Here is a 1,153,433-nt window from a genome sequence, read left to right as displayed (position 1 = left end):
GCTCTAGTCGAATCTATCTGTCCCCATATTATCATTCGAAGTTTATAAACTCGAGATTTTACCTGTTCGGAATTTTAGTCATTCCTACATTTGATCCCCACCCGCGATCGAGATATTGATTGTTGAAATCGGCTTTAATGGAAGCGTTAAAAAATTGGAAACTTCAAGAATAAATCTCAATTTCGAGGCGGCCAATCATCGGCATATTCCCCCAGAAGTTTAATACCGTCTTAAACCTTCCATTTAAAAAAATGTTATTGTGCAAAGTTGAAAAATAATATTTCCATAAGACACGCTCGAGCCTCCTTAAAATTGGGAAATCATCGACCAATATCCTGAGCGTGCAGCTTGCCCAGTCTCTTTCAATCGCTCCTCCTGCACCTCGGAACTGCAAGCGTCCCTGCACACGTCACTCCGTTCCTAATCTCTTACATTACGAAAACATAAAAGTAATCATGAATAAACATGGCATTAGCTCGATCGAATTTCGTATACAAATGGAGGTGATATCGAGAGTTATCGATCACCCGTAACGTTGTTGTTGTACGTCATATTCTATTATAGAAACACGTGCCGGAGAGATGAGCTTGAAAGACACAAGATATAAAAGTGTTTAAAATCAGATTCGTGTGATTCATCGTCGATTAACCGCTGCCGCTGAGGCTGAGCGAGCGCTGCGTCTCCTTCCTGGTGATTTTCATCCTCGTGGTCATTTGACTCGAGAATCAGTTTATTGATTCATTAATTCGTACATAATTCGTACAAATGGCATTAAAATGAGATTAAAATGTAGGCGAGGAGAGAATTGAATGTCGCGTGTGTCACGAGGATGCTGTGAGAGCAGGCATCGGATCAAAAGACATGGGTCAATGGGGCAAAAACTTCTCGTAGGTGCGCGAGGCGATGATGTCCGAGTGGGAATTGAAGGTGTGCATGATTCAACGAAACGAATCGCGAGGGACTGGACGTCGAGCGAGATCAAGATTCCTCGCGTTCTCCGAGTACGAGCGCGTATCGCGTCCTGGAGACGGCGAGTCCGGAGAGTCGCGCGCGATACACAAACACGTATATACGTAAAGACACACGCGAGTGTTAAACGAGTTAGAAATAAAAGTGGGGAAATACAGAACTCGTGCGGCGTGGAACTAGCAAATATGCTACGTCGAATTAAAGAGAAAGAGAGAGAGAGAGAGAGAGAGAGCGAGAAAGACCGAGGCACTGATCCAGACGGCCTCGAAAACAACTCTGTGCCGTTATTATTCCCGTCGCCCGTTACTCGATCGTAAAAATGAGAGAAAGAAAATATATAACGAGTCACATCGCTGTCGATCTGTCGCTTCTGCGGGTCCACTGAAAAGCGCACTGCGCGTTGCAGGAAACATAATTCCCATTGAATTTTCTTCCTGCAGGAGCAAATTTATTCGTGGATTATTTTCAGTAGAGTTTCTACTTTCGAATGAAATATTTTCGCATTGCTCGTTCGGTTATCGTGCTCAGTGACAATGTTCGGGAGCCCGAACACCCAGTGCGCGTTCCCACGGTCCATTAAACTCTCAAATTAAACGTGCGCAAGCGTATTATTAAAATGAAATATTTTACGATTAATAATTGCGCGGACTCTCCGCGCCAGCAGAATGAAATCTTCGCGGGGGTGCATTCTTTCGACAAGTTTAACGGATCGGAACGCGGCTGTAGGTACTTTTGCTAATTAGCCAACGACGATCTGAGCGATGGAGAGATTGCAGCAGGAACGAAACTTCGCGCCAGCAAAAATCAAGAAAGAAAAACAGCTTTTTGGATGCGTCTCTCGGACTGCTATAAAATTCCAAGGATCCGAACCCGGTTCTCTGGCGCTTTTCTTATAACGTGATCGTTCGAATAAATAATGCTCGGATCGTTGAAGGCTCTTGAGGAAATAAAAATGACGGGAGGAGTCGTGTCCGTTGGGTGGCAAAAATCAAAAATTTCAGCGAAATTGTGACCGCCTTTTTGAGAGAAAGGAAAAAAAGAGAGGAGCAGCTATTGAAACAAAAAAAAACTGCTTCAGAGTTCGTGGAAATTTAAGAACTCCACAAGTTTTACAAAAATTCATTAAAACTCGAGCAACATTTTATCGCGTTGAAAAAAACGAACTTTCAATCGGAGAAACTCGCGAAGGAATAAAAAGTGCGGCCTGAAATTTACGACGGTAGGTGAAGCGACTGACGAGACGTCACGTACGATCGGATAAACTTTTCAAGACGAGCTTCTTTTCAGCCCGTACACAAGTCATATAGGCGGCGAACGGTGAAGCGCGAGGGCTTCGGATCGCGTGCCGAAATAATTTCCAAACTCGTGTCACTGCGCGCCTTCGTGTATACACGAGGAAAGGAAAGAGAGAGAGAGAAAGAGGAAAAGCTTTATCGCAATCCCACCGCAATGGAGAATATCGCGAAAGGAAGACGAAAGGGATGATCGCAGCTTTTCAGCAAAAAGTTTTCAGAGCTCGCCCCCTTTACCGGCTTTCAATAATTTTTTCGAAACTTTTTACCAGGAACGTGCGAAAGTACGCGAAGAAGATTGCGCAAGGGGGGCTGACGGATCGAGGAAAAAAAACTATTGGAAAGGGTGAGAAAAAAGGGCACGGAACGCGATGGATGACGACGCGGTGTGGTGGGAGGATCGGGATCAGGGAAATTTGTGAAGAACGAAGAGTGTTCGGGATGAAAGGAGGGACGAGAGGGTCACAAGAAATGGCAAATGGGTTGGGCGGGAAAAAATTGAAGGGGAAATATCGAAGCTGCTGTCGCGACGAACGAGTGAAAAGCCATCCCGAGAAAATAAACAGAAAAATATTCTTCCCGCGATCGACGAGCACCACGTCTCGAAGTTTTGTAAAATAAATTGAAACTATTTTTCGCGATCAGCGACGCAGAAACACTATTAATGGAAAACAAAATAAAAAGCTGTCCGCGCAGGGAGCGTCTGCTGCGAAAATACGGCTATGGAAATATGCGATGGTCGATGAGAAATAAAAAAAAGTCTGCAGGAGGATCGAAAGGAGGTTTAAATCGCCGACGTATGTCGTCACTGTTGTCATTGGGCGCAAACGTGATATTCCTGTTAGAAAGCGAACTTTTTTTCTTGCCACTTATTACCGAGAGCGTGCGTTGAGCACCGCGCGCGGTGGGAGGAGAAATTGCTTTCGAAAAGCAAATTGGAGAGGAAATGAAATTTACAAAGTGCGATAGCGCGAATCTGCGGAGCCATTTGTCTGGATGAAGAGGCCGTCTTGCTTTTCCATTTTTGACAGGGCCGCTTATCGCTTATCCCAACACTTGGCTCCGTGATCGAAGACCTGTTTAGCGAAGAATTGAGTGTCGAGGAAATGCCTTGGAGTATAAAAGTTATGATAAAAACGGACGGAGGATAAGGATCGTGCGAGGCGAGCATGCACCTGGACGGATAAATCAAAGGGTGTAAATTGCGTGCATATTATATGCGAAGGGTGTACGCGCGATGGGATATTCTCGCGCTTCGCTGGATATAAATGAGACGTGAAAATAAATTCTCCGGAGTAAAAAAGCAGACGCGGTGAGAAAGAGAGAAACAAATAACAACGCACGAGTCAAGCCCGCGCATTGCTCGAACGCGCGAGAGGTAAAAAAATACGCGAAGACGATTGCGTGCACAACGCATCCACTGACCGCGAGACATAATTGAGCCGTCCGGGAAAACGAATTTATGAAATACGCGGACTGTCTGCTTCATCCTCGTCCACATTATCTCCGAGGCTCGTGCGCCCGCTTACCCTATTCAGGGCTCTCGCGCCCAGGCCATCTTCCAGACAAAAGTGCGTGAGGATCGCCTCAGCCTTTTAATTTGTGACCAGTCATCTCACTATTCCCCATTTATTTATTTATGTTATTCACAAGTGCCACTCTCTCCCAGGATGTTTTCGTCTCTCATCCTTCCCCAATACCGTCCTCAAGCAATTTCTGTGTCTGACAAAATCGACGGTTTTATCCTCGTGCAACGCGATCGCAACACACTATTTTTACAGTACCCATTTTTTCAGCACAGTTCCTCGTCAATATTTTCGTTCAGTCCGGATGAACTTCATAGAAAATAAATTGAATTTGCTGTAAATTTCTATCAAAACGTGTTTCGATTCTATACTTGATAATCGCCAACGTGTCACTATTTTCGTACCTCCTTCATTTTTTTGACAGTCCAAACGAAAGATATTGGCTCAGAATGAAAACTTGGCTCCAATTCGAAATATATTGTTTGGAAGGACGATAAAATATGTTTTTCGATCAAACAATCTTTTAAAGTAGATCATTCCCGAAGGATCGTATTTGATGGGTGTCCAAATTCGACCGATTTTCACTAGCCAATTTAATTTATTATCACTTTAAATTAATGTCAGAGTTATTAACTCGAAATTGTAAATAAATTTTTTCAACTTATCTTTTGGCGAATGAAATTACAAGCCATTAATTAATCGACGATCCATCACTAACTGAACCCGAACTTTCATTCGTCCCTGGCCAAAATACTATAGTTTTTATGTCAAAAATCACAGTAGAGAGCGCAAAGGGACAGAAGGCTGTGACAGGAATGGGCCAAGCCAAGAAGAAACAAAATGCCGAAATAAGCAGCAAATGCGTGAGGTTGAGTGCTCATTACCAAACCTTCATTATTACTTCATTGTTATCATGTACTTTTTCATAAACTTCGTAAAAAGCGTTCATTCGTTATATAAAAAAATAAACGATTTTTTACGCATCGTCCTTAAACTCTGTGTGTTTTTCTTAATATTTAAGCACGTTTGTCTCGATAACCCTTCGAAGACGAACCCTTGAAAATTTGCTATGCGTGTGCGAGTCGACTACCCGTTCAAACTTTGTGTAAATTTCAAGACTTTTTTGATTCAACATTTTGGCACGCTTTTGACATATCGAACGTGCTCTCGATAAATAATCGTCGGTTTCTGTTATAAAAAACAGGGACGTTCCTTCCAACGAAAACTCTCTAGCCGTTCTCTATTCGCGTTTCCTATTATACCAGCCGATTCCGAATATTCAAAGCTTTCTACCTTGCCGACGCCGAAGGGAAAGCGAAGCGACGTGTGTATTCGGTCTGAAAGACACGAAGGAGAAGCAGCGCTCGGGAAATAAGTATTCGCTGCGGCTTTTGAAACTTTTACCAGTTCTACTCACCACCTTACCAATCGACAATCCGACTTATCATCTTCTTGTGCCAAGATGGATTAATGGAAAACATGCGAGGTCAGGAGTGAAGTGTCTCAGTGGGTTAAACTCCGGAGGAATCCCCGAGCAAGATTGATTGAGAATCTCGTAAAATTCAGGCTCCCCATTGCTCTGCATCGAATCAACGGACTTCCGAGACTCCGAGCGCCACGCCGACTCTCCAAAACTCGAGCTCGAAAATCCAAATACTTTCTTCCCGTAAATCACGATTCAAATTGCCATTGAACCTCTCCCCGAAATCGACTCTGAGCTCCTTCCAATATATCGGTCCCATATTTTGCTCGATTGTGCACATGCGAGATTTCTCGTTATCGCTCGGAGTCAGGCAGCCTGCTCCGTAATATGCTTCGTAAATCGATCGCAACGGCGTGCTGCTGCCAACGTATACGTACGTAATCATTGTAAGGGAGGTTAACGAGCACGGGAAAAAGCTCATGCATTTCAATAGCAAGGAGTTCGGGCCGCAGACGCTGATTTTTGTTTCATGACGACGAAGCGAACGCAGCAGCAGCCGGGCCCTTTTGCTCTTTTCCCGCGTTCGGCTCTCGCTGCGCTCCCCTCTCGACGGAGAGCGGGCAAATGGCCCGCCGAAATAAATATCTCGGTTGGCCGGATTATATTGTTTCGCACAGACCAACGAACCCGATGCACGGCTGATTGATTTTTTTTTCACAGGTCCTCGTTCGATCGCGATACACAGATAAGCGAGCACGGACGGCGGCGGGCACATCGTCAACTGATGCAACAACCGTACAGCTGGAAATTCGGATTTGCACAGCCGTTATTTTCGAATGGGAAATCCGATTGTTACCGAGATTTCCTGCTGGAGGGGTGGCTCATCCCCGGTCAAAAATCACGAAAAATTCGCTTCATTTGATGGCGCATTGTTCCGAAACTCAAAGTCCGCTCGCCGTGCAAATTATGAGTCAAAGAAATCGAAAATTTTTATGCTCGAGTCGCAAAAATCTAAAGTTATTGATCAATCATCACCGATTCGGATCAATTGGCCAGGGATTGACGACGACGCAAAGTCCTCCCTTCAAGTGCCTCACGTTCAAGTCACAATAATCTTTTCATCATCAGAGTTCCAGCGAGGCGTAAATTGTGCCGATAACGTTGCCGGTAAATACGTCAACGGGTAGTTCAACCCCCTTAAATAAGCTTCCTCGTTGAGCTGAGAGAATAAGCTTTTGCTTTCTCAATGCGGCTGTTATATACCGAAAGCATACATTTCTCGATAGGATCCTCCCTTGGCAAGCTTTCTGCTTTGCTTCTTCCTTCGCGCGCCTCATAGCTACGACGACTATCCTTTTCAAACCCTCAGCTAATGTTTGCTGTCAGTCACCGCCGGCGCCGACGTTCAATCTCGCCTTCACGCCCTTCGAGCTTTCCGCTATCTTGTATATACGCGTTTACCAGGTTCGAGGAATACGAAGGTTGCTTGCAGCCAAAGACCAAATGTTTACCAAAATGTAACTCGCGACTTGAAACAATAGCGAGAGCGAGATTTCATCAGACCAGGTACGAAAGCAACAAAAACGGAAAGAAAGCTTCTTACTGTGAAGAATCGCAGCTGTAATTAACGTTCGATTGCGCTGAAACGTCAATTGGGATATTTTTTTTAAGGAAACTCAAATTTTTCTTTGAATCATTCACTCAAGGCGTGTCTCATTGAGCAGTAATTTTTCCACCATTAAGATGGATGGATCAGTCGGTAATCACACCTCGAATTTTTTAAATTGAAACTCTTTGACATCGTTCGTCCGATTAAAATAATAAAAATGTCATCGTACGCAGCACGATCGCAAAAATCCGATGACATTTTTATTTTTTCGATCAGACGAACGATGTGGAAAAATTTCCTTCTCAAAATTTGCAGCCATCTCTCTCGCACTCACGGTTGTGATTACCGACTGATCCATCATCTTAAGCCCTGGGAGAGCGGAGAAATGCCGAGACGAGTGGGTCGAGCGAAGCAGAAGAAACGAGAGTGAAAATGTTCAATTTTATCGAATTTTTATTTTCATGACGTCAGCCAATATTATAAACTCTGTGACAGCGGAGCCATCATTGTGTGGAATGGACACTGTGATCCTAGCTGTGATCTCTGGTCGAGGACGTCCTTCTGAGATGATCTCGTCGGTTTTCCCTCGAGAAAATCTCGGGCTAAGAACGACACAAGATTTACGAGGAGCAGAGTCGAGTTTACGGTGGAAGAAAAATATATGCGCGAGAATAATAAAAATGCATGGGTTCAGTCTCGTGGACACAAGAAGCTTTTAGACCCCTTCCGTGTACCGCAGAACTTGAGAAATGTTTCTTCGATAAATTTGAAGGAGACATACAAAGGAAATATTCCAAGAGGTCAGACACGGGTTAGCGGGGGATAAAACAAAGAAAAAGGAGGGCCAAAGGTGCGGGAGGCAAAGAGGGCAGAACGAGGAAGGAAATTCTCGAGGGTAGACCCTCGGACGAGATTTCAAAGTTTGATAAAATAAAGCTCTCTTACGTAACAGTAAATATGAGGAAAGAAAGAATGAAATAGGAGAAAGAGCCTTTCTCGCAAGGAACAAAATATTTTTTAGATTCTGGATCGACTGGCTGATAAAAATAACGTGAGAAAACATCACTGTTTGGCTCACGCGTTGGAGTGAACCGAAGTTCGTTATATCGATGAGCTTTTCGATTTACAAAATATTTTCAAAGGAAAAAGTGTTTCGAAACTCAATAAAATTTAACGAATGTTGAATTTCATGTTGCTTTTTTTGTTGCTTATTATGTGAACTTTGGTCAAAAAACAACATCCGTTGGGAGTATATTGAACGAGAAATATTTAAGCGCGAAACGTGCACTTTCAAGTTTGATAAAATATTTGGCGCGGTCAGCCTTTTCAACGAAGAAGCATGCAGACGGGCGGGCGGATTTGGTTTTCAAATTTCAAGAGAAACGGAAGTCCCTCCACAGAGACCTGTAAATATTCGTTTAAAATCATGGCTCTGTGTACTCTCCAGTTTCTCGTGCGCACGGACTCGCCGCGTTTTCCCAGACGAAATTCGCGTTAATTGAACACACCTTCTCGTCGAGAGAGCAAATTTATTAACAAGCAGCCCTGTAATACACTCAGCTAAAAATTCAAGAAGCGGACAATTTTTTTCATTTATTTTGTGATTTTTGAAAGACTTTGTGAGAAAAGTCATCGGATGGAGAAGCTAAAAAAATGATTCTGAAGCCTGAAGTTCCGAGTTTCAAGTTCTTTCAACACACCTTTTTCGAGCAAATTACATTCCACAATTGAAGGAAAAAAATTACGAAAAAAAAAAATAATCAAAATTTGTCGTTTCTCGAGCTGCCTGAGGACTGAGATTTTTTCCCAGCCTGCATCATTCACCTCTATTTTAACTCAACTTTATTATTAATATTATTTTAACTTAAAACTTAAAACCATGAAGAACCTCTCGGAGGAAAAAAATACGGGCAAATACATTGATGCATGCCCGTTTCCGTACTACAAAAAATGTGAGGAAAAAATTATCGAACCTTACCAAAAATTATTTCAAGCCATGAAAAAAAATCAAATACACCACTCCAAAACACTGCAATCCAAAATTCAAAGACCTCGCTTAGAACATTTTAAGGGCGGGGTATCGTGTATTCGGTGGAAAAATAAAGGCCCAATTTTAAGAATTTTTCTAGACGCTGCAGATAACAACAAATCAATTTATTGATTGTAACATCATATTACAATATATGAACAATATTTTCGGAATTTTTAAAACCCGAACATCAATAATTAACTCGTTGGTATAGCAAATCGTCAGAGTCACTTCAGAAGAAAGTTGTCCAACGGTGAACAGTATTTATAAATCGAAATCTACTCGACCGATCCTTTTGAAATTTGGCACGGTACTTCCTTACACAATTGATCAGGTATCTGTGAGAGGGTTTTTTTTTTTTATTCATTTTTCGTGACACTTGGAAGTGAAAACACTGATTTTCGCCTAAAAAATGAGCCTATTTGTTATTGTAAAAATAATAATTATGAAAAATTGGGAAATGCTCTCGTAGACACTTGATCAATTGTGTAAGGAAGTAACACGCCTATAATTTCAAAAGGATCGGGCACAATCAATAAAATAGACACGTTTTATCTGTCGAGTTTAAAAAAATTCTTAAAATTTTTTTCACCGAATTGCCGTTACCCCGCCCTTAAAAAGGATGCCCCCTTAATTTTATTTTGACAGGGAAACGAATGAATAAATTGAAAAAGTTTCCATCTAATGCTAAGTTACGTGCGCAGCGGCACTGAAATTCATTATATCAATTCAAGGCCAAGTGTTTATTGGTAAATCGGAATATCAATTCCTTAGACTTGAAACTTAATTTTTTCTGGACTCTTCTATACAGTTTGTTGCTCATAAATCTGCCACTGAATAAAATGTCACTCTGTCGTTTTCGACCATCGATATTTCACGAGCTACAGATCACGTAGCAGCTAAAAAAGGGCTTTGAAAACTTGGATCGATCCTCATCGATCGTCGTTAGTTGTTTAAAAAATGAATTCGCCTTCTTGAAACGACAAATCTCGTGATATTTCTTCGCCGACGAGGCTGTTGGGAAAGTGGATCACTGGAAGTAAGGTTTCTGGTTAAAAGCCTTGGAAACGTTAAATCCGAAAAAAGCGTGTTGGGCAAAAGGAGCACGAGCAAAAGGGTTGTTGAAAGGATTGGAAAAAGGGGTGGAAGAGACACGAAGCATCCGTTTCCAGCGTCGCGGCGTGCACACATCCGCGCACAGGGTTCTCCGTTCCCCGCCGCTTTCCCGGCACCTTCTCTTCCCGTGGCATTCTCTTTTTTCACGTAATAGACCTTTGCCGGATATGACGAAATGGATCGAAAAGAGACGAGCGCCGGAGCGACGGGAGAGAGAAAAGTCTCTTGTGTGGAACGAGCGGGCGGGGATTCGCGCGAATATGTGCGGGAATCGAAAAAGAGCCGAAAGCGAGGGAGGCTGAAGCAGAGGGATCCACGTGAAAATCTCGTGTTTCCAGTCCGAATGAAATCGTATGAGTTTTTGCTGCGGGCGGTACAGCCCGTTTCATAATTTACCAAAGCCCTTAAAACCTAAATATTTAAGGAGAAGCTCCGCAACACTTTTTCACTCGCAATCGATTCTCTGAATATTGTCCAGAGCGTCGCAGAGACAAACTTCTTCCCATGCAAGACTCAAATCGCTCAGATCATTTTCGAGCAAACTTCGAGTTAAGCTGATGCTGTGAGTAGACAAGCAACGACCTCTCGTCGTTACGGTCTCGTCGTCGATGGCTACGAAGAAAGAGTGATAAGGCTCGGTGGGGCATGAAAACTCGACACCCCTCATTGAGCTGCAACCCTTCGACGATAGGCGGAGAGAGCAAACGAGCCTCTCCGTGTATCGCTGAGTATAAAGCCCTCGACAGAAGCGTCCGCAGTGTCCCCAACGAGTTTGTCTCCAATCAGTACAGGAGCTGCTGCGTCCCGTGAAAAGTCGTTCATAAAATTCTCAACGTGGAAGTCCAGAGCTTCGGAATAACTCGGAATTCAGAATGAATCCAATGCTTCTGAATTTCGAGCAACAGCTCGAAAAAAACAGAACGATTAAACGGTGTCGAGAATGTGGAAAATGCATAGGAACTTGCGGAGCTGAAAACTCGTGCACGAATTCCTCAGTACGAGACAATAATTCAAAGCGCAACAATGGGGAAACAATTTGAACAAAGTGAACAAAGTGAAAATGAATGAGGACAGAGAGAGATAGAGAGAGAGAGAGCTCGGTTTACGAGCCGGGCGAGCGCGAGGGCTGCTTTTCTCTCCGTTGCGCGCTGGGGAAGCTCTCGTGAAACAGTGAGAAAGAGTAAAGTTTTGTCCGGCGTGAAACGCATTCCGCCGAGTTCCAAGTGTCTTTGCATAGATGTGCGAGTACGCGCGCGGCGACATGATGCATTGCCAATGGCTATCTCGGAGCGCCCCGAAGTTATTTATCCCCTTAACCTTACCGGCATCGGCGACGTGCCCTGCCACGGGATGGAGTTGAACTCTGCGCGCAGGAGGCAAGCAGAATGAGGAAGCACAAACGACGAACCGACACCCCTCGGGCTTGCTCCGAGAGGAGGAACGAGGGAGAGCAGCGAAGGTAAAAAGAAAAATTATAAATAAAAGCAGCCCTCTGTGTTGGGCCTGCATGAAATTGTACGGCGCTCGAGGGCAGACAGAAAAAAGCTGGAATCAAGCAAGAGGGTGAAATTCCTCGACGTCGAATATAGCTGGACCTTTGGAAGCTTCGCCATCCAACGCGGGAGCACACCGCGTGTATACATGTATCCATAAATTGGCCATAGACAAGGGTGAAAGCTTGTTGCTCGCCTCTCATTTGTCATGTTTTCCCTCGACGATTCCCAGCTCCATGACCCTATGGATGGAAAAAAACACGTTCACCGATACCCGAGCAGAATCTACTGCGTTACTTTCCAATTAAACGAACGTTGCGGGTACATCCGATTGGCGTATCTTTCGTTTTCGTTGAATTTAACAAAACGCTTTGGAATAAATTAATCATCGGTTGTGCGGAACGTTGCTCCGGGCACAATCGATAATAAACAGCGATATATTCAAAAATGCAATTGTTCCATTAACGCTTCCATTAATTACCGCAGTTTGAAATTATTCCTCCGCATCAAAGACTCGAATTATACTTTCGTCTCTGTTCGAAACATAATAGAAGTTGAAATACGACATTAACTTCTGAAAAGCCAAGTTGATTGTACATGAATTACGTATTGTTTTAACGCCCTTGAAATCCCGGTGATAAAGTAAAGCCCCTTCCACCACTCCCCAAGAGGATTTATGGTTAGAGACAGAGGAGATTTTTTTAGTTTGTGGTTTTTGCAAACGTGAAGAGCGGATAAAGAGGGCGCGTACGTATACGCATGTTCAATCAACGACGATGATCCCTCCCCGAGAATGTTTGCAGGATAAAGTAATACCAACGGTAAAGGGAGAGGGGTGGAAAAAATGGCGATGAAACAACCCTGACGGCGCGCGTACATCAAATACAATGTGCGGGTGTACGAGTTCGCTGTGTACGGAAAAAAAATTCCCGGAGGGATATTCTCTTGCTATAAAATGAAGATTTATTCGGATCCGATGTACGACTACTGCAGGCTCGAATCCTCCGTATGTGTGTGAGATTCGGGGGGGGGAGTCCGTGCGTATATACTCGATGTAATATTTACGTTCGATGCAGCTGACGATAAATCGAATGATCGAGCATTTAATATCAATAATCCCGAGATTTCTGCTGGAGGCAAACTGTACGTGTGTGTGTGTGTGTGTGGTACCAAAATTTGCCAGCGATGAAATAGCGACGCGCGAGGCAATGATATTTCAGAGGGAGTACAACCGCTGGGAAAATCAAATAAAATTCGGAATAAGGCAGGAACGGGGAACACCGGGAAGTTGACAACCGCGTTGGTTGGAAACGCGAAGGTCACAAATTGAGATGGTTTTAATGACGCTGCGGTATAAAACTGATACTTCGCGTGGCGAATGCTCGCGGGGGCTCAATAAAAATAGAAGGATTCGAAGTGAAGTTGATTCTGGGTCGGACGCGAAGACCAGGAGGGCGATTATTTTATCGCGACTTTCAAAATTCGCCTCATTCCAGAACACGGAAATTTTCTCTTTCGCGCAGGTTCGCGAAGGCACGTGAATGCTGTAATTACGTTTTCCTTCACAAGGCCCCTGTCATAATTTCCACCTTTACGATCCCCATTCGTACTTACGTGTATAGAGCGTCGTAAAAAATTATCAGGTTGGCCTGATGGATCAAACGAGGGAATTGGAGTATCACGCCTACCGGAGGAAAAAAAAGCTCTCTTGGGATCCTCTGCTCCGGTGTGCTTTTCTACACACGCGAGTCCAACGTGCCTTTAACGATCGTACGGAATTAAATTTACGTTCGTCAGAGCTCTCCTCCCTGCTCGTACGCTTCAAACTTCCAGAGAAGAGCAGAGCAAAAAACGTAGGAAAAAACTTGAACGATGAAAGGGCAAGCGCGAGATGAAAAGTTTCTCATCAGCGGTAAAACCTTTTCTGTCACTTACGTCCCTGAGCTCTCCTCCCACCCAACCTACAAATTTTATTCCTCCTTCGAAACCAACGCGAAGACAGTTTTCTTGGGAATCACATGAAAGCCTTCACGAGTCAAATTACAACGATTTTCACGGGCGTATATTCTTTCATTTTTTGTCATATATGAGCCGAATCATGGAACGAATCAACTGACCGATAGCCAAGTTGCCAATATTGTTGGTAAAAATAAATCGAGAAAGAGACAATTGTGAAGTAAAATTTATTTAGTAAAAAGTAAATTTTATAAATTAAAAATAATAATTAATAATATTATGTTGAACATCATTGTTTCATCATGCATTAAGAATAATTCGCAATAGTTATCAGTAATAATTATAATTTTATGAATTAAAAAAATCATTTATTGTAAAGTAAATTTGATAAATTTACTTTTTTCCTTCGTAAATGTCATAGAAACGAGTAGACAAGGGAGCCCAATCAATTTGAGTTGAATGAAAATGTAATAATCACGCTACGAAAGATAAATGATTGCATTTGCTGCCGTCGGTATTCTTCGAGGTTGCAAACAAGTTTGTGAGTCGTGTTGGTCGGCAGAAAAAAAATGATTAGGGAGCGAGTAAGAATTTGCGAGAAAAATAATTACGCGGGGAAAACAGGTGTGACGTTTTCGCCGAGGTTCAACGAACTCTATTGCCGATGCATATGAATGAGTCTTCATTTTTTTATGCCCGGTGAGTTCAAGCTTCGCTTATATGTACGATAAACATGAGGGGAAACGATCGACCGGGTCATAAACAGGGTTGCATAAATGTTGCGGTTACGTAATAAAATCACCGCGTCCGATAAGTCGAAGCCATTATTATCTCTCCAACGTTGAGGGTGGAGAGTTTTTCTCCGGCTTTTTGTCGTTTTTCTTTTCAGCGTCGTATCGGTCCGGAGCGGAGGAAGACAAAAAGGATGCGGCCAGTTTTCGATAGATATTCGAGCGAGGGAATAACGCGGCCGTCGGAAATTTGCACGGATGTGCGAAAACATTTTTCACGAATAATCTGCTAGCGAAGTCTTGAGATTCCCGATCGTGGCTGTAAATCGGTGGACCATCAATTTCCTCGTGCAAATTTCGCGTCGCGTTTTACCTCACAAAACAAGAGAATCGGTAAAGTCTCCCAGAACGAGTACATCGACAGCGCAGTCCGATATTTTCGTTTTCAATTGAAAAACCTTTCGCGGTTCGTTAACTTTTGCAACAATACAGTCAAATCTGCGAGTGGGCTATAAGCGGAATCGAGAAACAAAAGCAAGCAGAAAACAAAACAATACGGAAGAAGGCACATTGTGGTTCAATGTCGAAGCTCAACTTCTATCTTAGTAGAATCGTTTAGAATTGCAGAAAATTGTAAGGGCCACGAGTCAAGTTGAGCGAACGCGAATACAAATTTTCGTCAAGCAATTGCGGGCTCATCAACTTTTCAAGTTCCAACCCAATCAAGCGCGTCTTCATTTTCTCCGCACAATTTGGCTGACTAAAACCGAAAAAGAAAAACTAAAACCGTTTTGAAATAAATTATTTCAATCAGGTGTTAAAAAATCTTCAGTTCTTCCAATTCCTCATTCGACTGTATTCCCATGCACCCGGAATGAAAACTTAGCAAAACAAGCCTACCGAGCATCAGGCAAAGGCGTTTTATCGATTTTCTTACGTTTCGTCATTAATTGAATGAAGGTCATCCGAAGAGTATCTGTCAATGCGGAAGGAGTTAGTTCTCAGAAGTTGTTCATTCAAACGGACCCATCAAAACGTATTTGCACCCAGGTTGCATGGATCTGTAGCTGCCCACAGGTGGGATTCCGATTGCTCAATTCCAATTGCGACGTGACGATATCGGGTTTGCTGCGAAAGGCACCAATCGAATGAGTTTTTTTCAGAGCAGGATTAACGTTCGCACGGTACAGCGTTCGATACGGTGCGCTAGCTCCGACTTTATATTTCTATATATCGCGATGCGAACGTATATAATATTGTGCAGTATCGAATGTCGAAATCGTATCGAAATCCGATCGAACGTGACGCGTATGCGCGGGGGGTTTCGAATTCTTGCAATATTCTCCCTTCCATTTTTTTCTATTCCGCCTACAAACTAATTGTATACGATATTCGTGAATTTTCTAGGAAACTATTGAAAAATAAAGTATCGAAGCTGCTTTTCTCGTGAATTTTACTCACTCTTTTCCGTACTCTCGATAAGCATTATTTAATCCGTATTTATCTTGGATTTTCACATCCGCGAACACAAGATTAAAAGTGAAGAGAAAAATAGCAACGAAAACGATCGCGCACGGATTGATAAACGAAAACTTTCATCACCGTTGCAATTGAATCTCCAACAAAGTTTTCCCTTTTCCCCAGCACTATATCCGAAAGAAATAGTTTTTTAATAGTAAAATTATACTGAAAAAAGCACGATGTTATAAAAGATCCTAAAAGAGTGATGAGCGAGCGATGGATAACAAAAGGAATTGTAACGCGCGGCCTCGTTCGCGATTGTAAATGGCTGCGCTCAATGGCTGTGTATTACATGCATCCATTGCGATGCAGGACAACGGATGCAGTCTGTTAGTCAAACTGCGCACAACACGCGGGCAATATCATTAGAGGATTTTCCGAGAAGGAGAAATACGCGCTGGTAAACTGGAAATGGAACTTCTGTAATGCTGCAATCCCCTGCAACAGAGAGTTGGCTGGCCGGGGGAGTCAAAAGTATTTGTTAAATTTGTGCCAGACAATGAGCAGTGCGCGAGATAATTCATTCGGAGTTGAGGCGAATTAACGACAATGTGAGCGTATAGGTACGCGTACGCGGGTATTAAAATTATGAGAGTGTACGATGTGCGTGGCGCGAAGATCAGATTGCGACGAGGAGCATTACCGCAATAGAGTGGAGAAGCAGCAGCATCGGGCGAATAACGAGAAACCTAAGGATTATTAAATTAATTAATCGGGCCAATTATGATGCTCGCGGAGGATAGTCACGCTTAGGGGAGAACTTCTCCACCGTATAATGCTTCGACCACGTACACGAACTTTGCTGCATACGCCGATCTCTGAGCATACGATCCCGCACACGCGCATGAATTCATACAAATGAACGAGAAATTGCACTCAAGATGCTGAGGATGCACCGTTACGTGCGCGATTCTTGAACAACGTATGGGACTCATCAACAGTTATTGTTTTCCAAGCGGAAGGAAGAATCGCGGGACTCCGTTATGGGACCGAGAAATATCGTTGAAAGAGAAAATAAATAAAAAACATCGTTGAGCGACGCGATGATCGATCAAAGATTTCTCGCGGTAAACGGAGAAAACGAATTCGTTTTGTATAGCGGGAATATATTATTTTTCAAGAATTTTCACATTTTTCGTCCCCACGATTCTAAACAGTTTTATGTGCATAGCAAAAAATAATGCACGTGAGAACTACATTTCGTTTTGTTTTCGAGTTTTATTCATCGTGTCAGACTAACACTTATTGAAAAGACATTTTACCATGCACACAGTTTTTTCAGAGCTGCTCGAGAATACTTTACAATACAAAAACGTTTGAAGTGACTGAAAATATTTTTTACTATGATTATAGAGAAAAAGACTTTTGAATAAAAGGTATGGGTATCAGTCTTTTTTACTATGGTGGATATAATAATTCTTATTACTGCTCTTCGAATAAATGCTGCAATCCAGTACGTGCATACTGAGTACTTTCCTCTAGAATTTTCGGCCTCGTTTTCTCCGTTGCTACCGGAAGCGAGTGACCGCGGTTTTTCGCCGTGACTTGAAAATGCATTCGTTTCGCAATGACGCCGTTCGACAGGCCGGAAGTCAATGCTGGTCTCGCAGGAGTTAAAATGGAGAAAAACGACTGGAAATACGAGCGATCGGTGCGTTTTGCTTTGTTGACGCGGTGAACGGCGTTAACGATCTTTTTTTCGCTTAGCAGAACAAGATAGCTCCGAGTAGGTAATGGATACCGTGGGAAAAGTCTCGGCTCGAGCAGTAATAATAATGTACGTATGTTGATTGAGTGGGTACCTCTCCTCTTTGGTCTCAGCCTTCTCGCGCGGTGGCGCTCGCACACAAGCTTTTTCCGCTCTCTATACAGATGAGAAGTTGTTGCTTGGGTATACGTGACACTGTTTGCATTTCTGGTGGAGCAATACATTGGCACTTTATTCACAGCTCTGATGCAAAAACGTGCTCGATTACGATTGTGCTTAAGAATAGATGTAACACGGACGTAAAATAATATTCGTTGAAAGATTCAAGTACTCGGGTACAAAAGCCGACGAATAATGGTGCAGAAAAGAAAATCGTCGAGCCAAGGGACATTCTTACCGATGTGGAAAATGGGAAAAATAGAGAGGGCGCGAATGCACGCCTGCGGGGAGGAAGCGAGAAACGAAAATTGTGGAAATGTGGAGGGACCAAGAAAATTGCAGGAGACGGTTTACGAGGTAGAAAGTGAAATTCTTTTTAATTCTTCCCGTTGTTCGGGATTCGATTGCGGGGGGTCGAGTCATCAAGAAATCGCAATTAAAAGTGAAAATCTCTCGCATCTCGCCGTCGCGAGATGCGAGAGAAAAGAATGCGCGAGGGAGACGAGCGAAGGTTGAGGAAATAGTGAGAGATTCGGATTCAAAGTTGGCCCCGACGAGACTCCGTCGAAAACGTACAATTAATTTTTCAATTCGTCGTCGTCTCATTCCTTTTGGTGTTTTCGCGTCTCACACACTCGCACGTTCGCTGGTTAACGTTCGATGAAATTTCATTTCATTACGTCCGTGTTTCCACTTGGCCTCGCAATTTTCAGTTTCTTCTTTCGTCGTCTCTTTTCCATGAATGAGACCACGGCCAGGTGATCGAAAACTTACTTTTTCGCCGCTGTGCTTCTCTCGCGAGCGGAGAAAAATGAGCAGCAAAAAAAGGAAAAGTGAATGGTCGCCGTCGTTCTTTTGTTCAACAACAATGAAAAGTATTCGATTCGGTAAGTCGACGTATTTTCACAATTATTATAAGAGACTTCTCGAGGAAGACGAACTTTGACGCCATTCATCACGAAGAATAAGTAGAATAAAAAGAAATCGACGACCCCCTTGCCATATCTGGAGATATTATTACGGGCTCTGAGATAAAAAAAAAATCGAGGAAAGAAGCACCGAGAGAAGAGAAAAGTTTTTTCAGACTTTTCTTACTACCCCGATGAGATACAGTAGAATTAATACTTTAATTAAGTCGAAAATTTTACTCTCATCAAAGTTATCATTGTTCCTTAAAGTATTCGCCAAGACTCGTATAAGTTTTTTCGAATAATACTATAAATTACACCAAGCTCATAAAAAATATGAAGTGTAAACAACTTTTTACACGCAGTCCCCGAAGGACGCAACGAAACGATTGAAAAAAATACGAACCTGCATTCAATTTATAATTCAAATGTTGCCAAGTACTTGGTGTGGCTGCGTTTGAAATGATAATGCGAAGGAAAATACGAGAAACGTGTGCTCATATGACGAGAGAGCATTCCAGCACCCACACAAGTGCCATTTTTCACGAGTACGAGCAGAGTGTAATAAACCTTTGTGACCCTCGACCAACTGGACACGTGAGAGAGCATTACTCTCGAGTTATGACATCAAGATTCTCCAACAGTACAAACGTAACAGGTAACCAGCACCGTTTTTATGAGAATAAGTGGGTCGATCGTAAGATTGAGCTTAAAAAATAATGCTTCGTTCTGAATCTTTCACTGTCTAAAAGCTCGACATTGCAATATTAATTCGACCAATAACGAGTTTCTTTTCAATTCCTCATGCTCCAAAGTCCTTTCGGTCAAATTGTTCGTAGTCTTTATCTTTTACCAAATTTATTATCGTCAAACCGATAAAAAATAAAAAAGCGAACTGAAGAAAACCACTTTGGGGAATGAAGGAAGCACGTGTCCGGAGCAGCAAAACTGGAAAGCAGTTTCAATTGGAAGCACGGCGCAACGATCCCTCGGGGCAAGTTATATGTCCGTGGTGGACAGTGGACAACTCGAAGTATAGGTGGCCCGATCGTCCGCGATTAGGAATCGCGTACATTTCCCACAACTTCGAAATAACCCGAAACAAACAATTCGTCGTAATTTGAAGCATCGTTTATGTTATTTAATTAATTTAACTCACTGACATTGAGATCCTGATTAATCCAAAATGACTTTTGACTCGTTTGCTTACCTGAAACAGAAAAAAAATCACACGATCATCAGCCAACGTGGTTGCAGACTAATAAGGAAATAAAAGAAAACTGCCAACCTCATTGAAAAATCGAGAAAAATGTTTAATCCACGATAGTGAATTAAAATACACATGCAATCGCCAACGAACATGTAAATAACCTAAAGAAATAAAAGCAGCAGATGATAAACGAGGGTTTGGCTCGGACGGCTCCAGACGTCAAAATCGTTTGTACCGCGTTTACAAAGAAAACTGCAGGCATCGTATAATAAGGGCGATGGAGGCGAAAGGGGTAAAGGAGAGAGCGGCTGATAATTAGTTCTTAATTGCTGCCGTTGACTAGCCCGATGAACTAATCGGTTCGATCAGCAGGCTCGTCTTTCTCGTGTATGGAAGTACTCCGTGCTCGAATATGTACCAATACTTTCTGCAGCCTTCTCGTCGGATTCGGGGAAAATAGGTCAATAAATTCCGTGAATAAAAGAACCAACCGATAATTCGTACGAGTGCTTCGGATCCAGAATTCATGTGTTTTCAGGAGCACCAGCTACGAAAAAAGTCATAAAAACGAGCATCGATTTCGCTCTCCAGATAATTGGTCTGGTTTTCAAACAAGAAAGACTGTCTGACTTCGAAAACTGGGACTTCATCAATCTGCTATTCACATTCACGATTCATTTTTATTAAAACCAAGATGAATCAGCACGCGAGTCGTTGATTTGGAGAATCGAATTTTTTTCTGCTGCTCGTTGAATAAAAGCATCCGAAGTCGAGAACAACGTTTTACTCTTATTCAGGGCTGATAACCGAAAAGTTACGTAATAAAAATTCTATCGGGGATTATAAGATTTTTAGAGAAAGAGATCCATTGAAGGGTTCAGCGGTTCTCGGGCTCCAAGCGCACAAATCTACAAGCGCAGAGACGCAGGTGCTTTTTTTTCATTTACAGATTGATGTTATGCAGAGACGAAGAGATGCGGAGCGTACGAAAGAGCATGAACGTTAGAGAAAAACAAACGTTGAGGTTCGCAAGCGAATATAATTCGCTTGCCAGCAAGTGGGAAGAAACAAGGAAGCGCGGAATAAGAAAAGCTCGAAGTTGGTACAGAGCTGGTGCTGCTATTTATGACAAAAAGGACGAGCGCCTCGCGCGAGCGTGTGGAAAAGAGGTTGAAGGTTGAAAAATAGAAATGCTTGAGAGAGCTCCGCGCGAGGGAAAGAGAGAACATAACTCTCTCGGATCGGGTGACCGGGATTTATCGTCCTTTCTTTCCGACCCAGACATGCTCTTCCTCCTCCACGAATTCTCTCTCCTCTCTCGATCCATCTTCTTCTTCCGGTCGACTGGTAGCACACAAAAAGCCCTACCGACAATAACTTTACGTGTTAAAATCTCCTATTTTACGCCCTTCCGTTCATCCTGCTCGCGGTTACATAAATTGAGCTCCCGATTAAGTTTTCGTCCTTTCTTCTGCTCCTCTTATCTCTTACCATCTGCTCGAACGACTGCGCCACCCGGCGGGCTATTCAGCAGGACCATAGCTCTTGAAATTTCTACAATTCCATGAAAAATACCGTCGTTTTTTAAAAGTCGATCGAATTCGCGGTACGATATTGTGCCAAGTTGAAAAGCCTCGTAAAACACGAGTCGCTGATCGACCAAAGCTGCCTTAAAATCGATCACGAAATTAACTGAAGAGAAACTATATATTGAATGAGGCACCGAAAGAGGAGCCGAAGTTTGCAACGTTGGAGCCCAACGAAATAAACCAAAATAAGATACTCGCCAATTATTTATTTCACGAATCATTGGTGTAGACCGAAAAACCACGAATTGCAAATTAGCCGGTTAATGAGAACATGGCCACTATTTAAAAATCTGCAGAAAAATCTGATTTTTTTACACAGCATAGAAAAATGTTCGAAAATGACGGTAAAAAAAATTGAGGGGAGGTTACCGAACATTTAAGGAGTTTCGGTACAGGCGATACAATGTTGCCATGCTAAACCATGCTAAAAACATAAAAAATTTCAAAAAGTTCAGAATTTTATAAAATTTAGTGAACGTATTCTTTAGTGCCAAATTTGACAATACAAATTTTTCAAAATTTTTCTTCTACACAGTTATCGAGTAATTGATCACTAAAGTTCACGTGTATAAGCATAGCATTTCCGTATATATAGGTATACATCCCGGGCATAAGAAATCTGCTTTAATGCGTAATTACTCAATAACTAAGTAGAAGAAAATTTTGAAAAAAATTGTGTTTTCGCACTTGATGTTGAAGAACATTATCACCAAATTTGATCAATTTCTTAATATTTAGACTTCTGTACCGAAACTCCTTAAGCAAGAAAATAAGTATTAAAAATTGGACATCGTAGTGGCAGTAAATGGATCGTGATTTTTCAATCAAATTTAAGGGATCGTAAATGCTGGGAAAAAAAAAAATTAAATCATATGCGTATTCGTTGAACATTTATCTTGTTAATAGCGTTATAAAAATGTCAGGTCACCGAAACTTTAAGAATGGAATCATAAATTAACTACGATTATCGCTCAAGATGAGTCGTTGAAAACTAGGTTCGGTACGACATCGGCAACACCGCTCTATCAGCCGTTTATATATATGTATATCGACGTATATCGTGCTTAGTTGTGACGTGCTTACATTAGAGTATCGGTACTGTACAGGCGTGTATACTTTCTCGGTATAATTAATAGAAAAATGTTTTTTGTTCATATTTATACAAATATTGTGATAACAAAAATATTTGTAATCACAAATAATGACGTAACCTCAAATTCAAATAAATTATTGGTTATGTGTATCAAGTCATATGTGAGTGACAAGCCATCAGTTTACCGTTGGCAAGGTAGATATATCTCTCCACCATACTCTAAATCCAAGTGTGTTATTGCTAACACACATTAAGTGTGTTCTGTACTTAGCGCCATAAGGAAACTATAGATTTTTAACACACCATAAAACGTGTAAAAAGTGACCACAAGAAATCTACAATTTGCTTACGGCATTAAGTACAGAACACACTTTACGTGAGTTGGCAATAACACACTTGGATTTACAGTGCAATAACAAAGTTGCCAAATCAAAAAATTAACTAGTCAAATTTTTACTAATAATGATATTTTTTTTATATAATTGATAATTACAACGGACTAATTGATTAGTTATGTTAATTTTTAAATCTATAAATTTTGAGAGAATATACTAGCACCAATCCCTTATCATGACAAAAAATTCAGTTGTTCAACGCTCGTGTGGTGGGCATGATCTCATTAACAGAGTTGGAAAATTATTGGAATCATTGGAGAGTTTAAAAAATCATTTCGTTGGACTCCAACACGTTGCAAACTTCAGCGTCATGCGGGGAAGGATAATCCAAGGATAATTTACGAGCGTAAACGTATACGTGCGGATTCGAACCGATGTTCGATGAATTCCATAATTTTCTTTAATTACGGCGTTTCAGTATCGAAATTGAGAGAAAGTAGCAGGTGGAGGCAGCGAATTCTGTGCAGTAGCATCCGAAACGATAGAAAACGTCGATCGTTGCTCTGCCCACATGCAGTCTCGTTAATTAAGGAGTTTCGGTACAGGCGATACAATGTTGCCATGCTAATCCATGCTAAAAAAATTCAAAAATTCAAAAAGTTCAGAATTTTATAAAATTTGGTTAACATATTCTTTAGTGCCAAATTTGACGACACAAATTTTTTAAGATTTTTCTTCTACACAGTTATCGAGTAATTGATCACTAAAGTTTACGTGTATAAGCATAGCGTTTCCATATATATAGGTATACATTCCGGGCATGAGAAATCTGCTTTAATGCGTAATTACTCGATAACTAAGTAGAAGAAAATTTTGAAAAAATTTGAGTTTTCGCACTTGATGTTGAAGAATATTATCACCAAATTTCATCAATTTCTTAATATTTTAACTTCTGTACCGAAACTCCTTAATTATAGATAATTCGTATGAAATCAACCGGCCGGTCAATTCCTCGTGTTTTCAGCATGCTGCTTCCCCCCGCTCCTCGTCCTATCAACCGCTCCGGACGACGCGGCCGTATGTGTAAAGACATCGATACAAACGCGGCTGATTTAATTCTCTCTTTTGATAAGTAAAACACGTTCGAGCATTTTCCGATATCGGATGCTGGATTAATAGAGAAGTTAGAGCTTTTGGCCGCAGCGACATACATACCAATGCGGACTTTATCGGCGGCTGCTCGAAATTCCTGCAAGGCTATATACACGTTCGATTAAATAATCACCGATAACACTTTCGAATTGAGCTCGCTCCCATAACGCACGTCGCGAACGCTACAAAAAGGGAGGGAGGCGCGGGGAGCATAATCAACTCTGCTTTCGTGAATTATTACGTCGTCCGCATTAAGCTCCATTGTTAGCGGTTACGAACACAGGCATACATCGCATTGAGCATAACATTACAGAGCTCGTGCGGACCGCGTACCGCGTACTCGCAGTAGTAAAGATCACGGTGCGTCAGCCACGCACTAACCGGACTCCTGAACGAAAACAAAGGCCGGCTTATTCTGCATATTAGCGCTGCGTTGCAACGAAGCTCCCGTTATTTCGTAAAGTATATACGAGACATTCGTACAGCGAGGTCGCTTCGTTATGATAAGAGCGAGACGGGGAGGGGAGAGATTAAAGGGATTAGCTTCCACGATCAACTATTCCATTGAATGAAACAGCGCCGCACACTCCAACGACTTAATGAAGTTGAATTCTTCATTAAACCTCGCTTGATGAAACTTCAGCTCGCGTGACTTTGTGGATATTTTTGAGAAAAGAAAAAAAATAATTGCGAGGAAGTTTTTATCGAACTTGGATAAAAGAACGCGATGCAAGTCGACGGCGGAAAGCAATTCGATGAAAACCTGTTTTCGTAGGGTTTCATTCAAATCATAACTTTTCGTGTACGATGTAGTAATTCGATGCACGGGGGAAAATAACGAGGTCGAAATGCGTACTGGACTGCAGCATTTATTCGAAGAGCAGTAATGAGAATTGTTCTGTCCACCATAATAAATAGAGCATACCTTTTATTTAAAAACTCAGGAGTCTTTTTCTTTTTCTCTACAAGCATAGTAAAAAATCTTTTCATTTTTCCAACTTTTATCGTTGATATTTTTTTTAAACATTCGATAACCCTTTATTTTTATCGTTGCTATGGATTATCCTTGCATTTTTTTCTATCCGTGAGATAGTTCTTATCAGGAATTTAGAAATATTCAGTGTATAAATTATATTGAATAGAAACGTGGTGATGATGGATTCTCCATAAGCTCCCGTAGAAATTTTACGATTTTTAACATTTTAATTCTTCATTAAATGATCAATAATCTGACCTGAAATTTCGTCAATTTATTTGGATGCAGTTGTACTTTACTGTAAATTAAAATCAATTTATTGTAGAGATTTCGGGTTCGTGAAAGGAATACCTTAAATTTTTCTATTGTGAAGTATTCTCAGGCAACTCTGAAAAAAATTGTGTGTGTGGTAAAATGTCACACGTATTCGGTGTATATTTGCGTATTTGCCATAGAATTTACTGTGCTGAAAACTTGTGATTTACAATACATTTCCACTTTTCAGTAAGCGTTAGTCTGACACGATGAATAACACTCGAAAACAAAACGAAATGTAGTTCTCACGTGCATCACTTTTTGCTATGCACATAAAGCTGTTTAGAACTGAAGGGACGAAAAATTGGAAAATTCGAAATTTTAATCTCTAACCCTCTTTGTAATCGGTGGTTGAATACTTTGAAAATTCTTTTAAAAAACATATATTCCTTACTATACAAAACGATTTCGTTTGCTCCGCGTCTATGTTATTGAACCCGAACGCGAGCGGAGTAATTGCTCAAATTCCTTCGATTTACTTCCCATCTCCGAGCTACATTGCTCGAGATTGTCCCCAGCTGCCAAAACTATACCCTCAGGGTGAAGCACTGTGGATTATGGTGTAGAGTCACAACGTTCGAGAAGGGAATTCGCGGCTCGGGAAATAACATCGGCGACATGACTGTGTATGCCTGTATACATCTGTATCGCCATTCCGGAACAATACCCGTAGACTCTGAGAAATCCCCTTGCTAAAAGTATATTCACTCGAGAGGATCGGGCTCTCCGGGTGAGGAACATCGCCGAGGGTTCTTTCTCAACTTGATCCTACTTCATTGAAGAAGCTTCTTCTCCTCGACGATAGATACGAAGATCAGGTGCTAAGAAATCCATTGTTTTTTCTTCCACTCCGGGCAAAAAACGTAAAAGAAAATGCGATAGATAATGTCCTAATGGGACTCTCGAAAAAATAGCTTCGATCTATTTTTCTAGCCAAGCGAAAATTCTAAACATAAAATCTCTTGTAATTGGAATCGACTCAACGCGACAATTCCCTTTTGAATAATTAATTTTTGTAATTCAAACAGTTTGTCGAATTTTTCAGCCGAAAACCTCTAAACTGATTGGGAAGATTTTTTCGTGGGATCGAAAATTATGATCCGAAGCGTGTCGGTGCATGGTTTTACTAAGTATCGAAATTTTCATTTTTCCAGCAGAAAGGCGATGAAAGAGTTTCACGATTTCGGTAAATCATTGAATTTGAAAACTCACCGGTGTGAAATACGATATCGATGAATGACTTGAATCTTTCCAGCCAGAGCCGTCTACCAACCGCGAACGTCGGTACGCTTTTTTCCCTCCACATTTTTAATACTTCGCTCATGAAAATCGTTCGGTAATTTTTTGTTTTTTTTTTTTCGCTAAAAAAAACACGATCGTAGACCGCAGGAAATATATTTTCATTCGCCACGGTCACGGCATCGCGATAATAATGCCACGAGCAGAAGTGGTGTACGAGCGATTGGACAATTTACTGAGAAATTGGAAAGAGCTAAATTATTGGCGCGAAGTGCGCAGCACCAGAGGTTTCTTCTTGCTCTCTGGTCGACCAGCCGAATAATAGCTCGAGTGAACCTCGCCAGGAGACCTTGTACACTGCTACGTTTTATTTCGTTAAAGAATTTTTATTTCATAGCACTTTTTTCAGTTCCCCCATAGGGGCTCGCGTTCCTTCGAGACATTTCTGTGATCACTTCTCGTAGTTTCGACAGAACTGACGAAAAAATGTCAGGCTCGAACCGTTTTTTTCTTCATTTTTCTAGGTAAACTATTCGGCGTTGAATTAAACTTTTCATGTCATTCTCAAACTTGCGGTTTCACGTCGATTAGCACGTGGATTGTAATGAACAACAATAAAAATTTGTCAGCTGAAATAAGCGTGACTGCAGAAGCGCTTCTTGAATGTGGAGATCGTAATTATTGTCTGCAACAAAAATACCAACTTTTTTCCCATTATCGTATATTTTTCTTCCGTATGAATCTACGAAAACCTGAAAAAATTGCGAAATTTTATATTTACAGAATTGGAAGCGTTTTTTTTTTTTCAAACCCGCTAAAAACATAGAATTTCGCAATTTTTTCGGATTTTTATAGGCTCACGTGGAAGGAAAATATACGAAAATGGAAAAAAACGTTGGAATTTTTGTTGCAGGCATTAATTACGATCTCCACATAGTACGCGGCTGAGAAACTTCGACAATCAGGTTCGGCGCACGAACCATGTACAAATTAGTATTTCTCAAATAAAAAAAATGTTTTTGTACATTCAAACATCCCTGAAACTACACCGAAAAGTTCCCGAAAACAATCGATTATTTGAATTTCAAAGCAGGATCCCCCTTAAAATAATTGACAGAAATATGAAGAATAAAAAGAAATTGAAAAAATCACACGTGACTGCGGGAGAGCTCAGATGAAATAAAACTTATCGAGTCGGTGTATTTTATCTTTATCGACTACACACCGCGGTAGAGCTGTCCCCATAGAAAAGTGTCGCGAAGGCGTGGGAACCAAAACTCACAACCTCGAACGTTTCTTTTTCGCTCAGCCGCGCGACTTTCCTCTGTATATGGTGCGCGCGGTTTAGCAGTTGCGGGAGCGAGAGACACACAAAGGTTAATTTTATTTAGTATCACCGTCTCACTCGTCTTCTCTTTCTCGCTCTTTTATCTAAACGGAAACGTTCCTGGATAAGCTCTGTAGCGAGTGGTACATGTTGCGCAATCGTTACCAGTCGTCGAGCAGGTTGACCTCACTCGACGCGGGGCGAGAGGAACTGAATCGCCTCTCCAGAGGTTTTTTCTCGCGGAGCTTTGCGACGAGTTTCTAAAAGGATTTCTCTCGCGACAATATTTTCAAGGGACTCCCACTAAATTGATTTCACCAATAGATTCCGTTGGTTCGAACATTTTATGAGTTGAATTTCGTAACGCGTGCAACGCTACAATTTTCTCAACACGTTTCCTCACTTCGATTATATAAATTTTCAGGCTTTATTTGCGACATTGAGACATCCCGAGCAGGACGTAATTTCCGTAAATATCAATAAATATTTAAGGAGTTTCGGTACAGCAGGCGATACAATGTTGCCGTGCTAAATCATGCTAAAAACATAAAAAATTTCAAAAAGTTCAGAATTTTATAAAACTTGGTGAACATATTCTTTAGTGCCAAATTTGACAATACAAATTTTTTAAGATTTTTATTCTTCTACACAGTTATCGAGTAATTGATCACTAAAGTTCACGTGTATAAGCATATAGCGTTTGTATACATTCCGGGCATAAGAAATCTGCTTTAATGCGTAATTACTCTCGATAACTAAGTAGAAGAAAATTTTGAAAAAATTTGTGTTTTCGCACTTGATGTTGAAGAACATTATCACAAAATTTGATGAATTTCTTAATATTTAGACTTTTGTACCGAAACTCCTTAACGAGCTGATAAGTCGGCGAGTCAATTTGTGACGCATCGCTATAATCCGACTCCGGATTTACACACGATTTGTCCTTTTTCTCTCTCTCATCCTCAGCACGAATATCATTTCTATTTAAATTCGTTACGCGTTTAGCATTTGAACGTGCGTATTCCTTCCACAGAAATAGTGGAATGTCTTCCTCGAATAACTTCTGACCCGGCAGAGTCCCCGCGTACGGTCATTGAATTTTATGATTTTATTGTTGACTTTGATAATTGTTCGAATGAATATTCATCAGAGCACATTTTTACGACACTACGAAATTTCAACAACGTTCAAAGCGTTAAGAAAAGAAACCTTTGAGATTGAAACTCGAATGTTTTGAAGAAGCGAGTGTTTGAACATAGCTTCGAAGAATTAATGACCAAACGACAGGAACCCGTGAAAAACGGCACCATTGGCCCAAGCTTGGTGCAGTACCGCGCCAACTATACGCGATGGTTGGACGACCGTTGGCAATATAACTCGGCCAACCGTAGCACCACGGTTGGAGTGATAGCTACGGTCCTACGGTAGGCTAGCGCTTGGGACCAGTATCGGCCCAGCGTTAGTTTGGACAACGGCCCAACACTGGGCCGGTGTCTGCCCAATGCTAGCCCCACATTCACCCAGCGTCATTCCCCAGCGAATGCCTGTTATCGATTATTTAATTAAATAATATTTATTTTCAATCATGCTTATTTTATCACCCTATACAATTATCCGTCATTGTGGAAATTTTAATTAGTTAAAAAAAAACAGTTCCTTATATTTTCTTTAGAGTTGAAATTTTTCAGAGGGGATTTGAACTGCCTACCTACAACTTTCCTACCTAATGCCTACCTAGTTTGTCCGAGACGCTAACCACTACACTATCGACTACTTCCTATTTTTGTATCAACATTCTCAAAATAAAATATTGGGCCCATTCTGGTATTGTATCATATGTGTACATATTGAAATCACTTATTTAATTCTCAACCGATTTAGACCAAATTTGGTACACAACCGTAAAATACCCGGAAACAAATTTTCATGTAATTCGATAACTTATTAGCTCGTACGAGTTTTGATAAGAAAATTGAAAAAAGTTTATCCTTCAGCCGATTAATTAATAAAGTCGAAAAAATTAAATGACTAATCTGTATATTATTAAAAGATACACGGCCCGTCTTGAATCTTTCTGCCTACACTTTACCTCAATACTTGGCGTCAAGACGCTGCCGCGTCTCTAGATTATTATTATTATTGATATTATTGTCGTTATTATTATTGTTATACAAGAAATCTTAATTTATTTGCAATATCAAAAAAATGAAGATAACACAACATGTGTCCACTAAATATTATATATACTGAAAAAAAAAATTGCTTCAAAGAGTCGATTATTATTTGGTGAGTGCGAGCAACAAAATATTCTTGGATTAATAACAACAAATTGGTTGATGAACAACTAATGGATGACCAGAAGTTGATCATCAATTGCTGCCGTTGCAAGACAGTGCTGGCTGAGCCTAGGCTGATGAGCGGATACCGATTGTATATCTAACAATATAGCAGGTACAGATTTAAAAAAAAAAAGGCGAGCAGTATAAACCCGAGGTATGGGACAATGATGGCCTCCAACGGTTGGCTGCCAGTCATGAACCGACACCGGCCCAAGCGTGGGCGATTGTCGGGTCCCAATGCTCAAATTCTTCATTGGCTATAAGCGTGGGCAAATATGCTGGCCCATGCTCGGGCCCAACGTCGAGTCCCAACGGTTGGCTGCCAGTTATAAACCGACACCGGCCGAGGGTTGGCTGGTTGTCGGGTCCCAATGCCCAAGTTTAGCATTGACTAAACGTGGGCAAACATGCTGGCCCGTACTCGGGCCCAACGCTGAGTTCCAACGGTCGTTTACCCAGTATCGAGCCAAGCATCGGCCATATGGTAAGCATCGGCAATTTTTTCACGGGAAAAGCATTGTGGTGTGCTCATTTCTCTTCGCGCAATCAAACAACGAAGCGTCCAGAATCATCAAATTCCTATTTATTCTTAGACATTAAACTCTCATTGGTGGAAGTGGAAGAGCACATGCAGCGACGATTTCGTAGTCTCTTTATAGGCGCTGCATCGAGGCTCTTTCGAGTAAATCCTTTTACGAGTCTGGCCTCCGGTGTGAGAAAAACACCTGCGGCTTTTACTTTCACGCGTTTGTCGAACGGTAAATTAAAGGAGTTCGCGGAGGGAGAGAGGCGGAGCACGGTAGAATTTTTCGTGTCCTGTGTGTGTTCCACGCTTCGAGTCGTGACTCATTTGACGTGTCAGCGGGGCCATCTCTTCTGCAGGCTATTGAGGGGGGACGGTGAATCATCGATTGCGAGTGGATTTCGCGAAGGCGTCTAGCCTCGTGCGAGAAAATCGTAGCAAAATTTTATGCGGCAGCTCCGGAGGCGAGCATCATCTTCGGGCGCTTGAAAAATAGCGAAGAATCGTGATCCCTTCGGACGACACTTTTTCTATGAAGCAGCGAATTCATTCGCAGCAACGCGTTGCGCTCAGCGATGTTTCAAAATCGTTTTCGTAACAATAATAAAGCCTACGGCCAACTAGTTTAATTCCGTCGTATAACGAGGGTAAGATAAATGGAACGAACGATCGTCGAAGCTTGACCGCCACCAACGCGTGGTTTTTGTACCCGAGGCATGATCCGCATTGTGTAGAAACTACCGCAGCAAAGTTTGAATGAAAGTGCGGTAAGCGAGGAGTGTCGAATGACGAGAATTGCACATGCAAACGGCCCAGACGCGATGAAGCCATAGGAATTTCGCTCTGCCATTAACCACCATATTCATTTCCTTCGTTACTGTGAATTCACATAGTAATTTCCTCTTCGAATATGCGCTCGGGAACCGACCGCGGATAGTGCTCGTGACTCGGACGATTGACCTCGTTTGATTGAATCGAAACTGTGTGCACAGTTTGTAACTAGTCGATGGGATCACGTTTTCCATTTGAGAAGTTATTTCAAACAGGTAGTAATGAAATGACCTGAACGGCGGGGGGGGGGGGGGAGACATTGCGAGTCGCTTTTGTTGCACTTAATTTGCATGAAACGTGTTTGTAACGAGACGTTATGACGATCATATTTGTCAATTCGTGCAACATTTCAATACTCGCATGTATCGCACTTTTACGAAATATGGAATGCGACATCAAGGATTTGTAGAAAGTTTGCCGAGAAGCTCAGAGCATCACGATTATTCGAATGGAAAAAAAATTTCGATAAAATCGAATAATTTTACGACACGAACTGTCAAACGCGTACCTCGATCTCCACTTTCGTAATCGAATATCCCGTTATTTCGATCTACCGGCAATGATGACCGCGTGTACTCACTGAGAACGCGGCACGCGATTGATATTTTTCGAAAACGCGACATTCGGAGTGTTGCCAAAAACCGAAGGTATGCACGACGTTTCTTATTTCCGCGACGAAATCTTCAATTGAGGATCAAAAACGATGATCCGTTAATACACAATTAGCCTTGACAAAGTCGGACGGAGGAATTCAGGCACGAGTGCATTTTCCAAAAATGTATAAAGGAGATCAAGCAAATCGAAATGGGTGTACAAATTGGGTCGATTTTTACATCCTAATTAGAGAATATTATCACTCCAACTTAATGTCAGAGTTATTAATTCAAAACTGTAAATAAATTTTTCTGACTTATTTTTTGACCAATGAAATTACAAGCCATTTATTAAACGAGAATCCATCACTGACCGAAACCGAAATTTCATCCGTCCCTGGCTAAAATACTATAGTTTTTTATGTCAACAATCGCTTTAGAGAGAGCAAAGAGAAAACACAAAGGGAAATGGATCAAGAAAAAAACGTTAATAAAAAGACAGGAATGGGCCAAGCTAAGAAGAAACAAAATGCTGAAATAAGCAAATGTAAGGTTATACGAGTGCTCATTACCAATTTCGTTCAATCTTCAACGCATAATATATCTTCATTACCAATAAGACAATCGTCTCGAATTTTTTTTCAAACCTTCATTATATAGGGGAACATGGGGCAAAGTGGCCACATGGGGCAAAGTGGCCACCCACTTTTTTGGGGCATTTTTGAATTCTGGGGCAAAGTGGCCACTCACGCAATTCCGATTTCTGGCGGGGCACAGAATCAGTGAGAATTCTATGTTTTTTGAGAAATTGATAGCTATTTGAGGCAGAGGATGAGAATCATTTTGCGAATTACTGATAAATGTCTATTTTATTTTAATTGACAAAAATCGTACTTATAATGGACTTCATCTTCATCAACACCTGCACACAAGGTGTGCGCCCATTTTAGGCATGTTTCGCAGCGAATTCAATCTTTGGAGGAATGCGAATGAAGTTGATCGCAGAAAATCCACGCAACGTCCGCCGCAGACAAGAATTTTTCTTTTTTCATGATCTCTTTTTTCTTACTCACTAGATTTGCGCGATACAACAGACTCGTGATAATGGCGGTTTTCCCACGATTTGCCCCCGATAAGAACGGGCTTTTGCCACTGGTAATGGCAAAATTTATCCAAGTATTCCGACTAATTCTTTTTTCATCCCATCGAAGGAGGGTACCTACTATGCCTCGTTTCTTTTCGGTTTATCGCGGCCTTCAATGTTTACAACGTCTATTTAACCAGAAGTGACAATTATCGATTTTCACCGCATTTGAGAGGGTGGCCATTTTGCCCCAAAAAATTTTCTCGACCAAATGAGGAAAAAGAGGATGAACAAAGAGTTTTAAGACTCAACAATAGTCGAAAGATCATTTATTATCTGATAAAGTGGGCTGGATATTCATTTTCGGCATGAAAAAAAATTTGGCAAAATTTATCGAAGTATTCTGACTAATTTTTTTTTCTTCCTGTCGAAGGAGGGTTCGTACTATGCCTCGTTTCTTTTCGTTTTATCGCATCCTTCAATGTTCCATGCGAGAACAGTCAATTCCAACGTCTATTTAACCAGAAGTGACAATTATCGATTTTCATCGCATTTGAGGGGGTGGCCACTTTGCCCCAAAATTTTTTTTTTTCAAAATTCGAGTAATAATGAGGTGGAATCAGTTTGGGGACATAAAAATAAGTAAATGACCATGTGCTACCCGACAAAACTCGTTAAATTCCTTAAGTGGGCCACTTTGCCCCATACTCCCCTACTTCATTGTTATTGTGTAAGTTTTTCATAAACTTCGTAAGGAAGCGTTCATTCGTTATATGGAAAGATGAATAATTTTTTATGCACAGTTTGTCTAAATAACCAATAAGACAAACCCTTCAAAATTTGATACGCGTGTCAGTCGACTATCCATTGAAACTCTAAAAATTTCAAGACATTCTTAAGAAGATTCGTTTCATGTACGTTAACAAAAATGCGAGCCTGAACGTAACTTCAAACTAAGACAAGAGGAAACGTAATTAAAAAAAAAATTATGAGGATAAAAAATAAAAGAACGATCTGGATTGAACAATGCTATTGTTATTGCTGTATAAGAGATCAAGGGCTGATAAAATGCTTGTGATATTGTAACACAAAGCACTAAAATAATAACCGTCACTATTGATGACTCGGTTCAAAGCGAAGGCGGACGCTCGCACAGCGGGATTGAATTAACGTCGATAGTCTCTGGGGGGGGGGGGGGCGAGAGCGCGGCAGAGTTCGCCATAGTCTTTCGATCTTTAAATATACCATGACCATACGCATACGAATGTACAAACATATATAGAATCACACAAACAATGAAGCCTTTTGAAATATTTTTCTCAAGTGCACTCTCGAAACGCCCTCACTATTCACCTCGACTCCAACTTCGTCATCGCCTTTCCTTTTTCTTTTCTCGACCGCGGACGATGAAAGAAATCGCATTTGCGACCTTCGTTGGGGTTTTACGAAATCAAAAACTGAGATGAGCGTGCTAAATTGTCCTTAAAAAGCCTCTCGTCGTTGCATAATTCAGGCATTTTTATTATTCGTCCAATCACGGCTGACGACATTTCTTTAGTCAAAACTACTGAAAAACGCAACCTTAATCCACGTTTATTGTAAAAATTGAATCTGCAAATGAATCGAGCTACGACGAGAATCACTGTACAAAAACTTACGAAACAATCTTTTGAATTAAATTGTACGACGAGCCATGAAATCATACGATCGAAGCCAGCACAGCGAGCTCCGAAAGGTCATTCCGCATTTGTTCAATACACTATATGGACCAACCAACAACACGTGCGAGTATGCAAACAGCAAAAGATGAAATCACCTCGCGACCAATGATACGTGAAATTAACAAAGCTCACACCAAAGCCAGAGGCCTCGTGATGCCGAAAAGCACAAAACACCAAAAACCTTCAAAATGAGCAAGAGAAAGAGAATGACTGATTGATTTATTGAATATATTTATACCTTAGACTATGTCTCTGAGGTAATAACAATAGGGAATAAAAGTAGATGAAAAAAAAAAAAAAAAAAAACATAAAAATAAGTCATAAAAGAAAATGTTCAGTAATGAAAACAAACGAAAATGCCACTATTGCATAGAAAAATAAGAAGAAACAATACAAAAATAAAACTACTTTGAAGTAACAACAGAAACAAAAGTAAACATAAATTAAGAATATTCATAACAAAAATAGTGAATGGCCTTAGTAACAATAAGCAGAAAAAAGTAACATTAAGATGAAACTACAACAGAGTTAAAATAGTAACAAAATAGATCGATTAACGCTGTTAACAAATTTCATAGTGACAAAAGTACCTAAACAAAACAATAATAATAGCAGAAACTAAGAAATAATAACAAAAAATAATCGGTTCGCCTTGAAAAAATAAATCGATTCGCGCTGTTAAGAAAATTTCGTAGTGTGATAAAAGAACTAGAGAAAAGAATTTTAGTAGCAACTAAGAAATAATAACAAAATAATCAGTTTGCCTTAAACGTATCGAGTGATTGACACTGCATACTTTTAGAGAACGCTCGAAAGTTCAGAACTCATAGAAAATAAAAATAAAATTGAACAAAAATTGAAATGAAAAAAATAGTAAAGAATCGATCAATTTAAGAGGGCGAGAGAAAAAAAACGAGGCTGCACGACTCCCGAGTATAATTCTCGTTGCGTCAGCGAAGCCATCATGATTGCTGAGAGTGAATGAGGAAAACAAGGCAGAGCCGGAGAATAAAGCCGGCTCTGCTTCATGAGAGAAGAATAATTGTGATGATATGAACGGAGAGGAATGAAAAAAAGTGGGCATTGATAAACGCGATACTACGTACCGGGAGGAGAGAGAAAACGCATCCGTGCGAATGCTCTTGGTAACAGTCCCTGCGTATCCATACATATGCGTGTGAATTAGGCGTCGATAATTCGTAAGTATGAGTGACTTCGTAATGTCGAGACGAGGATGAAGAGAAAGAGAGAAAGGGAGCAGGGAGAGACGCGATAGGGAAAGGGGGAGGGGGGGGGGGGGGAGATACTTTGTACTGTTTCATATGCAAAGCATGCAGTTACATCGCATGCACGCATATATTTGAACACAAATATACCAGCGTCGAGTATAAAGACACAACTGTCGTCATAGGAGGCATCGAATTGTCTGGTTTACGCCCTTTCGCGTTAATGGACGCGCGCGATCGAGTGATGAACTCATTTGTGTGCGCTCGTCGTAATCGCGAATAGGGGCGACTTCGGAACTCGACGGCAGCTCGTGACTTTATCAGCTCTCTGCTGCGCGGATAATACACGACGTGACACGTTCGTAAATCCTCTGTAACTCGAACAGTATTAATATTTACAATCTCACATGAGGTTCGACCGGTTGAAAAGTATGATCATTAAATGGAGATAAATTTTCTGAATGAATTTGTGCTGTTAAGGAAACTAACGAAATTTCGTTCGTTAATATTTCGCTCGACAATGAATAATTCACTCAACTCCGTAATAACGTACGTTTTTACGAGATTATTCATGGCCAGGAGAAGGGGAGCCCCGGAGGCGAGCGCTCCAGCACTCTCGTGAGTCGACGAGAAACTGGTAAAAATTAGAAGCCTGCGAGAGGAAGAGGGAAGGGCGTACGGAACGATTGAGAAAAGTTAAGAAGGAGCGTGCGTGTGTGTGTTGAGAAAAGTTTCAGTAAGAGAAAGGACTTTGGGTCGGAAAAGTTTAAAAGAATTCTTTTGCAACGAGGTTTGTGTGCTCACTGTATCTTTAGGCGTTACGACGCGACGAGGAAGCAGAGAGAAAGTGTAATTCCCTTGCTCGTTTTTCCCTCTATCCTAGTTTTACGAGTTTCCTGGAAGGAATTTAGAAGGAGATGAGAATATCTAAGAAGTCGGGGCGGGGGCGCGAGGGGGACGAGGAAAAGATAAAAAAACTGGAGTAAGACGTAGAAAGAAAAAAACCATAAAACGAAACTGTGGGAAAGAGTGACGCTCTTCGCTCGCGTTTTCCATGCCAATGGAAAACCGTGCAGCCCTTTTTCCCGACCGAAAGGTTGCTCCCAAGTTCGCGTCCGCGAGAGAAGCGTGCTCGCGAGACATTCGCGATCATAACTCGCTCCTTTCGGCTACGTTTCTTCTCCGCATGTCTCAGGAATATTCGCTTACAATCCTTTTTTTTATTCGCGACCAAGTCCAGGCTTTTTCAGAGATCGAATTAGTCTCGGGACCACCCGCCATGGGGAAATCGAACGATCGTGAAGGAATCCTCGCTTCTGTATAGCTTCACTCGAATATATAGAAAACGAGAGGAAATTATGAAGAATGGAATTGTGAAACGACGGAACGACGGAGGATCGAGGCATGTCGATGATCATTTTACGGTGCCACTTCCTCAACACTTACAAACCCCATTGTTGAAATATTAAGGTGTAATATCGTACCGTCGTTGCATGATCTGTACCAGGTCGAAGATCCAAACGCACAATAATCATTACGAAAGAATTTCAAGACGGACGTCCCCTTGAAAACCTCATTTTTCAATTTTTTTTGCGTATATAAAAAGCGAGGGATTTTGATGCGTTCGAGTTTCTGCTCGCGAAATTTCGACGGATCCGAGCATAGCGTTTCTGGGAAAACTGAATCAGTCTTTTACATTTGACCACATGGAAAAGCGTAAAAAAAACGGAAAAAAACTTAAAAAAGCGACTTTCATATGAAACGAGTACATGAACCACCTGTCAAGATAATTCTCGCAGTGATTTCGCCGTACCGTTTATCCGCAATGTGCAAAAGAAAATTAGTAAACGAAGTTTGTCTCTCTATATTCTTGCGGACATAGCTTCAAACGCGGCAACGTCGCATCGATCAACGCATTCTCAAGCTTGAGCAGGGCAGCCAATAGTTAAAACCTGAAACCACAACGCTGCATTGCTGCTGTCAAAGCTACCATTGCAAAGTTTTATATTTTCAAATATAAAACAAGGAGCGTTTTTTCGCCAAAATTCGGAACATTATGGTTGAATTAATTATTTTTTTTTATCTAAAAGTACACAATTATCATTTTGCATGTAAATTTAAAATGAGAAACTGAATTGACGTGGAGTTGGTAAGACGAGAGGCTTCCCATGTCGAAGCATAGGACTGCCCCTCTCGCCGCCTGCCCCGTAAAAGAGTTCTACCTTAAAATTTGGCATTTTCATGTCTCCACAGCGAGTTTACAAGTAAGAAGGCCATTATTTTTACAGCCGTTTCAAAGAGTGTGCGACGAATGATTTCTGCTTTGACAAGAACCGACGAGAAAGTGCCGGAAAGAGCCGAGCGGACCTCCACCTTCGCGGCTACTTAGAACGTGATATCTTCAAGCGTCGTTATCCGTCTCGCTCCCGCCCGGCTCTCTCGGCTTCTCTTCCTCGCTCGCACACTCTGTCGGCCGAAGAACCCCAACCGATTTATGGCAGACCACACCGAGGGGCTCTCGAGATATAATCCGCCAGGTTGAAGCATCCAAAGTCGAGAGGAATATCCTCAAATGCGCCGCGCGCGCATATAGTCAGCAGCGTGCACCTTAATCTTGGCCTTAGCCGCGCTCGCGCGCCTCGTTCCAGGAAGTCATGCATCCATAATAACACAAATAACAAGAAAATATTTACAAACTTGTAATCTTTCGAATCTCGGAACTTTTCTCCCTCCAAATCCTCGTACAATATAAAAATAACGAAAGTAAGTTCGTCCTTTTTGCTTCGGTGCCATAAATTATCCGCTACTTTCCAAAAGTCTTTTTTCAAAAATCAAATCTCATCGGAAACCGCGACTCACTTGCGTCAAATTAGAAAAAAAACTATAAAAAATTCCCTTCAATCCTTCGAACACGAACATTTTCCATACGAAACGCACCCAAGTACAAAGCTCAAAATCTGTCGCTTCAACGAAAACTTCTTCCGCGATAAGAAACTCCAATTTATCCTACAAATTTCTCGTAGCTGGCTCTCATCTTTCAAGAAAAGCTCTTCAACACTGAATAATCACCATGTAAACAAGATGCGTCCAGAGAAGAATTTCGCCTGGATTTTGGATGCCGTTGCGAGACGCGATTTATAGCAAAATCGTACGAGCGTGAACAGAGCACCGGGCTCCTAATTCCCAAGCGCGGAGCGTCAACGTACGCAAAGGTGAGATACGTGCGTATGTGTAGGTGTGAAATGAGGGCGCGTTACGCAAAAGCTTGGCTCCACGCCTTGTTCCCTCGCGATCGAATATCTCGCGGTGTTTTGCAAAGCCCTGCTGCTGCCTCGCGATCGTGCGGAGTATTACTATCTAATAATCGAAAACACAGAGCCTCAGTTATACACGAGCGATAATAACGCTCGGATGTGTCGATTTGTAAGTGTACAAATATACGTGCAGAGGCATGGACGACAAACAAATGCACGAGCGAGAAGGGGCTTTACGTACTTTGCAAATAATCCCCAGGGCGAATCTTGATATCTCGAAAGCCTCAGCGGTATACAATATTTCCATGAGTGCGCGCACACGCGCGCGCGAGATTTATTCAACAGCGGCTTTGTCGATAGAGTTCGCTTTTCAAAGCGTCTTCAAAGGGGCTTTATATATATTTGCCGTAGAGACGTCTCGTCGTCGATTCGCCAATAAACCTTGACGTCTCTTCGTGCGCGGTTAACTTTTCCACTCGTCTGTTGACTCGATACGTAGCCACACTTTGGTGCGAGCGCGCGAAAGTCTTCTGCTAAAATTATAAGGAAAAAGATCGAGTCCCTGTGAGATTGAGCCAGACACACAGACGGACAGAGAATAAAAATAAAAGACAGACCAGCACACTTCCGTGATAACTTTGCCCGATAAAGCTCCAACTATAAAACCAGCCCGGAGCCGTTCGAGGCGAAGGAAAATTCTTGGGAAATAGCGACCGAGACTCCTACTGATATTTTGCCACTTTTTAACTCGATATAGTCTCGCTCTTCTCGGTCAACTCAGTTTTAAGGCCTTGCAGCGGCCGAAAAAACTTGGTTTTCTTGTTTTTTTTTCTTTTTTTTTTTCTTTTCGACTAGAAAATAAATGTTTATTGGAAAACTGTGAACGACGTTCACAGTGTTCATGTGCTTGTACAATTTTTTTGATAAAAAAATTTCTCAAAATGACGCAACTCCAGCTGTATTCCAGTAGCACCTTTTTTTCAGTATCGCAGTTTCGATGGATGTGCTGCTGGTCACTAAAAAACTATTGATCCGATCGATACTAAATTTATATCATTTATTATGATAATAACTTGGACCTGGACGAAGGATTGGTAAAAATTTTGATTTAAAAAAAAATGACGACAGTTTTAACAAAATATTCAGTCTTTGAGGCGCTAAATTTTCAGTTTTTTCGTTACAATATTGTTTTTTCCAACAAAATACGAAATCCTTCGACCAGGCCCCAGTTACTATTATGATAAATAAGTGGTATAAATTTGGTACGGCTCGGATTAACAATTTTTTAGTAATCGTGTCCACTGCAAAGTTATTTTTAAAAAAAGACGATTCTGAGATTCAAGATTCAAGTTCAAAGATTCAAGTATTAGACGCGATCGCGCACATCGTGCATATTCTTCAGACATTGTACTTGAAGAACATGTAATAAAAAAATTTTCGATTTTTCCGTCCATCACAAAGTGCATATATAAGGCCTTAAGTGGCATCGCGCACGGTTTAACGATCAGTTGTTCCATGAACCCCTTAAACTATGAAATTTCGAAGAGAACCTTCGACTTTTCACGACTTTCGGAGTGTTGGGATCAGAAAAATCGAGCGTGTTTACTGCCGTGATGTTCCCAATGTTCTAATTCGCCCTTCCAAAGGAAAACGCGCTTCGTAAAATCTTGAAATTATCCTTTAACGATATTCACAGCTGCGTATTTACATTGGAAATCGCAACTTCGTCAGCGCCTCAACGTTCGACGAATCTCACGAGCTAATTGAGCCAACGGTAGCACAATTAATTATCCTCGGACTCCTCGCGTCTACGATCGTCGATTTAATAAATGTAAATGAAATTCAGCGATGACCAAATGGAGTGTTGAATAACAGCTTATGTAGGAACAGGGTCAGTAAACTTGGACGTTCCAATTATTATGAAAATGCTGCGATCTTTGCTCCCCGTGGCGATAAGTGTAAAGAATATCTGTATACAATCTCATTACTTGGCAGTCGGGTACGTGAATGATGCTTAAAAGGTTTAAGTATATATAGTTGTGTGCACGCACGAGTGTCGTACACTCACGGAGTCGAGAAACGGGCCGACGCGAGTGGCAAAACTGCGCGCGCGATCTCTTTGGAGTTTAAAATCACCTCGAACCTCCAAATACAAGAAAACGGCAAAGTAAATATTCTTAATTACATCGTCTCGCCTTGTAAAGGTTCTTGGAACGGGGCTGAGAAAAACGTAATCGAGAAATGTTACACGATCTTTTGGTCCAGCGGCATGAGCGAGATGAAATTTTCATAAGAATTTGACTGGAGCTGGGTCCTCGTTTGTCTTTATTCTTTTCAGAATAAACAGTCAACTCTACCGCGTCTCTTGATAATTAAAAATGCATAAAGCAGTGCATAACTACGGTCCGAAGCTCCTGTAGTAAGTAGTGTACTTTCGTATTGTCCATTATTCATTACCGTCGTGGACGATGTTACGGTGACGAAATAATTTTTTTAACGCCTGCCTCGCATTCTTTTTTCCTGTGTCTCCCGTCATTATCTCCGGGTTCGCCTCGGTCTACCTTCGTCGTCTCTTTGTTCTTTCGATTCGTCAAAGTGTTCCCTTTTTTCTCGAGTGATTACGGTCGTGGCTGCGAGCGAGATAAAAATAACAAAAATGGGGAAAAACACAGAAAAAAAGTGAAACGCCGAGAGAGAGAGAGAGAGAGAGAGAGAGAGAGAGAGAGAGAGAGAGAGAGAGAGAGAGAGAGAGTTGAAAGAGCGAATGAGGAAAGGACGCGCCGCGGGGGAACGCGGAAAAGTCGTTTTTCCTCGCGGTCACTGACAATAAAATTATTATTTCTTGCGACCCTTTTAACGGCTCGAGGCAAAGCAGCATGAGAAACCTCCAGGAACAGCGTCGTTTTCTCTCTCTTTCTCACTTTATCGTGCGTGAGAATAACTCTCGGTGAAGCTCGGTGAGGACAGCGGGAAAGGAGAGCGGAAAAAATCTCCTCTTTTTTATTTCGTTCTCAAAGCAATGAAAGAGCGAGATGGAAGAACGGCTCAGAATCTCTTTCCTCCGGGGAGACAGTAGCAGAGTTTTTCGAGCAGGAGCGCGAAAGCAATTTCACGGCTCGCTCGTGCAAACCGACGGAGCACTTGCTCCGCCACACGCAAACATTCACACCCGATGTACAAATGCTTTACGAACGGGCACTTATTTATATGAGATTATTTCGTTGTTAACTTATACAATCGATTTGCTATGGAGCCACGAACTTGCACGACTCTCGGCTCCACTGTTCATCGATCTATTGAAATTCAGGTGTATACCGATCTTCAATCGCATTTTTCTATCAAATGATAATTCTTCCGAAAATCTCGAAGAGCAGTTTCATCAGGAAGTGATGCAATTGTTTCAAAAATGCGAAGGTACGAGGATCGAGAAAAAACAATTTTATTTCTTTCTCGTCGATCTTTTCGAAAAATGAAAAAAATCCATATTTTATCTGAAGAATGGTGAAAATAATGCTTAAAAATACGATGAAAAAAGTGTTTTCGTTCGCCAAGTTTCCTTACGCGAGTTCAACCGTTGAGGCAAAATGAGTCACTACCTCGGTGCTTTTCTACGTGAATTTCTATGTGTGCTGCAAAGGATCGAGTCTGAGAAACGAGTTTACGGAATAAAAGGGACAATTAATGTGCGGCATACGACACACAGTAGCCGATTCGTTTTGCTCATTGAAATCTCGCGCTGTAATCGATGCAACGTATGAATTCAAGTTCATTAACGAGGCGCGGTGTTTACAAATCCGGCGCATACGTGGGCTCGAGGAAACTCCATATTTTATAACGTAATAAAACAAGGTGAAGCAAGAATATAGAAAAGGAAAAAACGTGAGATAAAAAAGCAGCAGGGAGGACCGAGAGGAACGCGTGTACCGTGCCTACGCAACGACCTCTTTCGAGTGGGTGTTGTCTACACTCCTGAAATTATTACGAGGACACGATAAAATGCAATTCAGGATATAAAATTCCGCGCGGACAGCATTAACATATTCGCGAGGACGAGTAGCGACATTTCCGGAAGAAAGGAAAAGGGAAGAAGGAGAGAGTAAAGAGGACAAGGAGACAGAATGAAATGAGACAAAACGTCAGGCCGGATAAGCGAGTAAGTCGTGACGAATGAATCTTTCAGTAAGGATAATGCCCGAGAAAAGGGCTAAAGGACGAAATGTGCTGAGCCTTAAAATTCTTTTGTCAGAAGAGTTAAATTTATATACTCCACAAATTGGAGTGTTTTTTTTTTCGTTCTTCTTTTATTACGGAGTCTCAAGAAAAGAGGAAACAAAGGGCAGCGTGATATTAAAGGACTGAAGGAGACGCGACGGAGGGAGAAGAAGTGAGAAAATGAAAATGAGAGCAAGGAGAAGAGAAGAACCCTCCTGCCCGCCGGGTGAAAGAGAAAATGAGAAAAGCGTGGAGGAGCGCTACACCAGCCGATGTATAACTCACTCCCGTAATAACTTTCTCGCGTTTGGCCGCGATAACAATAAAGGCGATTGCGCAAAGTGAGCTCTTAGCGAAGCGGCCCGGCCCAGGTGCATGCGCTCGTACTTATATGCATACATTAAGCGTGCATTGACCGCCTTCAAGTGCCGGATCACGCGTACCCAGCACATATACACTTCCTACTTTATCGCAACAACATTTCGGCAAGGAAAGTAAAACGGCGCACGATTCGCTCGTAAAAACCCGTGGGATCATCTTCTCAACGAGATTTCAGTTTCAACGAATGCTATTCGACAATCGAGTCGCCGCTACGCAGTTCTTTATTCCCCGAGATGAAAATTACAAAATTTTGAATTTTTCCCTCGTAAATAAAGCCGAACAAAAGTGTAAAGAAAACTTGAGTGAAGCAAAAAAAAATTCTTCCGCAACGAACAATCATTGTATGGAATTTATTATAAAAATTGAAGCTATTTTGGGTCGATGACCGGAAAAGTGTAAAAAAATCGAGATTCCTGCTAAAGCAGAACAAAACACTCGAACGGAAGTGTAACAAAAAAGTGAAAAACCGGCCAAAAAAAAGTTGTTTCAACGAACAACCATTGCATGTACGAAATTTATTACAAAAATTGAATTCTATATATTTTGCCTCGATGCGATGAGAAAAGTGTAAAAAAATCGAAATTGTTGCAAAAGCAATAAATAAAAACTCGAACAGCAGGATCCTTAAACACAGCGATTTAATGACGATTAATTAAATGGCAGTTCGAAATGCCCAGACGTTTGCTCCGCCGGCGTTGGTCGCTACTCTCATCTAATTATACACGGGGATATGGCCCTCTCGGTTCATTCGTGACGTACGACCATTAGGGATTGGCGATATCGCGTTATATCGTTCGTCCTGTTGCATCTCTCGAGCATGCTCAATCGATGAGGTAAAACAAGCACGATGCAGGAGGGTTATGCGATTACGGATACGTGCGTTCGTCGGAGAAACAGACAACTTAATGGATACGAGAGGGGGCTCGAGCAGGCCGTGAGGAGAGGGAAGATGAAAATGGAAAGCGGAAATCTTCGCAATGGCGTTTTTTCACGCTCGGATTCCACGGGATATTCGTGATCCCGTTATCTGGCTCTCAATTATTTTGCTTGTTTTTCCGGTCCATTTCAACGTGCGGCTTCGCGAACGTGAAAACATCGTGAATCAGGATTTCGAAACTGCTCGGTTCCGATTAAAATCGCGAATTTTCAATGTAACCGAAAGTTTTGTATTCCAACGATTGAGACATAAACAAGTGCGAAGAACATTGATAAAGAAAATTCGCATTGTTTCATGTCGAATCTTTCAAAAAATAACGATAAAGGAACAAAAATCCTCGATCGATGGACCAATTTTGCTCATCGTCGCGTCACGTTGTCTCGCGCACTTTCGTCTCATGACATTTAGTTCATGTTAAAAAATGAGTCTGCAGATGTTTCCTCAATTTTGTGCTGAAAGTGTGCCCAAAATGGATAACGCGATAGGCGTTTCTCTCCGCAAACTTGGGAGAATGCATAGCAACGTTGTGCTCGTAGGAGAAAGATTTTTCTTTCTTTTTCGTGCTCGTGGGAAATTACATCTGGTAGTGCTCTTTGAAAATACTTTTTTGCCTGCTCTCAGGGCTTGAAAAAGCCTTCTCACCTCGTTACGAGGGAGCACGAGGAGCGTGTGTGCATGTGTGCAGCCTCGTGGAGCGCGCAGTTACGATATGAGATAGTGTAGGTCTTCCTGATAATGTAGACTCATCTCGAGAACTTTGTACATACATCAGGAAGAAAATGGAGGGAGAGCAGAGAGCGAGAGCTGTAAGCGTCGATTGCGTATACACGAGGAGAATTTCCACTGGTTTCGTAGTAAGGAGAAACGTGTATGGTAGCGAAGAAGAAGGGTGAGAGTGGGGAGAATGTTCCAGAGTGCCAGAAATCGATGTTTGCCCCCACATCTCATGGGTGCTTTGGCTTGTGAAATCGAGAGAGGAGCGAGAGAGAGAAAAAGAGGGAGAAAGAGGAGGAGAAAAAAGTGAGTGAAAGGGAGACAGAATCCTCCCCTATGCCCTCGAGAATTTTTCGTACAGCATCCTTCTCCCTTTTCGTGTGTATCCGTTCTCCATCCCCACAGCGACCTCAATGATTTTTTCTTCTGCTCCCAACACTGCAGAGTCTCTCGTTGATTTTTTTCTTCGTACCCAGCGAATCTTAAAAAAAAAAGAAAAAGAAAAAGGCGTTGTTTCAACGGGACTGGTTGGAAGCTATGCAGCATCGACGGAAAGATTTTAATCCCTGGTGAGAGTAGCTACGAAAAAAGCAAAAGTGTGCTTTGCCACTGAAGTTTGGAGCGTTCGTTTTTAGCTGAAAGTAGCAGAAAATATGGCCGTGAATAGAATATTTAATGCAAACAATGCGATCCACTATTTTTCAAAGGAATTCAGTTCATGATTTTTGGCCTGAAAGACATTTCACGAGCTGCGAGAGCTCGGATTCCTTCAAATGAACAAATGAACTTCTAGCAGTGGGTTTCGTTACAAAGTTTTGTTTCCACACGATTCTTACGTCCCTTTCATTCACCATGGCAAGAGGGTAAGCTCGGATAATTTGATCTCTCCGACCGAAAATCCACCCTCGCAGCAATATTATGCTTCTCTTCAGATCTCGCGTCTTGTCGTACACATCAAAATACAAAGAACAGAAATAGAAGGAAAAAGATTCTTCTGAGTCACTGCTGTGTGCACCGACTCCCCGAGTATATAATCGCTCATTCGTCTCTTCAAAGTTTCTCCCTTTTACCTCTCGATATAAGAGAAGAAAAAAAGCTTGCGCTCGAAAGGAAACAGAAAAACGTGCGATTCGCCATGAGGGAGGGGAAAAAAGCGAGGCCAGCGATACTCGAGCCCCCGTGTATCTCGCAGCAAATAAATGTCTCGTGAAAACGTGACGTGCGGTTTCTTCGCGTCGAATCGCTCGCAAAGATTCTTTGTGATATATCGACGGGACAAAATCCCGCGGATGCGGGTCACGTTATTAGTGAAGAAGACCAGAAATTACATAATTCAACAACAATTCGAAAAAATCTCGAATAAAAAATGGTTGAAAAATCATTTCACTGAAAAAAAATGTCTTCGGATAGTGAATTAATGTAGAAATCCTTAAAAAGTCACTAAAAATGAAGAAGCATACAAAGCCTTTGCTTCTGCGTGTTTCGAAATGAGCGCAATTTCCATGCAGATCGGGCAGATCACGCTTCAACCCAAAAATCAATGACCCCACCACAAAGTCCTCGAGTTCTCGTGTTCCCGATAATCCCTCCATCCATAGCCGGCACGACGATGATGCTAGGGATTCCCAAAAACCCTGAATCCCATTTCCCCCCCGAAAGTAGTGAACCCCCGAGCATTCTACGGTTGTTAAGGTCCAATTTCGAAAGGGCGATACTCGCAGGGAGTTATTCGAAAAGGCACGAAAAGTCCTGTCGCCCTGGCAGTATTGATCGATATAAATCTATGAAATACGAGGGCTCGAAAGTGCATAGGAAAAGCGACGTTTGTATATTATCATATATATTTAAGGTAACTCCTGTACTGCATGCTAGTCAAATGAGTGCTAAATTTTCAAAACGCTTTTAGACCAAGTTCAACGTACCGATTAAACTTATTGTTAGTAGATACGTATTCAAGCATATATTATTAACGTGAAAAAATATTTAAAATGATAGTTTTGCAAAACTATCAACTGACGGATGCAAATTTTCATGATGACACATTATCACAGGTATTTTTTAACCGATTTTATTGCACCAAGTCTCATTTTGTTCTCAAATTATTCCTGATTATTCCTCATTTTGTTCCAAACTCATTCCTTCACAAATTATGAACGAAAAAGTTTTTTCACTCAATGAACAATTAGCTGCAACAGTGAAACGATCGAGTTGAAAAAAAAACTACACGGTGGATTCGTAGAGGACCAGTTGACGAACAAAATATGAGACTTGTTGCAATAAAATCGATGAAAAAACGCAGATAAATCTTTGAAAAATAGCAGTTAAAATGTGTCAATGTGGAAATTTGCATTTATCATTTGATGGTTTTGCAAAACTATCGTTTTTAATATTTTTACATCTTTAATACAAATCCACTAACAATAAATTTAATCGGTACGCTAAACTTGGTCTAAAAGCGTTTTGAAAATTTAGCACTCATTCGACTAGCATGCAGTACAGGAGTTACCCTAATGGGCCGCTGTCTACAATGAACAAGTTCACGGGTACGATTCGACGTCGGCGAGAGTTCGTACGAGCGCGTACCCGCGGAGCAGGGAGCGTTGGAGGATCCCCTCTTGCCAAGCTGTCTGGCTTTGACAATGTTCTGCCCATTACGAGCGATGTAGAAGAGCCTGGTCACACACAGAAAGAACGAAAGCGAGAAAGCTCGGTGGGTTAAACGGGGACGGAGAGCGAGGGTGCTCGCAATGAGCAGAGGATCCCCTCGGGCAGCGAGGTTAGCGGGGGCGCTCGTAAGCGTGGGGTGTCCTTGGCCATGCGGCGAGAGCTGGGCATCGAGAGCAGTGCGCACAGTGCGTGCATATAAAGTACGCGTATATACATGGTACAATAATGGAAAAGCGTCGGAGAGACAATATCGGGAGACGCGTACACATACGAACGAAAGCTACACCAAAACAGGGGTAGCCTGGGTGGAAAAAACGCTGACGAACTCGTGGGTGCGAGCCGGAGAATGAAAAAACTGATGCCCCAAAACTAAGGAAATGAATGGGAGCGATGGGAGTTATCGAAAGATCACGCGGAGCTCGTACTACTCCCGATCTTCGATCGATACAAAAAAGGGCTTATCAGAAGCACAACTTCCCCGAGGGGGAGAAAAGCCTCGATAAAAGGAGCAACGAAGAGTTCGGCACGAGATACTAAATAAACGGCGTCGGTAAATTCTGACGAAAATGACAAAATAATCGCATGATGAAGCTAACGAGTGAACCCTAAAAGAGTAATATATGCCGAGGCCGTACGAAGATGAAAGAGGTTTCGAAATGGGAAGAGAACTCGAAGAATTGGGGGTTATCGAGACGAGAGACGCGCAGAGAGCCCGTGCTGGGAGTTGCGGCCGTAATGTTGGCTAGACAAGGACAACGGCTTGAGGGAAAAGGGCGAGAAAGGGACACGGGAGGAGCATGAAACCACGGAGAAGGGTTGAGGAGAGAGAGAGAGGGATTGTTCCTGAGGGAAACTGAGCGAGGAACAAGGGTGAGAGAGGTAATTAGCAGACGGGCCAAGAGAGAGAGAGAGAGAGAGACGAAGAGAGAAGGAGATTACAGCCATTTTGAGAGAAGCACTGTAAAGGGGTGTGAGTGAAAACGGGGCGGTGTACGGTTTCCTCCTTCTAACGCACTACACACACACGCGTTTCCTGCTCGCGGTTTCCCCTCGAGCGTCAAATCTCTCTGGCCCGCCTGTCACCACAAACCTCCCAGAGACGTATACGCGCGTGTCCAAGGGTTAATTATGGTCCACCATGGTAACATATCTTTGTCCCGTCGAAATACTCCCTCCCAGAATTTCGGCTTTCAGCCACGCGAGAGTCCTGTTTCTTCTGGGAGTTTAACGCCAGGGGGCTCTGAATTTTTGAAAAGCTTGACGATGCGAGGCAGAAAAAACAGAATCGGTGGAAATCGGAGGAAGTTGCAGGGAAAAAGGGAGTAAAATTGGCAAAGTTGGATTTCGAGGACTCTCGATTTTGAGGATGAACCTTTGTTCGAATTTTAGTAATGTTAAATCTTATTTCAGTCCTTTCGCTCTCAAGTACGACGGAATTTTGAAGTAACTTTCGAAATAGACAAACGATGGTGCCAAAAATGTAATTGAGACGAAATCGAGTTTTTCATGCTTTTTTTCACATTTCTACGTAAATTTTCCATCTCGCAGTGCACCAATTCCAAAATTTATCTCAGTCGTGCCATTTTAATAAGTGCCAACTCGCCGTTTTCGAGTAACGAGACTAATATCATTATAAAACGTTTATTACGCGATAATGAAACCATTAAGGGTGCACGGACCCGATTCCTACGAGTGCTGAAATCGTGCCTGAAAATCTGCCGTCGCAATGCCCTTGAAAATCCATTCGAGAAAACGTACCTAAATTGGCAAACAGTGCAGCTGAAATTTCATAGAATAATGTTTATCTCCGTTTCATCGGATTGCCGAAAAGTAACATGAATATTCAAGCAGTCGAAGGAAAACAGCGAAAATTAAAATGCAAAAATGTTTTTTTTTTTTTCCTTAAAAATAAACAACGGACTAAAGTTATAAAATCAGTGCCAATAATTTACAATTTTACGTAGATAAACATTCGACAATCGCAAATTCACTTTTCAACGTTAATTCATCGCTGTGATTTCTCAAAAAAGCGGCAACACGGACGTGAAAAATTTTGTCAAAAACGTTAAAATAATAATTCGAGATGAAACATGCGTTCAGCGTTCAACAAATTCTCACTTCTCGACCACGATGTTGATCACGAGTTTTAGTACGCGTCGGTCCGACAGGTGGCTCCGCGTCGCGTCGATTCGCGTATGCGATGTCGAGCCCGAGCGATTACTTAAGAAATAGTGCGCGCCACGAGAATTCGTGCCTTAAACTAATGAGTAAGGAAAATATAGAGCTTTGGTAACGCTTAGCTATGCTCTTTTAAAGCGAACATATTTTTGAAGGGGCACAGGTCGTCCCAGAAGCTGCTTGAACTACTTTTTCGAGCGGCTCGGTGAAGCGATCTACCTCGCTATTTTAGAGAAAATAAATCATTAGTAAGAGATCGAGAACAATATTTCAACATGAAGAAAATCAATATAATTAATAAATGTGTCACCATTTATTTTTGGTACTCGATAAAAGGTTTTTGCTTTTGATCAAACGGCTATTAATAAAATTTACGAATTGGAAGAGTAAAGAAATAATTTTTATTTCAACTGCGATTATTATTGGAATCTCTAACACGGGGGGGAAAGGCGTGATCTAAATTTAATAAAGCAGGAGTGCGTAAATGTAGCATTAGTTATAAGATAAATAGTAGTAGTTCGCGGTTCAACTGCTAGTCATCGAATATCTTTCTTTTTAAATTTTTGTTTCCTTTTTTTTGACTTTTCGTGAGGTGAAAACACACCTGCTTCTTCCATTTTTTTGTTTAATTTCGTGCAAAAATACTAATGTTAATTAATATTGTTATGATGAGCGCGATGCACCTCGGTTATAGTTTGAAAATTCAACACCAAATGTCTCACAAATTTAGTCAGAACGCAACATGGATTTTGCTTCAAACGCATTTCAACCGACTCGGAATATTCATTGAAAAAATAAAAAAACATTTGTTAAAATATTGAAATCAATTCATATGCGCAATGAATTGTGAACTGACTTGCAAATCTAACAGAATAAATTGTGTGAATCGAATTCAGCATCAAATTAGTCCAAATAAAATGGTGCATGGCTTTGGAAAAAAAAATGGTTAAATAATACTCCGAATGAATTCGGAGTCACGTATGAAGATGAGCGAGCACATATAGCATAAAACAGAATTATCATGAATGTTTTGTGCGTGGCTTTGTGCATCCAGAATTCCGAATATTATCTGTTCATGAAAACCTGTACGTTGAATTTAATCTCCCATAGACTCTCGTACATGGTCCACAGAGGGAAAACGGTTCGAAGGCTCTATGAATGCTGCTCATCCCGACTGTTTAATCTCCGACACGCGTCACGTTTCGTAGCATATTTCGAGACCGAATGATATCCCATACAGAGGCTTCGAGAGAGATTTTTAAAAAATGGCTGCACGACGATCTTTGTGGGAAGAGAAAACCGTTATCGAGTCGAGTCCACCGAGAGGCACAGGTTCCGTTCGATTCCTCGTGTCATTTCCTTCTTAAATATCATGCAGCATGAGATTTCGAAAAATATAAAATCAAATGAAAATTCACGATCCACGAGTCACGATAAAAAGAGATAAACAATTGTCACCACTTTTCTATTTCTATCTTAAAAAAAACTCCAAAAATTTTAACTCCGAGGACAACTTTTTACATTTTTTCCCAGTGAATTTCGTATTTTCCAAAATAGATCGTTTTTTCCGCAAACTGGAAGAAAAGCAACGAAAGAGTATTCTTGTTTTAATTCCCCACCGTCTCGATTCGAATAAAACAAAACAAAAAATGATTGCGGCAAGAACGGGAACCTCAACTCAACGATATAAAATGGCCAGTGGCGAAAGAGCATCTCGTTGAAATGGTCAAGGGTTACGGATCGTCGACGTACCGATGAGGATAGTGTGAGAGGAGCATTTATAGGCGCGGAGAACGATCGTTTCTATCGCACTTTGGGAGCCTGCGGGCTTGTTCGACAACACGTGCATGTATAGGAAAGCGTCGGAGCAAATCGAAGAGCAACGGGGGAGTTGGCAGGACTCGCTCGAAGCCTATACACCAAACGCGCCTCTGCACGCACACACACACACACACACGGAGAAATAGCGAAAGCTATGGTGGGTGGGAGAGCCGGTTGTAGCCTCGCGCGTCTAATGCACGCGGGATTCGCTCTCTCGTGGTGCGACTCTCGCGACACACCGAAATAATCTCATTCAGTCACCCTCCGCATGCGATTTGCGAGTGTGCACTACTCTCGAAACCCCTCGATTCTATAACAGGCGGTATAATCGCATACAGCCGATACCACCTTCCACCCTCCTGCGTTTCCCCGTGGCACGACCCTTTACGTGGTTATCCACACCCCGTATCGTATTTCCTACGAATTTCACCATCGACAGACGCCAAGTTGGAGAATAAAATCGCGCGACTGTCGGCTCAACCTTTCGACTCCTTTCAAACTAAATTTTTCAGTCTTTCAATCTTTTTGACGAGTGAATTTGCTGCAAGAACATTCCATGGAAATTTAAGGTATTCCTTTCACGAACCCGAAATCCCTAAAAAAAATTGATTTTAATTTACAGTAAAGTACAACTGCGTCCAAATAGATTGACGAAATTTCAGGTCAGGTTATCGATCATTTAATGAAGAATTAAAATGTTAAAAATCGTAAAATTTCTACGGGAGCTTATGGAGAATCCGTCATCAGCACATTTCTATTCAATAATTCGTGCACCGAATGACTCTATAAATTCCTGATACAAACTGTCTCGCGGATGGAAAAAAATGTAAGGAATCCATAGCAACGACAAAAATCGAATGTTTAAAAAAGATATCAACGATAAAAGTTGGAAAAATGGAAGGAACAGAAGCTTTTCCCATATAACAGCGACTTCTCAGAGGTTAGGAATCGGTCCAAATTTCGAGTGGCCTAGTTTGCGACACCAAAAAATACGGCCCTGCGAAAGGAATACCTTAACGTCGATGCGAACACCACTTCTTACTTAAACTCGTCGTTCTAATTGTTCTAGTTGCGAGTTACGAGTTATGGAGATAATAATTATCGAGGCATTTCCCACGCGAGGAAAACGAAGCTGAAAATTCTAGTGCGTACTGAGAATTTTTGCACTTGCATAGGATTGTAATGTATTTGATTTTTTTTCTACGGTTTGAAACTATCTTCATTGCGAGGTTTGAGAATTTTTTTTTTACATTTTTTGTCGTGTATCAATGTGCTTGTCCGAATTGTTTTCCCCTCGTATTCGGTGTGAATTTATACAGTTATCGCATAATTCACTGTACTGACGATCAAAATTTGCGATTTTTAGTATATTTTCACTTTTTACTAAATTTTGGTCCATGAAAATTTAGAGCTGAAACGAAATAACTTTTTCACATGCATTAATTTTTCCTATTCGCATCGAGTTGTTCAAAGTTCAAGTAAAGAAATTGTAAATAAAAAAAAAAAATTTTATGCTTCTCGCTATTAGTTGCTAAATTATTTTGCCACTTTATGGAAAAAGGCTATTTTTTACTGATAAAAACGAATCTGCTTTGATTCCTTGATAGCAGCGCTTTTGTCTGTGATTAGAAGCAGAATTTTTTCCTCTCGTTTCATTCGAACGTGACTCTCGAAATTCCCAAGTGAATCAGTCAAAAAAACGACTGATTGCGTTTACGATATCGCCCGAAAACTGAGTTACTTTTTTCTCCCGTATTTCCACTATTTCGTGTATGAAAAGTGACGGAACATTTTTGTCCGGCATAAAGGTGGCTGCGAGCCGGTTGGTACGTGACATGGAATTCAAATTCGTACACGAGAGAGGCGCGCACAGGTTAGGGATTGGAGAAGGAGGGAGAGTTAACGCACGCGGCTCGTTGAATTTTCAACCGAAATTCGTTGCTAAACGACGAGAACATTCACGTGTGTCGGAATGTGTTTGACAACTTGCTGCGCTGTCGGCGCCCTCGCGTTGGTATCGAGATTTTTTTTTCAATTCGCGTCTCGCGCATACCGCGCATGACCCTAAGTAAATTCCTTTTCTAAAATATTCTTTGTGAACGCCCACGAGGAGCGAGCGAAACAAGTAAAAAAAAAAAAAAAAAAAATTGACAACTCTGCCGAATATTAAAAAATTCTCTCGCTCTCGGTTCTACTATTTTTATTAAACTTCTCTCCAAAAGTGCCATTTTATCGAACATTATTTTTTCTCCACAAACAAAAACACAAAAAACAAGAGCTACAATTTGATGGTAGAAATTCAAAGTGGTAACGATGCCCGATCGAGATATCAGTTGAGGGAATTTCGAAAAACCGATGATATCACAGGGATCAGGCCCAAAATTTCAAAGGCGAATTGTATGACGTTGCACGCTCGCGTATAATTGGTAGCCAGCACGCGAGCCAGTATATCAGAATCATGAGAAGCGAAGCTAGCTCGGTTCCCCGTGATCCACTATTTCACCGAAGAGTGTCCAGATACACGAACACCAGGAGGCTTGGCACGTATATAGACGTGAATTCCTACGAAAAAAGTTGTCCTTTTTCCTTTCGTTTTTTTCTTTATTTTTTTCAAAATCACTGGGAGAATGTTAGCGGCACGCGAGAGCGAGGGGAATTCGGTCGAAGTATCGTGAAACGGTCCATGCTAAATGAGCGACTGCGGCAAGGTAACGTTAACCTTAAAAAACGTTGAATTCTCTGGAAGGATTGAGCCAGGAAAGAAGTAAAGAAGCCAACATCGGTTGGCGAGGAGCGTGAGCGTGCAATTTCAACGGAAGAGACAGAGAGTTCAACTCGGAAAATAAAGTATAAACGAAGTTACAGAGAAGCTTACGAAAAACAAACAAACCGTCTGAGGTTCTTGGAGAAAAAGAGAGCGAAGTGTAAACTTGCCTCCGAAAACTTTGGCCCCCCGCGGTCCATCTCAAATCGCTGGCATTGCTAACGAGCGCAGATCAACGCTGATGAAAGCTTTCACACACGGTAGCAGCAAAGATTTTGTGCACAAAGGTCAAGTTTCACTTCGTGTGTGGAAGTTGATGATACCGTTGGACGCTCAGCCATTAAATCATCGTCTTATTGTCGTTGACGCCCTTATAACTAGCGTTGTACGAGCTTCCGAGTGAGGTGTATGTCTCTTGTAATTTACAACATGATACCGTTCGTGCTCACCACCGTATGGGCACCTCGGATGAATGGGTGTGAGCGAGCTAAATAACGGGTCATTGTAAATGAGTGAAAGTCTCCGGAACTCCGCAGACAATATCGATAACGAGCTTTGTACAAATTTCAACAAAACTTTGATATTTTAAAGCCGGAGTCAGGAGGATCCTTGAGCCAACGGAGAAAACAAATTCGTTTTATATAGTGAAGAATGTATCATTTTTCAAGAATTTTCAAACTATTTACCCACCGATTACAAAGAGCATAGTATATTTTTCGAATTTTCCAATTTTCCGTCCCTAAAATTCTAAAGAGCTTTAAAAAGTGATGCACGTGAGAACTACATTTCGTTTCGATTTCGAGTGTCACTCATCGTGTCAGACCAGCCCTTACTGATAAGTGGAAATTTATTGTAAATCACAAATTTTTAGGACAGTAAATTTTATGATAAATACACGAATATTTTTCCATACACATAATTTTTTTTCAGGGTTGCTCGAGCATACTTTACAATACAAACATTTGAAGTGACTGAAAAGATTTTTCGTCATGCTTATAGAGAAAAAAACTCGTGAGTCTTTGAATAAAAGGTATGATCTTTTTACTATGGTGGATAAAACAATTCTTATTACTGTTCTCTAGCTTCGAATTAATGCTGCAGTGCAGTACGTACGCGGAGAGACTTTTATACGAATATTTCGGATGAATACATAGAAAAATTTGCTATATTTTGTAGCAGCACTGTTGAATGTCACCATTCTATTACATTTCACCAAAGTGCATGGTAATTTTGATGCCGAAAGCAGTTCTCTCAAATTTTATTATGTACGATAGGCAAAATTTAGGTCTGCGATATTCTTACATCGAACGATGTATCGATATCCGAATGTCACTCGTGTCTTTGGTGAAACGTTGAAAATTGGTGAATTGGACTGGGCAAATTGGTGAAACGTGGAAAATGTTTTTATCGTTGAGTCGCACCGTCCGAAAAGAAGTAAATTTTCCTTTCGACAAAGATTTACTTGACAAAGTCCGCTTACCAACGGAGCGATTGCTTGAAATTTTACTATGTGCCACTAGTTAATTTTCACGTTTATTGAATTTCGCTAAAGCAAAATTCAGTATGGTAAAAAGGAAAATACGAAACTGCAATTTTTCGTATAGCACAGAGAAACGATTGCTATGTTATCTCCTAAATTTTCATCAAACCATTTCATTATTTACTATGTTTTTAATCAAAATTCGCTCGGTGTTGATTTTTCATATAGTACAGCGCGTTATTTACTATGGACTGTGCTAACGGTTCCCCAAACTTTTGCATTGTTTGAAACACTCTGCTGTAGCGATTATTATCATAATATCGATATGGTCCGACGTTACTATAAAAACATAGTAATTTTTGCTATAAAAGTCTCTCCGTGTATACACTGTCCCCAAGATACTATATTCCTAGTCCTTTCCTCTAGAATTTTCGGCCTAACGTGCACCGAGCCTGGAATGGCTCGTAGGTAAACTGTCTGCAAGAGTCGGACAGCGCAGCGATATATCTGATAAGGAAAAGGTAGGATCAAACGTCGCGTTGCTGGTCTCGAAAGTCTGATCCGTGAGATAAATCATGACGCTTTTAAACTTTCTCGTGAGATCCCTTTGACAAAGGGATGGATTTCAAAGGTCCGAGGGCGCAGCGAGGAAAGCAGGAGTACAGAGAGGAAGAGAAGGAGTCTGAGAATAAATGCCCATGAGGCGGCGAAGCGTAGCCCTCGGGCTTATCTGTTAGGAGCATTGCTTTATCGTTTCTCCAGACCCTCGTTTGGTAATGCAAATAATTTTCCGGAGTCTGGACCTCTACAGGAGTAACGTGTTGTTATAATCGTTTACAAAGCTCCGAGTTTCTTAAAGAAAATCTGTTAAATTGCGAACGTGCAGTGTACATCCCAGGGTGTGCTGAAAGCAGAACTTTGTCGAAATGCGAGATGAAAGTGCAGAGTTGAGAAGAGAAGCCGGAAGGCTGCGAGCGACCTGCTCAAACACGGGCCGGTACATCCCTCGTTTATTGTTATCCAGAAACAATAATAATCGTTGAATTATTCGACGAAATGTAGAGCCACTGCGACCAAAGTAATGCAACGAGTATGAAAAAAGGGGCGTGTTCCCAGGTGGCGCGGAAGCGCGCGTCCGGAAGTCCAACACTCGTCCATAGTCCCGTTGTAATTTTGCTCTCTTCCTCTCACTCCGCGTCGTCCCCGTTGCGGGGCTCTCTTTGACATTTTCATCTTGACATTTGGCGGCTCGCGCGCGACTTTGGTTCCGCCTGCACAACAGTGCGCGTCTGTGCATACGCTCGATTTGGATTATTAACCCGTTAATACTCGCCCCCGCAGTCGGTAACGAGCGATATGCACGGATGCGAGCTCCCCTGCGCCTTTCTCCGCGGCAGCGTAGTTTGTGTAGTGTCTCCGGATGCCTGCACACGTCACAGTATCGGGGCGCGCGCGCGAGCGCGCGAGTTTGTGGATTCGCATTTGCGTAATTGGCGAGATAGGCGAATGCGAACGAGCATATATTTAATATTATTCGTGTGCGAGTATAATATTCCGTTATATATACGCTCGCGCGAACGCGACGTTGCTGTTTTCGAACGGACATCGCGCCGTGCACGTAAGTTCGAAATAACAAGACTGGGAAAAATAACTGCGCTGGCATTGGCTGCGCGCGAAAACACGCGCCGACGGTCTTCCTTTTGTCATTAACTCGACAAAGTACGATCCCGAAGAACACGCGGCGTTAAACATAAAAAAAACGTGAGAGCTCTACATAGATTTGCGATTAGAACCTTGACAAACCAGTTACAAAAGTAATGAATGTCTTTTTGAACACCGGAGGGAGAGAAGACTCCAAGGATTTGTTGGCATTTCTCACAGAATCATCGCCGTTCTTGTTTTTAGTTTCTTTTCTCTCTTCAATTGTGTAACAATGTTATTTCATGTAGACACCGCTCGATCGTAATCTCGTTTCGTGTGGCTCGCGGTACCGTAGCGCAATACACGCATGACGCTAACTTTCGAGTCTCTCTTTCTCTTTCTTCCTTTCATAAACAGTGTTTTAGTGGAGCCGTGCGATACTATGAGAAATGCACATCCGTTGATTCACGGTACTTCACCCTTTTTCATTCCCACAGAGCCGATTGTGCGAGACGCCTATCGGCAGAATCGAGAGGTCGTTTTGCTGGGTGCGCGTCGTTATCTTCCGGGATCAACCGCAAGTGAGATTCTCGTATTCTCGTGCGAGTATTTTTCAATTAATTTACTAGTTTTTATAACGTTTCTTCTGCAACTGTGTATTTTTAAATGGAGATACGAGACGACTCGGCAAATACGGGGGAGAGACCCAGCCCATTTCATAATTCCATTTGCTTAATCGCTCGAACAATGGGAAAGACAATACGACAATTAGTTTACTCGACGTGCCTTCGGATAACACGCGGGAGATAAGACACCGGAATTCTCTGGAAAAACGTAAATTCGTGCAAACAACGAATCATATTCAAACCTGACAATACTCTTGATGCAGTGAGAACGAAATATTGTTGAAACATTGAAATATTTCGTTGCACGTATTCGATAAAAGAATTTTCCGGAGCCAACGAAATTTCTAATGTTACAACGGATCTTGCACGGAGCACAAACTTTGTTGTAACGTAAAAAATTTTGTTGCAAGGGCGAAATAATTTGTATTAAAAAAAACTATTGGAAAATTTCAACAAAATTTTCTTCCCAGTTTCCACTCCGCCTGGCCCGACTTAGAAACCAAAACTGAAACTGCGGAATTTCAAAGATTCTACGAACGTAGCTCTCGCCGCCGAGAAGAAAATCCTCCGATTCTCTCATTCCTTATTGGCGCATTCTGGAAACGTCCTTCGAAAAGATTGGAAGCAGCGACAACGGATATTTCTTCAGAGATTTAGATTTCGTGAGAAGTGAATGAAAACTCAGGGGGAGCGACGTTGTTTGTGACGTACCGGCGTCAAGTGCGAGCGTAACGGGAACCTCGTAACCGCAATGTGTGTCGCGATAGACGTAACGTAACTGTGGCCGTTCCCGTCGCGACTAGAGAGTCCCACAAGACAAAAAGAGTTTGTCCTCCAAGTACTGCTTTTTTAGTGGAACGAGCAATTGCAACCGTAAGAATTTGCCGAAGAGTGTAAAAGCGTGTGACAGTTGTCTCTCCTTCAAGGAGAATAAATGTACGAAAGAAAGGCTACGAGGAGGTCCGAGCGTGAAACGGATGACAGGACTCGCCAGGAGAGAAGAAAACCAAGAGAAAGAAAGGCGCGGGGAAGAAGAAAGAAAAAGAAGAAATAGACGGAGCCGCACGAGAACCGGAAGTCTGGTGCGTGCCGCGTCGAGACTCTGTGTCTTGCAAGAGGATCAATGTACTGTCCTATGTATGGCAGTGTGGTTTGTATAAAGTCACGTTATATCGGCGTTGCGACTTGTCTTTGTACCTGTTCTTACTACTGCGTTCCTTTGTACCTTCCTATTCAATATTTGCTCTCTCATGCTCGCGCTTCATTTCCTTTTCTCCGATTACGCGGAGGTCAAGGATTTTCGAGTCCCCATTTTTATTTTTTTTTGAAATTTTGGAAAGTTTTTGGAAATTTGAGGTTTTCTTGTTTTGAGGTGGCTCCGAACAGCTCGTTCTCAGGGACGAATCGGTCCATCTCGACTGGGCGAGAGGAACGGCACTCGAAGAATTGCGAAACAGGATCGATCATGGCTTTAGATTTTTTCTCAAACTTGTCTTCGGAAGGCAGAGGACTTCAATGGACTCTTGCGGGCCTCTCAGCGTCTTGACGTACCGTTAGAGGCGTTTCTCGCGGCGGAAAAGCCTCCTGCGACAACGAATATAACGCGGAAAAAGTATGCGGATGCGACAATCGTCGGACTCTCCGCGCGGAATTTGTCACCCGGAGATTTGCCTCGAGTAACTGGCGACGAGAGTTGAACGTTCAAAAGTGCTCTTCATCTACTCACGATCGTTGGAGAAAAACTTCGTAGCAAAGTCCTCCGACTTACCTGTAACAGAGGAGAAACATTGTAAGTGAATTGTATTTGTTGCAGGATTGCAGGAAAATATGTAAAAACACGATCGATCTTTAGTTTCCTGTGCTCCGGTCCGCATCTATTCTAATTGCGCTCAACGTTCACTCGTATTGTGAAAACGTTGAGGGAGTCAATATCTGTTGCGCCACACGTGATTGAAAAATTAGAAAAACTAATGAAGCGAGCCATAAAACGGCTTCTCGAGTTTATAATTGCTTCTCATCTCCAACGTTTACAATCACCGAGTTTTATCGAGGCCATAAACGGAGGAAATATTATTTGGGTTACCGCGCGCGTGCGAGGAGAAGATCGTTACTACCGAAATGTCGATAAAGTTGAAGAGTTTGAAAATGTAGTGAGACTTTTCCGCTGGTATCCGCTAGGCTGCTTGGCACCTTGCTCCGGAAATATATTTTCAAGTAAAACGTTGGATAACTCGGACATTTTGATCAACAAATTTGACTCGAGCATTGAGATTCGTTGGTGCTTTCAGTTTCCCAGGAGTGAGTTAGCTTCGAACGCTTGCGTTTTCAATATAATTCGAAAAAAAAATGGTTCATTCTCTCGCACCGAAACAAAAGCTGGATATCTCGCGTAATAATAGTGAAAAGAATTGAACGCGATACGCGGTAACATCGCGGGAGTATGTATACAACCGATGAAGAATAATCGAAAAAATTTAAGCCCCCCACCAATATTGTGCTTCGATCGAGACGGCTTTGCGAAGCTGCACACCAACGTTCCGACATCACACACTCTCACTCGCGCGTTCGCGTACCACGTAAACCGTCAAACGTTGATAAAATGGGATGGAGAATAAACAAATAAAAAAAAGTTGGAGCCAGTCTCGAGATATTTGCTCTGATCCCTCGAATACCCATCCATAGGGCCCGTTTTTCGGCGCGCAAAGCGGACAATAACCTCCCGAAATCACGAAGCTAGTATTCTTTTTATTCCTCGCACCCTTCACAGATTCCATTGTCGAATGTAAAACCAATGTTTAACGTCGCGAACCGGATGAAAATATACGAAAAGATACTCCTGAAATATCGAATATCGCTTTCATTGGTTTTACTGGAAAAAATAGCAACGTTCTTCATCTGCAAATATTTGAAAGCAAATTGCGAAAAGTGCAGAGACAGTGGTCCTAGGAATAGAATCGCCGGCGAATTCAAAATCATAGATTTTTAATATAAAAAAGTCAAGAGACGCGTGAGAAACGAATGCTGAAATTTCCAGAGGAATTTACCAGGCATGTGATACCCTGAGGACCGTAAACGTAGGGGAAAGTGGAGTTATTTCGGACGCAGGGTAAAAAAAGACACCGCAATATCTTTATATTCCAAAAGCCCCACTTTCCCGCACTTGAACTCACGCGACAGCCCTGTCGATGTTTAGTGCACTCACGTTGTTCGAGGCGTGGAGTGATTTGTTTTCTTCGAGGTAAAACCGATCACAAAATTTCGTGCATTTTGATCTGATTTTTGCCTATACTCGAATTGATGAAACTACGGGATAAACGGTTTCAATGTTATTGAAAAAAATAATTTGTTATCCTTACTCCATGAAAGAATCATTAACGCAGTTCAAACTTGGGCTTACCCTACTGTTTTTTAATTATTAATTCATTGTGAAATTTCGCAGTTTGGGGTGATTCCGAACGTTCTGCTCTCACCCCATAACGATTGATTGTTTTAAAATTTCAGTAACTTCGCAAATACAAATGAAAGAAAACACCAGCGCATGGGGCCGGGTTGAAATTCCGAACGGTGAGAAATCAGAAGGCTCAAAAGTCCGAAAATCTCGCTAGTGCGGTATATCTATATATTTCGAGTCCCAGCTAGATTTTCGGACTTTTGAGCCTTCTGATTTCTCACCGTTCGGAACTTCAACCCGGCCCCCAGCGCATGGTATATCGTGAAAACAAAAAAGCTATTTTTATTTTGAAAAATATGAAGATCCACCACCCGAAGACCGGATTATGAGAATCGAGTGTGAAATGCGGGCACTCAAAGTTGCACGAGCGAAAGTTCGAGTCGACAATTTGTTTGCGATACGGTGTAGCAATATCTAAGGCAATCCAGATTTGCCCCGAGGTCGTCCGGAATTAGCCCGGAGCTTCGGGATAAATCCGAATTTACGGAGTGTTGTTTTTGCTAAATATCTATAAATTTTTTGGATCCATCAGTTTAAATTGACATATAGGAAATCGTAAACAAGACATCAAAAAGAGTAAAATGCATCGAAAATTTATTTTTTCATAATTTCATCGTGTGGTTCTTTATCCCAATTTCCCCTACTTCGCGCAATTAACGCCTAAATAATTAGCAATTATTCGGAAAGATGTGATTTCCTCCGTGCAGAAGTGAAGATCCGAGAGCGCCATTGGACCGGGTCACCGACCGGGGACACTCTCTCGTTTTTCAGTGCAAAGCGATCGCGAGATTTCGTTTTGTACAATCTTCATTGTTAAACAGAATAATGCATCGGTCAGAGTAGGTGCGAATGGCTGGCTGGTGTGGCGAACGGCCATGTATAGATCGGTTCGTTGGCCGCAATGAAACAAGTTTGCGGATCAGTGAGCTTCGGAGGTGAGATGAGCGCGAAAAATGCAACACACCGTAGGGGACGCTGCGCATATTACCTCCCCGTAAAAGTACACGAGTGTATAAAATAGGTGGAATCTTTTTATGTGCATAAATACATATGTAATGCAGGTCCGCGCGCGAGCGCGCGGCGCCATTCGACGTGGAACGGAGTGAGTGTGGAAACGAGAGTTCTGCTGGAATGAATGAAGGATCGCTCTCAACCTCGCTCGCCGTGTAATATCCGTTTGATGGATTGTTCATCGCGACTCATTGCGTTTTCCCTTTGTAGCTTCCACGCCCGAGATTTTATGTATGTAGGCTCGCGCCTTTTTGTGTTCCAACCGTAAATGCATGCACCGAACTCGTCTCAATGGGAAGTGAGCGCTGTCGGAAGCCAACACACGGGAGTGATGATTTTTCATAATTTTTCCATCCCTGGCACGGCCGTTGAGATATTTCGTTCGGTATTTCCGTTTGCATCTGGACCGTCCGTAAACGTCTGCAGGAAAAACGAGCTTCGGGAGATTCAAATAAAATCCAGGACGATTATCATCGTCGCGTGAAATATGCGAAATCGAATGACGTTACATAAACGCGTGCACGCAAAGGTCCTTGCTCCAGAATAAACCGAAGAACAATGAATGCAAAACTGCTCTCCCGGTTAATCAAACTCCGAATGTATATGTACGAGAAGACAAACGCGGACTCTCTTGCGCGATGGGGGTGGAAATGAGATGCGTGTACAGTCAGAGTGCGCTCCGCCCGCGGAAACTTGCTGATTACATGCCCAGAGCCAAGGCGACTTGCGTCTTCTCTCGTAGTTGTATAGAAGACAAAGATCGAGAGGGAGAACAGCGGAGAAGAAAGGAGATCTAACCTCGAATTCAACGGTGAATTCAGTAATTCGCGTTGGTTACACCGGATGACAGAGTTTCTGCGGTTATCTAACGCCCACCCGGGCGCATATACATATGCATGGATGCCAACGTACAGAGCTGTATCAGTCTCTCGGTTTCCCTCCGTGAGCTTTCGAGACATCGGCGAATTATCTAGCTTCGAAATAATCGCTCTAACAAGGGACGAATCCAACTACGTCAGAGAGCCTCTCGCCGAGACGAGTATGTCGTGCGATAGCGAGAATTTGTAGCTGAAAACGCACGGCCGTCTCTCGACCCTGCGATTGCGAGGGCCCCGGGGAAACTCTCCGGTTCAAAGGATAATTTAATCTTGGCCTTCCGTTCGAACGAGACGAAAAACTTGGGACTTCGTTTCTCATTGTTTTTCCGATAAAATATGAAGAGATACGTTGCGTTCCGAACGCGGTCTGACGAAATGAAGAGAAAAATATTTGTAACTCGCCAATTTTCTATTTCACGAAATATCGGGGCAGGTTGGAATTATTGGAGGATGCTTTCAGATGATTTCGTTGGACTCCAACGTTGCAAACTTCAACGTCATTCTTCTCGAATTGTTCCCCTAAGCCAGGTCTAAGAGGGAAACAGAAAAAGCACCAAATTCGAGCGCTTTGAGGGAAACAATTGACTAAAATCTTGCAGACTTGAAAAGGCGAAATCTGTGGAGACCGAACGACGACAAAACGGCGACGTTCATCAAAATTCTAGACGACGCGAGTGCAAGGAATTACAGAATCTCCAGATTCATTAGCCACTGGAAATTAATCTTGCCTGCTCGAGAACGTACGCTGTACCCTCGCGCGATTATTTCACTGTGCGACGATACGACGAATGAGATTACTAGCTGGCACTATTACAAGTAGCATTAGTAACGACGGACGAGAGAAAAACTCGGGTGTCCCATTGTGACTCTCGTTTGCAACATCTCAGCTTTCGATGAGCCAAAAAGTTTTAGCTACACTGTTAAAAAAAAATTCTTTTTCCAAGTAATTCAAATTATTTGAGGGAAATTCATTGGCTACTAAAATATTTTCATTTGGGTTGGATAAAAAAATATTTTACGTCCAATAAATCATTTTTTTGGCAGTTATTGATTAGTCGTTATAATAAAGGTTCTTGAAACTAAATACCGTTATTTAAATTAAATACAGAATTGCTGCCAATAGCAAATAATATATTTTCGTGGTAAATAAATAATATTTTTGGTGGCAATATTTTATTTTGATGACATACATGGAAATTACTCATGAGAAATATGCAATATTTTCCATTGGAAACACGCAACGTACTTGAAACAAGTAATTGACTTTTATTCCAGCAATCACATTACTCTTCGGTATAAAAATAAAAAACTTTAATCGAAAAAATTTGTATTCCAGGAAGAAGAAAGAAATTACTTTCTAAATTAAGATTGTACATTTTTTTTCATTTCGAACAAAACATACTTTGGCTGCAAAAATTCGAAAGCTCTGTCGAAATTTTTATTTAGTCAGCCGAATTAAATTGACGCATTGTTTGTAGTGAACGTGCAATCTCGTCTATTAACGGTCCATTATTTTTAAGAAATTTATATTTGTTTTCATAAAAATATTAAATTTATGTCAAAAACATATTTACATGGAAACAATAATGAATTACTAGATAATATACAAGTAATTCATTTATTTGCATTAAAAAAAAGTTACTTGTTTGAAAAAAAATTTTTTAACAGTGTACGTGACGGCGCGCGGTGTTAGCAAAACAGATTCACTAAAATTGCTCCTGTAATAAAAGTAACTCCAACGGTCGACCTCGTTACGTTCAATTATTGTAGCCATCCTTACTTTATTCTCAAAAATAAAAAATCAAATTGTTTTGTTTCGTCGTTGGTGAATTTTATTGACACGTGGAATTTAGCCAATTCTATTTGTCGACGAAAATCTGAGAAACGGTGGAACAAAGTTAGAGAAAAATAAGAAACGAGAATTCCGAGCTTCCACCTGACGAAACGGAAGTCGTCGTTGCTGGGTGGATCATCTCTGGAATTCGGTAATTCAAAGAAGGCGAGAAATCAAGCCAGAGAAGATTCTTTTCTTTCCCTCAAAGTCTCCTCTCTCTCTCTCTCTCTCTCTCTCTCGCTTTTCTATTTCCCAATGACGCCGGCTCTTATTGATCTCAGACGCAGCAATATAAAGATGGGATTGGAACGGGAGTTGTAGAGATAGATCGGGAGTTAACAATGTGGACAAACGAACCGTTCATATTTTCCCATTTTTTCTGCCTGATCGAGCATCGAGTTGAACCTTTTTCGATGGTTCAACCTCGTAAAATTTTGCTTCCGCAGTTATTTATTTCTATTTTTATATCCATTTCGCCCCAGATCATATTCCCTTGTCGATGAAGCATGTTATTAAATTTATGGTCATTGCCCATCGCGACGATTGTACGTTGGGAGAAATCGAAATTCTAGAAATTAGTAAAATCTAATATAAAACAAAATGTGGATGAGAGATCTCGGCTTCTCGTAATACTAATTCAATACGAAACGAAGTTAGGAACGTTCCTTATCTCAAAATGCCATCGTCTCTCCGGTAATTTTCTCATAACTTGAGCAATTCGTATCTGGAGTAAATTCTGTCGCACTCCTTTCCCTAAACCTCAGCGTCGAGGGCTTATCTTTCGAGCGAACGCACTTTTCGAGAGTCGCAGAACCGGGGTGAGGATTGAGTTTGCTGTAGATGAAGGGCCGCTCGGCTGTTGTCATACCTCCGCAGCTTTTCGAATGAGAAAATTTTCCTACTCCGGGAGTTTCGTGCCCCTTATTCGAGTCGGAAGTATAACGACGACCGTGTCGGAGACGGAAGATTTCTCTCAAATCTACCGCACGAAAAGTAGCCAATACTATTTCTAGACGAATAAACGAGGGCGCGTCTTCTCGAAACTCTCTTGCGTTTCCCTCTCTCAAGGCTTGGATTGTTATGCATTGTCTTTCAAAAGTAACGGGTCTCATCTGTTCCCTTAGTTCCACGATTTATAAACTCCCATTGTATTGTTGCAAGTGGCAAAGGGGGTTGACGTCTTGTCGGAGACTCTTTTTAAGGAGCTTCATTAGCGAACGAAAAACGTTCGTTTTCGTGAAAGAAAAAAAAATCTTTTCCCATGCGGGAGAACTCGAATTTTCTGTTCCATTATCTCCGAAGACGAGAAGAAAATCAGCCAAAATTTTGTCGCGTTCCACGTGGGGTTGTTCATCGCCACGAAACGAAGCATCGTTCGTGCCCGTACCGTATTTTTCTATTCCTTTTTTTTTCTACAGTCAAAGTTACATTATGCTTGAAAGGGTTTGTCTAATTCTCAAGAAGCCCTTCCGGCAGAGTTCTCAAGCGAGTATATAGACAACTCACAAACATCAACGTCGTCAACGTCGTCGTCGTCGTCGTTGCATCCGCCACAGCCGGCTAAATTAAGAGTTCGAGAGTTCGGGCGTTCTTTCTCATTCGAAGGAAGTGACTCAGTCAGACTCGCTAATGTTTCGGTTGAAAAAAGATTTCCAGACACTTTTATGAATCCACAAATGTTCCTCGTCGGAAACAAACTCGAATGCTCATTCGCACCAAGAAGTTTCATTCGACGTGAGTTTCATTGTTACACGAAGAATCGATTTTTTCGAAATTACATAAATCAAGTTGATTAAGGTAGTTCATGCACGAAACGATTTTCTTAAGAAAATCACGAAATTTACAGAGTTTAAGTGGGTAGTCGACTCGCACACGCATATCAAATTTTCAAGGGTTCGTCTTCGAAGGTTTATTGAAACAAACGTGCTTAAATACGAAGAAAAATACACAGAGTTTCAAGGACTATGCGTAAAAAATCGTTTATTTTTTCATGTTACGAATGAACGCTTTCTACGAAGTTTATGAAAAAGTACACGATACCAATATAATGAAGGTTTGGGAAAAAAATCGCGACGATTATCTTACTAGAAATGAAGATATATTACGTTTAAGATTGAACGAAATTGGTAACGAGCACTCGTATAACCTCGAATTTGCTTATTTCGGCATTTTGTTTCTTCTTGACTTTGGTCCATTCGTGCCTTCTGTCTTTTTATTAACACATTTTTCTTGATCCATTTCCCTCATTTGCGCTCTCTAAAGCGATTTTTGACATTAAAACTACAGTATTTTCGCCAGGGACGAATGAAATTTCGGGTTCAGTCAGTGATGGATCCCCGTTTAATTAATGGCTCGTAAGGCATTCGCCAAAAGATGAGTTGAACAAATTTATTTACAATTTCGAATGAATAAATCTGACATTAATTTGAGGTGATTATATCTTTAATTGGGAAGTGAAAGTCGACCGAATTTAGACACCCGTAAAATACAATCCTTCGAGCATGATCTACCTTAAAGTAATTTTTTTCTCTTCAACTATCGATGCATCGATGGAAAATTTACTTGCAATGAAACGGACGCCAAATCTGTCCGATGAATAAATGTTTTTTATTTATTTAATTTTTTATGAATGAAGTTTTTCAATGTAGATATCATTTAAAGAAAAAAAAAAAAAAAAAAAAAACAGCCAATAAAAACGAAAGTTGGATCATTTGTTCGCTCTTTGTCCGCGTAACTTGGCGATCCTAAAAAAAACTTGAGAAACGAGGAAATGCTTCATTTTACATATATTCTTCACGAATCATTGTACAGCCGGGAAGGTAATAAAAAAAATGTAACGAAACGTGAGGCTTCTTTTCTCTCTTTCTGTTGCAATGGTATAAATAACATAGTGAAAGTCCGGCACACTTTTTCATATCGATTTCTTGAGTCTCGTGCTGGTGGTAACGTCGCTGTTGCGCTTCGTTTTCCTTTGTACTATAAACTACGGCATAAAGTGTGTGCGCATTTATAACTTTATCGCGGTTTCTGTAGCGCGTGAAATTGCTGTGTGAGAATCGTGTTTTCGCTGCACACATACGCAGGGGCTGTGGCAATTTTCATGTTTCTTTATTTCTTAAAACTCGTTTCGCATTTACTCGGAACCCAACAAACTGGAGCTCAATAGTTTTTCGTTTGGTCAAGTAAACGGTCGAATAATTGCGTATTGTACAATTATTTCCTGGTCTATGGAAGACACGAAAAAAACGATCGCGGTGTGTGTGTATTGATCGGAAAAAGAAATACTGACACAAACGTCGTAGACGATTATTTCGATGCCTCGACGGAATGTTTGCAAAAGTAAGAGGAAGAGTCGTGCAGGAAAGACAAATATTGGCAGTCACAAGATTTCATTTCCTTCCTATATATACAGATATATTGACGCAGTAATATCTCTCGGCACATTTTCTCTCAGCCAAGATCCGAATAAGAGAGTGTGTACAATGAAAAAGGACAGAAAATTCAAGGAGGAAACTCTGCAGACGTGTTTTCAAAAAGTTAAGGAGTTTCGGTACAGGCGATACAATGTTGCCATGCTAAACCATGCTAAAAGCATAAAAAATTTCAAAAAGTTCAGAATTTTATAAAATTTGGTGAACATATTCTTTAGTGCCAAATTTGACAATACAAATTTTTTAAGATTTTTCTTCTACACAGTTATCGAGTAATTGATCACTAAAGTTCACGCGTACAAGCATAGCGTTTCCAAGGTATACATTTCCGGGCATGAGAAATCTACTTTAATGCGTAATTACTCGATAACTAAGTAGAAGAAAATTTTGAAAAAATTTGTGTTTTCGCACTTGATGTTGAAGAACATTATCACCAAATTTGATCAATTTCTTAATATTTAGACTTTTGTACCGAAACTCCTTAAAGCGCAATGGAATAACTGATCGGCCGATCTGCTTGGGGATTTTTACTTCTCGAATGGGCAAGTGTATCGAGTCTTTCGATTTTGAGGTCGTCAAGTTATGAGCAACGGGGGGGGGGGGGGGGGGGGGATAGGCAATCTCATACGATTCAGACTCTGTTATTGCTTGGACGATTAATCATACAATTAAGAGAGAAATCTCGTTAGCGAAACGGTTTATCATTGTTCGGTTGAGTCGAGGAGCGAGGAGGGTGGAAGAGGAAGGGGGATAAAAATTCTCGAGCTCGTTGGCAATTCCTGTGGGAATTCTCATCGTCTAGCACGAGTTGTTAACTTTTTATCATCACGATTTTCCACGTACGTAACGCTAGTTGCAAGACGAGCATTCGACACAGTTCAACGGACGTTTTGCAGTGATCGTTTCTCGGGAAAATTCAACGAACATTTTCATCCTGATGATGATGATGATGATTATTTTCCATCGCAGGGAAATTCGAACTTTCAAACTTCGTTTCTCGATCTATGGCGTGCCGGAAAATAGAAAGACGAACATTTCGTCGTCATTTTCTCAGTGCAGGTCAATAAAATTCGTGCTGTATTAATTACGGGGCAACGTTTTTACGCGAAATATTGAAAAGACAATTTTTAGTCAGCCGGAGCAAGACGAGCGGAGTATTTGCACTCGAGATTGGCAATTTCCGCGCCCACATTTCAGCTTTTATTTCTTTTCCAAGTGATTCCTGGAACCCTGAGCTCTGGGGAAAAAGCATTGATGAGCGGAGCCGATTTCGAGCCTGAATGAATGTGGAAAAAGATGCTCATAGATTTTCTAAATTCTCGAGATTCTCACAGAGTTTTTCGTCCAGTCATTTACCATGAAATTGATTTTATCGTTATCATTCCACAAAAGTTATTAAAAAAGGAAAACGGCAGATTCTTATGCTGATTGAACTCTAAAAAACTGATTTTACGACACAGTTAAATCAAAATGACCCCGATGACGATCTGAAGACTAAAAAATGGGACACGAGCTCTAGAGACAAGTCGAAGTAGCAGTTACCAACTCTTTTGAAATTAAATTATACAAGAATTACCGTTAAAATCCGGAGCACGCAAACACGTATGCGAGGACAGATGGCACACCTCTCCGATCCGAGATACGAAAATAGAACGTCTGGCTGTTTTTTTTCCCTAATCGAGGGAGACAAGACTAATTGGTTTGAGGAGACAAAAAAAAGAGTTGAGAAAGACATAGAAAAGGCCTTTAACCATGTGCACTCTACTTTGAGGGGTGACCCTAGAAAGTGAGACCATTTTTTTACCCTCGAAAAAAGAGATGCATACGCACAGCCACTTCCACTCTAGAATTAGCGTCGTGATGATGACTACGAAATACGTACACGGAGAAAACGAGGCCGAAAATTCTACAGAAAAGTACTAGGAATATAGTAGCTCGGGGACAGTATATACGCACTGGATTGCAGCCTTAATTCGAAGAGCAGTAGTAACAATTGTTCTATCCACCATATTAAAAAGACCATACCTTTTATTCAAAAACTCAGTAGTCTTTTTCTCTGTAAGCATAGTGAAAAATCTTTTCAGTCACTTCAAATGTTCATATTGTAAAGTATGCTCTGGCAGCTCTGAAAAAAAATTACGTGTTCGATAAAATGTCACACGTATTCGGTGTATATTCGTGTATTTATCATAAAATTTACTGCCCTAAAAATTTGTGATTTACAATACATTTCCACTTATCGGTAAGTATTAGTCTGACACGATGAGTGACACTCGAAAATAGTTCTTAACGAAATATAGTTCTTAAGTGCATCACTTTTTGCTATGCACATAAAGCTGTTTAGAATTTTAGGGACGAAAAATTGGAAAATTAAAAAAATACTGTGCAGTTTGTAATCGGTGGGTAAATAGTTTGAAAATTCTTGAAAAATAATATATTCCTCACTATACAAAACGAAGCAGTTTCCTCCGTGTATGACGAAGCTTTCGCTGCTTCGATGAAAAACTGCGTTAAACTATTTTCTTGATTCTTATAGTAACGTCCATCGCTTTTAATAATTAAACAGCTCCGTTCTTTTCGCGTGTGACGATGATACAGCATGAGACAATAATGACAGGGATAATTATGATAAAAAAAGATTCTTACGAAGGCCCAAGGTGACATGCGTCGAGTAGATCGAGGTTTCGTTCCGTGTCAGGATGATATTGGGTTACGAGGTCGTGTCGGAAAAGAGGCGACGACGACGAGAGCCCTTGTCGCTTTATAAAAATGAGCTTCGAGTTTGAGGGCTCATTCGGTATGCGAGGATAAGCGAAATGTAAATTAAAGAAGTTTTTCTTTTCCTGCGACCGGCTCATTGTCGAGAGCATCGGATTTGTCTCTCGCGCGCGGTCGAAGTGAACAAAAAACTTGGAATTAACGTTGCGTCCCAAGCTCGAGCGAATTACGGAAATTTCGTCTCCGATATTCACGACACGAATGACCGCAAATGAGAAAAAACCTCGGGGAAAAGAAGGCAATCCGGTATAAAACGGAATAACAGCGGAAAAAGAAAAGCTTGAGAAAAATCGAGGGAAAGGAGGAGAGAAGAAGCTTCGGGTTGCGTCAGCAACCGAAATAAACACGATCATTCGCATTGCGAGCTCGACTAGTCCGTACGATCCGAATCATCCTCCCAATGCCGGAAAACACACGTCTGCTGCGGGAGTGATGCTCACTCAACCGTTATTTCCTACCTTCGCCCAGTGAGTAATTTTGCAACACTTTTTTTTCACAGCTCACCGAGTAAATGCAAATTAATTATAAATTGAACATCAAAAGTCTAAAGAGTCTAATAGCTACTGAATAATCGAGTGAAAACTGAATCCCTTCCAAAATGGCTGCTGCCAACATCGACGAGCAATCATAAAGTTAATCAAAATTTTAATCGTCGTCCATTCACTATTTCATTTCACCATTCGACGTGACGCAACACTGTAAAAGAGACCAAGTGAAAAAAAAGGCTTCCGAAAATTGGTAGATCTGAGATAATGCACCGAGTACGAAATTTCATTAAAAACGTGCGATTTAGTAATTCCATTACGCAAGTATTTTAACGTAACAGAGAAAATGAATGGGCATTATACGAATCCCGCCCACGAAGATACATCAACAAAGAGTTTACTTTCTATACCAGACGCGATTGTTGCATGCATGCTCGCTCACGTCGATAGGTATATGTTTAATACGTGTCTTGAACCAGCGAGGATAGGAGTGAAGGTGGAAAAAGATGGTCGAGTCGATTATATTGATCGAGAGCTGGTGTACCAAGATTATTAAATTAACCTGCCACCAGTAATTTTTTTTTTATATAATCAAGTTTTTTACGTAACCTCGAGAGCTCTTTGTTTTTCATGTGTCTATGGTTATCGATACGCGATCGTCGTCATTGCGGCATCAGACCTTCTAGCCGAACAATGGCAGATGAATGAAAAATGAAAAAACAGAAGGAAAAAACTGAAAGAACGAAATCGTTGGCGCGGTAGCCGCGGGGGCTCTCTCGTAACAAATAAGAGATAAGGGAACAATGAGCAACTCCTAATAACGCAATAGTCAATTATACAGACTTATAAGTTACGTTTATAATTTATTACTAAAAATTGACGTACGACGTTCAATTATCGATGTACTGAGGTTACGTGTTCGTTGACGAAAGGGCTGAGGATAAATCACGTCGAAATATCACTATTCGTTAGGAGTCTTTCACAATCAATTACGCACGTGATTTATGAGAATTATTTACGAGTAGTTCGACGAGAGGTAAGACCACTGTAACGACCTCGGAAAATGCATTTTTTCAAGTATTTTTTTCGGATAGAAAAAAAAGTAATGGAATAATAATATTGGTGAGGAAAAGCATATAACTGTCTATACAACGAAAGATTGTAATCGTAAAATATTGAAAAATATACGACGCTGAAGTTTCCAACGTTGGAGTCCAACGAAATGAATGAAAACAAAATGATACATTCATCAGTTTTTTATTTCACAAATCATAATTGTGTAGATTGAAAAACTACGAAGTATAAATTCGGCAGGAAATAAATTGGAGGATTGCTGGAATTATTGAACAATTTTTTAGATCATTTCGTTGGACTCCAACGTTGGAAACTTCAGCATCATAAAAATATGGTGACATCAGGCCCTGCGCAACTTGTTTAGTTCGAAGTGCTGAGTCAGGCAGTGTAACTAGTGCAATTGTTGGTACGAAATAAAAAAAAAACTTGATTTACACACTCATGGTTAGTGAAGTTCGCAGAGGATTTTGAAAATATTCACCTTTGTATTTTTGACGAGTCTTCGAATTGAGAGGTTCAATTTTGACAGAAAAAAGGCTTAATTACTTGATAAAAAGTTTTTGAACGAACATATATCGAAAATTCCGGACGCGTACTTCGCACTTCGAAATGTTATTTTTAAAGCATTGTGGAAATTTTGAACTAAATTAATGAGAATTGTCGGAGTTATGCGGTGTACAGTTTTATTTTAATGAGAATTTTTTTTTTCCAGGCTTACATTGTATAAAGTTCAAAGTATATTTAAAGACAATTAAAAAAATGATTTTTTCGTTTTCCCCCTTAAATGCACAGCGAAGACGAAAAGTATGGGAAACTATTGAAATTATTGAATATTAAATATTAAAATTCATAAAAAGAAAAAAACTAAAGAAAGTTTTATCTTTCGTTGACGATGATCGGTACCCAAATAATTGAGGAAAACATCGAGGTTTGTAGTGTGAGAAAACCTTGACCCGCATGCTGGCCACAATGCTCTGGCGCCAGTGGCCCGACGAGTTTTATAACCTCATGACGGTCTGTATGAACTGTGCAAGGCAGGAAAAAACAAAAGTTTTTGCATCCTGATGCGTGCGAAGGGTCGATATGATGAATTCATCGTTTGCTCCCTAATTAAGCAGTGTAATTATTATACATATATTCAAGAAGAACTCTCGCCTCGAATTCCTACAGTATTCCGAAGCTTTTTGTGCAGTACATTATAGCAAACGTGCCAGGAAAGGTTTCCCTCTTCCTGCTTTTCCTATACTGCTGGGATTACTTCAAGACAAAGATTTTGCATTTCCTTGACGCTATCGTTAAGATTCCATTCAAGGTTTCCTGTCAACGAACAATTACTCATAATCATTTTCTCAGGTTATTCAACACAGTCAGCCGACTAACAAAACGCATGTAAACTAATTCATGCAAATTGAATCTCCTCGTTCTTTCGTTAGTCTAACTTTCTTCTTTACTGCAGTCGGAGAATTTAATCGATTGAAGGAACAAAAACACAATGTCCTCAATAAAAGACGCAAATCCTCTCATTTTATGACGCTGAAGTTTGCAAGGTTGAAGCCCCCAACGAAATGAACGAAAAAAACAATTCGTAATTTTTCAACCTACACAAGTGATTGGTGAAACAAAAAATTGGTGAATTACAAATCGGTTTTTACGTGATTCGCTGGACTTCAACGTTGCAGAAGAAAATTAATGTGTGACACCGAGGTACATATTTAAAATACGCAATTTAAAAGTCTTTATTCGGAATTTACTTGGAAATTATAATGTTGGTAAAAACCCTAACACTGTAGTGTTACAGTAATTTTTACAGTTTTTTCTCTCCGTATAAATATTCAAGTGCGAATAAAATTCTGCTATGTACCATAGTAAATTTCTCAATCGACAAATATTCAAAAATTTCGGCAGATCAGCGATACTTGCGTATTCGAGCTCTTGGAATTATAGACTACGCTCAACTGTGAAATAAGCAATTGAGAAATTTGAATTTGGAAACGACACGAAAATTGCAACGTTTTTGGTAAAGACCTCCAAAATGGGCGACACAGAATCCTAACACACTATGGCAGCACGGTAATTCTTACTATTTTTTTCTCTCCGTGCACTTGTCAATATTTCCGAGCAATTCTTTTTTTCGGTCGAAATAAACACTCGAACAACTTTGTATAATGCGATTGAATATCCATAATTAAAAAATGTTTTCCTCCTCCGTATAAACTTGGAAAATAATCTGACCATGAGTGAAATCATTGAAGTTTTGTTGGATGCCAAAGTCCCGAGCTCCGTCATGACAAACGATTAGCCAATTTACTGCTTACCGATTCGGTCTAATCGATACTATTTGTGTATCGATTGCTATTAGTTTCGTGGCATGTGAGAATACATACGAAGTACATTGACAAGAAATTAGTGCGGTAACTCGAATGGACATGTCAATTGCTTCCAATCGCGAGCATTCACTTGCAAATGGATATGGGGATCGCGTTAAGGGTGAATGATACAAAAGTCGAAATAATTAGAAATTGATCAAATTTGGTGATAATGTTCTTCAACATCAAGTGCGAAAACACAATTTTTTTCAAAATTTTCTTCTGTTTAGTTATCAAGTAATTACGCATTAAAGCAGATTTCTTATGCCCGGAATGTATACCTATATATATGGAAACGCTATGCTTATATACTTGAACTTTAGTGATCAATTACTCGATAACTGTACAGAAGAAAAATCTTAAAAAATTTGTATTGTCAAATTTGGCACTAAAGAATATGTTCACCAAATTTTATAAAATTCTGATCATTTTGAATTTTCTTATGTTTTTAGCATGGTTTAGCATGGCAACATTGTATCGCCTGTGCAATATATCCTTAAGATACTTCACACCCGCAAGTACACGTTGTTCAGCTCGAGTATCGATACAAGTTCTAGCATCGAAGGAAGCTTGAATTTCGAGGGCTCGTTATAGAGCAGAGTCGTTACACAGGACGACCTACAAAAAACAGGGACTTTGACGACAAGATTAGCAAGCAAATGTGTATTGCGACGCCTCTGGCGCTTATCTTCGCATTTCTCACGTTCTTTGCATCCATTGACGTCACGAGGAGAAAACGCTCCATACTAATCGATGATGCGGTGGTTGCCGAAAAAATGGAAGTTTCTCTCCTGCTGGCTCGCCGAGAACAAAGTTTTCATCGCTGGTATTCGCAATCAATAAGAACTAACAATGATGCTTCGAAAGTTTGGGAAATGAAAAATGAAAAAATGATTTTTTATTAGAATTCGACGAGCGCCAACGGTCGTTGCACTTTAGTGAGTAAATTTCTCTTAATTTTGTCCAGGCTTGAATGTTTATTCAAATGTCTCGGGCACAATATCGATGGTATGATTGAGACGAGAGGCGGATAGGCGAACAGAACAGAGATTGGAGCTGGATGTTTGGAGGCAAATAGAGACGATAGCGTGACAGAGTATGAAGCTGGAATGAAAGAGGGATGGAGAGTGTAATATCCGCGCGAGGGTTAAACTCTGGCTTGTGATGCTCAGCGAGAGATCTCTTGCTCACGTGTATACATAATTGTCTGCGGTGGAGTGCGGCGTGTACGAACCGTGAAACGAGCACGCGGTTTTGTTCCCCCGGATCCGACTCTCTCTGTCTCTGGCTGTCTTCTTGTCTTAACCGTGTCAACGGCGAATCTCTTTCAAGTTAGCAAACAAAGCTGTAACCCTCGGCTTGCAACATCTTCAAATCTCGTGAAACAAATTTTCTGATTTCTCAAGTTCATTTCTTACGAAATTTATCAATAAATCAATCTAAAAATAGTGAATCTTCGTACTCTTTGGTCAATTTTTTCAGAGAAAGAAAGCAAGAGCTACTCAAGCCACGTGTGTTTATTCGAATAGTAAATTACATCCGATAGTGACGAAAATTTTGTTTGATTACACCATATAAAGATACAAAAATTTACGATCATCTCAGAATCTCGTTTTAAGGACGCCCCACCGGTACCTGACAATAAGAAGCAACAAAGCACAAGCTCCCACAACAAACATCAAGCACGAGGCAATTTTCTTCCACTCCTGATGCTCCCAACTCGCTAAAACTTAATAAGAACGAAGTTTTTACTGGGTTTTCCCACAGTTTATATTGGCCTTTGTGCCAATGTGGCCCAGCAGGGCATCAGTAATGACTGGCTCCGGGTGACACTCTCGGGGCGAGGGTTCTCGAAGGAACAGGAAGAGGTACAGCGAGAAGCAATAGGCAAAGGCTCGCTTGTGCAAGCCTTTGTTTTAACGATCAATGGAGCCGTATCGACTCCTTTGTAACTAATCGATTGTTCCGGAGTACTTGAGCAGCAGCATAGTTTAGACGCGGAAGGCAAAAAAGGTAGAGCAATGAGTGACCTTTTAACTGGGCTCGTGCACCTGGTGCGTGCATCTACAAATTGCTTCTACAAAACATAAAGGAGGAAGCAGCGAAAGTGTCGCAGCACACCCGGCAGGTCTCTGCGTGTGCCACACGCGTTTCCGAGGCCCCTTCGCCGGGCAGGGCGTGTGCACAACCTGGCACGCTTATTCAGTTACACGGTGCAACATAAAACGTGCTTGTACGTATTAAATATTGAGTGTTGATAATTAATCGCATATAGGATAGTGCTCGGCCTTCGAGCTTTGTGGAACACGAGACGTCGCAGCGGAAATGAGTAACGAAATATCCTCCCACGAGAGTAAGCGTGTATGACTCTGGAGTTCCCAACGTCCAACGTTGCGTACATTAAAAAACAACGAATTGCAATTTAGAAAGGGAGCAAAATTACAGAATAACAAATTTCTTTTTTCGTTCATTTTGTTGGGGTCCAACCAGATAAAAGTAAAAAAAAAATGACGCCAAAAAATTTGTAACAAACAATTTGAAAAATGCTGCACGCGACGAATGCACGGAGACACGAACATTGGAAGAATCATGACGCTGAAGTTTCCAACGTTGGAGTCCGACGAAATGGTCTAAAAAAAACTCTCAAATAATTTCAGTAAATCTCCAATTTTGTTCCCTGCCAAATTTCCAATTCGTCATATTTCAAGCCACATCAATAATTCGTGAAATAAAAAAATAATGAATTATAAATCTTTTTTTCGTTCATTTCGTTGAACTCCAACGTTGCAAACTTCAGCGTCGTTGAAGAATTCCGAAACGATGATTTTCCACATACTTCTTCAACATTATTTCGATTCACAAATGATCCACAGAGTCTCGTAGTAATAAATGCCTCGGGTATGACGCATCAGTAATTTCTCGTTCCGTAAAAACTGCCGTGGCATTTGCCTGAGCTCTTTACTTCGCGGATCTTATCTCAGCGTTTATTCGGCTCGATTACACAGGTGATTCACATCGTCGCAAACTCTCGAGAGCATAATATATATATAAATGTATACGAATATAGATGGGCGGTATACAATGTATGTTAATATATTACGAGGTGGGTCTCCATTGTTACGAGTTGTGAATACAACTTGAATGGCAACCATGGCATTTTTCAGCCTTCTCCATATGACTCATCGATATACAGAGAGACCGAGACAATAATGAGGTTGCTCGAATAAGTTATGCGCACGGGAGAATAAAATAAATGTGCCAAACATCTTTGTGGATCGCGTCGATTTGATAATAGTTTAAATGAAAAACATAAGCCAAAAATCTGATTCGCAGTGTGCCAAACATCACAGTTGCTGGTCCTTTTCAATAAAATCATCAGAACTTTGAACAGTAATTGAGTCATAAATGAAGTCGCAACTGTTCGAAGGAACTCTACAATCTGCGAAGTAACAAACTCTTTCAGTATCTTACCAGGAAGTAAAAAATGTTTGATCATTGATAAAAACACATTCGGTTAGACGAAAATCTAGACGAAGAAAACTGCTTCGTTTTGTATAGTTAGGAATATATATTATTTTTCGAGAATTTTCAAACTATTTGCCCACCGATTACAAACTGCATAGTATTTTTTGAATTTTCCAATTTTTCGTCACTTAAATTCTAAACAGCTTTATGTGCATAACAAAAAGTGATGCACGTAAGAACTATTTTTCGTTTTGTTTTCGAGTGTCACTCATCGTGTCAGACTAACACTTACCGATAAGTGGAAATGTATTGTAAATCATAAATTTTTGGCACAGTAAATTTTATGATAAATACACGAATATACACCGAATACTATATTCCTAGTATTATCCTCTAAAATTTTCGGCCTCGTTTTCTCCGCGTGTAGTGAATTCATTTGCAAGTGGTCTACATTTTTTTGAAATGGCGAATATTTAAGTGCATTCGACAAGAAAAAGAATCGTATTTTTGTCCAACGAAATGAATTTGAGAACGTTTTTTTCTCAGTGCTCAAAGCGTTACGTAGAAACGTGGATAAGGAGCACCACGCTGCACTCCCTGAGTTGTGCACCTCTCAAAATTTCGCAGCCTTTCCTCGTTCCATTTTTTGTGACAAAAGTTTTTTTTCGTGAGGTCATGGAGGCCTGAATATAATCGCGACGTGAGTGTCCGCTTCAGTAATTTAAGTGTATTTCTTGCAAATTGCAATGTGAAATGGCCGTACGAATTTCACGTGCACATGCGTTCATCTCTCCCGATGTACATGGCGCCCAGGGCCACGTGCGCAAAACCCTTTTCCTACTAGGAGGAGTATAACTACTAACGAAGTGCACACTCCGTTATGCTAATTATTCTCGAGTTATTTACGGTTCGGTGACCCCCTGCGCTTTATTCTTCGCGGATGACACTGACAAAGGTTTTTTAATAACTGAAATAAGGAAGTTTTCTCGATGCGAGCAAATAACTGGGTGATCAAATGAAATCTTCAACGATTTCGATTCTCCGCGAAAATGATTTTGTCCCATAAACTGAAGGCAAATTTCACAAAAGAATGACCCAATTTTGCTCCTTTTAGCAAAAATATAAAAATCACAATCTGAAAAAACGACGTTTCCGTTGGAGCAGTCCAACACTGCAAACTTCAGCCTCACTGTTCGTATATTTTCGCTAGAATTTTTCTACTTTCTCTTCAAAATATGTTTCCGTCCGGCCAGGAGGAGTTTATTTTCACAAGAACTTTGAGCACCGATAATGAAATTGTTTATTTTACGATCATTAAAGAAGAAGATGTACCTGGAAATAATCTTGGCCGATTAGCCTGAGGAAGTGGACTGGAGAAAGAAGAATGGCGAGAGGAAGAGACCCGAGGAGGCGAATTTATCTTTCACTCTTCATGAATAACGCCGCAGTGAATAAAGTAGTGGGTAGGCAGAACAGCATCTCACTGTGTGATATTTCTGACATCAAGAAAACACGATGTACCGAGAGAGAGAGAGAGAGAGAGAGAGAGAGAGAGAGAGAGAGAGAGAGAGAGAGAGAGAGAGAGAGAGAGAGAGAGTGAGATTGTCAGTGAATCGTGGATAGATGAACCGCGAGAAGGCCTCAGGATAACGCGTACCTCGAGAGTTGCATAGACGCCTTAAAAAACATGGAAGCGCGGGAGAGAGCCTGAGGCGAGCAGGAGTTCTGAGGTTTGTGAAATAAAGAAATAAAGTAAATCCATTATTTCGGAACTCTCAGCCGGAAAAGCATCAAGATTTAAAACGATTTACCTGAAGGAAATTCTTAACTGAACGTTCATTACTGTCGGAAATAATGTCGTTTGTCGAGGGATCATTTTTGCGACGTCCGAATCCTCCGAATTCATTTAAAACTGACATTTAGATAAATCGTCTTTCCTCATTTCGCGTATACGAAAATAAGTTCTCACAGCGATATATTTTCAACGTTTTTTCGTGTACACAAGAAAGGGAAATGCCTGGAGAAAGGCTCGGGGACTTCGGTATGCGGGCAACGGCAGACGGAAAGATTGAATCGTTGACCGATAAATTAAAATTCGCCTTGTTCTTCCTTATACGGTTATTTGAAATATTTAAACGCAATTTTTAGCGCACACGTTTTCACTTATTTATAAAATCAATTAAATAATACTTCGCGTTGCTTTTCGGTGGCTATAAAAAAGCAGCAGCCTCGCGGTTAAAGGCGATATTAAATTGTGGTTATTACGATGACGCGCAATATTTCGAAAATTCGAATAAATCAGGGTTAAATGGGAATCGAATGGGGCTTTTATTGCTGAGAAGAGTCACGAGAGTGAGCGTACTTAACAAGCATCTGCCTGAGACGAATTTAAACGAATTTTCAACGAGATTGACATTCGAATTTTTGCGTAACTCTTCGGACATCTCCCACGCGTTGATCGAATCATTTTCCGAGTTAGTCGACAGGATGACGAGGTAATTGAAAAAAAAATGCGATTGCAAATCGTCAGCGAGCGTCGAAACGTTCCACTATTCGAGGTCGCCAAAGAGACATTGCACGGTGTAAAAGCGTGTTGAAAAAGCGAGTTAAAAGTTCGAAAAAGCAAAGTTCCACGTCGCTAATTGGCAAAAATCGTGAGTTTAAGAAAAAGTTGTAAAATTTGAATACACGCTGCTCCGGCTCAAATTCAATGTAAACGCAGAAGTGTTTGCGCTCATTAAATATTCAGAGAAGGCGCAAAGGACACGTAGAAATTTATAGTGTCCATAAGCCGAACGAGCAACGCGAGACAGACTGCGGCGGGGGGGAACGGGACGAGCTCACGTGAAAATACGGTTTGGGGAGCAGAAGAAGCACATCCTAGCAATGTCCGCACGAGCGTACACAGCGAGTACGTTAAAAGGCTTGTACACGAAAAACGAGGTTCGAGTTTGCACGCAAGCGCATACACCCAAAGCCCCCCGTTATCCTCGACCCATTTGGCGTAAATGCCAAGAAAATATATCCCAGTTGGTAATTCGAGTCGCGAGCACGAGATCTCTTTTGGCTGTGCCTCTGACATTACCGCGTCTCGCTCCGTCGCTGTATATCTCCTCGTTAATATTTTAGCAAAGCCACCACCAAATATAGAGAAATTTCGGAGACGAGAGGGAAGACGAACGTCGACAGTAGCTGGGTTCGCGTGAGCCTTTTTCATCTCTTCAAATTCACTTGTTTATGCGGCGATACTGATAAATAATCTTCGCGTTTCGTAATGCTATTTCCTGATGATGGCGCCAGCACGCAGAATCAATGGGATTTAAATGCGCGCTTGCAGACCGGCTATTAAAATCGTACTTTCGTCTACTTTCGTTGCCTCCTCTCGAGGGCGAACGGAAAGATTGGAATTGGGTGCATTTCACGAGCGAGACTTCCAATATCATTTGGCAAAGACTCCAAGAGTCATGCCGATGAGAGATGAGCCAGTTTTAGTTCGATATTCGTTCAAGTGGATATTATACGCCAGTGAAATTCCTCGCGAAATCATGAGGGTCCCTCGAAAATGCCTCATCAATATAATATCCTGCCGCGGTTGGTACGTATGACCCCCCTTAAGACGAGGGTGCCAGCATGGCCCGAAAGGCGAGCATATTAATTTCACTATTTGCACTCGGAGATACGCCTTTCACGGGGGCATATACGAACGTATATATAAATATAGGCGGAAAGGATAAATTTCTGGGGAGCAATGTGTGCCAATTCAATTTCGAATCAGTCGTGGCGCGCTCCCCGGTGTTTGCATTCGATTTCCTGCAAACTCAGCGCTACGCGTCCGAACTCTGAGGCTTGGACGATCGTCCATGTAAGGTGATTGTGCTTTATGACGAATCAATGTTACGGAGGGATTATTGAAAAACGATGGGGATTTCAAGGGCGTCGGTGTGTCTGGAACGACTCGTACGTGAATAAGGATGACGTACGTAACGCGCAGAGACGAGAAGAAATGGAAAGTTTAGCGCTAGAAAAAATAGTTTATAAAAATGCGCGAAGCTGGCATTTCAAAACGGGGCTTAAGGTGGTTCACGCACGAAACGATTTTCTTAAGAAAGTCTTGAAATTTACACAGAGTGCATGGCAATCGACTGACACGCAATCAAATTTTAAGGGGCTCGTCCTACTGGTTGTTGAGACAAACGTGCTTAATATGAAGAAAAATACACATGGTTATAGGGACTGTACGTTAAAAATCGTTTATCTTTTCACATAACGAATGAACGCTTCTTATACGAAATTTATGAAAAAATAGACAATAACAATGAAGTAGAAAAAAATTCGAGACGATTGTCTTACTAGAAATGAAGATATATTACATTAAGTAGGATCACGAATTCAAAATAATCTGAATTTGATAAAATTTCGTGATAACATTCTTTGGCATCAAGTATACAAATACAATTTTTTTCAAATTTTTTTACCACATGGCTGTCGAATAATTGAGCGTTAAATTGAAGTTCTCATGCACGAGATGTATAACTGCGTATGTATGTAAACTCTATGCCTGTACGCGTGAACTTTAGTGTTCAATTACTCGAGAGCTATGTGGTAGAAAAATCTAAAAAAATGTATATTGTTTTATATATTTTTAAAGAGTACATTTACCAAATTTTATGAAATTCTTATAATTTTGAAATTCTTAATATTTTAAACATGGTTTAGCGCATGGCAACATTGTATCGTCTCCTCAAACATTGAACGAAATTGGTAATGAGCACTCGTATAACCTCACATTTGCTTGTTTCGGCATTTCGTTTTTCTTCTTGACTTGGGCCATTCGTGTCATAGCCTTCTGTCTTTTTATTAACACTTTTTTCTTGATCCATTTCCCTTTGCGCTCTCTAAAGCAATTTTTGACATGAAAGACTATAGTATTTTAGCCAGGGACGAATGAAATTTCAGATTCAATCGGTGATGGATCCCCGTTTAATTAAGGGCTTGTAATGTCATTCGCCAAAAGATGAGTTGAAAAAATTGATTTACAATTTCGAATGAATAAATCTGAAATTAATTTAAAATGGTTACATCTTTAATTAGGGAGTAAAAATCGACCCAATTTAGACACCCATAAAATACGATCCTTCGGGCATGATCTACCTTAAAAAGTTGACAAACATATGTTTGGGGAATCGTCGAAAAACTTGGCGTTTCGCAGCCTCGAATACGTAGAAGCGAGCCCTCGTGGACGGACGAGGAAAAAATGTAGAAAAATCCGTGTTATTTACTCCTGGAAAAATATTTAGTATGAGACAACACAGCGGTGGAGAATTGTGGTCGATCAAATAGCGCATAAAACGCTGCTACTTTTATCCCGGAGACTTCGTTTTACTCTATAAAAAACGAGGAAAAGCGAACGGTGCTGGGCGAGCCTTCGTCAATATTTATTATTTGACTACCACCCTCGAGAAAATAAATGAAAAAAAAAGGGAGAGAGAGAGAGAAGAGGGAAAATAATGCGAAAAAATAAATGAGGGTAAAAAAGCGGGTTGGAGAAGGCTGCGAGGTGTCGCGGAGACTTTACGACTATCGTGAGATCCCTCTTTATACCCTCATTCGCCTCGGGGTCTCGTTCACTCTCGTACAAGTCCTTTCCTCCTCCACACATACACGTATACATATACCCCTCGTCATTTTATAGTATGTACGGGAAAAGTGTCTCTTCCGTGGCTCTTTCCCAACCCTCCTTCTACCCTGTGACAGGTGAGTCTTTTATTTACGATACAAAATAGACAAGACCGAAGGAATCAATGGGAGGAAATCGTAACACGAGTACGCTACTTTGACCAGGAATATTCCAGGAAGTTGACACCGTTTCGTTCCAAATGGGGACACAAACGTCGAGAAAAACTTCAACTTTCGAAAAACAACTACGAAAGTCTGCTCGAAACAACAATTTCAATAGGGAAAATAAGTTTTTCTTCAAATTGAGGGGGTCAGCTCGTGCGCCGACCGGATTTTTTGGGGTTTTTTCAAGACTTTTTGCGGCGAGGAAAAAAAACCATAGACTTTTGAAATTTTAAGAATTTTTCAACTCTGATATCTCGGTTAGATTCGATGTAAAACTGCTCCACAGGAACCCACACGTTTTCCATGGTCTCCACGATTCCGGAGGATTGGTTGATCTCTGAGATGAAAAACCAAAGAGCGTTTTCATTTGCAAAACCGTGGCTATCACCTGAACTAAAATCATACATAAATATTCAAAATTGTAGGATTTTTGGGCTGTGAAACATTTATGAAAATTGAAATCTCGTGTTTCAAAGTGCGATAATAAATTTTTCACAGGGTGACGACCCCCCCTTTAAGGGAGCTGAGTTGATGAAAATTCTTCGAAGTGAGAAATTCGTCGTATTCCATTCCCCTAGCCCTGTTAAAGGGCCTTGGAAACATGCACGGGATTTTGAACTGATTTCACAAAATTTTCCGATTTTTAAGCCTCCCGCCGGTTCGACCACTTGGAAAAAGTCTGTATCCGCCGAATTCTCCGGAAAATTCGAGTGAAAAGTTTCGCAAGGATGACTTTGCAGTGGCGCTCGTGTTCCGAGGTGCGTTTCAAATCAGCCTGGAGATAAATATCGACGCGTTTATCGGTGATGACTGTTTTCGCGAGTGTAACGAGCCTCGCTCGATTGAACCGGTGAATTTGAACGATTTTGCCCTCGGTGGTATTCGAGTATCCGGCGCATGTGAACGTGTTTACGAGCTGCGAGAAAACTTGCGCTGATGGATCGATTCAGCGTGAAAGTACTTTCTAGCGCTGACTATGCGCTTCGGGCAACTCGTTTACTCGGTCAGTTACACGTGTGCGTGCGTATCCGACCTACTGATCGGCTCCTTCGCGCTGCCACATTCACTGATACTATCCGCGACGACGTCGCGTACGAAGCTCATTGATTGTGCGCCAACCAATGCCCACGGGTCATCCGATAAACACAAAAATTCGGTTGTGAGCCAAAATTCCTTTTGGAGTGCCAATTTCCAAGGATCCCCAACGTCCGGAATTCACGCGGGGATAAAACGAGGCCGAAAATTCTAGAGGAAAGTACTAAGAATATAGTATCTCGGGGACAGTATAGAATTGAATTGCAGCATTAATTCGAAGAGCAGTTATAGCAATTTTTCTATCCATCATAACAAAATTGGAAGAGTAACAAATCAGTGGTGCATTTTTTTTTTGCATTCGTGTCGTTAATTCCAGAAATAATTTAGGAAAAAAAACTAATAAAAATCATGCATAATTGTTGTCAAAATTGCACTTCAATAGCGCCATATTTCCGTGGGACACGAGCGCCGCCATCGGTAGTGCGGATCGCCAATAGCTGAGAGCTGAATGAAAGGCGATCCAGAACAGCGTGAAGTAGTCGATATAGTCGAATATGATGCGATATATTTAAACTGAGTATAGCGTAAATATCAATTAAGGTGGTTCCTCCACGAGACAGTTAAATTAGGAAATTATTTAAATTTGGCATACGTATTGTTTAACATATGAACAACACCTCTATAAAATTTCAACAAGTTTCACCATCCCGAATCCGAGATATATGTAATTGATGTTGACTCAATTAACACGTAACATATGGACCATGCATAGGCAAACAGCACATTATTAATTCTACCGCTAGTACTAAAATTAGGAAGTTTATAAAAAACGAGGAGGAGCTAGAGCAGGATATCACAGATATTGTGAAAAAAAATCAAGGTTATTGACCATCTAGTTTGACAGATACAGTCTCGAGAAGTACGAAGGTTTAGGCTGCATACGATATAATTATTGAAGAAACAAATTTTGAAAATTTTCGAAAACAATTGGAAACGCTATCGCTCCGGTAAAGAGTCTCTGGCAGCAACTCGTCATATCTTATAAATGTACTTGTCTCAGAGTCGCTGCCGCGACTCTAGATTTTGCAAGCGAACAAGCGAATGTCGTCTGTATAGACAACCATTTCTGTGTGTTGAAGCGTAGCCCGGATAGTTCCGTCAAAAAATTTACTCGCGATGTCAGATCAAAAATACTTTTAGAATAAATTTTACGAAAGCAAATGATATTTGTACTATATCTGCTGGCACCGAGTACGTATATAGGGTCTTTACAAAGTTATCGATTACGATCCGAACAAATTATCAACCCTTTTAATATGCAGACGGTACATAACTTTTAGTTGGGGCTGTCGTAGGGGATCGACCTTAAAAAGGAAAATATTCAATAGATTTTGATTAAATTTGCTTTAGAACACTCTCTGCCACTCACAGAAGGACAAGCACAAAATTGGTTAAGACAACTATCACCGTTTTCGAGAAAACTGGCGACAAAGGAATATCCCCCCACCCACTGATCGCAGTGAAACGCATAACTCCCGTCTTTTGGCCCTGCGGGCAGTCGGGAGTTAATTAAAAAAAGACCAATACTCATCCCTTTTATTCAAAAGACTTAAGAGCGTTTTTCTCTATAATCATAGTAAAAAATCTTTTCAGTCATTTCAAATGTTTATATTTTTTGTAAAGTATGCTCGGGCAACCCTGAAAAAAAAAACGATATGTATGGTAAAATGTCACACGTATTCGGTGTATATTCGTGTATTTATCATAAAATTTACTGTGCTAAAAATTTGTGATTCACAATACATTTCCACTTATCAGTAAGTGCTAGTCTGACATGATAAATAACACTCGAAAACAAAAGGAAATATAGTTCTAACACGTGCATCACTTTTTGCTATGCACATAAAGCTGTTTGGAATTGAAGGGATGAAAAATTGGAAAATTCATAAAATATTATGCTGTTTGTAATCGGTGCCTAAATACTTTTAAAATTCTTGAAAAATAATATATTCCTCACTATAGAAAACAAATCCGTTTTTTCCGTATTGGCAACGATTAACTTTCCAGGGAAGTATCAATTTCGAATTTTCGATGCGAACGTTCGATACTTGGGGCCAGAGACATAGAATATTGCTCATAGCAAGATCGGCAATAATTTCCCAATTCTTTCGCATATGCACTAAAAAACCAGGAAAGTTTTTTGGACAAATAAAATTTCTGTACTCCAGTCCTGAGATTAGCCGAAGGCAGATGCTTCGAGGACTGATTTCCGATCGTCACGAATCTTGCAATATACGCGGAGAGAATTAGACGGTAATATTCATCGTGAAATTCAATATTTTGCGGAATTTTCAGTTTTGTGATGGTAAATTTCGCAAATTATGAAATTTCAATCGATCACTCGCTTCCGAATTCCGTAGCACACTAAATCGGTGATTTACACACTTAAACGAAGGGCCGAGCACATGAAAACAACGAAAAAAAAGGCTGATATAGCGACACCATGTCCCTGTATTATCGCCGTCTACTGGCATGAGCATTCATACGAAAATTTGAACAGTCCAGCGCAGTTATAAATTCAGGGTGGCGCTCGTGTAACATTTCGAAATAAATATTGAAATAATCTTCAAAACTACGGCACCTTTGACCGGACATTTCTTTGAGACACCCTTTTAGACATGACTCTGAAGTTTGCAACGTTGGAGTCCAACGAAATGACAAAAAAAACTCTCCAATAATTCTAGTAATTCTCCAATTTCGTTCCCTGTCGAATTTGCAATTTGTAGTTTTTCAAGCTGCACCGATACTTGGCGAAATAAACAAATTGGTCAATTACAAATGTTTTTTTTCCTTCATTTCGTTGGACTCCAACGTTGCAAACTTCAGCGTCGTCTTTTAGACATAATCCGGCAAAGTTTCTACTTTTGACACTGCATATTATTTAATGTATAGAAAAATTCAGTTTTTCCTCATCATAATATCACGAATTGCAGTGCATCACCTCGTAACTGGACGGTAATTTTTCATATTGCATTTGCCTCCGTGTACGGAAAAAACAGTCCGAGTAAACGACACTGAAGTTTGCAACGTTGGAGTCCAACGAAATGAAGGAAAAAAAACTTTTGTAATTCACCAATTTGTTTATTTCACAAAGTATCGGTGCAGGTTGAAAAACTACAAATTGCAAATACGACAGGAAACGAAATTGGAGAATAACCAGAATTATTGGAGAGTTTTTTTTGTCATTTCGTTGGACTCCGCGAAGCTGAAGTTCGTAACGTTGGAGTCCAACGAAACGAAGGGAAAAACATTTTTAATTGACCAATTTGTTTATTTCGCGAAGTATCGGTGCAGGTTGAAAAACTATACGAATTGCGAATTCAGCAGGCAACGAAATTGGAGAATTACTGGAATTATTGGAGGCTTTTTAAAAATCATTTCGTTGGGCTCCAACGTTGCAAACTTCAGCGTCATCCGAGTAACTATTTTGTCTTCCCCAGACAATATCGATGGACTGCAACATGAAAATTCACTTTAAGGAGTTTCGGTACAAAAGTCAAAATATTAAGAAATTGATCAAATTTGGTGATAATGTTCTTCAACATCAAGTGCGAAAACTCAAATTTTTTCAAAATTTTCTTCTACTTAGTTATCGAGTAATTGCAGATTTCTCATGCCCGGAATGTATGCCTATATATATGGAAACGCTATGCTTATACACGTAAACTTTAGTGATCGATTACTCGATAACTGTGTAGAAGAAAAATCTTAAAAAATTTGTGTCGTCAAATTTGGCACTAAAGAATATGTTCACCAAATTTTATAAAATTCTGAACTTTTTGAATTTTTTAATTTTTTTAGCATGGATTAGCATGGCAACATTGTATCGCCTGTACCGAAACTCCTTAACACGAGACCAACGAAAGCTGCAGTAACGTCGAGTGTCTTTCAGTCCAATGCCAAAGTACACGCGATATATTTGAGTGCGAAAAAATCATTGGTCGAAATAGACCTCGGCGAGAGTTCTCATCTCGTTCTCCGGGTATCTTCTTCCCTCATCGTATAAAAGTTGAACGAAAAATGTTGATCTCACGCATAAATCAGAGAGCGAGAGAGAGAGAGAGTGCGAGGGGAGGGGGTTATCTGACGCGACGGCGGTCGGTCGAACGAGCGGGCGGACACGTATATTAGAGACGCGGATGCATGATGTGCGGAGGGAAAAGTTGGAGTGTGGAGAGGGCGGAGGAGAGATTGTAACGAGATCGGATTCTCGCACGAGCATCGAAGAATAGCCGGGAAATATGGAAAAGGAAAGAAAAGGAGAAAAGTAGTGTGTTGGTTGGAGCTCGACGTTCCTCGAGTCCGCCATTATCTCGTCGCACGAGCAATGTAATAAAATACAAATGAAAGGCGAGAAGAACAATACGAGCGTGTGTTTTCCGCGAGCGTGTGGCGCGTGTGGCTTTCGAAACTCGGATTTCTGTAGCACAATATTGAGCCCCGGAGTCGCGAGAGGACTCGCGATCGCACTTTTATTCCTGACTTCGGTTATTGCGCACGCACGACCTTTCGACACCTTTTTTACGAGGCCTGACCCCAGGTCGCACTCTTGCTCGCTCGTCCATCTGGAATACGAACTTTCTGGGGACGATATCGAAGCAATGAACGACGAGGAGAGACCGAGGGGCCAGGAGGAGAAATCACGAAAGGGAAAATCGAGACGAGAAACAGTTCATATACGAGAAACAACGCATAAAAGCACAGAAATCATGCGCCAGTGGCAAAGTGTCACGACATCATTGTTTATCGTACGATAAACTCGACGAAAGACACAAATCCTTATTTTTCCAGTTCGAACATATTTTCGTAGTCCCAGACCAAAAAATTTCACGTTATCTTCAGATTTTTCAGTTCCCTATAAATAACGTCCCAAAATTAATACTTTTCTCATCGTTTTTTTTTCAATTTTTTCAATTATTGTTTCTGTTCACGAATAAATTACGCAGGTCCGCGCGATGGTTTTTCCGCTTAAAAATCTGATTAGCAATCTTGGCAGATATTAGTTACTGAGCCACGAAAAAAATAATTAAAAAATCTCATCACGTACATTTTTTGAGAAAATTATATTTTTTTTCTCGTTTTTTTTTAGTATCATTTTCCATTTTCTTCGAAAATAGTGCATGCCGGTTGGACCGGTGATGTTTGAATATTCATCTACCCTCATTAGTCATTGTTTGTTCTGTTTAAAATCATTTTACGATTTACCTTTATCGATTGTGGTACGATATTTTGGTGATTTCGTGTGCGGTAATGAATAAGACAAATGGCTTCTCGCAAATGTGTTAATGCGCCTTGATAACTTCCGTTGTATCATACAAACGATTGTTATCAACTGTTACTGTTGGTTTTTTTGAGTAAAAATTTCATTTTATATCCACGAACTTCAATTATTTGTGAAAATCGTTAAAATATTCTAAAATACGCATGTCATCAAAAAAAAAAAAAAAAAAAAAAAAAAAATCTCGATGTGCTAAAACAAAATGAAGCTATATTTTCATTTGACATACCCAAATATTTGAAAAACTAATATGATTATTGAAAGGGGAAAATAAAAGTTAAGTGTCGGAAGCCTGTATTATTTACTATATAAATCTTTTTTTATTAATATTGTAATAAAAAAACAATTAAATTTTATAATTTCATTTTGCGTGACCTTCGATTGCCCCCTTCGATGCAACGAGCGTGCGACGCAACTCGAAATGAAATAAATGAATCGTTCGTAAATTTATCGATCGTTGATCTGACATGAATTATTTTCATTGACACAACCGCAGCGTTATTATTATTCTGAATATTACGAGTCTTATTATTGCAACGATTGAACGGTCAACAGCAATTAGAATCGCCTACGAGCGTAGAAAGTGTCTTTACCGGAGGATCGAAAGTATACACGCTCGACGGGGCGCGAGCAACAACCTGCCTGACGTGTCACATTGAACGTGCGACCAACGGGTCACCCCAGGGCTCCAAGATATTTTCACTGCACGGAGACACTCTCCCCACCCTCGCGCACACTCGCCCAAACACACGTAGCGACGTATTCCAGGTTGAAACGTACCGATAGACGAGTGAAGAGGTTTTCTCGTTTACCGGGCACTCGATAGACCGTGACTATGGCTCATATTTACGTGAACTATGTACACGTGGATTTCCAAACATTTGAAATGTCGTCGAGTTACCGAGCCACTGAACATACGCAGCTTTTTCTGCGCGCTGGTGTCGCAATCGCAATTTTTTTCAAAAGTTTCTTTCCACTGTTGAATTTGTTGAATTCATTGGAGTTTGACTTCAATTTACTCGGATTCAATAATTCCAATGACGCGAAATTTGCGACGTTGGAGTCCAAGGAAATGATCGAAGGAAAAGAATATCCAATAAATCCAGCGATTCTCCAATAAAAAATTGCCGAATTACACATGTTTTTTTCCGTTCGTTTCGTTGGACTCCAACGGCGGAAACTTCAGCGTCGTATAATTCTGTTACAACTTTCAGGGAATTGAGAACGAAACATTTTGAAGGATCCATTTTTTTGTAATCATTATTTGACGAAACTGTGCTTGGGCATGATTGAAGAAAAAGTGAAGGCGAAGAGAAAAGGTATTTTCGGTTCGCTGTTATTTACCATTTTCAATCTATTCCGGTAGAGAGAGAGAGAGAGAGAGAGACGGAAAAAAAATGTAAACACGTTTTGTTTCGATCGTTAAAACACGAAAATAATTACGTGGTCGCGTATAAAGCCGAGGACAGGAGCAAACCTGCGAGTGTAATGCGATATGACTGTATATTACAGTTCGATTGTAACGGATACGCCGGTTGATCGTAGTACAAGGAATGTCCATTTGAAAAGCAGGCTACGCGACAGGATATACAGTAGAAAAAGAAGAACGACGCGAGAGATGTGCTTACCTCTCTCGAGCGAAACGCTTTGCAATGGAAATTAAGAGCAAATAGGAATGTTTTCATTTCGATGCAAATGCCTCTTGAAAGCCTCTCGCTCAAAAGCGAGAAAACATTTTTTTTACCCCCTCCAACTACGAGAACGTGCCTGTATTATTTCGGTGTTTGGATGATCGAGTCCACTGTACTCGATTTAACAAATTTTTACACTCTGCTTCTCCACTAATTGGTGAAAAATTCAAAAGAATCTGTGGAAATGAAATAACTCGAGGACCATGCAGGGTGATTAAACGATAATCGATAGAAAAACGGACTTGGAATTTCGTCAGAAATTTTGTAATCACGCGACTATTGGTACAATCAAACATTCAATGAAGCTCAATGATTCGTCTCGATTATTATTGAATAACAGAATGAACAAGGAAAAGTGATCAACGTAAAAAAAAATTTTCAAAAGGTTAAAAAACGTAAAAAGAAACGTACACTGAACAAAAAGGATAAAAAGGCGCGCGTGTTCTCCTGTGACAAAAGGGTTAGAAATATTTTTATAAAACATTAAATTCAATAATGATAGAAAAAATTAAGAGAGCGAGACACTCGAATAAGAGTTAAATTGAAACTTTAAATAAAATAATATTATTGCTCTGCTAAAAGTTTTTCAATTTTATTTCGCGACCTATTTCCCCCCATAATTTAAAAATCTCGAAGGAGATTGAGCGTCGAATCGATGGGTGAACGCTTTATCTAATCAAGACGTAAATATCGTAATAAAATTGGAACATTTAAAATCATTATCGAATGGTTATGATTGGACGTGAAAATGCGAGTTTTCAAGCAGAAAAACAGAGCGAACGACTGAAATATTGATTATCTCATGAGTGGGATCGAACAAAAGAATGAAGAGTAACAAGTTCCGTGTAATACGTGACCGAGGAGCGGGAGCGCGGTGAGAGGTAAGGTCAAATTTCGATAATCAATTTTCCGCGGAGCGAGCCGAAAGTAATTAAAAGTGAGCTCGTGGAAGTTTCGAATTGAAATGGAATCTACTCTGGCCAGGCAGTTACAACGAAACGTTTCGTCAGTAACAATTATCCGTGCCTGGTTCCACAATGCTCGAGGGAAAACGAATTCATAACAAAAAGTTTGTATTATTTTTTTTTCTCGATCGCTCAATTGAATTAGAGCGTGCTCTTCGAAAGGTCATAAAACTGTGGAGTGAGACACGATTTTAAAACAAGTGACCGAGAAAACTAGAGGGAGGGAGAGAGAAGAGAATAAAACAGACGCGCCGTTGTATCGTTTGTTGTCGATTATAGCAGGCACGAAGGTCGTTCACACGAAAACGAGAGGCTCTTCCAAGTCAATTTTATCATTACCACTCTTGGGTGCAGTACACAACATTCCTCGCTGCACGTAACACACAACGAGGAATGTGCACGTAACGAAAATTCTCTGGTGATGTTTATAAGATACACGTGCATGAGGAAAAAAAAATTATATTTTCTCGTGATCTTCTTCGTACACTTGTTTGGGTCAGCGAGGATTTCACCGAACGAATCCGAGAAACCGAGAATGAGAGAGAGAGAGGCGGGAAAAAACACAGTTGGGCTTTTTTACACGCGAAAACAGCGCGCCACTGGCGAACGAGAAAGGCGGAGAGAAAAAAAAACAAACGAAACGCGGGGAGCAGCGGTACAGAACACTCACTAAATTTTTTCTCTTTATTACGTATTACGCTCATGTAATGTACGAAAATTTCGTTTTTTTCACTCTCTTTTTATTTTCACTCCATTCATTTCGCATTCCAAGTATTCGGTCGGGTGTTTAATTCATTAGGCGATAGATGTGTTAACGACGCTGAATTTTTTGCTATTCATTAGTCTCGATTTTGTAAAATCGACTGATAAATTGAGGGCCATTGCTATTTTCAATTTAATCCAATTGTCTTAGGAATTTATTTCCTACGATTTGAAGATTTTTTCTGTTGTTTTATACGTACGTGTCTTCCATTTTGTTTTTTTTTTACTATTTTACTATTTTTCCGAAATGATATTTCAATATTTTCGAATCTCCCGCTTCCGTAACAGATCTCAATTTAAATTCTACTTCAACGAATATTTTCCATGTCATTCGAATATAGCAGAAAAAAATTCCTAGAAATTCATATAACATCAAATAACTTACCGCATACGTTGAGCCATCCCTCGACTCTGCACGGATATTCGAGCTTCATGACTCCGCAGGTGTGGTTAATGTCACAAGTGAAGTTGGTCAGTGATCTGCTTCAGAGTACGCGAAGTAGCTACAAAATCCGAAATCCAATCCACCGGTGAACACTATTGCACTTGTCACACGAAGGAATACTAATATTCATGAAAAAGTTCACGATGTTCGCCGATCGAGTACAATAAAAATAAAAAAATCATTCCCGTACACCGAAGTTTCACGATTTTGATAATTCTACTCGAAAACACGTCGACACTCTCAAAGATTCACTGTACATTATTATTCTTGTTATTATTATTATTATTATTATTTATACGTATATTACTAATTTAATTCATTCCATAAAAAAGATATGCGACGGGAGAAAAAAGTACGTGAACGATATGAAAGTGTTAAAGATCAAAATTGTGATATATATAGCAAATTTCTGAACAGAAATCGAAAGTTTTCCACTTCTGGTTAAATGAAACCCCGTAGGCAGTAGCGAATGTTGTGATTTTATCAGTCCGTCACTCGATCGCCTTTTGTTATTGTTTATTTTCTATTCTGCGGTGTTGAACGCACAGACAGAACACGCGCTCGCGCATTAATCCAAACTCTCGTTACGAACGCACGATCCGTACTTACCGACGTACAGACGGTGACTGCCGCTCGAGCTCCAGCTCGTTCGAGCGCTACCGGCGCTGACCCTCATGACCCAACCGGCGGCGCGAGCGCCACCCGCGTGTTTCACGCCATCGTTGTTCACAGCTGGTTTTCCGGAGCAAGCGCATGACGTTTTTTTTAATTTTCTTCAGGCATGTCCATGCCGTATGGGGGCAAACTCGACGACTAAACTTGAAGCAAATTCACTTGGGGATTTAACAGGTTACGATCGTTAGGATTTTCATACATGAACGGGAAAAAAATGAAATAGAGGCCATTCAATGTTTTTTTTCTAATTTCTTTCGCCTTGTACTTTTAAAAACATAAGTTTTGTACCGAATAAATACTCAAAGCTGCACTTTCTTTTTGTTTCATCGACTATTTTCCGCTGACTCTTGATTTTATTTGATTCTTCGTTCGAAAAAATTGACTGAAATTCGGCTTCATTTTTTTGTCTCCAAAATAAATTAGCCCCGTTTTGGCGGAAACTTTCGAATATTTTGTTCCTCTAAACTCTAAAATATTTGAATAATATGGTTCTTTTTGTGAAATTTATCAATAAAGTCGGCTCTTTTAGTATATTTCATTCCATTTGAATATTCAATCAAAATATTTCTATACATTTATTCACACAGTGGCGATGAACTTTATCGTGATATCTTTTGGAATGCTATTATTTCGCGATCATTGAGCCCTATATGACTATTAAATAACTAATTTATACGGTTCGAAGCGTTGCAATAATGAAATATTGAACATTTTTTGAACAATTAACCGTTATGGTTTGTTGGTTACGAGTGTGAGCTACCGGTTACTTAGCAACGAAGTTGGATGGTATGACGCATGCGCGAGTTCCATGAGATAAAAGTCGACGAATTATCTTAACCTATTATCTCAACGTACCAGGTGCCATCTACCGCACGTTCTCTCACTCAACAGTCTCAACACTTCAGTACTGTCAAAATGGCGCTCAAGGCACAAGTCGGTCAAAGTAAGTACGAGAAGAATATCATTATTTCTTATATAAATTGTCGTTAATTTACGACGATTTTCGGTCAAAAGTAATAAATATGAAATTATGTTTCTCGTGATGCATAAATTTCACTCGATCAGACAACCAAAAGACGAGGAAATATTGCAGTTTTTCGATGGGTGTCACCGTGATGATGACACATCGCGCGCTGCGTATCAAACGTCAAATCTCAACTGGCTTGTTATTATTCCCGATTTTCTTGCGTCTTTTTCGTTCGTGCTTCTACGTTGTTTAACTCCTTGTATCTTTCATCAATAAGTGGCTCCGATATAAAGTTTTTTTTTTCAACAATCGATTTTCCAGCTTCTATACCAATTCTTTTTATCTCCTATCCTTGAATTTTCATATACTTATGCTTCTTTATTTAAGCCTCTGTTTTTGTCTCCACCTTACCAAATTACTGACGTTTCTCGGAAGAACGAATAGAACTTTTGGCATGATGCAATAATTTAATAGGATTGACTTTGGAAATTTAATAATAAAAGGATTTGAAAATGCTGTCCGACATACCGGCGAGAAAAACCATTTCAGTAATAATATTAAACTCATTGACACTGTTCTAATGATAGTTTCACCAGGTTTCTGCATACTCAGTTCTTTTCCTGAAGTCTCAATTTTCTCAATATATACAATGAGTAATGTTCATCCAAATTGTTCAACAGCATCAAAATTCATTGTTCATGAATTTGAAAATATTATTCTGCCACAAATTTCACCCTTCGTTGAGGCAAGAGAAAATAGAAACTGCAAACACACTCAATCCCTGACTTTGGTTTTATTTTATTTGATTTTACAAAATTGATCTTTCGGAAATTGTTTTAAGAACAAAACTATCATCATTTTTGAATCGACATAAAAAAATTTCCATTCTGAAAATAGCGTAACACCAAGAAGATTTGATTCTCTACAAAATAAGATAAATGAAATAAAATTGTTCTCAATAAAACTATTAATTTATATTTCAATCGGTTCTTTGATAAAAATGATTAATTATTCAATTTTATGGTATGACATTTTGTGAAGTGAAAAACTGAATAAAAGATTTTCCGATTCTTCGATTCTGACACAAGACATAAACGGAACAATCCAAATGCGGCAGTTACAAAATAATTTGTTGAAAAACAAAGTTTATTGAAATAACCAAAAAAAATTCAATACTTAAACTGCAAGTGCATGTTCGATGAATTAACTTTGTGAATTGATTTCAAATGGTCAACATGAAAAATTCTTAAACACGACTTCTCAAAGTCTTAAACTTCCTTCTCTAAAGTTTTTTCGAAAATATTTCCTATTTAACAAATAATTACCTAATTTACAACATTTGAAAATAGTAACGTTAAAAATCGTGAACATGAGTAACTTTCAAAACTGGGAGCCACAGAATATATTTGTCCAGTTTTAAAAGCTAAAATTTAAACAAAATAATCTAAAACTGTGGTGCTTCAATTGAATATGACAAAAAATAGTATGCACAAATAATTCAAATCGTTAATTGACCATATATTTAAAAACAGAAGATTTTTTCCCGTAGTATTTCTAAGTAAATTGAAAATTTTTTAGTAAACCAAATGAATTTAAAAGTCTATCGACTGAAAACCGTTTGGGGAGTCAACTCCAGACCGTAGGTGAGCGTTAGTCGATTACGCAGGTTCGGGGCCCTCGGCAAACTATGTTACGCGGTTGTACGAAGCGATGACGTCATTGGCTAGTAAGGGCGATCAATACGCGGGGAAAACGTCGAGAAAGATTTCTCTCTAGTGCTTCGTCTATCCATTCACCCACCCACGAACGACCAGCTATTTAACCCGTTTTACCACAGGGGACAAAATTACGTTTTCCGAACAGACTCGAGCGGAGTTAATTTCAAACTTGCAGTAATTTTCTTCTGCATTTTTGATTTATGGAAAAACGACACATTTTTTCTACCTATCATGACGAGACCCTTTTCCCGTTGAATCAAGCATTTTTTATTACATAAACAACAAAGCATCAAAAAACAAATACTGGAATAGGACAATTCATTTTTCTTATGAAAGTCAAATAGGATTTCGTACGGAATTCAATTGATAGGCTTTTTGGTCCATTGCCAAGAAGTCAAGGAATCTATCAGCCACAAAGCGATCGACAGTTTTCAGTCTCAAAGCCAAATTAATAATTGCAAACTGAAGAAAAAAAAGTATTGAAAATTTTTAAAAAACGGTTTCTAGTTCGCTTCAATCAAGGAAGATGCAGAAAAAAAAATTTGCAATGCCTACAAGAACAATATTTGCATTACATGCAAAAACGATGTTTTATATACAATTTTACATTTATAATGAAAGTTCGTTCTTCGTCAAAAAAAAAAATAGTTCTTCAACGATTTAAAAAAAAAAAAATTTCTCTGCAATCTGTAATAATATTGTTTGCTCGTTGTTTTTCAGAGATTATGAACGAAGTGATCAAGCAGAAGAAGAAAACTCCTGGAGTCGAATGGCGAATTCTCGTGGTCGATCAATTAGCGATGAGAATGGTATCGGCATGTTGCAAAATGCACGATATCAGTGCCCAGGGCATTACACTCGTAGAGGATATAAACAAGAAACGGGAGCCGCTTGGAACGATGGAGGCGATCTATTTGATAACACCTTGCAATCCATCGGTACAAAAGCTCATCGAGGATTTCAGCAACCCAACGAGAACTACTTACAAAGCTGCCCATGTTTATTTCACTGAAGGTACTTTCGATCCGCCGATGGGAAAGAACGATTCTTCGAGAAGCAAAAAACCTCGCTTATAAGAAATAAAAAGGGCGGGAAATCCTGGCATTTTTGGAACTATCAAAAAAGACGATTCAATAACACGAAAATTGTCAAATTCGCACGTTTGATGTTGGAAACGAACCGTTGGCCAACTTGAGCATAATTATTTTTACCATTTATTGAGTTATTGGAAAAAAAATAACGAGACGCTTCAGTCGTGACACGATTCCAGTTTTTTGGGGTTTGTTTTGAGTATCTCACGAGCACGGATAAAAGCGCAATTTTTGGGTTTTTCTTTTCTTTAAGTTTAATTTTTTATTTTTCGTTCAGTTTTCGTGTATATTCTTTGCAGCGTGCCCCGACGACTTGTTCAAAGAATTGTGTCACTCGAGCGTAGCCAAGTACATTAAGACACTGAAAGAAATCAACATCGCATTCATACCGTACGAAGAGCAGGTAAAAGCACATTGGAGTCAGGAGAAAAAATAAGTCGTGATGTTTCCACACGAGTTCAAGGAAGGAAGGAAAATCGTAGCTTTGCCGTCGCAACGATAAGAATTTTCCTGTTTTTTGTTAGACGCTGCGACAAGGCTCCGATTTTCGTTGTTTACGTGTGTCGGTCGATGGTGGCGGGCACGCACGCCGATTCGTTTTTCCGCGACTCTTTCCAGCACCTCTGTTCGCCCGTTTTATTATCTTTTTATTCATTTTCTTTTTACTCTCCAAACGTGTAAGTTGTGATATTTGGAGGAAATTTGGAAAAATTTTAAAATGATAAAAAGCAAATGGAAATTACCTGACACAAATTCTTGCTTTTCTACTTTCTCTAAAAAAATCTGTTTCTTTTCTTATTACTCGTTACTCGTAATTTCACGCTCGTCCGCAATTGTTTACAGCAAGTTTTCAACACTGTGATTAGAAGTCTCGTACATTCACAAACACGACGTACACAGAAGCACGAAATGAAACATAGCCAATTTGTCAAAAACCAATAACACCTTTTCAGTCTAACATTCCAATCGTTTTTCAAATTTGCCAAATTTCTCTTCTATCGTTTCTAATAATCAACCCGACGAGTTGAAGATTAATCTCTCTACTTGACGAAATAATTCATCTTTATTCTTCACTAACCATTGGAACGAATTAATTGCTTGCACTCGTTCAGTGTGCCCGGAGGAGCTGTTCAATGAACTCTGCAAGTCCCTCGCTGCTAAAAAGATCAAAACCCTGAAAGAGATCAACATCGCGTTCCTGCCTTACGAGTCGCAGGTGACGAACGATTTATCGCTCGTATTTAATCTCGTAGTTTTTCCTATCCACTTACTTTTCGTAGAATATCGCGTTTCGGTTGATTTCTTAGCTTTTCTGGTTCGAGTGGTTATCCAAAAAATCATTCGCATGCTATTTTTTCAGTGCCTTTCAATTTCTCTGAATTCTTCAACAACTTAACACGAAAAGGATTCAGTTTATAAGTCTACAACAAATGCACACTTGTTTCTTTATTTCTGCATCATATTTTTCGACCGTAGTCCTTAAAAAATCATCATTTCAAATTTGATTACATAAATTAAATATTTGATACTCAACAAAATTATTTCAAAATCTTAATGATGTATCGATTGAAATGATCATTTTCAAGATTTAATATTTTTTATCGAATCACGTTTATATTTCCACTGCTTTTTTAATCGTTTCAACATCTCCGACGTTTCACTTGTGCTAAAAGGCTTCATTACGTTACATCCTTGTTTTTATTACCCGATAATACCGCTCGGATTTACTGTAATCCTTAATCGTTTATTTTTGCATAGGTGTTCTCGCTCGATTCTCGCGAAACATTCGCCTGTATGTACAATCCTTCGTTCATTAATCTGAGAAACGCGAATATGGAACGTATTGCTGAACAAATCGCTACACTTTGCGCAACCCTTGGCGAATATCCGTCAGTCAGATATCGAAGGTAAGAAAACATCGATTTACAGTTCCACGTACAACTCCATCAATTAACAGAAATAGTCACGATCATGAATTCAGATAGTTCTCAATGTAGAAACTTTTAAGATCGTTATATCATGAAAATTATTTTAATTAAAATTTTTTTAAATCATTTGACTTTAGAATAACAACAATTCCCTTTTATGTTTCAGTGACTTTGACCGTAACGTGGAATTAGCGCAAATGGTTCAGCAGAAATTGGACGCTTACAAAGCCGATGAGCCAACAATGGGTGAAGGGCCTGAAAAATCACGCTCCCAACTTCTCATTCTCGATCGTGGCTTCGATTGTGTTTCTCCAATTTTACATGAATTGACACTACAAGCAATGGCTTATGATCTTTTGGAAATCGAGAATGACGTTTACAGGTAATTTGGAGGGAATCCCATTCTCTTATGCCTTTTTGTCACCATTCGTTGTTGGAGTATCATTCATTTTCGTTTGATTGCCAATTCAGGTATGAAGCTACAGCTGGTCAAGCGGAGAAGGAGGTTTTGCTTGATGAAAATGACGAATTGTGGGTCGACCTGCGACACCAACATATTGCTGTTGTTTCGCAGTGAGTACATAAGATTTTACTTCTCATTATGACGAAGCAGACAACTTTTTCAAAGGGTAACGAAAAATTACATAATTGTAATACAATAAGGATAAAAAGTCTTCATTTGTCGCGTCAGCATTGCGTACTCGTCATTTTCACTATTTACTTGATTCAGTTATCTTCGAAGTGAATTTAAAAAAAAATAATAATGATAAAAAACAATGAAAAACACCAAATTCGCATGTCATGATTCACAAAACTCATAAAGCACGCTCATTTTGTTTTCATTTCATTTTTTATTTCTCTGTTGCTTAGAAACGTAACGAAAAATCTAAAGAAATTCACCGAGTCGAAGAGAATGCCGCAGGGTGACAAGCAAAGCATGAGGGATTTGTCTCAAATGATTAAAAAGATGCCGCAGTATCAGAAAGAGCTTAGCAAGTACGCGACGCATTTGCATCTCGCCGAGGACTGCATGAAACGTTACCAGGGCAACGTCGACAAATTGTGCAAAGTTGAACAGGTTGATAAAAAAAAAAAGAAACAAGAAAAATATTGAAATTCCTTTTCATATAAAAATGAGTCACAGTGTTTATCAATTTATTTATAGCACGTCAAAAAAAAGAACTGCAAATTCAATCGAAAAAAGGAAACAATACTGAGAATCATTTTTATCATTTTTCAATAATTTTTTGTCGAAATCAACAATTTTTTTATAACACCCAACCAAACTCATTTTTTTTTACTTACTTCAAAAAAAATCTCAACATTTTTGCACATCAGGATTTGGCAATGGGCACCGATGCCGAGGGCGAAAGAATCAAAGATCAAATGCGCAACATTACTCCAATTCTTCTGGATCAAACAGTCAACAATCTAGACAAACTACGCATTATTGCTCTCTACGTTCTCAGCAAGAATGGCATTCAAGATGCTGATTTAAACAGGCTCGTTCATCATGCTCAGATCTCAGCCGATGACAAACAGACGATCGTTAACATAGCTCAACTTGGTGTCAACGTTGTCGTTGAGGCAAGTTAGCTCACAGATTCGATAAACTCAAGTGTCTGAGAACTTTTACATCCCATTTTCTCTACGATAGTACAAAATCTTCTGTTCCATGTTATTTTTCACGTTTCTATCTAATTCTCAACAATTTCGTGCCGAAAAAACTCAATTTACAACAGGGACCTCGTAAGAAAGGATACACGGTGCCACGCAAGGAAAGAATCACCGAGCAAACTTATCAAATGAGCCGATGGACTCCTGTCGTGAAAGACATAATGGAGGACTCGATCGAGGATAAATTAGATACGAAACATTTCCCATTCCTGGCCGGTCGTACAGCTAGTACCGGATATCACGCTCCTACGAGGTAAATATTTAAACTCGAGTATTTTAAATCAATTGCTTCTGTTGAGTCAGAATTCGTACTTTGCAAATTCTACAAATTTAAAACCGTCCCTATTATTTTTCAACAATGTTGGATGCTATTGAACGGTGCAGATTCGATTTTTTTTCTGTTTCAAAAAGAGCATCGAACATTGACATTTTTGATCGTGCGAGAAAAAAATTGTTTTAATTCTTACAGCGTTCGATATGGACAGTGGCACAAGGACAAAGGTCAACAAACTTTGAAAAACGTACCTCGTCTGATCGTGTTCATCGTCGGTGGCGTTTGTTTCTCTGAAATTCGTTGCGCTTACGAAGTAACGAACGCGATGAAAAATTGGGAGGTCATAATTGGTGAGTCGCTATCACACTTTCAACTGGATAGCGGGAATAATCTTCGATTACGGAAAGTGGAAATGATGCTGTTTTTTTTTCTGCGTTACAGGATCTTCACACATAATAACACCAAAATCTTTCTTATCGGATTTGAGCAAACTTCACGTTTAAATGTGCAGGACTTAAAAAATCTCGACTGGAAGAATATCCCCGGAACGAGATTTGCTGGGAATATATCTCTGAAAAATTCACCGCTCGATCTTGTTAACCACAAGATAATAGGGACATCGAGCTTAAACAGTAAAGAAGAAAATTAACAACGGCTCGTTAAGGGAAACGCGGAAAGAAGCCTGTCGGTACCTTTCTTCCCCAATCAGTGGATAATGTTAACTTAGAAAATACTCGGAAGTCAATTCGGTAGATGAATTTTCATCGTTAGCCGTGACAGATTCGTCTGATGTGAGCGTAGCTATTGTTTTTTTAGACTACGAACGAATTGACCGAATCAAACAATGATGAAATGAAAATCGATGGATAAATTTTAATTTGCAAAAATGTGAACGAGTCTCTGAAAGCAAATTCAGATCCAGATTACGATAAACTAAAATTCTAGTAGACTTTTCAGTCCAAAATAGAATTTGTTTAATTTTTTTGCAAAAAATATTTCTTGTTCAGGGGTCTTTCTTGGGGTACGGCCGAATTTATTCAAGTGCCTGTTCGACAACGTGTTTTCGTGACTGTAACAGATTTTGTGGTAGTAAAGACGAAATTCGTTCCAACTTGAGGTGGGAAAGCAATAGATGAAGATAAAAGGAGAGGAAAAACGTCAACGTTCCCTGTTTATGTGTGCACGAAGAATTTTTCTTAATGTCAGCCAATTTGGAATACAATTTTTTTAATCTTTGAGGGAGTTTACTTAAAGTTGATCAAAATATTGAAAAATTAGAATAGTAGACAAATTTTGCTGGGATTAAGGAAAATCACGTGACAACCAAGTTATCATTTGGGCTAGCGTGTTTGGGCGTGCGAAAAAAAGGTGAATAGTCTAGGATATTTCTTCCGTCGTCGTTTCAGAAGATATCCGAGGAACCCGTTGTACATTATTTGTTATTTATATATTCTCTTAACGTTGCTCTTGTAAATGCCACAAACTTTCTAATGCGTAGATTTGACCTTACGAAGCTTAAAAGTGGGGAAATTTGTCGAAATTATAATCGACATAAAAAAGGAGCGATTTCCGTGAACTTTATGAAATATCAGTATTGAATATTCATTCTACAGAGAAATTTTAATGCGAACATCTGTATAGAATGAACAATACACGAATACGCATTTTTCTTTGACTTACAAAAATAACAAAGCTTGAAAACAATTCCGAAGATAAAAACTTTCGCAATTAGATCGCTAAGAACAATTCCTTGATAAGAAAACAAACAAAAAAAACTCAATTTAAGATTTCTCTTGATCTATTTCACGACTAATAATTCTTCGATCAGTGCACGAGGCGTCATATCTGTGAATGATAAAAAAAAACCAAAATGAATAAATCTACAAGAAAATTATTTGCGTCAAGAAAGAAATGGGAAATTTATTTTCACTATTTCCAAACGACCCCATTAATTAATATTTTCAAAACCCACGTTAATCACAATTGCTTCGTTTTCAAATGAATTTATTTTGTGCCGGCATATAAAATGCTTTTCATTCTGCCAACGGATCAAAACTTTTTCCAATCGGAATTGGAATACGCAAAAGCGTGAGAATATTTAAAAGTTCAACGAAACAAATATAGTCGCCAATAATCTGTAGCACTTGCTAATCAATCGAATTAATGACATAAACTCTGTCAATGTAATCTCGAAGAAAACGTAAAAACTGTGGACGAAATAGACAGCAGTGAATAATACCGAAACTCAATACCGTAGGGGATCACTTTTTTGGTCAAATGGAAGTTTGCCTGTTACCTTGCTCGTTCGTAACTTAAATGAAGTATGTTAAATGATTATCAAAGTTGCATGTCGCATACAGCGACTGAATTATTATTATAGAGTTTACGAATATTTATAAAAAAACAACAAATCTACATGAATATATGTACGTAGTTGTAAACCAAACGAAGTGTTCTGCTTATAAAGGCCTACGCATCTGAGTGTAAAATTCAATGTTCACGAATTCTACCCAAATTTTGATTCTCCTTGAATCGTCGACACTTTCGTCGGTTCATAGATTTCTGTTAATGCGGAATCTGCAAAAATTCTCGTCAAAATCCCATCCTGTGGTAGCGCGTGTTTCTCGATAAGACTATCAACAACGTCGTCAGTTTTATCGACCTCTGAACTGCGATTGAATTTTTTTCTTTATTCATATTATTTCGTTGCGTCCTATTCGAAACGTTTAATCAGAGTCAAAACGAAACTGCAGAGAAGAGTTTCTTCGGCATGGCGGATCAAAGGAAAAAAGTTTTGCTCGCTTACAGCGGTGGTTTGGACACTTCTTGCATTTTATGGTGGTTGAAGGAAAATGGTTATCGAGTCATTGCTTATGTGGTAAAATTATTCTATCAGTTTTGATAGTAAATTTTCTAAATTACTCCGATTTACTCCGGTTTTTAATTGAATTTATTTTTCGAATTTCGATTATATAATTTACGTTTTCTCGTAACAAGTTTTTTAATTTTCCTTTGTTTCTTGTTTTTTTTTCTTCTTTTCTAAGGCGGATGTTGGCCAGGAGGAAGATTTCGATGCTGTGAGGGAAAAAGCATTAAGGATTGGCGCGAGCAAGGTACTCGAACGAAAAGTTCGCCAACAAAATTGCAGCGAAATCTGCGATCGGCAGATTTCAACGATCCTCGAAAATCAATTTCTTTTTCAATTCAGGTAATCGTCGATGATTTGAAAGAAGTTTTCGTCACTGATTTTGTCTGGCAAGCAGTACGCTCGAGTTTGATTTACGAGGGTCGATATCTCCTCGGAACTGCGCTAGCACGACCCTGTATCAGCTTGGGACTCGTCAAAGCAGCCAAAAACGAAAATGCTACGATCATAGCTCATGGCGCAACGGGCAAAGGAAACGATCAAGTGCGATTCGAACTTAGCTGCTATGCCCTTTGTCCTGAAATTGAGGTGACTTGTTTTCAATTATTTTTATTTTAAGTTGTTTTTTTTTTCATGAAAATTCTATTGTTTTTCGAATTGAATCCGTATTTTTATTTGAATTTTCCTAAGATAATGGCACCTTGGCGAGATCCAATATTTTTTGAAAGATTCTCAGGCCGACCTGACCTCTTGGCTTATGCAAATTCGAACAAAATCCCGGTATCCGCGACGCCCAAAGAACCGTGGAGTACGGACGCAAATTTGATGCACACGAGGTTCAACTGATTTTTTCAAAGATTCGTTAAACCAAAATAATGAATTTTTTAATATATTTTAACTCCATTCTCGATGCAGCTACGAATCGGGAATTTTAGAGAATCCATCAACAGCAGCACCGAAAAACTTGTATCAAGTCACGAAAGATCCGATGGATTCTTCCCCCGTACCAACCGAGATTGAAGTCCATTTTAGCCAAGGAATTCCAACGTTGGTGAAAGATTCCAAAACTCAGAAAACTTACCGCAATCCCATGGGCATCATTAATTATCTCAACAAAATTGGTAGCGAACACGGAATCGGAAGGATCGACATCGTAGAGAACAGATACATCGGCCTAAAAGTAATCTCACTACTGCTTTTTGTGTCTAAAAAATCATCGATTGCTATAATCATCATTTTCTTTTATCTCTTCCGGCCGTGCAATATATTTCGTTTATATCTTTTTCCATTTTCAAGGCTGCGATAATTTTCTTAACTTTTGCAATCTTCCGAATTTTCATTATTTTTCTCTGAAACTGCAACGCATTGTTTGTCGCATTCATCCTTCTTCAAGTCCCGAGGAATATACGAATCCCCAGGAGCTAAAATCCTTCACGAAGCCCATTTAGATCTGGAAATATATTTGTTGGATCGTGAAGTGTTGAGAGTGAAATCCGGCTTGTCTGAAAAAATGGCTGATTACGTTTACAACGGCAAGTATCAGTTACCAATTGCCGTACGTTTACTGCGACATGATCAGAAAGGACAGCGACCTTGAAGTATCTTCCATTTCCTCTGTCACAGGATATTGGTTTTCCCCAGAATGTGAATTTGTACGAGAAAGTATCAACTTATCCCAGAAGCATGTAACAGGAGCAGTGTTTTTGAAACTCTACAAAGGCAACGGTTAGAAGAAAATTTTCTTTGCTCGTTTACGTCAGAAGATGACAGAGTTCTCAAAACCTTTTTTTCTGCATCCTCAAATCACCCAGTTTTTATAACCGGAAGAAAAAGCCAATTTTCCTTGTACAACGAAGAGCTCGTTTCGATGGATCTCCAAGGTGGTTTCAGGCCCGAAGACGTCGGTGGATTTATTCGAACTCAAGCGTTGAGACTGAAGGAATATTACCGTTTCAAGAATCAACAAAACTGATATTTTTTTGTAGTTTGACGATCGTCAATGGAGTGCAGGAGGAACGTTCATGGGTTGAAGGAAGAAGCAAATAAAATAAACTCGATTACTTGTGAATATTATAATTATATATATATGTATGTGTGTGTGTGTGTGTGTGTGTGTGTGTGTGTGTGTGTGTGTGTGTGTGTGTGTGTGTGTGTGTGTGTGTGTGTGTGTGTGTGTGTGTGTGTGTGTGTGTGTTTGTGTGTGTGTGCGTGCGCGCGCGCGTGTGTGTGTGTGTGCGCGCGTGCGTGCGTGTATGTGTGTGTGTGCGCGTGCGCGCGCGTGTGTGTGTGTGTGAATAAATATACACATATGTGTAAACATATATGTATACATACGTACACATTTATTTATTCATTCATTTTATCGTGTACGCATTATCTTAACAATAGTATTTAGTATAATATATACAATGATTTATTTACCGCAATATAATAATTATTATTTTTCAGCTAACTTAATAGCGATAAGACAAACGAAAAGTTGAGTAACTGTCGAACGATATTTGCGATTAATTCAATACCTGCTCGTGTCGAACTATTTCGAAATAATTGGATGACACGATTTCGTATTGTTTATATTATAATTATATATTCGTTTTTGTTTTCAATCATTTCAACGTTTTAAAAAATGTTGACGTACACCTTTCAGCCTGTCTAACGTTCTATATATGTTTATATATACATGTATGAGACATGCAAAAAGATTGCAAACTAGGAAATATAATTGTTTACGCATGGATAGTCATATGTGTATTTACGTTATTGATTTTTGTGTTTTTTTTTTCTTTTTTTTTCTCTTCTTTTTTCATATCTTTCATCGACACACAAACACACGGACACTTTTCCTCGTTTTAATCGGTGTACATATCGTGAATAGTTTTTTCTTTTGTTTTTATATAAATTGAATGTTACGAATCTTGGCCCATATAGTATCGCTACATTACTATATAGATTAAATCGTAATCGATTAAAATTTACTCTGTACGTTACGTACGCTTTATTCTGTTTTTATATTGTTTTTTTTTTTCCACGATTCGACTGTACTGCGAATAATGACAGACGAAACTTTATTCACAATCGCTGTTTCATTGTTTTTACTTTGAACGATTTTTCGTAAATTTTGGAACCACACACGTGTTCTCGTGAACGACGAGATCGAATCTCGTAGAAATGTATGCAGGAAAATTCGGGGGGGACATTTGTGTGATACAAATCGCGCAGTCGACGATCGTTTCATTCTCTCGCTGTTCGTACCAAACGTCGAGCCATTTATTTCCTTTTCGCTCATCAACTCGTTTATGCTTGTTTGTTTGTTTTTTTTTTGCAATTATTATTTATTTACAACCATTTGTTTTTTTTTCTCCAGTATCCTATAGTTAGTAGTAAGTTTGCTGAAAATTGTAGTTTTTCTTCAGTTTATCAATTATGTGCCATTTCGGAGATGATGTGCGCCCGTTGGGAACTCATATAAAAAATTATTTTTTGCTCTTCATACAGGGGTGTAATTTTGGTGTTATTTACGAATATTACGCTTAATTCGTCTTCATTCTTCTTCATCATCTATTTTTCTTTTTCTCTCTACTACTTTGAATTATTCTTTCTTCTTTACCATTGATGAATTATTATACTCGATTTCGGTTTATAATTCAAACATTTCTATAAACTTACGCTGAGATCTATCAGGTTTACACACAATCTTCTTCTATTTCGGCCCTCTCTCAAATATTACAAACCATTATCTCACATGTGTCGTGTTTATCGCAATGAGTTTGTGTTTGTGTGTGTGTGTATGGTATTTATTTCGCTCGCCTTACTCAATCACTCTCCTGTTTTTGTCGCCATTTGTTTTTTTTTCTTTTTTTGCCTTCTCGTTTATACATTTAGATCCGGATCCGGATGAATCGCTGCCAATTATTCGTTCACTCATATTTACAATTACAAACGTTGTATATTACAATCACATATAATACCTATTACACGTAAATTCATTTTTTTTGCTTAATACTAATCTAATCGTAGTATTATTTTTTTCTCGTTTTTTTACTTCTTTTTAATTTTTTTTTTTAATTTCATTTGAGATACCAAAAGCTTGGAGTCGTGAAGATTTTTTGGAATTTCTTAGTTTCTCGATCATTGAATACTTCCTTTGTATTTGCCAATTTCGTTTGAATTTTTAAGCATCTTTTAAATTTTATTTAAGGAGAAGAACGAGTGTGCAACGATGAAATATTGGTCGCTCATTTCGTCATTCAAACTTTGTCAATTCATACCACAAATTTTGACGGTTATATTCAACGCTTTTTCCAATCGATCAAACATTTATTGTGAGAGACCAAAGTGAGAAATTCGCTTTGAAAACCGTGAAAAAGTATTGGCTCGAGGAGTGGACGAAAAATCACACACCGACACGATGATTTGAATATGGAAGCTTGAAACACAGTGGCGAACGAGGATCTTCGAGATTTCCAAACATCGTCGAGTTACTATTCATTTTTTTCCGATTGTCAAACTGTCCGAATGAATTACATTATACCTACTAGGATCTAAATAATATCTCAATCAATAGAGAAAAGACGTGATGCCCATCCAAAGGATTTTCATAAATAATTTATCTCATTAAAAGTCACATCTACTTTCGACTTTGATCACTAGGAAAAAAATGCTAATTTTGCGACGAATTGAACTAAATTGAATAATCTTCCAAGTTGGAGGTTAAAATAAAACTGAATTTAGTCCTTTCTTTATTTTTCTTCATATTTCATCGATATTCAACGATTTTTCAATCAGATATTCCATTTCGAAGAATCCCAAATAAAAAACGAGCTCCTAACGATGGAAATTTGAAAATGGCATAGGGGCTTGAACAACATCTGCTGGCAGGTATCGCGTATTTAGTGCTTCAAAAACAGAAAAACTTATAAAAATATAAACGAATTTTTCAGAGAACGTGAAAAAATGAACAAACGACTTCGTTACACGAAAAAAGCAATGTTATGGAAAATAAGTAATAAGTGAGAACGAGACTGAGGCGGGTCTAATATTGGTGCCAAAAAAGGGGCACTTTTCATCTGAACTTGTTCAACTCTTTTCTCCAACGGAAAATATCTTTTCGCGTTCTAATATTCAATACTATTTTCCCTCAGTTTTTAGCTCACTGAGTCTTTACAAATTTAGTACGAGAACGAATGCACGTACAACCTTAAACGCGGGTACGTGACTGCTCAAACGACGTTGTCCATTATCATGAAGAAAAAAAATAGAGCGATACAATAATGATGCGCACGAGAAAAGAAAAGTGAACGACTCTGAGACCTGCACGCTCTGTCACTTTCAACTTTAATCCTAACTTATGAGGATGTTTAACTTATTTAGTTTTTTTTCTCGAGTACCTCGCTAAAACATTAATTTCATTTCTCCCTTCAATAGTTTCATTTTATCCTGCTTTTTTTCTAAATATTCGAAATGTCCTTTTTGCTTGTTTTTTCGTTTTTTTTGTCTTCTTATCATTCAATATAATTATAAAAGAAAATTACATGCAAGACGCTACGTTAACACACGAAAGAATGGAAGCCTCAACTCAGCAAATCGTCACATAAAAACAAGCTTTTCATCAGGGTTCAAATTTCATTGATGAATTCTCACTACAATTCGTGAAAAATTACCAACAGAATTTATCTAGTTTCGAGTTACTAGCACGTGCATATTCTGGCTTTAAAGTATATGTTTATATTCATCGATTTATTTATATATTTTTATATGTATACCACCTCATTTTTTGGTGTTCCATTTCTCGTCCAGTCATTAGCGACAATTTGATATATCGGAAGGTGTTGAAATCATCAAAATAAATCCGCAGCTTGCTTTTTTTTCTCTTTTTTTTCGCGTGATGTGCTCGAGGAAATGATGAAAAAATAATAAAAGACAGCAGCATGAACTTTGACCAGAAAGAAATCTAGAGGAATCGTTAGTCACTACAGCTAAGTTTTTTTTTCTTCTCTTATTCGTTCGTTAAATACAACGTTAATGCTCCGGTTATTTTATGTTGCTTTTTTTTAATAATTTTTTTCTTTCTCTCCCTCTCTTTCACACTCTCTTTTTTCCCGCTTCCTCTCTGCGCTTTTTTCATAACATATTAGAAAACATTTATTCTCGCTATAATCTAAATCGCCTTCGTAACAATTCTTATGGACAATATTTCGGTTTAACGGATGTACTGAATAAAAAAAAAATAGTCATTTTATTCTCGCCGCTGTACATGTGCTTGCGAAATAACTTTAATTTTTTCATATCTCACCGAGCACCGATATAATTCAATGTATCGGTGTACATTCCTCATTACTTCGAAATAAATCCATGCTTCCTTTATCCACTCGATGATTTGTTTATCATTCGTTAGAACGTTAATAATTTGCGTCATTTGCACTGCTCATGTTGACTCGAAAACGTGAACGAATTTTCGTCTTACTCAATCAGTAATCAACATTATCTCGGGGTAACAAGTAAACATAAGCAATGCCGAATACGTAGATACAAAGATTGTATAACAAACAAATAATTCCAAGGATAATAAATAATCGATTCTATAGTAAAAAGGGGTGGCTCCGTTTGAAGGCGTAATAAAAAACACAAACATCAGACGAGTAGATTTGAGCTTGTAATTCGATCATGCGTGTCTTCTTTTCCTCCCTTACTCTCGTTATTTAATAATACACTATACAATCATTCTATACTCATAAAGAAAAAGAAATAAACGAAAAATAGAAAAGTACGAGCCAAAGCCGACAGCTCGATCATGCCGAAAAGTCCCAGAGACAAATTTGCCGGGACGCGCCAACAACATTGCACATACACAACAAATATTCATCGAGTTTCGAACGAAAAAGGAAAAGATCCGCCAGCAGCAGAAGCAGCAATATACACGATAAGCTCTTGAAAAAATAAAATTGTATCATTTTTTTTCTTTTTTTCGTTTGTATGATTTTCTCATTTTTTTTCTTTTTCAATTTAAATAATTTAATATTATTATAAATTCACATTGATAACTCTCATTTATCAGTATGATTGTGGTAGATACGAGCTAGAGCAACTAACAAACTATTAACCTTCTAAACGATTTTTGTTTACTATTATTGTTTTTTTTTCTTTGTTGCTTTATTTATTTAATTTATTCTCGTTCGAACGCACCGCCGAAATGCGAGTTCAGCGATAATCGACGGTGCATTCGCCGTTACGACACGCACTGAACTCGACGGAACGTAATATTATTTTTTTAAATTTATTTCAATTTTAATTTTTTTTTCATTATTCATATAAACTTTTGTACTTTTTTTTCTTATTTTTGCCAATTAAAATGGGTTGTCCTAAGATTTCTAAACCGCACCAAGGTTATTTGCGAATTTAGAGGATATACCGATCGTCAATCGAGTTTATTGCTCGCAAGTTAGAGATAATTCGACAGTTCGGAAAAACAAATTATACTCTCCGTTGCCAACGATCACGTGGTTTGGAAAATAATACGATCCACGTAATCCCTAACACGTAGATGGGGAATTTTAAGGTACGCCGCATCTCAAGCTAATATTTGTTATATATACGAACATACATGATTTTAGAAATCCCGATCGAATTGGTAGAAGACGGAGAATTAAGATGATTCTCGCGATAAATTCGACACTTCTCGATACGTTGAAAAAAAGCATTCTTTGTTATAGTTTTTTCAAATTTATTTATAAACAATTATATTACAAGAGTGAGCTCCAGTACATGTAACTACACACATTTGCTGTTTACACCAAAACGTATATAATTTCTTTTTCTCTTCAAATGAATTGAAAAAAAAGAATGAGATATATATATATATATATATCTCGAGAAAAAAACATTAGGGTCGTTACTTTCGCCGTTAATCATTAAATTAAGTTTTCTTATAAGATTTTATTCACACAGCAAACCTCGGGGATTCGAATGTCACACTTTGAAGTACAGAAATAACATATGCACTTACAAAATACCGGCGGTCAATTTTACAAAAATAATTAAATATTAAAGGAAATAATGTTTATGAAAAAAAACAAACAAGGAATGCTGTATTTTTCAAAGTAGCCAGAATTGTCAGTTCCTCTGTTGAATTATTTATTTTTTTTTCAATATTCTTTCGCTCCGTTCGAATATCTCGACTTATGCTTTCTGTTTTTATTCTTTTTAATAATTGTTCTTTTCTTCGAAAAAATGTTATGCACACCCCATCTTTATTCTCATAATAATTGACGACTTTTTTCTTTTTTGAGTGGATCATGTCGAACCACCCCACGACTTATCGGAGTTTCGCACGTTTATATATATATTTTTTTCTCTTATCTTCTTCGGGTTGCACCGATAGAAACCTCGTGATACGCACACGTCATGTTGTCAAAAGAGAGAGAGAAAAAAAAACAATGATCTCGTAAAATCGCCGTGACCTCCATGGTCGTTTTTCATGATTATGGTTCACTCGAAATTGTTGTATATCCTCGCATTAGGTAAAATCTTGTATTTGTTATTGACTAAACAAGCCTACCTATAAGGATTATCAACAGTTTCATTTTTAGGTGTTTCTTTTTCTTTTCTTCAAATTTTTGCTCGTTTCATTTTTCTTTTTTTTTCATTTTCTCAAATACTTTGATGCTTACTCCATCGCAATAGTGAAAATTACTTTGAGTTTATTTTTCATTCAAATCGTTAGTGAATAGGTAAATTTATAGGATATAAATATATATATTTTCACATACACACGTACATCCACATATATTTATATATGCATAAATGTGTTTGTAAGTATATATATCAGAATATATATAATATATATATATATATAGTGGCATAATGGACCTACGTATTTTCTACCAACGATTAATGACTGAATGTGGAAAAATATAAAACTTAACTAAATGTACATCAACGGTTTGCTCAAACCCCCGTTTATCTCTTTTCTTTATTTCCCTCATTTTTCAATGTTCACTCACACGCGCTTTAATACACGTCACATTCATTTCGCATTCGTACAGCATTTTCACACGTAGCTAACATCACTTCAGGCAAATGTCATTCATAATCATTTTCTCTCGTATTGTTTGCTAAATGTTTTATTTTTTTTTGCTAGTTTGTTTATCCGTTACTTATTTTTTTCTTTTTCTTCGTTTTCGTCGCTTTGTTTCCAATTTTACATAAAGTACAAACTTATGAAAATCCGGAAAATCGTAACACAATGTTATTCTCAGTGTGTGGCATCATCGAAATCATTTCTGTAAGTTAATTAATATTTACCTAATTACATGGTTACACTCAGGTGTCCGTCGATTACACAATCGCCGCTTCTCTCGATCATTAAAAAATTTTAACTCGTATTCCGATATCGATTGCTTCGTCTTTCACGCATTTTCGTTATGTTTTTACACACGTTATCGAACGAAAGTTTTTCGTCTCCCCCTTTTTTTGCGATCCGTTGAAAAACTTTTTACTTTATACTAATCGTCCGTCGGAATGTTCCAACTGCGCACCACCGTTATCACGACGTCGAAGTACGCGCCAACGAGTGAATACCATCGTCACTGCTATTTGGTTACGTACTTTCGGTTTTGCCTTCGATAATTTGCATTATTCGTTATTATGATTCATAAATGTTCATTTGTAAAACACAAATAACGAGTTGTATTTCAGCGTCGATATTAAGGTATTCTCATAACACAAGGGCCTGCAGTTATAATCGTCCAGCGCGTCCAAATATTCGTCCAAGTCCTGCCCGGTTTCAGTCGATTTATTAACAGCCAGCAATTTGAAACATTATAATGTTTCCTCAAACGCAGCCATCAAATCACTTTGCATGTTCATGTCAATCTTGTTTGCCATCTGAAAATACAAATTATTCCTATTCTTTGACGAATCCCATCGGTCCCGCCGACACAAACTCAATCCTCCTTATCTTTCACTATCTATTCATTTATTTACATCCTTCGGTCTATCTCCTTCGAGTAAACCTCATAGACCTCAAGGCTATTAAAAAAAAAAAACATCATTTTCGTACGAATATTGAGCCCATAATGGAAAAAACAAAATCAAAAATCTTTTTCTTTTCATTCGTCGCAATTTCGACCCATTTTTTGGTTCAACGGGCCCCTAAAAGCTGGAGCCCCTAAAGTCGTATCGAAAGTGCCTGTTATTACATCAAAATGACAGAGAAGTTATTGAGAATTAAGCCTGATAATGTTTCTCAATTTGAACTTTTGTTTTTATGAAATATTTGGGCAATTGTGAGCAACAAAATAGTTCAATAATTATTTTTTTTTAATTTCAATAGACAAATGATACCCTCAATTAGTCAATGAATCGATAAATGTTGAATTAAAGTATTTTAAAAACTTACCGCTTCGCGGCGTCGTCTTTCTTGCTCCCGTAGCCTCTGACGTTCCCTCTCAGCCGCAGCTTTGTCCTGACCCGACGATTGACTCGGACTACTGCTGTCAGTGTCGGTTGATGCTTTGACTTCTTCGGCTCTCGGTGTTTGCTGAATTCCTTGGGGTGCTTGCTGATCTGTAACAGTTTTCATCACTTTCTCCAACGCGGCGTCTTCTTCCTCTCGTTCCCTCCGTCGCTCGTTCTCCTGTCGCAATCTTTCCTGTTCCTTCTGTTGTCTGCGCATTTCTTGCTGTTCCATCAATGCCCGTTGCTATTGAAAACCAAAAATCATGTTTTCATCAAAACATCAAAGAAAACAATTCAATTTCGAGCAATTATTTTTTCATTCACCTTTTTTTTAGGGATATAGAGTAAAGATTTCTTTAGAAATGTTGCTCACAATTGTAATATTTTTAATGACGACTACAAAATAAATAATAGGCTTTGACCATCCACTCACCCTGTCCTGCTTTTCTTTGGCTTGTTTCTTGAATGCCTGGAAAGAATCGCGTGCTGAACTCTTCATGCTGCTTCCCGCTGCAGACTGCGGACTCGAAGCCTGCGCCAATGACGACCACGAGGATGCGTTTTTAACATTTTGCTCGACAGTCTACATACAAAAATAAGAATTGAAATATACGTAGGTTCTTCGCATTTGAGGAGTTCAAGTACTCCTCAAAACCGTTTGTCACGAACTCGAAATGATCATACTTGAAGGGAATTGAAAGATATTGGTTTAACTAAAGAAGAGAAACCTGGTGATCGTTTTTTTCTGAAAAATCATGCCGATCATTTTGAATCACAAACTTAACGTACCTTGTTCTTAAAAGCGGAGGCAAAATTAGCAGCCGGATTCTTCGAGTCTGGGGGTGTCATTTTTTTCTCGGGCATTATTTGTGTACCGGAGTGATTGCTCATCGGCGGAATTCCGAGTGCGCTCATCTCTGCAAAAAGAGCTCCGGCTAGAGCAACGACGATTTTGGAGGGAAAAAAAACAACGATTAGTAAAGCGGTTAGTTGTGTTTGCGTGACGAAGGTTTTCAAGCGCGATATTGAAAATATCGTGTCGTTTGTACGGTGCAAGAAAAAACGCTTCGAAAAAAGCGTGACGTGGGAAGCAAAAGAAACTTGCAACAAAGCTTCAATAAAGATTGCTGCAAAAAGCAAGCACCCAAAAAACTACGATTCAATGTCAATAATAAAAAAAAGAATGGAGGAAAAAATATTTTTCGACTTACCATCCATGGCTTTGTGCGTCATTTGTGTCTGCGTCATGGACATGGGTTTCTCCTCTTTTTTAACAGGTAATTGTGACATCTGCATATTCACACCGACGGTCATAGGCAAAGGATCGAAAATCGAACCCATTCCGCTCATGTTCATAGTGGCGATATTCAAGCCGGGTATGCCATTATTGTTGAGCATATTAGAAGGAGAATTGTCGCGTTTTACGCTCGTAAAACCATTAGAATGTTGTTGTTGCTGAGACATGGTAATATTGTGGGAATTTTGTAAATTCGGAATTTGAGAGCTCGTGTTCATAATGCTCTCTAATTGATTATGTATCGCAGACATATATGGACTGGTCATGTTCATATTGCCGAGATTCAAACTCGGCCCTATACTCGTGGACATCATGTTAACGGGATTCTTCATTTCAGCCAATAGATTCATGCTCGAATTATTGATAGTTTGATGACCGCTTTGATGCTGCTGCAGTTGTTGAGGATGATGTTGCGGCGGTTGTTGTTGTGGTGGCTGCTGTTGTTGGGGTTGTTGCGGTTGTTGTTGTTGTTGTTGCTGTTGTTGTTGCTGCTGCTGTTGTGGTTGTTGTTGTTGTTGTTGCTGCTGCTGCGGCTGCGGCATCATTGAAATGTGGGGCTCTTTCTTCAAATTAGTTAAGGTTTGCTCCAGTCCTGTATGAGCTGTCGTTACGGACGCTGTGTCGAATTACGTAATCGTTTGTTAAACAAGATGCCTTTCTCATTCTCCTAAATCGATAATAACAATTGATTTTGCTGGCATAGTACCGGACTTTTCGTTTCATCACTTTCGTTAGACGAAGTGCTTTTTTTATTATTATTATTTTATCGTTATTTTTTCTCTTGTACTATCGCTCATTCAACTTTCTTTACTTTTTTGTTATATGCAACTTATTGGGACTGAAGAATCGGATAACATGCTAGCTTGTGAATATTTTTTTGTTCCTGTCATTGGATCATTTTTGTTTTGGTTTGTTTTTTTCGGATATAGTACCTAATGCATTGTAGGGCTGCATAAGATCCCCCGGTTGTTGCGGTTGTTGTTGCTGTTGTTGACTCATTGCCGTGCCATCATTCGCCCCGGGAAGCGCATTCACGCTTGGAAATGAACTAACCGAAATCTGGGGCTGTGGTGCCTGTGGCACTAAAGGCGAATTCACCAAACTCGCATTCACGGTTGTCGGTGTTACGCTCGGGGGTGGTGTCGGCACTGTGATCGAAGGGGTCGGTGGATTCGACGTCACCGGCGGGGTCGGTGCTGTTTTTTTGATCGGTGCTGCCGTTGCCATCGCGCTCGGACGTTGCGGCTGTGCCGGCATCGAAGCGTGACTCGCTACTGGCAAACTCTGACCTGCTGTCACAGCCGCAACTGCTATCGCTTGTGTTGTCTGGTTATTGCCTCCTGATGGTATTACTGCCGTTCGAAAAAACGTTACGATTTTTACCCTCCATTACAGATCCATTTTTCATCAAGTTAAATTATCAAATTAAGAATCATCATTTGATGGATTATTTCTTACTACGAAACTCTACTCTCCGGAGCGGGGCGGGAGGGAGGGGGGGGGGGGGGGGGGGAGCCAAAGCGAATTTTGTCCTTTATATTTTATTCAAAATTCTCGAATGTTTAAGAGAAACAGGTTACGTTTCATTTCTACTGCGCAATGTTCAGTGATACGTGGAAATTGGAAAAAGTGACAACTTTCTGCAATTTTCTAGTCACCCTTTATGGATCATCAAATAAACGTTTCAATGCATTCAAGTTTGTTATACGAAATGAGGATTTCAATTGATATTTGTTGAATGTTCGATTCTCTTGACGATTTTTAATAATTATTCGTCATTCCGTCGGTCCTCCATCTTCCAAATTTATTTTCAGAATATCCTCGCTCGAGTGCGAAAATTCCAATGTTAATGTGCGTGACGTAACCTCAAAGGTTAAAAATCAAGTTTGAACTTTCGACTGATCGAGGTATACCTTGCTCCATAGGAATAGCGTTAGGCTGTGTTACAACCGGCTTTGCAACTGGTCCCGTAGAATTCGAGGTCGGCTGTTTATTCATCAAGAGAGCTCCAGTATGATTTTGAGCCGTTGGTGCCTATAATAAAATCATTAAGAAACATTTAAACACAGTGGAAAGAAAAAGTATTAAAAAACATTTAAAAAGAGGTCACAAATAAGTCATCTAAAATAACAACAAATAATCATTCGTTACATTCAAATGATTTATTCTCGACTTACTAACGTTTCATTCGTTTCTTTTTTCATGATATTAATGTATTCACTTGTAGCTCATCTGTCTTACCGGTGTTACGGTGGCATTAGCTGATTGCGAAGTGGGTGCACTAGGTGCGCTCTTCTTAGTTTTTTTCCTGGGTGGTCGATTCGTCGTATTTCCTGTAATTCAACGCAACCATGCATCTAACAGTGAGTACGTGCAATCAAAAATATCTCAATAAATTCGACACACACGCACACACACACACGCGCGCGCGCGCACGCGCGTACACGTAAGAACTAATTTTTCATTGGAGGATAAGAAAAATTGAGTAACGTGGGGTAGGTGTGTGTGTGTATGTGCGTTGGAGAAAAATCGAGGTAAACTCGGTCGTGACGATGAGCTAGTGAAATGCCATAAACGACGTGGTGCAGAGAGGATACCAGCCATGTGACAAACAATGCTTTCTTTTCTTTATCATTTCTTATTACCTTTTCTACAAACGAAAGATAATAAGAAAAATGCGCGTGTACAACAACCATATTATTGCGACGTGGATATTTCAACGTATAATAATCGATTTACGACATATAAAACAGAAAATTAGACAACATCGAGCATGTACTTTTCTAATAGATTTTTATTCATATACTTATATTATAATTGTATCACTGTGTACAACAATGTTAATTTAAATATCTCAATTGTATGCTTCTTACTTCGTTTACTTGTTTATGTTTTTTTGTGGACTTTCATCTCAAGGTTTTTTTTATATTAAAAAATCTTAATACGCAAAACAATTTGTTTCTTTTTCTTCATCTCCATCTCGATCTCCTTCTTCTTCTTCCTTTTCATTTTCTTCTTTCTCTTTCGCACATTCTACACAATGTCAATTATATTTTCATTCATGCGGCAAATATGTGTGATCGGGCTTATGAATGCAACTGTGTATCGCTACGTTACACATTTACAAACATTCGCACGTCGAAACAGCGAATTCACGCACACCCATAACACGCATACACACCGATCGCAGACGTTTTAACACACATACATATATAAATATACATATAAATGCCTACCGATATTTATATATGTATGCGGGGATCTCGCGCGTCTTCTTATTATCTTTTTTCTTTTTCTTACTAACCACACAATATCAATGATTATTTGTAGTTGTGTGGGTTTTGTTTTTCTTTGAATTTTGCCATTTGCGGTTTGTTTCTTCATGCTGGATTTTTTTTCAAATCTTTTTTCTAATTTCGACGAGGATCACCCAGTAGCGTTGCGTGTCCTTTTCCCTTAATATGTCCTGTATAAACACATACATCAGTTCATATTTATGCGTATATTATGATCGAACAACGGCACAGTCGGTCAGACCTCGGACTGTCAGGCCGGAAGTTCAGGGATTGTATTCATCCCTGCCGATATAAACGAGCTTTCTCGAAAGGCTTTTACCGCGATCTCAGTGGTTGGAAATCGCCCATCTTAATTACGATAGGTCCTCCTACATACACCGGGCCCGAGTTTAAATGTGATTGCGAAACGACAGTGGTGAAATATTGTCGGCCCAATGTATAATGGAAGACACAACAGCCGAATGGGCAAGGCAAGTTTACTTCCAACTTTGTATTATATACGTATACATACATATATTTTCATATACTCAGAAGCATGAGTCAATATGTATATATATATTAATATCAATGTTTGTTCATCGTGTCGAAATGGGTGATGGTATTGGAAGGTCGATTCGCGAACAAAAATCAGAAGCGTCAAAACGACAATGTTGTTTTTTCTTTCCCTCGCACAGTATATAACGTAATCGTTATTAGAATTAATAAATGTTAAATGAAAATGAGAAAGAAATTAAAAAAAAAAAAAATTAAATAAAATAAATTAAAAAAAAAAACAAATAAACGCACGTAAGTCGTACAATAATAGGCTCGAATTGAATTTGTTGATGTTTTATCGTATTTTTTTTTCCTTTCTTCATCCGAGAGTACAAGATTGATGACATCATGCCTGTCCGTGTATTTAGTAAGAAGTATAAACTCATCATAATAATCGCAGTCTAGCGCATCATTGAGATCGGTGACGAGGAACTCCTGCTCGGTGCAACGAATTAGGTATTTTTCTTTAATTTTTTAGTTTTTGTTCTTCATTCTCTAATCGAACGTTAATACGCATCGGTAGTTTTGTTACTTATTTCAATCGCAAACACAGATACGGTCGAGACTAACGTGTATATCCAACGTGTACGCAACCTTCCATTGCGTTTGGTCGAATTGAGAAAAAAATATCATAAGAAATTGTAGAGAAAATTCAAAGATTTTGAAGTTTCTCTAACGTCCAATTTACGACGGGTTCGACCGTATGAAAAGCTTGCGAAAAAAAATGTCCGAGACAACGAGAAGGAGTTGCAGCTTAGATCAATCGTTTTTTTACATAATTTTACGAGCTGGACCATCGTATGAGCCTATCGAGACTCTTCTAACGCGCGATCGAGATCCAACTGAGAGATTTGACTCTTTTTTATCGGTGTTTTTGCTTCTTTTCACATATGTATTGTGTGTATATATGTACGCAGAGACATACACACACATACATATGTATCATATATGCGTAGAAATAGAACGTGCAAAAAAAATGGCTTTTCTAAATTGTACCCTCACACAGACATACACATACTCGCGCTCTAGTATACGAGGTTTGGAAAAGCCATTGTTTTTGAATTGCTTACTAGTTCCTCAACATTTTTTCACTTCATTTCCTGTCTTTCTCTTTCTCTGTCTCTCTTCCTACTATTCTCCCTCTTTCTTGCATTTTTATCTATCATTATTCATCTTCATTCGTCGAATGCGTGACTTACTTCCTATGATTTAATATTTAATGATATATTAGTTTTTACTATGTACAAAACGCGTATGTTTATTACTTCATTCATATTATTTTGTTTAAAAACGTCTGCTTCATTTTGTTTCATGTATTTCATCATTTTCTTTTACTGCCGCGCGCGATACCCATTATTCCACGATACATACAAACAGGGGGAGGGGCGATGTGAAACACGTACGAAACTGCCGGCTAAATCATTCATTAGTTTTCTTTATATATAAATCAAAAGAAACTTTAATGTTGTGTAATGTATGTGTGTATGTTTGTGTGTAAGGAAATTCCTTTCGTTCGGATGATTTTTTTTTCTCTCTCTCTCTCTCTCTTTCTTTTTATATAATAAAATATTCAGGTAAATTGAATTATATTTTTTTGTTTTTTGTTTTTTTTTTGATCGACTGGAGCGGCGACGATCTTCGCGGGAAGAACGGAGTTTCGTTCTGAGAAGAAGAGATGCTTGGAGAATATTCGTTTTCCATTTGTTTAAATCTTATTTTCTTTTTCTTTTACTCTCGGCTTTTACCTACATTCTTTCTTATATATTGTTTTTTTTTTTTTCATTTCATTATTTTTTCGTTCTTAGCTGATAGAATAAAAAATCACGCTACACAAATCGTTCTCGGAAGGCAATATATGAAAAACTGTAAATATGAAATGCCCTATACCTCGTTTTACAAGCTAATGGTGATTGTGTCTTAATAGATGCATAAATTCCTATCTAATTTACCGAACGTCGTTCGATTGATTTTCATTTTTCTTATTATTTTTTTCTGTTCCTTCAACATTATTTATTATTCTGTCTCTCTTTTCTTTTTTATACTCTTTCCTCCGCTCACTCTACTTTTTTCCGCTTTTCACGAGATGAGAAATCGAATACACTGATATTCCCGTTCTCAATAACTCCTGCAAAAAAAAAACATCAGTATGATCGGTTGAGAATCATCGATTTTTCCATTACTTGCCTATCTATGCCTAATTTTTCTTTACACTCAAACGTTTGCGCATTTCATTGAGAAAAAAAAAACAAAAATTAGTTTCTAATGAAACCGACGAACACTGTTTTATTATTTTTTTTCATCTTATTTATTACCGAACATTGAAAAACTCGGTTGAATCTTCTTTTTTTCTCCTTTCTTTTATTTCACTATTTGATAAAATTTGCCTATACATTGTTTTTTTTTTCGCGAACGACACAATTATGAATCATTAAGTACGCAGCTGTGAATGCACCCGAATAAACGATACTAGATTTCAGTACGCAGCTGTAAATGCATCCAATAAACGATACTAGATTTTCCTTTACTCTTTCTTTCTCTCTTTTCATAGTTGTACTCGAGTGAAACCTCATTGAAGGTAAATTTTTGCCTTCCGTTTCTTCCAGGTTAGTTTTCAACTGACGAATTGTGAAAACAAAAAACATTTGGATAAACGTGTTACGATAACACACCATTTTTACGTGCACAGTCAATTCTTATGCTTCAATTATTTTACGCTTTACGTTTCTTCTTTACATTTCTTCTTTTGTTCAATCTCTCTTTTTTATATATTTATATATGTATATATGTATATAAATTTATAAGAAAACTAATTTACATGATATTCTCAACAAAAACTCTATCATGGAGCAGACATTTACACATGGAAATATAAAAACGAAATAGCCCTAAAATTACTCGTCGTTTGAATCCATATAAAATAATTTACAAAATAATACCTCGATAGAACGGAAATAATGCCTCGATAGAACGGATAGGGAGAACCAGAATTTTTTTTTCATCTTAACTTTCTTCCAATGAGTTTTGAAAAATAGAAAAGTTATTAAAAAAACAAATAGAACTGATTGATCTTGGAGGAGGGCATTACTACGGAATTATTGTTCGTTTTACGGTCGTATGTATTCATTTAATTGTTCATATTGATGTAAAAACTTTGTATATCAAATTATCCGTATATCGGCATAAACATGTGAGTTTAAGTGTACATGTGTGTTGGGGTGTGTTTTATATTGTATATTTTTCCAATCGTCATGATCGTTTTACAAAAAAAAAAAAAAAAAAAAAATTATGACCCGGAAGTAATTATCATTTGCAAAATTGAATGCGAATCGTTACGACGGGGCATGTAAAACCATACCATACATTCGTATATTTATTGTTATAATAACAATATTTCAAATAATACGAAAAATGAAAGGAATAATAATATTATGATAGAAATACGAATATTAATAATATTAGCAGTAATAGAAATAGTAGTTGTAGAATTATAGCAATAATAATAATAATCATAATAATATTAATAATAATCATAATAATAATATAAAAAATATTAATAATAATGAAGATGGTTGACAGGATTCGATTTTGTTTAAGTGTAATTCATTTTTTTTCCTTCCTGTCGCTTTACGTACACAACTCTTTCTCTCTCTCTCTCTCTTTCTCTCTCTTTCTCTCTCTCTTTCTCTCCCATACTGACGAAATAAATGGACAATCATTATTTTGACCGACGGTAGGAGCAACTAGTGGTAAAATAGCATGATTAAACGACGGTTAGCCGGAGCAAAGCTTAGCGGAGTGCAAACAATGTGTTTGGAGGCCAGTGCGCCTTTTTATTTTCTTTACTTCTTTTTATTACCTCAAATGGACAATTACTTCGTTTCCCTTCGAATTTGCATGTCTCTGTGTCTTTTTTCTTGTCGACTACTTTGTATTTTGTTCCTTCGTGACTCCAACATATTTTCTTGCGATCTTTGTACTCGAGAAAATCTGCAACTTTTCCACATGTTCATTTTTTTTTCTTGCATTCTTGCCTCTTATCTATCGGTGCAGCAGTTTGCAGATACACTCGTTTGGAATCCTGTATAACGTCAAAATCATCAACTATTTTCTCCTAAACGAATAATTCAAAGGTCAAAAATAATCGTTCAAAGCTACGACTATTGTTTGCTTTTTTTTTGTTTTCTTAGTGATTCCTATGTTCTGTTACGTTTTTCATAAAAGAGGGCTCCATTATTGACGGTTTGGAAGATAATTGAAGTTTCACTATTCGTATCACGATAGCACAACAATCGTATCGTCAATCCCAAACGCAAAATTGGTAAAAATTTACGGCACGCCATGCAAAGAGAGTAATACTAAATATGCCCATGACCAAAAAGTGTGTTCATTAACCACGAATATTTTATTCTGCATAATTCAGAAGATGCTTGTAATAATTATTTGTCACATTTGATCGCTTGGGATTTCCGGCACGATATTTATTCGAGAAAATTGAAAAAAGTCTTAAGAAAAGGAAGAGGAAAGCCTTCCATCAAACTTGAACAGTTGTCCAGAGGCCTCGTTGCGTTTGGATGTGAAAATTGAGCGTTTTTATTTTTATGTTTATCATTAGCACTATTGCTGTCGAAAAGCTAGTTGTACACCGACATGATAAAATTATTAATATTATTCTATAATCCAGCCACCAACACACATTGTCTGCATTTCTTTCCCGTTTTATAGTTGTTTATTTTATTATTATTATTATTATTTTTTTTTACTTTTGTTTATGAGTATATCTATTATTGTGTTTTCTTTTGTTAATGAAGCAACTATCGATTATAATTGCCGGATCCGAGTCTAAATACGCCCCCGCAAAGTTGTCCTGACCCGTGATATACTTTTGTGTTTAGCCAACTATTGTTTGAATCGTTCCGTTCGAGCGTTTGCAAAACAAGCGTGTCGAGAGCCTACCGATTGCGCATATGCAACATAGTCCCTGATCGCGCCAAAATAATATTGAAGAGAAAAAAAAAACAAGTGAATTACCATATATCGCACATTACATGGGTGTCGAGGGGGAAGGGTGCACTTGGTAATAATGGTACACGTCTCGATAAGTGGATGAGCGTTCTACCCTGAGATCTGATAAATGATACGATATACAAATATAGAAGATTTATATTTATATAAATATATATGCATGTATATATTAATAATACGGATGAGAACCGAATAAATATGTGTGGGTATTATAGATTTATGGCATTCCGAAAGAACACAGTGACACAAGTTTGGAGAAAAAAAAAAGTATCCCTTCTACAACCTTATTTATATTAATAGAGTAAATACGTAAATAAACCAGGTTTCTTTTCGGTTATTTTCTTCTGTTCCTCTTATTTTCCCTTCATCGCATTCGGACGTTCAAAAAGCTTTGCTCGATGTTGTGGATTTCTGTTTCTTTTTCTTTTGTTTCTTTTTTGTTTGTTTGTTTGACGGGGAATTTGTAAAGACACATTCGGAATTGTCGTGAAAGTCTAGAATTTTCAAGGTGCGGGTTGAAAACTCAACACCGCAGTCTCGTCTCTTATACGAGAGTGCAGAGAGTTCTTTGTGAGAGTAACGAGTAAGAAGAATATTTGTTTCTCCTAGTAAGCTGTACTCGTACCTGTCTTTCTCTCGCTTCTTCCACTCATCTATGATTTTTTTTTAGCGAAGATCGACAAGAGGTAGAGTTGAAAAATGAGACTGCGGTGAAAAGTACATAGCGACCTTGAAACGAATGTGCGTGAAAAAAAGAAATATATGTATATGTGGGTTTTTATTTATCGACTTTCACGTTGAACAATGTGTGGAGATTCGTCGAGCATCCAACGGAGGGAGGGGACATAAGAACGAATGCATTGGTTGTCGTCAATCAATAACAATCATTTGTGAAAATAACGCTGGCATGGCATTTATGGTATCCTCGAAACACAGTCTGCACTCCACTAGCTCACCTTTGGTCTTACCATTTACACTTCGTTTTTCTGTTTTCTTGTATCGTTTTTTCTTCAATTAAATAAAGAGGAGAATTTTCTTAAACTATGATTTCAAGTTTCAAATGTAGTGTCCAGTATCGCCAAAGAAATTTTATTAAAATGTAGTTTCTTTTAACAATCGTACCAAAAATAAAAAAAAAACAAAGAATTTTTTTTATGGGGGGGGTTTTTTTTTTAAAGAAACTTGACACTCGATTTGCACTTGAATCGATGAGGTATGGGTCTTTAATAAGCCACACCATCAACGCCGTACTAATAAATATACTATGCAATAAGAGATATTTGTTTCTTTCAATCCAGAAGGTATTTGCGATACGTTCAATTTGTATATTGATAATTCATTTATTTTCTTTGAAAATCGTATTGTGCAATTTTTCGCAAGTGATCGAAATATCGTCAGACTTCAAGTTCATCTCGAGTCTTCTTCGATCTCTTTGAATTTCGTATTTGTTTTATCTGCTCCAAAAGGAAGCAGACCAGAGCAAAACTCTCTTTTCTTTTTATTGTGTTTTATGGTATAAGATGGGTAAGGAAAGTTTCTTTTGAAATTGGTAAATTTGCAGGCCAAAGGAATTATTCGTTTGTCATGCGGGACCTTCGGTCTTAACGATCATTGAAAAAGGTACAAAATTCATTGGAATTAAAGAATTTTGAGAACATAAGACGTTCATGTCTTGGTTGAATATGTCGTTGCTACCCCGTCTCGATGAAACGAAAACAAAGAAAAAATGAAAAAATACAGCTCAATACATCGGAAGAAACGCGTTAGCTTCGACACTGAATTCTATCGATTCGAAAACTGGACGTGTATAATGTTTAACGTGTGACTATGTCTGTTTGTGATTGTATGGAAATTGCGAATATTCAACTACGAGATCGTGAGCTCATACGACGTAATAAACAAAAAAAATACTAATCCAAATACGGAACTGTACACTTTGATTTCCTGTGACAAAACCGATATTCATTTTACTTTATGTTTATTTTCTTTTCTCCTTTATTATTTCTATTATTTTTACAGTTATTCGTCAAACGTGAACAAACGGTTATATATTGTGTATTGTCATTGGAAATGTGGGAAAAATTGATATTTCACACCTTGTGCGACATCACGAGAGAAAAAAATAGATAAAAAAAAAAGGATTTGTTTCACTCCAATTCGATAAATTCAAGACTCTATTTACATATATAAAGACATTATAAGACATCTCTGAGTTCGTCATGGAAGAAACGAAATTGACGAGGATCTAGAAGGCTCGGAGGATGGAAGGATAAAAATAAAGACAAAGAGAGTTGGAGTATGAATGAACAAGGTTCCACCGGTTGACAACAAATCGCAAATAACCTTTTGCTATAATGAATCTCGCGAGCGAACAAAAAGAAGAAAAAAAAACCGGTTCGTCATGTATATCGTTTAATTTTATTTAGGTCAGCTACTTTATTTTAAGTAGCCCTTTGTTCCCGAGTCAAGGGGTGTGTATGTTGTGGTATTCTTTTTTTCTTTTTCGATTTAATCGTTAATTCGTTTGTCCTTCTTTTTTGTCTTGTGATTAAATGGCAACAGTTACGTGAGGTTTCATATCTAACCTGCTTCACTGTCGCTCGAATCGCTGGAGCTCGAAGATAGTGAACTCGAGCTTGAGTCACTGTCACTGCTACTACTGCTCGATGCTGACAATCGTGAAGGTCCACTAGCTCCACCCGTACCCACTACATCTACCGATTTACTACTGTCTTCTGTAATAACAACGAAACAAACGTTAGACGAAACACGACACGATACATTTTTCTCACACAACATTAAATTTTCTTATCACAGTTATTTCTTTCTATGTATTCCCAAATAAATTATGTTTAGAATGCTCGAACGAATATAAATTTATTATTTTTCTCCCTTTTGTTTCCCCCCGTTTGTCGATCGTAACCTGGATTTGTCGGTAGTTTAATTTTCATTCATACATTTTACGAAACGTTTTGTGAACTCAAGAATCTGACTCATTTCGATGTATAATGCTCAAATTGTACCAAAGACTAAAAAACATGAAATAGTTTTCGTTTTCGTCATAATTGAAGAGTTTTTAAAAAAAGTGTCAAATCGAAAAAGAGCTCACCTTTCTTAGCGGCTTTTTTAACGTTTCCTAGTTGCCCTGTGACGTCCTGTAACCTCTTCTCAAGTTCCTGTTTCTTTTCCGCTATCTGCTCATCCTTGGACTTACCGCTAACTTTTTTGTCTGTTGAACAATCGGATTTTCATAAAAATTTCAAAATATGTGACAAATGAGAAAGCAAGTGGTTAATAAGATTATTCTGCAAGTTAAAAAACATAAAACACTGTGATTCGACTTCACGGTGGACACAGTTCTTTTTGTTAAAACGTTATCACTTTTATTAAGTGAGTTTTCGATGAAAGTGAGAAACTCGAACATAGAAATAATTGATGTGGGTTACTTTCCTCAGATTTCAAGCTAAAAGCAAATTTTTCAACTGCCATGCTTCAAAGTATGATAAAAAGTGATATTAGTTCCACTCACAAGCGTCAGATCGGGATCCATATACTCTAGAAATACGAACTCGCATAAAAAATCGTACAAAACAATTAATTGCTAAGGATTAATGAACGGCTGACGGCGACTGGGATACAACGATAATTCTAACAACTTTCATTTCCGTTCATTTTGAAGTTAGGTGTTATTACGAATGTCGTATCGTGTGTGCAACGAAATGGGTAACACACCAGCAACAGGTGAAACATGGAAAAAAATCACGCCTATTTTCTAATTATCTCGAGATGTTCCCGTTGTGACGCCGGATTGTGGAACTTACAATAAGGCTTACGTGGTTTTTTTCTGAGACACGATGCTACGTAGCTCTCGAGCTCTCGCAGCGTCGATGGCTTCAACGTTTCAAAATCAATTTCGATCTCGTCGGGATTCGAATCCCTCAAGGAAGGCTCTCGAGATTGAATTATGTGCACTACCCGGCCGAGTTTGTCACCTGTAACAGAAAATAGATCACACAAACGATATAGCTAATCGAACAATTATCATCTCATAAACTTTGCTCAAACTCGATGTCACTGTCAACATCTGAGGTAGAATTCCTCAGCGTTCCAAGTCCTTTGCACTCTTTATAATTAAAAAAAAAAAAGATAAAGTCGAAGAGGATTCTTTTGTTTTAAGTTAAAAACGGTACGAGGGAACTCACCAGGTAAAGTGTTAATGTCCAAGCTGAGTTGTCTCTTCTCGTCATAAGACATGGGTTTGGCGCTATCCTCGTCTTCGGAGTCGAAGGTCATAGGTGGAGGTTGATTCGTAGCATTTTTCTTTTTGTTTCCGGTCGATCTGCTGTTCGCTTTCGGTCGTTTATTGGCCGCATTGGTTGCTGCAGCTTTTCCAGGGCCGCGGCTGCCTTTACCCTTAGGTTTGGCGTTCGTAGCCGGAGTCGGAGCAACAGCGTGAGTTTTATTGGGTCCAACTGGCATTGCCGGATGATGTTCACCCGGCATACCCATCGGCACACCACCAACACCCAAATTTGGCATTTTTAAATCGCCCCCGCCCATCGCTACACTTGCTATACTCGCGACAACACTGTCCGATGCGTTGGGTATACCACCGCTTGGTTTCATCAGTTCTTTCATGGCACCGCTGTGACTACCAACCATACCGCCGGCCCCGCTCTTGTTGCTCATTGGCTTGCCACCCTTTGATTTGTCCGTCTTCTTCTTCTTCGTTTTCTTCTTGTTACGCTCCTCAACCAATCTCATCATCGCGTCCTGCATTGCCTTCAACTCCTGCTGCATCGCCACCAGTTTTTGCGTACTTTCCTCGTCGGAATCGTCACTCTCTGACGAACTCTCCGTACCCGAACTACTGCCACTACTGCTACTTCCACCCCCGCCGCCTTCACGCTTCATGGGAACCATACCGCTGAGAGGCTCGTCCGGTATTTTCGCATACCTAACGTCATTTTTATTTTCTTTATTGTCCACATTAAATCATTGGGGACTAAATCACCATTTTTCCCCCCATTGATTTTTCAGTCAAACATTTTATTACCACTCATTCATTCGATAATATCTTCGAAAATTTACGACTGATAAAATAAGAAAAAGTCAAAACTAAATGTTTTTATCGTGAATTTTTTTTTTTTTTGTCAAATCGCAGCGTATCAAACGTAGTTAAAAGCAGAAAAGAATCTTATCCCGTTATTTCTCGTAACAATTAACCCTTTTCTGCACTAACGTTTTTTAAAAACTACAAGTTTACTGTATTTCGGGCCGTAAAAGAAATTTTTTAGAGAGCGCAATGAAATTATTTTTCTTTGGGATATTTCGAATAGTATTAATTGAACATCGAAGAAAATGAAATTTTGATGATTTATTCACCTCATTTCGAAGACATCCTGCAATTTTCTAGCCATAGCAACAACGTCGTGATCGGGGGGATTGTACTTGTAACAATTTGTAAATATGAGCCGTACGTCACACGCAAACTCCTGCGCCGTTTTATACTGCCGCTTATCCATTTTTTCCTGTTGCGAGAAAAAAAAGTTCGTCACTGAAGCTATGAGATAAGAGACCAGCTTTTCTCGGTGAATATTCAGTTCGTCGACCAACGCACCTTTACTGTACCAAGATCCATTGGATTTTTGATGATGTCATGATAATCGGTAAGTCCTAAAAGGTCCGCGTCGACCGGTTTATAAAATGGCCATGCGTATCCCTATGTACAATTCACCAAAAAACCAATTATTGCATCTCGAGATTTAGATTTTTTTTTCATAAATACGCTTGAGAATGAAATAATAAATGAAAATTACCGAATGTTTCTTGGAGAATAGTTCCTTGAGGATCTCGTTACAAGACTTCAGGGTCTCCGAAAGTTTTTCCTTCATTTTACCACCAGTATGTTGAGGCTGTAAAATTACCATTTACGGTGAGTTTTTAAAAACGCAATTTGTAATATATGTATATATTTTTTCAACACCGTAAATTGGTTTGCACCGCCGTCCTTTCGGCCTAAATGAAAAAAAAAAAGCTAAATTTATAAGTAACAAAAGATCGCGAACACCCTTGTCGAAACACACTTTTTAGACTCATTTGACAAATACATTAAAACGCAGAACTATATGGAACAGTGAGATGTCAAAGAACGATTATTTTTGGGATACTACGCAAAGATGTAAACGTGAAGCAACGATCGACAGACACAGATGGAACATGGCGGTTTATTAATTTTTTTTTCCAATGAATGATAAACATGTGTGGTGTACCTGTTGGGCCATTGCCCCGATCAGGGGCATATTGGCCTGGTGGAATGGCACCAGGCCGTCTTCCGCTTGTCTCGTTGGCTGAAACAGCCCCATCATCAAAAACCCTGTTGTTAGTATATTTTTTTCGATGTTTATGCGAATGAAATGATAAACGTGTTTCCAAGTATCGAAGGACACTCTCGAACACGTTGTTAATCTGATTATTTGCGATTTATTTTTTTCTCAGGCCAAATATATGCAATTGAGAGAATGAATATTTGTCAAAAACTATTATGGAATCGATGATAAAATCGGTTGATTTTGAATCATAATGTTTCGCATTATTTCCGATTTTTGTTTAGTCACATATACTAAGTGTAACATTGATCACAAACAAGATATGGCGGAAAGTTTTCATTCGTCACAAATTTGATGAATGTGGTGAAACAGTTATTGTAAAACCGTTACGACGCTTCAACGCACAGCACATTAATGATTCCATTATAAATTAATGAACTCCAACATCTCAATTGGGCTGGCACTTCGCAGTGTCGACAATAACGAACATACACAGAGACACCCAATTCCAATTTTCTCATTTTTTTCTGATCGTAGTCACCCCAAAGCCTTGAGCATCTTTGAGAATCAATAAAAAAAACTCAATAACTTTAAGACTGAGGAAGGCAACGCTATTTTCAATCTCAATATCAAGTTCATAATGAGCTCTGCCAGTTGGGTTGACAGCTTAAAAAGTGTATTCGCATGCTTATGAAAAAAAATCTTTGATATTTAGTGAAACAAATAAAATAACAAATTATCCTCGGACGAAAAAAGAATACCAGGTGACTTTTATATTTTTCAAAACTCAATTCCTTCTGTAAAACATCATGTGCAGCAGGATATTCAAGGACTTAGCGACCGGAAGATCCCCTTGAAGAGGTACTTAGTTTCTAAAAAACATATTTTACGATTTCGACGTCCACCTTATTTTTCGTTACCCTTTATCGTTTGAAATATTGCCCCGAATTCTCAAAATATATGCGTTCGACAACAAATGAACTTTCAACCGAAATTTCAGTTTCTCTTGAAGTTGTTTGTACCATAGCTTTTTTTCCAAGTGATCAAAGTTTGTAGTTTCACAGAACATTAAAGAAAGCGCACATTTATCGACAAATGGGCACTGTCTTTATGTTTTTATTTCTGGTCTCTATCTACCGTACTTACCTTCTTGATCTGACGTCCCGATTCTCTTCTCGTAGGTATTTTCGCCGTTTTGGAGTCCAAAGGAGCGTAAAGAGGTTCGAATGAGTTAGCGGTTGGTGTGGTTGTATCAGCCTTTCTTTTCACACCTTTTTTGAGCTTGGCGGGCTGCGAAGGTGGCATGACAGTTGGTACTTGGGGTACTTGAGGAGCCGGTGGTACGGCAGTCGTTGGAGGTTGAGTCTCCATTGCTGGCTGAGCGTGATAGCCGCTCGTAGGTGGTACGACTTGTTGAGGCAGAGAATTGTGTGTCGCCATTGGCGCGACGGGTATACTCGTTGGTGGTGCTATCGTTGTCGTATTCGTGCTACCCGGAACTGTCGCCGGCGCTTGGGTACCAAGCGGTGGCATCGGTATAACACCCGTTGTACCAGCCGATGTCGCCGAAGGTGTTAAGCTGTTTGGTACACTTGAGCTAACTGCCGCAGCACCTGACGAGGGTCGACCTCTTCCAGGTCCGGTACCCGTCGCTCCTGGAGTTCCAGGTGCCCCGATCATACCGGGCCCACCGACCCGAGGGATTCCGGGCTTTTTGCCCTTCGGCCCTTTCGGTACCGGAGGATCGAGTTCTACCTCGTCCCTTGGCATTTGTGCAACCTGCGATCAATCATTTCGCCAAATCAATATCGAGATGAGCACAAAACACACAGATTTGTCTTTTAACTATTCCTGACATAAACTTTTTCATCCGTCGACAAAGATGTATGCAACGTGAGACTGACAATGCATGTAATTTATTGTCAATAAAATTGAAAGTGTTTAGTTAAACAGTAAATTAATTCAACTGACCTTCGTAAGGAACAATTTCTCGAGAGCTTGTGCCATGACCACTACATCCTCGCCCGGTTTGTTGTAAGTGTAACAGTTCGTGAACATCGTATTGAAATCTTGGATACATTCTCGTGCTGTCCAGTAATACGTGTTTTCCAAACGTTTTTTGATTGTACCGAGGTCCATTGGTTGCTTGATGATTTTGTGGTAATCCTGATGAGAAGCGAGGACAAACATTAGACATGCCAAGGAAAAAATCGATGCGTCGAGGGGCAAAGGGATTAGAAAAATAAAAAAATGACAAACGTACTGGCAAGTTGAGCTTCTTCGCATCTACCGGCTGCTGAAACGGCCACGCAAATTGATGCTTCCATACTGGCTTTAGGACACCCTTTTGTACAAACTGGAGCTGATTTGTGATGCGTCCTGGCCTCGTAGGTGGTGGAACGACAGGAGGCTGTACTACGCCGTTCACCGGTTCTACGAAGGGTTCGTCACGTGGCGGTGGCGTTTTAGCTGACACGAATGACGGTCCTGTCGTCTTGCCAGGTGCACTCGTCTGCGTTTATTCATTGTTTTTTTTTTTAATTTTCCCATTCCATTGGATCAGGTTAGTTATATATCGCAAATAACGAAACCATGAACCATAGATGCGAAATAAAATGTAGAATCAACGTTGATAATCCCGAAAGATTTGTTGAATCGGTTGCATATATTGACAGATCAACATTTTTCATGCTTTGAAGCGAGAAAATAGGTGCCAAAGCCAGTGTAAATTATAGCATTAGAGAAAATCAATCGATGCAATATTTGATCAAACGTTCATCGTCGTATTAACACAAAATTACGACGTGTATGAAATTGGTGTGGAGCGTAAACATGCATGAACAAGTAAAATTATATGTAGCAAATGATTATGTGCAAAAAATACGAAGTAGGCTACTCAACCTTCAAATGATCCTTAAACCAAAATAAAAGCTATATTGTAAGAGAAATATTGCAATACCACATCATATATTTTGCTAACAAAAAAAATGTTTGCCTCAAACTAATGATATGGGACGAATAATTAAATCAGCATTTTAATAGAATAATTTTTATACTCAAGTGCTTCACATTGATAAATTAAGTTAGGACATAGAAAGTTCTTGGTTGTTTTTTATAATATGAAGAAACACCACAGCCAATCGATACACGTGTTTAAACAAACTTCCTACTATAATGTGTTTACGAGACAACAATAATTCTCACCTTGGGTATATTACACAGCCTTTCTCGCTCCTCCACATCTAACTGTAATTCATACATACCATTCAGTCAAAAGCTACTAATTTTTCATTTTTTATCGTGTTTCATTTTTTCTTTATTTCTCATTTGAATATAATATATTTTGAATATTTATTCAGGTTCGAGGACTGATGAGCAGTAACGAATTGCTCAAGGAAACGAAACAAAAATTTTTAAGCTTGATTTGAAATTTGGCAGCAATCCGATGACCCCATTCAAGCATTTGAAAAATGTATTAGTGAGAGCGACACACTCGTGATAATCCACTTTTTACAAATAAGTAGGACGACCCAATTTTCGAGAACTTGACTTGACAACCAACCGAATCTTGCTTGTGAGAAAAATGAATCAATTCTCAAATTATTTACATGTTGTGAAATTTATCGAGGTACATTTTAATTACTATGAATTGTTACCAAAATGGGAATGTTCCGAGGCACAAAAAGGGGAACAAACATAATACGGGTAAAGCAACTCTTATGCATACCAATGGAACTAAAGCTTCGTTTACAGTGGAACAATTTTTTTTCTTTCAGGACAATGTGTATTGTGACTGAATGTGCAATGTTTACCAGTACTTAAACTGTAGGTACACAAACTGGACTAAGAATCTTACTCCTTAATAGAATTTTCCAACTAAATCATGATTTCCAAGTCTCCATTTATTGTATGCAAATCATTTTAATATTATCACTCCGAGCTGCTGATCTAGATTCAGACGACGATTACTTGTCAAAAAAAAGTTGGTGATAACGGATATGCTGAAAAATGGAAACCTCGATATCACGCCATTTTTTTGTGAGTACTTATTAGCTTAACTTATTATCGACCAGTTTCAAAACTTTGTACAATGGGATAAACAAAATATCGATTAAACAAATAGATATTTTGCATTTTTTCCCAATTTCTCGAGAATTAATACTTACGGAGTTATTTTGCGAGTTGGTATCCACCTGCTGCATGTTGGCTTCGCTTCTGAAACAGAAAATAAATGATATGAATAAACAGAACGAGTGAAAGGTCTCTTTGGAAACAACTATAAAGGGTGTCAGGAGTATTTTGTGAATTTTTATACAGTGTACAGTAAAACCAATTACGGACACGATAATTTTCAAGTGCCGATGTAGGAAGCTTGATTATTTCCCTCCCAATCTAACTTTGACAGATGAAACATAAGTATTCTATTGACTTTGAAAGTAGGTAAAAAAAGTTACTGACAAAACGCTGGACTTCCGAATTTCGAATCACCATTGAATTTAACCTATTTGTCGTCAAGTCGTGTTGGTCTTCAAGTTTTCATTTTACTGTCAGTTGTTTGCTTTCTAGTTTCAGAAAATTGTATAATAACGCAGAGAATAATCTCAATCGCGTATAACTCGACCTTTCTTACCTTTAGGACAAAAATTGAACATAAATGCTACGCAGCAGGTAACTGCCTTATGTTGGGGCACGACGCTACGATGCTTCATCAACAATCATGCTGACAACGACTTTATACTCTGTAATGAGTATTGTTACTCGCTAATATCTCGATGAGACGTTTGAGCTGGTACCAAGTAGTTTGTTGCCGTCGAGGCATAACACTACCTTCAAGCCTACCCGCAATAGGTAGAGGCTCGAATGTCAGCCCTGTATTCTGCTTCGATTCGTCGCACCTCCGGCCAAGACTTGCGATACTAGCAACATCTGCATAACATAATAGGAGACCCCACATTGTAACAGCCACCGAACCATATTGTCAACTTTATTTATTCTACTTTTCATTCATTCACGCATCCAAAATGTTGAGATCAAATTATAATTATGCATATTTTGAATTACGTACTTGGGAAGTATTTTTTGCCCATTTTTTCATATTCGAAAGTGCAATTATATTGATCATGCATATATCCGTTCTTCTATACTACAAGAATGTTGATCATATTTTTGAAATCGCAATGAATTTTGAATGGAAAATCCTGATTATTTTGCTTGAGACTTGATAAATTTAGATGCTCTCTATTTAAGAGACAAAAACATGTGGTTTTTATAAAAACTAAAAAGTTTTATGCATCAAATAGTCAATTAATTGAAATCCTTTTTAATTCTTGCTCGATGGGGTCAAAAAAAAATCAATCTTTGTGGATCATATAGATTCCTGAGAAGCAGAGTCTAAATAGCCCAGTTGTTGGAGACAACTCCTATGCGAGCACAGCAAAGTTGAGAAACAAAGCTTTCAAATCCTGGTGCAACAGACTAAGAAACAATTTTTTTTTCATTGCCTTCCTGAAAACAAGTTTCCAATGAAGCTGGTTGGCGTCAACAGTTTCCCTGCGATTTCATTGTCACGAATAGACTTTAATCAGGTTCTGCGGGTGGAAAGAATATGAGTTTTAATTGTGACCTACAAAAATACATATGGATACTTATTTTGATAGAAAAACAGTGCATGATACCAGCACGAAGAATGGTACTCGAAACACCAAAATGCCTGAATCCCTGAGGAGTAGATCATTTGTCATTTTCAAGAACAAACATACCCAATGTATCGTATATACAAAAAATTAGGTCAGCGGAATGTGGCAAGAATAGAACCAGAAAATATAACCTGGATTTTCTATGCAGCAGTAATGAATCAAGAATCATAAGGAATTAAAAAATCAATCCGATTGAAAGGTTTAATTGTTGGAAAAAAATCTACAATTTGAGTAGGAAAACCTGGCGGCTGGAAATTATGAATCAGCCAAAAATTGTACATCACAGTGATGATAAAGACGAAAAAAACTCAAGAATAATTGGGAAAAACAATGAAAAATGTAAAATGTAAAAAAAAAGGAGGGAAAACCAGAAGAGCGCGTAAAAAAAGAAGAAACGGAAAGAGCGAGTAGTCGTAAGGTGAGTGGAAGTAGGAGGAGCGGAGAAAGGGTAGGAGACACGCGCCCAGCCGCGATGCACCCGACGCACAACAAACACGAGTCTGAGTGAGACGGAACGAGAGAGAGTACAAGCGAGAAAAAGAGACGGAGCGAGAAGGAAGAGGGGGTGGGGCGACAGAGAGTGAGGAACCGTGTCGCGAGTCGCGAGAGACTCTCCACGGCGACTCGTACCAAACTTTCGATCCCGCCGATTTTCCACACTCGTATTTTTTTTCCTCTCTTTCGCTCACTTTTTCACTCACTCTTACGTTCTTTCATACGAAACTCAGGATTCTCTGTGTACGAGAGATAACGGGCCGTTCACGGGGCCGCTCGATTTCGCTCAAGGTATTCCCCCATTCAACATGGCGGTCCGAGGGGGCAGCGCTCAGGAAAGAAAGCTCTCGTCGAGAAAGGGGGCCCCGGGAGATTCTCTTGTCGTTCACTCTCTTTCACTACGCACCACCAAATAAATAATCAAATAAAAAATCCCATACATCCATGGGGAAATCTGTGCCCAAGTAATTTGAACGAAAACACGTTAAACTAGCGCACTCCGAATGATCAAAGAAGAATAAGTAAACCTCCAAACGTACCTGGACGAACTGTGAAATTTCACACTGCCTGTCTTTTGCTTCGCACAATTTTTCTGTTCGTTCTTTCACGTTCAATAAACGATCGCAAAAGGGAAGAGAAAAACAGAAGAATTTCACTTAACCACACACGCCTCGGGTACCCACGTCTCTCGTACACGAGCTATAACGCGCTTTTACCTCCTCTCTTTCTCTCACTCACTCCGTGCGTGTAGATCGGGAGGTTTTTGCGCTTAGTTTGGTTGGTGTCCGTCGTGTGTGTTATGGCTGCCGCGCGGCCCGAGTTTGTCTCTTTCTCGCGCTCCCTCGCCCCTCCACACACTACGTGCGTGTGTCACTTGCGCGCTCTCTATCTTTCTCTCTCGCTCTCCGTCTCTCTACACTCTATTTCACTAAAGCACTCAATTTCACTCGGGCAACGCGCAGAGACGACGGATATATACTTTTTTCGACTCCACCACCTCTCTCTTCTCTCACTATTTCTATATTCTCGCCGAGACAAAACCGAAAGCACACATACACACACTCAGACTCACAGGCAGTTTTCGGCGTTTGTAGAGCACACGCCGTGGAGTGAAGAGAATAAAAATTCTATCCCCCCGAGGGACGCGCGCTCGTGCCGCACTAAGCCAACCCCGTACCAATGTTGCGCTTTTTCCTCAATCCTCTCTTTCCGAACCTCAATTCTCTTCACCACCGCCGCGGTGTCTTTCAGTTCGTTTTTTTCCTCGCACTGTGTACTCTCCCTTCTCTCCTCTCCTCTCTCTCTCGCTCTTTCATTCGGTCTTTACGTTGAAACTTATCAACCCACACGCGCGCGGGACTCTCCGAGTTACTCTACTATATACCACCTACGGAAAACTTAGTGCCGGGACCGAATATATACGTATATCAACTTTCGGTTTATTGACTCGAGCTTTGACAACATTTTTTTCGCTTTTATTTTTCGCTCACTTTGGGTTTGCTTTATCCGTGGCCCATGACGATCTCCGGATCTAGAAACTAACGATCGCACCACCACCAACAATGGCTACGCATTCTTCCGCGACGTACCCGAATGGTCCTGTTCCACTGTTCCCAATCGTTCGTCTCTATACCCGTGTATACACCTTTTCATCACCCTCTAGCCCCCCACACTCCCCTTCCCTCGTTTTGCCCTTTGCAACTCGAACTGCCGCCACCGCCGCCGCCGTCGCGAGAAACGTCTTTTTCTACCTCTCTCGCTCTCTCTCTCTCTCTCTCTTCAGCTATCTTCACTACTTCGTCATTTTCGTTGCAGTCGCGCGTTTTCCACCGCGAGCACACCAGACACAACCGTCAGACGCACGAGCTTTTCAAATTCACGAGATTCTTATCTGTTTTCCTATTCAAATTTTCAAGCTATTAGATTATTAAGTACTCGTTAACGATTGATTTTTTTGCGCCCCAATGTCAGTCTCTCTTCAATCTTTCGACATGGGATTCACGTAACCGATGTTTGCAAGATTATGTGTACGCCTCGCTCTCTCCCTCTGTCGCCAGCGACGACCAATTGAAATAAAACGGTAGATCGCGCGTTGGGGAAAACCTTGAAATGTTTTACGAAAAAAAATTTATATATATATATACTATACACGGTAACGGGGTTTTCGACGCGTCACCACGAGGAACAGAAGGTCGAGTCCGCACCGGGAAGGAAGGGGGGGGGGGGGGGTAACGAGAATGGAGGATTTCTTAGCGGAGACGAAATGAGAGAAAAAAATGAATGCACGAATGCTAACCGAGAAATAGATTTCTCTCCAATCACTATCGATTATCAGAATTTTCGTTTTCTCTTGTACATGAATTTTCAATAAGAAAAAACCAGGATATGCACAAAAATAACAATAAACAATACTATTTACAGTCGTGAGCACGCTTTTTTTTTATTAACCAATCCAAAAAATTTTTAGGTCAAATTTCACCGTTCCATGTCCACCCATAATGCATTTTTTCCTTCCAACTGGCTAATGATAAATGTGTGTTGTCTTTTTATTTTATATAATAATCGAATTGAAGTATATTCGAACAGGAAAAAAACATAGAATAAAACTTAATTATAACAAGCCTGCATTTTTTTAATAATTAAAACTTTTACAGTTGTTAAATCTTACAATCTTTATCAATCGCCGCGCAAACGTAGAGTCGGTTCAAGTTCCGTCGTTCCGCAACTCTTTTCATCCCCACCCTGGTCGCACCGATGATGTTGGCGCAATATCCATAATGGTTACTCCATATATATGTATCTTGTATTAATACAACGGTTTAATCGATTATCACGAGATTATCGATAAAAATAATTTCACAATTTATCGTTACGAACACGTGTAAATAATCCTCTTTAATATGACGATTAATTAACGCACGTAACGTCAGAAAACGTGGGATACGTCATCGCGTTTCAATCGCGCAAGTTCCGTTTCAGAGACTCAAAATGGCGATAATTATGCGAGTGACGTGTTTTGCTTTATGGAACGACCACTAATCTTTCGACAACTTATTTAATTATAATCACAATATACATAAATATCCTCACTTGTCACGTACTTTGAGATAAGCCACGAACTAAACGTTCTTATTACAATATAATCCGTAACGATAATTTTTCTCTTTGACGCACAATTCTCGCTAACTCGTCGTACACCACAAACGGAAGTCAAGAGGGCAACTTAATTTTTTCATTTAATTTCAACTGTAGACTGACAGCTAAGACTTATAGGAATCCAAAGATATGCATCGTTTGCAACAAAAAATTGTAGAATTTATAGAGAATTTGATTTATTTAAAATTATTTTGAGATCAGGAGAACACATTTTTCACCATCACGTATACACTGTGAAAACAATATGGCGTCCATGAAATATATCTACTTGCACTATCCAACATATCCTCTGGATACACTTGCGAATATTTATTTGACATCGTTGTTTTCGTCTTCGACGGATTCACAACGGTTTTTTTAACACTTTTCAGCGACTCATGTGGTTTATCATGATTCAACTGGTCATTAAACCTAATGTTATCTTGGCCAAACATACTCGCTACGGACAGCCATTTTATGACTGGATGATGCAATCCCAATACGCTAGTCAAATCGTGGTCGATGTTTTTCTTCTTTTCTCGTCTCGCCTTTATGAACACTATCATCATCGACGCACCTCGAATTGTACTTCCGGTCGTTATTTTGAGCATTCTGAGAAGAGCCTCTTGATTGGTCAGATGCTTCGTAGCGTCTATGACGGGGACCAATCAGATTCTTACTTACATTCTGAAAATGTTGAGTCATCACGTCCCAAGATTTTTACTTACGAATTTTGCCTGTAGGTGGAATGTGCGCGGGAACTTTCAAACTCTCAAATTGACTTCTTCCAATGGGAAAAGTTTTTCAACAAGTTGAAAAAACGGCGTTCAAGAAATCAAAGTTGAAAAATTTCATCATTAATTTCAATAATTATGTGATACTCGAAAAAAAAAATGATATTTTTCATGTATGGTGATTTATTTATGTACAAAAATGAAATAATATTGTCGAATCAGTTAAACTACGCCCCAAACTTCCTCGAAAGCCGAACACAATTTGGTGCAGGTCAAAGCACCAGAAAGTGGATAATTACTGATCGATAATGTGTCCTCGATATAATCTGCTTTGATCTGAAATGTAAATTATAATTGTATTCTATAGATCAAGAAAAGTTAGATTTGAAAAAGAGTCTTTTGTGACTCACCTGTCCGTGTGCCATTGCACCAACAACAATAGCAATGGGTTCATCAGCAGGCACGAGTTCTTTGGGATTTTTAACACCCTTAGCGCTGAAGGACATGCCAATTTTGCGACAACCGACAGGAAGGTGATCCGTCACTGGATTCTTTATCACTTTGAGAAGTTTCATTGGCCCGTCGGAAGCTCGAACACTGTACTTGTGCAATAATTGCACTGCAGAAAAATTTGGAAATTCAATCATTCATATCAGGGAAATTGTTAAAGTTTTTGTTTGCAATGTAAAAAACATTCACTTTGATAAAATCTTGATATTACTGTTATTTCCCAAAAAGGATTCTACTTTGACCGAGTAACAATTGGCTCATTTATCAACAAAGAAAAATTATTTGTCCTGTTGATTTCAAAATATTTTTTCCACATTGGAAAACAACATGAAAATCTACAAACCAGCTTCTTAAAATCGAATCATTGCTTCATTATTCTGGAACTCTGTTAAGTTTCCGTAGCCCTTACCCATGAGTCCAGCGAATCGTTTAAAAGTTCGTGGTATTCTTGTCTGTGGATTGACTTCTATGAGAACATTTTTGTCAGTGTGAATATAAACTTGTAGAAGTCCAGCCCTGTTCAGTGGACTGTCCATAAGCATAAGGAGACACTGATGTGCAATATCTGGTCTACAAGTTCCTGGTTCACGATTATTTCTCTTCAATATTCCAGCATGATCGTCGCAATTCAACAAGTCAAAGCTATTGCCCACCTTTTTGTAAAAATATAGAAATTAGAGTAAATTAAATTTTTTGTAATTTAGAATAAATAAACGATAGAATCTAACAAATTGATGACTTTTCAAAACTAACCTTCACTGATTCCAATTGAGCATTTTCTAATATAACTATGAGACGTTTTTCTTGATTTTTTATGTGTGCTACTTGCAAATGTTTCGGTGCAGGATCGTATTCATTGTCATCCTCTTTGTCTTCATTTTTCCTCTTTTTACCCATTTTCTGAGTTATTATTCGTAAGCTAACCTTAAATAGTGTTGTGTACTACACAGACGGCACGTGTGTGACGTTATTTTAGGGAGAAGGGGGGAAGAGCACAGCAAGAAACAACTCCTCCAAAAATATACCGGTTCTAGGTATTTTTTCGGTTCAAGGCTGGCATCTTGTCGCAGTGAGCACACACAAAGGCACACTGAATATTTGAATGAGCGAAGTGTCAAAACATCTCAAGTTTGACATTTCAAATGTCAAATAAACTAAATAGAAAAGACGCTTCAAAAATTGTAGTAAAGTAAACTAAGTGCAAATAAAGTTTCTGAACAAGGGAATCACCCTATTTTATACAAATCACCATTACAAATATTAATACATTACATCGACACTAAAATTTATACAATGGATCGTATTTGAATAAATTTATGTATTATTTAAATGCTATTTCTAACATTTTTTTCACATCTACAATCTTTTCACGTGGTTTGTCCAACTTTTTGCCCATTTCACGTTCAACCTCATCGATTTTTTTCCACTGATCATAAGACACGGTTTGCACATTTTTATCCCGGAGAATTTTCAAAAGTCCTTGTGTTCCTTCTTTAGGTTCGTTTGTCAAAAGTTCTTTACAGATGAGTCCAGCAACTTGAAAAGCATTTGTCATTGTGGACAAAATAACTCCGACAGGACCTGTAGCGACCCAGCCTGCTGCGTACAAATTTTTATCTATTTTACCAAAATTATTGACGATTCGACCGTTCCGTTGATCAAAAGGTACTGCATCATCGATTGCTACTGATTTGTAACCTATGCTGCGCAGAGCTAATCCACAGGGAATTTCTTCGTACGAATCGGTCGGTTTGGCACTTTGGCTCTTATAATCTTCACCATTGAGTTCGTTAACGTGGAGCCTAATTTTTTCCACACTCTCAAGGCCCAAAAGTTCGCTAGGACTTCGCAGAAATATCGGGAAGAATTTTTTTTCGTGAGGAGATTCTTCTGGCGGAGATTCTTCCAAAGATTTGAGCATTAGTTCGGTTATGCGTTTTCTAGGTCTTGGTAAATTTGCCACGAGGTCACGAACGCCTGTGAAATCTTCTGCTCGCCATCGCGTTTCGCATTTCTCCAGTTTTACCATTTCTCGCAATTCAGCAATGGTAAATGCCGCTTGAAGAGGTCCTCTGCGTCCTATTAGAGAAACTTTACGAATTCTGCTACGCGATAACTGTTCCAGTGCGTAAGACGTTATGTCCGTTTTCTAAAAAATGATAGAACTTTCGTATTTCCATTTTGTCCTTTATCTGGTTTGAAATTTACTAACGTTTGTGCTCACTCTCAAACGATCGATCGGCGATAAGAGTATCCTCGCAATGTCTATGGCGACGTTACCTTGGCCAACAATTATCGCCTCTTCGACATCTAAATTTATTCCTAGATCTCTGTCGTTCGGTGATCCGTTGTACCAACCAACAAATTTTCGTCCTGATATAACATTTTTCAAATCCTCACCAGGAATACCGAGTTCTCTGTCCTCTTCTGCGCCGTATGTCTAAAAAAATATATTCAAGATATTAGTAAAGGCCTGAGTAAATAAAATTTTTGAACAGACTGAATAAGAAAATGTCAACCACACAAAAGATTGTTGGACAAAATGTTGAGTGATTAAATACCAATAAAACTGCATGATAATTTTCCATCAACTGTTCCACCCTGACGTCTTTCCCAACGTTTACGTTGCCCAGAAATCGAACGCGTGGATTGATCGCGGTTTTGTGAAAGGTATTGATCACATTTTTCACTTCCGGATGATCGGGTGCTACGCCAAAACGTACGAGGCCAAAAGGGACTGGCAATCGCTCCAAAATATCGACTTTCACATCGTTAGACGTCTGTAAATGAAATCATTGATAGATTATTGAAAACTTAAAAAACAGAGATATAAAATGATGGATCTGTAAGCAAATGTGAAGCTTTTTAAATATACAATCTAAAAATTCCATCGAGGAACATCTCATTCCTGTCTTTGTGAGCTCTGGTCCCTTCCTTCGATTTTTTTTATCCTACACAAAATATTTGAATCGTGCCGATTTTTTTTTCAAAAAGGAACGGTAATATTAATATCTGAATACAATTTATTTGGAAAAAAAGGAGGAAAAAACTTTCCTCTGCAAACTTTAGTATGAAAGTAAATTTTCTCTACCTTAATCAATTGTTGTGCAGCATAAAATCCAGCCGGACCAGCACCGACGATACAAACATTCGGAGTCACGCTTTTTCCAGAAATATTTCGAGCACACCGGACGACATTATTTAATTTCATGACGTATTTCCTATCTGCAAAAAAATATATATCAATAATTATTGATGGTGGAGGAAAACAATTTTCTATTGTCTTGAAAAAATTTTACTACAGAGCTTACAATGGCGAGTTTTGTTGTGAGCCACCTCACCAGAATCTTATTCGATACTGATACATATCTGTGAGATCGCATCAGCGCGTGGGACTTGGGAGAGTCGACGTGCGAGGGGTACGAGGATATAAGGGTCAATGATTAATGCATCAAATGCCCGACGACTATCTCAAATTTTCAATCGGGTCATTACCAAAACTTATTTCTCGCATTAATGCTGAAAATGATCCTTCAAAATGTTCATTCTAACGAAATATGTTTGATCCTCAATTTGGAAGATTCATTGTTTCCTCCTTGTCTTTGTTTATTGAATTATTTATATTTATTTTTAAGAAGTATTCAAGTGGAATATTATTATTTATGAATAACACGATGCAACTAAGGAGTTTTTGTGAAAATTTAAGAAAACATGACTCTTAATAGAAATATTTATTGAAAAAATGTAGCGATATTTATACACGAGTCATTGTACAAGTTATATCCTAGTTTTTGTTGCATTTGCATATTTCCCATAGTTTTTCAAACAGCTGGCAACAATTTGACGAACGCAATGCCTCATAATCCGATGGTTCATCTTTGCAATATCTTCGTACTGGAGAGAGTCTAAAAATTGAAGTATTATTGAGATTAAACAAATTTGAAATGACTGTGGCATTGTAGATAGTAAATTTGGTTTGAAAGCTTACCACAGAGTTTTGTGATTGGGAGAACCGACAGTACAGCGTGTCCGATTTGTTCAGCTGCTCTGGAGGCTACAATTATTTGCTCGAAGATTTTTTTCACTGCCTCAACTTCTTTAAAGTCTTTCAATGTAATGATACAACCGCATTTATCGCTCGGTTCGATCTCGACCGAATCGAATGTACGTGCCAAAAAATACAAGAGTCCGACGTTCAGTCTCGACAACATGGAATATCCGAGTAAAACGAGACTCTGATTTTTCTCAACGTTTGAAAGAGCATTGTAAATTTGATTTATCAACTTGTGATTATTCGGTTGGCTCGTGTATTCGAAGTTGAGCACTTTTTTTATTGATTTGTTTTCTTCCTCGAATTCTTTGATTACTTCCGGTGATGGTATAGTGCCGGAAAAGCCCAATTCATTTCCCAGCCTTAATACTTCATTGTAGATTTGAAGTATTCGAACAGCTGAGAATTTTGAGCTCTCAATCTTCTCGTACGGTTTTCCAGTTGATATAAGCAACTCATCCGATGTCCCGTCCAACTAAAATTCATACATGAATATTATTTTCAAAAAAATACAAACATCCGATAGTGAATTGCAATGGGAAACAACGAGTAAGCAAAAAATTGAGGCCCTTCGAGAGTTTATTCACAAAATGTTGATATTTTTCCATTAAGCTTTTCCAAACCTTCTTTATCAATAAACTCGAGTTCCACCATAAAGTTTGCTAAAAAAAGCCTGGGCTTTATGACATTAATTGATTTTTACTGCTATAGGAAAATTGACGTACCTTTATAACTGTACTAGAGTCAAAAATTTCACTTTTATTGATCGAACATTTTCCACAACTTCAATATTTATTGAAAAAAATAAAAAAGTAATTGTATGCAATTGAAACAGCAATGGCATTCTCAATCCATAAGTTTTTTCTCGTACTCGAGGATGAATAACGCACATTTCTTAGAAAACTCATTCGGCCAGAATTTCAAAACTCTGCAATAGTTCGTATAACTGAATAAAATAATCTTCAAAATATTACAAAGTTGGTGTTAAGACAGTCATGAAGCATTGAACGAAGAATGTTCAATATTTACTTTATAAAATAGAAAAAAATCGTTTTTTGCTGAAGAAACTTCTCAAAAATATGCTGATATTTAACTGATTACAGAATTAGTTAACGTCAATTTTTGTAACGCTTTGAAGATGACTGAATTTTTTCAAATTTTTTACAAACTGCTTGATTTTTCAATTTCTAGAGTATTGAATAATCGGCATAAATAACATCCAGATAACCGAAGAATATGCGAAATCATCAGTTCTCGCTTACTTTGAATTTATTTTCATTGCTCGGTAGATTGGGAGATTCAAAAATCAGTGCGTAGTCTGTCAAGCGTTCTTTCGGATCTCGTTCTCGTTGTTTTTGTCGTGAATTATAAGAGCTCGGTGGGGTAGAAAAATCAAAGATTTCCGATGACTTGTCGTTGATCGATTGCTTGCCAAGTATTTTCATGTCTTCCGAAGCCAATTTTTTGAGCTCGTAGGTTTTAATAAAACGTTCGGAAACAAGGTGCTTGATTCTCTGAATATCCGGGTCGACGTTTACGTTGCCGCTTCTTTCAAAAGTTCTCAAATTTGAAAGAATGGCCTCGCACTGATGAGCTTTAAAGAATTCCCCACAATCAATTATTTGTTGTACAAAACTCTCAGGAATATCTTCTTTACGAAACATCGATTTATTCGAGAGATCCTCATAATTACTGCGCAGTTTCTCAAGGTGAGGTTTCAAGGAACCGAGGCCGTTGAATCCCAAGCAAATAACGTAGACTTCGGAATTGCCTTCTCTGCTGTTGACAGGCTTGTTGATAATGATTCTTTTAAAACAGCAAGTCAACAAATAAATCAAACATAGAGTTCGATTCTCAAAGATAGTAAAAATTTTCAGCAAAAAATTTCCACCTTCCTCTAGCAGATGAAGAGCAGCGACAGTTTCGCAATAATGCAGTTGAGAAACGACTAATTCTTGTTCTGCAGGAGTATCCTTGCAATCAATGCTCCCATCAGCAGTCACTAAATTTATTACTCTATCTCTGGTGCTTGCAACAAGAGCATCAAGATTTTCCAAGCTCATAAGGTTGCCAGTATTGTCAGCGCCATAAAACCAATTTTTTTCAGTTCTGTTGATCAGACTATCTACTTTCACCATGTTTGTTAGAGAATGACCTTCGTAGTGAGGATTTAGAGTTGTTCCCAACCATTCCCAATTAATATCAGGAGCTCTACTCCTCAGCCAATGATTTAGCGCTGCTACAAATGCTCCAGGTGCTTCGCACAAATGTACTGAACCAAATGCTCTTGTCTCAAAAACTTTCTCAGGAACCAGTGGGAATAAACAGACATTTTCATAAAATTTACACCATGCTTGAGTCAAATATTCAACTCTCAGTTCATCTTTTAATCGCCAAAGCACTTTACTAGCTTTGTTTCTACTTTTTGTATGACGATTCCATTCGACGAGATCATAGTCGTTTAATTTACTCTTGACCATGTTGAGATCTCTTTTCATAGCCTGCAGATCTTCCACGGTCCAAGAATCCTGTGTAAACATTGATTCAGCCTCAGGTAATGAGTATTCATGCTTCATCTCGAATCGCTTGTTGAAAAGACTTTCAGTTGCTGCTTCTGCCATTGAATTACCCTGCTTCTTATGTCTTTTCAACATCCTCTGGTTCTTCGAAACTTCGAAAGACATTGGTAGATCGGATCTGATCATTTTGGCTTTTTTTGGAAGTACTGCATCATCCTCGCCATTAGCTCTGTTCTTCATTCTGAGATTCATGAATTTTTCTCAATGGATTTGTCAAGTACACGTAGAAACAGAGATTTAGCCGATAAAAAACTTCTCCATTTTTTCATTGATCACTTTTTTATGCAATCATAAATTTATAGTCAATTTACAAAAATCCTGGTTTTCATTACCAAACAGGGTAAAAACAAATCAAGATTATATTCTTTCGATTTCATTCGAAAATTTTCAACAGTCGTAATATTTTTATGGAAAGCAAATATATAATTATTTTCGAAGTGATCACTATAACAATAATGCGGATAACGGTTTTTCGTAAGTACTCGAGTGAGACATGTAAGAATATAAAAAGAATTTTACTAACCTTTTAACGTTGTAACGAAGTCCTACAGATAGAAAAATATAGAAGAAAATTGTATCAACGTGACCCGAAGTTTTATTTTATCTTTCTATATAAGATTAAAAAATATTCCTTCCCTTGCTTTCGATATTGTTGATATTTTGAGCACGTATATGGAATCAACGTGAAAATAGACGTGGGTTAAAAATTTTCAGAATGACCAACGTGAGAAAGAAAATTATATATGATCCCGGTATAGTAATTTTTCAAATTCGAAGTTCAAATAATACTTGATGCAATTCTATGCAAAAAATAAAAATATTCGTTTTCAATGAATGAAAAGATGAAAGATCCGTTCGAGCTAAGTAATATTTTGCGTCAGAAATATACGTTACTTTTAACGGTTTCAGTGACGATTGAGTGAAAAACACGTAGCTATATTTTTAGTTTAAGAAAATCAGATATTTAGTTTGATCATTAATTTCTTTCAACTATTTTACATAATTAACAATACAAAAATCTTTTATTTTGTTGAATTTGCTTAAAAAAAATCCTTAACTAAGTACATAGAATATTTTTGATCGGACTGTTGAAGGAAAATTCTCATCACAATGATTATAAGAGAAGTACAATCTTTGTTCAGTCAGTTGAAATGGAAATAAATGCATTTGCTCCGCTAAAGCTTTTCTAGATTTGTTCCTATTTTGATTGAATGGTTTTGGGCAATCGAATGTTAAGATACCTCTTTTTTTAGCAAATTCAAAATTTGTTTTGGATCCAGTCCTTTTGAATGGAAAATTGTACATAATCGAATCCGAATCAACTCTCTTCATCGGAGTCAAGAGCCAAAATTGAATCATGACCAACTAACATTCTTGTGTCAAACGTCGCATCGTAACACTTTCTGAAAATTTTTTTCACTTTTACAATAGGCAGAGGTGGAGAAGCAGGTATTGCATCAACTTCCATCATTTCATCCAAATTCTCTTCCTCTCTGTTATCGTTCTGTTTTTTCCAACTTGGTGAAAATATCGATGGCTCAGTTATTCTGCTGCCCGCTGTTCCAAGACTCGATACGACTGGGCTACAATTTTTCGAAGTACTGGCTCGACATTGGAGTGAAATTTCTAGACTTTTGCAGATGTTTTCCTGTGTTTGATGAGTCGACGTGGCATTAGTGGACAGTTCTCGATTGTTTATATCATTCGATCTTGTATTGTTCACATGAGAAGTTGGAACGTCAATGTTTTGAAACGATGTTTGACGCGAAATATTTTGTGAATTTGTTCGATTCAAGAGCGGGGTTTCTTTGGTTTTGCTAATTGCTGATTCGTTCAAAACATTCGACTTATTCGAAGATCGCTTCGACGTTTTTGCCGGTTGTCTCGACGTCTTTTTCCCAGTTGTTTTTTTTCGCATCGATTGTTTAAACTCGTGTGTCGATGCCGTGGAAACATCGTTACTCTCTGGATTCAGTGTCGAAAGAACGAGATTCGCTTTGAACGATGCCTGCTTTAGGTCAAAGTACACCGGTCTGCAATAAGATTCAATCAAAATATTTTTCTCAAATGAATTCGGCTTGAAATTATTGTGATCTACTAAAATAGTCCTTACTTTCCCATTGTTTCGAAATAAACATTAAGAGGCAATGTTAGTGCTTCTGCAAAACTCAATATTGCTCTGAATTCCTTCAAACAAAAGGTTATTTGAGCTTCTTGGCCAATTTTGTACTCGTCAAATTCACCAATCGTTACTGCCAGTTGTGTTCTTGTGGAGTTGGCCATAGCTCGAATGAAAGTGAAGCAATAGAGTAAATAAAAACTGATTAGGTTGTTATTGTTAAATTATTACTGTAATAATATTTGTAGTTAAATTTGAAACTTACTGGAAGTTTCGTCCACGTAATTTCTCATTAGTAACTTTTGGTGCATTACTTCCAATGTTATTTCGGGAAGATTTTGTTGAAAGTTCTGTAAAACGTCTGTGAGTACACGAGCTTGCGCAGAAAGTTTATTTGGTAAATTATCCTGGATCAATGGTCCCTGCAATTCAAAAATATATCCATATACAACTTCAACCTAAATTTTTAACATTCAACATCAGTAATCAGGTGCAATATACTTACAGTCAATTGTTCACAGTCTATGATAGGAAGAAAAAATGTCTTAACTACGCTATTTTTAAATTCGAATATGAAAATTAGCTGATCGGAATTGGGTTCCAGTCTAATGTGGCAAGTTTTGACAAGTTTTTCAATGACCGGCAGCGATTTGAAGACAGTAAGCGCACTCTGGAAAACAAAATAGTCTATACACGTCTGAATAATCAAAAAGGAGATACAAGTATAAGAATCTTTTACTTTCATAGAGATTTTGCACTTGAGAGCATCCTCTTCCTCTAAATTTCCGAACGAGTAAAACGTAAAATAACTATCTTGGAAAGTGAAGTCACAGTACGCAGAATTTGTTGGACTGACAGATCGAAATGAGAGTGATTCTTCTCTGGGTTCAACATACATTTCTTCGCTTATTTTGGCAAGAGCGTGTATAGCCCTTCCCAAAACTGAAAAAAAAATAAGCAAAAAGAATGCATTTGAAAAATATATTTTTTAGAAAATAAAGGAATAGCATAACCTATGAATAATAGATCACTACTCACTTTTGCAATTGGCACCTGGAATGGCACATTTCATCGTGAACAAGATTGATTATAGAAAAATGTCATTTGCAGAACATCGAGAAAATCTGATACAAAAACGTGATATCGAAAGGAGAAAAACAACAATATCGAGACGTGAATTCATAACAATTCCCGCGTTACGTCAAAAAAGTTCGAAATGAAAAATAAGCGATGAATTCCCCTAGATCCAAATTCAGCAGAATTTAATTGGTTCAACGAACCGGAAGTGAACATGGTGTTTTCTAGTAAAAATTTGGTGCAAGCAAGACTGTCATTCTTGATTCCGGTTGATTTTTGACACTTTGAGAATTCCGATATTTCTTTCAAGATACGCCCAATATTTTAACGCTATAGAGCGTCAAAGGGCCCAGTTTATGCAAGTTATTTTTCGAATTTAAAAAGTGCAATAATCATGGTGAGTTTTGAAATTTAGGAGTGAATCTTTCACATTGTTCCTTTTTTACAGTATCTAACCTCAAAATGTCAACAATCATAATCCCAAAAGTTCACAGAGAAGCCTCGCACATTGTTGTCGTTATAACTGTTCAAAATTCTTGCGTTCTTAACGAAACGTAATAGAACCTGAAGTATTTATCCAACTCGAATGAAAACGTGACGTTCTATGAAAACCAGCAAATCATAATTCATTTTCCTGCAGTTGGTTTTAGTTTTGGGCGACTTACACATTCCTCACAGATGCAGTTCTTTGCCTAGCAAATTTAAGAAACTCCTAGTGCCAGGAAGGATACAGCATATCCTTTGCACTGGTAACCTCTGTACCAAAGAGTCCTATGATTACTTGAAAACATTGGCAAGCGACGTGCATGTTGTTAGAGGTGATTTTGATGAGGTAAGAATATTTTTTCAGAATTTCAAACCAAGGAAATCTTCGCGTGATTTTTTTCTATACTATTGTGAAAAAATTTTATTCGTTAAACAAAAATCAATTCAGGAGAATAGATCATTTCAAAACCAAAAAGTATAGTGGGACAAGAATTTGTAATCATTCTATTTACTGATTACTATCTTCATAGTATTCTTTTAATTTCTAAACATATTGCACGTTTTAATTTGTTCTGATAAATTAAGAGAGAAATCAAAATTTGCAAAAAGTGTAGTTGCAATGATTCATTTATGTTTCATATTTGAACATTTATCAATTTTTTTTAATTTCAAAAGTTTTTTTTCAGTTATTATTGCCAACACAGTATGTTTTCGCTAAAACGTCTTCTCATGTTACAGAATCTCAACTATCCTGAGCAAAAAGTTGTGACAGTTGGCCAGTTCAGGATTGGTCTATCACACGGTCACCAAGTCGTTCCTTGGGGGGATCCAGAGTCATTAGCTCTAATCCAGCGACAGCTGGATGTTGATATTTTAATATCTGGTCACACTCATAAATTTGAGGCTTATGAACATGAAAACAAGTTCTATATTAATCCAGGATCTGCAACCGGGGCATACAATCCTCTTGACACGTTAGTTATATAATTTCTCATTTAAATTTGTAGTCTCTGTCCGAATTGCTGAAGGCAGATAGTAAATAATATTTCTTGCTCCGAGACTTGCCAATAATATTTATAAAAACTCATTCATTTCTGTTAAATATTTATTTTTTGAATTCTAGATCTGTCATCCCATCTTTTGTATTGATGGATATCCAGAGCTCGACAGTTGTGACCTACGTCTATCAGTTGGTCGGGGATGAGGTCAAAGTTGAAAGGATTGAGTACAAAAAGAGTTAGGGTTTGTGTTTAAATATGCATACGATAAAAATTTGATTATTGATTAACCCTTGTATGCGATCAACCGAACGAGAAAAGGCTGTTGGCATACTACAAGTATATATAAAGTTACGGAAAAAATATGCATGATTTCTTCATAATTATGCAATTTGTTTACATTATACAGTGTACCACAACTTTTCATACTCGAACAACAGGTGTATGAAGCTTCATTGTAAATAAAGGGATGAATACAAAAATAAGGTCATTTGTCACAAAATTAAAGAGGTTTTTCACTTTATTTTTCCAATGTATACTTTTTGCAGTGTCTATTATAATTATTTTTTTTTTAACTATTCAAATCTCAATGTGGTGAGACGAGGTTAGATGAAAAACAATTCTTTTCTTTTGTCATTCTTACACTAAAGTTGACAACAAAATTTTTCCCAAAATAGATGTCTTTAAAATGATCTTCAAATTTAGGTGGGAAAAATTAGTTTGTAGAGGAAATTATGTAGAGGCCACGAATTTGACATGAAAATCGGGAACGAATCAGAATTCGAGAAGGACAAATTAGTCCGACTTAATGCTTGCAATAGGAGAAACTAGTTTGTTCGAACCGGTCAAATGATCCGTAACTGTTGACATTTTTTCATAACCAATCGTAGGAACAATTTCGCGGCACATTTGTTGTTAATTATTTTCAAGATTTTGTAAAAAACAGTACACACACAACAGTGACAACTGGCCGTAGAGGAGTTCTGACCAAAAAAGCAAACCAGTCAATCCCCCCGATTTTGATAGTTCAGGGTACAGCATGAAATTCATGGGGTTTGATTAGCATTTGATAAAAAAAAATAGTGACGAATACCAGAAATGTTGTCAAGTCCTTGCAATAACGTTAAACTTTTAGTTATTCTGCACATTCAGAAAACAATACGCGCATTTGAAAGAACCTTCAGTTTTTTAAATGCCGGGAATCAGGGACAACAACAATGCGCAAGTTACGTGAAAAAAAAAAAAATAAAGTGAAAACAAACATGTACAAAGGCCGACTGGTTCCGCAAAAGGTTTACATGCATTCAATGCAATTTTTGCGTCGATGTTCCCATTTAGAAAAGTGCAAACGTAATACACGCCCTCGACTTGTTGTTTACAACGTGCGCGATGTTTACTCGTTACGGTTGGGTCGCCGTTCGCCGTGCGTGTGTAGCGGGGCCCATGCCTGGCCTGCCGGCAGTCACGTAGTACCGACGGACGAAACTCGGGGGTACGGGAGAAAACGCGATGTGCGTCGTACACACCCGACCTGAATCTCTAGCGCGAAATGTTTTGTTTCAAATATATCGGCGCCTCTATTGACGTCAATAATTTTCTTTCTACGATAAAACAAATCTCATATCGCGTATATTGTGAATGTTTTATCGCAATGCAATTATATTCATTTTCTTGGGTGAACAGTATGAGCCCTGAATTACACCTTTGACAAGAAATGAGCGTGCTTTGACAGGTTGGTGGGAGATGAAAAAAAACAAACGATGGACATTTTTTACAATGGTATGTTGATATCAATTTTTTTTCTATTGCGAATATTAATTTTGAAAAAAATTTATGGTAGCATAATTTTTACGATAAAAAAAAACGTGAAATAATAGCACAGTGTATGAAATGGTTAATTAGAACGCCGTGATAATCATTAAATAAACATGTTTAATTTTTGTTTAAAATGACGATTTCGATTCAAAGCACAAATTTTGGATTGTTGAATAAGAATAAATTTCTATTTTCAAATGTATTTGAATCATATTTTTATCTGCGTAAGGATTAAGTATTTTTACGCCAATGTCGTACCGTATCATGCGAAAAGAGACACCGGGAGCTCAAGATTCTTGTGTACAGAAAAAGAAGAAAACGAAGAGAGTGCGAAAATAAGAATACAACCGGGGGTGAAAGAGATGCTTCTGCGCAAGCGCAGCGCCATTCACCAGCGGTGGGGATTGGGATCGGCGTCCTTACAAAAAGGGCCTGACTCGCTTGTTTATGTTTAGTAACGAATGAATTTTCCATTGAGCGTGACAAATTGGATTTTTTTAAGTGCACCTAAGATATTTTCCATATACAAAATTTCGTGACAAAAACAAAACATGGCGACGTTATTTCTTCGCGCCGGACTACGTTCGGCAATGTCTAAAGGAGTTTTCGAAAAGAGACTTGTAGCTGCACTTGGCACAGCAACCAATTCAGCAACGGAGAAGTTTGTAAAACCGGCTCTAAACTATCGGGTAAGACCGGTTTTTGCTCCTGATCAAATTTTTTCGTAGTCATTTTTTAAAAATAAAATCATTCTTTGCGGAGCGTTTTATTTTTCTGTTCCTCCAAGGATCTCGTTGTGTTTACGCGAATGTTTACATACACATATTCCGGGTACCGAAGTTCTTTGCGTCCCCCCTTGTTACTACGCAGTGGAGAGCCCTGTGCCTGTGCGGCCCTCAGCGTTTTATCGTCGCAAAAGCTTGTTTAATTTTATCAGAAAAGTTCGATGTAAATTGGAATTTAAAAAATCCGATAAAAATGCATTCGAAGAAAATGTTCGGCACAGGAATTACAGAAAAATAACTCTCGTCAAGCTTTATCTCGTGGTTAATAAAATTGACTCACTCGAACAGTATACACGAGCGAAATATGTTCGGAGCATACTGCATACATTTGAGCCAGAAAATATGTTTTCGATACAAACATTAAAAAAAGCAAAAGTTGCGTGACACGTGTAGCATTCCCGATATTTACCCTGAAAAAAAAAATATTTTCTTTGACAAACTTCTGTATTTAAAAACTTGGTTAAATGAGAATTGGGAAGATTTGCAAACGATTCAGTAACATTTGAACCCTCCAAACCTCGCTCCAAACGGATATAATTCGAATACAAATGTATGCTCATTTGCATATAAGAACCGGACGAACATAAATGGCGAGGATTTCGACGACGGAGCCGAATTTTCGTGTGATTCATAATCAAAAAGGGTCAGTCGACCTTGTTTCTTTGTTTTCGTCAGCGTTGTGATACTTCGTGCATAAAAAGTGCTTCATTGTTTGTCTCAACTCAATCAGATCGAGTACTTTTTCCAGCTTTTTTTCCTGACTTGCCTCGTGTCCCATCGAAAAAGTTTGCCCAATAATAAAGCCTAAAATCTGCATGAAAATTTGTGAGGTTAAAAAAGAAATATAGACTTGAATCGAGTGCTGTGAATTTGACGGTCATAAAATTTACGATCGTGAGGTGATTCGCTCTTCGAATTATCAAACCCGGGAGTCTAAACCACGAAAGGCCCATCCCGAGCATGCACTCTCACTCGTGTTTGTAAACAAAAACACGTGCATGACCTCTCGCGTTTGTACGATAAAATCGTCATAAATAACGTGTTATTTTACGCTCTTTGTAAATAGATAAAATTACAATTGTGAGTGTCTACCCGTAGTCGATTCGTACGTTCACCGCGGCTGATTCATCTTCGGTGTTCGACACTTTTTTTCTCACAAAGACTGCTTCGACACATTAATGTTACGTAAATAAAACGGTCAAACAAAGAATACGAAAATTCTTCGCAATGACCTCAATACAAATGTTATCGAGTTGGCTATAAAAACATTTTTATCTTCGAAACATATTAACATGTATTAAATATGAATACACACAGACAATTTAATGACACGTGTGAAGCGAAAGAAAAACTTATCATCAGCGAATCGATTTTTATCTCGGAATAACCGTCCAATTGGTTGCGACACGAAAAGTCCGTTGGCAAGAAGATCGCGTTTTCAGGAGTTTCCTCGATTGACAGTATTCTTGACTTTCATCCAACGATTTCAACGACTTGTTCGATTTAAATGCGTGCATTACGATAAGATGGACGATTAAAGAATAACGCAAGACCCCCATCGCGTGGCCGAGCGTCGTGCACACAGGAGCCCCAATCGGACAGAGCCTCGGCGCTCGAGTGTAACTTTTATGAAACGAGCACGTCGGGTTAACGAACTTGTCTGAACCTTGCCTCGCTACTTTCCATCGTACTCTAAGCTTCGCTCTAATCGCACCGTGTAAACTGCTGCACTTGCTGTGCAAATTAACAAAAATGCAACGAAGATGTGTTACGTGTAGAGACGAAATTATGCGGGCGCGAAAAAACTTTCGTGTCAAATGGGGCTCGCTCGATGTACACGCGGCGGGTCTCCTGCGTCGACCCGTTTCGTTCCGTCGCTGGAAAAAAGTTTTGGTTACGTAATCTCGATGCGATTCTTCTTCCATTTACATTGGCACTTTCGTTTTTATTCGAATGGTTTATTATTGAAAAATAATTTTCCGATCTCCCGTTATTTCTTTATATTGACATTTTAAATACTTTTTCACGTTCTTCTTTGAACCGTACACCGATCGAAAAACAGTTTCATGTAATTTTGCAATGAACGGACGAAAACACTGACGGTGTAGAGTCCAAAATGTCGCTGAACAAGTTTTCGAGTTTTTTTCCACGCCGTGTCCTCGCGTGTGCTTCGAGAAGATTTTTCTCCCCTACCGCGGCTCCTCCGGTGGTTTCGGTCGCACGCGCGCCAATATCGAGATAAACAACAACCGTACGCGGCGATTAGTTCGACGAAGCGCAATCGTATTTTTGTTTGCTTTACTTTTTTCCATAGCGAGGCTCTTTCTCATTATTTTTTATTCATTTCGCTTTCAGTTTACACAAATGACGAGAGGAATGTCGAGCAAGAGAAACGTTCATCACACGATGGCCTCGGCATCTGTCGAAGAAGATAGCGACAGCGACAGCGATAGCGACTCTGACGGGGAACAGGCCAGAGTAAGTGTCCCGCCCGGATCTGAATATTTATATTCAAGTCGTTGCAAACTCTCCGCACGTTTCTTCGAACTCGTTTCGGATCTTAAATCGTAGCAGTTATAAAGGTTTATGGAAAATTACTAAAGCGCAAAAACTAAACATTTTTCTAGTTTTTAATTTTTATTTATTTCTTTTTTCAGTCAAATTTATGAGCTCTCTGAGAAAATTATATTGACCTTTACAACAAACGTTTTTTATAATTTTACTTGAAATTATTCTGTCTTCGAAATGAGAGAATTTCAAGTTGGACGGTCATCATTTTTACGTGCACAATTATTAACACGAAAATTGTTTTTTGTACCTGATTCAACGACGATCCTAAAATTTGACTTTTCGACTCATCATTTTTCGATCAGTTCGATCAAAAACGATCGATTTTTTACAAAACTTTCCGTTTGGTATTTTAACGTTCGTCGGTGTAAGAAATCTCAATCGGTATGTTGATTAGAGTCCGTCGAGCCAGCCATTGTTCTTCCACGAGAAGATTCGAGCTGGTTAGACGCGCAGGTATTGAAATTCTTGACGAGAGGCTTCGTCAATTCGAGCTCGAAGTGTGCTCGGTCGAGCATACGAAATGTGTGCCGTCGGCTTTGTCCCTGTTACAATAACAAAAATCGCAGACTCTTTGTTATGGAAAAAGTGAGAGAAGCTCGGATTGGCTGCTTCCGAAATGACACGATGCCATGAATTTATTTTATTAGCAGCACACGATGAAACGTTGATGGAAAAACTTTGGAAAGATCGTTAATCTTTCGGGTTCGAGTTTTGAATTGTTTCACAGAGCTTCAAGGTCGTCGATTCAAAGGCTCCATCGATTCCTCGTTTCGGAACGTGTCCAATCATTATTTTATTTTGCCAAAGCCAATTTTTCAGTCAATTCGTACAGATAAGTTCAGGGGCATTTACGCTCTCATAAAAAAAAACCTAATGAGCTGTCAAACAAACAGGATTTTCTGGAAGTTTGATGCTTTCGTTTCCTAAGATCGCGAATCTCGATCGTACAGTTTCGTATCGTTCGAAATTTATTGCGATATTCTTCTTGATGCCCCAAAAAGGAAACCTGTCTCGAGTCCGTTTTACTCGCTCGAGCCTTCAACGAATGGCCCTTCGAATTGGGCGCTCGCCTCGCCAAGTATCCGAATCCCAAAATAAGCATTCGATTACGTAATCCTCAGGCAATCTCGCATTTAAAGCTTCTTTTAATTTCTTTATAAATCCTCTCGTTTGCCTTCGGTACAGCTTTCAACTTCATCTCGCCTTTCCTTGCACGCGTTTCATGTTGAGCGCTCAACCCTCGGCTCAACCGACGTGTAACTCAGTGTAACACATGGCCAAGAGATGCTGAACAAAAAGAGAAAGGGATTTTTTTCCGTTGTTGCTAGACCTCCTTGTGGCATGCGCGTCGAACGTATTTGAATGGCCCTTGGAAAAGCTTCTAACAACGAGATTAGTTAACACTTTAATTAAAATGTTCCTCGCTCCCATGCACTTCATCGTTATGACGAAAGACTGACGAAGAAATGGTCATCCATTTTTTTTAAATATCGAAATAACTGGACGAGAAATTCTTTGAATCGCTTATTTTCAAAAAATTATCAGAATTGTCGAGTTATAAATTCAACTTTGTAGTATTGAAAAGAATATTAAAATTGTAAAAAATGATTGAAAATCATAGATTCTCCGTATACATTTGAAAAAAAATCTCTGATGAAACACTCGACCGAGCTGTTTCTCGTTCGAGGAACCAAAGTCCCCATTTTCCTGTTGACTTAATTCTGAAATTTTTTTTCCAAAGATATTCCACACTAAAAGTTGATGTTGGTCTTTAATCGATGGAACAAATGTAGGGATTAGAAGGAACGTAAGTTTATCAACGTTTACGATGCTTGCTTTGTTTCTACCGGAATGAGAATTTCTTCATCGTTTTATCTGGCAGCACGAGTCGAAAATTCGTATATGTGGGTATGTATATTTATGAGATAAGCGGTTCCGCGTTCGACGTCGAGACGAGCCTTCGATTCTGACCCTTCAGCTCACCAATTAAATCAGCCAACATTCATTTTATGCGATTCCAAATTCCCATCATGATCACACGAGTTTTTTTATTCACATGCTTTCCGTACAAATATTTCGTGGAAAAATATTTGTGTTGATTTCCTCAGGCCAAAATAAGGCGTGAAATTGGCGTGTCCAATGAAAAGCGAAAGGATTTAGTCGGAACTGGTTCGATGGCATTAGCGACCAAGTAATGAGAGGCTGCTGTCCTTCGTCCCGAGCAATAACGTCAGATTATGAGAAATATTATACGACAATGATGATAATACAATAATTTATCCTTGAGCAAGAAACTGTGATTGAAAAACAGTGTATTTTCGACAGGATCCACGATATTTCGGTACAAATTCCTGTTCGACATTTTTTCATTGTATTTCGTGAATGAAGAATCAAATAAATGTTGTTCATACGTCCACTGACGAGAGAGGCGTCTGTGCACTATATAAATATGTATTATCATCGGCAAAGGTTATCGCGGAACGTGAAGCGCGTTTATCAGCCTTCACCTAAATTGGATTTCAGTATTACCGTCTGCTTTCAAACGCATATGTTAATTCGTGTCGCCATAATAGAGTGCGGAAAAAAATAACAGTTTTAGCGAGTGTGCGACGCTCGTCTAGCGTCGTAAACACATGCTGGTTTAACGGCTGAAAAAGAAAACGTTTTACGAGCTACTCGAAATAGCACGAAAACGTTTTCCCATTTTTTTTCGCCCACCATTGTTTCCAACTCTCATTCCAATGTTCATCGTTTCCAGGGACAATCCGCTTTCTGGAGAAGAAAAATGCGCACGCTTCACAGTCATTTGGATGTTAACAAGGATGGAGTCATAAGTTATGACGATTTTATGCTGCTCGCTGAAAGATTCACCGAACTTGGTCATCTCTGCCCGGAATCTAAAGAAGAATTTGTCAAAGTTCTCAGCGTAAGCGGAAGAGAATTTTTGTTTGAGCCTCGTCAAAGTTCCCGGATGATGGAACCGAGACTCTCACCTTGTATAGAAAAAATAGAGTTGATTTTTACGTGAATAATTTATTTTTAAATCGGTATTCGTGTTTTTGAAAATGTGGTAAATATTTTCAATACTTTTGCTAAAAATGGTCTTAAAATTTTTTTTACCATTGTTATCAATAAAAAATGATACGGGGGTTCACATTTTAGGAAGGGTACAAAAACTAATCATTCGTTCTTTCAGTTCGAAACCCATACAACCCCTTCAACACGTAGAAGTGGTTTCTTACTTCGTATTTTGTTTTTACTATCGTCCCCTTCGTGATTTTTTTCACAGGTTTAAAAAGAAAATTTTTAATAAAATTTTTACCTCCCTCCTTCCAAGGATTAACTGCGGTATCATTTTTTATCAATGATAATGCTTAAAGAATAATTTGGCATGGTTTTAGCAGAAGTATTGTAACCGAAAATATATAATACCGTGGCGAATGTTTCATGAAATATGTTTTCCTGTAGATAGTTGAGGAATATAAATGCGCGTGGACGACACCGGAAAATACGGTTTTGTGGTATTCAATTTTTGAAACATTCGATGTTTGATAAACTTTAAATATTTTCTTTTCTTTTACTCCCAAAGCCTTTAACCGAGGCTCATTATTTCGGACATAAAAAGACATTCGTTGCGTTTCTAATAGTTTTTTTTTTTTTTTTTTTCCATTGTTGACAGGACATGTGGGTTGAGCAGTGGGGAGAAATCAGTCCCTACAATCTTGTAGGCGTTGAACAGTATCTCGAAGAAATGCATCATGTTTTAAATGATTGTTCTCTCAAAAAGAAATGCCACCATTTCTTACCATTCCTATTCAAGGTACACGATTGATTTATAATAAAAAGAAAGAAAAAAACAAAAAAAAACTTTTCAATTTTCTTTTTGTCAATGGGCATAAATAATGGAGATGAATCATTGATTTGCGCAGGCGGTGGATAAAGACCGCAGCGGAGAAATATCGGTTGAGGAATTCAAGCTTTTCTTCCAGTGCCTCGGTCTCTCCAATGACGTAAGTATGCAAGAAATCCTAAACGAAAAACGTTGTGGAATCAAACGTCCAAATCACCCCAATGCATAAAAATTGCCATAAGTTTAACAATTCAATCTTTCACTGATTATGATATTTTCGAAAAAATTAGTAGTTGACGATAATTTAAAAAATTCGAGTACCACTCGGCACAAGTTTTGGATTCAAACTCGGACTGTCATTCAAATCACTGATATTCGTGGTTCGATTAATGAATTGCAATTACAGTTTGAAAACACGAGCCGAAAGGGTCCGAATTGAAAAAAAAAAAAAAAATGTTCGATCGAACATGACTTACTTACTTTTCGCCATTTTTCATAAACAGCATGCAGTCATCACGTTCACATTTATCGACACGAACGAAGACGGTAAAATCAGTCAACACGAATTCATCAAACTGGGACGGGACTTTTTCCTGACGGAAGATGAAACCAAGCCGAGCAAGCACTTCTGGGGACCGCTCGTCGATTAGCGATTGATTCGTCTAATCAGTACCCACACATAATGCAACTATTGTGATAATTTCTTATTGCGTGATTTTTATCTTCTGTTTTACGCACTTCGACTTTTTACGGTATTCAAAATACCTGTAAATTCTAAGTCTGAACACTATTTTGATATGTAAGGTTTTTTATATCCGTACTTGTAAAACAAAAAAAAAACAAAAAATATCGTGTATAATAGATATATTCGTAATTTTTTGTAAATTGTGCAAGAATTAATTTTTTTTTCATTCATTCAACACTCTCCGGGAGAAAGAACTCTGAGATGGAGTATTTCTTTACAATTCTCGAACACCCTTTTCCCAGTTACACTGATAAAAAAAAATTCGCATAATAACTTAGCTAATAATGAACAACTCGTCGTTCCATTAAGTAATTTCATTTAATATCACGAATTCGTAGTTCATTTCATTCCCGTAATTTAATTGAAAAGTTTTAAATATAGAGCTTATTTTCGAGATTTTCGTAGGGAGAAACCTTCGCCTGTGAACGCCTTGAATTCATCGACGTCTTTCACCTGAAATGGGTTACAAAAAAATGTAATTATTGGTTATTTTTTCATTTTATCTGATATTAGCAAATGAATTTTTGAACGAACCTCTTTGTTGTTAACGGGTTTGACATTTCTTAAAAATCTAAGAGTTCCGATTTTGTAATCGTAATCAGGAATTCCTCGGACGTAAACTGGTTTTGCAATTTGATTTTCCGATTGAGCCGAATCTTTTCGTTTCTTGCCGTCCAAACGATTGCCTTGTCCTTTGAAAGCGACGAAACCTGTTGGGTCGGGCATCATATCGACCGGATCTATCGTATTTTCATCTCTCTTTGTTTCTCTCTCGGGCTCCTTGTAACCGACCGGCGCATCAAATTCGACATTCATATCGCATTCGATAATACTAACTGCTGGTCCTGGCCGTGTTTCGAGAACACACATTTCGTATATTCGTTGATTATATCTAATGGCAATAATATCTCCAGTTGTCAAACACGCGAAACTTCTTAAACCATTCTCCAGCACCGCTTTTGGATTCGTTATATCCAAAAAATCCTCAGACTGGGGTTGGAAGCGGGAAAATGTCGCAACCGGCAGTGATACGCTTTCAATGTTTAGAATTTCACCCTCGCCCAATAGGAGATTGTGCATCATCTGGAATTTATATTTTAGCGATGTTGAGTCTGCCAAAAATGTTTGTATGCGGATACATTGATATTTTATTTTGGTTTTGTATACCACGCTGTTCGATATTGAACAAAAAAAAAATAGTTTGAATTAAAACAGAAAACCAATTTTTTGTCAATCAATTCTTGTTACCAGGGCTTGTGTTTTGACACTAAAATGTAGTTTATATTTAAAAATTTTTTTCAGTTCCAACAGTTTTAAAAATTTACTGTTTCAACGACAACAAAATGAAGTGGCTTTTTCTTTAGCGATAAGACAAAAATGGCGAATTCTTGACATTCTTACAAAGTATCTTGACCTTGGAAAAATTTCTTTTTTGTCATTAATGAACATTTATTGGTTGCAAGAAAAAAAAATTCCTTTGGCATATCTTCCTTGCTCAAGGTATAGAAAAAAAATATGAAAACTCAGTATGAGTTTTTTCCTGTTTAAAAAAGTAAGGTAGGTTACTAAGCGATACGTTTCTTTGAAATAAATGAAAAATAATAATGTACCCAATATGGAAGGTAGACTTTCCCTTCATCTGCAACAAACTCTAAAACACCGCAATGAGTTATGCGATTGGTTTTTTTGTTGGTGAGCTTAAATAGCATAGGATAAACGATGTTCAGTCTCGTCAGTTGTTCCAAAGCGGAAGGAGGCATAATAACTGAAAAAGAGATAATTATGTTGAAAGTAATGACTTTCATACACTATAAAATCAAAACACAAAAACATGACACTTCCAGCGGTTGGACAAAGAATTGAACTTACTTTTTCCACCTCTTTCAACATCTTGTCTATCATTTCCGGGTAACATAGACACGGAAAAACATTTGTACTGTGTATTAAAGGGCCTTGGTATATCCGGGAACATATTAAATGAGAACTGAAATTGAAATGTCATTGCAATTGTAAACCTAACCTCATTTGACATTATCATAATATTTGTAATTTTTAAGAATAATCCATAACATTTTTTATTATCTATGGTTCTCTCACCATTTGTTTGTTGTTTGTTGTTTGTCTTGGCTATAATGATAAAATAGCAGGATTTTTATACGAACGTGAAAAATTTTCTATCGTCAATTTAGAAAGTGCTTGGATTTTATGAATCCAGAGATCCAGACATGCGCATTGTGTCCGAGGTATCTGAAATTCCTGTACATATAAATTTATACGCATACACCGTACCAACACCGTATACACATACTATATATAGATTTACTGTAATATTAGAAATTTGCTATATCGATCGAGCAGATGGAATGAGTCGCCGAAAGTTCATAATTTCGCCGCTGTTCGAAAGAATATATATATATATGATATCGTTTTGTAATTTGAGCCGTATAATTGGTATAGGTATAGAAAAAGAACAGTGAGGACGTGAGGAGAGATTGGGAGAGATCCTCCCCACTACGTTGCAGTTCGCATTCGCACGTGGTCACGACCGTCACGACGGTCACGACGTTATGTTGTGTAATAAAAAAATGGTGGACGTTCAGTGAATATCGAGAAAGTGCGGTGTAGATTTTATTAAATAATTTTAACGCTTCTGGTACGCAATAAAAAATAATAGTAAGATGAAGCATGCGGTAGGATTAGCAATGAAAATAACGGCATTCACAAGTGTTGGCCTCGGTGGGTGGTATGCTGGTAAAAAGTATGAACGTTCCCAACATTCGAAGATCGGAGAAAGCATAGAGGAGTGTTTAGCACCTAACCTAAGTTTTCCGAGATTGCCTGCTCTGCCAATATTTGGCACAGTTTCGGCTGCTTCACCAATAGTCCCTGCTGATAACCCGGTGGACATGGGCTCCAAATTGTCGACAACAACGTCTCGAGTGTCGGAGGTCAGTGATGACATTTAATTTTTATTGAATATCGATTTCAACGGTAGGGTGTAGGATCGGTGTAGAATGAATATCGTTTTGGAGACTGATTGTCAAATCTTATGTCGTATTGAGCAACCCAAGTTAATCACGTGTACACATGTTGGTCACACAGAAAGGTTCTGTATTTGTAAAAAAATTGGATTTCTCCAGATCATGCGATTTGGATTTCCTGGTTTCGATAATATAAAATCATTCGACGACTATGTTCTGTCTTACGACAGACGGAACAGAGTGGCACATTGGGTTTTCGAACATCTTACTAAAGAAAGACTACAGTATCAAGAAAACGTCGATAGATCAAACTGTGAATTCAAACCTGATGAAAGTATACATCCCTTCTTTCGGTGAGTTAGTAACCAGCTTATTTATTAGTGTATTCATTTTTATAGCCATGTTAATATGAAAAATTTTAAGAATTCTCAGAAAATAATTTTCACAGTCCCTGACAGATCTGATAATTCTGACTACAAAGGGAGTGGATACGATCGTGGTCATCTGGCTGCTGCAGGCAATCACAAGTTGTCCCAGAAGCATATTGAACAAACTTTTTTCCTGTCCAATATGGCACCTCAGGTCGGAGTCGGTTTCAACCGTCATTCATGGAACAGATTGGAAAACTATGTCAGAAAATTGACAAAGGTTTATAGGAACGTCTATGTTTGCACAGGCCCGCTTTATTTACCAAAGTAATTATTTTTTAAGTTTTTGTATGATCATAAAAGTCAGGGAATTTGAACCTCCTTATGATTCCATTCGTTTTGGGAATTGATTACGTTTCACAGATTTTAATGGGAATATTCTCATTTTTGACAAGTCATTGGTCATTCACTGGAACTTCTGTTGTTTCTGTATATATTTTTTTTAATTTTCAAAAGACTGTTTTGCGATAATTTTCTCCCCACCAGTCTTTTAATATTCATTCACTTTATTTAGGAAAGAATCCAATGGTAAAAAATATGTGACCTATGAAGTTATTGGAGCAAATCACGTGGCTGTACCCACTCACTTCTACAAAGTGGTGGTTGGTGAGACTGAGGACTCAAAATTAGAAATGGAGGCCTTTGTTATGCCAAATAAGAAAATCGATGACGATACCCCACTCACCAGTTTTCAGGTATGAAGCATATTATCCTTGAGAAATGTGAAATAATTTTATTCCCATTTAGAAGAATTCGTACCATTTTCTTTTTGAGTTTTTTGAAAACCCACAAATCTTAGAAAAAAAACTTTTGTTCAACATAAAATTGAAAATTAACAAAAGATGAAAGTAAATTTGTGTTGTACTCGAGTGATAGATGAAGTGATACCACTTCCAACCGCTGTGTATTAATAAATATTTTTTTTGTGTAACAGGTACCACCAGAAAGTATTGAGCGTGCTGCAGGACTGTTGTTTTTTGACAAAATATCTCGTGAAAAACTGTCGAAAATAAACGGCAAAAAACTCGGATGGTAAACGATGTGTGGGGTGACTTTTAGAAACAATTTTAAAACTTTTAGATACAATGAGTATCCTTGATACGGAAATAAAATTTTAAAAGATTCATAATAATATATTAATTTCACGTAAGTGTTGGGATGTTTATTTTTTCTGTACATTCATGCATTCGACGATCATCATCAGAAGCTAACAATCACACCTGCAAATTTGTCTTAGTTTAGAAATTTCAGAAGTATACAATGAAATCTCGAGTATCGATGCGCAGCGCAGTTTGTCATGCAAACTCTTTCTCCCAAATATCTGACAGCACGGCACTGCCACTTCTCTAATTCCATAGACAGACGATCGATCTACGATGATCTCGTTTTTGATAGTTTTTTTTTGCTCAAACCAACGAGATATCTGTACCTCAGTCTTGCACAATGTAATACATTTTTAAAATGAACGCGAGGTCATTCGGTCATGATATTATTTTTCGATCGATCACGTGCCTCGAACTATTTTTACAATTTTATCCTAATATAAGTTTTTTAATCTTTTCATTATTATAAATTACAATTTTCCGTACTTTCGTTAATTAATATTATCGGAATTCGTTTCATTCTTAGTTACTTTGGTCACAAAAGTACATATTTATTTATATACCAAAAATATTCTTAATTTTAACTGAATTCAATATAAAATCTTATATTTAAAACCATTGGAATTAATCTTCGTAAACTTACGTACTCTAAAATATGTACAAAATTAACAGAGCACCAACGAGAAACAAGAAATTTTCGGTACTCTCGTTCGTGCGATTATATGGAATTGAAATCCGCTCTGACAGAGAAATGTCCATTTTTTTCAAAGTGGACAACACTCTAAAGATAGCTCCAAAGATAAGTAAGCGTAAAACCGTTACAAAACTGGAGATTGATCATAAATCAATTATGAACAAAAGGAAAATAGTTTTAATTAGGGAAACGAAAAGCGCCCATTTCTCTTTTCAATGAATTGTTCATATAGCTTCTACGCAGCACATTAAAATTACAATTACCTCCATTCCACATCGAGTATCTTACAATATTCTCGTTATTGCCCTGGAGAATGTATCGATGTTGCAATTAAGCCTCGTATATATTCGTAATTACGAGTTTTCGTTTTTCTTATAAATCTTGGAATGTTGATTCAAGTAGATATAGTGTATAATTAAAGTTATAGTAAGTATGTGATACAACTAGGCACTTGTAAATGGACGGGCCTTTCCAGCTCATGGAGCCTTTTTCGTTTTCGTTTTAATATAAACATTTAAAATTCGAAGTAAGGACACTTGATTAAGTTGGTCTATAAGTACACTTGCAAAAGTTTCACTCGATCTACGTATATGAATTTGGAATGAGTCTAATGAATAGCATTTACTTTTTAAGTAATGAGTGACCGACTTTCAGTGGCGAATATTTGAAGCTTTCACCGTGATTTTTGGGATGATCGCGATGAACACGACCTTCGTCAAAATACGCTTAATTTCGAATGTAAAATAAGGAGTATCCTCATGTGTAAATGTACAGTGTGTGGGTACGTTGTTGTATGTCACAGCACGATATTGAATCGTGTCGAATTTGGATTCGGACTCGACAATACACGGTGCGGACTAGAATATTTTTTGTTTTCGTAAATCTTTTTCTTTTCCGGCACTCTGGACATCAATTAAAATTATCGATCATCCATAAATAAATGGGAGGTCTCTAGTTTTGGGTCAAGATGTAACAAAGTCGAAAGACTTGCACGGCGGACTAGGATAAATGATTCTCAGCAGCAAAACAAACGTTTCGTGCAAAACCCCTGCTCTATCTTCATATTAATCTTTCCTCTGGCGGCGGCTTCATAACGTTGTCCATTTCGACTCTCGGATTGCTGAATTCCTGAGCGCTCGGGCTGTACGTACCGCGCGTCGCTCTCTTCTTTCTTGCCATCATGAACAGAGCCGTCAACGAACCAGCCACGATTAATGATAATATTGCAAGAATTGGTCCCACTATTACCGCGATGTCGCGTGCTTGACTTCCCAAAAAGTGTTCGGTCTGTATGAAAATACGATGAAATTGATGATCAATAAAAATAAATATTTTTTTCAATAAAAATTCATTCATTTCTCATTCATGAAACTCACTTCTGTACAATTCGTGCCTCTATATTCCGGAGTACAGTGACAAACGTAACCGGATTCAACGCATTCGCAGCTGCCACCATTTTGACAAAAGTCCTAAGTAACGTTTTAAAAAAATTAATCTCGGCTAAATGCAAACTTGGAAAAAAGTAATTATCAGGAAATATTCTACCTCTTGATGGCAAGGATTTGCCCTTTCGCAGCTGTGACCGCAGTAGCCATGATCGCAAACACAGCTGTATGTACCAGGCACATTGTGGCAAACGCCTCGTCCACAGTTTGTAGTTTCCAGCAAACACTCGTCCACATCGATCGAACAATCGAGCCCTGTGTGACCGGTACCGGAACAATTGCACGTAAAACTGTTGATGCCATCAATACATTTTCCATCGTTCTTACACGGAACATCACCGTCAGCATTCGGAGCACAATCGTCTATGTTCGTCTCACAATAATCATCGGTGAAACCAGGAGGACAAGTGCATCGAGGTGCCTGAAGAATAGCAGTTGATTGAGTATAAAAAAAAATTGTTTCGAATTCTTGAATATTTAAAATTACTTCGAAATTTGGTAAAATTGCAAATAGATAAAAAGAAAAAATAATAAACTAGGAACCTCGTATAAGAAGTCGCATCTTCCACCGTTTTCGCATCTTTTAGCTATGCAGAAAGGAGTATCGCACAGTGCTCCCTCGTATCCGGGCATACACGTACACGTAAAATTATTTCCAGTCCTTTCGTTAACGACGTCAGTACAGGTTGAGCCGTTTCTGCACGGATTATTTTCGCACCTGATCAGTCTAAAGTTTTCACACAGATCTCCGGTGAATTGGTCAGGACATTGACATCGGAAAGAGCCTGGCAAATTAACGCAAACTCCGTCATGTTGGCAGGGAGTCGCACCCACGCACTCGTTTATGTCTTTATCGCATCTAGAATAAATAAAAGTACGAATTTAACCGTAGTTCGAATAATTGATCCTCTTCATTTGAAATACACAATTATAATTAACAATGAATAATGATTTACTAATTAGTATTAATTCATGGTCACATGCGTTGAGAGGTGAAAAAATAGAACTTCGGGTGTAAGATAATGAAAATAAATTGAATGAAGAATTTCGAATGCACTTACAACAAGCCGGTCCAGCCTTTGTTACAGACGCACGTATAGTTAGCAATACCATCGATGCAGGTAGCACCATTTTTGCATTTATTGAAAGCACATTCGTCGATGTCGACCGAACAATCGTCTTTGTCATAACCAGCTGGACAATCGCAGACGTAACTGGTGAGTGCGTCGTGACAATGACCTGAATTTTTGCAATCATCTTCGAAGCACAAACGGCAGCCTATGCTTTCAGAATCCGTTTCGTTGTTTCGTTGCAATGAAAGATATTCCACCGGTGTGAAATTTGCGTTCCTATAAACTTCGTCGTAAGTGAAGTAATGGAGAAGCATTGTGCCAATGCGAACCTCGCCGAGACAACCTTTGAACGGTTCACCTGTAGAATACAACGAGTGATTAAGCAACAATTTTTACGAAAGAAAGAAATCAGTTTTTCAATAAATTTGCGTTTTTCTGACAGTTTTTTTTTGAATGACTGAATTCGTTGATTATTTACCGGACATCATTTCATGATAAGGCATGGCAGTGGTCAATTTATGATCTTCGAGATTAACCGAATTTTCATCGATGCCTTCACGATTATCGATTCTCTGTCGTTCAGTTTCGACGGTAACGTAGCTATTTTTTTCCCACGCGTCATCTGCCAGTCCTCCCAAAGTAACAGTCCCATTTTCGAGAAGTTCGTACCACATGGAGAAATTAAATTTATTGCTCATATCAGGAATAGCTTCCTCGCTAGGATTTTTGTATCCGCAGCTCAACGAGCTCTCGGTCAGTTTCAAAACGATAGTTGTCCAATTGCCATCGGGTATGTCTTTGCCGAAGTTTATTGTATCGCGATTATGAGCGTCCAGTTTCCAAGCGACGGTCACTACGTCTTTGTAAACAGAGATGGTGAAATGCTGGTCACCCTCGAATTTTGACATGTGCATCAGAGTTCCACCGGTGTTCGAACGATAGGTTATGCTGATCGTGTCTATGGTAGAATCGGTGAAATTTTTAGCTTCCAATTGATCATAAACGTAGGTGAAATAATTATTGAGACCGTCGAAAGTCGCGTTTGCCATGCATTCGTAGCCGTCGTCGAGATTCTGACACGTGGAGCCACTCGGACAATCTTGCAACTGGCAGAACTCCATCTCTTGACAAGTTTTTCCTGTGTATCCCCGCGGGCACTGGCACCGAAAATCGTTCCAAGTGTTGTGACAGGTACCATTGTGAAAACAAGGATTGCTCCCGCAAACATTATCCGAATGAACACCTTCCTTAACGGTACTAGGATTCAATGTAACAGTGCCGAATTTAGTGAATTCCGGAATTTCTTTCGCATTGAGGGGATAGAACTCAACGACCATTGTTTCAACTCCATTGGATATCTGCACGTCTTGAATAATACCTTTGAAATTAATCTGTGGCAATTGATGTTCCATTTGACGATTTTCAACTTGACGGATGTATCTCGATGCCTGTGGTAAACCACCCAGATACAAAACCGTCACATTCAACGGGCCTGAAGCGCTTATCGTTTTCCTGAAGTATTCCGTGCCGTTTATTTTTACTTGTACCAGTGTCGTGTTTCGTATTACTTGAATTAAATGATAATTGCCGTCGTTCAATTTCACAGCGCCTACGGTATAAGCCTCGGTTCCATTGAATTGTATTCTCAAACGTAAATCACCACCTTCGAGTTGTGCCGCAATGTACGTTTTTTCCTGAGATTTTGATTCCAGCTGAGGATTTGGCTCGGAGCCGAGATAAAATATGTCACCGCGCGGTTCTCTCGTACGTATAAACATCGATATGTCGACGATTGAACGCACTGCTTTTCTCGCCATGTCCGACACTTTTACAGTCACATAACCGTTTGTTATATTCTCGTAGCCGAATGTCGCCGCCGTCATGTTGAATTGGCACGTTCGACCAAGATAGGGACGCTCGCATTTGCATGAAAAATCACGCCAACGATCCGTACAGTGTCCACCGTTTCTACAAGGATTTGGGGAACATTGGGCGTCGCGCGGACAACCTGGTTCTACGTGCTCCATTAACACATTCTTCGAATCCATTCCCGAATAAATCTGTTGACATACATTTCGAACATTAGAAAATAAATCATGTCACAAGATATCTGGGTTTTTTTTTTATCACAGAACGATTCCGTTCGCACGGTTGGGATGTGGCGGAATTCTTTTTCACTTTATTATTTTCGAATGAATTTTTTTGCTCTTATCGTACCCATTCTCCGTTGATAACGACATCCTCGACACATCCAACAAAAAATGGTGGACCATGAGTCAATTTGCTGAGATAACTGATGGTCCCACCGACGTAAGTAGTTGGGAAAGAAGTGGGAGTTACGTTGGCGCCCTCGTTGAGATTGATCGGATAAATGGTTTGTTCCTCGTTTGCCGATAAAACGAGATGCGTCGCGTTTATGGCGACGAATACCCTCTGCCAGGTAGAATCGTTCAAGCCGCTGCCGATGAACACGCCCTCCCATTTGTTGAGAATACTCGAATGGAGATTGAGCTTGCCGTTGACGAGTTCGAGGATGTAAAACGTGGTACCCTTGCCCATTGCGAGAAGACCTTTTGGAAGGGTCGTTCTAAAGCGGAATTGAATATCGTAACCTTCGTCTCTCGTTGTGTTGACCATTACGAAAGAGCTGCCACTCAGAGACATCGTGGTTACCTTAAAGAGTGAAAAGAAAAATGAAATTCACTGGAATGCTCAAATTGATGAATTGATTCATTTATCAGGTGTCACCCACCTCTTCTCCTGTCAGATTCTTATAACGTAAACATGGAAATAATCAAAAGTTTAAAAAGACATTAAATTTCCTCTTTAATTATCAATGTCCCGGTTCTCGACGAACGAAACTATTTTACCATTACCTTTTAAATAATTGATTATTGAAATAATACGAAGGTAAAAAATTTGTTTTTTTGCAATATTGATCAATAAATCGGGCTTCGAGTCTAGCAGCAATTGCAGCAATAAATTAATGAATGAACTCACGTTGCGACAAGTTTCTCCGTGGAAGCCAGTAGGACACGTGCAGTTAAACATGTGTTGGGTTTCGTTGACAAGATACGGCCAACAAGTGCCACCGTTTTGGCAGGCATTGCTTTGGCAGCCGATTAGTTCGACCGAACAATTTTTTCCACCGTATTGAGGCTCGCAGGAACAAAAGTAATCAGCTCTACCGTCTGTGCATGTACCATGTTGGCAGGGCGTGTATCGCTTGCATTCGTCGATATCGTGCTCGCAATGATCGCCCTCGAAACCCTCGTCGCATTCACACGTGTAACCGCCTATTCTGTCGACGCAGGAACCCGCCATGCAAGGACTGCTCTCGCACTCGTTTATGTTTATTTCACAATTTTTTCCTGTCAGGCCTTGTACACACAGGCATTCGTATCTGGAAATTTAAGCATAAATATTTTTTTTTTCATTCGACACTGAATTGTCACATTTGTTAAAACGATTGTTTTTGAAGGAATCTCTTATTTAACTTTTGATTCTATCCTGCTAGATATTTATTTTCGTTGCTTAACTTGATTACATACTAAATTCACATCAAAAGCTGGCAAATACACGTGAACCTCTTCAATTTTCATTTTTCTATTTCTATTGAAAGATTCGGCATGAATCATGCGACGACTTGGAGCTTTATTCTGAATTCAAAAAAACTGATTCGACTTTGAATCCATAAAAAAAATGCTCAAATTGATAAGAGTCGGAAAAGAGCGAGCGAAAATAATCCATAACTTCGGAAGTATCGTCCGAGTCTGCTTACCCGCTTGCATTAGCGTAACTGAAATTCTGCGTGAAGATGGCTGGCAGCGTGCGAGCTTCGCTCTTGTACAATTCCTGATTGGATCTTTCGAGGCACGTGCCATTGTATTGACAGGGTGAACTGTCGCATTCGTCGATATCGATCTCACAATTTTGTCCTGTGTAACCGGGATAACATTGGCACTTGTAAGTTTTGACTTCGTCGATACAGACAGCTTCGTTGACGCAAGGATTCGACAGACAATCGTCGATATTGTTCTCACAGTGAAAGCCTTGAAATCCGGTGTCGGTGCAGTCGCAAGTGTAATTGTGTATCCCGTCGATGCACAGACCGTGGTTCATACAAGGTTGGGGGTTGCAGTCGTCGATGTTTGTTTCACAGTTCTGTCCGGTAAAACCTTCAGCACACACGCAAGCGTAAGCCGCTATTTGGTCGATGCAGGCCGCGTTATTTAGGCACGGATTACTAGCGCACTCGTCGATATCGACGTTACAGGTTTTGTTAGTGTAACCCTCGAGACAAATACACTCGAACGCGTTAACTTTATCGACGCAGGTTGCGTTATTCTCACAAGGCCCACAAAGACACTCGTTTATGTCGATGTCACAGTGATCTCCGGAGTAACCAGGACGACAAAAACAGTTGTAACTTCCCACGGTGTTTATGCAAATTCCATAGTTGCACGATGCGTTACCCAGAACCGCGCACTCGTCAATGTCAGTGTCGCAAAGTTGACCTGCAAAAATACATTTCTTGTTTAACCTGACTTCTCGTTATTAGAGGAACGCTGGAGTTATTCAAAATAATTGAAAATACGATTTAGCAGATTGTTTCAATATTGAACGTTGGCAATTATCGAATCTTCGTTTAGCCCACGATTGGAAAATTGGCGTTTTGACATAAAAATGAGCTCGTTGGGGTTTTCTTCTGACTATTTATAAATTATTCTTCGTGTGTATTTTGTGGGAAGTTTCGACTCATGAATTCGAAGAGGTTCTCAGATTAATTTCCGTTGACGAGGACTTCAATTTCGGTCAAGTACTGAAATGGAAATCCTGGATGGTAAAATTTACCTTCGAACCCTTCGTAGCAGTTGCACTTGAAACCGTGATCACCAAGACTACGGCAAGTTCCATTGACGCAAGGATTCGTGAGACAAGGATCATGAGAGAGCGATCGAACGGCAGTGCAGTTGGGTTCCTTGTAGCCGTCTTTGCATTTGCATTCCCAACCGGCGACGCCATCGACGCAAACTTTGTCGTTGGGACAAATGACGTCTTTGCAATCGTCGACATCGATGTCGCAGGTTTTTCCTTCGTAGCCCGGTGGACATTGACAGATGAATTCGCGTCTAGAGCGGGATGTAAGTGGCGTACAAGTGCCATTGTTTTGACAAGGACTTTTGGCGCAAGCGTCGTACTCGAGCTCGCAATTGTTGCCCATGAAATCCTGAGTGCAGTTGCACGTGTAGCCATTCGCACCGTCGATGCAGGTTCCACCGTTTTGACAGGGCTCCGAAAGACACTCGTCGACGTTAATTTGACAATTTTTTCCTGCTCGAACAAATGCTCATGAAATAAACTTTCTGTGGATAGAAATCCGTGGAGAAAATTGTATGGCACATTATTAATGTTTTTTTAGTGAATTTTTTCAATGGAAAAGTTGTTAAAATGATCGTGATCACAATATTGAGCCTGGCGAATGAGAAATGTCAATGAAAGACAACATCCAAAGCGCAAACACAAGCAAAACCGCAACTTTTCATCTTATTTCTTTTCTCGATGAAGGTTTTAATTACCCGTGTAGCCAGGAAGGCATTGGCAGTAGTAACTGTTGATATGATCGATGCATATTCCTCCGTTGCGGCAGGGATCGCTCGTGCACTCGTCGATGTCGATCGAGCACTCCGGTCCTGTCCATCCGGGCTCGCAGTTGCAGTAATAACCACGCGGCTAAATTTGGAAGCGCAGGATGGAAGCCACAATGAAAAAAATAGCGTCGAAACATTTGCAAAAATCAGTCAGTAGGGTTCATTTTATTTGACAAAAACTGAATTTTTCGCATTGTCAAAAATAAAAATAAAATGTCAAAAGTTGGTGATAAACTTTCCCACGTTTTCTTTTGAACCCTTTGAAAAAAAAATTGTAACCAGTGGAAAAGCGAGCAGAGATGACAAAAGCACAGGAAACACCGACTCACATAATCGTGACAAGCTGTTGCTTGCTTGCAAGGAAGATCACGACACGTTACGGGATCTTTGCACTGCGGTCCGGTCCAGAATCTCGGACATTGGCACATTATTCCATAAATCGTTTCGACGCATGAACCACCGTTGTAACAAGCGGAACACCAATCGGAGGCGGGAACGTGACAATTTTGTCCTGCATTTTCGTCAAACGAAGGAAGGCAAAACAAACACGCACGAAACACTTAACATGGATTGTGAGATGATAATGATGCTTCAACATTCCCATTAACGAAAACAACATGCACAGTACTTTGCATAATAATTCACATTTATCGATGGGACGGTTAGTCGAATTTGCAGCTGAACGTGATGATAAAATGGACGAGAAATATTCGAATCCAACGAAATCATTGGAAACCCTGCGAGGCATTGATGGAAGACCATTATCATGGGGTAATCAACGTTCTACGAAATGATGAAAAATTCAAAACTCTCTGATCCAATTTCACGCCAATCAGTAACGATCTCTTGTGAATAATTCTATTTTTTTTTCTACAGACGGTTCAAAACTAATATCTTTGAGTAGCAAAATTCTCCTTGAAGCTATTTTGTTCTCCATCAGAGCAGCCAATGATTTCGTCGAACAGAATTTTTTTGGCTCGAATTGTCGCGATGATTGATGTTTTTTTTAAATGAAAATTGGAGAACGTGGAGTACCTTTCCAGCCAGGCGGGCACGTGCAATTGTATCCGTTGGTGTCGCTGGTGCACGTGCCACCGTTCGAGCAAGGATTCCCGGCGCAGAAATTGATGGTGCAATTCGGTGGGTTTCCCATAAATCCAGGTTTACAGACGCATTGCAAGCCCGAAGAAACTTCGAGACAAATACTGTTCGATGGACAAGCAGCATTTTCGCACTGGCCTCGAATACTGTTTTCACAATTTTTTCCCGTGTATCCGTGTGGACATTTGCAATGGTAGGAGCCAACCTCATCCACGCAAATTCCACCCTTTAAACACGGTGCTGAGAGACACTCGTTCAGGTTGAACTCACAATTTTGACCCTCGAATCCTTCTGGACAGGTGCAAACGTAGCCTCCATAATTATCGAAGCAAGTTCCATTGTTCAAGCAAGGATTGTCCACGCACTCGTCGATATTTATTTCGCAATGCGTCCCCTCGTATCTAAAGAAAACAACAAAATTACAAGAGTCAAATCCAAGGAATTTCTCAGTCCGGGGTTTCAAACTTTCTTTTCAATTCAGGATAACGATTCTTTTGAGATTTTATTTCTTCATTTTTACGTTACTTAATTACAGATTTCTTGTCATTTATCGAATTTGCAGCACTTTTTTTTTCCAGAGCCATTATAAAAAGACGTTACAGTGATAAAATAGAATGAACAAGTATTAAAATGGCTATTTTTCTCGGTATATGAAAAAAAAAAACAGTTCCCATGGTTGCGCTGTATCAACATTCAATTGCATTTTTTGTGTATGGAAACATAGATTTGAAAGTCGTTATCAGGACCCATATAACGAAAGCACGATATTCACGAACCAAGAAAACAAACTTTTGAAGAAAAAATTGTAATTTCCTCTTCCAAAAGCGAGTAATAATTGATTTGATTAAAGTCTGGGAAGTAATGAATGTTTTAGTTTTTCAACAGCCTCATTTTACATATTTTTTTTGCAAGAATGAATCAGCGTTGACGAATGCTCAAAAATCGTGTTTGCCAGTGCCATTCCATGTAGGAAAACATAAACTTTTTCTTTGTGCATCATTTTTCAACAATGATGTGAATCGAAGCAGATATTTTTGATTCAACGATACAAATTCAATGGCGCGTGGCAATAAAATATTTTGCATTTTATAGAAAAATAGTGAATGGTCTTTATACCCTGTTCTCTCGCATCTACAAGTGTAATTGTTTATTCCATCGGAGCAAATTCCTCCATTTTGACAAGGATTCGATCCGCACTCGTTGATATTAATTTCACATTGTTTTCCACTCCATCCTGGCGCACAATGACAGCGATAATCACTGTCGGTTAGGGCGACGCACGAACCCTTGTTTTTGCAGGGATTATTCTCGCAAAGGCGAACACCGAGTTGAGATTCGCAAAGGGCGCCTGTATAACCGTGCGGGCACGTACAAGTGAAATCTCCTTTTGAATCTTCCACGCAAGTCCCGCTATTTTTGCAAGGGTTGCTCGAGCACGGTGGACCTGAATAAACATTTTTTAAAATTATTAGTCAAATCTGTTTGTTCTCCTCATTTCTTCCGGATATAGTACCAAGTTAATCAAGTTTTACATGAAGCTTTGCATGTTTAGATATTGCTCAGCTACAAACGATCAACTCCAAGGCAAACACCAGCACCAAAAAAAACGTAAAAATGTTGTTAATGTGTGGTTGGGAAAGATCGTAACTGGGGCACAGATTTTTAGTCTGATTAATAAAAAAATTCAAATATTCCACTGCCAGGGAATTTTCGTTCACGAATAATGAGTTTTTGATGAAACAACAATCAAGAGAATCATGGAAATGTGTGTTCAAGTCAAACTCCATGCAATGAAAATTCTTCGACGTTTTCCTGATTACGGACCAAGCTTTTGGTGATCAATTTGGAGGGTCGTTAACCAAAGTTCAAAACAAATGATGACAATGATGCGTTGCTTGGTATGAAAAAAAGTGAACGATTTTACAGTAAAGTCAAACTCCAAAGTTTTTCAGCCGATTACAAGAAAATAATAAAACATTATTCGTATCGTGAGTTGATGAAATTGGAATTACGATATTTGAGTAAATTGACTGTGGAAGAACCAACACCGAAGTTGGCTGTCCCCGACTCGAGATTCAGTACGTTTTCGACTCTGTGGAAACGACGAGCCAAGCAAAACAGCATTTTTTCACAAATTACAAAGCAGACAGGAAAGAAGAAAAAAGCGGCGATTTTGAGGATAAACGCATGCAGACGAGAAAAGCCTGAAATTCGAGCTAAAGGAGAGTGAAAATGAAAGAATAAACTGGGATTATATTTCTTAGCAACTTCTGAACAACGAATCTACAGACTTTTAAAACACCACTGCCAGTAAACGTGCTCGTACAGAGAGCGTAACTAATTTGATAATCGAAAGTAGGATAAATCGTGCGTAGAAAGTGTTGTAACGTCGTTCAACATTGTAAAATATTTTCAAAAGTGTTCCCCCTCGCCAGAATATTTACAAACGTCAATACTTGAAGAAAATACATTATTCCCACTATTAATATCGTCTGCTCGTCGTATTAAAAATTCTACCATTGTCGAGCTGGCAGTTGTTCCCGGAATATCGAGCGTAACAGTGGCACTCGTAACGATCCTGTCGGGAAACGCATTTACCGTGCATCATGCATGGCTCGTGATGACAGTAATCCGTTGTCGTGTCGGATGACCCGCTACGTCCGCCGACGCTGTTCGGATCACCTGAAAGAGTCAGACAGAAGCATGCAAAACTACTCGAGGGACGACTGGCTTCGTCATATGGCAGAAGAAAAAGTAGCTTTAAGGCATCCGACGCGACGCTGCGGGAGAGATTTAGCCTGAGGTCAAACGTTACTTTCGCTTAGCGCAATATTTCGGTTTGTCCGAATAAAATACGTTACTTTATTCCTAATTCTACGAACACACTCTAATTCACCGTCAAAATAAAAAATGCAAATAAAAAAATCAAAGGTGTGTAAAAAAAAACAAAAAAAAAAAATACGAAAAATGGTGCTTTCTACGTAACTCTCATTTGTTAATTAATAAATATCGATCAATCGTGTTGCATAATCTCAAAACAAATGGAATTTTCAGCATCGAAAATGGGGCGAGGTTTGAAAACGATTATAAAGAAACCACCGAAATTGCGCTCGGTTTTTCGAAAAATTTGTTAAAAAGAGGGTAAAAAATATTTGGGGAATTTAATGAGACTCTCGCGATACGATGGATTGTTGAGTGACTTAATGAGGCGAACTTCAAGCTGTTTCTGTTCGAACTATGGACAGTCCACGTGCTTTGGCAGACGAGCATATACGTTAATGACAATAAGCGACGAGATTAGAGAACGATGAGAAATCAATTATTTCAGTTTCCCAATTTTCTGATTGGGCTGACAATTCTAAAGAATACTGGAGCAATCGAAATAACCTTTCCGCTAGTCTCTCAGCTTGGAAAATATCGATGTAAAGTTGAAAATCCCTATTCGTCGACATAAAAGCGTGTTCATTTTTTTCACGGAGAGCTAAAATAATGGATGTAAGCGTGTCTGAAGAATCGAATTTTTCAAATATGTGACGAATTCACGTAAAGTCTATTTTCTGTCACAGTTGGACAATGGCTTTCGTCGTTAAGAGGTGAGCTTGGATGACTCATCGCGATAATCGAAGAATGCAAAAAACTTCTGGTACGAGTAATTTTTATTTTCTGGCCTTGTCTATTTGAGGCTGAAGTAAAACTGGTGACGCGTTCGCTGATGAAACTTTATTATTTTTTTCTTCTTGACTCGACGACTTTGCCGGTGAGATTTGTTTCGAGTAGCGAATAAAAACGAAGCGACTATTTTGACCCGAGTCATTCGATTCTTCTAACCTATTTTATTTTCACTGTTTCATTCCTCGAAAGAGTTCGAATCTATTCGAAATCGTTTTCGTCGAATCGTTTACTCACATCCTCTGGTGTTCAATGGACAAGCTCCGAACACAGCACCCGAGTTCACTGTGTCGTTGAACAATATTCCTGGACCTTGAAGTATACAACCCTTGAAACCCTCGCCGACGATCAACGAACTGTTGCTGTCTCGATCGGGAAGCATCAGAATCGCTGAGTTGTAGGTTGCATTGGCGACCACCTGATCCGTTCGAAAGAATCGATTTATTCAAACTCCATAGTTTGCTTACCTTCGTACACATTTTCACTCGCCAAAATGAGATTTTTCAAATGAATATTTGTCAAAAAAATATTCAAAAAAATGTGGTAAAAAAATGGTGAGCTCGACGAAAATTCGGTTGCTTCGAACACTCGTTGGCTCGAATTGTTTTCATTTTACCTCAAAAATATGGTTGAGCAAAAGTAGGATCAAAAAGTAGTTTTAGTGACGCTGGAGTTTGGAACGTCGGAGTCCGACAAAATGATGTAAGAAAACTCTCGAATTATTCCAATTCGTAAAATAATAAATTGGCGAATTACAAATATAATGTTTTTTCCATTCATTTCCTTGGACTCCAACGTTACAGACTTCAGTGTCGCGCAAGTTTTATTTCGTTCGCCTCGATTTGTTGAGCCAACAAGAAATTTTGCGATATCAACGAATTTTCAAACAAATTTCGTTTCTCTAAACCGAAGTATTTAGCTTGACTCGGGCAGCAAAATATTCCTGATAAAAAAAAATGATTGGTAAATGCTGAAACGAGTTAAAAAATGGTCGACGGTGCAGCTAAGCATGCTAATTGCTTAGCTGCATCAACGAGAGAAGTGCGTCGAACCAAATTCTTTCGCAACAAGATGGACTCGGTTCGACAAACAATTTTTTTTTTTTTTTTTTTTTTTTTTAATCCACGAAAAAATGTTTGTAAAAATAGTTGAATACCTGCGTGTGTCCAGCCGCGTTCAAAGTGAGGTTTCCAAGCCTGAACAGTAAATTTACAGTGTGCCAAGCGTTGTTCAACAATTTAGCGTTCAACTTGGCGTCGTATCGCTGGTTGTCGACATGTGCGACGAACAACAAACCCTCGGGGTTTACCTCGAGGCTTATTCGGTCGCCGTTGAACTTTTGCGTGAATAATCTACCTCCGTCGCACGTGCGAAAGCTCAAGCCACTGTGTCTGTGGACCGAGACTGTCGAGGCAAGCTTGAGGATCGCCGAACCGTTGAAATAAGCCTCTCGATGTTGCTCCGCGACGCTCGAGTGACTGGCACTGTCGACGGCATCGTGAATGGCAATCACGAAAGTGGCCAGAACTGCAATTAAATCAATAAAAAAATGAACGTTTAGAAACAAAATTCACGAGTTTTTCATTGAAGAATCGAATTCAGATTAATGTGGAGCTGGAATCAGCTAAAAAGTTCAAATCTCGAGATATTCTTTTATGGAACATTGACCTGCGTGCAGACTGCCCAAGTCATTTTTCTTACTAAAAATTGCTTTTACTACAGAAATTGTGAGTTTTAAAGTCAAGCGATTGAGGCATCGAACGCAGTCGCAGCAGAACACAAGCGTTTGGTTTAGAGCCGAAAGATAATGATGCGTCAAAAAAACCAGCAAACAAATGTCGTTCCAAAAGCATTTTCCTCGTCGTCGTTATCCCCCCCCCCCCCCCCCCAAAGGAAATCGTGAAATCTCAAAACTTCATCACGAGAACATTTTCGATCAATCGAAATTCCCATATCATCGGATCACGATCGGGGCATTACGGTCTGTGACGATAGCACGAAGATACATATTTCCGGTTTCTAAAGACCATTGAGAGATAAGATTAATGGCGGGATCAATGGGAACGAGCGAGACTGCGTAAAAATCTACTTCTGTGCTCGCTCTCCCTCCTGACCTTGTTTTCTTTGCTACTGCAGTTCTCATTATTACTGAGCGGAGTGCATTGCGACGTGCCATGTTTGGAAGATAAGAGAGGAAAGGAAGAAAAATTTCTGTCGATTCGAGAAACGAACGCGCGGTGAGCCGAGTTTGTTTAGACTCTGCACAAATCTTAAGGCTTTATGTACGCACTTGTGGCGGGCGAGAAAACGTCATTTTCTTGATTTTTTTTTATCGACAAGAAGTTAGTACATATGTTCATGTACTCGTACAATTTTTTTCATAAAAAAATTTCTGAAAATGGCGCAACCCCAGCTGTGTTACGGTAGCACCTTTTTTTGAGCACCAGTTCCGGTGGTCATGATAACTTAAAAACTATGAATCCGGTCCGTATCAAATTTATACCACTTTTTTATTATAATAATAGCTTGAGTCTGGACGGAGGATTTGTAAAAATGTTGATTTAAAAAAAATTCATTTTTTGGGGTGCCAAATTTTCGGTTTTTGTGTTACAATTTTTTTTCCAACAAAATACGAAATCCTTCGTCCAAGCCCTAGCTATAATTGTAATAAATAAGTGGTATAAATTTGGTATGGATCGGATTAATAGTTTTTAGTAATCGTGTCCATCGAAAAGGTATTTTTCAAAAACACGATTCTGAGATAATCGCGTTTAAAGGTTCAAGCATTAGACGACCGCGCTTATATCACATATAAGGCCCTATAACGATGGAGTTTCGCAATCGGTTAAAAAATAGTCACGCGCATCGAGTCCAATTTCGTGAAAAAAGTGTCTTATTCGTTTCGATGCGCCCAAAATACTTTGTTTTTGAAATATATTAGAAAAAATAATCGACGTCGTTGCTGCTGCTGGTTTTTCTGATATTCCGGTTAATCTCGGACTTTTTATGCAAAAGAGAATGAAAAATCCATGCATTTTTTGTATGTATACGAAATGTGGACGCGGTGACACGAAACTATAAATTTGAACACAATAACCGACGTTTCGATATCACCTAAGCGACCGGTCTTTTGTGCGTCGTCAAACTTTTGACGCGCGTTTGCTTCACTGGCCTAGTTTTAAATGCCTTATTCGATGATTAGGTCGGTGCGTAACAAGGAACATGGATATACTGCATGTGACAAGCGAGTGTGTTGCGATAGGATCTGTCTCGAAAGGACAAACAAGATGTCGAGCGCGCACGTATCGTATGAAGTGAGGCATTATTTTTATTGTAATTTCATCTGAGAATGTGAAAACGATACTCGGCTCTCTTGAGATCTCGGAGGTTCGATGTATTTATTACGTGTATCCGCGTGTACCGCGGTGCGTCAAGAAACGAGGAGAGTTTCGAGGCTCAATATAACGCGTGTAAAAAGTTGATAAAACCTCTGAAATTTATGAGTCCTTCATTAGGTTTCGTTTTATTATATTATTTCCTACCTCTCCGAGGCTCCACTATCTTCTCGAATACTAATCGCAGTCAGTATTCCATAAACTCTTGATAATTAAAAGAAGATTAAAGAATTTGCGATAAAAATAATAAGGGGGGGTAACGATTGTAATTAGCCCCCGTTTCCGTCATGAATATTTCAGCTTGTTTATATCGGATCTCCGAGAATTTGCAAACGATCTCTCGCCCGCAGAGGTTGTTTAACTGCGGGGAGCGAGCGCGAGACGAGGCTACATAGGAAGTTTTGAAGATTATCGATGCATGTGTATACTACGCTCGGGCAGCTAGTCAGCAGCCACGGATTGTCTTTTATGCGATAATAAATAATGCATGAGATGCATCTGCACAGCAGCCAGCGCAGCAAACGAGAGAAAATGCCTGGATACACGGGTATGGAAGGATGTGGGCTGGGAAATCCATGCGGAGGATTCCCATACTCGGGGCACGGATCCTCTCTCTTGCATGGGAAAAATAAAGAACGAAGGGAAAAAAATGAGAAAACTTGTACAAAAGAGTGAAACGCTTCTCGTGGGGAGTTTGGTAAAAGAATAAATTCTTAAACGTGCTCGTAAAAACTATTACTCGCGGCTAAGGGGAACACTTTTTGTGACAAATTTCATTGAAGTTAAAAAGAGCGCATGGGAAATTTGCATATGGAAAACGAGAACTCGTACAGTGTTTTTTATATTTTTTCACGAAACATTTATACTTGGAGCGTAACATTAATGCATTATTGTGGGAGAATCCACTTCTCATTTGCATTTCCGCGTTACGAATTATCGTCCGCTGCGGCACACGTTGCATACAGCGAGACGCGTGATTTACGACACACGCGCGTGTAGAATCGAGGAATTTCGTGGGCACGGACGAACATATTTAGAACTCAAAGTCCACGGGAAATTATTATTTTACGTTGAATTGTAACGCTTTCGTTACGACGGAGGTCGTCAGATGACGCTGAAGTTTCCAACGTTGGAGTCCAACGAAATGATCGAAAAAAACTCTCCAATAATTCCAGTAATTCTCCTATTTTGTTCCCTGCCAAATTTCCGATTCGTAGTTTTTCAAGCTGCACCAACGATTCGTGAAATAAAAAATTGGTGAATTAGAAACGTTTTTTTCGTTCATTTCGCTGGACTCCAACGTTGGAAACTTCAGTGTCGTGGTCGTCAGTCAAATTCTGTTGAAGCATCTCAGTTTCGCGGACGCTTCGCGGGGACTGCGTATCCATCCGAAATCATCCAACATTGCTGTCGATTGAAATTACAGTAAAAACCATCGATCACAAACGTTTTTCGCAAGCCAACGCTCCATCGATCATTCTCCACGTAAAACTTGACGTCCGTTACGACGAATAGCGATTCTAGAGGCGGTTAAAATATTTTGCAATAAATAATATACACCGTGAAATAATGCAGGAAAAGTGGACGCGACCGCGACTTCGTAGATCGACGTTTTCGGAGGCGGCTACGCTCGTTAAAATTCATATTGAGAGTGAATGAAGCCTGCACCGTGAAGCATAGATTTTCCGTCATTATGACACGTGAGCGGACACACCGTCGCTCTATACACGCGGGATGGACGGGAGACGGTGGTGGTGGCTCGTCTACGTGCTTCGAGTACGAAAATTTAAACACTATTTCTTCCACGCGTGCATGTACAATCCTCCACACCCGTCAATCTTAACTTTGAGTCGCCACCACGCAGAGACGCGCGCGTGTGTATGAGAATGGAGGAGGCTTTGTAGCGTGGGTCAGGAATGGAGATCCGCTGGTTTTTTGTTCCTCTAAATCATCGCACGCGGTTGATTGATCTCGCGCGATAACTGCTCCGTGTACGATAAAGATTTATCGTCTCCGCAATAATTTCATTTCGAATGTCAGCGAAAGTGAGGGGGGACACGAAGGTTGCGATCGAGAGATCAACGCTGCGGCTGCATTGAGCGATCATCAGTCGCAGCGATTGCGTTCGGTGAAAAAATCAAACGAGGAATATCGTTGCGGAGACATCGAGAGACGAGCACAATCTGTGCTAGCGGGTTTCAAGGCATGTGTGGAAATAAATGGCGAAGCGCAGGAGCCGGGAGATTTGAGAGGGACGCGAATATCACGAGACCGGAAGTGACGGCCTTCCCCCGGTTTATTATTCATGCGCCAGGCGAAGCCGTACGAAATGACGTGTGTCTCTCTATGGGAATAAGGATTCGTGAGTATAAATTCTCAGGAGGATGAGAACGAGCGTTAAAACCACGACGAGTCGACGCACTTATGAAGATTGTAGAAAAAAACAAAAACTCCATGCTCGTCTCATCGCTGAGTCGTGCTTGTTCGGCCATTCGAAGCGTCGAAGTCTCCGCACGTGGGAGCAGATCCATGCGAAATTTCGTTTCGATCCTTCGCAGCCGCGCAGAGAAAATGAGACTGAAAATTCTTTAACGCCCAGAAAACACGTTTCGCATATACGTACCCTATTCTAGGGGATTACTCACTATTGAAAAAATTCGTGAGCTACCTTGTCGAATATTTTCAAGGTCGCTCTTTTTAATGGTGCCATTTAAATTTGGCTGAAACTCTTTTTTTCATTAGGTTTTTCCAAAATAAAAAGCAAAAAGGCAGCAATTTTTGAGGTCCATTTTTTTTTTAAATCCACGATTCGAAAAGCATTCTATTTTCCAATGATAAAGCGCATAAATCGTCTCCTCGATGTTTGTACTTTCGAAGTATGTGCTTGGTTTTTTCTTCCCTAGGCTTACCATTGCAAACGAACGGTAAAATTGCTCAAATAAAATGTTTTATTCGAAGAGCAGTAATAAGGATTGTTCTATTCACCATAGTAATACCCATATACCTTTTATTCAAAAGACTCAAGAGTCTTTTTCTTTATAAGCATAGTAAAAAATCTTTCCAGTCACTTGAAATGTTTATATCGTAAAGTATAGTATAGAATTAACTATGCTGACAGTGAAAATTTGTGATTTACAATATATTTTCACTTTTCAGTAAGTGCTAGTCTGACACGATTAAGAACACTCGAAAACAAAACGAAATATAGTTCTCGCACGTGCATCACTTTTTGCTATCCACATAGAGCTGTTTAGAATTCAAGCAAGGAAAAATTGGAAAATTCAAAAAATACTATGCTCTTTGTAATCGGTGGCTAAATACTTAAAAAAATCTTGAAAAATAATATATTCCTCGCTACACGAAACGAATTCGTTTTCTCCGTGCAAGATTTTCTCTCCCGAAATAATATTCTTCTCTCTCTCTCTCTCTCTCTCAATTGCTTGGTGTTATTATTGGGTTACTATTTATTATTTTACTATTTTATTTAATTGTTATTTTATTTTAATTTTGTCTTACTCTGTTTTTTTTTGTTTTTTTTTCTCTTTCATACTTCTTGTCACTGATAATTTTAAGATTTTTGTAATGATTGCCCCATGGATTTTTTCCAGGGCAAAATAAAATCTCAATCAATCTCTCTCTCTCTCTCGTGCAATTACCATACGCGGGAGCGATAGATTTTTATCGGGATCCATTCGAAGGTGAAAAGATTTTGAATTTTTTTCACTCCCAGCAGAACTCCTCCCTGGTAGCGCCGTCCCATGCGATTACGATTACGATGATTTATCTTCGCACAAATCGCGTTGAGTTCGCACAGGAAGTTCACCGCGTGGGCGTCGATTGTTGCGCCCGGAAAAGCGATGAATATTCATCGGGGAGTTGAATAATATCGTGAAAGAATAAAAATAAATGAAATGAAAATGTCTGGTTGTCCGCGCCCCCCCCCCCCCCCCCAAGTTTTCCACGATTGAAGCTAGTTCGAAGCTGATGCACGTGCGCCTTCCTCCTGGAAGAAGCGAACCGCAAGTGCGAACGAGTATTCATCCTGCGTCGGAATAAAAAGGACACGAAAGAAGATGCGAGAGTGGACACGTGGGACACGCAAGTTCCATGATCCCTGGAGCGGCTCGTTCGTAGATCTTCTCGTTTTTAAACCCCCTGTACGTACGTTCGCGTCTGCCACTGCGTATGTGTGTCGCCTTTGTGTGTGTGTGCCCGAACCAGTTTTCCCGGCTGACTTCTCAGTCTTTTGCTGTGCGTATACACATCGATATGGACGATGCATTGGTAAAGAGCTGCGTCGTTATATTGAATTTCTCCGATCTTTTTCTCCGGATGATCACAGGAGCACAGGAAGAACGATCGCGTCGCCTCGCTCACTCTCTTCAGCTCCGTCTCATTGTGGTACGTAACTGCGAGCGCAGGCGCTTGGGACACCCACACAAACTGCGGGTTATAGCGAAGTGTAAACGGTCCTAGAAATTTCGATGTAAATACTCAGCTGTTCGATTGCACGGAATATCGTTTGGCGAGGGCGGCAGAACTCGGCGATTCTGGAGAACGATTTTTGCTCGAGTTATCTGTGATAGCTTTCGTTCGATAATTTCGCAGTTACTTTATTCGCCATTCGATTGTTCATACAACAGAGTTTGACGGGGCTCTGCGCGCCTGCTTAAAGATTGAAAACATGTCAAATATAACCAAGAACGATCGATATTTCAAATTTTTTTAAAATTTAATATCAGATTATTGGAGGAAAATAAGTAATTTACTCGAAAATCTATATTTCGATAGTTTTCATTTCGAATGCAATTTTAATATTTTAATACACGAATGTCAAAAGTTCAGATTTTCAAATTCAAAATGGAGAGTAGGTGTTTTATAGATAGCCGGCCTATAAAACTTGCGGATATGCAGAATAGCGATGGCTCGAAAAGGCGAAAGTCAAAATGGCGATGTTTGAAATTGGAGATCACCGGTCTGAGTAAGAAGCGACGATGCTGAAGTTTCCAACGTTGGAGTCCAACGAAATGATCTAAAAAACTGTCCAATAATTCCAGTAATTCTCCAATTTATCTCCAGTCGAATTTGTACTTTGTATTTTTTCAATCTACACAATTATGATTCGTGAAATAAAAAACTGATGGATAAATCATTTTATTTTCATTCATTTCGTTGGACTCCAACGTTGGAAACTTCAGCGTCGTTAAGAAGCGTGTATTTTGAGCTCCGCTGCGTTTCTTTATTTTGATCGCTCGACTTTCTAATGTTTTGCCATTTTGACCGTTCGACTTTTCGGCCTTTCAGAGTATTTCAGCCTCGATAATATTTGCTCTTTCGTTATTATATTCTCGAAATTGTGAATATTCACAGTATTGCTGATCGTAGTAATTTACGAATGGGAAGAGTGATGGTCGAATTTTCGGAAAAACGATATTTCAGTCGTCGTTCTATGGCCGATTGTTAAATTCTATTTTCGATGTAAACGCGATTCGAATTTTGGAGTTTCTTCTTTATTTTCGACATTTAAACTCGAGATTTGAGCTGTTCGAAGTTTGAGTAACTCTAACATTTTATCCCCACCCGAAAATATTTGCTCTCCGATGGCAAAAAAGGAGCTTGCATTAATGAGGTTCCCTCGCGAGGAGTCTCGTGCCAAGGAACTCGAGGCCAACGGATGGAAACACTCCTAAGGCTAACACAGCTCACAAGAATATACGCACAGAACAGTGGTGCGAGTGTGGTGCATCGGTGAACGCAGGAGGATGCTTACAAAGTACAGGTGAAGTAAAAAAAAAACCGACCATTATATCGGCGCGAGAGTTCTCGTAACTCCGGCAGCTAGCCGCACAAACTTGTATTCAAAGACTCCAGCAATGTGAAATTCGAGCGAAGCAACCAGAACGCATTTCCCTCGAACAACTTGGAACGTCGACGCAACTCGATCGAAATTTTGCCTTCGGGCAAAGAGCAGTGCGACTTGAAACCGCAAAGCACGTTCGTTGAGCTCAAACTGCGCCAGTGGACTCAACATATTTCGGAGAGCAGGAAGAAATTATCTTCGATCGTTTCAATCCTTCATTGTACGCGGTGAGGAACGTTTTTGAATTCTTCGCTGCTAGAAGCAGCGTAAATTTGCTTCAGGAAATATTTTATGGCTCGAAATAGAAGAAAATAACTCCAAGTTCAAGTTTTATGGTGCTCTCTATTAATTTTTCATCGATCGTCGCACCGACGAGATCTCACGTTCCACGTTTATGCGAATATCGTACAACTTTGATGGCCCTTTTATGGATAGAACTCGAAGAAATCTGGGTTATATTCAGCGCTCATTTTCCAACTGAATCTTTCGCTTGCGACCGAAAAATCGCCACTCGAAATAAACAATTTATCGAGATTAAACTCAAATAAACAGAGAGAGAGAGAGAGAGAGAGATTGATTGATTGATTGATTGATTGTATTTTATTTATGCCCTAGCTATGCTTTGGGGCACATGGTGCAATCAGTATGACAAATAAAATAATACAAAATAACAAAATAATACAAAATAATGCAAATATAATAGAAGAAAACGCAGTAATAGAATGCTGCAAGTCGTAAGCAGCGTAATATGAAGTAGAATAAAATAAAATGAAATTAAATTGAATTGAATTACAATACCAAGAATGTGGTGGTGGTAAGCTGCTGCAGAAGATTAGAAGATATAAAGAAAATATAAAGAAAATAAACTATAATGCACGCAGCATAGATTTACCAAGATAGCATAATGTAGAATAATAATGATGTAGCAACTCGTAGCTCAGAGGCTTTATATAAAGTAACGCAAATTAAACTATCGATGACTAAGTAGTAACTTAAAATGAAACAATTTTGGCTCAAATAAACTGCTAAAGAGAGAGAGAGAGAGAGCAAGATGCACGAGTCGCGCTCCGGAACGTGACTCAGCCTCGTGGATGAAGCAAAAGTTATTCCACCGCTAAGCCGCCACGCCTTGTCAGGCATCGAAGTCTCTTTGTTGTAGCAGGAAGCGACCATGAGATCCGGGCCGAAGATTTTGTGCTCCGAGAGGTGTATGCACTCTGCGTATACAATAAAACGCATATACAAAGGAGAGTACCAATGAAACCGAGATGCGGAGATGCACGCGGCTATCCCTCGGACTGGAAGCAGGTTCCGGCCCGTTAGGATTTTCAGTTTTACTTTTTCCTCGGTATTTTCGATTCACGTTTACGTGGAACCCATTGCGAGGGTCGCGATCATCCGTGTTCGTATTTTTCAAAATTTCCTTCGAATTTACTTCGTCGTCGATTTCCTCGGAGCTTCGCACGGACAATTGAAATATTTCTAATAATTCGAGGCGTTGCGTACGCACAAAGTAAGTATCTCTTCAATTTAACCATCGTCGCGACGACGAAGCTGGTGAATTACACGAAGGATGGGAAACTCGAAGGGTGACGAAGTCGCTGTGAATCTCACGCGATATATTCGCATCTCGCGAGTGGCGAATTACCTCGCGATCTTCGTTTATCGGTGACTATGCACGATAGAAAGCTGCATCCTTGGTAAACACGCTGCAGAGTTTATGCGCGTATATGTACGATTTATAAACACACCGTGCAAACTCTTACCAACGTGCAGTTGCGTCATTTCATCAATGGCACGCAATCGGCAATTTTCAACTTTGAAGGCGCAGAAAAACGCGACGACGCGATGAAAGGAGATCCACGAGTCTCGCGATCGACTTTTCGTTTTGATTTATTTCCCAAAATCTTACCATTTCCGGGTGTCAAAAATGTTCGCAATGATCCGGAGCCTTGGAAAACCTAATTTTTCGTTGAAAACGATCATTTTTCCCGAATATCCTACAAACACATTTGATTGACAAAACGAGAAGCTATAAGCTGCCTTGGCAAGCAGAAAGAAACGGGCGCGGAGAGCACCAAATTCAAATTAATCGCGGTAGCTCAAGCCAAAAACTTATTGCAGCAGCAGCGTTGTTTAATTTAATTCATAAAGTGGCGCATGTACGATGCGGAATTTGCGACAGGAACGAGCGACGGTTTCGCGAGTGAGAGTGCGCGTGTCTGCATGATTTATTAGTCGGGTATGCGGCTCGATTATATATACAGGACCTGAAATGAGCCTGATCCAACGAGACTGTGCGTTGAATCGGTGCTCGCATTTCGACGTTCGATATTTGCCTGTCAGTTTTTCGCGAGGTTCACAAAAGTGTCGAATCCCTGATAAATTTATGGCCAAAAAGCAAGTGAACCGGAGGAGCCCAGGAAAGAGATCGAAAGAGCTTAATTAAAAGATAAAAAAAGGCTTTGGGAGTGAGGCTTATTCTCCGATGAGTTGAACTGTGCCCCGGAGAATGGATTTGCTTTATTAAAAGGCTGGAGGTAGCTGCTGGCGTGCAAACTGCACGTTTGAACTTAGGTCAGGTAAAATATAGAAGAGCACATTCTGCACCGTAGGATGGGACGAACAAGTGTGTGTATGCGGGAGGCTAGAAGCGCCTGAAAATGTAGCATATAATCTGGCTCGTTTTGTGGCGAAGGTGAAACACGGTGAGTTCCCACGCCTCCGGGGTTGCCTGAGACTCGAGCGTTCTTTCTGCTTGTGAAAAATACTTAACACACGCGTGCACATATCGCGCAGCAAAGCTAAAGCCGCCGCCTCTATTTTCTCGCTTCGCATTGGAACGGTTTTTAAGCCGCGAGGGTTGTCGAACCGAACGAAGATCTTTGCAGGTTAATTAAAGTTCTGTAAAAGCTCGGGGTAAGCCGAAATTTCTATAAGGAAATCTGGAAACGACCGTCGATTTTCTGCGCAACAGTAGAAAAGTCGTCGAAACAAATCCCTCCGCGATGGCAGCTCAAAAAAAATAAAATATACAATAGTAAAATCGGTTTGTTTTGCTGCGGAAAGAGACGATAGTTCCCACGCGATTTCAGCCTCCCTGAGGCAACAATGAAGAGAGAAAAGGGAAAAGGATGGGGAGAGAGAGAGAGGAAAAGGAGTGACGGTCCGTCGGTCTCGTGCGACCTTCTTGAATATTATTATGACTGGTGTGCTGAAAATACGACGTTTAGGAATGTTCAGTGTCTTTCGACAGGCATATTACCATTTTTACGTACATTAGGTTCGTACTAATAACAATAATTACGAAACAAAAGATGCGGGGACGTTGCTGACGTGGAAAAAGTCGAGGTGTTGAAGAAGACACGCCGAAGCACACAAAATTTTGGATTTCGACTGTCATCGAAATGCCGACTCGATCCGATGACAGAAATTTTCACGATAAATTGTGTAAAAATTATGAAAAAATATAAAGCGACGAGTATGTCTCTGGGAAAGCTTTAAATTCAATACTTCAGACATTCCGTACAGACGTCTGAGGACCAAAGGTCACAAAGCCTCGATACTTCCCAGCAGAGATCTTTCTCTCGAGGCTGCGCATGGAACGAGCAGCGTCTAACGACTATAGAATCAAATTGCAGGAATAGGTGAATGGATCTCGCTTCATTCTGAGATAATATCGTTCCACTGGTTATTCTCATTGAATAATTCCTCGTTCGCAATGCATCTAAACGACAAAATTTACGAGATTTTTCACACGACTTTCCACCCAGGTGCAAGCAAACTTTTCACAAATGTTCAACCTTCTGAAAAAGCTTCTTAACAATCAACAGAAATATCGTCTTTTTAATGATGCTGAAGTTTCCAACGTTGGAGTCCAACGAAATGATCTAAAAAATTGTTCAATAATTCCAGCAATTCTCCAATTTATTTCCTGCCGAATTTATATTTCGTAGTTTTTCAATCTACACAATTACGATTCGTGAAATAAAAAACTGATGGATGTATCATTTTGTTTTCATTCATTCCGTTGGACTCCAACGTTGGAAACTTCAGCGTCGTTCTTTTTAAACAACCACGAAATTATTTTTAATTGAAAGTTTCTCGTGTCGTAAATTCACGAGTTTCGAGGTACGAAGGAAAATTTGTGACGGGATTTCCAAGCTCGATCAGCTGGTGACGACGCGGTCAATAACATCGTTCCGGTAGCGCCGTTATATTTCAGTTTCATAAGAACGCGTTCTTTTTCGATCAGAAGGCCTCATTACTCCTAATCGTCTTGCCTCTCTCTCTCTCTCTCTCTCTCTCTCTCTCTCTCTCTCTCTCTCTCTTTCCTCGTCTCGGTGTACTTAAATCGGTAAAATGATTGAGTACCGCAAAGCAATTTCGCGATAACGACTGAAGCTCTCTCGGCGGCGTGTACCGAGAGCGCAAAATTCTCGGTGGCTCGCGCGCCGCCTAACTGCATATTCTTCAGCAAGCGTGTATGCATCAACAAAATGAAAACGGAGGCACGAAATAAGATGTTGGAGAGTTTGTTTCCTGGTGATGCACCCGCGCACCATTTCTCCCGTTACGAGAACAATAATGCCGGAGCAAAAGTAAAGAAATAATGAATGAGGATAATCCAATAAATCGGCGGCGCAGCTTTGGAGAAGCGAAGAAAAATGGTTTGGCGAGCTCGTTCACAGAGCATGGTCACCGGTCGAGTCCTGTGACTGGGAATTGCATAAAAGGAGAAAAAACACGCGACTCGGTTATGCAAGAGACGCGTTGAGCATCTTTACAGCGATTATAATGTCCAACGATCTCGAACGGTTGCTTCTTCACTGAAATTGCAATCACAGCGGGATTTTAAAAAACGCTAGTCCCGATTAACCGGAAACCGTTAATATGCGCGATTCGGTTCGGTGGCATTTGGGACGTAAAAAAACCATCGAAAAAGTTCCATTGCCCATTGAACCTTGGACCCAAGTATCGCTGTGCGCTGCGCAACGATTTTTCGCAATCTACGATTCGCCACTCACGATCTATTCGATATAAAATAATCGTTTTACTCCAGACTCGTGAATATTCCGTTTTCAGGCTGCCTCCTCGTCGTTACGTCGATGGACAAACGATCTCTCATTCCCGGTCGCTATAACGGAGCTTCCTGACCCGATCGTCATCGTCAACGATCTCCGAACAACGAAGGAGTGAACAAGCAGGGGCGTTGCTAAATTGCAATCGATATATCGATGGCTCCAAAGTAAGGGACAATTTAGGACCGTTCGACAGCACGGTGAGTTGTTTTTTTTATCGTTTTCAAATGCAGGATTAATCCGTGGTTGCCAGCCCGGGTTGTCCTGACGACACAATCGAACATTCATGAATTAAAAGTTTCTAGATTCGTTGCTTTTTTTTTTATATTTTCGGGCAGCTCATTGTACATTTGAAATTCTTTATAAGCCCGAAAACTTGTGACCATTTTTCGTTTTCGATCTCTTCACATTTCTTTGTCTCGTACTATCGAGATCAACAAACTTTCTCGTATAAAGTTTATGAATTTTAAATGATAAAATAACAAAATCGTTTAGTGCTAAATTTGCAAAACGCTTTTAGACCAAGTTTAACGTACCGATTAAATGTATTGTTAGTGGATTTGTATTACAGCATATTTTATTAAGATGTAAAAATATTAAAAACGCTAGTTTTGCAAATGCATCAACTGATAAATGCAAATTTCCACGCTGACACATTTTCACTGTTTTTTTTCAAAGAATTCTGAATTTCTGCGTTTTTTCATCGATTTTATGGCAACAAGTCTCATTTTGTTCGTCAACCGGTCTTCTATGAATCCACCATTTAGTTGTTTTTTTAACTTTATCGTTTCACTGTTGCAGCTAATTGTTAATTAAGTGAAAAAAACTTTTTCATTCGTAATTTCTGAAGGAATGAGTTTAAAAAAAAATCTACGTGGTGAATTCACAGAGGATGCAGTTGAGGAACAAAATAAGACTTGGTGCAATAAAATCGGTTAAAAAATACAGATGATTCTTTGAAAAATACCTGTGAAAATGTTTCATCATGGAAATTTGCATCTATCAGTCGATACTTTTGCAAAACTATCATGTTTAATATTTTTTCACGTTATAATAAAATATGCTTGAATACATATCTACTAACAATAAGTTTAATCGGTACGTTGAACTTGGTCTAATAAAAGCGTTTTGAAAATTTAGCACTCATTTGACTAGGATGCATTACAGGAGTTACCTTAAGGAAGATCATGCCTTATACTTGTGATTCAAAAAAGCAACTGAACTTTTTTGCTCTTCCCACGATCAAAGAAACGATTAAAATTTATTCTCGCAATAATTAAAATAATGCGTGCAACTTATTTGTTGAGGTTGTTAATTTTTTAATACGATGATAACGGTTAAAATACTTTCGTAGTTAAATCGTCAAGCAAAATGTGATAGCAGCCATTTTCTATTTATATGGGTATGCGCGTATCTATATTTTAAACCAGCTGGCTCATAGCGTTGTCAAACCTTCCACCGTTTACGTCGTGTTATAACTCGCTAACCTCAAATGAGTGTTTTTCTTTGTCCATTTATCCAGACATCATTGACATCTAAAAACATTATATTTTCTTATTCTCGTTTTTGGCTCTTCAAAGTTGGGAGGATCCTATTTAATTACATCCAAATCTCCAAATTTCAACTCTCAAAGATGGAATTTTCGATTTCCATTAGATTCGCGTCAACTTCTTTAACATCGATGGGTAATAAAATAGCTAGGACTTGGTACTATGAGAAAACACGTCGCGTTTACGACGAAACAAAAAACAAAAGAAACGAGGGAAAATGTCGAAGCTTCGAAACATCTATGCCGTTAGTGGTACGACGAACAACACGAATCTACGCGCGTGCATTATGCGACAAGCTTTCATAGAGGTAGAGATCTCACCACGTAGATATAGAGCCTGCCTCGGATGGCTAGTTGATGAGAGTGAGACGGAGAGGTAGAGAAAAGGAGGGAGAAAGAGGGAAAGATACTTTGTACGTGAGTCATCGGCAGCTGAAGCCGGTTGTGGAGCTTATGGGGAAGGTAAAAACCGAATGTTTGCATATTACAAGGTGATTCAAAGGGAGGGCGCTGGCGATGCGTTTATCGATAATTTCAAAGGTAAATCTCCCCGTCAATATTATTTTTATAAAACTTTTGTTTTACCAAAGATAAAAAGGCGCGTAGAAATTCGTCGACGTCAAATCGGAAGAGGGGGGAGAAAAAATTGAGCACAAAAACGCATCCGACTCTCGCCATTGTTCTAAGCCGCTCGCACCGCACTTTCTCCGAGTTAAAACTCGCGCGCGCTCTGGATTTTGTGAAATTTCGTTTTTTATTTTAGCTTCATACAATTTATGGATCCCGCGCGCGCGCGCGCGCGCGCCTTCACGGTGACCGATTTCTGAAGCGTCGTGTGTGGAGTCTGTTCTATTTTATTACGCCGAGGGAATATAGCGTCGAGCTAGTAGTAAAATATGCTTCAACTCTGGCATTGCTCCTCGACCTCACTGTCGGTGGTCGGTTTTACGTCGTCCCGGCTATTTTATGCACACAGCACTCGCATCTGTACACGAGTATATATTTATTCGTACGTACGTACGTACGAATCGCCACTCACTACCCTGCAGGCAAAATTGTTCATCGACCGAAATTCCATCCAGTCGGACGAGAGAATTCGAACATTTTTCTATCCGAATAAACTTAATCTTGTGCGCGTGTGTGCTTGAAACCAGCACACTTTTCCGCGTCTAATTCTTCGCGTTTGTGCTAAACGGAGTCCGCAGTTCACTGCGTCAATCGCCTCCCGCGACGAGCGCTTTTCCTCACTTTATTCAATTTTCTCATCCTTTTTCATTCGTCGCAATGATTTTAATATCAAACTACAATCGTCCGTGGGTCCCCTCGACAAAATTCGTTCGAATGCATCAATATTTATAGCCCTGCACATCGAATTTTCAACGAATTTCATTATCAAAGGGAAATGAAAATATGCGAACGTATCACGAGGGTCCTTTAGTTGATGGGGAATGCCTCGAACACACGGCTTGTTTATTACATATTTATTATGTAAAATAATCAGACAGCTAGTGCACGAATTCCGCACGTAATCTGGCGTGTGCGTTATCTGATAAGTTTGCGCATAGTAAATCGAGCGTACGATGAAAGCTGATCAAATATTCGGTGAACAACGTCTATTGTAAAGAGCACATACGAGACGACGCTGAAGTTTCCAACGTTGGAGTCCAACGAAATGAATGAAAATAAAATGATTTATCCATCAGTTTTTTATTTCACGAATCATAATTGTGTAGATTGAAAAAATACAAAGTACAAATTCGACTGGAAATAAATTGGAGAATTACTGGAATTATTGGACAGTTTTTTAGATCATTTCGTTGGACTCCAACGTTGGAAACTTCAGCATCGTCATACGAGGTTTATGCAAGCGGGGGCGGCGGTGGTACGCGGTGCGAGCGAGATTAAAGGAGATTAAAAAATTATTCGGAAATAGGGAAAAGGAAAATATAAAAACGAAAGCGCAAACTCGGCGCACCGGAAGTTACGCAACGACTGTGGAAACCGCACTGCCGATGGATAAGGGGATCAGGAATTTGAGGAAGGTTTCTACGCCTCGTGATAAGAGTCGATTGAAGACGAATATGCGAGCCTGTCTCGCAGCACTCTCGTATGAAATTGGGAAACTTTTTTTTCCGCTGGTCGATTCACCAACTCGCTTTCATTTTCCATTGTATGTTTTTTCATACATCCTCGAAAAGCTGCAATCGATTGAAATTGCAGGAATATATCAGATTTCATTGAGCAATTCTCGTGTAACGATGGTACAAAATTGCGATGGATTGTCGCGCGTTTGTCATCCCAGTTGATACTCAATCCAATTATCGTTTGATCACGCGGGCTAAATTATTTGCGAAATTTCACATTATTCTGTCACTCGCGTGAACTTTTGACCCACTTCTCAGCCCGAAGATTGATTTTTCGTTATTTTCTCTCAGTTTTTTCTCCATTTATCTAGTAACGAGTATGCTTGAAAACGCAGAGAAACATGATGCTGAAGTTTCCAACGTTGGAGTCCAACGAAATGATCTAAAAAATTGGTTCAATAATACCAGCAATTCTCCAATTTATTTCCTGCCGAATTTATATTTCGTAGTTTTTCAATCTACACAATTATGATTCGTGAAATAAAAAACTGATGGATGCATCATTTTGTTTTCATTCATTTCGTTGGACTCCAACGTTGGAAACTTCAGCGTACGTCGTAGAGAAACGCGGTGAAGCTCTTACTCTCCGGATCGTCATCTGCATATCAGAAGCAAGAGAAAATCTGCTCGGTACGTTCGTTTCTCAGCTTTGTCTTATCGCGCGGTGCTCGCAGGAAAGTCGAGACCGTGTACGAGAGTATGCGGCCTTAAACGAATTCGCGCACAATAGTCAACGCGCGTTGAGAAATAAGGAATGACGCTGAAGTTTCCAACGTTGGAGTCCAACGAAATGGTCTAAAAAACTCTCAAATAATTTCAGTAAATCTCCAATTTTGTTCCCTGCCGAATTTCCAATTCGTCATATTTCAAGCCACATCAATAATTCGTGAAATAAAAAAATAATGAATTATAAATCTTTTTTTCGTTCATTTCGTTGAACTCCAACGTTGCAAACTTCAGCGTCGTAATAAGAAAACTAGGTTTGCCAAGCACTGCGTATTAATCCGAAAAATTTCGACGGAAATTCGAAATTTTTCATCCCACGTCCATTGCTTTGCAGCGTGTACCGAAGATCCTCGGAAAGATCGAAGCTGCGTCGCGTTGCACTTGCAACGTAAAACGCTCGCCCCACATTTCATTATATCTCTTTAACGTCAATTGGGTGAAAAAAATTTTAAGAATTTTTCTAGCCGTTACGGCTAATACAAATCTATTTATTTTATTGATCGTGACATCATAATACGATATATGATCAAGATTTCCTGAATTTTTAAAGCTCGAATATCAATAATTAACTCGACCGTATAGCAGAGGCACTTTGGAAAGTATTTGATGACGCTGAAGTTTCCAACGTTGGAGTCCAACGAAATGATCTAAAAAACTGTCCAATAATTCCAGAAATTCTCCAATTTATTTCCAGTCGAATTTGTACTTTGTATTTTTTCAATCTACACAATTATGATTCGTGAAATAAAAAACTGATAGATAAATCATTTTATTTTCATTCATTTCGTTGGACTCCAACGTTGGAAACTTCAGCGTCGTAGTATTTGACCACCGGTGAGCAGTGTAAATCGAGATCTGCTCGACCGATCCTTTTGAAATTTGGGACGTTACTTCCTCGCACAATTTACCAGGCATCTGCGAGAGCTTTTTTCCAATTTTTCATAATTATTCATTTTACAGTTGTACATTTTATAGCTGTACAAATAGGCTCATTTCCTAGGCGAAAATCAGTGTTTTCACTTCCAGGTGTCACAAAAAATGAGAAAAATAAAAAAAAATCTCTCGAAGACGCCTGATCAATTGTGTAAGGAAGTGCCATGCCAAATTTCAAAAGGATCGGTCGAGTAGATTTCTATTTATACTGTTCACCGATGGACAACTTTTTATCCGAATTGACTCTGAAGATACCATCGAGTTAATTATTGACGAAATACTGTTCATATATTGAAAGATGACGTTTACGTAGACGTTACGACCCCACCCTTAATAGCCGATAACAAATGAAACGCGGAGAGTCAAAGCGGACCAACCGAGTTCTAAGCTCGACAACGACTCGGTGCAACAACTGAGCTGGAAAATAAAATAAGCAATTGAAAAACGGCGTCTGTTTGGTGAAACGTGACTTCGCGCGATGTTTCGTCGTGTATACATACACTGGTGGATTTACTGTTTCGATTTCAATGTCGCACGGTGTTTCGTTCCATTTTGAGTCGAGACATCATAACGGTATCAAATATATATAGGTGTACATATAGTTGCGAGCAGAGAACGATAGCTGAACGCGGTTGTTCGGGATGTCTCGCAACGTGGCGTCTTACAGGATTCATGATCGTGGGCACAATAAGGAAGACAGAGCAGAAAGGAAGGAAGGAAGGAAGGAGCGCGAGGAGCCCGAGGTTGGAGCAGTGACCGAGCCGGCGTAACTGCGGGAGAATCAAATCCCTCGTGACCCTCGTGTAAAAATGATAGACCGCGGACAACTCGAGCGTTCAGCTGTACTCGAGACTGCTTAAGGAGTTTCGGTACGGGCGATACAATGTTGCCATGCTAAATCATGCTAAAAACATAAAAAATTTCAAAAAGTTTAGAATTTTATAAAATTAGGTGAACATATTCTTTAGTGCCAAATTTGACAATACAAATTTTTTAAGATTTTTCTTCTACACAGTTATCGAGTAATTGATCACTACAGTTTACGTGTATAAGCATAGCGTTTCCATATATATAGGTATACATTCCGGGCATAAGAAATCTGCTTTAATGCGTAATTACTCGATAACTAAGTAGAAGAAAATTTTGAAAAAATTTGTGTCTTCGCACTTGATGTTGAAGAACATTATCACAAAATTTGATCAATTTCTTAATATTTTGACTTTTGTACCGAAACTCCTTAATGCACTGACGGAATAAACGAGCGTATATAGACGAAAAAAAGAGAGTCGAAGGTGAATGAGATAATGAGCACGTGGCGTGGCACACGCTCCAAATGAGCGAAAACGTTCGTTGTTTTCTCCCCTTTCGGCGGCAAACCGGTTACCATCTTCGGCTCATGATACACAACTCAATTGTAAATCCAATTATCGAAGATGCTTCATAATACCCTGGCCTCTCACTCGCCGTATCTTTCTCCCTCTCCCTTTTGTTCGCTCTGCATTGAATCGCGCGCGGTGTTGGTTGAATAAATTACGGTCCGCGCCCAGCAGCAGGAGCAACCTACGGGATTGAATGACGAAAAGGAAATACACGAATTTGAATAATTTATGGGGGGAATCTTACGCCCAGGCGTGCACACACCCTGCTCGTCATTGTCGTCTCGCGAGTCCACGTATTCAGATTCAGCTCTCTCTCTCTCTCCCATAGTCTCATTACGTCACCAATTTCTTCGATCGCACGACGCTGAAGTTTCCAACGTTGGAGTCCAACGAAATTAATGAAAACAAAATGATACATCCATCAGTTTTTTATTTCACGAATCGTAATTGTGTAGATTGAAAAACTACGAAATATAATTTCGGCAGGAAATAAATTGGAGAATTGCTGGAATTATTGAACAATTTTTTAGATCATTTCGTTGGACTCCAACGTTGGAAACTTCAGCATCATTCGATCGCAGTGACGAACAATTTCGGTTCCATTGCGCTGACGCCGGACCCGATTTCGTAGCGAGTTTCCAAGTGTTCCCGCGAGGCCTCGCGCGTAGCTAAAGAGACTTTTTCGTTTGATCATACGAAAAAACGTGTAAATTTGATTGCGAGTCGAGCGAAGCGCCGCTTTCCTGCGGAACGTAGCGCGAGAGATTGCGCGAGATCGCGTCCCCCTCTTTTTTAATCCTCATCAAAGCGCTCGAGCTTTTTGATGTATTAATGTTCGAATGTGTGTGTATATATAGTTTGTTCATCACTCGCATTTGCATGAAAGAAGCCCAAGAGGTTCTTCTCCCAGGACAAAGATTTCCGCGTTGGAAGTGCAACTGTAGCTTAATATCGGCTATTCGTTGACGTACCCACACACCGAGAAGACTCGCCCCGGCTCGTGGCTGTATATGTAAATGCACGTATAAATTGTAGCCCCGAGGACAAAGCCCGACGGTTATACGCGAAACACGCTTGAAAAGTTGCCATCTAGGGCTTCGCGGGCGCACGTACTTCTATACACACTCCTCGTCGTCGACGTACTCGCACAGAGTCAGTCGATATTTCCATGCGAGAAAGAGCCCCGGTTCTACGACCTGCGACAGACTCGCGACGCAATAATAAATGAGAAGTACGAAGCAGGATACTGAATTTATTTTCAGGTCCGAACGACCTTAAATATTGCATCGTTTCTGAGGGCTGAAGGAGCGCGCTCGAAGCCTCGTCGCGCCAATATAGCAATTCGTTTACTCGTTGCACTCCCGAGGAGCAACGTTCCGTCACATTTTTCGTTGCGTTTCTATAATAGGGGCGAAAAACGAAACTCGTTCGTCAAAAAATCGGGGCCAAGGATCGATCCTTTGACTTTACGGATATTTTTATCCTCTCAAAACGAGCTGAAACCCTCTCATTTACATAGGCGCGAGCAATTGTCAATTCTCTACGAAAGTCTCATGCTCGTGCCTCCCGATAAACGGGGACGAGGATTTTTTCGATAAATTCTTGTTACTTTGCTCGTTGCGCGCTTCGCAAGTCGATAAATAACGAGAGCAAGAAAGAATAGTAATCGCTAGCTCGAGAGAGTTCTCGCGGTAGAAAAAGATCGATCGTTCAACTCCATCCAGCGCCAGAGTCTGTCTATAAAACAGGGAATAAGAATCGACTAGAAAATATACGCGGCTTATTTTAGCTAGATTCGGACTCTTACTATTTCCTCCGGCGTCCGCGCGATCGCTCGTTTTATCACGCTTTATAGCGACTATTTCGATTTCATTCGGAGCGAAAAATAGTGAGGGCGACAAAGAGAACGCGGAGTTTAAACGAATTGTATCGCGGTCAATAGTTTCGCGTCGCCTCCGGCGATTGAATATCGCTTTATGAACGTATTTCCAACGGGAATGCGGCCCCCGCTCACGTGACAAAGGACAAGGATAATAACGCGAGAATAAAATGTAAGGACGGAACGACGAAGCCATATTTTCCTGAAAATCGATGAGTCCTCGAGCACGTAATTCCGTCGACGTAATTCGACCTATTTATAACAAGGGGAACATTGACCGCCAGTGTGTCTATATCTCGTTACGTCACGGTACTGCGTTTCAGTTGAACGATACGCCACAATTTTTACGAGCATTGTACGCAGATTTTTCCAATATTTATTAACGCAAAATCCAATAAAAATTTAACACATTTCTGTCGTTTTATGGAAATTACATTTTCTCGGCTGTTACGTAAAAGCTTTTGACGATAAATTCCTCCACGAGCTACCGCAGCAAGCTCACTTTTAACTGAAAACTTTTTCCAAATGCCGTCATTCGTGGTCAAGAAATTATGAAGTACCAAAAAAACCGGTTGGATCCACTCGACCACTCCGACCCTGTTCCAATTGGAAAACATAATCGTGAAAAAAAGTTTGCGAATCTCTTGAACTTCCGCGCACGCGGCGACGAGATTTTTCGTTAGGGAGTTTGTTAATCCATAATCTCTCGAGGTTCTACGGATTCACACGTTCCAACGAATTTCTCTTTCGAGGCCAAACTCGTGGTGAAGTTCCCTCGACAAATCCCCTGAACTTGAAATGCCTTCGTCATATTATTCGTGAGAGAATTTGAAGAGAATAAAAAACGGCTCGCCGGGCCATGAGTCACCGCGTGCGCACTTTTTCAAAATGCTCCGACGATTCCCTGTTTTTCTTCAGAAAAAAACCAAACGACACGGAGGTTTATCACTTTTATTACGGTTGCTCGAGAAAAAGGTAACATCGTGAGGTCGCGTAAGCCTTTCCGCTTATCTGGAGTGGTTGCATATACTTGGGGCTTTTTGTATTTACATGCTTAAAAAACTGCTTTAACCTCCGTCGTGTCTCTCGAGCTTTCATAGCCAGGGTGTCCCCTTAAGCCGTTTCGGGATTTCGATGGGAAAAGGATAAGCCTGCTGGAACGAGTATGAAAACTTCAACGGACTCTTCAACTTCTGTAAAGCCCATGTATACGAAATGGCTCGACGAAAAGAGGTTTTTCTCCAATAAGTAAGCGAATAAAGCTAAATAATTGAACCTTTTACTGCCAACGAGCTGAACAGCAGTGTTTTCTGTATGGAGATAATAATTCTAGCAGAACATGAACGAGAAGCCCCGCGCGGTATTTGAATACGCGGAGGAAGACCAGCAGGGCCGATCGAGCACGAAATGTTGATTAAGGGGGTCACCCCGTGTAGGAGTCGATTTTTTTGGGGTTTTTTCGCAATTTTTTTGCGGCGAATGAAAGATGGAATTTTTCAACTTTGATATCTCGGGTAGATTCGGTGTGAAGCTACTCCTCAGAAACCCAGCACGTGTTTCTCCATGGTCTCCACGATTCCGCGGGGGATTGGTTGATCTGAGACGAAAAAACGGCGAAGAGCGTTTTGATTTTTAAAGCAGTGGCTATCGCCTGAACCGGAGTCACAAAGAAATATGGAAAATTGGGTGATTTTCGCTCTTTGAAACCCAAAATTTCAATTTTCAAAAATGCTCTGCAAACCGCGAAAATCCTTCAATTTTTAATATTTCTGTATGATTTTCAGGCGACAGCCACTGCTGTTTTACAAATAAAATCGCTTTTTCTTGCCGCAGAAAAATCGGACTGCCACACACGGGGTGACGCCCTTAACGAATTAACGAAGACCGAAAAACCGAGCCAGCAACGGAAAGGGATGAAAGAATTTTCGGAATGTCCGGATGAAAGCCTGTGCGCAGTATTTCCCTAAACGAACGATCCGGCAGCAGCTCTCACTGCTTTTGACCATCACGATTCTGTGTCGGACGGTTGACGGATATTTTGATGAAATTTTCCACGAGCGTTATGACCTCTCCGAATATATTGTTTTCTCTATTTTCCGGGGATCTGTCGCAGCTGCGAAAACTCAATCAACGCCGATTCCATTGTTCGTCGAGGGTCGGTCTATTTTTTTTTCACACGAGTAGCGAGTTGACCGGATAATTGAAATCCTCCAGATTCTTTTTCCTCTGCACATACGTTTTTTCATCTTTTATTGACTCCACACAGCGAGGCTTGCGCGTGTCAATTATAACGCGGAGTTAACGAAGGCGCGAATATGAGTTGGATATACATTCGATGTTGGCTCTGCGCCGCTAGACTGTCACTGCCTCTTGCCCTTCTTCCGCCTCTCCGCATCGCAGTGTTGTACGTACAGGCCTTTCCAGCGAGATTCCCGAGTCACGCGATCTCCATCGTTATCGTAGAATTTCGTTTTTATCCACTGTTGCACCGGCCTAAAAAATTGGGAAGAAAAGTTCGAAAAAGTCGAACAACCAGCTCGATTCGGCGGAACAAAATATTTCGAAAAATTGCTCCATCGAGCCTCCTTCGTTGGAGCTGGAGTTGCCCATGACCACGTAGCTCGACGTATAGCTTATGTCGTTAGTATTACGTACATTTGTAACGACCGATGAACCGCGACGCTCGATACGTTGCCAATTATTTCAAATCTGCATATACGATAAAGTAATTATCACGAAACGCCAGATATTAATATGCAGATTAATACACTTTTTATCGCAGTGTGTTCAGCCTTTTCGAAATTATTTTCATCCGCTAGTTATTCGACTCATTGAATTCCCATCGACGAAAATACTCGCGGAGAGATGTCAGAAGTTATTGAAATTTTCAATCGACCGGATTCAGCCGCACAATTCCATTTTTTTTTATGATCACGTACACACTTGTGCCAGAGGTTAAAATTAACGCGAAAAGAAAAAAGAGCGTTAATGCTAGTTTCATAAAATTAACACACGAATCGATGTCTTGTTTGATTTTTATTTGATAATGAGCAATTCGAATGAAAAGTGACGTGGGCCGGAGCAGTACTTTTAACACATATTTAAACATAATTTGTACCGTTCCAATCGACGTGTCGAATGTTGCCGATTTTTTTGGATTAGATCAATTTATAATAGTAAAATTGTGAATTGCTAATAAAATACTTGTTCTCTGTACTCTGTTCTTGTCATAAATTTAAGTGCCGCACGTAACTCAAATGCCAACTCGATGGTTCCCATAGGAATGAATATTCCGAATAACTATTAAACGCTTGGCCTCGAATTGATATAATAAATTTTAATGCTGCATCGGTGATTTGCAGCGGTTTCTTATTTCTCACGTTTTATTTGAATTTTTTTTTCACTTTCCAAAATTGCTGATTCGTACGTTTTTTTGAATAGACGTATTTTTACACTTTTCGTGATCCGATCAGGAAAGAAGGGACCATCAACGTGTACTTGTTCCTTCGATTACTCGAGTGCGTGCTCGCGTCGAATCGGAATTACGCTCACTTCTCGATCGGGCTCGATTTTTCGTAAAGTTGTTCAAAAACTTCGGAGAGCTTCCTGTGCCAGCTGAGAATCGTCGCAACGACGAAAGCAAACCGATCGATCCGGGGTCGAGGGCGGTGGAGATCGCAAGCGGCGATCGTAGCCACGAGTAAATTCAGCGAGTTATTTTTGCTTGACTTATTCCGAAACGGGTAAAAGGTTAATTCGTGTAATTTGGATTAGATCTGAATGTTTGGCGAATGGTGTTAAGGAGAGGGCGCTGGATTAGCGAGTTACGGAGTCGGAAGCCTCGCCCGCGTGGATATAAACTCGCAGGCGAAGAGACAAGCCGAGCAGAGGCGACGCGAATGCACACAAGTGGGTGTAATATTTCGCGTTGGGTATGAATCGCGATCGAGTGCACTCGCCAAGTCGCTTCCACACGCGGAGCAAATACGGAGGGTAAGCTCTTCAGGCCCGTGTCACGCGTGAAACGCTTCAGTCCTCGCGTTATTAACGCGTCGTCGAATTCCATAACTCGTCGTGCCTGTGTGTGTGTGTTTGTGTGTGGAGTGTCATCGAGATTACGAAAACGAAGTGACACGGGAGAGCGCGCAGTGACATGAGAAAAATAAAGTTTCCAATTCCAATTCCGCGGGAGAAACGCGCGTCAACGACAAACCATAACTTCGAGGGAGACTCACTCGCATCGAAAGTTTGATCGAACAAACATTTTTTCATCGATCGAATCAAATGCGATTATCTGTAATTGGACAGCACTTGGATTCGAAAGTTTTTTTATAGAGAGTTTTTACTATTAGATTTTCTGGGGCACGAGCGATGACAGGGTGCCTAGCAGACTCTGAACAATAAATTCTCTGACTTTTACCGGTTTTCGAGGTCAGAATACTCATTTTTCCATGACCGATCCTAGCCAGATCTATCCGTTCAATGGAGAGATAAAATTCTATGGAATTGTTCATTCATTTTTAAGCAGTTTTGGGTAAAGGTATTGGAATATACGAGCACAAAAATAATCCATCAGCATAGTAATAAAACTTGATATTAAACAATAAACATGAGAGTGTGCTCGCAGTCCTATAAGTTTTTTTATAAGAAAGAGGTCGACACGCGGAGCCCTTTGTCGTTAGAGTCAGAGTCACTTTTTCGACCACTGCAATGCACGACACTGAAGTTTCCAACGTTGGAGTCCAACGAAATGAACGAAAAAAACGTTTCTAATTCACCAATTTTTTATTTCACGAATCGTTGGTGCAGCTTGAAAAACTACGAATCGGAAATTTGGCAGGGAACAAAATAGGAGAATTACTGGAATTATTGGAGAGTTTTTTTCGATCATTTCGTTGGACTCCAACGTTGGAAACTTCAGCGTCATTGCAATGCTCAGTTATTCGATAGATTTCTTAGAGTAAAGTTCATTCAATAAAATAATACATAATTGCTCTGCTTAAAGTTTGTGCCATTTATTTCGAAACCTGCTTCCATAATCCAATGGAAGGAATAACAATAAATATTATAAAAATACGTTATAAGTAAGAGAGCTGAAAAAATTGAAAAAGGATTCGAAAACTGATTATCTCGAGCAGTTATTTTATTTGTTCACAAAATTTTTAATCATTTTTTCTTACATTTAAATAACAGCGTTTGAAGGACTAGCGACAAATAATCGCCCTTTTATTTCAATTATACTCGTGAATATGAGAACAAAGGAAATCAAGAACTCGTAAGCACGTCGAAAGATTATGTCCAAGTCAGAGGTTAGTTGAAAAATAAATTATTCGGAATAAAATTTACGAAATTTTCGAAAACTCCGAAAAATCACAAATTTCTCGGACTTTTCCCGAAAGTTAAAATTCCCTGATCGCTAGAGACCCTGGATGAAGAATCGAATACGAAATGATAAAAATAATGCTGATAATTTATTGAAAAGTCATGCGAATACGGAAAGAATTCGTGCCAAGATTTTATAAACTGAAATACTCGGGTGAGACGCTGGCGCCGAGGATGCTCGCACGCAGGCAGCGTTGGTCTCTCGCTGCGTTGCTCATCTCTCCACAAAATCCATTGAAACCTCCACATTGCCCTCGACAAGTGGCTCTGTCCTATTTCTCTTTAGTCCAGCACGCAGTCTTTGAAATAGACAATCGGCAGAAGGCTCTTAGGGTGAAAACGAGAGCGAAAGAATCGTTTGTTATTTCTATCGTATATCGCGAGGGCCATTTTTTGTGAAGCCGGGTGTTTTGAGGAGCATTTTTTAGCTGGGAGGAGCGTGGAACGATATTTCGTGGAGAGGAAAAAACCTTGCTGCGGGGCCTGGAGTGTTTCGAACGGACTTTTTTGTACTTTGCAACATCGCGCGTTTGATACTCTCCAGACGCTCTTTTTGCGAGCATCGAAAAGAAGATTTTTCCCCCATTTTAGTCTCTCCCTCCCTCCGCACCCGAAGACAGGAAAGGGAAACGAATGGAAAGACCAATTTCGAGATCTCGTTACAAATTCAGCAGGAATTTCGTCCTCGAAGACAAAAGGAAAAATATCAAGCAGCGAAAAGCTGACCATGCATATTCATTTCGGCTGAAGATTTATTGCAGAAAAGAGTGTCATGGCAGCGAATAAATTGAATAAAATTTCTCTCTATTCGCCCTCTCGATCCGACTTTTCCGGTTGCTTTTTTTTACACTCTCTCTCTCTCTCTCTCCCCCTCGTAATAAATCTGTAGTACGAGGCTGCAGTGTTTGTCAAACGCATATTTGGCCGCGCGGTGCTCGCTTCCGCGGCCGCGTGTACGAATACGGATTTGCTTACATTGGCATAATCACAGCCCCATAGAATTTCCATTTTATTGCAAAGTTGTATCTCCTTTGTTGCCTCCTTTCCACGAGGATACTTTTTTCACTCGATCAAATATTCGTCAATAGATTTTGGCAGATTTATTTGCACACGAAGAGGGATCTCGATACGAACGACGAAGCTTCCTGTTCGTCGACGAATGTTGATCAGGCGAGTCAGGTTCTTTGGTAAAATGACACCACTCATAGGTGCATTTTTACCACGAAAATTCTCCAAGTCCCTCGTAACTGTAACCGCAAAGTACAAAAGCGTTTTCTCCTCAGGCAAATCTTTGCTCATCGTGACAAATTGATGCTGAGATAAGTGATAAGAAAGCGCACTTGTTCACACGTCAGTATGGAAACGATTCCTATTCCGCTGACACTAAACACACTCGAGCGAGAACCGCGTTGCACCGCCGTGTCCACAAAACCGCGCGTTTGGCTGACGCGCGTAGAAATATGATAAACGAAGAGAGAAACAGTTGATGGCAAACTCTGTGGAATTTCCATTTCCCGTTTTAATCGACTCATTAAGCAACGTGACTGAGGATCACATTAAAGTCAAATAATCACAATAAAGTGTGTGTGTGCGCTCGATCAGAACAAACGAATTGGAGCACTGCCCTAGAACCGGACGCTTTATTACGATGTCAAATTCCCAGGACGATGACAAGTATCGCAACGCTTTGTTATAGTTTCGGGAATCATTTCCCAATTATATTCGAAAATGAAATAATGATTTCGGGGCAGGTGGAATCGCTTGGAGTGCAACGAAAGAAAAGTCTTATTTCTGGCAGTATTACGCAGCGATGCAAACCGTCGACGCTGTGAGGGCGCTGCATGGAGCCGAACGCTCGAAAAAATGTGGCCAAATAATGATTTTTATCCCGGAAAATGTTCATGAAAGAAAACAAACCGAAAACTTGCAATAAAAGAGATGAAAAGATTGAAAAACTCAACGAGAATGTCGCCTCTTTTTGACACACTTTTTTGTATCTCGCGGCTTGTTTCTCGAAATTGACAGAAGACACGATAAAAACCATTAAACGATCGTTCGCGCTCTTAATATTTCGAAATCGAGTCCCATTATCCGATATTCGTGTCTCAATGCAACAAAACTTTTTCCCCACATTTTGTATTCATGAAGAAATGATTTTGAGAATCCATGTCGATGTTGCCCGTCTCAACTCTCTGGAGATTTCTCGTTCTCGGAGGGCTCTCAATCCAAACGCCTTCGGGGCCAAAGAAATGCGGATCGCTGAACAAACTTTCCTCACCAAAAATATCGGAATTTACGACGCCGAAGTTTGCAACGTTCGAGTCCAACGAAATTCACATCGGTTCAAGTGTAAAAACCTAAAAACTGCGAATTCGGCAGCCAACGAAATTGGACAATCCCTGAAATTATTGGAGCCTTTTTTACATCATTTCGTTACACTCCAACGTTGCAAACCCCGTCATAAAAATATCGGAATTTGCTTACTCGAGCCTCCGAAGCGTCCGAATTCGATGGTGCAACGAAAAAGTGAGTAAAACTTTTCTTCTCTTGATGTAAAATACGAAAATTTAGCCTCGAATGAGTAATTCACATTTACCGAAGGAAAGGCTTCCACGCGAGGATTCGGTCGATGGGCATGGGGAACGCGCGGAAGTCCACCGCCGCATGTGTTTCTCGCCACAAGTCGCGATATTGTGAGTTTTCACAGGTGTGCAAGCGTACTGGAGTACTATTTCGTGTGGTTTCGAGGTGCTCGTTGTGCGGGGAGTTTATTTGTGTGCGTGTCCCCCGGGCGTCGGAGGCGTCGTCGTATTTGCAGCGTTTAGTTGAATCACCTGAGCATGAAGGAGAAAGAAGGATGCATGGGAAGAGAAGAGATCGCGAGGGCTGTCATAGTCGGTGCGCTTCGTCACGTGGGTGGGTGCGTGCGTATTTTCTGTATGTGTATCGAGCGGGAGACTTTTCCACCTGTTCGGTGGAGAGCAGCGGCTTGTGACGGTGGCGAAATATTCCAAATTTTGTTTCTGCGGGCTCGTCGAACCGTTGCGCGGAGCTTTCCGGGTGTTTGAGCCGGTGGAATGCGGGAAATCACGAAACTCGGGCATTATCTTTCGTGCAAATATTTGTTTTTCCACGGCATGATGAGCGCTGCTTGATGAAGGTAATTTAGAACGCTCCGCGCGCGGTTACGTGCTGGGCCCGGGCAAAGGGGGGCTGCAAATTCTCATTCATTTTTTCCCTCGCGATTCCCTGCTCGCGGGTTTCGCTCGTTTATTCTCGTATGCGCAAAATTGCGGGCCGATTTCCCGACACTTTCGGCGTCTCGCGTGCTTCGAATTGTGTGTTGTTGTTGTTCTTCGTTTTCGCACATTTGAAAAGAGGATTAAGAAAAGTACGTACAACGCGGAGCTTTTTACGGAGTTGGCCAACACGCGCGCGCCTGCGAGCGATTTCTTTATCTCAATTCCTCGCGATCGATCGCTGTCTCGTCATCGAAATTCACTCTTCTTTTTCTTCCCCTCTCGCTCTCTGCTATATCTAATCTTTCGCGAGGTTCGAGAGTCCGTATTAGAACGTCGAGTAGCGAATTAATAATATCTCAGGCTGCTTGAAATCGACGCTGAATGGAACGGTCGATTGGGGAATTAAATCTGCGATGGAACGACGAAGATTCAACGACCTCTTTCTACTTTCGCTCGCAAAACGTCCATTTTTTAAAATCCATCGATAAAGAACGCGCGCGTATCTAATCAATCGATTTTCGACCGAAAATATATTCAGTTTCGTCTCGTTCATTTTCGTTGATGGAATCATTTAACGGAAAGAAACGAACGACGCTGAAGTTTCCAACGTTGGAGTCCAACGAAATGAATGAAAACAAAATGATACATCCATCAGTTTTTTATTTCACGAATCGTAATTGTGTAGATTGAAAAACTACGAAGTATAAATTCGGCAGGAAATAAATTAGAGAATTGCTGGAATTATTGAACAATTTTTTAGATAATTTCGTTGGACTCCAACGTTGGAAACTTCAGCATCATAAGAAACGAAACAAAGTTGCTTAAATTCAAAGGAGAATGAATTATTTTTAAAAATTTTAATTGAAAAATTAAAATAAAGAGAACACAAGATTTTTAAAACATTGAAAAAATTTGAAAAAAAACCACATGTTGCTTCCGCAGCATTGAACAGTGCATTGAAAATGCCCTGTTTTCATATTGTTAGCTTAAAATTGAAAAAAAAAAAAAAATTGAAAAAAAGAGAAAATTTGAAAAAAAGTGCATTGAAAATGCATTATTTTTACATTCTTAGCTTAAAGAAGTTGAGGCATTGGAAAGAAAATGATGTCATCGCTTTGAAACCGATTGCACCTTATATAAAGTGAAGTGTAAAAAAAAAAATCAGTTAAATTTTCAGACAGTTTAGGAGCGTCGTTATGCTGAGAAAAATCAATAAAAATTTGGGCCTTTTAAAAATGATGCTAAAAATATGAATTTTTTTGGGCAACATGAGCGAGGCTTGCTGATTAATGTCAATTTTTTTTTTCAGATTTATTAGGAGATTTGCTGAGATTATATGAATAATAATCCGTTTCCCGTGCAGTTTTTCGAAGCTAGGATCGTCACCGCCCGTGTTTTCGACTGAGCTTTCACCAGTTTTTCGTCTTTCTTTCCCCGACTCTTCTTTAAAGTGTACGCAACATTGCCAAACAGTAAGCTGGCCTAACTTTTGAAAGGTACAGTTCATAATTTTTGTGTTAAAAAAATGACTGTACGGCCTCAACTTCCTTGAAATTAAAAAAAAAAAAAAAAAAAAAAAAGAGAAAAAAATGTTTGAAAAAAAGCAACATGTTGCTTGCACAGCATCAACCGTTTGCATTCTTAGCCACGACGTGGCGGCGGTACGTCCCTGAACGACTCGGATCGACCGACAAGGATTTTCCTTCGGTGGTGCGCATTCAACGGGACTTTTTCCGAAAGGAAAAGAGAGTGCGAAAAGCACTTTATCACTTAGCGCTATTGAGTTTGTCTCGCTTGAGTGAAAAGGAGGCTGAACAAGGCGAAATAAATCGCTTACAGCTCTCCGTGAATGGATTCAGCGCCCTCGCGACGACGAATTCTTTGCAAATTCCAATAATTGAATAATTTTAAATAAAAACTCTTGAAATCCGAATCTACTTTGCTTTTAGCGCTCGTCATTATTTTCCCTTCATTTATACTACCCGCTCGTTTTGACGACTCGAGTAAAAATTTATTGGCCGCGAAACGCGACTTCCATTCGTTTATTCACTCATTCTCGCGTGCGCCCCCCCCCACCCGTCCAGCAATTTTTCGCAACGTTATTTTATTCGATACTCGTTTATTCGCTCAACCGAAGCTCCACGAATAAAACACATAATTTTCGTTGCCGGTTCCACAATCAATTTGAACATTATTTTCTTTCTCATTATCGGATGTTGGAAGCGTTGAAATTTACGACGCTGAAGTTTCCAACGTTGGAGTCCAACGAAATGAATGAAAATAAAATGATTTATCCATCAGTTTTTTATTTCACGAATCATAATTGTGTAGATTGAAAAAATACAAAGTACAAATTCGACTGGAAATAAATTGGAGAATTACTGGAATTATTGGACAGTTTTTTAGATCATTTCGTTGGACTCCAACGTTGGAAACTTCAGCGTCATTGAAATTTCGAGGATAATAATTCTGAGGCCTTTCTAAAACGTAAACAAAGGTTTTTCACTCGAATATGAAGAGCGCGGATAACGAGCGTCAGAGGAATGTCGCAGTAAATGAGCGTTAGACCAATTTATCTCGCCTGACGAAGTTTTCCTGGATTAAAATAAAAATGAGCGCGCCGCGCGAAGCGAAAGAGTTTTCATTCGTTTGTTTCCAATTGCGCTCGCGTACGGTTACTTCGGAGATTTTTTTTTAATTTTACATCGCTCGGAGCTCAATTTTCGAGGCCAGTGTCCCCGGACACGAGGAAGAAAGACATTAAAACGAGAGCGAAACGAGCACGGAAAATAATGGAAAAAAATAAGGAAAAATGAGGGACAGGATTGAAAAAAGGAGAACTGAAAGTTTCCCTTTTCCGTGGCAAAGAGAATCGCTGGATTTCGTGAAACGTCGAGGAAAGACTTTTTTCGATCAACGTTGATGAAAAAAAACATCCTTAAATTGTGCACTTTGACTTAATTTCAAAAACACCGTTCACTTCACAAATTTCAATGAATAATCCCGCAATTGCGATAGAAAAGAAAATTATTTCGAGGAACAAATGACAAAAGTCGTTCTTCAACGGATTTCGACTAATGACACCGGGTCAAAGCACTGCTCAACTTTCGACACGATGTGCTGAATAAGCAAAGAATTTCGTTGAGAGAACACTCATATAGATGCGGAGATAAAAAAAAAAAAATGTGAAAAAAGTCCCGCACAGAATAGAAAGCAATAAAATTTTTTTCATTTTTATTCATCTGGTACTTGTAAAAATTGAAAAAAAAATTTCATCACCTTGGATTCCTCGGCTTAAAGCCAAATTTCAGAAATAATATTACCGATTCGTTCAAATCCGTGGACAAAAATGAAAAGAAAACATAATATTCGAACGATGCAAATGTCAGTGTCAAAATTGACGTCGTTGGAAAACAACGTTCAGCTCCAAAAATTTTGACACTTGAGAGAATTTTAAAAAATGTCAAGGAAAATCCATGCTCAGAGTGTAATTTATATTGTACAGTAAAAATGGAAACGTAAGCACGGCTCAATGTGCACGCGCCCCGTCCTCGGCTAATGAGGCTTCTGTAAAGATTTGCCCAAATGCCTTGAGAAAATTATTCGAAACGTAAAATTGCACTGGAAAGAATTTCACAGGAGAGTAAATAACGAGCCAAGGCCCGAAGGGTCAGACGTTTGTCTGCCCGTCCCGAAATGCCCCATACACAGGTATACGCAGAGCAGTGGAGGCAACACACCATCAGGTGTGTGTATTTGTCGTGCAACGTGGTTCGGTTTCTTCACCTGTCACGCACTGCCACAGATGAGGGAGACTCAGAGAGAGTTTTCCCTCGACCCCTAATTTCCGAGCCCTAAACCACCTGCGTTTTATCGTATTTTCTCTTATTTTTTGTTCGAGCACGTCTTAAGCAGGGAATTTATGTGCTTGGATTCGTTAAAAAAAGACAATATTAAATGTCATTGATGAAAAGAGAGATTTGACGTCCAGTCTGTCACTTGCACAAAAATCATTATTTCGCAGCATCTTTTCGAGTTTTTATTAATCGAAACAATCACGATGGAAGAATTTACCGAATAAATAAATTGATGAAAGGGTTGGGTACGAAAAAATTGAGATTTTTATTGTCACCCGAAATTGCCAGTGTAAAAAGTAATAACGCAATATTTTATTCCTCATTTTTATGAAAGACCATCGTCTTTTTTTCGGTTACGATGAAAAACTCGTTGGTCCGAGATTCCACGAAGGAGAGACTCGAGAGAATCGGGAGTACAGGTACCCACACGAGAGAGGACACGGAGTAAGAGAGGCGGAGGAACGAGTCATCCGGTGTGTGTATACGGTGAACGCGAGAGCGTCGAATAAACGAAGAGAAAAAAAACGTATACGTATAACGTGTTTTTAGAGTGATATAATACGATGGAAAGTCCATTGGTATTTAATAACTATTATTTATTATAATAAAAGTGATAAATAATGAGGATTTATCGTGAGTCATAATTTCCACGATTGTAAACAAAAGTGTTTTCGTTTTATTCATTCCGAAAGTTAATATTCCACCTTCTGTCTAAACTCGCACGAACTATACCAAATAACTTGATAAGTAAGAGAAAAAACTCACCTGCGAGAACGTCGGGAACCCGCATATTTAATTCCTCGCGGATACTCCGCCTATCGTACAAAAAAAGAACGGAATGGAAAAAAGTACACAAAAAACTTCCTCGTTGCAGACAATCCAAAATGCCGCGTTTTCCCCTCTATCGTTTCACCCGTTAATTCCACACAGTGTGAACGAACTCGTCATGAAAAAAATTCGCGCACGCACACGCGTTAAAACGAAAACAAATAAAAAATAAAACCAGCTGAAGAAGTTGATTCTTACGATTTATAACGAGCGATACATCGTGGTACGAAGATGCGAACAAATCGCCGGCGTCCCAACGCGGTAAAACAGATTTTTATTCTTCGTATTTTTTTATTCCACTAGCGTGTCATGTGATCCGATCGTTCGTCTGAATTTTTTGGAGTGATTTATAACTACTCCAATCGCTATTGTGCCGTGGAAGCAGTACTCCCGTGTTTTTTTTTGTTATTTGTTACTCGTTTTTTTTTCGTTTCTCGCGATTTTCCCCGAACCGAAATCCATATCAGTCTCGCTGGAGGGGACGCACGGAACTGAAGTCGACGCGAAACGCGCTGGACTATGTAGCCTGCTCGCTCAGCGAGCGCCGTGTTTACCCCCACTACGAGACTACGTTTTAGAAGCCCCCGCGCGCTATGTTGTGTGATGCACGGTCTGCACGGTTTTGTATTATACGCAATCTTTCTCTTTCTGTCTTTCTTTCCCTCTGATCTTTTTCTTCCACTTTTTTCTTCGAGCTCTGTCTGTTTCCTCTTGCCCGTTTTTAATCCGCTCTCTCCGTTCTCTCACTCTATATACCTGCCTTTATCACGCCCCCCCTTCATGAAAAGAGTGCATAATTCTCTCCTTCCCTCTTTCTCGCGGGCTCACTTCTCACTCCTCTTTCGTCCTTATATTGTTTTGCAGCACGATCACCTTCGCGACGCGCGAACACGGACTATACACAAAACGCATCGCGCGCTGAACCGGAGGCTTTCATTCGACCCCGCCAGGTGCGTTGCGATCGGGGCCCCCTCGCTCCGTCTTTCTCTTATTCTCGCTCTGCTGACAACGGCGCTGAGCGGCGCATTTACCCTGGAGAATTTGCCAACGGAACGATTCGAAAAGTTTTGCAATTTCAAACTTTTTCAGTGTGAAACTTTGTCCTATTTATTTGAACAGCCTTTGATTTGGTGAACGCTTCATTTGGGGAATTCGCTCAAGGCTCAATTTGGGAATTGCACGTTTTTTTATTACAACTTCTTGCGAGGATTATTTATTCTCACTGTCGTCTTTGTCGGCTCACTCGAATTGGAATAAGACGAATACGTTTTTCCTCGCGTTTTTCAATAATACATAACACAGTGCTTTCATTATGAACTACGCCGCTGGTCCAAATCTCCGTGTAAAACATTATTAAATACACATATATCGTGAGTGGGCGTCTCTTACGGCTGTTCAACAGAGATTGGTTCTCCTGCGTTGTTGTATTAGCAGTCTGTTTATGTACTCGATATCATCAAATATTTTTTCTCATATTAAAACGTGCTCAAATTTGTATGATAAATAAATATTGTAAAATGCTGATTGCTATTTCTTGTTCGTAACAAAGAAGAAAAAGAAAAAAAAAACCTCCGCCGTGACAATGTCATCGATGAGACATTGCCGTGACCAGGATTCGAACCTGGGTTACTACGGCCACAACGTAGGGTCCTAACCACTAGACGATCACGGCTATCAGAGGAATTAAGAATCATAAATTATTTTTCTTACAGTAGCTCATTTTATAATTATCAATTTTCCTCCATAAATTCATTACTCATTATATTTATGTTCAACGTTTTTAATTCTATAACAACAAAAAAATTGTTTTCCGCAAATGTAAAGAAAATCGAGAAGTGCTCATTTAAATTGCATATCAATCGGGTTCAAATAAGTGCTAAATTATCTACTGCGTGCATGGAAACAAAGAAAAATGCAACTTCGTGGCATGTGAATTCAACAATGACAGTCACTTCGACGGTTTGTTTTGATTTATTATTTAAATTAACGGTTTTTATCGTTTCAATGACAATAACGCAAAGGTGGCGCCGCCAGACGACGAGTAAAAAAAGTTTTTCTGGTTTGTAGCTCAAAGTTCGGTCGGTAAATCATTTTTTGTCGAATCGAAATTTTGAAAAAAAAATTATATATTCACAGTTTCATCATTCGGAATGACATTTTAGAGAATTGAGGACATCCGTTATGTGCAATAAGTTTTTTACTTTTAAATTTTTGTCTTATTATAAAACTTGGTGCCTCAAAAAAATACAGAACGTTGAAACTATTATTTCATTCACAGAAAGAATATAATAAAAGCAGCATATAGGGAATCGTAATCAATATTTTCCCAGTGCATACTCATTTGGCATTCCGAGTGTTGTCAGAGTTAAATTTTTTAAGTACCGTAAAAATTACAACGTTTGAATACCCATCTAATCGTGAATACCATTCGCATCCTGTTCGGCTTCAAACATTCGTGGTTTGAAACAATTTGAAACATCTCTAAAATTATGACCAGATTTTTTTGTATACCCATATAAAGTTTTACGAGCTAAGAACTTTCTATATCGCTTGTCGCATTGTTGTGCTCTGTCTATATATGGAAATTGAAGTACAAATATTAGTAAAAGTTCGTATCATGACAGGAGCAAAGGTAGAGAAGTGTGGTAGATGAATTGGACTCGGTCAGTCGAGTTGGTGAAAGAGCGTCGGGAGTAGGAGTGTAGAAACGGATGGGAGGGAGGGGCGACCGCGACGAACAGCATCTTTTGCCGGACGTATGATATTCACCGCGTATCTCCGTGTTAGTCATTCGCATACGTGACACACATGCACAGCTCGATCATTACGTTTTCAAACCTATAACGTTCGCGTAAAAGCCCCGGTGATCCAGAGAGAGAGAAAGAGCTTTAGAAGTTGCATGTATCGCAGAGACATTCGTCTCCGGGTTTTCGCCCGTTAAAAATGTCAGCATACTGGTGATTCACTCGTCTCGCGATCTCTATCACGAATTCCAAAACAAACGCGAACGTGCCACACTATAGTTATTTTCCGAAAATTTATTGTTTTTGTTGTTGTTTTTTTTTTCTCATCAAGCAAGTGCACAGTGGTGAGTAAATTGTATTTCGTATTATCGTTGTCGAAAAGTAGTGAAAAATGTTTTAGTTTTCTTTCGTTTCGCTAGATAATCTATATCAGGAGAAAGCGCTTTTCACCAATCTCGCGTGTTTTATCGCGTTGTGCATATTTTTTTTTTTTTAGTATCATTTCTTTGGTGCTCATCATTGACATATATGGAGGTTAACCAGGGAAGGTTAGAACCAATTTTCCCTTCGTTATCACCCGGTCTTCCATGATAATTTTTCGTTATAGCAACTTGTCTCTCTTATCAAAATTTTAATTTTCGATTTCGGGTATTCTCCAATTGCCGTGATCAATGCCACTGCCTACATTTGTTTTTATCGCTCTTCCTCTATCGCAATGTTGACTTTTTGACTTTTTCATTTCATACCGAAAACTTGGGTTTTCAAAAATTTCGTGTGCCATTTTTTGACATATTTTCGTAGAATATGAACCCTTTGTAACTGAGATTACCGATTGAACTTTCGAAAATTTTTCGTTCGTTGCATCCAAGTTTCGTGCTGCCCATTCAACATTTCGAATTTTCATGATTATTTTGAAGTCTCGTGATTATCTTTTATTCAGTCATCATTAACCATCAAATGTGTTCGGAAAATATTTATCTATCGTTTTTTTCTCAAAATGACAGTTTTTTTACACCCAATATCTTTCACAGAATAAAATGTATGGGATTTCAAGTATAATCAATTGTGTTGGTGTGTGAAAAAACTAAAAATTAGGAACAATGGAAGAACCGTCGAGTGGAGGAGCATCACCATCACGGGACAGCATAAATTCTATAGATCCAGAAACTGGAAATTTAAGTCTCGGAAGTTCGTTGGATCGAGGATTGGCGGATGGGACATCAAAGATATCATTGGGGCTACCAAGAACTCCGCTGACGAATAAAGCCAAGAGGGTGCGTTTCTTCAGGAACGGAGACAAATTTTATACGGGTGTTGTGATGGCTGTCACTCCTGAGAGATATCGCAATTTTGATAGTCTAGCATCAGATCTAACACGAGCGCTTGTCTCAAGCGTTACTTTGCCTAACGGAGTGAGGTCAATTTACACAATGGATGGAAGAAAAGTTCAGACGGTGGGAGATCTGGAGGATGGAAAATGTTATGTAGTTTCTGGGCAGGGAGAAGCTTTCAAAAAAGTTGAGTATTCTGCGTCCAAAGTTGGAAGAGGAAGCTCTCTGTCGGGTTTGCCCCAATCACCAGCTGGCACAGGGAGACAAATAAGCGCGATTCCTGCTTGTGTTAAAGCGAGAATTGTTACAATTGTGCGAAATGGTTCCAAGCCTAGAAAAGTAGTGCGCCTCTTATTGAACAAAAGAAATTCGCCGAGTATCGATCACGTTTTCGAGGCGATAACGGATGTGGCCAAATTGGACTCTGGTGCGGTCAGACGGGTCTGCACGATTTCTGGAAGACCCGTTATCACTCTGGAACAATTTTTTGAAAGCGACGATATTTTTGTTGCTTATGGTTTGGAAAAAGCAAATCCAGAGGATTTCGAGCTTGACAGTGAAGAATCGAAATTCGTCCAGAGCTTCAGGCGTGGACCGTGGATCTCCAAACGACAGAGTGGACCCATGCCCGTCATGCCCAGAAAAGCTGGTAAACGGAATCCCAATGCTCCTCAAGTCCGAACTCCTAGTCCATCTTCTCTTATACTACCTCAACCTCTGAGGTTTCAATACGCCGTTGGACATGTTATTGGAGATGGCAACTTCTCCGTCGTTCGACATTGTATTCACAAGTAAGTAGAAAAGATTTCTATTCGCAAACAGACAATTGAACATCGATGATAGTTTTTCGTAATATTTGCAAGATTAGAATTCTAATCTTTGAACGTTATTTCTAGTTTATTTATTTATTTATTTAACATCATGATGGGCACGTAGTACATTTTTCTTATGAAATTTTTATTTCTATAATTTGCTTCAAAGTGAGCAGAGTCTGAAAACAAGAAGTGTATAAAAAGAATAAAAACACTTTCTGCTCGAAAAAGATTAGAAAATACTGTACACCAAAATGGAATTGTTATCAGATAAATTTTTGAGATTTTTCCAAACGAGTTTTGATTCGTTTAGGCTTGAGGATAAATTACTCGCCCTAAAAGCCCGTTAACTGTATAAATTGGATATATTGCAACATCGTGTATCGATTTCAGAGCGACGGGTGCTGAGTACGCGATGAAAATCGTTGATAAATACAAATGTAAGGGTAAGGAGACGATGTTGGCGAGCGAAGTTGCGATTTTGCGACAAGTATGTCATCCGAACATAATCAGCTTGATCGGTGAGCAGGAGACGGTCGACCAGCTGTTCTTGGTTATCGAACTCGTCAAGGTAAACTCGAATTTTCTTCAATATATAAGCTCTCCAGTTTTTTTTTTATTACGGTTTTTCCGAGAGCAGGAATTTCATATCTATTTGCGACAAAACAAATTTTAACGGAAGATATAAAAACATTAAAGTGATTAGAAATTTGACGAAAATAAGGAAGGCTTTTGGACTTTCATTCGATATTAACTGAAAATTACTGTTGAATTTAATGATTAATGAATAATTATCGATTCACAGGGCGGCGATTTGTTCGACGCGATATCAGCGGCAACGAAATTTCCAGAGGCTGAGGCAAGCGTAATGATAAGTCATTTGACCTCAGCACTGGCTTATCTGCACTCTCATCAGATAGTTCATCGTGACGTAAAGCCTGAAAATCTGTTAGTCGAGCTAGAGGGTAGTCGAGTGCGATGTCTGAAGCTCGGTGACTTTGGATTAGCTCAGGTCGTTCATGAAACTCTTTATACCGTTTGCGGCACACCCACGTATGTCGCGCCAGAAATTCTCGCTGAAAGTGGCTATGGCCTCAAGGTAAATTGCATTAAAAGAAAAAAAGCATTAAAATAAGACAGAAAGAGAAAGAAACGGAAAAAGGGAACGAACTCAATTAATTCGCGTAATAAGATTGAATGTTTCGTAACTGCATGAAGTCGTGAGTCAAAGGTTCCTCGAAGGAGAAAAAAACTTTTCACGGCAAAAACGGTCTCGCTAATGTTCGATAAATCACGCGATCGAGAAACTCGCTTGACGTACACGTTCGATATATGGACAGACCGCTTCCTACTTGAGCGGACTTAATCTTTAAATTTTGTATTCCAGCATCAGTGAACTTCGGGGTACACCTTTGACGAGCTCATTTTATTTTTTTTTGTCATTTCTTTTTACAACGACTTCGGGATCGGAATATAAAAGAACTGAGAATATTCAGGCTCATTTTGGAGCTTCAGCGATTCAATTTTTGTTTTTATATCAAAGATTGCCTCATCCCAATGCAACAGACTTTAGTTTTTAAAATTTCTTCCCATTTTCCCGCAGATTCCGATTGTTGGAATAGGTTGACATTTTAGGTTTCTTACAGCGTGAGAATTAAAATGACAAAAACATTTTTTTTATTTCATTACAATTCCATACAAACTCCCATGTACATAATTTCACGTAATAATTTTGTCTGTATTTTAATAATTTCTTCGTGAAGAATTAGCTACGATTATTTTGGTGCTGCGTACTTTGAAGAATTGGTTCTGTATTTTTTTTCCAGATTGACGTGTGGGCGGCCGGTGTAATTTTGTATATATTGTTGTGCGGTTTCCCGCCTTTCATTTCGCTTGAGAACGATCAAGAGGAATTGTTCGAGCGTATTTTAAGTGGTCAATACGAATTCACTGCCCCATATTGGGATCACGTTTCGGATTCAGCGAAGCAGTTGATATCGAACATGCTGCAGGCGCAGCCTGAGCTCAGATTTAGTGCTGAGGATGTCCTCGACCACCCGTGGCTTGTGGTAAAGATCATTCCATTATTTCACGTTTTCCTCTCTAGTGTGGCAAAAACGAGGGATCCATTTATAGTAAAAAACTGTTCCTTAATTGTAAAGGTTTTGTAAATGTAATTATTTACAGTTTTTGTTACCGACCGTGATATTTCACCTCGGCGTATTGTTGCCTCAATTATCTTGGTATTAGCACAATAAGTTAAATTTAATGCACGGCTTTAAATCTTACATCGTTTACCACTAGTCGTTCATTTTCTCCTTCATTTTTCACAAATGCTTAGTAAACTTTTTTTTTCTATGAAACAGCACATTTCCTTCGTGGATGTTTATTGATGTATCATTGAATCACGCACAATCTCGCTATCATCGAACTGTAGACACTCGTTACTTCTTCCGCAATACACGCGCTTTTTGTGGGCTTTTCGTACTTTTGTATCAGAGCACGAGTTATCTGAGGATCAATTTTCTCTAATATAGTTCATCTTTGATCTCTTTTTTATTTTTATTTTGAAAAAAATCAATTTTCGATCAAATGTCAAAGGAACTGAACTTTGTTCCAAACTGTAACTAAAATTTCTTTTTCATCCAATTGACTTGAGACTCGTGAATAGTCAAATAATGAAAAGTATTTTTTTTAGCATTCCCTTGAAACGTCGACATTTAAAAAAGCCGTATTGTATTTTGCATCTTTGGTTGAGGAAGACGGGGCTTTTTTGTTATTAAAAATAGCACAGAAAAGAATTTATGAAGATTATTAATATTGAAAACGCCAATGAATGTTCAAGATATTTGATATTTTCTTTGAATCGAGCTTGCAGTAAATCACATTCTTGTCCGTGAATATGTAGAAATTAAACGAATCGAAGATCGGGAGATAAAAATGAAGTAATGATCAATTGTTGATCATTCATTTTTGAAATATCGAAATTTTTACCTATTCCACACATGTAAAATTCAATAGAAAAAAACAAGACGGCTATTTTTTTTTTGTATGAAAGCACGTAAAATCATGCAAGCAAAGCTTAAACGCAATGTAGTGGTTTGTCCGTATCTGTAGCGGTGCTTTTCTTTTCTTTTTTCCCGTCTACGCCTCTGTGACATCAGCAGAGATTTCTAGGAGGCGACCAAACCGTATCAGGAGGAGGAGCAGCCATCGAATCGTCGAAGCAACACAGGAATAAGCAGTGTCAGCCGTTAAGACTGGCGACGTTCGAGTTCGATTACAAAAAGAGACGATTCGATGCTGGCGATCGATGCGACAACGAGAACGTATACAACTCGAACGATTTCGTTAAAAAGATCGAAGTGGAGACCGGGTGGGTCGATGTAAAAGAAAAAGTGTCGAAGAACAAGAAGACTGTTGAGAATAGTAACGTCGAGGATTATCGTAATCTCGACGAGATTGATAACGGTAATCGTGATAACGGAGAAGAGCCACTTTCCTTGAGTGCTGACGGTCTTCGTGACATTCGTGATCTGACGAGTTCGTTACACGACCTCGTTATTAATATAGACGAGAATCACGGCAATGGGACTTCGAGTGAGGAAACGAATAGAACGGGAAGAGAGGATAATTCGACGGCGCATCTCGAAAGTCCCTTGTCGTCCTCTAACAAACATTCCGTGAATCGTAGAAACGGAAATTCACTAACAAATCTTCATTCCAAACCGTCGACGGAAACAAAGGACTCGGACGAGTTGAAAATCGGCAACGAACTACATTGCAATACACCGAAAACGGGCAAACGCACGAATGATCGTACCCCCCGTGTAAAACGTACGATTTTTTGTAAAATTGGTAATTTCGTTAGGAACGGTTCGAACGGAAGCAGCTCGAATGAGCGGGAGCATAAAACCACTGGCGGTGATATATCGGTCGATCGTTCCGAACCCGAGAATTCCGAGACTAGGAGATCCATTGGCACGATCAATAATCGTCAAATAAAACCACCGAACGAATATCATTTTTCTAAAACATTAAGGCCGTCGTTAATCCCTGTACAGAGTAATGGGCAAACGAGAAATTCCGTTAGAGGTGTTGAATTGTCAAGAATACCGATAATCGATGGTGTTAAACTTCGGGAGAAGAAAAACGTCGCTGGCACGACACCGACGAGTCATTTGAAAAAATCAATTAGAGCGGCGCGTAGATCGGCCTTGGAAAATGTTCGGAGATGTAGTTCGACCGATGAATTGAGGGACGAACAGCAAGAACTGAACACAGCGAAAACGAAACGTTTCAGTCTTTATTACACGCCTCAACCGGCGAGAAAAAATTACGAAACGGACAATAAAATCTCGAGAACAATTAGTAAAACATCGAATAGTACGGGCAGCAGACCAACTAGTTGGAAAACACCCGAACCTAGTAAAAAAATGGCTGATGATATTTCTCGAATCAACGGACAAAAAGACTCTTATAGAAATCGAAAATCCGTCGTTGAATCCTCCACCGTCGCTAGTAGGAACAAATCCAGTCGCCAAACTGTTCACACCCGAAATTCATATTTACCAACCGGAAGGACGAAGTAAATCGTTACGTGACTAAATCTTAATTGCTCGTTTGTTACTCGTGAACGATTATTCACAATCGAAGCTCGAAAAAAATATGTAATTGTCGGGGATATGAAATTCCGTTCGAGCTCAAAAATTTTAGCGAACCAGTTCGAAATCAGATGCAGCGGTGAAATTTCTTCCTAGTTTAATTTTTCGAAAATTTTGGACCTCCGATTTTTAGTGTGTATCATAATTTTACGATTGTATTCGAATTGATCCAGTGGATTCTAATCGTTATTTGTTAAGTTCGTTGCAACGACATAATATTTTTTCAGTTTTTTTGGCTTTAGTTTTTGTCGAGATTACAATGTTATAATTTGATTCAATAAATCTATTTCTTAAATTTAGGAAAATTTTCGTCATTCAATTAGGCTGAATATGAAAATTTTGAAAATTCGACAAATTGTTCAAATAAATTGGTGTTAACAGCGATTGTCCTCCCTTGTTCGTGTAACTAAAAACGTATTTTTAAAATGTAAAAGTGAAAAATTTCGAAACTTTTTGGAAACAAAAATCACCAATTGTATTCTTGATATCAGACTGATTCGTTATAAAAGTATTCTTGATTAATTCTCGATCTTAAGGTTACAATTTTTTTAATGTAATTAATTTAAGCTCATAATCATAGTTCGTTCGTGTGCCTCGACGCTTATGGATCCGTGTAAAGAAAAACACATTTATTATTTGTCCCGAGGACAAGCCCCGATTCGTCGAATTTATGGCCGAGCCGCCGTTAAGTATAAAATAATGAAATTGTCCGACCGGTTGAAAATCATTCAAAATGTTTTGTCAGGTACGAAAAAAGTAGGCATCACTGTTGAAACATTTTGAATGGTTTCTACTCAAACGGGCAGTGTTCAGTGCAATTTCGTGACTCCAAAATAAATAAGAATAAGAAAATGAATAAAAAAATTTTAAGGGGTGATTGATCGCCGTTAAATTAAGAAAATTTTAAGATGACAAAAGGTCGAACGTGTGAGACCGAAATCGCGATATACAGAAGATTTTTAATTATTGAAACGATACACAAAAAAATTGAACAGCGACCTGAACGGGAAGTCATTTTAAAATGATAAATTTCTACGTTATTATTATCCAAATTGACAATTCAATTGTTTTTGAAATTTTATTATCAATTTGTTGGAAAAACTTCCGAAATTCTGGGAATCGAGAACAAATTTGTAAAAACTTGTTCAGTTTTTTTTATACGTGAAAAAGTAAGCAAATTTTTTTTTCTCATGAACGTGGATATGGCAAAAAAACTTTCGGTCAACTTCGTAGAAGCTCAAATGTTTTTTTTGCAAATGAAATCATAGATATACTAACGTCGGTGTAAGAGAAAATCAGTGACGAGGATTGTGAAACATTTCGAAAACAGCGGTGCAGAGGAGAGTCAGTCAAAACGAGGAAAAATCATGAAAAGCTTGAGAAAAAAAAAACGAACACAAAAAATAAAATGAAAAATCGTCATGCGATCCGTGAGAGGAGGTAGAATAAATATTTTTATAAATAGTCATGAAAAAAACGAAAAAGCGTAATTTTCAAATGATCAAATGGTGATCAACTCAAATATGAATCTTAAAAATCTTGTTTCGTTTCTTCTCGTACGAGGATCTAACAAATGTGAAGACAAGGACGCTGAAGTTTCCAACGTTGGAGTCCAACGAAATGAATGAAAATAAAATGATTTATCCATCAGTTTTTTATTTCACGAATCATAATTGTGTAGATTGAAAAAATACAAAGTACAAATTCGACTGGAAGTAAATTGGAGAATTACTGGAATTATTGGACAGTTTTTTAGATCATTTCGTTGGACTCCAACGTTGGAAACTTCAGCATCGTGTGAAGACATAGAAAAACGTGAGCAGCGAAAAAACGTGAAATTGTACTCTGAAACAAAAAATAGTGTCGTAAAATTGTACGAGAAGCGACGAACCGATTTTCTGTGCTCTTCGAGTAGAAAAAAAACTATAAATAACGTCTCCCTGCCAAAGTTCGATGACTCGTTGAATAAATGGGAAAGGAGCTTAACGAGCTTGAGAGACGAAGGAAGGGCCGGGGAGGGGGGGGGGGGGGGAAGACGAAGAGAAAAATCTAGAGACGAAACGAGAAACACATAGAAAAATATATAAATAACGTAGAATATTTTTTACATTTATTTTTGTAGTAACAATGGACCGATAATTCCGTCTCAACGAAAGTTGCCGCTCCTCGTCACTGCCTTTACGAAGAATAAAACGTTACTACCTGCCGTTAGCGCGTATTCAATTTTTCTAACGTCGATGGAAAAATGAAGAAATAATTGAACAAACTCCCGGTTTGTTCATTTATTTCCACGAATCGGAAAATCAAATGAAATATAAATTCGAAATTTTGCTCTTAGAATAGCAATTATCGGTGTGAAATATCACTAAATGTGTAGCATTTTACGTTGCACAATATTTATAAAAATATATACATATATACAATGCATTTGTGTATATGCGAATATACAAATGTATCCATATATATGTGTGTATATATATTTGAGATGTAATTTTTGTAATTCTAAGCGGTGCAAATAATCGACAATTAAATTAGGTTAAACATGTGCCCATATGGGCTGAAACCAGGCAGCAATTTTCAAAAAATTTTAATATGCTATAGCCTTCGCTCAAATATCGCAAAATTAGCAATTCTGGTGATAATTCCCTATGAAGTTATTGGAAGTAAAAGACTTGAGAAAATTACCAACTGTTTAAAAGTTCGTTATCTAACGATTTATAATAAAAAATTGATGCCTTCCCGAATTAAAAGGCTTTGTGATATTTGATAACTCGGAGCTGCTTTTTTGGGGAGACAGAGCAGAGGCAAATTTTTGAAAATTGCTACGTGGCAATGTAGTTCATAGATATTGAAGACGAAAACGTGATTCACGCCAAATATTGAATGAAATGATGATGAAAGAAGAAAACTGTCATCTCAAATGTATTTATATCATAGTATTATTATCATTATTATTATTATTATTATTATTATACGCCAAGAACTCACCGAAACGAATAAAATCCGACGTTTTACACTATTTTTTATCAACTCAACAATTGTTAATTTTCGTGGAAACGAATGCTCCGTGGTTTTGCCCAATATTTACAAACTGTTTGTCAGCCTGACCGTGTGATATTTTGTAAAAGCAAATTTTCCATTTTGCCGTTGAATTCGGCGATATTCTAAAATTGAAATCAACGTCGTTAGAGGCAGCACTGCACAACGTTGGAATTATACGCGATATGTGAAATGTCCGATAGTTTGTTAGTGAATTCACCTTCGTACATGTGGATAACAATGTTTTGAAAAAATTCTATGTCTAAAAAGTGTTTCGAAATTTGGTAGGAAGTAGCAACGTTTTGTAGAACATGTTTTAGGTACGAATGATCTTTGTATCATTGCTTTGTGTACAACACCAAATTTTTTCATCCGAAGACCATCGCGCGTTGTTTCCGCTGGCTCCCACCAACCGTCAACTCGAAAAATACGAGCCCCGATAAACGTGCCATCAAACACGACGACTGTGGAGCAAACAATTGTAAAAAATTTCCGTTTTGTATACACAATTTATTGACCGCAGGCAGATCGCAATTAAAAGACAAGTAAGAGGAATATCAATGTTTTTCAATTATTGTCTCTGGTACCCGCTATACTGGTGATCCTGTTTTTATTAATTCCTCAAAAATAAGCCCGAGAAGTTTATTTCGAAATTGTGTATTGCGAGGCAGTTGCCGATTTGTTCGACCGTAGACTAATCGGGACGATCCGCGGTGCATTTTTTTCATCGAAACTTCACTTTCAACTTGCAGCCAGCTACTAAGCTAGATTCAATTAATCCAACCGATGTGAGCGTTGTGTTGAATCAACGCGGAAAATCATAATGTATGGGGCAGTCGTAAAAGCTCGTCCGGTACTGCTGACTGCTGCAGAGCGTGCAGGTGCAGTCCGTGACAACGCGATCTTTCTGCGCTATAATATTGTATTACAGAACGTCACTCCCTTGCAGTCCGACCGTCGGCAATGTAGCGCTCCATGCTCCATTACAGCGAACATTCTCCAACACCGTGCCGTACTTTGCCGCCAGAGGCGCGTCACTGCACTCTAAATATGTGTTCCTTCGCAACTTGTCCCTACAGTATCCCACCGATTCGATGCTGCGTTTCTAAATACGAGTGGAATGTTGGAATAATTTAGCCATCAAATAGACCGCATTACCGTGCTATTAATTCGTTGTTGAAGCATTCTGTCGACTATAAATTCTGTTAATTGTATAACAGGCTTTTCTTCGCATTAAACGGATACAGCACGTCAAACCCTATTATTTGTACCAACGTGTCGTCACTCTCGCATCGTCTTGGTGCTACAGTGTTCAGTTCAGTACCGCCGAATATTCAACAATTTTTTGTTCCACCGTCCTTCAGCATAGCACATGGCTGCTATAATTTTGTGAAAATTGAAAACTTTTTTACCATTTGCGCCATCGAAGTCTGATTATTTCGCAGATATAATGCGAATAGAGCACGAATGACAAAACCTTTGACATTTCGTACTTATTTGAGATTTTGACGTACTTATTTATTTAATGCGACTTTACACATGATCGGAATGAGGAAAGAGGGCCGAGTCGCTTGAATACATATGCTTGAATACGTATCTATACTAACAATTTAATAAGTTTAATCGGTACGTTGAACTTGGTCTAAAAGCGTTTTCAAAATTTAGCATTCGTTTGACTAACATGCAGTACAGGAGTTACCTTAATTTCGATAAAAGCCGATAAATCAGTGAAGCAAAATAAATAAGTAAACATATGAGCTGTGAAAATTTTTCGAGGAAGTGATGCAAAAGGCAGCGTACGAGTAAGCTTACCGAAAATGAAATCACGCGAGGAAACTCTTGAGGGAATAGATCAGTCACGCAGCCCCGTCGATATCCGGAACTGAATACTTTCGACGTTATTTGACTAATCGGAATAAAAGGAGTCGTCGACCACGCAATCGTGCGGGCTAAGGTTTTTTTATTCCGACTAAAGGAACTCCAAAAAACGTTGATTTTTGAAGTTTCCTGATTTTTTCTCCCACTCAAGGTGACCAAGGAATCGCGATATAATTGTTTCATTAACTTTCTACAGAGTTTGTAGTTTTGGTCAACGTTCGTTTGTGCGAAAGTGACTTCGAGCGAGTGGCAGAATTCCTGCAGGAACGCTTGGGATAAAGAGGACAGGAAAACGACTCGCCAACGAATCGTAATTACTTATCACGAACCTCAGTGCCATGGTAGTCGACGACAACGCTTTCGTTCCGTCGAGCTTCAGGACACTGGGTCTTCTTCGCAGTTTCTTTCTCGTTGACCGAATTGTCTCGAGACTCGACGTGTCTTCTATGAATTCGCAAAAATAAAAGTTTATTGTGACATTGTGTGGGTTTGAAGGACGATAAATATTGAAAAACCCTTGAAAAATTCATTCTTCAAGGGTTTGCTTCAGAACCGATAAAATTCATGGTTTTTATATGGTATAGATTTACAGCTGGATTTCGATTTTTTCGAAATATTTCCCGCGACATATTGGCGAGGAAAATGACTTTTCAAATTGCAAATGAAAAAAATTTCGGAAAATATTTTCGAGGATTTTGCCAACGAATTCGGTGGGCGATTCCTCGAGTTTCGACCAAAAATGGTGAAGAATGCTGGCGAAAAGGATTTTATTGAAATTCGAAGAATTGACAAAAGCAATAACGAAATAGTGAGAAAGCGAAATTTTGAAGGAATCATAAATAATGCTTGAGTAACTATGGAAGACTGGGACGAAACGGGGGGCATAAGAGAGTGTTGGATTCTTAAAATATTGAAAAGTTTTGTCCATTTCGCGCACTCCCCAAGCGCCAAGCAATGTGCTGTAATTATTTGGAATTTAGAAAAAAAAAAAATTTGGGGAAACGACCTTAAAAATTTGCGATTTTTTTTGGCTTGTTCAATGCCTTTATGATGAAAAGTGACGATTCGGGGGCGACGGGGGAGCCATCAGCTGGTACGTGTGTCGGTAGAAACTGTGGGCAAATGACACTGGACGGTGGGCACGAATGGCAGTTGCTACACTCGGAGAGATTTGAGCGATTGAGACACTGCTGGGCACTTGGCTGGTGCCGAACGGCGACCCTGCCTCCGTTTCTCGATCGATTTTCTATCAGAGCGAGTCACCGAGCTCCTCCAGTCTCGCCACAGGCACGTTCGAAGTTCTTAATTATTAACTTGTTGATAATTGTTTGATTTGATAACGAATTGAATTGATAATAATCCTCAGGCACCAACATGCACCTCGAAATAAAAGAAAGAACTAACGTGTGGCATCCCCATCGATCGATCGTTGGACTATAGAAAAGTTAAATAGAAAAGAAAGAAACAAAAAATTCTTATCCGTAAAAATAGCGTGTGGGAGTGTGTGCTTAAATTTCGATGTGTGCGTATGGACGACCGATTACAATAATCATGCGCTTGGACCTCGCCATCCCAGGAAAAGGAACAATATTAATCGGCTCGTCGAAAATAAAAATGATGCTGCGAGTTTCAGGAGTCGTTATATATATAAAGCATGTTGCGAAGGAATAAAAAGTTTCTGCAATTAGTCTTCTGCATTTGCGTAAACATTCTAACCTTCCCCATTCTCATCGCTCCGATGATCGCTTTTTTCCTAGTAACGAAAATTTACGCTTTTTTCTTAGTGAAAAAACTTGTGGCGCATGCGTCGTTCCCTCAAACAGTAATTTCGGGCGAAAAAAATGAAGTCAAGATTCACGCGAAAAGTCTGAATAAATAAAACTTTCAAATGCTTGGTCGTCATATACATTCAAACCCGTTATCGAAAAAATCTTTCAATTAATTGTCATTGAAGTTATTTATTTTGTACAATAAGAATGAGAATGAAAAAAGCTTACGAAAACAGAAAGAAAATTTCGTACAGAAAAGATGCGATTGGGAAAAAAATTCGGACGAAATATTTCGTAAGCTTCTGCCCAATTTTGGTGATGTATTTACAACTCAAGGTTACGTTCGTTACGTTCTCGTCAAGTACACACACTACTCACGCGCGCTCTCGAATTTGCCACTTGTTAAACACACACACACATACACACAAAATCACACTTTTTCCGGTCCCACTATGCGGTGGAGAAATTTCATTTGTCTCGAAATTTCGTCCCAATAATTTACTCGAAGTCATCAGAAATCAGCAAGATTCCACAGCAGGTTCCTTTGTTTTTATTAATTCACACAAATGTTACATCGATGGTCAACAATATTATAACGAGCCGGCTGAACGTGCGCGAAGTGTTGCGCATCGCCGCAGCATGTCGGGTGGCGCGTCAGAGTGTTTAGGTTCGGAGTGTCGCGAGCAGTCAGTCCGTTGCGCGCCCGGCCCGAGGGTGGTAAGCCGGTCGGTGTGACGATTAGCAACGTTCGCAAAAATTTCTCCCTCTGTACGTGACATATGTTCGCCACGTGCTTCTTTTTATGTGATTTTACAATCGATTAATTGGTGCAACGTGCGTCGCGATCAACGTTCACCTTTCTATTTATTTTAGTCTTTCTTTGAATCAAACAATCGAAACATATCAAAAAGTGTTTGTGAATTGTGCGTGCTTCTATAAACATATCAGCGATGATTGTGTACCTCGTCGTCGCATCGTAGATTTCGAATCAACTTTTGTTTTTCTTGACGCATCGTCGACGTAATGCGAGCCTGCTGACATTCGCCGGGGCTCGATCAGGTTAGTGTTTACTTTTTCATTATTTCATAACCTTATTCTTCATCCTCGTGTCAATCCCGCTTGAGTTTTTCTTGTGTTCTGGTTCACCTGCTTCCCGGTAGCTTTCTTTGCATGGATACTTTTTTTTTTTTCAATTGTTATGTTGGGAATAATTGTTCGCGTCACGAATTGATACACTTTTTCGAAATATCGAGTGACAGATCGAGCAGTAGAGCAACGAGTTTCGGGCTGTCGCGGCTCATTCTTCGTTCTACTAAATAATTAAACTTGCATCGCGCCTTTTTTCTCGCGGTAAAAATCTGTTTCTCTGAAAATTGTTGAAAAATATTCACACATGCGGAGATGTTCTTGGCTTCCAGGAAAATTTGTTTTGAAAAATTAACGTGAATATTTCGCAAAGTAGGTTGATCAGTGCCGAATGGGTGAATCTTGTTTCGTTTTCATTTTTTTTAATTCTTCGATATTCCTCGAACCAAAGTGACCGTCATCCCGCGATTTTTTTTCCATTTCCATAATACAAGTGCACTCCTAAGACTTTGTGCTGTTTTCGGATGATTAATTCGAAAAAACTGTCTGCATAATTGGAATAATTTTTGACGAGCAGCACGCTGGGGTGCTTCTCACGTCCACGGCGTTATTCGAAGATGAATGTTCGGTGAAGAAAAAACAGCTCGCAACGCCTCTCGGCTATACGATAATATATTTGTATTGTTAAAAGTTTGAACCGGGCGAGAAATAACGAATAGAATTAAATGGGGGGAATGGAGAAAAAAAGGAGTCAACACCTTGAGAAAATTGTCAATTAAATTCATACGAAGTATAGAGTCAAGTGCTTCGGACGCCTTTCTGCGCGTCTTCTCCGCCTCTTTTTCTTTTTCGCTCTCTTTTCCTCTCTCGCTACATCCTCGTCTCAGGCTGGACGTGAATTAAATTCGCGAGCGAAAACTCTCGTGCCAATTATGTGAGCAATAACTGGTCCTCTTCCCTCCGCGCGGTTAAGATATCTTTTCGAGATGAAGCATCGCGCGTCCTTGCGCATTTTATTATCAGTTGTGTTCGTGCAATGACATTGACGATAACTACAAACCGCAAGTGCGAATTCTGTCAATCGAAACTATCAATTAGAAAAGCTCTTATCCAATTTTTTATTCGAAAAATCAGTTTTGTTTAAATATCTTTTTCAATGTAATGTAAAATCATCGAATCGTTAAAAATTCTTCTCAAACGGTGGTACTCGCCAGAATACGCGAAATGTCAGAAAAATTATTTCGTATTTTCCTTCACATAGAAACGTTTTTCAAGGTGAAACTCGAAACAAGGCTCCATCGTGCGACTCCTTCTTATCCCCACGAGCCATTGAATTCGCTTTATTCTTCGATCACGTAAAGTGAGGCGTACTCGTTACGTCCTTGCGGTTTGCATGCACCGGGACAAAAAATATATGCGCATAAATTTTTTTATGTCCCCGATTACATCGTTGGACGAAAAGCTTTAGTGGCATCTTTATCATCTTTAGACTCCGCGTCACGATTGCGAGACGAGAATATTTGTAAACGTACACAAACGTACATTCGTGTTTACACGTGGAGCATGCATGCCGCAGGAGAGCGTTGCAGATTCATACCAAATTTGGCAACTCCGAAGACCGCTACGGAGACTCCGATGTACCTGATTTCGTAATAGAAGTACCGCGCTCGCCGGTGATGCATACGCTCGGCACTTTAGCTCGTCACACCATTCCGTGGCTTTTTATTTATTTATAATCATAATAACACCATTTTTGTATCGCTTTAATTAAATCTCGTACGTATAATATTTAAAACGAACGTACACGAGACGAAAGAAAGTTGCGCACGAGCAGTATTTTTTCCATGTTTTTACCGCCCACAGCAATCTTTTTTTTTTTTTTTTTTTTTTTTTTTTAATTTCTTTTTATATTTGCAAATTTTGATTTTTCATTCTTTATTACGAAAACAAATCTTCTTACGACGAGTTGGGGAGAAATTTGTGGCTGATCGACTGCCATTGAGTAAACAAAGCTTCGCATAAGAAAAATTCTACGAATTATTAAAAAACGTGGATTATTGATAATTTTTCTTCTCGCTGTTCGTTTATTCGAGTTTATCGAGCTGGGAAATCCGTTAACGAAGCTCGTCGAGGGTCGAATGTCCGAAATTTGAGTTACCGGAGTATACTAAAAATATTTCTAATACCATAAAGTACCTCATCGTTATTCCTGGCCTCGAGGGAACGTTTTTTAACATTTCGCTTCGAATAAATCGCTCCGAAGCGTTTGGTCAGGAGCGTTCGGTTGTTTGTACACGGCAATATTTATTTCTAATTTATTCAGCGAGAATAATTATCTATTTATTGACGCGACGTTTATTGCGTTCGAATGCTAATTTTAAACGAGAACTTCTCGAAAGCCTCGTAAGGTACGCGAAGAGGCAAGGGGAAGGGGAAATAGGGATTGTCGAAAAAGCAATCTTCGAATCTCTCAAAAACGATCATCCATATATACGTGCACGCTCGAGACGTTTGTTTTCCGACGATCCTAAACGTAAACACCCACACTCTCGTGATATCTCGAGACCGCATCCTTTACGTGTTTCTGCAGCAACGCGAACGGTTCGAGAAAAGAGATGAGAAAAAAGAACGAATGTGAAGGAGAGAAAAAAGGAATCGAAGCAGAAACAGATGTTGAATATTCTCAAACGAGCCGGATAATATCAATCGATTCTTTTTCATTATCCTTCTTCTCTTTTGCATCGTTTTTATTTCAACCGAATTAATTTGCGACAAATCGCATATTAGCGGCGCTGGAAAGCGCTCGAATACATCGTTTTGTTATGTTTTTCAATCGCGCTTCCGGGTCACTCTCAATTTTTTCATCTATGAGCTTGTGCATCTATTGAAATTCACGAAAATACTGTCTGGAAATATATTCCAATTGCCAAAATTCACAAAGACGTTTGCTACCTTTAAGGAGTTTCGGTACAGGCGATACAATGTTGCCATGCTAATCCATGCTTAAAAAATTAAAAAATTCAAAAAGTTCAGAATTTTATAAAATTTGGTGAACATATTCTTTAGTGCCAAATTTGACGACACAAATTTTTTAAGATTTTTCTTCTACACAGTTATCGAGTAATTGATCACTAAAGTTTACGTGTATAAGCATAGCGTTTCCATATATATAGGTATACATTCCGGGCATGAGAAATCTGCTTTAATGCGTAATTACTCGATAACTAAGTAGAAGAAAATTTTGAAAAAATTTGAGTTTTCGCACTTGATGTTGAAGAACATTATCACCAAATTTCATCAATTTCTTAATATTTTGACTTCTGTACCGAAACTCCTTAAGGTAGATGGGTAAATACTCGCTATCCAAGACTACGCGATGATTATTTTTGTAGGCAAAAACTAATGGGTACCGGATTGATTTGCTACATTTGGACGCTAGTCACCATGGGGAGCTTGCGGCAGCAAATTAATTTATCGAATATCCACTCTCCTCCGACGTACACACGACACGGAAAGTTATTGAATTTTTTCATTACTTATATTCAAGATTTCGCAAAAAAACAGTCGATCGTATTTCGGGGTCCGAACGGAATGAAGGAAAGCAACATTTTTAATCCACCAATTTTTTATTTCACCAAGTATCGGTTCAGGTTGATAAAAACCAAAAATCGCAAATTCGGCAGGGAACGAAATTGGAGAATTACTGGAATTATTCGAGGCTTTTTTAACATCATTTCGTTGGACCCCAACGTTGCAAACTTCAGCGTCATTGCGTACTTTAGTTTTTGAAACTTACCGTTGAAAATCGACTGAAATATTCAGAAATCATTCGGATTGCACGACAAATGAATCGGTAACGTTTGGCAAGGCTGCATTCAATATATACGTTCGCACGTGACGTCAGCTCGACCCGTTGGTCGTACTATTTTGTCGTTCGTTTGCATCGCCACGTTTTATTTGTCAGTTTTTCCAAAACGACGATTTTTATCCCGGTAAACTTTTCGATCGTTAATTTTTTCATTTTCCTCTACTGCAATACTGCTTTGGACAGTAACCTCACTTCATACAAGCCATAAAATTTGTGAACAAAACTGCAGCAGCAGCGGTAGTTGTTGCGCCGCGCTGCTCAACGCGAACTCTTCGAACGTTTTTTTAATAATAAAATTGCATAAAAATGTTGGTTCTCTAGCGATTATATTTCTAAAATAATAAAATTATTACTTTAAAGTTAATTTCGTCTTTTGAGATTTTCGAAAAGTCTAGTTGGCCCAAAGATCGCGTAGCCGTCTACCTTGAACGACGAAATTTTTCAATAACTCGTTTTCCTCTAAATTTCGGCATTTTTCATGGCCTCTTGTGCGTAGTCGCGACCTTCCACGACCCCGCAATTAGTCGATTATTAATTATAACAACGCGTACTCAACCGCGGTTCCGCGAGCTCCGTATTTTATTTGTGTACACCAACGGCCCGTCAATTTTTTCGTTAGCGAGGAGAAAAAAGGCAGAGAAAAAGAATATTGGAAATGATAAATGAGGCGGATATATATTAAGGATCGGGAGAGTGCAAAAGTGAGGCGATAATAGGCAGAATCCGCGGAGCGAACCCTCGACGAATCTATTCATCATCAGCACCAGTCCTGAGATGTTGCTTGAGCATTATAGGGGAGACCGAGGCAAAACGGGATACCTAAGGAAATATATATTGAACTTTTCAGAAGTTTGGAAAGCTCTGTCTATTTTTTACTCCCAAAAACTAAGAAATCTACTGGAATTCTTTTCAATTTTCAAAAAAAACAAAAATCCGCCGCAGAAAGGGGTACCTCTCAAAAACTCATGAAATTTTTTTTACTATGATTTTAATTCAATGCACCTTGGGTGCATTTTGCACCCGTAACCGAGTGCTTTCGACTTACCGCCGTAAGCGTTGAAAGCGATCTCAGCGCTTTCAACGTTCTAACGTACGTCGAACGCACCCTCTGTAATTCAATTCAAAATTAATTGTATGAATAATAACGAAGATTGCCAATGTTTATTTTGCAAAAAATCGTATTCTTCATCCACTGAATCATGGATTCAGTGACAAAATAGTGCGGAGCGGGCACATGATTCGTGTGCAGGTGTAACCACACATATGATGGTTCGTAGACAGTAATCTGCGAAGCAGTAATTGCACATGTACAAATACTTTTTGTATATCTGTGCAAAAACGTGTTCACTTTGGAAGTGATGTAAAAAAAGAGAATTTGAAAAAAAACGAATTAAAAAAAAATCGAAATGAAAAAAAAAAAACAAGATTGAAAAAAAAAGACAAAAAAATTTCTCTCATTTTTCGGGTATCCCGTTTTGCCCCGGACTCCCCTATACATACACGTTTGTGGTTGCAGAGACAAAAAAGATCGAAGGAGCAGCACGAGAATATTTCTACGCGTTCGTTTCCTGCGGACGTAAAACTCTGCGGATTTTACCAGTTTTTTCCCTCCTGCCCCACTCGCTGCGATCGTTACGAGTATTTTTGTATTATTTTTTCGAGGTTGACTTTCAGTCATAAAGGAAAATGTATTAGGGGGCAAGATCCGGATTTATATTCCGTTGGAAAAGTCCCCGGGAACTCGCGCTTTTACTCGGATTCCATGGGAACCTTTTCTCGATTTATCGCTCTCTGTTTTCAAGGGCTCCTGGGCCACTCGATTTTGGAAGAATCCGTTCGAATATTACGTGAAAAAATGAAAGGCAGTCTCTTCTCGACCTCCCTCGCTCTTTCCTCAATTACGTAATACGTTTAATTACCGCGTAGTTAATTAGCTTGACTCACTCAATTGGTTAAGATACTACGCTCGTAAAAGCGCAGAAATATTAAATCACTGGCACGCAAAGCCGGAGCAGAATTGGAGTCGCCGCCCCTGAAATAACAGAAAGTGAGAGAATCTCCGCGGAGAAAACACCTCCTCGAAATAATCCTCATATTCTATGTTTTTCAAGGCTCTCAAGAATATTGCGGCATTTTTTTTCTCGCAAGGAAAGAATTTTTCTCTCGCGCTCGTTGTTCCCCCGTTTTTTTATCATTCTTGTTTTATCCTAACAGAGGACACTGCACGGGACAGTATCGCGATAAAGCAAAATTGTTCTCTCGTCCTTTCCTTTCTTTCCTTCATATCGCGAGGTCGTAAATGACCTTTTGGTCAAGGGTTGCTCAAAATTCATAGGCTCTCGGCAAATCTCAATATACTTTCGAGGGATAAGAAAAGCTCGGAATTTTTCGTACGACGAGCGTAACGAGTGAGTCACCGCATAGACGGGATTGTACTTTGTACGTATGTCAAGCAAATACGAAAAAATCACAAAAAAAATTGTTCGTGAGCTCGCACCGTTTGATAGAGCTGTTCGGCCTTCCTTTCTTTTTTTTTTTTTTACGAAATTGCTTTAATGCTATAGCTAAGACATTTTTTTAGTATCGAATCGTGAGTCGGAGGATCGACGTTCGAAAGGCAATACGATCTCATGCTCCGTCGTCCCAAAAATTCATTTTTCATATTCGTCGATTATTACTTTCGTTTCTGCACAAAAACATTTTAGGTAGAGAGTTCAATATGTCAAATCACCGAATTGTGGAACGGTTGATATTTCGAAATTTCAAATGTTGGAATATCAAATTGGAGTTTAGTTCATATTTTCGAATTCAAAATGGAGAGTACACTCTAAATCCAAGTGTGTTATTGCTAACACACATTAAGTGTGTTCTGTACTTAGCGCCATAAGGAAACTATAGATTTTTAACACACCATAAAACGTGTAAAAAGTGACCACAAGAAATCTACAATTTGCTTACGGCATTAAGTACAGAACACACTTTACGTGTGTTGGCAATAACACACTTGGATTTACAGTGTAGTTGTTTTATAGATAGACCAAAATGTTAAGTATAGCGAAAAATCAAAAGTGAATTTTTCGAGCCTATAAAATTTAGATATGCAGAATAGCGATGGCTCGAAAAGGCGAAAGTCAAAATGGCGATGTTTGAAATTGGAGATCACCGGGTCTGAGTGAGTCGCGTGTATTTTGAGCTCACCGCTGCGTTTCTTTATTTTGATCGCTCGATTTTCTAACGTCTTGCCATTCTGATCGTTCGACTTTTTGACGTTTCGTATTTCAACCTCACTGGTATTTAGTCTTTCGTTATTATATTATCAAAATTGTGAATATTCACAGTATCGCTGATCGTAGTAATTTACGAATGGAAAGAGCGAAAGTCGAATTTTTGGAAAAACTTTCGGAAATTTTCAGTCGTCGTTCAATGGGCGATAGTTAAATTCTATTTTCGATGTAAACGTCCTTCGAATCTTGAAGTTTATACTTTATTTTCGACGTTCAAACCTCTAGTCGAATTAATCTGTCTCCGTATTATCATTGAAAGTTTACAAACTCGAGATTCGAGCCGTTCGAAATTTGAGTAATTCTTAAATTTTATCCCACCAAGCACTTTCAATCATCAACACTAAACGTTCAAAGGAAAAAATAATAAATTTTCTTCCCGAAATTTTGTCTACCGCAAAATTCGGTGGGAAAATAAACGTGAAGTTTCGGCCACCAGGTATACAGAGAAATGTAATAAGCTCGATATTCGACTTCCTCGTCTCAGAGGTCGGAGTTTTGTGTGGCCACAACGATCCGAAGGACTTGAGAGGAAGCGCGATCTTCCGGTTGACCTCTCCGCGTGTACATTTAACGCATCAACGTTAATTTGTTAGCTCGACTGTTTAGCGTGGTTCGTTGCAACAACGAGAATGAGTCGAGAGCGTAGGAACGCACGAGAGTGCGAGCGCGTGTGTGTACGTTCGGTGCGAGCGCGTCTCTGTGTGTCTTAATAGACGGGCACAGCGTAGCGTGCTTCGAGAGCATATTTAACGGGCACACATTAAACACACTCGAAGTGATGAATGTCCTAGCATTCGTTTGCTGCATAATTACCAGGGCATACCGCGTGCCTTCGCTAACCCCTTTTTTTCGTCTGTCTTTTTGCTCGTTCACCATTTCCAGTTTTCCCCTTTTCTCTCCTCTTTCGCAATGTTTTTCATTCCCCTTTTTTTCCGCGCTCTATTTTTTCCTCGATTAGTACAGGAATTGGGAAAAAAGACGTTACGGGGTGGGAAAGAGGAGGGGATTCAACAAGATTTAACGAGAGTTTGTTAGAAAATATTTAATTGAACCAATCCACCGCTCTCTTTTCGTAACGATTCGGTGCGACCAATTCCCTCGCGGTTTTTCATCCTGCAACTTCTAAGCTCTTTCCACACCCTTCCAATATTCGAGTAACAGAGAAAGTTTTACGCACCTTTCCATATAAATACTTCTCCGCGTCTATACTCTCCTGCTCAAACGGTCCACGCAGTCTCCTCATCTTTACGAGGTCCGTACGCTCCAAGTGCGCCATCGGCATCGGACGACATCGTTCTGTATACCTAATGAGATGCATAAACAATGCAGAAATCTCTCCCTCCCTCTCTCTCTCTCTCTCTTTCTTGCTGCTGATGTCGGTGCAACTGTGCTGAAGGGACCTCACCAGTTGTGGCTGCTCACACCACTGAACGAGAAAGAGAAAGCAAGCGAGAGTAAGAGTAAGAGAGAGGACAGAGAGAAAGGAACGGTTAGTTGTGTGGCTAACTGTGTTGTAGTAGCCTCGGGGCACTTTATGGGTCTCATAAAGCGATAAAGACATCCGTACAAATGTACGCGCCTCGCAGGGGTCGACTTCGAAGCTGGCCATGTCCTCCGCAGCACACAGATATGTTCGCGGGTAGATACCACTTCCATTATCTCACCTGAAACGTCTGGACCTTATTCTCATCGGTACACGATGACTAAACTTTCTTCGCATGCACGCCTCTCTTTATAACTACGGAGTGGTCAGCCTCGTCGGCTGAGTAAAGTTGTTATATTTCTTAGGATGGGACTGTTCGGTGGTGGACCCACGTGACCGGTGGAAGTGCGTTGTAATCGATACAGAAAAAGAATAATTCATTCTTCTCTCCTAACGAGTCTGCTTTTCGATATACGACGCTGAGGTTTGGAGCGTCCAAGTCCACAGAAATGGATAAATAAGAATTTTTCTTCTCTTTTGATTCGTAAAATGAAGGATTGGAGAATTACAAATGTTTTTTTTTTTTTTTTTTTTTCGTTTATTTTGTTAATTTGGGCCATTCGAATTTTAGAGAACGAACCAAAACTTCATCTCGAATGTTGGAAACAAATTTTAAACGGCCGAGACATTAGGCTCAGCGTATCTCTCGAGATTGCGGACAACTTGCTCTCATTTTTGAACTCCAAGTCGTCGCCGTTGAGAGACCATTCGACTTAGGAGTATATATTTTCTACAATACAATTTTCAACGCACCTCGGTATTTTCCATTATCCGATTTTGACTATTACAACTTTCTGCGTCGATGTATTTTTAGTGATCGTGTTGAAAAATGAATATTCGAGAGAATTTTTCTATATTTTCATTTCCAAAATTTTTATGCATTTTTTCCATCTTTGTAATCTCCAATTTCCTCGAAAAAATTCAGCATTTGACAAGATACTTGGAATAAATGGGGTTCCAGAATCTCAAAACTTTGAATGTCAAAATCCCCCAGGCTCTTTGAAACTCGATCCGGAAACTTTTTACAGCAAGCACAACGTTTTTAACGATTTTCGATAAACTTCAAAAACTGCGTCTCTAAAATATTCAGTTTGTTAGAGGGCTCGAAGCCACACATTTTTTGAAGTTTTCGACATCGCTGTCTAGTGAGACTCGCTGTAACTAGAACCATTCTGCTGGTCTGTGAGACCATGTCCGATGACGTGACAGCGGAATGACGTTTCTTCATGATAATCTCAGTCGCAGCTGTATCTTAAAAAAGGTTGTAAAGATTACGGATGTAAAATTCTGTTGTGATAGTGACACTCGTGAGGCGTGAAATTCCCCTGTTTCTCAGCTTCGAAAAAAAGGAAATAAATGAAAATTGAGTATTCGAATGGAAACGAGATGCACTTCGTGCATTCATTCCACCAGTTGCTTATTGTGCAAAGATTTTTGTTTCATTTTGAAGGTGGAATTTCAGTGAGATTATTTTTTAACAGTTTGTTTCAAACATTCTATATAAATAAATAAAATGAATAAAACAAACGTACAACGGAATTTCAATACTTTTGGACACCAATCAAATCCTTTTCGTTTTAAATTTTCTTCTTCATCAGGATTTCTCATTTTTTATTCTGATTCCATTTGTTTGAAATGTATAAAAATTATGCGAGCCTCATTATTTATTTGATGCTTTTTCTTGAAGTCTAGAATTCATTTATGATCACTCGGAACTGCTCTTCGAAGGGACTAAATGTACTTGTCTCCACTATACTTTTAACATAACTCGTGCTTTATATAAACGAGTAAGGAATTCCATATTTTAGGAAATTCGAAGAAATGGCCTTGTCACGAATCATGGGCATGTGAAAGAAGGAATCTTTGCTTTTAAACGTTTTCTGAAAGTTCTCCTTTCCTCTTCTTCTGATCGTTCCATTCGTGATACGTTCGAACAATTAAAAAGATAAGCCAACAGCAATGAGCACAGTTTAAGTTGCGGCTATAAGCTCTCACGATGACTAAACGACGAGGAGCAGCTTCCGAGTAAAGGACCACACCTGGGAGCACCTAAGTTTTCGAGATAATATCTCGAACTGGCACGTCGCGAGGCTCGTGTCTTTTCTATAACACTAAAACGTGTGTATTTACAGAAAAACGGATAAGCAATGAATCTCGTTTTGACTGTATTTTATAACCTTCGTAATGAGCAGTTTCACGATATTCCTGGCGCCGCTGATGTGTGACACTCGAAAGCCTCCTAAGATTCCCGGTGAATTCCGCACGCGGGTCCGGGAATTTCAGGAATTGCTTTTCCATACGACACAAGTTTCGGAATTTACATTATAATTATCTCGGAATTTTTCGATAAATCAACGCTGCTGTCCTCATTGATGATTCTTCACACGTTCATTCCTCGCTTCACTCTCTCCACACGCGGATAATTGTCAAACTTCGAAACTCTATAGAATAGAGAAAAAATGAACGCACGAACCACGACGTCCGATCGAACGAGAGAAATATCTTTGAGACTGTTTGAGAGCTCGCGATAAACACGCGGATATAAACGCTATTCTTCTCCACGTGATTCTCCATTGGGGGGGGCGCGCGCGCTCACGTGACGTAGCAATACAATCGTAATCATAAATCGGAATCTACGCCAGGCCAAAAAGCGTACTCCCACAGGAAGAGAGAGAGAGTGAGAGAGTCAGAAAAGAGGGAAGAGAGAGCCCCCTGCGAAGACGATTTATTACAGTTTGCGAAGTGTTCGGTTTCATTGTACACACTGCGAGGTTGAACTTTTGCGATTGGTCATCGGGCCGATTTTTTGGGCAACGAATAGCCTCGTGTCCTGATTTTGTGGCGTGCGAAGGATCTACAGATCATCCATTCGGAAGGCTTCAAAGAAAAATGCACTATTCGAAGCTGCTTCGTGAGGTCGAACTCTTGATTCGAGGAATGATCAATCACTTTGGTAATTGGATAATAAATTATGGGACTGCGAGCGGGGTAGGATACATTCGTAATCAAACGTCTTATTGAACGCTTTATTCCCCCATCTCGTTAAGGGGTCTACCCCGATTAGAGTTTTCAAAAAATCCATTTTTTTTATTGCGTTTTTCGAAAGTATACAAAGTATCATGCTAAAATTTTATATAAAGATCTGAGCAGTCCAAGTGTACTTTTGAGCGACGTTTGCTTGGCTGCCTGAGCACGCTGATACGCCCACTGCGGTATCGCGCCTTTGTTTAAACGCATTTTTTTCAAAATTACGTTTTTCGAGGGCTCGTTGATTAAATTTCCGAAGCTATTCGACCGATCCTTACTCAAATTTTAACACGTGTTCTTTGTGACTGTAGCTGTACCGCGTATCATGCGAATTTTGAAATTTTGAGCGGAACTATTTTTTATTTTTTTTTTTTTGCAAAAAACGATGAAAAAACGTGCTTTTTTGTAGTTTTTGAAAAAAGTCCGCCTTTTTGTCATTTCTGAGAAAATAAAAAATCGTATGAGATGCGCTATAGCCATTTACCTATTGAATCTAAAACAATTTTCATTTTTTTTCCTCGATTATCCATTCCAGAGATTTTATCAACAGCGCGCAGCCGTCTTTTTTTGGACCTGTCTTCTCCATTTTTCTGTACAAGAACTGAGTAAAATCGATAAAAAAATAATTTATATCCACATTTATAATTTATCCCGGGCATAAGAATTTGTGAAAATAGTATTTTTTTGCTCGTCTAATCAAGCTGGAGCTCTTAAGCCTCGATCGAAAATGATTTTTAGCCTCGATTCTTAAAAAATTAACAAATACGTTCGCCTCGTGGAAGCTCGATGTTTCGGACGTGATATCGCGCGCGCAGCTCGTACTAAAACTACACATCCCGTTATCTGTGGCATATATATAATGAAAATAGCCGTAGGCCGTCCGTAGGGACGTTGAGAAGTGCGCTCGGAGCGCATAAAGGGCGAGGGAAAGTGAGGAACGCGTATCACGCGAGAGGGACAGAGAAAAAGAGAGAGAGAGAGAGAGAGAGGGAGATATCAGTGAACTCGAAATACTGAGATCCACGATTCGGGAGATCGCGTGCCAGAACTCCTGAAATTGTTCAAAGTCCAGACTACAAAGGACTTTACTGCTCAGATCATGGAATCGCCTTAATTTACTTACTTGACTTACTCACAGAGAGAGGGAGTAATCGATCGTTCTCTTCTGTGCACCATGAAATCAACTCGATAAATTATGAGCTGGAAATCGTTGGGGAAAAGAGACGTTCTGAGAGTATGTTAATTCATTAGTAGAGGCGTTGTTAGGATTTTTCGAATTGCCTAAGAAAAATAGTGATTTTAGTGAAACGAGTTTTGATCGTTGAGCAATTCTCTTGCCGAATTCGGAGTTTTTCTGTTGAATCGCAAGGCGAAATTTTCTGGCCTGCGTCCGAAGTGAATTTAATCAATAATAAAATTGAGTCGATTCTCGCAGTGTTGGAAGAGGATTTTCGAACGACGTGTAAGCTCTGAGAGTAGGAAGGAAAGCTTCGGAATTCGTTGGGCTGTCGGAAAGTGGCGGGATGCGGAAAATGATGTTCTCGGCTCACCGGTGTCAAATTGAATTCCTTCTTGTTGCCCTTTTCCTCTCTCATCCCTGTGAGAATCATCTCCGGTCCGGCAATCGGAAACTATTTTTCCTCTACCCTATGATTGTTCTTTTTATTTTCCTTCACTCTTCGAAAAGACATTTATAATAGAGCTGAATAAACTTGGTTAACTTCGTTCAGGTCCAGAGAAGCCCTTCTTCCGTGCACACACGTTGTCTTGAAATTTACACAGAGTTTAAATGATGAGTAGTCGACTGACACGCATATCAAAAGGCTTCGTCTTATATTGGGCATTGCAATAAACGCGTTTAAATACGAAGAAAGATGCACAAGGTTATAGGGACTGAGCGTAATAAATCGTTTAAAAATGTACACAGCAACAACGAAGTATATAATGAAGGTTTGGGAAAAAATTCGAGACGATTATCTTACGAGTAATAAAGAAATTAAAGATTGAACGAAATTGGTAACGAGCACTCGTGTAACCTCACATTTGCTTATCCAGGCATTTTGTTTCTTCTTGGCTTGAGCCATTTCTGTCAGAGCCTTCTGTCTTTTTATTAAAACTTTTTCCTTGCTCCATTTCCCTTTGTGTTTGCCCATTTCTAGTGCGATTTTTTACATGAAAAACTGTAGTATTTTCGGCAGGGACGAATGAAATTTCGGGTTCGGCCAGTGACGGATTCCCGATCAATAAATGGCTTGTAATTTCATTCGTTAAAAAATACGCTGAAAAAATGTATTTATACAATTTCGAATTAATAACTCTGACATTTTAATTATAGAAAATAAAAATCGATTGAATTTAGACACCATAAAATACGATCCTTCGGGCATGATCGACTTTGATTGTTTTTTTCATCATAAAATCATTGAGTTCGAAGGAACTAGGCTCAGGAATCATCGTTTTCCTTCATCAAGTTCCCCCCCCACTCCAATCAAGCAGATAAAAACCTTTTTTAACCCCTTAAAGCTGCCTTCGATACGATGCAACTCGGAAGCAGGGAATGTTTTAAAATGTTCCTTTCATACAACTAATTTGGTAGACTGTGAAATTATTCGCTCCTTCCGATTCTCAGCTTCAGACTCCGCTCACCCTTAAACCCAGCCCGTCGCTGGTTCCTCTTGTCTCTCGATCCAAAGATCACAAGCCCGAGTTGCCGGAAGTTAGGAGCGCCGTGTCTGTCGAGATTGTCGTTGAAACGGGCTCGCAGATCTTCCCCCTTATTCGGTTCTCGGTCATGTCGTCGTTTACGCGAAAGCTTCTTGTTCAACAACAGAGAGAAAGAGAGAGAGAGAGAGAGAACGGCCCCTCGAGGGCTGATTGGTGATGTAAAGGTGAAGGATGATGGAATTCGTTAAAGCTTTCCATTTTCCGTCCTCCTCCTCCTCCTCCTTCTCGCCATCCTTTCATATTTCCTCTCTTCTTTCTTCTGCTCTTTTCCTCTGGATGTCAAATCGAATTCTTCTACGCTCCAATGAATCGATGAATATGGAGACGTTGTTATACGCAGGCTCTTCGGAATGCAGGATCTTCGGATATTTTCGCTGTGTTTTTCAACCCTGCAGAAAAAACATCGCGAGAACTAGCCCAGCGCTCTCAAGATTATGCCTCTTTTCGCTCTTGCGATTTTTAGTTGCGAGTATAGCGTTCGCGAATAAATTTCTCCTCCGCCAGTATATCGCGGTGGGAAAAAAATGGGAGTTTATGGATTGGATCGTAATCGTCAGACCCGTTCGATTCGTATTTGATTTTGATTTCGTTCGGAGCCATTGAAGCTTTTCGTTTTTTCCTTTCAGCCCGATCGATATGAGACTTTGAGGAATGTCTGCGTCGCACAAGCAGGGGAAAAACAATTTTCTTTCCTCCTTGTTTTTCCAGTTCAGGCTTGCTTCGTTCGAACCAAAAAATTGAACCCGCGAAATATAAAGCTTGTGTACTGTCAAGCTACAAAGCACTTTTGGACTTGATCCGAGTTGCCACGCTTCGTGTCAAGAGTTAAATAAACTCTCTCGCGCTCGAAGAAGATCCGAGACGAGAGAAATCCGGGGTCGAGTCCGCGCTCATACGTGTATTGAGTCGAGGAGAGAGAAGCCAACTTTTGTAGGAACAGAGGGAGCCAGCTAGCTGCGAAAGGCCGAGCCCCGAAAGTGTGTCCAACAACGTAGGTAGATAAATTGCCAGCTCTCCTCAACTTCTCTGATAGAGATATTAATCTTTCTTCAAGACTTTCCTTCTCTCCTTCTTTGCTCCCTCTCACTTTCGCTCTTTTTCTCGAGTTCGGCAGCTTTCTGCCCTATCGCTCGCCCCTCGTCTTATCCTCTAACGTGACCACTCGAGGCACACACCGTATAAGGATCACGAGTGCAAGGGGCACTCCCTCTACTGACATTTTTCGCACCCTCTTTTGTACTCTTCACCGATGCTTGCTGGTCATCGTTCGACGAATGGAGAAAAAACTCTTTTTTATCAGGACGTTCCAGGGCGAAGGCAGCGCGAAATGAGATGAAATTGGTTCGATCTCTGAAATTTGAAAATTTGATGGATAATTTCAGAATTTGTTGAGTTCTTCGCTTTTCTAACGTGTTCCATCTTCGGTGCGTCCGACCCTCGTAACCATCGTCTCGGCTTGTTTATAACGAGAGGACTGTAAATTTATCTCTTTTAATACAGTTTTTGTGCCTTACGTACAGCATAGAATTTGCTCGTGATGTTGATCCACCAGGACAATAAATCTCCATTCGTTCGTCTTTATATTCCTCTCGGTTTTCTCCTTTTTTCATCTCCCTTTCGGTCCACTCCTCTTTCTCCTTCCCCGGGAGTTGCTCTCTCGTCTTATGAAAAGTAGAGCACCATATGTCCACGTCAGAAAGGGGAAAAGCCCGGGAAAAGGCGGGCGGGAGAGACTGATTGACTCGGCGCTCGGTCCAACAGTTGACTGAGATTCTTCCTCTTTCTCTGTTTCTTCCTTCTTGGGAGCCTGACATTTTATTTCGTTATTATATATCATTAGTCTTAGCTCCCTCCGAGCTGCTTTCCCTCGGCCATTTTCCCATTCTGTTTTCCTTCACGAGTGCAAAACGCGAGCTCAAGTTTTTCTCGTCTCGCGTCGCGTACATTTTCACTCCGAAAAGCCTCAGTCCCCGGCTCGTTTCACGAAACTTTGACCAACAAAAAACTTGGCATTTTTTATTTCAACGTCGAATTTCAGGCGGCTGCTACGCATTTCGAGAGGCGAAAATTCAAAATGTTTTTTCTCTCCTCCGATCCACGGCCACCAACATTTCTCCCCGCAAATTCTCTTTCCTCGTCCGCCTTTTCCCTGATGCGTGGTCAAACGTGCTTACACGATCGTGCCACTGGGCTCGAGAATACTTCGGAGAGGTGTACTCTCCTCCCTCTCCTTGCTCCCTCGCCTTTTTTCTCCTCGTCAATGTGCGATGCGCGTGGCAGTGAAGAAATACGTGACGCAATAGGAGCCCCCAAGCTGTGATGGGGGAGGGCAGGTGTGGGCTTTCATGGGATCTCGTAATACACGTATACACAATCGTGTTGAGTATTGAACAAGGGAATATGTGTGAGCGAGGCGCATATGAAAATGCAGCCGTGCGGTAACCCATTCGCCGCCTCCCCCTGCTCCCCCTGTTCATTCGAGTACGTGCACGTCCTTCATATTTAGTCGCTCCCGTACGAACACACTTGGTATACGGAAACCTTTGGAGCGGGCTCTCAATATCATTACAAAAAAATATATTCTAAACAGATATAACGCGAGTTGCGTCGACCTGAAACGAAGGAGCTCTCCGATTCGTAAGATCGAAGTACATTCGCGTCCAATCTGCTGGCCGGAGTATGCTTCGAGCTACCGCGAAAGTGCATTAAGGAGGGTGGATCGCGACGATACAATGTTGCCATGCTAAAGCATGTTAAAAGTATTAAGAATTTCATAAAATTTGGTAAATGTGTACTTTAAGGAGTTTCGGTACAAAAGTCTAAATATTGAGAAATTGATCAAACTTGGTGATAATGTTGTTCGACATCAAGTGCAAAAACACAATTTTTTTCAAAATTTTCTTCTACTTAGTTATCGAGTAATTACGCATTAAAGCAGATTTCTTATGCCCGGAATGTATACCTATATATATGAAAACGCTATGCTTATACACGTGAACTTTAGTGATCAATTACTCGATAACTGTGTAGAAGAAAAATCTTAAAAAATTTGTATTGCCAAATTTGGCACTAAAAAATATGTTCACCAAATTTTATAAAATTCTAAACTTTTTGAAATTTTTTATGTTTTTAGCATGGTTTAGCATGGCAACATTGTATTGCCTGTACCGAAACTCCTTAAAAATATATAACTCAATATACGTTTTTTTAGATTTTTCTACGACACAGCTCTCGAGTAATTGAACACTAAAGTTAACGCGTACAAGACTTGGATTTAACGCTCAATTATTCGATAACCATGTGGTAAAAAAATTTGATAAAAATTATATCTGTATAAAATTCGGATTATTTTTATTTCGCGATTCACCCTCCTTAAAGAAAAAAACGTGTGAAGATGATTCAAAATATTGGAAGTGCGGGAATAAATTTATTTCGTATTCCATTGAATTGGAAATACAACACACTGCGCGAAATATTTATAGGGCAGAGCACGTGAGTAGGAAAAAAGCTATATATTTGTACTACTTTACGAAAGTGTGCGGAGTGCGCACAGTGGCTCGTGTAAAAGCGTTGTGTAAAGTTGTGGCGAAAGTGACGTTACACATAGAGGACGAAGGTGGAGATTCCACGGGGGTTTCTCGTTCTGCTCTTCTTCTCTCGCTCTTTCTCTTTCACCGTCGGATGGTTAGAAGCACGCCGCGGTGCGTGTACGTGCCAAGGAAAGCCGCACACTCATTGGCCAAGTTTTAGCAGCGCGAGGAGCCTCTGAGCTGCGTCTTTGACAGAAAGAGCGAGACGCGAATGTGAAAATAGCTGCTTTTAGACGTGTACTTGAGTGGCCAATAACTGGATGCTTCAATTTACTCGTATACAGAGAGCTTAGGTGGTAGCGGGCCGCGTGCGAGCGTCAACTTCTCGAGGTGGGGACAGATCGATAGCATAAGGGGACCCCCGACCTTATGGTGCCTCCCCCACCTCCGTTTCCGACTTTCTCATATTCCTCTCTCTCTCTCTCCCTCGCGCCCTTTTTCCTTTCATGATCCTCCCCGTTGGTCCTGCTTTTCTCCCTTGCACTTGCACTTCGCGGTGTCAAATGCTTTGCTTTCTCACTTTTTTCCTCTCCTTCTCTCTCACCTTTGCAGCTCCTCCGACAAAGTCCCTTACAACGGCGCAACCAGCTCCCGATACTTTTTTCATTCGGCTTCTCCTTTTTCCTTTCACTCTCGCCCCCCTGCTTCCATCGCTTCCCCCTGCTTCTTGTGTGTTGTTCATTGTAGCTTGAATTAACGCATGTTTTGCATTCGGGACGCTCTCTCTCTCTCTCTCTCTCTCTGCACAACCGCGAAAGCGATTAAGCCTCTCATTGTTTAACTCGCCACCCTTGCTTAGCGCGTAATTGTGTTAAAGACCCCAACGTTGACTGATGAGTGGAAAAACGAAGAATGCGTGCGCGTATATCCTGGATAACGATATCATCGATTTAACCCCTTAACGAAAATCCACAACCGCAGCACTCTGTTCTCTGCTTCCGCGACTTATTGTGGTTAGATAAACGAAAAGAAAAAAATCGTGTTAGCTCGACCAAGTCACCGTTTTGCGATCGATTCACTATTCGATTGAAAAATGAGGGAAACGAAAAATAAGGATTTATCGAATTTACTGGATAAAAAAGTTGCGCGACAATTCATTTATTGGATTCTTTGGAAACATTCAAACTTACGTAGTCGCGACGAAGGTTGTTCAGGTGTCAAACGAGCTTTCGGACTCGCGAGAAAAACGACGGACGAGTGAAAGCGTTTCCCCTTGCTTTTTCCGCAAGGATTCGTTTGGAGGATTCTTGATTGTTTCCCTCCAGCAGCAGTAACTTTATTAACGGAGGACAAACGGCGCAAACGTTGGCCAAACGAGCAAGTTTCCAAAGCAATTTTTAGCGAACGAAGAAACACACTGGGAGAGGCAAGTGGGTCACGCGAACCCTCTGTCACAGTGGCATGTCGTATATAATACCGCAAGCTTCGCCATGCTCGCTCACGGGTACTTTTTTCTTCGCCACCCCCATAGGGACACCTCATAGATTCCTCGGATCGATTCACTCTGGCACCCTTTTTAAAAGAAAAGATTCCTCCGCTTTTTCCAACCTCTGGCATGCGAGTCTTTGATCCACAAGTTTAAGGTGGTTCCTCCACGAGACAGTTAAATTAGGAAATTATTTAAATTTGGCATACGTATTGTTTAACATATGAACATCACCTCTATAAAATTTTAACAAGTTTCACCATCCCGAACCCGAGATATATGTAATTGAAGTTGACTCAATTAACACGTAACATATGGACCATGCATAGGCAAACAGCACATTATTAATTCTACCGCTAGTACTAAAATTAGGAAGTTTATAAAAAACGAGGAGGAGCTAGAGCAGGATATCACAGATATTGTGAAAAAAAATCAAGGTGATTGACCATCTAGTTTGACAGATATAGTCTCGAGAAGTACGAAGGTTTAGGCTGCGTACGATATATTTTGCAAGCGAACAAGCGAATGTCGTCTGTATAGGCAATCTTTTCTGTGTGTTGAAGCGCAACCCGGATAGTTCCGTCAAAAAATTTACTCACGATCTCAGATCAAAAATACTTTTAGAATAAATTTTACGAAAGCAAATGATATTTGTACTATATCTATTGGCACCGAGTACATTTATAGGGTCTTTACAAAGTTATTGATTACGATCCGAACGAATTATCAACCCGTTTAATATGTAGACGGTACATAACTTTTGGTTGGGGCTGTCGCAGAGGATCAACCTTAATTAAATGAGAAATAATAAGGGAAACTCTTATGGCGGATGCGATTCCCTAGGGAAATGAGTTTTTTTTAGAGCTTATGCGAAAACTAATCGTCAAATGGCTTCGAATTGATTTTTTTTTGTCTGCATCCCCTGACTTTTGATGCAACTTCTTTGAATTATTCATTTCAATAGTTCTCTCGATTTTTCCTGAAGTAATGGATCGCAGGGCTGTGTTATTAGAACACGAAAAGTATATAAAGAGCCCTCGAAAACTTGGTACGCTCTCAATGACACAATTCGGTGCTAATTCGTTGGTACTCGTTTACTCGTTACTGCGAGAAAATTCGACGATCACAATCCCTGAAATAGAATCCGTTTCGTGTTGCGCGTTTGTTACGCGAGACTGGCTCGACGCGTCTCACGTGACGTTTGCGAGGAAATAGAAAGAACCCTTTCCGGATATTCGCCACCCTAAGGTCCCGTTCGAGCGCCGGGTGGAGCGACGATCGCTGGCACGGATGTGGTGATTAAAACGATACTTCCGGTTGCCGTTATCGACACAATGGGAAGAGAAAGAGCGGGGGAAGGAGAGAGCGCGTTCGATGGTATCAAGAGCCCTCGATCACTGTCAGTCTTCGAATGAAACTACACGAGAGAGACTCTCTGTGCTCCGGGCGACCTGGACAAGCGTACGTCTCGTGTCGTCCGAGGGGGGAGCAGTCAACACTGTCTCGTGTATTATGCGTAAGTTTCTTTCGTATTCTCCTTGTTCCGGGACTCGTACCCCATTGTACGGAATCCTGGACACGAGTACCTGCTCGGGAGAAACAAAAATCGTCGATATCTCCTTCGAACGCATGATCGCCAGAACGCTGTTGTTTCATCGTCCTCCGATTGCGAAAACCGACGAATTCGATGACCGTCAAAGCACGGAAAATGGCTTGAGTACGGAGAGACTTTTATAGCAAAAATTACTATGTTTTTATAGTAACGTCGGATCACATCGATATTATAATAACAACCGCTACAGGGTGTGTGTCAAATAATGCAAAAGTTTGGGGATCCATTACCACAGTTCATAGTAAATAACGCACTGTATTATATAAAAAATGAACACTGAGCGAATTTTGATAAAAAACATAGTAAATAATGAAATGATTTGATGAAAATTTAGGAAATAACATAGCAGTCGTTTCTATGTGCTATACGAGAAATTGCATAGTTTCGTATTTTCCCTTTTACTGCACTGAATTTTGCTCAATAAAGGCGTTGCGAATATAAACATGAAAATTAACCAGCGGCACGTAGTAAAGTTTCAAGCAACTTGTCCAGTCCGATTCACCAATTTTTAACATTTCGCCAAAGACACGAGTGACATTCGGATATCGATACATCGTTCGATATGTAAGAATGTCGCAGACCTAACTTTTGCCTGTCGTACATAGTAAAATTTGAGAGAACTGCTTTCGGCATCAAAATTACTATGCACTTTGGTGAAATTTAATAGAATGGCGATATAGAACAGCGCTGCTATAAAACGGCAAATTTTTCTAGCAAATTCATCCGAAATATTCGTATAAAAGTCACTTCGTGAGGAGGGTAAATTTGGTGATAACATTCTTTGGCATCAAATACACAAATACAATTTTTTTCAAATTTTTTTATCACATGGTTATCGCATAATTGAGCGTTAAATCGAAGTTCTCATGCACGAGACGTATAACTGTATGTATGTAAACTCTATGCTTGTACACTTGAACTTTAGTGTTCAATTACTCGAGAGCTGTGTGGTAGAAAAATCTAAAAAAATGTATATTGTCTTATATATTTTTAAAGAATACATTTACAAAATTTTACTAAATTCTTATCATTTTGAAATTCTTGATATTTTTAGCATGTTTAGCATGGCAACATTGTATCGTCGCGATCCACCCTCCTTAACTCCCTCAAAAATATGAAATTATCACCAAAAAAAAGCGATTCCAAAGTTCTCGAAAGTTTCCATCTAGATGAGCGTTTTCGTAATTCCCCATTAAAAATGTGGGATCGATGCTGAGCCCTCGCAGTAATTACGTTCGCCGAGTCCCTCGTTTCCCGAGCCAGCGACTGATGATGTTGCGGCGCGCACGTTGTAACGAGCCAGGGAATTTGATCGTTCGCGTCGAGTCAATCCCGCGTAGACAAATAATAGTATGACTCGATCTAGCCACGTGTACGTGCAGCATGGGCGCGCACGTGAGCACACATACGTGAACGTAATGCAGCGCCCTGTTGACCTTTGGAGAGCGTAAAAGCCGGAGCCCGGCCGCGGCTAATCGTCACCACGCCATTAATCTATTTACGAGGTTATAATACACGCGAGACGATCGTCCCGTTTTCCACTTTCAGTCGGTCCGCTGTCCCGCTCCCACAGACGCGACTCCGTCGCCTCTCTGCTGTTGGGAGAGTGCATTAAACGGGCGTGCGCCATTCCGCGAACCGTATACGTTACAATAACTTTCTACATGTTCATTTTCGAAGCCGCGCTCGAAGTCTCTATACCTATAGCTACACGCGTCGACGATTGTGTTCTGCGTGCTTGCTCCCGTATTATAGGACTCGTTCACGCGTTATACGCTCGGATAGAATGCGCCAGGGGTTGTTTCACCGAGCAGAGCATTCTGCGGGGCGAACCGGCGCGACGATACAGTACACCCGAAGTACGCATTTCGACCACTAGGCGGCCTGCTGGCGAGGGTGGCGCAAGGACTGCCGCGGTCGACGGGTGTCGAGCCTCATTAGACAGCGTGGGGAGCCATGCCCGCGTCTACTCTGTTTCCCATGAGAAACTCGGACGGAAAAACAATGCGCGTGCGAGAGAGGAAAAGAGAGAGAGAGAGAGAGAGAGAGAGAGCAGACAAATTAAGGAGGGCTCTGAGGTCACTTGGGACTGAGGACAAACGCGGTTCGATCACTATTGGGGTGTCCATTCGTATTTCCTTGTATGAGGCAGACTGTGGTATTACAGGATGACGTGGGAGAGCGTGGCGGCTTGGCATTTCAGTGCGGATCCAATCGGGAGCGGTCGCTGCAGGGCTCGATTCTTGAGTTCATTCTCGTGAAGTCCCAGGCTCCATGGCGCACGTGGCGAGGTTTCATTGAATCGGGAGATTTGGAGGCTCGAAAGACTGTTGAAAGTCTCTGAGATTCGCTACTTGTTTCTCTGCGCTTTGTTAAAGCAACGACGCTGAAGTTTGCAACGTTGGAGTTCAACGAAATGAACGAAAAAAATATTTATAATTCATTATTTTTTTATTTCGCGAATTATTGATGTGGCTTGAAATATGACGAATTGGAAATTCGGCAGGGAACAAAATTGGAGATTTACTGAAATTATTTGAGAGTTTTTTTAGACCATTTCGTTGGACTCCAACGTTGGAAACTTCAGCGTCATAAAGCATTGTTCGCGGGGCTTGCTCATTTGAAGCATTTGCTAGACTCAGAGGCAAAGGAGAAACGCATGGGAAGAGTCCATTTGTATATGGAGATGTTTTAAGGAATTTCGGTACAGCTTATCTTCGGGGGGGATCAGGGTGGCAAATCCATTGTATTCTAGCAGGGCGCCAACTTCTACACTCTCACTTTTCATTATTAAGTGTAGGCTTTATTACGAATAATGTGTGTAATTATGTATCCATCCATATTTTCTGTAATATGATGAATGTTATAGTTTACTTTACATATTGTGGATATTTTTTATGTTATTTCTAAAAATTATCGAAAAATGTGACGCGATTGTGACAACCGCGGCATTGCTCCGTCGTGTTTCGTTTCGCGTATAGTGGCCGGCCTGCTCTGTCGACAGGTCCTCTCGAACAGCTGTGCGGTGGACGATTTAACCTCGGTCTCGAAGTTTCAACCTCGCTATCATTTTGTCAGTAGTGTTGAATTGTTTTTTTGTTATTATCTTAATGGTGCCAAGAAAACGGTGGAAAGGCAAATGGGTGACCAAAGCTGCATGTTCATTGTAAAAGAGTGAAACAGACAGAGGTTGGACAAAATATTGTAGAAGGGATTTTTGATAGAGGGAAATGATCTGTTGACACAACGTAGATTAATAAGCCCAGATTTATTGTTACATAGATATTAATTTTTGCGTATAGAAAAACGTCTCGTATAGCTCTTTCTTGTGCGAAGCGTAAACGGCCACTACTCTGTCCTTTTGCCGCTTGGACGCTTGTACCTCACGTTTCGACAAAAGTCCCCCCTCTTTCCCCACCGTTTGTTTATATTTCGCTCGCTCGACTAAGATACGATCTCGTAAACAGAAACGCCCCGTACACCGTAGAACACTTTCGTGGAAACTATAGCCTCGGTAAAATTCTACACTACAATATGAATATTGCTCGGTTTCATACGATACACATAACCTCGGCCATCCACTCCACTTGACCGTTTGAAATTTCGCGCCGATATCCTGACATAATGCAACGTTGCCGTTACTTTCTTCGACCGTGGCGAGTCGATGGAAAATGAGCAGTTCAGTAAAATTTGTTTTTACGTAAATCTAACAAACTATGCAGAGAAGCTTGTTGAAAATTTGACACAATTGTCAGTTTTGACAAAATGACAAAAAAATGTGGTTTTTGCCATCTAATCCCGTGTTAAAATGCTTCATAAAAAAAATTTATTTCTCAAAAACTGTGCTGTGAATCAATCTCAATTTTTGCAGGTGAGCCTTGACATTATCGCGACGAAGATATGGAAAAAAATTAAGAATAACCGAAACTCCTTGCTCTCGCAGGGACGCGGGGACACGATACTACCGGGGATCGTTTTAATCACGAGAATAAATTCGTTGTGATTAATTATGCTTTTGGCTCGATTAGCTTTCTCGTAATATTGTTCTGTGTACGAAACAAACTATGCGTGGGTGCGAGAGACGGGGGGGAATGGGACGGGATTTGAATCTCACTTTTCATACCCCTTTCTAGATGTCTATCCTGCACACTCCGGGTCCTATCCAATTTACTCTTGTTCCCGTATCGCTCCCATCGCGTTTAGGTTGTAACTCAATGTTGAAATATTCTCGTGCGCGTGTGTTTATTCGTACGCGGATGTGTGTTTAGACGCGAAATAATTGAGATCTCGTTGTCATTTTGTCTCACTTTATGCTCTTCTTGTCTGTCCCATCGACGGGCGTTTCCGATGATTAAACCGCAAGTTCCAATTGGGAGGCTTGCGAAACTCGTATCATTGCGGTATATACAATGACACGAAATACTTTATGGCTGATTATTCCCCAACGACGATTCTCGTTCTGCGAAACGGCTTTCCATTCGTCGCAGCTTCTCGGGCACTCGAATCGAACCCTTTTCGACGGAGGTGCACCCTGCGGAAATCGTAATGGCATCGAAGGCATCAAGATCTTTTTCGGGTACTCGACCAAAATACGTTGTCATGAAATTTTTCGAAACCCGAGTGCAGTCTTCGCGAGGATTCGATGACGCGTGCTCGAAAGACTTTTGCACGAAAACGCAGCGTAAGGGATGAGGATCTTTCGCTGCGGAGAAAAGCTCGCATCGAATTCTTCCCTTAAAATATTCTCCGCCCCCTCTGCGAGAACGCACGAAATATAGTTATCGCAGCATTGGCATATCCCTTGATCTCTGTCCATTTTCGTTCGTTTAGTACTAAAAGCGCCAACGATTGGGAAACGGTCAATGACTGTGCCGGCACGCGAAATCCAGCCCTCCCTTCGGCCGCGCTCCCGTTGCTCCTTCTCGTTTTCCCTCCTCTCACGAGCCCCTGTCACTTTGTACCTGAGTCACGTACCTCTTCGTATTGACAAGCGAGCCAGCCTCGGCTATCCTCCATCTCCCCCCTTTTTCTCTGCCCCAAAAGCAGCTCCTCTCTCTTGTAATTTTGCCTCCCTTCTGAGTTCCTCCTCCTCGTCGTCGCTCGCCCTTCCTCGTCCCCCTGTGCGGTTCGTCATGCCAGGCTGACTTCTTCGGGCAAAAGCTCTCGTTTCCGCTGTCGCATCAGCCTCTCTATATTTGTATCGCATTCGACTTTATACGCGGTGCACCGCAAATCCCGGCTTTATCTGCGGCTCTGGAGTACATTATTATGAGATGGATGATGAGCCGTTATCCGAACTACGATTCTCCTCTTTTAGCGTACTTTTTTCCGCCTCCTCTCCCGATCGGTTTGAGAGGAAGAGTAATTTTTAAATGAGTATATTTCCGGCTTTTATAGCCGCAACGAATCATAGTCCGGGCTCGACGGATTTAACGATCTTACAGCTCTTCGGAAGATAAAAACGTGTAAACGGTGACAGAATTGTGTTTTGACGGTGTTACGCGTTTTTTAAACAACATTTTTTAAACTTGCTTTCTTACATTCTGTCTTTGCTTTGTTCTCCAGGATTCTAGAAGCCGGCGCGCAGTTATGTTACAACGATGAGCCTGCAGGCTCAGCGACAGACGAGGTACTCGCCTCAGGAGACCGTCAAAGTGAGTAACTACGCGCTACACGAATAGCTGCACAGAGTTTACGAAAATTTTACGACGCGAATGTTACGTTGTTAATATTAATATTTGTGGGTATAAAATAGCTTTTTCGTTGTAGAAATATAACAAAAAAATTCATTTCTGTTTTATGTTTGATAGTTGACCATTTTTCACAAGTTTTATTCCGCCTACTTGTGTTTCTGTTTGCACATAACAAAAAAAAATAAACACATAATTTCATAAACTCATAAAAATGATGCAATGACGGAAAATTGGAAGAAAAAAAATCTTACTTTTAGAAATTTTGTTGGGTTTTTATTTTTTTTTTTTATATAAGAAATAATAAATCAATATTTAAAAAAAAAATCACGCATCAGGATACATATGATTTTTTTCTAAAATACATTGAAAAAAATGTAAATCGTCATTGCTCAACTGAAAAGATGCAACGCACTTTTCAAATGATACTCTATGATGCGCATTTTTTGTTTCGAAAATATTGTACATAAAAACTTTACATATGGCTCTCGAGCGAATCACAACGCATTGTGGGATTTTTCTCGAAACACACACGCACAGTCGAAGGAACAAAGAATAAACTGCTAAGTTCGCTGAGCCAAAGTGATATGTTGCTGTAGCAAATACTTTGCTACTTCATCGAATCTGCTTTCGCAGATTCACATTTTTCGTTTCCGTGGCAAATATCCTTATGCTGCGACAAGGAAAATTTTGTTTTACAGAAGAATTTGATTTGATCGGTTGAAAACAGCTTCGGACCCAATATTTGGGAAATCGGGGTACATTAAAATATGAAACTTTATTAATTAAACTTTATTTTGAAAATTCTGTTGAAACGGTTTCATTCGTTCTATCAAACATTTACCGGTTAAATCAATAGCAAAGCGCAGCAGTGGCTCGACGCCAAATATTTAAAAAATGCGAGCACAATCCCTGTCGCACTCTTACACCTTGGATTTGATGACTTCTCGATGTCACCATTTTTTCGAATCAATATCACGGAGGAACGAATCGAAAAACATCGACATTAGGAATTTTTAATATTTTTTCTCAAGTATTTTCACACAATAATACTCCGCATGCGTACACTTTTCCAGTGGCGCGTTTAACCTCGAGTCTGGGACAAAACCATACACGGCACAATCCACTTAAAGCTTTCTCCGCGGCTCCTCCCACACACATGCTTCGACGATATCAACATAGGTAACGCGTATAAACCGCCGGAGACGCATCGTACTTAATCTCCGGAAGCCAAGCATAAATTTTCTTCCAACGTAGTGTCTTGGTCGAACCGCGGCCCTCCCCACCTCGACGATTCGTGAAGATACGTTGCGGAGAAGAGAAAAATTAGTGACTCAACGTCAAAGAGAGTTATTTCATATTTTACAAGTTTTTAATAATCGTTGTAGAAAAAAGAGTGTCCAAAGGACCCTCGAAACTCGAGAAACGTTTGTTTTTAATGAGGTTACTTCATCAAAGAGATATCAATTTATTGTGATGAATAATTAATATGAGCCTCGAATATTCCAAATCCTTTATTTCACAAATGCGATTCACTAATTCTTTTCTGCCCTTGCACTGCCGGATTCAAATGGCGAGGTTGAAATTGCATTTCAACGAAAATATAATGCAATTACTTCAACCCCCTTTTCTCTCTGTGTGTCCACGTTCGGTAGAAATTACGTGCGTGGCCACAGCTCAGCCTCGGACAGCCACGTGTATTAGAGAATTAAACGCAACCACTCGCAGATCCGAGTACAGTTCCCACTCGTACGTGAGACAGAGTGTTTCATCGCGCACCGCGAGTCAGGAACTGAGGGGATGTAATCCACCAAGGGATGCCTCGTACGTGTCTGACTCTACGCGACCTTGTATCACTGCCCGGCTCTAAATATATAACTATACACGTCCTTGCGGCTGCTCTCATTTATTTCTCCATCTTTTTCTTCTATTTGTCAACTATCGTTTGTATCATTTTGTTTTTCGTTATTCTTGTCCTCGTCGATCTTATCACGGTATCTTGATTATGACTCTCGACTTGTGATGACACTGAAATTTGCAACGTTCGAGTCCAACGAAATAAACGAAAAAATAAAGGGCTTTTTATTATTTATTTTACGAATCGTTGGTGTACATTGAAAAACTACGAATCGCGATTCGGGGAGGGACAAAATTGGGGAATTACGAATGTGTTTTGTTTTCGTTTGTTTCGTCGGACTCCGCAACGTTGCGGATTTCAGTGACGTTCGGCTTCCTTAATTGTTATAAAATTATGGAAAATCATCGGTCACATTTGTTGATGGGATTTTCGTTGAAGTATTTGGATTGGGAAAAAGTGGTTGCGGGGAGAGGGAGGGGGAAAGAGGAATCGAGGCGAAGGGAATGAGGAGGAGAACGCAAAAGAGCAAAGACGGTGAGAAAAAGAGTGTCCCAGGGAACAATTTTCCGCATGGATGGTTCTCCATTCGACGGCAGACCACACAGTCATCGTGGCGCCCTTTTTCCTCACGGCTGTCTTAATTAATTTCGCGTGCACGTGTCCCTCGGACTTGGCGTGTGCAAAGCTCCTCCGCACCCGTCATCTCTCCACCCCTCTCCGTGCACTCGTCGCCTATTCTCCATATACCAACCTCGTTGCACGTTATGAAATTCACTCGAACTTTTTTTCAACACGCTGGAACAGTCTTGAATAGCTTTTTTTCTCATCAAAGAGAAATCTGGGCATTCAGATTTTTTTTTCGTGTAATTATAAACGTATGATTGGAATGTACCAATTGTACGTTCGAATGGACCAATTTTTCGTTTCACTCCATTTTCCAAAGCTATGCAGTTCGTTAATTTACCATTTTTATAAAAAGTTTCAGTCACTTGAAAGCAGCTCGAAAACACTTTTAGAAAACGTGAGTCAAGCACCGCCAAGTTTTAAAAAGTTGCAACTTTACTCATAAAATTACCATTCCTCATAATTATTATAACTTTGAAAAAAATCTGGTTTTCTCCGCACAAAGATAGCATAACGTTTCAACGAGGCCAAGTGCGCGGGTAATTTTTTTTTTATTTTCTCAAGAAAAATTTGCAAAAATCGTTTCAAGTTTTTGAGGAAAAACTTGTGCATGGTTTCTATCCATTCGTTCGTTTGATATTTTTGCGAGTTTTTTTTTATTGATGCGAGTCGTTCGTATCATTGGATTTCGTAAATATTTGATTAACTTTCACGTTTCAATTGACATTCCTTCACTATTAATTGAGCTCTGACGATATATCGTCAGGTATAAATCACATGTGCGCTTCAATTGTCTCGATAATGATGGAGCCCAGAAAGCAGAGAGAGAGAGAGCGCGACCGTCAGCTGAATCAGCAGTAATCACGTACGAGAGCGTGTGACTCCGCGCTACATGTTCAGTCACCGGGACCCCTTTTCCTCCAATCTTTATTTCCTTTTAGTGCCATTCACCGAGAAAATGATCATTGATGCAGTTTTTTGTAGAATCTTTGGAATGCAGATTTAGTGCGTGAGATATTTTCGGGCAAAATCAGTGTGGCAAAAACTCGTCGAGTTTTTCCAATTTTTGGACATTCCTCTAGCTCAATAATTAACGAGCAAACCTTCGGAGCGTTATTTTAAGTCTGTCAAAAGGATAAACGGAAAGATGAAATATCGAACGTAAATGTTGAAATTTTTTAAGCGAGAAATTGCTTCGTCTCCTTTTCTTCATTGATCAGCCTGAGAAGTATCGTTTTTACATTCCCCATAGAATATTATAACATACTCCGTGACACCGGTAATTCCTTATTTGCTCACCCTTTCTTTAGCCTCGAGTAACCATTGAGATATACGAATATGGCGAATAAATTATCCTCCGACGGCACACGGCGAGCCAGCTCGACTTCTCTTTCTCCCTCTTTCTGTACGTTTTCTTGCTCTATCGTCGTTATTCCGATTCACTCGTGACGCTCGTTCGTATGTAGCATTGCTCGTGCCGTATACAAATCCTGGCAAGCTCGCGTGACCCGCTATCACTTTCCACCCTTCGTGTTCTCAATCACTCTTCCTTTCTCTTTCTTTCTCCCTTCATCTTTTTCTCTTCCTGCTGATTCTCGACCGGTGTTTCTTGCTCGTGCATATACAGTTATACGAGATACCGTGACACGTCAAACTCGTCCCAAACGGATTACTTACCGCTCGAACGATTAAGTAATTCTCGCTCAACTCCTTCTCACAAGAACCCACACACCCACGATCCTCCCTCGAGCTCCTCCTGACTTTACTTCAGTCGCTATTCGAAGGCTCCTTGGAAACATAATTTTTCGATCACTGCGCTATTGGAATGAAGATAATTTCTATACCTCGTTATTGAATCTTTTCCCATCGTTTTTATCAATTCGTTTGTCTTCTCAGCTCTTAATGAGATTGTAAAAAAACCTCTTTCGCGTCGCTTCATTTTCACGAGGTGAGAGAGGTACGCGTGCGGTTAATTATTTTTGAGGGATCAGTTCAGCTCATAAATCATTTATTCATACCGCTGGATCCACCTCTGCTTCGGCCCTCTAAATGAACGGAAATTTTTCGAGCTTCGGTGACTACGAATTCACTCTTTGGCCTGCTGTGGTTACTGCCACTCGCAAAGGCCAAGGGTCGTGGAGCCCGCGGCTCACTCTCTCGTTCTCCAAAGAGACGAAGGAGCAGCGCGAGGGAGATGAAGATAGTGAGAGGGGAAGTGAGAAATCGTGAAGGGGATGAAACGCGCGAGATTTGGGACGAGAGGGTTTTGAGCCACGCCCTAGCCATAAGGAGACGAGATGATACTGTTTTGTGCCGCCATCGCCTTTCGCACGCTTCTCGAGAGGCTTTTCCAGCTCCTCTGTGAGCAATCAGCCCAAGTTACACGCCGGAGGGCGTTTTTTCCTATCTGCAAATTGATAAAAGAAGCAACTCCCAATTCCCGTAAAACTTTGAATTTGAAGGTCCATTATTTCAATTCCCTCGTGAAAGCCTCATTACGAGGGTCCTTTTTTATCTCGAGTGAGTTTTATCCTCGTTACGAATCTTGCAGTCTTCATGTCTAATTCTTTTAAACGAACAATCGTATATATACGTTGAAAAACATGAAAATGCTTTTGAGATTCTGACGACATGATTTTTTGCCAAAAGTTATAAAATTCGGCGCTGATTTGCTGATTTTAAGAAAATTTTCACATTTTTTTACTGCAACACAAACTTCAAGGTGGAATAACCTCTTTCACCGCTGACGCAGCACTTCTCGAGCGTATTAACGAATAAATATACTCCCGTCGATCACACCCAGAGGAACGGGAAGGGCTCTCGCATTGCCATGCCGTGCGTCCTTCGGACCCGACCGTTAGGGCGGGAGATAATTAAAGATACAACGCCTCCGTGAGTTTCTGGCTTCGTGGAAAACATAGCTCGGTGCTAAGGGTGAAATGGCGGATAAAACGGGTCGACGACAACGCCGGTGGACGTGCTCGATGCTCCGGAGCATCAAGCATCCTTTCACAACCCGGTGGCTTTCTACATGGGAAGCATCTTCTCATTCACGCTTTCTCTTTTCCTCTTTACCTCGTACTCTTCTGCGGTTCCTTCCTCCTCTTGCACCGCCAGGCTATGAGCCCTAAATTGGCTTACGCCTGCGGAATCTCGCGTCCCTTTTGTAACCGACTCGGAGCAACATTCGCACGAAAGATTATACATATTTATTCAACCGAAAGCTTTCTGGATACTGGATTAATTAAAATTGGAATGGAGAAAAAAAACGAGAATAATCAAAGCGATTAAAAGGTACTGTGATGCTGTTTTGATACTAGAATTAAGGTGGCTGCTTAACATTTTTGAGGTAAATAGATGTATATAAAAATGTCCCTGTTTCTTTATCAATATTTGCTGAATGTACTGTTTCAAGGAAAACTGAGCTTACCGAACTAATTTTGCAGAAATTGCCATGCTAAACCATGTTAAAAATATTAAGAATTTCAAAATGATAAGAATTTCATTAATTTTGACGAATGTATTCTTTAAAAATACACAAGACAATATAATTTTTTTTTAGATTTTTCTACCACATAGCTCTCGAGTAATTGTGATAAAAAAATTTGAAAAAAATTGTATTTGTATACTTGACGCCAAAGAACGTTATCATCAAATTTCATCAAATTCTGATTATTTTGATTTCTTGATCCACCCTCCTTAAGTGATTTAAATAAATGTATTTCTTATAATAACAATTAATATTGTCATTCACACACTTGAAAATTTTCGCATTGTTCATCTGAATGAATAATAATCATTGAGTATCTGTAAGGTGGCATTACCGACGTCACTCGATCTATTATCGTAGGAGCTTCGTCTCTTACCCCCACCTCTAAAAAGATTTAGCCTTAAGATTCGTTCAGTTCCATAGCTCACGGTGCAGAATCTTTCAGTACTGTTTCGTAGGAAGCGTTGCAAAAATAATACGATCAAACATATATGATAGTATATATAAAAAGAAAAGGGAGAAAAAAAAAATAGAAACTCTTGTTTTAGTAACAAGAAAAAAAATATAAGAATTCAGTTCGCTTCGAGATATCATTCATTGCACACGCATCGTTCTCAAGTTAAGAAAAAGTTGAAAAGTTCTTATTCATACCCGCCGTTTTGAATATAATCAACTCTACACACATTTATTCAACTTTTATTATAAATAAAACAACAATTTCAACAGAAATTGTATTCAAACACGCCAGCGATCGGTCTGGCTGGCCGGTCCGAAGTCCGAAGTCCGACTCTCGGTAAAAGTGACTTGAAAAGTCCAAAGTAGTCGAGATTCATCTCCTCCTCATAATCAATACAGGAGTCGATAAGAATTTCCTCCTAATTTACATCAACTACGAATCACATAATTATTCACACCTATTTTTTTCAATTTGTTCATTTTTGTTGTATTTAACTGGTTTAAATAAATTGGGTTTTTATGCCTTCTTAAGGCTTTTTTCCAAATAATGACTTTATTATTTCATTAAATTAATTTACAAATTTTTACTTTAGGAAACAAGCAAATGCGGTGCCTCCTGTGAGGCATGAACAAACACAAATGCAAACGAGTACTGTGCAGCATGTAAAAGAATTTGATGCTTAAAAGATTCAAGTTTCAATTATAATTTGAAAAGATTTGCTTTTTCCGTATCTCTTTCATTGACGTCCAACTTTTATCTATTGATTTTGTTGTTTTCCTTCGACTCATCCTTCCCCCTACGATTTTTCGTCATGAAGAAAAAAACTCGTATTAAAGTCGTCCAAGTATTTTCGTTCGTCTCTGGTTTCTCTCTTATTGCGGAACGCCACATGCTTCGCGAAAAAAACTCGAAATTAGCTCGTGTGCTGTGTGCAGCCGCCCTGTGTTCTGAGATTTCGGGTGGAATGTTACCGAATGGCTCGCTCGAGCGGAAGTACCATGGGCTGTGCTTTTGCTGTCCCAATGATTGTGACCGACTCGTTATTGCAACTATTTCCTTTTATCTGACCTCATCGATGTCTCCGTGGTTTTTTTGTAAGTTTCAAAATCGAATCATGGAAAACGAGAAATTGAAGACACGAAATTGTCGAATATCTTCCAAAATAACATTTTTAGTACTGGAATTTTGAGTTTTCTGCTTTGTCATTATTTTTTTTTCAAAATAACATTTTTCGGGTTTGGATAAATTTCCAAATATTCGGCTCTTGTTATTCTGCAAGAGGAAATTTTTTTCGAATATTTCGTTGCAGTGATATTTGGTTGGAAACGAGGGAAGATTTTTTCCAAAGTAATCTATTTTCAATTCGAGAAGGATCATTCCTACATCTCGCTCTATTAAGGAAGTTGAGGCTGTACAGTCATTTTTTTTACCCAAAAGTGATGACCTGTACCTTTCAAAAGTTAGGCCAGTTTACAGTTTGGCAATGTTGCATACACTTTAAAGAAAAGTTGGGGAAAAAAAGACGAAAAACTGGTGAAAGCTCAGTCGAAAACACGAACAGTGACGATCCTAGCCTCAAAAAACTGCAGGGAAAACAGATTATTATTAATATAATCTCAGCAACTCTCCTAATAAATCTGAAAAAATTTGACATTATTCGACAAGCCTTGCTCATGTTGACCAAAAAATTTCATATTTTTAGCATCATTTTTAACGGAGATATCACTGAATGTGTCTTGACTTCCATAAGATTACATGTTATTTGGCCCAAATTGTTATTGATTTTTCTCAGCAACGACGCTCCTAAACTGTCTGAAAATTTAACTGATTTTTTTTACACTTCACTTTATAAGATGCAATCGGTTTAAAAGCGGTGACATCATTTTCATTCTAATGCCTCAACTTCCTTAATAAACCCCGAAACCATAAAAAGATTGAATAAACATGTTAATTCGCGCGCACCGGTATCCACAAGGGTTAAAAAGAAATAGAGCCGAGTTCCTTCGTTTCTTATTTCCGGAGGACGAAACTCTCGAGAGACTTGCCCCTTGAGCTTCCTCGCGTTCGGTCGTTGAGAAATTCGGCGTGACGCGCTCGAAGATTGGAAAAGCAGCAGCGCGAGAGGTCTTGAGATAACTTCGCGGAGACGTACTTCTTGCGCGGTCGGGCGAGCCATCGATTACTGATTTCAGGATCGATCTGTCTTCTCAGTGTCCTCGCAGATTTATCTTCAGATTGATGCTGCGTATCACGCCATTGCGCGGGATATGAAAAGCAATAGCTTTTCTAAAAATTCATTTACGACGCTAAAATTAACAGAGTCTCATTAAGAAGATCGATTTCGAGTTTAAATTTTCCTAAACGTGCTATTGTTTTTCCTATTTTCGTTACCGAAGTTTACTCAAATCCGCCGAAGCAACCCCCCGCGCATTTTATAGCGTTCCGTCGAATTCCCTGGGTAGCAAAAAAATATTTCAACGAATCATCTTCCCGGATGGTTATAGCCGCATTAACCTACATTTCATGCGAAGACATCTGTTTGGAAAATAGATCCTGCTCTCGTTCATGTCCTGGCTCCCGCAGCGACCCTAGCGCTGCGGCTTTTATCTCGAATCTCGAACAGCCGGTCATATTCGTCTTCGAGTCGTCGTGGTAAAATGCGAGTGCTCAGTCTCTCCCCGTATATTTTTCCTGCACTGAAACTATCGTTGCGAATCTCGTGTGCTTTGTTATCATTTGTGATAAGTTGAGCTTCGTTTTATAAGCTCTCTGGCGATGATTACTCCGGGCACGTTGTCGCACGAGCGAGTCAAAAAATCGAAGTAGAGATTCGAGAGCGCGATAGTGTTTGCACCGTGGGCGAAGAAACCGTGCGGAGGAGAAAGGGGGAGGAAGAAAAAGAGAAGCCAATCACGAGTCCCCTGGAATTCGTCGTCTTGGGAGATAAGAAAAAGTCCTTTTTCGCACGATGTCTTTAAATTTGCGGAGTTTCTTCAAGATGTTTCTCCCTCCGTTCCGTCGCTATTCTCCCTTCCGCAGCCTCGTTCTCGCCTATTCATTCACTAGCGTTGTAACTCGGCTCGTCTCTTAAGCCGCGAGACACGAGACTCTCTCTTCTCTCTCCATCTCGCACGATAAGCCTCCTTAATCGAAGATTAATATTACCGGGACTACTTCATAGAGGGCCTATGTATATAATGCTGTGCTTGGTATCACCAGACACCGTCACGCATCGAGATTAAGGGTCGGATGTCTCTTATGAACGAGCTCTCACTACCCCTCGCCAACCCCCTTTATATCTATAGCTATGATTGTGCGCTATCCATACAACAGGCACTCTCTTACACAGTTATTTCTCTTTCGGCGCTCTCTCCCATCGTAACATATATGAATTGGCTTGTATATTACGAAATTGTATCCTGAAACAGCGAATTAATAAGAGGAGACGCGACTCGCGTCAGTTTCAATCAAAGCTGCTTGTTCGGCACTGCCGGTGCTCCTGGATACTTTGGGAAATATGATACGATTAAGGACGAATGTGGAAACGGCGAGTAATGCGACTTTTTCGACGTTCGAATCTCGTGAAAATGCCTTTTTCACGTGACACGTTATTTCTATATGTTTTTTTGTGAAAAGTTTCGAGCATTTTTTTAAACATATTTCTTCGAGCGTGAGCCGGGATAAGAAGAACGATTGGAAAGTTTTGCTCGACTGATAACGCGGCGTGTGAACTCGGTTGTCAAACTTCGATCGGATCGCGGCTAATAAAAGTTTTCGTTTCCATATATGTTTAAAGTTTCGACACTCTCTGTTTCGCTGGTTCGTTTGAGATCGCCCGAGGAGCCAGCATTTTGAATGGATAGCATTTTATCCGCGAGCAGGAAGAGCGAAGAGTCTCAGAAACGCGGAATCCTGCTGCGCGATTTACTCGACTTCCGGGAGCGGGTTTTACAACTTTTTTCTTCCATAGGTGGATATACAATCGAATGTAGAATAGAATCTAATACTTTTTTCTTTTTCCACTCCATCCTACTTTTTCCGCCTATTCTCTTTCTTCCTCTTCAGCCTCTTCTGCTTTCATTGTTATTTCACTTTCCCCCCCCCCCGCTTCGTTGACTCGCAATTTTTTCGGCTTCGTACATCCACGTGTTCCGGGGCCTCCTCTGCCCCGTAAGAATTGAGAATCGATACGACGACGCGCCTAAAGAGGAAGAGGGAATTTCTGCAACTTCACTCGATGTTCCTCCTTCTCTCTCTCGTTTACACGTACACACGCGCACAGTAAATACACACATTTGGTAGGAAGGCCGTTCGAAGGAAGGAAAGAGAGCGGGGGTCCTGCGGAGCTTCCAGAATTCAGGGGTTTCCGGATATTTATGTGACAGCAGCTGTAACGTTGGAAGCGAGAGCACTACCAGCCCGCACCCCTCTTCTATATAACACCCCCCGTGCGCGCGCCCAAACGCCCTCCATTCCCTTATACCCCAAAAAGCTCAACTCTCCGGGTCCTCTCTGTAGCAGCTCCCAAACCTCCAATTCTGACGGGAATCCTCCCCCTTCCCTACCTCCGTCCCAAGTTGCCCGTACACCCTTCTCGCATTTCTGGCAAAGGAAAAAAAATAACGGAAAGCACGGATGCAATTCGTTTTGTTTTCCCGAAAAACAGCCTCCTCGGGCTACTCGAGCCCGGGTCGAAATTGAAACTAGCGAACGAACGTAATTCCGATTAAATCAGTTTCTGCTCCTCTCCATTATGATAAATAATTATACAAATAAATAAACTTGGTCAATGTGGAAAGGAACTCGCGTCATTGGGATGCAACCAAACTGCCTTAACAGCCTCAAGTTTCTTGAAAGAGTTTCCATTTCAAAAGTCCATATATACCCACATTTTTTCTCGCCTCGTTACTCGGCAAGAAAGTGGTTAAAAAAATATGCACAAGTTGAATAATAATTGAGTCAAGTAAAGGACGTTGGGAGGTACGTGGTAATTGGCAAAGTAACGAACGATTCGTATACGACAGGAAGACGCAAACGATCGAGGATAAAAGCAGGGCGCGACATTGATCTATGATTGTGCAAATTGTCGATAATTAGCCGAACATTATTACCGATGAGACTTTTATTTAAGAGTCTTCGTAGTTATCGCGTTAAATCCTTTAGCATGAGCTATACTAAGACCCTTACAGGGTTAATCCTCTCGAAGCGACGGAAGTTGTTCGAAAAGGGCCTGGGAATTGTTGAGGGGTCGGCGAGCAGAGCGAAGAGGCGCAAGGGGGCAGGGACGGGGGGAAATGTGGGCATAGCGTAGGTATTAGGCGTCCCACAACTTTCTTAATTGGGCGGCTGTAATGAGACGAACGCGCGTGAGATTCGGGGCTTGAGAGAGCCCCGGCTGAGACTTCGACATCAGTTCGGTAGCGTGTACACACTTGGCTTGTCTCGGGGCTCGCAAGCGGGTTGGAAAATATTTATCTCGTGCGCGTCACCCACGTCTCGTTTAATCATGCCGGTTGCCTCGTAACGAAATTTTGGCCAATTTCATTGAGTTTCGGATTCCGTGTGCTGGCCACCGCAATTCTCTATGAAGTTCCCTCTCGCCCGTGGCTCGAGCATCGTAAAGTTTTCCAGCAGGTATTTCTATGCGCCAGATTTCTTGGCGCTCGTCTCCTCTCGCTTGGCGAAATAAACTTTTTTGTTTTCACTATTGCGATGGATTGGAAAAATGGCCTGATCCCCATAGAACTTCTGGATCCTCGGCGATAAGGCTGACCCGTATTATCTCAAGTTTTCCACTCGCAAAAGGCTTTCCGAAGCTATGAGATATATTCGAGGTTCCCCTGGAGTTGCTGCTCGGAGGGCTCACGACCACCCTCCCTTCGAATGGTAATTTTGCCTCGTGGAAGCCAAAGAGAGGAACGAAGACGTTGAGAGATAGGAGGCAAAGAGCCAGGCACGCATTTCGTGCGTGCACAGGCTGCTGTATTCCGAGGGTCGATGTGTAAACTTCCACCTTTACCTCCCTCCTGCTCGCTCCTCTTTCCTCCCCGCCGCTTCCCTCTGCCCCTCGGAGCCTTGCTTATTTTCATTTTTCCTTCTTCTCTATCACATCCTCAACATTTTACTACTCGCCTGGCTCCTTTCTTTTTCACTCCGCAGAGCTATACTTTCTTGCTTACTGAGCAGCTACTCGCCAAAGTCCCTGCGTTCAAACTTTCGCTAACAATTTGCAGAGGCAGGGATTACGCCTCTTCCAGACTTATTCAATTTCATTTCATTTTCAATCAAATACACTAATGTTACGACACGACATATGGGAAACGTTAAATAAAATCTTCGACGATCGATCAGCCCGCTTTTTCTCCTCAAAAATCAAAATCGATTTTAACCATGAACATTTTTTAGCTGCCGATGGTAGAAAATGGAACTGTTTTCTTTTCGAAACTTTCGGAACTTGTTTATTTTCGAAGAAGAACAGTTTTTTCGACAATTATTCACTCTTCTTTTGGCTTTTTTTCAACGAAGAACCGAATCTCCATACGATCGTCACGTTCTGTGCGAACGAATGGGGAAGGGAAAACGTGAAATAAAAATTGACGCTGTTTGATAAACCGTCAGGTGTGCAGCGCGTTCGTATTTTATACAGAATGCAAACGGCACTCAATTCATACACCGCGCCTTGTGCTCTCTCTCATTTTTTCTCGTTGACATTGAAAATGAAGATATACGAATCGGTCCGTGGTGTTTTTTTTTTTCGATTTTATCGAATTTCGCGACTCCGCATAATGGATCGGTCCGTTCAATCATCAGTGCCACCGCTCTACCGATAGAAAACGTAAAACCAACGAATAAAATTGCGATTCAATGAACGAGGTTCATTCCGCATCGCTTCTCTACGTGACATGAAAGGAATCGAACTTCTTGTTTAAATTTCGACGCTGAACTCAACTCGTACAATTATTTATAGTACAAATTCAGAAACACCAACTCGAGAAAAATTTAACCGCTTTGCACTTTTGAAAATTCTTCCCCCAACCAAACTCTGTTCCCGTCGTAAAAACAGAGGTCGCTTGTCAAGGGAGTAAGAAAAACGAGGCTGATATCGACTCGGCCTTGAATATTCGATGCATCAACGCGTAATATGTCACACGTCACGAGTGTCGCGCGGAGCTCACGTTTCATGAGTTATCGGAACTTATTCTCGAACGAAACCGTCGTATTATTCATAACCAAAACTTTGACGTATCGTTCTCCGTGAAATTGAGCTTTTCGTTTCGGGCTCACGTGTTCGGACAATTTTTCGTCGCGCCACTATGCGAAGAGTGTTTAAATAAGTGTCAACGTAGAAAGAAGGTCAATTAGAGACTCACGTTCAAGTTTTTTCGTACGTTCATTCTACTATTAAGGAGTAAAACCAAAGTTTACTCGAATTTCGCAATTTTTGTGGCAACCTGCTGCTCTCTTATTCATCGAAATAGTAGCAAAAAGTTGCCTCGTTTTCGCAGTTTCCGAGCTCCTTCTCTCTCCGCGAGCATTGTCTCGTTACGTGATAAGAATTAAATTTTATGCTAGGCACGTCGCCGGTGCACACCGTGAAAGAAGGGAAACGTAAAAACTTTTGAATTAATCCGCAGAAAATCTCGGAATATTCTCGGTGAAAAGCATTTTGTTTTTCTCCCGACAAATGAGTTATATTATTTTTGCTCTCATTTCTTTCTTTTGTTTTCGCACGCATATTTCCTAAGGACCATGGAGTTAAATGTTATATCGGAATTGATGAGAGTGCTGGAACACGTGTTAGAAAATATTTGTATATCCGCGTATATTTGCAGAGCAGGCTTTTGTACACAAAGAAGGTTTATCTACTGACAATAAGTATAAAAAACAAGATTTTTTCGTTGGCGAATCGTGCGACAATAAGCTGAGGGGGATTTCGCCGACTGGCACGATATGCGAGTGGAAATGGTCGGCGTTAGTCAGACGCACATACAGAGTTGCATCTCTCGCATTCCGCCGCGTTCTTGTACGGTTTAGGCTTTGAAATATCGTTCCGCTATCCTTCCCCCTTTGCGCGAGCATTATCATCATTCCTCCACTCTCTTCGCCTCGCTTCTTCTCTTCCCTCGCGAACAATAAATTCGCCTAAAAACTTTATCACCCACCGAATACACAGTTTTGCTTATTGCTTGTGCTAGATATGAATTTCGTCACTAAACGCCACCGTGGAAAGTTGAAAGCTGTTAAGTTTCGCTCCTCGACACTTTTCATGTGCCAGGCTAAAAATTCGCGTGCGTTTAATCGCTGGATTCAACTTCAACGCGATCCTTTCGAGATCCCTACTTCGGTTTCGTCTTTCCTCGTGTGATCTTCGTTCTTTTGCTGCTGTCACACAATAGCGATGTGGGTGGAAAGCTTGAAGAAACGAATTTTCAAAATTTCTTAAAATCTTGTTCACTCGTGAGTGATGAAACTTTCAAATCATTTTCTGCCGACCCTTTCGATGGGAACTTCATTGTTCAGACCCAAAATCAGTTCGTTCGATACTCGAAATTGGAGAAAATAGCCGCGAAGAATAGGATTTTAATGAAAATCGTTTAAAAATTCATCGAGTCACGCCCCACAATAAAAGTTTCAATTTTCAAGTTTCAATAAGATTCAAAAATCCTCGAGTTTTTTATTCCACGCCCGATTAAAACGACAGAAATAAACGAAAATGATGGCAAACTTTTTTCTTTCCTGCCTTCTTTTTCCAACAGGTTTTCCTCCATTCGTTTTGTGCTATATTTCAAGCACTTTGTTTCGTTGATCGTAAATATATTATCGAACTGATGGGTGGGTGGTTGGAGGGGTTGTCACGGTGGGTAGGTAACCCGTGGCGGTTCTTCGTGCAAAAAATGGTCTGCATGCGAGGCTCTCGACGAGGACCCCTTGTGGTGGTACGACGATGAATTCAACCGGCGAGGGAGTTTGATCGGAAAGAGAGAGAGAGAGAGAAAGGAAAGGGATGAAAAATAGGGGGTTGGGTCGCGACGTGCGTGATGTTATGTGACGTTGAGGCTGAGAGGACGCGGCGAAGAAAATGGAAATGGAGACGATTCCACGGCACACTCGCTGGATCTGCTCAAACGCTCCGTGTATTTCAACGACTTTCCAACGCTTCTTCTCTACTTTCTTTTCCTTTTGGGGGTTATTTCTTTTGCCGATTTCGCGAGCGAACTTGAGCGCGATAACATTCTGTCAGGGCACGCTAACGAGATTTCACTCGCATCAACACGCCATTCGACGTTTTCTTTCTCCGTTTCCGTATTTCTTTTATTTTTTCGGCCATGTGAAATATGATTCGTGCGCGACAGGCTTTTTAGTACATCTCACGTTGCTCCCTACGACGTGCCTCGAGTGTAAGCATTTCATTGTCGTTAACGCACCTTCATTTGCATGAGAAAAATTTTCGTGTTGAAATCTAAAGAGATAAATTCTGGCATTGAAAAGCTGGGAATGGAGGGTGATCTCGGTGCAGCGTCACGCGAGTTTTGATAACCTTGTGAATAAAATTACCGTTCGATTCTCTGTTGCAAACAATATAAAACGGAGTTTCGATTTCTTGACTCGGATTTTCGTCTCGGCTCAAATATACCTTCGCAGAAAATGATTTCAGAGGCAATAATCCCTTCGAGTGCGAGAGTCAGAGTTCCAAGGGTCCTTAGACGGCGTGAAAAATATCGCTAATTCGGCGATGGGCCTTTTTTCAGGTGGTTGCTCGAGGAAGCGTGCACAAAGTTAGTCGCCCAACTCGGCTAAACTTTTGTTAATACAATTTTCTTCGCTCTAGGAGGCGCGAAGAACCCTGGCGGGTGAGAGAAAAGCGAGTGGGCGAGGCGCGAGTTTTCGTAAAAAGAAAATTCGATGTGCCCCGCGCCCGAGAAAATGACGCGCGGAGGTCCGCTCGCCAAGTCGATGAGCAAACGACCGAGAGCGGCCCCAGAAAAAAGACACTTTTCAAAGGATGTCGACGTACATGTATAGAGCAGGGGAAAGGATGAACGAAAGGGAAAGGCGCGGTGAAAGTGAGAACGTTGAGTTTCATCCCCTTCAAAGTTTAAAGTCAACTTTCGCTTTTCCGAGCCCTCTCCGTCCCTCTTCGTCTTTCCCATTGACTTTTTCGCCTTTCTCGCTCTGCCATTCCGTTCCCTCTTTCCAGCAGCCTCTCGTTTTATGCCACCAGCTTGCTCGACCACCCCTCCTACTGTGCGCCCTCCCCCGCCCATCATCCCCTACCACCTGGAGTCAAGGTAATGCCTCGGTGCAATAAACGCTCGGCCAGGAGCTTTGCTTGCTACGCACGCTTTTCCCTCGACAAAACTTTGCCCGCTTCGCGCTCCTCTCTCGGGCGGCCAAGCGCGCATGATCTAACGGCCACGTGGGAAAATCCACCGGAGCCATTCCAAAGGGGGCATTAGAGGGCTGCACGCCTTTATACAACCCCCTTAAGGCTTGAGACGCAGCTCCGAGACGCGGTTCCTCTCGTTCGATACTTTTTCTACTTCCTTTTTTTACCTCTGATGTGTTCTTACTTCTTGCCTCTGTAACGTCTTCTCCACCCAGAACGCCTCGACTCTAATTCACTTTTCTTCCCTTGGCCTCTTCGTATTTAGTGCTTTTTATGAGATCGCCACATTTTTCTGTGCCGAAAGCTTGTTTGCTTTGAAAATTGGATTCGGTCTTTGCTCCTCTGTCGCGGTCCAGCCCCGCAAGATCTTCGAGGCGATTCGATGATGTATGAATTTTAATTTTCCATTGGCAAACATGAAGAAACGAATCGTTCGGTCATCCGAAGCGCACAGAAAAATCACGTGAAAAATCTCAAACGTTGATACAATTTCGATAAAGAAAAGCTTCTCGTCCCTTCATTCGATTTGTTTTCCTGTAAAAGCCCGAGTCCCTGCCTCTTTTACATTTATACGAATAGCCGTGGAAAAAAACACACACACACACACACTCGCCCATTCAGTGAGCTTTTCCATTTCCCGTCACAGGTACATGGTCGCGCGTTTCGAGAAGCGCGCGCGTCTCGACAATACTTTTACCGGGGGGGGGTTTCGAATTAATGGCAAATCCATAGTGGGGCTTGAGGCACCACGTCGAGAACGCGTAGCTACGTATACACGCGTGTTTATATACATCGGCAGAGCCCGCCAACGCACAACCCTCTCAAGTTCAAGCTCATTTGGTGCGTTCGCGGGGACCCCACCGCACACGCGAGCGCCCGGTATCGCGAAGCGGCTGATTTTGGAACCTCGTCTCGTGCCGGTGTACCGAAACTCTGTAGGGAAGTTGCCAGCCCCGAGTCCCTTTATCACCCTTCGAGATTCTTGAAACCCGCGAACGATCGTTTTATCTACCGAAATTCTCATCCTCCTACTCGGTCGGTAAATATTTCGGGATTTTTTTATTCATTCTCGTAAGGAGAGCTCAATAGACAGCTGGAAAAACATTCGCGCCGTTCCATCGGTAATAAATCCTTCGCCAATCGCCTCGAAATAGCAGCAAATAATCGTTAAATTTTTATTGAGATGGACAGTAGCACTTTATCGGCTTGTTAGATCCGCTAATCTATAACCGCTTAAATGATGTGATGAGCGGAGAATAATAAACGGTGAAGGGCGATTCGTCGTTTGATTTATGATCTTGTGATCAATCGAATTTTACATCGCAGTTGACAATTTCCTCGTAATATTAACACCGATTTGTAGAATAGAATATTATTTTGTTTCAAGACACTCAACGCAGGGTTCGAACGACTGGAATCGCCACGAAAGTGTTTGATTCGAATCCTCATCGAATTTCGCGCGTCCTTCTACTCCACCGACGATTCACATACGATATGCACATACATCGGAATAAATAAGCCCGATCAATTTCTCTGGATCGGACACCCTTGAGCCTCGTCTCAAGCAAGGAGATACTATTAACGGGAGTTTGTGGGAGTTGCATATGTTGCGAGCGAGAGGAAAATGTGTACGGACGAAATGAGCCGTACGCAGCAGCAGGCGGCTGCGACGAAGGAGAGAGACAAAGTTAAGCCTCCGAGACGAGTCTCCCGTTAAGCAGCGACAGGGGCGCAGGGGGTTGTTGTGTCGCGGGGTTGGAAAATGCGTTCAGACCAGGAAACGTTGGTGCGATACTTAATACAATATTTCGTGTAAACGGAACGTCCTACGGGGGTGGGGTTTGTTGATCGCCGTTCGCTAGTCCGGGGTGGGGGCGCGCTGTAATAACCCTGGTTCAGCCAGGGGTGGACTCGAGTCGCTCGCTATGCGCGTAACGGGGCACAGCCCCTTTACCAAACTTAATCTTTCTACGGTACGTCGAGCGGGTAACCTATAACGGGATACACCGGATTATAAGTTGTAATCTCTTTGCTTTCGTCCTCTCTCCCTTCCTCGCTTGTGTGTTTCGATTCGTTAGTACGCTCACGCGGACCTGGATAGGTACACACTTAACTGTACATGGGCGAACATGTGTTGGTTAATATCCGCAACGTTGTGGTCGTCGGTGCGAGCGAAAAGTGGATTGGAAATTTTCGCGCCTGGTTTATTCGCCAGGTCTTCGTATGTTGCTCCACTGGCCACAGAATCAATGAAAAATTACAAACATTCCCCCTTCCCGCGGTGCGTCCTTTCGTTCGAAATCCTCTCGTATTTCCACTCGAATTAATACGCCACGTCAATTTCAACCTGCCGCCCGTAATATCTCTCTGGCAATTTCGACCAATATTTTTAGTTGCAGTTCTAACTAACGGTGCGGGCTTTTAAACGCGTTCGTGTCTCAGCCTCGTTTCAGCCTTCGAATTAAAAATAAAATGCTGCCGTGTTATTTCATGGCTACTGGAAATATAATTGTTCGGATGCACTTGAATTTCGGTTGGGCGTTACGTCTCTCATATCTGCGGAGTAAAACGGGCGTCCCGCTACTTTTACGTACTGTTTTACGTCCGACATCGCGAGGGGGTCGCGCAAAATTGCGGGGTGGAGAAGCGCCGGTCGTCCCCGGAGTGCCACTAATATTTTCGTCACTCCTGTCTTCTGTTTTTGTTTACGGGCCCGGACAATCGAGGCTCGAAATGCGGCGGGGATTTTTGTTGAGAAATAGTGTCCTGCTTGTCGAAGAAATGTTACGTCGGCTCACCTCACCGTTTAACTCAATCTAAACGAAGGACGTGCCAGTCGATCTTCTGCCATTTTCATTACATCCCTTTTTATTTACTTTCATAATTAGAGAAGAGGCAAGGGCAGATTCATGATTTTGATACCGACCGCCAAATTGGTGTCAAAATATGACCAAACAAAAACGACACACGTGCGCGCGTACCGATCAAAGGCCTCGGTTACGGGGCCGCCCCTGGCAAATACGAAGAGTGGCCAATGTGACGGTTGCGTGTGTACACTAAAAAATTGATCCTGGCGCCCAACCGCTCGGTACGGAGAGCGTTATGGAACGTACACAATCGAGCTGCTGCTGGTTTAACCGGCACCCTCAAACTCTCGCTTTTCTCACTGTACGCCGAGGAGAATTCGGCTCCATTGCTGGGGTTGGAAATGTCCTATGGTGTGGTTGATGAAGGGTACACCCTTCCATTGCGGAGCGCGTCTAACCGATGAGATTTTATCCCAAATGGTATTCATGAGCCAGGCCTACTCTTCTCTCCTTTCTCACTCTCTCTCTCCTCATACTCACACATTGAAAAACACGAGCAAAGAAATAAACATGAACGCTTTCATGTACGTGCGATGGAAATGCTCGCGCAGAAAGCGCGGCGACGCAGAGGGGGGGGGGGGGGGGAGAGAGAGATGAACGACGCGAGATAAAGCATTGCCCGAGACGTTTCTATTATTACCGAAAATCGTGCACGTCGACGACCTTCTCCTATCTCAATCCACGAGCTCCCGGCGATTGCTTTTTCGCTGATCTTCTCAGCTTCAAACCATTTCGCATTACGGGGGCAAGATTCTCGATCGAGCTTGATCGATAAAGACCATTTTTTCACGGCTACTATAACAGACTGGGGAAAAAGGAAAACGATTTTATCGTTATCTTTTTACAATCGAAGTACGAATGAAAAAAAGAATTGAAAGCCTGGAGATTCGTGAACGTCAGCACTCAAAAATGTTGACAGGACTATGAAAGACGAGATTGAACGAACTGCCCATTATATTTACGATCTTGTTCTCGTGCCAATTAAAGTAGTTCGATAAAGTACAGTTCCGGGGCCTCTTGCGAGGCAAAATTTTGAATCGTTTCATTCACAATTTTGAGTTTTTAACATGCGGCTGTTATGGAAGAACTTGTAACAATATTAATTGTGAAAAAATCGCTTTTAAGAAAGAAGACATGAAAAAATTCTAGTTTTTGACGCCTCCGAAGCGGATGTCGGTCATTGCGTTGGACTGCTGGTAACGGCTGATTGAACTTCGGGCAATTTGCGACCGATTACACCGACATAAACTTTCTTTTGCACAGTAAAAATGTGTCCGTTACCGACTCAATCATTAACTAGTCAATAAGTTGAAGTATACATTTTATCTTTTAAGACATTCTTAAAGCATCTATTGTTACATTCTTGTGATAAAAATATTCTCAAGTGTTTATCAATTTTATTGATAATTTATACCTGAATTTAACCAACATTGAGTAGTTGTGAACTTGACTAGTCATGGAACGCCAAAAAAAAAAAAAAACACGCCGTATCGGCACGTTCGCGATCGAGTAAATAAAAATAAATCCTCATACCGAGATTTCACACGAGCGAAAGAAATCAAAGATTTCTACTCATCAACACCGGCTCTCTGTTTGTTCAGCAAACAATGTGTGTAGCTCCGAATATCGTCTCCGAGTATATACCGAAGGGGAGATTCGCGTGGGTGTGCGATGCTCGGTAGAAATTCATACGACCACATTGGCGAAGCCGGCCGCACAATGTCGTCCGTCTCGTTCCGTTGCCCTGTTATTCCTGGTTTGTTGCTCGTTGCAATATGGTGCGCGAGGAAGCGAGGCAGCAAAAAACAGCTATACGAGGCAATATATTTGTTACGTATGATATTGACGCGCGCGCGTGTGCGTGCGTGTCTGCATACGAAGTATTCGGTACACCAACCCCGTAGCCGAATGTAATTAGTTTTTAGCCCCATGGCTATGATAGGGGATGTGAAAATGTGGGCGCAGGCCTAGTCCCGGCGCCTGCTACACCGCCTCCGGTCCCATCATCGCTCCGCACAGAGAGAGCTTCCAAACACTTAGGCGCACTTACACGCACACACCCACTCAGCGACTTTATTTTCTCATGCTTGTCGACGATTCTACCGAATCTCGATGCACAGGCACCCTTGCGAACGGGCAAACACACGCGCACACAAAGATCTTGTTTCTGAACGCGTCGTCAATTCTTGCAGAGGGTGCCGATCCACACTCATACGAACTACAACGACATTCTCGTGCTCGTTCGTCTCGACGTCGATTTCGAAGGGTGGGTTTGATGTGCCCAGGGGCGGTTTCAGTTTGCCCGAGGCACTCTTGGCAAGTGCACCTATTGTCTGAGTGCAAGAACCCGAAAATACGCTTATCGACGACTCGCCCTTTTTTGTGTCCTCTCCGTCTTCGCTTCCTTCCTTCGACGCTGCCTCGCGCAGTCTTCAATCGGTTATCCGCTTCGTACGATCGCCTTTACGTGTTTACGTGATTTTTTTCTTTCTTTTTTCAATATATTTTACAGGGCTTCCCTCGAGTGATGATTTTCATTTGGATCTTTCCAAAACAGGTGTTTGTGCTGGGCCTCAAGATCTTTGGAATTTGTGCGCAGTGTTTTAAAAGCTTTTTGTGATTCTTACACACTTTCGATCTTCCGAATCGGTCTTTGAAAATCGATTTTTTTTTTTTTTTTTTTTTTCGTACTCAAGTGTGCGATGGACGGAGTTTTGGTGAAAAGAAATGCACAGCTGCTCGGATTTCTTTTCGGTTTTATCTATTCTGAGGGAATGTGCTTGTCGACCCTTCGCCGGGCCTCGTAAACTTGATAAGGCGCTGGAAAAATATGGCGAGGTGTCAACAAAACTTCCGTTACGACACGGACGTGAAATAGTTTACTCAAATATACTCAAATTAGCTCATTCAAACATAGCAATAGCATCCTCAAACATAATCGACGCAGTGATCCAAAGTTGATGAATGAGGAATTAGTGATATTTCGAAATGTCTTCCAAACGCCGGACTTTTCACGTCGATTGGGACTCACCCAGTACCGAGACGGGGACTGTCAAACGCCGTCCCATTTCTCTTACCGGCACGTTCTCGTCGGTGGGCATTTGCTTCGAGAACGTCGAGTATTACGAGGTTAGAAATTCTGTTGGTGGCTTCGATCTTCGTCCCCTGGACTCGTTCGAAGAGCCAGCGACCCCCGATCGATCTGGGGGAGGAAGGAGCTTTTCGGATCTTCCAAAAAGTGAACAAACTACGAGACCGCAGCAAGGGAACTCGAGAAGAACTCTGAAGAATCTTGGGTCCGAGATGAATCCTTCTGCCACGAGTCGATCGTCAATGCGAAACAGTGTTAGTCTCTTCGGTTCTTTGGGGGGAGGTACGAATCCTAAAAGAGAAGAGCCCAAAATTTTGGAACAAGGAGGATCGAAACGAAGGTCGTTGAATTTGGACGGTTTGAGAGCGAAGCCTCGAAACGTTTGCGACCTCACGCCACCGGACTCGGTGCAATTGCGACGACGCAAGGAAGTCTCGAAACTCGCGATAAGGAAGGACTTTGGTTTGAAACTTAGCAAGGACCCGCTCGCGTGGAAATCAACAAAGTGCAATAAGAACGCCTCTGCATGGAAACACTTGCCTTCGGAGTGCGGTTCGACAAAAGCTGTGTCGCCTGGAGCCTCGCAGCGTAAAAGTGCAATACCGAAACCCAAATTAACGAGATCCCTGTCCTCGAAAAGTCGCGGCCTGGTGAACTCGAGTTCCGAAAGTTCCGGCTTCGGTTCACCCCTGTCGCCGTTATCACCGCTCCACAAAGACAACGCTGGCTCCGTCGAGCATGGAAAGATCCACGGCAACTCGGAGTCAACGATTACCAACAGTGCTAGCAAGAGTTCCGGCCTCGGGTCACCGGACAGCCCGGATTCTCCGCTCTCTCCGGACAGCCAACAATACGCTGCTTTGTACTTGATACAACAGCAGCTCGAAAAACTTCACAATTGTCCTTGCGAGAGGAGACAGGCTCAGGTACATTATCGAGCGTGATTTGCCTTTTTATTCGTTCAATCAAAACTTCTGCATGTTGAGCAAGGCGAATTGGAATATTTGAGAGTTTGCCCCATTTCGTCACTCGTTCAATGCTTCACCGAGTTCTAGCACGAATTCGCGGTTAAAACTGAGAGCAAATCTCAATCCCTCGTTGTGGTTCGTTCTAAAAGCTGAAATAAATGAATAAAAACGATTCCAAGTTGTCGCTCTAGAAACTTGCTATCCTCGTCCGACATATCACGCATGTTTTCCAAATAAAAAAGCCACCGTTCGAGCGTCTCAACGGAGCACCCTCGCAGAATAAAATTGAACCGCGTCCTGTGCGTCCCGCGCGCGCGTTTTTTCATTCCGACAATACCACGAGCAGCCGCGGTAGAATATGAATGTATCGAGGTTTACGGAGCGTATGTAGCTTCGGGATGTCCCAATACTGGGCTCGCACCGCCGCGCGGAAGATATTGGACCGTCTAGCTGCGATTCTAGGATCATAAATCTTGTGAGTCACATTCTCTAGGGGTCGCTAGCAATGCCCCATGGGTGAATGCACGAGTTGGGGTCCACGTGGTGCGAAGGAATTACGATCGTGGCCTCACTCCCCCCACGAATGATGCAAGCTTCAACTGTTCCTACTCTCATGTAACAGGGCGCATTTCTCCGGTGTGTAAGCACGCGCAGACTCGCTCCGTGAGGCGCCTCCGCACGAGCTTTGCTCCGTGTCTGGTGGCGGACGTTCATTCACGCGGCAAAAAGATCCGAATAGCGTGGGAGGAGAGCTGCCCCCGAGCAGCACTGCTGCTCCGCGATTCGATTTCCCGGCAACGTTTTCGCTCCGGACTTGCGCCGACGCTGTGCTTTCTCTCGGTCTAGCTCGACGTGAAGCTTTCTCACTTTCCCGCCACTGGAGATAAAGTGCGCTCCCTGTTTCGATACGTGATCGAGGGAGCTTCGGCGCTCCGAGGATTCGTCGCTTGATGGCGACACTCGTTTTTTCTTTTTTCTCCTTTTCTTTCTCTCTTCTCGCTCACCCCTGCTTGGATGCCTCGAATTCCTTGCACTATTATATAACATCTTCAGAGTTTTTGTCATTTATAAACGAAAAAGCAGAGTTAAAGCCCTCGCTAAGAAACGCCACCGATTTTCATCGGGGATGGAAAGTTTGTTGTTAGATGGACGATACACTTTCAAGAAATAATGGGAGAAAACTTGCTGGGTGTTATTGAAAAAATGTTATGCTTTTGTTTTTTTCGTTGAGTGTTATTTCAATAAGGAAGGGAAGGAGGCTTCCGCATGGGTGGACTCAAACCGTATGTAACATGCGGTAATTTGATGAATCCTTGCCGTACATCAAACGACGAATATCCCTAACAGAAATTTTCTCCCCACATGGACGAAATGCCAAAAAGAATATCCCTCGTGATGTTGGATCGTCTTTGTTGCGGCTCAACGTTTGTGCGGGTTCTATATGAAAAGCTCTCTCAAAATATGAAAATTTTGATCCAGTTCTCGATTCTTAGGTCCAATTTCCGTCATCAAGAGAACAAACTCAATTTGTGTTTCATCCTTTGACCCATCGAGGATTAATTTTTTTAGGCTGACCGTTTTTTCGTACCGCTGCGGCTTGGTCCGGTGAGAGCAAAAACTTCTGGTGGAGGCTCAACCACCCTGCATGATTGGCTTATAAAAAGAGCGATAAGATCTTGGCGTAAAAACGGTTTGGTGAAGCTTCACTGTGAAAAAATAGCACTAGGACGGAAGCCAAAGTGACTAGGTTTGGGGTGACGAGCAGCATGAAAGCAAAACGTTTCAGCCCTCGCCAGAACACTCATGGGGGATGAGGTTATCGTATCGCGTTAATGACCGACGGCCCCGAAAAATGAGCCATAACTCAGCGTCAATTTTTTATACGAAGCATGAAATCGTTCTGTCCCGTCGTTGTTGAAGCGGCGTCGACAGTCGCATGACGATTCGATGAAATGGAAAAATTTTCTTAATAATTTTACTGACGTATGGAAAATTAGTTACGGGGCTTGTACATTTTGTCAACTGTGGAGAAAAAACTCTGCGTCAACGTTATTGTAGCCCGAAGCTGCAGGCTTTGAAGCATCGGGGCTACGAAGAACGCTCTCCGTACGAGGTTTTGAGCTTTATCAAGCTCCCTGCGAGAGGATACTGGAACAGGATGTATCTATATCCAGTACGCGTTTTCCCTCGTCTTCGCCCTAAAGCGAGTCTTGCAGGAGGAGGAATAGACGGAGATGGAAATTGGGAGGAGGATAAAGGCTTCACTTTCATGTGGAAAAAATGATTCGCAATAATCCCGAAGCCAGTGACATGGCAATAACGCCTTCCATAAGCCTCCCTTCGGAGCTTTCCGCTACCACATCTCCGGACTGTGCACAAAGTCGATATAACTGAGACGTATCCCCCTGGCACGAGTCCCTTCATTTCTCCCTCTGATATTTTCCACCGGCCAGTTGTATCAAACTCGTCGCGAGATTCGAAGAATTTTAATGACACTGAAGTTTGCAACGTCGCACGGAACGCTCGCAGACAAAACTCTCCATGCAACGATTCCAGTAATTCTCCAATTCTGTTACCTGCCTAATTTGCAATTCTTAGCTTTTGCTGTTTCCGTTCATTTCGTTGGACTCGAACGTTGCAAACTTCAGGGTCATTAATTTTAGAGATCATTCAAATGTTATTGCGGTGGTAGCGCTTTTTGTTCGTGCAAACGACAGCATCGCGAAGACGTTTGAAGCTATTAACGAGGTACCGATCGCCAACGAAATTTGTAATTAAATGATCACGAAACAATATTCTAATCCGCTGCCATTCCCATTTTCGTATAACATCAAGTTCGGTGTCACGAAGCTCCAAATATTTAGTCCCTTTTGTGGCTTTGATGCGAAGGGGATCCTGGAGAGCCGTATAAGAACAGGCTTCCATTATTATATTGAATTCGCAGAAAGGACTTTAATGCGGTACAAGGTGGAAGATCAGTCTTGAGGTTTTGGCTCAGGAGTTTGAAGGGCGGATTGAAAGGGCGCGAGGGTTGGGAGATGACAAAACGATATTAAGGAAGATTGACAAAATATGCTCGAAGGACAGGGCGGACGAGAGGTCTGAGGTCCGCACTCTCGAATAAAGATTTGCTAATTGCTGTAGAACGAGCTTCGATTCGATTCGCTGGTTCAAGTCTCTCTCTCTCTCTCTCTCCCGCTCTTTCGATCGATTGTTCCCGCAGCTTTACACTCTTCTTATTATTCTCATCGTGGAGTATTACGCATTTGACGTATTTTCTATTTATACAACCGCGATGCCGAATGGTCCAGAGGCTTTGAGAAAACGTTTTCTCCCCTCTTTCTACTTTTCTCACTTCTAAACGTAATACGTATTCACCCTTCGTTGCATAAACCCGACGTTCCTAAGGTGGAGAACGAGGGACAGAGAGAGGCACTCGAGGACTCGATTCAAGGAGCTCGTCACTTGCTCAAGTGTCGAATTCATTGGCCTATCGAGTAGCTGTGGACTCTCGAGAGGGGTTGTTACCCTCGCAGCTTCTTCAGCCAGCAACTCAGAAACGTACACTCCGAAAAATCATTTCACCTTCCACGGTGAATCAAGCTCTCGCGTCCTCCGGGATTTTAAATTTTTGTGTCGCGAGGGAATAACGAACGTCGTCGTTCACCAAACTTTAGTACCTTCCCCTGGAACAATGATAGGAAATAGTGGTCATTGTTTTCTTTAAATTTGGCTGTTTATGCGCTCCGGCGTATGGGTAATACGCGTGGAAAACAAGTTTTTTATCTGATTCATTCGTTTTATGTACTCCTGAAAGGATGAGTTATCAGGAGCCTCGCTCGCGAGCGCGGCCTCGAGTGCAATATACCTCGGGATTCCCTACTCCACGTTCGTTCCTGCCCACGATCGACTCGCATTACTGTGTGCCAAGGGAGATGTGACTCACTGTTCAGTCCAGGCACTTTTGTCGCGCCGGGTCATGGAACTTTCTGCCGTTTGTTTTCCCTCCCGAAGCCACAATTCCGACGTAATTACTAGATCCGTCTGTACTATTTTTCGTTCGCCCGACAATCAGAGCTAATTAACTGTAATAGTGATCGAGACGTTCGAGCTCGGAAGAATGATAAAAATGAGTCAAGGATCGAGTTGGAAAAAGAGTACGAAAAATAAGAGAGAGAAAGGGTTACGTAACGTGGCCATGGACAAGTGTGACGTGGCTACACGATCGCTGAGGAGCATCAGGCTATGTGACTCGAGAAGAAAAGCGAGGATAATTACAATGATTCGTCGAGAAGAGAATAGAGGACCTCGTAGGCCGATCGTGCGAGTGATTTAACTCGTGAATGCGTGTACGTGAACATTGATCGAGGAAGCGTCGACGTAAATTCACAATGGCGAGAATAATTGAATCGAATTCAAAGTAACTTGTTGTCTTATTGCTGGCCATTTTTGAACGAATGCCCGTCGGCTGGTCTTCGGCCAGTCGGTAATTGGGTCGATGTACTATTCGAATTCCCTGGCGAGTATATTAGCTCAATAGCGAACTAACAACCCCTGGGAGCAACGGGGTGAGCTGGAACGAGACTCGAATCGTTGCCGGCTCGATAACTTGCAACACTTTTAAACTCTCTCTCTCTCTCTCGCGTGCGGCTTTATTCTAAACGCAAAAGCAATTCGCTATAAATACGCTACATCTATAGATTTTGTCGTCTCGCTGGTGGAATAAATTGCCGAGTGGAAGAGAGGCCGACAGAGTGAAACGGTGCGCGGGGAATGTCGAGCTCGTCACCCGAATAATTGTGCCCCTGACATTGAAGCCCAGAGCCAAAAGAACGCCAGCTTGTTTAGCATGCATCCAAAATCTTCCGGGGCGACGAACATTCCCCATAAATATGCAGATTTTGCCCGAGGTGATGCTTCTGGTAGTCTTTTCTGTCATGATCTCCACGCACCCGCGCTCTCCGTGCACCACCATCCAACATGACACTTCATGTGCGCCTTTGCCTCTTTTCGATATGGGCCTGGACGCGTGTACTATGAATCTTTTGATTTCGCCAATTCTTTTGAGCTCTCCGCCGCTTCTGCCCTTAATTGCTTCGATATTTATTCACAAACGATGTCGCTGCCTCATTTTCTTATCCGACGAGCGAATAACCCACGGAATAATTGAACACCGGCTTGTTTTCATGCACAATAACGGAAGCTGCTTTTGCTACTGCTTCACAAAACCGAGATAAATTAACCTTAAATACCGACGTAAAGCCAAATAATCGATAACTAATCGCAGCTTTACGTCTCCCCGTTATGCCGAGGGCGACTTGCCGGCGAATAATAATTTTATCATACATAGCACACATAATGTAGCACGATAATGATCCCTGGGCCGAAAACAAGGCCAACAAAAGGCGCTCGAACAGACCAGAGGAACGGAAGAATCGTATACATGCTTCTCGTTATGGAAACCCGCGCACCCACTTTCTCTGTAATGTTCCTCTGAATTCTGTATTATCAGCGACACAGGGAAATGCGTCGCTCTCTCTCTCTTTCTCCTCTCGTTGTACAGACGCGTGTACATCCGTGTGTTCGTAGCTGGTCAACAAAAGGTTGCGAGCCAAACAATCGAGCCTATAAAGTCAAGTCGGATACGCCCTTTTCGTCGGCCGAAACGTCGATATGTACCGAGTGAGAGGACCGCGTGGAATACTACAGTATGTTGAATATGCGTACCGCCCGCGCGCACAAATGCGTTTATAATATTCACCCCGAGTACACAGAGAGGGTGGCGAAAGGACGGAATATGCTTGAGGAGAAATTGGAGTGGGCAGAAGAGCACGGGAGTCGAGGGCGAAGCCATTTCCTCTTTTTCTTTTATTGTCTATTGCACTCTGTCTTTCATCAGACTCTCTCTCTCTCTTACTTGGAGGATCGAACGGGAGCGCGAGAGGGTGTGGAAGCTGCGCAGCTTTTGAGCTTCGATAAAAAATTTCACGATTGAGCACACGGCGGAAATACTCATACCGTGATTGGAATCTTGCGTGACAGAGAAGAAATGAATGATTCTTTAAAAATGCTCCTGCACCGACGCCCGAGCGCTTCGGTTGAATGGGCAGTGGGCTCTCTTCTTTCTTTTTATTCGTCGCTTGCGTACAACTCTTCGTCTATCATTGCTTAAGCTATTGGAATTTAAAAGAGCAAAAGTTTCCTGCGGCGAGGATCGAATGTGGGCTTACGAACGACCGTGCATCGCTATTTCCTACGCCTGTTTATGGCTGGAGGAAGGAAAAATGTTGCGTACAATAATGGGCTCGGAGAAATATGCTGAGGAGTCTCCATCAATTGCGGTACGCGCTTTCACGATGTTTGATTTAATGACGAACGTGACGCTTGTTTTCCGAAATTCCTCCATCTTTTTTAACGGAAACCAAAAAACAAAATAAAATTTCGAAGAAACATTTTTATAAGAATTCACTTTAATTGTACATTTCTCGCAAAATCTCATTTCAAAGAATACGTTCAAAGAATATCATTTTCATTTTTATTTCCACGATTGTGATCAGAGGAAACCGAACGGTAATATTTAGCGTGAAATTCACTGTAAAATTTACCGGATGTGTTTGACCGCGTAGACGACTTAACGAAAAAAAATTCATTCCTCTAACGCACTGTAAAATTTTCAATATTTTGCGCAATTTTTTGCGGCACGTGTACTAAAATTTACAAAACGTTGGCAAATTCTACTGTGCATCGCGGTAAAATGCCTTTGACCCAATGATCACTCGCTTCCGAATTCCGTAGCACACTAAATCGGTGATTTACACACTTCGACATAAAAACAATGATGAGGAAATAGGCCGAGATAGGGACAACATAGCCCTATCATCGCCGCATCCTGGCATAAACATTCGTAAGGAAATTCTTACGTGCAGCGGAGTAAAATTCACGGTGACGCTCATGTACTATTTCGAAATATATAAATATTGAAATAATCTTCGAAAGTACGGCATCTTTAACCGGACATTTCTTTTAGACATAATCCGGTACTACATTTAACAATAAATATTATTTATGTATAGGAAAATTAAATTTTTTCAGCATCATAATATCGTGCGAATTGCAGCTCGTCACCGTACTATCGTTACTGGACGGTAATTTTTCAAATTCTCTCCGTGTGTGTTCGCTTTTTTTCTCGATGTAAAATGAATTCATTTTTCAGTTGATTTACTCGAATTTCATTCCAAGCTCCGACGAATTGTTTGATTTTAAAAAAATTCGAAGATCCGAAATACGAAAAATGCGTTTAAAAGTTTTGATATAATCGATTGGGACCTTTTCTGGAATAGATTCAATGCACAAGCGTATAAAATGATATGGCACGATAAATTGTACTATTTCACGAGCGATAGAGCTTGTCCGGGTTGAAAGGAAAAGCGATTGAAATGCGCGCGCGCGTCAATTTTAGGACGAACTGATCGCACGAGCTCTCGCCTCCACCGGTTAGTTCCGTGGAGTACGGCGCTCATCGTGCTTCTTCGGAAACGCGCATTCAGTCACGTCGAGGGCTCTTCGAAGAGGGTTGCATTTTCACCCGGGCTCCTCCGCCCGGTCTTCGCTTTTCTCTTCTTGTCCGGGTGTATTGTACAAACGAGAAGTAACCACGTGAAACTCTGCTTACTGCGAATGTTACAATCAAACTCTAATTTTCTAAGGCCTCATTACAATCTTTGATAATTTTAATATTAATTGTAAAAATAATCGTACTTTAAAAGTAACGAAAAATCATTGTGGTCACTCAATTTCTATTGAAATCATATTGGGTGGTCAATTGAAGGAAAATTACGGAGTTTAAAACAGTTTTTAAGGGGAACAAACATTTTTCTATCGAGCGTAATTACTTTCGAATAATTAAGGAGGCAATAAAAGTTGACAATATTTCTCAGTGCATTTATAAACCGGCTGAAAGTGTGTACGGAATATCCACCTCGATCGTGATAATAAATCAGGAGGAAAAGGAAAATTCGAAAAAAATGAACCCACGATGTCCGGAGCATCGTCGTCGGGGCTCAAACAACCGAGTTCGTTCTCGGCAATCAGAGGTACAGGGGCTAAGCCAAAGTCGAAGCTCTGTAAATTAAGTTCAATAAGATCGTCGCCGAAGAAGCAGCAGATGACGTTTACCGCAGGAGTGATAAACGAGCAAGTATCGTCTCCGGGTGGCATCGCTTTTCCTCAAACGACTTCGACGACCCCGCGAATATTTTCGTCTAAAAGTTCCGAATCCTCGTCACCAGCAAAATCTTCGAATTCGTCGCCTCGTCGACGCGCGCAAGTGGACGAATTTTCGAGAATTAGAAATCGTCGTTCGAGTCCTTCGCCCAAAGGCTCGCCGAGGAAGTATCCGGACGTTCGTGCATCCTGTGTTCAAACTTGCGAGGAAAATATTCGTTTGGACGAGATGGGATTTGGCTACGGAAATAACTCGTCGTCGAGCGGCATGAACGACGAAACGGCCATGTCGTTTCTCGAATTCGAGTCTCTGTACACACTCGAAAAAGAAATGGAGCAATCGCGACGCGAAACTATCGCCGAACTCGACGAAAAGTGCATCTTCGGCGGCTGGTTCGGCACTCGCCGTGGCGTGTACACCGAACTACCCGATCCTGCGTGTAGAAATACCGAGTTCCTCGACAAAAGTCGCATCAATTATCATCCCGGTGCTTCCAGCAGCCTCATGGAATTAAATTCAACGCCGAGCATCTCTCTCGGATCATCATTGATACCCTCCGAGGGTTTCAGTTTTGCTCCCGGCTGGGCACTTAATGCCGAACACTATTATCAGTGGCAGCAACGTGGAAAATCGACCCAGCAGGTACTTGGATGATTATAACGACGAGGCTAAGTGCTTTTGCCAAAATAATATGGAATTTCGAGTCCGAGATGAAATATTCATTAAACCCTTGAAACGTACGTAACAACTCGCGGTCCAACAACATTTTACGTTATTATCGCCATCCGAAGGGACGAGAGCGTTTCATGTGCGCGAACGAAATTTTCGTTTTCCTACTGAAATTTCAGCCCCGGAATTATCGTTTCGAAAAAGCATGATTATAATTTCAGTAAAAACAAATTTTGGCATTGAAATTAGATCAAACGTCACTTTTATTCGAATCATTCGTGGCATACTTTTCCATTAGACCGTAAGAAAGAAAATGCGAGTTTCCGCGGCATTTCGTTCGTCGAACTCATTCCAAGGCACTTTTATAAACGTATAAAAATGGTTAAATATTTCTCAAAGCCACTAATCAAGCCGACCCTTTTAATGATTTTATTTTTTCTAGGTATGTGTAATGAACTGTCAAGCGCAGGCTATCAGGATAATTAATATTGTTCATTCATTTTTGCGTATCCCCCATTTTTGATCTCTTCGGTATTCCGTCCCCGTTGAAAGCCTAACAGCGGAACACGGAGATTACCATTTTTGCGACAGGTTTGTGGTGTGGCCTGAAAATTCGGTGCTTCGGGGGCTGTGGGGGAAAATTAATCGAGAAACCGGAAGTCGATTTGGCCGGTAAACCTCGGAGAAGCGTACCGATGCTGCACGCAATGCAGTAGAAAATTGCAGTGCATTCGCCCACGATCCACGCACACAATCCCTTTATACTCGCGGTGTCTGTCATTTGGGCACCCTCTCGTATTGTCCTCCCAATTGTTTTCTTTTTCCCTTTCTGCATAGATGCGAGCTCGAACGCGGATCTCGCGTCGTTGAAGCTTTTTTTTTCGGCAACGCTCATTGTCCCTGTTTTTAGGACCCTTTTCTGCATGCAGCGTTTTTCATAGTTCTCGAAAATGGAGCTTTGAACGTTGTCACTTTGAAAATACATGAAAACTTTTTTATTTTTCTCTTATAGCCATCGCGCTCTTTGCGTGACGGTGCTCTTATGGGAATAAACATTCTCGTGTCCATTGTCCAATACCCTCGTGGGACGTCGCCTAATTATTTTCTCCATTTGTTGTTTTTACTCGCAGTCTTTTTAAACCTCTCAGACCGAGGCCTATTTCACGTTGAAGGTAAATTATTTCCTTCGTAATTTGATCTCAAAATACTTTCTAGTCTACGAATCCATTGTGACATTTTTGTTTTTTTTTGGGAAATACGAATTTTTGTAAAATCAGGAAAATTTACGAATTAATGTAGCACTTTAAATACATCATATTAGCTTCCCTTTTAGTAACGTTTGGAGTACGAAAACCAAATGTGTAACTCACTTTTATTTTGCGATAACTAAAGCGTGTTTTCTGCACACAGCGCCAACTCAACACGAAACGCCGGCTTCATATTGATATTTCGATGGGTTTAAGCAGTTTTAAAGATTAAATTTCTATTATTTTATAATATGGGCATTCGATGAGTTGTGACGATTCGTTGAAATGGAATTCATCAAAATTCTCAATTAATTCCACCAAGCGAATTTACTCGCAGAATAAACATATTCGGAATAATCGCGAAGCGAGCGTAACACCGACGTCCTCGCTTTTTGCTCAATCCGCCTCGCAACTCGGTTGACGATGATCTGCGATAGGATATTTGGTAAGATGTGCGTTTCCACAACGTCAAACTCGGGCGAGCTCCGCGCGATGGTGCTTTCTCGGGGGCTTTACGCTCAAGAAACACAGGGATCCGCGCGAGAATCCTCGGTACGAAGTTTCGAAGAGTGAGAGGTTGAAAGGCTCGGGAGCGTTCTTTGCGGGCGAGGAAGCAGAAGAGAGAGAGAGAGAGAGAGAGAGACGGAGAGTCTATCAAATATGCTGCCCGAGGGTGTGAAGATACTTTGATCAAGACCGGCGGGCGCCCTCAGAATTCTCTCAGCACACTTCTCTCGTGGTCCACACGATGTTTACACTAAGGGACTGAAAGTGTACGTACAGGGTTCGCTCTCGCACCGTTATACACCCAACGGAGAGAGAGCAAATGCGAAAGCATTCGTATAGACATTGCCCCTACCAGTAGAAAGTACGCCGTGTGTCTTTGCCAAAGATCGCTTTTACCAACGACTTTTATTCCCGCATCTTTCCTTCGGCTCCTTTCCCTTCATTTCGTTTTTTTTCACAATCTTTCAATTATACATATTCCTCCTCGTTTCTCATTTACATATTATTTCTACCGAAGAGCACCGATCACTGAAGAAGTCTCCGGATTTCGGCATTTTTCATGGTCGATCAATCTTGTCACCAGGCATCTCATATATCCGCTTAGGACTTGCGGTGTAACGAGACGCGTAATGAGAAATACGCTCCCTTAATTCCATTAGCTATTGGACGACGTACCGGAAGTGGCTTGCGTCGCTTTGAAATTTGCTTTACGACTGTGAGATCGTTGTACCAGCTATAAATTAGCTCTTTGCGTCTCCTCGATGTTAAGGGAAGCGTGTAGCGCGAAAATGAGTTCCGGGACAAGGGTATAGAGAGGAAAAGCCGCGTGGAGACGTCGGGAGATTTGGCCAGCGAGAATCGTCGGAACGTTCTCCCCTTTCCACCTCCGAGTTGAAGGAAAAGACTCAAGAGGGTAGGGCCACGGGGCTCCGGGCTACGGAGGCATCTACGAGCTCGCAACAATTTTCGCGGCCCTCCAAATTGCCAATTGAACGAGTAACTGGTTTAAGTGCGGAGGTAGGCGGCTGCACATGAACGTAAACTCATCTTCGTTCTCGGCAGCAAGACCGCCTCTACCAAAACCATATTTCTATATACGTTTCTGTATTTACGTTTTTGCTGGTTATATTACGCGTGCTCGCGTCAGCCTGTACATCCGATGCTCCGCACTATTCGTACGTTCATTTGGGGGATGAACCTACCCCAAGGCGAAACGAATATCTCGAGCTCCATCGCCCGCTGCACCGCGCCCACGCAACTTATTGCTATCTTACACCGCGGAAAATGTATATCTCGAATGAAAAGTTTTATCGATTCAGGAAGCTAGAATTTATAGTCGTTGACAACGGGGGGGTCGAGAGGGCGTCCGGAACTGAAATTTCCGTGCGATAAAACGACCTTGAAATTCGAAAACGGGACCAAATTTCGCCTAATTTTATTATTGGAGTGACGAATAATCATTACGATCTTGACAAACACAATTGGCAATCGGAATCTGCCGAAATGAGGTGGGAAAAGATTTATTATTTATTTTAGCAACTGCGTCCTCGAGAATCATCGTTTCCTTTAGTCCGCACGCGTCTAATGGGAGTCTTCTTTCTACAGTGTACTTTCGATCTCCGTCATCCCCACGTCCAATTTTATATTGAATTACGCGATAGTCCATCTAGCTTTATCTTCCCTCGTTTCCCTATCCATAGCTCTCCGCTCCGCTTCTTTTATCCTGTGTTTGCCGGATGAGTCATCCCGTCGCTGTGCACTTTCATATATCGCTGTGCGTGCGTGTACAATGCGTCGTATCACACCCCCCGATGCGTTGATAGGTGAGGACGTTACGGAATGGAGAAAATGATGGAAAGATCGTGAAATCTGTCCGAGACTTGAGAGCTATTTTTCCGAATGAAGAAATGTCATCCTGGTGCAATTGCGGAACTGCGTCCCGACGTTTATAGGCGAGCTTACAAATAACCGATCAACAGATGGAACTTGTCGCATAGTTCTTGAAAAAACAGGACGAAGGAGTACGCTCGCGCCAGATTCTCCGAAAAAATATGTACTCTTGGGGTTAAATAATCACGATGGAACGAAACGAACGCGAAGGACCCTCCGTCGGGCTCTCAAAACAAAATCATGCGTGTTTCCTTCGTATCGGTCGTACTGTGCAATCCATGGACGCATGTGAGTATGCGTCATCGCATGTTCTTTATCCCACACGTTCGTTGCCCACAGTCGCTGGATTGTTTTCCATTGCCATCGATTATGCGAATGGATAATGGCATCGTTATACACGTATGCAGTTGCATAGCGGAGAAAAAACTGTTGATCGCTCATCGAAGATAACGATCGAAAGGGCCAATTAATCCGATGAAACTTCGTGGTGTAACGAAGCGTTGTGTTTTATAGAAAGCGGCGGTGATGCATTGACGCGTAATTACAATTGACTTCTGACTCGGCCGCGATCTCGTGAGTGTTTTTTAAAATAATTTGAAATGATGCGCGCTCCCATTTGTCGATCGAAGCGAATCTTCGAGTCGTTTATCATCAATTTTTAGTTTTCAAGCCTACCTCGAATGCCTGACATTCGTTTTTGAACTGTTTTTTTTTTTTTTTTTTTCTTCTTCAAATTCTGCTACATCCAAGCCTCTGGTAACGAAGGAAACAAGCAATTTGATTAAGTTTGATGGTTTTTCATTTTTTCCATTCCTTCGCTCAGGCGTGATCGAAAAAACGTCTCTTCTTGCAATTTGATTCTGGAAGGAATGGCGTGTGACGATCGAATTGTCTGGGCGGCAACTGACGACGAGGGCATCTCTCGTCCTTGCTGTCCCCTCCTCTGTCTCTTTCTCTCTTCGATCTACGCCGGAAAAATTCCGGTAGCGAGCAAAATACTGTGTTCGAATTCTGCGCGAATCGAAGGGGAAGGATGTGCGGATGGCAGGGTAAATTCTCCTCACACCCTCGCACTTGTGCGTAAGGGTACTTCTTCCTTTTACCGTTTAATTGGTGTACTGTGCTCCGTCCTGTGGAGTAGAACACACGAGGGGCGAGCCAGGAGAGAGCGAGAGGCAAGGCGAGCTCTCCGACTCGCCCTTTGCCTCGGTAGGGCGTCGAGGGTCCCGCCTTGAATTCGGCAAAGGTCATCTCGCGGGAAATTGATGTGAAACAACTCGTGTATCGCAGCGAGAAGTGCGCGATCGATGAGTTAAGGGAAAAATGTCGAAGGAAAGCATCTTGATTGAAACCTTTGAGACCAGCCATCCTTTGATACCTTTCTGCCTGCTTTTTTTCTCGTTTCCTGAACGAGAAAGTGCTCGGGGCTTCATCCGGAGAGAGGAGTTTCCTTAAAATTTGTTCAGTACATATTGCTGTAGCGAGAAGAGAAATAAGCGATTATACAAGCTGAAAGTTTGCTTCGCATCGTCATCGTCGGAAGAATGTCTGGAGGAAAATCATTTTTGTGAGGCCAAACAAACGTTTTTCTTCGTACTTTCGTTTGCACAAACGAACGAATATTTGAATCCAAATGACAGTGAAGAAGCGAGGCTTTTTTCTACATTTCTGCGTGTGTTTTTATATTGATTGGGTAATAACCTGCATCCCGAGGATAGCGAAGGCTTCAAATTTATAACCTGATCGAAATAAGGCTTAGAAGCATAGAAACGTGGAAGATCCTCGTCGTCGGGTCCGAGCCGAACGAGGGAAACGAGCATCCCAAAAAGACACACATCACGTATGTACGAAAGAAATACGCGAAGGGCTCGAGGGTCGACTAGGGACGAGTGCGGAGCAGTGTACAATGGAAAAGGACGAAACGATGGCCACCACGCGGAGGTAACGGAGCAAGGAGAAAGCGCCACCCTTGCAACGAATGTCAGAGCTCGTTAGAGCACACGAAGTAAGTTAGCCCAGCGAAGCAAGAGTTTTGCCTCTGGCTCTCGGTATTCCGAAACGCGAGGGACAGAGAAACCGATAAGACGAGAGGCACTCGCTCTGTTATATACGTGAGTCGAAAGAATTATAGCAATTTCGTAGGCCTCGGAATTTCGAATGAGTCGCAAAACGCGTGCTACACTCTCCCTCCGTCTTCCTCGATCTCGCTCTTTTCTCTCTCTCTCTCTCTTTCTCTTTCCTTCCAGTTTCTCACACTCTCAAAACGTCATGTTCTACTCCACTTCTGCATTTTGTACAGTGATGTATACGTCTTGTAACTTACTGATAAACGACTAAAAAAATCACGGACCGGGACTCGTACACGCCTGGGCGAAAAGATTTATCGATTACCAACTCGTTCGCGGCGTGGTGTGTCAGCTATACGCGCACACACACAAAAGTTACAGCAACTTTTGATTCCTTCTTTTTATCGTTTCTTAAACTTCAGACTTCCGATCCTTTTCCATGATGCGTGCGCAGAAATATTATCTTTCCGTGAGCTTCGCGAACATTATTTTCAAGCCGCGCGGTTCAGCATTCGCTGCGGTTCAGTCTTTAAAATCGCAGACCAACAAGATATTCTAGAACTCGAGCTTCAATCCGCGAACGATTGTAATCGAGAAAGTACGAATCGCTCTTCGATTTTTCCGAACTCATGATTTATTTAGGGGCTAGTCCTGAAACAATTTTATTGCTCGATACGAAAATCTTTATAGCTGACAAAATAAATAATGTTGATCCGCAGCCATTATCACGCGGCAGGTATTGAGAAACGGTGAAGACATTTATTGATTTATAGATTTAGCTTTTCTGTATTGTGTGTCCATGTAGCCTGGCACGAGTTACGACATTCGCATGTGAACACGATACTCCTGCCATTTCTTAGATAATTTACGAGCAAGAATTTACAGTCTTTCATGCCCCAATGAAATACTGATAAATATGAACTCCCGATTATTTATAGGGATTGTAAATATCCATAATTAACAAAATGTCAATAAAATTCATCACGATAAACGTCGAGGGAAAGCATTTTGAAAAAATCTCACAAAGCGATTTTGTCCCTCAACAATGAATAAAACTGGCCGTTCGTCGCTGAGAATCGTTGCAGTTTAACTCGAGCGTTTCCATTGATTCTCCGAACGATCATTCACAGTCCCAAGAGCATTATTTTTGCGAGCACTTGTTCGCCGCTGGATCCTCGCTCAGTCGTCACTCAAATCAGCCGTATGTGCGTGCGTTTATACAAAACCCATGCAAAACACAGTATATCCGTATATACGACGATTGTTTTTCATTCACGCGCCCGTTCATTGTCTTCTTGTAACGCTCACGCGAAGTGCGTACGTAAGAATGCTCGGAGAGTGTCGCGAATAAATATCCACGCCCGTTCGCCGACCACCAGTGCAGCGATCACGCACGCATGTATCTCCGGCAATATCCTCAGCATTTCCATACATCTACACCCTTTTTTATTCGCTTGTGCGCATCGGACGTAGAAAAGAAAAGAAAATGTGAATTTTTCGAGAGAGAATCCTCGAGGGCGGCGGACGGTTCGCGTGCCCTTCTCGCGCGGCATCCACACACGTACGTCCGACGTACAACGACGACGAGCTAAACCCGACGTCACGCAACTTATACACACTCGTACACATTTTTAAGCAAATCTGCATATACTTCATTATGAAAATATATACATAGAAATAGCAGTGTCTCAGCAACAAAATACGAGAAGGCAGACTATGTCGTTCGATGCACACAATATTGCGACACACGAGAATGGCGAGCCGTACAATGCACGCAGGCTTGGGCCGCTTTTTCTTCATTTTCCCAATTACTATTTCGTGTGGCGAATTCTCATCTGGAGGTGTCCAAAGGTGACGGGTAACGAGCTGTAATTGCTTTTAGAACCAACTTCCTCGTCGTCGGGTTCGCATCCAACGCTTTCACTTGGGAAAATAGTAGTAAACTTTGAAGAGTCTGACATGAAATAGATTTCGGGATTCTTGTCGGGAGATATGTTTCTGATCAAATCATTGAATAAGAAGCAAAGACAACTCCCGAAATCTAAAATTTCAGACTTTTTAAGGTACACTACTATTTTCTTAAGCGAAAGAGTTTTTCAATCGGGCGTTTTTTCGTTTTCTCCAAACATTTTTTTTTATTTCACGTACGCAAAAGTAGCAGCGTACAGCCGTGTGAAGTTGTCGATATAATCGAGCACTAATCTTACCAATTCGATACGACAAAATAAGTTTGAACAGCAACAACACTTTCCGTCACACGTAGAACGTACAAGCAAAAATTGGTCGAACCAAGTGTGACCGTTTCAAAGGAAAGTTGCTGCTTCGAAGTTGCCTCCGCAGTGAAACGTACAACTCCCGTTTTTTTGGCCTGCGTCGGGAGTCGGAAATTTGTTTTGTTAAAAGTACGTTTTGACTGGCGAATTTTAATCCGGAAATTGAGCGAGTGCACTCGCTCCGAGGAGGAATAAAATTTTTGATAATTCACTGCTCTCTCGCGACGGACTTGTATAAACATAAACGACTCTGTGTATGATAATGTTTGTTCGTACTTGGGCAAAATATGGTAGATGAGATGACGAGCGAAGTAGTATATTTGGAGTGTGTTGCACGTGCACGCATATACGCTCGCTCTCGTCTCGTATAATGACGCGTAGGTGCGCGCAACTCATTCATAAAACATGTAACCCACGTGTGTGCGATCGCTGGCGCCGTTTCTTCTGGTTTACACGCACACGAGTGCGCGCGTAAGCATTTTGCTGCCTCGAGCGACGTGTATCCTCTAGAAAGGAAGAAACCGGGCATCCACATAAGCGCATCCTGCTATACCATCGCAGGCTTCTGCGTTGCCTATTCACGTGGAGATAAAATAGCCGTGTGTACTGGTTCGCTGAGGAATGCAGGAAAAATGAGGTCACGCGGGGTTCTCGCGTCGATTCGGAATTGCACCGGTTATAACGAGGGGGTTATGTCAGAATATGGCAATCGTCGATGGGAATAACTTGACAAAAGCGTTCATTATTTGTACCGCTCTGTCGCAGCTAGTTCTCGTTATAACCCCCTGAATAATTCATTGTTATATACGATAACTGTGCTAAACCATGTGGAAATGTATCATCTTTTCAATGTTTTTGTGGAAAACAAGTATGAAACCTATGGGAACCAAGCACGAAACATGTGTTTACAATAATTTGATGAAAATCATAAAAATAAGTAATTTTATTCAATTATAAAATTCGAATAATAATGACGATTTTATAAAAGAGCAAGTAATTTTCTACGATAAAGTTCCGAGATGTTTGTTTGCGAAACGAAAAATTTGATTTCGACAGTTTTATGAAATTTTTTTTTCTACCGATCCAACTTCGAAGGGTGATAGCTCGAGAATGCTTGCTCCAAGCTGAATGTTCATAAGGACTTTTTTTCTGGGGGAATCGATTTTCTATAAAAAACATATCATTGTCGTTTTTGTGCGATTTTGTCCTGAAGAGTTATGATGCAATGGTCGGAGGTCTCAATCATTTCCTGGGAAGAATCTTCAAACGCAAAGCGCCATTAGACAAAATTTTTTCGTGAGCTCTCCTTCTGGAATTCTTTTTTTTTCACCTCGAATCACCGTTTTCGACTGGATGCAAAAGTAAAAAAAAATATTGTTTTTTTTTCCGCACACCCTATAAAACACTGTAAGATTTTGTTTATAGTGACGTATTTTTATTTTACAGTCAGTTCAATGAAATTTGCGAAAATGCAAGGTAACAGATAAAATTTATAATCACGTATTTTTTTTTACATTCACACACGCTTACCTTACAAAGAGCTCTTTTTGGTTTGTTTCGATCAAAGCGATTGATTCGATATTACGATGCTACTTTACAAAATAATCAAATAAAAATAAGACTCCATGAGCGCGGATTTGATCCCTCGTCGGCACTCGCCCTGAGAATGGAGTAGCTTTCGAAGAATGTTAATTGTTGTTGTTGATTATCGACATTAGAGGTGGCCAGTCGACAATTTATTTGGAGAATCCGGAGCGTCCTTTTTGCAGTTGACTAATCTCGTTGGCGTCCCAGACCAGAGAAAGCGAGCTCTCGTCGATTGAGCCGAATTTCGGGAAGAGGCTCTAATTCCCCACTCGAACTTGTAAGCGCGGGAGGTCTGCGAGAAACATCGACGTGACCGATATCGGTCACGCAGATAAGGCGCGAATTTTTCCATGTTTAAATCTCACAACACGATTTCGTGGCATTAAATTCGTGATTGGTAGAGAAACACATATTTAAGGATCGAACGTGATGCTCTTTCGTGACCAATGAAAAAGCCTCTCGCCGGTGCGTTCGCGAGGAGAAAATCAATCGATCTCGATGTCTTCGGAAACATGGTCACGTACGAAGGGCGCGCAGGGAACGAAATAATTATCGCGGGTTTGCGCCAACAGCCGAAATTCCTCTGCTATCGCGTCTCTCCCTCTCCCCGCCCGATCTTCCGCTGTTTTCTCTTTCTCAAGATCGCACTACGAAACAGACTTGGATTGCGTATGCCGTCGATAACATCCAACTTGAGATTCGAAGGGTGCGAACTTACAGTACGAGCGTGTACTAGCGGTGCGAATTCCATCGAATAGAATGCTGATTCCATCGAACGTTAGTCTCCGTAGGGGGAGATTAAACTTGCAAATCGTAAACAAAGCACTTTCCAAAGCGTTTTGTGACTAATGCGCAATATTGCATGCCAGCCGAAAGTGTCGTTCTTCATCGACAAACGCGACACACAGAGATACTCGTAGTGGTGAGATGCGTTGAAATAACTCTCGAAGCTCCGCATCTCCGCACATTGAGGCACACACCATGTAACCATGGCGACCGGAGGTATGGGAACAAAACGCATTTTCCCGAACGCTCCAATCACCGCTTGATACAAGTTTTCAGGATGTTTTATAGCGAAACACTTTTTTTGCTATCGTCTCGTACGCGGACGTGTCGAGTCGTTGCTTCTTTTTCGGAAAATGCTCGATGTTGGTTTTTCGGATATGCGCATATCGTAAAGCAGAATAAAGAAAATTTGTGAAGCGCAGGCGACGTCGAAATTCACGAAGAGCGAATGGTCCTCGTGCCACTGTATCATTCTTGCCGCGAACACGTACGAATCGGACGTCCTGAGGGAAGATGAGGGTGCATTCTCGGAGGCTCCGGAGTCTTCTTTTCGCGTAGGGGACCATAATTCACTTACAGTGGTTCCCAACCGTTACCAGACGAATTTTCGACTTCTCCTCGAGGCTTTTGTGTCGTCCAAGTTTCACCGTAACTCGAAGCGAATCGAAGCCGAATTCGCGAGAGGGTTGTCTCGATCAAAACTACCGGGAGATCGCTTCATCGAAATCGGGGACGGCCTCCTGTCTCCTCTTCTTCTGTACACTCGACTAGTTTCAAACTAATTATGAAGAAAGTATACCCAAGTTGTCTGACTTTCCGATCAGAGTTTGCGACTCCGCTTTTCGCTATATTTCACAATTCCTCGGCACTTTACACTCAACGCGGTTCCTGTCGATAAGGAAACACGCTGAAAGTTCCTTTCTCAATCAACCCTTCAAATGTCAAGAGAAAAATAAACCTTCGGCCCCCAACAAAAAAACTATCACGAACCGGCAACACTTAATTTTTATCAGAGCATCAACTGGATCGATCAGTACGAACCAAAGTCCTCGAGCACACATCGAGTGCTCGCTCTACATTTTTAATATAAATCCCAAACAAAGCGTTTCCTGCTTTCATATAAATAATGAGCTGCGCCCACTCCACGGTGTATCCTTCCCACGCAATAAAGTCTTAATATCACCACATCCCTGATGCTACTTCTCTTGATTCACTTATCAAGCATAATAATGAAGATAGCACCCCCAACGAGCATTAACACACCCTCTTCCCGTTTCTCTATGCTCCAATACCCTTCTGCTTCCGCACTTGGAATTTCCATCCCCTCACGCACCGAGTCTCTCTCCCTCTCTCTCTTGTTTTCTCTCGGAGCGTGTGAAAATTGCATAATTGCATATCCAGTCGTGTAACCGTTGGCCAAGTGTGAGTGAAACTTCTTAACGTCTCTGCGGATCTCTGTGTGACGCAACGTACACAAGAGCCACATCAAATGACTGTAGATATACGCGGACAATGAGCTTCTCGCTCATACGGATGGTGACCGAGTCAGAGAGAGAGAGAGAGACGGGAGAGTTAATCGGTGCGGTCCCTGATGCTTCCTCTCTCTCTCTCGCTCGCTCGGATAAGGCCTTCGATGAAATTGAACGTACATATAGAGGCTTCACTCCAAACCGGCGTAATATTGCCTCGCAGTGTGTGAGTTTCCGTCGAAGCGACAACTTTGTGGATACCCCGGTGCGGTGCTCACCAGCAGGATTCTGCGTCGGCCACGACACGACAGACCGCCAAAGGGGTTCCTCGTACCAGAGGAGGGTCGGAGGCGCGCACCGGGGAGTAAAGCGAGAGGTTTGAGAGCCGGTGAGTGGCACAGACGTCGAAAATAATAGACACGTCGGTGTACGTTGACGTATGTTTCGTCCAAGTGCACCCGTACATGTGCGCGCGTTTCCGCGTATGCGTGGGCGGATCCGTACGAGGATAGGTACGAGAAGATACGAAAGGGAGAGTAAAAAGAGGAGATTCGCTTGTGCCTTTGTCGTGTGATTACGAAGGGGCTACTCCGATGCTCGGGGGCGTGTGCCCATCCGCCAGGGACCGAAATTAGGTTCGCCGTGATATCGAGATAGCACCGCGAGGGAGGAAAAACCGGGAGGGGGCTAAAAAAGAGATGCCGAATGGAGGGTCCGAGGCGAAGGGGCAGGAGGCTCGCGAGGCCCGAGCGAGAGCTCTCGCGAAGCATCAAAACTTTTTCCTCTCGTTCGATCTTTCGTGTGTACGTTTCACTAGCTTTCTCCGGTTGCACGCGGAAATTCTTCTCCGAAGGTTCAATATCGCTCGTGCCGATATTAAAAAGACGAAAAAAAAACGGATTCAGTCATCGAGATTCGAACGTAGAAAGAGTACAAACAGAATTCAATTAATCCAGTTTATCAAATTTTCCGACTACCGGTCCTGGCACGAAACAACTTTTCCATCGCCGCCCATTTGAAATTCATCACTCTAATCAAAGCTCAACGCTCTCGGCAGGAATCGCATAGCCGGAATTCCGCGCGTTGATGCGCCCTTCAATGGGATTAATTACCCAAAGTTCATTCAAACGCGATGAAAAAATAAACAATCGCGCGAGGGTAAAAACTGTCGAACGGAGTACAAGTTGACTGTCGCACTGTGGGCGTGTATACTTTCGCGTGCTCTGCTGGGTCTCTGTTGGTTTGGGTGCCCATAACCTCGCACGTAAGACCCTACAGGAGCCTTTTTTATCTCTTCAATTTTTGACTACCGAACTGCCTACAGGCCGAACGGTGTTTCGCTGTCGCGCTCGCTCTTTTCTCTCGTTTCCCCCTCTCTTATCTATACTCTCCGCTCTTTTGACGGTGACAGGAATAACACACGGAAGAAAAAAAGGGCGATGTCCTCGATTCGCTCGTGTGCGCGCGAGGCTCCAGAAAATCAGCTTCATTCAAGGTGATTTTAAATGAATTACAACGAAACCGAATTACGCAATCGCACTGCCGCGACTCCGGAATTTAGTGACGGACATTGAAATAATAAATTGCGACGAAAATTCGCACGTCCGCGAAACGAATCTTAATGAAATAATTCATTCTCGTCTTGCGTGCGCGCTCACACAGAACCCGGAAATGTTGGGCTGCGAACACAGTAACGACAGGTATATAGCTGCGCGGAGGTGAGGATCAGGAAAAGTTGTCGCGCATAGGTGCGAGCTCCGCGCTCGGGAGGAAGTCGCACGTGGACAAAATGACGCTCGTTATCCTATTTAAGATGCTAAATTTAAGTGACACTCTCGAGTCCGCTGCGTCCACGCACAAGCGTGTACGCGCATGCACCAATACGTTTTATCCTCGTAAGCATAGTTCGAGTCAGCGAGATATCCGCGTGTACCTACGTTCTGTTGTAATGAGTCAGAGCGGTGAAATTTAGTCGCGATCGTATATATTAAAGCGCGTGTTTCCCGCACCAGAGTAGTATATTAAAGCTGCGTCGACGGGATAAGCTTAGTCACAAATTACCTCGTCGCTCTGTCACACTAATGCGTGAAATCCCGATGGATCAGGCCGCGCGAATTACGTCAGAGCGTGTAAAATTGTTCCGTACGAGCTAAAATAATCTCAAAATTTGTCTCCCAACAATGCTGATGCTCCGTGTGACAATAGGAGGAAACGCCGTTTCAGAGGCGCGCGGGGCGACCAGTCAAATTTTCATGGGATTCTCAACACCCGAAAACTTCGGGTTCTCGTTACAAACTGCCGCCGGGGCGGTGAAAAAATTTCAGCGATTTCGTCTGCTTCAATTTTTGAGGTTTCCTCAGGAGGAATCCACACCAATCGCGTCCTTCGGATTCGCCGTGTCGGCGGAGCGTATATGCGAATGTTAATTCGGGAAGAACGGAGCCGAGGCTACTTCGCTCTCTTCTATTCGAATCCACTCGAAATCTGCGAAAAAGTAAATGCGACGAATCGATGATTGATCGCTCGCGCTAATTCCTTTTCCTCCATTCCGCACGCTCCACCGGACGCAGAAGACTCGAGTGTTGTCTCGATGATTGATTGCAGGGATAATAATATTTTTTTTCGACCTATTGATGAGCAGTTTTTACTACCACACACGCTTTTTGCACGCTTATTATATTATTTCGCGTTGTACGTTCAATCCCGCGGAGGAGAACTGACGTGTCAAATCTCGAAATCACGTGATCTCCACAAGTGTCTGCCATTATTTATTTCATAATTGCGTACCTTTAATAGCCCAGACACGTAAATAGATGTGCTGCCAAAGTTAGCTCCAGGCCTGGTGATCGATATTCCAGTTATTCGGAGCTCATTATCGCCGCGGTAGTGTCGAACCATTTGAATTTCGTGATTGCTGAAAGCTCCGCGGAGTGTCTGGACGGACGGAGTTTTTCACTCGAAATCAAACGATTTTCTGTCAAGCGCGATCACACCAGTTTTTCATTCGTGTGCTTTCATCACTTTATTCGTAATAATTTCACATTTTATTTCGATTGGATGATAAAGTTGCGAAAGAGGAAATTCAAATCACGAATTAAAATAGCGTTGCTCTTCGAAAGAATGAGTTTCGATGTTCATACATCGAAACTTCGACGTTCGTGCATGACCCGGAATTGATATTCAGGCATCGAGAGTGACGCAAGATGCAAGAGATATTTGTTTGAACAGAGAAAAGAAAACAGAAGTTCGATCGTGAAAAAACTGCCCGCCGATCGTTCAATTTTGTGCGAAAAACCTCGTATATGTATATCATTTGAAGCAAGTACGTTAAACGGTCGGGAGAGGGGCGCATGATGGGCGGCATTACAATTAATGATGGGTGGACGCGTATATATACGTCCGAGCGAACGGAATAGCAATCGATAGTTGGCCGGCACCTGCTCTGAATGTTCATGTGTGTTTTCCCCTTCCCAACTAATGTGGCCTTTGACGGAGGACGGAACACTCGATATGCGTTTTTTTTGCACTTTGACCACCCTCCGTGAACTTTTACAATATTAAGTAGCTTTACATTGAGATTGTTCTCTCTCTCTCTCTCCCTCCCTCTCGCTTTCAACGATTTTTCGATTTCTAGGGACTTTCGTTAGTATTTTTTTCCCTAACGTGCCTACGTTCCGTCACGTACATCGGGAGCATGTCTAGGAATCGTCCAAGGACGTTTCTTCCGAATAAAAAGTCTGACCTCTGGTATCTCGATTGTTGCGATGTAAGTTTGCAATCATTTTTCCAATAGCAGTCCTGCTGTGAAAATATGGGAATAATACCTTCATAAATTAGTGGTTTGATGAATTATTTAATTAAAAAGTGACAATAATGTAAGAATTCTATTTTGTGTTGAAGAAAATGACGATTTGATTTTAAAGATCGAATGAAATTTATTCATTTAATTAGTTAAATCATTCACAACGTAATAAAAAATTAAAAAAAAAAATTAAAAAAAAACAGTAAACTTATCTTTTTATTTTCGTGGCTTTCAAGTTCTGCTCTTATCATCGGACCTATTCGTTCGATCGCGTTCCATCTCCACTAAAATAAATTCAACGGTCTATCTCGACACTCGCGAAAACTTGGAGAGGGGGAATCGAGTCGCGGAGAAATATTTTGCTCGAATTATAGTATACGTTAAAATTTGGAGACAGAATTCGAGTTCTAATTCCTCGTTACAATAACAAATGTTCAATCCTCGATCGAAGGCGACGTCGAGATCGTCGATAATTTTTTGTTAATTCATCGCGCGACGTATCGTAGAGACGGTGAATTGGCACTTCCATCAGTTCACTTGACATCGTACAAAACTGCACCGAATTTTTTTAAAACCCTTCACAAAATCGTTAATTTCACGACCGCGATTTAAAAAGTAATCAAACCTGCGTTGAGTACGTTCACTCGTATAGTTTGCTACTCATTTTCTCGATTCTGGAAAACAAAACGAACAATTTGCCAAATTTTCTGACATTTAGCACGATTTCGAAACACACGCAGTTTTTGACCGAGTCAAACAGTTAATAAATTTGCATTGAAACAAAGTTTATTGATACAAGCTTGAAGCTCAAAATTCCAATAACTTCGCTCGCTTTTTATCCCCTTTCTAAAGTGCTCGCGCCAACATGCGAATATCAGTTCGGCAACAGATAAAAAAAAACAACGAGGTTAACAAATACAGAAATGAGCTGTATTTTTTTTCTAGTGAAGGATACCCGCTGACGTAGTCGCTGCTTAAAAAAACACTCTGACCAACGCTCCGCTGTTCTTTCCCAGTACAAAAGAATCGCCGAGCATTTTTGAGGTCTAAATTCGTCCTGAAGTGCTCTTCGGAGGCTCAGAATCATTATCATCGCGACGACGATTGTCCGCGATGGTATTCAAGATGTGCCGTACCGCGGTGTACACCGCACGCGAACGTCGGGAAAATCCTAAACTAGCACGTACACATTCGTCCGCTCGAGTCTCACAGTCAGCTTGACGACGCTGTCATGAATCTTTGCGATGATGTATCCCGAGCCTGTGCCGAAGCACGTCACTATTAGCACGCGTGTACAGTCATACATTCAAAATACACTAACGCGTCTCAGACTCGCGCTTATAAACACATTATTGTGTTCGGGTGCGTCCATGACAGTAAACTTGCTGACGCGAAGTCGCTTGCTTCGGATGAGAAGAGACTTTTCCGTTAAAAAATGAATGATCAAGTGCTGAGCTACGAAAAAAATAATCAAAAAATCCATCACGAAAATTACTTTTTTTTTTATATTTTTGTGCTGATGGTGCTTAAATATTTATCACGACGCACTAGTCGTGGTTTTTGTCGTGATTAAAATCATTTTATGGTTTACGTGGATCGATTGTGGTACGATATTATTTGGGTGATTTTTTGTGTGGTAACAAATCAGACAAATGGCTTCTCCCAAATGTGTTAATTCTCTCGATAACTTCTGTCATATATAACTATAAATATTATAAAAGAAGAAATGGGTGTTGCACAAAAAATCATACAAACGATTGTTTTCAACCGATGCTGTTGGTTATTCAAGTAAAAACTTAAATTTGAATCCACGAATTTTTGTTTTTCTTGAAAATTGTTAAAAAATTCTAAAACACGTATGTCGTATCAATAAAAATAAGTCTCGACGTGTGCTAGGAAGAAAAACAAAGCTGTATTTTAATTTGACGTGCCTAGATACTCAAAAGAATAATACAATTTTTGGAGGGGGGAAAAAAAGTTGAATTCCGTAAACCTCCGTAATCGAAACGGTTTCAAACATCCATTGACCTTTTTTTTCTGCGCCTCAAACCTCAAACCCCAAAAAATCCAACTTGAAGCCTCGTCTTGAGTTTGATGGGACTTTCCTCCGTCTGTTGGGGTTAATATTCTAAAAGAATAATACACGAATGTAAAACTGTGGGCGAAATTAGCCCGAACTTAGCTTTCACGTACGTTGCACGTCGGGGCTCATGCGTGCACGTATTTGGCTCACCTATACGCGCCGATCTTCTTGTACATTCGTGTACACACGTATGTTTATAGATACGCACGTGTGTGCACGTAAGAGTCGAGGCAGCGTAGTCGCTGGAACGAAGACGGCGAAGACGTCTATGCCCGAACGAGCGAGAGCGTATAGCGGGGTATTCAGTTACGTCCGGTGCGTCGAGGCGTCGGGACGCCTTTCCCATTCGTTCCGTGTTCCTTGAGATCCCACCACGCGTGTGTTTATCTATAGAAAACGCCGGCAAAACGTGTCTTAGCACGCGTGTCTTTTTACCTACGTCGTAAACGTCGCCTCCCTCGGTCCCCGCTCCACGAGCAATCTCGTCGTAGGGTTTTTCTCCCCTCGCGTTTCACCGGGCGCCCAGAATCCGAAGATGCTTATCACTGATGAACGGCATCGTCGAGCGGGCGCCACGCGCGTGCCCTGTGCCGCGACACCCCGTGTCCATCGTTAATTAATCGCGGAATTTGTTAATCGATCGTTAAGATTTCCGCCTCCAGTCCTCCGTCATTATCGTCTCTCTCGAGGCGCTTGATTCTCATCAATTTCTTATTCGGGACTCATTTTGGCTTTTCAATCGCTTTTTCTCGAAGCAAATCTTTTCCTCGGGAGGCAATCATCGCGGTTCATTCTTTTCATTTTGCAGTGTTTTTTTCCGATGATTTTTCTATAATCGGGAAGTGAATATCATTCGGTTTGGAGAGTGCTTACTTTATTTCATTCTTCACATCCTCGTGAGATCGGTGCAGTGCTTTTCGCTCGTTTCTTCATTGTCAACGTCCGATGGAAGAGGTTCTGCCGCTCGTCAAGTGTGCCTGATGAACGACGGAGTGTCAAACTCGATATCTTGTCCCTAAACGAATATCATTTAAATTGAATAATCGGATAATTTGGCGATCTTCACCGTGTGTCACAAACACCCTCGACGTCTCTATTATGTATATCGTGTTTCGTGTTACGGCTTATTCTACTCGATTCAATCTCGCTCGTTTGCGCTCGAGAGTGAGCTCCGAGCAGTCAGTGCGACGTTTTTTCTTCGCCCTGGCAGTGCGTTTCGCGTTGACGATCTTTAGCAGCACCCAAGTGTTGCTTGTCGGAGGGTATTTTTTGAAACAGTGAAATTCATTACGAGTGCTCTCGGTTGTTTATCGAGGACTGCGACCAATTATTCATCCGAATAGTTCCGAATAGCCATTAGACTGACGAGCAGACAAACACGGAGCTATAAATAACAAGAGCTCTGGAGAAGAAAATCACTTGCGAAATTCTTGCACCGATCCTCGGTCTAGATATCGATCTAAACTCGTTGCGATCGCTGTTTCTAATTGTCCTAATCGCAATTCCGCAACGGACGACTTTTTCCGGATACGGAATCTCGGGAACGATCGTCATATCGCTTCTTCGTGAACGTTCGCGTGAAGTTTTCATCGAATCGTGATCGTTTGGGGCTCAATGTGCTCATCGATATTGGTGGATTCGGGCATTGCAGCATGACAATATCACATGCCACCGTTAAATATTGCCTCGAATGTCTCTCGTCGTTTGAAAACGGTTTATTGATCAACGCGACTCGTCGCAACCGAAGGGATTGCTCGAAGCTGTCGTCATGGCGTGCATCAGAGCGCCGAGATCGGTTCGGAGCTCGAGCGACGACATCAAAGCCGATTCTACAAGAAACACGGTCCAGGTACAACAATAACGGACGCAATTTTGTGCTTTTTATTCTAGAAAAATGTTTGCGTTGAGGAGAGCGATCAGAAAAATGTGTTTAAACGCACTTTTTTTGTTATTCGAAGCTCCTGCAGTTGGAAGCCGCGCCACGAGCGGGGCGGGGGCGGGGAGGGGGGCGATGGGAGCACGTGGGGAAAGAAGTAAAAAGCAGACGTTTCATTTCCCCGGCGCGCGGTTATCCAACGTCAGCGGCTCGCGTCGCGACGTTATTCCGAAATGCTCGTGAGATTCGGCGTCATTCTGAGAAAGGGAGATAAAAAAATCTGGAAAAGCCAACAGGTCCGTAGAAGATCCGAGTGAAAACAGTCTCGTTGTGACATTTCTTTTGCAACGAGAATATAAAAAATTGAGACGAAAAGAAATAACGAAAGTGGGAGCAGGAGATGAAGGGGGAAAAAATGAACATCGAAAGACTGAGAGCTGACGAAGCGCCAGTTCTAGTCGTCGTTAGTGCCAGTGGAGGAGTCGCCTCTCTCTCGTTGCCCGCGAGGCGCGGTGACCCGAAATTATGAAGGAAATAATCTCATTTCTCTCTTTGGAACGAACAAAAATAGTCGCGTCGTCTCGCTCCTCGCTTCTATCTGTCTTTTCCTCGTCTCCCTTTTTCTCCTCACTTTCGGCCTGCGCGCGCTCTCGTTCACGTTGCGGCACACGCGGCCCGCGAGACTCGCGCGCTCTCTCAACAGCCTTACAACAGCAGCGAAATGTCTCTCCCTTTCTTCCTCTCTTTCCCTCCCTCACTCTTTCTCTGCTGCTGCTGCTGCTGCTGCTGCTGCAACAGCCACGGGATTGCACTGCCGCAAATACGCGACCGAAACGCAAGTGTCTCCTCGGTGCGCGTAGTACGAGGAAAATATATAGGTAGGGCATAAATGCAACCGAGAAAGCTGAGTCTCGACCCAAGAATAAGCGCACATGTACAGGGCGCCGCAAAACTCGTTCCCGTGGACCCCGAACTCGGGATTTTCATCCCTCAAGCCTTTCGAAACGAAACTGACGCCGATGAACTTTACGTTTGACAGCGGAAAACGTTCAGCCGTCAAAAGCCTTATTCGGCTCCGTCAGTCCTCAGGATAAAGCGACGCGGGGAAAAAGTTCAGCATGAAAAGTTGGCGCCTCGAGACCCAGCATGCTCGTTAAGGAGGGTGGATCACGAAATCAAAATAATCAGAATTTGATCAAATTTGGTGATAAGATTCTTTGACATCAAGTTATCGAATAATTGAGCGTTAAATCCAAGTTCTTATGCCCGAGATGTATAACTGTATTTATGTAAACTCTATGCTTATACACGTAAACTTTAGCGTTCAGTTACTCGAGAGCTATGTGGTAGAAAAATCTAAAAAAATTTATATTTTCTTATATTTTTTTTACAGAATACATTTATCAAATTTTATGAAATTCTTATAATTTTGAAATTTTTAATGTATTTAACATGGTTTAGCATGGCAACATTTTGTATCGTCTCGATCCACCCTCGCCTTAAGAGCATGGATCAGTCGACTAACCTCACCTCGAATTTTCGAAATGAAAATTCTCCGCTGTCGTTTGACTAATCAAAAAAGGCTCTGTCAGCGGACGCGGAAAGATGGCAAAAATACGCTGACAGGGGCTTTTTTTTATTGATCGAACCGTGTCGAACATATTCAATTTCGAAAATTGCAGCTATCTCTCTCGCACTCACGGTGGCGAGATAGCGATTGCTCCATCACCTTAACGTGATTCCGGGATCCCCGATTCTTCCAAAATTCAGCTGTCATCTACGCTGCGTCCGAAGAGAAAAAGCTTAGCACGAATATCCTCGAGCTAAATTCCGCGATTCTTCAGCCCTGCAGTTCTGCTCTCCATTCGATTTTTGGAGTGCTCTGTATACATACGCACAAGGTGTTTGCTTCAATGTCTATGCACCACTGGGTGCATACATCATGGATGTAAGCACGTATGGAACCCTGACAAAAAGCTCGACCTCGTGTTTTTGTACTCTCTGACTAATCTTTACTCTCCGTGTACCTTTTCTCGGTGTCCAGCATTGTCTCATGCTCTTGTTTGACTTTTCTGTTTACCATTCGTCGCATTCTCCTGCCGACGTCTCTTATTTCGTCTAACTTTATATCGACAAAGAGCATGTAGACTCGAGCAGTGCGGCTTCGTTCCTCGATAGCGGATTTTCGAATGCTCGTAACCCGAGAAGCTTCGTCGAGTCACGAGGGTGACCAGCATCTTCGAACGAGATTTTTACGATCGTCCTAGCGATGGATTTGCTATTGAAAAGTCATGGATATTTCTCGCGGAGTAACGTTTCAGGGAACTAGAATATTTATCTTCGAAGGGAATGATTCAGAGGCGTCCGCGCCACTTCACAGCGCCTACAGTGTTGAACCAGGAGAAATCTTCGAGTCTGTTCGTCCATGCTGGTTCTATCGGACTCGTATCAGAACACTCGTGACATCAGTCGATTTAATTGCACACACTTTTTAACTGCCAAATCTACTTCTCGAGTTTTATGATCTTCCATTATTGTCTCCAGCTGTTCTGGCTGATGGCTCGCGACCTTTCGTCATTCCGGATAAAAAGTGAAGCCCAAGGCAGCAGGGCTTTCCAATACGAAATCACTCCCTGGAACTGTCAGCGTAAAACTACTCGAAGATCAAGCTTTGTGACTCACTCATCCTCTTTTCTGTATTAGATGACGAAAGTACTCCACATAAACACGTGCACACGCGCACCGAACGTACGGTAAGTAACTAAGTTCTGGAGGCGCACAGAGCTGTTATTGTTTACGGGAAGCTCTGTCCACGCTCCATGGTCGTGACGTATTCACCATTAGTCGTGGTTTCGCAGTGTCGTGACACACTCTCCGCTTATTCACCATCAGTCTTCTGCCTTCGGTCTCTACCTCGCCTGCGTTTCCGCAGTCGCTGTTAGCAGGCAGCGTGTCCTCTTTGTACGCTGCTACAAGAACAACGATAATTTCTGTATGGCGTTTAATAACTGCGAAATAATGTTCATTGTTTTGCTCAGCCACTTTTTTATTCAGACTTTCAAGGGTGTGAGAAAATCGATTTTGATATTGAAATATGGTGGCATAGGAGTAGGGCTCTATGCCGTAATATTTATTAATTTTTACGAACATGTAATTTTTTGTGAAGCGAGAACTCGATGAAAATTAATACGCGATGCCGAAACGTACAAGCGCGAATGAAATTCTGCTACACGCGACAGTAAATTTTCAAACATTTCGGCGCATCGGCGATACTTGTATTCGAGCTCTTGGAAGTCGACTACGCTCAAATGTGAAATGAACAATTGAGAAATTATCATTTGGAAACGACACGAAAGTTACAACGTTTTTGGTAAAAACCTCCAAAATGGGCGACGTAAAATCCTAACACTGGCGAGGATTTCACGGACTTGATCCGACGAGCTGAAACAGTTGAAATCTAATGACGAATTCATCGCTGATCAGTGAGCTTCCGGACCCTCCAATTACACTACCCCTGAACAACCAGTCCACCCCACATAAGCTCCAGGATTAATTATCGCCCTGACTTTGAATTATAATTTAATGGAGAATCCGATTTGTCCAGCAGCATTGTTAGCACCAATAATGTTTTATGATTTTGCCTGATCTCCCCGGTTTCTCGGATCTTTGGAATTCACAGCAACATTATCAATTCGACCGCTCCTTCGTGCACTGAACTTTCTTCATCGATCTCTCTCACCACGCGAACGTCTATGTACGCCCATTCGTTTTACTTCGTCTCAGCACCAGCTCAGCTTTACACTGTTAACTTTATGGGCCTGTGCAGCGTCCGAACGAGGAGATGATGCTTACTTCTCGCTTGCCCGCTCGGAGTCAGCAAACTCTGCTGCTCGCCAATTTTCATTAAGCCTCGAATACGATGGCGATAACGTATCTGTTCCCGCGCGGTGTATGGGGAATTCCGTTTGCGCTTGATCGATTATTCGCGATTTTGAGTTCCACGTGCGGTCCCAGGGACATTTTCAAATTCAGGATTTTTACAAATGGAAAATCGCAATCATTTCTTTCGCACGGAAATCCCACGATTTTTGCTTAAGCAGCGACCAAAAACTTGTTCACCTTACAACGGAAAAATTCTACGTCGATTTCGATCGAGTTCTCTCTTTGTGACCGAGCGGTAAACGGCTCTGCATATTATTTCTGTAACAAAGATAAGCGTCAGCGATTCGCGAACGTCACGAAAGGCAAATGCGAGAAATTATCGCCGCGAGGCTGCACCAGCTCAGCGCTCATGACAAGGAAATAATAATCGCGGAACTCGCCTCCCCGTCCATTTGCCCGTATACTTTGGATAATGTAAGACGAATGCGAGCACATATCGTATCTTTAAATACGTATTACCGATACTCACAAGATCGTCGTATGTACACAGCGTGATGGGTTTTCGAATCTATCGCTTTCCCAGATGCCTCCGAGCGTCGAGATCTCTCGGGTAAATAATCGAGCGCGGTCTTTCCATCGCTTGGTGCAATTCCATCGATTGTACAACATTTTTAATGTGACATTTGAGTACGAAGGATGATCAGAGCGATTATTTCCCGATTCGAAGGGGGAATGGAGAAAGGCGATTAAACTATTATTTAGTATCGCGATTCGCAATCGAACGACGCGCCAAATACTTTCTTACATTTTACCTCCCTGAAAAGACTTTCGATCTATTTTTTAATGTTTATCAATCCTTATTATGACTCCAGATTTACACGGACTGGGCGAATCATTACCTCGAACGCGGTGGTTGTAAAAGGAGGGTTACCGACCTCCAGGCGGACCTTTGCGACGGTGTCCTGCTTGCGGACCTCGTCGAAGCCGTCAGTGAGTATATTACACGCATTACGTGTACATCATTTTTACATTTCGTTGTACTCGCGCTACACACGATATTAATACACGCAAGCGTCGATATGATTTACGGCATTCCTCGCATTCACGAATGCCAATAAAACGTTACACCGTGAGAAACTCGTTACCGCGCGCGCGCGCGCTGCTTATAGGTACGGCGCCGAAAGCTTTTGTTTGCTCTTGAGCCAATTAGCAAGATTCCTCAAACGGTAATTTTGGTCAACACACTCGTCGGGTGGAAATTGATTCGATGCACTTTCCACGAGTTTTTGACACTTCGATTGACGAGTTAAATTCGATCATTTGCATTTTTCAATTGAGATACATCGAGATGGTACAAATTATTTCGGGAATCAAAGCTCAAACTTCGGTTCTACGAACTCAATGTTTCAATCGAAAAAAAGCATCGTAACGAGCACGTTCGATATTGACACAACATAAAAATCAAAGGAATCAAAACTCAAGCGTTTATAGTTGTGATATAAATGAAGAATAAAAATTGACGATCCAACGGTTTCTAACAGTATATAAGAAACTGCGTGCGGTTGTGGTGGCCACGTGATTGTGCGGTAAAACACCATCGGCAATACTATTATGGCTTTGGACAGTTAACCAACTAATGGCGCAGTGTCTCACACGGTTGTAGAAGGATATCCGCACGCATTCGGTGTCCCGAAAGTCTCACTAAATTGAGAGAGTCAACCGGATCGTTCACTCATCTCACGCAAAACGTTTGTTCAAACTTTCAAATTCATTTATTCTGAGAGAAAAAAACAACGAATTGCCAATCAGAAACGTCAATGACGAAAAAAATTATCTGCAAGAAAAAATCTCTCTGTTCACCTAGAAACCAACTGTTTTGGTTTTTTTTTGCTTCTTCTAGAAACCGAAGATCAAAATGTCCCGGAAAATTGATATTTTTAAACGTTGAAAACTGAAATCCGCGATTTTAATAGCTCGTGAAAAACGGATCGAAGATTTTTCTCGAGTTCGTTGGTTCAATGATCGTTGACGACGATGACTTCCGTGACACCGTTTACATTTATCCGTCTTATATGCCATGTAGACCGTATAAGACGTACCATAATGAAAGAGAGGAGGCGCTCGACCGTAAGCCTCACAATATACTTGGACGTTCACGTGCGTCGGGTTGACACGGGTCACGTGCCACTGCTTCGGCACGTGTTTGCTATCTCACTCGCTCACCATATGCTACCGTGGACTGCAGGCTTCGTTTACTTTACGACTTGACGACGTTGGAAAAAGATTAATTTAATTCTGAGTAGTATTTGGACAGCAGACGTTGGATTGTACGGACTTGTGTTTGGTGAATCGAATGGTTGGTAATAAAAACCGCAATTAAATGCGGTTTTGATTATCTCGAGGCCACTTTTGTGCAGCCTTTGCAGAGCAGCTTTTCTTTCGATCGACGGTGCGATTATTAAAAATTTTTTTTTTTCAATTCGACCAATAAAGTGAGCTTGAATGAACGATTATTTTCTCGTTTTTACAGCCAATCAGAAGGTGATCGACGTCAACCGAAAGCCCAAAAGTGCTCAACAAATGGTAAGCTTTTATCCCACGATTAATGCGGCATACACCCTCGGTAAATTTGATGAGCAAAGTTCTGTGAAGATTTTCGAGCCCGACGCGGTAAGCGAAACCGGAAATCAAATGTTCTACGGGGACAGTTTTAAAAATAGACGAGCGAGACTTTAACGCCTCCCACCACAGTGATATATAGACTGCCGGAACTATTATAACACACATTTTCCAATGGATTTCGAACATCCGCGTTTCGAGAGTCCCGAGTGCACGCAACCAATGACGCTAAACTTTGCTGCTGGTATATAGCACAGCTGCATCGTTATACTCAGCGTACCATAGATCACGCGAGTCTTCTTTACAGGCGACGAATTAAAATTGGGGGAAGCCTCACTTTAACCAAAAATAACTTGACGATATGAAAAATATCGATGAAGTTGGATTCTTTTGTCGACGATGAGCATGTCTGCTTTTCACGAGATTCGTCATTCGTTCCGATTCGTGATCGTCTTTTGAACTTTCTGGGTAACGTGAACTGAGAAAATTATTGATTCGATAGAAATTTATGTTATTGGAAGAGTTTCCTTCATTCAACTGCAATGTTTTCGGAGAGAATTAATCTGTAGTTTGAGCTTAAACAGTTTTGGTCACTCAAACATTCTTAAGGCCTTATATGCACTTGTGATGGGCGGAAAAATCGAAATTTTTTTATTAGATATTCAAGTACAATGTCTGAAGAATATTCTCACCAAATTTCATGAAGAACGGAGCATCAGATTCGTAGCTGTGGGTATCTCAACTGACTGTCCGGTGCACGCGGTCGTTTGATATCTTATTATTATTATTTATTATTCATTATATGCTTATTTATTGTAAAAATAGCTAGGGCCTGGACAAAATATTTCGCATTTTGTTGGAAAAAAATTGTAACAAAAAACCGAAAATGTGGCACCTCAAAAAATGAATTTTTCGTTAAAACTGTCGCCATTTTTTTTAATCATTCTTTTTACAAATCCTTCGTCCAGGCCCAAACTATTATTATAATAAATAACTGCGGTATAAATTTTGTATGGATCGGATTAATAGTTTTTTAGTTATTATCACGTCCGCCGGAACTGATGCTCAAAAAAAGTTGCAAATACAGCTGGAGTTGCGCCACTTTGTGGAATTTTTCAATGAAAAAAATTGTTCAAGTGCATTGGCATACGTACTGATGAATGTCGTTCACAGATTTTCAATAAACATTAATTTTTTTGTCCAAAAAAAAAAATCAAGAAAATGACGTTTTTTCGCCTGCTGCAAGTGTATGCAAGGTCTGCTTAACCTCGTGATGTCGTGCTCTTGTTTATTCCTCTTCTTTTCTCCTGATTTTCTCCTGATTTAAAGCAAAGGTGTGGCCAATTTTTCCTGCGAATTCCCGCTATAAATCGCATTCGTATAATCCTTCGCGAACGGTCCTTCCGAGGAGAGAATATTCCAGTTGAGTTGAAGGATTACGCGCGAAAACCGGCGCGTGCACAACAGTTGGAAACGGCGGCGCGGAAAGCAGCGACGCGAAGACTTCTATCCCTCGAAAAGCCTGCGATCGGATAATGATCTTTGAGAGGTGGAACCAGATGAAATACAGCGAGACAGTGAGATTAAAACGGATGTATAGAAACGTTAGCAGACGCGCTTTATAGATTCGAAATGCATCTCCGGGAAACGAGCCACGTCACATCCGTTCAATCGTGTGTTTAGTCTTTGTAGCTTGGAATATGGAGAGTGAAAAAAGTACACACGCCTTTTAGACTCGTGCGGTGACGAATTTGCATAAGCTTTGCATGTGTGCGCGTGTGTCTGTGGGACGTCAGAAACTCCAGGAACTCTCAGTGTTCCACGCATTTTTATGTTTTCCATTATTCTCCCACTGTGCAGCCAGTCCATTGTCATTATATAACAGTGGAATGATCATTTTTTCCCCCATTCACTATCCAGCTTGTGTATTTAAAACGTTGCATTACTAATTCACCGATTCCCATTGTTATGCACATTCGATTGTCGCGTTTAACACTGTTTTATGAAATTTACACGACACGATAGATCTTCGAGCTGATTTTAAGGCCCATAACTAAGCCCACGCGAGTCGCGTATATACGCGTGGAAGAAAATACTTTAGACGAGATGCAGACTCGCTCGAGTTAGTCTCGCTCCGCGCAACTGCCTCATTTTGAATTAGGGAACGTTTCCAGGCCAACTAAATCCTCGAGTTGTCGCGTCTCCTCCCATTAGCCAAGTCTCGTTTCTCCCGGCTAATCCTCAATATACTCTCCTTACGATGACTCAACGACGCGATCGCCAAAGTTTACTGGCGATCCGTGCACCATGCACACCGGTGTCCAAATAAAACGAGACGCGAACTTTATCTCGAGGCAAACTTGTCACGCTGAACTTTCGTCGGAGCCAAGGGCTTACGAACCTCTTCGACCTGCTTGTTTAAAACTTCGTGACTTCTGCATCACGAGTGACGATTAATTTACAAGCTTTTTGACGCTTCCTTTGACCCTCCTCGAGACTCTAATCGACTGGAAAAACTTTCCAGGCTCTTTTCCTTCCATACTCGAATTTATGCACCACTCGGAATGTTGCTTCAACTCGCGAAAGTCTCCACCGCAGTCCGAGAGATACGACGAGCTATTTCTATTCCTCGTGCGAGTGTCCACTCTTATCCTCCGATGACTCATTTTCCCCATTTCACTGTCCGCACATCATACCCGCTTCACATCTTCAACCTCACGATCTCTGGGCCACCTCTGTATTCCTCCGACCAAACCGCAACGATTTATTTATAAACAAACAGACCCCTCGTGCTACCTCGAAACAAATAAATCAGACATATTTCCGGCGGCGTGACCGAGGATCGTGCGCAATTTAAGGAACCACTAAAAACGTGAAATTTCTGAGTGCCACTCTTACGACAATATATTTGAACGTCCCTTCGCAAGTATCGCTCGCGATCGAGCTCGCGTGACCAACTCAAAATCGATGACGGCGCCTCCCCCAGTAAAATGTATATTTATATTATAGTAAACACGGCAGAATAACAACCGTCCTCTTTACAGCTCCTACTCAAAAACAACGCTGCTCCTAAAAGCTCTACTCTCATATTTGAAAATCAATATATTATGTCTCCTCTTTTGTCATTAATCTTGTGTGTTATCCACCTAGAAATGTTAAACAGTAGAGACGTGATTCATACATAAAATAAAAATCTTTGGGGTGGAAATATGTTATCGAGTAGATTTGTAAGAGTCGAGTTGTGTTGCAGCGAGTCAACAATTCTACTCTCAGTAATGTATTCGATAACAATTCTCCTCTAAATATACATGCTCTCTTTAACATATCTACTCATCCGGTGTGATATTTAAGGAGTTTCGGTACGGAAGTCTAAGTATTAAGAAATTGATCAAATTTGGTGATAATGTTCTTCAACATCAAGTGCGAAAAGACAATTTTTTTCAAAATTTTCATCTACTTAGTTATCGAGTAATTACGCATTAAAGCAGATTTCTTATGCCCGGGATGTATACCTATATATTATATGGAAACGGTATGCTTATACACGTGAACTTTAGTGATCAATTACTCGATAACTGTGTGGAAGAAAAATCTTAAAAAATTTGTATTGTCAAATTTGGCGCACTAAAGAATATGTTCACTAAATTTTATAAAATTGTATCGCCTGTACCGAAACTCCTTAATCCCCGATATCTCTACTCATGATGATTTCAGAACGTATCTCATAATGAGTAGAGATATTAAAGATCATGGATTATACATGAGTAGACGTAGAGGTGTTATGAATTTCGGAGTAAAGATTTTAAGAGCAGAGTTCTTTTTGAATAGAGCCATAAAGAGGACGGTTGTTGTTATTCTGCCCTTTTTCATGAATTTTTATTGAAATCGCGACAAATGTAATGAGCAGTGAATTGGTGTGAATCCGGCTCTGGTATCTTCGGTTGTGACAAACGCGTGCGTGCAGCAATTTGTGATAAAATAATCTTTCATTGCGTTGGTAAGAAAAATCTGGTCTCCGAAAACGAGCCACAGCCGGAATTGGCTAATCGAATAATTTTTTATATTTTTTATATCCTCGTAATCGTTACATTCGCGACGAAATCCGGTAGAAACGGATTTTAGTTTGATATTCGGACACTCGGCGCTGCGTATATGAAATGAGAATAAAGCCACGAAATCGGAGTTTGGAAAAAGTGGTGTCTGCGCGTTTTATGGATACGCACGCGTTTCGTTATCGAAAAGGAGAAAACGTGGTCGAGCTGCGCCTCGCGTGTTATTCGTTCGCGTTGCATCGCCTCCTTATTATCCAGGATGCAAAGTCCTATTCCGAGGTCAAGAGCTCCGGGAGAGTTAGGCTCGACCTCAAGCTTCTTTTATTCCTCGGCGAGCCACTACCGAGCTACCACAGGTGGTCCCGTCTTCGTTTTTCCTCTTCTCCTCTCTCTCTCTCTCTCTTTCTTCGTTTTCTCGCGATCCTAGTCCGGGAAGCGAGTGAGCAGGCAGAATATTTACCGTCCAGGGTGAGGTAGGCCACTCCGAGGGATGAAAGGAGATACGAGGGCGTGACCCTCCACCGCACGAGCTAACACACATGCGAGATGATCCCCTTCGTCTTACACTCGCATCCTAAATCCTTCGTAGGGATATTTTCCACCTTTTATTATCCCCATTTTATCTCTTCGATCTTCGTCACAAGATGTGCAATAAAATGGTCAAATATCTCGTAGGCTTTATTGGGAAATTGTAAAATGAAGAGGGCGGCTTCCACTATGGATTTGCTCGCCTCGCTCCTCGACGCGATAGCAATAAAGAAGAATTTCAACTTTTACTCATTCCAGCAGCATCACTTCTGTGATAATTATTGCACCAAATAACGAATGTACATTTTCATTTTAACGGCGTTATAAATAAGCTCCCCGAGTCTTCCGGATTCGGGAACATTTTATTCCACGTAAAATTGTAAAAATATTTGATTAAAAATACGGATCGTTAAAATCCTCCAACTCACGTGACGGGTAGAATATGGACCGAGTTATCGCAGCGTACAACTTGTGTACATATCTCAATCGATAGGAAGAGTAATCGTTATTGCGATGCATAGAATTAGCGAGATCGATCAATCAGTTCGTATTGAACGCAGATCGTGTGTGTGTGTGTGTGTGTGTGTGTGTGTGTGTGTGTGTGTGTGTGTGTGTGTGTGTGTGTGTGTGTGCGCGCGCGCGTGCGTGCGTGTGTGTGTACAATTGGTTGGTCAGATCCGTTATGACGAGTGCACGTGGCAATTTGCGCGGAGGGAGTCTCATAATGAAAATTAAAGGAGGGGAAAAAAGAATCATCCACGGAATAGGAATTTGCTCAGGGGCGTACTTTTCCACGATCTTTCTCCTGACCTCAGGCCTAGATCTTGCGGACCATGCGCCAAACTCGTCATTTTCTCTTCCTACTCGTTCGCTTCTATTTTTTTCTCTCCTTCTTCTTTTCTCGCTGCATTGATTCTTCGTCATGTTCAGCCTCTTATCGCTCCCCTTCCCTTGCTAGTCGACGACGATTGATCGATCGAACTCTGTATTTATTAGTCGGCTTAATCTACTAGTTAATTACTGTAGTTAAGCCCCCATCTTGCTCTCGCTCCTTATTTTTTTTTCTCTTTGGAGAAACGCAAGGTTACTTGTGCACTGCTCGCCATCGAGGCTCGTGTGTCTTCCGCCGTACCGATCCATTCTTCATCTTACGTATATCGATCGTGACTTGCGATATTTTTATTGAAAAAACAAAATTCTTTTGCGAGACTGGAAAAATTTGACGAAGAGCCGAATATTCGTTGTTTGGGGGAGCACAAAACCAGGAATTAGTTCCAAATAAATAGTGAAATTTCCTCATCATTCATGTTCGCTCGATTCTCCGTTGTAATTTTTCTCGAAAATCTCACAGACTGTCCCCGCACAATAAAACTCGGTGAAAATATAAAACCGATTGGAGCAATAGCCGATCGCGCGCCCCGTCGAGCATTCCTCCGTATAATATAATAACACGGATGCAATCCGAACTACAAAAGCCCGAGTAAAGCGGAACGCAATTCCCTCCTGCGTGTAGCGAGCTCCGAATTTACGAAATTTCACAAAAGCTCGAGGACCATCGTGCGAAAGGAACTCGCCGGAAATTCCAAATTCCTTCACCTTTCACACCATTGCGTTCGAGAGGACGACACCTCGAGCCACGCAAAATCGGGCATGCAAACAAAACGCGGACTTCTCTCTTTAGCTGTGGTCGTTTTCTTCTCGAACAAGAGATTCGTCCAATTGAACGTGTACAAAGATTGAAATCGTTTGGTATGCTTTACGGTATAAAATCGTTTGAAAATACTCCAACGATTTATTTTCAGCACTTTATTAAAACGTGCAGCGAAAAAGTGATGTTTTCAGTGTTTCTTTTTATTTTTATTTTTATTTTTTTTTTATTATTGAACCTGACACCACCAAAAGAGGCTACTTGAAAAAAAAAAAAAGAAAAAAAATTGTTATGCAGCTCGAATGAGGCATGATACTTTCGACGTGACCATATTTGTAAGGGATTTTTACTTGCAAGAGTGATCGAGCCCACCTAAGAGTCGGCCGGGAGCAGCTCGCTAATTTGGCGCCGACTCAGCGGGAGAAATCACGTGGAGCTTGTACACAAGTAGCATTTTATAGTGCATACAAATGTGCCCTTACAGTTGCATCATTTTTTGCACCTCTCTTTATCGTCCTCTCTCGGTTGGACGATAATTGTACTGTAACACAAATCGTCGAGAATGTATCCATAATTTTCGAGTTTCTCGATCGAAAAATTTTGGTTTTTTGCACGGTGAAGGCATTTCGTCATTTCATAGATTGCAGGCGGCGCGCAACCACATTTTTGTCTCAGGAAAAGAAACTTCCCTCGGGGATGAGGGAAATGATGAAATCGTTACTCGTAAATGTCATAATTTGTTTAAAACTCGACTCGGTTTCGCTGCGGTCGAACCAAGAAAAAAATAGTGTCGCGCACTTCTGCATGCGCCGTGATATCTGCCACGCTTTCAATATATCCTTCCCATTCGTTCCCTTCTTCGTTGCGGATCTCTTTCTCGCGCTCGGCCCCTTCCACTGAACGAGAAAGGAGGAAAAAAATGACACGCGTGTCCCTGCGTACTCGTACGTACGAGAGTCGTATGAGCTGGAACTCACGGCGTGCTTCTCCTTCTTCCTCGTCCGGCCAATTGCCGAGTTCTCAGTTACCTCTCCGCGCGCTCCTATACCTATGCACCTCTCGCGCGCGTGTTCCAGCTTTCGTTCTACCATTCTCATGCCGCGGTTAGTTTCTCGTGAGTGGTCCGGTTGCGCGGATGCTGAGCGCGCGACACCTCGTCGCCAATTAAATCGATACTTTTATCTCAAATTACTTATTGACAAAAATCTTAATTAATAGCGAACGAAGTGGAAGAAGAACAAATCTGTGTCGACGAGTGTGTGTGCGTGTGTGTGTGAATGATTTTTTTAACGAGGCAACAAAATCCTGAAAAAAAGGTGAAAATTCTTCATTAATTTGTCCAATTTGACGATCCTTCGTGCAAGTTCGGTGACCCGTTCTTATTCGTCCAATTTGAATTGAAAATATGAGATAATCCGAAGCACGTTTCCTGAACGAGTAAACAACGGTGATCTCCGTCATTAAACGTTTCCTCGTAGTCCGTCGTTGTTCATCAGCCTCCAAAGTCATTGCTGCGCGAGTGACGGTGCGTCGTCGGAAGTTAATTATCGTGTCTTCGGCTGTTTTATGTCCGCAAACTCCGTCATAACTCGAAGCATGACACTTACGAGTATATACACACAGAGGCCGGCTCGGGCGGCTCGGATTTTCCAACACTAAATCGCGTGTAGTACGAACGCGTTAACAGGTGCTTGAGCGCACGCGCGCCCGGTAATCGGAGTCCCTCGGAAGATTAATTCAATTTACTCGCGAGCCGGGATCCGTATTATAAGCAGCACTGACCGGCGCGGCTAGCGAGAGCTTATAATATAATCTCGAAGGCATCGAATCAAGCGAATTTATCGAATCGAAGCTAATCGAAGAAAAAAAATGCAATCGCGTTATTTGGCTTTTAAAACGCTAGACCAGCAAGTTATGGGCACGCGTCAGAATCAAAGAGGCTTGGAAATGGCATAAAAAGAATATTGGAGCCGTGAAAAATTCGTCGCTTCAGCGGGTCGTCGGGCGCTTGCCAAGGGTCAGCTGTTTTTGCTTACACATTTACTTCATATATATTTATACTGCACGAGGAAAGAACGCAGTGAAAGATACTCAACGCTGTAAACGATACACGAGCCTATTAATCGTCGTCCCAGTTGAGTCCGCCGTACTTCGTATACGTTCATATAAACGCGCGCACACAGAAGAGGCAATAAAAAGAAGGAATATTGTCTCGAGAGGATACTGTTTCTCGCTGTCGTGCTTTTCGACCTCTCCTCAGGGCCAACTCTCTGGCCTGCTCCCTCATATTTATTTCTTTCCCCTCGTGTGGGGTCCTCCTCTATTTACTCATTGCTCTCTTGCCTACCTGTTTCCTCGTTCCCACACTCACTTCTTTGCTCGATCGTCACGTCGTCAGAGCTACCGCGCAGCAGCCTTCGTCTCGGAGGCTTAACTCAACCGAAACCTGGAAATTTTCAATGCCGAGGCTTCGCAATTAGGAAAATTGGAGAAAACGTGGAACACGAATTCCGGGACGCAGGGAAAACGGGCTCGGAATGTTGCTGGGATCGATTTTTGTGTTTTCTGTCTCAATTCGTCTTGCGATCGGACAATTTTTATGATGCTGCTGCGTTCAATGATTTTCGATTCTCGCGAGCGAAACCAATTTTCATTCAAGTTTTTACATTAAACCCAATTTTTTTTGCATCTTTTATCAATTGATTGATTTTAGTTTTTTTGTGATATCGGAAACGCACGAGCAATTTCTCGTTCCACATGCTCGCGTAAATACACGCGAGAATTCGCGGTTCGCGAAGTTCGTTCGCCGTAACGCCTCCGCCATCTGCACTCTCGTGACTACGTCCGACTTTTATACACGCGAGGATAGCGGCTGCTTAGCCTCCGATCCGGGGAACGATGCGCTCCTCTCGGTCGCGACCCGCTGACTCCTCCCGGTGGTGACGAGATGCAGAAAAAAGAGAGCAAAGAAAACGAGGAGGAGGCCTTCCGACGAATTTGCAACGACGTCACGTCGTTCCGCGCTGCTTTATCTTTCCTCTACTTTGCTCCCGAGATTTATATATTCTTTATTTCTTTCATTCTTTTTCTATGTTTAAGAGCTCACGTAAAAATTCTCTCGTTTAGATGAAACTGTTAGGAAAGCCGAGTGGCGTCGGTATATTTGAGCCAGCGCTGTGCGAGAGCCGCGAATGAAACTTTTAAATAAACAGACGTGCCCCGAATTGGAGCAGACGAGGAAAGGTTGCAAGCGCAACGGAGAGAGCGAGAAAGAAAGAAAGAAAGTGTAGAAAGAGGGGCTGAAAGGAAGTTAAGATAAAAAGAGGGCAAAGGCGAACAGGAAACGAAATTAACTGCTTGTTATGAAATTTCCCCAAAGTATTTTCCACCTTTTATCTACTTCTGATTTACCTTAAATTTCGTAAAACTCCGACGATGCAATAAAAGATTTTGTGGGACAGCGAGCCACCGGTGGACAGAGAATTTTACATTTTTGCGAATTCAAACGAAATTCAAAGTTTTGCCGTCTTCGAGGAACGTACAGTGATTAAAAGACAATCGACGTAAGCTCGCGTGGCCTCGAATAAAAAAAAAAAAAACCGATTCGATCGTGTCCATGGACCGTTCACGAATTTTGGCTACAATTAAATCAAAGAAGACGATTGAACTAAGAGACAGAATTAGGTCAACGGAAAATCTATTCCAGCGGAACGAAGAGCATCGTTCCCTTTAATCATGCAGATGAAGCGTTGCCTCGATCGTTGCAGCATCTTCCCCTGCACATCTCGTATATTCTCGATCATTCAAACGATAACGAGGTAAGAATTCCCATGGCTGTGTTGCGTTGCGTAGAAAAAAAAGCATAATTGAGATCGTCACGATCGAATCTGAAATTTAAATTCACTATTTACATTCTTGTATCCCTTCTTTGGCGACTCTTGAGATCGCGAATTTGAGGATCCCATCATTTCCGGTAAACAAACGACCGGCGCCACAGCACTGGAGAACCATCGTTTTTTTTTCAGTTTTTTTTATTTGATTTTTGCATCCCATATGTTTTATTTTTATTTTCTTTTATCTTCTCACGAACACACGTTTATTCGTAAGTGATGATCGAAAAGCCGACGAAACAAAGCATCTTCGGGCTCGCTAATTCGCAGACGCCTTTCGTCGTATTAAAAATAGCCACTCTCGCCACTCTCTTTTCGTGCTCGTCCAAATTTCAATTCTCTGCATATCGATGCTTCTTCGAAATTCTCAGTTATCCTTCCTAGTACTTCGATGCCATTGAAATTATTGGAATAAAACTTTCCCAGAAAAAAATGACACGTTTGAACCATTGAAATAACAAATAACCGGAAATTCGAAAAACAGCTTTTCAATAAAAGATCATTTTATCATTCGTCAAGTTTCTATTATCTCGAGTTTTTTTAACGTTTGTTCTCAAAACGTTCGCACCTTGCCGAACGAATGTGTGTCCTTATCTCCGCCAACCGATTCTTATGCACTTTCAGTTACGGTCGAGACGCACTACACCTTAGTAAATATTTCTATAGCCGTGTTTTTCGGTCTCTAAGATATTCGTCAGCCTGTCAGTTGAGTTGGCAAGGAACAATCAACGATTCGTCACTCCACGCATGGCATTTTTTCGCTTTATTTTTCGACGAATCTTTCAGAGCAGGATGCTTGTGAAGGTGTTGCTCGTTTAAGGTGCTTCATGCACGAAACGATTTTCTTAACAAAGTCTTTAAATTTACACGCAGAGTTTAAATGACCAGTCGACTGACGCGCATATCAAATTTTAAGGAGGATCGGTCGCGACGATACAATATTCCCAACCATGTTAAAAATATGAAGAATTTCATAAAATTTGGTAAATGTGGATTCCTTAAAAATATATAAGACAATATACATTTTTTTAGATTTTTCTACCACATAACTCTCGAGTAATTGAACACTAAAGTTCACGTGTATAAGCATAGAGTTTACAAATATACAATTATACATCTCGTGCATATAAGACCTTGGATTTGACGCTCAATAATTCGATAAGCACGTGGTAAAAAAATTTGAAAAAAATTGTATTTGTGTACTTGATGCCAAAGAATGTTATCGCCAAATTTTATCAAATTTTGATTATTTTTATTTCGTGATCCGCCCTTTTTAAAGGGTTCGTCTTATTGGTTATCGAGATAAACGTACTTAAATATGAAGAAAAATACACAGGGTTGTAGGAATTGTGCGAAAAAGTCGTTTATCTTTCCACATAACGAATGAACGCTTTGTACGAAGTTTATGAAAAACGTACACAATAACAAGGAAGTATAGTATAATGAAGGTCTGGAAAAAAATTCGAGACGATTGTCTTACCAGTGATGAAGATATATTACGTTAAAGATTGAACGAAATTGGTAATAAGCACTCGTATAACCTCACATTTGCTTATTTCGGCATTTTGTTTCTTCTTGGCTTGGTCCATTCCTGTCATTGACCTTCTCTCTTTTTATTAACACTTTTTTCTTGATCCATTTCCCTTTGCGCTCTCAAATGCGATTTTTTACACAAAAAACGATAGCATTTTCGCCAGGGACAAAAGAAATTTCGGGCTCAATAATTGATGGATCCCCGTTCAATCAATGACTTGTAATTATTTTCGCCAAAATACAAATTGAACAAATGTATTAACTACTTTGAATTAATACTTCTGACCTTAATTTAAAGTGATTATATATTTAATTAGGAAGTAAAAATCGATCCAATTTAGACACCCATGAAATACGATCCTACGGGCATGATCTACCTTAACGTAGTTTTTTTATTAAAACATCTAGAAAAAAATATTGAGGAGATTTAGGAGTTTTAATTTCCTGAAAAAGGTCATATCAAGATTGTGTTTAATGAAACAAGTTTCCGGAAGTTAGTAGGCATGATTTGTGGAGCACCATTAATCATTTATTTTCTTCTTTCAATGTTGCCCATTGTAACGAATACAGCGGCGTTAGTCGGGACAAAAAAACGATCGTTCAAGACCATAAGCAGCAAAAAGATCTCTGCAGGCGACTCTATCCGCTGTCAATTGCGTTTGGTTTCTATTACGAGGTCAAAGTCAACTATATAGAGATCGACTCGCGTCTCTCGCCACTATTTGCCCCTCACTCGCGCGCGCGCGCGCCTTAATCTCTTTTCACTCTCGTGGGGTCGCCTCATATTCGTACGCGCAGCTTTTGACGCTCGCGTCATTATACGGGCCGGTGTGCAGGTAACTCTATACGCAGGGATTAGTGGAATTCCCGTGTTTCCGACACCTCGGGCCTCTCGTTGCGGCACTTCTTATCCCTATCTATGAATTTATAACCGACGCACCCACACAGACTTCGATATATATCGGTGGCTCCATCGAACCCCGCGCCTTTCAACTTGCCGCTGCCTCCGATAATAACAATTTCTTACTTCTAGCAACCGATTGTACGCCGACCAAAGTTAAGACGTTTTTTTATCCGCTCTTTCTCTCTCTCTCTGGCTCTCCACTTTTGTATCCTGCGGAGTTTTATCTGGCTTACGACCGCAGGATTTCCGTCGGTCCGGCCAAAGAAATGCCTGTGGTCGTTGCGCGTTCGCAGCGAGTTTATCAAAATCGTGGAGGCCTCACACCTCGCGATTTTTTACTGCGATGAAGAAAAAGAAAAGCAAACTCGTCCGCCTCTGCGATCTTTTTCATCTCGGAACATTTTAATCTGCCGACAAAAGTTTAGTTGTACACGCGTTAAAATAAAACGATGAACAAGACGTTTGAGCGGACACCAATTTGTACGCAATTTCACGAGCCATTCGTCGCTTTTCTTACTTATCGTTTGTCTATAAAACGCTGCGATAATAAACGTTCTTGCAAATCATTATTCCCTTCGAGGCTCTTCCTGCTTCTTTTGCCCCGCCTTCAGCTAGCAGCTCGAATTTATAGCTCTACATTTTTTACCCGACTTAGCACACACGCTTCGACAGAATTCACCTCAATTATCCCACTTTTCTCGCCGCGGTTTACTCTTTTTTCACTTGCAACCCGAGGAATTAATAGAACCTTAACGGAGATTGCTTCAACGACAATAACGTCAGTTAGAAATTTGGAGTATGCTTCGCGTACCGGGACCTCGTAATCATAATTCATAATTATGCTCGTCTATTCGAACTCGCTGCGCTAAACGTTGTCGAGTTGAAAAAACACACATTCTCGTATGTAACATGTACTCGGCTGGTTCGTATGCGTGTGTCATGTAATAATTTTCGTTAGCCAATGTATAAACGTCGTGTGCCGTCTGTCCTCTCGGAGAAACCATAATTCGACGTGGAGAAGCTTCGCCACACGGTTTCGTGTCTATACGTACACGCGAAACGTCGTCTGCGGTATAATTCGTTGCACTTAACGCGAGACGACATCCCGTCCATCGCAAACGAATTCCGTCGCTGTCTACGCCGCACCGTTGAGACAGCAGCAGCGGCAGCAGCAGGAGTCCGTTTGCGAGCAGAGCGCGTACAGTAGCAGCGCGCTCGCATTTCCATCCTCGTTTTTCTCGCATACAGATACAATCGTGTGTGTACGGAGGTCTGTGAGAAAGCACGGGAGATCTCAGGAACGCGAGAAACGTTGGTAAAGTCCACGGAGGTTTCCCGCCGCCGGGATCGCCTTCTCTCTCCCTCGCTCTCCTGCTCTTGGTGTTTGAAAAACAGTCACGTCCGACAGAATCGACGATTCGTTGCGTGCCTCGAGAATCGAAAACCCCGATCAGCCGCATATTTTTCGTTTCGCTAACAAAAGGAAAAGCCCGGATGGAATAAGGTCGCTCTATTTTCTAATGACTCCGGGCCTCTGTCCTCGCCTTCGTTCCCACATCTTAAAAAGACGGAAATTGAGCAATTTGTCAGTCACTATATGGAGGACCAATGCGTCAGGAGAGGTGCTGCTGGCTCCTTGCCAGTTCTTTCCTTTTTCCTTTTTAACGAAGGATGTTTGAACTCCCGCATTACGCGAGCGATGCAAAACTTGCTTTAAGGAAAAGCGAGTAGAAAAGCCTATGAAAAATCCCAAATTATCATCCATCACGAGCTCTTAATCACTCGATAGTTTCTTCGGTTTTTTCTATCTTACCGCTCGAAGAATCGCGGCGAATTTTCGGTGCTTCGCCGCGGCAGGACGAGCAGAGGGCAAAGCACTCGCACTTATCGCCAATGTGAACACGCACAAAGCGGCGTTGCTAAACGCGAGTCAAGGGGAGAGTCGGACTCGTGGCCCAGGCGTAATTAGTCATCCAGTGATTCGCTCGATGATGCCTCACCATTGCCGTACGTGATGCAGCCCTTTCGGTACATTTTTCCACACGAAATTGCACTCGTGTGTTGGTGGCATTTGCGTTGGCGTGTCGCGACGTTAATTATTATTTTTATTTACCCCGAACGAGAGAATGAAACGCACGTGTACGCATCGCACACGTGATTCTCACTCCAAGACTTTTCGAGCTCTACACGTCGTCGTTTACCCGCATCGAGTACTCGGTTCTTTCCTTTTTTTGTTTCCTTTACAGACTAATTTTGTTGGAGATGGATCGAGGAAAATTTCGAGTCTCTAGAACTTCAAAATTCCCTCTTTCAATTTGGCCATTTTTCTCTAATAAAACTTTATTTTTCAATTTTCTTAATTTCATTGCAATCGATTAATAAGGAATCGTTATCCCTAAAAAGTCTCGTTGTAAGATTAACTCCATGGATTCGTGGATAAAATAAAAAGTTTTGAAAAGTCCAAGTGGACGCTTGCACCAGAGTGGCGAGTGCGTGTGGCCTCAAAGCGAGTGCGGTGTCTACCGGTTTGGAGTCAAATATTTTTGAATTCCTTGCGAATTGGTCCGCCCCTCTGGAAATGAAATTGATTCGTGCCCACAATTTTTCATTGTTTCTGTGCTAATTCAGCTGCTTTTGTACTTCGAGTGCAGAGCAGATTCCTTCGCTCTTCATCGTCGACTCTATAATTAGTAACAAAGACGTAGAAAACATCTGGAAAATTGCTATAAAGTCGAGACTTTACGGCCGCTCGGTCACATTCCCTTCTCCCACGAATGAAACAGACAATGCGCCAACTTTGACCGTAATAAAAGCGTTTCATTGTAAAATATGCAAGCGAGCAATAAAATTCTCGTCTCGTGCTCTTGGCTGTATTTACTATATATTTTGCTATTCATTCCTCTATTGCCGGGGTTAACGTAGCGAAAGCCGGAGAGAGATTGAGAGAGAGAGAGAGAGAGGAGGTGGAAAAACTGCGAGCCACGCGTGGAACGTGTACGACGAAACGGCCGGCTGCCTCTGTTTGGCCCAGAGATCAGCACGCGCTCGACAGCACAATTATTGCGCAACGCGAATATCACCGACGGTCCTTGGCACTATTCGCACGCGAGAGTTTCCCCGGCACACAGCCGTATACGACGCGTTTTTCTTCTCTCTATTTTTCATTCTTTCTCCTTCATCGCAATCCTGCATGCTCTACCTTCCGCTTATCTCCTCTCGCACCTTTTTCCCTTCTGTCTTCATTCTATATAATCTCTCTTGTATAACTGCTCTCGTAATAATAGCATTGCACAGCTACTTTTCCTAGAAGAATATACCTCGCTGCGCGTCAAGGCTCAATCGTTATACTTTCCAGTCGGGTTCCATTGGAGAATCAAAATACAGTTGAAAAGTACGACTACGCGTCCTCGCAGAAATATGTTTTCGTGAGAAATTCGTTTCCCTCGACAAGAGTATGTGCTTAATATCGAATGAGAAATTACAGCAATTGGATTTTCCGGCTACGAAGCTCCGGTGAAAGGAATTTTTCAGGAGCTAAGTGTGTGTGTGTGCTTTATTGAGTTAGAGAAACTAGCCATTTATCCCTTTCTCTCCCTCTCTTTCTCTCTTCTTTATTCGTGCCAATGGCACTCTCTTGAAGCACGAGCGAAAAGAGTTTTCTTACTTTGGTGTTGACGCGGCATTTAAACCGCCTCGTTGAAACGTCATCAGGAACGTCAGAATAGCAACTTTGTTCCAATTTGTGTCGTATTCGACGCTCAAATATAGCTTATACTTAACGACTTGTATATACCACGCGCGGAGAGCGAGAATGAAAGGCCGCAGTGCTCTCGCCCTTAATTCGTTCAACGATTCTGCGAGAATAACTTATGATAACTGTTATCTTATGTTTCGCTCGACGAGCGAGCGAGCTAAACACGCGAGGACGTCGATTATTAGCTCTCCCTCTGTTTGCGGTGTAATATCAGTAATGGGACAGCATGCCGGGAACCCGATTGGATTGAATTAGTAATCCCATTATGCTTGAACCTGCTTATTTCTACATCTTAATTCCTCTCCCTCGCATTGGCTCAATTATTATTAACTCTCTGTAACGAGAATATTTTCGCCTTTTGCGAAAAAATAAGTCTTAGCGAAATTAATTTCCGTTTCTCGATGTCGTGACTCAAAAACGTTAATCTGTGAAAGGAAATTGTGACGCGTCCGTTGAAATAAGGCGCCCTGGCCCGGACTCGGAATAACGAATCTTGTGTGGATCTGAATGTGCGTGAATGTTTATAATTGTACGATTTTGTGACTTCAAGTTATCACGAGAATACATCTATACGACCGAAAAAAAAAAAAACTAAATGTTTTTATCCTGAATAAAATCAATTGTCACGAGAACATTTCGAATTTGAATAATTTCGGTGATTCTAAAACGAACAAAATTTACGGAATGAAAGTTGTTCGACGAAAACTTTCGGCTGCAGCATTGCGACCAATCGAAGAAACCTCGAGTGCATAAGCAATGTGAAAAAATCGTTGCTACATAGTCGAATTATCGCGGGGGAGGGAGACGTGGAAATGAGAAAAAATGAAAGGAAAAATGAACGGAAAAAATGACGATAGCCGGAGGCTAATTCCAGGTGTAAAAGTGACTCGGTTTGAATTCGTTCCCCCCGCAAGACCCTAGAGACGGAGCGAGAGGTAAAAAAGCATGAATCAAATCTACCTCGAGATAAGGAAGGCCACTTTGGTGGAAAAATCGTTCGTTCGACACTGGAATAAAAGGGAGATGCAGCGGCGCCTTTGCCAGGAAATAATCTAAATGGATATATTCCCCGAACGAAGAGAGCACGCGTGCTCCCGTACTCACGAAACAACTGGAAATACGATTAGAAAAGGGAGAATCTGAGAGAACATAATAAAAATAAGCACTCGCGAGTCGTCGTTCCGCGCAGGCTTCATCACAAAGCTTGGACCAGCATTAGGAACGTGCTCTCTGACTGAGTCATGTTCGATGGAGAAGAGCCTCGGACTCACATTCCTATCGACGTCTCTGCACCGAGAGTACCCCCGGCACAGGTCCAATCGTTACAAAACATTTTGAAAAAAAGTAGTGAAAAAAGTGAATGAGGGTAAGACGCAAGCGTGCACAATCTCGTAACCGTACAACCGTCCGGGGGCCCGGTATCGAGAGAAAAAGACACGCGCATGCATGGGAGGGCATTCTCTGTTTCTCGGAGAGCGTTGGACCTGTTTCGGGACGTGAGAGCCCCGCGGGCCTACCGGGTTCCCGCGTGTGAGCAGTAATTACGACAGTCATCGTTCTCCCTCTTATTTCTTTGTTTTATTTTTCTTTTCATGTCCTCGACGATATACTCTTCCCTTTTTGCCCCACTCTTGAACTCCTCCGCTCCAGGTATTTTTCGTTTCGTTCGGCAAGGAGATCGCACACGCGTGTACTTTTGCTCGGGAATGTAACTCGATCGATGTTGCTGCTGGCCAACGTGATGCAGTCTTCGCGACGACCGTTACGTTTCCCGAAACCGTTGCACCTTCCTGCATTTCCCATCCCGATTTTTTCTCGGCATTTACATATTTTTACAATTTTTCTCCCTCCGATTAATTTTATATCAGACTCCAGGATGATTATGGGCGAAACGAGAAGCAGTGCTTCGGTCCACTCGACCTTGCGGACGAACCTTCGATCTTTCGGCTTTGACTTTTCTCCCTGAAACTTATAAGCAGCTCCCCGGAGCTTCAAAACACACGCAATGTGAACGGCCAATAATAGTGAAAAATTGCACGAGGAATGAGCGCCCATCGATTATCTCTGTATTCCTTCACTGGAAGCATCCAATTCTACAAACTTTTTATACGCCTCTTTAATTTTGTTTTCGCTGCCCGTGAAGTGTGTAAAGCTCAAGCTCGAAAGCTGTTTCTCATATTCCATTGCTTCGCGCGCGCTTACGCTCTTTCTGCGTCCGGCAGTCTGCGATGTTTCTGCGCGCGCTATCGCCCTAACCACAAAAGCCTCGTATGCGATCGTCGGAGTCGGGTTTTCGTTATACGAGTCAACTCGCCCGGCAGTCTGTTCAGCCTCTTAACGATGTTTCTTCGCTTTCTCGTACGCGTTTTCGGGCATATATATTTAGACAGGGATAACCCACTAGCACCTCGTATACGTACCCAATACACACGCGTCGAGTTTTATAATACAGTGAAACTTTGAAAGACACACAGACTTACGAATGTACTCGAGTGAGTCTGCAGTATCCACGTCACGAATGCACATGGCCTCTGACAACTGTGCGTGCGGTGTGGATGCGATCGCGAAATCAGGAGAAAAAAGTTCTTCGCTCATTTCTTTGGCTGTGAATCTTCTTGAGCTTCTGACAAATGATCTTCAATCCGAGCTCAAAGTCGCTCTTTTTTGCTCACACCCTTTTGGGCGCGATGGGCCTTCAAGAGTTGAATGCAGTACAATAATTCGTGGATTTAAACCACGCGTAATCCGAGCCGCGGATGGACGAGGGTTGAGATTAGTTATCGGGTCATTTTTCTTCAATGTAATTATACGCGTTTTATCGAAAAACTTTGAATCGTACGGATACGAAGTAAAATGCAGAGGCGTTTACGAATTTTGGAAACGCGCTCAAACGATGAACTAATAAAATGAGAGGAAAGCGTGTCGTTGACACTTGTTTAGATAGTTTTTATTCACGTTCTACAATTCCTGATCGTCCGGTGCTCAAAAACCGCGAGTATATAAAATCGCATAATCCTCAATCCCCTTTATAATATTTTGTGGGATCTTTTGACGCTCGCTATATTGTAATCCCGACGGCAGTTTTGTGTTGAACAGCGCCCTCGAAAATCCGGAAGCTGTTCGATATACCGCCGGGCCTTGTATCAGGTCCCTTCGTCTCGTCAGAATTCTAAAAATAACTTTCCTTCTACCTCATTCTGGCTCATTAACTTCCCTTTCTGTGTTTACACGCGTACGCAATCGTCGAAGATTTTTTAGGCCACCGATAGTGAAAAAACTTAACGACAGTTCTTTCGTCTTATCGAAGAAGCATTTTTGAAAAATTAAATAGTCCGAATTGAAATTTTTAAATCATGAAATCATCCGAAAAATAACGTTTTTGCTAATTTCTTCAACATTTATACTCCATTCTCGGATCTTCCTGGAGCTATTTTTATCTTCAAGTTTTATTGTCTGTAACAGTCACAGCTTCGTATTACTTAAACGTTAAATATTACAAATGCACCGAGTTCAAACGTCCAATCAAAGCTGTAGTCGCAGATCTTGACCTCAGGGACGATCATCTTCGTCTCTCTTTCTCCGAGTATCTTCCTCGATAATAAATCGAATGATTGTTCATTGCCCGGCGAAACGAGTCAAGAGCACGCGACTTGGCGAACCGACGAATCATCTAAAAATAGACATTAACCGACGAATGTGTGTTCCCTTCGATTCCCATGCTATCGCGTGCTACGAGAAAAAAAAATTTCGATCTTTCGACGTAGAAAAAATAGAGAGAAGGGTCAAAGAACGCGCGAGCGTTTTATTCCATGTCCGCAGATCAAATCTCAAACCGCCCGAGTCATTTGTGCAATTTTCACTGCTCGCTTGTTTCACTAAAAAGTGAGGATCGTCAATAAAGAAATTTATTAATTAAAATGCGATCCATAGTGAAACGTTGACACACGCGCCAAGAGTAACGTGACTGAAAAAACTAAGTGAAGCGACACTTAATCTATGGATAAATTCGTCATAAATTGAGATAAAAAAAAAACATCCAGAAGTTTAATTGATAGAAGCTTTAACGAAGTGAAACAATGTACGCAGTTAAAAATCAATAGGCAACGGGAATATAATGCGAGACGTGAAAAAGGAAAAACGTTGTACTCTTGCCAGGAAAAATTCGTATAAATGTGTGTCCCTACGTGTATGTCTATACGAGAGTCCTTTTTGTGATATCCATATATGAATATCTTGCAGGAATAAGACATTAATTAATCGGGAGCAATTTCGCTATGTGTTCCTGTTGGGTACACACCCGGGCGGCTCCTCGAGGCTTAATTCTGTAACACACTGCGCGGCTCTGGAAACGGCTGCTCCCGCGCGTTAAAGGGCGATGCGCGCCATCACCCTTTTGCTCTGTGAAATCTTTTTTTTTTTTTTTTTTTCTTTTTTTTTCTCCTCTTTCGGTATCATCGTCGACGTTGGGGGTGATGCACACGGGGGTGGGGCTCTGAGCCCGGAAACGTGGAAAGAGTAGCGCTTATCACGCGGCTCCGTCGACAGAAAAAAAGATGATATGGAACTGTCGTTCTCGCCCGCTCTGTATATTCGTCCTATTCAGAGTCCGCTGTAAATACTCGCACACTCTAGTGCCCACTCGACTCTCCGGAACTTGCCGGCTTTCCCTCTCTTTCCTCGCGCGCTACGTGTACTACGAGGGAGCACATAAAAACTCTCGTGTATAAAGATGCAATGCGGTTAGATAAAGTGTTGGTGTATTCGCGTTTATGTAGTGCAGTCGCACAAGTGTTCGAAGACTCGTACACGATTTTATGCTCGGAAATTGTACAGGTACTCGAGAGAGCAGCTCATACCATTATATTTCCTGAGCTCCGATCGCGATGAGAATACACACGTAGAGGAATATTCTACTACAGTGAATATTCTCTCTTAGGAAAATACAGCTTAAACGGTGTTGGTTCAACGATAAAATTCTCGATATACAAGAACGCTGCTCCGTGGCCACGCATGATGTTACCGATTTTATCGTTATTTCCATTCACACCAATGTCCTTAACATCCATCGAAGATTCAAAGAATTCTCTTTCAATTCCGGCCTATTAGATACAAAAGTTTCTTCAAAGTCGTATTTTTCATATAATTGTCAGGATATGATTTTCTAAATGGCAGTACTGGTATACCCATTCGCAAGGATGTGCTAAGGGAATTGTAGAATAAGCGTAGGGCGAGACCCTATTACTGGAGCCTGGGAGTCGAGTCCGAGGTGCTCGCTCGCTTCCACCACACGTGAGAGCTTCTCAGAGCAATTCTGCGAAAGTACGAGAAAGGAAGCTGGATTCCATAATGAATAGTATTAATAGGGCGTCGTTGAACAGTCCAGCGTGTAGTATTTCATTTGACGAAACTTCAAAATAATAGTTTAGCCTTACAGAAGACATTTTTATTTCATACTGCGACATCAATCTTCGCAATGATCTCGAACGCGATAAAATCATTGAAAGCTCATCAGTGTAATCTCATCGTGGGGGAGATGATGGAAAAAAGTATTAATTCGTTGGCAATCAACGATATAAAAATACATTCAATCGATCGCCATCCTCATAGAAATCTCGTTAGTCACACGTTTAGTTTCATTACCCCTACAGTGTGAGACTCTCCCAAGAGAAACTTACTCCAATGCACGAACAGGGATGTTGGATAGCACAAAGAAAGATACCGAGCACAAGTAGCGCTTGGCTGGGAACGATTATTCCCGTCAGCCCTTTGCACGAGCGCCGGTCGCGTGGACAGCATGGCAAGGCGAATACCGTCGGCTACAGCCAGTGCCATTGGTCGCTTAGCTGTCGGACAGTTTACTGTGGAAAAAGAGGCACTCTTGAACGGCAAGAGGGAACGAGGGAGATGCGAGTATCCGTCCTCAAGCAACCGCAAGAAGACGGGACACAATAAAGTGCAAGGAAAAAGCACAAGGGAAATAAAAGCATTGAGAATCTCTTCGTATCGGATCGTACGAATCTCTCCACAGAGAGACATTAAATTTTTTGAAAATTTTATGAATATTTAATCAAGAGGAAGAACAGCGTCTTGCCATTCGTGTAACGTAGGACTACAGAAGAATTGAGGTGATTTCTGGTCGCGCATCATTTATTTACGTCAGTGAATACATCAGTGTTGTTCTTTCCGCAATGTGTCCTCGAACACAGTAGCTCGTTACGTTGTGTGGTCGCGGAGCACGGAGACACCATTAAGTAGGAGCGAAACGAGCAAGATAGTGTAGCCACATCGTCTCTTAAGTTAATAAGAAGAACGTGCGGAGCGATCGGAGACTGAGATTAAATAATGGTGAGATGGGAGCCTTGGACGGAAGGGAGGAAAGTCACGGAAAATAGATTTTTCCTCTTTGTGTATTCTAATAATGTAAAATTTTCATTCGGATAAAGAATCGAGTTGACGCTGTGGAATATTACAAAGAGTGTCCATATATTTAATATCGTTCATGACAATAGCTTCGAGTTACGGTGACTTACATTCAGAGCCACCAAAGAGACAACACGTGTTTTAGATTGAAATCAGCATCGCACGACTCTATATACGAACTATAAAATATATGACATCCAACGAGCCCATGATAAAGCGTAGATAAACTGATCGCTAACGGTCAATGCTGTCTTGATCACGAAACCGGAACTGTAGCTCGAGTCCTAGAAAGGGTTTAAGTTGGCCCGGGGCGAGCTATCGCGCGCGCGCGCGCGATGTTGGGTAATAAGATTAAGCAGATATGGAATGCAGTCATTCGTGTTTGCGTCAATGTGCTCGCGTACGAGACCATTCGATAGCATTGTTCAACAAGCTTCGTACAGAAGTTGCGTCCGTTAATAAAAAAACTCTTCTTCGACGGGAAATGATGTGGTCACGGGTAAAATCTCAGACATTACAAGTCCGTAGAAGATAGAAGGAGGCCGATGCTCAGCTGGGAGACCTTGTTAAGAATGTGAGAACATTCTCGCAGTAGGCGCGCATATCGACTTGCGGATAACCTGCCAGACCTATAACTCCATCAATCAATATCCGGCCCGAAAGCCTCCGCGTTTCCTGTCCGCATTACATCGCTTCCTTTTAGCGCCTGGCAGCTCTCGAGTCTATTATTTCGCGGATGGAAGCTTCGGAATCTCTCTTTCTCTTCGTGCCTGTTTTCTCAATCGATCTTTACGTCGTCACATACGTACAAATTCGCTTTTCATTCGCTCCTATCGGTGCAGCATTTCCCATGAGTACTTGCCCATCGCGCAAGTGGGTTACGTGTCATAGGGTCTCAAACTAACTTGCGGATTTTATAAAATGTCTGGGTCATCGCACGTACGAACGCCTCACCTGCCTCGTCCAGCCCATCCTTTTTTCCCCGTCTTCGTACTTGAACTTACTCCATCCAGTTCGATACCCTATCGTACAAACTTGTGCAGTGCACACGTTGCCCCATCCGCGTTACGAGCCAGTGATACGGCGGTTGGATCCCAACCGCCGTGGCTTATTCCCGACTCCTTTTATTCTTACTTCTGCAGTCTTCTTCAGTATTTCTTTTTTATTGTTTCTTTTTGCGTAATTCCCCACGCTCACTGTGTACCGCATTCAACGGAATCGACCAGGCGACCGTGCCCGGCGACGAAGACACTACCATAAGAGGACATGTCTCGGTATACTCGATGTGCTCCCGCCCTTGGGTGCTCCCGATCCCGACCGGCGTTCTTTAAAACAATCCTCTTCAGCGCTTGCTTCGTAAACGCGATTTACACATACTCGTCGGCCTCAATAAGAGTGAGATAACGAGGTCCTTGCGTCATCGGTTATCCCGCGGAACCTTGTATGCAGTTCTGTAGCGTTTAGTTTCGTTTTCGTTCCGCACCGTTCTCCACACGCGTAGTGCGTCATTCATATTCAAAAGAGTTTTGGTATTGTCGTTTCAATTGCCTCGATGGGGCATTGGTTGTCAAATGTAATGTCGATTGACCTTATCATCTTTACGGGAATGTAAAATGATGCTGGGACGTACGACGTAATCATGTTCCTGCATTCGAACCTTTTGGTCGTACCGCGGATCCCGTACGGGTGTTTGGGAAGCTCGCGATCTTAGATGACGCCTTTGTTTGTTAAATCGAGCCTGGCTAAACGCTCGTTGTCTTGGAGATACGAGTTTTATTTTTTCTTGTTGATTGCTCGAAAGAGCGGAAGACGAGAGAGGAGAAAAAGAGGATGAATACAAGGTATACGCTTGCTACCCTTACTGCCGCCTCATCCCTGTATCAACTGCTGTATCAACCTGCGAGGGCTTTCCCTCTGCCGACGGTATAGCTGCAGATAGACGGAAGGATTCCCCGGGGAGTGTGCATGGCACTCTTATCTCTCTTTGGCGAAGCTCGAACGGGGAACGACTCTCGGAAACAAACAGGAGACAGAAGAGAAGGAAAAGATGGGGAGGTTGTCGGATGCGGTGGGGTTAGGGAAGCGAGCAAATAGCATCGAGAGAAGGAAGAAACGCAGGAGTGGGATTGTGTGTTTTATCCTCGGACTGTGAGGTTGGATACGGAGCTCCAGAGGCGTAAGAGTATACGCGGACGAGTGGAAGAAATGAAAAAAACTAGGCTCGTTTGTAGCTGTCTTTCCATAAGGATTATTCGAGAATGCAAGTATCGAAGCGGGGCTGAGTTGTTCGGGCAACAGTTCCTTTTTCTCGTCCAGCTTCGCGGTATTGGACGACGGATAGAGGAAGAAGCTTGCCAGCATGGGACGCTTCATGGTCATGGTCCGGGAGAATAAAGCATAAAAAGAAAGTAAAAGGTCCGATATAACCACTTCCAAAATGGGCTACCAAGGAAAGACCACTCTTGTTTTCTTCTCAACCCAGCACTGCTATATCCAGCGAAGATCTTGAGAAGTCTTTCAATTGCCTTTCCGCTTAGGGAATCTTAAATATTGCATTCCAATCGCGAGCCCGCGCGCGCGCGCGCGCGAATTGAAGTCTACAAGGGCTCTTCAGGATAAAAATTCATTTGCATAACGATCGTCAAGTTTAAGGGCGTCAATTAAACTCCCAATCGCTTTTTTTAATATGTTTCATCGACCAATGATCCCGCAGGATGCTTCCGACGCTATAAGCATGAAATATCAGTGCAGCCGAAACCCCCTGCGCTTTGACGAGAGCCGGGGAGAGGGAAGCGAGCCGCTTTTGCGCTCTTTCATCTTCAACCCACCTTATGCCTGCGTACAATCATCATCCATGAATGACAACACCACTGTCTATACAGTCAGCGGATCCGAGTACAGTGCACATCAGAAAAGCACTATCGCTGGCTCATGCTTCACCTACGTACGAGTTCTACGTACGCCTATTGTCGGCTGAGTCACCGCCGGTGTAACGCGGCCCTCTCTTCTTCAACACTCGAGTGTACATCAGTGCCAGCACACGTGTGCCGTTTTTTCTGACTGCGCTTGAGAAGTGAGACCAAAAGAGTTAAAAATGTGCTGTACAGTTGAAAGAGAGATAGGGAAGAAGCGAGGAAGGGGGACACGCAGCGAAAGAACTGTAGAAACAGAGAGAAAACTGCGGCAGTCTTAAGAACAATGGAAACGAAAGGTGTATCGGAGTACCGCGCGCCGGGTGCTTGTGTTAGCGGAGGTAACACGCCGAGAGCATGGTCACGGAGGTCACGTTTCGCGGAACCAACCACTTCGTGTAGCCGTCTTTGTGCAGTGGGTCCTTTGAAAGAGAGTTTAATTTTTCGGTCTACATCGCTGATTCTTACAGAGCCACTAAGTGTCTGTTCGAGCTAAATGATAGACGAAAAAAGAGTTCTCTATAGAGTCACCGGGAAACTACGTTGTCAACGAGAAATCGCAAGGAAAACAATGGCAAAACAGTGGATTGGAATATGCCTGGAAGGCAACTTGTCTGAAAATTGATGGCACACAACATTATGTGTTTCCGAAGGTTCGAAAAGTTGAAGCTACCTACACCGTCTCTATCCCCTAGGGCTGTGACGCACTCCTCTCGTCTCGTCATCTTCGGCGAGACTACGCGAATGAGAGCGACGAAGAGATGACGATACGGAGGAGCGAAAAGCTATCGACTCTGTCGTAGCTTGGCACGGTCCATAATTAGCGCGACGCTGCTGTCCTGAAACATGCTGTGGGGCGTTAAATCACTTTTCTTCATCGTGCCACTCGTCAGTCATGGGATGAGCTACTCATCATGATGGACAGTGAACTTTGGCGCTCGAAAAGCCTTGAATTCCCGAATAGTTCAATTATTCATGAGTCCTGATCGATTAACTTGTGTCGCTTAGGCTTTCATTTTTCAAAATCTTTTACACCTTGTCATGCTCGGGCGTATCCCAGCTTCGTTGTAACATGCTAATACTAAATAAATAGACACAACGCGACAAGATGAGATGGGAGAGATGATCCAGAACATTTAACAGGAACGAACGATCCACGATAGTTGCTGTCCATACATTACAGTTACCCCACAACTCTTTGGCTTTTATTAACGGCTTGTGCCCTGCGTATGCGGTAAATCACCTTTTTTTTTTTATTATCTATCCCAAGCACTCTGGACGTTTCATTTTTTCTCATGCTCCACGCAAATGTTCCGCTGTTGAGTGTACCATTTTTTTTCGTCTGCTCTCGCAGTCACTCGGTCTTCCCTCGCGCGGTATGAACTACAACGAGAGGCAATATATCCAAGCGTGACCAGGAACGACCATGTGTATACGTGGTTGGTCCGGTTTAATTTGCGAAAAAGCTCACACAGAGAAAAATAAAAGGTAGAGAATGTATACGGAGATATGTCCGTTACTCGTGCGGGAAATTAACGCCCGCGGCTAGGTCAGCTGCGGAAAATTGATCATCCGTTAGCCCGGCTCTGCGCGCATTGCGCATCCTCGTTTGCATTCTTTATCATGAACTTTGTTTAGTATGCAGCTTTAGTGCGTTACAAAGTCCCAATTATTCAGGACTAATGTTGTTATTTTTTTGGATTTTTTCGCGTCCAGGTCGAAAACGTGAGTCTCTGTGTCGGAGCCCTGCGGGCACTCGGTGCTGACGTCGGGGCTGTTAATCCCGGTGAGTTGTCAACAGGATCTACCCTTCGACCTGTACTTGCGCTGCTCTTCGCCCTCTCACGGCACAAGCAACGAGCTAAACAGCTTCAAGACATGCCGAGGTGAGTTTCTCTCCTTATCATTCGTCGCCGCTCATTTGATCTAAATCTCACATGATAACTTACCGACTGCCAGTGTGAAACGAAACTCGTGAATTACCCGACCGGGGGACTCAAAACTACAGAGGCGCCACTCTAAAAGCTTCTGCCGAGCTCGGCTTTCTTAGAGGGCTTACAGCGCTCGTAGCAAGGTTCGAATTGTCGCTGGAGTTCCATTTTTTGTATTACGAGCCACGATGTAATCCACTTTATCGCTGGATGGTAAAGCGATCGTTTATCGTCAGTAGATATTGCCCGCTCTCTGACCAAATTACCGTTCCTCTCGCACTACACGAATGATTTTTCCTATTTTTTTTACAAATCGCTTGGTCATTTTTCAGTTTAATAACAATCAGTAACTTTTCGTAGTGATGCAGGTAAAAACAGCAGATTATTTTATCGAATTAAAGTTCTCCGGAGTTATTTCGAGATTGAAATTGTGATTTCGTTCATAAAAGTCGATCATAGAAATTACTTTTATTACCGATCCGATATCTAGAAACGTCGTCGCGGCAGCGTCTTTGCGCCAATAAGTAAAAAAAGAACAATTTTGACTAGACAAGTCAAGATGGATAGCGTATCTGTGTACTCGAGATTGGCTGATTTCCCCTGACTTGTGAAGTTGAAGTGATCGCCATTTGTAGTGAATTGGCCTGGTGAAAAAATGAAAGTTCCACAAGACGATGGGATTAATGTGCGTCCGATGATGAAAATTTTCTTTATTTTTATTCATAAAATCATAATTCATTCGCAGAATTTTCGTTTAACATCCTTGTTATTGTTTTTATTATTTTTCATTATTTCCCTTTGAATTATGCAGAAAATTCTGACGTTGACGAACCCAAAGGATTTGAACATTTTACGATAAAATAATAACGAAATATTTGATACAACACTCGAATAGGGAGTCATTTCGGGATTTCATTTCGTGATCTTTCACTATTTTAAATGATTCGTGTTGTCCCCAAAACATCAAGTCAACGATATCCAAAAAAGTTTTAATGCTTTTTCCAGAAATTCTGTACATTCTTTCAGAAAGATTTTGTTCGTTTACATACTTGAGAGTGTGTCGGCAAGACCCGAGAAAATTCAAGTTTTGTTCAACACTTTTGATTATTTTTCGTTCTTCTTCTTCTGTGCTGCAAGTTCAATGCTTTCACAATGAACGTCATGGAATCAGCAGCCTCTTCGATCTGAAATTCAGATCAATTCATCATTTTCACTTGCTCAAATAGTTGCAGCTTTTAATATTTTCTCATGTTTCGTGATGTTTAAACGCAAAATACGAATGTATCAATCGCGAGATACTAATTCGAGGCTTTTTTATCTACTAAATTACCCAAAGTTTTTTTCTTGCATGTTACTTGCGCGATAAAAAATTGGATGTCTAGCAATCCCATCAGTTGAGACTATTCGATTTTACTGTATAAGATTTTTCATCCTCATTGTAAATTTATTCGTCTTATGTTGAATACTTTTCAGTGAGATTGAAAAACACTTCGAATAGCCTAGAGAATTGAAACTGACAGAAGAATATGTCAATTTTTCAACGTTGAACGCAAAACGAAAAAATTGTTCGTTCTTGCACTTAGCCGAGTTGAAAATGTCACGAAAATGTAGTTTTCAAATAAAGTGTGTGCCAAAAATCGTTGGTAAAAAATGTTGAATGCTTCTATCCAAGTCTAAGGTCGATAACAGAAATAAATAAAAAATAAATTTCGAAAATTTTGGAGCTATAAAATGAAAATAATGGTTTTTCATTTTTAGTTCAAGTTTGAACAGACCAACCTGTTTCGTTAATGATTTGCCGCTACCGTGACCGGCTTGTTTTTCGATTCGGGCTAAAATCGGATTACGTTGAAAGGGTGATCTTCCAATATGATATTGCAGCGTCGCGATATGTTTCAAACTGTGAAGAGGTACGACGCGATCGTCGTGATCGGCAGTGAGTAAAAGAGTAGCTGGAAATTGAACGCCTTTCGGTGGTCTTTTTACGTTGTGAAGCGGAGAATATTTTAATAAATTGATGAACTCTTTACGATTATCAGAACTGCCGTATTCCGGGACCCACGCATATCCAATCGTAAAATTGTGATATTTCAACATGTCCATTACTCTGTAAAACAAAAACAAGATGCACCATGAAATTTTAGCAACTTCTTTTCGAATTTATGCTTGCTGTAAACTAAGATGACTCTCTTCCTCCGATTATGTTGGAAAAAATAGGGTGGGGATCAAATGTTGGAATGACTAAAATTTCGAACAGCTAAAATCTCGAATTTATAAACTTCGAATGATAATATGGAGACGGATAGATTCGACTAGAGCTTTGAATGCCGAAAATAAATAAAGCAGAAACTGCAAGGTCCGAAGAACGTTTACATCGAAAATAGAATGTAACAATCGCCCATAGGACGATGATTAAAATATCGATTTTTCGAAAATTCGACTATCACTCTTTTGATTCATAAATTACTACGGTCAGCGATACTGTGAAAATTCACAATTTTGAAAATATAATAACGAAATACGAAATATTACTGAGGTTGAAATACTGAAACACCAAAAAGTCGAACAGTCAAAATAGCGAAACGTTAGAAAGTCGATCGATCAAAATAAATAAATGCAGCAGAGCTCCAAATACACGCGTCTCACTCACTTACTTACTAAGACCGGTGATCTCCCGTTTTAAACATCGCCATTTTGACTTTCGCCTTTTCGAGCCATCGCTATTCTGCATATCCAAGTTTTATAGGCTCGAAAAATTCACTTTCGATTTTTTGCTACTCTATATTCTGGTCTGTCTGTAAAACAATTACTGTCCATTTTGAATTCGAAAATATGAACTTTTGACATTCGGATGGTCTGTTAAAACTGCATTCGAAATGAAAACTATCGAAATATATATTTTCGGGTAAATATGAATTCAAAGAAGGAATTTTTGATTAAACGCGCAATCTGCTGAATAGTTGATCGGGAATAAGAATTTCGAATAACTTATTTTTCTCCAAACTGATATCACAACTTTTAAAATTTCGAAATATCGACCGTTCTACAATTCAGTTATTCGACATATTGAACCCCACCCAAAAAATATAAAATATTCTCACCCAACATTTGCAATTGCTGCACCAAATAATTCAGGTCTCTGATTGATACACGCAGCAACTAACAATCCTCCGTTACTTTCACCTTCAATAGTCAACATTGACGGAGATGTAAATCCATTCTGGACTAAATACTCTGCTGCACTTTGGAAATCATCAAAAGTGTTTTGCTTTTTAAAGAGCTTTCCAGCCTCGTGCCATTCTTCCCCATATTCGCTGAAAATATAAGCATCGATTCGTTGTGAATTTACAGTCGCCAGGAAAATATGAAATTATAGATAATTCGAATTAAAATAACTTACCCTCCTCCTCGAATATTGGCAACAGCGAATACACCATTAAAGTGTTTAACAAATAGCAGGGTCTTTGCACTGAAAAACGGCTGTACGCTGACGCCGAAACCGCCATATCCGTGCAGGATTGCAGGCATAGTTCCATCCTTCACACTGTCCTAAAATTTATCTTGCTTCAGATCACTGCATCTTATCATTGTATTTCAACTAATCTACTCATATTAACCGCTTTGGCGACGATGAACATGGGAATTCGCGTTCCATCTTTGCTTTTGTAAAAAACTTGCTTGGTTTCGTACTCACGCAGGTCCAGGTTATCGTTTCCCATAGTTTTAAAAATCTGTTGAAAATAAATGAAAAACGAATTAGTGAACACGCACCAGACATTTTGGTAAATATTCTTGAAGAATCACGATTGAAAAAATGATAAGGTTCATCGTATGAAAATTGCATTCATTATATCCTGTATTACGCATTATTTCCATTGGCTTTCCAGATATCCAGGCCAGATTAGGTAATTATGCAGTTTCGTTGCTTCACTAAAAATCGATGCAAGATTGTTTTTGAGAAGCATCAAGTGCTTCGATTAGTCACCATTAATGAAAATGAATGTCCATCTTGTCCTGATGTAAGCTTCTAAATATTCGAATATTCTCTATTTCAACACGTTTTCCCCACAACTTCAAAACCCCATAACTTATGGCTTTCATGAGAAACGTCAGTCTCCCCTGCCGAAATGTCACATTTAGTATAGACCAATCAACAACTTCGTGAAGAAAAAAGAACGTTCGATCGTTTTTAGGTAAAGTAACCAAACTGCATAACTTCCCGAGTTTCTATCGAATCATTCAATTGCATCAACGTCATATAATCACGCATTTTATCAATTTTTATGTTCCTGTTAGAATGCTAAATTTCTTGAGACCGTTACGAACATTAAAATGAAAAAAATAAAAAATAAGAAAATTTCTTGTAGCATAAAGTGTAACGTTTCTACGTTTTTGTTATTAATGTTTGTAAAACTTGGCATTTTCGGAGTTACTATTACTCTGTCGTAATTATGATGTTAATACGGAATCTTATTCTAACAATTGGCATAAAAATTCAATCGTAAAATTACTTCTGGTGCTTTGTCCTCTCTCAAATCCACTCTGTAAATAATTCCTGGTGTCAAGAACGATGTGAACCGGTAAAAAATCTCCGAATTTTTTTTATCTCCAGAAAATTCGGCAATTGTACCGACCTCGAGAGGAAAAGTTCTCAAAAGCCTGCCAGTATTTAAGCTGTAAAGTTGGAGAACGCTCTGCGAACAGAACAGTGACAATTTACACAATAAAGTTTCTTTCAATAGTGTCGAATGGCAATTTGATCGATAATTACTTTGACATTTTCGATGTAACACGTGACCAATTTATCTTTATCGACAGCCCGAACCCAGCTGAGAACATTAATGGCATGTTGAGGCAATACAATCGACGCTGCCGTCTTAGGATGCTCCAGATCGATCCTTATCAGTTGAAAATTCGGTGCATTTTTATTCGTTACGAAAAACGCCATTGGCCCATCGTTTGTCACGTACTAGATTTGTGAGTTGGTTAAAATTCATCTTCGTATCGTTCAATTTGAAATAAACCATTTATATACTTGCTTCGTAGGTGCTTTGCGGCTCGTCAATGATTTTTTCTAAATGAAACTTTTGACTGATTTTTCCGACGGGCAATCGCGTCAGATACATTCTTGTATTGTCAGTATCATTCATGGCAAATATTAGCAACAATCCATTATAGTCGACCACTTGAGCTTTGCTGGAAAATTTACATCTCTCTGAGCACATTTTCAAAACGTTTACAGTGCTCGATTAGTTCATAGGGTAAACTTACATCCTGAAATATGGCTCGTCTGGAAATTCCACTACTAAAACATCTTTCGATTGCTCAGTTCCCACAATATGATAGTATAATTTTTGGTTTTCGACTTTTCGAATATCCTTATTTTCTAGGACTTCGTTTTCTTCGGGATACGCGCCGTAAAAAATGCCTTTATTGTCCTTTGTCCACATTATCGTAGAGTATTTAACTCTTTTCAAAACTTCGGGATACATGAATCCTAAATAATCCCATTTTCATTAATATGAAATGCGAAAATCGGGCACGAGAAAATCGGAAGAGAAACTCAAAAATTGAATATTCGTCGATACACAAAAAACCGTTGGATAAGTTCTCAGAATTAGAAATTAGTTTTCCTCTCATTTAAATTTTGATTTTTTTGCAATTGACAGTCGATAAAAAAGCACGGAAATATTGAGTCGGAAACGTTATTTAGTTTTTTTTTCATTAAAAGATATCGAATGCACGACGAATTCGTCGTCTTATAATTGCTCTGAATTTTATTTTGATTTACCTGTTTCGGTATTCTTGAAATAAATTTCATTCCAATCGGACCCGTTGACGGACGCACTGAAAGCCAATATTTCGCCATTGTCGCTGAATACTTTATCAGTTATGGAGACCACTTCATTTGCACAACAAATTTTAGGATCCAGAAAGACTCTAGGCTCGCTGTTCAGGCTATCTTGAACATGCAAAACACTGTGGCAAAAGGAGATTAAAAATTGAAAATTTGTCAAATTGGATAATTGAACAAATTGAGTTTGAAATCCAACCTTTGACTTTGCAGTCCTGAATCTATGTTGTAATAATATTTATTTCCGTGTTTCTTTGGACACGAGTATGTCCGAAAATCACAGAGTTTCGTCAATTCGTCTTTTATTTTTTGGCGTATCAGTCCTCCGGATAAATACGCAGTAGTTACTGCATTTTGCTTATTAATGAACTGTTTGACCTCATCGGAATCTGGATGTTCGAGCCATGCATATGGATCAGGAATCTAGATTAAAAAAAAATATATTCTCGAAAAAAATTCAGACTCTCCATCTCCCTTTTTTGAGGAAAATTCAAAGAGATTTTTCATTCAATTAAAAAATGTGATAAAAATGAGAATCATCATGAGCATTAGGGTGGCCCTTAATATGGGTAAAAAAAAAAAATTGATGGCGCCGCCCCCCAAAATGATTCCAAATGATAAAAAAAAAAAATCTACGCAAAGCCGCAGCTATGTCCGGTAAGAAGAAGACGTGCCTGTAAGCATGAACTTGGATTCAAATATCAATTTTTCTGCATGATTGGAGAAATTTCGATTTTTTAAATCTGGTTTATGTGTCAATTTTTTTTCCCCTACTTTCCGAAGCTATCGTACATTAGTATTCAATATACAGATCAAATAATAAGGTCTTCCATACTACGCTAACGAAAAAAATTAAAGGGTCAAAAGATTTTTCCCAATTTTTAGTGATTTTTCAAAATGTTGTATTTCAGTAAAAAATGTCGTTTCTTCGTTGCAACCGGTCAAACATTAAAAAAAATGTAAGGGTCACGTTTTTTACGTTAAACGAGTCATGATCATGACGAAAATGAAAAATAAAAAATTTCTAAGTTTTTTCCACATTTTTTCCATAAATAAGGTTGAAATATGCAAAAAAAAATTTCCGAAAGTTTTTGATTGAAAATTGATTTCTTTTCTTAAGATGATGGATCAGTCGGTAATCACAACCGTGAGTGCGAGAGAGATAGCTGCAAATTTTGAAAAGGAAATTTTTCCACATCGTTCGTCTGATCGAAAAAATAAAAATGTTATCGGATTTTTGCGATCGTGCTGCGTACGATGACATTTTTATTATTTTAATCGAACGAACGATGTCAAAGAGTTTCAATTTCAAAAATTCGAAGTGTGATTATCGACTGATCCATCATCTTAAGGCTTCCACAACACTGAAGGCTTCTGAAAAACCATAAATTACCTTTTTTTTCCTGTTTTTTAAATGCACGACAAGGATGGAAGAAAAAATTTGTCTTCAAGATCGCAACGGAACCTTGTAGGACATTCATTCCAGTTTTCAGAACTGCCCTTGAATTTCCTATGCGACCATTGGTTGCCGAGATATCGTCGATCAAAGACAAAAGAGTCCTTCTCGATTCAAAGTTCAACATCTCAGCAAAAAATGGTCCTACCGAAGTTTTAAAAAAAGTAAATTGAAGCTGAATAAACCAGCTATTCGGTCCATACCATGGCTTAGTTGAAAAAAATAAATCTACGCTTGTGGAATTGAAAAAAAATCTTAAAAAATTTGAAAATTTTTTTCTCGTACTACGAGAATACGTCTAGAAAATACGTTTTTCTAGACCTCGATACGACCATTTTTCACTGAAATACAACATTTTGAAAAATCACTAGAAAGTGGGAAAAATCTTTTGACCCTTCAATTTATTTCGTTAGTGCAGTATGGAAGACTTATTATTTGATCTGAAAATTGAATACTAATATACAATAGCTTCGGAAAGTAGGCAAAAAAAATTGACACATAAACCAGATTTAAAAAGTCCATGTTTCTCCAATCATTCAGAAAAGTTGATATTTAAATAAAAGTTCTTGCTTACAGGCACGTCTTCCTTTTACCGGACGTAGCTACGGTTTTGCGTAGATTTTTTTTTTATCATTTGGAATCGTTTTGAGAGGGGCGGCGCGATCAATTTTTTTTTTACCCATATTAAGGGCCAACCTAATGAGCATCATCGCGATCAATTACAATTTTTCCTGGTCATTGAGGCCATCTGATTAATGAACCCATTGAACTGATGTTAAATCTACATATCATATCATCGATTGAAGAAAATTTTTAATAAGTACAACAATCAATTAATAAACTCTATGAAAAATTAAATTTTTTTCAAATATTTACGAGAAAAATAAAAAAAAAAAGGAGTTTGGTGAACAAAGAATTATGCATGATGCGAGTACAAAAAATCGTCATGAAATTCATAGAACAATGAATATTAAACCTTTTGACCAAAATAGTCGTTGATGGTAAATTCAAATCGGTCAGCTAGTGGATAGTTGATTATAATTTCGTCTTGTTTTGCAGCGTCAACGCGCCCAGTGTCCTCTTCGATTTCCTGAATGCACAAATAAAAAAAAAGCGAATGATAATCAAGCAGTCAGTTGCGAGCACCGAGAATTTTGGGACTCGATGCTAAAGTTACCAAGTCAAACACAGTGCTGGTGAAGATCATTGAAAAAATAATGACAGCGGAATAGGCGCGTGATTAAACTCGCTTACAACAACACTTTGTTCCGAAATTAGTACGTTTTAAAAAAAAACTTTGCCAATTACACTTTCTTTCTCCACACTCCATCGATTTATCTCGAAAAAGTATGCCTTAGAATGGGGGAAAAAAAAAATCGATTGACGTTGGATAATATTTGGATGAGTTGAATATATAATTTTTCAATCAGCTTGACTTTGAATATATCGATAACCCGATTCCAATCGATACTTGTAAGCATCGAATGAAATTGGAGATACTTCCGTTGAAAAGAAATGAAATATCCGAAAATTTGGTCTCTGAATTATCTCGGAGATGCAACAGCATCCGTAGATATAATTTTAAAAAATATATATATATATCAAATACACCGGTGATTACGAAGGCGGACTCACAGTTTTTTTCTCCTGAGCTAAAGTTCCGATAACTGCGAAGACTACGCACGGGACTATGAAGCACCGAAATTTTCGCATGTTCGGTCGACGGTAGAAAAACTGAGCAGAGTGACAAAATTTGAACCCGATCGTAAAGCGGTTGGTTTGATGTAGAAAATCTTCGTTTTTTGACGAAAGAAACTGCCTTTTATACGCTCCGCTACAATCACTGTTTTTAATCTATCAAGGTCTGTAAATATCTTTTCTCTACCAATTGTGTGCGAGCACAGCCCACAATAAAACAAGCCCCATGACTGATTCTTATGTTCAAGTATCCTGGTACGAAAAATATAAATGAACAGCAAACATTTTCTTGTACGTTGTTCAAAATTCTGTCAGAAGCTATTAAAAAGTGATCTTAGAAAAATTTAACCTGTTATAATCCGAGTGAGCATTTTTTCGATTTTTTCTATAGGCTCGAGGGAAAAAAGTTCATTCGATAAATCACCTTGTAGGATTTACAGTTTTTCGCTATTATTTAGCAGTGCTCGCAAACACAGCCGTCAGCCTTCATAGATATTTTCCTCTTTTTACTGCACGCTCTTACGCACTCTTTTTACCTGAGCTCACACGTGTGGCAAACAGGCACTAAAGCTCACCGTAGATATTCTTATTATGCCACGCTCACATAAAATACACGGAGGAAGATTCAAATCCGTTTATTAGTTTTGAAGTGGGGAAAAGAATTAACACCTCCACATCACTTTAGTACTGAAAACTTTTAATTTTGTTTCTTTCCACATCAAAAACGATTAATATTCATTTGAAAATGTTCCTTCCTCCTCTTTATCATAGATTTATCATAGATAAATCTGTTGGCTTTCACGACCTTACAAAATTGAACCACCAGGTTGAAGATCATCATTCAAATTATGTTTACGGTTTCACGAAATTTCGGTTTTCTATTTCACAGAAATATATATTGGGGGGGGGGGGGGGGCAGTAATTGAACCCTATTCATGGTAAACATCAACTTGAATTACCAATTTGGACGGACTTGGTGAGCTAACAGAAACGAATAACAGTGGTTCAAGATGGGAATTTTTTCTCTTTTAGTACTTTATTAGAGGGAAAAGTTAGGCACTGAATGAATCCTATTGGATGAAAAAGTTTGGCCGATTTTCAATCAGCAACCGCTGAAGCGATGTAATGAACTATTTACAGAAAAAATCTTATTGTTCTCATAGAATTGTAAAGATATGTGATGTCAAAATAAAATCAAAATGAATTTGAGCATTGTTTTTTAAGTAACGGATTTTTAAACATTTCGAAAAAAATTTTGAATAAATGCTCATCGATCGAAAATTCGAAAAAAAGGAGATCTTAATATTTTTGCCCAAACCCCATGGTTTTCGAATTAAGTCACTGCAGTTGGCGGAGTGCTGGCTGGGAATGTCGAAAAAAGACAATATTGGACACAAATTCTGACAAAATTCCAGTCGATTCAGAACGATCTTCCTTTTCCCCTCGAGGCAATTTCATTTAAGTTCCGAAATCTTCGAGTTTACCCGTATTTTCTGAAAATGGTATTTTTTAAGGGAAAATACGATTCCTTTGCGAAAAAAGATGGTAGAAAATTTTTTCAAAAACGAAATTAAAGCTGTTTCTCTTGTCTTTGAGATTGTCATAAAAAAATTTCATACTTTTGGTCGGCAGTGCCATAACAGATACCGCCCCAAGATCTAACATACGAATCCTCTTGCTTCTTCTTTTTTACTTCCAGAACGTTAAGTTCAATGTTTTCGCAATGAACGTCACGATATCCGTATTTTCTTCGATCTGAAATTTAGATGAAGAATAAAATTCAGAACGTCGACTAACTCACTCAGTCCTCATCGCCCTCGCCATCATATAATTGTGTAGGTATATTATTTGTGATCCGTTATCACCCAAGATAAATTTGCTTTTTCACGAGACACACACGAGCGGGGTTCATCACTATCGTTTGGAATTTATACGCGTTTCTAATTATCTCATAAATCTTGAAAAAAATTAAGCAACCGCATCGATACGCAGCGAGCACGTGGCACGGATACTTTTTTTTTGTCAAATTATCGTCGAAACTCCAGTTTCAAGTAATCGAGAAAACCTCTTTTCCCTAGAGGTGCGTTGAAACGTTTTTTTTTTTTTTTTAATTTTTTAATTTTCGGGACCTTATGAACTTGAATTGTTCAGAATAGTCGAGAAAATAAAAAGGAAATATTGGAAGAATTCGTAGCCTAAATAACGAGTTTTTCCAGATTCTCAACATTTTTCTTTATAATCCGTCGCAATGCCAATCTACTTGTGGAAATATTGAAAGAGTATTTCATGAAAAAATTCTTATTGCTTTTGAAATAATGGGAACTGTTCGCGATTCCTGAAATCCATCAGGAGCTTTAACAACGAAAGTAAATGATAGAATTTTACAAAAATGTTGAAATCAATGAAAGATTTAGGCGGAGCAAAAAAGTATTGGATCTTCCTTACAAAATTTTATCAAACTGACCAATTGAATCGCTGGTTGTTCGCCTCCATGACCCGCATCGATTTCGATTTTGATCATAATCGGATTGCTCTGATCAGGCAATCTGCCGATGTCATGTTGCAGCGTTGCGGCAAGTTTGAAGCTGTGAAGGGGTACGTCGCGATCATCGTGATCGACAGTGAGTAAAAGAGTAGCTGGAAATTGAACGCCTTTCGATGGTGCCTTAACGTTGTGGAGTGGGGAATATTTCAATAGATTCTCAAACTGTCGAGGGTCGTCGGGACTGTCGTACTCCGAGACCCACGCATATCCAATCGTAAATTTATCATATCTCAACATGTCCATCACTCTGTAAAACAAACAAAATCCAAAGTCAGAGACTACGATGCTTCCGTTGAAATATAATGTACTTCACGAGAGAAGTTTTTCGAGCATCAACAATGTTATCAATTCTTTCGCTAAATTTATGAATAAAATAATCTTCATGCCCCATTTCCGCGATTGCACCACCAAATAAATCCGGTCGCTGGCTGATCGACGCAGCGACTAATAATCCGCCATTACTGTCAGCCTGAAGAATTAATTTCGACGGCGTTGTATATTTATTATCAATTAAATACTCGGCAGCACGTTGAAAATCATCGAAAACGTTTTGTTTGTTAAAAAGTCTTGCAGCGTCGTGGCATCGTTTTCCATATTCGCTGGGGACAAAAAACATCATTTTATTGTTAAATAAAATTTTCTCCCGCCATGTTAAACTATTCAATTCATAATAAGCTCGAATAAAAATCAGTCACCCTCCTCCTCGTATATTAGCAACAGCGAAAACGCCATTGAAGTGCTTTATAAACACGAGTGTCGCTGGGCTAAATTCGGGTTGCACGCTAACGCCGAACCCGCCGTATCCAGTCAGAAGAGCAGGCATCGATCTGTTCAGTACGGCATCCTAAAAATTTTTCTTATTTCAACATGATGCAATATTATTTCTTTACTTTCCATTAGAACATCAATACTCACCGTTTTCATGAGGATAGACATGGGGATTCGCGTTCCGTCTTTGCTGGTATAAAAAACTTGGGCGCTTTTGAATGCTCGAAGATCGAAATTGTGGATTTCGCTTTCTCGGAGAATCTGCATGGAGAAGAATTTGAAAGAATTAGCGAAATTTATCTGAGCATCGTGTTAACGGAATGACGAAATGAAATTTAACAAATTTACGAATAATTAAGATTATGATGATTATAATAAAATTATAAACTACAAAATCGTAATCACAAATGAGGCGGTACGTGTTGCGAATTCATTTTTTTAAAGCGACCTTAGGTGCGTCGTCCTTTGCCAAATCCATCGTGTAAATCCGCCCAGGAGTCAAGAACGAAGTGAATTTGAAGAAAATTTCGGAATTTTTTTCACTGCAAGAAATTTCGTCGATTGTACCGACATCGAGAAAGAGAGTTTTTAAAAGTTCTCCAGTTTTTAAGCTGTGCAGCTGGAGAATGCTCTATAAAAAATGACGTAACGGTTGAAACAACGCAAGTTTTTTGTTCAAGATTTCGTGGCAATTTATTGAAAGAAGCTTGACCTTTACCTTGATATTTTGAGTGTAACGAGCAACGAATTTGTCACCGGCCACAACTTCGACCGACTCTAGAACATTTTCTGGGTGTTCAGACAATAAAACCGTCCACTTCTCTTTCGCTGGATCCTTCAGATTGATCCTGACGAGTCGTTTATTTGGAGCATTGTAATCCGTAAGAAAAATTGCATTCGGCCCATCGTTCGTCACGTACTGCAATTTTCGAATGAATCTACTTGAAATGACAATTGTTTTCACATTTTTTTTTCGACAGACAGTTAATTTGTACACTCACGTCGTAAAACGCATCAAATACGCCGACAACTTCCATTAAATCGAACTTCTCTTTAACCGTTCCGTCGGTACTTGGCTTCGTCACAAAAATCAAATTGCTCCATGAATTTTTCGTTACGGAAATGATCAACCGTTTTTCATAGTTGGTCATGTGAGCTTCACTGAAGGATTTTAATGAACATTAATTCTCTGGATACTCGTTCGTATCATCGATAGAATATTTAGGCCAGAACCGATTTATAGATTTTCAATTGTTTATTGAATTTTCACTCACATTAGCCACAACGGCTCCTCCGGGAAATCCACCACCAAAACGTCCTCCGATTGCGGAGTTCCCACAATGTGATAAAAAAGTTTTTGGTGCTCGAGCCCTTGAGTTCCTTTACCATTTATGTGCTCCTTTGGCACAGTTGTATAGGAGCTGTAAAAAACTGCCTTGCTATCCCCCGTCCACGTTATCGTGGAATATTTGGTGCTTCCCAACGCCTCAGGATACAGTGTACCTGTTGAATTTTTTTTCGAGTAATGCACTTCTTAAAAATCTGAGCACTTCTAAAAGAAGGACAAATTAGAACGTGAGACGCTTGTGAAAATTCGCTAAAAAATGTCGGAAAGATTTGCTGAAACTATCGATTTGTTTTTCAATGAGAATTTTCAACTTACAACTGGCAATAAAAAAGCGATTCACGAAAGTAATGAATTTCCGAAGATTTATGTTTTTTTTTTTTTTTTTTTTCCAATCCTTTCGGAACCTTTACAATCTCCTTTTGGCTTTACCTGTCTCGGTGTTTATAAACCAGATGGTCCTCCAATCCGACCCGTTGTTTGACAAACTGAAAGCCATAATTTTGCCATCATCACTGAATTTTTTATACGAAATGGCTTTCAGTGCGTCTTCAGAAAAATCATTGAGATCGAGAAAGACTTTAGGCTCACTGTTCAAAGTATCCTGAACATAGAGAACACTGCGACCAAAAAAAAGCAAAATTGAGGAATTTGCGAAGCTAACTGTTGCGAATAACTCGTTTTAGAGCTCCAACCTTTGAGTTTTCAGTCCAGTTTTTTTGTTGAAATAATATTTGTTACCATGTCTCTGCGGACACGAATATACTGGAAAATCGCTCAGTCGCGTTAATGTGTTATTAATATCTTTACGAAGTGAACCGTTGGACAAAAACAAGTTTGTCAGCTGATTCTGGGCATCAACGAATGCTTTAGTTTCTTCGGAATTTGGATTTTCGAGCCATCGATACGGATCTTTGATCTAAAAATCAAAAAACCTTGTCATTTTCCATGAAAGTGATTGTTAAAAATCCGATAATTGGTCAAATTCAAATGACATGAACTTTCGAAGTTTTTTGCAACAGAGGTAAACACTTGATATAAATTTCGCTGAGCTCTGGATTTTTTACAATTTGCAGATAACTTTAGAATTTTTTATATGAAAAATTCGGTGGAACAAAGATGGTTTTAATCAGCGTTAACCATCAGCGAAATTTCTTTCAAGTATTTACCTCTGTTACAAAAAACTTCGAACGTTCGTTTTGAACTTATTCGTTCGAATTTGATCCAGTATTTTACCTCAAGTTATGCACATGGAGATTAAAAAAAAAAAAAAAAAAAAAAAAAAAACAGGTTATAACCCATCATCAATAAATGAGTCGTTAGTTGAAATTAAATTAGAAAGTAATGATCAGTTCAGTGAATTTTCAAAGTGTCATTCGACAATGATGATGAAAAAGGTACAACCTCAAAACCATGATAGTTGTCACTGATGGTTTCATCTCGTCGAGTTTCAGAGTATTGAATCTTCGAGACAGTTCCATCGATTTTGTCAGAGAAAAACACACGAGACACACGAGAAAAAAATTAAATAAACAAAGATTTTGGCAGCAAAGATTTTTGTAGAGAACTTGAATAAAAACAAAAAAAAATGAAGGGAAATGCGACGATTGAATCCATTTTGAGAATCCCATGATTGTTGAGTAAATTTCAAAAAAAAATTCGATCAGTATGAAAAACCGATTTTTCGAAAGTTTCGATTTTAGCTATAACCAAAGAAACGTTGACACAACGATATTTTTTTATTTTATCACATGTCTTTATAAAAGCATGAATATGAATGCACAAGTCAATAAATTCAGTTTATCGACGTTATAGTTTGTAATATATATTTTTTAATGTTGATTGCTCCTGCGAGCATCCTTCTAGGTTTACAAGAACGTTCCATCATTATAACCTCCCCCTTTCCTTCTCATTTCGCTGCACATCTTGAAACTGAAACTGAGCAAAATTGTTAAAGCGCGAGGAGCCGGTGCAAATATTCGCTGAAAGCTGCTCAACTCGTAAGATCCGCGAAGCCATAGACCGACCGCTCACTCATCTGTCGATATTTTTCATCATTCTATTAGATCGATATATCAAATAAAAAATGCTGGAAATTAAAATTTGCAAATTGCTTCCTCAAGATGGTCAAGATGCACGATGCTCAAAGCTTACTCTATGAGGTGCTATATTTTTCATTTTGGTTTCCTCATATAGAGGAAGCTTTAAGCATTGTTCTAAAAGCTTGAGAAAGCAATTTGTTACTTTTAATTTTGTTTTTTTTAAATAAAATTTCAACTTATTTATCGACTTTTAACTTTTCCAAATAAATTTCCAAAAATTAAAGTGGATATTTCGAAAAACTCATATTTTCGTAAAATGCCAAAAATCATAAAATTTAAACCGCTCAACCGATATTTCCCAATTTCAATACCAACTTTTCTATTATAATAATCTATTTATAAAAAAAAATTAGTAATAAATCTTAAAATTTCCGGAAGTTAGAGCGTCGAGACCCTTTTTTTAAAAATTTCAAAACTATTCGTATTTTTTTTTCAAATTCTGATAAAATTATCAGAGAATAAAGAGCTTGTTCAGATTAACATATATGCAAAACGGTAGCCCTGTATCTCAAATCGTTTTCAAGTTATAAGCGTTTGAATTTTGCAGTGCCATAACATACACACACACACACACATCCGGACATTTTTTCTAGATATGATTTTTTGATGTTTTTGGACATTTTGAGCACATTGAAAACTGGAAAAAAAAAAATGTTCCATCGTCTCATAGCTTCCTCTATGGGAAGCAAAAATTATGAGTACAACTTTAAATATTTATAAATCTAATAAAATCTATTGATTATAATAAATTTACACTTATTACCTGTCTTTCCGGGTAGGGTAGAGCCTCAATGATGACGACGACCTCCAGCAAGATCATGAAGTAACGAACTTTCTCCATCTTGAAATGTTCTAATCAGTATTTCCAGTAACAAGTCGCAGTTTTTATACGTTCCGTATTCGAGTTAGGCTCGAGCCTGACTGATAAGAAATCCTGTCGCTAATCCTCAGCAAACTCAGTTCAGATGAGTCTCGAATACTTTACATAGTCAAAAATATGAGGGATATGTGATGTTCCGGATTTTAAATAAAACGCTTTCGGCTGATAGATTGAAAGCATTAATGAAAAGAAGTTTGCAAACAGCCTCGAAAAGACAACCATAAAAGCACTATAGTGAAACCTGTTCTCCATTTGCTACTGTCACATCTCTATCTTAAAAGTTTCGATTTTTCTAAGAGACACGCAGATATGTTTCATTCCACCATGTACATGGATTACATAATAATACGTCCAAGAATGTCAAAAATTTTCGAATTCAAAATGGAGAGTAATTGTTTTATAGATAGACCAGAACATGGAGAAGCAAAAAATCGAAAGTGAATTTTTCGAGTCTATAAAACTTGGATATGCAGAATATAGCGATGGCTCGAAAAGGCAAAAGTCAAAATGACGATGTTTGAAATTGGAGATCACCCGTCTGATGAGTGAGCAAGTGAGCTCCGCTGCGTTTCTTTATTTTGATCGGTCGACTTTCTAACGTTTCGCTATATTTTGACCGTTCGACTTTTTGGTGTTTCAGTATTTCTGACTACATATGGGTAATGAATTTTAAAGATTAGGAGAAAGAGTTAACTCGGCACATCGCCCGGAATATTTTTCATTTATTTCATTCAATTATTTGGAATTTTTTTTCTTATAATAGTCGCTATACATATTTTAGAGTACTGAACAAGTGTCTGTAGAGTGTAATTAAAAGCTATGACGAACATATTTTTCGTTTTTTACCATTTCTTCTTTCTTCTTCTTCTCCTTATTGACTAAATCCTCTTCCTTTTTCTTACTAGTCCTCGAAATTTAAGCCCAATGAATAGGTAATGAACGTTAAGATATCAGCGTATTTTTTAATCTGGAATTGAGTTCAATAGCAATCGAAATTTTTAATCGTATATTCGTATACTTTTTCCATCTCCATCATTTTATTTTCGTTACTTTTTTTCAAAGTTTAAAAGTTATTGTCACAACTGAGAATGTTCTTTTTACCGAGATTGCGAATGAAATTGGGTGTTTAATTTGTAATGCTTATTAACAAAAAGTGCGAAATTCGTCGAAATATTTGGAACTAGCGAAACTAGTACGAAAATAATAACAACTTAGACATAACAATTCAAACTCTTCAGTGACCGATAGAAGCAAAAGAAGTTTGAAATAACTTGTAAACGAAACATGAAGAAATAAAAATTTGTTTCTACTCAAAGTTTCATCGAAACTCACCCCTTTATCATTTGATTCATCGATTCCGTGGCCGGACTCCAATTCAATTCTCGCCATAAGCGGAGGGCAATTCTTACCGTTACCACCGAACAGGCCATTCCGGTATTGCAGAGATGCGATATATTTGTAGGTGTGCATAGGTGATATGCACTCATCGTGATCTTCGGTTAGTAATAGAGTAGCTGGGAAAGGAACGTAAGACGGAGGACGTTTGATATTGTGGAGTGGAGAGTATCGCAACAGATTATAAAACTGTTGCTCAACTTCCCATTTTCCGTATTCCGGAATTAAGGAATAGCCACTCCCGAAATTGTGATATCTGAGCATGTCCATAAAACTGTAAAAACGAAGAATACACGCAAATTGTGATTATTCTTCAAACTTTTTTCAACTCCGATCAGTTATACGAACAAATGAGATCGAAAATGCTCGATAATAAATTTCGAATGTAGAATAAATTGCTCGTTCTATGAGTCGACATTCGTCGACGCTTTCATATATCAAAATAGTTCGACTGTTCTATGACTAGTCAAATTAGCAACTACTTTATGTTGATTAAATTGAAATCTATATTATTAATAAGATTGTAATAAAGTGATATATAATTATAATAAAAAATAAAATTAAATTTATACTTCAACTTGACTAGTTAATGATTGAGTCCGATTCATTATAAATACATGCATATAACGTAGGGTACATTTTTTAAAGTACGAAGGAAAGTTTATGTCGGTGTAATAGCACCGAGAAAAAAAGGTCAATTCGTTACAAAAAGCGAAGCTACTAGATGAATCAAAGTACGTGAGTCAATCTCAAAAGTAAATTTGGTGAAATTCCCGCGATTCCTGACTTTGCCCGAAGTTCAATCAGCTGTTACCAGCAGTTAGCGTAATGTCCGACATCCGCTTTCGCCACGTCGAAAACTAAAGTTTTTTCATGTTTTCTTTCTTAAAAGCCCGATAAGGTAATGTTTTTTTCAAGATACGGAATCTGTGATGAATTTTCTTCACGATAGAAATTTTTCCAAAACTCGAACATTGTAAATGAAATAATTCAAAATTTTGCCCCGTAATAGACCCCGAAACTGTGCTCATCGTTATCAGGGGACCTTAAACTGTCATTTACCACAAAAAAGTGGATCCTCACTGGACTTTATCGAACGGCCGAATTACTTTTAATGTATAGAAAAAAAAGAGAATCGTTCATACCCAGATTCTGCGATTGCAGCACCGAATAACTCTGGTTTTTGATTGATACAAACGGCGACTAGTAGTCCCCCGTTGCCAACGCCGTGAATAGCCAATTGTCCAGCAGTTGTATACTCTTTATTGACCAAATATCTCGCAGCGTCTTGAAAATCATTGAAAGAGTTCTGCTTCTTGAAAAGTCTTCCTTCGTCGTGCCACTTCTCTCCGTATTCGCTGGAACAACGATTTTACCAACATTCGTGTACCATTATTCACCTCGATTTTCAATTTTTATTTATTAAACCTTCGTATGAAATTTCATTTGAAAACATCAACACTCACCCTCCTCCACGAATATTGGCAATAGCGAAAATACCATTGAAATTTTTCATGAATACGAGTCTGCTTACGCTGAAATGTGGTTGTATACTGACGCCGAAACCACCATTTCCGTATAAAAGGGCAGGCATCGATTCTTTTTTAGCTCGGTCCTAGATTTGTTTTTACTTTAATACGACACAATTTTTATGTTTTTTTTTTTCTTAATCTTTTTTTATGTAATATTTATTAACCTTTTTGGAGACAATAAAAATAGGAATTTTTGTAGTATTATGGGAGCTCGATTGATAGAAATCTTGCCGAACTTTATAGTCTTTAGAATCGAATCCGGGTACCGTAGTTTTGTAATGGATTGTAACCTGTCAAAATAAAAATATACGAATTATAAACAAGCTTTATGTGATCGTATTATAGTAAAGAATTCAGTACTCGAATATAATTTGATTAAAGTTCAGTGGTAATATTACTTTGGGATTTCTAGGATCTGTCAAATCCGCCTTGTAAATATCTCCCGGAATCAGGAACGAAGTGACCTTGTAGAAGATCTCTGAACGGCTTCTAGAACCGGAAAATTCAGAAACTGTACTGTACCGGGGAACAGTAAAAGTTTTCAAATATTCTCCATTCTTTAAATCGTGTAGCTGGAGAACGTTCTGAAAAAAAATATTTTAGATAATATTTTAGAGAATGAAAATTTCTGTAATTGTTTTTCATATTTCGCGCGGCAATCGCGGGATTGAAACTTACGCTGACATCGTCCAGGTAACACGCAACGAAATGATCACCGTTTACAGCCTTGGCCCATTGAAGAATTTTAAAATTTTTATCTTCAGGCAGTAAAACCGACCAATCAGCCCCCGGATTATTCAGATTTATTTTAATCAGTGAGAAATTCTGAGAATTCCTACTTGTAAGAAAAATTGCCTCTGGTCCATCGTTCGCTACGTACTAAAATGTTTCAGTTCATTGAGTTTCTGTTGAAAATTTGTATGTTCCAGTCGAGAGAAAAGAATTCGTATATTCATACTTCGAAAATCGTGTCAAACTTGTCAATAGTGGTATTTTTATTAGTTGGTAGGAGTTTCGTTGCATCTAGATTCAAGTGCAGGCCAACATGTTCGGTTTTTTTGACAATTTCAGTCACGTGACCTACGAGTTTTCCATCGGGACTTATTTTCGCCGCGTATACCGATTTGTCCCGTACATTTTCCGTTACGGTGAATAGCAACCACTCCCCGTTATCGGTCACTTCAGCGTCACTGAAAAAATGTTCAGCCGCAACATGTATTTTCGGATTGTTCGTTCCTGTGATTGCGAAGTTTTTGGTCTTGCTCGAATTTAAGGTGAAAATCCTTTCAAATTTGATTTATTAAAAAGTAGCTTTGAACTTTTCATTCAGCACCCAAATTGAAACTCACATTTGAAAGAACGGCTCATCTTTAAATTCCTGTACGATGGTATCGTCATTTTGCTCTTGCTCCAGACGATGCAAATGGAGTTTTTGAATTCCTCGCCTTGTATCCGCATCCCCTTCGGTATATGAGACGTAAAAAATTCCTCCATTGTCTTTTGTCCACGCTATCGTAGAGTATTTGACTTTGGACAACGATTTAGGCAAAAGGGTATCTACGCGATAAGTTTCAATCAATAAAATAATGACGAGAAAAACTGAGCACTTTTAAGGGGTCTACCCTAATTAGAATTTTCAAAAAATCGATTTTTTTTGTTGCATTTTTCGAACGTATACATATTTAAAAGTATCATACTAAAATTTTACAAAGATCTGAGCAATCCAAGTGTACTTTTGAGCGACGTTTGCTTGGCTGCCTGAGCGTGCTAATGCGCACTGCCCAGTGCGGTACCGCCGTACCTGCCTTTGTTTAAACGCGTTTTTCTCATAAAATCGGACGGCTTGTTGATAAAATCTCGAAACTATTCAACCGATACTTACCAAATTTGACCACATGTTCTTTATGACTATAGCTATAGCGGCATAACATAGGAATTTTGAAATGTTGAGGAGAACTCTTTTTTTTCCAAAAAAAGATTTAAAAAACGTGCTTTTTCTTAGTTTTTGGAAAAATGGCCGCCGTTTTGTCATTTTTGAAAAAATCGTATGATATGCGCTATAGCCATTTACCTATCGAATCTAAAACCACTCTTCTTTTTTTCTCCGATCATCCATTCCAGAAATTTTATCAACAGCGTACATCCTTTTTTTTGGACCTATCTTCTCTGCCATTCTTCTGTACGAAAACTAAGTAAAAAAAAAATAAAAATTTTTTTGTGTACTTTTTATATCCATATTTATAATTTATACCGGTCATAAAAATTCGTGAAAATAGTCTTTTTTTGCCTGTCTCATTAAGGTAGACCCCTCAAAGCGGCACTAGAAGTGAACGATTTTTAAAACACATTTTTCTGATTTACTATTTGTTACGTCTTTGAAATAGATATCGGTGTCCGAAGACTCGCCGTTGGTGCTCACGCTGTACGCTAAGATTTTTCCATTTCCACTGAACTTTTTGTGCGTAACAATTCTATTCGGGTCCGTATTGGGAAATGAAAAGACGCTAGGACTTCCGCCTAGTGTATCTACATAATAGAGAACCCTGCATACGAAGAAAATAATAATTACTATACAATAGTTGAAAAATGAATGGTTAAAATGTAAAAATGTCGATTCCCAACTTTTCATCCTTTCGTCCGTCACTCGTTTCATAATAATATTTGTTGTCATATTTTGCTGGGCATGTCTGCGTCTCGTATCTCCAAAGATCCTCCACTTTGTTCTTGATTTTCTCACGAAACGTACAGTTGGACAGGAAAGTTTCTGTCAGTTTATTTTGTTCTTCAACGAATACTTTGGTATCAGCAGCATTTAAATTTTCGAGCCGTTTATATGCATTTTGAATCTGTGATTCGAAAAAACGTGGTTATTTTACAAAAATTTATTGTTTACTTCATCAATTTTTCCTTCAAGATATTGCCACGTTTGAAATTAGTTTCAGCAGTTTATCTCCGGTCGCGATAAGCAGAACACGGTCCAGAATAAATTTACTGCAGTTGCAAGAAAAACTAAGAGAACAGTGCGATTGAAAAATGCACGTATGTATTCAAAACTGTAGGCACGCAAAAGTCATTTCGATAACTAAAATCAATCAAATTCTTCGACGTAATACAATCCTATAATTGCAGCGATCACTAGCTTTTCGATCAACAAATGAATAACTCAGTGAAAAACTCTGGAATTGCAAAATTAACAATTACATCACCTCATATTCATAATATTGGTCATAGACGTCGTTCATTCGTCGAATCTTCTGCGCGACTTTACCATATATCATTGCGTCTAACCTTGGCTTTGTTCTAAGAACTGATTTTTTAACAATGCGATGTTTTTCCAGGATCTACAAAAAACAAGAAACAACCGTAAATAATGAAGCTTTTTTTGAAGCGTCGAAGTGCTTTCATACTTTATATGGCGATGCAGTACTCAATTAAAAAAAGAACAAAAAATATACAAGAGAAGAAAAAGACAGACGATTGGGCCATCGTTTTGAACTATCATCATCGTTGAAAATTCATATTTTGTGTTTCAAAGCGGAAAAATTAATATTTCTGTATGATTTTGATTCAGGTGATAACCACTGCTTTACAAATCAAAACATTCTTTGGTTTTTTTATCTCAGATAAACCGATCCCCCGGAATCGTGGAGACGATGGAGAAACCCTGTAAAATAGTTCTATAACGAATCTACCCGAGATGTCAGCGAGTTAGAAAATTTTATTATGGAGTTGAAATTCCAATAAATCAACTTTTCAAATATCAAAAGTCTCTGTTTTTTTTCTTTCCCGTAAAAAAATCGTGAAAAAACCCCAAAAAATCCGATTGCCACACGGGTCGACCCCTTAATAAAAGTGCTATATTCGAACCTAGCAAAAAAAATTCAGACTGTCATACTGTTTGTTCGTATGTTGAACCTGCAAGCAAGGACTGAAACGTCCTCATGATTTTTTCCCTGCTGTACCCTGTGGTTTTATGGAAAGTTCCAAATATGTGAAATCTTTTTTTTCTTTCTTTCATTTTTTTTTTATCAGGTCAGCTTAAAATTATCGATAACTGAGTTACGGACTATCGATGTGGAAATTACGTTCGAATAATGACGTTTTTCTAACAGAGCTTCGCAAATAGACGATTTAGGCCTGAAAATCCTGTTGTAATAGAAAATTAAATTTGTCTATCACCATCCAGAGTGACTACAAATATTAATTTCGGTAAATGTTCATCTTTAAAATGCCTTTCTAAAAATTACAAATGTTTTAATTCTTTGATATTTATTTTCGTTGATATTTTTATCAATCAAAATCATTTTGGCATCAGACTTTTGTTTGAAGTCGCATTATTCAATGTCACTCCGGAATGCTCTGGATCTATGACTCAACTTCACTGGCATAGAAAAATCTAGAATCTTTGCAAAACTACAATCGGTTGTTATTATGTGGAAATTCAGGCTTCAAACTATGAAACTTCAAGTTTCCACCCTTTGTTTATAAAAATCTCCGAAAAGGCAGATCATTCTCGGCCTTTGCTCACGGATGAAAAATAAATGAAATTTAAGGTATTCTTTTCGCATGACCGTATTTTTGTCGTCGCTGCGAGTTCCTTACATTGTTTTTTTCTATCTGTGAGACAGTTTGGATCAGGAATTTAGAATCATTTAGTATATGAATAATCGAATAGAAAAGTGGTGATGATGGAATCTCCGTAAGCTCCCGTAGAAATTTTACGATTTTTCAACTTTTAATTCTTTATTAAATGTTCGATAAGCTGACCTCAAATTTCGTCGATCTATTCGCATGCATTTCTACTTTCGTGTTATTTAAAATCCAGTTATTTGTAGAATATTCGGGTTCGTGAAAGGAATACCTTAAACAATGATCGTGGGGTATTCTTTAGACGGATGCTTGATTAAAAAATAAATACAAAGGTCAATCAGACTTACCGGTCCTGAGTGTGGGAAAGCCCCGGTCATGACGAAGATTGCTGTCCAAACGATCTTGTAACGAAAAATCTTCATCTTTGATACACGATGGAACGATATAACGAACACAATCCGAAAAACTATAAACTTCCGAATGATTGTAACGTAGCAAGAAAGTCGGTTTTTATAAAGTTCGCCAACGCGATGATCGCATCTTTTTTCTGGGATCTTGAAGCTTCTTTTGTCTACAAATATTGTGTGAACACGACGGGTAATAAGACGAATGCAATTATTAATCCTTACGTGACTCAATTTCTATTGAGTGAAATATTAATGAGAAAACACGTGTGCTAAATCAGTGCAGTAAACTGATAAATATTGATTTTTGTTATTGCGCAGCATCAACGTTTCTTCTTGTAACAGTCAAATTCTCAGAGAAATTAGTTCAAAGGCATTATCGATGGAATTATCTACCGGCAGCCACGTACACATTTCCATAAGTTATTCGAATCACTGAAAAAAGAACTGAACGTAAAAAAGACTTTACCGAATTCGTATTTGTACGTAAAACTAATGAACAATGCCTGCAAACGAAGCTATCAAGCCTCTCTTATATTCGTCCATACTCGTGGATATTTTTTTGGTGATCTCGCGCTCTAAAATGTTTTTCCGTAGAATTGCATTTCGAGTAAATAAGACTGTGCAAGGAATAAAAATATTAGAGATATAACGACCATGAAAACTGTTGGAATTATTTTCAGTGGTTCTTCGATTTCAGTGAATACATTGAGTCACAATTCTCAGAAACGTACAATATATAAAGCACGCGAAGGAAATTTCGTAAGCGTGTGCTCTTTCGATTGTTGGTGATTTCAATATTTCGATAAGCAGCTGACCGTTTGTAATAAATTTCAAGGTCGTCAGGATTCGAACGCATTTTTTTCATAATTCTAATTGCGTATCCGTTCGTGGTTCATTTTCCCTCAATATCTGCATTTACTTCGGTATCAATTCGTCTGAAAAAAGTGTTTTTTTCCTTACAGCTAACCGTTTGATCTTCGGAGGTTTCTCATGCTCCGGGTCTACGTTACAGAAGTTGAAACGTTGTAAATTATGAGTGAACAAAAAAAATGGATTGTAACCTATTACTTTTGTGATAAGGGATCGAAAGATGAAATTTTCATCGGATTCTCAGCTAGTTTATGTACCTAATTCTATTCAGATGTCACACAGTGACAGGGAATGTTACGACGCTCGAGAAAGTAACGGTCGAATGAATCTGCAGATTCGGTCGAGTGGCTCGAAGCTATCCTTTGGATCAGACCGCTCCGACAGAGTATTACATCGCAAGAACCACGAAATGTAGGGACCTCTGGCGTGAAACCTCGATTCTGATAGCTGAAGTCTCCGTCATCAGTTTTTAAATAGTCTGTGTCGTTGCTTCGACGCTTGATGAATCAATCTTGCACTTTTTTGCTTCCCTTAAATACGTACTTTGCGCACATACACTCTTTGACAAACTCAATTACGATAAACTCGCCATTCTAATGAGCGCCTTAGCACGCTCGCCACCATCGCACGAACCCACGAGAATGTATAATCCCACAAAACATATGAAATTCACAAGACTCTCTGTACTTTTCTCGCGGATCTCATAAATGTTAAGCGACGTTTTAATGGCCCGAGCCGTCCGGAGCACTCGAATGCCTTCCACTTTAAACACGGAGCAACGCGCTCGTTCACCGTCCTCAAACTCCCAACGCTATACGAGATGCTCAGGGTTGTCTAAGATTCTTTTAAATCAAACGTACATTCGAGAAATTCATCGGACCTGAAAAGTCTGTTCTTCAATCACATACCTGACATCAGTTCGACAGCCAGATCCCGCGTTAGGCTCGAGAAGTCTCAATTATATATTAATTCCGGGGACAGCAGTTCCGGATAGGAGGAGAGTCCTCGGTGCATGTTTTATCGAACCAGAGTCGCCTTCGAGAAGGGTCATTTGAATTTTGTATCTATACCAGTAAAAAATTAATACTCAAAAGCTTTCTCATTCATGGCAATCGATCATCGTATATTCTCGAGAGACGGTGAACGCCTTAATGATAAATTCACAGCTTCCAGGGAGTTGGTATACTCGAGAGGTCGTCTGGTTTGCCGCGCGGTAGTAAAGGCAGCGATGATTTAATGGATCGGCGACGAACTCGTCGTCTCGTTCGGTCGAGAAAATCCTCGAACTTGGTAAGCTTCATCGAGAAGATGAGAATTAAGTTTGAGAAGAAGATACATGGGAGGAAGGAGACGGAGGGTTCGAACGGGTGCGAGAGAGAGAGAGAGAAAGAGAGAGAAAAGAGCGATAGGAGCAGCAGTCGAGACGAGAGACATTAACATATCAACAATGCTTCATTATACTGCGAGTAAAACGTGCAGAGTCTCGCCCAAGTTCCGCTGTTAGAATTTTGAAAGGGGGAAGAGAGCGCAGTCGGTCCGCGTTTGAGCTCTCCTCTTCCTGTGTGTTCCTCGCATCGCAGAGCCGCACGATACGCAGCGATATCGGCATTTTGCCGAACGGTCGTAGAGGCACATGCACAAACGTTGCTGGAACGACTGAAAATCATCGTTTCGAGTATTTCGGCTGCAACAACCGAGGCATCGTGGGCTATAGGGATTGAACAAATGGTGGAATAACGCCCACTCACGCGACGCCCGATCGAGGATAAAGTGTCTCGCACACATTTGAGAAACACCGGTTTAGCGTCGTCGAGTGACCGGCGTGACCGGGCATTTGCATGAGAATGATTCAAAAATTCTCTCGCCTACCCGGTTTTATATACATGCATCCATATATGTATTCATGCAAGCCATGTATAAACATACCCTGCACGCATTTCGGATTCAAAGCGGCGGGGGTGTTTGAGCGCTCGAGGATTGGCCCGCTCCGAGAGAAAGCCCGTAATCCGGTTGGTCCTCCAGAGATCAATGGTAAACGAGATGAGGGAGGCTGTGCCGTTGGCTACTCTCGCGCCCACGTACCGTTTCTCCTTGCTGTACACGGGAATATATAAACGTTCCGAGGGAGCGAAGTGTGGAGGAGCTGCCAGCAGAGAGAATGAGAATGAGCAGGGGCTCTCCGCATACAGGGTGTGCGCGAGGATCCACCATCAATGAGAATATCGGTGGAATGAGATTTAGGATCATTGCTCATCGGATCGTCAAATTAATCCGACCTTCCGGTTTTACGAGTCAATGTCGTTTTTTTTCCAATTATTCTGAAACTAGAACTCCACGATAACTACGCAACGACTTTGTACTCGAGCCGGATCGCTGGGGTCAATTCATTTTCCAATGCTCCAGGATCCGCGCTCGTTGCTAACTTTACTCTCCGCGTTTTTCTAAGGTGTTAAACTTCATTTTTCGCTTACTCGAGCTCTTCGCTACGACAGAATCAACTGCTATTCCCCCACGACATTCACTGTCAAGTTGAGACGTCAAAACCCCATAGAAGATCGTATTACTTGATTCGATGATTCTCATTGGACCTCTGGACCACCATTGAAGACTCCCAATACTGCACTCTCCTTTAACAAAGTTATTTTTATCTTTCAAGAACATCCGGTTTCGCGCGAATCCATTGGTGGAATCCTCGGATATCGTATTATGTATATTTTTTTCCACTGAAAAGAGCCCCTTTTTCATGACACCCTGAATATCTATGTAAATACGTATATACACGGACAATGTACCGAGATATGCGAGAGAAAGAGAAAGAGGGGGCTCCCAGCGAGTGACGAGACTGGAACACAAAGTGTCTCGGTACAATGACTGTGCGAGAGAAAGAGAGAGAGAGAGAGAGAGAGAGAGAGAGAGAGAGAGAGAGAGAGAGAGAGAGAGAGAGAGAGAGATAGTCGTACAAGATACAGCACCGTGTATTTTTGTAGGCTAAAAAGGGACAGTGCTAAAGATAAAGACGAGCGGGGACAGGGGCAGGGGCAGCAGGGAATGACGAAGAGGGGGGAGCGAAGGGAGAGCAGAGTACCATGGAGTTGTGGCAAGCCGAATGCGTGAGCACGAGGAAGATGGAATAGAGAATGGAAACGGGTGTGAGGCTGGAAAGCAGAAGAGGATGGGAAGTAACGCCGGGATCCGAGAAGTGAAAGCGGGAGGGAGAAAACGTGCGAGTGGGACAGAGCCATCGAGAACACGAAGCCACGTGCTATGGGGAAAAAGGGGGAATGGGAAACACGGGGGCTTCTCTCGGTCGCGGGTGCCTCCAAGCTCAGTTTGAAACGGGCCATCAACGATGCCTACACCATGGTCGCACACCATGAGGCGAGCGGATCGCTTTAACACGCCGTAAGGCCTTAACGTGAAATCGTAACTGAACGCGTCGCGATAATAAACAATATGCGTGATGAATTAACGTTTACGAAAGGTTTTTTATACACTTGGCTCTTTACTTTTATACGACGGAAAATGTATTTTTGTACGCGTATTTAACAGTCGGCTTAACGAGTATCTAACTTGGTGAGAAATGTGACGAAGTGATAAATTTCGTAATTAACGAGATGGCGAATGGAAATTCGTTTTTGACTCATTCGAACGACAATCGCATCTGATTCTCCGGCTTTTGCTACGTTGTTGGATAACCCAAGCTCTCACGAAAGTGGTATTTTTCTGGGATCTAGACATCAAAAAGGCTCAATCTTCGCGGCTCGTGATCGATATCGCGATAGCGATCGAAAACCCCTTCGAGGAGCGCCCCGATAAATGCCGGCTGTAAAATCGCACCAGACTCTCTCCTTTCGCGGGCCAAATACGAGAGCGGCAAGCAAACTAACCGATAAACTTTAGGATGTTGGAGAGAGAGAAGAGAGATGGGAACAGAGTCAGACATTGTATCCAGGAACGAGCTTCGTGGAACGACCATTTTTATTCGAATATAGATGTATTTTTTTGAAATATTTACAACCTGCAACAGTTCATCGATGCGATAAGATAAGGATTTACCATCAACGTTCCCTAGCAATCGGAGTCTGACGCACGGATCACCGTTGACATTTATCATCCCTCGCGATCCGCGCCGATATTAACCGTCGCAATTCATACTCGCTCGGTACAGCATCGATCGGTTTCGCTTCTTTCAAATATTCACTATTATCGGTTGAATGAATAGTGAATGAAAAAAATGTCGAACAAGAAGCCGGGCCAATTGGAAATCGATTTTCACGGAAAAATAAGTGAAACTATAGAAAAAAGCAACGACGAGCTCATTAAAACTGGTATTATCCGAGTCCGCACGACTTTTTACTCGCAGATAAGAGCCGCTGGCTCGTAAAGAATAAAATATAAAATAAAAAGAGATTAGATAAAAAGGGGATAAACGAGACGCTCGAACAGGACAATGGGAAACAGCGGAAGCAGCAGCGGCAATAGCCGGAAGGCGCGAAGCTTGCCGAATTCACCGGAAGCTCACAGGTATACGCGCTCCACTGATATATACACTCGCACACAGGTTTTTACCTCGTTCAATGTAATACACGCAATAATCGAAGCATGTAACGCATGAAACGGCAAGGTCACGTCCTAATGAAGGTTACAGTTAATAGCGATCATCTTTCCTCCCGTCACCCAATTATTTTTCGCACAATTCACGAACTAAAATCCAAAATTTCGGCAAAGCTGGAATTTATCAGTTTTCGAGATAACGCAATTCTTGCAGACCAATTTTATCGCGGGAAAGTGATTTTTGCTCGAATTTCGAGCATCATTTTTTCTTACGCCGAGAAAAAAAGTAACGCACAGAGTTGTAACTTCCATTAATTTTGCAGATTTACAAGCAACAAAGTTGCGAAAGATATTTTCCCTTTTCTCCGGCGCTGGCGACTTTTTTAACGTTCATTCTTCGCGCCCGCCGCGCGTTCCCTATTTTTACGAAACGACGCGTAAAATCTTGAATACCGTTACGCGCGTGTTCGAAGCATGTGGAACAAACCAGTATCGCTTGGACGGCGACAAATCGACGTATATCTCAAAGTTTAACCGGAAATTCCTTAGATATATAATCGAGGCAAAATTTGCTTGCGGTTTTTTGTACAGTTCGAATGTGACAGAAGTGGAAGGCGATGAGTAGGTTCCACTGCGGAGAGCAGTCCATCATGAGTGTTTGTGTTTTCATATATTCTGGCACTTTTCCAAGCTTAGACATTTCGGGTATTATACGATACTCAACTCTAAGCAAACCTCCTTGCAGACTCATTTAACGAAAATGAAACTGCAAAATAATCGAAATCATTGCAACGACACGGAGAATCCGCGATAGCGAAATAACTGTACGCGATTGGAATCCAATATTTTGATCCAATGAATCCTTTCGTCGTGCGTGCTTAGTAACGACAGTGCCGTGACGAGCTGCAATTCATGATATTATTATGGGAGAAAAATTGAATTTTCTTATAAATTAAATAATATTTGTTGTTCCGCACAATGAGAAAAAAGAATTGAAGTTATTCCAAAAGTTTTCTTCATTTAATTGCAATGTTTTCGGAGAGAATGAATCTGCAGTTTGATCTAAAACGACTCCTGTGTTTTAAAAACGACACCGTTGTTCCAATGACTTTTTTTTCGTACTGCAAGTAGGAACTTTTACCGAAGTATTTAGTAAATTTTGACGCCCCATCTGGAATATTTATGTTAAAAAACAGTCAAATATTATCACGGTAAATTTTACAGTGAATATTTATTGTCTCCGTGAATAAGGCAAAACACTGAGAATCCGTTGTAAAATTTACTTGTCCACACGCGCTTTACAAATTTCGAATGAAATATATTTTAGATTTTGTCCCCCGGACTAACGAACGGCGATCGAGCGAAGATCCTCCAAGCTTAGATCAAAGATACTGCATACGAAGGAGGCATTTATTTCTATGCATTTTCAATGTCCAGCTGAACATAATCGCTCACACGGATGTAGAACTAACTCGCGGATGGGCTATTTTGCAAAGTAATAAATGCATACGAATCTACATGTTTATATTATTTATAATGCACGTTTATTAATATAAACGTATATATAAGGGACGCGCTCATAATTATACACTGAAACGGCTGGGCTCGTGCACTGTGCACGCAGACTTGAGAAACTTTGCCACTGGCGATCTATATCGGGAAGGAAAAAATTAAAAACCAGATTCGCTCAGGCCGCTCGCGAGCCAACGGCTAAGTTTTACACACACGAATGCATACCGCCGCGTACACTTTTATCCAGCGGTGTTTCTCGACGTTCGGCCCCCGACGCGAAGACCGGTTGGCTAAGAACCTTCTTTCTTTTCTTTCGGCGCGCGCGGACGACGCTTCAACACCTTTTTGGAACGCGCACCTGAACTCGCGAATTCTTATCGATAGTTATAATTCGGCAAACAGTGAGACACTCGCAGGCCAAATACGAAGTAAATCAATAATGCGAGACGCTAATTAATCATAGTTGTTAAGCGTGTTTACGAATCGAAGATTGTTGGAGCATAACTGAACTGCGAGAGCCCATTTATTATAGTAAGCACGCAACATCGTTAGGATGACGCAGAAAAAGCTTTTCGTATACCGTTGGAAAAATAATTGTCTGAAAGGTAAATAAGGAGTGCTGTCGAAGCTTCTTGAAGCTGCAGCGTTATAAAAAGTGCAGAGAAAAAGGAAAATCGTCGTTCTCAATTCTCCAATCCGCAAAAAAGTCATTTTTTCATGCTTTTGTTCGTGAAAGAGTTTGGACAGCGATACTATCGTATCGAGGTTCCAGGATGCCATCGAATAACAGAGGAGCAGCGAATGTAGAGCGCTAAAGATATGTGGAATCAAAAATAAGTTTCAGGACCACCCGAAACGAATTTGAGGCGTTCGAAGGGGTCAAAGTCATGACGAAATGCCCACTCGAAAAGAACACTCGTCGCTTCGGTGTTGAGTGGCAACCACGAGGAATGGATACAGCCAACGTACTCGAAGCTAATGCCAGCCACGCGTTTACACCGAGAAAAAAGAAGGCAGCGATGGTGTCACGAGTCTGAGAAACTTTGGGACTTCGGAGGCGATTTAACGGTGCCTCGTTAACAGTCTTTATTTCCGAGGAAAGAGAACAATTAATTTTTTTGGAGAAACACGATCGGGAGGAAAGGTTCGGAGGGCTTGAGAAAATAAAAGGGTCGTATACGCGAGGACTTTTCTCGATGAGAAGCAAGAGGATTGCGTGAGAACGATATCTTTGCGTGTTTCGTGAATTAAAGGGAGGAAAAAATATTAAAAAATCGACTATAAGAGAGCGATATTCGAACGCGTATTGAAGGTAGTTGTAGGATATTTATGAGGAATGAAAAACCGCAGGGAAAAAATGCAGTCTGTGTTCTGTCGTAAACGAATTACTATAAGTCAGGTTCAGAATCGGTGGGAGGACCGGTCCCTCTTTTTTCTCTTTCCCTCTCTCTCTCCTTTCGTCTCACAAGGCGCAGAGGAGTTTCGTGAAAAAGAAAAATAAAAAAATCCACCCACACGGAGACGCAGAAGTTTCGCGAAGTTTCACCCGCTGGTGTCCGCACGCATCTACCTGTGGAGCGCAGTAGTATTTCTGGATACTCGCGTGAGTGCACAGGCACGTGGTCGAGTCGTCGTTTCGACCTCGAAAGTCTAACGTCACGAACGGGCTTCTTTGTTTCACAGTTTTTTTTGACAACCTCTCATTATTCGCGGAAATTTTAACGAGCGATCCGACCAGAAAGTCCGTCGACGGGTTTGTAAAAAAAGGCAAAATCAGGCCAACTATTCGGAGCGGAAAAATATATTTTTATACTTACGTAATGTTTATCTTGTTATTCGAAATTCGGGATTTTTCTCTCTCTCTCTCTCTCTCCGAACTTTGTTCCTTTCGTGGTGCTGCTCGTCGTATCTCGCGCGAGGACTCGCTCCATCAAGCGGTTTAGTTTCGTCTGAGAAAAAGATTTCCCACAGAGCGTATTTTTCCTCGAAGAGCACACCGAGTCGACTCGCTGCCGGAGTGATATGCCAAACGAGGAAAAGGAATCCTCCGGTGATTTATTAACGTCACGACCGACGATTATTCCACGGGCTCAAGCTCCGCGCGTCTTTTGGACGCGATACGTATTTTTTTTCTCCGTTCCGCTATCCATTTCTCTCGCGTTCACTCGCTCCCTCCTCCTCTTCTCTCTTTTTTGCACGTTCCACTCTCCCTTTCTCTCTTTATTTAGCAAACGAGTTCAAAGACACCCCGCACGAGGCTTCTCGTCCCCACGAATCCGTCCGCAGAGAGTGAGTCAATGTTTTCGATGTGAATGGTCGCGAAAATAGACTCTCGTAGTCACACGAGAGACATGGCCATGGTCGCGTTCGCACTTGGTATAGAAATTCATGTACGTTTATTCACATCCTTCGTAAAACTACAACGAACAACTTAAACTTTCTGCTACATATCCACCTTAAAAAAACACATCCGAAATGCCGTACTCACTCGAAATTTTACTCTCATACATTTGGCCACATTAGTGCTGCACCCACCGCGAGTCCGGCTAAGTGTTAAACGTCCATAAATATACGGAGAATCATAACTCGACTGCAAGTACTCCAGATTTTCTTGAGTGCTCCGTCACCAGCTGGCACTTCTCAGACACAAAATATATAATTATAACCCCACGTGATCCAACACATTTGGCTGGCCAGTCCTTGTGAACACTGGACAAAGCCAACAGGATGTTCGGTGGACATACATCACGAGTTTGGGGTGAGAGTTAGGAGTTATTATGTCGGCACTGCCCACGTGCCAAGACCGATGCAAAACTTCCGCTCGAAAATCGCATCGCTTCCTCTCGTTATTAGAAGTCGTTAAAGCTCCCTTCTCATTATGTTTATCGAAAGATCGAAAATAATGGTAATTCATTTATAGCGAGAACTTTGAGGACACGCTCGGCATTGGGGTTAATGGGATTCGGAAGTCGCATTGTTTAGGAAAAATTAGACAGCGAGATTCCCGCAAGTGGAAGAGTACGCAAGAAAACGGTTTCGAAAAAACTTCATAATTGACATTTTTTAATGAAAATCTCTCTTACCAGAAAATACAGCACTTGATTAATTCGGAGTTGAGACTCGGTTGAGTTTTTCCCGATTAAAATTTATTCATTCCCCCCGCCAGTTCGATTTATCAAGTTCGAAAATCCAGACGGACAGGATTGTCGAACGATCGATGGGATTAATGAATAGCTTGAAGAAAGTTCATTCCGTTTAAGAATAAGAAAGCAGATTCGGGTTTCCACACACAGATACGTTCATTCGTGGACTCGCGGTCGTTCAGACAAATGACGAAAGTATTCACAGAGTAAGAAGCTTTTTTAAGGGGATCACTCCGTGTGGCGGCCGGATTTTTTGGGATTTCTTCGCGATTTTTTTCCGGCGAGGAAAAATCTTTTGAAATTTGAAGAGTTTATTACCGGTATTTCCGCTCTATAACAGAATTTTTTAACTCTATTTTAAATCATACAGAAATATTAAAAATTGAAGAATTGTCGCGCTGCTTCGAAACACACAATATCGATTTTCAAAAATGTTTCAAAGCACGAAAATCCTTCAGATTTTAATATTTCTCTATGATTTTGGTTCAGGCGACAGCCACTACTTTACGAATCTAAACGTTCTTTGGTTTTTTCATCTCAGATCAACCAATCCCCCGGAATCGTCGAGACCACGGAGAAGCATGTGGGTTCCAATGGAGTAGTTTTACACCGAATCAACCCGAGATATCAGAGTTAAAAAATTCCAGCATAGAGTTAAACTACCAATGAATAAGCCCTTCAAATTCCAAAATTCTATATTTTTTTCCTCACCACGAAAAAATCGCGAAAAAAACCCAAAACTCCGGTTGCCACACGGGCTGACCCCCTTAATGGTGAGCAAAAAAATGAAAGAGTATGAAAAAGGAAAACCCTACAGGAATCGGAGAGTGGGAACGGGCCATCCTCGTGACGCACACTGCTTCATGTCGCGTCAAGGCATGTACTGCAGCCCAAAGTATTATTGTGCTATATGCGTTACCTCGCATTATAGCAGCATTACATAGCATTAGTTGTTCGTATATAGTGATGCTAGGTATATTCGCATACGATGCACTCACATGGATAAACGTCACGAAAACTGGTCGCGAGTATTCACGACGTAGGCATAATACTAAACTCAGCCTGGTACGCCGTGCAATTATCCCTAATTGCGTCGAATGAATTAGCGACCTCGTTCTCGCTTAAGGCATCCGAGACGGGAGATACAACCGAGAGCAAAAATGTCCGGTGATCTCTCCCGCACTAATTCTTCAGAGAGTCAACTCGTCGCAACGAAATCTTGCGATCTCTTAGCGTCAGCGTGTGTTTGATGCTTCGAAATTGATCGAGGGCAAAGGGGCACAAATATGAGAGTATCAGTGCGGCGGTTCCTATTTTAAAAAATCATCATTGGCGTATTGAACTCCCGCTACGATCGCGTGCATCGTTTCCATTAATTTTTTTTTTGTTTAGTCAGCGTAAAACTGACGGAAATTTGTCTTTCTGAATTACTCAATTTTCCAATGGCTTTTCCCTCAACTTCCTTCCCACGAGACTCAACCAATCGAGTATCGACGGCTCCTCGCACGTCGACTAAACGCACCTTTGATTGTTCCGAGCTCTCCGATATTTTAAATTATATATCTAAATTGTGCATACTTCAATTGAATCAAGCAAAAGTCACGATTGCGATAGAGTACGAAAGCATCGGAGGGACTTGGACGAGAGTACGTAGAGATGCATATCGCAGCAAAAGTCGGAGTGCACCGAGCCGGGCGACATTCCTTCTAATTGCAAAGAAACTGTGCAGCCGAGATTGGGAGAAGGTCTTTCGAATGCATATACACATAAGTACGTTTATAAATGTATAGCGTTTCGTCTCGTTACACCGAGCGGGTTGAATGTCTCACGGGGCGTCGGGCCGTGCACTATGAGAACAGCAGCAGCAAACGAGACTTTATTATGTAGAATTGAGCGAAGAGCAGAACCGCTGCACCAACGGAAAAGCATTTTCCTATGTGAGCTAAGCAGATCACGAGTCTGCGCTCTGTTTTACGGGCGAGACGAGGATACCAATTAGATAACTCGCGGTAGATAAACGTTGTCGGTGCTCCAACTTGTGTGAAATAATAACACCGACTTCAAAGGCGCCTTCAATTCTTTTTATACGAAATATACAATGCGGAAAGCAATTTTATCAAACTTTCGATCATGCAGCATCGAAAATTCGTGTTCATTGATCTTTATCGCGATCGTTCCCCATTTGAAAGGCGAAGTAACAAAAGATTCTGAACCTATCGTCGTGCGCCGTAGGGAATGTAACAATAATCGCAGTAACTGCTTAATCTAACATCCACTTGCGATAAATAAGGAAACGTGCTTTACTTAATTTAGTTTTTTATGTGAATTAACTAAACGAGTAAAACCAAATCTTTTGTTCGAAGAAATCGAAACATTTGTTTATTTCTACTTAATTCACATACACCTTGATCATATGTTTATTTGAATATCAAGTACTGAAGTATCTAAACGGTTTAGTTGAGAATGATAAATATTTTGAAAATCGAATCGTACTGGTCAGTTCTGTATAATCCAAAATTTGTTGAAATTTATTGTGATATTAGCCAACACGGTTTGTGGAAAATAAAAAATAAATTTGATAGCCGGATTTTTTCTTCGTGTAGCTTAACTAAATTTATGAGGCTGAAGTTTGCAACGTTGGAGTCCAACGAAATGATCTAAAAAAATTCTCGAAAAATTTCAGTAATTCTCCAATATCGTTTCCTGTCGAATTTGCAATTCGTAGTTTTTCAACCTGCACTGATACACTTTTTGAAATAAAAAATTGGTTGATTAAACTGTCTTTTCCCTCATTTCGTTAGACTCCAACGTTCCAAATTTCAGCATTGTCTAAATTTTATCGCGATGACAAGCCAAGTAAATTGTCCATACAAATGTCTACCTCGAAAGAAAAGTTCAGTATATTTTATATCATTTCTTAATTCAGCGTGAAAATTTTCCTACCACAACACAATCTACGGAGATCATTCGATATACAATTATTTTCGTAGCAAAAAAATATGGCGTTAAAGTAACCCAAATATTTGAATAATTATCTAAATATTTTCTAAAATTTAATAAATATTTTGTCGTATGTATCGGACTAAATGTTTCAGTTAAATTCAACATTTTTCAAGTGTTTCCAAATTTTAGTCTCAGTGTACAAAGAGAAAAAATTTGAGCACCTCGTTTGCTTTTCCTTTAAATGCCATTGTTGTTAAAACTCCAAGTCGAACGATCAAGTTGGACGTTTTCCCATTCGTGAGATCACTAATCGTAACATGGAAATGCTCGTTAGCGCTTTTTGCAAGTGCATTCACTTCGATCCTTTCCACATTGCAGCACACGATGACGCGTCGTCGTATCCATGCGTGTACAAATGTTGGTACTGATTTGAGCAAAAAGCATCGAATCGCGAAAACAGTCAGTCCCACATGTACGTACGAAGGCAGACTCGTGAAAAGGGATTGAGCACGAAATGGGTATCGTGTATTGTAGTGTTAGTGAGATCGATATGGCGCAGGAATTTCAGGCACGTCGTGTGCCGCACGTTGTCGGGGGCCAGAAGGGTTTACGGAGGGACTGCGTATTGCAGGGTTACAGAGATGAGGGTTGAAGGCCACCGGGTTTGAATCTGCTTGAGGAGGAGGGAGAACGCTCAGGTAATTAGTAAAATTCCGCTCTCGCACCATTGTGATACGAAACACGTGGGTTGGTCGTCAATATACAGTAAAAAATAAGTTGCAGAAGCCTCGTATCGGGATCGGAAAACTTTGGAAAAACTGTGAAACTTTTCAATAAAAGTGTAAAAAAAGCTTTTGGAATTCGTGAAAAATTCGAGCACTCTTTGCTTGGGACGACTGAATTTTCATACAAAAAATGGATCGAGAGGATCCTGAGGAATTCACGTTCAAAGTTCACCATTGTCTGGGAGAACCGCGTGTTCTGCTCGAATGAGCAATGAACGTTGGATCCGGACTCAGAGTCCATGTTCCACGTTGTTTCTCTCTTGCTCCCCCTCTCTTCAGGTACTGTCCGTTCCCATTATGACTCCAGTTCCCCATAGACAAGGGTTGTTGATCTCTAATCACACTGTTGGGTATGATCATTCAAGCCAAACGTTCAGATTTATGGCAAAATGCAAATATGTATATTCAAAGTGGACGTTCCCAATCAACCCCCATCACCTGCTCGTGTATCGCCTGATTCTGGCCTTTGTCATTCCGTATATTCAATCTTCGAAGGGAAGAGTTTCCAGCGATGGTCTTTTTCCAGACTTCTTGTTTCGATGATGCTCAGTCTGCAGCAGATTTGCTACGATTCAGAATTTTGTTGATTCTGTCGAAATAATTAATTACGCCGGAATTTTTATTCGCGCCTGTGTCGAAATTCGATCCGTTTTCACTGACATTATCGAGTAACAAAAAGGAAAAAATGCAGGGTGGCAAACATCTAGGAAAGAAGGTAGGGCTTGGCGACAGCTTGTTCTGCTTTCGAACTGAGGGTTCGAGCAGGGTGGCTCTGCTAAGGGAACGTGGAAATTCGGCCGAGGGTGCACCAGCCACGGAGACATTAATTTTCGATATTGCACTGTAAATAATATCGAATCTCGCTTTTTCTCCTTATTTTCTTTCCCCTCCATCTTTTCCGCTCCCCTCTCCAGTGGCGCGTTCGAAGAATATTGCTTCTGACAGCTCAGGCTCCCATGATTTTACCCTCCGGAGTTTACTACCTTCGTCGATTTTACCAGGCCACGCGATGCAAAAAGCACTCACTTTCAATTGCAACTTTCTATCACTTTTCATGTTCCCTCTCACTCTATTGTTCGGTTTAATCGATTATCTCTGCAAGACATCCGATTAATTTGCTTCAACGCTCGGTCTCTTCGTCGAGCACTCTCGAAGACACGATTTATCCAAAATGATGAAAACCCCATACACGATTGAATTTTTGTTGCTGCCGACACACGTCCCTAACCTCGCAATCGTCAATTCCAGACAACAATGCTCGCGTCCGGTCCTCGCTCTCACTCTCGACTCTTTCATTTTTCTTCTCTCCTTTCCTCTCTCTCTCTCTCTCTTTCTCCTGCTCTTTCCTTCTTCTGACAGACACGCCGGTCAATTACACAAATCATTGTATGCTCGCCACAAAATAGTTGTGCACATAAGATTTGCATCGAGCCGTCTGTCCTATAGAAACGTTTGGACTTTTGTCTCTCTCTCGCTCCCCCACACTTTCTCACTCCCTCGCTGCTCTTTCCTCGTGGCTCGACGTGTATGAATTCCCACACACGGGCTATCGTACATTATAATCGTGCAGGCCGAGAAGAGAAGCTAAAAAAATATCCGTCGACTCGACAGGAGTGGACCGGCCACAGAACTATTATGCCTCACAAAGGAAACACTCTTTGCACACATGCACACACACACACACACCCAACTGAATAAACATGTATAAATACAGATTGGCATTTAAACGAGCAACATTTTGCAGCAGTTTCTAGAAATTTACTCCACTGTCTCCATCTCCACAATAGTGAGTCGAGGAATTCTCAATTGTTACGTGTTTATCCAGTGCGCATTGCGGGTAAATGTTATAAATCGGACGTGTGTTGAGCCGCGTCTGTTCGTTTGCATGCTCGCCCAACGATAACAATTTTTTCGCAGAGCTCGAGGTCTCTCCTTACTCCAGAAATTCGTTGTTTTTCGTGTTTGAATTTCTCAATATGCATTTTCATCCACAAATACCGCTGCGCGCTATTCCCATCAGTGAATAATAATGAATACAGCCGAAATTTGTAGGATTTTAAGGTCGCTGCGCAACGAATTCCGCGATCTCCATTTCGATCGACAGGTTTCGTTAATGTCAAAGTTTTCCGCAATGCGCGCAATTTCCGGGAGCTCTAGGTAGAATGAAACCGTCGGACATGCAGAGTTTCTCGTTTCTCTGTAATATGCCTGCTCCTGCAACGCCGGGAAAGCCAGTGTGTTGACTTGGCACAGCTCGAGCGGTTAACCAAGAATCCACCATTCCTGAATTTCTGTAGTTTACTCTCACTGTGTCGCTGCTTCTATCTCTCTCGCTTTGTATATCTACCACTTTAATATTCTCACGGTATATACGCCTAAATGCTCCGCTGAGCCCCTTTAGACACTCGAAAATCATCTCGAGCAGGCGCGTCGCAGTACATCGATATCCATCGCTCTTTTGAAGCTTTCTTCGCCATCGCTTTGCGCACCAGTTAGTTCGCAAACTTATTTTCCTCTTCTCCCTCCCACGAGGGACGCCGAAATAACGAGAATCGTTTGGAACCCTCGCAAGAGCGTGCTTCTTCATTTCCTGGCAAACTTCGAGATTCTGATTTCCTCGAAATCCTGATTTTTCCCTCGTTTTTCTCTCCCCTGTGGAGAGGCGACAATTTTTTTAGAGTTTAGAATTCTTTATAGAGATAGTGTTAATGGATCCCATCGAATCTGAGCGTTTTTCATTCATCGTTACGTGCAGCTGCTCTTACTCTAGGTCCAGGGGGTTTAAAACTGCGAAACACGATTTACAGTTTATTCTATAAATATTTCAAAAACAGTTCGGTTCCTGCGGACCCAAGGGCCAAGAATTTATTTCCGTTCCTTCGTCGCTGTGCTCGGAATTCCAACTTTTCTTCTTTTCCTTTGTTTATTAAGCCAAAAAGAAGCTTTGTCGGCGAGTGCACGCGAGGGAAGGGGAAACGCGGTCTGACAAAAAGTCTCTTTCTTTCGTGCGTTCTCATTTCGACAGCGAAGGTTCCAAATGAGACGAGAGACCTCCCTTGCCGAAAGAAATGAAAAAACATCTCCCTGCGCTCGTTCTTAGTTCTAGCGCTGAGTTTATAACTCAAACAAGAAATCCCTAACTATTTTTTTCCCCCTTTGGTCCAAGGAATTTTACGAGATCGAAGCAGGGTATTCTCGCCGTCCACTCGCAGCACACGGAGCTTGAAAGTAAACGAGAAACTAACAGAAATCGACATTCAAGTGTTGCAACAACGAATCTCAATACTCCAATTTTCTGCTCATGGAAAAGAGAAAAAAAAACAAACAAATAAGATCATACGGACTCGCAAACGGATCGTCGCTCCCTTTTCATTGCAATGCGATCTCCTAAGAAAGCCTTCGAAGACGAAAACCTATAGTAGAATCCGTAGAGACGAAAATCCTATTTCTTCTTCGTCATCTTTTTTGGTCCGACGCTCGGGACCCACTTAACGACTTCCGGCTGTGAAAGTGGGAATTCGCACAGGCCCAGCGAGGTTCTTCGCGGGTAATAACGATAACACGATGTTCTCGTTACGACACACATATATTCGACAAATGAATTGGTCCGAGACGTTTGAAAGTGGCAGAGGCAGCTTTGAGAATTCTCGAAAACATTTCTCAATTCTGGTACTACGTTCCACTGGTTATTGCACGGCTGAATTATGGACGTGCCTGCGTCTTACGGTTCAATCGATAAATAAAAACGAATCGCGAGTTTCGAACAAATTGTTTAACGCGTGAAAAAGTAAGTTACAAATCGGTCAAGCACTGTGTCAAGTTTATACATTTTTACAGACAAAAATATCACGAAGAACGACACGCGTTTTCATTCCCGCGACTCTTGGTCGTTCGGCCGTGACGTTTTCGTGATTTAAAACCTTCTATGCCGCGTCTCATCCAACTTCGCAGCCTGTGGCAACGTCAGTTGACATGCGACCGAACGGACAGTGCACATTGTGCCCCGTGCCTTTTATTTATTCTTCAATCTCCGCGTATACCCATGAAATTGCCGTTGCATACGAGATGGAAAGTGAAAAAGAAGAAAAAACTATGTGACGATGGTGGCGTATGCTCTTTGTTCCAGACTCCCATCACCGTACAACAAGCAAACGGCTGCTGGTGGCCCAGGGGTTGGTCCAGGGGGTACGAGCATCCCACTGCCAGCGACCGTAGCAGCGACAAGAAGATGCCCTCCGGACAAGGTCAGGCCAGCTCCGGCCCCTGCTCATCAAACCCAGCTCGGTAAGTTCATAAGAGACGCCAAAGGCGTATGCTCCAGCTGCTCCATCATCCATTAATCCCTTTTATCGCCATACACCTACTTCAAAGATTCTCTAAAGTCTGTTCGCGTTGCGAGATAACTACTTCGCTACGTCCTGATACAATCTTGCGCTGTAATTTTGTTAGAAAGGCAATTAGGAAATTGAACGATCGAGGGTGAAATCCGAAAGAGAGAGAGAGAGAGAGAGAGAGAAGAAAAAGAATTTATCAAGTCCACTAGCAACTAGAACTTTCGAGAACGATCGCACGATTAATTCCTTTATTTTAAGGTAGTTCATGCACGAAACGATTTTCTTAAGAAAGTCTTTATATTTACACAGAGTTTCAGTGAGCAGTCGATTGACACGCATATCCAATTTTAAAGGGTTCGTCTTATTCATTATTTATATAAACGTGTCTACGCATATGAAGAAAAATACACAGAACTATGAGTAAAAAATCGTTTATCTTTTCGTATAATGAATGAACGCTTCTTACAAAGTTCATGAAAAAATAAACAATAACGATGAAGTATGTAATGAAGGTTTGGGAAAAAATTCGAGACGATTGTCCTATTAGTAACAAAGATATATTACGTTAAAGATTGAACGAAATTTTGAGTTCTCTCAGCGATGGATCCCCGTTCAATTTTGAATTAATAACTCTGACATTAATTTAGAGTGATAATATCTTTAATCAGCAGGAAGTAAAAATCTATCCAATTTAGACACCCATAAAATACGATCTTACGGGTATGGCCTACCTTAACAGAGACTCTGCGTCATTGCACGCAGCCTCTGAACTTTGACGAACAACGTTTACTCGCAAAAGAGTCTTTTAGTTGCGAAATTCACTTCGTTCTCTCTCCTTTTGCTCAATGAAATTTCATCGAATTCCATGCCGGATATATTCCATTGAAAAAACCTTGGTAAAAGTTGAACGTATTTTCATGAGCCACGAATATGCCGAGCGAGTTGAAAGAAAATATGGTTTTCATGGTCTGCAAGTTCCTCGCACATTCGTGACTAGTGAATGTAATTATGAGGTAAAGAATACATTATTATATGGCTTGTGCAAAGGGGATATTATACTTGAAACGAAGCCTCCATTGAAAGCAGTAGAAATAAAAAGAGACGAAAAGTTTCAAGTGAAAAGAGTGTTCAACCCAAAGCCATACGTTTTTATATACATAACGGATATATATTTATGTATATTACGTCGCAGACTCCCTACTCTATATTATCCATGTCCGGAAGATGAAAGTGAAAATAAGAGTGATACGAGGAACGAAGGAGTGTAAAAAAAAAAAAAAGACAGCAAATGAAATGGAGAGGCTGCTGTGATGCTTCTTCCAAAGTTCCCGAGGTTTTCAGTAAATACGACAAAGCTCAACAGGGATAAAATGAGTATAAAAAGAAAGAAACGAATCCAATTGAAGTTTCTGCAGTGATGAGGGAAAAGTTGGTGAAACAAAAATTAAGGAGAGAAAAAGAACAACGTGGTAAAATATTCATGTTCAACTGTTGTATTTACTCTGATTATTCACAGCAGAAAATTAAACTTGGATAATAAAAATGAATATTAAAAAAATCAAACGCAACGTTTATTTTTTACAAGGTTTTCGAAAAATGCATGAAAAGATTTTCTAATTTCCCAAGCCTCTAAGACTTGGATCTCTCGTTTTACATCAATTCCGGTATAAGCTCCGACCAAATCTCCTGTCAGGCTTTTCGTCTTTCTCTTCTTTCACGGAACGTTGCACACGTTAATCGCGAAAGACACGCTGCTCTCCCTATATGTTCCCATCATTAGCCATCAGCTCGCCCTTCTCTTCGTCTCGGTAGCTCGAGGATTCGATACAAAAACGAACATTAGCAGCTATTAGTCGCGCGAATGGCTTCCGGTGTCAGTGAATGAGCCGTCCTCGACGAACGTCGACATTCGCACATTCCGGGGGATTAGGAAAGGAGGAAAGAGCTTTTCTCCTTCGGATTTGTACGAAAAATCTCATTTTCTTTCGCGCAACGATGAGATTATCGGGTTAATGAAGAAAAAGGCGACACTCGCGGGAGAGAAAAGTTCTCAGTTTTTCCTTATTTTCCTTATTAATATTTAGAAGCGCAGAGAAAATTTGGCGTCTGGAGTATGCACGGACGACCATTGTGCCAGCCTCCGAGCTTTTAGCAACCCTTTTTAGGGTGCGAACGCACAACCACCCCTTTTCATCGTCCACCCTTCAGCTCATACTTTCTCTCGCGCCGGAGACGCGGTTCTCGAAGCAGTTGAAAAAAACAGTAACCCGCACTTGGACTCGACTTTGAGTAGCTCTTGTTATTAAATGTACACCCGATTCGATCCATCATCCAGTCAAATTTTATTTCCCTTTGCTTTGTTCTCTCACCGTTATTCGAATCAAATAAAAAATTCTATTCCTTTAATACAGTTTCGATGGTAAAAGAACTGTAAAAATCCATTTCGAAGTAAATTTGAATGGTAAAACGATTGTATAAAAACACACGCAATTTGAGGAAAAATTCACAATGTAAATATGCCACGAAGCTCGTGAATAATGAGCCGAACCTCGTACCAGAGCACATACATTATTCATCCGAAAAATATTCACATATAAAATGTAACATTGACGAAAACGCTTATCACAGCTTCGAAATCGATACGGTTGGGGCTTCCATGTCGTAACCGGACCACCTCCCGCGAGTCTCTTTCTTTCTTTTTTCTCTCGCACTCTGTTTCATCCCTTTGAGCATCGGTCTCCCTGTTCCGCTTTCCCGCAACCGTTATGTGCGCTCAGGTTGCGTATGGCAATAAACGCGAGCATCTTCGTCGATGGGGATGGGATAGAGGAAGATGGATACAAATGGGCAAACTCTCTCCCGTAGCTGTGTACTGCAGGGGGAGGTGAAAGTGCGCGTGGCATCGCCCCCCATATAGCTTTATACTCTAGTCCACTGGCCTCTCTCTCTCTCTCTCTCTCTCTCTCTCTCTCTCTCTCTCTCTTTAACCCCGCGACTGCCAACATTTTAGGGCGCCCACGGCCAGATGTGCACCGTCGATTCCCAGGGGTTTTCAAACCCGCTCTATTACCCGGACCGAAATTCAACGTGGTAACCCTCCCCGCTGGAAAATCTATATAGAATGTGTACCCGATATAAACATACTTCTCGCGTCGACTCTTCGTAGTGCCGGACGCCCGCGTTTTCATCATAAATTCATGAATTCACAGGCAACAAATTTATGCACATTAATCGCATCTCGTTTGCATTCTACAAACTCCTCGTCGTTTTCCTTCGTTTAATATCAATTATTAAATTATTAAAAGACCGATGCAATTATGGATTCGTTGAGTGTTGCTATCGGACCCTCTCCACCGGAGCTTCGAAATCGGACTGAGAGTCGCTGGCTGTTTTTCGGTGCGTGGGGCGCTACGAATGACGTACGAAGTGACTGGGGAGCCTGCTTTTCAAAGGCGCGCGTGCCATGAAAGGTATGCGAGCTTTCCGAAAGCTTTTATTCCGTCAGGTTTTCCCGTCCGGTCAGCCTAGCTTTGAGTTTTAATTCAAGATTTTCGGGGACTGCGGAACATCTTTGAGGTCGGGTCTGAAAATTTCTCACGAGATTCAGGGATCGCCTACGGAGTCGAAGCTCCTCGTGGACGATCGTAGGATTGAGAACCCCTGCCGAGGGATGCCGAACCCAGCGAGCTCAGTTGGCTCGTTTCACAAAGCTCACACGAGAAAAACACACGAAAAGTGTATCGCGCGGTTGCGGCAAACGTGCGAGACCTCCAGCGAAGCACACACGATTCGGGAGCGTGGATTTAATTGTTGCCGATGGTTGAGCACAGCTATGCTACGCGCGGGTGTTTTGGCTTATGGGGGATGTACTCGCGTGGCTTGTATATCGTGCACCAGCGCCCCCCCCCCCTGAGGCTGTATTTTACGGGGTTTGTAAATCCACAAAACCCTTTTAACCCTTCGGCTTGTCCGGGCTGAAGAAAATTAATTAGCTCTCTATTCGAGCCACTGATGCAATTTGAGGAAAAAGTGAGTTTCGATATTTCAAATTTTCGACCAGTTTCTTAGCCAGGAATTAATTAAAGTGTGGAAATTCCGAAAAATTGACTAACTTCCTAAAAAATTCTTCATCGTTTCTGATGAATTTTCAAATCCAACCCTTTCTGGTAGCAAATTATAAACCCTCGCATACCCGAAGCCTGAAAAAACAAGGAAGAAAAAGGTTAGAGAAGCGAAGAAGAATTCATGAGAGCCCAGACTCACAGTCGCAATATTTTTTCGCTCTCGTGTTGTTTTTAAATTTCAATTCCCCTCGTTTTTTTTCGTATCACCACCCCTCACACGTTCCAGTAGATTCGTAGGTTTTGTCACGCCAGCTTACAGCTCGTTGTGTCCCGGAGCCTAGAAAACGTCGTTTCGAAGCTAGGTCAGGGTTTCCCAGAGACGGCTATGTGCCAGGGGGCTGGGAAGCACCATTTTAACCCACAAGTTTTCGCTTCGATGAGTTTATACACGCCACGCACGACTGCCCTACCACGAAAAATAAAAAATAAAATAAAATGAAACGGACGCATCTGAAAAGTTGGGCGAACTTTCCAACCTGAAAGAAAATTAACGAAATTGAGAGCGTGATGGGCATGGGAATTGTAGTCGAGGGACTCGGTCGCAGGTATTCGGAAGTTTGCTTGCACTCGCGTCCCATTGAATCCTAATCGAACGTCATCACTTTTCGTCACCTGCTCCACTTCTGCCCGTGTGTTTTGTTTAAACACGGTTTTTCATCGAATTAAATAATTTCGGGTACGGTTTAATATATCAAATAAGCAAATTTTAGAATGGTCGATATTTCGAAATTTTAAGGTGGTTCCTCCACGAGACAGTTAAATTAGGAAATTATTTAAATTTGGAATACGTATTGTTTAACATATGAACAACACCTCTATAAAATTTTAACAAGTTTCACATTATTAATTCTACCGCTAGTACTAAAATTAGGAAGTTTATAAAAAACGAGGAGGCGCTAGAGCAGGATATCACAGATATTGTGAAAAAAAATCAAGGTGATCGACCATCTAGTTTGACGCGGATTTAGTCTCGAGAAGTACGAAGGTTTAGGCTGCATACGATATATTTTGCAAGCGAACAAGCGAATGTCGTCTGTATATGCAACCTTTTCAGTGTGTTGAAGCGTAGCCCGGATAGTTCCGTCAAAAAATTTACTCGCGATGTCAGATCAAAAATACTTTTAGAATAAATTTTACGAAAGCAAATGATATTAGTACTATAATCTACTGGCACCGGGTACGTATATTGGGTCTTTGCAAAGTTATTGATTACGATCCGAACGAATTTTCAACCCTTTTAATATGCAGACGGTACATAATTTTTGGTTGGGACTATCGTAGGGGATCGACTTTAAAAGTTGTTTTATCAGATTGGAGAAAAATAAATAATTCGAAATTCTTATTTGCGATCGACTATTTAGCAGAATATGTGTTTAATCAAATATTCCTTCTCTGAATTCGTATTTACTCGAAAATCTATATTTCGATAGTTTTTATATCGAATGTAATTTTAAGAAACCCCTACGACTGTCAAAAGGTCATATTTTCGAATTCAAAATGGAGAGTAGTTGCTTTATAGACAGACCAGAATACAGAGTACAACAAAAAATCGAAAGTGAATTTTTCGCATTTTGAGCTCCGTTTCGCCATTTTGGTCTTGCAGTATTTCAACCTCAGTAAATTTAATATTTCGTTATTATATTTTCGAAATGGTGAATACCACAGTATTGCTGATTATTGCAGTAATTTAGAAATCAAAAGAGTGATAATAGAATTTTCGAAAAAGCGATATTTTATTCGTCGTTGCATGGGCGATTGTTACATTCTATTTTCGACGTAAACGTGCTTCGACCTTGTAGTTTCTACTTCATTTATTTTCGACATTCAAAGCTCCAGTCGAATTCATCTGTCTCCATATCATAATTCGAAGTTTATAAACTCAAGATTAGTTTAGCTGCTCAAAATTTAAGTCATTCTAACATTTAAGTCAATTTAGGTTATCCTCACCCTGTTACGAAGTTACAAATGTACAAAATCACCAAAAAAATACGTTCGGACATCTCTTTTCGCCAATTTCGTGTCTTTTCACTCGACTTTAACGGTAAATTCGAATTCAAGAGCTATGCGGTGAAAAATCCACATTAGCGACTCTTTGAATTAGACTTTTTCAAGTTATCTGGAACGTATACATATACTATGTACATAATGCCCCTTGGGGAAATCTCCTTGCCCGGAAAATCATCGTTTTCATAAAGGGCAGCAGCGTCGCAAGGGTTCTTATTTCGAGAGAGGTTAGTGTATGTCTGTAGACATGGGAGAGTAACGCTACGGTTTCCGCCACCCCATAAACTTGATAAATCCCAGGGGTATCAGAGCTACATAGGTATCTGGCACCGGAACTCTGTGAATTCCCTCTGTCCCAGTGCTCCGCTGCGATCCCTTTCTCCCTTCCGCTTTTTCCTCATCATTCGAGCTCTTTCGCTCTCTTCCGCATGTACACGGGACATTTTGTGCCAAATCAGAGTAAGTTTAACCGAGTTTCGTGCAGTGGGTATGGACGATGAGGGGAAAAATCTTAGTACGAAGTCGACAGACGACGAACGTTCCCAAAAGTCGTTCAAAAAGTTCCACGTTTTTTGAACTGGTGAATGAATTTTGGATTTTAAGCATTTTCTTCAACGCTGCTCCTTCCAATTCCCATAAAACGGAGTTTGAATATCGTCCGGAACGCATGAAAAGCGAATGACAAAAATTCTGACAATTTTCGCAACGAATGTCGCGTACATCGACGTGTCGCTATTCGTACGTGTGTGTACTTAACCGTGTTCATCCTCTTTCGTCGGTTCACCCTCTGGCTTTGAACGTGTGTCGTTTTCGTGCAAGGGGAAGCAAGAAAACGACCAGGTCCCTCAGCTCGATTCTCGTTTCCCCACTGAGGATGAGGAACTCCTGCTTTCTCGCAGATGTTACGAGACCCTTCTTTGCCAGGAGATCCTTCTGCGTCTTCTCCTTGGCAGAAAAGACCAGTGACTTTGTCGTCGCTTAGCAATCGCAAAGGGCTCGAACTTTGCGAGGGTTGAGGCAAACCTTCCAACTCCGCGAGCTCTTCCCAATTATAATAATAACGATTACCGCGACGATCGCGCGCGGGAGGCACGGGGGGAAAAAACTTCCGGAGACAAATCTGCACTCGCAGCCTTCATTTTCGCTTGCAAATGCTTCACGTCTTTTACGGAGCAATAAAGTTCAACGCTATATTTGCGTTGATGCCTCATTCACAAAGCTTTCTATCCGAGTTTCGTAGCATTTCCTCGCGAAAAGCGTACTTCGGCACGTTGTCGGAGAGTTGAAAGAAAAGTACTTGGCTCCAAAGGTTTTTGTAAACATTCCAGGAGCCACGATATTACGCCTTTTTATTCCGTTATTTCCGTTTTTGTTTTTCTCTTTAATTTATTTCCCCAGGATTTAATCGCCCGGGAATCTTGCAACGAGTCTCTGTAATTCCAGAAATGGATGACTAAACGGAAAGGCACACGCAGGACAACGAGCTCTCAGCGGTATAACTATACCCTCGAGTTCGTAAATTCGTCTGTTCTCCTCTTCACTCTTTTTTCTTCTTCTTTCTCACTCGTCATGCTGCTCCTTTTTTATGTGGCGCTAGCAACGCATAACGATTCTCTGCATCGCGTTCACGTACCCGCTTAAGTACAGACCGGAGCGATAAAACAAGCATTGAAAAAGGAATACGATAAGGAGAGAAAATTGGAGTTTCGCATCGTCACAAACGTAACAACGGCACTGGGTCTTTAACCCTCTGGATATTCGAACCTTCCTTGCGAGCTCTCGCAATTAGCCTTTTTTTCTTCGCCTCTCTCCATCTGTCTTTTTATTAGAAAGTTCTCAACTTCTTAGGCCCTTCCATCATCTTCCACGCCATTATTTTAATATCACTTCCTTGTAACGCACACTGAAAAAAAGAACAACTTTTGAAGGATTTACGCAAACGATTTAAAAATATAATGTAAACAATTAAAATGAGCCTTCAATTTTTCATCATCTGATGAAAAAACTGCCGTCAGACATTCGACTTCCTTCATCCATCCATCGAGCTGAATGGAACATTTTCCAATCGATGGGAATCGAAGCAATTTTTTTCTTCGATTACCCCAGTTGAGAACCGCTCCATTTTTTTTCTCCTCTCTTCATTCCTCCCTCTCCTCTTTTACACTCTCACGCACACTTAAATGGAGTGTTCGGTAGCTTACGGACATTTGTGGACCTTTAAATCTCTTTCAGGTTAAAAATACAAGCTTCGTCGTCGAGTAGCACATCAAGTTTTGCTCTCATATGCCCATTACTTATGCATGTATAAAAGTATACGCATGCACGTATATTTTTGCATCTGTTTTCTTCGTAGCTGTCACGGTTACGCTCGTGCATAGTCGAAACAACGCTCGATTTCCTCGCTTACTCCGCGTCACAACAGCGAGAAAAAAACCGAGACGAGCCAAACTAAAGAGAGAGAGAGAGAGAGAGAGAGAAAAAATTTGTGACTCGAAAGAAAAACGAAATGTTGTACATCGGAGCTCTCGTACACTGCTCGCGCTGACAAGGAGTCAAGTAAAAGGGTCGAAAGGTGCACATATATTTTGAGTCGTTGTATCCCTTAATGAACCGGGACGGAGGGGCTTCAAGAGCGCAAGCATGCACACTGCCGAATAATCTTCAACGTCCTGGCAAGACACACTCAACATCTTGCCACAAATTTATTATGCAACGAGAGCTCTCTGACCCTTGTAATTTTGAGGTAACTGATGCGATTCGTATAAATAACTTCCGAGTGTGGAACAATCCTATAAATATTGCCAAAGGGCGCGATGCGTTTAGCTGCAATTATAATATCATTTTAATTGTTCTGTATAATTGCGACGAAATCCTGCAGACCTTGAGAGCGTATTCGACGAATTGTTTTGGCTTCATTAAGCGGGGGGCCTACTTTAGAAAGTCAAAAATATTGATTGTCTTCCGGAATGTTTTTAGGATAGACGGGAATAACTCACCGTAGCGAACTTTTCGGTAAAGTTTCAAGAATATTTCAAAAGTACAAAAACATTTTTTTAAGGAAGTTGGGCCGTACAGTCATTTTTTTTTACCCAAAAGTTATGACCTGTACCTTTCAAAAGTTAGGCCAGTTTACAGTTTGGCAATGTTGCATACACTTTAAAGAAGAATTGGGGGAATGAAGACGAAAAACTGGTGAAAGCTCAGTCGAAAATACGGACGGTGACGATCCTATAGCCTCAAAAAACTGCACGGGAAACAGATTATTATTAATATAATCTCAGCAAATCTCCTAATAAATATGAAAAAAATTGACATTATTCAGCAAGCCTTGTTCATGTTGCCCAAAAAATTTCATATTTTTAGCATCATTTTTAACAGAGATTTCACTGAATGTGTCTTGACTTCCATAAGGTTACATGCTATTTGGCCCAAATTGTTATTGATTTTTCTCAGCAACGACGCTCCTAAAGGAATCTGAAAATTTAACTGATTTTTTTTACACTTTATAAGATGCAATCAGTTTAAAAGCGATGACATCATTTTCATTCTAATGCCGCAACTTCCTTAATGTGAGAAATACTTATTTGTACTACATGGTTTATGTGCCAAAAGTCTCATTATCGGAGTTTCTCAGCTGCGTACAATGTAGAGATCGTAATCATTGTCTGCAACAAAAATTCCAAATTTTTATCCATTTTCATGTATTTTTCTTCCATATGAACCTATAAAAACCCGAAAAAATATGTAATCTAAAAAATTATCTATATTTACAGAGAAAACAATCAATTTTTGGTATTCTCAAAGATTTTTCATGAAAATTTATTTTTTTATGAAATACAAAAAAAATTTTTTAATTCTAAGAAAAATTTATTTTAAAATAAAATTAAAGAAAATTTTATTATTATTATAAAATTAAATTTTTCTTTCATAAATATAAACATAAAATTATATTAAGAGAAAAAAGAAAAATTTAATTTAAAATATTAAATTTTTCAAAAAACTAAAATTTGTATTTTATATTTTATTATAATTTTAATAAAAATTTTTTAATTCTAAGAAAAATTTATTTTAAAATAAAATTAAAGAAAATTTTATTATTATTATAAAATTAAATTTTTCTTTCATAAATATAAACACAAAATTATATTAATAGAAAAAAAAAAATTTAATTTAAAATATTAAATTAAAAAAAAAACTAAAATTTGTATTTTATATTTTATTATAATTTTAATAAAAATTTTCAATAATTAAAAAACCTCCGACTGATCTGAATGCTTCAGACGGATCGTCGTAGGTTGTTAATTCCATTTTCGATACTCGTCACATTAAATATTGTTTACCGAGCAAGAGTTCATAAGCCGTGAGAATCGTGCTCGTGTTCGTTGATTCGATGTGCGAAATGAAACGCGTTTTTGTGTTCATATTTCATACCCATTTTCACGGTTCATATGCGGGAGTCCCAGCGACTGTGAACAACCGAGTCTTCGTTGCTACAAACCCGTGCAAACCGCACCACCGGTTGAACGCGTTTTATACGTTCGGACGCCTCGGATTTGCGTTTTCACCTTATTTCCGCGCTACCATTTTCGCAATGAGTATACGGCCGATGTATACCGAGTCCTCGAGACGTGCTGCACAAGATCCGAGACTCCATTGCCATTATATCGCGAGAAAATACCATACACGTGGCCTCTATTATCCGACCTTCTTACTCTACCGCGTTGTTTACGCTCCCCGTGTGCAATTCTCGCAAATTTTTATTTTCTACATCACAGAGTACAAGATAAAGTTATTGAAAAGAGGAATTTTCGAAATAGATTACCAAAATTTCGTGAACGTCGATTTCGTAAATCAAGTTTGAACGAATCGTTGGCATTATTCAAGATTTTTTATCCTTTCGATGGGCTTTTCGTGGTCGTTTTTTCTGTTTCCTTTTTGTCGTACTTTTTCATTCTTCTTGAAGGAATAACGGAAGCTGAAAACAATGTTTTTTCTTGAAGGATCAAACTGAAGTTTTCCTCAGCGTTGTAAATATTTTCTACCAATTCACCCTTTTCCCTCGTCCTAGTTGGGAGCTCGCTGCGCAAATAGAAAATCCACGAGTGAGGCAAAACGAATAAAGAGTCCGTGCACAAAATGAGAGGTCAAAATATCGTCGAGCCCGACGAAGTGCAGCGAGCAGTGCGAGAGCAAAAAAGAGACTTTTCCTCTGCAGGCAAATGCTGTGTTTGTGTGAGCAGCAAGAATAAAAATCCGGCTCGTGAGTGGAAGGCTCAAAGGGAGTAATCAGGAGCAAACAGCAGCAAAAAAGAACTTCATGTTTTTCTGCCCTGCGATGCTCGGATTCTGTGAATCACTGCCAAAAAGGCGGCACGAATTTCTGCAACATAAAACTGCTCTCAATCGTCCAAAAGTTCAGATCCGAATGAACTAAGAAACGTTTTTATATCGTAAGATTAATTTTCGTCAGTCTTTATTCTCAAAGTTCAATCGAATTCCATGCGAATTTTGACCTCAACGAAAACGAAATTCCCGAATAAGCGAAATATATCGAAACGCGAATACTTCGGGGACGGTGCTGGCGCGACACGTTGATTTATCGTCAACGAGAAAAAAATGTGGACGAAACGCGGTCAAACAAAATCACGCGTCACGTCACCACATTCGCCATGTTTTTTCGGTCATCTAGACAAAAACTCGACATTTCGAATGATAATAATCAGCGTTTACAGAATACACTACTCCGCAGAAGTTTCGCAGCGCAGGTTAATGACTTGGCCGTAACAGCGATTGCCATGAGCGGGGTTGTCGAGTGCAAGCGCTCATTTAACCGAAGTGCATCGCATGTAACGTATCGTCGCTTTGCATCAACTGTTGGTACAAGTTCTAACACACGTAAAGTCCTATACGATGTAGAGAACTAGACCTCGCCCGGTGTCACACAAAAGTATACAGAGATGTGTTCGTGGCTCGGCTCTCCATAGAAAAAGCTCGCGTATTCAGTGGCACGAACGATGTTGACGCGAGGACCACTGCGACGAGATATTCAGCAGAGAGTTTCAGAGAGGGAACACGCGCGCATAAGCATCCAGGCAGATCGGAGTAACGTACCGAGATCTCGAAAGGGGCGGGTTGAATTGATCATCAGAAAAGAGGAAAAATAATGATTCGAGAGAGGGGGTGAGGGTGTGCGCGCGTGTGTGTTGATTTGAGAAAGCCCCGACGTAGTATCCTCAGGGGGTTGTCGAAACACCACGACATTTTCCAGCGCCACCTATTTTTTCCGTCCTTTCCAACCGCAAATCTCCTACCCGTGGAAAAAGTAGGGGCAAAAAGTCGCGTGTGTATGAAAGGAAAAACGAAAGAAATAAAAAAAAGAAAAAAAAAAGAAAAGCAAAGCCGACGGTTCGGTTTCCTCCCTCGCGAACGGGCCTCGACGAGAGCTTTCCATCCTCAGTTCGTTATGGATCTTGACTCGGTGCAGATTGTGCATTTTAATTGACTCCTGACTTACTTCCGATCAGGTGTAACGTCACTCGAACAAAATCGTCTCGATTTTCACGCGGAGAGTGATGTGCGCGTGATTGATTCAATGGAGGTAACAATGCGCACCTGGGAGAGGTGCAATTAGGCGAGAATACATCGGAGTAAGTACACGACAATAATGTGAGACGAAGCTCTTTCTCTCTCTTGCTGATTGCACGTGAATTCATGCTCGGTTTTATGAGGCACGTGACTTCTCGAGAAACACGAAACCTTGTATAATTCGAATGATACTGCTGCACGTACACACAACCGCGGATATACACAACTTGGAATCCAATCGCATGTCTTCGTGCCACGTCCAGTCATTTGCGCATTCGTACACGCACAAAGCGTATTCGCGTACGTGTTTCAAGTGCCTGTACTCGAAGACGCGAACACGTTGAATTGCCTCCTTTTCTTACGACTCTACGTTCAAGTGCGTTGTATTTCATGTACCACACTGTAAATGATTCCACAGATTAAAGGCTCGAGGAGCCTCTTCCGTTGCATTTCATCGTCGAACCCATCGCCGCAGAGTCATGCAGCATCCGTTTGTCTGCGGGTATCGAACCTGACCAACGGGAAATGTGTTCGCTCGATATTGTTTCGTTGATTCGTGTCACCAGCTCTACCGCGTATTCGATTTCAGTATCCTTAAGGCCACATTTACGTACCAAGCGCGTGTGCCTAAAATAAATGGGAAATACGCATGAACTCGGCAGGCCTCGTCGAAAAACGTTGCACATTTTCATAGCAACGCGCGTCGCAAACTTGAGGGACGCAAGAACGCGCATGACGACGTTGACAACGACGGCAGTTTCGTGGACCACTCGGCGCTAGCGTGGGTACATAGACACCTGGAAAATCGTGCAACCTTCGCGAATGAAAGGGTATGGACGCACAGAGAAAAATATATTCAAGTACAGAGCTCTTTGAACCCTCCGTCTTGCACGAGAGGCTTTCGCCTTCCTCCTTCATGTTTGCGTACACGTCCACAGATTTTCTGCAGTGGAACAGTGCTCTGCTCGTGCTCCCTGCATCACGACTTTTCAATGCTCATAAAATCCACCGGCTCGCTTTTTCTCTTTTCTCATTCCTACCCGACTTTTTTCATGACGAAAAAAAATTTTACATTTCGACGTTTTAGAGTGTCTGTTTTTCAAAATGTATTTCCGAATGTTGGACATCGAAAATGGAATTGGAATTATGGCGACGTCGATTCAGCTGGGCTTTGAATACAGAAATATTTCGTGGAAAAGAAGCATGCATCGTTTTTGCTCAGTTTCTGGATAAATAAACAGAGGGAAATATACAGCAGAGAGTGCAGAATGCAAACGTCTATGTTTTATGTATCTTTCATCCCTCGTAGCTCTCTGCTGCTGTTTCATTGCGCAGGAGGGCACCTGGTTTACATGGTTTCCTCTTTCAGAGCTTGCTTTTCACCCTCTGACGCGCTCTCAGCCTTTCTGGCTCGAATCTCTCCCGTCGTCGTCGTCGTCGTCGTCGTCGTCAACGCGCCGAGTCATACGACGCGGTTTCTCTTGCTCGCGCTTTTTTGTTTTACACAGACCGCGTGCTCGAGGGGGTAGTTTTTCTCTTCTGCTCCGTTGGAAGCACCTTTCCTCCCTCTTTTTACCACCGGCTGTAGGCATTGCTCTGTGTGCTGCTGCTCGAGGTGAGGAGAAAAAGGAGACGAGAAGAGTAGTAAAGCATTCGCATCGAATTGACGATGTACCTGCACAGTAGTCAGTCAGTCGTTTGTGCAAACTCATCGCGGCCCTCCTCGAACCCACCAATTCGCTCGGAATATCTTACGCGTTGTTTTAACACCCGAATTCCATTATGTTTTGCGTCAGATTTACCGGTCTCAGGGACAATGGTAGACTTGTTGCTGTTGTTGTTGAAAATGAGGCTCAATGCCCCGACGTATTGGGGGACGAAAGCATCGAAGGTGAGTCCTTTGGCATGATCGATCCGTTGAGCCTTCGGGCTGGCACTGAACTTGCCTCATTTTTATTCTTGTTTCATGTTTCGATCGTTGGACTGTTTTTCTCTGGAATTTTGTGATCCCTTTTTTCTTTTTAACTCCCCCGTATCATACTTCCCCTTTTCCCGTGTTTACGTAATAACGAGAAAGGTGGGCGACCATTTTTCAAGAAATAGTGCGCCACTGAACGGAAGTGCATGAACTACGACCGCGGATGCTAGGGGAAATTGGGACAATTTGCGACTGTTCAAGGGAAATTGATTAATAATAAATTTTCGATGTAAATTTGAACAAATAGATGAAAAAATTGCTCGATAATATTTCGTAGAAAACAACACTCCGTAAAATTCTGGGATTCGACTCGTACTTTCGCTTGTGCAACTTTGAGCGCCCGCATTTCACACTCGATTCACATAATCCAGTCTTCGGATGGTGGATTTTCATATTTTTCAAACCAAATATAACTTTTTTGTTTTCACATCGTTCGCTGCTACACTTGTGCACTCGATATCATACGCTGGTGTTTTTTCTTTCATACGTTTTTACGACGTTACTGAAATTTGAAAGCAATCAATCGATACGGGGTAAGAGCGGAACGTTTGTAATTTTCCCAAACAGCGAAATTTCATAAATTAATTAATAATTTATAAAACAGCAAGGTAAAAGCCCAAGTTTGAACCGCGTCAACGATTCTTATATAGGATAAGGATATTAAATTATTTTTTTCAATAACATTGAAACCCGTAGTGTCATCCCGTAGTGTCATCAGTTTAATGTGTAGCCAAAAATCACATCAAAATGTACGAAATTTCATGATCGGTCTCACCTCGAAGAAAATGAATCACTTCACGCCTCGAACAATGCGAGTACACTAAACATCGCGATAGGGCTATCGCATGAGTTAAAGTGCGCGAAAGTAGGGGTTTCGGAAAATAAAGATATTGCGGTGTCCGTATTGATAAATATAAAATAAAGTACTGCGTCCGGAATGAGCCCACTCTCCCCTAATATTTGATGGAAAAATTAGTCGGGTGAAGATACGACAAGAACGAGCAGACACGGAGTTTGAAATTAGTGTCTTTCGACTATTTCTTTTCCTCGATCCGTCGAGTTTTCACTGCAAGTACAAGAGAGAGAGAGACCTTGAGGATAAATAAGGATAAGAAGAAAGATCAATTGTGGCGGGTCGGGTCCGCTCGTCTCTCTCGTTGTCATCCTATTTCCTTTCATCCTTTTATTCAACCATTTCTTTTCCACTTTTATCGTCCTCGTATCCCGAGTAAAAGTCCGTTCAGTTGGGAGACTCGCCCCATTCACGGTCGTTCTATATAAAGGAGAAAAGTAGTTTCGAGTTAAAAGTCTCCACGGACAATATTTCTCCGTTCGTTCAATTTCCAGTACGCGAACCGAACAAAAAAGAGCGCCGCGTATCAGACTCGCGAGTTTGTACAAGTCCTTCGAACTTTCAACCCTGTGCGATGAAGAGCTTCGGAGAATAATAAGAGTTCATGCACTTGTAGTTCTTCCACCGTACTTAATCTTCTATACAGCACGAAATAAACACGGTGGATCTCACTCCTCTTTCCAGAGAGGAAAGGGAGGCGAAAAAAATCCTAAAAAGTAGCTCGATCGCCTTTATACCCTCCCGATATTTCAAGCCCCGCCGGATCTTTTTCTTCCAGACGTCTGGAATCCAGTCGATGCATCTGTTACGAGAGACAAGCAACCTCCCTTAACCGTCCAATATTTCGCAGCGTTTTTCTCATTCCCCTATCGAATATATCAACAAAATGATTTCCATCGGAAATCCATGCACGATCAATGATGAAATAAGTGAAAATAGAATCGGAGGGATTGAGTCGAGGATACGCACAAATTGAATCGCTTTGGGATTGAGTCGAGCCCGCGAGGACGAAAAAGGAAAAATTCCCGTGAAATTTGAGCGTAAAAATAAACATCGGCAGTGGTTGGAAAGGAAAACAAGTTTCATCAATTATTATATAGGAGAACCGAAACATTGAAACGAACGCAGAAGAATTGAAGCAGTAATTCCACATTAATTTGGGACTCCGTACGAGAAGGTTTCGAAAGCCCGTCCTAATGGAGAAGTCCCCGCTGCTTTAATGAAGCGTGCAAAGTGTCCTGAGAAAACTTGCAGTTTTACGGTAACTGCCGCGAGGGTGGTAATTATCCAGCGCACCCCTGACCCCTGTTCCGTTATCTCAATTGTATTCTATTCGGTCAGTCTGTTCAAACTGAGTAGCACCAGCTATAATAACGAAGTGGGATCGAGAGCACAGAATAGAGGGTCGCAAGGAATATCGAAGACAGCTAGTTTGCTATGGCGTCGCTGCGGATGGAGTTTTCCCATTTGTTTCATAGTCGAGAAACGACAGCTGTTCTCGACGTTAAATCAACGCTCCCCCGTCCTCGATTTCCCATTTTTTTGTATGTGCGCGCAACAAAATGAGAGAAAATATACCGAGGGGAGGGAAATCGTGTGTCGCGACATTGGGCGACGTAGCTTCAAAATCGAAATAAAATAAAAATATTTCGAAAAAGTTATGGTAAATATTTTAAAGTGCTTACTTTTGCTGAAAAGGATCCTAACATTTTTTCTCAACATTATTATCAATAAAAAATTATATGGGCTTTGGGGAGGGGCAAGATGCAAAAACTGAAAAAAAAATTAAAGAAAATTCCAACGAAATTTCAGCTTCTTCGCTATTGTCAGTGAAAAATGGTCCCAAAATTTTTGACAACGTGTAATATTGATGAAAAATTATATTACTATTAATTTTAAGAATGAGAGAGATAAAAAAACACAATTGGGTTTTTATAAGCGAAATTTCAATTTCTTAGCTACTGTAATCATTCATTCTTTCATTATTCATTGTTCCAAACTCATACGGCCCCTTAAACACCTAGAAGTGGTTAAGTGGGTCCGGAATATCTTTCTTATTTCGTATTTTGATTTCCCTGCCTTCCCCTTCGTCATTTTTTTCACATTTAAAAAGAGAAATCTTCAATAAAATTTTTACCTTCCCCTCGCTACAATTAATCGCCATATTATTTTTCATCAATGAATGAATGATAATGCTTAAAAAATAATTCGGCATACTTTATAGCCGAAGTATGTTTAAAATTTTTCCCAAAGTTATTTTTGCCCTGACGACAATTTTACATTTTTATTTCATTATTTTGATGCTAAAAGATCAAGCTGCTGCCGCTATCAGTATCGTTGAAAAAATCGATACGGAGAATGTGCTCCAATCTTTTTATCCGGATGTCAAAAATCGCTCGATTTTCCGATCCTCTCAATCCACGAGCATCACTCGGCTGCTTCTTATTCCTTTTTCATTCTCCCCACTCCCCACAGCCCTTCCCAGATATCTCGTGACAGAAGCATCCGGCTCCACATTCACCGCAATCTCGTATATGCGAGGAACTTCTCTTCCTGCCTGTCTCATTTTTTTCATTCCATGGTGCAGAAGACATCAATTTTTTTCACTTAGTTCGAGCCACGGGGGAGGAAATCTCACTGATACGCTCCCCTTGGATGTGTTCTGCTTGATTGAGAGGTCCTGATGTCGCTCGCTCCACATGAGGAACCACAAAAACCTGTCACTTTTACGCTTCCTCAGCATCGCTTTCACTTTTTCCTCCTTTCCATAAGTCTCGCTGTTTCATTCATGTATTCTGTGTATTTCTGATGCCAATACGATGATGAAGAAAACCACTCGCACCGCGAATGTTTCACGAGAAATTTTTGATTCGGGAGATAAAATAAGCGGCGGACGGACAGATGTGAAATTCGACGTCATTTTTTCTCCGGATTTCATTAATCAAGAACGAAAAACGAAGCCAACCGTTGGATTTTTATCGTAAAGTTATCCCCAGCAGAATCATTTTTCATGAATCCATCGATGTTTGAACAGCGGATCTGCGAGCCAGAGACCAAACATTACAAAAACAAATCACGACCAAAAAAATTAAGGCGACATAAAGAAAAAAAATAAAAATTTGCCCGTTGGACTTGGCGTTTTATTCGACTTTCGGATTCGTGAGTATAAGACACGGGTAAATTAGACAATATATTAGCTAGAAAAAAAAAACGCCAAGTACACCGGCCAATTTTCGTTTATAATTTTTTTTCGTTTGTAATTTATTTATTTATTTTTGTGACCTCAATTCTTTTGGTCGTGATTTGTTTTTGTAATGTTTTATCTTTGTATTTTTTGTGGTTGTAATTTTTTCTATCCAATATATTTATCTTTTGTATTTTTTCGTTCGTAATGCGATGTGCTCAGCAACTTCTGCGTTTATTTGACAACGTCCTGTTTCTTGAATCGAAAGCCTTGCAGCCATTGATTTTCATGATTTTTAACGATTCAACATAGAATGAATTTAATTAAATTGTATTAGAAACCACAGCCGTACATTACCGCGCGGTGACGCTAAATTGATTAAATCCGCATCGCAATCTCGAATTCAGCGCGACGCGAGTGAAGAACTTTGAATCAAAGGTAAGGGTTGTTGGGTAAATAGGGTTCCAGCAGGTTTCGCACATCTGGTTTAATTCCTTTCTCGATTGATACGCACAGTACGCGAATTTCGCGAGGCAATGCGAATACGTTTTCGACGTCACGCAGCTTGATCTCCGTGTGTGTCAACAAAGCGTGAAACCTCTGTATAGCGATGTGTTTCGTAAATGCATGTCGGTGCGGAACGAGCTCGCGAAACGCCTCGGGCTTGGAAACAAGAGCGATGCAAACCGCCCTATTACGACGAATCCCATGCGTCTGTGTCGACATGACGCTACTGCAATTTATTCATCGTGAGTTTCAAATAGGGACCCCTGTCCAACGCGAATTCCTGACATTTACGAATAATTCGAAAGCTTTTTTTATATTTTTCCCCGCGCAACTGAGCAACGAAATAACTCAGAACTCCACGAGCCTCGAATACATTTTTCCTCGAAACCATTGAACATTCGTTTCCATTGAGAAAAAAAAATTTCATTTTCCTTCCCACTCCATTATAGCATCCTGAAATTCAATCTCTTTCATCACTGAATGCGCGCAGTCTATGAACTAGGCGTATCGACAGATTCGACGCTTGACAGGTATATTAATTAAAAAGAGGTCTGGCCTGACCGTTGCTATGCGTTTGAGACTGTTCATCGACTTTTCATTGACATTTACGGTATGCCCATCCGGTAGGAACACTTTGACAAATGTTTTTTACAATCTCCGACGTCGAGCAGTCAAATTTTTCACTTTGTCGATTGCGAATTCAGAACTCTAGTACTTTTTAATTTCGATCCTTCGAACGAGAGCACTTTGATTATCGACGCGCTGAGGATCATTTGACGTTAGCAGGCTGGGTACTGACATCGCTCGTGTTAAGGTAATTCATGCACGGAACGATTTTTTTTACAAAGTCTTGACATTTATAGACAAGCGTGTTTAAGTATGAAGAAAAATAAAATAAAAAATCGCTCATCTTCCCATGTTATGAATGAACGTTTCTTACGGAATTTATGAAAAAGTATACACAATAACAATGAAGCATATAATGAAGGTTTGGGAAAAAATTCGAGACGACTGTCTTACTATTGTAACGAAGATATATTACATCAAAGATTGAACGAAATTGGTAATGAGCACTCGTATAACCTCACATTTGCTTATTTCGGCATTTTGTTTCTTCCTGGCTTGGGTCATTCCTGCGTCACAGCTTTCTGTCTTTTTATCAACACATTTTCTTGATCCATTTCCTTTGTGTTTTCCTTTAGCGTTCTCTAATGCAACTTTTGACATAAAAAACTGTAGTATTTTCGCCAGGAACGAATGAAATTTCGGGTTCAGTCAGTGATGGATCCCCGACTAATTAACGGCTTGTGATTACATTCGCCAAAAGATAAGTTGAAAAAATGTATTTACAATTTAAATATTGAAATAATATGTTTAATTAGGAAGTAAAAATCGAGCAGTGTAAACTGATGAAACGGAAATAGCTACTACATGCGCCAAAATTTCTCGGAGCTCTCAGCTCACAATCTCGATGTATTAAATTAAATTTTCCAGTAGCTCGTAAATTAACGATCCGGTTGTATGACAGCGGGACGAAGTGAAGCTGCAGGAAGATAGCAGCTAGAGATCGAGACACGAGAACGAAAGAGGGAGCTCAACTGGTCTGGACGACGAGAGATAGGGTCCTGAAAAAAATGTAATATCGCAGGGATAAAATTCCTCGTAGTATGGTGTGGAAAAATAAAAAGAGGCGGGGGGAAGAATCGAAGGCGAGACCCTCCTCGCTCTCATATTTTCTTCTCTTCCTCTCTCTAACTCTCTCTTCTGTTCGCGAGAGCTTTTCACAGATCCGCTTAAATTCGTACGTGGATATAGGTTCAGGGTGAAAGTGATGAGCCTTCAGAGGGAGCGCATCGAGCTGTTGATCTCGTTCGAAAATACGATGTGACAGTAAAGTGCAGCCACGTATATCCGATCTTGTGCAGCTTCTTAACCCACGGGGATTTTCCCCGTTATCGGTCACGGACGATCTCGGCAAATATTCAATCGCCATAAAGTATCAAATTCTGGCAAACGACGGATGAGCTGCCGCCGCCGCGTCAAGGGATGACGATGAAAAAAATATGAGCGAACACGCACTTATCCACCGACGTAATCGCAGAGAAAAAAAATATTCTATGGAAATCCGTGAGTCATGGAGCTTATGACCCCTGGCGAAATTTTAACAGAATTTTTTCAACTTCGCTTGACTAATCATTACGAAGAATAGCGTTGGAGGGTGAGCAGCGAGGATCACGAATTCACAGCGTTTGTCAGACAATCCCTTCACAATCAACCGTCCCAATTTTACTCAACCCAAAACTGAACCTCGACCCAATAAAACGATCGCGAGCACCGATGTCAAGAATTACGTGATTTCGATCATTCTTTTGGCACGCACAAGAGCATCATGATGAATATAATCCCAGAAAATTTCACGATACCTGCCAACTTTTTCGCTCGAAAATTCCGCCCGTAAATCAACGATGCACCCCTTCCTGGCTGTCGAAAAGCCTTGAACACGTACCAAGTTGTTTTTTGCTCGTTCCTGTCGCATTACGCAGTGTAGAATTTGGATGCTAGTGAATATAATCTGCGATACAAATATTCAATCAGGATCGACAAGAGCGATAACGAGCGATGGAGCAACCGTTGGAGGGGTGGGGGGCAAGACAGGGAACCGAAAGTGTGTGTAACGTGTATTTGAGGCAGCACAGACTGACAGTTAATGCATTTGCTTCACGTGTATACATGGCACATGCACTTGAATAAACTGGTAGATGAATACTCGTGACTCAGCCCCGTGGCCTGGCGTGCTCTTCGGGATGCTTGCCAGAAACCCCACCGCGACCTCCCTCGAGGGATTTCAGGAACGCTTTGTGTCGACCACTCGCTCACCCTCTTGGACACATACGTATAATGTGTGCTCGAGTACACAAACACACACAGAAACACGTCTACGTAGTAATCAAACATTTGTCTGCAGAAGGTTGTAACTCACTCGGTAAAGCACATAAATTGATGAGGCTCAGGCCTTTTATAATATTGGGAAAAAATGGCAGCTTTCGTGTTGGTCCATCCAGCATGTATAGATTTAGAAACCACATTCACGCTAATTCGAATCGGCAGCCGCACGTGCATAAACTCCCTAAAGAAATTGGGGAAAGGAAGCGAAGCAAGTCTGAGGAGGATGCGAGGAAGAAGAGAGTGATAGCAACGTACGTGTAAAGGCAATTTCAATGGACACTCGAGAGTCATGTTGCGAGCACGTATATCTGTGTATATATGCAATGACGTTCGTGCTTCCCAGCACTATTCCCAGATTTCACGTATCTATGCGAAAGCAATGATCGAGCTCGAAGCCAGCTTAGATGCAGGGGCGGTTCGATAGGGTGCAAATCATCCACCCCGCACTCCCAGCTCTCCATGTGGAATCTTCCGACAAGACGTTCCGCATTGAATATTTTATTAATAAAACGATCTTCCGAACCTATACTTCACTCCTGGACGCCATCATTTACGAATTTGGGGCTCAAACGGAATGCGGAATTGTTTATTATGTGTAATCCACTTCTTTACTCCCAAATCTCTATCCACGGGGATGCGTTCTGAACTGCGCACGAGGTTTCGGGACCCCCAAGACTCGGAATCGGTCGTAAATCCGACTCTGGGTCGTTCGTATCGCAGATCGTTTCACCCTGAAATGATGGGGATCTGTTCGGGACAGAGTGACGAACCATTTGCTTCGCACTATTCATAAAATTTCTTTACAAATAAAAAATTATTTAAAAAACAACTGTGATAGTCCCTTCGGAAGATTCAAGCCTTGAATTTTACGCTGCGACATTTAAGGTATTCCTTTCGCATGAGCGTATCTTTTGGAGACGCAAATCGGGGCACGCGAAATTTCGACTGATTCCTAACCTCTGAGAAGTCGCGGTTATATAGGAAAAGCTTCTGCTTCCGCAATTTTTCTAATCTATGTCGTTAAGGAGTTTCGGTACAGGCGATACAATGTTGCCATGCTAAACCATGCTAAAAACATAAAAAATTTCAAAAAGTTCAGAATTTTATAAAATTTGGTAAACATATTCTCTTGAGTGCTAAATTTGACAGTACAAATTTTTTCAAATTTTTTCAAATTTTTTAAGAAATCTGCTTTAATGCGTAATTACTCAATAACTAAGTAAGTAGAAGAAAATTTTGAAAAAAATTGTGTTTTCGCACTTGATGTTGAATAACATTATCACCAAATTTGATCAATTTCTTAATATTTAGACTTCTGTACCGACACTCCTTAATATCTCTTTTAAGCATATTCGGTAATCCTTTATTTTTATCGTAGCTATGGATTCCTCGCTTTTTTTTCTATTTGTGATAGTTTCGATCAGGAATTTAGAATTATTTAGTATATGAATAATCGAATAGAAATATGATGATGGAATCTCCATAATCTTCAAGTTTTCATTTTCTATTAAATGTTCGATAACCTGACCTGAAATTTCGTCAATCTATTCGCATGTACTTTTACTTTACCGTAACTAAAAATCACTTATTTGCAGGATATTCGGGATCGTGAAAGGAATGCCTTAAATGAAAGAATCGCAAATGACGTTTTTCACTAGCCATCAGTTCGCGCCAGCGAAATTCAGATAACAGACGAATATCCGAAATTGATTTTTCCCAAGGAATTTTTTCATGAATGATTGCGCTTGAAAGTCCCTGCGCGAAATCTTCTCCACGCAAATTGCTGATTTTGCTAAAGTAACAAAAGAATTCCGCGCGTACTAATTTCCCGCGAGGCACCGATTACGCAGTCGCACCGCGCGATGTCTTGTGCGAATTAACACGTGTTCGAACAAAGACACGTCGGGTGAAATTAAGATGGAAGGAGGCCGAGAATGAAACTGGTGGGGGCAAGTATCGAGAGGAAGAGAATGGAGACTCTGGAGGGCGATGGCCACGGTCCCGTTTGACAGTTAGCCGATAATAAGCTTTTCCTCGAAAACAAGCTCTTAGTCAGCCCTCCATGGGCGCAGTCAAACGTCAGAACCGCCGGCTAGACTCTCGTGAAAATCACACACACGAGTGTGCCGATTTACAAGTATACAAACTCCGCAGTACAAAGCGGTATACACAGTGATATTTTGCGTCTGAGACACCCGAGGATTGCTCAGAAGAGGCCTTTTAAGAAAAAAGAAAAAACGATACGTGTTCTAAGGTCTCCGAAAGGCCGAGACCTCATACGAAGCTTGCCTCGTTCAATAATCCCCAACTCAAGTGGCAATAAGTTCCATCGACTGCGACTAACCATGGGCCCGATCACGTGGTACGAGAACCAAAAAAAATCGTTCGATTTTCTCCTTTTTTTATTTTGCCATCTCATATTATTGTGTCTCGTAATTCTCGTTCTGGAATCGACTGATTTTGTGTAATGTTCCTGGTCAATGGTTACTCCATGCAATGACAAATCCACAAAGCGAACGGTGGCGAGGGGACAACAAACTCTGGGATGTCGGGTCGTGGGTTTTGTGGGATTTATCTAAATAATTGAACGGTCGCTTTTGTTTCCCCGAATAAATCCACACTCAATGGCAATGCACTCGGCCGGCGAGTGGAGCCAATTCAGCTCGATGAGCCCCGTCGTCATTAATTATTTCTCATCTGCTCATCCATGCGGTGTTTATGTACTATTTGATCGTAGTACTTCCGGTGTTTCGGAAACAGGACGCTAGTTTTTGGTCCGGCAGGATGAGGTTCGAATAAACGATTTTTCGAGTGACCGTTTTATTGAAATCACGAAATTCATTTTCATAAAACAATTGAAAACGGTTGCTTACAAAGTGAAATGGCGTGGTGGAAGATTTTTTGTCCTTCCCATCAGACGAATAATGCTTCTGCTGCGCTTCCATTAAGCAAAAACTCTTCAAAGGTAAATGAATCGCTCTTTTGTACCTTGGTATGGAAAGGTGAAACGCTTTAGTGGTGCTTGATGCCCAAAGGAAAAACGCTTCGACGATCTTCCATCAAAGTCTTTTTCCTTTTATCCTGAGGATGAAGAGGGCCACGCGAAGACGAAATTTCGAGAAGTGATGGATCATCATCAATAGCTTCAACTCTTCCCCTTGGAGCGAAAATCTTGCCCCGGTTCTCCTTTGCCAAAGAGCTTTTGAGCATTGAAAAATTTTCCAAGGGGAATGCGTAAGAAAATTGCTCTCCGCGGGAAAAAGCAAATAAATGCGGAGTCGGGAAGCTCGAGATTAATGTTAGGTAATATCCGGTTCGACGAAGCCTTCACTTGGAAAAAAAAGAATTCAACAGTCTTCTGACCGCCACTTTTAGGCTCCTGTTCTCAGAAATAAGTATTCGCTTTATCGGGGCAGGAATCCTCGCTGAAAAATGAGACATTCCGGCTGTTTTTACATGCCAAAATACGCTCTTCGTTTAACGGCGATCCTCGTCGTTCCGCTGCCATTCAATTTCAGCAAAACTGCTTCTAAACATCTTCACTGAGAATACAAAAATCTTGGAGTCTCTTACGGCGGGGGGTATTAAAAAAAATGCGCTTTAGCACAGGAGAGCCTGGGGGTAGAAGAAAGAGATCACGCGACCATGTCCCATTTCGTTATCCGAAAAGCGAGCGAGTCTCGGAAATTGGAGTGGCGTAAAAGCGACGAGGGCCTCGAGTAAAAGGGACTTGAAAAAAACGTTTTTTCGAATCGCTCCGGAGATCGGAGTCACGAAGCGCGAGCGTCGAGCCTCGATGCGTCCAGCGGAGTTAATTTATAGTTTGAGCACCAAAAACGCGTGATGGATCATTTCCAATCGTTACTTCATGACACTCCAGCCCTCCGTCTCTCACTTTTTTCGTCTCTCTTCCACACACTCACTGCATACGTCGAGTAACAAAATGCTTTTGAAGATCGAGGCAATTTTTCCTCGTCGCGAGAGATTGAACGGAAATCTCTCCTGAGACGGTTAACCCGGTGATCGTGATATCGCTCTAAACGAGCCACTCCGAGAGTCCACGATATTCTTCTCTTATTCTCAGCAGCAGAGCATTCCCATCCGCGCCGGCCCGCCCGCGCTCTTCCACTTTTTATCTCAGACTATTATCTTCAGTAGAACCGTAACACGAGACGTTTCGTGACGTTTGAGGATAAAATAAAATGGTTTTTATAAAGCCCCGTGGAAAAATGTTGAGATTAGAGTATCCCGTGACAAGAAGAAAACCGAAAATCGACCCCCGGGATCACCGCATTTTTGTGGACTAATTTGCGAAAAGGGCGCTTAACGACTCGATACAATTTAATCCCGGGTCACGTTCCCTTCCAAATTATTCTGATAAGGGCGAAAGTGCGTCGTGGGAAAAATACCGATACTGTAATCTCCCACTGGGTGATTTTTTTCATCATTTTTTTTTCACTTCGCGTTAATTCTTCCAGTAGCCTGATTTTTTTCAATCTAAATAAAAATAATCCAACATTCCACAGAAAAAATATGATCATAGCAGTGGCACTCGTGGGTGGAGTTTGCTAGGAAAAAAGACTCGTGGATTCAGCGAGGCTTTCTTTGCAGAGAGAAATATTCGGTCGAGCCCCCAATCAAGTGTTGAAATCAGTTCCCATCCTGAGCAACCTTGCTCAAAATAACCAACGAATAAAATAACCATGAAGGTACTAATGCAAAGGAAGAAAAATTGCAGGGTGGGTGTTTTCGAGGCATCTCGAGATGTTAAACGTGTTAAAAACATTAAACAATAAATTTATAGTGGAGCATTTCGAATCTAAGTAATGAAAATCTCGCAAAGTGAGTGCGAGGGAGATAGTTGCGAATTTCGAAATCAGAATTCTTTGACACAATTTGACCGATTAAAAAAAGGCTCTGCCAGCCGATTTTTGCCATCGTCCTGCGTTTTTTCCTGCGACAGAGCCTTTTTTTAATCGGTCAAACTGTGTCAAAGCGAATTTCGATTTCGAAAATTCCAAGTGCGAGGTTAGTCGACTGATCCGTACTCTTGAAGGTAATTTCAAATGACGATTATTATTCTCGTGGTTGTTCTGTGCATGGGTTATATCGTTCATATCGGGTTATTTTGAGTGAGTTTATTAGGCCGGACACCGTTGAAATCATTCAAATCTTGTTGAATTAACGAATTGAAGTTTGTACTCCACGATCTAGAAATTTCGTTATTTCAATGAATTTCTTTTCTCAGTCCAAAGCAACGGGAAGTTTGCATTGTTTCGAATGATTGCGAAATGCAGCAAAATATTTTCAGTACCGATGTGTTGAGCGACAGCTGCGTATCTACGATAATGGCCAATTGAGTCTAGCCTCAATTGGATCAATCTCGGCAAACTATAGCGCGTAACGTATATATCCGAGTGAATAGATTGACCAGTCGAGAGGAATTGAGGAACTCGATAATTGTTCGCTGTATAGATTCAGGCTTGTCGTCTCGTATTATTACGGTTGATCGGAGTCCGGCCAATACACTCCTTACCTACTGATACGTTAGCGGTACATTGAAATCATCGAAGAACGCAATGAGAGATAAAAGTAAGAGAAAGAGATGAAGAGAATGGAAAAAAAAGAGTTAAACGAAATTGAAGCAGGATGCTCGTTCGAGCGTTTCCCATATCTCATTTCGTGCTTTTCCTCAAGCATTCTAAAGACGTGAGAGGCTCCTACAGTTATACGCCCGTATAATCCTATCTCGTAGTTGCGAAAAGATCCTCTGGACGCTGCGCGAGGAGCTTGGTACCGTAAACTTCGACTCTATACAGCTGTATGCACTCTGCACTCTCTCAAAGGGAACTTGAAAGGCTTGGCTCTCGCGGTCTTGCAGTTCTCCGTGGGTTCTCAACCGGTCGACCATTTTTTCCACTCGCTATATTTCCCTTATCAATATTCACTCAATGGCCGTTAATTCTGTGGCATTGTTGAATTTCTCGTCTCGAATTCCTCCCGGATTCTGGTGTTCGAAAGGACTGCGGGGAAACTGCGCTTTCGAGAATGAGTAGAACAAAACAATTTTTCGTGTCTCTATTCGGTGAGAATTTTTCCTTCATTGATTTCTCACAGTAGCGCGAACGATCGGAATATCTGCACTATTCTAATCGACGCTTTAAGGTGACCACCCGGCTCAGTACAGTTTTTTCTCCACTCGTCACAGCAAATTCAACGAAGACGAAACCCTGCTTTGTGCCTTGTCTCGTTGGCACTGATACGAAAGGAATTATATCGCGATCCACGAGAAGTCGATCCGCGTCCACTGGGAGAGCGTATCTGAATCAAAAGTGCATCAGGATCGTATTTAAGGTGCGAGGCGATAGAAAATCAAACGTATGATATTACCCCGCGATATGTATCGCGAGAACCACTGAACTTAATCGCCTTGGCCTGTCAATTTCTCGTGTGTACTCGCACACGCTCGTGTGATACAAACGAGTATTTACCAGCACAACGGGTACAGCCGAGACGAGGAAAAAGGCTCGTACGTTAAAGCGTTCGCGCGCGAGATGGACAGCGACAGAGAAATAGAAAGAGAAAGAGGCCGCGCGGGAGAGCAGCACCGCGAGAATGCATTTACCCCCTACGACATTCGTTGCATGCATATGCTGCAAGTCCATTTTGCACACACGTCCGATATCCATGCTGTACAGGGCGATTGAAAATCAATTAATGTCCATCAGTAATTCATCTGCTTGCTATTGAGTTCGAGTTGAAATTCACACGAATCTCGTGATCTGGACGAAAACGATGGAAGGAAATGGAGGTACTAATTCGTTTGAAGTAGCAGTTGTGAGGAAAAGTTTAAAAGTGGGATCGAAATTCAAACGTTTTTATTAGCCATGATAATCGTTGCTTTAAAAAAAATACAACGAATTTGACCACGAATTTCAAGCCAGTTGAACAGAAAACATCGAGTTTTTTCACGTTTTCTCAAAAAACTATGACAAGACATAACTTTTCCAAAATTTTCTCAGCAGCATTCGAAAGAGCGACCCCGCAAACATAAGAAATGACTATTTCCCCATGAAAATGTTGATTTTTGTGAGTATGCTAAAGAATATCAAAGTCAACGTTTTAATTCAGTTGATTTGGGCCTTAATGGGATTTTGTATGCAACCTGTACACGAAGCCATTATTTAGCAACGAGCCTGAGCGAGTACATGCCCAGTCTCATGTGTGCATACATAAAACGGTTGCAGTTAATGTGCTCTGGTGAGAAGAGAAAGATGCGAGACTGATAGACGCCAAGAGATGGCGAGAGGGTCGAAGAAGCGGATAAATAAAGATGGAAATATCGGCGGAGATAAGTCGTGCGTATATGGCAGTTTAAAAAGAGTGGGGCTCGATATGTGTATATAGGAGACGTGTAAGCTGGTGTTTATTCACAGCACGGTCCATCGAATGAATATATCTCTAATGTGCGTAGTCGTACGAAAAGGCGCGTGACGCGCGGTACACTTGCATTCTGCTTCTCATTACACGCTCCGAATTCTTCAATCTTAACATTCGCTTATCCGTGATAATAACGTTCCTAGTCCCCTCGAAGGTGCATTGTACGCGGAGGGTTCGCCGGAGGCTGTGCAGTCTCGTGGCTTTTAAACGGCTCCTTTTATTTTCTTCTTTCGAACGTGTTCTTCGTTATCGTGCTTCGTTTTCTCCTGTCATCGTCATACTTTTTGAGGCTGTTAGCTCATTCGTTTTTTCACGTTGGTGCTAATTTGTGTGCGAGTGTTTCGAGCGTGCTTCGTGTTCCGGAATAAAGGAAATTTCTCAGGTGACTTTTCGCGGTTCGAAGACACTCGAAAATCTGGATATGCTGGAATATGACGTTTTCCTACGAAATACTGGATTTCAATTCGAATTATCGGCCCCCTGCTCGTATTGCTTCGATGAAAAGAACGAAAAATCGTCATTTTTATTTGAGGTAAAATATATTGGCTGTTGCAAAACGTTTTTTTAAGCAATGCGATCGTTCATGGAGACTCTTATTTCAGTGACGATCTCTCTCCTGTATATTGGGACTGATTGGAATGATTTATTCGAGCTGTTTCGTCAGGTCATGTCACGCGACAATTTGAGCCCCATAAAGCATCGTGTTTGCGAAACAATTATCACGCTCTCGACTCGGTAACACGACATTCCCTATTTTCGGACGCCGGCACAGAGGTCCAGCAGGTGGTTTCACTCTTCGATGTATATCGTTATTCGATCCTCGACGAACTCCATCAGAATCGCGAATTCAGACAACGAAAGCCCCATTAATTTCGCTCTCGCTGGAGTTACGATAAACGCGAGATCGATTGCTCGTGTTCCGACTCCACGATGAATCATTCGAGCGCTTGACAAGGGCCAGGGCAGTAGCTCTTTCTATTTCACGCTGCATGCTCAGTCACGTTTCGAATTTTAAGGTATCTTACTCTCTATTTCAAACGTTTTCGAGGGGAGGAATAAAGAGAGCGCGAGAAACTCTCGCCCCTCTGGACCACTTGTTCCCAGCCCATTGTTGCTCCATTGTTGTTTGATCCGATGGGATTACGTGTCTGCCAAAAAGCCACAACGCCAGCTTTCAAAAATCACGTATTCCCACCATTCAAAAAAACTATAAATCCCTCATTCAAACGTGTCGCGTTTTAAAAGAGATGATACAATGGTCAAAAAACCTTGGCAGTTTTGCATACGATTTTTTATTCATCCTCGTGTCGCATTGGTTTTTTGTATTTCAATACAAAATAACTAACGAAAAGTCGAACTGGATTCGACTTTTTTTTTTCAACCACCACCGCAAATGTACAGAGATTTTGGCCACCGAATCGCGTTCGATGGAGAATGAACTCCATGGAAAATGAGTTTCTACGTAAACTCGATGCGATCTAAATGCATTTGAATTTACGTACAGTTCTAGCGTTTTTTATTGGACTTTTATTTCAGTCGCGCTCAGCTCGGAAGCCAGGAAAACTAGCTGTATAAATCAGGTTTTTCTTAGCATATGCTGTTATAATAAATCTCCGTATATACGTATGTCGCCATACGTATTCGAGTACCGTGGGTTGTTGCGGAGCAACCACCCAGCGGCGAGCTTCGACTCACGCGAAAGCTCGCGCTGTGTCTGGCGACAGATTCGATGAATAAATTGAGTTAACCACAACTAAGTAGCCACACATGCTCGACCAACGCTCTTTAAAGTCACGAGAAGATGTCTCTCGCTCATACGACCGCAGGAATTTACGGGCTACGTGTAGGCTTCAATAATACATTGCTCGCAGTCTCGTACGATTACTTTTGATATGCAGTTACTCTTAGGATCGTTAGGCCACTGGATTTGGAAGCTTTAAGGGGGAGTCCTGTATTAAAAAGTCAAAAATATCGATTTTTCTCGGGCATGCTTTTGGATGGACGGAAATAACTCTCCATAGTGAACTTTTCGGTATAGTTTTAAGGATATTTCAAGGATACTAAAATATTGTTTTTATGAGAGAAGTACTAATTTGTACATGCTTTATGCGCAAAGTTCAATTGTCGGAATTTCTCAGCTGTTTACAATGGGGAGATCGTAATTGTTGTCTACAACGAATATTCCAATTTTTTTTCCCATTTTCATACATTTTTCTTCCATATGAACCTATAAAAACCCGAAAAACTTGCGAAATTCTGTACTGTTTTTAGCGAGTTATGAAAAAAAAAAAACGCTTCTAGACAAGAAGAATATCGCTTTAACGGGCTGTAAATATATGAAAATGGAAAAAACAATTGGAACTTTTGTTGCAGATAATAATTACGATCTCCACATTTTACGCAGCTGAGAAACTTCGATAATGAGACTTGGCGCATAAACCATGTACAAATTAGTGTTTCTCACATAAAAAAAAGTGTTTTTGTACTTTTGAAATATCCTTGAAACTAAACCGAAAAGTCTTCGCGTCTATCCAAAAACCTTCCCGAATGGAATCGATTTTTTTGACTTTCTAAAGCAGGACCCCCCTTAAATAAAATGAGGCTCTAATTGAGCAGGAAACATGAAAATAGTTAAACGTTCATTGATTTTATTTATTGTTTGTATGTTTACAAGTTTTGTGAAGTGAAGAAACTTAAAAATAAAAAACAAGAAACTTTTGAGTTTCGTGCCGAAGAGCCACGTTCAGAAACAGTCTACGACTATGCTCGTTTAATGAGGCATTCAATCGTCGCTTTATCGAGTCCACCATCCAATGGGAAGTATTATAAACTCGCCGAATGGATGGAAGAGCTCGCTGAAGAAAGAATTATTCGAATGTGCGCTGCGTAACGCACCGTAATGAATATGCAATTTATGCAATTATTTGGGTGCGAATTTGTATTGAGGTCTCGCTGCTCGAGGGGACTTTAATGAAACGTAAATGACGAATTATACCAAACGTTGCACCCAAACAGTCAGACGATCTCGGGGGTTACTTTCATTTGTACTGCTTCGCGTTAAATAATACTTCCTTTGGAAATGGAGATTGAAATTCCGGAGCTTTTGCCACTACGATTAAATTTATTGAATTAAATCTAATAGTTTTTAATGGAGAATAGAAAAATAGCATGCCGATGTACGAAACAATTCATTTTTATACAAAAACAGCAAGAGGCTCGTTTTAAAAAAATGTCATTTTCAATTTTTAGCATCGTAACAAAATCGCGACTGTGTACGTATACGAAGGAAATATAAACACTTAGGAAGTATCGTAAAAGATAAAAACGAGGTATAAAACGATGGAGGGTATTCAAGTCTCGTGCATCCACTTTGAAGCTTATCCCGGTTCTTATGACCTTTGCCCTCGCCACGGTGTATATATCCCTTGGTGCATGCTCCTCTCTCTCTATATTACTATACGAATTCGAACCTCATTCTGTATACAAGGAATTTCATTTAAAGTCGAACCACGTTTGAGCCTTTAAGGTGTACGCTTCGTACGTATGCTTAAATAAAAATGGACCTCTCGGTTGCTAAAAACTTGTCTGCAAGACGAGCTTTGTAAGTGAATTTATTAGAGTTCATTTCATGAGAATTTCATCGATGAGTATCGGGAAGAATTTTCATCATTTTCAAAAATAGCGAGGCGAAGAAAATCATTGGAAAAATGAAAGAGGAATGAAAACTCGAGAGGAAGATCTATTTCAAGCGAAACGTCTCGTGTCACAGAACCGTACACATCCACTACAAAGGCAAGTACCGAGACGAGCAATATCGCTGGTATTGCTTTTATCGTGTCTCGCCGTCGACACTTGGCATGCGAGGTACCCAAAATCCAAAGCATCGCAACGAGGCTTGGCTCTGTAGAAACAGCATTTTCTCACCAAACACACTATCGAGTTTAAATTGCTGATGAGCGTTGTATCCAATTTCCGCCTATGTACGAGTCGTCCTCCGCGCACTTCGAGATTCGTCGACGAATCCAATCATGTTTTAGTATCGGACAAGGATAAAGATTTGTTTGTGATTTATGCAGCAACAAATTGTGGGAAACGTGCAGCACTTAACGTCAAATGATTTATCGCTACTTTTATGGAGGTCATTCTCCTGGTAGATTCTCACATTTTTTCAGGATATTCAAATAATTTTTTATTGAATTAGTGACAGTAGAAGACGAAACGAGAATGAACCAAGATTTTTTCGATCCTTCTCGTCCTCTTCCCTTTCCCCTCACCTCCCCCTCGCAGCTTGCTTATTCAAGTGAGTGACCGCGAGAAAAACGAACAATCCTGTTTGACCTTTCACGAAAAATGCACGCCTCAACGGTACAGTGAAGGAGAAAATATGGTATGAAAATGATAAAATATCGTTGCTTTTTGTTTCAACAGGACTGAAACACGGAAACGGCGGTATTGGCAGTGCAAGCAGCTCGAGGAGTACCAGCCCGAGTCAACAGCACCCACCCCAGGCGCTCTCCTTCATTCCACAACCCAGAAGTCAATGCTCTACAAATCGACAACCAGCCACTACACCCAGGTCATTTTTCACCGTTTTTCCTACAAGAAATATCCGTTTTTTTTCTATGACGTACGAGCCACAGTTTCATATGTCGAGGGACAAGTCGGTTGTTGCTGTTCTGACGTTTTTTTATCCATTTCGATCCAGAAAAAATTTGCACGCATCCATCGATTTTATAAATTCCCATGAATTCCCTTAAATATTGGATAAACCAAGTCGATTCAAAGTCGTGGAGACATTTCGAGAATTTATGCATTTCCGAATGTTCGAATGTTAGTTGATAAACGGTGGTGAGAAAAATTTTCAAGTTTCTGCATTTAAAAATAATGATTTTCGAAAAGTAATACAAAATAAGATGCAAGCAAATGATATTTTAGATGAAAATTTTCTAAAAGCTCATAAAGAATAGTCTCAGAAAACTCCGATTGATCGAGATGCTGATTGTTGTGTTCTCGTTTGAATTGCAGTCCTCGAGCATCGACGGTTGGACGTCCGGGTGGTTTAAGGGCGCCGCAGCCATCGCCTTACTCGGGGCCTCCAGCGCCGGTACAGCAGACGAACAAAAACTCTGTTCTCGACAAATTCAAGTTATTTAACAACAAGGATAAAAATTCGGAACGTGGAAAAGCGTCGTCAGCAGTATCGAAGAGAACGTCGAGTTCGTCGGGTTTTTCATCGGCCCGTTCAGAGCACTCGGACAGTTCGACATCGTTGTGCGATCAGACGAAGAATCAAGTGGAGTCGCCAAAAACAAGAGCATTGAAATCGAAGCTGCAGGCAAAGCCGACGAAGCAGGCGAGTCCGAAGAGCGCGAGAAAAGAGCAATCAAAGGCAGCGAGTAAAATAGCGCGGACAAAAGGACCAGAAAAATTGGTGAACACAGCACCGAGCATCGAGGATGGAAAAGTATCGAGTAAAATCACAAATTCTCTTGCAAAAGTCGCAGCGAATGATAAAAAAGTCAACAGTCTCGACCTCTTGAAGCAATCAGCTCAATTACAAAAATCCAATTCTTCCTTGACGATACAACAGAAGGTGACTCAACAACAGCCGCAACAGCAGCATCAACCACAACAAATATCCCAAGATACGAAAATCGTTTCGAGTCCAAAAGCCGAGCAAAAGGGCATTCAACGGCCAAAGATGGAACTGCCGGCTAAAATAACCGATACGAGGTTACAACAGAATGCAAAAGGACCACCGAACGGTTTGAACAAGGGTCTCGTGCCAGGTTCGAACGGACTGATAAGGCAGCCAGGCCACGACATATCGATGCAAGAAAATCCGATGTGCGTGGAGAACGAAACTGCCTCTTTGGACAAAACAGTAACAACTATGAATCAGACAAACATGAATTTATCGGAGGAAAAGATGGTGGAAAATGTGCAAAAGGTCGTTGACCTCGACTCGAAGAATGGTAAAACAGAAAATTACGAAATTCGTTTGAGAATCAGCGAGAATCACATCGAGGAAGAAAATCGTGAAAATTTCGAATCGAACGAGCACGAATCCGCAAATTCGTCGTGCCAGCGACAAGAACCTTTCGACGACAATAAAATACAGCCCGAACAATCGAAGAGCGGAGAGAGCTTCGTCGCTCCCCAAACAACCAACTCAGCCAATCCGCTTCCAGGACCCGGACCAAACGCACAAGGTCAAAACGTCACCGGTCCAGGAATGAGCCCCGGCTCGAGCATACCAAAACCCACCGCTCTTGTAAAAGGAACGACGAAACAACAAAAAGACATAAATATTCCCAACATCACTAACCCAACGAAACTCAAGGGCGAATCCTTACATCGTAAATTAGATCCCAACACCGTTGCCATGGTCTCGCCAATGCCAAGCATTTCCGATCTCATGTCCGAAAGCTCTCACAGCAATTCCAACTCCACCGGACAAAGCAACTCCAGCGACAGCAGCGTTATTTATCGGCCGAGCAGCGAAAGTGGAAGTGAAATTAAAACTATACCCAATCGAAAAATCGATACGACCTTTGAACATATGGAAAAGGTTCGTTTCATTATTTTGAGTGCTCAAATATACCAAGCAATCTCTATGGAATCTTATACACAAATTTAGCGATTTCTGATGAGAGAAAACTTAGAAATTTTTTCTGACCAGAAATAACTTGTTAAGTACTGCAAGCGAGTTTCAGCCATTGCTATACCAAAAAATTGAGTCTCAATAATCGTTACTTTTCACATTCTAACAACTAAATACAATTATGAGCATTATAATTTCGGCACGATTGTTCAAAACACCAAAACAGGATCAGAATACGATCGATTTTTATATTTCGAACACGTACAACGTCCGACACGTTGATCAACGATTCAAAGATTTTCTCGTCTTCGTTTTTGCAGAATTTACTGTTTTTTTTTTTTTTTTTTTTTATAAAATATTCAAAACCACGAGCGATGTTCCATTCAAAAGGACGCGAATCTCGAAAGTGAAAAAGAAATTTGGCAAAATATTAAAATCAATTCGTTCGAAAAAATTTTCCATCACGAAGATCCAATTTCAAGCTTCCAATAAGAGGAGTCAATGGATAAAAAAACTTTGCGGAGACTGCTGGGCTGTTTTATTCGTATTAAAATAATGTTGTTTCCAGGTTCTGACGGATTCGCCATGTGTGATTGGTACGAACGCTGAGGAGGAGGCTGAAATGACAGTGAAACCGATGCAGCCGTTACTCCGAGGTTACACCCCGGGTGCGAGATGCTTGCAGACTTTGCCGAGCCGTACGACGGGTCGTCAATACACGGTGTTGCATTCGTCCTCGCATCATCACGTCGGACAAGATTACTCCGACATTGACATTGCTTCCGGCTACCTCAGCGACGGCGAAGTTCTACGTAGCGGCGTTAACGTCGGAAGTAGAACACTTTCGGACATTTGCGATGGTTATTTATCTGAGGGAGGTGCCTCACTTTATTCGAGACGAATGAATCCCTCGTATGGACACGATCACGACAGGTGAGCTGGAGACGAATTGCTGAATTGCAAATGCGATTTACTTTCGTGTTTGAGTTCGATTGCATTATTGAAGAAAATCATTTTTCTGAATTCGTTTGATCAACTGATCGACTTTATTTCAGTTTCCGTGCCAAAATATTCACTAATTTCATATTCTCATTCGTTCATGCACTTTTTCAGAAAATTATTCAAAATTATTGAAATGTATGCATGGATAATCCAATTGGTTCGAGATTTTCTTGTACCTGTTTGAAGCAATACCAGTAAATCATTTGGCCAAAGTAACGTGAGGACGAACAACGAAGTTGATTTGATGATTATGAGGAAAATTGAAATATGAAGTAAATAAAGGCAGCAATATATTTCAAGTGGGACGTCTGTCTAGCGAGGGCTGTTGTTCGTATGGAGAGAGCCGCCAAGATCGCGTCGCATATTTGTCTCCACCAAGCGTGACACAGTGTTAGCTCGCCAGAACTAAGTAACGTATCCGCGTCTCGTGGTGGAATCTTCAAGACTTCGTGAGCAGAAGAGAGAAGAAGAAATATGTTGAGAATAGAGAGAGAGAGAGAGAGAGAGGGAGAGAGAGGGGAAGAGGAGAACTCACAACGCTTTCACTAACGGCCTTTAATTAGACGAAATTTGCGAGGCTAATTTCGCCACGTGCTATACACAGCGTCTCGTTTGCCAACGCTGTCTCTCTTCGGTGCACAACGTCATATCTCAAGTTGAAATACTATTGGAGTACATACGAGAGAAAAGCCACGAGAAAGAAGGAAGGAGGGAAGCGAGAGGGCGAGTTTGTAATTGCTCGGGTCTACATAGCGTCGCGTTTTCCCTTCAGATTTTAATTCGATTGAAAAAGTAAACGCTCGAATCGCTAGTTTCGAGAATCTCGAGCCGGCTAATTAGGTCTTCAGTGTACGTGACGTTTTCGCAGCTGTCTTTTTTTCTCAGTCAGATAGATTGAAACGTTCGTTGGTCCTGGTACGGAGCAGAAAAATAGTGAGAATCATAAAACAATTGTAAAAACACGTTACGATTGTCGGAGAAAAAAGGTTGAACGAACTTAACAATTTTACCTCGCGCCTCACTCGCGCGCGAGGAAATAAAGTCGATGCGATCCGGATGAATGAACGCGCGTAGATAATTTCGCATTCCTTTGTATCGAAACAAACAAATTAGTTTCTCGCTGCTCCGAAGAATATGGAGACCAGGGGAAACATTCGGTTGTCTCTCAAATGGGATAATCTCCGTTGGATTCACCCGAGTGAGTCGAGATTTCCCTCCTTTCAATCGAAACGACCTCCCTTTTGAAAAGCCGAGCTTTCTTTAAATCGTAGGAGCTGAATAGAAGGAAGAAAAAGGCGAGAAGGGCTTGGCGGAGGGAAGTGAACAATGGAAAGGAGAATGTGCATTTTCCGTAAGTTCCACTTCAGCTTATTAATTGGAGTTTATAATTTCATTCCTTTTCTCCCAAGTTTTTCCTGTTAAGGACATTTTCTTCCGAGGGGATTAAAAGACGAAATTGAATTCTCAGGAAAATTCGTTGAAAGGCACCTGGAAGCAATTAAAACAGCATAATTCGAAGCGAGAAAATTCAATCAATTTTTCACCAAAAGAAAAATGTATAAAGGGCAACAAAAAAGCGTGTACGCTCGAGGAGACTTTGGAAACTCAATTTTCAGCTTTCACCGCATAATCCTTCTCAATGATAATTCAGCATTCATCCCCTTCGTCCTTCTCCTCGTTCTCCTTGTTTTGGCACCCAGCCATAGCACAGAGACCCTTCGCCATCGAGCCCCGAAGCGTTGTTTTCACAACGCTTCAAACTCTCGCATCTCTTCGCTGCTCCCTCCTCGTCTTTTTCCACCCTCGGCCACCCACTTCGTCCTCACCGAGAGCTCTTCGTCATTCGTCGTCCTTTCCTACCACCCTGTATAAAAGCTTCCTGAGGCGCACCTAACTCGATCGCAGCAGCCTTTAAGGAGGGCTCCGGTATCATCCGCTTGAAGCTCGACGCGCTTTTCGGAAATTCAATATACTGCGATGTGCTTTCCTTCGTACTCTCTCTCTCTCACTCTTTCGCGGCTTTTCTTTTCTGGCCACTGTATTTCCGGCTCCGTTCGTTCCCTTTCGCACATTCGTTTCTTATACCTATACAAACGGCCAAGGACATTTCCGGATTGTCCTTTTCTCCTTTATGTCTTTCCTCCCTCCCAACGGAGCGTCTCCGCGTCGTCAAGATCAGTATATAAAGAGCCCGGCGGAGTGAACGCACTCGTGGGTACACAAAGGCAGTAAGAAACTCGTGGCATATTCGAACGTTTACGAATCTTCCGCAGGGGACGAGAGACGCAAACACGTGGCAGTAAACGACGAGGAAAAACGTCAGATACGAAGATCTCCGAGGGGAGACTCGATCCGAACAACTTAAAAGGCAATACTCCAAAGCTCTCTCTTCCCCCCCTCGCCCAGCAGTGCCCTCAATCGCTTAATTCGATTTAACGCAATGGGGAATTAAGAGACCGGAGCTAATTTAAAGAAAAAACACATGTGCTCGCTTTATAAGGTACTTTTATCGAATTGTCGGGGAACGATTAATTAGGAGTAATTTTACTAATTTTCAGACCAATTAATTATCATGGGGGGGAAAAAAAAACAATTCATTTTCCGAGTTCCTCCTGCAGTCAACTTTTTCTTCATATTTTCAATTATTTCTCCCATCGCATTGCGGTGGTTCGCACCGACTATATGAACAGTGTAAACGTTAGAATTTAAGGTATTTTTGTGTATTTTATAAATCAAAATTGGTTGGATGGATTTAAATAAAACCTTGTACAAGTCTTTTACGTACTCGAGAGTACTGGAAATTTTTTTTTTTTTTAACTTTTTTCATGCTATTTTTTTGTACAACGGTCTGTTGGAAATGGCTCCCCTTGAATCGGCGTTGACAGCAAATCTCAAAAATTGAACATCTCAGGACAAAAAAAACAAAAGGATTCTCAAAATATGTGCTATTGGCTGTCGCATGACGCAGGGGATTTTTAAAATATTGTTTAGAAACAAAAATGGCGACCATTTGAAAGAAAAATCACAATTTTTATAGATTCCTCAGTAAAAAATTGTTTATAAAGGAAGAAAAAAGTTGTCAACAAAAACGTTTACGTCATGCCGAAAACATACGTGTTCCCTACAAAATCCAATTTGAATCAAGTCGCTGGGATAAAAAGCCTTTCGATTTTTCTTTTCAACGCCGATTCAAAGGAAGCCATTTTCAACGCACCCTTGTACAAAGATGTACCATTTAAAAAATTGAAAAAAAATGTTCTAGTACTTCTGATTATGTGTAAAAAATGTGTACAAAGTTTCATGTAAATCCATCCGACCAATTTTTATTTAAAAAAACAATCAAAAAACACCTAAAATTCCAACGTTTACACCGTTCACAATCCTTAATGAAAAAAAAAAAAAAAAAAAAAAAAAAAAACAAACGATCAGTGACTCGATTTTGCCTCGGGTTCGATTCGGAATGGAGAAACTCGAGAGAAAATGACGGCAACGATACCAATAATATTTCTCACGTTTCGTGCTCTGTACGTGTGAATTTCTCGCGGTACGTCAATAAATGTCGGAGGCGTCAGAAAATCTTGCCGGTCTTCTCCTTTGATTTGCAAGGATTCTCTATTGTCTCGATGAATCTCTCGATGGATGGCATATCATACCGAGAAATTGAATGCCGCAGACTAGAATTTCTGTAGAACGCGTTGGAACCGGAGAATTTCGAAAGTCCCTCGAGGAGAGGGTTTGTTCGCGGTGGCGCGTCCTTCGGCCGAGAATATGTCTCTGTTAGACTCGAGAAATAGAGAATTGAATCCTGCTCGGTTAGCAGTGAGATGAGGTGTTCTGGCGAAGATAACCGACAACCGTGCGCGTCCTTCTCTCGCGCCAGGCTTTCTCCGTCTCTCCTCCCTGTTTTGTCACCCGCCCCGCGCATTGTCCTTATTCGCACCAATAGCCGAGAGCATCGATGCACGCTTATGCTGCTTCTGCTTCCCATTTCATGGTGGGCATATGGCCCTCTCCGGGTTTCACTCGATTCCGCATCCTCGTTCGTTTTGGAACAACATTATCAGCTAGACAGATATATATATATATATATATATTACATATATTTATATACAAAGGAAACAAGAAAATGGAACATTACAGCGGGAGCGTTCTCAAATTAGAGGCGAGCTATTCCCCGGCATTATTCGACATCACGATTGCGCTCCGCTCTTCCATTACATTTCACAAATTATGCTCTTTTGATCTTTCCACAATTTGCAGTCTCGCTATTATCGTTTATCAAATTAATTAACGGCGCACCATTTTCCAACAAGGTTTTCAACATTTTCGATACGAAAATTACCGAAATCGTCGTGCAGATCACACTCGAAGGATCGTATTTTATGGGTGTCTAAATTCGGTCGATTTTCACTTCCTAATTAAAGATATAATCACTTTAAATTAATATCGGAGTTATCGATTCAAAATTTTAAATCAATTTTTTCAACTTATCTTTTGGCGAATGAAACTACAAGCCATTAATTCATCGAGAATTCATCACTGATATAGAACCCTAAATTTCATGCGTCCCTGGTTAAAATGTTACAGTTTTTTATGTGAAAAATCACATTAGAGAGCGCAAAGGGAAATGGATCGAGAAAAAAGTATTAATAAAAAGACAGGTCATGACAGGAATGGGTCAAACAAAGAAGCAATGAAATGCTGAAATAAGCAAATGTGAGTGCTCATGCACCAATTTCGTTCAATCTTTAACGTAATATTTCTTCATTACAATTCTTCAAACAATCATCTCGAATTTTTTTCCAAGCCTTCAATAAGACGAACCCTTTGAAATTCGATACACACGTGTGAGTCGACTGGGCATTTAAACTCTGTGTAAATTTCAAAACTTTCTTAAAAAAATCGTCGCGTGTATGAACTGCCTCAAAAAAAAAAAAAAAGGAATTTTCATAAGTAAATAACGCGTAGAGACCACACCCGCAATATCCTTGTGTACAAAGGCTTAAAAAATGAAGTCTCAAAGGTTTGGAGTATGTTGAAATCAAAGTTCAAGACGTTGGAGAAGTTAAAGGGAAGCGACATCGATGAAATATGAATTTAATCGTTCCATTTGTTATTCAAACGAATCAACGTTTCTGTGAACAAATCCAGACACCGTGAAGCATCTCGTGGCTGAATCCCCGGCCGAGTTTACCGCTTGAAACGGAAGTAGGTACACATCGAGCACTCGCGGATCCGTGTGCACCTCCTCGCGAAAAAGAATCGCGATATTTATACGAGCTTACGTACTTTAAAGCGACGTTGCTTTGTTTTATAGGCTCCATTATTCATAGACTCGGAATAAAGTCGCCGTAAGAATGGAGGAGCGATCGTTTTGGAAGGGAAAGCCAATGCTATTTATTCGCGCATGGACGACACACTTGATTACGAGTTAAAGTCTCCAATGACTCCACTAAAACCCCGAGCCCGAGCCTAGGCCCATAAAACATCGTTATAAAATGGCGCTGGCGTTTAGTCAGCAAATTGAAAACGACAGTAAAGCAAAGTGGACGATTATTTTTATCGGAAAATTCAATATTTTTCTTGGACAAGTAACCACGCAAGAGGTTCGGACGCTAAATTTTATCATTAATCCTCTCGCATCACCAGTCATTCGAAGCTCCAGCAACAATTTATCATTTCCACGTTGAAAAAAGAGGGGAAAGACATTTCCATCCCTCGGTCCCTCTAAATCATCGTTGCCAAGGTCGCCTTCTCCCACTGACACTCGAGCACCCTCTTTTTTCCTCTCACCCTCGGTGGGAAGGTCGTTTACACCTTTGGCTCGATAGATGGCGCCACCCGACGCATTTTGTGTCAGTATCGGGACTGGCTTTGCCGTACGCGATCGTACAACCTCGAGGGACACTCTCGCTGTCCTGCTCTCTCCGGGAGCGCGAACACACCCTCGCGGTTCGCGTTGCATGGAAGCGAGAATCTCCCGCTTGGCCACATCGAACGTGGGAGTCCCGACGTTCTCGAGGATGCCGATCGATCCCCGCGCCGCCCGTGGTGGCGCTATCTGACGGCCTCAAACTGCACTCGTCTCCCAAACGTGCCGGAGAGGGGCTAAAATGAGAATTCGCAAAATCCTGTGCCGCGTCTCCGGGGGGAGGTTGAGGGTGTGCGCACGACGGACACCGATCAGGGAGGGGTTGGTCGGTGGCGGCGACCCGCAGACCGGGGGACATGTCTCGTCGTAGAGAAACGACGAAAAGTCGAGCTTGCCGGATAGTCCTCCGGGACGTTACGAAAAGAACAGCCAACCTTCTTATCGCGATCTTTTCTCAGACTCGTTACGGACCTAATTATCGCTTCATTCGAGTTGCCCATTTTAAACGGAGGAACCGGGACCTTAAAACCCAAAAAAACGGTTTTCCGGGAGACTTACGTTTCGCTAAACAGAAACTAACGTGCCGGTGCTTCGCGTGTTTATTCGCTAACGCAATTTCGGCTTCGAACGATCACCAGTGAATCTCTTATCTTCAAATCTTTTATAATCTAATCATAAAAGTTAATCACGCTCGAGAAATCCATGAATTTCCCGGCTCTTTTTCAACCTCACAACCGCCATAAAGTCACACATGTAATTGCACTTTTGTCCGAGCCCCGGTAGGACAATAATAATGAACGAACTTTCGGTCTAATAACCCACGAGTTGTAACTTCAACTCGATTTATCACTCGCATACCCATACTCGAGTCAGAGACATGTAGCGTTGTCAGTGCCTGCGTGGGTTCGTGTGTCAGTGTTTTTTTTCGACACAATGGAGGGTGGATGTTTCGTGCGTGTTTTTATGTGTGCCGGGGTAAACGAGGGAGCAGGGGATCGAGTCGTTTGACGTGTATGAGAGTCGAGAGCAAGGTGGCCCGGCCAAGGATCCAAGGACAAAAGGTAATTTCGCGTCGTAAACAATTTTTGCTTTGCTCTGCCTTTTTATTCGTTTTTCATAATCCGGTGTGACGATGCGTCCTCCAAATTTGAAATAGTCGCGTTAAAATCGCGAAAAATTCTTCCTAAGATTCGAACTCTCGAAGCCGTTTTAGCTGTCAGAACAAATATTCTCCATACGCCGGCGAACTTTCCTCCTTTACGGTCACCAACGACTCCGATTTCAACATGCTTCAAATACAGTTTTTGGAGTATTTATGGCCAACGAGCTCGCGGAAAAATAGCATCGGAAAATTGACCTTTCCCCGCTCACGAAGCGCACACAACCCCCTTAACGGGATGATTTGTGCGGAAGACTTCAGTTGCATTCTACGCCGCGCTACGGTGGGGTTAACGTCCTGGGGCTCAAGTAGTCTTTCTTCCAACGGCAGACTGCATGCGAACGAGCGTACAGCCTAACTCACTTCGGGAACCCAAAGGTACACGGAGAGCGTGCAAATGTATGCGCGAATTTAACTGCTTCGCGCTTCCTCGACTGCACGATATCAAACTCTAACGTATACACTCTCTTGTCGTGCCAATCGTACTTTCGAACGAGACACGAGACTGGGGAACGCGTACATCAACTTCGAGTACACTCGCGCTCATACATACGTGTCGGTTAATGTATTCCGTCACAGAAAGAACATAATACTGTGCGCCAAGGATGCTTCGGCGATACGAGATGTTCGAATTTGATACGTACGGAGATCGAATTCTCCGATACATTCGAATGTTGCAGAATAGGAGGAAAAAGCAGGAACTTAGAAAATATCGCGGTGGTACACATTCTTCAGTTATTTTTTGCTGGATCGAAATCCAGCGCACTCCTGGAATTGTACCGAGGTTCATCGCGATCGGGTTTTTATTTTATTCGATGCTCCGAGACCGAAGTAAGAGAAAATATTTAAAGGGGTCCACCTTAATTAGAGGGGCGAAAACAAGACTATTTTTCACGGGATTTTTTTGACTGGTATGAATTATAAACATATGGACATAAAAAGTGTTGGGCCTAAAAAATACACTCAAAATACACAAAAGAAGTTTTTTTTTATTTTTATTTTACTCATTGGTTTTCGTACAGAAAAATGGGGGAGGAGACGGGTTTGAAAAAATATTGGGTATGCGCCGTTGATAAAATCTCTGGAATTGATGATCGGAGAAAAAACATAAAAATGGTTTTAGATTCAATAGATTAATGGCTGTGGGGCACAGCGTACGATTTTTGATTTTTTCAAAAATGACAAAATGGCGGCCGTTTTTTCAATAACTACGAAAAAGCAAGTTTTTTTTTCATCGTCTTTTTGCAAAAAAATAAATATAGCTGTAGTCATAAAAAACATGTGGTAAAATTTCGGAGATTTGATCAACGAGCCGTCGAAAAACGTAATTTTGAGAAAAACGCGTTTAAGCAAAGCCAGGTACGCGGCAGCGCACTCGGCGGAGCGTATTAACGCGCTCAGACAGCCAAGCAAACGTCGCTCAAAAGTACACTTAAACTGCTATATTTATAAAATTTTAGTACGATACTTTTAAATATGTATACATTCGAAAAATGGAATTTAAAAAAAATCGATTTTTTGAAAATTTTAGTTAGGGTAGACCCCTTAAAAATCTTCGTTTTTTTCGTCCGTTGAGCGGATCCTTTCGGATGAGATTTTCTCGTGTCTTCTGCGTGATCGAATCAATCTTTCAATCGATCGATTCAATAATCTGGAGATTCGATGCTCTCTTGCTGGATTTTCATTTTCAATAAAAGCGGACTTTCGTGCGTATGGAAAGTACAACGTTGAGAGAATAATATGAAAAATACTGGAGAACATACGAAACGAAATGGTCGCGAATACACAAGCAGGAAAAAAAACATTGGAAGAATCAACGATCCTGCCAACCCTTCAGATTTTTACACGCTTCTTGCCTCGAGGGTTTTTACAGTTCGTATAAAATAGTCCGAGACTTTTACGACAACTTTTACTTCACTTCCGGAAAAGAGGTTGTTGTTGTTGTTGTTGTTATACGAGAAAGGCGCAAAGCAGACGTTCAACATTTTTGTAGGCACACAAAAAAGCTGTATCCTGCTTGTTTTCTTTCCTCGTATCGTCGAGATTCGAGATTGAAACGCGAATAAGAGAATGCGAAACTTGAAGAATCCAATAGGAACGCATCGATTTATCCCAAGTTTGGGGAGGGAGAAAGTCGGATTTTCCTGTATTACTGCGTTATTCTTCTCGTACGATTTCCCGAGCACGACGAATCTCAAGACCCGGAGAATCCTTCAAGAATATACGAAGCAACGAATTTCGAAGAAAATAGAAATAATCTACTCAAGCAACGAAAGAAAATCGTCAGAAGCCTCTCAAGCCTGATAAGCAAAAATCGTCATGCTCCCGACATTTTTTTCGACGCTCGCAAACCAATGAATTCCTGCGAGAGCATTTCTCTTCTCGAAAAACAACACGAGAAAAGGGATGCGGAAATAAGAAGGAAAAATATATACGAACAGAACGAAATCGTGGAGTGGAAGTTGACCGAATGAGTCAGCCATTGTGTCATAAGGATATCAAGAGGCTTCGATAGGGTCCAGCACTTACCGAATTTGCTTTCTCCTTTTCTCACTCAACCCCGCGGACAGAGTTCCCGAGTGGATTGACTTCGAGACTTCTAATCTCACTAATCGAAGCAAGGAAATATATTTCGAGATTTCGTGGCTTGTCATCTGAGGCTTTCGTACTCGATGAGTCGGAGCTGAAGGGACCTCGGAATTCCATTCCGTCAATGTCTCGTTGAAATATTCAATACGGACCTGAATTGAGGCTCGTAAAATGTGCTCTCGATATCGTGGAGAACGAATACAGGAAAAGATTGCATCAAAGTGCTCATGTTCGTACAAAGTAAATTTTCCTGTAAACTCGATTTCGCAATTTGTTGCAAATGAAAATAAAAGTTGGTTGGAATATATTCTGCTTCGAAACGACGAATGCCCGCATAAAAGTATGAATAAGATGAGTTGAACGAGGAAAGTTGAAGGACGCACGAAAAGCCCAAAGCTCCAATCCCATCCAACGTCCCTGCAGCAAGAAGAGACGTTTTTCTTATCGTTTTTTCTTTCTTTTCACTTTTATCTTGCCTCGCCCATATCCGGCGCAACAAAAGATATTCTGGCGTACGAATGTCCATTACTCTGGTAGCCCTTGAGGGAAGAGCGCAGGGAAGAGGTTGTAGATCTTGCCAGACGTCGATTTTCACAGGTAAAAAAAGAAATATCATTGTCAGACGCGACAAAGATTGCATGGCGGGCGATATTCGGGAACGGAGTTTTCTCGCAATCTCGCATTTACTCTTTCAACTCTTGAATGAATATTCGGTGGATTTCGCGAATTTCGTTCTGACAATTAATTAGGAAGAAGGATCGAGGCAGAGGGAATGTTGGGAGAAAAACCGTTTGATGAATGGACCAGATTTCTTGATAAAAATATCATCGACGACAGAAGAGAACTTGCGACGATCCAATTATAAATCTTTCCTCGCTCTCTTTTCAACTTGTCTAGACCAATCTCCACGCACTTTCAGCAGGCCAAACGTACGCGGAGGAGAAACGAATGATAGAAAAGAAGCCCTGAAAAACTCTATTTTCATAATTTACTTGTATCCAGTGAATACTTCCTTAAGAAACGTTCCTTGTGCTTTACTTTTTCATTCAGGTACGCGGGTGGTGGCTCCAGACGAGAATTATCAGGTGTGAAGGAGCTCGTAAATTCCGGCTCGAGAAGGGTACAGAAAAGGCCGTCTGCGAGCTCGAGGGATGTCGGGGGTTGCGGCGCGGGACTTTTAGGTGGCTGCAGCGGCGGCAACGACGAACTGGCAGAGCTCACAATCGAGGACCTGGCCTCTATTCCAGCTAGCAATCACTCATCTGCTCACGGACATCCCTCTCATCACAAGGTTCGTTTTTATTCATTTGTTGACACGTTCCATCGACTATGAGAATCGATCATCGTCGTGAGATGTCAGGAAAAAAAATCAAAAGCCCTCCAAAGAAAACCAGCGTCTCGCAGGCCATGAATTTTCGTCGAGTCCTTTATTTCTTTCGACTTTTCGCTTACCACGAAAACGATAAAAAAACCGCCAACTTCGCTTCACTTCAGCCCCCAATTAAGCCCTTTCCAGATTAACTGATCCAAGCTCCGTGCTCCATTACTCACGTTGTATCAATTTTAATCAACGAACGTGTACATTATAATGGACTTTGTTTGTGCACGAACACGAGACTAGCTTTACCCTGGAAGATTCATTGATTCTGACGTTGGGAGTTAATCATCCTCAGGCGAATGCATCGCGGCAGTATGTAACGAGGAAAGCTGGCCGGGGAGAAAGCGACGGATGCAGAAGAGAGAGAGAGCAGGGAGAGAAAATAAAAAAGGAGAGCGATGGAGTAGGATTTGTGATTACGATGCTCGCATCAGCTTAATGCCCTCACCCCTTGAGCTGCGAGGCCCTGTACCCTTCTGCTTCACCCGTACCTCTGTCACGGTATATGCAGATGGGTTCAGAATTTTACCACGAGTTTAACCAAAGAAACAGAGGGAGCGAGAAAGAAGGAAAAAGTGAGCGGATAGAAACGACGTATATGCATGGAAGCTCGAATAAGTCACGGGGCACTCGCTCACGCAACGTAAACTTTCGTGTCAGCTGTTGCGTCGTGCAGCTGCACCCTTGCAAACCTCTTAAAAACATTTTCGCTCTCCCATATCGCTAAAAGTTCGACTGGGAAGTCTGCTTTGAAAATTCGAGTACTTCTTCGGGGGCAAAACATTTCTGTAAAATCTGCTGCTTATTCGTGTGAGTAATTCTCGATTCGAGACGTCCACTGGGGCAGAAATTCATCAGGTTGTTTTGATAAATCCTGAAAAAGTTGCTTTTTATCAATATTATATTCCAGTGATCGAACTTTTGATGTTGTCGAAATGATTGAATTGGAATTCACTCGAAGTTTAGATTGAAACAGCCCAACTTAATTTGTTCATGCTCCGGAACATTGCAGCTTCAATTGGAGCAAGCTTCAATGCCGGTAATGAATGCTTCAGAAACTTCGAACTTCGTTACAAGACGGACGGGGGAGCGTACGCAGGCGGTTGCAATACTGGCGAAAGTTCAATAACGAATAGAACGCGAATCTCCGAATTATTCAGAATGATCCCAAACTCGCGGGCGATCGAACTACGATCGGTTGCGCAATTTACCTGCTATTTGTACCTCGCAAACTTGGCATCGTGGATACTCAATAGTGGCTTAATAAGGACGCGAGCCTCGAATAGAGACATGCAGCAGGAAGAGCAGCTAGAAAGAGCTGGATGGAAAGACGTAGAAGACCACTCGAAGTAGACGTTTCATTAGTTCTCCACTTGAAATTTCCTCCGGGGTAAATTCTAGCGACGTACTCTACCTGCTCGCGTCCACTTGAATCCTCCAACGCTAACTCACTTCAGCCCGAGGCGTCTTTCTAGTTGTATAATCACGATGGCACTTCCATTCTGATAAATATACTGCTAATTCTCCGGAGAATTTACACCGACTCTTGAGAAAATAATTGACAATTTAAGGGGGTCACCCCGTGTGGCAGTCAGATGTTTTGGGGTCTTTTCACGATTTTTTTGCGGTGAGGAAAAAAAACATGGACTTCTGAAATTTGGAGGGTTTATTTATTGGTATTTCAACTCTATAATAGAATTTTTTAACTCGGATATCTCGGGTAAATTCGATGTAAAACTGCTCCGCAGGAAGCGGAGGATTTTTCCGGAGATTCCGCGGGGATTGGTTGATCTGAGATGAAAAAAACAAAGAGCGTTTTGATGTGTGAAGCAGTGGCTGTCGCCTGGACTAAAATCGAACAGAAATATTAAAGGTTGAAATATTTTCGGGCATCGAAAGACAAAATTTCATTTTTCAAAATGTTTCAAAGTCTTTCAATTTTTTATATTTCTGTATGATTTTAGTTCAGGCAAATTTGTCCATGTTCTTTTTCTTTGCTGCGAAAAAATCGCGAAAAAGCCCCAAAAGATGAGGCTGCCACACGGAGTGACCCCCTTAAAAGGTTCGAGATACCGGAAACAGTATTCCCGAGACTGCTATACTTTCGGGTAAACATTGAAAAAAATTAATGACCCGGAAACCGTCGTATTCGAGTATCAAAAGTGCCACAGTGTTCCGCCGTTTTTCATACTCGAGCTCCTAACGCGTTTTTTGGAATTTCATTCCATAATCGCGGAGAATTTCTTCGACTCGTGCTACAGAGCAGAAAATTAAAGTTCCTGCGATTAATGTACAGTCGCAATTTTATTTAAATTCCTTATTAATATATTTATCAATCGATTGCTCATTTTTGATCATTCCGAAAATTCTCGTTTCGCCTACAAAAACTTTTCATTCCCTGTTCGTTGCATTCCATAAAAGTTACTCGTACCAAACTCTTGCACTCGCGACATATTCAACAAATCAAATAAAAGCTGACACTCACGTACGCCGAAGTTCACCTTCCGGCGGTGTACGACTCGGGTTCGAAATTTATCGGCGCATAATCTTCGTGGATTATCGGTGCGGTCGATTTGTCTTGCAACGTGCGTGAGTCGTTGTCGCTCACATTGGTTCGTATCACCCCGAGGACTCGGCAGTTTCCGCGACGATGATGCGCAGGATTTTGGGTGGGAAAATGAAAATGGTCCCCAGGATTTGCCGAGCCTCGTACAAATGTCGGAGACCCCTTAAAGCGAGCCTTAAAGTCACCATTTGACGGGGAACAGACCAAGGAAATGACCGACTCGACGTAAAATAAGTGCCAACGTTTCGTTATTCTTGGAAGTAATAATTTTGATGTTTTTCAATGGGGAAAAGTGAGCTTCGTTTCTGTTCTTTCAAAGATCTTTTCTTCCTTTCTCTCTTTTTACACTTTAAGGAGATTGTCATAGTTTCTCTTTCCTGTCACTACCAACTCATTTGCACCGTCCCTCTCGAGGCTTTAACCCCTTAAACTCTGGCGTGACCAGGTACTTTAATGTCCGCAGAGGCCCAGAGCACCGGAGTCAAAGTAGAGTCGAGATCTCCCCAGCGGCGTTATGTATATACATAGATTCATATATAGTTACGGAATCCTCCGGCTGTTTTTTTACATTTGACTCCCTTCTACAGTTTCTCCTATTCGCTATGGACGGTCGTTCTAACTTGTACTTTGCACAACCTAAATTACACTCTTTATACACGCGCTCCCTATTCGCTAATTAACCAGAAACACTCGAGCCACGAAACAACTTTTCCAACGAGACAATAAAATATTTTTTGTCACGGATTCGACTCCCTTCGAATTAACAAAATACGGCAATTCTTGGATGAAGATTTTTGGCGACGATGAAAACGAATTTTCGGATAAAAAAAAAAGCATTTTTCTTCATGGATTTCGGGTGGCAGTTTTTTAAAAGCGATTCCAAGCGCAACGATTCTTTCGGGTTCAACAGTTTTTTCGTGTACACTCGAGTTTTTTTTTCACGATTTACAGCGAGATCAGTGGTTTTGTGAATGTTCTGAATGAAAACTGAAGAACCCGATCGTGTTTCGTTCTTGGCACCGTTGATTGCTGTGGTAACCTACTGCAATTTTTTAACTCCACTCATATTTCGAAGCTTTTCACTCCGAGCCGGGTTCGTTTCCATTAAATAGCAGTTTCATTTGTATTTTTATTTCGTTCCTGTTCCTTTGACTGTGACCCAGCGGCGATGCAGCCCTTCATGATTCTTCGCGAGGAGCACTAACATTTTATTCTTCATTCGATGGATGGACGTCGTTTAAAGTGAGTCGAGAGCCTCTCGGGCTCGATCCATTTCATCGACTCTCCCTTTCTCTCCCTCCGCAGCTCCACAACTTTTTATACTCTGTATTTTTTATTTCAATGGTACTCCAACTCGTCGATATTCCTATTGGCAGGGAAACCGTGCCCTGTTAAGTGAATGACTCGATTCAAAAAATATATTCTCGTCTCTAGAGGAAATCGATCGGAGCAATATTCGTTGCTGAAAATAGACCGAGGATCATATTCATTTTCATGGAAAAAACTCGAGTTATAACGACGCATTTTTAATAATCTTTTACACGACACGAATCGATATTCTTAAGTATTGAATTAATTTCGAAAAAAAAACATGTTAACGAGGCTGTACTAATTATCATTGCACGGTCTCGTGTTCACTGTTTTTATGCATTTAAGCAACGAGTAATAAAGCGTTTTGTTTCGAACTAAACACGTCAAACTAAAGACGTATCAGGTGGTCAGAGGAGCGATTTATAATAAGAGAAATAGCTGTGTCACGTCTGACGGTACGCGGCTCGTTCAAGCCACATGCAAACTAGCACAACGTCATATAAATTTAACTTTTCTCCCTGTTATTTATATTCGCGTGCCTCGGTACAATATTTCCGGCTTCGTGATAAACTCAACATCCGCCACATTTTTTCTTTCTTTAGTCATTACGACAGGCTGCGAGTCCTGCGTGTCCTGAAAAACTCTCTTGTCGTTCAGAGCCTGAGCCACATTTTTCTTTGAAATTTTTCCTGCCTCCGGCGACGCCTGAGCTTCTCTACCAACGTCATTTGAAAATGAAAAAATACACGAATAAACGAAAAATGAAAATTGAACGAGCACGAAGCCAAAGCGTCGTCCCTCAAATAATTTTCAATTTTCTTTTTCACGAGACTTTACTTCTTGAATTCACTAAAAATCGTTTTTTCTCCGCATCAGTTTTCCAATATCCCCAAGAAACTTCCAATCCTTGTTACATCAAATTTTAAAAAGTACCTAGAAAAAGTAGATTTCCACGATTTTTCCACCAACTTTAAGCTATCAAAAAATCCAGCATATACTTCGCCCTTAAATTAAATTCAATTAAAAGAAAGGTCCTATGCTGAAACAATAGAAAAATCCGGAATTTCCTCGCCCTCCGTTCTTCTTTATCGAATTAATATTCTTTCCGGTTCACATAAATGAATAAAGTACGCGAGCCGTTAGTTAAGTTTTAAGCTTGTACGAGACTGAATAGAAAATTTAATAAAGTCTTCCTGCCGGTGTTAATGTATGCAAAAAATATACGTATACACACATTTATTATATTATATTATATTCGTTTGACGTGTGAAGAAGACCCGAGTAAATTTACGCTCGTCTTACAATGGCTTCGAAATTAACGATATTATGAGGAACGAGCTACATAATAATATGATCTATTGTGGGAAGATTGGTGTTTCGCTACTCGCCTCTAACTTCTACAGCCGGGGTCACCTCGGGTCGTCTCGAATATAATCGATATAACGAATACGTTTATATGTTTATTCTCGTCTCTTTTTGTTTGCGACCTCCTGCGCGGCTACCTCTCGTTGCAAAATAATAAATCTGACAGTTATCGCAAACGATGCTATGCGAATAGTTGAAGCATTATTTTTATTTCTCGTTTGGTACGACGAAGTTGAACACGAGAAAAGCTCGTTACTACGATTGCCATTATTTTTTTTTTCCATTTCCATCCCTACTTGTTCCGTCTCGCTCTGCTTCTCTATATATTTATCTCTGAGGATTTCTCCCAAAGCCACGAGGATCGCGTAATCCACTCCGGATAATCCCCAACCCACCATCCATTTCCCCATCACGTCTGGCCGGTGATGGTCAGAATTCCTTTTTTGAGCCAAGGCATTTTTCCTTCGTCATGAAATTTCATTTCTCGATTCAACTCGAATATAGACACTGCGACGAAACCCGATTTCGAGGCCAACGAGGTTTCCCTACTCGATCTTAACTCAAATTAGTTTTCCTGCTCGATTTTAAGAAAAACTGATTCTGCACGAGACGCTTTGCTTCGGTTTGTTCTATTTTCCGAACAATACCATTTTTCCCTGACATCGTCAAGCTAGAATTTCAGGAGTTCGGTCTCTGTTTTCGTCAGAGCTGGCATTGCAAAATCTCGGAATAATATGAAATGAGAAAATAATCAATTTTCCAGTGAGTTTGAACCAAAGACATTCGGATTTTCTCGATAGAATCCTTCCACTGAAGACACAAATACCTTTTTTATTTTTATCTCTATCCATATTCTAATTAAGGTAGATCATGCCCGTAGAATCGTATTTTATGGATGTCTAAATTGGGTGAATTTTTACTTCCCAATTAAAGATATTATCACTCTAAATTAATGTCAGAGTTATTAATTCAAAATTGTAAATAAATTTTTTCAACTTATATTTTGGCGAATGAAATTACAAGCCATTAATTGATCGGGAATCGATCACTAGAGAGCGCAAAAAGAATACGCAGAGAAAAATCGATCGAGAAAAAAGTGTTAATAAAAAGACAGAAGACTATGACAGCAATGGGACAAGTCAAGAAGAAACAAAATACCGAAATAAGCAAATCTGAGGTTAAACGACCGCTCATTAACAATTTCGTTCAATCTTTAAAGTAATATATCTTTATTACTATTAAGACGATCATATCTCGAATTTTTTCTCAGACCTTCACTATTATACTCCATTGTTATCATATACGTTTTTCATAACCTTCGTATTATTCGTTATATGGAAAGATAAACGCTATTTTACGCATAGTCCCTATATGGATAATCTTTCAATCTACATAATTTTTATAAATAATATAAATTTAATTTTTTTTATAAACCATTTATCTCTAATTTTTATAAATGATTACTTTATAATTTTCTAATAAATCCATAATTAAACATTGTTTTTTTTCCTACTGATATTTAATTTTTTTAAATTATTATTTTTTTAAATAAATATTTTACAATTTTTTCTATAATTAATAATTAATTTACAATGTTTTTCCAAATTTTATTTGGTCTCTACTAGATGGTCTTACTAGAGCTCTTTGCTAATGATAAAAATGTGGCTTTCACCTTTCGATTCCTAATGGAATCCATGAATAACTGAATTATGAGAGCACGAGTAATGAAGTCTCTAGGCAAATAGAGAATGAATAAGTTTTTGTAGTGATCGCGACTCATCATCGATACATTAAGCTCTATTATCCAAGTGGGTCAAATATCATCTAACGTGATTAATTGTTTGATGTAAAATAAAAAATGTAAAAAGAAAAAAATCGATAGGGGTATCTGGCGAAAGTCTGAGTAAAAAAGTCCATTAAATGCCCCAGTGTGTACGCTCCGGTGAGTACGACGACTGTAGGGGCCCTTTTCACTGGGCCATAGGGGTAGCAGTCGCTTTTTTTGCTCCCAATGGACAAGCCGCGGCTGCATTAGGTTCTGGGATGGCAAACTGTGTTGAGAATGGCTTTTAAGTGGGGGAGTACGACCGGTGAGCAATGGATCGTCGACCCTCGAACGTCAGTCGTCGCTCAACATTCGTACGAGACGCTACGACTCTGTGAACTACGAAAAAAATAAAAAACGTGAATTCATAAGTCGATAAAACAATGAGGAAACGCTGAAAAAAAACCGACTAAAATAATGTCTGAAAATCTCTGAACGTCAATCGATTTTTCTTGTGTGTTTTGAAAATTGTTTTTTTTTTTACTTCAAAATTCTAATTTAATCGCCTCGACCGATAAGTACAATGAGAAACATTGTTTTTCAACTCGAACACTGTTTCTCCCGACAAATTATATGAAAAAACGTGCATTAAACAGCGATATGGATAAAGAATGAGAAATACTGTGAAAAACTAGCTCGTTCGGCAAGTTTCCGATTAAAAAATTCACGAGCTCACGTGCCCCCGGAACTGAAGGCAAGGTCGATGTCCTCGCTCTTATAGGCTTTTCCAACCCCTCATGAGCAACAAACTCTCGTTTGCTCTTTTATATTCTCCTACTTTTTTCTCACACAAAACGCTCTTCCCGCAACTTTGGCCTTTCTTTTTTTCTCCCCTAAGAAATGTCTGCGATTCACGACTGAAGGCCGGAACGTGACATTCCGATCAATAAAACGACCAACAAAAAATAAAGTGTTTGTGCATATTCTTGGATTTGTGTGGACCGTTTTCATCGAGTGTAAAATCAAATGAACTATCGAATCTCCAGTGTCATCGAAATGGAGTCATTCTCCTATAAAAATAAATGATATGCGTTTCTTTATTAATGGAACATAAATATCGTTTGATCAAGCAAAATTAATGGTGAGTTATCAACGTTTCACTTTTTAGCCTAAAACGACATTCGATCATTGATTTTTGCCTCTTCAACGCTAGAGTTTGCTATCGAATTTCTTCTTGTAGAAGTCTTTATTTTAAGGTTGACTATCGCAGCAGCTGATCAAGAGACACCCTAATATTTTGAAAGCTTTAAATTACCTATAGATGATGGATTTATACATTATTTTATTAGTCATACGAAAGTCCATGATTTTTCAAGTGTGTGTCGTCATGATTCATGGAACATAATTTATTACGAAGTTTTTTTTTCATGTTATTCTGATTCGATTAACATCGTCCAATCAGCCATACTTCTAATACATATGGCAACGCTGTCTCGTTTGCTTACCATTTACCATCGCTTTGTGCGAGGAGGTTACGTTTTACCACGGATCGACACAATGTTCGGCTCGACCAGAAACATTTTCTTCAAACAAATTGATTTTCCCTAGCATTCTGTTTCTCGGATAAGAACCCTCGATTCCACTATTCAATGAAAATAGTTCGATCGTTCACATATTCGAATCCGTTCCGTGTTATTCGAGGTTATGCAGCGTTGCCACCTCTACGGAGCCAGAGCGTTGGTAGCAGAAGAGGACGACGCAACACCACGTAATTGACTAAATCGAAGATTTTTATTTTAATTGTTCGGCAAACCTCTTTTTTTTATTCAAATACGATCCTCATAATTTTTTTTTAACATTTGAGAATTTTTTTCAAACATATCTAATCGGGAAAATGATTCATTCATGGCTCGAATCTCTGTTGGAGCGCCGTCTCCATAAGCTGTGTGTTAAATTTATAAATTTTATCGATCATTTATTGTTATAACTAGTCGATGATGCGCCCATATATTTTGCACGCGTTTTCCTGTGCACTTGAACAATCAAAAAAGTATGACGTTTTTATCTAATAATGAAGCTTGCGATAGGTCAACCTTAATATGCAGCCTGCAGGTTTTCGAATCCAATGTCAAAAGGAACGACCTTCGACAACGGCAAAGAAAAACAGATTGTCGAAAGAGCCGAAATACTTGACGGTTACAGCGTTGAAGAGTGAAAAGACGCGAGTTTCTGTAGAAGTTTTGATTATTTTAACGTGGGTGCGGCTAATCTTCAAAGATCTGAAACGCTCCGAGGCGAATATATATTTGTTATCTTTCCTCGTAAAGGATACATAGATTTATAAGATTCCTTGGTGGTTCTCTCGTTTTTCAAGAGCGTGAAGAAAGGCTGAAGAGAAAGTGGGGCGGGTGAGAGCGACGCGTGTGAAATCTGCTTTGTTTCAATCCCTGAAAATTCGGCTGCTGACTAACGAAAGGGCGAGTTGAATTTATTCGCTGGATCCGCATATTTCATTTTGCTCGACGAACGTACAGCAGTTGATGCGCGTATGTTGAAGTTTTCGTTGTTCGCAGTTTCTCCTTCGCTCACTATTTCGCGTTATAAATTCGCTTCAAGTTGTTCAGGCTCGAACGGTTCGGCAAGTGCTATAATTCGTAAAAAGCATTGGGGGAAAAATAAAAAGAAAAATGTGCGGAGAGAAAGAAAGCGGAGCGGAAAGCAAAGCGCTGGAACGCTCCGAGAGCGAACCAGCTCGACCATTCCAACCCCCATGAGTCACGCCGTTCCTTATACCGATCCCAACACATGCACGCGCTCAAATACACCCAAACTCGCACCCGAACACAGACTTGGCTGAGGGTTTCGAGCGAGACGAAACCTCGTGGCGAAGGATAACGGAAAAATGAGATAGAACGCTGTACAAACCGCACTCCCACCCTGAAATGGATCAGGCCACCCTCTCCCGTGTATACACAATCCCATATATATAGGCATACACAAATATGTACCTACATAAACGCGAGACTCTGAATCATGCTCATCCAGTTACGGGATGGGCTCTTCCGTTCCTCGAATCGCCAAAAATCCATATATGTTTATCTGTGGCTTGACGCCTTGGAATAAAAATACAGATTTTGAAACTTAACAACAAAAAATCTTGGCCTACTAGTAAGAACGAATCGAAAATTTTATTTAGAAATGCATGCGAGAGTGTGCTCAACCCAGAGGCTCTATTTTTTGGGTTTTTGTGGGAGAAAACTTTTATTCAAGTTTCGAAAGAGGATGAAATGAGTAGCTCAGTAACTTGACGAAAATTATAGAAAAAAAACATTCCCAGAAAAGTGGATTTTGGACCGCTTGGGTTCAATTTTTTTGATTTTCTTTGATTATTCACTTGCCGGTGAGTAGTGACGAATTTTTGAATTTTAGGATTCTGTATTTTTTAAATTTTTCTGAAAAATTCTTGAATTTTGAATTCAATTGGCTGTTTTTAATTAAATTCTCCTTTGTGTAGTTTTTGTTTTGTTCTGCTTATTAATAATAAATTGAATGTTTTTCAATTTGTGTACAGAGGGTGCCGGGTGGGGGGAACGTGGCTGTGGGGGGTGGCGTCGGCAGTGGTTCGGCCACCCCCCAAGGGACACAACAGGTCTATCGTGTGGTGACGTCACGACATCCCGGCAGTGGTCACCACCAGCACGTGAAAAAATCTGACAGTTCCCAACAAACGGAAAATTCTGCTTTCAAACATCAGCAGCAGCAGCAGCAGCAACAACAACACCAGCAGCAGCAACAACAGAGCTCAAATTGTTCACCAAACAGCAATTCTAACAGTCAACAATGGAAAAAATATATCGAAGCTGGGGCTGCGAGGGACAGAGACAGGGAAAAGGAGGGTGTACCTTCGAGTCCTAGTCCCTCAAGGCGATCACAAGTAAACACACTTTTTTGTCCATCATCCTTCAACATTTTAGGTTTCATATATATTTTTTTAAATCTATTGATGCGAGGGGCTTAGCTCGATTGGGACACTGGAAAAATCAATTGTTTGATTCAACAAAATTTTATTGGATCAATAAATTGTCGTGAGCGAGATAAAATTTGTTGTTTTAACAAAACTTTTGTTGACTCGATGATGTTTTCATCGTTCTACAGTTATTTTAGTCAGCAAATGAACCAAATTTTCGTTTAGTTGACGGATTTCATTTCGTTCCTTACTATTCGTTGATACAACAAAGTTTTGTGGAATCAACAATTTCATTTTCTCAATGAACATTCAGTAAGTAAATTGGTCAATTTCGAAACTAGAGACCAAACGGATTATCCAAAACAAAAAATAAATGAAGTTCGTTAAAGATCGAGCTCTGAGATTATTTCTTTGTGACAAAGTGGTAACGAATAGAAAGTCAAATATACAAAATCTTTGGAAAAAAATCGTCATTTTGATGTAACTATTGAACAATTGAGTACTTTTCGTATCTTTCGTCACTTTGGAAACAATGGATCAAGTCATTCTCCAGAATCATGTCCATGCACTCCGGAAAAATGATTCGAAATAAACGTCAATCGTTTTCGATTCTTCATAGCATTTGGGCATTTTTTCCAAAGCTTTCAATACATTTGTTCGTTTGTGTCGAAAGAATTTGTTTTTTCTTCATAGTTGCACAAGGGAAAAACTCGTCTTTGGCCATCTGCCATTATTGATTAGATGAAATTAATCTCTTAACAAATTTATGATTTTTATTTTTTTTATTTTCAACGCATTTTACTTGTGCATTTTAAAGGCATTAATTAAAGGCTATTATCGATTTTAAAAGGTAAAATATTTGAGCATCGAAAAATCATAAATATTGATGGAATTTTTGTGAAATCATCAGGAAAAACACCGGAAGCAAGCCATGGCTGAATACGCGAACGGAGAAAAACCCCAAAAAGTATCTTCAGGTACGTCAACGAGTAGCGGAAGCAGCAGTAAGGTCCGAGTCCCTTTGAGTTTCGGTTACGTCAAGAGGCACAGCGCAGGTACGAGTCCAAGTCCGAATGGTGTGCAGAATGGTGGAAAGGACCCAACCAGGACGGCACAAGTTAGTGCCGTGCCGCGAACGAAGGTAAATTATCAAAATAAATTAGTCCAGTTAATTGAACTCAGTAAAATTTTTAAAATTCATAATTTATCCAATCATTGTTCCCTCCCATATTTCAACCTCGTTTCTGCTCAAAAACGTAAATTATTCTGCGAATTATTTATTCTAATAACCAACAAAAGATTCATTGAACTATAGCTCATTATTCATTTCTGGCCAAACCCATCACATTATTGCTCATTGAATTTGGGCAACGAAACGCAAAAATTATTCATGCAAGCCACGTTAATTAATCATATATTTTCTGGAAATGGAATAATTGACAATGAATCAATGACCCAATTAACAAGGAACGAAAACTCGATCTACATATTCGACAAAATATAATTTATTCCTTCCAATAATAATGATCATAATAATCAAATATTGACGATAAAATAGAAAAACGCCACTGAAAAATTGATCGAAGCTATAATGAAAACGACTAGTTCTGAGAATGCTTGAATCGTCGCTTGCATCGATGCCAAATAAATGAAATTTAAATGAACGAATTTACAGGTCAAAGTTTCCGGAGGCACGCAGACTTGTACGACGGAGCTACAAGCGAATTCGACGAATTCGAATCAGGGCCATCACTACAAAAGTTACAGTTTGACGGGACCGAGCGCTAGTCAATTGTCACAATCGGTGAGGGATCGTCTCATGCTCGGCTCGCAGAGCCTCCCTAAGCCAGGAAGTCCCGAGTTCACAGCCCTCTTCGCAGCTGCTCATCATCGTGATCGAGGAGGTGGCAGCAGTGGCGGTGGCTCGGGACAATCAGCTTCCAGTTTTTCCCCGCGCGTGTTGAAACCCTCGGATGGTAGCCTCAGCGACACCTGCAGCAATTACGCTGCACCCGATCTCCAAGGTTATTATGCACCGAACAGTCCGTATTCCACTTCGTGGATGAGGCACAGCAACACTTACACACCCAGCGGTCGATCTCAAGGTTCGTTTAATCGGATCAAACTGTCGCTAATCTTCCAACACACTCCAGTGAATCGGTGACCTTAGAGGTCGCATTTCATCATTTATTTTTACCGCTCATGCCATTTTGAATGAGTCAACGCCCAAAAGTGATGGAAACTCCATTGAAAAAATGTTCCAATTGCGATAATAAATTTTTCTCACATTCTGCACGGTTGAAACCCCAAAGAAAAATGATGAAATCGTCCTTCAACGAGAGAATCTAACGAATTCTGGACGTTCGCTCATCTTTTCACAAACCCTAAGCATTTGACTGCTTCTCGATGTTCCAATGGGCAAACGTTTTTTAAGTATCGCTTGATAAAGATGTTTTCTCACGATTCGAAGACAGAAAACTCGATATGGCCTTGAAGTTTATTTCACATGGTAGCGTTTCAACGTTTGTGCAAAATTAGAGCAGTAAAAAGGCATCGATTGAACGTTTTTGTATGGGAAATGTGAAACAAGAACTTTAGGAACGTAACGCTGCTAACGATAAACCGAAAGAGGATTCGAAAAACCTTTGAATTTGAATGGAGCTCCGTTAATTAATCGCTCCCAAACGATGCGAAAGTGGTGTGCACTTTGTTGATTGGATTTTTTTGTTGTTTCGTGTCGACGTTTAGGAATGGGGCTGTGCGAAGCTGACAGCGTCGAATCCCTCGGTTCGCATCGAGCGAGCCTCACTCATACGCGTTTGCTCATGCATCAAAGAGATTCATCAGGCTCACCTGCTCCGCCACGACTAAACCGAAGCAATTCGATCAGGTAAATTTCCATTGATACCAAAATAAAGCTGGACCGTCGTGACATGCTGGAAACGAGGGGACAAAGAATTTGCATTATTCGAGGTTTTTCGTTGACACAACATTTCCCGAATCTCAACGAAACGAATTATCGCGATGAAAACATTGTCCTCGATAAAGAAAACTTGTATTTCTCGTATTCCATTAACACCGAGCGTTTTTAATGCCATTTTAGCTTTCTGCGGGACCGGACTTTCCCAAGGTAGTTGAGTTTTCCCATATGCGTACAGAAATTTACAAAAAACAAGAGCGAATCACACGAGATATTACAACTCCTCGCGTTACGACGAAAATGCGCCGTTTTTCGCCACTTTAAACCTTTTTCAATATGAAACCTCTCGAATTAAACTGATTCGTTGAATGCACCGAGGAGAAAAATTCTAAAGGTTCGAAACGATTATTTACCCAGAGCATTGAATCTCAAAAAACTATTTGTCCGAGGTACAGAAGCATTCCGAAAATTAAGTAATCCAAAAACACGAATCACAACCAAAAAAGGGGCTCCGAATCAGTGGAGAAAAAAAATTAGATATTTCTGCACTTTCCAATAATCTTCAATCAGTTCCACTCAGCATTGATTTTCAAATAATCCAATTTCTAGAACTGCGTTATTTTGATTAACAGAGATTTTCGAATACTTAAAAATGATCGACGTGGGAAAAATGGGGCATTTAGTCTATCTTCTCACTCGATGTGCTATTTTCAATCAACACTCATCTCTCGCTGCTTTGTTCCCCCTCTTCATTATATTCCCAACTGTATCTGCTGAAACGTCGATACTTAGTACTCTTAGTGTGTCGACATTAACACGTTGTGCGATGCTTTCCAACATAAACACAATAAGAGCACCCACCTTGTCGAGCAACATGGCTCAAATTACATACGTTCACACAATTGTCGTTGTTTCTTTCATTCTTTCTTCTTTTTTATTTTTCATACGTTATGTTTTTCATGTTCTTCATTCGTACAATTGAAAGATTTGATGTGTCGACACTACGTGTGCTTTTTATTGTCACACTCTGTATACGATTTCTCGTTAAATAGTTGTGCATATTTCAAATAATTTTTACATCTCTCATCCATATAAGCTTTTTTTCACATAAATTTACTTCAATGTTTTAGTATACTGTCTCAGTATCTGGTAAATTAACTTTGTGCTTCGTTGGATAATTTATGAAATGATTTTCACGATGAATTTTAACAAATTAAAATGTTGCCAGTAGAAATTAATTTTAGATTTTTTATTAATTAAGTTGTCTCGTTCGTATAATTTTCCTGGAATATCGTTGGAGCTTAAAAGTACAGAAATCTAAAAACATAAAAATTCATAATACTCTAAACAGTAAAGAGAAAATTGACTGTAATTTTTACAACGAATAACGTTTATTTCGATTTTTCGATCGTGTAGCAAATCGAGAACGAAATGTTTTACTTTGCAAGTGTCTTTGGACAAACACATTCGTTAAGCTCGTCGAACCGCGTCGGTACACTTTCATTCGTGTCTTTCCGCCTCTCCTTTCTTCATCCATTTCTAATCAATCCGATTAACAGAAGATATCTTTGTGCACAACAATATTGAGCGTTGTACGAGTTCACTGTGTTCATTCGGTCCTCGGTATTGGAATCGACTCGATCGATTGGCCCCGAAGAAATTTATTAACGAGCAGAATTGAGTGCACTCGTGATGAGCCTCTTTTCGAGCGCACTAGTCGTGAACTCTTCCCTTCGTGCGTTCTCTCATTCTCCCTGCTCCATTGAAAAGTCTCTTTTTCTCTTTCAACCGAGAATAGAAGAATAAGTGGCTGCTCAATATTGTCCCTACCAGACGGAGTCTCTTTATCAAGCCCCATCCAACTGTTTTGTATCGAGCGTTCTATTGCCATTGCCAGACTTCGTTATCAATGGCATGTGAAAACTCTGTAGTTTTGCAGAATTAAGCTAACGACAAAACCAATCGATCCATCTTATAAAACCATCTGATTTTTTCTCTTTCGAATACTTTTTCATCTGTAGAAAATTCATAATTTGCGCCACGAGATAAAATTTTTTACGATTAATTTTTTACGTTAAATTTCAATCCGATGATGATTATCTTTTTGTGTTTCTCCCCCTCGGACTGATGAGCCAGTTGAACTTTCGAATATTTCAGTGTACGCCTTCCTTCAAGTCTCAAATAATGAAAATGAATGAAAAATAAAATTTCTTTTGTTTTCATAAAAAAGAGGCTTCAATATCGACGGAATCGTTGAATGTTGCATTTGTGTGAAAACTCTGTACACCATAAAAACTCCATGCAATAAAAATGATGCAATTAAACTCGATTTCAACAATGAAGGTCCGTATTAAAAAGTAACACGTTGAACGATGTCTGTAGAAACGTTTAAATAATTCGTTTTCTATAAAAGTCTCCCGATTTTAATGTTCGTCACAAATTTATCTATTTTAGATTGCGTATACATTAGTTTTGCCAAAAAAATGCATCTCAATATTTTCCGTACACTAAAATGTCAAAATTACGCTCAAACGTACAACAGAATTTATTAGTAACTCTATGCCTTTTTGTTTTCCCTTAATCGACAGATCGACCAAAAGCGAAAAAATGTACCCATCGATGCTCGCACGCGGAAGCGGAGCTTCCTCGTCAGTCGGCGAGGAAGGAGTCGGTATGGGAATCGGTGTCGGAGCTGAACCGTATTACAGTGTCCCCGTGGGCTCGACCGGCGGGGCACCGCAGCATTGGTCCCAACCAACCTCGCCAACCCCCACGCACTCTTCGAGACAACCGCCGAATCTTTACCAGCACGTTCACAAGGACGACGATAGTGAGTCTCCGTTGAAATTTTTTTGAAAACAGTATCGGTAGGAAGTGAAGAATTTTTAAGATGAAAGCAAATGTGAAATAATTCTGAATCTTGCACAAAATTATCTCAAGTCTTTAATTAAATTATTCGATAAAGTATTTTGCCGAATTCCGTTACAGTGTTTCCGTTCGAAATTTCATTTTTTCATTTTCTTCGTTGTGCTGGACGAAAATTTTCGTATGAAAAATAAATTCAAAAGATTTTCGGGCTTGAATTCATTTGAGCAAATGATCGAGTAGTTTTGAGGGAAACTCTCCGTTTCTTTTGTTAATCGAATTGAATTCGGTGAAATTTCATGTCATTAGATTGCAATTTGAATTGGGCGTTCAATGTTTTCTTCGACTTTTTTGCAGTCCACGGTTCTTCAGTATCTTTGGTATCGACAGCGAGCAGCCTTTACAGTTCAGCGGAAGAAAAGCAAGCTCACGAGTTGAGGAAACTGAGGCGTGAATTATTGGACGCGCAGGAAAAAGTGCATTCGCTAACGAGCCGACTGTCCGTAAACGTAAGTAAATTTCATTTCATCCACGATTATTCAGTTTTTTGTTCTTCCGGGAATGATATTTCCCGATGAAATTGAATTGCGCGTAAACCACGAGGAAAAATAATGCACACTGCAATCAGTTGAAAAGATCGGTGAGAAAATCGGAAAATTGAGGAGAAAAAATTGACAAAAATTTCGCCCCACTGAATAGGAAAAGCTGCGACGAAAGTTATGAAAATCTGCGACTCCATGAAAAATTGAAAAAGTTCATTTTCCTCATATTCCACCACGGTAAAGTCGTTCGAATCGGTACGATTGCTGGCGCTGTAAAGTGCTGCCAAATGGAGAAGAGCGAGTCGAGCGGAAGCTCGTCGTTGTCTTCTCGCGACCAATGGGAAAGTATTTTTTTGTGCCCCTCGTGCTACAGCCATAGCGTCTCGATCTCTCGAGGATAGCGTGGCCAACGTTATGGGCTTTGAATACGACAGAGAAAGAGTCGGAGAGAGAGAGAGAGAGTGAGAAATTGAAGGGGGGGACTTGGTACGAAGCGTTGCTCGCCAGAAGTTTGTTCACGTCTAGTCTGCTCCGAGAGGCGCGCGAGCTAACATCGTCAAGCAATGTTTCGCTTGTTGATTCCATCGGAATATCACGTTGTTGTATTTCCTCGTGATTGAAAATCGACTATAGGAAATGAAATATTGGTGGAAGGATGTGTCGTTGCGAGAGCTACGCTTGATCGCATCGAGCAGGGAACTAAATCAATTAATCCAATTTAATCGATCGTTGTTAGCAGGAGGAAATTCGATCGGTGACATTACACGTGCAATTAATTCGGAATGCAGTGACGTCGAGTGATTCTACGTGTCGCTTTTTACGCTTTTTTTTCCTTATTTTTTTATGCAAATTTATTCATCGTATTCCTTCCGAGTGTTTTTATTGCTCGTTGTTATACAGCGGAAAGATTCTCGCGGTCGTTTCTTTCCGTTTCTCCTTGCGAGTGAAGCTTCGCGCGTTTATCGTAGCAAGAGACTGTGCTCGTGCTCCCTACGATTGTTTTATTAGTGAGATTAACAACTCGCCATGTCCCGAGACAAATCCGATACACTTCGTCCGGATTTTTCGACGCAGTACAGGTTTGATAAATACGCTTTGGAGCAAAAAACTCGACGGTTTTTTACTCCCTTATTCTACGTCCGAAATTGCTCTCCGAATTTATACGTTTTACACACAAATTGTCTGCTTGAAAATTCTATTGGCGACACTCATCGATTTCAGTATCTATCGATAAAAATAGTTTCCTGGCGTGCCGTTCTTACCCCTTTGAAATTGCAGCCTGTTCCAGAGATAAGAAACTCTCAAGATCAATATTGGTATAGGCTTTTCGGAGTCTATGAACCAGCGAATTTCATTTTTATAAACTTCTCGTACAGACTATTTGAAACGTCGATAAAAACGGTTTAAAAACTCTTGTTTCTCGATCGGTGCAATTGAGTCGCGTGAGCTGCAATAAATTATTTTAAACCTCAACGAGTTTGTTGTATCATAAAACTTTAAGTTCGATTAAATGAAAGTTTGCTCCAAATCCCACGCTTCGCTTTTGTCTCCATCGACTTGGCTGCATTAGAATTTTATTTCGATTACTTTTTTCATAATTTTTAAAATCTTCAATCATATTCAAGTATGAAAAAAGTCTTTTCGTGCTTTTAATTTTACGAAGAACTTTACCATTCGCTGAATAAATGAAAGAATTGATTGCCATTTATAAGAGCTCGATGGATACCGTCGAAAATAATATCAGATGCAACTTCGTGTCGATAATTCCGAACAAATTTTACTCAAAGTTCGTTAAATTATTTCTCACTCGACGTAACATAAAGTTATAACAGTTGGAAGCTGCTCATATAAGGCAAAGTCTCCATGTCTCCTGGTGTCTTTTAATCCGAAAGAAACTCGGTAGATTCGCGAGGTAGTGAAGAGGTATAAAAATGGGAAGGAAGGCTTCACGTCGCGAGGATGGCAAACTGCTGGCAAGCATCCTCGGAAGAGTTTTAGATAAGGAGAGGATAAAGGAGAGAGAAAGAGGAGAATAAAAATAAGAGTCACAGCGAAGAGCCACCTCGGAGGATCATCATAGATTCGCGACGCGTTCTCCCGAGTCTCGTGCACTCCAGTCTCGTCTCTTATTTTCTCTTTCTCTTTCTCTTTCTTTCTCTGTCCTCTATCATTTTCCGTTTCTACGCTCCGAACTCTCGTGGCCATCTTCCCGGTGTTGGTCACTTGAAGAAATCACTGAGTTAAACAGAGAAGAAGACAAAGAGAGAGAGAGAGAGAGAAAGAGAAAACTGCGAGTGGGAAAAAACGTTGGCGAAACGAACTCGGTCGTTCGTCACCGCGCCAGACGCTCGGACGTTTGAGAATCCAGTCTTTGTCTTATTTCCAAGGGTCTAGGAATGCGAAATAACGAGAGAAAGGAGGCCGAATGAGAAAATTAATGGAAAATAAATGAAACTCTCCAGTCCAAATGAACGAGGCCATAGAAAAATGTCTGATAAGCTGAATAAAAACAAGAAACGTGATAAAGATATATCAAAGGGTCATTGAGATGAAGCGAGCCACACAGCAGCTCGTCTCACGCTTAAAATTTCTCGGTATTTCAACAAAATCATCCAAATCTCCCGTTCATAAGAATGATCGCCCGAAATACTAATTCCAAAAGTAAATTCCCCATGCGCCTCAGGGAAGCTGGAACGATGTTTTTCTTTTGAGGCCTTCGTGTAACGAAATGTTTTGCATTTATTGACTCTACGTGGTCTCTTACGATCGAATGCAACTCACGTATCGATAAAGTCGAAGAACAAGGTTCAATGCTGGCGATAGGACTACTCGGCTTTTAAAAGTGTCTTCTCGCACCTGCTGCGCTCCTCACCTATCGCAACTCGAACGAGGGGGGAAACGTAGACTCGTGGGAGAGACGTCTCATCGCTGAAGTGCCATGAGAGAAGGAACCTTTCAGGATAAACGGATGAAACGAGGAGAGGAAGTAAACGCGACGTGAATTTCGATTCGAAAGACTCTTCGTCGTTTACAACTTTTATAAATATACTGTAATAGACCCTCGTGTGTGTGTGTGTGTGTTTACGTTGTTGCATGTATCCCCGGTAATAATAGACCTTTGTGTACCTCTGTGCGAACGTATATGAACGTCTGTTTATTTCACTTTGATGGGAGACTTTTGGACGATCGCTGTGTTGGAACGTCACGTCGCCACGTTTAACGCCACATCCAAAGAATTATTCCGCCTCGGGAAATTCAATTTTCTCTCACCAAAGTTCGTATCTCGTTTGAAAAATCCAATGGATAATAGATTCGTGCGCTTTGAAAAATAATGACCAATTTAAATATCGCTGAGATGGCTCTCGCACGTACTTTTCGAAACGCTGAACTCGAGGACTGCGAGTTGACGAGTTGCGTGTGGCAAAACGCACTTTTGTGCAGCAGACTATCTTAAACGTTCGTTTCATTGTTGGAGCCGAGTAAATTGCTCGGTGAAAGAGAAGAGTTTTGAATACGGAGGGAACGAAAATTCAATTTTCCTTGAATTCAGCACACGCTATTTCACAACTTCGTAAATCTTTCTTTCTCGAATTTCGAAGTGGACATTTCGAAAGATTTCGGAGACTCGTAATTCCGTGAGTTTTTGGCGTTATTAAATTCTCAGCACGCTCGGAGAGCCTCCGAATCGTAAAGAAATATCGACACCAGTTATTATTGTCCTCGAAACAAGAGCCATAAAAAATACCCTCATACGATAAAAAAAAAAAAAAAAAAAAAAAAAACGGGAACGAGCACAAACGTGAGATGCATTTTGGGCCTGTGTTTAAAACTGTTGACTTCCTCAAACCGACTGCAAGAATCGACACGCTGCAACTCTCTGGCAGGGGGAAAAAGGGACCCTCGATATTTCGTCCCACAAGGGACAATATTCTTTTGGAATCGTAGGCCCGGCTGAGTCCCACGGCTCACGTTTGGTGCAACGAAATATTGCTCTCCCCTGCTGCTTTCTTCAATAAACGCTAGAAATACAGTTATTGGCATCGCTGATCAAAAGTGCTCTGAAAACTGCCCTTTATCCAGTCCAATTGCACCTTTTCCCGCAATTTTTGATCGATTATTTAATTCGCTACTGTAGAAATGATTCGTAATTTCGACGATGAAATGAAATTTCGTTGCTGAATGGACATTCACTTTGAAATATTTGACAGTAGCAACGACTTTGCTTATTAACTTTTCTCTTAAAATTATTAAGTTTATTCTGTCGTGGAAACAAGAAAAAATAAATTTCACATAAAGTGATAAAGTTCGTTGATACTTTCCATGAGAAATGGTAGATCGCGGAGTACCTTTTCCAGGAGTTTGTCAAGTGCTGCAATCCACCTGGATCGAAACATCTGAAAATTCGTTAAAGTGCCAATAAATGTAACGACATATAGCGAGGCTTGGCGACTGTAAGTTCAGGCAACGAGATACTCGAGATTTACGATCACCTTTGCCTTCTGTCGCTGACCCTTACGAGGACTTTAGACCGAGGTACAAGACGAACGAGAGCTGGACAATCGATTTCTTCGGTACGGAGTTCAGCCCCGTCGTTCTCGTAGCTCGCTCACTACACGCCGTTGGCTCGCCCATGAATCGAGGCAGAAGAGAACCTTTATTCTCGTTGTACGAATGTTTGACCGAAAAAGAGTGTACCTCCAGGACCCCTCGAGGAAGACGAAAGCGCCTGTTTACGATTTGGCAAAGTCCTGGAGACTTTCACGATCCTCTTTCTTCGTACTGGACTCGCCAACTGACAGAATCGGCAGTTCAATGTTCCTTAAGTGTGTTGAAAAATGTAACAATAACCGTTGGAGCTTCGTGCCAAAAAACAAACGACCCAATCGACGACCCGGTAACGAAAATAAGGGGGAAAATACCCGCGTCGAAATTCACTGCTGGCAAAATCGTCAACGCGTTTCTTCCACTATCCATGCCGCAACGTTGATGAATCGTTGTTGCAGAATTTCCGCAATATTGAAACACGCCCAACATACCAGAAAAGAGCCTCGTCGTGCCTAGAATATATGCCCAGCAAAGTGACGATGCTACGTAACGACGAAAAATAGAAGCGTGAACAGCGACGAAACAGCCTTGATCAATTACAAACTCTCGACGTTTGTCCCCGCGCGCTTTTCATATACAGTTCCATTAGCAAGTCTTATGAGATGGTTTTTTCATCGACCATTAAACACCACCACCGTCAGACGAAAACACGCGTGCACAAGCTTCGCAATGACCGGTTCAACACCCATACATGTTTCATACAATTACTTATGTTAATCGATCGTGACGCTTATACGTCTCTTCGAGAATGCGGAGATTCCACAGTCTATCATCTGTTTACGAGAGTCCAGAGATGGAGCGATGGAGCTGCGTGGTTGTGCAATCGGAAGCAACTTCAATATTTCCTCCTACCGAAGCGCTTACTTTTACGATAATCAAATAAGATCGACGACAATTTTTGTTCATTTGATCTCGATCTAAACGCTTCGCTTCGGAGATTTTTCGAGTGGTCTTTCTCGAGCTTGGGTTAATGAAATTTTCTCACATTTTCAATTCCAATAGTACCAATTTCTCGGGCTTGTCATCGATCAAGAGTATATCTTGAAATTCTTTCGTGTTGGGCGAGATTTTATGATTATGGTTCGAAGAATTTCGATGATTTTGTTCTACGACAATTTTCGTTCGCTTGATCTCGATCTAAAGGCTATTCGTTCAGGAGACTTTTGAGTACTTTTTCTCAAGCTTTGCCCTGAGTTAATGAAATTTTCGCACATTTTCTCGGGCTCGTAATCGATCAAAAGCATCTCGAAATTCTTTCGTGTTCGACGAAATTTTAATTTCCGCATCTCCCTGCTTGGGAAACATTGTCAGCAGTTTGTCGTTACTCGCAGACAGGATAATCATTCGTAATGACAATTCTCCTGTCGCCTCTTTCCACAGCATTTCTGATCTAAGATTGATTTCCCAACGACGACAAAGGCGACCATGAAATCCCCTCTCCGTTAGAGCTCTCATACACTGGCGAAAGAACCGGGTGTACATGTGTCAACGTAGAAAGCAACGTTCGAGAATTGGCCCTTATTGTTGTCGTCGACGTCGTCGACGACGAGAGATCGAAACGTGCCGTCACTGCGCGCCCGGAGGACATTGAGTGGGCCCTGCTCGCGGTTATTAATAATTCTTGTGTGATAAACGATTGACAGTGTGAATAAACGCTTTGAAAAAAGCATAAGCAGTCGTCAAATCGAACTTATTTAAATGTCCTGCGTCGATCGAAATCGCTACTTAAAAATTCGACGTTACAAATCGTCTGCTGGGACAATGGATCGTAAATCAGGTTAGCCTCGTTGTTCTTCCGGATGTTTCCAGACAAAGATTCACTTTAGAGTCGAATAAATCAGACTTTTATCCGACGAAAACCGTGTCAAATTCGGAAGATTAATTTTTATGGATCCCAGTGAAAAAAAAACAGCCCACAGAAATTCTGTTGAAAGCAGGAAATTTAGATTGTGAGAGGCCGTAAAAAAGATTAGGCCACGCCTCCGAACGGTCCCATTTCTCCAAGGGCCCGGATCCTGCTATCTGCACTTTGCTTCACGACTTACGGTCCCAGTACCAGCAGCTTCGTACGAACGAAAATCCTTCTGGGAGCTAAGAAACAAAATATTCAATTGGAGACTTGCAGATAAGAGTTATAAAACGAGAATCGATTGCAGCAAAGTTCGAATGAGCTTCCTAGTGAATTTCACCTTCTGTTTGACTCGTCCATTCTCGTCGCCAGCAGATAATCCCTCCCAGTTCCGTCCCTTTTCGGCTCGCGCACAAAACAAGCCGCGCGTTTCTCCTCGATTTCTCTATTCTCGAATATCGTTCGAGCGAAAATAATCGCCAAAGAGGATTAGCGAATGTAGGCTTTTTTTCGTTCGACGACATTTCCAGTTCGAGTCTCGAGACTCGTCCCATATGATCCTTACGCGCAGGGAATCACTTTATATATTTTCCTGCACAAATTCGAAGGCCGATTCTTAGCAAGGCGGCAGTGATGAAACGAATCACAAGTCCCCGTGCTTCATGATTCATTCACAAGAATAATATATCGAATAAAATGATAAACAGTCCACAGATTCGTTCGCTTCTGTCGTTCGTTTTTGTCCTTTTATTAATCGTTGTCGAAGGTGAAGCCGCGCGCGCGGCACGTCTGAGTAATGACGGTATACGATAATAACGCATTCGCGGCGTTCCTCGTCCTCGTATCTTCGCTTCCAATGATTCTTTCGTGTCCCTTTTTTTTCTTATTCCTCCTCGTGTACCGAGTCGAGTTTAAGTCGAGTCCACCGAGCTCTCTTTCTCTCCGCTCAGTCTCGTACTAACTTACTACTAATACTATCGTTTTTATTCTCTCGCCTCACTCGACGTACACACATGCACGTGCTCGTACATGCGGCCACGGAGATCTACGAGACCCTGCAAGTAAAGATCCAAGACCCCGGTCTCTTGATTGAAGCCAACTGGCCGACCAATCCGGTCTCTCGGCTTATTAAAACTCACGTCGTCGTTATGCCTTTTGTCTCTCCTTATGACGCCAGGCAGGGATATTTGAGACTTGTACTCGAGATATCTGTCTGCGTATCTGCTTCAACTCCTTTCAACTCTTTCCTTCAAAATTATTACCTTATTCTTCTAAACATTCGAGTTCTCTCGTCAAAATTCCTTCTCGAGAGTTAAGGCCTTATGCACACTTTCAGAGGCTGAAAAAACGTGATTTTCTTGACTTTTTTTTCGACGAGAAAATAAATTTTTATTGAAAAACTATGAGCGAGATTCTTTAATACGTGTCTTCGTGTATACTTGTACAATTTTTTTCGCCCGAAAATTTCTCAAAATGAGGCCACTCCAGCTGTATTACAGTAGCACCTTTTTTTGAGCATCAGTGGACGTAACTAAAAAGTATTAAGGGTGAATGATACAAAAGTCGAAATAATTAGAAATTGATCAAATTTGGTGATAATGTTCTTCAACATCAAGTGCGAAAACACAAATTTTTTCAAAATTTTCTTCTGTTTAGTTATCGAGTAATTACGCATTAAAGCAGATTTCTTATGCCCGGAATGTATACCTATATATATGGAAACGGTATGCTTATACACGTGAACTTTAGTGATCAATTACTCGATAACTGTACAGAAGAAAAATCTTAAAAAATTTGTATTGTCAAATTTGGCACTAAAGAATATGTTCACCAAATTTTATAAAATTCTGATCATTTTGAATTTTTTTATGTTTTTAGCATGGTTTAGCATGGCAACATTGTATCGCCTGTGCAATATATCCTTAATCCGATCTATACAAAATTCATAGCACTTACTTATTATAATAATAGCTTGGGCCTGGACGAAGGATTTATAAAAATTTTGGTTTAAAAAAAATGGGGACAGCTTCAGCAAAAAATTCACTTTTTGAGGCACTAATTTTTCGGCTTTTTTGTTACAATTATTCTTTTCCAACGAAATACGAAATCTTTCGTCCAGGCCCAAGCTATTGTTATAATAAATAAGTGGTATAAATTTGGTAGGGATCGGATTAACAGTTTTTTAGTAATCGTGGCCAAAAATTTTCGATTTTTTCGCCCATTACAAGTTAAGGCCTTAAACAACAAGACAATCGGTCTGAAGAAATAGAAAAACAAAGGTTTTTTGTGCAATTCGTCAATGACAAGAACTCTCATTGTTAACCCGTAGAAAGCAGACTCGCGTCCATATTTTTAACGATTATAACAAATTACCAGGGAATTGTTACCCCTATAAGAAGCCTCGTAAGATTAATTCCATGCATTCACCCATGAAAAATAAAAAGCTTTTGAAAAGTCGAAAAAACAGCGGGACCAAAATCAGTGAAAAACGACATCGTGACGATAAATCTCAGTAAAATATCCAAAAGTATTCAGCGTTTTTGGATTACCCTCGAAGAATAGAACCGATTGAACTTGGGATCGTTCCAAAGAAAAACTAACCGCGATACTTGAGATTATATCGAAAGAATGCAGCAAAACAGCGTGCCCAGAAACACCTGCGGCCTCTAAGCGATTACCTCTGGAGCATTGCGATACTGAGCCTCATCACAATCGGCGATTGTTACCTCTTGCTTTGCTCTTGTTTTGCACAGGCCGCATCTGGGATTGGAGATTACCGATGTTCGTACTCCGGGCTTTGAGCACGAGTAGCAACTGTGTTTTCTTTTTGTCTGTATGAAAATGGAGTAGGTCGTGAAACGGAGGCTCGTAGACGAATATGATAATGTGTTCGATCCTCTATGGATTCTTGTAACCGAAAGAGCGATACGCATATGCGCTGTATATTTATAGAGGGTTTGTTGGAAAACGATGCTGTTGGTTCACGCTGGGCCAGAGGAGCACCGTGTGCCTGAGAATGTGGGCTCGTTCGGTGCAACGGGGATAAATGAGGAGGGAGCAGAGAACACACGATGTAACAGAACACTGCTGTAACAACGTTTACTCGATCTCCCCCCTTCCCCATTCCCCCTGTGCTCGCAACGTCTCTCTCTCTCTCTCTCTCTCGAGGAGAAGAAAACCAGAAAATGAGCACATATTGAAACAGCGTTTGGCCTTATTTCCTGTTATGGGGTTCGGCGTTCGAAGCGGAGAATAATCGAAATGAGACACGCTGAAAAAATGGACTCTTTTTTGGTATGAAACTGCGGGCTCGGGGATAGGCCAATTCGAGGGGATTTACAACGCATGGGAGAGAACCGTGTTCGAGAAAATCGATGACAAAAGCATGTGGGTCTCGTGGGCTCGCTCGAGTGAGAGGTATTTCCATCAGTAAGGAAAGTTTGCTTCCCCAATGCATTAACGCCGTGGGTACACACGCACAGGTACTTCTCGTCCGCGAAAAGAGAGCTCCTGCGGCGGCTACTATGTGACTGTAGACAGCGGGCGGAGGACGTGCCTTTCGTGGGTCTAAAAAATTATAATGGAGGAGCGAGTTCTACGTGAATTGACGATAATCTTCGACTCGGTGAGTTGTCACGTTTTTGACCGAAGGAAATGTTCGTTGGCGATCCCGTGGAAGAGGGAATTTTTCAAGGAAACTTTGGAAAATTCTTATCGCTCGTGCGTGCTAAAAGATTTTCTGGAGAATGAAAAGATTTTTTGTCATCGTTTCTACTCATTTTCGTTGATTAATGGATTGTGACTTTTGGTGCGTTCCCGATCGATGAGACAGTGTACACTTTTCGCCGGAAAATGAACTTTTTTGAGAAAATATAAATTCGACGTCGTCGAAAGTCGCACCTTCGGATCCTTCACTTTTTTCCCACTTTCCTGCTCAGCTGCGTCTCGCCTTTTTTCGTTTTATTCTCTCCTTCATCCCACGTACGATGTTACAAGTTCACGGGACTCTCACGTTTAGCCTTTCATGCTCGATTTTATTGCCGAGATAATGACTCCGCAACGATAACGTCGTACGACCTCGCCTCCATACCCGTTTAATGTTTCCTTTTTTCTCCATCATTACTCTATACACACAATGACTGAGCTCTGCCCATAAAGACTCCCCAAACTTCCGGAATTGAAAGGTCCGCGTCATCCGAGTATTTGGGGAACCCGGGGCGGTCGTGCCCGTCGCCTTTTTGATTGACGATCCATGAATCAGTTTTCCAGGTGTTGAACCTATTCGTGTCGAAGAATTTTTATCGCCCGTTTCATCGAAGAGGATGATTGATAAGGAAATTTGGAGAGTGAACGTCGCAGCTGCAGCAGCGACGATCCGAGGTCGTCGACTCCACTTTCAAAATGAATTCAAATTTCCATTGTTCTTTTCAACAATTTTATTGGATCGTTGAGAATCCTTTGAAACGTGGGGAAAAACATCTCCGTTTATCGCCTTTCGGTAGTTCCGTCGAGTTTTATCTTCTACCGCGTACTTTTGACGACATCAAAGATGCACGAGCCCGAACGCATTCGCGATAAGTTTTAATCTTATCTCGAGTGTGGTACGTTCCGCTAATGCTGCATAACAGATACGTAGTTAAATAAAGACTCGAGTGGAATTATGTTTCCTGCTGTGCGTGTTTCTAGAGTTGCACTTTTCACGTCTTCCTATGAAAGACATTCGAGCCTTTTTTGCTTCTATTCGTTCCATTCCGCTGATTTTCTCATCCAAAAAGTTTCATGAATATATTCGTCAAAGAATTTTGCCCAATTTAAGGTAGATCACGCCCGAAGGATCGTATTTTATGTTATTAATTCAAAATTGTTAATCAATTTTTTCAACTTATCTTTTGGCGAATGAAATTACAAACCATCGCAATTGAACGGGGATCCATCGGGAACAAGAACGGGCCAAACCGAGAAGAAACAAAATGCCGAAATAAGCAAATGTGAGGTTATACGAGTGCTCATTACCAATTTCGTTCAATCTTTAATGCAACATATGTTCGTTACTAGTAAGCCTTAAATTTTTTCCCAGACCTTCCTTATATACTTAATTTTTATTGTGTACTTTTTCATGAACTTCGTAAGAAGCGTTCATTCGTAATATGGAAAGATAAACGATTTTTTACGCATAGCCCTTAAAACCTTGTGTATTTCTCTTCATATTTAAGCACGTTTATCTCAATAACCAATAAGACGAACCCTTTGAAATTTGATATGCGTGTGAGTCGACTACTCATTTAAAATCTGAGTAAATTTCAAGATTTTCTTAAGAAAATCATTTCGTGCATGAACCACCTTAAGGGGAATGACCGAAAAATTGTCGACAAAGGTAAAGAATAAATTAACTTGACATTTGGACAATTATTGTGTCGTATTTTCCTAACGATGAAATTGCACATTGAAAAAATCGTTAAATTTTATGCACAGAATTGAAAAATAATATTTACATACTAACAAGCAACGATATAGCAGTGTTAGCGACGGGTGAAATTGAGTAGAATCTCAGGTTCGTGATCGTTCGTAAACCGCAACCGGAAATTCCACGGTAAGCGATTATTCCAAGCGGCGGATGAAAAAGAGTATCGTAAGGAGGATAGAAAATCATTCGGAACACACAGTTAAAGATTTCTCAAAGAATCTGCACGTTTTATCAAAGCTCAGCATTATTACGAAGCAATAAGTTTGAATTTTTCTCTCAAATTGTAAATTCACCGAAATGCAAAAGTCTTTTGTAAACCGCATTGAATTGCTCTCAAAATCCTGAAAATTGTCCGCTCCTTGACAATATTCAAGCATTCCAAGCGATTTTTATATATCGAATTGGTTTATCAACGTCCGTTACATTATTCCATCATGATCGAATCAGAGGACACAATCATATAAAAAAAGGATAATCGATGAATGCGCGCACAAGCGGAAGTCTCGTCTGCCAGAAGAATTTGCCTGAAGGCACGATAAAGGAAGATGAGAAAAATTCTCGATGTCTCGGACGCAGTGTGCGGCGAAATCGCATGAATACGAGTCTCGTTGAAGAATCTCGTTGGCGCGTTGGAAACGAGAAGTCTTTGCGGATGATTCTCCGAGAGATCTGCTTCCAAAGAAACTCGATCGTACGTCTCCCGTATCTCGAGGCACGGGCAAGCTTCTTCAACTTTTTCTATACGATCCAGAATTCTCTACACAATCCCTCGTTCTTTTGCCTTCCTCGTCCGAGCACTTGTGTTTATTCTTCTCAGCAGTAGCTTCGTGTCAAACGTCCACCTGCGAGCGTTCTTGAACTCGCGATTCCGGGTGAGTCGCTACACGCGAATACCGATTTTTCCAATCCACAAAAAATCGTTATGGGCGCGCTTCTGCGACGTGAAAACGCCGCGAAGTTCGTCTTCGAATTTGCAGCAACAAAAAATTACTTCGAACTCGCTTTACTCGAAAAATTTTCACGAAACTCCAAAAACGAACTCGTCACAATTTATCGATAAATTTCGTGCGAAAATATATTTCGAGAAAAATAGCTACGAAAGCGTATTAAAATACTGAAAAGAGAGTCGGGCGTGCTCGAACAGTTACGGAGCTTCGAGGAAGTGACGCTTTAAGGCAAAGCTGCGTTTAGCTATCGAACGTAATAAATACGTTGGCGGGAGTCATCGATCAAGGGAAATCGATTCCCGACATCAGCAGTTGAATTTCTTACGCGCCAGTTGCCATGAGACATCATCAGAAATGGATGCTAGCTTTATATTAACCTTTGAAATAAAAAGCAAAGATGAAAGCTCATAAATCGTTGCCCGCATCGATTCTAGGCCATCGTACTCAAAGCAGGCATTTGAACCAATAATTAAACTGCAATTTCGCCTGTTAATTGCCGTCAATGAATATTTAAAAGTCAACATTCCATTTTCGTAAATTTGAACAGAAATTCATTGAAAAAAAGGTGAAATGTTTGTTCGATTTTTCAAGACAAATCGGTTCTTTAGTTGGTGATTAAAAACCACGAGTCGCAACTTTCCTTTGGATAGCTAGACGTTGAATAATGTTCTATTTGTGTTGCTCAAAATGCTAGCAGATCATTGACTGGGAAGCTTCGCTAATGCTAGACGCGATCACACACAACTATTATACTACGTCGAGCTGACGAGGCATCTCTCCCTTCCTCTCTCTCGTTCTCTTTGCTTCGCGATCGCTGCTTATTCCTATGCGCGTGTACTCTCCGCTCCGTGCATCTCTGTGGACTCATGTATCAGGCGTTAAATCGTCGTTCTCCTTGACGCACGTGGTAAAAGTGAGATTACACCTCGCTCACTGGCACTGTCGATGGTTGTTGTAGCTAATCGTTAAATATAGATGGAGTAAACGCATAAAGCCGCTTTTACCGATCCACTCTTTATTTATCTCGCTTTCGTTCCAGTTCCTTTGCCACGATTTCATTCTCCGCGAGGGGCAAAAGACGTTAAAAGAACGTAGCCAAATGACTGAATTGAACACTCGAACAGCTTCTGGTCATTCACTAGTTTCATGTGGAGTTAAATTGACTGCGTACATTAGCTTTTTTACGATTACTCAATTCCTTTTGATTTGCGCTTTCGTTTTGAATATTTAAGAAAAGGCATCGAATTTCCTGGTTTCGAGTCCATTCACAGACTCTCTTTAGATACGATGAGAAAATTCCAGTAAAAACTACTACGCTGCCACAGGAGTAGGGTTCTATGTCGCAATATTTATTAATTCTTACGAACGTACATAGATGTGTGTGATACCGAAAAAAATCATCGTACAAACGCGAATGACTTATGAGCCCCCTGAATGTGCCAGCGCAAAATCGTCTCAACGAAGAAAACGTCGACAGAAATTTAAAACATCAGACACAATAGGAAGATTCTAAAATAATCCAGAGAATTTCGAACAACATAATAACAAAATTTATGTCTAAATATAAGAATGAATGAAAGCGAGTCTCAAGTTTGAGTGATATTTTACAAAAAAAATATACGTAGAGCAGTGCAAATCACTGGATATGCCCTCTAAATTAAAATAATGCTATACTGATAGCAGCTTATAGTTAATACTGTAAAAGTTATAAAAAAAAAGCGAATAAAATTCTGCTATGCCGATAGTACATTTCTAAACACTTTGGCGGATGATCGATGCTTGTGTTCAAGCTCCTTAAAATTGACTATGTTCAACTGTAAATTTCGATTGTGAAAACAGTACTAGCCATAGCAAAAGGGCATTAATGATTCTACTTTATAGTTCGTCATCGAGTCAACACAAATTTTACAATGTTTCCTCGGCGAACTACGCAGGAAAAATAGCACAGTTTAAACCTTGTCAGAGAAAAATGCGCAATTCAAAAGTTTTTATTCCAAAATTACTTGGAAATTACAATGTTTTTGGTAAAAACCTCGGAAATGGGCGATTTGGAGGGTGGGGTTCAATATGTCGAATAACTGAATTGTAGAACGGTCGATATTTCGAAATTTTTAAAGTTGTGATATCAGTTTGGAGAAAAATAAGTAATTCGAAATTCTTATTCCCGATCGACTATTCAGCAGATTGCGTGTTTAATCAAAAATTCCTTCTTTGAATTCATATTTACCCGAAAATATATATTTCAATAGTTTTCATTTCGAATGCAATTTTAACAGACCATCCGAATGTCAAAAGTTCATATTTTCGAATTCAAAATGGAGAGTAATTGTTTTACAGACAGACCAGAATATAGAGTAGCAAAAAATCGAAAGTGAATTTTTCGAGCCTATAAAACTTAGATATGCGGAATAGCGATAGCTCGAAAAGGCGAAAGTCAAAATGGCGATGTTTAAAATTGGAGATCACCGGTCTGAGTAAGTGAGTGAGCGAGACGCGTGTATTTGGAGCTCCGCTGCATTTCTTTATTTTGATCGATCGACTTTCTAACGTTTCGCTATTTTGACCGTTCGACTTTTTGGTGTTTCAGTATTTCAACCTCAGTAATATTTGGTCTTTCGTTATTATATTTTCAAAATTGTGAATTTTCACAGTATCGCTGACTGTATTAATTTATGAATCGAAAGAGTGATAGTCGAATTTTCGAAAAAACGATATTTTAATCATCGTCCTATGGGCGATTGTTACATTTTATTTTCGATGTAAACGTTCTTCGAACCCTGCAGTTTCTGCTTTATTTATTTTCGGCATTCAAAGCTCTAGTCGAATATCTATCCGTCTCCATATTATCATTCGAAGTTTATAAATTCAAGATTTTAGCTGTTCGAAATTTTAGTCATTCCAACATTTGATCCCCACCCGATTTGGAAGCCTAACGCTATGGCCGCATGGTAATTCTTACAATTTTTTTCTCTCCGTGTAAACAACAGAAAAAGCATGAAACAAGTATTTAGTTACATTCGTACCGCAGTGAAGTTGGATGATGGAACGTTGAGCACCCAATTCCCACACCCTTTGCGCCATCTTTATGGAGCGCATCGCGCGTCGTACGAGCTCAGTACAGTGCATCACGTATCAGATGCATCATCCGTATTGAGGAACTACCGCTCACAACTAACAATTCCGTGCCTCGATGATGACGAGCTGTGGGTAAGCCCGTTTGGCTACATAACACACAGCGACACACACACGCGCGCGGAGCGCGTGGTCACGCTGCCGATGAAGTGGGTTAATTGAGGCGCGTGAGTACCCGCGGGAGTCTTTCGGTTCTCGCGACGATCAAATCCGATCAGCTCCATGAGCGCCTCCGGCTCGAAAGGGCGTGAAGCAACGAGCTTCACCTCTCGGCGAATTAATCATCCGCATTAAACTCGGAAAATTTACCTTCGTAATCAATGAGCAGTAGATTTTTTATATTAACGAAAGTCGAACAAACTGCGGCTCGAATCAACTGAGCTGTAAGAGAAAGCATTCCTCTGCACTTGCCCAACGCTCTGAAACGTCCAGGAAGATTTTTCAACGGTTGTTGAGTTGTCAGATTATTCGTAGTGTCAACAAAGTTGCCTCAACAACTCCGAGTGCAACGGCGCTTCATTTTAGTTCCATCAAGAGTTTGGAACTTGAAATATTTTTTGGAGTGCAACGAACCGAGAGCCGGCAACGACATTTTGGTTGACGTCTTTCTCTACTAATCAGTCGTATTTTTTACAAATGGAAATCGACGATCGAACTGGGAGGTGGAAAAAAAAGACAGTCTTTTTGAGAATTTTAATGTAATAAAATAAATGATATTTGGTCAGTAAGAATTGGAAGAGAAACAGGGTGAAATGGCGTTTTGGGACGGAAGCGCAGAACGTGCTTTTCCAACATACCATTAGCGGGGGCTCTGGGCTCGAGTCCATTAATCAACGGGGAAAAGGAGTGACTATCACGCGAAGCAGAAAGAAAAAGTTGAAGCTCCGAAACCCCCCTGAGGCGGAGCTGATTTACCGAAAAATGATTGTTGGTAGGCTTTGTGGCCGACGGGGATCTGGTTCGATGCCCCTCGAACGTGCGTGGCTCCGGGCCATAAAGTGCAAACAACGCGATTACCTAACATATCGCGCAGAGAAGGAAATAACGCAGGAGACGCGTGTGTAGGTCGTTTGTTGTGGCCGTTCGTGACGCTCGCCATCTTTTGTGAGGCTTTTCCCAAAACCGGAACTTCTGACGATCCCCAAACTATTTTTTCCCAAAATTACGGACATTTAGAAAATGCAAAAACAGGGGAGAGAAGAAAAATTCACTGGCCGACAAGGATGCCAGGCGAAAGACTCGAAGTCTTCGTATCCCATACCAGGATAATCGCAGGGTGCCAATGGCGGAGCCCTCTTTCTCCGTGCGTGTACCGCGAAGAGCCGCGAGCGCAGCTGACCGAGAGCAACAACATGACTGCGTTCTCTCTCCTTCTTCCCTCTTTCTTTTCCTCTGCTCTCTTTGTGATGCTAACTTTATGATGCTCGCAGAGCCCCGGTAAGGCTTCATGGCAAAAGTCTCGGCGCAATATACCAAAGTTGTAAAAATCATGTTTCTCTCCACATGAACATCAGCGTTCAGCTACTTCATACAATCCCTCCAAAAAGTGGACAACGGTTCTCCTCCGTCGATCCCAAAGATTGAGGCATTCCTCTGCGAGGACAGACTTTACAAAAGCTTCGTTCAAAACACCCGGACAAACATCGGCCATTCGCGAAAAGATGACGATTTTTTGTGCTCGCATATGAACAAGTTACACACGCGATCCATACTGTCGTCCACACAATCGAGCCCGCCCATGAAAGAGCCATTGGGAAGTGGAAACATTTCAACAAAAATATCCGACCACCGCGCAGTCCCTCGCTTCCTTTGCAACAAGCTTTACTGACCACAATGTATTCGCACCAGGAGTCAATATACGTGGAGTTAACTCGTGGTTTTATTCCTACCACACTCCGCAATAACTGTAAAAATGTACAGAATATTTCACAACAAAATTACAACATCTTGGTGTCGATTCCACAGCATGCTCGATGCTGATCAAAATCATTTCGTCCTTTTCGACTTATTGGGGAAAATAATATATACATTTTTGTGTCATAAATTGACGCTGGCAAAAACGATGCTCGCGAAACATTTTTTCAAAACAACGCTGTCGAAAAACCCCTCGCATTGTCATGTCCAAACTTTCAAAAAGCTCAAATCTCCTGTCTGTTGAGACAGCTTTTTGAGAAAAAATCTTATTTTTTCAATCAAAATGAAAAATCGAGAAAATCAATTTTTGAGAGAAAAGTCTCAGGAATATTCTGTTGAGAGCGAACTTCCCTGAGATTTTCGCTGAAAACAATTTTTTCTTTTACCACCGAATACAGTCTTGAGCGACTCGAACGTTTGCACCCTTTCGTCGAACCCAAATGGAAGAAAAAAACGTCAAAATGTGTATTTTCACGCCGTAAATCATTCCCGATCTCCTGAACGGATGCAAAAAGTTTTTTCGAGACGATGCTCTCAAAAATGACTCGTGCAAAAGATTTTGGCTATAAAAAATTTGAGTTCCCATAAATCCCGAATAATTTCGCAACAAAGCTCATCCCCCCCCGACTGTGAGTGTACAAGATCTTTTGTGTATGAGCTTATAGGCTTTGGTGAGTTGTGCAAAAGTATAGTGCGAAGGAGAGTATATGCGAGCGCGCGCAGAGAGGTTCAATATTTCCTGACTAGCTGTAGCCGAAGAACCGTTGGATTCAAGGTCTCTCGTGTATCTTTCGCGGGGGTCTATCCGATGTCTTCTCGCGTGGACATACGCGATCCAGTTTCGCTAATGATCGTCTTATAGTCGTACGCAAATAAACGAATATAACGAGAAGAGCGAGGAAATAAGCGGACTTTTGTCTGCGCGGTGTATGTTTCGCTTCGTGTGAGTTATGCGCTGTGTGTGTACCAGCACGAAACAATGCAACGACAATATATCTGCTCCGATTTTGCGGCACTCCTTGGCCATGCCCAATGTAGCCGCGTCAGTTAGGAGTCGATGAAAAACGAATCAACACATGCATGCATCAGATACTTGCGGTCCACGAATCCGTAAATAGAGCTGAGCAAAGTCGTGAGGTTGTTTTACCAAAATAATCCGATAATCTCCACGTTTGTATAATTAGTAGGAAAAAGGTAGATCGACGTCGTGACACGAGTTGATTTACATGTAAAATCGAGGAATATGAAAGCCAATGGATCTGAAATTTGATATTCAACCGAAATTTAATCGGTTTGAAAAACATCCTGAAAGTCAGGCACATGAAAAAACATTGGGAAATTAAAATCCACTCGTTGATCACGGAGAGAATTAAACGGTTATATTTGGCGTGAAATTCAAGTCAACGAAAGAAAATTCATTCCAACAACTTTTATAAAAGAATAAACTTATTAAACCATGAAAATTTAAGCCATTAGACATTTCTAAAATGAATTGTATTCATTCATTACCGTTTGGTAGAGTTGTTAAGGGGCTTGTTTTTTGAGTATAGAAATGAATTTTGGTTGAGATGTTTCTGGTAGAGATGTAAGTGTGCCAAAGTTCCTACTTTAGTAAAATTCAATTTTTTCCTCATCATATAGTCAACTCATGCTCACCGCGCTATCACTACTGGACGGTAATTTTTCAAATTTAATTATCTCCTCGATCGTACTTACCCTACAAATAGTAAATAAATGAATAAAAAGATGAAATTAATTAGAGACTCGTGAATAGTTCTCGGGAAAGCGACCCGAAGACCTATACGAGTAATTAATACAAAGCTGAAGACGCGCAGTTTATCTAAGTGGTCGATCGAGCGAGCTGCGAGAAGGGAGCTCGAGAGCGGGAGGGGAGAAAAGTTAGTGTATTTATTTTACAAGGAAGCAAACGTTCCAGATGTCTTCGGAGCTATACCGCAAACACTCTTGGCCGCTATACACGCACTCGGAAATTAACCCGCAGGCATATCGAGGCCCCACCGAGTAATTATTATTGCTCGCACACTCTTTTTTACTCTCGGATCTAATCGCGCACTCTCTGCGTTTTATCCCTCGAGCATATTTCCTCGTAACTGTGCTCGAGTGTGTCTGTGCCTCAGCAGCCTCGAAGGCTTATCGGGGATCGCGGGTTACGCGCGTCTTCCAACCGAAACGATAACTGGAAGAATACTCTCAGCAATACACACTACGGCAAATAGATCGATTACTAACGAGCAAACAGACGGTAAATGTACGAATTTCAAACGCCACAGCAACTTGAGAATAACAAACTTTCGCTCACCGACCACCGATTACCGAGCTCGCGTATATGTTTACACAAATATATTTATGTAGGAACGCACACAATGTCTGAGAGGAGCAGTTGAAATGCAGATGCTATACAGCAACGTTATTCCAACTCGGGGACTATCGCACCCGCCGCGCGATAAAAGGAGCTGAATCTCGTCTTTATAGGCTAAGCAAACCGCTTTGCTTACACTCGATCTGGGTCAGACTCAACTTTGGATTGCGTTTTTGTTCTTGCTTTTTTATCGATAACCCATTAATGCGCAGAACGACTATTTTGGACACGCAATTTCGAGTACGCAGCTTTAACTGAGGAACAAAATAAAAATGCTTCAAAATCTTATGTAGTTTCGAGGGTGCTCTTTTCAGAATTTTTGAAAAAATTCACACGTGTTCTTTGAATGATTCTAAACACTTTCTGCTCTGTAAAAGTTTTTGTTAACTTCATACTTTTCGAGGAAAATTTACATCGTGCTACTTTGCAAAAACCGCCGTCTTGGTTGGAAAAAGTGAGAGGGGCAAATGAGTTCATAGCCAGTGTTCTGGAAATATATTAAAGGGTTTTTGAAGTGCAGCAACAATAACGAAGATCGCGATTCGAAAGAAAAAAACGTCAAAAATTCTTGACTTTTTAACTGAAAAAGCAAAAATAGTAAAGAATTTGATTGAATTTTACAAAATAAATGACAGATTCTGAAAGAGAACCCTCGAAAACCCCCTTAATGAGATTTGAAATAATTTTTCTTTCCTCCCTCAGTTAAAACTCGAAATTGCCTGTCCGAAATTGTCGTTTTACGCATTAACGTTTTTGATACGAAAATTGTTACTTTAGATTTGAAGCTGTTGCAGGAATTTCAAAGGGTATTTTATCGCATGAGTAGGTGGAGAGAGCAATTTCGGATAAGACTGTAGAATAAGACATGAATCTTGATCGTGCATATTGAATATTCCACTCAGGTCATCGTGCTCGTCGTCATCGTCGTCGTCAATTCTAATAAAAGATTGTCCCCTGTGCAAAGTGCTCGAGGAGGAAAAAGTGTCAATTTCGAGATTGTGAGGTACGTGCAACGAAGAACGTGGCTACAACGAACTGTTGGATTTTATGGTCGCTGTCAATGTGAAAACATCGCGGCCAAAAACTCGATCGCCCACTTCGCTTGTAATCGGTGTGTGTGTGTGTGTGTGTGTGTGTGTGTGTGTTTGGAAAAATTTTGTGTCGAAATAAATTGGATTTTTGGAGGGGGAAAAAAAAATATTTGGACGCCATGAATATCGCTGATTGAAGCAAAGCGAGGCTTCTCACTTGGGAAATAAAAACGTAACGATCATGGATCTGAACGTTTGTTCGAGGAGAGTCCACGACGGTTACGCGACCATAAGATCTCGTGGGCGAAATCGACCACGCGCCGTTTACAGATCGGATTCGGAAGAGTTACTCAAGGACGCCGGTGGCCCTTACGCTCTTCCTCGAGTCTCCAATAATCCTCTGTCCATCGAACAAATTCATCAAGTGCCAAGATGGACGGATACTGGGAGAAACAAACTTTCCGAGAACTACGGGACTCTGAGGAGGAGCAAAAAAAACCCCCAAGCTTGCCGGGACGAAATGAAGGGAGAAAAAATCGTTCTGAACACATTTTCGAGCAGCAAAAATCAGTTGGACCGTGACCACGGTACCAAGGACGTGGGGGGGGAAGTTCATGAGCGTCTCTACGACACTGTACCGTTGGAAAATCCTCAGGAGGATTTGAGCAAGCCCCTGAGATCTGAGGTCGCAAAGAATTCATCGAATTTTATCGAGAACGAAAAAATCGAAGCTCGCGATAATTTTTACGATACAGTGCCGGAAGAAAAAACCGGCAAAAAGGTAACGAGACGAAAATCAGAAACAACTCGCAACAGGCTTGAAAGAGCGCATCAGGATGAGGGTGCGAAGGTCAATGGAACTGCGAGACAACCGATCTACGCGGTGCCAAACGTTCCGAGGCAGTGCAACGACGAAAAGTTTGATACGCGCTTGAGCAACGACGGCAACTACGTTCCGAGTGGCGATCTTTATCGAACAACGGCTCGATACATCGAAGACATAAATCGCAACATTGCTGAGATCGATAAAAGCTACGAGGAATTACGATGCTCCTCGAACTCGAGTTCAATCAATTCCGCATACGGAATCATCAAGAAAATACCGAGATCGAGCGACCCCTCGATCGAGCTGATCGACGACAATCTTTATTCGGGGTTCCATCGTAAGCGAGACATCTTGGCACCGATGCCACCGATATCACCGAATTTCGGTGAGAATACCGAAGCCCCGTCGACCCCAATATTCGCGAGGAACGACCCCGAGAAGAGCCACGATCAGCAGGCTTCGAGATTCGACTTTAAAATACCCCGAAATTCCGATCCATGCAGAGATTCGGTTAGAACGAGGCCGAATTCTTACGGCAAATTGCCACCGAAATTGCTGCCCCGCTCCTCCTCGATGGACAATAATTCATTGAGGCACTCGACGGGCTCAACGACGACGAGCTCTTCGACGAAATCCACCGAATCACTTTACGCCATAAGCGAGACTCTCCTCGAAAGGGCAAAACCAAAGGACGCCAATGAGCGAATGAAGTCGCCGAAAAAATTGAAATTTCCGAAAACAACGATCGAGAACGACGAGCCCGAACTCGACAGAGATGATTTGCGTCACGCCATTGACTTGAGACTTCGGAGAAATCACAGCTCCACTCTCCAAGACGATCCGACGAGTATAAATCGCGATAAATGTAAGATAAATTGTCGTAACAGCGGCAGAGTCAACCGATCGTCCGAGGACTCGATGACCTTGAGCGAGCAAGATCAAAGATCCTGCTACGTTGCGCTAAGCGCGTTGAGCCTTACGAACGAACCAGCTGCTTGTACTCGGTCACGTACCAGGTGCGTCGACCTTCCCGACGGAGACGACTCGAGGATTAACGACTCGAGAGCCAACAACAAAACGAGAAACTTTGATAAAAATTGCGTCACCGTACCACCGATGCCCTGCGAAGAACAAGCTCGTTTAATCAATTATAATTCTACTGGAACGATTCCTCGGAATCGTTGTTCATCTAGAATTGAAGACAACGAGGATCATTACGACGACGAGGACGACGACGAAGCTTCGTTGATCGCTCATAAAAAACGTCGGCCTAAAATCACGAGTTCTCAGAGTGATTTCCGCAAGAAAAAAAGCGCCATTCCGACGAGCAAGACCGGAGAGCACGCTGAAAGGAAACATTTTGAAGAGCGACGTTACGGCACACTGCCAAACAGGAGAACCAAAAACTCGAGACCTTTGCACAAATCGAGCGAAGACGTTCTCGAGAGTGAGAGAAAGTGTCAGGACGATTCGGTCATAATGCAAAGATCCTGCACGAGCACGACGGACGTTCGAGGCGGAACGATGAATCTCAGGGACGCTACGGCAGGCGTGGGTGGTAGAAAAAATGTGGATTTGCTTCCGCTGTACCTGGTGGACGCGACGGAGCTCATCCTTCAAGGCCAATTGCACCGGAAGGTTCGAAACGGTCGTACGAGGAGTGAGGAACCTTCGGCAGAAACCGACGAAATCGCCTCCTCCAAGTCCTCCAACTCGCTTTTCACCGACGACTATGACAAAAGCCTCTTCGAATCGAGGACCGATCAATCTTTGGAAAATCGATTTTCCTCATCTTCAACGAAATCTCGAACGAGACACAACTCCCTGGAATCGGAGGACGTCGAGACGGAAAAAAATCAACAATCCGGTGGCCTGAGCCCCGGCAGTTTTGCCACTTTACCCAGACGTGGAAACTGCGCCAAGGAACAACGTCCTAACGGCGATGCACCGAGACGTTTGTCCGGCAACGTTCCAGTACTCGAGCCACTTTACGAGCACGCTGTTAGCGACCCCGTGAAACCTCGATCCAATGACAATAACGTTATACCCTGGTGGGAACTCGCCACTAGGAAGTACAGACATCGCAGCTGTCCAGCCTTGCAGGTAAAATAATAAAGAAACATTGAATTTCAACACGCGCCGTCGCGAATAAAAATGAGAAATTGTGCGCTCGCGCTCGGACGCCGAGCGCGGGGATCGAGCTTATACGAAAGGTCAAAGGTGCGAAGCACTTTCAACGCGATATACGAGCTTTTAGATTTCTTCATTCCCCCCTCTCCTCGTTTGTTATTCATTATTTCGTCAGTTTTATTCATTTTTAGCTCACACCGTATTATCAAACTTGTTCAATCATTTTGCCCCAAAATGGCTCCATCGTGTTTCATCACCGTCGTTTTACCAACGCAAGTTTTAAGGCAACAGAATATTCCCCCCAAAATCGCGGTTCGCGCTCGCCTCTGGGGAGTTTCTTCGTCGAAATTTTTCTTGGAAATTCATTCATTTAAAAACCACGCACGCAGAGATAAACTTGAAAGGAGTCGTAAATAATAAAGTCGTTTTTATTGCGATTCGGAAAAATTTTCCGGAAACGTCAAACGCCTCAATTTTCCTCTAAAACAAAACAAATTGTACTGAATACGAGTCTGCAACCAAAAGTTTCCTCGCCTTCGTGTCCGCCGCACTCCCATCGGATTTCTCTCGTTTCGATGATAAAATTTATATCGCATTTTTTATGAGGCTTCTCTTCCGCCTTGGTATAAACTTTCATTAGCCGATGAGCGTAAAAAAGCCTACGAAGAAAAAGTGTAAATAGGATTAGGCACATTCGATCTCGCGTTTGCAGTAATATCTAATGGAAATATTGGCTCAAGATAATTTCTATAATCTACCGATCGGACGAGTATCTTCCACGTCGCTCTTTTAACGATGGCAGGCAGGTGTGTGCGTACCTACGAACACGAGCATGTGAAAAAGTGAGCAAATATATTGGCGCGTTCTTGTTTATTTTTATTTTTATTTTTTCTCCTTCATTCGTTGCCAACTCTTCCATGCGTCGTCCACCTGTCACTCTTATATCCACGCGCAATATATAGCGCTAAATTCTCCAGTGTAAGTGGCGTTGAACATCGAGCTTGATATCCGGCAATGACTCGTCCATTTATCCACGTGTGAAACGTGTTTGCGTAAACACAAACAGAGTCAATATTTGTTGCGTGTCAATTCGAACGTGAAATAAAAAAACAATCTTATTCCGACAAGACCGCGGGATCAGGCAGCACCGTTTTTGAGGCTTTGTAAATTGAGCTCCGAGAATTTTTACCCTCATTCCGGACGATCGCGTATTGCTTTGTGCGAAATGAACTTTTTCACGCTCGTTTTTGACGGAAAGAAAAATTTTCACGCACAACAAACGTTGCTCAGAACTTTCGCTTGTTCTGCTGAAAAAAAGGCTCGCTGCAATTCCAACTGCACAGCCCTAAATACTCTTTCAGCGGGGAAAAAAATCTTGCACGTGTAAGGGAATGCCGCTGCTGCGCGGAACCGTCAAAATGAAAATTAGAGTCGGGCGTGAGCCCACATTAAAATGTCAAGAAGCTCAAAGTGGCGCGATGCGAGCGACCCGCTCATGACGCGATGCGTGGGCCGCTAATGCGAGTTCGTAGAGTCGATTGAATAATTAAAGGGGAACATACGTATATAGCAATTTCATGGCAAATGAGTGATTGCAGGAATTTTAGTATTTTTTCCTCGTGCTTTTTCCCGGATACTTAAACTTCCATAAATCTTTGTTACAAAATATTGTACGAAGAAAAACAGTGACAAACCTGATTCTCGTATAATTTGTCAATTATTTTATATACCCAGTACGATTTCTACTTTCTTTTTGTACTTATCGTCGTCCCCGTTGACCGATCCAAGACGTTGCTTAACGAAAAAAAATAAGCATTTGGAGATTAGATCCCCGAAAAAGTGATGATTAATTCTCCTCACGTTCCTTCCCATTTTCATCTTCATTTCTCTGTTCGAAATAACACAACATTTCAATGTTTTTTATGATCATTTCAAAGGGGGCTTATAATGATGGGGGAATGAGGTAAAATGGAAGAAATTCTTATAAAGTAGCCCTCGACAGTCTCCATACGAGACCTAAAAAAACATTCGTGTTGTTTCCCCTTCGAGGGAGAGACCCCTCTCGTAAAAATGGAGCTCAAGAACGAAGGAAAAGTCTTTCCACGAGGTCTGAAGCAGTCCCTTCGAGCAGGTTTCCTGACAAATTTTCTCTTGCATGTATAAAAACGTGATCTCTTCCTTCTTTCCTTCGAGAATGGAAGAAAAAAAATCGGAACGTCGAGTGTGCAGTCCCTGAAAGGATCTCTCGAAAACTTTGATTTATTGCTCCTTCGAGTGTCTCTTATTTCGTCTGTTTCTTTTTTTTTCCATGTGATTTCGAAAGAGTACTGGAGTCTATTGATTGAGCAATCACGACAAGGGTTACGGAATTTTTTGAACATTTTCAATATTTTTTATCGAGGAATCAACAAAGTGTTTCGTTAATCGAGGAAATTGTATCGATTTTTTTGGGAAAAGTCAGCTCATTCGATGGCATCGAAGCTAATTTTATGCTCCAACGACGCGTTTCATAAAGTGAGAAAGTTTGTTTTTCTTTTTGGGCTATTTAAACTTGGAACTCATTTTCACGTGCACGTTCGAGCAACAAAAATAAAGTTTTCCTCGAATTGGGCAGACGACGATTCGCCTCTGGAATGAGAAGGAGCGAAAGCAAGTACGGCTCGAGCCCTTTCTCTACACCCTCGATAATAATCCGGCACTCGGCCGTTCACCGAGACTAAAACAATTTTGATTTACGAGCGTCCGTGCCAAGTCGGCGCTGTTCGCAAGCGCGACCGGATACGACGACTTTCGTGACGCGAAGAATAGCGTAATTGTCCAACGTCGTCTTGGACGAATCTTACCGGACTCGGAGCCGTAATAATATGAAAAACAGCCTTGCTAATATGTCACCGCGTGCCACTCCTAATAACCAATCCCATGCTACAAAGGGTTTCGAGTCTAAAGAAAGCCAAAAGAATCGAAAAAAGCGATCTACCGCTTGCCAAAAAGTTTTCACTCCCCCCAACACAAATTTCCGCAGCAAAGCCAAGAAACTGGCCGAAATAAAAATTCTCATCGAATTCTTCAGCGGCCATTATCTCGCCTGGAATTTACCGGAATTCGATAAGAATTCTCGTCGCCGGGAGAGGCCAGGCCCCGTGGCGATTATTCGAAAAAAAAAAACTCGTTCTAGAGTTTCATTGTTGTGTATTTTTTGTCACTAGCCAAAGAACACCTGCGACAGCTTGAGCGCGTATGCCGGCATGCGTCATTAAATACCTCCGCTATATATATCCATCATAAAGATATGCAGACTCGCGCGAGTAACACTCCGAGCCAGAGCAGCCCTTCGAAAGGTGAAATAACATGAAAAAGCTTCGAGCAAAGCAACGTTTGTCTCGATTTGGCCGCGCTAAAAAATAATGAAATAAACAAACGAGGGTGAGCCAGCTTGCTGTTGGCTGGATTACGATCTAATAGAGTCCAGTCTTCGCCAACGAGATTATACATCGCAAAAGCAAGAATGTATATATAAGCAGCATGCAACTAAGTCTCGCGGAGGAACAGCACACACGTGTTGAGATTTCACTCGTTTTACCCTCGTCACACATCCTTTCTTCTCTCGCTGTGTTTATAATAGTTGGCTGTTGTGCGACGCGGCGCTGGTGGCGGCCGCAGCAGCCGGGTTCGCTACCAAGATGGTCATCACGTGTTCGACCTCGGTTGCACGCGTCGACCAACCTCCGCAACAAACTCCTCGTGGCTTTTCACCGGGTCTCGATAAATTCATGGCTCCTCGTGCGTTTCTCAATCCAAACTCTGCTCTCTTGTAGTACTCGTCGCCGCTTGCGTGCTCCAGCGAGGCATTCATGCCTCGCTGCTCAGACACCTTTGCCTCTCGACACGAAACTCTGATGCCGCGCATGAAAACGTTCCACGAAAGGACCATGGGCTCGAACAAAAGGCTTTGGAGATTGTTCATCATTTTTAAGAAATTTACTTTCTTCTTATTTAATTACGGAAGAATAGCAACCAGCCTCTTATTCACACGACGCTGAAATTATGCCAAAAAAGCCTTAAATCATTCCGTTAATTCTACAATTTCGTTCCCTGCCGAATTTGCAAATCTTAGTTTTTCAACCTGAACCGATACTTCGTGAAATAAATAATTGACTAATTACGAATGTTTTTTTTCCTTCGTGTCATCGAACTCCAATCTCAATCCAAATCCATGACCTTCAATATCTCTACTCATGATGAGATATTTTCTCAAATTATATCATCAGCAGAGATATTAAGGAGCGGAGTTTTTATCGAGAATGGATCGAGAATAATAACTCCGCTCTTTAAACATGTATTTAGAGGAGAACTGTTGTTGAATACGTTTACTGAGAGCAGAATTTTTGACTCGCTGCAACACAACTCGACTCTTATAAATCTACGCGATAACATTTCCACTCTAAAGATTTTTATTTTATGCATGAATAACGTGTCTCTGCGCTGTAACATGTCTAGGCGGATAACACAGATTATTAATGACAAAAGAGGAGACATGTTGCATTGTACTAATTTTGCTGTTTGGAGCAGCGTTCTTTTTGAGTAGAGTCGTAAAGAGGAGGGTTGTTATTGTGCCTTTAATTATGGACACGCGAACGAAGGACACTCGACTGGCAAACCTTGGAGACGAGAATTTAGAATGACCTTGTCAGGCGAGTACGCTTTGAGTAGATTCATCAAAAACGTATATTCTGAAAATAATTAATTTGCTGATCCAGCAAATCTTTTATTGGACCAGCAAAATGAAATTCGCTAACCCAAAGGAAAATTCAAAAACTCAAATTGTTGATTCAAACAAAGATTTCTCACTGCGACGAAAACACCACCACCACCACATCGTTGAATCGATAAAAGTTTTGTCGAATCAACGGCCTTCGTTTGTTTACACGACGAAAAATTTCGTTGGGTCAGCTAATTTTTTTTTTTCTCACCGCACACTGATTCAAGGAGCTCAATGAATTCTGAACTTTTCATTACCGCACGATGACAGGAACGTTTCTCATTGAATGATAAAAATGTTCGTTTTATTTGGCTCTAACTTTTCATTCAACCGCGCCTAACCCCTTTGTCGATTTGAAAATAATTCGAGGCGCAAGGGGGGCCCTCGTAAGTTACCAATACGACGAGCAGGTCATGCGTAAGGTATGCATCCACGTCGTTTCGCTCGGTGGCGTTATCTCACAGTGTAGAATTTCACGATGCGAGGTACAGCTTGCCTTAGATTCCAAAAAGAGAGTTTCGTGCGTATGTATAAAGTAAAACGTGAAAGAGTTGAGGATGAAGAGAAGGTCGTGAACGCGCGCGCGCGCGCGAGAGTCGCAGCCTGAGAGTTGTTACCCCACTTAAATCGACTCCGTAACGCTTCGTAGAATGTGCAGTTCCCATACCGGATTTTCTCCCTCATAATATCCCATGGGATAGTGATCCTTATTACGGCCAAAAGTTGAGTTATGAAATTGGTGTAGCATCATGTATTTACAAAACAAATAACTTCCGAGTTGCTTTGCACCACTCTTCGCTTTTCTCAATATCATCATTTTCATTATTATTATTTATTATTATGTTTTTTATATTATTAAGGTTAATTATAATATGAATAAAAATTATAACTACAAATAAAATAATAATATAATATTAATATTAATATTATTATATATTTTATATTATATTATAGATTTTTTCGTGTTATTTTTTTTTATTGAATTAAAAGAAATTGGGTGAATGACGAGAAAATTAATTGTTCTTAATTAACTTCGAAATATAAAAGAATTAGAACACAATTTCAATCGATACTTTTCGTCATTCAAGCTGACATTCAACTTGTTGCAAAACAAACGCTTTTCTTTTTATTAAAAACAACTCAATGTTCCACAGTCGACTATAAACATTCTGAAACTACGCGATAACCACTAATAATCCTACAATATTATATATAATATAATATTAATATAATAATGTAATGAATTAAATAAATATTATTGAAAATAAAAATTTCTTAGAGGAAATATGAAACATTGACGCGGGGTGCAATCGTATGAAACTTTCCACTCTTTTTTACACTTTCACACGAGCGATCCTTGCAGATCGTATCGACCGGTCATTACTTTTTCAAATACTCCCTTTTTTTGATTTATCAAAAGAAAAATTGACTTCCCGAAAAATCACTGGTGCGTGAGTCCTGCTGCGTCAGCAGACTGCACGCGTGGGAAACAGCGAAAGAATTGTGATATTACAGCTTTGTAATAGTCCCAATGAAATTTTTTTCTGCATTTCTTTCGCTACGTTTGAATTGGGCGTGTAGCTTCGAAGCATTCGGCAATTTTTCGCAACTGGTAGCTCTATTTTCCCGTCACTTGTTTTACAATGTCGACGATTTGAATTTTCGTCGTTTTTTTCAATACGGAAATCGACATCGTAAAATTATAAAAATCGATCAAGGCTCAACATTGAGCACAATATCCCGCGAGAGACTTATTGAAATTTGAAGACTCGAGGAATAACCCTGCGCTCTTTTACGCACAAAACATCGCGTTAAAACAAACGTGTTGACGGAGAACCGGCGAGCAAGGGGGGCAGTAAAAAACGCGACCGGAAAGTTCTCGGAGCAAAAACTTAATGCGGTAATGCTCTTCGCGGAGCTGCCGTTGCTCATGCTGTATACATACATGTAAATAAATAAATTATATATGCGAATACACATTTAAGGTGTTTCACATAGACGTGCACTACACGACGAAGTCTCGTCAATATAAACCGGGGAGCAACAGTAACGCGCTTTGTACCAGAGTTAACGAAACAGAAACGTTTTTTTCACTCAACTTTGTATACTCGGCAGCGGAGTACGCGCGATCTTCCATCGTGTGAACGAAATGAAAACGTGAAACATCGTAAGTTGCGCATGTCGAGAGTTGAATTTTGGATGAAAAATAATTGAAAATGTCGCCGAGTGGTTCACCAAGAAATCGAGTCACAGACAGTGCCAGTCGATTGAAATATGTAAGCGCGTGCAAGCAGCAAATAGTGAAAACAAAGCGGGCTCTTTTGAATCCGAATAACAGTGCCAGGGAACGTCTCGTTCGGTGCTAACGACGCGAGCCAATTAATTAGGCGTCTCCGAAATCCATTTAACGAAATGGCCTGCTCGATAGGCTTCAAAGTAAGCAGAAAAAGAAAAATTGCAAAGGGGACGAATGAGAGAATAAGAATGAATGGAGAAACGAGTCCGGCGCTGCTGGGAGCAGGGAGGGCCAAAAGGCCGCGAGTCCGCAGGGAAATCCGAGCGACAGGAACGTCCGGCTCGCAGGGAAAAAAGCGGCTGTCCAGCTCTCCGTCGTCGAAACTAAATATATGTATATGGGCTAACGTTTGTAAGCGGCGTATGAAAAAAAAACTGCTTTACGTACACACATGCAAATGTGTGCATTTATACGTATACACCGGAAAGCAGCTCGCTTCGAATGTCTGCTCTTTCGCGAACGGTAATGATACGATATAGAAACGAGAGAGGCAAGCAAAAGGAAGGAAACCGGTGCAATTGTACGGCGAGGATCGAGAGAAACGGCGATCCACCTACGCTTCGATCACTCTTCGCAATTTGCTTACCGCGCCGCGCGACTTATATTTCAAATAATAATGATTTCCTACGCACGAGAAATTCTACGTTGAATCGTAACGGAAATGCTCAATTATGCGATTATGCCACGATTCTCGATTTAATGTCGTGCCTTATAACTTTTCTTTTACTTTCGCGTGTAGTAAACGCGCTCGGCCCATTCCGAATTACAATAATCATCGTTCAAACGGTATCAACATTTTTTAAAATTATTATCGCGCGCGCGCGCGCGCATTGTTCTGATCGATAAAAGCAGCCTCGTGTGTGTGCAAGGTACTTTGGCTGCGCGTACAATAATCAAGTTTATCTGGCAACACATCAATCGATAAGAAATGAGATCGAACCTCAAGAGAAATGAGGAACTGAGCGCGATAGGAAATAAAAAAGGGAGAGAGCTCCGTGGACCGAGCGATATGAAAAGAGTTAAAGTCAGATTGAGCAGCTCGAGACTTCTGTAATTAAGATCTTTCGTAATCGATCTGCTCCTGAGGTCGAGGCAAAGATAAATCGATATAAACTCATAAAAATCATTGGTCCATAGGTACAACGTGATAAATCGCGTCGTAGATACACGTGGCAATAAAAATCTGAAGCTAGCTGTAAAATGTATAAATCATTTGAAAAGCATCCACCCGACTGTGAAACGTGCGCCAGCAGCCAATGTAGATGAGGATCGAACGTGTAACTTAGTAAATTAACGTTTCGCGTGGGTGTGGACGATGCTCATCTGGAATTTACGAGCCGGTATTCCAATCGATACTCTCTTTATGTACTCGGATACACTCCGCGTGCGTGTGTATTCGCGGTGTGTATTCACCCAGGACCTACCGGTTTGCTGGCTATTCCGTACGAAAGACGGCCCGCGATTTTATTTCATTTTATAACGTGTCCAACGTACACGATCCTCGTTACGTCGCCTCGTCCCTACGGAACCCCGTGGCTTCGCCCAGCTTCTCTTTCGATAGACACGTATCTGCAAACGCTGCAAACTCACTCGTAATAGTCGGGCGATCTTGTTCGTGCGAGCCCTTTCGAGAGATTGCTCGCTAATGCAATCAGTGCCATTTGTCAGAGTCATATTCGAACGTTGACATCTTCATAGAGTTTTGCCTTTTATAGTGTGAAAATATCAGGGAAAAAACATCCTCGTTTCGACAACGACGTTATTTCGGGTGCGAGAAATTTCGAGTTAACACGATCGATCGAGGTTTCGTACGTCAGGATCCTCTTACTGATTATTTGACCTGTGACATGCGAGTCTTACCGGAGGTTAAGGTTGATCATGCCCATCGTATTTCATGGGTGTCTAAATTGCATCGATTTTTACTCCTTAATTAAAGGTATATAATCACTTTGAATTGATGTCAGAGTTATTAATTCGAAATTGTAAATGAATTTTTTCAACTTTTATTTTGGCGATTGAAATTACGAGTTATTTATTAATCGAGGATCCATCACTGACTGAACTCAAAATTTCATGCGTCCCTGCCGAAAATACTACAGTTTTTGAAAAAATAAAATGGATGAAAAAAAGTATTAATAAAAAGACAGAAGGCTCTGACAGGAATGGGCCGAGCCAAGAAAAAACAAAATGCCGAAATGAGCAAATGTGACGTTATATACGAGTGCTCATTACCAATTTCGTTTAATCTTTAAGGTAATATATCTTTATTACTAGCAAGACAATCGTCTCGAATTTTTTCCCAAACCTTCCTCATATATACTTAATTTTTATCGTGTACTTTTTCATGAACTTTGTTAGAAGCGTTCATTCGTAAAATGAAAAGATAAACGATTTTTTACGCATAGTCCTTAAAGCTCTGTGTATTTTTCTTCATATTTAAGCGCGTTTATCTCAATAACCAATAAGACGAACCCCTTAAAGTTTGATATGCGTATGAGTCGACTTCCCATTCAACCTCTGTGTTAATTTCAAGACTTTCTTAAGAAAATCGTATCGTGCACGAACTACGTTAAGAACTGTGGTCAGGGGATTCAGACAACTGGTTTTTAATGGTCGAAATTAAATTCATTTGTTTCCACATTTTCATGGTGTACATCATCGACATAAAATGAGATAAGCAACGGAATTCATATAAAATAATTTGAGTCTTGTGTGTGTACGATGCAGACGATTTCTTATTCTTCTGACGCTCTGTGCTCACTCAGTATATTCCTGTATCGATGAAAAGTATAACTCTTGGCGAGTGTGGGTTGCATTGTAGGTCAATCGCCTACGTTGCACGCTTCGAGAGACCAGCACTATACTACAACGGGAAGCTTTAAACTCATACTATCGCGCAAGATGTCGCAGTCTTGTTCTATCGTTATTCTGGCTTAGTCACGAGTCCAGGGATATTCGTTTATTTTCAACGTTGCTTTTTATTTTTTTCATTTTCTCTCTGTCTCTCTCTCTCTCTCTCTCCCTGCTAAACCTCTCTGGTGTTTTCATGCGAGTTTGCTCTCTTTGCTTTCTTGTCAATGCTTCGTGTTACTTTCGTTCGCAATAAAATCAGAGCTTTAAATCATCGGGATTCCGCGTCCGAGAATCGAGGAAGGCGAGATCCAATAAAAGAATGAATAGAAAAAATATGAGCGTACGCGTATTCGTGTGTGTAAGGCGAACGACCCCGAACACGGGGAGAGAGGAATATCAATGTCAGCTGACCGGCGTCAATTTACGCCTGTAACGTCGTCTGGCAACCAATCTTCTGCCATCTCGTGTACTATCCGCAATCATTTCATTTCGTTTTATTTTATTCTCTCTTCACGCCCCGCATAGATACGTAAGAATCGTCTGAGAAACTGAACCCGCGAGTATTGTTGGACCAGACACTTTCGAAAGGAGACCGCCTGCATTACAACGGCTGATGATAGATTATTCAATAGAAAATGAATAATTATGCGCGTGGCGCTCTCTCAATTCTATTTACATTGTGATCATTAAAAAAACCGACTGACACGAATCTCTGGCTTGTTTTATTTTCTTTTCATTTTTTTTTTGTAATAAATTAACAGTACTGATCGAGCTACTTTCATTTGTGTCACGAATAATCCGTTATTCGATCATTATAACGCGAGCTGTTTTATTGAAACTCTTTTTAGTCTTATCGCGCGAATTCTCCGATGGGGGCGAGCAACACTCGAGGATCGTACGCGGGGCTTCCGTTTCTCTCACCTTCTATATAGTTATTAATTTCATGCGGAGTTTAACGAGCGATGATGAAATGTAGGAATCCCATGGACCAGCCAAGAAAATCTTTTTTTATCAGTTTTTCATTTTTTTTTCTTCCTTTCTTTCAAGTGGCTTCAATTTAAATCAACCTTTTACCGTCTCGAGTATACGGAAAATGTCTTCTGGTTAATCTCCTGAATTCCCCGGCGACGGAGACTTTCGAGACTCGGCTTTGGTGCCTCGTCACTGCGGCCGAGTTTTATCTCTCGTTTACACTTGAGAAATAAGAACAAGTGTTCGAATGAAAATGAACAAGTGTTTGAGAGAAAGAGACAGGGAGGGAGCGCTTTTAACGTTTACGCACTGAGCTCTGTCGCAACGTTGGTTGAAGTTGAAACTATCAGAGGGTAGATAAAAAGTTGGGCCATCTTTTCCAATTTTTTCCACGTCGTTGACGCCGTTCACCTCACCCAAGCCTTCTACCGTTTGCAAATTTTTAACTTTCCAAAAGTTCGAACACCGTGCGATTTTCTCGGTTTATTAAAAACGATATTTTTCGTTGAGAAAATGGCGCACGCGAAGAGACTCGGAAATTTTGCTGGGAGCTCACCAACCTTATCATCATTCTTCGCTTTCCTTCGAACTCCGCCTTCGCTATCTCGGAGATTTTCAACTTTTATTCCAACGGGCACGATTATATTAACGTACGAGGTTTCACAGACTGAGATAAAAATAAGTAATAAAAATAGTAATACGAGAGACGGCCAGAAAAATTCTTTCTGCTGGTCCAATTCGCACATTCTTCAATCAACCCTGAGGCACGCTGTATTCTCGTTGAATATCTGTCAGGAAGCCAAGTCTCGTTTTTATTGTCTTTCACTATACGATAACTTTTAAACCGCGACTTAAATACTGCCATTTCCAATGTAGAAACTGCCTGTAAAAATAATAGAGTCGTGGCCAACATTCGAAAATATGTTTGCGCTCATAATTCTACGCTGATGAATTTATGCTGCATTATTATTGAGGTTAAAAAAAACTATAAACTGTTTTAGCACAAGGCCGGACTGTCGGGTCCATCGTAAATTTATGCATTTTTAAAACCTTCCTTTTTTCTGTGCCAATCGTATCAGCCATTCATTATTCTACGTATTATTATCATTATTATTGACTTATACGTTTTTAAACGTTTGCTTTGCAGGACCACGTGGTGCAGGCTTTCGAACAATCACTTTCAAACATGAACCAGAGACTCAAGCAACTTACAGCAACCGCTGAGAAAAAGGTAATTTGTTCTTATCGTATATGGGCTCAACCCCTAATGAGTTTCTTTCATAATCGTTTTTTAACTATTTCCCAATATTGATGGCTATGAGTAATTTAAAATGCGTTCCCATTCGATTACCGTACTCAGGTTCACAGTTTCGACGATAAAATTATTTAAGGTAGATCGTGCCCGAGGGATCGTATTTTATGGGTGTCCAAATTTCATCGATTTTTACTTCCTAATTCAAGATATAATCACTTTAAATTAATGTCAGATTTATTAACTCAAAATTGTGAATAAATTTTGTCAACTTGTCTTTTGGCGAATGAAATTACAAGCCACTAATTAATCGAGAATCCATCAATGACAGAACCCAAAATTTCATTCCTCCCTGGCTGAAATACTATATAGTTTTATGTGTAAAAAATCGCTTTAGAGAGCGCAAAGGAAAAGGAATCGAGAAAAAAGTAAAAGACAGAAGGTTGTGACAGGAATGGGCTGAGCCAAGAAGAAATAAAATGCCGAAATAAGCAAGTGTGAGGTTATACGAGTGCTCGTTACCAATTCCGTTCAATCTTTAACGTAATATATCTTTATTACTAGTAAGACAATTGTCTTTAATTTTTTCCCAGACCTTCATTATATACTTCATTGTTATCGTGTACTTTTTCATAAACTTCGTAACGAGCCTTCACTCGTAATATGGAAAGATAAACGATTTTTTACGCATAGTCCTTAAAACCTTGTGTATTTCCTTCATATTTAAGCACGTTTATGTCAATAACCAATAAGACGAACGCCTTAAAATTTCATGTGTAAATTGACTTAAAAAGCTCGTTTCGTGCATGAACTACCTTAATAAAAACCATCGAATTTTACTTGCATTTTCATTAACCGCTCACGCGTTTACCAATCGTGTTGTTTTTAATTTGAATAATCATGCAAAAGCATTCCACGAGGTTTTAAGTAAAAATGTTTTTCTTTAAGGATATATTGCACAGGCGATACAATGTTGCCATGCTAAACCATGCTAAAAACATAAAAAAATTCAAAATGATCAGAATTTTATAAAATTTGGTGAACATATTCTCTTTAGTGCCAAATTTGACAATACAAATTTTTTAAGATTTTTCTTCTGTACAGTTATCGAGTAATTGATCACTAAAGTTCACGTGTATAAGCATACCGTTTCCATATATATGGGTATACATTCCAGGCATAAGAAATCTGCTTTAATGCGTAATTACTCGATAACTAAACAGAAGAAAATTTTGAAAAAAATTGTGTTTTCGCACTTGATGTTGAAGAACATTATCACCAAATTTGATCAATTTCTAATTATTTCGACTTTTGTATCATTCACCCTTAAAAGTGACACGGTTTGTTCGTCTCACGAAAATCTTCTCTCAGGTGTTTTCCCATTTCGCAATAACCGAACACCAAACAGTTACGTTCGAACTGTCATTGCATCTCGAATAAATCGAAAATTATATTCTTTTTTTCATTATTTTCCAACATAAATGTGTCAATTTTTCAGCAATTTATTCAAATATTCTATTTCTGACTAATTTTTTTTTTGTTTTTTTTTTTTTTTCGTAACGTGTTATTCGTTTTTGAAGAAAAACGCCAACTACCGTAAACTGAACTTTAATGATGTACGTCCCGATGGACAGGCCCTCGGAGGGAGCTAATTTACTTTAATCTACGGTTCCCGATCGCATACATTACGCCCGGCCAGTTATTTCCAATCTATCCTTCCAATCGTATCTTTTCTATTGCTTCTTTTATCTCAACCCTCGAGCAGACTCCCTCGCCAGAGCCCTCTGCTACTTTCTCCTCTCGTCGAATTTTCTTTCTCTCGCTTTCGAATCAGCTACTGTATTATGTACGGCGACACGCTCCAGGATTCCAATTAAATTTCCAGACTCTCTCACTGCTGCTGCAGCATACCCTCCAATCATCGGAGCCCGAAAAAACGAAAATAAAACGTCGTAACCGTTCTAGTCGCAGGCGCAAGAAGCGTCCAATTTTTCGATTAAACCCTGAGAATTTGAGTGGCTGCTCACGACGAAAAACTCAATCGAAACTTTCTATAAATACGAAAAAAAAAAGAAAAAAAAAACAAGCAAAAATTGAAGGGTCGAGCACCTTCAACAATGGTGCTCGAAGAGCAATGAAATCCTTCATCAGAATTGATGACGATTTTCTTATTTTTTTTCTTATTTTTTTTTTGTATTTCGAGATTTGGATCGAAAAAAAAGAAAATCGTTTTTTTTCCTCACCTAAATTCATTGCATCATGTAGAACCTTCAAAATACTGATAAACTGCATCAAAATTCCGAGTAACGTAATTCAACGATACCAAATTAATTTTATTTCGAATGCGTCAAAAATGAATGAAACGACGATGATTCAAAGTCCATTTCGATGGTGAAATTTACATTTTTTGCGTGATAAAAACGAAGGATAACCGGGTCACGGATTTGGAATGGAAAAATATCGGAGACTGAGCACATGAAATATTTTTTACAAGCGAAGATTGAGAATATCGAATAAAAGAGATTTATGTTGCCCTGGTGAAACGTCCCGAGCGCACATGGGTCACTGCTCCCCGCTGTCAAAACCCACGTCATTGATGAAGCGAGCAATCAATAATTATCTTGTTAAAAAATAGCAAGAGAACTCGATAAGTTAACGAGAGTTAACGAAGCGGTGAAATGTAACGAGGATTCTGGAGAAAATGAAAAAGCATAAAAGCGTGCGATGAAGAGCCTGAGGAATAGGAATGAGGATGATGAAAACATTTTGGATTCTCTTTTGCTGGTACAAACGACATCGAAAAACGATCGGAGACTGGAACGTCCGAGAAATATCGAAAAATCAGTTTACGCATCGTGGTTGAATCGAGGAAATGGAATTTTTCAAAACGGTAATTTTCCTACACTGATACCAATCCCACCGGAAGATGCGAGAATATTGGGTCTCCGAATCCCCGGAAGTGAAACTGTCACGAAAAAACACGAGAATCGAACCCCGAAAAGTAGCGAGAAGCACGCTACGAGAAAGGAATTTTCAAAAGTTCAATCACCCGCAGAAAAACAAGTTAAGCGAGGAAGGAAAATGAATGGGAATAATGACTCACGGGGAAATGGAATTTCCGTCGAAAATTCGAGCAACACGAAGAAGGATTTCAAGACGAAAAACCCGAAAGAAAACGTCGCAAACGGACCGGCACAGAAAGAGAATTTCAAGAGTTTCCAAGCCCGGATCGAACGCGGTCTCAAAACAATAACAAACAAAACTGTGGGTTACAGAAAAGGAAAATTCAAATCCGGAAAAAACGTGACCTCCCAATTAACGAAAATCGATCCAATCGTTCTTCCTCTGAGAGATGAAAAAGCTCAAGAAATTCGAAACATCACATCGATCGAGTGTGAAAAAGATATTGGCGATAAAATGTCCACGAAAACGAGCGCCAAATCGATGCGACAACTGTTCAGCATGGCTGATTCATGGAGCAGTGATTCCGTGGCTAGTCACTCAAATAGCTGCACCTGTTGCGTCGCTAAAGATACCAACAGACGACAACCCCCTTGTCCCGTGCACGGAGCGTCCAGCAGTTTCGTCAAGGAGCAATAAATAAAATCTTTATTCTCTCCAAATAATATTCAAATTTTACCTCACTTTGTACGATTTCCAAATTTCTATGTGTGAAGAAATTCACTCCGATTAATTTGCCACCAAAATTCAATACAAACATTCCCAAACAACACTGTTTTCGTCCAATTATTTTATTCAATCTTAAATTAAGAAAGATCACGCGTTACCTGTCATTCAAAAAGGCAGCTGCACTTTTTTGCTCTTTTAATATAATGATAGCGGTTAAAATACTTACGTAGTAAAATCGTCAAGCAAAATATTGTGATGTTGTCAAACCTTCCACTCTCTTCCACTGTTGATGTTATTACTCGTTAACCTCAAATAAGTGTTCTTCCATTCCCAAGTCGTTTTCACCGGTAACAAGGGTTTCTCAAAACATCATTGATATCTAAAAACATTCCATTTTGTTATTCTCATTCTTGGCTCTTTAAAGTTAGAAGGATCCTATTTCTTAAATCCAAATCGCGTCGCACAGAGAGTGTCCCTGCCGTAAGAGCCTGTGTATAACCTCCAAAAAATGTGATTTTCGTTAATTGATTTTTCGACAACTGGAGGGTAGATCCTATAATAATTTGGGGAATAGATGCAAGCTGTATATTTCCAGCATAATTCCAAAATTCAACTCTCAAAGTTGGAATTTTCGATTTCCATTAATTTCACGTAAACTTCCTTGAGAAATGATTTTTTTTTTCACTAAAACTTTTTTCAAAATTCAATAAAACTGTATTAATTTTTAAATGATCGCAACATTTCTACTAACAAAGTTTTATTTATTTTATTCTCTCGTCTCCCGGATATTCCATCGGATTCTTCTTGTAATTTTCATTTATCAAACCGAAGATGATGGAAAAATGATTTTCTTGAGCATTGAATTGAGTATCAGTGTAATAACGAACGACGTTTTCCGTATGTTTTCAGGATTCCGAATTACAAGAACTGAGGGACACAATCGAAAGGCTTAGAAAGCAAAGTGCCGAGGCCGGTTTGAATGGTGCAACGTCAAACGGACGTCGTCACACGCTCGGTGATTCGGATTCGGGTACAACAGGCTGCGCGGGTTACAGTAATAACCAAACCCCGACAATGGCGCGTCAGTTGTCGGCGGACAGTGTGACGTCGTTGAATTCGTTGAGCAGCGCTTGCTCGGCGAGCAGTCATCGCAAGAAAAAAGGATGGTTGGGCTCGTTTTCAAAAAAGTTTTCAAGAGCGAGAAAAAATCGTCACGGCTCGGTTTCGGACGCGGAGGATTGTAAAGACGGGAATACGATGGGCGATCTGAGCGCTCCGAACAGCCCGAGACTACCCACCGCCGCAAAACACGAAAATTCACACAATCACAATCACAACTCCAAAGCAAATGGTCAGAAATCACCTGAACACGAAAATCCCATGACTGGAAGTAAAAGCAGCTCGGCACTCTACAAAAAAGAAGACGAGGACGTCGATGACCTCAAGGAACAACTCCGCCAAAAAGATCTCGTCCTTACTGACATTACACTCGAAGCGCTCAAATCTTCTGGCGAACTTCACTCGCTGAAAGAAAAAATTGCAGAAATGAAGGTATTTTTTTGTGCATCATCATTTTCTGACGTTAAAATCCTTTCAAATGGTTCTCTGATTTTTTTATCTCATTTTGAATAATTCCGAAAGATTCATCGCTGTCAACATTTTTTCCGGTTCGAAATTAAGCATTTTTTGTGGAAAAAATTTGTTTCTCATTACTCAAAGAGTACAATCCGTCCCAGAACAAAATTGTACTATTTTATTCCGTAATTGAAGGGTTTTTCCATTTACTGAATCATGGACATTGTTTTTTGCCTAGTTATGAAAAGTCAGAAGATTTTTATACACTTTACCACGTTCTCAATCTACTCCGAGTAGGCGCTCAATTAGTTTTTTTCTATTCTGATTCTATCAACACTGAAACGAAATACAATATTCTCGGTAGAACGGTTTCTGGTTAAAGCACTGTACTCAAATCTCGATTATTATAGTCTTTGCGATGACAATAATTTCATGCTCCAGTCTTCCCTTTTTCTTGGTCATTTACCGAGAGTCTCAGCAATTTTCCAAGTTCGACTGTGACGAAAAAAAATAGTAGCGGTTGAATAATAGTGGGTCACCGGATGACGCATATAATTTTACGGTAGCCACGCTTGAGATATGGACGATTTTATGCTCTCAGAAATGATGGGAATTTGGACGATGCTGCACCATTCGAATTCGTAAACGCGACCAAACAAAAATTTGTCAAATACAATAAAATTTCAGGAAGCCATAAAACAGAATTTTAACAATAACCTAAACAAATTTAAACTGAAATTCGAACTGAGCAATTCGATGTTACGTTTGAACAAGAAGAATGCAAAAAAAGAAAAATGTCGAAATATTCAATTGAATATTATTTGCAGAACGAGATGAAAAATTTACGAGAGAATAACGAGCGTCTGCAGCGTCTGGTAACGTCGAAATCGTTGACCTCATCTCAATCATCGATGCCGACTGATCCGGAGCGTCGTTACAGTATGACGGAAGTGGCTTACAGCGTGACAGCAATGTCGAACGGAGATCATCATCCGAACAATGGTGATCAGATGGAAGACATAAATGTAACTGAGCACGCTGTAGTATCAACGTATACGGGGACGCAGAGCGAAACAGTGATAGAACAAGACACGGATGGCAAGCGAATAAGCGTAGCAGTTTATCTTGGCAGTGAGAAAAGTTTCAACGTTAATCTCGTGTCGTCCAACAACGAGGAAGGGGTTGGTGAGCCGCCGCACTGTATAATAGCGAGTGTTTGCATATCGAACAAAACTACGTGGGATTCGTTGGACAACACGGTTCGACGTTGTTTCAAAGATTACGTATCGAGGGTCGATCCAGTTACGAATTTGGGGTTAGGCGTTGATCACGTGGCCGCTTATCATCTCGGGGAATCTTCGCGATTCACCAACGACGCCCAACATCCGGAATTGCTTCCCTGCGGCTATCTAATCGGCCACGTCAAAACGATTTATCTCGTTTTGACCGGATACTCCTGGCTGGCGATCGACACTCTCATACCCAAATCCATAGTTCAACGCTTACTCTCACTCCTCACCGAACATCGCAGATTAATTCTCTGCGGTCCAAGTGGCACCGGCAAAAATTATCTCGCTGGAAAATTGGCTCATGCTCTCGTCGATGCTGATTCCGACGCTGATGCCAAAGACGCCGCCGCTGTTGCTACCTTCAACGTCGATCACAAATCCAGCAAGGAATTGAGACAATATCTCGCACACATTGCTGAAAGATGCGACTCTAACGCTGCTGATGAACTGCCAAAAGTTATCATCCTCGAAAACCTCCAACATGCTGCCTCCCTTGGCGAATTATTCAGCGGCTTATTAGGCACCAGACACTCCAGTTGCCCCGCTATTATTGGCACCATGAGCCAAGCTACCTGCAGCACTACGAACTTGCAGCTGCATCACAATTTCAGGTAATTTGACATTCTTGAAGCTTTTGTCAATTTTTTAAAAATTAAACTCTTTTTGATTTTAATCTCTGTGGTTTTGAAAAACACAGATGGGTACTGTGCAGAAAAGACATGGAACCGGTTAAAGGCTTTTTAGGACGTTATCTCCGGCGCAAACTCCTTGAGCAACAACTTCGTGATACCACTGGCACGAGAAACCCTGAGATGGCCGCTGTTGTTGAATGGTTGCCAAGAGTCTGGCTTCATCTCAACAAGTTTCTCGAAACTCACAGCAGCTCCGACGTTACAATAGGTAAATCGATTATTTGTCCGTAAACTAATGACAGCGTCTCATCACTCAAAACACTGCAAAATTCTTTAAAAAATATTGCAACGATTCAATTGCCAGCGATCAAAAGAAAATAATTTTCCCAGATCGCGATTCCTTAATAAACTTTCACAATATTTAAATCCTCAAAAGCTTGTTCAAAGTTCAAATTAATCTGGTTTTTATTTTTCATCAACCTGCTCACTGATAAGCTTTTCATAGTTTTCTTCCCAAAACTGAGACAAGGAATCCATAATATTGTATTGAAATTTTTTTTAAAATGGTGTCATACATGATGCTAATTTGAGACCTATTTTTTGAATCTCACATACTGATCCAGTTCTTGGATAAAGCATCTCGAAAAACGATTGTAGGCCAATTTTTGTGAAAATTCAATATCATAACTAAATTTAATATTGAAAATTTCATACGAATAAAAATCACTTGTGAAAAACGAAAAGAACATGATTTTGTTGAAGAATTTTTTTACATAGTTGAAGTTTCCAGAGAAATTATTTTTTTAATGAGCTTTATTCATTGTGCTCCAATTATGAAATATAATCTTGACTTTCTCTTTTTTTAGGTCCTAGTCTCTTCTTATCGTGCCCGATGGAAGTGGCAGGTTCGCAGGTGTGGTTCACAGATCTCTGGAATTATTCGATAAGACCGTATCTCGTTGAGGCAGTTAAGGAAGGTACTGGCGAGGTTGCATGGGAGGATCCGGCGCAGTTTATAACAACGACTTATCCGTGGATCGCAACGCACGCCGTGCACGGTGGACGTGATGCCCTTTTGCGTTTAAGGCCTGAAGACGTCGGCTACGACGTCGTAAGTTCCGGACACAATTCCGGTGTCGGTGCTTCGAGCGTTAAGAGTTTGGGTAGTACACACAGCGACACGGAAGGCGATCCGCTGGTGAGTTTCAATAAAGATTATCTAAAGAAAGTAAAAATTCGTTTTTCTAATCTCGATAATTAGATGAAAGTAGCTGCTCTCTTTCCGCACAATATTTACTTAAATACAATCGCGCTCTTCCGCTTCTGTTAATTGCAGTTGAACATGCTGATGAGGCTACAGGAAGCGGCCAATTACTCGAGTCCGCACAGCAATGACAGCGACTCGGTAACGTCTATGGACTCGTCTCATACGAGACACTCGGAGGATCTGAGTACATCGACTTCGTCGTCGAGGGGCGTCGAATCTGCTCTCTAAGCATTTTAACGAATCGCAATCGCGTTCAACTTTTAACAAATGAATGTTACGGTCCATAAGATAGAAGGCACTTCCAGGGAGAAGATTCTACCTCAATTTCCCCGGAGAAAAGTTTTTTTTAGTATCTCATTTTGACTTGACCTTGTTTTAAATTTGGCTATTTACTTTGAAGCTATTTTCACATTTTGTGATTCGTGTCTGCTCTCCAAAAGTATTTACTTCATACTTTGCTGACGAATTCGTAAAAAATGCAACTTTTCCGAAGAAATGAGGTAGAAAAAAAGTCTTACTGAAATTTTCAAACGAATAGCGAATTTTCTTAGCAATACAATCGTGTACAAGGCATTTTTCACGTATTACGTAATTTCGCAATAATGTATAAAAATGAACGAGTGGAATGATCAATTGCCAATCGAAACACGTTTAGTCCCCGATAGTGAGATCAAAGCCAGATTCAGAAGAAAAAATTAACAAAAAAATCGAAATTCTATTTCCAACGTTACATATTTTCTACACTTACTCGCTCTCACTCTCTTGCGGTAAAATACTTTCGGGCTATTTACAAGTGATGACCGCCTGTGCCGATGGATTTCCTTAATGCATAGAATCTGTAACGACTGGTTGCACGGATCCAAGTTAAACGTAGCAATAGTACAATGCTCGAAACCGCTATTTTTGGCACGTCAATTTAAAAAAGAAAATCTCAACATTACGCTCATTCTAAAAATAGTACAACGCGCGAATACATGAAGGATTCGAGTCCGGTGACCGAGAGAGTCGTTAAAAAATAGCAAACACGAAGAAACTAAACTGGCTTAAGAGTTCTCATCGGGAAAACTTAATCGACCTAGTGAATCGTTGCCAACGATTTGTTTTGGGCTACGCGAACAAGTACTGGGAGCTTTTTCCACGGCGATAAATCAGTGTTTCGTTTTAGAATCTTAAGGTATCATCGATGTATACAATACAATGAATAATGTCATGAAAAAAAACGAAAGAATACGAAACCACCGACGAAAATATGCACGTTTTTTCGTCAAAAAACGAAATAACTATTATATTTTACGAGAATTCTTATCATAATCTTTTTACACCGATTCTCATCGCGCGTATAATTGTATAATTGATGAAAAAATAAGAAAAACCAAAAGAAATACGAAACACTAAGAGATGACGATGAAAATAATCGTGCTCATCGAGGGCGCATCCTTAATTAGTCTCAGACAGAGTCGAATATCGATCAATTCGAATCTCCTCAAGGGATAAATACACAGACAGTATTATCAACGCGTTTTTTACCCGAGTCGAAGTTTTCGGCGTTATTAACTGCATATTTCGCGATTGACCGATCCAACAATTCGATCGATCGGCAAACACCTGAGTGATATATCTTAAAACATAAATAACTTTCTTTTCGATAAGTGTACAGTGAAAAAAAAAACTCGGAGCCCTTCGGTGAAGCGACTAAAATTGATCTACGATAAGAAACCAAGCGTAACACACGGTATGACAGAATTTTTTTACCGTTTGAGAATGTCTACTCGGAAATGGTATATTTATATAGAATTTGCTATCAAAAGCCCTATTTAATAGAGAAAAAAAAAAGATAATATAAATAAATCTATATATATATATAAATAATTATACATACTTAAACGATAATGGCGCTAAATTTTATATAAATGTATGATCATTATATATATTCTGAGTAAAATTTATATCGCTAGACGATAAGTGAGTAATTCTGGTCATTCATAAATGTACATATTAACGAAGAAAAAAGGAAAAAAAGAAACGAAACGAAGTATACACGTTAACGGGCCATGGGAACGAAAGTTAATGGCCAAACGTCGCGGACTTAATCCGCGAAATTCACCGTAGAAAAGAGAAAATAAGAAAAATGATGGTCTATGCTGTGTATAAAAAAAAACTAGATAATGAGACATGAAAAATGAAACCTAAAACCGCTTTATACAATACGCTCAGTTTACAAAATAACAAAAGCCTTTCGCGCATTTTGCGAATTATTTTATCGCACGCCGTTATTTGTAAATGCCATTGCTAAAAGTATCTTTATCTTTTCTCGAACTCACAAGTCGACTGACTAACTCTCGTTCGAACTCAAAACAAAAGTAATTATTGTAACTTGTATGATTGAGCCACTGGATGTGAATGTAATACGAAACGATACGGAAATTATCGGAATAACTAAAACTCATTTACAGGTTTTTTACGTTTGTACCGTATTTATATGCTGTACGGCGATGCACTCGAACACTACCGAAATAATAATAATAATTATTGTGTCATAAAAATAAAATGTTAAACCATACTAATTCGAATTTATTATTCATTACGTTTCGTATACCCAATTACCAATGCTCATTTATGTTCGGGGAAATGTGACATTTTTTAAAAACTACAAGCAATTCGAAAAGTAATCAAATTCATTTCACACAACAGAGAAACCATAAACTCTCTAAAAGCTTCAGATAATCGCTATATGACTAAACCTTAATGCCTGCAAATTCCAACGACCGTGAAACAATTTTTTCATGCTTGTCTCAATCTCAAATTATGATTGTAGATGCATTTATGTTTAGCAAACAAAATCCTCTGGAATTCCTTGATTTGGACAAGAGATCCTTGTTATATTTTTTTTTTTGGGCTAATTATTTTGATTTTCGAGTTCAGGTACGTGAGAAGGAACACTCGAAAATAGTTTTTATTTGTGAAAACATTTAGGAAAATTGTAAGGCGATGGTTTATGTGGTAAAACATTTTTATTTTTTCTATTCATTCGTTCTACATCATGTTCGAGTTATAATGGCAATATCAATAATTTATTTAGTCTCAGAACCTTCATCACATTAGCATCGTTACGTTTAATAGGCTTATTGTTCGAGTTACAGCGTATCATCGATGATCCAATATAACATTCGAGGCATATTTTTTTTCTTTTATACAATATTCAACTACAGCATAAATAGTCAAAAGTCTACGATCCATTGCGTTCAAATGATCCTCCGTTATGAGCGGGAGAACATCAGCCATTCTTGCTTCGTGAGCTAAAATTCGACCGAGCGATAAACTGAGCGCGCCTCCGCTGAGGAGGCGTAGTCTGTCCCACGTAGTCTTGTGAATCCTGTCATTCAAAAAATCCCCAATTTCATTGACACATTTTTTTCCTTCGCTCTAAAAAATGTGGGTTCAGGAAAAAGATCCAAAACTTACATGCAACACTGATAAAGTGGCGCCAAAATATCGATATGATCGACGTCCGGATTGGCAAGACTCTTTCCGTTGTCGATCAGTAGCACCGCAGGATTGTGAAAAATATTTTGAGCCAGCTCGTAGTGATGGCGATCACCGTTGTCCATCAAAAAATCAAAAACTGCGGTGTCAACCAAATCGAGCAATCGGCTTGAGGATTGAGGCGCATAAGTCTTACTCTCTTTCACCTGGAAGAAGAGAAACACTCAAAAAAACGTAATTTTGAGATAATGTCGTTTGAACGAAAAATCATTGAAAAAAAAATTATTAAAAATTCACGAAATCTCCAAAATAATTTTAAAATTGTTCCATCGAAAAGTCTTTTGCATTATCAATTTTTCCATGCTCTTTTTTCTAGACATCAATTTTTCGTTAAACAACTTAGACAATGTCAAAAATCGTTTTATTCACGAACTAAATCGAATCTAATGATATCAGTTTATCCATTTTTTAATCTCTACCTTATCGCAATAACTAGTGTCCGTTTCCCAAAGTGCAAGTCTGTTACGTTTGTACGTTCGTTGCCATGGATGACGATGTTTCATAAGTTTCAGGTAAGAAGGTAGCCAAAGTATGAGTGAACCTTCCAAAATGTCGCCAATACCACACACGGGATCGGCTGGTGAGCAGTAATGACAAACACCATACAAGCATGTGTTATTCGTTTCTTGATAAATAGTTGCGTAAAGTTGAGGCGTCGCACGATTCCGTACTTCTTCTGTGAGGTTCACTAAAAGAAAAAACGTATTTTAAGATAATTTTCATGTCTAAAATATTCATATTTTGCTGTCTAAATGTTTTTTTAAAATTATTTCGCTGAAAGGACTTCCCGAACCTCATTTTTTTGACAAATAGTCCGAAAAAATCGATTTTTCAAAAATTGAGATTCTGGAATAATGCACCAAATACATACACTTTCTTATAACTGTAAGAGGAACTCTTCTCAGCGATAACAACGAAGACAAATGGAAAGCCACAACTTCCCCATTGTGCCTGTCTTTTCCATAGTACACGGGGCCCTCGAGAACCGCGTCTCTCGTGTACCATTGAGGTTTGAACATGGCTTTGACACCTTGTTCTAGTGTGAGCATAAGTTTCAACTGTGTACCAACAGGAGCATTGTCCGCCCTGGCTACTTTGGCTCGTCGAAGGGCATCGAGGATCGTTCCGAGTTCCGGAGCTGCTGGAGGTAAAAGGTGATGGGCATCGGGCCACTGGAAGGTATCAAAATTTGTGAGATCATCAGTTAAACTTCAAATGCAGTGAAATTTGATAATTTTGTCTGATCGTTAATAAGAATAAGCAAAAATCACGTTATTGTGAAGATTGAAAAGTGTAAAATTCGATACAAAGTTTTCTCCGCGAATGAGTATGATAGGATTGCAAAAAAAAAATGACAAACAAAAAATGGAACAAAATTATTCGGAAAATTATAATTCGAGAAAGAACCTTCTGAAATGCGTTACAATCGAAAATCCGAAATTATAGAAGTATTTTTGTACAATCCATGAAATGAATCCAATAGAATGAAAATATTAAGTTTGAAAATCGCAAATAACTGTTGAAACTTAACGCAATTGAATAAAACAGCAAAATAAAGTAGTAAGAATACAAACATTGTTGCTTGGTATGCTCCAAATATCGTCCTGAACATTTGGCATAGTTCTAAGCTCAGTGAGTAGTCTGTCGAGTAAAGCGATGTAAGTGGAATTTCGTCTAAAATATTTGGAAGGTAGAAGCCGCATTTCAGCCTTGATTTTTTCTTCCATTTCGGTGAGCATGGTTGTTTTGATACCGCGTGTATTATCATTAGGTTTGGCCGCTGTGTAATCGTTGTTTGATTTTTCGTCGGAAATTGGAAAATTTCGTGAATCCGTTTTTTCCGGTGAACTTTCGACTATCATTCGTATAAAGTATACGTTCACGGTGAGGACAAGAATCAAAAGCCCGCTGAGCGCGAACAGCGCACAACGCCGGCCAATCATCTGCAAGAAAAACCTTCGTATCTATACACAACACACATTTACGAATACAGATAAAGAGAACGTCGGAGAAGTCGATGTCGAAGTAACAGAGGGAAAAAGGAGTGGGGATGGCTGTTACGATGGAAACGACAACCACATAATCCCTGTACTTGTTCTCATTTTGAAAAACACTTGAAATTCTTCAAACCCATGAAAATAATTATTCCAAAAATAGCTTCCATTTACCTTGTAGCAATTGGCCTAACTCTCACTGTCATCTGGTACTCCAACGTATTCTCATTATTCTCTAGGCTCTGTACAACTCCACGACTCGAAACACTCGGCGGCGAGCAAACGCCGCCATCTTTGTTATTCTCTGGTAGAGGAAAATTCGGGCCAATATTGGTGGAACATCGTATGTTCGATGTGTCATTATACTGAAAATTGAGCTAGTGAGGCCGGTTCGATTATTCATGCAACGAGTCCGATATTACTATTTGTATATGAAAGACAATTTAATCTCAGTTTCTTTTTAAAGGAGCAGCTAAATTTGAATATTTCGCTACCGAATCAATACTATACTTCTACGACTGAAACCTTTTTTTTTCCAATACGTAAGGCCATTGCTATTTGTAACGAAAAAGTAAAAAACATGTGAAATTTACACAAAAAACAGAAAAATTTAGTCCCCCTTCCAGACGTTTTGTTCAATTCGTAAAAGTGATCGTATACGGTCATGAATTTATTTATTTTTTAGTTTTCTTATAAAAAAAAAAAAAAACATGTAAACTACATGGTGATAAAATTAATAACATTACAAGTTGAACTAATTTTAGGCTAATACCCCAATCGAGGGGTACCACTCGCATACATTTAGTTGTGTGTTAAATGGCTCGGTTCTAAGTTTTTTGAATTTTCTTTTGTTTATTCTTCAACTTTTATCGTTTTTTTTTGGGTTGTTGTGTGTGAAACTTGATCGATTCTTATGTACTCCCCACTCTTTTCAATGTGAATCTTTCGTTTCTCTTACATTTTCAATAAGGTACAGTTGTACAAACGTTACATCTTAAAATTACTCAATCTCTTCGTTGCCTCTCTCGCTCGCGCGCCAATTCCGCTGCGTAGTCGAACGGCGAACCTCGTCTGCGAACAAATAAAGTTATCAAGGAATTTGAAATGAAGGCTGAAATACGGTATTTCGACACGAACGACAGTGAAGTTCTCATTGCACACTTTCAACGATGCTCGCCTCATTAAATTTATAGATTGATTTTGAAAAAAAAATATTACTTCACTCGAACCGAAGATTGATTGAAAAATACAAAAAAAAGTCGATGGTAACAATAAGCAAATCATGAACGAGTAGTATAAAAAAAATGTTATCTAACGAAGATATTTGAAAATCATATTTCGTAAAATTTATTGGTCGATTTTTCGTCGAGTTTCATTTAAAAAATCCTCAATTTCTTCGATCATAAAAAATACTCCAATTTATGGGTAAAAATTCATGCACCAATATAGAAAATTGAAATTTTTTTATTGAAAATTTGAAAAATTGATTGTTTCAAAAATACCCACCTATCACGGTGTCTGTCTCTCTCCCGATGATGATCTCTGCTACGATCACGATGAGATCTTTCTCTGCTGCGACTTCTGTATTCGCGCTGTCTCCGATTTCTGTCGCGACTCGTCGATCTCCTGAAGTGTCGGTCTCTCTCCTTATCCTTGTCGCGACGCGAGTCGCGTTCGCCTCGATCTCGCGATCGTTTTCTCTCACGTTCTCTTTCCCTGTGCTTCTCCTTGCGATCCTCATCGGATCTGCAATGCAATAATTCAACGAGGAAGCTTCGATATATAAATTTGATTTGAGCTGGTGATTCGAGCCCTCATACGGCAGTGAGAAACGACCTCAGAGGATTTGAGAAAGCATTTTCGACAAACTCCACAAAAGATATTTATCTCGAATAGTTCTCACATTCCCCTATACTTTTCATTGCACTGAAACTTAGAACATTCCAAATACCAATTTTTTCATCGATTTCCTATTTTTTACGTCCCGAGATCGTAGCTCACCAACTTTTCATTCACACAACAGATTTTCTTAGTAAGGCCTTCGGGTCGAATTAATTAAATCGAACGATAAATAATTAGTAGCGTGATTGTTTTCATACCACGTAGACGCACCTGGCTCGCCACTGGCTCGTTCTTTCGGCTTCTCCCCACTGTGCCTCACTGTCCGGTATATGCCTTGGCTGTTGGTGATTTCTCGTAGTTCCATTGCCGTTGTCCTTACGTCCTGCATTATTACCACCGTTGTTAGTACTGTACTTTCCACCGTGATTATTTAAAATAATGGGTGGCTTGGCGTTTCTCGCGTTTGCCGTTTGTTGAGGAAATCGCTCGCCCAAACGATGCTCCAAATCTTTTTGTATAGGCACCGGTATCCTCGGAAATAATGTCGAAAACCACTCGAGCTTCGTGAGGAACTGTTTCAATATTTCGCCAAGTTTCATCACTTGACCTCCACCTGCTTTAACGTCCATTTCCTCCTCGTCCTCGAGATACTCGTCGTACCAGGAAAACAAATCAGCAGGAGGTTGTGTGTATCTGTGCTCACAAAAAGAAAAGAAAAATTCTATTATGTTATGGAAAGCTTCGATAATATTAAAGAATCACGTGTTTCAAAAATAATTTTCCATTTATTATGAAAAATATTTCATTGATTTTATTCTTTCAAAAAGTTTTATTAGGATTAATGCAGGACTAATAGAAGAAAACAAAAATTTTTCCTTACCTAATGTACATAAATCCGAGTGCTCTGATATAGGGAGAATCCGGATGATTAATGAGACCATTCAATTGTTTTCTAGTTAACCTCAGGGTGAATAACTTGTATAAGAGACAGTATGCCGTCGAGACTATTCCACCAGCTCCGACACCGCGAACCTGCATGAAACGCTGAATTTACAACCCCACATGTCAGTCTTTCACTTGCTCGCATTTTACTATAAAAAATATTGATCAAGACGGTGCTAGTCCTAAAATATGAGAAAATATTGAGATTTCGATACAAAAACGTAACGGAGCCCAATCTTTCCCACAGTTTTAAGACCCAGTCGTTTGTGCATACGATCCATTTTTTATTGTAAAGCGAACTAGCAGTATGGCAAGAGTGATTTTTTGCAGATTTTGGACATTAGAAAATATAAAAAATCACACAATACATAAAAAAAACTGTTACACAGAAAGCAAAAATTATTTCAAGACTTGTTCCTTATTATTAATCAAGTATTCTCATGAAATACTGAAAAGTTCAAACCAATCAAGTATACAAAACAATGCTCTAACTGTTTAAACACAACTGAAACAGTTTTTAAATTCTTCAGATGCTAAATTGAGAATACTGCCTTAAAACATACTCACGCCTCCACACATGCCGGTTTGTCCTGCAGTTTTCCTGCTGCCTTTTTCCCATGGCTCCAAATGTGATACCTTGTAATAAATCTCGTCTATGACTTCGTGGTAAGTTTTAAGCTCGTACAGATTAACTTTGAAGTAGTGAGAAGATTGTATGTTGGTTAAAATCAATGGATTCAAGTTCATGGTCCTTTCGTTACCCCACAGGGGCAAAACATTTGATTTTTTACCCTCCTTCAGATTGGACCTGCGTTCTTCTTCGCATCCGCTGGATTCGTTCCATGGTGAACCTTATCGTTATTGCAAAAAAAAATGCCACAATTGAATATCACATTTAAGTCACAAAACGTTGATGAATGGAAAATTCAATAATTTTGAGTGCTTTGAACGTTTTTGGTGATCAACTGTCTTAGCATTTATCATATTTTTGAGGGCAATTGGAAGGTTAAGCGTGACTTTGACTTTGGCAAGGAAAACGATTCGAGTTTCATTATTTTTCGTTCAAAATCTGGAGTAATGAATTTTTGTGGAACGTAATTGAATGAACAACAGGTTTTTACCTCCATCAGCAGCCTCCATTTCTTGAGACTGCATATTCCGTTGATTTATGTGTTATGTGTAGTACAAAAAAGCCCTCGCATTCAAGATTGGGCCTCGGCGTCGCCACTCCGCAAAACTTCGATGTTTTTCCGCTACTCGGTAGATTCCATGGAAAACCCGTCACTTATTAAGGATTCCAGATTCGAGTGCCCGTCAAATTGTCGGGAATTATAACGTTAATAAATCAACGCCAATCGCTTCGTGTTTTTAACACACGCGTCCCCGTTCCCCGTATGCATGGAACTTAGGAGTAAGAGTAAAAAAACTAGTAAAACTGACTGATTGATAACTGATACCAAGCCACCAAGCTGTCGGTAGGGACTAGATTGGGTAAGGGACTAGATTGGCCGAAAATGGCCGCCGTCACTATTTCCGGTCGGCCAAAGTCACTAGCCGAAAAAATGGGGTAAGATAGTTGTAGAAACAAGGCACAGATGTCGCAATAAGCTTTTTCGTCGATAATTCAGAAATTACAGTATCGGCCGCAGGGGTTCTCATTCTCATATGAATACGTACGAATAGATACGCTTCCGAGACTTGTTTGTGGGTAGTTGTACGATACGTCATCATGACATTTGATGTTATGATCCCCAAAGTGTTAAGGATATATTGCACAGGCGATACAATGTTGCCATGCTAAACCATGCTAAAAACATAAAAAAATTCAAAATGATCAGAATTTTATAAAATTTGGTGAACATATTCTTTAGTGCCAAATTTGACAATACAAATTTTTTAAGATTTTTCTTCTGTACAGTTATCGAGTAATTGATCACTAAAGTTCACGTGTATAAGCATAGCGTTTCCATATATATAGGTATACATTCCAGGCATAAGAAATCTGCTTTAATGCGTAATTACTCGATAACTAAACAGAAGAAAATTTTGAAAAAAATTGTGTTTTCGCACTTGATGTTGAAGAACATTATCACCAAATTTGATTAATTTCTAATTATTTCGACTTTTGTATCATTCACCCTTAATGCATGCGGAGTGTAATTTATGAATGAAAATAAGGCTGTACTTCCGAAAAGCGGAAACCGAATTTTGAGCTGAAATTTTGCATACTGCTTCTTTATAACAATATAAGACTTCCCCTAAAAGGATTTTTGGCGACTAGCAATATTTATTGAGAAATTGAATTTTTAAGTTGCTATTTTAGCCCTAGCGAGTAAATCTATATCGCTTATCTCGCTCGGCCGGTATCCTCACTTCGCTATAGTGCCTAGGCTACATGGATGGCAAACATTGCGCTCCTTGGCTGGGCTACTCCGGGGATTTTTTCCTTAAAATTCCATTACTTTTCAAGAATTTTTTTCTTTTATTTTTTTAATTTGAACAAAGAAAAAAGAAAATTCTTGAAAAGTAAATGGGTGTTTACGAGAAAGAGGATTAACACATCTCTCCTCTCTATTAAGATTAAAGAAACGAGTATCAGAGCCTCACAAACCGCGAAATTTTTAGGGGTAATTTTAGACACCAAATTAAATTGGAAGGCCTTAATGAGATCATGCCCACCACACGAGCTTTGAACAACTGAATTTTTTGTCATGATAAGGGATTGGTGCTATTATATTCTCTCAAAATTTATAGATTTAAAAATCAACATAACTAATCAGTTAGTCCGTTGTAATTATCAATTTATAAAAAAAATATCATTATTAGTAAAAATTTGACTAGTTAACTTTTTGATTTGGCAACTTTGTTGTTGGTGGAGAGATATATCTACCTTGCCAACGGTAAACTGATAGCTTGTCACTCACATATGACTTGATACACATAACCAACAATTTATTTGAATTTGAGGTTACGTCATTATTTGTGATTACAAATATTTTTGTTATCACAATATTTGTATAAATATAAACAAAAAACATTTTTCTATTAATTATACCGAGAAAGTATACACGCCTGTACAGTACCGATACACTAATGTAAGCACGTCACAACTAAACACGATATACGTCGATATACATATATATAAACAGCTGATAGAGCGGTGTTGCCGATGTCGTACCGAACCTAGTATTCAACGATTCATCGTGAGCGATAATCGTAGTTAATTTATGATTTCATTCTTAAAGTTTCGGTGACCTGATATTTTTATAACGCCATTAACAAGATAAATGTTCAACGAATACGTATATGATTTAATTTTTTTTTTCCAGCATTTACGATCCCTTAAATTTGATTGAAAAATCACGATCCATTTACTGCCACTACGATGTCGAATTTTTAATACTTATTTTCTTGCTTAAATGCTCGGTAACCTCCCCTCAATTTTTTTTACCGTAATTTTCGAATATTTTTCTATGCTGTGTAAAAAAATCAGATTTTTCTGCAGATTTTTAAATAGTGGCCATGATCTCATTAATTGAAGAAATCAGACTAAAAACTACACAGAGCATCGGAATTTTAAAGGCTATCGCACATAAAGCATGGGGAGCTCACCCCACTACCATGTTAATGGTGTACAAAGGACTCATACGAGCCAGAATAGAATGGGCTTACTTTTGCTCCCACTCCGCATCGAGTTCCACAATTAATAAACTAGAAAAACCTCAATACGCTGCATTGAGGCTAATATTAGGCTGTTTTAGATCAACGCCAACTAACATATTAAGAGACCTAGCAAACGAACAATCTACCAATTATAGAGCTAAACTTTTAGCTATAAGATATCTCTCACGGGTACATGCATTAAAACTACCCCCTTTGATTCTAAAACTACAATTCCTAGCAGAAAAACTCAACAAAAACGAAAACCTCCCCGCTTACTGCAGATCTTTCCTACTCGACTCATGGGAAATACTAGTCCCAAACACATTAGGCGCTTACAGAACAGATAGACCACCCTGTTATGAAACACCGATCAAACCACAGATTGCCCCTATAAACATATTTATAGATATAGGAATAAATATAAACAATGGAAATAGAAAGTCCGCCAATAACATTTTCAAAAAGGAAACGTGGAGACGGTGGCCAAACTGGCAACAAATATACACAGATGGCTCCAAACAAATCGGAGGGACACACGTAGGCTTTGCCTTCGTTATCCTGGAAATAAAATACTCAGAGTCATACAAGACAAGCCCCTCTGCCACTATTTTTGAGGCCGAAGCATATGCAATAATATAAGCGCTCAAATATTCTAAAATTACCGCTAACAGGAATTTAGTAATATGCTCAGACTCACTTAGTGTACCGACAACCCTTAACTTTCCAGAAATAAACACGAAAACCAACCCACTGATACTAGAAATAAAATCCCTCGTTAGCAGACTGACTTTAAAAGCGAGAAAAATCACCTTTGTGTGGTGCCCTTCTCACTGCGGAATACTGGGGAACGAAACAGCAGATGAGTTAGCAGTTGGTGCCTGTAATACTAGGAAAAAAATAGATTTCTACAACCCCCCAGAAACGATAGCCAAAATGTGCATAAAAACAATAAAAGAAAAAGAGGAACAAGTTTTTAATAACACCTTCAAAACAAAAGGCAAAATTTACGGAAAACTCAGGGAAAGGAACAACAAATCCACATGGTTTGCAGAGAAAAATCTATCGAGGGACTTTATTACTATAATAAATAGAATATGATCCGGTCATATAGGTACAAATGAACACTTGAACAAAATCGGTCTCATAGATTCACCCCTATGTATCTGTAGTAACAATATACAAACCTTAAACCATATTTTCTGGGAATGCCCGGAAACACAAATAGCAAGCACCATCAGGCTTTGTCTTAACAAAGCCTAATGAACAACAACGTCTTCCCGCCTTTTGAAATACAAAGTCTAGCTTTCTCAAAATCAAAAAAATACTAGAAATGATAGTTAATTTCACAAGAGAAATCAGCCACATATGTGCCTTGACATATACATGACCCCCCCCCCCCCCCCTCGCAGCATGACAGCTTTCATTTAATTCAGAACGAAAAAAAAAAACAAAACATAATTGCAATAGAACTTGAGTTCTGAATGAATATTTGGAAAAAGGAATAAAAAAAAAGAATATATATGAAGACACGTGTACACAAATAATAAAAAAAAAGGGAAAAAAGAAACAATAAAAGAGAAAAGAAGTAAACTAAGGAAAGAGAAGAAAAAAGAAAAGGAAAAGAAGAGAAAATAGAAAAGTAAAAGGGAAAGAAAACACATAAGAACCAAAAAGATCGACCCTTTGAAGGAATGCGCTCATCTTATCACATCGAACCCATAAAAGACTTACAGCGACACCTTACACTAAAAAAGTAAAGCCACATCGAGCGTTGGTCGAAATGTTTTTATTTGTGGCCAGGTAGGATAGCCCCTGACCATAGAGGGCCCCTACCATACGAAGAAGAAGAAGTAAAAATTCGTCGAGGAGCGATCGAGTGCGATATAAAACATTTAAGCGTATTAAGTGTATTGTGTTATATGTAGCTAATCGTCCAGCATCGAACCAACAAAAGGTAATAATTGTGTAATGTAAGTATGCTATCGATCTATAATTTCTAATTAAATGATCGCGTCTCCAATTTTTTTTTTCCCGAGCAATCTGCTTCGAAAATATATACTTATCCAAATACTAGTGCTCCGAAAATGTCGACCGCATGGTCAAAACGTTCGAAGCATTAGCTCGGAGAATTTTCAAACAGCAATCTTCTCTGTTTTAGAGATTTTATTAATATTGATGCATCAATTTTTAATTAATGTCGTTAAAATGTAGAAAGCCTTTCTAAATATGAATTAATATCATATCAATAATTGCATCATATATTATGTATTATTACACACTCTTCAACACCCTTGATGAAATCAAAGAATTGGAAAGGATACTGGCATATTTTTGTAACAAAGTGATATATTGCTTCAATATATATTAAGTTGAAAGAATTGAAAGTACATATAATACACTATGCTCAAACCGTAGAGTCATTTATCATTGTTTTAGGCTCTACCTATCGGGCAATGGCATATATCACGATATAAAAATAAAAGCGAACTCATTTATCTTATTAAAATGCTCTATATCTATTTCAATTTTGATGTATTTGTTTCATTTTCTAATTGTTTACCTTTCCTTTTTATTTGACGTCATAGTCTTCGCTGATTGAATCGACAGTATAAGAAAATTGCAATCAGCCGTTCCATGTTTGTAATACTTTGACTTGACAATTGTAAAATCCTGTTTAGATTCTGTACATACTGCAATGGGGACTAGTTTTGGTTACTACGAAGAAAGGCTGCATCGTCTACGATTTTAGTTAGCTACCTCGCTGCGCTCGGGTGATAACTTCACGCCGTGCAATAATCGACTACTTAAGAGTATGGATCAGTCGACTAACCTCACTTGGAATTTTCGAAATTGAAATTCTCTGACACAGTTTGACCGATTAAAAAAAGGCTCTGTCAGCCTACGCAGAACGATGGCAAAAATCGACTGACAGAGCCTTTTTTAAATCGGTTAAACTGTGTCAAAGAATTTCGATTTCGAAATTTGCAGCTATCTCTCTCGCACTCACGGTTGCGATATACCGACTAATCCATCCTCTTAAGTCACACGTATCGTAATATACTATCGATTTTTCTTCTTTAAGGGATTCTTTATCAGAGTTAAAACGAGAAACCCGTTTTATTCGAAAAAGCACGAAACTTTTCGAGAAGAATCCTGCAATCAAGGTTTAGATCGCTTTCTATATTCGAACGACTTTGTATTCGTACGTAAAAATCATTGATTTCTAAACCATTATCGATCAGAATAATGGCCAGGTCTGACTAACCAATAATGATATTTTCAAAGTGTCTATTGTTTTCTCTCGTAAGTGTTACGAGCTCGAAACCTACGACAGTATGGAAGCTGTGTAAAGAGTAATTTTTTTAATTCCGGCTGGTGTGCCCAAACCGTAATTCGTATAGCAGCGTCACGTGCCTGACGATTGGGAACGATGACACACCAATTCTGCAGCTTATTCGACGTGTACATTTGATTCTTGCAAATGTCACGAGCCCAGTCGGTTTGTGCATCAGTAGTCTTTGTCTGTCGCTGTCCGAAATGAATAACTTCGGGTGTTAATATCTTACCCGGAACGGTTACGTACAAGCTTATCATCCAACCTGAGATTCCACTCACTGAGCTCCTGCACTTGGCTCATTTTTTTTTCGCATTCGCTGTATGATGCCAGTGGCTCTTTCCTGGGTTTCGGAGCACGGTTGTTTACAAGCCTTTACAAGTACGACTTAATCGATGGGGTCCAAGGTATGATGAAAAATTTAACAGACTCATTATTTTTTAAACAATCTCCTAATAGCAATTAAATAAAATTAATTCCATTTTTATTTCTTTTTTCATTTTCAGCTCCAGTCAACGATGATAAACGGGATGGGGCGATAACCGTGCAGTTAGACGCCCAGGAACAGATAACCAACATCTCGGATTTGGTCGTAGCTGCAATTGAGCAAAACCCGGATATGCTCAAAGATTCTTCAGAAGATGCGACAGTGAATGTATTTCGGTTGGAAAACTCTTGGGGGCAATTAAATGCTCAACAGATATGCAGAAGGCAGCAGGGCCGAATGGAAAAAAGTAAGTACATTTTATTATTAATATTGTGAATTTACTCCTCTGTAGGTATAACATAGTTTATAGCACCGTATGACCTAAACCCGTTTTATGTCATACGGGCTATAAAATAGTATACGATACTCGTGAATTAAGCTGCTCTATTATAGCACGGCGTTTAGCACCCTCGCTATACGCGCTCGGGCGCCAACTTCACGCCGTGCAATAATAGGCAGCTTAAGTCACACGTATCGTAATGTACTATTATTATACGCCCATCACTTTTAACATAATATTTATTCTTTTGATAGGTATAACCATCAAAAATGGTCCCGAGCATCTTGTATGGATGTTTCAATTTGTTGTCAGAAACATTACAATTAATTTCGTTCATAGTTTAAATTTTTAAGTTTCTGAACAATAATTAACTTGGAAAAAATGAAAAATAATAAAAAATTATTAGCACGATATAAAAAAGCAAAAAAACAGAGAGCACCACCAGCACGATGACAATTTTTTAATAAAACGGTTTTGAAAAGGAAAAAACAATTATAATAATGTTGTTGCAGAAGATAATGAAACAAAAAACTATTTTTAATCGGAAATAAGTGTATTATTCAAAGAAGAATTGTAATAAAATTTTTAATGCAAATTAAACTAAGTGCTGTTTATTTATTCCCAATTATCTACAAATGAATAGAAGAAAAAGATTGAATCACAATTTATATATCCCTTTCGTTCACCACACAATTTATATATACCTTTTGTTTCTAAGAAGTCATTGGCTAGTGATAGCGTAGTGAATAAAAAACTGGATCATGGTGAATGGAGGAACCCGGGATCGACTCCCTCATTCGACAAATTTTTTTTTTCGATTTATTTAAATTTAAACAGAAATCTTGTTTCCCAAAGTGAAAGCATTTCCTGCATGCTCCTTAATAAATTCTCTGATGACAGAAATCGAAGAATTAGAAGACGAAACAATCCAAAAAGTCCTCGATCCTTAGCCGTCCACTTCCCAGTAGGGTTTTCTCAAAAGAAATGAGCAGGAAAGAGAAGGAGTAAGGATTCCCAGAAAGAAAATAAACTGAAGACAAATTACGAACTACTGCAGAAATAATTTTTTCTATTTTTCATTACAGCTTTTTGTTTAATCGAAATGGTCCTGGTGTTCGTCAAAGTTTCATAAGAGAACTGTGGGGGCTTTTAGTCAGATAACGCCGCAGGCTACCGTTTTTATAACACTCATTTTGAAGTCGTCGGTTGAAGCTGAGTAGTTTTTGTATTCGACCGTTTGAATTCAGTCTTGTGTGGGTGTCCCAAGTTCTCGCATCATTCTAAAATTCTGGCGCATGTCGTCGGTTAAACCTGCCAATAGTAGTGCATAATGTGCAGAAAAGGATGAGAGTCAGTTACGACGAATTATTGAAAAATAGATTTTTTTTGTGAAAAATAGTGTCACAAATAAGTCGCGAATATTCTGTAAGAAGACTCACCGGTTGATCAACAGAGCTCCGGTACGAGATACACAAGCTTAGAGAGGACAGTTCGGCAATCGCGCGCCTTCGATCTGAACAAGAGCATGGGCTGTGACTCTTGTCTTATGAGAAGCTGATATTTGTTAAGATAATATTCTAGATAAGAAATTTAATGCCAGCGTGCGAAAATATCGATCTCGGGGACACGTCAAAATCAACGTCTTCGAGCCTTACATCTCTCCTGTGAATAAGTAAATACATTCAAATGAATATTTTATGAAAGTAGTCGTCGTTTCGGATTTGAGTCAGTATCTGTTTAAAATCGAATGCTCGAGAGAGAGAGAGAGAGATCGAGGTAGACGCAGCGGGCGATGAAGCAACGAGATTGAATCCGTTGGCGGCGACAATAGAGCAGGGAAGAGTGATGAACGATGACGGCGAGCCCTAGCGCTCGTGGAATGAAGTAGTCGAAATTTTGTTTGTCTTCAATTTCAAGGAGGTGAAACACCTCATTTATTTAACAAAGGTTATTATTTTGATCCTTTGGATCGGGTACATAGAGGCGTTCTCGCCAAATTAATGGAGAGTAAGTTGTCGTAACCCGCCACCGTGAGCCTTTGAAGCTGACCGGAGGAACCGGGCACGGTGGTGTGTGCGGAGAGCCTTCCCTGGTGTTGCTGATCTCGGCGGCTTGTGAGACCGGGTGAAGCGTAGCCCTGGGTGGACGAGTGAGCCGGAATTTCAGCCCCGAGTTCGGGATGAGCTTCCACGGTGGCGGCGTTGCTGCAACCTCGGGATGCGACGTCGTGCTGGTGGGTCTCGTGTAACGAGAAGAGAGTAATCACTGGGAGTGCTAGTGAGTATAGCTCAACCCATAGAGAGTTCGAATTTGATCCAATCTCGGCTTCGATCTTTGCCGTTTATATTCTCTTCCGGGGAACGCACGGCTGACGCGAATCTGATCGTTCGTGCGCCACCTCGCGGTGGTGTTGTGACTTAAACAGGAGAGTCTCCGCTGAATAGCCGCGTAGCGGTGATTGAGAGTGTCAGGGGTGTGCGCGAGCGCGGTAGATCGAAGGCAGGCTCGGGAGGTACTGCCGTGCTGCGTGCTTCGATGGTGGCTCATGGGCTCGAACGCAAGGGGCGGTGCTCTCTTTCTTTGGCGCGCATGGTGCCTCTTTCTCTTTCTATCTCGATTTTGTCAGTTCTTATCAGTATCAAAAAAGCAAATTGTTTTTTACACAAAATTCTATAAAACTAATGAAAACGTTAATGAATATCAGGGAAACAGTACTTCTTTTAAATATAATATCCATCTCCTCTCGCCTTTTCCTCACAATACAAGAATGATCGAATAAACACAAATGAGAAGTAAATTTCAACCAAACGTTCGAATTGTAATAAACGTATTTTGGTTGTCGTTCATTGCGTTATCTAGTGTCGTCTGGTGGCTTTCCCGAAGTCGCTGGACAGAGTTTTACGAAATTTTTACCTGATTACTGGTTGCCATGTTCATTGTAACAATCATTGAGGATATCGAGCAATGTCTGCTGACGCATAACTTTGTGAGTGATCTCAGCATACATCGGAATATCGCGTTCCATTTGACATATTGAAGTCTCATAACCAGGCCACAGGGACGATCTGTATTGCTGTACTTCAACCTTCAAAAAGATCAACGACGTTATGATTCTATGGTGGACAGTGAAAGAGAAAATTGGAGATAAAATTATTCAAATATATTTCACCTGGTTTTGAGTATCAAAGTAATTTCTCCCGGCAAGCTGCAGATTCAAGTACTCAAGGCATTTGCGCATTATTATGTTGAAGAACTGAATGTAGTGTTCGTCGCCCTTTCTCATGTCACCAACGAAACTTATGGATATTTGAATATTAGTGTCCTCTGGCTGCATCTTGCTTCGGAGCTGTAACCCTCCAATAAATTCTCCACTGAATAAGGATTCATGAAAAATTATTATTATTATTATTATTATTATTATTATTGTTGTTGTTGTTAAACAACACTAATTCATCACGTCATTAATAATTGTCATTTAAGTCAATAATAACTTTTTCATTCATTAATCACACTCCTCAAGCAACAGCACACTGGGGATCATAACCTCACGCGTCAACATGACGTTAACTACGAAAACAAGTCTCGGATATGTGTCTTATGTATTCATATGAGAACCCCTGTCGCCGAGATTGTAATTTTCGAATTATCGATGAAAACACATACTGTGACATCTATGCTTACATCTGGAACTATCCGACTGCAGTTTTTTCGGCTAGTGACTTTCGGCCGACCGGAAATCGCGAAGACGCTATTTTCGGGCAATTTCGACCCTACCACACACGGTCAATGATATTGCACAGTAAAATTGCACAATAAGTTTGTATGGTGAGTAGTGCGCCATAAATTTAAGATAGCTCAAACTTCTGTTCAATGATTGCGCAATGTTTCAATACTACATCTACACGTTCAATAATATTGTGCAATCACCTATATTGCGCAATATTATTGACCGTGTGTAGCAGGCCTTACCGTGCTACGTCTTTTTATTTAAATGTCTCCTGTACTGCCGTGCTACGTTCTGAAGTTGTCGTCAGATTTCCAATCATCAACAACCAATCATAACATCTGTAAATGGATGTCGTCAGATCCAACCTATCAGAAACTCGATAGCATCAAAGTGCCTTTAATGGTGTTGTAAATACAGACACATAAATTCTTGAATGTGTTGGTAACTTTTGCATAATCTTGAGCCCATGCAAAGTTTTTTCTCAGCAATTACGCCACCGATCATGCTGATTGTGGGTGGAATTGAAAGAGAATTTATTAATTAATCTCCAGTTCAATTTTCAAAGCCTCAGATGACTCAGGAGTTCCGTAATTGAACAAAATGACATGCCAATTTTACCTCCACCATCGCGAATCGTTTTATTCAAAGAAAAGATAGTCTCGGCGAGCTCGGGCCAGCAGACGACAGGGCTGTCAATGTACTTGTCCCGAGACTCTACCGAGTTATATCAATTAGTCCTTCACTTATTTTTACAATCAAGTCAATAAATTTACCATGACTCTGACTTGGTGAATGGTAACCATTACATACTATTATTTTCTTATATTTCTCTGAAAACTGTATTACATTGATCCACATATTTAAGTCTATGTTATCCGAGCGTAGTATATCTTATACCATATTCCTTGTCGTACATATATCAAGACACCCCCAGTTCTACCATTCTTTGTATTAGTTTTAACTAAATCATAATTTTTTATCATTAATTCAAAGTTTTGAACCTCATCTGTTACATGCGTCTCAGTTAAATATAGTATTTTTGGTTTTTTATCACATGTTAGTTTATCAATCTCATCTTTGTGTATTAAAAATTCTTGGACATTTAGCATCGGTATACAATCTTCTTTCCTCCTTTTATTTTTGTTACAGGTGCTGGTTAATTGTTATTCGTTATTATATGTTGTATTTTTGGTAATTATGCAGTTTGGCTACTTTTCCGAAAATCAATGGAATTTTTTTTTTCTTCTCGCAGTTATTGATTGGACTATAGTAAGTGATATTTCGTCGGGGGAGGCTAACATTTTCCATAAAAACCATGAGTTATGGGGTTTTGAAGTTGTTGGAAAAATGCGGGGATTTGGCGTATATCAGACTATTTAGGAATTCACATTAGGGCAGGTGGACACACACACACACCAAAGTTGCTCCATGCTAAAAAAAAATGTCTTCCGTTGATTTTCGGAAAAGTAGCCAAACTGCATAATTACCGTATTTTTTTGTGCCCTTGCTATCATAAGTTCATATATTTCACATTTACTGTCCGTAGTCTCATAGTCCACACTCAATTCACTTTCTTTGTACCTACTCATTCGGTAAGAACAGTTAACACATTTTTTTATCTCTTCTTCACAATCTTTCTGGTTAGGATCACCGGCACATTTTCGACACTTCACCTTATCAAGAGACGCGGTAGCGGCTCGACGCCAAGTATTAAAAGGAAAAACTGCAGCGCAAAAGAAAAGCCAGCGCAAGCCCTGCCGCTACTCTTATATACGCGAAAATGCCGGTTTTATGACGACACAGAATTTTCAAACGGCTCTCACAAACAAACAATTTCATGAAAGAACCTGAAAATTGGTGACGATTTTTTTTCGGGTTTTCCCTTTCCATTGATCTTTGTTGCAAGTAAATCCGTCCAGTCGATCCTGAGATATGTATATAACGTTAGTGATTTAAAATCCATCATTTCGGGAACTTTCATTTCTTAGAGACAGACGGGCGTAAGTTAAGCACGTTTACATTTGGACTTACGTACTTTGCACGATTTCTTACGTTTTGTCACACGCTACGGCATGCACTACGCTGAACGCTCTCCTTGTGCGTCGCCGAGCAAGAGAGACAGAGAATGTGCGCACAGCGGGGGCAATACCAGCTCTTGGTTTGCATATAACATATGTATATATTTATATAATATAATTTTATTTATTAATAATATTGTAACGAAATGCTCTTGCCGACCTGGCCTGAACGCCGCCACGCGTCGGTTCGAGCTACCTTAATTTTAAAAGGAGCAGGTATGAAAGAAACGTGAGAACGCGGAATTTCGATTTTGAAGAATTTAACAATTCCGATTTATTCAATTTTGATTGATTTCACAGGATCTTCGGTTCTTTTGATTTATTATTGTGATTGTGTTCGCCAATTATTAGGGGAAATTCGATTGCGCTCGCCGTTTTCGAATGGATCAATTTTTAATTTACGCGTTTTTCGCTCGCTTTTAAAAATAGTAGTTTCGATAATTAAAAAGTGTTTCGATTTTATACAATAAAAGAAATTTATTAATTTGACGCAATATAACCTCAAATTCGTACCGCGGCCTTTTGAATTATTTAAAATTTACAAGATTTACAAAATTTACAGAAATCTCGGTTTTGTTTGACTCGGACTCGATTAATTTCAACTTTGAATTTAAAAAGAGAATTTACAAATTTACAAATTAATTTACAAGAAAAATCATCCCTGATTATAGCAAGCAAAAGAATAATAATAATAAAAAAATAAGTTCAGTTAAGGAACAAACGCTGAATCCCTCCGAGAGTCTGAGCATTTGGAAGGTTAAGGTAACTTGCCGTACACGTGTTATGGGATCGAGACATCGCCGAATCGCTCCGAGAACTCCGTGCAACGGAAAGCTTGGAAAATCTAGAGGTTAGGGGTGGACCCTGGATTATGGGATCGAGACGTCGCCGAATCGTTCCGAGAATCCAGGCATCCAGGAAAAATTTGGATAGGTTAGATTGCTTGCTAAAATCAGGAAGAATGTTTGAGGTTAGCCTTTTGGTTCCGTGTCAGAATTTTGAGGAAGGACTGCCTGCCGAATGAGTCGCGCAGCGCTTCTTATACCTGTGTCCCCACCATAAAATTATCAAACGCCGAATTTTCGGTTTTCGGACCGGTTCTGCGCATCTATTTCTAACGCCTTCTCTTATTGGCCCGACTACCGCTTTTCACGTTTTTCAGCTTTGTGTGATTTTTAACAACAAAAACTTGAATTTGATCAATAATTATTTAATTTCTTCTTTGATTTGGCATTGTTACTTCGTTTAATATAATTCGAATAATTACAATTGCTAAAAGTCACGTACGCGTCCTATAGCCCATTAACGCTCTATCCGCGCATGCGTCATAAACACGCGTCTTGTTTTATTTGAATTGACACCAATTTTCTAAAAGAAATAATCTTTTCATTACTTTTCTTCGATCCGTTATAATTTTCCGCATCTTTTGAGCCTATTTACATAATTTTACGAAATTGCGTTTAGTTTTTATTAATAAAACAAAAAAAATATAATAGTTCGAGTTTTTGCCCACCAGTACGGCCGCAGCTGGCCAACAGTGATGCGTCTCACCGGTCGTTGTACGCGCTCGGTTAAAACATCGCGCCGCGTCGCGATGTTTTTCGAGGTTATGTTCGGGATCGAGTCGATTCGGTCGTTCAGGAGGGCGTTACGTCACAATATACAACATAAAAAGGATTGGCCCAAGAACGGATCCTTGTGGTACTCCAGCTGTAATGCTCAACCAATTCGAGCACTTGCCTCTTTCATCAATAACCGCCTGAGATCTATTTGAGAGATAAGACAGAAACCATTTCATACGATGAAAACCAAGTTTAGCTAATTTGAGTAGTAAATTAAAATGTGGCACAGTATCAAAAGCCTTACTGAAGTCGAGCAAAACTAAAATGGTTAGGTTACCCTCCTTAGACGCACATCTAGTATCCTCAACAACTTTCAGGAGAGCAGTTTGCGTACTGAATGACCGCCTGTAGCCAGATTGAAAATGATCAAACAAGTTATTCATGATAGCATGATCATATGTACGCGAAAAAATAAGTTTTTCAAATAATTTTGAGAGGTCAGGTAGATTTGCAATAGGGCGCGTTTCAGCCGGTGAAAGAGGCAATTTGACCTTAGACAAGGGTTTAATAAATGCTCGTTTCCATTTTGAAGGAAAAATGCAAAGCGTAATTGATGCATTCAGTAATTTAGTGAGATAGGCTGCTAGAGATAAATGTGCTCTTTTTATTGAAAAGCAGAAATGCCATCAGATCCTGGTTTGAGTGAGAAAGATTTTAGTTCATTTAACTGTTTAGAAACCTCATCTTCAGTTATAGTAGAAAACTCGAAAAATAGTTGAGCCACAGCAAGACCATTTAGTTCCCTCTCAAGATCAGCCAGAGAAACGGGTATGAGTGTATTGGAGACAGAGGCATAAAACTTAGTAATTGATCGAGCAAAAAGAATTGAAGTGGAGAGGAGGGAAGAGAGAGAGAGAGAGAGATACTCCAGTATTCTTTGCTAAATGTTTTTCTACGTCGATATTCTTTCAGATAATTAATATCAGGTGAAACGGAGTCTCGAAGGTAGACAACGGAAATCTCTTCCCTGTTGACGATTGACTATGATTTTTTGGATTTTTTGTATGGCAATATTTTTGTAATGAGCCGAAGAATACGATGCTGGTGGGTATGAGCGAGATCTCGTGTGAGAAAAACAACCCCAAAAAATCCGGCTGCCACCCAGAGTGAGCCCTGTATATAAATTTACTATTATATTTTCGCCCTATTCCAACAAAATTAAAAATATTAATATCGTTAAAATCATTCGGGCTTATATAATGAAAATTCTCTAATAAAAAGAATGATTAATTTGAAAAAAACATGCAAGGAAAAATAAGCCTACGATGAGCTCAGTTTTAAAAATCGTAGAATGGATAACTCTATTTTAGAATTTTTTTAGGAAAAAATGAAAAATGGCACTCGCCTTTAAAAAAAATGTTTTGTACTTTAGAAGTAAAAAAAAACGTTAACATTGTTCATTTTTATTTTTAAGTAAAAGTGTGCTTCAAAACAAAAAAATGGTGTGGTAATATTTGTTCATATCCCGATAAGTTCAGGAATTATCAGAGTTTAAACGTTTTCAAGACTTCCAAAAACAATATTTTTTCGAAAATTATAACGCTCGACACAGAAGAGATAAAGATCTAAAAATTGGTGTGGATACTTCTTTCAGAGGGTATTATTTTATATAAAAAAAAGAACAATTAAAAATGGTCGGGATCACTACCTAAGTGAAACGGCGTGGAATGCCTTTAATATATTCGGAATAAATATCTCGTAGAAATTCACTTATGAAAGAAATGAAATGCATACTTTATTATATTTGGAGGAAATCATAGCTTTGAGCGTAGGGTTTTTAATGGAAGATTCTCTACTATCAATAATTTCAGTTCGATATACGTTCATGGGAGTGTTGGGACAGAAGCAGAAGTATATGGTCGTCAGTCGTCCGCAGACGTTCGAGGGCTTCGTGCGTGGGATCGTGTTTCTCCCGGTTCGGTCAGTAACTCTAAGGAACTTGATCTAAAGAGAGGGTGATTATCGAATACTATATATTCGAAATTGCGAAATATGGTCGTGACAGAAAGATCGTCTCTTACACGACCTAGCGATCCACCAACTTATGTTGAATTCTCTGGAATGTTATTGCATCGGAAAACCAAAATACGTCAATTTCAGTGCTGCATTTGTGCATCTCTCTTGTAAGTTATATTGGTATCATACAACAATGGACAAGTATATATCGGGGATTTACTGATCATGTTCCGTTTGATCTATTTATAGAATATAGACAACAGCTTTAAAAAATAATGTTCAAATTGGAAAAGTTTGATAAATAAGTTTTTGCTCACGAGAAAACTATTTCTTCTAGACATCTGTGAAACCTGTAGTTTTTAATTGGGCAATATTGAACTTCTTAGGGAAAAAATGAACACGAGTACATTGATAATCCTCCGTATCGCACTATATCATAAAAAGTGTAAAAAAATCTCAAAAATTCCCCTAGGGAAAAAAAGGTTGGGACAAGTATATTGATGGGCCCTTGTTTCCCGATCATATTATGAAAAATGTAAAAAAAAATTCCATAAAAAAAATTATGAAACCAAGTGTAAATAATTTCAAAAGAACAATTCGATAAAAAATTCACAAATCATGAAAAAACATAATATGTAAAAAATACAAATCTGTAATTATCTTTTAAAGTGTCAAAAAAATCAAATACCACGTAAGAAATAAAAAACCGAAGAATCGCGCTTGAAATCATTTTGGAAACCGATGCCCCATTCTTATTATCTTATTCTAATAGTTGAATCAATTGAAAAAAAAATTCAATCTAAGTTACGTGCGGCATTAAAATTTATGATATGAATTCGAGGCCAAGTACTTAATAGTAATTAGGAATATTTATTCATATGGGAATCATCAGGAAATTGAGAAAGATCCAATGAATTAAACGACTTATTATTTGAGTTACGTGCATCACTACAATTTATGATATCAATCGGAGGACAAGTGTTTTATTAATAATTCCGAGTTTTAACATAATGAAATTGCTCTAAGAAGCGTTTAAATCCAAAAAAAAAATCACATCAAAGGTATAGTAATTTGTTACTCTATGATGGCAGAGACTTGGAAGAAAATTGATTCTTCTCAGATTTTCAGGATCCCCTGGTATTATTCACAATATTCGACGTCGATTTTGGGTCGATACACATTATGTTTAAATATGTGTTAAAAGTACTTGTACGGCCCATCACTTTTCATTTAAATTTTTCATTCAAATAAAAATCTATAGTAAAATAAGGAAAGGCAGAATCCTGTTGAAAATTTACTAAAATGCGATTTATTATCCGTTTAATGTTTCCAATAAAAGTATGGATTAGTTCTTATACCAAATAGAATTATTTTGCTGGAAGAAAGGAGAAGTAAAAATAGCCGTCATTGTAATATAAACTGGGGGGTCATTCTAGAAGCTTAAACATATTTATTGTGCAAAATATTTTTCGTTTATTTATCAATGTACAGTAATATACCCTGTATATTATAGGAGAATTCATTTGTAATTGTTATTAATTTAACGCAATTAAGTAAAATTAGGTGGAAATAACTTTCTCAATCCCCTCTATATGCATACTTATGATCCATCAGTCCTAGAAGGGCTCTCGATTTATTTGAATGAAAAATTTAAATGAAAAGTGAGTAACAAATTACAATACCTTTGATGTGATTTTTTTTTGGATTCAATGGAACAATTTCATAATATTAAATCTCGCAATTACTAATAAAATGCTTGCCCTTCGATTGATATCATAAATTTTAGTGCTGCACGTAACTCAAATGGTAACTTTTTTGATTCATTAGAACTCTCTCAAGTTCCTGATGGTTCCCCCATAAGAATGAATATTCCGAATTACCATTAAATACTTGGCCTCGAATTGATATCATAAATTTTAATGCTGCACGTAACTTAGTTAGATGGAATTTTTTGTCAATTGATTCAGCTTTCCGAATAAGATAAAAAGAACGGGGCATCGGTGTGGAACTTTTTTCGAATTGTTCTGTTCTTTCGAATTAGTTACACTTGGCTTTATAATTTTTTTTATGGAATTTTTTTTAGACTTTTCGTGATATGATCAGGAAACAAGGGACCATCAATGTACTTCTCCCAACCTTTTTTTCCTTAGGGGAACTTTTGGGATTTTATATCACGTTTTTTTTCTCAAAAGTTCAGCAATCTTGTTATTCGGGTTAAATTAAACTGAGCTAACTACAATCACGCTAAGTTCAAAGAATAAAAATGAAAACTCTATACTCTGCAATCAGAAAATTGGAAATTCGATTGAAGCAATCTTTAAAAAAATGTTTACGTACGAGATAAAAGTGCTCGTCACATCAATATATTCTTGTACCTTCTTACCTATTTTTTTGCAAAATTATGAAAAAATATTAACTATTAGTAAGCAAGAATTTCAAAATTTTCAATAAAGTCGTAATAGTAAAAAAGTCTTTTTTATTTTGTGTAATTTGCTATTGATGAGCTCAAGGACCAAAATTAACAGAGTGTGGAATGCAGAATTTGGTTGATTTATCAAGGAATGCTCTGTCATACATGCTGGAATAAATGAAATTTTTGTAAATAAAGTTTTTTTTCATTTCTTATTAAATATCTAATGAGAAGCCGCATGGAGACAAATAATTATAGTCAACAATTTAAACCATGGATGTTTGTTTTCTGTGTAGAATGTTTGAAGTTCTCGTCAATACTCTTATTAACGTGGAAAATACCGCATAATGGGTATATTGGTGGATAATATTATTCACTAATGCTATGGGATTGTAATATATTTGATATTTTTTCACGGTTTGAAATCATTTTCATTGCGAGGTTTGAGAATTTTTGTTTACATTTTTTGAGGTTTAATGCGAAAACGGGCGATCATCGATGTACTAGTCCAAATTTTTTTCCCCGAAAGAGAATTTTTTCGGTTTTATATCAAATCGTTTTTCTGTGTTAGTTCTAAACGATGTAAAAAGTTTTTCAATAAGGTGTTTAAAGTTTTTCAATGTTTTTATTGTGATGTTTAAAAATAATTTCTCCAATGATTTTTGTAAAGTTCTGTCCATTTCATAATAATTTTGATATTATTCAAATGTTCGTAGTGATCTCCTTAATTTTTCAACGATTTTGAATGTTTCTATCATATTATGAAATTTAATTCATTTTTCGTAATGTTAACGAATTTTTTCCATTTTCGTGAAGTTTTTTCGCCTTATTTATATATAAATACTGCTTACAAGTTTTTTGATTAAATCATTTTGAATAAAAAAGATATGAAGGATTTTTAATGAAACAAATGTATTCGTTGATTTTCCCCAAAATTTGACGGAGAGAGAGAGAGAGAGAAAGAACATATAATGTCCACCAAGTTCACCAGAATTGGTCTTTTTAAGAAAAATATATTCCGTTCCGAAGCTAGAAATTTTTATTTCATTTAAAAATGTGCTTTCAATAACTTTTTGAAGCATTCTTTTTTATCTAGAGTCGCGGTAGCGACTCTTATGTATGACGAGTCGCTTCCAGAGTCTTTACAGGAGCGAGGATGTTTTTCAGCTGTTTTCGATAACTTTCGAAATTTATTTCTTTAATGATTTAATAATTATAGTGTTTCAGTGAATTCTGCAAGTTGACATATTTTTTATTTTTTTTTATCTTTCGATCGCGACCTCTACAAACTCTGTAGCTTAACGCATTGAAAAGATATTAATTATTTATTTTTTAATTTCATCAAAAAATGTTGCATTTTTTCACACACATTTTTGATGTTTATTTGTTTTTTCTTTAGTGACAAATCTGGTGCCATAATACATTTTATATATCTATATATTTTTTTCTGGTGCCATAATACAAATTGTATATCTATATATTTCCATGAATCTGTTCATGCTTCGAAAATTTGGAGAGTGACAGTTCCCCGTTGTATTCAAAATTTAAGCTGTCAATTTCACGAAATGTTATCGAATCATTCGGGGATTAAAGGATATGTGACATACCACATGTTCGTTTTTCCATGAAATCTGAGTCACGTATTGTGGCCGAATCTTTTTTTTAATGTTCTTTTAGTAGGTATGATGCTATCGAGTATATCGTTGGATTGGGCTTTTTTTTACTCGTGCTTTAATTGAGTGCTGAATTTAAGTGAAGAATACGCCAAATGTACATTCGTACATTCTTTATTTTTTGTATGAGCAAAGCTTGCAGGAAAAAAATAATTACGCGCGTCATCGTACGAGGTTAGAATGATGTGTCGGTGCATACGCAGTAGAGAAACGATCTCGACCCCTTTTCACCATGGGCACAAGCAAAATCCATCTCTCGTCAGTGGCTTTATAGTTTTTGATGTCCAGGTCGATGGCTCCATGGTTTTCGGTCTCTAGATAGATTTCTCCCAGGTTTTCGAAGTATAAGTATATTTCTCCATGGTTTTCGATGTCTAAGTATATTTCACTACGATTCTCAATGTCTAGGTCGACGGCTCCAAGAATGTCGATGTCTAGGTCGATGGGTCCATAGTTTCCAATGTCTAGGTATATTTCTTCATGGTTTTCGATGTCCAGGTATCCATAGTCTTCGATGTCTACGTATATTTCTCCATAGTTTTCGATGTCTAGGTATATTTCTTCATGGTTTTCGATGTTTAGGTATGTTTCATGATAGTTGTTGCCATTCACATCGACGGCTTCATAGATTTCGACCCTAGGTATATTTCTTAACGGCTTTTGATGTCTAGGCCGACGGTTCCATGGTTTTTGATGTCCCGATCGACGGCTCCATAGTTTTCGATGTCTATGTCAACGACTGCAAGGTTTTCGACATTTAAGTCGGCGCCTCCATAGTTTTCGATGTCCAGATTTATTTATTCATGGTTTTCGATATCTAGGTATATTTTTTTCCACTGTTTCCGTTATCCAGGTCGATGGCTCTATAGTTTTTAATGTCTAGGTATACTTTTCCATGTTTTTCGATGTTTAGATATATTTTTATTTTTATTTTTACCAGTGTATGGCATTCTGCCTTTTTACAATTCCTCCCTATTCCCTTATTCCATTTTTTCCCCTCCTATTGCGGCTGCAGCCGACTTACTCCCCACTGTATCGCATTTGCCGTGGGCGAAGGGAAACTGCAGAAAACCTTGCCGATACAGCCGGTACTTGGTTGATCCCCTCTGGTGGCAGTGCGAGCACGCTCAAGCGCCTCTCCATCAGAGGTGCTCAATCATGCACCTCCTCTATTGCGATACGTTGCGCCAGCCAGTACACGGCTAGAGGGCCATCCGCACACGATGAGAACCGTCCACGGAGGCCCCCAAAGCCGTACACCGACCGCACACGTATCACATAGAGGTGTTAGGCCATGGATTTATAAAGGTGGAGTCCGAACCACCCGGGGTCACAGCAGAAAACACTTGAAAAACATTTTCAATTTTTCATTGGTGTCTTGGCCGGGATTCGAACCCGGGACCCGCGGATTGCGGGCCCGAATCTTTGTCCATCGGACCAACCGCTCTCCCTCGATGTTTAGATATATTTCTCCATGGTTTTTCATGTCCAGGTATAGTTCTCCATAGTTTTCGCTATTTAGGTTGACGGATCCATGGTTTTCGAAGGTTGGGTCGATAACTCTATAGTTTTCGATGTCCAGGTCGACGGCTCCACAGTTTTTGATGTCTAGGTATTTTCCCCATAGCTTTCGATGTCGAGGTCGATGACTCAATGGTTTTCGATGTTTGGATATATTTCATCATAGTTATAGATATCCTGATCGAAGACTCCATGGTCTTCAATAACTTCGATTCAATAAAATCGATTCTTCTCAGACGTTTAGGATCCTCTGGTATTATTCACAAAATTCGACGTCGATTGGATCGATACAAATTATGTTTATATATGAATTAAAAGTACTGTCACGGTGTAAAAAAGGGCTTTTTAAATCACGGAACAGCGTGCGTAAAGTGCGGGTTTAGGTCACACTGTGCTATAAAATTCTTAATGAAAGCGTCAGAAAATAAGCTCTACGGGAGTAAGGGCCTACAAACTCATTATCGAAAAATCGTTCAATTGATTCTTAATACTCTTGCAGTCCAGTAAAGGTCTTTAACACAACAAGAATAAAAGGAAAAAGAAAATTTCGAATGAGTAATTAAATCCTTTCGAAAACTTTGGGGTTGAGAAAATAATTCGGACAGAAACAAGGAAAGTCTTGAAAAAATATCCAAATTTTATACTTACTACTTAGTGTAATACCCATAATGTTTCCCCATAATTCAACATTTATCTCTTATTGTTTCAACTATATTAAACCAATAGGGAAAATGTATGACAGTTGTAAGTAAAAAATGAGATTAGTAAATTCTTTCCCTCCAAAATAAAAATTCTGATAAAAGAAAAGAAATGTCCCTAACACAAATCACTGAAAAACATCCTGAATATCGGCTCCTGAATATCGACAATGTTATTTCACAAAAGATGCTGATCAAGCCTAACCACAAATTACGTCCAAATTTTCACAAAATGTCATTGAATAAATTGAATTCATGAAAGCAGTTATAGACGAGTATTTTCAATATCCATGATTAGAATGAAAAATCTACCAACGAATTGTAATTATGACTCCGTACACTGGGAAAATATAGGTATACTCCATAAATTCAACCAGTTATAAAGAACGGCTTTGATTCGCGTTGTGGCATAACTATCATTAGCCGACTATTTGCGACGAGAGATGCAAAACTCCCACCAACACAACTTATATAAGAAGAGCTCTTATACCATAACGTTGTTGAAACTGTCCGCACTACAGTACAGATTGACTCAGTTAAAATAGGTTTCAGTGCGAAAAAATACTCCCGTGCAATACGAGATGTCTACTGAGAAAACTCCGTTAACGTCAAGTATCCCAAACGGTTTACATTATAGAAATGATTATGAGACTGGCTTGTTTCTTACACGACGAAGAAAAGAAAAACAGCTACAATGCCTTACACAACTTATTGTAATGTAAGTAATGTTATATGATTGAAAGTAAAGTTCTTTGTGCATTCGCTGGATTTATTCTATAATTTAAAAAATCGTAATTATTGTTAATTGAGATAGGTATATGATATCGATTCGTTGTGTTTTATAATGCGGGCTGCCAATGATTCGTATAATTCTTATAATTTTTAAAAGAGTAGTGCGTTCATACCGAGCAGTGAAAGGTATTATTGAACTAACGTGTTGAGAGCTGAGCATTCATTTCAGTCATATGAGCTCAAGGTAGATGGGTGAATATTCGCTATCCAAGATTACGCGATGATATTTTTGGTAAGCAAAAATGAATATGTACTGGATAGATTTGCAAAATTTCGACGCTAGTTATCGTGTAGTTTAGCAGCAAATTAATTATTGAATATCGACTTTTCTCTGACACTCATCACTCCGGCATATGAAAGCCGTACACATGAAAAGTTATTGAATTTGTTCGTTAGTTATATCCAAGATTTCGCAAAAAAAAATCGATCGTTGTATTTCGTGAATATTCAAGAATAAACGAGTATTTTAGTTTTTAAACCTTACCATTGAAAATCGGCTGAAATATGAAAAAATATCTGATGAGAAATCATTCGGATTACCTGACAAATGTAACGTTTGACAACGCTACATTCAATATACGTTCGTATGTGACGTCAGTTCGACCTTTTGATCATATTTTGTCGTTCATTAGCTTCGCCACGTTTTTTTGTAAATTTTTACAAAACGATGACAAAAGGTGACATCAACAGCAGCGGCAGCTGCTGCACCACGCTAGTCAAAATGAACCCTTCAAACGATTTTTTAATAAGAATATTGTATAAAAATGTTGGTTCTTTATCAATTATATTTCTAAAATAATAAAATTATTGTTTTCAAGCAAGTTTCGTCTTTCGAAAAATATAGTTACAGCAAAAATCACGTAGCCATCATTCATCAACCTTAATAGATAATTACTTAAATGAATAATCAAAGAAAAATTTCTGTTATTTTCACCACATCTTTTGAATACACGAACGTGGTTGGATATGGTAGCTGAACAATAATCTCTTCCACAGTTATACCTTTCTATATATACTTCTTGCATACGCTTGCCCACATTATTAAGACTGTTGTGATGCTGGATGAAAAATGAAGAAACCGGTTTTGTTATACAGCAACTCCAAAGCTATAGAAATATACCATTTAAAAAATCTGTTTTCCACTATTAAACGAAAACATTGTGCGTGTTTTTCGATACTCATTTTTTTCTGAAAAACAACAATTGAAAAAACTTTTTCACCACACCTGCGCCGAAAGTTCAACTTTCTGAAATTGGAAGGTTGAATTTTCGGTGCATGTGTTGTGAAAAATAGTAAACACTCCACGGGAGTGAAATTAGACCACCTCAAACCGCGGGCAGAATTGTCACCCGAGCCGAAGGCGTTGTTGAAATTTGGAGTTACGGGTGGGGTTCGAAATTTCGAATAACCGAATTGTAGAATGATTGATATTTCGAAATTAATAAATTCGTCATGTAAGATTGGAGAAAAATAAGTAATTCGAAATTCTTATTCCCGATCGACTATTTAGCAGATTACGTCTTTAATACAATATTTTTTCTTTGAATTCGCATTTATTCGAAAATATATATTTCGATAGTTTGTATTTCGAATGCAATTTTTACAGACCGTACGAATGTCAAAAGTTGATATTTTCGAATTCAAAATGGAGAGTAATTGTTTTACAGACAGACCAGAATATAGAGTAGCAAAAAATTGAAAGTGAATTTTTCGAGCCTATAAAACTTAGGTATGCGGAATAGCGATAGCTCGAAAAGGCGAAAGTCAAAATGGCGATGTTTAAAATTGGAGATCACCGGTCTGAGTAAGTGAGTGAGTGAGACGTGTGTATTTGGAGCTCCGCTGCATTTCTTTATTATGATCGATCGACTTTCTAACGTTTCGCTATTTTGACCATTCGACTTTTTGGTGTTTCAGTATTTCAACCTCAGTAATATTTGGTCTTTCGTTATTATATTTTCAAAATTGTGAATTTTCACAGTATCGCTGACTATAGTAATTTATGAATCGAAAGAGTGATAGTCGAATTTTCGAAAAATCGATATTTTAGTCATCGTTCTATGGGCGATTGTTACATTCTATTTTCGATGTAAAGGTGCTTCAAATCTTGCAATTTCTGCTTTATTTATTTTCGGCATTCAAAGCTCTAGTCGAATCTATCCGTCTCCATATTATCATTCGAAATTTATAAATTCGAGATTTTAGCTGTTCGAAATTTTAGTCATTCCAACATTTGATCCCCACCCGGAGTTACTCATAAATTACTTGTCCTTCGATTGATATCATAAATTTTAGTGCTGCACGTAAATCAAATGGTAACTATTATTAATTTATTAGAAAATACTTGGCCTCGAATTGATATAATAAATTTTATTGCTGCACGTAAATTAGATGGAATTTTTTTTAATTGATTTAGCACTTCGAATCAAATAAGAAGAATGAGGCATCGGTTTCCAAAATGATTTCAAGCGTAATTTTTCGGTTTTTATTTTTTACTTGTTATTTGATTCTTTTGTCACTTTAAAAAATAGATACAGGTTAGTTTTTTTTTAGAGATAATGTTTTTTCAAGATTTGTGAAATTTTTTTCGAATTGTTCCGTATTTTTTTTAGAAAATAATTTTTTGGCAATTTTTTATAACAACTTTTTTTAAAGTTTGTTTTATGGATGGAATTATCAGCAAACGAGGGACCATCAATGTACTTGTCCCAACCTTTTTTTTTCCTAGGGGAAGTTTATGGTTTGATATTACGTCTTTTTTCTCAAAAGTTCCTTATTTATGTTCAGTTGACTATAGGATTTTAGTTTAAATTTCTATGAATTATTTATGATTTTCGGCTTATAACGTTGGTTTTCACAAAAAAAGACCTATTTTTCGTCAAAATAGTACTGAAAATATTTTGTCACAGGTCTGTCCTTGGACTTTGGCAATTTTTTTCTTCGTACTCTAAAATGTTTTGTCACACTGAGAAAAAAATTTGGTTGAATCACTTGAAAAATGTTCAATTCAACTAAAATATTTAGTCCCATACGCACGACAAAATATTTATTAAATTTCACAAAATATTTAGATAATTATTCAAATAGATAACGATTTGAATTAACAAAATTAAGAGTTATATGAAGATATTTGGGTTACTCTAACATTATATTTTGTTGCTACGAAAATAATTGTATATTGAATCTCCGTAGACTTTGTTGTAGTAAGAAAACATTCAGCTGAATTAATAAAATGATATGTCATTCAAACAAACATTTTATCTCTGTTAACCAAAAATCTACAGTCCTTATCTAAAGATAAAATCAAAGTGACAAAATATATATTTACTATAAAAAAGGATCCTGTCATACAGCCTGAAAATACTGTTAATCGAATTAGTAAGTCATGCACTTTTAAGAACAAATCAAGACTGTCGCATTCAAAAGTTTCGTGGTTTTAACATACGTTGCTTTAACCTCTAAAGGACCGGACAAATGAATACATTGGCTCGCCCTGTGATATGTGCTTTGTTGATACATGATACCATATTTCTGATCACTTTTCAAGAGCGATTTCAAACTCTGATATACGTTTTGTAAACAACATGTCAAATGGGCAAAGTGCAAGGCTTTTACATTTGACATGAGACCTCATAAAGTAGAGGGCTTATGCTCCTTTATCTGAGGAGGAGAATGGAAAGATTGGACGTCTTATAGGCGTACGGGTGGTGCTCCGCTGGCGCGAAAAAGCTCCATCCGTAGCCCTCTAGCGGATTTCTGCCACACTAAAATTCGTACTAGGCTATGCCGTTACAATTTACTGTTAAGGATGAAAAAAATAACTATTTATTCCAACAAAAATTTTGTTAAGTAGTTACAAAAATAATAGCTATTCTGAACTAAATCATTGACAAATTAATGGAGCTCTTATCCATGCTAGAAAATTCATATGGACTAATTATCTGTTTAATTATTCAACGCGCTTAGTTTCTGGATTTGAAAATAAAGTAGATGTAAACACTTTTCAAAGTATTATCAATGAATTCAAGTAACAAAAATAACTGTTCGTTTTAACAAGAATTTTGTTTCGTGATCACGAAACTTAGGAATACATACGAAAAAAGTTTTTCGTATGAACAATTGAATTAAAGAAAATCAACTATTTGATCAGGCAGAAATTTAGTTAGTTAATAAATAAGTAAATCCGTTTAACTAAATTATACACAAAATATACTGAGCTTTCTTTCGAGGCAGACATCTGTACAGACAATTGATTTGGTTCGTTATCGATAAAATTTAGTTAAGCCGCACGAAGAAAAAATCTGACTATCAAAATTATTTGTTATTTTCCACAAATCATGTTGGCTAATATAATAATACATTTCGACAAATTTTGGGTTATAATGAACTGACCAGTATAATTCGATTTACAAAATATTTATCATTCTTAACAAAACCGTTTAGATACATCAGTACTTCAAATTCAAATAAATATATCATAAAAGTGTATGTGAATTGAGTAAAAATAAACAAATATTTTGAGTTCTTCGAACAAAAGATTTGGTTTCACCCGTTTAGTTAATTCACATAAACAAAAACTTAGTGATTCGGTTAACCTTTTAAGCGGCAGAACCAATTCGCCTCATAGTGCCCAAAATGCGGGAAAAAAAAAGTATTCAGATTGTTACGAAATTTAGTACTCGGAGGTTTTTGGGGTCGCTGATTACGAATCCGCTCTCAAAATTTCGAAATTCAAAATGGCGGATTCAATATGGCGGCCGAAAATAAAAAATTCGTTTGAATCGGATAAAAATTGGTACTCGGGGGTTTTTGGGGTCATCGATTACGAATCCGCCCTCGAAATTTCAAAATTCAAAATGGCGGATCCAATATGACGGACGAAAATGAAAAATTCATTTGAATCGGATAAAAATTGGTACTCGGGGGTTTTCGGGGTCACTGATTACGAATCCGCCCTCAAAATTTATAATTCGAAAACAATATCTCATATGCCGACCATGCACGGGTCAATTTTGAATAGTATTTGTGTTACATTTATTCACATATAAAACTTGAAAAACTCAGGGTTAATATAAAATCAATATGAAGAGAAAGGTGCCATTGCAAAAATTTTACATGATCAATTCATATGTGTCATAGAGAATCTTCTATTTTCAATTTATATACTCCGTAATCAGCGACCCCGAAGAATACTAAATTTCGACCGATTCAAATGAATTTTCGGATTTTTGACCACCATATTGGATCCGCCATTTTGAATTTCGAAATTTCGAGGGCGGATTCGTAATCAGCGATCCCGAAACCCCCTGAATGCCAATGCCTATCCGATTCGAATGAATTTTTGCATTTTCGGCTGCCATATTGGATCCGCCATTTTGAATTTCGAAATTTTGAGGGCGGATTCGTAATCAGCGACCCTAAAAACCCCCGAGTACCAATTTTTATCCGATTAAAATGAATTTTTAATTTTCGGCCGCCATATTGGATCCGCCATTTTGAATTTCAAAATTTTGAGAGCGGATTCGTAATCAGCGACCCCGAAAACCCCCGAGTACCAATTTTTATCCGATTCGAATGAATTTTTGCATTTTCGGCCGCCATATTGGATCCGCCATTTCGAATTTCGAAATTTTGAGAGCGGATTCGTAATCAGCGACCCCAGAAACCCCCGAGTATCAAATTTGGTGATAATTGATTGACTTAATCACGAGATAATCGATGTGCGCCATATGGCGTCATTGCCGCTTTGGGCCCAGAAAAAATGTGCGCCATATGGCGTCATTGCCGCTTTGGGCCCAGAAAAAATGTGCGCCATATGGCGTCATTGCCGCTTAAAAGGTTAAATGAACTATTTCTTATTTATCGTAAGCGGATGATAGTTAAATCAAGCAGCAAAAATATCAACTAAAGACATTTAGTTGTTACAACGATTTTTTTTTCTCAGTGCACTTATAAATACAAGAGCACGGTCGCAAGCGGGTTGGAGGCCGGGATATAATTTTCGGCTTATAACGTTGGTTTCCACGAAAAATATTTTAAATTTGTAAATTCTCTTTTTAAATTCAAAGTTGAAACTAATCGAGTCCGAGTCAAACAAAACCGAGATTTCTGTAAAGTTTGTAAATCTTGTAAATTTCAAATAATTAAAAAGGCCGCGGTACGAATTTGAGGTTATATCGCGTCAAACCTATAATAATTTCTTTTTCTGCCCTCCGGCCCGAAAGTGGCAACTTTCGGCCCGCTGCGCGGGCCGAAGTTGACACATTCCGGCTACGTCGGACAGAAAAATCGTATACACACCTCGGCCAGGAAAAAGTAAAGCCTCAGACCACATGTTTGTCAGCCTCGGCTTCGCCTCGGCCGACAATTACATGTGATCTGAGACTTTTCTTATTTTCCTGGCCTAGGTGTGTAATATACTATTATTGTATAAAATTTAAACACAATTGAATTATCGAAACTATTATTTTGAAAATAGGCGAAAAACGCGTAAATTAAAAATTGTTTGAAACGGCGAGTGAAACAAAATTTTTCACAATTGGCGAGCGCGATCGCAAACATTTCACGACCACAAATCAAAAAACGAATTTATCCTGTGAAATCAATCAAAATTGAATAAATCGGAATTGTTAAATTTTTCAAAATCTAAATTCCGCGTTCTCACGTTTCTTTCATACCTGCTCCTTTTAAAATTAAGGTAGCTCGAACCGACGCGTGGCGGCGTTCAGGCCAGGTCGGCAAGAGCGTTACGTTACAATATATTATGTATAATTTTTTTCATTTATCGATGCACAATAATATCCCTTGTATATTGCGGAACAATTTGTTTCCATTTTTTATTAAATTAATGCAATTAAGTAAAAATTACTCGAAGATAATTCTTTCAATTCTCTCTGCATGAATGCTTGTGATCCATCAGTTCTAGACAAGCCCTGATTTTTATTTGGATAAACAATTTAAACGGAAAGTGATGGGCCCGCCAAGTACTTTTAACACATATTTAAACATAATTTGTATCGATCCAATCGACGTTGAATTTTGTGAAAAATACCAAAAGATCCTGAAAGTCTGAGATATGCATCTATCGATAGAAGATGCTTTGATGTCTGCCCCGACATTTGCTGCACGAGCGAAGCGAGTGCTGCTGGTCGGGGGGGGGGGGGGGGGTAGGCATAAAAAAAACAAGATTAGCAAAGATGATTTTTATGAATATTTGCATTCCTATGAACCTGAAAATAGATCATTACGAGAACCAATCGGAATCGCTGAAAAGCGATGGCAACGAACAGCTAATTCATGCGTCACAACCTTACTTTATGAAAAGGGATTCCGAACGACTATATTCATTTTATCAGTCTGATCACTTTATTTTTGGCCTTCGCATTGATTTTATCTGGAAGGATAAATGTATGCTATTCTTTCGGATTTGTAGCAGTATAGTGCTGTTTGGATAATAGTGCAATAATATGACATTTCCATAACATATTTCCGAATGAATAACGTAACCTTTTTCGTACGGTTTGTAGATGATTAGACACAACCTTTCAAAAAACACGTAGGCAATATCGATTCAAACGTTAAACGTCAAAAGTCAAAAAAATAATGGCGTCAACCCTTTCGGAATGCAGAAAAAAGTCTTTGCTCCCGCTGAGACAAATGAAGCGCGTGCAGTTTTGACAGCGCAGAAATGTTAAACTTTCGGCACTGAAATCGATGCCGAAACTACGTACTTTCGACCGACTGTGAAGAAATAGTATATTACACACCTAGAGAGGGAAAATAGACTACTTCAAACCGCGGGCAGAATTGTCACCCGAGCCGAAGGCGAGGGTGATAAGTACGCGGTTTGAGGTGGTCTAATTTCACTCCCGTGGAGTGTATACGATTTTTCTGTCCGACGCAGGCGGAATGCGGCAACTACGGCCCGCGCAGCGGGCCGAAAGTTGCCACTTTCGGCCCGGAGGGCAGAAAAAATAATTACGATCTCCACATTGTACACAGCGAGGAAATTTCGACAATCGGACTTAGTTTCGACAATAGGACTCCCCTTAATAAATCATAAATCAACTTCAATCGGTTTATATTCGTTTATGAAACCCTTTTCGGCCCATTACAATTATTTATTGAAGTTATAATTGATTTACTGATGTATTTAATTAAATTATGACACGTTCTTAGACCAGATTTTTATTTTCACATCACAACCACTGATTGTTTTTCTAAATTATTTAAATTAAGAAGATTAAGAAGATGGATGAAAAACAGCTCGAATAAAAAATAAGCTGCCAGTAGTATAAATGCTACGTAACAAAGTTGCAAGCAGAAGTTAGTCTACTATACTTTTAGGAATCTCGATTTCTTTTTTTGCAATGTCCTCGTACTATTATACTCACGTAACGTTTCTAATCCTATAACTGTAACAATGATTCTCATAATGATATTCTGGTACTGTTTTATTTTTTCCAGTTTGATCTTCGTTATGGCCCTGATGACAGCGATCAGCTATTCAGTCCATAATACCGATTCTTTGGTGGACAACTCGACAAACCCAGAAATTATTCCATCACCAGGTACATTGCAATTAAAATGGATGCAACAAAATCCTAAATTAAAAATTGTAAATGCACTGGTTGAGCATTCCCTCACCACAAGTGAGTGGCAAGCGGCTGTAAAAGCCGGACAAGAAGCTATAACTACGCGGATCGCAATTGATACAGCAAGTGAACCATTGCCAGCACCATCACCCGTTTCGAGGCATCAGTATGCAGTAAAAACTAGTCTCAAAGCTGGGAAATTAGCTCTGGGTGGAATAGGAGAATTGGCTGCAACACGATTGATTGAAAAATCTCGGCTACAGTTGGGAGTACCTTCTTCAGTTGGTTCTTATTTTAAAAATATTTGGGTACCTACTGATACATGCAAAGAATTTTCTGCAATTAATTGTACAGTCAGCAAATATCGAACCTTCGATGGTACCTGCAATCATCCAAGAAATTACGGTGCAGCCTTGACACCGTTTATTAGAAAAATTCCGGCAGATTACGCCGATGGGATCGAATCACCGAGGACAGGAAAATTCAATAAGCCATTACCATCCGCAAGAGAAATCAGTCTGAAAGTTCATCCACCAGCCCCTAGTTCAAATCCCGATTTTACGGTAATGTTAGCAGTGTTTGGCCAATTTTTAGACCATGACATAACAGCAACGGCAATCAGTCAGGGAACAAACGGTACTTCTATATCCTGCTGTCCTGCAGAACTTCACAATCATCCTGAATGCTTTCCCGTTAAAACTGGACCCGGTGATCCAGTTTTCGACACAGCCAAAAGAGATTGCATGGAATTTGTCAGGAGTGCACCTGCTCCACAATGCAAAATAGGACCCCGTCAACAACTCAATCAAGTAAGTTCTATATCCAGTAAGTAAGTCCAGTCGAAATGCGAAAGAACCTGGACCGACGACGATACCGTGATTTACGGTGTTGGGTGTTGGGCGGTTGGGCGTCAAAAGGGCTATTATAGATTCTGCAGTTTCGGTGTTGACACTGAAACTCTCGTTGAATATCAATCACTACTAGAGTGTCGACACTAGAGTGATGCAAAAAAATCCATATTTTTTTTCTTGGAGCTCCAACGGAAATCGTTAATATATCAAAAAAAAAGCATTTTCCCAAAATTTCAGATTTTTCGAAAAAAAATTTGATAGTGCTCAAGCCACTTTTCGATATTTTCCTGCTTTTTTTTCATAAAAATCGCGAAGCAAAATTTTTTCTTGCTCTCATATCAGAAAATGTTGGTCTTTCATGGACTTATAAATCTAATGAAATTTTGTTATTCTCCAAAAAATGTCAAGGCTACTTCGCATAATTTATTTCTTTTTTGTCTGTATATTTAGCTATATTATATGAGATTAATAAACGCGTGGCTACAGACGGCAGTTTTTGTTGTCCTTCCAAAAGAAAAGGTGAATGTACTTTGCAAAATCATAGTTTTTAAAATTAGAGATAAATATTTTATACGAAAATTTGCTAGGACATCGTACAAAAATGACAACGTGCCAAATAAAGCTGTGTTTTGCCAGACTCAAATGCTTTATTTCAAAGTCTCATATTTTACCGCAGAAAACGATAAAAATTGGGAATTTTCAAGTTTTCTCGTGCGTTATAGAAATTAGTAAAATTATTTAGAAATTTAGTAATTAATTAAGTTGATTAATTGGAAAAATAGGACCGAATTCTGTTAAAAAAAATGAAGGCCAATGGATGCAATCCCACAAATATTTTTCATCAAACTTCCAAAATCGGTCTTGTAATTTTTGCAGATTGAAAAACAAATTGAATTAACAAGATCGAAAGAAGTCTATTGTACAAAGTTGCCTTCCTGTATGAACTCAAATAATTTTTGATTGCAAACAAACAGTTGAGAACTAAAATTTTTTACGATTTGGCATTCATAAGCCTACATTTCTTTTTCGTTAAAATTCAGTCAAAATATTTTATTAATTTTTATAATAAATTGGAAAACTAGAAATGTCCAAAATTATAACGTCTTTTGCGGTGAAATACCAGACTTTAAAGTAGAGAATTTCAACTCGACAAAATTTTGAAAAATTGTTTGTGCAAAATACTTTCACCTCTTCATTTGGAAGGACGACAAGAATAGTTATTTGTAGCTACACGTTTTTTAATCTCATAATTTATAGCTAAATAAACAGAAAAGAAGAAATAAATTATACGAGGTAGTCTTGAAATTTTTGCTGAAAGTGAAAAAATTTTATTAGATTTATAATTCCATGAAGCACTAACACATTCTGGTATGAAAACAAGAAAAAAATTTTTGCTTCGCGATTTTTGAGAATAAAAACAGAAAAATATCGATAAGTGGCTTGAGTACCCTCTAAAAATTTTGTTTAAAACCCAAAATTTTGGGAAAATTACTTTTATTATGTACTAATGATTTCCGTTAGAGTTCCAAAAAAAATATCGATTTTTTTGCATCACCCTAGTCGACACTCGTAGTAGCGATGGATATTCAACGAGTTTCGGTGTTGACAACGAAACTGCACAGTGTCGACACTCTAGTAGAGATGGATATTCAACGAGTTTCGGTGTCGACACCGTATCCGCAGAGTTCATAATGGCCCTTCCGACACTCTGGTCACGGTGTCGTGATTTGTCAAGGAAGAGTAGTTTTTTTGCAGAAATCCAGAAACTTGATCCAAGGCTGATTTGATAACTCTAAATCATACGGTGCAATTTTTTTTCTATAAAGCCTCGACAACATGAAAAAAAGGGTTGAATATTTGAATCTTTGTCGTACAATCTGCAAGGGAGGAACCCAAGAGCACGGTGGAAAGCGGATGGAGGCGGATGATTTTTGGTTTATAATGTTCGTTTCCAGGAAAAAGACCAATTTTTCGTCAAAATTGAGCTGCAAATATTTCGTCTCAGGTCTGTCCTTGGACTTTGGCAATTTTTTTCATTATACTAATATGTTTTGTCAATGAGGAACCTAAGAGCACGGTGGGGAGGAGCGGCTTGGAGGCCGAGATATGATTTTCGGCTTATAACGTTGTTTTCCACGAAAAACGACCTATTTTTCGTCAAAATTGTACTGGAAATATTTCGGCACAGGTCTGTCCTTGGACTTTGGCGATTTTTCTAATTTATTTCTTGTGTCCTCATTATTTTTGAATATTCCCATATTTTACTTCCTATTCAGTTTGACTCTGCTCTTTCCGATCCTTGTCTTCACTCCATCGGTTTGCAGCGGATCGAAACATATTATTATTTCGTTGCCTAATATGTGTCCTATGATTTTCTACTACTTCTTCATGCTGATTGTGGTAACGTGATTCAAGGGGTTTCAACTATGATCATCAATCGCACATTTTGTACATCAGATATTCAAAACAGTTTCTGGTCTTGATATAAGAGTAGTTATTCTTTTTCCACCTGGTCTGTCGAGTAATAAATTCTGAAACTTGTTCCAAAAAGTCTTTGGATGCTTTTTATGCTGATAATATGAAAAGTCGAATCTTCGGAATGCAGTAGGCAAGCACAAATTTTGACAACAATACTTATGAAATGACGTGTATGTTGAGTATTCCTATTCTGCAAACTGCAAATGTGGAATTATTGGTGAAAACATTCATTACGATAAGTGTACAGTTGCTTAGTTTTGGATGCGATTAAGTATAAAACCATAAACTTCCCCTAGGAAAAAAAAGGTTGGGACAAGTACATTGAAGGTCCCTCGTTTGCTGATAATTCCATCCATGAAAAAAACTTAAAAAAATTTCTTTTTTTTAATTGTAAAAAAAATTATTTTATAAAAAAAAATACAGAACAATTCGAAAAAAAATTCACAAATCTTAAAAAAACATTATCTTTAAAAAAACCTATTCTGTAATTATTTCTCAAAGTGTCAAAAGAATCAAATAACAAGTAAAAGTAAAAAACCGAAAAATCGCGCTTGAAATCATTTTGGAAACCGATGCCTCATTCTTCTTATTTGATTCGAACAGCTAAATCAATTGAAAAAAATTCCATCTAATTTACGTGCAGCATTAAAATTTATTATATCAATTAGAGGCCAAGTATTTTCTAATGAATTGAAAAATTTACCACTTGAATTTCGTTCAGCACTAAAGTTCATGATATCAATCGGTGGACAAGTATTTTATTAGTAACTCCAAATTTTGACGTTATTAAATTGTTCTAAGAAGTTTTTAAATCCAAAAAAAATCACATGAAAGCTAGTCATTTATTACTCTATGGTGGCAGAGACTTGTAAGAAAATCGATTTTTCTCAGACTTTCAGGATCTTTTGGTATTTTTCACAAAATTCAACGTCGATTGGATCGATACAAATTATGTTTAAATATGTGTTAAAAGTACTTGGCGGGCCCATCACTATTCATTCAAATAAAAATCAATCATAAAAAAACGAAATTGTACGGCAGAATCCGGTTAAAAATTTATTGACATGCGATTTATTATTATTCGCCCCGGCGAAGCCCCCTGCGAACAGAGAGGACAGAGTCCCCTGAGAAGCACGATCAAAATTTTGAATTAATCATCATAAGTTCCAAATCCCGTTCTCTGTCCCACGAGAAGAGAAAATAGCGGAAAAACTCGGTTCCATAAAAAAATCCTACGCTTTGAACGCATGAACGTTCTTTTTTTCAGCCTTCACAATTTCATTTTATGTAATGTTGAAGAGTCTTTGTGCCCCAACGTCTTCGCACCCAAACTTCCACGCCAAAACGTCCTCCCGTCTGAATGTTCTCGTGCCCAAAAGTCTTCGCGTCTAAACGTCCGCGCAAAAACTTCTCGTGCCACAAACAGCCACACCGCGCGAAAACAGTCGCACGAAAACAGCAGCCCCTAAACAGAACGCACCCTTGCATTCTCGGGAAGTTGTTTTTCGAGAAATTGATTTTTCGGGAATTGAATTTTCGGGAAATTGAGTTTTCAGGAAGCTGTTTTCAGAAAATTGAATTATCGGGAAATTGTTTTCCGGAGATAGCTTATCGGGCAATTGTTTTTCAGAAAATTTTTCGCAAAGCCTCTTGACATTCAGCAGAGATGGAATTTTTGTGTTTCAGGTCACATCTTTCATCGATGGTTCTGTTATTTATGGCTCAGATGGTGAAACAGCGAAATCCCTTCGAGAAGGCCGAGGTGGTTTGTTAAAAATGTTTGTAACACCGGACAACCGAACTCTGCTTCCGCAAAGTACAAATCCCAATGATGGCTGTAACCGAGATGTAGAAAGTGTTCGAGGACGTTACTGTTTTGCTTCTGGGGATGGAAGAGCGAATGAGAATTTACACCTCACGACCATGCATCTTTTGTGGTCCCGGCAGCACAATAAAGTCGCTACGGAGCTTTTTACAATAAATCCAATGTGGAGCGACGAAATTCTTTTCCAAGAAGCTCGTCGAATAATTGGAGCACAATTACAACATATCACGTATAAAGAGTTTATTCCAGTGATCTTGGGAGAAGAAGACACTGATCGCCGAAAATTGAAGCCATTATCTTCTGGTTTTCGAGCCCAAATTGATTTGAACCCGGTCAATCCAGCTATAGCAAATAGCTTTGCTTCCGCAGCTTTTAGATTCGCACATACATTGTTACCGGGTCTAATGAAGGTTTCAGATGCACAAAATGGGACGTTCACTTACGTAGAACTACATCGAATGCTCTTTAACCCATACAGTTTATACAAAAAAGGCGGCATGGACAGTTCGTTAACAACGGTTACATCCAACACCATACAAAAAACAACCACACATGTCACTTCTCAGCTGACAAGACATCTTTTTGAAGACCCTCTAGCCAATGCAACCGTTCCTTGCGGTTTGGATTTGGTTTCATTGAACATTCAGAGAGGTCGAGATCATGGTCTTCCTGGCTACATCGTCTGGCGACAGTTTTGCGGACTCAGTGAAATAAAAACTTTTGAAGACCTTCGTGGAGAACTTGACGATGATGCTTTAAACGAAATCTCTAAATTGTACGATCAAGTCGATGACATTGACCTTTACACGGGAGCACTTGCCGAAATTAAAGGTTCTGATGGTCTCATCGGCCCCACATTCAAATGTCTCATTGGAGATCAATTCTCGAGAATTTTAAAAGGAGATCAGTTCTGGTACGAAACACCTGGGAATCCACAATCTTTTACAGAAGGTTATATTTTGTTTTACATATTGAACATTCGGTATTAATTCAGGGTTATTCAAGGTTATTTATAAGTCTATGATGACTTCTGGACAAAGGTTGCAATACGAGTAAAATTCTAGGATTATATTAATATTTTTCATGTTTGTGGACAAACCGTGCGATATCTGTATAGCATATTCGAGAAATTTTTAATCACTCATTTATCATAACCATAAATTACTGTTAATTCAATTTTTTACAAACTATACATTTAAAATCTCGGGAAATACCAGTTCATTGCTTTATTAAATCAGAAGTTATTTATGAAAATTCGAAATGGGATTCTCGATCAAACTTCTTATTGCAAATATCTCGTTGCTCCATTCTCAAATGAAATAAAATATCAGTTGTACGTAAAGCGCTGGTAGTTTTTTGAAAATTCTTCTCATGGATATTTATTTTTAATCGAGGTTGACCACGCACGACCTTCGACAAACGTTAGATCATACTTAATATTATTTTTAAACGCCGATTCAGAGACAGGAGTTATTCGTGAGGATAATAAAATTTGGTTTGTGTTGGCGAATTAAATACTTGAACACTTATAACGTTTTGCTAAAATATTTATTAAGCGTAGATGTAGATCACACAGAAGACAGATACGTGGGTTACGCGTGTTCTTTGACGGTTTAATCGTAACTTGACCGTAAACACAAGAAATGGAAATTCAATTGATTTAGTTGATATGAAAACGAAATCGAGCAGCGCGAGATTATCGTTAATGGTCGACTCGCATATATAAGATTACTAAACATAAGAATAAGAATGCGGGTATGTGTCGGTCTGAGGAGAGCACGAGCCGAAGGGAAATTCGGGGGTACGCTTCGCACCGGAGAGACCCGCCCATTTACTTCTCAAATTTTTAGGAAAGAATCCCCGGAGTAACCCAACCAAGGAGCGCAACCTTTGTCAACCATGTAACTTTCAAATTAATTATTAACCGGCGCGAAGCGCTGGAAAGATCTAATAAGGGTATTTCGGTGACAGTCACCAAAGTGCACAGAAGTCATCGAAATACTCGATTAATACTTCAAAAAGTCACCAATCTACTCGTTTGTCGTATATAAAGGATAGTGTGTTTATATATATATATATTTTTCAGATCAATTGAAGGAGATCCGCAAAACCTCTCTGGCGAAATTGATTTGCGACTGTTCTGACGAAATATATTACATTCAACCAGAAGTAATGCGTTCAGTCAGTACCAAGAATCCAATGGTGTCATGTGAGGATCTTCCCAGCTTGAATTTATCGTTTTGGAAGGATCCGCAATTATCAATTTTGGAAGCAGCAGAAACGTCGGAGAAGCCCGAAGAATGGGTTAATTTCGAGAGTAATATTAAGTTAACGATCGAAAAAGTGATTGATGATTTTGTTCAAACCTCGGTAACTAAAAACGTTAGTTGGGTAGAATTTGGAAAATGGTTGAAAAATTCATTCACCGAGCTTAAAAACGAAATCATGAGTGTGCAATCGATGACTGGTAGAATAGTCGAAAAACCATCAGGGGTGACAAACTCGGAACGGGATTTCAATGAAGTATCCGATGAATCTCAAAAAGTGGAAACCGTTACGATAAAACGGTCAGAATCTACAATAAGCAATGATTGGATGCGACTCAAAAACGAAATAACGACAAATCTCACAGATGCGATGGTGAATGCAACTGGTGTTCCAACAATTGAGCAGCGCCATGAAATATTAAAAAGTATAATAACCGAAGTTACGAAGATTGAAAAAATGATCGGGTCCATACGAATATTGAAAAACAGTTTTAAAAACGAGACCATAACATCAGCCGACATCGAGCTATTTAAAAATGACTTCATCGAAGCCCTCAAATCTGCAATTGATCGTATACAAAATGGAGCACCCCCTCCTGGTGATATAACCTGGATAACGTATGGGAATGAAATAAAAAACGAATTTGAAAACGTTGCGAATTATGCCCGTATCCTGGCAAATAAAACGGTCCAAAGTATTTCTACGCCACAACTAAATAACAATAATGCTTTTGCACACCAAAAAATTAGAGAAATAGCGACGGCGATTGATCTGAAAGGTGAAAACTTTTGGTACAAAGTTGGTGAGTATGTGAACCGATCTACAACTGATGCTATTGCGAATATGATTGGGAAACAATTGCTACCAAATGGACCAGAATTAATGGCTACAAGCTGGAAAATTATGAACGATCTTTCCAAATTTGAAGATGACTTCGCAAAAATTAATAAAATGAAATCGGAGCAGTATTCTGTGTCACCGAAATTTCCATCTACAGCGAGTTTTTGGAATGATTTCAGAAATAGTTTGAATAACTCGATACAAAATGCTTTTTCAAAAATCGCTGCAAAAAATCTGCCTCCCGGCGATCCTGCTTGGACTCAATTTCATTCGGAGATAATGAACTCTTTTGTCAAGTTGAAAGATCAAAATATGCAGTTTGAAGGAAAGAATAAATCTATTATATCGATAGATACAATTCAGCTAGAAAAGGACACTCTGCTTCCGTTTCGTTGGTATACTTTCAAATCTGAAATTATAAGTTCTGTGGCGAGTATGCTGAATAATACCATTAGCATAATCCCTCTGGCTAATAGTACAGTGTGGGCACAATTCAAAGCGGATATTATTAGCCAGTATAAAAAAATTCCTAGTGAGGAAACAGTGAAAAAATCACTAGGCTCCGAAGGCGCAAGAAAAGACCCAAACTCGTCAGAGAAGTCAATCCTGGATTGGCTGTCCTTCAAAGACGAAATTAATAAATCCATAAATGAAATAATCAATAATAAATTGAACAAACCATTCACTATATATAACATGTCTTCAATGCTATCGAAATCAAAAGTTGAATCTTTCCCGGAAAACTTGGCTCAATTTACGGACGAAATTGATGATTCTCTGGCCCGATCGTTTGGATTAAACCGTTCGAAAGTTTTCCTTCCGAAAAACGACTCAAGCTGGACGTCTTTCAAAGATGCGATAAAAAATGAATTTTCTACACTAAGAACCATGATAGCTTACTTAAATGCTAATACCTCTTCACAACCGATTGCTGGTTTGCAAGTCCCTTTCAAGTCAGTTTCTGAAAATCTTAAACCGAGAATTAAGACAAAGAACAGAGTTGCTGAAAAGTTGCCGAATTCAGGTTTGACTAAAACAATTTTACAATCGACGGAAAACCTAGATAAAAACGGCACTGTACCTGTGATTGATTGGGATGGTTTGACAAAAAAAATAACCAATACGGTAGTGACTTACGTGAAAATTATGAATGACACTGATGTCGGGGAATGGAAGGCCACAAAAGATCTAATTCGAAATTCATTCATGCAGTTACGGGATCAAATCCGTGCGTCAAAGAATCACACTGTAGGGATTCAACCGAATCGTTGATACGGATATATTTATGACCAAATCCATTGGATTTCGCACAATTTCTCGGGAGGAGTCTTTCGAATTTGTTCAGACTTGGGCACTTCAAAGTATCTTAAAAACTCTCTAAATCTCTAAAAAATCAAATTTAAATTCTCTAAGTGCTCAAAATCGCAAGAACAAGCCTTATAAAGGTAAAAAAATATCCATTTTTTTCTTCGTTTTAAGATGATGGTTCACAAAGACTTTATGTTCAAGTCAAATAATACCGGTTGCATTTTCTTTAGTATACCATTGAGATTGCAGAAAAAAGTTGTTCAGTTTTCCAGATCGAGAGGCCTTTAATTGCGATCAAGTTAAATGAATTTAAAATTTCCATAGAGTCTTAAATTTTTGTGGATATCGGAGTCGATAAAAATCGGTGTTATGCAGGGTCAAAGTTAGCGATTTTCCGTAAAATTTCGGAAATGACCAACTTCGGAATAATATTTCTTTAGGCTTTTTCACGCAATGCAAATTTTCCTCATGACTCATTTGGAGGGTATGAAAAACGAAAAAAATAAGCCATATCAGAAGTTAATTAAAATTGAAATAAACCTATAGCTTCAATTTAAAAATGGTCATTCTATGGAAATTTTAAATTCATTTAACTTGATCGCAATGGAAGGCCTCTCGATCTGGATGACTGAACCACTTTTTTCTACAATCTAGATGGTGTACTAAAGAAAATGCCTCCAGTATTATTTGACTTGAACGTAAAGTCTTTGTGAACCATTATCTTAAAACGAGGCAAAAAATGAACTATTTTGACCTTTATAAGGCTCGTTCTCGTGACCTTAGGAACTTGAAAAGTTAAAATTTGGTTTTTGAAAATAGTTCTTAAGGTACTTTGAAGCACCCAAGTTTGAGCAAATTCGAAAGAACCCTTCCGAGAAATTGTACGAAATCCAATGGATCTGTTCGTATACAATTTTTTTTTTCTCGCAGCTCTAACGGAAATCTTTAATACATGAAAAAAAGTTTTTTTCCCAGAATTTCGGATTGAAAAAAAAACAATTTACATAGTACTCAAGCCACTTTTCGATATTTTCCTGTTTTTTCTCAAAAATCGCGAAGCAAAACTGTTTTTTTTGCTCTCATGACAAAAAATGTTAGTGCTTCATGGACTGATAAATTTAATAAAATTTTGTCATCCTCAAAATATATTAAAGACTACCTCGCATAAATCATTTTTTTCTGTATACTTGACTATAACTTATGAAAATAAAAAGTGTGAGGCTACAAATAACTATTCTTGTCGTCCTTACAAAAGACTGAGTGAAAGTATTTTGCAAAAACAGTTTTTCAACATTTTTTCGAATTCAAATTCTCTATTTCAAAGTTTGATATTTCAACGCAGAATAGGTTATAATTTGGGAATTTTCTAGTTTTCCTATTTGTTATAAAAATTGGTAAAATATTTTGACTGAATTCTGGTGAAAAACAAATGGAGGCTATTGAATCCCAAATCGCAAAAATGTTCAGTACCAAACTGTTTATTTACAATCAAACTATTTGAGTGTGCAATATGGCAACTTTCTACAATAGACCTATTTCGATCCTGTTAATTTAATTTTTTTATATACGTAAAAATTACGAGACCGATTTTGGAAGTTTTATGAAAAATATTTTGGTTTTTACATTCATTAGTCTCCATTTTTTCTAACAGAAAGAGGTCAAAATATTTTACTCATTTTTATAACGCATGAGGAAACTAGAAAATTCTCAAATTTTAATATTTTCTGCGGTGAAATATCAGATTTTGAAGAAAGGAATATAAATTCAGCAAAAAATACAGGTGCATTTAGCATGTTGTAATTTTTGTATGATGCCCCAGACAGTTTTCGTGCATAAAAACATATATACCTGTATGAAAAATACAGGAAAATTGAAATCAATCGATTGAGAAAACGCTAAATTATTTGTTATGACAAGTAATTTAAAAAAACTATGTTTTTACAAAGTACATTTATCCTTTCTTTTGAAAGGACGACAAATACTGCTATTTGTAGACACATGTTATTTAATCTCATGATTTATAATTAAATATACAGAAAAAACAGAAATAAATTATGTGAGGTAGCCTTTAAATTTTTTGAGAGTAACAAAATTCAATGAGATTTATAATTCTAATAAGCATTAACACTTTCTGGTATGAGAGCAAAAAAAACAGTTTCGCTTCGCGATTTTTGAGAAAAAACAGGAAAATATCGAAAGGTGGCTTGAACACTATAAAAAATTTTTTTTATTTGAAATTTTGGGAAAAGTACTTCTTTTTTATGTACTGAGGATTTTCGTTGGAGCTCCGAGAAAATAAAAAATATATAAACAGTTTTCTACCCCGACGGGAGGAAAACGAGTATTTCAGATCTTGCCGGAGCTTGACATGTGAGAAATTACCTATCGCATCTTTCATGTGTATTTGTTTCCAATTCATCTACGAAAGTCTCATCAGTGGTTGCGACGGAATTGTTTTTCCTCATATCAATTGTTTCAGGTATTGGTTGACGTGCTTAGCACGCTTCGATTTTTCATCAATAACTGCTCCGAAAAATAAGCCGGCAAGGACTTGCTCAGATCAAACCTCGGCAAGATCTGAAATACTCATTTCCCTCCCTTCGGGGTAGAAAACGGGTGCTTTCGGCTTGACCTGCCTGAAAGATGTTTGGTTTCTGCCGGCACGTACAGCTTACTGTGACCAATTAACATTCAAATTCAAAAGAAAGAGAATATATACATTTTTGTATTTCTATTTTTTTTCTTTTAAAATTTATTCGATCATGTTTACATTTACAAACATATATTTATTCAACGTACTTTAAAATCAAAACTTATGAAAAGTCAAAGCGTACTAAACACATCAACCGGCATCTGAAACAAATGATGTGAGGAAAAACAATTCCCTTGTAACCACCGCTGAGACTCTCATCAATGAATTGGGAACAAATACACACGACAGATGCGATAGGTCATTTCCGACAGATCACGCTTTGATGATACATCTTTGTATCATCAAAGATACAAAGCTGAAATCGATTTTTTTGCATTACTCTAATACATATACATAGATATTGTTACGAAACGCTCTAGCCGATCCGACCTGTGCGTCATTACACGTCGGTTTGAGCTTTCTAAAATTAAGGAGCAGGCACGAAAGAACGGGAGAACGCGAAATTCATATTGGAAAATATGACAATTCGAGTTTATTCAATAAAAAAGATGTTTCGTACAAAATGTGTAATTATCATGGTCACGTAACCGAATATTTCATTTATTTTCATTTGTTTTTTCGCAATGTTTGTCGGATCTGCTGAGGAAAATCCTGAAAGACAAACCAAAAGACGAGCGGTTTCTTGTATGAAATTCAAATGAATGATTTTTAAAATTGTTTTATTTGTTACGGTTAATAAATCTTTGTATGAAATTGTATGAAATTCAAATGAATGATTTTTAAAATTGTTTTATTTTTTACGATTAATAAATCTTTTTTTATCAGGTTTGTTGCGCTGTGTAGGCGTTTTATTATTCCCGCATGCTTATTTTTTCTATATCTCCCTGAGTCATTAAACAAAATTGAATCATAATGTCAATTTGGCTAAATCGATCGTGCTCGTGTGTTTTTTCTTTCAACTGTTTCCGTTGTCATGAACACAGAAAGAAGAAGAAAAAAGAATCATTCATCACATCAATTTGCTTGCGACTGGATGTCTTCTGTAACGGAACCACCGACTGGCTGTTCCGTCACCACGTGAGTTAGGAGCAAGGAGCTGCGGGGTGCGTAACATCCGAGGTAGTGCCATCGTGCTGTTCGACCAATCAGTCACACCTCTCCCCATGAGTATGACGTCAGCCAAGTGTAACCACGCTCATAGTTATCACAGTTATGCCCCTGTATACATACTGAGCGAATAGATTGGCATGCATGAATAGATTGCATGCGAATAGATCGGCGAAATTTTGGGACAGGTTATCGAACATTTAATGAAGAATTAAAATTTCAAAAATCATAAATAAAATTTATACGGGAGCTTACGGAGATTCTATCATCACCACATTTCTATTCAATAATTCATACACTGAATATCTCTAAATTCCTGATACAAACTGTCTCACGGATAGAAAAAAATGTAAATGTTTTATTTATATAAATATCGATAAAGAAATATATCCTTGTGTCGTTTCCCCGATGACAGTAAATAAATTTGTCAATCTCTAAATATTCCGAATCCAACGATATCCGTATAAACTTGTGTCGTAAATTATATTTTCGTACACGTCCTTGCTTTTTCTTGTTACGTTTCAACACGTTTAACATGGTAGCGTCAGAAAGCGATCTGTCAAAATTTGCTATGTCAAAAAACATCTACAGACTTCGATTGACAAAAAAAGATCAGTACCGAGTTGGCTATGGAAAAACTTCAAAAAATTCACATTCGAAAACCCTATTCAGTGTGAATATTCAAAAAATCCTGAGATACATCGATAATTACAGATCCATCATACATGAAACGTGTATTTATTTCTAAATTTCCAACTCGCCGCCTACGCGGAATCGTTACTTTTGCTTCCTCATACAGGAAGCTATGTGATGGTGAAATTTTTATTTTTCCAGTTTTCAATAGCAATGTGTTTAAACTATCCCAATACGTCAAAAATTCATATCTATAAGAATGTCCGGGTGTGTGCGTTCGTGTGCGTGTGCGTGTGTGTGTGTGTGAGAGAGAGAGAGAGAGAGAGATTTTTCAATTAATCGTGTATAGAATCGTGTATCGGGTATAGAAAATGGAAAAAAAAAAAATTGAAAAAAAAATTTACGATATATTTTTTTTGGGTAGAGAATTTTTTTTGTTTCAATTTTTTGGTATATATTTTTTTTCTGTGGGTAATTTTTTTTTTATTTTTATGATCTTAATTTTTTTTAGTCGCAATTTGTTTATGTAATGTTTTGTCTTTGTATTTTTTGTGGTTGTAATTTATTTTGTCCTATTTTTCTTCTTTTGTAATTCATTTGTTCGTAGTGCGATGTGCTCGGCAACTTCTGCATTTATTTGACATCGTTTTATTTCTTGGATTTAAAGTCTTACGACCATTGATTTCCATGATTTTACAGATGACTTCCCAGAGGGTATAAATGTACTTGTCTCTAGTTTTTTTACAGCATTCGTGCTGTGTTTTTGCATCGTCCTCGACATGCGAAAAATTTTCGCTTCCGTTCATTTCGATATCTTCCTCGGTATTTCTGTTATCGGTAATTAAATCTCCAATTGCATTATCCATGTTGTTCTCAGCCGTGTTAAGTTCGCAGTTGAAGACCGTCTGTTAGTTACACGTAAGTATACATATTGTTACGTAACGCTCTTGCCGACCCGGCCTGAACGCCGCCACGCGTCGGTTCGAGCTACCTTATTTTTAAAGAAGTTGAGGCTGTACAGTCATTTTTTTTACCCAAAAGTGATGACATGTACCTTTCAAAAGTTAGACCAGTTTACAGTTTGGCAATGTTGCATACACTTTAAAGAAAAGTTGGGGAAAAAAAGACGAAAAACTGGTGAAAGCTCAGTCGAAAACACGAACAGTGACGATCCTAGCCTCAAAAAACTGCACGGGAAACAGATTATTATTAATATAATCTCAGCAAATCTCCTAATAAATCTGAAAAAATTGACATTATTCAGCAAGCCTTGCTTATGTTGCCCAAAAAATTTCATATTTTTAGCATCATTTTTAACGGAGATATCACTGAATATGTCTTGACTTCCATAAGATTACATGTTATTTGGCCCAAATTGTTATTGATTTTTCTTAGCAACGACGCTCCTAAACTGTCTGAAAATTTAACTGATTTTTTTTTACACTTCACTTTATAAGATGTAATCGGTGTAAAAGTGGTGACATCATTTTCATTTTAATGCCGCAACTTTCTTAAAAGGAGCAGGTATTAACGAGACGAGACACGAGGATTATATTGATAAAATAACAAAATGACTTTATTCAACAATAATTCTGTGTTTTTACAAAAATGATACGCGTCTTTAAGTTTAATTTTTGCTTGTTCGCGTTGTTTGACCGAATCAGGCGAGAGAAGACTCGAAAGACCCGGAAAAACAGAGCGTTTTTCTGTATGAAAATTTCGATTGAATTTCCAAATTTGTTTTCTTTTCTTATTTGTACAATAAAGGACGCTTTATGATTTATCGTACCCCTGCTTATTCTATTCTCCTTTCCTGCACGCCTTGCATGAGATTTTTCAGTAAAAATGTAATTCGCAACTCTAATGATTGACAACCGATGTCCTGGATTCCTAACCACTTGAGCCTGAATTTTTACGCTTCCTGATAATTCAAGAGTGTTGTACGCTTTTGTTTTTAATTAATTAATTCGTTCGACCCAACCAAATCGGATAAATTTCAAAACAATATTGAATTTAATAATAATCAATCATAAAATCATTTATTTATCGCCTCTATTCTGAATAAACCCAAAAAATATGCGAGGTGGAAAGTTTGTGCTTGACCACGGGCCTCAAACGTCGCCGAGTCTCGCCAATGTCCTGAGCATTCACTAGGTTAGGTAATTTTCGCCGACGGACCACGGGATCGATACGTCACCGAGTCTCACCAATGCCCCGTGCAACGAAAATTCGGAAATTTTAGGTTAAGTAGAGTGGACCCCGGACTACGGGATCGATACGTCGCCGAGTCTCACCAATACCCCAGGCATCCAAAGGAATAGTAGGAAAAAGGATTTTTAGGTTGTATTAGAATAGAGTGTATTTTTCTATTTGAGTCTGGTCTAGTTCTTCTAGGAGATCCGAGTTGATTCTAGAGGTAGGGTGAACTGCCTCCCGAATAAGCCGTGCACCGACTCTTATACCCCGTTCCCCACTCTAAAATCTCTCAAACGCCGAATTTCCTTATTTCGGATGTGTTCTGCGCATTCTTCTGTAACGGGCTTCTCTATTGGCTGGATGCCATATTTCGCGCCTTGTTATTGGCTGATCGCTATTTTGCCCGACGCGCCGAATTCCGCTTCTGATGTTTTTTAGCTCAGCGTGACTTTAAAATAATAAAATTCTAATGAAAATTGCCATTATTTAATTAGTTGCATGTTTTGGCTTCATTGTTTTATTTAATATCATTAATCTTAATTTTATTCGGAAAATCGGAAAAAGTCACGTTCGGGCTCCTATAGCCCATGAACGCTTAGCCCCGCGCATGCGCTGTAATCAAGCATTTCGCTCTATTTGAAATTGTACAAATTTTCCAGAAGATTTAACCTTTTCTTTTATTTTCTTCGATAGCGGCTATTTTTCCCGAAATTTTGAGCCTAATTACGCTCGTATTGATAAATAAAAAGTTTGAAAACAATTAGAATAAGAAAAATATAATTTAGTTTGATTTTTCGTCAAGTGGCGCTGTTCAGAGCGTTGCCCGCCGGCTCGCTCGGGCCTTTGTGCCAGTAACCAAGATGGCCGCCGGTTGGGACACACGCCTGTCCTTCGCTCCGCGATGTTTTGTGTACGCGTAGTATTCGAGAGTTCGAGCGGGTTCGGGCCGCTCCGCGGGCGTTACGTTTCAATATTCATAAATTAAGGTTATCCGTGCTAGAATTCTATCCAATAGTCAATTTTTATTCGAACTCATCCATGCTTTCTTCATCGTATCGTTTGCCACTCGTTTGCGCAGTTATCGCCATGTCCTCGGATTGACGATCGAAACTTTCTCCTTCCTTCCTTTCACCGTCTTTTCGATCGGTTTCTTTCTCACCGGTATTTCTATCTTCAATTGATCTATCCTTTTCATCGTCAACGATTTCGTCTCCGCAGTCCGGGACTGTCTGTTGATTACATATCAATATGCATATTTGTAAATTGAGGCTCCGTGCTAAATACTGTTCGACGATTAATTTTTATTTTTACCTCGTCGATGAATTCTTTATTGCATTTTTTGTTACACGTTTGCCCAGTTATTGCTTCGTCCTTGGATTGACCATCGAAACTTTCTTCTTCCTTCCTTTCACCGTCTTTTCGATCGGTTTCTTTCTCACCGGTATTTCCTTCTTCAATTGATTTATCCTTTTCATCGTCAACGATTTCGTCTCCGCAGTCCGGGACCGTCTGTTGATTACATATTAGTATGCATATTTGTAAATTATGACGCTGAAGTTTGCAACGTTGGAGTCCAATAAAATGATCTAAAAAACCCTCCGATAATTCCAGTAATTCTCCAATTTCGTTCCCTGCCGAATTTGTGATTCGTAGATTTTCAATCTGCGCCGATATTTCGTGAAATAAAAAATTGGTAAATTATAAATTTTTTTTCGTTCATTTCGTTGAACTCCAACGTTGCAAACTTCAGCGTCGTTGTAAATTGAGGCTCCGTGCTAAATACCATTATATCAAATTCCATTATGTTTATAACATATTTTAGTTTTTTGTGAGACTACATTCTTTTTATCATCAACTTCATTCTTTGTATAATCATTCAACTTCGACAATTATAATAAAATTTTTATTTTTGCATGTAAATGATTTACCTACCATCAATCAATATTAACCATAGGAATCGAATCTCGAGGAAGTAGTACTTAACAATTGAACGGTTTCTTATCTATCTTTTAGTTATATTTCATCTATTTTATTTCACTATTTTCAAAGTTTACTGCTATTTTCTTAAGAAAAAGATTTGAAGATAAACCATTCTTTCGAAACTCATATCTTTTTTACAATATTGTTTTTATCTAACATTCATTTTTTCCCTCGACTACATTTCATTTTGAAAACGCTATACGGTTTCTAAATATAATTTTCATCTCATAATGGATCATTTCCATTTTTTCACTTCGTCCCCTTCATTGATTTTCAATATTGTTCGTTCCATGCTATATTTTTGTGGCAGTGAATGACGAAAAATAGTTATCTGTATTCGATGAATTATTAACCTCTAGAACACCGTAAAGCCGATATTTTGGCTTGCCCTGCGATATGAACTTCGTACAGTTGGTACGTGATATCAGATACTAATTTGAGTACTTTTCAAGGGCGAGCCGATATATCGGCTTTCCTGTCCTCTAGAGGTTAATAATGTTTACCAAAAATATTTGTGAAAATAACAATTTTACTTATCTCATAAAGATAATAAAAATAATTGGAGCATACCGGTCGTACTTGTGTCTCAGGAACTGCCAATTTCAGTATGGACGCTTTGCTCACGGCTTTCCTTATTTTTTCTACTTCCTTCTGTAATCATTCCGTAATGCATCCGATCACTACTCGAGAAAATAATTGCAGCTCGCGCTCTGATTCTTAATGCCACTCATCTAGAGTCGCGGTAGCGACTCTGAGAGAAATACATTTATGTATGACGAGTCGCTTCCAGAGAGTCTTTACAGGAGCGAGGATGTTTTTCAGCTGTTTTCCGTAACTTTTGAAATTTATTTCTTTAATGATTTAATAATTATAGTGTTTCAGTGAATTCTGCAAGTTGACATATTTTTTATTTATTTTTTTATCTTTCGATCGTGACCTCTACGAACTCTACAGCTTAACGCATTGAAAAGATATTGATTATTTATTTTTTAATTTCATTAAAAAATGTTGCATTTTTTCGCATACATTTTTGATGTTTATTTGTTTTTTCTTTAGTGACAAATCTGGTGCCATAATACATTTTATATATCTATATATTTTTTTCTGGTGCCATAATAAAAATTGTATATCTATATATATGTATATGTGCCCGACAATAAAAAACAATATAATATGGGTTTCGATGTTAATTTCAAGCGACATAGTTAGTCACCGATGAGGGGGTAGACCCTAGGACGTGACAATAGTAAAAATGTATGGGATACTTAAAACAGTTTATCCATGACAGTTAATTTAATTTGAGATTTCTTATTTTTGAAAATTTGTTTTAATCGTTCTATTGAGATCAATTTTTTTAACTGATTTTCATTTGAATAACAGTCTTGAAATTCCATCTTTAATATTTCACAATAAGACAAATCACGCAAGTTTATTATTTAAAGTTAATTATCCAAGTTTTTCTTTAATAGCGCGGTCACACAAAAAAAAAGTGGTCCATATCTAGAATCAGACCCATCAATCTTTATGTATTTAGGTCCACTGAATACAAATCCGGGATCAGATTGGCCAATATATCTCCAAAATTTTCAGTAAATTCCGAAATTTCGCAAAAATTGCGGAAAATCGCTGTTGAAAGCATGATAAACTTTAAGCTTGAATAACTTTTGACTGAGTTCATGAATCGAAAAATGACTTCAGACCTTTCTTGTAGAGCGGTCAATTCTCTACAAAAATGTTCAATCAACATGGCAGTTCAATTCAATATTCATTAGGTATAAAAATCAGAAGTAAAAAGAATTTTATTCCTGTGTTATTCTTATGAGAAATATAAAAGTGCGATGTGGGCGATCTTAATATTCATTTTAAGGGCTCATATTTTCAGGGGCCTATTTTGGCATCCAAACGAAACTTTTGAGCTCGGTTCCGAGAAAATAAAAAAAAAACTATTTTGAAACGCATATACAGAGTGTCCCAAAAACTAACGATAATATTGCTGGTGGTGACACGATAGGTCATTAAGATGCAGAAAAACCAAATATGGTCCAAATATGTGGGTGTTGATGTGGTGTTTGTGTTATTTTTGCGTACAAGTCTAGCTCGAAGAATGTCGACGCTCATAATTTGGAAATGATTTCTCCCTTTCTCCTCTCTCTAATTTTTCGTTTTAATGATCATTCTTGTTAAAAGACGAAGATATATAAAAAAAAAAAAAAACTGCAGAAATCCTCGTCGCAAACAGACCCTGTGACGCTATATCGTGGCCAAAACGTTGAGCAGCAGTACAAAATTGTTTATTTAAGTGACGTTGAAAACCTCTAAATAAATAGTATGAATGGATTTTATTCACTCTTTTGTACACGTAGTGAAGCTTGGAAAATTCTAATAGATAACAACGGTGGTATTATCAAAGAATCGGTAAACACGATGTACGTCGCAATTCTTTATTAGATCTAAAATTGAATATGTTGCTTCAGTTAAAACGACATAACTTTAACCGTTCACGCGGTAATAGAGACATGAATATGTTATCGTTGCTGTTTAAAAATTATTGTAAGTACTTTTATTTATAAGACAAGTGAATGATGAAAAATATTGAAAGTTGAGAAAAAAGTGAGCTGTTATAAATAAGAAAATCTTATTTGCAGAATTTGCGGGCTCTCAAATCACTTAATGCTATGTTTTCTCAGCTCAGGAGTATGAAAAAAAGTTTCGTAGAGTAAAAATTATCCAGAACGTTTTATCGAATGTGCGTGTACAATTGAAGCATACTTCAGATGCGTTTTATGTTGACTTTCTGACGAGTTAATTTCTGGTTGTTTGCTGGAGTCACGATCCGAGGTTTGGACTGATGTTGGGTTTGAGGTATATACGGGTTTCGAATCACCATCAAGCATGGAATTTGATTGGGAAATTGTATTGATGGATGGAATGGAAACAATTGAAGGTTGAGTTTCATGGGTCCAATTATTTGGATCATTGATATTGCTTTGATCAGAAATAGAATTTAAGTGTAGATTTGAGTCTGAGACGTCTGCAGTCAATGGAGAACCATCTTCTCCGTTCAGTGAACTCTTCTGATGAGTTTGTGCAGAAACACTTTCTGAATCGTACAAACCATTGGGACGGTCAATTGTGTTCAATCCAAGACGGCTCGGAATATCGGAGGGGATTTGTGAGGAACCTGGTTGATACATAGAATGATCTATACGGCTTTTCGTATAAAGCGCATTGCTATTCTTCTCTGTAAATGATCTTGATGCTGATGCAGCATTGTCCTCAGGTACAACTCGTGAACGAGTGTAAGCACCGTCATCAATTATGAAAGTTGACTGGGATTGAGCTGCCGCGTCAGATAATTCTCTATTATCATTTCGGTCTGCGACACTGTCAAAAATTGTACTGGAACTGCTGTCTTGGAATTCTGAAAGCTTAGTATCAGTGCTTGTACAGTCGCTATCATCAGTGAACAAAGTGGACGGAGAATGTGCCTCTGTAGACAACGACGTAGCCAAATTTGAATCTTGACTAGATTTCGTTATAGGTACAGATGCCGCTCCTGATGCAATACTAGATGGATGACTAGCCCTGGTATTTCCACCAAACTCAGCAGATGAATAAGACTTTGTAGTCGATCTAGCAGACGAGCGCGTTGAATCTTGAGGATTGACCTGATCACGTGGAAGTGAGCTCAAAGCAATACTGGATCCTGCACTTGATGATGCCAGTGATTCATCCCAGCCACCATGCTCAGTAAGTGAACTGGATATGGACTGCGCTGACACAGCTGATGTGGTGGGTAAACCTTGAAGAAAGCCTGAGTGCGTTATTACTTCAGATTGTATTGGTGTTTAAAGGTTTAACGAACTTTAAGACTTACTTTTTGTTGTAGGAACAGCTGCGTTACTGGATTTTGGGGGTGCATTGGCAACGAAGCCAGCTGAACTCTGCGAACCGTTGTCTTCTTCTGAATAAGCACTCGAAGTTGCTTTTGATCCTGAGGACGACAATGCTTGTGATCCAGCATGATGGTTATGCTCAATTAAGGAATTAGATCCAGATTGCGCCGATGCTTCTGATGCAGCGTGTGACCCTTTGGCGTCACCTAATTTGGATTTTGCAGATGACTGTGCTTTCGACGAGGAACTGGAAAAGCTGTTCGACTTGCTTTTTTCAGTAGGAAAAGCTGATGTGCTAGATTTTGACGTCGCTTTGGCCATGGAGCTGGACCAGTTCTGCGAATTGTTTTCGTCGTTGGGATCAGAACTTAAAGATGCTTTTGATGCTGAGGACGACGATGCTTGTGATCCAGCATGATGGTTATGATCAGTTAAGGAATTAGATCGAGATTGCGCCGACGCTTCTGACGCAGCGTGAGACCCTTTGGCGTAACCTGATTTGGATTTTGCAGATGACTGTGCTTTCGACGAGGAACTGGAAAAGCTGTTTGACCTACTTTTTTTACTAGGCAAAGCTGGTTTGCTAGATTTTAACGTGCCCTTGGCCATGGAGTTAGACAAGCTCTGCGAATTGTTGTCATCTTCCGAATTCGAACTCGAAGATGCTTTTGATGCTGAGGAAGAGAATGCTTGTGATCCAGCATGATGGTTATGCTCACTTAATGAATTTGATCGAAATTGCGCCGACGCTGCTGATGCAGCGTGTGACCCTTTGGCATGATCTGATTTAGATTTCACAGATGACTGGGCTTTCGACGAGGCACTGGAAAAACTATTCGACTTGCTTTTTTTATCTGGCAAAGCTGATGTACTGAATTTTGACGTCGCTTTGGCCATGGAGTTAGACGAGCTCTTTGAATTGTTTTTGTCCTTTTGTTTAGAACTCGAATATGCTTTTGATGCTGAGGACGACAATGCTTGTGATCCAGCGTGATGGTTATGCTCAGTTAAGGAATTAGATCGAGATTGCGCCGATGCTTCTGATGCAGCGTGTGACCCTTTGGCGTCACCTGATTTGGATGTTGCAGATGACTGTGCTTTCGACGAGGAACTGGAAAAGCTGTTTGACCTACTTTTTTCACTAGGCAAAGCTGATTTGCTAGATTTTAACGTGCCCTTGGTCATGGAGCTAGAGGAGCTCTGCGAATTGTTGTCATCTTCCGAATTCGAACTCGAGGATGCTTTTGATGTTGAGGAAGACAATGCTTGTGATCCAGCATTATGGTTATGCTCACTTAATGAATTTGATCGAGATTGCGCCGACGCTGCTGATGCAGCGTGTGACCCTTTGGCATGATCTGATTTAGATTTCGCAGATGACTGGGCTTTCGACGAGGCACTGGAAAAACTGTTCGACTTACTTTTTTTAGCTGGCAAAGCTGATGTACTGGATTTTGACGTCGCTTTGGCCATGGAGCTCGACGAGCTCTTTGAATTGTTTTCGTCGTCTTGATCAGAACTCGAGGATGCTTTTGATGCTGAGGACGACAATGCTTGTGATCCAGCATTATGGTTATGCTCACTTAATGAATTTGATCGAGATTGCGCCGACGCTGCTGATGCAGCGTGTGACCCCTTGGCATGATCTGATTTAGATTTCGCAGATGACTGGGCTTTCGATGAGGCACTGGAAAAACTATTCGACTTGCTTTTTTTAGCTGGCAAAGCTGATGTACTGGATTTTGACGTCGCTTTGGCCATGGAGCTCGACGAGCTCTTTGAATTGTTTTCGTCGTCTTGATCAGAACTCGAGGATGCTTTTGATGCTGAGGTCGACAATGCTTGTGATCCAGCGTGATGGTTATGCTCAGTTAAGGAATTAGATCGAGCTTGCGCCGACGCTTCTGACGCAGCGTGTGACCCCTTGGCATGATCTAATTTAGATTTCGCAGATGACTGGGCTTTCGATGAGGCACTGGAAAAACTATTCGACTTGCTTTTTTTACCTGGCAAAGCTGATGTACTGGATTTTGACGTCGCTTTGGCCATGGAGCTAGACGAGCTCTTTGAATTGTTTTCGTCCTCTTGATGAGAACTTGAGGATGCTTTTGATGCTGAGGACGACAATGCTTGTGATCCAGCATTATGGTTATGCTCACTTAATGAATTTGATCGAGATTGCGCCGACGCTGCTGATGCAGCGTGTAACCCCTTGGCATGATCTGATTTAGATTTCGCAGATGACTGGGCTTTCGACGAGGCACTGGAAAAACTATTCGACTTGCTTTTTTTATCTGGCAAAGCTGATGTACTGGATTTTGACGTCGCTTTGGCCATGGAGCTAGACGAGCTCTTTGAATTGTTTTCGTCGTCTTGATCAGAACTCGAGGATGCTTTTGATGCTGAGGACGACAATGCTTGTGATCCAGCATTATGGTTATGCTCACTTAATGAATTTGATCGAGATTGCGCCGACGCTGCTGATGCAGCGTGTGACCCCTTGGCATGATCTAATTTAGATTTCGCAGATGACTGGGCTTTCGATGAGGCACTGGAAAAACTATTCGACTTGCTTTTTTTATCTGGCAAAGCTGATGTACTGGATTTTGACGTCGATTTGGCCATGGAGCTAGACGAGCTCTTTGAATTGTTTTCGTCGTCTTGATCAGAACTCGAGGATGCTTTTGATGCTGAGGACGACAATGCTTGTGATCCAGCGTGATGGTTATGCTCAGTTAAGGAATTAGATCGAGCTTGCGCCGACGCTTCTGACGCAGCGTGTGACCCTTTGGCGTGACCTGATTTAGATTTCGCAGATGACTGGGCTTTCGACGAGGCACTGGAAAAACTGTTCGACTTGCTTTTTTTAGCTGGCAAAGCTGATGTACTGGATTTTGACGTCGCTGTGGCCATGGAGCTCGACGAGCTCTTTGAATTGTTTTCGTCGTCTTGATCAGAACTCGAGGATGCTTTTGATGCTGAGGACGACAATGCTTGTGATCCAGCATTATGGTTATGCTCACTTAATGAATTTGATCGAGATTGCGCCGACGCTGCTGATGCAGCGTGTGACCCCTTGGCATGATCTGATTTAGATTTCGCAGATGACTGGGCTTTCGATGAGGCACTGGAAAAACTATTCGACTTGCTTTTTTTATCTGGCAAAGCTGATGTACTGGATTTTGACGTCGCTTTGGCCATGGAGCTAGACGAGCTCTTTGAATTATTTTCGTCGTCTTGATCAGAACTCGAGGATGCTTTTGATGCTGAGGACGACAATGCTTGTGATCCAACGTGATGGTTATGCTCAGTTAAGGAATTAGATCGAGATTGCGCCGACGCTTCTGACGCAGCGTGTGACCCTTTGGCATGATCTGATTTAGATTTCGCAGATGACTGGGCTTTCGACGTGGCACTGGAAAAACTGTTCGACTTGCTTTTTTTACCTGGCAAAGCTGATGTACTGGATTTTGACGTCGCTTTGGCCATGGAGCTAGACGAGCTCTTTGAATTGTTTTCGTCCTCTTGATCAGAACTTGAGGATGCTTTTGATGCTGAGGACGACAATGCTTGTGATCCAGCATTATGGTTATGCTCACTTAATGAATTTGATCGAGATTGCGCCGACGCTGCTGATGCAGCGTGTGACCCCTTGGCATGATCTGATTTAGATTTCGCAGATGACTGGGCTTTCGACGAGGCACTGGAAAAACTATTCGACTTGCTTTTTTTATCTGGCAAAGCTGATGTACTGGATTTTGACGTCGCTTTGGCCATGGAGCTAGACGAGCTCTTTGAATTGTTTTCGTCGTCTTGATCAGAACTCGAGGATGCTTTTGATGCTGAGGACGACAATGCTTGTGATCCAGCATTATGGTTATGCTCACTTAATGAATTTGATCGAGATTGCGCCGACGCTGCTGATGCAGCGTGTGACCCCTTGGCATGATCTAATTTAGATTTCGCAGATGACTGGGCTTTCGATGAGGCACTGGAAAAACTATTCGACTTGCTTTTTTTATCTGGCAAAGCTGATGTACTGGATTTTGACGTCGATTTGGCCATGGAGCTAGACGAGCTCTTTGAATTGTTTTCGTCGTCTTGATCAGAACTCGAGGATGCTTTTGATGCTGAGGACGACAATGCTTGTGATCCAGCGTGATGGTTATGCTCAGTTAAGGAATTAGATCGAGCTTGCGCCGACGCTTCTGACGCAGCGTGTGACCCTTTGGCGTGACCTGATTTGGATTTTGCAGATGACTGTGCTTTCGACGTGGCACTGGAAAAGCTGTTCGACTTGCTTTTTTTACCTGGCAAAGCTGATGTACTGGATTTTGACGTCGCTTTGGCCATGGAGCTAGACGAACTCTTTGAATTGTTTTCGTCGTCTTGATCAGAACTCGAGGATGCTTTTGATGCTGAGGTCGACAATGCTTGTGATCCAGCGTGATGGTTATGCTCAGTTAAGGAATTAGATCGAGCTTGCGCCGACGCTTCTGACGCAGCGTGTGACCCTTTGGCGTGACCTGATTTGGATTTTGCAGATGACTGTGCTTTCGACGTGGCACTGGAAAAACTGTTCGACTTGCTTTTTTTACCTGGCAAAGCTGATGTACTGGATTTTGACGTCGCTTTGGCCATGGAGCTAGTCGAGCTCTGCGAATCATCGTCCTCTTCTGAGTCCGAACTCAAAGCAGCTTTTGATTCTGAGGCTGATGGTGTTTGTGTTTCACCATGAATGGCATCGGAACCTTCTGAGCTCTGAGAGTCGCTGTCTACTTCTGAATCAGTATTCGAAGCTGCTCTTGATACCGAGGACGATGAAGCTTGTGATCCAGTACGACGTCCATGCTCAGTTAACGAATTGTACTGTGTTTGTGATGACTCTTCTGATGCAGCGTGTGAACTTTTGGCGTGACTCAATTTGGACGTAGCTGCCGACTGCGCTTCCGATGAGGCACTAGACAAACTGGTGGTGTCCGTTTTCGATTTTTCATCATCTTCTGATTCTGTTGTTTTTGTACTCTCTACTCCAATTTTTTTTACAATGCCGTACAATTCTTGTTGAAGGAAACGAGTAACACCATCGACTTTATTATGCAGCGATGTGATTAGATAATGAATTGACGTCGATTTTCTGTTCCTATTCGCTGACAAGCACCGTTGTAGTTCTTCAATATGGTTATGTAAGCGATCTGCTACTTCGTCCAAATCGTTGTAGCATTTAGCGAGTGCTTTTTTTCCGTTTGTCAGGACCTCCGATACGTGCCGGTTCAAAATGGCATTCGCTTGATTCACAAGCGACTGACGTCTTTGATAACCTTTTCGGAACCAAAGAGTACCCTTCCTATTTGTGTATTGGCTCTTGCGAGCGATTGCTTCAATGTCATTGCTTAATTGTGCAAGTATACTTTTTGTAGATATTTTCCACTTGTTTATCATTCTGATGTTCTTAGTATTCTTCGTCATTTTTAAATCTAACGATCGATCTGCATTTCTATTTTTCTGTAATCTCGAATTTTGATCGGAACTTCTATATTTGTAGGTATCTGCATATGTTTGTTCACCGCGTGGGTGATATCTAGAACTATCGTAATTTCTCTTCTTTCCGAGTACCAACCTTGATGTTTTTAGGATTGGTATTCTGTTCGCAAAATCTTCATCACTAGAATGATCATCTGCCATCCATTGAGAGTTGTCTTCCTTCCCATGGAAGTCTTCTTTCCCATTAATTTTTTCGGAATCTTCGAGTTCTTTACTATCTGACGTCACAGCCTTCCAGTATTTTTGTTTTTCATTGTCATTGCTTTTTCTATAATTGTTCAGCTTTGATCGGTGTGGCCTTTTAGTCAACGAAGACTTACTCTTCCCCCCTGATGGATGAGATTTATGATGTAATACACTGTGTTGTTTAGAACTCTGTGTGGAATCAAAGCTTTCATCAGAGTTGTCTTGATCAATTGTTTCCTCGTAGTTCTCAAAACTGTTACTATCGAATTGTCTTGCGTCCAATGACCTTTTTTTATTGTATTTTTTGCTTTTGGTATCAGTCGATTCAAAAGAACTTATGTCTTCATCAGAACTCTCCTGATCATCCTCATCTGAATATTCCTCAGATTCACTGGAATCTTCTGAACTCTGGCTTCTAGATTCCTCACTGCTGAAGTCCGATTCGGTGCTACCTGAATCCGAGATCTCACTACTAGCCTCTGATGAATCTAAATCGTCATTTGAAGATGTTTCTAGCTGTATTTTGCCATCTTTTTTTTGCCAATTTCCGCCTTTTCTATGCCAATCATCGTCTTTACCATTCAACGAAGAATCTTTCCACTTCTTTTCCCAGTGGCCAGATTCGATTTCATGTTTTCCGGTATCATCAACAACCACACTTTTTTGATATGAATGAGAACTCAAGTGTACACCTGTATCCGAATCGTGCGGTGTACCGTGTACGAGGGCTGTCGCCAAAATAAAGAAATAGCAAACCAATTCTGAAAACAGTAACGTTGTGTCAGTTCCAAAGCACGTGTGAATTACACCATGACCATTTTTCGAGTAACAGAAAAGAGAAAATACTGATATGCATGTACCTTTCATTGCAGCATGAGGTAGAGCAAGTTCTGAAATCAATGCTTCGACGCGACGGTGCAATCATACTGCATTTCATTTGTGCTTTTCTTTTATATGTGTCATGTTTCACTATTATTTTTATGTCTTATCTCACGCGCGCACGGTGCATTAAATTAATGACGATCGTCATATACTCCCGCTTTGCAATAACGCAGCAATGTTCTTATTGTTCAGATATTTTCGTTGACAAATCAAAACATTTATCCTCGTTATGTTTTGACAAGCGCTGTTCGTTGACGGGTTTTCTTCTTTCCACCACATTTATGATAAGGTAGCATCATTCCTTTCACTAAATATTATTTCCGTAAATGAATCATCCTCTCGTAATCATTGTTTTGATTGCTAACGTTTTCTGCACATATCGTGGCTGTACTTTCGATGAATGAAACATGACGAGTTCAGATGGTAATTGTTATTATCGACGAGTCTAAGCGTATTATACGAATCGGCTGGAGAAGGAATATATTAGGTGTATGACTTAATTTTTACAGATTTTTTCTTAGCGCTCAAGTCTATATTAAAAAAAAAAATTTCGCGGTCTTTTGTGATTTTGTAAGGATCGGACACAAGAGTTTAGAACACCAAACGATAAGGCTATACAAGTTACATAACCTCTCAGAATCGTAAAGTTTACGATGGAGACTGATAAAGAGCACATTCGTCACTGTATTTTATACAAATTCCAACAAGGAAAATATGCTGTGACGAACATGTAATTATTAGTACAAACGTTTTAGAAGTGGTAATTTCCATCTTAGTGACCAGCCGCGCCCTTAGCAGCCTCGAAAGTTTGAAGATGCGGAATTATAAGCTTTACTAGATGAGGACTCAAAGCAAAAACAAAAAGAGCTTGCAGCTGAATTAGGAGTCACCCAAAAAGCTATTTCCAAGCGTTTGCACCAATTGGGAAAAATCCATAAACTTGGAAGATGGGTCCCACATGTGTTGACCGGACACAACCTAGGTCAACGTATGAACACGTGTCTTTCACTCTTGCCCGGCAAAAAAAAAGGACTTCTTGTGGAAAATTGTGACGGGTGAAGAGAAGTACATCTTTTACGAGAATCCCAACCGTAAAAAGTCGTGGGTAGATCCCGGACAACCCTCTACATTGACGCCGAAACCGAACAGCCACTTAAAGAAAGTTGTTCCGTGTATCTGGTGGGACATGAAGGGTGTGCTTTATTATGAACTTCTGGAAACTGGTCAGACGGTGACAGCGGAACGCTACAGTCGACAGTTGAACAAATTGAGCGAAGTACTGGATCAGAAAAGGCCATTTACTGGGCAAGGAAGCCGGCAAGTCGTATGACAGCGCTCGACCTCACGTTGCTCGCGCGACTCGAGAAAACCCTTTTGGATTTGGGATGGGAAGTTCTCCCGCACGCGGCATATTCACCAGACTTGGCACCATCTAATTTTCATTTGCTCCGGTCAATGCAGCACCGCTTAGAGGATAAATAGTTCAAAACGCTGGATGATGTGTGTATATTCGTCGATGATTTTATCGCCTCGAAGCCTGCAAGTTTCTTTCGCGACGGCATCCGTATGCTACCTGATAGATGGCGCAAGGTCATAGAGCACGGTGGACAATATATTCAAGACTAAGTTCGTTGTTTGCTATTTTTTTATAATTAAAAAAACTACTTATGAATCTGTAAAAATTAAGTCATACACCTAATACATTGCAAATTTCAAAAGATATGTTTTTTAAGATAACATAAGAACACAGAAAACGATGCTTCATCAAATTCACTGCAGGAGTTTCTATTGAACCAGAAACACACATAAGGAATTATGTAATGACAATTAAGCGTTCAGGACAGAAATGCGCCAATAATCCGTAATCATGATGTTTTATAATCATTATTGTATCAATGCAAGAAGACAAAATCAGAATATTGAATATTGATCTTGAAAATCAGAAATGCTGAATTATGTATATAAAAATCATTTAGTTTCACCAAGGTTCAGTATTAAAAATAGTGGGACGCTGTTTCGTGTTCTGTTATCACTGCTCAAGATTTTCTTCTACTCCCCTCACACTCCCCACTCCACTGTCATTTTCCTTCGAATTCTCTACACTGGTTCTCTAAGTTGTTTTTTGTATATACAGGTGTACAAAGAAACGAACGAAAATAATCTTGTTATTCCGTTGATATATCATTATTTAATATCTGTCAGATTCGAAAGCCTACCAAACACATTTATTACATGTTTTTGGTCGCTCCCATGTTGATGTGAAATAAGTGAGAAAGTTTTCTGACGTGGAATAAATTCAGGTCGTGATTTTTGCAAGTTGTTTCCACCGATCGAGAAACTGTAGTCGGAGCAGCCCTGCGAGCTCCTGCGCAACTTACGGCACAGCTAGTTACACAGTCTGGACTAATTGTTGAGACCGCAATAATCTGGTTAAAGCAACTGTGAAAAAGTGAAGACATTTAGTTCCCCTTGGAAGTCATCCGTGTAAAACCCGAGTTCAAATGCACTTTGAAAAAATAAACTGCTACTATTGCCATTTCGAAAAAATCAAATTTCTTAATAGACTTTTCTCTCGAAATAGTCATAATTCTGTAATAAAATATTGTTTAAACAAATAAATTGACGGGCCTATAGTCTGCTTGCCCGAGGCTTACCGAGATTATCAAGAGACTCAGCAGAGTGTCAGAATAAGTACATTGACAGCTCTGTCGTCTGCTGGCCCGAACTCGTCGAGACTATACTTTTTCTGAATAAAACGATTCCCGGTGGTGGGGGTAAAATTGGCAAGTGATTTTGTTGAATTACGCAGCTCAGGAGCCATTTAACAACTTGAAAATTGAAGTTTAAACTAATTAAGAAATTCTCTTCCGATTGCGCCCAAAATCAGCATAATAAATTGGGCCGGACAAGTACTTTTAACACATATTTAAACATAATTTGTATCGATCCAATCGACGTTGAATTTTGTGAATAATACCAAAGGATCTTGAAAGTCTGAGAACAATCGATTTTCGTATAAGTCGTTGCCACCATAGAGTAACGAATGACTAGCTTGCATGTGATTTTTTTGGATTTAAAAGCTTCTTAGAACAATTCCATAATGTTGAAATTTGGAGTTACTCATAAATTACTTGTCCTTCGATTGATGTCATAAATTTTAGTGCTGTACATAACTCAAATGGTAACTTTTATCAATTTATTAGAAAATACTTGGCCTCGAATTGATATAATAAATTTTAATGCTGCATGTAAATTAGATGGAATTTTTTAAAATTGATTTAGCTGTTCGAATCAAATAAAAAGAATGAGGCATCGGTTTCCAAAATGATTTTAAGCGCGATTTTTCGGTTTTTTATTTTGTACTTGTTATTGGATTCTTTTGATACTTTAAAAAATAGATACAGATTAGTTTTTTTCAAAGATAATATTTTTTCAAGATTGTTGAAAAATTACCTGAACCGCATTTTTGAAACTTTTTATGAGATATTCAAGAAATAAAGTGACAGATACGCTGCATGTTGAAGTAAATCAAATTTTAGTATGTCTCCATGGTTATACACAGACAAAATATTTGATCACATCCAAAAATGATCAGGCGTAAACTCACATACATGAATTTTTCAATCGATAATGCCAATCGTAAACATGGTCTGGAAATACTCAATATACATGTCGCTCCATCATATTGTCAAACATACGAGGTGTTCATTGTATTTTAAAGATACAAATTTTGATATCACGAAAAATAAGCAACCAATGACTTATTGAAATAAATTTACAAATTCATCATGCAACAATCCAAGTGAATATCTATGTATTTACATGGCCCAAAGATTTTTTAAAACTCGGGTTTATAAACAAGCAATCATGAAAACTTTTTGTTATGAATTTTCCAATTTATTGAAATCAATATGAGGAAATAAAAATACGAATGTCACTCGAATTGCCTAGAGAATGAATAGAAATTGGTATGGATATACTGTAAGCTAAGGAGATGGGAAAAAGGGACTGGTGAACACAGCCAAACGAAATGAAAGAAAATATGACAACAATACATTGAATTAGGCACTTTTACTTGACCAAAGTTTTTCAAAATTTATTTGTATTCATTTACATACAACCACGCATATTTTTTTTATAATGTAATAACACAACATAAAATTTCTGTTTGGAAAGAACGTTTGAGAGGTTATAATGAGCGAAAGTTTTTTTTTCTCACATAACTCCCGTTGAAAATTTTTAAAGAACCTGAACCAGGATTGCAACAAAATTATGTCATAAATAAACGTAAAATCAAAGAATTTGTAGAAGGAGAAATTTCTCAATACTAATATATGTCCTATATAACAAATACTCGCGAACCGATTGCGATGAGAGTAAACTAACCCACTACATGGTTTTCACAAAACTTACATAACATTTTTTTTTTTTATAGTCATATACGAATTTTGAATCGAATTTATACGGCTCGCACTGTTTCTCCGAAATTTTATCATTTAGATCGCTGTTGCTATTAATTTTCTCATGTTATCAAAAACTGATAGATGATTGAACAATGTATCACACCAAAGTCACTATATGTCTGGTTTTCGTAATACACTGCATACCACTATTTTTAATAAAATAAATAGATATTGAACACTTTATTAGATGAAAAATATTGTTTTTTCACCCCGCACTTCGTTATGTCGAAAATCTGTTTGGTATAACATCAAAAACTGACGGCTGACTGATGGCATTGTATATATAGGTATACATTAGGGTGGTCCTTATTTGGAGTTGACTTTTTTTTTCTCAAATTCCCCCCCCTGGTTCTATTCTAAATCACTAAAAAAGACACCACAACAAAGCTGTGGCTAGTGGGATGATGGGAAAGGGTGCCGGCTAGCCCGGTCGTTGTTTCTACTTCAGTCAAATTTGTATTTGCTATGTCTTTGGCTGCTATTCTTTTTTTATGTATAAATCACGTCGAGCCATCTAAGTGTACTCGAAACCCTTGTCAATCGTCATTAAGAACAACCATTCAAGTATTTATTTAAAACCTGAAGCACAGCACGAATGCTGTAAAAAAACTAGAGACAAGTATATTTATGCCCTCTGGGAAGTCATCTGTAAAATCAAGGAAATCAATGGTCGTAAGACTTTAAATCCAAGAAACAAAACGTTGTCAAATAAATGCAGAAGTTGCCGAGCACATCGCAATACGAACAAAAGAATTACAAAAGAAGAAAAATAGGACAAAAAAAATTACAACCACAAAAAATACGAAGACAAAACATTACAAAAACAAATTGCGACTAAAAAAAATTAAGATCATAAAAATAAAAAAAAAATTTACCCACGGAAAAAAATTATATACCAAAAAATTGAAACAAAAAAATTTGGCCGTTGTACTTGGCGTTTTTTTCTAGCTAAATTATCTAATCTACCTGTATTTTATACTCACAAGTTCGAAAGTCGAGTAAAACGCCAAGTACAACGGCCAAACAACGGCCAAAGCAGGGAAAACGGTAGCGCGACTTTGGCGAGTGCGTAAGGAGCCGGGACGAAAGGTGGCCGTCGACCACGTGATACCCTTCGTCGCGGCTGTACAGAGAACGAAAACGACTTACTTGAGATACTGGGGACTCTAGTCACAGAACAATAAATCCGGGTGTCACAATCCAATCGATCTTCCAAGTCGTTAATCCGGGAAAAGCCTTCGTCGTTGTAGAAATGTTTGTTATTGGACGGAGAGTCCAATGGCGATAACTCATTTCGCGCATCTCGATGTAGTGGTGGCGAGGGGGTGAGGCGGGGAGATGAGCGGGGCTGGAAAGTCGGGGCTGGATTGGCTATCGATGTCGTAACGTCACGATCGCTGATTGATTCTTCGCCCCATGTGTGGCGCCTCGGGTCGATGCATCGATTGCAGGCGCCGCGGTGGCGAGGTACGTAATCTCGGCGTTTAATTTTCAAATCCCGTGTGGCGTCTCGAACTGGTGCACTGCTAGTTAGCGCCACCGTGGCCGGCCGGGGTACTGCGACCGACGGCCCACGCCGCGAGTTGTTGACAGTTTGCAATATCGTGCCGAGGAAATATAGTCCAGGAGGTAGCGTTGCATTTACAAAAGTCATAATAAGCTGACTGATATTAATATTGATAGTCGATCTTATATGACTAATAAGAGAACCGCCCGTCAGCTGATCAAGTAGCGGTGGGTGTGGGTGTGGGAGGTTGCGGAAGTAGTAAAAAAAAAAATTAAGTAATAGTATACTGGCTGAAACTTTTTTCATGAATAATTTATATTTTGATAAATTGAAAAAAAATCGTCAGCTGCATCGCGGGTGGGGGATTAAGCGTCAGTTGCTTGCATGATGTTATTAAAAAAAAACACGTAAAAAAAGTTATAGTACGCCGGGCCAAAATCGAGTAGGTGATTGTTTGAGAAATTTAAAGCACGAAAAAAATAATCAGCTGCGTGTGTAGTGGTGGAAAGACCGTCAGCTGACGCGGTAAAGTTGAAAAATATCGGAGCATATTCCTTTAAACACGTATTTGGAGATGGATCTCGAGCTGCTTGGGCCGAAATAATGACTTTCGGGCTACTTGAACCTCTCCCTCTAAAATTTCAAAGCAACATTTGCGTATGTCTGTCCTTCATTTTACGTACGAGATCAGTTTCGGTTGAACGCTTCGAATGTACGGATACAAGTCCAAATATGTCGGAGATTCAACCTTTCTGTATATTCTGTCGCAAAACAAACAGGAATATTAACATTGTTCGCGGAAAAAACTGTGGAAAAATGTACCTCTGTGTTGGAGATTCGCCAAAAAAACAATCTTTCGATGCAAAATATCAAAGTGCCGTTAAAATCAAACGATTTCGAAAAATATCATTCGAAGTGCTATCGTCAGTTTACGGCTTTACCGCCAAAATATCGAAGAGCCGTTGAAACTCCTTCAACATCTGCAGCGGCAAGGTAAGTTTTATTTTATTCTTTTTGACATTTATTTTGATGAAATGCATTTAGATTTATATTGTTTGATATTAATGAATTTCGGATAGTTGATACGCAAAAAAAACCTTTTCAATTAATTATTTTTTCTCTTTTTTGTTAATCGTCTACATTCTTCTGGCAGATTTTGTTCTCAAGTTTTGAATAAAATATTGTTAAATTATCGTAGATAAAGTCTGCGTGAAAATGTTTGACTCGGATGAAAAAAAAAAACAGAATTTTGTTACATTTATGTGATTCAAACGTCATAAAGGTCATTGTATGTATGTAGATGTAATGTATATGTAATGATATGTAAATGAAACCCAAATAATATAAGATTTTATTTTAGCTCGGAAACAGACGCTCAAACATCAGAAGCAGCTGAACATCAAAATAAAAACATCGACGTGTCATCGAACTTTGCTGAAAGCCAAATCATCTCACCACATGCTTCATCGAGTATCGGTGATCAATCCGATGTTTTGAACAGTGTTTCAATCGAGGAAGCAGAGGAGGACGCTCATGATTCCACAGAACAACCATTTTCTACCATAAATTGTGCCGGTCAAATTGTCGGAACACACTCAAGTCACAGATCACCGCACAAAGCGAAAGAAAAGAATGGCACAAATTACGAGATGTCCACAAAAAAGCGTTTGAGCAAGTATGTCGCTTTGTTTCAGAAAATATCGTTAAAAAAAACAATCTTATTCTTGCGACAGTCCAAAAATATTAATTGATTTTTATTCGAAGTTGATATGTTCTACTTTTCGGCGGAAGCATAATTCAAAGGTAGCCAGATTGGCTCAATCATTCTTCGAAGATTTGATTTATGCTGTCTCTAATGGGCAAATTAAACCTTCAAAACATATTCATCTTGGTTTGGCATTGAAAAGTTTAACGAACAGTAAAAAAATTATCAACATCATTAATAAGTACGGGCATTGCTGTGGCTATACACATTTAGAAGAATTAGAAACTGAAGCAACTTTTTCTTCTACACTTCGATCAGAAATTTGTCCTGATGATGTCATTCACGCAAAAAGTTTATGCTTGTTGTCAGATTTAGAATTTCTCAAACAATCACCTACTTGATTTTGGCCGGGCGTACTATAACTTTTTTTACGTGTTTTTCTTAATAACTTCATGCAAGCAGCTGACGCTTAATCCCCCACCCACGATACAGCTGACGATTTTTTTTCAATTCATCAAAATGTCAATTATTCATGAAAAAAGTTTCAGCCAGCGTACTATTACTTCATTTTTTTTTTACTACTTCCGCAACCTCCCACACCCACATCCACCGCGGGTGCGTCAGCTGACGCTTATTTCACTCATTAACCATTCGAGATCTACTGTAAAAGATGACAATCGGTTAGCGTAAAAACACTAGCTAAAATGCAACACTACCTCCCAGACTAATCGATAATAAAGAAGTTGAGCAATCATCAGTAGATCTCCAAGAACTGATTAATAAATCTGCGTTGAAATCAGTATTAGTTGTAGATCAGATGTCTGATTATTCTTATGCTACCAAAAAATGGTTAGCATCACTAGCAAGTGCAGCTGATCTAAATTTGGAGCGAGAAAAATGCCAAGAGTGTTTGATAACATTTATAATTTTTATTGAAGAGTTTACGATCTATAGTAATGAATATAAATTGGAAAAAGATATTCAAGGCTTTTACTGTGATAGTATTGTAACGGGACAGCCTTACCCCCTGGCATGATTTCTGGTTTGACAAAAGTCTGTCAGAGGGCTACGGACGGAGCGCTCTCGCGTCAGCGGAGCACCGCCCGTACGACAATAAGGCTCCCAACCTTTCCTTCATCCTCCTCCTTATTCCTACCAAAATTGTATAAAAACAAAGCAACAACGGAGCCTATCATTCCTCGATAACGAGAAGATTGCTTCTCGCAGTACGCTTTAGCGAGGCTAAGCCCGATTGCGTAACGAGGAAGCAATACAGAGCACTAGATGCTCCTATGCCGGACAAAAGTATACGTTCTTGAAGGTCGAGTTCAAGCCAAGCTCCTCGAATTGCAAGATGGGGAAATCGGAAAGCTTTACCCGCTCCTGGCAAAAATCCGCCGGTCAGTGCACGAACCTGCACAATGATACCTCTCCTAAGTGAGAGAAGAGGATCTAAAAAATCCTAAGTTCCGATATTTGGGATTTGACAACCTCCCGAATATCGAAACGTTTCAGTATATTGTGATAAGTAGTGGAGGCGTTTTAAATTATCAGTAAGTACCAATATTCACAGTATTAAAAAACGCACCCGAAAGTCAATTGAGAAACTAGTCAATCATATTTTATATCCTTCTAATGTTGATACTGAATCAACAAAATATGGGTTAAGTAACGAAAAAAATGCTAAAAAGAAATATAAAGAATTAAACGACCGTGAGGTTAAAAAAGTTGGTGTAATTGTTAGTAAGAAACAGCCATGGCTATGTGCAAGTATTGACGGTGCGGTAATTAAAGATGGATGTGTAATGAAGCTTGTTGAATTCAAGTATCCATTGAAATCTAAAGATCAACCAGTAATAGATCGCATAAATCAATCTTGCAATGTCAAGTACTTGAGTTTTGTAAAAAGTGATGTCAAATTGAAAAAAAAGTGATTTACACTTTACTCAAGTACAAGTTCAGATGTATATAACAGGAATGTTTACATGTAACCTGTTTATATATTTTCAAGTAAATGACGGCTGTTGCACTATACAAATTCAACGAGATGAAAAATTTCTACAAGAAGTGAAATTAAATGCAGAAAATTTTTATTTTAACGATTATCTGCCTGCTGCATTCTTGAGATTTATAAAAGAAAAAAATGAAACTACCTACGGTTCTGTTGGATCATACGGAAAGCGGAGTTTCACTGGAGTAAATGTGATTAATCAAATATCTTATTAATAAAAAAATAAAGGATAAATAGAAGTCAAAAAAGTAACAAAAAGTATTTTTATACTTATTTATTGCTTCCAAAGTTGTTGTTACAGCAGATAGATTTCATCACTATTTTATTTTTCATATTTTTATATGAGTTAATAATAATTATAAAAATAATTATTTTAATAATTATGGCTTCAAAAGTTGTTTTTTGAACACAAAACTCATTTTTCTAAAAATTAAATTAAATGAAATGAAACCATATTAGGAAATCATTTTTTCTAAAAATGGTGGGATTACTATCATAACCTTTTTTCCGCTCTGATCAAGTTTTGCTCTTATTGTCGGGAATCCTTTATCGGCTAAAACAATATCTCCTTCTTCTAAATTATCTATTAATCCGGATTCAATAGTAATTTGCGAATCAGTTTTCTTTCCACCAGCTACTCTTGATTTTAGGCAAATGAAACCTCCAGGAGTAATTCCGATTAAAACTTTTGCGGTAAAGGTTTATTTATAATGGGAATCCTCAACGTCTCCACGCGTCGGTTCGAGCTACCTTAATGAAAAGGAGCAGGTATGAAAGAAACGTGAGAATGCAGAATTTTGACTTTGAAAAATTTAACAATTCGGATTTATTCAATTTTGACCGATATTCACATGGCAATTCGTTATAGTCTAATTGTCGTGAAATATTTGCGATCGCGTTCGCCAATTTCCGAAATTATGTTGCCCTCGCCAATGTGAATTACGCAATTTTCGCTCATTTACAAAATAAAAATACTAATACTAATTTATATAAAAAAAAATGTTATTAATTTGAAGCGATATAACCTCAAATTCATACCACGACCTCTTGAATTTTGATGAAGTTACAGGATTTACAAAATTTACAAAAATTAAAAAAAAATTAAGTCTGACTCGGGCTTAGTTGTAAAAAGTTTGAATTAAAAAATTATTTACTGAAAGAATTTACTAAAATACAAATTATTTACAAAAAAAAACCATCCCTGATTCTAGCAAGCCAAAGAAGAATAAAAAATAGGTTAGGTTAAGGAACAAACCCCAGACTACGGGATGATAACGTCACCGAATCTCTCTCTGATATGGGATTGAAACGTTGCCGAATCGCTCCGAGACTCCAGGCATCCAAGGGAAAAGAAGGAAAAGGGATTTATGTTTGCTAGAATCAGGGTGTATTGTTTTAGGTCAGCCTTATTGTTCCGAGTCACAATTTTAAGGAAGGTCTGCCTGCCGAATTGGTCGCGCAGCACTTCTTATACCTCTTCCCTAACATAAAATCATCAAACGCCGAAAATCTCAGTTTTAGATCGATTCTGCTCATCTTTTTGTAATGCTTTCTATGATTGGCCCGTTGCCATGATTCATGCTCTACTATTGGTTGAGCGGATTATCGTAGGATGCGCGAAAGTTCGCTTTTATAATTTTGAGAATTATTTTACGATAAACAAATAAAAAATTGACTCAATTGATTATTTAACAATTTTTACAAAAGTTTTATCTTATAACCAAGTTCAATTAGAAAAGATTTAATTTGATCGAAAAATTGTTGTTTGGGTCGCGGCTTGTTCGAGAACATTCGATCTGAGCGTGCGCATGAAAGCGCATTTTTATTTTACTATTTTTACGGATTTATTTTCAAAATTTTATGTCGTAATTATTTTTCCGCCATTCTTTATAATTTTCCGCATCTTTTGAGCCTAGTTACATAATTTTCCGAGATCGCGTTGATTTTAAATTAATAAAACAAAAAAATTTATTAGTTCGAATTTTTAATACGTAGAGCCGCTAGCGTCGCGCTCCACCGCTTGTTTTGGGCCTTTGTATTGCCCATCAGTACGGTCGCCGCCGACCAACAGTGACGCGGTTCACCGGTCGTTGTACGCGGCGCCATGTCGCCATGTATTTTGGGGTTATTTCGGGTTGGAATCGATTCACGTCGTTCGGGGAAGCGTTATACTACAATACTCGTTCTCGTCTTCGTCCTCTTCTTCGTTTTCGTCTTTGTCTTCGTCCTCGTCATTCTTCTCGCACCAAAACGCTCGCGTGTGCTGGGGCCCCGTCCTGCTGAAAATGAGCTGCTCCGAATTCCTCCGAAGACATTCCCGAGCGGATGCATAATCTTCTCAAATGTCTCCGGGGGAATTCGAAGTATGATTGGTCTGTGAGGGTTCCCTCGAGCTGAAATGGTCCAATCTGAAAAATGAAATGATTAACGAATGAAATTTTTTTGAAAATTACGGATGATTGAAAAAAAAAATCGGTCTTGTCTAAAAATGCTGACTCCGTAGGCCCGTTTTATTAAAAAAAAAACTTACCAATTTGTTACGGTAAATTCCAGCCCAAAGATTTATTGCGGGGAATCGAAATTGACTGCTCCCAACCGATGTTACGTTCGGATTCTCTTCGCTCCAATGGTGGTTGTTTCTACAGTTCCACGGACCGCTCACGCCGAACAAAAATTCATCAGTAAATATTATCTGGCTCAGAAAACCGGTTTCTACGGCTTTTATATTTGTTATAAAGCCACTGTATTCAAGTGTAGCGGGGCTCCAGATAATGAGTGGATTGTTCTGAATTTTCCCTATGGATAATTTTCTCGAAAGGTACAACCGTACATTATTTCTTTATGTATTTTTTCTTCTATGAATTCGCTATGTATACACTATGTACATTCAAGGTTGAAATCTCAATTCTTCCAGATGTAGACATCTGCTTCTAGAGCCTACAGTGGGAGCAGTAACAGGAACTGCTGCTGCAGAAGCTACTGCTAAAGATTCTGCTGCACGAAAAACGGGTGCAATTCCTAAGAATATAGTAAATCGTCATTCCTCGAATCTTTCCACCATCGGAAGACATCAACCTCGTGAAACCCTGAGGGCCCACGTTGAGACCACCTTAGCGGTCAATAACAGCGCAACCTCTCAACTTGGAACGTCGTTCAGTAATTGCGACTATGCCCAATTTTTAATTCCGCTGGGCTACAGTTTGTTGTGCAATGTGGTGTTGTTCGATAGTAAAATAGAAATGTAACGATTTACAGAAGAATGCGTGAAAAGCTGTCCACTCAGCTATTAATAATTTAACATTACGCATTATCGATTGTAAACTTCAGTGAATTAAGAAAACGGGTCACAAAATTGGACAAATGTAATTCTACTTTATCTTTCATGATTCTTTCCTCCGATTAAATTTATTTCAATAAATCGAAAAAGATTTATAAATAATCTTAATGTCAAGATGTTTGTCGACATATTCTTTTTTCGCTCCGTAAGAACATATGTGGTTTATAGAAATTTAGAGACTCCATCTCATCAATCTGGACATTTTCCCTGGCAATACTTTTTCGATAGTTTGAACATCCTTCTGTGGCAACTTCTTGACTGACAATCTTTCTCTTCAAACCTCGGAGTGAACATTTGACTAGTTCATGATTAACACCCGAAGGGTCTCAAGTTTTTATCTTGATGTCTAAAGCCTCGTCAACATCTGGTTCATTGTCGACGAATCCGAAAAAAGGATTCAAACAGCTTTGTCTTTTACATACACGATATATAGTGATGTAATGCATGCTGTCTGGTATTTTGTAAATTTTCGCCCGTTTGAAAATATAAGCGCAGGGAAATCGGTACCGCTTAAAAAAGGCATCGAATATGACGTTCGTCCAATTATTAGGAGCCAGAATTTCATATTCTCTTCGTTCCATGTCATACTCTACATTCCCTTTTGGTTTTATATTCTCCCACATTTTAGCATCTACGCTTAAAGGGAACCAATCGCGCAGAGTTTTGAATTCGGCATTATCAATGATATCAAAATCGGGATCGGCCTGCTTTGATTGCTCAAAGGAATCGTCGCTAAGGATAGAAGAGTTTTGAACAACTTTTATCGGTATTTCAATACCTTTATTTTTACGTTCGATCGATAAAATCTGACGACTATCCTCGCGTACGGCGGTGTACACATCATGGGCATTCCACTTACACCCCAAGTCTGCTCATTTGAATCCACACATCCGATGTATATCTCGGTAACGTTTCCATTGTGAAGTGCTCCATGTATTTTTCGACCATTTTAATCGCATCCTCTTTAGCAACGAGTGGTTTGCGCGGCATTTTTTTGGACTGTAAATATAAAAATAGGAAAATTAGTCAAATTATTGGGAGTTTTTTTTTCTAAAACGCGTATACTCGGAAATGCTTAGGCTTAATTGTATGACTATATTGCATTATAATTATTTGCTGTAAATAGGATACAGAATGTGATTCCTTAAGTGAACTGGCCACTCAGCATTATCGAAAAATCATTCTTAATTTACCCACATGAAAAAAATGGAATGGAGTTTAATTTTCGAATGTGATTTTGTTTCAGTTTTTTGAATACTTGATCTAAATTAGTGCGAATTGAATTCAAATTCTAAGATTTAGATTAGACATGATATTAACAATGAATTTATCATTGATTTCAGCTATTGCTGCTGAGTTCCAGTTCGCCGTCGTAATATCTTCTGAAAATTGAATTTGTTCACCTTCTTATTCAAATTCTTTCCTTTATAATTGTCTATCACAATCTATGTACAGGGTACATGTGTATTGTATTCTGAATGAAGAAAATGTACAGAAAATACAATATGTACAGAAAAAAGCGTTGGTTAACAATTGATTTTTTCATGGAATTTTTCATGGAATCAAACAATACCTACGATTAATCTTTCGGAAATAATGGTGATCATCAGAGTAAAGCAATAATCTGAGAAATTCTGATATGTTGTGGCGTTGACAACATAATGAATATTGTAAAATCATTTTAATGAAAGACCCTTTTTTCAAACCTTTTTCAAAATTAGAAACTTCATTTCACCATAGAAGCATTGTTACAAAGTTCGGGAGAATAATTTGGCAAATATTTTTATTGTTCATTTTTCGAAAGTACCACGTGATACAAATTTGAAAGTAACACCCGATACGAACTTGAAAATATCACGAATACTAATGAAAATCGTTATATAATGATGTGAATTGAGTAAAATTTTAAAATTCATTATAGAAAACTGACATGGTATGATGATGGTTTGCATTAAACTGGTCAGATCTTACAGCGTATGACGACAATTGATTATATGCGTGTTCGCGATGTTTAAGATTTGTCATTTTAATATCACATGATTGAATTATTACTAAAAATGATCGGATTATTAAGCAGCGAAGCCAAGACTCTTAATAGATAAGAAATGCGTATAAATCTTTTTTCAAATTTAATTCCAAGAGGTCTGATTAATTTTAATGAGAAGAATTCTCGAATATCTTTAAGAACAATATTCTTTCATTTAAAAAATTGATATCGCCATTAACGAATTTTCTTCATGATTTGGGCGTAATTCACTAACGATTATATATACTGATATGTCCTATAAATGTCCTACATCGTGTTCAAATACTGATATATCGTGTAACTTCTCTCTATGTATCTCACGTTGGGAAAATATCTAAATTATGTAGAACCTCGAATCAAACAATAATAATGCAACATTTGATTTTATGTAGGATGAAATTCTACCAAAATAAACTAATTTTTGTCTCGATTAGATAATATTCAACTAATCGATAGATACATTTATTACCTGATGACTTACTTGTCTAGCGGAATAAATGTATACTTTTATTATCCCCCAAAAACGATGACATAGTCACGGAAGTTCACCGACTTCGGATCTGCACAGAATTGGAACAATCACTCGAACTAATTTTCCTTTCGATTAGCTTAGTGTCAATTAATCAGGATATATTCCGGTTCACAATATTAATGAGTAAAAACGATGTCAAATATTGACTTGTGCGAACAAAACTCAAAAAAACACTGCTCTACCGCGACTATTCTGTATGAAAAATCGAATGACGCGATTCGTTACGAAAGTAAGTCTTCAGCCAATCGCGTTGTAATGCGGTGCGACGACGGAGTGAGTAACTAGCGCCTCTCTCCAATGGGCGTCGTCAATTTCGGAGTGAACCTACAGTATTCCAAGAAGCATGTGTCTTCTTATGTTATACCGGTTATACTGATGGTACCGAGCAAAAATGTTAGCAATTTGGAGACTTGTCCGTCGATTCCTCATTTTCGCGTCGGTTAAAAAAACTCTTAATGCAAGTTATATATAACAAACCGCTTATATATATTGTGACGTGACATTTTACCCCATCACTCGTACGGATTCTGCCGACCAGTGGACCGGGTTTACGGCTTATTTTCAACGACTTTTCGACTCGTCGGGTGTTGGTCGGAACCAGACTCATTATTGCGTAAATATAATTTTAAGTGTGAAAAGCCGCCGACATTACCGATCTGAGAGATTTTAGTTATCTTTAGCTACCTATTACCTACGTGGCAAAAAGAGAGAGAATTTCGTTGTCCATTTTGAGTTTAATTTGACGTTTATTTATAGTAAAAATTTCGTTGTCGTTTTGAGATATTTGGTGTCGCCTCCGCTGCTTGGCTTTGCAAACCGTCTTGTATTTTGACTATGCTTTGCTGTTGCTCGACCCGATCGCAAGAACCACCCTCACACACCGTCTTCGAGTAACGAGTATCATTCTCGACCAGCGGACGGCCGAGAGGACACATTGGCAAAGACCATTCGTTGAACGCCGCCCGTACCTTTCCCACTGTAGCGACTGAGAGTTGCACCGTCCGCTACACCGTAAATTCGGATGCCACGTCCGTGCGATACGGCGCCTCGTCAGGTAGGATTCGGAAAAGTTTTCTGGAGCCGAGGTGCTGTATTGCCTGGTAGTTTCTGTCTTGGACCCACCATGACTTCTAGACATCCGGAATCATGAGGGAGCCTTTCCCCAAGAGGAAAGGCACTCGAATCACGGTAATCCAGTCGAGAGGAATGTTTCGAGTGAACGGGAGAGGCGAGAGCAACAGGAAGGTAATTTATCGACGTGTCGCGCTTCTTAATTTAAATAACCGCGAAAGCGTGAACTACGAGCCCGTGCTCTAGTTCACGCCTAGCATAAGAGCGCTGCGATGCGTGGGCCTAGTGGTGGGGAGAGCGCCGAATATTGAGGACCACTCGTTCACACAATAGGAAAAGCGGAAATCAACAACAGCAGAACAAGGAAAGGTGGATACAGAGACATGGTGACATCAAGCCCTAAACAGAAACAACGAGAACCTGATCTTTCTCAAAATTGGACACTGGAAGACATCTCTAAAGCCATAAGAAAGTTACAAGCTACAGAGAGATCGAATGGGAGAAGCGCACAACCCCTCATTGAAGCTCTAATAGGGGAGCTAATTAGAAGAATATTGACATCCTCGGAAAAAAGTTACTTACCCGCAATTTTTTTTTATTGTAGAGCCGGTTCCGAATGTTTTTGAAGACATGGGGTGTATCAGAAAAAACAAATACTTTCCGGTTATCATCAAGAGGATGCGTGAAGTGCGTTTTCGTGTTCTCCATTGCACCCGATACACCCAATATGGACCACATTTTAGCGTTTGTTGCCGCGCCATCAGCAATAACGCCGTGAATCTTCGCCCCGCATTTTTCCAGGTAAGTAATACCTTTGATCACCAGCTTTGCAAGTTCTTCTCCTTTCACGGGATTCTTCGATGTGAAAACAGCAATTGGTTGGGTGTATGAGTCGGCAATTGACTGAAACATAAGAACACGACCGTGCGTTGCTTGTTCCCTGATGTCTGTTGATTGCAGTCCGTCGTTGCCAAAATCCGTCAATTAGACGTAACTCAAATTTCTTGAGCACACTGCCACAGATTTCCGCAAATTAATCTCGTCCAATAACAACACGCCATGTCGCTGCTTCTCAGTTTTTGTGTCAAAGTGTTTCTTTAATAATAATTGTCCAAACTGCTCATCAAAGCCGCACTTTAAATTTATGAGCGAAAAATAACTGCGAATGGTCCTTGTACAGGGTAGTGGCAAAACATCGTTCTTTCGAAAAAATTCATAATAGCTAGGAGAACGTATGTGCATCAAAATGCACAACATTATCCAGTCTTCTGAATAACGACGATTTTTCGTGTCTTTCCTCATGGCTGCAGAGATAATTTCTTTAATCGCAATTTGTTGCGATGCAGGAACTTGAAATTGCGCAAATTTTTCATCCAATGCTTCAGTACGGATAGATGCTATTTCCTTGGCTTTTCCTTTGAGTGATTCGGTCAATAATTCGACGCGTCGCTTTAAATATTTGTTAACGCGTTTTTCTCTAGACATTTTCTTCTGCAGAGCAATAAGTTTTTTCCTGTCGATGGGATTCGTCAAGTGACGTATACGATGTACATTTTCAGTTTTGTCCGACCTTGATTCTCTCCGAAGGGTGCGTTGCCTCATTTTTTTGCAATTGTCGCATCTTTTGTTTTTTGAAAGCATCGTACAATCGTTGTCACGCCATCGTTGAACCGAATCTTGAAAAACACAATCAACCAACAAATGATGAACGTTAATTGGACCGAGTCCTTGGCACACATTCACTAGAATTAATTAATTCAGAATAACAGAACAGAAAAACTTGTATCATGAACCTTCATAATTTCATCAATAAATCACAACTGATCGCCAATTTTCTACGCTGTATTTCGTTTTTTTCGCTTCTGATTATAAACCCGAAGATAAGGGGATAGGGTAGCACGTCTAAATATCACAGTTAAAATATCACACGAAAAAATATCACGGACAATATATCACCACGACAAAATATCACACGTCAAAAGATCACGCACACAAAATGTCACAAGACCACAAATAACTGTGACAAAATATCGCATCGATGTAGTATATAGAGGCAAATCTCGAATATATCACGGATTAGTCGAAGCTTAATGTTTGTTTGTGTGGTGATGTATGTGATTGTCTGTTTAGGTTTGTTTGTGTATAGGTATTGTTTGGGTTTGTTTGGGTAGGGATGCATGTGTTTGTCTGCTTTGGTTTGTTTGTGTAAGGATGTATGTGTTTGTCTGTTCGGGTTTGTTTTTGTAGGGATGTATGTATTTTTCTGTTTCCGTTTATTTGGGTAGAGATGTATATGTTTATCTGTTTCAGTTAGTTTATGTGGGGATATATGTGTTTGTCTGTTTGAGATTGTTTGTGTATGGATGTATACGTTTGTTTGTGTAGGGTTGCATGTGTTTGTCTGTTTAGGATTGTTTGTGTAGAGATGTATGTGTTTGTCTGTTTGGATTTGTTTGTGTAGAGATGTATGTGTTTGTCTGTTTGGGATTGTTTGTGTAGGGATGTATGTGTTTGTCTGTTTGGGTTTGTTTATGTAGGGATGTATGTGTTTATCTGTTTCAGTTAGTCTATGTAGAGATATATGTGCTTGTCTGTTTGGGTTTGTTTGAAACCCAAAATAATTTAATTGAAACCTTTAATAATTTAATGGTGATATACTGTCCGTCTGATATTTTGTCGATGTGATATTTTGTAGTGTTATTTTTTGTCGGTAATATTTTGTCGGTGTTTTTTTGTCGTGTGATTTACAGTCATGGAACCGGGGATAGATTTCCTTGTTCCTGGTTGTAACACATCCGACGTAAGAGACGATCAGTCAGTTGGAGTCATGGGATCGATCGATATGGGCTACAGTGGACGCGCCAATGGTTATACTTATGATAGTTTGAATGGATATTCGGCGTGTATCGGATCACAGACTGGTCGCGTTTTAGATTATGCGACAACTAATCGTAAATGTCGGCAATGCGATTTAGGATATGACCCAGCCCATCATGATTGCCGATTAAACTTTTACGGCAGTGCTAAGGCAATGGAAGCTCGAGCCGCTGTTACTTTGGCAAAGTGATGTTTTCGAGGACCAAAATATACACCTCGGTATCTTCGTCGAAGACAAAGATTCCTCCAGTATGAGTGCCATAAAAAAAGCTGCAACGAATCCAATTCACAAATTGTCTGACATGAACCACACATCTAAAGGAGTGAAAAATATGCTTTACAAAATTGCTAAGCAGGAAGATGACCAGCATGAACTGACAACTGATGCCATTCTCTTCTTACAGCGATGCTTCACGTATGCTGTCGCACAAAACTCGGGGGATAAGGTGGGTTTAACTGCAGCAATACAAAATATCCCTTTCCACGCATTCAATCAGCACGATACTTGTGGCGACTGGTGCGGCTTCGTGAAAAACCCAGAGACATGCGAGCACCAAACAATTCCTGGCGGATTTCGAAGTGCATCTTTGTTTGAGACACTGAAATTGTCGTTCAGCAAACTAGCTGATAACGCCGATCAATTCTCAACTAAAGCGTCTACGCAAGCTAACGAAAGCCTCAATTCCATTATGATCCGGAAGGCTCCGAAAGCAACATGCTGTAGTCAGAGTGAGTCTAATGACTTCTGCTTTGCTTGCGCGGTCGGTCAAAAAAATAAGGGCAGTAAATATGTTTTACGAGTAATTGAAAAAGCAAATATGGATCCCGGAGTACATTGCGAAAAATTAGTGGAAAATAAAATGAAAATCAACGGAAAAAGGAAAAATATAACGACAACTCGAGAATTTAAAAAAAATCGCCGTGAACGGAAAAAGATTCGATCTCAATTAGGATTCAGAAGAGAGGGAAGTGATCTTGACACGTATGAAAGGCACATGGGACTATTTGCGGCGAATGAATCTAAAAAAGAAAATTGGTCGCAAAACGAATTACCAGACTCAACGACAAACGCTGCTGCCATTAGAGGCTGTACTATCAAAGATTTTGATAAAGAGATTGGCAGATGCTGGTATCGATTACGATGTATTAGTTGCAACATTACACAATGAGAGAAAAGAAAAAACAATAGCACTTTTGGAACAACGAAAAAACGGGAAACCACAAGCAATTAAAACGAAATCAAAAATTAACAACATTTTGGAGTTTTTACGCAACGAAAGTGAAAAATTGAATCTTTCTGAAAATTGATCACATAAAAAAAATGATATCAAAAACATCAGTATTTGATTAATGGTCTATTTTTGTTATCAATCAATATAGTTTATATTGAAATGTTTAAGCAACAAAATTTTGTGATATTGTGAGACAATAAACAAAAAATATATCAAATTCAAAAATGTCTTTTCTTGACCAAATAGCCGCGCTACGGTGATAAATGGTACTCAAATACCACTTACATTCACACACCATTCACAATCCTTGCAGATTCCTGCTTTCAATAGAAATAATATCTACTGACTTGGCTGAGTTCCTCGAGATGAGCTTTTATTTCCCTACTCAACCGCTATGAAAAAGCGCCCTCTCTACGGACCTCTCGGAAACCCAGCCTTTAAATATCTTCCTGATGTTCCCTGTTTTTACATTCGTTGTTAATGTAGGAATCGGAAACGACGACAGTAGCGAACAATCGTTCGAGCGTTTTTGGCAATCGCCGCGAGAGCACGCGTGAGAGCTTCCGAGAAGTTAGTCGAAGTCGAGTCGCTAACGAGTTAACGTGATCTATCAGTTGTTCAGTCGGTAAAAATCCTGCTGCACATTTTATTCCGAGTAGGTTGATATTTGAACGAAAATATGAGTTACACGCTATTCTCATTTTATTAGAGAACAAGGTGTAACTTTTATTTTTCTCAAAAAATCAAGGATGTCCGAGTAAAACGTATAACCATTTTGCAGCTATCTCTCTCGCACTCACGCAAGCACCACGCAAGTGATAGGTCACCTTAAGAATAAGTCGTAAGAAGAGCGTCGCGCGAATGGTCCGAAGAGTTGGTTTTGTTATTATCAATTATAATAAAGTTCTTTTCATATTTCATTAAAAGTGTCATGAGCTCGTCATTACCCCCGCGTCCGTTCTAATACCAAGAGGAACAAAATAATATCCCATATAATGAAGAAAATAATCCTCGGAAAGTACACGACAGAGAAATCGACAATATTTGCAGATGTGCATCTTGTACATGTATCTGCAGATGGTGACGTGGATTTGATGTCGATGAATGAATCGCAAAGTGATCAACAAATGGTAGATGAAGGTTTTAACGAAAGCGTGTTGTTGAGAATACAGATTTAATTCCACCCCCTCAAATAATGGATACCGCATTGTCTGTCCCAACAACCCTCTGACCGAAAAACTCTCTCAACCGAGAATAAAAAAAATGAAAGAAAAATATCTTCTACAATTATTTCCAACCGTCCAACCACAACGGAAGCTTTTCGTGAACAACAAAAACACTCGAAACGTTCAGGGACCAAGTTGAATGAGGTGAAGAGGAAGGCGAATGGAGGAATAACAAAGACTTGGACCTCTGAGTAAGAGAGCGCTGGAGGAAATATAAAAGAGGGGGGAGACAGAGATAGATAGAGAGAGAGAGAGAGAGTAAACGAAAGAGACACGTGGAGTGGAAAAGCTATGCAAACAAGAAACGAGAACCCTCTCGAAAAGATAAGGACTACGCGGCTCCGCATCGTGAACTTAATGCGAGATTTGTTAATCCATCTTGAAGAGAGTAGGAGGAAGCTACGCGAATAGAGAAAGTGAAGAGATAGGAAGACAGAGATAAAGATAGAAGAGATGAGCCTAGGGTTGTTTTTCCAACTTCCAGCTCGTAAAGGAAGGATTAGTGAATTCTGGGAAAGAGTTCCACGTTCAACGGGGCACAGACGTCGTCAAAAATAAAATAATTATGCTCCCGAATTAAAGCTTTCCCTCACAGCATAAGCGGCTAGGGTGATAACTACAAAAAATAAGTTTAACGACCTAGAGTGTGAAGGAAAAGTTTTAACGACTCTATAGCTCAGATTCAAACACTATGGAATCTTTTTTATTTTCTTAACACGTTTTGTATTACTGAAAACTCCTACTCGAGTAGTCTCAACCGAAGGGTTTCTTATCCTTTTGCAGAATGGAGCACTTGTTATGTAGAACTCAAGCTAAAGGAACCCACTCGACCCAATGACCTTTTTTGACGTTTTGACGTTCTCATGCCCGCTAGGCCCTTTCAGTATTTTCAACTCCAGCATTAAATGCAGTATATAACTTCAGTTATATGCATCCCATTAAAAGCTTCCTGAACCTCCTAATTTTGCCTTTAGTCCTTTTTTATTTTTTTCCGCAATTAAATTTCTGCTAACACGAAAGCAGGGATAGTGACTAGATAGGAATGTAAATACAATGATTTTTCTTGTGGCGTTTTCATCGTGTTGATTTTCTGACCCAGTTCAAGGTAGCTTAACGTTGTGGATTTTTGCAAGCATCGTCGTTTTACAATGACGCGAGTCAAACGGTGGAGCTGTAGCTTTAGCACCATTATCTGACGATAATTTATATAAGCTTTCGAGTTGAATAATAAAGATGTCTCTAGCTTTCTGCTTAATTTTGAAAAACTTTATTTTATTCTCGTCAAGTCGAATTTGATTTGAATACGAACCAGTAAATGTTTCTTGCTTTCGCCATGCAGTCGATCACGAGACACACTAAAAAATTGGCCAGTTTTGTGTTTTCATTACAATAGTATGTTAGTGACTAAAACTATTTTTGAGCTGAGTGGACAATCAAACGAGTTGTTTACACCTCAGAGAAACGTCAAATAATGTATAATCCGTGAAGTTTTTGTCAAGACTCTCGCACTTGTATTATCACTCACTGATACAAGCGTCAGTAATCGTCTTCGACAAATCCTTTCACCTCGAAGCGTTCACAACAACGCGCAGGCTAGATACATCAAAGACCGCATGCGGTCGGAGGGGAGAAAGAAAGAGAGCGAAGAAGAGTGAGATGCACGAGGCTAAGAGTGGAAAAAACAAGCTTAGTTTGCAAGTAAGACTTGTCGTTAACGCATACAAATAAAACTTTTTTCGATTGTATGAATATTGCGGGTATATATGACATGTTCCCGACATACCTTAGTGAAGTGATCATTGATCGTTTTAATGAACCGTCTGTAAAATTTCACCTCCAAGTATATTATAAACATTGTGTGAATATAAAAAAGTGACAAGTTGCAAAAGCCAATAATCGATTCGAAGTTTGTGACGCGCATTTGATCCGTTCGTGACTCGTTTTATAATCCTGTGTCGATGAGAGATTCACTCTTCGATTGCAGCCTCCGAGACAAAACTCGTAACATATGGAATAATCATGTTTCTACTTTCACGCCGCGAGATGACTTTCACTTTTACCGTTAGGCATTGCTGCAGATTCATGTAGCTTAACGCCATCAGTGGGATTACAAAATAAAAGTATACTACAGATATCTCATCGTACTTTTTTGAACGCTATATGATCGTCACGATGTATCGAAAAACGTCAGAGATCCATACTTGACGTTGACCAGACTATAAATTCTCTTTCTGCTTACCAACACCGGCGCGTTGGAGGATGTAAAATAATCATGTCCGTGCATAACTACGCCCGTGATTATTACCCTATAGCGCTCAACCATTATTACGAAAATCATATAGACGACGATAGTGACAGCAATATCGTCGAAGATTTTCCGCTTATTGACCACGAGATTGTTGACGAGAAAAATTTCCTGTACAAGATTGCCCGTAACAATAGAAAGACGACCTTGAAGAGGAAACTTTATAGGACGAATTTCACGGTGAGAATTCGTAATTGACATCCAATAAGCGAGTGTGCACGAAACTTTCCTAACGTCTTTTTAATATGTGCTATGTTATTATAGCGATATTTATTTTAGCAATTGCGAAAAACAACTGTTGAAAAAACATTGCTTTCAACGCGATAGACGGGGCATTTGAATTTCCTGTTGTATTAAAGCATTCGCGGTTTGACATTAAAAATAAAGGAAACTGTAATTTTCCATTCCGTTTGCATCTCCAGTGTCCGTTAATAATGAAGAGACGTTACAGTGTCTCAACTCGGATGCACAAGGGGAAAGGAGTTTGGGGTCATACCTCAACACTGTATTATGAGTATATGTTCATTGCGAGTGTCATGAAGCGCATCTTGTCGTGCGGAAATAAATTTTCGTTGACTGATGAAAACAACATCGTGTTGAGCATCAACAAATTCTTTTTATCCCATTCGTCCTCTTTATATTTCCTTTCGCTCAAGGTGTAATGATCTCTCGGGAAAAACAGCCAGCACCGGAAAATATTGCCACTTTCATTTCTATGTATTTTCATTTATCTTGTTTCTTCGCACTTCTCTCATTCTAAATCCATGTCGGTTATTTTTACCTGAGAGTGTTCGTTCGAGATTCAAGCAGAAGGGAATATCACTCGTTAAAAATAATGAGACGAGGGACTATATATATAAAGAAAAGAACGAGTAGTGAATAGCTCAAGCGCAAAGCGTACAAGTGTTCATGATTCAATGCTTTTGCGATTTCACGTCGTGGTCGGGGTCGTCGTTGTCGCTTGTCGTTGGTCGTTCTTCGTCGTCGTAGTAGTCATTGCCACTATCCTCGTCGACGTCGTCGTCTACGACATTACTCTCAAACATTCCCATGCATTTCTGATGCTCTCTGTTGATGGTCCTGGTCGAGAGATCCCGTGGGAGCAAAATAGTGAAAGAACATAAACCTTCTATAGTTATATGTCAAACCATATATAACAGGTGATATGTTTCACTATGTTTGCTCACTCGATATGTATATACATATATCCATACGTATTACGTATATATAACTCGGCTAAGAGTGAAGGTAACCTCGGAAGAGAGCTTCTTACCTAAATATTTACGAGCCAAGTTTAACGCACAGGCGATAAATTGAAGAAAGAACAACGTAACCTATAGATATCGAACATTTGTACGGTACACCCAATATTTATTTTCGAATGGAAACCGAACATGATTCTGTTTCAAATTTATCTATAAATATCTCGTCAAGACATCACAACTGTAATGAGGATAATCACCATAATAACGCACAGAATTTCCCGAAATCTCTCCTTCTCTTTAATTTCAATGAGATGATGTGGAGTGGGATTAATACAAAACCGCCTCACCATATATTTGAAACATTTCTTTATTAGAGGACATATAATTGAAATTCTAAGAATTCAGAGAATACCACATTGAATTTTACAAAATCTCAGTCATGAAAATTTGGTCAGGATCAAATGGAATTAAAATGATTCTGCTCCAATACAAGTATATCGAAATTCGCATGAATTCACGAATTTATGAGGATTCATATGGAATAGACCACAATGTAAATTTGGTTCATTTTCATAAAAATACTTTTATTCATAAATGAATGAATACGATAACAATATCCCACGATGAAAAATCAAAACAAGGGTAATAAATAGAACGGAGATGTGTTACTATGCGATTCCTTGTGATTTTAAATATCGCACAGTAACGTGATTAGATTCAACCGTATGTGGCCACTTAGAATCTGACAAGGATCTCTCAAACGATCTACGAAATTACTAACGTTCCACCAAATTAAGATGAGTTTGCGTTGAATCGCATATGCATCATACCTTGGATTTAGTAGCTTCTGCGGGCGAGAACAATAAAACAGACTCAATCACTAACAAGAGACAGCAACAAGCTGCACAACCATTTTTGTTCGAATAAAACAAGGAACAAGGAATAACATTTCGAATTTGCACAATAAAGAGATGAATAGTCAGAAATATTTTTTAAATTTCTCCATTTTTAAATATCCCGGTTTATTCTCTGATATGTACAAATTGTACACCAAGTTTACAGAGACACCATTTGGAACTTCACTTTATCAAATGTCACTTGCAGCCCGCGTCCCTACTGCTGTATACTCAGTAGAAATTTTAACAGGTTAACTTTCGCATAAGTGCGCTCTCTGTCCTCTATTACGTTAAAAATAGTGAAAATATGAGAAATGGAGCTTCCGGGCAATGAATATGTACAAAGGTATACTGGAAAAAAGTCAATGATGCAAACTAGAGTTGTTCATTATTAAAGGTGAAAAATTCGTACAGTTTCGCCGCTTAATAGTTTTGAAAACTCGTCAATTATCGAAAAATCCATGGAAAGATAGTAAAGCAAATTGTCATTCCGAGAAGGATATGGATTACAGTAAATCTCTGCGAGGCTCCAACTGAGAAGTTATAGACATTTTTATTAAATAGCTAAATGGAAATATTTCATGTTGAAATATTTTTCGGAGAAGCTATTTTGTTTTTCTTATATCCAAAACTCCCAGTAACACTAATCTACTTAATTACTGACCTCGACATGGAATCCTTTGTGAAATACTCATTGCCTAATTCCATTAACCATAATGATCTTTATCATAATCTAACGAAATAATTATTATTTATTACTTGATGATTTCTCGTAAATCAAATTATTTATTTCTTTCACCAAGGAATCATCGGTGAGATCGGACGTTTTGATTTTTTTTTATCTTCGTCGAGGTTTCCGACTAATGGTAAATGTGACATTTTCAAATGTTTCGTATAAGTGCATGCCGAACCATGCATTCTTGAATAGGACATACGGTGAATCCTCTCAGAACTTTCCACGCGATGACACAGTACTATTCTGAATCTAACTTTTAACGAGATTATATAATAAGTTCACGATTCTCATGTACATGGTACTACGAGTCTACACACTTTTATATTTCCCTTTTCAGTGACAACATAATTGTTGAAAATCGAAGACTATGTCCTAACACGTGACGCATTAAAGTTGAAATATTTTGCCGTTAGTTATTCGGCAAGGTAGCAACTCGTCGAAATAATAAAAGATGAAGCTTGTGAACCAGAAAAATCAAACAACAGAGTAAAAATTACCGAACGCCATATTAAAATTTCAGGCTCTTCTAAGATTTTATTGCGAAATAACCACGAAAATTTCACTCACTGTAAATAAAATACAGCAATTTTTCTAATAGTCAAACTTCTGACTGTGTTGTTTCTTAAATTTCATAGTTACATACCACGGAAATTCACAGGCTCCTTTTGGTTTATAACAATTCTGGTTAAAATCTTAAATTTTCGAGACATCACCCTGAAAACGTCTTCCGTATTCGAAGTGTAAATTGCAATCATATTGGAGACATTTCGTGTATATAATATCGGGGATATTTCATGTGTACGTGAGTTAGTATGAGTTACGGCACTGCAAAACAAAACATCGGTTGCATCTAACATCACGAACCCAGAAACGCATGGTGAATCCTGATTTTGAAATTTATCATAATAATAACACACTCATCTTCGAAGATTACTGTCTTATTCAAGGAAGTATAATATATAGGATCACCAGTCATGATAACAAATTATAATCAAGTTTTACGGTTTGCTGCGTGCAGGGGGGCGTATCCAGCAAATTTATATCTGTTAGTGTCGAGCGTGCGATTCTTGTCGTATTGCTTTAGTCACACAAATACAAACGAATCGATAACTATGATCATTCCCAAACGTTGTGTTTATGGCGCATCAGATGTTCGAGAATTTTTTTGGAGTTGATTTTCCAAATATGCCCCTCTAATTGATATGAATCGATTAGAAGATGTGATCATTGTAATGAACAAAGTTGCGAAAAAAACAGAGCATGTTAGATAAATTGGTAAGGATTTATTGATGATTGGTACACCGAGCAGTAAACAACGACATAGTTCCATGGAGCTGTTAGTGTATAAAAGAAGTTCGGGAGCTCGTCAAATGTCAAAACGAATTAAATAGAAGGTTTGGTTTCTTCCTGTACTTGAGTAAATTTACAACAATGGCGTAGCCCATAAAGGGAGGAGATGGCGAGGTATAAAATGTGAGGGCGATTAAAGGAATCATTCGAAAATGGCATTGTGCCACGATACTTCTCTTATACTTGGCTAAATCTCCGAACGTTTTGAACTAATCGTAACGTAAATTTCCAACGGAACTGCACAACCATCGGAGTAAAAGTTATATCGGACATGCAGGGATTCCCGCCAAAAGTGAGAGGTTAACCGTCGTACATCGAGAGTGTGCTTTGCAGCCCAACGAACCGACTAGAGCTCTGGTCCCTATACCACCTCTCTGGGCCATTGCCGGCGCTTGCGACTTCTCCACCGTCTCTTTTCTATCTTTTCATCTCTCACTCTCGCTCTTTCTATCCCTTCCTCCCTATCGCCCTGTCTCTTTCCGACTAACAGTTTGGCTCACTCACTGCGGCTAGCACACGGTAGCAACGACGATGCTTTAGTTCACCGCCGTACGCCGATGGTGCTGCATCGGTTTAACCAAAACATCCTTGTATCCACGTGACCGCACCGTTTTAGCTAACACGAGATACACGATTTATCAATTGAACAAATGTTTATTGTCGCTGAATATCTTCCCTCAATGATAAATCACGTATATCTATTAAAATAACCGGGAAACCGAGGTTTTTCGACAAGTTTCATTTTCAATCAGTATTTCATAAACCATATGTCTCGGAGGTGCTTGAAAGGATTTAAATTCCCGGCAAATAAAATCATTGGATTTAAACTCATGATTTGAAAGTAAATTTGTCCTTATGAAGCAAACGGTCGACAATAAATTTCATCAATTACCGCTTCGATCATTTATACAATTATTTAGACGTACGTACGTGTATGTGTGAGCCCATAAGTTTAACGTATTCATCAGTTGCCGCGAGATTTCACGCTGCAGTGTCTGCCAAAAAAGAAAACAAATCGGAAGAAACTTTTGGCAGGAAAAAGTTGGGGTTTTTCTTTGAACTATTCATCAATAATTCGCTCGACCAAACTAGTTCAATATTATAGTTTCGTGGCGGGAATACCAATCGTTACTTCATTAACCGCATCGCGAGAGTGCCATATTAAATCCCCAAACTATTCTACGAATATCCGAATTTGCAGAGTTCGTTCACCGGTGGGTGTTCGACTAGAGGCAAAACGAACGAAAAAAAAAAAAAAAAAAACATTAGGCCTCGCTCCCGTAAGGGCATCGTGAATGATGAACCCGTGATTTATGATTTCCACTTTTCTACTACGTCAATATTATTATATGTTTTCTAGAAAACAAGTTTTGTGTGAACGAAATATCTCTCGAGCGTGAATAGTGTTACAAGGTACATGGAACGCGAATCGTTGAAGGATCGTTGAAATTTGAAACTCGGAAAATAACAAAAAGAATACTCCACGACGCCATCATGACGGAGAGCGGATTAACTATAAGCGTAAGTTTCGAATTTTCGAATTTTCCGTTTATTTCCCCTTTGTTACATTATCGCATCTTCATAATAAAAGTGAGCTCCGTCGAAAGCGCGATAGAAAGGGAGGAACTCTGTCTTTATTCTTGTTGCGACACGTACCATTTCAGAGAAAAATGGAAATGCAATTACAAAAAAATGTTGGAAAATTCGTGTATAGCAAAATACGTGCTGAACACTCTGCTTTGTAAAATTTAAGCGATTGCAACCCCCGAACGCCGCGAGCACACGCGCTTTCATAAAAACGCCCGAGTCGCATTTTTTTTGTTTTTTTCAATCACCGTACCATTGTTCTCCCAATAATTTTCACTTCAGTTCACTTTTTTTCCTCTCGCTGTTACTGTAACGTATTTTTCGTTGTATTCGCCTTGAGGCGGTTCATATTTGTGCTTTGAAATTTCCGACGCTATTTTTTTTGTCGGAACGAATTTTATGAACACGAAATGAAATTCAAATCAACTGGAGTGGTATGACGGACAGATGCAAAGAAATGTCGAAAACATAATTCTCCGTCAGCTATTTCGAAAAATATTTAGCTTCAGTTGCAGGCATTTTTGCTTTCTTCTTTTCATTAATTCGGAGAGTTTGTCCACGGACATAAAATCCCAAGCAATTTGATCCACTCGAAAATGGATTATCAAACCACCATAAGCACGATATCGATTCGGAGGATCGATCTACTTTCTTCTATAATTACAATGCCAATGTTTTTCAATACTTTTTACGTTAAATCTTAACTTTGTATGCGTATTTTGGATTCGAAGTTGAACAAACCCTAAAATTCTCAAGTTGATTATTTATTCAAATATTAACGAAAGATAACTGCATGAGAACCATCTTTGACAAAACATCAGTCCTCGAAAAAAAAAATGATAATGCTATTAAGAATATCGAGACAAAAACCGGTCAGTAAAAAAAAACACTCAAAAAGAGCTGTAAGCTGATACTACGAACATTCTTATATTAAAGCATAATTGTTTAGTCTTTCCGCTCTCAAGACAAAAAGCCCTCACTCTCTCGGTAGGAGGTAATTTTCTAATTTTCTTTGCTTCGGTCATCCACGTCAAGCTTGCCTCCTCGAGGTTACTGGAAATCTTTCAGCACACCGGTGTATAATGGAAGCGAGAAAAGTGAGGATAAATATAAAAAATTGGTACGTAGCACATAGAGTACGACGCTTTAAGTTTTATGAAATTTATATAGATCGTAGATAAATGTCGGAGAACACTTTGCACTTTGAATCCTTCAAAGAAATAAAAGTGCTTCTAAAATCCGCCAAAGCAAGTGAAGGGTCTTTAGATGCTCTCAAAGGGAACCAAGGTATAACTGCGGGAGGGAATTTAGTGCCACTTTGGAGTAACGACGATCGATACGGAATCAAAGGAACACTGAAGCCATTGGAGTCATCGTGAATATATATATGTTTTATTTCTGTTTAATATATGTGTTCACGCGACTCGATGTTGGCAGCGTGTACACGTTTTTAATTAAAACTGCCAATTAAAAATGACTAATTAAAATCTATTCCTACTCGGTAGCGATCCATAGCAAGTAAAACCGATAAACATTTCTCTTAGTCTCGTAAACACACGTACTGTAATGTACTCATCGTAAATCGTTATTGCCTTGAGCACCAATTATAGGAACATCTATAATAATCATTTTTTTCAATTTCGTGTGATCAATGATTCGTGCCCCTCGTGAATAAATTATTCGAAAGAATGAATTTTAAAATTCGTTCGAAATAACTCATTATTTATTTTTGTACTTTGCTCGGTTACTCTGTTCAAATTGTTTTCCTGACGTCAAATGATTTTTTAACCCTAGAACGCATGACTGGGGTGTGAGCACACCCCACGCGAACTTCAAACTACGCTCCTCCCGTCCTAACAAGCGACATTATCGACTGATTATCGACGGATTTTTTTATATATAAATTCAATTGAAATTAGTTTTATCATACATCATTTTTTTCGTTATAAAAAAACGAAGAAAATGGTGTAGGATAAAGTCAGTTTAGCATCGTAGAACCGGATTTATAAGCAGAAAAAGAGTGGGGTGCGTTCAAACCCCGGTCATGAGGTTGAGGGTATGAAAAAAGGCACATGAGGTGTAGGGTTAATGCTCTGTGATAATTTTTCATTTTCCATTGAATTCTACAATTAGGGTCTTGCCCTGTACGACTTCGATGAAACCCAATGAAGCCGTTCCTTACATGGCTATTTATTCGTTTTTATATTAGACACTTCACTTGCCACTGTAGCCTTGGTTTTAGCTCTTGTCGTGTCATTTGAAACAATTTGAAGCTCCGAAAGTCATTTTGTTTCGAATGCAAAGCTATTAATATTTCATTTCACTGTCGTTCAAATAAAGTTTTTTCCAGTATTTCACAAAAACTCACGATTAAGGAAGTTGAGGCATTAGAATGAAAATGATGTCACCGCTTTTAAACCGATTACATCTTATAGAGTGAAGTGTAAAAAAAAATCTGTTAAATTTTCAGACAATGTAGGAGCGTCGTTGCTGAGAAAAATCAATAACAATTTGGGCCAAATAACATGTAATCTTATATGGAAGTCAAGACACATTCAGTGATATCTCCGTTAAAAATGATGCTAAAAATATGAAATTTTTTGGGCAACATGAGCAACGCTTGCTAAATAATGTCAATTTTTTTCAGATTTATTAGGAGATTTGCTGAGATTATATTAATAATAATCTGTTTCCCGTGCAGTTTTTTGAGGCTCGGATCGTCACCGTTCGTGTTTTCGACTGAGCTTTCACCAGTTTTTCGTCTTTTTTTCCCCAAATTTTCTTTAAACTGTATGCAACATTGCCAAACTGTAAACTGGCCTAACTTTTGAAAGGTACAGGTCATCACTTTTGGGTAAAAAAAATGACTGTACAGCCTCAACTTCCTTAAAAATGATAAAAGGAATCATTTAACAAACGAAAAGTAATTGAATGGAAAATGTATTTAAAAAATATCCTGATTTGAAAAGTAATATTTTGATTGAAGGAAGTTTATTCTCACTTTGATCTTCGTGTCGTTTAAATTATTAAAAAGATCAATATTAAGTGATAGTCAAGACTAATATTTTTTGAATGAGAAATAAACTTTGACACCAACACTTGACATTACTCTCGAAAATTGTACGGCAATAATACAATATTACCGTGTTTCATCGTTTGTAGTTTAAATGAATAATGATTTAGGCGATAAAAGCGTGCTATGTCATCCTTGGCCATAGCTTTGTATATCGACCTTGCACTCGCACATTTTCAGTCTCAAATATATATAACACGAGGGATATAAAATTCGTATGGAAGCGAGTCGAACGTATACAAGGCCGTAACAATTCAAACATTTGAGATTCCGTCAGGCACTCTTCCAATGTAGGTAGTGACCCCAATGTTATTTCCCCCTCGCGCGTATATATCTGTGAACTCCGCGGCCTTTGAATATGCCTTCAATACCAATCGCCTTTCACTCTCTCACTTCTCTCTTCCCCTCTGCACCTGCGGGACACCCGTGAGACCGGTGAGAGACGTTCCTGAACTCAGAACTCGTACTAAAACCGCATCAACCTCAATTTTATTCTCCATCTTCCAACCTCGATCGAAATTTTGCTGTCTTATTCATGATGAAACTCGATTTCTTAAACATACATTTCCATGCAACAGTGCAATTTATGCTTTATTATAAATACACTAATTAATTGAAGCAAATAAACTAAGTCGTTGGTTACTCATATTTTTGTAGCTGGGAACAATTTCACAAGCGATTCCAATTTAGCAACTTAATCGAGCTTTCCTGGCTTGAGCTCCATTTTTCCCATCGTCCCAGCTCTTCATTTTCGCTGATAGCGACGATACCGGAAATTATATTTCATACTCTTGAAGTAGTTATTATTCATCAATTGTGTTATCTTTTAAAATAACATCTTGAATTTTTTAAAATAAATATTTTAAGAATTCTTTAAAGTTTTTCTCAAATAATGTATAATTCGTTCGATCGATGTCATTTTTCCTGGACGTTTGTGTAAAACAGTAAGGTGTGCCACACTGACATTGCACCGGAGAAGGTTCCACGATCATGACCAAATGATTTCGGCGATTTTTATCAACGTGTAAAGGCGCGGTAAAAGTTTTAAAAAAATCAAACTGAACAAAGAATGTTACTGTTGAAAATTTTGAGCAGATATGAAGTTTCCGACTGCGGGATTCCCTTTTCATGAAAACGCAATTAGGGTAGAAGAAATGAAAGCGAATCAGAGCCAACTTAGTTGTCAATTGAATTGATTTGAAATCGCGATTCGAAGCCAATATTCTATTAAATTGACAGTTCAGTATATCATCGAATGGAAGTCAGTGAACTCGTGGACATGTCCAAGTTTTCTGGAGCCTCGAAGTTTCACCGTTTACTCATATTCCCGAGCTCAACCGATCTTTTATTATTGTCATCGTTATTATTTTCTCTCTCTTTCGATCAACCGTCGAACTTTCGATCTTTGAGAAATGAAATAAAGAGAAATACAAGGTTTGGGTTCACGATTCTCTGATCCTTTTGGCCTTTCTCCTATCGTGAGAACTCGCCCACGAGACTCGATTGGCCTCGGGGCTGTTTCTCCAAGACCCTCATACACTGAACTTGCGACACAAAGCCCTGATAATCCTTGGACCTGTGCAATTCTTCCCGAAACTGCTCTGCGACGACATTGGTCCTGGTTCTTAAATTGGTTGATATTGTGTATATATATTTTACAGCGTATACACGATGTGGATATGTCTCTCTACACACGTATATGTATTATGTATATATGCATACAAATACGTACTGAATAAAAAGTAAGAAAAGAAAAAAATGAGCTTCAACGTCATACTTGACCCACATTCTTCGTAGAACGCAAAAAAGCCTCTGACTTATTTAGGCTGGATATAAGACACCCACATGTTTCAACCTTTCTCTTCTTTTTTTTTCACAGGAGAGCTTTTGCATCACATTGTAGTTATGCCAAAGCGTGTATTGCCTTATTGCAAAGTTTTTTTTTCATTGTATTTCCTCGTCGCCTCTTTTCTTTTTTATTTTTATTTTTTTTTTGTTTTTTTTTCTCCTGTTACCTCAACATTTTTTCTCCCCCAAGGCGATTTTCGTGCAAGAGAAAATAGATCTATAGCTTTGTGCAAGTAATAAAAGCCGCTCGTGGTACACAGGCAGAAAGTGAAAGAAACCGCTGAAGAAAACTCCCCATAAAAGAGCAGGAGAAATATTGTATTGAATTTATGAAACATTCACGAAACATTTTGTGCCATTGAAATAGTTGGACGAAGTCGATGAAATTTCATGCTTTGTTACTCGTTTCGTTTCTTGGGCCGCAGCGCAGACCAATATATATTCCAACACAATTGAATGAAGGTGTATGCTTTCTTCCGTCTTCAGTTCGAATCGGTGAATTCGTCACACACCGAAAAAAAAATAAATAAATAAATAAATAAACAGTATTTCGAGACCGAAGTGCTGGACTCATGGAACTTAAACAATATTCTTCCTCTTTATTCAATAGCAAAAAAAAAGTTTGAATAAGAAAATGCATGGTATTTAAAGCTTGCGAGAAGAGCGAAGAAAAAAAGAGGACTTGAGATTTTGCCAAAAGGTTGTCGGGTCATTGGTAGTCTCTGGTACGAAAGGAACATTTCTTCTATATATATATATATATATATACAGTATATAGAGTATATATATAAGGTATACAGAGAAAGAAAGTGGAGTGGTAGAGAAGGAGGAGAAAAGACTTGATATGTGTACCTTGGAATTTCGCGTTGGAAGAAAGTAGGACACGACGAGGACAACAAGGAGCGGAGGGCGTCGTCGTGAAAAGCTCTTCCCGTTCCCTCCGGCTTCCCTCTTCCCCTCCCATTGCCTTGAACAACCAACAAGAGAAGGTGGCCAAAAACGTTAACTCGCTTATAGGATATCACAACATGTACGAATAATTGAGCCGACCGGGACAAACTTCGTGTTCGATGCTATAAATTTCTTTTAATTCAAAGCATCAGATTTATTGTAGAGGATCCTCATATAATGGGGAGCACTTTGAGGATAATTTATGGCCAAAACGATCATTATTAGCATAACGCGGTATCGTCGGTGCACCTGCTACTCCTCGCTCTCACGTATTACGTATTATATACACTACACAATCGTATCTCTGTACATATGCATAGATTTAGGCACGTATATATACAGGTTCATTCGGACATGATGTTGCAGAAAGATACAAGAAATATAAACCCCGATCATTACTAAGCTCCGTTGGCTTTCTCCGCTCTAATATCTTTCCTCAATATTCCGAAGCTATACCTTTTACTTTTTATGAAAAACAAACGTATCTCACCCACCTCGGTTAATAGTATATTACAGCCAACCAATTTTTGCTACTTGAGCGTTGCTCCATAAAATAAATCGACAGAATAGACCGTGACCATGCAGGAAAAAGCTCGCGTGGAAACCCGTTCGTGACCGCGCGGGAGGTTAAAGCTTGCGAAACTTCACTTCCCCGAGGACTCTTAAATATTGGAAACTTCAAGCAAATTTGGATGTGGCCCGCGAAGGTTTACTGCCCTCTCTCGGGATTTAACGAAAATCCTCTTGAAACTCATGAACTTTCACGTCTCACCTCACTGAACCACGTTATTAGACAGTCTGTTTACTGTTTTGGCCCTGAAGGGATGGACCTTTTGCTCTATTTCGTAATAGCTCTTCATTATTTCCGTTAAGCAGATTTATCGTGAGATTAGTTTCAAAACCATGAAGTTACTTCTCTTTATTCAGCTGTTTCTGTGAATTATAAACGAACTTTCGATTAGGCCTCACAGCAATTATTAGATGCTTGTTGCTTTCGAGAGTAGTGCCCATTTGAAACATTTTAAAATCATTTTTTTCACGATTCTCGCAACAATTATTCTAGGTTTATCTTGATACGATTATTTAATTGCAAAGATCACCGTGAGCTTGCAGCTTGCATTTGATTAATTTTCCACTCTACTCTCCAAGGAACATTCTTAAAGAATGTTGGATAATTAAAAACCCACTTTTTCTACTGCGTCCATGAATGAGTGTGGTATGCCTTCTGTCGGTCTTTGTTTCTCCCTCTCGTTAATTACGAAACCGTAATTTAGCATTGTCATTGTAGAGATAGAGAGAGAGAAAGTTTTTTGTTCTCAGAGCCATAAAAGTATTTCTCAGGAAGCGGAGAATCATTTTTTTAATAAATAGCCCACAGCAAGAGATCGGATATTAACGTTAAAATGCATAATAATGCGAGGATAACCGAATGGGAGGCTCCTTACGAACACGTGTAAATTTTGTTTAACTTTCTGCTCAACTTGGCCGTTTTTATTGAATTTTAATATAAAAATGTATACACGATAAGTGACAACAACCTATTTATTTGTTTAAAATATATTAAAAAATCTCTTACGGCGTCTGAATTATAATTAAAATGAAATTAATCGAGGCGTTTTACGTTTCCCGGTGAACATATTTTTTTATAAATTATTTTCTCTGATCGTTCCAATATTAATATCACGAACTCTCATGAAGTAATGCGAAAATGGCTAAATTAATTTCGACATTGTACATACATTTGGCAAAAAAAAGCAATACGAAAACAAGGCTGTTTATATTTAGCTCTGAAAACGTTATCAACAGAGCTCATATGCCACCACGAGCAAGAGTTCGTCGAGGTGGTAATATTCATTTTTCATTTTAGCATTAAAAAGTCCTGAAGCGTTTGAGGTATGCTTATCTCCCAACTGCCTCGTTAACGCAGCCTATTTCCCAAACGACCTGATGAAACATCCTTATATTTTTGTGACGTCGTTAAATGGTTGATAAGTCCGTCACATCGATCTGCCCACCTTTCACTCTTGATTATTTTTCTTCTGTATGAAAAACTTGCGATTTGGATGAAAAATTTTAAACCTCAAACATCTATCATAAGTAATAAAATCGTTAAAGTTTGCTAAATCCGGATGAAAGTTTTTTAATTTATTTTTAAATTCCCCGAGTCCTATTACAAATAAAAAAAGCTCTTCTATTTTCAACACGAATTCTCCTCTTTAAAAGTTCGTCCGGAATTTCAATCTCCATTCATCTTGTCCGTTTGTGATACATAAGTGGTCGTGGGATATCTGAAATTTGACGATGATTTGGTAGATCGTCGAGCAAAGCCATTTCTGCACTACGCAGACAAGGGTGGACAGACTGGCAAAACTAACCGTCAACTGGGCTTGACCTACTCCACACACAATTGTCTCGCTGCGCTGCAGTCTGTGCGTGCGATGCAGTAGTTTCGCAAGGGATATCGAGCGAGAGGGAGGCGCGAGGAGGGAAGGGAGAAAGAGAGAGAGAGAGAGAGAGGGTCTGGGGAAGAGGTTATGCGACGCGACACTCGACGCACGTCTCTTCTCTTCCTCTCCTGGGGAGGGAATTATATACTCTACACCAACGCCTACGCCTGACACCAATGCTACTGGAATGCCATTTACTAAAGCTTCTTTCCTGCAATAACAATATTATCATTTAACAAACTCATTTGAGAGGAATTTTACAATTTTGCTGTTATGAGAATAGCTACCTATTCGATTGCTACAGACTTTCATTCTAAATGAATTCTCCGAGTGTCTAATACCAATACGATAACATTTCCTTGCAAGTATTTTTCGCACAATTTTATTTTGCTACATTGCGCGTACCTTATACAATTTAATTGAGTAGAGAAAGACATTTTTAAATGGAAATATTCTTCAGTTGTGCCTGAATACGTACAGAATGGAAGAGCGGCTGTTAGCGAGACTCTACGACTTCCTTCAAGAATCCTGCCATGCAGTTCCTTAAGAACTCGTAAGTTTCTTCGCGTGCTCCTTTGCTCCACTTCTCCGCAACGATATCACTAGACAAGAGCGGAATGACTGATAAGAGATAAAAACTTGTTATCACACGGTGTGCGATGACTCCGCGAATATGCTCTCTTGCGCCAGATCTTAATGAATGATTTCAATTTATATTCGTCTTTTACGTTTCGTCAAACCGTTTTCTCTTTGGCTAATTTCAATGCGGTCGAATATTTTTCAACAAACACATAGTCTTTCACAAGTATTCTAATTCATTTGATTATCGAATAATTGAATTCTATATTAAGATTTTAACGACTCAACAGTCGAAAAAAAATATTGAAACATATTTGTAACAGAGGCATTCACCAAAATTTTGATGAAAACACGCTATGAAATCCAGTGACGATCATATCCATGAAAGGTCACGATCCATAAAAAGACTCAGACCTCTGAAATTTAGTGCATAAATAAAAATGATAAAGTTGTCAGGAACCGAGAGACAGTGTCAGCAATTGTTATGTTTTCTGTACTCGTGCAACCGTAGTCTGCGTTTTGCTGAAAAGGCAATGTACATAGCTATGCCAGTTGTTGTCGTAACTCTGTGGGACAATCTACTCCCGTAGTTGATGTCTTGAAGAGCACGAAACTACGTTAGTGGAAGTTTCACAAAAATAAAAATAAAATAATAAAAAATAATAAAAAAAAAAACCGAAACAATTGAAAAAGAGTGAACCACGCTCTCTTCTTTTCGGGTAGCATGGAGCACAAAACATCGAGATAACTATCCGTTCTTCCGGTAGCGTCGGAAAAGTATCCGGTTGCTCGTAGATCAGGTCAAGATGCAACGTATACGTGGAAGTCTGAAGATAAAAACGACTAGTGCTCAAGGATACCTGGAATTTAAAGGGACTCGGGGGTTTCGGGGCTTCATACCAGCAACGAATTTAAGACTTTTTCCGTCGTCTCAAAGGGCTCTTTACGAAGCAAATATGATACTGCTTCGGGCGGGTATTAACGTTTGAATTATGGGATGCAAGTACGAAGAGAGCGGAGAAAGAGTAAAGTCATTGTAACACTGCAAAAACAAGCGTGTTGTTAGGTGTGTTGAAACAACGCACAACACATCTCGCAGGTGTGTTGTTTTAACTAATCGTGTTGCAACAACACACAATACATCTCGCAGGTGTGTTGTTTTAACGAATCGTGTTGAAGCAACACGTTACGCCGTAAAATTTCGAACAACACGGCAATTTCCGTTTTGTAATTTATATAATACTGATAATGTGTGTTGTTTCAACACGGATGATTTCAGCACGGTTTTGGGAAGTTACTCATACTTATATGTACAATACATTTTAGAAAGTAAAATAAAATGGCAAATATCTTGTCGTCAATGTCGACCTAAACGAAATTGCCGTTTTATGATATCCAATATATTTGTGTAAATATTTTTATCCATTTCTTCCGTAAATTCACAGACTCTTTGAGCAATAGACGTATATACGTGCGGTGTGTCACCGCGGAATTCATATTTCTTTCGAGCTCTTTTAACGCATCTACTCCATGTACATCAGGACGCCTGCGAAAAATAAAAATGTAACAAGAGATCCCCTAATATTTATGGAAATTAATATAGAAATTCAAACGTACTCTTTATGAATCGTAAAACAGTTGGAATATTTTGACCGATTTTCAATTTGTCTTCGCCAAATTTCATTACAGATCGTTCTGAATTAGCACGTCGATTCCGCACATTTGTACTTGACTGATGTCGTACAATCCCCTGCAATAATAAAAGAAAACTCAATAAAGAAAAATTTAGCACATGACGGCTTTGACAATTGTAGTAACTGGAAATGCAAAGAAATGAAAACTTACACATCCATGGTCTCCGCCGCTGAGCTCTGGATAAGCACTAACAATGGCTTTTGCGTAGTTGAAATAATCATTTTTACTCAGCATGCCATTAGTGCGATGCAAAAGATCAGTTGCCCAAAAATACGTTAATGACTTTTGAGCAAGTAACATTCCTCCGTTGTTCACTTTTTGAACCAACTCCGGGGTCAGTTCTGGCAATGATGTTGGCGTTCCAACGAAGCTTGAAATTATGCTTCTTTTTTCAGTGAAGTCATTTGTTTTCAGTTTTTTAAATTGTCTGTTGATTGATTGGTTTTCCTGAAATTCCAAAAAATAAGCACAACAGTTTTATTTCTCAAAGCATAAAGCAAATCTTATGACCGTTCGACCTAATAAAAATCTCAGGAGTTCAAAACTTTCTTTACAATAAAAGAAATTTCATGTAAGCTTTCATCTTTGAGTACACTGAGTTCATTGGTTACAATAGAATATTCATAATTTTCTTAATGATTTTTTCTTGTCAGCGGTAAAAGTCTGGATCAAATTCCTTTCTCTGCAAAAAAATTTGGATCAAATTTCTTTTCTCGCAACAATTTTGATGAACTTTCTTTCTAAGTAATGAAAGTTTTGATCAAATTTGTGTACCGCAACAGTATTCATAAGATTTTTTTTCTTGCAGCGGTGAAAGTTATGGTTGAATTTTTTGTACAGCAGTAAAGTTTTGAAAACATTCGCTTTATAGCAATCAAAATTTTGATAACGTATTGATATTTTATTAAAATTTTGATCACTTTAAAAAGAATGTTTTCAAAACTCTACTGCTATACAAAAAATTGAACCATAACTTTTACCGCTGCAAGAAAAAAAATTTTATAAATACTGCTGCGGTAAACAAATTTGACCAAAACTTTTCTTGTTTACAAAGAAAGTTCATCAAAACTGCTGTCAGAAAAAAATTTTGATGCAAATTTTCTTGCGGAGAAAGAAATTTAATCTGAACTTTGATCACTGGCTTAAGAAACACTTATTAAAACTCATTGACGCAAAGAGATTTATGAAAAATCTTATCGCTACCAATGAATTAAATGTGTTATAAATTCTTTATCCTATTGTAAATCGTTTAGATTCATTATTCTACATTTTATATAATAAAACATCGAGATAATCTTACCTTTTCTTTCTCCTCCACACATTCACTTATTTTTTCTTGGGTTTCAATGAGAGAGCCGTCTTGATCGATAGCGTAGATCGTTGAACACGATAGAAGACTTTCGCCTAACGGAACAATGCAGGTTATTTCCAATTCATCGATTATTTCTTCCTCTGCTTCGATGTCACATAAAATGTTTTGATTTTGAATCAGCTTCTGTAACACGATGGCTTGATTTTCGATTTTCTTTTTCAGAAGCAAGTCGTTTTCACAAGCTTCGCGGATTTTTTGGATGACACATTCGGAATCACTCATTTTTTCGTTCACTTTGCAAAATTTAATTTTTTTGCATCGCTCTTCGTTTTTGCAATAAATCGTTTTTTCCATTTTTATGCTCGCTGAGTGGCACAAATAATAAGTGAATTAAACGTATGCGTCTTTTCGCCGACCGAATCGAACCGAATAATCACGAAAACGAGAAGCAAGTTTTCATCACATGGCCGTATGGTCTTAACGCTATAGGAGCGCAGACTCGAGCCAACTACAAACAAAAAGAAAAAGAAGAAAGAGTCTGGCTGGACAAAGGACGAAGACGAGGTTAGCTCACACTTACAAACGTAAACAATGTTTGCGTTTCGTATAACGGACTTTTTGACAACATTACCTCATGAGCGAATTAGTGTAGTGGGTAGCGTGCGTCCGTTAAGTTAGAGCGTGTTAGGTAGGTAGGTCGATCGAATCCCCCCTCGATGTATACGAATTTTTCTCAGAAATAATTCGTTTCCAAATCTTCGAACTTTGATATCCGAGGTTCACGAACGAGACGCATCCAGTAATTCTCGGTAAAAAAAAAATATTTTGTTGTATTTTTCGCCATTCTTGCGAGTGAATTTACTCGCAAGCCAACAACGCATTTCAAGTGTGCGGATATGCACAACAGCAACACGCCATGATATGTGTCGAATCGGGCGACAAAGAGGAAAACGCCTAAAACGTGTTGTAACAACACGGAAAGCCGTTTTTTTACAACACGGGAAACCGTTTTTTAACAACACGGAAATGCGTTTTTATAAAACACGATTAATATGTGTTGTTTTCATGAACAACACGGCAAAAAGCGTGTCGAAAATGGCGACAACATAAACACGCTGGAAACGTGTTAAAACAACACGCTTGTTTTTGCAGTGAATTAGCGCGATAATTTGACTTTATGAAAGATCCTTTGATAATAATCTTGATCGTTCACTCTGAAGGGGGTGCAGAATTTCCCATTTCTTGGTTGAAACACGTTGTGCAACAATTCGGTAATTTTAATCCTTAATTACCGGCATAGTTCGGACAGTGATTGTTACTGCCACCAGTCTTTGTGACCCGGACAAGAGGTATTTCTCGATTTTTATTTGAAACAATTGAACGACACCCGAAGTAAGTATTGCGCAATAAAGATATATGCGATCAAGCTCAACTCGGAATAACTCAATGTTGGTAGTATCATTAGGGATTTGAGAATTTCTGAAGTTCGGGCTGAATCAATTAGACGCGATAGAGGCGCACGATAACAAACCGGTATCCTAGCTGTCTGGCGGAGGCATCAATGATGACAAATTGGATGTGTCAGCAACGGGTCAAGATTGTACTGGCGATTGGTGGTAAACAGAAGCTAAGGGATGTGCAAAGGAGATCGGAGAGGACATCGACAGGTCAATGTTTGCCGCCCATTGCGAGTAATACATGCCATGTACAGTGATCTCAACACCACTGTGGATGACAATCAGAGGGGCTTTGTGCCGTTGGAATTCGAGGATCTGCAGCAGTTAAATGGCCATCCGGTGGTTGATACTAAACCTTCCTGTTCCTGAATACAAGGACAAAGTCACATCACAGACTATTACGATTTTCCTGCAGCGTTCCTAACGGTATATATACCTCCTTAAACGCAAACTGACATTAAGGTTGGCTGTTCCATTTGTAATTTCCTCGGTAACACGACACTCCAGGAGTTATATTTCACCAGTGAAATTATACGACGGAGAAACAGAAGCTAAAGAGAGGCGACGAAGAAAACGTTAATTCGGTTTTGCTCATGCCGCTAAGGTTTGGTGCGAAACATAAAAACGTAGCAGCGGGAGGTCTCCATTATGATTAAAATCCTTTGGAAACGAGGACGTGTCAGAATTAGCGAGTTCTCGAGTACTCACAAGCCTGATTATTTCTCGTCCTGTTCTTCCCTACTCTTATAGCCCGACGGCTCCTTTATACGGATTTTAGCCTCAACCTGATGTTTTGTGTCGTCACGTGGTGAGCGTCCAACAGCAGAGCAACCCTAACCTATTAACTCTCGAGTAAATCACCGGTGCCTCACGTATCTGTGGCTCAGCTTCGGGTTTGCCTCATGACGCTTACGATTATCCAGAAACATCGCACGCGGTGTGTCGTACATAGAAGCCTCGTATCGTGCGTTCACATATACACAACAGCGTCAACAACGTCTGCATATGCGTTCCCGTTTGTACACAAATGTCTATAGATCGTGTCGAACGTTAACGAGGCGGCAACATGTCAACGCTGCACCCTTTCACCGTGAATTGCATTCGTCTACCTCTCATGGTATAGATCCACGATGCGGGCTTAGCTTGCTCTTTCCACGAGCACCTCGTTTACGGTAGTTTAGGACAAACTCACCCGGCAATCGGAACCTGCCGATTGAGGATGCAGCCCGGAGAAGTTTCATCAGGACTGGCGGTGAAACTCCCCTCGCACTCGCCTAGTATATATACGACGATAAATGTTAAAGAATATGAGGGCTCAACAAAGCGAGGAGCTGAGAATAAGAGAGGAATGAAGGAGAGAGAGAGAGAGAGGAGGGAGAAAAAAAGGGAGGCACGGAAAAGCAGGGCAGAGATCTCTTTTGCTCATATGTACACAGGGAGGAAGTAACGCGAGCGAATGGCGAACCCGGGGGTAGTTAGCACATGCCACTCCTCACCCGTTATGCTGAAACTCCTCTGATATAGCTCGACGCGGTTATACTCTCTCCAACATACTTAATCACGTAGGAGGGAAAACGTGAGCCGGGTCTCCAGGCTTTATTCGCGGCATTTAACCGTAACCCCCTCTGGCAAGTGCAAAATGCCTCTACGCACACCTATATACGAGGTTACATTCTTTCCGGCTACGTGGCGAGATGAGTTTCTTTCTCTTTCTCTCGCCCTCTTTTTCCTATCAAAAATTTTTTCACTCAATGTTATACAGCTTCTTTTTTGCCCCTCTTTCTCAAGCTTCCACCTTCTTTATTTTTATTATCAACGACCCCCGAGTTCTCTATGACAGAGCCTCTCCATTTGCCATCTGTTTCCGTCCTATGAAGATTACGAGATATCGCACCCGGCCAACTGAAAGAATATCTACTGCGTGGGAATTACGAGCATTAAGCGATCAACGGTTCAACTAGAAAAGGAAGAAGATTCGGTCTGTATGCGGATGAGAAATTTTTACGTTGCCGCCTCGTAAATTCTCGTGTTCCGGCGAGAGCTTCCTATTTCAAGCCCTGACTCGCATTCTTTTTACTTTTTAGTGCGGTTAAACTTCCGTCGATGAGAGCAAATTACGAGGAAAAATTTATAAATTATTTTCCAGTAAATATACACTTTACGGTATGCTCATCGCGAATGTTCGGAAACTCATTTTTTCCAGTATAAAATTTGTATGTTTTTTCTTTTTTTAAAAAAAATTCCATGAAATTTTTCATCTCCTCAGCTTCTTTTTGTCTCAATTCATTGTATTCCGAACATTCGTACACCTCGATAGGACCTGCTAAAAGCATTTTCATTCGGTACGTTTAAAATTTTAAACAATTTGCAGAATGATGGGTTTGATGGATGGATAAAAATTCGTGAAAATTCCGAAATCCTTTTGAAATCGAAAAGATAATTGACTGTTTTTTTTTCAAGCGATTCGCTGTTATATTTTTGTTATTAATTTTCATCTCCTTTTTAAATGAAATATTTCTGTCCGTTTTCCAAAATTACGGTGACCTTTGGATTCACAGAGCGACGCACACACGAGAACTGAAAATTACTTCACATAGACCTGAGTTGCAAGAGATTCTTTCTTCTGGAAAACCTCTGCAATCCAAAGTCGAGCTTAAAAAATCCTGCATACACGTTTCAGAAGAAGCGGTGTAATTCAAAAGGTTCCAAATCTCGCATAAGAGGATAATAATTTTAAAAAAAACACGCTTATCCGACAGAGCTTTCTGGATGGAGAAAAGACTGTCGAGTTCCCTCTTATAAATCCTCGTTTGAGGGGCCGTGTGTGATTGGAAGCTCTGAAAAAAAAGTTTTTCATGTTCTCAATAATTCTATGATATTACTCAACAAGGTTTTTGTACCCCATAAAACAAAGTCTAGATTTATTAATCCTCTGGTATTAAAAATATCATTTTGAAGAAAACATTATGCCGTTGATGATCCTGTTCATTGCAGGACCATCAACGACAGGATTTCTAATGAATACTCCGTGTGGCCATAACTTCGTCAATTTGGTCGAACGACCTTAAAATTAGCAGGAAACGTTATATAGAGATATGAAACTTTGGTAAAAAGCAAGCAGCCTAGACTCGTTTTTTTTAACTACTTAACCAGCGAGGAACCCTTAAAATATCGTTTTTTTTTATAGTACAACGCAACGCGGCAGATTTGCTTTTTTTACTTCTGCAACATATGTGCTCAGTGAAAAATTGCACGTCCATCGAAAAGATAAGAGGCGCGGCAATGATACGTTAAGCGCCACAAGGAGATAGCGCTTTTATCGAGAAAGTACCGAGGATACAAGGACCGAGCTGAATCTATAAAACAAAAGCGTTCGAAACTGTGGGACCAGGAAAAGAAAGAATGGAGAGAAGGGAGAAAAAAGAGGTTCAAAAGAGGAGCCACGCGGTGAAGTGGCTCTCTTCAAGGGTCTCTCTCTCTCTCTCTCTCTCTCTCTCTCTCTCTCTCTCTCTCTCTCTCTCTCTCTCTCTCTCTCTCACTCTTTCTCGTTTTCTGTCCGACGCCTGAATAAGGCCTGAATAAGCCTCAGACGAGGCTTCCCTCGAAGGAGAGTTCACGACTACCCGGAGAGTCACAATGCCTCTTTACTCTCGGTATGAGTAAGTTGAACGCCGAGAAGAGAATCCTCGTCGGTTCTCGCGGCCGATGTAATTAACGCCCGTTGGGAGTGCAAGCCGCGTTCTATGTTAGGCAACCTTCTCGAGACGAGCCGACGCGTGCGAATTTCCTCGAGGATCTTAAACCCTCTCATCGTAACGGTGTATACTTGTCAAAGTTTCACTTTTATCATCCAACATTTGATGTCAGCTTTGAGCATCGTCCAACATCAATAACGTTGCATTCATTAATATGCGTATTTGCCATGCTATACTTTATCGTAGATGCAATGAAGGAATTTAATTTCGAAACGAAACCTTCGGTGTTGAACAAATTACACTACGAACGGATAATTACGAGCCCAAATAAAGTGGAACAAATGATTTTTTCGAAAAAAAGAAAAAATAAAAAAAAAAACAAAATATACTCAGTACTGGGTTGAGGGCACACAAAGTAGTTTGAATCACAATAATTTCCATGATAGTGAAAGCGACGGCTTAAAAAATGTTCGGTTTCAAAATAAAGGGACTATTGAAAAAAAATGTTGTTAAAGCGTGTTTGTCGTCATGGAAACCTTTCAGTGCTTGGTCAAAACTTTCAAGCGCGCTCAATACGTTTGTCTATATATAAAAGTATTCATACATAGTATCAATATCAACTCGTATTCTCATCGAATTTGCTATTGTAATAGTACACAAATAAAGAGTCTGCGCCATCGGTTCGTGATCCCGTGAGGATTCGAAGCTCGTGCAGGGAGTGCTCCGAGGTTTCGAGTATCCGCACTTTTTCGATTACATTTTAAACACTCCTATCCCAATGACGTTTCGCTAATGGATTGTCAAACAGAACGTAAAAAATGTGCTCCGAAATAAAACATGCTACGCACGAATATAGAATAACAAGATGGTGCAAAAAGGTTAAAAAATACAGTCAAAGTTTAGACATTATTTAATGATAACATCGAAAAATTTCAACATTTATGGCTTTTGAATTGCTTGAATTTGTAAATTTGATAATTCTAAACGGATAAAATGAATTTATTCCATGACGTTTTCTTGTAAAAGTTAATGCAAAATTTACGATTCTCCGTCCAGAGAATTGTACCACGACGAAACAGATTTACACTTTGTATTTCAATTTCGTATGCCACGGGATCTATGTACCCACGAAAATAGTTACAACTTCACAAGCACAAAAGTAATTTCGAAACTTTTGCTTGGTGTCCAATTAATTCTTAATTATAGACAACGAAATATAGGGAGAAAGAGGGAGAGTTTCGCCGGTAGGCAAAAAAGTAGATAGAAAATAGTTGTCTCTGTCACAGCTCATTCCCAAATGAAGTTACGCGGTATTAAGCACAACTTTAGCCAACATTTTCCCGGTTAAATTCAACCGCATTATTTTCCGCACTGTACCGCGAGAGATACCTGCGAAACTCTGTTTGCTCTCTCGCTTTTTCTTCCTCTCTATCTCTCTTGCTCTTTCTTCAGCAGTGAGAAAAGCCACTCGGGGGTGCTTCTCAACGGTTAGATAAACTTAACTCGTTAGTGTTCAACCGCCAAGTTTTACGAGACAATGCACCGAGTAACCCAGCATTCTTGAGACACGCGAAAGAGAGATGAGAAGACCAAAAGCCGATTTATACTTTTTCAGCTTCGCGAAAATAAGACCTCCAAAGGATTCGTTCCCTTTTTTCCACAAGATTAAACGCATTAATCATCCCTCAACCCAATCCTTATCGAGCCAAAAGAAAGCGAATCTTCTTCGCAAACCCATCAACGAGTATCTTTTGCCGATAGCACTTTTAATCCAAGTAATTATAGCAGCTTCGTTCAATTTTTGTCTTGAAATAAATTACGTTCTATTGATCACGGGAATACGTATATATATTAATGGCAAACACGAGTTATACTCGGGTTGCAAGATACCACCTCTCCCTTACTCCCATTCGCTCCCCTCCTCTCTCTCTCTCTCTCTCCTCTCTCTCTGCGGTTGTGAGTGAAAAATATACAACTCACGTCGAGAATTTTTTCCTCCATTGAAGCTCGCTGGTGTTGAGTACTCTACGAGTGCACGCGCTAATTAACCATACAAATAATAACGAATAATGATAAAAATTTTTTTAACGAGACTCGCTAATTTTTTGAACAACCGTTGAATGAGGTCAACATCGTAAACATTAATCTCATTTGCATATACAGAGAGCTAGTTGGTGAAACCATCATAATTTGAATATCGAACTATATTCATTTGCGGCAGTTCAATATGTTCCGAAAGAGATTATCTTGATTCATAATTAACGGATAATAAACAAAGAAAATGAGAATAATACAGCTAAACAGAGAGGATTAATTCAGAAATATGCTTTCGCGTTGTTACGGACGAAACCTTCCGGCGATCACAGTCTGTTTGAACGGGCTGATGACTTGCACAGTTGAAGAGCTCAAACGATTCAATTCCGACGAGTGCAACCAGCATCGGCAGCTACACGGTATACAAGCATTATTATACATTCCATGTTTGCGGTTTGAATATACAATTTCGAGGTGCACCCTGCTCCCGCCTCCCTCCATTAAATTACCTCCGAAACAACCAAAAGCGATTTTATACAAGGTTTGATGAACACTGTAAACTTCCGACGAGTTATCCCTTCGACTTCCACCAAGTTTGGATTTCATATACCAATATTTGCATATCGTTTCTTCGTCGAGGTGACTCCTTTTTTTTCTTTTCATTCTCCAATGAGAAAGCATCGACTGCTGTTTGCATCGATGATGCGTATTCTCTCAAGCATCAAATTTAATTAAGTCATGGAATAGCGGGTGAGCTTACCTCTTCGATGATGAAAAACAACGTTTATGTTTCCGTTTGATCGAGAACGACGAAAAAAACGTGCTGTAAATCGGAATTATTGTTTTGAAAAAAGAAAAAAGAAAAAAAAAAAAAATTCGCAGAAAAAGTAATTGGAGCAACGAACAAAGGGTTTCTGTAAATATTCCAGCTCCAACATCGGCGAACTAGTCAAATATACTTTTTAAACGCTTTTTCATCCTCCTACAAAAAAAAAAGAAAAAAACCGGGAGGATTATATATATATGAAAAAAGTTTTGACTACGCGGAGCGAGCACACCAAAGTTTGCGTTCATTAAAAAAGAATCATCGTTTTTTTGGATATTTAACAGGAGGCCATGACGAAAAACAAACATCGAAATTGGAGACGTTGGATCGGGGGTGTGCTGGTCGGAATAGTCGTACTTGGTCTGATAATAGCGGCTATTATTCTACTTAGTGGTAGGCCGGCCAATTCAACGGGGGCTCGAACAAGCGGACCATCCGGTGCTGCCGTCACCTTCGATGAGTGGCTCTGGGGTTCTTTCTTACCTAAAAGCTTCAATGGCACTTGGATCAGCGGTAAGTAATATAGCAATCAACCGGGACTGGTACACTTTCAAAAGCAACCCTAATAAAGGACAATCCTCCGTTTAACGCCGAGTCCTATTTTTTTCTTTTTCTTCTCTTTCGTCTCTTCTTCTATTATATGTATCTCAGTCCAGATCTCGATGTCCGCGTTTTTTTTTTTTTTTTTATCAACTTTAAAGTACGCCTGAGGTTAAAGCACCGGGATAAGTGTTCGGCTATTAAAGTATTCGAGGAAGCGAACCAGTAAAATTTTGAGTACTGGATTTTCCTCCGCCAGAGCTATCGGATGGAAACATCAAGACCCGAAATGGCCGTTCATATCGGTTCACTTTTTCCTTCGTCCCTCTTTTTCTCTCCTTCCTCTCTCTCTCTCTCTCTTTTGCCCCCACTTTGCTCTTGTTTTTACCCACGTGCGAATGCAATACAGAGGAGGATCCTCCGAGAGACATTCCACGGGGAATAATAACCGGGGAATTGGATGACATCCAAAAATGAAAGTAGGAAAGGGAGAAAAAGCTGACGAAGCCGTCATAACACCACAGGCCAACCACAATAACCTCACTGCAAAAATATAATTTTAGGGCCGCGATTGTCAAACTTTTGTCTCCATCGCCGCGTTACAAATTTGCTTTATGCGATCACCATCCAATTTTCATCCTCGTATTAAACTGAATTGAATTTTTTTATTATACGCATTTATATGCGCAGACTTTCATTTTTTTCACTACACATCCATGCCACTCGTCGGTGCCTTCATGATTTCAACTAAAAAAAAATATAGTTTTTCCACTTTTATTTCTTTCCCTATCGTTCATCACCGAATCTAAGGTGTTCCACGAATGCTATCGTTAAAAAACCAATTCAGCAGTGGAATTGTTGATACAACGACAACGATCAATAATTCTTCGAAATTTCCTTGCTAAATAATAATCCACCGCTAAATGTTATTGCTGTATATAGATGAAATTTATATGGGAATTGCATGGGGTTGGAACATCTAATCAAACGAAGTGCGGACGATGACAGAAACATTGGATGAATAATAATTGAGATTATATACAATTAATTGGTTATTTTGAAATGTGTTCATTAGTTCATATATATGATGAGAGAATAATCGAGTCCTCGATTACTATGATTATTCAAACGTGCTTAATTTTAATCCATTCTCTCATTTGCGCTCATGTTCGTACAATGAATACAGTAGTATTTGTAGAATAGGACTGCGGAGACATGAACGGGGGAGAGAGTTTAGGGGGGATGTTATAGAGTACAGTGGCACCCGCGTCGTTGATACTTGCCACGGTAAACACAGAACAAGCTGGCGAACTCCGGTGGGATCGATCAATGGACATCGTGTGGTATGTTTTAGCTCTCGTGCATTTCGTTCTCGTAATATATACACGGTTCGAACTGCTGCTTTTGAAATTGCATCGGTTCAAGTTTCCCTCGTGCCTCCTTCGCTCCGCGCACTACTGTCGTTTGCATGAAAATACAGGGTTTCCCTCACCGGTCCGTAATGAACTTCCCTGTGTATGCCAATTTATACGTACATTTTTCTTCATTTATTCCGCCGTTTTATCTCCATCTCTCGTATCAAAGGGTCCTATTTATTAACTATTTTCAGATGACGAGATACTCTATCGCGATGATATTGGAAACTTGATAATATTCAACGTGAGCTCGTCTTCACCCAAGTACATCCTCAATGCTACAAACGCGGTGAGTACCAGATACTTTTCTATCCAGATTCATATTTATCACCATGTTGCCTTATGCTCCTCGTACATATCCTCGACAAATTTCATTATTTTATTCCTTTTACCCCTTTGCGAGGAGGATTCATCATTATATTCCTGAATTAAAAACTCAGTGCAATTTGAATTTACGCTGTCGATATAACGAATGCTTATCGAATATTCGAACGAGAACTACGTTCTATGAGGCTCTATCGTTTAATTTTCCGAAGCACAAACTTTATTTTATGAAAATGTAATTCAAAAGAACTCGCATATCTGCGGTTCCGTATTTCGGTTTCTATATGAAATATAGGCGTGTTTTTCTCACTGTGACAGTACATGTCATCTTATTATCAAAATCGTCTTTGTGAATACACGCTAATTCTCCGCGAGTTGCCAGTACGAGTTCTATCTATTTCCCGTGTATTTCAACGTAAATTGTTCGTTTAATCTCTGACATATTGATTTATTGATGAATTTATCAATTTTTCTTTACACAATTTGAGTATTTCTTTTCCTCAATTTATCGATCCGATCGTAAATCCATCACACTTACCTCGTTTCTTTTTCAAACGGTATAAATTATTTGGTCGAGTGCGCTGATAAGAAACTTTTAACGCGTGCGTCATGAATCGTCGCAGTTCACCTCGATGGATAACCGATATTAGAATAACGAAGCTAATATATCCCAAAAGGAAAAACAATAATGATGGGACGAGAAAAATATATCCGTTTGCCTGAAAGAGGTAATGGTAATGGGCGTCATAAAAAAACGTTCTCGTTACTCCCGTTGATTAGTTTTTCTCACGACGGTTTCAGGCTTTGGTCCGCAGCTTCGATCATCAAATCTCAGCAGATCGAAAATACCTGCTGTTCGCATCGAACTATCAGAAAGTGAGTATGCCATGTGCGATTAACTTTATTCCGATTTTTCCAATTTTTTTTTTTTCACTCGACTTTTCAACGGTATACACACGCGATTTCATTTATTAAACGCGTCGACGTACCCTTTCGACCAGCAGAACAAATCCAGCCGCATCTATGCGTGTGCACTTTTCGCAAATTCGCTCTATTAATCCGATCCACATCGTTGAACAAATATTATTGGTCCTCTTTTCCATATCAAATTTTATGTATTATGCGCATTGATTTCGAATTCCCAAACATATTCATATTTCTTCTACCGTTAGGAACTTTATTAGACCGGAGCTTTTCGACATTCGCTGACACGAAATGCGCTTTCTCGAGCTCACATTCAGAGGCTTTCGAGCTCTGACGCATGGAAAAAAAAAAACAAAAATCTATTTTCATCATTTTTTTATGCAGGACTTTTATACTCCAGCTTTTTTATCGACTCAGATTACCGGTTTGACATTATTTTTTCCATCGAAAAATGGCCTGGATGCGAAAGGGATTACGGCTGTGTGGAATCTCTCCTATAATTCACATGTGCTCTTTCCATTTATAATAAGAATTTTAAAAGAAAAAATGATTTCCGTCAATATCGAATAAACGCGCGAACCCCCACCGGTTACGGATATTATTCGAATTTAGTCACGTTCAAGCGAACGGTAGAAAAATAAAGATTTTTACATCTCCAGAAAACTGAATTCGGGAAGAGCACGTCTCAAATTTTATCTTCAGAGCTCCGCCGTTCCGGTACTTATTTCAAAATGATTGAAGAAACATTGAGTAGAAGGAGAGAACGAATTTTCTCAATGGAACACATGGGAACAGCCCCTTAATAATGTTTTTTTTTAAACATTTCCATTCGAACAAAGTAGTAAGTTTCTTACCATTCTTCACCGTCAAGACAATCGAATAATGTTCTATTATCTATTTCGCGGGAGGGGGGAGGGAGGGGGAGTGTCGTGACGTATATGGTATAAGGGTGTTGTTTAAAAACGAATAGAAACGGGAGCTCAGGAGGAACACAGAAGTGAACTGGTGCATTGGGAATATATGTTAACAGAGGACAATGGAAAGGGGTACACTTCTCTCCGCGCCCACCCCCATTCGCCCCTCCTAACTCTTCCCTCCGTTCCTCTGGCAATGAACAGACAATGCATACAGCTGGATGAAGCGCGCAAGTTTCCTTGAGCCCAGCAGAATTTGAATCAGCGTATGACATTGTCCTACAATACCCTTCACAAAGCGATTTCAAGGCACATACTCGACACACCACTTTACATACGAGCGAGTAAACCGTCCGAATCGTACAAACGTTACTTCAAAGCTATTATTAACTCCATCACGAACGATTACGTATGTGAACAGGCTGTGCCAGAAGTTCCGTGGTCAATAGTCCCAAGTTTAATCATTCACCAAAATTATTTGAATTTAAAAGAAACTATTTCCCCTCCGCATCAAATCTTCTGCCAATAATGCAATTTATTGCATTTATATTATTTATTATAAATTGTTATTTTTATTATTTTTTTATTAAAATTTATTATATTTTATATATTTATTATAAATTTATTATAAATTTATTATAAATTTTATTTTTATTATATTATTATTATTAAAATTATATATATTATTATTAAAAATTATTATAAATTTATTATAAAAATTGTTATAAAATCGTAAGCTGTTACACCGCCGGTCGAGCACGCCGCCAAACAAAAGTGAAGCTGGAACAAAAATACTTGATATATATCGATGTTGTAAGGCATCAAACAGCTTCTCGCGAAAATTTTCCATCTTCAGAATGTGAGATCAGCCAGAGAGCAGATGAAAAATATTCCAAAAATTATGTGCCTCACGTTGTACAGTCGAAAATCAAACTGCTCCGTCTGCATAAGGAACGATCGATGCAGGATAGAAAAATGTTGTCAGAGACCCTTTTGAAGAAATATCATGCTTCACGGGGCTTCTACAGCTTCTATCGATTCGTTCCCTGTCTTCAACTTCCATAGGGAGCGAGCACTGTGCCCGTTCAGTGACGACCGTTGAACTCAAAACGACCTGTACTTTGTATACATCATGCACTTCAAGGAAGATCCTCCATGAATGAACGGATTTTGCGAGATCAACATAACGCTTATCATCTTACCGCCATTATTGTTCCGTCCAAAGAGACTCAATATTCAACGTTCAAAATATCTTTTACCTCCGTAATGCTACGCCATATGCTCTTGTGCAAGAGAAATCTTCTTAAATTCGATATAATAGGAGTAACTCGAGGACATGTCCCCCGTACCATTCAGCAACAAAACCTATTGAATCACTAGTGATTCTATGCTTCTCGTAGCACGAGAGACTTATTCAGGTCAGGAAATGAACAACGTCGCAAATAAAAACGATGTTAAGAGGATGAATCAGATGGTATATCTCAACCATGAGTGCGAGAGAGATAGTTGCAAATTTCGAAATCGAAATTCTTCGACACAGTTTGACCGATTAAAAAAGGCTCTGTCAGTCGATATTTGCCATCGTTCTGCGTAGGCTGACAAAGCCTTTTTTTAATCGGTCAAACTGTGTAAAAGAATTTCGATTTCGAAAATTCCAAGTGAAGTTAGTCGACTGATCCATACTCTTAAGGAAGTTGAGGCTGTACAGTCATTTTTTTTTACCTAAAATTTGTGACCTTTCAAAAGTTAGGCCAGTTTACAGTTTGGCAATGTTGCATATACACTTTAAAGAAAAGTTGGGAAAAAAGAGACGAAAAACTGATGAAAGCTCAGTCGAGAACACGAACGGTGACGATCCTAGCCTCAAAAAATTGCACGGGAAACAGATTATTATTAATATAATCTCAGCAGATCTAATAAATCTGAAAAAAAATTGACATCATTCAGCAAGCCTTGCTCGTGTTGCCCAAAAAATTTCATATTTTTAGCATCATTTTTAACAGAGATATCACTGAATGTGTCTTGACTTCCATAAGATTACAATTATTATTTGGCCCAAATTGTTATTAATTTTTCTCATCAATGACGCTCCTAAACTGTCTGGTAATTTAACTCATTTTTTTTTACACTTCACTTTATAAGATGCAATCGGTTTAAAAGCGATGACATCATTTTCATTCTGATGCCTCAACTTCCTTAAATCTCAATCAGCGTCGTAATAACTTTCATACACTTGACGAACGATTTTTAAATCAATAATTTATTAACAACTTTTGACGCATGTATACACTGCGACGAAAGAAATTGGTAAATACAAGGAAAGTTTGATTGAATAAATTGTAAACTTTCTAAATACCGCTGGTATTCGACAACAGTAACTATTTTGAGAAACATGGAAATATATAACCGACATTTACTATACGCAAACGTACGCACGCACTGGTACACGGTCTCGGACGAAACGAATCGTTATATAGAATACTCCAATCATCGGCAACTGGACCACTACCCCCTGAAACGGTCCGTGATTAATGGATCTTTTTTCTCGCTGGTTCTCTTTCCCACTCCGGTTCGAAAAGAGTTCACGGAACCAAAATAGCGTTGGACGACCATCAATCCTTCGCACATCGGAGGAGGGAAGGTGAACAATATTGATAGGAATGTCACGATATACTAAACGCTATCGCACCCTCTTCGACACGAAATTATATTTATCGGTAAAATGTCTTTTGCGTACTATTCATTCGCATAGTACGATGAATAATCGATTCTCCGATCGCTTAGCGCTTCTGATATCGTGTAATAAGAGGGGAAAAAAAAGATTCCCTCTTCTGCGTTTTCCATTGATGGCCCTAGAAACGGAGCCTCCACTTTCCCATTACGAACATCGTGACTCAAGAATATCTGAAAAACGGCTGTTTTCAGACTCTCTTATCCGAAAGATCGAAAAATAAGTAAATAAAATGGGTTTTCAACATGAAAAAATCCTATATAACATTTATAAAGCAATTTGATCTTCAAACATCGCTGCATGATGTTGAGAATCAAACAAACGGTTACTGCGCATCCTTAATACGCTTTTGAAGAAAATATTATATCCGATTTTTCGGTACGATTTTTATCATTACTTTCATATTTTTTTGCAGTATTTCCGATATACTTACCTGGCCCAGTACACGATCGTCAATTTGGAAACTCTGTAAGTACACAGTTTTTCGTATTTAATGAATTTTTTAGTACCTCTCAATCAGCCTCATCGTATTCCCTTGTGAAACTCGTATTACAGAATAAATAATGAATTTTAAAGTATACCAACTTCTCGTGTAGCGAATTATTAGACGAACTTTCGTAGAAAGCAGCCAGTTTCAACTGCGTGTAAAAGTTTATTAGGTTTCATTATATTTCAAAATTTACGGAGTTTCATAAAATCATGTGGTAGATGCGGCTCAAACGCAAGATTTCATTTTGTTAAAATTTCTTCCTACAAGACTGGTAATCGAGCAGTTATTACCTCATCATCAATTTTTTCTTTCTCCAATATTCGATCGAAATCCACTTTGCGTAATACGTGAGAAAACGCGCGGTCATTCAACCACGTCGGGGCGAAAAATCGAGAGAATGTTTGTTCCGTATTATCGACACATTTCTTTCGAAATGAAGATTGTATGCAATCGAGAATCTGCATAAGAAATCGAAAGGACATGCTCCAAATGAAAAAATGCATTCACCACAAAGATTTGACTAAAAAATAATATCAAGAGAATTGAATGTAAACAAATGCAAGCTTGATAATAATTCATCTTTCTCGATGAAAAAATAAAAAATGATAATTCGAATCACAACTTTTGTTCTCGTCGGAACGATATTTCTCGACGAGAAATCTCGACAAGTTTGTCGGGTTGGCACGTACGACGAAGATTTTTTCGCAGTTGGAAATTCCACATTTTTCAACGGTCGTACACACGCATTTACATATTCAAATAGCCATGATAATTCGGTGAGCCGGAACTCGGTTTTCTCTTTTATCAAGATATTATCCTACTTTTGTTGCAGCGAGTCTATAATATGTACAGTAATGCTTGATTTGTCGTCGTAATTTGCCATTCGTTCAGTCAGCCGAGAGTGCTGCAGACAAAGCACCCCGATACAAGTGACAATTGACACATTTCGACATTGTTAAGACCACAGAAAGGGTAGGGATGAACCAAAGCCAGAAGCATCAGCGGTATAACACTGCTGTTTATTCTACAGTTAAAGTAAATTAAACCGGGATTGTTACGAAACAACGGTCTCAACATGTGCGTTTATACACTTCTCCATTGTTCCAATTAAGAGGGACACGCAACAAACCGAGAAAAACGTCAAAAAATATTCGCGACGAGGCAAAAAAATGATATGTACGAATAAATGGACGGAACGTAAAAATAAACTGAAACTAAAAGAAAGTATACAGTCGAAAACTAGAAACCGGTTGTTTTGCACAGTGGTCCGTTACACATTGATGAATTTCATGTATTTTTTTTTACAAACAAGTATATGGCTATTTATTTAACCTGTAAAAAATGCAATGGCTACGGCAAATTCTTTTTTAAAAAAGACATTTCGATATATCAAAATGTGAAGCCTCTATTGTTGCCGAGCATCATTATTATAGTTAGTTTTTTTTCGAGCGCCGTGTTGTTGACATAAAAATGAGGAAAAAACACCAAAATAAAAAGTTGCAGCCTCCTGTATAAAATTATCACTCGAAATCGTTATTATCACTTTGAGGTGAAAATTGTTTAATGAATCTTTTTTTTCCAAAAAATAACCTCATATCATTTTAATCTAGCCAAGTACGGACGATGTTAACTTTTCAAGATTTTTTTTATATATTTACACAAAAGATTTCAAATAATTAGACGTCGTGGCGTATATGGACACGTCTTAACTTGCCTTGTCAAATTTTGGCGTCTCTCGATACCATATGCTAAACTATGTAGACGACAGTTGAGTAATGAGAAAAAATAAATACTGTGTACTTTTCCCGAAAAAATAATCGTCCACAAAACAAAATATTGCAGTCTACCGCCGATAAAGATTTGAAATAATGCTGCAAAATTAGTCATTTTACTCTAAGTTTATACAGTTTACACGAATATAATCATTATAAACATGTGAACCAAGAAGTTTCTACTTTTGCTGTAGTCGCTGATTGCGACTGGAACAATGGGAGGGAGATTCTGAAGTATACGGAAACACTGGGGATATGAAACATTTGTAGGTTATATAAATTCGCGAATTCTCATATGCTGTTATATATTCAGACTAGGAAAAGGGGTTTTCAAATCACTAGATTAAAAACAAATGTATAACCCGATAACTGCGAGTGCCATCGCACACGCTGGAAGGTTTCCTGATATTAACAACTCCATAGTTTACTACTAGAATTTCGGATTTTCTTTTTTTGTTTAATAACAAATTAGTGGAAAAAGATGCGTTTTTTGGGATTTTATGTTTATGAAACGAAAACTGACGGATACATGCGAATAACTTAACGATACGAATTGTTGAGAATCGTGTTTTTTCAAAAATTCGTAGAGTCGTCATTCTTGATTACAATTACAAAAAATACATTAATTATGCAGCAGCGCATGACCTTCTCATACAGGAAGTATCTTCTAATAACCACTATCTTGCTGAGAATCACCATTACAATTCGAAAAATAGCAATGGTACGAATTTTTGGAAAATGCGTTTTTTTCGAGTTTTTTTAGTTTTTCCCACAATCACTAACCGATCAGGTCGTTTCAGCCCTCGTTCATAGCTCCATAAGTTTCCGTTTTGTAAACAGAATTTTTTTTAAATGCGTCTTTTTGCCCCGAGATCAAAGTTTTGCAAAAAATTAATGGAACACGATTACTGGGCCTTAAGGAGGGTGGCTACACTCGTCAAAATTATAAGAAATTGATCAAATTTGGTGATAATGTTCTTCAACATCAAGTGCGAAGACACTATTTTTTTTCAAAATTTTCTTCTGCTTAGTTATCGAGTAATTACGCATTAAAGCAGATTTCTTATGCCCGGAATGTATACCTATATATATGGAAACGCTATGCTTATAAACTTGAACTTTACTAATCAATTACTCGATAACTGTACAGAAGAAAAATCTTAAAAAATTTGTATTGTCAAATTTGGCCCCAAAGAATGTGTTCACCAAACTTTATTAAATTCTTATCATTTTGAAATTTTTAATGTATTTAACATGGTTTAGCATGGCAACATTGTATCGTCGGTAGCCACCCTCCTTAAATGACACAAGCATTATTAAAATGAAAAAGACGACTTTTCGTTGACTTTTCCTACAACTTCACATCAAATATCGCCGAAATTTAAAAAACGAAGAAAAAAAAAAAACCAAAATTTCCGAAAAATTTCGATTTTTTTTTTTTTTTTTTCAAGTTTCCGTACATTTGAAAATGCATGTTTGGCCCGTTTTTTATAAACGGTTCAGAAAAACGGTTCGCCCAATCAACTTGCAAATTGGTAGAGTTATTGTGGATACATCGAGCTGTAAAAATGATGCTTCACATGAGTGATTTCATTGATATTCGTAAATTTGCAGTCGATTTTCTGAACAGCTGTAAATTGCCATTTTGTACTTTTTTTTTTCAAATGAATATTGACAATAGAACAATAGAAATTTCTTCGTGAATAGGGTAAACATTTTATAGTGCGTTCATTCAAGTTTCCAAAACCGTCCTTGGAATTGCTGTGCGATGATTTTTCGCTGAGATATCAATGATTGAATACGAAAATGTCTTTTTTTATTCAACCATCAATATCTCCGGAATAAAAAATCGCACGGAGACTTCTAAAAAACAAAATTGAAGGTCAATGAACAAGCTACCCGATGCTTATATTGATTTGGGTTGCAAAAATTTTTTCAAGACTGTGCCCACTCGGGAAAAAAATAAAAAACTTGCAGATTTTTCCTCTCGAGATATTTCATAAAATTCCTCAGTATCCGCAATTTGTGAGTAAAAAATGGCCGGATATTTTCAAAGTCGAAGAACAAAGCTTAAAAATGCTTCTTTATTTATCGTGATATGACTATTTTTGACTGAGATACAGCCTTTCAAATATTGGGAAAAAATTGACGGAAATTTCTTGTTCCTTTAATTGTTTCCAGTAGTGTATTTTGGCAAATCGATAAAAGTGCATTCAACGATCAAATTTTTTTTCAAATTCATTTATTTCAACAATTCGCTAATTTTGTTTACATAATTTCGATGAGAATAGATTCAGTTTATTGCTGTTCGATGCTGTAAAAATTTGTTCGAGATGGGCATCCCGTCGGTTGCGATGTTTGCGCTTCTGCGAGACACTATTGCACAGCGCGACTCTCTTACGATTTCATGAAAAACTCAGTGAAAACTACGGTTCATTTTTCCCCCACGATAACTTTTTGATTACTCGAGTTTGAGTGTTGTGATTCATTTGCTCGACTTTTCTACCGTAGTACGGGAGAGAAAAAGCTCTCTCAAAAAAAGTGAGTGAAACAAAACATGTATAACTGCTAAAAAAATGAATGCCTTTTTTCGAATATATAACACTGATCAAATATAGTATCATTCGATCATTGAATAGCGATTGCAGATTCAATACTATACGGTTTTATTGCAGCTATTTGCCGAATCAAGATTCGTTTGAAAAACTTCGTGGCTCCAATATTTTCACGTATTACACGGTTATTCGGTGTCGCAAGCCCCGTCAACCGTATTAATTTACAGCCGATATTTTGCGGATACGCGTCACCTGTCGCGGCATAATGTTTGTACTGTTTCATCATATTTCTCCATAAAATATGTATACGTAGTTTGTGTATACATGCGTATAGGTATTTTTTGACCTAATAATACGAGCAAATTGAATTTATGCCATATGAATCAATTGAGTGATTAAAGTTTTTCATCAGTTGGTAACGATTCACAGTCGCTTTCGATCTCACGAAAAATGTTATAACTGCTACTTTATTCCACGTCAATTTAATTTTGCGAAAGTTTTTCGCATGTTTTTTACATTTTATATCGTTGAGGGGATGAGGGTAAATAAACTTCACTAAAATACTTCCATTGAAAAAAGTGAATTTTTCGTTATTCGGAAAGATATCCGATGAACGAGTGAAAAACTTTATAGTTTTAATGAAGTTTTCCCGCAGCAAGGAAATTCACATCATTAACGTTGCCAACTTTCAAACGTTGCTTCGTTCATTATTTTGATCGTATGTTTTAAAATTTCCCTTTCGGTGACATCACCGGATTTAATCTCAATTTAATTTCGACGAATACGAGAATATTATGGCCGATTGCGGTACGAATCTCATTAAAAATACAGTTGCTCCGATTCCTGAAGCTCATATACATCATCAGGATTAGGAAATAATAACGGAACCTTTTTTCTTCCTATTTTTCTCGAGTAAGAATAAACGAAAAGACTCGTTGAACGTTTTTCTGCCATCGTTAAAACTGAAATCCCCCCTTTTTTTGTTAAACGACAGTGCTGAAACTTTGTTGACGGTGGGAAACTCGACGAATCTGCAACTAGCAACATGGGCACCACAAGGCAACGGTCTAGTTTACGTCAGTCAAAATAATATATTTTATCGCCCAGAGCCGGAAATAAACAATGATTACCAAATAACGTCGACTGGAATTTTCGGAAGTATTTACAACGGTGTACCCGATTGGGTATACGAGGGTCAGTTGTACATCTATTTTTAGCAGCCTGCATGGAAATTCTAATGTTCTAATTAATATTTGGTTCGCTTTGTATAATTTTATATTACGGAAGCAGAGCGATGAAAGCCGAAGAATCGTCTGGTTATGAGAAAATGTAGATTTTTAAATGAAAATGAATGATAAATAACAAGGGCTCGGAAGATTCTTTGAAGAAACTAATTCAAACATGATGATGAATGAGTGCGACTCTTTGAAGTATTAGGTCCAATGAATCTCAAACGTTCTCATATTGCTTGATACGAATTGCCGAATGAAATTTAAGAACAGAAAGTTGTTTTTATTATAAAGGAAGAAAAGAAGATTCTCATAGCCGTCTAATTTATTTCAGAGGAGGTATTAAGCTCCAACAAGGCAATGTGGTTTTCGCCGGATGGCAAAAAATTGGCATTCGCATATTTCGACGATTCAAACACACCTATAATGAATATACCATTCTACGGCTATCCCGGAAGCTTATCTTTTCAGTATACCTCGGCGATACCGATTCATTATCCCAAGGTAATATATATTTTCTTTTGGCCTATCAATCAAAAGGAGAGTTCATGGGACGATTAATTATTATTGCCTCGTTGTTACCTTATTTTTACTCCAGCCAGGAACGGTTAATCCGAGCGTTAAACTTTACTACGTCGATCTTGAAGCAGCTGCAAGAGACAATGTGACGCTCCATGAGATCAAACATCCAGCGGAGCTTTCTTACACAGAGAGAATTTTAGCCTCCGTTGCATTTCCAACTGACAATATTATAGCGTCGACGTGGATGAACAGAGTTCAAAGCAAAGCTTACTTCAGTTTTTACAATCTGGAAGCTTCCAACGACAAGACGGTTCGGAAATTTGCTCTGCTACAGTTGATTCATCCTTTCTCACGCTTTCTCATTTATTTTTTTTTCTTCCTCATACTTGACCCTTAACAATAGTTTTCAGTAAAGAACAGAAATGCTTTTTCTGCAATCCTCATAAAGTACTTTCGACCGGAAAACTTATCGTCATTCATGTTTTTGCGAAGGGGGATTACCAATTTACCAAATACATAGCAAAATGAGATGAAAAAATGAGTGATTACAATCGAATAAGTAACTTTTTGGGTGACAGGCCTTAGCGTACGAAGAATCAAATGGTTGGGTCGAGCAATTCGAATCGCCTCACTTCAGCAACGATGGAACAGCTTTTCTTTTGATCCTGCCTCAAGAGCAATCGGACAATACGAGTTGGAGGCATTTAGTAATTGTCAACAATACAATCAGCGAAAAGCCAACCGTCACAGCTTTGACCAGTGGAACATTTGTTGTTACGGAAATAGTATCTTGGGACCAAAAAAATTCTTTGATGTAATTAGAAAGTTTGTTAAAACGAATGAAATTTATTTATTTATTTTACCGATCGATTCGGAATAAAAACGATTTTTAAATCGTTTCCTCATATCATTTCAATATATAGATATTATCTGGCAACAACTGAAAGCGATTCGGGGCAACAGCACTTGTATCGTTTGTCTACGATATACAAAAAGACCGAATGTTTGAGTTGTAACGTCAAGAACGAGGATACCGACTCGAATTGTTTGTACAACACAGCAACGTTTTCAACAAACAATGGTTACTACATTTTGACCTGCGCCGGTCCAGCAGTTCCTACGAATTATATATTCGACAACAAGGTCGGTAACTCGAATATTGTCAGATGCTCCGATAAAAAGTGGTTAAAATAACCGCAAAGGCAGCCAAACGTCGTCCCGTATTTAAAAAGAAAGCTCACATTTCCTCTGGGTTCGCCAATGAAAAAAAAAACTCAAATTTTTCACCAAATTTACATTTTCTCGTGGAGCTTCATAATTTTCTGCTTTACTGCTCCGGAAGCAATGCGGATAATAAAATAAAAAGATGTAGTAATAAAAGTAAAGGTTGAAGGAAGAAGCTCAGGATGAGAAAAAAAAACGCGTTATTTCACGACTCGATTTACGAGCGCAGAGGCTCTCGCACTTTTTTTTACGATTGAGAGAGAAAAAATCAGCTCTCCGAGTGATTTCATGCGAATCTCATTCTCTTCGTTTCCATATACCTACTCGCCTCGGTTTTACTTTAGCTATTCGCCAAATTTACAGCTTCCATTGTGGCGAATCCTATTTCCATAATCAATTACGTCATTTTTTACCCCTTTCTCTTTTACCAGAACGCCAAGAAGATTTTTATATGGGAGGACAATAAGGCTGTGGTCGATTTAATGGCCACTAAAGCAAAACCTCTCGTGAAAAGAACGAGCGTCCCCTTACCTGGCGGTTTCGAGGCCCAAACTCGAATGATCATACCATCCGATGCTGATCTGACAGGATTTAAAAAATATCCGATGGTGGTTTATGTGTGAGTATCTCAAACGCGAATATCGTTGGAAATTTTAATTCGTTTTTTTTCTATATTACCGATCAGAAGCGTTCCTTCGAATCGATCAAACGTTCAAAATAGTTATTTGAAATTCACGTTAGGTTATTCTGCTATGACGCCGAGTATTTAAAAGAAAGAAACAAGCGCATTCGAAATCGACTGCATGTTCCAAGACAAACGTCAACGTTTCGCTATCATATTTTGTCTACGCACTTGTCGTCACAATGTGATAATGAACTTTATCAATGTAAATAACATTATTCGCCGTTATATCGAAGGTCAATGCGATTTTTTTTTTTTTTTTTTTTTTTTTTTAACATTATGGTCACGGAACTCGAAAGAGCATTCGAGATTTCACGATAAGAATTACTTATTCATTTGTGAAAGTAAAGATTTACTTAAAGTTTGAATAAACAATGCATTTTGGTATAACAGACGCCGCATCCATGAAAAAGAAAAATTTCAATGAACTTTAGCGAGTAATGATTATTTTGAAAGCGCATTTCGAGTGAAATTTGAAAGCGCATGGAGCCATTAGGACAATTGGATATGTTCTTAATATTAATATTGTTGGTGGAAAATCGGATTAGCGTTGTCACATGAGAAAGCTCGTTGATTGTGAACTAACAGCGGGGTCGCGGCGAAGTTGGTAATTGGATCTTTGGCCTGTTTTAACGATAGCACGACTCCAGTCATAAAGTGCATATATCGAATAGCCCTTCCGTTAATGAATAGAAATTTCACAATCTCAAACTTGTTCTCAATACCTTCTATTCATATATTTATACATTCCCGAATTGGAGGGTGTGTACAAGAACGAGAATGTATACGCATTATATATATATATAAGACACAAGCGGTATCCTTTCAGATACGGGGGTCCCGATACGTACCAAGTTACCGAAAAGTTCAACGTCGACTGGGGAACTTATCTGGTTACCCACAAGAACATTATTTATGCGGCAATAGACGGTAGAGGTTCTGGCTTGAAGGGCAACGCTATGCTATTCGCGGGCTATAGAAACTTGGGAACCGTTGAGATTTTCGATCAAATCAACGTAACGAGGTAAATATATTATCAAATTAACACTCAACCCCGCGGATTTATCGATTCGGCTCATTTCAACTTTAGCCAAATGCCCCATTTTCTGCTCACTTTTCAATCGGTCCGATTTTTCAAGTTGTTTTTTTTTTATGAGCTCTCTGGATTCTTGAGACCCGCATGGCAATTACGAATAAGACTCGAAACAATAGAATCCTGAGTCTAAGAATAGTACCCAGAACCGGAGCGACCGATGATTTTCTTTTTTTTTGAAAATTCGTTCAACGACAGATTTGCGATTATTGGGCTGGTCCAAAAAAAAAGTTTTTTTTCTCCTATCATCTCAAAAGTTTCTAAGAGATGTAACGAAAATTCTCTTGCAAGGGCAGCTCCATATTTTGATTCTACGAGACGTTCAATAGATTTTCATTTTCCCACATAAATAACACGAAAAATTTTTTTTTCCGTTTTGTTCAAATAAAACTGTTGAATAAATTTTTCCACAATTTTAATGAAAACTTTTTTTGTAGAAAATTAAATTCTCTACAAAAAAACGCTCATGTAATTTTCTCATAAACCTAATGGGTAAACCGTTATCAGACTTTGAATTCAAGCAACTAAGTTAAATCTAATCTAAACGTTATGAATAGTTTCGGATTTCATGACTTAAAAAATAAAAACTTACGTAAGTAAATCCTAATCTTAATCTTAACTAATATTATAAATGCGAAAGTGTGTTCGTTTGTCCTTCCTTCACACCCTAACTAAGTAACTAATCTACTTGGTTTTTGGCATAGAGATAGTTGAAAGGACGGAGAGTAACGTAGGTTACTTTTAGTCCTGGCCGCTGTCATTCTTCCGTATAAATGAGTTATCGTATAAATGAGATAAAATTGTATAAATATCACATATGTTGGAAATTTCAATATTTTTAATAATAATAACTATTTCCCGGCTTATCTTGAGCTGATAATTCAATTTATTGATCGAAAAAAAAATCAATTTTCAAAAAAAAAGAAAATTTCGGGAAATGTTCCACTTTGCCCTAATCTCTCCTATATATATATATATATTAGGGTGGCCCTTAATATGGGTAAAAAAAAAATTGATCGCGCCGCCCCCCAAAACGATTCCAAATGATAAAAAAAAAAATCTACGCAAAGCCGCAGCTATGACCGGTAAGAGGGACATGTGCCTGTAAGCATGAAATTGAATTCAAATATCAATTTTTCTGGATGATTGGAGAAATTTCGGTTTTTTAAATCTCGTTTATGTGTCAATTTTTTTTCCTACTTTTCGAAGCTATTGTATATTAGTATTCAATATCCAGATCAAATAATAAGGTCTTCCATACTACACTAACGAAAAAAATTAATCGATCAAAAGATTTTTCCGAATTTTTAGTGATTTTTCAAAATGTTGTATTTCAGTGAAATATGGTCGTATCGATGTCTAAAAAAACGCATTTTGAAGCTTTAAGTTTCTAATTTCAAGATCTTATGACAAAAAAAATGCAGAGCTACATGTTCTGCGCAGTTTTAAGAAAAAGTGCAAGAAAAAAATTTGCAAACATTTATGCTTTTTTATCAATTCCACAAGCGTAAATTTATTTTTTTCAACTAAGCCATGGTATAGACCGGATAGCTGGTTTATTCAGCTTCAATTTGCTTTTTTAAAAACTTGGGTAGGACGATATTTTGCTGAGATGTTGAACTTTGAATTAAGAAGAACTTTTTTGTCTTTGATCGACGATATCTCGGCAACCAATGATCGCACAGGAAATTCAAGGGCAGTTCTGAAAACTGGAATGAATGTCCTACAAGGTTCCGTTGCGATCTTGAAAATGAAATTTTTCTTCCATCCTTGTTGTGAATTTAAAAAAATAGGAAAAAAGGTAATTTATGGTTTTTATTAACAACGGTTTTGAACTTTTGAGTTAGGTAGCTGCTCCTATAAGTAACCCAGAAATTTTCAGATTTTTTGGAAGCCTACAAAACTATGTAAACTCGACTGTTCCCTAAAGTACCCAGTATACACACCGGGCACCGAAAAATATTGTGTACACACGCCGGGTCATGTATAAATTAAAACGTCTAATATAATTGAGTGGAAATGATGTTTGGAATAATGGATAGCTCTACAGTAAGGGTAACATCCTATGATACCGGCAGAACGGAAAAGGAGGTTACCCTTATTGTAGGGCTATGATCCATTGTTCCAAACATCATTGTCACTCAATTTTTCCAACTCAATTACATTAGACGTTTCAATTTATACTGAATTCAGATGTCCTTTTCCGTTCTGCCGATATTATAGGATGTTGCCCTTACTGTAGAGCTATGAACCATTATTCCAAACATCATTTCCACTCAATTTTTCCAACTCAATTACATTAGACGTTTCAATTCATACTTAATTCGAATAACTTTGAATCCGTATTTATATTGCATTCCTAAAAAAAAAAATGAATTCCCCAAAAGAAATTATAAATGGAAGGTGGAAAAATCCGATGCATTTTGGAATTTTCACTACCAATAAGCATTACCTAATGACTCAATGAAACTTGGAATTTTTTTTTGTTAATATAACGATTCACTCGACGCAAATTGCAGTTTCCTCTAAGAATAACCTCGTAATGTAGTATTATTATAAATTATTCAATTTTTATTATAGACTTTTTTTTATAGAGCGTTCAAATCCCTACAAAAAACCACCTTGGGCGTTGTCGTACCCTCACTCGTTGCCGAGGAATAAAATTCAAAAGCAGCTAGTAACGTCTTCCCCGTGTTATTTAAATGGAAATTAGAAAACCGCGATGAGCGACCTCTAAAAAATTTTTTTAAGGGCCCAAATTTTGTCAGGCATCTTTTTTCACCTCACTGCAATAATTGAAACCCGGGCTTTGAAGAAATAAAAATAGTCGACTTTTTTGAACCACCCTAATATATATATATATTGTAACGCTTTGTCCCAGAGTTAAGCGCCAATTTAAATTCACTGTTTACTGGGCGCCAGACGAGGATTTCTCCTCGATAAAATTTGTATAATTGTAACCAATGAAATAATTTCAAGAATCGAACCGATTAGAAGGGTTTTCATATTCTCGGTAGAGGGGCGTGAGCTTTCTGAAGGAGCAAAATAATCTCAAAGGGTCCAGGTCTGGAATTACAATATATAGTTTATTATAGAAAAGAGTTAGAATTTGAAACAATGGCAAGGTTAGATATTTCTCAAAATTTGGTGTTTAATCATTCGGTATAGCTTTTCGTTCACAAGATTTGTCTCTGTAAAATATTCGTCCTCATATTCACTTCTTAACGATAATGATTTTCTGGTAACGAAAGGAAGGCTTGGCCTACGTAAATCACTATAAACAAGTTTTCGGTGACAAAACATAAAATACGAAATTCTTAATCTAAGACTCTTGTCCAGACGAAATTCAATTTAAGGAATTCCTTTTGGTGATTCTTTTACGTCCACAACGTCAAATAATATAAGATTGATGAAAAGTGTTATTCAAAAGAAAACTTCAGACTCTGGTCCAGTCGTGCGACAAAGCTACCTTTCGATATCGCTCATTTCTTCGATAATTCACTCCAAATCACTGACCTAAGCGCGCAGGTTGCGATCGAAAAGTAATGAATCTGCCCATATATATATCAAAATATAATTAATACGGATGCGAGTAGACGTACTCTAGCAAGCTCCTGTGAATTTCCGTAAAATTTCGTTGATTTTCTGTGACAAACTTGTTAATAAGTGCCTAAAATAAACATCAATTCAGAAATAAACAGTACAATCACTAAATGTTAGAAAAGATCGTTAGTCTAATATAACCTGTAAGCTAAACAGAAAGATAGTAAAAAGTGAGGTTAGACCGCGCGTATCTGAGTTGCAAGTGAAACAAAACTGACGATTATGGCGGGTAAGAATTTAGAAACGAAACAAGGACTTGGGAAAAAAAACCAATCCACCCAGAAAATCACGGATATAATTAAGAGAAAAACTCAATCTCAAACCAAAAGTGGAGGAGAAGGGTTAAACACTTCGAGCGAAGAACAACAAAATTCACAGGATCTAAGCAGAATCCTTGATAAACTGGAGAATCTGACAGACATGGTTACGAAACTGACTGAGGACAGCATAAAGGCGAAAGAAGCATGGGATCGCATCAATAGAATCGAAGACGATCTTACAAAACACCATCAACAATGGGAGGAGGAAAAAAATGTTCTACAAGAAAAAATTCACTACCTCGAGGAAAAAGAAGAAGCAAGAGACAGGGGAGATCGAAAAATGAACATCGTCATTCATGGACTCAAGCTCGAGCCCTACGATACCAAAGGTAGCGTAGAGGAGTTTCTTGAAAGAATACTACAGGTGAGAGTAAAAATCAGGGAGGCATACCCTATTGGGAAAAGAGGAAAAGACGGGAACTCCGGGATTACTTTAGCTAAACTGGAAGAAGCAAATGATAAAAAGAGGGTTATGGACAACAGGAATCGCTTGAAAGACTCGCCATATTACATCACACATGACCGTACGCCGCGAGAACGCCAAATTCAGAACAATATTATAGCTATTGCTCGAACGGAGGAAAGTAATGGGCGACAAATCAAAATCGGTTACAAAAAACTTCAAATTGATGGCAAAAATTATATATGGAAGTATGACGGTCTTGTGGAAGACGCACAGCACCCAAAATCACCATCATCGCGCAATGCGCCATCTACCCGTAACCGAACAACAAACGAACAACAGCGTTCCTAATGACACGGATAAAGGGAACGAAGGAAATTACGACACTGACATCTGGCGGAGGGAAACCCATAACAGAATCGACGTCTGCAATGAAAGAATGAGCGTGGAAACAACAACTGACGGTAATGAGATGGCACAACAGCACAACCTGACACAAGACGACAAAGAACATCAACTAACCGACACCAATCCGGCAGTGAGAGAGGGTAATAATCATAATAAAAATGAGAACTTGAGGTTAACACAAACAAGAGAAGCTTCTATGAAACAGAGTATCATGTTTTGGAATGTGCACGGGTTAAAAAATCTTTTCGAACTAACAGTAGACGAATTTGAAAAAGATGTTGAATATTGCGCAATTATAGGGTTGACTGAAACATGGAGACTGGATGATTCAATCGCCTTGTCGAATTCTTTTTTCAATGTGCATGACATTATAACTAGTCCGGCATCTAAAGACTATTCAGCAGGTAGAGCCAGTGGGGGGTTATGTATCTTACTTAACCAAAAATTAGTCTCAAGTTACACAGTACTAAATATAAGTAACATATGGATAGCGATAAAATGTACTATTAATGCACTTGAGGTAATAGTAATTACGGTATATATAAGAGAACATCACTATAATGAAAGATTAACAATGTTAACAAATTACATTCAAGATCTTATGGAGATTCACGACATCCCAATAATTCTCGGTGGTGACTTTAATGGTCGTATCGGACTGAACAATCAAATAGATGAAAACATAGTATATTCGTCTAAAATATCACACAAAAGGAAGTCATGTGATAAGTATAATAATCATAATGGCTCGATTCTCGTAGATAACCTCGTTGGACTGGGACTTTTTACACTTAACGGACGAACGCAAGCAGACCCAAACGGGAATATTACATTTATTGGGAGAGGTAGTAGTGTGTTAGACATGGTTTGGATTAATGTGGCTTGCATAGAGTGGATTAATGACTTCGCAGTATTGAATATAGGCAATTCTGACCACCTCCCAATTAAGGTATGGCTAGACGTGTCAACACCCAACACACCGAATGAACAAAATAGTATAAACATGATTAACCCAATTCTAAAATGGGAACCTGAAAAACATGAAGATTTCTGGGAGAACATGAATAAGAAATTAATAGTATATAGCGAGAACCCGGATGAAGTAAGCCGTCACATTACAACCGCGATCCGTAGCAGTGCCATTGAACTAGAAATGGTCAGGAAAATGACAAAGGCAGCTCTAATAAGAAGAAAAGATAAGCCATGGTTTAACAAAAAATGTAGAGAAACAAAAAAGGAAATTAGAAAGCTCTATAAAGTCTGGATAAAGAATAAAACGATAGGTAGTGAAATACAATTTAAAGAACAACGGAAAACATATATCAAACTTGTAAAAATAACTAAAAAACAATACTTTGAATCGGTCACAAAAGCAGTCTCAAATGTAAAAAATGCAAAGAATTTCTGGGGTGTCGTTAATAGATTTCGAAAAAGGAAAATAAACAAGTGTCCAATATCATGTGAGGAGTGGGAAACTTTCTATCGGTCAATACTGCCGAACCGAGAAGAAAATCTGGAAATTCCACGGAGAGCCAGGAATGCAGTACTAGATAATCCAATCACAACAGACGAATTGTTGGTAAATATTAAAAAGTTAAAAGCGAATAAAGCACCAGGGCCGAATGGAATTCCGAGTTTCTTTTACAAGGCTATGCCGCCCAAATGGAGAGATTATATTATACACTTATTTAATAGAACGCTTTCTACGGGAGTAATACCGAGGGATTGGGGTAACTCAGAGGTTATAATGTTTTACAAAAAAGGCGATATCCATGATCCAATGAATTACAGAGGCATAACACTTGCAAACACGCTTGCAAAAATATTCACAACAATCTTGGCTAACAGACTAAACCAATGGGCAGAACAGAATAATATAATCCCTGAAGCACAAACAGGATTCAGAGAAAAACGTTCCTGCGAGGATAATTTATTTACTTTGAACACAAAAATAAGTACAGCAGTGAGCAAACCAAGAGGGAAAATATGGTTAGCTTTTATAGATTTCAAGAGAGCCTTCGACTCAGTAACGCATACAGTGTTGTGGAAAAAATTACTAAAATTAGGTGTCTCAACACAAATGGTGACAGTATTACAAAACTATTATGAATGTGCTCGATTTCAGGTAAGAATTAATGGATGTAACAGAACTAGAGAAATAGAAACCACACAAGGGGTGCTACAGGGGGACCCGGCCAGCCCGATCCTATTCTCACTATTACTAGCGGATATAGAGGATTTCTTCATAGAGAAAGGATGTAGAAAAACTAAACAGAATATGGAACTATTATTATTTGCAGATGACCTCATTATAACCGCGGAGGACGCGATAGGCTTACAAAACAAATTAAACATACTCGAAGCATACTGTGACGATAACGAATTAGTGGTTAATACCTCGAAAACGAAAATCATGATATGCCAAAAAGCAGGAAGAATTCGAAAATCACGGCCCTTCAGGTACAAAAATGAACAATTAGAAATTGTCAAATCGTATGTCTATCTGGGTGTCCCTTTCTCTCGCTCAGGACTCTTCAATATGGCTGCATCGCACTTCGTTTCAAGAGCACAACTTGCAATCGGCAGTGTTTGGTCTCCAATGATAGCCACGCGCATGAATAGTTGGGAAGCGAATATTAAAATATTCAAAGCAGTTGTCGAATCAACATTACTCTATGGTGCAGGGATTTGGGGGCTAAATTACACCAATCACATTGAAATAATACAACAACGCTTCTTTAAGTCCCTTCTCGCAATATCTCCTACCACTCCGAAGTACATGGTCAGAATTGAAACAGGTAGATACCCATTAGAATTACTCATTATTAAAAGAGCACTTGGTTATCTTGTAAGAATCCTCAAAATGCCCGCAAACCGTTATCCGAGAATCAGCCTAGATAAACTAATAGCATTAGATCTATCAGAAGAAAACGTCAAAAGATACAATTGGTTCACCACCTTGAAATCGATGTTAGAAGAATTCCATTTAGATCATATTCTTAACGATATGAAGCCAGACACTCTTAAGAAGGCTATCCCCATTGCAATGGAAGTAATGAGTAGCGTAAGATTTCGTGCCGACGCTGTAAAAGTTATGCTATCATCCTATAGTTTGGATTATAAAAAAATCAAACAACTCAATGTACTAGCATGTGAAAATTATTTGCTACAACACATTCCTTTAGCCCACAAGAGAGTCATGGCTCAATGCAGGCTAGCAGGCAAACATTTCTTTTCGTTCAAATTTAAAAATTTTAGATATAGTTTTTCTGGAGAAGATATTTGTTTACTCTGTGATGAAAAGGCTAATGAATCTGTAAGACATATTCTAAATGAATGTAAATTACATAAACCACAACGGGATAAATATTTAACTAATATTTACTTCGATTACCCTGCAGGTTTAGAGATACTTCCCACAGAGTTCATAAAAAATATATACGCCTTCATAACTTTAAGCTGCAAAAATCGAGCTTTTATACTTAGTCAGTAAGATAAATCATAAAATTATATCTGTAAAACGTAGCCTGTAAAACAGATAATTTGTAATAGGTCTACGATCTTAAACAAATAAATATTATTATTATTATTATAATTAATACAAATTTTAGGATTCATACAATTGTCAAGATTTATGGAGCGAAAAGACGCGACACGTTTCGGTCGAAAAAGAAACGCAATTGCTATAAAGCCAACAAAGTTATATTTGTACTGTGGTTACGAAAGTGCGCGTTTCCAGAATTTCGACAACGCTGCAACAGACAGAAAACTCTCGACGATTTCACGATCTCCTGGCCCAATTCCAATTCTTCAATACACCCATATTTTTTTTTCTCTTCTTCTACTTCTACTACTTTCCTCTCCGTTCTTCTTCCGTTTGTTACGTTGCTGCTTTACGCGATGAGCCAGCAAAACAGCCTTCTCTGCCGCACTGCTTATAAAATCTGGCCTTAAATTCTGCATTCTTCCTTTTTATTTCCCCTGCTCTTGTTGACGAAAAAAGATTCAGGAATAAACGCGCAAACGAAATTTTTTTTTTTCCAAGTACTTGAGCAAATCGAAGTCACGTTTCAAAAGCTTTTATTTGTCATTGTCAAACACTTGCTAAACTTATTGATCAATACAAAACCCAAAAACTCCAAAGTTTGAGCTTAAAAAACTTTTAAAGTCTAGTCGACTGTAAACCCTCGCGTGAATAGAATTCCTCATTCAAATTGGAGAGTCGAGACGTTCGTGGCTCAAGATTTTTTATTTCCTTCGCAGACACTTGCAAAACGAATTTCCTTTTATCGACCGCCAAAGAACTGCCATTTGGGGTTGGAGTTACGGTGGATATGCAGCCGGAATGAGTCTCGCGATGGATCTTGACGGCGTATTCAAATGTGGAATGTCTGTCGCACCCGTCACCGACTGGGCACTTTACGGTATTTAACGTTCCAAAAAATAAAAAATATTAATTCTTCACACCTATATAACTGAGGTTACGTCTAGAATTAAATTCATTTCATTTCCGAATATCAACGATATTCGATGGATTTATGTGTGTGTTTTTTTCATCATTTTCCGTGCTCGTCTTCGAATGTTTATATTTCTTTATCCAAGTATGAGAAAAAAACGAAATTTACAGTATCGAGCATTTTTCATTTTTTTCACTATGGCGCTTTTATAATTTTATTGGCAAGGTTTCAAGATAACTGAGACGCCAGATTTAAACCCCGAGACTCTCCAAGGTTTCGATAAATCAGAAATCGGCTTCCGGATTATAGATTACGTTGCATAAATATCGAGCTATATTTATGATTTTGAAAAATCAAATATGTTTTCATAAATCCGCAAGCTACAATTCATCTCAAGAAACTTAAAAAATATTGCGTGAAAATGAAGATTGAATCATGTCCGATGCCAATATTTTTTCGTTTCACAGATTCAATTTACACAGAACGATTTATGGGGTTACCGACCGTCACCGATAATATCGGTGGTTACGAGCAAGCTCGGCTACTCAACAAAGCTCAAAACATTAAATCAAACAGTTATTATTTGATTCATGGAACTTTGGACGATAATGTTCATTATCAGCAGTCTCTTATGTTAGCGAAGGTGCTGGAGCAGAAAGATATATTATTCAGGCAACAGGTGATTCAACAAATTCTTAGGAAAACCCAAGAATATCTTAAAATAATTTCATTAAAAACAATTTCAATTTTTCAATAATTTCATTACTTCACAGACCTATACCGACGAGGACCATGGAATAGCCCAGTATCGCTCGCATTTGTATCATTCGCTGGAAAACTTTCTCGACGGTTGTTTCGATCTCTGATAATTTGGAAAATTTATTCAAGAAAAACGAAAACTGATAAAAAAATCTCCCACCAAACGAGTCAATCATTGCATACTCATGAAGGTTTTTTAGTACAATATGATATGACTTGAATGTAAATATCTTTCACTCTGTACATATGTTATGTACAATATGTAATTAGATTATTCGTGTACATATTATGATCACTATTACTATTACTATACTTATATGAATTCATTGAAAATATCACTGATACTCTTTTACTGCTAAGTGTAATAAGATTTTATTCGTTTTACAAATCATAAGCAAATCAAAAAGTTCCTTGTGTTTTATCCAAGCACAAAACAATGTTTGTTCTTACTGTTGTCAAGCTGTTTTAATTCAACAAGTACTTATTGGCGTATCATTGACTTTTGTGGTTTGTGACAATTTTAAGCACTTCTCTCAATTTTCAATTTAATCACCACAGCCAATTTTCAAAGATTTACCATTTGTATATTCTATTTTATTTTGCCTTTGTACATTTGTTGAATAAAATCCTACTTTTGTATGTCGTTTTACCACCACCCCATTGATCATCCTCCCCTCACTCCCACAGTAAAAACTATTTTTACAAAGAAACTCGGAGCTATCAAGTGCCACAATATAATAATTAACGGTTGGTCATTGCCATTGCACTATTTGGCCTGTGCCTGCCTCAACACCAATATTATTGTATAAACTGAAATTAGGCCTCTTCAAAAGTTTAAGTTGAGGCATTAGAATGAAAATGATGTCATCGCTTTTAAACCAATTGCATCTTATAAAGTAAAGTGTAAAAAAAAATCAGTTAAATTTCCAGACAGTTTAGGAGCGTCATTACTGAGAAAAATCAATAATTTGGGCCAAATAATAATAATTGTAATCTTATGGAAGTCAAGACACATTATTCAGTGATATCCCCGTTAAAAATGGTGTTAAAAATATGAAATTTTTTGGGCAACACGAGCAAGGCTTGCTGAATGATGTCAATTTTTTTCAGATTTATTAGATTTGCTGAGATTATATTAATAATAATCTGTTTCCCGTGCAATTTTTTGAGGCTAGGATCGTCACCGTTCGTGTTTTCGACTGAGCTTTCATCAGTTTTTCGTCTCTTTTTTCCCAACTTTTCTTTAAAGTGTATATGCAACATTGCCAAACTGTAAACTGGCCCAACTTTTGAAAGGTCATAAATTTTAGGTAAAAAAAAATGACTGTACAGCCTCAACTTACTTAAGAGAAATAATTGGTGCCCTGCATTGAGGTATTTTTTAAGTAAACAACATGAGCCAAAAGAAACCATAATAAAAAAGAACTTGAAAAACTGTATGTCTAGAGATTGGAAAGAATTTTATGCAACTATGAAATGGCACATCGAATGTAATGAAAGAAAATTTGTAATACAAAGTCTTTTTTTGGAAATACTTTTTTTAATCGATGTAATTTATAAAAATGTAACAATAAAGTTGTGATGGAAAGAAGTCCATTATGAATTTTCCGTTTCTTTGAATCTGGAAACAGAAATTTGGCCTCAATATTCGATATTCTAAAATAATTGTAAATTCATGAATTATCAAATAAAATGGGAAAAAGAATTTCAAAATGTTTGCTTACTTGCATTTTGTACAGGTATAAAATACAGTCTGTCCTTCGTCAGCTGATCTCAATTGAAGAGTCGCATATGACATTTTATTGTTGTCACATTGGGGACATTGTCTCTCAACTATGGGACCGTCAGCATCTTCTGCACTTTCCTTTTCCTTGTGTTTTGTATAAGTACGTTTATCATTGAATTCAATAGTACAAGACATTGCCATGTCTCCGAAAGCTTTGTACAAAGAATAATAAAAATGAACAAAAAGAAATTGCATGCGTGACTTTCACTTTTATAAACTTTTATAAGTGCAGCGAGTTTTCTATAATACTAAAATGTTATAATTCCAAAATCTTGCCACCGTTTGCGTTGCAACTCATACAGGAAAACAGATGCGTGATCGTAACGGATTTCAATTTTATCTGAATTGTCCAAAAGAAAAAAAAAAAACGAAACATAACCTCGAATTTGGAATTTCATAAGAAATTCGTACAAAACGATGAATATCGATAAAATCAGAAGCCGATCCTGGAATTTTCGTAAATAGTGGAGGAATCGAAAATCAATTGTTGAATAAGCTTACCTTCGGAACCCCAAATTCGATCACAAGCAAAACACGTCACATTGCCATGATCATTGAGAATTGGTAAAATCGTGCCACAATCAGAGCAGAATCCTGGCGTCGTTGTGAATGAAACATTTCCTGAATCTTTCGTCATTGTTGAAATATTCGATTAATTTGTGCTCCTTAACTTTATATAACTTATAATAAACGAAATAAACTATATAAAACGAATGATTCCACACGAAACACGAATCCGAAAAGCATGTGTGAATCTGTCGTCGAAGCCGAACAGCTGATCTGACGTAGTGAAAAAAAAATTAAGGTGCGAGAGGCGAGCGAGAGGTCGTGGATGATAGATCAGTCGGTAATCACACCTCGAATTTTTGAAATTGAAACTCTTTGACATCGTTCGTCCGATTAAAATAATAAAAATGTCATCGTACGCAGCACGATCGCAAAAATCCGATGACATTTTTATTTTTTCGATCAGACGAACGATGTGGAAAAATTTCCTTTTCAAAATTTGCAGCTATCTCTCTCGCACTCACGGTTGTGATTACCGACTGATCATCTTAGAGGAGATCGCTCATCGGCAAAACAAAAATCTCTCGATGAGATGAAACAAAAAGATGTTTATGAAACTTCACCAGTTCATTTAAGTGATCTTAAGCCATTTTTATGTTTATAATGTCTGCTAACCGGAATCTCAGTACTTTAAAATTGACTGCCTATGCTTCGAATGCAATACCGAATTATGACTTGATAAGCAAATTATTGAAAATTCCGAAAATGGATGGCGTGGAGGAATTCAAAAAATTGAGTTTTCTACATACTTCGGAATTCGCGATATTGGAGAAAAATATGCCATTTCCAGAAAAACGGATTTTGAATATACCTCACAAAAGGTAAATCATTCGATTCTTTCATTTTGTACGGTTTCGTCAATGGGAATAATATGAGGAAATTGTTTCCATTGAATTAATCTTGATAAAATTAGAGTTGTTTTTTTTAAATATTTTTCTACTTTTATTAAATTTTAATTAGAATCATTTGACTCTTAAATTATCTATAAATATAAATAAAACTATTGAAACCATAAGGATTTGAGAGACCAGTCTGTGGTGAATACCTCATAAATTTGAGATTTTTATCTTATAAAAACACACGTATCACAAAGCAATTACGGAATTCATTCTACTTATTATTATTGAGATAATGAATTGAGGATTTTGTCCGATTTAGGATGAACAATTGGAATAATTACATAGTTCACTCTCGACATCCCGATAATCTGGAATCATGGCGCGACGAGTGTAAAATTCCAGACAATTGGATTGGACCGGAACTCAAGAAAAATAGTTAATTTTTGTAACAACTTAAATTTAATATTGAACTATTTTTGAACAAAGGTAAAAGCAACAACCTCACTTTTTTATACAGGTTGAACTTTGTTGAAAACTAAACGATAAACGGTGAATAGCTTGAGTGAGATGTTCACGTAACACCGAATGATCAGAATAACGAACGATTAACAAAATTTCTTCATTAGGAACATTCAAATATATAATATATTCAAAAAGAGACAAAAATGTTGGCCCGTTAACCATCTTTTTTCTGACTAAGACTAACTCGATCCATGATCGAAAACCTCTTGATTGAAACTTCTCTTGAGCATAGAATATTTTTTGCATGTAACAACAAGGATGAATTGTGTACCATTTGGGGAACCGATAAAGACGCATTCGGTGAGAATTTGATTACAAAATTTTAGCAAAACAAAAAAGTTTCAAAAAATGTAGAAATAAGTTTTTCCCCTAGAATGGAATTGTTTTCGACTTCGATGTAGGCGTTTCGGGTCAATCGTAGTGATGTCTCAAACGTAATGATAAAATACTGAATGGTGCTTTGATACTACAGGTACAGTGAAAAAATTAGCCTACAAATTTAGAAACAAGGTGAAAACAGGAAAAATTCCAAAAAAATGGCACGTAACGGTACAGACGCAACGCAACAAGGAAAAAAAAAACATTTTTAACATTCAAATGTTCTATAGCTGAGTATAAAATACTCGAGCGATTAATCCCGAAAGTTTGTACGAGAATGCAAAATGGAATGTACGAAACCAGTGTAAAGTAGGACTAAAAAGGAAGATCGATATACCAACCGATTGAGCTTAAAATTGCGCTTGCAAAAGCAATTGTTTTCAACTATAATGACAAGACTATATGTGTATAGCTTAATTAAAGAAAATCTTCCGTCGACGTGACCGTCGCCTCGATTAATAAACCAAAGTCAAGTTCGTTGAGACTTGCTTTTGCCGTAAGTAAATCGAGGAATGTGTCCAATGGCGAGAGACGATCGGCCGAAGGAAATGCTGCCAAACCTGCGATCAGACAACGATTTTTTTCGAAATTCTACTTTATTGGGGAAAAAAAAATAAAAATTCGCGATGAAAGTTGAATATTACTTTTTGATTTCATCGTACCATTGTGACGATTACAATGCTGTAACGTTCTTCCACGTGTTTGACATACTTCGCCAGACAAAATGTTTGTCGCGTGTTCCCGTGCTCTGATCATAAAACTGACCGGATGGAGCCACTGATTGAGCAACCTTTTGGCACGGGTTCGAGGCAGGAGAGACAATAGTTGTAATTTTTTTATCACGTTTTCCTTCGTGTCTCCAATATCTGTAACCGAATGAATACGGCGTTGAATATAACTCGTACAAATGGCTGCAAAATTGAATCAGTAAATAAATAATGCGGATCAATTATTGAAAATTTATTGGACCGAAAGAATTGAGGTCCTCCAGTTATCGAGAAAAAAAGTTTTCTACGATGACTTTGAAGAGAGAATAAAACTAAAACCATTAATTTCCATTCTCAAACCCTGTATACTACTCATATCCGCTGATATTTTAAACTCATAATTCTTGCACCATTTCATTCGATCATACCAAACTTCCAAACTGTATTATAATTTTCTAATAATTTTTTTCAAGAAATTGAATGTATCTTCGAAGGGACCACAAACAAACACGTAAACGAAATTTCATTTTTAAAGTAAAACATTTATGAGATGTTAAATATAAAATAAAACCGGAATATATGTTTTTCGTAAAAGTTTAATAACCTGCTATGATAATTTTGGTAACGTCCACCTGGAGTTCAAATACGGAACGTTCGACGTATTGTAAGAACATGGAATATCTCAGACTTCTATAGCCAAGATACGTGAAGAAAGACGTGAATCCTTGAGGCATTGGAAAAGCGCTGTTCTCGATAGCGTAACGATAGCGCTCGAGTAGCATAAACAGAAGATTTCGTCGAGTCTCATCTAATTGGTCACTGAAAGGTCAAATAAAATGATATTAACTAAAATAGAAACGGTGTGAAATTGTGGAAAAATAAGTAAAAAATTCTTAGTCTTACATGAGGATAAATCCTCGCTCCTGTTCCATTCGAGGATCGACGTTAGCAGCTTTGCAAATCATTTGACAAAGTGATCGCGAACTTTCCAATTGAGCTGCAACGTGCCTCGTAGCCATTGCGTGAACCTGCAAAGGCGTACACGAAACGTACGAACTCGGCGGAGTTTGTGTACCATGTTTCAAAAGATACATCGAAAGTTCTCGAAGATTTACTGACACAATGTGCTCTTGTTTCGAAGCTGTACAACTTTCAACCTCGACGAACGGTAGTGCCGAATCCCCCAGAATTTTGTTGCTACGATTGCTCATTAAATCTCCGAAAGATGCAGAAGCCAATACAAGCCTGTCGGAAAAGAATTGAATTTGCTTTCAAAAGGAACACAAAAATATGAGCACTTAACAAAGTTAAATGATGCTTTATTTTTATTATCTAAAATCGTTATTCATTGTCTATTTATTCTCATTCACATTGACCATAATTTATAGTGAACTATTTGATTTAACAATTATGATTCATATTTGAAACCGAACTGGAGCTCAGATTATACGTAAATAGAGATCTCTATGGTGTAAACAACAAATTGTCGAAAATTTACGAAAACAAATAGTGACACACGACAGCTTGGAACTATGGAACTCGGTACACTAGTGCAATTACTCAGTAGTATAAGATAAAAAAAATAAAACATCTCTTGATTTCATAAACAGAGAATATCCATGAAAGAATGAATAAAAACAATTCTTACCCTCCACTCGGAGACATTGGAGTGCTCGTTCTAGACAGTGCTTCCGGCTGATAGCAGGCCAAAGAAACAAGTAACTTCTCCGCAATTTGACTAGTTTTAAATCTAGGTCGATTCTCACTTCTTTTACCAAGATTGTCCCAGAGCCTGGTCCACAAATCACTGCGGTAGGGCACGAGTCTTTGCTGCGGTGACAGGAGCATGACGGAAGTGTTCCACAATTTTTCATGGCTCAGGGTTATATGCAAATCATTGATTTTCGCATCGTAGCCAGCAGTTTCTTCGACCATGGTGATGGGCAATAACGAGAGCAGGGGCACCGCATCGGGGAGCAGATTTTTTTGTACCAGAGCGTACGAACCTCCGACGAGGATTTCCTGCATGAAGCGTACAACATCGAGAGATCGCGGTTTTTCAGCGATCAAAGAGACGAGAAAAGCGACTATTTCCAGATCGTTGCGGTGACAAAGAAAGTAATGGATAATTCCCATGCGAACTTGCACCGAATTCTCCTTGCGAAATACATCGATTAAGAATTCGGTACTTATGGATATCGTGACGAGGTCCAGAGTCGGCAGATCTATGCTCGGAATATTCGAAACGAAATCCTGCATCGACCCATTCGTTTCCGAATTAAAATCTCGCAATTTACCATGAATTTCGTTTTTCTTCACGCCGCTCGATTGACGTTGCATCGGCGCTGTGAGGTCGAGCAAAGGAACGAGATAAGACGATTGCGAGGGTACAGAAACGAGAGGCCCGCACAAAATATGACAACACGGATCGTGATTCACACCGATTTCCAACAAATGCGTAAATGAACCTTGCACAAAAACTATCATGTAATCTCCCGATATCGCGAACGTTGGCCTCATCAACTTCGCCTGTGACCACGGAATTCCTGGCACTACGCAATGTATGACGCAACTGTGATGCAATAACGTTACCGAATACGCGAAATGAACTGTGTTCGATTCGCTTAAGGATGCCTCAAGAACGTGCTGAGGCGGCTGCACAGGCCGATACAAATAATGATGACAAACGCAAACCATTCCTTTCGAATCCGATATCACTATCAGATCCAATGAACAATCGTGAACTCTTAAAGGAATCACATCGTCCTCGTAAGTCCCGCAATTTCCGGTGCTCGGTAGCTGAGGCAAATTCAGGGGTATGTTGAGCTGCAAAAATCATTGTTTCATTTAGTTTTTCAATATTATTTCAAATTTTCAATAGCAATTAATTAACCCTAGGGTGTACCGCTTCTTTGGCTCCAGATTAATCGATTCAGTATGAAGCTTCGGATTTTAATTTCAGCGAATTTGATTTATTATTCTGTTTTCGATAAGTGGTGCCTGTACGAAGATTATTGTAGTGCTGTGAGCTTCAAAGTCAAAATCGAACAGTTACAAAAAATCTTTTAGATCCTAATTTGGAGAGATGACACTTTTCCGAGCCTCACATGCAGACCCAGAGGACGCAAGTAAACTACGAAAAATAATCAATCAAATATGAAAATAGTCATTATTTTGCTCCTGAAAAGTTTTTCTTTTCCAATAAATACTTTACAGTCCTTACGCTTTTATTTCTGCGAAAAATTTATGAAAATTCAATAACAACGAAAAGCGGTAATAAATTTTAAGTGGCGTAATGAATTGTAGCATTACCACTGTCTCGTGAGGAAGATCATCGTGAAATTGTAAACCACTGAGAGTTGGTGATGTGGCGTTAGTTTTTGCACGACTCTCGTTATCGTCCTCGGTTACCAAACTAGTGGGAGCTCGTCGATTGTGAATGTGATAAAGCACCTGATTAGTTACGTCCCACTGAGCCCAAATAAAGGTTCGAACCAATGATTCCGAATCAAGAGAGGCGAGTGTCGGAGGCTCGTTGGTCTCATCGAAAATCACCGTGTACATCATAACGCCTTAAAAAAGGAAAAACGTTAGGTCGTTTTAACCAGAGAATAAATTCTTTCACTTCAAAAATAATAAACGTAGGACACTCTTACATTCTTGATGTATCAGCACCAAAAATCTGTCTCCGTTTTTCTGTTCTTTATGTTTGTATAAAAATTGTACTCGGATCTGTTTTGTTCTCTCAATTTCTAAACGGTGAATCTTTTTGGAATTGACCTCAACGACGTAAGGGCTGTAAGCTTCAACATTTGAGACTGAGTGGTCACTACAGCTTTTGTTTTCTGCTGAATTTTCAGTCGGATCCTCCTCTTTCGTATTCTCACTATTTTCTTCAGAATTTACAGCAGGTTTTGCTGTTTCTAAAATCTTAGCTTTCTCCTTGATGACGTATCCCAACAAAGTATGATTTTGGTTGACTGTAGCTTGAACTATGTTCAGTACATTATCGAAGCGTTGTAAAATCTGTAAATCATAATTGCATCTATGAAAAATAATGATCAATTAAGAAAGTTGATTCGGAAAATGTTACACGAAGCACCTTGTCTGCTTAACGATAATAAATGGTTGAATACAAAAGAATATATGCATAACCAAAAATATCAACAAAAGATTACCTGTAATTTTTCCTTGGTTCTATCATAGTGTCCGACGACTGAATTTGAAATAGAAGTTCCTCCATCTAAAGACTTTTCTTCGATCCATCCAACAAGCAGAGATCCATCTCTTTCTTGTCCCAGTAATTTCCATTTCTCCGCTAAATGTAAAAATCCAAACATTATTTAAAAATACAAGCTTCCTTTGCACCAAAGAGAGAGAGAAAGAGCGACGTTTAATGAAAGGCGTGATAAGATTTATCGTCATCGTTCGATTGTGGAAAAATAAAAAAAAAAAAAAACATCGCGGAAAACAAGATAAGAGAACAATTTGAAACGTGAGACCTAGAAAATGCTCTGTAATTAAGTTTTCTTATCACGTCTCATTTTGATGAATTCCTTAAGAGCGCTAAATTTCCCTGTACGAGGGTTACAATAATGTAAACTATTGCTTATAAGCATACACAATTACGAATGATATTTCGGAGAAAAAAAAAATTTTTATAAAAAAGTGCACTTTGCACGTCATTTAATCGATATGGCGGGGAATTATTTTTTTACCGAACAGCTGGAAAGGAACTCGTGGCGTCTGCTAAATGTCAAAACTCGTCAGTATGTATATATTCGTTAACACACGTATGTTGACAAGTCGAATGCATTGTGTAAAAAACTTGTAGTTATAGATATAATCAAACACGATCTTAGGCCCCTCTTAGGCTTGCTAAAAAATCACATACAAATTGCCGGCCGTCTTTTTCCGACGAATAATGAGACAGGTAAAATTAAAAATACACTTGCCCTTTCCGCTTTCATGCTCCAACAGAAGATAAAGCTTCGCAGCAAGATTCTCTGCCATATCGTTATAGAAAAAGAAAGCACAAAATTTTCACTTTGTTTTTCTTTGAGCTAGATTTACGAAAGCGCCTTCGGTGACAGTGTTCTTTTCCTTCATAGCCCAATGGCGATTCGATTCACAATGATCACTCAATGGGCGCATCATCTGCGTCTATTATCTCCGAGGTTTCGAACTCCAGATTTTTATGTTACACACGATAGACGACCCACGACCTTCGAAATTTTAAACAAGAGTTCACAGATGCTCGCAAGGCAATCACGAAAAACGCCATTTTTCTGATACACGAGGGGAAAGTATGGGAGAGATTGTGATGAAGTTTTTTAGAAAGCGCGCAAACTCGCTCACTGTCGCTATCTAGCGGAGAGTTTATATTTCGCGCGCATTATTATATGCCACTGCGTCACTGCAAAACCTGCTTCTTTGCCTTCAATCAGCTGACGACTTGTTTTTCTGATCGCCGTGAGTCCGTTCCGTGATCCGTGATTCGTTCATGTTTCCATGTTTTCTGTTACTGGAAACACTGAAAACCCTGAAAACTAAACAATTGTTATTACATTGGAGAAATGCATCATTTATATATATACCTTAACAATTCAAAAATTAACAATTAAAATTATGACTTGCAATATTGCAATCTTGTTTGGAGTGAATATTATTTTATTATAGTTCACGTGGATTCACTGACTTTGCATATTAACCGCGCGTGAATTCTATCCCATTTGCCGGTAAATGATTTTGAAACATTCGCGGAAATTCTCAATGCAACGCCACCGGGATTCTAATATAATCAAAGTTTGATTAGAAAATTTGTCCACTTTTTACATCAGCAGCTTTGACCTCGTGCACATATATCGGGAGAAAGTTCTGCACAAAATATTAAGCCGGGTTGTCGCGATGGCGGCCAGGGCATTGTTGTATCTTGGTCAAACGTCAAACAAATGGTAAAAAAAAAAAATTCTTTAAAAGTTGTTTCTCCATTGTTTATTATAGAAACAAAAATCAGCATAGACGTGAGGTTATGAAAACGCTCAGTTTACTCTTTTAAACAACGATTATGGCTTCCAATTGCTTGCAGTATTTTCACGAGTTTACAATACCAAAAACCGAGACTACAGGTCCAAACTTCGTGGAGACAAACGAGAGGATTCAAGAGACCAAAAGACACGTCTAAAGAAACAAATAGTGCTTTTTCAGAAATTGCTGTTGAAACGGCAACCATGAGCTCTGGAAAATTATGGAAACCCCTTGGATTTACCATCACAGTGAGTCATTTTTTAAGGGATTGGTTAATTCGTTTTATAAGTTAATTTCCTCTTAAGCAATATTTTCAACTATTTTTTGAAATAAATATCCAGCTTCAGTGACTGAAATATAAAGGACAACATTTGAAAAATGATCGAAATATTACTTTATGAAAACCTTCAATTTTCTAAGAATCTTATGAAACCTTTGTAAAAACATCATTCTGTGATACCTTTCTTATAAATTATGCAATGATTTTTTTTTCAGCAGCTTATAAATATTGAAAAATAATTTTATATTATTTTTGTATATTTGCAGTTTAGTGGTGCTTCAATCGTCACTGCATCAATATGGGAGTACGAAAATATGCGTGGACGCATGTTCAATTCGTTCAATTCGTTCACTCGACTTGTATGTATTTGGATTATGGTTTCTAGTATTGTTAACAGAAGAATATTTAATGAAAAAAATAAACAAACTGATTTACAACAAATTGACCTGAACTAGTTGGATAAAAATGATCCTTAGGATGTATCAATAGAAAACATTTTTTTTCTGGGCTCCACAAGCATTTATAGCCATATGCCAAAAAACACAGCCACCCAAAAGGGGCAACTCCAAGATAAAAATTGTTTGAGCTGACCCAACGCGCACTTCAATTTTTCATAAGAAATAAAAAAAGTTGACTGAGCCAAATACCTTAAAAACCAACCGTTTAATATTTATAGCTATTCAATTTGAAAATGGACCTACTTACTATTCGAGCTTGATTATTTATTTTACAAAAAAATTTTCATTGGATATATTGTAGGGAATTTTTTGCTCTTCAGCACTATGAAAATAACTCGTTTCATACCTAGGCGCATATATCGAAACATATAACCTTGGCTAAGAGTGAGGTCATTTAAAAAACGAGCTTTTGAAACGAACAATTCCAGCTTAATTTTGCTGTTTCATTTTCATCTCTACAATTTTGTGAGTGATATGTTATTTCGAACATGCCACGATTTTCTTCCTCCATAAAAGCACTTGCTACACTTTGAGAATATTGTGATCTCATGATTTACTGGTAAAATCTTTGAAGAGAATAGAACTTTGAAATAATGTCAGGATCATACTATTCAGTTATCTTAACAAGCGGAAAATTTTGTGCAGCATATGCGATGGAAGTTTTAAAGTAATATAAAGAAAACTAATATTTCTGTTTCTCAGCGATCCGGCTGGAGAGGCGAAGCTCAACGCTGGTGGAGAAGTCTTTCAGATGGCGAACGCGTATTTGCCCCTATTTGTTTCCTCAACGTTGTCGTTTATCTTGGTTGGAGAATACCGGCACTGAAGAGTACAATGCTTCGCTATTTTTGTACCAATCCTTCATCCAGTGAGTCAATATTCGAAAATTATGAAAACTTTCTTATTTTCAATTATTCCAAAACCCACACATTACATTCACCGACAGTTTGTTCAATGTGTGCTCTCGATTACTCGAGTGAAATTTTTTTTTAAACTCATTTTTTTTGCAGATGTGATGTGCTGGCCGATGCTACTCTCAACGTTTTCACACTATTCGTTATTCCATTTGGCAGCGAATATGTACGTGCTCCACAGCTTTAGTACAGCAGCTGTATCAAGTTTGGGAAAGGAGCAATTTGTAGCGTTTTACTTGTCAAGTGGTGTAGTTTCAAGCATGGTTAGCAATGTTTACAAGACTGCTTTTGCCAGACCAGGATTATCTGTCGGAGCTGTAAATATATTTTTAAGAATTATCAATTTTCCATCACGCTGGAGCAACGCACGACGGAGGTTAATTATTTTGTTTGTTTTGTCTAGTCTGGTGCGATAATGGGTGTTCTTGGTTTCATATGTACTCAATATCCTGAATCGATGTTGAATATAGCTTTCCTACCAATGTGGAAATTTACAGCTGGCAGTGTGCGTAAAAGATGTGACATTTTCAGAAAAATAATATGTTAAAGTTTATATTTCGATAAATTTATATCAATGATCCTTCTGCAGGTAATAAAGGGACTCGTGGCAATGGACTTGGCCGGATGTATAGCTGGTTGGAAATTTATGGATCATGCAGCACATTTAGGTGGTGCTTTCTTTGGAATGTAAGATATTCTTAACTGTTGTTTCAGCCCAACCGTTGGTCACTACCATAGATCTTAGAGCCTCAGGCACTCTGTGGTTTTTACTTTTTGAAAAATTGACAAGGCAATGAACTTTGAATTGCTGACCGATAAAGTTTTTTTTTTCTTCAGATTTTGGCAAACTTGGGGAAACAAGAATATATGGCAAGAACGAGAACCCATTATAAAATATTGGCATGATTTCCGAAAGCCACCAAGATCGAATTAGAATGAAAATTCTATTCCTGCTTACGAAATTGATGCTCGTGAATGATTTTTTGGATACCTCATTAACTCATTCGCCTCGAGGAGATATTGAGATTATAATAAAAATTTGTTACAAAAATACAAGCATTTAATGAACTGATTGAAAAATTCTCATGGGTAAGACAGCGATTTCCTTTGCACACTAAAACTCGTTGAGAATTTTTTCGTTTCTTTTGCAAAAATTGAAGGCACCTAGTTCCGCAAATTCTTGGCGTGATGCTTGATGTGATCCTCAATAAAAGTAGCTACGAAGAAATAGCCGTGATCATATCCCTCCTGGCGTCTCAATACTAGAGTCAAATCAGCATCTTGAGTCGCTGTCACCAAATTTTCCGGCATTAACTGATGCAAAAATTGGTCCGCTGTGCCCTGCATATCGTTTAATAAATAATTTTTTCAGTTTCTATAAAGCTCAAATATTTTCAACCCTACATAAAAATAATTCATCTTGACGTGCACAACATTTTTTCCTTTAGATCAATTTTTCGGAAAATGTGTAATCGTAATAAATAAGTAATGATTTAATAGATTACTAATTACTTTTGACTGTTTCTACCTGATCAATCAAAATGGACAAAATTGGACCCCTATATTTTTTTGCAAGAATCGTTGCATCCCATTCAGCCCAATCTTCTTCGTTCTCGCCCAAATACCCTGTGAATACTTTTTTACCCCATTGGCTTTTAGTCGGATTACAAATGGGTGCAAAAGCCGATACAGATTTGTAGAGACCAGGATTCTTCAGTGCGCATATAAGAGCACCGTGACCACCCATACTGAAAACAAGAAAAAACAAAATTCTTTAAAAAGTTTGAGATCAATGACAAAAATGGTACTTTATCTTAAAAAAAATTCTTAGATTCTTTATTAAAAACTGGATAAGTCTTGTAATTACAAAATAAAACTTATTCCCAGCTTAATTCCATAATTTTCATCTCTTCATTTGTTCCATTGTAGTCTAAATTTTAACAAGCTTATCCAAACTTTGCAAACAATATAATTCTCTTATGATTCAATTTCATATTGAATGACAATGAAATAAGCTTGCCTGTGTCCCATGATCGATTGTTCTCCGTGTGTAACAGGAAATTTCTCATTAACAAGGTCCAGCAGCTCTTTAGTCACGTAACTGTACATTCTATAATAAGTTTTCCACGGATCTTTGGAGGCATCAACATAAAAACCGGCTCCTGTTCCAAAATCCCAACTATCATCTTCTCCAGGGAGATTCAGACCTCTCGGGCTGGTGTCCGGGGTGACAATGATCACTTTGTTCTCAGCTGCGTATCTCTGCGCACCAGCTTTTTGTACAAAATTTATTTCAGTACACTCCAACCCTGACAGCCAATAAATGACAGGTAGAGTTCGTTCCTCCGCTTCGGCTGGCAAGAATATACCAAAATTCATCTTGCACTTGAGTTCTTTGCTGTAATTAATTCATTTGGTGTAATGTTGTAATTAACTTACTTGAATCATGAAAAATTTAAATTAGAAAAACAATTAGTTCGTAAACTATATATTGTACCTCTGATGAGAAAATACTTTTTGCCATCCTCCAAAAGATTTGCTGCACGAAACTTGAGTTATCTCTGACATCTAAATTGAAAAAAAAAAAAAAAAAAAAAAAAAAAAACAAGTTTAATCCAAAAATTAAGAAATTTTTGCAAGTATAACTCCAATAATATTAATAAATCCAGGTTGTAAATGAGGTTAGCCTCGATGAATCAACTGTACCATGAGAAATAATTACGCTACTGCAATAATTAAATTAATGAAAAATAACACAATTTCGCGAATTCACATAAATACTCGTGTACTAATAACAGACTTGATTTGATCGCAAATCATACCAATAATACGTGAATATTTACATTTACAAATGCAGAAAATTCGGTACGCGATGTTCCGGTATAGCTAGTTCACTGTTCAACGATAAATGTGGAATATTGTGCATGCGGAAAACGTGGCAGCGCATCTTCGAGTTTTGAGTCGCAAATCATGTCTTACATTTGACTTTGTGATGTATGTATTTTGAACAAACATCGTGAATGCCTAAACCTTGCTAACGATAAACATAGAGATAATCCTTAAACTGAGATAACCTGGAGTAAAAACAACTTATCATCCTACTTTTCAGTTTGTCATTTGCACAGTAAACGCGATCATTTATACACGCACTGCTAGTATGTAACAAATATCAAAAAGATCCGTGCGAAAAAGTTATCTTAATGGTATACGAATGTCCGCAAAATAATGCATCTTATTAGTTCGGATGTAGCTGATAATAACCATTGCATATATATATATGTGTATACACCAGTAAGGTTACTTTGGCACTTTTTTGGAAATTTAACTTTCTTCAACAATGTTTCATACATAACTATAAAATTCGAATTACTCTATAAGCTTTAAAATTTTCACATCCAATATTATTTTTCCATGTAACTTTTGCTCAATCTATTCAAGGAATTTATGCAGATAAAATGACACTTTCTTTTTCGTTTTTATTTAAAATATAAAAATATCGAATCGCATCAATGTATTCTTCCGTCATCAGCAGAAAACTGTGTAATATTTTTGTAAAATATGTTTCAAAAAGCCAGTGAAAAAGTTTAGAAATACGAATGAAGCAGTAACCATGAATTAGTACAAATATTATGAAAATTTCCTAAGCGCATAATTATTTCGTTATTCGCATTCGATTCGCGGCAAATGTATGGGTAAATAATGTATGGGACGATAATGAAAGGATATTCATTTATTTCTACTCGATAAATGTTTAGTGACGATTCTGTGAGTTTCTTGGCTTCTCGCTGTGGATCTTGAAGATTGCTGAGCAGGACTGACGTATTTACGAGTAGATTGAGGATCGTTGGGTGAAAATTGGGCCTCGATATTGACGATATTGTGTATACGTCCGACACTTTCACGCGATGACGATAACAAACTTGTACGACTTCTCGTACGTTCGGTTGTTTCGCTCGTAGTTTCGCATCTGCTCGGACTCGGCGTAGGCTTGAGGTGTTGCGCACACGGCAGGACAATGTTTTTTGAGCTGAGCAGTTTTTTCAAATAACCTTCAATTTCAAGGTGACGAATCGTCAGTTCGGTAATGCGCTGGAGCGAAGCGAGGTTTTGTTCGTGGAGCTCGCGAGTCGCAATGTCTTTCTGAAAGTTCAAAAAGGCGTCAAAAAAAAAAAAACATCGAAGCAAACATAATTTTCGTTATGAAAAAATAATGCGGTTTGATAAATGTTGTCGGCAAAAATTGAGATTCGTACCTCTTGAAGAAGAATCATTTCGTCATTGGTACACTCGCAAATCCGTTGAATATCTTTGAACAATTTTTTCAAACTTTTGTCCGCCCGAAGAATTCTTTCACTTTGTTCAGTTATTTGTCGTTCAAGATTGGCGACGCACCACAACTTGTTGTCCTTTTCTTCCTTGGCGCGTCGAACATCTTCGAACGAGGTTTCGTAATTAATTCGCATTTTTTCGAAATCTTGTCTCGCCCGTTCGAATTGTTCTCTCCTTTCTCTCTTCGTTTCCACAACGTTGTACAATTCTTCGTCGAGTTTTCTTCTCTCCGCCGCTTCCGTTCCGTCCTCCTCGACGGGCCCAAGACTCGCTTTGTACTTGTCGTTGCAAGCGTTTACCACCCTAAGCGTATTTTCCATGCTGCGTATTTCTTGCTCCGTTCTTCTTATCGTCGCGTCCAATTTGTCACCTTGCTCTTGAAGCATATATTTTTCTTGGGCCCTCCGAGTAATGAGCAACGTCGTCGTTACTTCCGTCGTTCCATCGGCTTCCGTATTTTTTCCCATCGCTGCTACGCAAGTGTCGTAACGAATTTTCAAATTATGAACTTTCGATTTCCCCTCCATTATCAAAGCGCGTATTTCTCCGCAATCGCTCAACGCGAAACGCTTCTCCAGTATCAGAGACTCCTTGTGAACTTTTATCTCTGCGTTCCGTTCTTTCATTGCCTGCGCATATGCATTGGGAACCGTTTCATTCCAGCTTACAATTTTCATAACAATCCTCCGTTCAAAGTCTCGCATTTTACTATTTTCACTTTTAACTTTATTCTCGAGAATCTTTGTTTCCCCATGCGGGCGTTACGTTAAGGAGGCTGGCTACATTCGTCAAAATGATAAGAAATTTATCAAATTTGGTGATAATGTTCTTCGACATCAATAAGTACGAAGAGACAATTTTTTTCAAAATTTTCTTCTGCTTAGTTATCGAGTAATTGTGCATTAGGGTTGTTATGGACCAGCTCAAAATGCTACCACCAAGCTGAATTTTTTTCTGTGTGTTTATGACCCCTTCGCTGAATGCTCTGTGCAATTTGAAGGCGATTCACAGTACCGTTCTTGAGAAAAAAATTCGGAAAGTCAAAGTGTTAATGCGCGTTTTACATGACGCTTTCCGAACATTTTTCAGTTTTTTAGATGTATTTCCTAAAAAAATGCTACCACAGAGCTGAAAAAATTGGTACGGATTGATGAAATATCAGATTATCTTGTAGCATATCTTCGAAATTAGAATTTACAGCACCGTTTTAGAGTTATTCGAGTTTTTAATCGAAAATTCGCTGTAAAATCGAGTACGCAAAATATTACGCCGTGCTGGGAACGCGGCAACAGCGCAGACGGCACGGACACTCCCTACTTTACCCATACTCACAATCGGTAACCCTGTACAAAGCTATCATCCTAAAAATATCATAGTAAATGTTCGATTCGAGAAAAAATATTTATTTAAAAAATTTTAACAGTACCATCGTGTTCGCGAGAAAAAATCACGCGAAATGAAAAAAAAATACATCGAACTGCGACCATTCTAAGGGAAATTATCAAACTTGTTGACTAAGTCGCTCGAGCGGGTTGCGGAGCGCGAGGGGTACCCCCACCGCCGCGCCCGGGCGAGCGGCCGTCGCCGCGCTTTCAGCCGCGCGCTGTCGAGTAGATTACACGGATAACCGTGATGACAAAAACCCTGTTGGAGGTCAGTATTTTATCGAATCTCATAGCTGGAACCCTACGGAAAGCTATCGAATTTGATTTTTGCAAAAATCTCTATATCATCAACAGATATTTGCAAAAATATAAAAATATTCATATCTCGGTCTGTAATAGAGATATTGCGACTTTTTTTTTTTTAATTGTTCGTTTTTCAAAAACGCATCGAATGGTGCAAGATTTTCCCGAATATCTTTGTAACTTTGTCCAGAATTGCTATTTGTTTATAAGCAAGATTTTTAAAACGTCAAAAAACACTATTTATTATCAACAAAAACGATTTATTTATTCCAAAAAGTTTGTGCACGGTGACGCGAAGCTCCTCGATTTTTTTCTACGCTATAGGCCTTCATCGCCAAGTTCTATGGGATGTCAAAGTTTTTTCGAAGATCGCAAATTGTTGCTAAACTATATCTCACAGGTTAATAAATCTTGCACCATTCTCTTGGGCATTGAATTCCCTACATTTTATATGAATTTCAAACCGATAACTCTACAAACAAACGATTGTAGCAGCAAAAACAAAGTTGTGATTTTTTGTCTTTATTTGCAATTAACTGCTTAATTAACAATGATAGCGCATTTTCGTATAAGACCTTTTTTATAGAGGACGTTATGCCGAACAACTTTCCTGTGTTAAGTTTTTCGATCAGATGCGTTCCCTGAGGACCAATTAAAAAAAATCGATTTTTTTTTCAATAATTTTTTATTGCAAGTGTGCAAGTCGGATTTGTTCGAAAACTCAGGGCTATATTCCTGTGTAGGTCCAAACAACCTATAAAAAAACATTGGCTAACCTCTAGGTCTCTTGAATAGAACTTCGTAAAATATGGCCTAAGGTGACTGGACTACACGTAAACTTTAGTGATCAATTACTCGATAACTGTACACAAGAAAAATATTTAAAAATTTGTACTGTCAAATCTGACACTAAACAATATGTTCACCAAATTTTATTAAATTCTTATCATTTTGAAATTTTTTATGTATTTAACATGGTTTAGCATGGCAACATTGTATCGTCGCTAGCCACCCTCCTTAAACAACACAAGATTTTTCAATACTCACAGCTTCAATCTGGAGTCTGTACTTCTCGAGATTGTAAACTTTATCACCGATGCTGGCAAGGAGACGTTCAGCTTGAGAGACGCGAAGTCCTAAAATACTTTCTTCCACTTGTTTCTCCTCGTTTTGAGAAATCATGAATTTAAGTTTCTTTTCACCACCTTCCATCGAAAGGCTCAAGTCTTGTTTTTTATTTCTCAAACGTTGAAGCTCACCCTTGTCGCTCGTTATACCGTTGGATACTTTTATCATGTCTTGCTAAAAAAAAATTTTTTTAAATAGAATAAAATGTATAAAAATGTATCGATACAATATTTCGATTTATTTTCATACAGTTAAAAATCGATTACCTCCAAACAAGCAATTTGTCCCTCCAACAATTTGTTTACTTGGACTTTCTCGTTGTAAAGTTTCTCAAGCTCGGTGATGGTGCTTTGTTTTTTTGCCAATTCTGCTTTGTCGATGCCCCCCCCAGTTCCGGTCGCGCGTTCGAGGCGCATTTCACATTTTTCTATATCGATATCTAAATTATAAATCATTTTTTTCCTCTCGTCGAGCCGTTTTTCCTCGCGGATTTTATAAGCGGCAAGGAGTTCAGCTTTCTTCAATTCTCCTTGCTTTTGAAGATCAAGTATTTTCTTCTCGCTCTCGAGATCATTCGTTTGAGTTGTCGAACGAAGAATGAGGCTTTGCAAACGTGTTATTTCCTTGGCTATGCGATTTTTGCGTTTTGCCTCCTTCTGAAATTCGCCATTATTTTGTAAACTCTTTAATCTTAATCTTAATCAGAAACAACACTCCAATGGATTAAAATAATATTTATGCTGTCAAAGAAATATTAAAGACCTCGATCATTTCTTCCATTTGTATCGCTCCGTCGTTGTGATTCAATTTTTCATTTCCAACAACATCGAGAGTGGCTTGAATTTCTTCGATCTCGTGTCTCAATTCTTCAACCTTTCGACGTTTTTCGCTTATTATAGTCTTTTTACTTTTCCCATCGGTACGCATTTGGCGAATCCGTCTCGCGAGATCTCGAAGAGTTTTTCTCTGTGACGCGAGCTCGTGTTGATAAGCCTCAACCTCTCGGGTTATTCTACACCGTTCCTCCTTTATGAGAACAAGCTTTTTCTCCAGCTTACGAATCGAGTCTTCCGTTTGCTTATTGCTGCTCATCTGGTTGTCGAGAAATTGCTCGGACTCTCTGTACACTTCCATTCGATCGCAGCCTATTTCTCGAAGAGTGTCAATCTCCTATATAAAGGAAACAGTGAAGAATTTTTATTTTTCAATTTTCAACAATATATAACTAGTTCTCATTCAATTCAGTTTACTTGTGCGAGTAAAATTTTTAACGTTGCGCAACACACACACACACACAATATTAAGCCTTAGTGTGCACACCTTCACAGCGAGACATTTCGTGCACATGGGGTCACTTTGACCCCAGATCATATTTGCCATCGAATATCTCGGTGACCATGCGCTTTTCGGAATAAAAGGTTTAGTCACTTTTTGCAGTGAATTGATCCAACTTTAAGGCTGCAAAGTCGGATTTTCAAAAAAATTTTTTTTCATCGTTCAAAAACGTGCTCAAAGTTGATAGTGCGCGTAAAAAGCACTTTTTCGGCAAAATCTCTCGTAAAAAATTTAATTTTGAGTTTTGAAAAAAATCCTTACAGAGTTTTACAGACAAGGGTCCATGCTTTAAGGGAAAAATGGTCCACTTTGCAACCCTTCCAAAAAGTGTATTTATTTTGGAGTATGAAGTTGGCTATGCTCCCTACTTTTAGAGAGGGGATAACGATTTCTTAATATTGGGGGTTTTACTTGTGAGATGCTCATCTGTAAATGCTATTCATGTGAGAAAAAAATTTTGGGGTCAGCCTGACCCCAGATGCGCACTAAGGGTTAATGCGGATGTTTGTTGAAACGTATTAAATAATTATTGAAAAGAGCGTTTAATTTTATTGAAAGATTTTGAAAATTTTCTGGTATTCGACACTTTAGTCAGAATTCTTGAATATCCAAAGTTCATTTTTACCCTCAATGTCTCCTGAATTCCATTATCCCGTTGTTTAAGAACAGTAACACTCTGTTTCCAACAGTTTATCAATTGAAATTGTTCCTTCAAAGTCTCAACATAAAGCTTGGCTGTCCTGTCGAGCATTATCTCCATTTCAGTAACTTCGTTCACAGCTCGAATAAAGGCAAGCTTATGAGATTCCAGTTCGGTGGTCAATTTCTCGCGTTCCAATTGGAGTTTCTAAAAAGCCATAACTAACATAAATTATTTATTATTCAATCTATCATTCATTATTGTGAGGTAATACTTATAATAGTTGAAATGAGAAATGGAATTTTGTATATTTGCCTTGAATTGTTTCGCGTCGATTTTAATGAACGATTCGATTTTGTAACTTTTTTCTTCTTCACGATTCAAAGTGTGTTCCAGTTTTAAAAGGTTCTCCTTGTCGAATGCAAGAGTCTTTTTCGAATTTTCGATTTTACAGGCTATTTTAGCGAGCTCTTTTTCGAGGTACGCGTTTTTACTTTTCATTTCATTTTTCTCTTTTTCGAGATCTCGTATTTCCTGTGCGATAGCCGCGTCTCCACTCGTACTGAGTCTTGCCAAATGATCCTCTGCTTCCAGTTGAGTTGCATGAGCTGTGATGAGCTTTTGATTATGGTCGTGGTGATATTCGAGACTCGTTGCATGTTTTTCGATTGATTTTATCCTTTCTTCACTTCTTTCGAGCTCAGATACTAAACGTGCTTTTTTCTTATTCTTCTTTTCTATCTATTAAAAAAAACAAATGCCTATAATTAATGATTAATTCAAAAATCGTGTTTTCATTGTATATTTCTGATTCAACAAGTATTTCAAATGAAAATTTATTCGGTTTCTGTTCTCTATGTACATATCGGAAAATCGGTAAATTAATATTAGTAAAGAAACCGAGTCATTGGTGTTTCAGTACAATCGCAGATTATTATTAAACAATAGTATAACGTCATTTCGATTCAATTGGCGATCCACACTACCGATGGCGGCGCTCGTGTCCCTCGGAAAAATGGCGCTAAGATGATGGATCAGTCGGTAATGACAACCGTGAGTGCGAGAGAGATAGCTGCAAATTTTGAAAAGGAAATTTTTCCGCATCGTTCGTCTGATCGAAAAAATAAAAATGTCATCGGATTTTTGCGATCGTGCTGCGTACGATGACATTTTTATTATTTTAATCGGACGAACGATGTCAAAGAGTTTCAATTTCAAAAATTCGAGGTGTGATTACCGACTGAACCATCATCTTAACGACATTAATATTACGTGACAGATCGTCTGCTTTGCACTCCAACAGCAGTTCAAGAAAAATCCGCGAGGCGTCGCATGCTTAGTGTGGATCGCCAATGCACTTGCATCGATATAAAAAATTCATTGTTTTTTCCGCACTTCGTAAACATTTGGAATGCCACGAGAAAATTCATAACCCAATTTTTCACTTACTTCGATTTCCAAACGTTTGTTTTCTTCGTTTGCAACAGGAATTCGAAAACCATCTTTCCATCCCAGTTCATCAAGAACGTCTTCAAAAGAAACCCCCATTTTTGAGATATGGAGTAGTATATTTCTTTCGCGGTAAAAAAATGTCAAGATCACAGGGTTTCCTCGCTCCGTATACGATGTATTCGCAGTTTCGACGTCTAAGAAGGGAGTATCGTCGTGGATACAATTCGATAAAATAATATTTTCTTCGTTCCGGTTCCATGGCAACGCAGTTGTTGCCACTCTCGCCACTCTCGCCCGTAAACGTCAAAGAATAAAAATATATCTAGTAGGTTGAGTTTGTGACTTCGGACGACGAGTGGCAAATAATTTCAAAATATTTACCATGGATTATAATTAATTATAATAATTAATAAAAGATTTTGTCCTAGTTCTGTTTGAAAAAAGTGCAGCCTAATGGATGCAAAATTGCAAATATTTTTCATCAAACATCCAAAATCGGTCTCATATTAACAAGATTGAAATAGGTCTATTGTACAAAGTTGCCATCCTGTAAAAACTCAAATAGTTTTATTGTAAACAAACCATTTGGAACTGAACATTTTTGCGATTTTGCATTCACTGGCTAGCTTACATTTATTTTTCTTCAAAATTCAGTCAAAATATTTTACTAATATTTATTATAAATGGGAAAACTGGAAAATTCCCAAATTATAACGTGCCTTCTGCGCTGAAATACCGGACTTTGAAACAGAGAATTTGAATTCGACAAAATTTTGAAAAACTGTTTTTTTAAAATACTTTTATACCCCTTCTTTTGGAAGGACGACAAAAATTGCCATTTGTAGCCATACGTTTTTTAAATTTTTATACCTTTTTCTAGATAAATTTACGCAGAAAAAAAAAGAAATTATATAATTATATGCAGGGCAGCCATTAAATTTTTTCGAGACTGATAAAAGTTTATTAGATTCATGATTTCATCGAGCACTAACACTTTCTGTTATGAGAGCAAAAGAAAAATTTTCACTTTGCGATTTTTGAGGAAAAACAGGAAAATATCGAAAAGTGGCTTGAGCACTATATAGACATTTTTTTAAAAATCTGAATTTTGGGAAAATTACTTTTTTTTATGTACTATTTCCGTTGGAGCTCCGAGGAAAAAAAAATATCGATTTTTTTTGCATCACCCTAATCAAGAGACGCGGTAGCGGCTCGACGCCAAGTATTAAAAGGAAAAACTGCAGCGCAAAAGAAAAGCCAGCGCGAGCCCTGCCGCTACTCTTATATACGCGAATATGCCGGTTTTATGACGTCACAGAATTTTCAAATGGCTCTCACAAATAAACCATTTCATAAAACAGCTTGAAAATTTGTGACGATTTTTTTTCGATTTTTCTCTTTCCATTGGTCTTTGTTGCAAGTAAATCCGTCCAGTAGATCCTGAGATATGTAACGTTAGTGATTTAAAATCCATCATTTCGGGATTTTCATTTTCTTAGAGACAGAGGGGCGTAAGTTACGCTTGTTTACATTTGGACTTACGTCCTTTGCACGATTTCTTACTTTTGTCACACTCTACGTCACGCACTACGCTGAACGCGGCTACCCCCTCTCCTTCTGCGTCGTCGAGCGAGAGAGACAGAGAATGGGCGCACAGCGGGGGCAATACCAGCTCCTGGTTTGCGCATAAAATATGTATATAATTATATAATATATATTTCATTTATTAATATTAATTAATAATAAAATATTATTATAATAAATATTTTATTATAATTAATATATAATATAATATATATATTATATTATACAATATATAATATAAAATGATAATATTATAATAAAATAAAAAAATTGAATAATACGAATAACATTAAATAATAAATAATAAAAATAAAAAAAATATAAAATTCTGGTCGACGCCGCTGGATTTTTCGAGGATGTCTAGGGCGATAGCTCATGGGTTTTGGAGGACTAGGTTTAAGTACATTCTATCGCGATTTTCGATTTCTAGGTGGACGACCCCATAGTTTTTTATGTCCAGATATATTCCTCCATGGCTTTCGTCGTCTAGGTATGTTTTTTCATGGTTTTCGAGGTTTGGGTCGACGGCTCCTTAGTTTTCGATGTCCAGGTATGTTTCTCCATGGTTTTCGTGGTCTCGAATAATTCCTCTATGGGTTTCGATGTCTAGGTATATTCCTCTATGGTTTCTGATGTGCAGGTGTATATCTCCATAGTTTTTAATGTCCAGGTGTATTTCTCCATAGTTCTTTATGTCTAAGGTATATTTCTCCATGGTTTTCGTGGTCTAAGTATGTCTCTTCATGGTTTTCGCGGTCGAGGTCGACGGTTCCACAGTATTCGATGTCTAGGTATGTTTCTCCACGATTTTCGTGGTCTAGGATAATTTCTCCATGGGTTTTGATGTCTAGGTATATTCCTTCATGGTTTTCAATGTCTAGACGTGTTCCTTCATGGTTTTCGTGGTCCAGGTATATTCCTCCATGGTTTCCGATGTATGGATATGTTTCTCCATGGTTTTCGTGGTCTAAGTATGTTTCTTCATGGTGTTCGTAGTCGAGGTCGACAGCTCCACAGGTTTTGATGTCCAGGTATGTTTCTCTCGGGTTTTCGTGGTCGAGGATAATTCCTCCATGGGTTTCTTCGATGTCTAGGTATATTTCTCTATGGTTTTCGTGGTCTGGATATGTTTCTTCATGGTTTTCGCCGTCGAGGTCGACGGCTCCACAGTTTTCGATGTCCAAGTATGCTTCTCCATGGTTTTCGTGGCCTAGGATAATTCCTCCATGGGTTTTGATGTCTAGGTATATTCCTTCAGGGTTTTCGATGTCTGGATATGTACCTTCATGGTTTTCGTGGTCCAGGTATATTCCTCCGTGGTTTTCGATGTATGGATATGTTTCTCTATGGTTTTCGTGGTCTGGATATGTTTCTTCATGGTTTTCGCAGTCGAGGTCGACGGCTCCACAGTTTTCGAAGTCCAGGTATGTTTCTCTCGGGTTTTCGTGGTCTAGGATAATTCCTCCATGGGTTTCGATGTCTAGGTATATTCCTCCATGGTTTTCAATGTCTAGGCATGTTTCTTCATGGTTTTCGTGGTCTAGGATAATTCCTCCATGGTTTTCAATGTCTAGGCATGTTTCTTCATGGTTTTCGTGGTCTAGGATAATTCCTCCATGGTTTTCAATGTCTAGGCATGTTTCTTCATGGTTTTCGTGGTCTAGGATAATTCCTCCATGGGATTTGATGTCTAGGTATATTCCTTCATAGTTTTCGATGTCTGGATATGTTCCTACATGGTTTTCGTGGTCCAGGTATATTCCTCCATGGTTTTCGATGTATAGATATGTTTCTCTATGGTTTTCGTGGTCTACGTAGATTCTTCCATGGTTTTCGTGGTCTAGGTATGTTTTTTCATGGTTTTCGCAGTCGAGGTCGACGGCTCCACAGTTTTCAATGACGAAGTATGAAGGACCACGAAAACCATGTTCCTTCATGGTTTTCGTGGTCCAGGTATATTCCTCCATGTTTTTCGTCGTCCAGGTATATTCCTCCATGGTTTTCAATGTCTAGGCATGTTTCATCATGGTTTTCGTGGTTCAGGTATATTCCTCCATGGTTTTCGATGTCTGGGTATGTTTCTCCATGGTTTTCGTGGTCTAAGTTGATGGTTCCACAGTTTTCGATTGCTAGGTCTGAGTTTCCATAGTTTTTGTTCTCTAGGTATATTTCTTCATCATTTCCGTGATCTAGGTCGATGACTCCATACTTTTCGATGTCTAGGTATGTGTCTACATATTTTTCAATGTCTAGGTATATTCCTCCATGGTTTTGGATGTCCAGGTATATTTCTTCATAGTTTTAAATGTCTACGTATGTTCCTTCATGGTTTTCGTGGTCCAGGTATATTCCGTCATGGCTTTTGATGCTAGGTCAACAATTCCATAGTTTTCGATGTTTGGTTATGGTTCTCCATTTTTTTCGATGTCTACGTCGACAGCTCCATGGTTTTCGATGGCTAGGTATATTTCTCCATGGCTTTCGTCGTCCTGGTATGTTTTTTCATGCTTTTCGAGGTCTAGATCAACGGCTCCGTAGTTTTCAATGTCCAGGTATGTTTTCCCATTGTTTTCGTGGACTAGGTTGACGACTTCATAGTTTTCACTATCCCGGTCGATAGCTCCATAGTTTCCGACGTTAAGGTGAATTTGTCTATGGTTCCCGATATGAAAGTCAACGGCTCCATAGTTTCCGATAGTGTGGTGAGTTTTTCTAAGGTTTTCGATATCTAGGTCGTCGGCTCTATAGTTTTCGATGTCTAGTTTGGCGACTATAGGGTTTTCGATGTCTAGGTGGATGCCTTCGTATTGTTCAATATATATTCGACAATTTTATATTTCCCGATATTTAGGTAAACGGTGCAATGGTTTACGATATATTTCGTCATAGTTATCGATATCTAGATCGGGTGGGGATCAAATGTTGGAATGACTAAAATTTCGAACAGCTAAAATCTCGAGTTTATAAACTTCGAATGATAATATGGAGACAGATAGATTCGACTACAGCTTTGAATGCCGAAAATAAATAAAGCAGAAACTGCAACATTCGAAGCACGTTTACATCGAAAATAGAATGTAATAATCGCCCATAGGACGATGACTAAAATATCGATTTTTCGAAAATTCGACTATCACTCTTTCGATTCATAAATTACTATAGTCAGCGATACTGTGAAAATTCACAATTTTTAAAATATAATAACGAAAGACCAAATATTACTGAGGTTGAAATACTGAAACACCAAAAAGTCAAATGTTCAAAATAGCGAAACGTTAGAAAGTCGATCGATCATAATAAAGAAATACAGCGGAGCTCCAAATACACGCGTCTCACTCACTCACTTACTCAGACCGGTGATCTCCAATTTTTAAACATCGCCATTTTGACTTTCCCTTTTCGAACTATCGCTATTCCACATATCGAAGTTTTATAGGCTCGAAAAATTCACTTTCGATTTTTTGCTACTCTATATTCTGGTCTGTCTGTAAAACAATTACTCTCCATATTGAATTCGAAAATATGAACTTTTGACATTCGTACGGTCTGTAAAAATTGCATTCGAAATGCAAACTATTGAAATATATATTTTCGAATAAATGCGAATTCAAAGAAAAAATATTCGATTAAAGACGTAATCTGCTAAATAGTCGATCGGGAATAAGAATTTCGAATTACTTATTTTTCTCCAATCTTACATGACGAATTTATTAATTTCGAAATATCGACCATTCTACAATTCGGTTATTCGAAATTTCGAACCCCACCCATCTAGATCTGCGATTTAATAGTTTACATTGACGAGGCAGGTTCAGACGTTACAGAAGATCATGAAAAAATGTCACTGGACACCAATAACCATAAAGCTGTGGTCTTAGACATTGAATACCATGGAAACATCTCCTTGGACATTGCAAACCATTGACAGTATCCATGTCAACATGGAATCCATGAATGAGAAGAAGATAGTTTCAAAAATCATTTTTCCAAGTAAACAAGTGGAGGTTTCAAAAAAAGGAATAGAAAATGAAAATATCATCCCATTGCATAGGTATTTCCCAATCTTTCATTGGAAAATTCGAGTTGCTGAATGGATAATCAAAATCGTCACCATTATTGCTTGTAAAAGGTTTCAACTCACATGAACATAACCGCACAGTTTTCGTCCGTCTACATAGAAAAATTAGCTGTGTTGATTGCTTTTGTCATATAGTGAAAATCACTCACCTTGAAATAAATCGTTTCAAAAATTTTCGTTTAAGACGAGGAATGTATTTTTTTTCTTAAGTAAATATTGTTACCGCGGTAAAATCCAAGTAAAATCAGAAAAAAAAATAATTGACAAAGTAAGAAAAGAACGCCAATTATTAAAAGGTCGCGACCGTAGTTTCCAATAATTTACTATATTTGCATTTTCAATAAAAAACTTCAAAATATAAAAAAAAAATGAGATCGTTTTCTGAAGTTGACAAATATAGTGAATGAAATACGATTCCCATATAGTTGTCACGTCTCGCAAAAAGAAGTGAAATCAGTAAATATTAAAACTTCAAAAAGTAAAAAAGGCACGCCAAGTATTAAAAGGTCGTGACCGTCGTTTTAAATGATTTTCTATATTCGCATTGTCAATAAATAAATTTTAAAAAATGTTTAACTGTGAAAAAATATGAGATCTATTGTAACATATACAGTGAATGAATTACGTTTCCTGTAGGAATTCTGAATTTTGGAAATAAAAAAAAAATGAGATCATTTTCCAACGTAGCCAAGTACAGTGAATGAATTAAGGTTCTTGTGGAATTCATTCGTGTACACTTTTAGCCCTAATCCCTCACTTATTCAGAAAAATTTTCCAGCAAACGTCACAGAGCAACAAAGGTTTCTCGAATAATTCTGCAATTATTAAGAGATTATCATCTGTTTTTACTCTAGCTCGGGTTATAAACTTAAAACAGTTTACGCGTACAAGTGCATGCATTGTATCTATACGATGAACTGCACAAATTCATTTTCAACATTACACACAAGCTTGGCGTGCATGGTTTTCAATCGGAAGCTCGGCGAAGGAATGCCTCATCCGTCCATATATTTGAAGAAAACTTGATGATCCTCTCATGTAATTGTTTTTTAATTTGCCATCCCTTTTCCATCCAACTATTTTATTGAGTAGTTCGACGTGAGATCCCGCGCTGTGTACACAAAGAAAAATATCTATTCTTGACTAGTTTGACTGATAAATTCATTACTCCAAATGTTTCGTATTCAACGCGTTTTCTTTTCTGAAATCAATGTTTACACAGCTTACTTCTTTGTTCATCCATTTCAATACTTGTGTAATTCATCCAATCATCTGCCCATTTGGTAAAAAAAAGAGTGTACGGACAAACGAGTGAAAGTGACGCGTGGATAAATTAAAATGCGTATGGGCATGAAAGAATGGCCATATCTATCCGTACAAGATAAAGGCATATAAAGGGATTGATTGATTTCATTTCTTTATCCGTTCGTTTAATTATTCAATTTTATCCACAAATTTGACCTATCTGTATTGTTTACCAAATCATTATATAACAGGGCCCCTCGTATTTTATTGGGGGATCGTTTTTTTTCACACTCGTTCATACAATTCTAATTAATTATTGTTTTTATAGTAAATTTGAACAATTGTCTCTTCCCGAGCTTCCGATTGAAAACCATGCACGCCAAGCTTGTGTGTAATGTTGAAAATGAATTTGTGCAGTTCATCGTATAGATACAATGCATGCACTTGTACGCGTAAACTGTTTTAAGTTTATAACCCGAGCTAGCATAAAAACAGATGATAATCTCTTAATAATTGCAGAATTATTCGAGAAACCTTTGTTGCTCTGTGACGTTTGCTGGAAAATTTTTCTGAATAAGTGAGGGATTAGGGCTAAAAGTGTACACGAATGAATTCCACAAGAACCTTAATTCATTCACTGTACTTGGCTACGTTGGAAAATGATCTCATTTTTTTTTTATTTCCAAAATTCAGAATTCCTACAGGAAACGTAATTCATTCACTGTATATGTTACAATAGATCTCATATTTTTTCACAGTTAAACATTTTTTAAAATTTATTTATTGACAATGCGAATATAGAAAATCATTTAAAACGACGGTCACGACCTTTTAATACTTGGCGTGCCTTTTTTACTTTTTGAAGTTTATATATATACGCGTTTAATTAAATCATTCCTAAATACGAAGCGATGTTAGAAAATAGCACGTCTGCACATAGAGAAACTGGAAAAAACGGGGAAGCCGGGTAATCCGGATTTTTTTGTGGCAAAGGAAAAAGTATAGACTCTTGAAATTCGGAAAGTTTATTTATTGATATTTCAACTTTATGGCAGAATTTTTTCACTCCGATATCTCTCTGATGGATTCGCTATTACACCGCTCCATTGCGGGACCCGGCGTATGTTTCTCCATGGTTTCCACGATTTTGGGGGATTGATTTCCTGAAATCAAGAAACCAAAGATTTTTCATTTATAATGCAGGAATGGGTTATCGACTGAGCTAAAATCGTACGAAAATATAAAAAATTGAAGAACGTTCATTCGCTTTGAAAGAAAACTTCGATTTGAAAAATATAATCTTGAGCACTAGATCTCTCCCTTCCCCCTTCCAAAGTCACCGAAGTTTTGGAGCATCTCATCAAATTCACTAAAGCAATAAGTCAGCCAGAACCAACCATATATAACCTTCACGCACCGTAAGCAGGCGCTACACTGCGAGCGTTGGCCGAAACACGCAGGTCGAAACGCCCTGAATATAGAAGGCCCAACCGACAAGGAAGAACGGAAGAAAGAAAGAAAGAAAAAATTGTTTTCTCGTGCATCGTCGTCGTCGTCGTCGTCGTCGTCGCCGTCAGCCGTCATTCTAGGGTTGTCGCGGCGGGCATCGTATTTACAGTTGTTTTTATTACTTTGTACCCTAAAAATACGGAAAATATACATTTCCCCTCAGAGGAAACGTATTCAAGGTTAATCTCTTTCTAGTAGGGCTCTTTAGTGACAGCTGTCAGAAAACACAATCATGATCGGTTATTGAAGTTTGTTATTTCCTCTTTTTTTTTCATACAACTCTCAATATTAAACTCTGCTTTTCTTATTTGTGGCGTTTCCATCGATGCACTCGGGAATTATTACCTTTGATTCATAAACTGATAACAAATATATCTTTCGCGTCAACTTGGACGCACGGCCTGTAATCCGTAGTCAGATTTTTACAAAAAATATCAAACATCCCGTTTGAAGGATGACAATGGGAGATGAGACTCCAGTTACATCACTTGTTCTGCCCGTAATATTACGACCTATACTGGCAAAGGTAACGTTAAAAACAATAAGACACCATTTATGTTGTCGCGTGATTAAAAAAATTAGGGTTTCAATTTCGACGATGTAACTTTTATTCGTATTTTTTTTTCCCCACTATTCATAATAGTGGCATTGGTTCCCAGCGATCACATTTTTCATTTTTAAATCAAATAATCCATCGGTTGACATTTGATAACCAACAAGAACAAGATTACTCACTGACAAAAATTCAACAGTATACATATGATTGGATAATATATGAATTTCGTTTTTCTCGTTATTTTTTACACACAACAAAAATAACTGTTCGTTTATTTATTTATTTCCAAACAGCTTGAAACGCAAAATGTTGTTGCTGCTCAGACTTTGCGAACTGCTCTTTTCAGAGCCGAGAGCAGCTATCCTGGTATCACTCATGATCTTGTACTGGGAATTGTACGGAGAGGAGAGTTGAGCTTGGATATGAATGCAAGCGTATTACGCTTGCAGGGAACCGCATCCGACTGCGACGGTTAGTAATGAAAATGCTTTGATAGTTTATATACTTTTTAAAATTCTATTATATATCCATGCGATACGATAAAAAAATTTTCAGAAATTCCAATTAAATATTGCAAAGATTTTGTCACACCCATCATTTTGTCCAATGAGTTCAGAAAAATATTCCCTAAATTTTCTGTGGGCTTTGCAAAATGAATAATGTTCGAACCATTGAAAGTGGAATAAGTTGATCTTTACATTTGGAACAAATTATCGCTATAGGTTGTTGATTTATTAAGAACCAAAATTTTTATGATTTCAACTTGAATAGTTGTAGAATATCGTTCAGCACGCTCTGAAGATGCTTTCCAGGAGCTCAACAGAAAGTCAACAGCTTTGAAAAGAATACTGAGCAGAATCCCTGATGAAATAACAGACCGTAAAACGTTTTTGGAAACAATCAAGTAAGTTTTAACCATTGTCGTAATTTTTATAAGTTTTTTTACCTGGTGCATTGTTATTTCGGACATTTCCCCATAACGTTTTTATATTTGTATATCCAATTAACAATAAATTTTTTAGAGAAATTGCAAGTGCGATTAAAAAGTTGTTGGATGCTGTAAATGAAGTGACAGGCTTCATACCAGGATCAGCTGGAAAACAAGCACTGGACCAGCGTAAGAGAGAATTTGTCAAGTACAGCAAGAGATTCAGTAATACGCTCAAAGAGTATTTTAAGGAAGGACAGTAAGTATGAAAAAGTCAAGAAGCTACGAGTACCAACCAATACTTACAATTTCAGCAACCCTGTCCATCGATCGTATACGCTTTTGAAAGTTCGAGTGCCCGTTAAGCATTTGAGAAAAAAAACTTAAATTGTATTCAATGGTACATTGGAAAGAAATGGCCTGGGTCAAGGTGACCCATTGACAGTAATTTAGAGTTGAAATTGAAGGGATGAATTTTAACAACAATGAAAATGTTTCAGGGCAAAAGCAGTATTTATCAGTGCACTATTTTTGATCCGTCAGACCAACATGATAATGGTTACTGTAAAAAACAAGTGCGAATAATGAGGAAAGGACGAGAGAGAGACCGATTAACCGAGTATACTGAAAAAAAGACAATAGGACATAAGAACGAAACGTCATCAGTTTGAAGTTATTATCAGCGGTAATAAATATTTAAGAGTTATTTTAGAGAAACGATTGCGATTGTGGAACAACGATCGTGTTAAACAATAATTGTTATACTTTTCCTCGCCAAGAGATTCAATACGTTTCTCAATTGAATAATAATAAAAAAAATTGCCACATTACATCATAGAAAAAAATTGTCTCTATGAGCAATGACAAATCATATAGCGATATATAATATGGGTCAACAGTTCTTTTTTATTGATGGAGTAACAAGTAATGAATTATTGCTAAGATTGTATTCTCTCGTTGAGAAAATCACGATATTTGATACGTCGACTCGAATGACCCTAGCGGATTGTACGACCAGGCATCGGTCAAAAAAAGTACAAAAACGACCGAAGTTGGTCGTTTTTCGGTTCTTTTCGACCAATTTCGGTCGTCTTTGTACTTTTTTAGACCAATGCCTGGTCGTACAATCCGCTAGGGGACACATTGTTTTTTGTTTTTTGTCTTTCCTATTGTTTCTCTTTTCTATACAACATGAATGATGAACATAATTGTTGTTGTTGTTAAGTTTTATCATAACTATCCAATCGTATCGCAATATATAGAAGAAATAAAAATGATTTTATTGAAAACAGTTTCTGCACATATACCTGTAGCTCATGTTTATTAATTGTAGGTTTTTCTTCCTTTATCATGGAAAGTTCTTACTTGGCTATCTACCTATTGCTGTTATTCAGTTTGACGTCATGAAACTTTCAATTGATGCAATTGCATCGTTTTTTCTGACTTTTTGAGTCAACCAAATAAACTTAATGGTAATCCTTCAGAATGACGTAAAATTCTTGTGCAAGAGAGTTAGAGAGACAAATCAAGAGACAGAGAGGAGCAATCCGACTCAAGCTTTTTTACTGTCCGCTAAAACTCTCATGATGCTTCCTATTCCGTTGATGTTGTACACTTTTTCATGCCACACTAACAAATGAGCACTGCTGTCTTTGGTTGGTATTTCGAAGCCTCTGTAAATATATTTCATCAGTACGTCCACCTGATCTCGGTCCAGTTGCGCCAAACAGTCATCCATTTGATTAGATTTTATGCTTAAAAGTACTTTCTGTGCCAGATTCCTTGCATTGTCCTGTATCCATTAAAATAAGACATGCATTATATATGTATATTTTTTCTTCAAAATTTTGATAAAATACATAATTGAAAAGAACAGAAATCATAATTGAAGTGAAAGCAGAAGATTCGCCGCAAGTGGAAATACATTTTTTTAGGTTACCTTGATTTGTTGATTTTTCGAGCCCAAAGGAGCACACTTGAGAACAGAAATCAGGGCATCAGCATTCCTTCCTTTGAATATAAATTAAGGAAAAATATGTCGAGAAGCCTTGAATTATAAAAAGAAAAAGTTCAAAAAAATATGGCAAGACTGAGAGAGATTAGATAGAAGAATGAAAATGAGTCATATGTAAAGGATATTGGGTGAGAAGTTGAAGAATTTCGCTTTCATCGGGTCCGGTAGGTCCGATAGCTCCGCCGTCATTCTCCTCGTCTTGAAAACCATTTTCGCTGTATTCGTCAATGTCGATTTTACGAAAACCCGTACCCGTAACGTCTTTTCCATCGTCGAATCTCGACATTTTTTACGATAAATGCTAAATTATGACTTATATTCTATTTTTGACTTGACGTTTAACGCAACAATACATATACGATCACGCCCGGTTGGGGTTAAAAAACGTTCGTAAAACAATATCCCGTTTGCCTTTATTTATCCACATATAAATTCTCAGCGTTCAGAAATTATGTTTTGAGTTGCAATCGTGGATCGTGGTTGCAATGGTTGCAATTTGCGATTGGTTAAATAACCGAGGAAATTACCAACGGTAATATAAACATATAAATGTTTGAGATTGGATAGTTCCGACGTTCCGACGATTCCGACGCTGCTTTACCGATAAATTTTCCATGAAAAAACGTTTCGTTATATCCACCACCGCGATAACTACGTCAACCGCGATGCGACCACACAAACGGAATCAGTCGCTGTGTGTGTAATATGGAAGATCTGGAATCCTCGCTAAGGTGATAATTTATATTTTTTATGAATATGAATGGTCCACCGAATAGCTGTAATGAGGATGGGTTAAGGAAAATGATTATTAGCATCGAAAGAAATGTCCCTATTTACGAACTATTATCAACGAATTGAAACGTACATGAATTCGTTGCTATTGTAAAAGCGTAAAGAATTTCAATCAAAATCTTTTGAGACGGAGGCTATATATTTATAAACATCTGTCAAAAGGGTCAAAAGAGGATAAGCAAGTAAACAACACAAGCGTTACGAGCGGCGGCGCTCTGGCAGCCCTGGGGAAATAATATCATAATAACAACAAACAGGTGTTTTTGTTCTTTGTGTCAAGTTCGATTTCAAATTTTTTTTTTCCTCGCGTTCCTTCGTATTTGCTACGACGAAGTTAATCCGAAATTACTTTTGTTAAAAAATAAATAGCTTACATACATATTTCGCTTTTTCAAACCTCGTAGTTATGAATATTCCAGCCTTAATTCCAAGCTTTCCAACCCCAAAAGTTATATGGTATCAAACCGACGTAAGTGTGACATTACGAATAATGCTGGTGGACGTCGACGATTATTTTCTTCTAGTTGATGAAGATCACCTTAGATTTAGGTAAATGAATAAACTCGAAAAAGCATAATCGCAATTCGGAAATTTAAAAAAGAATCCCCATTCAAATTTTGTTGAAATACTCATAAAAAATTATGGATATATTTGGGAGGGAAGAAAAAAAAATTACATGTATGCGAAGAAAGTTGGAGAAGCGGACTGTAAAATGTGAATTTCCATGTTTTTTAACATTTTTGCATGCATACAATTTTATCCTTTCTCGTTTCGCTTACCAGCACAACTGTAAACGGCCGACCCTACTATCTCTGTTTATATCTTTTCGGCGCTATCATACCAGAAAAATGTTCTCACCGTAATACAGGAACAGAGATCAAAGTGAATTTACCGAAAGCCCATAAATGTAAGTAGAAAAATTACAAGGTCTTTAAAATTATTCTCAAACATTTAAAAATCTCGTTTTGTTTTTTCAGGGATTAGGTGGATGAGATTGTGTCTAGAGAAAGAAAGTAATCCACACATTTCAGCAGACCTTGAAAAATTACATGACGAAACGATTATACCAAAATACTTTGTAAAAAGAGGTTTGTAGAAATAGATGGATCATTTTCTCATAAACCTCGTACTTTCCATAACCAGTAAGGAAAAATTTAGGTTTTGTAAATCTCGATTGAAGAAAAAATGCATTTGAAACAATTTCTCAATGCGCTTAAAAAAATATATTTCTGGGATTTTCTTACCAAAAATTCTTTCCTGATTCGGAGCTTCATATTTCACATTAATAAGAATTCAGTAGGTCGGGGGGGATTGACATCTCATTGAGGGTTCAATGAATTGAGTAGAAAATTTCAAATTTACAGATTGGGATGATATTAATGAATATAAGCGTCAGAACAATATTGTCAACATTCCCCCTGCCGAACACTCTACCGATGACAGTGAATCTGAGGATGAGATGATGGATGCGCTGATTGATGCTGCTGATGCATTTTGACAACAGTTTTTCTATGAACCTTGAGTCAATGTCTTGTCAGTCAACTTCATAAACATATGTATAAAGATCTAATTGATTTTAATGAAAAATATAGTAAATGAAAAAGTATTCGATAACTGTAAAACGAACGAAATGTATGAAGAAGGTTTTGTGCATAGGCGTAGAGCAATACTTTATCACTAAACTTTCTATTTTTATTTTATTCAGTTAGTAGCCATTATTTAGCTTTTAAATATTGTATTCCAATTGTTTTCATTTTAAAATAATAATGACTCCAATTTTTTCTACATATACTCATTATATAGAAATTTGAAAATTCATTTTTTCAGAACAATGCAAAATTAAAAATGTTGAATATAGTGGATGAAAAAAAAAATAACGAAATAGGATGAGGGGGTAGAAAAAAGTATATATTTTCAAAAATCATACAAACATCTCTTGGCTCAGCACTGACAGATAAAAACATTTGCATTTTTTTTCCATCTTTATTTAGGCAAGGTGGAACATGCCACAGTCAGTATTTGTTTTTTTTCTTTCATAGATAAATGCAGTGATGACCGATAGTGGACGGCTATAAACAAAAATTTAACTCTAAATATTTGAATTTTAAAGAGCAACGAAACACGAAAACAGAAGAGTAGAATTATATTTTTAGGTAAACAGTCAAATTTAGAGTAGTGGGTAAGGTGTGTGCGCATGTATCCTAGCGTTAAAACATTTTGTTAAATACACAGTATTACCTCGAGTACGATCATAAGGAATGTTTCGTGAGATCTTCAAATACGTGAATATTTCTTACTTAACGCCATAAAAAGTAATATAATAACTCGACGAAAATGTTGGAACGGAATTGTATAGCCGAATATTAAATTTCACTTAAAGTTCCTAATATTTTCTTAAATTTTTATGTCAATACGATTTGAGAGTTCCTACGTGGCAGTGTGCTTATAAAAAATAAAAAAAAAAATCATCCGACTCATAACTTTTATTATACAAAAAGAAAACGTAGTGAAAAGACTTAACTTTTTCATCACATTTCTTTTTTGCGACCTATCCGAGGTGAATTAAAATCATACTGTACAATGAGGGACTATTATATATATATATATATATATATATATATATATATTATTAAATATGAAAATGACCCTTGGATCTTATCGATCGAGTAGTGTTCCATTCGTCGTAATTAAAGGTTATTTTCAATTCGAAAAACCATTGGCTTCGGCTACATTATCTAATTCATCGGGCATATTCCTGAGATTAAATCTATTTTTTTTTATACACACGATTCTATGTTGTGCATACATAGTTCATATATCATTGTATATATATAGACTTTTACGAATTTTATAAAATCTTATCCCTGAAAGCCCTTTCAAGGAGGGTACCTAAAAAGAGGCTCGTCTTCTTCGATTTTGACATTCGACGAGAAAAATTGAAGGGTTAGACTAGAAATAATGTGATACAAACTGCGTGTTCCTCAATTGGAATAGAACAACAAGTCTCTTTATCGGGTAGAAGGAAATTCGTATGAATTGTTAGTTGAACGGATTTTCGATAGTTATTCGTCTTCTGAATAAATTATTTAAGCTACTAATTTTCGTATTTCGTTAATATCTTGATTTATGATTTTTAACCATCCTCGAGTGCCAACCGCTGATTAATATTCGCCACTCTTATACGCATTTCGTGAAGTATATCTTCCGCCAAATGATCAACGTTAGTGTACCTCACTTTGAAGAAATTGAATATGTCGACGAGAAACTCGATAACCTGCTCACGAAAATAGTTACAAGTCGAATTGAGACTACCCTCCGGCCCTAGAAAACCCCATACGAGCACCGGTGATATCTGTTCCGATATCGAGTAGAAATGCGCCAAGAAGCCCTTGTCGTACTTCAGCATCTGGCGCTTTCCCATCAGAACCGACCACACTGCTGTTCCAATAGCCTTCAACAAAAGTTTCATAAAATTAAATCGACATACATAATATTTTTTCCTCGACGAAATTTTTACATTCTCTTTCGGCACTAAACATTTCTTCTGTACAACAAGGCTTATTTTTATAAGTATGGAGCATTCCAGGCCAAAAATGGGTATCAAAAAAATCATCAAAAAATATTCACGGCTGTTTTTAATTTTTTCTGATTTTTTCGAAAAAAATTGAAATTTTTCGAATAATTATCGATTGTTTAATTTTATTATAATTGTCATTGTTTTTCAACTTTTAAGGTTCTCGGTACATTCTAGAAAACTTTAAAAGTGGTGTAATTAGAAATAAGCTGAACTGAAATAAATTTTTTTTATAATGAGAAAAAAAGAATAGAAAGCGAAAAGATCCCACAATGGAAATTTCACAGAACTTGTGGAAAATGTCAAAGTTTCTTTTCAACGTTTTTCTTTCCTCTCCAACGTTTTTTAACCTTGAAGATTGATTTATATGACCTTTTGATATTTTTTTTCTGAAAAGTACATTCAAAGACAAAATTTGGAAAAAAAAAAACGTTCCAATAAGTCAATTTTCAAAAGCGTTATGTTACTTTGAACAAAAGTAACGCCATTTTTTTGAAAAATTCATCTATTTTTGGGTAGGGAAAAAAATTTGAAAAATGTCTTTATTACAGTAGAAAAAGATGAGAAAGTTTTCGCCAAATTGAAAGGGGTCGCCGTACAAAAGTAATCGATTTGGCCTGGAGTGCCCCATGTACACCAGGTCCTTCGTGATTCGATAACGAAGAGGACGATGTACGCTCAAGGAGCACTGTGTGATCACTTGTCAATTGAAATCTAATGAAACAAGAAAATTGATAGATTCGGCAAATCACGATAAAACTAAAAACTTCATAAGCGATCGTTGAAAAAAAAGAGCTTTTTTGAATACTTGAATAAATCTTTTTTCACAATCTAATTCCATTTGAGAGAAAATGATGAAACTAGGAAATATACCGTTTCTCGAAAACTCGCAGAAATCCATCGGTTTTGCAATATGGCTTTGATGGAAGAAGGTGGCTTTTGAACTTCGTCGAACGCATCCAAAAGTATAAAATCTATGAGTACATCGTAAAAATTTATGCATTGAACACCTCGTGCCGTCAATTCCTCGTGCATGATACCATGATTGCTCGGATTCGCAAGAAACTCCAACATTCGTTCGTAGTGCGTCAAATATTCTTTGGGGTCCTTAAAAAAAAAAAAAAACGTGGATTAAAATAGCAATAAAAAATGGTGCCCCAATTTTATTGTGTATATTTATAAAAGGAAAAATCACTGCCCAAAGAATCTGTCTATCGATGAAATCGTATAATCAATAGTTTCGAATATTATACTTCATTGTTTTTGTTTGATGAAAAATCGACTATTTTACAAATTTTTTATCGAATTTTTATTTCGTTCGAAAAATGACTGAGACATTGAAAAATACATAGATGAAATTGTATTAACGTGGATTTTGAATGTATAAGATAATTGGTATGAAAAGACTATAATGCAAAACGTACTCGATCGGCGAAGACGATAAGATCACTTATAACTTGACGACCCATATCGGCGATCCACGTTGCAGCAGCTGGTATAGTGAAGAGTTTCGTGTAAGCTTGACGCAAACATTGTACTTTTGCCACGTATTCCACGTCGGAACCGCATTTTACGAGATCCGTGTGTAAACGTCTACACGGAATTCCTCTGTCCTCGTATTCCTTCATCGCGGAGTGATACAACTTTTGCTTCTCGAATTGCGGAAATAACTCGGCGAATTCTTCAAACTCTCTCAGATCCGCTACCTGCAGAAAATATTCAAATTTTTTATCACTCATCCAAAAGTATTTCTTTTTCCTTCAAATTTGTCAAGAATTCCGTATCATTTTTTAATACGGAAAAAAAATATATATTCAAATCTTATATAAATTTTTATCCAACTTTAGTTGTGCTTTTCACTATTACTATCACTTAAAAAAAAAAAAAAAAAAAAAAAAAAAACAAGCAAACAAACAAAAAAGTGCAATTTTCGTCTGGAAGGAATTTTGTGTTGACTACATAATACATGATAAGAACTGACCCCATCTTTTGCAGATTCGAAAGATTCAGGGGAAGATGCAGCATCGCCTTTGTCCCTTGTGAATCGGGATCCGACCGTGGACGCTTTCCGACTGGGCCCACTTCCGTCACTCTCGTTGCAAAATAGTACCGAATGCTGTTCGAGTGATAAAGGTCGATTAAATCTGAGATCAGAGCAATGATCTAATAGACCTCGACGATTGCAATCAATCGTCGACGTTAATCATTGTTAATGGAGTATTAACGAGTTAACTGAATTTTAATTGGTCACCTGATCAATAAACAGTAATTCTGCTGTGCTTTGTATTTGATAACCTAAGTCAAGAAGCTCCTGAACGTCGTGAGTGAATGCAGCATCGGCTTTCGATGGAAGAGCAAGCACGTCGTTATTTATAATTGTTGAGCTGAACGCCGTTAATGCATCTTCCCAACAGTATAACGCTTTCTCGAGGGCTTCCAGTCCTGTAACATTAAAATTTCAAGTTTTCTATTCTTATTACGATTGTATCGAGATGAAAAGTGAAAGAAAGATGTTTTTTTTTTTTTTTTTTTTATCCTCTATTCAATAATGTTGTTTTATTTTCTTCATTCAAAGATAAATTGTGGGGAACGAACGAGTTAATTTAGTCTTTTGAAAATATTTCGAATATTAATAAAATAGATTCTGGAGTATATATGAAATAAAATAGATGCTCGAATTTCTGTGAAGATATGCAACTGTTTTTCAGGCAATTCTTCATTTCAGTAAGTTTCAAAATTTGTCAGACGATTCAAATTTATGTTTATCATCGAACAATCAGTCCGTTTTTATCGTGATTTTTCACCACGGAAGAAAAAAAATGTTTAACGTCGTTGGCGCCACCTCCAAACATTTTTTTAGATGGCCCAAATTTTGAGAGAATTACTTTTTCATTATGAATTATCACTTGCGACTTTGAGGAAAAAAATATATATTTTTTTAATCATCCTAGTGCATACGCGTTTAGAGCAGAAGGTTAGTCGCGGGTGAAAGTAAAATGAGATTAGGCCGTTTTTTATTAGGAATGAAGAAAAGTCATGGAATTGCTCACATACCGCAAGAGTAGAATGTTAAAGCAAGATTTAGCAGAGATTGCTCTCGATTTAATTCGCGAAAGTTACGTGTCTCGAGTACCGCAATCTTTCAATTCTACGAGCAGCGTACATCCGCTGCCACTTTCGTCGAAGCTTCAGTCTTCAATTTACGAATATAGAGTCCGTCAATGGGAGTAATTATAGAAAATTTTCTCCGACTTCTTTCACTTTTTCGTGATAATAATTATGAAGAGTTTCAAAAATCTTGAGAGTAATCATTTTGATTAGCAAATGAATAATGGTATCGAAAAATTGATTACTTAGTTTATCAAATGAATTAAATAATGAATCAATGCACTGAAAGTATTTATTGGATCCAAGAAACAATGTATTTCAAACCTGATTAGAGCTATTTACTTGGCTGAATCATGCATGTGTTTTCAATAACATATTTTTTTACATCATATGTTCGAATTCAAAATCATATACTTTTTGAAACAACTAAATATTTTATTAATTCATCTACATATATTATTCAATGAACAAAATGTCTGGTTGAGTCAATAAAAAATTTCAATATCATCGTGCTATTGACAACAATCACATTATTTTCTTTGAAGCAATATTTCATTCATTTCGGTCAAAAACATTAAATTTGAATCAATCATTTTTTCTTCAATAACATCAATTTTATTGAATCAACATCATTTTTTCCTCAGTGTATGAAAGGCTCGCGATGCAACAAAAGTTTTATTTTGCAGGAGTTCGAACGAGAGAGTTGCCGCCTCGTCGTTGTTGTTCAACCAAACTCTCAAATAATTTCATCCTCCGACCGCAAGGATAACAGCTCGTTGTTGATCAACATTAAATAAACAGGTGTTGGAGAACTCGGTTCGAGCAAAGACGAAAAATTGTACGTCAAAAGCAAAGAAGCCCACAGGCTCTTGGCTCGTACCAAGATGAGATCCTAGCCGATTTCGCAAACTCGTTCCTCCTCAGAGAAACGCGGAACCCTCGAGTACACACGTACGTCTATTATTTTTCTCGTGTTTCTTTCTCATCTCCTCATTCTTCATCTGCCTCTGCATGATGGTAGAGAGCGCAGTTACGAGAAATTCAAATACTATATTTAACATTAAAAACGGAATCCAAGCAAATTAATCATCCGATTTTTTCGTGATCCTTTGAATTTAATTATGCCTTTACATATTATTTCTTATGCTCGTCGCTCGATCGGAGAGAGAATAATTTGAAAAATGTGTCTTATAATTCATCGGGATGGAACAAACTGGGCGAAAAAATCAAAGGACTGGTGTATTTCGTAGCCACAGACAGGAAGGACAGAAGACTGCATGGGAATGCAAAAAAAAAATTAAAAAATAAAAAAAAAATGTCTCTTCATATGCGCGCTAAAAGTCGTGATAGATATGGCTGGTTCGTCTGCGATCGTATTTTCTTCTCGCCCGCGCTCTCTCTCCAACCCAATAATTTTTCGTTCTCCCAGCTCCCGCAATAATATCGCGCAAGAACGATGACTCATGCCGGGGGTACATGAGTTTCTCGAGTTATGTTGTACCGAAAGTTGAATACGTCCGAAGCGAGGAAAGACGAGAAGTTCGTTGCTTGCTTACGCTGAGAAGATGAAAGGAGAGAAGGAAAAGAAGATGGAGACTTCCGAGTATAGAACGATAGTACAGGAGTTAACGAAAAAGAGATGGAGCAAAGAGTTGAGTCAACGGAAGATCTATACTTTGCAATAAATTGTGATAAATTTTGTTTTTTTTTTTTTACAAAAATTAAGGAAGTTGAGGCTGTACAGTCATTTTTTTACCCAAAAGTGATGACCTGTACCTTTCAAAAGTTAGGCCAGTTTACAGTTTGGCAATGTTGCATACACTCTAAAGAAAAGTTGGGGAAAAAAAGACGAAAAACTGGTGAAAGCTCAGTCGAAAACACGAACAGTGTTTTCGAAAAATTGACATTATTCGGCAAGCCTCGCTCATGTTGCCCAAAAAATTTCATATTTTTAGCATCATTTTTAACAGAGATATCACTGAATGTGTCTTGACTTCCATAAGATTACACGTTATTTGGCCCAAATTGTTATTGATTTTTCTCAGCAACGACGCTCCTAAATTGTCTGAAAATTTAACTGATTTTTTTTTACACTTCACTTTATAAGATGCAATCGGTTTAAAAGCGGTGACATCATTTTCATTCTAATGCCTCAACTTCCTTAATGACTTCTTCCGGCCTTTCTTATAAAGATCGAATCTCGAACGTCCTTCTGCATACAAAAACTGCATTCATTCATGTGCATAATATCGAGGGGTCTCGCGATAAAACTTGTGCCAAGTACGATGAAATTCGAAGAACAATTGCAAACCTAAATGAGATGATTTCGTCCAAATTCCGAGATGTCCGAGAGCCTCTTCAGTTCTAAACGAGGTTTAAAACGTTACCTGCTTCGTTGTGTGCGCTGTGTTTCGCAGAAAGGCCGCCAGGTCGTTCCAATGATAACTGATAACGAAACGCGCGAACGCTCGTTGCTCGGGTATATAATGAGAGTGAAATATGAAAGAAATCGTCAAAACAATTATGCCTTCGATCCTTCTTTCCAGTGTGTACGAGAGCGTGAATAAAATTAAAAAAAAAAAAAACAAAAAAAAAACAAAACAAAACAAAACATATATGTATACAGCGCGATACGAGATCGAAGAAAAGATTCGCATGAATGGAGGACAAGAAGTGAGCGTCGTCGACGTTATCAATTGGCTGACGCCACGAGCAGTCTCGACGATCCGTTAAACCCTTGCCAGCTCCACCATTCTCCTGTCCCTCTGTCGTTTCGTATAACGTGCGCGTGTCCGAGAATCGTTCTACTCAATGTTGCCAATGGTCTCGTACATGGATTTTGTACGATCTTTGACGATTCGCCTCTCCCTCCAGCCTGCTGTTCTTCCCCCGAAGATTCATCCTTCTTGGAGGGCAGAGGCGTTTAATTTTCACGATGACGTATAATATCTCGCCACAATACACAATTCGTCATAACGTCACTGTGGCCAACGAGTATGACGAGGCTCGAGCCTCAAGGATGTCTTTCTGCTTTCGCTAACCTCTCCTATATACATCTATAACTTTTTAACTTTCGTCAGTCGTCACATTTGCGGAGTCGTGACCTTTCTCCAATTAACGCCCTCGGTGAGCGTGCATTAATGCAGCAGGTTGGCGGGTCGCGCAACGCGAAAGATAGAAGATCCTCCCGGCGGTTCGTCACTTCAGAGAGAAATTTCATTCGGCGATTATACGTTTTCTCTTTTGTTTATTTTACTCTGCCGTCCGGACCATTGACATTGAATGCAAGATTTTGAAATCTTCGATCGATGATTGAAAGTAGTAGGAATAATAAGGCGATGAGTTGGTGACTGTTTCAGCCGAGGGGGAAAAAAAAAAAAAAAAAAAAAACTATCGATTTCGCGTGGTCCCGGTTAGGGCTTCCTTCGAGCAGTCGAATGTATAGTCAAAGTGGGATCAATTAAACCTCGGCGTTCTTTCGGGAAAAGTGCCAAACAATGGATCGAGGTCCAAGAACCAAGCTGCCGAATGGACACGATTTTTTGTTGCCGAACTATTAAATAGGCGACGATTACTATTTCGTAGTAAAATTACGGTGTTGCGCGGGTGATGCGACGCAACGCTAAAGGGGTCGTCCACTGATTAGATTACGAGATGACGCGTCGATCCAACATTTTTACCGAGAACACTCGTGATTTGATGAAACAACGAAACTCTGACGCATATTATAATTTTCCATGCTACGGAGGCGAAATAATGTTCGTAGAGAATTTCAAGCGCTCTGCTTCCCGACCCGCATGCAGGTCGATTGCCAAAAGTTTCCCAATTTCTGGGGAGAATATCCTCGGGGAATAGATAAAAGTACGGATCGATGAGGGCCTTGAAGGGAGGAGTAAAGCGAGGCGTCATTTACACGAGGAATACTCTGGTCGTGACTAAAGTAGGTCTCGGAAGAAGAACACGGTGCATTATTTTTTTTCTTGTTTCTTTTCTAAGGAGGCTCGCGAACAAAGGATCGCTATACTCAAAATGATCTCGCGGTTAAGAAGCAGCTTCCCGAGACCTTTCGACGAGGTGAAATCCCCGGAGACCCAACAATATACGTGCGAAGAAAGGAGTGAAAATATTGAGGGAAAAAAAAAAAGAAAAAAATTTTTAAGCATTGTTCTAAAAGCTTGAGAAAGCAATTTGTTACTTTTAATTTTTTTTTAAATAAAATTTCAACTTATTTATCGACATTTAACTTTTCCAAATTAATTTCCAAAAATTAAAGCGGATTTTTCGAAAAACTCATATTTTCGTGAAATTCCAAAAATCATGAAATTTTAAAAAAAATTTTAAACCGTCGTAGAATTCGTATTTTTTTCTCAAACTCTGACAAAATTATCAGAGAATGAAGAGCTTGTTCGGATTAACATCTATGCAAAACGGTAGCCCTGTATCTCAAATCGTTTTCGAGTTATAAGCGTTTGAATCTTGCAGTGCCATGACACACACGCACACACACGCACGCACGCGCGCGCGCGCGCACACACACACACACACACACACATCGGGACATTATTTCTAGTTATGATTTTTTGATGTTTTAAGACATTTTGAGCACATTGACATTGAAAACTGGAAAAAAAAAAATTTTCATCGTCACGCAGCCTCCTCTATGAGGAAGCAAAAATAAAAAATGGTTTATTTCCGCTGAAAACTCTGTCATATACGAAGACTTTTCGGCCCGTTAAGGAGTTTCGATACAGAAGTCTAAATATTAAGAAATTGATCAAATTTGGTGATAATGTTCTTCAACATTAAGTGCGAAAACACAAATTTTTTCAAAATTTTCTTCTACTTAGTTATCGAGTAATTTCGCATTAAAGCAGTTTTCTTATGCCCGGAATGTATACCTATATATATGGAAACACTATGCTTATACACGTGAACTTTAGTGATTAATTACTCGATAACTGTGCAGTAGAAAAATTAAAAAAAATTTGTATTGTCAAATTTGTCCATAAAGAATATGTTCACCAAATATTATAAAATTGTGAACTTTTTGAAATTTTTTATGTTTTTACCACGGTTTAGCATGGCAACATTGCGTATCGCCTGTACCGAAACTCCTTAAAAAGCCTCGCGTTTGAACGAGGAACGAGTCTTTTTAAAACGATCGGAGGTGACCCGATGGCGCAGAGCTTTAAAAAATTCGGGCAAGAATGGCGAGGTGCCGGGGGAGAGGGCGAGAGTTTTCAGTGAAATTCAGGTGGGGAAGGATCGAAGTCTGGTTATAGGTTGGGAGGGAAACAGCCGCGGTATATAGAGCCCCGCAGTTGGTCGATATACAGGGGAGAGAACGAACGAAGAAAGTAAGGGGAAGCGACAGCGATGTGTATAGCGGAGTCATAGATATATACAGACGTTCTCAGTGAGCACCCTTGCCCTTGCAACCCCGAACGAGCTGGCTGCCTGGTACGTGGTCCCATGGAACCTTGATTTCCAGGGCAACGTGTTTGCCTCTTTTCTCACCTGCATTCAAGGCGCATGTACGTACACACGGGACACAGCGCCGCAGAGGCTTTCGCATCTGTACATTGAGCAGGATGAGGATCGAAGGAGAGCGTGGCAAGTTCAAATTCCTGAGGAAGGCGCTAGAATTTTATTGGCGACGCCAGTCGCAGCGAGCGGAGGAAATTCGACGTGTCCCAATCACTGCAAATTCTTCTTTTTTTTTCCGTATCGAATTAGCTAGCAGAAAACTACTTCGGCGATGCTCCCATGGGAATAATGCGTGCCAGGGAAAAATATGGATCGAGGGCCGAATTCGAGCAGCTCGAGGGAGGTCCGATTCAGAATGAAACTGCGAGTGGCACCTCGTGCTGGTGAGAAAAGACGCAGATCTCGTGGAGTTCCTTCGAGGGGTGGCGAGAAAGAAATTATGAGAGAGAGAGAGCGATCCGGCGGTGGCAGAAATCGAGGAGAAAAAACGAGGCTGCTCCTGCCGGCTGGTCCGACCGCTCACGTCAATAATACACCCAACGTGACGTAATCCTTTTGGAGGTTCGCATTGGAGGATGTGTCATCCCGTTTGGGAGGGGTCGATACACCATAAGAGTGCTGCGAGCAAGAGAAGGAAGAAGGATCGTTCGAGGGGGGAGAAAGAGCAGGAACGGCAGGAACTCCGCGTCGTTTCACCCCTCCACGATCCCTCCTCTGCTTTTTCCTCCTCCTCCTCCTCCTCCTCCTCTTTCTCCTTCTCTCTCGCTCTCTCTCTCTTCCTGTCCGTTTTCCTAAACCACCGGCAGCTGGGCAAACCGACGCGGGTTCTCTCTTCTCCATAGCGTTCGCGAAACGTGTGCTGCTCTCCGCTACAACGATCGACAACATTGCTCCTGGCGGTATCGTCGCGTATACCAGGGGGGGGGTACCCAAGAGAGCACAACCAAAGTCCCTTCCGTGCTCGTGTGGATGCGCGCGCGTCAGAGCGCGTGTGCGCCTCGAATTTACTCGGAGGGGGAATTCTTACGATTTGGACTGGTGGTTCCCACTGAAGCAGCGTGGTCATTGGCCGCTAAACCATTTGCGGTATAGTCAACGATTAATCCGAATTTTCAAGTGGTAGATCAACATATTTTTCGTTTACCAGAATCGTTTCACTAAATCGATCAACCTGACAGACCTTGCCGTGTGGTCAAAGGGATTTGGATATCCACAAAAATGGATAATAAAATTAGCGCGCTTTAGAGATCACTTGCTTGGACGGCGCCGGGGAAAATGGCATACTGAAAAATTATTCGGAACCAATTGCAGGCTGGGCTCGATGTTAAATTTCAACAGCAAGTATCCCCGCGGCCATTTGTCGATAGGTTGAATTGTGGAACTGGAACAAATGAAGTGGACGCTGCTTAAATAACTCGCGCATAAAAACAAAAATTTAGGTCGTTCGTGAAAAGGCGAAGAATCGGAAAAAATGAAGATAGAAACGATTCGGAGCTACATGCGCATTCCAACCCGATAAGTCTGACTGAGAAGCAGAGCGACGGATCAACCGAAGAATGAAAAGAAGTAAAAATCTTGGCTCAGGGGGTTTCACCGCTGCGCGGAACTGCGGAAGGAAAAGCATTAGTATAAATCGCACGGTTCAAACGCGGCATCATCGTAGGGCGCCAGGAAAAAATGTATGCGCGTGCGCGTGTCTGTGAGAGCGAGGAGCGAGAAAGAAAGCAGTCCCAACCAAAATTTCGTTCGGCCTCGCGCACAGGTGTGCCAATCACTGTAAAACTCTCATGTGATCCAACGGACGAGAGTGTGAGTGAGAAAGGTAAGAGGGGAGCTTGGCCCGTGTGGCACAAGGGCGAAAGAGCGAGATGAAACAAAGTGGTGAAACAGCCTGATATTACGTGTTGAGGAGAAAAAGAGAGGGAGACACGGATAACGGTCGGGACGGTCGGGACCTAGAGCCTAGGAGGCGCGCACACCGTGTGGCGTCAGTTATTCGGCTTTGCGCGTTCGCCGCCTCGCTCAGCGCTCAGTGTCGATCCTTCTTCTCTGCGTGCGCGTGCAATTTTCTCCCGATCTCTGGGACAAATATCACAACTTGCACTTGTTTCAAATCTTCATTTAGATTTAAAAATTTATTGCCGTTTGTTCCACTCACCGTTGCACTGTAATTTCGTTCAATACGAAGGATTGCCACGGGAAAAATAACATCAATTCTTTCTTTTTATTTCAATGATTGAGAAGAACGATTACAAAGAAAAAACGTACTTTCCTTGAGACCCGAATGCGATAATCCAGCCGGCTTCTTGTTTTTCTATTGTTGAAATGATATTTGTCTCGAATAATATTTTGTGAAACAAAGTACATTGAACTGCGTATATTGACGATCATTTGACGTGAATTCTTTTGGATTAAATTGAACGAACAGGAATTTAAACGACGTGAGTATTCGTATTGATTTACGTGTTTTTTTTTCTTTTCTCCATCACGATTGTTATGGATTCTTCGTACTTTTAGAGCTTAAAATGCACAACGACGAATGGTTAGGATGGTCTTCGCCAGAATTCTTTCCAAAAGAGGTTTTGTTCGTTTATCAAAACATCGTACGGACTGTTATCGTTGTTGCTTTGGGAGCTAAGAGTGCCGGGTCAATTTTGGTATGGCGGGAGGGGGAACCTTTCCTCGTTACCGAGTTTAATTTTGCCACAGCAACATTTTCGTTACCAGGGTCGAAACGATAATTCAACATTCCGAAACGAGGCGAATTCAATTTACCAGCTAAATTGCTCAAACGTGAAAAAAAGTGTTTTCCCGAAAAGTTGCTTACGAAAAAAAGAATTGAATCGAATGACAGCTTTTTCGAATCTTCAATTCAACAAATTCTTCGTCGATTACACCGCGTTTTGTGATCAACTTTAAATCGGGGAGTGTTACCATGGAATGTTCCACTTTGAGAAACTAGCAGAAATATATGACGAAATTTGCAAGAAAATCTGGGAGGGTTTTTTTTTACCAGGATTAAACGAAAAACAGTCTTACGTGAGCGAAATACGTAAGTGGAGTACGATGAAAATCCTGTTTATAATTACGAGCAATACCGTTACAGAATTTTAATAACCCTCGATATGCTCTCCGGTTATGCCCAAATACCAGGACAACTGGACGAGATTGTCGGAAATTCGTAATTTCCGTTCTCCGTTTATTTTTCTCTTTCGCTTCCTATCCTTTCACCTAGAAGTTAGACGAGCATGGGAACTAGGACGAGAAAAAAGGGTGCTCCGAGTCTTGCACTGCCCGGAGTTTCTCCAAGGATATTGTTGCAAGCGTTCTTGGTGACTCGAGGAGGATTTTATTATCCTCCTTCTGTCGTTCATAAGAGCAGGGCCCAGAGCGAACAAACGGAGAGTTGGCGGAATTCCACTGTGTCTGAGCTAATTGAGCGAAATTAGAGGAAAAGATTAGGCACTCCCTTCGTGTGTAACCCTTGATCGTGTCAGGAAAGCCAAGAATCGCACGATTATGACTCATCTCGTTAACATCACAGTCGAATAATTTCTACTCAAAGTTGAATCGTATATTTTTCACAAATGATATTCGAATGAAATATTTCTTCAAGAGCTCAACGATATTTTTACCAAATGAAAAATCATTCAATTCCAAGAATATCTTGTAATTTACGATTAAATTCGAATGAATTTTCATCTATTTTTATAATTCACATCTTCCACACAATTTGAAGAAAATTCTTTTTTTTTAAGAAATAGTTTTCAATGTTTTTTTCGATTCCTCACCCCCTGGCCTTAAGTCTTCTTCTGGAATGAAGTCAACGATTACGAGATCCGCAAAACGACGAAGGTCATCCGATAATGGTTCGCATACGAGACACAACCCTATGAATTTAATCCCTCTCGAACGTGTAATATCAAACGTAGTTGTGTGTCGCCGCGGATATCGATTCCCATGACCCACTTTCATTCTCTTCGTTCCCTCGAGACCAAACTCGAAATTCGAAAAGCCCCCAAAAATCTCCGAATTCCGTGACATCAAAGCGTGTTTCTGTACCCGACAATACTTCCATTTATCGTCGTCAATTCAGCAGAATATTCCATGCCACTTGATGGCGAACGAAAAAAAGTCCAAAATACGCAAATCATTTATTTCACCTTCCTTTATGAAATTTTTATCATCCATTAATATTTGATTTCATTTTTTATATTTAATCGTTTCGAGTGCAACGGGGGAATCGAGTAAAAAAATTCTCTTTTAAAAATGAAAGATCAAGTTGTGAGCTTTAGGACGGTCGACGAACGAGTTACGCGTGTATTTGGGTATAGAAATTATGTAACAAACTTCACCGGGTTGTGTAAACTCAGATTTCATTATTGGTGGATTACCAAACCTCTTGAAAGGCTCGCACCCTCGACGGTTTCTTGTTTTTGTATAATAAACAAATCAATGAGTCCCTCGTCATTGGCGACGACGAAAATCACGAAATAATGTAAAAGCCATGAAAAAAAAACGAACTGTTTTGTCGCAGCAGAACATTTGCATATCGTTCAAACAAAATGTCGAGGACTACCCGCGTTTTAAGCGAAAGGTCAATACTCTCGCGCGAATATATTCGTATCAATGTAAAAAAAAAGTGGAGGAGCATTTGTAAAAGAAAAATAATAGAACGGCTGATAACAAAATAAACATGCTGCCCCTCGCCTATGCGCTAAAACTTTAGTATCATTCAACCTGCAAAATCATTTCGAAAGAGTGACGAAAATAATTGATGATCGCGAATAAAATATAAAAAAGGTATTTCTCGTATAAATTTGATGGAGAAGAATGTTTTCGCGTCAGCGTTCCATTTGCCCCTCCCCCCATTTGCCAACGACCTCACCATTAGCGATTCGCTTATATTTACATTTTTTTTTCTCTTAGCGGTGCAGCAATAACTCCGCGGTGTTTCCCGCATTCCATTCTTCTTTTCTCAAAGTAGCCGATTGATCGGCTTCGTACAGAAACCGTTGTATATATACTACGATACGCGGTTGCAGTTACAGTTTGTTCGTTCCGACTGTCCGGCGCCGGTTCGTCCTCGAGCGTCGTGCAGACTTTATTCCGGTGTACACACTGACGTTTCACCACCCCTCTGTTAGGTTTTTCCTACCTGTTTGTATACACGCGCGCGCGTTTCTGTGTTGCCTCGGGGAGGGTGGACACGGCGGGAAGAAATGAAACGCGCATCGTCACGATGATATTGCGGGTCAACAAACATCACGTAAAATAAATGACACTTAAGAATATTGATATCCCCTCGCGATCTTTGATTTTTTTTCAATTCCCTCAGAAGTGTTTTCCCTTGTTTCGCGGATTTTGAGCATCCGTTCGAAAGCGGAAAATAAAAAATCTTTTTGTCTGAATTCTAATTGGAAAAAAAAAAAAAAAAAAAAAAAAAAAATGTTTATTACGTCGGAGCAAGTTGTACGAGAGTTGTGACGTTTGAATGAGAAGAAAATGAAAATTCTCATCAGTCGCGATGATGCAAAGTTCGATCATATTTTGTAGTTGCGCAGAATTTTTCGTTGCGCACGAGCGCTCGGATCGAACGTTATACATTTGTCCAAATCACTGAATCTTAGAGAAAAAAAAACGATAAAACGTGGCGAAAAAAATTGCTGATATTTTTGAGTGCGGAGAGCGTCGACCCGCACCTCGAGTTGTACTACTCGTTCGATATCCTTTCGCTCGTTTCTTTTAACGTATATGCACTGTCGGAAAAAATAACAATAGTTGACGAGACATGGCCAAAAAAGACTCGTTCATTATTCATTTTTTTCCCTCGTATCATCACTCGCGAGCGCGTACGCGCGCGCGCGTATCTTTTGACGCATCTTTTTCTAAATACATTTCTTACGAATGAGAGAGCTGCGACGAGTGTCCACGATAGGAACAATGTCCATCTTCCAGAGGATACGCGTCTGCAGCCGTGTGAAAAACGCGGCGCTCGTTTCTATCCCCTGCAAAGCACTTTTTTTCTTTTCGAAAACTTGACTTTCTTTGTTTTCTCACGTTCGTCGAGACTCTCGCAAAACTTGCATATTTCTCTTGTTTATGATTCGGGAGGTCATTTGTCTTTGAGCTGAGACTCGCAGATTTTGGGCACGTCTATCTCGTGTCGCCAGACACTTTTGTCCAGCCACCGGAAGTCTGGCTCGTTGCGACAATCATTATTTTTTGCTTACTCCCTTTCACATTATTGAAAGAAAAAACACACACACACACAACGAAACGTATGAGTGCAAAACATAAAGGATATTTGTTCCCGGAATTTGATTCTATTCGTCGTGTAAGCGAAAAAAATCGTACGAGTTTATAGTCTCACGTACGTTCCTTCCGGAAATGATTATGAAAACCTCCGATTCAATCCGAACAATCTACTCGAAACGAATGGAAATATAATGATGATTGAAATAAAGAGAAATAACGAATAGGAAAAATGAAGCACGTTCTGAAATTTGGAACGACTCAACAAGCTAAAAACTCAAACGAAAACGAAATAAAATATAAGTGAGTATAGGAAACTCTTTAAAATTTAGTGAAAAGTAAATTCTTTTAGTTTTCCAAGAAAGTCTCTGAAAAACGGTTTAAGGAAGTTGAGGCATTAGAATGAAAATGATGTCACCGCTTTTAAACCGATTGCATCTTATAAAGTGAAGTGTAAAAAAAAATCAGTTAAATTTTCAGACAGTTTAGGAGCGTCGTTGCTGAGAAAAATCAATAACAATTTGGGCCAAATGACATGTAATCTTATGGAAGTCAAGACACATTCAGTGATATCTCTGTTAAAAATGATGCTAAAAATATGAAATTTTTTGGGCAACATGAGCGAGGCTTGCCGAATAATGTCAATTTTTCGAAAACACTGTTCGTGTTTTCGACTGAGCTTTCACCAGTTTTTCGTCTTTTTTTCCCCAACTTTTCTTTAAAGTGTATGCAACATTGCCAAACTGTAAACTGGCCTAACTTTTGAAAGGTACAGGTCATCACTTTTGGGTAAAAAAATTGACTGTACAGCCTCAACTTCCTTAAGAACGAGAGCACGAACGTTAAACAATATATAAGCACCATTTACTTTGAATAAATGAGTGTGCGGTATACGATGATGGGTGAACAGAAATATATAGCCATCCATTATCAGGGTTAATGGCAAAACTATATGGGAAACCATGCGTTATAAATACGATCGCGGCGCGATCCCCTTTGGGAGTGAAAGAGAGAGAAGCCGCTACTTAGATTCGAAAGACTGATAGAGAATTGAGATTCCACGTGAGGATTGTACCGGTTAAAAATGTTAATTGGAACAGAAGCCGCCGGTTAATCAAACGGCAGGTGGTACGGAAGTGAAGAGAGAAAAACTGGAGCAATGGTGTTATTTACATTGGCACGATAAGTTTTACCTTTTATTATTTATTGCCATCGGAGCATATCTCCCTCGCAAATCGAGTGGTGGTTCGATAAGGTAGATACTCGGCTCGACAGAAACAAATCTGACAAACAAATATATTGTGGCGTGTTGATTGTAGCGAGCAAAATGTAATTCGTTGACTTGACGAAAATTGTGGTAAACAATTTATTCGCAACGACGAAAAAATTGTTTAATCAACAAATTTTGCTTGTTCGTCACGAACTAATTTTTTCCGTGTCAGTGATGCTTTCCAAGCGTTCAAAAAAGTATTAAGGTCGATCCCCTACGACAGCCCCAACCAAAAGTTATGTACCGTCTGCATATTAAAAGGGTTGATAATTCGTTCGGATCGTAATCAATAACTTTATAAAGACCCTATACACGTACTCAGTGTCAGCAGATATAGTACAAATATCATTTACTTTCGTAAAATTTATTCTAAACGTATTTTTGATCTGACATCGCGAGTAAATTTTTAGACGGAGCTGTCCGGGCTACGTTTCAACACACAGAAAAGGTTGCCTGTACAGACGACATTCGCTTGTTCGCTTGCAAAATAAATCGTATGCAGCCTAAACCTTCGTATGTACTTCTCGAGACTATATCTGTCAAAGTAGATGGTCAATCACCTTGATTTTTTTTTTCACAATATCTGTGATATCCTGCTCTAGCTCCTCCTCGTTTTTTATGAACTTCCTAATTTTAGTACTAGCGGTAGAATTAATAATGTGCCGTTTGCCTATGCATGGTCCATATGTTACGTGATAATTGAGTCAACTTCAATTTACATATATCTCGGGTTCGGGATGGTGAAACTTGTTAAAATTTTCTAGAAGTGTTGCTCATATATTAAACAATACGTATGCCAAATTTAAATAATTTCCTAATTTAACTGTCTCGTGGATGTATTCTCGTAAATTGACTAATATAGTTTATTTTTCATCTTCGATTACTAAGAGTTTCATATATAGTTATTATCTCAACAAGGATGATATTTGGCGAATGAGACCGTTATGCATCGATTGAAAAAGGAGAAGCTGCGCGTATGCGTTGCCAGTTGCCATAAATCGATAGATAATTAATTAACGGTTAGGATTAGTGGGTGGGTAACCTTGGCTATCGTGGAGGGAGTTAGATTAGTTATTTCACCGTAGAGGAAGTTAGTCTCGAGACTGGAATACGAATAGAAAAGTTTGCACGTGCATCGCGTTTCGACTTTGATGTTTTTCAACAGCTCGTACCTCTCTTCATCTTCTTCTCCTCCTTGCAACGAGCGTATTATAACTTTGTTAAAGCGAAGAAACAAACTTGAATCTGTGAAAAATATTGATGGAGAAGTGAAATATAAATTTGGCCCACATAGAGATCGAATTTCGTAAAATTTAGATCCCATACGAAATCGGTCCTCCATCGTTAAAGCCAAAAGTATATGAATGAGGAATAACGCGGAGACGAAAACATCGAGTAAATACGACGAATACGAAATTATTATAAGTTATTGCCTGCATCGAATGATGCATCGCGGGTGAGAGTGATCGATGGACATCATAGACGAGGTCGAAAGTTGGGAATTCATCACAGATTCATATTATGCAATGGTGATTTAGCACTATATACATGCAATGAGTAGTCTCGTAGGTAGGATGGATTGATCGACCCCGATGAGTCTAATAAAAGTGACATCATTATCGCTCTAGTAAATGGGGACTGTCCGCAATGAGCTGAGTCTCATCTCATCCAGTGCGAACGCGAGAGAGAGAAAGAGAGAGAGAGAGAGAGAGAGAGAGAGAGAGAGAGCTGTATGTGCGTAATTTGCATATTGCAACCTGGTTCGCACGTGGTGACGCCATAACCGGGCGAGCAGCGAAAATAAACTATCTCTATATAAATATATGTATATAATAAAGTTAAACGAGCTACGATCTCGTTATCATTCGCTTCCCAGTCAATGTCAATTAACGATCGCACTTAGATTCATCCTTTGGCGTTATTCAACTAATTGACAGTCGCCGAAGAATCATTATCGTCATTATACCATGCTCATATAAAACACTGCCATTTCGAAAACTCAATACTGTGTTTTCTTTATGGGCTTGTTTAATCGGCTGGTAATGTTCATGCGCAATGAATTATCGTTTTTTGCCTAACCGCGTTCGGTGACATAAGCAACAGCGCGGTCCGTGATTCGGTTGAGGAAGTTGAGGCATTAGAATGAAAATGATGTCATCGCTTTTAAATCGATTGCATCTTTTTGAGGCTGGGATCGTCACCGTCCGGGTTTTCGACTGAGCTTTCACCAGTTTTTCGTATTTTTTTTTCCCAACTCTTCTTTAAAGTGTATGCAACGTTGCCAAACTGTAAACTGGCCTAACTTTTGAAAGGTACAGGTCATAACTTTTGGGTAAAAAAAATGACACTGTGCGGCCTCAACTTCCTTAAACACCCGCGTGAAAACCTGTTTCGCGCGATAATTTTGTGCTCTCGCAGTACAAATTTCAATTGAAATACTCGCGGTGCGCATATTTCTCTCGTTTTATTCGCGTGTTTTCATTTTTCCTGACCTTTTTCATTCCCCATTCATGATAGTGCTCGGAGCTTTAAGCCGATTTTCTTACTTATTGGGGAACTTTAACTACCGTTGTGGTAATTGTTCAGATTTTCAACTATAATTACGAGTGAAATACCACGATCCAAGCTTTGGTTAAGTTTGTGGTTAAGATCCTTTCCCAAGCGAACAACGAACAAGCCGACAAAGCTTAGCAACGCCATAGCATTTTATTTTATGTACCAGCACAACTCGTACTCGCGCACGTATATATTTCTATAGTTTCGTGTATAGAACGAGCGAAGAAGAGATCGTAAAACGGAACAAAACTCGCGGAGAAAAAAAAAGAAATGAATGCTGGAAAAAATAAGGTGTGCAATGTTAAAAGCGTGACTTTTAGGTCACACACGGTGACGAGGTGGAGAAAGAACGAAAATAAAAGTGGTATAGAAGAAAAATCATATAACGTCCCGTAACGGGCGGCTGCTGAAAATAACAATAAATATTTTCTTGTGCGGTTTCATACTCGTGAAGAAAAAAAAATTGAAAACAAAAAAAGGAGGCCAACGTTAAAAAAATAACGAAACGACCCAGCCGGTTGTATTATTATTTTTCAATTATTAGAAAAAAATGAATCCTATATAAAACCAAGAGCCAATTCGAAGGTAAAACTACAATATAAAAAATGAAAATTTAACGTAGGAAAATACAGTCTCGAACGAGCATGAAGTTTTTTTTCTAGATAGTCAATCCCGCCGTAGTCCGCACCAGTCTTAGATCGTTCCAGAGAACATTATTTTCCATTAGATTGAATTTTATTTTGCTATATAGAATAAAACTTGTCGGACGATAAGAAAATGGTATATATACTTGCGCGGAGAAAATATAAGGTGAAAAATGGAAGTAACTATAAAGCGTGTAATTTATGTTATTTTCATTGGGTACGAGAGAGAGAGAGAGAGAGAGGGAGAGAGAGAGAGTTGTGTCTACAACATATACTATAAATTGATGCGGGAGTCATCTTCGACTCGTTCTAGCTCGGAGCATCTGCTGACCCTGACGATTATGCTCGTGCACCACGGGTTTATATACCTTTACGAAGAGGTTTTGTGCGACGTAGGAATCGATTATATACAATAGAATGCCCCAGGGCACCAGCCCCCTATTTTTATATACAGAGCTTCGAGGATGCTGCGTTGTTGCTTGTAGGCTCTTCTCTACGCTCTTCAACGAGCAACCAAATTTTCCACTGCATTTTTTTCGGCCATTTCATACACTATAGATACATGAAAAATATGTTTCTCTATTGATCTTTATTATATCCCACGCAGGAGTAGGAGTGCAAACCTGATATCCGTACTTCTAGGTCTATTCTCGTTTTAGCGAAGCCATCAAAACATACTTATGTACAAGGAGATTGTAGGTGTAGAGAATCGGAGAGAGGAAGAGAGAAAGAGGCAGGAAGGAGCTCACGGCCTCGTCTTTGTTCGATAATCCCGTCCGTTCACTTTTTTTTTATACTCACAATCTCGTTCCCGGTACCAATCTTTAATTCATCTCTCGAATATATTATCGCTAAGCTGTTTTTACACCTCCACTCGTCTCAAATACAAACTTACGGGAAGGAAACCATTTATGAATTGAAAAGAAATCTTTGTTGACGGGGATTCCGATTAACAAGAAATTCAATCTATCTAAAACGATTCATCCAATAGAAACATCGTTTTTTGCTTCCTCATAGAGGAAGCTGTGTGATGATGAAATTATTATTTTTTTTTCCAGTTTTCAATGTCAATGTGCTCAAAATGTCCCAAAACATCGAAAATTCATACCTAGAAAAAATGTCCGGATGTGTGTGTGTGTGTGTGTGTGTGTATGTTGTGGCACTGCAAAATTAAAACGCTTATAACTCGAAAACGGTTTCAGATACAGGGCTACCGTTTTGCACAGATGTTAATCTATACAAGTTGTTCATTCTCTGATAATTTGGTCAGAGTTTGTAAAAAATTACGAATCCTACGACGTTTTGAAATTTTCATAAAAAGCGTGTCGACACTCTAACTTCCGAAAATTTTAAGATTTATTAATAATTTTTTTTTCACAATAGGACGGTTGGTATTGAATTTGGGGAATATCGGTTGAGCGGTTCAAATTTAATGATTTTTTGAATTTTACGAAAATATGAGTTTTTCAAAAAATCGTCTAACCGCTTGAATTTTTGGAAATTTTGTAAGATATCGTGTATAAGTCTGTACTTCCTCTATACTTTCCAGCAAAGTTGTCGGAATTATTTAATTTCAATGTAAATAGAAAAACGATGAAAATTGAAAATTGCAAACTGTTTTTTTCTGATGGCTCGTCATTCAGTTTTTTTTTTATGGATTTAAACAAAGAAATAAATTTATGTTCGTAAAAGAAGGTAGAGAAAATACATTATTTCCTTGTAAAAAAAAAAAAAATGCTGAAAATTAAAATTTGCAAATTGCTTCCTCAAGAAGGTCAAGATGCACGATGCTCAAAGCTTCCTCTATGAGGAAGCCAACATGAAAAATATAGCACCTCATAGAGTAAGCTTTGAGCATCGTGCATCTTGACCATCTTGAGGAAGCAATTTGAAAATTTTAATTTTCAGCATTTTTTTTCTTACTATCAAGCATCGATCAATCGAATAAATAAACAAAACTCTATTCGTAATTAAGTCTTGGCCTACGATATCATTTATTTTAGGCATTTGAGGCTTTTTTCTTTGACAAAAACACGAATCGATTCCGATGAGCCTGATACAGGCGTTTAACTTTTATTGATTATTCAAAAGATTTCGTTGATTTGAGTGTTTGAAACCGAAATGAATATTTATTCTTGATGTAACACGTCGAGAAAATATCATAATCAATTTATGCACACGATGGAACGAGTGGCGACAGCGATGTACGATATTGACACGCGATGAATAACCGCTGTAGTAAGTAACAATTAATGTGCGCAATCGAATTATGCGCCAAAGTAAATCGTATCGAAACTAAAACGTATCAAACGTATGTTATTCGGTATCAAACAATGATAAAATCAATCTAAATTTTCGCATCAAAAGTTTCAACAAAAATAAGCCAAACTACGAGTATTTCTTGTTTGAATTATTTTTTCGAACCGAACGAGTGGATTCTCAATTTTTTAAATCAATTGCTTCATTCATAAAAATGAAATATCATTGAAACCCATAGTAGTTGCAATTTGAATGCTTCGTTCTATTTTCATAACTGCGCACTAACGAGAAAAGGCTTTAATAGAAATATTGACGTAACGTCGTTTGAATATACCGTTGCAAAGAAATTAAACAGATTATAATCGATTCGATGGTTGAAAAATGTAGAGCTGTATCCTCTTGAAGTCACTCGAGACGCTGACTTCAGTTCTTGGCTCGAAGTTCCAGACCCACTCCATGATCATTATTTGGCTCTCCCTTATTCCCCAATAAAACTTGCATGAAAATACGTATACTTGTTGGTATTTCGATAGTCTCGCGAAACGAGAAGAATGAGGAACTTGTGCTGTCTCATGCAATTCACATATCAATAGTAACGTAATCGTTTTTACAGTTTCGTCTCGATAAAACGTTCGGTAAATTTGTATATTGTTTCTATACGGAGATCTCATAAAGGAACGAAGCCTCTTCAACTAAGATTTTCTTATTGAACGAGCAGAGATTTTCTACGAATTTTTGAAAAATATGAATTAAAATGAGAATTGTTCGATTGCCAACCAACTTTTTATCGTGGCTCAGAATTGGGGGACCAGAATTTGGGAAAAGGAGTGCACTTGAAGATTCTCGAGCAGACACACGCTCGAGTTTCTCGGTACCATTACAAAAGTACTGCAGCAGAGTGAATGCTGGCACTGATCTGGGGGAGGGTGTTATCATGGTAACGCTGTTCCGGGCCTAACAATGCAACACCAGTGAAAATCGATATCTCTCCTTCCCTCTTTCTTCCTTCCCTCTTGTTCGGTGCAACGAGAGCATGCTCTATCTACTCCAATGAATTTTCTCTCGTAGAGTTACTCCAAAAGAAGGAGAAAAACGAAAGGAAGAATTGCGCGCGCGTCTCGGTGTGGGTGTTTGTGCGTGTGTGTGTGTGTGAGAGAGAGAGAGGCGAAAAAGGGGAGACATTGTGGCAACTTTGTCGTCACAAACTCTCTCCTTTTAACTCTTCTGCATCGTCTCGTTTTCAAAGTCTCTCTCAAGTAGCAAAAATTGCTGTACCTCTACTCGATGTTTTAACGAATTTTATAATGCGTTCGTCCTTTTATCTGCACAAAGAGCATCGACCCGATATTTTCTATCCGAATAGTCCATATTTTTTTTTTTTTAAATATATTCTTGGCAAGGTTCGTACAGTATACGAATTTTGGCTCGTATTTGTTTGCTTACGTCAGTCAGGTCTACGCCACTCCATTCGTGGCACCAACAGCTGCATTTTTATGCTATTCAAGCTTTAGCAACGAGTTTCGTGACGACGAATTCTTTTTCCACGAAAGGAGGGCACGCGGTAGAGATGATATTTCTGGTTTTTATTGTCATTCGAACCTTTTTGGGAAATCTGCGTCAATCATTTTACACACGTTGCTCCCATATTTTTATTCCCAAAGATTCAATTACTGCGATTTTTAATATTTCCGAATCTATGAGAATCTGCGGGTCGTTGTTTATCCGAAGAAATAGAAAAATTCGTTCGAGAATAATGAAGCGAATTCCAAATCCATTACTTTTACCGTCGACATTGGAGTGTGGAATTCACTGTTTTCTCGATCAAAAAGAACACCTAAATAAATCTCTTGTCGCGGTAATATGTACTACGACGGTGTACTCTTGACGACGAGTATTTCAAGGGCGCCTCATTGCTACATCTTCACTCCGCTAAAACTCTCTTTTGTTTCCAATGTACTGCGGTATTAAGGTAGAAGAGAAAAATTTTAAGAAATATTCTTATCTCCGATGAATAAAAGTTTTTCCAATACTTTTTATTTATCAAAAAATAAAAGTTCGCTCTTCACGTATGCGTAATGGAATCTAATATAGAGAAGAGTTTTATTGTGTAAAAGTATAATGATAAGGAATACAGAAAAAATTATTTTTTATTCGTACTCAAAGCGTGCCCTTTGTCATTGACGACGACGGAATTCAAAGAGGAAGAAAAAACGAATGAGTCATGGGGAAAAAAACGAATTTCTCCACACTCGGATGAAAGGGTTATATCTCCTATTATACTATTCTCACTATAAAATAGTAGGGGAGACCGGGGCAAAACGGGATACCTAAGGAAATATTGAACTTTTCAGAAGTTTGGGAAGCTCTGTCTATTTTTACTCCCAAAAACTAAGAAATTTACTGGAATTCTTTTCAATTAAAAAAAAAAAAAAAAAAAAAAAAAAAATCCGAGGCAAAACGGGGTAGCTGTCAAAAACTCATGAAATTTTTTTTTACTATGATTTTAATTCAATGCACCTTGGGTGCATTTTGCACCCGTAACCGAGTGCTTCCGATTTACCGTACTGTAAGAGTTGAAAGCGATCTCAGCGCTTACAGCGCTCAAACGTAAGTCGAGCGCACGCTGTGAGCGCTCTCAGCGCTTACAACGCTCTAACGTGCGTCGGAACGCACCCTCTGTAATTCAATTAAAAATTAATGTTATGAATAATAACGAAGATTGCCAATGTTTATTTTGTAAAAATTTGTATTCTTTATCCACTGAATGACGGATTCAGTGCCAAAATTGTGCGGAGTGGGCACATGCAATCTGCGAGGCACAGTAATCGCAGATATACTTTTTGTATATAATACTTTTTGTATATCTGTGCAAAAACGTTTTCACTTTGGAAGTGATGTAAAAAAAAAAAACAAATTTTTTGAAAAAAAAAAAAAAATTAAAAAAAAACAAGATATTTTGGAAAAAATATGTTTCATGTTCTTTTCGGACAAGTATAAAAATTGAAAAAAAAAGACAAAAAAATGTCTCTCATTTCTCTCGTTTTGCCCCGGTCTCCCCTACTTATTAAGCATCATATAATTTGTGTACTATGAATTATCAGAGCGATTCATTGAACCTGCATTACCAAGCAACTTCCAAACGATGGCTATAGTACGAGCATGATGACAGAATAAGTGCCTCTTTCATGCTCTTTGACCAGGTACCGTTTCAAGACGTTTCAAGAGTTGACAGACTTAAATTGTTGAATGAAAAGTCATTTGAAAAAAATATAAAAGTCCAGCGAGTGATATAAACGTTGAAAATCGGCTGAACCGGAATGTATTTTGTAAATTCATTTTTGTGGGACCTCTTTATTCAGGAAAAATTGTCGTAGAAAATCAACGACGGCATTCAAGTTTGAATGAAAAATTTCAAAGCACCAAAAATAACATGATGAAATAGTTGAATAATAATTTGACTATCAATCATAATGAAAATGGTGGAAAGCCTTTAAAATCCATGCAATGCGCCTCGTCTTGCTCTTTTTTCATTCAAATTCGCGCTTCGTCGTCATACGGTTCTAATTTTTTGTTGATCGCATTTCGCACGTGCCACGGTCACTCGGTCAACGTCGAACAGAGTCAAGAAATTTCAGCAGATGTCTTCGCGTCACGTATATACCGAGGGGAAATTTTACGAACAATTGTTCACGAAGAAACGAGGGGAGGGCTTTTTTAATCGAAGAATTCTTGGCGTATGAGGTTTATCGAATTATTTCCGAGATCGTCATCACCGATACGACGAGGCTAGGTTTCTCGCGGCACTATTTTCAATTACGACGCTGAAGTTTCCAACGTTGGAGTCCAACGAAATGAATGAAAATAAAATGATTTATCCATCAGTTTTTTATTTCACGAATCATAATTGTGTAGATTGAAAAAATACAAAGTACAAATTCAACTGGAAATAAATTGGAGAATTACTGGAATTATTGGACAGTTTTTTAGATCATTTCGTTGGACTCCAACGTTGGAAACTTCAGCGTCATTTTCAATTAGTTTTGTAGTTAATTTTATTCCCCTGCTTTTTTCATCGTAATCGTAACGTAATGTTTCTTTTTTTAACATATCCCTATGGCACATTGTTGATAAATACATGACGACAAAATGAAAATTTGAAAAAATTGGTTGAAGGATTTCAAGGTAGAGAATTCATGGTTCCGGATCCCTTATTTAATTTTCGAGCCTACGTATGCGATAATGCTGAAGTTTGCAACGTTGAAGTTCAACGAAACGAGGGAAAAAATATTTTTAATTAACCAATTTTTTATTTCAAAAAGTATCAGTGAAGGTTGAAAAACTACGAATTGGAAATTGGACAGAAAACGAAATTGGGGAATTACTGAAATTTTTGGAGAATTTTTTTAGATCATTTCGTTGGACTCCAACGTTGCAAACTTCAGCGTCATCCTATGCGAGCCTATAACCGAGGTAATAAAAAGTGATAAACGTTTTTATACATTTACTTTTTCACGGCGACGGCCAACCACCGATAGAATTCCAACGGATAATAATCCCTCTTGTTACGAATAATTTCATTCTCGATCCGAAGCGCAAGAACTCTCGAAGCAGAAGGTTATTGCTGTGTTATAAACACTTCCGGAAGTCTCTGCGTGTCGAAAATACATTCGTGCAAGAGCGCCTCCGGATCGCGTGTACGAAATTGTTTGGTGAGCCGAGAAGTCAAACAGGAGGAATGAGTAAAGTTAGAAAAAAAAAAAGTTGGATATTAGCCCTCAATAGGCCTCACAAGTTAACCGTGGCGAGGTCTAGTTCAATGGGTAATAAAGTTGAAGCTGCAGGGTTGAGCCAAAATTGTGTAATCGCTCACGTGCTTATCGATCCGCGATATTCCATCCTCTATATATTTACACAATTTGACAGATCCTCTTCGCTGAATATTTTCTTCCCGAATATTTTCTTTGGTTTTTATTCCCATCAAATTCACGCATGAAGCCATCAATTCTATTCAACAACGAGAAACTGTTGCAATTATCAGCGTTAAAATAATATAGAAAGAAAAACGATAATAACTACGATGAATATATTTTGAAATAAGGAGTTCATGTTTTCTCAAATATTTCCGATCGACATATTCATTTTTAACTCCCGACTGCCCGCAGGGCAAAAAAATGCGAGTTATGCGTTTCACTGCGATCAGCTGATAGGGAGGATTTCTTTGAAGCAACTTTTCTCTGGAACACACAGTGTTCTTAGGCATAGTTTATTAAAATCTCTGGTGAACTCGCTTAGAAAATTTGCCATATCGAATTAATGACCGAATAAGGAAGTGCTCGGGTGGGGTTCAATATGTCGAATAACTGAATTGTAGAACGGTCGATATTTCGATATTTTAAAAGTTGTGATATCAGTTTGGAGAAAAATAAGTTATTCGAAATTCTTATTCCCGATCGACTATTCAACAGATTGCGTGTTTAATAAAAAATGCCTTCTTTGAATTCGTATTTACCCGGAAATATATATTTCAAATGAGGCTGAAGTTTGCAACGTTGGAGTCCAACGAAATGATCTAAAAAAATTCTCGATAAATTTCAGTAATTCTCCAATATCGTTTCCTGTCGAATTTGCAATTCGTAGTTTTTCAACCTGCACTGATACACTTTTTGAAATAAAAAATTCGTTAATTAAACTGTCTTTTCCCTCATTTCGTTAGACTCCGACGTTCCAAACTTCAGCATTGTATATTTCAATAGTTTTCATTTCGAATGCAATTTTAATAGATCATCCGAATGTCAAAAGTTCATATCTTCGAATTCAAAATGGAGAGTAATTGTTTTACAGACAGACCAGAATACAGAGTAGCAAAAAATCGAAAGTGAATTTTTCGAGCCTATAAAACTTAGATATGCGGAATAGCGATAGCTCAAAAAGGCGAAAGTCAAAATGGCGATGTTTAAAATTGGAGATCACCGGCCTGAGTAAGTGAGTGAGTGAGACGCGTGTATTTGGAGCTCCGCTGCATTTATTTATTTTGATCGATCGTCTTTTTAACGTTTCGCTATTTTGACTGTTCGACTTTTTGGTGTATCAGTATTTCAACCTCAGTAATATTTGGTCTTTCGTTATTATATTTTCAAAATTGTGAATTTTCACAGTTATCGCTGACCGTAGTAATTTATGAATCGAAAGATAGTCGAATTTTCGAAAAATCGATATTTAAGTTATCGTCCTATGGGCGATTGTTACATTCTATTTTCGATGTAAGCGTGCTCCGAACCTTGCAGTTTATCGATTATCGACAGCTTCACACGGTTGTACGCTGCTACTTTCTCTTCGAGCTCTTGTTTCCAACTCGACAGGGGCGTTCGAGTTGACACCCTGCCGATTTTTCTCATAAAAAATTATCAACTTTAAAAAGTCTGAAATAAAATAGATGTCAGGATTTTCGTAAGGAGACGTCTCTAATAAAATCATTGAATAAGAAGTAAAGACATCTTCAGACGAAAATCCCGATATCTATTTTGACTATTTTATTTCAGACTTTTTAAAGTTTATTATTTTTCAATCTACCTGGCCCAATACAATCTGGCGAATAATCTCCCAAGTTCGTTTATCCCATAGAAATTATCATGAAACTATTAAAAGTCAGACGCTTCAACTAAAATTATACGGTTTAATTGAGAAGGACACGAGGAAGGTCTGTTGAATATACGCATGCGCATATTTGTGATACACACGCATAAATGTGTGTTAACCGACGCGGGCCTTGGTTGCTTCATTTCAATGAAATAAATTCCACGAGAACACCGTCAACTTTGTTACAGCAGAAGCTTTTACAGGTCATTTAATCCGACGAGGTCATTGGGTCACGAGAGACACTCGCAATCAGATATATGAAGAGCAATTTGAAACATTGCACAGAACTCGAAACCCTCAAGCTCCGTGAGTCCGAATGTACGAGTGCAAACGATTTTTATACATATATTTGTAGGCATATGTATTTATTATGTGATGAGTTAAGTTTTGCACGAGATCGTTCGAGTCCAGAAAACAAGTTGGATAATAAGAGCGCTTCTGCGCGTATAGGAAATTTAATGACACGGTCACGTGTCCTTGCACAATGACAAAAAGAAACATGCAGAATTAGTCGCTACCGCTGACTATATGCAGTATTTTTATGCGATTTTTCTCTACTCTCATTACCCCCATTCTGATTTCCAACCATTCCCAATCAAATATAGCTTTCTTTTCGTAATCGAATTGTTTACCGATTTTTTACCGGTTTAAGGTATTCCTTTCGCAGGACCGTATTTTTTGGTGTCGCAAACTAGGGCACTCGAAATTTCGACCGATTCCTAACCTCTGAGAAGTCGCTGTTATATGAGAAAAGCTTCTGCTTCTGCCATTTTTCCACTTTTTTCGATAACCCTTTATTTTTATCATCGCTATGGATTCCTTAAATTTTTTTCTATCCGTGAGACAGTTTGTATCAGGAATTTAGAGATATTCAGTGTATGAATTATTGAATAGAAATGTGGCGATGGTGGAATTTCCGTAAGCTCCCGTATAAATTTTACGTTTTTTGAAATTTTAATTCTTCATTAAATGTTCGATAACCTGACCTGAAATTTCGTCAGTCCATTCGCATGCACTTGCACTTTACTGTTAATTAAAATCAATTTTTTGTAGAGAGTTTGAGTTCGTGAAAGGGATACCTTAAAATATCAATATTACCCCGTTTCTCGATTCGCGAGTTAAATCAGGGACTGAGAATTTTTCAAGTCCGAGACATAAAGCTAATTGTAGTAAAAAATCTATTCTATTCACTCTTCCCTAAATTTCCAACCTCCAAATGTTCCTAACACGAATGCAACTGGGGTGAAAAATTAAATTTTCCTATGAAATCGGCAAGTCTTTACTTGCTGCAGCAGGATTTACAATTGGACAAAATTACGGATTTTTCGATGAAATAAAAAAAGTCGAAGGAAAGATACTCGCAGGCGATTTATTAGGAGAAATTGAAAATCTATTTTCGGGACGTATGCCGGGCACCTCGTGAAGGAGAATTATAGTGACCTTTTTGTTGTAAGTTCGGTCTCACCAGCATTTGGCGTATTGTGTGGCCACATGTACATATTTCACTCGAACGTTTGCCATGCATGTGTACACGTCGTGAAATTTATGCCAGCGGTTAACCACACCCAACGCGTACAATTAGCGACTTGCGTAAATATTACGAGAGTAACACATCGCAATGGCAAAAGCTTAATTGCGCAATGCTCGACCAAATTTTATTTGCATATACGGTAAAACGAGTCACCGAAGCCAATAACTCTCGCGCGAAAACATTTTTTCCTCACTTCTCGATCTTTTGAACAAACTTTTGAGCATGACAAAATCCGTTCGAAGAGCTTTTTTTATTTTTCGAGACGACGAACAAATGTGCTTTCCGTATTCGTCGCTACTTCTTTTCCTCTAGTTATAAATTTACTATTTCATGCTGCGCCTAAAAACATGCTCTTGTTGATTGCATTGCGAGTGCGATCCGCGTAACTCGGTGAATCGAGTCACGGAAAGTCGAGTTTTTCGAGGGGCCGATTGGAAAACTCGTGTGCTATATGAAAACCGGTTATCATAAGATTTCGGCTTATTTAATTTATAAAAATATATATCGAATAGTTAGCATTCTCGTTTTATTAGTAGTTATATATTTACAAGAATATCTCGATTCGAATCTACTTCGTAATCTCGCGAGATCGAACATGACTTTTCGTTTTTTATCCGGAATATTTTTATTGGCCCCGAGACGAAGAAAACTCCTCGAGAAAGAAACCGCGTACGGAGAAACGAGGCGACTCGATCAATCAATTACTACCTCAAGTTCGTGATCCAATAGGACAAAAGTGAAGCTCACACGCGTGACAAATGAATCGAGATAATCGAGGAGCAGAATGGCGGATACGTTTACTTCCGGATGTTACCAAGAGAGCGTGAATAACGAGCGGAAATTGTACAGTTGAATCGGAGGTATCTGATTTGGTCTGGCGGAGTATAACGAAACTCATGCGGCTCGTATCCGCGCGACGGAGAATTGTAACACTTGCGGGAAATGAGGAAAAAAACACATGCACCTTTCGTCGTTCGTCGACGAATTGCACGCACGATATTACAAAATTCCCAAAAAAAGTGTCTCATGTCCGTTTGACTTCTGGAATTGATGGATCGAATTTATTTATTTATCTCGAGGATTATATCGAAAAAAAAAACGAAATAATGTTTTCTTACGTTTCGAGCGAAAAATTCCGGCATGAAATCGTGACTCTCCTTTCTATAAATAAAACTTGACAAAACCAGTTTACCATCGTGTTTGTCCGCAGTTTGCATTGATTTTTACGATTATTCGCTCGTCGCCGATACGAATGTAAGCTCGGAAATCGGAATGTTTTTTAAATGATTATTTTGTAAGGAAAAAAACTGGCGGGACGAAGGAATTATACACGCGATGTGTATTCGAAGGAAAGGAAATAAACCACGTTCCAATGTTCAATCGCATGCGCCCGAGTCAATCAAATACTCATTTGGAGGATCTCCGTATTGTGAGAGAACCGTTACGGTGATGTACGCGACCTCTCAATAGCCGGTCGATTCATCGGCCTTTGATCACACTTATATAGTTGCACCGCGATGCCAGCGGATGGAGAGTATAGAGAAAGAGAGGAGAGAGAAATAAATATGCGTTAATATTCGTACTACAACAGTGGCGGTGAACTCCGGGCTCTGAATCGTGACGGCCTTGCGGTAAAATTGTTCCGGATCAGAAACCTTATACCACCTATATACTTTCCAGTTCGCGCGTGTGTGATAAAAAAAGTTCTCGTCGAAATGAGAATTAGATGAAAATATGAGCGAGAGGAAAAGGCGAGTGAGCTGAAAATCATCAACATTTCATGAAAAGGAAAAACGTATTTTGAATTATATTTCGCCGAATGAAACAATTTGATACGAGAAACATTATAACATATCGTCTTGGTATGACGCTGAAGTTTCCAACGTTGGAGTCCAACGAAATGATCGAAAAAAACTCTCCAATAATTCCAGTTATTCTCCTATTTTGTTCCCTGCCAAATTTCCGATTCGTAGTTTTTCAAGCTGCACCAACGATTCGTCAAATAAAAAATTGGTGAATTAGAAACGTTTTTTTCGTTCATTTCGTTGGACTCCAACGTTGGAAACTTCAGTGTCGTCGTCTTGGTGCTGGCGCATAACTGAATCCTCGCGTGTCCACAGTCTCGCGTTCGGGGTGCAGCGAACTTGTAGTACCCCCATTCCAGTAATAATAGTAATGATAACTATATAGAAATTCAGTGGTACTCCGCGGTACAAGTAGAACGAGGATAAGAGCAGAGTATTACGCACGTATTATATTTCAATTGCATTATATTCTCGCAGTAATGGGGGCTCACATTGAACTCTTATTCCTGCGTCTCCTTTAGCCTCCCCGCTCATATTCTCAATAACGAAATTCGCAACGAGTTTCTGCTCTTCGAGTAATTCGGGATCGCGTTGATAACTTATCGAGCAGTTTCAGAAAAGAATAACATTTTTTCTTCGAGTTTGAAAATAATCATTCAAATGTGGTCGTAGCACAGCCAGTTTTTACGATTTCGTTCTTGCTTTTTTTTTTCTTTTTTTTTTAAATACGTTTCGAAAAGTATTCAATTCATACGGTTAGCATTTTGACGATTTGAAAATCGATTTGATGAATTTTTGATTGCACGGGTTTCAATTGGCGCACCGTTCCTGAGGTATGCGATGACTTTATTGGCAAATAATTGCGAGGCTTTTCGCTAATATGTCGCGATGGTTGTCCCTTCGGAAAAGGCAGCTTTTTCGACAAAACCTCATTGCACTCCGCGGGGTGGGAAGGCACGGGCGTCTCAACTTTTTATACAGAGCGCATCAATGCTGTTTTTTTGCATCTGTTGATCGTTTCCGATCAACGTTAACAAGCTGCTTTGCCATGACGAAGATTCTCCCCGCAGCCGGTTTTCCTCGAATTTGGTAATATTAAGAGAAGGAAAAATCTATGGATGGAAAGACACATCGATGGTTCGTCGCGTCCGAATGTCGACAGAGAAGCATCGAAGAAAGGGTCTCGAGGGGGCAATAGACCGTGAAGTGGGCAAAGATCGTTGAACCTCGGAGTTCTTGTCCGTTATAGAATCTTCAACTGCAAGCACCATCGCACCGTTTTCACCGGTTATACGAGCACCGCATCCGCGTGAGAATTTTCATTTCTCACAAAAAACAGCGATGAACAAATGGCTGTTGTCGCGATCACAGTTTACGAAAGGAAAAAAGAAAATCGGTGGTGGAACTCGCAAAGGAAGATCCCATTATCATCGAACAATCAAAGTCATACAATTTTAATCCACCACCGAGCGATCGAGGTTGAAAGAGTTGACGGAAGAAAGGAAATTCTATATAAGAGTCGGGAAAATGAGGTCCGCACCGCTGCGGTAGGCGCCAAGTGCTTAGTTGGAAAAAAAAGGGGGGAAAGGTTGAAGAGAGAAGGGAAGAGGGCAAACAAGTCTGCCGGTATCCATTATTCCCGACGTTTATTTTCTCGTGATGGCAACACTCCGGAAACCGGAGATGAAAACTTCGTGTCCGAAGCGAAAACCGAGTCTTCGCTTTTGCTTACGTCCTCATCTCCGGTTACTCGGGCCCAAGCTCCAATCTCGAAATGTCTTTCCAAGCAACTTTGTAGTCGTTGATCCTCAATGACTGAACATTAGTGGGCGTTTGTGTATAAATATATATATATATTTCATTTCCTCGTACAATATAATCACCATAAAAATGATTTTATCATGATATTTTATCATTTTGCCACATTCTCAATAACACTGTGGAAAATAAACAATGAACTGGAGTCATAAAATTACTAGTAAAATCGAAAAATATAATGTATAAAATGTTGAATAAAATATAATGATTTTCGTCGTAATGAAAAAAAAAAAGAACGTCGTTGGATGGTTTTTTATTTTCAATGTTGTGCCATAGGAAACATTTGATATATTTATTTATTCTAGAGTAACTGAAAGTACAATAACTTTGAAAGTTATTGAAAACAGCTGTGAAAAATACTCCCGCTCCTGTAAAGACTCCGGAAGCGATTCGTCATAAATTTAACATAAATGTACTTGTTTCAGAGTCGCTACCGCGACTCTAGAGAAAGAGACGGGGGACAAAAGATACATAAAACTGTAGAAAAATTATTCGATCGATTTAGGGTAACTCCTGTGTACTGCATGCTAGTCAAATGCGTGCTAAATTTTCAAAAGGCTTTTAGACCAAGTTTAACGTACCGATCAAATCTATTGTTAGCGGATTTGTATTAGAACGTATCTCATCAAGATGTAAAAATATTAAAAACGCTAGTTTTGCAAAACCATCGACTGACGAAATGCAAATATCCACGCTGACACATTTTCACTGGTATTTTTCAAAGAATTATCTGCGTTTTTTCATCGATTTTATTGCAACAAGTGTCTCATTTTGTTCGTCAACCGGTCCTCTACGAATCCACCGTGTAGTTGTTTTTTTAACTCGATCGTTTCACTGTCGCAGCTAATTGTTCATTGAGTGAAAAAACTTTTTCATTCATAATTTCTCTCAGGAATGAGTTTAAAGGAAAATCTACGTGGTGAATTCGCAGAGGATCAGTTGACGAACACTATGAGACTTGGTGCAACAAAATCGGTTTTAAAATACAGATGATTCTTTGAAAAATACCTGTGAATATGTGTCATCATGAAAATTTGCATCGATCAGTTGATAGTTTTGCAAAACTATCATTTTTAATATTTTTTCACGTTAATAATATATGCTTGAATACATATCTACTAACAATAAGTTTAATCGGTACGTTGAACTTGGTCTAAAAGCGTTTTGAAAATTTAGCACTCATTTGACTAGCATGCAGTACAGGAGTTACCTTAAAGAATTTGCGCGCTAATAAAAAAGTAAAAAAGTAAAAAAAAAAAAACTTTTTCCTTTTTTTTTTGCGAAATCCAACGAAATTCGAAGCTGACGAGTTCGAAAAGGTAGCTTCGAAAGGAGAATCGTTATCATTTGTGCATAAAGTAGGCGCAAAGCCTGAGCAGAAATAGCAGCAAGGGAGAGAGAGGCGAGCCCGCCGAGTCATCATCGAATAAATGTGCGATGACGATGATGGGCCCGTGTCTCGCCTCGCTCACTCTTACTACGCATGTTTTTCCCCTTGACCACGAATAAATGGGGAGGGGGCGAGCGCTTTTTGATGAATTACGTGACATCGTCTGACGAGCTGATGCGACAAATGATTTTCATCCTATGCAATGTCATATTTATTCTGTATTTTCAGTCACATCCCCTTCATGCCGATTTCATCGAAGTTTTCAGTAAACTTTGAAAAATTAATTCAAGCGCGTATATAGAAACAACGGCGACGAGACAAAGATTTTTTTCGTTAAGCAATAATATTCTGATAATTGAGAAATTCCTTTCAACTTCTTTGTGTGTTTTTTTTTTTTTTTTTTAATTTTAATTTTATTTTATTTAAATTTTTTTTTGAGATTTTTTTAATGCATGAAAAAAATTGAAAAATGATTAAACACGAAATAAGGGGCTGAAAAATATTGTTTTCCAGATGGCTCGGATGGCTAAAATTCTTCGCTCTTTAAGCCTCATTGGAGTTTTGGTGGCTCTCGAAATTTCGTCGATACACGCTGACAACAGTGTTTACATATTGTCCAAATATCGTCAGCGAGTAACCTCGAGTACTCTCAACTGGCTGGCCATTGCTCACTACGAAGCTTCTTCCAAGGAGATCGTCATCGGTGGATTTGAGATTCAACGCGAATTGGACGGTTCGTTGATTTATTTAAATTTTTCTAATACCCATTTTTTCTTTTCCTTTATGCTTTATTTTATTTTATTTCCCCAACGCTTGGTGAGCGAATCCTGATGTTTTTTTCTTGCAGGCAATCAAGCCGAGTCTCCCGTAGTGAAAGAACGCTCGCTCTACGTGTGTCGTGCGTTCCACAGCGGTGTTTGGGTCGCTGGCAAACAGATCGAGGGTGAAAAAAAATGTACCGTTACGTATCTCGGGAACGTAGTCTCTTATGAGCGTTACGATCTTCTCGAAAATGTTGACAACGCGGCGCGTTTGAGCTGGGTCGCTTGGGACAAATTGCATCAAACTCCGGTAGGCGCTGTGGCTACCGAATCCATGTACGTTGCCAGGCACGTTGTCAGCGAGACTGAGAACGAACGCACCAACAAAAACCTCGGCTACACACACTACATCGGTACATACGACACTTCCGAAGGATTCGGCCGAATCAACTATGTCAAGGACGTGAGTTCTTTTCAGCCAATGCTTTGGCACGTTTTTTAATGGAAAAAATTTGACGGAACATTCCGCGTCCGTGTGACGAATGGAACTTTCAATATTTCAAAATTTCAAAATTTTATAGTTTATCAAGTTGTAATTGAATCCGAAAGAATTGGGTTTACGATCGGAAAAAATGCGTTTTTTATTCCCGCTACAGGACGGCGTGGAAGGCACTGCGGAATCGGGTGAAGTGCTTGTCGAAACGGAGCCAATATTTTACGAGCTGAACGCTGTTAAATTGAATTACAACAGAAAACGCATACTGAAGCGCGTTACACGAGTGTTGCGCGAAACAACGATATCGAACGCTGACTCCGAGTCTGCTGTACTTGCGGAGGCCCTTGGTTATACATTCAATCACTCGATATACTGGGGACAGGGTCACGCTACGATCAAAGCCCTAAACACCTCGATAACACTGGCCAAAGGGCCGAGGGTCGGCTATATATCATGGGGAATCGAGGACAAGTCCGTACGGTCCAACGCAACGACGTAAGTTCTTTTTCTCAATCTTATCAAGCTCAAGAACCTATAATAGGAGTCGAGTGTTTTAAATCGTAGATCGTGATTTTCTTTGAAGAATATTGCTTCCCATATTAAATAATCTTGCTCAAAATAAACTGGTGAAATGAGCATCAACAAAAAATCGGTCAACAAAATAACCCATGAACATCGATGTACACAATAACTCTATTATTTTACACCATGTAAAAAAAATATATAAAAATGGATGATTATGATAGATTTCGTAAAAAGTAAACGAGAAACGTAAATATTATTTATTCATAAAAATGCGATGTACATTTTATAATTCAATTTTAAAAATCGTCTTTTTCCATCTGTTTTTCAAATGTCTAAAACGCCATCCGCCATATATTGGATTCCAACGTGACGTCACTCCGATAGTAAACAATTTAGATTCTTATTGTGCGCTCTGTGTTGTCTTGATATTTTACAAGCTATTATGCACGCTTGTGGACTTTTATCATTCATTTGATTAAAATCGCATTATGGAAAACGGTTTTGTGAAAGCAGAAAGTATAAATCTACCAATGACAAATATATGTTGACGGTGGCGATGAATCCACAATTTTTGTGGCATTTTTACACTTGCATTATTGCATTCAGACACGAGACACCAATGACATACCATTATAACTCATTATTTTCACAAATCTTGTTACTTGGTCTTTCGCAATTGTATTGTTTTACTAACGGAGTGACGTCACAAACCGAAACAACCTGGGGGCTAGCGTTTCTGCGCGAAAATTGAAAATCACAAATAAAAAATAGTTTTCAAGACAGTTTTCGGTCTTATAAAATTGAAATAAAAATTCTATTGGTTTATTACGATATCAGGATTATTTTTTTAAAACAGTTTTCAAAAAAAGGTGCAATACCCTATTACAATTATCTTGAGACATCTCAAAGTGTTGAGCGCATGTTAAAAACAATAAACAATAAATTTATAACGAAGCATTTCGAATCTAGTCATGAAAATTCCCCATAGAGTTTCTTCATATTTATCCACAATCAACGTTTCAAATGAATATTTCAATTATTCTCCACATTCCAGTGATTAAGGTCATTTCAAATGACGATTATTTATTATTCTCGTCGTTATGTTGTCCATATGGGTTACATTGTTTATCGGTTTTTTCGTTCGATAATCGAAGAACGGTAATTTTGTAGATTCTCAAATATATTTGAGAGTAAACTTTCGGAAGTGTGAAGAAATGTAACTTCACCGTCGCGTAGCTCAAGCGCTATGCCAGGCAAAAGTTCAAATCCCAAGTAAACGAGGAAAAAAAAGAGCACCGCGCGACTACAGGTTTGGCGTGCTCTCACACGCAAGATGGAAAATCTAAGCTCTCGAAGGTCCCAGCAGGAATCAGTCATAGTCCCCTCTCTCTCAATAAAGTAAAAAAAAATAAAAAAAATAAAAAAACGTTCGATATGAACAGAGAAAATGTGTAAAATTGATTTCTTTTTTTTTCTTTTTTGCAACAGAGTGAAAATTCGGCTCGAGCCAGGAACAGCGGTGAACGTGACGCTCCGAGCGAATTATACGGACATGGAAGTGCCGTACACGGGTGAATTGGTATCGGTGTACGAGGACGGTGAGAGAAGGTCAAGAATGATAGGAGGAATGTGTCGGGAGGAAACAATGATGGATTTGAAGTACGAATTTGGGCCGATTTATTATTTGAGTAACATGAGTATAGTACCGACGACGCTGCCACCGCCGAGTACCGAGGCGATGTTGCCAACGACGACGATGAAGAAAACAACGAAAGAGCCGGAATATACGAGCGTCCAAGAAGAAACATACGGGCCGAACGAGCAGACACCGGAAGTAGATGAGAACCTTATAGTACCACCGCGAAAAACGGACACGTCCAACATGCAGAATGACGACGGTGGCCCATTGTCGTTGAAGAACAAAGTCGAGGGGTCGCAGTCCTCCTCGACGTCTCTCAGTTCGAGTACATCGGCTTTGGCGTTAATAACATTAACGATTATTGCCTTTCACCGAATCACGTGAATCTCCACGACGTTTTCGGGTATTTTTCCCTTTTCGTCGCCTAGATTATTCTCTAAACTGCAATAGTAATGATGCCACGACAGAACAAAAAAAAAAGAAAACAGCCGCAGAGAAAATATATGTAGAATATTCCCGTTGAACGAGTTATTATTACGTGAAGAAAAAGAAAAAAAAAAAAAAAAACAGATGCAAACGAAAAGAAAAGAGAGGAAGAAAAAACAGAAAAAAATTGGAAAACCATTCAAGGTCGTTGTGGACACGCGCAGAGCCTATATTTATATATAGTAATAACAAGAATTTGAAATCTCTTTTTTTCGGCACTTGCGCGGAGCTCCGTTCACGATTATTCGCCATTAAATTTCGGTCCTCGTCCTGGAGACATGCTTGCCTTTCAGAAAACAACCTTGATATTTAATATATTAACATATATACACGTATATAAACCAGTATACATGTATACGTATGAACAATATGAACATGTATATAAATATATTTATATAAGTGTGAATATATACGTATATATGTATATGACACATTATATTTAGATACTGTAAGAGGGAATCTATAAATTACGAGCTAGTCTTATTCAACGTCAAGTACAAGCAAGAGCCGAAGGATATAAGTGTCTAAAGAACAATTCGAAAAGGGGGCGGGGGCGGGGGAAGAAAATAGCTCGACGTTTAAAAAACGTGGATACGAATATAATATTCCGTCTGTTGATAGCTTCATCGTTGAATCGACTCATCCTCGATCGTCTGTTGCCACAAACTGTACAAGTTCCCGACCCCTGTGTGTTTTTCTTCCCAAGCTTTCAAATTATAGGAATTTCCAACGCGTTTCTCTACACAAGACTCATCACCAAAAAACGTCTAAATTCCCATGTAGGCGAAAAAACATGGATATCACTTTAGACAACGGGAAAGGAAAAGAGACGAATTAATATTGGAGGGAGAGAGCTGTAGTTATGCGAACTGAAGCTGCTTTGCGGCCAATATTTTTGAGAATGCGGTATAATTTTTAAACGTTTGATAAGGTTTGTAAGAATAGTGTGTAAGAGAGTACTTCGATAGAGAGTCGATTGCGACACCGAGAGGGAGAGAAAAGAGGGAAAAAATGAAGTTCTAGGATTTACATTGTGAGCGAGTAAAAAATATTTTGCACATCAATGTTTGCAAGAAAAGAGACTGCAGGGAGGGAAAATATGTAAAAGCAGAAATGTTTTTGTTCCGAGTTGATTGATATGTACATATACGACGCAGTTTACGAATCGTGATAGATATTTAATTGTTATGTTATTATTAATATTATTCAATATTATACTTATTTAATTCTTTTCTTTTCTACGACGTTATTCATCGCAGTACAATTTTTATGTTAGTATTATTATTATTATTATTATTATTATTCTTATTTTATGATATTAGGAAGTAGATTTAGGATAAATTTGTTTGAGAAACCCAAGATTTAAATACGCTTTCGTTTCCATATCAAAAAGACATTTACTAATACCGTCGTAAATGTAAATTACAATGTACGAGCAGTCAGTAAATTCGTTCTCCTGGTTTTTTTTTTTTAATTTTTTTTTTAAGATTTTCAAGTTTTTTGCCTATTTCGCTTCTGATTTTGAGTCGGTCGTACGAATTATGTTGCATCGGATTAACGTGTAGCAATAATGTAGGGTGACAGTCGAATCGGGCAATATTAAATTGAATGATAAGAGAGAAAGAGAGAAAAAAATACCTAGAAATGAAAATGTTTACTGGGTGACACAGAGATGAGACATAATAATAGTAATAATCATAATAATAATAACAATAATAATGATGACGATGATGATAATGATAATAATAAATTTATCAAACTACGCCTACCTGCTTCCTCGTAAAAAAAAACAAGAAAAAACAGTATGAAAAAGTTAATGAATCCCCGAATTCTCCATTCATGACAGGGGAAAAGAAAATATTTGAAAAATGTTGTAATTGGTGAGTAAAATCTGTACCCTGCGCTTCTCTGATGCTGTAGTTCATTAAAACAAAGTGAAAATAAACATTCAAATGGTTTTTGAGCGTTCACAAATTCCATGAGATTAACATTTTGTCCCAAAAATACTCGTATGAAAATATATGAGCGATCCGCTTGATTGTACATTATCATGTAAATACAATTATTTGACATGCGATTGTTGTTGATTCCTCCACAATTCCTACTGTCTATTTTTTGATTCATAAAAGAAGAGATTGAAATTAAGTTGTAATATGTCTTTCCATATGTCTCCCTATTTGAGCCCTCAGGCGGCTTATTCCTCTTGAGAAAGAGGAAAAATATTGCAGGCCGTTAGATGCTCGAGTGCATGGAAATTTTAACATGCTTCGTTGAATTCAGCTGAGTAAAGCTGACTGAATAAATTGACATGTTTGACGTTCCCAACATGATAATCCAACAACGAAAGAAAAAAAAATTTTTACGCCAATGACAAAAGCAGCGACAGCGCTCGGATGGCATGTTTGCTTTGCGACAAAACAATTTTAGCAGCGAATGCTGAATAAAAAGCAGTTTTTCATGTTTCTCACAGTATTTACTAAAGGAATTCAAACTATCTACAAACATTTTTTTGGTTTCTTTAAAATCCTGTACATTCTTGATTCAATACTTTTATAGGAAATTTAGAATTCTTTTAAATTATTTGACATTTCAGTACATTTCACAGATTCAATTTAGATTCTAGATTCAAAATCAATAACCTCATAGAATACCTGGGGAGCATGCAAAAAGGGAAAAAAGAAAGTAAAAAATGAATTATTTCACTTACCGAGCACACCATACTGCTGAGGAGTCAATCTGATATCTCCGTCCGGACCTCCGGGCACGGAGGAAATGAGAGAAGCTCTGTCACTCATGTGACTTCGAGTGCTCGCTTCGCTTCGCCTTGCCCATGAAACTTGAGAAACATTGTCTGCAACGAATGTCTTCATGATGAAAATTGTTGTGAAAATTTAGAGTTTGAAAAAATAACATAATGCTGAGAATTTACCAAAATTTGAAGATTTGGCATTCAGCAGTCTCTGTCTTGTATCTCGCAATTGCCTTCGCACCGAAGGATACGGAGGACGTCGTTTGCGCTTTAAAAATTGTGCTAACCCTCCCAGCAAGAGGGTTCCACTTGTCAGGCAGATTATAAGAATCTGGAGAACATACAATCATATAAGAATCACTGAAAAAAAATATATTACTATCGTCTATATTTTATATTTCGTATCAATTGTGGAGATTTTGAAACTCTTATTTTTGAATTTTCTTTTTCTGTTGTTAATGTTATCATCGACAATTGGTCAAGTGTAGCAAAAATCATGAAAAGTGTCATAAAATTATTAGATAGCTACAAGCTCAATTCGAAATGTCAGTCAATCACGTATCCATTTTCGTTCACAGAATCTCTCAGATCTCTATTTCTGTGAAATTATTATCGTCATAATGCTCGGAAGTGTTATTAGAATTGCTCTGAAAAATTACATAAGCGAGAATATAGTACGAGTACCGATCTAACCTACAAATATCGTTTCTTCGTAGAATAAATAAAATAAAGATAGTTGCCTTCTGCGACCTTGAGAGATGAATAGATGGTATTTTGATCGCACATCGCGAATACAAATTGCCGAATAATTTTTGTACATTGATGTAAAACATAATGTCGCCGGATTTATTGTTTACAATATTATTCCCGATATTCAAGAGTAAAAACAGTCATACAAAATACATTACAATAAGCAGCGAAATTATGAATAGAAAACAAAACGTGGTACATGCAGTACATGCGTTATGAGTTATAACACTTCTTAGGTCTCTCCTGCCACACTCGGAACTGTAATTATTCTAAAACAGCTGATATTCAAATTTTATCCGGCGAAAATTGCGCAGCTTGGGGACGCGCATTGCTTAATTAAGCAAGGAAGAAGGGGCGATTGACACGCGCAATCCCGCGAATAGTAAACTTAGGCTAGAGTTTTCTGGCCACAAAAAAGCTGCGTTTCGAATACTGCCGGTTTGCTGCCGGAATACCGCACTCGGTACTCTATGTATGTGGTGATGCACCACACCACCACTCACTCCATGAAACTCTCAATCCTCGTGAAAGCGGGTATTATATATATTATATATTGCCGATATATATATGTGCTCGCTCGATGCTTTTTTCATTATTTATTCTCTGTCACAACATTGTGTGGCTTTTATCATGACCATTTTGTTGCGAGTCGCGGATGTTATATTGTCATAAATATTGCTGCGCTATCATTGTTTAACCCCTGTTTTGATTATTCCGTTACCTGATTTCAACGTATGTATATATACTCTATATAGATCGGTTAATTCGAACAGGAATCCGACCGGGCACAATTCGCAATAAATGCGGCACCCAGACCGCAGCAGAGAACATATATATAGTACTTCTATATTCCCTGAGCAAATTATCGTTTTTATATTACTTATATATTTGATTTTATTCTATCAGCGTATCGGAATATATATAGGGATATCATTTTTTGTACCAAAGTCCTCCGAACTATATATGTATAAGTGACGCCAACGAAATCTGACTTCGTTGGTGCGACGCGAGGAAGGATAGAACCAATCAGCTGATCAGCCGGTAACAACAAAGAGCTCCACGCTTGTAACTTGTAAGCCGGACACGTGCCAGCATAACGTACCTGAGAACGGAAACAAAGAGAATACATAATTGTGTTGTAGTAGGAAATGAGAACTGAACATTGCCAATTCGACTGCAAAGTGCAAATAAAAAATTCTCTCCTTAGCAAGGAATCGAAATACTTATATATTCTGATGGAATAATTATATGTATAATTCTGGGGCAGCCTGCTTTAAGCACGGGCTTTAAGACACAATAAAATGGGTAAGAAAATATTCGTTGTTTTTGAAAACGAAGATCTAAGAAACTGTCGAATTATCATAGCTGAGATAACCTTTTTTTCCAATATTTTTGAAGTAATTGGGTTATGCCAAATATTTAATTGTAAAACCTTTTGAGTATATAGTTACTCGAAAATAAGAAAATCCAATTGCAGATTGTCAACAAGATTTGCAAACTAAAATACCGTCGACTGCTGTACCAATCAGAGTGACCAATGCCTTAAATCCGAGTTCTATAAAAATATACTACACGCAGGACTTTACAGAAAGATTGGACAAAATAAACAACCAGTTACGAGTACACATGAAACATAGCAGAAGAAACAAACTATCTTCAACACTGGAGCCCCAAATCGGAGATGTAAAAAATTGTTCGAAACTTGTAGTGTGAAGTTTAAATTCAAATTGACACATTCAGTTTAGAAAAATTTCCAAACACATTGAATTTCTTAATTTTTATATTGTCAATTTTGATGCGATCGATTCATTTTTGAGCTTGCAAAGTTTGAGAAAAACGAGAAAACTTAGATAACATTTTTATGCACAATTAGTAATGAGGTTATTATTCATTACAGGTAGTAATAATAGAAAATGAATTGGAAAGTGATACAGAAATACCAGTTTGGTGGGTACGCGGATTAGTCGAACACGTGATCCCAGAAACAAGGAAATATAATATTTATCTTGTTGACCTTGGACAGACCATAACAGTGGAAAGAGAAAAACTCACTATCATTCCAAAAACTTTAATATCTGAAGAGTACTTGACTTTTACAGTTGGAATTCATGCCTTATTGCCTTCATTGCCTGAAGATAATTTAACGAAAAACATAATTCGGTAGGTTTTGAATCTTTTGATAAAATCTTTGGTGAATCATTACCAATTTAGTTTATTCTGTAGAAAATCTGTTTATTCTCTTACAGTTTGGGAGAAAAATGGAGCGATTACACTTTGGACTTCATCAACGATTGTATTTCAAGTTCGAGTGATATTTACTTTGATTATTTAGCTGTGGATGAAAATGGGAAAAAATGGGGAGAGGTCTACTTTGTTATTGATGAGGATGTTTTCTGCCTCAGTGATACATTGATCTGCTCTGGACAAGCGATTTCAGTATGTCGAGGTAACTGCTTCACTATTTGAAATAAGTACTCGCGTCAGATATTCAAAGTTATATGTTGAACAGAATTAATCAAATACTTTGATTGCCAATCAGGGAGTTTTTGTTTTTCACTTTAATTAGTGTCAAATGTTCACATGATTTTCGTAGGTTTCAATGAAATGTTCAATGACAGAAGAGAAGATGCTGAAAATGCAAAAACAACCATCAACGGTGGTCTTGTTATCGACGTTGGAAATATTCTTGATAGATGTAAACACTGTCAGACTGCAAATGAAGAAATGACATGTGAAAATCTTGTAAAGTTGGAAGAGCGCAATTTTACTCGTCCGAGAAAAGATAAAAAACTGCGTTATTTCGGTGAGGATTGCGAAGAAATGTTAATCCGGTCGAAAAATTATTGCGAGCGATTGGTCTACATCGAAAACGCACAATTTCCTTCGCGGATTCACGTCGCACTCAAAAAAATGGATATTATCGCACTTCGAAGAATACAATCTTACATGTGGCCAGCAGTTGGCAAAGGACTCAACGTTGTTGCGGTTGGTCCTTCCAAATGCGGAAAAACTATTGGATATATTTTGCCAATTGTCAGCAGTATAACAGTGCGGAAAACGGTACAATTTTATTCAATAATTCATATTCAATATACTTGATGGAACATAAATTTTCAAGTTTATTGAAAAAATTTATTCCACAGAGATCGAAACTTTGAATATTCATAAAAGCACATCGTAATTCCGTTTCATTTTCTTTTTATACCAGATGACAAAAGGTCCACGTCCACTGATTCTGATTCTGTGCTCGTCAACATCAGATGTTCTCAATACGAGTGCGCTCTGCAATGACTTACTGGAAGCGTACACCGACATTCGTTGTGTAGCCGGTTGGAATGGCCGACCGGACAAATCTATCGTCGTAAATGACATTGTTTTAGCGAAATTTTTTATATTCCTTCAAATAATCACAATTTCGTTGGCGTTAAAAAAAAAACAATAACTGTTAAATATATAGGCTGAGATCTACAATGGATGTCAAATATTGATCGCCACGCCCACGTATCTCTTCCGGTTTATTAATCAAGACGATGGTCACAGGAAATTGATTAATTTTGATCATCTCGCACATCTGGTCATCGACGGTTTGGATCTTATATTGGATAAATACTACGATCCGGTAATTTTTTTCTACTAAAAAATTTCCACGTATTCTTTACTATTATTTGACGTATTCAAAATTGCTAAACTACAATTTAGTCATTTTAGTTAGAGCTTTGCGCAATGTGATTGGAAAATTTTTTTCATACATTTTAGAATTTTATGTCGAATTTGTTTTGAAAACATCGTATGAAGACAATCGTATCACTGTAGGTTTCAACTTTTTGGAATTATTCGTTTACGTATATGAACCTCAGGAAGAGAAATACTCACTTTTATTCCGATTCATCAGTTTAGACAATTGTTGGGGAAATACATGAAAATTGGCAAAAAAGAACATCTCTCATGGACCAAGGAACCAGTGCAAATAGTGGCAGTTGCTCGTCACTGGTCATCGCTCGTTAAGTCGTTTACCAACGAATGTGTGATCGAGCCTTATGTGTGCATCGGTTCCTACATAGAAGCTGCGATATTTGGTTGTGTAAAACCAAATTTGTTGATCATCCAGGAAAAAAAAAAGATCGAAAAAGTGTCAGGTAACTGAATAAGAAACATTCACAACAAGATCAAGCTGTATTCGACTTTAGATTCTTACAATCAAGAATCGCGGTAGTGACTCGAGACAAGTACATTTTAAAAGTATTCTATCTCACCAAAGACGGAAATAAGTCGCTGCCCAAATTATTATTCCGAGCACTACTTGTCCAATTAGTTTCGCATTTCTTCATGAATTTCTTCTTTTACATTTATCGAATTGCACAGTTTTGAGGGGATGTTGTTGCGAATTCACGTATTAAATTTTTTTTTTTTTTTTTTTATGATGTGATGAAAAAGTAATCATCTTTAAGTGATTTAAGTTTTCTTTTCATCATTGGGTACAACAGTGTGGCTGTTGGTTAATAAATAATATTAATAGTGCAAAATTAGTATGTTACACTACAAGGGCAGAAAGTTTGACGCGCAGTTCAGGGCTATCAAACAGAAGATCAGACAGAAGATGTTTTGATGACTGCCCCAACATTTGCTGTACGAGCAAAGCAAGTGTTGCTGGTCGGGAGCAGGCATCAAAAAACAAGATTAGCAAAGATAATTTATATGAATATTTGCATTCCTATGAACCTGAAAATAGATGCATGAATCCGGAAATATATTATGAAAATGTCATATTATTTGCAAGCACTATATTATCAAAATAGCACTATACTGTTACAAATTCGGACGAATAATGCACGTTTATTCTTCCAGATGAAATCAATGCGAAGGCAAAAAATAATGTGACCGGATTGATGAAATGAATATAGTCGTTCAGAATGATGATCTATTTTCAGGTTCATAGAAATGCAAATATTCATATAAATTACATCGGCATACAAAAAAAAGTGGTCAGTACTTTTTTGACCGGACCCATCAATTTCTCTCATCATGTATTTCGACGCGCTGAATTCGATTTTCGGCCCAGGTCAACGCTTACACCCACCAATTTTGAGTAAATTTCGAAAAACCGTTAGAAATGCCAAACAATCAGATCTTAGAGATCCTAATTTCCCCTGGTGGCACTCAGGTCGGACCGTCCCTCTGCTGTGCCACGTTGGGCTAGCTGGTACAGGGTTAAGGGGCCTCACCTGCACGGCGAGAACCGTTGATAGAGGCCCCCGAAGCCATACATTTTTTCATTGGTGTTCTTGGCTGGAATTCGAACCTGGGACCCGCAATATGCGAGCCCGAGTCCCAATCCGGACCAACCATTCTCCTTGCTTCTCATTGAATGATATTTTCTTTTTTGTGAATGCTAAAAGAGACGCAAGGTTGATGCAGGAAATCTAAGAAAATAACTTTATCGGTATTGAATCGTTCTTCTCTTATGACGAACTCTTTTTTTTCCTCAAATGTTCAATGCAACGGATTTCTCTTTCTCTTTATATCTTTCTTCAGCGTTCAGCAAAAATCGGCCATCATGTTGACGTTGCACCTCCCTTGATACCGACTCCCCATTTCGCTTATACTTTGATGGAATCGTTCTCCTTGTTCTTCACTTTAATCTCCAAGGTTTTGAGGGAAATAGTCGAGGTGAGAGTGTAGGAAGTACTGTTTAAGATTCATCAAGCAACCCAAATTTCTATAATTTTTCAACAACTCCTCTACCAATTTCTGGTAAATCTCACTTTTCTTATTTTCTAAGAAGTTTTGAGATACATTTTTAAAACTTAGCTAAGCAGCTTTTTAAATATCATTCATCGTAGCTCCAAGAAAACTTTCGTCTAAAAATAAACTACGAATTCGAAGTCTCTCGAAGACTTTCTCTTCTAGTTTGGCTTTTCGCGGGAAACTTTTATCTCGAATATTGGAAACAATTTCCATCTTTATTCAGAGCTTTAACTTACTGCTTCATAAGATCGAGCTTAATATGTCATGTTGGTAGAAGATATTTTGACGGATCAATTAATGGTACTCGTATAATGTTTTTACTGCCGGGATCGAAGTTCGTTCTATTTAGCCACTTTTTCTGTACGTAGTGGTGTTTCCTGTCTCTACTATCCCATAAAAATGAAAAGCATGGATTTTTTTGTGAAACTCGGTATTATTGTCCTAAAAGTATATTGTTGTAATTTTCAGATCACCACAAATTTGCCAGATATGTTCTGAATACTTTATTTTTTTCAATACAATCTGTAAATTTTCATGTCCCTTTCAGCTTGTTCGAGCGTGCTATTGGAATAGGTGAGATTATTCCATTCTTCTTGGTTGAAGGTTTGCGGAGAATTTCTGCAGTCATTTGGCAAAAAGATCATCGTCGTCGGAACATTTTCCTTCAAAAACCTCGTCGACTTCCATGACTTCCTCTTCATCGGAAAGCTCCACATCCATTGATTCGAGAGTTGTGATTTAATCCCCGGCCTCTTTATTTATTTTCATAACTGATGGAACGTTGGCGTATACAACTTTACCTTCAGTATTTTCGATAAAACCTGTGATGTTAGTTACAAAAAAAGCAATTCTCTGGACATGCTGCAGAATATATCATAGGTTTTGTGAGTTGCTAGTTTTCTTATTTTTTGGATTTTGCTGTGTCCGAGCATGCTTAATATTGCCAGCAGAGGCAATTAGGCAGTAACCGACTGTATCGGTGAAGGTTTTCTGCAGTTTCCCTTCACCTAATCAAGTAAAATTAATTTCAATACACGAATAACATACCTAAATCAGGTCAATAAATTTTTCTAAATACTCATAACTACGATTTTTTACAATTTTTAGAGGTTTTCCGCTATTTGCTCAACGTTTTGATAATCTGAAGCAAAGTCAATCCTGGATATCGATTTAGCGCGCTAAGTTAAATGAAAATCATGCATGACATAGGCCAGAAAATACTTTTGAATACTAGAAAATTCGATTTTTTAAATATTTTTAACGGTTTTTCGAAATTTACTCAAAATTGGTGGGTGTAGGCGTTGAACTAGGCCGAAATTCGGATTCAGCGCGTCGAAATACATAGAAATAGAGCCGGTTAAATAGGGTCCGGTCAAAAGTACTGATCACTTTTTTTTGTGTGCCGGTGTTATCCTTGTTAATCTTGTTTTTTTATTATGCCTGCCCCCGACCAGTAGCACTCGCTTCGCTCATGCAGCAAATGTCGGGGCAGGCATCAAAACATCTTCTGTCGATCGATGCATATTTCGGAAGAAACGTACTTTCGACCGGCTGTAAAGAAAAAAAATGGTATACACCACATTGGCTAACGTTATATCCATTAAGTAATATGCGTCAGCATAATCTCGCTACTGAGATCGTGAAATTTACTGTTTCAACCTGAATTATCTTCTCATTGTCAGTCGGAAAATTTGTTGGCGCAAATTGGTTCTTTCAACAAATTCAAAGAGAGAATAAGTACATGAAGAATTATTCTAATATAAGTGAAACACGATCAAAGATCAGGATGATCAAGATGATCAAAATAATCAATCCCAGAACAAAATTAAGTAATATAAATGAATTTCGAATTAAAATATATTTGGTTTGGAAAAAAATCACAAGTATTCAATTTGCTTTACAAATATGAATCAATAATGTGACAAAGTTTATGAAAAACGACTTTTCCGACGAAATTTTTCAGAATTTTGATCAAAATCACTTCCGCCCAACAAGTTTGTGCTCTTCTATTCAATCGAAAAATCTAAAATACATAATGAATTTTGTGAAAAAAATGAAAAAAAAACTACAGATGAGCATATTCATGCATTTTGAGCAGTCATCCCAATTAAATTGCTTTCTGCACAATAGTCTTCGTCGGAAATTAATTTAACATAAGATATACCAAAATTTATTTATTAAAAAAAAAACTGTTCACGTTATCATTACTAAGAAAAATCGAAACTCGTCTTTCTAAATAACTAAAATCCTGTAATAAAACATTCCTACAAAAATCTTTCAACAAATACGCTATCCGAAAAACTATATCATACCAGAAATGACAATTATGGATTAGAAGTAGTTTGATCTTTCTGTTCCCTCCAAAATCCCCTCAAATAAGCAAATCATTATGGGTAATGCCAAGTCAAATCAACCAATGGTTGAAATCAACTCCTTTCGGATTGGATAATTCTTTGTTCCGAGTTTCCTTTTATTGTAAAACAAAGTTCTGCAAAAGGGAAAAGTATTGGAAACATTTTTTTTCAAAGGGTTATGCAAAATTCCAAACCTTACAATTTTATGAGTTTTTCAAGATTGTTTTTTAAATATTTAAATTTTTAGGAGTTTAATAAATAATTTGGGGAGTTTTACCTGAAGAGTTTTGAAAATTCGTGACTATAGATTTTTACCTCCTCTTTTCGAATTTTCACTTTGCCACCTCGTATCTTTGCCGCTCGCGCCACCATTTTGAAAAAATGGCGCCCAAAAGCCATTTTCAGTTTTTCGGAAATATCTCATTTCCGACTCATTTTACGGTAAAAATAGTTATGTAATAAAATAAACTAGATACAATTTCCTACAATTTATGTGGTAACCATTTTTTTTTTTCGTAAAGTCAATAGTTTCGGCATACGAGAGCCACAAACCATGGTACTTTTACACCAACACGCGTTTTCGACTTCAGAATTGATAACCACAACGAATCCTCAATTTCTACATCATTTCATTTCCTACAGAGCTACTAAATGACGACGTCACAACGGTGAAAACGATGATAGTATGCACGAGTAGCGGCGAAGCGCATGCCCTCAATGGACACCTCTCAAAAACCAAAAAAACTCTTGTGGCGTGTGAAAAAATGATATTTTCGGAAATTAATGGAGTACGAGAAATATGGAAAGCCAGTGTCTACGGAATGTACCCGGTGCTCATTTGCACGGATGAAGTTCTCGTCGGATTAAACATCACTAATATTGATTGGCTTGTTCACTTTTCGTTAAATTTACCATCAAAAACACAATTTTACTTCCGGTTCTCGACTCTCATGGATAATTTGAAAAAGGTAATTTCTCCAGCGAAATCTAATAATCCTTTTCACTGATCAATTGATATCTCAATAATTGTTGAAATGGGCAAAGAAACGTGGAACATTTAAGAATCATTTTTTAAGGAAAGTAACAGATGCAAAGTAACAATTGTCATCGACGAAACGAACGACGTACAACTTTACGGCGTTGTGTCAGTCGCTAAAGACTGTGGCACCAAAATACCGACGAAGTTTTATAACAATGTCCTGGTAAGAAACATACTAACATTCCTCTTGCTTTCATTCTTATTCCAATGTGTGAACAAATTAAGGAACTTTCATTGTACTGCGTGATTTCTCTTAATTTCCTCAGAGGATTGTGGCGAGTCTTGATCGTGCGAAAAAATTGTATCCGATTTGTGACTCGGTCAAGGCGTTTGGTTTTTGTCCGAGAAAGCATTCCTGCCCGTTTCGACATTGCGTTATCGGTGACGTGGATAAGCCAGTAACGCCGATCAAGATGTGAGATTACGAAAGAAATTCCTGCAAATAGGAATTATAATGGATTTAATAAGAATTTGCTTTCTTTTTTCTTTCCCCGCAGCGGCGACAAAGTTAAGTTTAATGTCACGTACGTGCACAACGCGACACATTTTACAGCCAGAATTATGGAGTACAGAAATCCTGACGGAAATGTCGTGAAATACTCGGCTAAGGAGTACACCAAAATTTCGACGATGATACACACGTATTATGCCAACAAACGCAATAGGTGAGTTTATTATTCAAATTCAACAACTCAATAAACATCAAAGACGATCAATTGTTAATTGGAGCCGTACCAATTTCAAGCATCGCGTTTGACCATTATTCGTGTTTATCATGCATATGAGACAAAATTATTATCATTTTAGACGCTGTCATAGAAAAACACAAGTTGGCGATATTTGTGCTGTCGAAGAATCGTTGGACAACTTTTTAAGAGTCAAAGTACTAAACGTGGTAAGAAAAAACGTTGAAGGAGCTGCGATCGCTGTGGAATTGAAATGCATCGACACGGGTGCTATTTTGCCAGCAATAAGTGTGAGTAGTTGTATCACTAGTTGTCGGTGAACGAAATCATAATAATAAGAAAATAAGTAATAAAAAGTTAGAGCCTAAAGCTTTGAAAGTTTAAAATCGATTCGCACGGTATACTGCGCGAATTGATGAAATAATAAATATACAATTTCGTAGGTTACGCGGCTAATGGAAATACCCAATGATCTCGCGAACCACGACACCCACATAGTTGAAGTATTTCTGACAGGTCTTGTCCCATATGATGATGAATACGAATGGAACGTTCGGGCAATTGACGACGCCCTAAATTGGTTTCCCACCAAAAATATGCCCAATTCGTTCGTACTTGGCACGGTTCGTACATCAAATTTTTAATCCGTTAAATAATAATTATTTGAAATAATTCCAATTACGTAGTTATTAGTATCACAAAATTATCAAAAGTATTTGAAGGAAGAAAAGGATGGGGAAAGTATTCGATCGAGATCTCGGAACAAAATTTTTCAAAATTGTTCATCATACAGCTTTGTTCTTCACGGCGCGTCCGGTTTTCCAAGCGTTTAAAATCATTACCTCGCGGAAATAGTTTTAATAAATAATAATAAAATCGTTATTGTGAATGTATACGTGTTCACGTATAAACGTGAAAGTATTGAAAAATGAAAGATCTTGCAATTGTAAATGGAACTTTAAAAATTTTTATGTAGGTGCGGCTGCACATTGCCGATACATTATGGGTCGATCCTTTGGAGATTCACACGCCAATAATTGGGTATGCTGACTTGATAAATTCGTCATTGAAATCTCACATGCTGCAACAGAAGCACGGAGTACCAGCAAAAGATCATTTGACCAAGTTGTACGAGCTTTGTGAGATAGGAAATTTGAAAATTGACGATATGGATAAAAAGTCATCGAGGATCGAAGATGTCAGCGAAAACGAGGATAATTAGGCATAAGAAACTGTAAATTTGTAGTCGAAATGCGCCTCGTTGGTATAATCCAGAATTTCGATATATTTCTTTAAAAAAAGTGTTTTTTCTTGTTGTTCCTGAACGACGTGATATTTTTCCGCTGATTCGATTTTAGGATTGTAAAAATAATAGCAGAATGATAAACCAATTTTGGAAAAAAGATAGAAATTTCGGTTAATTTAAATGATTCAGAGTTTCGTGCATAAGGAACGCCGTTCAGTATTAAATTCTCTATTTTTTTTTTTTTTCGTTCGGTTTCTAGGCGTGAGGTATAAATGAGAGTTAAATAAAATAATGTTTATTTTTAATCGATTTCGACAAGGACTGTTATGCCGCCTTGGCATACTTTTTGTGTTTATGAACTATTTGCTGTATATTTACAATCGACTGTTACAAAGTTCCCATTCATTTTACGATATCACAATAATAAAGAGTCTTTGTCGGATAATTATGTTGTTTGATTGCTCTTTAGCTCAAACACGAACCATTGTCAAAGTGTTACTTGATAACGTAATTTTGGCAGAATCGAACAACCGTCGTAACGATTGGTCGATCCGCAACAGGACCAATGATTAACGCGAGGATGTCCCGGATGTCCGTGACCACAGCCTTTGTAACCACCGGGCATTGTTCCACGACACGCGCAAGTTGCTTCTTTTTTACCACCACTTGAACAAAATGTGCAACAATGGAACAAGCCCGTGTGCTTCGGTCGAGATTGAAATCTTTCGGAATCCTCTTGAATTTCTGAGAATAAGGGAAAAATAAATTAGTTTAAGAAATTCATCATATTCAAAAATTTTTACTTTCAACTGCCAAAACGATATGTCATTTCAACTCTAGGTTTAAAGAACATTCTATATATGCAGACTTGATGCGAAATTTCTACGACAATTACAAAGAATGTATACAATTATTAGTATTTGAAAAATATTGTGTCATTTATTTAAATTGGTTGAAACGTTTAACGTTTGGTTATTACGATACAAAATTGTGGAGACAAAAGTGGTTTTATCAATATAGGAGCAAAAGAAAAATATTAATGATTACCATTCGTGACATTTGATCCCAACATGTGTAATCGTTTCAGTATAAGTCTACTGAGACTCAAAATTTCAACATCCGAACCTTCGGACAAAAGTTCTTCGGTCAGTGAAATTGCGTCCAGTAGATATCGAGCTCTCTGCAATCTTGCGAATTCGTGAATTCTTTCTTGTGCCTCACGAGCATATGACGTTAGATTCCTTCTTGAACGAAGGCTCGAGTATGAAGTGAGGTTAGAAAATTCGTCTGAATACCTGACAAACGAAATCAATATTAAATTAAATAAATTATGATGTCAATGATTTTTTATATGCAATAATGCTAATTACTAGGATGAAGTAAATAATAGAGTTAATTATTATTTATAAAAAAGGCTTCGAGAGGCAGTCTTGTCTCAAAATTCTGACATCTAACTCGTACAGAAAATACTCAAAAAAATAAAAATAAAAAAAAACAGTCTAAAACAAATTTCTTTTCCGATCTAGCCAGGAGGGCCGGGGTAGTTTGAGTTCGTTCTGTCTCAAGATTTTTGGGTAGAATCCTTTCCTTCACATTAGAAGGGCCGGAACAGTCCTAATGTGACTGAATCCTCATTATTATTTTTTTCTATTTAATTGTTTTTTGAGTGATTTAAAATTTGAAGAGATTATTTCATTTAAACTCAAGATTGATTTTTATTTTCTCGAGATAATACATAATATGCTTCATTTTTGTAAAAATTGCTTAGAATCTGAAAAATTATTTTTTTTTTCGCAAAATTCATTACAAAATTGTATCAAATCTAATTTTCTTTTGTTTGTTAAAAACTTCTGTGAGACTTTGAAAAAGTAAAAATGAACCGTAAAATTTATTATTTTTGTATCGGCTCATGAAAAGAAAACTGATCTTTTTTGTTTTTAAAAACCATCACGAAATTACTAAACACGAAAACATTGGAAAATTCTGAAATTCCATCAAACGATACATAATGTGAAACTGAATTTTCTTTATTCTTGTATATTGAATCTCAAATACAATATTATCTATTGTATAATAAATAGGTTCATAATTTTTTTTCTGTGTCCAAAATTGTCATGTTGTGCATTAATGGGTTAGAATAAGATACTTGTTCGATTCATAAAGAATTTATGCGATCTCATATGTATCGAAATTGTTTGACAAATACACTACTGGAGACAATTAAAGGAACAAGAAATTTCCGTCAATTTTTTCCCAATATTTGAAAGGCTGTATCTCAGTCAAAAATAGTCATATCACGATAAATAAAGAAGCATTTTTAAGCTTTGTTCTTCGAATTTGAAAATATCCAGCCATTTTTTACTCACAAATTGCGGATACTGAGGAATTTTATGAAATATCTCGAGAGGAAAAATCTGCAAGTTTTTTATTTTTTTCCCGAGTGTGCACAGTCTTGAAAAAATTTTTGCAACCCAAATCAATATAAGCATCGGGTAGCTTGTTCATTGACCTTCAATTTTATTTTTTAGAAGTCTCCGTACGATTTTTTATTCCGGAGATATTGATGGTTGAATAAAAAACGACATTTTCGTATTAAATCATTGATATCTCAGCGAAAAATCATCGCACAGTAATTCCAAGGACGGTTTTGGAATCGTAAATGAACGCACTATAAAATGCTTACCCTATTCACGAAGAAATTTCTATTGTTCTATTGTCAATATTCATTTGAAAATAAAGTAAAAAATGGCTTTTTACAGCTGTTCAGAAAATCGACTGCAAATTTACGAATATCAATGAAATGACTCATGTGAAGCATCATTTTTACAGCTCGGTGTATCCACAATAACTCTACCAATTTGCAAATTGATTGGGCGAACCGTTTTTTTGCCCCGAGAGATCAAAGTTTTGCAAAAAATTGAAGGAACACGATTACTGGGCCTCAAATGACACAAGCATTATTAAAATGAAAAAGACGACTTTTCGTTGACTTTTCCTACAACTTCACATCAAATATCGTCGAAATTTAAGAAACGAAGAAAGAAAAAAAACCAAAATTTCTGAAAAATTTCGATTTTTTTTTCAAGTTTCCGTATATTTGAAAATGCACGTTTGGCCCGCGTCCTCTTGCCCCACGTTCTTCTAAGCGTACCGTGAAGTTATCGTGCAAGCGATATAAAATTGTATAAATATCACGTATGTTGGAAATATCCATATTTTCAGCGATAATAACTATTTCATGGCTCTTAAGCTAATAGGTTAATTTATTGTTTGAAAAAAAAATGTAATTTTCAATGAAAAAAATTTATTTCAATTTTGAGATTTTGAAGCATGTTCTCACTCGAATGACGAAATTTCGCAGATTTCCAATAGAATAAAATGGTCTTAATTTTCGGGGGAGGAGCATCCAATGGAAAAGGGTTAAGAATCAGATTCCTAGCATTCGTTTTGGAACAGTTATACAATGCGATCGTAAGGAATTAAACAAATAAGTTAGACATCGTCATAACTTGAAGAACAGAGATGTAGTTTTGAGATCGTGAAGATAAATCAATTACTACTGCACTAGTTGCAAGTAACTTGAGACCTCATTTTTCTAATCATATGTGTTATATCATAAAAACCAACGGCAATGTTCGAAAAACGTTGCAAGAAAAAAATGAGCTTTCGACTAAATTGATTTTTTTTTCTAGAAGTTTGGCTGCAGTGGGAATTACGTCGATTGCCAATTTCAATAATTGCGAGCACAATGTTCTCTGGGCCATACAGATCCACAGTAATAATATAAATATATGTAGAGTGTTGCAAAAATGGAGCAAGAATGGACCATTTTTAATTCAGAAAATGCTTACTTTTCCGTACCTGTTGTTCCTCGCGAAGTAGGTACTTGTTGATGTCTCCGACCATTCGTCGGCGGAAAACGAACTATTGTTGTATTCTATGAGTAAAGAATTCAAAAGATTTCTTCCGCGTTGAAGAGCGGCAAGAAGAGCAGTCGTCGCTCGCCTCCCTGCACTCGTTGCTCCCTCGCTTGCGTGGCCTCTGTGAGAACCACGCCACATGCACTCTCTGCAGGTCACTTGGCGACAAGCGATGCAGTGAAATCGCAACGAGTGCGACGGATGCTCCAGACATAGCGCAGTTCGTCGAAAACGTTTTGCCTCCCAGAGCGGGCGAACCTCGTGACGTGATATTGTACCAACCACCGGACCCTCGTTCTGACTTATCTCGTGCTTGTCACCGCAGGATGTGCAAAAATTTCTCAGGCAGGTTGGACAATGGACCGAAGCCTGAAAGCCATTTTTTTATGTAAGGAAATTTTTTCAGGGCCTACGTCGTTTCCGTTATCAGTTTGGTAAATTTTTAAAAATTTTCGGGTTCGCGGCATTTTACGGTACGTCGATACAACTCCGTTGTACAGAGCACATTAAAGTCTTTTAATGTGGAATGAAAACACAATTATAGAGCAGATAGCTACAGGGTGTAGGTTCAAGGTTTTGGTACAGTGATCGGATTTTTTTACATAAAAAAAAAAGTTGATTATTCCGGTTTTTCGTCGTGCACTTTTTCTCACGATGATATCAGTACGCACGCATTTCAATGGTGTAGGTTTTTAATTTTGCGAAAAAAATCTCAATTTTCGTCTTCATTATGCATATAAAAAAAGTAATTATAGGAGATGTTTCTTTGACTTTTTTTTATTTCGAAAAAAAAATTTGATTCCTGATAATATGACTAGATCGGACAAAAAACGGTACCTGTACTTCCTCAGGGCAAACGTCACAGCACAAAACTCGATGAGACAATCGACGTCGAACAGCGTTCATGACAAGACGATGTTGGAGAGGATAATGAGGCGGTGGCGGAGAATCACCAGGACTCGGAAGTGGACAATCACAAATGGGGCATCCTTCGACATACCGGTAGGAAGGTAGTTCATCCCGTTGAGAGGATTGCCATCTCGGATTGACGTTGTTGCTGCACTTGGACGAGTAAACTGGCAAGATGGTAAATAAACCGATAGAATACATGAAACTAAATATTAACGGTTCAAGAAGATCGGTAATCTATTAACAAAGTTTTGACCTTGTTTTGTACAGCAATTTCGTCGTAAACCCAAACAAACCCAAACAAATGATTTTAAGAAGATAAAGGGGTATTGGAAATGTGTTTTATTCCCTCTTTGAATTTGTGTTATTCCACGAGCTTTGGTACAAGAAAATGTATGTTCATTGATATACACAAGCTTCCCATATATATGTGTTCTACTCGCTGTTCAAACATCCTGTTTTAAACACACTGAGGCCAGCTGCTTTTTCACACACCGCCGTTTCTGATCCCCAGCAAAATATATATCGTTAACAGTAAAATATACACAACGCCATGATTTAGTCACGCCTTTCCCTATACCTCGTAAACAAAATGTTTCATTATTGATAATTAGGAGTTTGGCGTCATCTGTTCTTGACGTATATTATTGTTACTGAATAGTGAATTTGTAAAAGTGCAAAAAAATTACGCCAAGTATTAAAAATATAATGATATTATTTTATTAAAGCCAAGTACAAGGGATGTGTTTGCTTTATGAAGTTAACTTTTAAATGAAATGAAATCAAATGAATAATAACAACAAATGTTGTTTTCAATATAAGTTTGGCATTTAGACTATGGCATTTGATAATTCCTGAAAATAAATTATCTTATTAATTGAGATGTTCTGAGATAGTCGAATGAGAAAAAGGAGAGTAAATTTTATGATCAGGATTCATATTCATTTTTATTTAAATTGAGAGAACCAAGTTGAGAGATGGCGAGATGTGCAAGACGGGACTCACAAGGTGCGATAGAGTTTTGAGATCGAGATAGATACTACTGTGTGAGCTGAGAGTCATTTAGGTCTTGCACATTACATTCGAAACAATTAAGTTAAATTTGAACTTAATGATTTTACCTTGATTATAAGACAAATATTAAATTCCATTATGTTTATAACATATTTTAGTTGTTTGTGAGGTTACATTTTTTTTATTATCACCTTCATTCTTTGTACAATCATTCAACTTTGAAAATTATAATAAAATTTTTATTTTTGTATATAAATGACTTGCCTACCATCAATCAATATTAACCATAGGAATCGAATCTCGAAGAAGTAGTACTTAACAATTAAATGGTTTTTTATCTATCTTATTAATTATATTTAATATATTTTATTTCATACTTTTTAAAGTTTACTTCTATATATTTTCTTAAGAAAAAGAGTTTGAAGATAAATCATTTTCTGAAAACGCAGGTTGTTTTTACAATGTTGTTTTTTTCAACATTCATTTTTTTTCTCCACTTCATTTTATTTTCAATACGCTGTACGATTTTTCAGTCACGAGTTTTTTAAATGTTTTTTAACATTTTGTTTAATTTTTTAAACATTTCGTCTTTTTAAAACATTTTATTTCATACTTTTCAAAGTCCCCATTATATCTTATTCAATGTTTTTTTTCTCGACTTCATTTTATTTTCAATACGCTATACGATTTTTCAGTCGGGAGTTTTTATACTTGGCGTCAAGACGCTGCCGCGTTTCTAGATCCATTTTTTAGTCTCATTTTGATCATTTGAGGAAAAAATGATAAAATTTAAACTATAACTCCAAACTAATCTAAAGTCGGAAGAAATAACTGTAACAAATTATTTGTATATGGATATTGCTTCCCGAATATTGAAAGCTCATTAGGAATAATAGTTTCTTCTGATCGATATATATATTTATAGGATTGACTCTACAAATATTAAAACTTCAAATGATGTCAACACTGGTCACTGGTAAAAATTCCTGTTATTTGTTGCCGAATAGAACTTGAAAAGAATTCTAAATGAACCTTTCAAATTTCAGGCAAATGTCATTCCAATTCGTTCTGTGATTCTCGAGTTTTTACACACGAAACCAAAACATTTGTGATCTTTTGATCAATAACTGTACAAAATAAGTATGAAAAATTAACTACAAAAAATGTAGATGATAGAAACAGTAAAATACCTCGATCGAGAAGTTCATCGACGCAAGGTGTGCAAATTGGATGCAAACATTCAAGTATTCTCGGTTCGTTCATGCGTCCGCCACATCGTGGACACCAGAAATCATCTTCCTCAAGAATTTCGGATTCCGAGGTTGGAATAGCGGAATCACGTATTGGATCGACGACACTACGTGTTTCAGTGTCGCAGAATGATGATTCGTACGAAGCTGGACGATAGGTCGAGTTTCCTTGACTTTCGGATATCATTTCTTCCGGCTTATTATTTCTCGCTTGGCTCGTGTTGCTGTTGGCGCGACAAGTCATTTTTTATTATGCAATAAAACGAAAAGAAAAACTAAAATAACAAAAGTAATAAAGTGAAGTTACATGACACAAGTTCCGTGGACAGAGAACACAAATGTTACGTCTATATTTAGAAATTTTCTCTTCCACTCCTTTCTCTCCCTCTCTTTTTCTTTCTGTTTCCAACCTTGTGAGAATATAACGAAACCGAATTACTTTTCGGATAAATTACGTACTCGGCCACTCTGCAATGAATTAGAGCACTTGATTTTCAATGAATTTAACTGGTTTTGTCGTGTGTAAAGAACGTTCTGTTTACTTGAGATGTCAACGATATTTGATTAAAATTACGTCACTTTTTCGTGTATTTTTTTTCGATACCACGGACTTTCCAAACCGATGAAGTTTTATTTTCGGGAGATATAGATTTCACTGTTTTATTTTCATCATTAAATCAATTCTCTGTATTTAAATTTCTAACAGTTTCGACACACGAAAGTTTTTCTCTTGGACTCTTTTCTTCTTTTTTTTCAGTTTTTCCTTTACCATAAATCACCATAAATCCAGTGATACTGGAAAACTGATGCAAGTATGCAGAATTCGATTAGACATTCCGGCTAGTCCTACTGACCAGTTTAAATTTTCGAATTATTATTCCAGTTTCGCGATCCCATTCTCATTATAAGACCATTCCAGATTTCAACATATTTCAGGTGACACTATTTATCAATTATCTCAGAAGTTGAATTTGATATTCTGAGAGTGAATTCTAACCAGAGATGCTTCAAACGATTCAATTTTACGATGAAATACAAATTCAACGTGTTCCAGACCCAAAGCTCCATTTACGCAGGAACATAGCTTCAAATAAAGTATTTATATACAGGGTGGTCCACGCAATGTGTACACTTTTATCACGACCAAAATATGCGTTGCACGAAAAAATCTTCTGAACAAAAATTACATGGGTTAAAAAGCCACACCATGTAGTACAAGCGATTTCTTTGTAGGTGGAAACACTCCGAAGCTGTGGAGGTCAATTTCGTTTTTCCAAATGGAATGGAATTTTAAACTACTAAAGTGAAATTACTCGTTAACTATTAACTTGAGGGCTAATAAAGTCTATATTTTATTTACTCAGAATTTGATACTCTAGAATATTACACTATAAAAAATACAGCATTGCATTTGAAAAAATGAAGTTGACCTTCAAATCTTCGAAGCGCCTCCACCTCCAAAAAAATCGCATGCACTACATAGTATAGCTTTTTAAACCATGTAACTTTTGTTTAGAACATTTTTTCGTGCAACGTATATTTTGGTCGTAAAAGAAGTACACGCGTTGCGTGGACCACCCTGTAGGGGAGACCGGGGCAAAACGGGATGCCTAAGGAAATATTGAACTTTTCAGAAGTTTGGGAAGCTCTGTCTATTTTTTACTCCCAAAAACTAAGAAATGTACTGGAATTCTTTACAATTAAAAAGAAAAAAATTTTAAAAATCCAAGGCAAAACGGAGTAGCCCTCAAAAACTCATGAAATTTTTTTTTACTATGATTTTAATACTTTTTGTATGTCTGTGCAAAAACGTTTTCACTTTGGAAGTGATGTAAAAAAAAAGAATTTGAAAAAATAAACGAATTTTTTGAAAAATAAAAAAAAAACAAGATATTTTGGAAAAAATATGTTTCATGTTCTTCTCGGACAAGTATAAAAATTGAAAAAAAAAAGACAAAAAAATTTCTCTCATTTTTCGGGTATCCCGTTTTGCCCCGGTCTCCCCTATATATATATATATATATATATACATATATACATATATATATTTAACGTTAACGGCGTATATACGAGGAATAATGAAGGCGTGTGTATGACACTGACAAGGATTCATTTGTACGTGGAATTTTCCCAAAAGAGCCTTGTCTAGTTATTTTGCGAGGGTGTGAAACAGAAAGGGAGAGAGTAGAGCAAGGAGGGTTGAGAAATCTTTCTGCTAGCAGTCCAACATCTAATCTCCAACATATATTCTCAAGCACACATTACGTTTCAGGAATAGAATCGCCTCTCTCGTTATATATTCCCGTCGAGCGAACATCGTCTTACGTCGTCTGAGAGCTCACGCCCTTTACGAGAAAAACTATAGCACGTACGAGGAAAATCACGACTTCGAAAAAGACATAAATTAACACTAGACGTTGCATTCTACTTCATATTGCCTTCAAATGTGGACCTATGATCGTAACTTTGAGAAGTTATCGTCACTAAGATCTTATAGGGCATATTTTACAGAGTAACTATTATTATTATTGGTACCATTTTCATGTATACTTTGTTTCCATTTTAGTGTCATTACTTAAATTAATTTCTTGTGCTTTTCAAATTTTAAATGCCCCTCAAATAAATTCCAGTGTCGTTAAAGCAAAAATTGTGTTATTTTAGGACCTGTTTTATTACCTGTCAGAATCACTATTAATCGAAATGATGTTAATTGTTCCTCGGCTGATTGTCGGAATTCTTCGTCGATTCTTTCTTTTCCAACTTCCAAATATGAAGGTCTCTTTTGCTCCATTGTCGTAGGGTCGATTATTCATTTCAAATTGTTCGGTCTCCATCGACGGCCGTACTGCTCCGCCGCCGCAACATTTAGCCAACGACTCAATTCTGCCTGAATTTATTTTCAGAAGGTCGATCAGTTCGTCAGTCCGTTCTTCTGGATACATGTATGTACACTATCGCCGCGTTCCACTTTTCCCGTAATTTTATCAATGAAATCATTCGTTCGAATAACTGTTGCGAAAGATGGCTATAACAATATCGTTTATTCCATTGTTCTATCCCGAAAATTTGTGTGATTCATTGTTCACTTTTCTTTGCTTAAATAGAAAATTTATTTTCTTTTACACTAATTCCAGGATGACACTCGGTTTCCAAAAATATCGCAATTAGATGTTTTCCTGATTTGATATGTTTTTAGTGAAATTGATGTGAAATTACGACAGAAATAATATTCATGACGATCGATAAAGTTTTTTAAACTTAGACGATTTCAGAGCTTTTCAGAAATATACAAGATTAAGTACGAGCATGCTGCTCCGCTCTTGTCAGACTATTCTCTGCCGGCCTTGCACGATCTCGAGAACTCAACACACACCGCCGAAATACCTCATTCTGCTGCCTCTCGGACCGCCCACGCACACTTGATAATGCGCGTTGGTCGGGCCAAATTTAGAATAAAACTATCAAACATTGTGTTCGTAGAGAATTCTTAGGAATTGTTAAAAATTCCGGCTTAGACTCGCGCGTGAGAGAATAGTGCGACTCTTGTTTATTCTGAATCATTGGCTTGGTCGAAGCGCAGAGAAATGTGTTACGCCTTAAGAAGGAAGAAAAAGTAAACAAAGTATCACAGCATTCCAAGTTACTGACGCTTCCTTGCTGCTTGCATCTGTCGATGATTTCAACAGAACACTTCGACGCGTTGTTGTTCGCGAGACCGAAACCACCTTTTTTTTATTTTATCGATAATTTTTTTAAAATGAACTATGCGGATAAAATCTGGGCCCGGTGCACCGTTTTTTCAATTAAGAGGCTGTGATCAAAGGTGAAAAGTATGTGGTCAACGAAGAAAAACAGTTGGGACAAGACTTTTTTGTCGGTACAGTTGAACAACTAGTAGAATTTCTCCATATTTTGAATACTTTTTTCCGAATATTTACCAATCAAGTGTTTCTTCATGTTTTTAAGGGTGCCGAAACAGCACCCAGGCTCAAAATTGAAAAATTTTGTCATGGAAATGAAAAATGGTGATTTTGATACACACAACTAAAAAAAAAGGTTAATTTTGATATTAATCAATTTTTCCAGCCATAGAACACACGGGAATCCGGAAATTCTGTCTACCATCGATAAATTGACCATTGACATTGAATAGAAAATTTGTTTAATTCACAGGTTAACGATTTTTTTTCAAGCTGTAAGAGTGCGCACAGCACATAGAGAAACCAGAGAATCATACACATCCAAAAGGTGCGAAGACACGCCAAAGAGGAGCCAGTACTCTCGGTACCAAAATTACCGACGATCTTATCAAAAGAGACGGCACAACAACGACCGATAAAACAGAGCCAAATCAGTGTGAATCCGCCCTCCGACATCGACTTTTCAAATTTTTTCTAATTCTATTTTTTTGTGTGGCGTCGTAAAGTATTGTAAAATTTGGAAAAACGTTTATCAGATTTGTTAATTGTTAAATAATGAAGAATGAAAAATTAGGGTAAAGTTAGCCTCGAAACTTTATTTTAAAATCTTCATTAGATCAGCCTGTCAATAGTCGCGCTATGAGATTTTCTCTCACATTCCTTTTTAAGGTATAAGAAGGTGCGGTTAGAGGAGAGCGTGACATGGGACTGGCTATGAGAAAATCTCTCATCATGCAACTAATGAAGTTCGGTGAGGTAGCGCGACTATCGACGGGTTAATTGTGTGTAAACCGATGCGAAATCGTTTGTAGAAGTTGAATATAATAAAAACGTTTGTAGAATGTCTATTGTCATGAAAAAACCAAAAAGAAAATTTGCAGAAATGTTTCCGAATTAGTAGCAACGCGCACAACAGTGCTGGAAGGAAAAGTAGAAATGTACAGTCGCCACTTTTGCTAAAAAGCATGCCAAATTATATTTCGAGCATTCTTATCAAGAAAAAATAAAATCACACGTAATTTCAGGGAGTAGGAAAGAAATAACGATAAATTAAAAAAAATTATGCCGTTTTTTTTCATCGGTTTGTTGTTTGTTGTCGACGCTATCGCGTTTCTTCATTGGTGTTGTTCATTGTGTTAACATTACTTGTCGTACCAAAAAGGCAGGACGGCGTTCCGTATTGGAGTATCGTTGTAACACAAAAAAAAAACTTTAAAAAAGAAAAAATAACGCAAAGTATTAAAAGTGCATTCCTTAAGTGGAAAAATAATTTTCAAAATTAATTCTAAAAGTAAACAAATGGAGCTTGTAAAGAAGGGAATGAAGAATTGAAAAAATATTTTATCGAGATCGATTTCGATTATTCATTCAGCAAGTTCAATCCTTCAATTTAGGAGTAGAAATTCCGCATGCCATGAAATATTTTTCAATTTTCCATTCCTTTTTTTAGAAGCTCCATTTGTTTACTTTTAGAATTGATTTTTGAAATTATTTTTCGACCCAAAGTACACGCACTTTTAATACTTGGTGTTATTTTTACTTTTTCAAAGTTTTTCCACAGATGTAATTTTTTATGGAAAACGAAACATAGCAGCATTTCGGTTCGGACGTGATGAAAAGTGTTTGACAAGGCTCGAACTTTTAAATTTGGCGTTATTTTTACTTTTTGCTCCCTCATAGAGGAAGCTATGTGATGATGAACATTTTTTTTTTCCAGTTTTCAATGTCAATGTGCTTAAAATGTGTCAATGTGCGCGCGCGTGTGAATCCTACGTTTTGAAATTTCCATAAAAAAAGTGTCGACGCTCGAACTTCCGAAAATTTTAACATTTATTACTAATTTTATTTTTTATAAATAGATTATCATAATAGGAAGGTGGTATTGAATTTGGGAAATATTAGTTGAGCGGTTCAAATTTTATGATTTTTTGAATTTTACGAAAATATGAGTTTTTTAAAATATCGTATAACCGCTTTAATTTTTGAAAATTTTGTAAGTTATCGTGTATAAGTCTGTACTTCATCTATTCGCTCCGTACAAGCCTTTGGTGGGGATAAGCGAAAAACCATAAACTTCCCCTAGAGAAAAAAGGTTGGGACAAGTACATTGATGTTGTCTTGTTTGCTGATAATTCCAACCATAAAAAATACTATGAAATCTTTTTTTTTTAATTATAAAAAAAAATATTTAACTCGTTGATAATAGCGAACAACTTCTTGTCTTAAGGAGCTTCGGTACAGCTTATCTTTGGGGGGGATCAGGGTGGCAAATCCATTGTATTCTAGCAGGGCGCCAACTTCTACACTCTCACTTTTTGTTATTAAGAGTAGGCTTTATTACAAATAATATGTGTGTAATTATGTATCCATTCATATTTTCTGTAATGATGAATGTTATAGTTTACTTTACATATTATGGATATTTTTTATGTTATTTCTAAAAATTATCGAAAAATGTGACGCGAACGTGACAATGAGCAACTTGAATGAAAAGTGATGGGCCGGACAAGTACTTTTAACACAAATTTAAACATAATTTGTACCGATCCAATCGACGTCGAATGTTGTGAATAATACCAGGGGATCCTGAACGTCTGAGAAGAATCGATTTTCTTATAAGTCTCTATCACCATAAAGTAACAAATTACTTTATCTTTGATGTAACATTTTTGGATTTGAACGCTTTTTAGAACAATTTTATAATGTCGAAATTGCGAATTACTAATAAAATATTGTCCTCCAATTGATATCATTAATTTCAGTGCTTCACGTAACTCAGATAGTAACGTTTTTGATTTATTAGATCTTTCTCAAGTTCCTGATGGTTCCCGTAGGAATGAATATTCTGAATTACCATTAAATACTTGTCCTCGAATTGATATCATAAATTTTAATACTGCACGTCACTTAAATAGAAATTTATTTCAATTAGTTTAGATGTTAAAATAAGATGAGGCTTCGGTTCCCAAAATGTTTTCAAGCGCGATTTTTCATTTCTCACGTTTTATTTGAATTTTTTTTCACTTCACAAAATAATTACACATTTCCAATTTTTTTTAATATAATGTTTTTTCATGATTTAAACATTTTTTTCTGATTTATTGTGTTGAAATTTTTTTTGTATGATTTTTTTTTACATTTTTTGTGATATCATCAGGAAACAAGGGACCATCAATGTACTTGTCCCAATCTTTTTTTCCCCCAGGGTTATATTTTTGCAAAATAAAGCAAAAAAGTCGCAATTTTCGAGGTCCATTTTTTTTTCAATCCACGATTCGGAAGCCTTATCAAGAGACTCGGTAGTGTCTCGGGACAAGTACATTGACAGCCCTGTCATCTGCTGGCCCGAGCTCGCCGAGACTATACTTTCTCTGAATAAAACGATTTGCGGTGATGAGGATAAAATTGGCATGCCATTTTGTTGAATTACGAAACTCCTGAGTCATCTGAGCATGATCGGTGGCGGAATTGCTGAGAAAAAACTTTGCACGGGCTGAAGATTATGCAAAAGTTACTAACACATTCAAAAATTTATGTATCTGTATTTACAACACCATCAAAGGCACTTTGACGCTCTCGAGTTTCTGATTGGTTGGATCTGACGACATCCATTTTCTGATGTTATGATTGGTTGTTGAAATTGGTTGTTGATGATTGGAAATCTGACGACAACTTCAGAACGTAGCACGGCAGCACAGCAGACATTTAAAAAAGACGTAGCACGGTAACAGCAGACATAATTTCGATCGAAAGACGAGTGTCAGTATGTAACTAGCTGTAATTGTTAAAAAAACTACAGTTAATTAATATATCGAATTAGTTGAAGTATTCTTTTCATCCATTCGTCTCGCTAGACTGCATTTTCGACTGCGAACGCACAATTTTGATATATTGATAATTTGAAAGTTTTATCGTTGTGAATTGCCCTATTTTTTTTATTAATCCGTATAACTGTAAGGAATACGTGTATCAAATTTCCAATTTTTTAACGTACTATTCTGGCAAAAAAAAATCCAGTAACCATTAACCAACAGGCTCTAAATTTTACGTGCTTTTTTTATCATTTATTTTGAAACTTTTTCCGCCTGGTCCGGTTGAAATTTCGAAATCACTGCATATAAGCACCATCCTAATATACAGTCTCAGCTCATAAGACTTTTTTTGTAAGAAATTTGTTTATCTACAAAGTCATCATTTCTATTTTTTCTTTATATTTCATAACTTAGGCGTCACAATCGCTTAAGAAGAAATTTTCATTTAAAAATCAGTTTTGGTAATGATGCCGAGAATGATGTTGAATTTACGGGCATGATTAATGGACTTTATTGTAGAATATGAAGTTTCTCACGATAATCCATTAGGAAAATATTGCGTCACGAAAATTAGCAGAACGGTACTAATAATAATGAGGACAACAGTTTTTTCAATGCTAATCAAATAGGGAACTCTTAATTTCGATTCGCGACCGCTAAATATTGTGCGACAATGGTACCCTTTCACGAGGCTTTGTTGTGTATATTAACTAATGGCTTTCGGGCATGACGGGTAAAAAAAGTTACCCTAAAATGATGCACGAATAGTAATGTAAATTAAAATGACGCATGAATAGTGTGTGAACAATACTACCGGTCTCGAAAATATTTATCTGGTAGAAGTTTTTTTGTTTTTCGAAAAATATCAGAAAATGTCATCAAATCTTGAAATGATCGATTCGGTTCGTCGACTCGAATGAAAGGAAAGAGAAAGTTGCATCAATTGTTTTTGTCACGTCATTGAAAAAGTACAATAAAAAGCTGATATCCAAAAAAGATTCGATCCTGTTCATTTTTCACGAAATTATGAGCGTACGGAAAAGAGCGATCAAGTTTCCGACAAATAATTATCTTGTTAGATAGTCGAGGAAATTTTTTCAAAACAGTCGAAAAAGGTTTTTTCAGTATGAATAACACAATAAAATTTTTTAGTTAATAGTAAAAATGCAAGATTCTGAAGTCGCTGTCTTGACGTGGAACGCCCTATATGCTAAATTTAAGGATTAATACGACTCCACATTGCCATTGATGTTTACTGATGGAAAAAAGTCAGTAGTGAACATGATTTGTATGATGGCAGCGTATGTACAGTATTTTCATTCTGAGTTCCTTCAATTAATCTTTCTGAAATTAGGCCATAAATTGCTCTTATTTGCACAACTGCGTATCAGTGAATTTATCATGAAATAGATTTTAGAAACAGAACAGAAATAAAATACTACAATGAACTTGCTATCATGCATTAAAAATTTGGCAGCTTTTCATTGTAAAAACAGATTTTTGGTATGAATACCTTTCAAAAATTTGTAAAAAGCAAAATTGACTTGCAGAACGATGAGACTGTATGATTGTTCAAATTTTTAAAGCAAAAATCAAATACTAGTACGAAAAAGAGACATTAGCTTCTGGGAGAGTGATTTATTCTTCAATAGGATCAAAACTTGAATAGGAGACGAAACAGTCAGTATCAGCCAATAGAAATTTTGCATTTCAGATTACTCACATTTTTTTCATAAACCTCCATTTATAGTAAGAAAATTAGAAGTAATGACAGTAATAGCCGCGATTATCATAAATCGCTGTGTATCCTCTTTACTCCACTCTCTTTATAGGATGGCATTCTCAAGAAATCGAGACTGATGGCATGAAAATGAATACTTCAAAGATGGTTCCGTTATAACTGAATCTGTATGGAAATGTATTTGTGCCTAATTTACGTCATGTATCATATGTGCGTATTTCATCAACTGTAATAATACGACCAAATGTAACTACGTCATCGTAAATCAAATAACTGATAAAATCGTTGCAATACTATAATGATGATGTATGTCTCATCATATTTCTTCAATATCAGCCACAATGAGATGAAAACAAATACTTTTTCATGTACGTGTATTCATCATTTGTTTATACGTTTTGTGCACGCGTACAAATCCAATATTTATCACTTTTTTCCGTTAATAAAAAAAGAATGTGATGAAATGTTGTAATTTCACGACATGTTCAAGTGCATATATTCTTCAATATTCTCAAAAAGTCTAATCAAATCTCGATGTGATTTTAAAGCAGCTTAGTTTTACACCGATTTCACAACAAGTATTATTTTTTGAAAAACTTCTGTTTCTACTTAATCCACATGGCAAAAATGTATTATAATAGTTGATTCATGCATCTCGGGGGTATTACGGACGATGTTCAATGATTAATCCTATTACTACTAGCACTATTGGGAAAAAGAACCAAGTACCTGTCAAACTTGTAATAACACCGGTCGATAAATATTTTAACTTGAGAATATCATACTTCAACGTGAATATCGCTACCGTGAACTGATATCTCCGCAGCCGTGCAATAATAGCGATAAATTTTATAAATGCTGCTTGTTTCCATTATACACTTAGGAGGAAGAGCGCGTATCAGAGGGAGAAGAGGAGAACGGGAGAAAAGAGGGAAATAATAATGACGGAGTCCATATATAAGATGTATTCAAACTTTTTGGTAGCAGTGCATCGTTACCGAACGCTATCATTACATTACATTCCCAAACAGGAATAATTCGCATCAAGCAGGACAACTGCCATGATGGGTATCAGAAAATGTAATTTTTGAAAACGATATCGGCATTAAGAAGATTCATCATCAAATTGACTATATTAGTGTATATTTATTTTTATGGATTCTGAATCCTAACTTTTTTTTCAGTCGTGAGATGTCTCGTTTTCACGTTGGCAATTGCGGTCGTGCTCGGTGCACCAAACCTATCGGACACTCGATCTTTGACTCACGGTCATGATTTAATGCATAAAGGGGAAGGAGGAAATGTTGCTGGTACTAAAGATGAGTCAACAAGCGATGGAGAAAACTGTGAAAGTGAAGATGATTCAGAGGAAACGTCAGAATCACATGCAGCGTCTTCTTCACACTCGTCAGCATCTTCATCCTTGAAGGGATCGAAATCGGAATCACAATCTGCAGCAAGTTCAAAAGCAACGTCTTCGGTAGTAGGATCTCATTCAGAATCAGCTTCTGCTGTTAGTTCCAACGCATCCTCGTCTACAGATGCGTGTGATGAAGATTCCGAATCGGAATCGACGTCAGCATCTAGGTCGGAAGCGGCGTCCTTCTCTAAGGAATCTAAATCCGAAGCAGAATCAGCAGCAAAGTCAAAATCAACATCTTCTTCGAAGGGATCAAAGTCAGAATCTGAGTCTGCTGCTCACTCGAAAGCTACGTCCTCCTCGAAGGGATCCAAATCCGAAGCAGAATCAGCAGCAAAGTCAAAATCAACATCTTCTTCGAAGGGATCAAAATCAGAATCTGAGTCTGCTGCTCACTCTAAAACGGCGTCCTTCTCGAAGGGATCCAAATCCGAAGCAGAATCAGCAGCAAAGTCAAAATCAACATCTTCTTCGAAGGGATCAAAATCAGAATCTGAGTCTGCTGCTCACTCGAAAGCTACGTCCTCCTCGAAGGGATCCAAATCCGAAGCAGAATCAGCAGCAAAGTCAAAATCAACATCTTCTTCGAAGGGATCAAAGTCAGAATCTGAGTCTGCTGCTCACTCTAAAACGGCGTCCTTCTCGAAGGGATCCAAATCCGAAGCAGAATCAGCAGCAAAGTCAAAATCAACATCTTCTTCGAAGGGATCAAAATCAGAATCTGAGTCTGCTGCTCACTCGAAAGCTACGTCCTCCTCGAAGGGATCCAAATCCGAAGCAGAATCAGCAGCAAAGTCAAAATCAACATCTTCTTCGAAGGGATCAAAGTCAGAATCTGAGTCTGCTGCTCACTCGAAAGCTACGTCCTCCTCGAAGGGATCCAAATCCGAAGCAGAATCAGCAGCAAAGTCAAAATCAACATCTTCTTCGAAGGGATCAAAATCAGAATCTGAGTCTGCTGCTCACTCTAAAACGGCGTCCTTCTCGAAGGGATCCAAATCCGAAGCAGAATCAGCAGCAAAGTCAAAATCAACATCTTCTTCGAAGGGATCAAAATCAGAATCTGAGTCTGCTGCTCACTCGAAATCTACGTCCTCCTCAAAGGGATCCAAATCCGAAGCAGAATCAGCAGCAAAGTCAAAATCATCATCTTCTTTGAAGGGATCAAAATCAGAATCTGAGTCTGCTGCTCACTCGAAATCTACGTCCTCCTCGAAGGGATCCAAATCCGAAGCAGAATCAGCAGCAAAGTCAAAATCATCATCTTCTTTGAAGGGATCAAAATCAGAATCTGAATCTGCTGCTCACTCCAAGGCTTCATCTGGTTCGAAGCGATCCAAATCAAAGTCAGAATCAGCAGCAGGTTCAAAGTCATCATCTTCTACAAAGGGATCCAAATCAGAATCTGAGTCTTCTGCCAACTCCAAGGCTTCTTCCGGTTCGAAGGGATCCAAATCAGAAGCAGCATCAGCAGCAAAGTCAAAATCAACATCTTCTTCGAAGGGATCAAAATCAGAATCTGAGTCTGCTGCTCACTCGAAATCTACGTCCTCCTCGAAGGGATCCAAATCCGAAGCAGAATCAGCAGCAAAGTCAAAATCATCATCTTCTTTGAAGGGATCAAAATCAGAATCTGAATCTGCTGCTCACTCCAAGGCTTCATCTGGTTTGAAGGGATCCAAATCAAAGTCAGAATCAGCAGCAGGTTCAAAGTCATCATCTTCTACAAAGGGATCCAAATCAGGATCTGAGTCTGCTGCCCACTCGAAATCTGCGTCCTCCTCGAAGAGATCTAAATCCGAAGCAGAATCAGCAGCAAAGTCAAAATCGTCATCTTCTTTGAAGGGATCAAAATCAGAATCTGAGTCTGCTGCTCAATCCAAGGCTTCATCTGGTTCGAAGGGATCGAAATCAAAATCAGAATCTGATTCTGCTGCTCACTCCAAGGCTTCATCTGTTTCGAAGGGATCCAAATCAAAGTCAGAATCAGCAGCAGGTTCAAAATCAACATCTTCTTCGAAGGGATCAAAGTCAGAATCTGAGTCTGCTGCTCACTCGAAAGCTACGTCCTCCTCGAAGGGATCCAAATCCGAAGCAGAATCAGCAGCAAAGTCAAAATCAACATCTTCTTCGAAGGGATCAAAATCAGAATCTGAGTCTGCTGCTCACTCGAAATCTACGTCCTCCTCAAAGGGATCCAAATCCGAAGCAGAATCAGCAGCAAAGTCAAAATCATCATCTTCTTTGAAGGGATCAAAATCAGAATCTGAGTCTGCTGCTCACTCGAAATCTACGTCCTCCTCAAAGGGATCCAAATCCGAAGCAGAATCAGCAGCAAAGTCAAAATCATCATCTTCTTTGAAGGGATCAAAATCAGAATCTGAGTCTGCTGCTCACTCGAAATCTACGTCCTCCTCGAAGGGATCCAAATCCGAAGCAGAATCAGCAGCAAAGTCAAAATCATCATCTTCTTTGAAGGGATCAAAATCAGAATCTGAGTCTGCTGCTCACTCGAAATCTACGTCCTCCTCGAAGGGATCCAAATCCGAAGCAGAATCAGCAGCAAAGTCAAAATCATCATCTTCTTTGAAGGGATCAAAATCAGAATCTGAGTCTTCTGCCAACTCCAAGGCTTCTTCCGGTTCGAAGGGATCCAAATCAGAAGCAGCATCAGCAGCAAAGTCAAAATCAACATCTTCTTCGAAGGGATCAAAATCAGAATCTGAGTCTGCTGCTCACTCGAAATCTACGTCCTCCTCGAAGGGATCCAAATCCGAAGCAGAATCAGCAGCAAAGTCAAAATCATCATCTTCTTTGAAGGGATCAAAATCAGAATCTGAATCTGCTGCTCACTCGAAATCTGCGTCCTTCTCGAAGGGATCCAAATCTGAAGCAGAATCAGCAGCAAAATCAAAATCATCATCTTCTTTGAAGGGATCAATATCAGAATCTGAGTCTGCTGCTCACTCGAAATCTGCGTCCTTCTCAAAGGGATCCAAATCCGAAGCAGAATCAGCAGCAAGTTCAAAGTCATCCTCATTTTCAAAAGGATCCTTAAGTTTGCAAAGCCATAAACATCATCTCGCAGAAAGTGATGAATGCTCTGATGAAAATACTACAGAGAACGATGAGGGACATGATGGCTCAGAGAACAGTGAAAGTTCTGAGGGGGATGATTGCGAATCTAATGAGGATTCTAAAGGACTGGGAAAGAAAACTGACGGTCATTCTAAATTAATTGAGTTATTGTCCAAAAAAAAGTCTATGGGACATGAAGCAATATCTGGTGATAAATCGCATGTAAGCGACTTGATAAAAAATAAAAAATCTCTAATGCTTGGTTCAATGTCTCACGCCAAAGGCCATGATGACATAATTTCAAAAAAGAAATCCATGCTTCATGATTCGATGTCTCACGGCAAAGGGTTTGACATTATATCAAAAAAAAAATCCATGCTTCATGAGTCAATGTCTGGAAGCAAATCTAAAGGACTTGAAATATTGTCAAAAAAGAAGTCTTCAATGCATCATCCTATGTCTGGTGGTAGCTCAAAAGGTCATGGAATTTTAGCACATCATGGATCCTCAGGTCACTTTGGAATGTTAAAACACGATGACTCAGGAAGTGATGATAGCTGTGAATGATTCACAATGAAACAAGATTGATGAGATTATATAATTTTGTTTTACGAGTTGTACCAATCTCTCAACAATCATATTTTTTTATACTTGTACCTCACATTTGTACGCCGATTTTTTGTGTATGGATTTGCTTGAAAGTGATCCATCGTGGTTCTGCACTTTCATTGAATGAATACATATTGGAAAAAGTTCCCCACAGAGGATACAGATGACCAGGCAATAGACTTTAGCTAATATACTAAAATCAGTTATTAACTGATGGGTTATGAAACCCCTAGCATATTGCTAAATGAACAATTTTATCAAATAGTTATTGTCATTTTTTTTACCGAAACTAATGGATCAGCCTTTTACGTGTTAAAAATTTCTGTATATTATTTATGAAGTAAGAAAGAAAATCTATCGATTTCTTGAGCAGGAGTAATTCCGAGAAAAATGTCTTTCACACATCAAATTGCTTTAGAAATGTCGTTAACTGCTGATTAATTATAACGACGAAGAATTTATTTATCCCATTTCACTTCGTTCATGCATGTCAATCGTCTCACTGTAGTTTCGTACATTGGTATTAATATTATTTAATTTCACTTTTGTAATTCTATAATTTTAAGTCAATTTATTGTAGAGAAATATGGAATTATAATAGAGATTGTATATCTATGCAAAATTTTACCTTTTTCGTTGATTTTTTCTCATTTTCAATTTTGACAAATTATGTTTAATCTAACATGACTTTCCGTACATTAAACCCTTTAACAACATCACATTCATGATAGCTAACATTTAACTCTTCGTTTTGTCAAAATATCAACCGTATCCAAGAGAAACGTACATCTGCTTCCCAGTTGTTGACTCTCCCACTCATGCAACTGATATTCTCTCAAGAGACAGCTGAAAGGCAACTCAACATTTTTCCCGGATACGCTCAATAATAAGAGAAAAAGATGAGTTACGCCTAATTTCCGGATGAAAAAGGAGTAACGTGGAACTCATTTTCTTGAAAACACAGCCATGTCATGGTAAAACATTCAGCAGATTTCCTGTCACACAAACAACAAAAAAATGTAAACAGGTATACTAACCATAATCTCGAACCCTGGCATGAGGGACACGGCAAATAATCATGAAACCTTTCAATGGTATAGCCACCGTCCATAGACATCCACCGAGCTTACAGTTCATTTGAACCGCGACTTTTGTGGCGATTGAAGCAATTCCTTTTTCCTGAAGGTTCTTAGCATGAATACATTGACTCGGAACTGGGCGATCGACGCAACATTTTTTCGTAATCGATCAGCACGATTGTTGGGTAGGATGCACATAAAAATCCGAGGATTCGCCTGACTCAGCACTTTCTCGATCGTTGACGTGAACGTATACTTGCGTGGTCCTCGTTCATTACGTGGACTTGCAGTGTGGATATTGGAAAATTCATTTATTGACGCACGAAGCTCCGAATCGATTGGACAAAGGCCTGAATTCATAAAACATTAATACTTTATCTGAATAAAACGATCCGCCGTGGTGGGGGTAAAAATGGCAAGTGGTTTTTTTGAATTACGAAACTTCTGAGTCATCTGAGGCTTTGAAAATTGAACTGGAGATTGCACGGACTCAAGATTATGCAAAAGTTACCAACACATTCAAGAATTTATGTGTCCGTATTTATAAACACCATCAAAGGCACTTTGATGCTCTCGAGTTTCTGATTGGTTGGATCTGACGACATCCATTTTTAGACGTTGTGATTGGTTGTTGATGATTGGAAATCTGAGGTCAACTTCAGAACGTAGCACACGGCAGCACAGCAGGTATTAAAAAAACGTAGCACGGTAACAGCAGTTATAAATTCGATCGATATATATATCCCTCTTCCCGCAGATGTGAGGAAAGCGTAATTCGTCACCAGAGTGCGCTGATTTCTGCGCTAAGAACCGCGAATTTGCGAATTTCGTACTTTAGCATTTCATACGGATTTGATAATTTGATCATTGAAATATTAACAAATGAGAGGAACGTGACGGACTTGGGTGACTAATATATAAGTATAGCATAAACAATAACCGCTAGTCGATAAGAAATATGAACGTATTGACTAACTCATTCTTATAGTTTACATTATAATAATCTCCATACGTTGAAATGTATCGAAATAAGGCTTTCTTTGATTTCTTTTATAAATAGTTCTAGTATTCTAATACGATACTTTTATCCACTTTCATCTTATAAACATTAGGCTAAGACATATCCATCGTCACTCTTATGCTAAGGACTTGGAATAATAAGGGCATTGTGTCATTGTGAAGCGAGCGTGTGAAACCGAGGCGTGGGTCGTGAGACTCTAGAATTCGAATGAGTGGGACAATGAAGAACAACGTGATTGGTCCGCGTATGAGCGGAGCGTACGGAGTCTGCGCGTGAGAATCAAAAAGATTGTAAGACTGAGAGTCGAACGGAATAGAATTGAGAGAACATTGTTGTCAGCCATATCCATATTTTCAGTCAAGATCCATATTTTCGTCAATATATTCATCAAACATTTAAATCTTTGTCTTGAGTTATTGAAGAGAAATTCGCAAGGCGAGTTTCAACTCCTTATCAATCGAACCCACCCAAAACTAAATCATTCGAAATAATAGTTACTATAATTCCCGCTCGGAGCGTTACACAGACTGACTAGTGGCGCCGCGATTGTCGACGGAGGTAGCGCAAAAATTGTTGATATATGAGATCGATTTGGTTTGCAGAACTCAACAACTTAGCCTAAAGTCAGGGTATAGTTCCAAATGTCAATACAGATGTCGCTAGAGTTGTTTTCTTCGAAAGATTCGACGACAGAGATTCTCTCGATTTTGTTGATAATTTAATTTAAGGAGTTTCGGTACAAAAGTCTAAATGTTAAGAAATTGATCAAATTTGGTGATAATGTTCTTCAACATCAAGTGCGAAAACACAAATTTTTTCAAAATTTTCTTCTACTTAGTTATCGAGTAATTACGCATTAAAGCAGATTTCTTATGCCCGGAATGTATACCTATATATATGGAAACGCTATGCTTATACACGTGAACTTTAGTAATCAATTACTCGATAACTGTGTAGAAGAAAAATCTTAAAAAATTTGTATAGTCAAATTTGGCACTAAAGAATATGTTCACCAAATTTTATAAAATTCTGAACTTTTTGAATTTTTTAATTTTTTTAGCATGGATTAGCATGGCAACATTGTATCGCCTGTACCGAAACTCCTTAAGAGTTGGTTTCGTGTTAAACACATTACAGTTCGACCAAAAACATTTCTACCAAAATTTAATTCTACCAGAAATATTTGTACCAAAATTCATCTACACGCAACAAATCAAGTTTCATATTTCTACCATGACCAAATATACAACTGCACCATGAATTTAATTTTGATTGCACAGCTACTACCACATATCAACTCCACCAGAACATTTCTATTCGTAAATGTATAAACTGTAACGACTGTACCATGAAAATAAATAATTTAAAAAATGTCCACCAGAAAATATTTCTACTCCAAAAATGTTCTATCATATTACGTCACTACCTCACTTTTTTTGGTGAAGTAGTTTTCCAGGTTAAAAATTAAAAAATATTAATTAAAATTTTTAATATTTTTCAACTCCAAGGAGTTAAAAGTGGTGTTTTACGTACTCCTCACCATTAATCTACTTCAACAGTCGGTAAAACACTTACTTTCCGTACCGCCGGCAGGCTCGAAAAGCGAGGAAAACGTGGTTGCGTTATATAAAATACCTTAAGGAGTTTCGGTACAGAAGTCAAAATATTAAGAAATTGATCAAATTTGGTGATAATGTTCTTCAACATCAAGTGCGAAAACACAAATTTTTTCAAAATTTTCTTCTACTTAGTTATCGAGTAATTACGCATTAAAGCAGATTTTTTATGCCTGGAATGTATACCTATATATATGGAAACGCTATGCTTATACACGTAAACTTTAGTGATCAATTACTCGATAACTGTGTAGAAGAAAAATCTTAAAAAATTTGTATTGGCAAATTTGGCACTAAAGAATATGTTCACCAAATTTTATAAAATTCTAAACTTTTTGAAATTTTTTATGTTTTTAGCATGGTTTAGCATGGCAACATTGTATCGCCTGTACCGAAACTCCTTAATATATAAATATTAGAGCGCCACAAATAATGTATAATTTTAATGGATGATCATAATTTATTCAATGGTTCGGTACATACAATTTTGTGTATTGATAATTATGGCAATTAATCGGTGAATATTTACGAATGGATTTTGGATAATTCGTTCGGTTTGTTTTCGTTCTTCACGTGTTTACGTTTCACGCGTTTACGCTTGGTCGTGTTTGGACTATTCGCTATAGCGTAGTAGCCGAGCGGAGTGAGGATAGAGGCGTTCGGTCAGCCAGCGGGAGAGTGGGGAGACGGGCAGACACCGGGCGGAGCTCGAGACAGGGGAGAGGCGCAGGCGCAACATGATTCGCTTCACTCACGCCGTGCTCACGCCGCTCAGCGCGCACAGGGAGGGGAAGCTCCGGCCCGACGGCTGGACAGGAGACAGGAGAGAGGCCAGAGGCACAACATGTTTCACTTTTCGCTTTACTCACCGCCCGGCGGACGTACGGTGAGGACTGGCGTGAGATGTGAGCGTGCTTTTATCGCTACGCATGTACATTCCGGTGCATTGAGAAAACGAACCACGAAATACGACACGTGGAATCCTACTTTATCCTGAATGACTAAAATAATCTTTTTTTACGATTTAATTTTTTTCAATCAATTGATAAACAATTAAAATAGAAACCAATAAAAATTGGTAGCGGTCATAATTTTATCAATTATTGTAACTTTAACAGTTATTTCATAATTTTAACAGTAAATTCAATCTCGCTGAAGCAACTAATGGGTTATCTAAATTACAAAATAAAAGAACTTACGATCGTGCGAATCGATAAAAGACACGAAAACACAACGTAACAAATATTAAAGTTGAAATTTAATAAAAAATAATGATTCGCTCCTTGTCAATATACATTTTTTTTCTTTAATTTCTGAGATTCCTTTTTTTGACGCAACTATAGATAAGCCGATAAGGAAGTCTTCGCACTCGATGTTATTATTATTAAAAAATTTGCACATGAATGAGTATTTCTAAAATTTTGGTAATTCGTGAAAAATAGTATCGAGGCAAGGGCCAGTAACAGAAAGAGTTTAGTGACGCCTGTAACATAGCTTCGAAGGTCTTGTGTATGCTCGCACGCGCGCGTGTCCGCAAGCGAGCTAAGATGCAAGCATACCCCGAGCAACGCAACGCAAAGCAAAGCACCTAACGCACGGTCCTAAAGCCATGGGGTTGTCGGCAAGCGAAGACGGACAGTCAGTAAATCTACTCCATAGTGGATAGTTTGACACAGTTCCGAACTCGATACAGTTTCTGTATCACTTTGAAGTCGCGCAGGCAAGATTCCATGCAGATAAGTCGGAGTTGCAAACGCTGCACGCTAAGCAATGCACGCAACGCGTATAACCGCAGCTATGTACAGCATTACGAATAGTTTTTACTAGTCAAATGCTAATAATAGGACGCGAGCAACCGACCACGCGTGCACGCACGCGGGCACACTCGATTCTCTATGAAACTGGGGTACAGGTTTTGTCACTACAATTGTTTCTGTTACTCGACATATTAGCTTATCCATTTTCGAAATCTGTTCCAAAACGGTTTTCTAGGGGAAAAAACCTAGGGAAGAGTAGGCAAAGAAGAGCCCTCCCTGAAAATGGGAATATTTTTTTTCGTTTATATCAATTTTCGTATTCAATCGGTCGTACAATTAAATAACGAATTTTTTCCCTCGCGTCGGTATAAAGTTAAATTTTTGGTGAATAAAAACCCAAGTTCGTTCTCGAAAAAAAGACCAGCGGAAATATGACTTTGTGATAATGAATCGCGATTACGATTTTCTGCGATATACGGTGAAGTGATAACAAAAGTTAAAGGTGAAATGATAAATTCCAAACATGGGAGGACGAAAAAACATTGGAAGAAAAGTGTGTTGAAAATATGTGGAAAGTTCTTTATGATCAGAACCATGGAGCAGGATAAGAGAATCGTAGAGGTAGAAAGAGAGCGAAAGGATCGTGGAGGAAGACGGAGAGGGAGAGGATCGTCGAGGAAAACGGAGATCGCAAGGATCGCGGGAGAAAAAGGTAGGAAGAAGATCGAGGCCCGTTCCTGTAACCGTGAGTAACACCAACGATTTTTTTTTTTTTAATATGAGTGCGCGAAATATGAAATACAAATACAAATGTAGACATTCTGCCGATTGAATGATCAAAACACGTGAACGTCAGGATGACGTTTGGATATTTCATGGAAGTATTTTTTTCAAATAATGAACCGTTAGATATAATATTTTCATATTATTTATTTTCGTGATACAGTCGTTGCGATTTATAGATTTACGAATAGAATGTTCTACAGAATTGATATGTGGTAGTTTTGCAATCAAATTTTGGTTGAAATGTTTCTGGTAAAGATGTAAATGTGTCTTTACTCGACTGTCAACAAAGTTGAGAATCTCTGTAGTATCTTTTTTCATATTTGTAAATCCCTTAATTATTACAAGTGCTTATTAAAAGTGTAAGTCATACTTATCAATCGTCACACTTTGCCTAATATTTATATTAGGCGCATGGAGATTATTAAAATTAAATGTAAACTATAAGATAATGGGTTTGTTTGAGTTCATTAAGTGTTCATATTTCTTATCAATCAATTTATTAAATTAGTATAAAATACTATAATATGGAATTTGCAAATTCACGGTTCTTTATTGCGCAAAAATTAGCGCACTCTGATGACAAATTAGGCATTCGTCTCAGCAGGTTAGCGACCCATCTGACAACCCTGATAGAGAGTAAGGTGGCAACAACGTCGCTTATAGCGGAACAATGCGTGTGTCAGAGTGGTCAGAGTTCAAAGTTATATTAGTGCATACGCCACAAAATATGGCAAACAGAGAACAATCTCGATTTAAAGGGAAATTTTGCAAAAAAAAATTTTTGTCGTGGCGAGAAAACGTCATTGAGAGCAACAAGAAGAGGAATAAAAAGAAAAGTGATGGAAGTATGTCTGAACAAATATTTTACTTCATGTAAATCACGTGTACTTATAACCTCACTCATTTTGCGATTGAGCCGCACTCGTATACGTTATTTCACTGCTTATTTTATGTATTTTTCAAGTTTTTCATATTGTTATTGTTATGCGTATTGTTCAAATAGTAAAAGGTTGTCGGATAATCGATGCTGAATCGTTCGCAAAGGATATGTGGTGCAAAGATTGCAAAGTACCCTTGTCACTCCGAGATACCCAAAAAGAACAACAAAATGGACTTTCAAGTACTATCACCGTAAAGTGTTGGTCTTGTTCTAAGTTATTCGAAATTACTACATCGCCGATGGAACAGTCTATGACAAGACCGACCTTCAATATCAACTCAAGACTCGTCATCGGTACGTTAATTACCAAATGCCAATTTCTTTTTGTTATGCATCATGCACTTTCACGAGCTTTTTCATTTCTAGGTACCATCGAAAGTGGAATTGGTGTGACACATTTGAACAAAATTTTATCGGCAGCTGACCTTCCAACTTTCCATCCATCAACATACAAGAGATATGAAAAAAAAGTCAGTGCAGCGATAGAGAATCTCGCAAAAACTAGTTGTCGAGAGAATATAATGATAGAAAAAGAGTTAACTATCGAAAAAGGGTAACATGCATAGTAGCTTATAACAGTTACATGCTATCAAATATATATTAAACAGATCGATCAAGTTGAAAAAGGTCAAAAATGAAGGAATTTGTTATCAATCCGGTTGTGGATTTGATCTTGGGATGGAATTTGTTGACCGAACAATTGTGCCACTTTGTCAAGTGCAGCTGAAGATTTCGCAATTGTTGTTTACTTCGATTTGAAGACGACAGGATTTGGCAAAAGTAAAGAAATCATTCAGATAGCTGCAGCGCGATTATTTCGAAAATTTTTCAAAATATAACGTTTCATAATGAAACGGTTCGTTTGAATCCTGGAACGATCTTCTGTCTCAGGTCGTTTGACATTTTGAAAACAGGGTAAAAGAGGAAAATACGGGTGTGTAAAAAAAAAAGAAAAATAAACTCAAACACTATAACGGTGTTTTTCGAAATAAACCTCATTTCATTGTTATTTGTTCTTCATTTCTTATGTATACATTTCGACAAAAATATGATCAAATTTTTTAAAAAAACCATGGTTCAAGGACTTTTTATAAAAATGAAAGTCCCGTGTGATGGAAATTCGTACGAGTGAAGTTATCAAATTTTTCAATAACTTCTTGAGCCATTTGAGACTTCCACTGATCTTTTTGTCCACTTCTCATGAATTTTCCGTCAGCCTCAATGAGTTTCAATTTTCTGTTGACATCGACTACGTCTTCATAATTAACAGCAGAATTATTTTTCATGCTTTCGAAGCTCAGATGCTCCAGTAACGGTTGCATTTTCTCGTCGTTGTCATATGTCCCATCTTTTGACTTTCCAAGAAAATGAGCAGTTTCACGGATCACCGAAGCAAGATCCTTGCAAAAGGAATGAATAGAACACAAATCAGATAAACAATCAGATAAAAAAGGAGGTGAGTATGGGTGCATATAGAACAAGAAACTCACTTCCTTCATATCTTCGTACTTGAGGAATAAAACATTTTCGTTGTTCCTCTTGGTCCAAAAGCCAAGAACGTGTTTCCAAAACGGAGCGAAGCAAACTTTCATATGAACAAAAACTTTTTTGTTACGCATTGACATTCTTTTTTTGAGAGAATCGAATAAAATATTGGTCTAATTTCATTTCATGTTCCAATGGAAATTGAAATGATACAGGAGAATAAAAGAAAATCTTACGTTTTCCAGCCAGGAAAAGTGTACAAAAGTCCTCAAAATTTCCATGATATCCTTCGAGCAGTTTGCAGTGATTGTAGTACGAGATACAAGTGTCTTTAGCATTTCTCGCGACGTAAATAATTTTTGGTTTTTTCATACCCTCGCGTATCTGTCGAGGTAACAAATCGAAGGGCAGATGAGATTTGATGAACCTCGGACTCGGCAATTTGTCTACGTACGAAACGCTTTGTTCTACCAATTCCGGAAATTGAAAACCGTCCATTCGTGACAAGATGGTCGTGTAATCAAACAGTGCTGAATGTCTGAAAAATCGAATTATTTAGGATAAAAACGATTTCCTGGAGTTTTGAAAATCACAATGGATAAATTTCACAAACTGAACCAAAAGAAATCCAAATTACTCAAAAAATGGGAATCTCTCTGAAAGAACTACTTTTGCTGCTTCGAAATCAAGATTATTAGCGATGCACCAGACCATCTCTTGAGTCCAAGTCGTACCTTCAAAATAGCATTCAATTAATTTATTATTACCAATAATACAATAATTATCCTAATTATACAATAACTTTTGTTAATTCGAGTATTTTGACGCAGGGTCTCACCACTTTTTGGAAAACTGCAGACCCAGACGTCGTCATCGCGAACTTCAAAGTTTTCTATAGAATTGGCAAATTTTTTGTAATATGCTGGCAAACAAAATCCCTTAAGATTTATGTAGCCGGTTCGAAATTCATTGGTGAAAGTTTCTCGGAGCAGACGATCGACGTCTTCACATTCAGTTTCTTCAGGCATTTTTTTTTTTTTTTTTTTATTGATCTATTAATGGATTTTATGATCGATAAATAAATTCCGTCGACGGTTCAATTGGCGTGCACTGCTAAATCGCAAAATTACTTGTTTCGTGTAATTACTAAACTGTTCTGCCGTTCGCATGCTCGAACGATTGTCATTTTATACACACTGGACCAGATCCTTCGCGCGAATTGCGTTCTGGAGGCGTAACCTTGAATGGAAGATCGTGGCTAAGAAAAACGTGCCTTTTTTCAGAGTTTTTCCGCTTGTAGAATTAACTCCAAAGCGAACAAGGTTAATGCCAATTTCACGCTTGTTTCGTTTTGTATTTGTCGCAGAGACGTGACTGAGCGGAGATTTTTTTATTCAGATAAGAAATTATTGAAATGTTTTTTCTGAATTGGAACGAATTTATGAAATAATCGGATATTGTCAGTTTTTCGAAGGACAAAATCATCACTGACATCACTGACAACCAATTTTTGCAATTTAAAAAAACGATTTCTCGAGAGATTCCAGCATGAGATAATCGAGATACATCGAACATTCGTACACATTCATGAGTCTCAGAGATCCAGAAGGATGACAACAAAATTATGTTTCGTAAACATTATTATAACACTCGAACCCTCAAAATAAGGCAATTTAAAGCTACACAAACAATTCCAAAGATGAAATGTTATTCGCAAAGGTTCCTGATGACAGGATTCAATTTTTGGTGTTCGATTGTCGTTTGAAAATTCAGAAAATATACTTTAAAATCACTCATTTCCAGTCTTAAGTCGGCCTATCGAGATACCTTAAAATTATAAAGATTGTTTTCTATTTTCGCTTTTATACTAACGCTCGACTGTGCAAACGGGAGTCGAAAAAAAAATCGATTCGTACAACTGGAGTCCAATTTCAAATATACCAACAGACTCACTGTCATGAGTTTTAATGAATCATGTGAACGTAAAATAGATTCGAAATCGGCCAAGGAAAAATGCTCTCGTTAGACGTCGTAAAATTAATAATTTGCATACGAATCCAATAATGAAACTTTTCCCGTTGTTATCATTCGACGTCTGCGGACGATTTATTTCAGTGAGAAATTGTGTCACTTCGAAAATAGCCGAACACAGCTCGCATAAAAACATTTACCACTAAATTTGGCATCGATTAATTGAATTCTAATTTGCTGTTACATTCGATATTCGACATTCAAAAAGCTCATTATTTCAATGTGAAAACAATAGCAAAATCACACAGTCGCCAATAATTCTTGAATGAAATATTCGACTTTCATCATTGGAATGCAATGGAATTTCGTCATTTGTCCTAAATGATTTTTCAAATGTTGTAATTTTTTTTCTAAACTGAATCCACTGATTTGTAATGAAAATGCCAATAAAGATTTTCAGGGGTTTTCGTTTCTGAATATGCCGACGAATGTTGAAAAGTTTGATTTAACCATTCGTTGCATTCCAATGATCTGAATTCTAACATGGAGCTTCAACATGAGATAATACATTTTTGTATTCTTAAAGTAAAATGATGATTCCGAAATTCGGCTCTACAGCTTCAATGGCACGCGGATTACAAAATGGTAATTCCCCTCTAGAATCTACAGCACTGGGCTTTTTTATTTGCAACATTTGTATGGGAGTCGTAATATAAAATGAAATGTTCTTCTCATACACATATATAAGCAGTAACGCATTAATATATGTATATATTAATATATATATATATATTTATATATCTATTTTGATGGGTATGCATGTACTGTGAAGTGAGTTGAACACGTTACTCTTGGAATAGTTATAACAAAGAGAACCTTAATACGAATTGAACCAGAAAATGTATTCACCACACCAGATGCTCCCCTCTCTTTGTACATTTTTGTACTTTTTCAATGGCGCGTGGACACATAGAGCATTGTTTTTTGTTCGTTCGTATGAATAATGTCATGGTTAAATAAAATTAAAGTTGGAGATCTTACAGCGGAGGATCAAAGGTTCGATATGACACTAACGCTCTGTGAGAGATCAACTTGTCCTTTGAGTACTTTTTGTTGCAACTTTTGACCGAACAATTTGGCCATCAGATGATTGCGTCGCGCATCCTCTTCCTTCTCACGTTGACGACGCTTGTTTCGCACCTCGTTCAATCGCAGATAACGCGTCCGCAGCCTCAACCTCATCTCGTACTCGCTCAGTTTCCTCTGGACGTTCGCTGTTGCACGTTTCAATTGATTGTTACGTTCGTTTTACCTTTCTTCATTAAGTATACATCATATTTTCTTAAGTGCTTGATTTTTTCACCTGTCGGGCCTTTCGGCGGACGCTGTGGCTTTGAAAAAACCGACGATCCAGCTATCGCCAAAAATTGCTTCCGCTTTTCACGCTTCAGTTGCCGCAGCTGCGATAACTCACTCATGTAACGACGACGAGTTTCCACGTTCTCCAGAAATTCAGGTTTGTTCGTTGCTAAGAAGTCCTAAAAGTATTTTTCAATGATATTTATCGCAAAATCTGAATAAAATGAAATTTTTATCAATTTTAAGCTTCAAGCATTCGACATTTCTGAAAAATTCGATCTTTTTAGTGTCACGAAATGCTGTCGGAACTTTCAAATATTGAAATCCCTTTCCAGACCAAAAATAATTCAACAGTTATGAAATTCAGTCAAAAGTTTTGTAGTTCACTCAATTTTGAATAATAAATAAATAATTCATCGATTACCTATGAACTTTTTAATGGAGTCTGATATTATAATCATATTTATCAATTTGAGTTATTCATTTTCGCGAAAACTCACTCTAAGGGTTCCTGGAAGTTCGTCCCGATTGACATCGTCATCTCTATCATTTTCAGTACTTTTTTCATCCTCTCCAGCGCAAGCGCAATTTTTCAATAATTTTTCATCGATATCAGAAGATTGAGTAGCTTTAGACTGCGTTTTCGCATTGTTATTCGTATTGTTGGGCAAATCTTTGGTGACAATTTTCTCACTCTTCGAAGATTTCTTTCCACCGATATTTTTAGGTTTTTCTCTGATCGTTTCATCAAATTTCAGTTCGTAAGCAACTGGTTTCAAATAATCCTGCGAACATTTGCATTTCCGAGAAGGATTTTTTCCGTTTTTAATCGGCCATATCGTGCCGCAAGTTCGACAAGATTTGCAGGTTTTTTCGGAACTACCATTCGCTTCTGTGGCAGAAGAATATTTAAAATCTTGTTTATTAGCGCCGCCACTCAATCTCTTATCTATCCATGGAGTATCCTCGGTATTGCATGCGCATTTCGAACATGACGAGAAATTGTCAGGCTGAGTTCTGCTCTCAGTTTCCATTGCACTTTCGGAACTAGAAGTGGGAGTTTCATCCTCTTTTTCACGACTTCCATCGTTTCTTCGGATTTCGTCGCTTCCCCGATCGACGCAATTACAATCTGTTGGAAAAACTGAAGCGTCGCTCGAATCGTTTTCCTCGAACGATTTCGCCGGAGATCCGATAGTTCCCGCGCCAGTTTTCATAACGGGCGAGATATTTTCCTGGTTACATGTCCCGCATCGAGTTTTATTTTTAGCCGGTAATTGAATAATCGCATAATTAGATTTGCAGGTGGCGTTTAATTGGTTTTTCGCTTCTTTACGAGAGTCCAAGTTTTTAGAACTCGGAGTAGTGATTTGGCGGACGATTGGTTGAGTTATAATCGGTCTATCTTCGCTCCTGGGCTTTCGAGGACAATTCTTCGAATGTCCCCGTGTGAACTTTTGAGGCGAATGTATTATGCAAGCTCGGTGTCTACTGTGAGCCGCGTATCTTTGGCAATAACAGACATGGCCTTGATTTCTCGTCCAAGTTTTTTCATCGCTGTGAGACTGCGTTTTATTGCGATTCGGACAATTCGAAGAGTGCGTTCTTGGTCCTGCTTCCGTCACTATTTGGCTCGATGTTGAAACGGCGGTTGACATTTTTTGTGGCGAAATTGATCGAGTTTGAACGCAAACATCTTGCGTTCCTGGTTTTATCTCTTTTCCCATTTTCGTTGTAGATGTTGATGCAAACACTGGTAACGTTGCCGACACGATTTCTCCGCCTGTTTTCGAATGCCCGCTTGGTCCTCCGTCACTTCCGGTTTGTGTGCAACTGTTCCGTTTACGAGTGTGTCCCACTCGGTCGGTTCTATCGTCCTCGCGCTTCGTTGACATTTTTCGTTCCGAACGGGCACTCGCTAAATTCCCATGCGATGACCATTGATTTTCGAAAATCACATTCAACGGTTCTTCTCGATGAATATTCTCGACTGCGGCCTCACTTCCAGCCGCTGGGACTCGATCAGTATGCCTAGAAAACTGTACAGAACAGAATATTCGGTTAAAAATTAAAAAAAATGATATTTAAAGTACTTTCAAAAAGCGCAACCACGCACACACCGAATTTACGAGGCTCAGCCTAAAATTTCACTCATCAAAACTGAATCTGCGCGAGCTCAACGTTTTTTACAAAAGAAATTTTTGAATAATTAATATTGTTTTGAAATGAATATTCTTTTAAGGTTTCCAATTTTCATTTAAAAATTCTCAAATCCAAGAATGTATCAGCCCAGAACAAATTTGAGTTTTCAGATTGAATGATTTCGAATATCATTTTTTTCATCTGAGGTCGGATTTAAGTTTAAAATTTCATTTATATCCGAAATGAAATATTGAGTACGTTATTGAATGATTATTTTTACAAAATAATAGTCAATTGTGTTTACTCATACTAATGACTATGAGTTTGTAAATAAGGTTATTTCGACATACATTCTGTTCGGTGTGAGGTTGATTGATCCAACGACTAACGGGTAGTTCAGCTGATTGTTTACTCGGTGAATTTTCAATTCTCGATCGAGTCTCATTTTTGTTGGGTTCTTCGAGTAATCGTTTCAAGTTGCAAAGATGACTGATTTCATTGGTGATCCAAACGAGTTGATTTCTCTTTTCCATTTCAGCATAATTGATGAGTTTAGCGTCACCGGATTCCGAATTGCTGCAGCGTCGAAGTTCGAAACGTCTTTCTGACATGGTAGTAGGCAATCGCCAATCAGTCTCATTTGTCTCGGTTCTGCGTCTCTCTTTGACCAATACAATTCTATCGGACACTAGATTTCTATGAGATGTGCTTGTACTCGTCGCGCTTGTGGTGCTCGCTGTAGCGGTACTCGTTGTCGTCAGAGCCGTCGGAACATCCCTGGCGAGATTTTGCGTTGAATCTCTAATCTTTTCGTTGTTCTTTTCAATATAAAATAAATTTGTACTCTTGTTTTTGTGCTGATTTTGTAACTGTGGCATGAAGCACTCGGAGCTCTGGCTCTTTTCGCCGTCCGTGTTCGTGTCTCGTCTTTGATCTTCGCTTCTCAATCCCATTCGAGCCTTTCTGCCGTCCATCAAAGTTCTGTGGGTGTGACCGTCGAACGGAAATTTGTCGCTGTTCGTACTTTCTCGACTGCTCGCTGCAAGCTCGATCATTTCCTTCAATGCACGAGTTTCTTTCGACAAACTTTTCTTGGGACTCGCCGAATTGCCACGTGCACTACTACGCTTTCGTGGCCGCCAATCTTCAGCCGATGAATCAGTCGTATTTTGCTGTTGCTGCTGTTTGTTACTCACGAGAGCTTGGATTATGTCGTTACGATATACTTTGTTTCGAGTGTCCGCCGGATTCCACGGTACATTCTCCTCCAGATCGTGCTCTATTCTATCGTCCGTATACTTCGCTGTGACTAGCCTCTTTATAACGTGATGTATCAGTCTTTTTTTTACCTGTAATGGAAAATTGATGCTTATTACGAAATCCAAGTTTCATGCTGTAAAATAGATGAAAAGAGATCTCAGATCAATTAGATAAGCAGAAACGATTTGAAAGCTTTTATAATTTTTTTTTGAAGCTTTCACTATTTCTAGTATTGATTTTACCCTTTTAAAATATTAAGCCCATCAGATAATGTATGCAAAAAGAATGCAAACCTGTTTGTCACACTTGTTTGCGTCAACGAGACTCTTTAAAATATTAACGCTTCGCTCAAGATCTCGGACCAAGCTATCCGAGTCGCCCCAAAGTTTCTCATCGATACTGGAGCTTGTGTTTGGCATAGTGGAACATCTTGATTCGCGTCCAGTGTCGCATGACGACACTTGACTTGTGCTACCATTTGCTACGTTCTGATAAACGTGACCCGGGAAATACTCGAAGCTATTAGAGGCGCGACCAGTCGCGTTTTCTTCAGTAATTTCTTCCACGAGAATTTCTGATTTCGTACTGGACGACTCGTTCCTCGATGGCTCTGACGAACTAGTGCATTCCAAAGTTTTTCCACCCCCTCGGGTACGATACCTCGTACGAGCTCCATCGACTCTAGCCTCGTTTCCTTTAGAGTCATCTTTTTCTCGAGAATCATCAGGTTTTTCCACCGCATTTGAAGCTTCTGGAATGGACAATGGGACATTGCGATCGCGCACGGTGTACGTGTTACTAGAATTTTTGAGAATGGAGTGCAGTGATTTTGGTACTAAGCTACTGGCTCTTTTAGGCAAAGGAGGTTTTTCTTCTTCCTTTTCCTCTTCCTCTTTTTTCCCATTGACTATATTCTCATTTGATCCATTCGCTTCTTCATTACCTTTTTCACTCTCGCTCTCAGTCACTTCAACCTGAATCCCTATAGACTCTCGAGAGCAAGATTCTAGGCTGGTTTGAATGAATTTATCGCAAGTTATAGGTTTATTGACAATGGTTGCGATAGAGGAAGTAGAATCAAAAATGAGAGGCAAAATCTTTTTCTCCTTAGCTCGTAAGTTGAGCTCGCTTTGACTTCGCTTGAGGGACAATCTCGACAAAGGTAAAGCGAGTAGATTCATAGAAGAACTTTTTTTAAGCGGAGACAACTGGCTGTGTCTAGTTTCTCTAGATCTTGAGCCTTCGGTAGGATACTTTATTTGTACAGGAGGTGCTCGCTGGATTTTTTCTGACTTTGGAGGTTTTTTACTCTCACAAGAAGCAGCACTTTCACTACAAACCTCTCGAGATTTTTCATTGCATACTTTCATAATGGCGGAGGAGTGATTTTTCACAATGGGTGTTATTTCTATTTCACTCTCAGATTCCGCTGATATGTGGCCAACCAATGGAGTAGAGTTTGCATCTGGTTTCATTGAATTTTTCATTCCCATTCGCGAACTTGATGTCGATTCGTTGGTTCCTTCAGGATCGAGTCTCATAGCAACGGAGCAGCCTCTCGCCAGTGCCATACGTTCAATGGTACACAACTGTTTATCTTTTTCTTTTGACCTGGGAATAAGAGCATTAAAATATCCAACGTCAGCACCACTGTCCCACTCCAAGGGTTTGTGGGAAGCGACGCTCAAAGTGGGAGAAACACTGGGTTTTGTTTCATTGTCCCTCGGCTCTACAAGAGTTTCCCGACTGCTTTCGTTCCTCTCCTCTGGAATCGGCTCATTCACAGGACGCTTACTTATGGGAGAAGGTGTACGAGAATCCACAACATAATTTGATGTTGCAGCAGCATCTGTGACGGATGGCTGCCCGATGAGAGGCGGCCTTGCCCATCTGCGTCTCTCCCGAGGAATCAACAAATCCTGTCTGGATCTCTCCTCATCCGCAAGAATCACATAACTATCGACCGCTGTTCTAGAATCAGGAACTGACCCGTAAGTTCGTGGATGAAAACTTGTGCTGTGACAAGTTGTACCGGACTCTTGGAGGGAAAAATAACGACCTAAACTAGAATTTTGAGAATATTTGTGATAGTACTCCATGACTTGGGAAGAAAGAGTCTTTTTGGCCACCACAGGAAGTATCGTTGTTGGTCTTGTGCTTGAAGATTGCTCCACATACCATCTAAGCGAAGTGGACGGTTGGAGTGACGTTTCTCGCTCTGCTTGATTGTTTGCTGCTTCGTCAATTTTCTCCGGAGCTTCAGAGTTTTGCAAATCTTTGACACGGCCTTCACAACTCGAGCCTGAATCGTATTCCATTTTATATCAATATTCCGTTTACATTGTTTTTGTTTTTATTTGAGTTTTCGTTTATCGGAAAGTTTGAATTTTTTTTTCTCGTTAATACTTTTGTCATTGCACGAAAATTGCAAATAGTTTTTTTTTAGTTGTTGCAGCTTGTGGAAAAAAAGGTTATCATTGAAATCGAGGTTTTTTTCGATCAAATGTTGTCTCGATAACGTCTGCGCGGCATCTGAAAAACTTTATGACGCGCTTCGAGGTCGAGGACAGTTCTAGCGTTCATGTATCTACCCTAGCAAGCGTCACTTCGTAATTACATTTCCTTTGCGATATAACTACTTTATTAAACACTTTGGTTAAAAACTTTTGAAACTTCGAAAAACCCGCGTTCTACATTGGATTTCGTACACATCACTTTTTCTCAATTCATTACTCACACGTTTGTACGCGCATCAAGGCTTCGCACATAATATTCAAATTATTGTTTACATGTTGTGTAATTTGGACGGGCGAACGTAACCCTTTGTGGAAAGTATATAATTATAGTACGCACTACGCTTGTTAGGAGAACACTACGGCGTTGCTTGAACGCCATAGAAAATGACGTCATTGGCGCACGCTCAACGATAGAGGGAATATCGCGCGCAATCGGTCGTACTCGTTTTAGTCAAACGAGTGCTATTTTTCGAGTATAATTTCAATTCATTTTCCTACAGAAATAACTTTGATTTTTTCTGTTCCGTTAAAATGAGCCTTAATTCATGATAATTAATTTGTTTTTAAATGAACATATTATGGGTTAACTGTTCTCACCCAATGATAAGTAAATAAAAACATTATTCCAAGCATGTGATTAACGTAGTACCATGCGTCTCCGTATACTTCAGATTTCAGTGCGAATCCGAAATTTCGTCAGTCTTAAAAAACCAACAATAGTCAAACCTCACAGTAAAATTGACACAAGCAAAACAATACTGAGAATACAAATCATTGTCACACGTTTTTACGTTATCCCACGATCGCATTATTATGCAAACTATCGATCTCGTATAAAAAAAACGGATAAAAAGACTAAAATATCGTGCGAAATTCAAATCCGTAAAAAAAAGAGGTTATGTTCATCTACAAAGTTTCTCTGTGAAAACAACATTTTTATCGTTATTGAAAATTGATAGACGATCAAAAATGTTGAATGTACGTCAAATATTTCGGGTATTAGCATCGAAGTGCAGCACATCATTGCCAAAATCTACACCGGCGTCTTTCGAGATAGCAACACATTCTATGTTATTTCATCGAAAATTGCCACAACAGAAGTTGAATATTCACACGAGTGTCATTCCTTCAAGTGCTGCGAATGAAGCTTCAATTACAAAACAACCACTAGGAAAATTGGAACGAAAATTGAAGTTGAGTTTTACGTGTAAACGTTGTAGTACACGAAATACAAAGACAATATCCAAATTAGCCTATGAAACAGGAGTTGTTATTGTTCGTTGTGACGGCTGTAAAAACAATCATCTGATTGCAGACCATTTAGGATGGTTCACCGATATTTGTGGAAAAAAAAATATTGAACAAATTCTTGCAGCAAGAGGAGAAAAAGTTCAGAAAATACAATCTTATGTCGATGGCTCTCTACAAATTATTGAAAACGAAGTTATTCAAGAAAGCTTACAGATGGGTTCTGTATTCGAAGATAAAAGTACAGAAGAAACGATAAATCAAGAAGACAATAACCAAATTCACATATTTGATAACATAAAAAAATAACTGAAAATAGAACTTTACAGAATACAAACAGAAATAATTTAAATAGTTATGTGTAATTATTTTGATACACCTAAATAAAAAAAAATTTTTAAATCCACGTACAAATAGATTGGATTATTCATATCATATTTTTGATCATCGTCATTTATGTACAAGACTCCAACAAAGACAAAAACAATATCTATTCAATGACAAAAATATGCTAGAATATATTTATTCATCCATTCAGTGTCGAAGCTTTAGTTTATTGCTCGAGACAAATTTTCATTTGAACTTGGAGCACTAAATTGCTCAAACATTACTTTTGATACCCAACGAATGAAACTATAAAATCCCAGTAACTTAGACAACTAGAAAAATTACAAAATGTAAAATGAAGTTATTTAGGAGTAACTGAAATGAAAATAACGAGGTCATTACGATGAAAAATTTTTTAAATAAAAACGTCGTTTTGATTGTTTTTTATTTGTATAGAAATTCTCTGTACAGTAGAAATCGCGATCTTTGGTCCCTTATGAAATACTTAAGGTAAAAACTTGTGATGAATGATTACGTTGAATGGCTAAACAGATACTGAGGACGCATATCATTTACGACGATGATTGCTTGAGCGATGGTAATTCTCGAATAAAGGGTCCGTATCACATAAAAAATATATTCTATCATATAAAACATACTTGTATATACATATATAAAATAAAAATGTCGTTTTTCTGAGAAATATGTGAAAAAATATACATATACATCGTCGTTGTCTCGGAGGTAAAAATTTCAACAACGAATTTGAATCTTAATAAAAGCTACGCGTTTCAATGGGATCGACGACCGCGTACGTACAAGTTGGCTGTAGAAAATGGATCACCGATATAAATGCAAGTACGGACGGTCTCGAGTACTTTCAGTGCGTTTAGAAACAGTATAAAAAACTTTTGGCACCGTAAATTAATTTTGGAGAATGATCAATGGTCCGAGTCTCTCATTGATTAGTAATTAATATCTAATAAGGCACAAAATGAGGAAGGCATCGATTCCTTGGTTGAAAATGTGGCTTTCTCCGGTAATAGAACATTTTCAAACCCTTTTGGGTTTCGAAACAATCGCGTATTCGCTATCGTTGAAAACCCTGTGTTTAGGTTGACCGGAAGGTGTAACAGGATTGCTCGTGGTGCTGGTTTTCTTTCGAATAATCCCGTAACCGTTGTGAGTGTCGTCGGCGAGACGAATGCCGCATAAGTCTTCGACGACGTCGTAATTCGGCCATGGCCCGCTGGTGTCGTCGCCCGAAACAACCGAACTGCTCTGACTCACATTGGGAGTCTTGTAGCCTGGATTATTGTTGAGTTTGTGCATAGAGCCGAAATGTTGAAGTTTGTCGTAATTTGGAAAATCGTTTTTGGTCGTAACGTTGTTGTGAATAATGGGTGATGCGGCAACTGGGATATTTTGTGTCGACTCGATGCTTGGCTTACGTTTTGAAGAATTATTAGCTCCGAGATTCGTCGGAACGAGCGGGTTCATGGTTTCGTATTGAGATTCGTACTCTGCGTGTTCATCATTAAAATTAGTATTGGCGTTGGTCTCATTGTCCATAGATTCCGTAGGATTTTCCTCGTCGTCGGAGACTCTACGTTCGACTCGTTCGGAATGGGGAATGTTATCGAGACCGTGAGTTCTCCATGCGTCGCTTCTGACTTCAACGAGGTCATAAGGATGTTTGTCGTCGGAGCACTGACTGGCAGTGGAAGATTGGGTGACACCTCTGAGGCTCACGTCGGGCGAGCCGCTTGTGTTTAATTTACGATATTTTCCGCAGGCGGGTACGTCCCCAAACTCGCCCTCGAAACTCTTTTTCTCCAGCAATCCGGTGAAGATATATTTTCTGGGTGGTTTTGCAGGTTTGGGTTTTATGATGGGAGGTGGTGGCCTTATGAACGGTATGGAATCGAGACTCGACGAGGAACAAGAAACGAGGTGCTTTTGGGAGTTTTGTGATATCGTTGAAAAATCTATATCTATGAGATTGTTGGAACTATTAGGCGAAGGTGGCAGGGGCGAACGAGAACCAGCTTCCATGGAGAGCGCAGCATGATATTGAGCGTCGTTGCACTCGATGCTTGGACTGTTTTCACTGTTCAACAATTTTTTCATTGATTTCATCTTCGAAGATATACACCGAAATATTTCTTGCTGATTGCTGTGTTCCAATCGAAATGAACCTTCACCCGATTCGCATTTTCTACCAGCTTCAAATGTAAACTTTCCATCTCTGTAACCGTATCTTCTTATGTATCTATAAGGCCACGTGTACAACACAGAATCTCCGTCTATGATTTTCATCTCAACCGCCGCCACCACCAGCGTGTAAGTCTTTGACTCTAGTTTGCATCGCTTCGAAGCTTCAGTCTCTACTACTTTAACTGAAAAAACACCCTCGCCACTGGTGCAGTAGAGATCATTGTCTTCCTCAATTGTCTGCCCAGACGCATCACCTTTGAATGCCACTGATTGAAACGCTTCTATCCAATTTGTTGTCTCCGAATCGGAAAAACATCCAAAGTGATGCACTCCTGTTTTTGTCACTACCTGTAAATGACGTAGTTCGTTGGTTGTGATTCTGAACAAGCTCATGCGAATACTTCACAATTTCTTTAAAATACCTTGATAATAATTCGTTTCAATATAAATGGAATTATTAGTTTTTATTATGTCTGATCATCTTGCTTGTACTGATACTGTATATGCTTAATTCACTGTACAAACACAATTTCCTTTTCAGCTGCAAATCCCTGTCATCTATGTCATTTTTCAAATGCCCTTTCTCGAACCAAAACAATTTTTAATGACAATGGTAACAATTTAATGAGATACAAATACTAATGAAATACTAATTAAAAAAACCAATTAGTTTACAACTTCATATTTTTGATAATTCATCTGTGGAGGTAATTTGAATATAGCAATGTAATATAAAAACTCACCGTGAAAACTCTGGGTTGGTTACTCGAAGAAATTTTGATGCAAGCTTCAAGGGTGAGAATCCTCGGTGAATGTTGCTGCGACAAAATTTCATCCTGACTGTCGTAAATCTCGAGTCTCTCTATCCCATATTTGCTGGCTTTGAAAATCTGACAGAATTTTTTGTGCCAAGTTTTCTAAATGAAGAAAAAATGGAAGAGGAAAAAAAATGAGAGATGCAAAGTAGTTGAAAAATTTGATTTGACAATCGCTGATTTAACCTCCGAGATGGTGGAACACATGAGACAGACGTGTGTGACTAACCTTGAGTTGGCTGAGCACTCCTTGTGGCGGAAAGAGTAATTGTCCTTGGAAAAACGGTTCGTCATGAAGATCCATAATTTTTCCTTTCTTATCACACTAAAAATCTGATTTTTCTTCCAAAACAGCGAACTCGTTATTTTTTTAAACTCTACAAATTTCGATTTCAAACGTTCAAATTTTTCGTCTGTCTCCGCGCACGAGACGTGCGAGAGCAGCTCCTTTGTCCCTCCTCTCGTATTATACACAACAGACGTCGAGAAGAGAGAATGCAGCGGCTAAGGAGGCCGTATCCTCCCGTACGTGTGGTGCATCTAATCTCTCTTCAGTTATATATACGCGTATTATAACTTGGAGAATTCTAACTTTCGGTCTTGTACAATACACTGTCACCAACACACATTCACCTTTTTGTATATGTATCGCTTGAATGCTTTAGAACAAATGCTCGTTTTTTAGTACCCACTGTCACAGCCATATCACAGACAATCGTTTCTACGTACGTTCTCTAGTTCAACTTTAGACGTGTGAAACGTTCACGAATATATGTACGCTTTCGTATGCGTAGCTCGCATGCGTGCTATACATTGACTGTTTAGCTGTATCGCTCCTAGGCTGTCACATTTGCTCCCGCAACTTCTCGAGCAACTTTTGCTTCACCCCAACAGCAGGATCATTGTAAATTCTAATGTATCCTTTTATCTCGTCTACGTCCTTTTCCTCGGCTTAGCTTAGTCAGCTTTTCTCATTCAAATATTCTTTGAAAACAGTTTTAATAATCATTCGAGTCTTATAATGTTTTCACGCGACCATTGTATAATATCCGTTGACACATTGTTTTTGAGCTCACTATTTTCAACTATTTTTGTGGGCGGCCATATTGTTTTTCTTCAATAGTCCACATACGATGTTTGTGTAGAACGGAAACACCGAAAATAGATACGCAAACTTTTACTTTCCTTTATTTATCGCTGTGATTATATGCTTGGAAGATTGAAAAACAACGTTTTCGTTCTCGTAAAACTTGGCAATTTTATTCGAACCAGCTTTGTGTGGTCCCAAAATTCGTTTTGAATCGCTTCTCAACCGTCGTTTATTTATCAACACTTGTATATACATATATGTGTAAGAAAATCGTGCGAGTTTACACACTATAGCGCGTCTGTCTGAGAAATGAGAAAGGAATTCGAGGGATTTCCGATATGAGACTGTAGTCAACCGTGGGCAAAAACAGGCACGCACTGAACTCTCTATATACACATTGTTTTTCTATTTCTCTGAAACCGATAAGATAAACACTTTTTTTCACTTGCACTTTAACGAATAGCGAAACCAAGCGAAACACTTGCATTGTTTTTATTCTATTTATAAATTGTGATGACATTTTTTTCCGAATAATTTTTTCCCTCCCTTTTACATATACACTGAAGCACATGTGTATTTATATTATTCTCAATAAAAACGATACGTGCAGCAAATCTTATCTCTTTACGCGGCTGTCAAAATATCTGACAAAGAATATCAACTCATCCCGATTCAATTGAGTTGTAGAGGTTATATCGAGTCGATCACGTTGGAAAGATGAATTTTTGGTAAACCATTATCAGCAGTTCTTAACCTGTGAAATTCCAATGAAACTCAGCGCGAACCTTTGACGTATATATAGCATTTCATTCGATATTTACGTAAACCTCAACACTAACATTGTTTTTGTTAGTAAATCATAGTATAATTTCGCTGTTTACATGATTGAAAAAACTCGTTGGCCGCAATCTTTCTATAAAAAGCAAATCGGAAAAGAAATTGTGGTTAGAATTGGAATCGATTTACATTGCACGAACCGCATATTCACTTGGCGCAGGAAGAAAGGAAACTCGTTAAAAGTTCAATCTACTTCTCTCCGTTGCTCTACGTTTCATATTTATTGAATCACTAAATTATTTATCAGAGGCACGTAATACGTTTCTGCTCGTGAATTTTTTCTGAGGTCGATTGATTTTTGCGAAGAGGCGCATCGTGTAACGAGGTCCGCTCAGTTGGTGGAGAGATTTTGACGAGTGAAAAGAATCTACGCGGATCGGACATAAAAAATGTATTTTATTTTTTTCTTAGCACTCGTGAATATTAAATTCAGTACAGGGTTCAATGATTTTCCATCTCTCATGATCGCTAATGCAACAATGGGTGAGTTTGGAACTTGCAAAAAATCGTAAAAATGCATTTCGTCGACATTTCAATTTTTTCAATACTTCATTCTCATTTTTGTAATCCTGTGTGTGGATTTTTATTTTTTATTCGACTAATACGAGAATTCCCATGAAAATAAATGAACTTTCATTTCGCATAAGTTTTTCCTGTTATTCCGAAGCAAAACGACTTAACGAAGGAAACTCGAATTCTGCTTTTTTTCAATCGCGAAAGCTGTCGTAATCGAGAGACCTTTTTTCGAGGTTAAGGCCGTCAAAAAACGACACACGGTACGTAACGCTTACGAGAAAAAACTCGAGGCTCTCGTGAGGACGATAACGGAAGCTGCGAAAGCTCGAGACTCGGATAGCAATGTTGGAATGGAGATAAACGTGTTTCAGGAAACGAGCGTGAATCTCGCCAGAGGTGAGTCACCGATTACGGATTTTTTTTTGCTCTTCCTCCGCTTTTTAAATTGTGTCATGATCCACATACCGGTTTTCATATATCGAAACGTGTGTGTATCGTATATCGCGAATGCGTCACTCATGATTTTACATCGTCATTGAAATTACGGGGAGCAGATTACACGGTTTTGCTGTCCGTTGCGAGCTGCCATGAGACTTGGAGCTTATTTCAACGTGCTCGGAAGGAGAAGCTCGTTCATCTCGCGATAACCGGTTAGTTCACAATCCAAAACCTATTCGAATTTTCTTATCAGTTGCTTAACGAGTTTGGGCATTATCCTCGTTCGTCGGTTTAACAAAAAACTCAAATTGTTATCCAACTTTCTCAATGTTTTTCACTTTTTTTCTTCACCCACAAAGATGGACATTTCCCGACTCGAAATTCGCTCATTTAAGGGGTTGCGCCGGGCTAGCGCGCGGGCCCCAAAAACACGGAAAGCGCAATTTCGTTGAAATATACAAATATTTTGTTGCTTCTTTTCAACAAGATTGTTCAAGCAACGAAATTTCGAATATTCCAACAAAGATTTTTGACCCATCATTTTTATATGAAAAAAAATCAATTTTTGTGTCACTCGGCGAAGCTTTCAACGAAATTTCGTTTTTAATCTTTCGAACACGAGTTCGAAAGATTCGTTTCTAAAAAAATTCTGTCGAATCGTCTCAAAACACGTTTTTTCTCGCCATCCAAATATAATTGTTTTCAACTTTGTTTTCAAACGGAGATCACGATTGTCCACGATTACCGAGCGCCTATGGAATAAGTGTCCCGATAGTGGAACCGAGTCAAGAGTTGCCTCAGATGTTACTGGACTTGAGGGTGGGCAGAGTCATTTCGTGGACGAAAATAAACGTTCTTCACGATCATATTTTTGGTAAAAATATTTTGACATATGAACAATTTTTGATAAAAATATTTCGACATATAAATAATTTTTGGTCAAAATATTTCGACGTATAAAAAATTTTTGGTCCAAAAATATTTCGACATCGATTCGTTAATAAATCGATCGTAAAGTTTATCGATAAATAGATTTCAGTAGGATGTCAGTAGGATTACGAATGATTGAAAAAGGAAAACTGTAAAGGCCATTCGGAGTTTGAGTTTTGGACGAAACAAAAAAAAAATTCACGAAGCCCTTGAATTGTACACGCAGCGAAGCGAATTTTCAGTCGCAAAATCACTTTTTTTTTAACACACATTTTTTCGCCACCTTCTCAGTGACCGTCGATTCAACCATGACCACGTGATTGGGCAGGAAATTTTACCTCGAAATCATCTACTTATGTCTGCATTTAAAATTTCATTTTCACCTCGAAAATGTGAGTCGAAATGATGAAATTCCGATTCGCATTTGTGGACGGTTCGAAGGTCCTCGGATGAGTACGATTTGACGATCGATTCCGAGAACAATGAGAAATGTTATAAAAATAAATAACTTTAAGTAAAACATCAATTTTATTGGAACCGAAACTTAAGGAGTTTCGGTACAGGCAATACAATGTTGCCATGCTAAACCATGCTAAAAACATAAAAAATTTCAAAAAGTTTAGAATTTTATAAAATTTGGTGAACATATTCTTTAGTGCCAAATTTGGCAATACAAATTTTTTAAGATTTTTCTTCTACACAGTTATCGAGCAATTGATCACTAAAGTTCACGTGTATAAGCATAGCGTTTTCATATATATAGGTATACATTCCGGGCATAAGAAATCTGCTTTAATGCGTAATTACTCGATAACTAAGTAGAAGAAAATTTTGAAAAAAATTGTGTTTTTGCACTTAATGTTGAACAACATTATCACCAAGTTTGATCAATTTCTTAATATTTAGACTTTTGTACCGAAACTCCTTAAATAGTAGTAGTAGTAGTAGTAGTAGTATTTATTTGTACATAGGCTTGCGCCTTTTACAAAGGAGAACGTTTTAAGTGGTTTTACATTATGCTTACAAAAATATTTGGGATCCTAAGGATTCCCGTATCGCGGTGTGCTTAAACATCTAATTGTGCGTCCGATACAGCGCTATTTAAACAAAAACTTATCTCTAATTCGTACATTTGCATATTATCTAGAGCTTATAGCTCTGATTACTATTTCTTTATTTATGATTAAACGCATGTTTATGTAACTTTACATACATCGTAGTTTTAAACTTCATATGTCATCGGTATGACTAGCTCCGTATTTTGGTTTATCCGTTTCCTATCATAAAAGCCCGAATTTTACAAACTTCGAGTATAAAAAATGCAAGATTTTTCGTGGAAGATTCATCAAGGTTATCCAATGCTATTATTGGATGTGCGATAGGAAGATATTTTTCTGTTAAGGTTGATGGGTGACGGCTACGTGATTTTTGCAGCAACTATATTTTTCGAAAATTTCAAAAGACGAAACTTGCTTGGAAACCATAATTTTATTATTTTAGAAATATAATTGGTAAAGAGTCAACATTTTTATACAATTTTATTATTAAAAAAACATTTGAAGAGTTCATTTTGACTAGCGTGGTGCAGCAGCTGCCGCTGCTGTTGATGTCACGCTGTCACTTTTGTTTACAAATTTTATAGGTTGTGAAGTGAGTTTACTGTCCAAAGTAGTATTGCAGTGGAGGAAAATGAAAAAATGAACGATCAAAAAGTTTACCGGGATAAAAATCGTCGTTTTGTAAAAATTTACGAAAAAACGTGGCGAAGCTAACGAACGACAAAATATGACCAAAAGGTCGAACTGACGTCACATGCGAACGTATATTGAATGCAACCATGTCAAACGTTACTGATCCATTTGTCGTGTAATCCGAATGGTTTCTTATGAGATATTTTTTCATATTTCAGCCGATTTTCAATGGTAAAGTTTAAAAACTAAAATACTCATGCATTCTTGAATATCCACGAAATACAACGATCGATTTTTTTTTGCGAAATCTTGGATATAACTAACGAAAAAATTCAACAACTTTTGATGTATGTACGGCTTTCATATGCCGGAGTGATAAGTGTCAGAGAAAAGTCGATATTCAATAATTAATTTGCTGCTAAACTGCACGGTAACTAGTGTCGAAATTTTGCAAATCTATCCAGTGCGTATTCATTTTTGCCTACCAAAAATATCACCGCGTAATCTTGGATAGCGAATATTCACCCATCTACCTTAAGATGATGGATCAGTCGGTAATCACAACCGTGAGTGCGAGAGAGATAGCTGCAAATTTTGAAAAGGAAATTTTTCCACATAGAGTTTGTCTGATCGAAAAAATAAAAATTTCATCGGATTTTTGTGATCGTGCTGCGTACGATGACATTTTTATTATTTTAATCGGACGAACGATGTCAAAGAGTTTCAATTTCAAAAATTCGAGGTGTGATTACCGACTGATCCATCAAAAAAATGTGCTCAATAGTCTCGTATTGAAATCTGTTACATAAAGAGCAAGTGAGGCTACCGTCAATTTTGTAACTTACTTTTTTGAAACGGATCATTGAAAGGTCACGTCCTGCTAGGCGGAGTTGCGCTGCCAACCTTATGAGTGTTAACGGCATTGATGCCTTAAGGATGTTAAAGCGGGTCGTACTAGTCAATGGACAGTCTTTGACCATATTTTTTAAAAGAAATTACTACAGGCAATTATATGTAGCATAATTTTATTAAGAAATGTTATAATGATTTTTGAACGGTAAATAATATTCAAGTTCATTTTATCATGGAAAAGATTTTGTGCAGAGTTGTTAATATGACTCGGTAGTGCATTGTGAAAAGTTTACGTCTGAGAACGTCGGGCGTTGAGGTACCCATAACCTCAAGTTATTATGTCAACAAAATGATCCGGCATAACATTCACGCCACTCACGGTAGAGATAAAGGGAAATTTATTTCCAAACGATCGATCCCATACCTTTTGAGGCCTCTCAATAAAAAATCTTACACATATTACCAAGCATTTGATGAAATGACATTTATTTTACAAAAATATACCATCCCAAATTTTTTTTTCCGTGCATTTTTTAATTTTCCGTTTATTAATGAAAAAAAGAGCCTATCTCAAAAGAATTTTTGTATACACAATGTGCAAATCGCCTTTCTGAGCCAATTGAAATATTTTCTAAACGCAAATTATATACATTTTTTTGCATTAACGTTTAGTTATTTTATGAATGCAATCATTTCTTCATAGTTTTTATATCGCTTGAAATGCTGTGTATCAAAATATCGTCAATTTTTTCATTTGGAGTGAGCCTCTGACAGTAAAGTTATGTTATGTACAGATGTATACATATATAGGTTTTGCGACGTTGCCACAACTTCTCAGGGTTATAAAATCCTCAGATTCCGTGAGCATTTGTCGTCTTTAAGATGATGGATCAGTCGGTAATCACACCTCGAATTTTTGAAATTGAAACTCTTTGACATCGTTCGTCCGATTAAAATAATAAAAATGTCATCGTACGCAGCACGATCGCAAAAATCCGATGACATTTTTATTTTTTCGATCAGACGAACGATGTGGAAAAATTTCCTTTTCAAAATTTGCAGCTATCTCTCTCGCACTCACGGTTGTGATTACCGACTGATCCATCATCTTAACTTTATATTTCTAATTCAGATGTCCGTTGACCCCCTTTTTTTAACTAACCGTTAGAATTCCGAGGGTTCAATTCATATAATTGATTTTTTTTTATTATCGACATCTGATATAGAATTGCATCAAATGTTGAGTTATACAAGCTTCGAAGCCATTGCGGCTATAGGCGACACGTAAAATTGGGTTCTTTTTAACTAATAATATTTCGATTAAATAGTCGATAAGGGACCTTGAAATTTCACACAGATCAAGTATTAAGCTTGGACTACGACATACAAAAAAATTAGAGTGCCATCTGAAATCGAGTCTAGTGCTCGTACATCCTTAAGATACTCTTCACATTTCAGTTCGTTCAACTGTTTCACATTCTTGTACAATGGGCTATACCTTGACAGCAGGGATCGGATTACATCTGTTCTGAATTGCTTGTCCTTGATATTTGCCAGTAATTGTTTAATCCGAAACTTAAATAAAATGATAAATTTCACCAAATTATTTAATCGAACGTTTGGATTGAATTAGAGAGAGACACGATCGGCAGCGTCTTCAGAGCTTTGTTCGGTGAGATCCCGAACGTTCCTCACCTCGGATTGTCGTCACAATGCTTTTTTTCCACTGGATCGTCGAATCATTCGATGTCGATGAAGAAGCATCGGATTATGGAGACCCTACAGAAGTTTCCGCGTGAAAGATTCTCGGGTGATCGATTTCTCGTGATCGTCAGTACCGATATTGTAACATTGATCATTGAATCCGTGAGTACCGAAAAGCCCTCGATGTTTCTCCCTGAAAAGAGGCTATTTTTACATCTGTTTTGATGTAACGCAGGCGCGAACTTTGGGACTTCTGCATCCGGAGAGCCAGTGGCTTTTCGTTTTATCCGACAGTGCTGAAAATCCTTCAAATGTGACAGAACTCCAAAAACTTTTGGCCGAAGGCGAGAACATTGCGTTTATCTGTAACGTTACGAATTTCGACGAGGATTGCAAGGTGAGGAAATCACTTTGATTGCTATTTACTAAAAATTGAAATTCGCTGATTCAACAAAATTTTCAATGAGATTCAACCAAATTTTTTTTAATACGAATCCATCGTTTTCTTTTCATCTTTACCATTTTTTCAAATAAAAGAAAAAAATTTTCAATTAAAGTCAATGAATTAAGTTAGTTCGTGCACGAAACGATTTTCTTAAGAAAGTCTTGAAATTTACTCAGTTTAAACGGGTATTCGACTCACACGCATATCAAATTTTAAAGGGTTCGTCTTGTTGGTTATTCACATAAACGTGTTTAAATATGAAAAAAAATACACAGGGTTGCGCAAAAAATCGTTTATCCTTCCATATTACGAATGAACGTTTCTTACGAAGTTTATGAAAAAGTACAAACAACAATGAAGTATATAACGAAGGTCTGGGAAAAAAATCGATACGTAAAAATGTGTTTATAATTTCGAATATAAATAATTCTGACATTAATTTAAAGTAATTATATCTTTAATTGGGAAGTAAAAATGGGTTCAATTTAGACACCCATAAAATAGGATCCTTCGGGCATGATGTACCTTAAAGGAATGAATTGAATGAGCAAAGCTTTTACTGATTCGAATCCCTCCCTCATTTTGTTAGTTTGATTTCAAGGAAAAATTTGTTGAACCAACAAATTTTTTTCCCATTCGTCAGTGCCGAAAAGCAAATAATTATCATGCAATAATTCAGGTGGGTCTGGAGTGTCATGCGAAAGAAATGGTCACTTCTCTTATAGCAGGTCTCACAAGTGCTCGGAGACAAGAAGTCGAATTGTATGAGAAAATTACCGATGAAGAATTCGACGCCGTGCGGATGACCAAGGCAGAGCGATGTGAACAGCTTGTCTCATTCGTTCGCGTAAGCTCAATTTATCTGGAAAGTTTCAGACCATCCAAAAACCGAGTGGAAGACGACTTCAACTTTTAGAATTACGAACATCTCTCTTACGCAACGTACGAGAACGAAATTTGTTCTTATTTTACAGAGTTTTTATCATCGAATATTTATTAAATGCAACTTTATCAGACATCATTCACTTCGTTATGAAAAGACGAAGAAAATAGTGTACAATCAAACCTCACGATCGCGTACGAGGAGCACTTTATGACGAAGAGAAAATTGAGACCGTTTTTTTAACCGCATCTGAAAAATCAAGGATCAAAGTATCCCCAGATTCGCTGCATAAATGCTCTTAAAATTTTGTAAACTCATTCCAAGTCTCTGAAGATTTTAGACATAAAAATTAGTGATAAGCAAAAGTTCAGTAAATTTTGCGATTGCTCGTGTTATCCGTGATCGTCAAAGCAAAATATTTCCTTTCACGAAGCCCATTTTTAAAAAGATTCGGAAAAACAAAATATTTTCATTTCTTCGTAGGATGATTTGTACAAGCCCGATGGCGAAAAAGAGCGAAAGCGAAAATGCGACGATTGCCTAACGTGGAAGATGTTAGCCGGTATTACCTGGGGCAATTCGTTTCATCGTAAAAACAAGAGCGAGGCTCATCAGCTGATCGACGCAGGCTTTTGGACGCCTGGACAAGGCTCTGCACCAAAGGAACTACTTTTCCCCCACTCCGAATACGGTTTCAGGAACAAAGCTCTGCCAATCGTGACGTACCACGTAAGTGAGGCAGAGATTCGAATGAGGCGTGACGACTCGAGTTTCTTGCAGTTAAAAGGAAAAGTTCAATAATCCAATGGCAGAATCCTCCGTGGCAGTTTATTTCGAAATCGTTGGAAACCGGCCAACTCAAATGGGACGGACTGGTCTTTGACATCGTCAACGAACTGAGCAAAAAACTCAATTTCACGTGCAAACTCGTTGAATCAGGGACGAGGACGATTGAGAGTGAAGAGCACGCGAAAAAGTTGAAAAATCGTACTGAAACCGGTGCCAAAAACGAGGTTGTACTTCGAGGCGAAATATTTTTGGGAATTTCCAAAGTTCCTTCGCTCAAAGATCCTTAAAAAAACTTTATTATGCTATCGATTTGATAGGAATTCATCAGAACTTTGACCTCGTCGGGTGAGAGAATCCCGAACGACATCGCGGATTTGGTGCGCAGCGGGCAAGTTTTCATGGCTGCTTGTGCTTCCACTATCACCGAAAATCTTAAATCTTCGTTCAATTTCACGGCTCCCATAGCCGTACAAACTTATGGCCTTCTCGCACCAAGACCCAAACCGCTGTCCAGAGTTATGCTTTTCGCATCGCCCTACACGATTGAGGTTCGAGCCTTTTGTTTTTCAACATCCGCACATTTTTCGATGTTTTCTTGGCACCTCATCCCGTCTCGGAACTTTTGTGGCCGAATAACCATTCGATTAACATGTTGGAACAAAAAAACTAGAAAATCGTGATGTTTTGAGGGTGCACTGAACTAAAGTTTGCTTAAATTCGTCATAAGAAAAAGGCCACCGTGTGATTTCTGTTGTTGCTTATTTTTAAAAATAGTGAAATTACTAAATCATTAAAATACTGGAAGAAATCGTCTCGAAAAAGTGTCTCGAAAAAAAATATCGATAGCGATTTTCATTTTATTTTTACTCGAATTATTAATGAAAAAGTTTTTTCGCTCGTGAAACAATTAGCTGCAATAGTGAAACGATCAAGTTATAAAAAAACTATGTGGTGAATTCGTAGAGAAACAGTTAAGAAACGAAATGAGCCTCGGTGCAATAAAATCGGTTAAAAAATACAGATAATTCTTTGAAAAATAGCAGTGAAAATGTGTCATCGTGGAAATTGCATTTATCAGTTAATGGTTTTGCAAAACTATCGTTTTTCATATTTTTACATGTTGATGAGATATGCTGCAATACAAATCCATTAACTTTTAAAGTTAAACATGGTCTAAAAGCGTTTTTAAAATTTAGCACTCGTTTGACTAGCTCGCAGTACAACAGTAGTTACCTCAATGAATTTTCCATCAAACTTCATTGTACAGTGACTTCGTCATGCAGCATTTTTTTGGTTATCGAAAAACGACGAGAACTGTGTGTGCATTGAAACCTTAAAACCTCTTCTGGAGAGAAAATTCTCGTCGTTTTGAGCCCGTTATAGAGTTTTTATTTATAATAGGAAGATTGAAATGATTTTAAAGTGGAGGCTCTAGCACGTTTTTGTAAAATTCATAGTCCTGGGCTTGTCTCGCTGGCGCTGTTGTCTCGGTCGGCTCGATACTGTACCTCGTGCATGAATACAGTCCATCCAATTTGAACGGTCCTCAATCAATCCAATTCGGGCTGAGCACACCGGCGAAATGCCTTTGGTATATCTACGGCGCTCTTCTTCAGCAGGGTGAGTCAAAATTCGTTCAAGTCGATCACTTTTACAGATACAAATCTCAAAACATTCTTAAATAAAGGACGTTTGAAAAAAAAAATTTTGAAAGGACATTAATTGTTTTGAGACTAAAAGTCAAGCCATTTTTTGCTTTTACCCAGAATCTTGTTGTACGAACCATCCAAGATTCTAGTGAAATCAGATACATTTTTTTCTTTCAACCAGAGCCTAACTCCATTAAACTTTAGGAAACTTCGATTTGAGTGTTTTCACAATTGCAATCGATCAAAAACCTGCTTTCGTCATAGTCAATACAAAAAAGTTTTCACAAATTTAATGAGCATATTTTTGAGTAGCGAAATAATGTTTACAATATTATTCATTCGATATTTAAGGGGTCTAACCTAATTAAACGAGCAAATAAGACTATTTTCACCAATTTTTTTGACCGGTATAAATTATAAATATGGATATAAAAAGTGTTATTTTTTATATTATTTTACTCAGTTTTCGTACATAAAAATGGGGAAGAAACCAGGTCCAAAAAAAAGATGGCTGTGCGCTGTTGATAAAATCTCCGAAACGGATGATCGCGGAGAAAAAAAATAAAAATGGTTTTAGATTCAGTGGGTTAATGGCTATGGCGCACAGCTTACGATTTGTTGTTTTTTCAAAAATGACAAAATGGCGGCCGTTTTTCCAATAACTGCGAAAAAGCAAGTTTTTTTTCATCGTTTTTTGCAAAAAAAGAAATAGTTCCGCTCAAAATTACAAAATTCGTTTGACATGAGCCATAACTATAGTCATAAAGAACACGTGGTAAAATTTTGGTAAGGATCGGTTGAATAGTTTCGGGGATTTCATCAACGAGCAGTCGAAAAACGTAATTTTGGGAAAAACGCGTTTAAACAAAGGCAGGCACACGCGGCATTGCACTGGGCGGTGCGTATCAGCGCGCTCAGACGCTCAAAAGTACACGCGGACTGCTCAGGTCTTCATAAAATTTCAGTACGATACTTTTAATTCTGTATACTTTCGAAAAATGCAATAAAAAAATCGATTTTTTGAAAATTCTAATTAAGATAGACCCCTTAATATTATCATCGATCGATGACATTCCCACGAGTCTGGAACCCTGGATGAGTACAGAAATCCTTGATCGTCCCTTCGTTCTTAGAAATGCTCCGTTTTGCATAAGTGCAAAACAAGGTTGGAATATGAGAAAAATCTTTAAAAAAATTTACCCAAAATGTGAGTTGTTGGTTGGAACGGTTTGCCCATCAGAACCATTTATATGTGGCGTTACAAAACTGGCATGTTTCTTTATGAAACAGTGCAGCAGGTTCTGCCCTAGCTTTTTTTTATAAAATAACTGGCATCGAACCCCTACCGAGGCCTTCGTAAAAAGTATTTCCATTGAAATACAAAAAATGGAATAAACGATCGTGGCAGATTGAAAAAGATTTTTAGTCTCGGTGTGGAGCTGAGCTCGACGTCTTTCCATGAATAACGAAATCGGGGAAAGTGAGAAAGGAGTAAAAATGGGTGTTAAAAGGTGGTCTCCGCATACCGGAAAACGACGGTGCGCGTTTAATCGTCGGAACTTGGTGGCTCGTCGTAATGGTCGTAGTGGCAACATATTCCGGAAGTCTCGTGGCCTTTCTAACGTTTCCACGAATGGACGAGAGTATTTCCACGCTCGATGATATTTTTAAACGCAAGGAAAGCCTGACCTGGAGTTTGCCGGCGAAGAGTTATCTCGTCGAGTATTTGACGAGCGGTAAGAGCGGTCCTTACGACGGTTTGTTGGGGGACGATGCGCATCAGCCGGAGAGACACGACGCGAGCAATTACGAGACGATGATAAATCGCGTCAAGGATGGGACGCACGTTCTCGTCGATTGGACAAGTTCGTTAAGGATGCTCACGAGAATCGACAACCCGTTGACCAACGATGGTGTTTGCCATTTCTCCATTGGCACCGAGACCTTCGTCGAGGAATCCATCGCCCTGCTTTTGCCACTGGGAAGCCCTTACCTCCCTCTGGTCAACACGCAGTGAGTTTCTCCGCGCACGAGCCAAGCTTCTTTCTCAGTTGAAAAAACGTTTTCTTCCACCCAGAAAAGTACAATTTAAACAGCATTTTTCGGCCCAATTTCCTCACGAATTCGTTGTCCCTTTCAAGCTCCTTTTTTTCTTTCACTTTGAAGAAAAATTTATCCCCCCACTCGAATGAGTTCAGGGATGAAATAATACAACTTTGTAAAATCGATTCGAAACGCAGATTGAAGAGAATGAAAGAGTCGGGTTTGATAGACAAATGGATAAAGGATCGAATGCCCATGAAAGACGAGTGCTGGGAGGGCTCGAGTTTGAACAACCAAGTCAACAATCACAAAGTCGACGTTTGGGACATGCAAGGAATATTTTTCGTCCTATTTCTCGGTGAGTTTTTCGAGTCTGTTAACATCCAAACATTTCACAAGTTTCTCAATCCCTCAGGATATTTGATCTCGCTGCTTTTTCTCGGCTGGGAATTACTTTCTCGCTGTCGTCAAGTGGCGAAGGAGCGAACGATCATTCGCCCTTTTCTTTCCTGAATTTACGGCGATTTCGCGAGATTCGGCGTCGAAATTCACCCTCACCAAACACCGAAGATCACCAGTACGAATATGCACACGTGCGAATGCACATTATAAGCTACGATTGCGTGACTCCGCTCGCTCTCCATGCACACTCAGCTTTATCCAATCGCGATAATTGCACAGTATCGTGAACGGCGTCGTCGTGTGTTAGCGCACTAATTCCACTGCATTATCCCCTGTGAAAAAGGGCACAACGGTACACGCAGATTATACTAAACAATTGCATAACTCCGTAGCTGCGAGAAAGTTTAACGCGGTCTCACTCCCACTCGATGGGATTTCTTTCGCGCACATTTCTTTTCCTAATTCTTCGTACCATCGCGCAATGCGAATTCGCGCAACTTCCTTCAGGGTCTACGTGCCTTTGGGGACTATTTTGACAATCCTATCAACCGAGTTTAAGGAGTTTCGGTACAGAAGTCAAAATATTAAGAAATTGATCAAATTTGGTGATAATGTTCTTCAACATCAAGTGCGAAAACACAAATTTTTTCAAAATTTTCTTCTACTTAGTTATCGAGTAATTACGCATTAAAGCAGATTTTTTATGCCTGGAATGTGGAATTTATACCTATATATATGGAAACGCTATGCTTATACACGTAAACTTTAGTGATCAATTACTCGATAACTGTGTAGAAGAAAAATCTTAAAAAATTTGTATTGCCAAATTTGGCACTAAAGAATATGTTCACCAAATTTTATAAAATTCGAAATTTTTTGAAATTTTTTATGTTTTTAGCATGGTTTAGCATGGCAACATTGTATCGCCTGTACCGAAACTCCTTAAAAGCGTCTGATGATCATTCAAATATATGTTCAGCAGTTGAAAGCAAAATCGACGAAATTCTATGATTTTAATCGAAATTTTGGCATGGAATAAAGGATGGTCTGGGAACTCGATATTTTTACCAAAATTCTTTTGAAAAATCAATGAATATATAAAAATTTTATTATTTGTTTAAATTAATATATTTATAATATATAATTTATCTAGAAGATTATAATTAGGCCATATTAAAATACATATATTTAAATATATACGAATGTTGTAAAAGAAAAAAAAATAATGAGAATTACGTACGAGTAATAAATAAATAAAGGATATAATTATATAAAAAAATTGAATTATATGTATAAATATTAGAAAATAAAATTCTTAGAACATCAATATTTTTTATATAAATTATAAAATTATTATAGATAAAAGATCAATAAACATTAAATATATAAAAAATAAATGTTTAATACTTGAAATTAAAAATTTTCGATATTTTAATTAAATATAAATATTAGATATTAAATTTTCAATTTAATAAAAAAAAAATTATTTTTGTTATTAATTTAAAGTATATTTGATTTTGTGATATTTAAATTGAAAATTTAATCTTAAATATAAAATTATTCTTTTAAGTTTAATAATTATAATTACTAAAATTATAAAAAAATTCACTATTTAAAATTTTTTATTTTCAATATATAATTTTATAAAGCTCAATATTTCCAATTTGCCGTTAAAAAATTTTATAACCTTCGATATTAATTTAACCTTCCCAAAGCTAAAGAATTAAAGTTTTTTCACGTCTGAAACGGTCGATTTGTAATTGATGAAATAAAATTCTTTCAATTTCCCAAATCTTCGTTACTGAACTAACAAAATTCTGAATTCCGTAAGGATTTTGAGAGAACGTCGTTCCACCGGTGCGAAAACGTTGGTTTGAGGTCCGCGCATTATTCCCCTCTCCAATGCTCACAATTATTATAACTGTCGTGTCGAACATCCACGGTGAGAGGAAAAAAGAATCGCTGACAAACGGAACTCTGCAAAGTGGATATTACGATAAGAATCTACGAGCGCGACCTTGCTTCTCGATTCATTCTCGAAACGAGTTAGAAGTGAATAAAAACGATGTTACCCGGAGACTCCTCTCCACAAATTCTTCCCTCTCCCCTGGCTCCCTTATTCGTTAACGAGACTTAACGCCAGTTTGATCGCGGACTCCCGCGCAGTCGTTGCTTAAACGTCCTTTCCGCAACAAATTCTCCGGTTTTTCTCCGTCGCGATTGCACCTCTGGGAAGCCGATGGATCGATCAAGCGTTGATTCAACGAGGCGACCGGTCTTCGTCGTTCAGCTGGCCAGACGTTTTTCCCTACTCTGGTCGATCATAATTTTTTTTTTGCAGCGTGAGTTTCCACCGTTTTCACTGACTTTTCAAGCCTCCCGTCGCACCCTAGCGAATAAACGATTTTTCGAATATTCTAGTTACGTGCTCAGCGCACAGTTCGAGTCTCCCCTCGCCCTCGCACCAACTCCGTCACCAATCCCCGCAAGGACTTTACTACAGCCCGGTGCGATGGACCAAGGTTCCCCAAACTGTTCGCCAAGGTCGTCCCGTCGACGTCATGACCGACGTCGTGAACGATCTCGGAGCGAAAATCCTCGACAGGTATCTCGACAACACAGGAAACGTGGCTTTCTCACCGAGTGGTCTCGGATTCGTTCTGGTTGCCCTGTACGAGGGGGCTGCCGGGAGCAGCAGTCGCGAAATAAGTGACGTGCTAGGGTTGCCTCGTGACAGGCGAGTCGTTCGAATTGGATTGCGGGACATCCACCGAAGACTTCGAGTAAGTTTCCAAGAGCTTCAAAAAATGCCGAGCAAATATACGAGCAAGTGGCTTTTTATTTCGTTTTTGAGAGTTACCTCAACGCCGACGCGTTCCTGGGGGGCTTGACGCTCAACCGCGACGACATCAACCTCCGTCCCGACTACGAGGAAACTCTCCGATTCTACGGCTTCGATATTTCCGATTCCGGGGCCGAAAACGCCACGACGCCGGGCGACGTTGCGACGAGCTCGACGGACTCTCCGCCGACGTCGACGACCATGAATCCTGATCCGAATGCGACCCTCGGCCCCACCCTGGACACGACGAGTGACGATTCGACGCCAGCGACAGGATTGAACGACGCCGCTGAGGTCGTGACGAACGTCACCGGCGAGCCCAGCTCCGCCATGACGATGCCAACGAACGGCTCTCTGTCAACGACCCCGCTCAATTTGACTCTATCGACGATCACGAGTTTGACGAATATTACAACTCCGACGAACGTAACAGCGACGACCCCGATGTCAACCGATTCCACGACGCCTGGCACCCTTTCGAGCTCCGGATCACCCACGATGTTGGCCAACGCTCAAACTGCTGCCTCGAACAACAGCAGCAGCACGAATACCCCGAGCACGATTATGCCGATGTCGAGCCTCGTGGGAACCCCGAGCGAGCTCCCCAACACGCAAACCCAAAGTTCAAATGGATCGATCACAACACCAATGACTCGAACGTTAACGACCGTTATAAATTCTACTCCAACATCGAGCCAACCGAGCACCTCCGTGTCCACTGCCGGTTCGACGTCCACGTCGAGCCGGAACGCCACGAATGCAAATTCAACGGGAACGCTCGTCGACAACCCTACGACGAATGTGGTCGAGGACACCGCTACGAACGTCGTTCGCAAACGTCGGGGCCTTCCGAATCACCCTGCAGGATATTTCACCAGCACTGCTGGTAATAAAATGATTTTCAAATTGTTGGCTCCCCGCAATGATTTTTGAGGATTTTCATCGACTTCCCAGCCTTGGGAACTCGAACCGAGGGTTTCGTCACATCTGTCAAAATAATTCATTGGCAGACTCTTCAGCGATTCGAAATTCGATTAAAATACAATTATTCTCGGTTGAATTTTCATTTCCAGACGATGGCATATGGCTCGATGAATACGGCAGGTTCAATACCAATCACGACGATTACCAATCTCAGAAAGATGATGTCGCGGTTGATCCGAAACGTCAAACTGAAATCGCCTTTCTCGTCAATGGCTGCGATTATTCCCGAGTCACGGGCGCTGTCTACACAGCATTTTTACCATTTTCATACTTCCCATCGCTGCAAGCTTCTCTACTAGAATTCCCTCTGGATGTAAGTCACTGGAAAATCAAAATAATTGCTCACCGTTTGCCATATTCGTTGATGAGCGTTCGATGAATAAGATTTTTCACGATTTATTCATGCAGCTGAGTTCGTACTATTTTTTGCATTTTAATATTAAGGAAGATCACGTGAATCTAATGGAAATTGAAAATTCCAACTTTACGAGTTGAAATTTGGAAATATGCTAGAAATATATCGGAATTATTGTAGGATCTACCGTCTAGTTGTCGAGAAAAATACACAGGCCCTTGTGGCAGGCACACTTTCTTTGCGACGATTTGGTTTTAAGGTAGTTGAGGCCGTACAGTCATTTTTTTTACCCAAAAGTTATAACCTGTACCTTTCAAAAGTTAGGACAGTTTACCGTTTGGCAATGTTGCATATACTTTAAAGAAGAGTTGGGAAAAAAAGACGAAAAACTGGTGAAAGCTCAGTCCTGAAAGCTGCACGGGAAACAGATTATTATTTATATAATCTCAGCAAATCTCCTAATAAATCTGACAAAAATTGACATTATTCAGCAAGCCTTGCTCGTGCTGCCCAAAAAATTTAATATTTTTTTTTTCTCAGCAACGACGCTCCTAAACTGTCTGAAAATTTAACTGATTTTTTTTACACTTCACTTTATAAGATGCAATCGGTTTGAAAGCGATGACATCGTTTTCGTTCTAATGCCTCAACTTCCTTAATGAAATAGGATCCTCTCAAAAACGAGACTAAGAAAATAGAATATTTTTAGATGTCAATGATGTCTTGAGAAAGTCTTGTTACCGTTGAAAATAACTTGGGAATGGAAAAAGAAAAACGCTTATTTGAGGTTAACGAGTAATAACGACACAAACGGTGGAAGGTTTGACAACACCGTGTGCCAGTTGGTTTAAAATATAGATGTGCATAAGCGTATAAAGAGATAAAATAATGGCTGTTGTCACATTTTGCTTGACGATTTTACTGCGAAAGTATTTTAGCTGCTGTCATTATATTAAAAATTTATCAATCTCAACAAATAAGTTCGACATAATTTTAATAATTGGGAGAATAAATTTCAATCGTTTTTTTTAATCATCAAAAGGGCAAAAAAGTTTAGTTGCTTTTTTGAATGACAAGCAACGCATGATCTTCCTTAAATTTTCTCTCAAATTGAGCATTACCAGCGTTATTTTTGCTTCTGAATTTTTTTTATTATTTTGACTCGAGAATAGTTCTGAATCTTTCCTTTGAGGATTGGTTGGTGAAAAGATAACACATTTGTTTAACGTACAGCTGCATTTACCTGAAAAATTAGCATACAAAAGAAAAACAACAAAAACGTGGGGGCTGACAGATGAAATTCATTGTTTTCGTAAAATTTTGCAGTGTCAAGCTCTTCAGCTCTAACGATCCGTTTTGAAAATCATATTTTTCACTAAAACAGTAACGAATTGAAACTCGAGGATACAAAATCGGTGCTGAAAAGTTAAAATTTTAAAGTTACTATTTAAAAATGAATGTACGGTTCAAACAAAGTGAAAATTCCATAAAAATTCTTACTTTCTTAATTTTATGCCCTCTCAACTTGAGTACGGTTTCCATGATTTCATGTCGGCTCCTATAAAAGTTTTTTTTATAATTTTTCTGTATTCATTGCCAATTTATTTTCTGTAAAGGTTTCCGGTGCATCGATTATTCTGTAAAAAATGACAGATTAATCCAGACAGAAAAATTCGAAGCTTGGGCATATTTTTCGTATTTTCTAAATTCGACTTTATCAGTTCGTCAAAACGTTTCTGCACTGAAAATACTCTAAACATTATTTTCAGAGGGAAAGCGTAGATTTAAAAATGTTGTCGTATCTTGAAAAAACAATTGGCAATTATTCAGCTGTGAAAAAACAAAGAAATTCTATTTTTTCCCAATAATTGCGACCGAATAATGGGACAATTGTGATTTGTGATTGAGGATCCTCGTTACAAAATACTCATTATGCTGCCGAGTGACGAAAACGGCACGAGACGATTGGCAAGGACGTTAGCAACGAAGCCGATTACACTGAGAAATTTACGTCGATCTCTCCAATCCTCTTGGGTCACTGCAGTCGTACCGTCGTTCATGCTTCGCGGATTCGTCACATTGACTCCGTACCTGGAGAGGGTGAGCGAAAAATTCAAACGACAAAGTTGCATTATTCGGGATAATTATAGTTCCGAGGCTTTCCATGGAAAAATCAGCCGACAATTATTCGCGAATCCTGCCATTCGAGACGAGCTCTCACGCCAACAGCTTGTAATCCATATTATTGCTCCATTTTTGCATTAGTTTCGCTCGTTGAGCTCTCGACGCGGTGCTCCTTCACTGCGCTTTTCCACTTCGCCATCTCTCATTCCAAATACGTAACACTTCCGGTTCACATAATGCATACACCACCTTCAGGCTTTGTTGCATTTATTCAAATTTCCATCGAATTTGCATAAGCGTGATATTTTATTGATTTTTTAACTCGACCGATCCCGAATCTCACAGTTTTTCCACATCCCCGAGATATTATCACGCGGAATCGTTACGCTTTGCTCGTCCTTTTTGAATTTTTTTCTTTTCCGTTAAATTTTTTTTCACCAACGTTTTTTTGACGAATAATAATGTTTGATGCACTTATGCGCGACGTAATTTATAGCGAACGGTCATTCGTGGATCATTGAGTAGAAAAATCATTCTACGAATGAAGCGACCAGCTCCGTGGTCGCCTAGAATCACCAGTTTTTCCGAAGAGCCGTCAGAAAATGTCGTCAAACTTTCGGAATCTTAAAAAATTCTTTCAATCAACGAACTCTTTGTCCACAGCGAAAAAAAAATTCGCTGGACCGCTGCGAGAGTTTCAGGCTTGAAAAAATGGACGTTTCATTGAAAACCGTCGCTCCGGAGATTGCATCGCGAAGTGTAGAGAGCCCGATGAAAAAATGGTTGGAAAGTTCGAGAGCGAAAATGCATAAAATCGTGAAACAATATTTCAGCTGGGCATCTCGGACGTGTTCGATCCCCGAGCAGCGGATTTGTCCCCGATGAGTCCCGACCTGGGGGTTTACGCGAGGGACATTCAGCAGAGCATAGGCGTGAACATAAGGAACGATGTTAAAGGTGGAATCGGCGGGGCGGACGGTGGGAACGCGGCTCAGAGTCAGCGGTCGCAGCAACGCGACGACCTCGTTCGTCGCGTGCGCGGTGTGCACGGTGTTTTGCCATTTTTCCTTGCAGGAGGGGCCATTTCCCCGCGTCTGGAGGGGCATCCGCCCCCGCACTATCCGGTCTACCCGGGAGCAGGTTGGGACCATTTTTTTGGATTTCGTTCGTTGTTTCCTGGCCTTTTGCCTTCGTCGCTTTTTTTCGAAGCTCGAAAAACGAGGGAATTTGTTGTTTTTTCTGCCTCGCGATAGATTTCGTTCGGAAGCTTGCTCGGAAGCCCGAGCAAGGACGTTTTTTAAGGACGTTCCCCGCGAGCGGTTGCCTCTGAGAGCGACGCAAACTCGCGCGTTATGCCAGCCGTGTTGGTTCCCCGTTTGGCTAATTGCCGCGTGAACCTCTTCGGCGAGAGATATTTTCTCAGTATTGTTGTAAAGTTCGTTGAATTTAACGACCGATATCCTGCGTGAGTCAGCGCGAGAATATAACGCGCGATAAAGATGCAACGCGCGCGATCTTTCCCGTTCGCCATCCTCTTTTTCTCCGTCCCGCCGTTCCATTCGCATTTCTATTCGTAACGCGAGTCCCTGTCGAAGACTATCAACGTTCGCCGCATCAAGTCTCTTGCGCAAATTGTTACGAGGGCATAACACCGACGCGGACCTCTTGCTCGCTTCCGTCAAGCCTATTACTATATTTTCACACGTGTTAATATTTTTACGTCTCCACTGATGGCTCGAATAATAAAGATTTTTTTAAGCATCCGCTCTGAAATTTATCTCGACAAATTCTTCGATGCTTTGACCTTGAGCACCTTTTTTACTGCCCAAATTGCATCCGGCCGGCATTCAGTCATATTTTTTTTTCTTCCAACGACGCGATCCAATTTTCGAATTATGCTAACCATCGGAATTATCGACGCCGGAGGCCTTCGACAAGAATTCATTTCCTCGTGAGAAATTCAGCTGCCGCTGATAGTCAAAAAGCTGAAGGGAAACAAACCTTAAAGAAAAGTAGTCAGGAAATATGTTTTTTTGAGAATTTATTCAAAATTTCGTGTTAAACTTTGTGGGAAAAAATTTCAGTCGCTCTCACGGTCTGCGAGTATTCTCGCAAAGAAATACGTTAAAATTGCATTGAATTTTCTGTTATGAGACGTTGAAGAAAGACGTTTCCACGAGATCGCCCTTCCGTTAAGGTGGCTCGATCGTTGAGTTTTTAAATTTCTTATTAACGCCATTAAAAAGTGTTCTGCCAAAACTATTTTCTCGATAATCCCGAGAAAGTTCAATAAAAATTAGCAATCTTTGCACTTTCAAAGTAGCATTAAATCGCATTTTCAATACTTTTTTTCCTTGATATTCGTGAATCGTGTTGCAGGCACTTTGTACGAGAGAGCGCCCCCTGTGCCGTTCGTGGTGGATCGACCATTCCTGTACTTCATCATCGATGACGAAACTTCGGTTACTCTGCTGACCGGTCGAATCGACGATCCCCTAAATTCAAGGATGCTCTGATGAGTTTGACGCTAATTAAAAATTAAACAATTGTCCGACGAGAAGAACGAATTTCGATGGGAAAATAAGGAAGGAGACGTAATAAGATGACGCTAGTGAAAACACGCACATCATGGCTCTCTCATAACCACGTGAAAATTTATTAATCGATACTTAAAGGTAATAGCTCTCCGTGTAGCGTTATAAATATTGTCAAGTTTCATGTTATTTAAGAAAGTTTTCAATTTTCTTTCGCTTCATTCTCTTTCATTCGTTATTCGCTCTCGCAGATATTTTCTTTTTCCCCCCCTTTTTTTATTTGTTAAATGGAAATTTCGTACCTCTTCGTATAGCAGTACAAAAATATCGTACGTAATTACCGTAGCTTTAATACTTAAGTTAATAATCGATCTGTACAAAATAATTCACGTTATTCATGAATAAACTTCCGTTTACGAAATAATATAAATACAAGCCGCTTGGGTACTATTTGCGCTCTCTCTCTCGCTCTCGCTCTTTCGTTCTTTCTCTCTCGCTCTCATAAGGACGCAACAAGGAGACGATTTACTTTAACGGATGAAAGATTATGTGGAATCGGCAAGAGATTGGCTTCAGGGATTTTCCTTCATCTCATCCTAAGTACGATAATGATATATTGCTGAAAAACAAATGCGATTTTTTACAGTTGGAACGAAACTTTTGTAAAAATATTGTAAAAAAATATAGAGATTCGCCGGAAAACAGGCTTGATCGATTCGAAATTCAATCGATTTTATCGAATCCGACAACTTTTTCAAATTCGCCAAATATTTGGTGAACGGTACTCGAATTTATCATTGTCACGATTGAAAAACCGAATGAGGGCTAATGAAACTGCTGAATTATTTTGGATGAAAATCGATCGCCTGCTGGACGATAATTGTTTGAATTTTTTTGGATCGTCTCTTCCCCAGACATAATCTAACGAAAAGTCACCTAACTTTGGCCGCCCTTTCTTATATCAACAGTTAAATTACACGAGTGCATACGCGCTTAAATATTACGTCGCTAAAGAGACACAGAATAAAAATAATATGAAGAACAAGAGGAAAGGAAAAAACACACACATCGTCCAGCGTTTAAGTTAATAGTTAGATACGATAAAGCTAATAATAGTCTGCTAGTCTTTGACTTACGAGCTACGAGCGAATATATTATCAATCATCATTTCAATTAACATCTAATCGTTCTAATATGCAATTATAACGAATTGACAATCCCACACGAGGAGGAAAAACATTTTTTCGATGCGTGCTTGTCCATCCTTCGTGCGTTATTGAGAGTCCATAAGGAGAAGCGAAGAAACACGAAAGGAAAGAATGAAAAATGATATTTCATCGAGAGATTCAGGTTCAATGGGATGAGCACGATTGTCTGGATAAATTACTATGCTGATTCCACGACGAACTGAGTCAGAATCGTATTTCATTGACGGATTGTCGAATTCCATTGCTCCGGAAATATATTCCTCGGGATCGAGGCCAAAAATGCGCAAAAATGTCGGCTTTTGCGATAAAACTTTGTTCCATTCATTTGGAAGTGTTTTTTGTTTTATAGGATTTATAGCATGAAACTTTAATCGAATGGAATGAATGAGACAAAAATTTGAAGCGTTTTCGACCTCGTTGTTGGATTTACGAGCAGAAATATCTCGACTTCAATTCTCCAGGATCAATCGTGGCCTAGAACGAAGGTAAAAACGTAAGAAATTTGTTTGACAAACGTTTGAGACTGAACAACGAGCTCGAGAAACGTTGAAAACATTCCAAGATTGTTTTTGCTTTTGTAATTAGACGTGAAATCGCTCCGACCGATTATAAGATTTATCAGGAATCTTGCGATCTTCGCTCGATGAATAACAGGGTGGGTAAAAAGGAGGAGAAAGAAAAAGGCGAAGGATTGGAAAAATTGGTTGCTCGATATTCTCAATAATCAAGTCACGTTCTTGAGGATCCAGGGAACGAACTTGGAGATTCTCGTACAAACGCCAGGTAAATTAGCCTCGGCACAGCCTATTCCCCACGATATTATGCCCGCGAGAAAGTAACGACCATCTTTGCCACGTACTTGAAGCGGACCACCCGAATCACCCTGGAGAAAAAGAAGAAAAAACTTCAGAATGATAAATCTTTATCGACACGACGAAAATGGCGATGAAAGTAAAGGGAAAGGGGGACGATCAAAATTTCAGCTTGCCTGACACGAGTCTTGCCCGCCGGTCTCGTAACCTGCACACAAAAATATCTCTGGGATGTACTCGTGCCTGTCAGCGCGAAGAAACATCGTCTTGCATCGATCGTTGCTCACTATCGGTACGGATACCTGAAAAAATGAATTATTTTCTTTCATTTCTTCGGATCTTGCATCGGTACAAATTGCTTGTTGCTTTTGTAGGTAAATTGCATAAATTTTCGAAAATGGTGTCGACATTACTGGTGAAAAAAAAACCCCTAAAAGAACGTCGGGAATCGTACTTTGACAAATTTTCGAAAAGTGATCTTCAGCTCTTGACTTGACACATTTCTCGTATGAAATATTCTCATATTCTGTCCAATCACTTCAATTGGGAGTGATTTTTTTTATTTACAAATCTTCAACTTTCCCACTAATGTCTCAAGCCGGTGATGAGTTTTCGCTCTTGAGCCGCGAACATTCATTCAAACACTACGGTAAACCGTACACAAGTGCAGATTGAAGTGAGCATCTCAACTGACGAGATAAATTCATTAAAAAACGAGATTTCGAATGTTCCTCCGTAATCCCAATTCCGTTTTTGAAAAACAAGAAACAAAATGTTTCCTCGAGCTTTTGAAATGCTTTGGAAAAACGCGAAATTATCCTTTGTCAAAATCGGATAACCTTTTGTAATGTTATCGACAAGTTTTAAGGCCTCGCAGATCGCTCCGCGGCCACTGATGGATGTTTTGTTGATGGAATTACCTCTTGCAGTATCGAGGGGAGCGTTCCGCCTTCGCTCAGTCGACCCCAGCCGGTAACAGTTGCGTTTTCACCGATCAAAAGATCGTCCGTCGCCGGTAAGCATATCGGGGAAATGTGGGGTGCAAATATCAAAGCACTTTCCAAACGCACGAGAGCCAAGTCGTACTCGTACGTGAAAAAATTGTACTTTGGATGAACTACTTTTTTGGCTATTCCGCGTTCCACGTACGGCAAACGCTCCTGGACCGATGAAAAATCGTAATCGCCGACTCTTATTCGTATCTGCGACGTCAGTAAGCTGTAAAATGAACATTAAATTTGTGAAATATTCGTTTCTCGTTGGGATTCGAAAATTTTAAAAAGTTTCAAACATTAGAATACATATTTTATTGAATAGTGAAAAGGTTTTTCTACCGATTTGAGAGACTTTGTAATATTCCAAAGAGATTGGAGAACTTTTTGGAATTTTATTTTATCAATTAAAATACCATCAATTTTGTGTCACAGGCAGTAAACCTGATGACCAAAATTTGCATTGATCGCTCCGGAAGAGAGTGAAATGTCAATTTTTTAATAATTACGAAGCAACAAAAAAGTCTCGAGCGAAATAAATTTCGTGAAAATGTTCGTCATTGGATAAAAAAGTTATAAAAACAGGAAAAAGTGAGAACCGTCGAGAAATACTGACTCGTCGACGCAGTGTCCAGCGGTGGCGATCCAATTGGCATTAAGGACGGCGCCGCCGCACCGATGAGTGCTGGAGAATCCGAAGAAGGAAGTTCTCCGTACGGATACTTGCCACGGCCAGCGCCCAAAGGAGGCGTCTTTTCCGCCCACGATGCGAGTTTCCGGTCGTGGAAAAAGCGGCGGAACGCCGCACTCGGTTTTGTCGTTCTCGCCAACAGCCGAAACGATTGGCACCGTGCCCAGAGTTTTTCGCGTTGTGGAAGAGGCTGTCGTGGTTGTTGGTACAGTTGTCATCGGCGTCGTCGTCGTTGGGGCTGGGGTGGTCGTCGTCGTCGTTGTTGTCGTGCTCGATAACGTCGCTCTGGTCGTCGTCGTCGTCGAAGGTTTATTATCGGGCAGGGTACTCGCGCTCCCGGAAGTTGCAGCGAGCGTGGAGATCGTCGTAGTCGGCAACGTCATCGCGGATGTCGGTCGATTTTTCAGCCGATCTGGCCCGAGAGCCGCGGTGCTGCCGCCCGACAAAGACGGCTTTCTCCTTCTCGTTGGCCGCGGTCTCGTTAATGCGGTACCAAGATCGTCCGTCGTGATGTAGTGAGCTGAACCGATCGACGGCTTTTCGGGCTCGGTACTCTGGGAATTAGCGTTGAAAAGTCCAGCTGTAAACTTCGTTCAGAATTCCAGAGAATTTAAGGCTCGAGCTCCCCGGTCGAATCGCCTCGGCAACGAGCCCAGCAGAGACGCAAAAGTAGAGGCGAGCTGGGGAGCTTGATCAACGAGCATCAAGAAAAGTGGGCTCAAAGGGAAGGTGAAGAAGTTGAGAAGAAACGTCCGATAATTGAGATTGGAACAACTTTGTAGCAAATATATATATCGAGGAGAAATAATGTCGATATTAAGCTTGAGGAAAACAGTTGGCAACGCAATGAAACACCGGAAATGTGATGCCCGTCGAACCCGTTCGGGTTTCTCCGGGAAGATTGAATTCTCACAGCCTCGAAGTGAGAAAAGGAAGAAAGTTTTGTAAAGATTGTGGGAGAAAGCGAGAGAGCGAGCGATGGAAAGATAAGAGAGTTAATGTGAGAGCCGGAAGTGATCGAGGCGCGATTCTCGTGTTCGATTGGAAAGCACGAGATTAGCACGCGGGAGGGCATCCACTTATGGGTTTTAGTGAGCGAGCGAGTCGGCTCCTCGCGGTTGGTAACGTGCGATGATGAGCAAATGTATCGTTCCCACGTCTCCATGAGCATTGACACGAGGGTCGATCTCTCAGACGTATAAAGACGGATGTGTGCTTACGTGGAGTGACTCGGTGGGCTCGAAACTCGGTCGGTTCTGAAATCTGTCGGGTTCGTTGTCCAGGAGATCCTGCACATCGGTCCAATGGGGTTTTATGGAGGATGCGAGTTGAGGTGTCCAGCTGTGATCCGACCAGAGATGCGCGCCGTTTTTGACGCCGGGTATCGTGACGGTCGGTCCGGTCATCGTCGTCGTTGACAACTTGGTTACGAAAGCTGGCTCGGTTGTGACTTTCCAATGAGTCGTTTGAGCGGACGACGATCCCCTGTAAATACGTGCGATTAAGTACACAAGAATGAAATAAGAGTGGCGGAGGGGAGCAGCAGCAGGAGGAGGAAACGGAAGAAACGGAGAAAAAGACAAATGAAACTCGTCGGGAGTTGCGAAGCCGCGTATAGAGTCGTTTAAATCTCGTTACGGGGCTCATGTGCCAACTTTTCTCTATTATCGCATCGCGAGCTTCGCCTCTGCAAACTCTATAGATATGTATACGCACTCGCGCCAAACGTGTACGGCTTCTTCTTTTTATTCTCGTCCCAGCGTGTCTATTCCTCGATTTTCTTTCTTACTCCGTTCCCTCGCACCGGGCTCTCTATTCTCTCGGCAATCTCGTTCTGGCAGAGCGACATGATATACGCAGTCGTGAAAAACTTACCCGGTTGATGTGTGCGCCTCGTGGCTGTGCTGAGGAGCCTCCGGCTTCGGGGTCGTTCTACTCTTTGTTGGCTTCTTCGTTATTTCTGGTCTCGACACAAAGTTCGGCCTCGCATCGTGCTCGATTATCGGTCGATACGTACTGGTACTCTTGACAGACAGAAATTACGTTGCTGATTAAATGGCCAGCGGGGAGAGACTTTTGTACGAAAAGTTACTGTCTTTATGGTCACGAATTTTTATCAAAAACATAGTGAATCACGAAACGCTATACGAACAATTGCACAGTTTCGTATTATCTTTTTTACCGCACTGAATTTTCATCAATGACGCGGCGAATTCGTGCGCGCGCCAAATGCCTGAGGCATTGTGGCCACAAAAACGAAAATTAACTGATCGCGCGTACTAAAATTTCAAGCAGTCGCTACCCTTGTGAGCGGACTTGTGCTCGCGAAGGTTTAAAATTTTCGTGTCATTTAATCGTCCGAAAACAAGTATAAATCTTTGTCGAAATAGAGATTTGCTTATTTTCGAACGGTGCGTCTCAACGATACAAAAATTTTAGACATTCCACCAGAGGCACGAGTGATATTCAGGTATCGATGCATCGTCCGATGTAAGAATCTCACAGACATAAATTTAGCCTGGCCTATACATATAACAAAATTTGCGAGAACTGCTCCCGGCATCAAAATTACTAAGTACGCGGGCGAGAGCAAAAATTACTATGTTTTTATAGTAACGTCGGACCACATCGATATTATAATAATAATCGCTACAGAGTGTGTCAAACTCTTGATAATGCAAAAGTTTGGGGAATCGTTACCACGGTTCATAGTAAATAACGCGCTGTACTATATGAAAAATCAACACCGAGAGAATTTTGATCGAAAACATAGTAAAGAATGAAATGATTTGATGAAAATTTAGGAGATAACAGAGCAGTCGTTTCTCTGTGCTATACGAAAAATTGCATAGTTTCGTAATTTCCCTTTTACCGCACTGAATTTTCCTCAATAAAATAGCAAAATTCATGCGCCCACCAATTACACGAGGCGTTGCGAGTATAAACATAAAAATTAACCAGTGGCACGTAGTAAAATTTCAAGCAATTTGTCCAGTCCGATTCACCAATTTTTAACATTTCGCCAAAGACACGAGTGACATTCGGATATCGATACATCGTTCGATGTATAAGAATGTCGCGGACCTAAATTTAGCGCTGCTACAAGGCAGCAAATTTTTCTAGCAAATTCATCCGAAATATTCGTATAAAAGTCTCTCCGTGTACTTTGGTGAAACGTAATAGAACAGCGCTTTTACATATAAGTCAGCAAATATTTCTGTGTATTTATCCCAAATGTTGATAAAAAAGTATCTCCGTGAATTAATCGCCCGAGCCGTCCCTCGCTTTCGGTTAGCCCCGTTCCAAGGTGCATTATTTAGCGAATTAATTCGAGCGTGCGGGGGCGAGTGTTCGGCGAAAAAGTAGCGTTAACGCGAGTTTTACCATCGCGGAGCAAAAATGCATTGTTCGGATGCCACAATAACGGGGACCTTAATGGATTTTCTCGAAAGAAATAAGCATGAAAAACGAATCGGGCCAGCGAGGCGGATTATTATTCGAAACAATAGTCGTGGATATCGCGAGGAAAATCGGCAAAATTCCACGAGTCCATTCAACTGATTATTCATGCTCGCGGTTTGCACACGTTAACAACGCATTATTGCACCCACTCCGTACCTAATTACTATTTCTTGAAACATAGAAATTTCGCGAAAGTTATTATTTTTCGAAAAAAATTTATTACACATTTCACTCGCGCAGTGATCTTCGTACGGCGGCAGAACTTTTGTGTGCAGATTTGTACCTTTTGTTTTTAAATCACAAGGGGAGAGTTATTCCCGCGGTACACGAGCGGGCAATTCTTCTTCGTTTCTCATTTTTATTTTTCGTCTCTCACCGATCTCTATCTCTCTCTCCCTCTCTCTCTCTCTCTCTCTCTCTCTCCCCGTTCACTTCATTACGGAGACGTAATGTGCACAATTATCGTTAGCACACACACGTCGCCGTACGAAGATACGGATGAATAACTGTGATTCGCACTTATGGGCACGGAGAAAGCCATGATAATGCGTACGAAACGCGGAGAATAGAATGTTGAAGAAAGCGCTACAACTCACTTTTTCTTCCGGCTCATTATAGAGGTAAGGTCTGTAGACGGTTTCGTGCGCTTCCGAATCCTCCTCCGGACCTGCCTGGAGCGTGTGAGCGTTGTTCCACGAGGAGGAAGATGAGGAGGAGGTGGGCGGTCTCGTGCGTAGCGAGTCTCCAAGATCGGGAGCTTGATTTTTGCCCGGTAGCCTTAAGGAGGTCGTGGTGACCGAGGGATCGTCGATTTTGTCTTTGAGAGTGTGAAAATTATCGAAGACATTGGGGGGCCTGTGCGGCGGGGGTCTCGGGGCGTCCTGAGGCAGTTTGGACCAAGCGTTGTTGCCGCTGGACGACAAAGTGAAGGGTTTTTGTTGCTTGTGCTTTTGTAGCTGATGCAGAGCTTCGTAGTCGGTGAATTCGGAGCTCGGCTTGGCCTGAGGCCTCTTCTGGAACGGACGCGATGATCCGCCGACGTAAAACAAGGAGGGCGGCGGCGACGGCGATGGCTTGGCCGTTGACCCTCCCGCGTTCCCGAATTTCGAATCAGGAAGCTGCGTCTTCTGTATGTACTGCTGCACGCTTTGCACGCGCTCCGTTTGCACCTGCAAACTCGTGTCCTGCAGCGTCGTCAGGGATCCCGTCGACGTTGTCGTCTTGTTGTGCATGCAACAACTCCCGATCATGAATGAATCGACGCACACACCGACGTGAGTCCCCTCCGACTTCATGCACTCCAATACGAACATGCACGTGCCGAAATTCACCCTTCCACTGAGACCTGTCACTCGGCACGATTTCGGACTTATTTTGTAGCCTGGGTAGAGAACAAACGGAAATAAACGAGTATTTAACGCGTTCGAGGCTTCTTCGTCGCGGAAGAAAGAACGAAAATATCCGCGGTTATTGCGAGTTTGGAGGCAAACAATGAGGCTCTTGATGACCGCTGTTAAGAAGGGGGGTCTGCTTTAGAAAGACAAAAAAATCTATTGTTTTCGGGAATGTTTTTGGGTAGGAGGAAAAAACTCAGGATAGCGAGCTTTTCGGTATAGTTTTAAGGATATTACAAGAGTATAGAAACATTTTTTTCAATGCGAGAAATACTAGTTCGTAGTTTCTCAGCTGCGTACAATGTGGAGATCGTAATTATTCTCTGCAACGAAAATCCCAAATATTTCTCCCATTTTCATGAATTTTCCTTCCATACGAATCTCTAGAAACCTGAAAAAATTGCGAAATTTTATATCTGCAGCACGTTCAAGTGATATTCTTCTACTTTAGAAGCGTTTTTTTTTCCCCAACTCATCGCTAAAAATATAGAATTTCGCAATTTTTCGAGTTTTTACAGGTCCGCATGGAAGCAAAATATATGAAAATATGGGAAAAAAAATGTGGAATTTCTATTGCAGACAGTAATTGCGATCTCCGCATTGTACGCTGTTGAGAAACTCGACAATTAGACGTTCGCACAAACCATGTACACATTGATATTTCTCACATTAAAAAAATCTTTTCGAAGCTTAAAATACCCCTAAAACTATACCGAAAAGTTCGCAATCCTCAGTTATTTCCGTAAATTCAAAAACCTTCTCGAAAACGTTTGATTTTTCTGTTATTTTTAACAACTCCCCCTTAAAAGCATAGCTCTCAAGTTCTGCCCTCCGTTCAACGCGCTCGATTCGTCGTTTAAATAGCTCGTCGGATCGCAATTCCCATTGCGAATGCCGCGGCGCGACGAACGCAGTAGGAAATATAAAAACGATAAACTTTATTCGGGTTAGTTAAGCAAAAAGGGGAAAGAATGACAAGAGTTGGAGGGATAAGTAGAAAGAGAAGAGGCGGAGAGAGAAAGAGGCAAGAGACATCTCTCTTTAATTATCGTCCCTGGCTTGCCGTCTCAAAGTTCTCACGCTCCGGAGTCATAATGACTGGGCTCTTTGCCGGTTCTGCAAGCCCGAAGAGCTTCGCTGCAAACGCGCGCGGCTGCTGGTGCACTCGAGGAAGAGCGCTGCCCTCTTCTTAGCCAGTCACGAGCGTTGAGAAAATGAGAAAGATCCGCGGGAGGAGCGGGACAGAAAGAAGGGAATAAATATCAAGGAGTTGCTCGCTATTTACCCGAAAGACTCGATGCAACCTCCCGGAGTGTGACTCCAACTGTTCGTAGAAAAGAGAGACCGATCGGTCGGAAGACTGCGAACGATGGCGTGGGGAAAGGTGAGCAAGAGAGAGAAAATTTTCGACGGAATGATTAACTGTGACAATAATATGTACAAATATATTGAGCGACCGAGCTTGAGAGACGAAAGTTTGTTGAAGAGTGTGCGGCGGATGATTAATGGGAAAAAGTGTGCAAAGGCATCGAAACGGGCCAAGAGCAGCAGCGATTTTGGCCCCGGATTTCCGTCGGGTCATTTTGTCTCCCCTCCTCCGCAACAATGTTTCAGCGATCTTAGCACAACTGGAATTCCGCTCTTTGTCATATTTCAATGAAGGAAAATGTGTGCGAATTGGCATGAGAGAGCAAAACATAATCTCCGGCTGCGGAGAGTACGCTCGGTCGGTTAGTAGTGCGCTTCCGCGATCGCACGATCCTCAATCCTCAATTCGCCACGGTGTCGAAGCGTAAAGAGCCCCCTTTTTCCCGCGCGTGTGTGTGCGACAGGACGATAGAGAGAAAGAGAGAGAGAGAGAGAGGGAGAGAGAAGGAGGATGAAAAAAGAGAGAAGCGCGAGACTCAGCGGGACAAACCGCGTAAAACATAAAGAATTACTGACTGTGACCTCGATTGAGTGAAGTGAGAGACCTGACGACGCCCGACCACCAGAGAATCGTCGCCACGTAACCGATCCACCGCATCCTGGTTCCTGTAAAAAAATAATAATCATAATATCGTAAGAGTATTCAGCACGGTGTCAGCTTCGTTTGATGTTGACCCTCAAACTCTGGGAGATTATGAAAGAACGCGAGGGATAATTGGGACAAAAACGTGTCAATGTAAACTCGAGAGCAGCAACATCGTTCCCGAAAGTTCCGAAGGCTCGCGAGCCTTTTTTCCTGGCGTCAAAAGACGCTTGATCCGCAACTAACGCTTGGCTCGTTCTCCGCGTGGGTTTTTCTAAAGGCGCGAATATACGCGGGTTGTAACAAATTGCCAAAAAGGAATGAAGGTTCGACGGGACGTCGGAGGGGCTCGCGAACGTTTTCGCAGCTATTGAGCGCCGCATCGATCTTCCGATCTCGGAATAAGGGCGAGGAAAAAGGGAATAAAAATGCAAAAAGGTCGGAGATCCATGAGCGATTGGAATTCCTTGTCTGGCATACCGGGTCAATCGTCGAGCGATCCGCCTTGGAGAATGCGCATCGTCGAATGCAGCCGCAGCCAGCGTGCAGCGTGTGTGAGCACCGGCTACTCGATTTCGCCGCGTTCATTCCATCGCATCATCTCTTTTTATCTCGCCAGCGATTTCCCCTTTGCATCTCGTCTTGTGTACACACGAATCTACATACGTAAAGCATGTTCTTTCGAATCATTCAGCCTCGCCATGCTGCATGCTTCGTCGCTAATTTTACCCTCGAAAACGCCGAGCCGCGCGCCACGCAAGATGCTGCGCAAATACGATAATTCGGTAGATCGCAACTGCAAATACGCTTCCCCACAGCCTCCGATCTCTGCCGGAGACGTGAATTCTTCGTAAAGTGATCGAGGTTGCGGTCCAGACCCTGCGAAGGGTCTTTCGCCTCCTGCTCTCCGCTGCAATTTGAAGGGCGTGAAAAAAAGCCGGAGAGAACAATTCAGGAAAGAGGTGGAAGGAAAAACAGCGAAGGAGGTTCATTGGCTTTTCAACTTTTAGGCAAAATTTTAGAAGAAAAAAAAACACTCGGAACCCAACCAATAATTAATAACAAATGGAGAAAAAAATACTTCAAAATAATACAAAGTAAAGGCAGAAGATGAAGCAAATTACAAGAATTATTTGAATCCAATGCCCGAGATGAATGAGGCAGAATAAAATATAATGAATCGTTGCATTACATCGCAAAAACATAACAAAAATACAACAAGGAGTATTCCAATTGCCCGAGTTTGATGAAACGACTCAAGCTGCCACAATACCTCGCAATTGACTCGATCATCTACTCTAAAAATTAAAATATATAAAAATGTGAAACTACGAGAGCACCCGCTGGACAAGAGAGAGAGAGAGAGAGAGAGCGAGAGGCGTGCACAGTGGTTTCGACGTTGCGCCCCATCCTCGTTCTTCCTGCAGCATCGAAGCAGCAAATGAGATTTCTCTCTCGATCATTCTCGATCCCGGTCTTTCTCACTTTTTTCGTTCTCATTTTCTCATTCTCCGTTTCCCTCCGCCTCTCACTCTCCGTCGTTCTCATTCTCTCTTTCCCCGCATATCCCGCTGGGTTACGTGGACTTATCACCCGCTCCTTTCAATATGTGCTTCCTCGCGAGTAGATCGATCGTCGAGTTACGCTTCGCTAGTGTTAATGGGATACTTGTACTCGCTCCGTTGCTACGCGTATATTCATTTGGAGGCTCGGGCGAGCGCGTACCCGCGTCCAAATGCGAGCATTTTCTTCCCGCTGTAAATGGCGCGTATCAAATCGATTTTTCTAACCCGTTAGCGCTATTGAGATTCCACAAAGCTTCGAGATCAGAGAATCGATTAGTCAGGCAAACACTATTGGCAGGATGCGTGGAAGGATGTGTAATAACACCAAGTTCGGCCTTATTTCGTCCACGCGCTTAATGCCCCCGCTCCTTCAACAATTCCGATGAAAAACGATCGGAGCAACGGGGTTTTTGACCTTCCTCAACGACCATAACCAGCATCCTGCCATTTTTTAACGAGCCAACTCACTCGGAGCCGAATCAACTTTTGCCGGGCAGCGAGTCCAGCCGCGATTGCCAAGCTTCAAAATAATCCACCAAATTTCGAGTTTCCCTCCCATCGCGCAATCAGCCAGAAGGCCTGCTCAACTCAAAACCTCAATTTTTACTCCAGGCCCAACGGTCCCAAGCGCAATAATCCAAAATGCAAGTTCGCGAGTTACTCGAACGACGAGTATGCGAGGAAAGCCCCGATTGAGCATGGAACCGCAAGAGCTCAAGCTCCAAGTACCAGCGGCAATCAATGTTGGGCGAAATGACTCGAGTACGAGCGAGAAGAGAGAAAAGGATCGTCCAAATGAAAAAGGGAGGCGAGCTGTGTGCTGCCTGTGGCCGTTGGTGGAGATCTCAGTACACTCTATGAATGCATACAGAGAAGTGTACGCTAGAGGCCGTTCGGCAAGCGCGTGCTCTCCTCGCGTGGTTATAACGGGAAAGCAGGTGAGGTGTGCGATTGGTGCGGTAGAGCGCCGCGGTGTATCGTAGCCGCTCGGGCTCGCGCGAGTGCGCGATCGGGTGCCTCAGGGCGGTCATCAAAGAGGCAACGTCGAGCGATCGCAGGCGTTTATTTTACTACGCAATAAGCTCGAGCGATATGCAACAGGATTGGTGCGATGTGTCGGTAGACGAGAGTGCGATGTTCGTTCATCGACTCCCTTGATGAGAAGGAGCAGTCGTGACGTCAGGAGATTTCGCTTCCTGTCGATCAATCTCGATTGCCGGCTTGCTAAAGGTCAGCAGCAGCAGCAGCAGCAGCAGCAATAGCTCGAGATCTATACCGAGCTCTAAATGCTATAGTAATCAATTTCTTCATTAGAATAGCCACAGAGAAAATATAAGACGAATAAGCGTTCCCCACGCGAGAGCTTCGTCTCTAATTGACCTCCTTGTTTTGCATTGATAGCTCTCGTGAGAACTTCATATCTCCTCGGGATACACAATTGCAATTAACGTTTCCGGATATCACAGAATCACGCTTCAACGAGCCGAGAGATAACTGTGGCTCGGAATCGCTGCTTATCTAATTAAGAGTCGACTGTGACGAGTCGAACGGAAACGAGCTAGAGCCCGATATTTCGTGGGGATCGAACCTCGGAGTTTCCCGAAACACTGCTCGCGCCTGGGGAATAAAGGGGGAGGAGAGAAGCTTCGAGTTTTTAGTGTAATCGATCCACTTGTGTCTTCGAGGTCAGTGGAACTGTTAACCACCTGTTCCTGCTTCACCTTCGGTTGATTTTGCAACATCGTAACCCATTTATATACACTCGTAACACGCCCATCATCGCCATTTTCGGTATGTAAGGATACCCTTTCTCTCTTCCGTGTCTATATACGTGTTTAACCGCCAGAGGCTCCACGGCCTCGAGTCAACTTTCATAGAACTCGGCGTCCTAGCAGCGTGCGCTAAAAACTCGAGATTCCGACCTTTAGCATCGTCCCGTTGTCGCTTCGTTATTCTTATTTATCCAAAACTACAAAAAATTCTATTGCTCCGCAGCGAGCCCGAGATGTTCGCGTTCGGCCCCCCGCGCATCGGCCCGTTTAAAGGGACGCGTCGTCTCGTTCACACGTGCCGCTGCTCCCGCGTTTGTATTCAACGAGGACGAGTTTTATAGCACGCGCCTTAAAGTACATATTCACTTATGTATGTACATACATTTATCCTTATGCATGTACACGCGAGAGACAGCGAGCGCGGTGTGCCCTACGCGGAGTAGGAACATTTCACGAAAGAGAAGTGGGCCGTGTGTCTCTCGCTCGCTCGTGTAACCGCCTCACCACTTATTTCCAGCGTTAGCTTCGCCTTTGTACGCGTGTGCATTCTGCGAGCTTGTGTGGGACACGCGCCGCACACAGGCAAAGGGTACGCGAGTTGGTCGGTCTCTTCTCGGCGGTGCGCTACACGCAGCGTTACTCTGTTTGTACTGCGTATTGCAGACGGTGCAAAAAAGTGACACATATTCGTCCGAGTGCCCGAGAGACCGAGAGATCCCATCTGCGCCGCGGCGGCGGCAGCAGCAGCATCACCGGGGAGTTATAATGGCAGCGAAGCACACAGCCGAGGAACGAGAACGCACAGCGATGCGTGTGTGCGGATTCACTCGATCCACGCACTCCTCGCTCGATCTCTGTTCTCTCTGTATACAAGCGTCTACACGAGCCAAAGTAGATGAAAAGATAAACGGCGAGAGCTCGTCCTACGATCGCATCACGGCCCGGCAAGGAATCCCCTCGAACACTAACTTTCCAGCTCTATTTATACAGCCTCGTTCGTGTACACGCCCGTGTGGGTGCTTGTGCTCGCCTCCACGTTGGAGCACGAGCTCCGCGCTATCGAGATTCGGAACCTACGAATTTAGTTGGAACGCCTATACTTACGATCGCAAATGGCTGTTTTATGGGATACACGGGACGAAAGTAAAAGGCGCTGGGCCGATCGAAATATAAGAAAATTCACCTCCGCAAGATCTTTATCCAGAATTTGTTTTCGGGGCCCGAGAACATGCTCGATGCTTTAAAGCTGATTCATAGAAAAGCGATGACTACCAACTATCCCCTTTTCTCCCATGCGGTACGCCCCTCCCTATAAATATATACATTCGTCCATGTGCACATGTATTTTTAACGAAGAGAAGCTGCGCTCTCTCTCTCTCTCTGCCTCGAGGCTCGTGTCCATGCCTCGCACGCCTGTTCCACTGCCCCATGAAAAGGCCTGCTGTGTCTTCTTCGTGCTGCCTCCGCACCAGCGCACCGCAAAGGGCTAATCTCGATAGCAGGTCCACGTGGGAATCCGTCTAGCGAGCAGGAGCCGGTATTATTTCTTTACGGTCACGTGCGGATACGCGGAGACGACGATCGAGATCGTGAAACGTTTCTTTCGGTTCGGCTAATTTAACTCAATTCGCGGCGAAAGATGCGCGCGGGCGAGGGGCAGATAAATTGGTAGACGTTAAGGGGGGGAGGGGATGGGGATGGAATTCACGGAATTCACTTTCTTTTATGCAGACATTAGGAAATCGATGCCAAAATGAGGGAGGAAGTCGCCTGGAAGATCGCAAACTTTTCGGATTCTTCGACACACGCACGAGGATGCGACGATGAAAAAATAGCAGGGATTCGCTCGCAAAGAATGTTCCTTCGTTGCTGACAAGGGTGAGGTTTCGTCCAAGATCTATCGCGTCATCGTTCGGAATAACACTGTTCGTTTTTCGACGATCGGGCCGCCGCGGCCTCGGAGCTGCCGGACGATCGATTTCCGGCCACTAACGTTGTGTGTACCCTCGCATACAACGAGCATCACAAATTAACGTGTCACGTCCGAGGTAGTTTAACCGATTTCCGTCGCCGCGCATGCACGCGAGACCAAAGTCCTCGGGGATCGGATTAATGGAAAAATCGTGAGCGAATGAGCGCAATAAATAAATGGATGGAGATATTAATCCGTCGAGTTGCGCGTGCGTCAGTTGAGATTAATGGAGGGCCGGTAGCCCGGTGATCGAGCAACAAACTCAGGGCTTGGGAGTCACGAGCGAAAGACACTCGCGCGGATTCGAAGTTTCGAACAGCTATTACGGAAGTATCGCCACAGCGGACAACGGTAATAAATAACTGGAAAGTCCCGGCGGATTATATATACACGCGTTATGTTCGGAAGGATCGATAGGTCGAATATGTACTCGCTTTGGCAGACGAGCAACTCCGGTCTCGAGCCTTGACTATTTTCTCTTTCTATTTATGAGCTATCCATTTGGGACGTTGTTAAGGAAAGGCCCATCAACGTTTTATCGCCGGATTTGCGATGCTGCTCGTGGCGTGCTGGTGCTCGTTGTTCTTGGTATAGATTAACCGGGGGATGAGAAACGTCAAAGACACGAGGCTGAACGAATCTCCAATAAATGATGATCGCTTACCATCGATCGTCACATCGCGGGTCAACGACAACGAACGCATCAATGGGAGAGTTCGTGATCGGCGATTCTTGTTGGTTCTTCTTCGTGTCTCAAAGTAACGTGGCGTTTGATCGTTGCTGACGAAAGGTAGAATCGTTGTTTCGCGTGGTGGGCGCACGTTGTCGCGACACGATCGAATCTTGGTCCGATGACAAAGTCTTCCTCGTCGTCGCTCCTTTTATCGAGTCCACTGGTACAAAAACGTATCATTTTTTCTTTCGATGAACTTTTATCAAGCGTTTCGACATCGCGAGACACTCCGCGATAAGTTTAATGAAAATGGAAAACTGTGCGAGGGCGAGCCGAAGGAGGGACGAAGGGAAGAGGGAACTTGGAAGGAGAGTGAGAGCGAGAAAAACAATGAGAAATGATCGGTAAAGCGAAGCGTGATTTTAAGATGTTAAACGAGCGCTCTGCACGGGCTTTCCGTCACGTTTAAAATAGTCGGTGTTTTTGTGCACCACGATGACACGAGCACACGAGCACCGGAGCGGTGTCTCGCTCCTGACTGAAAAGTTTCCCCGGCGGCGATAGATCCTGCCCGTGCCGCGCCGTGCAGTAAGAGCCCTCTCTCCCTCCTCGCAGTCTCTCGCTCCCTCCCTCTCTCTCTCTCTCTCGGTCTTTTTCTCTCCGGCAAGATCGGCGCCGACACTCTCTCGATTCGCTCACGAGAGTCTCCGCGCGCGCGAGCAGTGCCGGGGTATACACAGCGCGAGAGAAAGAGCGGACGATCACGACGCGAGGCAGGAGGCACAGCCGCTGCGAGGAACTCGACGACTGACCCGTACCCGTGCGGATTGCTATCGCGATACGATGCAGCCGCGTATATCCACTGTGCATGGCTACCTACTACTGCCCTCTCGTCCTTAGGGACCTTCCACTCTTTCCTCGTCTTGCCTTCCTCGTGCGCTTCTCCTTTCTTCCTTCCTTTTCGCTATTCTCTTTGTATAATATTCTCGAGTGCGCCTCGCTTTATTGCCCGATTCCCCATCGAGATCTCTTCTTCCTGGAGTCCCTTGGCTCGCGATCATTTTCCACTTCCTCGTCATTTCCTCTCTCTCTCTCTCTCTCTCGCTCGTCGCAGGCTCTCCGTCATTAGCCTCTTTCCATTCGACTTCATTCTCATTTCCCTGCGAAGATCCCTCGGCGAAGATTTCATCTCGGAGTGAAGCGTTCTCCAACGCTCCGAGGATCCACCCTCCTTTTCATGCCAAACTTTGCTCGGCTCTGCTCGTCGCGCTCTCCTGCTTCCGCCTTCGCCCTCGAGCATCGAGCTTCCCCCTTCGCCCTCCATATCCGAAACTCCGCCAACTTCCTTCCAACGTTTATACCTTACGCTCCATCCGGATTCGTGGATTCAAGGTCACGGAGAAAATGTGTCAAAAACGAGTGCAGCACACCGAGAGCTCCGAGTCGCGCGGTATTACACGGGAGGCTGTGTGCATGAGCCGGTTGCCTCCTGGCCAGTTGGTGCCGCTGGCCGCTCGCGGTTATTCTCGCGGACGACGCCTAACGGTAGCCGCGCTCTCTCCGCGCGCGGCAATACTCTCTCGCAGCGCCAGTACCGAATGTTCTACAGGGCATACCAAAAGTTCGTGGCAAACGCCTCAACGCGAGAGGGGGATCATCGAGGATGCTGGGGAGGAAAGTCTTCCAAGGATCTCCCGGATATGAGCCGCCGACGAGCGGCTCGACAGCGCCGGAGCCGTCGGGCATTTCGGGACGAAGTAGCGTCACGATCGCTGATCGAGAGTAACTCAAGAACGACGAACCCCGAGAAAAAACCAGCATCAAGACTTCCTTGCCTGAGTCAACTTTGGCAACGCTGTGTATCCGCACTTGCGAGTGTTCCCTCGAGCAGGCCTGTAAATGAGTAAAGAAATGAAAAAAAAAAAAAAAAAAAGAAAAAAAAATATAAAAAAACACGAGTACCGATTACAGCTCAAAGTACAGCCACTTTTGCTATCCCGGTTCACCCTGAATTTTTCCATTCGAATATTTCGCAGCAAGAACACACCGTAATTGTGGGGGACGATCGGGCTCTAATCTGGGCGTGTACACGGCTCCGTGTACGCGCCGGGATTTATTTCTTCATATATAAAACGAGAGCCTTTTATCCTCTCGCACTCCGCGTGCACACACGAGTGTGACCATCGGAAAGTGTCGCCTCATTGACTCTTCTTGTTCGGCCCCGCAGCCGCCAAGAGCTCTCGTCGAATCTGCCACACCCGCCGCGCCATATATCTTCACAATGATCTATGCCAGAGCAGAAGCTTTTATCACTTATGGATGGGCACCGCGCCATAGACGAGGGAGCAAACAGGTGCTGGGACAATTTTCTTCGGCTGTGAGCGTGCTCAGCTTACACCTATCTTAGCAGCGCACGCCACAGCCACACACAGGGGGCGACGACGTCAAACGGTTAGCGGTTTAGCGCTCCGCGGCACCACAAACATTCCACCTTATATGCATACTACATATCCCAATACTATAAGCGTTATACCTAACATACTACACCGTTATTGTCGTACATAAGATCCCATGAACACCTAGATACAACACACGTGGATATGTCTACACAAGAACCATGTGTGTACACCGGACCTATAATGTCGTTAAGCCAATGTGTACTATATTTACATTAGGCAAAGCATAGAGGCGCGCAGCACGCCTTATCATTTCGTGCATGACTATGCAAGTATACAAGCACGTGCAGCACACGCTGATTGTGCATATCGTGCCATTTAATATTTCGTGCATAACGAACTCGCATCACTATATGAAAGGGTTATAAATTGCTCTTCCCCCTCCCCCGTTAATCTCAACTGAATTCTCGCTGAGACCCTCTCTTAGGTTCTTTTCGTATCGAAATTCGAGTGGACTGCCTGGGATTTAGGATTTTAATTTTCAAATATTCGGGGAGAGATATATTTATAGAAACAAATATTACTGTCGTAATGTTTATTTATTCTTACGAAAATACCCGGTGATTTTTCGGGAAGCGAGCACTCGACGAAAACTGATTAGTGCGATACCAGATAAATAATCGCGTACAAACGCGAATTACTTGTGAGCCACCCGAATGTGCTCAGGCAAAATCTTCTCAACGAAGAAAACGACGCGAGAAGACTTGAGAAATTTAAGACACTGGACACAAGAGGGAGATTGTAAAATAATGCAGAGAACTTCGAACGACATAAAAACAATATTTATGTGTAAATATAAGAATGCATGAATGCGAGGGTAAAGTTTCAGTGATATTTACAACAACAGATAGATACTAGAGCAGTCCGAACCACTGGATGTGCCCTCTAAATTCGAATAATGTTAGTCAAATCAACTATTCGATGCTGCACTGAGAGCAGCTTATAGTTAATATTGGAAAAGTTATAAAAAAACGCGAATGAAATTCCGCTATGACGATAGTAAATTTCTAAACACTTTGGCGGATGATCGATGCTTGTGTTCGAGCTCCTCAAATTTTACTATGGTCAACTGTTAATTTCGATTGTGAAAACAGTACTAACTATAGCAAAAGGGCATTGATAATTCTACTTTACAGTTCATCAACGAGTCAAAACGTAAATTTTACAATGTTTCCTCGGCGAACGACTTAGGAAAAAATAGCACGGTTTAAATTTTTGTCAGAGCAAAGTGCGCAATTAAAAAGTTCCAAAATGGGCGATATGGAACCCTGACGCCATGGTGTCATAGTAATATTTACAATTTTTGTTCTCTCCGTGTTAATATTCAAGCGCGAATGAAATTCTGGTATTTGTAAATTTTTAAACATTTCGCGGTGGATCGGCGATACTTGTGTTCGAGCCCTTGGAATTTTACGATGCTCAACTGTAAAATAAGTAATTGAAAAATTTGAATTTGCGGAAAGGACACGAAAATTACAACGTTTTTGGTAAAAACGTCCATGGGCGTGTCCAAATTCTTAAATTTTTTTTCTCTCCGCGTGTTCGACTACAATTCACGGACTGCTCTGACGTTCTGTTACCGTGCACTTTTTACGGGGTATTTAGATCGCTGTGTGCTTAGCTTCGTTTATGAGAAGTGGAGGGAGAGCTGGAAGTAGACGATTTTTTCCGAGGCTCTTGAACTATTTGCATTTTGAAATACTTTGAAACTTCTACGTGTGGCTCGAGACAAAGATTCCGAACAAGAGAATCGTTTACGAGGCGTACGTGCCACGACAAAAGATTTCTCGAATGTTCGTTTTTGGCCCAATTGCAATGGTGCTTTCTCTTCACGAGCCTTCTCACTTTATTGTGTCTTTCGATGCTTGTTTCGAAACCCTTCAAAACCGTAATTCAATCTTTGGCTTTATTTTTATTTTAAAACACCTGCGACAGATACGACTTCGGAGAAGTCTGTCCAATCGAATGCGAGCAGGATCATCGTCTGATGAAGATTTCGTATGGGGAGTTTGAAATTGAAAAAAATCAGCGAGAGTGATTTTCTCCATTGAGCGACCCAGAGCCAGGCGCACTTTTCTGGATGTAAGCCGCAGCATCAAAAATATCCTTGTCAGGTCCGAAGCAACAAATGCAAAGTTGGGGTGAGTGGACTTTCGAGCGAGTCGCGTACAGCCCATTATACAGTCCCCCCGAATGATCTCCTATCGCGAATTGAATCTTATTCTCATTTAGCGGTGTAAGGGCCTGACGGCGTGTTGCAGAGGATGCAGACTTTGGGTGAATTTTAATCCCTCCGCAAGTGCTATAAACGCTACCTCCCAAGTTTCGTTCCAGCCTGCTGAGGAATAATGGGCGCTCCGCGGATCGCAAAATTGTAATTTTTCCCTTCGGCGTCGACTCAATATGCAATGAATCGGCGACTGTCGAAGGAGCGGGCGTCGCAATTTCCCCAGAAAGTGCTTCTTCATCCAGGATTTTCTGTCACCAATAAACCCATCGTCGATTCTACTCTTCAGAATTAATAAGTCGAATCATTCTGTCAATCTTATTGTTAGACGCACTGTTTGGGACTCTCGCGAAAGACCGGCAGAGAATAAGCGTGCACGTGTCTCGTTGGTGAGTACTTTGAACTTTAAGGCAACTGACTTACGGTGATGAAATCGAATGAATTGGTGTTGCTCCGCCCCGAAAATACTCATTCGAAGATATTTTGTTATCAAAATGTGCGATGTCGTTTCAAACGAAGGCGTCTCGGATACGAGGTGCGGTGCCTCGCCTCGACCTACACAGTGTTAAGGTACTGTTCCGGAGTGCTCCAGATCGTTATTTATAAGAATAATAAAACGTGATGGCTCTCGCGCACAAGGAAAAAAGTGTGTTGTGTCTACCTCGTTTAGGTTCTCTTGAGCAATGTGTCCGACACAGAAACGTTAGACTCGAGTTTCGTAGCTGCTCTGGAGCTCGAAGCGCTGAGAACTCCGCGCCTTCTCTCCCTCCTTTCTCGCTCGCTTCTATGTCTAACTGCTCGTAGTTTTTGCTCGTAAGACCGAAGATTTAACAGACGTGCAATAACTTGAGAGGCTTAAAATACGAAAAATAAAGCGAATCGCCGGAGAACTTATAGTCGAGAGCGCGCAGCGGGACAAGCGCATTTACCTACCATAATGTGAACGAGAGGAGTCCGGACCTCCGACGTTGAGAGCCCAAAGATTTAACCTCGCCCAGCACGAGTGACTCAGTCGCCAGACTGAGTTCAAAAAACTTGTTGATACGAACATTTCGCCGGGCGTACTTTTATGGCGAGTTTAACGTTGTGCGAGTCCATTGACTGCTGGGTGCATGCGTCAGGATCATTCATTCCTGCGGCGATGAGGACGCTGTTATTGATACGTCGCTATATGAAAATCGAAACGGGGCTGAAGCTCGCAACGTTGGAGTCCAACGAAATGAACGAAAAAATAATTTATTATTCGCCAATTTTTTATTTCATTCAGGTTGAAAAACTAAGAATTGCAAATTTGACGGGCTACGAAATTGGAGAATCACCGGAATTATTGGAGGCTTTATTCCCCATCATTTCGTTGCACTCCAACGTTCCAAAGTTTCAACGGAGCATCGGTCCACTTGCGAGTCGAAAGTCAAGCTGTTTCCTCGATTTCGAGTAGAAATAGTGGTTTGTAGGGATCGAGAATCGACGGAGAATCGCATGCGAGAGGAGCCACGTGCGTCTCAGCGATCGATCTTATCTTTCAAAGTCTCACGCAGGGACTCGATAAAAATAAAAGCACAGAGAGTCGCATTGAATTACCATAATCATTGATCGTGCTCCAATTACCCGGGTGAACGTCGCGCTTACTTGGCACACACGAGTGAAGTCAGGTATTCATTGAAAATGTTGTTGCCTCGGCGACGTCGCGATTAAAAGTTTCTCAAAGTCTCATTATCTCGCTATCTCTCTAGCTCCTTCTCTCTTTATCCTCTCCGTAGAGTCTGCTCGTTCTGGCACGAAAGGAGGTGGACTTGACTGGGAGTTTGTACGTACGCCAACACTTCAACCGTCTGTAATGTCGTAAAATTAAGACGCGACACCGCGCCAGGCTTCTCTCATTTTTTCCTCTCAAGCTTCCTCGCCTCTGGCTCTCTCTCTCTCTCTCTTTCAAACTCTGGCGTGTGTGGCGCCAAGTAACGCGCCAGAGAAAAGCGAGAGTTTCAAAGAAAATAATTGCTAACCTTACAACCGACGACTCCGCAGCAGTTGGACTGGACGAGGATTGCAGATACGCGCGAGCTCGCCAAGTGCCTCCCACACGCCATTAAGGAGTCTCAGTGTGTGCTGCTCCGTCCTTCTCTCGATCGTGCTTCAGGGATTGTCTGTCGAAGCTTACACCGGGCTAAGCATCGTGTGCAGAGTTTAGAGTTTCGAAAGGGAAAGCGACGGAGGCTTCTTTTTGCAGGATACGCATATGAATATGTTTGTATGTACTCAGGCTGCCGGGGACCAGCAGCCCTATCTAATGTCCTCGTACAAAATGAATACGCAACTACGATGCGCACCTTAACCGAGCTAATTTGGTGAAAGTACAAGGTTCCTTGTCACCGACGATTATGTGTCCGCGAGCGGACGACGACGGCTGTCGTCGACGCGAATTTTTACAACGCTGGAAACAATGGACGCTCGCTAATACTTTACGAGTCTTATTCAAATTTTCTTATGTTAGAAGCAACATTTTATCACTGCGTGCTTAAATATACGACCTTTTGTAACCGTGCTTTAATTAAATAACGCCTGGAAAATCGTCGTGGGAATTCAAACGCCTCGCAGCGACAGTTGTGAAAGTATTTTTGCACAGTACGATAGAAATTTCGTCGAAATAACTCTGAAATTTCATTTCGTTACGTTTTTCTCTTTATTAACGTTTCGGATGTTTTTCACGAACCTCGCTCACCAAAAGATGAGACGAATGAGCATAATAATTACTAGAAACAGTGCCATTCTCGTGATCGACTTTTCCAATAGTGCATGTCAAACGAACGATTTTAGAAAATTGTCACAGAGATACAATCCGATCGTGCACTTTTTGAAAGTTCTGTCTGTAAAGAAAGATCGAGTCATTGATCTTGTTTGAAGTTAAGTTTACCAAATTTAGATTGGCAATATTGGAAAATAAAAAACCAAAAAAAAAAAAAAAAATAGAAATGTTTCAGTAATTATTCTGTTCTCGTTAATTTTGTGTCTATGTGTTTTGTTATCCTCAAAAGAAGAAGTATCTGTATCAGTTGTAGCGAATCGAGAAAACAAAATAAATTCTGGCACGTCGATTATTGATGTACGTCGAGCCTTGAAGAGAGTTCGTTTCACTCGTCAGACATTTCATTGACGCTCAACCAAGTCAACTGAATCTTTTCATTATCAAAGGCTCATGTGAGAATTTGTTCGCTAATGGACTGACTTATTCCGAGCTCTGTTGCATCTGGGACTAGTGCATTTCTTTCGTTACTCAAGCAGTCTGGATAATTTGCGCTCATAAATCTCTATTGAGACTTTTTTCATTGATGAGCCGACTACACGAAGAGAATTAAATATTTAGCGTGAAATTCCCTGCAAAATTAACCGGATATATTTGACTGCGGGGACTGCGTTAACGAAAAATATTTATTCGACTGTAAAATTTTTAATATTTTGCGAAATTTTCAGTTTTAAAGAGTAAATATTGCAGATAGTTCAATTTACGGCACGGATACTAAAATTTATTTATATGAAAAGAAAGGGGAAATGGGCCGACATAGCGACAAGGTACCCCTACCGTGTCCCCAGTATAAAATCGCATCCGAGTATAAACATTTTTACGGAAATTTGTACAGTGGAGATTTGTACAGTAAAATTCACCGTGACGTCAAAATTTACTAAATACTCTAGTAAAAGTTGCTACTGTGAACAATCAATATTATTTTTCAATAGGAAAATTAAATTTCTTTCCTATAATGTCATGAATTGCAGTTCGTCACCGCACTATCGTTACCGAACGGTAATTTTTCAAATATAATTCTCTCAGTGTACTCGAAGTGAGAAAAAATGAGTTAAAAATTCGATACGAAACAATGGGAAAATTGTTTTACACAAGCTTTTTAACCGGTTGACTGGTGAGCTTTTTTCCAATTTTTGTGCCAAAACTGGTACGAGCCAATATGTTACCGAAAATCACGATAATTCATTTCTAAGGGTTTTCGAGGTTGCTGATTTCATTTTCATGTGATAAAGCATGAAATTTTTGCAGTGAAATATTAACAAATTTCACCCTGAACCCTTATTTTTCACATTTTTGGGGGGTAGTGAATTTTGTTTGATTTCGATGAAAGAGTCCAGTGTGCTAAAAAACTAAAAATTTCCATGTCATATAGCATGAAAATACATTGAAAAAACGAAAAATTTCAGCCTCAACCTTTGATTTTCCCCATTTCCAGGGGTAGTGAGGTGAAAATCAAGCTCAAAAATCTACTCAGCGACCCAAAAAGCCATTGTATACCAATTTTTGTCCAAATCGGTTGAAAATTGAAAAAGTTATTTCAATATGTACACACATATGATACAAAACCAGAGAATGGGCCCGACTTTTTTTTGTACATATATGATCCGATACCAGTCAACCGGTTAAGGGGTTATATTCGCTTGTGTAAACACTTGATGATTAAACACACCTCCAATGAATCTTTTATTGATCTTTAATTCTGCTCGTCATTAAGATTTGAACTGATTCTGTTCGTTCTACGAAACCAGGTGAAAGAGAGAGAGCTCTCAAACAGATCTGAACAGTGATTAGGTTTCCTTACATGCATTCGGATCGACTGTCGCCTCAAGAATATTTTCACCTACATGTGTTCGAGAACAAAGGGCACAAGTTGAGGAAAAAACGTTCTTTATTCATGGTACATAGAAAGTTGGTGGTACACGCTGGGAGACGCGTCACGTTGGCGTGCTGGAGCTCGTGCCGGGAAAGTGTCGCGTGCTGATATCCAATAGGGTATAGCCTTGAGGCTGTGGAATACTCGATCGGCATGAACTTGCGAGCGAAGCTGTCTATAATCGACGCCAGCACCTTTACGCGCGAATGACGAGGAACCCTTCAATTTCGGGCTGCCTCGGATCAGATATTCGCGTGATCGCTCACTTTGCATCACTACACAAAGTAGATTGATGCTTCGCAGCGAAATCGTTGGGCTTGCGCTCCGGCTTCTCTCGTTTTCTCAGTGGCTCGTCGCGATATCTACGGAGTGTCGGTGAGTCCTCTTGGGAAGTGGCGGTTATTAAATGGCTGGAATATCGAGAAAAATGGGCATTTCGTGCTCCGATTTGAGGTTTTAGAGAAATCGGTAAAGAAAAAAATGTGCAAGAATAACGTTTCTCTCCTTCGGGATTCTGGTATCTCGTGAACTTTCACGCAGTTCGAGACCCCTTAATTACAATTCAATCCTAAATATCCGTACGAGCTTATTCGCATTCGTGCAGACACATCCGTAATACAAGCGAGCTGTGTCGCGTACGCGGAGGATCTTCAGTAGAAAACTGCAGATCGCTGACACAGGAACACTGCCAGAAGCGGAATGAGCCTTGGAACGGTGAACGGCCTGCACGATGCTGCGTCAGTGCATCACGCACATTGCAGCAAAGTCCGGGTTAGTTGGGTCACTTGCCCCGGGCCACGCGTGCTCTGCTGCCGAGGAAATCTCTCTCGATCTCACAGTCGAGTATATACACCACTTTTTTCTCATTTTTTTTTCATCCTCCCGGACAACCCATAACTATACACGTATCGGCGTATCGCCATTAAGCATTTTTATAGCGCGGATTTATGGTCGAGTGTATGACAAAATGGGATGCCGACGCGTCGCCTTGCGCGATCGTTCGACGCCTCGGTTTGTCCTCAGAAATTTTCAATTCGTTGGAATATCCTCAAAAGTACGTGAATCGATTTCATAATGTGGGAGCTGATTAACAACGAAATTATTCGTCAAAAAATAACACAATTCCGACGAATCTGTTCCAAAGACCTTCCAACTTCCAGCGTCGTTCGATCAGGGGGATTATTGCGGCTTCTCAGATCGCACGAGCGCACGGTGACCGGTCAAAATAACATGCTAAAATAACAAACAAGATAAATAACATAGAACAAGCAACAAAAGTAACAGAAAACAAAAATAACAACACGTAATCAGTGCACCGGGGAGACTGTTCCGAACCCACCGCGAGCGAGTCCGCACACCCATCAAAAGATGCTCCGGACACACAGGCGCGATCGAGTGTGCGGAGCGATCCATTTTCATCGATTATTGAACCCGAAAATGGACCAATAATATTGATTACGATAATATCAATAATGGTAATAAAATTAACGTTATTTTGACACTATCGCGTCATTTTTAACACGCTATGTTGGTGCTGTGTCATTTTTTCTTCTCGCTTCTCTTGACACTATGCTATTTTTTTGAAAGGAATCGGATCACGACGAATGTTTGGAAGATGAAAAAGAAGGAAGAAAGAGCCACGTCATACGGAGCGTGCACACAACCCTGACTTTCTCCGGAGAAACGAAATACGCGAGAGGCGCGATAATTCATTACGAAGCCTGCCCTCTGTTTTCCCTTCGAATTGCAAAGGCCCGGCATTATACTTTAATAACTATACCGACGATACGAAGCGAAGTGAAAAAAGTTGGGATCCCTCTGAAAAGTACCTTCGTGATTGCGTTGATCGGCTCGATGAGAAATGACTTTCGTATCCAAACACATTTAGGCTCGTTTCTCACATCCGTTGGGTAATCATTTCCCGAATGTATTTAATGTGAAAGTCATATTTTCACTTCCAATTGCTATCATTGTACGGAAATTGTTCTCATTTTTTGTTCCCTCTCTTTTCTCTCTCTCTCTCTCTCTTTCTCATTCTCGAGCGGTACCATGTGTAACTAAGTAAGCTCATTTGTGTCTAATCATTCTGACAGGCTGAGTCGAGTGATTGGCTATTTTAACTCGAAACAAAACGCTGGAGAAAGCTCTGTCGAATTAATTTAGTTTTTGTCTTCAGTCTTTTTTCCCATATTGAAAGTGCTGCCATTTCGAAACGAAACATAGATATCGGAGTAAGCCTAGCACCGTTTCCTTTGTATACTATAATAATAATCCGTTTAGAGAGTTTAAAGTCCATCTCTCGTGTCATTAGACAGCCAGAGTCTAAGATCTCATTCGAAGTGTGGTGAGTGAAACATTTCTGTAAGGATAAACGCTGTTTTCAGAGTCTTTGTATCGAAGTGTGCAACGAAATGGACCAAAATTATTCAAGCAAAAATCGGTGGTTTAGTTTTTGATCATTTTTTTCGAACGTCGTTCAAAATTTTCATCAATTCGGTACTTTCGTTCATTCGTTCTAAAATACTCGTCCATTGGTTCTATAAATAAAAAATACTCGCGACTTTTGAATCTTTTTAACAACAAATAGTCCGAATAAATCTAGCCCCAGGGATGATCACGGAGCATGAACTTTGCGCTAGATATTTAACGACATGATTACAAAGGAATAAACGAATCGCTTTCATCTTCGGAGAGATTGAGATTAATGTCAAATATGACAGAGTGCGAGATGATTGGATTTGTTCGAGTGAGCATCGAGCTCGGACGATTCAGCACAGACGTATCAAGGATCGAAGATTAATTTGCACAATGGAATTGTTAAAAGGATTTTATTTGCCATCGTCTAATGCCAGCGGTCATCGTCCTGTGCGATATTGTCTCGCGCGTCGTTCGCGAATAGAAAACTCGAAAGTTTTTATATCGTTCGCGATTCGTCGCGATTCCTCGCGGTCGACGAGCAATCAGGCCAGTCGTAATTCACTTTCTCGGACTGGATCGTACTCGTCCATGATTAACGCCTTTTACTGGTGTACGTTGCGGAGCTCAGACGACTGGGCGAATCGGAGTGAAACGAGTCGAGCTCTCTCACGATTCGGCCTACCTCGGGCTATCTCGCCTCTTTCCTACTCAATTGTTATTAGCTCTATTGCACGTCTCACGGTGTGCTCTATCAAAAACACTCCTCAAAATCGCAGCTTCTACCTTCTATTTTCTGACGATTATTCTCAGCCTTGGCAACGAGAGAGAAAATAAAAAAGGAGCCAAGGGCAAGGAGGGGGAGGGGGGAGAGAATGTACGTAAACAACGTCAATCCAAGATTTTTTCGATCCTCAAGATGCAATGTCATGCTCGTTAACATTTGAAATACGAGCTGTAGCATCACGAAACGATTTACCGACGAGGATACACTTTCTGCCGGGCCTTTTTATTCCACGTTGCTGCTGAGGGCCAGCTGGACTTTTTCTTGAGCCTCGTGACTCGCTCGAGGTATCTCGATTTAATTGAATTTCAGAGCGCCAATTGAAGGCTCTTGGTGTTATGAAAATAAGGAAAGCTGCGTGCTGCTCTAACCGCGATGCACTATTTTTCTTTTTCACGCGGAAGCTCCTCCGCGAGGAACAGGAAGCGGAGCCAACGAGTCGCGACATTTTCTCACCGCGCGCGAGAGGCAACTCTGTGAAAAAATGTATCGCAAAATTCACTATGAATTTCTTACGAATTACATTCTCGCCGGAAAATCGATGGGAAATCCTTCGAAAAATTCACCCTCCGGACCAACCTGCCGCAGCTTTGAAACTCCCGGTTTCGCTTCCAAGCTCTCTTCCACACAACAGCTGTTCCGGGAACCATAAAAAATGAAAGCTCCGCTGAAAAAGGAACGTGCTGCTACGAGATATTGGCTCGAAAGGCGTTTCGGTCACCAGGAAACTCCAAGGTTTAGACTTGAAGCTCGCCACATAAAACGGGCCCCGAATGAGCAGATTGTCATACTCGTAAATGGAGAATTAATAATCGCCATGTTTACTTGACGAAACGAAGTTAAAGACGAAACACACTTAAATATAATAATTTTATTACTTTTTGTATAAAAATTTTTTATATAAAATTATATATTATATTTTTTATAATAATTATATAAAATTTTTATAAAAAATACTTTTACATAAAATAATAATTTTATTAATGACGAAACGAAGTTAAAGACGAAACATACTTGAAAATAATAATTTCGTTACTTTAGAAATATAATCGGTGGAGAACCGACATTTTTATACAATTTTATTATTAAAAAACGTTCGAAGAGTTCGTTTTGACAATCGTGGTGCGAATAAATGAACGATCAAAAGGTTTACCCGCATAAAAATCGTCGTTTTGTAAAAACTGACAAAAAATACGTGGCGAAGCAAACGAACGACGAAATATGACCGAAAGATCGAACTGACGTGGCATGCAGCGTTGCCAAACGTCACCGATCCATTTGTCGCGTAATCTCAATGATTTCTCATCAAATATTTTTCCATATGCCTGCCGATTTTCAACGGCAAAGTTCAAAAAGACGCATCTATTCTTGAATATCCACGAAATACGATCGATTTATTTGCGAAATCTTGGATATAAAATGAAAAAATTCAATAACCTTCCGTGCGCGTACGACTTTCATGTGCCGGCGAGTGGCAAGTGTCAGAGAAAAGTCGAAATCCGATAATTAATTTTCCGTTAAACTCCGCGGTGATTAGCGTCCGAATTTAGCAAATCTATCCAGCACACATTTATTTTTGCCTACAAAAAATATCATCGCGTAACCGTGCATGGATAGCGAGTATTCACTCATCTACTTGAACAGATGCAAGTATAAACTTATTGGGGGCCACGCGTTGGGATGGTAAAAGATTGGAGAAGTGCTGGCAAGCAGATAATATCGCGCGAAATCGCGTTGAGTTACGAGGGGGGAAATAGCGTACCGTCTCACCGGTAGCCTCGGTTAGGAACGTCAGTGCTTCTGAGCACGAGTCTTTTCCTCTTTAATACTATAATTGCGGCTACCAATTATTATCACCGGCCGATATAACTATGCACTTGAGAGCAAAGGAAAGAAGCAGAGAGAGAGAGAGAGAGAGTGGATGATGAAGAGAAGAGAATAGTAAAGAAAACGAGAAAACAAGAAAAAAGGAGGTATTAAGCGAGGAGCTTGAGACTTTAACCGGAGACGGTGGAACGAGAGAAACGGTCGCGCGAGCACGTCACGGTACGGCGATTCGCGGGAGGCTTTTCTGCAATAGCGACGAAATTGCGTTTCGGTCCTGCCTTGTCTTCGTACGTCTTTTTATATACGCAACCTTTGGAGGCGCGATGCGTACACGTATTTAACGAAAATCGGCGCGCACGATAAATAATCATCGCGCTCCTTTCTCCCGCTCCTTTTTCATCCCTTTCCTCGCTGAATAATGACAAGCGAGAGCGAGAGAGAAAGAGAGAGGAAAAACCGCAGGTAAGCCCGAGATTTGGAGGAGCGTGTAGCCAATTTGTGTGTTGCGCGCCTCGAGTAACCCAATTGGGTCATGCGCTCTGCTCTCTCGTGCGCTGTCCCACTCGCGTGAAATCTCACAATTTGTTTTCGCTCCCTGCTCGCTCTCGTCGTTACCACTCGTTTGGGAATGTTGTTAATCCCGGGGAGCCGAAGGCGTACGCTTCCTTGCGGCGTGTACGTGACGGCGATGACGAGAGATATTTGGGAAGGTACGAAAGCAGCCTTGGCGGTTGACAGCGATGCACCGACGCCAAGAATTCACGCCTTCGCGCCGCGCTTCGACTCTGCCGGCGTCGACTCATCCTTTCAGCAATAAAATCGGCAATAAAAAATTAAAAGAAGATATCAAAGAAGCAGCAGCCCCTTAATCCGACTTTGGGATCATGACGGAAGAGCCTCGGGCCATTTTGTCCTCTCAAGTCGTTATTTCGTCGTGTGGAATTCGTCGGGCGGATAAATGTCCGCTTGAAAGCTCCGCTCCTCGGGACTCGTGTCGAGAGATTTGTCCTGTTCCCGCCGACGTCGCATATTCGATAGAAATTTCTTTTTTTTATGTGTCTGAATATATTTTATATATGCGCATATAAATAAATAGTACGTACAACTATATATGCGCACATCGGCATACAGCGGCACGTTCTTTTGCTCGTACTCGCTCCCACAATCTCCCTGCGGCTAACGGTCGTAGCCCGTGGGGCAATGGGAAATGAGAGATTCCCCCCGGTCTCACTGGGTTAATGTTTTCCAGGAAGCAGCACTACCTACGTAGCTACCGTTTTACCTCTTCGTCTATCTTTTCATTTCTCTCTCTCTCTCTCTCTTTCCCCCGTTCGCTCATATCCTGTATCGCTATCATCGCTTATACGTGCCTCCTGAATAATTATACCGCATCGATACATGTGTAGACGGGCATACAGGGTGTCCCAGGTTCAATGATCGACGAATAACTTCTTCGTCGGGGGACGAGCAACGTGTCTGATACCGTTCGCCGTGGCGATCGAGCCTTGGGATAATTCGATCTCGAAATGGAGGGAACTGGGCGCTCATCTGCGGCCTGCGGAGGCTAGACGCTTGGGAATGGAGCATTTGTGGATGGGACCGATCTCGTAGAGGGGGAAATTTCCTACGAAAAAGCTTGTGACAAAATTTCTGTATTTACGGTAGTTTGGTTTTGGGAGCTCATGGAAAATTGTCTGGTAACGAGGATCCCAGACTTCGTCGGAGAATATTCAATGCTTTGGATAATTAGTCTCACGCACTTTTTTCTTTCTCAACGTTTCGTGGGTCCGCGCGCGCGCGCGCGCGACCAAAGTGTGAGGCTTGACTTTCGAGGGATGCGATGATCCGATGGCACATGGCGATTGATTCCTTCTTCGCGGGGAGATTCTTTCAGGAATAAAGGGAACTGAACTTTTGGACTCGAAATTGTGCTCCGGGGCGAGCCCACCTCGGTGAGCAGTCGACCAGAGACACCTTGTATGTGAGTACAATGTAACGTATTCGCTGGACGCTCGAGCACCTTTGTTAACCACCTTTCCGCGGTTACCGACACAGCTATACATTTCTACTTTATATTCATCTCTGCTCACTAAATTGTTCAAGTACCCGATAGAAGAGAGCCCGCCGCGTCTGGACGGTAAAAGTTTTTCCGGGCGAGACCCGGGCGACTCAAAAGTAGGAAACGAGGAAGAATCATCGTTCGTTAGTCCGTTCCGTTCTGAATCCCCCACGTCCGGTCACCCGCTCTGCTACAAAGCGCGAATCCACTTGATTTTTCATATATCCCGCTCTCAGTGCCTCTCTTTCTCGCCGGTTTTGGTGGCTCTTGTGCTGGTCACGCCACGAGTATGAAACGGAAAGAACCTACAGATCTATATGCTCGTGGATCTTTCGGGTTCCAGTTTACTCATTTTTCACTCAATTAAATCGCGCGCGTTTGTGTTATGCGCGCAGGATTTTTCATACAGCGTCCTTCGGAGCGTCGAACCGCGTCTCGTTACACGGATAAAATTAAATTTGATAGCGCGCTGCGACGAGCTGCAATTCATGATATTAAATATTATGGAAAAGAAATTGAATTTTACTATTAAAAAAATCATTTTCATTCTTCACAGTAGCAACTTTTGTCGCGGAGTATTTAGGAAATTTTGACGTCACGGTGAATTTTACGGCGCTCCACTGTACAAATTTCCGTAAAAATGTTTATGCTCGGATGCGACTTATTTCCTCATACTTTTTACATGCTCAGCCCTTTGTTGAAGAAATTTTGTAAACTTTGGTATCCCTGCAACGTTTGCTACCATAAAACTGAAAATTCGGCAAAATATTGAAAATACCACAGTGCGTGACTGGAATAAATATTTTTCGTTAACTTGTCCCCGCAGTCAAACATGTATCCGATAAATCTGACAGTGAATTTGACGCTAAATATTGCCGTTTAATTCCGTCCGTGTGGGAAGGTGAGTTTTGCAAGTTTAACGAAGCCCCCGTAACGTGTCGTTCGGGTTCTTCCTTTCTTTGTCGATGTTCCGGACCTGATTTCACGAAGGTCGTTTTCTATTGCGGCATACTTTATCGTTTAAATATATTTGTCCCCCGGACCGGAAGTGTCGAAAATGTTCGAGGGTCCTCCTCAAGGTTCTATTGTTTGATTAGCGCATGCTTGAAGAGCACAAATACGAAAAGAACGAGGTTTGAGTATCTTTTGAGAGGGAATGGTTAAGAGGCAAGAGGAGAGTGCAAACGAGAGGGTTCCTCGAAGCGCTCCCCTGCTCTCTCTCTCTCTCTTCGCTCCTCCGTCCGCAAGGTTCATTTAACTCGCGAAAATAATGCTGCGATGCGGAGAGCTCGGGAGCGTGGTCCAGGTGTCCAAAGCGTTGAAGATACGCTCCGCGTGTAGCGGCCAGCGAGATGTTTGGATTCTCGCGTGTATCGAGCCAATTTCACATAAATAAGGATCGGTAGCCTCCCAGCGATAAGTGCTTTCGAGCCTCATCCTCGCGCACCTCCCTTAAATACAACGCTGCGAGTAAAGATATGCGGTGTGCACAAGAAATAAAGGAGACGACCCCGAGTCGGGGGAGAGAGGGAGAGGCCGAAAAAACAAATGCAAAGCCATACTTTTTCCCCGAGCGATTAGCAATAATTCGAAAATCGTTGCCACTTAAGTTCGCAAGAATAAGGAAGCTCCGCAGCTTGTGCCAACTGGTAACCGATGCGTCGCTCCTTTTTCTCTTTTTCTTTCGTAGTCAAAACTTGTCTCTCGTCTTTTACGTTTGTTGAATACAAGCGTGTCTATACAAACCGGCAACATTATATCTGCATATCTACCGTGCCTCGTTGCTTTAAAGATGTCGATGCCGCCGCGCAGCAATACGACCTGACATTCAACCAGACACCGTCTACAGACTTCCAAACTATATAAATATACTCGGCTCCCGATTCTCTTCCCTCAGTCTCGCTTCTTCTCATTTCTTCCCCTCAATTCTTCGTCTCTCTTTCTCCTGCTCTCTCCCTACGGGCATCCAATTCGCTGGTGCTCCTCGCGCTGCCTTTTATCTCTTGAATGAACATCGGCGCGCGAATCCTCGTCTATGCTGCGTCAAGCCTCGTCGTTCTCTTCCACCACGAGGCGTCCTCGGAAACTACCTTAGTCCGGCTGCGTCGATCATCCGGAGAGGACGCAAACACATGTTTCTTCTTGCTTCATCTTCAATGAAGCGCTCTCTTCGAAATAGCGAATACGAGGATATTACACGAGGCGAGAAAGAAAGAGGAAAAGAGGGAGGAAGAGAGAGAGGGAGCCTCGAAAGAGCTTCGGATGCAACCTGCACGTCGGTCCATTACCTATTCACAATAACTCCGAGCTTGTGTCCATTGTACGTACATGGCAATCCCTCGAGTATGGACACCATTACCACTCCTTCGCTCTTATCCGTGCAGCACGCAGATATAAAGATGCATATATAAATCCGTGTTGTTCGCAAAGCGATGTTCACGTTTTACAACGTGTTGCGTGTCCCTCACACGCGCTATTTTAGCACCTCCGTTGTGTTATTGTACTCGAGTGATCGGCCAACGAGCCTCTCGTGAGTCATATTCCTGGAGAACGAAAGTGAAGCCTCGCAGCGAGTTGAACGATGAAAAAAATAGGCATTTCCATTTCTCACGAGGCCGGCACTCTTACGAGGGATTTTATTTCGTGGATTAAGGCAGATGGGTGAATATTCGCTGTCCGAGATTACGCGGTGATATTTTTGGTTGGCAAAAATGAATAGGCACTGGATAGATTTGCAAAATTTCGACGCTAGCTACCGTGCAGTTTAGCAGCAAATTAACCCTACACCTCATGTGCCTTTTTTCATACCCTCAACCTCATGACCGGGGTTTGAACGCACCCCACTCTTTTTTTGTTTATAAATCCAGTCCTACGATGCTAAACTGACTTTATCCTACACCATTTTCTTCGTTTTTTTATAACGAAAAGAATGATGTACGATAAAACTAATTTCAATTGAATTTATATATTAAAAAATCCGTCGATAATCAGTCGATAATGTGACTTGTTAGGACGGGAGCGTAGTTTGAAGTTCGCGTGGGGTGTGCTCACACCCCAGTCATGGTAGGGTTAATTATTGAATATCGCGACTTTTCTCTGACACCTATCACTCCGGCATTGAAAGCCGTACACGCATCAAAAGTTGTTGAATTTTTTCGTTAGTTATATCCAAGATTTCGCAAAAAAAAAGTCGATCGTTGTATTTCGGGGATATTCAAGAACACATGAGTATTTTAGTTTTTAAACCTTATCAATGAAAATCGGCTGAAATATGAAAAAATATCTGATAAAAAATCATTCGGATTACACGGCAAATGGATCAGTAACGTTTGACAACGCTGCATTCAATATACGTTCGCATGTGACGTCGCAGTTCGAACTTTTTTGGTCATATTTTGTCGTTCGTTAGCTTCGCCACGTTTGTTTTTTAAATTTTTACAAAACGACGATTTTTATCCCGGTAAAATTTTCCTCCACTGCAATACTACTTTGGACAGTAAACTCACTTCATAACCTATAAAATTTGTAAACAAAAGTGACAGCGTGGCATCAACAGCAGCGGCAGCTGCTGCACCACGCTCGTCAAAATGAACTCTTCAAACGCTTTTTTAATAATAAAATTGTATAAAAATGTTGACTCTTTACCAATTATATTTCTAAAATAATAAAATTATGGCTTTCAAGCAAGTTTCGTCTTTTGGAATTTTCGAAAAATATAGTTGCTGCAAAAATCACGTAGCCGTCACCCACCATCCTTAATTCGTTGTAGGAAAGTAATTCTCTTCGTTATTATATCTCAAAATACTTTCTAGTTTACGAATCCATTGCGACATATTTTAGTTTTTTTAGTGAGAAATACGAATTTTTGAAGATTGCGTGCATGCGCAGCGCCAGATACTCGGGGAGTAAATCAGGGAAATTTACGAATTAATCTAGCACCTAACACCTTAAATATTAGCTTCTCTTTGAAAGGATATAACGTTTGGAGTCTGAAAACGAAATGTGTGCTCACTTTTATTTTCGGCTTCGTATTGATATTTCGATGGGTCAAAGCAGTTTATATCTTGCTTGAGGAGCATCCATGGTGCAATGTAACCTTACTTGATGGAACTGGACAGTTGGAAGCCCGACTTTAGTGGCCGATGCAGTTGTATGGGGCCTGGGAGCGTCGGGGTTAAGAGCTCCGGGAGGGTTAAAATATTAGTGAATCGAGAATTCTCGATTCCCGGAGTGCATCGATGCGGAACCGCTTATTTTCTTGATCAATCAATTGGAAGTGGCTCGAGGTAGGTTTGCGAGAGCGCCTCTCGCAAATTGTATGTTGCGAACGTAAGACGCGTTCGCTTGGCAAAAGGTGAAAAAATAAAAGAGAGAAGAAGATTGACGAAAAGTTTGGTGCGATAACGAAGGCGGTTCCGGGGAGCGAGCCCGACTAATAATCGCAGGATTCTGAACCTTCATTTCTTCATCTCCGAATGCAATTGGAAGCGCACTGGCTGCGGAGTAGCGCGCGGCCGCAGCAGCTCGAACCTTATTTTGGGTCGAATACCTTTCCAAGTCTTTCTCCGTCTCGCTCGCTCTCCCCGCGCGCACGAGGCCTTCTTCTCGCTTAAGCTGCTTCGAAAATCGCGAACCTGCAGAATTATTCTCCCGAGTCAGGCTATTTACGACGAAGCAATCTTTGGTGCCACACAGTTGAGCGAAGTTTCCCGCGGCGTCCCCGCGGATCCGGGAATCCGCGGGAGGATGCACAGCCAAAAAGTAACGAAAAAGACGAAAAGAAAGGATGAGTTTAAAAAATGGAAAAAAGAGAGCTCTCGCGGTATTCAAAGTCGACAGGATTACGGGAATGAGCCGAGGAGGGGGCACCTCGTATCGCGGATTCTCGACGAACATACCAACAACTGGGTCGTGGTCTCGCACGGGGACTCTGAACTGTGCTCGCTGTGCATTCGGCTCGCGATTTCTTCTTGCAATTATCGTCGCTTCGAGAGAGTCCCCGTTGCATCTCGCCGGAGTAAGCAAGCGCGAGAGCGGGATTGCAGCGGTTGGCCGTAGCGACGGGAGCGCTTGCTCTCCTCGTCGGCCAGTTTCCACGTATAAATATATATGGATACGTACAATAAGTTAGCTCAAACTCTGGGAAGATGGGAAGAGTATAATAAGAGAAGTTGCACGAGGACAGGGAAGCTCCTTCCCTTCATTTTTCAACGGTTTCGCCGACGTCGTCGCCGTCGTTTAACTCGTCCCACGAGCAGCTCCGCCGTTCTTCCTCTCCCCTGGGATATTCGCTCCTTTATTTATTTGCTTCCTTCCTTCTCGCATTATTTCGTTCTTTCCCCGGGTCCCCGGGCGCGCGCGCGCGCGATGCAATTTTCTTTCTCTTTCTCCCTTCCTCAGCGCGCTCTCCTCCGCTCGCGCGCGCGGTCGCGCCTCCTCGCTTCCTCCGCGCGGCCCTGTCTCTCGCCGAGAACCCGGGTGGCCTAAAAATCTCTTTGGCATCAAAAGCAACCAACGAAACAACACCACCGGCAGCAAACACCACGACCGAAAAGTGGGTCCAGCGGAGGCTTTACGAATGCCCTCTACGCACGCTATCTACATGGCCAAGGAGCGAGCTTGAGCTGAGAGGAAACCTTCGCCTCGCTTCTCGCTCCTCGCTGTGATGTACTACCGCAGGTGCATCTTGTGTGTAATTCCTTACAGCTCCGTTCATCCTCCTCCTTCTCCGAACACACCAGGCTATGCATCTCCGCGTATTGCTTCTCGTTTTTCCCTTTCTTTTGTTTTTCCTCCTCATTTTATTATCTCCTTTTTAACTGTATAAATGGGTCATGTATCTTTCCTCGCGCCATATCTCGTAACTCATCTGTCCGATTGCTATCGTGCCGAGAGCGGCAAGCAGGGAGGACTTTATAACTATTATGCGCGCACCGTCTGGTATGCCAAGCCTGTAGGATATTGCCCCAGCGGCACAGCTCTCAAACATGATGAATATTCGCTCTACAGACTCTCTCAAAAGTTCCTCGCTCCGTGCCGATTTTCCTTCGAATATCGTTCAATCCGGAGATTGGACTCTTTGACAAACTTTTTTTTGCCAGAGCATTGGGGGCTTTTGTACGGATCGATCGGGCTGGAAGGAGGAATCGAGCATGCTCCGGGGCTCTGAGGATCGACGACTTTTGGCCCGAGCTCACCTTTAGCGACTGACTAATTAATGTCTCGAGGCTCTTCCAGGCGTGAGCTATGAATCGATAGAATTTCAATACCACAATTTGCTGGATTTTTTTCTCCAAGCTTCTCTCGCGCGTTACTTTTTAGAGGCTCTGTACACGGTAAGCATTCCATCGAACTCGACCTGCCTTGAACTCGTGATTAGATCCAGTTTTTTTCTTTTCTTTTCTTTTCTTTTTTTTCAATCATTTTTTTACACCTCCTCGAACGTTAATGAAATTAATGTACTTCATCGAGATTAACATGCAGATCGAGCAGAAGCGATTCGAGATAATTGCTTATTGCGAGCTGAAAATACTTGATTTTGTGTACTTACGTCACATGTTTCCTTCTTTATTTTGGTCTATGAAAAATTTGTAGAAAAAAAAATTAATTGCTATCCGGATAATTATCCATTGATAATAAGCTATAATGCTCCTTCTTACGAGTTCTACTTGGATGTGCATTTAAGCCGCTTACTCTCGGCCAACTATTAACCCACATTTTATACCATCTCGACGAGAGACTCTTCCTGAGATGACAATGTATCATTATTAAAAGCCGAGCGCGCGCGCGCGCGCGCGCGCGTGTGCCACGATACGAAGAAAAAACATCTTTCACGATTCACGCATTAACAGAGCGCTTTCCTTACAGATAGATAGATATATATTGGTATTAAAGTACGTTATTACTATGACTTCGTTATCGTAATTTCGGACTATTACTGTCATCATTTTTACCCTTTTATCCTAATTCGATTTCTAAACGCTTATTATACATTTTTCATCGTCACGATTTATCGTTTTTCTATGTTTTTTTAAATCATTTACGTCTCACCATTTCGTGCAATTCGCCATTCCAATTAGACTCTGTCATTACTGTGTAATTTATAATTAATTCGATCGATTGATTCGCTGACCTACATCTTTGAGCTTATTCGAATTTCTTAAGGTAGTTCATGCACGAAACGATTTTCTTAAGAAAGTCTTGAAATTTACACAGAGTTTACACGATAGTCGACTGACACACATTGCAAATTTTAAGGGATTCGTCTTGTTGGTTATTAACATAAACGTGTTTAAATATATGAAGAAAAATACACAAGGCTACAGGGACTGGGCGTTGAAAATCGTTTATCTTTCGATATTACGAATGAACGCTTCTCACGAAATTCATTAAAAAGTACACGATAAGAATAAAGTATGTAATGAAGGTTTGAGCAAAAATTCGAGACGATTTTCGCGAGAAAATAAATTACGTTAAAGATTGAACGAAATTGGTAACGAGCGCTCGTATGACCTCACATTTGCTTATCTCGGCATTTTTTTTTCTTCTTCGCTTGGCCCATTCTTGTCATAGAGCATTCTCTCTTTTTATTAATACTTTTTTCTTTACCCATTTCCCTTTGTGTCTTCTTTTTGCGCTCTCTAATGCGATTTTTGACATAAAAAAACTAGAGTATTTTCGCCAGGGACGAATGAAATTTCGGATTCGGTCGGTGATGGGTCCGCGATTAATTAATGCCTTGTAATTTCATTCGCCAGAAGATAAATTGAAAAAATGTATTTACCATTTCGGATTAATAACTCTGTCGTTTATTTAAAGTGACCATATCCTTTGATTAGGGAGTAAAAATCTATCCAATTTAGACATCCATAAAGCTTAATTGGCCGGATTATCAGTGCATTTTTCAATTATTCGTCACTGATCGTCATTGTTTGTGGGAGGGAAGAGAGGATTTCAATAATTATACACAAATTCACGATATAAAATCACTTTATTTAAGACGAAACGGAAACAGCCTTTGCGCGTATGTACAAATTTCCAAACACCTTCGTGTACACGCGATCTTCGCTCAGTATAAAATTCGTGATATTCTAGCTCGTTAGACCATTCCGAATAAGTAGAATATCAACTCAAATCGAAGTTTTGAGGAGAGCAACGAAATTTATCGTTTTTTAACTATCCGAGACATAAGAAACTGGCAAAAAGTTGATTGGATATTGTGAGTTTAGAAATTTTGTGAAATTATAAACTTTATGCCCTTTCCAATGAATCCTTTTCGAAATCTCAAATCTTTAAATTCGATCGAATTGAGAAAATTGTTCAAACGTTTGCTCACAATGATTATGGAATAATCACGAAAAAATAGAAAATCAAAGTGAAGCCGATCTCCCAAACGATTCTTGCTTCAACCGACGACGAAATTATTGTTAGGTTTTAATGTGGAGGCTTATCTGCGCAGCTTTCCGCGTTACCTAGGAGGTACTGCGCTCGAACGCGTTCCCATTGTTTAACATGGCGGGAATCCCCAGTAGGCCTACACCATGCCACAAACGAGAGTTGGAATAATAAAACGGAAAACACGCGTTTTGAGCGTGCGTTATTGTGACCAATTTAGTGCGCGTATGCTTCGCTGTTGAAAGAACAGCACACTGGGAAAAAATCGTGGGCCATGTGACCGGATAATCAAGCCGGTTACGAAACTCCACGTTTTTTCATAACATCCATTATTTTAACAGCGTAACAGAATATTAAGCACAATTTGGGCACCTCGTGTGTGGAGTTGAGAAAGACTGGCCGAGGAGTCGACCATTCTTTGTGTGAAAAACCTGCAAGTAATTTCGTGGCCATGAAAGCCCGAGTTTACCATTTTTTCCTAGTTCATAAATGAGACTCAACAAATGCCAATACTTTGGGAGAATCTGACTCCATCTTTACAGGAATTTAACTATTTTTTCATCTTCATTCGGTACGTAGATGTTCTGAGTATTTTTTAAATCGACCTTCCGAGCTTTTCATTAACAGACTGGCTTATTCGCTTATTGCTAGATTCGCTAGTTCACCTGAGTAGCTTCGAGACCGCGTTTAACGCAGAGGCCTCGGGATCTAAGATCGCGCCAATCAAAAGAGCCCCCTGATCGAAGCCTCGATCAAGGCTTGTTCGAATTCGTATTTGCGATTCGACCTTATGACAGATCGTTGGAACTCTGTGTGTGCTTTTCGATAATTTAATCAGAGACAATGCTCTCAATGATCTTCAAAGTGAAGAGCCACCAGCCGGGCGAATAAGCACGAAGAAGAATGGACTGCACTGCTGTGAGCTGCCGAAGACACTCAACACCACGTACACTCGCGAAGGTTAAATCGGTAACTGACGATAAATGCCGAGCTTAAATCCAACTTGCCCCTATCTCCTATACGTTTTATTGATCGATTCGCCGAGCCACCCACGCTTGCGTACAACCTCGCACTCTTACTTCTCCACAGTGCATTCGTGTCTTTCGCGTATATTCTCACCTGGCTCTGTATACACGAAACATCGTATGAGCACGCATACCGGCTTTTGTGCCGGTGTGCACGGAGCGCTCTTCGGTGTATGACGCACCGTAACTTGATACCGGTAGTCCCGGCCAATTTTCATGGCTTCTCCTCTCTAAACCAATAAGCTTACGCCGTTTTTCACGATTCCGAGAGCACCCATAAAACACTCGGAACGTGTGATCATGGTGCGTTATTCATCCACGCCCAAAATCGCTGAACAGCGCTCGGATTTGAATGGCTTTTTTTTTTTTTTACTTTTTCGCTTTGTTTTGCTTAAAGTTTGCTACACGAGCGTTGGCACACCGAATTCTGAGGATCCCCATTCGTCCACTGTCACCGGAGACATTGGGCTTGGTTCGATGATAAATTTCCAAGAGGCCTGCTCGATCGATGACGTTTGTATTCGGAAGATTGGACGAGAGATACTGGCCAACGCGCCAGCTAACAACGACGTCGTGCTGCATTGTAAATCCCATTTTTTTCAAACCACCATTTTAATAACGATTCTCTTGGAAGCGGAACTTTCACTGGCCGTGACCGCGATTATTCAAATATATTCACTATTTTCGGGGAGATTACAGCGACGATAGAGACTCCTCGTGACTCTTCTCTAACGAGATTTGGGAAAGTTTACTCAAAACAGCGCGTACCTCGTTGAATACACGATTTCGAAAATGATTTTTTCTTGTACTTAAATATCCTGATTTTTAGAATTTTTTCAAGTTCCATCATCGCTAACTCCCAAAGACGAAGAATTTTTTTGAAATTTTCAAAAAACAAAAAAAATAAGCAAACAATCTTTTTCCTCCTTTTTGACATTTTGTGTCGAACATTTTAAAAGTATTTATTCTTTTTCTGCGAAAATATACCAATGTGGAGGAATTTAATAGAATAGTATTTCCTACATTCATTGGAAAAACTATTTGATTACCGAGCCATTGGAATATACACGTTTGCCAAATAAGATCGTATCGAGAAAATCTATAGAATATCAACAACCAATTACGAAATAACACTAAATGGGCGTGCTATTTCGATCGCTTGTGTTCAATAACACATGAGATTTGTTTCGTGTTCAATAGAATTTTAAAAATTTTTTAATAAAACAAAAAACCAACTTGAAATTAATATCGATTCCTGATGAACATGTTTCGATCAGAACGTACAACGCTGCTCTTTGAAACTCTATCTGATGAAAACACTGTTTCGAAACGTCTCTACTATAAACTGATGAAGTTTCTGCTCCATAAAAGGCCTCCTTTTCGTTACGAATCGTGAATTTATTAACTGCTCGTAAATAATGCTAAAAAATCTTACTTTTCCGGAACATTCCAGCTACGAAACATAGCTGCTTAATAACGTAAAGATTGATAGCTAAATATTTCTTTGAAATGCACCCAGGAAAGCTGTCTTCTGACATTGATTAATATTTTCGCGCGATATCGTGCTCAGTATTAAAAAAAAAATTACTCTCAATTACTCGAATATTGATAAAAATATAAATACAGACGCCTTAATTGCCCCGTCGAAAAGTAAATTGAGGACGAAATCCCGAAACGTAGACTCGGCCATTCTCGAGCTACGTTAAGAAGCAACATGCATATATTTTTTATTCTCTTCGAGAATTTCAAATGTCAGAATATTCTAGATTTTTTCGTGGAACAACCCTGCCCTGTGCTGCCACTTCAAAATCTCCGTAAAAACTCATTAGAATAGTTGTCTCATTCAAAATGAAAAAAAAAATATATATATATATATATCGAAACCTAAAAAAAAGTCGAGATCTGCTACTCTCGAAGCATGACGACTGCTCTAAGGTGTAATTACTCTTCAGTAAGTAGTGCCTGGGACAGAATATCACTGCTTTCTAATAAATAGTGTCAACTCCAAAAAAGCATGTGTAAAATCTACTCAAAACTGGATCTACTTGGAGACTCTCTGCTCTACGATGAGTAGTTTCTACTCCAGGATATCGCCACTCATCGATAAATAGGGCTCGATACAATTGTCATATAACTCGTATATTCCAAAATCCACTCCTCTTTTCGTAAGGAATTTTTTACCCTATTTTTTTAAATTTTATTATTTTTATTTATTTATTTACATTTTTTTATCTTCTTTTTTTATATTTTTATCCATATATATTTTTTATATCTATATACATTTTTATCTATATATATATATCAAGAAAATGACATGTCGATTTTACCCCCACCACCGCGAAACGTTTTATTCAGAGATAATATAGTCTCGGCGAGAGCCTCGGGCCAGCAGACGACAGAGCTGTCAATGTACTTGTCCCGAGACTCTACCGAGTCTCTTGATATATATATATATATATGATTCTAAAAATCACAACCCATTTATCAGTTGGGTATAATCGAAGATTTACTTAGGAGAGTGTAATTGGAAACTATAGGCAGTGTACTCTCTTCCATGAGTACTGCCTATACTGTAGAATAACGTAATTCAATGACGAATGGTCCAATGTCTCTTGGCTCGATCCAATATGTCATTGTTCTTCGACGAGTATAGGAGTCGACTGTAAGGAGTCATAATTGGTAAATAAAATTTGTACACTTTGATGAGTAGTGACTGCCCTAAATAATCACAGTCCTATAACCAGTCGTCCCTGCACTAGAACTCACGGGAATAAGCGTTAACTTCGTATTTTGCTACTCCGAAATCCGCTCCGAAATATCACGATTCGATAGGTCGTGCCGCATTCGAAAAACCAATCAGTAAAGCCCACACGCCGAAACTAACCTGAATAAAACTGTCCGAGTAGGTCCGGAGTAGAATGAATCTACCCCAAAATTCGCTACTTTTCGATGAGAAGTGACTGCTATTAAATTTTATTATCCTTCACGAAGGTTTATATAATTGCACCAAAATTCAGAGAATTTCGTTACGGAATGAGTAGTGCGCCACATTTGTCGGAACAGTTTTTTGAAACCACCTCACATAATCACCTTCGACTGTGGTCGTCGTATTTCGTCGTATTTCAGGACAATGGATATTTACGAATGGATTTGTTACTCACTGAGAAAAGTCGATTTTGGAAGTAAAACGAACTCTAAGAGTCGAAAAGTTGAAAAAAGACACTGCTATCAAATGCTATTCATTGGTGTTTTCAGAGCCCACATTTGTAAGGAAAATGACTCCGAGTGACATCTTGTGTAGTACTTTGTCCGTTGTCAACTCGACAAGCAAGAAACTTCGAATCTGAATCTTGGATCATTTGTCAACGATAAGAAACTTCCAAAATATTTTCTTGGAACCTTGCTCCCGCGGCAAGTATGCCATGCGGAAACGATTCCTCTAAGACGTTTGACAATCATCGAAATACAAAGTTTACCGTAAGATAATAAAGGAAAATTCTAGGGAAACGAAAATGCGCAGATATCGAGCAAGCTCGTACCGACGGTCGATAACTGTGTATCTGTCATTGGAAAACTTGGAGTTGTATAGCCGGGCGCAGCGTTAGTGAGGGCGCTGTAGTGCAAAAATTGAAGAAACAGGACGCGCGTCGGTCCGTTATAGGTTACAGTTGAGGGAAGACGCCGTCTGGCGTACGTGATGACGCTAGCGTGCATAGTCTCCGGTAGTATAGAACGTGAGAAGTTCTCAGTGAGCAACGGGCGATGCGAGTAGAAAGAGAAAATTCGAGGAGAACTGATCCGCGAGAGAGTTATCCGTAGTTTTGAAGCCCAATAGTAGCGTGTTGCCAGGGGGGTATATAACATAGTCCGGTATATAAGCCCGTTTTGCGGTCTTTGTCGTCGGTTGACGACCGCGCGCAGTAAGGAAAGGGGCGCGCGCGAATAGAGCCGAGTCTCAACCATATCGTTTATACCGACGCTCGGGCGTCGCGCATTTCAATCTATTGATGCGTTTTCGGGTAATATAGCCCTGTGTGTTCGGTAGTAGGGTGCGCGCGCGGGGTATACTAACGCGCGACATACATCAAGTAACAACGAGTCCCCGCGTCTCTCGTGTCGGATTTTCGACGTTCGTGTCCCGTACACCTTAATCACGAAAAAAAGGAATAATAAACTCTATTCAAACAAATATTCCATTCGTGTGAGAAATCGGCCGTTTTCTTTTTTTATCGTTTACGTTATTATTTTCACCGACGCTACCGTGTATATCAGAGGAGTTTTGCAGTAGACTTTTTCGAAGAGGAGTGAAAAATCCAAGAGAAAAATATGGAGAGCCGACCGGCGCCTTTGCGTTCGAGGCGAGTTTGCCGTTTTTGCCTTACGGAAACTGAACCTCTCAACTTCATCTACGAGAGAGATCACACCAAGCCATTCCAAGTGCCGCTTACTCTGCAAATAATGTCCTGCGTCGCCATCGAGGTATTTTATTATTCAAGCATTTTTATCATCGTTTTTGTCTTTTATCTTCTGTTCGTAAATTTTTCCATTTCTTTTTCATTTCCGTTTGTTACTACGTTTTCGCCATAGTGCGGCGCGTATTTGGGTTTCCCTTCGGTTTTCTTACTCTTTCTCTTTTTTTTACTTTTTTTCTTTTACTCCGGCGTACACGATATTCGCTTTTCCTTGCGTGTCCCCGCTGGCAAGTCGATAGCCCATACAACGACGCGCTGATATCATTGTTATCTTTTTTACCGATCGAGTTATCGTCTTTTTATCATCTCGAAACTCTGCTCTCTCTTACCGGTCCGCTCCCCAATGTGCTCTTCGATCCGCTTCGAGAACCAAATGCGCGGGTTCCAGCTTGCTGCCCCGTGTATACACATGTCATAACGCAATCGAAAGTCATCCACTCCCTCAAACTCGCATTTCAATACAGCGTGCATCCAAGTTTTCGTACTTCATAAAAAACATTTTTTCGAATTTCCTCCATGAATTTTTGCACCTGCCCTCAATCTGTCGTAGTTCGTTGATTTTTTCGCCCTTTTCTCGAAAAACTTTACCAGACATTATTTCCCTATTTTTGTTGCTCCAAACTCTTTTTCACATTTCATGCTTTTTTGACGGTACGATGAGGTTACTTTGTTCAAAAAACGAATTTCTGAATTGAAAGAAAAGTCATGATGAATTTTTTATTTCTAGCACATTTGAATTTTGCGCTAAAATCTCGTTTTATTGATAAGTACGGGAAACATTTTTAGGAAAATCAAACTTGCCGCAGTCTTTTTCTTTACAGTTTTCTAGCATTGCAGAGTCTCGCAGACTCCATTACGGTAACAGAAAACCGATTCTTCCAGAATCACATGTACAACATAATTTCATATCGCTTAACAATTCATTTGGTATCCGATCGCATCAAAGTTCTACAATTTAGAGAACTAAATTGTTTGATAAATTTTAAAAAAGATACTTGGGTCTTTTTTCTTTCTTTAAAAATAAATGTGAAGAGACTGTTTTAAAAAATGGCAAAATTAATTGGCTTATTGATATAAACAAAAAATAAATCAAATTAGAATTCAGATTGAATTAGAATCACAATAAATATCCATCAACAGTAAATAAGGAAAAAAATTTTTTTAAAGGTGTACGCAGCAGACGGCATGCCCCAGATGATCTGCAGGATGTGTCGTTGGAATTTGGATCGTTCGTACAAATTTAAGCTCCAGTGTAAGAAAGCGGACGAGGCGCTACGAGCGTATCCAATAACGGGAGTTCTGCCTCGACCATTTCCACCGATATCGAACGATTCGCCGGACGCGCCGGGTAAGCGAGGTGCTGAGCAGTCGATGCAGTCGGGAGAATCGACGAAAAAGTCGCGAGTCGACAACGGGGATAGAGATCGACAGCGAAGCGATCGTCAGCAGGAGAAGCACAGTCACGATAGCGAGCGTAACGATTTGTACAAGGAAGATCAGGAAGACAGCGACGTCGATCAGGACATGTCGAACGAGAAGGACGACCGGAAGTTGGAGCCGGGGGAGATAAGAGTTCACGCTTGCGACCAGTGCGACCGAACGTTTCCACTTCGGCAAGCTCTGCAGTTGCACATTCAGCGTGCTCACCGTGACCGAAATTACAAGTGCACCGAATGCGATCGTATGTTCTTCTCGAAGTACGATTTAGCGAAGCACATGACGACTCACTCATCGGAAAAGCCGTACTCGTGTTCGATTTGCAACAAGACGTTTACGCGAGCGAATTTATTGCAACGTCACGAGAAATTACATCGGGAAGATTTGCGTTACGGGTGTCAACATTGCGACCGTGAATTTTTCACGACCGAGGAGCTCGAGAAGCACGAAGACACGATGCACAAAACAACAAAACCGTATCAGTGCAACATATGCAACAAACGCTTCACTTACAAGCAAGGCCTCGAGCGCCACGAGCTTCTTCACAACGAGGACAAAACTTTCGTTTGCGAATATTGCAAAGAGGCTTTCCGCACGAGTACCAAACTGGCTCGCCACTTGGCTACTCACTCCGGACATCGGCCTTACCTCTGCAAGCTCTGTCCACGGAAATTCCTCTTGTCCCATCACCTCACACGCCATATGCGTTCTCACTCGGTTGAGAAACGTCACGTGTGCGAGGACTGCGGCAAAGCGTTCAAGCGCAAAGAGAGCCTCGAGGTTCACCAGCTCACTCATTCGAAGCGCTCCGGCATGGCCCTCACTTGCGACGTGTGTCAAGAATCTTGCCGCAATCGTGCGGATTACGTCACTCACATCAAACAGCATATCGAAGCGGGTGAAAAAATGGGTCCCGACGGTTTGCAGCCGGACAAGGGTAAAGTTGAGACCGAGAGCGAAGAGGAAGAGGAGGAGGAAGAGGAAGGTTACACGGACGGCGACGACGATTACGAGCCGCCGGCTTACGTCGTGAAAAAACTGCCGAAAGTGAAGTCGCAGCCGCCGGAGAGCGAGGAGGAGGACGATCCTCCCGCCCGCATGGACCAGCAGCACGAGAGCGAAGACCGCAAGGAGCAGGTCGTATTCGTCCGTGGTAAGGACGGAAACATCGTGAAGAAAACGATAAAAACATTGATGCCGATAACGCGTCGTGATGCTCACGAAACCCCGTCGAAGAGTACCAAGCCTTTGGCTACTGCTACGCCGAAAAAGACCGAAGAACCCGTGGCCAAGAGCTCCTCCCGTGGACACGAGGACAGCACCGAAGCCGAGGTCCAAAAAATAGTTGCCTCGGTATTCAAAGAACACAAAATACCACTCAAACACACGACCAACATTCCTCAAGAGAACCAGGCCGCAGAAACTGCCACGAGCACCACTGTAGCGAACATCAAAACGGACACTTCCTCGGGAGGCAGCCAAATACACACGCGAAGCCAGAGCTTGTCCCAAAAAGAAGAGAAGACTGATAACGTTACGGCAGCTCCAGGAAAATCCGTCAATACCGTAAAAGTTATAAAACGTATCGTCGTCAGAAAACCCATCAGCTCGGCCGATGCAACTTCCACGCCCTCGAAAGAATCTGAGAACGTCACCATCACCCAAAGCCCATCGGGATCAGCGACAAAAGTCACCAAACGCGTCATTGTCAGACGCATCATACGTCAAGGCGATACGACTCGCGAGGTTATCATGAACCCCGACGGCACCATCATCGATCCTGCCGAACTGGCTAAATTGCCAACCGGCAATGTCGTCAAAAGGGTCGTCGTTAAAAAAGCTCTTGACAACAAAAATTCTTCCTTCGTGCAGCAAGTCTTGAAGCCGCTGACTGACGCCAGATTAGCCGCAACATCGACGCCGATCGTTGCGTCAAAATCACAGTCCGAAAATTTGCTCGACGAGGGCCCCAAGTTCGAGCTCAAAACTTCGCAATCTTCCAGCGCGGATAAAGCCGCCGCGAAGAACGAGGCCGTGCTGAACAAGGGCGACCAGGAGACCAAGGAAAAACTCGAACTTTTGGAGAAACGCGTGGAACAACAAAGAATCAAAATCGAAGAGTTACAAGCACGAAAACAACAAGAAACCGAAGCGATTGACGAGAGCCTGCCCGAACGACACGACGAGTCCGAGGACGAACAACAGCTCCCGCTCAAACGCGTATTCGTCAAAAGAAAGCAAAGTATTTACGATGAGGAACAAGAATACGACAACGATGGAGATACCGACGTTAAGAAGGAACAGGAGACCCAAAAAGAGCCCGAATTCGATCAAATCCAAGCAGAAACGCCCGTCGAAGCCCCGGTCACGCGTAGCAAGCAATTGGCGATCACGAGTTCCAAGGTTTACACCAAGAAGAAAGTGATTTTCGTCAAAACCGAAGATCCCGGTGAGATCGACGAGATGAGTCGGGAAATCGGTAGCATATTGAACTCCTCGGACAACGTCGTCAAAATGCAAGAAAACGTCCTAACGAATCTAAGTCAAATATCGGGAATCGGTGAAGTATCCGACACGACCAAATCCGAGGTTGCTCTCGAAGGAGAAGTTTCCGTCAGGGAAGAAAATTTCCCCGAGCCGATGGAACAAGACGACAGTAATAACGAGGACGAAATCGAAGCGAAACTTGAGCCCCCGACACAGGAAACTGAAATAATGACGACGTCGACTACCAGCGAAACAGCAATGGAGGCGACGGAATCGAAAGACGTCACCGCGATCGAGGCTTCCAACGAGATGATCGAAATCGCCGTTGCTGTCACCGGTGAACAAGAAATTCCTGAACACGACGAAAGCGCCACTTTGGCTCTTGTACAAGAAGACATGTCCGGGTCTGCTGATATTTTCGAAAGTAACGATTCTATTTGCCCGAAAACTGAGGTCAACCTGGAGGATTCGGTTATCGAGCTGGCCCACAACGAGACGATCAATCTCAACGACACCAACGAGAGTCAGGACAGCCTCGAGGACAAACTCTCGCAAATGGAGGGTTGATCGAGCGCGTGCGAGCGTGTGTTTTTTCAGAACTATTCGTTTTTTTAACTATCAAGAGAAATACAGATGAGAGAAAAAAACTACTTTTTACACACTTCTGACTCATCATTTTTGAAAATACATCAAAGAAACATGAGTTCGAACGACTTTTTCGCTTTATTTCGTTTGAAAATCGTCTGAAAGAGATCGTAACCTCTTTCGTCATTATTATTGTACCGATAGATTCTTCAACGGTTAAAACGAATCAAAGATAATAATTATCTTGTACGTTTCTACAAAACCAATTTTTTCGTATCGTATCAAACATACGATTTACTTTTCATTCTGACGAGTTTTTTGAAAAAATGAAATATGTAAAATCTTCGCCGACTTCGGATGAAGCGCGATTATTAAGTTGTCGGTAGGTTATTACGTGATCGTAATTCCTAATGATAGTAAAAACAACAAATCGATAATACGAGAAATCATAAATAAGACTTGTGAAACAAAAAGAAAAATGCAACTATCGTTGAGACGTCTACTTACACGTTTTTCGAACGATCTTTCACTCTTCGTTTTCCGTAAAACCAACATTTTACATCGGGACAAAAACGACTAAAAGAAGTAAGAACAATAATTGGGCAAAAAGGCAAATAAAATACGAACTTTGTAACCGGAAATTGTAAACTTTGTGTAAATATTTCATATATGAATTTTCAAGATTGGCGAATCAGAAATAATCCTAATTATACACTTACGTACGATGTGTGCGCGATACACCGGAACTTAGAATTTTGGGCAACGTCCAATGTCTTCATTGCTTGGGTCAATTTCGAAAATCTACTAGTTGCAGGAAAAAACGTTGGTTTCGAAAAAAAATCAGGACAAATGACTGAATCTGAGTTTCCGTGTAAATTACAGATTATGTAAGGATGATTAAGGTTTAATGGTACTTTTGTTCCGTTTATTTTTTGGACATTAATTACAATGTATGTACATACACGTTAAAATAGGTGCAGGGATCCACGTTTTATACAACATTGAAAGAACGTTAATAACAAAAAAAATGGAAAGGCGCGATAGCATTGTTTAATCGAGGCATGGGAGAAGAGAGGGTTCTTCAACCGTGTTAATACGAAGTACGAACAAAAATTGATTAGCGACATAGAAAAAATGCTGATGCAAGATCCCGATCATTACCGCGGCGATAATAATATTCATTCACCAAAAACAAAATATCTTGCGCTTCTTTTTCTTATTTCTTTACATCTATTATGATAAATTGAAAAGAAATATTATAATCTTAGGATAATTTACAGTATGCATATTGCGAGACAGCAAAGTTTTAACCACGCACGGTAAATCGCGCGACGACCGACGGATATTCGATTATAAAGAAATTAAAAATATAAAGATGTATCAAAATACAACGTGTGGTAAGTGTCAGAATAATTATTGTCGTTCTTTAAAACCTCCCAACGAGTCTGCGCTCATTTTTATCATCACTAAGATTTTTAATTTCTCTCAAAAATCCAAAATTCATTATTTGTTTGCGGCTTATTAAAAGATGCGAGAACCGGGTGAAAATTTTGATTTTCTAAACGCTTGCTCATCTCGAGTTCCCATTTTGGGGACTTCTACTTCTAACCGAGCCCTGCAAATCCTGTCAATTTGAGCGAAATCGGTGATGACGAGTAGACAGCCTCCCCTTGTTAGCCACGAAATTTATTTTGAGCACTTTTTTGTGCTCGATCCTTCCCACTCTATGGATATTCAAAATTTTTATCTAACGATGTTTTCGATAATAAAATAAACCTCGAAATCATCGAAATCGTTGGGATAAATTTGAGAAAATTAATTATGCATTGGAAATTGTTCATTTTTCGCCCACTTATGCAGGGATGTAAAAACAATTGACGGTTTCTGTGATGTACCGAAACGGACTTTTGTTTGCTACTGTTCTTATTTTCTATATTTGCCACTCGCCAAAAACGAATTTGATCTGTCAACAATGTTGAAGACCGGCTGTCATTGTGACATTTACAGCAAAACGATTAACTTTGAAATCACGATTTGAATTGGATCCCAACAAGAGACACGAGCGAGTGCAACGTCGAAGCAAGCCAATCGGAGTCGTGGAAAAGCTATGGCAATGAGCAGAATTCACGAGTCACAATTCTTCTCAATCTGAAGAAATAGTTACCATCTGTTGGTAAAAATACACGTTATCTGACTGTGATAATAATCTGCGTTTAAAATTGTCGACGAACTGAGATTTCGACTGACGAGATCAGTTTTACCGGTGATCACAAAATTTTGGATCTCGCTAAAGATTTTTCTACTGACTTGAAATTAGCATCGCTTGATGAAAAAAAAACCGAAGGATCTAATCCACAAGAAAACGTTTGGTTTGATGGAATTAAAAGGCGCTGCACCGTTTCGACGTTAAATTTCGAGAGAGAAATCAAAAGTAGAGATGAATGTTGATATCATTTTCGATAATGGGCTCCTTGTCATTCATTTTAAAGTTTGAATCAGCACTGGAGAAAAATGACTGTTCTACAAACTATTAACTCTTCTGCTAGTCGAAAGTAAAGGTAAACATTCTGGGAAAACTTGAAAATTTCAGAAAATAATCGAATCGAATGGGGACTCTAGAGATCGTAGGAAATTAAAAAATTAAAAAATTCCCCCAAAGTGAGAGGGCTTTGAGAACTGAAAAGTGGATTTTTCTTAAAAATAAATTGGCTATCTAATGAACAAAAGTACAAGAAAGATTCCACCCTGGGTCGTTACCGTTTTGATCGACTGAGGAGTTGAGAAAATCACCGAAATCTCGAGAAAAAATTTGAAAAAACAAAGTGCAACCTTCCCCTTGTACGATCATCAGTTTATCGTCAAAATATCGATTAACAGGGGGGACGAGCTCATTAGTGGGTGGTTTCAATGCCATTAAATTTTTGCCTTTCAACAGTACAGTCTTTCGTCACTGAATATAACTTCAAAAACGAAAGCATTTTTGAAGTTTTAGTATCCCTATGATTACTGCATATTCTCAAAACCACTAACGAAGAGATTCACTGATCAATCGATCGATCAACAAACGAATAATTTCATTTGACAATTTCATCTGCCAAAGTATTTCAGGCCTGCGAACACAACGAATATTTTAACTCTCGAAAATAAAATTTCTTGTAATGCTCTAGCGATATTTTTACGATTACGAATAAAAAGACGTTTATTGAAACACTTAACAGAGTACAAATTTATCAATTTTTTATACGACACATCACGATTTTACATGGCTTAAGAGTTATTACGAAGCATACATGAGACATTAATTATATAAATAATTTATTCAATTAAATTATGGATAATTAAACGTATAATTTTTCGAATAATCTCAGTGTTTGGCGTGTGCGAATAAGATGAGATTGAAAATTATTGCTTTTAGCTCTCGACTTGACTTGGGCGAGAGAACGTATCGCGTTACAGAGTTTTTTGGGTGAAAATTCATTGATTAAATTTGACATCAGTAAATTTGTGACGAATATGCACGATTACAGAAACCTCATGGGCACAGAACAATTTTTTAGTGCACGAACATTTGGCAGTGTGACGTTAAAGTAAAACTTGGTTCTGACGAAAGTGCTATTGGCGCATACTTGAGTCGGTTCGAATTTTTCAACAACAAAGATTTTTTCACAAACACACAAAATCTGGAAGAAAATTAATCCATTCCTCGTCGTGAAATTACGAATAGAGATTTTACACATACTCACACATACAAACTTTGGCAATAAGTGAATTCGATTTCTGGCGCTATTGTTTAGCTAATATTGTCGTAATAAAGAGAAAAAGTGACAAATATTCGAGATCGATTTCAATCGATATGATCCGAAAAACTTGAATTTCAGTTCTAGCAAAATTATGATATTTATTCCTGCACTTTTGTACGTTGATTCAACGATGGGGCGACGTAAATTTCAGCAGCGATTGACATTGACATTTGACATTTTTTTTCGTAAAGCTTTATGCTGATATTTCCAATTGTTTTTCGAACAGTTTCGCGTTACACTGCAATTGTTAGAAGCATCACGCCGGATGCCCGCTCTTTCTACCGGCGAGTCGTTGAAGCTGCAAAACAATTTCGTTTTTACGTAAAAATAATAATTGACTCCTCGTCGCGTGTGTAATTGTTCCCACAGTTGGCGTTATCACGAGGGAAGGACAATTGGGGAAAGAGAGATCAACGAGTGTTCCCATGCTCTTGATCGTTTTTTTTTTACAGATTCATTTTGCCCCCTCTTTGCTTTCAAAGTCTCTCTCTCTCTCTTTCTCACTCACAATCAGTCACTCGCTCAGATGCCACCTCGTCCACTGTCTATGTACTCGAACCGCTGTGGGATAAACACACACGTACGAACTTTTTACAACGAGCCACGTTCAACCACATGAGCCATGCCAACGTTATTTTTCAATTGGATTCAAACTTTCGCATTTCATTCAAAAATATAAATATGACAAAAAACAATTGATTGATAAAACTTCTGGTAAAACTCACAGAAACTTTATTCCATCGAAAATTTTGTAGTTGAAGAAATTTGTGGGGAGAATCAGTTTATAAAATATTGGCCAATTTACTGTTGAATGAAAACGTTAAAAAATGAATGAAACGTACTATCGAATAAAAAAATGATAAAATTGGAAGAAAAAAATGAAAAATGAATAAAAATTTGGAAAATTTTTACAAAACTTGGCAAAATTTTCATTTATCAAACCTCCGAAGGAAACAAAATGCAAAAAAATCAATTCACAACTTCCTGAAGGAGCTAAAAAAATTGTAACTTTATCAATATTCGTTTGGAGTTTCGAAAGTTTCTATCAATCAAAAAATCGTGTAAATTCCAATTACTTTTTTTTTTCTATTGCAAGAAAACCATTGACACACACTTATACGATAAAAATGATGTTTAAAAATTACCGTGAAGATCTTAGGCATGAGCAGACAGTAGAAATTGTTACAAAACTCATTTGGTTTAAGAAAGAGTTTAAACTATAATGCTAACTCACTATTATGGAGAATAATTTACCTCTTTTTCTTCAGTTGCAACAGGATTGTAAGATTTTGGCAGTTCGATCTCTTTCGCAGGTCCAGTCGCGTGTGTGTAGAGGAGAGCCCCAGCCATTCCACCGAGTATCGGTCCGACCCAGTAGAGCCAATGATTTTCAAACGCTCCCATCACGACTGAGCTTCCCAACGAACGTGCCGGATTCATTCCAGCTCCAGTGCGTGGAACCTAACAGAATTATTTTCATTTTGAATTATCAGGCAAAAGGGATTTTAGTATTTCAACGTCGTTGAAAAAGCATGATTTTTTTCCGGTTTTATCACACTTCGACGTCACATTATTTTCATCGGTTTCAAACAACCACATAAAGGACCTCGAAGAAGAACCAACTTACGCCCGCGAGATGACCGATCGTCACGGCCAATCCAATGATAAGAGGCGCAACGCCTTTGCTGTCTGGCTTCGCGTCGTCACAAGCGCCACAAACGACCATAACGAGAATAAGAGCCAAAAAAAATTCAAATCCCAAGCCCTGAACTGGAGTCACACCCGGAGCGAGAGCAACGACTCCTAACGCGTTTTCCATTTGTTCTGGCGACAGAGCTCGCAGAACTGCTGATCCAGCAATAGCTCCCGCACTTTGCGCCAGGATGTAGAGGATTGCACGGATCATTGGTATCTGCGTATTCGGAAACGAATCATCAGTAAAATTGAAACACATCCTTGGAGCTTTTATATTCCGCGTAAAACGGTGTCAAGAAGATAAAAATGACGAAAAACGGTAGAAAGCGTGCTTTTAAGGAAGTTGAGGCATTAAAATGAAAATGATGTCACCGCTTTTAAACCGATTGCATCTTATAAAGTGAAGTGTAAAAAAAATCAGTTAAATTTTCAGACAGTTTAGGAGCGTCGTTGCTGAGAAAAATCAATAACAATTTGGGCCAAATAACATGTAATCTTATGGAAGTCAAGACACATTCAGTGATATCTCCGTTAAAAATGATGCTAAAAATATGAAATTTTTTGGGCAACATGAGCAAGGCTTGCCGAATAATGTCAATTTGTTTTCAGATTTATTAGGAGATTTGCTGAGATTATATTAATAATAATCTGTTTCCCGTGCAGTTTTTTGAGGCTAGGATCGTCACTGTTCGTGTTTTCGACTGAGCTTTCACCAGTTTTTCGTCTTATTTTCCCCAACTTTTCTTTAAAGTGTATGCAACATTGCCAAACTGTAAACTGGCCTAACTTTTGAAAGGTACAGGTCATCACTTTTGGGTAAAAAAAATGACTGTACAGCCTCAACTTCCTTAAGGAGTTTCGAGCCTCTTCAAACTGACTGTCAAGAAATCATTTGGTCGACAATGTTTTCTGAAAAGCTGAAAAAAAAGCTTTCACTTTTCCCCATGGCTTTTTCCGAAAACCCGAAATTTCGTATCGTCCAATGTTGAGACAGCTAAACTGCTCGCGACCCAATCGAATCGATTGCAAATCGTCCGTGAGTGTCTCGACGCATGCTAAGTGCATTCCACCGAGTGTACAAAACTTACCTTGCCGATCACGGCTAACCCAATCGTGACAGCAGGATTGATGTGACCACCTGACACGTGACCGATGCCCTGGACCGCTGCAGCGACGGTGAGACCAAACGCAAAACTAATGGCAACGACGCTACCGGTGACAACGGTACCACATCCGACGAAATTCAGGAGCAGCGTACCGAGGAACTCGGCGATCAGAGCTCTGTACAGATTCGCTTTCTTGTCCGTGAGCTCGTGGGCTCCGAGAGCTGTTTTTAGATTGGCCATTTCTGCAACAATAATTAAGCGAAGTTTCACAAATTTGGCTCGCGAAATTGAAAATTCGATGCTGATATGTAACTACTCTTTTTCAGCCTGGGATTCGCGGGGTTAAATTGAAGACTAAAAGTAAATTGGAAGTTTTTATTAGCGCTTTCATACTACTATTTTTCATCCTTCACTTGCACACCAAGTTGAATGAGGTTTTTCCGGAAACTCCATTGATTTTTTCAGCCAACATTTTCCGAGCGAACTTGACACTTCTCAAGGCTACTTTGACAATCTCAAACGTTTGTTTTTCCGTTTAGGAACTCCGTGTTTCTTATTCCAGCCGACGGTTTATTGTCTTTCAAATGCCATGGAGGCGGGCTCGACATAAACATTCGATACGAACATGATATGAAGAAAATTCAAAATTCTAATTACTATTCAAAGTTTTGTCAAAAACTCCGACACTTATCATTTGATGTTTTACAAATTGAGATTTTCGAATAAATTTTACGAGCGAACAATTTTTGTTTTCATATTTCATGTTCAATGAAAAATAAATCGATTCAATTGGCACTGTACGAAACTGCAGTTTTTTGTATTTTCACTTATTTCCGCAGTGGAGAACTGATATTTTTCAATACTTTTAGTTCATAGTAAAAAAAAGGGTCGTCCAGAATTATCACGAGACTATCGGTCGGGTGTGGCTCCCGAACCCCCATCACTCTATCTCGTTATATATAGATAATATCCCAGCGGGGCAGTGATGAAAAAAAACATCTGATACTCTTCAACGAGGGGGAGTTTAATACTGGAAGGTGCGGTCTCGTTGGAAAAAAAGTCCATTTCACTGTGGATTTCATGTCCCACTGACTTACATAAAGCCGATAAGACATTTCCGATTTGCTTGGGACAGTGGGTCGTAGAAAACCAGACGTTTGGATTTCGCTCTTTTGTGTTTGATTTCAGTAATTAAGGTAGATCATGCTCGAAGGGTCGAATTTTATTCCCTAATTAAAGATTTAATAACTTTAAATTAATGTCAGAGTTATTAATTCGAAATTGTAAATCAATTTTTTCAACTTATCCTTTGGCGAACGAAATTACAAGGGATTAATTAATCGGGAATCCATCACTGACCGAACCCGAAATCTCACTGGTCCCTGGCGAAAATTCTATAGCTTTTCATGTCAAAAATCGCATTGAGAACGCAAAGGGAAATGGATAAAGAAAAAAGTATCAATTCAAAGACAGAAGACTGTGGCAGGAATGGGCCAAGCCAAGAAGAAACAAAATACTCAAATAAGCAGATGTGAGGTTACGAGTTACCAATTTCGTTCAGTCTTTAAGAGCATGGATCAGTCGACTAACCTCACCTCGAATTTTCGAAATGAAAATTCTCCGCTGTCGTTTGACTAATTAAAAAAAGGCTCTGTCAGCGGACGCGGAAAGATGGCAAAAATACGCTGACAGGGGCTTTTTTTTATTGATCAAACCGTGTCGAACATATTCAATTTCGAAAATTGCAGCTATCTCTCTAGCACTCACGGTGGCGAGATAGCGACTGCTCCATCACCTTAACGGAATATATCTTTATTACTGGTAAGACAATCGTCTCGAATTTTTTTCCAAACTTTCGTTATATACTTCATTGTTATTGTGTACTTTTTCATAAACTTCGTAAGAAGCGTTCACATTTTTTATATGGTAAGATAAACGATTTTCTTCATATTTAAGCACGTTTATTATCTCAATAACCAATAAGACGAAGCTTTTGAAATTCGTCATGCTTGTGAGTCCCATTTAATCTCTGTGTGAATTTCAAGACTTTCTTAAGAAAATCGTTTAGTGCATGAACTACCTTAAAAATCAATGGAAACATTGATTTTCTCAGAGCTTCTCGTCGAGTCCTCGTCCCTGTAGTTTTTCACTGCGTTTCTCACTGTTTGAGCATTGGAAATTTCGAATCAAACAACTAAATCTCATTCTTTGAAAATGAGTCGCAAAATCCTTTGGTGTGAGATTCCCATTTGAAAAATCCTCGGTGAATACACATCGTGGACGAGTTAAAAGCGACAAATTTATTTTTTTGTTACTGAATATCATTCGTGCGCGATGTCGCTGTTACGATTGAAAGAAATAAAAATGAATTCAAAAAATTCTTCGAATTTGTCAAATACAATAAATCTTAGAAGAACAATTTTAAAAAAACTTCAAAAATCATTTGAATCGCCGTGCTGGGGATCAAAAAATATCTTCTGGCGATCTAGTGCGTTCTAATATTACGTCCATTTCGATACTCGAAACTGAGCTTTTTAGACGCGCACAGTGTTTGTTGTTTCAGGCTTTTCTCACGCGAGAAGATTGAGCTCCGATGAAGCATTTCCAGACGACTTTTCATTCATAAATCCTCTCAAAAATAATATTCAGAAAAAAGTTGCCCTCTGATATTGAAAATGTAAAAATCGTTTATTTGTTTCTAGAGTTCTTCTCAAAATCGAACGATAAAAAAGATTTCACGATTAGAAAATCTTCCTACATTCCCAACCGTGATTAATTCCGATGAATCCGAGGCCATGAAAAAAATTATTCACGATTTTATCGATTAAATTTCAAACGAGCGTTGCTAGTTGGGAACAAGAGAACTGTCGTATCCGTCAGTCGGACGCCCACTTGGAAGTGAGGTGACGAAAAATACATTGCCGTCGTCGCGATCTCTGTGCAACACACTAGCACGTCTTCGTTTAGCAGTTCCGTTGATTTGCGTTGTGAATTTAGTTCGAGGACAGAATATGCACGAAGCACACTTACGAGCTGACTAACTACTTGATTGTTTGCCCAAACGCAACCCCCGCTTAAAGACATGGGAAGGAAAAATATTCGAAATTTCCGAATTTCTGGTGGGGATGGAGCCGTAAAATTGAAGGAAAAAAGTATTTGACGTTCACTCTGTGAACATTTTTTCTCCAGATTAATGTTTTTTCTTTCGTTGAAGGATTTCGCTCGACTCCAAGTCGAACTCGTTCGCGAATTTTGCAATAATTTCCATCTCGGTTGTCGCGAAAGAAAACTAAAACGATGATGAATTTTCTGCTCCTAAGTTTGGCTCATGTCAAAAGTAAAGTGCACGAATACCCTCGATCGCTTCATCGCCAATTATCTCATACGGCAGCTCACACTTTCGCTAATCCAGAGCTCTCTGTTCTATTACTGTAACTCTCGCACTCACCCACGTACCTTTTTATTCGTGGGTCATAATACTGTACCGGGCTAACTGTAACGTCCGTTTGTTTCGACCTATGCTATGTGAACACATTAACCGTAACGTCCGTTACGGTTTGGGATAACACGCCACAGGCGTGATAAATAGAGCACTCTTGATCTCGCACTATGATGAAGGATTTTAAAAAAATCTCTTCGTTCTCCAACTGATGAAGATAAATTCGAGGCCATTTACTTCTGCATTGTATAAAAGTGCCAATTAGAATGTACTTGGAAGGAAAAAAAATTCATTCGGTCGCAGCGACTCGATCAAAATCTTTCGACCAATTCCGACTTACGTTCGAACTTTAAAATAAATATGATTTAGCTCTGAACGTTCTATTTTCTTTCTTATTTTCTATTTTCGTATTTTTATTTCAAGTTCTCAATGGTCCTTAAGATAGATCATGCCCGAGGGATTGTATTTTATGGGTGTCTAAATTGAATAAATTTTTACTCCCTAATTAAAGGATAATTAAAGGACTTTAATGAGTTATTCATTCGAAATCGTAAATACGTTTTTTCAACTTGCATTCTAGCGAATGAAATTACAAGGGATTAATTAATCGGGGATCCATCACTTACCGAACCCAAAATTACATTCGTACCATAGTTTTTTATGCAAATAATGGGATTTAAAAACGCAAAGGGAAAACACAACGGAAAATGGATCAAGAAAAAAGTGTTAATTAAAAGACAGAAGGCTGTGGCGGAAATGGGCCAAGCCAAAAGAAGAAACAAATTGCCGAAATAAGCAAATGTGAGGTTACGAGTGCTCGTTACCAATTTCGTTCAATATTTAACGTATTATATCTTTGTTACTAACAAGATAATCGTCCGGAATTTTTTCCCAAACCTTCATTTTATACTTCATTTTTATTGTGCACGTTTTTCATGAACTTCGTAACAAGCGTTCATTCGTTATATGGAAAAATAAATAATTTTTTACGCATAGTCTCTGTGTATTTTTCTTGATATTTAAACACGTTTATCTGAATAACCAATGAGACGAACCCCTTGAAATTTGATATGCGTGTGAGTCGACTACCCTTGTAATCTCTGTGTAAATTTCAAGACTTTCTTAAGGAAATCGTTTCGTGCATGAACTACCTTAAATACGAGTGAGGGAAAACGACTCTAAATGTACTTTTAGTAGGTCAAACGAGTGGATCTGAAAAGGTAAAGTGAAGACGGAAGGTAAGTACGTTTTTTCGAGACATTCGGAAGCTCGTTTTCTCGCAGTTTCGTATCGAAGCGTACAAAAAAAATAATGCGAGTACGCGCGAAGACTGCGCACCTTTGCCAGGTGCGTCCTCAGAGCGCTGGCAAGTGCAGGTTGAATGATGAAAAAGTGGGTCGATTTGGTCGATAGAAAACGTGATCTTGGGTCACCTTATAGAGGTAAAGACGTTTCTCGCGTCTTTGTTTATTTGAGTTTCCTTCGCGTTGCGGATAAACGAGTGCGAAAAGTAGCTCGAGAAAGCCGAAAACAAATCGAACGTTCGACGACAGGAAAGTCAACGTTGATTTAGGAGTTTGCGAACAATTTGAAATTCGTCGTGACCCTGTCGACGGCTTATCATTATCACGATTAAGCAAACCCGGCAACAATTACGCTTTGCCCATGTGGATATAATTCAATTTATTTTCTCATTTGCCCAACCATCTGCGCGACAGGTTGATGCAGATGCACATAAGCAGAGACATCAGATGAGCGCGTAATAATATAAATTTAGACGAATGTTACGGAGCTCGGTGACTCCTCATAAAAACGTCTTTGCGTGGGGGCGGTTACTGCCACGGAGTGATGTCACACGGGAATCTCATGAAATTTCAAATGATCCTTCAACCCAATGGTAATGAGGACGAGCCAAAACGAGTTTTTCGAAATTTTCGACCTTTCTTTTTGTCCGCGTGGTTTTTGGTGTCATCCTTCGAAATTTCTCCATCGTTACGCAATTTAACATTTCTTCTCTAAAAACCCGTTTCATTCGCACTTTTATATTTCGACATTCGTCGATTACTCGTCGCGTGACCTCTACGAATCGAATACGATATTCGTTCCGAAAACGCAAAATTCTCACTGGAAAGATTTTCACTGGACTAAATGAGCCTTTTTGCTTCCACAGGCTTTTTATTCGTAACTCATCGTCGACGTCGGACCATTGTCCGATCCGTCTCGCTGCTTCCTGTCAATCAATCATACGAAAATAAATTTCGACTTCGCTAAGTGCAAAAAAGGGTGCGATCAGGACGCCCCGCAATTGCTCCGGTTGCTCTTCATCCGAGAATTTGTGTACGGACGTTCGTCGTCAAGGGGCAAAGCAATAATCGGGAACGATCGTTAACCAAATACGGGCGAGAGTCGAGACTTGATTTTTATACTCCATCCACTTTATGTATTACATCCCGTCGTTTTCTACTGATATGTTCATAGTTATGGTAAGACTGCTCTTACTGACTGTTTTTACAATGTCCAACTTTCCAGGATCCAAGTCTGTAAACCGCAGCGACTATGCGTACGGGATTCACTTAAGGTTCTGAGTGGCTTTCGTGTACGAATTTGTGAAAAAAATGTTGTTTAAGTGTAAAAAAAGTAAAAATTTGACGTTTCAGACTTTTATCTGTCGGGAATTTGATAAAATCTGTTGAAATACTGATAAAATCGTCCTCGATTCAGAGGTTAAGGTAGTTCTTTAAGAACGTCTTGAAATTTACAGAGTTTAAATGGCTGGTCGACTGACACACGTATCAAATTTTAAGGGGTTCGTCTTATTGGTTATTGAGATACACGTGCTTAAGGCCTTCGGCCACTGTAGAGGCCGAAAAAAATAGGCTTTTTGGGAATTTTTTTTCAGAAATACTACAAATTAAATCGAGATAACAGAAACGTGATTTTATTATTCATATCAGTGGCTGCTTACAATAATTTTTTTGAAACGATTTAGTGCAAAATGGCGGCTGTGCAGCGTTTTTGCGATGGCTCAACTTTTCAAGTTGGCCGGACTCATAACTCAGGCAATTTTCAACCGATTAACTTGAAATTTTCAAAATATCTTGAAAAATACATTGTCTATGGAAGTACGTAGGATTTTTTTTTAATATTGCGTAGTTCATTCGTTATTAACAATTATCTGACAATTCTTCAGTTCTCAAGTTTCTCAAGATCTTCACTTTCCACTTTAGAAGGGCGCCATTTGGCCAAAAATCAATATATCGCAAAAATCCTACGTACTTCCATAGACAATGTATTTTTCAAGATATTTTCAAAATTTCAAGTCAATCGGTTGAAAATTGCCTGAGTTATGAGTCCGGCCAGCTTGAAAAGTTGAGCCATCGCAAAAACGCTGCACAGCCGCCATTTTGCACTAAATCGTTTCAAAACAATTATTGTAAGCAGTCACTGATATGAATAATAAAATCAAGTTTCTGTTATCTCGATTTAATTTGTAGTATTTCTGAAAAAAAATTCCCAAAAAGCCTATTTTTTTCGGCCTCTAGAGTGGCCTAAGGCCTTAAATATGAAGAAAAATACACAGGCTTACGCAGGGATTATGAGTAAAAAATCATTTATCTGTCCATATAACGAATAAACGCTTCTTACGAATCTCTTGGCCCATTCCTGTCGCCTGTCTTTTATTAATACTTTTTTCTTGATCCATTTCCCTTTGAGCTCTCAATGCGATTTTTTACATAAAAAGGTATAGAATATTTGCCAGGGACGAGTAAAATTTCGGGTTCGGTCAGTGATGGATCCCCGATCAATGAATGGCTTGTAATTTCATTCGCCATGAGATAAGTTGATAAAATTTATTTACAATTTCGAATTAGTAATTCTGACATTAATTTAAATTGATTATTTAAATACCCATAGAATAGAATCCTTCGGGCATGATCTTAAAAGAAAAAGTGATTGTAGCTCTTGATAGGTGGAGTAAAATAGTCGACAATTGTGAAGAAAATAAATTATTCAGAAATTTCATCATCAGCAATGAAAATTGATGATAAATTCATCGTTACCATCGGGGAAAAAGGATTCTTATATCGATGCAAGTTATTTTCTTCATTTTTTAGCACCGAGCACCGAGTAAGTTCGACGTGGAAGCTGGTCGCGCTCTTCCACTGTTAAACTGTCAACATTTCGAAGTTAACGAGCCTCAAAATTTAGACGTGTTCGTGTTACGAAAGTGCCAAAAACGAGGAGACAAACGACCTGATGTACAGCTCACAAAAAATAAATACATAACAATAGTTTGAAACTTCCAACGAAGTGTCACAGCACTTTTTTGACTCTTTTTCAAAAATAAATTTCTGCATTATTACGAATCGACTGGTAACTCGAAGGATCATGGGTCCGTAGCGATCGCCAATTAATCGTGGAGGCAATCGGTTCAGATAATTTATCGACGCAATGATCAATGGCAACCGAACGCTACTCCAGATTAATAAAAATATCAGTCACGTGATATTCTCGTCATATTTTTTATCGATACGAAAATTCGAACCGTCCTTGACCCATAATTGCGTACAAAAAGTGCTCACGAAATGTATCGAAAAAACCGCGAATACGCAGGGGAATTTGATCTTGAAAATCGGCATAAATTGCATTTAAAAAACTGCACTCTGAGACAACGAGACTCACCTTGACCGTAGCGATTACTTCCTTAATTCCTGAGCGTCAACGCGTTCGTAGCAAACGATGTAGAACTCTCGGATTCGTGACTCGTGCAAGTCCTGCAGATCGGAGAAAAAAAATCGTTTTAAGCCTGCTCGTACTACTCGAAACTGAGAGCAAAAGAATTTTCAAAGTACGATTCGATGGTTCACTTGTTCGGACGAGGTCACCTTCGAAAATGACAGTTTTTCGTTATCTACTAGAATAAAAACGATGAAAAAGCAATGAGAAATCGGTGAGAAATCTGCATCGGGTTTAAAAACTGTCACTTTTGTTACTCCCGAAATGAATTACGTTCAATGACAACTAAGTTTATGAAATGAGAATGAACAACAATCGTGCAAAAGACAAGCACGCCTGATAGTGGCAAGTTATACCGGCAGTCTCACCGGCAGAGTTTCTGAGCGACGACTGGATTGTCCTATAGAGACTGCCAATCTCATATAGGTATCTAGACGCAGAGAGCAGCAGCAGCAAATGCTGCGAGGAGACTTCTGGGACCTCGGCCATCAGCCGGAGCGAGAAGCAGCGTAAAAGTGGTAGGGATACGCATCGTTTCGGTTTTGTATCGTTGTATTTCGTGAAGCCATTAGAAAATACTCGTTTAGCGGAGTCTTGATTTTAACAGGTGAACTGCGCTATTTACTAGTATCGAGTCCCGAATTAATCGAGATTGCAACTTGAGACAGCACACTGGTGCAAATTTGCATCCGCGAAAATCTCAAGTGTCTAGAGCTCCGAAATCCCTTTCTTCAATTTGCCCATTTTTCTACAACAAAACTTGATTTTTCAATTTTTTACGTGCTATTGTAATCGATCACTGAGGAATTGTTCTAAAAAGTCTCGTTGCAAGATTAATTCCATACATTCATGGATGAAATAAAAATGTTTCGAAAAGTTTTGAAAGAGCTCATAGCATTCCATGAGGGAGCGAACCTTCGACGTGTTTTCACGATTTTTCATCGAATCAAATTTGTCATACACGATCGTACTGAATTGAGGATTTTTACTCGTTTTTTTCGTTGCTAATTCCCGATTGATTTATCAATCAGACTTGATGGCTCTTGGAAGAGCTTCGGTGGAGAAAAACAAGTTGATACGAAATGTGCTGGGCATACATGCTCGTGTTTAAGTGATAACAGCTCGTTCCTTCGAGATTTCTAAAACGAAAATTGCGTCACTTGTGTTTATCATTTTAATGTTTAAGCCTCACCGTTTACACGTACCAGTGATATTAAAGCTTCTTTATCTAACGTGAGCTCATTATGTTAAATATCCACATTCGACGTCGTATGCCCCACGAGCGTTGTATTATGTGATTGTGTTCGTATTCTCATTGCAAGTTACGTAATGCGAATTTATTTTGTCGGATATTCAATATTGTCGTATATTATCTAATTGGCGAAGGGAGCACGATTCTTACGCATCGACCTCGCGAGGTTGAGCTTCGGGAAAAAGTGCATTCCTGGCATTCCTTCGATCGACTCTGTCATTTTTATTGCGCGCTATTCGATGAATTTACTTACGGTTTTTCCTCCTTTTTCAAATCGAAGTTATTCGAGCTATTTTTAATTTCATTTTATCGGAGAGATTTACGACGCCAGCATTGTTTTCGAGCAGGAAATATTCGTTGGAAGATAAACTAGACTAATTGACTCGATTCTACTGTGATAGATCGGTTAGAAAATCAGTTTTCATTCGTAAATTCATCGCTTGTATACTGGATCGAAGCAAACCCTTAAAATCTCCGGACCTGCTTCGGAAAACGATTGAGCAAGATTATGGGGAGCTTTGAAATTCTATACTCTGATAATCCGATCGAATGACTTCGTACAAATCTTCAATATTAATGCTCAATTTGTAACCTTGCGTCGATAGTCCTTTTTCCAATATTATCATAGTGATACGCGGTGTACGACGAGGAGTTATGCAACGCCAGATATTTTATGTAACATTGACAGGGAGCATGGAAAAAGTAGATCGTACCCGATTGCTGCTTAGCTTCAAGTGTGGAATAAGGGGCGTTCCTAGCCGGACGGGACTGTGCCTTAATTAATCACTTTTTTACTCGGAAGAGCCATAAAAAAACATTTTCTCCTAGAATTCACATTCAATTGGCAAACTTTGAAGTGTCAAATTATTCCGCACCTACGAGATATTTGTTTCACCGAACTCTTACGCTCGAATATTATCGACGATTTTCAAGGAATCCCAATTAAGGCCTTACGTACACTTGCAGCGGCCGAAAAAACGTGATTTTCTTGATTTTTTTTCGACAAGAAAATAAATGATTATTGAAAAACTGTGAACGATGTTCATTAGTACGTATGTTCGTGTACTTGTACAATTTTTCTGATCAAAAAATTTCTCGAAACGGCGCAACTTCAGCTGGATTCTAGCAACACCTTATTTTGAGCATCAGTTCCGGTGGACCTGATAAATAAAAAAGTATTAATCCGATCCATACCAAATTTATACCACTTATTTATTATAATAATAGCTCGGGCCTGGACGAAGGATTTGTAAAAATGTTGATTTAAAAAAAAATGGCGGCAGTTTCAACAAAAAATTCATTTTTGGAGGTGCTAAATTTTCGGTTTTTTGTTACAATTTTTTTTTCAACAAAAACGAAATCCTTCATCCAGGCTCAAGCTATTATTATAATAAATAAGCGGTTTAAATTTAGTATGGACCGGATCAGTAGTTTTTTAGTAATCGTGTCCGCCGCAAAGGTATTTTAAAAAAGTCGATTTTCAGGTAATCGCGTTTAAAGATTCAAGTATTAGACGACCGCGCGCACCGGTGGTGAGAATATTATTCAGACATTGCACTTGAAGAATATCTGATAAAAAAAATTTCGATTTTTCCGCCCATCACAAGTGAAGCCCTTAAAGCATTTGTTGAGCAAAAGCAAATTTTTTCTCTATACGAAATCTCGAGTTTCTACACGCTTCGAAGCGATAAGAAATCGTGAAAAAAGTCACTTAATTAGAGTTCAAATGTCAACGAATTAAAGTCCACTTACTTCGGTCAGTTTAATCCAAATTCCCTGTAGACTGCGTTTGTATAAAATTCGTGATTCAACGTCACTCGCCTTTCGTTGCCAGGTGCTCGTGCAATAAAAATGACTTACACTAAATCCGGCTTCATGTTTCAATTTTCAAGTGCACTTCAGAGCATCGTAGAACCAAAGGGAAAACGGAAACGTAAAAAACAAATAAAACTGTTCAACGGCTTGAGGTTTTGTATATATTCACGTTCTCTGGACTGCCTCGGTTTCCATTTATTTAGTTCGCCAGTAGTAGTGGTAGTAGTGGTGGAGTTTTACATGCATACCCTTTTCGGGTTTTTACATGGTGTGTTTTTCTGTATTTCCTCTATTTTATATATCTCCACTATTCGTTTTTCTTTCCCACTGTTTTTGTTTTTTCCACTACACACACTCTGGACCTACTTTTTTTACGTGGGTTCCGAACCACAGAGAGTACAGCTTTGGGACACTTAGAAAAATCCATTGGTGTCGGCGTCGGGAATCGAACCCGGGCTCGCTGGGTGGGAGCCGGGCCCGCTACCACTGAGCCACTGCCTCTCCTTATTTAGTTCGCCATTTTCATTATGAAGCAAAAGCCCAAATATAAAACGCGAATTCTTCACGGTATGTTTATTTAATGTCAACCTGCACCACGATCATTACCGAGGCTGCTTTCGCTTCATCATTCGTAAATTTAACGGCACTGAACGAGCGGTGCAAGAAGCGTGTCTTTTTACTGGGACCTTGACAATGCTCTCAACACTGCACAGACGTTGGCTTCTTCCTTGTGCGTTGCATAATTTTCTCGGTCGTGTGTCTCGCGACGAAAAGAACCGGTTGAAAAGCGTTACAAATCCGTGAAATGTCGTCTATCAAAAAACAGGTTCGTGACTTGCATGCACACGCGCTTAACTCTCGTGCCATTTTATCTAATAGCAATCAGTTTCATTATCGATTTACCAAAAATGACATTTCGATTGATCGATAACCGTCTTTTTCTTTCTTTCTTTTTACAACCGATTTCCCGTTCCAAACGTATTGATCGAAAGGCTGAACAGTCTTCGGAGCGTTTCAGATAAAAATCCATGAATTTTCACAGGGTCGAGACTGCATATCGGCTTGTTTTTGATCAAATAAATTTGCTTGCATTTCGAGTGGCCTCGTCGTCAAGAATTCTCTGCTGTTACCAAGTTCATTATATCCAAATGATTTTCGAGGAGAAAACAGCGAGTAAAAGCAGGAGAATCTTGCAGCTTTTTTTTTCAACACTAATGATACACGAGACTCTTCAACTTGATGCGTCGAGACACTCCACCGAGGTTTGCTTTACTCCGGAGACTCTCGAGATTGCACTTTCTTCGATAAACAATTCGATAAATCATCAATTGTACTCAAGTGGGATCGCGTTAATTCTTATCTCAATTGCCTTGACATTTTAGTACCGAAGAGTCTTCGAAGCCTTTTTGTCCATAGGCAATTCGTGCGGACACATTTTTTCCGACATTCCGCACGAGGCGTGGTTCGGGCTCGTTATCGTGTCGCAATTACTTATCACAAAGTGTCCGAAGATTACTTTGTTTAGTTGAAAACTCTACAGCACGTTTTAACGAGTCTCGCACGGGGTGCGAGAGACTCATTTGTTTTATGAGTCCAACCCTCGACACGTGCGAAAACTTGGCAAAAAATGACACGCTGCAGGCTTGGCCTGTAACTAATTTTTACGAATCATTTGTTTAGCAAGATTATCAACGAGTTTTTTTGTCACTCAAAAAAAAATATTAGCAGTTCCAACAGGGATGCAACTATTCTCGTGAGTGAGATAAATTTGTAATATTTATCCTCCGAAATTTTATGATCTCTAAATATCGTATACGGCCCAGGGACTGAATTCGCCTTGGAGAAAACGATGACGAAAGCTGATTTATCGCTGTGAATATAACTATGACCGTATCTCAGTAATACCGGTGACTTGCTCGCACTGAGTCATATTTATTTTGAAAAAATCTTTTTGGACGCCACTGCAAACACATTGAAAGAAAATAAGCCGACAATAATTCGTCACTGAAACGATGTGCTTTCCGAAAAACTAGACATGCTTCGAGGTTCACATTTTTCGGTGCTATTCAGAACCAGCGTCATTCGAAGTGAATCAGTGAGAGATGAGTCGCTGAAACGGGATTAAAAATGTGAGTAAACTCGACGTGAACCGTGTCGATAGAAAATTACCTCGTTCATTAAGGGCTCGTGTGCACTTGTGATGGGCCGGAAAATGGAAAATTTTTTTAACGTGATTATCTGAAAATCGACTTTTTGGAAAAAACCTTTGCAGTGGACACGATTACTGAAAAACTACTAATCCGATCCATACCAAATTAATACCACTTATTCATTATAATAGTAGCTTGGGTCTGGACGAAGGATTTCGTATTTTGTTGGAAAAAAAATTGTAGCAAATAAACCGAAAATTAAGCACCTCCAAAAATGAATTTTTTGTTAAAACTGTCGCCATTTTTTTTTAAATCAACATTTTTACAAATCCTTCGTCCAGGCCCGAGCTATTATTATAATAAATAAGTGGTATAAATTTGGTATGGATCGGATTAATACTTTTTTAGTTATCAGATCCACCGGAACTGATGCTCAAAAAAAAGTGCTGCTAGAATTCAGCTGGAGTTGCGCCATTTCGAGAAATTTTTTGATCAAAAAAATTGTGCAAGTACACGAACATATGCACTAATGAACATCGTTCACAGTTTTTCAATAAACATTTATTTTCTTGTCGAAAAAAATCAAGAAAATCACGTTTTTTCGGCCGCTGCGAGTGTCTGTAAGACCTTAATCAGTGCAGAATTCTTCGAGCCACGCACCTTCCTCCCACAATATTTGATCATACAGTAGGAAAGCCTGCGGTCGAGAATTTGGGTCACGATTACATATCGTGACGACGATAAAAGAGCGAAAAAAAAGGCTAATTATTCCTCCTTTACCGGGCCGGAAGTGGGGGCCAATTTGAGCAGACTAAAAACCGACGAAAAAAACTGCACTCGCTTTCCCAAAAATGTAGTGACTCGAACTTGGAAATTCCTGATCGACAAACGAAAAATTCGGCTTTCGAAATACATCGTGAAGCTGGAGACTGAGTGAAGCTTGGAACGAAGCTCAGAGAACAATCGTTGTTGAAAAAAATGCGTTTACGTCCTGCATAAATATGTCATAATCGGAGTTAACATGACGCAGTTAAAATCCTGGTTCTACTTGATCGAACCCAGAGATTGGAAAATTCTAACAGTTTTTACTGTCGTGTGACGATCGCTATGTGAGAGGAAAATGAAAATCGAAGGATACAATTAGCTATGAAAAGGAGCACAGAACATCGAGCACTTTTATCAGATTAATCGCGTCCACCTCGATTAGATAAAACGTGCTCTCTGCTAAATATATTAACCTTTACAACAGCAAAGATAACCGCGCATTGAATTGCGTCGATCGTCGCTTAAAAAACGGAAAATAACGCTGCAAAGCTCAGAATATTGATTTCTCAGATCGTTTATGATTTTCTAGCTAACGACTCGCTCCTCCTCTCCAGCACGAAGGCGTGACACATCCTCGTTATTGCTAACAATAAGATACACGATGAATATCAGAGTGAATCATGAAATTTCTTAGTTATTTTGTTGTTTGCGTTGCGCATCTCGCTAATTTACAATCGCAGGCAATAGCATCGACTCTGACAGAGACGCAAAGCTGCAAATCGTGAAGAGCGCTACGTCCTCTCACGAAATAAGCAGCGAGCACATGCGAAGCCGTGCGAGCTGTGTTCGATCAGCTCAAACGTGTTTTTTGCTCTCCCAATCGTAATTCCCATCGTCTAGGTGGTCTGCCAAATGTCTCATTCGATTCGTCCGGACTGAAGACATTGATAAATAGACCACGAAAATTGTAACTGCGTTCGATCATACAGATTTGAAGAGCAGCGAGCGCTCTCTTGTCGATATGAAAAAGAAAAGCAGCCGCCTATCGAGCGGCACGAACATCAGAAGCGAGTGCTCCGAGAGCAGCTTTTTTTCGGAGTAAAAAAAGCTCCGGGTCCGTCTGTTAATCGTCTTTGGGATCTGCGAGCGGCGACGATGCAGTTGCGGCGAAGGGGGAAAGTCACTTCTCCCTGGCGAAGAACTGAATTTTTTTTTCGATTGAAAATTTGCCGAAATTCCGAAATAATTAAATTGAAATTCGTAGGAAATGGACGACGCTGTTGGACGCTTGAAATCCCGCGTGGAGTCGAGAACCCATGAAGAGAGCCGCTGCGCCAGAGGTCGTTATTCAACGAGGACACGCGATGATGTTTCGTAAATTGTTATCGCGAGACCATAAATTCTTGGGTCTTCATTTTACAAGCATTCTTTTACAATTAAAGAGAAAAAGGTTCAAGGTCAGTACAAACAAGGGCGAAGCATCGGTCGCGGTGATGAAATATCGATGTGGTGGTCGCACTGCAGGCAAAACATGTGTCACAACTATTATCTCTACCTGGCAAAAAAGTGAGCGGCTTTGTCACTTAATTAAGCATAATCGATCGTCGTTTCGTGGCGCAGCGTGCTGCTCCCGTCTTCGCGTGATCCGACGTTTTTTCCATTTTTTATTCTTCATTGCTGACTGATTCTGGGGCGGGTATTAATAGGGAATTGAAGTTTGTTCGAGCGACCCAACGATTTTTCGTTCCAAAACATTTCGGTACGTTTTGGAATCGAGTTCCCTTCGATTATTAACTGACCGCGATGAGCTCTTCCCAACGAGACCGTCGTCAGCACATCGATCGCGACGAATCCCTGACTCGAGAGCGGTACCCAAAGTCCTCGATTGATCGAACGAGCGAGAAGGAACGACGGTAATTTCTGCATCGCAAATCGTTACGTTATAACAGCCCTCGCGAGGAGCAGGAACGCCAGTAAAACTTGGCTCTTTTATCCACTGTCTCTCGGCGCGTTGTTGCTGACCTCGGCATATGCTAATTGTCGTGGCTTTATCTGCACGCGAGTTTCCCATTGCCTGTCCAACACCCCGAAGCCTTTGTGCAAGCTGTTCCGAGTGCAGAGGGCTACTAGTCCAGTTATTGACGATCTTCCACTGCGAACGTTCGACTCTCCCTGGCAGCGGAGCTTGTCCACGAAAAACACGACGATGTCAACAGCTGTTAGCGTTTTTTCACTTCCTTCAAATCTGCCAATCACTGTCGTCGTCCCCAATCCGACATGAACATTTATTGTTGTCGGGAAAGAAGGCGTGAACGACGTAACTTCGATCCGTTCCATCGTGTAAGTTACAAATGATTGAAATGCGGCTTGCAATTTGATGGATCGGCGAGCGACGTTCTTTGTGGATCCTCCATGAATTTCGGACTCGCTTAAAGAGTTTCGGTAGACGTTAATAAATGTTAAGAAATTTACCAAATTTCGGGATAACGTTCTTCGACGTAAGGTGCAAAAGCGCTGTTTTTTCTTCATTCTCTTCTGCATGATTATCGAGTAATTAAGCATTAAAGCAGAGTTCTTATACCCGAAATGTGTACTCACATGTATTGAAACGCTGCGTGCTTATACGCCTGATCTTTCGTGTTTCATTACTCGATTACTGTGCAGAAGAAAAATCTTTTAAAAATATCTATCGTCGAGTTTGCCGTTAAGGTATTCCTTTCGCAGGGCCGTCGTTTTTGGTGTCGCAAACTAAGGCACTCCAAATTTGGACTGATTCCTAACTTCCGGGAGGTCGCTGTTATATGGGAAAAGCTTCTGCTTCTGCTATTTTTCCTTCGATAACCCTTTATTTTTATCGTCGCTATGGATTCCTTGGATTTTTTTCTATCCGTGAGATAGTTTTTATCGGGAATTTAGAGATATTCAGTGTATAAATTATTATTGTATAGAAATGTGGTGATAATGGATTCTCCATAAGCTCCCGTAGAAATATTACGATTTTTGGCATTTTAAGGAGTTTCGGTACAAAAGTCAAAATATTAAGAAATTGATCAAATTTGGTGATAACATCAAGTGCGAAAACACAAATTTTTTCAAAATTTTCTTCTACTTAGTTATCGAGTAATTACGCATTAAAGCAGATTTCTTATGCCCGGAATGTATACCTATATATATGGAAACGCTATGCTTATACACGTAAACTTTAGTGATCAATTACTCGATAACTGATGACGCTGAAGTTTCCAACGTTGGAGTCCAACGAAATGATCTAAAAAACTGTCCAATAATTCCAGTAATTCTCCAATTTATTTCCAGTCGAATTTGTACTTTGTATTTTTTCAATCTACACAATTATGATTCGTGAAATAAAAAACTGATGGATAAATCATTTTATTTTCATTCATTTCGTTGGACTCCAACGTTGGAAACTTCAGCGTCGTGATAACTGTGTAGAAGAAAAATCTTAAAAAATTTGTATTGTCAAATTTGGCACTAAAGAATATGTTCACCAAATTTTATAAAATTCTAAACTTTTTGAAATTTTTTATGTTTTTAGCATGGTTTAGCATGGCAACATTGTATCGCCTGTACCGAAACTCCTTAATTCTTCATTAAATGGTCGATAACCTGACCTGAAATTTCGCTAATCTATTCGGATGCGGTTGTACTTTACTGTAAATTAATATCAATTTTTTGTAGAGATTTCGGGTTCGTGAAAGGAATACCTTAAAGAATATGATCACGAAATTTCATAAAATTCTGAACTGTTAAAAATTTTTTGTCCTCAAGGAGGGTGGATCGCGACGTTAAAAATATTAATAATTTCAAAACGATAAGAATTTGATAAAATTTGGTGAATGTTTTCTTCAAAAATATATAAGACAATGTACATTTTTTACATTTTCCTACCACATAGCTCTCCAGTAATAAAACACTAAAGTTCACGTGTATAAGCACAGAGTTTACATACACACAGTTATACATCTCGTGCATAAGAAATTCGATTCGACGCTCAATTATTCGATAACCGCGTGGTAAAAAAATTTGAAAAAATTGTATTTGTATGTTTGATGCCAAAGAATGTTATCACCAAATTTTATAAAATTCTGATTATTTCGATTCCGTGATCCACCCTCCTGAACATGGCTTAAATTCCTTAACGTCGTTTTTTTTTACTGAAACGAGTGCGAAGACATTCGTAAATGGGTAGAGCGAGATCGAGGATCGACAGCGACGTTGTACGGGTCGCCCGGCTCAGGGGCCGTCGGGCGTCGATCGCCCCTGTTTTTGGAACAGTTCCGTGTCGGTTTCGATTTTCCTTCCATTTCCGGGAGTTCCTCGTGAAAAAATGGCGGGAGAATTTCCCGAAAATTGGTCCCATCGTCGAGTGCGTTCGTTCTGAATCACTCGGTATATTCGACTCGAACGGTATTCGATTATAGCACTTTGTCCAGGGGATGAGTGCATGTTCCGCTCCGGTCGACGGACGGAGAGTAAAGAGAAGAGGAAAAAATCCCCTGTTTTACACTCGCTCGCGTATCCTTGACCCAATAAATCCCCCTCCCTTGCGACCAAGGACGTCAGGGATTCTGTGATGATAGCGACGTTTTTACTGTTTTTTTATACGCTTTTTTCTCCACTGTTGAATCCCCCGTTTTCTCGTATTCGCATGTTTTTTATGTCCACGTTTTATGCCCCTGCGTTTAACCGTGGTGCGTGTGAGGTTTAAAGAAATACTTTTATCTTTTGTGAGAAACGTTGAAAATCTCGGCTGCGTACACAGCAAAAGTTGTTATTTCATGCGCGACCCTTTTTCAGGTGGCCTTCCAAAAGTTTGCCACTTCAATTTTTGCTTCGTTTTTATCACGATGTCGCTCGCTGTTAGGGAAACATTCATGAAAAATGACATTGGGGCAACGTTGGAGTCCAAAGAAATAAACGAAAAACAAAAACAAAAACATTTGTAATTAGCCCATTTTTTTTCCATCCCTAAATTGCTATTCGTAGTTTTTCAATCCTCACAAATTGAGGCGGGAAACAAAAAATTGGAGAATCACAAAAGTTTTTGTCGTTCGTCTCGTTGAACTTTGACGTTGCAAACTTCAGTGCTGTCCACTTCAATGCTGTGAGCAAAGTATTGAAGGTCCTTAAAAAATAATGATAATTATTGCGATTTTGCTATTCGCGTGAATCGCTTCTCGCTCAAACGTACGGCGAAATTGTTTTTTTCTTCTTATTTTATTTAATAATTTCGAAGAACTGTATTACGTAAGACGATGTCCGAGCAGCGAGAGTGCGCGGAAGAAAAAATGGGTTAACCATGAGTCGGAGTGTAGAGTTGAATACGAAATTCAAATGCGGGAGTCCCAGGGCCTCTTTCCTACGATCTTCTCTGTTTTTCGTCAAACATAATCCAAGTCGACGGTGCGAACGTTTACTCGAGCCAAATGCAGACACTTATCACGCTTCCGATCTCTTCGCAAGCTTAATGAAGACGCAGAGAGACCGAGTGACCGTGATTTGCGCTGAGAAGTTTCACGCTGCGCAATATTCCGTATTTCAATAATAACAAACGTCACTAACTCGCGGATGTAGCAGTTTGAAACTTTTGTTTCGCTCGGAATAGACGATTTCCGGAAACGCGGTGAACTCTGTATTCTGGCATCGTCGGGTAACCCACTCGGCCAAGGCTTCTCTCAGGTAGAATAAACTTTGTACGCTCGTCAGAGCGTGTAATCTCGTTGTGGAAAATGAAAATGTTCTCGTAACGTGGGACGTCCAGTCGGCTAATCAGAAAATAATAATTATTAACCGACTCTCGGAAGCTCTCCCGCTTCGCCTTCCGCGCTGTAGACTCACGAGCGCATCGCACACGAGCGGAAACAGCGAGCTGAAATGGTTAGTCATGAAAAACCTGCATCGTGCACGACGAGGATGAATTTTTTATATTTCAACTATCGATCGATCTCACTAAAATGCAACGCTTTCAAATTTCCGGTGCAAAATACTTCGCCGCCGTACCCCGCTCGTTATTGCTCTTCTATTATTAAAACGTCTGTGCTTCCAAGTCTTTCAACTGCCGAGAAATTCCATATTTTCATATATAAACTTCGCCCGCAGACAAGGGATGGAAGATTGATCGGTAAATGCTCGGAAAATACACCGACATCGGGACTTTGTCGTCGACTACGTCATCCGAACACGCAGACACAGAGCCCGTTACAAACTGTCACGCATTCTTGAAGCCTCAGCCACATAGAATTGTGGCGAACGTAATGATAAATTTTTAAATTCGTATGGAACATAAACTTACAAGGGATCTTGAGCTTTCATCGAATTCTAATGAAACTTTAGTGAAATGAGATTTCAGCGTTTGTTTTTCAGTATTTTTAATCGTATTACGAAACTTTAGCTACAGATACGCACAATGGAATTGAGTTTCAGAACAAAACTATTTTTTGTCGTTCAGCAAAGTACACAAATTTTTCAGAATGTGTTTGCCATCATATTTTATCACCGTTTGCGCCATTTTTATGTGAAAAGACGAAGAGATATAATAAAAAAAATCCAGTGTCAAGGTCAACTCGACGACAAGAATTGCGACAAAAACACGATCCTGGCGAAGAGTGAGTTCGTCACGCGCTAGATTCAATGATTGTTCGAACGCCAGCACACCATCGACTCCTCTAACCACCTAGTCTTCTTGGTCTATTCAACGAAGGTGGTAGTAACAGTGACAGTTCGAGAAAGAACTGTCACCCTCGCCGCAGCTGAGCCAGGTAATCGGGCAGCTTTTCGTAATTCGAATCTTTCGTAATTGGAACGTTTCTTATACTCAAATTATACTTTATTGAAGGATATTTATAAAAACGACATTTTGAATTTAGTTTTATCGCGTTCAACGTTGATGGCCAAGCTGGACCATTTCATTTTTGAGAAAAAAGCATTCCTGATATCCAATTAACTACTTTTATTTTCTTTTTTGTTGTAATGATTTGCGATTGGCAATTTTCTGGTTTCTTCTTATCTGTGTACATTCAAAAGAATGTTTTATCGACCCTAAAATAAGCTGTCACGTCCAAAGTCATTTGGACTGTGACTCGATTATTGAATGACTAATCGTATTGGAAGCGATAACGCATAGTCGTATGATATTTAAGGTAGGTCATGCCCGAAGGATCGTATTTTATGGGTGTCTAAACTGGATCGATTTTTACTCCCTAATTAAAGATATAATCACTTTAAATTAATGTCAGAGTTATTCATTCGAAATCGTAAATACATTTATTCAACTTGTGTTTTGGCGAATGAATTATATTAAAAATCGCATTGAGAGCGCAAAGGGAAATGGATCAAGAAAAAAGTATCAATAAACAGAAAGCCAAGAAGAAACATATTGCGGAAATAAGCAAATTTGAGGTTACGAGTGCTCATTAAAAATTTCGTTCAATCTTTAAATATATCTTTGTTACTGGTGAGACAGTCGCCTCGATTTTTTTCCCAAACCTTCATTATATACTTTATTGTTATTGTCTGCGTTTTTCATAAACTTCGTAAAAAGCGTTCATTTTTTATAAGGTAAGAATAAACGATTTTTCACGCATAGTCTCGATGGCCCTGTGTATTTTTCTTCATATTTAAGCGCGTTCCTTAAATGAGACGAACCCTTTAAAATTTGAAACGCGTGTGAGTCGACTACCACTTAAATTCTGAGTAAATTTCAAGCCTTTCTTAAGAAAATCGTTTCGTGCATGAACTACCTTAAACAATCGTTCGGTCATAAGTTATTTTTTAAAAAAAATGAGTTTTCGAGCTAACGTTGTTTCCAAGTGATGAATAAAGAGGCTCGTGAGGCGACCTCGCCCTGAAAATAAAGCACAAAAGCCCCAAAATCTGATCCGTGATTAAATTAGAATCGATTATTCTTATCACTAAAGAAAAATCTATCCGCTGTTTCTGCGGATACTCGTGCACGATCGGAGTCAACTTCCACGGAGGAGAAGTTAGCTGGGGTTGGTCAGCGCTCCGGGTTCGTTAGTGTACGTGCATATACAAAAGCTGCTTCGCTCCGGCCATTTTTCTACACATTAAAAGCAGCGAAGAGAAGATTGTTAGTCTCTCGTATGCGCGCGCGTGTGTGTGTGCGTGTGTGTGTGTGTCCGTGATTTAGAAAGAGTAGTGGGGACGCTCGAGGTTCGAAGGGGATGAAAAGGTTGTCCGAGAGTCCGCAGCTAACGTGCCGAGTAACGATAACCGACCCTCCTCGAACATGATTACATACACATCGAACCCGAACGTTGAAAAAGGCTTAGAAAAGCCAACGAGCCCACTGGCTCAAGCCCTTTTTCTTTCTTCACTATTTATACCCATAAACACCATTATTTCTGGATAAAAAGTGTGCAGAAGCTTGTACAACAGTGTTGGAGCTTGATGCTCAGGGGGATGCCGCCTGATCCGGTAAGAAGAGCAGCAGTAGGACAGCGCCTGTACTATCTTCAGCTCTGGCGGGAGTTCGCCGCTTTACATACACGCTCCAACACCGCTAAACGTCCTGTGGCCTTCGCAGTGAGTCTCTCGTCACAATGCACACTTAATCCTCCACTCTTAACACGTCTCATCGCTCGCGAGATCTCGGATCAAGCGCTTTTTTACGTTTCTCTTTGTGTGTTATTTTTCGTTGTTGTTGTTTTTTCATTAATCGTCGTCATCCGTGTCGCGAATAATTGGCCCCCTCTCCGAGCTCCGTTGTGCCCAATTATTTCGAGACTCGCTAAACAAACGAGAGATTCTGGTCAAGGATAATAATAAAAAGAAAGGTAAACAAAATCGCAGTGACCCATATTGGCGGCAAATGCTGCACGCGTTATGTTTCGGGGAATCGAAAGGACGAAGAAACAGGCGAAAATTAACGGCCGAAATTAATATTCAGAAATAGACGAAATCGAAGGACGGACCCACGCCGACTGCGTGCATCGCGCCTCGACTTTCCTTCACCCAACAAGTACTTAACGCCATTTCGACAAGAACAAACCTCGCGAATATCCGGAGCGAGACGTCACAGCAAAAATGCTTATTTGGTGACGCACACGGTGCTGAAATCGATGGGAATTCAGATTTTTATAAACCAGCTCGTGCATTTTTATTATAACGAGTGGAGGATCTAAGACACGCCGCCGGAGTGATCCACCTCGGGAGTTTTGAAACAAAAAAGCGATTTCACCACACGGATTGACAGTGACGTTTCTTATCGTTTCTTTTCTCCTCGATTGACAGGGCATTTCTTATCCTCCTTTCTTGTCACGTCTTTTAGCCAAACGGCTAATTTATCAAGACTCATTGTATTAACGAGTGTGTCTCGTATTACGAGCGAACGAATAATTCGTCGCCTGGCCAATCGTTTCGTCGGCGGTTCAATTTATCGGATGTGACTATGCCGGGCAAGTGGAAGCGTCAAAGTGTAAGCGGAATTTGTGTTCATCACTAAACAGTGACTTCGTGCTGTGCATTCAAACGCTTTCGACTGAACGGTAACGGTTTAAGGATCAAAGTTATACGACGAACTTTATAAATAAGTAATGATTGCAGGTTCGAAAAAAGTTTCAGTGTCCGTACGTGTATGAAAGAACTTTTCGTCGATACAGCCTCTCTCGATAACAAATAATTAATCAGCTCCGCATTAATAATATTACATTCATTAATTGCATTACACTAATAACAATACATTAATAAACTTTTTAAAAATCGGGATGCCTGAACCCGCCGTTGCTGAGGTGAATTTCCTGAAATTTTAACCCTCAAATCCGTCACATTGTTCCTCATTTAAAGGCGGTCACTCCGTGCAGCAGCCGGATTTTTTGGGGTTTTTTCACGATGTTTTTGCGACTAGGAAAAGAATAACAGACTTTTGAAATTCGAATGGTTTATTCATTGGTATTTCAACTCTCTGATAGAATTTTTGAACTCCGATATGAAAATTTTGGATTTGCTTTGATTTGTAAAGCATTGACTATCGGCTGAAATGAAATCATACAGAAGTATGAAAAATTGAAGGATTGTTGCGGTATGAAACATTTTTGAAAATTGAAATCTCGTGTATCAAAGCACGAAAATCAGTGAATTTTTGAAAATTCTGCATGATTTTAGTTCAGGCACGATAGCCACTACTTTACAAATCAAAACGTTCTTTCGTATTCTCATCTCAGATTAACCAATCCCCCGCAATCGTGGAGACCACGGAGAAACATAAAGAGAGTTCAAAAATTTTATTATAGAGTTGAAATACCAATAAATAAACCCTCCAAATTTCAAAAGTCCGTTATTCTTTTCCTCGCCGCAAAAAAATCATGAAAAACCCCAGAAAATCCTGCTGCCACACGGCGTGACCCCTTAAACTAGTGAGAATGTTGACCTTTCAGCATGAAAATTATCATTTCGTGCACTCCTTTCGATGTAAGTTTGCAAGCAGCACAATATTTCTTCTAAATTTACATAGATTTTGACCTTTCAAGCATTCGACCAATCCGGACACGACGATGAACGTGGCTACGGTATTTCCCGTGAGTGAAGAGGAGGCTCGGAGACAGGCCGCAATCGCATCTGGGAGTGCACGTCAACGGATAACTCGTGAGTCTCTTTTTACTCAGTTTCAAGCCACGTCGCTCTTTCTCACATTATTCGTGTCAATATCTCAACTGCTCGGCTTGACCGGATGCATTCTCGATCTGTGTAAGTGCTAAGGGGTTAATCCGTCACTGCTCCGACAACCTTGTTGCTTAAGACCTTGAAAAACTAACGGGGAATTCGCACCGTTAAAATATCGCCCACGACAATTGAAAGAGCTTATCGAAATGAAGGTGAACATCGTTTTTCTGAAAAAGTGTTCGGCCGAGTAACGCAGGAGCATTTGCATGTCTGGAATTCAGGTGGAAATTAATCGTCGACGAATCTCGAAAGGTTTAAAAAAACACATATTTTCAGGATTCGTGTCTCATCGGATTAAAATTTGTCAAACTCATTTAGCGAAATCGGCTTTTTGCGAGGAACTACCGCACTCAAATAATCCGCCGCGTTAAGCTACTTTGATGAAGCCTTTGATAAGTTTCGTAGTCGCATCAGTTCACCCGAGTTTCTACATTTATACGAATAATCATTTCAAGGATTTCAGAAGCAATCTCCCCTCTTGATCGGCCTCGAATTTCCGGTAATAAAGACGTGAATCAGTGAGCCTGGATTCTCTTACGTATGCACGGCCACTCGCTTTTTGCTTATCATGTGCTTACGTGAATTTCCTACCTGTACTTTGCATGTAAACCAATTTTTTTCCAATCAAGAAAAACCCAAGAATCTTATGGCCGACGGGACGCTTTGTTTGTTTCATTTCACTGAGCATACTCCTTAATGAGGATGACACGAATTCGATTGTCGGATTAAGAGGAATGTAATCGCGAATTTTTCATACTGAACAATTAGTTCGAGCGAAATATATCGACGATTTCGTAACGAAAAAAAGTATTGTTTTTTTCTTTCCAAATTTGCAATTCCTGAGATAAAAATCTCTGGGAGAGACACTTCCTTGGAATAAAATAAATCACGTCACAGAGCAGTGCGACTAACTTCATCTGTTTATTCACAGTTTCATAATATAGCGAAACTGAAACTGCTGGAAAAAAACGGAATTGATGGAAAAAAATGTCTTCTGGGAAGTGTAGCGTCGCGCTGTAATCGCTTTTTGCGAACTGACAATCATTAAAAGATCTTCGCGCATCTTTGTTCTCGGTGGAATCTTTTACTAGGTAATTAGTCTGCGGCTCAAACGGATGGAGGAAAATTTAAGACCGATTCCCGAAAAACGATGATTCGCCGAATCATTTTCAAGCTCAAAAATCTCAGATTTTCGAATTCACGAATGTTTATTATCGTTTTTCCACCCTTTTAAAATTCATGTCTCGAACCGAGAAATCCTCACGAGTTGTGCTACCGACCGGGAGCGAGAAGGAGAGCGGTCGCTCATTCGCGCGCAGCTGCAACGTTTGCTCGATAGAAACCAGCACGTGTTTCGTTGCTCAAAGATTAAGAATTCCACTGGAGTTTAACGTTGCCACGATCTTCGTCCACAAAAGAGCCGAAGGCTCGTACCGAAATTTTTCGACCATTTTTCCGGGTGTTTCACCGAAGATGACTTTGATCTGGCATCACGAAGGTCCAATTTACCGAACGCGGAAATTCGTGAAACATGTTATTAAGTCCGTAAGCGAGTAATGAAACCGCGTGAATTGAAGGCGCACGAAACTCAACTCTCTGCGCCATCGACACGTTCCGTGCTGGATGGAGCCGCCTTTCTTTATCTGAAAATACAAAAGCAAAAAGTTTCCACGAGCCCCATAAATCAGGGAGCGAAGATTTTCAAAAATTTTCCAAAAAAAAGCTGCTTTCAGTCGAACCCATTAATTCCATGGGCTCGTATCAAGTCTCAAGAGGAAAGCGATTCAGATAATCCCGAAAATTAGTGAACTCGAGTCTCAATGAAAAAAGATGAACCTTCGTTCGACCCGCGAAGTAGATGAAACGTCATGTGCCAGGGATAGAAAAAAGCGCGAGCCTCGTGTGAACTCAGTTTGAAATTCAATGCGAAAAAACAATAACCACGAAGGTATTCCGTTCGTAGATACCTGGAATGCTGGACTTTCATATATATATAGAAATACATAGAGCGACACGCATCAAATGAATTCGCCTTTTTTCGTATTTATATCTCACATGAATACGTTCATGGCTCGGTAATTTTATCGCACAGTGGAGAATACTAACAAAGCTGAAGCTTGTGTTTGTACAGGTAGAAGATATGCCATTAACAATGGACTCGTGCATGCCTGCCACGTAGCCATTGCACCTGACCCTCCCCCCTGCCCCTGCGTCCGACGATAGTACTATTGTGTACGCGTAAACTACTCATCAATCACTTGTCTCGCTTCTTTTCACGGAAGTTACGCCAAATAAATGTAAAACATTCGTTCTGCGTCGTTAAAACTGTTTTTGTTTTATTTAGTTTTTTCTTCTTATTTCTGTTACGTTCCTCGTTGAATGCCTGTTTTTATGCATCACCGAACATTCCATTCGTTGTATCCAAACAATTAACTAATTAAGAAAACAACGAGGGGAATAAAAGGATTTTCGTGTCTGAGTATCATTCTGAATTACGTGGGTTTGGTCATAATTGAGGTATTATCGTCGAAGAGATTTCATCAATAAATTACTTCGGCAATTATAAGTTGATAGCGCAACAATGAACATCCAAAATGAAGGCTTTTGCTACGAACGCGTACCGGAAACTTCGGGTCTTGTTGGGAGAGTCGACGCGCTTGATTAAATGCCTTTTGAAGTAGATGAATTGTAGATTTTCTTCTAGACTTGTTCAATGTTTAACAAATATGAGTGTTGCTGACTTCGACACTGATTATGTGGGGCCTCTTCAGAATTACCCGAAAGTCGGTCCAAAAAATGAGATTCGTTCGGAAAATCGTTTAAGGAAAATCATGCTTCACTTGTGATTCAAAAAAGCAACTGAACTTTTTTGCTCTTTTCATGATAAAAAAAACGATTAAAATTTGTTCTCCCAATTATTAAAATTATGGGCAACTTAGTTGTTGAGATTGATCAATTTTTAATATTACGATAGCGGTTTAAATACTTTCGTAATTCAATCGTCAAGCAAAATGTGACAACAGCCATTTTTTATTTATATGCTTATGCACATCGATACTTTGAACCAACTGGCTCGTGGTGTTGTCAAACCTTCCACCGTTTGTGTCGTTATTACTCGTTGACCTGAAATCAGTGTTTTTCTTTTTTCATTCCCAAGTTATTTTAATCGGTAACAAGGCTTTCTCAATCGCTGACGTCTAAAAACATTATATTTTCTTATTCTCGTTTTTGACTCCTTAAAGTTGGGGGGGGATCCTATTTCATTAAAGCCAAATCGTCGCGCACAGGAAGTGTGATTTTCGTTAATTGTTTCCTCGACAACTAGATGGTAGATCCTACAATAATTCCGGGAATAAATGCACGCTGTATATTTCTAGCATATTTCCAAATGTCAACTCGTAAAGTTGGAATTTTCAATTTCTATTAGATTCGCGTGAACTTCCTTAATGGTTGGTTCGCAATCGTGCTTCGGCAAGTGGAATTTCAATGAAAAATTTGGCAAATAATTGACAATTTGGCGCTGAGAGTATCGCGTGTTCGTGATCGAGATTAAAACGTGTTAGGACGTTCCTGATTCGATGAACCATTATTAAGAGGATTCAGCATCTTCCGGGCAGCGTTCGTCATTCGCTGACGAATGAAGCTACTACTGAGTCCATCAAAATAAGTATTCATCGTGGCATATCTACAATCTAAAATCACGAATGAAAGTGACGAAATCACATTTTTATAAAAATTAAATAAATTTTAATTAAATTCCATTCTCACTGCAATATTTCGATCGAACCATGTCCAAAATCACTCATTAGTCATACTTTTGACATGGGACTTTGAAACTATAAATTGATTTCGAGGATTTTTGACGAGTTCGTAATAACAAGAAGATTTGATCAGCAGCTTTTATTGACAGCCAACGAAGCATGACTGACAATCGACTCAGGGATTAAGAGGAAGCCAGACATCAAAAGCCTCGAATTTCTTCCTCTGTGTGAAGCGATTCTCTAAAGATAACGAGCGAGTGCGAGAGGGTAACGGTCAACCGTTTTATCTGCTGTTTCTACACGTCACTCGAGGTTCACATACCGCTGACATTTTTCGTGTGCCACACACAAGCTTGTGTCATTAAGAGATAAGCATCAGCGTGTACGATTACTTTAATCGATTGTTATAGCAGGTGTGACACAGCAACAAGGAACAAGAAATTAACTATTGATAAAATCATTCTACTCGAATCACTAACGATTAACATGACTCTCACTCACGAGTGCATCGCACTCCGCTGCTTTATGACTGTTCACTATTTCTTCTCGCATTCATGGGGTTTTCAAAATTTGGGATTCTCATTGAAAGGCAAGCATCGAAACAAAACGAATTCCAAGCTTTCTTCGCTCGGATCGACTTTCGATATTTTTCACAAAATTTGATTTTTGTGGCATAAAACTGGGTCCAAGATTTTGAACTTTCGTTCAGGGGATTCAGCCGTAAAATTGCGGAATTTCGGAGTTCGAAACAAAAGCGTTTTTCTATTGAAGTTTTTGTAAAGTGCTTTTTCAAACGATGGAAATCCGATGGTGACGACGAAGCGATATTTGGTGTGCTCGATTCTAGTACTTCTAGCTGCTTTGATTAACGCTCGTGGGGCTCGATTCTCGTGTTAAGGTAGTTCGTGCCCGAAGCATCGTATTTCATGGGTGTCTAAATTGGGTCGATTTTTATTCCTTAATTAGACATTATCACTTTAAATTAATTTCAGAGTTGTTCATTCGAAATTGTAAACACATTTTTTCAACTTTTGGCAAATGAAATTACAAGCCGAATCGGGGATCCATCACTGACAGAATCCAAAATTTCATTCGTCCCTGGCGAAAATACTCATCGAATTTTTTATGTAAAAATGGATCAATGAGAAAGTATTAATAAAATGACAGAAGACTGTGACAGGAATGGGCCAAACCAAGAAGAAACAAAATGCATAAATAAGCAAATGTGAAATTATACGAGTGCTCATTACCAACGTTCAATTTTTAAAGTACGATATCTTTATTACCAGTAAGACAATCGTCTCGAATTTTTTCCCAAACCTTCATTATATACTTCATTTTTATGGTGTACTTTTTCATAAACTCCGTAAGAAGCGTTCATTAGTTAAATGGAAAGATGACCGATTTTTTACGCATAGTCCTTGAAAATCTGTGTATTTTTCTTCATATTTGAGCACGTTTATCTCAGTAACCAATAAGACGAACCCTTCAAAATTTGAAATGCGTGTCAGTCGACTACCCATTTAAACTCTGAGTAAATTTCAAGAATTTCTTGAGAAAATCGTTTCGTGCATGAGCTACCTTAATCGGCCTCTTTTTGCGAGTCGAGTATACGTGACGCGTTTGATGCAGTTGAATGGAGAGTGCAATAGAAATGCATCGAAGGGACGTGGAGTAACAATGATTGGTGCGGCTGCTAATTGATTTTTCGAGAGCGATTGAAGATTAGAGAGTAAAAATACGATTGAAACTCGATTTAACAATTTGATTTATTCACGTATTCACGTAGCAGAGAAAAAACAACGAAGACACCTTCATCAATCGTTTCATCCTGTTGGCCATGACTCGATAAAAATTCTGAAACAGCTGATACTCGTCACAGAGAAAATTCCGTGTTAGTCGATCGGAGGAATGTTGCTAATCGATTTTCCGAATGCTCTACTGACGAACCAGTTGGCTAGCGATTACCTTCCATCGAAATGTGACTTCGGGCGATACTGGCTCTTTGATAATGGACTCGAGATGCTTTCGATGTCGCGAGAAAACAAGCGATTTTTTCCCCGTGTCACGTTTTATTTATCAAATATCCTCTATGCGGGAGATTGGATCGCGAGTGCTGATTTTTTGCCTCGTTGGTAATGGAACTAATGGACACGCTTCTATGGGAGCTCGATAAGTATCGCGCGCGCATTGTGGTCTAAGATGAGGGATTTATTTCCATCCTAAATCACCGAGGAGCCCGATAAATTTCGATTAATTTGTGACTTCCTTTCCGAGTCTTCGCACAGCAGAAAAGCCAAACTTGAGATATGTTTTTTGAGATGTGCGAACAAAGAAATTTTCGCGTCGCAAAACGTTGAGACTTTCCTAGCGTCGAGTGACGTCAAAAACAACGAGATTAAATCGCGTTCAGGTGCAGGAAGCGATCATCAAATAGCGTGACGATAAATCGCCCCTCGAGCCGCGACTTTACTCGTTACCCGAGAAAATATACGTGCGCACCGTCCCTCGTGACGTTTCACAACGGAAACTTTTTCCCGACACGTTTTTTACGCGTCTGTTAGACTGCAATAATTCATGGGAATTGTTTTAGTCGTTCGACGATTTAATCGACCATTGATTGAGCGATTGACTCACAAGTGTGAGGCGATGCTTCTCCGTTTGTGCTATTCGAAATCACGATTCATCGTTCAATCATTCCCGGCTTTGAGGCTGAACGAAAAAATTGTTGTGGCGAACTACGGCTCGTTACAGGCCTTGCATTTTTATTGTTTCTATCGCCTCTGAAGATTTTCACAAGACACTCGTAAACGAGTCATCAAGGCCCCTGCTGGCTTGGTAAAAAAAAATTTTTCATTTTTTTCTATCACGGATTCTACGGAAAATCATTTAATTCGTGAATCCTGCGGATCGCAGTTTTTCTTCGCTGCGAAGACAGCATTTTTCGAAAGTTAAAATTCGAAATTTCGGACCCAAATGTCTTTCAATCGTTTTCGTACATTTTTTCATTCCCAGCTCCGTTTCTACGGCACGTTCCGTTTGTCTCTGGTAGAGTTTACATAACACCATGCACCTGCGACGCGATAACCTTAACCTTCCTCACAGCAACGCGAGCGTATGTACGAAACGACGGATCTCGCGATGCTCGTTGCAGCGTGCCGAGCTCTCGACGAGAGACTCGAGAGCTCGCGAGAGTGCCGGGGCAGCAGCACACTCCCCGAATCGCGTGCTCCTTTTTCCCCTCAATTTTCATTCCCACGAGCAGCAGCAATGAAAACACCAATTTTGCAGAAGCAGCTTATCGAGGAGCCTCGATAAATCATTTTTTCCGATTGAATTTTTATTGCAGCGCTCTTTACGAGCTCTCCCGCCCGATTTGAGGTACTCTTATCACGAACTCGTAATCAATGTTTGCCCATGCCTGACTTATCTCGACATAAATTAAAAGCCAGTCCAGAGAATCGCTCGGAGAACTCCGAAGATGATTTAAGCCTAGTTTCGTAGATGAATCGAGTCGCGGGCATCGATCTTGATAACGATATTTCGTAATGTACGCGAACGCGCTCCGCTCCCTTATCGGGTGTTTATCGAGTCAGCTTGCGAACGCGGATCGTGGGCAGGCACAATTTTGCATAGGAAGGTTCTTCGTTCCACGGAATTTCAGCGTCTCAAACATTCCTCGATCCCGTCGGACCGTTGCGAAAAGAAACGTCGAGACTAATCATCGCGCTCGACAACGCGGGTTATCGCATCGCGGCTGGGAGTAATTCAGCAATCGACGATTCACCAGCACACCGAACATCGAAAAAGTCGTTCGGATATTCCAGACGAAATTAAAACGCGTTTTATTTTTCTCGCGCGCACCGCGGACGACGATTCGTTTCACAAATAGAAGCACACGCAGCTGTATCGCTGCGTACTTCGTGTTTGCAAAAGCTGCTTCGCGACGCAGAGCCTCCGGTGGCCCAATTTAAGAAGTTTAATTATCTCCGAGGCGTTGATGACGCTGCTCGGCTATGCTCAGTCGAGAAATACTCAGACGAATGGTTTTTTCTTTATTTTTTCGTTTGTTTGATTATTGAATCGCGATACAGTGGAACTTGTATTATAACTGGAAGATATTCGCTTCCCAGATTTTTTGAGGCGGACGAAAATTGGCAAAAAGACGAATTGCGTTCGGGGGCAAAAGCTTTTTTAAGAACTCTCGATGCCCTCGGTTTCGTAACGTTTGTTAGCGAGCAGGAGCAATTCATTCGCGATCAATATTGATCTTGTTATTCCATCAAGAGCGAGCAACATTACTCAACTTTCCCAATTTTACGAGCCACCTCTGGTCCACATTAGTTCGCGTAACCGAGATCCCACTGTATCCGTGTTGCGACACACCCGTTAGAGAAACGCGACCTCCAAAATTGGGTCACGCTTTTTGACGGCTGACAAACTTGCTGTAAATATTCCTCCTCTTCCCATTGTTTCACATTGATATACGTTTCACTCGATATTTTCACATGTTAATCGTCCCCGTGGCTTCGACGACTGCTCAACCCCGTTTTCGACCATCGATGTCTCGAAACCACTTCATTTTTCGCTTCATCAAAAAACTTGAGAATTTCCAAACTCTGTAAATCGAAATTGAGAATCCGGGGATTTTTTTCATCTCGCCCTCACTCATTCGTCGCTAAGCTCCCCGATGCATCACTCCGAAAAATTGCAAAAATTGGGTCTCCAAGATTCGAAAAGTTCCGGGATTAAGGTTATTTTTTATGGGTGTCCAAATTGCATCGATTTTTACTTCCCAATTAAAGATGTAATCACTCCAAATTAATGTCAGAGTTTTGCATTCGAAATTGTAAATAAATCTTTTCACCTCATATTTTGACGAATTAAATTACAAGCCGTTAATTAATCGGGAATCCATCACTGACAGAACCCGAAATTTCATTCGTCCCTGGCGAAAAAACTCCAGTTTTTTGTGTAAAAATCGCTTTATAGAACGCAAAGAGAAATGGACCAATGAAAAAGTATTAGTAAGAAAGACAGAAGACTTTGACAAAAGCCAAGAAGGAACAAATTGCCAAAATAAGCAAATGCGAGGTTAAACAAGTGCTCGTATCAATTTCGTTCATCAATCTTTAGCGTAATACATCTTTATTACCAGTAAGACAATCGTCTCGAATTTTTTCCCAAACCTTCATTATATACTTCATCGTTATTGTGTACTTTTTCATAAACTTCGTAAGAAGCGTTTATTCGTTACATGGAAAGATGAACGATTTTTAACGCATAGTCCTTAAAACTCAGTGTATTTTTCTTCGTATTTAAGCACGTTTATCTCAATAACCAATAAGACGAACCCTTCAAAATTTGATATGCGCGTGAGTCGACTACTCATTGAAACTCTGGGTAAATTTCAAGACTTTCTTAAGAAAATCGTTCCGTGCATGAGCTGCCTTAAGATAAATCAAATTGTGAGGACTTCTACTCTATCGGGATAGCCAAATATTCAGTGCGGTAAAAAAAACGATAGTTTCAGTAGCGAGAGTTGCGTAAGATAGTGCGAAGAGCGGTAAAGCTACCAGTTGAGGTGTGACACATCGTAACGTCGCTCCAGTACAAAGGCTATTTCTCTCGTGGATGATATTACGTTTAGTAGCAACGAGAGTAAACGAGTGAGGAGCGTTATCGCGATATGTGTTTGATGTGAAAACAAGTGGAGCGCTTTATTGAAGTAGGTAAAAACCAGGAGCATTCGAGGGCTCCGTATCGTTGGCTTTTACAACGAAAAGTTTCATTATTTATACAATAAAAAGAGTGAGGCGCTTGTGAGATTAGCCACGGAGTGATTCAATATTTGTATTGAAAAGCCAATGTAAATCCGGAAACGAAAAATCCGGGGATTAATTAGTCCGGATGCTTCGAAAAATTGATGGCGATTGGGCGAACGGAAAGTGGATTAAAAATGAGGAGGAAAAAAGTTGACATTCAGAAAAATGTTTCGACGTCGAAAATCATTAAGGAGTTTCGGTACAGAAGTCAAAATATTAAGAAATTGATCAAATTTGGTGATAATGTTCTTCAACATCAAGTGCGAAAACTCAAATTTTTTCAAAATTTTCTTCTACTTAGTTATCGAGTAATTACGCATTAAAGCAGATTTCTCATGCCCGGAATGTATGCCTATATATATGGAAACGCTATGCTTATACACGTAAACTTTAGTGATTGATTACTCGATAACTGTGTAGAAGAAAAATCTTAAAAAATTTGTGTCGTCAAATTTGGCACTAAAGAATATGTTCACCAAATTTTATAAAATTCTGAACTTTTTGAATTTTTTAATTTTTTTAGCATGGATTAGCATGGCAACATTGTATCGCCTGTACCGAAACTCCTTAAAAAGCAGGCACAGGTCAAGCGGCATTTGGCCGGGAGTCTTTCGAGTGAAGCTTTGCTTAAGCGAGGTTTGCCCGCATACCGAAGAGCCAAGACCGCCTTTAGAGCATTCGACTCCAGGTGTCAGCAGCTTGGAAGAAACCTTTTATGCCTTCGTTTTATGATTTGCATTTTTTAACAACAAGAAACTTCGTAAAAGCAAAGAAAATGGATGCCCATATAAACAGAATGTTGGGCGACGAGAAAAAAAGGCTCGACAGATTGCCGAACTGGATTTCGGCGTTTCCAGAGCTGGACTCGCCGCATGCGCTGCAACGAATGTGTACGCGCGTGTATTTATGGACTAAAATCAGTGTCATGATATATTCGACGAGCGGCGGTAACTTCGGCGCTACACCTCGAGGCTTTTTTCATTGTACGAACGTATTAAAAATGTATGTATTACGCGAAGGATACTTCACAAGAGTTGAATGAGAGCAAAGACGAAGAAGGAGGGGGTTTGACTCTTTCGTCGCCGTTGTCTGTCGAACGAAAGTAAAAATTATACTGGTGCGATCTCCGTCTCTGCGAGAGACAATCGAGAGAGGACGGCGGAGACACACAGCGAGAGGCTGGGCGCGGAAAAAATGAAAACGAAAGTGCGAAGTGACTTGAATATAAGCGAGCACGGAGAGGCTGCGCTGCGTGCGAAAAAAAGATTGCCGACTAATTTTTAACGATTGAATAATAGACGCGACGGAAATCATAATTATACGTTCGCGCAGGAAGCTGACTACGTTCTCGGATGGAACTTCTCTCGATGCGAGAACTCATCTTGGACGTGAAAAAACATCGAAATGGAATGTCGCTCACGAACAATCTCGCGAGAATTGTCCTGATAGACGGGCAAGAAAAAAGCTATTTTTACAAATTGTTTTAACCGCTACAAATCATAAATATGGATATAAGAAGTGTTGGATGTAAAAAATACACTCTTAAAATAGGCAGAAGAATCGTTTTATTTTAATTTTACTCAGTTTACGTACAGAAAAATGGGGGAGAAGACAGGTCAAAAAAAAAGATGGGTGTGCGCCGTTGATAAAATCTCCGGAATAACGGATGATCGGAGAAAAAAAATAAAAATGGTTTTAGATTTAATAAGTAAATGGCTGCAGCGCATATCATACGATTTTCGATTTTTCCAAAAACTACGAAAAAGCACGTTTTTTCGAGTCTTCGAGAAACGCGTTAGCGCGCTAAGCGCTAGAGAGCCGAGCAAACGTCGCTCAAAGGTGCACTCGCGGACTGCTCAGATCTTTAAAATTTTAGTACGATACTTTTAAATATGTATACTTTCGAAAAACGCGATAAAAAAATGGGTCCTTCGAAAATTCAAGATCCCTTAAATCGAACGTAATAAATCGACGTCTTTAAAAAAATTGCATAGAAAAGTATGAGATTTGGAAAAAAAACGACGAGAAAGTGAGCGGCGAAGATCGCCGAGTCCGCTTCCCCTTTTATAGCCCTCGCAAAAGAAATTTTTTCGCCTCAATCCATTTTTTAATCCTTTCTCACCATGCATGGAAATATGTATAACCCGTAAAGAGAAGTCCTTATGTGATCCATGACAATGTTCGCCATTCCTGATGAGCTCGTTCGCAAAATAATAATACAGTGCTCGAGAAGAAACGAAATTGTAGGTTCCCCTCCTCCACTCTCTCTCTCTCTCTCGTCTCTTTACGATGAGTTTCGAAGTGGGTGGAACGGTTAGACGAGCAGGACTCAAGAGGGATGGAGGGAAACTGAGCGTAGAGGTAGACCGGAGCGAAAACAGAAGCAGGAGACAAGTTGAGACGAAGACGGGAGGAGAGGGAGAGAGAGATTGGCGTGTTCGCGACGGGGGGGATTGTACGACGACGATACATATGAACGCGTACCTCGCGGTCCGCGCACTCGATAAAACTACCTAAACCCTCGCGCTCTCTCAAATTTCGAGTCGAGCTGAGAGCCTTGTGCGTTATCTTCGATCCCCTTGTTTTCTCGATTTTCCTGATTCCCAATTCGGTTATTCGACGGGACAAGCATCAAGAAAAGCCCCAATTTCGACAATAAATTCCTCGAAATTCGAGCACCCTCGAAATTCGCTCGACAGTAATTACTGTCTCGTTTGAAAAGAAAACATCGCGCGACAAGATACGAAGACTAGAATCGGAGAAAAAAGTGTGACGCCCATGATATTTTGATTACACTGTACGTGAGAGAGGTTCAAAGTGACTGAAACTTTACACTCGCTCGGAACAGTCGAGATTTCACGGTTATCGTAACAAGTGCTCTCTTCGTACGAGGATTAAGAACGTTACAACGAAATGAGTAAATCGTGGCAAGGTATGATATCTCATTTGTTTAAATTATCGCGAAAATCAGCATTGTTTCAGCTTCGCTACAATTTTTTTTCAACAATTTTTTTATATTACAATTATATGCCTCGACGAATTCCTATTATTATTACCATTATTTATTGAAGCCATTCTTGCCTTTCAGGCTCCAGAATATTTTATGTACATCATCCTCCCTTCTCCCACATTTTTTACACAGCGATTCGAAATGAAAAACATTCGTATTCCTTCTTGTTAGATTCCTTATACTCGTACTATGTGCTCTCCTTGCTCAAATTTCTCTTTCCTTTTCTTTCTCAGCTTTATTGTCACCCTTCCTTTTCCCTATCGGCCCATAATAACGCTCCTCAACTATCTCAGTTTTCTCTTCTTCGCCTTTCTTTCGAACTCTCTCTCTCTCTCTCTCTCTCTCTCTCTTCTTTTGAATCCTCCTTAATATATATTTCTTATATTTTTGCGATTTAATGCAACTATTTTATTTCATTAAATTTTATGCTACTTTATTTTATTTATTTCTTGGATCTCAGGAGTTGGACTCAAATAATTTTTCTAATTTGTGTTATTTTCCTACTTTGTATTTTTTTTCAAGTATTTTTTCTCTCTCCTTTTGTAATTAATTATTGATTGCATTCTGATCGTATTTTTTTTTTCGTTGCCCAAAATTTCAACTGAGGCAATGGACAACTGTGATCGTCATCTTCATCATCATCCCTCTCTCTCTCTCTCTCACTCTCTTCGGCGAACTCAACGATCCGATGGATCTGGAAAATCTGTGAATTATTTGAGATTTATTCAGAGGCGAGCAAATTAAAATATACACGTAACCTCGTGCAAATAATAACTCGATGATTTAACGTTTCGAATAAAATCTTCGCGTTCAACGTCTTCTATTGACATTCAAGGTTTTACGGATTAGAGAACCTTTGATACGTCCCCATCGGTTCGAGCGCCGGCTTATCGATTGTTCCGTAGAATATAAATCCATTATTCGGTGACCGGAAGAGAACGAACGACGCGAGGATAGCTCCGCGTCAGCATTCAAATGACGTTCTCAAAGAGACTCGGTTCAATATTTCATTGCCGTTGAATCGCTTCCATTCGCGGTGGATTCGACCGTGGATTATCTTCAGCCACGAGAACTTGCGACACTTATCCATCGAATGATAATAAAATTGTGATAAATAACCGAACCGTAAAGTGAAAAATGTTTCACGCTCTTCGTAGCGATTTTAAAATAATTTTAATCGCGCCACAAACGAAAGAAAATGATAAGCATTGAAAACACGAAGTTTTCCAACTCTCCATTCCTGACACGCAATTCTTATTTCATTCTCGCTTATAGCATTGGCCATACGGACTCTTATCGGTCGAATCGCTACGAATTTGAGAGCTCGGCTCGGGCCACAACGCCTGTGTTTACATCGTTTTAATTCACCGGCTAAACCGGTTCAAAGCTGAAAGCGAACGTCAATTTTCACTTCAATCGTATTCGACATGATTTTTCTCTGTTATCATTAGTTTACTGTTTCAACTTTGATTTATAGACGACGAAAATATCGACGAAACGGAATATTTTGCGGCCCATGCTCGATGTTAAATCCCACCGAAATGTGTGTGCCGCGCATTTATTTGCTTTGAGGAAATATATTCAAATGAAATCGCCGAAAAAAGGTCTCGGAGTTTGAATCGATTTACATTCATTTCGAAGAACGATTTCGCGTTTAAGGAGTTCCTCGAGTGCGTATACCTCGGCTGTGTCAATGCCGATCGTACGGAATAACGTCGCATACACCCCGCGAGTGTGCTCCACGGCCTTAAACCTGCTAATTACTCGAGGCTCGACGCGTGCGACAGCGTAAGGTCAACGCCAAGATCGCGTACACCATCCACGCCGGTGTAATCTTGTTAGCACGGTCCATTTCTCCAACCCATTTTCAATCGCTCAAATTTTATTTCAGGTCAATGCTTTTTTGAGTGGTTAATTCGCACGAGCGAATTTGCACCTCGCTCTGTCGGGTCAATCGACCATTGGCAGCCTCGTGGATCGCGAATTATTTATTACGACGTCATTCGACCTATTCCCACGATTTCATTTTAAGCATTTGATCCCATCGATGGGAAAGTTAATGAGACAACGGTGCGAATTCGAATTGGATAGATCCATGAAATTCTACGGTTTTTGGCAGAAATAAAAAAAAAAATTACAATAAACTGGCAGGTCGCGAAAATTCTTCATCGGGAATTCGGGAACCCGAGGTTCATCAAATTTTTCAAAATGTTGTCGAATTAAAAGTCGAGAGCCCACAATTGAAAAGATTGAATTGCCTTTTTTGTATTTTTTAAAATATTTATTGGCACACTCAATTCGAGTTCAGTTCGGAGGTTTAGCTCACTAAAATATTTACGAATGGAGAGAAAAGGGTGAAAAGCAAATGTGCCGAAACACGGGGAAATGAGCCTCCGCTGGAAGGACAAAAGTTTGAAAAATTGGTGGAACTAATTAAGAAAACGCAACGCGTTGAAAAAATCGCTTCCCTGATTTGAATGATTTAATTATAAAATAAAATCGTGCCCAATTCGTTTTCAGGTGCTAAAGACTTCGTGGGTCTGGAGGAGGTCTCGAAGATCGATTTCCTCCTGCCACTTTTCGCCGAAGCTCTGGGCACCGGTCTTCTCGTTCTCATAGGATGCGCCTCTTGCGTCACGTGGACCGACAGTGGTGCGCCTACGGTGCTTCACATAGCATTCACATTCGGCCTCGCCGTGGCAGCTCTTGCTCAGGTAAGACCTTCCATTCGGAAATGAATATTCCAAAATTTCCTCCAAACGAATCGTCCTCGTGTTCTTAATTCCTCAACACTTAAGACGATTCTTAATAATTGGAAAATGAAAAGAGAATTTAGCTGCTAATCACATCTGATTTGATTATTTCCATAATGATTATTCTACAGAGAATTGCAATTGAAAAATTCTTCAAATTGATTTCGTACTTCCCCTCATCCATAGCCATCCAACGAACTCACATTATTATAATTGTAATATAATCCGATGAATATTGAGACACGACGAATCAGAAGAGTTTACGAAACGCTTCTAAACGGACGATGATGAATCGACTCCCAGCGTAACACTGGCCGATCGTAGTCGATAATTAATCGTTCAAATTATTACAGTTTGGTACTGAGAATCGAGCAATTAGACAGTGATTTATCATTCATTACGTTCCCTCATTGTCCGATATTCTTAAGGTAGATCATGCTCGAAGGATCGTATTTTATGGGTGTCTAAATTGCATCGATTTTTACTCCCTAATTAAAGATATTAACACTTTGAATTGATGTCAGAGTTATTACTTCGAAATTGTTTATTCTCATGGCAAATGACAAGCCATTATTTAATCCGAAATTTCATTCGTTCCTGGCGAAAATACTATAGTTTTTTATATAAACAATCGCATTAGAGAACGCAGAGGAAAAATACAAGGGGAAATAGATGAAGAAAAAAGTATTAATACAAAGACAGAAGGCTGTGACAGGAATGGGCCAAGCCAAGAAGAAACAAAATTTCCGAAATAAGCAAATGTGTGGTTATACGAGTGCTCCTTACCAATTTCATTCAATCTTTAACGCAATATATTTTTATTACTGGGAAGACAATCGTCTCGAATTTTTTCCCAAACCCTCATTATGTACTTCATTTTTATTGTGCACGTTTTTCATGAACTTCGTAACAAGCGTTCATTCGTTATATGGAAAGATAAATAATTTTTTACGTGTAGTCCTTAAAACCCTGTGTACTTTTCTTCATATTTAAGCAAACGGGAGCTTTGAGTTGATTGAGAAAAATTTCAACAAAATCTAAAGGAATCGTGTAAGAAATTTCAAAAAAATCGTGTTTCAAAGCTGAGTTTATTCGACAAAACCGCTCGTATGCTAATAGATCGTCGAATGAGTGTAAACTTGAGGTGCGCGAGGCAAGTGCCCGGAGCAGGAGAGCCGTAAGCGTTCGACGATAGTTAACGTCAAAATATTGAAATAACGAAGCAAAGGGCAAAGGGGACGGAAAGATTGTTCGCGAAGCGGCTGACGAAGGGGCTTGCACATCCTCGAAAAAGCGAAGTGGTTTTTACGAAATCACTTGGTACGAGTCCCCTTCCGAGTGACCTCGAGACGAGAAATAATTTATTATCCTAACGTGTAAAAACAGAGGCTGCGAGCCGAGCTTTCGAACTTCGCGCTTGTACTCGTGAAAAAGCGAAATCCGCGACGACGGTTTTTTACGGGCCAATTATTTCGGGGCCGAAAACGCGAAGCGCGGCTTCTCTAATGATTTATATTTGCGGCGCACTTGCGTATCTCACTTTCGTGATCGTAACTGCTCCTCCGATTCACAAAGATTTTTAATTACACGATACGACGCACCGAAATCTCGCGAATTCGCGAGCTCCTTCAATCAATATTCCCGTCACTTTTCGCCTGAATATTTGCACAGTTTCTGGCCATTGGCTTATTCGAAAACTCCTCGAATTACCCGTCGTTTTATTGACGACTAAAATTATCGGACAATCGGCCAGCCCGGGAATGGAGAACCGACTAGAAGAACGAATTGACTCGATATGCGAGATCTGGAAAATCGCTCATTTCGCGCTCCTCGTGATAACGTACAGCGCGAACTCAGCCGAGCTGCCATTTGTATATGAACGATCAAGGATCTCGGCACAGAAAAATACACTCGCTTTGTAAAGTGCATAAATCCAACACGCAGCGTCCGCCACATCCATAAAATCCTCACGAGAAGATAAAATTATGCTTGTCTCGTTATTCAATTTCCTGCGGCTTCTGTAATTATTCATTCGTTCTATTTGGTATCCGACGTTTTCTGCACGGTAGATTATCCGATAATCTTCCTAACGTCTTTATAATTGTCCCGAGCTCCGAGATCGTACAATTAGCACTGTACCGTGCTGTTTGAACATTAAATTTATTGCGGCGACTACGATTTATCGAGACGACTGTGAAAATATATATATTTATAATAATTATCGATGAAAAGCGATAGAAATATACGCATTGGGGCTCGAGAGAATAAAAGATTGAGCGTGCCAGAGTATTTTTTCACAATTCATCATCTTCTGGCTACAGATCGTAAAATATCGATTCTACTGATAGGAATTTTTCTTCGATGGTCCCAGAGATTTACCATAAACTGTGATGATCTTCACGGGCAGGGAAAAATAATTTTGCGATTGATAACGCACGATGTTTTTCCGTCGTATTTTTACCTGAATCAACAACAAAAATGTAGAATCCTCCTTTTGGTTGAAACTACAAATGAAACGATCAAATTTCATTAATATTTTGTTGGATTAATCAAATGTGGATGCAAATTTAAAAAATCCTTTAAAAATCCATCAAATTAGTGTTTTTTTTTTTTTTTTTTCAATTAACCGATCCTTTTTTTCAGCGCACGTCGCCGCGCAAGGATCGGTGATTTTCAAAATGATATTCAACAGTTCGGTCCTCCTGTTTCGATGAATCGAGTAAAAATATATTATTTCGTTTCCGCGGAGTCGGCGAAACAAATAATTGTTGAAAAATTCGAAAAGTTTTGTTTCATCATTTTAAACGAACTTCTGCGAGTTGGAGTTTTAATTCAATTGTTGAGATCTCGATCGGCACGAGTCGAAGGCCCCAACCGGAGTGCTACATCCCGCGTGAAAGACTCAAAGCGCACACGAACGCACGAACGTGAAACGCTCAGCTTTGTATTACTGCGTAAATAAGCTCACGTGTGCGCGTGCATGTGAAGTTTCCGTTGAGTCGCGAGAGCATAAGGAGAGTGAGTGAGCGAGTAGGTTGTCAGAGCCTCCGGGGCAAAATTGCACCATCCCGTGAGGCACGTTAGTGGACCCCCTTGGGCGAATACGCGGCCTTATTTACCCTTCTACACATGGCGAGCCTCGAGCCACGATCGCGGCAAACCGGCCAACGAAACGCGGTAGAATCACAATTTTTTTTCTCCGTGCTGTGCGATTCACGACACCGGAACTTGACTTTTTTTTTCTAAATTCCGGTGCACGTGCCGAGAAATTAAACTCGAAGGCCTTGATCGTCGGTCTCTTGGTTTCGGGGAGGCTGCTTTGCGGAGGCATTTCGGTTGGTCCGATTTTTTCGATGGGAATAAAGTAGTTCTATTTTTTTCGGAAACTGCCTCGCATTTAAGGTCGTTTTTCCACTCCGGCAATCACGATTTCGCTTCCACTCGAATTTCAATGAATATTTTTTGCTGCTTTACCCCAAGAGTTCGACCAAATGCGAAATGGTTGTTTGTACTAATGGAAAGAAACGACGGTTTTATGTGAAATCGTGTGACGAGCCGCGACAGCGTCGAGCCTCGTCGCATTATTTTTCTCCTTTCCCGATGTCGTTGCGTGCCTCGCTTTTCATCGCTCGGCTGCGTCCCTTTGTTTTAATCGGGTTTTCCGATCGAGCATGCCCGCTCTCTTTTCGATGTTAAAAGGGGTAGAATCGATCAGGGGAATCCCCCGTGAAGCAACCTTGAAACATATGAAATTTCCATCCCTTTGCTAACAAACGATTGGATATTGCGTTGCCTTGGTTACGATCAAGCAGTCGTGTGTGTCGGCCGGTTCAACGAGGAGCAGATCCCAAGCCCGGCAGCACCGCTGTCTTCGATGTGGAGGCAGATCTATTACGAGCAACCGTCGAACGAAAATGTTAAGGGAGTTGAGAATAATCGTTCCTTCCGGTCGCAAATCTCTGTCAATTCGACAAACAACCATCGCGATCGTAGGCTCGCGCAATGAGACTCCTTAAAATAACAATCCAACGATAGCGCTTTATCGCGTCAGATCACGAACGAGTGTAGCGTCCGACGATGAGTACCAACAAACTTTTTTCGAGATTCCCTCGACGGAAGTCGTGTTTCACTTCCCATAAGATCAAAGTTCGAGAGGCAAATTTGCCGAAGCCGATTCCACGTGTTTCTTTTTGATATTAAAGAATGACGTGGGATTCTCTGACTATTCGAATAGGCCGTTAAGAGAGTCAGTTTTATGTTCACTTACAAAAAACCGACCCTGGGCTTCTTCCCGGTGTGCGCACACGTTGAGTTATCCTCAGGTTTTATAATACGTCCGAATAAACGCTCGCGAAAATAAAGGGAAAAAATAATGATAAAGAATAAAAATAAGAAATATAAAATAAAAGAAAATCGCACGAGCGTTTCATTAGGTTTGCGCAACCTTTAATTTATTGCGATTAAATCGACGTTGTGCCGCGGCAACCGTCTCACCTCGCTTTTTGCCTCGCATTCGATCCTTGCTCAAAATATCTTTATGCATATACACGTGTATATATATATTTTCATACGTATACGTATATGTGTACATAGGTACGAGAGGGCTCGGAAATCGCGTGCAATATTATCGAACGAACCGCCAAAGGCGTGTACGAAACGCAGGAAGAAACAAAAATAATAATTACAAGGAGAATAAAAGCCAACAAATTTATATGGCAAAAGGGCAAACCGTGAGGACAGGGTGGTCAGAATCGTGAATCGAGTATTAAAAGAGATCGCCGAATGAGATTTCTCAAGGTTCGTTTCAACCCTGCACAGACAAGTGCGCTCCGACGCGCCGAATTCTCCATCGATTTTTGTAATACTCGCTCTTATCACTTGACTTCATAATTTAATTTCTTCTCTCTTTTAACTTTTAATTGGCGTTACTTTATTTCGAAGCAATCTGATTGCGAGCCTAACTCTTTCGGTCGCAAGATCGCGGCTGTGGCACTAAAGAGCGGAGAAAAGTGGAACGAATTCGGCACGATTATCGGCGAAAAGCTTTTAAGGTACTTGAATTTCTCAATGCTCCTTGAAGCTTAAATGGCACACGTCGACGCTCGCGTTTTTCCTCGATTACTGTTCGGCACTCATTTTTCACCGCGCGCGCGTTCAACTCTCGTCGCGAACCCTCAACATTTTCATCTTCATTGCGATGCAAAAAACGGTGAAAAGTTTTAAATCGTCCCGCGGACGATTAACAACCGACTTTTTGTTTCCTCCCCGCGGAAAATGGCACGAAGATACAACGGCGAGGACTAGAAGGATGAAAAAGGATCCGAGGTCTGAAACGGGGCGCGAAATCGAGCGCGCGTGCCTCCAGGCGCTTCGCACGGAACGCGAATTACAAATATATTCAAATTAGAGTGCGCAGAGTCTTAACAGAGTGCGTACTCGCTGTTGCCTCACCCGCCCGTCTTCGCAAACGCATGCAGAGATCTTTCGGCCTCTCCGAGAGCGAGAAGAGGACACAAAACGCCCCCCGGAGCACATCCGATTTTTCCCCTCTCTCTCACACCTCAACCGCAACTCTCGATTGTCCCAGAAATCGGAGATCGTAATGAGGATCCTGTGCATGGAAACGGCGAATAACACTTTGCCACACGCCCCATGTACGTCTCTCGTATCATTAAAAAGTGTTTACACGACGAATTAGGAAAATACGAGCCAACGAAACTCAAACGCGGATTCCCATTATCTGACGCAAACAGTTGTAGCGATCCCGAGAGGATGCTCTTTCGAATGATAATAAACGAAAGATTTATAGGTCCGTGTTCGATGCGTGTACGCGGATGCGAAAAGAATCTTTCACACTCGCGGCTTTCGTCACAATTTTATTCATTAACGACTCGCACATTGACACTCAAAACCAACATCTTTTGTCGCGGATTAATGGCAGAGCCGTTTTCTTTGACGTACGAAATAAATCTTGCACGAAAAAAAGCATTCTCAGAATCGGTTTATTTCGAGTTTGCGGGACATTTATTTATATCATTTTTGCATAATTCCGGGCGTTTAAATTCGAAAAAATTCGGTGTCATGGGAGGATCAGCATGCAAATTGCTTGCAGGCCTTTTTTGGCAAATTTCTATGTTTGAAGGTGGCTTTCGCAACTTACGCTCAAAAGGTTTGGCTTATGAATGAGCTTTGATGGAATAATCGAAATGAAATTGCTTCGGTAATTGAGCATTGACCTTATTTTTTCTTTACTTTTGTGTCCTCTTTATTTTTTTGTCAATGGAATCGACGGGGAAAGAAGTCGCCGAGCGATATTCGCTCGTCCGGCGGATCGTACGACGTTTCATTCACTTTGCATTCTCTCCGCGACGGGACAAATTCACTAAATTTCATTATTCGTCGACGAAAGTATTCCCGTCACTTTTCCTTTCAGCTTCAGCATCTCCGCTTGCCACAGGCCTCGATGCCTTCGACGTTGGCATTTTGTACGCGTTTTACCAAAGTATTCCATGCTCTCAGGTGAATTCTAATCCTATAACTAATATTATAAATGCGAAAGTGCGTGTTTGCTTGTTCGTCCTTCCTTCGCGCCATAATTAAGCAACCTATCGACTTGATTTTTCGCAGAGTTATAGTTGAAAGGACGAAAAGCCTTCTGGCTAAGTTTTTCAAATAACGACGCAAGCGAGTAAAAGCTAGTAACAAATAAAAAACAAACTAAAATCCAGCCTCGATTCGGCAATATTCGCGTGCGGACGCTTCGAGCAGCCGGGCGATGAAATGGTACCGAAAAAATAGCAAATATTGCTGTGAAATTCTGATAGTTCAATAAAAAAATTCGAAGGAATTTCGTCGTGCGTCCTAAGAATCTTGAAATTTGAATAATCGGAAAAAAGGCTGATCGACCGAGAACGAATAAAACCGATAATTCCGATTGTTCGATGCACTGCTCGCTTCTGACTTATTTTCAAAGCTTGCTTCACTACACGAATAAGATATGCAGGAATAGCGACGTATTCGCGATTGTTCGTTTAACGATCTTCCTAACCCAAGTTGCGATCAGCCTCCGCGATCCGCGGCGAGGAGCCGCACACAATTTAAAATTCTTCTCTAAACGAAGCTCCATTGTGATCCGATTCAGCGAGAGATGTGCTCGAGAGGTCGATCAACGTGGAGGTAAAGATAAAAAATAGACGCGTGCTAAACGAGTTTGTAGCAGAGTCATAAATTCATGAGTTCAGCAGTGCCGAAAGGTTACAGAACGACGAAACTTTTATTGTGTCATTTAAACTCGCTTGCTGATTACAATCAGTTTTAATCCGTGAGCCGGCGCACGAGAGCTCAGCTCTTTTCTCATCTTTGCTTTCTTAAGCTATCAAAATCCAGGGTGGGGCTTCTCACGCACAAATGCTCGTTCGGAGTAGCGATTGCGATATCATTTTTCGAGGAATTTTTCCTTTATGCATGTTTTATACCGCCCTGGGATAATGCGCAATCCATCCCAGAAATGGAATACCGACGACAAGATTCGAGAACGCTCGTATACTGGAGCGCCCCCCCGTTCGCGACGTCACTTTCTCGTGATTCACGGGAAACGTAAATTCTCCGATGACACTTCAAATAAACTGAGCCCCTCCGTGTAGTTAATGACGATCAAATAAAATCCATCATTCTTGCGCTGGATAAAAAAATCATTAAAAATGCTAATTCACAGTCATTCCGAGCCCACCCGCCGTCCAGTTCATTACTTTACTCCATCAATTAAATGACGTTCAAATTCTCTCTCGACAAAAGAGCGTTTAGCAGTCTCACGCTCCATATTCGTGGCTGACCTTTTTTTTTTGAACATGCAGCCATTGCATTTTTTATGCAAATCTCAAAGGTTTTGAATACCAATGAATTTTTCTATTTTCATTCACTTACTCAGTAGAAACAAAGTTTTATAACATTTTTCCTTTTCTTCGCACTCGTTCCAATTTTTTTATGTGTCAAGCATGACCATACTTTCATTGGAAAATGTAGCGGCCAGTTTAATCGGTTTAGAACAGTGACGAAGTTTTTTCTTTTTATTCTTTTTACGGCACTCTTGCAAGGATCCCCAAAAATGTTAAGGCACAAAAATCGTGCACGAAACGATTTTCTTAAGAAAGTTTTGAAATTCACTCAGAGTTTAAATGAGTAGTCGACTCACGCGCATATCAAATTGAGAGGTTCGTCTTATTGGTTATTGAGATAAACGTGCTTAAATATGAAGAATAATACACAGAGTTTTAAGGACTATGCGTTAAAAATCGTTCATCTTTCCTTGTAACGAATGATCGTTTCTTACGAAGTTTATAAAAAAACACCCAATAACAATGAAGTATATAACGAAGGTGTGGGAAAAAATTCGAGACTTTTGTCTTACTTATAATAAAAATATATTACGTTAAAGATTGAACGAAATTGGTAATGAGCACTCGTATAACCTCGCATTTTCTTATTTCGGTATTTTGTTTCTTCTTGGCTTGGCCCATTCCTGCGTCTTCTGTCTTTTCGTTAATACTTTTCTCTTGATCCACTTCCCTGTGTGTTTTCCCTTGACGCTCTCCAATGTGATTTTTTACATAAAAAACTATAGTATTTTCGCCAGGAACGAATGAAATTTCGGATTGAATAATGGCTTGTCATTTGCCATGAGAAAAATTGAAAAAATTTATTCACAATTTCGAATTCGAGAACAATAGATTTTTTTGACTTTTTAAAGCAGGACCCCCCTTAAATCCTTAGAATTTCGGAAAACGCACTAATTTCGAGCTCCATGGCTCGATCTCAAAACTCCCAGCAATGAAGCCAGTTCGAAATCAGCAAATTTTTCAAATTCTATTAATTTTCAAGACACTTGAATGACAACATTCAACGACTATTTCTTCCTCACACTCACTTCAATCTTCGTAACCGTAAAACTTCATTATAATTCATTAAAAAAAAAAAAATAAAAAAAAAAACCGGAGTACTCCATACCTCGGATAAAAACATCGCTACGAACGTCAAATTCCGAATGATACGATGAGCTCAAAATATAATAGCACAATATTACCATAATTTTATGTCTTCCACACAGTGATATAACTCTGAGGCAGGCTATTACGCGAATGATACGTTAGTCATCGAATCGTTCGTTGTATACTTTGTATCCTGTGTACGTGTTTTTTTTTTTTTATTATTATTATGAGTTTTGAAGCCTCCTCGCGAGAGTTGACTTTCTCGGGGGCCTGCGTTGAACCTGGAGATTCTAGTGGCAAGTCGGTGAATGGTAAAGGACATCGAATTTAGCCCACAGGGCATGGCGGTCATAATGATTCATTATACTTGAGACGAGTGGACGCCATAAGAGTCGAAGAAAAATCTGAGCATCCGGCGAGCGTTAACGCACTCGAAAGCACTTGCCCCAATACCACGGATCGATGGATATATATATCAAAACATGGTAATTTTCCCACATCTTCCTTCGTAATGAGACCGTAAAATGGAGGCTGCAATGGAGGATGAGCGATTAAAGTATTTATTGCTCGATACAGCCCTCGACGGAACGAGATTTTATAATGGATTTAATTAGGGTTGAATGAGACCAGAAGGCGAGCAGAAGGTTTGGTAAAAAATGACTTTTCCTTCGCAGCATCCAATTAATCAAATAAGTGAAATGAAGCTTCGCTCGAATGCTTTCTGCACGTTGATATCCATTGGGAAATCGTGAGCTCGAATTATGCAGTGGATTATTTGAATAAGTCGAAACTGGAGCGCTAAAAATCGATACTTTTATAGATCGATGGATCGAGGAGCCTTTTCCTTCCAAGTTCCAACGCCGCCGATCCTTGAATCAAGAAATGATTTACGACGATCGTTAAAATCCTTGATTCTTGAAACATTGTTACAATCGAGATCGCGAGGGGGGAGGAACAAGCAACAGGATGCGATTTCTCAATGTGGCTGAACTCGATTTTCGAAGCGAATCAGCTCCTCCGACCAATATTAGAGTCATTGTCGTCTCGCAAACACTCTTGTATTCCGCAGCTCAACAGGCCCCGAGGCTCGCTCTTCCAATCCTATCGACCGCTCCCTCGAGTCTTCGAGAACTCTTGTTAACTGTGTATACGTATAATGCACACAATGTGTAATCGCTCCTCTCGTTGCGCAATCGGGAAGGTAATGCTCGAAGATCATTGTCTTTCCTCGTCAAATAAAAGTCCCAAATTTGAATTTTTTTATAAGAAAAAGGAGGAGAATAGAGAATTTGATGATTTGAGAAAAAAAAATTGTTGGTTCAATAGCAATTGATGTTATTGGAAGAGCTTTCTTCGTTTAAATCCAATGTTTTTGGAGATAATGAATCTGCAGTTTGATCTCGAACTATTTTATTCGCTTAACCATGTCTAACCCTACACCTCATGTGTCTTTTTTCATACCCTCAACCTCATGACCGGGGTTTGAACGCACCCCACTCTTTTTCTGCTTATAAATCCGGTCCTACGATGCTAAACTGACTTTATCCTACACCATTTTCTTCGTTTTTTTATAACGAAAAGAATGATGTACGATAAAACTAATTTCAATTGAATTTATATATTAAAAAATCCGTCGATAATCAGTCGATAATGTCGCTTGTTAGGACGGGAGCGTAGTTTGAAGTTCGCGTGGGGTGTGCTCACACCCCAGCCATGCGTTCTAGGGTTAAGTTTGTTCAATAGCGAATCCCGATTTACGGGAATTTTGAAAAAAATGTATGTCGCGCAAAAAAAATTTAACGATTCGATTGAAAAAAAAAATCTTAGTAAAAATTAAAAAATTTTAGTAAAATATCGTAACCGTACATTTTTTTACTGATCGTTAACGATAGTTTGAATGATTTTTGGAACATTTCACAACGAATAATGTTCGCACAGGAAGGAGGCTGGACCATATTTTTTATACGGCACTTGGCTATCGAACTACCTTAACCTTGTGACGATCACATATTTCATTGGCACCCCGTAATCCCACGTTTCGTTGTTCCAATGGCCTTTTTTCCTCAGTTTACATTTTTGTTGAAAATTACGTTGCCTTATCGATTTTGTTTGAACATCAAGAGTAAATTCGATTCCATGGAGACCTTCATAGTTCTTCATTCCACCGACCGCTCCCAACGAATGGGGTCTGCGCGACAGAAATTCGAATGACTGCTGGCATATCGAAAATGTGCAAGTGAATAAAGATTTGCACGTTGGCGAGCGAGAAGCGACGATAAAGCCGAGATCCGTGACGGCACTTGCTACGGGCTCCAGAGTACAAGGAACGAAAATAAAACGAAGAATAAAAAAACCGGTCGACCCGGCGCGAACGCTCGATGCTTAGCTCACAGCGTCGAGTGGTTCACGAACTTGACGTGTATATTTTTATGCTTAACTCGCATCTGTACCAAAGTCCCTTCTAATTACCATTGTGAAATATAAATATTAAGGACACGCGTTACGTGCGCAATGTGTAATAAAAAATAATACCGCGTCGATTGACGAAATACGCGAAAGGCTTGAATTCCCCATGCACCGAGAGCCACGCGTCGTTTAAAGGACCGTAAATTCTATGGATAAAGTAGCCTCGTTACGTCATTTTAGTCTCGCGCATTTGGCGCAGCCAGGGCAGGTTTTTTGGGGCTGAAATAACGCGCGTTTTAAAGCCTCTTCTCGGCGCCCCGCACACCGCTTTGTCATTATCTATTTTTTGCGTCGAATTATCAAGTCGTTGATCGCACCACGTGCGTGAGCAATTTGAAGAGCGTTCCGGAGCGCTTCGCGCCGACCAATTTTTTCTCCCGAATCCACAAAAAGCGCGGCAGCAAGTTGGAAAATTAATAGCAACGTTGAAACCCAGCATCGAAGGATTTCGTTCTCTCGGTAATTCGCTGCCTGTCACACGAGGAAATTGACGCGTTTCAAGAAAAATCATGCGCTCGCACTAAATCCTGATTTTTCACACGCGCGTTCGCATGTACCCTACAAATTACTCGAGCACTCAATATTCATATATCCCATCGGAAAATCACCTCGAGGCACAATTACGGACGTTCACACCTCGTGAAATAAATTTTCCGCGAACGCTGCACGGAATGGCGTTTCTCTCTCGTTTAGGCTTATCGCATCGAATCACGATAGACGCGCTGCTGCCTTCACACTTCTCAAAAGTGATTGATGCTTTTCTGTTTTCTCTTGTGCACGACGATCCCATTTGCATGAGAGAGTCGTAAAGTCTAAGTCCGACAATTTTAATAGACTTTTTATCGTACTCGTTTCATTTGTTTTTATCGGCCACAATTTATAGGGAAAATCTTGAAAAATGATCGACTGCCATCGAAGCAGTTGTAAATTGAGACAGATCCTTGGCCTAACTGCACATTACTGAAGATATTTCGATAAGAAGCAATAAAGCACGGCGCAGAGACCACTCGAGATCGTGTTTTACATAGAATAAGTAAAAGCAGCGTTAACCCTCTCGGACCGTATGTTGCTTCTACGCAACACGCGCTTCCAGGCCCAATGAAACTGCATCGGTCAGTAAGGTCGGGGTTCTAACTGCCTATTTCAATCAAGCAAGGTTAGACTGCACCTTAGATACTCCTAAACCAAGAGATAAACTGCTTTAACTCATCGAAATATCAATATGAAGTCGGCGTTTCATGTTGAGTTGGCGTTGTGTGAAAAAGTGCTTTAGTTATCGCAAAAGAAAAGTGGGTATAAATTTTTTTTTCGTACTCCAAACGTTATTTCCTTTCAAAGGGAAGCTAATATGATGTATTTAAGGTATTCGGTGCTAGATTCATTCGTAAATTTTCCTGATTTTGCTCCCTAAGGACCTGGTGCTGCACGCAGCGAACATTCAAAAATTCATATTTCCCAACAAAAAAACCGAAATGTCACAATGGATTCGGAAACTAGAAAGTATTTTGAGATAAAATTATGAAGGGAATCATTTTCCGTCAACGCGAAATAGGTCTCGGTCTGAGAGGGTTAAGGAAGTTCGTCCGGTACCGAGTTGATCAAAGAAAAATTTTGCGACTAGCGTAGTCGGTCCAGTGAGTTTGGCAACGCCGGGACGCTGTTATTGTCAGAATTTTCCACACGCGTTCACGTCATAATCGGTGTTCAAACGTTCCGCACAATTAAAACATGGCAGAAACCTCTAAAAAAACAAGTTTTTCTCAATTACATCAATATTTCCTCAGCCGTCCTTCATATTTTATTGGAAGCCTCCGGAAAACGTAGACTCCGGTTTCAAAAAGCGCGCCGTTGCACCGCGTTGCCATCGTGGAAAAGTAAAATATGGGTTAACCTTCCAATAGTCACCATTTTTCGAGAAAAAAATCATTAATTGCGAACTTTATAAGTAATGAATATGGATTTTACGAAGCTGTAAACATATTCTTCAGATATTTTTCTACCACTTATAGAAAAGTTTCTGCAAGAACTGTTTGTCAATGCCTGCAAATTTCATCTATAAAGAGGGGAAAACCACTGAAACTCGTAAGAGTTCACTTGGAGAATCAGTTTGAATTTTTTTCTCACGAACAAAGTATCCTCGAGTCTTGAAATATTGACAGGACATTTCTCTACTGCATTCGATTTTTGATCGAAATCTCTTCGTTGATTCGATGAATTAGATTAGACGAACTTCCTTAAAATTCAATTTTTGCATGAACGTAAACACCAAAAATGTAATTAATCCTTAATTATGCCTCATTTTTTTCGAGCCCATTAACACTTTGACGCTCAGAGAATGAAGCATGCAAAAAACAGGATCTTCGTTACTAATTGGAGACTCGAAAAAAACGAGCGCAAACTGAGCGATCTCACGGTGTTTAGTGACGCACAATTGCGCGTTTTCTCGACCACAATAAAGCAATATCTCAGGACAAAATCCGTTGTGATTGCGAGCCAAAAGACGGGGCGAAATTTCAAAGAAATTTAGCGCCTAAAAAGGGGATTGCGAAAGTGCATTTCGCCTGCGCGGTGCTCGTCCCTTTGTGGTTCCTCGCACAAACCGAGCGCTCGAAAATGAGTGAATGACCAAGCAAAAATGCATCGCTCAGAGAAGCTGGCGTCCGTTCCGCAGCAGCTGAAAAATCCATCACTCGTTATTTTTGACAAGTAGCTTCAAAGGAAAAAAATTAGGACAATTTGCCATCAAAGGAGACGTGTTACTAAACACTCCGAGGACGTTTGGCAATACCGCGTGTTGCACGCACTCTCGCGTCTCCGTACGAACAATAAATGAAAGAAGTCACTTCGAGTTTGGCACTTGGACAAATGTCTTCTTCAAGATTAATCAAAAACGGGAGAAGCTGCGAACGAGCCTCCGGGGCTTCGACGAAAGCGAATCGGGCCCGCGAACTGGGCCAGCTTCTCTAAAGATGTTTAGTAATGCTCGACTCTCCTGCGCGTATCTCATCTCGTGTCGAATGGCAGGAGCATAGGTGAGCTCTCGTGCAATACCAATTAGCGTTGCTCGCCGCATAAATACCCTTTATGCTTTATATTAATAAATTTATACGTAAAGCGAGAGAGAGAGAGAGAGAGATCCTTAATATCGTGTCTCTGAAAACGCGAGCGCAAGAGCGCAACGCACGTGGCGATGACTCGGGGCTGTGGGTCGCAAGGCCCCGAGGGCACGAAAATTGCGAGCTAATTCGAGATACACGCTCGCCCGAGTGATCCGAGACTCGAACGCGTTCGACGAGAAATATGTATGTGCGTATACACACGTACGAATAGCTTTTTTAAGTCCTCTCGAGGACACTGGCCTTATGACACGATCAAAAATGATCTCACACTTGACGTGTGTGCGTCGTACACGCATTTCGTATACCGGCGAACATAATTACAGCGATGTTATAAAAGTCTGATTGTTGTAGTCACGTAATTCGTTGAATTCGAACCGCGCGGATCTCGAATCTCTCGAATAGACGATATTTTATTAATACGAAATATTTTCATTCGGCGTCGTGACAGCTGCGAAAATAAAACAGTCTTGTCGGACCGAGACCCCTTGCTCGGGCTCGAAAAATCGATCGATCGCGCTGGGAGTCGAATCAATATTTTTTTATTATTTCGCCCACTGTACGCGCTTGTTTTTGGCATTTTACTTTTGTAAAATCCGAATTATTGATATCAATGATTTTTTGAAGGAGTGGAGCAACATTTTTTTGTGAGCAATGGACAGCAATTTGGTTATTTAGATTTTGAAAATTGGTTGTTTATCGAAGATTCGAATTTTTCGGGAAAATAAAGCAAAAATTCGTTCGAGCAATGAACAGCGGTTTGATTATTACGATTTCGAAAAATGCTTTGGCAGCAAACATTTGAATTTTCTGAAAGGACATAACGTAAAGTTCTTCGAGCAAAGACGAGCAATTTGCTGAGTGAGATTTTGAAAAAAGGTTTTTTACAAAACATTTGAATTTTTCGGAAAAATAAAGTCAACATTTTTTTGAGCAGCAATTTGATGATTTGAATTTTGAAAAGTGAATTTTTCAAAAAACCAGCATGATCCAGAGTCTGCGATCCTTTTCTCTTCACTTGCCGCTCATAGTTCATTTTTTTTCGTTTCATAGTCTTTTTCTTACGCATTGGTAGGCGTCATTAATTATCGTTATTAAGAGCACGAGCGGGCAGGAGATCGATCCACGCGATCCCTATTCACCTCGAGACATTCGCCGGCGTGTAAGAACTCGCTCGGCGTAGCGCATGGCAATGCAATGATGAATTGTTCGGGCGATTAATCTCCGTCGAAAGGAAGGACAGCGAAGGGGTTGAGGGGAGAATTGAATGGGGCTGTTGAAGAGGCTACAAAGAGATCAACGGACTGCAAGGGCTGCGAAAATGCTGTCAATTTTTTTTCATCATCATTCGATAATCGACTTTGGTAAGGCGAATGATTTTTTCAACGAATTTCTTCTCGCTACCAATGACGCTTCGCGAAGAATAAAAATCCCTTTTCGCTATTATCACGATTAAAAATAATTTTTCCTGCCCCTCGGAATACTCACGATTTCGTCAAGTGTGATTTCGACTCTTTCGCTCTTCCTATTAATGGAAAAACAAGGCGTGAATGGAACCGAGCAGAGTTAGACTCATAGCGAAAAATTGAAAGAAACCACGCTGCGTTGAGGGGGGTTGCGCAACAGCGAAAAGACGCGTGTGAATTGCGCATGCGTCGTAGATCGCCCGAGGGCCTCGGAGACCTTGCCTGCGTGCATGAGAACTGGGCCGCCGGGCCCGATCTCGCGCTCGGGTCCATCGTACCCGAATCAGATCTGCGATACACGCGGAGAGTAAATGGGCGACGACGTTAAATCCAATCTAGACTATTCCCTCGGTCTTCGCGAGATCGCGCGAGCACGAAACGGTCTTCCGATTATTTCCATCTTCCAAGAGGCAAAATCAAAGGAAGCGTTGCTTCTAACCTGGAACTGGTAAATCCAGAGATTTTTTTAAACACTTTACGCAACTCTGTAAACTGAAAAACATTTTTTCGAGCTTCGTGACGAAAGATAACTCGATAATCATCCACAATGGCCGATGAAAAACCTATTAAGATGATGGATCAGTCGGTAATCACACCTCGAATTTTTTAAATTGAAACTCTTTGACATCGTTCGTCCGATTAAAATAATAAAAGTGTCATCGTACGCAGCACGATCGCAAAAACCCGATGACATTTTTATTTTTTCGATCAAACGAACGACGTGGAAAAATTTCCTTTTCAAAATTTGCAGCTATCTCTCTCGCACTCACGGTCGTGATTACCGACTGATCCATCATCTTAAGCAGAAACATCAGAATCACGTAAAGTGAGGTTATGTAGAAATACGAATTTTATTGTTTTTATCTAAGTTATCTGGGTTACGTAAACCCTGTTTGCTTTGCTTGTACGGGATTAACCCCCGAAAATACGTCATTTTTGGGTGGAATTTATGTGAAATATAAAAAAAAATGCAGAATGAAACGACCTCCAATTTTACACACACGTTCTTTAGAGTTCAAACTGTGGAATAGAACTTTTTTTCTATAACCCATCACCATTTTTCATTTGTGTTTGAGTATGGAAAAATGGGGCCTGTGGAGTTATTTCCTATGCGTAGATGTTAAGGTAGATCATGCCCAAAGGATCGTATTTTATGGGTGTCTAAATCGGATCGATCTTTGCTCCCTAATTAAAGATATAATCACTCTAAATTAATGTCAGATTTATTAATTCGAAACTGTAAATAAATTTTTTTCAATTTATCCTGGCGAAAATACTATAGTTTTTATGTAAAAAAGCGCAAAGGGAAATGGAACAAGAGAAATGTTTTAATAAAAAGACAGAAGGCTGTGGCGGAATGGGCCAAGCCAAGAAGAAACAAAATGCCGAAATAAATGTGAAATTATACGAGTGCTCATTAGCAGCGTTCAATCTTTAACGTAATCAAGAGACTCGCTTTTTTTCCCAAACCTTCATTATATACTTCATTGTTATTACGTACTTTTTTATAAACTTCGTTTTCATAAACGTTCATTCGTTATAAGGAAGGATAAACGATTTTTTACGCATAGTCCTTAAAACTCTGTGCATTTTTCTTCATATTTAAGCACGTTTATCTAAATAACCAATAAGAATTTGATACGAACTACCTTGTCTGAACTACCTTAAATATTCCAAGGTTGGAAATTATTTAGAAACAAATGGCTGAATGAAATGGATTAGAAATTGTAGAGGCTACAGAAAAACATCGAAAAATGTATTCCAAAGATTCCTTTAAGCTCTCACCATTTTTCTCAAGCTGTTGTTCCTCCTAAATGTCACGAGTCGATTGATTAATCGCCCTCGTCCGCTCCCCGATAAATTCATAAGCCACAATTCGTGCGGCGATTAAACCCAAAGTGCAAAAACTCGAGTTAACGATCCCCTGTGTTTTTCATTTTGTTTAAAGGTTCTGGGCCCCATATCTGGATGCCACGTAAATCCAGCAGTAAGCGTGGGTCTTCTCGCGAGCGGTAATTGCACTTTACTGAAAGCATTGTGTTACGTGGTTTGCCAGTGTTGCGGAGCGATCGCCGGTGCAGCGGTACTGAAGGTAAATTATTTTATTTCTCTCCTTGCTGGATCCTGCTCTCGGCTTCCTTGCTCTTTTCCACTTTCACGGAATCTTCGTTCTCATGCTTTCTTCCTTTTTTTCGCATACCGAAATATCGCCCGGAGTATCATATTTTTTCAATGCACACACGACGTCAGCCTCCCTTTCTTCTCGTTGTGAATTGGGAGAAGAGCGCGTGGCAGCCTCCGGCCACGGATCGACCGGATAGGCCGACCTCTTTACCATTTCGACGACGCGTCGGTGGCATAAATACGCGTATAAAAATCGCTTTCGGATAGCAAAAAAGAGAAAAGAGTTGGAGAAACAAAAAGGAATGTTGTGCACACACGAAGTTAAGTACGAAGGTGAGTCACGTGTGGCAAAAAGGTGCAGCTACGCGAGGAGCGATTTGCCAAGGTTATTCCGCCGGGATGCTGTGATCCGGGGACCCCGAGCCGACGAGCCATCGACGAATCGAAAGGAGAAGATCGCTCGCGATTTCAAACGCCAAATCGCTCATTTCGCCTCTTCCCTTTTGCTTCTCTCTTTCTCGTAGCACTGCTTTTTTTTCCCAAATAACCGGTATCGATGCCCCATACGAAGTGGAAAAGATAAAATATGAGCTAAAAGTCTCGAAAGACCCCTGCAGAAACTTGCCCGTCGAGTTATCTTCGGAAACACCGTTTTTTTCTTCGCTCTATGCCCTCGTGATATTACACGAATAACGTGAAAGGGGAAACTTTTGTTGATAGCAACGAACGTGCCGGCGGGCGTGCACTGTTCGCGCGACCAAACTCCTTTGGCAAAGCCGGCTCAATTAAAGTGTCACTAACCAGGGTCAAGGTCCCACCAACTTCGTATCCGCGCGCAGCTTTTCTCGCTTCTCTCATCTCGCGCGGATCGGCCCATTCCTTAACGCAATCCGGTCGAACGGGTCGCCGCGCTTACTCGAGGATATTGCGTGACGACTGCGATCCATGAGTTCGATGCTGTCGTAATGGATCCCACAAAAAAGCCTGTTACGTCAGCATGCTCGCGGAAAACCGATGGAAGTTCTTCCCTCGACTTTGAAACTTGATACTTCTAATCGACTTTCCCAATTTTACGTTTTCACGAAGCCCCAAATTTTTTAACACTCAATAAAATTCTTCGACTCAACGAAAGTTTATGGTTAGTTTTCAAACAGAGGAGGCCGCGCGGCTGGTTGACCAACTTCTCAAACTATTGCTTGTAAACAAGAAACTAAAGACGATTTCAAAAACCAAATGCTTGTTTCGAATGGAGCAACCTTTCTCTATCTCGGATAAAAATTTGAATTTTTAAATGTTATCGAATCGCCTTTTTGACGAAACGTTCTTGTGGGAACCGACCCCGCGGTCGGGGCAAGTTGACTATGCTAATATTTATGATAATCATGCAACTACGGGTTAGTGAAATTAATGAAAACGAAAAATGATCAATATTATTTATTTTATGATTCGAAAAATGAACACAAAATGTTGACACGAGTGAATTTTCGAGCTACAAAACGTTCTACCGCCAAATTATAGGGATAATTGAGAAAAAATACTGTGCACAATAATAGTTCAATGTGTGAACTTTTTTCGTGTAAAGGATTATTGTAACAATTGGAAAGAAATTCGAGGTTGCAAGAGATAGATAAGACTGACGTAAAAATTTGGTTTTGTGCCAGGATTTATGAAAATTCTTCGCTGTTCCTAAACGTTACAACGAACAATTGTATCAACCATGAGCAAGTTTACATTCCGTAGTTTGAAAGTTATTTTCCATTAGTCAATAACTTGTCTCGTTGGCCAACCAGCCTCGGTCGGGGTTTGCTGGTGAGGTAAAAAATTTGATGGAACCAACAAATGTTTTCTCCTCAATACGAAAAGCTTCTGGAAATAAATGTTGACGCAAATATTGAATTTGGTGAATTTTCAAAGGCATCGATCCCCCAGCAACGGTGGATCGCTGGAATGGGTGCGACGAATCTCGGCACGGACGTGGAGAGCGGTCAAGGCCTCATGATCGAAGCCATCGTAACGTTTCTCCTGGTTCTCGTGGTCCACGCGGTCACCGATCCAAAAAGAAGCGACACCAAAGGCTGGGCCCCTCTGGCGATCGGGCTGACGATTTCGGTGGCTCACATGGCCGCGGTTCCAGTTACCGGAAGCAGCATGAATCCGGCGAGGACCCTCGGCCCCGCGGTGATCCTCGGAGTGTGGTCGAATCACTGGGTTTATTGGGCTGGTCCCCTCATCGGTGCTATCGTTGCCGGTGGTTTGTACAAGCTTGGGCTTAGACCAAAAAACAAGGAGGAGGATGAGGCCTCGTACGATTTCTAACACTTTCTTCTTGCTATTGCCGCAGCCGAATGGGACGTTGGCACAATACGTACGAGAGATTCATTTTCCGTATCTCACGATTTTCACGAATCGGATCATTTTTCAGATTAATTATTTCTTGCTAGAGAAAGAGTGACGGTTATGAAAAAAAATTGAAAAAAAAACAACAACAAGGAAAAATAAGAAACATTCAAAAATTACGATTAACAATCCATAAGTCATTACGGATCAATCACGATTGCAGAACTTCGACTAATCGGCTGTGAAATAACGATCGAATATGAATTATTTCATATCCCACACGATAAGTTACCAGGAAAAATTCATCGTATTTTCCAGAAAAAATCTCATACCTCGAGCTTAACGAGTATTTCAAACAATTGAGAGTACAAACAATGCGAGTCTAATCCAAATGGATATGAGCTGGACGGGGAGCTGATGGTGTGTAAGAACGGCAGAGATCGATCGCGATCGAAGAAAAGTGTTATTAAATATCTTAATAACAACAAATACCTTATTGTACAAAAGTCGAATTTTCGTGTCCGACCATTCAGATCCTCTCGTTCTTTTCCGTTTGTCAAAATTTGCCTTCACTTTAAATTGTACTCGAGAATATTTATGATCCCGAAAAGATACGAAGGTCGAGAATTCGTTCCGACGAATTTTTCTCGTTGTTCCAAGTCCTTAAATTCTTAGTGAAACTCACAAACGTCAAAACGATACTTCTATTTCCGCCGGGCGGAAATGACTAATGTCCGATTAATTGTCAAGTAGTTTTAGTGCATCGACCATTGAAAATATAAATTTTAAATCCATTATCAAAAAGTAGTTATCATCATCGTAAACTAAATATCGTTAAATTCAACAAAATTATCAAGAAACTTCAACACAATGGACCACTCACACTCGCATCACCTCCGAAACATTCCTCATCAAATGAATCTTTCCATTATTGTTGTAACAGCAATCACGATTATCCATTCGATAATCAAACGCCTCTGTTTAAGAATTGTATATATTGTAAACTTGTAAATTTAAGCTTTTTAGTCGTAGTTGTTTTCGCATATGCACACGTGCGAGTATAATTATACGTTACTTATAAAACGTTTTTGTATTACACGCTCTGAGTGTTGAATCGATTATCCATTTCCGAGAGTTATAAAGAAAGAAGGCTTCCTTGTATAACAGCATAATTATTACGTTGGAAATGATCGAGGTCGTCGATCCGGGTGACCTTGAAAACGTACTCCGACCGGTGCTTCGTTTTGGATTAATCCGGAGACACCACACTGCTGGTGACGACGCTCAAGTTTGCAGCGTCGGAGCTCAACGAGACGAACGAAAAAGAGAGATTTTTTATTCACCAATTTTTTGATTTTACGAATCATTGGTGCAGGTTGAAAAACTAAGAGTTGCAAATTCGGCAGGGAACTAAATTGGAGATTCGCTGGAATTATTCGAGCTTCTTTAGGACATTTCGTTGGACTCCAACGTTGCAAACTTCAGCGTCATACACTGGTGCAAATTTGCACCCACGAAAATTTCAAAAACTTCAAAATTCCTTTCTTCAATTTGCCCATTTTTCTATAATAAAATTTGATTTTTCAATTTTATTTAACGATTGTAATCGATCACTGAGGAATCGTTACCCCTAAAAAATCTCGTTGTAAGATTAATTCCATGTATTCATGGACGAAATAAAAACGTTTTGAAATGTCCAAGTGCAAATTTGCACCAGCGTGGCGAATGTGCGACTTCAAAGGAATAGTTGTGTCTACGGGTTAATAAAAATAAATCGATCCTAAATGATAAATAAACGGTAAGAAATTGAATGTTTTTACTCGCTTCTTTCTTTGTAGTCACGTGAACTTCTCTACGGTCATATTTGTTAGCAATTAAATTATGATTCAATCGCAAATGCTATGACTTTTTATTCACTACCCAGAATGAGCGATGGCGTCGTGAATTTCGACAATAAATATTCCCCTGAAAAATAATCGATTACGAAAATAGTTTGATTAATCATCACTAATTCATTTTCCTCACGGATTGTTAACAACGACGAGTGAGACGAGATTTCTCTTCCGGGTCAAGAAACTTGGGATCAAGAGAAAGAAAAGTTGCAACGTGGATATTCGTGTACGAATAAATAATACGAAAAAACGATTTTTCTTTAACGTTTCTCTGGTAATTAAGCCGAGTTTTTGGAGAAGAAAAAAATAATTGATTCCATACGGAAATATTGACGGCACGTAATTCAAGAAATTTCTCAACAGTTCCACCCCGTCGTTGAGGATGAAAATAGATGAACCAAAATAGTCCGTATACTTTGGTGCAGCACCGGTAATTCCGGCACATCGGTCTAGTCGTTCGACCAACTTTCGTCGTCACGTTTTTCCTATTCAACGTTTCTAGTTTTATATTCCTGAAATATTTAACTTGCATTATTGATTTTGGCGATACGACAAACATTGTGAGCCTCCTCGAGCAGCATGTTGGGCGAAGATTCAGAAACATCGATCGCCGATTACTTCCGAGCTAACTTACTCGAAGTGCGGAACGCGGTCAGTGCCGCAGATTTTAAAAAATTCTCTGCTCTCACGACGAACGCCGAAAGAATAAATTTCATTCTCAATTATCCGGAAGCTCATAATTTACCACTGGAAGTTGAGAACGCTGCGAAAAAAAATCTCAACAAAGCTCTCAGGACCAAGGAAACCGGTAATCAATATTACGCTGTCGGGGATTACAAGCGTGCGTTAGAAAATTATTCAAATGCCATCCTCATTGCACCGCGCAAAGGTAAATTATCGTTTTACATTTTTTATTTAAGGTAGTTCATGCAAGAAACGATTTTCTTAAGAAAGTCTTGAAATTTACTCAGAGCTTAAATGGATTATCGACTGACACACATATCAAATTTTAAGGGGTTCGTCTTATTGGTTATTGAGACAAACGTGCTTGAATATGAAGAAAAATACACAGAGTTTTAAGGACTATGCGTAAAATATCGTTCATCTTTCCATTTAACGAATGAACGCTTCTTACGAAGTTTATGAAAAAGTACACAATAACAATGAAGGTTTGAGAAAAAATTCGAGATTATTGTCTTACTAGTAATAAAGATATAATACTTTAAAAATTGAACGTTGGTAATGAGCACTCGTATAATTTAACATTTGCTCATTTCGGCATTTTGTTTCTTCTTGGCTTGGCCCATTCCTGCCACAGCCTTCTGTCTTTTTATTAATACTTTTTTCTTCATTTATTTCCCTTTATGTTTTCCCTTTGCACTCTCTAATGCAGTTTTTTACATAAAAAACTATAGTATTCTCGCCAGGGACGATTGAAATTTCGGGTTCGGTCAGTGATGGATCCCCGATTAATAAATGGCTTATAATTTCATTTGCCATGAGATAAGTTGACAAAATTTATTTACAATTTCGAAGTAATAACTCTGACCTTAATTTAAAATGATTATATCTTTAATCAGGGAGTAAAAGTCGATGCAATTTAGATACTCTTAAAATACGATACTTCGAGCACGATCTACCTTAATAAATCATTTTTTTCTCTTCAAAACTAGCGAATATTTTCTCTCCAAACTCTCCGTGCGGAAAGGAAGTTTTCAGGAAAGTAAATCAATTGTTGAAAAAAAAAATTTCTTCCATCGATCATGGTGAATAGTAACAAAAATTTAATTCTCGCTCATATTATCATATTTTTGGATAGTACGAAAAACGAATTCGTTTTGTTGAGTAAAAATGAACTTTTTTCGAATTCTGAGCGTTCCAAAACATTTTTTACTAAACTTATGGCGAAAGACACTCGAGAGTTAATCAAAGATTTGGGTATTGATTTTTTTACTATTATGGCTAGAACAACTGTCAAGACTGCTGTTCAAATTAACATTGTACTCCAGTCCCTCTTAGTCAATTCATCTGGAATTTGTAACAACCTCATTTTCTCCGAATACCAGTAATTCAAAGAAACGTGGAGAAGAACATACAACCGAATTGTCAATAATGTTGTAAACATTGTCAAAAATGGAAAAAAGATAAATGAAAATATATGAACGAAGCGACGTTTGACATTGATTAAAAATCGTTTCAGAACTGGGTATTTTTCTGGCGAACCGTTCAGCAGTGTTGCACCACATCGGACAACACGATCTCGCTCTGTCCGACATCGAGGAATGTATAAAAGTTGGTTACCCGAAGGATTTGATGTACAAAGTGGAGGAAAGACGAGCAAAATGTTGGCTGGCATTGGAGAATCATTCCCAGGCAATAGATTCGTTCAGAAAGACTTTGTCAGTGTTGGACGACGCGAAACTTACGGCAGAACGTAAAAAAAAACTGGAGTCTGACGTCAGAATAATGCTGGCACTCATGGAAAAGGGGAACCAATTTTCGAGCAAGAAAAATGCGAAAAAACACCAGCAACGAATGATGGAGTTGAAGAAAAATGCACAGAACAATGACTCGAAAAAAGCAGCACCACGAATTCGGGAAACCAATCCGCTGTACCCCTCGTGCAGCAAATCCGTCGATATTCGACACGGTGACAGCTCCGTTGGAAGATACGCAGTCGCCACGAAAGACATAAGTCCTGGAGAAATATTGGTCGTGGAAAAACCTCACAGTGCTGTGCTCCTCGCCGAATACAGGTTCACAAAAATCTATTAATATCTCACTAATTATTCGTCAATCTTCCAATTACAAACGTCTAATTTCAACTTTATTATCGTTTACAGAAAGTATAAAATCCTTTTATCATTTTCCCACTTTTAGTTTGCGAACTAATTTCGTTGATTTGATTCGTAGTTAGGTTCGAACCTACTGCTTCGATTTCAACGAAGGGTTGGGTCGATTAAACTATAAAATGTAATTAGTTACATGAACGTAAATATAGTTGGAGCTATATTCCCTTGTAGGGTGAACCTCGTAGAATTTCTCTGTCAACAGAGGGTTTTTCAACAATTCCTCGTTCCCCATTTTATAATTCCGCTCTAACGATATTTTGGATCCAAGTTTTCTACACACTCCCTTAGAACCTCGGTTTAATGTTCCTCAGTAGCTCATATTCCGGTGAAAAAACAACGTAGCATTGGAAGTTGGTTTAACTATGATTGTGTTAATGGAATGAACGATTGTTTTACTTCCAAGTTCAGCGGTTGTATGAAAACTACAGAAAGAAGCAGACTTTTTGAAGCAGTAGCTTATTGTAGACCCCAAAGTTTTTTCCTTATTTTACTTCAGGTTATCTTTGACCACGCATTTTATACACTTCACTTCTCGTTTCCGTACACCCACGTACGTATAAAAATTGCATTTTTTTCTCGTCCCATTCTTCCTGTTTTTGAGGGGTCTACCCTGATGAGAATTTTCAAAAAATCGATTATTATTTATTGCATTTTTCGAAAGTATTTTTCTGCAAAAAACGATGAAAAAAAACGTGCTTTTTCATAGATTTTGGAAAAATGGCCGGCATTTTGTCGTTTTTGAAAAAACCTATAATCGTATGATAAGCGCTACAGCCATTTGCCTGTTGAATCTAAAACCATTTTTATTTTTTTTCTCCGATTATCCAATCCAGAGATTTTATCAACACTCATCTTTTTTTTGAGCCTATCTTCTCCTCCATTTTTCTGTACGAAAACTGAGTAAAATAAAAATTCAAACAAAATTTTTGTGTATTTTAAGAGTGTATGTTTTAGACCTAACACTTTTTATATCCATATTTATCATTTATATTGATCAAAAAAATTTGTGAAAATAGTCTTTTTTTTGCCTGTCTAATCAGAGTAGACCCCTTAAGCTCAATTCAGTATCTTGAATTCCTCTTTTTTTTACGTATGATTCTTGGTACGTTTTTTGTGACCCTTTCATTTTCATTGTTTTACCTTTAGAGTTCTTCTCCAATTTCTAATGTTTTGCTTCATTTATTCCCTTCGCATCTACTTCTAAATTGGATTCTATTTCCAATATTTCTGACTCTTTGGAACTCTTTTTTGGTCATCAATCGCATTTTCAACTTCTCTTTTCGGGTGGACCCAGTTTTTCCTCATCATATGAAATTTTACTCCGTAGAATTTGGTATCGAATGAAGTGGTTTTCGAATTTGATTTTCTGCAACGTAACGGTACTCTTTGGTTGCGTTTGTTTAGTCAATTGGTTTCGCTGAGAATATTACATTTATGTCGTAGTCCACAATACTCTCTTACCGAATTGTGTAGAATCGTAATTTTAATTCCCCAATTAATATTCACGACATGTATGGAACGCAAAATCGTCTGTGAGCACTATCGAGAGCCAACAGAAATTGGTTCTGTCCTGAATCTAATAGAATGCTTTTTTCATTCAAAGTTTTCCATTAGATTTTGATTATGCCTGAACATTCAAAGTTTTTCAACCCTCGATGACGATTTTTTAATATTTTTCCACTGGAATCCCACTAAAGGAGGGAAATGAAAATTCCAGCGAACGTGATTCCCTCCTATGCTTTCCATGCCATCTGTTTTATTAGATTTTCAAAATGGGCTTGTTAAAGTCGAAAATTCGGTTATGAAGTCCTTCAGTTCTAAATTAGAAAATTTGCATGTGCATTTAAGACACACTGAAAGTGAAATTTATTTTAAAAACCCAAAAAATGGTCATTGAAAATGTTTCTGTTTCTATGGTAAGTATGAAAAAAATTATTTCACCACAACTTCCATGTAGACCCCCTTAAATATCAGAACCAAAGCCCTGCTCGTTTTACCCCCGCCGCCCCTTCCCCCTGCCTTGATTATTCGACTGGTTTATTTTTATACAGGCGAACACATTGTCAAAAATGTTTCACGAGGGTCCTGGCCCCGTATCCTGGGTCATGTGATGCCTGTGATTTGGTAGTCTACTGTAGCGTACGTTGCAGAGACTCGCATGCAAAAGTACACGAAAACGAATGCAAGATTTTGGCATCCCTTTGGCTGTCACAAGCTTCGATCACCTGTTTGATAGCCCTTAGAGCGATAATTCAAACCCCATTCTCAAAACTCTATCAAATGAAGGAAGACATCGTTAATGGGAATTATGAGATTTCGGAAAAACGTCCATACGACCCGAAGAACTTCATGGCCCTTTATGGACTGGGTGAGTCATTTTTCCGATTGTTCAAACAAATTTCTTGGAAATTTTTAACCTCGACTAGCACCTTTTTCGTTATTTTTCTATTTCTGGAGACGTCAAATTTTGGGGGTTGAAAAATTGATAATTTTCTACTAGAGGTAAAATGCAATTTTTGTTTCTCTTTTCTATATTCAGTGACCCATGAAAGCGAGAGAATAGCAAACGATTTATTCCACAGAGCTTACATAGCTGCTTGGTTATTAAGAGTCTTGAAAATGAGCAAATATTTTCCTGACGATGTCAAAACTCCGGATGTCGGAGGGCAGGATTTATCTACGGAAGAAAAATTCATCGGCCATCTTTTAATGCACAACCTTCAACTTCTCGCCTTCAATGCTCACGAGGTGAATAAATAATTGTTATTAGGTTTGTGGAGTGTCGTAAACACTGAGGAAAAACACGTTCACGTTCAATTTTACGTCCTCGGTAAATTAACTATTACCACAAAATGTTTTCAAATGAAAAATTCTTCGAATTTCAACTTCGAAAAAAAAACTAAGTTTCATTGCAAGGCAAAACTAAACAGAATAACAACCGTCCTCTTCAAGGCTCTCCTCAAAAACAATGCTGCTCCAAACAGCCCTACTCTCAAATTTGCAAGTTCAATACAATGCAACGTGTCTCCTCTTTTGTTATTAATAATTTGTGTAAAAAGTAGGGACATTATTCGTGCATAAAATAAAAATTTTTAGAGTGGAAATTTATCGAGTAGATTTATAAGAGTCTATGTTGCAGCAAGTCAATAATTCAACTCTCAGTAAATGCATTCAACAACAGTTCTCCTCTAAATATATGTTTAAAGAGCGAAGTTGTTATCGATTAGAGCTGCGACGAGTATAGTTACAAATAGCTGCTAGTTGACAACTCTATCGGTAGCCATTCTCGATGGCAACTTCGCTCCTTAATAACTGCGGATCTACGTGGAAAACGTCCACCCTCCTTAACACATCTATTCCGGTGTGACATTTAATCCCCAATATTTCTACTCGTGTCTTTGCTGTAACGATGAGAAAAAAAAAGAATCGCAGTGTGACACGTGCCATCCGAATGTACGTCACTTCAGAATCAACGCGATAAATATTTTTCAAGTATAAATTTGAATATCCGTCAGGACTATAATTACTCCCCACAGAATATATCAAAAACTTATTTGCCTGCGTATCCCTAAGCTTTAAAAACAGGACATTTGTGCTGGGGTAGTAAAAGTTAAACTGCAAGTAACCCGAGAATCAAAGTACAAATATATTTTTAATTTCTAATTTTTTATTTCTTATCTTTAATCGTAATCGTAAGATTAAACTAATACAAAACAAAATATGTAAAACGTTGGAAAAGTGTGACAGAATCTCATAGTGTAAACTGTGCCATGTCATTTGGCGATTTGTAATAGGCCAAACGCCTCGATGCAAATAAACTTATTGCATATCTCTACTCGTGAAGATTATAAATGAGTAGACGCAGAGTTGTTATGAATTTCGGAGTAAAGATTTTAGAAGCAGAGTTGGTTTCGAGTAGGGGCGTAAAGAGGATGGTTGTTATTCTGCCAATTAAATGCAACGTTGCAATGGTAGTGAAATAATATAACGAATGAAGCAAAGACGACAAAATCCGATAAAAACTGTGAATAATTTTCAATCTAAATAGATCAATAGTTTTGTAATTTGTTGTTAAATTTGAAGATTTCAGAGCTCACGAAAAAAAGAGGCGAAACGACGCTCGCAGGATCGAGCAGTTTGTTCATCGGTGGTGGGATTTACCCAACTGTTTCACTTTTCAATCACTCTTGCAACCCCGGAGTGATAAGGTACGGAAGGTTCATTGAATTTGATCCCGATCGATTGAAAATTCAAAGTTCAAACTGTTTTCCCGAAGGTACTTTATTGGAACGACGATGATCGTTCGAGCTGCTCGAACAATCACTGCTGGCAGCGAAATTTGCGAGAATTATGGTCCCATATTCACGACCATGGAAGAAAACGATCGAAGGCGACATCTCAGGGTTCGTTACTGGTTCGATTGTGCTTGCGAAGCTTGCACAGGACATTGGCCACTTTTGGAGGACATTGACCCTCGTATTTTAAGGTTTCATATTTATTGAACAAATTATTATCAACGACGTTCAAATAACTGAATTTCTTCAGAGTTCTATTATTTCTTAATTTTGTGAATAAAAATTTAGTAATCATTTCTGGACATGTAAATTGAACGAAGGAAAAGGACGATTTTTCAAAAACATTCAATAATTTCTACAGCGAAACTTTTTCAATTTTCTGATTATTCATAAAAATGAGCAGTTTTTTGAGATTAAAATTTTCGTCGAATATGTTAGACCTTAAATTTCAATAAAAATGTTCTCTTTTTTTCGTTTTGAAAGGTTCAAGTGCGACACTGGTCCGCGATGTGGAAACATATTGCCGGTGAACACGGACTCGAACGATTTTATGATTCCTTGTAAAAAATGTGGCAAATCGACGAACCTCTTCAAAGGTCTAAAAGCTCTGCAGGACACTGACGCCCTCTTCAAAGTGGCATCGAGACATCTCGAGGAAGACAAGTGTGACCAAGCTCTTAAAACTTATTTGGAAATGTTGAAACTACTCGACGAGACTCTCGCTCTTCCCATACGAGATTATCACTTGTGTCAACAGGGAGTTCGTTTATGTATGCTCACACTCGGTAATACATCCATAGTCTAAACAAGTTGCCCTACGTTCATGTAACTTTGTTATTCATCCGGAAAAAATAAATTCGGAGGCATGAATGTTATGCAAAAACTGATATTTTGTCTTCTGAGATTCTCATCACCAAAAAACGAGCCTCGTGTACGATCATAATTTCAATTGGAGTCGATTCTCCTTGTTTTTTGACAACGAAGAAAACGATGGATGATCAAACAGCATTTGTGTAAGCAAAGAAAACTCGGTGAAACAAGAGTTTCGAAAATCTGCGTTTTCCTAACGTCTCCATAACTTGTGCTTTCGTGATGACTAAAAACATCCACGAGCTTAAAATTTTTCGGGTTTTTCTGAAGCTCTTTTCAGCGAACAGATTTTTACAGGATAAATAAATTGTTTGCTTTTTATCAATTTAATCCCTACGAGGTTTTGAATAATTTCACCAGAAAGTTCAAGGACATTTACACGTCACAGATTTTATTGTAATTCTTAAATTCGTAAGAGTACAAAATAATCAATACAGCGTAAAACAAAAATGTGATCTTGTTTTCATTATTGTTTTATTTATTGTTCATCATCATCCATTAATATTATTTATCTTTATTTTATCTTTATCAAAAACACTGACGTGCTTTTTTTCAGCATTTTTTCCCTTTTTTCGAGCAATTGTTTCGTCATTCACTGTTAATCGATCATTACAATGCAACGTTTTGGATGAATCTTCATTGTGTTATTCTCAAATATCATGTTTCAACGCTTTTTACCAGTGCTTGGACGTTTCTTTATCTCAATCTGTGGTGCTTAATAAATGTCGAGGGATTGTTTCACTCGTACAATATTTTGTTCTGTTCTTTTCTTTTGTTTGATGTTTGTCATAATTCTCCATTTTGTGTGTCACAAAATGACGGATTTACGAACAAAAAAATGAAGACGAAATAGAGAAGCCGGAAACGTTTGGGATCTCGTCACTTTTTTGTGGTAAACACTCAACACGAAGAGTCGTTCACTTCATTTTTTCTTGAATCACAAAAGCGTCCCACGAAAATTACGGGACATCTGCAGCGTCAACAATGTTTTTTTTGTTTGTTCTCCTTTTTTTTTTATCTTTCTCGACTCGAAGTATCTTTTCTTAGTAGTATCTCGCGGTGTAGGTGATGTGAATCTGAGGCAATGTGCGTTCGCTACGTATGTGAGACATTAAAACGCGGCGTGCATATGAGAAAAAAATAGTTTTTCAGCTGGCGCTCATATCCCTCAGCTTGTCCTTTAATTAAGCGTGTTCGTTTGGCTTTCTGCGCGCGTGTAGATGATTTATATACAAATAAAAATGGGTATTTCGTGTTGGTTCTGTTTTATATTCTTTCCTTTTCTTCGTCCCGGCACTTTCGAGTTCGTCGATTGGTTTTTCTCTCTCTTTATTTTCTGTTCGTTTATTCGTCACAATTTCAGCACCTTAGCTGCAAATTAAAATAAACAAATTATTCAAATTGTTTAGGAATTGAAAAGAGCTGAAATGAACCAATGCAAAATGCTCTCTTACCGTCTGTCGCGGGAATCGGAGCGGGAACGACGGTCACGGCTACGGCTACGAGTCAGCGATCTCCTGCGGGGAGTACGGGATCTCGATCTAAAAATTTCAGATACCAAAACTTATCGTTAATTGGTCAAACATCAAAATTTCTTTCGTTTTTTGATCTTCCTCAAAAAACAATTTTACTTTGATGAGTTGCAACACGAATTCCAAGGAGCAACAAGCACAATAATTTGAGTACTCCACTGATTTGGAAAATTCGTAATATTAGACTAATATTAGGGCGAAACAAATTTGATGACAACTGGTCAAAGTAAAACTGCGTTATAAGTAGTAAATAAACACAGATTTGAAAAATCGTCACGAGACCAAATGTGAATTCAATTATTAGGACACGAACTAGATCGTCATTGTTCTTTTTTTATCCTAAAGGGTTATTATGATAATAATAGAGAGAAGAAAAGCTAGTTAGACAAGAGACACAAGTATATGACGAATTATTTCGATAAATATTAACGACATCGTGAATATTATCACCACTAACGATGAAAAAAATAAAATTCTAGTAAATGACATTGAAGATAATGAATCAAAAGAACGAGAAATAAAGGAAAAACAATAACTCGAAAACTAATAAGCGAAGAGCAAATAATCGTAAAATAATAGAATCGAATATTAAATATGAAATCGGTTAAATTTGAATACAAAAATAATGTGCACCAGTTCTTTGGGCAGTGGCCAAGAAAATCGAATCTCACGATTATACATTGTTGATGAAAAAAATACACGAAGATCCCCAAAAAGAAGATAAAAAGTATGATTTTCGAGTACGAAATCGTAAAAAAAAAATCGGCCTCTCGCCCAAGAGAACGCGAAGCATCGGTTACAAAACTCATCGTAAAAGAACTCAAAGAAAAATAAGTCCATATCATAAATATAAACAAATCATAAACAAATAATAATGAATAAAAATAATAAAAGAAGATATAATAAAAAATCTTGGAAAATCGGTGAAATACCAGACAACTGTGAACATGTAGTGGTGGTTGGTGGTGGTGGTGGTGGTACTTGGTACTTGGGTGGTGGGATGGTTGTGTAGGTGGTGATCATTTTGCGCTTTGCTCGATCGAAGAGAAGATTGGACGAGAGGTTGACTCGCTTTTTTATTTGTTCATTTTGTTCGGCTAAGATTTTTTTAAGACGTGATGATCGACGATTTGGTAGTGGTAGTAGTAGTAGTAGTAGTACGCAGTTGTCGAGAACGTTGGGACTGACGGTTGTGATCGGAGAGACGTGATTGGCGAACGAAGAGCCGGACCGGACTCGTGAGACTCGCGTTGAGATATTTAATATTTTGCTTTGAGCAATGTTTTTTTTATTTTTTTCTATTTTTTTTTTTTTTTTTTTTTTTTTCGTTGCAGCGCAGTAGCAGTAGTAGTACTAGTAGTAGTAGTAGTAGAAGTAGTAGTAGTAGGTAGTAGTAGTAGTAGGTAGTAGTGGTGGTATGTGCGTAAAACGCGTAGACAAGTCTCGACACAAGGCGACATATTGTTTTTTTTTTGTTTGATTTTTTTTGTTTTTTTAACGGTGGGACGAAGAATTTCTGACTGACGACGAGTGGTGCAGCAGACAACGCACACACACACGACCACTGCTATAATGGGCTCGAACGACGACCGATGCGCATCCTAGGGCTCTCGACAACGTTGTGCCGAATCCGGAAGGTGTGATTAACGTTTGGTTTTTTGTTTGAATAACTTGATTTTTTTGATATCGAATGGGACTGTGACTGTGATTGCGAGACAGCAAGGAGACTGCCGATTTATTTACCGGGAGACTGATTGATCGATTTACTGATTGATTGATTGATTGATCGATTGATTGATTGATTTTTTGACGATCGGAGTGACGGACTGACGGAGTCCTGGCCGTTTCCCCCCTAACGGTTGGTGATCTCGAACTCGTGGTGACCGAAGGTGACGTGGTTGGGAGGTTAGTGGGCAGGCAGACAGGCAGGCAATTTTTTGTGACTCATTTTTCGATTGCTTCGACTCTGACTGAGACTCTGATTTAAATCTCATTGTTTTTTGTTTGCTTTGGTACTTTTTTTTTTGGCTTTTTTGGTTCACGGTGGCTGTAGTAGCAGTAGCAGTAGTGGTAGTAGTAGCGGGGAGACGAGCAGAGCTATGAGCTGACGATGGTAGAATCTGCAAACGTCAGTTTTACCAATATAATCAACAAACTTTACAACCATACTCCTTGCCACTAGTAAATTTTATAGTACTCGTTATTCATTATGTTTCTGTTGTCGTATTAAAAAGATATACCATTTAAAATTTAAGCTGCTATGTTTCTTTCTTTTTATAATCAATTCAATTTATGTTTTCTTTTTTTTTTCGTTACATTATCTTTATTCGTGTTAGCTCTTTTCACAAGCTTTTGCAAGTCAAGAATTTTTCTTCCTAGACTGCCCACTCTCTAATCCATTATTTCAATGAAACCGTCGTCATCGAACTCGAGTTTCAAACCCACCGACTCTCTTTCCCACCTTTGGGGAGCGCGAACCGTTTTCGAGGCACTTCTTGCTCGAGAAACTTTTCCTCAAAATGATTTTCAAACAACTTTCGAATGCTCTATTTTTATATTTCAGCCAATTTTAATATCTATTATGAGAGAAAAAAAACGACGTTCACGTCACTCGAAACCGACCATTCGTACTCCCACAGAGTTTCCTCAAATTCTCGTATATTTCCTTACCACAAGGAACATGAACCACGTTTCTTTGGTAAATGACGAAACAAAATCATGACCGAATATCAAATGAACTAGAAATTATATGAATCTATACGCGCAAAATATGACTTGTATATCGATGAGTTTGTGAATAATTACGATGGATTGGAGAAAAATAAACAAAAAACTGCCAGGTGCCCACGAAAACGTACTGAATGGCTATTGCAATCGAATCCACGATACAATTTGACCCACGCAATAGTTAATTCATTTGTACATTTCTACCGCATACCGATGTTATAACTCTGATATCGATACACTTGAAACAACGAGAAGCAACATTTTTTCGATGACTGTGATGACCGTCACTCGAACATTATCTTTTTGATGACTAGAAAAATGTTCAATATCTCGACAAAACAACGAATAATTTATGACTTGCTAATACTAATATTAAAATATATAATTTTTGTATGATTATATATTTACTTTTATGACTACACTACGACGTGAAAGTTCATAAACGCGTGAAGTACTTGGCGTGCTAATCCATTGGAAAAAAAAATATAGACACACACACACACACACACACACGCACACCCGTGATATATATTTTTTTTTATAATTTTTATTTCTGTTTATATTTTGCTCATACCAACAACAATAAACAAGCGGTATTTGATCAAAATACGTACTGTTTTATCAGACGAAAAGTCACGCTCGTCGCAAGGCTCTGAAAAACTCTACGAATCTATCGAGAAACAAATTCGTACGCTTGTGCCGGAAACGTAAACGTAAAAAAAAAAGTAAAAAAAAAAAAAAAAAACAAACGAAAAACAAAAAATTAGGAAAAACGTGTGAAATTACCTGGAATAACGGGCAACCGGTGATCGCTTCGGGCTCTTCGACAGGGACCTAAAAAAAATGAAGAAAAAATTGTTGTATGTCTATCCGGGTGATACGCGCGTAGCTGTATCGTCGCGCAATCTACTCCATTAGTTTGAGTACTTTTTTCATTTTTTTTCTTCCCCCCCCCCCTCTCTCCCGTTCTCGCTCTTTTGCTTTTCTGTCAGTCATTCTCTTTGCGTTATCTCGTTGTTTTCTCTATAATTAATGTCATTCACATTCCTCCCTAACAAACTCTGACGTTAACTGAATTGAATTGAAAAAAAAAAATGAAAAAATCATTGAGAATAAGGCTCTTGGGGGAATGAAACCTCTTACCTTGGGTAACGACCCAAATTCCTACGTGGACTCCGAGATCGGGACCTACAAATTTGCGAAAAATAACATTCCTACTTTCGTGTATTGTTTAGATTTTACTTTTTTTCTTCCAAGCCCTGTTTTTTTCTGTAATCATGATTTTATCATTGAAAATTACAATTTTTTTCAAACGTTGTAAAAATAAAGCCTGTGACCAGAAAACTTTAGCGGTTCACGTTAATTCGCTACGAAAATTCCACTCTCTGCGAATGAATCTAAATAAACGCAAATTCGAGTTTCTTCATGTTTTATGAGACATTCTTAGTGTTTTTTTTTTTTTTTTCTTCAAAATAGCTTGTCCATGGTAAAACCCAAATTTTACGTCTCTAAGAATCTGAATACTTTTGAAGTTAGTCGTAATTGTTCAATAATAAAAATAACAATATTCTCTGAAGCTTTGCCTGATAGAAAGTTTTTTTTATAATGTAGAAGAGGAATCCATATTTTCGAGCTCTATACAATACTGTTACGTCATTGACCTACTTCAACCGCTAAAGCCTCCTTAACCAATAATCAATTTATCATTGAGAATGCGGTTGGACCTATTTTCGAAAAGATATAAATTCAATAACGATTTCCAATGTTATTACAATTTCTGTGTCACGATTGTTCGCTATCCGTGGTAACTGAACAACGAGCAGTTCAATTGACATTAATTTTTGCACGTACTAAAATATAATCTAGTGGGAAAAAGAGCAGAAACAAAACTGCCAAAAAGTCTACAGTTAATTAAAATCCAAAGACTTTTTAATGCGAAAAAGTACTGCCCTCGAAATTTCAACGAAACTAAATGCTCGGAAACTGTCCACTAGCAATGGAAGGTAAACTGGTTATCGTTCGAGTTATCAAACTCTTCAAATATCATGCACCTTTGTGGAGACCAAAATCGACTGTAATCTTTACGTTACCAAAGTATACTTGTGATCCTCAAGTCAAGTGTTTAAAACACCATGCACTCTCGTCTATGTAAAATTGTACCTCCGATGCCTCCTTAATCGCAGTCGATGATATTTTTCGTCGTAAACTTTTGGAATCGATGGCAAAAAGGCGAGTATTCACGGTAAGTATATACAACAGGTTTTTAATCTCACAGACGATATCAAGAATTTTCGAGCTGTCACTACATGTCTCGCAATCATGAAAGAAATACGAGCAAATGCTCAAATTTTCTAAAATTAGATAAAAAGTTAATGGTACAAAATAGATTCCAATGTGTGAGAAACATTATAAGAAATGCTTTAAAAGAGTATTGCTTTGGGAAAATGCGATATACTTTTCGTGAATATCTTCTTTCGTTCCCGTACATCAGGCGTTTACGTTTATTCATCTATGGAATTTGAGTCTTGTTTGTTCTCGCACATGCAGCAGCTCGTTAATGATCATAATGAGAAGATTCGCGTAAAAAACAACGCTTTGCGGCTATTTCCACAAGCTAATCTTTAACATGCTTTCACAATTTACACGGGAATAAAGGAAAGTCGTTGAAAACAAACTATGTATGTTAAACAACGTGCCGGAGTAAAGCGGTCAATAATAACGTAAATTTAACTTCGAGTCTGAATTTCAAATTCAAAACCGTTGTGTGGACAAACTCAGTTGATCGACGAATAAATGAAGTTCACGACTTGTGTAAGATTGTTAAGAGTTCAAAAGTACAACGAGAAAATAGTTAAGAGCACAAAATATTCAATGTGGAGACGGATTTAATTAAATTTTTTATCGTTAGCACCAACTTGAAAAAGTTATAAAATTAATGATTTTTTTGTAGGAAATTTTGAGCGCAGAAAGTATTTTATTGATGTGCAACAGTCAATCGGTGAATGAGCAAGAAGTTTGTACTCATCAATTTTCATTGTTTAGTCAGATAAAAAATGAAATTTTCTAGACTCAAATTTAGTGATGAATTCAAATACTACTGACCATTCAACCAAGGACACCTTGCTTCGTAGTTTAAGTAATTAACTCAACGCTACTACATTGATTAACGAACTTTCTCTCGATTTTTGCCAAAAGTGAAACGTTAACATCGGAAAACTATAAACTTGGAGAATTGTTCAGCATTTTAGAAGATTTTATATTACTTTCATTTAGCTTCAATGGCATTAATTCGTTAAATGAAATAGAGCTTCTCACCGCCAAATATCTCAATTGACCAAATTCATATCCATTAACGAATAAAAAAAAAAATGAAAACAAGCATGGCTTACACTGATCTATCGTGAAAAATATCACTAAATATCTCGATATCGGAGTACAATTCTTGTGCTCTGAATAACTGCAGTGTTAATGATAAGAAACACACTAATGTGCACATCGCTGTGGACAATCTTTACTCATTAACCGTATTCATTTATACCTACTTGACGAGCAATTCTCATCTGCCATTGTCCCCTGCAAATCTAACGTATTTTCTCAAATCCAATGGATTTTTCATTTTCCATTCATTTTTGTTATTCCTTGCTTTGTGGGATTTTTGCAAAACTTACCTAGAGTATCTTGGGCCAGGTCTGCGTCCTCCTCCTCCACGACGACTTCTGCCTGAGGACATCTCTACTCGTACTCTGGTACCACAGCAACGACTTTGAGATTAAAAAAAAAAGTATTAATTAAGCTACAATAATTTTTCATGGTGCTAAAAATGTTGAGCCACACAGTCTCTTAATGAAAACTCACTGAAGACAAAAAAAATGTGGATTTATAAGCTGCAATCGGACTTGTGCAAGTTCAACTCGAATTTAAATAGTTGTTCAAATTTTTTAATAGACTTACGTTCCGTCCAAACCCCTGACTGCATCTTCTGCGTCACGAGGATCTTCAAATTCAACGAATGCAAAACCAGGTGGGTTTCTAGCAACCCAGACGTTCCTTAGGGGGCCATATTTGCTGAAAGCACTTTCAATCTCATGCTTGCTCGCGCTGCTGCCAAGGTTTCCTACCCAAACTTTGCAGGAGAGATCCCATTCACGATAACGGGACATTTTGTGCTTTGCAACTGTGTAAAAGAGGATAATTATTTTCCAACCTGCTGTCTAATTATTGTCAGCAAAGAAGCATTTTGAATACCAAAATATATTTCTCTCTGTTTGTCTATTGAAATTATAAAAACTATTTCCAATTAATAGCACAAGTTACACGCTAAAAAATCAAAATTTCATTCTAATTTCATTTAATAATTTTGAAATATTAAGAAAATATAAAGGCTGTTTGAAATGAGAAAAAAAAACTCGACCCATCGATAAAACATTGAAAACTGGAACCATAAAAGTCTCCGGTGCACTTTTCTTTGTTGAACTGTTTGCTGAACTGATAAACAAAATTATTTTTTTATCATACGAATATCAAACAAATTTCATAGACGGATTTGATTGAAAATAATTATAGTGAAATCAATAATTCATTCAACTGGAATTATTAAACAAATGCTTGATTATTTCGAAACACTATTGTGAAGACTTCAAAATCAATAATGTTACATATAAGCAACCTACAAGTTTTCGGGTGAATTTAATACCAACATTTACAAGATTAATTTTTACTGAGAGATTTCGAGAATTTGGTTGGGAGAAAAATGGATTTATCGAGAAAAGATGGATTATCTTCATAAGAATAAATCAATGATGTCTGAAACCTTTCATGAGAGTAACTAGAAACAAAAATGGCGTCGTCGTATATAGATGTACACCTGTGCACGTATACCAAATGTGCAAATATACCAAATATACGACGAATAACAAATGAATTAGCTTAAGAATTTCTACTTCGGATTTGTGTTTCGTTCGTTTTCACTGATTAATCGTCGAAAAGTCAAAATTCACATTTTACGACTGCATAGTATCGGAAGATAATGTAATTGAATTTTGCTGTTTAATGCACATTGCCTTTATTTTGTAACGCCTCGTGAATTGCGCGTCGGTGAGTTTAGAACAAAAAAAAAGCCAGAAAAGATGTTTATGAAATACAAGTCAAGTGTTGGACCTATAAACAACAAACGAAATTGACAATTCATTTTAATTTCAATGACCCAGCATTCTCAAGCAGAAAATTCATGAAATAAAAATCATCATGCCCGCTGTGATAGTGACGAGCTTGGTTTCTGCCATTTTGCGGCAAAGCGCCAGCTCGTTAAGTCGTTAGAGCAAGAGAAAAATGTAGATTTAGGTTTGGTGTAACCTAAAGATGAAATGAATCACAACGCGCGAGGAGGTGGCGAAAAATTAAAAAATTCTCATGTCAAAGAATGAAAATAACATTCTATCTACTAAATTGACGAAATATGAAGCCCGCGAAAATGTGGGAACTTAGTCAAGGCTGAAACCCACGCCACACACAAAAATCAATCAAAACTACACCAAATATTTCGTCGACTTCCACAAATTGTTCACTGAAAATCGTCAACATCACTAGAATTAGACTCAATTACAACAATACCTACATACCTAGTGATTGAGATGAGGTATAGAGAAACTAAACCTTTGGGCTATACGGCAAACACACGTCCCTGTTCCAAGCACTGCACAAGTAGAGATGCAATACACAATTGTACAAGATGGCCGCAGTTACGCTACCTCCGGAGCTGCCGAGCTCACTTTTCCCCACAAAATCTAGATGAAGGAAAGATTAAAACTTGCTGCGCATGCGCTGCGACTCACGCGTATTTTTTACATTTTTTACCCCTCGCGCTCTTTCGATCAAAACGGAAGTTAAGACTTTTGCCATCTGGTGGAAGTTCCATTTATCTTTTGAACTGGCGTTTTCATGCAGCTAATTTCAGAATCCTGCTATGAAATCCATGAAACTCACAGAAAATCGCAAATTTATCTACAAATTTTCGAGATCGTTGAAGCCTCAGGACTTTAGACTCGTATTAGTAGTTTCTTGGTTCATCATTTTATTATTCAGTCCAAACCTTGAATTGTATAAATCGTTCAGCATTGGAAAACGATTAAAATATTTTGCGTCTCTTTGCGAATATTATTTCCAAAACCGGAAGTATTGACGAATGAAAACTTATGTCGTTAACCAATGGAGCCAATGAAAAAAAAGATAGTCGACCTACTGTCGTCGTAGCCATAGCAACGGACGATTGTTTTTCATTTTTTTTACCGAGCTGTCAAATAACTAAATTTCATGAATAAAATATGAGTTCTATATTATTTATAATATTATTCATATGTTTTACGTTCATAAGAATTGAACGTGGATACTGTGATAATATCGACATTGATAACAATGGATATATAGTCTATTGTCCGTGTATGGGTGAGTTTAAATGTCATGGAGAGAAAAACCATTCACTAGTTTTACAGATTTTACAAGAACTCGTACCTTTAAAAAAAAAAAAACTAAAAAAAAATTAAGAATTCCGTTATTATTGCTACGAACTTTTGCGAAAAAAGTACACAAACACTTAGGTTAAATTTTAGAATAGTTTTGCTGATTTTTTTTTGTGACTATTATACAAATATCCTTATTTCCAAAAATAGGACGATTTGGAAATCAAGCTGATCATTTTCTTGGTGCACTAGGATTTTCCAAAGCTCTGAACCGTACCCTTGTTCTACCAGCATGGGTTGAATACCAAACAGGAGCTGTGCGCTCGGTATGAATCATTTACGTTTGATCGTTCTAAGCCATATTGTTTGATGCTCATCATTTTTGTATGGACAGAAATTTTTTTTTATCATAAACAAATATTTATCACTCGTAGACGCAGATTCCTTTCGATGTTTATTTCAACGTAACGCAGCTGGAAAATTGTCATAAAGTTATGTTGATGGAAACTTTTATGAAAGAAATTGCTCCTCTAGAATGGCCAGAATCCAAGAGAATAGGTGAGTAATCAAGGAAGAGCAATAGGTAGGGTACAAGTACATTGACATATGTCCAAATATCATGGGAACAAGACATCCAGTTGATTATTGGATATTTGCACAACTTTCCCATATTTCCATTAATTATTCCGAAATTGGCTATTTTTCTGGAGAAACAGTACTATTGAACTTTTTTTAAAAAAAATTGTGTTTGTTGGATTACATTATACCAAAAAATTCACTGAAATATTCAGCATTCTGTTATGCGGCACGTGGGAATACGGGATCGTGCAATGCGAAAGAGGGAAATCCATTTGGACCATTTTGGGACACGTACGGAGTGGATTTTGTTGGTTCTGAATTTTATGGACCGCTCCATTATGATGTATACCACACCAACATAGCTCAACAATGGCAAACGAAATATCCTTCATCTTCGTGGCCGGTGCTAGCATTCACAGGAGCACCAGCGAGTTTTCCTGTTCAGGCAGAAAATCGTAATCTCGCTAAATGTCTGAACTGGAACGACAATATGCTGAATAGAGCTAAAAAGTTTATCAAGGAAACGTTGCCACGTGGTGGATTTGTAGGAATCCATTTACGTAATGGAATTGATTGGGTGAGTCAACTTATCAAATCATTAAATTCTAGTTTGAAATTCATCACAAATCGCGTTAGAACAAGAAATTATCGAAAAAATCCTACTCATGTTTGTACTTTGCATTTTCCATGATAAAAAAATATTAAATTATACGATGAAATTGTATTTTTCAGAATTTTTGCATCTAGTTGAATGAAAAAAAAAAAAAAAAAATGACTAAGCAGAGAGAACTGAGAAAACAGCATTGAAATTTAATGTTCCAACGTGTAAAACTCCAGTTTTAAAATCTTATCAATTCCTGGAGCTTGAAATCAAATCTTTAAGTAGAATTAAAGCTTGCTTACTTTTTGTATTAACGAAATTCATACGTTTTTGTTTTTTCTAGGTGAGAGCCTGCGAATTTATATCCAGCACTCCAAATTTATTCGCTGCTCCTCAATGCTTGGGATATCGCAATGAACGGGGCAAAGCCACTCACTCAATGTGCCTGCCTAATCTCAATGTCATCCTTCGACATCTCAAGCGTGTTATAAGAAATGGCAAGGATATCAAATCGGTTTTCGTAGCCTCGGATAATAATTACATGATACCTGAATTAACAAAAGCTCTTGAAAGAATGGAGGTAAGTGTGATTTGATAACGAAGTGGAATACAAATGACCCGGAGACTTTTAGCTTTGATAGATGGAAAATCAACACTAAAAATTCATTCAGTTTAAATATAACTTCAAAGCTTACGAAGTAGAAATAATTTTAAAAAATCCATTGAACTGCTTCCTTATTTCTACAATATTCAAACAACCAGAAATATTGGACTGTTTCGATACACGTTCTCACAAACATTCGAATTAAAATTTGATTCTTCATTTCACAACAATCGAAAAAATCGAACGAAATTGACAACGGAGATTTTGGTGTGTTCCAAAAAAGATTGTCGAAGGAAAACTTTAACATGAGATTTGTATTCATTTTCAGATTCAGGTATTTCGACAACCTGAACCAGTTTCCTCGCATTTGGATTTAGCGATTCTCGGGCGCGCCAATTATTTCATTGGAAATTGCATATCGTCCTTTTCTGCGTTTGTTGCTCGCGAACGCGAGGTGAGAGGATATCCCACGTATTTCTGGGGGTTCCCACCGGACAGACCGTACCCTTCGTCAAATCACGATGAACTCTGAAAATTTTCTCCATCATCTTTTGACATATTTCTTCTCCGAGATGGTTTGATTTTCTTTCCTATTTATACAGCTTTTTTTATGAAAAAAAGATCTTTACGGGTGACCACTTTACACATACGAGTTACCTGATTTTTTGACAACTTGACTGCATTAATTCCCGCAAGAAAATGAATCAAGAATACCATCAGTGATATACCAAGATTCGAAATCGTTATTTCGAGCCACCTCCAGAGTATTGAAATAATATTTTTTATATACTCCATTTTTTATACGATTCTAAACATATAGCTTGTCTACTCACTACTTCACTTCAAAGTAATATCTATACTTCCAAGTCCAAGAAATCAAATAAAAAATTGTGATAATTGAACTTTTTCATATTCATTCAAGTCTCTTGATTACCTATGAACCCTCTCACAAAACACGAAATGGTAAAACGAAACCCAAACAACAGAAATCTCTTAAAAAATAAATTTTCATTTATTGAAGTCAATTAAGTATTAAAATTTATGTTGATTTCATACAAAACGTGTCTGTAATCTCTTGATGTATAATGCGTTCAACGCAAGCTCTAATCTAACTTTCAGCAACTTTTTTCATGTCGTTCAAAGCCTCTTGCAAAGCGTTAGCGAATTTTTTCGTATCCGTTTCTTTAGAACTTTTATAAGAGGAACATGCGAACAATATATCGTCAGGTCTTGGATTATAACAGCAGCCATAGCCGTTCGGAACTACTGGCCCGTAACACATGAACGATGCCGTTTTGTACGGCACCTAAAATTACCATTAATTAATGTCAGCAGGATAGAATATGAAATAATATCGGAAAAACAAAAACTTAGTGTGAATGAAAAGTTCATAAGAATTTTAATTCCCATATAATCTTAACATTTTATGAGAAAATTGGACAGTTCATTTAATATAATTGGTCATTTTATTGGAAACTTACTTGACTGGACGTAAGAGTGAAATGAGTACTTCGAGTAAATCCAACGTCTGCGTAAAGTTCTGGCAAATCAATGTTTTCCGATTTAGCAATCATTTTCAAGCCGAACAAGTGACGATCAACACCTTGCCCTATGGCGGCCTGGAGAAAAATTTGTTTTTATTAGTAATGGGAAAAATTGGGGTAACACATAATGAAGGTTGAAAATCGATTGACAGTAGGTTTTTTTCTAAAATACGCTCAAAAAATTGTCTCGACCACAAACTTGGAAACCTGAGCAATGAAATTTTAAACGCACCTCACTAGCTATTCGCTTGTGAGTGTTGATGGCTCGCACCATGGCATCTTTTTTTTCATTCTGTGTTGAATTCCGATTGGCCATAATCTTAGCAAAATTTACAGTATCGACACTGGTCGATCTAATGCATTCGGTTCGCGTATTTCTGAATCGTCGAAGCCCCGCCGATTCGTAATGTGCTGGAGGAATGCCCTGAACTTTATAAAAAGCCACTTGCATCGCCACTTGGATAAAACTGTCCGGACTTTGTTTCGCTTGTTTTATTCCCGATCCTCCAAATTCATCAAACACGAAACATTCCATATCTATGTCCATTGAGATTCTAGAAAATAACATTTCTTTTCAAACGAATATTCAAAATTTTTATTTAACAATTTCATCATTAGAAATATTACTAACTTATCCACTACTTCTGAGGCACTCTTGATCCCTTTTTCTAAAGTTTCGTCAAGATCGAATTTCAAATGCTTGGCTTTTGGAAAATCAGCCAAGTTTTCAATTTTCCCACTATTTTTCTCACTGTAAATAAACATATTACGCATTATTTTTTTGGGCATGGATTCTATAAAATTTTTTGCAATTAAAATACCAGAAAAAAGTATTAAAGAGACAACAAATTAGAAAACTAGCAATTGAAAATTTTCAATGACGGTTGAGACTAACGTCATAATTTTAAATAACTCACATTCGGATCAAAACGTGATCATGGAGAACAGCGACAGGCACTCCTTCGCAGGGACTATGTTCATATTCCATGCCCATGAAACCATCCGGAGAGATAATATACTTGGAGCAAACACATTCATAATTGGCGTAAGTTGGACTATTACATTCCTTCTTACAGTAACAAATTGTAAGGTTGAGGTACCTGCACAGTTTTGTCATGCCATCGATTTCCAGAATTAGTTACACTGCTATAACCCGTCATACATTGTACAGCTCGAACAGATGCTATATTTTTATTTGAAAATGATACTTTTGGGAGATTTTTATCAAGGCAGAGAATAAACAATGCACCCTCAATGTCTGCCAAAATTTCTGCATTGTTTCCAATTTCTGGAAAAATAAATTATTTTCTCACAATAAAAAAATTAGAACTCAAAGTTGTGTTGTGAATGAATTTTTGCAAACGTTGCAATAATTTCAGTTGAATATAAAAAATCAGTAATATTTTCATTTGGAGAAACACTAATTGCATTCTTTCATTTTTCTATCAATGAAACAACCTTTGAGCCGATGATAATCTTCAGCCCATTGATCTCTTTGATTTCCTGTCAAAATTCCAACTGGTTGTCCTGCGGTTTGGGAACGTTCAGCCACATTTTTTATAGCTGCTTTAAGTTGACCGTCGGTTAACATATTTTTGTTTTCATCACAGATATCCAACTTGAAAAACTTTAAAAAGAATTTGTTTTCAGCAAAATTCATTAGAATTCATAAAGAATTGATTTTTCTTCCTGTATCGCTCACATGATTATTGCTCATGATAATTATGTGTTTCGAATCATCCGTGTGAATCAATTTGTCATTTATCCTTCCAGGTTGTCTGTGAGTTCCAAGAATCATGGCGTAAGGTTGCATGTCCAATGGATCATTGCGGACCATGTCTTGTTTCAAATTTCCACTGATGATAAAGAATTGAAAGAAAAAACATATTGAATGCTTCAGAAATTAACAAGATTACTTAATCATAAAGTAGAATCATAGATGATTTGCTGATTTATTAATTTAATACAGACTACAAATTATAAGGAAACAGACCTCTTTACCATAGCGTCATAGTCCCATAACGCTTCCACAAGTTTTGCTCCGAATGTGTAAAAATCATCTGGAGTTTGAAAATGTTGCTCAGGCCCAACTGTACCAGGGCTTGATGCAACGATTACTGGATCTCTGTAGCCCAGATAAGCAGCGTGCAAGAACCATTCATTCATCTAAATAATCGTATCACTGCATTTTTATATAATGAGAAATTCAATGGAAAAAAAGTGAGAAGGATCACAACACTAACGTTTTTATAGTCTCAGGGATTCACTGAAGCAAAATATTATTTAAGGGAAAAATTACAAACTATGCGCTTCAAGATTTTATGTGTACTAAACATTATTGTAAATTTCAATAAATTATTTTACTAATCAATACGCTTCAAAACCAAAATTCTTGTCATATCAGAATATTCCAATCTCAATGCATAACGTTTTGGTAATGTGCATATCGTTTCTGATTACCCCTTTATTTTTCAAGTTTGAACATAGCCTTACCCAACTATCGGTATTTTCATATCTTTTTAACAACTGTTGATGCAATTTTTGTCCAATCCCATTTTCTCCAACAAATTCAGTGACTAACTTTTCACTCCTGGAATATTCATGCTCGTTCAGCAAAGGTTTAATTGATCTGTAATTTATTAAATCACAAAAACAATTATGAAACAAAGATTCACAATCAGATACATCAAAAAAATGGTTTTAATTTGCTGTCATTTTCTCAAACAAAAATTTGCCACCTTAAATAACGTTCTGCTGTATTTTTAAGATCTGGTACAGGGTGTTTTGGCAATTCCTGCTTATTAAGATTCAACGAAGTTAAGCTGTAAACTCCTGGTGATGTAGATTTGCTACGGCTCACATTCAAAACCTGTTTGGAAAAGTAAACCGATCAAGTGCGATGAACTTCATTGTTGGAATCAAAATTATCAGACTTTATAAAATTTAAATAGTTATTTCTTCAATAATTTCTTCGGTAAAAACAATTGAATGACACAGAAATTACAATTGACTATTAATTGTTATTTGTTGTAATTCATGTTTTATCTTTTCGTATTCGACTTCTACGTAATAAACTTACCCGAGATGTGTTCACTAAATATTTGACAATATTCTTATAACGATTCATGATTGATTTGACCTTTTTGCATAGAGATCAAACGCGATTTAAATGAATCGTTCAAAAACAATGTACGGAAATTTTCTCTCGAACTCACTAGCGGCCGTTTACAAAAAAATGCGATGAAAAATTTTTATTTTAACAATGTACTAATGTCAATTATTCTGGAAATGTCAATTAACTTATTATGAAACGGTGGATTTTAATCTAATCTCATTACACTGATAAAATTATGAATACTTTCTATTATGTAAAAAGAACACGAACTTCATTATTTCCAGTTATTATATTCCTTCCGATAGAAAAAGAATTCGTTTGTTTCGATTTTTATTGATTTGATGTTCGAATTTCAATAATAATAGAATCCTGTCAGAGAAAACTTTCACGCAGTCAGTTTTCGCTGTTCTGCGCTATTATCGAAGCAGCTGGTGTTTAATAAAGCAGACAATAGAGAATTGAATGAATCTACATTCTTTTTTTAATCTGGCTTTATCAGTTAATATTCAAAAGATGTCGCTAGAGTGTAATTATCAGAAAGAAAAAATTAATTGTGAAGGGAGAATGGACTTTCACGAAAGCGAATGTGTATCAATCCTTGTTCATTGGTATTTGATCAATACAAAAAATGAGAGTACTTACCATTCGAAGTTCTTCCACAGGGAGTGCAACGATAGCTAATTCTTTTCGAAAAATCGAACAATTGTCACTCTTTGCTCCGTATGACCAAACTTAGTTCAATTCATAATAGTTGGACAATGTTAATTCTCCAAAATCTCTTCTAGGTTAAAGACGTGAAAGAATCAACGAAAATTTCTAGATTTCGAAAAAATATTTTCAACTACTACAAATGCTACGTTTACGAATAATGTGCCTAGTGTTGCTTCGTCCAAGTCGAAAGAAACTGGTGCTTTATTTTATGTATTTTTTTTTTCATTATAAATGAAAATCGGCATTTCGTCGTATTCGTAATTGACAAATTTCAGGATGATGTTCATTTCCACTGATACTTTATTCACCTTCAATCGTTATTAACCCACTATTCGTATGTACAAGTAAATTGTTGGTGATGACAAACGATTCTCAAGTATTAACCTTATAAACCATGAATGATCAAAAGTTAAAAGAAAACAAGAAAAAACGTCAAAATCGATGTCTCCATTGGAGTTTCGACCGAACGGAAACACCCGTGCAAGTATAAAAACGACGAGAAACGAAAAAAAAACGAATATTAGCAATATATAAGTAGAAAAATGGAAAAATTCGTTTTCCTTCAGACTTCAACACTAAAATATATTTTAATCAGTTCAGGAAACACAAAGATATCGAATTTCTTGACAAAATAAAAAAATCAATGTTCGCGGAATTTCTAACGACGAAGGTTTTTCTTTTCTTTTTTTTTTTACTTTAGTTTTGTTTTCTTAAAATCCATTGTTCTTGGTTGTTATATCGAAGAGCGAGCTTTCAATCGCCGGATTGAGAGAAAAAAAAAGGAACATACGATACATTCCGAACAACAATGTTCACAAACACCAAAATTGTAAATAATAATGAAATTTGTAACGAGAGTTCTCAGTCACAAGAAATGACGAACATTTTTTGTTTATTTTTCTCATTTCTTTTGCTATTACGTACGATATAAAAGTGACTCACGACACTTGAGGTTGTGTAAAAGCGAATGTTGAGTCTACTGTTTGCAAGAAAATTCAACGGAGAAAAAAAAAGAATAAACAAGAAATGCAACTGTTTGATGATAAAAATGAAATTAGCAAGTTGCCAATCCCTCAACCAAACGGACGTGAATAAAAAATAATAAGGATGTTTCTCTCGAGTATCGCAGATATAGGATTTATTATTTGCGTATAATAATTAGAAAATATAATTAAGCCGAGCTAAATTATGTTGTTGTTTGATGTACTTGTTGTTGTTGTTTTGTTGTTGTTGTTTTTTTGTGATACAGGTGTATATAATAGCTCGCGTATTTTGGGTCCTTTCTTCGTGCCATCACTCGAGTGAATGAGAAAAAGTAGTCAAAGCGAGTTTTGGGGGGAGAGCCAATCAATAAGATGTTAATTTTGTGTCTCATCTCACTGTGTTGTTGTCATATTAAATACGTTGATGTTGGTTTATTCTTTCCTACGAAACTCTTTGCGATGGAAAAATTGTCGTAACGATCGTTTCAAGAGATGTAATAAACGAGTGACGAAGAAAAAGGACGTTTCGATTCTTTCCCTACGTGTAGGGATTACGAGACTTCGTTGTTCTTCGTCAAACTCGTGTCTTCCACTGCTATCGAACGATCGACGATACTTCATTTGTTGTTGTTGATGTAATCTCGCGAAAACGGGGGAACCCGTTATCGGCAAATGCGACGACGATGATAATATTTTTTCTTCTTCTTTTCTCGTGTTGTTGTTGTTGTTGCTGCTGCTGCTGCTGCTGATGTTGTTCATGGTTTTGTTCACGTCCGTATGGCGCAAAGTCAGAATACAAATTACATTCGCTACTATACGCCGGCATCCACCCGGCGACGTATAATGCCGCGGCTCGTCGATTGCGCGAAAACTGATTTTATTTCTTTTTCTGTGCCTTCTCGGCAGCCTTGGTAACCTTGCCTGAGGCGTCCTTGAAATTAACGGCCTTGATGACACCGACCGCAACTGTTTGACGCATGTCACGCACTGCGAAACGTCCCAATGGCGGGAACTCGTGGAAAGCCTCGACGCACATTGGCTTACTCGGGACAAGGATCACCATCGCGGCGTCACCGGATTTGATCGCCTTAGGATTGTCCTCAGTCGTTTTACCGGTACGACGGTCACACTTCTCTTTGATTTCGGCGAATTTGCAAGCAATGTGAGCCGTGTGACAATCCAACACTGGCGTATAACCGTTGCTGATCTGTCCTGGGTGGTTCAACACGATAACCTAGACAAAAATTTCACTCATTATTCGTTTCATCCATTTTCAATTGGATATCGGTTATAAAATATATTATTTTAGCTTTTTTTACACTCAGACACCTTCGGCCGTCAATGAATCTTTCGATTCTCCGGTGGAAACCGCGAATGAAGTTGTAGTGTTATAATCATTGTGTCAAAGCCCATCATTCAAAGTTTTTAATCAATTTTCGGCTTGTTTTTAATTTTTCAAGTGATTCTTATCGCATTTTCAAAATATCAATATCATTTATTTTCGAATTATTTGTCATTTCTACAGTTCATCTTGTCGCTTTTGTTCATATTCAACAAAAACCAAAACGAGAAAATAATTTTTTTTTGTTCAGACTATACGCTGGACTAAAAAAGATCTTTTGTATTTGGTGTGTTCGAAGTGGTTTGAGAGTGTTATCAATTTGGAATGGTTCATCATTTTCAATTTTCATTTAGAGATCGAGAAGCTTGAATATTTTCAGCAAAAAGAAACTTTTTCAGATTCAGATAGAAAAAATGGCATTTATTTTTACCTGTGCAGTGAAGTCAGCAGCTCCCTTGGGTGGGTTGTTCTTGGAGTCACCAGCAACATAACCACGACGCAATTCTTTGACGGAGACGTTCTTGACGTTGAAACCAACGTTGTCACCGGGAACGGCCTCAACGAGGGCTTCGTGGTGCATTTCGACGGACTTGACTTCAGTGGTCAAACCAGCAGGAGCGAAAGTCACGACGGTACCGGGCTTAAGGACACCGGTCTCGACACGACCAACGGGTACCGTTCCGATACCACCAATCTTGTAAACGTCCTGTTAAATTCGTTCAATTTACATTAGACGAGCTCGTGAATATAAAAATTATTAGATATTGTTTTTCCCAATGAATCAGACACCTTCTGCCATCACCGAACCCGAAGATTCTCCGGTGGAAACCGCGAATGAAGTTAAAGTGTTATCATCACTAAATTTTTGGTCAATTTGAAATATTTGTACAATTGGAGAAAAAATAATTGAATTCTGAAGCAAGGGATGTTAATATTTGAATATAACACGTTAGGTAGGATGAAAGATTTTTAAAGTGTTCGAGGGAGAATTGAGCAACAATAGTACCTGAAGGGGAAGACGAAGGGCCTTGTCGGTGGGCCTGGAGGGTGGTAGGATAGCGTCAAGTGCTTCAATGAGGCACTTGCCGTCAGCCTTGCCTTCCTTTCGCTCGACGGCCCATCCCTTGAACCATGGCATTTTGGAGGATGGCTCAAGCATGTTGTCGCCGTGCCATCCGGAGATCGGTACGAAGGCAACAGCGGCCGGGTTGTAACCGATTTTCTTGATGTACGAAGATACTTCCTTCTTGATTTCCTCGAAACGAGATTCCGAGTAAGGTGGCTCGGTCGAGTCCATCTTGTTGACACCAACGATAAGTTGTTTGACACCAAGAGTGAAAGCTAAAAGCGCGTGCTCGCGAGTTTGTCCGTTCTTCGAGATACCGGCTTCGAATTCACCAGTACCAGCAGCTACGATCAACACGGCGCAATCAGCCTGCGACGTTCCGGTAATCATGTTCTTGATAAAATCTCTGTGTCCAGGAGCGTCAATGATCGTCACGTAGTATTTCGATGTCTCGAATTTCCAGAGTGCAATATCGATCGTGATACCACGTTCACGTTCAGCCTTGAGCTTGTCCAATACCCACGCATACTTGAAGGAACCTTTGCCCATCTGAAAAACAACAAAAATTCATGAGTTGACATCCAACTGACGAACAATTTCTACTGACACGAATTTTGAAAATTAATTAATTTCAAATAAAATATTTTTTCAATTGGATTTTTGCTAAGAAAATAACTGCAATCTAGATCAGGTGAAATCCATCAAGTCATTTCTTTTGCAATTTTTTTTATGATAAAATGGTTAGAGAATTCTGTAAACTGTCGAGTCGTTCGAAAATCATATTTTCTTTCTTCATAAATTTGAGTTACGGAAGTCTATGAAATGGAAAAAAATTGTTAGTTTCCAAACTCTGAAGATGAAACAAAAACACTTTTCTTCTGTAAAGGACACTCAGACGCATTCAGCTGTCAATAGGCCTTGCAACCTTCCAGTGGAAACCGCGAATGAATTCCAAGGTTTTTCATCATTGTGTCAATACGATAGTTACGAAATAAATTATTTGCAACGAATATCAGAAAATCATTAAAAAATAGAGCTGCAAGAAAACTTGTGCTTTTGAGTGACTGACATTGTATTCCACGAAAGAGTAATCATTCAACAATGCGCAAGGAAAAATGGTTTACTCAAATGGTAGCGAGTTTAAAAAGGAAATAGACAAAGTAACAAACCTCCTGAGCTTCCTTCTCGAATTTTTCGATGGTACGTTTGTCGATACCACCGCATTTGTAGATCAAATGTCCGGTGGTGGTGGACTTGCCGGAGTCGACGTGTCCAATGACGACAATGTTAATATGAACCTTCTCTTTACCCATGGTGTTTTGTTTTTTGTATCAACCTGGCAAAAAAAACTGTGAAAAACAAAAAACGATTAGAATTTGCAATTAGAAACCAATGATGAAACAAAATGAGAAATCGAGAAAGATAATCCAAGTCCTATCGATTTTTTTTGAGGTTAGAAAATACGCGACAGTTTTACTTGGAATTCGCGATGTACAAAACGACAATTGTTTTCCTCTTTTACTGAGAACAATTGCAACGATGTTGACGAGTATTTTTGTAGGGTTTGAATTTCGAATTGAGCTGGGAAAATAATAAGTACGATTCTTTGTTCGTGTTCGTCCACGTGGCGATGCCGTGAACTTTCGAGAACGTAGCGACCACCACTCTGGCGAGAGGGCGGAATGGCAGCCATCTTGTACATGACCGTGTGCGCGAGTCATCTCTCGATCGCCTTCTTTCGTACCCGGGTTGTTGGCAATTATACCGGGACGCTTTTGGACGATCCAACATGTCGATTGACAAAAATGAGCAAAATAAACGCGTGTTACTTCATAACTACCGAAGTGTTTCGCTTGAAACCGGTTCGAGTCGAAAATTACTTAAATGCCGCATTGCCATGATGAAGTCCCGGTTCTCTGACCTTGGGAAAATTTTCTAATTTGCAATAGATATAGCTCATTTTGAAAATAGTGACTAATGTTCGCGTGACAGAAACTGTTGGACAAAATTGAAATTTCAAATACAAAAGTTAGATCTCCCAAGATAAGCCGAGACAACGGACGTCCATACGGAACAGACTCATGCTACAATAAAAAAAAAAAAAAAAAAAAAAAAAAAGATGGGAAAAAACTTCGAAACCGATAAATTCATAATCGGCGAGTATTTCAACACTAAAAATTAAGAGACCCGAAAAATTGTGCCACCCAGCAAACTCGTCTGTCCCAATGTTGTAAAAATTTTAATATACGGACGAGAACGGTCTCTGTGGGAGGTGGGTACATAGCGGCCCGAAGACCCCGGTGTTCGTTTATCGAGCGACCCCCCTTCTCGCGTTTTCACCCGCGAGCCTTTTTTCCTCTACAATGGTTATTTCTTTATCGATAAAATCAGTTAAGACGGCGAACTTATCAATAGTTAGAAACAAATATCCTGTGTTAGACAAAGCGCACATCGTCGACACGAATGAATTCCGTGTCGGAATGGAGGATTTTCTGGGTAAGTTCGGATTCGATGACCCCACGAGGAAATAGATTTTTTCCTGAACTACGATACCGTTTTAGCGCGCACACACTTAGGCACATATGTAATTTAATGAAAATTTCACGTTTCGGACACTTTTAACATCCATGCCTTCAAGTGTCGGGAACAAGGGACAACCGTTTTTTTTTGTGATCGAGTACGATGACGAAAATAAGTTGCTCCGCGACCACTCGGAAGAATGGAAGACAATGGAGAAAAAAGGTATAAGAAAAAAAAGACAGGCCACGAGTTTGAGTCTAACAAATCCGCCATACTGCATCCGGTTCGGGTTCACCGGGAATTTATCGTCCCAACGAAATAATACTCGGCGACACGTTGCCGGAACAGTATGCTGCTTGCCAGTCATCCATTTTCTTTTTCTTCCTGAGTTCCACGTAGAGAATGTGGAGGAAAAGAAAAGAAAAAGAAAAGGAAAACCGGGTAAGAATACGTATTCCTCACAGCTTCGTTGGTCAAAAGCTCGCGTATTTAAGGCACCACACACGATTTAAAAGAAAGTCTCAAACCGGCAAAAACGTATGTCTCCTGGTCGTCGGCCACGCGCGCCCTACCCGAACTTTTTTTACTCTTTCATTCGATCGCGGTTACGTTGAATCCGTATCACCTCCGAAATATCGCGATAATCGTAAAACTATTGTCACAACACATTCGGTCGTTTAACCTCGTTGAGTTATTTTTATTACCTGTCAGCCGATCGTAATTTCGTTGTATCGTAATATTTGGATTATCTTTCTCGCGTACGAAGGAGACTATCCCTTGGCGAACAAGCACGCACAACCACTCACCTCCAGATGCCACGACAGAAAGAGATCGCCCAAATGAAGTGACATGCGCATACGGCTTCGCGTGCTTCGTAGCCTCGCAACCAGCGATATCCTTATATCGATCATTCCGGCTGTGCAACCGGCCCGACATCTACGCTCACTAATATTCCTAATTTTGTAAATAACGATTATTCCTTTGCTTTTACCCCAAATATGTGTCAAATGGGCCATTCGAACCTTACTTTTTTTTTCAACATCATTATTTCATTACGGCAACACAATAGTCGCAAGTTATTTGCTTGAAAATTCTTGCCTTTGCGTCTGCATTCGAGACTACGTTTGCGCCAGCAACACAGAGGCGTGCCCCTACACCTTTTACCCCGTGTCTCACACTCTTTCACGTATACATACATGAAATTTCGCTCGACAGCTCGGCTTGCTGTTTCCTCGCTGCTCCGTCAGAGGGCCAATCGCTCCTTGTATGCGTGTCTCTCTATGTCGTATATACAGTTTTGTCTCTTCCGAGGAGAAGCAGCTATACTCTATACGTTTTGCATCAAACACCGAGGACCCAACAAAGACAGAGATATAAAGATTCACCGACGAAAAGAATCAGCATCGAGGTTCAATGGTATGACCCTGAATTTATCGAATCGCAGAGACGAAAAAAAAATACGAAAATGACCCCAGCTATCGCTAATTTGTTCCCAAATCAATATTTTTCTGTTTTCAAATTCCTTCACAGGAATCTGCTTCGAGTTATATACTGCTGTGCGTTCTTATAATTTTCCAGGAAACTACCTTCAAATTCACTCGGGATTTTAATTTTTCAGCCGAAAAAGCCGTTTACTCGACAAGCGTGGCAATGTAGTTCCGAGTATTGTTCAAAATAATGTTCGCTCGCATTTTTCAGCCTCCGCGTGTTACCGTATTTTTTGTGCTGGCATTCCGCGGGCTCATGATTCATGGCCGCTCTCGTCATGGCGGATAATAGATCGATGCAGTTTTATTAATTACCTGCAAATTTTGATTCTGTTTCTTTTACTTGATTTTTCTTGACCGTTCGAACCGGAGGCTTCGGGATTTTTTTTCAAATATTCTTGTCATATTTAACCTCTAAATTCTGAACTGTCAACGAAAACGTACGAAAACTCAGGGATAAAATAGTATCAGTGCTGTCATACGAAACAAAAGTTTCATCGTCATTTTTCACGAAATCCATAAATCCGGGAATTCTGGTTGTCAATCCTAATTTAAAAAATGTTGACAATTCGATTCCACCGAACAGAAATCCGGGATTCGACCGAGGATAGAAAGTACGGATCCAGTCATTTCTCATGTTTGAAACAAAGGTTTGAGCAGGTTAAAGGATCAGTGTTTGGCTAGGATGAAGACGAATCGCGTTCATCTAGCCGCAGGACAAAACCCATTTTCTATCGACTATTCTCTGCTCGTGTAAGAACAAGAAGAATGCAGCGAATTGAGTGCAGCTAAAGGAAAGAGGGAGACAGAGAATAGACTCGAGATTAGTTTCAGACTCGAGGCTCATCTGCCCCTCGCACGTTTGTGCGCTTTTCCACCTTCACGAGTTGTTTCTCCGAGCCATCCGAAGCTTAATATATCCAAGCTCAGGCAATCCGTCCCGCAAGTACAATATCACTCGACAATCTGTCCGCTGTCGTCGCCTCGTCGCGCAGCTAGCAATATTGTTGCATGCGACCACGCCGGAAAGTGTCTCAAATCACGGACCGACGAAATACCGTCGGACTAGTCGATCCGTCTGGAATCTACTTTATCGCGGATAAAAGCAAAAATTGCAATACAAAAACGTTTTCATTGTTAATGACACATCGGTTGATGATGATTTGGAACTTTCGAATTGTGGTATTCTTTTTTTCGAAAAATCGGATTTACTGACGAAACGCTCGAGTTACGTCTGTGACTTTTCGTCAGTCATTTTCGAGTCTGTCAGTTTTTGGAGGAATACATTTTGAAAATTTGCTCTGTAACGATATTTCCATTGATTTGTTGCTAGTGAGAAATTTTTAAAATAACGATACTAAATGCTCGACTGAACGGAATTTTAGTTTGGAAGTGTAGTTAGGAAAAAAGTCCAGGGGAAAAATACACGGACGAAAATTTTGTTCCACTCTTCGATTACAGTTTCGTCCCTAAAAACTTTTGGCTACACGCGATGAAAACCTGCACCTCGCCGGTATTCCTTGGATGGAAATTTAAAAAAATTTGCTAGATTTCGTCTAAAGCCAATAAAAAATAGTCGATTCTCCATAAAAAAGGATTTAGAAAAATTCGTTTTGAGTGTGTTGAAACAGCGAAAAAACGTAATATTCAAATAGTCAATAATTAAAGTATGCAACATTTTACAAAAAAAAAATCGTTTATTTGGAAACGCGTTTTTGCAACGTTTGAAAACACGGACAACGTTTCGAAATTAGCAAAAATTCGATCAGACAATGCGTTACGATTTGTTGTGGCACTTGTTTTGCGATTTGTGACAAGTTACAAAACTCTTTACAAGTATATTGCGCAAGTGGTTTCGTTCGATGGTGAGGGTAGAAAAAAGTACACGATTGGACTTCATTATCTTTAAAAATGCTTAACCAAACGTTTTTACGTGTCGTGGCGGAATTGGAATTTTCACGCAGTCACGATCCTGCACATGACGACTCAATATTTGTAGAGAAAATTGACAGAATTGCACAAATTTTGAAATTCATCGTCCATCGAATTTTTCAGTCACCAAAAACGACGGTTTGACAGCCGCGACACATTTTCGAAGTTCAAAAAATTGGCAACGTTGCTCGCCAAGGCATTTCTCGACGCTCCACTGTATATTCGATCCTATTATGAGCAGGAAGCTCGTTACTATCCTCATTATTGATCAATCCTGTTACCCTAAGCCATTGCTATTATATTAGTATCACCAAAGAATCGTTATGCAAACGATCCAACGTAAAAAAAACTTTGTGGACTGATTCCATGTCTGCAATGTCAAATATCTTTTTTGTTTTATTCGAAAATTATTCATTTTTATTGTAGGTTATAAATGTTTCGTTGAACTCCGAGTGCAATGTTTGCACCTGTGTTGGCTCTCTCGTTCGTAGATGGCGTTGAGTGTTCCTCGCTGTGCCAGCGGATACTCTGGCTTTTATTAAAAATTATGCATTTCGATGAGAAAAATAAATATTTTGTACCGCACTTTTTTCAATCGTTATGGGCCATTTTTTGATGGGCATTCAGCGACAATCTCAATTGGCAGAATCTAACTGAAGTGAATTTTTGGCTCCTTTTGGGATTTTACATTTCCTAATTAATCGTCTCTGCGAGTCGACAGAGTTTCATTCGTGAGATTATTGTCTCATGCGCGTTTTTTAATGTCAATCCAAGCTCAGCCTCAATCATTATACATAAAAACTTCATTTTTGAAATTCAGTCAGAACCGCGTCGGGAAAAACGGTCCTAACAAAAACATTTGCGTGTGTGAGGTAATAAGAAATAATTTGACGTTCATTGTAATTTTTCATTTTCAACGACCCGTTTGCTCACGCTCAAAATGCTCTACCAATAATTTACTTACGACTCTTCAACGAAAAAAGAATTGAAAAAACTTCGAGGAGCCGGCGAGATAAGTTTATACTTGGTTGGAAGCACGTAGCGCGCTTTCGAACCAGCGGTCGACTTGCGAAGATGCGAATCCACTTCGCTCGGTCGGTTCTGCAGATTCGAGCGAGACGTAATAACTTTTGTCGGTTGATACTCACCGAGTATTTTCAAATCATTTTTTTCTCGATATTGAGCTCAATTTAAAACGTATTGAATCCTGGGGCAAATGATATCTATGCACCACATTAATATGTCGAAATAAAAAGTTAATTTTGTTGCAATATTGATACATTCATTTTTCAACCTGTTCGAAGAACACAAGATTTCTGTCACAGTAGGTACAAGAAACTTGAAAAATCCATAATTCATCACAGGAATAGTTTCTATTCAATAAACCGTTATAAATATCGTATTAATTCTGCTTTTTATCAGGGAATGCTTTTAAAGGTTAGAATAATTTGCAAGATGTCCAAAATTCGATATTTCGACTTATAAAAAAAAAAAAACAATCCCAAAGTTAACTAACCTTCAAATTTTTAAGTCTTCAAGAAATCGAGTACGAATAAACTGAAACATTGAATTTTGTCCACCACTTTATGCAATATCTTCTTATCGAGATATCGATATATTAAACAATTTTGTATTAGGATAAATCACATGATTATTAATCAGAAGTTCGTTTCGTTATTATTTTTTCTTTTTATATATTTGTATTATCATTCATATTTACAAAAGGTTGTTCTCGTTAATCGTTAATATTTCAATATCGTAATCGTCAATGTATCATAACTTTATTCCTGAGTGACCATTCATCGTAAGACTCTCGTGTTTATTTATTTATTCGTTTCTTTATTTTTCTGTCCTCTCGCATCAAATTCAAGGATCTGTGGCGACTTCCCGTTCTCTGAATTCTTTTCTTTTGTGTTTTTTTTCTATACGCGTTCGCAGCGGAACCATCTTTCTAGCAGCGCACCAGAGAGGGGTTAAACGAGGAGGAGGGGAGCGGGAGGAGGAGGGAGGTCGAGGTAGCAACGTGAAAATACACAAAAATCATTACAATAAAAAGAATTTTCGAACAGACAAATGTCGCTAGGCTTCGAGTTCGCTGTGGACTGAATAAAAAACTGATTAGATTTGAAAAATTTCATATTTTCTGACTCCTATTATTCGCCCCCTTCAAAATCATTTTTCACCGTAATTATCCTATTGTTTTTCCTCTCGAATAACAATCTAGTTGAACAATCGTTTATGTTAAAAATCAGCGATGACGCGAATGCAAGTTTGGCCGTACGTGGGTATAACACAAATGCACTGGTAAGTCCTTCGGAACTATCGACAAAGGCTCTTGTCGTTTTTTTTTTAGTGCGTGTGTGTGTGTGCTCGTGGTTATTTTTCTTGTCGAAATGAATATCACAATAAGTACATGAGCTTTTTCAAATGAAAATTATTCTTCACATGTATACAAGCTACATAATAATTGTGCTAATAAATCAGAATCATTCATTCGTTCACGTGTTGTTTTTTTCTCTTTTTTTTTTCATTTAAATTATTTCCCAAGCACTCTTATTCGTAGTTATTGTTTTTTTTTCTTCAAAATTTTCTCTCAATACAATCGGTTGATAAAACTATAACAAGTATAATAATTAAGTCGTTACAGATTTTGGTAGTGATTCGACCAAGATGACTAAACGCCTATCTATACGTTCTTGATATGAAACGTGGTAGAATTTACTTTTCTTTCGTTACAAACGAGTACTTAATTGATAAAATGTCTACAACGATCATAATTCGATGCGGCGATCATATACGAATATTACACTCCATTTTGTTTTGTCAAATTTTCGTTCATATTTTTATCTTCGTTTATACGAAGACTCCACTCCCGAGAGTCTCGTCATATAGTTCGTGTAGTTTTTGTATTTTTATTATTTCAGTGTCAGTGTTCTCTCGCATATCGATTCTCATTCTTTATACTCAATCGTGTGTAATTGATTTCGTCGGTTTTTCCTTGGCCCACATATCCAAGGCTTTGTTTTTATTTAATGCGATTAAACAAGCTTTTTGTCTTGTTTCGTGTCGTATAGGTTATGTTTATTCCTTTGCAAAGTACTGCACATGCGCCACCCTGTGAACAAACGCTTCGGCGTTCTTTTTTTGCTGATCGCCGTGTTCAGGAAGACAAACTTATCTCTTTGGCACCGAGGGTTCATTAAATCGAATTAATTTTTTGTCTGGCTTTTTTTTTGTTCGTTATGAGTTTTTTAAAGTTTGGGAGTGAACTAGGATAATTGAATACTCTGCTGCTAAGTGGGTGAACATCGTTTCTGTATTGCGTCTTTTACATATTTTTTTCAATGATCGATTTTTTGGCTTTCTTGTGGATGATTCTTTGTTCAATCGTCTTTTGGAATCACCGACCGCAGGCAATGGCAAATTTTAAGGTTAGGCTTATACGTAATATACATATATGTATTGGGACACATTCACTCTTCCTCGTACATAGAAAAAACGAGACGATTAATTATTCGATTAATAAATCGTCGTGCGATGATTATTTACAAACTTTCGTAAATCCTCATGAATTCATTACTCTTTTTTCATTGTGTTGTTTTGATCTCATAAGGCGAATTAAAAGGTTTCTTTCAACGTTAATAAACTTTTTCAATAAAATCAATATCACATAATTAATATTAATTATCGATGCTAATGGAATCTCGCTCGGTTTACATTACATAACATTCGATGAGACCTTCTTCTGCTTTACGATAGAACTTTTCGCTCGGGCCTGTCAATTCATATTTATAACCTAAAAAAATCAGCTTTACAAAAACATTTAACGTTCTCTCGCAACAGTAACAGTCGGCGAGTTTTGAACAAAATTCCACTGAAAATAAATATTCCAAACTGCCACACATCAACTCTCCTTCCGTTATGAACATTTTTGATTTGTCATTTTCGATCGATTTATAGGTTAGGAATAATGTCCATTCGCCCAACTCGTTCTCTCTCTTGGTTCTTTTTCCAACGATCGAACGATTGTAGAAATAATTTCATTAAATATTTATAATTGCGAATGATTGAACATAAATCAAATTTGTTAAGGTTTTTTTCCATGAATTATGCACAGGAATAACTAACGTGATGAAAATACCAGTCACGTCACGTGATTCTTGTCGTTATATCTTCGAAAAATTGTCCAATGATTCGAGTTGTTGATTGGACATTCGATTCAATTTTACATTCACAGTTAGTGTCATTCGTGTCATCGCTTTTATTCTTTTTATCCATTAGAAATTGAATTTGATATACACACTTACAGATTTTTACGTAAGGCTTATCAATCACGTACTACTCGCATTCACTCAAAAAATGATTACACACCGTTTTTTCCAGTTTTTTTAAACCATATTTCTGCATCGAAGGTCGTTTTTCTTTCGTGTATTGTCCAATTTCCTATCAAACCTGATTTCGCAGTGCGTGATTTTTTCTCAGGACAAGGTTTGTCAAATTTTTTTACTCGCACTGGCTTCTCCAATTCGTTTTTCCGGTACGTCCTAATCGCAAATGTCGCACTATAAACGGACGATTCCGCTCTTCGGTCAATTTTAATTTTATGTCCATTCAAGTAGTCACTCAAAGGATATTTTTAAATCAAGATGGCAGTAGAAGGTGATGTTTTTATATCTCGATGCAAAATTGTAGCAACTTTCGTATTGTAGTAATATTTATTGTTTGAAATATGAAAATTGGATGAGAATTTCGTAACGACTTTCCTGTTTTCTAACCTCCGCGTTCACACTCGAATTTTTTAAACTTCGCAAATTTCGTCAATCCGAAACTTTAGTTACACAAAATTCCGGTGATGATTTTGTAATAAATTTTGTCAAAAAAATCTGTTTTAAGAGTATGGATCAGTCGACTAACCTCACTTGGAATTTTCGAAATCGAAATTCTTTTACACAGTTTGATCGATTAAAAAAAGGCTCTGTCAGCCTACGCAGATCGATGGAAAAATCGACTGACAGAGCCTTTTTTTAATCGGTCAAAGAATTTCAATTTCGAAATTTGCAATTATCTCTCTCGCACTCATGGTAAGCGATCACTGAACAATCACACTCAAGTTGTTACCCGATTGCAGCGACATCTTAAACATTGCCGAGAGATGGCGTGGCTAGACAACAAACTCCTAACATTTTTACGACTTCGATCGAAGTGCGATCAATTTTGTTCACTTTTTTTCATATTCTCCGTCGCATTATTTTGCATGAATATCACGTTACAATTTACAGATGCATTAATAGTCAGTCCCGTCTCAAGTACTTCGGAATGTTAACAAAGAAATCGAATGCACACGAACGCACACACACACATACACGCACATGCATACATACACGTTTCTCAATGGATTAGGTGTTTATAATTTCGAGTGAATAAATTTTCTCAAACGTGTCCCGAGCGCATGTCGCGAAGTTACAAATATTCGTCTCACCCGAAGCGCTTTAAACTTATTTCTTCTCCGCCTCATTATAACCTCTCATTCTTTCGATAAAAATGCAATAATCACGCGGTTCACGGGACATTCGAGGACTATCAATACGATTAATTGTTCTTTGGATATCGGAGAGTAAGAGAGAAAGAGAGAGGAGGAGGATTTCAGGATTGTGCAAATGTGATCCCCCGAGTTCGATCGATTTAGGTTAAGTTCTCTTTCGTACGTCGATTATGTTTTTCGTTCTTTATCCGAATAAAACGATGATTATAATGTGTATTTTTATTAATGTTCGTCGTTAAAAATGTGGCGAGATTGTTTCAACATTTTGGATCGAAGAAATAGGAAGGTGAGTGTGATCCCATATTGATTTTTGCGGTTGTTGCATCATTTACCGAAATACGTTTGCTCGCGTTTCCAGCCAAATTTCGCTGCGAGTTCACAAGACCCCGCGATTTCTTATGACATTAAGTATTATTATTTTCAAGCGATTATTCGTTGATCGCCAAGGCTTACAATATTTCATCTCCACATTTCTTCGTTTTCATTTTTAAAAATTTGTTTAATAATTACGATTCGAGTGTACGTGTTTTCGCTTTATGATCGTAGTGTCGTGTGTGCGTGTCGCGCATGTGTTATGAAAAGCGAAGAGAGTCGGAAGCAGTGATGTCGGATGGTGGTTTAACTTGGTCCCGAACACGAGTGAGAGTGTTGCTTTATTTTTTATTTTTTCTTATCGTTTGTTTTTCTTTTGTTTTCATCATTTTCATTCCTTCGTAATCACTTCATATTATATCCTCAAGGCAAATAAAGAACGTTCATAAGTAAAACAATCGAATCGCTGATTCACCGTGTCATTTTTCTTTTTTATTATTTCATAATGTAATTATTGGAAACGTTGACCCGTTTGTGAATTTCATTTTTCAATAATCACTTTTTCTCATCTATCGTTATTATTATTCATTATTTGTTATTATATCTTTCGCATTTTCTCTCGTCGTCTGAAAGTTATTTTTTCAGCATTCTCAATCTCCTTTTCTCTGTTTTTTTTTTGTTCTTCTTTTAATCATTTACTTTATCTAGCTACTAAAAACTACGACGTTATAGCTATTATTATGCTGTCATATTCGTGCGAAACATTGAGAATTGTTTTATCAAGATCTCTTCTCTTTCTAATTCTTCGTATTTGTTTTCGTTCTGTCCTCGCCCCGCCCTCCCCCTTCTCCTAACCTCCTTCGCGCCGCTCCTTTTCTTCCTCAGTATGGCAGTATTTACAGTGTACGAATGTTCGTTACGATTTCGCGAGTCCGAACGATCCTTTAAATGGCAATAAAAATCGTTGGAAATCGATCGTGTTCAGTGTTTTTTTTTGTTGTTTCTTTTTTTTTTCATATAGGAATATTCGAGACTTCGGAATAGATTTATTCACCAACACTGTCTTTGTCTTAATCGATAATAAACTCAACCGTGGTTCTTTCGACTATATTTTTATTTATATATATATATATATATATTCATATATATATCCTAAGGCGTTATTATATATATGCATATATATATTATATATGTTCAATTAGTTATACTAAACTAATATTTACATTACAAGCACGATCATTTTAATTGAATTAACTAGCGTTCAAGACTGTACGAATCGTTTTGTTTTGAAAATTTTGTTTTCACACTCTCCACTACGTTTGCACACTTTTTCATGTTTTTTCTTCGATTTTTCGATCCTGTTAGCCGGTTCGTTGATTCCGCACTGTGAGAATACACCTGGAGGGAACGAACGGAATAAATTGAACGTCGAAATCGACTGTTACTTTTTGTTATGGGATTTCAATATTATAGTTGTGTCGCCTTTGGTGAAGTGATTTTTAGTGAATTTGTACCCAATTCGTTCTTCGATTCGGAACAGTGTTTCGTATTGTTTGTCGGGAAGTGGTGATTTCATTTTTGGTGCGAGTGAAAATAATAAAAATTTGAAGTTTGTTGACCCTGCGAACGGTTATCGTGAATTTTTATATTTTCATAGAAATTCGAAACGAAGCTGATAGTTTTGTGGTGTATTTTTATGATTACAATATTTTTGGTTATTGAAGTATCGAGTTGACCATTCGCGATGACGAATTTGTGTCCCCTCCCAGTGATTAGAACCAGCCAAATATTCGGTATTATTTCGTTCGGGCTTTTTCAGTTTATTTACAAAAGTAGAACGATCATATAATTGAGATATTTAGTTCGCGGTTGTCCGTTGATCTTGGAGCCGTTGTCGTCGCCATTTTCGCACGCAGTGTCGTTCTTAACTTCGATTATAGTTTCGAGGCGGTCGAGCGAGCTGGTGGCAGCACCTGTGCCGGCCTCGGCGCCATTCTCGTGACTGTTCAACGCCGGATCGCTGTCAATCGTATCGTCAGAATCAACCTCGATCGAACGATTGTTAACGTGGATTTTGACCACCGCGTCTACCGGATATTTCGTACCTTCGCTCGAGGATGAAGTCGTTTGGCACGAGCTCCCGTTCGTGCCCGACTTCGAGTGACACATGCTTTCACACTTCGGACATATCGAACCTTCCACACTCGTCGTTTCATCCTCCGCCGACATCTGACATTGAAAACATATGAGATCGGGGTCGTCCTGATCGCTCGAAAAATTACAATGGGCACATCGTGAAATATCGCTGTTCCCATTCGATCCGTTACACAGTGGACACGGCGGACTCTCCTCCGATTCCTCAAGATAATCCTGATCCTCCGATCCATTCCCCTCGCGCCTCGTCCACTCTCGTTCATCAATTTTTTTGCGCCTCGGCGACCGATCGCATATTTGAACTGGACTCCTGTATTTTCAATTCGATTAAAACTCTCGTCTAATCATTCCTTTTAGTATCGTCGTAATGACTAAATTATTTTTTTTTTCAATTCAATTAAAATAATGAACATTATTTATGAGTTAAAAAATATATTAAATTAATATATTAAATAAAAATTTAATTTAATAATATTTTCATTATAAGTACAAAACATGAAATACATTTTGACTTTTTTCATCATTTTAATGATTTTTCATCAATTTATTGAAATATGAGTTTCTTGTGCACGCGTCAAATCTACTTTTTCGAGTGCAGAGGTCTCGGAATCTGCTCTGATCTGCTCTTTCGTTTAAAATCTTTGCGACGTGTTGACAACGAGGTTCGATTCTACATCACTTTTTTCGCGTTCGGTAGACAATTGATGTAAAAGACTGTGAGCTCTTGAGCAAGCGTCGTGATGGGTCTCCGGGACCCGGACGGTCGCAAATGTCTTGAAACGATTTAGTTTATTGGAATGTTTTTTTTCAAAAGACGAAAGCTCGATTACGAAGGGAAAGAATTGTGCCAGTGCCGAGTAAAAACAATGTAAAAAAATGACGTCAAGTGTGAGGTTGGCCAAAAGTATCGATTGATGAAAAAAATGAAATTAATCGAAAAGCGGAGGACGGTGAATTACCTCGAATCGTGATAACGTTCCTGCGCGATTTTGCTCCTCCTTTCCTCGGTTTGATCGTCCTCGAGTTCGATTCGTTTATTGGCAGTACGTTGGTCGATGTCAGCGTGACATCGGGGCGAGTTAGCCGGTTGATAATTTTTGTGGGACGCGGGGCTTCTGCTTTCGTGATGTTTCAAGTCCGTCTCGCGTTGTCGTTCGAAAATTCTCATCTGTTCTTGATCCTGATTGCGCGAAGTGGCAGCGAGGTTGGACGGCGAGAGCGGAATGTTTCTGGCTTTCCGTTCGGAGCGTTCGGCGTTATTTTCGTCCCGGCGGTAGCGAGGAGAGCCTTCCAGCTTCATGGGACTTTTCCGCTCGATTCTCTCCTCGACGAAGCGTCCCAACTGGCTCGGCGTTTGCGGCCTGTAAGTGCAGGTTTTCGAGCGCAAATCGCACTCGGTGCACAAGAGCAGATTCGATTTGCTGCCCGGGTGCGAGCTGTAGCCGTTACAAGTCCCGGTGTATTTGTCCTCGTTGTCGTCGCTCTCGAAAAAGTGCTGGCTGAGACTCCCGATCGACTTGGCGTCGCTCGACCTCGCGTCGATCCTCCCGGAACTGAAAAAACTCCTCGTTGCCTCGTCGTCCATCCTCGAAGCGCTCTCCCCCCCCTCGTTCAAGTACCTCCGGACACGCTCGATTTTCGCTTTGCCGCGCTCGGTGCGCGGCCTTATTTCTCGTTAAATGAAGCTCTCCCGATTCCTCTCGTTATCCTCGATGCTCGACGTCGAGCTCGCTCCGCATATCTGCATCTCTATTTCCGCCAATCGATGCTCGACGTCCCACTGCTGCTGATTCAATTTGACGCTCATTGTCGCGTTCTCCGTTTCCAAACAAACCAGACGCTCCCGCAAACGCTTTATCTCCGCCAGCAGCGCCTCGTGGCTGCCCAACAACGGCGTCGCGCCCTCCGATACCAGTTGAGTCATGCTGTTGCACGTCATTCCTGCGAATTTATTACGATTCCTCTATATTTTTCCATCCACATTTTTTCCTACGCTCCTTTTTCTCCTCTACATTTTTTATATTTTTATCAAACTTCTCTCTCCAACTAAAAAGCTTTTCTCACCTATTTTCAGGGGCCTTTTCAGTCAACATATATTTTCTAAACGTCCAACGTTACGACCTTCGTCGCTTCGGCGAACAGAAAAATTCGGTATTTACAGCAAATCAGTAACGTCGCGAGTTCTTCGAGTATTTCGGAAATAAATGAATCCTTTGCAGTACTATCGAATGTGTTTTCGTTAACCCTTGCTAGTCACAGACCTCACAAATTTCTGACGTAATACTCACACGGGGTCCAAAGTACCCCACTCACTTTGGGGGACGAGAAATAATTGAAAAACTGTCAAAAAAAATGAAATAAAAATACTGCAATGTATTTTGAACCTTTGAGAAACTACCATAACGATTTTATTCTATTCGTGTTATTTTTTATATTTAAAAAAAATGTCAAACAAAAGAATGCCGGAAAAATGACTTTTTTCGCAAAAATTGATGTGGAAATCGTAATTTTCAATTAAAAAAAAATAATCAACTCGTTCTATAAACCTGAGAAATCACGCTTTCAGGTAGTATCAGTTAAATTTGGCACACCGGGGTCCATCGGACCCCGGATCTTCGCACGGTCTCACCTGATCGACTACCAAAGCTAAACTAATGGGCCCTTTCGAATAATAACAACGAACTATCGGCCGAGGGCGTCACAAGTCCCTTTTTCTCGATATTTCTATTTGGTATCGTCAGTCGAAAAGCGGCTGGGGTCCGATAATCCCCGTGCGACTATTAAGCTTTAAATATAACACCAGCGAGAAGAATTCTGCCCGAAAAACCCGAGTCCGAGAACCCCGAATGAGTTCAGCACCGAAACTTTTGCAGATTTTCATCAAAACGATAAACTCCCCTCGACAATCGCTAATAAAACACAAATGATTAATTCGAAAATAACGAAAAATGAACTTTTTCATGGTCCAATACGGTTCTTCGTCGATTGGGTTTTCGTGAGAATGTTTTCTGGCAAATTCAGCAAATCTCATATTCCTCGGCGACTCGCCTATCGTTAAATCTCGTTGTACGCTTCGGTATAGCTTTAATTACGATAAAACGTAGACTGGATCTGTCGCGGAGATTGGGTAGGACACAAATTTCACCTGGGGAGCCATTAATACTTCATGAGGGTGCCCTCGAGCACACACGTTTTCCTCTACAAGATTAAGGAGGGTGTTCTCCTCGATAACGGGAACTCTCGTTCGAATCGATACGGGCCGGCGTGACTTAACGGGCGGGCGAGTCGTTAAAAACGTCGTTGACAGCCGTGTTTTTTTTTACGAGTGTTTACAAATGAATATAAACACCCTGATATTGTGAGTGATAAACAATTTTTTCTTTGCTCCTCGTGTTCGCGGGGGGCGGGATAATAAATAATTTATTGGCATTAAAATGGTGCGAGCGAGAGGTTCGCTCGTGAAATACAGAGCGGGGAAGAGCAGTAGTTTTTTTCGGCGCACGAGGTTGGGGGACTAAGCATTTTTCAAAGGCATGAAAATATGGGGGGGATCGAGTGAGTGGGAAAAGGAAGAAAATCGTTCGTCATTCGGTGAATTAGCATTTTTTTCCATTCTTGTGATTTGAATATTTTCGCAGATATGACGGAGCGAGATTCGGAAGGGCGAATCGAGGTTGCGTCGAATAACAAAGTCTCCGTTCTTCACGGGCGCGCGAGGAGGGGGGGAAATAAAAATGCGACGCGAGCCAAGACGCGATGACGTAGCTCGATCGCGCTTGAACGAAATCGGGAACGATCGCAACGTGAAAATAAGGACGGCGGAAGCGAAGGCTCTTATTGTCACTCCTGTCATAGTCTTTTCCATGTTTTCTCATTTCCGGATATACTTCGATCGAAATAAAAACGTGCTCGCTGCTAAAAGCGTGGTTGTAGAAAATACTTGGAATACTTGAGCGGCTTGTGTCCTTCGGAACGTGACCAAAAAGGGCGAAAATCGTGAATTTCTTGCTTGTAATTATTTCATTTCCAGAGGCCCGGGCCAAATACGATTCTTATGTAATTCCATTAAATTCCCACCCGCTTGCCAAGAGTCCACAGCCGTAACGGGGAATCGCTAGTTGAGGAGATCGAAAAAACTGCCTCAAAGTTCGACACCTTTTCGCTAAGCTCGAGCCAGATTTTGCAGTGAATTTTCACGTGGGGTTCGATATGTCGAATTGTAGAACGGTCGATATTTCGAAATTTTTTAACTTGCGATATCAGTTTGGAGAAAAATAAGTAATTCGAAATTTTTATTCCCGATCGACTGTTCAGCAGATTGCGTGTTTAATCAAAAATTCCTTCTTTGAATTCATATTTACCCGAAAATATATGCTTCAATAGTTTTCATTTCGAATGCAATTTTAACAGACCATCCGAACGTCAAAAGTTCATATTTTCGAATTCAAAATGGAGAGTAATTGTTTTACAGACAAATCGGAATATAGAGTAGCAAAAAATCGAAAGTGAATTTTTCGAGCCTACAAAACTTAGATATGCAGAACAGCTCGAAAAGGCGAAAGTCAAAATGGCGATGTTTAAGGTAATTCTATCGCTTCAGTCTAGTCATATCACTGCTGATAGTTGAGACTTATAGTAATTAATATTATTGACATACGGAAAAAAATTATTTCTTATAAGTAAAATTTTCCATATGTAATCCTTTAAACGAATGTTCGTACTGAATTATAAAAATTAAAAAAAAGATAGTCCAACGATTCGCGTAGTATCCCAGGTTTACGTTTGGCAACACCGGTTCTCTTCGTCTTTTTCTACTCGACCACTCGTGAGTGTTTAACCTATTTTCTGCTGATCTGTCAAATTGAGGTTAGGACTACACTCAGCTGATGCCTTACTGTCATGTCTCTTTATCATAGCGAGTCGTAGAAAATCCAATGCCGGAAGTTCAAATTAAACTTAATATTCCGTAAAAAATAGGCCGATAAGGGCAACTTTTTTTGGGAGTATTAGATTACTACAAGTGTTAAGTATACGAATTGCAGTTTTTTTCCAGAATTTTATGGATTTCTAGGCAAATATACCCTTTTGTAGCAACCGGACGTTAGGTTTTGTATGCTGTTTTGAAATTCCATCGCGAAAACCACCAATTTTAATAATTAATTTCTCTGAAATTAGGTCGATAACCGACCCTGAAATTTTACACAGCCCTTTATTAAAGGTTCAAGTTCAGCATAAAAATTTGTTTTTTAAATCTTATAAACTAAGCCTGGCGATAGAATTACCTTAAAATTGGAGGTCACCGGTCTGAGTAAGTGAGTGAGTGAGACGCGTATATTTCTTTATTTTGATCGATCGACTTTCCAACGTTTCGCTATTTTGACTGTTCGACTGTTTGCTGTTTCAGTATTTCAACCTCAGTAATATTTCGTCTCTCGTTATTATATTTTCAAAATTGTGAATTTTCACAGTATCGCTGACCGTAGTAATTTATGAATGGAAAGAGTGATAGTCGAATTTTCGAAAAATCGATATTTTAGTCATCGTCCTATGGGCGATTGTTACTATTTTCGACGTAAACGTGCTTCGAACCTTGCAGTTTCTGCTTTATTTATTTTCGGCATTCAAAGCTCTAGTCGAATCTGTCTCTCCATATTATCATTCGAAGTTTATAAACTCGAGAGATTTTAGCTGTTCGAAATTAAATTCATTCCAACATTTGATCCCCACCGGAATTTTCACTTTTATTTCGGTTAAAAAATTTGCCTCCACTGTTGCAGCCCTCCGCCGTCGTTATTCTTGCTTTCTCGATTTTTTTCATCTGCTTCGACGACGTCTCAACTCGCCGGGTAAGAAAGAGCGTCAGAGACGAATGTTTGGTCGGCGATGAGTCAAGTCAGCCTATTAATCAATCGACTACAGCCTCTAATCGTCGACAGTACCTCCGCGCCGTGTCTTTTTCTCTCTTCCCCTCGCTTTCTTCCTTTTCTCATTTCTTTAGTGCGGATCAATAGCCTTAATTTGCCAATCAACTCTGCCTCTGCACCGCTCGAATTCGTTCCATTTTTATCTCTCTTGCCCTTTATTTTTTCTTGGTATTCGCGTTTGCTTCGTAGCCCTGAATCAAGAGCTCTTAACCACGAACAATTAAGCGCTCAGGAGACGAAAGTGTTGATTGCTCTGCATTAATTCGATCGGGGGCGAGGTTTCCCAACGGCTGTCAGCGCTTCACCGCGTCGTTATCGATTGCGGTTTCATTTTTCGCTTTTTTTTTCCCTCACGGAGTCTCGATTTTTTATCATTTTTCGACGAGATCGTCAACGTTTGCGCGGTTATTTCGTTGGATTAACAAATTTCGAAAGCGTCGAGTGCCATTCGACTGAAAAATCCGTCGGTAAGAGAGCTAACGAAGAATGACACGGCGGAGTTGATAAAAAACGTCGCTCGCTATATCTCAGTAATTTAATAATATTGTAATAAATAAGTATTGTCAGGAAAACAAAATGTTCACATGCTTTTATGAAATTGCGATAAAAAATTTATGCTGACAAGCATCGGACGATTTTTTTCTGCCAATTATGCTTAATTGACCGATAACTTGTTGTTAGGCTGACGTTGGAAAATGGAATGGGAATAAAACGGAGGTTCATGAGCGGCTTGATTTTCTACAGTAAATATAACGGATACGTACGTGTTTGAATAAAAAAGGCTTGAAAAACTGTGTTGAACGCGTGTTCGGTTTTCTCCCATTATCGCGAGATTCAATGTCGGATCTCGTATCACGGTTTACGAGTTCGGTGCAGAGGCTCGGTCATTATCCGCGAGCGCAGTTCCGTTCTCGCGTGTCTCGTGCGCATATTTTCCTTTTTTATTCGTTCGTTTTCCATGCAACGCCGCGGCGTGCTGATAAAAATGACGAATAGTTCGTTTATCCGGGGAGCGAGCACTTTTTTTGTTATCGTTTCGTCGAATTTTTATCGGAACATTCCCTCGCGCGCACGTATTCGTCGGTACGTGGACGATGTTCCGCGGCGCCCTCCCGCTGAACCCGAAATTAACCGCGCCCCTGACTACCGAATAATTTGCCTAGCGACCGAAATTATTCCAAGACTGTCAAGCGTTTGCCAGTTCCGTGAGCTACGATGAATCATTCAAAAAAATCGATCACCCTGGGTCGAGGAATGTCGACCGAAACGCAGGAACAATTTTCGTCAGTGTCAGTTATCCTGTGAAAAAGCAGCGTCGCCTTTCAAAATCATCTCTGCCATGAAAAAATCAAGACACCAGAAAAAGCACTCCTCTACGCTCGGCTTCAGTCGTTTTGCAAACAAACTTACCACGAATTCAAAACAAACGAATTTCCGTGAACCCGTGAACAAAAAAGTAACAAAACTGTAGAAAGATAGAACACAACAAAACGAATATACAAATATAAATGTAAAGAAACCGTTCGTAAAGTCCGATCAATTCGTACCTAACCTCCAATTTCCTCGGCACATTCGAGCGGCGAACGGTCTTCTGACAGTTAGTTCGAGTCGAGCCTCGGAAGAGAGCGCAACGGTCTCTCGCGATTGCCATCACCGTACACGATTCAGTGTCCAAATAAATCTAGCTAATGTAACGACTATTTTGTTTTTCTTTGTTCAAATAAAATAATTATTCCATAGTATAATGTGCTCCTACGAAAGGTAGACAACGACGTAGACCAGAGTGTCGAAAATCGAGGGTTAAGAGAACACGAAATCATGCAGCGTTGAACACTTCCCTCCAGATAAATCATCTCGGTAAGTTAATAATTCATACACTGAGGAACATCGATCAAAAATAATACACGAGTACAAAAGTACCATAATAAATGGCATAAAAAATGAGGCAAAAAAAAAAAAGAGAGAGGGGGATTGCTTTTAGGGCAGTGCGCTGTCTCCAAAGACTGTTTTTTTGTTTGTGAGGGATGATAGATAACACAACGGATAAAGGTAGCTCAGCATCGGTCATGGATTTCAAGAGACATACATAAAAGACGAGCAGAATAGGTGGGGGGGAGAGGGTAGTGGTCCGAGTAGCAGGGGTTTTATGGTGGCGTCGAGTCTAAGCTTACCAGAGTGAGTGGATTGGCGACCAGTGGAGGGTTGCGTTGCTGCCGATTGTGCAGCTCTCGCAGTCGGATCCTCGCTGCTTTGACCGCTGCTCGTTGCGCTCATCGGACTGTCGACGCTCCTTCCCGTATTGTTGTTTACGCCGATAGCCGTGTTATTAATATCCGCTGTTTGCTGATTATGCAAACCGGCGTGAGCACGCGGTCCGACCGGACTTGGACTGGGCGAGAACAACGAATGACCCGTCGAATATGCGTGTCCCCCGGCCCGTAAATCGATCGGCGATATCCACATATCTTCCAGGGGTACTCGACCTCGCGACTCCACCAGACCCGGTGTGCTTTGACAGCGCCCCATCGCCGCTGCGAATTCAATTCCCAATTTTTCGGTTTTTCTCCACAATCTTCTCCCGCGCCTTCTCATCATTTACAACAACTTTTCGTCCTCCCGCTCACCAAACGACCGTTTTTTCTCGTTTCTTTTCTTCCCGCTATTCGCGCTCTTTCTCTCGGAATACTACGTTCGAACCCCGCGACCACTCACCTGCAAACGAATCTCGAACGTGCCAGGATTTGGTTCAATGGGAAATACTTTTTTTTATGTGCAATCGGCCTCTTTTTTTTTTTTTTTTTCTTTCTCTGAGCCAAGCTCCTTCGAGGCTACATTTTTCCAAACACTTCAAATCCAGATCGACAATATTCGACCGAGTCGAGAGAAAAACTGTTGGAAATTGTGCTCTACTGAACTTTGGAATTCGAAGTACGAAATTGAGGTTAGGTTCGGAACTGACGTTCGGACTCTGAGCTTGTTTTTGTATTTATAATCTTTATTCTCGTCAGTAGAAAATCGAGGAAGCCGTCCTTGTTGGTGCTATTCTATCCAAGTCTATCCAATAGAAAGCATTAATATTTTCGCAAACATTTATTTCACTGGTCAGGTGAGTTTTTCGCTTCCAACGGTTTCCCATCGGGACTCAATGCCGCGACAAACGTTCGATTTTCGAAGACTCGGCGCAGCCGATATCGAAATAAAAAAGGGCAAAGTTTGAACAGTCGATCGCAAAAGCCAGCGTGGCGAGACCCCTTGACAATTTGACGTTGTCACGCTTTAGCCTCGACATGATTGAATTAACGCGGGTGTGGGTGCAAGAAAATACCGCAGCGAAGAAACACGAGAGCTGGGGAGGAAAAAATTCAACAACGAGGCCGAAGTTCGCGAATGCTGAAAAACGCTCGATGAGGAAATTCAATCAACGATTCTATGTGTCCACTCGAGCGAAAGTGCGATCGTGTTATGTGTGTCCGGGCGAGGATGAAATAAAGTTTCGATTTCATGCTTTTACTCCTGCGTCGGGGCGATACACGCGTTCGTGGGCGTCACCGTCAACGACCTAAACGTTTTACGGAAGGTTGTACACGCTCGTGCGTTCGTCGCGGGACGAATTCACAGACTTTTTTTACTGTAAGCAAAGCAAGACAGTCTCATCGTAAAATGTCATTTCGAGTCTTCCAAATCAAACGAAATTCTTGTTCAACGCGTTCTTTTTGTTTCCAACGTTCACTCTCCGAACATTTATCGAAATCAGAAACACCGACAAAAAGAAACCAGAGTTCATTATTTCTACGTGCTCTGAATGCTTCCACTATTTCAGAAGACAAAAAAAAAGTTTTTTTACAAACAAAACAAATCATTTATCCAACTCGAATTTACTGTGTTTACGAATTCGAAGAAAATAATAAAAGCATTCGTCTCACGAGTCGTCCGGCTGCTGGAAACCGCAGAAGCCCAACTCGTCCTCGCTTCCACGTACTTTGCTTCTTTCCACAAAAAACAAACTATTTTCACGATGCAAAAGCTCATGCCCACCAATTCGAAGCGATGCGAGTCAAAAATTTCCCCAAAACCGTCCAAAATTTGACCAAACTATCGAGAAAAAAAACTAATCCAAATTCGTGTTTCTGTACGTTGAATATTTTTTTATTCCGACAAAAAAAAAAGAAGAAAAACGATTTTCCACAGCAAATTAAGTGTTTTGAGCATGCACGAAATCTTCTACACGAATCTCCGAGCAGGGATCGTGAAATTTATCATTTCTTAACAGTAAACGTTTAGGAACATCACCACAACAGAGAGTCCGTAGGCGCAAAGCATCGTGCGTATTGGTTCGTACGGCTGGCGCTTCTGTTTACGTTATTTGCGTGCGTCTATGCGAGACAGTGTGTGTACCGTGCGGAGTTATAGTTGTTTTATGTATAAAATTGAAGAGCGTGGCGATCGGAGTGGAAATATAATATGCGTTGAGCGTAGCTATAGCTCTGACGAGAAACGTACGTAATATTATGTGCTATTATATCGTCGCTATATGTCCGCCAGTATTATTTACTTATGCATATACGTGTGTGCTACGGTGCTGTTGGATTCAGGATATTAAGCCCGAAATGAAAGCCTCACTTGAGTGATCACTGTGACTCGCGTTCGATTATATATCGATCTTTCGGACGTTTCGAATATCAATACTTCGTTCTGTGTCAACGTTTTTACCAATGGACCAGAAACTATTATTTCCCGGATCCTTCAGTTTATTTTTCGTTTGCGATTACGCGTTGTCGTAAAAAATCAATGAAATATTGAGCGCGTGGATAAAAGTTGGGGAGCACGAAAAAAGGAGAAAGTTTTTCACTGTTTTGTGTGTTTTATAATTTTTTAAAATCGCATTTGCTGAGGAAATTAACACCCTTTTTGGAAAACCGTTTTAAGGAAGTTGAGGCATCAGAATGAAAATGATGTCTTGTAAAGTGAAGTGTAAAAAAAATCGGTTTCATTTTCAGACAGTTTAGGAGCGTCGTCGCTGAGAAAAATCAATAACAATTTGGCTCGAATAACATTTAACCTTGTCAAGACACATTCGGCGATATCTCCGTTAAAAATTATGCTAAAAATATGAAATATTTCGGGCAACACGAGCAAGGCTTGCTGAATAATGTCAATTTGTTTTCAGATTTATTAGAAGATTTGCTGAGATTATATTAAGGATATATTGCACAGGCGATACAATATTGCCATGCTAAACCATGCTAAAAACATAAAAAAATTCAAAATGATCAGAATTTTATAAAATTTGGTGAACATATTCTTTAGTGCAAAATTTGACAATACAAATTTTTTAAGATTTTTCTTCTGTACAGTTATCGAGTAATTGATCACTAAAGCTCACGTGTATAACCATAGCGTTTCCATATATATAGGTATACATTCCGGGCATGAGAAATCTGCTTTAATACATAATTACTCGATAACTAAGTAGAAGAAAATTTTGAAAAAATTTGAGTTTTTGCACTTGATGTTGAAAAACATTATCACCAAATTTGATCAATTTCTTAATATTTTGACTTCTGTACCGAAACTCCTTAATGATAATCTGTTTCATGTGCAGTTTTTTGAGACTCGGATCGTCACCGTTCGTCTTTTCGACTGAGCTTTCACCAGTTTATCGTCTTTTTTTTCCCAACTTTTGTTCGAAGTGTATGCAACATTGTCGAACAGTAAACTGGCCTAACTTTTGAAAGGTGGAGGTCACAACTTTTGGGTAAAAAAAATGACTGTACAGCCTCGACTTCCTTAAATTAATCCTGAGATCGCGGTGAATCGGTGGAATTTTTATTTCACTTTTACAAGACCGAATAGTGTCGGAAAAGCTAGTATTTTTTATTTATGATTTTGCCGTTTCGGTTTGTGACGTCACTCAGCTGGTAAACAATGCGACTGCGAAAGAGCGAGTGACAAGATTTGTGAAAATAATGAGTTATGACGTACATCACTGACGTCTCGTGCTTTAATGGAATAATACGAGTGTAAAAACGCCACAGAAGTGGTGGATTCGTCGCCACCGTCGACGTATTTGTCGCCGCGGTTGATTTGAACTTTCTGCTTTCACAAAAGCGCCTTCCATGGAGCGATTTTAATTTAAAAAATGATAAAAGTCCACAAACGTGACAATAACTTGTAAAATTTAAAAATATCACAGATCTCGCGATCAAAATCTGGATTGTTTACTGTCGGAGTGACGTCGCGTTCGAATCCAACATGGCGGATGGCGTTTTGGACACTCGAAAAACAGATGAAAAAATATGATCTTTTAAGTTGAGTTATAAAACTGACATTGCATCGTTATGAATAAATATCGACCTCGAAAATATGCATTTTTACATTTTTTCTTAGATCGTCAATTGAAGTCAGGCCCAGGGGGATGCGCGGGGATCGATTTAGGAGTGAAATTTACTTTCGATCGAATACATTGCGATCGTAATGTCGAGAATTTCGTGTGAGAAAACCGAGCCACGATTTTTCGGGCGGAGGAACGAGGCCTCGATATTTTCACGTTTGTTTTCTCCCGTCGAATGAAATCCCATTCCATCAATCACGCGGTTTGATCTCGGTAGAGCTTTTTTTATTCTCATTGTGAGCGAGTATTTTATCTCCTGTTTCGAGGGGTTTCTCCCCGCTCGTTGAGATTGTTAAATTCGTACGAGGAAATGGCGCGGCTCTTTGCTCGTCGGTTATCACGATAAAGATTTTGTTTCGTGTGTGTGCGCGCGCGCTCTTGTCAGAGGGTGACGAAAAAGGCACGACAGAAAAGTTGTACGACAGCATGTCAAAGGTCAAGAGATTTAATAAAGGGACACCCGAGATCTGGGAGGGTGCGGAGCTCGGCCGAGAGGCACTTTCCGTCCAGCGACTCCTCGGACGAAAAGTTTGACACAAAATCCTTTTCCAATTTATACATATGTGCGCGTGCCCGAGTGCTCAACGCCTGTGCAGGGATTTTCGCACAACAGAAATGTAAACGAGCTCGAACTCCTCAGCCGAAAGCTTGGCACAGGAAAATGCTGAAGGGATCGATGGGCGAAAGCCAATTAGAGTAAAACGAAGCTTGCAACAGGGTATTTTACACCGTGTAAAAAAATATATAAAAATTCATGATTATGATAGATTTCGTAAAAAGTAAACGAGAAACGTCAATATTTATTCATAAAAATGCAACGTAAATTTTATAATTCAATTTTAAAAATCGTCTTTTTTCAACTGTTTTTCAAATGTCGAAAACGCCATCCGCCATATTGGATTCCAACGTGACGTCACTCCGATACTAAACAATCTAGATCCTTATTGTGCGCTCTGTGTTATTTTGAAATTTTACAAGTTATTAAAATTCATTTTATTAAAATCGCATTGTGGAAAACGGTTTTGTGAAAATGATGCTGAAGTTTCCAACGTTGGAGTCCAACGAAATGATCTAAAAAATTGTTCAATAATTCCAGCAATTCTCCAATTTATTTCCTGCCGAAATTATATTTCGTAGTTTTTCAATCTACACAATTACGATTCGTGAAATAAAAAACTGATGGATGTATCATTTTGTTTTCATTAATTTCGTTGGACTCCAACGTTGGAAACTTCAGCGTCGTTTTGTGAAAGCAGATAGTACAAATCTACCAATGATAAATATGTTGACGGTGGCGATAAATCCACAATATTTGTGGCATTTTTACACTTGTATTATTGCATTCAGGCACGAGACACCAACGATATATACCACTATAACTCATTATTTTTACAAATCTTATTACTCGGTCTTTCGCAATTGTATTGTTTACTATCGGAGTGACGTCACAAACCGAAAAAACATGGCGGTTAGCGTTTCCGGGCGAAAATTGAAAATCATAAATAAAAAATAGTATTCAAGACAGTTTTCGGTCTTATAAAATTGAAATAAAAATTCTACTGGTTTATTACGATCACAGGATTATTTTAAAACAGTTTTCAAAAAAGTGTGTAATACCCTATTATCGAGTTATGATTATTTATCACACTTGGACGATTAAATAATCAACGATGACATTTTGCCTTGAGTCTAAGTGGACTCGAACCGAGTAAGAAATGCTCGAATAACTTTCAACACAATCATTTGACTTTTTGAATAATTTTGGGACCGTCAGTGGAGTTGGGATCGCGACAGAATTCAAACGAGTGTTTCGTCCTTTGTTCCAAACCAAACGGACTCCGTTACGAGCGTAATTAGGTCTGAAGAAAATGTTGCTATTGCAGGCCGAGATAAAGGAATCGTCGGGGGTAATTAAGTGTAAATTCATTAGAGTTTACAAACTCAGGCTATTGAAGCCAATTGACCGTGCACTTTGGTTTCACCTAAAGTGATTCTTAATTATTCTATGTACACCTACAAATTATTCCAATAATTTTGAGTCACCGGGGACAAAACAGGCGCCTTCGCACTCGCACGAAAGAGCGAAGGGGCCAAGGCGAAGCTGTGGGCGAGGATGTGCGGCAAGAATTTAATTTAAGCTTCAAACTTCAACTATTCACAGTCGGAGAAAAGTTTTCACGAGCGATGTAGATTCGCGGGGATGCGCTCCGGCCCAAAGGCCAAGTTGAACGAAAAGAAAGGAAGAAGAATTGAAAAAAATGATTGTGCCGAACGAGCCGGACAACGGGAGCGGACCGAGAGAGACTCGAGTTTTCGAGAATATTTTTATGCAGAAAAATACAAACAGAAAAGTACTTTTCCTTGTTCGATATAACAGAGGCTTAAAGAACATTCTCGACGATCATTTGGACTGTGAAAAATTGACGAAATGGCACATTGGAAACCCCATTTAAATCGAATCGATTTTCCGAACTCGTGCAAAAACTTTATTTGGACATTCTCTTAACGATTACAGAAATTTCCTTCGTAACTGTTTGTCAATGCTCGTGAATTTCACGCACGAAGGTCGAAAAGCCACAGAAACGGATCAGAGACCGTGCCAAGCTGGGAAGTCAGGTTTTATTAAGGTGGTTCCTCCGCGAGACAGTTAAATTAGGAAATTATTTAAATTTGGCATACGTATTGTTTAACATATGAACAACAGCTCTATAAAATTTTAACAAGTTTCACCATCCCGAACCCGAGATATATGAAATTGAAGTTGACTCAATTAACACGTAACATATGGACCATGCATAAGCAAACGGCACATTATTAATTCTACCGCTAGTACTAAAATTAGGAAGTTTATAAAAAACGAGGAGGAGCTAGAGCAGGATATCACAGATATTGTGAAAAAAAATCAAGGTGATTGACCATCTAGTTTCACAGATATAGCCTCGAGAAGTACGAAGGTTTAGGCTGCATACGATATATTTTGCAAGCGAACAAGCGAATGTCGTCTGTATAGACAACCTTTTCTGTGTGTTGAAGCGTAACCTGGATAGTTCCGTCAAAAAATTTACTCACGATGTCGGATTAAAAATACTTTTAGAATAAATTTTACGAAAGCAAATGATATTTGTACTATATCTGCTGGCACCGAGTACGTATATAGGCTCTTTACAAAGTTATTGATTACGATCCGAACGAATTATTAAGCCTTTTAATATGCAGACAGTACATAACTTTTGGTTGGGGCTGTCGCAGAGGATCAACCTTAATTTTTTTAAAACGAGAAAAGTCGTTCCGTTTCTGCACTTGTGTGCAGTCATTGAATAGAATTTATGAATTTTCCATTGAATTTTCGGGGAGTTTTTGTTTGATAAATTTCTATAGTGAACTCTGAAAGTGATTTTGGCTTCTCGTTATGTTTTTTTCGTCCAAGATTTTATTCACCAAGCTCCGTTGATTGTTTAATAACGTACAATGAAACGTCGAAAATTTGTTTTTCCGCATCCTATCAGGCGTTGATGGTCGCAGTGGAATTTGGAATTCGGCTGTAAATTGATTCTGCGAGGAGTTATTCGTTACAGTCGATATGAGAAGTCGAATTACGTCTGGTGGCTTTTCCTCGTATTTCCACCGCGATTATAGAGGCGGTCGGACTTGCGGGGGCTTCCTCAGGGAAAATGCTGCTAATTAATTTGGCCGAGTAACGTTAGAAGCGCGGTGAGAGACTCGAATAAAGTTTTCCGAGTGCGGTACACGACGTCGAGTGTAATCAGTACGTACTGGATCCTGTTCTGTTCATGACAATACCTCTCGAGTACCGTTATATAATTGCGTACAACGGCGCAACGTTGCTCTTAACTTTTCAACATGCTAAGATGTGCCTACATGAATTTTCGGAAGTGCGAATGTTCTCTGCAAATTACATCTTCACGGCAACTCGACGCGTAATTCTACAACATTCTAATTGTCATCCAAAGTTGAAAGATCATTAACATAAAAGCCGCATTAATTTAACATGGTTTTTCATGAAATTTGTGCTGAGAATAGTCGAAATTATTTTTTGCTGCTTCTCCGACGTGTGAACGTTTCTATTTTGTTGAGTTGTTGGCAAACTAAGTCGTTCGGGTAAACGAAGTTACGAAAAACTATTGTAGGCGGGCTCGGGGCAAAACTTCGAAGGTTGCGGAAGCTTTTTTTTATTTTTCTATAACAGAGAAAATGGGATTCTTTCAAAATTTTCAGAAGGATCGTTTCAAAAAGGGAAGAGGAAGGAAGAAAAAGGAGAAATTTTGAGGAAATTCGATCACTTTAAATTTTTTTCGTCTGCTTTAAAGCAAAATGGCAAGGCACGTACGTTGGATTGAATAGCAGCGATGAAAAATTTTCCAAATTTCTGCAAGATCCTTTACTGCACCGAAAAAAAATGTTGTACTTCGAAAATTTCAAAAAAATACATGACGTTTCTCAGTGTCAAGGATTACAGTAAGAATGAACGACAAAGTTTCTTAAACTTCTCAAAAGTTTGTACTCGTGGTGAAAATGATTGGTTGATTTGAAATTTCGCGTAGCGTGACGAGTTGAAACCGGAGAAGATGATAAAAGCATTCGCTAATCAGATTTTCACGATCAAGACTCGTGGAAACGATTTTTTTCGAGTGTTTTTGACTCCACTTCAGCGAGTTTTCATTTCAGAGATAAATGTTTCCTCCAAAAGTTGTAGCTGATCAAGACTTCGATATTTTTTGTTCTCTACAATATTTTTCTAAAAGCATCCTGTCCTGAGGAAAACGAGGATTCTAGATGTCCAATGATTCCGTACACGCTCATTCTGAGACGCTGCAAACTCGCTTCCCAAGTTGTTCAAAAGCCACGTTACTATTTCCATACAAATTTAAGTGGGATCAAAGCTCTATTCGTTTCGGAAGTACATCGGCGACCTTCCTACGCGAGCTCAATTATTCAAGGCACCAATTTTCTTACTGCTCTCTCAACATCACAAGGATACGCATTTCCAAAGACAGAAAAATACCGAACCATGGGCATGCTAATTGGGACTAACAGCTCATGGTCTGCGATTTCAAAGCTGTATCTTTAACGTCCCGAAACAGTAAAGAAATCGATGATATTCTTCAGCTTGAAAGATTCTAAAATCATCGATATTTTTCAGGTGCTGCCCCATCACACAGAAATCTTCGTCGAATCTTCAAGCATTTCCTGATCCGAGTCATTCGAAATGTACGTCATCTGAGGATGGTCCCCGAGTCACGAGTTTCCGATCCCAGCGAGAAGAAGTTGAAAGATGAGAAACTGAAGCGAGGAGCGGTCGTTGAATGGAAGAAGAAGAAGAGCGACACTCCAGCAGTTATTTCGAATTGCCACACAGTTTCTGTTTACAATTTAAGCTGGGATCCTCGTCGTGGAATAACGGGGCTGTTGTATATACGTCCATGTGATTCTATGTATCTTCCATTCCTATACATGTATGCTGACTGAAGTATTCAGAAATAGCTGGACCACAGGCTCCAGGCAAACTGCTTCAAAGGATCGTTAATGTCGGCCATTACCCTGACCCCAGCTTTGCCCTCCCTTCTCTCTTTCACGAGCTCTGGCTCCCCCTTTTCGTCTGTGAAGCAGGCAAACCGAAGGACTTGCACTATTAACCCGAGACGGTGCGTAATACTGCTACTGCGCTTTTTAACCACTCCACGTCTACAGATTAATATACATAGGTACAAATCCCTTTCTCCATTGCGACGACTCTCCAATTCAGCCCAATTTGGTATTCCTGGTATCAAGTACTCCTGACGCCAAGCCTGTGACGCAGCGCTCGTTTATTTCAGTCTTTTGAAATCGATCATTGTTCTACAATGATTCTGGCTGTTTCACTTCCTTCGATGGCTTTTTTCCAATTGGAATTCAAAGCTCTCGTTAACCTCGAGAATCAAACGGTTCTCGCTCTCGCGAAAATGTCGATATTGTTTTCTCGTTATCTCTCAATTAAGGGGGGCCCTGCTCCGGAGAGTCGAAAAAATCGATTGTTTTCGGGAATGTTTAGAATAGACGGAAATAATTCACCGTAGCGAACTTTTCGGTGTAGTTTCAAGGATATTTCAAGTTAAAAAAGCTTTTGTTTTATCTGAGAAATACTAATTTGTACGTGGTTTGAGGGCAAGTTTGATTGTCGAAGTTTTTCAGCCGCCTACAATAGGGGGATCGTAATTATTGTCTGCAGCAAAAATTGCAATTTTTTTTTCATTTTCATATATTTTCCTTCCATATGAATCTATAAAAACCCCAAAAAATTGTGAAATTCTATATGTTTAGCGAGTTTGAAAAAAAAACGCCTCTAAAGAAGAAGAATATCACTTCAAGGTGCTGTAAATATAAAATTTCGCTAAAAACATTCCCGAAAACAATCGATTTTTTTGACTTTCTAAAGCAGGACCTCCCCTTAACCCCAGCAGTGATAATCATTCGTTTTTAAATGAAAATATAAAAGAAATATAATAAATGAAATATGTTCGAAAATTAAAGAGGCAATAAATAATGATGAAATTGTAGAAAATTTAGAAAAATCGTTAGGCCAAGCCAGAGGAGAGGAATTAAAAAGGAAACTGAAGCAGCGACTTGAGGACGAACCAAAGATGGAGCTATGCATATACGTCAGACAGTTCGAATCGATGACACAAAAAGTAGAAAGGGAGAATAGAAAGAGGACTCTTGAAGATGATCAAAGCTAAGCGGTAAAATAAAGCAATGTTAAAAATTAGATATAAAAGTTCAAAAAGCCTTCAAGGAAAAAATACTACTATAAGAAATAAAATGAAAAAAAAACTTGAATTTAATTTTAATTAAAATACAAATGATAGAAGATCTAAAAATAAAATAACATGAAAATTTCATAAGTTAATTTCATAAGAAACTGGCAAAATAGATCGATCATGAATTTCTGGTTGTGAATTAGTTCGGTGACTGAATTATCATTTTTTCGATGAATTTACATTATTTTTGTTTCCCGTTAAGAAAACGCGAACGACTATTCCACGTTTCGTTTCTTTTCGTTGGCTATAGAGCATCGCAATCGAGCGGGGGGACGTACGAATCGAATGTATTTCATCAGTAAACTTGGTATAATTGGCAAGTAGGTTTTGGGCAGGGGACAATGCATATTTTGATCGTTATATAAATCGAACGAGCGCGTTCCTCGTTCGTCGTTGATCGTTTACGAGCGAGGGGTGCAGAACGCGCGCGAGAGAGAGAGAGAGAGAGAGAGAGAGAGAGAGAGAGAGAGAGAGAGAGAGAGAGAGAGAGAGAGAGAGAGAGGACGGAGGAAAATGCGACAACGCCGGGAATGGCAATTACTGATTGACTAGTTCGCGAATATGGTCCGAGTTTAATGGCACGGGATGGTTCGACGGTGCAGAACGACCGATCGAGAGCCTCGATCGGATATCATACTTCGACATTATACAACTACCAACTCGGATTAAATCAAGCCCGCCGGGGCCTTCCTCGAATTATTACCACAAACTCCGAGTCCTCCTCGCGCGCACTGCATATACGAAATTACGTACTTTACTCCTGTTCATATCGCACCATAAACTCACTCGAACGACGTCACCAGTAATGTCCAATGTCTCTCACCTCGTGCCTAACAATTATTGTCATAACATTGTTAGACCGACTTTCTTCTTTTTTTCTCCGTCATCTAACATATAACCGCAACATAACTGCTTGTAACTCGGTTCAGCAGAATACTTTAGTATATCGGTTGCCATGTGCAGAGTATAAGTTCAAGAAAAACAATTGATTGGATAATAATCGAAATGTGATTGGATTGAAAAAATCTGAAGTATTTCATTGATAGAATTATGTGGTTACGTTAAGCAAATCGGTTTTATTAGATCAACTATTACGTGTTCAAGTTTAACTAAATTTGATCAGTTTTAGCACATTTTCGTTGATCGTATTTAGTGAGTTTAATTTAACAATCTTTTTTCCAGTGTATAAGTTGAAAAAAAAATTGATTGGATAATAATCGAAATGTGATTGGATTGAAAAAATATGAAGTATTTCATTGATAGAATTATGTGGTTACGTTAAGCAAATCGGTTTTATTAGATCAACTATTACGTGTTCAAGTTTGACAACTAAATTTGATCAGTTTTAACACATTTTCGTTGATCGTATTTGGTGAATGAAATTTACGGGTGGGGTTCAATACGTCGAATAACTGAATTGTAGAACGGTCGATATTTCGAAATTCTTAAAGCTGTAATATCAGTTTGGAGAAAAATAAGTAATTCGAAATTTTTATTCCCGATCGACTGTTCAGCAGATTGCGCGTTTAATCAAAAATTCCTTCTTTGAATTCGTATATTTACCCGAAAATATATATTTCAATAGCTTTCATTTCGAATGCAATTTTAACAGACCATCCGAACGTCAAAAGTTCATATTTTCGAATTCAAAATGGAGAGTAATTGTTTTACAGACAAATCAGAATATAGAGTAGCAAAAAATCGAAAGTGAATTTTTCGAGCCTACAAAACTTAGATATGCAGAACAGCTCGAAAAGGCGAAAGTCAAAATGGCGATGTTTAAAATTGGAGATCACCGGTCTGAGTAAGTGAGTGAGTGAGACGCGTATATTTCTTTATTTTGATCGATCGACTTTCTAACGTTTCGCTATTTTGACTGTTCGACTTTTTGCTGTTTCAGTATTTCAACCTCAGTAATATTTCGTCTGACGTTATTATATTTTCAAAATTGTGAATTTTCACAGTATCGCTGACCGTAATAATTTATGAATGGAAAGAGTGATAGTCGAATTTTCGAAAAATCGATATTTTAGTCATCGTCCTATGGGCGATTGTTACTATTTTCGATGTAAACGTGCTTCGAACCTTGCAGTTTCTGCTTTATTTATTTTCGGCATTCAAAGCTCTAGTCGAATCTGTCTCTCCATATTATCATTCGAAGTTTATAAACTCTAGATTTTAACTGTTCGAAATTTAAGTCATTTCAACATTTGATCCCCACCCAAATTTACCAATTCTTTTATTCAGTGTACCAAAAAGCATTTTTCGAAATGTTTTCCAAAAAATATGTCACAGAACATGTCACCCGAAAGGATTTTTGTTGAATCTATCAAAATTGTTTTTCCAGCGAGAGAACAAATCACGATATCGAAAGTTGTTATCCTCCTGATTCATTGATAACAAACACCGATCGATGTTTTCGTTAGTGAGAAATTTCGACTTGCACGAAGTTATTCGAGCATCGCACGTTAAAGTTTCTACCGCGCATTTGGGAACAATACGTTTTGGATCGATTGCGATCGATCACAAAAGTATTTTTTTAAAGGAACGCGGGCACAGGATCACTGATTTGGGAGTTTGAGAGAATTCGACCGATTTTCAATGGTTATTAAAACAAATAAAAAAACGTATCGTACCGGGACAGGGTCGATGGCACTTTTTGAAGTGGTTTTGTCTCTTGGGAAAATGAGGATCCCGGCAGCGAAAAAGTGAAACCCTGACAAAATTCGTTTCAAATCGATCTTCGTTGAGCTTCGACAGAGAAACGACTCGAAAAATGCCGATTGATATAAAAAAATGTGACAGAAAACTTTGTTTCTGTCGGCCTGGTACGATACGTTTTTTCTTGACCCTTTTTTCGGGTTAGATAGGCTGGTCTCACCTTTTTCCAGTGGCGCTCTCTTGTACTTCTCGAGTCTCTTGACGGCAATGGCCTCGAGGCGAACTCTCGCTGCTGGATACTCCTTGAGCACGTCCCACATGTCCTTCTTGCTGAGCACGAAGAGGTCAGAGTAGCCGACCGATCTTACGCTCGCTGTTCGTCGGTTACCTGCGTCGATGTAGCCATTTATTGGTTATCGGAGTGCATCAAGCTCAATTTCACATCCGTGTCTTACTTATAACATGGTATTTAGTCAGATCGTTTTAAATTAACCCCCAGAGTTTGGTATTTCGATTGTAACGTCAAGGACACAATGAACAGTCAGGCTTCGCGATTTTGAGAGCTCGTTCAATGAAATATACGAATGATGGGGAACCGTGTACCGATAAAATGAGCGTACGACGATAAACTTATTGGATGAGAGGCCAAAAAACATGTTGCAAATAATAATGATGGGAAACGGTGTCACGCGTTACCGATTTTTCAATATATTAAAAATTTTTTTTTTTCGTCATCAATTTCGTACGAGAAAATAGCGAAAATATGCGAAAATTCTTTCTCATTTCTCGATGATCGTTTGGAATTTCGTTTTTTAATTATTGTAGTTCGGCTGTTCGTCGATAAAGTACGGTGAAGGTCCACTTTTTTTGCGGTAAATGATAGTTTAAGGTTCCCTGATAACGATAAGCACGGTTCCGGGGCCTCTTACGGGGCAAAATTTTGAATTATTTCATTTACAATTTTGAGTTTTTAACACTGTACCTTGTGGGGGGGTTCACAATAATATTAATTAGGAAAAAATTGTGCGGTGTTGGAGCTTCGGAAAAAGTTTATATCGTGAATAAAATTTATCACAGATTCCGTTTCTTTTAAAAAAACATTACCTCACGGGGCTTTTAAGAAAGAAAACATGAAAAAACTTTGGTTTTTGACGTGCCTCATCAAATTTATTTTTCAGACTGATTCACGTGCTTTTATTCGTCTACTAGCTTCGCTTTTTTTGACGAAACGACCATTCATTTTTCTCGGTAGCATGACACCGATATAAGCTTTCTTTCGCACAATAAAAATGTTCCCTCGGTTATGTGTATTTAAAGTGTCACCGATACCGACTCAATCATTAACTAGTCAAGTTGAAGTTAAATTTTACTTTTATGATATTTTTGAAGCATTTTATTACATTCTTGCGATAAAAATATTCTCAATGCAAGTGTTTATTAAATTTACTAATAAATTAGACTTGAATTTAATCAGCATAAAGTATTCGTGAATTTGACTAAGTCACAGAACGGCCGAACTACTTTAAATTCGAAATAATCGCCTTCCCAAATACGATCTAACCGCGTTTTTCTATTGATTTGCATTTATAATCGACAAGAATTTATTGTTCGCGAAGGAGCCTCGGTGAATCGAATGAAAAAATGATTGGTTTCGCGTCTCGTTCGATTATTGTGGGCAGCTCGTGATTAATAACGCACCGTAAAAGCGCAAGGAATGAGAATAGCTGCCTACGTTAATTTTTGCTCGATATATTGGCGCGCGCGTGGGATAGAAATCGCGAAGGAATAACGAAGAGTGGGCGAATATACTTCGCAGGGAGGAGGCTCGGGCTTTCTCATTTTCTCGCGTCACGTTCCGGAAACGAGCTCGCGATATTCCAATAGCGATAATTATCGATTATAGCCTATATCCCGAACGGTGAGTTTAAAGCGACTGGTGCACGGACCTATTCAACACCCGAGCGTGTATTAAGGCTGTACGTGCCGTAATGAGCTTCGCGCTAAATCCTTGCTGTATCCGATCGAATATAGATGGTGTTGAACAACGAATTAAAAAAAAAAATAGAAAAAAAAACGTCTACACCTTTCAATTCAAGCCCAGGCCAAATCGAAACGGTTTATCAACCTTAAGAAATCGAACGTGCGTTTCCGTGAGCTGTTCCTTCGATTTCATTAATTTCATTATTTTCCACCCAAATTGTCTATCGAGAAGGAAAACCGTTCGGTTCTTTAGTCTTCGTGGCCATTTCCATGAATTTTTGACTACGAGATTCAAGCCACTGGGTAAGATTTTTTCACACCCTGTATAGACGTCGAAAACACAGCGAGAATTTATTGCATTTATCGGAATATTAAGGTCACCTTTAAGCGATTTAATCTCTCAAACAACCGGAATTTGTTAATACCGAATAGAGTTTTAAGTACGAAAGAATGACCCCGCTCGGGTATGTTCCATTATCTTTTGATATTTTTATAAGTTACTTTCAAATTCTACCACACGATGCATATATAAATCGAGCTCGAATCTATAGAATGTTAAATACGGAAAAATGTATATTGCAGAGAATATATTACGGAGCAAAATAGTATCAGAATCAACGCATGACCGAAAAAGTAACGTATCGATTGATACTTAAGAATATTGAATGGTAAATAATAACGAAAAATCAAGGGAACAAAAAATCGTGGACTGACGTCAAAATATAAATAGAATAAGCAGTCTACGTGAATATTGGGGCGGTCGTTGTTAAGGGTCAAAATTAATTCGACCTTTTCCGCCCCCTAAATCGGCTCGAAATACGTAAAAAGTAACGCTGTAATTTTTTCAGATTTATAAAAAATGTTTAACCCTTGACCGGGTGGGGGGGGGGGGGGGGGGTTGAAGTTTTCCATTTAAAATACATGGGGTTTTGCTGCGTTTGCAGTAACTATTTTACTCTGGGCCTAAATACGTTTGTATAATTTTGAAAATTTTCAGAAATTAGTCCTCGTAACGCCTCGTAAAGATTGAAATACTCTAAAGCTGAGAAAAAGCGTTACAAATTTTTGGCTATTTTCTACGTGATCCTTCGAATACCGAGAACTGTCGAAAGATTACTTAACAACTAGAGAAATTACGTTTGTAACGCTTTTTCCCAGCTTTAAGCAACGAATTAGATTACTTCAACCGTAAATGTGAAATTTTAAAATATATTTTAAATAAATAAATTTCTGAAAATTCTCAAGATTTTACAAACATATTTAGGCCCACAATAAAATAGTGACTGCAAACGCAGGAAGGAATTTTTGTGTTTTAAATTGAAAACTTCAACCCCCCTGGTCAAGGGTTAAACATATTTTTTTAAATCTGAAAAAATGACAGCGTCACTTTTTACGTATTTCGAAGCGATTTGGGGGCGGAAAGGGAAAAATCAATTTTGACCCCAAATAAAGACCGCCCTAGTGAATATGAGGAGCTCGCACGAATCAGTCAAGTCTCTCGTATACAGGAGGATAAAACACAAAAGATCAATGGCAATGTCCTAATACGTATGTGATGACTTATCGATCATTAATATTTATGACAATGCAGAGGCAATTATGATAAAATATATAATGAATAAAAACGATAGCACGCATCCACACAGCAATCAAGATAATAATTCAGTCTTATATTATTGTAGAATAAATTTAATGCTGATTAAGAGATTTTTCCTAAATATATTTATAACGTAGCAATTATCTAAGTTAAGAAAATATATTGCAACCTTTTATATTTCATATTAAAATACTTTGCAGTGCAATTCATTGAAAGTACGATCGAAATTTGAACGTGTTTTATCAAACAATGGGGAGCATTCGCTTCGACATTTTATTCTCATTCGAACGAAATACTTTGAAATAATTGTCATTTTTTTTTTATGAATCGTTTTTTTTTACGTTCCTGACGCAAATGCTCTCCACAACCGTATGTGTTTCAAGAGATTCAGCGTGTTATTTGCAGCATTGTTAAATTCATTATAGAAGGCAATAAAATAGTTTTTAGTAGTACAGAATAAAAGATTATTCTTGAAAATACGTTTTAGTTGAAAAAAAGTGACGGATAAAATTCATCGATAGAGAATCAGTCTAAATGAGGTTGAAAAGTATTGGCAGACTCTACGCTGTGACTATGAATACTAAGCTACAGCAGCAGGAAGAAAGAATTTTTGGAAGTGTGAAAGAAATGTGTGTTGCGTCTTTTGTTTTGTTCTGGGTGAGGGTGGAAATCGATTCATCCTTGTCGAGAGTATAATGAAAAAAGGTCAATCACCTTGTCAAAATTAATGACCAAGCGTCGTTTTTCTGCTCCTTTATTGTTATTTTCTCGCAGAGTTTTCTAATATTTTTTTTGTCCTACAGAAGGAGTTTCCTGGGCCATGGATGAATCGACTTTTCGCGTGAGCATCGAGGTTGAGTCCTTGGCAAATCGGTCAAGAGTTTCACGAACGTGAGAGTGAAATATGCGAGAGGGAAGGAAAGACGTTACCGAATCAGGAGTAGAGTCGACTCTTCGAAAATTATGCAATCACGAAAGAAGCGCTCCTCTTATCGAAGCTTAATCGACGATTCCTCAAAAAATAATAATCCTCAAGGAAATGGGAACGAACTGACAGCAGCTTGAAAAACTCATATTGAATGAAGCAACGTTTACGTTCAGACGTCCGAGGCTGCTGCAAAAATGTTCATTATTCAAATGAAAGCACTGCGAGCTCTCAACAACGATGAGCATCTTGATGGAAATTTATCTCGAATAAATATTAAATCAGATGAGAGAATGTGCTCGGAAAATATACATCGAATGCGGGAGCGACGTCCCAACGTGTGTTCTCGCGAAACGTCGATTCGCGTTATCGTACGAACAAACTGACGTCTCGATTTCCCTCGAACATTCGATACTGACATACACGCTTCTCCAAGTATTGACCACGTCAATACAACGGAGTCGCGAATATACGTCTGAGTATATCGAGCAGCAATATCGGATTCGAATGATCGTATTTCGTTGGAATTCCCTTTAAAACTTCGTTTTCACATGCCCCTTTTTTCAATTTCCCGAAAGCTCGTTCCTATTTTCATTATCAACGTGAAACCGTAGTTTTATATTCACAATTATTGAATTTTCTCGGTGTTATTCTTTTTCGATCATGCGGGTTTTACGTTCATTGATGACTTCGCGAATAGTAGAAATACTGGAAAATTTGAGAGCGCACACAGAAACGCAATCCGAGTTTGAGATTTCGCTCGTTAGCATTAACAGGATTTTCCATATACAAAAATGACCAGAAAATGAATAATGAAACATCGCTGCGCGTTGGAAAATCTTCGTAATAATGCGAGCACGATTTTTTAACAGGGCTTCAAGCTTTTGTACCGTTCATTGCGCAAGCTTCGAAGAGTCTTCGTATCGATTCTACAATGTATTATAGCTTCAATAGACGAAAATATTCGAATCGAAAGATTGCAGTAAAGTCATCAGGTTTTGAGATAAATACGACGAAAGAAGGAACGTGTACGTGGTTGCTATTTAGTGTGAGATCGGTAAGATCGGCTCATACCGGCTCGACGGATTGCGCTCACACACAACAGTGTAGGAGAACGTGATAACGTGAAACGTGATTCGTGACAAAAACACGAGGGAAATAGACAGCTCTGACGGGCCCCCAGCTCTGCTTGGAATATTTACCGCACTCTTTACCTGCGGTCCCCATATTGAGAATGCTGATTTCCCCGAAGTATGAACCAGCCTTCAGTGTCGCCAGTACCGTCTTCCCGTTGTCTGCAACCACTTGGAGCCGGCCTCTGTTCACTATGTACATCTCCTTTCCCACCTCACCTAAGAAACACATTAATTGCTCAGTGGCAGTTCGCATTTTTCAAATATCGAGTGGAGAAACTGTTTTATTTAACCAGGCTCGTGCAAATTTGCACTTGGACTTTTCAAAGCGTTTTTATTTCATCCATGAATGTACGGAATTAATGTTACGAAAATTTTTAAGGGTAACGATTCCTTCGTAATCGATTATGATCGTTAAAAAAATTGAAAAATCAAGTTTTATCATAGAAAAATGGGCAAATTGAAGAAAGGAATTTTGAAGTTTCGGACGCATGAAATTCTCGTGGGTGCAAATTTGCACCAGTGTGGTCTCTGCGGGTCGAATAAAAATTTCGTTTAAACCTCCTTCCAATCATTCTTGAGATGAGAAAGTGTTTTTCTTTCAATTCTGAAGCGATTTATGCATCGAACGAATTGATGTTAATGCAAAAAAAGTCGTTTGAATTAACCGATTCATTTTATTCGACCAAACGATTGCTGTTGAGTCAACTTCATAATTGAAATACGAACAGTCGTTAGATTAAAGCAGCTGAAAATAATGCGAATGCAAATTGATCATGCACAAAGAATTTCAACGATTTAGTTGTATAGATCGAATCACTCGATATTCGACATAAAAAAATATTGGATCGATCACTCTTCTCGTCCTCGAAAATCGATAAGTTCGTTGACCGATTTCGTTCAACTTCATCACGATCTCCCAACGAGCCATTTTCATTAACTATTTTCCACTTTCTCACGAATTCTTAAAAATTTCGGTTCAAACCTCCGTTACAATTTGGAGGGATTGAATATTTTGAACTTGCCCCATTAAAACCCGAATTTTGTGCGGTCATTCGCAGTTGATTTTAATATCCTCATCGACGCACCAAGCATCGTTGCTCTCACGAGCGTGGAGTGATCGATACACCTCGATCCCATATCCGCATCAATTAGCCCAATAATTGACACAAAGTCATTGAATTTTACAAAAAAAATTTCGCAACTCGAATTTCACGCTATGGATCGCTGTCTGACCAATGACTGCTCCAACTACTGTCCAGCTCAGAGGTACGAGAATTAGTACAGAAGGAGAGAGCGAGCGAGAGAGCAGTGATCTGCTCGATATGGTAATCAGGCGCATCGTTATCGACTTGTTCGAGGCTCTACATCCTGCACAAGTGTAAGTCTGTATGCGCACGTGCGTTATATCGACGAAAGGACCACATGATATGGGAGGTGCGATTTACACATCCGGTCGATTGCTCAGTTTGTAAAGCGAGGGAGAACGAGCCTGGAGGATTCGGGAGCAGCGTTTCGTACCACTCCGTTCCAATGGTTGAGACCAATTCTATTTTCTCACCACTTTCTAGACCTCGTACGGGGGGGGGGGCTACGAGCGATTTTACTCGCCGGTGTGTACACACCGAGTTAATTCTCAGCCGCCTGAGCGCATTACGAGTTTACTATTTGTACTTCGAAGCCACGAATTTCGATGTTTCGAAAATTTGAAAAAAGAATGCACTTTATCTCGGGTTTTCATTCTGATCGCTTCTCGAGCAAAAAAATTAAAATTCTACAATGTATTTTCAACCCTTGAGAAACGATTGTGACGGTTTTATTTTATTCGTGCAGTTTTTAACATTAAAAAAATGTCGAAAGAAATGCAGATATAGTTTTTGTTACAAAAAATTATGTAGAAATTGTAATTTTCAATTTAAAAAAAATCTAATCGTTCTTGAGCCTGAAATATCATGCTTTCAGGTGGGAATGGTTAAATTTGCGACCGTTCCAAATCTCAAGTGTCCGTTTCTTCAGAAAAAATGATACGCGCGAATTTTTTTCTTTTCCGAAGGCTCGTGAATTTTTTCACTCCCGAAACTGCGATCGACGCAGATGTAAGCGCGGTGCCTATCTCAGATCTCAGATTATACGTCATCTTGCGATTTTATAATTTAGTAAGTAATTAAAAACAAAAAATTCTCGACTTCGGAATAACTTTTTTTTACCTACTATAGCAGAATATCGCAAAAAAGTAGAAACTTTTTTTTTACACTTTAGTCACACGGGGTTGTAGGCACCCCAGATTTTTACAAGGTCTCTTTTCTACTACGGTTTTCAAAACTGAACTAACGGGTCCTTCCAAATAATAACGACGAGGCTCTCTACTAGAAGATTCAAATTACCGACAGAGGGTGTCGTTAGTCCCATTTTCTCAAAATTTCAATTAAGGAGTTTCGGTACAGGCGATACAATGTTGCCATGCTAAACCATGCTAAAAACATAAAAAATTTCAAAAAGTTTAGAATTTTATAAAATTTGGTGAACATATTCTTTAGTGCCAAATTTGACAATACAAATTTTTTAAGATTTTTCTTCTACACAGTTATCGAGTAATTGATCACTAAAGTTTACGTGTATAAGCATAGCGTTTCCATATATATAGGTATACATTCCGGGCATAAGAAATCTGCTTTAATGCGTAATTACTCGATAACTAAGTAGAAGAAAATTTTGAAAAAATTTGTGTTTTCGCACTTGACGTTGAAGAACATTATCACCAAATTTGATCAATTTCTTAATATTTTGACTTTTGTACCGAAACTCCTTAAGTATCGTCGGTCGAAAAACGGCTGGGGTGAAATTCACCCCGTACGATCATTAAGGGTTAAAGTTTACTTCTATTTTCTTTATTGGAGAAGTTTTGCAGTTTTTTTTTAATTTGAAAATTTATAAATAAGAAAAATGGTTTTTTGAAAGACTTTTTGTTGAATGAGAGTCAGACGGAATTGAGGATTGTTCAATATTTTATTAAGAACGTCACTAGCCGATATCGTTTCGCTCTGTTTTTCGTTCCCCTTTCATTTCGACAGGTTTTTATAGCTCAGCTTGTATTTCTTTTATTTTACTATTTTGGAGTCTTTCTTTGTAATTATTGCCTGGAACGTGGCTGCGCGGACATTGGAAGGGAGAAGATTTCGAGGGGAACGCACCGACGGTGTAAAATACAATGTGGCTTCGCGTGCGCTTGTGTGTACGTTGCTCAGTGTACGTAGCGAACAATAATACAGCCGTATATAATTATGTACCGTGTGGTAAGCAGTCTCGGCTGTGTGTTGGGATCGCAAGGGCGACGAAGGGCCGACCAAGAGTGGACATTCAATTACCATTAAATTAACGTCCCGTGAAATCAAATTTCGCGTTGGGGCATGCGAAAATTTATGCGCACACGAGATTTTAGGAGCAGCAAATTTGAGCTATTCTCCAACTGCTGCGTATCCGGTCTCTTCTCCATTTTATGTACTCGCCAACTTCCCTGTCCGCAGGCTTTTCATTTTTTTCGTTATCCCGACTTCGTACCGAAATATGCTTTCATTTCGGTTTGTTTATCTCGAAACTTGAGCTCTTATTTCAGCTCGAAATTCGTGAGATTTTTGGCTTTTTTTCTAATCGAATTTTAATTTCTCCCGACCGAGGAGTTCATTTTTCTTCACTTTTCCGATGTCATCTTCTGTGTTTTTTATCCTCCCATTCCCAGACCTTTTTTCGGGCAGCAGCGATCCCAATTGCCACATAAACTCGACCGACTATCAAAATCCGCTTGAAAACCCTCCCGTTAAATTCCCGCATCACAATTCGTCCGGAAGTTATGATCGTTTGGAATTTCGGGTTGTTTGAATATCCGGATATTGAGCCAGGGAGTTGCCAGAGGAAAGAGGATTCTCCTCGGACTCTCGAAACAATGCAAATGTTCCATAAGCATCGTGCCAAACCCCGTCGTTTTTCTCCATCACGAAGATCCCTTTCTCAAGAAGAACCTTTACAAATTTTTATTACCGAATCGAAAAAAATTTCGAAGCAAATAACTGACGAAAAGTCACCCCCCCGCCACAGTGCGCGAGATAGTGCAAAAAATATGTGAAATCCCCCGAAAAGCGGGAAGGAAGAAAAGAGAAATGAAAAAATCTACGAATTGAGGAAATTCAGTGGAAAGGTACGAGCGCAGTCAGCCCTAATAAGTTGCAGCATGCTGAGTGCAACAATCTGAAAGATAAGTTGGCCCATACGACTCCCACCACGAATAGGCGAATACGTGATTTCTCCGAATCTCTCGAAGGCTCACTCCTCCCGTGTACACAAGTCGTGCGAGATTATTACGAAAGATAAGCGAACCAGCGGAACCAGCAGCGTTTTGGTGCACATGGATAATAAAATTATAGAAATGGTCTTAATCCGATGGGATATCGGGCATCGGGATCGCAGACACGAGCAATTAAGTGAATCCTGGTGGAATTCGATTGCAAAACTTGATCCTGGGCTCCGTGTCGATTGTTCGCTTCTCGATTATTTCGGAGGGATGATAGCGATGGCGCGCGTGGCTCTGATTCGATGATACGAACTACCGATTCGCGATGGCTTTCACCATATCGCACACATTTATATAAACGCGGCCACGAGATATACGTGTGAACGTTTAATGTCTTTATCGTAGCCGTTGGCCGTTAGCCGTTGGTATAAAACACTATAACGACAAACGATTTATAATCGACGATTTATTCTCGTGCGACACGAAAGGACCGGGAGGTACGAGCTCTCTGGGCACATTGCCAGCATTTTTCGCGCGTTACTAATACTTCTGAAGCATGACATTGCAGTTTTCAACTTTATCGAGCCTCCCAACACTTATGACAATGCTATGCCCGCTGCTCTACCAAATTCGCGTCACTGCTTCTGGTTACATGTCAAAATAACACACGACAGAATAACACGAAGACAAAATAACACACGACAGAATAACACACGACAAAATAACACTCATATATATATATATTTTAATATGTCTAATATATAATATATTTAATAGGTTAAAAACAACGAACCGCGCACTAACAATTCTGTAGAAGGCTGGCATAACGCCTTTAATGACCGAGTCACGAGAACTCACGTGCAAATGGGGAAATTCATCAACGCCTTGAAGAATGAACAAGCAACTACCGAATTCATGTGGGAGCAAGATGAGGCTCATCGAATCATAACAACAAATAAAAGGAAAACATACCGCGATCTCGACACAAGGCTACAGAGATGTGTTGAAGATTACAAGCCGAATTTTGATTACATCGATTATTTAAAAGGAATAGCTCACAATCTTAAAATCTAATACTTCTCTGTGATGGAGCCAACGTTATAATTGTATTTTGAGTTGATTTTGAGGTTTTTTGAGTATATATTATCAATATCATCTAATTCCAATATTTTTCACCTAATTTTGTGAAATGTGTTTTTTTTTTGTATCATTTGTGTTATTTTATCGTATGTTATTTTGTCTTCATGTTATTGTGACGAACGTTATTTTGTCGTTATGTTATTTTGACGAATGTTATTTTGTCCAGTTATTTTGTCGTGTGTTATTTTGTCGCAGTGTTATTTTGACGTGACACCCTGCTTCTGGCCTGGAGTCGAATTTTTCATTATTGGAATTGAACTAAAAAATCTTCGTTCATTTGTCAGTGTCAAGGCTTTTCGATCATCGATATATCTTCACCAAAATCGAATTTTTTCTACTCTTACTCTAACTCGATAGTCAAGCTTTCCTGTCAATTTTAACTTTCTTACGACAAGATTGTTTCCAACTTTTATTGGGATCTGAAGAATTTGTGAGACATCTGGTGTTGAATTTTCAAACTATAACCGGGGTGCGTCGCTCATCGAAACGTGGTAATTAATATTAGTGTTTTTGTAGAAAATTAAGGGCTTATGTACACTTGAGATGGGCGGAAAAATGGAAAATTTTTTTATTACATATTCTTCAAGTCAAATCTCTGAAGAATATTCTCATCAAATTTATTTTTTGAAAAATACCTTTGCTGTGGAGACGATTACTCTAAAGCTATTAATCCGATCCATACCAAATTTGTACCACTTATTTATTACAATAATAGCTAGAGCCTGGACGAAGGATTTTGTATTTCGTTGGCAAAAAAATCGCAACGAAAAACCGAAAATTTAGCACCACAAAAAATGAATTTTTTGTTAAAACTCTCGCTATTTTTTTTTTTAAATCAACATTTTTACGTCCAGGCCCAAGCTATTATTATAATAAATAAGTGGTATAAATTTGGTATGGATTGGATCGATAGTTTATCCGTTACCATGTCCACTGCAATTGATGCTCAAAAAAATGTGCTGCTGGAATCCATCTGGAGTTGTGTCACTTTGAGAAATCTTTTGATGAACAAAAATTGTACAAGTATACACGAATGTACTATTGAACGTCGTTCAGTTTTTCAATAAACATTTATTTTCTTGTCAAAAAAAATCAAGAAAATCACGTCAAACAAAAAATGGAGGTCGATATGTTTACACCTCGCGAAGAATCTAAAAAAAAAAAAAATAAAAAATAAAAAATAAAGATTTGATGATTAGGAGTTGAACCCGGACCATCAGCGAATATCACTTATTGTTAAAACTACCATTATCTATCCTTAACATTTATAACTAATGCTGTATTTACACGGTGAGCCTATACTACACACGGACTTGTCTAGGCGATTGCACGCCCGTCTGCGCCATATTAAATTCAGGTCACGCCTCCATGTCAAATTCCAATACCGTTCGTTCTAATGATTTTTGAAAATACTTTTAGAAACAAGTCAATATTATTAGAGTTAACGCAATTGCGAATGGGCCATTTTTTCATTTAATGGTTGACCTTTATTCGAACGATGCTTCGATTAATTTTTCGATTTTCATTCAATCTCATTACCGTCCGTATTCTAATGGAATGTAATATTCAGATCGTCTCTTGAATCGATAACAACGTAATCCGCAAATGAAAGCTATGTATAAATTAGCATATCAATTTTTTATCCTCCATTAGATTCTATCCCGTGAGATATTTCGCATTCGTGACTTTTATCGAGCCCCCGCCCCCCCCCCCCCCCGCCTTATCTCGTTACGACTCATCCTCCGTTTATTCAACATTTCTTGTACCATGATTCTACATTTTTTCGTTAATTAGTAGTCGAGGTGGAAGACTCTCGAACGTCGGATAATCGAGATTAAATAACGATATGGAAAAACCATTGGTCAGAGCTGCAACTCCAAGGGAAAAAGTGCTGCAACAATTATAGTTAAACGTCAAAATTTCGTTGATTTTTAAAACGGCTCGTTTCGATGTGATTCCTTGATTAAGAATCACGAAAAATACTCATTTTCTCTGGTATTTTTCTTGTCACTGATATAATTAGTTGCAGAATAAATCTTCTTGACCCCGGAAATTAGAAATTTTTCCACCCCAATAATAAAACCTTAAGAAAAATATTAGAATTCCGATGTTCGAGGGAAAATGATATTTTTAATGAAAATTTGAGGAAAACGAGAATTCTAATGAAGACGAATATCAACCGTGATTGCAATCGCATTTTATCTTCAGCTACAGTCAACTCTCTGTCAAAGCTGCGAGAACGAGCACGTTCACATTCGATGATTTTCTAATCTCGAAAATCCGAGGTTGAGAGGTCGGTGGAAAAAATATTGAGAAATAATTCTCGTAGTCTTTTCAGCAGATTGCTCAATTGTTCGTGTTCCAGCAAGGCGAGAAAATCCGCTCCCCCGTGCGCAGCCTGAACGTTCGTAGAACAAGGAAACGAAAGGAAAAAAAGCGGTTGGTGGAAGACGGAGGTAAGTGATAAGCTCGCAGGAGACACGATTTTTTTTTCATTTAACGGGCCAGTGCGTTCGACGGTTCTATACGAGGCATTCAGCTCGTACGGAAAGTATGAGGAAGATAAAAAGAGGAAGAAACAGGAGCAGGACGGTGAAAAAATGAGGTCTTTTGGCCCGTGGCCGCTCGCACGTCCCGTTGGGGCAATCACTTTTTGGCCGAGGGAAACGCGCTGCTATTTTCTCATGCGACTCTCTTCTTGGCACGAATCCAGTCCCACACCTAAGTTCCTATCTTGGAAGCGGAAGCTACTGCTCCGCGCTCCTTCCACATGCTCCAAAGAGGGCGCGGAGAGACTTTTCTCCAGTCGAACCTTCCATCGCACGTACCCATCATATTTATTATTATTTTTTTTTGGACGAGCTTTGAGCCCTGGCCCTCGGTCGCCCCTGCCAAGCCTCAGGCCCTCAGTTTCAGAGTCTCTCTCTCTCTCTCTCGCTTATTTACCTTTCCGACAAATATAGTCGCCGGGTGAGAAGAGCACCGGTCGTAGTCTGAGGACGAGCTCGCACAGGAAACCAGCTTCGGTGTTCTGAAATATCTCGACTCTCCTCAGCGTGTCCAGATGAACGTTTATTGCAATCTCGGCTTTCAGCTTATCTGGAATATCATGAAAATTCAACACGGTTAATCGCTTCATAATTCACGGCTTTTTTCGGATTTTCTGTCCGGCAATGACCTCGCTTTATTCACTTTATTCCTCTTTTTTTTCTCATACAAGCGATGAAGAATTTTTAAGCTATTCCTTTCGCATGAGCGTATTTTTTGGTGGCGCTAATTGGGGCAATCGCAATTTCGACTGATTCCTAATCTCTGCGAGAAGTCTCGGTTACATAGGAAAAGCTTCTGCTTAAGCATTCGGTAGAATGCTTAAAATAGAAATTTTCATAAGGTCTCGTATAAATTTTACGATTTTTCGAATTTTCATTATTTATTAAGGAGCTTCGGTACAGAAGTCTGAATATTAAGAAATTGATCAAATTTGGTGATAATGTTCTTCAACGTCAAGTGCGAAAACACAAATTTTTTCAAAATTTTCTTCTACTCAGTTATCGAGTAATTACGCATTAAAGCAGATTTCTTATGCCCGGAATGTATACCTATATATATGGAAACGCTATGCTTATACACGTGAACTTTAGTGATCAATTACTCGATAACTGTGTAGAAGAAAAATCTTAAAAAAATTGTATCGTCAAATTTGGCACTAAAGAATATGTTCACCAAATTTTATAAAATTCTGAACTTTTTGAAATTTTTTATGTTTTTAGCATGGATTAGCATGGCAACATTGCATCGCCTGTGCCGAAACTCCTTAAGGAGGATCATTCGTTACTAGTGATTTAAAAAAACAACTGAACTTTTTTGTTCCTTTGATGATCAAAGAAACGATTAAAATTTATTCTCGCATTTATTAAAATTATGTGTAACTTATTTGTTGAGATTGATCCATTTTTAATATAATGATAGCGGTTAAAAGACTTTCGTAGTTGAATCGTCAAGCAAAATGTGACAACAGCCATTTTCTATTCTCATGCGTGTGCATATCTGCATTTTAAACCAGCTGGCTCATGGTTTTATCAAACCTTCCACCGTTTATGTCGTCATAACTCGTTAACCTCATAAGTGTTTTTCTTTTTCCATTCCCAAGTGATTTTCACCGGTAACCAGACTTTCCCAAGATATCATTGATATCTAAAAACATGATATTTTCTGATTCTCGTTTTTGACTCGTTAAAGTTGGGAGGATCCTATTTCACTGAATACCTTAAGAGTCTGTGTATAAACTTTAAAAAAGATAAAAGTAAATTTCTAGCATATTTCCAAATTTCAACTCTAAATGTTGGAATTTTCGATTTACATTAGATTCGCGTGTACTTCCTTAAATGTTCGATAAGCTGAGCTGAAATTTCGCCAATCTATTCGCATGCACTTTTGCTTAACTGTCATTAAAAATCAGTTATTTCTAGAATATTCGGGTTCGTGAAAAGAACACCTTGAGCACACCCCAAAAGAAACGGAAATGAAATAATCGAGTTTGAATATGTCCCGCAAAACTGTGATTTCAAACTCGAATTTTCGTTTTGATTCTACTTCTCGCCATTAGCCACAAACCACCGATCCGAATAATGTAAATAAATAAATGGATATTCCGATATTTGAGTAATCGGAAGAAACTGACTCAAAGCTGAATTGTAATTAGGGCTTATAATCGATATATAAATTCTAAATATTTGCAATTCCATCCGACAGGTTTATTCTGCGGAGAATAATCATTCTCTACTCGTGAATATACATTGGCAATTTCGGGTGTACATATCGGTTATTCTCGTTTCAAAACAGTTTGAAAGTTTCGAGGAACGACGCTCCTCTCCTCCCTCTTGCCAAACTTTCAACCCTCCCAGAGCAAATAATAATGTGTATCGTCAATGTTGTTGAACAATAGCGATTGCCTGGAAATCGAGCTCGCTGTGCATCGCTTATTGTCCTCATTCCCATTCTCGTTTTCTCTTATATTTCTCGATATCCTTTACTTTTCGTATATACACAGTGTACGATCTTGCTACTGAATACACCGCTCTGCAAATACACATTGCGAAATCTTCGAGGTTTTATTCGCTCAGAAATATCCGAATGCTCTTGCGGAGCATCGTTATTCTCGCAAGTTTTCAGGCTCCCATTTGTTTCTCAGCTCGCTATCGATCCGCGTTTAACTTCGTCCAATGCGAATTCTTTGTTCAATGTAAGTTTTACTGTTTCTCGAGATCACGAAAGTTGGCCGTGAAGTGGAACGTTTTGAATAAATAACTCGAAATTCGTCTTGAAAAGATTATTCATTTTTATCTCCGTCAAATTTCCAATACTTTTGGTGTTTTCTATTTTAAGAACTTCTTACTCGATTCCTTTGAGAAAGCTCGTTATCGAAGATTTTGTTAATAAGTTTGTAATCGTTGACAAATATATATATACTCGAAAACTATATTCACGGGTCTCAATTGCTGAGAAATCGTCACGCTCGGGAAACTCGTTTTGCAAGAAAATTTCCTATTGTTGAGGATCCACAAGGGCGAATCACTTAGCTCTAACGTAGTCGAAGTTGATAATGCTTTGGGAGTGAGCGAGGACAATGCACGCGATGCAGGGAGAATCGACGACAAAGTCACGACGTTTTAACGATCGCGTCTCGTCCTACCAATTAATTATTCGTGAAACAATGCGTAATGATCACCAGCTTTACGATTTTCAATGGGAAGTCGAGTTCGTCGGTGCTCTGTAATTTCGTCGTTTTCGTGTCTTAAACAAAAAATGTTTTTTTTTTTTTTATTATTTCAATGCAAAAATACGTCTCGATTCCAACCGATAATCAGACGAGTGCAATTCATTTGCAAAATATATGTGGACACAAAGTGCAGTGCATTAATCAAATTGATCGAAGGTTTATTGATATATTGCAGCACACTTTATTGACCCAATGAAAATTTAATAACGAAACGGTTGACGATTCGCGAAATTCTTTGCGATTCAGAAGCTTTTCTAGTTGCAGAAGCTTTTCGAGTTTCTGGTTCGGTAAAACAAACAGAATTAACAAAAATCTTAATGACGAGTAGAATAAGAAATCAATAAAAGATTCATTGGAAGAGTTGAGCTATCAAGTGCTTACACAAGCGTATATGACCCCTTAAGAGGCTTGTGTAAAGCAATTTTCCCATTATTTCGTATCGAATTTTCAACTTAATTTTTGTCACTTCGAGTAGTCGGCTCATAAATGAAAAAAGATTTACGAACGCAAATTACCCAGACTACTTGAGTAACGAAATGAAATGTTCTAGTCTCAGATGCAACAGAACTCGGACCAGAACTTTGGACCAGAAGATTCAGTTGACTCAGTTGAATATCAATGAAATGTTTGACGAGTGAAACGAACTCTCCTGAAGGCTCGACGTACAATCATCGTGCCAGAATTGTAGCTGCACAAATATGTAATCTTGTAAACAAATAGTTCTGACAATCGCGATCCTGATGACAAATCACTGATCTCGAGAACATTTAATCAAATATAACTTCGAAAAACTTCAAGATGAAACAACTGTTATTTTATTTTCTCGATTCATTACAACTGATGGTTCTTCTCTTGAGGTTAACAAAACACACGCACACACACAATTAATAAGAACAGAAAAATTACTGAAAACATTTGAATTTTCTTTAGTTTTTTTTTTCCAATATTGCCAATCTAAATGTAGTAACTACATTAACTTTCTTCAAACATGCACAAACTGCAGAAAAAAACTGTTGCACAGATTTGTCCTCTAAACTTGTCGATATGAAATTGGGTTTGTGAGCATCGTTTTTGCCAACAACGTCGTGCAATTAAATCGGTTGGAAAATACTGATGAATTCTTATGACATTTTGGTAAGAATTTAACATCGTTGGATGCTGAATTCATTGGTTCTTTGTGGATCTTTCATGAAGAATATTGTTCAATCTGAATAATCATCATGCCATAAAAATCATTGACTGATTCACCTCCAACTTATAATGAATGTATTTCGAAAATGTAGCTGGTCTGGCAACTCTAACGTTTGCAAACCGTCCATGATGCGTTTTGGAGCATCACAGATATCGTTCGTAGAGCATCAGAATTTTGAATCCGTAATTCTAGAGATCTTCAATAATGTTTTGAAGACACTCGACTGGAAATGCTGTTGGACCCTGGGATTGAGTTTTTTTCAATTCGCCACAGACTCGCGAATTCAATTATTTCTCGAGCGATTCGGTGCTTCGATTTTTCACTCCGTCTCTTCGTATTAGTCTCGTGTAATTCTCCGCTGGTGTCTATATTCCCGAAGCTTAAGTGCAGCGTTCGAGTAACGAGACAAGCTTTCTCCTTGGATGGATGGGAAGTTCATCTCGTAGGGGTTTAGAGGGCGCCGAATGAGAATGAGACGTCGAGGGAAATTGAGTCTGAGCATTATTCATTATCGTCTCCGATCTCTCTCGTAATTGGTGTTACCGATTTGTAAGCCTTCGCAAAGTTTCATTCAACGATGATTTATCAACGCGTGCGTTTTATTCCTGATGAGAATCCACTGATAGCTTTCAAGCAATCGATGAGTTGATAAAGCACAAAAGCATTTGGTCTATTGACACAGTGAGAAGAATCCATTTTCCATCGTCCGTAGAATCGGATCGGAAAATTTCAACAGTGAAATTTACAGTCGCTGGCAAAACCGCGTTCACATTTTTTCTTTAAGTTTCACTAATTTCTTGTCACAATTCCATCGACACTTTTCTCTCTCTCTCTCTCCGTCGGAAGCTTCCTTTCGTCGTCGTACATGAAAATTCCCTGTACGAAATCGTTTTCAATCTCTTTGCTCAAATCTGTTTGCAAATTTGCTGGGATGTGCAGGAAGCTCGTTGCACGGCTAGGAAAAATCCCGATTCCGTCAAACAAACATTTTTAACGTAAATAGCACTTGGCTGCACTCAAACATTGTTTGTACACGTAGAAAGGGAGATGACGCAAAGAGAGATGGGACGGAGGTAACAAACGAGCGCGGTAAACAACCGGATGTTGAAACCCGAACGGAATATGTGCGTGGACACGTACCGCTCATTCGCAACGTCATCCGACGAGGATTTCTATTTTTGAAAAATCCATTCAAATTTTACGCCCGCATTTGGCTCTTTATTTGTGGTACGGTGGAACCTGAACCAGCGGAGGTTTCTCGGTTTTCTCGCGGACTCTCAAAAAGTTTGAATCCGCTGAAAGCTTTTATTTCGGTTTCATTTTTTTGTTTTCGTAACTCTCCTCCCATTATTTTTTACTTTCCGTTTGCCCAACTAACGAAGCCGCGGAGTTTCCACTTTGGGGATTACTTTGTGTAAGGACGAAAAGAATGAAATGAATTTTAACTCTGAATTTGTTAATTAATAAAATTGGTAAATATTTATAATACTTATTTTTGCTAAGAAGCGTGTTGAATTATTTTTGCAGCATTATCACTGATAAGAAATGATACCGCGATTAATTTTAGGGAGGGGGAAAGTAGAAATTTTATTAAAAATTTTCTTGTTTAATTTGAAAAAAATCACGAATCGCACACACATCGAAAGATGTTTCAGACCCACCCAAATACTTCTGTATGTTAAAGATAAGGGATTGAATGAGTTTGGAGCGATGAATACTGAAAGAATGAATGATTACAGTAGCTAAGAAATTGAAATTTCGCTTATAGAAACAAAATTGTTTTTTTTTACCTTCCCCATTCTTAAAATTCATCGTAATATAATTTTTTATCAATATTATACGTTGCCAAAAATGCTGGGACCATTTTTCATTGATGGCGATAGCGAAGAGACTGAAATTTCATTCGGATTTTTTAAAAAATCTGTTTTTTTTTTTTATTTTTGTACCTTTTCCCTCTCTAAAATGAACCCCCATAAAATTTTTTATTGATAATAACGCTGAAAAAAAATGTAGAATCATTTTTAGCAAAAATGAGTATTGTAAATATTTACCATAAAGTTAAAAAACTGAACGAATCCGTGAAAAAATTGAGAAAATGCGTTTTTTCTAATAGTTTTAAAGAGTCGAAGCTTTTACCATCGCTGACCAATAAAGTGCTCAGGAGACAAGACGGTCAAGGTTCCTTTTTTCACGTCCACTTTCTCCGCATGATTTATAAATCTTCTCCGCATTGAAATCTTAGAAACGAACGATGAAACCGGGTAATAAAAAGTGCTGAGCTTTCGTTCGAATCACGAGTCTCGAAGGGGGCTATTAAGGGACTAATTATCAGAAAATTAAAGCCACTGTATTGCCGAATTTTTGCAACCGTGAACTCAATAATTTCACGACGACGAGAAAACTACGATAATGAGCACGAAGCCAACAGAGAGGGAATAAAACAATTAGAACGTGCGATCTATACGAGACGTTGTTTAATTGGAAAATGCAGATTAGTCAACGAGCCTGAATAAATTGGAGCGAAAAATGAAGGAGCTGCAGCCCCATTGTTCGTGTAATGTCTTATTTGCAAAGTTTGCACCAATTTCCTCAGTGTATGCTTCAAATATATCTCAAGAGAGAAAAAGAGAAGGAGTCTGAAAAAACGAAGAAAAACAGAACGAAAAATAATACAGGGAATGAGAAAGTGTGGGACGATTGGAGAAAGAGAGAGAGAGAGAGAGAAAGAGCTTCCGGTGCAAGACAGATCGATATTGAGCGTCCATGAGCGAATATCGAATGAAAGTCGATCACAGTTTTTCTCAGAAGGATCTCCAGCTCTTATCGCTCCCTCCGATCCCCTCCCACTTCGTCCGCGGCGCACAGATTTTATTGAAATATTCTGCCGGTTCCACGTTTTATTCTTCGTACGTACAAGTAGTCGTCGTCGCTGTGAGGGGTCTCTCATACGGCACTCAATCCGCTCCCTCATTCTCTTTTCCCTGGTGAATTTTTGCCGGCTTTTCAAGCAAGCTTCCGTCGGTCCGCGACTGTACACACGTTTATACGTCGACAGTTCAATATCAGAGCAGCATCGGACCGATGATTGAATATCTTCCTTACGCCCTTCTCACTTCTAAACCCCATCGATATCTATATCTGCATGCAGAGTGCGATCTGATTTTCCTTTCAAGCACACACCCCATCCTCTTCTTACCGGCTCTCGAGTATTGCAGAATACCCTCGATGCACCTTATTTCCTATGTATATCATATTTCTCGTGCACCAGATCCCCACCGCATTTTATTTCCTCAGCCTCGCTTAAACCGATTTCTCTCTGTCTCCATGCGAGACCTCAATACCATACTTGTAACGTACTTTCTTCATTATCTTTTTTATTTTCTTGATATTTTTTCGTCCCTTTTCTTTTTTAATATCAAGCCATTACTTTCTGGAGAATTATTATTTTTAGGCAGAGCTCTTGCTTTATTTTTTTTGAGGAAGTGAGAACCAATTGTCGGTTGAACTTTTCGCTGCGAGGAAACTTTCCCTTGATTTTTGACGTGTTTTGAATTTCAGGGATCGCGTTAACGAAGGTTGGAGTTGAACGTGTTTTCGGTGCTTGAGATTAATACTTGAGCGGTAGACACCACACTCCCTTTGAGGTCACACACTCACCAGAGTGGTGCTAATTTGCACTTGGACTTTTCAAAACGTTTTTATCTCATCCATGAATTTATGGAATTGATCTTACAACGAGACTTTTTAGGGGTAACGATTTCTTCGTAATCGATTAGGATCGTTAAAAAAATCGAAAACTACAGTTTTGTTATAGAAAAATGGGGATATTGAAAAAAGGAATTTTGAAGTTTTAGACACTTGAAATTTTCGTGCGGGTGCAAATTTGCACGAGTGTGGTGTCTACCGAAAACAAAATTAATAATAAATAAGAAATGAATGTAATGAAAATTGTCGAAAATATGGAAGCATATTTTCTGAAGTTCGACTTCAAAAAAGGAGTTTGAGGCAAAAAATATTAATCGATCCTTTCCAGCACATTTCGAGATACTTTATCATGAGAAAAAAGTTGAATTTTGGTATTTTCATGAACCAGATCCCAAGGAAATATCAAACCGAACTTTCCCCACATCGATGAGCTCCGATTGGCAGCAACATCACCGATAATCCAACGGTTTTCGACCCCCCAAAACTTGACTATCCTAAAAAAAATATAAGCACAGACTCTCCGTTGAGTGATGGATCCATCGAGCATGTTTTCGACGTCGAATTTCGCGAAGTACGATTCAACAAAGTACGAGCAGTTCTAAGGGCTCTTGCGATGTAAAGAAAGACCGGAAATAAGAGGAAAAAGAAGGTTAACTCTCGTTGTACAGTTCAAATACAGGCGTATGTATTTCCAAGGGCGTTTGAACCCGCCTCATGACAGTCGATATATACTTTGAACTTCAAGACTGTAACGAGGTTCAACCGTAGTTTATATCTCGGTACAGCTTGCCGACGTACATAAGCCCAAGTTCTATAGTGAACTTTATACCGTATCCTGCAAGATTTTCCTCGCAGTCTTTTCACTCAAGGCGCGTAAGCTTCACCACGTGAACTCTCGTCACAAAGAATAAAGGGACAGCTTTAAGTGCGTAGTATACCTCGTATATATAAACGGGAGAAAATCTTTTTGAGGCTTTTAGCCCGCCGCAAGTGAAGGCAAAACTTTCGGCCCCTTAATACTCCTGTGCTACGGTTTCAAACTTTTAGCCATGGAACGTTTCTTTTTTTTTTTTTTTTATTACTTTCACGTCAAAGATTCGGCGGTGTACGCAACTGGTGATATCCTTTTATTTAACTGTCTCAAATTTACATAAATTTCATTTCCTGTATTAGATTTTTGGAATCGTGCCTTTCGAGCACTGAAATATCTCTCTTCAGCTCTGTTTCTCAATGTTGGCAAGACTTTATTCAACTTCTTTTATTCTCCGGTATCGAGCTCTCAAGCTTCGAGAATCCTTCGTTTCGGAATCAGTCACGACATCAAAGAGCATTGTAGCGAAACCGTGGCTGATCGGACCCGCATACAGCCCGGCGGACAAGCCTCGATACGAGTTCGTAAAATATTCGCATCTTCGCAAAGTGGTATAGGAAACGTTTGAGATTAGGGAAAAATCACTGGAGGATAAACTCTCGAGGAATTCTCAAGGGAATACTCAATTCGAGAGAAAAATTTTCGTTTACGTACCTCTGAATTGATACACGGAGAAAACGAGGCCGAAAATTCTAGAGGAATAAAGTACGAGGAATATTGTATCTCGGGGACAGTACACACTGCGGATTGCAGCATTAATTCGAAGAGCAGTAATAAGAATTGCTCTATCCACCATAGTGAAAAGACCGATACCAATACTTTTTACTCGAAAGACTCAAGAGTCTTATTTTTCTCTATAAGCATAGTAAAAAATCTTTTCAGTCACTTCAAATGTTTATATTGGTAAAGTATGCTCGAGCAACCCTGAAAAAAATTATATGTATGGTAAAATGTCACACGTATTAGGTGTATATTTATCAGAGAATTTACTATGCTGAGAGTGAAAATGTGTGATTTACGATTCATTTTATTCACTAATCAGTGAAGTCGTAAGGTCAAAAAAGATCCTGAGACAAAATATCCTGAGGAAAAATATGCTCGATTTGAATATATCCTACATTTGTAAGACCGAATGTTTTGGATATTTTTATCTCTGTTAAGAGTATGGATCAGTCGACTAACCTCACTTGGAACTTTCGAAATCGAAATTCTTTGATACAGTTTGATCGATTAAAAAAAGGCTCTGTCAGCCTACGCAGAACGATGGCAAAAATCGACTGACATAGCCTTTTTTTAATCAGTCAAACTGTGTCAAAGAATTTCGATTTCGAAATTTGCAACTATCTCTCTCGCACTCACGGTTGCGATATACCAACTGATCCATCCTCTTAATCAAGGAAATCATTATTATCACTACCAACGAAACTGAGTTGGAACCTTGTTTGAACGTGTGTGTGTATATTTTTGTTTTTATTGCATGTGTGTGTGTGTGTGTGTGTTCTGCCTGCCTGCCATAAATAAATAAAAACAATAAAAAAAAAACGAATCATCATTAAATAAAATTATAGAGGATATTGTGTCTTAAGGCATTAAGCGTCCCGGGGATACTTTGACCTCAATCCATATCAATACGTGCAAAACGAAATATATAGTTCCGACGTGCATCACTTTTTGCTATCCACGCAAAGCTGTTTAGAATTGAAGGGACGAAAGATTGAAACTTTGAAAATTCCTGAAAAATAATGTATCCGACACTACACAAAACGAATCCGTTTTCTCCGTGTTGTCACTAAAACAAAAGCGTGTAGTCACTAAAAGGTACGAATAAATTCCGCGATAAATTTGAAAACGCCTCTCGACAATTGCCTGCCCTCGCTGATAGGACATGATGTCATAGAGGGGAGGAGAAATGGTCGTGGAATGATATAAAAAATGTGAAGAAGGGGCAAGCGAAAGAAAAAAAAGTCAAAGTAGTGCCCTCGTTATTATAACGTTAGTGGACATTTTCACCGCACGACTCGCCTATGCCGAGAGTATTTTTTTGTCGGTTTACGGTCACTGTCCTCGTAAGGAATGAAGATATCGTCGCGCGTACGTCGCGCTGCTCTCGTGATCTTCTGCATATCATCTTTATTCGTTATCCTCGGTCGCGTTTATGCTCTGGTGCCCGAGGACATAAAGATCTCGAGTAATATCCGCTGGAGTTGTCGGACAGAGGAGAAACCGGGGGAGAACGGAAGGCGAGGGAGGGGTTTATATAAACTCTAGAAAAATATTCTGCTGGATATAACGCTGAATTTCAGGATCGTCCGCAGGAAGGAAATTTACATTAAGAATTTTTCTCCCTTAACGACCGATTCGACTCTGCGCGCAATATTTAGTTACTCTCGGTCTGCTCGCGCGCCCGATCGCGAATCTGTTTTATGCCCGACAGCCTCGAGCTCTCGTGTGTACAAGTCGTTCGCGCTCGGAATGTTACGAGAAACCGTAAATACTTGGATGGTTATTGAACATTTTTCTCACAGCGATAAGCTCTCCGCGTTGGGTTTGACTTCTTTTCGAAATTTCGATTTTCATGTGAGAAAATACGGAGGAAAAAATCCGCCGTCGATGCGTTAACGGGCGTCGTTCGATGGGAAACTTTTCGTAATATTGAAACGTCTGTCGGGTAATTTCATTTCAAAAGTAGCTCAGTCCTCCGAGTACTTTCTTCGAAAAAAATTCGCCTTCCAAACTTTTCACGAATTTTACTTTTCAACATTTTTTTCAACGCGGTAAGAGAGAGATGCAGGAGAAAAAAGTTTTCCGATCAATTTGACGGGGTTGAAGATGGCGAAAATCGAATGAAAGGTTCGATTGCGAAACTTACCGGGAAGACAGCTCACAGCTTTCTCCTCGTCCGAACATTTTTGCGTCAGCCATAAGTAGTCGAACCACTTGATCACCTTCACTTGTAGATGATTCGGTACCCGCCTCATTCTCATATATGTTTTCACTCCGTCCAGTTTAGCTGGAAAAAAGAAAGCAAAAATCGGAGACAATTCTTCATTAATCACTCTCTTTTCAATCGCTCGATGCCAGCACGCTTTTTACTGGCTAAGTATTAATCCTCTCGAAAGGAATGAGCCAAAGGAGAGGGATTCTTTGCCGGCCAAATATTGACCATCCTCTCTGCGCGCGAGGGGGATCGAGTGACGAGATTCCATTAGCGTGAAAAAAGTTAAATACCGATAGTTTGTTTTACGACGATTACGATGGTGAGCATTAAAACGAGTTTTCCAGCTGCGAGAGTTCAATCGTCCAAGAAATCGCTTCAAGCTAATCGCATTAGAATAAGTGGCGCGTCAAAATTCATTTTTTATCCGCATCCATCGTGAGAAAGCCATTTTGGCAGCTTTCCAAAAGAAAGCCACAAATTTTAAAAGCCCCAGAATTATTCATTTGAGCCCATGCACGTATCGTCAGCTGACAAAGTTTCCTTTGCAGGCAGGATGACTTGTTGGCTGATATGCACGTGGAGACTTTTCCCTTAACCCTCTCGGACCGTATGTTGCTTCTACGCAACAAGCGCTTCCAGGCCCAATAAAACTACATCGGTCAGTAAGGTCGGGGTTCTAACTGCCTATTTCCATCAAGCAAGGTTAGATTGCACCTTAGATACTCCTAAACCAAGAGATAAACTGCTTTAACTCATCGAAATATCAATATAAAGTCGGCGTTTCACGTTGAGTTGGCGTTGTGTGAAAAGGTGCTTTAGTTATCGCAAAAGAAAAGTGGGTATAAATTTTTTTTTCGTACTCCAAACGTTATTTCCTTTCAAAGGGAAGCTAATATGATGTATTTAAGGTATTCGGTGCTAGATTCATTCGTAAATTTTCCTGATTTTGCTCCCCAAGGACCTGGTGCTGCGCGCAGCGAACATTCAAACATTCATATTTCCCAACAAAAAAACCGAAATGTTACAATGGATTCGGAAACTAGAAAGTATTTTGAGATAAAATCATGAAGGGAATCATTTTCCGTCAACGCGAAATAGGTCTCGGTCTGAGAGGGTTAAGGAGCTCTCTAGCACAGTCGAACATTGTTAAGGGCCAGGCTCGCCACGAGACGGATATTGATGACGTTGTTTTCGGAAGGAAGTGAAAAAGCACAGGAGACAGCCCAGTGGCGTTGTTTACGAGTGAAATAAAACGAGAAAAAAAAAAAACGAGAATACGAAAAAAGGTTGAAACGAAGAGAAGAAAAGGTCGGAGCTCCACAGTGCTGTTTCTTGTCTCATATGACCTGCTAGATGTATATCAAGACGGTGTGCACAGCAACTACTTGTCGTAGGTCTTGAGCAACGATCTTGGTCTAATAGCTTTTTTCTCCCCTGCGCCCAGCCTCATAGCGAGGCTAATAAAAATCAATTAATTCGTTCCAGTCTAGACAGCCCTTAATCAAGCTTTCTTTTTGCTGCTCGCGCTATTCCCGAGCTAAAAACGAAATTGACCTCTTCGTTAGTCGGGGATAAATTTCAGGCTGGACGTATCAGATCAGCGAGCAGGGATCATAACGCAAACTCGATCTGATTACTACTGGAACGGGGAGGGGGGGAAAGTAATGTCGAATAAAAATAGACTCGGATATTCGGAAGCTGCGAAGCAGCAATGAGGAAACGATGTCGTTCGTTATCAATGAAAATGCGAGTTGGAAACTCGCCTCTGATGCTGTTAGTCACGCTTGACCTGTTAATTTGTAAATATTGGAAGTTCTAAGGTTATTAATCGTTAGGGAGGAGTTTTATTATCGATGTCGAATGAACGCGATCCTTGAAACTTCTTGCCGCGTGTATAGAGCTCTCTGCACTTTCCAGTTGACAGGAGACTAAGATCGAGCTGGAAACTTCGCTTGAAGTACTCTCAACTATTAAGTTTGTGCACCAATCGGATTCGTATTAACGAATGTTTCAATATTTGTCGTGTGCGAGTGCTTAATCCTTTGTTTTCCTCTCGAAACGATTAATGGGAAACATGCTCTGTGGGGATCGCGCTGCGAAAATATGGAAGAATTGGACGATCTTTGGGGAGCGTTTAATTTTATGGAGATCTGACGTTTACGAGGAGTTTTGGATTCGTAAAATTTGTTCACCCCGTCGCTCCAAGGGATTATTGATCTTTTTGGTCGCTGAATTTTTCAATTTATTATTATTTCTCCTCGTTTTATTTCGCATTTCTTATCCGAAGCGTTTTTTTTTACCACGATCGCGAAAGCAGGCCCCAACAAAGCTGTTCGTTCGTCTTCGGCGGCAAGCAGCACGAAAAGTGTAAGCCAAGCAAAACGGAAAAGTTTAAATTGCAACGTTCGTGAGCTCCGTGTTACTCATTTCTCGGGAAGAGCCTCGAAGGCTTGTTCCCGAACTTTTTCTTACAGCCTCACGAACGAGCTACGAGCAGCTCTCGATTGAAATCTTACTCTTGTCCGACTCAAGCGATGGACTTTGCTGTTATTTACTCAGCCAGCATTTTTTTACTTTTCTTGTTTTTATTGTTATCGAGAATTCCGCGAAAGCAATTGATCCCACTCGACCTGTCTCGCGCGTATCTCCTTCGCGAAATGAACTCGTCAGGAAAAGCTCCTTTATATCCCCCACCAGCTGAAATATTTAGACGTTTTTATTCTCTCCTCTTCTCCAGTTCGCAATTTGACGCTCTCGTGAACATTATTTTCAAGAAATCCATCAGTTTTTTCTAACTCGTCAGCATTGGCGATCGTTTTCTCCTCGTGTCAATTTGAAATGAAACTTGTAATTCGGGGGTTTCCTAATTTTTTAAATCCGTGTGCGCAGATCAAATTTTGCGAGTTTTGGAAATGTCACGAATGTAACCAACCACGATTCAAGCTTAGGAACAAATGGTCAAGTTCAGAAAGAATTGAAATTAAACAAATACGACTTAAAGAGACAAATTTTGCGAAATCGAATTTGCCTAGCCGATGTCACATTAAATTGTTTGAGAATTTGATGGAACAGAACCCCCGTTGTCGAAAGGCAATTACGAAGTCGTTTTTTTTTATTCTCAGTGAAAATATTATTCCAGATGTAAGCTTTTAGGTAATCTCAATACCAAACATGTCAATAAGGTTCTTTTTAAAATTATTCTTATTATTTTTTTGGCAAGGGATTCATTTTTTGGGCGATAATTTGGTATATTTTAATAATATATCAATACTACACTGAATGGCTCAAGTGAGTGTTCATCAGCATTGAATAAGTCATCACGATTTGCAAAAATTCATTTCACTTGATTCTCATTCACTTGCAAATAGATAAGAAAGGTTATTTTATAAATAGATTGGTTAATGTTGCTTAAAATGTTGTTCAAACATAGAATCTCACTTCCCAATTTTTTACTGGATTCGATTGGAATTATAATAATTGGTAATTCGAAAATTCTGGCTAAACATAGACCTATTGGAAAATGTGTGATCCTTAATAACCTGTAAAATTTCATACGCCCATTCGAAAATGACAGGCACGTAAGAAAAAACCAACATTCAGTCATCATAATGAAATTATTTTTCGTCTTTTAAAATGCCTCCAAAGTATAGCTAAAAGAAATAAAATTGATTAAAATAACCACTATGAATTCTAATTTTCATGGTATGTATTCGTTATAAAATTGTTTCTAATGGCTCCCTCGTGCAATCATAATCTTACATTCCATTCCAGAGCTTATTTGATGTACGAGCAGTTGGATGAAATTAATTACTTAATTTATTTAAATTGCTTTGTCAGAAACTTCATTAAAGGATAATGAAAATACATTAGAAAGCAGCATGCATCGACTGAAATTACATGAGCATTCTCATTAAAATCACTTGGTGTAAATTCGGTTAAATTTTTATTTTTTAACAATTTGACAAACATGATATATTTATCTAGAAAAAAAATTTGAGGAAAAGGACATAAATCTTTCGAATTTTTGTGTACGCGGATTCGTATTTATATGTCATGATTTCATTGAATCGATAGTAGCAATGCAGCTCACTTATCGTCCGCGTTATACAACGACCTCTGCCTCTTTTGGCACAGCTCGACGAATCTGGATCCTTCTTATAAATTCGGCTTTATAAATCGAGTTGACCTGCACTCGGATGATTATTCGAGTAAAATTTGGAGAGGGATGAGGAAAAAAAGAATTATTAAAAATGGACTCTCCACTTGTTTTTTTATTTGGGAAAAAGGGCTTGCGCAAAAACTGTTTGCTTGTCGAGCCATTGCGTTTGGTAGGTTTTTAAAAAACAAGCGTGCTCTTCAAACCGATTTTTTTTTCGCTCAGCCACGCATTTATGAATGCTAAATTTGCAAACTTTTGCGCATATCAAAATGACAATAAATTTGACATCATTGAACGTGTATTCCCAGGCGATGTAGAGTGTCTCGCCTCTAATCTCGGGAGAGTGGGAAACGTGTCGACGAAAAGTTGTTCACAACGCACGAGTTTAATCCACGAGCGCGCGCGCCTTCCTATACAGGGCTATAGCCAGGATGGCTTGCATACATTTGAATACTTTGAGATTGCGGCAATTTCGACGTCTGGCTGTGACACCAGCAGTCACCAGTGGCCGTATAAGTTGAATATCCTACACCACATATTATTATACAAAAGCCTTTACACGCCCATTGTATACTCGAGTGCCGTTATATTGCTATCGCTTCGATGCTTTTAATGAGATCGTGGCCACTATTTAAAAATCTGCAGAAAAATCTGATTTTTTTACACATTATAGAAAAATGTTCGAAAATGACGGTTAAAAAAATTGAGGGGAGGTTATCGAACATTTAAGCAAGAAAATAAGTATTAAAAATTGGACATCGTAGTGGCAGTAAATGGATCGTGATTTTTCAATCAAATTTAAGGGATCGTAAATGCTGGAAAAAACAAAAATTAAATCATATACGTATTCGTTGAATATTTATCTTGTTAATGGCGTTATAAAAATATCAGGTCACCGAAACTTTAAGAATGAAATCATAAATTAACTACGATTATCGCTCACGATGAATCGTTGAATACTAGGTTCGGTACGACATCGGCAACACCGCTCTATCAGCCGTTTATATATATGTATATCAACGTATATCGTGTTTAGTTGTGACGTGCTTACATTAGTGTATCGGTACTGTACAGGCGTGTATACTTTCTCGGTATAATTAATAGAAAAATGTTTTTTGTTCATATTTATACAAATATTGTGATAACAAAAATATGTGTAATCACAAATAATGACGTAACCTCAAATTCAAATAAATTGTTGGTTATGTGTATCAAGTCATATGTGAGTGACAAGCCATCAGTTTACCGTTGGCAAGGTAGATGTATCTCTCCACCAACAACAAAGTTGCCAAATCAAAAAGTTAACTAATCAAATTTTTACTAATAATGATATTTTTTTTATATAATTGATAATTACAACGGACTAATTGATTAGTTATGTTAATTTTTAAATCTATAAACTTTGAGAGAATATAATAGCGCCTTATCATGACAAAAAATTCAGTTGTTCAACGCTCGTGTGGTGGGCATGATCTCATTAACGAATAAGAGAGCGAGCAAAGTGTGTGAAACCCTTTTGGGATGGGAAACATTCATTAAATTCACAAAAATTTTTAAATCAACTTCAAAATCTTCTTTGGTGACTACTTTGACGGTCGAGGATGTCAAGCTGTGTGTCTCGAGTAGATTTTGAATCGATGAAAGTTGGAAAGTTAAGAGATTGAAATCCGCCCGATATTTCGATGATTTATTTCTCATTATTTTGAGGTAGATTATGCCCGAAGGATCGTGTTTTATGGGTCTCTAAATTGGATCGATTTTTACTCCCTAATTAAAGGAATAATTACTTTAAATTAATGTCAAATTTATTAATTCGAAACTGTAAATAAAAATAAATGTTTTCAACTTATTTTGGCGAATTAATTAATCGGGGATCTATCACTGACTGAACCTGAAATTTCATTCGTCCCTGGCAAGAATACTTCAGTTTTTTATGTAAAAAATCGCATTAGAGAGCGCAAAGGGAAATGAAACAAGAAAAAAGTGTTAATAAAAAGACAGAGGGCTGTGGCAGGAATGGACCAAGCCAAGAAGAAACAAAACGCCGAAATAAGCAAAAACGAGTGCTCATTACTAATTTCTTTTAATCTTTATGGTAATATAACTTTGTTACTATAGTAAGACAATCGTCTCGAATTTTTTCCCAAACCTTCATTATACACTTTACTGTTATTGCATACTTTTTCATAAACTTCGTAAAAAGCGTTCATTCGTTAGATGGAAAGATAAACGATTTTTTACGCATAGTCCTTAAAACTCTGTGTATTTTTCTTCATATTTAAGCACGTTTGTCTCAATAACGAATAAGATGAACCCTTTAAAATTTGAAATACGTGTCAGTCGACTAGCCATTTAAAGTTTGTGTAAATTTAAAGACTTTCTTAAGAAAATCTTTTCGTGCATTGACTACCTTAATGCACGATTTTCAAACGTCGAGGATAATGAAATCCCAAGATAAAGCATCATCATGACCGACTCATTATTAGTCAACATTTTCACCAATTTTCGCAGACTCCTCGTCTCGATACGTGGAATATTCCCTTTTTTCCAGGCTTCCATCCCTCATCCGGCTACGCTACAGCTTCGATCCCGGGATCCTCGTACACCGCACCGTTAATATTTATAGCCTCGACGAATTGGCTCGACGCGAAGTGATTTAGCACTCCGCACGGTTATTCAAAGCCAGACTCTCTTATTCACGCTCCCGCCGTTCCGTAACAACCGCTCACTTGCTCAACCAAATCGTGGCGAGCTGAGAGGGCGAAGCAAAAAAAAACAAGAAATTGTAAATGAAACAAAAAAACGCAGGATAAGCGAGGGACGCGAGTAAATATGCTGTTGTATCATAAAAGCAATTTGTTATCCTCGAAATAATAGCCAACCAAATAATAATCTGATAAAAAGTACACGTACGTCCCCTTAATAGGCTACAAAGTAGCAGGAATATTTTATTTCATTCTCGTTAATACTACACCTTTATGGATGACCGAATAAATATTCGCACTAACATTCTTCCTTGATTTTATCCTCGGTTTCATAAAAATGTGCGATTCGAGTAGTACAAACCGAGAACAGCCGGACTGGGCTCGATGTCACGTTGATACTCGTAACAACAAACGAATTATGATCAGCGAGAATGTCCAATTACAAAGCGAATCTCTTTTGGAGGGCTCCACTGATTTGAAAGTTTTCAATAAATCGATTTTTTAAATTACATTTTCCCAGAGTAAAAATACTCGAAATACGAAAATTTTGTGAAGCTCGTCGATTGCTAAAGAATCTTTAAACGCTTTTTTCTCGAAACAACCTTATTGGACGTCTCGTTGATCAAATTTCACATCGATCACATATATTCTTGTACTTGTATCACACATCTCTGTGTACTTCGATACATAAAACTGTCGCGACTTCCGTCAAGCTGAAGACTAATTAAAAAAAACGACGAGCCAAACGATTTCAACTGAAAAATCTTCGGATCATCAAAAAGGTGTTGAGAGATTTTGGTGCAGAGGCGAAATTAATGATACAGACAGAAAAGTTACCAAATATCGTCGTCTGTGGATCAGTACGAACTAGTTTAGGAAACCTAAAAAAGATGGCGGATCTGTTTATAACTTAAAAATGAAAACATTTTTATGGGTTCAATTTTTTTTCAACTAAAATTGTATTTACTTTTTTTTTTATGTATTTGATGCCTGCACCCGACTGGCTGCACACTACACGGGTAAAAGTTCGAAAGTCCTGAACTGCGCATCACGATGCCCTCGGCTTCGCCTCGGGCATTATGACGCGCAGTACAAGAATTTCAAACTTTCTGCCCTTGTCGCGTAACATACTATTTTTATAAAAGTAAAAAACTATAAATAGAATCTCGAATAAAAAGAAAACAATCGTTTTTTTTTCGGAAAATGGCCGCCATTTGGTTAGTTTTTTTTTAAAACTATTTCAAGAGTGCGTTCATAAAGTGGAACAACTTTTATACTTTCGATTCTATGACACTGTCAAAAAAATCATGAAAGTAGCCTTTTTCTTAAACGTCCAAAGCTTGAACGTGCAAAGTGTTAAATATGCTTAAATAAACTTTGAATAATTAAGTAAACAACGAAGTTAGCAATGTTCTGAACGTAAATATATATTTGTTAACTCATTTCGTACACTCGTTGAAATTTTCGATAATTTTTTAAGCCTCTCAATGCGTTGGAACAAAAAAATCCAAGTTGGCTCGATTTCGTAGGTGGTAAAAGTCTCGTGAGTAGTCAACCTCACATTATAGTCAGACGCTCCCTTAAACTACGATAGGCATTGTTATAATGGGATGAGATTTCGGGCCTACCGATCTCTCAGCTCCGGTACAAGTTGGTCTATCCAGGGAACGGCTATTACATCCTCGTCCTAGACTAACTATCTAATCGTATATGTAATTAACCATGCTTATATGTATATACGTAAGTCAACTGTTGTTCACTCCTCTCTAACGGACGAGACTCGTAGGATTAGGAGCGAAACCCTACTAACAGTGTCATCATTGCAAATCCAGGTTCGCACACGACAGTCTAATCCTTTAATCAGTTTGTTGCCCTGCGTCCTTACCCTCGTTCTTATAATCAGATACCTTACGAAGTTAAAGACATGCGGGAAATTCCTATTTTTATTAAATCATCGAACTTTTATAAAAATAGTGAAACGTCAGGATCTTGGGATGCCCATGTCCGAGTCAGCTTCCCAGAACAGGTCTGTGCGGTGTCACGAGGCAAAGTCTTTATTGAGCTTTGGTCTAGTGGAGCGAGGAAGAAAATGTGTAAGGAGGGAAAATCCTTTTTTTAAGGTAGAACGGTACCGCTTTTGCGGGGCAGGCGGTGAGGGGTGCTCCAATGCTTTGACATGGAAAGCATTGGAGCTCTCGTCTTACGAACTGCACGTGAATTTAGTTCCTGGTTTTCAATTTACATGTAAAATGATTATTATGGACTTTGAGATGAAATATAATTATTTCAACCGTAATGTTGCTAATTTTGGCGAAAAGAAGCTTCTTGTTTTATATTTCAAAATGTCAAACTTTGCTTTGACAACAGCAAGGCAGGGTTGAGTTTCACTTTTTGACTGTTGGCTGCCCTGCTCAAGGCCCGCAAGAAGAGGCAAACTTCGTTTATTAATTTTCTTTTGCACATTGGAGATAAACGGTACGGTGAAATCACTGCGACTTTCGCGAGAGTTATCCTGACAGTTGGTTCACATACTGGTGTTCGTTTCATCAAAAATTGGCCTTTTTCGTTTTTCAACGTTTTTTGCGTTTTTTACGCCTTTCCATGAGATCGAGTAGAAAAAGTAATTCAATTTTCTCAGAAACGCTATGGCCGAACCCGTTGAAATTTCTCGAGCAACGAGTTTGCACATTTTCGAACGTATCTACCAATTTGCATAAAAATCATTCTTTTTTTATTCATCGTAGCGTTCCACCTTAACACGATGAATGTTCGCCTGCTTTCTGAGAAACTACGAGGAGGTTCAGTTATCCCCAGCAATTCGTTGTTTTCCTCCAGAGAGAATTCGATAAAAGCCTTTTCGTAGGTTAATCTGCCTTGGTTCCCCATCGAACTCCGCGTAGATCGACCGACTGATTATGAGCACTGAAGCGTCACTTCATGCCATTATTTTTGTTTAATCCGTTTTATATTTTTGTCAGCTACAAAAACTAATTGGTCCTCGTAAAAGAATTTGAGGAAGAGAGCTCAAGAGCCCCTTTCCTTGGAAAGTAGTAACGAGGATTTGTTAGCAGAGCCACAGTTATACAAAATGGCAAGATTGCTGAGTTTGTTAATAGTTTGGAAAAACCAGGCGGTTCATTAGATTTCTGAAAGGAAGGGAAAACGCCAGACATTCGTCCTCTCCATATTTTCGTTCCAGTAAAATGGAACGTAGAAACAAAAGGAAAAAGGGAAGATATGCGCCAATAAACAAAGTCATGGCTCAGGTCGTTAAGCGGCTTCGTAAGTATAGCAATAAAAAGCAGAGAAGCAGCGAGATGTAAAGGGCAACAAACTGTGTGGGATCGGACAAAAATGTTTTTTTTAAATTCATTGCCGTCATCAGCGGGCTTACGATCTCGGGACGTAAAAATATGGTAATGACTACGAGTAAAGAAAAACCGAAGGATAAAAAAACTGTAAGCTGGAAAATGGAAAAGTTGGGGTGAGAAAAGATAAATCTGTTTGACTTATTTCGCTTATTCAAATGCTCGAAATGCTCGAAATCCGTATGAATTGTCTCAACATATTTTCCAAACATTTAAGGGAGTTACCTCGTGTGGCAAAAAACATAGACTTTTGAAATTTGACCAGTTTCACGACGGTCTTCGCGATTCCGGGGGATTGGCTTATCTGAGATGAAAAAAGCAAAGAGCGTTTTGACGTGCAAAGCAGTGGCTATCGCCTGAACCAAACTCATAGAGAAACATTGAAAACTGAAGGATTTTGGCGCGTTGAAAGATTTTTAAAATTAAAGTATCGTGTTTCAAGGCCCGAGGATCCTTCAATTTTGATATTTCTTTACGATCCTACTTCACCGCGCGAACCCACCCGAGATATCAGAGTTAAAAAATTCTATCACAGAGTCGAAACACCAATAAATAAATTACCCCCAAATTAAAAAAATCCATCTTTTTTTCCTCCCCGCAAAAAAATCGTGAAAAAGCCTCAAAAAATCCGGCTCCCACACGGGGTGGCCCCCTTAAACGAAATCGTCCAAGTGAAGACACAGCGAGCCAAATGAGGTGGAAACTAATGTCTGCGGAGTATAGAAACCCGGAAAAAAGTAGAATCGACATGTGGATGGAGAGGAGCTCGCGAGGCGGTTGAATGCCCAAGTCATTCGGTTTTTGCGGAGAGATTTCTCTAGCCGGAATCTCGTTGAAGTCGATGTTACGTAGACGGGGGTAAATGGGATGCTTGTCTAGTCGAACGACACAAGGAAGCCTTTGAAGCCGGTGCAAAAACGTTTGAAAGTTATAGGGCGAGCAGAAATCTTGTGGATCGTGCACAGCGACTCGGGGGGCGAGAAGAGAGAGGTTCTTGCGAGCACGGGGAGGGTTATGCGGACTGGGAGGAGATGAGAAAAAGGAGCGAGAAGCACAGCGCGCCTAGGATGTTTGCGCTCGACCAAACAGCACCGAGCGAACGCGTTTCTTCTCGTGCTTAAACAACTCTTTTACTTGTATCTTCGGAGCGCGCAAAGGCCCCGCGCAAACGTGACGCGACAAACGCGGGCGAAGCTTTTGCGGGCGTTAAATGAATATTGTATCCATCCTCGGTGGGCTGACGTCATACGACATTTCGTTGAATAAATTAACCGCGAGGCGAGCCCCCAACATAAAAACAAGCGGTCGGGCCATTTTTCCTCGCGGAACGAGCCGCTTTCCATGAATACCGTATCACCTGTTTTTCTTTTCCCTTTTTTTCAAAGACGAACTCCCCACTGGTTTATTTCTTGTTTTTCTCCACTCGGAAACATTCCCACGTAAACGCCTGATACGCCGAGAAACTCTGCGATCAACCCTGAGATGACCGAGGCCTCGGATTTTGCCAACTGCCAGACACCGGGACGATTGTACATCCAAAGATTCTACAGTGCTCGAACCCGAAAACTTGGCGATTGCACAACTGCGGTATTTTGGGGCGCCTCAGCCCTGCGAGGAACCCTCCACAGAGGACGAGGAGTGCGAATAGACGGTGAGTGGAATAAAGACGGCGTTGCCAAGTGCGGAAAGCGATAGGCACTTTTGCCAACTGCTATATCCATAATGTAGATTGCCCTAAGAGAGAGAGCGAGAGAGAGAGAGAGAGAGAGAGAGAGAGAGAGAGAGAGAGTCTCTCTCGTCGAGTTTCCAAGCTTTCGGCCCTCACCTTCCATATCCATTTCAGCTGCTGGATCCTCGGCTATTTGTATTTTCTACTGTGTACGTATGTGGGCTCGTACAGGGAGAACAACGTGGAAGAGAATTCTCTGATGTTCTTCATCCACACCAGGCTCGCTTGTTCGCTCGCGCAATCTCGCCCTCTTTGTTCCGCTAGTTTAGCCTCCCTTCTTCTCACTTCTCCACTCGTTTAGCCCATTCCTTGATCTTCCTTGCTCACACGCCGTCCCATATGCCACTTCCGCTGCGCGCTATCTCTACCCAGACCCTTCTACTCACTCCCGTCCGCAGTTGATGCACGAGCCAACGAAATCGTCCCATGAATTATTCAGCGCTTGATTTTACCACGATTCTCTGCTCCTGCCTTTTCTCTCCGCTCTCTATCTCTGGCTGCCTCCTGCCCTCTTTTTCCGTGGGGGTTTCTCCTCGTCCCTTTCCCTCGTTCGCGTCTCCTCGAGGTCGAAGATTAATAATTAAGGATCATAGAAATCTGGAATGGTCGTGCGGTCTAAAATGCTCGCGCAAACTGCCAAGTCTTCGGAATTCTTGCACGCGAATTAGATCGCTTTGATCGACGGGAAAAGCTGCGCTCCAAGGACGCTCGAGACACCCGACACAATTATACTTTTGTGTGCAATAGGACATTTTCAGGCGATGGAAAAACAACTCGAGTTCTTTCCGAGCTCCTGAATATTCATGGAACGTTCGAGTGACTACGCACAGAGCTCGGAGTAATACAACGCTTTTTTGTAAATAAATAATCGGATGGGAATAACGAAGAAAGTAGTTTCGGGAGTGACGTTCCAACGACTCGAGAAATCGAAACAATTTTGGAGGAGTTTCGAGCAGTAAGTCGACCCGTTCAGTCAAGTTAATTGCAGTTTTGTAGTCGAAAAAGTATTTCATCAAAGTTTCTCATCAGTGATCGCCCTTGACGCGATCACCATTTTCGATTTCACATTTCAAAAAACAGTGGCGTACCAATTTTCGTTCGAACGGGTCCCAGATTGAAAAAAATTATTCAAATTTGTAGTAAATAGGTGAAAAAAAAAACAAAACAAAATGGACGCAATAATTTCCGCATATTACGTTAAATGTAAATTTGGAGTTTCCGCTTCGCAAAATCGCGAAAACATGCAAAAGCACGGCCAATAATCCCATCCTTGAAATTTTCCTAGTTATTATAAAACGACGAAAACTCGATTCGTAAAGGCCCCAGGCCAGTGTCGAACGACCTCGGGTTTGTTTATAATTAGTGTAAATCCAGTTTGGTCCATTCTATTTGAGACTCACGCGACGCACTCGTACGAAATAATGACCGAGCAAGTGTCCCGTACTGTGAGCAGTTGTGACAAGCCTAAGTGCATTCGAGTAAGGGGACAAAGCCTCAGCACAGTTTGAGAAGTTCACAAGTAACGCGAATACGTCGAAGCTCAGAGAATTCCTGCAACTATTTTCGAATTGTGGTTGGAGCAGGACGCGTGCTGCGTTGTGTTTCGAGGCTGAGAAAGACTCTGCAGCAGCCTCTGATCATTGAAGCCGGCTAGGCACCGCGCCGCGTCACACTCTCGTTATTAATGCAGCGGAGCATCCGTGTCTAGGATCCTTGCTCTCCCTCCGTGTATATATTAAATAAGTATAAATATACGCGGACGGGAGCACACATATTCGCACTTACACAGGTCAATAAATATCTCACCGACACTGCGCAAGAGCTGCCAGCGTTGGCTTCACTTCCCGGGTTTCCCGTGGCGCGTTCCCAGGGAGGAATTAGTTTTGTCCGGTGGCTGTCGTCCGCCGCGGACCAGCGACAACAGATCGATGACGTCAGCGGTTCCGTTCTATTTTTAGTCACGCGCGCCGCCAGGATGAACGAGAGACGGCGACGGGGGCGGCCCGGAGGGGCGGACGGGGTCGTGCGACAGTAAAAAGGCTCGAGGGCACGGGACGAAGAAGCGACGGAAAGGAAAGGCTCCGAGTTGGAGAAGAAGCTTTCCCGCAATGCTGCAGATGGAAATGGAAATTGAAGTGGAATATGAGGGAATGAAGAGGACGAAAAATAACGGGGAAAATAAAATCGTGGAGAAATACAGAAGCGGAAGATGCGACTCGGTCGGGACCGAGTGCACTCTGCTCATTCGTTGTGATCAACTGAAGCTCGGATACATTGCCAAGGGCTAGCAATCGAGGACGAAGGAGGGCGGTCGCGGAAACTGGCGAGATTCCACCGGCACAAAAACTCGATCGGTGCAGTAGACCTTTGGGAAATTTGCATTTGTTTGAAAATTTCTCGGGTAGATGTTAACTTTTCGGTGTCACCTCGCGTCCTGACATGAATATATTATGCGGACGGGCCTCTCACTCTGCTCCTTAACAGCCTCCCTGCTTCGTCCTGGCTTCATGAATATTTCCATTTAACGCTTCTCACATAAGTCGGACGAGTTGGTGAAACTAGCTTTCGAAATACTTTGATTTGATCATGATCGGTCTCAATGGGAGGCATAATTGTCCCGTGTCAATTCGAGAACTGAATTAGAATGAGTCTTTAGGAATATTGTGACGAATAACTTTTTTATAGTTTAACGAAACTTGGTTGGAATGAATAGAATTGTTGGAGAGGTTATTCAGTGAAAATATTTTCATATTTTAACAAAATTTACTTCCCAGGCGTGAAGACTTTTGGGTTTTTGTACTTTTCTAGTTTCAGGGTCGTAGCGGAAAATCGAGGCGTCTAGAAATGAGGATTTTTTCAAACCCGATATATCTCGACTTTATGGTTTTACTTAAAAATCAATTTTTCTCGAGCTACTAGTCGAGTGTAATGAAGGGCTTGGAATGAATAAAAAATCAATAAACGCTGTATCATCAAGTGTCGATTGTGTTAGACGCCCCGAATGCTCGAGTTTATTAATGCGAAAAGTGGGAACAGACGAGTTCAACAAACGAATTAGTGACGTGTCTGTTGAGAAGAAAGAGACCGAGGCGTATTATCAACGAGACGGATCGGCTCGTTCGCTCGAGAGGTTCACTCGGAGCTTCATTAATATCTCGTCTCGCGCACACTTCCGTATTTCACCACTTTTTTCCCTTCATATTCACTCTTAAAAAAATCAAATCTTGGTTTTTTTCGTCTCTTAGTTCGTGTTAAGGTAGATCATGCCCGAAAGATCGTATTTCATCGGCGTCTAAATTGGATCGATTTTTACTCCTTAATTAAAAATATAATCACTTTAAATTAATGTCAAAGTTATTAATTCGAAATTGTAAATAAATTTATCTTTCGGCGAATGAAATTACAAGCCATTATAATTCAAAGGGGATCCATCACTGACCGAACCCAAAATTTCATTCATCCCTGGCGAAAATTTTCTTTTTTTCAATCCTTAATTTTTCTTTTTTATGAAAAATCGTTTTTTTTCCAATTTTTTATTAAAATTTATTTTAATTCAGTTTTTTATGTCAAAAATCCCATTAGAGAGCGCAAGGGAAACACAAGGGAAATGGATCAAGAAAAAAGTGTTAATAAAAAGACAGAAGGCTATGACAGGAATGGGCCCAGCCAAGAATAAACAAAATGCCCAAATAAGCAAACGTAAGGTTACGAGTGCTCATTACCAATTTCCTTCAATCTTTAACGTAATATATCTTTACTGCTAGTAAGACAATCGTCTCGAATTTTTTCTCAAACCTTCATTCTATACTTCATTGTTATTGCGTACGTTTTTAAGACGAGCTCTTTAAAATTTAATATACGTGTCAGTCGACTGTCCATTTAAACTCTGTGTAAAATTCAATACTTTTTTAAGAAAGGATCGTTTTGTGTATGAACTACCTTAACAAACTTGATTTCAATCGGAGTTCGAAGATCTCCAGGCAAACTGGCATAATAATCAACATTATTTTTTCAGCCAAATTTAATCGATTAATTGCACTTGGATAGTAATGATAACAAAAATGAAAATAGTTTGTGCACATTTATTTTGGAAATAATCAATTTTTCGCCTTGTCGGGCCGAGTTTCATGGAGATTTTTCCTCGAGAAAAAAAACTGTCAAAACCCTGGAGATTTCTATTACGAACTCATACACGCGGTAGTATATACCGTGCGACGAAAATTTCCGTCGTATCATCGTGCATACGTACAAGTCATAGGTGATAGAGATGCAACTCATCTTGGTACGTAAACCACAGGTGTGTGTACCCTCTTTTGGGTCTGGGATTAAAGGATCAGCGTGCCATTTCGTGGCTAATTGAATTATCAACCTTTTCAGTCGTACGCCACGTCTCCTTCCGTCTGAGCTTGCGGTTGCTCGCTGCTTCTCGGAGAAGAAATCTTCGAGGGAAGATCCAAATCTCACAGCTACTTCTTCATTCCTCCGAGAGCTTTTTTTTATTTTGTTATTCCTCCGAGGCTCACGCACGTCCTCGTCTCAAAGTTTTTCGAAAATTCTCCATGATAATTCCAAGACTGTGCTTGACGTTGCGACGCGTTTCAAGTCGATTAAAAAATTCTTACAAATTCGAAAGCACTCAGCGACGTTTCAAGCCGTATCGACCTTTCGAACCTATTTTTCCCTTAAATTTTCAAACGCTTGTTTCTACTTGAACATTTTAAATTCATCTTGGATGTTTCGAGGCCTCCAATTGTCTTCGGATGTTTCTAAACCTCAAAATCCTCCCAAATTATCATTATTCAAAAAAGAAGCTATTGCACTTTGCACAAAATCCAGAAAGCTTGCATCGGAGTCCAGCCGAACGGCTCGAAAAATGAATCACCCAATTTATGAAACTTCAAATGGACCCTCAAATACGAACCCCCGGAGGGCTTTTCCCTTTGAAATCCTTCGATTTTCCAGGCATAAATTCAGGACCAGAAATTCCAAATAGAAAAGATTCCAAATAAAAAACAGCAGACCAGGTGCAATGATACAGAGAAGCGAGGAGCTCTTCCCTGCTCCGAGTGTCATCCAAGTGCGTACTCCGGTGGTTTACATAACGGATGGCAGATGAAAATAAATGATACTGGAGACTATGAGGGCCGTCAGTTACCACTTGACATCTCATTAACGGCGCACCGCACAGAAATATCAGGAAAAACGTTTGTCTTCGGTATTCCGGCATTTTTCTTTTCCGCAGTCCGTAAGCTCGTCGTCTCCGCTTTATGTACGTACACAGACGGACAGACGGGGTTTCTTTTCTCATGAATTCCTATATGCCTGTGCAATCTATACAGAGAAACATCTCGTGCTCGAGGTTCTAGAATCTTGAGATACCGCGCTGCGTCAATAGCGCGCTCTTCGTTGCATGAGAATACCGACACTCTTTTCCACTTGAGGAATGCACCAGGAAAATCCCATTTTGAGGCGTCACGGGAGGTTCGCTGCTCGACCGCGACGAGCTGGCGGTTCTCCATCGCAGATTCAACCGTTCTCGTGATTTTATCCACCTTCGTACCAGTTTATTACAGCTCTTTCGTCACAATTGCTCTCGAGAATGGTTTGAGTTCGTCTGTTGAGAAAAACTGCCCTTAAATTTGGTGCAGTTTGAAGGTGAGACTTTCAATTAAAAGCCAAAAATCTTGACGCTACGTATTGGTCAGAGTAGCAAAAAACGACGAAGCCTTAGTCAACGAAATGACTTTTTCGCTCGTTTTTCCATCGCCAATATTTTCAATTTCAATTCAATCGAATTCATTTTCAAAGAACGAATGCTTTTCGGACGTTCAGGCGTTCAAAATAATCATTGCACAGTTTTGACGTGACAAAAATCATCTCACTGAAGGAATCGACTATTTTGTTCCGAGCGGGTTGTCTGGACCGAAAATACGCTGCTTTCTAATCTACGAAGTTTCTCTGCCGAATTCCACCAAAATCTGTTCATCCGTTTCAACGTAAAAAGGCGATTACAGAAGTAGAGGAACTGCAGATTATTTCGGGACGAAAAGTAGCTTGTTCCTCTCTGACAGACAAACTATCGGTATGAAAAAATCTGCATCAGTCGATTGCTCGTTGCGGTGCGAAAAGAGGATCGCCACGTGCTTTTTTCGAGGATAAAAATTACCTTGTGCGTCATTTCAGAACCCGACACACTTCCGCACAAAGTTTCATCAAAATCTGTCGAGTTATATTAACATCGCTATGCGAAATAAATGATAGTAAAAATGTTCATTTTTATGTGTTGGTGCCTGCGTGAGATCCGTGTGTTACGGGGGATCACGAGTCCTTAATTATTGATTGGTGCGAAAGGTACGAGAGTATCGAAGTAATTTGCGAAGGCGGATATTTCATTGGGTCTTTGGTGAATGGTTGCTCGTGTGTGTGAAAAACTTGCTCCGATCCATCCGGCGTAAGCCACGAAAACAGGGAAGTTCGAGTTCGTCACATCCGCTCCGGGTCTCCCGCGTTGCATCGTGCGTAAAAATCGTACCAATGAATTTCGAGGGTATGCGCATTACCGGAAATTGAAGATACACGAAGTCGAAAAAGCGCGACTCAGTAACGGCTCGGGAGCCCCATACGTGAATAAACGATTCGCCCTTTTTCATTTAAAGCTACGTAAAGCTATCCAAAGATACGTTAAGGACTAGAGGGAAATACCACGGTTTAGTGATTTATCCGGACCGAGAACTCGGTATCTGAAATCCATTTCCTGTTTCTCGTTTCTCCAACTACTCCGCGTGTTAATCTCGGTTCAGAGTTGCAAAGTTCAAGAGGTGATTGAATAAAATGACGTTACGATCGAGGCTTGGAGTACTGTAACGCTGATGAATGGATCTTCATTTGTTTTCGTTATCAGAAATTCGAGTTGTCGTATTGTTCGAACGATGACAAATGTCTTCGGAGCGTTCAATATCGTATGGTTGAAGCTAAAAATGATTTTTTAAGGTGTATCATGCCAGAAGGATTGTATTTTATGGGTGTTTAAATTGGATCGATTTTTACTTCCTAATTAAAGATATAATCACTTTAAATTAATGTCAAAGTTATTTATTCGAAATTGTAGACACATTTTTTCAACTTGTCTCATGGCGAATGAAATTACAAGCCATTGATTAATCGGTGATCGATCATTGAATGAACTCGAAATTTCATTCGTCCCTGGCGAAAATACTGTAGTTTTTATGTCAAAAATCGCATTAGAAAGGGCAAAGGAAAAACACAAATGGAAATGGATCAAGGAAAAAGTATTAATAAAAAGACAGGCGGCTATGACAGGAATGGGCCAAGCCAAGAAGAAACAAACCTTCGTTATATACTTCACTGTTATTGTGTACTTTTTCATAGACTTCGTAAGAAGCGTTCACATTCTTCATATGGAAAGATAAACGATTTTTTCCGCATATAGTTTCAATAGTCATGTGTATTTTTCTTCATATTTAGACACGTTTGTCTCAACAACGAATAAGACGAAGCCTTTAAAATTTGATATGCGTGTCGGTCGACTAGCCATTTAAATTCTGTTTAAATTTGAAGATTATCTTAAGGAAATCGTATGAATCGAGTTATCACTGAGCTTGTTACTAAATTTTCGAGGCCCCGAGAAAAGAGAAAAGGGGCAATCTCGTTGATGTTGTTTTCTGAGTTTCCTCGTAAGAAAAAGGAACGCGAGACACAGTGGGAAGTAAAGAATCTTCTCTATTTTTCAAGCGAAGTGTATAAGACCATCTGTGAGCTTAGCTCTTTGTTCTCTAATCCTCCAGGTGGCACGGGACAGGCCAGTGCCTCTGGAAATGTTTCCCACGCTGCACTGCACACGATCCAGCGTTAAATACCCATTCACCTTGCTCCAACACACATACATACAAAATGTACGTTCGGTAGTTTTTCCCCAAGGAAATAAAAATATAGTCAAGACCTGCCCCGTAGTGATCCTCATTCTTTTTCCCCACTTTCTTCGCTTCCGCCTCTTGAACATCTTCACCGCACCGCGTCAAGTTCGAAAGAGAAACAGAGAAGTCCAACACCGAGAGATGGGAGACAAAAAAAGGAATACGAAACTGGGCGAAGAGGAAATCTTGGCTCCCATCAGGGACATTGGTATTCAAGCCGTCCTGAGGGCTTGCTCGACTCAACGACGACACGTTGCTCCGCATCCGCATCCGCACACACGATCTTCTTCCTGCGCTCTCCGCATTCCTCGCTCCACCTTCCTCTCATTCTCTCGCTATTTCTCTCCTACTTCATTTTATTTTTCTTTGTCCACTTCCTCTTTGGTTTATTTGATATTCGGTACAACGACCTTTTAACAAAAGAAGACAGGGCGCATGTTTTTTGGGGTCTTTCGTCATATCTACCAGCCGAAATGTACACGTGACTTTTCGTCAAGTCCGACAAAGTTCTGCGCTGAGGGGTTCATCGGAGTTCGTTACTTCCACTTTTCTCTTTCGACTTTCGACTTTCTCGTCTACTTAAAGTACATTACGCCCGTAAGATCGTATTTTATGGGAGTCTAAATTGAGACGATTTTTACCTCCTAGTTAAAAATATCACTCAAATTAATGTCAGAGTTATTAATTAGAAATTGTAAATAAATTTTTTCAACTTATCTTTTGGCGAATGAAATTACAAGCCATTATTTAATCGGCGATCCTCGCTGACTGAACCCAAAATTTCGTTCGTCCCTGGCGAAAATACTATAGTTTTTATGTCAAAAATCGCATTAGAGAGCGCAAAGGGAAAACACAACGGGAAATTGATCAAGAAAAAAATGTTAATAAAAAGACAGAAGGCTATGACAGGAATGGGCCAAGCCATGAAGAAACAAAATGCCGAAATAAGCAAAAAGCGTGCTCATTACTAATTTCTTTTAATCTTTAAGGTAATATATTTTTATTACTAGTAAGACAATTGTCTCGAATTTTTTCCTAAACCTTCATTAATACACTTTACTGTTATTGGGTACTTTTTCATAAACTTCGTAACGAGCGTTCACTCGTAATATGGAAAGATAAACGATTTTTTACGCATAGTCCTTAAAACTCTGTGTATTTTTCGTCATATTTAAGCACGTTTATCTCAACAACGAATAAGACGAAGCTTTTAAAATTTGATAAAAAAAACATTTAATCTTAAAATCTGTTGAAATTTTGAGATTTTCTTGAGAAAATCGTTTGGTGCATGAACTACCTTAAATTTGTTCTTTTCGTAGAGAATTTCCGTGATATTATCAATTTTCAAAAGATGGCTGAGAATGATTTTGAACGTTTTTCTGAATGACGTGCGAAGATTGAAGACCCAAACAGCCACACTTCGAGTTTAAATAATAGATTATTTGAAATGTCTCGCGGAAGAAGATTTTCGGGAAACGTTAGAGTGCAATTTTGTGTCTTACTTTTCGAACTTTGTACACATGACTTTGTGAATTATAAATAAGAATCTGAAGGATGAAGGGAGTATAGGGAAATCTCAGCGACTTTTATTTTTGTTCTGTGCATGTTTTATAGTGCAACGTGTATCAGATCGAAAGTATCGTAGACTGTTAGTCATACAGCTCCGGGGAATATAAAGTCTTTGGTGCTTTTCGTTTTCTACTCCTCGCACTCATCCATCGTACTTTGTCCACGTTTTTTGGCCAACTTTTCACCTTCTGTATACATAAATAGTGCAAGAGCTTCGCGCTTCAATATTCCGGGACTGCCTGATCGATATAACCGCAGAACTTTGTGGCACGTTGGCATACAAAGTTTCAGCAGAATTAATATTTCACGATCCGCCTCTGTTCACTGAAATAAGTCACACTTTTACTAGTTTTTCTCAACACTTTGTTCCAAATGTGATAACAACTAGTTGCCAATCTGCTAAGACGCTCGATTTAACCCGTAGACACCACACTCCCTTTAAGGTCACACACTCACCACACACTGGTGCAAATTTGCACTTGGACTTTTCAAAACTTTTTATTTCATCGATGAATGTGTGGAATTGCTCTTACAACGGGACTTTTTGGGGGTAAGAATTCCTTAGTAATCGATTACAGTCGTTAGAAAAATTGAAAAATGAAGTTTCATTATAGAAAAATGGGAAAATTGGAGAAAGGAATTTTGGAGTTCTAGACACTTGAAATTTTCGTGGGTGCAAATTTGCACCAGTGTACTGTCTACGAGTTAATATGCCAAGCCTTTAGAAAAATTCTCAGTAGATGCGAAAGTACAAAACCTGATGAAAATCTTTATCAATTTCCAAATGATGATAAAACCATCAATTCTGTGATGCTGAAATTTGCAAGTCCGATAAAATAAACGAAAAAACATTTGTAACTCATTCTTTTTCTCATTCGTTTCGTTGGGCTCGCGAACATTGCAGACTTCGGTGTCTTTCAATTTCACCGATGAATCGTGACCCCAGTAGGAAAGCTTCAAACGTTCAATATTTGTAATTCAACGAGCGCAGTAAATTTTTTCTTGTTCCTGTGTAATTCCTATAGAAATCGGAATCATCTGACAGCAAAAACTTCTTCATTCCTCCTTTGATTTTAATCTTAACGCCCAAGATTTCAAGCATTTTGATCTTCCACAATATTCGTAGAACTCGATGTTTGAGTTTTTATACAAAAAATGACGTATAAACATCACGAGACTCGACGTTCCGACGACTGGTCTGTGCTCGTCGCCAGTCCAGTGGATCCTTCATGGAAATTAATTGGCAGATCTCTCCCAGCAGTCGGAAGATTTGACTAAAGTCTGTTATCCGCGTTCGAGGGATCCGATGGATTTGATTGCATAAAAAATGAGGTGCAGCGAGCAGATTCGATTGGTTAATATCAGTGGCAGATTTCGTCTCATTTTTTTCATGAGCTTTGCGTAATTTCCCATAGGGCTGACTCTACCTGCAAAGGGAATTTAATAAAGATATACACAAGGTGAAAGCTCTCTTTTCTGGAGAAATAAAAAAAGGGGATTTGAGCAGTGGTTCTCACTACCGGTATAACGCGTCTCTTGATGCAACAGCAATAATAGCTCCGTTCTTGCTCTCGCCGTCGTTCCGAAGCTCACAATAGCCCGGGAAATTGCAGTGATTACCAGAGCTTTGTTCGAAAATGCCACGGGCGTTTTACCTAACGAAGGAAATTAATCCAAATAAACAAACAAAAAATACCAATTCAACGACGTTGCTATAGTAGGCTGAGTCATGCGAGCGGGTTATTTTCTCCCTGCTCTATGTATATATGCATTACTTCTCTCGTTAAACAGCACTCAGTTTTTCGACTATTCTCCCCGTCATTGTTTTCTTCGTAGCCAATTTAAAAAATGAGCAAATCGCTCGATCGTTGGTCCAATTTTGTTCGACGAACGAACCTATTAACTTTTGGTATTGCGTGCAAGAGGATGGCAAAGTAAAAAAGTAAAATCCCCTTCTAAAAAGTTGGTGAGTAACGTCCGAAGTTGGTCACCAACGAGGGGCATTGTTGTCGCTTTATTCGTACTATGATTGGTCGCTGGGGCTTTCAAATTCGGAGTCTTGCTGTCAATTTCACAGTTGTTTACTATCAATTTGGCAGTGATGTATACGCGAGTGGTTATAAGCTTTTCTTGGGCGCAGCAGCGCTAATAAACCCCTATACGCGCGCTTCAGCGCGCGCTAATATACCCTAGTGGAGATTAAAAAGTGAATATTGATAAGTAATGAAAAGTATATGGTGAAGGTCAATTTTGAGGAATCGGTCATTCGATGTGAAAATATGATGGCACACTGAAAACGAAGTTTTGTTGCCTGAATCAAATAAAATAGTCGAATACGTCGAACAAAATATTGTGGATGAGTGCAAAATAATTTGTTGACGCGGTGAAAAACGTTTGTTTCAATTTACAATTCTGCGCTCTCTAATGCGACTTTTGACATAGAAAACTATAGTATTTTCACCAGGGACGAATGAAATTTTGGGTTCGGTCGGTGATGGATCCCCGATTTTAATTAATGCCTTGTCATTTCATTCGCCAAAAGATAAGATGAAAAAATTTATTTACATTAGAATTAATAATTCTGAAATTAATTTAAAGTGATTATATCTTTAATTACGGAGTAAAAATCTACTCAATTCAGACACCCGTAAAATACGATCCTAAGTGCAAATATCCTGAGAAATCAACCAAACATCTATAGTCATATAGCAACAAAATGTTTTTTCAAGCCATTTTCTCAAGATACAACCAAAGATCTGTTCACCTCAACCGCGGCATAAGAACTACAAATAATCAGTGTTTGAATCAACAAAATAAATTTCGACCAAATGAATTTTGTTGGATCAACAAAATTCCATTTTCAATGCAACAATTTGAATACTTATTTCTTCTCAATTCTTGGGTAGCACGAAAAATTGTTGCTTTCTCGTGTTATCGTTTTAACTGCCCGAATTAAGTGTTTTTCGAAATTGTCAGATTTTCGATTCTTTTCACGATCGTTGAAACTTTACAAGTAGCAGTTTGTACACGTTTTGGAGAGCGGATCCTTCAAACCGGTGTCAAGCTCTCGATCCATAAAAATGGAGAATTCGATTGGAGAGTGCCTATCATATGAACAACAGAATTTATATATAAACCCCCCGAACCTTGTTATGAGTATCTGCCCACGTATATTCGCCTATACATACGCAGTTGCGATATGCAGAGCTCGACTTCTCGCAAACTGGAATCGATCCGAACACGGGAATAAAAATTCGATGAGCACTCGCATACGATCGTATGCTCAGACATATTTTCTGCATTTGCTCTGCTAAATTAAAAGATGATAAGCAAATTCTGTGCCAATCCGACGCTATACGACGAACGCATTCATTTTGGAATGCTGACTCGCAACGATTTAAGAATACAAAATAAAATGAAGATAATTTTTTTCTGTCGAGTCGAGCTCTGACGACAGAATATATTTCATTTTGCTTATATGTTTCGATACTCGCGATCTGTTTGCTTCGTGGTTCAATCGGGTTATCGGAGAGTGACATGGATTTTGAGATCGATGAAAAACGAACGACCAAAGTTGTGATTTTCTACTGAAAAAAATATTTTCGACGGAAAATTTTGTTTCTCTCAATTAAAATATTTCGATGGAGACGCAAAACATTTTTAAAACGAAATAATTCGTGGTGTGGAGCTGGACGAATAAAGAATCAGCCAATAAAGAATCAGGAAAATGAATTCATTCGTTTATTCATCCGATCGATCATTGGATCAATTCTCCTCCAGAATGTTTTCAAGGAAAGAGTTTTCGAAAAGTCTCGGGAGCAGGTGGAAATGCGCTTTTCCTTGTGAAGAGTCTCGAGTCTTTGAACTCGTTATTGTGCAAAAATCATTGAGATCCAAGCGACTATTTCTTGGAGCAAACTGGAAAGTATGCACGAAAAATCGAGTCATACCAGTCGTTCGATTAAAATGGTTAACTGACCCGGTTGAACCGCCTTCGAGAAATTTTCATGATTCAGCTGAAGAACCAATATTTTTGGACCCGTCAAATTTTCCGTCCAACGAAACGGATTTGGTACAACGAACAAATTTTTTTTCTCGACACACGAACGATGAGCTATGCGAGTTTATCACGCGGTTTAATCGCGAATATTCGAGCTGTCCACACGCGTTATCCCTCAACATTGAATACGGCTTGAGACACGCGGTGAATTTACCATCCGTTTTTTCTTCGAATGTTCGGAAAAAAATATTGAGAAACGTTCTTATAGCAAAGTGCATTTTTTTCGGATGCTCAATTTTTCCATGAAAATTCAGTGCCCGAAAGCTTCCATCCAAATCAGAGAAAGAGAGTTATTCGATTCTCGTTACGTAACATATTCCGAGCTGTTTTTTTCTTCCCTTAATGTCTCCCGGCACCCTTGAGCAAGAAAACTGTTACAGCTTACTTTCCGTTCGCCCTCAACTTCCCTGCTAACTATTCCTCTCACTCAAATCCAGAAATGCTTGGAGCGTGAACGATCTTTTGAGAACTCTTAATGTCTTTCCCGTGCACGAGCCTATACGGTCTGTAGGACTGTGAAAATAAAGGATGAAAGGAAATTAAGGTACACGTAAAAACGAAGAGCGTACCGAAGAGTCGGGTCTTTCATTCGATTTTTACAGAGTGTTTCCATCCCCGTTTTCCTCCTTTTTCGGATATTCTTTTTCAGCTACGTCTCGCGTTGAAAAAGCTTGCCACAGTTTATCGGGGGCATCGGAGAAATACTTGGACGGGGGAACCGACCCAATGAACAATTTAGGGACATTCTAAAGTGTCAGACATTCGCCAAGTCTTCCGATGACTTTTATAGTACCTCCGAGGTCGTTACGTTACGCTCATAAAGATTTTCCACCAAGTTGTTTATGAGGCTTGACGTTAAACGCATTCCACTCGTTCTCGTGTGAAAGTGGTAATTAAAGTCACGAGAACAACCGCGCGCTCTTGTGAAGCGAGACCACTTTTTTGTCGGCTCCTCCATTTTCGTTCGTCCCTCGTGCCAGTTTCAGCTTTTATTTCAACTGGAAAATTTCATAGTTTCACAATATTCCATGAGAAAAAGGCCGTTGCAGGAACTTCGCGAGGCCCCAACTTCGTTTACTTCGAAATTTAACAGAACACGCCAAAGTATTCGTGACGAAAAAATAATTCATTGAGAAATGCGCACGTGATGCTCGCATTTTGTTTTTCAAGTTCCTTCAACTCCATGGCTTTTCCGAAGGCCACAGCGATCCTCGTTTTTCCCCATAGAACACCCCCCGGCTCAATGAATCTTTTAAGCGGTTTTCCGGTAAGCCTACCAACGGTGCTAATAAAGTGGCGCGTAGAAATAAAAAGAATTTGCAATTTTAACGAGGGATAAGCTAAACGGACCTCGTCAGATGAGTCTTGATTTGCATACCATCGCTCTCTTATGTAGGTCATACCTTGATAAGCTTTACTCGGGTTAAATTGAGCAGCGGTGATGCGTCCGGCCATAGTTATAGTGGCCTCTAAGTCAATCTGCCACTCTTCCGAAGTCCTATAGTGTGCTCTAACCGGCTATGTTTAATCATGCATAGTTATATACATTGTTCTTCGTCCGCATACGCCTTCATTGCTCTGTGTGCTCATAAAAACATGGAGGTGAGGTTTGTTCTTGGTAAATATTCCGCAGTTTTGTTGATCAAAGGAAATTAATGTTAGTCTTGCTTTAGGCGATTTTTGCACAGGGAAATTGGACCCAAAACATCGAATTAGGCATTTCGAGTTGATGCACCAAACATCGAAACGTTTTCATATCGAATATCGTTTCCACGATCATACGTCGGCAGAGACGACCATGCACGAGTGCGAAAATTCATTCACGATCTTTTTCATTCGTATATCGTATATTGACATGATAATAATTTATTCATGCATTGATTCATGATGAGACGAATTTTTGGATCCGTTCGTTTGTGGATTATCTGAAGTAACGAGAGTTACTGCGTATGAACTGTTCTCACGGGTTCTTCGTAGAAAAAAGTGCCTCTGTAACCGTAGTTCTTACAGGTATTAATTAAAAAGCTATTAATCCGATCCATACAAAATTTATACCACTCATTTATTATAACAATAGCTTGAACCTGGACGAAGGATTTCGTATTTTGTTGGAAAAAAAATTGTAACAAAAAACCGAAAGTTTAGCACCTCAAAAAACGAATTTTTTGTTAAACTGTCGCCATTTTTTTTTAAAATCAACATTTTTACAAATTCTTTTTCCAGGCTCGAGCTATCATTATAATAAATAAGTGGTATAAATTTGGTATGCATCGGATTAATATTTTTTCAGTCGCCACTGCAACTGATGCTGAAAAAAAGGTGCTGCTGGAATCCAGCTGGAGTTGCGCCATTTTGAGAAATGTTTTCATCAAAAATATTGTACAAATACATGAACATTTGCACTAATGAATGTCGTTCGCAGTTTTTCAATAAACATTTATTTTATTGTCGAAAAAAAAATCAAGAAAATCACGTTTTCTCGTCCGCTGCAAGTGTATGCATACAAAGCCTTAACGAAAACATAGTCGACATAGGAAAGCGAAATGAGTTATCATCTGGGACAAAACGTCCGGTGAAATATGCCCTTGGCAAAAACTAACTGGAGAGTAATTCGAGTTCCAACGACTGGCAAATATTTGCTTACCATTAGTGGGAAATCTATGGCAATGAATAAAACCTCCGTCGCAATCGACCACCTTGGATCAAACCGAGCCCGGACATCGGACTAGAATCGTGATACTCGAGTGATAGTATGTGCCTGGCAAGGGCGCACGGGTGCAGTGTGCTGGGTATGTGTGTATTTTGGCATTTGAGCAAATAGTGTTTTACCTGGAAAATTATATTGGCAAAAGCCTTGGGCAGCCGAATGATCCGCTGCAGTGGAGAAACAGCCCAGTCCCCAGTTCACCGACGTCTTTTATGCAAATTGGATGCCTCGTTTGTTTGTATTGTTCAAATCTTTTCTGAGCGTTTCATGCGTCGATGCTTATCGGATTTATCAAGGGGACAAAAAGCAAGAATATTTGCTCGGTTTGCCGGCGCGAGATCACTCGAACAGTCGGAAAACGAGTGGAACAGCGACTCGGTCGAATCGAATGCTCAGAGAATGTATGTTGTGCGAGTGGCAGTCCGAATCATACGAAAACTGATGCTACTTTAGAGTTGCTCGTTCAATCGATCTTCTATTCCGCTTTCATTATAGGAAAAGACAAGAAAAAATGGAGGTTGAGCATTCCTTGTTAAGCATTCGCAAAAGCGACTCTACGCAGCTGCTTTTACCTCCGATTTCATACTGCCGAACGGACAAGGATAAATCCTTGAAATAAATCGAATGTTTTTTGTTTGCCAAACTGTCCAGTTGGCTTCGATCCTTCCGACGGACGCATATGCAAACGGTGAGTATCGCTAGCTCGCTCCAGTTTCCTCCTCTTCCTGACAAACTTTATTTCCTATTTTCGAATCCACCCACTTGCAAATATTTGCTCGGACCAAACTCCTCCCGCTGCGTCCCTCTCTTTCCTCCTCCCTGGCTGTTTCACCAGGGCTCAAGGGTCCTGTGGACTTGGCTTTCGCGATAAAGTTTCGTCCGAAACGATACGACTGCAAAGCCGTGCAACGGGGATCATTAGAATACGAAACTCCGTCTCAATACCGCGCGTTGGACTCGGCTCATCCAACTAGCCACCTTCGTTACTAGACGATACGAATCTTTACCTCCTTCTGTGAAGAAGCTCAGAGTTTGGCAATTAAGGGGTCTGACCAATCAGAATTTTCAAAATTCGAGTTTTTTTATTGCATTTTTAAAAAATTTACATATTTAAAAGTATCATACTAAAATTTTATAAGAAGCTGAGCAGTCCAAGTGCACTTTTGAGCGACGTTTACTCGGCTGCCATTGTCTGAACGCGTTTTTCACTCAAAATCACGTCATTGGACGGCTCGTTGATGAAATTTCCGAAACTATTCAACGGATCCTTATCAAAATATTTTTCTTTTGGCAAACGACGATGAAAAAACGTGCTTTTTCGTGATTTTTGGAAAAATGGCCGCTGTTTTGTCATTTTTTTAAAAAAATGACAAAATCGTATGCCCTTTACCTTTTGAATCTGAAACGATTTTTATTTCTTTTCTCCGATCATCCATATTCCGGTGATTTTATTAAAAGCGTATACCCATTTGTTTTTTGGACCTGTCTTCGCCCATATTTCTGTGCGAAAATTGAGTAAACTAATTACAAAAAAATGCCTTTTTCTATTTTAATTTTAATATTTATAATTTATACCGATGAAAAAAATTGGTGAAAATAGTCCTTTTATCGAGATCGCGACAACTCCGCTCCAACTAAATTCCCTTCAGCTTCCTCACGTCCGCCACATTAAACGAACAGAATCTTCAGTTTCATCCCTAAAAGTGGAATAAAAATTCATGACAGGGAATAGAAAAGCTCGACCCGATCGCTCGACACACTTCCAACTCCATGAAGTTTGATTCTATCATTATAATTATTCGAACACCTGCACTCCGCGTCGGATATAACCTGAAAAATTTGGATGGTTATTAACGATACGCGGATCCGGCTCGAACGATCCTGTCTTCCAAAATAGCGCACAGACGTGCTGTTATATCCGAAGCGATTACCGACAAGATGAGACATTCCTTGACTACGTTATTCCCTATAAAATGTATATACGTTTGGCTGTCCCTCTTTACGAGTCGACTCCTCCAAGCAGGTAACCCAATAATCCAGGAACGAGGCTGCTCCTCCATACAGCGAAGCTTCGCGTCGTGCTGTGAGTTTGAGTACGAATCGTGTTATGCGCGGGGCGAGAGCCAGTGGAGAATCAGCCATTCGCCAGAGATTGAAATTTAACGTGAGCCGTCGAGACGTCTGAGTGGTAATTTCAAATCGTAATACGTTATCAACTTTTCTTGCTGGCTCCTCGACGCGCGGGGCTGCGAGGAGCTTTTATTTTTTCCCCAGTCTCCCAGTAGTGAGCGGATTCTTATTTCTTTAAGTATGTTTTACCTTCGTTTTACAACGGAGAACTTTGCAGGGGAGAATCGAAAGCGACGTTTTCGATGTTGCGGCATTGCAGCTGAGACCCTCGTGCGTGGTGTGCACTCTCCGAGAGGTGATGGGAACAAGCTCATCGAAAGGCGAGAGAAACATGGAAAATATAAGACTCCGAGGCGTCGTTGGCAAAAGGAGTGAATTAATGCGAGGATAAAAGTTATTAAAGCGCGAATCGAATGAGATTCTCCGAGGATATTACGAAATTACTTTACTAATATTGCAGCTCTCCTCGGCCTGGGTGCACTCGTTAAATTGCACCCCGGCGTTTCCGCTTCGTTGGTTCACCCTCTAAAATTAGTCTCGCAGCATCCGGTGAACTTTTCAATTGCACCCTCCTCCGGATACGTAACGCGTCCGTACCCACACGCGTGTTCCCTTCGTTTTTTAAATTCATCTTTGATGTTCACACTGTAATATTTCGCGAGGTGCGCTGCGTACGCGAAAGCTGCTTGCTTAGCTGATCTCGCGTCCCTGCGGAGAAAACTGGTGGCGTGAACTGGAAAACCAGCAAAACGAATTTTAATTAAATTCCTGGAAGTAAATCACGGAGGTCGTTGGCCACCGCGACGGAGCCGCGAGAACGTCGTCTCGTTTCTCCTCCTCGTCGAGGTCGCGACGCATTGACGAGAAACTGGAGACGATACAGCCCATTTTCCTGCCACCCCTTGATTTTCCGCTCGGAAATCTCCCCCCGCGTTGACTCGCACACGAACGTGACTCTCCAGAATTTCGCTCACCCCCGGATTGCGGATAAAAAATTAAATCATCGCGCAAAAACGCCGCTTTTCCTCTCCACTTATCCGTTTGCAGCTAACATTTAATCCGGCTGTTTATTCCTTTCTTTTATTTCGAATCGATGAAATATTTTCCCCCCTTTTTTTTTCATCGGAGTTGAACACGACGAAGATCGGCAAATGCTTTTCTCCGTCGTCTTATTGTCACATCAGCGGATAAACGGCAAAGAAAATTGAAAAACAACCTGCCGAGATAAACGAAGTCGCATTGTTCCGACAACACAAATATCCGAGTACGGAGGTGCTTCCCGCCGTAAAGTTCAAAGGTCCGAGGACGCTTGGAGGCTAAGAAACGAGATAAAGTAACAAAGCTGAGATCACCAAGCATTGCCTTGAAGAGAGAGCTCTTCTGATCTTTTCGGAAACAGTGAAACTATATGGACGAGGTGCCCGGGCAAAAAAAAACTGCTAGAAAGATAGAGATTGAAAAGAATAGATATAAAAAAAATTTCTTTAAATAGAAAAGTATAAAAAAATGGTCATTTTGGATTCGAACTCTCATTTGAGTATTTCATGATCGAGTAAAACAGGAGCATTAATCTCGCGAAGTGATACAAAAGAAGAAGTTAAAAGTTAAGCTAAATTTCATTCCTACTTAAAGCGAAGAGTAGTCGTAAAATAAATCGTTTTCATCGCCGTTCTTTCTGACAGACGACACTGGTCTTGGTTATGATGTCCTCGTCTGCTCATAATCGCTTGTATTGAAAGAATTATTGTATATACATGCATGCGAACGAGAAAAATAAAGGAACGGAGCTATGACACACCCTTAACGAAGTGAGTACGAAAAGCTCCGAGCAGGCCAGCGTTCGTTAATTCCGTTTTCCCGACTTAATTGGCTAGCGACGTCGAGGTTAAGCTGGTATATAATCAAAGTTCTCGCGTAAAAAAATCGTGGCAAGAAGAACGACGAGGGGGGGTGAGGAAACGTGGAGAGTGAAAAGAAGAGTCACGAAAAGCCGCTGGATGTGAAGAAAGAAGGCGAGTTGGATGCGGAGATAAAGAGAAACAGATGAATGAAGCGCTGAGCAAAGTTTTATTAACTCTTGACAAAATTCTCCCTCCCAGGTTCTCGACGGATTTATACGTTTTCATTCGTCAATGAAGCGGCCAGCTCGGTCCGCTTCTGAATGCACTGCTGGTTACGCGACCGCAAATCGCGCCAAGTATTCTTCCGTTTCGGCATCGCGGCATAGCTGGAAAAGGCGAAAATTTGTTGTGCACGCGTTGGCGAAAGGCCTGCAAAACACGGCAAGAGAACGCAACACTGGGAAAGCGGGCTACGTGGAAAACGAGGGCCGAGCGAAAGATCGTAAAGGTTTGAGCTTCGCGCATACACACGCAGTAAAAATTGCAACTCCCGACAACGAAAGCAACGGAACGAACGGAACGGGAGACACGCGAGTGGAAGCGAGAACGCCGCCGGACCGCAGGGTCCTTAAACGCGAGATTGCATTGATGCTGCTGTACACGGCACCCCTAGAAGTTGAGGGTGGAAAGAAAAGAAAGGGGAGAAGAAGAACCCGCATCAGATACACACGAGCTGGTTTAAATAATGTAGAACATGCACGCTCCACTCTCGAGGCCAACAAACCCTCTCACAACTCATCCCCCTGGGTACTCCACTATCCCAAAACCCTGATCTTGCCACAACCCCCAGAGATTTCCTCCAAATTGCCCCTCCACGCAACGGGGATTCACCCTTACTCGTGGCCTGCTCGCATTATCTGGCAAATTCTCGACAATAGCCTACGTCGTAATAATTCGTCGGCAGCGACGAGACATAAATCACGGGCTCGAAATTTCTATTTCGATTTTCGATCACGTCCGTGGATTTCGTGCATTTTCATCAAACGTGGCGAGTCTTTATTTTTTTCAATACTCGCAAAAATTTGATTTGTATTTGAAAAATATTGTGATCGGATCGTCGCAGGGCTTCGAAATTCAGGGGCTGGGACGGGGAGGCAGCTTCCGGAGCAAATTTTTCAAGTGACAAGACCTTTTTCAAGATGTTGGAATTCGTGGGACGACGGTGTTGGGCAAAGATTTTTTCGCGGGATCGAGGCACGGAATTCGGAAACGTACTCTGCGAGGCACTCCGGTTTTAAATATTACAGAGATTTTAGAGTTTGTTCAGGAATTTTTGGGAGCCATCGATCCTGAAGGAATAAGATTTCGTTTCTTCCCAATACCAACTCCGATTGTGGGATACGTTAAGGGGCAATGTCAGTGTGAAACAAAAGAGCTTGGACGCAAAAGAGGTTTTATGGTCGAGGGATAGCAGACTCGGTAAGAATTGTTTTACATTAATATTTAAGTTGCTTTATTTAATGTCATATTCTCTTAAAATTTGAAACGCCTTTTTCTCGAAACGATGCTTTTTGATCTGGTTTACAGCATAACTCAAATTTTGTCCAATCGATTTCATTCTAAAAGGATTCTCTTCAGAAAACTTATCGCTATCGTCGCATCGTAGAGTTTTTTTTTTATAATTGTTTACTTTTGTTTTTTATTGACAATTTGCTGCAAAATTTCTGTGTAAAATTCGATTTTTTTTATGGCCGCCATTTTTATGTAATCAAAATTTTCAAATTTCCTACGATGTTACGATAGCTGTTCTATTATAATTTAATAATCTTTTTGAATTTTTTATTTCGGATGCTTGCTGCGGCACTTGTGCTGTCAACCGTCGGGGAGTCTTTTTTCAGACGCCATTTTGCGAGCGCTCCTCTGCTTAATAAAATGTACTAAAAATTAAAAAAATCCTCGTATACTTCATCACTTCAATAATTAATATACAAAATTTTAGATAATTTGATTGAGCCGTTTTTTCAAAAAAATTTCCAAAAAATACTTCATTTTTCAGCCTGTCACACTGATATTCCCCCTTAATGAAGCCGCCGCGAGAACAAAACTCGCGAATACCCTTAAAAAAGCTCTCGAAAGTTAATCCAAGATGAAGAACTTTGGATAAAACGAAGCTTCAAAATGAGAGAAACCAACGGGCAATTATGGCCCGGGTACTCACCTCGGCTTTCGACTTTTCGTCTTCGAACATCGTTGAAGACGAAAGTTCATACAAAAGTTCGAGCTTTTTCACAGTGCGTGATTTAACGGACGAAATAATTGGTAGTTCGATTTCTACTCGCTCGCCTTTTACTCGGGATGGAGCAATGCACCGCCAACTTCATGGAATGCCAGTACGCGCAGAAAACAAATTCTCTCGGAAGACGGTGGAGTTCGCATTTCTCAAAAACATGACGAAACGCTCTTGGCAAGCTCCCACGCAGCGGAAACACCGTTTAATTCTCGCACGAATTTTATACCTTATTTTCTCTATTCCACTCTAGTCCCCGAAACTTTACGACGTCGTGGCTCATGCACGAGTGTCTGATCTTCCTTCATTTCGGCTAAACAATTTTCTCTTGTCAAGTTCCCGGCACCGTCCGCTCACCCATAACTTTTCGGTCGATCTGCCACATCCGGAAACTAATTACGTCAAATTATTTTAATATCGTCACATTTCAACAAGTTTTCAGGTGAAAAAATAAAATTTCTCGAAATAACGTTTTTCTTTTCGTAACCGATTGTCACAAATATTGTTGAATTCATAAATTTTTTCATTTATTACCGGTTTTTTTTGGAAATCTCGTTCACGAGCAGTTCGTTATGCACTTTTTAAAGCGTTTCTCCATTCGTTAAAATTAATCAGTGAATGGGCAAGTGCCCGAGCAAGGTGATTCACTCAACGAATAGACGATGCAGCCGTAAATTATGAGAGCACCGGCGAATACTTGCAGAGTGAACATTGCCTTGTCCCATTCTGCTGTGAAAAAGTTGAAGAATCAAGAAAAAAATAGTTGTTAGAAGGAAGGTAAGTATTTTATTGGAAAGACTGTCTTTGGCTTTAATTGCAAAAATTGTTGCGTCGGAGTCCAAGTTTGAACTCGAATTTTGGAAGCAACGAAAGATTTTACCGTTATTTTTTCAATATATTTTATTGGACTGTGCAGAAAAAATGAATTTTATTATAATTTTTGGCTGAAACTAAAAATGTCTGGGGAAGCTCACCCTCGCTTGCCTGCTCTTCGCTGGCACCATCTTCGTCTACATCTCGGCTAAGAGATTCACTAGAGTTATTTTTGCTCGTGTCCAAAGTGGTGTGGGAATCTTGTCGAGCATTTGGTGCTATCTTGGATCGCTCTCGACTTTGTGGCACTGATAGGAAAGCACATCGGGGGTTATTTCGAAGATCGATTGATCGATACATAAAATTGGTCCGGGAGCTCGTAGCCAGGAGAAGAATACAATTTGATTATTTCTCTTTTTTCGTTGACCTTTCAGAAAGTAAAATAAATAGAAAGGCACACACCGATAAATAAGCGAGCGAAACAAAAGGCAATGTTACAGGCTTTCTCTTTGTGCTTGAAAGTATCGCGAGAACAGCTGCCTCGAGGCATGATTGATAAATAAATGTAGCCTGATGGGAATTCGAGCCACGTAAACGCAATTTTATACGCCATTTTTTCCGTCTTTCAATAAACTGATCGATAGCAATGAAAAAAGAATGAAATGAAAACTGGCCGGATGAATAACCGAAAGCTGAGGAAAATGTGGCGTTTTTATAAAGCTTCTTTTGTGCTTTGGTAAAATATGACGATTCATTGAAGATCGATCTATTGAGGATATGAAAAGCGAGGTACGTTGTTTTCGATGATGCCTGAAACTAATTTTTCTAGCCGAGAAAAATCGATCGAAAAAATATGGAATTCGACGACCTGGAAAGGGGAGCAAAAATCGGGCAATTTATCTTCTTCGTATGAAACAATGGAAGTCAAAGTATGGAGCTCAAAGCAATAATAACGAAAGTCCGATTTTTCCTGGGTTTTGAAACCCGCAAGACAGGCGTTGGGAAAATTCATCAATGGAGTGTGCTAAATTGGCAGAAATTTTCCTTTCGAACCAGCAAAATCGTCCGGATTTCGACCAGGAGCCCTAATTAAATTCCTCGGGTCAATGCGGCTCCGTATCTCGTTCATGTTTCGTTGAACCCGTCGCTGAAATTGTCCTCGTATTCGAAGCTCATAATAATGATAATTCTCTTCTATCCGAAACTTTGTCGGATCGAATTTCTTTCTCCCTCTCTCGGAGAGAGAAATCTCGATGATTCTCGATATCGAAACGCAAACTCTTCTGTCTGCCTCTCTTCCTGTATAGCTCGGTTCACTGAATGCCTGTAATTACCCGCGGGAGAGTCCTCCAACACTCCACCCTTTCCGACCTTGCTCATCTTTCTCTTTCTCCTCACTTCCTTATTGCAAGCTTTTCGCCTCCATTGTACTCAAATTTGTATTGTGATACTCGATTTCGAGTTTTATCTCTGCTAACTTTGTTCCATTATCTCCGAATCGTTCTTCAGAGTAATTCGAATTGGGTGAGAATTTAGTGTGGGGAGAGATCGAGATTAGAAACTTGAACTTTTTTGCGAAGGAGATAAACTTGAGAATTCGTAATTTTAGTTGTTGTTTTTTTTTTTCCATTTTTTGGACAATAATTATACAATATTGATGGGGAGTCATTGAAATAAAGGAATGCGATAAAAATCTCTCTCACAATTCGAAGTTTTCGATTATTTCTTGTCACAATAAATTTTCTCATATCGTGAATTAACAAAATTCTTAATTATTCCGTTTTTTAAATTCAGTTTATTGGATGTTCACCCGCCAGAGCTCCTCTAACGATCGACTATCAGAACGAACGAGTACAAGACTTGTGCTGCTTTGCCGAATCGGCAGAAGGAGAATAAGAGACTCGTTCTTCGTGTCTATCCCCAGAGAGATTCCAACCCCCGGAGGTGCTGATCCTGTTGGATCAACTTGTGTAGATGAAACTACCGCAGCACTGAGACCACTGGATGGTTGGGGTAACTTGTCTTCATGCACCTCGAAAGCTCCAGAATCCAAATAGCAGCGGTCGATTGTGACTATATTTTGTTGCAAACGAGCTTTTCTTCGATGAATTTATTCGATTCTGATACCGTGGAGACGCAGACGCTCAATGAAAAGTTATTTCAACGATTACAAGATTTTTTCAACATTTTTCTTCGTGCAAAATGTGATTTTCGAAAGTTCCAAAAAATTAGACACGAAGCTCAGCCTTAAGGAGGTTGAGATACTAATGCAAATTCCCGCGCGGCGTTGCCACATTTCTTACGATATGGAAATGTAAGCATCAAGTTTCGAATTTTGTCGAGAGTTTTAATTAATTCCTTGATAACTGTGAGCTGGGGGAAGATAAATCTGGCATCAAGTCATTTCTAAAAGTGCTTTCTTCCTATGTTAAATTTAGCACGAACATATTATTATTTTTTCATTCCATTATCTTGAAATATGACTGATCGTATTGCGATTGCCACAAGAGCTGATGCGTAACAGCAAAATTTTAACAATTTATTACTGAAAAACTGCGAGGTAAAAATATCTGAAATTTTGCACAAGTCTTTTGCTATTATTTGTCAACACAATATTTTTTTTCGGCCAATTATCATTATTTTTATTTCGTGATCCAACCTCCTTAGAGGGGCATGAGCATCCTTCATTAATCTACGCAAACACGAAATGATAGCAAATTATTTTTCGTGAGGTAAAGGAATCGTTGACCAGTAGCACAATTTTTCTTCTTGAGACTCCGAGTGTTGAGTTATATTTGAAAATTCCAGAGCTCGAATCCCTCGCAAAACAACCCACAAGAGATTTCGCATCGAAAGCTTTTCACTGGATATTGAATTTTCAATGGGTCAAATTTGTCAAAAGTAAAATATTATAGGAGCTAGTGCAGTGCAGTGGACGGTAAATCCACTACACGTATTGCGGGTGAATATCTCGTGTAAGAGGGAAGGGAAGGAAGGAAATACATTGAAGGGTGCGCGTCAGACACCGCGAGTCTGGTGAGGATCGATATGCGCGAGAAGCAGAACGATAAATCATCTGGCTTTCAAGAAAAGAAGAAATAGAATGAAGGAGGGAGAAAGTGAGGGGAAAAAGATGGAAAATGAGGACTGATAAAGAATGAGAGAAGATCTGAGAAGAAAAAGAACACGACTAAAGTAAGTTCTGAAGAGATTTGGAACTGAAATTTACGGCTCTCTGGCTTCGAAAAATATACGTATACTTGTGAGGATCGTTTTGCTTCTCGGAATGGCCGAACTAGGCCATTGGAGAGCAAGCATTTTGTAACAATATGTATTCCAACTGTTAGAGACCAAAGGGCATTTGAGTTTGGATATTCGATCAATTTACTAAATACTGATTATCGTATAAAATGAAAATTCGAATACGATAGTTGTGCAACAGCAGAATTGTGTTGTTGAAACAATCCATTGAATCCTTCAAACATCGTATTGATGTAAACCCTCTTTTCGCGTGTAGGATTTCCCGGGGAAAACCAGTCAATTACGTACAATGAACCTCGCCGCATTTACGCATGATTTATGGATGAACGTGAGTGAAAAAGCTTGAAAACTCTTATGTACTTATCCGACACGAATTTCAACGTCAAACCTTTGTCCCGGTGTTGGGCCTTCGGATAAGCATCGTTATGACAATTATTCTCTGGAGTGCATCCGATTGCAGACATGTCGTCGATGTTTTAACATTTAAGTGACGTGATAATGGACAACTGAAAAGGAGATGAAATTCGAAGGATTGCATGAATGAAATGAAATCTTTTTTTTCTACTAACGTCATGTTAAGGGCGGGGTAACGTCAATTCGGTGAAAAAAATTGTTTAAACTTTTTTACATGCTACAGATAATACAAATTGATTTCATTTGTTTATATTTTATTCATTTATTTTATCAATAATTAAGTCGATGGTAGCGGAGGCACTTCGGGAAAAAGTTGTCCACCGGTGAACAGTGTAAATCGAAATTTACTCTACCGATCATTTTGATATTTGGCGCGGTGCTTCCTTACAAAACTGACCAGATATCTACGAGAGCTTTTTTCCAATTTTTCATAATTATTAACTTCACAACAACAAATAGTCTCATTTTTAAGGCGAAAATGAGTGTTTTCACTTCTAAGTGTCACAAAAAATGCAAAAATTGAAAAAAAAAATTCTCTCGTAGATACTTGGTCAATCGTGCAAGGAAGTACCATGCCAAATTTCAAAAGGATCGGTCGAGTAGATTTTGATTGATACTGACCACCGATGGACAATTTTTTTTCGAAGTGCCTCTGAAGATTTGCTACCATCGAGTTGGTTATTGGTGTTCGGGTTCTAAAAATTCAGGAAATATTGTTCATATATTGTGATGTGACGTCACAATCATTGAAATTAGTTTGCTATAAGCTGTAGCGTCTAAAAAATGCTTAAAACTGGGCCTTTCACCGAATGGACGTTACCCGGCCCTTAACACTTATTTTGCTTTGTCTTTTGTTCAATACACTTTCGGAGGACTATCAAAAGGCGTGCTAGAACCAAAAACACATTTTTCATCGAATCTATCGCTATTCCAGCTATTCCCAGCACTGAATCCTTCGAAAGAAATTTGTAGTGTCGTTACAGAGGCCGAAAGGCTGAGGAAGCATTTCCGGACTCCAAAATCTCCAACATATTTCAAACCTGCTTGTACGTTACGAACGAACTAATTTTATCTGAGTTCATCATATTTGAATTCCAAAGTCCAATGTCATCTGTACTAGTGTAAGCTTTTGTACTAGATTAAATATCGCACAAAACTTTAACCAGCTACGGCTAATTAGTGGCGATTAAACTGCTCAATGGCAACGCTGTCCTTCGAGCGTCCGTTCAATTAAGGGCTGGTAGACCGGTTTGAAATTCCAATCATGAACATGAGTATAATAAGCGTTTGTTACAACGAATGTTGGTTAACTCCATTTTCCATGTTGCCCTTATTACCCGATTTAATGGCCGTACTAATTGTCTTTCGGTTGATCCGTGTATTTATATGATGAAGAGCTCAAATTTTATTCATACGTGATGCGTTGTACACGATGAAAATAATGATTTTGTCCATTATTTTCATCGAGAGAAACAGCCTCACAATCAAGAGCTCAAAATCAAGAGTGAACAAAAATCAGTGAGTTTCGGTTTCATTTCGACTTTCTCCGAAAAATTTCATTCTTCGCCTTTCGGCGTCTCATTTTAGGCTTTATAAAACCAATTCCGATATCTCGAGTGAACGTTATTGCAGGTGGAATAAAATGAAGTTAAATACCGTGAAACAATTCCCACACCTCGGTGACAGTCTCGCTTTGTTGACTCGTCGTCTACGCCCCTTAAACCCCCTCCCCGCCCTCTTCCCCTCTCTGACTGGGGTCATTGTCGCCCCACCTGGGAAAACAGGCCGCGAGGTACGTCTCAAGATCGGAAGGAAAGCACTGCAAAGGCAACAAAGCGAGCCCTCTCTTTGTATTACTCTCTCATCTCGCCAGTTGTGTAACGTCCAGAAGGGAAGCTCGTGGCATCCGGCTCATACGAACCGAGTGTTCCTTTGCCCGAACAAATACTCTCATCAAGAACAAGAGGAAACCCGCGTTATCGATTCCTTTTATCTCGTTAATAACTCTCCTGACAACTATCTATTTCACCAAAATTTCACAGTATTTGCACCAAGAGTTCCGAGTTTTTAGATTTTTTTGAAAAAGAAGAATCCAAAATCTGACAATGAATTTTGTGTTTAAGGCAAAAGTTGCTCTGTAACTGTTTTTTTCTTTAGTTAAGACTCCAGTTGATTTGTTTTTGTTTTTGTTTTTTTTTTTTTTTCATTTACAAAACCTTCTATGGTGTAATTTCATTTTTTTTTCTATGACCCGGACAAAGAGCATCGATTAAGGTATAAAAAAAAGGGAAAGACAAGGTTGGGGACGACGGCGAGCCACAATAAAAATAAAAGGAGCGAGAGCACGATGTGACCCAGAGTACCATCTTCAGTTCACGTTATCTTTCAGTAAGTCTGAAGGATCACACCTTGAGGGCCTGTTAAAATCTAAAAAGCTCGGTGCTTATTATCTCTTTTCCTTTCTTCCAGTTTTACTCCACCATTATTATTATTATTATTATTTATTATTATTTTATATAATCGATTCATTCCGAAGCCCGTGAGTATTGAGTGGGTTCTTTACGTTTACAAACATTTATGACATTATTTGAACAATCATAGAATTCCTTTGAAAGTGTTTGTCAATGCTTGTGAGTTCCATTTATTCAGATTTAAAACACCACAGAAACTCATAAAAGATCCTGTCAAATTTTGACATACGCTTTTATTAAGGTAGTTCATGCACAGAACGATTTTCTTAAGAAAGTCTTGAAATTTACACAGAGTTTTAAGGACTATGTGTAAAAAATCGTTCATCTTTCCTTATTACGAATGAACGCTTCTGGAAAAAATTCTGGGAAAAAATTCGAGACGATTGTCTTATTAATAATAAAGATACATTGCCTTAAGGTAACTACTGTACTGCATGCTAGCCAAATGAGTGCTAAATTTTCAAAACGCTTTTAGACCAAGTTTAACGTATCGATTAAATGTATTGTTAGTGTATTTGTATTACAGCATATCTTATTAACATGTAAAAATATTAAAAATTATCTGCGTTTTTTGATCAATTTATTGCATCAAGTCTCATTTCGTTCCTCAATTTATCCTCTATGAATCTATGAATGTAGTTGTTTTTTTTTAACTTTATCGTTTCACTGTTGCAGTTAATTGTTCATTAAGTGAAAAAACTTTTTCATTCATAATTTATAAGGGAATGAATTTAAAGAAAAATCTACGTGGTGAATTCGCAGAGGATCAGTTGAGGAACAAAATGAGACTTGGTGCAATAAAATTGGTTAAAAAATACAGATGATTCTTTGAAAAATACCTGTGAAAATGTGTCATCATGGAAATTTGCATATATTAATTGATAGTTTTGCAAAACTATCATTTTAAATATTTTTTCAAGTTAACAAAATATGCTTGAATACATATCTACTAACAATAAGTTTAATCGGTACGTTGAACTTGGTATAAAAGAGTTTTGAATATTTAGCACTCATTTGACTAGCATGCAGTACAGGAGTTACCTTAAGATGATGGATCAGTCGGTAATCACAACCGTGAGTGCGAGAGAGATAGCTGTAAATTTTGAAAAGGAAATTTTTCCACATCGTTCGTCTGATCGAAAAAATAAAAATGTCATCGGATTTTTGCGATCGTGCTGCGTACGATGACATTTTTATTATTTTAATCGGACGAACGATGTCAAAGAGTTTCAATTTAAAAAATTCGAGGTGTGATTACCGACTGATCCATCATCTTAAAGTCTGAATGAAATTGATAACGAGCACTCGTATAACTTCACATTTCCTTATTTCGGCATTTTGTTTCTTCTTGGCTCGGACCATTCCTGTCCATAGCCTTCTGTCTTTTTATTAATACTTTTCTATTGATCCGTTTCCCTTTGCGCTCTCTAATGCGATTTTTGACATAAAAACTACAGTATTTTTGCCAGGGACGAATGAAATTTCACGTTCTGTCACTGATGGATCCCCAATTAAATAATGGCTCGTTATTTCATTAGCCAAAAGATAAGTTGAAAAAATTTATTTACACTTTCGTATGAATAATTCTGACATTAATTTAAAGCTATAATATCTTTAACTAGGGAGTAAAAATCGACCAATTTAGACACCCATGAAATACGATTCTTCGGGCATAATCTACCTTAATTTCTCTCGAACGAGGTATCATAAGTGTCCTATATCGTGACAGGAGATTTCGTTTTGATACCAATAACTCCATAAAATTTTCCTCAACCCCCATCCGTTCAAAAATTTCATGCCCAATGAACCTGATTGGCTATTTGATTCGTCATTGCGATTTTATCAAAATTATTGCTTTACGGTTCATAAAATTTCGTTTGCACAATATTAACACGACAATTCCACATCAATTCGATTCCTTTCTAGCTCTATCGCATTCTTGGACAATACGAGATTTATTTTTTGCGCCACGGTCCGCAACTTCACGCCTCAAAAATCTTCTTGATTCAGGCCAACCTTCAACATTAAAATTGAATCAACGATGCACTAATATTTTGACCAGCTCACCAAAAATCAACTATTATTCAAACCTTCGTGTGACGTAGGTACAAAGTAGCTGATCGATTCAGCTCGAACTGTCTTGGCAACGATTTGAATTTCTGTTTTACTTATCAGATATACGTGAAATACTTTAGAACTCAACGTCAGTTGGATATTTATGGAATTGTGTCGAACGACATTTGCTTGCATAAAAAGATCGATGGACTTTAATGTACGTAAATTGATGAGTACAAACGTATACACGCTCTCCGTATCGACCAACGTACTGTACGAACGGTTGAATAGCCAAGGAATTTGCATTTGACAAAATTGGTTGCTGAGATGTTCGCTTCCAATATAGGAGACGAATTTACATTGGTATTGACGTATAAATGTGTGGGTTTATGGATTTTGTGATCGTGGCTGCGATGGTACATACGTTTACTATCTCTGCGATTCAATCGGATCGTGAATCCGAAGATTAGTTATTTCCCTTCAACGGACTCTCCAGACTGTGAATGATCACTAGAAATTTGAAGTGAAATTTCAACGAAATTGAAAATTTTCCTCGTCACCGAGACCCGAACGACGTTTATTTTACAGCCGGATTGAACATCATCGCGTTTTATTTCCAGTGGCATAACATACTCGAATCTTTTGTTTTCAAGTAATTGGCTAACTTCAGTGGTCGTTGGTTTGATAAATCTCGAAATTCATTCGGTCCGCATGACGAAAAGGATGGTGATAAAATGAATTTACTTGTTTAGATGCTTCGGGGTGGTTCGTCATTTCCATACGAGCTTTCAACGTTTATTTCATCGTTCTCTTATTACTCACCTCGTCCATTCCGACCGAACGATGGACCAATAGAATTTTCAATATTATCCGACTATCGGCTTGGGACTCAAAGTGCTTCAGGCAAGCCGGATAAAACTCAACTTAAACTGAATTTACGAGGAGCTTCGCTCCATTAGAGGCCAGAGTTAATTACTCGTTAATGCAGTGGAGCATTAAAAAACCGATTAATAGATTTAAAATCGAGTGAAATTATTTTATGACCAGAGAAATAATAGGCATCGCAACAATCGTGAACAATGTCATTTCTCCTGAAACATTGCGCCGTCGCCGATTTTATTGGAGCATTAAAATTGCAAGAGAAACTTTCCTGACCGTTAAAGAACTTATCGTTTCGCTTCCCAAAAGCAGCGTATGCATTGATCCGTTACGTAACTCATAATCCCTCGCACACCGATACTTTCCAACACAAAGAAGCGTAGAAATATTATTAATGCTCTTTGGGCATCAGTATTTATAGTCGTGTTTGTTATTGTTATTTTATCATTATTTCCAGATAATAAAATTCACCGTTTTTATGATGCCTGCTATATAAACGATCGACGATCAACGCTTGGACCGACCGAGCCTTAGAATTGGAATTCAAATTTTTCAGTTTTCAATAATTATGATGAAGATAATGTAGGAGTGAGATAAAAATGATAAATTTTTCTCGTAGACTGAAAAATTCAGGCTCGCATTACCACCGAATCGAAACGCCACGAAAATGGTTCTTGACGTGTTTCGGACTGGTCACAGGCGACTCGATTAGGCTTTTCCTAACCGTTAAATGTCGCATGTAAACTAACGCACTGAACACGTTCGGACCTCGTATACGAGCATGTAGCTACGTTGGAGCCGACAAAATTATCGTTAGCATGGTTAATTGGAATTCGCTTAGTGAAATATCAATTGGGCCTCGTTGGTCCTTGCCGGAACCAACGTCAGGGCACGTCGACGCGTTTAGTTGCACCTTCCGCGCATTATCATCTTCGTTAGTAAGTTCACCACCAGAGGTGACTACGAGCTGTTCTCCGCTAAATTATTAATCCTGTAATCTTAAGTTCTAAACTGAATTTCGAAGGTAAAAGTTCGAAACCACTTTTTGATCAAATTCTCTGCTGCCCAGACTTGAAAATATTGAATTTCGTGGATATGCGCACCCTTGCGTGGCTGTACTCGCCGAGCGGTTGAAGATACGGTAAAAACGTATGAAACCGATTTTGTAGAGGATCGAATTTTCTAAAAAAAAGTTCCCGGCAGCATTTTCCTAACTCTCATCGTTCAGCTTCAAGAGCCATTTGGAAAAAAAACTTTATTCCCAAGTCCACCTTCGGCTCTGGACCGAACGACCGAAGGCGGAAAATACCGTTCGAAGAGTCTCTCAAAGAAATGTTCAGCTCTCGAGAAATGACCTCATCCGTTTTCCCTGCATCGCTAACCCTTGCTTAATTAACTCCGTGTAAGAGCAACAAAAATAAAAGTTGAGATTTTCTGACCCCGCGCTGTGTTTAGGGAGTCGAAATTCCTGCCATTGGCTCCTCGAACGGCCTGTACACGTTAATTTTATACACCACAGCACGAATCTCTATACGTCGATTAAAATCAGCCCGTGCACAGCGCTCAACACGCGCTTTGCATATTGCATCGAGCCCATAGAAATACAACTCCTAAGCAATTCGAATCCAAGCGACCTGAGCAAAAGTGAAAAATATCAGCGTCTCGATCTCGCCCCATTACTTCCAGTCTCATTTTTGGTTATCCATATTTTCAAAGAGTTTGTAGCTGCGGAAGAAACGTGTGAAGGATTTCACCCGCAAAGTTTCCGATATCTTGATAAAACTATCGCATCGTCGGTGTGAGCTCGAAAAAAATTCGGATCGCCGCATGTGTTGACGACGTTTTGTCACGGTGATAAAGGAAAAAGGGGCAACACCGGCAGACACGATGCCCTGGCGTTTTCTCCATGTCCGTATAATAATGACACTGCGACGGGGTGAGTGTCGCAGAACGGCAATGCACTGCGGCTCCCATATATTATTCAGGGGGCTTAGGTGCACTCACCCCCGTCGGTTTCTCGCTCCATAAAGCATGGTCGCTACAATGCCAACGCTCCGACTTCTATCTCTGGTTTCACCCGTCCAGCAACTCCCGTTTTATTTACACGTAACGTTTCCTATACTTGGCTCCTATGAGATTCTACACCGTAACACTTTTGTATTCGTCCACACGTTTATTCGTTCGTCAAATGTTTGACAATCTGTTTTCTTTACACGCGTACGTCTCCGCTATTTTTATGTTTTCTTCATCTTTTTGTACTTTTAAATTTGACTGTGGAATTAGTTAGTTTTACGAAGGAAATGAATAAAAGTTCGAGGGCTTGAAAAGAAATCACTTTCAGTTGGTTTTCTCGTCAACGTGTTGTTTCTTCTCATTCTTCGCTTCTTAAGGGAGCACGATTATGAGATTAAATGCAAATCGATTTGAATTGTTTATAGGATTTTATAGGTTATTTCTTAAGCTTATATTCTCCATTGGAAATGCTTTTTGGAGCAGGATTTACGTAAACTCCGGTTCCGGGCCACTCATTCATGAAATATTTGCCTCTATAAACTCATTTTATTTATCAAGACCATCGTATATGAGAATCAAAATAATGGAAGATGCACATTAATATTCGATACAGTTTAGAATGACTGTGGGTGAGTTTAGTAAATTTTTCGCTTTTTGCTTTTTTGACAACGAGGAACTAAGCGTATCTCCTTAAAGGATTCCGTCGGTTTTAAGCGCAGAAAACTTTTCAGGTGGGAAGAAAAGAGTGTCTTATTAGACGTAGCAGTTGCAGCAAGTTCTTTGCTTCATGGACCTGCGCAATCAATCCTATGCGAGATGAAAAGAAACATTTTATTTCATTTCTAGTTCAAATTTTTATCGAATTATTCGCAAAATATTATTTTCGAATTCGTTGGAGACGATTTATCGAAAAAATTAATGCATCGATAATAATGATATTTTGTACAATCCTTCAAAATGGCATTTTGAAAAAAGCTTCGTCTAATTACGAGTCGGTGATTGAACGATTATTCTATACGTAGTGTAAATAGTACCAAAAATTAACTGAATCGTACTAACTTGCATACGACTTTTCCGGAAACGAAAATTTCAAATTTATTTTGAATCCTCAGCTGAATCGTGAGCTCTGCTCATTCATTAGCAGTAAAAATTGGTTTTTTAATTTCAGATAAAGCGATCATGAGAAATCCTGACCACCCTGAGGACTCTTTTTTTCCAAATTTCTAAATGAAAATACTCGAAAATATTGTTGAAATATTGCTCTTTCATGTGCTTAATATTTCGAACGAAATAACGTTTATTATAAAAATAAAAAAAACTTCAAAATACTCATTTTTTGTTCAGACTGTTGTTGCTGTTCATCAAGTTCAGATAACCAGCATTTCCAATTACGAAGTATTTGACGAATATCGTGAAGTTCGAAAATGTACGTCGCGTTGGAAGAGGAGAGTTTTGATATTTCGTAAAAGCTCTCGTATTGTCGTCCGTAGTTGTCAAGTCGAAGGTTGACGTCAGAGAACGAGAAGTGAAAAGTGCAAAAGGGACGAAGAGCGAAAGGCAGTCGGTGCAGCTAGCGCTATCCAATTACCCTAAGTAATCTCATAAGGGGAGGGATGGATTGTACAGGACAGTGGGAAGCGAGGGTCGAATGAGGCGGATATGGAAGCGCCGCGTTGAAGCAGCGTGATTTACAGTAATACCCTGGTTCCGAGGAGTCTTTCCTGGTCGAAATTTCCAGTGGTCAGCCCGCCGGTTTTTTGAAAACTTCATACAAAGCTCACTTTTTCTTTTGTTCGTGAGCAACGAGCACAAAGTTCACAATTCGACACTCGACGTCTGCATTTCGTATTCGAAAAAAATTAACGTTTCCTGAGATTCATGACAGTCTCGAAATTGTGAAAAACAAAAATTTCATTTACGTGCCCACAAAAAAATGAAAACTTTCAACGAACGTTCCAATGAACTTTCAACGTGTTGACTCGAACATTCACGTATTGGGAAGTTCAACGACGACGCAATTGCCCAATTCAGGGGTATAATAATCCCTGCTTGGCACAACTGTTAAGCCTACGATTGAGATACGCTAACTCCAGGGACATTAGGGACCCTACTTGTGTAAACTACTGGCACCCTCATTGTTCGTAATGATGGATAATCTTGCGGGAATAACTTACCTTCAGGTCCTGTTTCGAAGCAGATAGTGATAATTTAATGGATGCACAGTTACACGGATACGAGGAGGTGCTTTTATCAATGGGCGATCGAATGGAAGGAATGAACTTATCAAATCCATTGTCAATTTTAGTAGAACTGCTGATAGAACAACAATTTTTGTCCCTTTGTCAATCCTTCAACGCCTGTAGAGCTTTTTTGAGGAGGGTGGATCACGAATTTGCGGGGCAGGCGCGTTGAGACGGAAACGGGTATGCTTATGCACGCTAGTCCGAGCTTATTACCAACCGCTGAGACCTAAATTTTTTTAGTTGTAAACGCCAATTTTCTGCACAGCACGTCGATAAAATATAATATTCTTTGATAATTTACAACTAGTCATATGGGATGAATTACATTGGAAGTTAATTTAAAAAATCAATTGTAAACATGTTTTAATTCATTCGTATGACTTGATGAAACGCGGCAACGTCAAAATTCATTTTCTGATGTTGCCAGCACCGCGTCTGTATCAGCTGTGATGAAATTGAGAGATTTTGATCATTCGGGTTAATTCGGCTCACGTCAGCTCCAAACGATTTTCGTGCTCACACGTGCTTTTGCTCTCTCACACGCAGACACTACTAATTCGAATTCCCGCGCGGCGTTGCCACATTTCTTACGATATAGAAATGTAAGCATCAAGTTTCGAATTTTATCGAGAGTTTTAATTAATTCCTTGATAACTGTGAGCTGGGGGAAGATAAATCTGGCATCAAGTCATTCCTAAAAGTGTTTTCTTCCTATGTTAAATTTAGCACGAACATATTATTATTTTTTCATTCCATTATCTTGAAATATGACTGATCGTATTGCGATTGCCACGAGAGCTGATGCGTAACAGCAAAATTTCAACAACTTATTACTGAAAAACTGCGAGGTCAAAACATCTGAAATTTTGCACAAGTCTTTTGCTATTATTTGTCAACACAATATTTTTTTTCGGCCAATTCTTAGTATTTTTATTTCGCGATCCAAGCCCCTTAATCCGCAAAACAGGAAAACTGCAATTAGCATAAAGAGGATTTGCAAAAAATTTTAGCTGACTCCTGTTTAAAGTTAAAACTCTAATTAAGTGAATACTATTTGCATAAAACGTTCTGGGATTTACAGCACCTGTCATTGTGCTGCAATTTGAAGAAAACGGTAAAAGTACGTATACAAAAGCCAAATGAGAATGCGCGAGTGGTTTTTTTTTTTTTTTATACGAAGAAATGGAGTCCGTCAGCTATTTGCGTGTACCAGCGGCTTGGTTCAACCTTCGTTGCCACAGCTTCCATTGAAAAATGCTGTGCTTCTCCGTTTCCTTATCCTCAGGCTTGGGCCCAGCGTTCGATCGTCGACTCATAACTCTCTCGAACGGTGCAACGTGGATTTTTAATGCCCTGGAGCGACCGCGCAGGTGGCCTAGTTACACAGGAAACTTCTATTCCAAATAACAGATGAATCAACGCGACAAATTATCTTCAATTTTTATTATTACGAGTTTTACCGAATAGCCACTTTGACACCCGATGATCTTGTGTCGTTTGATTAAACCATGAAAGTTTCTAGGTTGAAGAGAAAAACAAGTGAAATGGAGTGAAGCGTTGCGAACTCGGTATTTAGTTCACGTTATGTTCGCTTGAAAACCGAAATCCAATTCAATGGAGAAGGATAAAGCTCATTTCCTTCATTTCATTCATAAAAAGCTCGGCAGCTGTCCTTAAAACCCCGTTTGGCATACTCTTAAAAAAAACCGCTCCGGAAAGGGAATCGTTTTTATTCTGTGATATCAGGAAAAGCGTTCATGAATGTGAGGCAGTACACGAAGCATGGTGACTCCACGAAACCATGACCGCAGACCGTATAAGTGCAATCACAGAAAATGTGCTTCCATTTCTCCTCGCTCAATTTCAGCCTTCCGTTCAATTCTCCCGTGGCTACGTTACAAACGGTATTTACGTGATGCGTGAGAGCAACGGCAAGAGAGCTAAAAGATCGACGTTGCAACGGTGCAGAGAGTTTTGTGCGAGCGTGAAAAACTAAAGAATCACAACCGCGTTTGTTTTTCCTCGAGAAGAGAAACAAGGAACTTTACTAAAATTAAACGAGCACCGATCCTGCTCTCGCTTGAAACATTGTCGGTATTTGCACCGTCCATATTACAAAGAAAACAGTCGCAGTTTGTTCGTGAAAGCAGTTTTTCTGTTTTAGAACCTGCTGCTGGGTTTCTATGCTGCAGCTATTCCCGTCGGGATTTTAATATCGAGGAACGCGTGGACCCTACTTTTTCTACTCATGTTCGAAAAGTGATCCTTTCCTTGGTTCATGAGTTTTTGTCCTGGTGACTTTAATCCACTGAATGAAAATCTTTGCAGTAAGAAAAAAAATGCCCATGAAATATATGATCGTCACAAGGTTAAAGTTGATTAAGGCCTTACATAGACTTGCAGAGGGCGAAAAAACGTCATTTTCGTGAATTTTTTTCGACGAGAAAATAAATGTTTATTGGAAAATTGTGAATGACGTTCATCAATACATATGTTCATGTACTTGTACAATTTTTTTGATCGAAAAATTCCTCAAAATGACGCAACTCCAGAGCTGAATTCCAGTAGCACCTTTTTTAAGCATCAGTCACAGTGGATATGATAACTTGAAAACTATTAATCCGATCCATACCAAGTTTATACCACTTATTTATTATAATAATAGCTCGGGCCTGGACGAAGGATTTATAAAAAAGTTGATTTAAAAAATATGGCGAGAGTTTTAATAAAAAATTCATTTTTTGAGATGCTAAATTTTCGGTTTTTTGTTACAGTTTTTTTTTCCAACAAAATAGGAAATCCTTCGTCGCGGCCCTAGCTATTATTATAATAAATAAGTGGTATGAATTTGGTGTGGATCGGATAAATAGTTTTTTAGTAATCGTCTCCACCGCAAAGGTTATTTTAAAAAAAGACGATTCTGAGATAATCGCGTTTGAGGATTTGAGTATTAGACGACCGCGCGCATCGAGCGGTCGAAATTTGATGAGCATATTCTTCAGTCATTGTATTAGAAGAATATCTAATAAAAAAATATTCGATTTTTCCGCTCATCACAAGTGTATATAAACTCTTAAACGAACGAAATACTTTTAGATCAAACTGTAGATTCATTCTCTCCGAAAACATGCAGTTAAATGAAGAAAATTTTTTCAATATTTGCTATTGAATCAACAATTTTTTTCTCTCAGTCCGAATTTCCGTTGATTCGGTTAATATTCAATCGTGAAGGAGTTAAAAAAACAAAAAAAAACTCAAACATGAAAACGTTCTGTACATTTGGTCTCAGCCACGTAAAAGGATGCAAAAAAAAATCGCTAATGCATCTCAAGATTTAAACGTCGACGAAAATATGAGGGTAAATGAGTTCAAAGAGCTTCAGAGGTCAAGTCCCATTCGCAAAATTTCTAACGTCGTTAAGTACCCGAATTATGTATAAAAGGCTTGAAGCACCGGTGTTTCAACAGCTGTCAAGAAGAAATCCAATGATTCTCAAAGGGAGATAAGGCTTTCTGCAAACTGGTGGGAAAAACTGCAAGTATTTAGGGGCGATGCTGAATGAAGGGCTTTCCAAATCCCGAGCACTTTTCTTTCCTCATCTCGAAACTACGTCTCCGCATCCCTGTGTCCCACGTCTTTTGTTATCTTTCCTACGGTTATAAAGAGCTTCGCATTGTTCAGTCCTAATTAACAACGGCTTTGGTAATTTCTTCGGTGCTAATTACGAAAGTGAAAGAAGAACGGAGGGTCAGAAACTAGACGTGAAAAGCGAAGGAATGGATGAGGCAGTGTGTATACACGGTGAATAAACGGAGAGAAGGCTTGTCCGTGGTTGAGTATCGTTGAGCTTTATTTACCACAAAACAACTGAGTTTCTTGCTCGCGCTTCAGCTGCTTTGGTCAGCCTTGTCAGTCCGATGACCAGGCTTTCTCTCGTCTTCGCAAAATCTATTTTTGGAAGCTGCTCGGATTATGACTTCTGCTGTCAGACACAGAATTCCGGTTGTTGTTCGTAAATAAATCGTCAGTGATTGAAATCAGTAAATATTTTGTATCGACAAATAGCACGAAACTGAAGCTCAATTTAAGGGGTCTATCCTCATTAGACGGCCAAAAAAAGACTATTTACACGAATTTTTTTGACCGGTATATATTATAAATGTGGATATAATAAGTGTTGGGCCTAAAAAATACACTCTTAAAATAGGCAAAGGAATTTTTTTTGTGTTTATTTTACTTAATTTTCCCACAGAAATATGGGGGAAAAGACAGGTCCAAAAAACAAATGGGTTTTGATAAAATCTCCGGAATATGGATGATCGGAGGAAAAAAAATAAAAATGGTTTCAGATTCAATAGGTAAATGGCTACAACATACGATTTTTTATTTTTTCAAAAATGACAAAATGGCGGCGATTTTTCCAAAAACTACGAAAAAGCACGTTTTTTTTTTCATCTTTTTTTTGCAAAAAAAAAACAGTTCCACTCAAAATTTCAAAATTAGTATGATATGCACCATAGCTATAGTTACAAAGAGCACGTGATAAAATTTTGGTAAGGACCGATTGAATAGTTTCGGAGATTCGATCAAGGAGTCGTCCAAAAACGTGATTTTGAAAAAAAACGCGTTTAAAAGTGCACTTGGGCTGCTCAGGTCTTTATGAAATTTTAGTATGATACTTTTAAATGTGTATACTTTCGAAAAATGCAATTAAAAAAAATCGATTTTTTGAAAATTCTAATTAGGGCTAAAAACAACTTCGATATCAACTTCATGAATTTCTTTCTCAAAGTAGGATTTCAAATGACAATGTCATTGCGAACAAGAGCCACTTTGACACACAATCCTCGATGCTAAACAAAAGGATAAATGACATCGAGATGGAGACATTAAATCGATCGTAAATTTGTAGCAACACGTGCTGCAACGCTGGCAAATATGCAGGAGTATTTTAAAAGTTTGGTACTTCCAAAGGAAAATCATTCACGAGTACACTTTTACGATTTTATCACTATTGTAGAAAGTTCGTCGTTTATACTTCGCTTGTCTTTCTTGTTAGGAAACTTTGTATTATCATTCCCTGGGGGCTTTTCATCTGAACTGGAGCATATTGCCGAACGTTCTAACACACCGTAATAAAGGAAGAACACTCGTATTTTATTCTATTGAGTAACTTTGCGTTTTCTTTTCATTCGTCGATTGCCTTCGGCTCGAACGCGACGTACGAAAGCTCAGGCCCTCGCTCTTCTCAAACTTCATAAATTTTCCTGTTTGTTAGTGTTTTGTTGTATTGGGAAAACGCGAAAGCGTGAATTAACCGGCACAATGCGAGAGGCGAAAAGGAGCGAGTTTGAATCGTGAAATAATAGCGTCGTGGTACTCACCTTGAAATTCCTTTCTGGCTGCACTCACTGAAGTAACTATATTTGCAACATGACCAAGTACGGTTGCGAAGAGCAAAAGACCGAACAAGAGTTGAACGATCACGTACAAGTACTCGCCTTTGCTTCTCGGTCTGCAAGCACACAGAGGAAAGCCACATTTCTAAGGTTCTGCTGACATCGAATTTAATCGGAAAGCAAGCTTTGTGTACAGCTTTTTGCTGGGCTTTCCATGACCGGGCGATCATTTCCGAGGGATTTTTTCCCTTACCTGGGCAAATCTCCTATGGTCGTTAAGGCGAGTGTACACCAATAGTAACTCTGAAGATACTGCTTAACAACGTCCGCCGTTTCTGAGTCGCTGAAAACCCAGTCCTTGCTCCCAAAACCGTTGTTCTTAGAAATAATGTGATAGACGCAACCGTTCCAGTGAAATATCACCAACAAGTAGTGTATCAATGACGTCGATCTAAACAAATTCGGATAGTTCGTGTGTCGCTCGGTTCTGTCCATAAACGCCCAAAACCTGTTGACCCAGAGAAGAGAACGTCCGACATAAATAATCGCTGTTTCGTTGATGATCCATTGAAAACATCTGCGTGACCGTTCATCACCGAACTTACCGATATATTTTAACGAGTCTAAAACTTCGAAGTATACTGTTGAATCCTAAAGATAAGTATAAAAAGTCGAGGGGCAGCAGGCACAGGCAGTCTATGTAAAACGTGGTGCTGTTCATATAGTGATTGCGCAACTTTGTCGCGTCGGTCTGTAACACGCCGTCCTCGAGGTAGCCCGTACGAAAGTGAAAGACTATGTCCACCAGGTACAGCAGATCCGACAGGTAATCGAGGCAAAACCACACCACGAGGGTTTCGCCTGTAAAAGAGTCGTTAAATAAAATCAGGTCAAATATTATTCGGAGAAAAGGGACGACGAGAATTATTGGGCAGTAAAATTTTTTTGAGGGCTCTGCCACTGGACAATTGTCAAAAAATACATTTTTTTATCACTTTTTTGGAAGCGTAACATTTCAAGATCGAAGAGGTCAAAGTGTATTTTTGTGTGACCTTCATTTTAGTGCCTGAACACGTTCAGGTGGTTATCCGACAGGCAATCATTGGTAAAAAAAACTTTTGACACTTTTTTCTCGAAAATTGAAGTACAAATTTTTATGACTATTAGTTGTAGCACTATAAAGTCTTTTGAGAATTTTTTTTTGCGATAAATGGTGAAAATGAAACAAGTTTTTTCCTTTTTCTTAAATAAAATGTTCGCCATTTTTTTGCTCTTTCAAATATTTAACATCTTTTAACACACTGAATTTAACACCGTTTTTTTTGTCATTTCAGATGCTCCATCTTCGAAATTTTATCAAGAGCGCAGACACCTTTTTTAAAGAATTTTTTTAACCACCATTATTGTGTGTAAAAAGTGACTAAAATAGGTTTTTTTTCAGTATTTCGAGAGGGAATTCAATAATTGTAACAACTTTTATATCAATTTCTATATCATAAACCTATCAAGAAAAATCGTGAAAATGGCGTTTGTTTTGAGTGTCTTTAGTGGATAGAGCTCTTCAGGTAACTTCTGTACTGCATGCTGATGAGTGCTAAATTTTCAAAACGCTTTTAGACCAAGTTTAACCTATCGATTAAACGTATTGTTAGTGTATTTGTATTGCAGCATATCTTATTAACATGTGAAAATATGAAAAACGATAGTTTTGCAAAACCATCAACTGATAAATTCAAATTTCCGCAATGACGCATCTTCACTGCTATTTTTCAAAGAATTATCTGCATTTTTTCACCGATTTTATTACCCCACGTATTGTTTTTGTTCCTCAACTGATCCTCTACGAATCCACCACATAGATTTTTTTTTTTTTTAACTTTATAATTCGATTGTTGCAGCTAGTTGTTCGTGAAACGAAAAAACTTTCCATTGATCATTTCTGAAGGGATGAATTTTAAAAAATTCTACATGATGAGTTCGTAGAGGGTCAGTTAACAAACAAAATGAGACGTGGTGCAATAAAATCGGTTAAAAATACAGTAATTCTTTGAAAAATACCAGTGAGAATGTGTCATCATGAAAATTTTCATTTATCAGTTGATGGTTTTGCAAAACTATATTCCTTTTTATATATTTTCACATTAATAAGAAATTCTGCACACAAATACACTAACAATACGTTCAATCGACACTTTAAACTTGGTCTAAAAGCGTTTTGAAAATTAGCACTCATTTGGCATGCGGTACAGGAGCTACCTTAACCTCTTCGTCATGAGAAATGCTCATGAGCTGTGTATAAACAATAACTTGAAATTGATTTAAGTTTGTAAAAAAGCATGCAGTTAATGAAACGAAGACTGACCATTGATTTCCTGGAAGGCAAACCTATAGATGATGACCCAAAAGTTGTAGAGGAAGGCTAGTGACACGACCATCGACCAATAGTAACAGAGTCGTCCCGCGGGATCGAAAACAAACGACCAATTGGGAGCTCCCGTACGAAAGCCACGGGAGCCAGGTTGTCCCGGAAAACCTCTGCTCCCCCGTTGCTGTTGTTGTTGTTGAGCTGTGTATCGCCTGAAATTCGAATGATCGCAGCTGCTATTTTTCTTTTAATTTCCTGCATTTTATCAAAGCTTTGTGTCACGCTATTTTTCCTCGATAACGTTCCAAGATACTCGTCGAGATTGAAGGTGCTTTTATCGAGAGCAAACTATGAGGATTACGTCACGTGAAAGTATAGCAAAAGCGTTTTTTTCGGTGTTCGAAGTTTCGTCGACTCCACATTAAGCTTCCGATTGCTTTCGTCTCAGCCTCAAAAGTGACAAACGGAGTATTCCAAAGTGGATTAAAGTAAATTAATTTCTGTGGTGATGCACAACGATGCACCTACAGCCTAATGGGCACTTTGAACAATGATCGTTGCGGGCAGTCCGAACTCACGTTTCAGTCCCGTTGCAGCTGCTGTTGCTGTTGAGATGATTCGTGGATGCAGGACCGTGGAGATGTGACGGTTCTCGCGAGGAGGTCAGAGGTACCGCGTTCGGAAGCTTGAACCTACCGCGTAGGTGATCCTTTCGTCTCGTTTTTCGACTGAGATCGAGCTCACTTGCGCCCCGATTCACGTATGCCGCGTGAAGCGAGTCACGCGACGAGCTGAAGTAACGCTGCGACACCGAGTAAACCTGCACGAGAGGGGGGTCCCCGATCAAGGCTTTTCGTGAGGGAGCAGCATCAAAATGTGTGCTTTGTGACGTTCGAGGGCGGTTCAAAGTTCGACAGTCACCGATTTATAAAAAAAGGGTTAACCGCGAGTCCTCGCGAGTGCCGCGCATGTCCACGCATTGTTATATTCTCATTGGGAACTCGATTCGAAATCGTGTGCGATGCGTAGCAAGCACGCTTTAGCGCGGCGGAGCTCACTGATTATTCGCGAGTCCATCGGTGCTATTCAACCGAGACTAAAAATCCAATCGATTTAGTATGCCAACGAGATATTTGCGGTTGATAACGCCGCGCCCCTACACTTTTATTATCTCCGCCTCGAACGAAATAAACAACAAGAAGGAAAGGCAGAAGCGAAAAACGCTGCGAGCGCTGATGATGCGGGCACTCACGCAAGCTCAGTGGGATTCCAGGTCTGAGAGATTGTGAAGGAATCGGGGAACATCCGGTTCATCCATCGCTCGCTTCTTCTAATTCAACGGTTTTTTTTTCGCCGTCATTAACCATTTTTTAGCCCATCGAATCCTCTGGACATTAAGGTGGAACGGTACCATATATAAAAAAAAGAGAGATTTTTATGCGAATTGGCAGATACGTTCGAAAGTGTACGAACTATTTGCTCGCGAAGTTTTCATTTTTTTTAGTTTTTTACATTCGATCTTATCGAATATAAATCGAAACACTAGTATATGAGCCAACTGTCAAGATAACTCTCGCGAAATTCGCAGTGATTTCACCGTACCGTTTATCTGCAATGTGCAAAAGAAAATTAATGAACGGAGCTTGTCTCTTCTTGCGGACGCAGCTTCAAACGCGGCAACGTCGCATCGGTCAACGCACTCTCGTATAGCTCTACATAAACAGTGCGACTCGCAGCTTGCCCTCGAGCTCAGGGCGGCCAACAATCAAAAACTGAAACCCAACCCTGCGTTGCTGCTGTCAAAGCAAATGTTTGACATTTTGAAATATAAAAGAAGAAGCTTCTTTTCGCCAATATTAGGAACATTACCGTTGAAATAGTGATTTTTTCATCTAAAAGTAAACAATTATCATTTGACGTGTAATTTGAAAAGCAGAAACTAAATTCACGTGCAGTTCGTAAGACGAGAGGCTTCCCATGTTAAAGCATACCCCTCTCATCGTCTGCCCCGCAAAAGAGGTACCGTTCTACCTTAAGAGCTCAAACCTTTCCGCGCACGAGAATGGGATTTGACTGGATTCGCAATAAAAATTTGCTCCTGGCCGCGACGCAAGTGATGGATGATGATACGGAAAGCTGAGGGATCAGATTCCACGATGGCGCAGCCAATGAAAAATGATGCTACAAACCTGCTGTTGCTGATGGGGATGGTAGTGGTAATGGGTAGGTGTTTGCCTGCCGAATTTGCTGCTGACGAGATCAAGGAGACTTTGTCTCGACGGCAGCAACTCCCGGGACACGTTCTCCACGCTCTTTGCCTCGTCCTCTCGGTAGTCTCTTGTTGTTCTCGCATCGCTAGCGTGTCTCGTACTTGCCAGATTACCGACAGCACGAATTTTATCAGTTGCGTAGCCCAGAGCCGAGGCTGAGCCGCCGCTCAGACGATCGTTAACCCCGCTCGCTCCACCACCGCCCAGCGTCAAGCCTTGCTGGCCTGGAAAACAGCGAAGAAATTTTCGATCAAGTTAACTAGCCTCGCTGGGATCATTAAATTAGTGCGGTCCTCGAGCCGCCGAAGCTCAGCTGGCTGTGAATGTTTTATGAAATCTAAAAGGAATTCAGGCAACGACGCAATAATCAGTTTTACGAAAACTCCAGTTTTCCGCGTCTTTACGGACTCGCCACATGGTCTTTCTACCAACCAACAACGATCCAGTTCCACTCCACCTTGTTACACAAACTTCCTGGTCCTCCTTCCTTGTAATTATTGACGCAAGTTGCCCATGCGAATTTCATTGCCCTCTTTGACCCTCTGGCGTATTCCTCTTCTCCTCTGGAGAATCGAGACATTGAAGGAGGACCAAGGGAGTGAGAAACGACAGAGACATGCATGGGAAACGAAGTTCTGCTCTCTTACGAAGCAAAGAACACCCCCGAGAGTGACTCGGGGATTTCTCAAAGACCTACATCGGTGTTCGTGCCTCTCAAACCCCGAGAGATCTAGGATTTTCATGCTTCCGATTTCCTGGACTATTTCGTGCGATTCAACGTTACGTCCATCCTCGTCCCAAAAGAGCCATACCAAGCATCGCTCATGGTCCTCATAGACACTCAATATTTACGAGAGCGGGGACGCGACAGTTTCTTTTTACGGCGGATGCCTCGTGCACGAACCCGAGGTTTTGTCAGGGTGGAAAACCGCTGGTGTATGCTCACCGGATTTACAGTTATCGGGCCCTCGGACTGATTAAACTTGCAGCGAATTATAAATTGGGTTAGAATCTGTGCTCGGATCGTCATTGAATTTTCTAGTCGAATTTAAATGAGCGCATGAAAGATCGTCGTTTTACCGGGTACGACAAAGTTTCATGCGCGTCGATCATTTTTCAGCACAAGCCTCTCTTCATCCTGTACAAAAGATTTTGTTTTTTGTACGATCAGCGAAAAAGTTTGCGGCCTCGATTCGACTGAAACGCGGTCATCTGACATCGGCGAGGGACAAAAAAGCAGCGATAAATCCTGACACAGTCAAGAGCAAATCACAGAAGTATTCTTCCATTCCGGAAGTGCTTGGAGGAAGAGAAAGAGAGAAAAGCGAGTGATATAAAGAAAAAGTTAAAGCTTTGACGTGAGGAAACGTAAGCTAGGATGATGGAATAGGAACGGGAAGCTCGGCTGGATAACGGCCTAGTAATCGCGGATGCTTGGATCACTTTTTCACGTACATTCAGACGAGATAATTATGAAAAAGACGAAGACTAGTTCTCAAGTTTCTTGTGTCCTGTAAATAGATACTTCTCTCCCTTGTGTTTGAATCTCGTATTGCGAAGTTTAACATAAACGAAAAAAGTGAGAGAAAAAAAGTTAAGGGCATGATACTTTTTCTACGCGATGATGAACGAGGCCTGGAGAAATATCAATAGAAAAACATTTTTCTGGAATAAGCAACGAAACAAAAAAGATTCTGAAGTTTTTGACTTTGAATACTTTGATGTACGAGGCGAGGCTGATATTGAGGCCTTACTTGCGATGGGCGGAAAAATCGAAAATTTTTTTATTAGATATTCTTCAAGTACAATGCCTGAAAAATATTTTCACCAAATTTCGACCGCCCGGTGCGCGCGGTCCTCTAATACTTGAATATTTGAACGCGATTATCGCAGAATCGTCATTTTTTAAAAATACCTTTGCGGTGGAGACGATTACTAAAAAACTATTAATCCGATCCGTACGAAATTTATACCACTTGTTTATTATAATAATAGTTGGGGCCTGGACGGAGGGTTTCGAATTTCGTTGGAAACAAAAAATTGTAACAAAAAAATCGAAAATTTAGTGCCTCAAAAAATGATTTTTTTGTTAAAACTGTCGCCATATTTTTTAAATCAACATTTTTACAAATCCTTCGTTCAGGCCCGAGCTATTATTATAATAAATAAGTGGTATAAATTTAGTATGGATCGGATTAATAGTTTTTTAATTATCATGTCCATCGGAATTGATGCTCAAAAAAGGTGCTACCGGAATCCAGCTGGAGTTGCGCCATTTTGAGAAATTTTTTGATCAAAAAAATTATACAAATAAATGAACATCTGTGCTAATGAATGCCGTTCACAGTTTTTCACTAAACATTTATTCTCTTATCGAAAAAAAATCAAGAAAATCACGTGTTCTCGCTCGCTGCAAGTGTATATAAGGCCTTAATTATCTTCATTGTGCCTAATTAATAATGACATTTCTCGGTATCAGCGAAGCCGTTGTTCGCAGACTAAAACCGTAGTTATTCCGGAATGATTAACTCTCTCGCCTCGAGTCTTGTTATTAGGATTAGCGAGTAAGGGCATAGCAGAGAAAGATAAATGCGGTGGAGAATGTGCGCGTTTGCAAAACCAAAATCAGCGTGTTGCACATTTTGACGCTGCGGTTTCCGTCCGTGATCTGCTAACGATCATTCCGGTACGTTGGCTGCGAATTTTCAGTTTATAAAGAGAATTAATAACTGAATAGCCACAATGTGAAAATCCTCCAACACGAATAAGTCTCACGAAATTACTGAACCAGTGTCCAAACCGTAAAAGTCGACAAAACTCGATTAAACAATCAATAAATTATGGTCAATAAAGCTTAAACTGAAAAATCGAGCGATCAATTTTCCCATCTTCTGTCACTGACATCCCCAAGAAAAAACAAAAGGATTCCATGAAACCATACGACTTGGTCGCATGTTCGATTTAAAAAAAAAAAAAAAAAAACAAAAATAAAAAAATAAAAAATAAAACTTGGTACGATGGCAAGTAATTCTTGAAAAGAAATGACCAGAAAATGGAAAATACGAGAATGACCGAGGAATTGTACTGCTTCCGTGGCTCGGAAACACACTCGTATGAAAACGCGCACCCCCTGCCAACAGATTTATTCACGAGGATAAAACGAGCGCCGCGTCGTCTCTATCTTTAGCGTCTGTTCCGTCAGGACGCAAGCCTGCCCGAGCGCGCGTTCTTGAATCTTCGTGACCCTCTTTCTGCTCGCTCAAACGACGTATTTACGATAAAATGTATGCGCCCATTACGTAAACGCAAATGCCATTACGCGAACACGAATACAAGGAATGACAAGGAGCGTTTTTTCCAACGCGTTAACTTTCCAAAGAGATTGAATATAAAAATAATGTTGACGGTTGAATAAGAGTACGATATTTCGTCTTGAAGAGTCATTTGTTTTTGTCATTAGGCAAAAAACGTCACGAACATTTCAACCGAAGAAAAACAGATTTTTCGAATTCTCTCTTTACCCCCTTAACTTTATTCATTTATTTCGATGAAAACATTGACTTCAACTTGCTCGAATGAGAGCAACGTTCATATTCAGAATCATCCAACATTTTTGCCATTTGGATTCTAAAGCATGTCTATATAAATAATTTTCTCACCAATTCAGAGTCTTTAAGGGCTGCGAACAGTGTAAACGTTAGAATATTAGGTGTTCTTGTTTATTTCATAAATAAAAATTGGTTGGATGGATTTACATAAAACTTTGTACTCATCTTTTACATACTCAGAAGCACTGGAAAATTTATTTTTTATTTTTTCAATTGTATCTTTTTGTACAATGGTGTCTTGAAAATGGCACCCCTTGAGTCGGCGTTGACGCAGCAAAACAGAAAGAATTTTTATCCCAGCGACTTGATTCTTGCATTTGGTAGGGAAAACGTATGTTTTAAGCATGACGGAGTCGTCCTTTGATAACGTTTTTTATCTTCTTTTATAAAAAATGTTCTACTGAGGAATCTACAAAAACTGTGATGTTTTTCTTTGAATGGTCGTCATATTTGTTTCTAAACAATATTTTGAAAATCCCCTGCGTCAGTTAATAGCACATATTTGAAGAATCTTTTTGCTTTTTGTCCGGAGTTGTTCCATTTTTGAGATTTGTTGTCAACGCCCATTCCAGGGGTGCCATTTCCAACCGACCGTTGTACAAAAAACTAGCATGAAAAAAATAGGAAAAAAATTTTTTCCAGTACTTCGGAGTATATGAAAGTTGTGTACAAAGTTTTATGTAAATCCATCCAACCAATTTTTATTTATAAAATAAACAAAAAACACCCAAAATTCCAACGTTAACACTGTTAATTTACGCCCTCGATTAATGCCTTCTTTCGTAAAATTCATTTGAAAAAACGTCAAAAACCTTCATATTCGCCTCCACAATATAATGGAACTTTTTCCTTAACTTATACAATAATAAATATACATCAGTCAACTGTCCGATATTTGCGTGACGTCGTTTCGCCACGGACGACTCTATTCCTCCGGGTGTTTTATTCTCCGAGTCTATTCGAGTATAAAAACGGCTGTAAGGACCTCCGTCCCTTTATATAGGTCTGCTGCTATGTCTTTTGACCCTTCTGCCTCAACGGTGCGGTATCAGGTGACGTCAGAAAGCATGTACTACACTCGTGTGAAGAAACGGACGTGTTTAAAGCGGAACGACCAAGTGGAGCGTATCAAATGAATTATTTCGATCATTCGTCGTGCATGCGTGATTGTTTTTTCTTTTTTTTTTTTTTTTTTTTTTTTTATTGGAAAAAGAATTGAAGAAAAAAATGGTGGGCCATGTTATTTTTAATATTCCGGTAAACTCGAGTACAAAATTGCTCTTTAAAGATGAACTTGCAGGATGGAAACTCGAATTAGCTTTTACAAGTAGTTTCATTGTTTCGTGCATGCGGCGGAGAACTGCGCGTTGTTCCAAGGGAATTTGCAGCTGTCGTATGGAGTTAGTCTCGCCTGTTATACACGGAGAATCGGAATGATGAGTTTTCAACGTTTCGCTGCCTCGCTGGAGCTGGCAAAGACACTGGTTTATGATAAATTTCAATGCTCTCGTAACCTTTGTAACGGTCACTGGTAAAATTACATGGAAAATGGTCAATTATACTATTCTCAATAATAATAAAACGGAATGGTGAATGAAAAGAGACTTTAGAAATAAGATTCGAAGGAGCCCGGATGAGTTAAAGCGCCAAGCACTTTCCTGGCGTCAGCTCGAGTGTTTTTGAATCCGAGATACCAGGCTCGTGATCATCGTCAACGATCTCGAATGCATAGATAAAAACGTTCGCGCCCAAGACCGGATCTCGTTATTTCCGTTGTTCCAGTTTATGGGTTTTCTTGAAATGAGGATTGCTCGAGTATTAAGGGGTCTACTCTAATTAGACGGCCAAAAAAAGACTATTTTCACGAATTTTTTTGATCGGTATAAATTAGAAATATGAGTATAAAAAGTGTTGGGCCTAAAAAATACATTCTTAAAATACACAAACATTTTTTAAATATTTACCTTACTCAGTTTCGTTCAGAAAAATGGGGGAGAAGGCAGATCCGAAAAACAGATGGCTGTGCGCTTTTGATAATATCTGTGGAATGGATGCGATCGGAGAAAAAAAATAAAAATGGTTTCAGAGTCAATAGGTAAATGTCTACAGCATACGATTTTTTATTTTTTCGAAAATGACAAAATCGTGGCCGTTTTTCTAAAAACTACGAAAAAGCACGTTTTTTTTCATCGTTTTTTGCAAATAAAAAGTAGTTCCTCTCAAAGTTTCAAAATTCGCAAGATGTGCCCCATAGCTACAGGCATAGAGAACACGTGGTGAAATTTTGGTAAGGATCTGTTGATCTTAGTTTCGGAGATTTCATCAACGAGCCGTCCAAAAACGTGATTTCGAGAAAAAAGCGTTCAAAGAAAGGCAGGTAGCGCACTGTCGCTCAAAAGTCGCTCAAAAGTGCACTTGGACTGGTTCGAAAAACGTAATAAAAAAAATTGGATTTTTGAAAATTCTGATTAGACTAGACCCTTTAAATTGTCAGGCGAATTAGCTTTGTTTAATTTCAGCACTGGGTGGTGCTCTCAAAGAGGTGGAACAGCGTTCAAAAAGATTACAAAGACAAGCACACAGTCTCAGGGCGATCGACATGGAAACAAAAGGCCCGAGGGATCACACGAATCTCTCCCAATCTTATGCGTATACAAAAGGCGCCTCTGTCATTCGACGATGAGAGATGCTCAGCCATAGGGCCGAAGGCAATCCCCTTCCTTCTTTAGCGAGCAGCTATTTTTCACGTTGGCTAGATGATGCCAAGTTTTCGCCTTCCCTTCTTCTTACTCTCTCCCCCGCGGCCCCTCTTTCCCTCCTCCCCTTTCATCTCTCCACATCTGCGCTCCTCTCGTTAGCCACGTTCTCAGCTTCTCGCTTTCATCCACCGAGCTTGAGGTACTACAGACTCGAGGACTTCCCCCGTCATCCTCGCCACATTCAGGACCAGCGTAGCAGGCTTCGCTGCGAGTATCCCTTCACGCAGCACGAACGCACAACTGGAAATAACCTCGTCTTTCATCTCACAAACGTGTCCATATTCCTCACGATTTTTTCGGGGACCGATATGACCGCGGAAAAAAACGAGCGATCTTCTCCGGAATCCCATTCGCTCTTTCGCTCGAGTGCATTCAACGCTCGCATTTCTCACAATCACACTTTCACGGTTATATCTGTCTCCGATCACGTTCTCGCCCCTTATATGGAGTCCTTCCCTTTTATGTGACTGTATCCGAAGCTACTATGCCTCTCTTCCATCCCTCCGTCTTCCCGTCGTCCCATATTCCTGACGTAACTGTCACAGCACGAATAAAAGCACCGGCGTAAACTCGCCTTTGAGATACCTCGGGAATACCCGCCAATATCAGCTCTCCATCTTATTGCCAATAGACGTTTTCTTGTCGCTCGTAAAAATGAGATCGCATGAATTTTCCCTTTTTTTCATGTTATCAAAATTTTTCGAGTCTTGTCTTTTATCGTTGATTAACAAACATTTTACAAATGTTTCAACACTTTTATTATATTAGTATTTGCAACGGATGCTCGTATACGAGAAACATTCGAATGCTGGTCAAATCTTCCGTTGCAACGCGATCGATCTCCCGCGAGTGCGGTACAAATATTTATTCGCAAACTCTGAAAAGTTTTGAAACATTCTGAAGTTAGAGGAGAGAATCGCGAGGGGAAAATGAAAAATTCAAAACCAGTGGATTACGGAGGTCACATATTTTTCTATTCATCTGTCGATAGCCGGAGAAAAAATGAGCGAAATACTTCAGAATTTTGGAAGCTGCAAATCGTGAGAATTACTTTGAGAAGATTTTTCATCGAGCATTATGGAAAACAGACTTTTTCGCTAATTTTTGTCCCGCTGACAAAAGGAGGCTGTTCGATCGCTGGTGAACCAAAGCGAGAGAAAAACCACTAATTGTTATCGACGCGGGTGAGTCCAACAATAATTATCCATCGAACCTCGATACCGTTGGAAATTCGATATCCGTGTACGGAGACGAATAGCCATGGAATCGGGAGAAATAAAAACACGTCAAAATGTCTATCGTCGGGGTCAGTCAGGATCGCGCGTTTCCAACGATCTCCCCGTAACTCGAGAACGATTCTTTGACGCAATCGTACGACTGGAGACGGTTTTCGCAACTGGAATTTACTCGAGAATTCAATATTTCCAAGTGACGAAACCGTATTTCAAAAAACTATTATTTCTTCTGTCCACACCTTTTTCGGTTTTGGCCAGCTCTTCCTAGCGCTTAAACTTCACTTTTCTCTTCTATTCTCCCTTCCTGTGCCTGTTTCTGTTTTTGTGGAACTTCCCCCGCGAGCTTACTCTTTCCCGATGTGAGCCGCCGGAAATTGTGGAAAATGTCACAAAAATCGGTTTTTTTTTTCGGTATAAAAAAGGAAAAGATTTTTATGGTAAAAAGTCTGTTTGTCACTGTGGAACGACCCTGGTTTTTGGACTTTCACATATATTTCCTTGTGAAACGTCAACAAAAGCGTCGAATTTTGTATAAATGGCGAGGTCTTGAGGTTTTTTGTTGATTCGCAAAAAAAAAAAGTGAACCCACAAATGAGAAGAATGGAAATGAGAGTATTTATAAATAATGTGTCAATTAAGTCAAAGGAAGTTGGCAAGGCTGAAAAAAAAATGGAAAAGATAGAACATTGAAGTAAGAAGAAACAAAAGGGTAGGGTTGCAAGGTCACAGTCAAATGCTAATAATTTTCTGTCTGTCTTGAGATAAGTGAAGTTTGTTCAAAGCATTTCACCCTCGGTCTTGGTCACCCTTCGCCAAGGCCACGAACGTGGCGTTGTCTTAGTTTCACGGGTTCGTGCGAACTCTGAAGCCTCCGAAAACTTTTCTCTTTTCATGCTGACTCGCTTTCTATTTTCTTATATCCCCGCACACTTATTTGTCTCCGTCCCGTTATTTATAACGTTGAAGAATACCGCAATTTGGTGCGAAGTTTAACACATTGGTAAACATAACGCAACATCAAATCTAATATCGAAAAACGAATGATGAGAATTATTCTGAAACGGTAATCAGCCGAGAAAATATGGGGGAAAGGAACGCCAGGAGTATTAAGGCCTTAATACACTTGTATCTTTTTACGTGGGCCAAAAACATTTTCACTGGAGAATCAATTTCTAGGAAATAAATTTGGAAAAATAGTTTTTTTTCCCTCTTCAGAATCCTTCTTTTGGGATTGTTCATCGCATTAGAATATTATTATTTCGATGAATATTCCAATGCACGAGGTGCCATGAAATCTCCGAAAATTAGAAGTTCCAAATATCAAAAAACGGGGCTTTACATTTTGATTTTTGTACAACGATCGAATAAAAAGACAAAATTTCCGGAAAAGTCTCATTCGCTCGGCCATTTTAGATTTTCATTAGGGAAACACTCAAGAAAATCAATCACGGCCTGCTTCCATTAGTAATGGCTGGTTTCATTCATCATACACAAACACACTCATTATTTAATGCACGTTAATACATACCCGTACAACAATCATACTCAATTTTCGAGAGGATGGGAAAGGAGGAGGGCCGCGATACGAAATTATAATGCAACGTGCGCACACTCGGCGCACGAGCGAATCTAATAGAGACGTGAATACTCGAGGGACATATTCCTACGGCTCCGTCTCGTCGTCGCAGCAACGACGACCAGGAAGAAATGGGACACGGGGGATATAGAAGACACACAATGAGAGACGCTATCGAGTAGAACTAGAAGCGGAAAGAAGAACTCCGGAGGAGGTGATACATTGATGTACAACGGGAAAAGGCTCGTTCGCAGCCAAATTGAAATTCTCTACAGCCACGAATCAGCGTAACGAGGAAATTTACGAGAATTTCTTAACATTGTCATGACAATGCAAAAGCCTGCGTATGAATACTCCAAGCGTAATTTACACAATGAAATATTTCCATCGGATACGTACTTCCTCGAATCTTGTGCTGTAATTTCGAAGTGACGTTTGTTCTCGTCCACGTTTCTCCGAATTCATTTAATCGGAACGCTTCACTTCTGTATTGTAGCATTTTAAGGGCTTGTATACACTTGTGATGGGGGGAAAAATCGAACATTTTTTTCGTTAGATATTCTTCAAGTACAATGTCTGAAGAATATTCTCACCTAATACTTGAATCTTTTCGGTGGACACGATGACTAAAAACTATCAATCCGATCCATACCAAATTTATACCGCTTATTTATTATAATAACAGCTACGGCCGGGACGAAGGATTTCGTATTTTGTTGGAAACAAAACATTGTAACGAAAAGACCGAAAATTTAGTACCTCAAAAAATGAATTTTACTTTTTACAAATCCTTCGTCCAGGTCCAAGCTATTATTTTAATAAATAAGTGGTTTAAATTCGGTATGGATCGGATTAATAGTTTTTAGTTATCATGTCCACCGGAAGTGATGCTCAAAAAAACGTGCTGCTGGAATCCACCTGGAGTTGCGCCATTTTGAGAAATTTTTTGATCAAACAAATTGTACGAGTACATGGACATATGTACCAATGAATGTCGTTCACAGTTTTTCAATAAACATTTATTTTCTTGTCGAAAAAAAATCAAGAGAATCACGTTTTTTCGCCCGCTATACTGAGCAGAGTCAAAGGTATGCTAAACGTTACAATTCGGATCGAGTCTTGAACACGTCAGTCTGATCAGGACCTTGTTTGAGCCTGATCAGGTTCAAACGTGCTTTATGAATACTCTGTGTTCAGATTGTCTGTCCCATAGAGGGCCCCCCTTGGTTCTATTTTCCCATCTCTCTCAACAATGCGAATAAAAAACTTAACGATTATTCGTCGTCATTTATTTCTGCCCCGAACTGCGGGATTCTACTCGACTTTCCTTCACGTTTTCCTATTTCGACGTTGTTTTACTTTTCTCGTTTTTGTATTTCTTTATTTATTTTTTTCTTCTGCAGTTCTGTTTGTTTGTTTTGTTTTGTTTTGTTTTGTTTTGTTTTTTAATTTCTCCGTTTTCTTCGTTGTCGGACGTGCTGTGCTCCAGGTTTACCCGGATTACGCATAAATTCAAGAAGCAAGAGAAATAGCGAGCTAATCGGCCTCCAGGAGCGAGTTGAGACGGAGGAAAACGAAACTGGGCGAAGGATGAAGGAAAAAAAGAGAAGGAAAGACAAAAAAGTAAACGTGCAAGTGGGCAAGATTCCAGCGCATAAATACAATTACGACTCATGAGACCGACGTGACGGAGTTCCTTCGGCTGACCTGGTTCACTCGCACTACTAGAGATAACGACTCTCATAGAAGTACTCCATGTTAATATTTTTCTTCTCCACTTCATTTTATTGTAATTAATATGTCTTTAGAAAAAAAATGAATTTTTCCTCCGTATATTATAATTTGTGTGCATTTTCATTAACGCGTTCGTACATAAATCATCCTGGAATTTACGATCCCTCGTGAACTCGTTCGAAAGCATTAATCAGTCGATTTTCAAAATCCTCTTTGATATTCGCCATAAATTTCCATTTGACGCGTAACAATTGGTGAAAATGCTGAATATTTGTAACGCGTATTTGTTCATATTCATTTCCACGGATATTAAAAACACTCCGTATCAACCTCGGCTCATCCGTTCTCTCGGGTTTTCAATAGCATTGTTATTTTTAGTGTTTAATTGGACCAGTTCCATGAACTTTCTCATGTGCGTATATGTAAAATCTGTTTCCCGAGAAGTTTCGAGGATTCATTCAAAATATGCACGGACAAGGTTTATTAAATTGTTCGTTTATGTGCGTTGGCTTTAATTGGAATGATCGCGAATATAAATTATCGCGGTGTATCGTACCTTCGTTCGGATACATTCACTGCACGACTGCATTTTGTAGCATCAAAAGTTTTGAAGCTTCATACGGATCGGGGAGTATGGAAAATTTGGAAAAATTTGAGCTTTTCTCTGGCCCTTTGTTCGGGCACGACGAAAAATCAATGCTCCAATAGCAAGTGCCGAGTAGGTACGTTCGTATTCCTTTTATTTATTAGTTTTTTGTTGCTTTCGTTTTTTTTTGAATTTCGTACGCCATGCAGGGGTGGAATGAGAGATAGAGCGGGAATACCCGAAAGCTTCGTACCATATTGCTCGAACGGGAAACAACGCTAACGCTGCGAAACAATAGGCCAGTAGTTACAGTGAATAATGAGTGTACGAAAGTGATTAGCCAAAAGCTCGGCGTTGCTGCTCTAAAGGGCACCCGCTCGATGACAATGGACGGGAAAAGTTTAATAAATAAAAATGTAGCGGAGCCTCGATTCTTTCAACTAATTTCACTGGATAAACAAACATCTCTAATGTTACGCGGTCGAAAGATTTCAGCAGTAAAACAACAACCAGCGCGATCAATTAACGATCGATTACGAACGAATGTCAGTGGAATATTCACTTGCAAACTTAGCGTTTTGATAGAGATTGGAAAAAATGCAAACTCGCCTCGAAATGACCATCGACGTCGGGCTGACGTTGGCTCCAACCAACAGATTATTTCCCACGAGACTGCTTTACATTTCCCGACTATTTTCCATCTGCTCGACACCACGGAACATCGGACCTCGATTTAAACGTCACTGGCCATGAGAAAAGCTATCGAGAACAAGTAAAACACGCCTCGGATAAACGACACCCCGGAGGATCGATTAGAAGACTTAAATTAATCACACCCGCGCACTTTAGTCGCTGAACGTCGTGGCTCGTCGTGTCTCGACAGCTCAAGGGAACAATTCCACCTACTTAGACGAGATTAGATGGAGACACGTCATCCTTCCCTGTAGACCGTATAACTAGAAATGTGGACACGCTTCTATACGGATATGGACTGGCTCATCTCATGAGCAGGGAAGCCATTAAACATGTACTATAATTAATGATATGCGAGCAACGCGCCGCAAACATCTTACCATAAATTTCTTCGTTAATGCAATAATCATAATTTTGAATTGGATGATCGGGGCTCGATCACTTTAAGGGGCTTAACCACCACGGAGGCCTTAAAAAATACTGCGTTTCGATGATTTTTTAAGGCCGAAGAAGAGCTAATATTGAATAATTATGTTTGGTGGTGTCATTGAGAGTATGTTTCACTAAGAAATAAATTTGATTGGAAAATATTTGAGAATGGCGACGTCAGAATCCTGCTTCTGAGGCTTTTAACTTCAGGGCAACTGATCCAGTCGTTGATCCGAAATAAAGAGAAAGTACTTAATCCGGAGCTTTGTAGCTAGGGAAGTTCGTAGGGGATTTGAAAAATATTTTATAGAGAAAATAAATGAAATATTTTAGACAGAAAAAAGTAACGTGCTTCCCTTCGATATTTTACTTTCGAGATATTCTTGAGAATTGGGATGAAAAGAGTGAAAATTGCTGGGATTATGCTGCGCGATGTTTTGAAAAATGGTGTTTCGAGAAAAAGCGCTGAAAATGTTATCCAAAAAGGTTGAAATCGAATGTTTGAAAGTTTATTTATTTGGCGGAGGTATCGAATCGGAATGACGATTTTAAGACGTTTTTTTCCAACTATTTCGATTGTTTTTTCCCTTTTCATCGCTAGTACGTCAATCACGGATTCAAAAGTCAGCCGTCCGTCTGTAAGGATTTCCGTGTTCCATCGAGCCAACGTCGTCAGCTCGCGCAAGAACCTTGTAAGCACTCTGCTCGGCCCATTTTCACCCTTTAGGAGTTCTGAAGCTGTACTTTCATGTTTTACGAGAAAAAAGGGACAGCGCGCAAAAGAAATTTTTCCTATAACATTTTTTTTATCGAAGTGATGAAAGGCGTGAACGGTCGGGGATGAGAAAAGCTCATTTTTAATCATCGATGATCGCTTACGTTTGTCCAAAAATTTAATAACAATAAGGAACATACGAAGCTCGCCATTTTTTATTTTGGTTAGAACGTCATCACATCTGACCAAATTTGAAGGGGACGCAATGCACCAAACCGCAGCGCTGTCGCAGCCGCAGCGTTCCCGCAACATTTTCCCCTCGCATCCCTTTCGCACGACTTTATGAGCGAAACCGTTGCACGAATGACCCAACGCTGCGAGGCCTCATTCTGTTTTTCCACAGGATTATATATAAAATGTGATTTTTATGACGATCCAAGGGAAAATTCCGATGAAATTTGCATGCCCATTAGAAATTTCAATGGCACTCTGATATTATTTCGTTTCTTTACACCTTAAGGGCTTATATACACTTGTGATGGGCGGAAAAATCGAAAATTTTTTAGTCTGCAAGTACAATGTCTGAAGAATATTTTCACCAAATTTTATAAATATCGGAGCATCATATTCGTAGCTATGAGTATTCCAACTCAGTGCCCGGTGCGCGCGGTCCTCTATTACTTGAATCTTCAAACGCGATTATCTCAGAATCGTCTTTTTTTAAAAAGACGAAAGCTAAAAAGCTACCAAATTTATACCACTTTTTTATTATAATAATAACTAGGGCCGGGACGAAGGATTTCGTATTTTGTTGGAAACAAAAAATTGTAACGAAAAACCGAAAATTTAGCACTTCAAAAAATAATTTTTTTGCTTAAACTGTCGCAATGTTTTTTTAAATCAGCATTTTTATAAATCCTTCGTCCAGGCCCAAGTTATTATTATAATAAATGAGCGGTATAAATTTGGTATGGATCGGATCAATAGTTTCCTAGTTATCCGCAACTGGCGCTCAAAAAAAGGTGCTGCTGGAATCCAGCTGGAGTTGGGTCATTTTGAGAAATTTTTTAATGAAAAAAAATGTACGAGTACATGGACATTAGGGTGGCGCAAAAAAATCGGCTATTTTTTTTTTCAGCGTCTCCTATGAAAATATGTTAATTTATCATGTTTCAAGAGCCCCCTCCAAAAATCAAGTCAACAAAAAAATTTTTAAACGTCGCTCAAGATTTTTAAAAATTCCAAAAATAGTCGAAATTTGAATTTTTTTATTTAAAAAATTTTTTTACTCGATACAGCGAAATTTTGTACCGAAAAAACCAATGAGTTTCTGAAATTTTCAACTCAAAATATTCATTTTAAAAGGTCGCTCAAAATTTATTTTAATTTTTATATACTTAAATTTTATTGTTTCGAGGGACCATTAAATATTCATATTGCCTATCTATTTAAATTTTGAGTTCCAATTAGTAAGATACTCGATGAAAATGCACTACGAAACGGAGGAAAAATCGTATATAACAATGTAGGTAATAGGCCAGAAACACGGAAATTTTTTTACCGGCGTAGCAAACCGTGTTTGAGCCTGCGCTATTTTTGCTTTCATTCAATTATAAAGTACTTGTTCGCAAACAACAATTCGAAGTATTTTTGTTGGTAAAATCTACTTCATAATTATTAAAACAAATTGTTCAAAACATCACTCAGTATTTTACCAAATTCACTCATTATGAGAGTCAATAAATGTTTTGATTAAACAGGCATGGTCTATTCATAATTACATTTTCTCTGCTAACTAGTTCTCGTAATTGTTTGAATTGTTTAAATAAAAATATCGACCTATTGTAAAATCATACCTTGTTACGTCAGATTTTTCCTCCATCTCAGTGTGTATTTCTAACCATTATCTTACTTATTGAAAGTGAAAATTAAAATGAATAATTAATATAAATATTTAAAGGTCTCTCGAAGCATCGAAAGCAAAGCATATAAAAGATGAAATTAATTATGAGCGACCTTTTAAAATGAATATTTTGAGTTAAAAATTTCAGAAACTCATTGGTTTTTTCTGGACAATATTTCGGTGTATCGAGCAAAAAAATTTTTTAAATGAAAAAATTCAAATTTCGACTATTTTTGGAATTTTTAAAAATCTTGAGCGACCTTTAAAAATTTTTTTGTCGGGGGCTCTTGAAACATGATAAATTAACATATTTTCATAGGAGCCGCTGAAAAAAAAATAGTCGATTTTTTTGCTCCACCCTAATGGACATATATGTATTAGTGAATGTCGTTCACAGTTTTTCAACAAACATCTATTTTCTTGTCGAAAAAAAATCAAGAAAATTACGTCTTTTCGCCGGCTGCAAGTGCATATAAGGCCTTAAAGTTAATTACGAGCAAACAATGAAACGCAGCAAGCAAGTTTTGCAAGCTTGTTGAAAATATTCTCCCAGGAGAACGCGGAGTCTGCGCTCGATCACGAAAAATTTCTGTGTGTCTATTCTTCTTTATTAAATTTCACCGATTTTTTGTTCTTTTAAAATTGCGTTGAAATTCTTCATTCGATATTTCGCTATGCAGTATGCGAACTATGCACATACAGAGGATAGCAAAGAGCTACCGGATAACAGAAACCACACAATTTTCCCGATGGATTTTCATCCATAACGAAAGCCACGTTTCGTTCCACGTTGCAGAACCGCCCATTATTCCTTTGTTTTTCCCCTACGTTCGCCATTTTTTCCGTTATGCCGCACACTATGGAGCGCCTCTTCTCTGTCATGCTTCCTCAATTTTTCACTCTCGTTAGTACGGCGCATCACGAACTCGATATACGATTCGATTCTTTCCGATCTCCGCGCGCGCGCGCGCGCGGAGAAACTTCAAAAGAGCTTTTTTCCGTGCTCCTTTTTGCTCGTCTTGCAATATCGATTCTTCTCCCATCTTTTATATTATTTCCAAAGAAAAAACTCGCACCACTTCGGAGTAAAGTTTCACTGTCTCATTCATTCGAAGCTCCCGCGATAAAATTGTCCACCGCGATAAAGAGCGAAGATAAAGGTGTCGGGGATAAAAATCATCAAAGAAAGTTTCCATTCGAGCTGAGGGGCAGAAAAATTCGGGCGTTCCCACGATTCACCGAGCGAAGTATTTCATCAAAGTGACAGTTGTTGACGCTGACGAAACGAGAAATCATTTTTCACCGTCATTCAGAGTTACAAATAAAAATTAAATGAAAAATAAAAACGAAACTCACAGGCTCGTGATCGATTTTACGAATCGAAAAAGTTCGACAATCCCGCGCAGATCACGAAACGAGAGCGAGCGAAAAATAAAGTAGCAAGAAACGTCCTCCTGACGAGTTAACTATAGTTCAAAAGCTTCGCGAGCTGTGTCGCGAAGAATAAAATCAAGCGATAGTTATATACACCGAAAAGAGCTCTTGGCGCCCATGCTCGTCGCGCTTTTTCTCCTCGTATCCACCCCTTAAACTCTTCGACGTACTTCGAGTTATTTATCGACGCTTCTGTATAACTTACGAGGGATGATCCGACGTTCTGACTATCGGCCCTTATGCTCCAAGGATTTCCAAGGGCGAACAAGGAGATCCAAGTGAAACAAGGCGAGTATGAAAAAACGGGAACGAAAAAGGAGAAAGAAAAATTCATTCGCAATAAGTCATCGAGGATCATCGAATATGCGATCAGTAGAACGATTAAGGGGGGTCCTGCTTTAAAAAATCGAAAAAGATCGATTGTTTTTGAGAATGTTTTTGGACAGACGGAAATAACTTTTCAATGTAGTTTCAAGGATATTGAAAAGTACAAAAACATTTTTTTAATGTGAGAAATACTCATTTGCACGTAGTTTATGCGCAAAGTCTGGCTGTCGAAGTTTCTCAGCTGCGTACAATGTGGAAATCGTAGTTACTGTCTGGAACAAAAATTCCAAATTTTTTTTACATTTTCATATATTTTCCTTCCATATGAACCTATAAAAGCCTGAAAAGATAGCGAAATTCTATGGTTACAGCACGTTGAAGTGATATTTTTCTTCTTTAGAATCGTTTTCTTTTTTCAAACTCCCCAAAAATATAGAATTTCGTAATTTTTTCAGGTTTTTATAGGTTCATATGGAAGGAAAATATATGAAAATGGAAAAAAAATGTAGAATCATTACTGCAGAGAATGATTACGATCTCCACATTGTACGCAGCTGAGAAACTCCGACAATCAGACTTTGCGCATAAACCACGTACAAATTAGTATTTCTCGCATTAAAAAAATCTTCTTGTAAAATGTTCTGTTTCCCTCGATACAAAAACAATCGATTTTTTCGATACTTTAAAGTAGAACTCCCCCTTAATGGAAATTACTAGAAGCAACCAGTGACGCGTCCTTATTTTTCCTTCGTATCATGAAAGTCCTCGAGCTCGCTCTCAATGGTTCCATGAATCAGAAACAAAATCATTAAGCAACGCGTTTGGATTTCTCGTCCATTGGACTTTCTCCACCGGTCGCTATCCGCGCCCTCGATGTATGAGCGGGCATCATCGCCTGCATGTACATACACATACTAAAGTTATTTACATTAGGGTAAAGTAGACGTCAAAGGTAAGTGGTGCATCGCTCATCGTAACAACATTTGTTGCTCTTGTTGCGTCAAGTTTGCCCCTTTTCCCATAAGCCTGTGCATATACATATACACAGGACGCGTTACCATTCCCTTGCTCTGCCAAAACTACGTGAATAACATATGCGAGATTGTACTCATAGATCATCGCTGTTTACCGGTCTGCGATCTTCCACGTGTAGCCCAAGAGCTCAGAATTTACATTTTCTTGGATTATTCACCTTTGTAAGAAATTGTATGAGTGAGTATGGAGGATGCATGTGTGTGCGGTGCGTGAAGATTTCATGTATGCTCTGTCATGATGGAGTAGGGAGTTTCCCTCTCTACGAAGCGATTCAATCGAACCGAGCTATCGCGCAACCGGGCAATCAAGCAATTTCGACTCACTTAATTCTGAACCGTCTCAATGATAGCACACACATCACACCTTGTACATATATCTCTATAAATATATCTATAGATCTGTTTATATCGACGTCAATTACTGCGTAAAACAATAAAAAAGTGTATTTACTCTATCTTCGATATTTCGCACTGTGGAGAGAAAGATCATCTGTATATTCCGTCGCTAAAAATGCCATATTGGTAATGATTCTTTCGATCCGTTCGTGCATCACCACAAACCTCCTTCCACGGCCATTCAACAAAATATTGGACGAGTCCTTTGGTCACTGGGACTGACGTCACTCATCGATACGCATATATATATGGATAAGGATCCGAGTGCCGAGGACTCGTCATCCAGAGCATCGACCTTGTTAATTAATGACGAGCGGACTCGCGGAAGAATCAGGAACAAAAATTGCGCTAAGTACCATGATTTATGTATAGCTTTAGTGTATGGTATGGGTCATTAAACATTGTCACGAGGGAATTATGCAATTTGTTTGAAAGTATGAAGAAATTATGAGCGCGATTAAGTTGTAATTGAGGTGTATAAATATGCAAGTCTGACAATGCTGTTAACCGAGTCATTCGCGAATTTAATTATGTGTGTAAAGAAAAACATATTCTGGATCTGTTCTGCTCTGATTTAGCCTTGTCTAAGATATACGTGTCTACACATCACTTTCGTAATTTGGAGTAATTTGCATTATTATTATTATTATTATTAAAAAATGTTATTCGTCCTCGTCTATTGTTTTATTTGGGATAATATTCATTTGGCCTTGGCCGTTTAAATATACGGCGAATATATCACGAAGGACGATTTATAAGAAAATAAATCGTTACACCTTTCAGCATCATTTTCATTTTCACCTTATTCATTCCCATAAGAAAATGAGGTAAAAGCAAAATTCAAGAATTTTCAAAGTATTTAGCCACCGATTACAAAGAGCATAGTATTTTTTGAATTTTCCAATTTTTCGTCCTTTCAATTCTAAACAGCTTTACGTGGATAGCAAAAAGTGATGGACGTGAGAACTATATTTCGTTTTATTTTCAAGTGTTATTCATCGCGTCGGACTAACACACTTACTGATAGGTGGAAATGTATTGTACATCACAAATTTTCTCTGTCAGCACAGTAAATTCTATGATAAGTACACGAGTACATCGAATGCGTGTGACATTTTACCATAAATATAATTTTTTCAGGGTTGCCCGAGCATACTTTACAGTATAAACATTTGAAGTGACTGGAAAGATTTTTGACTATGGTGGATGGAACAATTCTTATTAGTGCTCTTCGAATTAATGCTGCAACGTGCTGTCCCTGAGATACTATATTTCTGGTACTTTCCTCTAGAATTTTCGGCCTTGTTTATGTGCTCCATAACGGTTTGTTTGTAGTGCAGAAAAAGTGTGATGGAAAAAGAATTTTGAATGATTTTGCTCCATTGAATATAAAATCATATTTTTATCCTTGGTTTCTCCACTCCCAGTTCGAGTCTCCGAACAACCGTCATCGCTCATTCGAGTGACGGATCAAACGAGCCGGTAAAAACACCGGGAAATGGAGGCGAACGAATCAGTACAACGAGTGAGGTTTTTGAGCTGGAAACTTGGAGCCTCTGACAAAATCTGGACGATACTTCCCAGAGGATTGTACAGCTTGGCCACAGAATGATGTTATATCGTATGCTGTAAAGTTTACAAGGGGCAAACTTCGACGAACAAGCTTGTAAACTCTAAAAGCTGTAGGAGTAGCGAGGAGCAGAGGTTTCGGACGTTGACACAAAGCATTTGCCTCCACATAGTCGATGCTATGGTTACCTTAATATTCTATCCGCCGTATTACCCTGTAAACCGTTGTAAAGTCAGAACACATAGCCATACACGAGGCGCGTTGTGGATCGTGATATTGCCGAGTTTCACTGTACGAACAAACCCTCGTGTGTGTCATCACGTTTTGTTGTAGATCAAGATTTTACTGCATTGGCGTATACAAAGCTCTTTACGATAAATACACCGGAAGCCAAACATGCAGTTTGTTCCTTTTGCTGTGGTTGCAGAGAATTCGGTACCAACAAGCTCAAACGGACATAACATTTTTTTATGTTTACACCGATATGGAAGCATATTTTTTCAGGTGTAAATAACCCTTCGGAAATCATCGAGTTGCGACGTTTCATTTGTGACGAGATAGCTGCCGCAGCATTAACAAATCGACGATCGAATTTTCAATCAGAATTCATCGAAGTCGTTGAATCGTTAGTATTTTTTTCTTGGTTTACAACGGAACGTAAAATCGTATCTTCTTTCGACGACGCGCAGATAAACGGAGTATTGAAACATTTGAAAGCGTTGTTTGGACTCGTCGAACCCCATGGATCTAATCGAGACTCCAAACAATTCAAATATTTAAATATTTTCCAATTCATGCGTTTGATTTCCAATGATTTTGCACTCCACACAGTTTTGAGTGGTAGCTTTTTTCAGAGATTCAACGAAAGACAAACGTTTGGTTGATTGGTAGATCATGCACGTAGGATCGTATTTTATGGGTGTCTAAAATCGATCGATTTTTACTCCCTAATTAAATATATAATCACTTTAAATTAATTTCAGAGTTATTCATTCGAAATTGTAAACAAATTTTTCCAACTTATCTTTTGACCAATGAAATTACAAGGCATTAATTAATCGGGGATCCATCGCAATGACCGAACCCGAAATTTTACTCGTCCCTGGCGATAATATCATAGTTTTTATGTAAAAAATCACATTAGAGAACGCAAAGGGAAAACACAAAGGAAAATGGATCAAGAAAAAAGTATTAATAAAAAGACTGAAGACTTTGACAGGAATGGGCCAGCAGGTCAAGAAGAAACAAAATGCAGAAATAAGCAAATGTGAGCTTATACGAGTGCTCATTACCAATTACGTTGAATCTTAAATATAATATATCTTCATTATTAGCAAGACGATCTTCTCGAATTTTTTTCCAGACCTTCGTCATATACTTCATTGTTATTGTGTACTTTTTCATAAACTTCGTAAAAAGCGTTCATTCGTCATATGAAAAGGTAAACGATTTTTTACGCACGTGTGTTTATTTTCTTCATATTTAAGTACGTTTATCTAAACGAACCCTTTGAAATTTGATACACGTGTCAGTCGACTGCCCATTCAAACTCTGTGTAAATTTCAAGACTTTTTTAAGAAAATCGTTTCGTGCACGAACCACCTTAATTAGAATTTGCTTATTGCGTAGAATTCAACAACGATGTTTACTCCTGAAGCAAGAAAATTGGCACGTCAATTGACTCGAATCGACAACGGTCCAGCCTCGACAACGTGACAAAGAATTGTAGTGTTCACACAACGAAACTCAGAGCACGCGGTGCACGCAGTTACTTTTGTGTTTTCAATGCGTTATCTCATAGCAAGAGAATAATGGCGTCATGAAAACGTAATCGCGGTGAGCGCACGTCAAAAATATTGTCGCGTGTGGCGAATAGGAAGGGAAGAACTATCATGCTCGCACACCATTCGAGCTTTGATTGTTCCACATCAATTTTTCAATGAGCACGAACGTCATACTTGCTCGTGTGCGCGACGACAAAATTATGACGTAAATAGGATGGCGGGGATGAAAAATAGTATGCGATGAGGAAAAACACATGCCCGATCGATAAAGCGCATTATGTGAATAGATGCAGCCCACTAGAGCCAAAGTGTGTCTCCGCTTTGAATTTTTATGGACTTACGTAGCATGGCTAAACACATGTGGCTCGTACACGGATGACAAATCCTTGGAAATGCGATCCGCCTGCACGGAGTAAGAGGCATTTCGTATTTTTTGTTTCAACGCAAATTTTATTGCAGTCGAAAAAAATCTTTACAAGAAACGTCTGTTTTGACTCTCGTATTTTAAAACAAAATGCAAATATCGCTGATCGAAGAGAATTCATTATTTTTGGATTGGAAAAAAATCCGAGGAAAATACGAACAAAAGTTATATAATTGAATTCACATTTTTCATTTAAAAAAACCCACTTTTTATCGGGAAACGGTCCAACTCGATACGACGCGTTTGTAGCAATGGATTTTATCAATCAAATCCTAACTTTCTTAGCCCACGAAGGAATAATTCAATCTCGCGAGTACACCGCGATTGGACTTGTCTTGGAAATGTTTCAGTGGGGAAAAGATTCTAAAACCAAAAGTTCTAGGACGGCGCACAAATTATTTTTGAAATTTGCAGCGTTTTATTCAAAATCGACGTGTAGTCGGACTCAAATCTCTCTGTAAAGTTTGCGATCAAATATGGGGCACGAATTGTTTGCGCGTATCCGAATGACCGAGACAAACACAAACTGATATGTACACAACGAACTTGATAGCGTTCGATCCATTCGAGCAAATGACATTCGTGCTCATTTGTTACAACAGATGTGATTCGTCCCAATTCATCTCTTCAACCAATCCCAACGATTCCTTCTTTTTTATTAAATGAACGAAAATGAATGATTATTAATGCTCATACGTCGATAAAATATTTGTCATAACGCATCACCCGAAATATTAATGAAATTCGAGTCTTGAATTATACACTTGTGAAACTAGACTATCATCTTTCTCCCAATAATTTATAACCCATTAAACAATTATTGGTAAATATTTACTATACTCACTTTTGCTGAAAAGCATGCCAAATTATTTTCCAAGCATTATTGTTGATCAAAAATGATAGGGAAAGGGAAGGTAAATGTTTTGTTAAAAATTTTCTTTTTAAATTTGAAATAAACCACGAAGGGGAAGATGGGAAAATCAAAATACGAAATAATGTTCTAGACCCATCACTTCTATGTGTTAAAAATAAGGGGTTGAATGAGTTTGGAGCAATGAATACTGAAAGAATGAACGATTACAGTAGCTAAGAAATTGAAATCTCGCTGATAAAAACAAAATTGTGTTTTTTTACGTTCCTCATTCTTAAAATTCATAGGAATATAATATTGTATCAATATTAAATGTTGCCAAAAATGTTGGGACCGTTTTTCATTGACGACAGTAGCGAAGAACCTGAAATTTCATTCAGATTTTAAAAAAAATTTGTTTTTCTTGTTTTCGTATCTTCCCCTTCTCTAAAATGAGCCCGAATAAATATTTTATTGACAATAATACTGAAAAAAAATTAAAGATCATTTTTAGCAAAAGTGAGTATCGTAAATATTCACCGAATTATTTCTCTCAGCTAAATTGCACGGCACGATTCAATATTTTGATTTAATTATATCTCTCAATTTTTTCTCTATCCCAAGTGTGCATGTAAATTCAATAAATTTCGTTCCACCAATTATGAATTCCTTATTAATCAGCTCTCTTGATTAATTTCGATTAACCGCATTTCCCATTTTGATATCAACTCCGTGCAGATAAATTGCCTTTCGCGTTCTCCACACATTTTGTATGTTTACGCCTAACAAAATTTTCATGTATTTCTGGTTCGCCGCACGGTAGACGAATCAGTTTGCCGCTGGTTTAGGTTTGTACGTTCGAATGTATAATTATTAGTCGTCGTGCGGTCGTATTATATAGTGAGCCATAAAAGCCTACCAGTCGAGTACAGAGCGCCGGAGGTTTCATTACGGTTTTACTAATACTTTATTTACCGAAATTCATTGCATTATGCGAGAGGATGCAACACTTTTTTATCGAATCGATTTAACGGGATTCGATTCACGAGGAATTTTTTGTACGGCAGAGATGCGTGGAGCGTGAGAAAAGTAAATTCGAGAAAAATGAATGAAATTTTCCTTTTCATTCGCATAGATGAGAATTCGACAAGGGAGCGTTGATTTTGCTGTTTTTTCCACTTTTTTCCACACACACACACACACACACACACACACACACACACACACACACACACACACACACACACACACACACACACACACACACACACACACACACACACACACACACACACACACACACACACACACACACACACACACACACACACACACACACACACACACACACACACACACACACACACACACACACACACACACACACACACACACACACACACACACACACACACACACACACACACACACACACACACACACACACACACACACACACACACAGAGGCTCGTGACAAAAGGAAAAAATTAATTATTCCCAAGGCAGAGACGGCCACAAAGAGATGAAAGAAGATGATGAAAAAATAAATAAAAAATTAATATGAACAAGAACTGTCATCCGGGCACAAGAGAACGAGAGAACTCGAGCTTATGTGTGCACACGCACACAAAGACGTGTGTACAGTTTCAAGTTCGCGCTTGGTGAAATATTTTTTATCGTATGACGAGCACGAGCAAATCTGTTCGCCTTTTGTGTCACGTAATATGATAAAACCATGGGCTGAGGTCTACACCGTTGTAACGTGATATTCAAAGAACTTCCATTTTACATGCTTTAATTTGAAAAAGTAAATGCGCTCATGCTTCGCCGTGTTAAATGGGAACGAGCATCGCATACGTCCCATCAATCGTGAAATCATTCAGGTTTACAAAGATAAGGCAAATTCCTGTTGGATTATGGAAGCAGGTTTCGAAATGAATGGAACAAACTTTAAGGAGAGCAATTATATTTTATTCGATGAAATTTACTCTAAGAGATCTATCGAATCGATCGTTGCAGTGGTCGAAAAAGTGACTCTAACTCCAACGACTAAGGGCCTCGTGTGTCGACCTCTTTTTCGATTTGTACATTCGTTTTATAAAAAACTTTTAGGACTGCTCACATGCTCACATGATGTGTATTGGTCAATATCAAGTTTTATTATTATGCTGATGGATTATTTTTGCTCATATTGCAAAAATTCCAAAGGCCCATTCACTTTTCATTGATGAATATTGTCAAACTCATTGAACTACCGAATAATGTCAAGTCGACGATTTTTTTCTGTTATTTTCAACGACGAATTACTGGACGCGAGTGTTTCGCAGTTCAAGTAGGTGCTTCCTCGAGAGTCCTTTACTGTCTTCATTGGCAGTTCATTTTCCTCGTCTGATCTGCTCGGGATGCGGTACACAAAAAAGCGATTCGTACCCTGTGAGCTTCCGGAATATTCGTGTTAGGCACTTATTATGTGCATTTGGGATGCATATTTATATAAAAATATGCATCGCTACTACCGGCTTCTCATATTTTTCCCCTCTGGCTTTGCCGGGAACGTATTCCACCTTTTTCCAACTATCGTTCTAATAAATGAATATTAAACCTTTGCCCGGAGCTCTCTCGTACAGTGAAATTCATACATATTCGTCAATCGTTATGTCGAAAAAAATCGTTCTCATGTGTTTTTCTATTCATTGCTATTTTTTATTCTTTTCAACGTCTATTTCGAGATAAAATTAAAACACGATAGTGAATGTTTGGAATTGAGAATACGAGGTGGCGAGTACTATTAAATATTAACCGGATTTCATTGTTGGCTTTCATTCTTAATTAAGGGCTTATTATACACTTTTGATGGGCGGAAAAATCGGAAATTTTTTATTAGATATTCTTCAAGTACAGTATCTGAAGAATATTTTCACCAAATTTCGACCGCCCGGTCGTATATAATACTTGGATCTTTTTTCTTCTTGAATTTTTATCACTCATTTGTTATAATAATAGCTTGAGCCTGGACGAAGGATTTCGTATTTTGTTGGAAAAGAAATTGTGACAAAAAACCGAAAATTTAGCACCTCAAAAAATGAATTTTTTGTTAAAACTGTCGCCGTTTTTTTAAAATCAACATTTTTACAAATCCTTCGTCCAGACTCAAGCTATTATTATAATAAATAAGTGGTATAAATTTGGTGTGGATCGGATTAATAGTTTTTAGTTATCGTGTCCACCGCAACTGATGCTCAAATAAAGGTGCTGGTGTAATCCAGCTGAAGTTGCGTCATTTTGATAAATTTTTTGATCAAAAAAATTATGTACAAGAACGTTAACATATGTCGTTCACAGTTTTTAAATAAATATTTATTTTCTTGCCGAAAAAAAAAATCAAGAAAATCACGTTTTTTCGCCCGCAGCGCAAGTGTATGTAAGGCCTTAATAGAAACGCTGGAATTTCGAAGCAACGAAAAACTCTGATTAAAATCAATTTGTTTCAAAACAAATTCAGGATACCCGGATAGTGTGGATAACTCCTCGAACAGTGGGGTGAAAAAGTGCGCGAAAAATCGCTCCAGCAAAGCTTCGTAGTTTTTTCCTTCGCACAATAACGCATAGAAATGTAAATAGAAAGCTGAAAATCCCTGATAGAGAATTCCCGATTGAGGCCGAGAGGCAATTTAGCACAATGAGATTTTGCCTCGCCGCTCGCTAAACCCGGGGTATCTCGGGATTGAGTTCAATAAGATGCGAGGAATTCGGTTCAATGGTCTAATTTATGAGGTCGTAGATTTAGAACACAATTCGATGAAAAAAATATGGGCCTCTGCCCCCACCCCAGAGACGTTGCTTCTCGTGTTTCTTTAGCGGGCTACACGGTACGGGCAATGAACAAAATCCGCCGATAAATATTTAGCAGGGTCTGACAGTTGTAGGGCGATAAAAATATTGCAAATTCCCTTCCAAAAACTCGAAAAAGTTCGTCCAAAAATACCGAATTCTTAAGACTCACGGTGAACGCTAAAACGAAACTTCGGACCTCGAGAATCGAATCTACAAATCTTAATTCTCTTAAGATCATTCTATTTCAATATTTTATAATGATTTTATAAATAAAACGAACATTTGCTCTTCCGGATAATTCAATTTGGTCGAAGAATCGCAAAACTTTCGCTGGAGGGTGAAATCGACGAAGCAAGAGTTGTTTTTTCTTCCTATAATTCAATAACGACGATCGAGAAGTTTCAAGTATCCCGCGTCGAAGTATTTACTATTCCCGGTCTCTTATTCAATTTCTTTCATCCCAAAGTGAAGAAAAAACGTATTTTATCCGTGTACAGCTCGGCGGAAAGGTCTTAGTGCCCGGGCAGTTTGTCCAGCTAATGAAGACAAAGTATCCAAAGCAGTCGATGACGGTCCTTCTCAACGCCACAGAGCTCGTGGAATTTCGTTTGTATACTGCGTGATTCACGATGCATAAATGCATGAGGATTTGGAAAAAATGATTCCGGACGAGGTGGCACGAGTGAATGAGCGACGAGCGAAAATTCCGAGAGATCTTTAAGCAGCTGGGTTCGATCAACTCTGTTTAAGAATGACCAAAGCCAAAAGCTGTTTTGAATCACTCTCTACGTTAAAAGCTAGTGAGAGATGAAACTTTCTGCACAGCATCGAGAGTTGCCTCAACGCCCTTTCCGCCGGTCGATTTCTGGCTCTTTCTCTGCCTCGCACACCCTTGGATTGAGCAACGCACTCTCTTCTCGGCTTCGGGTTGCTTCTTGCGGTCGCGAACTTCCGGCAAGGAGTTTCTCAAACTTGTTCTACGGTCAGGCGCCTTGAAATTGTTCACGAAGCTTCGAACGCTCGACTATGGCGACGTTCAATACTACGAGCCCTTAAGGAAGCGCGAGGGTGGAAGGAGAATAGAAAATGGAATGTCTCGGAGTTCATCTTTCTCAAACTCACCGGTGAGTTAAGGCTAAAGAACTTTCAAGTTTGTATATAGAGCGATGGACGCGCCGCGCGGCGAAACGACAATGAAAAAGGATGACTACAACACCGCGATAACGTTCCATTCGTTAATGGATCATTCATTTATTTCCCCTTTGAAGCGTTTTTTGCTGTGTAGGTGGAAGGTAATTGGAGTAATTGAAACCAACGAAGCCAACGGGTAATCGAACGAATTGAGAATATCCCGGACCTTTTTGCCGGGGAGAATAATAAAAAGGAATGAAACGAAGGATTCTCAGCTGAAACCGCGATCATTTAATGTAAACGCGATTGATCTAATAATCACTTTTCATCGTGCTTAAAACTGCGCGGTCGAATCGTTTTTCAGGAAGTTCACGCGAGTCTAATGGAGATCGAAAGTTCCAACTTTCGGAGTTGAAATTTGGAAATATACAGCTTGCGTTTATTGATCTACGGTCAAAAGATCCTGCGACAAAATATTCTGAAGAAAAGTATCCAGGGACAAAATATTCTGATGACACGATATCCTCGATTTGAAAATATGTGAGACTGAATATCTTGGATATTTTTATCTCTATTAATCAAGAAAATCACTATCATCATTATTAACGAAACTATATTGGAACCATGTTTGAATGTGTGTGTGTGTGTGTGTGTATTTTTGTCTGTTTGTTGTGTTCTGCCTGCCTGGCGTAAATAAATAAAAATAATGAAAAAAGAGAAAAGAGTAAAAAACGAGAATGTTTTTAGGTATCAATGATGTCTTGAGAAAGCCTTGTTACCGGGAGGTTTGACAATGGAAAATAAAAAATGACTGTTGTCACATTTTGCTTGATGATTTAATAACGAAAGTATTTTAACCATTATCATTATAGTAAAAATTGATCAATCTCAACAACTAAGTTCCACATAATTTTAATGAAAATAAATTTGAATAATTTCTTTGATGATGAAAGGAGGAAAAAAGTTCAGTTGCTTTTTCGAATCACAAGTAACGCACGATCTTCCTTAATCTTCAAATCAACGTACAAAGAACGAAGGAATTTCACTTTTCATATGAAATAATTGAATAAAAGTTTTTTTTTTCGCACCAAAGCTCACGATTGTTTTCGCTACAATCGCACAAACAAAATCTTCTCCGAGGTAGATGTGATCCGACGTTGAATGCGGTGTGTACGTTTGCAAGGCTGAGGAACCGCGTCGTACGCAGCTCCGGTGGAAAGCTTTTGGAATTCCGGCTTGCTGGAGCAGCCCCTTGTTGTTGGTCGACGGATCTGAAAAGCCGTTGGGGAACGAGACTCGCGGTCCCGTATTTTACGGACAACGAGAAACTTTGCGTGTGCCTGAGCATCGTACTGAAAAGTGGTGAGAGCAAACTTCGGAGGAAACAAAAGGGGTTGCCGGGGTCTCTGCCCGCAGAAAATTCTGAGCTTTTGCATCAACACGTACATACATCTATAGAGAGGAGCCACGGAATGTAATATATTGTCGTGCGACCTGCCCGTTTTAACGCCCCGTGCCCACATCGCGACGTGTACTCATTACAAATTTGTTGCCAGCTCCAACCTCGAGTCACACCAAAGCGAAAAGGGATTCCGCAACTTTTTCGACTGTGTCATCAGATATAAAGTTTCCCAATTAACCCGCTCGATTAGGCAACCCACAGAACACTTCTCCGCTGCTGTTAAAACTGGTCAATGAAGCTCGGATGTTGATGGACCTGGTATAAGAAGAACGCATCGGCACTTTTGTCGACTCTGAGGCAGCGGTTTAAAAAACCGAAAAATTACGAATGAGCTAAAAAATGGGAACGCACTCGTGTTGCGAAACGTAGCAGAGCGTATTGACTTCGAGAATTGGAAAAAAAATTGTTGAAAAAACCGAGCAGAGACTTGCAGCGTATGCTCGGGATTTTTCACACGGAGAAATCGGATTCGTTTTTAATCGTGAGGAATATATTATATTTCAAGAATTTTCTAAGTATTTCGCCGCACCGATTACACAGAGCAAAGTATTTTTTGAATTTTCCAATTTTACGTCCCTTCAATTCTAAACAGCTTCGTGTGGATAGCAAATAGTGATGCACGTGAGATTTATATTTCGTTTTGTTTTCGAGTGTCGTTCGTCCTGTCAGCGACTAGCGCTTACTCATAAGTGGAAATGTATTGTAAATCACAAATTTTCACTGTCAGCATGCTAAATTCTATGTGACATTTTACCGTACACATAGTCTTTTTAGGGCTTGCCCGAGCATACTTTACAATACAAACTATTCGAAGTGACTGAAAAGATTTTTTACTTTGCTTATAGAAAAAAAGACTCTTGAGTTTTTTGAATATCCGTTCTTTTTACCATCGGTGGACAGAACGATTCTTATTACTGCGCTCTTCGAATTAAAAGTACGGATCAGTCGACTGACCTCACTTGGAATTTTCGTAATCGAAGTTCTTTGACACAGTTTGATCGATTAAGAAAAAGCTCTGCCAGTCCACGCAGGACGATGGCAAAAATCGACTGACGGAGTCACTTTTTAGATTCTTTTTAGATCTTTTTAGAACAGAGATACCAAATTCCTGGTAATTTCCTCCAGAATTTTCGACCTCGTTTTTTCCTTGTAGTTCACAACGATGAACCCTCGAACGATTCTCTGCGGATGGCCATTAAATTATTTTATCACCGATACTATCGGGTGATACTACACAATTTTTTGTTGAACCGTCTCGATTTGATGGGTTTTTCAAGTGACAGGTTATTTATACACGCACTGATACGACGTTTATTCGAACGTTATGTATCGCTTTGTCAGAGGATGAGATCTCGGCTTTGTCCCACCGACGATCTAACCTTTTGTTCTGGATCGTCGTTTATTCGGGTCCCTCCAATCCCTGATCTTTATCTCGGGTTTATTTACAAGATCGTCTAGAAAGAAATGGTAGCGACTACTCGTATCCGAGTTTACATTTGCGATGAGATTTGACGAGTCGAATTTGAAGAGGTTTTAAGGGTTTTTTCCGAATTTTCCAATCCCACGATGCCTCTTTTTCTTTCTCATTCGGCTACTCCGCGGGGTCGCGGCGCTGGTCAAGAAAGCTTTGACCGAGAGAAAGCTTTTGTCCCCTACCAAACGAAAAGATCGAACGACCAACGTTGAATCAACTTACTCCAGCGAAGGAACGATGTACCAGACGTGCCATCGCAGCTTTACGCTTCTCGATTTATTTCCTCGTCTCTATCTTTCCTTCAAAGTCCAACGATAAAGAGAGAGAAAGAAAAAGCTTCCCCAGACTCTCGTTTTAATACTTTGGCGAGCCACGAAGCTTTCCAATTTCGCGAGAGGACGCAAAAACTCAGCCCCAGAGAAATATACGACGTGCACGCCTCGGAAAAGGCACGAACGCGTCATCGCGCAGCACCATCTGCATATCCCTTCATTTCATTTATAAAGCAGCAGTTTTATTGAAACATTGCAAGCTCACTCCTCGATCCTTCGTTTATTTAACGCCTCGACAGTGTGCTCTAAAAGCTCCATTTATTTTCATTCTCAATTTCAAATGAAATATTTCATTTGTAAACAGCATCGGCACGTGCTAAATCAAAATAACTATTCCCACTCAAGTTATCAGTTTACGACTCGTAAGGCATTCAACAGTAAAACTTCATTGGGTCATAGTATCGTAGGTAGGTACGAGCGAGGAAAATAATGCTGTGGAAAGTGAGGATCAAGGACGCCTTGATAGAGAAGACGACGGAATGAAGCTATGAAAGTGAAGCAATAGAGAAGAGTATTGTACGAGAAACTCAATGAGAAAAGCCCAACTCCCGTCCTTGAATTAGGCCCTTGAGCAATTTCATCTTCATCCCATCTCTTAACTCGAACACTTTATCGTCTCTTTACTTTCGTGAAAGAGAAAGAAACGAAGGCGAATGCTTTCTCAAAATGGTGATCTTTGATAAAATGCGAGGAAGAATGGAGCCGGGGGAGCAGCGGGGAAGAGAGAAGAACATTCCGAGATGGGAGAAGCCTTAAGGACCAATGAAAAGGAAAGTCACGCAAAACGTGGCTCTCGGGGTCTCCAGGCGATTGCTACCTCCTAATCAGATAAGCCTATTTCATTTATGTTTTACTGCACAGAGCACGACAGGCGTGACACCGTTTCAGGAGTAAATCGACAAGGAGAACGAAACGGAGACGAAAGGATAGTTGGCGAGAATTACGAGTACCAGCGTCCTCTAGGATCGCGCGGTTGCCATCAGGGCCAAGATAATTTGTACATTGGCCACTGGCCAATGGGCTTCCGGCCTTCATAATGCCGAAACGACGAATAGCGAGTGCTGGGCGAGCAGTAATGTAGGCCGCGGCATTCCTATCACAGTCACTTCACCCACAGAGCTCGCGTGCTCCTGCACCTCTTCAACACCAGCTTGGACTGAGACCGATACTCATTTTCACCAAAGCCATCAAAGTCAAAGAAAATATGAGCAAAGTCTGCTATTTCTTCGGCCATTTTTCTTCCTTCAATTATTTCTCTTACACTCCATCACCGACGCCAAAAAATGCTACATTTATGGTTGAAAATCATAAGTTTTAATAAAACGCTAAATAACTCTCGTGAAAACTGGGCGTCGTAGGACTCCTTCTTATCCCCAGCATCCCTCGCTTCTCAAGCTCGCTATAAATCTCGGCTTGAAAACCGACACCCCGTTCCAAATAATATTTACAGCCCGCCCCATCGGTGGACTAACACGGCCTCCAAAATCCACGGATAATCTGAGTCAACACACGTTTTAAGTAGCATGTATGTGTGGTCGTACGAACGCTCTTATCGCAGGCTTTTCACATATTTTTCTACAAACTCTTCGTATGGCGTAAATGTGTGTATGTGTGTGTGTGTGTGTGCGTTGAAAAAAGAAAGGAGTAATGAATCAAAGATGACAGAGATTGGGACTTTTCAACTTTAAATCTCGACGGTTACTGCTATTATATCCTCCGGATATTTTTCCTTCTTCACCCTCCACCATTCGTTCTTTCCTATCTGGATGCCCCTTATACCCTCTTTTATGAAGTTTCATAATGTTTTTAATGTAATGGATATACGGAAAAAAGTTGAGGCACAAACAGATTCCGGTGAGTGCTTATTTAATGATAAAATTTTATGGACACGACTGAAAAGATCGATGCTATTTTTATTCACGAGAACGTTTCTCCACTGATCGAGTATTTCATTTATTTATTGGGGAGGGGATAAAATGTTTGAATTACTAAAATTTCGAAGAGCTCAAATCTTGAGTTTGTAAACTTCGAATATGGAGACAGATGAATTCGACTAGCTTTGAATATCGAAAATAAATAATGTAGAAATTTCAAAGTTCGAAGCGGACGCGTTTACATCGAAAATGGAACGTAGTAGTCGCCCGTAGAACGACGACTAAAATGTGGTTTTTTTCAAAAATTCGACTATCACTCTTTCGATTCATAAATTACTACAATCAACTGTGAATACTGAAGTACCAAAAAATCGAACGGCCAAAATGGCGAAGCGCTAGGAGCTTCTCACTCACTCAAACTGGTGACCTCCAATTTGAACCATCGCCATTTTGACTTTCGCCTTTTCGAGCCATCGCCATTCTGCATATCCAAGTTTTATAGGCTCGAAAAATTCACTTTCGATTTTTTGCTATTCTACATTCTGGTCTGTCTACAAAACAACTACTCTTTATTTTGAATTTAAAAACATGAACTTTTGACATTCGTATGGTCTGTAAAAATTGCATTCGATATGAAATCTATCGAATTATATATATTTTCGAGTAAATGCAAATTCAAAGAAAGAATATTCGGTTAAACACGTAATCAGCTAAATAGTAGATCAGGAATAAGAATTTCAAATTACTTATCTTTCTCCAATCTGATACTACAACTTTTAAAATTTCGAAAGTCTACCGCTCTACCACTCGGTTATTCGACATACTATCGGTATCACCGACGACGAAAGAAATTTGTTGACTCAACAAAACTCCACAGACTCGACGATGTTTTCCATCGTAGCAGATAATATTCATGGGAGCAAGTAAACAGTGTTTGAATCAAACAAATTTAAGATGAGTCAGGAAATATCATTTTATTCACCACAATTTGTTAATCTAATGAAACTTTTGTTTATTTAACAAGTCTCTTCTCTCAATGTGACTCTCATTTGAAACGTCCTCGGTTTCAATGCCGTATAATTTCTAGTGTAAACATTCAGAGTTTAATTGCTCTTACCAAAAGTTTTCGAATTTTTAAATAACTAATGAAATCTTGTTGTTGCGAGTGCTCCACCGAGCATTTCATGTATACACGTATTCTCGCTCCCCTCTCGTGGAATATCCAGAGAGCGACAAATGTACAGCGTCAAGTCTGATCAAACACTGGCTTGTTCCACTGCGCCGGGGCGGCACGCAATGCACACATTGGAATAATCCAACACGGAGATGCGACGTCTTGCTAATGTTTGCTTACATTTTCTAGCGTATATACCTTAACGGATAACGGAAGCTCCACATGCTAAGATCCAAGTCAAATCTTCATTATTACAAAGTTACTCGTTGTCTGCTTTGGAGTCACTCACTTCGAAAAATATTTTAACATTTATTCGACTAATTCGACGCACGTGCTCGAGTGAGACGATCATTTTGAGTTGAGTGTAAAATCATAAACGTGATTTTTGAAGAGCCGAAGCCTCCGTACAATTTTCGAAAAACGATTTTTTTAATTGACTTAAAATATGCTTTGAGCCCTCTCGAATGTGAAGCGAAAAGTTTATACGTGAGAAATAAAGTTTTTATTAGAATTTTGGGTTCTCCATGAACGCGTTGATCCCTCTGACCAAGTTTTAAAAATCTCAACGCTTTTTCTTATCGAAAAACAATTTTTCGAAACGCAGCGTAACTCCAATTATTTTCATTCTTTTTATTCGAATCGTTAAAAATATCGTAAAAATAACATATTTCGAGGGAAAATACGTACGAAATATTCGAATTTCATTTAAACGTTTTATCAACAAATATTTTTCCAATGTTCCAAATACTCCCCAATAACACAAAAATTTTCCGAATCCCCTTCGGACTGTCCAGATTAAGTATTTTTCCCATCCACTGATATCGTCATTTTTCAATATTTTTTGCTCATAATTTTTTGTTGCACAGTTAAAATATTTGCTCAATAATTCTCCCGGAAATTATTATTCCCTTTCCTGTTTTTCCACCCAAAAAAAATGGTCGAAAAAGTAATTTTGTGAGGTCGTCACAAGAAGGTTTTTCTCTCCAGTAAATCATTCATTTTCACATTTTATTCGTAAAGCTTAGTAAATTTAGCAAAATTTTCAACGGTCTCTTTTCAACGAGTGCCCCAAAAGTTCACAGTAGAAAAAGAAAAAACGTTCTCAACATCCAAGATCAATGATCGATGATATGGACGCCGAATTCAGTTTCCGAGTTTCCATCGAATTTCATTGGTCAATTGGGCAGAGAGTTTAAGCGGCACGACATCGAGCAGACTACATTTTTTGAACGTACCACTCTTTTATTGCACATGTGTACAAACATCGATATATGTAAAGTGCAGTAGCGGAGCGTATGAGCATAAAAATCTGCTTTTCCTGTTGGAAATAAAACATAACTCGGTCACGTCTGAATGCACGAGCGTTTCCATTCTGTGTGACGTTTGTGCTACTTTCGTGCATAAATAGAGCGCACGCTGCATCTGTTGAATGAGCAAGTCAGAACCGTCGCGATCGTCGTCACTGATGTGCTTCTGTTTGTTTTTTTTTCTCTCTCTCGTTTTTTTTTATTACCTCTTCGTTCCGTCCTCGCAGAAAATCACCCTTTAAAAGCACCCGCCTTGTTCCCCATGCACGTGGATTTTAGTTTACATTCTGTTTAATTAAACATTCTAACGAAAGTCAATAACGTTTGGAGAACTCTCGTCTGCTGGCTCGCAACAAGAATATGACAGTTTTAGCTCCTTCATTCGGAGGGACGGAAAAAATTCATAACTTTCGTTTAAGAATATAGAAAAGACTTCTGCTTAACAAAACTGTCATCACGTCGAAATTCCGTCCATGTGCAAACATATACACGAACGAAACATACGTGAGTCTGGAAATTCCTGGAATGTGAAGCTGCAGAGAAGCGGGAAGAGACGAGCAGGCTGACGGAAGTCTCGTGCTGAGTTTAAGGATGGCTTGTCCTGTGCAACGACGCCAAAAGGCACGAGGAACGGGAAAGAATGAAAGAAGACACAAACGCAGGAGGGAATAGATACTGCACACCGCACGAAATGGCGTTTCGTTCTCGATTGTAGAGGACATAAAACGTCCCTCTACTGCTGCAGCGCTCCCCGGCATTGTTTAGAAGACCGTAAATACATGTGCACATGTATAGCACGTGAAAGTATCAAAAACAATGGAGCAGATCGTAAAGAATACAACATTTAGAAGTATCGAATGCCTGCAAACATTGTGGCCTCTTTCTCGAAATCGATCGTCTAAAATATCGAACACAAAAGAGAATCTCACGATAACCGTCCCTCCGAATTGAACTATTTCACTGATTCTTTACTTTCCTTTAAGGTAGATCATGCCCGAAGTATACTATTTTATGGGTGTCTAAATTGGATCGATTTTTACTCCCTAATTAAAGTTATAATCACTTTAACCCTTTGACACCACACTGGTGTAAATTTGCACCCATGAAAATTTCAAGTGCCTAGAACTTCAAAATTCCTTTCTTCAATTGGAGCATTTTTCTATAATAAAACTTGATTCTTCAATTTTTTAATGATTGTAATCGATTACCAAGGAATTGTTACCGCTGAAGTATCGTTGTAAGATTAATTCCATACATTCATAGATGAAATAAAAAGTTTTTAAAAGTCCAAGTGCAAATTTGCATTAATTCGAAATTGTGAATAAATTTTTCCAACTTATCTTTTAGCGAATGAAATTACAAGCCATTGATTAATCGGGGATCCATCACCGATCGGACCCGAAATTTCAAGGAAAAACACAACGGAAAATCGATATAGGAAAAAGTATATTAATAAAAAGACAGAATGCTGTGACAGGAATGGGACAAGCCAAGAAGAAAGAAAACGCCGAAAAGCAAATGTGAGGTTACGAGTGCTCATTACCAATTTCGTTCAATCTTTAACGTAACGTATCTTCATTACTGGTAAGACAATCGTCTCGAATTTCTTCTCAAACCATTATATACTTCAGTGTTATTGTGTACTTTTTCATAAACTTAGTAAAAAGCGCTCATTCCTAATATGGAAAGATAAACGATTTTTTAGGCACAGTCCTTAAAACTCTGTGAATTTTTCTTCATATTTAAGCACTTTTATCTAAATAACCGATACGACGAACCTTTTAAAATTTGACATGCGTGTCAGCCGACTGTCTATTCTGTGTAAACTGTGTGTGTAAATTTCAAGACTTTCATAAGAAAATTGTTTCACGTTCGAAGAAAAAACTTGATGAAAAGTCATTCGAGATTGATGAGAAATGTGCGAGAGTAACTGGAGCTGAATTCACGTCGATACAAATAAGAAGGTTGGATCACAGAGATTACGTGTTTTACTGGAAAATCAATGACGAGAGAGACGAGCGTATATCGAAGCGAAGAGACTCGGTGTACGGAGTGTAAAGATGCTACGCGCAATAGAGTGAGTCAATATCGAATGTGTATTTGCACAAAAAGAACTTGCTGATCGAGGATATGAGGAAACTTAAGGGCAATACTTTTGAGCCTTATTTATTTTAGAACGAGATCTCTCCGCTCCCAGGCGATCCACCGTCAATTTTTATTACTGTATACTTCATACATGCACTTGAGACTCTCACTGGGTAAGATTCTCGATTGAAAACCGATTAATTTTCGCATTCACATAAGTCCGTTGACAAATTGTACGGGAGGATATCGTACAGGAAATGATACGTTTGAGCGAACAGACTGAACGGTACATGGGCCCAAAAAAAAGTTGAGCCGGATGAAATGTCGCTTAATCGGTGCGGAAAAGCGTCGATGGACGACAATAAATTGGGAGATTCGTACGCGATCAATCTCCCCTAAATAAAAGCCGAATCGCTGACGCAAAATCGACTTCTTCGTTTGCTCAATCCTGCTCCCATAAAATCCATAAACATGAGGATCGAGTCGAACAGATGCTGTTTCACAGTCGATAACTTTCGAGAAGCGATTCGATAGTACGGTAAAGTCAAAGCTGTAAATTACGTGAAACTGTTTAGACGGTTCATTCGTCAGCCGGAAAACGTTCGGTGTTGCATGTAATACGTCATACACAGAGTCGAGTGGAGCTCGTAGGTGCTGCTGGGACCGAGGATGGCTTGCTTCGATGCTCCGTTGGCTCAGCTATGAAGGAAGGATCCACCGAGAGGCTCCTGCGGTATAATGCTTTTGTGAGGGGTTTGCGGTGTCGAGGGGTGTGCGATTGTGGTAGCCAGTGCAAACAGGAATTAACCTCAGCCATTACTCGCTCCTTTGTGATGGTCAATATGCCTTCGGCTGTACATACTTGTACGATGTAACTCTCCTGCCGAAGACGCAAACTCTCCTTTACATGTATATATCGATATTAAAATCCACATCGTGTTTATATATTATATCGACAGCTTAGAGAGGAGGGACGCTGTACGGAGTGCATGGGTATCAAGCATGATTGCGGAGCCCTTTTGACATCCATCGACGCAGCATCGACTGTTCAAATATATGTATTTCAAACGAACAATGATAATGAAGTGAGCAAGTTAAGGTACTCCTTTCACGGACTTGAATATTCTGCAAATAACTGATTTTTAGTCAAATTCCATGGGAACGGATTGGCGAAATTTCAGGTTAGGTTATCGAACATTTAATGCGGAGAATGAAGAGTTGAAAAATCGTAAAATTTATAGGAATCCATAGCGACGATAAAAATAAGGATTACCAAGTGCTTAAGGGGTCTACCCTGATCAGAATTTTCAGAAAATCGTTTTTTTCATTGCATTTTTCAAAAATATACATATTTAAAAGGATCGTACTAGAATTTTATAAAAATCTGAGCAGCTCAAGTGCACTTTTGAGCGACGTTTACTCGGCTGTCTGAGCGCGCTAATACCCACCGGCCAGTGCGCTACCGCGTACCTGCTGCTTTTGTTTTAACGCGTTTTTCTCAAAATCACGAAACGATGAAAAAAACGTGCTTTTTCGTAGTTTTTGGAAAAATTCCCGGCATTTCGTCATTTTTGAGAAAATCAAAAATCGTATGACATACGCTATAGGCGTATTTACCTATTGAATCTAAATCCATCTTTATTTTTTTTCTCCGATCATCCAATCCAGAGATTTTATCAACGATGCACACCCAGCTTTTTTTGGACCTGTCTTCTCCCCCATATTTCTGTGCGAAAACTGAGTAAAATAAATATAAAAAAAGTCCTTTGTCAATTTTAAGAGTGTATTTTTTAAGCCTAACACTTCTTATATCCGCATATTTACAATTTATACCGGTCAAAAAAATTCGTGAAAATTTCGAGTCGAAATTTCGAGTGTCCCAATTTGCGCTACCGAAAAATATTGTCACGCGAAAGGAATACCTTAAAGGCGCTATTGGCCGCGACCTGTAGCCGAACATTCGTTTAAAAATTATGACGTTTTGCCAGCAAATGGACTGGAACAAAAACAATTCTCTGCTCCAATTTCCCATTGAATTGTTCACCGCATCTGAATAAATATCAATTTAATTCATAAAAAGTAATTTCGCTTCGTCACGAGAAGATCAACAGTAATTTTCCGTTCCGTTTCCCGCACGCGATACCTTCGATATAATTGATCGTCCTCGTACCCACATCGATCGGAAAGCACATAATCGAAGATGCGAGCTCCACTCGGGCAACCTTCGAACCACGTATATTCCGGAGCTTATCGGTCTCTTGGTGCTTCCATATAATAGCGTACGTTTCGAAGAGAGCGAAGTGCTCGCCTACCTGAGCTACACTGGAAGATCTCCGAGTTGATTACCTCCAGGCTCTCCTCCATATATTTTCTAAACTATCGATTCAATACACGCAACTATCGGTCCGTATTATCGCGTGTTTATACGCATAAATGTATGCGTCGATGCGCATATATGCTCGGCCAGTTTTCGCTACGTAATTGGATTAAACTGCGGTGCAAAATGTGCGCGAGGGTCTTACACGCTCCGAATATTTCGTGTATTTCGGCAACACACGTGCAGGATCGTGGAAATTCCCAAGGGACCTCAAAACTCCGAGGGTCGAGTGAGAAGATTTTTGAAAAACACGCGAAATAATGGAGCCCCGGAAATCGTGTAGTGTGAAAATTTACAGAACGTGTAACCCAGAAAGAGGAAAAGTTTGGAGCAGCCGCCTCGACGATGCTTGCTGCTCCAAGTCGCAATTCCTCGAGTTATTTATTCACTTTTTCTTTGTTATTAAAGTCCTGCTCTAAATTCTACACTGGCTGGGGGTGAGTCGTAAATAAAGAAACGTAAAGCGGAGCTCCGAAGCCATAATACACTCGTCATATTTTGAGTTTTCTATCGTGAGCATATATACACGAAAACTTGTGATGCTCGGGCGAGGGAATAAAAAGGAAGTACGCGGAGAAAGAAGAAAGTATTGGGAACCGAAGCAACGAGGCGCCAACGATAAAAGAAAACTTATCGATTTATCAAAAATGGAAAAAACCTCGTGTTCCTCCGGTGAATTATAAATAAAGCGAAGTCACCCATCGCAGCTGAGGCCACAAAACATTTTTTATACCAAGTTCCAACCCCTCGGAATTCTCGTTTGCAAAGCTCATTCAAAGCTTTTATTATTCTCGCCACAACTCACAAAGACGTAAAAACGTTTAACCGGGCGTAGCCGCCATGGCGGTCCTGGCCGTCGCACACCACCTTCAATTTCTTTGCACCCCGAGCCCGGATACAACGACACGAACTTTTGGCAAAACTACCTAATTCTCGTAAAGCTTTCGTGAGATAATATTAATGCAACATTTTCAATGATAGTTAAGTGGCGCACGTAAAGATCAGGAAATCTTGACATTTCCAACAGTGGATTTATGTATACACGCACCGCACGGCTCCAGCTCAGAGCAGCTAAGTACTGAGCTACGTATGTTGAATTTCAAAGCTGCAGTGAGACGAGAAATGATATTTCGCAAGGTGGAAGGATTAGTGAATAAACGAAGAGCGCTGTCGAGATAAATTAATGTCTGTCCTTAATCACACACTTTGCTAAGGGTATATAAATACATGGATTTTATATACACACAAAACATCTACTTTCCTAATGGATTTATGAATGCCCGGGGATGTGTGTAAGTGCGCTGGTAATCCTATGAAGAAGAAACCACAGAAATGGTCTCTTATAGCTCTCGACTCGTAAAATTTGACGTTCTGTAGAAATCGTAGGTGAAGTGTGCCGGAAGAAACTCACTGTACATGTTGAGAAGATGAATTGAGAGTGAGGATTGATGGAAGAAAAAAATGGAGAAAAAGTCTCGGTAGGAGGGAATTTTCGAATAAAAATGAATCGAAAATTTTGATCAATTATTCAAACTCGATTCTGAGCAAAGAAACTTTCTGCTCGATTCCGTCTCCTCGCAATTTTACGATGTCGAAAATACTGTGATAGTGCAAGCCCGATAAATGCGTGGCTTCGAAGATGCCCTGATTATTCGGCGAGTAATAATTTTCTCGAAGGTAAAGAAATAATTGAAGATTGTTTTTCCTGAATTCCGGAGCCCAAAATTTTCGCATTTTTATTCATTCGTTACTCCTCATTTTTAATCCGTAAACACCACATTCCATTCGAGGTCACACACTCACCACACCGGTGCAAATTTGCACTTGGACTTTTCAAAACGTTTTATCTCATCCATGAATTTATGGAGTTAATCTGACAACAAGATTTTTTAGCGGTAACCTTAGTAATCGCGATTACAATCATCGAAAAACTTGAAAAATCATATTTTATTATTAAATAATGGGCAAATTGAAGAAAAAAATTTTAAACAATTCATTTTTCTGAGTTCTACACAGAAAAAAACGAGACCGAATATTCTAGAGAAATGTACTACAAATATAGTATCTCAGGGACAGTATATACGTTTTAGATTGCAGCATTAATTCGAAGAGCAGCAATAAGAATTGTTCTATCCACCATAGTAAAAAGACCAATTATTCAAAAGACTCGAGAGTCTTTTTCTCTATAAGCATAGTAAAAAATCTTTTCAGTCGCTTCAAATGCTTATATTGTAAAGTATGCTCGAGAGCGACCCCAAAAAAAAACTACATGTACGGTAAAATGTCACACGTATTCGGTGCATATTCGTGTATTTATCACAGAGCACTAAGCTGACAGTAAAAATGTGTGATTTAAAATACATTTCCGCTTATCGGTAAGTGCTGGTCTGACACGATGAATAACACTCGAAAATGAAACATAATTCTCACGTGCATCACTTTTTGCTATCCACATAAAGCCGTTTAGAATTGAAGGGACGAAAAATTGGAAAATTCTAAAAATACTGTTTGTAATCGGTGCGGCTAAATACTTTGAAAATTCTTGAAAAATAATATATTCCTCACTATAAAAAACGAATCTGTATTCTCCGTGTAGACACTTGTAATTTTCGTGAATTTGCACCAGTGTGCTGCCAACGGATTAACAATATAATGTAATTCGTGGCTCGAGAAATAAAAATGTGAGTTTCGCGTGAGATAGCCTGCTGTGTACGTGAATAACGCTGGCGTGTAGCCCACACAAGTGTATCCTTCAATTCGCCTTCTATACACATTGGAAGTGGAGTTAAATCAAGCCTGGCGCCTCTTCAATTGCGTCCTTCAATCATCCCTTTCTCTCCCTTCCTCTCCTTAGCAAACCTTTGCTTACAAAGGCACATATAGTGCTGAAAATTTCCACTCTCACTCAAAGTTGCACACTGTCGGTGTCGCTGTTTTATCTCTATGTGTATATACGTATTCAATATAGATATATTTATCCACATTTATAAATACATTGTACACAAAGATTGAAGATGGGAGGATTGCTTGAGCTCGTAGATCTTGTTGTACGAGGAGACTGCTTGTGGTTCGGGTCAGCAGTGAGTTTACATTTGTACTCGCTCTCTCTCTCTCCCTCTCTCTCTGCTTCTCACGGGAAGAAAGGAACATCGAGGGCGAAGTTCGTGTAGTTTTCCTTGCATAATAGCGAAAAGACGCAAAGTGTAATTGGATTTCTCCAATTCTTGGATATATCCTGCTCTCCTTTTATTTTTCTTCTTGAGAAAAACTTGATATTTGTCTACGTGACAGTTCTCTGTTTTCACCGATTCATCAGGAATATATCATTATGGGAGAGGTGGGAAGGAGAGCGTTTGAGGAACTGTGCGACGTAGGAGTATAAAGTTTGTAACGTATAATTACATTGGGGAGAAAAAATATTCTCAATCAGAATAAACGAGAGTGAACGAATGAATAAATTTGACACGTGGCACAGACACGTCAGAGGAATCACTGCTTTTCGAAGTTGCAATACTTCTTCGGAATTCAGGGCTCGAGCATCTTTTTGACAGTTCGCATTTCCTCGTATCGTTTTTTCTCTCCTTCTCTTCTTCCACCCAGTTTTATCATTCTTATATTTCGAATATTAATTCAAGGACATTCCACCGAGAGCTTCCACCTGAGTTATAACCAGTGGAATTTATATATCGTGAGCTTTCACAAGCATCATCCACTCTGATATATGCCTCACTACGTTCCACGTCTACGACATACGCGTAAGTATATATACAGATGGCACTCGTATTATATTATACATATAGGGAGACCAGCTTAAAATTCCTTTCACATCCGTCCTATACAGATAGATAGAAATACACTCGGAAAATTCCAACTTAAAATTCCGACTTAAGGCTCGATATATGCTTCGAAGCTTCGGCTGTGCTTCTTGGAAACAGCCTGCGCGCAGCCCCTCGCAGGCCTTTCTTTAGCTTACTTTTTTCGAGCTTTTTCTCTCTCTCTCTCTCTCTCCCCCCACAGAAATTACGTTTTCTCTAGTTTTTACCATCGTTATTTCGACTCGCTCCGCGAGAAATGTCCTGCATGCAAAATACCGAGCTCTCGCCCGTGACCTCAGGCCTCCGTTCCTTCCTCGAATTCCGGTCCAACTTAAAGAGCTACCGTGACATTGGGAAAAACGCAAAAGTGCGGATTATTAGGATAAAACTAGTTGAACGTTTGTTTCCAACGGACTACGAGAAACGCCAGCCGGGATTGAGCCCTTCTGAATCAGCGTGTACACGTGAAATATGCATGCGAAGCAAAAAACATGTCGCACAACGACGACGCACATGCATGCACCTAGATTTTTCAGAGCGTGTTGCGAAATACATTTTTCCTCGACACTCTCAACGAGACGTGATATACGGAGGCGCGAGATCGCATGTGAGTGCTGCGTCGTACGTGCTTCAGAATTAATTTAGCAAATTTTTTTATTTTCACTCGTTTCTCTCGTCTCATTCTTTTTTCAGGAGTAAGTTGAGTCTCTTCTAAACTCGAGGGTAAGTATACACAATAATGTGAGTACACGTTTGAACATATCCATTTTGTATGGGCATGCACATCGTGCAGTTTATTTTTCAGAGTATAAAAGTCTTGAAGAATCCATTCTCCGCATTTTTTATTACTCTGCGCAGTTCCTGTACATTGGGTTTCACCAGTCTGTTATTTAGAGTACTCTCAAATGTGCATTTATAAAATGAATCTAGAAATGTACGAAAATGATATTTTTCCATTTCAATATGATATTCATTATCGTAAAAACCTGACAACTCGCGACGAGCTCCAGGGAAAGGTGCATTCAGAAATCCTCTTCAATTTGTATGCCAAAAAACAAATGATTTCATGGGAAATTCTGTAAAGCCGATACTCAACATGTCGAAAATGCGTTGTAATCGAAAAAATATGAAATGCGTGTGTCTGTGGAACGAATGCGCTGTCAACGTATGGATTTAAAAAAACGTTTTGTCAGCATCACATTCGAATGAAATGAGTAGAATAATCGAACCTGACGCGCTCAACTCTTTCCCGGTGAATTTTCGCAAGGGAGGTCCTTGTCGCAGACATTTTTCGACTGTCTCTTATTGATTAATTGACGAATGCAATTTTTGAAAAAAAATATCTAAAAAACTGACTGGAGACATGGAGGATGTCATGTTTTTATTATTCAGCGAAATTTCTAATTCATTCTCACATCGATTCGTTTTTAACATAGTTCATGCATGGAACGTGATTTTCTTAAGAAAGTCTTGAAATTTACGCAGAGTTTGAATCTATATGAAGAAAAATACACAGTGTTATAGGAACTATTTATCTTACCATATAAAGAATTTGAACGCTTCTAACGAAGTTTATGAAAAAATACACAATGAGAGTGAAGTATATAATGAAGGTTCGGGAAAAAATTTGAGACGATTGTCTTACTAGTAATGAAGATATATTACGTTAAAGATTGAACGAAATTGGTAATGAATATTCGTTTAACCTCACACATTTGCTTATTTCGGTATATTTTGTTTCTTCTTGGCTTGGCCCATTTCTGTCACAGCCTTCTGTCTTTTTGTTAATACTTTTTTCTTGATTCATTTCCCTTTGTGTTTTCCCTTTATGCTCTCTAATGCGATTTTTGACATAAAAAACTGCAGTATTTTCGCCAGGGTCGAATGAAATTTGGGGTTCAGTCGGTGATGGATGCTCGATTAATTAAGGGCTTGTAATTTCATTCGCCAAAAGATAAGTTGAAAAAATTTGTTTACAATTTCGAATAAATAACTCTGACATTAATTTAAAGTGATTATATATTTAATTATTGAGTATAAATCGATCCAATTTAAACACCCATAAGGTTCGATCCTTCAGACATGAACTACCTTAAAGGTCACACAAACGAATGATGTGTGGCCAATAAAAAGAAAATAAAACGATTCATAAAAAAATGAAATAACAAAAAAAATTACGTACAAAGGGAAGCCGGTGAAAAGAGCTTTTCATAACAGTGATTCATGATACGTAAGGCGTTTCGTTTAAAACGACACTGCAATAGCTCGTTAAAAAAGACTGCGGCGTATCATCGAAAAATGAAATTTTTTGTCATGCTTGACATATGAAAAGGAAAAAAAACAATACGCGATGAATATAAATCGTGAATTTCTAGGATGAGCAGCATGGTATATATTGAAAATTCGTGCAACGTGGATCAGGATAGTCTGGCTGGCAGCCAATCACAACATGAAATTTCATACGCGAGATATCCGTCAGTTACTGTCGAATGTTGTGTCGTGGCATCAGTCCAATCTCCATTGTATGCAGCTCGTACAAAGCATCCAGTAGCACTATTTATTATTCGCTATAGTGATATTATGGTGAGGTAAAATAAAATGCATCGATTTTGTGAATGACATGCACAGTTTATCGCAACGAGCCAAGACTCGGTGTAGCGATTTAATGTAAAAAAAATCTACAAATTGAAAATAACGTGAGAACAATTAGCCAAAATAATTCGGTTATTTTGGCTGAATTACTAAGTTTATAAACGCAAGGTTGATAAATTTTTTTTTCTTTGACTGGCGTCAGTGTGAAAATACATTTTTTTCTCAGGCTTTTAAAAGAGGATTATGAATGAAGGGTTTTAATGGAATACGACTGCATTGGCGTTTTTGAAATACGAAATTTTTGAGTTCGCTGCCTCACGATTTTTAACCATGAAGCTCCCATAAAAAGAGGGACTTCGTTGATAAATTATTAATCAACCGAATAGAATATATTTAGGGAAGCAGAGGAATAAATTTAACAGGTGACATGAAAAAAAAACGAAAATGGTATGCGACGAATTAATTCAAGTGGGACGTTGGTCTCTCGACGCCCTTGGCGAGTAACTAAAAAATTTTGTTGAAATTATCGAAATTTTCGAAATGGAGAAGTGCGCTGGAAGCAACATTTTTCAAAGGCTGCAATTCAATTTTCCAAATATTTCAAATTAACTTTTTAAAAAGAATCTAAAGCTACTCAAATTTTGCAATTTCGAGTTTTTAAATTGCTTCAAATGGCGGTTTCGTTTGAATATATATATTCGCTGCGAATAAAAATATTTTCCAACGCGTATCAGTCCCGGAACATCCATCAACTTTAAAAAGGTCCCTCGACGCTGCCCCCGACCCTGTCACGAAGAGTTTTTCATCCCTATCCTCGTACCGAGAGCCACATGCACTCTTGACCCTTCACTTGGCGACCTCTCATCCTTTTTTATCCCCAGCTCACGAATCCATTCTTCATCTATTTGCAGCCGTTTTTGTCCCTCAGCGAATAGAAAAACAATCGAAATATTTTTCCATGGCTGTTTCATCGAGCGGAGCGTTTCCCAACGTTTCTTCCATTCTCGCCACCAAGTGACGTCTGCAGTCTTCCTTTTTAACGCAGAAACTTTTCAATGCACTTACTGAAAGTGAATCATAAAAAAATGCAAATAAAAATTCGGGATCCGCCCTTCTTGCCATTCGTAGACTCCCTCCCAGGAAAATTCGAGCAGCAAACTTCGCAAGTTTCAACAAATTGCGTTTCCTCTGTACCAATTACTTGTGTATTTTCATAATTGATTGTTCAATTTCGCTTCAATTGGAGCAAGTATTCGAGTAACACCAATTATCACTAATCCCCAAAGTACGTCGAGTACAATGAGGGGAGAGTCAAGTGGAAAACCATCAAGAATGAACGAGCCAGAAGAAAGAGTTTTTTATAGCGAGTAGTTCGTGCGAAAGTTCAAATGTGCAGCCCCCTCCTTCCCGAGCCTTCCCCCATCGACTTTCTCTCTCGTCGTATCCGAATTCTTCTAAACGACTCTTGATCCTTTCATCGAGCTTTGAAACTTGGAAAAAATCATCTTGCAAGAAACTCTAAACGATTTGTTCGCCAACTCGGAGTCTTGGAGCGCCCGTAAAACAAACTCGGGGATCGCTTGACACAATTTTTGCCCGGAAAGAATAACTTCGGTGATTTCATCACGAGGATTTTGAGTTTATTCTTTTCGAAATACTTTTACACCAATGATTTTTTATGAATCGATGACTATTTCCTAAGATTTTCGATGACGACAAGGGAACCTTAAAAATTCGGTCAGAATCCAGAGATTTTATCAACGACGCACATCCATTTTTTTGGACCTGTCTTCTTCCCCGTTTTTCTGTACGAAAACTGACTAAAATAAATATAAAAAAAAAATTTGTGTATTTTTTAGGCCCAACACTTTTTATATTCATATTTATAATTTATACCGGTCGAAAAATTCGTGGCAACAGTCTTTTATTTGGCCGTCTAATTAGGGTAGACCCTTTCGCGTCTCAAGACTATTTGTTATTGGTCCACCGCACCCATTTTTCAAATTCGATCAAAGCGACACGAATGCCTGGACAAAATAAATAATGAAAAACTCTATTGATGATTTTCGTGGTTTATGCGAGACTTGAAAGCGACACGAGAAGTCGGAAAAAGTGGCCGAAACGAAAGAAGTAATGACGAAAAAGTTTGCTCAAGTTGGCGAAATACAAGAGAATCACTGACCATCGACAAAAGTATGAAAACTCGTATATAATGGCGGCTACGTGACCTCGCTCCCGGTTCGACTCGATGAACGAAAGTAAGATAGAAATAAAGTGAACTATATTCGAACTGAGCTGAAAGAAAGAGAAAGAAAGAGCTGAAACGAGAGATGAACAAACGAACGAGAGGAGTGAGGCGCTGCTGACTGACGAGGCCGAAAGAGATCGAGGATCCTGACAAAGAAAGAGCGTCGCAGATATACATAGTTCATTTGTTCGGCATACAAAAGTAACTTGGCTCTAGCAGATGAGATTTTTGGACAAAAAAGGTAGAAACTGAGTCCGCTATAACTTGTATGAAACTCGGTCGAGCGTTTTTTCTTTCTCTTCTAAATCGAATGATAATACTTTGCGTCACGATTCTCACAATAATTTTCCCATATCGCGTGGATTAAGGAAAGTCACGACTTTCATTGTCAACGAATCGAGCCCAGTCGTCAAGGAATCGGGCAATAAACCACCGACCAACAACCTCATTACTCATTTTGCTCATTTTTTCGATCCCCGATCGGTTTGTGCTGCGTGGACAACACAAACCCGAAAAATTCATACATCCACGAAATTAAATATAAATTTTTTTTCTAAACTGGTGCGTTTTTTTCCTAGAGAATTGAGTTTTCATTTTTTCATCGTTCTTACCACTCGTCTCGACCTCGATCCAATATTAAGGTAGAACTGAGGACCGTATTTTATGATGTCTAAATTAAACCGATTTTTACTTCCTATAATTAACGATATAATCACTTCAAATTAATGTCAAAATTATTAATTCGAAATCGTAAATAAGTCTTTGAAACTTATCTTTTGGCGAATGAAATTACAAGCCCGATCGAACCTCAAATTTCATTCGTCCCTGACGAAAATACGATAGTTTTTTATGTGAAAAATCTAATTAGAGAACGCAAAGGGAAATGGATTAAGAAAAGGACAGAAGGGCAAACCAAGAAGAAACAAAATGCCGAAATAAGCGAATGTGAGGTTAAGGAAGTTGAGGCATTAGAATGAAAATGATGTCATACCGCTTTTAAACCGATTGCATCTTATAAAGTGAAGTGTAAAAAAAAATCAGTTAATTTTTCAGACAGTTTAGGAGCGTCGTTGCTGAGAAAAATCAATAACAATTTGGGCCAAATAACATGTAATCTTATGGAAGTCAAGACACATTCAGTGATATCTCCGTTAAAAATGATGCTAAAAATATGAAATTTTTTGGGCAACACGAGCAAGGCTTGCCGAATAATGTCAATTTTTTTTCAGATTTATTAGGAGATTTGCTGAGATTATATTAATAATAATCTGTTTTCCGTGCAGTTTTTTGATGCTAGGATCGTCACTGTTCGTGTTTTCAACTGAGCTTTCACCAGTTTTTCGTCTTTTTTCCCCAACTTTTCTTTAAAGTGTATGCAACATTGCCAAACTATAAACTGGCCTAACTTTTGAAAGGTACAGATCATCACTTTTGGGTAAAAAAATGACTGTACAGCCTCAACTTCCTTAAACGAGTGCTCATTACCAATTTTGTTCAATCTTCAACGTAATATATCTTCATTACTGTAAGACAATCATCTCGATTTTTTCCCCCAATCTTCATTATATACTTCATTGTTGTTTCATAAACTTCGTAAGAAGCGTTCATTCGTTATATGGAAAGAAAAACGATTTTTTACGCACAGTCCCTGTAACCCTGTGTATTTTTCTTCACATTTAAGCACGTCTATTTCAATAAGCAAGAAAACGAACCCTTTCAAATTTAATACGCGTGTCAGAGATATTTCGCCACAGAGAATTTCTCAAATTTATTAAGAACAGAGATGTGTTGGATCAGAGATGATAACGATACGGCATATTTTGGAGCAGAGATGCTCCAGAGTGAAAATATTTTGGAGCAGAGTTATTTTCGCGCATGCATTCTAAAGATTAACCTTTTACAAGAATAGAGATATTTACGAATAAAGATATTTATTTATCAGCCAACAGATTTTCTCTCATAGACTTATTTAAGAACCGGTAATAAAGAATAGAGTTGAAACTGGACTAAAAATTAAAGATATTTACTCGTAAAGTTGATGAAACGCAGTGGTAGAGTTGAAGAATAGAGTTACGTCAGAGTAGAGAAATTACCCACAGAGTTATTCACGAATAGAAAAATGCAGTATAAAGAAGCGGTACCGCCTGTCAGTCGACTGCCCATTTAAGGAGTTTCGGTACAGAAGTCAAAACATTAAGAAATTGATCAAATTTGGTGATAATGTTCTTCAACATCAAGTGCGTAAACTCAAATTTTTTCAAAATTTTCTTCTACTTAGTTATCGAGTAATTACGCATTAAAGCAGATTTCTCATGCCCGGAATGTATACCTATATATATGGAAACGCTATGCTTATACACGTAAACTTTAGTGATCAATTACTCGATAACTGTGTAGAAGAAAAATCTTAAAAAATTTGTGTCGTCAAATTTGGCACTAAAGAATATGTTCACCAAATTTTATAAAATTCTAAACTTTTTGAATTTTAAAATTTTTTTAGCATGGATTAACATGGCAACATTGTATCGCCTGTACCGAAACTCCTTAAACTCCGTATAAATTTCAAGACTACCTTAAGAAAATCGTTTCGTGCCTGAACTACCTTAATCTTTGATTTATAAAGAAAAATAAGATTGAGCTTACCAGGTGCGTTCCTATGAATAGGCGCAGCAGGTGCAGGAGGTACGGATCCCGCGATGCTGTAGAGGGTCTGTCCACTGCCGTATTTAACGGCTGAACAGTTGCAGGGTGTAGCTGGCGTAGGCAAGCCCTCGCTGCCCCCAACACCTCCCCCTCTGGAGCTAACCTGTACTACCGATATTTCGTCGAGCTCGTGACCGCTGTCGTAATGAAACAAACGGGTTGCGCTGGTGCTCGCTGCACCAGCACCACCGCCACTTCCGTCGCCGTCACTACGACCACCACCACCACCACCCCCGCTTCTTCCACCTCCGGTGCTACGGCCCTTAAGCGACTGAACCAGCCGCTTGGCGCCCGAAGACATTCCACGGAGGTAATCCAGCCTTTCGGTAGCACCGCCGCTACGCGTCGACCCACCTGTTCTTTCCTCGTCCCTACGAATCCCTTTGCCAAACAACACTTTTGCAAACTTATTAAAAAGCCACTTGTTCACTGAATTATTGAGCGAAGTTCACTCGGTTGTTTAAAAAGCTCGCACTTTGCCTCCCCAATCATGCGAATCGTTTCTGTTCGTCTTCGAATTCTTGCTTGGTTCGTTGATTCGATTATTTCAAGACCTAACGCGCACCCTCGGTTCTACTTTATTTTTCAAGTACACTCGATTATAAATTCTTGCGTTGAAAAACATTCTCGTGTTCGATTCGATGGGTGGGACGATCGAATGTCACCGGGTCGTCATTTCGATCGATTGATTTTTTTCTTATAAACGGTTTTTCTCTCTTTTCGTTCGAGAAGTTTCTAGTCGAAACGATGGCATTTGATTCGAAGCGTTTTATGGAAGCTGGCCCACTGGTGGCAACGTAATTTCGCGGAGTCTCGTTCGCATCCGACTGAGAATTTACGTGGCAGTTGTTTTACACCGGGAATCCGGTCGCCTGGTTCTCAACAGCCTTAATTATGAGTGGGGAGTCCCGTGGATTGCCTCAACCGGAGACGGAAGAACGAAAGAGGGGGGAAAAAGCTGAAGGAAAAGTGTAAAATGGTTCTTTCGGCGTTTTCCCGACTCAGCCAACCTCGAAACCCATGGATGATGCTCTTTGTATACCTCTGCGTGTATTCGTTCGTTGTAACTCATTCGACTCGAAGAACAAAAGAAATTGATTTTCTTCTCTCTGCCGAAACTGCGTTTATCCGGCTCCCCGCGCCGCGATTGTCTCTGATAGAATTGCGATAAAGCGTTTTTTTACGGTTAAAATATTTTGCGCATTTGATTCTTCTCGTTTCGTCCTCCTCGTCCGCCTCCTCGGACTCTTCCTCCTCCTTTCTGTACTCGACTTTCCGATAACCGGCTATCGTCGACTCGCTCGAACGACTTTTGTAAATAATCGCCAATGGATTTACGTTGGAGCGTAACTCACCTCGAGTTTTCAACGTCAAATCGGACATTTCGATGATAACCGATGTCACCGAATGACCGGTGACTCTGCGCTCATTTTATTCCTATTTTTTATTCGCGTCCTCGTTCCCTCCTCTTTTCCTCCAATCTCCCCGTCCTCCCGGTTTTTAACTCTCTCTCAATTTTCTCCTCACTTTTATCATCCAAACTCTTGTTTCCTCAGCCCTTCCACGCCGCTCTTCTTCGGCCTCCCAATATTATTACAGTACTTTGTACTATAATGGATCATACGTCGAACAACACGGAGCGTTTCTGACGCGGCAAGCACAACGACCAATATCCGGACCTCTTATCCTTCGGCGTCTTATCCCACGACGACGTAACCTTATTCTTCCTTTTCTCAACGTTCTCACGTGCAACAAGTGTCCACAACCTGACCGCTCATTTTCCATGCGTCGTTGTGAACGCGAAATCTTTTATCCAGGCTCTCACTTATCCCGGAGTATTTCTCGTTACTCGATTTTAACGGACCCAAGGAATCCTGAAACATGGAAAGATGAGCACGAATGTAGAAAAGTACGTAAAAAAACCATCAATTTTTGTTGGCCGAATCCGTCGCAATCATTTTCTCGACTTTCCTCAGCTCAAAACCCCAATAAATGTGTGTGAAATTACAAAGTCCGGTTGCACTAATTTTCGAAAGTTATTCATCGAAAAATGCCTGACGATCGGTCACTCGAATCTCAACAAAAAAACGATCTTTCCACATCGCTTTCAAAGTCCCTCTCAAACGTATTCGATTGCAATAATTTATTGGGACATTATGATCGAGTGGAGCACCATCTCGAGTGTTAGACTCCATTAATCAAATATATTTCCGAGTATTTATCAGGATACAGAAATTCGAAATCGAGAGTATAAAGTTAGCTGTATCGATTCGAGGCGGCCGAGGGTACATCAATATTGTAGATGGAAGCGAGTGAGAGCATCTGGAAGTATGATGGATGGGTGTGGAGCACCGAGTGAATGGAAGGTACACGTGTGAGAGTCGGCAAAGGGGTGATTTGGTGGGTTGACATATACGCCGGTAGGCTGTTTTCGGGCCACACTCCCCGCCAGTGTATCGCACCTCGGTCGTGCTTATTATTCAGGAATACATAAGATAATCTTTCCTTCGGGGGGGAGGGAGCACGTGTGATCTGCACATAAATATATATGTGAATATTGGCAAAGTTTAGACGCGAGAAAGACGGGGGCAAAGACGTGAGCTTTGCAAGATCTTGAAGAATATTGGAACTGTCGGGTTCGCTATATTTGACGTATTATTTTCAGCCATTATTTTCCCCTCTGTCTATATATTGAGGGAGCGCGCTCATGCGAATGAAATCGGAACGACCCTTTTCTGCTTTCTCCAACGTTTTTCCAGCATTTCCAATAAATTTTTTCCTTCACCGGCTTATTTTTTATTTTTTCTTTCATATCGAGACCAAAAAATAGAACGTTGTTGAACGTCTTTGTTAAGGGCGAAGCACAACGGGAGTAAATGTCATTGAGTGCTCTTGACGCCGATACGCTAAAAATCTATGAAAAAAGGGGAACATTATTTCCTCGGATTCTCGAACGGTATGCAAAGAGTTGAGCAAAAAGCTTTCGATTGAATGGGCGACTGATAGAGCTGCCACGCCACCGACCTTTCTTCATATCGTAACGCGGTGTTCAAGTTTCATTTTAAGCAATTTCCATCATGAATACAGGATGAATCGTAATGCGAGAGTATCGTCTGTGCAAAGTACGATATTCAAATACGATATATTTTCGAACAATGCTGAACAATTCGCAACGTCACAGAGCTTACTGCAGCTCGTACAATGTCTCTCGTTACAGGAAAGGGACCGTTAGACATATCGATATCGCGGCAAATGAGGGAACAGCACTCGTCGTTGCAGCCATACCTCGGTCCCATTGATCACAGAGCAGCGTTTCAATGCCACAACGATTTCCTGATTACGACAGTCTCAGCTGCTTCACCAGTGCAATTTCTGCTGCTACTTAGTACGTCGATATTCGTCTTTCAATCTCCTTTGCTCAAGTCAATCTTGAAAGCAATTTTACGGGAAACAACACGAGAATATTAAATTTGATAAATTGCAGTCCAGTAACGATGGCGCGGTGACGAGCTGCTATTCGTCGTCATATTATTATGGAAAAGAAATGAAATTTTCCTGGTAAAAACTAATATTTATTGTTCACAGTAGGAACTCTCGCCGGAGTATTCAGTTCATTTTGACGTCACGGTGAATTTTACCGCGCTGTACACTGTACAAATTTCCGTACGAATGTTCATGCCAGGATGCGGCTATGCTGGGGACCTGGCAGGGGTGTCTTGTCGCTACATCGGCCTATTTCCCCGCACCCTTTTTATATGTGCTCAGCCCTTTGTCGAAGTGTGTAAATCACCGTTTCATATTGTGCTACGAAATTCGGAAACGAGTGACCGATATCTGCGTTAGGGCAAAGCCATTTTGCCGCGATGCACCGCGTAAAATTGTCCAAACGTTTTATAAATTTTAAGTATACGTACCGTGAATTTAACGACCTGCCATATTTACTACGATAAAACTGAAAATTGGGCAAAATATTGAAAACTTTACAGTGCGTTACTGGAATAAATGTTTTCCCTTAACTTGTCCCCGCAGTCAAATGTATCCGGTTAATTTCACAGTGAATTTCTCGCTAAACGTCACCGCTTCATCCCCCCCTCGAAGGCTCATTAATTAATATTTTACAACGCAAAGTCACGCGGTCCGACCGATCGTCGCCAGGAGAAAAAAATGAGTAAAAATCTCAAGCACGAATCCGCATTCGTTTGGGTGCAATCGAACATAATCCATCGAATGAAACGTCCCAAGTAAGTGATAGAACCACATTCAACCGTTCCGTCAGGAAGCAGGGTCGATATGACAGATCCAAAATACGGAGCGTAAATAATTCAACGGCTCTCTCAATATGTAACGATGGTGTTTCACTTGGCACGACACAGCAATGGATGTACGGATAGAGGAGAGTCACTGATTTCCCTGTCGCTTGTCACGAGTACCAATTTCAGTAGCTCAGGTACTCGAGCGAGCATAATTAACCGTTACCACTAGGAATCCCTGGGAGTACGGAACTCAATGAAATTGCACGACAGCTCGTTTGCAAGCTCTCGCTCACTGATCAAAGGAAATGCGTCCTGTTGAACGATATCCAGCTCTTCGGCGCTTCGTGATACCCGAACGAATCGTATCTTCGGGGAAACACGATTGTGAAGGAATTTCTTTGTATAAATGTAAAAAACTGCTAAGAATGGAGGACACCGTTCAAGAAGCTCAATGCTAATTTCGATACTCGCAGGCTCCTTTGTTCTCAGCCAATTGCTCCCCTTAAAAAGACCACCGATCCATTAACTGTGCGAATTTTACAGGGACCATGGTCGTCAATTACTTGGAATAAATTTGTGCAAAAAAAACCGACGAGAAATAAAGCAAGCACGCTGACAATGAGGCACGAAAATAATTGCGTTGGAGGTTTATTTAAGGAAGTTCGTTCGGTACAGAGTTAGTCAAAAGAAAAATTATGGCGACTAGCGTAGCCGGTCCAGTGAGTTCCGCGACACCGTGACCTTGCAACCTGCACTGTCAATACAGCTCTTAATGACAGAATTTTTCACACGCGAATATGTCGAAAAAAAAACAAGTTTTTATTGATTACAATATTTCCTCACCCGTCCTTCATATTTTATTGGAAGTCCCTAGTGTCAGTTGCGTCTATCGGAAAACGTAGTCTAAAAAGTAGATTAAAAAAATCATTAATTGCAAAAACTGTGAGCATTGAATGGACTTTACGAATAAGCTGTAAACAGATTCTTCAGATATTTTTTCTATCACTCATGGAAGTTTTTGCAAGAACTGTTTCTCAATGCCTGCAACTTTCGTATATAAAGATGGGAAAACCACTGAAACCCGTAAGAGACCGCGCTCATTTGGAGAACCCGTTTTAATTTTTTTCTCACGAACAAAGTATCCTCAAAATGTTGTCAGGACATTTTTTTATTATTCATTACTGCATTCAATGTTTTTTTGTCGAAATCTCTACGTTAATTCGATTACCAAATGAACTTCCTTAAATCGAACTCTGTGGAGTTCGCTGATCAGCATTTTCTATAATTTGAAAGTGTTCCAACGGAAAAATCGTGGCCGAGAGATTTCCGGGGGAAATACACCCGCGTCCAATGATCTGTCGAGTTTGTTGTAACCGGAAAAATAGCGATTCTTGGAATAGGAAAAATCGAAGCCGTGCCCCGAAGCACGGGATGGAACGGGATAGGAATTTCCAATCTTCGACCTTGTTTGGACCATAATTCCTGATATTTTTGAGAAACTTGCAGCGCCGAGTGGAAAAGGAAGGAAACACGGTTACCATGGAATCATATGACGGGGACTAGGAATTTCAATTTCAGGACTTTGTACCTCGAGGAGACAGCCGAAGACGCTTCATCGAGAATTGAATTGCTCGCGTAACCACGCGTGCACCACCGTCTAATAATTTTCACGATGATTTGAACAATGCTGGCATTCATCCGTTTGACGCCCGCCACGAATAATAAAGAGGAGTAACGAAATTTGGGGAAGTTATGAAGAACAGTAAATTCCTGGGGTCAGGAATATCACATCGGCGAAGGGTCTGTGTGTAACAAGGTTTGATGCGATTGTCACGAAACTGAAGCCGGAACCGCAGAGCTTGACGTCACAGTGGGGCCAATTTCGGTCGCTCGGTCCATTCGAATTTCGAAACGTTGAGACCGAGAGAGATGAAATGGGAGGGAGGGCGACGCTCGCGGTGGATGAGCAAAATGGGTTTTCGGGGCACTGAACTGTTCTCGACAGAGAGACCAACCAACGGAGAACCAGGAGCATCGGCTTCGCTCTCCATTCAGGCATATACGACTAGACAAACTGGTTTCGAAGCTTCCCCGCTTGTTCAGGATCCCAGCGTTGTCTGCGTACCGGGCAAAGATGGAATTATATCGCTCCGAGCATTAAACGCTGCAGCGAGATGAATACCGAAGGCTGTGAAACGGAAATTATTAGTCCATACAACTTCTTGCTCCGATGTTGCAAGGATCGTGAATCTCTGTCTGCATCGCACCAACTTCCGAAACTCCCTCACCTCTCAGAGTTTCCTTTCATTTCAATACAATCTAAATCGTTACTTCCTTGATTGATGCACCGAAGGAAAACAAGAATTGAGGAGAGTCACTTGAGGAGAGAAAATATACTTCGAGCTCCTCGTCGTAATCCTTCGTCCGAAACTTACCTACTTTGAAACAATTTATCGTTGTCAAAATTTTTCGTTTCAGCCGCATTCGTACTGGTCCCATGGCTCTTGAGTCGCGCAGAACGACCTAGTCGAAGCTCTGCACTCAACTTTCTTCATGCGCATTTACCCCGTGAGCGCGACTTTTAATCCCCAAAACTCCGTTTTTACTACTCTTAATACGAAAAAATCCTTTCTTTAGTGCCCTAAGCCATGCGAATCCTCGACGCTATTGATGTACGCGCCTGACTTACTTATTAGTGAGAACTCCCATTAATTCCCTGTTACTAAGTCGGCCAGCTGGCTTCGGCGAGTTAGCTGGGCAAAGTTTTAAATAGATTGTCTCCCTAAGCTAGATGAGCGAGCTTTAATGCACGGCTTATGTTTTCTTTATTGTCATACATTCGATTATTATTTCATCGGAGTCAGGCCTGCTCTGCTCGATGGGGCGTCTCAAATAACATTTTTTTCTTTTCTCTCCGAAGAGCATCCTTCAGTAGTTCCGGTATCATAAAATATGACAAAATTCAGCCCCTTAAAGTATTTTTAAAGGTCGCTCATCGCGATTCTCTTTTCCCATTTAAATAACCCAGCACTGGCGACTTTTGAATTTTACAACTCGCAGAGGAATCAATGTAGGATGATTCTCGAAACGGGTTTTTGTAGGAAATCGAATGCTCTATAAAAAAGGTCTCTTATCATTTTGTGATAAATCTGCTCTTTCGAAGGCTATTCACTGTCAAAGTTGAAGAGACAGTAAATTCTTTATTTTTGCCACTTTCCCAGCGGAAATGTCAGATTTATCATGATATATTGCAGAACATTTTTTGGAGATCATTCTCATAGAAATTATCTCAATAAAGAATTCAGATTGTCATAAATTAATAATTTACCGCCTTCCGAACTCATTGTCTGGAATGTTGAAATTTTTTTCTGACACGCCCTTATGAATAATCATATGTAAAATACTCGATGGTGGATCGCTGTTTTGATACAATATTATCGAGCCCTATTCGCCGAGGTACCTACGGAAACGCTCCTGTTTCCGTGCTAAATTGTTTTGAGCCCAAGTACAAGGGTCCTCGCGTGCTACACAGAAGCTAAAATGTGTAGTGCACGAGAGAAATAGCGTAGGAAAGCGTTACCATGGAAACGCGAACGAGTTCGCCCGATCTCTGCAAACATCTGTGTAGCTCTGCGGCGCCCTTAAAAGCAGCATCAGCGATGACAGCGGAGCGTACGCATCGATTTGCCAGCGAAACGTTTATTTTCTTAATGAGCATTCAGAAGATAAATTTGTTGAAATGTCTTTTTTCTTTTTTGATTTTCTTCCTCGTGTGAGGACCAAGGGAAATGTGGAAATACTGGCTGGTAAGGGCGTTCCCTTTTCCAACAAATTTGAATAAAAAATATGCGAAAAACCGGGTGAACAATTCGACGATATTTCTTTCCAGTATTTTCCATCGAGCTGAGAATTCTCGGAAACTCCAGAAACACGCCAGAGCATCGTTGCGCACTCTTTTTAGTGCGCAGTACATACCTTGACGGAACGAAGTAAAATTGTGTTGAATGGAATTTTCATTGAAGAAAAGTGAATGATGAAATTTGAGGAAGAACTTTCGATGCCATTTAATATCAGCGTAATGCAAGAATCCTTAATAAAATTAACATTAAAAAAGAGGTTTTTCGAGTGTCTTGGAAAAGACATTTGGAAATGTCCTTCGCATTACTTTATTCGAAAATATCTTAGTTATGCGGCAAAGGCTAAGTGAAACTGGCGAGGACTGAATGAACCCGATACGAGAGCGGGAAGAAAGGCCACGAAGGATGTAATGAAAGAGAGGGAGACAAAGAAGTGTGAGAACAAGGGGATGATTCCTGGGATGCAAGAGCCGGAATGAAAAAAGGGGTCGTTGTCTAGTCCACGAAGACTCTATATTTCCCTCATTGGCTAAATATTCATGTATTTTCGAGGAGTGAGTTATTCTTCTCGAAGGGAGGAGAACGCGACTCGGCAAAAAACCATCCGGCGACGGTTCCGAGGTAAAATACACGGCGAGGGACATTTATCCCCGGGACGACAAACCCTTTTTTCATTTCCTCCTTCCACGAGAAAGAACGAGAAACACTTTACACATCCGAAGAATTTCGAGTTAAAAAAAGAAAGTATACGAGCTCGATGAATCAACTCGAAAACTGAAGCCAGCAGAAATTCGATAACCGGTAAAACGTAGTTGAGTGTCGAAAATGAAAAAAAAAAAAAAAAAAAAATCTAAAAAGAAACAAAGAAAAAAGCACGTTGTAAAGAAGAATCGATGTGGGAAAAAGAAGCGAAGAATCGTCGCCACAAAGGCGTTTCAAAAATACCGATGCGGAGGAAAAAAGAGAGGAAATCGAGAAGACGTCTACGATGTGAGAGCGTGCTGCTTTCCTGAGATGAAAAATGCTCTGAATTATCGGAAAATTTACATAACGTCGAGAGCATCAGCTTCTCGGTGGGTTTAAGGACCAGGGTGCATAGCTTCAAACGTTATATTCTCCCTCCGTTCGATCCGGCTTTCCCTGCAGCTATTCGATACGAGAACTGCTTTTCCACGGCACCAAGCCCCAACCCGGATGATGAGGTCGAGGGTCTCTCTGGATTCTGTAAAGTCTTCGCTACCACAGCCACAGTCACTATAAACGTGCTACTCGACTGTATAAGCTCGCTAGTATTAGGTGACAGCCACGGAATAAATATCAAATATATCGTTAAATAATAAACACGACTTGGCTAGTCGAATAACCAGCCTTTGGGAAGTTTCATTCTAGTCAAATATCCGAACTTTTCGATTCCAAAAAAAATCTCTTTTCTCGATGGTATAAAAGAAAACGAAGAGCAATGGAACGTTGAAAGCGGGACAGACTGTGGAACAAACAAATTTTTGTTCGTTTCGTGAAACGAGCTCGTTGGAGTTTTGAAAAAGTGCATTTTTTCAGTAATTTTTTTCTTTTTTATCTGCTATCTCCTGAGATAATACTACGGATCCGCCGAATTATTTGCTGCCCCTTCGATGTGTTTACCAGTGTCACGTGGCACTGAATCAATTATTTCTCGTACGACTCTGTCAAATGGAACGAAAATGATTTAAAATATTTAAAGAAATCACACAGTTTGATCAACACAACGATTCGCTTCTAATTTCCGCACGTCAAACTTTGAATAAATGAAATATTCGAGAGAGTTCGTATTCATAAAATATCCTCAATTTCATCGGATTATTCGTTTTTTTCGTACGAAATGAATGATATTCGTTTTGGTTCTGCTTCATGGAAATCACCTGTTTCATCTGTCTCAGTGCTTCACGTACTCCACATTCATACTGTCTCTTTTGTATGAATAATTACGAGAGAAGGAATATTCGTGAAAATGAGAGTTGGTTCAGAACCGTACGGCCATTTAAAAACGGTGTCTATTAAGATACGAAAAAAATCAGGGAAGTAATGGTTGTCAAAAATAACGAAATTTGTAAGAAAATAAATAGCATGTGAATGTTATAAAAATGAACAAAGAAAAATAGTTCGCTCTCAGTGCAGTGGAACAATCCAATCATGATAATGGTGCCTGCAAATACTGAAAATTATTTAATTCAAGCAAGTTTCTGGTACTCTGTTACGAATGAGTGCTGACTGCTTTTGATCATTTTCATTTGTGAAATTTCCAAGAATGGCAACCAGACGAAAAATGGACAAAACGTTCAACCGCGTATTCAAGTTTTGTCACGAAATGATGAAAAATATATACTAAAAAAAGAAATGAAAAATTTGCATTGAAGTACTACAAATGTTTAATGCGAGGAGAATTTTCCATTACGAGGAAAAAATGAATGGAAATTCGAATGCACGATTTCAAAGTTGTAAATAATTTTCGCAGCTGCATTTAAGTTTATTTACTGGTTGATTTTCTCGCGAAAAATGATCGTCGAGGAGAGTTGATGATGAATGTAATTAAAACGAGGGACAGAATTCAGAGTAATTGAAATAAATGCTGAGGGTGGAAATGAGCAAAATCCGACGACTGCGCGAGCTCACATCAGCTGCATATACGTATTTGGACTTTGTCATTGCAGCGCATTTATTTTCACATGCGAATGTCCATCGAGTGAGCCAATGAAAAATAAATAAATGTAACGAGTGCGAGCGGATGGTTCGAAAAATACCAGGTGCATTACCGAGGACCATCCCTGCCCATAAATGCAGTGTAAATTGTAATGAATAACAAGCTATTTCGTGATCTCATTATTTTCGAAAACTTCGACCAAAGTAAATATTAAATATTGATTTTCGAGCAGTCTTTATGAAAATTTGAGTACTATTTTTATTTGCAGAAAAAAAACGAAAAATATGATAGAGCGCTGTGAATAAGTTGTTTAATTTCCAACATAAATACAGACTTTTTACTGTTTTCATTTTGTTCGATTTTTTGAATTTTTATTGCCACCATACTTTAGGGCCGAACGGAATCGTAAGAAATTGATAAATTTTTACCGAATTTCAGCTAATCCGGACCACCGGAGATTCAGAAAAGCCCTTAATTAATCGAGGATCCATCACCGACTAAATCCAAAATTTCATTCGTCCCTGGCGAAAATACTATAGTTTTTTATGTAAAAAATTACATTGGAGAGCGCAAAGGAAAACACAAAGGGAAATGGATAAAAAAAAAATATTAATAAAAAGACAGAAGACTATGACAGGAATGGACCAAGCCAAGAAGAAACAAAATACCAAAATAAGCAAATCTGAGGTTACACGAGTGCTCAATTTTTTTCTAAAACATTCATCAAATACTTCATTATTATTGTGTACGTTTTTCATAAACTTCGTGAGAAGCGTTCATTTGTTACATGGAAAGATGAACGACTTTTTTTGCAAAGTCCCTATAACCTTGTGCACTTTTCTTCATATATTTGAACGCGTTTATGTCAACAAAGTATAAGACGAACTTTTTAAAATTTGATACGCGTGTCAGTCGACTGCGCATTTAAACTCTGTGTAAATTTCAAGACTTTCATGAACTACGACTTTAAAATGGGGAAAAACGTTTGTATTTCTGGATAAAACTTGCCTTAGCAGATTTTAGGCGATTATTTTTCTTCTGGTGATATAAAATTGGAATCTTCCTCAAATAAGTTGTCGTTGAATGGTTGATCAGATCTTTCATTATTAAAAGCCATTGTACCTCATAACGAACGAGTGTTTGAAAAATTAGTGAACTTTTGACATTTTTAAATAGGAAGAACGTCGTTTTTATATGAAAGTCGAATCAACTTTCGTTCACACAGACTCCTTGATGACTTCTGTGTAAATTTTTACAAGAAAGGAAGAAAGGCGATTCGAGTGTTTAAAATTTGCCCCGTTGGTTTGAACGGCATCTTGACGAGCAGGCTCGTTCGCTTACAATTTTCCTCTTCCTTCATCCGCCCGATTCGCCTCGAGTGACGTCTTCCTCCAGCAGCAGCAGCAGCAGTTCTCGCTGATTAAAACTCGCGTCTGAATAGCCCGTAGGGCGTCTTAACTTGTACGCGGGGCAACGACGAACGCGGAGAAAGATACAAGTTTTTATTTTTCCTCCGAGCAGGAGAAAGGGCCAGGCAAAAACTTTACTGTTTTCAGCCAGGAAACAAGCCCCCCCCCCCCCCCCCCCGAGTTGTACTAAAACGTGTAAGAGTCTGACTATATAAGAAAAAGCCAAGAATAAACAGACTTTTCCAGTCGCGTATTCATATAGGAGCAGGCTTTCTCTTGTAATTCCTCCGTTCGAACTTAACTCGCGAAATTCATGCTTCCCCCTGCTGGAAACACAGCCTGAAGGGGTTTATAACGTATAGTACATCTGCTTCTCGAGTATCATCAAAAATGTAAATATTTCATCATTTTTACATTAGACCCGTACGAAGCAGACTTTTGAGATAAATTCCGGTTAATTCTATAGCATACACCGAAATATTGCTCTCTTTTTCACCAGAAAGCAAAGTATAGGTGCACTGAGAAAAAAAATCGTTGTAACAACTAAATGTCTTTAGTTGATATTTTTTATTTAACTAACATTCGCACCACGAAACTTTTGAATGCGACAGTCCTGATTTGTCCTTGAATAGTTCGATCAACAGAGTACTTTCAGGCCGGATGACAGGATCCTTTTTTATAGTGAATATATATTTTGTCACGTTGATTTTATCTTTAGATAAGCTATCTATTTGAGTCATTATCTAAATATTTTGTGAAATTAATTAATATTTTGTCGTGCTATTAATATTTCAGTTAAACTGAACATTTATCAAATGTTTCGACCAAATTTTTTTCTCAGTGTGTAGAATTTATTATTCTTATTATTATGGAAGGTGAAGTTTCGAAAAATAGATATGACCATTGAGCGCTTTCGCTCTCATTTTTCAGGCACAGCTGGGTTGCATGGTTTTTCGAATCCTTGCGAAGCGTCCTTTATGCGGGATGGACTTTGGACGATATAATAATATTGAAGCTGCCAAGCATAATCATTGCGAAATGGTCGCAAGGAGAAAATTCGAGCTCGATAAGATGACTAGATTAAAGGAGATTGAGAAAAGAAATTAGAATTGTCTTTGAGGGGACGAGAAAGGAGAATATCGTGAGAAGAACGTTCGCTTCGATTAATTTAAATCCGCTAGCGCAAAGCCCGAATTTCTTAGCTTCGCTCCGAGCCAGAGTCAGCACACCAAGACTTTTTGCGAGGGTCGTTTGAAACTTCGTTTTCGCGAGTTGTACGAAAGTTGTCCGAGATTCTCTCGGAGACGCGGCTCGCACGGACCACGTCTTCGTTTCAACGTGCATAAAGTCGTTTCGGCGATAGCGAGGAGACAAAAAAATGAGAAAATAAGATAACGCTCGGCAGGCTGAACGAACGCCGCAAGGAAAATGCTCGTTAAGATTTCCTTCTCGCGGCCACAAGAAAAGACGACCAACACGAAATGCCGCCGAGTAAACACAATGAAATATCAAAAAAATCACGCGCAAACGGAAGAAATAACGATATTGAAGGGGAGAAAGAGCAGAGGGAAAAAAACAAACAAAATTATATAAAGAACGACGTTGTGAAAACGACGCTAATTAACTCGGCTTCAAGGGACCCGGGCTAAATACTTTTTTACCATTTTGTTATTGCATTGTCTTTAATGCAATTAGCAGCTGTTATAATTCAACTGTGATTCGGTGAAAGGAAACACGAAATACAGTACGAACCGAAAGAGAAACTACTTTCAACTGGAGCTGTCGGAAGTTTTAGTGAAAATCTGTCAGTCCCAAAGGACTAAACTATTGCGTCAGAAGCATCAGGTGTAAATTCAAAACTTTCTTTTTTCAAGCAGTTATTTAAACTTCGTGGTAATTACACTTTGCCCGGTGGCTTGTTTCTCATTGTTCTTTCACTTTTTGGCAGATTAATTGCTGTTCTCAAACAGAAGTAAATTCAGTAAAAAAGACTGAAAAATTGAAGGGTGCCTTTTCGTTTATCCAAGCGACGTTTACAACTGGAATATTTTCACTCGACATTGCGAACGTGGAAAAGCAGTAAAGTTATTCCCTTGGATCGTGAGCGAGGAAAACATTTCGTGGTCGGCGTTGGGTCACCGCAAATTGCCGCGAGTTTTTTCCTGACTCGAGGACGACTTTTTGCTGATGACTAAAAGTTTTATTTTTCGTTGCTCCCCGGAGCTGGAAAGCAGAAGAGCTTCAGAAATAATTTCGTCTCGGTAGGTACACAAGGGGGAAGAAGAATTTGTTGACCCAAGAACGGACCAAGGGTCAGTTTCGCTTTTATATCCGAGGGGAAAAATCGATGACGAAATTCTTCGAATTTCCAAGCAGGAGTGCAAGTTCTCCCTGGCAAGTGGCAGTGCTCGATCAAACTGCCCGATTCTCTCACCCTCCAATTTTCTTCCCTGCAGCACAAACAATCCGAAATAACATTCGTTCCTGTCGATTGAAACAAAATGTACAAAATTCTGTGGGAGGAGCTGCGATCCGCTCGTTTCGGAAGCGATTGAGCGCCCGGTAAGTAGGACAATTTTGCCCCCCCAGCCTAATGCTAGTCCCAGAAACTAGGTCATCCGCAAAAGAAAGGAAAAGCTTCAATTTTTCGGCTGAAAATCAGCGAGAAAAAAGAATTCGTAAAGAAGACATAAAAAGACTGATAGTGGGAGGAAAGTGGGGGTCGAAGAACAAGAGAAAAGAAAAGAGAGCAAGGAACTCCCATAGATAAATGAGAAAAGGGAAAGAGCCTGGTAAAGCCCACAAATTATACCCAAGCATTACGTGCAGGCTTGGCCGGGTCTCCTTCCCTCATGGTAAAATAAAGAAAGAATGGAGAAAAAAAATTCTGCCATTTCAACGTTACGTTCGACCACGTCGACGATCCCCTTCTTTGCCAATTCCGTGCGTAAAACGAGAGAGTTTTATGCTCGTGAACCCTTCGCAGTTTAATCCCATATTCCTCTCCTTGTCCACTTGGTGCTCGGCGCCCCTTAAGGGGGTGAAATTCTCGCAACGACTCCACGAATCATCCCCAAACTCGACCATCTATCCCTTCCCCCATGCTGTCACCCTGGTGGCCAAAAGCTTCGAGTTATTTCGTCCATTAAATTAAAAGCACTCTCTGCTCAACGAGTGATACGAAAGCTGCTTGCCTCTCTTCAATCTTTCAAAGCTAAACATTTCGCGATACTGATGTGTAAAGTACAAAGAAAAAAAGCAGAGTTTCTCTCCAAAGCGTCCTCTCGATCTCTGCTGATGGAGAATTGAGCCATTGAAGAAAAATAATTAATCGAGGGAGCGTCGAGGCAAGACGAACGCGTGGAAAAATAAGAGGATTTTCAATCCTGGAGCTTCGTTGACACTCGTGCAATCAGCAAAATGAGTTATTTATTAAAAATTCCAACACAACGGAGTAATGGAAAAAGTATCGGCAAGCATCTTACTATTTATTGGCAATTTCGTCCCTCGTGACCCAACGACATCGAAGGGATGACTTCCACCGACAAAACACACGATAAGCACTCAACGATCGATGAATTCTGCAATTTTATTTTCTCAATTGAGTCAGTAAGGGAAAAAACAAAGTAATGCGAATGAAAATTCGTATCCGGAGGGCCACAACGGTGGAAAGTAATCAAGGTAGTTTGCCTGAATGAAAATTTCGTTTTTCGATTACTCCGTCGCGATGGAAGCAAAGTTCGAACTTTTGTTTGCGATCCTTTGTCAGAAACTGGCGCATTTTTTCGCGCATTTTAAAGACTTTCGAATAAATCGAAAAATGGAACGAGAAACTCTCGTGGCCTTTCAACGATGCAAATGACACACGAAAATGAATATTTGCTACAACAATGGAAACTGGTGAGCGATGTAATCGTGGTAATTGAAAAAACAATGGCGCATATATCTGCGCTCATTTAATAACAACCTCGGCCCGAAACCTCTCCGAATGGGCGAGCTCCGAAAACACGTCTCCACGTTCCTACACGCGCTCTTCGAAACGGTCGACATACGATAGGGTGGATTTCCTGAAAATACTTCGATATTCACGGACAATGACGGACCGTTTGGCCGCTGTTGGGACGAGAGGGAATTCCGAGGGAGGAAAAAAGGCGAAGTACATGCCCGCATATGCGGCGGAGAAATAAAACAGATCTGTGAATGTAAACGAATAATGTTTTCGATACGTGAAACAAGTAGTTGAGAATACCGAGGTGGAGGCAGAAATGCATCGAGAAAGTAGAATAATACGATATAGAAATTGAGCGATAAGATGAGATACAGTGATAGCGCGACAGCCGTCGTTCCTCGGGGAAATTTCTTGTAGAGTTTTTGCCTAGACATTTCTTAAGACGAATTTTCTCTCCCATCGCTTTTCCCCGTTTCCGCTAGCGCCCGAACATTTTTTTCCGTCATCGAACGACACTGACAAAAGCAAGAGATTTTGAAATGTAGAACCTTGAGTTGAGCTTGAAGGAGAAATCTTTTATTGGGAAAATAAAAAATGAAAGATTGAAAAGGATGATAAAAAAGCTCTCGAAATGAGCGCAACGATTGCCACGTCCTCGAGTGCATTGTAATTTTGGACTGTGCAAAGAATCGCCTCGAGTTCAATAGTCGAAGCACGTTCCTTGTCTCGTATTCCCTGTCCCAATGCGATATTCTTCAACGGTCTCGTACTTATTCTTGCCTCTCTATACATATGAATGAGCCCTGAAAACCTCGAGACTGAATTTCGGGACATCTTGAGTAGCCCGCCTTCTCGAGCGACAAAGTTTTACTTCATTACGTCATTAGCGGCGGTTCTATGGTTTTATGGACCTGGAATACGAGATCCGAAAGCATCTGCCAACTTTTCGAATGCGACTCCGCAACGGAATGTAAACAAACTGTTGTACAAAGCTTGCCCGAATAGAAATGTTGCTCCATTCAATTATTTGAATTACAAATGAAAACGCGCGAATTCGGACTGCGAAAACACTTTCGTTTATGGAGGAAGAAAAAAATACTTTCCGGTTAGAAATCGCTCCAGGGACGCGCGGGACACAGCGAAATGGCAAAGTTTCTTTCTACTCTCCGATGAAAAATGATTGATTATTCAAACATCCAGCATCGCATTTCGCAAACGCTTTCATTTGCCGTATTAAAAATGCTTTTACTGACAAAACGATGGCCGAAATCATACCGGAAACAAAATTAACACGGATCATTAGTTAAACCGTAGTATTCTGTGAATCCCGTGCGAATGGCGAAAAAGACGTTTGAAAATGACTCCCTCAGGGCCTGGGGGACCGTAGAGTCTGCGGATTCGAAAAACAAACTGACGATCCAAGGCTAAAGTGGCTCGCTAAGTCGGCAATGTTGAATTTTCAAGTTTAACGCACATCACCGTGAACCCAATTTCTCAAGTGTTTGGTATCGAGCCCCTGAAGCTTTCACCCTTGCTCCGTCCCCTCCGCGATGACACATTGAAAAGATGGTTTGGCGTGGCGCGTTTATATACACACCGAAGTCAAGCCGGGGCACTGGCTTGTATCGACGTGGTAAAAAAATCGTGAGAAGGGGAGAGACTTCGCTGTCGTTCTGCCCGAATTGAGAATTAATAAGCATCCCTACTGAGCCGACATGCGACGAACGTACGTTGTTTAAGGAGGGATTAAAATACTTTTAGACTGGCAGGAAAAGGGTGTCTGATGAGAAGAGGCCTTAAAAGGTCGATAGAGCTTGGATAATCAATGAATAAATTTTTCACAATACGTGTCTCTGCGTACGAGCACGATTATTACAGACTTTACTTTTTCTTGCTCGCGAACACCGCCTCAAACATTATTTCAGCATCGAATTCCTCACCAAGTTTATAACAATGATGAGTATTTTTATGGGAATCACGAGAATTCCTGGACGTTGAGTCGCCCACGCACGTGCAATCGACTAAAGTGTGCACTTATTCTCAACGACCTTTCTCGTCGGTCATTACGTCGCTTCCCTTGCCCACTCCCCTCGCTTCATCCTTTTTCTCTCAGTTTTTTTACTCCCTCCTTCTGTCAGCACTTTTTTTTAAATCGCTCTCACAGAAGGGTCGAGGTCGCGAAAAAGCTCATACGTAATTATAGAAGTAAAGCTCGAGCTAAGTGCTGTGATATTAAATGTTTTATGGGATGACGTCGTGTACCGTGAAAGGTTAAATGCAGTTTATGGATCGGATTAACTGTTTTCTATTTCGGATTAACAATTGATGCATCCGGCAGAAAATTGACGGTCGAAAGCACGTTCTCAGCTGTCGAGCTTCGTTGTGAAAAAAATGTTTGAGGAAAGCAAAAAGATTTTGGCACATTTAGAGCCTGGCAGGACTGATTTTTTTAGCGAAATTTGATGGTATACTCACGTACTGAAATATTCAGCCGGTTCCGGTAACTCCGGAAAGGAAAATAAAACTGTTTTTCATCCGAAACAACAACAACAACAACAACGCATGTCGAAACTTCATCGTGGCACGCATATTTTCACACATAAAAACACTTTCATGACACGCACTTGCGAGCGACAACGAAACACGCGCGTTTCCGTTCACTGTTGTTTTTACCAAAGTTTCGTCGACCCGACTGCCAGCGAAAGTGAATAAATCGACGAAAAATAAAAATAGGAGCGTGGAAAGGGAAACGGAGGGATTTATCGAAGGCTCGGGGAAAAAACGGTCGATTAATCCTCGCGAGAAATCGCGAGTTCTTACAGTAGAAAAATCTTTGGGTTCGCTGAATCTAATCGGTTGTTCCTACTCGGAGGAGCGTCCGAGGCGGTTGACAAGTTCCTGACACGTGTTACAAGCCCCGAAAATTGGTGGCTCGCAATCCGGAGCGACTCGAGTGTCACTCGATTGGAAAAGAATTGACAAATATTCACAGCAACGTTAACGTTTTTAGCAACGTTCAATTTCATCTGATTCGACGACAACTCCAGTCAGGCACATGAAAATGGAATTGTTGTTTGACGAGTGGAGTTGGCGAGGTCGAAGGATACTTTGGCCCACGAGGCGTGACGTTCCGAGGCTCCAAGCTGCGCCCGGTAAATTCAATGCAACCTTGAAATCCCAGCTCATTCCGTATGCCGCGGAAGTCCAAAACAGCGGCAGCAGCACGTATCAGCAAACTTTCTTGGCTTTTTCGTCCCGTCTCGAACTGCCGAAATCAATCGTCCCGTCGACGCTGTTTCCAGATTCCAATAGCTACTGAAACACCGCGAGAACGAAGTTTGGTGAACGTATTTCCTCAGCTATTTTTCAGCTGCAAACAATCCCCCAGAATCGATTCGCAACAGTCTGCAATTCCGGGAGCTTTATTGCGGTAAAAGTGAATCAACATTTCTGCAAAATGAACCACGAAATGATTGATTCGTTGTTAAATATTGGGTCCTTTCCAGAACGCGGCGAACCTACGAGTGTTTCTATCGTGTAAAAATGTTGTGTCGCGTTATCCGGAAGAGCGAGTATTTTTTTGAGAATCTCACCCCGCATTTCCCGTCTTGAATTTTTTCCTCGTTACTTAACATTGCCTCGCGTTCTCGGCTTTTTTCATTTTCCTTATCGCCTCGGGATTCGAGACTTTTTGCAATTACTTGATCTTATGCTCATCGATCACGAGGAACTCCAGAGTGTCGGAGCCAACAGACGTCATACCATCTTGCTTTTCTCCAACTTCCTGTTTCTCTTGGTCGATTCTCCTCCGCGCGTGTGTTCCCCTCGTTGCCGAATATTTGTCTAGCTTCGTTGTTGCTTTTTCCCTCGAGCGCAGGAGGATTTTTTATTTTTATTTCCTCCTGTATTATTCCGTATTTTTCTTCGTTTCTTCCTTTCTACTCCGGCCTTTTGTGTCTCCGACTGGTGCCACGTTGGCGGGGAATCTCGTCGTCGTCGCCCACCACCAGCGTCGCGACGACTATTCGCAAAATATCTTCTACTCGAGACCGCATTAAAGCTCTCACTCACACAGCGAACACGCGCTCGATCGCACCCAGTGAGATCGTACTTCACTTTATTTCTCTTTTCTCTCTTTTCCTCTTTCCTCCCCTCTCGTTCTCCCTCCGCGGGGTGTACGCGGCTTCTCAACTTCTTTTCTTCTCTATTTGCCAAGATAAGAGGCTGCTCAAGCCTCTCGGAATTTCCACCTCGGTACTTTGGCCTCGAATCCTTGACGATGATTCTCGAAAAATCGTGGCCGTATGACTCCCTTTATTTTCTTTATTTTCTCTCTCCGAACTCCGTCCAACTCGACTGAAGCGAGCGATCCAACGGTGCACGATTTGTCGTCACTGCAAACCGCACAATTTTCCGGTTTTAATAAACGATTTATTATTACCACGCGGCAATGAACAACGTCACTGTAAAACCACCATGAAAATGCGCTCAGAATTCGTCCTCCAACGGGATCATCGCTCCCACGCTGACCACGCACTTCGTGTATCCCCTTCGAGCACTCTACAAAATGAGAAAACGTACCGCGCCGGTGAGTGCATCTTCGTTTTACTAATTATTCACCACTTTTTATTCCATTTTATGCAAATCAAAGTGAGTGAGGAAACGTGTGAGAAAATGCGGATGAACGAACTCCCGTGCCGCGTTTCAGCCCCGCTTTTTTTAATACTAATTTTCAAGTGATTAATAATTCATCGGATTCGGGAGCGCGGAAGCGATTCATCAAAAAGTACGAAAATTCAAATATCAATTCGACAAACATTTACAGGCTAGCGTGGTCAATTGAACCGAGAATAAACGACACGCTCGAAAGTGACGTCACTGGTAGAGAAGTTGCCGAGAACACGGTGAAAAAATCTCAAAACGAACCTGTCGTTCTACTCTTTAGTGGATAAGTCGGGGAATAGTCAGACGTGGAACGGCTGTACATAAAACGACTGGGAAATGCCGCGAGCGTTCAGCCGAGAAAGGCACCGGTTGTACCCATCTCTGTATAAAAGGAAGCAAGAAAAATGTGGGTGCCTTGCGTTGTAATTTTTCTATAGAAAGCTTCAAAATCCCGAACAGACACTGGTCAACGGAGTCGAAAAATAGCGAGCGATAAAAAGCGTGAATCAGTCGAACGATTTTATTCAAATTTCGCTGCAGCGACACTCTCGCAGCATCAATAAAAAGGAGAAAAAAACGAGCCACGAAAAGCGAACGACGCTGGTGACAAGTTGATTGGAACGCGTGAGGAATGATCGAAGGAGAACAATCTCGGAAAGTTCGCGCACGCACGAAGGGCCAGAAATGAAGTTAAATCTCGCGGTTTCTCGGGAGAGGCCGGAGATAAAAAACAGACGAGCTCGTGCGTTCGCGGAAGCAAGTTTTTCGGTTCATTCCCACGTTTGTTTGCGCTCCGAGGCCTGGAAGCACGATTTTTTCTGCTTGCCTCTCGAGCGAGCGAGCTGGAGAAAAAAACAATCGTTTTATCGGCGAAAGGGCGGCAGAGTACGGCGTCGAGCGAAATAACTGTTGGATGGAATCGATGAGAGATCGATCGATGAAAAAGAGTAAAATTAAAAGACTCAGAGGGAGCGAGAAGAAAGGAGAAAATGGGAAGAATATTATCGGGAGAATCAACGAATTACGAGAAAGTATCGAGGCCCGAGACGCCGTGGAAAAGTGATGATGAGAAACGAGGTTATAAAACGTCGAGTCACCGCGCGCGCGTTTCTGCTAAAGGCACACACACACCGGGGGGAAGGCTCGAGGGGGGATTGGATTGGGAGAATTTTCCTCTCGTGTTGCCCGGGGAGCGGCTATGGCGGCGGCCTGGCTCTCACTGCTGGTTCGCTGACGGGTTCTGTTCGACGCTAAGGTGGGGTTGCCTTTGCCGTGTGGTGCTCACGCAGCATCCCTCCAGCGCGCAGGATCGCCACGGACACAGGGATGAGAGAGAGAAAAGCTCATATCGACTGATGCCGAACAAAAGGTGTTCTGTGCTGCGCTGCTCCACCGTCTTAATCCACGGGTTACGTCCCTTTGCTGTGAAAGCCCGCTTCAACAGCGGACGACACAGTAATTGGCCGACGTCATTGCGATTGACAGACTTTCCGCAGTAAATCGCGTTTGGGAGGAAAGGAGATGCAGATGTGTCAATAACTGTTTATTCTCGAGGCTTCTTCGCCTCGATATCCGATCGTTGTAAACTTTGTAAAACAGATTTATAGGTACAACGAGACGCGGCGCTGGGTGGCGGATCTGCGACGCGATCGCGCGACTCCAACTATTTTCATTTTATCGAGTTCTCTTTTCGACGCGCAGTCAATGGCGTTGACGCATGAATTGCTGGGAAACGAATGTCGTACGAGCCCTCTTGCTAATTGTCTCACGAGAAATTTTCGAGTTCCAACTGAATATATTGTGACGCCGAGTTGAAAATATTACCGGATTGAGAGTAGGATTAAAGTTTTGGAGGGCTTCGCCCCTCCAAAACTCTTCGCTCCTTTTCTTTCCCCCTCCCCCCCCCCCCCCATTTTTTTCATTTTTACGATTCTCCACCCTCTCGCCGGACTCTCGCCGGTTATTCATCCCCCTTTCCGAGCCTGTTACGGGGGCTGATGCGACGTCACGCGTCAAACTACCCCTCCTTTCCCATTCTTTCATCTTTTTTCTTCCTACTCGATTTTCTCCAATGGCATTACTCTCTTTGTCTCTCTCCCCATTCTTCTGGCTTTCGTTCCTCTTTTAACGCCCTTTTTACCGCATCTTCCGTGCGGACAAACGACCTCCGGGGCGCTCGCTGAAAAAGGAGCAAAGATAAATATCTGCTTTGCCGACGATACTTTAATCCGAAGCACGATGCCCTAA

At 39.5% G+C, this 1,153,433-nt stretch overlaps 54 protein-coding genes, 9 long non-coding RNA genes and 2 other non-coding genes across 133 annotated transcripts; 29 read left to right on the top strand and 36 right to left on the bottom strand.

The window, feature by feature from the left end:
- The first annotated feature begins 50,408 nt into the window (after positions 1-50,408).
- LOC122411762 (U12 minor spliceosomal RNA) lies at positions 50,409-50,558 on the top strand. Its single transcript, XR_006261222.1, has one exon. It is a non-coding gene; the product is annotated as a U12 minor spliceosomal RNA (small nuclear RNA).
- A 32,755-nt stretch (positions 50,559-83,313) lies between these two features.
- On the top strand, positions 83,314-106,337 carry Rop (Syntaxin-binding protein Rop). Of its 2 annotated transcripts, none has more exons than XM_043420559.1 (12): positions 83,314-83,417; positions 97,052-97,136; positions 99,599-99,892; positions 101,082-101,185; positions 101,728-101,876; positions 102,064-102,279; positions 102,369-102,470; positions 102,768-102,975; positions 103,236-103,484; positions 103,640-103,827; positions 104,044-104,198; positions 104,290-106,337. In XM_043420559.1, the coding sequence occupies exons 1-12, from the start codon at positions 83,322-83,324 to the stop codon at positions 104,349-104,351; spliced, it is 1,908 nt and encodes a 635-aa protein (XP_043276494.1). In that variant the 5' UTR covers positions 83,314-83,321; the 3' UTR covers positions 104,352-106,337. The 2 variants fall into 2 exon arrangements, with proteins under 2 accessions (XP_043276494.1, XP_043276493.1); XM_043420558.1 differs by lacking the exon at positions 101,082-101,185 and adding an exon at positions 100,269-100,372.
- A 232-nt stretch (positions 106,338-106,569) lies between these two features.
- Ass (argininosuccinate synthase) lies at positions 106,570-108,782 on the top strand. The gene is made up of 8 exons (XM_043418661.1): positions 106,570-106,726; positions 106,893-106,961; positions 107,057-107,302; positions 107,405-107,550; positions 107,630-107,894; positions 108,108-108,246; positions 108,338-108,439; positions 108,526-108,782. The coding sequence occupies exons 1-8, from the start codon at positions 106,619-106,621 to the stop codon at positions 108,684-108,686; spliced, it is 1,236 nt and encodes a 411-aa protein (XP_043274596.1). The 5' UTR covers positions 106,570-106,618; the 3' UTR covers positions 108,687-108,782.
- Positions 108,783-109,025: 243 nt separating this feature from the next.
- On the bottom strand, positions 109,026-143,517 carry LOC122411521 (homeotic protein female sterile-like). 13 transcript variants are annotated; one of them, XM_043420381.1, is made up of 23 exons: positions 142,507-143,517; positions 138,278-138,573; positions 137,814-137,862; positions 136,852-136,893; positions 135,911-136,159; positions 135,619-135,813; positions 134,794-135,426; positions 133,591-133,668; positions 133,138-133,233; positions 132,939-133,040; positions 132,704-132,849; positions 131,521-132,275; positions 131,140-131,310; positions 130,428-130,547; positions 129,904-130,053; positions 120,708-120,799; positions 120,380-120,500; positions 119,399-119,818; positions 118,381-119,082; positions 117,959-118,104; positions 117,603-117,752; positions 117,111-117,413; positions 109,026-116,596 (listed from the first exon to the last, which is right to left on the bottom strand). In XM_043420381.1, the coding sequence occupies exons 3-23, from the start codon at positions 137,847-137,849 to the stop codon at positions 116,531-116,533; spliced, it is 4,773 nt and encodes a 1,590-aa protein (XP_043276316.1). In that variant the 5' UTR covers positions 137,850-137,862; positions 138,278-138,573; positions 142,507-143,517; the 3' UTR covers positions 109,026-116,530. The 13 variants fall into 13 exon arrangements, with proteins under 13 accessions (XP_043276316.1, XP_043276312.1, XP_043276319.1 ...); XM_043420377.1 differs by lacking the exon at positions 142,507-143,517 and adding an exon at positions 142,135-142,151; XM_043420384.1 differs by lacking the exon at positions 142,507-143,517 and adding an exon at positions 140,378-141,501 and having other exon boundaries at positions 117,959-118,086.
- Positions 143,518-143,872: 355 nt separating this feature from the next.
- On the bottom strand, positions 143,873-145,197 carry LOC122410484 (ribosomal RNA small subunit methyltransferase NEP1). Its single transcript, XM_043418646.1, has 4 exons — positions 144,971-145,197; positions 144,627-144,870; positions 144,118-144,326; positions 143,873-144,043 (listed from the first exon to the last, which is right to left on the bottom strand). The coding sequence occupies exons 1-4, from the start codon at positions 145,112-145,114 to the stop codon at positions 143,930-143,932; spliced, it is 711 nt and encodes a 236-aa protein (XP_043274581.1). The 5' UTR covers positions 145,115-145,197; the 3' UTR covers positions 143,873-143,929.
- Positions 145,198-145,427: 230 nt separating this feature from the next.
- On the bottom strand, positions 145,428-151,696 carry dare (NADPH:adrenodoxin oxidoreductase, mitochondrial). 2 transcript variants are annotated; one of them, XM_043418639.1, is made up of 5 exons: positions 151,371-151,696; positions 147,309-147,442; positions 146,779-146,997; positions 146,430-146,657; positions 145,428-146,366 (listed from the first exon to the last, which is right to left on the bottom strand). In XM_043418639.1, exons 2-5 carry the CDS (start codon positions 147,426-147,428, stop codon positions 145,539-145,541), a joined length of 1,395 nt encoding a protein of 464 aa, XP_043274574.1. In that variant the 5' UTR covers positions 147,429-147,442; positions 151,371-151,696; the 3' UTR covers positions 145,428-145,538. The 2 variants fall into 2 exon arrangements, with proteins under 2 accessions (XP_043274574.1, XP_043274575.1); XM_043418640.1 differs by having other exon boundaries at positions 146,442-146,657.
- Positions 147,934-150,268, bottom strand: LOC122410481 (uncharacterized). Its single transcript, XM_043418641.1, has 4 exons — positions 150,160-150,268; positions 149,531-150,074; positions 148,206-148,743; positions 147,934-148,122 (listed from the first exon to the last, which is right to left on the bottom strand). The coding sequence occupies exons 2-4, from the start codon at positions 149,930-149,932 to the stop codon at positions 147,995-147,997; spliced, it is 1,068 nt and encodes a 355-aa protein (XP_043274576.1). The 5' UTR covers positions 149,933-150,074; positions 150,160-150,268; the 3' UTR covers positions 147,934-147,994.
- A 154-nt stretch (positions 151,697-151,850) lies between the features above and the next one.
- On the bottom strand, positions 151,851-154,259 carry Rad9 (cell cycle checkpoint control protein Rad9). Its single transcript, XM_043418637.1, has 6 exons — positions 154,005-154,259; positions 153,706-153,908; positions 153,472-153,636; positions 153,232-153,388; positions 152,961-153,132; positions 151,851-152,880 (listed from the first exon to the last, which is right to left on the bottom strand). Exons 1-6 carry the CDS (start codon positions 154,036-154,038, stop codon positions 152,166-152,168), a joined length of 1,446 nt encoding a protein of 481 aa, XP_043274572.1. The 5' UTR covers positions 154,039-154,259; the 3' UTR covers positions 151,851-152,165.
- Positions 154,260-154,286: 27 nt separating this feature from the next.
- Vps29 (vacuolar protein sorting 29) lies at positions 154,287-156,034 on the top strand. Its single transcript, XM_043418648.1, has 4 exons — positions 154,287-154,440; positions 154,684-154,875; positions 155,268-155,503; positions 155,653-156,034. Exons 1-4 carry the CDS (start codon positions 154,438-154,440, stop codon positions 155,768-155,770), a joined length of 549 nt encoding a protein of 182 aa, XP_043274583.1. The 5' UTR covers positions 154,287-154,437; the 3' UTR covers positions 155,771-156,034.
- A 978-nt stretch (positions 156,035-157,012) lies between these two features.
- Positions 157,013-165,448, top strand: CBP (sarcoplasmic calcium-binding protein). 2 transcript variants are annotated; one of them, XM_043418645.1, is made up of 6 exons: positions 157,013-157,306; positions 160,483-160,605; positions 163,457-163,624; positions 164,378-164,518; positions 164,628-164,708; positions 165,052-165,448. In XM_043418645.1, exons 1-6 carry the CDS (start codon positions 157,271-157,273, stop codon positions 165,196-165,198), a joined length of 696 nt encoding a protein of 231 aa, XP_043274580.1. In that variant the 5' UTR covers positions 157,013-157,270; the 3' UTR covers positions 165,199-165,448. The 2 variants fall into 2 exon arrangements, with proteins under 2 accessions (XP_043274580.1, XP_043274579.1); XM_043418644.1 differs by lacking the exon at positions 157,013-157,306 and adding an exon at positions 157,776-158,031.
- A 144-nt stretch (positions 165,449-165,592) lies between these two features.
- On the bottom strand, positions 165,593-167,547 carry Ufd1-like (ubiquitin fusion-degradation 1-like). Of its 2 annotated transcripts, XM_043418643.1 has the most exons (5): positions 167,391-167,547; positions 167,163-167,277; positions 166,904-167,058; positions 165,828-166,376; positions 165,593-165,746 (listed from the first exon to the last, which is right to left on the bottom strand). In XM_043418643.1, exons 1-5 carry the CDS (start codon positions 167,391-167,393, stop codon positions 165,678-165,680), a joined length of 891 nt encoding a protein of 296 aa, XP_043274578.1. In that variant the 5' UTR covers positions 167,394-167,547; the 3' UTR covers positions 165,593-165,677. The 2 variants fall into 2 exon arrangements, with proteins under 2 accessions (XP_043274578.1, XP_043274577.1); XM_043418642.1 differs by lacking the exon at positions 167,391-167,547 and having other exon boundaries at positions 167,163-167,295.
- A 261-nt stretch (positions 167,548-167,808) lies between these two features.
- EndoG (Endonuclease G) lies at positions 167,809-169,852 on the top strand. Its single transcript, XM_043418697.1, has 5 exons — positions 167,809-168,241; positions 168,434-168,627; positions 168,733-168,969; positions 169,217-169,397; positions 169,637-169,852. Exons 1-5 carry the CDS (start codon positions 167,972-167,974, stop codon positions 169,736-169,738), a joined length of 984 nt encoding a protein of 327 aa, XP_043274632.1. The 5' UTR covers positions 167,809-167,971; the 3' UTR covers positions 169,739-169,852.
- On the bottom strand, positions 169,839-220,387 carry crb (crumbs). Of its 6 annotated transcripts, XM_043418691.1 has the most exons (20): positions 219,892-220,387; positions 219,631-219,680; positions 184,595-184,965; positions 183,676-183,856; positions 182,287-182,451; positions 180,886-181,213; positions 179,704-180,170; positions 178,998-179,179; positions 178,597-178,750; positions 177,872-178,351; positions 176,799-177,534; positions 176,018-176,420; positions 175,770-175,787; positions 175,235-175,690; positions 173,496-175,077; positions 173,006-173,375; positions 172,488-172,803; positions 172,045-172,365; positions 171,876-171,968; positions 169,839-171,786 (listed from the first exon to the last, which is right to left on the bottom strand). In XM_043418691.1, the coding sequence occupies exons 2-20, from the start codon at positions 219,653-219,655 to the stop codon at positions 171,559-171,561; spliced, it is 6,876 nt and encodes a 2,291-aa protein (XP_043274626.1). In that variant the 5' UTR covers positions 219,656-219,680; positions 219,892-220,387; the 3' UTR covers positions 169,839-171,558. The 6 variants fall into 6 exon arrangements, with proteins under 6 accessions (XP_043274626.1, XP_043274625.1, XP_043274627.1 ...); XM_043418690.1 differs by having other exon boundaries at positions 219,631-220,387; XM_043418692.1 differs by lacking the exon at positions 175,770-175,787 and having other exon boundaries at positions 219,631-220,387.
- Positions 220,388-221,293: 906 nt separating this feature from the next.
- Positions 221,294-221,365, bottom strand: TRNAH-GUG (transfer RNA histidin (anticodon GUG)). The gene has a single exon. It is a non-coding gene; the product is annotated as a tRNA-His (tRNA).
- An 862-nt stretch (positions 221,366-222,227) lies between these two features.
- Positions 222,228-232,838, top strand: LOC122410770 (serine/threonine-protein kinase GG21441). Of its 3 annotated transcripts, XM_043419183.1 has the most exons (7): positions 222,228-222,781; positions 222,934-222,985; positions 223,533-224,559; positions 224,974-225,151; positions 225,386-225,679; positions 226,407-226,649; positions 227,745-232,838. In XM_043419183.1, exons 3-7 carry the CDS (start codon positions 223,538-223,540, stop codon positions 229,170-229,172), a joined length of 3,165 nt encoding a protein of 1,054 aa, XP_043275118.1. In that variant the 5' UTR covers positions 222,228-222,781; positions 222,934-222,985; positions 223,533-223,537; the 3' UTR covers positions 229,173-232,838. The 3 variants fall into 3 exon arrangements, with proteins under 3 accessions (XP_043275118.1, XP_043275117.1, XP_043275119.1); XM_043419182.1 differs by lacking the exon at positions 222,934-222,985 and having other exon boundaries at positions 222,229-222,781; XM_043419184.1 differs by lacking the exon at positions 222,934-222,985 and having other exon boundaries at positions 222,230-222,781; positions 227,748-232,838.
- A 3,796-nt stretch (positions 232,839-236,634) lies between these two features.
- Positions 236,635-505,616, top strand: sick (sickie). Of its 3 annotated transcripts, XM_043420504.1 has the most exons (23): positions 236,635-236,989; positions 263,596-263,684; positions 320,696-320,813; positions 322,354-322,406; positions 349,800-349,969; positions 392,520-392,677; positions 426,777-426,924; positions 427,374-428,919; positions 429,521-429,885; positions 440,625-440,865; positions 451,531-451,893; positions 452,837-453,067; positions 453,602-454,031; positions 454,675-454,816; positions 455,030-455,056; positions 457,435-457,676; positions 458,069-458,220; positions 494,559-494,642; positions 499,203-499,844; positions 500,696-501,768; positions 501,855-502,057; positions 502,656-502,987; positions 503,126-505,616. In XM_043420504.1, exons 2-23 carry the CDS (start codon positions 263,631-263,633, stop codon positions 503,282-503,284), a joined length of 6,933 nt encoding a protein of 2,310 aa, XP_043276439.1. In that variant the 5' UTR covers positions 236,635-236,989; positions 263,596-263,630; the 3' UTR covers positions 503,285-505,616. The 3 variants fall into 3 exon arrangements, with proteins under 3 accessions (XP_043276439.1, XP_043276440.1, XP_043276441.1); XM_043420505.1 differs by lacking the exon at positions 455,030-455,056; XM_043420506.1 differs by lacking the exons at positions 236,635-236,989; positions 263,596-263,684; positions 320,696-320,813; positions 322,354-322,406; positions 349,800-349,969 and adding an exon at positions 379,879-379,980.
- LOC122411587 (prolyl endopeptidase-like) lies at positions 350,437-361,908 on the bottom strand. Its single transcript, XM_043420507.1, has 13 exons — positions 361,487-361,908; positions 358,301-358,414; positions 356,068-356,291; positions 355,806-355,993; positions 355,286-355,511; positions 355,054-355,210; positions 354,786-354,983; positions 354,526-354,708; positions 353,632-353,745; positions 353,415-353,563; positions 353,116-353,328; positions 351,794-352,121; positions 350,437-351,198 (listed from the first exon to the last, which is right to left on the bottom strand). The coding sequence occupies exons 1-13, from the start codon at positions 361,808-361,810 to the stop codon at positions 351,106-351,108; spliced, it is 2,511 nt and encodes an 836-aa protein (XP_043276442.1). The 5' UTR covers positions 361,811-361,908; the 3' UTR covers positions 350,437-351,105.
- Positions 367,352-376,386, bottom strand: LOC122411588 (prolyl endopeptidase-like). The gene is made up of 14 exons (XM_043420508.1): positions 376,365-376,386; positions 374,527-374,750; positions 372,796-372,930; positions 372,212-372,435; positions 371,951-372,132; positions 370,939-371,146; positions 370,548-370,779; positions 370,268-370,468; positions 369,988-370,173; positions 369,754-369,879; positions 369,524-369,672; positions 369,203-369,415; positions 367,995-368,331; positions 367,352-367,629 (listed from the first exon to the last, which is right to left on the bottom strand). Exons 1-14 carry the CDS (start codon positions 376,369-376,371, stop codon positions 367,564-367,566), a joined length of 2,490 nt encoding a protein of 829 aa, XP_043276443.1. The 5' UTR covers positions 376,372-376,386; the 3' UTR covers positions 367,352-367,563.
- Positions 505,617-506,048: 432 nt separating the features above from the next.
- Positions 506,049-509,109, bottom strand: LOC122410982 (glycosaminoglycan xylosylkinase). Its single transcript, XM_043419491.1, has 6 exons — positions 508,768-509,109; positions 508,174-508,542; positions 507,471-507,771; positions 507,019-507,287; positions 506,519-506,745; positions 506,049-506,429 (listed from the first exon to the last, which is right to left on the bottom strand). The coding sequence occupies exons 2-6, from the start codon at positions 508,540-508,542 to the stop codon at positions 506,201-506,203; spliced, it is 1,395 nt and encodes a 464-aa protein (XP_043275426.1). The 5' UTR covers positions 508,768-509,109; the 3' UTR covers positions 506,049-506,200.
- Positions 509,110-509,250: 141 nt separating this feature from the next.
- On the bottom strand, positions 509,251-512,834 carry LOC122410984 (pre-mRNA-splicing factor 38B). The gene is made up of 6 exons (XM_043419492.1): positions 512,499-512,834; positions 511,945-512,228; positions 511,316-511,467; positions 510,706-511,128; positions 510,100-510,339; positions 509,251-509,664 (listed from the first exon to the last, which is right to left on the bottom strand). The coding sequence occupies exons 1-6, from the start codon at positions 512,530-512,532 to the stop codon at positions 509,598-509,600; spliced, it is 1,200 nt and encodes a 399-aa protein (XP_043275427.1). The 5' UTR covers positions 512,533-512,834; the 3' UTR covers positions 509,251-509,597.
- Positions 512,835-520,190: 7,356 nt separating this feature from the next.
- On the bottom strand, positions 520,191-522,684 carry LOC122410598 (protein piwi-like). Of its 2 annotated transcripts, XR_006260984.1 has the most exons (4): positions 522,311-522,500; positions 522,055-522,226; positions 520,581-520,803; positions 520,191-520,452 (listed from the first exon to the last, which is right to left on the bottom strand). XR_006260984.1 is itself a non-coding variant. In XM_043418855.1 (3 exons), exons 1-3 carry the CDS (start codon positions 522,638-522,640, stop codon positions 522,059-522,061), a joined length of 378 nt encoding a protein of 125 aa, XP_043274790.1. In that variant the 5' UTR covers positions 522,641-522,684; the 3' UTR covers positions 520,854-522,058. The 2 variants fall into 2 exon arrangements, 1 of the variants encoding a protein (XP_043274790.1); XM_043418855.1 differs by lacking the exons at positions 520,191-520,452; positions 520,581-520,803 and adding an exon at positions 522,633-522,684 and having other exon boundaries at positions 520,854-522,226; positions 522,311-522,512.
- A 12,673-nt stretch (positions 522,685-535,357) lies between these two features.
- Positions 535,358-557,263, top strand: LOC122410597 (uncharacterized). The gene is made up of 4 exons (XM_043418854.1): positions 535,358-535,544; positions 544,085-545,021; positions 549,228-550,317; positions 551,453-557,263. The coding sequence occupies exons 1-4, from the start codon at positions 535,408-535,410 to the stop codon at positions 553,744-553,746; spliced, it is 4,458 nt and encodes a 1,485-aa protein (XP_043274789.1). The 5' UTR covers positions 535,358-535,407; the 3' UTR covers positions 553,747-557,263.
- Positions 557,264-560,555: 3,292 nt separating this feature from the next.
- Positions 560,556-578,599, bottom strand: LOC122410599 (uncharacterized). Its single transcript, XR_006260985.1, has 4 exons — positions 578,472-578,599; positions 562,922-563,002; positions 561,683-561,880; positions 560,556-561,600 (listed from the first exon to the last, which is right to left on the bottom strand). It is a non-coding gene; the product is annotated as an uncharacterized lncRNA (long non-coding RNA).
- Positions 564,676-572,928, bottom strand: LOC122410596 (mucin-12-like). Of its 3 annotated transcripts, XM_043418853.1 has the most exons (4): positions 572,838-572,928; positions 570,869-572,738; positions 566,229-569,716; positions 564,676-566,165 (listed from the first exon to the last, which is right to left on the bottom strand). In XM_043418853.1, exons 1-4 carry the CDS (start codon positions 572,842-572,844, stop codon positions 565,075-565,077), a joined length of 6,456 nt encoding a protein of 2,151 aa, XP_043274788.1. In that variant the 5' UTR covers positions 572,845-572,928; the 3' UTR covers positions 564,676-565,074. The 3 variants fall into 3 exon arrangements, with proteins under 3 accessions (XP_043274788.1, XP_043274786.1, XP_043274787.1); XM_043418851.1 differs by having other exon boundaries at positions 566,229-572,738; XM_043418852.1 differs by having other exon boundaries at positions 564,676-566,153; positions 566,229-572,738.
- Positions 578,600-579,291: 692 nt separating the features above from the next.
- Positions 579,292-580,684, top strand: LOC122411150 (uncharacterized). The gene is made up of 2 exons (XM_043419716.1): positions 579,292-579,822; positions 580,190-580,684. Exons 1-2 carry the CDS (start codon positions 579,689-579,691, stop codon positions 580,578-580,580), a joined length of 525 nt encoding a protein of 174 aa, XP_043275651.1. The 5' UTR covers positions 579,292-579,688; the 3' UTR covers positions 580,581-580,684.
- A 2,348-nt stretch (positions 580,685-583,032) lies between these two features.
- Positions 583,033-596,334, bottom strand: LOC122411151 (uncharacterized). Its single transcript, XR_006261099.1, has 4 exons — positions 596,156-596,334; positions 590,094-591,187; positions 585,076-586,881; positions 583,033-584,953 (listed from the first exon to the last, which is right to left on the bottom strand). It is a non-coding gene; the product is annotated as an uncharacterized lncRNA (long non-coding RNA).
- A 216-nt stretch (positions 596,335-596,550) lies between these two features.
- LOC122410556 (venom dipeptidyl peptidase 4-like) lies at positions 596,551-649,846 on the top strand. Of its 6 annotated transcripts, none has more exons than XM_043418767.1 (16): positions 597,196-597,331; positions 602,699-602,859; positions 623,127-623,355; positions 624,992-625,086; positions 625,923-625,997; positions 630,106-630,158; positions 635,502-635,701; positions 636,071-636,240; positions 636,335-636,568; positions 636,837-637,072; positions 637,182-637,401; positions 637,914-638,101; positions 638,994-639,188; positions 648,255-648,415; positions 648,916-649,127; positions 649,222-649,846. In XM_043418767.1, exons 2-16 carry the CDS (start codon positions 602,833-602,835, stop codon positions 649,312-649,314), a joined length of 2,388 nt encoding a protein of 795 aa, XP_043274702.1. In that variant the 5' UTR covers positions 597,196-597,331; positions 602,699-602,832; the 3' UTR covers positions 649,315-649,846. The 6 variants fall into 6 exon arrangements, with proteins under 6 accessions (XP_043274697.1, XP_043274702.1, XP_043274701.1 ...); XM_043418766.1 differs by lacking the exon at positions 597,196-597,331 and adding an exon at positions 601,876-602,061; XM_043418765.1 differs by lacking the exon at positions 597,196-597,331 and adding an exon at positions 601,876-602,260.
- LOC122410558 (uncharacterized) lies at positions 612,886-615,905 on the bottom strand. Of its 2 annotated transcripts, XM_043418770.1 has the most exons (5): positions 615,462-615,905; positions 614,819-615,338; positions 613,669-613,965; positions 613,441-613,573; positions 612,886-613,369 (listed from the first exon to the last, which is right to left on the bottom strand). In XM_043418770.1, the coding sequence occupies exons 2-5, from the start codon at positions 615,182-615,184 to the stop codon at positions 613,347-613,349; spliced, it is 819 nt and encodes a 272-aa protein (XP_043274705.1). In that variant the 5' UTR covers positions 615,185-615,338; positions 615,462-615,905; the 3' UTR covers positions 612,886-613,346. The 2 variants fall into 2 exon arrangements, with proteins under 2 accessions (XP_043274705.1, XP_043274704.1); XM_043418769.1 differs by having other exon boundaries at positions 614,819-615,905.
- An 831-nt stretch (positions 649,847-650,677) lies between the features above and the next one.
- On the bottom strand, positions 650,678-651,795 carry RpI12 (RNA polymerase I subunit RpI12). The gene is made up of 3 exons (XM_043419546.1): positions 651,495-651,795; positions 650,932-651,145; positions 650,678-650,828 (listed from the first exon to the last, which is right to left on the bottom strand). The coding sequence occupies exons 1-3, from the start codon at positions 651,628-651,630 to the stop codon at positions 650,804-650,806; spliced, it is 375 nt and encodes a 124-aa protein (XP_043275481.1). The 5' UTR covers positions 651,631-651,795; the 3' UTR covers positions 650,678-650,803.
- Positions 651,796-651,951: 156 nt separating this feature from the next.
- Positions 651,952-653,057, top strand: LOC122411027 (uncharacterized). Its single transcript, XR_006261055.1, has 2 exons — positions 651,952-652,381; positions 652,719-653,057. It is a non-coding gene; the product is annotated as an uncharacterized lncRNA (long non-coding RNA).
- Positions 652,476-659,363, bottom strand: pigeon (protein). Of its 2 annotated transcripts, none has more exons than XM_043419531.1 (9): positions 658,962-659,363; positions 658,185-658,324; positions 657,663-658,032; positions 657,319-657,578; positions 655,655-656,832; positions 654,910-655,251; positions 654,611-654,825; positions 653,944-654,165; positions 652,476-653,859 (listed from the first exon to the last, which is right to left on the bottom strand). In XM_043419531.1, exons 1-9 carry the CDS (start codon positions 659,017-659,019, stop codon positions 653,717-653,719), a joined length of 2,928 nt encoding a protein of 975 aa, XP_043275466.1. In that variant the 5' UTR covers positions 659,020-659,363; the 3' UTR covers positions 652,476-653,716. The 2 variants fall into 2 exon arrangements, with proteins under 2 accessions (XP_043275466.1, XP_043275467.1); XM_043419532.1 differs by having other exon boundaries at positions 652,657-653,859; positions 653,962-654,165; positions 658,962-659,360.
- rho-7 (rhomboid family intramembrane serine protease rho-7) lies at positions 658,687-662,757 on the top strand. 3 transcript variants are annotated; one of them, XM_043419538.1, is made up of 9 exons: positions 658,687-658,775; positions 659,847-659,960; positions 660,095-660,281; positions 660,580-660,672; positions 661,474-661,639; positions 661,782-662,002; positions 662,089-662,190; positions 662,275-662,372; positions 662,523-662,757. In XM_043419538.1, exons 1-9 carry the CDS (start codon positions 658,702-658,704, stop codon positions 662,617-662,619), a joined length of 1,152 nt encoding a protein of 383 aa, XP_043275473.1. In that variant the 5' UTR covers positions 658,687-658,701; the 3' UTR covers positions 662,620-662,757. The 3 variants fall into 3 exon arrangements, with proteins under 3 accessions (XP_043275473.1, XP_043275474.1, XP_043275475.1); XM_043419539.1 differs by lacking the exon at positions 658,687-658,775 and adding an exon at positions 659,426-659,744 and having other exon boundaries at positions 659,850-659,960; XM_043419540.1 differs by lacking the exon at positions 658,687-658,775 and adding an exon at positions 659,426-659,744.
- A 92-nt stretch (positions 662,758-662,849) lies between these two features.
- On the bottom strand, positions 662,850-663,794 carry LOC122410876 (S-formylglutathione hydrolase). Its single transcript, XM_043419328.1, has 3 exons — positions 663,706-663,794; positions 663,214-663,433; positions 662,850-663,026 (listed from the first exon to the last, which is right to left on the bottom strand). Exons 1-3 carry the CDS (start codon positions 663,792-663,794, stop codon positions 662,850-662,852), a joined length of 486 nt encoding a protein of 161 aa, XP_043275263.1.
- A 39-nt stretch (positions 663,795-663,833) lies between these two features.
- Ccdc39 (Coiled-coil domain containing protein 39) lies at positions 663,834-672,460 on the bottom strand. The gene is made up of 10 exons (XM_043419528.1): positions 672,255-672,460; positions 671,121-671,546; positions 670,791-671,012; positions 669,593-670,000; positions 669,097-669,486; positions 668,750-669,004; positions 665,939-666,643; positions 665,426-665,825; positions 664,183-664,253; positions 663,834-664,083 (listed from the first exon to the last, which is right to left on the bottom strand). Exons 1-10 carry the CDS (start codon positions 672,351-672,353, stop codon positions 663,979-663,981), a joined length of 3,081 nt encoding a protein of 1,026 aa, XP_043275463.1. The 5' UTR covers positions 672,354-672,460; the 3' UTR covers positions 663,834-663,978.
- Positions 664,579-683,446, top strand: Ccm3 (programmed cell death protein 10 Ccm3). Of its 2 annotated transcripts, XM_043419541.1 has the most exons (6): positions 680,663-680,852; positions 681,088-681,199; positions 681,523-681,700; positions 682,001-682,133; positions 682,252-682,416; positions 682,658-683,446. In XM_043419541.1, the coding sequence occupies exons 2-6, from the start codon at positions 681,128-681,130 to the stop codon at positions 682,740-682,742; spliced, it is 633 nt and encodes a 210-aa protein (XP_043275476.1). In that variant the 5' UTR covers positions 680,663-680,852; positions 681,088-681,127; the 3' UTR covers positions 682,743-683,446. The 2 variants fall into 2 exon arrangements, with proteins under 2 accessions (XP_043275477.1, XP_043275476.1); XM_043419542.1 differs by lacking the exons at positions 680,663-680,852; positions 681,088-681,199 and adding an exon at positions 664,579-664,679 and having other exon boundaries at positions 681,576-681,700.
- Positions 683,417-684,658, bottom strand: Arpc5 (Actin-related protein 2/3 complex, subunit 5). The gene is made up of 3 exons (XM_043419545.1): positions 684,297-684,658; positions 684,097-684,169; positions 683,417-683,949 (listed from the first exon to the last, which is right to left on the bottom strand). Exons 1-3 carry the CDS (start codon positions 684,455-684,457, stop codon positions 683,710-683,712), a joined length of 474 nt encoding a protein of 157 aa, XP_043275480.1. The 5' UTR covers positions 684,458-684,658; the 3' UTR covers positions 683,417-683,709.
- Positions 684,659-684,983: 325 nt separating this feature from the next.
- Positions 684,984-686,569, top strand: LOC122411024 (uncharacterized). The gene is made up of 4 exons (XM_043419544.1): positions 684,984-685,512; positions 685,746-685,870; positions 685,941-686,051; positions 686,328-686,569. Exons 1-4 carry the CDS (start codon positions 685,370-685,372, stop codon positions 686,459-686,461), a joined length of 513 nt encoding a protein of 170 aa, XP_043275479.1. The 5' UTR covers positions 684,984-685,369; the 3' UTR covers positions 686,462-686,569.
- Positions 686,570-686,926: 357 nt separating this feature from the next.
- Positions 686,927-731,190, bottom strand: Miga (mitoguardin). 3 transcript variants are annotated; one of them, XM_043419534.1, is made up of 8 exons: positions 730,693-731,190; positions 730,133-730,283; positions 729,911-730,054; positions 690,789-690,979; positions 690,519-690,653; positions 689,962-690,243; positions 689,411-689,644; positions 686,927-688,414 (listed from the first exon to the last, which is right to left on the bottom strand). In XM_043419534.1, exons 1-8 carry the CDS (start codon positions 730,783-730,785, stop codon positions 688,097-688,099), a joined length of 1,548 nt encoding a protein of 515 aa, XP_043275469.1. In that variant the 5' UTR covers positions 730,786-731,190; the 3' UTR covers positions 686,927-688,096. The 3 variants fall into 3 exon arrangements, with proteins under 3 accessions (XP_043275469.1, XP_043275471.1, XP_043275470.1); XM_043419536.1 differs by having other exon boundaries at positions 730,646-730,756; XM_043419535.1 differs by lacking the exon at positions 730,693-731,190 and adding an exon at positions 730,482-730,599.
- uzip (unzipped) lies at positions 699,126-729,280 on the top strand. The gene is made up of 5 exons (XM_043419537.1): positions 699,126-699,573; positions 723,810-724,029; positions 724,144-724,520; positions 724,714-725,048; positions 726,567-729,280. The coding sequence occupies exons 2-5, from the start codon at positions 723,810-723,812 to the stop codon at positions 727,099-727,101; spliced, it is 1,467 nt and encodes a 488-aa protein (XP_043275472.1). The 5' UTR covers positions 699,126-699,573; the 3' UTR covers positions 727,102-729,280.
- Positions 731,191-731,383: 193 nt separating the features above from the next.
- Positions 731,384-742,217, top strand: LOC122411016 (putative ATP-dependent RNA helicase TDRD12). Its single transcript, XM_043419529.1, has 15 exons — positions 731,384-732,007; positions 732,180-732,385; positions 732,600-732,862; positions 732,949-733,148; positions 733,296-733,762; positions 733,911-734,063; positions 734,160-734,321; positions 734,595-734,838; positions 739,444-739,769; positions 739,878-740,003; positions 740,107-740,255; positions 740,338-740,505; positions 740,648-740,816; positions 740,970-741,149; positions 741,503-742,217. Exons 1-15 carry the CDS (start codon positions 732,004-732,006, stop codon positions 741,746-741,748), a joined length of 3,063 nt encoding a protein of 1,020 aa, XP_043275464.1. The 5' UTR covers positions 731,384-732,003; the 3' UTR covers positions 741,749-742,217.
- LOC122411018 (tripartite motif-containing protein 45) lies at positions 742,052-752,345 on the bottom strand. The gene is made up of 6 exons (XM_043419533.1): positions 751,542-752,345; positions 748,806-749,089; positions 746,530-746,768; positions 745,634-746,061; positions 742,820-743,067; positions 742,052-742,516 (listed from the first exon to the last, which is right to left on the bottom strand). The coding sequence occupies exons 1-6, from the start codon at positions 751,805-751,807 to the stop codon at positions 742,260-742,262; spliced, it is 1,722 nt and encodes a 573-aa protein (XP_043275468.1). The 5' UTR covers positions 751,808-752,345; the 3' UTR covers positions 742,052-742,259.
- Positions 752,346-752,358: 13 nt separating this feature from the next.
- On the top strand, positions 752,359-755,517 carry LOC122411028 (uncharacterized). Its single transcript, XR_006261056.1, has 3 exons — positions 752,359-752,742; positions 752,832-752,921; positions 753,039-755,517. It is a non-coding gene; the product is annotated as an uncharacterized lncRNA (long non-coding RNA).
- Positions 755,518-758,691: 3,174 nt separating this feature from the next.
- Positions 758,692-759,684, top strand: LOC122411042 (uncharacterized). The gene is made up of 3 exons (XR_006261065.1): positions 758,692-758,706; positions 759,222-759,418; positions 759,523-759,684. It is a non-coding gene; the product is annotated as an uncharacterized lncRNA (long non-coding RNA).
- A 12-nt stretch (positions 759,685-759,696) lies between these two features.
- LOC122410875 (serine-rich adhesin for platelets-like) lies at positions 759,697-764,072 on the top strand. The gene is made up of 2 exons (XM_043419327.1): positions 759,697-759,745; positions 759,796-764,072. The coding sequence occupies exons 1-2, from the start codon at positions 759,697-759,699 to the stop codon at positions 763,401-763,403; spliced, it is 3,657 nt and encodes a 1,218-aa protein (XP_043275262.1). The 3' UTR covers positions 763,404-764,072.
- A 6,197-nt stretch (positions 764,073-770,269) lies between these two features.
- On the top strand, positions 770,270-771,642 carry LOC122411580 (uncharacterized). Its single transcript, XM_043420489.1, has 3 exons — positions 770,270-770,549; positions 770,708-770,938; positions 771,011-771,642. Exons 1-3 carry the CDS (start codon positions 770,375-770,377, stop codon positions 771,199-771,201), a joined length of 597 nt encoding a protein of 198 aa, XP_043276424.1. The 5' UTR covers positions 770,270-770,374; the 3' UTR covers positions 771,202-771,642.
- Positions 771,624-775,135, bottom strand: LOC122411579 (luciferin sulfotransferase-like). The gene is made up of 5 exons (XM_043420488.1): positions 772,968-775,135; positions 772,767-772,863; positions 772,366-772,667; positions 772,135-772,229; positions 771,624-772,044 (listed from the first exon to the last, which is right to left on the bottom strand). Exons 1-5 carry the CDS (start codon positions 773,155-773,157, stop codon positions 771,733-771,735), a joined length of 996 nt encoding a protein of 331 aa, XP_043276423.1. The 5' UTR covers positions 773,158-775,135; the 3' UTR covers positions 771,624-771,732.
- Positions 773,618-781,759, bottom strand: LOC122411574 (uncharacterized). Its single transcript, XM_043420475.1, has 5 exons — positions 779,155-781,759; positions 777,952-778,950; positions 775,960-777,498; positions 775,464-775,638; positions 773,618-775,374 (listed from the first exon to the last, which is right to left on the bottom strand). The coding sequence occupies exons 1-5, from the start codon at positions 781,177-781,179 to the stop codon at positions 775,151-775,153; spliced, it is 4,962 nt and encodes a 1,653-aa protein (XP_043276410.1). The 5' UTR covers positions 781,180-781,759; the 3' UTR covers positions 773,618-775,150.
- A 1,621-nt stretch (positions 781,760-783,380) lies between these two features.
- On the bottom strand, positions 783,381-787,263 carry Dok (docking protein homolog). Its single transcript, XM_043420487.1, has 3 exons — positions 786,214-787,263; positions 785,913-786,086; positions 783,381-785,517 (listed from the first exon to the last, which is right to left on the bottom strand). Exons 1-3 carry the CDS (start codon positions 786,286-786,288, stop codon positions 784,006-784,008), a joined length of 1,761 nt encoding a protein of 586 aa, XP_043276422.1. The 5' UTR covers positions 786,289-787,263; the 3' UTR covers positions 783,381-784,005.
- A 164-nt stretch (positions 787,264-787,427) lies between these two features.
- On the top strand, positions 787,428-800,930 carry LOC122411575 (Ionotropic receptor 93a). 4 transcript variants are annotated; one of them, XM_043420479.1, is made up of 14 exons: positions 787,428-788,394; positions 788,632-788,823; positions 788,982-789,077; positions 789,590-789,739; positions 793,972-794,204; positions 794,278-794,439; positions 795,167-795,334; positions 795,854-796,099; positions 796,183-796,383; positions 796,477-796,707; positions 797,617-797,779; positions 799,320-799,821; positions 800,049-800,209; positions 800,267-800,930. In XM_043420479.1, exons 1-14 carry the CDS (start codon positions 788,301-788,303, stop codon positions 800,362-800,364), a joined length of 2,697 nt encoding a protein of 898 aa, XP_043276414.1. In that variant the 5' UTR covers positions 787,428-788,300; the 3' UTR covers positions 800,365-800,930. The 4 variants fall into 4 exon arrangements, with proteins under 4 accessions (XP_043276414.1, XP_043276411.1, XP_043276412.1 ...); XM_043420476.1 differs by having other exon boundaries at positions 800,049-800,930; XM_043420477.1 differs by having other exon boundaries at positions 788,325-788,394; positions 788,661-788,823; positions 788,982-789,075; positions 789,585-789,739; positions 800,049-800,930.
- Positions 800,931-801,916: 986 nt separating this feature from the next.
- Positions 801,917-809,313, top strand: Spn85F (Serpin 85F). Of its 2 annotated transcripts, XM_043420485.1 has the most exons (7): positions 801,922-802,595; positions 802,675-803,036; positions 803,108-803,981; positions 804,169-804,392; positions 806,343-806,534; positions 807,392-807,698; positions 808,938-809,313. In XM_043420485.1, the coding sequence occupies exons 1-7, from the start codon at positions 802,493-802,495 to the stop codon at positions 809,072-809,074; spliced, it is 2,199 nt and encodes a 732-aa protein (XP_043276420.1). In that variant the 5' UTR covers positions 801,922-802,492; the 3' UTR covers positions 809,075-809,313. The 2 variants fall into 2 exon arrangements, with proteins under 2 accessions (XP_043276421.1, XP_043276420.1); XM_043420486.1 differs by lacking the exon at positions 807,392-807,698 and having other exon boundaries at positions 801,917-802,595.
- Positions 809,171-831,382, bottom strand: LOC122411576 (serine proteinase stubble-like). Of its 4 annotated transcripts, none has more exons than XM_043420480.1 (9): positions 831,261-831,382; positions 819,596-819,685; positions 816,854-817,638; positions 814,671-814,819; positions 814,016-814,280; positions 812,721-813,349; positions 812,033-812,330; positions 811,289-811,414; positions 809,171-811,183 (listed from the first exon to the last, which is right to left on the bottom strand). In XM_043420480.1, exons 1-9 carry the CDS (start codon positions 831,376-831,378, stop codon positions 811,025-811,027), a joined length of 2,619 nt encoding a protein of 872 aa, XP_043276415.1. In that variant the 5' UTR covers positions 831,379-831,382; the 3' UTR covers positions 809,171-811,024. The 4 variants fall into 4 exon arrangements, with proteins under 4 accessions (XP_043276415.1, XP_043276416.1, XP_043276417.1 ...); XM_043420481.1 differs by having other exon boundaries at positions 819,602-819,685; XM_043420482.1 differs by lacking the exon at positions 831,261-831,382 and adding an exon at positions 825,636-826,164.
- A 23,856-nt stretch (positions 831,383-855,238) lies between these two features.
- LOC122410559 (uncharacterized) lies at positions 855,239-861,898 on the top strand. Its single transcript, XM_043418771.1, has 2 exons — positions 855,239-855,983; positions 857,144-861,898. The coding sequence occupies exons 1-2, from the start codon at positions 855,831-855,833 to the stop codon at positions 860,465-860,467; spliced, it is 3,477 nt and encodes a 1,158-aa protein (XP_043274706.1). The 5' UTR covers positions 855,239-855,830; the 3' UTR covers positions 860,468-861,898.
- Positions 861,899-863,657: 1,759 nt separating this feature from the next.
- On the bottom strand, positions 863,658-878,852 carry LOC122410560 (aquaporin AQPAn.G-like). 7 transcript variants are annotated; one of them, XM_043418775.1, is made up of 6 exons: positions 878,267-878,852; positions 875,209-875,300; positions 867,069-867,328; positions 865,913-866,197; positions 865,540-865,746; positions 863,658-864,583 (listed from the first exon to the last, which is right to left on the bottom strand). In XM_043418775.1, the coding sequence occupies exons 3-6, from the start codon at positions 867,324-867,326 to the stop codon at positions 864,542-864,544; spliced, it is 792 nt and encodes a 263-aa protein (XP_043274710.1). In that variant the 5' UTR covers positions 867,327-867,328; positions 875,209-875,300; positions 878,267-878,852; the 3' UTR covers positions 863,658-864,541. The 7 variants fall into 7 exon arrangements, with proteins under 7 accessions (XP_043274710.1, XP_043274709.1, XP_043274707.1 ...); XM_043418774.1 differs by lacking the exon at positions 878,267-878,852 and adding an exon at positions 875,631-875,747; XM_043418772.1 differs by lacking the exon at positions 878,267-878,852 and adding an exon at positions 875,619-875,723.
- A 10,655-nt stretch (positions 878,853-889,507) lies between these two features.
- Drip (aquaporin homolog protein drip) lies at positions 889,508-928,885 on the top strand. Of its 3 annotated transcripts, none has more exons than XM_043420771.1 (6): positions 889,508-889,809; positions 891,753-891,867; positions 907,062-907,255; positions 925,275-925,418; positions 927,365-927,753; positions 928,106-928,885. In XM_043420771.1, the coding sequence occupies exons 1-6, from the start codon at positions 889,675-889,677 to the stop codon at positions 928,128-928,130; spliced, it is 1,002 nt and encodes a 333-aa protein (XP_043276706.1). In that variant the 5' UTR covers positions 889,508-889,674; the 3' UTR covers positions 928,131-928,885. The 3 variants fall into 3 exon arrangements, with proteins under 3 accessions (XP_043276706.1, XP_043276707.1, XP_043276708.1); XM_043420772.1 differs by having other exon boundaries at positions 889,519-891,014; XM_043420773.1 differs by lacking the exons at positions 889,508-889,809; positions 891,753-891,867 and adding an exon at positions 904,012-904,463.
- A 374-nt stretch (positions 928,886-929,259) lies between these two features.
- LOC122411732 (SET and MYND domain-containing protein 4-like) lies at positions 929,260-937,713 on the top strand. Its single transcript, XM_043420766.1, has 7 exons — positions 929,260-930,568; positions 931,880-932,435; positions 934,583-934,899; positions 935,071-935,279; positions 936,615-936,739; positions 936,808-937,017; positions 937,310-937,713. The coding sequence occupies exons 1-7, from the start codon at positions 930,259-930,261 to the stop codon at positions 937,629-937,631; spliced, it is 2,049 nt and encodes a 682-aa protein (XP_043276701.1). The 5' UTR covers positions 929,260-930,258; the 3' UTR covers positions 937,632-937,713.
- A 347-nt stretch (positions 937,714-938,060) lies between these two features.
- Positions 938,061-947,735, bottom strand: Rbp1 (RNA-binding protein 1). Of its 5 annotated transcripts, XR_006261202.1 has the most exons (8): positions 946,367-946,539; positions 945,907-946,129; positions 945,624-945,716; positions 943,099-943,143; positions 942,742-942,789; positions 940,161-941,348; positions 939,151-939,237; positions 938,061-939,067 (listed from the first exon to the last, which is right to left on the bottom strand). XR_006261202.1 is itself a non-coding variant. In XM_043420769.1 (7 exons), the coding sequence occupies exons 2-7, from the start codon at positions 946,113-946,115 to the stop codon at positions 939,064-939,066; spliced, it is 486 nt and encodes a 161-aa protein (XP_043276704.1). In that variant the 5' UTR covers positions 946,116-946,129; positions 947,574-947,735; the 3' UTR covers positions 938,061-939,063. The 5 variants fall into 5 exon arrangements, 4 of the variants coding, with proteins under 4 accessions (XP_043276704.1, XP_043276703.1, XP_043276705.1 ...); XM_043420769.1 differs by lacking the exons at positions 940,161-941,348; positions 946,367-946,539 and adding an exon at positions 947,574-947,735; XM_043420767.1 differs by lacking the exons at positions 938,061-939,067; positions 940,161-941,348 and having other exon boundaries at positions 939,147-939,237; positions 946,367-946,532.
- A 252-nt stretch (positions 947,736-947,987) lies between these two features.
- O-fut1 (O-fucosyltransferase 1) lies at positions 947,988-951,096 on the top strand. Its single transcript, XM_043420003.1, has 6 exons — positions 947,988-948,396; positions 948,621-948,736; positions 948,845-948,968; positions 949,202-949,566; positions 949,934-950,170; positions 950,523-951,096. Exons 1-6 carry the CDS (start codon positions 948,276-948,278, stop codon positions 950,724-950,726), a joined length of 1,167 nt encoding a protein of 388 aa, XP_043275938.1. The 5' UTR covers positions 947,988-948,275; the 3' UTR covers positions 950,727-951,096.
- An 87-nt stretch (positions 951,097-951,183) lies between these two features.
- On the bottom strand, positions 951,184-956,536 carry LOC122411281 (carnitine O-acetyltransferase-like). Of its 5 annotated transcripts, XM_043419995.1 has the most exons (13): positions 955,124-955,320; positions 954,818-955,020; positions 954,477-954,607; positions 954,232-954,367; positions 953,732-953,904; positions 953,441-953,594; positions 953,197-953,365; positions 952,839-953,026; positions 952,656-952,756; positions 952,370-952,489; positions 951,971-952,292; positions 951,676-951,813; positions 951,184-951,500 (listed from the first exon to the last, which is right to left on the bottom strand). In XM_043419995.1, exons 2-13 carry the CDS (start codon positions 954,863-954,865, stop codon positions 951,303-951,305), a joined length of 1,878 nt encoding a protein of 625 aa, XP_043275930.1. In that variant the 5' UTR covers positions 954,866-955,020; positions 955,124-955,320; the 3' UTR covers positions 951,184-951,302. The 5 variants fall into 5 exon arrangements, with proteins under 5 accessions (XP_043275930.1, XP_043275931.1, XP_043275929.1 ...); XM_043419996.1 differs by lacking the exons at positions 954,818-955,020; positions 955,124-955,320 and adding an exon at positions 955,496-956,536; XM_043419994.1 differs by having other exon boundaries at positions 954,818-955,320.
- Positions 956,537-956,680: 144 nt separating this feature from the next.
- LOC122411282 (elongation factor 1-alpha) lies at positions 956,681-962,322 on the bottom strand. Its single transcript, XM_043420000.1, has 5 exons — positions 962,180-962,322; positions 960,125-960,304; positions 958,896-959,504; positions 958,320-958,595; positions 956,681-957,781 (listed from the first exon to the last, which is right to left on the bottom strand). The coding sequence occupies exons 2-5, from the start codon at positions 960,266-960,268 to the stop codon at positions 957,425-957,427; spliced, it is 1,386 nt and encodes a 461-aa protein (XP_043275935.1). The 5' UTR covers positions 960,269-960,304; positions 962,180-962,322; the 3' UTR covers positions 956,681-957,424.
- A 9,038-nt stretch (positions 962,323-971,360) lies between these two features.
- Positions 971,361-974,487, bottom strand: LOC122411283 (uncharacterized). The gene is made up of 2 exons (XM_043420001.1): positions 973,862-974,487; positions 971,361-973,212 (listed from the first exon to the last, which is right to left on the bottom strand). Exons 1-2 carry the CDS (start codon positions 974,485-974,487, stop codon positions 972,573-972,575), a joined length of 1,266 nt encoding a protein of 421 aa, XP_043275936.1. The 3' UTR covers positions 971,361-972,572.
- A 90-nt stretch (positions 974,488-974,577) lies between these two features.
- LOC122411279 (cyclic nucleotide-gated cation channel alpha-3) lies at positions 974,578-1,152,356 on the bottom strand. Of its 5 annotated transcripts, XM_043419990.1 has the most exons (16): positions 1,152,212-1,152,356; positions 1,150,997-1,151,081; positions 1,148,997-1,150,915; positions 1,130,317-1,132,250; positions 1,078,830-1,079,134; positions 1,077,219-1,077,460; positions 1,076,638-1,076,852; positions 1,074,881-1,075,136; positions 1,074,529-1,074,783; positions 1,074,261-1,074,391; positions 1,020,170-1,020,310; positions 1,008,700-1,008,852; positions 1,000,398-1,000,547; positions 994,914-995,081; positions 980,998-981,357; positions 974,578-974,843 (listed from the first exon to the last, which is right to left on the bottom strand). In XM_043419990.1, exons 4-16 carry the CDS (start codon positions 1,130,675-1,130,677, stop codon positions 974,578-974,580), a joined length of 3,003 nt encoding a protein of 1,000 aa, XP_043275925.1. In that variant the 5' UTR covers positions 1,130,678-1,132,250; positions 1,148,997-1,150,915; positions 1,150,997-1,151,081; positions 1,152,212-1,152,356. The 5 variants fall into 5 exon arrangements, with proteins under 5 accessions (XP_043275925.1, XP_043275924.1, XP_043275928.1 ...); XM_043419989.1 differs by having other exon boundaries at positions 1,148,997-1,151,081; XM_043419993.1 differs by having other exon boundaries at positions 994,914-995,066; positions 1,148,997-1,151,081.
- LOC122411286 (uncharacterized) lies at positions 980,441-990,504 on the top strand. Of its 2 annotated transcripts, none has more exons than XR_006261136.1 (3): positions 980,441-980,516; positions 980,592-980,683; positions 990,379-990,504. It is a non-coding gene; the product is annotated as an uncharacterized lncRNA (long non-coding RNA). The 2 variants fall into 2 exon arrangements; XR_006261137.1 differs by having other exon boundaries at positions 980,448-980,516; positions 980,588-980,683.
- On the top strand, positions 991,531-1,000,170 carry LOC122411287 (uncharacterized). Its single transcript, XR_006261138.1, has 2 exons — positions 991,531-991,954; positions 999,074-1,000,170. It is a non-coding gene; the product is annotated as an uncharacterized lncRNA (long non-coding RNA).
- LOC122411289 (uncharacterized) lies at positions 1,043,041-1,048,634 on the bottom strand. Its single transcript, XR_006261139.1, has 3 exons — positions 1,048,592-1,048,634; positions 1,043,220-1,043,357; positions 1,043,041-1,043,129 (listed from the first exon to the last, which is right to left on the bottom strand). It is a non-coding gene; the product is annotated as an uncharacterized lncRNA (long non-coding RNA).
- LOC122411285 (uncharacterized) lies at positions 1,116,739-1,120,110 on the bottom strand. Its single transcript, XR_006261135.1, has 3 exons — positions 1,119,677-1,120,110; positions 1,117,270-1,117,521; positions 1,116,739-1,117,191 (listed from the first exon to the last, which is right to left on the bottom strand). It is a non-coding gene; the product is annotated as an uncharacterized lncRNA (long non-coding RNA).
- Positions 1,152,357-1,153,433: the final 1,077 nt, after the last annotated feature.

Source organism: Venturia canescens, chromosome 5, assembly GCF_019457755.1.
Source record: "Venturia canescens isolate UGA chromosome 5, ASM1945775v1, whole genome shotgun sequence".
NCBI lineage: Eukaryota > Metazoa > Arthropoda > Insecta > Hymenoptera > Ichneumonidae > Venturia > Venturia canescens.
Note: the sequence above shows the minus strand (reverse complement) of the source record. Positions and strands in the feature narration are given on the sequence as shown.

What these genes read in the sequence shown, in the direction of transcription:
- LOC122411576 (XM_043420480.1), bottom strand. Translation starts at nt 831,378, where the DNA reads ATGTTCGTATCAACAAGTTTTTTGAACTCAGTCTGGCGACTGAGTCAC. An exon ending in AGCCCACCGAGTCACTCCAC is followed by an intron (nt 813,350 to 814,015) that starts GTAAGCACACAT and finishes GCTAATTCCCAG; the next exon opens with AGTACCGAGCCCGAAAAGCC. An exon ending in GCTGGACACTGCGTCGACGA is followed by an intron (nt 812,331 to 812,720) that starts GTCAGTATTTCT and finishes TTCATTTTACAG; the next exon opens with CTTACTGACGTCGCAGATAC.
- LOC122411580 (XM_043420489.1), top strand. Translation starts at nt 770,375, where the DNA reads ATGCGTGTGTCAGAGTGGTCAGAGTTCAAAGTTATATTAGTGCATACG. An exon ending in TAAAAAGAAAAGTGATGGAA is followed by an intron (nt 770,550 to 770,707) that starts GTATGTCTGAAC and finishes TTGTTCAAATAG; the next exon opens with TAAAAGGTTGTCGGATAATC. An exon ending in CAACTCAAGACTCGTCATCG is followed by an intron (nt 770,939 to 771,010) that starts GTACGTTAATTA and finishes TTTCATTTCTAG; the next exon opens with GTACCATCGAAAGTGGAATT.
- O-fut1 (XM_043420003.1), top strand. Translation starts at nt 948,276, where the DNA reads ATGAGTTCTATATTATTTATAATATTATTCATATGTTTTACGTTCATA. An exon ending in AAACAGGAGCTGTGCGCTCG is followed by an intron (nt 948,737 to 948,844) that starts GTATGAATCATT and finishes TATCACTCGTAG; the next exon opens with ACGCAGATTCCTTTCGATGT. An exon ending in AAGCTCTTGAAAGAATGGAG is followed by an intron (nt 950,171 to 950,522) that starts GTAAGTGTGATT and finishes ATTCATTTTCAG; the next exon opens with ATTCAGGTATTTCGACAACC.
- LOC122410770 (XM_043419183.1), top strand. Translation starts at nt 223,538, where the DNA reads ATGGAAGAACCGTCGAGTGGAGGAGCATCACCATCACGGGACAGCATA. An exon ending in TGGTTATCGAACTCGTCAAG is followed by an intron (nt 225,152 to 225,385) that starts GTAAACTCGAAT and finishes ATCGATTCACAG; the next exon opens with GGCGGCGATTTGTTCGACGC. An exon ending in TCGACCACCCGTGGCTTGTG is followed by an intron (nt 226,650 to 227,744) that starts GTAAAGATCATT and finishes CTGTGACATCAG; the next exon opens with CAGAGATTTCTAGGAGGCGA.
- LOC122411579 (XM_043420488.1), bottom strand. Translation starts at nt 773,157, where the DNA reads ATGCCTGAAGAAACTGAATGTGAAGACGTCGATCGTCTGCTCCGAGAA. An exon ending in CTGCAGTTTTCCAAAAAGTG is followed by an intron (nt 772,864 to 772,967) that starts GTGAGACCCTGC and finishes GCTATTTTGAAG; the next exon opens with GTACGACTTGGACTCAAGAG. An exon ending in ACTTTTCCTGGCTGGAAAAC is followed by an intron (nt 772,230 to 772,365) that starts GTAAGATTTTCT and finishes TTCATATGAAAG; the next exon opens with TTTGCTTCGCTCCGTTTTGG.
- Ccdc39 (XM_043419528.1), bottom strand. Translation starts at nt 672,353, where the DNA reads ATGGGGGTTTCTTTTGAAGACGTTCTTGATGAACTGGGATGGAAAGAT. An exon ending in TCGACGCGAAACAATTCAAG is followed by an intron (nt 671,013 to 671,120) that starts GCAAATATACAA and finishes ATGGCTTTTTAG; the next exon opens with AAACTCCAATTGGAACGCGA. An exon ending in CGTCACTAAACATTTATCGA is followed by an intron (nt 664,254 to 665,425) that starts GTAGAAATAAAT and finishes TTTTCAATTTAG; the next exon opens with ATGTCAGAGATAACTCAAGT.
- LOC122411587 (XM_043420507.1), bottom strand. Translation starts at nt 361,810, where the DNA reads ATGGACATGTTGAGATATGATAAATTTACGATTGGATATGCGTGGGTC. An exon ending in GCCAATATTCGAGGAGGAGG is followed by an intron (nt 353,329 to 353,414) that starts GTAAGTTATTTT and finishes TTATATTTTCAG; the next exon opens with CGAATATGGGGAAGAATGGC. An exon ending in GCAAATCATTAACGAAACAG is followed by an intron (nt 351,199 to 351,793) that starts GTTGGTCTGTTC and finishes TCTGAATTTCAG; the next exon opens with ATCGAAGAGGCTGCTGATTC.
- Rad9 (XM_043418637.1), bottom strand. Translation starts at nt 154,038, where the DNA reads ATGAAATGTGCCATTCCAGGTGCCAATTGCAAAA. An exon ending in AGTGCAAAATCTCTATGAAA is followed by an intron (nt 153,637 to 153,705) that starts GTAAAAGATTCT and finishes TTTGTTTTCCAG; the next exon opens with AGTGCGCTTACTGTCTTCAA. An exon ending in TAGACTGTGAACAATTGACT is followed by an intron (nt 153,389 to 153,471) that starts GTAAGTATATTG and finishes TTTGAATTGCAG; the next exon opens with GGACCATTGATCCAGGATAA.
- Rbp1 (XM_043420767.1), bottom strand. Translation starts at nt 946,397, where the DNA reads ATGGTTCCAGTTTTCAATGTTTTATCGATGG. An exon ending in TTTCAATGTTTTATCGATGG is followed by an intron (nt 946,130 to 946,366) that starts GTCGAGTTTTTT and finishes TCTTTTACACAG; the next exon opens with TTGCAAAGCACAAAATGTCC. An exon ending in CCGGTTGCCCGTTATTCCAG is followed by an intron (nt 939,238 to 942,741) that starts GTAATTTCACAC and finishes TGAAATTTTTAG; the next exon opens with ATCGAGATCCCGTACTCCCC.
- uzip (XM_043419537.1), top strand. Translation starts at nt 723,810, where the DNA reads ATGGCTCGGATGGCTAAAATTCTTCGCTCTTTAAGCCTCATTGGAGTT. An exon ending in GAATCAACTATGTCAAGGAC is followed by an intron (nt 724,521 to 724,713) that starts GTGAGTTCTTTT and finishes TTCCCGCTACAG; the next exon opens with GACGGCGTGGAAGGCACTGC. An exon ending in GTACGGTCCAACGCAACGAC is followed by an intron (nt 725,049 to 726,566) that starts GTAAGTTCTTTT and finishes TTTTTGCAACAG; the next exon opens with AGTGAAAATTCGGCTCGAGC.
- LOC122410598 (XM_043418855.1), bottom strand. An exon ending in ACTTTGATACTCAAAACCAG is followed by an intron (nt 522,227 to 522,310) that starts GTGAAATATATT and finishes ATCTTTTTGAAG; the next exon opens with GTTGAAGTACAGCAATACAG.
- LOC122410560 (XM_043418775.1), bottom strand. Translation starts at nt 867,326, where the DNA reads ATGGCCAATCTAAAAACAGCTCTCGGAGCCCACGAGCTCACGGACAAG. An exon ending in GGTTAGCCGTGATCGGCAAG is followed by an intron (nt 866,198 to 867,068) that starts GTAAGTTTTGTA and finishes CCGAATACGCAG; the next exon opens with ATACCAATGATCCGTGCAAT. An exon ending in TTGCAACTGAAGAAAAAGAG is followed by an intron (nt 864,584 to 865,539) that starts GTAAATTATTCT and finishes ATTGTTTTGCAG; the next exon opens with CTTCAACGACTCGCCGGTAG.
- RpI12 (XM_043419546.1), bottom strand. Translation starts at nt 651,630, where the DNA reads ATGACGAAAGATTCAGGAAATGTTTCATTCACAACGACGCCAGGATTC. An exon ending in TCGAATTTGGGGTTCCGAAG is followed by an intron (nt 651,146 to 651,494) that starts GTAAGCTTATTC and finishes CTTTGTACAAAG; the next exon opens with CTTTCGGAGACATGGCAATG. An exon ending in TATACCTGTACAAAATGCAA is followed by an intron (nt 650,829 to 650,931) that starts GTAAGCAAACAT and finishes TTCTGTTTCCAG; the next exon opens with ATTCAAAGAAACGGAAAATT.
- LOC122411283 (XM_043420001.1), bottom strand. Translation starts at nt 974,487, where the DNA reads ATGGACGACGAGGCAACGAGGAGTTTTTTCAGTTCCGGGAGGATCGAC. An exon ending in GAACGTTATCACGATTCGAG is followed by an intron (nt 973,213 to 973,861) that starts GTAATTCACCGT and finishes TTGAAAATACAG; the next exon opens with GAGTCCAGTTCAAATATGCG.
- Ass (XM_043418661.1), top strand. Translation starts at nt 106,619, where the DNA reads ATGGCGGATCAAAGGAAAAAAGTTTTGCTCGCTTACAGCGGTGGTTTG. An exon ending in CCCTTTGTCCTGAAATTGAG is followed by an intron (nt 107,303 to 107,404) that starts GTGACTTGTTTT and finishes AATTTTCCTAAG; the next exon opens with ATAATGGCACCTTGGCGAGA. An exon ending in GCAAATTTGATGCACACGAG is followed by an intron (nt 107,551 to 107,629) that starts GTTCAACTGATT and finishes TTCTCGATGCAG; the next exon opens with CTACGAATCGGGAATTTTAG.
- rho-7 (XM_043419538.1), top strand. Translation starts at nt 658,702, where the DNA reads ATGGCGGGGAATTATTTTTTTACCGAACAGCTGGAAAGGAACTCGTGG. An exon ending in TTGTACCAATCCTTCATCCA is followed by an intron (nt 661,640 to 661,781) that starts GTGAGTCAATAT and finishes TTTTTTTTGCAG; the next exon opens with ATGTGATGTGCTGGCCGATG. An exon ending in GGAAATTTACAGCTGGCAGT is followed by an intron (nt 662,191 to 662,274) that starts GTGCGTAAAAGA and finishes ATCCTTCTGCAG; the next exon opens with GTAATAAAGGGACTCGTGGC.
- Rop (XM_043420559.1), top strand. Translation starts at nt 83,322, where the DNA reads ATGACGAATCAATGTTACGGAGGGATTATTGAAAAACGATGGGGATTT. An exon ending in ATCGAGAATGACGTTTACAG is followed by an intron (nt 102,280 to 102,368) that starts GTAATTTGGAGG and finishes TTGCCAATTCAG; the next exon opens with GTATGAAGCTACAGCTGGTC. An exon ending in CATATTGCTGTTGTTTCGCA is followed by an intron (nt 102,471 to 102,767) that starts GTGAGTACATAA and finishes TCTGTTGCTTAG; the next exon opens with AAACGTAACGAAAAATCTAA.
- LOC122410556 (XM_043418762.1), top strand. Translation starts at nt 597,119, where the DNA reads ATGTCCGTGCATAACTACGCCCGTGATTATTACCCTATAGCGCTCAAC. An exon ending in CAATGGCACTTGGATCAGCG is followed by an intron (nt 623,356 to 624,991) that starts GTAAGTAATATA and finishes AACTATTTTCAG; the next exon opens with ATGACGAGATACTCTATCGC. An exon ending in ATCGTCAATTTGGAAACTCT is followed by an intron (nt 630,159 to 635,501) that starts GTAAGTACACAG and finishes GTTAAACGACAG; the next exon opens with TGCTGAAACTTTGTTGACGG.
- LOC122410875 (XM_043419327.1), top strand. Translation starts at nt 759,697, where the DNA reads ATGATTCAGAGGAAACGTCAGAATCACATGCAGCGTCTTCTTCACACT. An exon ending in GCAGCGTCTTCTTCACACTC is followed by an intron (nt 759,746 to 759,795) that starts GTCAGCATCTTC and finishes CACAATCTGCAG; the next exon opens with CAAGTTCAAAAGCAACGTCT.
- LOC122411588 (XM_043420508.1), bottom strand. An exon ending in GACGGACGAAAGGATGAAAA is followed by an intron (nt 372,133 to 372,211) that starts GTTGGGAATCGA and finishes CTTCGTATGCAG; the next exon opens with GGTTCTCTATTATGTAGATA. An exon ending in GATGAGCCGTTCTTTCAAAT is followed by an intron (nt 370,780 to 370,938) that starts GTGAGTTTCAAT and finishes ACATTTTTTCAG; the next exon opens with TGACGCTGAAGTGACCGATA.
- dare (XM_043418639.1), bottom strand. Translation starts at nt 147,428, where the DNA reads ATGAAATTAAATAATGTCGTCCGGTGTGCTCGAAATATTTCTGGAAAA. An exon ending in CTGCACAACAATTGATTAAG is followed by an intron (nt 146,998 to 147,308) that starts GTAGAGAAAATT and finishes TTTCATTTACAG; the next exon opens with ACGTCTAACGATGTGAAAGT. An exon ending in GTTTGAGAGTGAGCACAAAC is followed by an intron (nt 146,367 to 146,429) that starts GTTAGTAAATTT and finishes ATCATTTTTTAG; the next exon opens with AAAACGGACATAACGTCTTA.
- LOC122411575 (XM_043420476.1), top strand. Translation starts at nt 788,301, where the DNA reads ATGTATTTTATTTTTTTCTTAGCACTCGTGAATATTAAATTCAGTACA. An exon ending in GAGCGTGAATCTCGCCAGAG is followed by an intron (nt 788,824 to 788,981) that starts GTGAGTCACCGA and finishes TACGGGGAGCAG; the next exon opens with ATTACACGGTTTTGCTGTCC. An exon ending in ATTTCGACGAGGATTGCAAG is followed by an intron (nt 794,440 to 795,166) that starts GTGAGGAAATCA and finishes GCAATAATTCAG; the next exon opens with GTGGGTCTGGAGTGTCATGC.
- LOC122411018 (XM_043419533.1), bottom strand. Translation starts at nt 751,807, where the DNA reads ATGTATCCAGAAGAACGGACTGACGAACTGATCGACCTTCTGAAAATA. An exon ending in CGATGAACTTCTCGATCGAG is followed by an intron (nt 746,769 to 748,805) that starts GTATTTTACTGT and finishes CCATCTTGCCAG; the next exon opens with TTTACTCGTCCAAGTGCAGC. An exon ending in TTTGCCCTGAGGAAGTACAG is followed by an intron (nt 746,062 to 746,529) that starts GTACCGTTTTTT and finishes AATGGCTTTCAG; the next exon opens with GCTTCGGTCCATTGTCCAAC.
- Miga (XM_043419534.1), bottom strand. Translation starts at nt 730,785, where the DNA reads ATGTTTTACATCAATGTACAAAAATTATTCGGCAATTTGTATTCGCGA. An exon ending in TCGAATCTGCAAAAGATGGG is followed by an intron (nt 690,244 to 690,518) that starts GTCAGTTCTTAT and finishes TATTTTCTGCAG; the next exon opens with GTAGCGGATCTGAGAGAGTT. An exon ending in TTATCGTCTTCGCCGATCGA is followed by an intron (nt 689,645 to 689,961) that starts GTACGTTTTGCA and finishes TTTTTTTTTAAG; the next exon opens with GACCCCAAAGAATATTTGAC.
- EndoG (XM_043418697.1), top strand. Translation starts at nt 167,972, where the DNA reads ATGAAGCATGCGGTAGGATTAGCAATGAAAATAACGGCATTCACAAGT. An exon ending in AGTATACATCCCTTCTTTCG is followed by an intron (nt 168,628 to 168,732) that starts GTGAGTTAGTAA and finishes AGTCCCTGACAG; the next exon opens with ATCTGATAATTCTGACTACA. An exon ending in GGCCCGCTTTATTTACCAAA is followed by an intron (nt 168,970 to 169,216) that starts GTAATTATTTTT and finishes CACTTTATTTAG; the next exon opens with GAAAGAATCCAATGGTAAAA.
- sick (XM_043420504.1), top strand. Translation starts at nt 263,631, where the DNA reads ATGAGCCTGCAGGCTCAGCGACAGACGAGGTACTCGCCTCAGGAGACC. An exon ending in ACCCAGCGGTCGATCTCAAG is followed by an intron (nt 454,032 to 454,674) that starts GTTCGTTTAATC and finishes GTCGACGTTTAG; the next exon opens with GAATGGGGCTGTGCGAAGCT. An exon ending in AACCGAAGCAATTCGATCAG is followed by an intron (nt 454,817 to 455,029) that starts GTAAATTTCCAT and finishes ATGCCATTTTAG; the next exon opens with CTTTCTGCGGGACCGGACTT.
- LOC122411281 (XM_043419994.1), bottom strand. Translation starts at nt 954,865, where the DNA reads ATGAATCGTTATAAGAATATTGTCAAATATTTAGTGAACACATCTCGG. An exon ending in ATTTAGTGAACACATCTCGG is followed by an intron (nt 954,608 to 954,817) that starts GTAAGTTTATTA and finishes TTTTCCAAACAG; the next exon opens with GTTTTGAATGTGAGCCGTAG. An exon ending in GGCATGACAAAACTGTGCAG is followed by an intron (nt 952,757 to 952,838) that starts GTACCTCAACCT and finishes GTTTGCTCCAAG; the next exon opens with TATATTATCTCTCCGGATGG.
- Arpc5 (XM_043419545.1), bottom strand. Translation starts at nt 684,457, where the DNA reads ATGTCGAGATTCGACGATGGAAAAGACGTTACGGGTACGGGTTTTCGT. An exon ending in ATTCTTCAACTTCTCACCCA is followed by an intron (nt 684,170 to 684,296) that starts ATATCCTTTACA and finishes ATTTATATTCAA; the next exon opens with AGGAAGGAATGCTGATGCCC. An exon ending in CGAAAAATCAACAAATCAAG is followed by an intron (nt 683,950 to 684,096) that starts GTAACCTAAAAA and finishes TAATGGATACAG; the next exon opens with GACAATGCAAGGAATCTGGC.
- crb (XM_043418690.1), bottom strand. Translation starts at nt 219,655, where the DNA reads ATGCGGGTTCCCGACGTTCTCGCAG. An exon ending in TGTAGATGCGAGAGAACAGG is followed by an intron (nt 180,171 to 180,885) that starts GTATAAAGACCA and finishes TGTTTTCTTTAG; the next exon opens with ATACGAGGGGACGCATTGCG. An exon ending in GTGCCCGCCTGGCTGGAAAG is followed by an intron (nt 179,180 to 179,703) that starts GTACTCCACGTT and finishes ACGAAAATGCAG; the next exon opens with GACAAAATTGTCACGTTCCC.
- LOC122410876 (XM_043419328.1), bottom strand. Translation starts at nt 663,794, where the DNA reads ATGTACAGTTACGTGACTAAAGAGCTGCTGGACCTTGTTAATGAGAAA. An exon ending in CAATCGATCATGGGACACAG is followed by an intron (nt 663,434 to 663,705) that starts GCAAGCTTATTT and finishes TCTTGTTTTCAG; the next exon opens with TATGGGTGGTCACGGTGCTC. An exon ending in TGTCCATTTTGATTGATCAG is followed by an intron (nt 663,027 to 663,213) that starts GTAGAAACAGTC and finishes AACGATATGCAG; the next exon opens with GGCACAGCGGACCAATTTTT.
- LOC122410481 (XM_043418641.1), bottom strand. Translation starts at nt 149,932, where the DNA reads ATGTTTCGTAAAGAAGATATTCCTGAGAGTTTTGTACAACAAATAATT. An exon ending in GCAATGAAAATAAATTCAAA is followed by an intron (nt 148,744 to 149,530) that starts GTAAGCGAGAAC and finishes TATGAATTTTAG; the next exon opens with TTGGACGGGACATCGGATGA. An exon ending in CCCAATCACAAAACTCTGTG is followed by an intron (nt 148,123 to 148,205) that starts GTAAGCTTTCAA and finishes TTCAATTTTTAG; the next exon opens with ACTCTCTCCAGTACGAAGAT.
- LOC122411279 (XM_043419989.1), bottom strand. Translation starts at nt 1,130,677, where the DNA reads ATGTCTTCGGGCGCCAAGCGGCTGGTTCAGTCGCTTAAGGGCCGTAGC. An exon ending in AGCCAGAAAGGAATTTCAAG is followed by an intron (nt 1,020,311 to 1,074,260) that starts GTGAGTACCACG and finishes TCTTTTTTCCAG; the next exon opens with CTAAACTGGACGGAGTGAAA. An exon ending in GACCGCAGGTAAAGAGTGCG is followed by an intron (nt 995,082 to 1,000,397) that starts GTAAATATTCCA and finishes ACATCGACGCAG; the next exon opens with GTAACCGACGAACAGCGAGC.
- LOC122411150 (XM_043419716.1), top strand. Translation starts at nt 579,689, where the DNA reads ATGCAAAATATCAAAGTGCCGTTAAAATCAAACGATTTCGAAAAATAT. An exon ending in TCAACATCTGCAGCGGCAAG is followed by an intron (nt 579,823 to 580,189) that starts GTAAGTTTTATT and finishes ATTTTATTTTAG; the next exon opens with CTCGGAAACAGACGCTCAAA.
- LOC122411574 (XM_043420475.1), bottom strand. Translation starts at nt 781,179, where the DNA reads ATGGAATACGATTCAGGCTCGAGTTGTGAAGGCCGTGTCAAAGATTTG. An exon ending in CAAACAAGTGTGACAAACAG is followed by an intron (nt 778,951 to 779,154) that starts GTTTGCATTCTT and finishes TTTCCATTACAG; the next exon opens with GTAAAAAAAAGACTGATACA. An exon ending in AACTTCCAGGAACCCTTAGA is followed by an intron (nt 775,639 to 775,959) that starts GTGAGTTTTCGC and finishes AAATACTTTTAG; the next exon opens with GACTTCTTAGCAACGAACAA.
- Ccm3 (XM_043419541.1), top strand. Translation starts at nt 681,128, where the DNA reads ATGACAATGGGAGATGAGACTCCAGTTACATCACTTGTTCTGCCCGTA. An exon ending in TACGACCTATACTGGCAAAG is followed by an intron (nt 681,200 to 681,522) that starts GTAACGTTAAAA and finishes ATTTCCAAACAG; the next exon opens with CTTGAAACGCAAAATGTTGT. An exon ending in AACCGCATCCGACTGCGACG is followed by an intron (nt 681,701 to 682,000) that starts GTTAGTAATGAA and finishes CAACTTGAATAG; the next exon opens with TTGTAGAATATCGTTCAGCA.
- LOC122410596 (XM_043418851.1), bottom strand. An exon ending in AGCTGTTCCTACAACAAAAA is followed by an intron (nt 566,166 to 566,228) that starts GTAAGTCTTAAA and finishes TAACGCACTCAG; the next exon opens with GCTTTCTTCAAGGTTTACCC.
- LOC122410558 (XM_043418769.1), bottom strand. Translation starts at nt 615,184, where the DNA reads ATGGAAAAAACGATTTATTGCAAAAACGAAGAGCGATGCAAAAAAATT. An exon ending in GTGTGGAGGAGAAAGAAAAG is followed by an intron (nt 613,966 to 614,818) that starts GTAAGATTATCT and finishes TTGGAATTTCAG; the next exon opens with GAAAACCAATCAATCAACAG. An exon ending in GCGGCGGAGACCATGGATGT is followed by an intron (nt 613,574 to 613,668) that starts GTAAGTTTTCAT and finishes TTATTATTGCAG; the next exon opens with GGGATTGTACGACATCAGTC.
- LOC122411732 (XM_043420766.1), top strand. Translation starts at nt 930,259, where the DNA reads ATGTTGGGCGAAGATTCAGAAACATCGATCGCCGATTACTTCCGAGCT. An exon ending in TCGCCTTCAATGCTCACGAG is followed by an intron (nt 935,280 to 936,614) that starts GTGAATAAATAA and finishes TTAAATTTGAAG; the next exon opens with ATTTCAGAGCTCACGAAAAA. An exon ending in TGCAACCCCGGAGTGATAAG is followed by an intron (nt 936,740 to 936,807) that starts GTACGGAAGGTT and finishes GTTTTCCCGAAG; the next exon opens with GTACTTTATTGGAACGACGA.
- LOC122411024 (XM_043419544.1), top strand. Translation starts at nt 685,370, where the DNA reads ATGAATATTCCAGCCTTAATTCCAAGCTTTCCAACCCCAAAAGTTATA. An exon ending in TTTACCGAAAGCCCATAAAT is followed by an intron (nt 685,871 to 685,940) that starts GTAAGTAGAAAA and finishes TTGTTTTTTCAG; the next exon opens with GGATTAGGTGGATGAGATTG. An exon ending in AAAATACTTTGTAAAAAGAG is followed by an intron (nt 686,052 to 686,327) that starts GTTTGTAGAAAT and finishes TCAAATTTACAG; the next exon opens with ATTGGGATGATATTAATGAA.
- LOC122410559 (XM_043418771.1), top strand. Translation starts at nt 855,831, where the DNA reads ATGGAGAGCCGACCGGCGCCTTTGCGTTCGAGGCGAGTTTGCCGTTTT. An exon ending in TGTCCTGCGTCGCCATCGAG is followed by an intron (nt 855,984 to 857,143) that starts GTATTTTATTAT and finishes ATTTTTTTAAAG; the next exon opens with GTGTACGCAGCAGACGGCAT.
- Vps29 (XM_043418648.1), top strand. An exon ending in TTAGAGGTGATTTTGATGAG is followed by an intron (nt 154,876 to 155,267) that starts GTAAGAATATTT and finishes CTCATGTTACAG; the next exon opens with AATCTCAACTATCCTGAGCA. An exon ending in GCATACAATCCTCTTGACAC is followed by an intron (nt 155,504 to 155,652) that starts GTTAGTTATATA and finishes TTTGAATTCTAG; the next exon opens with ATCTGTCATCCCATCTTTTG.
- pigeon (XM_043419531.1), bottom strand. Translation starts at nt 659,019, where the DNA reads ATGGCAGAGAATCTTGCTGCGAAGCTTTATCTTCTGTTGGAGCATGAA. An exon ending in GAACCAAGGAAAAATTACAG is followed by an intron (nt 658,033 to 658,184) that starts GTAATCTTTTGT and finishes TATGATTTACAG; the next exon opens with ATTTTACAACGCTTCGATAA. An exon ending in CCAATGTCTCCGAGTGGAGG is followed by an intron (nt 655,252 to 655,654) that starts GTAAGAATTGTT and finishes CTTTTCCGACAG; the next exon opens with GCTTGTATTGGCTTCTGCAT.
- LOC122410597 (XM_043418854.1), top strand. Translation starts at nt 535,408, where the DNA reads ATGTCTACTGAGAAAACTCCGTTAACGTCAAGTATCCCAAACGGTTTA. An exon ending in CTTACACAACTTATTGTAAT is followed by an intron (nt 535,545 to 544,084) that starts GTAAGTAATGTT and finishes TATTTTTTCCAG; the next exon opens with TTTGATCTTCGTTATGGCCC. An exon ending in CCCGTCAACAACTCAATCAA is followed by an intron (nt 545,022 to 549,227) that starts GTAAGTTCTATA and finishes TTTGTGTTTCAG; the next exon opens with GTCACATCTTTCATCGATGG.
- LOC122410484 (XM_043418646.1), bottom strand. Translation starts at nt 145,114, where the DNA reads ATGGGTAAAAAGAGGAAAAATGAAGACAAAGAGGATGACAATGAATAC. An exon ending in ACGATTCGCTGGACTCATGG is followed by an intron (nt 144,327 to 144,626) that starts GTAAGGGCTACG and finishes ATTTTTCTGCAG; the next exon opens with TGCAATTATTGCACAAGTAC. An exon ending in GTGCAATGGCACACGGACAG is followed by an intron (nt 144,044 to 144,117) that starts GTGAGTCACAAA and finishes TTTACATTTCAG; the next exon opens with ATCAAAGCAGATTATATCGA.
- CBP (XM_043418644.1), top strand. Translation starts at nt 157,894, where the DNA reads ATGGCGACGTTATTTCTTCGCGCCGGACTACGTTCGGCAATGTCTAAA. An exon ending in TCTTACCATTCCTATTCAAG is followed by an intron (nt 164,519 to 164,627) that starts GTACACGATTGA and finishes TGATTTGCGCAG; the next exon opens with GCGGTGGATAAAGACCGCAG. An exon ending in GCCTCGGTCTCTCCAATGAC is followed by an intron (nt 164,709 to 165,051) that starts GTAAGTATGCAA and finishes TTTCATAAACAG; the next exon opens with CATGCAGTCATCACGTTCAC.
- Dok (XM_043420487.1), bottom strand. Translation starts at nt 786,288, where the DNA reads ATGGATCTTCATGACGAACCGTTTTTCCAAGGACAATTACTCTTTCCG. An exon ending in GAGTGCTCAGCCAACTCAAG is followed by an intron (nt 786,087 to 786,213) that starts GTTAGTCACACA and finishes TTCTTCATTTAG; the next exon opens with AAAACTTGGCACAAAAAATT. An exon ending in ACCAACCCAGAGTTTTCACG is followed by an intron (nt 785,518 to 785,912) that starts GTGAGTTTTTAT and finishes CGTCATTTACAG; the next exon opens with GTAGTGACAAAAACAGGAGT.
- Drip (XM_043420771.1), top strand. Translation starts at nt 889,675, where the DNA reads ATGCTCAGGGGGATGCCGCCTGATCCGGTAAGAAGAGCAGCAGTAGGA. An exon ending in TGCACGTCAACGGATAACTC is followed by an intron (nt 891,868 to 907,061) that starts GTGAGTCTCTTT and finishes ATTCGTTTTCAG; the next exon opens with GTGCTAAAGACTTCGTGGGT. An exon ending in CCGTGGCAGCTCTTGCTCAG is followed by an intron (nt 907,256 to 925,274) that starts GTAAGACCTTCC and finishes TTTTGTTTAAAG; the next exon opens with GTTCTGGGCCCCATATCTGG.
- Ufd1-like (XM_043418642.1), bottom strand. Translation starts at nt 167,295, where the DNA reads ATGACATTTCAATTTCAGTTCTCATTTAATATGTTCCCGGATATACCA. An exon ending in TGTTGAAAGAGGTGGAAAAA is followed by an intron (nt 167,059 to 167,162) that starts GTAAGTTCAATT and finishes TCTCTTTTTCAG; the next exon opens with TTATTATGCCTCCTTCCGCT. An exon ending in AAGTCTACCTTCCATATTGG is followed by an intron (nt 166,377 to 166,903) that starts GTACATTATTAT and finishes TATAAATTCCAG; the next exon opens with ATGATGCACAATCTCCTATT.
- LOC122411521 (XM_043420381.1), bottom strand. Translation starts at nt 137,849, where the DNA reads ATGCAGCAGGTGGATACCAACTCGCAAAATAACTCC. An exon ending in TAAAAAAGCCGCTAAGAAAG is followed by an intron (nt 130,054 to 130,427) that starts GTGAGCTCTTTT and finishes TTGTTATTACAG; the next exon opens with AAGACAGTAGTAAATCGGTA. An exon ending in CGCTATTCCTATGGAGCAAG is followed by an intron (nt 119,819 to 120,379) that starts GTATACCTCGAT and finishes TTCGAACGGCAG; the next exon opens with TAATACCATCAGGAGGCAAT.
- LOC122411016 (XM_043419529.1), top strand. An exon ending in AAAGATCGAAAAAGTGTCAG is followed by an intron (nt 734,839 to 739,443) that starts GTAACTGAATAA and finishes CATTTCCTACAG; the next exon opens with AGCTACTAAATGACGACGTC. An exon ending in ATTCGTTCGTACTTGGCACG is followed by an intron (nt 741,150 to 741,502) that starts GTTCGTACATCA and finishes ATTTTTATGTAG; the next exon opens with GTGCGGCTGCACATTGCCGA.
- LOC122410982 (XM_043419491.1), bottom strand. Translation starts at nt 508,542, where the DNA reads ATGATTGGCCGGCGTTGTGCGCTGTTCGCGCTCAGCGGGCTTTTGATT. An exon ending in GGAGCATACCAAGCAACAAT is followed by an intron (nt 507,772 to 508,173) that starts GTTTGTATTCTT and finishes GATACCTTCCAG; the next exon opens with TGGCCCGATGCCCATCACCT. An exon ending in TCTTACAGTTATAAGAAAGT is followed by an intron (nt 507,288 to 507,470) that starts GTATGTATTTGG and finishes TTTTTCTTTTAG; the next exon opens with TGAACCTCACAGAAGAAGTA.
- LOC122411282 (XM_043420000.1), bottom strand. Translation starts at nt 960,268, where the DNA reads ATGGGTAAAGAGAAGGTTCATATTAACATTGTCGTCATTGGACACGTC. An exon ending in CCCTTCGTCTTCCCCTTCAG is followed by an intron (nt 958,596 to 958,895) that starts GTACTATTGTTG and finishes CGAATTTAACAG; the next exon opens with GACGTTTACAAGATTGGTGG. An exon ending in CTGCTGACTTCACTGCACAG is followed by an intron (nt 957,782 to 958,319) that starts GTAAAAATAAAT and finishes ATTTTTGTCTAG; the next exon opens with GTTATCGTGTTGAACCACCC.
- LOC122410984 (XM_043419492.1), bottom strand. Translation starts at nt 512,532, where the DNA reads ATGCAGTCTCAAGAAATGGAGGCTGCTGATGGAG. An exon ending in ACGAGCCAGTGGCGAGCCAG is followed by an intron (nt 510,340 to 510,705) that starts GTGCGTCTACGT and finishes ATTGCATTGCAG; the next exon opens with ATCCGATGAGGATCGCAAGG. An exon ending in AGAGACAGACACCGTGATAG is followed by an intron (nt 509,665 to 510,099) that starts GTGGGTATTTTT and finishes ATTTGTTCGCAG; the next exon opens with ACGAGGTTCGCCGTTCGACT.
- Spn85F (XM_043420485.1), top strand. Translation starts at nt 802,493, where the DNA reads ATGGATCGATCAAGCGTTGATTCAACGAGGCGACCGGTCTTCGTCGTT. An exon ending in TACTAGAATTCCCTCTGGAT is followed by an intron (nt 804,393 to 806,342) that starts GTAAGTCACTGG and finishes TTTGTGATTGAG; the next exon opens with GATCCTCGTTACAAAATACT. An exon ending in TCCGGTCTACCCGGGAGCAG is followed by an intron (nt 807,699 to 808,937) that starts GTTGGGACCATT and finishes ATCGTGTTGCAG; the next exon opens with GCACTTTGTACGAGAGAGCG.